General features: G+C 43.4%; 2 pseudogenes; both read right to left on the bottom strand.

The window, feature by feature from the left end:
* Nucleotides 1–464,174: 464,174 nt before the first annotated feature.
* Nucleotides 464,175–464,293, bottom strand: LOC134963746 (5S ribosomal RNA; annotated as a pseudogene).
* A 481,320-nt stretch (nucleotides 464,294–945,613) lies between these two features.
* On the bottom strand, nucleotides 945,614–945,732 carry LOC134963722 (5S ribosomal RNA; annotated as a pseudogene).
* Between the last annotated feature and the right edge of the window lie 207,701 nt (nucleotides 945,733–1,153,433).

Genomic DNA, 1,153,433 nt, shown 5'->3' on the forward strand with positions numbered 1-1,153,433 from the left:
TTCGTCAGGGATAGCTGCATTCCCAATCTATTTTCTTTATATAGGCTTAGTCTATGCCTTAATTGAAATTAATTACCCAATCAATTATTAACCATTGGGTTGTTCCATTCACTAAAGGTATTGTTTTCTGTTAAAACACATTCAATCTGACATAAAAGGAAAGAAAAAGAGACAGAATAGAGGGAAAAAAAGAAAAAAAGGGAAGAAAAAGGGGCAGGAATGTTCATGTCTATAATGAATCATTATATTATTAATTCAAAGGAAGAGGTATGACAGCAAAGCACCGGAATGAAAAGAACGATCAGGATTATGAAAGTGCTGAGGAGAACATGAATCTTTTTTTAGAGCTGGCAGGGTCAAGCATGCCTATGGAGAAAGCAGAGTGGAGTTTAACCCAATAAAGAAAACTAAGACCAAGCGAGGAAAGAGAGGAGGAATACGCGAAAGGAGCAAGGGCCAAAATAAGGAAGTAAAGACTGAAGGGATTTTCAACATCAGTAGTGTTACTCTAACTAAACAACAAGAAAAAGTTCTGAGTAAAGGGTTAAAATATGCACCCCAAAAGAATTTAAATAAATTCGAAACATACATTAGCCTACACAAATTCGTAAGGAATTTGACACTGAAAAAATACTTTATGAAAACCCGGGAGGAAAATGCAGGGGCAATAGAATCTTCCATCTATCAGCATACCACTCTGAAAAAGAAATCTAAGTTTTACCCGGTTCACCAAAAGGGTCCCTTTTGGAGACATTCCAACGTATGGTGGAGAAGGAACTGGAAGATCTTACAAAAAAAAAAAAAAAAGAAGTACAACTTGACAATACCAGAACACAACGCACTAAAAGAATTAGAAGCCAATCCAGATATATGCATCAAACCAGCCGACAAGGGAGGTGGTTTGGTGATTATGGATAGGTCACAGTACGTAGGAGAAGCCATGAAAACCTTAGGAGACACCTCTACCTATGAAAAGCTGTCCAAGGATCCCACGGGGGAATACAAAATGGAATTGGAAAGTATGCTAAAAGAAGCACCCCATCTGGGAATTCTAAGCAAAAAGGAGTATGACTACATCTATCAAGACCATCCGAAATTGCCAGTGTTCTATATCCTGCCCAAGATCCATAAGGATAAGAGGAATCCACCGGGCAGGCCTATAGTGGCTGGAATAGATTCTCTCACCAGTAACCTCTCAGAGTACATTGACCAATTCCTCCAGCCATTAGTACCAAAACAACAAAGTCACCTAAGGGATTCAATGGACATCTTACAAACCCGAGCGGAGTTTAATTGGAAAGAAGGGTACATTCTAGCCACTTGCGATATTACCTCGCTATATAGTGTGATTGAGCATGAAGAGGGATGCGAATACGTGGAAAGAATTCTTTGTGAGGACAATACCATTCATCACCGACAGATTAATTTTTATCATTGAGGCGATTAGATTTATCCTGAGCCACAATTATTTTTGGTTCGAGGACACCTACTACAGGCAGGTTCGCGGGACCGCGATGGGAACAAAATTCACGCCGGGGTACGCGAACCTGCTTGTGGCGGAATGGGAGAACCAAAGGATTTGGAACAATAATCCAATGCGAGATAATATAAAAATGTGGAAAAGATTCATAGATGATGTGATATTCATCTGGTCAGGGACTCAAGAGGACCTAGATGGATTCATTACATACATGAATCATAACAAACTGAATCTTTGCTTTACTGCAAATTGCAGTAAAGAAAAAGTCGTTTTTTTAGATCTGGAAATTTATGTGGAGAACAAACTACTCGAGACCCGAACCATATAAAGGAAGTCGATTGTAACACCTATATCGAGAAGACTAGTGCCCATCACACACCTCGCTCACACCCCCGGAAGCCGCGGACCGCGAAACCGGAAGCTGAAGTGGTGCGTTCCAAAGCCCACGAGCAGTGCAGAGCGGAGAAGCACTGCGGCTCTGGGAGGCGGCGGCCGGCTAACAACTAAGGAGGGGGCCCGGACAAAGATGGAGATCCGGCAGACGGAGCGGAGGATAAAAGGTATATCAGTAACGCACACTACGATCAGGAAATACCTGTGTCAGCATACATTAATCTAAATAGGGTGTATAAGGTCCTGCTGTTTTGGTTCATACAAGCACTTAATGAGACCATAGTGTGACTTTACAAGCACACCACTTTCAAAACCAGCACGGTTAAAGATACTGGAAAGCCCTTGTGGCAAAGAAAATCAGGTCTCAGGACACTTGAAGCCGATTAGGCAGTGACTTTGTGGACAAGTGTTTATCCATCTAATTAGAGGGATTGATACTGTAAAAAGATTTTAGATACGATCTATTGTGCTTTTATAGATTTTTAATCATTTGTGATGAATAAATGTGGTTTAATTTAATTCATTCAGTCTGATATATTCCTACATGCTTTCTATTTCCTTTTTTCTTTTCTTTATTTAAATGCTGCGCCAGGATTTCATATTCTCATTACCAGTTATTTATATAGTGCACACATATTGCGCAGCGCTTTACAGAAAATATTTGGCCATTCACATCAATCCCTGCACCAGTGGAACTTACAATCTATATTCCCTATCACATGTGCACACATTCATGCTAGGGTTGATTTTGTTGGGAGCCAATTAACCTACCAGTATATTTTTGGATTGTGGGAGGAAACCGGAGTACCCGGAGGAAACCCACGCAAGATCGGGGAGATTATACAAACTCCACACAGTTAGGGCCATGGTGGGAATCGAACTCATGACCTCAGTGCTGTGAGGCAATAATGTTAACCATTACACCATCCGTACTGCCCACATGATGCTATTCTGCTCTTCTCCTCATGTGCTGACCTACGTTATTTGATCTTGCATCTTAACAGAACAAACACCTTGTTACCAGGATTAAAAGTGCATATGGAGGCTTAGGTGTCATAACCCCTCTTTTGCTGCCCCTGTGCGTCCTTCAAGTGTTGTTTTACTAACAGACCTGGGACTATAGAAAGAGGAACCTGGGGAACTCGGTAAACAGGTTTAAGGACAGTCTGTTTGCAGACTTTTCAAGCTTGGCAGTATCTCTTGACAGCCATGCTGAGGCCCTGCCAGTAATATCTCTGGAGTACCCAATTGAGAATTTTCTCCTCTCCCAAATGTCCTCCCATAAGGTGTATATAGGTCGCTGCGAATAACAAAGAAATGTGTACCTGTGGCACCAAGAGCTGATTAACTGTTTTCTCTTGTACCAACACTATATAGCAAGCCCCTTTCTATTATAAAATATTGTTTTCTCTCAGATGGCCTCTCAGCTTTCCCTTTCCCATTCACTCTCACAGCATATCTTTAAGCATACTCAAATGCACATTCTGATGGTATCATTGCAGCCAAAGTCTAATACCCAGGCTCAAGATATTGCTGCTTCCTGATTTCTCCCTCCAGTTACCAGGTGTGAGTAACAGGATCATTTAGGGTCAGATGTCCAGCCAATGATTCAGATGCTGGCATGTCCAGATTGATCCAGGCAGGTATAATTTTCAGGAACAGGGGAAAGTCTTGTCCCAGAATAAAGGAGTATAGTAACGCTGGTGCTATTGCCGCTACAACTTGCACCATTTGTCCTCTCATGTAACAGGAAGATTGACACGATCATATTCCTTGGTGTCGCCATGGATGCATAAGACTTTTACTGGCTGTAACCGGACCACTCAACCTTCTAGAACTAGAGTGCTGGACACCAAAGTGACTTCACTGCCCAAATCCATTAACACTAACACCACTTGTTCTGGTATCAGGACAGGCACTCAAAACAGCAGTGGGCTACCCATGGATAAGGACATGGTCAATCAAACACAAGGCCTAGTCAACCCACCAAACAATCCATCATTTCCTGTCAATTTGGATAATTCCTCCAAAAGTGCCCTAGTTCACTTTTCTTAAAGCACTCTTCTGGGGTCATCCCACGGTCTGATCGAACATCTTGGCTTGCTCTTCCCTGAGGCTGGCCTAACTACCTTCTCCGCTGTCTGGGACAGGGCATAAAATTGGTCAGTGGCTATTGCAAGTTCACATGACTGCAGATTATTCTGCAGAACCTATCTTTGCAGCTTTTGTTTAGGTTCCACTTACAGTGGTTGATCTCCAAGATTTTGATAGGCAGGTTTTGGTCGTGCTCTAATCAGCTCTTCATTAACTTGGCCATGTTGGCCAGCTGAGCATGTATTGCAACCCCAGCCTAAAATCGACAGTCATAAAACCATTGTTCCTTCCCAGGCCCTGATACCCCTATCAGTGACAGAATCTCAATCCTTAGTTGCTGATAATTTGTGGCCTGGTCCTCAGGTATATCCACATGGGGCTGTTGTGCTTTGCCCATCAAAACAAGAGCCAACTCTGCCACCCACTCCTCTGTTGGTCATTTAAGATGAGTTGCTGTTCTCTCAAAGGACAACAGAAAGGTCTCAACATCGTCTGAGGGTGTCATCTTCTGCAACACAGCAGGTCCGTGTTCACCCAGTCAAAGCTCACTTAGCTCTGCCCAAAACAATTTGTTTCTCTAAACCTGGGAATCAGTGCTGGCTAGATTTGGTCCTGCTGAGCCTGCTGCATAGCTGCCACATTAGTTAAGGCCCAGAGGATTTCCTCCATCCTACTATCTGTGGGAATGGTATAGCAAAATTCGTCCATCCTTAACTATACATCGATAAGCCAATTTCTGACACTTGTAGAGTCTTAGCTGACAATGGCTTGTATTCACTATTTCCTATATAGGAACAACAAAACAAATAACAAAAAAAGACCTTCCCCTTTAACTGTATTTATGAAGAAACAACTTCTGCTTAGCTGTCCAATGCACAGGTAACTACACCACAACCAGACTTAACAAGACAGAGAGAGGGGAAAAATCATACTTTCTCTGCTGCAACAAATTCACAAACAGTTGATTTGTAAACACTTCCCTTCAAGGACATAGCAGATACTTTACACATTTGTCCTTTTCATAACTTGTCTAAATGTACAAATAAACTGATTTTTTTTCACAGGCCTGTTAACTCCACTTACCATCCAGCAAGGCAGCGCCGAAGCATGTCTCTCTGATACCACTTTGTAAGAATCTGCTTACAAATAAATGACTCATCACAATGATTGCCTTAGCTTGCTTCTCCACTCTTCACAAATGTTATAACAGCACATTTGTACATACGAGATGACTTTCTGACATTGGCTATGGCCCTATTTAACATCCAGCTGCTACTCAGTGTTGGAAGCCCCACCCGCTGGAACCCACAATCCCATTATCCTTCACACACCCCAGAGCAAACACACCCAGGCAGTGTGGCAGTATATAAAACTTTTCCAGTAGGAAACAACAACCCTGCATGCCTCTTGTCCTAGTTAGTTAGTCCTGTTCTGGGCATCAGAACATGATAAAGTAACCTCTTTGCCACAGTTGTTATAATGTAACCCTTGGTTAAAATACACTATGTTGACAAAATTGATTGAACACCGATAGCAATTAGATCAGCAAGATTTTTTTGACGTCAGTACTTTTTAGTTCCACCATGTGCAGTGATTACTGTGCACACCCTTCTTGGCAAACTGTCCACAAGTTCCTGGACAACAGCAGGTGGAATGTTTTGCAATTACAGTAAGTACAGTGGGTGCGACAATGAAGAAGGTCTAGAATGCACTAGAGATGAGCGGGTTCGGTTTCTTTGAATCCGAACCCGCACGAACTTCACTTTTTTTTCCACGGGTCCGAGCGACTCGGATCTTCCCGCCTTGCTCGGTTAACCCGAGCGCGCCCGAACGTCATCATGACGCTGTCGGATTCTCGCGAGGCTCGGATTCTATCGCGAGACTCGGATTCTATATAAGGAGCCGCGCGTCGCCGCCATTTTCACTCGTGCATTGAGATTGATAGGGAGAGGACGTGTCTGGCGTCCTCTCCATTAGAATAGAGATAGATAGATTAGATAGAGAGAGATTGTGCAGAGTCGCAGACAGAGTTAGTTTACCACAGTCAGTGACCAGTGCAGTTGCTAGTTAACTTTTATTTAATATAATATATCCGTTCACTTCTCTCTGCTATATCCGTTCTCTGCCTGAAAAAAAAAACGATACACAGCACAGTCAGTCACACAGTGTGACTCAGTCTGTGTGCACTCAGCTCAGCCCAGTGTGCTGCACAGTCATCAATGTATAAATTAAAAGCTTATAATTAATTGTGGGGGAGACTGGGGAGCACTGCAGGTTGTTAGCAGGAGCCAGGAGTACAATTATATTAATTAACAGTGCACACTTTTGCTGCAGGAGTGGTGACCAGTGCCTGACCACCAGTATAGTATTGTTGTATACTACTAATATCTCTTTAAATATCAACCAGTCTATATTAGCAGCAGACACAGTACAGTGCGGTAGTTCACGGCTGTGGCTACCTCTGTGTCGGCACACGGCAGGCAGTCCGTCCGACCAGAATTGTATTATTTATTATTATATACCTACCACCTAACCGTGGTTTTTTTTTCATTCTTTATACCGTCATAGTGTCATCCTAATTGTTACGAGTATACTACTATCTCTTTATCAACCAGTGTACAGTGCGGTAGTTCACGGCTGTGGCTACCTCTGTGTCGGCACACGGCAGGCAGTCCGTCCGACCAGAATTGTATTATTTATTATTATATACCTACCACCTAACCGTGGTTTTTTTTTCATTCTTTATACCGTCATAGTGTCATCCTAATTGTTACGAGTATACTACTATCTCTTTATCAACCAGTGTACAGTGCGGTAGTTCACGGCTGTGGCTACCTCTGTGTCGGCACACGGCAGGCAGTCCGTCCGACCAGAATTGTATTATTTATTATTATATACCTACCACCTAACCGTGTTTTTTTTTTCATTCTTTATACCGTCATAGTGTCATCCTAATTGTTACGAGTATACTACTATCTCTTTATCAACCAGTGTACAGTGCGGTAGTTCACGGCTGTGGCTACCTCTGTGTCGGCACACGGCAGGCAGTCCGTCCGACCAGAATTGTATTATTTATTATTATATACCTACCACCTAACCGTGGTTTTTTTTTCATTCTTTATACCGTCATAGTGTCATCCTAATTGTTACGAGTATACTACTATCTCTTTATCAACCAGTGTACAGTGCGGTAGTTCACGGCTGTGGCTACCTCTGTGTCGGCACACGGCAGGCAGTCCGTCCGACCAGAATTGTATTATTTATTATTATATACCTACCACCTAACCGTGGTTTTTTTTTCATTCTTTATACCGTCATAGTGTCATCCTAATTGTTACGAGTATACTACTATCTCTTTATCAACCAGTGTACAGTGCGGTAGTTCACGGCTGTGGCTACCTCTGTGTCGGCACACGGCAGGCAGTCCGTCCGACCAGAATTGTATTATTTATTATTATATACCTACCACCTAACCGTGGTTTTTTTTTCATTCTTTATACCGTCATAGTGTCATCCTAATTGTTACGAGTATACTACTATCTCTTTATCAACCAGTGTACAGTGCGGTAGTTCACGGCTGTGGCTACCTCTGTGTCGGCAGTCGGCAGGCAGTCCGTCCATCCATAATTGTATTATTATTATAATATATACCACCTAACCGTGGTTTTTTTTTCATTCTTTATACCGTCATAGTGTCATACTAGTTGTTACGAGTATACTACTATCTCTTTATCAACCAGTGTACAGTGCGGTAGTTCACGGCTGTGGCTACCTCTGTGTCGGCAGTCGGCAGGCAGTCCGTCCATCCATAATTGTATTATTATTATAATATATACCACCTAACTGTGGTTTTTTTTGCATTCTTTATACCGTCGTCATAGTGTCATACTAGTTGTTACGAGTATACTACTATCTCTTTATCAACCAGTGTACAGTGCGGTAGTTCACGGCTGTGGCTACCTCTGTGTCGGCAGTCGGCAGGCAGTCCGTCCATCCATAATTGTATTATTATTATAATATATACCACCTAACCGTGGTTTTTTTTTCATTCTTTATACCGTCGTCATAGTGTCATACTAGTTGTTACGAGTATACTACTATCTCTTTATCAACCAGTGTACAGTGCGGTAGTTCACGGCTGTGGCTACCTCTGTGTCGGCAGTCGGCAGGCAGTCCGTCCATCCATAATTGTATTATTATTATAATATATACCACCTAACCGTGGTTTTTTTATACCACCTAACCGTGGCAGTCCGTCCATAATTGTATACTAGTATCCAATCCATCCATCTCCATTGTTTACCTGAGGTGCCTTTTAGTTCTGCCTATAAAATATGGAGAACAAAAAAGTTGAGGTTCCAAAATTAGGGAAAGATCAAGATCCACTTCCACCTCGTGCTGAAGCTGCTGCCACTAGTCATGGCCGAGACGATGAAATGCCAGCAACGTCGTCTGCCAAGGCCGATGCCCAATGTCATAGTACAGAGCATGTCAAATCCAAAACACCAAATATCAGAAAAAAAAGGACTCCAAAACCTAAAATAAAATTGTCGGAGGAGAAGCGTAAACTTGCCAATATGCCATTTACCACACGGAGTGGCAAGGAACGGCTGAGGCCCTGGCCTATGTTCATGGCTAGTGGTTCAGCTTCACATGAGGATGGAAGCACTCAGCCTCTCGCTAGAAAACTGAAAAGACTCAAGCTGGCAAAAGCACCGCAAAGAACTGTGCGTTCTTTGAAATCCCAAATCCACAAGGAGAGTCCAATTGTGTCGTTTGCGATGCCTGACCTTCCCAACACTGGACGTGAAGAGCATGCGCCTTCCACTATTTGCATGCCCCCTGCAAGTGCTGGAAGGAGCACCCGCAGTCCAGTTCCTGATAGTCAGATTGAAGATGTCAGTGTTGAAGTACACCAGGATGAGGAGGATATGGGTGTTGCTGGCGCTGGGGAGGAAATTGACCAGGAGGATTCTGATGGTGAGGTGGTTTGTTTAAGTCAGGCACCCGGGGAGACACCTGTTGTCCGTGGGAGGAATATGGCCGTTGACATGCCAGGTGAAAATACCAAAAAAATCAGCTCTTCGGTGTGGAGGTATTTCACCAGAAATGCGGACAACAGGTGTCAAGCCGTGTGTTCCCTTTGTCAAGCTGTAATAAGTAGGGGTAAGGACGTTAACCACCTCGGAACATCCTCCCTTATACGTCACCTGCAGCGCATTCATAATAAGTCAGTGACAAGTTCAAAAACTTTGGGTGACAGCGGAAGCAGTCCACTGACCAGTAAATCCCTTCCTCTTGTAACCAAGCTCACGCAAACCACCCCACCAACTCCCTCAGTGTCAATTTCCTCCTTCCCCAGGAATGCCAATAGTCCTGCAGGCCATGTCACTGGCAAGTCTGACGAGTCCTCTCCTGCCTGGGATTCCTCCGATGCATCCTTACGTGTAACGCCTACTGCTGCTGGCGCTGCTGTTGTTGCCGCTGGGAGTCGATGGTCATCCCAGAGGGGAAGTCGTAAGCCCACTTGTACTACTTCCAGTAAGCAATTGACTGTTCAACAGTCCTTTGCGAGGAAGATGAAATATCACAGCAGTCATCCTACTGCAAAGCGGATAACTGAGTCCTTGACAACTATGTTGGTGTTAGACGTGCGTCCGGTATCCGCCGTTAGTTCACAGGGAACTAGACAATTTATTGAGGCAGTGTGCCCCCGTTACCAAATACCATCTAGGTTCCACTTCTCTAGGCAGGCGATACCGAGAATGTACACGGACGTCAGAAAAAGACTCACCAGTGTCCTAAAAAATGCAGTTGTACCCAATGTCCACTTAACCACGGACATGTGGACAAGTGGAGCAGGGCAGGGTCAGGACTATATGACTGTGACAGCCCACTGGGTAGATGTATGGACTCCCGCCGCAAGAACAGCAGCGGCGGCACCAGTAGCAGCATCTCGCAAACGCCAACTCTTTCCTAGGCAGGCTACGCTTTGTATCACCGCTTTCCAGAATACGCACACAGCTGAAAACCTCTTACGGCAACTGAGGAAGATCATCGCGGAATGGCTTACCCCAATTGGACTCTCCTGTGGATTTGTGGCATCGGACAACGCCAGCAATATTGTGTGTGCATTAAATATGGGCAAATTCCAGCACGTCCCATGTTTTGCACATACCTTGAATTTGGTGGTGCAGAATTTTTTAAAAAACGACAGGGGCGTGCAAGAGATGCTGTCGGTGGCCAGAAAAATTGCGGGACACTTTCGGCGTACAGGCACCACGTACAGAAGACTGGAGCACCACCAAAAACTACTGAACCTGCCCTGCCATCATCTGAAGCAAGAAGTGGTAACGAGGTGGAATTCAACCCTCTATATGCTTCAGAGGTTGGAGGAGCAGCAAAAGGCCATTCAAGCCTATACAATTGAGCACGATATAGGAGATGGAATGCACCTGTCTCAAGTGCAGTGGAGAATGATTTCAACGTTGTGCAAGGTTCTGATGCCCTTTGAACTTGCCACACGTGAAGTCAGTTCAGACACTGCCAGCCTGAGTCAGGTCATTCCCCTCATCAGGCTTTTGCAGAAGAAGCTGGAGGCATTGAAGAAGGAGCTAACACGGAGCGATTCCGCTAGGCATGTGGGACTTGTGGATGCAGCCCTTAATTCGCTTAACAAGGATTCACGGGTGGTCAATCTGTTGAAATCAGAGCACTACATTTTGGCCACCGTGCTCGATCCTAGATTTAAAGCCTACCTTGGATCTCTCTTTCCGGCAGACACAGGTCTGCTGGGGTTGAAAGACCTGCTGGTGACAAAATTGTCAAGTCAAGCGGAACGCGACCTGTCAACATCTCCTCCTTCACATTCTCCCGCAACTGGGGGTGCGAGGAAAAGGCTCAGAATTCCGAGCCCACCCGCTGGCGGTGATGCAGGGCAGTCTGGAGCGACTGCTGATGCTGACATCTGGTCCGGACTGAAGGACCTGACAACGATTACGGACATGTCGTCTACTGTCACTGCATATGATTCTCTCAACATTGATAGAATGGTGGAGGATTATATGAGTGACCGCATCCAAGTAGGCACGTCACACAGTCCGTACTTATACTGGCAGGAAAAAGAGGCAATTTGGAGGCCCTTGCACAAACTGGCTTTATTCTACCTAAGTTGCCCTCCCACAAGTGTGTACTCCGAAAGAGTGTTTAGTGCCGCCGCTCACCTTGTCAGCAATCGGCGTACGAGGTTACATCCAGAAAATGTGGAGAAGATGATGTTCATTAAAATGAATTATAATCAATTCCTCCGCGGAGACATTGACCAGCAGCAATTGCCTCCACAAAGTACACAGGGAGCTGAGATGGTGGATTCCAGTGGGGACGAATTGATAATCTGTGAGGAGGGGGATGTACACGGTGATATATCGGAGGGTGAAGATGAGGTGGACATCTTGCCTCTGTAGAGCCAGTTTGTGCAAGGAGAGATTAATTGCTTCTTTTTTGGGGGGGGTCCAAACCAACCCGTCATATCAGTCACAGTCGTGTGGCAGACCCTGTCACTGAAATGATGGGTTGGTTAAAGTGTGCATGTCCTGTTTTGTTTATACAACATAAGGGTGGGTGGGAGGGCCCAAGGATAATTCCATCTTGCACCTCTTTTTTCTTTTCTTTTTCTTTGCATCATGTGCTGATTGGGGAGGGTTTTTTGGAAGGGACATCCTGCGTGACACTGCAGTGCCACTCCTAGATGGGCCCGGTGTTTGTGTCGGCCACTAGGGTCGCTAATCTTACTCACACAGCTACCTCATTGCGCCTCTTTTTTTCTTTGCGTCATGTGCTGTTTGGGGAGGGTTTTTTGGAAGGGACATCCTGCGTGACACTGCAGTGCCACTCCTAGATGTGCCCGGTGTTTGTGTCGGCCACTAGGGTCGCTAATCTTACTCACACAGTCAGCTACCTCATTGCGCCTCTTTTTTTCTTTGCGTCATGTGCTGTTTGGGGAGGGTTTTTTGGAAGGGCCATCCTGCGTGACACTGCAGTGCCACTCCTAGATGGGCCCGGTGTTTGTGTCGGCCACTAGGGTCGCTTATCTTACTCACACAGCGACCTCGGTGCAAATTTTAGGACTAAAAATAATATTGTGAGGTGTGATGTGTTCAGAATAGGCTGAAAATGAGTGTAAATTATGTTTTTTGAGGTTAATAATACTTTGGGATCAAAATTACCCCCAAATTCTATGATTTAAGCTGTTTTTTAGGGTTTTTTTTAAAAAAACACCCGAATCCAAAACACACCCGAATCCGACAAAAAAAATTCGGTGAGGTTTTGCCAAAACGCGGTCGAACCCAAAACACGGCCGCGGAACCGAACCCAAAACCAAAACACAAAACCCGAAAAATTTCCGGCGCTCATCTCTAGAATGCACCCGTCACTCCAATTCATCCAAAAGGGTCTGAATGGGGTTAAGATCTGAGCTAGTCAGACGATACAGGTTACCAAATTTTCTTGATGTTACTATTTCTGAGGAGTGTGAGCTTGAAGTGACTTGAGTCTCCTGCTATAAAAAAAAGTAGGCAGAAATCCTGGTAGTTGACAGTTGGAGAGCTCCAAAACTACTGGTAACTGAAGTATCTGAATTGAAGCTGCAGTTGCTGTGGGAGCACTGTACCTGAAAGGAACTGTCATACAGCATGCTGCTCTCTGCCAGAGGAGCACGTCTCCAGTGTTTATCACTGAGGCAGTGGTGATCAGTGAAACCAGCTACAGGTGTGACCGGAACCAAATGAATGACACTCTGCGGTAGCCAGACTTTGCCATAGAGGATTTGGAGTTGAGTAGCCAGCCAGGGGAAGAAATTGGAGGCAGAGATTCCTGTTAACCTTAAGGCTGGGGTAAACTCTCCCCTTCTTTGTGTGATCAGCATGCACCAGCACAGATAGGAACTTTAATATTGACAGCCCAGTAGTCATGGCAGCAGCACAAAATGACATGACACTTGAAAGAAAATATATTAATATACAGCATACACTGCAATAGTCACATTCAGAACAATAATACAGATATAACAATGCCAGGTATATTATATACTGTATACTCTACAGCAGTGGTTCCAAAACGGTGTGCCTAGGTACCTTGGGGTGCCTCAGGACACTTGCAGGGGTGCCTTGGATTGGCGGCTCAGGACCAATTCAAATTATTTATGGTAAATGTAATAGGCAAAACCAGTGCTGGTGACTGTCAGTTATAAAATAAGTGGACAAACAGAGACAAATCTTGTGTCCTACTGCATAATTGAACCTAAGGATGACATATAAACACAACTTACTTAATTTAATATTTCTTTCAAACATTTCTCAATAAGAAACTTTGGGCCTAGGGGTGCCATGAAAAAAATTCTGATGCTCTAGGGTGCCGTGATTCAAAAAAGTTTGGGAACCACTGCTCTACAGAGTTGAGTGCAGTTCCCTTCTGAAATTAGCTAAAGATACTTTAAAGCATAACAACAAGCATCAAGCTGTCTTGCAACAAAATGAATTTAATGTGCTTATAGGAGGGGTTAGGTATGTGTGACTGGTGGTCAGGAGACCGCAGATCACAATACCGATGCGGGATCTCGGCTGTGAGATGGGCAGCAGAGGGGTGGGCAATCGCAACAAAGCCCCGTGTGGGCTCACTGCGCTCACCACGCAGTGAGATCAGTGGCTCGCTAAGCTCGCCACAGGTTCTATTCCCACACTATGGGTGTCGTGGACACCCATGAGTGGGAATAGTCCCTGTTGGTTGGCATGCCGACTGGCAGGATTTTGAGCGGGAGGGATGTAGTGGTCGGTATTGTGACCGGCGGTTTCCTGACCACCATTCACATAGTTTTTAGAGAAAGGTAAAGTGGCAAGAAAACCAGAATAAAAATGTTGAGGAGACAAATGGTTACTTACTATGACAGCAAAGGGAATAAAATATAGGAAAGGAAAGTAGGTCAAAATATACAGATTTGCTTAAACTTCTTGCATCACTAAAGCTACTGAGTAATTTCAACTTGTTTAATTCATAATTTGTGAATGAAGTCCCTAAAGATTTCCTTACACTGACAAAAAAAAAACCCTATGTAACCCACAGGTTAAATAAGATTAAAATAAGTATAAAGATGTAATACATGTATGTGTATATAATATATTTATATGAGAATACTATGTATCTGATACATGGACTGGGAAAATGAATATGTACATAATATATATATATATATATGGGACTGTGGTGTGCTCGTGGCAAAGACTGGGAACCGACTTGTGGAGAGAGACTCGCGGGGGAGAACATACTAGAAACCCCTCGCGGAGATGAGAAAAACACCGCGAGATGGAAGGAAGGAGGAGGCCGACAGCCGTTGGAAGAGTCTAACTGCCGAGCTGTGTGGGCACTGCGGGGGAGAGCCCGGACTGATTGGCAGCACCGGAGGAGGTCGGGGCACTGAAGGGAACTAGCCGCGACTACGGGAGAGGAAGCGGAGCAGGGATTACAGGGGCTGTGAACGGCGCCAGCTTGTGGATATTACTACCATAAATATCATTACCTGATTACCCAGTCATCGGTACGGAGCCAGTGTGACCGTGGCAAGATAGTGAACTGCGACAGAGGTGAGAGGTGCCGACGGCAGAAAGTGATAGAGTCCTGTGGCAGCAGCATAGGGACAGACCCGGATAAGCTGTATACCAACAGAGGAGGAGTCGGGGGAGTAACTACGCACTAGATGAGGTGGGATTGCTACTTACACCCATCAATCACACTTCCCTCCAATAGCCTTCCCTCCCATGATACTATACAAATCGTCTCTATCTGGATGGATCACAAGCTCCCTCTAGTGGTGACTCAGTATAAAATAAAAGTTTAAAATACAGAAGAAGTTGTAAGAAGTATTACAGATGGTGACATATTATCTATGGCTAAAAGATTAAAAGAAACGGAGTGCAGAGTTGAGTCGGAACTGAATTAGATAAGAGGGAGCCAACTAACCCTATGGAAACAGTACTGTATACTTAATTCATAAATACCTAAGGAGGACAACGAGAGAGGATAACTTTAAAATTCGGAGTTATCACTTATACGAAGAACGACAGACTACTCTACTTCCAAATTGAGACCCAATATAACCCAGGAGTATTACCTGGGTACACCCCTACATTTGATCTTGCACTTAAGCTAGCCCGAATTAGAGAGAGAATAGCTGAAGATTGTGACCTTTATATTCCTCGCAGATACCCTAAATTTATATGTGGATTATAACCGTAGTGGAATTAAGGGACTGTAGTAAGACTGCTTAAAAAATACTCACAGAGGATGGGGCTATAAGTAAGAAAAGGGGAATAGACGACTACTGCAGAGAATTAATGAAAAGGCTGTGATTGCAATTCATTTCACCACGATAGTCACATTCATTCAAGGTAAGGGCCCCAACGAGCTCATCATTGACTTTAGAGTACCCGGGTCACTCTTAGGTTTTAAATATATTTATTATAATACGAAATTTATGTAATATATATATGTTGGTAAAGAATCTAGTATTATTGTATATAATATTCATAAACTTTGTGAATTATATCAGTTATATTGAGTAAATGTATGATAATAAATTTGATATACTTACCACTTATCCTGATCTTGATAGTTAAGGAAAGTCGACTTGACGACTAGAAGAGAAAACAGGTAAAAGAGGATAAATTGTATATAATTGATATCTTATCTCATATAGATATTCATTGGGCTTACCCAAGCAAGCCTATATACATTGTGATAGAGCTTGGGTGGAGGCACTATTATTGTAATCCTTTCATATTCATACGCCAAATTAGGGTTACACCTACAATTATAAATTACTAGTGTTTGCCCATGGCTTGGATGTCTGTTATTGCTCAGTGGAACTAATTTACAAGTTCCATCTAAAATTTTGATGTATATTTTATATTATTCAAATTGATCACAAAATTCATAGGCAGAGCAGTCACTTTAGGTTGGGTTCCAATGCATAACTTGGGAGGAGTCAACTTCTACAGAAGCATGATCAGACACCAACTTTCAGTGCGCCAAGTTTCAAGCATCTGGTTCTTCCTTTATTGCTCCTCTCCCTGATGACATATCGAGATCAAACATATCTCAATTTCTTTCTAGATCACTAAGCTATACAATAGTGAAAACACTATACAAATTTATAAAGTAGTTTTTGCGAATATACCAGAACGAAGGGACAAACAAAAAAATATATTCCCACCCCACCCCCCCAAAAAAGCTATGTACAGACATATATCTTACAGTGTTATTATATGTAAGAATTTTAGCCTCAAATTAGTCTTAAAGCACAATTTCTGACACATTGTATACATTGATTATATATTCTTTTCTGTGGTGCAATTTATTGTCTTCTATTTAGTGCTTTAAACAGCATAGATAGATATTGTTTTATAGAGAAAAATACCTTGTCTGAAATACAGATCTAATATGTTATCCTTGCTTTCTACTAAGGTAAAATAACACCTGCCTCTTTATTTGTTCTCATTGCAAACCATGCCATTACAAACCATTAAATCAACATGAGGTATTGATTCAATCATATTGTTAACACATTACTCAAGAATATCACTAACGTTGCTTGAATTTCTGGTTTCTCAAATGCTGAAAGATAATATTCCCTAGCAAGAGTAAGCATTGTAAAATTTTCATCTATTATGGAAAAAAGTTGAACTTCTCATGCATTTAGTCTAAAAAGGCCCAAAGGATTTTGTGGTTTTACAAATGTTATCAAAATGATATACAGGAGGTATTTGCATTCTGGATCCCTACTGCCTAGTGAGTAGACATCTATCAAGGTCAATACAATTACAGTAATACGAAAACTGCCTAGGGTTATTTGCATGTTTAAAATTTTATAAATTAGATTTGGAAAAACTCCAAAAAAAGTCTGCATGGAAACGTAGTGTAGCTCTAAAATAAATTAAGTACACAGTACAGTTAATCCCAAACAAGAAATAAATATGGATTTTAATGAAACGTTGAAGAAAAATGCTTGAATAATGCAGTATATACAATGTGTGCGTGTGACATGCAAGAAGTCCTCTGAAGTTACATCAGGAATCACTTCTATCATATAAGTCACAGTAACTCAGACTAATAAATAACATTCCATAAAGTGCAGTACTACCTACTGTGAACTATAAATCGCACACCATGAAGGTTATATACTAACATTAGCTATGTACTTTGATCTGGCTAATATCAGAAAAACAATTACTGACTATTTGCTCTAATTTACTGTAGTTTTGAACCTTTTAGCAATATTGGTAAATAACCCTCCGTGAGTTACTGTAAATAATAAAACCAAATATGTGTAATTCTTCTTCAAAGTGATACAAGGCAATTGTTTAATCATCAATAGATAAACAATATCCAACCTAACATTTTCACCCAAAGTCCCAGTTTTCTAAGAAATGTATTCATTCATATAACAAGAACAAAGATTGTTTTTGGTAAATAGGATACATTGTTTAAAAAAAACACACCCTGAAACACAAAATATACCAAACATCAACCCAAATCGACTTTTAGTAAATACACCCCCTAGTATCAGGGCTGTAACTACAGTGATGCAGACAGTGCTCAACACACAGCATATTTGCCCTGTGGGCACACCATCAACTTCCATCCATGGTCGCCTGCCAGTAGTGATTGCAAAAGGAAAAAAATGCCAAGTCACCTCAGGATGCACAGCAGCTGCTCTGTCCTGTACTGCAGACAGTGACATTCATTCCTGCTGCTGCAGCTCATAGCTCTATACTAGACAGATATCATTTTGGCACCTCATGCTACAGTGCAAACTACAGTACTGTACAAGCTAAATTTGTGGATTATCACATCACCAAAAGACACCAAATCACTTTATCTGTCCGTGGCAAACAAAGTGGAACCAATTGATATTTTAAATAAAAGTATATACCTCCTCCTTTGTATCTGGCCCACACTTCTGTGGCCTTCAATGGATGGGTCTCTGCTGCACTCGCATGTGCCATCAGCTGGAACTGTCTAGTTTATTTATTCATCCACCAGCTTTGGAGAAACACCTGTGGTACTCCATGTTTAATCGGGCCTATTTGTCCTGCTGGGTTGGTCAACATGATGGGATTTGTTATATCAAGCTCCTTATATCTGCTCACCAATGCTATAGGAAATACCAAGCATGTCTCAATATCATGGTGTGCTATACCTACCCCATATAAGTGTCTTCTTGCTCCTGGACCTCAGAATATTTCCTTACTGAATGCACTTTCAAAGCTAATACCCCAAGTGGCCAAAATGATCTTCACTTATGGCTCGGATCTCCAGGTCACAAAGCCCATTACCCTACCACTGTCATTGATCTCATGGGTGGTAGTGTCATTTCCACTTTCCAGGGAACTGGAGAACTGTGCAGAAGGCAGCTTTGCTCTTTCATACCCCTTTCACATCACCAAAATAACCCAGGTTATTTTTGGGTTGTTGCCGGGTCGACCCAGGTCGAAGGTGCAGTGTGAAAGTGCCAAAGTGAATAACCCATGTTGAGCAACCTGGCATTTCAACCAGGGTTAAAAGAAGGGTTAAACATGGGTTGGACCTGGGATGTTGTGCAGTATGAAAGCCTCTGACCCCGGATATGTGGATTGTAAATCTCTGATTTCTGATGTTTGTGAGTAGAGATGAGTGGGTTTGGTTCTCAGACAACTGAATCCCCCCGTACATCCCATTTCGAGCCACAATCTGACTCTGGCTTGGGACTTCCTGCCAGACTCGGAAACCAGAACAAGGCAAAATATCATGATCCCGCTGTCGAATCTTGCGGGTTTTGGATTCCATATAACCAGCCACGCATCGCTAGCACTCTGGACTTGGAGAGTGAAGGAGACAGACCTCTGTCTATGTGCATGGTGGAGTTGGGCGGGGTCACTCTGTGCTTTGTAGAGGTGCTGTCCCTGTCACTGTGCTGTACTGGCTGTCACTATTGTTTCATATGCTATTAGGGGTGCTGCAGCTGTACATAGGTGTTGCTGTCCTAGCTGTCACTGTGTTGTACAGGGGGATGGGGCACTGTCCTCCTGTATGCTGTGAAAATACAGAGGATCTTACCCTGTCTTGTATGCTGTAAAAATTTGGGGTTGTTTTTGTTAAAATAAAAGCACACTGGCCCTGTATGCTGTAAAAATGCAGAGGTGCTGTTGTTGTCACACAGGTCCTTTATGCTGTAAAAAAAGGGGTGCTGCTGTTAAAATAATATTATACTGGCCTTGTATGCTGTAAAAAATCAGGGGTGCTGTTGTTAAAATAAAAGCATACTGGTCTTGTATGCTGTAAAAAAACAGGGATGCTGCTGTTAATATAATATTACACAGGCCCTGTATGCTGTAAAAAAATCATGGGTGCTGTTGTTAGAAATAAAAGCACACCGGTCTAGAATGCTGTACAAATACAGGGGTGCTTCTGTTAAAATAAAAGCACACTGGTCCTGTATGCTGTATAAACTAAGGGGTGCTGTTGTCAAAATTATAATAAACTGTCCCTGTATGCTGTAAAAATACAGGGGTGCTGTTGTTAAAATAAATGCACACTAATCCTGTATGCTGTAAAAATACAGGTGTAAAGCTGTTAAAATAATATTACACTTGCCCTGTATGCTGTAAAAAATCAGGGAAGCTGTTAAAATAAAAGCACACTGGTACTGTTTCTGTAAAAATACAGAGGTGCTTCTGTTAAAATAAAATTACAATTGTCCTGTATGCTGTAAAAATAAAAGGGTGCTGCTATTAAAATAATATTACACTGGTCCTGTATGCTGTAAAAATACAGTTGTGCTACTGTTAAAATAATATTACACTGGCCCTGAATGCTGTGAAAATTCAGGGTTGCTGTTTTTAAAATAAAAGCACACTGGTCCTGTATTCTGTAAATATACAGGGGTGCTGCTGTCAAAATATTATTACAGTTGCCCTTTATGCTGTAAAAAATCAGGGGTGGTTTTGTTAAAATAAATTCACAGTGGTCTTTTATGCTGTAAAACATTCAGGAGTGCTGTTGTTAAAATAAAAGCACACTGGTCCTGTATGCTGTAAAAATATAGGGGTACTGTTGATAAAATAAAAGCACACTGGTCATATATGCTGTAAGAATGCAGGGGTGCTGTGAAAAAGGGCACTGTTCTGTTTGCTGTAATAATAAAGGGGTGCTGTCCTGTGAAATGGATAGCAACAATTTGGAGGAAAAAATAGGGGAAGATCAGGAACCAGTTCCTAGTACTAGTGCTGAAGCTGCTGTTGCAACCAGTCATGACATTGACAATGCAATTCCATCAACCTCATCTGCTAAGGCCGATGACCAATGTCATAGAGGGCATGTAAAATCCTAGAAGCAAAAATTAATAATAAAAATAAAAGAAATTATATGATGAGATACTGTATGTACAATTGGCAATATACCATTCACAACACGAAGTGGCAAGGAAAGGCTAAGGCCTTGGCCTATGTTCATGACTGGTGGCTCAGCTTCTCATGAGGATAGAAGCCCTCCTCCTGCTCAAAAAAAAATAAGCTTGTTAAAGCACAGGAAAAAACAACTGTGAGTTCAGAGAGATCACAAATCCCCAAGGAGAGTCCAAGTGTGTTCACGGTTGCAATGTCTAGGCCTTACCTTCCCAAGACTGTATGGAAAGAGGAGGCTCCTATCACCATTTGCATGCCCCCTGCAAGTGCTGGGAAGAGCACCGCCAGTTCAGTTGCTGATATTGATATTGAGAATGTCACTATAGACGTACACCAGGATGAGGAGGATATTGGTGTAGCTGGCGCTGAGGAGGAAGTTGACAATGAGGATTCTGATGGTGATGTGGTTTGCTTAAATAAGACACCAGTGGAGACAGTTGTTGTCCATGGGATGAGAAAGCCCATTGTTATGCGTGGGCAAAATACCAAAAAAGCCAACTCTACAGTGTGGAATTATTTCTCCACAAATCCAGACAACAGGTGTCAAGACATCTGTTGCCTTTGTCAATCCATAATATGTAGGGGTAAGGACGTTAACTCCCTAGGAAAATACTTCCTTATACATCACCTGCAGCACATTCATCAGAAGTCATTGTCAAGTTCAGAAACTTTGGGTAAGACACCTAAATCCCTTCTTCTGTACCCAAGCTCCGGCAAGCCACACCACAAACTCCCTCAACGTCAATTTCCTCCTCAGTCAGGATCAGAAGTAGTCCTGCAGGCAATGTCACTGGCATGACTGACGAGTCCTATCCTAACCAGGATTCCCCCGGAGGATCCTTGCTGCTGCTGCTGTTGTTGTTGTTGCTGCTGGGAGTCGATCGTCATCCCAGAGAGGAAGTAGAAAGACCACTTGTACTACTTCAACTAAGCAATTGACTGTCCAACAGTTCTTTGTGAGGAAGATGAAATATGAAGCAGTCACCCTGTTGCAAAGCGGATTACTGAGGCCATAATTACTATGCTGGTGTTAGACGTGTGTCTGGTATCTGCCATTAGTGCAGTAGGATTTATACAGTTGATGGACAAACTGTGTCCCCGGTACAAAATCCTATATAGATTCCACTTCACTAGGCAAGCGATTCCCGGACTGTACATTAAGAAAAGTGTCCTCAGTCTCCTGAAAAATGTGGATGTACCCAGTGTCCACTTAACCACAGACATGTGGACAAATGGAGAAGTGCAAACTAAGGACTACATGACTGTGACAGCCCACTGGGTAGATGTATTGCCTATCACAGCAACAACAGCAGCGGCACCAGTAGCTACATCTCACAAACACCAACTCGTTCCTAGGCAGGCTATGCTGTGTATCACACTGCTGACAACCTCTTACGGAAACTGAGGGACATCATTGTACAATGGCTTACCCCACTTAGACTTTCCTGGGGATTTGTGATATCTGACAACACCACCAATATTGTGCGTGCATTACATCTGGGCAAATTCCAGCACATCCCTTGTTTTAATTTGGTAGTGCAAAATGTTTTGAAAAACTTACAGTGGCACGCAGGAGATGCTGTCGGTGTCCCAAAAAATTGTGGATCACTTTCGACATTTAGCGAATGCGTGCCGATGACTGGAGCGCCAGCAAGCACTCTTGAACCTTCCTTGCCATCACCTCAAGCAAGAGGTGGTAACGAGGTGGAATGTAACACTCTATACGCTTCAGAGGATGGAGGAGCACAAAAAAAGGCCATTCAATCCCATACATCCACCTACAATATAGGCAAAGGAGGGGGAATGCACCTGACTCAAGCATAGTGGAGAATGATTTCAGTTTTGTGCAAGGTTCTCCAATCCCTTCAAACTTGCCACACGTGAAGTCATTTCAGATACTGCTAGATGGAGTCAGGTCAGTCCCCTCATCAGGCTTTTGCAGAAGCAGCTGGAGAAATTGAAGCAGGAGCTAAGATAGGGCGATTCCGCTAAGTATGTGGGACTTGTGGATGGAGCCCTTCATTCACTTTGCCAGGATTCAAGGGTGGTCAATCTGTTGAAATCAGAGCACTACATTTTGGCCACCGTGCTCGATCCTAGGTTTAAAGCCTACGTTGTATCTCTCTTTCCAGCGGACATAAGTCTGCAGAGGTGCAAAGACCTGCTGGTGAGAAAATTGTCAACTCAAGCGGAATGTGACCCATCAACAGATCGTTCTTCATTTTCTCCTGCAACTGGGGCTGTGAGGAGAAGAATAAAATTCCCTAGCCCACTTGCTGGTGGTGATGCAGGCAGGCAGGAGCAAGTGGAAAAAGAACAGCAGCGCTTGTGGGAAACAAACTTCAATGATAAGTGCAGAGCTGATAAAATTAAATCATTTAATATGACATTTTAACATCACACAATAAAAACATAATAGAACTGATTGAATAAAGATTACTTAATCACTGGATAATCGCACTGGAGTTCAGAAGTTGAAAAAAAAAAAACCATTACAGTCTACAGAGTCTTAATTGCTGTGATGAGTAACCAGACTGTGGTTATTATCCTTAATGTGCAAGCAGACTGGATACAATAGTCTCAAATGGCAACTTGTAGCATGTGCCGTAAATTGTAAAAATAAAGTGTTACAGAATATCTCACCACATGGATTGAATGGTGAGACTCCCGGAGCGACTTATTAAGTAGCAATATAGTGTCCACTGAGTAGCAAGTGTATAACACGGCAGATGAAAAGTGCAGTACAAAGGCAGGTATTTGGTTACCTCTCCCGTGGGCTGGCTGACCCAAGCGTCCTTGGGTAAAGTCCGCTGTTATGCCCACTATTGTGATGTAAGGGAGGGATGAGCCCGTAACAGGCTTGCCAGAATGCGCCGCAAAACACCCAGTGTGCTGCTCTTAATGAGGTAGAAGTGCCGCTTCAGTATTTGGGGGAGCGCTGGTGATGGAGCTGTAACAGCCATGCGGATATCCCAGTGGAAAGAAAGGAAGAGGCGTCCTGACTAGTTTCGTCATGAATCACATGACTTTTTTTAAAGGCATACTTCCCTGAGCCCTTGTTTGTTCAATATATAGGGCTAGATCAGTGGTTTCAAAACTTTTTTGAATCATGGTGCCCTAGAATATCAGAATTTTTTTCACGGTACCCCTAGGCCAAAAATTTCTTATTGAGAAATTTAGAAATAACTATTACATTAAGTAGATCGTGTTTATATGTCATCCTTAGGGTCAGTTGTGTGGTGAGGGACAAGATTTGCTTCTGTTTGGCCACATATTTTATGACTGGCAGCCACCAGCACTGGTATTGCCTATTAAATTGACCATGAATAATTTGAATTGGCCCTGGACCACCAACCCAGGGCACCCCTGAAAGTGTCCCGAGGCACCCCAGGGAGCCACGGCACACAGTTTGGGAACCTCTGGGCTAGATGCATCATCACTTGGAAAGTGATACAATGGAGAGTGAAAAAGTGCCAGCCAATCACGTGCCAGACCCAGGCGGTGTGCTCTTTTAATCGCAAAATCCGTCAGGGTCCCTTGGAGATTCAGCAGTTGCAGGAGGTCTGTAGACAAGAATTTATATAGATCCAGGCCCCTGACTGATTAAGGGAGGCCCACGATCCGCAGATTGTTCCTTATGGAATGATTCCTCAAATCATCTACCTTGGTCATAAGGCGGAGGGTGAGTTTCCGTTACTCTTCAAATTGTTGTTTCAAATCATATATCATCTGGTCATGCTCCTCTATCTTATTATTCAACTACTTGGATATCCGTAGAATCAAGTTGTGCCTGTATATCTTTAATAGCATCCGCAAATTTTGCAGCTTGTTTATCCAGTAGAGGGGTCACAGTGGCAGTGATCGCTCTAACCACATCATCATAACTCAGAGATGTACAAACATGAAAAGGATGTGGTGGAACATAGCCTCCCTGTTCCGAATCAGAGACATCAGACGCAGCAGAGTCTCCCTTTTTCCCTGCCTTGCCATGTACAGGTTGCACAGGGGTAGCAGGTGTGATGAATTTATACATATTCACCTGACTCAGTGGTGGAGAGCAGGGTTCCATAAATAAATATATAAAAAAAGGTAATGAAGCTACTCTGGTATGTTAGTGTCCCGCAGAACAGAAAATATACTAAAAATCCTGCATCAATGGGGTCAATAGAGATGTATAGGAAGGGGGGAGATAATTGGAGAGATCAGACACATAGAAGTACTAATATCCTTCAGGAATGTGCAAGTCTGCAAACAAACAAAAGAGACTGGGAACAATGGTAGGAGCTCAATCTTCAGTATACATGCCCCTCCAATATACAACAATCAAAAGAATGAATTGCAGGGTGAGTGGAGAACTGTGCATCTCAGCAAGGCACCAGTCTAGCAACATTACATAGTGCAGGCTTATTAAAATGGCACCCAGGAGCGCTGCACAGTACCTCAGGCAGTCTCCTCTGTAGTATGAAGCTGCGGCATCATAAACCTTCCCTGGACAGGAAGGCTGCTGTCCTCATCTGCACCCCTTGCCAGGAGAGACCATCTTCTCCCAACAAGTGAGTGTACGGCGGTCCGGCGGGCGGGGTGCGCAGCGTCTCCTCAAATCCAGGTCGCGGCCCGGCTCCCAGCCTAGGCCAGAGTGCGGGCACACAGCAACAGATCCTGGGTGCTCACTCACCCCTCCACGGCAGCTCAGCAGCAGCTAGGGGGGCTCCCAGGTGACGATCCGGCAAGACAACCCAGATAGGAGCAGGATAGAGCTCTCTTTTAAGTCCCATTTATGGAGCCCTGGAGAAGCGCTACCTCTCCCCTCTTCATCCAGGCCCCGCCCCCCGCCACATATCATTTCAATAAGCAGAAGCTGTTTATGTATCCTAGTCACATAGCAATGCTAATAAGATGCATTTTTGGCAAAAAAAAGGTGCCCGACATTAGCAGAGATGGCCTAGAGCTGCCAGCTGACTCATACCAGGCATCTCCTGCTGCATGGTGTATTGAGGCAATATTTATAAGGACACATCTGTATCCAAGCAGAGGCAGAGGTTACAGTGTTAGTGACCATTTAAGTGCTGTGTACAGGTAGGTTGGATGTGCAATAGTGTTTGGCATATCCGTAAGGGGCATTATGTGTGTCATGTGTAATGCATTAATAATGTGTGGCATATGTGTAAAGGAACATTATGCGTATAAGGGCATTAATAAAGGTTGGCATAATGCATAAGGGGCATTATGTTTATAAGAACATTAATAATGTGTGTCATTTGTAAGGGGTATTACTGTGTGGTATTATGTATATAAAGTAATTACTAATGTGTGGCATTATGTGTATAAGGTACTCCACTGTGTGGCATAACATATAAAAAGGGCACTGCTGTGTGGTCTAATGTGAATGAAGAACAATATGGTGTGGTGTAATGTGAATAAGGAGCAATTTAGTGTGATGTAATGTGGATAAGGGGCACTACACTACTGTGAGGAGTTATGTATATAAAGTAAAGTGGTACTACTGTGTGATGTAACTTGAATAAGGCACATTATCACATGATATAATGTGAATAAAGTTGCACTACTGTGTGGTGTAATTTGAATTGGGGATACTATTGTGTGACCATGCCCCTTCCCAGCAACAACATGCCCCTTTTTGGGCTGTGTGACGAATGTGCGCACTGTTCGCATTTAAAATATAGGGGGTAGGAGCACCAAAATGAGGACTGTTATGGGTGAGGGGTGATGATGCTGGGAAACAGGTGCAGGGACAGAGGCAGAACTAGCGGTGGTGCTAGTGGGTACCAGCCAAAATCTTGCCTAGGGCATCATATTGGATAGGGTCGGCTCTGGTCACCAGCATTAGCTTCTAGGAAATGATTGGGGACACTATGTTTTACACATCTCTTTAAAATATTTTTCTTCTGCTACAAAAACCTTTGTTTCACAGGACGTGTCATGCGTCCTATATACAGTAGTACAATGTACATGGACAACTAAGAAAACTAGTGAGAGGCAACTCTTTATTGGACTTCATAGCATATACTTTCTTAGTATTAATATGAACATATGAACACATTGTGCTTCTATTCTGATTACATCTGTAAATCAGACCTACAGACGTTCCTACTAATGGTCTTGTTATTTATGATTTTACAGTATTCATTCCTTTTTGCTTGAAAAAACTTGGGGCAAGAAAATTGCCCAAGTATTTAGCCCGCTTGAATACTACTTTTGGTTGCAAATTATTTTTAAAAGAGGACTCTTTAGTTCCGATTCATGATGGTAGTAATTTTTTTTTGGCAGCTATATTATATATTGACACAAATGACAAACCAGTATTCTTTTTGGTACTATTCTTTAGATTATTCGCCGCAGACTTGGAGTTTTTTTCTTTTTACATCAAAAATCTCTGATCGATCAAGGGAAGCAGAATATTTGAGAATTTGATCTATTATTGGTTCGAGGTAATTGCACTCCTAAAATAATCTGCCATAGTTTCTGCATATGTCTTGTATGTGCTAAGAGAAGTGCAGTTTCTTCTAATATGATGTAGCTTGCTTTTCGGTACATTTTCCAGCCACTTTTTATTATAATTACTGTTAACGGAAATAAAGTTGCAAGCATCTACTGTTTATTTAGACAGCATGCTGAAATTGCAGTGACTTCCTCTATCACATCCACTGTGACATCAAAAAAGTTAATAAGTGTTTGACTGTGAGTGTGCATCAAGGATATCATTAATTTTACTAACAAAATCAGTGATAGAAGTGGGGTGTCCTTTCCAAATAAGCAACAAGTCATCAATGTAGCGACAATAGAGGACCAGATTTGCAGTGAACCTCCCATCCTAGATGAGGTGATGTTCAAAATGTCCCATATATACGTTTTGCAAAGCTCTGTGCGAATCTGGCCCCCATTGCTACACCGATGACCTGTAAAAAGTGACAGTAATCAAAAAAAAATAATTGTGCTCCAAAATGAACTTAATAGAGTCCAAAATAAACCTGTGTCTCCTCTCTAGGATCACTCTGACTTAATGTCCAATCTACTATTCATTACCTAGATTATGTGGTATGTTTGTATACAAAGGTTGTACATCACATGACAAAAATGTATACTCCTCTTTCCATTCAATCCTCTCTACTCTTTGAATAAATTCAGTGTTATCTTTGATGTGAGATCTCAGAGAGGAAGCACATGGTTGTAAATAATAGTTGATAAAGATAGATTAAAAGTGAGCCCAAAATAATAGGTCACCCTGTGGAATCGTGAAGTGATTTGTGAATTTTGGGAAGGTGACAATAAACTGGAGTCACAGGATGGAAGGGATAGAGGAAGCCAAATTCTCCTTTGTTAGTGCCCCATCTGCACATGCTTCTTCTAGCATATTCTTTTAAGTTTAATGGTAAACAACAGTGGGGTCAGAAGGGAGTCTTTCATAGACATTGTTATTATCCAATTGGCAATATGCCTCTTTGTGGTAGTCTACAGTATCTTGCAGAGCTAAACCCCCTCCCTTGTCTGCTGAGTTTATCACAAGGGAGGGGTCCTCTTCTAGGTATTTGATAGCTCATTTTTCAGCTGCTGTGATGTTATATATACACCATGATATGTTTAATTTTCATATATAGTATATTATAAAAATCTTTTAAAGAAGTTGAGTAAAACACAACAATAGCACTAGATTTATAAGTGGAAAATGTTTTGATTATTTCTTATAAAGTGTACCCTGATTCTCTGTTATATCAAAAATGGTATTAGGTACTTCCAATTCATTAGGCCAGGCTTTCCCAACCACGGTCCTCAAGGCACACTAACAGTGCATGTTTTAGTGATATCTAGGCTTCAGCACAGGTGACTTAATTAGTAGCTCAGTTATTTTGATTTAACCATCTGTGCTGCAGCCTGGATATCACTAAAACCTGCACTGTTGGTGTGCCTTGAGGACCGTGGTTGGGAAAGCCTGCATTAGGCTCTAAATTTTCTAGTAACAGTTCATTTACAATATTTAGTCCATCCTGGTCACTCTGGACTAAAACTGTTAAATCCCTCTGATTTATGTCATTATCCATTTTAGGTAATGTAGCAAAAACATGTTTTCTATATAAACCTCTAACAAAGCGATTTAATTCAACAAAAAGTAAAAAAACATTTGGAAAGGATCCCTATCTCAATGTCTGTTAATGTTCTATGAGGATAGACTGAAAATACCTGTAGTCATTACTGGTGTTTTGGATTTTTCTTTTCTCTCTTGTTACCTGCTTCCTCTTGGACTATAACCCTTCTTCTTTCTGGTGCTGTAGAAAGGGCATTGTAGTGATTTGGATGAGAGTTGAAATTGTGTCTTAAATCCCTGTGTGGGAGTTATTTTTAGATGTAGTTATGAGACTGCTGGTCACAATACCAACACCTACATCCCGCCCCCTCAAAATCCTGACAATCGGCATGCCAACTAACAGGGACAAAATGGGTGTCCACGCTCCACACACCCCCTCCCTATGCTGGCATTCTGAACCCCCGGGATCCTGCCATCGGTATGGTGACTGGTGGGATCCCAAATGCTGGCCATCCATACTCAACCCATTCATTTATTTACTTTCTCAAAAAACAGTCAGATTGTGGTGGTGTATTCTGATCATAATCTGGTAGTAATTTTTATTTTTATATCTAACCTCTCTCCAACCCTGCGGAGTTATGTGGATTGTATATCTGTGATTTCTGATGCTTGTGAGTAGAGATAAGTTGGTTTGGTTCTCAGACAACTGATTCCCCCCATACATCCTGTTCCGAGTCACAATCTGACTCTGGCTTGGGACCTTCCTGCTAGACTCGGAAACCAGAACAAGGCAAAACATCATGATCCCGCTGTCGAATCTTGCGGGTTTTGGATTCCATATAAGCAGTCGCGCATCGCTGCCATTTTCACTCTGGACTTGGAGAGTGAGGGAGACAGACCTTTTTATCTCTGTGGGGGTGGAGTTGGGTGGGGTCACTCTGTGCTTTGTAGAGGTGCTATCCCTGTCACTGTGGTGTACCTTTGCTTCTTAGTGTGCTGTACTGGCTGTCACTATTGTTTCATATGCTATTAGGGGTGCTGCAGCTGTTCATGGGTGTTGCTGTCCTAGCTGTCACAGTGTTGTACAGGGGGATGGGGCACTGTCCTCCTGTATGCTGTGAAAATACAGGGGATCTGACCCTGTCTTGTATGCTGTAAAAATTCAGGGTTGTTGTTAAAAGAAAAGCACACTTGCCCTGTATGCTGTAAGAATTAAGAGGTGCTGTTGTTATCACACAGGTCATTTATGCTGTAAAAAAAGGGGTGCTGCTGTTAAAATAAAATTTAACTGGCCTTGTATGCTGTAAAAATTCAGGGGTGCTGTTGTTAAAATAAAAGCACACTGGTCTTGTATGCTGTAAAAAAACAGGGATGCTGCTGTTAATATAATATTACACAGGCCCTGTATGCTGTAAACAAAACTCATGGGTGCTGTTGTAAAAAATAAAAGCACACTGGTCTTGTATGTTGTACAAATACAGGGGTGCTGCTGTTAAAGTAATATTACACTGGCCCGGTATGCTGTAAAAATTCAGGAGTGCTGTTGTTAAAATAAAAGCACACTGGTCCTGTTGTGTAAAAATACAGGGATGCTTCTGTTAAAATAATATTACACTGGCCCTGTATGCTGTAAAAATTCAGGAGCGCTGTTGTTAAATTAAAAGCACACTGGTCCTGTATGCTGTATAAATTCAGAGGTGCTGTTGCCAAAATAATATTAAATATATATATAGGTGAAGGCGCACAGATATATGGAAAAACCGACTGCTGTTTTGATGCAAATTATAAATTTATTAATAATTAAAAATATATTCTTAAAATACACACAATTGTAAAAGATTTTGGTACATTTCCCACAAGACCAACAGATAATGAAACTGTTAATTCCGCACAATGTTAATTGTTCCACACAGACTGATGGTTCAATTAATACATTACTCCTTCAGGAGTTCACTTAACCACATGTACCTATTCTAGAAAATGGTGATCATACTCCTCCAGCAAATATAATCAGATTCCATGCACATATAGATTTAAATGATTTTTTAGTCCCAAGCAAAAAGCTGTTAGTTGTGCAGAGAAAGATGGGAAACTTAATTACATGCACCTTAGATGATATAGAGAATTAGTAACAAGTTCTCCTTCAGCTGATATTTTAGTCCAAAAGAAAAAAACTGTTAGTTATGCAGATTTTGGATTATGAACCAGAAGGCTTAATTACATGCACCTTATTAGATGAAATAGTTCTCCTTCAAGTAAATTGCTTTACTTTCATACGCACATGAGGTCATAACATGAATTCAAATGCCAGCTGAATAATGGTTTATGTTGAATTAATGACTGAGTTCAGAGCATGCATGCACCATTTGAAGAAAGGTATAGCTGGTGTGTGAAATGGTAACCGATACTTCACCCGTATGTGAGTCTCAGGAGCACTCCTGTGTTGAAAGACCCGTGTGTCCTCCTGGTTGTTCCTCCTGCTTGGTTCCCAGTGGCCAGGGTCCCGATGTCTGATGCAGGGGATGGAGGGCTTGTAGCTAACCACGCGGTCGTGTAAGTCACAGAAGCCGTGGGATGGTGGAAACGCCGATGTGTGTCGCGTGCTGCGACTTCCGGTTTCGGGCTTCCGGCTTCCGGATTCTTGCGTTCCACCTGCGGTTCACTTGAGAATAAGTCACCTGACGCGTTTCTCCGCCCACAAAGATGGCGGTTTCATCAGAGGATGATACGTTCATTCTCCTGGTCTCTTTTTATCCCCTCCAAGGGCTCCCAATTGGACAATTAGTGTTAACTCTTCATTTCCCTTAAACTAAGGTGCATTCCTATTTAACCTTGTTAGCATTATTTTTATAACACAGCAATAGTTAATATATACATTATTAGCTCGTTAATACGTCTTTACTAGTATTTAAAAAATACAAACAGTACATATTATTATTAATATTGAGGTGCCTGTCAATTAATTATAAAATTGAATAAAAAATAAAAATAAAAATAAATATAAATATAAAGGAACATAATTTTCATTTATTTATATAGCCATCCAAAAACCATTTAATACCTGATAACTATAAACAAATATGTACATGTGTGTACACACATAAAGAGCATGTACACAACATGTGTATAGAACGATAAATAGATTAGAGAAAATTTCTCTTGTATACATTTTTCAATTATTATTGATAATTCATATTTGTTTGGCAGATACTTTTTATAAATATAAAAATATATATATATTATATTTAGCAAAAAAACCATAAAGTCAATGAACAAACAAATAAATATGGATATTATATAGCTCAAACAGATATATGTGTATATATATAGATATTTTAAATATCATCAAAGAAATAAAATGGAAAAAATCATATCATTTCCTCACATGCGATGTAGAATCGCTTTATTCCAATATACCCCATGAGAAGGGATTGGAAGTAATCACTCAGGTGTTGGATAAAGATTCATCCTTGGAAGAGAAACTGAGGATGTTTATAGTGGCATCAATAAAATACATATTGGAACATAATTATTTCACATTTAATAAACAATTTTATTTACAGACACGGGGTACCGCTATGGGGACCAGGTTCGCCCCGAGTTATGCCAACCTCTATATGGGTGCACTTGAGGATGCGCTCATTTGGGGTGCTGACTTGGGGGCGAATCTGGTCCTCTATAAGCGGTACATTGATGATTTGTTTTTTATTTGGGATGGGGATTTAACTTCGATCACTTCATTTGTTAATCACCTTAATTGTAATGAATTTGGTTTAAAATTTACGCACTCTGCACACCCTCACTTTATAACTTTTTTGGACGTTGCACTCCTGTCTGGGGCAGAAAATATAGAAACCAAGACCTTCTTTAAGCCAGTAGACACAAATAAATGAAAATTATGTTCCTTTATATTTATATTTATTTTTATTTTTATTTTTTATTCAATTTTATAATTAATTGACAGGCACCTCAATATTAATAATAATATGTACTGTTTGTATTTTTTAAATACTAGTAAAGATGTATTAACGAGCTAATAATGTATATATTAACTATTGCTGTGTTATAAAAATAATGCTAACAAGGTTAAATAGGAATGCACCTTAGTTTAAGGGAAATGAAGAGTTAACACCAATTGTCCAATTGGGAGCCCTTGGAGGGGATAAAAAGAGACCAGGAGAATGAACGTATCATCCTCTGATGAAACCGCCATCTTTGTGGGCGGAGAAACGCGTCAGGTGACTTATTCTCAAGTGAACCGCAGGTGGAACGCAAGAATCCGGAAGCCGGAAGCCCGAAACCGGAAGTCGCAGCACGCGACACACATCGGCGTTTCCACCATCCCACGGCTGCTGTGACTTACACGACCGCGTGGTTAGCTACAAGCCCTCCATCCCCTGCATCAGACATCGGGACCCTGGCCACTGGGAACCAAGCAGGAGGAACAACCAGGAGGACACACGGGTCTTTCAACACAGGAGTGCTCCTGAGACTCACATACGGGTGAAGTATCGGTTACCATTTCACACACCAGCTATACCTTTCTTCAAATGGTGCATGCATGCTCTGAACTCAGTCATTAATTCAACATAAACCATTATTCAGCTGGCATTTGAATTCATGTTATGACCTCATGTGCATATGAAAGTAAAGCAATTTACTTGAAGGAGAACTATTTCATCTAATAAGGTGCATGTAATTAAGCCTTCTGGTTCATAATCCAAAATCTGCATAACTAACAGTTTTTTTCTTTTGGACTAAAATATCAGCTGAAGGAGAACTTGTTACTAATTCTCTATATCATCTAAGGTGCATGTAATTAAGTTTCCCATCTTTCTCTGCACAACTAACAGCTTTTTGCTTGGGACTAAAAAATCATTTAAATCTATATGTGCATGGAATCTGATTATATTTGCTGGAGGAGTATGATCACCATTTTCTAGATTAGGTACATGTGGTTAAGTGAACTCCTGAAGGAGTAATGTATTAATTGAACCATCAGTCTGTGTGGAACAATTAACATTGTGCGGAATTAACAGTTTCATTATCTGTTGGTCTTGTGGGAAATGTACCAAAATCTTTTACAATTGTGTGTATTTTAAGAATATATTTTTAATTATTAATAAATTTATAATTTGCATCAAAACAGCAGTCGGTTTTTCCATATATCTGTGCGCCTTCACCTATATATATATTTTTTCTTGGTTGCATATTGCATATCGGGTGGATATCCAGGTCCACATTGGGAAGGCAGCCGATATAGGTTGTTCTTTCTTTTCTCTTTATTAAGAGAAAAAGTACAAAATAATCTAGCGCCAGACACTTTGGTTTTTGTTGGTCTTTTTCTGTACTGGTTGTGCGGCTGCTCTTTTGAAACAAATGTCTACTTTGAGGTGCCTGTCAGAAAGACTAGAAAGAAGGAATAGGTATACAAAAAATCCAACCATTAAACATGTAGATATTGAGCAAAATGAAACAGATATGATTAACAAATTATTTAATAAATTAGAAACTCTTTGTATGGCGGAAACAAGACATTGGTGGGATCAATTGACTTTACAAAGATACTTAGATGAGGGGTTTATCCCAAGAGGTTTACGGATCTTTAAGTCTGCCTCTTTTCGAGATGATCCAGAGTTCTTGAATAGTTGGAATTCGTTATTAAATAACTGCTCCACTAAACTGATGGAGTTATTGATTGAATATCGGAAGAATAAAGTCATTCAAATACAAAATGAAATTGAAAAAATACAAGAGCAATTGAGGCCTTTCGAAAAGAGTGCAGACTTTCAGGAGAGAAACCTCAAGGCAAATAAACGTATAGAAGATTTTGAACAATCCATTATACAGATGAAAGATAAGAAATTGGATCGTGATAGGGAGGACTATGAGACAAATACAGTTCGGACGTATAATAGAAATAGGAGGGACATGTCTAGATCCCGTAACAGAAGCTACAGTCGAGGGTTTCATCCGCGAAAAAATAGTCGGTCTAGGAATAAATATAGGAATCGAGGAGAAGAGAGAACAAACAATCCAATTAAAGAGATGGTTCACAAAACTACACCCTTGAGAGAACCACGGGGGACTGTATATAAGAACAGGTACGAAGTTCTCTCTAGGGAAGACTTCTCACCAGACACCATTCCACAGGGAGGTGCTAGACCTAAGAAAAGTAACCATCATTATGATGAACAAATAGGTGATGAACAGACCCATTTTTTAGACAGGAGTCCACAAAAACCAAGGTATCCAAACAGGTCCTACATGAATTACACAAAAAGAGGCAGAGACAGAGATACAGAGGGTGTAGAGGAGGAAGGAGAAAGAAGAGAAAAGAGTCAAAGAAAAATATGACATATAGGGGAATATACAATCTGTCCACTAAAAAACTCAGTACTCCAGAAAAACAGCTATTAAGTAAGGGTCTAAAGTACGCTCCTGCCAAAAAAACCTAACTTATTTACCCTCTTTGTTGATCTTAACAGATTCACTAGGAATCTGAGCCGTAAGCGTTATTTCGCTATGAAAAAACTGAATAATAAGAATGATGGAGAAACATGTATACCCATCTTACTTGATGAAACCGATAGAGGTGCATTGACAGATTTGGAGGAGTTAGGTCGGGAGAGTTCTTTAGACCCTAACACTATCACCAAAATATTTAGTGTAGAGAAAAAAGACGATAGAATTTTTAGGAAAAAATCAGAGTTCTACCCCCTTCAGTACAGGGGCCCCTTGGTGGAAAGTTTCTATAACACCACCATGGAAGACTTTAGAAAATTATGTGAGAAAGCAGACAAAACCCCATATAAAGATAATCTGACAAATGATGAACGTAGAGCCCTCAATAGTTTGATGATGGATGAAAATATAACCATTAAGAAAGCCGATAAAGGCGGGGGTCTAGTAATCCAAAATACGAGTGACTATTTAAAAGAGGCGTCCTCCCAGTTGGGTAATAAATTGTTCTATCAAGTTCTACCTTCGAACCCGACATTGGTCTTTCAGAGGGAACTTAAGGTCCTCTTGGACGATGCCCTAGACAGGGGTGCAATTTCCAAAGATACTTGGCAGTTTATTTTTACCCCTTATCCCATCACTCCAATTTATTATCATTTACCAAAAATTCACAAGACACTTATTTCACCCCAAGGTCGTCCCATTATTTCTGGTATTGGGTCTATCACCTCTAATTTGTCACATTTTGTTGATGCACATTTACAAAAATATGTCACTAAACTGGAATCGTATACGAGGGATACGACACAATTTTTAAATATCATCAAAGAAATAAAATGGAAAAAATCATATCATTTCCTCACATGCGATGTAGAATCGCTTTATTCCAATATACCCCATGAGAAGGGATTGGAAGTAATCACTCAGGTGTTGGATAAAGATTCATCCTTGGAAGAGAAACTGAGGATGTTTATAGTGGCATCAATAAAATACATATTGGAACATAATTATTTCACATTTAATAAACAATTTTATTTACAGACACGGGGTACCGCTATGGGGACCAGGTTCGCCCCGAGTTATGCCAACCTCTATATGGGTGCACTTGAGGATGCGCTCATTTGGGGTGCTGACTTGGGGGCGAATCTGGTCCTCTATAAGCGGTACATTGATGATTTGTTTTTTATTTGGGATGGGGATTTAACTTCGATCACTTCATTTGTTAATCACCTTAATTGTAATGAATTTGGTTTAAAATTTACGCACTCTGCACACCCTCACTTTATAACTTTTTTGGACGTTGCACTCCTGTCTGGGGCAGAAAATATAGAAACCAAGACCTTCTTTAAGCCAGTAGACACAAATAATTTCCTTAGGTATGATAGCAGTCATCTACGTGCTTGGCGGGACAATGTCCCCAAAAGCCAATTTTATAGGATCAAAAGAAATTGTTCCAGTCAAAACACATACCAAGAACAGGTCAAATTAGTATATGAAGCTTTTGAAGATCAAGGTTATCCTCCTCATATCCTAAAGAATGCGTTGGAGGACACTAATAAGAAAGATAGATGTGTATTACTTACAAAAAACACAAAAAAACAAAATAAATATAATATTAGTGATTGTGAGAATAACCACAATTATAGAACTAAAGATAAAGGTACCAATAAAACGAGTGGTCAAAGTAAAGGAGAAGGAAGAAAGGAAAGTGGGGATACCTTGGTTTTTGTGACACAGTACAACACTCATGCTGCGGATATCAGGAGAATTATTAATCAGAATTCAGCTATACTGAAAGCAGACACCATATTGAATGTAGGATCTGACACCAATTTGAGAGTAGTTTATAGGAAGTCGGATACATTACAATCGAAACTAGCCCCTAGTCTGTTCGGGAAAAGAAAACCCAAACAAGAGACTGATAAGATAGAAAAAAGTTTAGGCATTAAGAATTGGATAATAGAAAGACCGAAGGGTTTCTTCAAATGTGCCAAAAGCAGGTGTCTCACTTGTGACTATGTTAGCACTAGGAAAGTCACCAGCTTTAAGTCCACCATCACAGGAGAAGTACATCGCATGGAGGACTTCACTAATTGTGAGTCCTCCTATGTTGTGTATTTACTCACCTGTGGGTGTGGCCAGCAATATGTTGGTTTGCACCATTAGGAAATTTAAAACACGGTTCTTAGAACATAGACGCAATATTCTGAAGAAAAGTGTTTTACATAGTGTTTCAAGACACATGAACCATTGTCAACAAGGGGAGCTAAAAAACATGAATATATGTATAATTGAACAAGTTAGATTGACCGAAAGAGGGGGGGATAGATTCAATCTGCTATGCAGAAGGGAAGCCTATTGGATATTCCGACTGAAGACATTAGAACCATTAGGGATGAATGAGAGCATTGAACTTAACAGTATATAAGAATCATGATGTTCTCCCCTATTCATATAATAATAATAATACTAATAATCATTATAATGATAATGACAATATTAAAAATTAGAAATATAAATGAAAATAGAAACAAAAATAAAAATAAAAATAATAAAAACAATAAAAATGACAATAATACTGGTAATAGGTAATGGAAATAAAAATAAATAAATATAAATAATAATAAAAATATAAATAAAGACTATCGAGTGTCTAATGGTGAATACCAAAGATCAAACAAGAAATACCAAATTTCTATTTTGAATCTCTTTTTCTCTTTATATTAGTCCTCTGTTTTTATATAAGTCCTCTGTCTCTTCCTGAGTTAATTGAATGTATGCCTGTCTCTTCCCCAGACATACATTCATGTCTCTCTATCTATATATACACATATATCTGTTTGAGCTATATAATATCCATATTTATTTGTTTGTTCATTGACTTTATGGTTTTTTTGCTAAATATAATATATATATATTTTTATATTTATAAAAAGTATCTGCCAAACAAATATGAATTATCAATAATAATTGAAAAATGTATACAAGAGAAATTTTCTCTAATCTATTTATCGTTCTATACACATGTTGTGTACATGCTCTTTATGTGTGTACACACATGTACATATTTGTTTATAGTTATCAGGTATTAAATGGTTTTTGGATGGCTATATAAATAAATGAAAATGATGTTCCTTTATATTTATATTTATTTTTATTTTTATTTTTTATTCAATTTTATAATTAATTGACAGGCACCTCAATATTAATAATAATATGTACTGTTTGTATTTTTTAAATACTAGTAAAGACGTATTAACGAGCTAATAATGTATATATTAACTATTGCTGTGTTATAAAAATAATGCTAACAAGGTTAAATAGGAATGCACCTTAGTTTAAGGGAAATGAAGAGTTAACACTAATTGTCCAATTGGGAGCCCTTGGAGGGGATAAAAAGAGACCAGGAGAATGAACGTATCATCCTCTGATGAAACCGCCATCTTTGTTGGCGGAGAAACGCGTCAGGTGACTTATTCTCAAGTGAACCGCAGGTGGAACGCAAGAATCCGGAAGCCCGAAACCGGAAGTCGCAGCACGCGACACACATCGGCGTTTCCACCATCCCACGGCTGCTGTGACTTACACGACCGCGTGGTTAGCTACAAGCCCTCCATCCCCTGCATCAGACATCGGGACCCTGGCCACTGGGAACCAAGCAGGAGGAACAACCAGGAGGACACACGGGTCTTTCAACACAGGAGTGCTCCTGAGACTCACATACGGGTGAAGTATCGGTTACCATTTCACACACCAGCTATACCTTTCTTCAAATGGTGCATGCATGCTCTGAACTCAGTCATTAATTCAACATAAACCATTATTCAGCTGGCATTTGAATTCATGTTATGACCTCATGTGCGTATGAAAGTAAAGCAATTTACTTGAAGGAGAACTATTTCATCTAATAAGGTGCATGTAATTAAGCCTTCTGGTTCATAATCCAAAATCTGCATAACTAACAGTTTTTTTCTTTTGGACTAAAATATCAGCTGAAGGAGAACTTGTTACTAATTCTCTATATCATCTAAGGTGCATGTAATTAAGTTTCCCATCTTTCTCTGCACAACTAACAGCTTTTTGCTTGGGACTAAAAAATCATTTAAATCTATATGTGCATGGAATCTGATTATATTTGCTGGAGGAGTATGATCACCATTTTCTAGATTAGGTACATGTGGTTAAGTGAACTCCTGAAGGAGTAATGTATTAATTGAACCATCAGTCTGTGTGGAACAATTAACATTGTGCGGAATTAACAGTTTCATTATCTGTTGGTCTTGTGGGAAATGTACCAAAATCTTTTACAATTGTGTGTATTTTAAGAATATATTTTTAATTATTAATAAATTTATAATTTGCATCAAAACAGCAGTCGGTTTTTCCATATATCTGTGCGCCTTCACCTATATATATATTTTTTCTTGGTTGCATATTGCATATCGGGTGGATATCCAGGTCCACATTGGGAAGGCAGCCGATATAGGTTGTTCTTTCTTTTCTCTTTATTAAGAGAAAAAGTACAAAATAATCTAGCGCCAGACACTTTGGTTTTTGTTGGTCAAAATAATATTACACTGGCCCTGTATGCTGTAAAATTACAGGGGTGCTGTTGTTAAAATAAAAGAACACTAGTCCTGTATGCTGTAAAAACGCAGGGCTGCAGCTGTTAAAATAATATTACACTAGCCCTGTATGCTGTAAAAAATCAGGGAAGCTGTTGTTTAAATAAAAGCACACTGGTCCTGTTTCTGTAAATATACAGGGTTGCCTCTGTTAAAATAATATTACACTGGTCCTGTATGCTTTAAAAATAAAGAGGTGCTGCTTTTAAAATAATACTACACTGGTCCTGTATGCTGTAAAAATACAGTTGTGCTACTGTTAAAATAATATTACACTGTCCTTGAATGCTGTGAAAATGCAGGGTTGCTGTTGTTACAATAAAAGCACACTGGTCCTATATGCTGTAAAACTTCAGGGGTGCTACTGCTAAAATAACTTTACACAGGCCCTGTATGCTGTAAAAATTATTGGGTGGTGTTGTTAAAAAAAAGCACACTGGTCTTGTATGCTGTCAATATCCAGGTGTGCTACTGTTAAAATAATATTACACTGGCCCTGTATGCTGTAAAAATACAGGGGTGCTGTTGTTAAAATATAAACACACTGGTCCTGTATTCTGTAAAAACACAGGTGTGCTGCTGTTAAAATAATATTACATTGACCCTGTATGCTGTAAAAATTCACGGGTGCTGATGATAAAATAAAAATGCCACTGGCCTTGTATGCTGTAAAAATTCAGGGGTAGTGGTGTTAAGATAAAAGCACACTGGTCCTGTATGCTGTAAAAATTCAGGGTTGCTGTTGTTAAAATAAAAACACACTGGTCCTGTATTCTGTAAAAATACAGGGGTGCTGTTGTTAAAATATTCCTACACTGGCCCTTTATGTTGTAAAAAATCAGGGGTGCTGTTTTTAAAATAAAAGCACACTGGTCCTGTATGCTGTAAAAATTCAGGGGTGCTGGTAATAAAATAAAAAAGACCACTGGCCTTGTATGCTATAAAAATTCAGGGGTGGTGTATTTAAAATAAAAGTACACTGGTCCTGTATGCTTTAAAAATACAGTGGTGCTGCTGTTAAAATAGTATTACACTAGTTCTGTATGCTGTAAAAATTCAGGTGTGGTGTTGTTAAAATAAAAGCACACTGGTTCTGTATGCTATAAAAATACATGTGTGCTACTGTTAAAATAATATTACACTGGCCTTGTATGCTGTAAAAGTTCATGGGTGCTGTTGTTAAAATAAAAGCACACTGGTCCTTTATGCTGTAAAAATTCAGGTTTGCTACTGTTAAAATAATATTACACTGGCCCTGTATGCTGTAAAAATACAGGGGTGCTGTTGTTAAAATATAGGCACAATGGTCCTATGTTCTTTAAAAATACAGGTGTGCTGCTGTTAAAAAAAATATTACACTGACCATGTATGCTGTAAAAATTCAGGGGGGTGTTGTTAAAATAAAAGCACACAGGTCCTGTACGCTGTAATAATTCAAGGGTGCCGTTGATAAAACAAAATGATAATGTTGATATTATCTTACACCATAAAGCTATACCTTTAAACACACTCTTACCATGGAGCCGCTACGGCCACTATACTCGATACACACGCTACGCACTTCGTACGCTATTTGCGTACAGAGTCCCGTACGTTGTACGTACTTGGCGTACACACGCCGCGCTGGGTGTACAGAGTACGCACAGCGCGCGCACACACTTTTAATAAAATTTAAACCTTATTCGTAATGCAATGCAATGTTATTCTTACACTCGAAACCATGTGCCGCAAAGCACTGTAATAATGTTACACTTTAAACCTTACGCAGCGCTGACCGTATAAAGTACCCACTATGCGTACACACCTTATCAATACACTCTTAAACCTTATACAGTTAAACACTTTAAACCCTAGCAGGGAAATGAGGACACAACACCGATTTGTAGTTAACCGCTGGGTTCTAACACCACAGTGGATTATTTGAAAGGGAATAACAGTACAAGTTATACACTACAAGGCTAACAAGATAAATCTACAACAGAATAATGGCTACAGTCAATGTACATACGTGAGAATGTTCGCTTGCGCAACCTGGACCAGTCCTCCGCTCATCAGGTAGATAGCGTTCAGAGTCTTCTGACCAGCCAGGCAGCAACAGGCTTTTTATACACTACTTCCATATACAATACAATGGTCACTGTAATCCCTTTGTCTATTGGACACAGAGATGCATCTTTACATTACAGGAGAGGTCATAGGTTGATTTGAAAAGGTGGGCGATGTCTTTCCCAACTGCTCTTGTGGGTGGTCTCCTCTGGATTCCCGCCGCATACATAATATACAGTAAATATAGTTTATATCTATATTCTACTTTTGCACATAACTATACGCAGGAACATGCGATCTTTCTCTAACCAACACCGGAATGTTACCCTTAAAATACCCTACAGCTGGATACTAGACATCACCTTATAACCTTAGTCTGTCCCTTCCTATCATGCAAAGGTGAATCCCTTAGCCCTGGAATCATTTAAACTGTTGATACTTGCTGATGTGGTGCGGGGTGGCTATGTGTAAAAAAATGTGTACCTTTTGGGTTAAATATGTAATGTTCTAAAAACCCTCTACGCGCTCACAAACCCCACCGTAAATACCCATACCACGCGCAGGAACGCGGGAGCGATCATACGCAAATTGCGGATATGTGCACGCACGGCGGAACAAGTGCACGTGCAGCGGGCATGTGTATGGGGTTAGTACATGGTGTATGCATTACAATATTTTTCGACTTTGACAGTCCACCCTTTGGCAGTCAACAATAACTGCCACTATCTAAACATTTAACAGAAAAATATACAATACAATATCTACAGATGATTGGATGGTATGAGGAGAGGTGTAGGTGGGAAATGTATGACCTAGTGAGATAGTAAAAGCATGTATGTATGAATCCATGTCTGAGGGGCATGTATCATCATGCCGTATATGTTCTAGATAAGCTTCGAGGTATTGCTAAGTATACATTAAATCCTTCTCATCCCGTATTAAGGGTCTGTAAGTGGGCCAACAAACACTACTAAGCTCTTTTCGGCTTCTTGTTCCAACAAATGGGGTGCACATTTAGTTGATGATACATGGAGGGGGAACATATGTGAGTGCTAATATATGTGGATATCACCTGTCAACTATGTGTGTCACTAACTGAAGGTTGTAGAGATGAAGATAAGACACATCTCTAAAATACATTCACATAACATTTGCATAATCATTCTTGGGTGTTGATCGAAGTCTCTTCCGGATGGGTGTATTTTTGCTGAGGGGGAAACACAGGAAAAACGGGTGAAAGAAACGGGCCGTGGAATTCATTTGCAATCCTTATCACAACATCGTTTCTATGGATGGGTCGTAAATTAAATCTGCTGCTGTAGCAATGCCCCCGCTCCTCAAACTCATCAATTTTGTACTGCGCTTGCGCCGCATTAAAATTCGAACACACCTAAATATCAAGCCAATAATTATGACGACTCCCAGGATACAAAGGAGAAACTTTCCTACACTCATAATAACATTCTGAGCCCATTCTCCTAAACCTGAGAACCAATTTCGTGGGTTCAACCATGAGACCCAGCCGGTCAGTTCATTACTCACAGCAGTCAGGGTAAGGTTGTGTCTCCTTCGGAACTCCCACTTCAACTGCAAGATATCATCCATCTTTTGATCAATGATCTCGGTTGGGTCATCAGTGATGTTTGTAATATACGTGCAGCACTTCACACCATATTGAGTTGCCAATGTGACACAGTACCCAGCCGTCACGGCTGAGATATAATTGAGGACCATCCTGTGCTGGATCAGTTCCGTTTTGTAACCTTGCAACTCCCTTCCCGTATACCTGAAGGTGTCGTCATACATCTCAGTGATATTATCTATCAGGTACGCTAGCGCATGGATGTACCTATAATTTATAATTCCTCTGGCAGTACGGGTGATATCTAATGCGAGAAGGAATTGAATCCCGGTGGATTCGTGGATCAAATCAGAGTCTACGTGCTCTGTCCTATCTATGAGGTGTCTCTTAACGATGTGTTCATAATGAGTATGAGTATAAGGAGCTTGAGCACTGCGGTGAACGTCTTTCATCTTATCATGGGTTATGGTCATGACCTCTGGCAACACTCTTCCAATGTAACACAATCCCTCTGAGTTTGGGGCAAGCCACTTATACGCCTTCCTCCCACATATGAAATAAGCATCATCAGGGAGAACATATGGGACAGAATATGACATTACCATATTGCAAACTTTCCAAGTGAAAAATCCTATCCCTAACTCTCTCATCTGTTAAGTACACGTATCAGGCTGTATGATATGCGCACAGTACCCTGGTGATACTTCTCCAACCCGCATGGTCTTGCTTCCTAGAGTATACCTATACCGAAAATACCTTCCACTATTGGCTATTTGGCGTTTAAGTTCAGAGTCTACGGGTATCCTATCAGCTCTGTGTGAAAATGCCATGGTCTGGTTATTCCATGTCACTTCCCAATTTCCAGGCTTTCGGGAAATGGAAATGTTGAAACATACTAAGGATCTATCCACATGATATTGGTGGAGCTTCAAACTAGGGGGCCTGGAAATATTACATTTCTTGTCCATCGGTCTCCCACCCCGTAATTCGAGTACCTCATCTATTGCTAAAGGGTACGGTACTAGTCCTGACTTGCTCTGACCTTGAGGTACTTGTGAGCACACCCAGCATTCTGTTTGGTTTAAAACCTTACCCACTAATGAGTGATAGTCACTCAATGGATGACGGTCCATGTTGATATTAAGGCTGGACTGACATCTCTGGATGCACCCGTCCTCAACTATGTTTTCACAGTTTCTACAAATACAATTTTCCTCAGCCAATAACCCTTCACAGTGCCTCTTAGTTTCCTGACTACCAGATCGTTTTCTGATACTCGCCTTTGCTCGATTGATGTGTTGCTCTTGGAATTCTACAAATCCGTCCTTGCCATCAGAACCCATTCCAGATCCTTTCTCGACCTCTCTGGTACTCTCACCGAAACAGACTGCTCTGGTCAACAACATGGTTAACAGGAAAACCCGGAACGCAGTCTCTTAGGGTAAGTCCATCTTGTTAAGGGAAGAGAAAAGGGAACAAGAAGGGGGAGGAAAGGAGGGTAATGGGAGATGGAGAAAATAATAAAAAGGAAAAAGAAAACTGGTGCGACAACCGCCTCTGTTCTTGTTGTTCTCGGCGCTCAGGTGCCGTGACAGCAGTCCTGCCTCTCAGCCTTCCTGGAACAAACACTCCAGTGATACGATGTTCTCTACACTTTGCTCTTTGTCACGGGCTCTCTCTGGGTCAGCGACCTTCTTACAGTGGGACGAGTGGACCCAAATCTCTCTTTCGGCAACCTATAATGCTGTCGTGCTGGTTAGTAAGACTTGGTACGGTCCTTCCCACCTGTCAATGTGGCAACCTGAGCATAGAAAATTTCGAATCATTACATAATCCCCAGGTTCAATGTCATGACAATTACTGTTTGGTAGGTCAGGAATCACCAGCTTTAGATTTCTGTTTTGATTCCTCAGCTGATGGCTCATCTTAACCATATATTTTACAGTCACTTCATTATTGCATTTCAAATCATCCTGGGGGTCAATCATTACATGGGGTTGTCAACCAAAAAGAATCTCAAAGGGTGATAGGTTAAGTGGGGATCTGGGAGTGGTTCTGATGCTGTACAATACAAGTGGCAAAGCTTCTGGCCACAACAATCCAGTTTCAGCCATCACTTTGCTCAGCTTGTTCTTAATAGTGCTGTTTACTCTTTCCACCTTCGCACTCGCCTGTGGGCGGTACGGAGTATGCAGCTTGCTATTAATTCCCATTAGTTTACACATAACCTGAAAGACTTCACCTGTAAAATGGGTACCCCTATCGCTTTCAATTATTCTAGGGATACCATATCTGCACACAAAGTCCTGCACAATTTTCTTTGCAGTGAACAAAGCAGTATTTGTGGCAGCAGGGAACGCTTCTACCCAATTAGAAACACATCAATACAGACTAACACCTATTTTAAATTTCTGCAGGGTGGTAACTGTATGAAGTCAATCTGTATTACCTGGAAAGGGCCGTCTGTCGGCGGGATATGGGATGGTTCTGTTGGTATTGACTTTCCAATATTCTTCCTCAAGCAGATAAGACATGTCATTGCTCTCTTACCCGCATGAGAAGAGAATCCAGGCGCACACCAGTAGGCTTTCACCAGCTTACACATACCCTCTTTACCCAGATGAGTCAGACCATGTGCCGCCTCAGCTAAGCTTGGAAGATATGCTCTGGGGGCCACTGGCTTACCCTGTCCATCTGTCCAGAGTCCTGAGGACTCCTGGCCATACCCCTTTGACCTCCAGACTGCCTTTTCCTGTGGAGAACACAAATTTTGCATTTCACTTAATTTTTTGTGTGTTGACGGTGTTGAATATCATCAGTGATGTGATATCTGTTTGTATGGGGGTGCTGGCTGCTGATTTAGCAGCTTTGTCTGCCTGGCTGTTACCAAGTGATACTGGGTCTTGACTGTAAGTGTGGACTTTGCACTTGATAACAGCCACTCTGTCTGGTTCTTGTATCGCTGTTAGAAGTCTTTTTATATGGGATGCATGCGCTACAGGTGTGCCAGCTGCCGTAATGAAATTTCTGAGGGGCCATAGGGCCCCGAAATTATGCACTACTCCAAAGGCATACCTAGAATCTGTATATATATTGGCTGACTTACCCTTGGCCAGTTCACACGCTCTGGTTAGGGCGACCAGCTCAGCAACTTGTGCTAAGTGCGGTGGGCCCAGGGGCTCATCTTCTATGATACCTCTGTCATCTACGACTGCGTATTCAGTACACAGGTCTCCCGAGTCCGTCTGTCTGTGGCAACTACCGTCAGTGTAAAAAATAAAATCTACGCCTTCCAGTGGGTTGTCACTAATGTCGGGTCTTGCGGTGAACGTTTGGTTCAGATATTCCATACAATCATGTGTGTCATTGTCTGTACTAAATCCTCCTTCACCATCATTCTCATCCTCCACCCTTTGTGCCTGTCTAGGCACACCTGGTAGATAAGTTGCAGGATTTAGTGCGCTGCATCTCTTTATGGTAATGTTTACAGGGGCCATTGGTGCTAATTCCCACCTTGTAAACCGTGCAGATGAGACATGTCTGGTTGGGCAGAGTTCAGTAAGGCTGACACTGCATGAGGTGTATGAACGGTCAGGTTGTGTCCTAACACTACGTCTTCGCTTTTACTCACTAGCAAGGCTATCGCTGCAACACTTCGCAAGCATGTGGGGAGAGACCGCGCTACGGTGTCCAACTGTGCACTCTAGTAAGCTGCCGGCCTGCTGGCAACACCATGTCTCTGGGTTAGGACACCTGCCGCGCACCCAGCACTCTCCGTACCGTACAATTCAAAGGGTTTCACATAATCTGGCATGCCTAATGCAGGTGCCTGTGATAGGCACTGTTTAAGTCTCTCAAATGCCAGTTCGGACTCATCTGTGTGAGAGATCCGATCTGGTTTGTTCGAGGAGACCATTTCCTGCAAAGGTAAAGCCAATATGGAGAACCCTGGGATCCAGTTTCGGCAGTACCCACACATTCCAAGAAAAGTGCGGATCTGTTGCTGGGTTTGTGGCAGAGTCATGTCGCGAATCGCCTGTATTCTATCAGCGGTGAGGTGTCTAAGGCCTTGTGTCAAGCAATGTCCCAAATATTTTACCTTGGTCTGGCACAACTGCAACTTGTCTTTTGAAACCTTTTGTCCCGTATTAGAAAGGTGACACAGAAGCTGTTTCGTGTCTTTCAAGGACGACTCGAGTGAATCAGAACACAGCAGTAAGTAATCTACATACTGTATTAATACTGACCCGCTCTCAGGTTGAAAGGATTGTAAACAGTCATGCAAAGCCTGGTAGAAAATACTTGGGCTGTCAATGAAACCTTGGGGTAGGAGAGTCCAGGTGTACTGTACTCCCCTGTATGTGAATGCAAACAAGTATTGGCTGTCAGGGTGTAGAGGGACCGAAAAGAAAGCAGAACAGAGGTCAATTATAGTGAAAAATTTAGCAGTAGGGGGAATTTGCATGAGAATGACAGCTGGATTTGGCACTACGGGGAATTGACTCTCAACTATCTTGTTTATCCCCCTTAGATCCTGCACTAGCCTGTAACCCCTCCCCCCACTTTTTTCACAGGGAAGATGGGACTATTGGCAGTGCTGGACATCCTAACTAGGATGCCCTGTTGTAGCAAGCGCTCTATGACTGGGTACACTCCTAATTCCACCTCTGGCTTCAGAGGATACTGTGGGATTTTTAAAGCTATCCTACCATCTTTTACTTGCACTACTACAGGAGCTACATTTGCCATCAATCCAGTGTCTTGTCCATCTTTGGTCCAGAGGGATTCCGGTATCTGGGAGATCATTGCCTCTACCTTGGATGGACACTTGTCTATAACAGCAGAGTGTGACATTAAGCTTTGTGGGGTGTCTAACATATCCTGCACTTCCTGAACGTGATTCTCGGGTATATCTAAGAAGACACCACAGGAGTACAATATATGACACACCTCATTTTACACAATAAATCTCTCCCAAGTAGATTAGTCGGAGCCGAAGCAGCTAGCAAAAAGGAATGCTTGGTCTGCAAAGGCCCTATCGTAATCTCCGCTGGTCTACTTAAAGGGTAGTGTTGCACTATTCCTGTAACTCCCATTGCTGAAATTGTTTTACCCGTGGTTTTCATACCTACCGTTGAATTTAACAGTGACCTAGCCGCCCCTGTATCTACAAGAAAAGGTAGTGATCTACCAGCTACATCAACTGTGACCTCAGGTTCACTACCTAGGCTAGCAATCAACTTCACTGGCTGCAGACTACAGGTGTGGCCTAACCCCTATTGTATATTGTGACCCTTCCGCAGCACGCTGGCAGCTACAATATGTGAGGGGGGTAGCTGAGAATTTTCAGAGGTCTGCCAGTCCCTCCTAGGTGGGTACCTCCTTGTTTCCCCTGCATGCGGCTCATAACTCCTCCAAGGCGATCCCTGGTCCCAATTATGTGTATCATAATGTGGTTCATATCCTGGTCTAGGGGGTTGATATACCCTATGTGTGTCCTTATACCTACAATTCCGTGCATAGTGTCCTTCCTTCTTACAGTTATAACATACTACTACATGCGACTTACCATCAGGGGTCTGGGGTTTTGGCTGATGCGGCTTCGTTGTAAGGGCTTTTATACTTACTGTCATCAGCTAATCCCACTGTGACTCCCTGTGCTTAACAATGTTCCGATTGTGCTCGATAGCGGACTCTCTTAATGCAGCCACCGAGATACCTCTCCAGTTAGGTAGAGAGGTTTGTACCCTGGTTCTTAGTGTGTCTTTTAACCCGTCCATTAATACTGACACAGCTACCTCCCTGTTATGTATATTTTCCTTAATGTCCTCGACCCCAGTGTATCTAGCCATTTCCTGCAGTGCTCGATGGAAATATTCAGACACCGTTTCACCTTCTCTTTGTCTTATGTCAGTAGGGAAATATACTCCTAATTGCAGATTGATCTGTCGTACATTCTCCTGAGTGTATTCATCAGTGAGAGGTACTTCTACGTCCAATTTACAATCAGTAATGAATTTCACGGGGTCAATATTGGAGGGTAAACATGCCTGTAGCACTGTTCGCCAATCTTTGTTTGTGGGTTCGGTGGCGTTACCTAATTCTTTAATAAACCTCTGGCATGTGGCTAGATCCTTTCTGGGATCGGGAAATTCAGACATAATTGTCCTCAATTCTGTCCGGGACCAAGGACAATGCATAGCAATGTTCCTGATAGGAGTGACTCCCTGAGCGTCAGTCCTCCCTCCTGGGGACTGCGATCACCCTGACAGGATTTAGTTCAATTACATCATTCTGAGTTGCTTCTACAATGTGAGGTGCAATTGTCTCTGCATAATGTATGGTACCGTACTTACCTGTGGACACGACCTCACCTATCGCTCCTCTAGGGGCCTTTACTACTCTTATTGGTTGGTCCGTGCCCACCTGGGTGTCTTGTATGGTGGCTGCTAGAGAGAGTGCCGATATCGTGCTGGGCTCATCTTCTTGCTCGCAGTCCTGAGGGAAGTTTAGAATGGGATACAACTTGCACGGGTTAGCATTAGTACATTTATCAACTTTACTCTTATCATATATCAGTATGCCATTGTCTGTAGCCACTTTCTCCCCTGTAATATACGGTGGTGGTGGTGCGGTTGCCATCAGTTTCCTGCTAGGTTTGGAACCGGCTGCGTGAGCTAGTTCCCTCTGCATATCACCCTCTTGCTGCCATAAATGTAAACAGTTTGTGTGTCAGACCCTTTGTTTTTGGGATTTTATCAGACATATCCTAAACCTTAAATTCTGCAACACCTCTGGTTCAAAACTGCCTACCCTAGGGAATGGTTCCCTATCTTCTGCAGTCATACGTTCCCATTCATTGCATAAAACCTCTGTGTGTGATCCATACTTTTCACACATTATGTACCTCGCTGACCCCCTGGGCCGCGGAATATCAACCTGAACCCTGGTTGCACGTCCCTTACTTGAGCAACTGGCCCCCATATTTTGCAGGTATTGCCTTCTCAGCTAATTCCTACAAAAAAACAAAATACTCAATATAAGGCAACGGTGAAAATTCAACGAGTGCTCTCACCCACTCACATCCACGTTGGCCAATACTACCAAATGCTGTCATCAGCAAAGTTAGTACCCAACCTAGGGCCCCTGTGTAACCTCTATTTACTGGTAGTCTATGGGAGTGACTTACCCTTCCCAGTAAATATTGGTTGTTGGAGATTTCTTGAGTGACCAGCGAAACTTCCTTTAAATGAAAAAAATGTTTACACAAATCACGCTTGCGTATGCTACACCCAGCGCTAATGATCCCGCGATTTTACGCAAAGCTCGTAAAAACGGTATCACCTTGCGCTAAGTATTGCACTCACGAACGCGCGGTACAATCGCACAGCGTATAGGTAACTGTTACTTATCCGCCGTACGACCAATGGAATAGTTTTTTCAGGCTGCGAAACCTCAGCCGGAGCGTATCAATCAAATGGCCTATATGGGTTTCTTCGCTAACCCCCTGGGCTGTGGTACCTAAACAAAACCTCGCTGACCTTTTGGTCTGCGGTACTCTCAACCTTCGCTGATCTTCTGGCCTGCGGTATCTGCTACCTTGCTCCTTTGTACTTTAATCTATGTTAACGTGAGCAAGCCAGTTTCACGCCACCAAGTGTCCACTCACCTGGTGTGGTCTCCTACGGGATCCCGAATTCCCTGGTTCCACAAAACCTTTATTGTTTGCACACTCACGCTCGTTCACTCAAATACACTTTTTGGTTTTTCTGTACAGAAAATTAACTTTCATTCAGATAAACAGCCTTAGTACCAGAGGTAATACAGTAAAAAAGGTTTTATTTAAACTAAATCTTGGAAACTGAGCAATTTGTGCTATTATCGCGTGGCTACCGTTTCGCGCCTAAACTAAACACTGCTATTGTGTACTTTGGACTTAGCGGTCGTACCTTTACGCACGTTGCGTAAACACGCAATCGTGCATACGTCTTTACGTTGCGTACGCAGTCCCGTACTTTGTACAAAGACCGTACGTCCGCAATAGTACAAATCCCACACTTCTATAAAATGTAAGCGATATTACCTATAATCGTTTACTTAACACAACACAGTATCTTTCTGTAAAAAACCTGTTTAACTAGGCCAGACTGTATTTGTGTTTTTACGTTTACTCCCTTAATATCTAGTCTATATTTTAACTAAATAGCAACAAATTTCTCAGCACAGGTCAAAAATGAATCTAATAATCAATACTTATGGCAACAATGCGAGCAGATATGCAAAGTACAAAATACAGGTGTATGCGTGTGTTGTGTGCGCATTTGGCACCAAACAGAAATTTACAGACTTTAAAAATAGCTTTGCGTATTTACCTTACGGATCCCACCAGCATCCCTACAAACCATGCAGAGCAGACGCTTATCTTATCAGCAATTGAGATAAAGTTTACCAGATTATCCTACGACCAGGAAAAGGCTTACGTAGGATACCTGTCCGCACTTTGCTGATAGATAAAGTCTGCTGTAACCTGCTAGGCTATGGGTATGAGGAAAAACTGGACGATGCCCCCAATTGATAATGTTGATATTATCTTACACCATAAAGCTATACCTTTAAACACACTCTTACCATGGAGTCGCTACGGCCGCTATACTCGCCGCGCTGGGTGTACAGAGTACGCACAGTGCGCGCACACACACTTTTAATAAACTTTAAACCTTATTCGTAATGCAATGCAATGTTATTCTTACACTCTAAACCATGTGCCGCAAAGCACTGTAATGATGTTACACTTTAAACCTTACGCAGCGCTGACCGTATAAAGTACCCGCTATACGTACACACCTTATCAATACACTCTTAAACCTTATACAGTTAAACACTTTAAACCCTAGCAGGGAAATGAGGACACAACACCGATTTGTAGTTAACCGCTGGGTTCTAACACCACAGTGGATTATTTGAAAGGGGATAACAGTACAAGTTATACACTACAAGGCTAACAAGATAAATCTACAACAGAATAATGGCTACAGTCAATGTACATATGTGAGAATGTTCGCTTGCGCAACCTGGACCAGTCCTCCGATCATCAGGTAGATAGCGTTCAGAGTCTTCTGACCAGCCAGGCAGCAACAGGCTTTTTATACACTACTTCCATATATAATAGAATGGTCTCTGTAATCCCTTTGTCTATTGGACACAGAGATGCAACTTTACATTACAGGAGAGGTCATAGGTTGATTTGAAAAGGTGGGCGATGTCTTTCCCAACTGCTCTTGTGGGTGGTCTCCTCTGGATTCCCGCCGCATACATAATATAAAGTAAATACAGTTTATATCTATATTCTACTTTTGCACATAACTATATGCAGGAACATGCAATCTTTCTCTAACCAACACCGGAATGTTACCCTTAAAATACCCTACAGCTGGATACTAGACATCACCTTATAACCTTAGTCTGTCCCTTCCTATCATGCAAAGGCGAATCCCTTAGCCCTGGAATCATTTAAACTGTTGATTCTTGCTGATGTGGTGCGGGGTGGCTATGTGTAAAATGTGCACTATTTGGGTTAAATATGTAATGTTCTGATAACCCTCTACGTGCTCACAAACCCCGCAGTAAATACCCATACAACGCGCAGGAACGCGGGAGCGATCATACGCAAATTGCGGATATGTGCACGCACGGCGGAACAAGTGCACGCGCAGCGGGCATGTGTATGGGGTTAGTACATGGTGTATGCATTACAATATTTTTTGACTTTGACAAAAAAGACCACTGGCCTTGTATGATGTAAAAATTCAGGGGTGGTGTTGTTAAAATAAAAGCACACTGGTCCTATATGGTGAAAAAATACAGGTGTGCTACTGTTGTAAAATAATATTACACTGGCCCTGTAGGCTGTAAAAATTGAGGGGAGCTGTTGTTAAAATAAAAGAACACTGGTTTTTGTGTGCTGTAAAAATTCAGTGGTGCTGCTGTTAAAATAATATTACACTGGCCATGTATGCTGTAAAAATTCAGGGGTGCTGTTGTTAAAATAAAAGCACACTGGTCCTGTTTGCTGTAAAAATACAGGGGTACTGCTTTTAAAATAAAAGCACACTGTTCCTGTAGGTTGTAAAAATACAGGGGTGCTGCTGTTAAAATAATATTACACTGGTCCTGTAAGTTGTAAAAATCCAGGGGTGCTGCTTTTAAAATAATATTACACTGGTCCTGTATGTTGTAAAAATACAGGTGTGCTACTGTTTAAATAATATTACACTGGCCCTGAATGCTGTGAAAATTCAGGGTTGCTGTTAAAAAAAAGCACACTGGTCCTGTATTCTGTAAATATACAGGGGTGCTTCTGTTAAAATATTATTACAGTGGCCCTTTATGCTGTAAAAAATCAGGGGTGGTTTTGTTAAAATAAAAGCACACTGGTCTTGTATTCTGTAAAAATTCAGGGGTGCTGTTGTTAAAATAAAAGCACACTGGTCCTGTATGCTGTAAAAAATATAGGGGTGCTGTTGATAAAATAAAAGCACACTGGTCCCATATGCTGTAACAATGCAGGGGTGCTATGAAAATAAAAGGGCACTGTTCTGTGTGCTGTAATAATAAAGGGGTGCTGTCCTGTGAAATGGATTGCAACAATTTGGAGGAAAAAATAGGGGAAGATCAGGAACCAGTTCCTAGTACTAGTGCTGAAGCTGCTGTTGCAACCAGTCATTGACAATGCAATTCCATCAACGTCGTCTACTAAGGCCGATGACCAATGTCATAGAGGGCATGTTAAATCCTAGAAGCAAAAATTAATAATAATAACAATAAAGAAATTATATGATGAGATATGTACAATTGGCAATATACCATTCACAACACGAAGTGGCAAGGAAAGGCTAAGGCCTTGGCCTATGTTCATGACTGGTGGCTCAGCTTCTCATGAGGATAGACGCCCTCCTCCTGCTCAAAAAAAAAATAAGCTTGTTAAAGCACAGGAAAAAAACAACTGTGAGTTCAGAGAGATCACAAATCCCCAAGGAGAGTCCAAGTGTGTCCACGGTTGCGATGTCTAGGCCTTACCTTCCCAAGACTGTATGGAAAGAGGAGGCTCCTATCACCATTTGCATGCCCCCTGCAAGTGCTGGGAAGAGCACCGCCAGTTCAGTTGCTGATATTGATATTGAGGATGTCACTGTAGACGTACACCAGGATGAGGAGTATATTGGTGTAGCTGGCGCTGAGGAGGAAGTTGACAATGAGGATTCTGATGGTGATGTGGTTTGTTTGAAATTGGCACCAGTGGAGACAGCTGTTGTCCATGGGATGAGAAAGCCCATTGTTATGCGTGGGCAAAATACCAAAAAAGCCAACTCTACAGTGTGTAATTATTTCTCCACAAATCCAGACAACAGGTGTCAAGACATCTGTTGCCTTTGTCAATCCATAATATGTAGGGGTAAGGATGTTAACTACCTAGGAAAATACTTCCTTATACGTCACCAGCAGCACATTCATCAGAAGTCATTGTCAAGTCCAGAAACTTTGGGTAAGAGCATAAGCAGTCCACTGACACCTAAATCCCTTCTTCCTGTTGTACCCAAGCTCCTGCAAGCCACACCACCAACACCCTCAATGTCAATTTCCTCCTCAGTCAGGATCAGAAGTAGTCCTGCAGGCAATGTCACTGGCATGACTGACGAGTCCTATCCTAACCAGGATTCCCCCGGAGGATCCTTGCTGCTGCTGCTGCTGCTGTTGTTGTTGCTGCTGGGAGTCGATCGTCATCCCAGAGAGGAAGTCGAAAGACCACTTGTACTACTTCAACTAAGCAATTGACTATCCAACAGTTCTTTGTGAGGAAGATGAAATATGAAAGCAGTCACCCTGTTGCAAAGCGGATTACTGAGGCCATAATTACTATGCTGGTGTTAGACGTGTGACTGGTATCTGCCGTAAGTGCAGTAGAATTTATACATTTGATGAACGTACTGTGTCCCCGGTACAAAATCCCGTATAGATTCCACTTCACTAGGCAAGCGATTCCCGGGCTGTACATTAAGAAAAGTGTCCTCAGTGTCCTGAAAAATGCGGTTGTACCCAGTGTCCACTTAACCACAGACATGTGGACAAGTGGAGCAGTGCAAACTAAGGACTACATGACTGTGACAGCCCACTGGGTAGATGTATTGCCTATCACAGCAACAACAGCAGCGGCACCAGTAGCTACATCTCACAAACACCAACTCATTCCTAGGCAGGCTATGCTGTGTATCACACTGCTGACAAGCTCTTACGGAAACTGAGGAACATCATTGTACAATGGCTTACCCCACTAAGACTTTCCTGGGAATTTGTGATATCTGACAACACTACCAATATTGTGCGTGCATTACATCTGGGCAAATTCCAGCATGTCCCATGTTTTAATTTGGTAGTGCAGAATTTAAAAAAAAATTACAGTGGCACGCAGGAGATGCTGTCGGTGGCCCAAAAAATTGCAGGTCACTTTCGACATTTAGCGAATGCGTGCCAATGACTGGAGCGCCAGCAAACACTCTTGAACCTTCCCTGCCATCACCTCAAGCAAGAGGTGGTAACAAGGTGAAATTCAACACTCTATATGCTTTAGAGGATGGATTAGCAGCAAAAGGCCATTCAATCCCATACAGCCACCTACGATATAGGCAAAGGAGGGGGAATGCACCTGACTCAAGCATAGTGCAGAATGATTTCAGTTTTGTGCAATGTTCTCCAAGCCCTTCAAACTTGCCACACGTGAAGTAATTTCAGACACTGCTAGATGGAGTCAGGTCAGTCCCCTCATCAGGCTTTTGCAGAAGCAGCTGGAGAAATTGAAGGAGGAGCTAAGATAGAGCGATTCCGCTAAGTATGTGGGACTTGTGGATGGAGCCCTTCATTCGCTTTGCTAGGATTCAAGGGTGGTCAATCTGTTGAAATCAGAGCACTACATTTTGGCCACCGTGCTCAATCCTAGGTTTAAAGCCTACGTTGTATCTCTCTTTCCAGCAGACACAAGTGTGCAGAGGTGCAAAGACCTGCTGGTGAGAAAATTGTCAACTCAAGCAGAACGTGACCCATCAACAGATCGTCCTTCATTTTCTCCTGCAACTGGGGCTGTGAGGAGAAGAATAAAATTCCCTAGCCCACTTGCTGGTGGTGATGCAGGCAGGAGCAAGTGGAAAAAGAACAGCAGCGCTCGTGGGAAACAAACTTCAAAGATAAGTGCAGAACTGATAAAATTAAATCATTTAATATGACATTTTAACATCACACGATAAAAACATAACAGAACTGATTGAATAAAGATTACTTAATCACTGGATAACCGCACTGGAGTTCAGAAGTTGAAAAAAAAATACTGTTACATAGAAACCAGTCTACAGAGTCTTAATTGCTGTGATGAGTAACCAGACTGTGGTTATTATCCTTAATGTGCAAGCAGACTGGATACAATAGTCTCAAATGGCAACTTGTAGCATGTGCCGTAAGTTGTAAAAATAAAGTGTTACAGAATATCTCACCACATGGATTGAATGGTGAGACTCCCGGAGCGACTTGTTAAGTAGCAATATAGTGTCCACTGAGTAGCAAGTGTATAACACGGCAGATGAAAAGTGCAGTACAAAGGCAGGTATTTGGTTGCCTCTCCCGTGGGCTGGCTGACCCAAGCGTCCTCGGGTAAAGTCCGCTGTTATGCCCACGATTGTGATGTAAGGGAGGGATGAGCCCGTAACAGGCTTGCCAGAATGCGTCGGAAAACACCCAGTGTGCTGCTCTCAAATGAGGTAGAAGTGCCGCTTCAGTATTTGAGGGAGCGCTGGTGATGGAGCTGTAACAGCTGTTCGGATGTCCCAGTGGAAAAAAAGGAGGAGGAGTCCTGACTAGTTTCGTCACGAATTACGTAACTTTTTCAAAGGCATACCTCCCTGAGTCCTTGTTTGTTCAATATATAGTCCTTAACAGCTTACATCACATATGGAGCTCATTAGCAATATTGTCAGTGAGATTAACCCTATTAATATCTGTTCCGGTATGAATGGTCGACCATGTTATGGTCGACAGTCATTAGGTCGACCGCTATTGATCGACATTGACATGGTCGACATGGACACATGGTCGACACGTGAAAATGGTCGACACATGAAAAGGTTGACATTAGTTTTTTTAAACTTTTTTTTGGTGTCGTTTTTTGCGTAAAGTGACTGGGAACCCCAATTAGTGCACCGCGTCCCCTCGCATGGCTCGCTTCGCTCACCATGCTTCGGGCAGATTACCATTCCAATCGTAGTCCACGTGGATCGTAAAGTATGGAAAAGTTCCCCAAAAGAAAAAAAAGTTAAAAAACTCATGTGGACCTTTTAACGTGTCGACCTTTCATGTGTCGACAATGTGTCCATGTCAACCATGTCAATGTCGACCAATAGTGGTCGACCTAATGTCTGTCGACCATAACATGGTCGACCATCTGAACGGATACCGTTTTATATTTATATTTGCACTGTTTATGTTAATATTTTTTTGTGGTAAATGAATATAAATTCTTAAGCATTATTATTATACATGACAAAAGATCCGAATATACAATCTCTCTGATCTTGCTTTAGAAATACTGTTAGGTTTCATTGTGGCAATCTTGAAGCTTGATTTTCTGTCTCCTGTTTTAATAGTTTATACTAACATTTCCTCTGTGTCCTGAATAGACAGTAACTTTTGCTAACATGAACATATTATATGTCTCCTATTGACGTTCTTTTTATAATTATTTTTCTCTTATGATTTATTTTGATTTGTATATATATATATATGGTTTTTTACTATCTGATTACTGAGAAACAGCTTTGTGCAGAGCTGATATTAATGGTATCCGTTCAGATGGTCGACCATGTTATGGTCGACAATCATTAGGTCTACCACTATTGGTCGACATTGACATGGTTGACATGGACACATGGTTGACACATGAAAATGGTCGACACGTGAAAGGTCAACACGTGAAAAGGTCGACATGAGTTATTTAACTTTTTTTTCTTTTGTGGAACTTTTCCATACTTTACGATCCACGTGGACTACGATTGGAATGGTAATCTGTGCCGAGCACAGCGGTAGCGGAGCGAGGCACCTTGCCCGAAGCATGGTCGAGCGAAGCGAGCCATGCGAGGGGACGCGGTGCACTAATTGGGGTTCCCAGTCACCTTATGCAAAAAACAACAACAAAAAGTTAAAAAAACTCATGTCGAACTTTTCATGTGTCGACCTTTCATGTGCCGACCATTTTCACGTTTCGACCATGTCTCCATGTTGACCATGTCAATGTCGATCAATAGTGGTCGACCTAATGACTGTCGACCATAACATGGTCGACCATTCATACTGGAACCATATAAAACACCTCTCTAAATTAACCATGAATTCTTGTGATTTAATAATGGCTTCCTCAGCTAAAGAGCAAGGCTGATGGCCATTTATATTGCAATCAGCATATTATCAATGTGCATATGCATACAGAGTGGACTCAGTCATTCAATGTGGATGAAACAATCATTGATATATACAAATAGAGAAATAAATAATCTGCCTTAGCTTGCCTTAACTGGGCAAAGTAGCATCATATATAAACTGGTAAAAAAAAAATTAACCCTTGATATATTGAAACATCCAGCACTAGAGGGATCCTCCTAAGGAGGGATAAATGAAAATAATAAAGGCACAGGTAGAATATGAAAAACAATAAGTGACAATTTTATGTACTATACAATAAGAATTAAGAGAGACCTCATACGGTACTGAATTTAATAAAGGTTTATTAAAGGAGGGGAAAAAAGGCAGGAGCAAGTGTTGACATCTGGTCCGGACTGAAGGAGCTGCCAGATAGTACTGACATGTCTACTGTCACTGCATATGATGCTGTCACCATTGAAAGAATGGTGGAGGATTATATCGGTGACAGAATCCAAGTAGACATGTGAGACAGTCTGTATGTATACTGGCAGGAAAGAGAGGAAATTTGAAGGCCCTTGCACAAACTTGCTTTATTTTACCTAAGTTGCCCCCCCTCCAGTGTGTACTCCGAAAGAGTGTTTAGTGCAGCCGGTAACCTTGTTAGCGTTCGGGATAGGAGGTTACTTCCACAAAATGTGGAGAAGATGATGTTCATCAAAATGAATTATAAATTCCTTCGGTAAGACCTTTACCAGCAATTCCCTACAGAAAGTACAAATGGACCTGTGATGGTGGATTCCAGTGGCGACGAATTAATACTCTGTGAGAATGAGGATGTACACACTGAAAGGTGTGAGGAATCGGAGGATGAGGTCGACATCTTGCCTCTGTAGAGCCAGTTTGTGCAAGGAGAGATTGATTGGATCTTTTTTGGTGGGGGGATTAATTGCTTCTTTTTTTGTGGGGGCCCAAACAAAGCAGACCCTGTTGCTGAAATGTTTGGTTTGTTAAAGTGTGCATGTCCTGTTAAGAGATGAGTGGGTTCGGTTCCTCGGAATCTGAACCCCCCCCCGAACTTCACCCATTTTACACGGTTCCGAGGCAGACTCGGATCCTCTCGCCTTGCTCGGTTAACCCGAGCGCGGCCGAACGTTATCATCCTGCTGTCGGATTCTCGCGAGATTTGTATTCTATATAAGGAGCCACGCGTCGCTGCCATTTTCACTCGTGCATTGGAGATGATAGGGAGAGGACGTGCAGTGTTCTCTCAGTTGTGTTCAGTGTGCTGCAAATATCTGTGCTCAGTGTGCAGCAAATATCTGTGCTCAGTGTGCTTGCAAATATCTGTGCTCAGTGTGCTGAAAATATCTACGTTCTCTGCCTGAAAAACGCTCCATATCTGTGCTCAGTGTGCTGCAAATATCTGTGCTCAGTGTGCTTTATTGTGGGGACTGGGGACCACCAGTATTATATAGTAGGAGGACAGTGCAGAGTTTTGCTGACCAGTGACCACCAGTATTATACGTTCTCTGCCTGAAAAACGATCCATATCTGTGCTGCATTGTAGTATATAGTAGGAGGACAGTGCAGAATTTTGCTGTGACCACCAGTATATATATAGCAGTACGGTACAGTAGTCCACTGCTCTACCTCTGTGTCGTCAAGTATACTATGCATCCATACCTGTGGTGCATTTTAGTTGTGCGCAGTATATATAGTAGGAGGACAGTGCATAATTTTGCTGACCACCAGTATATAATATATAGCAGTACGGTACAGTAGTCCACTGCTCTACCTACCTCTGTGTCGTCAAGTATACTATCCATCCATACCTGTGGTGCATTTTAGTTGTGCGCAGTATATATAGTAGGAGGACAGTGCATAATTTTGCTGACCACCAGTATATAATATATAGCAGTACGGTACAGTATTCCACTGCTCTACCTACCTCTGTGTTGTCAAGTATACTATCCATCCATACCTGTGGTGCATTTTAGTTGTGCGCAGTATATATAGTAGGAGGACAGTGCATAATTTTGCTGACCACCAGTATATAATATATACTGTAGCAGTTTGGTACAGTAGGCCATTGCTATTGATATATTACTGGCATATAATTCCACACATTAAAAAATAGAGAACAAAAATGTAGAGGGTAAAATAGGGAAAGATCAAGATCCACTTCCACCTCGTGCTGAAGCTGCTGCCACTAGTCATGGCTGAGACGATGAAATGCCATCAACGTCGTCTGCCAAGGCTGATGCCCAATGTCATAGTAGAGAGCATGTAAAATCGAAAAAACAAAAGTTCAGTAAAATGACTCAAAAATCAAAATTAAAAATGTCTGATGAGAAGCGTAAACTTGCCAATATGCCATTTACGACATGGAGTGGCAGGGAATGGCTGAGGCCCTGGCCTAAGTTCATGGCTAGTGGTTCAGATCCACATGAGGATGGAAGTACTCATCCTCTCACTAGAAAACTGCAGTGCCACTCCTAGATGGGCCAGGTGTTTGTGTCGGCCACTTGGGTCGCTTAGCTTAGTCACACAGCTACCTCATTGCACCTCTTTTTTTTCTTTGCATCATGTGCTGTTTGGGGACTATTTTTTAAATCTGCCATCCTGTCTGACACTGCAGTGCCACTCCTAGATGGGCCAGGTGTTTGTGTCGGCCACTTGGGTCGCTTAGCTTAGTCACACAGCTACCTCATTGCACCTCTTTTTTTCTTTGCATCATGTGCTGTTTGGGGACTATTTTTTAAATCTGCCATTCTGTCTGACACTGCAGTGCCACTCCTAGATGGGCCAGGTGTTTGTGTCGGCCACTTGGGTCGCTTAGCTTAGCCATCCAGCGACCTTGGTGCACCTCTTTTTTTCTTTGCATCATGTGCTGTTTGGGGACTATTTTTTAAATCTGCCATCCTGTCTGACACTGCAGTGCCACTCCAAGATGGGCCAGGTGTTTGTGTCGGCCACTTGGGTCGCTTAGCTTAGTCATCCAGCGACCTCGGTGCAAATTTTAGGACTAAAAATAATATTGTGAGGTGTGAGGTGTTCAGAATAGACTTGAAATGAGTGGAAATTATGGTTATTGAGGTTAATAATACTATGGGATCAAAATGACCCCCAAATTCTATGATTTAAGCTGTTTTTGAGGGTTTTTTGTAAAAAAACTCCCGAATCCAACAAAAAAATTTCAGGGAGGTTTTGCCAAAACGCGTCCGAATCCAAAACATGGCCGCGGAACCGAATCCAAAACCAAAACACAAAACCCGAAAAATGTCCGGTGCACATCACTAGTCCTGTTTATACAACATAAGGGTGGGTGGGAGGGCCCAAGGTCAATTCCATCTTGCACCTCTTTTTTTCTTTGCATTATGTGCTCTTTGGGGCCTAGTGTTTAAAAGTGCCATTCTGTCTGACACTGCAGTGCCACTCCTAGATGGGCCACCCACTTGTGTTGCTTAGCTTAGTTATTCAGCGACCTTGGGTCAACCTTTTGGCCTAAAAACAATATTGTGGGGAGTTCAGAATAGACTGGAAATGAGTGGAAATGAATGTTATTGAGGTTAATTATGCCGTAGGATCAAAATTACCCCCTAATTCTGTGATTTTAGCTGTTTTTATGTTTTTTTCAAAAATCATCCAAATCCAAAATCAAAACGCAAAGGGGTGGTTTTAGCAAAACCAATCCAGATCCAAAACATGAGCGGAGATCCAGATCCAAAACCAAAACACAAAACCCGAAAAGTATCCGCCGCACATCTCGATTTGTGAGTACTAAAGTACTAGTAAAGTGGGTCTGGTGGACACTGCTGCCGAGAGAGGGGGGGAGAGGGTACAAATTACATGAGCCCAGGTCTGATGGAGGGGCCCAGTGGGGACCCCAGGCTTCCTCCCCCTTAACTGGCAGCAGCAGCTACAGTTCTTCTAACAAGCCCAGCACACGCTGCTGACTGCTGGGCTGGAGTATGTGTGTGTGTGTGTGTGTGTGTGTGTAATATCTATCTATATACAGTATATACAGTACGTGTGTGTGTGTGTGTGTGTGTGTGTGTGTGTGTGTGTGTCTGTCTGTCTGTCTGTCTGTCTGTCTCTCTCTATATATATATGTCATAGCTGGCGCTCTGTTCAAAATACTGCACAATTGCCCGGGTGCCCTTAGTGGGATGACAGGTAGCATAAGCACTCTCGGGACTTGCTAATGTAATAATATATTCTGGTTATGACCACTAATGTGCAAGTCAACCTTTCAATTTATTTAACTTTAATCATGGTAAGTCCTGAAAGTTCTGTGGCATATCTGCATACACTATATGTGTGTGTGTTTATATATATATATATATATTTATATATATGTGTGTGTGTGTATATACAGTGATTTCACTTACACGCTACAGCGCATACTTTGACCCAAAATTACAATGGAGGATCCACTTTCACAAAATGATGGTGTTCCAGGGAATGCGCTCTGCAACCAATGCAGCTTTTATGTGACTGACCCACCATCCTAATAGTGAACACTTTTGTCCCAACTGCTGGGAGGTATGTCATGCTCCTGTTAGTGGGTACTTCTTGTGTGCTAGACATGCCCCCAAAGTGGTGCAGCCATGCAACTAACAGGTTGTGGCCACACCCCCTGCAAGGGGGGGGGGGGGGGGGCTGGCAAGTTACTGTACCGGGGCCCAGGATTTCTCTTGGCAGCCCTGCTGGTGGATGCATTACAAGTGGATCTAACATTGATCTAACAATCATTGTCCATGTGGATCGTAAAGTATGAAAAAGTTCATGTCGACCTTTTCCTATGTCGACCTTTGCCATGTCAACGTTTTGTCATGTAAAGTTGGCGGTGGTCAGGGCAGTTCCCCTGGCAACAAGCAAAACACCTGAGAATGAGCAGAACCCCTGAGGAATGAGCAGAACCACTGAGAGCAGGTACTGGGCATAATATGGTGACATGGGCATAACTGTGGGGGGCATAATACGGTGTCAAGGGCATTAATGTGGGGTCTTAATATGGTGTCAGCGCAATTACTTTGGCTTATTATGGTACAAGGGACATTATTTTGTGGGTAGTAATATAGTGTTAATCAGAGTCAGAGCTGGCAACAGAAATCATGGGGCCCGGTATAGTAATATCTCTGCCGCCCCCCCCCTTGCTACTGTTTGTCCACATAGTTTATGACTGGAAGCCACCAACACTTGTTTTGCCTGTTACATTGACCATAAATAATTTGAACTGGCCCTGGTCTACCAATCCAAGCCACCCCTGAAAGTGTCTTGTGGCACCCCAGGGTGCCACAGCACATAGGGGGTAATTCAGATCTGATCGCAGATGTGCGTTTTCACACAGTGGGCAATGCACTGGCACGACGGATGGCTGCAAAGTAGATCACCGGTCAGCGACGGGTTTGTGCGAAGGATCCATTTGCATGGGCGTTCGCTAGGAGATTGACATCCCCACACCTTGACGCCCCTCAAAGCCTTAGGGCCCGGTCCGTGGGTACCTTTTGTACCCCCCTGTCATTGGGACTGCTCCGAATATGTGTGTGTGTGGGGGTGGGGGGGGGGGGGGGTGAGCTGCCTAATTTGTCAGTCCGATGCCCACAATGGGGAACTTTCTGCCCTGCGGTTGACCTAAAGTGACGTCACCGCTGAGCAGAAAGTTCCCATCATTGGTTACAATGTAGCGCATAGGCGCTACATTGTAACACTGCCGTGTGCTGCCTGTCAGTGAGGACAGGACCACACAGCTGATCAGGAGAGTGCTACAACGTGGCGCTCCCTGATTGGCTGAAGAAACCCACTTAGACAGAAGTCAAAGTGGGTTTCTGGCATTCGTGGAAAGGTGACCCATGTGCAAACATGGGTCCCCTTTCAGTTCGTGGTCGGGAAACCGTTTTTTGTTTTTTTTTCAAGTACGTGGATTACCCCTGGATTTCCCGAGGAGCCTGGACCCCTGGATCTCGTGAGTATAATTTCTTCAACAGGTACCCCTTGGATTCTACTGGAGAAGAGGACCGACCTGCGTGGGAACTTAAGGTAAGTATGTATGTATGTGTGTATGTATGTAATAAAATTATACTTTCACGGTGTGTGTGTCTTGTCTTTTTTTGGGTATTTTTTTAGTAGTAGTACTACAGGTACCAGCGGGCCCGTTTTCCCGTCGCATGCTGGTACTTGTGGTTCTCCAAGTACCAGCATGCGGGGGAGGCTTGCTGGGCCTTGTAGTACTGCTACTAAAAACAATATCTTTTCTTTTACAACAAAGGCTATCAGCCTCCCCATCCGCAGCCCATTGGATGGGGGGGGGGCAGCCTCGGGCTTCACCCCTGGCCCTTGGGTGGCTGGGGGGGGGACCCCTTGATTGAAGGGGTCCCCACTCCCCCAGGGTACCCCGGCCAGGGGTGACTAGTTGGATTTTTGATGCCACGGCCGCAGGGCACTATATAAAAGTGACCCCCGGCTGTGGCATTATCTGTCCAGCTAGTGGAGCCCGGTGCTGGTTTTAAAAATACGGGGGACCCCTACTCTTTTTGTCCCCCGTATTTTTGGGACCAGGACCAGGCGCAGAGCCCGATGCTGGTTGCTTAAATATGGGGGAACCCCTGTCATTTTTTTCCCCATATTTTTGCAACCAGGATCGGCTCAAAGAGCCCGAGGCTGGTTATGCTTAGGAGGGGGGACCCCACGCATTTTTTTTTATTATTTTACAGTGTTTAATTAAAAAAAAAAAATAAATAAACCCCAGCACGGATCACACAGATCCGGCCGAGATTGATTGTAAAAAAAGTCGGCAGTGTTTTGCTAATCACTGCCGTAAAAATAGAAAAAAAACCACGAATGACATCGACATCGGAACAAAAGAAAAACCCGAATACGACAGCTTAGTAAATTAGTCGTAATCAATTCAAAAAGTTGCAGTTTTACACTTTCGATGTCATTCGTGATTGAACTTTGACCTGAAACGGGAAAATACGAATCTTAGTAAATTTACCCCTATGTTTCTAGATGAGTTTTCAACTGAGCAGATACATAACAACTGTTGTAAAATGCTTGTTTCAATATTCCTCACAACTCTATCTTGAAGCTTTCATTCAGAAATTAGAGAAGAGATATTATGGTTTTTTTTTTACTCTGCAGATAGTTTTACTTGTTTTCTCAACTCTTGCAATGTAATGTACATAGAAAACATCTCACTGTATACAACAGTTTTGTCAAAATGACAAGGAGAAAGGTGGCTAGAGAGGCAGTCAGTCAATCGGAAGGCCGGTAGATCTGGAAGAGTCGGGAGATCTTGCATGTCTGCTAAGAGGATGTCAAAATGCTTTTGTATGAGTACAGTTGATGTAATGTGTAATGGGACTACACTCTCCAGAGTCTTCCACTGTGCTGGAAACAGGCTCAGGGAAATGAATGGCTCACTGCAGGTCAGAGAGTGTCTCTCTCTTTCCCTCTGTCTCTCTTTCCCCCTCCCCCTCTTCCCCCTCTCTCTCTTCCCGCTCCCTCTCTCTTCACCTGCCCTCTCCCTCTTTCCCCTCCCTCTCTTCCTCTCGTCACTCCCTCTCTCCCCTTTCTCTCTTCCCCTCTCTGTCCCCCCTCTCTCTCCATTCCTCTGAACCACAGGTTCTCAAACTCGGTCCTCTGGACCCCACACAGTGCATGTTTTGCAGGTAACTCAGCAGGTGCACAGGTGTATTAATTACTCACTGACACATTATAAAAGGTCCACAGGTGGAGCTAATTATTTTACTTGCTATTCTGTGAGGAGACCTGCAAAACATGCACTGTGTGGGGTCGTGAGGACCGAGTTTGAGAACCTATGCTCTGAACTATCATGTTAAATGCTCTTGTTTGTTTTTTTGCCTGTCTTCCCATCTACTACTTTCCCTTTATGTTTCAGTATGCCTTTTCAACCAACTTTAACCCCTCATACAGAAAACTTAAGATACCCACTCCCCACCAGAGCTGTATTTTTGTATAGGCTCAATGGGCAGTTACCCAGGGGTCCCAGGACCAGAGCCAGAGCCCTAGCGAATTTGATGCCCTAGGCAAAATTTTGGCTGGTGCCCCCTAGCACCACCGCTAGTTCTGCATTTGACCCAGCAACACTCAGGCAGTGGGGCCCACCGGGGGGTTACCCTATGCCCCTGTGGGCCAGTTCAACCCTGCATAATGCCCAACAGTAAGGCCCATAATACACATAATTCCACACAATAATGCACCTTACAGATATGAATCACATTAGTAATGCCCATAATACACATAATTCCACTCAGCAATTCACCATACACATATGCACCACATGCTAGTAGCTTTTTTTTATTTTTATAAAACTTACTTTTACTTGCTGGTGTGCTTGCAGTGTGTTTGCCCATGCAGCTCCCTAGATCCGTAACTGTGTTTTGTGAGATGGGGTGGCAGAATGGGTGAGTGCTTGTGCTCTCACCCATTAAAGGGGCACCCGTACAAGGGTATTCCGTCCTTTGCAAGCCTCATCCTTTATTTTAGCTTGCTGGTTGGACACAGATGGCAGCAAAGTCCAGATACTGCCATACTTGCTGGTTATACAAAAAGACCAGTATCAAACATGTAGCAACTGTCCATTATCTTCAATATTTAGTGTGTTTGCTGGTTTCTGTTACTCCCGGCAACTGCATGCCCTTTATTTTATACTGCAGGAGCAAAATGTTCTGCTCTCCAGTCTGACGCATCTGAAAGTCACACAGCACATATAGAAATAGTGCAACACAACTTACTGACCACGTTACAGTGCTGGATGGCAAGTGAATTTTACGGCATGGACTGACAGAGAAATAAAGCGTGAGGAGAACACTGCTCTTGTTATCTCCATGCAGACCCCTGGGGTTTGCACAGGGATAAGGGACACAGGATAGCAGGGGCCCCCTCCCCCATGTGCAGAAGCAGTATAGGTCATGTCAGATTTATGTGGAGCAGTCTTCCACAATACACATGTGGTATCATTAGGAGTAATAACCTTATATAGTCAGTGAAAATGTCACAGGTCCAGGAATTGCAGTTACTGGGCTTCTGCTATCTATGGTCTCACAAGTCAGGGGAATTCAAGCATGTCGGAGGCAGTTCAAGGGACAGTATGCATTCTATTTGACAAATTTAAACAGCAGTGTATACAAGTACTGATTGAATACATTTAGAAAGTAACAGTTTGCAGACTGTCCCTCCCAGTATGAGATACTGCAGGAACATGCTTGCATGCGCCTAGACATGCTTGGATGCCCTAGGCAAATGCCTAGCCTGCCTATAGCTAAGGCTGGCTCTTATAAGGACCCTAGGCTGGTAGCTGAGGGTCCCCATTTTTTAGGGGTACCAGATTGTTGAAAATAAGAAACGGGGATACAAAGATATCTGACTTCAAAGTAGTGGTCCCTATCCGTGCCTGTTAATTGCTCATCCCAGGCAGATATCTCAGGTTCTGTCTGACTTAGGAGTCTATTCATGAAGCAGTGATAAGTGTGGAGAAGTGAGCCTGTGGAGAAGTTGCCCATGGCAACCAATCAGCTGCTCTGTACAATTGTATAGTATGCAAATTAAAAATTTTACTTCTATGCTGATTGGTTGCCATGGGCAACTTCTCAAATGCCTAATTTCTCCACACTTTTCACTGCTTTATGAATAGACCCCTTACTATTTTGGGACTCTCCCCATTTCGTGGACATTGGCAGCTTGTCTCTTCTATGCTCAGAACCATAGATAACCTTCCAGCAGCTGGTACCTGCTCCAGCTCCACATGCCTGGTTTAAAGTTTTATATATTTATTAGCGGATTGCTCAGGCTCCCGGACTCTTTTCCCCAAGTCCCCTCCTAAAAGGTGGGACTCTCTAGTTTTTTTTATACCATTGACAGCTGAGAAATCTATTTCCAGGAACTCAAGATAGCTGCAGTCAAGCAAGCTGCCCTCCCAACAGAAAATGATGAATATTAAGCATACTCCACTATTCACCCCTCACCTGCATAAAAAACACTCCCTATCACCCTGAAAGTCATGTACCAGGGCCACTTCTTTCAACCCAATGCCCCCTTCTACAGTTTATTGTTCTCCCTCCTTCTCCATCTCCCACAATCTCTGCAGTAAATGAGTAATTAGCAGAGATGTGCAGCTGGCTCTTTTCGTGTTTTGTGTTTTGGTTTTGGTTCTAATTCCACTTTTGTGTTTTGAATTTGGCTTTGTTTTGCCAAAACCACCCTTTCGTGGTTTGGTTTTGGTTTTGGATCTGGATGATTTTTGATGCAAAAAAACATAAAAACGGAAAAAAATCACAGAATTTGAGGGTCATTTTGATCATACGTTATTATTAACCTCAATAACATTCACTTCCACTCATTTCCAGTCTATTCTGAACACCTCACACCTCACAATATTGTTTTTATGCCAAAAGGTTGCACCGAGGTTGCTGGATGACTAAGCTAAGCGACACAAGTGGACAACACAAACACCTGGCTCATCTAGGAGTGGCACTGCAGTGTCAGACAGGAGGGCAGATATAAAAAACAGGCCCCAAACAGCCCCTCATTGAAAGATGTAGAAGAGGTGCAATGAGGTAGCTGTATGACTAAGCATAGCGACACAAACAATTGGACCATCTAGGAGTGGCACTGCAGTGGCAGACAGGATGGCAGTTTTCAAAAACTAGGCCCCAAACAGCACCTCATGCAAAGATATCAAAAAGGTGCAATGAGGTAGCTGTGTGACTAAGCCAAGCAACACAAACAATTCCTACTGGAATTATACGTCCAAATCACTGGAATTATACATCCAAATAACTGGAATTAAATGGCAAAATCACTGGAATTATACATCCAAATCACTGGAAAATTACTGCAAAATCACTGGAATTAAATGGCAATATCACAGGAATTATATGTCCAAATCACTGGAATTAAATGGCAAAATCACTGGAATTATACATCCAAATCACGGGAATTAAAAGGCAAAATCAATGGAATTATATGGCAAAATCACTGGAATTATACGGCAAAATCATTGGAATTAAATGGCAAAATCACTGGAATTAAAAGGCAATATCACTGGAATTAAACAGCAAAATCACTGGAATTATACGTCCAGATCACTGGAATTAAATGGCAAAATCACTGGAATTATACGTTCAGATCATTGGAATTATACGGCAAAATAACTGGAATTAAATGCCAGTACCACTGGACACATAAGGAAGTGTCAGACAGGATGGCACATTAAAAAAATAGTCCCCAAACACCACATGATGATAAGAAGAAAAAGAGGTGCAAGATGATATTGTCCTTGGGCCCTCTCACCCACCCTTATGTTGTATAAACAGTACATGCACACTTTAACAAACCAATCATTTCAGCGACAGGGTCTGCCACATGACTGTGGCTGAAATGACTGCTTTGTTTGGGCCCCCACCAAAAAAAAAGCAATCAATCTCTCCCTGCACAAACTGGCTCTATAGAGGTAAGATGTCGACTTCATCCTCATCCTCTGATTTCTCACCCCTTTAACTGTGTACATCCTCCTCTTCACAGAGTATTAATTCGTCTCAACTGAAATCCAGCATCACAGGTCCCTGTGTACTTTCTGTAGGCAATTGCTTGTACAGGTCTTCCCGGAGGACTTTATATTCATTTTGATGAACATAATTGTCTCCACATTTTGTGGAAGTAACCTCCTTTGCCGATCGCTGACCAGGTTACCGACTGCACTAAACACTCTTTTGGAGTACACACTGGAGGGGGGGCAACTTAGGTAAAATAAAGCAAGTTTGTGCAAGGGACTTCAAATTGCCTCTCTTTCCTGCCAGTATACCATACGGAATGTCTGAGAGGGATCAGCACTAAATCCCGCTGGACGGGATCCCGGCGGTCGAAATCCCGACGCTGGAATCCCGACTACACAATCCCGACAGGGGTGGCGAGTGGTACGCAGCCCCTTGCGGGCTCGCTTCGTTAGCCACACTGCGGGCACGGTGCCTTGCTACGCTCAGCACACTAATTTATTCTCCCTCTATGGGGGTCATTCCGAGTTGTTCGCTCGTTATTTTTTTCTCGCAACGGAGCGATTAGTCGCTAATGCGCATGCGCAATGTCCGCAGTGCGACTGCGCCAAGTAAATTTGCTATGCAGTTAGGATTTTTACTCATGGCATTACGAGGTTTTTTCTTCGTTCTGGTGATCGTAATGTGATTGACAGGAAGTGGGTGTTTCTGGGCGGAAACTGGCCGTTTTATGGGTGTGTGCGAAAAAACACTATCGTTTCTGGGAAAAACGCGGGAGTGGCTGGAGAAACGGAGGAGTGTCTGGGCGAACGCTGGGTGTGTTTGTGACGTCAAACCAGGAACGACAAGCACTGAACTGATCGCACTGGCAGAGTAAGTCTCGAGCTACTCAGAAACTGCACAGAGAAGTCTTTTCGCAATATTGCGAATCTTTCGTTCGCAATTTTGATAAGCTAAGATTCACTCCCAGTAGGCGGCGGCTTAGCGTGTGCAAAGCTGCTAAAAGCAGCTTGCGAGCGAACAACTCGGAATGACCCCCTATGGGTGTCGTGGACTATGTCGGGATTGTGCTGTACGGGATTCCGGCATCGGTATTTCGACCGCCAGGATTCTGTACGGCGGGATCTTGACCGCATCCCGTCTGAGATGCCTACTTGGATGCTGTTACTCATATAATCCTCCACCATTCTTTCAACGGTGACAGAATCATATGCAGTGACAGTAGACATGTCAGTAATCATTGGCAGGTCCTTCAGTCTGGACCAGATGTCAGTTTTCGCTCTTGACTGCCCTGCATCTCCGCCAGCGGGTGGGCTAGGAAATATTATCCTTTTCCTTGCAGCCTCAATGGCGGGAGAAATTGAAGGAGGAGCTGTTGACGGGTCACGTTCCGCTTGACATGACAATTTACTCACCAGCAGGTCTTTGCACCTCTGCACACTTGTGTCTGTCGGAAAGAGAGATACAACATAGGCTTGAAACCTAGGATCGAGCACGGTGGCCAAAATGTAATGCTCTGATTTCAACATATTGACCACCCTTGAATCCTGGCAAAGCGAATGAAGGGCTCCATCCACAAGTCCCACATATTTAGCGGAATCGCTCCATCTTAGCTCCTCCTTCAATTTCTCCAGCTGCTTCTGCAAAAGCCTGATGAGAGTAATGACCTGACTCAAGCTGGCAGTGTCTGAACTGACTTCACGTGTGGCAAGTTCTAAGGGTTGGAGAACATTGCACAATACGGAAATCATTCTCCACTATGCTTGAGTCATGTGGATTCCCCCTCCTTTGCCTATATCGTAGGTGGATGTATAGGTTTGAATGGCCTTTTGCTGCTCCTCTCTCCTCTGAAGCATATAGAGTGTTGAATTCCACCTCGTTACCACCTCTTAATTCAGGTGATGGCAGGGAAGGTTTAGGCGTATTTGATGGTGCTCCAGTCTTCGGCACATGGTGGCTGAATGCCGAAAGTGGCCCACAATTTTTTGGGCCACCAACAGCATCTCCTGCACACCCTTGTCATTTTTAAAAAATTTCTGCAGCACCAAATTAATTGTATGTGCAAAACATGGGACGTGCTTGAATTTGCCCAAATGTAATGCACGCACAATATGGGTGGCATTGTCCGATATCACAAATCCCCAGGAAAGTTTAATTGGCCATTCTGCGATGATGTTCCTCAGTTTCCATAAGAGGTTGTCAGCTGTGTGCCTCTTACAGAAAGCATTGATACATAGCGTAGCCTGCCTAGGAACGAGTTGGCATTTGCGAGATGCTGCTACTGGTGCTGCTGCTGCTGTTGTTGTTGTGGGAGGCCATACATCTACCCAGTGGGCTGTCACAGTCATATAGTCCTTAATCTGCCCTGTTCCACTTGTCCACATGTCCATGGTTAAGTGGACAGTGGGTACAACTGCATTATTTAGGATACTAAGTACACTTCTTCTGACGTCCCTGTACATTCTCGGTATCGCCTGCCTAGAGAAGTGGAACCTAGATGGGATTTGATACCGGGGACACAGTACCTCAAACAATTCTCTAAGTCCCACTGAACTAATGGTCTGGAGCTACTCAGAAACCGCAAAAAATTATATTCTGCTAAGCTAAGATACACTCCCAGAGGGCGGCAGCCTAGCGTGTGCAATTCTGCTAAAAGCAGCTAGCGAGCGAACAACTCGAAATGAGGGCCATTGTGTTATATAACTCCAGAAAAATAATGGAGAACAAAAATTTGGAGGATAAAATAGTTAAAGAACCACTTCCTCCTAGTGCTGAAGCTGCTGCTACTAGTCATGACATAGACGATGAAATGCCATCAACATCGTCTGCCAAGGCCGATGCTCAATTTGATAGTAGAGAGCATGTAAAAACAAAAATAAAAGTTCAGTAAAAAGACCCAAAAAAAGAAATTTAAATGGTCTGAGGAGAAACGTAAACTTGCCAATATGCCATTTACGACACGGAGTGGCAAGGAACGGCTAAGGCCCTGGCCTATGTTTATGATTAGTGGTTCAGCTTCACATGATGATGGAAGCCCTCATCCTCCCGCTAGAAAAATTAAGAATTAAGCTGGAAAAAGCACAGAAAAGAACTGTGCGTTCTAAGATGGTATCACAAATCCCCAAGGAGATTTCAAGTGTGTCGGCGGTTGTGATGCCTGACCTTCCCAACTCTGGACGGGAAGAGGTGGCTCCTTCCACCATTTCCACGCCCCCTGCAAGTGCTGGAAGGAGAACCCACAGTCCAGTTCCTGATATTGAAATTGAAGATGTCACTATTGTAGTACACCAGGATGAGGATATGGGTGTTGCTGGCGCTGAGGAGGAAGTTGACGATGAGGAGTCTGATGGTGATGTGGTTTGTTTAAATGAGGCACCGGGGGGAGACACTTGTTGTCCGTGGAATGAAGCAGCCCATTGTGATTCCTGGGCAAAATACCAAAAGAGCCACCTCTTCGGTGTGGAATTATTTCTCCACAAATCAGGACAACAGGTGTCAAGCAATGTGTTGCCTCTGTCAATCTGTACTAAGTAGGGGTAAGGATATTAACCACCTAGGAACATCCTCCCTTATACGTCACCTGCAGCACTTTCATCAGGAGTCAGTGTCAAGTTGTGAAACTTTGGGTAAGAGCGTAAGCAGTCCACTGACACCTAAATCCCTTCTTCCTCTTGCACCCAAGCTCCTGCAAGCCACACCACCAACTCCCTCAATGTCAACTTACTCCTCAGCCATGAACATCAGGAGTCATGCAGGCCATGTCCCTGGCAAGACTGACGAGTCCTCTCCTAATGGGGATTCCTCCGGAGGATCCTTGAGTGGTACGCTTACTGCTGCATCTGCTGTTGTTGCTGCTGGGAGTCGATCATCATCCCAGAGGGTAAGTCGGAAGGCAACTTGTAATACTTCAACTAAGCAATTGACTGTCCAACAGTCCTTTGTGAGGAAGATGAAATATGGCAGTAGTCATCCTATTGCAAAGTGGATAACTGAAGCCTTGACACTTATATTGGTGTTAGACGTGCACCCAGTATCCGCCATTAGTGCAGTGGGATTTAGACAATTGATGGAGGTATTGTGTCCCCGGTACCAAATCCCATCTGGGTTCCACTTCACTAGGCTGGCGATACCGAGAATGTACAGAGACGTCAGAAAAAGTGTCACCAGTGTTCTAAAAAATGCGGTTGTATCCAGTGTCCACTTAACCACGGACATGTGGACAAGCAGAACAGTGCAGACTAAGGACTATATGACTGTGACAGCCCACTGGGTAGATGTATTGCCTCCCACAGCAATAACAGCAGCTGCGGCACCAGTAGCAGTATTTTGCAAATCCAAACTCGTTTCTAGGCAGGCTACGCTGTGTATCACCACTTACCATAAGAAGCACACCGCTGACAGCCTCTTACGGAAATTGAGGGACATCATCGCGCATTGGCTTACCCCACTTAGACTCTCCTGGGGATTTGTGATATCGGACAACTCCACCAATATTGTGCGTGCATTACATCTGGGCAAATTCAAGCATGTCCCATGTTTTGCACATACAATTAATTTGGTGGTGCAGAATTTTTTTTAAAATAATAGGGGTGTAAAGGAGATGCTGTCAGTGGCCCGAAAAATTGTGTGCCACTTTCGACATTCTGTCACTGCGTGCCGAAGACTGGAGCACCAGCAAACACTCCTGAACCTGCCCTGCCATCAATTAAAGCAAGAGGTGGTAACGAGGTGGAATTCAACACTCTATATGCTTCTGAGGATGGAGGAGCAGCAAAAGGCCATTCAAGCATATACATCCACCTACGATATAGGCAAAGGAGGGTAAATGCACCTGACTCAAGCGTAGTGGAGAATGATTTCCGTATTGTGCAAGGTTCTCCAACCCTTCAAACTTGCCACACGTGAAGTCAGTTCAGACACTCAGCTTGAGACAGGTCATTCCCCTCATCAGGCTTTTGCAGAAGCAGCTGTAGAAATTGAAGGAGGAGCTAAGATGGAGCGATTCCGCTAAGTATGTGGGACTTGTGGATGGAGCCCTTCATTCGCTTTGCCAGGATTCAAGGGTGGTCAATCTCTTGAAATCAGAGCACCACATTTTGGCCACTGTGCTCGATACTTGGTTTAAAGCCTATGTTGTATCTCTCTTTCCGGCAGACACAAGTGTGCAGAAGTGCAAAGACCTGCTGGTGAGTAAATTGTCAACTCAAGCGGAACGTGACCCATCAACAGCTACTCCTTCAATTTCTTCCACCACTATGGCTGCAAGGAAAAGAATAAGATTTCCTAGCCCACCCGCTGGCGGTGATGCAGGGCAGTCAGGAGCGAAAGCTGACATCTGGCCCGGACTGAAGGACCTGCCAACGATTACTGACATGTCTACTGTCACTGCATATGATTCTGTCACCATTAAAAGAATGGCGGAGGATAATATGAGTGACAGCATCCAAGTAGGCATGTCAGACAGTCCGTATGTATACTGGCAGGAAAAAGAGGCAATTTGGATGCCCATGCACAAACTGGCTTTATTTTAATAAGTTGCCCCCCATCCAGTGTGTACTCCAAAAGTGTTTAGTGCAGCCGGTAACCTGTCAGCGATCGGCGAAGGAGGTTACTTCCACAAAATGTGGAGAAGATGATGTTCCTCAAAATGAATGATAAATTCCTCCAGGAAGACCTTGACCAGCAATTGTCTCCGGAAAGTACACAGGGACCTGTGATGGTGGATTCCAGTGGGTACGAATAAATACTCTGTGAGGAGGGGGATGTACACAGTGAAAGGGGTGAGGAATCAGAGGATGGGGTGAGGAATCGGAGGATGAGGATGAGGTCGACATCTTGCCTCTGTAGAGCCAGTTTGTGCAATGAGAGATTGATTGCTTCTTTTTTGGTGGGGACCCAAACAAAGCAGTCATTTCAGCCACAGTTGTGTGGCAGACCCTGTCGCTGAAATGATTGGTTTGTTAAAGTGTGCATGTCCTGTTTATACAACATAAGGGTGGGTGGGAGGTCCCAAGGACAATTCCATCTTGCACTTCCTTTTCTTCTTTGCGTTATGTGCTGTTTGGGGACTATTTTTTTTAAAGTGCCATCCTGTCTGAAACTTCTGTATATGTCCAGTAGTACTGCCATTTAATTCCAGTGGTTTTGCTGTATAATTTCAGTGATTTGGATTTATAATTCCAGTGATTTTGCCATTTAATTCCAGTGATATTGCCATTTAATTCCAGTGATTTTGCTGTTTATTTCCAGTGATTTGGATGTATAATTCCAGTGATTTGGATGTATGATTCGAGTGATTTGGACGTATAATTCCAGTGGGAATTTTGCAGTATAATTCCAGTGATTTGGACATATAATTCCAGTGATTTTGCCATTTAATTCCACTGATTTTGCCATATAATTCCACTGATTTTGACGTATAATTCCACTGATTTTGACGTATAATTCCAGTGATTTTGCTGTATAATTCCAGTGATTTGGACGTATAATTCCAATGATTTCGCCATATAATTCCAGTGATTTGGATTTATAATTCCAGTGATTTGGATGTATAATTCCAGTGTTTTTGACGTATAATTCCAGTGATTTTGCAGTATAATTCCAGTGATTTGGACGAATAATTCCAGTGATTTGGACTTTAAATTTTAGTGATTTGGACATATAATTCCAGTGATTTGGATGTATAATTCCAGTGGGAATTGTTTGTGTCCCTTGGCTTAGTAATACATCTACCTCATTGCACCTCTTCGACATCCTTGCATGAGGTGCTGTTTGGGGCCTAGTTTTTGAAAACTGCCATCCTGTCTGACACTGCCGTATGAGTCCAGGGTTACTGCTGTATTAGTCCTGGGGGACTGGCGTACAAGTCCACCAATTGCAGAATTTTAGAAAAATGACAGGGGCGTGCAGGAGATGCTGTCAGTGGACCGAACAATTGTGGCCCACTTTCGACATTCAGCCACTGCGTGACACTACTAGATGGGCCAGGTGGTTGTGTTGCTTAGCTTAGTCATACAGCAACCTCGGTAGAGATGAGCGCCTGAAATTTTTCGGGTTTTGTGTTTTGGTTTTGGGTTCGGTTCCGCGGCCGTGTTTTGGGTTCGAACGCGTTTTGGCAAAACCTCACCGAATTTTTTTTGTCGGATTCGGGTGTGTTTTGGATTCGGGTGTTTTTTTCCAAAAACACTAAAAAACAGCTTAAATCATAGAATTTGGGGGTCATTTTGATCCCAAAGTATTATTAACCTCAAAAACCATAATTTACACTCATTTTCAGTCTATTCTGAATACCTTACACCTCACAATATTATTTTTAGTCCTAAAATTTGCACCGAGGTCGCTGTGTGAGTAAGATAAGCGACCCTAGTGGCCGACACAAACACCGGGCCCATCTAGGAGTGGCACTGCAGTGTCACGCAGGATGTCCCTTCCAAAAAACCCTCCCCAAACAGCACATGACGCAAAGAAAAAAAGAGGCGCAATGAGGTAGCTGTGTGAGTAAGATTAGCGACCCTAGTGGCCGACACAAACACCGGGCCCATCTAGGAGTGGCACTGCAGTGTCACGCAGGATGTCCCTTCCAAAAAACCCTACCCAAACAGCACATGACGCAAAGAAAAAAAGAGGCGCAATGAGGTAGCTGTGTGAGTAAGATTAGCGACCCTAGTGGCCGACACAAACACCGGGCCCATCTAGGAGTGGCACTGCAGTGTCACGCAGGATGGCCCTTCCAAAAAACCCTCCCCAAACAGCACATGACGCAAAGAAAAAAAGAGGCGCAATGAGGTAGCTGACTGTGTGAGTAAGATTAGCGACCCTAGTGGCCGACACAAACACCGGGCCCATCTAGGAGTGGCACTGCAGTGTCACGCAGGATGTCCCTTCCAAAAAACCCTCCCCAAACAGCACATGACGCAAAGAAAAAAAGAGGCGCAATGAGGTAGCTGTGTGAGTAAGATTAGCGACCCTAGTGGCCGACACAAACACCGGGCCCATCTAGGAGTGGCACTGCAGTGTCACGCAGGATGGCCCTTCCAAAAAACCCTCCCCAAACAGCACATGACGCAAAGAAAAAAAGAGGCGCAATGAGGTAGCTGTGTGAGTAAGATTAGCGACCCTAGTGGCCGACACAAACACCGGGCACATCTAGGAGTGGCACTGCAGTGTCACGCAGGATGTCCCTTCCAAAAAACCCTCCCCAAACAGCACATGACGCAAAGAAAAAAAGAGGCGCAATGAGGTAGCTGACTGTGTGAGTAAGATTAGCGACCCTAGTGGCCGACACAAACACCGGGCCCATCTAGGAGTGGCACTGCAGTGTCACGCAGGATGTCCCTTCCAAAAAACCCTCCCCAAACAGCACATGACGCAAAGAAAAAAAGAGGCGCAATGAGGTAGCTGACTGTGTGAGTAAGATTAGCGACCCTAGTGGCCGACACAAACACCGGGCCCATCTAGGAGTGGCACTGCAGTGTCACGCAGGATGTCCCTTCCAAAAAACCCTCCCCAAACAGCACATGACGCAAAGAAAAAAAGAGGCGCAATGAGGTAGCTGACTGTGTGAGTAAGATTAGCGACCCTAGTGGCCGACACAAACACCGGGCCCATCTAGGAGTGGCACTGCAGTGTCACGCAGGATGTCCCTTCCAAAACACCCTCCCCAATCAGCACATGATGCAAAGAAAAAGAAAAGAAAAAAGAGGTGCAAGATGGAATTGTCCTTGGGCCCTCCCACCCACCCTTATGTTGTATAAACAAAACAGGACATGCACACTTTAACCAACCCATCATTTTAGTGACAGGGTCTGCCACACGACTGTGACTGATATGACGGGTTGGTTTGGACCCCCCCCAAAAAAGAAGCAATTAATCTCTCCTTGCACAAACTGGCTCTACAGAGGCAAGATGTCCACCTCATCTTCACCCTCCGATATATCACCGTGTACATCCCCCTCCTCACAGATTATCAATTCGTCCCCACTGGAATCCACCATCTCAGCTCCCTGTGTACTTTGTGGAGGCAATTGCTGCTGGTCAATGTCTCCGCGGAGGAATTGATTATAATTCATTTTTATGAACATCATCTTCTCCACATTTTCTGGATGTAACCTCGTACGCCGATTGCTGACAAGGTGAGCGGCGGCTCTAAACACTCTTTCGGAGTACACACGTGTGGGAGGGCAACTTAGGTAGAATAAAGCCAGTTTGTGCAAGGGCCTCCAAATTGCCTCTTTTTCCTGCCAGTATAAGTACGGACTGTGTGACGTGCCTACTTGGATGCGGTCACTCATATAATCCTCCACCATTCTATCAATGTTGAGAGAATCATATGCAGTGACAGTAGACGACATGTCCGTAATCGTTGTCAGGTCCTTCAGTCCGGACCAGATGTCAGCATCAGCAGTCGCTCCAGACTGCCCTGCATCACCGCCAGCGGGTGGGCTCGGAATTCTGAGCCTTTTCCTCGCACCCCCAGTTGCGGGAGAATGTGAAGGAGGAGATGTTGACAGGTCGCGTTCCGCTTGACTTGACAATTTTGTCACCAGCAGTTCTTTGAACCCCAGCAGACCTGTGTCTGCCGGAAAGAGAGATCCAAGGTAGGCTTTAAATCTAGGATCGAGCACGGTGGCCAAAATGTAGTGCTCTGATTTCAACAGATTGACCACCCGTGAATCCTTGTTAAGCGAATTAAGGGCTGCATCCACAAGTCCCACATGCCTAGCGGAATCGCTCCCTTTTAGCTCCTTCTTCAATGCCTCCAGCTTCTTCTGCAAAAGCCTGATGAGGGGAATGACCTGACTCAGGCTGGCAGTGTCTGAACTGACTTCACGTGTGGCAAGTTCAAAGGGCATCAGAACCTTGCACAACGTTGAAATCATTCTCCACTGCACTTGAGAAAGGTGCATTCCACCTACTATATCGTGCTCAATTGTATAGGCTTGAATGGCCTTTTGCTGCTCCTCCAACCTCTGAAGCATATAGAGGGTTGAATTCCACCTCGTTACCACTTCTTGCTTCAGATGATGGCAGGGCAGGTTCAGTAGTTTTTGGTGGTGCTCCAGTCTTCTGTACGTGGTGCCTGTACGCCGAAAGTGTCCCGCAATTTTTCTGGCCACCGACAGCATCTCTTGCATGCCCCTGTCGTTTTTTTAAAATTTCTGCACCACCAAATTCAAGGTATGTGCAAAACATGGGACGTGCTGGAATTTGCCCATATTTAATGCACACACAATATTGCTGGCGTTGTCCGATGCCACAAATCCACAGGAGAGTCCAATTGGGGTAAGCCATTCCGCGATGATCTTCCTCAGTTGCCGTAAGAGGTTTTCAGCTGTGTGCGTATTCTGGAAAGCGGTGATACAAAGCGTAGCCTGCCTAGGAAAGAGTTGGCGTTTGCGAGATGCTGCTACTGGTGCCGCCGCTGCTGTTCTTGCGGCGGGAGTCCATACATCTACCCAGTGGGCTGTCACAGTCATATAGTCCTGACCCTGCCCTGCTCCACTTGTCCACATGTCCGTGGTTAAGTGGACATTGGGTACAACTGCATTTTTTAGGACACTGGTGAGTCTTTTTCTGACGTCCGTGTACATTCTCGGTATCGCCTGCCTAGAGAAGTGGAACCTAGATGGTATTTGGTAACGGGGGCACACTGCCTCAATAAATTGTCTAGTTCCCTGTGAACTAACGGCGGATACCGGACGCACGTCTAACACCAACATAGTTGTCAAGGCCTCAGTTATCCGCTTTGCAGTAGGATGACTGCTGTGATATTTCATCTTCCTCGCAAAGGACTGTTGAACAGTCAATTGCTTACTGGAAGTAGTACAAGTGGGCTTACGACTTCCCCTCTGGGATGACCATCGACTCCCAGCGGCAACAACAGCAGCGCCAGCAGCAGTAGGCGTTACACGCAAGGATGCATCGGAGGAATCCCAGGCAGGAGAGGACTCGTCAGAATTGCCAGTGACATGGCCTGCAGGACTATTGGCATTCCTGGGGAAGGAGGAAATTGACACTGAGGGAGTTGGTGGGGTGGTTTGCGTGAGCTTGGTTACAAGAGGAAGGGATTTACTGGTCAGTGGACTGCTTCCGCTGTCACCCAAAGTTTTTGAACTTGTCACTGACTTATTATGAATGCGCTGCAGGTGACGTATAAGGGAGGATGTTCCGAGGTGGTTAACGTCCTTACCCCTACTTATTACAGCTTGACAAAGGGAACACACGGCTTGACACCTGTTGTCCGCATTTCTGGTGAAATACCTCCACACCGAAGAGCTGATTTTTTTGGTATTTTCACCTGGCATGTCAACGGCCATATTCCTCCCACGGACAACAGGTGTCTCCCCGGGTGCCTGACTTAAACAAACCACCTCACCATCAGAATCCTCCTGGTCAATTTCCTCCCCAGCGCCAGCAACACCCATATCCTCCTCATCCTGGTGTACTTCAACACTGACATCTTCAATCTGACTATCAGGAACTGGACTGCGGGTGCTCCTTCCAGCACTTGCAGGGGGCGTGCAAATGGTGGAAGGCGCATGCTCTTCACGTCCAGTGTTGGGAAGGTCAGGCATCGCAACCGACACAATTGGACTCTCCTTGTGGATTTGGGATTTCAAAGAACGCACAGTTCTTTGCGGTGCTTTTGCCAGCTTGAGTCTTTTCAGTTTTCTAGCGAGAGGCTGAGTGCTTCCATCCTCATGTGAAGCTGAACCACTAGCCATGAACATAGGCCAGGGCCTCAGCCGTTCCTTGCCACTCCGTGTGGTAAATGGCATATTGGCAAGTTTACGCTTCTCCTCCGACAATTTTATTTTAGGTTTTGGAGTCCTTTTTTTACTGATATTTGGTGTTTTGGTTTTGACATGCTCTGTACTATGCCATTGGGCATCGGCCTTGGCAGACGACGTTGCTGGCATTTCATCGTCTCGGCCATGACTAGTGGCAGCAGCTTCAGCACGAGGTGGAAGTGGATCTTGATCTTTCCCTAATTTTGGAACCTCAACATTTTTGTTCTCCATATTTTAATAGGCACAACTAAAAGGCACCTCAGGTAAACAATGGAGATGGATGGATTGGATACTAGTATACAATTATGGACGGGCTGCCGAGTGCCGACACAGAGGTAGCCACAGCCGTGAACTACCGCACTGTACTGTGTCTGCTGCTAATATATAGACTGGTTGATAAAGAGATAGTATACTCGTAACTAGTATGTATGTATAAAGAAAGAAAAAAAAACCACGGTTAGGTGGTATATACAATTATGGACGGGCTGCCGAGTGCCGACACAGAGGTAGCCACAGCCGTGAACTACTGTACTGTGTCTGCTGCTAATATATAGACTGGTTGATAAAGAGATAGTATACTCGTAACTAGTATGAATGTATAAAGAAAGAAAAAAAAAACACGGTTAGGTGGTATATACAATTATGGACGGGCTGCCGAGTGCCGACACAGAGGTAGCCACAGCCGTGAACTACCGCACTGTACTGTGTCTGCTGCTAATATATAGACTGGTTGATAAAGAGATAGTATACTCGTAACTAGTATGTATGTATAAAGAAAGAAAAAAAAACCACGGTTAGGTGGTATATACAATTATGGACGGGCTGCCGAGTGCCGACACAGAGGTAGCCACAGCCGTGAACTACCGCACTGTACTGTGTCTGCTGCTAATATATAGACTGGTTGATAAAGAGATAGTATACTCGTAACTAGTATGTATGTATAAAGAAAGAAAAAAAAACCACGGTTAGGTGGTATATACAATTATGGACGGGCTGCCGAGTGCCGACACAGAGGTAGCCACAGCCGTGAACTACCGCACTGTACTGTGTCTGCTGCTAATATATAGACTGGTTGATAAAGAGATAGTATACTCGTAACTAGTATGTATGTATAAAGAAAGAAAAAAAAACCACGGTTAGGTGGTATATACAATTATGGACGGGCTGCCGAGTGCCGACACAGAGGTAGCCACAGCCGTGAACTACCGCACTGTACTGTGTCTGCTGCTAATATATAGACTGGTTGATAAAGAGATAGTATACTCGTAACTAGTATGTATGTATAAAGAAAGAAAAAAAAACCACGGTTAGGTCACTGGTATATACAATTATGGATGGGCTGCCGAGTGCCGACACAGAGGTAGCCACAGCCGTGAACTACCGCACTGTACTGTGTCTGCTGCTAATATAGACTGGTTGATAAAGAGATAGTATACTACTAATATTATATACTGGTGGTCAGGTCACTGGTCACTAGTCACACTGGCAGTGGCACTCCTGCAGCAAAAGTGTGCACTGTTTAATTTTAATATAATATTATGTACTCCTGGCTCCTGCTATAACCTATAACTGGCACTGCAGTAGTGCTCCCCAGTCTCCCCCACAATTATAAGCTGTGTGAGCTGAGCAGTCAGACAGATATATAATATATATAGATGATGCAGCACACTGGCCTGAGCCTGAGCAGTGCACACAGATATGGTATGTGACTGACTGAGTCACTGTGTGTATCGCTTTTTTCAGGCAGAGAACGGATATATTAAATAAACTGCACTGTGTGTCTGGTGGTCACTCACTATATAATATATTATGTACTCCTGGCTCCTGCTATAACCTATAACTGGCACTGCAGTAGTGCTCCCCAGTCTCCCCCACAATTATAAGCTGTGTGAGCTGAGCAGTCAGACAGATATATATAATATTATATATAGATAATAGATGATGCAGCACACTGGCCTGAGCCTGAGCAGTGCACACAGATATGGTATGTGACTGAGTCACTGTGTGCTGTGTATCGCTTTTTTCAGGCAGAGAACGGATTATATTATGTACTCCTGGCTCCTGCTATAACCTATAACTGGCACTGCAGTAGTGCTCCCCAGTCTCCCCCACAATTATAAGCTGTGTGAGCTGAGCAGTCAGACAGATATATATAATATTATATATAGATAATAGATGATGCAGCACACTGGCCTGAGCCTGAGCAGTGCACACAGATATGGTATGTGACTGAGTCACTGTGTGCTGTGTATCGCTTTTTTCAGGCAGAGAACGGATTATATTATGTACTCCTGGCTCCTGCTATAACCTATAACTGGCACTGCAGTAGTGCTCCCCAGTCTCCCCCACAATTATAAGCTGTGTGAGCTGAGCAGTCAGACAGATATATATAATATTATATATAGATAATAGATGATGCAGCACACTGGCCTGAGCCTGAGCAGTGCACACAGATATGGTATGTGACTGAGTCACTGTGTGCTGTGTATCGCTTTTTTCAGGCAGAGAACGGATTATAAATAAAAGTGGTGGTCACTGGTCACTATCAGCAAAACTCTGCACTGTACACTACTGAGTACTCCTAATGCTCCCCAAAATTAGTAAATCAAGTGTCTCTCTAATCTATTCTAATTCTAAACGGAGAGGACGCCAGCCACGTCCTCTCCCTATCAATCTCAATGCACGTGTGAAAATGGCGGCGACGCGCGGCTCCTTATATAGAATCCGAGTCTCGCGATAGAATCCGAGCCTCGCGAGAATCCGACAGCGTCATGATGACGTTCGGGCGCGCTCGGGTTAACCGAGCAAGGCGGGAAGATCCGAGTCGCTCGGACCCGTGAAAAAAAACATGAAGTTCTGGCGGGTTCGGATTCAGAGAAACCGAACCCGCTCATCTCTAAACCTCGGTGCACCTCTTTTTCTTCTATGCATCATGTGCTGTTTGGGGCCTTTTTTTGGATATCTTCCCTCCTGTCTGCCACTGTAGTGCCACTCCTAGATTGTCCAATTGTTTGTGTCGCTTGGCTTAGTCATACAGCTACCTTATTGCACCTCTTCTACATCTTTGCATCAGGTGCTGTTTGGGGCCTTTTTTTATATCTGCCCTCCTGTCTGACAATGCAGTGCCACTCCTAGATGAGCCAGGTGCTTGTGTTGTCCACTTGTGTTGCTTAGCTTAGTTATCCAGCAACCTCGGTGCAGGTGTGAGGTGTTCAGAATATACTGGAAATGAATGTTATTGAGGTTAATAATACCGTAGGATCAAAATTACCCCCAAATTCTGTGATTTTAGTCATTTTTATGTTTTTTTCAAAAATCATCCAGATCCAAAACAAAAACAAAACACGAAAGGGTGGTTTTGGCAAAACCAAGCCAAAACCAAAACACGAAAGTGGAATTAGAACCAAAACACAAAACACGCAAAGTGCCAGCCGCACATCTCTATTATTATTATTATACGGCAGCAGTGGACATATGGCAGCAGAGTATACCACTGTGACTGCCTGGTCACTGGAATGACTAAAGGCTGATGTACAAGACACTACCACTGGTCTGATGCAGGACAACACAGCAACACTGTAAGGGACTTGTTGTTATAATTTATTATTATATGGCAGCAGTGGACATATGGCTGCATAGTATACCACTGTGACTGCCTGGTCACTGGAATGACTGATGGCTGATGCACAGGACACTACCACTCAGGGGCGGATTAAGATTGAACACCATCCCGGGAAATTTATGGAAGCAGCCCTAATGGGGGAGGAGTCTGTTCAGGGGGAGGGGTCTGTTAAGAGGGTGGGGTCACTCCTGAGAGATCCTGATTCTGAGATATACACAGTTGGGGCACCTTTTGCTTTACATTATGTTAATGTTTGCCTGCGACTTTATGCATATGCTGCTACAATGCTGGCTGTGAGTGCTGCCTGATCAGCTGGCATCCTGAGAAAAAGGTACTTCCTGCTCCTGTTCAGTCCCCAAACCATACACTGTGACTGGGGAAGCCTTATCCCTTACACCAACATGATAATGCAAATTATGTAATTAAAAATAATCTCTCTACTGGGTCCCCTTCAGTGCTCAGTCACTGCTCTGGCCAGTTCAGCGAGAGTGCGGGAGCTAAGGTGGCAGCCGGTATAGTGAACCTGGCTCTGACCATTGCTATGCTGCTGCTCCTGGGCCGGGCTTATTGAAGAGACCTTTGGCAAGGGCCAGGTAGAGGATGCTGCTGGGCTGATTGACTTTCTCCAGGTCCCCCGTTGGTAGAACAGCTTCACCACTTTTCATGGCTAGCAGCAACCGGAAGTCCTTTCTAGCCTAACTTCCGGATTGTGTTCCAATGAACCGCAAGTACAGGAAGCAGTGTGAGCAAGCCCAGCCTGAGTGTGAATCAGCCTGGCTGAGTGGGATATAGAAACAGCTCATCGGAATCTGTCATGGTGTCCTGGTGGGCCAATCCGCCCCTGCTACCACTGGACTGATGCAGCACAATACACCACCACTGAACTGACACAGCACAACACAGCAGCAATGGACATATGGCAGCAAGAGGACACATCCACTGTGACTGCCTGGTCACTAGAATAACTGATGGCTGATGCACTGGACACTACCACTAGACTGATGCAGCACAATACACCACCACTGTAATGATGCAGCACAACACAGCAGCAATGGACATATGGCAAAAAGAGGACACAACCACTGTGACTGCCTGGTCACTGGAATGACTGATGGCTGACGCGCAGGAAACTACCACTGTACTAATGCAGCACAATACACCACCACTGAACTGATGCAGCACAACACAGCAGTAATGGACATATGGCAGCAAGAGGACACAACCACTGTGACTGGACAAATACAGCACAAGACACAGACACTGAGAGAACGAAGACACGTCCTCTCTCTAAACTCTCCAATGCTGGAGTGAAAATGGTGGGGACGTGCATCTCCTTATATGGAATCCAAACCCTGCGAGAATCTGACAGCTGGATGACTTTTTGCCTCGTTCTGGTTTCCGAGTCAGGCGGGAAAACCCGAGCTTGACTCGGATCCGGACTCGAATGGTGAAGTCCGTTAGGGTTCGGTTCTCTGAGAACCGAACCCGCTCATCTCTAGTAATTAGTAAAAATTACTGCTCTAGGTCCTCCATGCTGAGCGACAGATAGAACAGCCCCTACAACTTTCTGAACATCAAAGCTGCCACTGAGAGCATCCTCCAACCCTACCGCTGGAGGATAGGTAGGGGCCCCAATGCAATGCTTTGCCCAGGAGCCTACACTGCTGTAAAGATGGCCCTGCCACACTCTGCTTGGCACCTTATCCTCTCGTGTATAAGGGGCTCTACCATAATCTGTCAAAGGAGCTTTACTGTGCTGAAATGTGTATAAGGGGCTCTACTGTGTTATGTATTGTTACTAATGGATAGTACTGTGTGGTGTTATGAGAATTGGTACTATTCTGTAACCACGCCTCTTCCCCACACCCCTATATATTCCACTAAGGGGCGCCAAAATACATATTTGCTTACTAAAAAAAATAGGCTTGGCCCAGCCCTGGTCACACTAAATATGGATTTGAAGTAGATTTCTGTTCATTAACTTTGCATTTTGTTAATTGATAAATGTGTGTGTGTGTGTGTGTGTGTGTGTGTGTGTGTGTGTGTGTGTGTGTGTGTATTAGTGATGAGCGGGTTCGGTTTCTCGGAAACCGAACCCCCCCGAACTTCACCCTTTTTACACGGGTCCGAGCCACACTCGGATTCTCCCGTATGGCTCGGGTAACCCGAGCGCACCCGAACGTCATCGGATTCTCGCGAGATTTGGATTCTATATAAGCAGCCGCGCGTCGCTGCCATTTTCACTCGTGCATTGGAAATGTTAGGGAGAGGACGTGGCTGGCGTCCTCTCCGTTATTGTTGAACTTGATTGTGCTGTGCACTATTGCTTAATTGTGGGGAGGGCTGGGGAGCAGCCGTATATAGGAGGAGTACAGTGCAGAGTTTTGCTGATCAGTGACCACCAGTTATCCGTTCTCTGCCTGAAAAAAACGCTCCATATCTGTGCTCAGTGTGCTGCATATATCTGTGCTCACACTGCTTAATTGTGGGGACTGGGGAGCAGCTGTATTATATAGCAGGAGTACAGTGCAGAGTTTTGCTGACAGTGACCACCAGTATACGTTGACTGCCTCAAAAACACTCCATATCTGTGCTCAGTGTGCTGCTTTATTGTGGGGACTGGGGACCACCAGTATAATATTATATAGGAGGAGTACAGTGCAGAGTTTTGCTTACCAGTGACCACCAGTATATAATATATAGCATTACGGTACAGTAGGCCACTGCTGTACCTACCTCTGTGTCGTCATTAAGTATACTATCCATCTACATTCTATACCTGTGGTGCATTTTAGTTTTGCAGACACAGTGACCACCAGTATACTATATATAGCAGTACGGAAGGCCACTGCTGTACCTACCTCTGTGTCGTCATTAAGTATACTATCCATCTACATTCTATACCTGTGGTGCATTTTAGTTTTGCAGTTTGCTGACACAGTGACCACCAGTATACTATATAGCAGTACGGAAGGCCACTGCTGTACCTACCTCTGTGTCGTCATTCATTAAGTATACTATCCATCTACACTCTATACCTGTGGTGCATTTTAGTTTTGCAGTTTGCTGACACAGTGACCACCAGTATACTATATATAGCAGTACGGAAGGCCACTGCTGTACCTACCTCTGTGTCGTCATTCATTAAGTATACTATCCATCTACATTCTATACCTGTGGTGCATTTTAGTTTTGCAGTTTGCTGACACAGTGACCACCAGTATACTATATATAGCAGTATGGAAGGCCACTGCTGTACCTACCTCTGTGTCGTCATTAAGTATACTATCCATCTACATTCTATACCTGTGGTGCATTTTAGTTTGCAGTTTGCTGACACAGTGACCACCAGTATACTATATATAGCAGTACGGAAGGCCACTGCTGTACCTACCTCTGTGTCGTCATTCATTAAGTATACTATCCATCTACATTCTATACCTGTGGTGCATTTTAGTTTTGCAGTTTGCTGACACAGTGACCACCAGTATACTATATATAGCAGTACGGAAGGCCACTGCTGTACCTACCTCTGTGTCGTCATTCATTAAGTATACTATCCATCTACATTCTATACCTGTGGTGCATTTTAGTTTTGCAGTTTGCTGACACAGTGACCACCAGTATACTATATATAGCAGTACGGAAGGCCACTGCTGTACCTACCTCTGTGTCGTCATTCATTAAGTATAATATCCATGTACATTCTATACCTGTGGTGCATTTTAGTTTTGCAGTTTGCTGACACAGTGACCACCAGTATACTATATATAGCAATACGGAAGGCCACTGCTGTACCTACCTCTGTGTCATCATTCATTAAGTATACTATCCATCTACATTCTATACCTGTGGTGCATTTTAGTTTTGCAGTTTGCTGACACAGTGACCACCAGTATACTATATATAGCAGTACGGTACGGAAGGCCACTGCTGTACCTACCTCTGTGTCGTCATTCATTAAGTATACTATCCATCTACATTCTATACCTGTGGTGCATTTTAGTTTTGCAGTTTGCTGACACAGTGACCACCAGTATACTATATATAGCAGTACGGAAGGCCACTGCTGTACCTACCTCTGTGTCGTCATTCATTAAGTATACTATCCATCTACATTCTATACCTGTGGTGCATTTTAGTTTTGCAGTTTGCTGACACAGTGACCACCAGTATACTATATATAGCAGTACGGAAGGCCACTGCTGTACCTACCTCTATGTCGTCAAGTATACTATCCAGCCATACCTGTGGTGCATTTCAGTTGTGCACAATAAATATAGTAGTAGGCCATTGCTATTGATACTGGCATATAATTCCACACATTAAAAAATGGAGAACAAAAATGTGGAGGTTAAAATAGGGAAAGATCAAGATCCACTTCCACCTCGTGCTGAAGCTGCTGCCACTAGTCATGGCCGAGACGATGAAATGCCATCAACGTCGTCTGCCAAGGCCGATGCCCAATGTCATAGTAGAGAGCATGTAAAATCCAAAAAACAAAAGTTCAGTAAAATGACCCAAAAATCAAAATTAAAAGCATCTGAGGAGAAGCGTAAACTTGCCAATATGCCATTTACGACACGGAGTGGCAAGGAACGGCTGAGGCCCTGGCCTATGTTCATGGCTAGTGGTTCAGCTTCACATGAGGATGGAAGCACTCATCCTCTCGCTAGAAAAGTGAAAATACTTAAGCTGGCAAAAGCACAGCAAAGAACTGTGCGTTCTTCTACATCACAAATCCCCCAAGGAGAGTCCAATTGTGTCGGTTGCGATGCCTGACCTTCCCAACACTGGACGGGAAGAGCTTGCGCCTTCCACCATTTGCACGCCCCCTGCAAGTGCTGGAAGGAGCACCCGCAGTCCAGTTCCTGATAGTCAAATTGAAGATGTCACTGTTGAAGTACACCAGGATGAGGATATGGGTGTTGCTGGCGCTGGGGAAGAAATTGACAAGGAGGATTCTGATGGTGAGGTGGTTTGTTTAAGTCAGGCACCCGGGGAGACACCTGTTGTCCGTGGGAGGAATATGGCCATTGACATGCCTGGTCAAAATACAAAAAAAATCACCTCTTCGGTGTGAAATTATTTCAACACAAATGCGGACAACAGGTGTCAAGCCGTGTGTTGCCTTTGTCAAGCTGTAATAAGTAGGGGTAAAGGACGTTAACCACCTCGGAACATCCTCCCTTATACGTCACCTGCAGCGCATTCATCATAAGTCAGTGACAAGTTCAAAAACTTTGGGTGACAGTGGAAGCAGTCCACTGACCACTAAATCCCTTCCTCTTGTAACCAATCTCCTGCAAACCACACCACCAACTCCCTCAGTGTAAATTTCCTCCTTACCCAGGAAAGCCAATAGTCCTGCAGGCCATGTCACTGGCAAGTCTGATGAGTCCTCTCCTGCCTGGGATTCCTCCGATGCATCCTTGAGTGTAACGCCTACTGCTGCTGGCGCTGCTGTTGGCGCTGCTGGGAGTCGATCGTCATCCCAGAGGGGAAGTCGGAAGACCACTTGTACTACTTCCAGTAAGCAATTGACTGTCCAACAGTCCTTTGCTAGGAAGATGAAATATCACAGCAGTCATCCTGCTGCAAAGCAGATAACTCAGGCCTTAGCAGCCTGGGCGGTGAGAAACGTGGTTCCGGTATCCACCATTAATTCAGAGCCAACTAGAGACTTGATTGAGGTACTGTGTCCCCGGTACCAAATACCATCTAGGTTCCATTTCTCTAGGCAGGCGATACCGAAAATGTACACAGACCTCAGAAAAAGACTCACCAGTGTCCTAAAAAATGCAGTTGTACCCAATGTCCACTTAACCACGGACATGTGGACAAGTGGAGCAGGGCAGACTCAGGACTATATGACTGTGACAGCCCACTGGGTAGATGTATTGCCTCCCGCAGCAAGAACAGCAGCGGCGGCACCAGTAGCAGCATCTCGCAAACGCCAACTCGTTCCTAGGCAGGCTACGCTTTGTATCACCGCTTTCCAGAATAGGCACACAGCTGTCAACCTCTTACGGCAACTGAGGAAGATCATCGCAGAATGGCTTACCCCAATTGGACTCTCCTGGGGATTTGTGACATCGGACAACGCCAGCAATATTGTGCGTGCATTACATCTGGGCAAATTCCAGCACGTCCCATGTTTTGCACATACATTGAATTTGGTGGTGCAGAATTATTTAAAAAACGACAGGGGCGTGCAAGAGATGCTGTCGGTGGCCCGAAGAATTGCGGGCCACTTTCGGCATTCAGCCACCGCGTACAGAAGACTGGAGCACCACCAAACATTCCTGAACCTGCCCTGTCATCATCTGAAGCAAGAGGGGGTAATGAGGTGGAATTCAACCCTCTATATGCTTCAGAGGATGGAGGAGCAGCAAAAGGCCATTCAAGCCTATACATCTGCCCACGATATAGGCAAAGGAGGGGGAATGCACCTGACTCAAGTGCAGTGGAGAATGATTTCAATGTTGTGCAAGGTACTGCAACCCTTTGAACTTGCCACACGTGAAGTCAGTTCAGACACTGCCAGCCTGAGTCAGGTTATTCCCCTCATCAGGCTTTTGCAGAAGAAGCTGGAGACATTGAAGGAGGAGCTAAAACAGAGCAATTCCGCTAGGCATGTGGGACTTGTGGATGGAGCCCTTAATTCGCTTAACCAGGATTCACGGGTGGTCAATCTGTTGAAATCAGAGCACTACATTTTGGCCACCGTGCTCGATCCTAGATTTAAAACCTACGTTGTATCTCTCTTTCCGGCAGACACAAGTCTGCAGAGGTTCAAAGACTTGCTGGTGAGAAAATTGTCAAGTCAAGCGGAACGTGACCCGTCAACATCTCCTCCTTCACATTCTCCCACAACTCGGGGTGCGAGGAAAAGGCTAAGAATTCCGAGCCCACCCGCTGGTGGTGATGCAGGGCAGTCTGGAGCGAGTGCTGACATCTGGTCCGGACTGAAGGACCTGCCAACGATTACTGACATGTCGTCTACTGTCACTGCATATGATTCTCTCACCATTGAAAGAATGGTGGAGGATTATATGAGTGACCGCATCCAAGCAGGCACGTCAGACAGTCCGTACGTATACTGGCAGGAAAAAGAAGCAATTTGGAGGCCCTTGCATAAACTGGCTTTATTCTACCTAAGTTGCCCTCCCTCCAGTGTGTACTCCGAAAGAGTGTTTAGTGCAGCCCCTCACCTTGTCAGCAATCGGCGTACGAGGTTACTTCCAGAAAATGTGGAGAAGATGATGTTCATCAAAATGAATTATAATCAATTCCTCCATGGAGACATTCACCAGCAGCAATTGCCTCCAGAAAGTACACAGGGACCTGAGATGGTGGATTCCAGTGGGGACGAATTAATAATCTGTGAGGAGGGGGATGTACACAGTGAAAGGGGTGAGGAATCAGAGGATGATGATGAGGTGGACATCTTGCCTCTGTAGAGCCAGTTTGTGCAAGGAGAGATTGATTGCTTCTTTTTTTGGTGGGGGCCCAAACCAACCAGTCATTTCAGTCACAGTCGTGTGGCAGACCCTGTCGCTGAAATTATGGGTTCGTTAAAGTGTGCATGTCCTGTTTATACAACATAAGGGTGGGTGGGAGGGCCCAAGGACAATTCATCTTGCACCTCTTTTTTCTTTCATTTTTCTTTGCATCATGTGGTGTTTGGGGACTATTTTGTTGAAATGCCATCCTGCCTGACACTGCAGTGCCACTCCTGGATGGGCCAGGTGTTTGTGTCGGCCACTTGTGTCGCTTAGCTTAGTCACACAGCGACCTTGGTGCGCCTCTTTTTTTCTTTGCATCATGTGCTGTTTGGTGACAATTTTTTTGAAGTGCCATCCTGCCTGACACTGCAGTGCCACTCCTAGATGGGCCAGGTGTTTGTGTCGGCCACTTGTGTCGCTTAGCTTAGTCACACAGCGACCTTGGTGCGCCTCTTTTTTTCTTTGCATCATGTGCTGTTTGGGGACAATTTTTTTGAAGTGCCATCCTGCCTGACACTGCAGTGCCACTCCTAGATGGGCCAGGTGTTTGTGTCGGCCACTTGTGTCGCTTAGCTTAGCCATCCAGCGACCTCGGTGCAAATTTTAGGACTAAAAATAATATTGTAAGGTGTGAGGTGTTCAGAATAGACTGGAAATGAGTGGAAATTATGGTTATTGAGGTTAATAAAACTATGGGATCAAAATGACCCCCAAATTCTATGATTTAAGCTGTTTTTTAGGTTTTTTTGTAAAAAACACCCGAATCCAAAACACACCCGAATCCAACAAAAAAATTTCTGTAAGGTTTTGCCAAAACGCGTCCGAATCCAAAACACGGCCGCGGAACCGAATCCAAAACCAAAACACAAAACCCGAAAAATGTCCGGTGCACATCACTAGTATATATACCCAAGTTAAAGTGGCCGCTCTGCATAGGAAACAAACTTATGAAGCAGAGATTCTAATGGGATGTGGCACAGGTGGTACTGTGTTTATACCATGTATACCTCTTGCCCCCAATAATTTTCCTTTTTAATTCAAGCACCTGCAGTTTTCTGTATGCATCTGTTTCACTATGACAAATATCAGCAGTTGCAAGGGGAAATGCTCAGGGCTCCAGGTGTAGATCTCAGGATCAGCTGTTTCTCTTATGGGTAGCTTTACTTGGTGAGTTAGTAGCCCCAAGCATCTTTTTGTGGTAATTCCTAAAGGAAAAACTGAAAATATTGGAGGTCATTCTGAGTTGATTGCATGCTGCAACTTTTTGCAGCTCGTGTGATCAGATAGTCGCAGCCTATGGGGGAGTGTATTTTAGCTGTGCAAGTGTGCGAACGCTTGTGCAGGGGAGCTATACAAAAACATTTTGTACAGTTTCTGAGTAGCTCTGAACTTACTCAGCCACTGCGATCACTTCAGCCTGTCAGGTCCCGGAACTGACATTAGACACCCGCCCTGCAAACGCCTGGACACACCTGTGTTTTCCTCTCCACTCCCAGAAAATGATCAGTTGACACCCCGGAACACCTTCCTGCTGTCAGTCACCTTGCGATCGCCGCTGCAATCTAAATCTTCATTAGAACAATCGCTGCCTGGTGTTCCCCGTCGCCGGGCAGAGACGCGCCTGCGAATTGCGGCTATAGCGCATGCGCATTCCAGACGCGATCGCACAGCAGTGAAAAACTGCAGCATGCAATCAGGTTGGAATGACCCTATTGCTCGCAAAGGAAATTTTGGGATCAATGTGTAGAATATAAAATATACATCACAATATCAGATGGCACCACTGTTTATATAAACTGAGTTCTACTGAACAATAACAGACATCCACACAAATGAAGCTGCAGACAAATGCTAGGATATATATATATATATATATATATAGACAGAAGTCCAGCAATGTGGAGGTGCACTCATCCAATCGAATGATTTCTCACGAATTCACTTTTTCACAATAGCTTTATTGCAGTCGAGATCAGGCTTATTTAGTCAACGTTTCGATCCTCAGTTTGGGATCTTTATCAAGATAAGCTTCCAATTATACACAATATTTTGAAAGCATCATATAATGATACTGAAAAAAAATATAGAAAAAATACATACATTGAAGAAACAAAATACAATAAAACATCTGTAGACCACCACGCCCCTCATATCAATTATCAAACAAGTTCGTTTGGCACCATATGTGAGTCAAAAACACAAACCAATGTTTCTATTAATAATCACCATGTGTATACACCTACACCAAGGGCATATATCGTCGTGCACAAATAAAGGGTATTGAAAACCAATGAAGCGTGGTACAACTAGTATCATAGTGCCAGTGATTCAGTACACTTACTCAGACAAATCAATATGTCAGGTTCAGACAATACCCAGGCTGCATGGTTAATGAGGCCATATTCAAATGGAGATTCTGTGAATAGGCAAATCAGTACATATATCTATATGGGCACATCAACACACAAACCTATATATGTATACAATCCACGTGTCTACAAGTACACCAGTAGGTAAGCCCAAAACATAGTACTTACACTTATATTTATTGGGATTCACAGTCATGGAACAGCTTTTACAACCAGAATGATCACTGTAAATGAATGTAAAGTAAGCCAACCTCTCAATCAGTCGGAAGCCCAAAATGCAATTACTTTCTAGCCTGGTATATAGTAAAAATTCAGTACTCACCAATGATAATCAGGTCCTCACAACCTCTACAGCCACACAGCTTAGAAGCTGGTGGGCTGTCCTTAAATACCCCTTAGACAGGAAGTGAGTTGTGCACCCTACCAGAAAATCTCCCCAACCATTCTACTGCTACACAGGGATCCACCCTAGTCGTGCCGACATCCCCAACGGCCTAATTTCCCACAAGAATACCAACGAGTCTTACTGCCAAACAGGAGACAAAACGATCCGGGCATCGATCGCGTTTTCAATGGAACGCAATGCGTTCCACGACCCGGAAGCCGGAAACCGGACGCGCGATGCGCTCCAGTCTCTACGGTGGCCGAACGGATGCAAAAGCCTGTTCTCACTTTGAACAGACAGCCCTCCGTAAATGCCTATGGTGAAGTCTAACAGATCCAGATACATAGACAGTAATATAAAGGGGAATGTATTTGATCTCGCATACGGTGTAAGATTTAATACACTCATGATTACTAAATTCAGAGACATGATCCTAGACTTGAATTATTAAGGGGACGCGGTGGTCACTACATGCGGACATACTACAAAGACATATACACGTGACAAAAATCAAAATACAACATCAAATGTGGTACAACATGAGACAATTAACTAAAATGTCTAAAGATTATATTTCCTTCATGTGAGATATTCCTCACTGCAAAAAATGATATCAATATTCAATAGACATATAATCCATTTATATGTAACAGAAAATATTTTAATAGAAATTATCAAGTTTATGTCTCATGCTGTAACATTCACAAATTAATTTTTTTTTTTTATCTAGTAAGGTAAACTCCATAAGGCCACAGAATCCTAAATGTTATTCCAATATTGACACCTATTGGAATATGTAGCTCATGTAGGTATAATTTACAGAAAAGCATTCATAGGAGAATGTTCATTGAGGCCTTTAGGGGAAACAGTATTGAGGTGAGCAATCCAGAAACTTTCCCTTTGGCGCAAGGCTAGAGTACGGTCACCGCCGTGACTTAACGGTGGAACCCAATCGATTAGCCTGCATTTCAAGTTTGCTACCTGATGTCCTCGTTGTAGGTAGTGTCGAGCAACAGGCTTATCACTAATGCCTGTTTGTATTGCAGTCCTGATGGATAATCGATGGTTTGCCATCCGTTCCCTGAAACACCGGGTAGTAAGCCCCACATAACATAAACCACAGGGACATGTAAGGGTATACACCACAAAGTCTAACCTACAGTGTAGGTGGTACCTGATTTTAATATTCCTACCAGAGTGTGGATGGGGAAAGGTAGAACCAGTCAGCAGGGATCTACAGGTCGTACATTTCCCACATGAGAAACATCCTGGTTTCATACTCATGATCTGGAGAAAATTCAATTTAGTCTCCTGTACCAATGTGGGCCTCATCAACATCTGTCTTAAATTTGGCCCTCGCTTATAGGCCATCATCGGTGGATTCATATGTGTGAATGGTAACACTTGGTCTGATTTTAAAATTGGCCAGTGCTTACGTAATGTTTTGCGTGTAAACTGTGCATAGTTGTCAAACTTCGTAGTGTAGACCATGTACGATTGTCATTAGCCGCCACCTTAGGTGCAGTGTTGTTAAATAAATTCCTGACCCTGCGTAGACTGTTACTGATCATTTTGGTAGAATAACCTCTTTTGCTAAACCTCTGTTTCATTTCCACCAATTGTTTCTCCCTAATTACTCCGTCATTGTTGATACGCATTACTCACAAAAATTGGGAGATGGGTAGATTGTTTTTTAACGAGGGGGGGTGGAAACTACTAGTCAATAAGGTGGTGTTTCTATCTGTGGATTTTCTGTAAAGGGATGTGACAAATGCTCCATCTTGTATGGAAACATTCACATCTAAAAAATGAGTGATAAGAACTTTCACAAGTGAATTTGACCGGGCTATTAAGTGTGTTAATATTGCTAACCATTTCAATAAAGGATTCCTGTGTGTCTTCCCAAATTAGGAAGACGTCATCGATAAATCGTTTATAAAAGGACATTTTGGAACCGTAGATGGGCAAAATATGGGTTTTGTCAAAGTTGGACATATTCAGATTAGCATATGCGGGTGCCAAATTAGAGCCCATGGCTGTGCCCGAGAGTTGAAAAAAATATGAATCCTTATATTTGAAATGATTAAGACTCAAGACTAGGCTGGTCAGTTCTAGAATAAATTCAGTAGGTACATTACCAACTTAGTTTCCGGTAAGTACCTCCCTAATTGCTTCCAGTCCATCACTGTGTGGTATAATCGTGTACAATGATTGTACATCCATGGTGCATAGAAGACAGTTGTCCCTAGGGACCTCAATCGATCCTAGTTGCTGAAGGAAGTCACTTGTGTCGCGTATGTAACTGCGACGTTTGCTTACATGTGGCTGCAATAAGGAATCAACCCGCCTGGCTGTTGGTTGTAACAATGAGCCTTCGGCTGCGATGATTGGTCGCCCAGGTGGGTTGGTCACAGTTTTATGGATTTTTGGGAGTGTATAGATAATGGGGCACTTCGGCTCATCTATACTCAAAAAATCAAAAAGATCCTGGTCTATCCAGTTGCTCTCTAATCCTCTTTTCAAACTCAGATCAATAGTCTTTTTAATCGAGGGTATGGGGTTAGTCAATACCCTACGGTATACCTTAGTATCCGCCAACTGACGACTCACCTCTGAGTCGTAAACATTCCAATCTTGGACTACCATGGCACCACCCTTGTCAGCTGGTCTTATTAAGACAGAGGTATCGTCTCTCAACCTCTTGAGTGCCTTTCTTTCACCCGGAGTAAGGTTATCAAAAAGGCGTGATGGCTTAAAACGCTGCACAAAAGTTCTAAATTCGACCCGATTTCTCACAATCCCAGCATGAAGACATTCCTCCGACTGGTCAATGACGATGTGCAGCGTTTTAAGCCATCACGCCTTTTTGATAAACTTACTCCGGGTGAAAGAAAGGCACTCAAGAGGTTGAGAGACGATACCTCTGTCGTAATAAGACCAGCTGACAAGGGTGGTGCCGTGGTAGTCCAAGATTGGAATGATTACGACTCAGAGGTAGACACGTGGATTGTATACATATATAGGTTTGTGTGTTGATGTGCCCATATAGATATATGCACTGATTTGCCTATTCACAGAATCTCCATTTGAATATGACCTCATTAACCATGCAGCCTGGGTATTGTCTGAACCTGACATATTGATTTGTCTGAGTAAGTGTACTGAATCACTGGCACTATGATACTAGTTGTACCACGCTTCATTGGTTTTCAATACCCTTTATTTGTGCACGACGATATATGCCCTTGGTGTAGGTGTATACACATGGTGATTATTAATAGAGACATTGGTTTGTGTTTTTGACTCACATATGGTGCCAAACGAACTTGTTTGATAATTCATATGAGGGGCGTGGTGGTCTACAGATGTTTTATTGTATTTTGTTTCTTCAATGTATGTATTTTTTCTATATTTTTTTCAGTATCAATATATGATGCTTTCAAAATATTGTGTATAATTGGAAGCTTATATTGATAAAGATCCCAAACTGAGGATCGAAACGTCGACTAAATAAGCCTAATCTCGACTGCAATAAAGCTATTGTGAAAAAGTGTAGTGTTGACGTGTGCAGTTTGTACACGTCAATACCACACATGGAAGGTTTAATGGCTGTAAGAAAATTTATTCAGAATCATCCCCTGTATGAAGGACCTGAGCTAAATTGGACAGTGGAATTATTGCATATGGTACTAAGTAAAAACTATTTCATGTATGCTGGTAATTTTTTACTTGCAAATAGGCGGGTGTGCGATGGGTTCCCCGGTCGCACCGGTCTATACGAATATGTTTATGTTTTCTGTCGAACATGATATATTTTTTTCCAATGCAGAGATTAGCTCTAACATTGTCTTTTATACTAGATTTATTTATGATCTCCTGATTTTGTGGAAAGGATCGAAGCAGGGGTTTATAGATGTTTTAGATCAACACAACAAACGAGAGGGTCCTATAAAATTTACATATTCGGTAAGTCAGGTAGAGGTTAATTTCCTTGATGTGAATATCAAATTAGATGAAGGGAAATTAGTTACATCTTTGTTCACGAAAACTACAGATCGTAATAATATGTTACATTATGGGAGCTTTCATCCTACTCCATTAAAAATGGGATTACCCTATTCCCAACTACTACGTGTATGGAGGGTGAATAGTGATCGTGAGGTCGCTATAAAACAAATGGAGGATATGATTAACAAATTCCTGGTACGGGGTTACCCGTTAGATGTTTTGGAAAAGGCAAAACAGAAAGTTCTAGCTACTAATCATAATAACCGCCTCCTGATAGATAGTGGTAAGAATAAAGCAAAAAAGAGGGAAATACTACCTTGGGTTACTAGCTACACGGTGGGTAGTAACAGTATCAGGAAACATTCCAGAAATCAATGGTCAGCAGTCAGATCAGATCCAGATTTAGGGTTGAGTAATACATGTCTGATGCCCTGCTATAAAAGAGGAAGGAACATCAGAGACTTTGTTGTAAAGGCAGATGTTACAGATTTAGTATCCAAGAAACCTGCACATTTTTTACAGAGGAAGAATGGTTGTTTTGGCTGCGGTTGTACAACTTGTGGCTTTTTATTGAAAGGTGATACTTTTCAACATCCACAGTCAGGAAAGACTTATAAAATCAGAAACCATTTGACATGTAATTCTTCCTTTGTTGTTTATCAAATTATTTGCCGGTGTGGGTATTCCTACATCGGCAAAACGAAATGCACATTCAAAGAAAGAATGGCAGCACATAGGTCTTCTATTAGGAAGGCCATCAGTACAGGTTCGAGCGACCAACCGGTTGCCAGGCATTTTTTGGAAGCGCACCATAATCTTTCCACATTGCGGTACAGAATGATCGATCACATCCCGAGATCAATCACGGGGGGGGGGGGGGGTGATCGGGGTAAAAGGTTATTACAATGTGAGTCCCGGTGGATAATGCGTTTAAATACGCTAGCTCCAAAAGGGTTAAATGAAATGTTAAATTTGAATTGCTTCTAAGAATACCTTTTGGAGTAAGTTTTTGACTATTGGTCATTTCGATTGAATCATTGTATTACTGAAACATTGTTGGGATACGTTGTAGAGAATCGTGGTAACTTTGCACGTACTTGTAATTTTAATGTTTATGTTGTTGCTAGGTGATGGGTGTCACTATCACATACGTCATCCAAAGGAGCCTGGAAGTCCGGGGTCTCCGGCGGAATGATGTCATTATTTCAGTGCCGGGGAAGTACGGCGGGAAGGTGCATGGGGTGTTTTATCAATAAAAGGTAAGATGGTTTTATTATGTGTTGTAGCACTGACGAAAAAGAATAAACTTTGAAACATTGGCAAAACTGCTTTTGGAGTGGACAATTATTTAGCCCCTGTGTGCTGTCGCTGTGGAGTATATAGTGGGATCTTGCCGTGGATCTTAGACGTGCACCGGGGTAAGCAATGCTTGTATTGGAGTGCCGGCCTTGAAAAGTCCTATATATATATATATATATATATATATATATATATATTTACAGTTGTGCTCATAAGTTTACATACCCCAGCAGAATTTGTGATTTTCTGGCCATTTGTCAGAGAATATGAATGATAACTCATAAACTTTTCTTTCACTCATGGTTAGTGGTTGGGTGAAGCCATTTATTGTCAAACGACTGTGTTTACTCTTTTTAAATCATAATGACAACAGAAACTACCCAAATGACCCTGATCAACAGTTTATACACCCCAGTTCTTAATACAGTGTATTGCCCCCTTTAACATAAATGACAGTTTGAAGTCTTTTGTGGTAATTGTGGATGAGGCTCTTTATTTTCTCAGATGGTAAAGCTGCCCATTCTTCTTGGCAAAAAGCCTCCAGTTCCTGTAAATTCGTGCGCTGTCTTGCATGAACTGCACGTTTGAGATCTCCCCAGAGTGGCTCAATGATATTGAGGTCAGGAGACTGAGATGGCCACTCCAGAACCTTCACTTTATTCTGCTGTAGCCAATGACAGGTCGACTTGGCCTTGTGTTTTGGATCATTGTCATGTTGGAACGTCCAAGTACGTCCCATGCGCAGCTTCCGGGCTGATGAGTGCAAATTTTCCTCCGGTATTTTCTGATAACATGCTGCATTCATCTTGCCATCAATTTTGACCAAGTTTCCAGTGCCATTGTAGCTCACACATCCCCAAAACATCAGCGATCCACCTCCGTGTTTCACAGTAGGAATGGTGTACCTTTCATCATAGACCTTGTTGACTCCTCTCCAAATGTAACGTTTATGGTTGTGGCCAAAAAGTTAAATTTTGGTCTCATCACTCCAAATGACTTTGTTCCAGAAGTTTTTAGGTTTGTGTCTGTGCTGTTTGGAGTATTGTAAGCGGGATGCTTTGTGGCATTTGCATAGTAATGGCCTTCTTCTGGTGACTCAACCATGCAGCCCATTTTTCTTCTAATGCCTCCTTATTGTGCATCTTGAAACAACTACACCACTTTTTTTCAGAGAGTCCTGTATTTCAGCTGAAGTTATTTGTGGATTTTTCTTTGCATCCCGAACAATTTTCCTGGCAGTTGTGGCTGAAATTTTTGTTGGTCTACCAGTCCGTGATTTGGTTTCCACAGAATACCTCATTTTTCACTTCTTAATTAGAGTTTGAACACTGCTGATTGTCATTCTCAATTGCTTGGATATCTTTTTATATCCCTTTCCTGTTTTATACAGTTCAATTACCTTTTCCAGCAGATCCTTTGACAATTCATTTGCTTTCCCCATGACTCAGAATCCAGACACGTCAGTGCAGCACTGGATGAAAGATGCAAGGGTCTTTCAGGAGTCCAGAAACTCACTGACCTTTTATACACACACAATGATTATAAGCAAACAGATCACAGGTGAGGATGGTTACCTTTTGTAGCCATTCAAACCCATTTGTGTCAACTTGTGTGCATGTTATCAGGCCAAAATCTGCAGGGTATGTAAACTTTTGATCAGGGTCATTTAGGTAGTTTCTGTTGTCATTATGATTTAAAAAGAGTAAACACAGTTGTTTGACAATAAATGGCTTCACCCAACCACTAACCATGAGTGAAAGAAAAGTTTGTGAGTTATCATTCATATTCTCTGACAAATGACCAGAAAATCACAAATTCTGCTAGGGTATGTAAATTTATGAGCACAACTGTATATATATATATATATATATATATATATATATATATATGAGACCAGGGGGCCATGGTGGAAGGTGAGGGATGTATATTAGGTTGTGCATACCTTCCAACATGTCCCATTTCAGGAGGGACAAAATGCACTCTACCTGGACTTCCCACTTAATATATTATTGGTGTTACCTGTGTTGCAATATTTAATTAATAAGAAAGGTATTTCAACACAGGTGATTGAAATCATAAATTAAGAAGGAAGGCAAGGTAGAGACCATTTTGTCCCTCCTGGAATGAGTCACGGTGGGAGATTGTGTATATTAAATTTAGAGATGAGTAGGTTCGGTTCCCTGAGACCAATCCGAGTCTGAGTCAGGACTTCCCGCCAGACTCGGAAACCGCTGTGTTAGGGGTGCTGTCCTGGCTGTCACTCGTGTTTCATGTGCTGAAGCTGTACCTGGGTGTTGCTGTTCTGGCTGTCACTGTGTTGTACAGGGTGCAGGGGCACTGTTCCCCTGTATGCTGGAAAATATAGGGATGCTCCTGGCCCTGTATGTTGTAAAAATTCAGAAGTGCAGTTGTTAAAAATTAAAAGCACACTGCTCTTGTATGCTGTAAAATATAGGGGTGTTGCTGTTTAAATAACATTAAACTGGTCCTGTATGTTGTAAAAATTCAGCGGTGCCGTTAAAAATTAAAAGCACACTGCTGTATGCTGTAGAATATAAGGGTGATGCTGGCCCTGTATGTTATAAAAATTCAGAGGTGCAGTTGCTAAAAATTAAAAGCACACTGCTTTAAGCTGTAAAATATAGGGGTGCTGCTGGCCCTGGATGTTGTAAATATTCAGGGGTGCCATTAAAAATTAAAAGCACACTGCTGTATGCTGTAAAATATAGGTGTGCTGCTGACCCTGTGTGTTGTTAAAATTCAGAGGTGCAGTTGTTAAAAATTAAAAGCACACTGCTCTTGTATGCTGTAAAATATAGGGGTGTTGCTGTTCAAATAACATTACACTGGCCCTGTATGTTGTGAAAATTCAGTGGTGTAGTGAAAATCAATGTACACTGGCCCTGTCTTGTATGCTGTAATTATTCTACGGTGCAGTGAAAATCAATGTACACTGGCCCTGTTTTGTATGCTGTAATTATTCTAGGGTGTAGTGAAAATCAATGTACACTGGCCCTGTCTTGTATGCTGTAATTATTCTACGGTGCAGTGAAAATCAATGTACACTGGCCCTGTCTTGTATGCTGTAATTATTCTTCGGTGCAGTGAAAATCAATGTACACTGGCCCTGTTTTGTATGCTGTAATTATTCTAGGGTGTAGTGAAAATCAATGTACACTGGCCCTGTCTTGTATGCTGTAATTATTCTACGGTGCAGTGAAAATCAATGTACACTGGCCCTGTCTTGTATGCTGTAATTATTCTTCGGTGCAGTGAAAATCAATGTACACTGGCCCTGTTTTGTATGCTGTAATTATTCTAGGGTGTAGTGAAAATCAATGTACACTGGCCCTGTCTTGTATGCTGTAATTATTCTAGGGTGCAGTGAAAATCAATGTACACTGGCCCTTGCTTATATGCTGTAAAATTACAGGGGTGTTGTGAAAATATAGGGGTGCTGGCACTGTCTGCAGTTATGATGTCTAGGCATGACCTTCACAACACTGTATGAGAAGAAGAGGCTCCTACCACCATTTGCATGCCCTCTGCAAGTGCTGGTAGGAGCACCCACAGTCCAGTTGCTGATATTGAGATTGAGGGTGTCACTGTAGAAGTACACCAGGATGAGGAAGATATAGGTGTAGCTGATGCTGCGGAGGAAGTTGACAATGTGAATTCTGATGGTTATGTGGTTTATTTGAATAAGGCTCCAGTGGAGACAGTTGTTGGTCATGGGATGAAAAAGCCCATTGTCATGCCTGGGCAAAATACAAAAAACTCCACCTCTTCAGTGTGGAATCATTTTTAACAAATCCAGACAACAGGTGTCAAGCCATCTGTTGCATTTGTCAATCCATAATAAGTAGGAGTAAGGATGTTAACCACCTAGGAACATCCTTCCTTATACGTCACCTGCAGCGCACTCATCATAAGTCATTGTCAAGTTCAGAACCTTTGGGAAATAACGTATGGAGTCCACTGACACCTAAATGATGTGGTTTTGTTTGAATATTATTTCTCTGTGAGGATGAGGATGTAAACACTGAAGGGGGGGAATCTGAGGATGGGGACAACATCTTGCCACTGTTTGTGCAAGGAGAGATTAATTGCTTCTTTTTGGGGGGGCCCAAATAAAGCAATCATTTCAGCCACAATCATGTACCAGACCCTGTTGCTGAAATGATTGGTTTGTTAAAGTGTGCATGTCCTGTTTATACAACATAAGGGTGGGTGGGAGGGCCCAAGGACAATTCCAACATTTACCTCTTTTTTTTCTTTGCATTACTGTATGTGCTCTTTGCGGCCTAGTTTTTAAAACTGCCTTCCTGTCTGAAACTGCAATGCCACTCCTAGATGTGCCAGGTGTTTGTGCCGCCCATTTGTTTTGCTTATCTTAGTCATCCAGCTACCTCGTTGCACCTCCTTTTTTTCTTTGCATGATGTGCTGTTTGGGGCCTAGTTTTTAAAAGTGGCATCCTGTCTGACACTGCAGTGCCACTCCTAGATGTGCTAGGTGTTTGTACTGCCCACTAATGTCGCTTAGCTTTGTAATCCAGCTACCTTGCTACACCTTTTTTTTCCTTTGCATTATGTGCTCTTTGGACCTAGTTTTTAAAACTGCCTTCCTGTCTGATACTGCAGTTCCACTCCTAGATGGGCCAGGTGTTTGTGTTGCCCACTTGTATCGCTCAGGTTAGTCATCCAGCTACCTCTGCACAACCTTTTGGTCTAAAAACAATACTGTGAGGTGTGAGGTGTTCAGAATAGACTGGAAATGAGAGGAAATTAATGTTATTGAGGTTAATAATACTGTAGGCTCAAATTACCCCCAACTTCTGTGATTTTAGCTGTTTTTATGTTTTTTTCAAAAATCATCCAGATCCAAAACCAAAACCCGAAAGGGTGGTTTTGGCAAAACCAATCCAGATCCAAAACACAAGCAGGGATCCAGATCCAAAACCAAAACACAAAACCAAAAAGTGTCTGCCGCACATCTCTAATTTAAATTACATTTAAACCAATGGTGTATATTAGTTTTAAACTAATAGTTTAATAATGCCTGGGTACTGTTTATACAGTAGCTCCACCTAATTGAAAGACAACTACAGTATTTTATAACATTTTCTTGTAGTGGAAAAAAAACCAACTTAACCTTAAAATACACATAGAAAAATAAAATGATTTCTCTTGTCACATGCAAGAATAGCATCAGCCTCTGTACTACTTACACACAGGGGCAGGACTCAGGAGGACTCTCTGTGTGTGTCTATGTCTAGACCCAAATGGTTTACTTGCATAACAGTTTACACAGGACTCAGACACCCAGGCAGGGAGGAGGAGAAGCTGGGATCCCTGTGTTACTTATAGCTCTCTCCACCCTCCTATCTCTCCTCTGGTCAGATAGCTCCATGGGTAGCTCATGAAACATGATATTCCTGTATCTCTGCCAGCATTGCACACCATCCTGCTCACTTTCTGGCTCTTGCATTAGAAGGAAAAGCTGGTGATATGAGTGTGTCCTGGCCAGGGGGGCTGGGGTACTGTATATCTCAATATACAGGTTTTCCACAAGGTGGCGGGCACACTCTCACATAGTACACAGATTCTTCAGGATAAATTCAAAGGCGTTTATTGCAGCCTCAAATTAATTTTCGACGTTTCGATCCTACTAGGGGATCTTTCTCAAGAAAGGCCATACAATGGTATTATATTCCAATGATTACAATCATAGCAAAGTGCCTAGAACAAATACAAAATGATAAAAGACTCTGCCTCCCAGGCCCCATAACGATGGCAATATAAATAAGAAGCACAATAATGCAATACTGAAAGTTAAAAATACAGGTGTATATATATTTTTACAACACACCATAGATTGTGTGACACATACCACCAAATCTCAAGCTTATAGAGATGACTATACGAGACACCAACTTACTAGATGTGAGCATAACGAAGGTTTAGTGCTGTGGTTCAACCAATTCACCCAACCATGCAAAGGAAAAAACCAGGGAAACATTTTTTTAGATATTTATATATATTTCACTTACAAATCAGCTTACATGTTCACAACATCATGGTCTAAGATGATAAAGTCCATATCAGGAGTACCCTATTGGGACTAAATGTGAAAAAAACACTACTTTTAATAAACATTAAAGGACCCCAAGTGGTCCATAGAACCAGTGTACACAGGAAAATAAATACCTAAATCAGCAAAATTCCTAAGGCGACAATTCCTGGGCTGGCCATCTGTCCGTGGCTAAAGGTCAAATATTCTGTAAGAAGAGTATCCCCAATCAGATATTCTATATCTAATAGCCAAAAACAGTAAAAGAAACAAAGGTACAAACTTACCAGCTACTGCGGAGGACCATGTGTACCCAGGCTGCACACTAATCATAGCCAACCCCCGGAAGTATATATACTCTCCCTAACCAGGAAATGGGCTCGTATCAATCAAATCGATGCCTGCTTTATACACCATATACACAAGGTTATATCACTCGATAGCTCTCAATTAAACCCATTTGGGTAAGACAGTGTGATACAACAGTGTCTTTAATCCACAATAAAAGCAAAATATGTAATCTCACCCTCGCTGCGCCTTGTATTCCACACACCGGAACTGGATCGCGATGCGTTCCAAAAGCCGGAAGTGGAAGCGCGGCGGACTCCAATAGACATCAGTGCCACAGATAACTATGACACACTAGATAAGCTGAGCACTCGCGCCCAATCAAAGTCAATAATTCAAGTAACATGGCAACCACTGATTCCCTCGTTTGTATACGGGCGTCGGTAACCATGGTAACCCGTACCTCGCCCTGTATACTCTCATCTTATCATAAAAAACACAGGTGAATGGAAGACAATGCCACATGTCAAATCAAACCAATACTGTATAGCCCTCTATATACTTCAAGGGGATATGTGTATACAAAAATTAAGCTAAATCTTATACTAAATATTTTATATGATTTTTAACAGATTAAATTCATTGCCATCAGGGACCTGAGAGGATGGGCTAACAGACACTACATTACGTAAATAACATAAAAACACACAAAAAATACATAAAGAATAACATACTAAACGCTGAAATATACACACACTTTTATATGCATACTTCTATAGAAACACTCCATAAGGGTTACATTCATTCAACCCCTGGGAGCAACCGTTTCCAAATGGTTAATCGAAAGCATTCCCTTTGTTTCAACCTTCAATGATTTTACATTTAAGACTTGCAACCTGATGCCAGGCCTCCACAAAGTGGCGGGCCACAGGCTTATCAGATTTGCCACTGTTAAGTGCAACATGTATGGATGAGCGATGATTTGCCATCCGATCCCTAAAATTTTGTGTGGTTAACCCAACATAGAAAAGTCCACACGGACATTTTAGGATATAAATAACATAATCTAGTCTACAATGGAGGTGATATTTGAGCTTTATAGTGGAACCAGTATGTGGATGTGAAAATGAGGATCCTACCATCATAGAGCGGCAGGTAGTACAGTTCCCACAGCAGAAGCAGCCTGGTTTTTGCTTTAACAATTGATTAACCATTTGGGGTTAATGACCGGAATCTGTTACAACAACATTAGAAAGAAATACTTCCAATTAGTGATGAGCGGGTTCGGTTTCTCGGAAACCGAACCCCCCCGAACTTCACGCTTTTTACACGGGTCCGAGGCAGACTCGGATCTTCCCGCCTTGCTCGGCTAACCCGAGCGCGCCCGAACATCATCATCCCGCTGTCGGATTCTCGCGAGGCTCGTATTCTATCGCGAGACTCGGATTCTATATAAGGAGCCGCGCGTCGCCGCCATTTTCACACGTGCATTGAGATTGATAGGGAGAGGACGTGGCTGGCGTCCTCTCCGTTTAGAGTAGACTAGAGAGTAGTAGAGAGTAGAGACACTTGATTTACTAATTTTGGGGAGCATATTAGGACGGAGTACTACTTGCTGATAGTGTGACCAGTGACCACCAGTTTAATTAATCCGTTCTCTGCCTGAAAAAAAACGATACACAGTGTGACACAGTCACATACCATATCTGTGCTCAGCCTCAGTGTGCCCTCAGTGTGCTGCATCATCTATGTAATACTGTATATCTGACTGTGCTGAGTGCTCACTGCTCACACAGCTTAATTGTGGGGGAGACTGGGGAGCAGTTATAGCAGGAGTACATATTTTAACAGTGCACACTTTTGCTGCCAGAGTGCCACTGCCAGTGTGACTGACCACTGACCACTGACCACCTGTATATTGTGATTGTCTGCCTAAAATAGTTAAACACTCGTCGTGTGGTGTTTTTATTCTATAAACGCATTCTGCTGACAGTGTCCAGCAGGTCCGTCATTATATAATATATACCTGTCCGGCTGCAGTAGTGATATATATATATTTTTTTATATCATTATCATCCAGTCTATATTAGCACTGCAGCAGACGCAGTACGGTAGTCCACGGCTGTAGCTACCTCTGTGTCGGCAGTCGCTCGTCCATCCATAATTGTATACCACCTACCCGTGGTGTTTTTTTTTTTCTATCTTCTTGATACTAGTAGCTTACTTTAGGAGTCTGCAGTGCTGAGCTGACAGTGTCCAGCAGGTCCGTCGTTATATAATATATACCTGTCCGGCTGCAGTAGTGATATATATATATTTTATATCTCATTATCATCCAGTCTATATTAGCAGCAGACGCAGTACGGTAGTCCACGGCTGTAGCTACCTCTGTGTCGGCAGTCGCTAGTCCATCCATAATTGTATACCACCTACCTGTGGTGTTTTTTTTTTTTTCTATCTTCTTGATACTACTAGTAGCTTACTTTAGGAGTCTGCAGTGCTGAGCTGACAGTGTCCAGCAGGTCCGTCATTATATAATATATACCTGTCCGGCTGCAGTAGTGATATATATATATATTTTTTATATCATTATCATCCAGTCTATATTAGCAGCAGACGCAGTACGGTAGTCCACGGCTGTAGCTACCTCTGTGTCGGCAGTCGCTCGTCCATCCATAATTGTATACCACCTACCTGTGGTGTTTTTTTTTTTTTTTTCTATCTTCTTGATACTACTAGTAGCTTACTTTAGGAGTCTGCAGTGCTGAGCTGACAGTGTCCAGCAGGTCCGTCATTATATAATATATACCTGTCCGGCTGCAGTAGTGATATATATATATATTTTTTATATCATTATCATCCAGTCTATATTAGCAGCAGACGCAGTACGGTAGTCCACGGCTGTAGCTACCTCTGTGTCGGCAGTCGCTCGTCAATCCATAAGTATACTAGTATCCATCCATCTCCATTGTTTACCTGAGGTGCCTTTTAGTTGTGCCTATTAAAATATGGAGAACAAAAATGTTGAGGTTCCAAAAATAAGGAAAGATCAAGATCGACTTCCACCTCGTGCTGAAGCTGCTGCCACTAGTCATGGCCGAGACGATGAAATGCCAGCAACGTCATCTGCCAAGGCCGATGCCCAATGTCATAGTACAGAGCATGTAAAATCCAAAACACCAAATATCAGTAAAAAAAGGACTCAAAAATCTAAAATAAAATTGTCGTCGGAGAAGCGTAAACTTGCCAATATGCCATTTACCACACGGAGTGGCAAGGAACGGCTGAGGCCCTGGCCTATGTTCATGGCTAGTGGTTCAGCTTCACATGAGGATGGAAGCACTCAGCCTCTCGCTAGAAAAATGAAAAGACTCAAGCTGGCAAAAGCACAGCAAAGAACTGTGCGTTCTTCGAAATCACAAATCCACAAGGAGAGTCCAATTGTGTCGTTTGCGATGCCTGACCTTCCCAACACTGGACGTGAAGAGCATGCGCCTTCCACCATTTGCACGCCCCCTGCAAGTGCTGGAAGGAGCACCCGCAGTCCAGTTCCTGATAGTCAGATTGAAGATGTCAGTGTTGAAGTACACCAGGATGAGGAGGATATGGGTGTTGCTTGCGCTGGGGAGGAAATTGACCAGGAGGATTCTGATGGTGAGGTGGTTTGTTTAAGTCAGGCACCCGGGGAGACACCTGTTGTCTGTGGGAGGAATAGGGCCATTGACATGCCTGGTGAAAATACCAAAAAAATCAGCTCTTCGGTGTGGAAGTATTTCAACAGAAACGCGGACAACATTTGTCAAGCCGTGTGTTGCCTTTGTCAAGCTGTAATAAGTAGGGGTAAGGACGTTAACCACCTCGGAACATCCTCCCTTATACGTCACCTGCAGCGCATTCATCATAAGTCAGTGACAAGTTCAAAAACTTTGGGCGACAGCGGAAGCAGTCCACTGACCAGTAAATCCCTTCCTCTTGTAACCAAGCTCACGCAAACCACCCCACCAACTCCCTCAGTGTCAATTTCCTCCTTCCCCAGGAATGCCAATAGTCCTGCAGGCCATGTCACTGGCAATTCTGACGAGTCCTCTCCTGCCTGGGATTCCTCCGATGCATCCTTGCGTGTAACGCCTACTGTTGCTGGCGCTGCTGTTGTTGCTGCTGGGAGTCGATGGTCATCCCAGAGGGGAAGTCGTACTCGTAAGACCACTTTTACTACTTCCACCAAGCAATTGACTGTCCAACAGTCCTTTGCGAGGAAGATGAAATATCACAGCAGTCATCCTGCTGCAAAGCGGATAACTGAGGCCTTGGCATCCTGGGCGGTGAGAAACGTGGTTCCGGTATCCATCATTACTGCAGAGGCAACTAGAGACTTGTTGGAGGTACTGTTTCCCCGGTACCAAATACCATCTAGGTTCCATTTCTCTAGGCAGGCGATACCGAAAATGTACACAGACCTCAGAAAAAGACTCACCAGTGTCCTAAAAAATGCAGTTGTACCCAATGTCCACTTAACCACGGACATGTGGACAAGTGGAGCAGGGCAGACTCAGGACTATATGACTGTGACAGCCCACTGGGTAGATGTATGGACTCCCGCCGCAAGAACAGCAGCGGCGGCACCAGTAGCAGCATCTCGCAAACGCCAACTCTTTCCTAGGCAGGCTACGCTTTGTATCACCGCTTTCCAGAATACGCACACAGCTAAAAACCTCTTACGGCAACTGAGGAAGATCATCGCAGAATGGCTTACCCCAATTGGACTCTCCTGTGGATTTGTGGCATCGGACAACGCCAGCAATATTGTGTGTGCATTAAATCTGGGCAAATTCCAGCACGTCCCATGTTTTGCACATACCTTGAATTTGGTGGTGCAGAATTATTTAAAAAACGAGAGGGGCGTGCAAGAGATGCTGTCGGTGGCCAGAAGAATTGCGGGACACTTTCGGCGTACAGGCACCACGTACAGAAGACTGGAGCACCACCAAAAACGCCTGAACCTGCCCTGCCATCATCTGAAGCAAGAAGTGGTAACGGGGTGGAATTCAACCCTCTATATGCTTCAGAGGTTGGAGGAGCAGCAAAAGGCCATTCAAGCCTAAACAACTGAGCACGATATAGGAGGTGGAATGCACCTGTCTCAAGCGCAGTGGAGAATGATTTCAACGTTGTGCAAGGTTCTGCAACCTTTTGAACTTGCCACACGTGAAGTCAGTTCAGACACTGCCAGCCTGAGTCAGGTCATTCCCCTCATCAGGCTTTTGCAGAAGAAGCTGGAGACATTGAAGGAGGAGCTAACACAGAGCGATTCCGCTAGGCATGTGGGACTTGTGGATGGAGCCCTTAATTCGCTTAACAAGGATTCACGGGTGGTCAATCTGTTGAAATCAGAGCACTACATTTTGGCCACTGTGCTCGATCCTAGATTTAAAACCTACCTTGGATCTCTCTTTCCGGCAGACACAAGTCTGCTGGGGTTCAAAGAACTGCTGGTGACAAAATTGTCAAGTCAAGCGGAACGCGACCTATCAACATCTCCTCCTTCACATTCTCCCGCAACTGGGGGTGCGAGGAAAAGGCTCAGAATTCCGAGCCCACCCGCTGGCGGTGATGCAGGGCAGTCTGGAGCGACTGCTGATGCTGACATCTGGTCCGGACTGAAGGACCTGCCAACGATTACGGACATGTCGTCTACTGTCACTGCATATGATTCTCTCCCCATTGAAAGAATGGTGGAGGATTATATGAGTGACCGCATCCAAGTAGGCACGTCAGACAGTCCGTACTTATACTGGCAGGAAAAAGAGGCAATTTGGAGGCCCTTGCACAAACTGGCTTTATTCTACCTAAGTTGCCCTCCCACAAGTGTGTACTCCGAAAGAGTGTTTAGTGCCGCCGCTCACCTTGTCAGCAATCGGCGTACGAGGTTACATCCAGAAAATGTGGAGAAGATGATGTTCATTAAAATGAATTATAATCAATTCCTCCGTGGAGACATTGACCAGCAGCAATTGCCTCCACAAAGTACACAGGGAGCTGAGATGGTGGATTCCAGTGGGGACGAATTGATAATCTGTGAGGAGGGGGATGTACACGGTGATATATCGGAGGATGATGATGAGGTGGACATCTTGCCTCTGTAGAGCCAGTTTGTGCAAGGAGAGATTAATTGCTTCTTTTTTGGTGGTGGTCCAAACCAACCCGTCATTTCAGTCACAGTCGTGTGGCAGACCCTGTCACTGGAATGATGGGTTGGTTAAAGTGTGCATGTCCTGTTTATACAACATAAGGGTGGGTGGGAGGGCCCAAGGACAATTCCATCTTGCACCTCTTTTTTCTTTCATTTTTCTTTGCGTCATGTGCTGTTTGGGGGGTGTTTTTTGGAAGGGCCATCCTGCGTGACACTGCAGTGCCACTACTAGATGGGCCAGGTGTTTGTGTCGGCCACTAGGGTCGCTTAGCTTACTCACACAGCTACCTCATTGCGCCTCTTTTTTTCTTTGCGTCATGTGCTGTTTGGGGAGTGTTTTTTTGGAAGGGCCATCCTGCGTGACACTGCAGTGCCACTCCTAGATGGGCCAGGTGTTTGTGTTGGCCACTAGGGTCGCTTAGCTTACTCACACAGCTACCTCATTGCGCCTCTTTTTTTCTTTGCGTCATGTGCTGTTTGGGGAGTGTTTTTTGGAAGGGCCATCCTGCGTGACACTGCAGTGCCACTCCTAGATGGGCCAGGTGTTTGTGTTGGCCACTAGGGTCGCTTAGCTTACTCACACAGCTACCTCATTGCGCCTCTTTTTTTCTTTGCGTCATGTGCTGTTTGGGGAGTGTTTTTTGGAAGGGCCATCCTGCGTGACACTGCAGTGCCACTCCTAGATGGGCCAGGTGTTTGTGTCGGCCACTAGGGTCGCTTAGCTTACTCACACAGCTACCTCATTGCGCCTCTTTTTTTCTTTGCGTCATGTGCTGTTTGGGGAGTATTTTTTGGAAGGGCCATCCTGCGTGACACTGCAGTGCCACTCCTAGATGGGCCAGGTGTTTGTGTCGGCCACTTGAGTCGCTGAGCTTAGTCATCCAGCGACCTCGGTGCAAATTTCAGGACTAAAAATAATATTGTGAGGTGTGAGGTGTTCAGAATAGACTGAAAATGAGTGGAAATTATGGTTATTGAGGTTAATAATACTTTGGGATCAAAATGACCCCCAAATTCTATGATTTAAGCTGTTTTTTAGGGCTTTTTGAAAAAAACACCCGAATCCAAAACACACCCGAATCCGACAAAAAAAATTCGGTGAGGTTTTGCCAAAACGCGTTCGAACCCAAAACACGGCCGCGGAACCGAACCCAAAACCAAAACACAAAACCCGAAAAATTTCCGGTGCTCATCACTACTTCCAATACCTAGGAACAGTCTAATGACGACCAAAGCCAAATCCCAGAAAGAAATTATCCCATTTATAACCAAACACAATACTGCAAGCGCGGTTGTTCCCCGGGCCTCAAGAGCCTTATGGCCCATAGTCGCTACGGACAAGTCTTTACCCACATTTAAAGACTGGCGCCCCATGCCTTGTTTTACTAGGGGCCGCAACATTAAAGACGTTGTGGTACACTCATACGTCACGGGCTTCAGACTACACTCAGAACATCCCAAAGGGTTCCTTACCAGTCCATTAGGCTGCTACAAGTGCCCTAAATGCACCACATGCAGCCACATGCTGACGGGCTCTGTATTCAAACATCCTCACAATGATTCTTCATTTAAGATTCAACATGTTTTAACATGTACTTCCTCATACATTGTATACCTGGTAATATGTCCATGCAATCTTTATTATGTAGGTAAATCGATCCGGACAGCCAGAGAAAGGATGGCCCTCCACCGGTCGGCTATAAAACAGGCATTAGCTGGCAAGCCCTCAGACCAACCAGTAGCGAGGCATTTCGCAGAAAAAGGACATTCTATCAACGAGTTCAAACATATCCTAATCGACCATGTGACCAAATCCATAAGAGGCAGGGACCGGGAGAAGAAACTGTTATGTACCGAGGCCAAATGGATCTACAAGCTGGACACTATCAATCCAAAAGTTTTAAATGAATTAATGCCCTGGAATTTGTTCCTGCAGAAATGAACAAGATGGTTTAGGAAGCGTAGCGAATAGAGAACCCCACTTGGACCAGAAGATCTCATCACTGGAAAAACCTTGATTTGGCCAAGATTTTATGTAATTAAGGACATTTAGATTAGAGAATAATTAGTTGTAACTTAATATCAGTGATGTGACGATATTTATTGCCTTCAGTCCTTTAGTCTCTTCCTTCTTGGTCAGAGTAGGGGTTTGTGAGAACTGCGCTTTCACCTGGTGGTATATAGTGAGTAGCTGCTAAGGAGAAAAATAAGGTGGCCACAGACCTTAGTTGTACTAATGCAGAAAATATTTTACTCCCAGCGCTTGCTCGATAACACACATACAGCTTGAAAATTGTTGAATTAATTTCTGTTTTATTTATAGATATGCAGATAGTTATAAATAATGAATCAATAAATAAATGAATAAAATGCTGGATAGATATAACGTATATGTTTATTAAATAACAGTTAAAATTCTAAATACCGGTATATACATATAACAGACACAAACACAAATAGTGAAAAAGACAGAAACTCAGGGTTTTGGTGGATAGGGAAAGGTACCAGATGGAAAGAATACAGATAATTGGAGAAATGGGTAGATACGCTAGTGTGCGTTTTACTCTATCCACCGATATACATATGTATAGTCTCAGTGGCGGAACTAGCAAGCGGTGGGCCCAGGTGCGACAAAATGCTTTGGGCCCCCCCCCCATCCCATCCAAGTCCACCCCCTCACCCCTTGAGAGGATCTGGTGAGGGGGACCTGCTCAGGGCCAGAGAAATGGATACCTAGCAACAGTGCCGTAACTAGACATTTTAGCACTGTGTGCAAGAAATGGCATCGGAGCCCCACCCCTGCATGCAAAACAGGGGCAGTGCGCGCCGTAGGCCCTGTTGTTGACCTGTGTCAATGACCAATGGGTTTAGGAACTGGTGCAAATGATGCAGATAATTTTGTAAATACAGATATTCAATGTCAGGGATCTATTAGACAGTAGGTAGTCATAATCAATGTTTTCAATGCAGAAGATATGGTCAGGTGTAAAGACCTGAATAACTTTGTTTAGGGCCAAAAACAATATGGCTAGATGGCAGAGTGAAAGAATTTCCAAAATGCCAAAGCATGTAAGGTGCCCAAAGTTAGCTTGATGAGTACCTACTGATAGTGGTCCATGGAAGGATTGGAGGTTTGTAGTATTTGGTAGTTTGATAGCCAAGACACTTTGGGGTATATTTACTAAAATTTCGTGTTTGTCCGATTTGTGTTCTTTTTTCTAAGTCCCAACATAGGAATTTACCAAGCACAAATCTCGACAGTGTTGGTGCAATTCGTAATGGTTTTCACAGCTAAGTTTAGAAATACGATAGTAATTTTCAGATGTGGTCAGTATTACTTGAGATCATGTGAAAAACGTATCAGGCGCAAAATTAAAGTATATAATTGACAAAGTCTAAACAGAACTATCTTAATTAATCTTAAAACCTTTAGATTCAGCTAAAGAGGTACTATTAAAAACAGCTGCTCCTATAGGACAACCTGGATGTCAATTTAGATAATCATATGGAAAAACATTGATAGTACAAAGACCAATGATAAGGAGCACTTACTGAATAAAAATACGTTATTTTATTTTAGTAATAAACATTAATAAAATACATAGAGATATATAAACCTCTAATGATAAATATTGTTTGGCTGATAATATAAAGCTCACAAGTGTGCACAATACTAAAACTGAAAAAATATTGAATAATGGTTGTCAGTACATTTTGACAGAGAGGCCAGTTCACAAATAATTTGGCCCTTATAATAAAAAGATGTCTCACCGATCACCACTTCTCAGGGATAATGTCCTGAAACCTTTTCGTGGAGCTAAAGAGCTCAAAAGACCAGCGTTGTAAATATAACTGAGATGATGATAGGCGTGCTAGCAGCCTTGATGAGTTGTGTGCAGATTGGATGCTTACAACCATAGTTGTGTAACCAGTGAATGATTTTGCCGGAATAGCGGTGCTTGATCCTCCACGCTGGGATTTTGAACACTATGTGTCCGCTGCAAAATAATTGAGTATAGCTCTACCAGAACAGACAATCATGGTAATGGATCCGCTGAACTGATGAAAAGGCTTAGACATCCACTGCGGGAAAGGCAAGTGTAGCTGTGCCCGGACGGGCAATCACGGCACTTGGTACACCAATTAGGCAGTTGCTTTATTGCCTCCACTGCGGGAATGGTCTACTGGAGCTAGCTGTCACAATCCTTGTTCTTCTGAACTGGTGATGGTCTTAATACATCTGCTGCTGGAATAATAAAGTGACTGTATTGCAGCTGTGGTGATAAAGGCTGGTAACAAAAATTACTCCAAGAAGGCAGTCCCGGTCATCAAATCAGTACAGCAAGCCGTCACAGCAAAGTGAAAGATGCAGTCAGGGATTAACACGGCTCGGCTGGCTGATACTTGTGGTGCAAACAAGGGCATTCCTCTACGCGTTTCTCCGCTGTGTATATTAGCGGTTTCCTCAGGATATTCATCTTGTGGTTGGCCCCACTTAACCTCGCGGTCTACCACAGACCGCAACGTTCCCACCATTGGATACAATGGAGTGCCTCGGGCTTCACCCCTGGCCCTTGGGTGGCTGGAGGGGGGGACCCTTTGATTTAAGGGATCCCCACTCCTCCAGGGTACCCCGGCCAGGGGTGACTAGTTGGTGATTTAATGCCAGGGCCGCCGGGACCAATATAAAAGTGTCCCCCGGCTGTGGCATTATCTCTCTGACTAGTAGAGCCCGGTGCTGGTGGAAAAAATATGGGGGACCCCTACGTCTTTTGTCCCCCGTATTTTTTGCACCAGGACCAGGCACAGAGCCTGGTGCTGGTTGTTAAAATATGGGGAAACCCCTGTCAATTTTTTCCCTGTATTTTTACAACCAGGACCAGCTCAAAGAGCCTGGCTATGCTTAGGAGGGGGGACCCCACGCAATTTCTTTTCTGTTTTTAATAGAGATGAGCGGGTTCGGTTCCTCGGAATCCGAACCCGCCCGAACTTCAGTTTTTTTTACACGGGGCCGAGCGACTCGGATCTTCCCGCCTTGCTCGGTTAACCCGAGCGCGCCCGAACGTCATCATCCCGCTGTCGGATTCTCGCGAGACTCGGATTCTATATAAGGAGCCGCGCGTCGCCGCCATTTTCACACGTGCATTGAGATTGATAGGGAGAGGACGTGGCTGGCGTCCTCTCCGTTTAGAGTGACTAGTACTAGAGAGAGACACAAATTTTGGGGAGCATATAGGAGGAGTACTACTTGCTGCTGATAGTGTGACCAGTGCCACCAGTTTAATTAATCCGTTCTCTGCCTGAAAAAAAACGATACACAGTGTGACACAGTCACACATACCATATCTGTGCTCAGCCCAGTGTGCTGCATCATATACTGTATATCATTATCTGACTGTGCTGAGTGCTCACTGCTCACACAGCTTAATTGTGGGGGAGACTGGGGAGCAGTTATAGCAGGAGTACATATTTTAAGTACAGTGCACACTTTTGCTGCCAGAGTGCCACTGCCAGTGTGACTGACCAGTGACCACTGACCACCAGTATATTGTGATTGTCTGCCTGAAAAAGTTAAACACTCGTCGTGTGGTGTTTTTATAAACGCATTCTGCAGACAGTGTCCAGCAGGTCCGTCATTACATAATACATACCTGTCCGGCTGCAGTACTAGTGTGATATATATATATATATTTTAATTTTATCTCATTATCATCCAGTCTATATTAGCAGCAGACACAGTACGGTAGTCCACGGCTGTAGCTACCTCTGTGTCGGCAGTCGCTCGTCCATCCATAATTGTATACCACCTACCCGTGGTTTATTTATTTTTTCTATCTTCTTGATACTAGTAGCTTACTTTAGGAGTCTGCAGTGCTGACAGACAGTGTCCAGCAGGTCCGTCATTACATAATATATACCTGTCCGGCTGCAGTACTAGTGTGATATATATATATATTTTAATTTTATCTCATTATCATCCAGTCTATATTAGCAGCAGACACAGTACGGTAGTCCACGGCTGTAGCTACCTCTGTGTCGGCAGTCGCTCGTCCATCCATAATTGTATACCACCTACCCGTGTTTTTTTTTTTTTTTCTATCTTCTTGATACTAGTAGCTTACTTTAGGAGTCTGCAGTGCTGACAGACAGTGTCCAGCAGGTCCGTCATTACATAATATATACCTGTCCGGCTGCAGTACTAGTGTGATATATATATATATATATATATATTTAAATTTTATCTCATTATCATCCAGTCTATATTAGCAGCAGACACAGTACGGTAGTCCACGGCTGTAGCTACCTCTGTGTCGGCAGTCGCTCGTCCATCCATAATTGTATACCACCTACCCGTGGTTTCTTTTTTTTTCTATCTTCTTGATACTAGTAGCTTACTTTAGGAGTCTGCAGTGCTGAGTCTGACAGACAGTGTCCAGCAGGTCCGTCATTACATAATATATACCTGTCCGGCTGCAGTACTAGTGTGATATATATATATATATTTTAATTTTATCTCATTATCATCCAGTCTATATTAGCAGCAGACACAGTACAGTAGTCCACGGCTGTAGCTACCTCTGTGTCGGCAGTCGCTCGTCCATCCATAATTGTATACCACCTACCCGTGGTTTTTTTTTTTTCTATCTTCTTGATACTAGTAGCTTACTTTAGGAGTCTGCAGTGCTGACAGACAGTGTCCAGCAGGTCCGTCATTACATAATATATACCTGTCCGGCTGCAGTACTAGTGTGATATATATATATATATTTAAATTTTATCTCATTATCATCCAGTCTATATTAGCAGCAGACACAGTACGGTAGTCCACGGCTGTAGCTACCTCTGTGTCGGCAGTCGCTCGTCCATCCATAATTGTATACCACCTACCCGTGGTTTCTTTTTTTTTTCTATCTTCTTGATACTAGTAGCTTACTTTAGGAGTCTGCAGTGCTGAGTCTGACAGACAGTGTCCAGCAGGTCCGTCATTACATAATATATACCTGTCCAGCTGCAGTACTAGTGTGATATATATATATATATTTTAATTTTATCTCATTATCATCCAGTCTTTATTAGCAGCAGACACAGTACGGTAGTCCACGGCTGTAGCTACCTCTGTGTCGGCAGTCGCTCGTCCATCCATAATTGTATACCACCTACCCATGGTTTTTTTTTTCTATCTTCTTGATACTAGTAGCTTACTTTAGGAGTCTGCAGTGCTGACAGACAGTGTTCAGCAGGTCCGTCATTACATAATATATACCTGTCTGGCTGCAGTACTAGTGTAATATATATATAATTTTTTAATTTTATCTCATTATCATCCAGTCTATATTAGCAGCAGACACAGTACGGTAGTCCACGGCTGTAGCTACCTCTGTGTCGGCAGTCGCTCGTCCATCCATAATTGTATACCACCTACCCGTGGTTTATTTATTTTTTCTATCTTCTTGATACTAGTAGCTTACTTTAGGAGTCTGCAGTGCTGACAGACAGTGTCCAGCAGGTCCCTCATTACATAATATATACCTGTCCGGCTGCAGTACTAGTGTGATATATATATATATTTTAATTTTATCTCATTATCATCCAGTCTATATTAGCAGCAGACACAGTACGGTAGTCCACGGCTGTAGCTACCTCTGTGTTGGCAGTCGCTCGTCCATCCATAATTGTATACCACCTACCCGTGGTTTCTTTTTTTTTTCTATCTTCTTGATACTAGTAGCTTACTTTAGGAGTCTGCAGTGCTGAGTCTGACAGACAGTGTCCAGCAGGTCCGTCATTACATAATATATACCTGTCCGGCTGCAGTACTAGTGTGATATATATATATATTTAAATTTTATCTCATTATCATCCAGTCTATATTAGCAGCAGACACAGTACGGTAGTCCACGGCTGTAGCTACCTCTGTGTCGGCAGTCGCTCGTCCATCCATAATTGTATACCACCTACCCGTGGTTTATTTTTTTTTCTATCTTCTTGATACTAGTAGCTTACTTTAGGAGTCTGCAGTGCTGAGTCTGACAGACAGTGTCCAGCAGGTCCATCATTACATAATATATACCTGTCCGGCTGCAGTACTAGTGTGATATATATATATATATATATATATTTAAATTTTATCTCATTATCATCCTGTCTATATTAGCAGCAGACACAGTACGGTAGTCCACGGCTGTAGCTACCTCTGTGTCGGCAGTCGCTCATCCATCCATAATTGTATACCACCTACCCGTGGTTTATTTTTTTTTCTATCTTCTTGATACTAGTAGCTTACTTTAGGAGTCTGCAGTGCTGACAGACAGTGTCCAGCAGGTCAGTCATTACATAATATATACCTGTCCGGCTGCAGTACTAGTGTGATATATATATATATTTTAATTTTATCTCATTATCATCCAGTCTATATTAGCAGCAGACACAGTACGGTAGTCCACGGCTGTAGCTACCTCTGTGTCGGCAGTCGCTCGTCCATCCATAAGTATACTAGTATCCATCCATCTCCATTGTTTACCTGAGGTGCCTTTTAGTTGTGCCTATTAAAATATGGAGAACAAAAATGTTGAGGTTCCAAAATTAGGGAAAGATCAAGATCGACTTCCACCTCGTGCTGAAGCTGCTGCCACTAGTCATGGCCGAGACGATGAAATGCCAGCAACGTCGTCTGCCAAGGCCGATGCCCAATGTCATAGTACAGAGCATGTAAAATCCAAAACACCAAATATCAGTAAAAAAAGGACTCAAAAATCTAAAATAAAATTGTCGGAGGAGAAGCGTAAACTTGCCAATATGCCATTTACCACACGGAGTGGCAAGGAACGGCTGAGGCCCTGGCCTATGTTCATGGCTAGTGGTTCAGCTTCACATGAGGATGGAAGCACTCAGCCTCTCGCTAGAAAAATGAAAAGACTCAAGCTGGCAAAAGCACCGCAAAGAACTGTGCGATCTTCGAAATCCCAAATCCACAAGGAGAGTCCAATTGTGTCGGTTGCGATGCCTGACCTTCCCAACACTGGACGTGAAGAGCATGCGCCTTCCACCATTTGCATGCCCCCTGCAAGTGCTGGAAGGAGCACCCGCAGTCCAGTTCCTGATAGTCAGATTGAAGATGTCAGTGTTGAAGTACACCAGGATGAGGAGGATATGGGTGTTGCTGGCGCTGGGGAGGAAATTGACAAGGAGGATTCTGATGGTGAGGTGGTTTGTTTAAGTCAGGCACCCGGGGAGACACCTGTTGTCCGTGGGAGGAATATGGCCGTTGACATGCCTGGTGAAAATACCAAAAAAATCAGCTCTTCGGTGTGGAAGTATTTCAACAGAAATGCGGACAACATTTGTCAAGCCGTGTGTTGCCTTTGTCAAGCTGTAATAAGTAGGGGTAAGGACGTTAACCACCTCGGAACATCCTCCCTTATACGTCACCTGCAGCGCATTCATCATAAGTCAGTGACAAGTTCAAAAACTTTGGGCGACAGCGGAAGCAGTCCACTGACCAGTAAATCCCTTCCTCTTGTAACCAAGCTCACGCAAACCACCCCACCAACTCCCTCAGTGTCAATTTCCTCCTTCCCCAGGAATGCCAATAGTCCTGCAGGCCATGTCACTGGCAATTCTGACGAGTCCTCTCCTGCCTGGGATTCCTCCGATGCATCCTTGCGTGTAACGCCTACTGCTACTGGCGCTGCTGTTGTTGCTGCTGGGAGTTGATGGTCATCCCAGAGGGGAAGTCGTAAGCCCACTTTTACTACTTCCACCAAGCAATTGACTGTCCAACAGTCCTTTGCGAGGAAGATGAAATATCACAGCAGTCATCCTGTTGCAAAGCGGATAACTGAGGCCTTGACAACTATGTTGGTGTTAGACGTGCGTCCGGTATCCGCCGTTAGTTCACAGGGAACTAGACAATTTCTTGAGATAGTGTGCCCCCGTTACCAAATACCATCTAGGTTCCACTTCTCTAGGCAGGCGATACCGAGAATGTACACGGACGTCAGAAAAAGACTCACCAGTGTCCTAAAAAATGCAGCTGTACCCAATGTCCACTTAACCACGGACATGTGGACAAGTGGAGCAGGGCAGGGTCAGGACTATATGACTGTGACAGCCCACTGGGTAGATGTATGGACTCCCGCCGCAAGAACAGTAGCGGCGGCACCAGTAGCAGCATCTCGCAAACGCCAACTCTTTCCTAGGCAGGCTACGCTTTGTATCACCGGTTTCCAGAATACGCACACAGCTGAAAACCTCTTACGGCAACTGAGGAAGATCATCGCGGAATGGCTTACCCCAATTGGACTCTCCTGTGGATTTGTGGCATCGGACAACGCCAGCAATATTGTGAGTGCATTAAATATGGGCAAATTCCAGCACGTCCCATGTTTTGCACATACCTTGAATTTGGTGGTGCAGAATTTTTAAAAAAACGACAGGGGCGTGCAAGAGATGCTGTTGGTGGCCAGAAGAATTGCGGGACACTTTCGGCGTACAGGCACCACGTACAGAAGACTGGAGCACCACCAAAAACGCCTGAACCTGCCCTGCCATCATCTGAAGCAAGAAGTGGTAACGAGGTGGATTTCAACCCTATATATGCTTCAGAGGTTGGAGGAGCAGCAAAAGGCCATTCAAGCCTATACAATTGAGCACGATATAGGAGGTGGAATGTACCTGTCTCAAGCGCAGTGGAGAATGATTTCAACGTTGTGCAAGGTTCTGCAACCTTTTGAACTTGCCACACGTGAAGTCAGTTCAGACACTGCCAGCCTGAGTCAGGTCATTCCCCTCATCAGGCTTTTGCAGAAGAAGCTGGAGGCATTGAAGGAGGAGCTAAAAGGGAGCGATTCCGCTAGGCATGTGGGACTTGTGGATGGAGCCCTTAATTCGCTTAACCAGGATTCACGGGTGGTCAATCTGTTGAAATCAGAGCACTACATTTTGGCCACCGTGCTCGATCCTAGATTTAAAACCTACCTTGGATCTCTCTTTCCGGCAGACACAAGTCTGCTGGGGTTCAAAGAACTGCTGGTGACAAAATTGTCAAGTCAAGCGGAACGCGACCTGTCAACATCTCCTCCTTCACATTCTCCCGCAACTGGGGGTGCGAGGAAAAGGCTCATAATTCCGAGCCCACCCGCTGGCGGTGATGCAGGGCAGTCTGGAGCGACTGCTGATGCTGACATCTGGTCCGGACTGAAGGACCTGACAACGATTACGGACATGTCGTCTACTGTCACTGCATATGATTCTCTCACCATTGAAAGAATGGTGGAGGATTATATGAGTGACCGCATCCAAGTAGGCACGTCAGACAGTCCGTACTTATACTGGCAGGAAAAAGAGGCAATTTGGAGGCCCTTGCACAAACTGGCTTTATTCTACCTAAGTTGCCCTCCCACAAGTGTGTTCTCCGAAAGAGTGTTTAGTGCCGCCGCTCACCTTGTCAGCAATCGGCGTACGAGGTTACTTCCAGAAAATGTGGAGAAGATGATGTTCATTAAAATGAATTATAATCAATTCCTACGTGGAGACATTGACCAGCAGCAATTGCCTCCACAAAGTACACAGGGAGCTGAGATGGTGGATTCCAGTGGGGACGAATTGATAATCTGTGATGAGCGGGATGTACACGGTGATATATCGGAGGATGATGATGAGGTGGACATCTTGCCTCTGTAGAGCCAGTTTGTGCAAGGAGAGATTAATTGCTTCTTTTTCGGTGGGGGTCCAAACCAACCCGTCATTTCAGTCACAGTCGTGTGGCAGACCCTGTCACTGAAATGATGGGTTGGTTAAAGTGTGCATGTCCTGTTTATACAACATAAGGGTGAGTGGGAGGGCCCAAGGACAATTCCATCTTGCACCTCTTTTTTCTTTCATTTTTCTTTGCGTCATGTGCTGTTTGGGGAGTGTTTTTTGGAAGGGCCATCCTGCGTGACACTGCAGTGCCACTCCTAGATGGGCCAGGTGTTTGTGTCGGCCACTAGGGTCGCTTAGCTTACTCACACAGCTACCTTATTGCGCCTCTTTTTTTCTTCTTTGCGTCATGTGCTGTTTGGGGAGTGTTTTTTGGAAGGGCCATCCTGCGTGACACTGCAGTGCCACTCCTAGATGGGCCAGGTGTTTGTGTCGGCCACTAGGGTCGCTTAGCTTACTCACACAGCTACCTCATTGCGCCTCTTTTTTTCTTCTTTGCGTCATGTGCTGTTTGGGGAGTGTTTTTTGGAAGGGCCATCCTGCGTGACACTGCAGTGACACTCCTAGATGGGCCAGGTGTTTGTGTCGGCCACTAGGGTCGCTTAGCTTACTCACACAGCTACCTCATTGCGCCTCTTTTTTTCTTCTTTGCGTCATGTGCTGTTTGGGGAGTGTTTTTTGGAAGGGCCATCCTGCGTGACACTGCAGTGCCACTCCTAGATGGGCCAGGTGTTTGTGTCGGCCACTAGGGTCGCTTAGCTTACTCACACAGCTACCTCATTGCGCCTCTTTTTTTCTTCTTTGCGTCATGTGCTGTTTGGGGAGTGTTTTTTGGAAGGGCCATCCTGCGTGACACTGCAGTGACACTCCTAGATGGGCCAGGTGTTTGTGTCGGCCACTAGGGTCGCTTAGCTTACTCACACAGCTACCTCATTGCGCCTCTTTTTTTCTTCTTTGCGTCATGTGCTGTTTGGGGAGTGTTTTTTGGAAGGGCCATCCTGCGTGACACTGCAGTGCCACTCCTAGATGGGCCAGGTGTTTGTGTCGGCCACTAGGGTCGCTTAGCTTAGTCATCCAGCGACCTCGGTGCAAATTTTAGGACTAAAAATAATATTGTGAGGTGTGAGGTGTTCAGAATAGACTGAAAATGAGTGGAAATTATGGTTATTGAGGTTAATAATACTTTGGGATCAAAATGACCCCCAAATTCTATGATTTATGCTGTTTTTTAGGGTTTTTTGAAAAAAACACCCGAATCCAAAACACACCCGAATCCGACAAAAAAAATTCGGTGAGGTTTTGCCAAAACGCGGTCGAACCCAAAACACGGCCGCGGAACCGAACCCAAAACACAAAACCAAAAAAATTTCAAGTGCACATCTCTAGTTTTTAACCCATTCTGCACTGCTCACAATGCACACAATGAAGCCCTGCACGGATCTCACAGATCCGGCCGGGATTCCTTGTGTTTTGTCAGGCAGTGTTTTACTAATCACTCCCGTAAAACACTGCCTGACATTACGAATTACATCGACATCGGAAAATACGAATGTGGAAAACTTTGCAGCATAGTAAATGGACTGTATCAGGATTCAAAAAGTTGCAGTAAAATGCACCCAATACCATTCGAGATCAAACACCCTTAAAAATGGTAAAACACGAATATTAGTAAATATACCCTTTGGAATCAAGAGACCAATTAATGCAATATGCATGATCAGGTACTTAACAAATATTCCACCTTCAGAACTACAAATAAATTAAAAGTCAATGTGGCACTCACTTCAGATCTTACTATCTGGCCTATGGGTTCCCATGTCATATTAACTGCGGTCTCAGAAGTAGGTGATTTAATGCGGTTAATACAGTCTCACCGTGTCCTCAATCTTCCTTCAACAGTGAAATGTCCATGTTCAACGTGAATTAAAATTTGCTAAATCCCCACTAATACAGTCACAGGTCAAAAATCCTATGTGATGGTCCTCACCAGTCTGATTTACAGTAATACTGAGCAGGAATGGTCCTCTGGCCATTTCTGTGCAGTGTTAAATTGAGATTTCATGGATTTCAGCCTTGTCAAACATGTCTTTATAAGCACAGCATGTGTAAATCCTTGTAGTTACTGTATCCTCGATAAAACCACTCCACTGGTTAAGTAACTGGGCTATTCATGGTTGTAAGGCATCCATGGTGTGCACAGAAACTATTCTACATCTTCAAAGCTGTACAAATATATTGTTTTTCCAACATTTATTTCCAATATTTATTGCTGGTTATAAACACACTGACAGAATTATTTTATTACGAATATATGGAATATCACCGAGTTGTCTTCAGGCGCTTGGTATTAATCTTTTGAGAAAAACTCCTCAGTGATCCTTTTTGGATCGATTCTTGCCCTCAACCAAAGAGACAAAGTACAAGATAGTATAATACTGTTAATTAGTATATGTATGAATAGATATGTGAGGTAGACTCCGTACCAGATGGTAGTGTCTAAATAATAGACAATGGCCCTCATTCCGAGTTGTTCGCTCGGTATTTTTCATCGCATCGCAGTGAGAATTCTCTTAGTGCGCATGCGTAATGTTCGCACTGCGCATGCGTCAAGTAACTTTACTAAGAAGAAAGTAATTTTACTCACGGCTTTTTCGTCGCTCCGGAGAACGCATTGTGATTGACAGGAAATGGGTGTTACTGGGCGGATGTACGGCGTTTTAGGGGCGTGTGGCAGGAAACGCTACCGTTTCCGGAAAAAACGCAGGCGTGTCTGGAGAAACGGTGGGAGTGCTTGGGCGAACGCTGGGTGTGTTTATGACGTCAGCCGGGACCGAAAAGCACTGAATTGATCGCACAGGCAGAGTAAGTCTGGAGTTACTCAGAAACTGCTAACTCGGTTTTGATCGCAATATTGCGAATACATCGGTCGCACATTTAAGATGTTTAGATTCACTCCCAGTAGGCGGCGGCTTAGCGTGTGTAACTCTGCTACATTCGCCTTGCGAGCGAACAACTCGGAATGAGGGCCAATATGCGTAGTGGAACAGGGAGGGTATCAAATTCATCCAGTGGTTCCCAGTATCTCATTCGCACATCACTCCACTGGAAGAGTTCTCATAAACAGAAGAAAAGCAAAAATAGCGTAATATTGCTTTGGTATTGATGAAAAAGGCCAAACAAAAATAGCTGGACTCTCACCGTAAGATATGAATCACAAGGCATGTAATAAATCAGTTATCATCCAGGGATCCCCTGTATCACATCCGTACATCACTCCATTATGGAAATTCATAAGATAAAAATCACAAGGCAGATAGATAATAAAATACCAGGCGTCCCCAGCACCTCGCAAGTCCTCTTATGAGTCCTTTCCAGAATTCCACAGACCACCAGCCAACGCGTTTCAATACTTCCAAGTATCTTTCTCAAGGCATGTGTAATTCTCTTCATAGAGGATATCCTATTTATCCCCCCATACTGATGACATCACTTCCTACGAAAAAAAGGCCTATTTCCAGACATGGAATCACCTATTCTCTAAGCATCCTATGTTTCACAATGTTATGTGTCCAATCCCCTCATCCTGTTCGGATGTTTGTATATCCCCTCTCTGGCGCCAAATGTCTTGTCTTCCCGTTTTCAATTCTTTTACGATCCCGGCTCTTTGGAGTGCGTCACTTCCGCTGTGTGACCCGCACGCATGACTTTCCGCTTTCACCGGAAGTGCTATTGTTCCGTATACGTCACTTCCGGCCACGGTAAATCATGCGTTCCACCATTCGTTCCGGACTTTTCCTTTCCACCAGTAGAAAAATGGCAGAATGTACTTCAATGCCGGGATCCTTGTTTATCGGGAGACTGCTGGCTTTCCTCAAGAAACATATTCCACATGCAAATGGAAGAATAAATATACAATTAAATATACAATGTTACAAGTGGTAAAAAATGATTAAAAAATTTATTAAAATATTAATTGAACCAATGTTTATTTATAAAAACCACTTCAATTCGAAATCCTTGTTGATGCCATTGGGGGCTAATGTATTAAAATTGTATATTGTGGTCATCTCACTTCTTGCTAATTTGACCGAAATATCACCCCCTCTGGCATCTGAAGGTGGTTGAAGTGGTTTTTATAAATAAACATTGGTTCAATTAATATTTTAATAAATTTTTTAATCATTTTTACCACTTGTAACATTGTATATTTAATTGTATATTTATTCTTCCATTTGCATGTGGAATATGTTTCTTGAGGAAAGCCAGCAGTCTCCCGATAAACAAGGATCCCGGCATTGAAGTACATTCTGCCATTTTTCTACTGGTGGAAAGGAAAAGTCCGGAACGAATGGTGGAACGCATGATTTACCGTGGCCGGAAGTGACGTATACGGAACAATAGCACTTCCGGTGAAAGCGGAAAGTCATGCGTGCGGGTCACACAGCGGAAGTGACGCACTCCAAAGAGCCGGGATCGTAAAAGAATTGAAAACGGGAAGACAAGACATTTGGCGCCAGAGAGGGGATATACAAACATCCGAACAGGATGAGGGGATTGGACACATAACATTGTGAAACATAGGATGCTTAGAGAATAGGTGATTCCATGTCTGGAAATAGGCCTTTTTTTCGTAGGAAGTGATGTCATCAGTATGGGGGGATAAATAGGATATCCTCTATGAAGAGAATTACACATGCCTTGAGAAAGATACTTGGAAGTATTGAAACGCGTTGGCTGGTGGTCTGTGGAATTCTGGAAAGGACTCATAAGAGGACTTGCGAGGTGCTGGGGACGCCTGGTATTTTATTATCTATCTGCCTTGTGATTTTTATCTTATGAATTTCCATAATGGAGTGATGTACGGATGTGATACAGGGGATCCCTGGATGATAACTGATTTATTACATGCCTTGTGATTCATATCTTACGGTGAGAGTCCAGCTATTTTTGTTTGGCCTTTTTCATCAATACCAAAGCAATATTACGCTATTTTTGCTTTTCTTCTGTTTATGAGAACTCTTCCAGTGGAGTGATGTGCGAATGAGATACTGGGAACCACTGGATGAATTTGATACCCTCCCTGTTCCACTACGCATATTGTCTATTATTTAGACACTACCATCTGGTACGGAGTCTACCTCACATATCTATTCATACATATACTAATTAACAGTATTATACTATCTTGTACTTTGTCACTTTGGTGGAGGGCAAGAATCGATCCAAAAAGGATCACTGAGGAGTTTTTCTCAAAAGATTAATACCAAGCGCCTGAAGACAACTCGGTGATATTCCATATATTCGTACACTGTTTGTGGTGTGAGGTGACACCTTTTTTCACTGGGCAATCTACGGGCAGCTCCGAGCGCACCATACGTCTACACTTTACAGTTATAGAATTATTTTATTGGCTACATAATACCTTCCAACATAGTTTAATCTAACCCATGAAAATAAGGTTTATCTTACTTAAGTCTAATGGAGGGTTAATACCATACCATTGAAGAAACAATAATATGGGTTGGAATTGATTTTTGTTTTATCCAATATCAGTCTGAGTTATATGTATTCAGATTGTTTATGTTAATGGATCTTGATTTTCCAATGAAAAGCAAGTAAGAGGCCTTCACACCATGGGTAGGGAGCATTAAACCTTTGTTAAAGGACCTTAACTAAACTAAAAACATTATGAATGCAGCTACTTTATTACTACTGTAAAACATTTAACTTGAAATATTAGGTTTTCAAATACAAAATTATTTTATATGTTTTTTATTGACAGAAAATACTACAGAATTACATTCATTTTGAAATTATTTGACTCTAATGGGTAATGACATTATGTAAAATATGATGTATCGATGAAAATAGTCGTAATTTACCTGCCAACACAGATGAAGGAGTTAAGTCAAATTAACTTTGAATAGACTGTAGTTATGTCATTCATTTTTGTACTTTCTAGTTTTGCACAAAAGGAGGAACAATTAATGAAATACAACACTTACATACGTTATTTTAAAATTGCAAAACAGATCTATTTTCAAAAGCATGAGTATCACATCTATAGATATCAATTAAACTGATTGCTGTAATATGCAATGGAGGGCCATGTTGAATAAGAAGCAGAAGGCATAAGATACTGTATTTAAAATTGAAGGCCAAAAAGAGCATATTCGTATGGTTGGCTAACTGTCCAACAAGCAGGTGTATAATGGACCACATGCATAATGCACAGAAAGTCGCCACCATATTCTAGCTAGGAAAATCCCTTGTGCTTGTTAGTGCTTGGGCTGATTATAAGCAGTGGAGGGGTCCGCCTAATTTGGTTTGTCCCCATTTTACTAAAAGAAAAAAGTTAGCACTGGTTAGGCTGGGCACTGACCTCAAATATTGAAAGTACCCAATGTTTTTGCTCCTGCACAAAAAAATTGGTAGATTGTAAGGTTGTCTAATACAGGCCAGTGAGCAATGGGCAGATCATTTTGTGGAGTATTTGTCCTTGAAACCCGGAGTCTTGGTGAGGCAAAATAAGTGAGGGAGATATGACATTTTCCCTCACTTGCCCTGGTAACAATGGTGCAAGGCTAAGCAGTATTGGGTGTGGATAGAAGAGTCTACATTAAAAAAAAATAGCTCAATTATGCCTACTTTACCCTAATTCTAGACACTTAGATTAGGAAACTCTGAAGTTCCAAGTCTCTGAAAGTCTTGCCACTCTGCCATCCCATGATTATCAATAATTTTTTGTGCTGTAGCCTGTTACTTTTAATGTGGGTTTGCGTGATATTGTTTCCTCTGAAAATTTCTACCCACAGAGAAGTCCTGGGTTTGGATGCTTTGTTTAAGCATCTAGATCTTAATCATTATTCTGTCACTCAGGGATGGTTGTTTTTTCTGTAGTACAGTATAAAATCAAGACTTTTTGACACACTAACTTCACCTAAACACTGCCTGACACTCTGCATCTATTAATTATTACTATTGTTACATTTTCTTTATATGGCGCCACAAGTGGTTTCCTGCACAGTACATATGGCACATTAGTACAATATAGGGTATATTACAGTAACCAAAACTAAAATGGAGAACAAGTAACAATTAGCACCACAAATCTCAATGCACAATACAGCTGGGATGTTAAGTAAGCAAAAGTGTAATTGGCATATTACTAGGGGAGTGTGGTCATTGGTAGAGATGAACTGCTATGATCGAGCGGCGATGTGGGCTAGACAATGGTTGAGTAGGTGAGGGCTATAGTAGAAATGCAAGAGAAGAGGTCTGTGAGAACAAGAGGAAAGAGGACCCTGCTCCAAGGAGCTTAGAATCTAGGGAAAGAGGGAAGACAGACAGGTGACATGAGACATGAGCAAGGGAAGGGGCCTGAGGACAGGAAGCAAGCATGGTAGAGATGACCAAAGCACAAGGCATGGAGAGTGACCTTGAGACATGGTTATGTGGTGGAAGGGTACGCTTCGATAGGTGGGTTTTCAGTGCCCCTTTAAAGCTTTGCAAGGTCTGGGAGAGTTTGATAGAGTGAGAGAGTTTGTTCCACTGAAGTGGGCAGCACAGGTGAAATCTTGGATTTGAGCATGAGATGCAGTAACCAGGGTAGATGAGAATAACTGTCATTGGCCGACTGGAGAGAGCAGGAAGGAGTTTGTAGGGGGATGAGGTTGGAGATGTAGTGAGCAGTGGACTTAGAGAGGGCCTTTTTAGTGATGGTGAGGAGTTTGAAGAGGACTTTATAGGGGAGCCCAATGCAGAATTCGGCAAAGGGAAGTGGCAGATGTGGAACAGAGGGAGAGGAAGATCAGTCTAGCCACAGAACTGAGAACAGATTGAGAGGAATGAGGTGGGAATGTGGGAGGGAGAAGGTTGCAGTAGACAAGCTGAGAGATGGCCAGTGAGTGGATAATAAGTTTAGTCTCATTCTGAGAGAGGAATGGCCATATTCGAGCAATGTTGCTTAACTGCAACTGACAGGATTGAGCTAGAGATTGAACGTGGGGGGTAAAGGAGAAGGAGGAGTCAAAAGTGACAACCAGGCAGCAGAGTTGGGGAACAGGGGAGATGATGGTGTTGTCAGCAGTGATAGAGATAGTTCAGTTTTGTCCATGTTGAGCTTCAGGAAGCGCTCAGACATCCACAAGGAGATGGCAGAGAGGACAAGGGGGAGGTCAGTAAAGCAAAGGTATAGTTGCGTGTCTCCAGCATAGAAGTGGTATTGGAGGCCAAAATAGCTTATGAGTTTACCGAGAGAAAAGGTGTACAGGGAGAAGAGAAGAGGTCCAGAATAGAACCCTAGGGAATGCCAATGGGAAGGATGGAAAGGGGTGAGGTGGAGCCAGAGGCAAACACTGAGACAGAGTAGTTGGAGAGGCAAAAGGTGAATTATATATGTGGTAGAGGGTTTATCTAGCATATACCTTGTCCCTGATCTTGTTAATTAAATATAAGGAAAGTCAATACTCTTAAGTTGCTAAGAAATATATAGACATTTTTTATTATAGATCACTGATCACAATCACGTAAATACTATGTGTACATAAATATATAGTAACATAGTATCTGAGGTTGAAAAAAGACAATTTGTCCATCGAGTTCAACCTATTTGTGTTCTCCTGAGAAGGTTTATTTGGTCTAAAGTTTTGAATGATGCTAATGTCAGCCGTTGCAATGTATCCCTCTTTTTGTAGTAACTATAGTGCGTGACTATGCACCATAACCCTAGATTTCCTTATCCATTAAGAATTTATCTGGGATGCCGTCAAGATCCCGCCGGACGGAATCCCGGTGGTCGAAATACCGATGCCGGAATCCCGACCGGCACAATCCAGACATATTCTCCCTCTGTGGGTGTCCACGACACCCATAGAGGGAGAATAAATTAGTGTGCCGAGCGTAGCGAGGCACTGTGCCCGCAGCGTGGCGAGCCCGCAAGGGGCTGCGTTCCGCTCGCCACCCGTCGGGATTGTGTAGTCGGGATTCCGGCATCGGTATTTCGACCACCGGGATCTCGTCCAGCGGGATTTAGTACTGATCCCATTTATCTAACCCATTCTTAAAGGTGTTGATTGAGTCCGCCATTACAACTACCTCAGGCAGGGAATTCCAAACACATAAAAAAGCCTTTGCGCCGTGATGTGCGGAATCTCCGGTCGTCTAACTTAAGCGAGTGTCCCCGAGTCCTCGGTGTTGATCTAACCAAAAACAGGTCCTGCGCAAGCTCTGTGTATTGTCCCCTTATATATTTGTAGATGTTGATCATGTCCCCTCTCAGTCTCCTTTTCCAGTGTAAACATGCCTAGTCTTGCAAGCCTTTCCTCGTATTCCTGCGTCTCCATGCCCTTAATTGGTTTGGTCGCCCGCCTCTGAACCTTTTCAAGCTCCAGGATATACTTTTTGTAGTATGGTGCCCAGAATTGTACACAGTATTCAAGGTGTGGCCTTGTGATTTATATAACGGGAGTATAACACTCTCGTCCCTTGCATCAATTCCCCGTTTTATGCATGATAATATCTTATTAGCCTTCTTTGCTGCAATCCTACATTGGGTACTGCTGCTTAGTTTGCTATCTATGAGAACACCTAAGTCTTTTTCCAGTACAGAATCCCCTAATCTTACCCTATTTAGCATGTAGGTGTTATTTTTGTTCTTGCTACCACAGCGCATTACCTTACACTTGTTTGTATTGAAGCGCATTCTCCATTTGGCTGCCCATGCTTCTAATTTAACTAAGTCATTCTGAAGAGACTCAGCATCCTCCTCCGTATTTATAGCCTTACACAATTTTGTATCATCTGCAAAAATTGACACCATGCTCTCTAGACCTTCTGTTAGGTCGTTAATGAAAATATTGAACAATAGCGGTCCTAGTACTGAGCCTTGGGGCACACCACTTAGTACTTTAGTACAATTTGAAAAGGACCCATTAACCACAACGCGCTGCTCCCTATTATCTAACCAATTTTTGACCCAAGTGCATATTGTGCTGCCTAGCCCTATTTCTTGTAGCTTGTAGATAAGTCGCATGTGTGGTACTGTGTCGAAAGCTTTGGCAAAGTCTAAAGAGAGTACATACACCTCCCTACCCTGATCGAGGTTTGCACTTACTGTTTCGTAAAAGCCAAGTAAGTTGGTTTGACAGGATCTGTCCTTCACAAATCCATGTTGATTCCTTTTTAATGACCTTATTGGTCATTAAAACTTCAAGGAACTTCTGAATACTATCTCTTAGAATACCTTCCAATACTTTCCCCACTATAGATGTAAGACTAACTGGTCTATAATTAACCGGTTCAGCTTTACTTCCTTTTTTGAATATAGGCACTACTTCCACTATACTTCAGTCTTTGGGAACCATACCAGATATAACTGAATCTTTAAAGTTTAAAAATAGCGGTTTTGCAAGTTCAGAGTGAACCTCCATTAGAACCCTTGGGTGAATTCCATCGGGACCCGGTGACTTATTAATCTTTAAATGTTTTAATCGGTCACAGACTACCTCCTCACTTAAATAAGTACCTATCAGTGGGATATTCCCATTATTGAGATTGTGTTTTAATCCCTGAATTGGGTCCTCTCTTGTAAATACTGTTGAAAAAAACTCATTTAGTGTGTCCGCTATGTCATTATCATTTTTGCTTAAGACTCCCAGCTTGTCTTTTTAAGGGCCTATACTCTCCTTCTTTAATCTCTAGCTATTAATGTATTTAAATATTTTTTGGGGATTCGCTTGGCTTTCTTTTGCTACTAGTTTTTCAGTTTCTACTTTAGCCGCTCTTATTCCTTTTTTGCATATTTTGTTACAGTCCTTATAGTGCTGAAAATCCAGTCAGATTTGTATTTTTTAAATGCTCTCCTTTTCTTGCCCATAAGTTCCTTTATCTTTTTGTTAAGCCACATCGGTTTATGATTTTGATTCCTTTTTTTGCTGCTCATAGGGATAAATTTGAGAGTATTTTTAGCTAGTAGTGATTTTAATACATCCCATTTCTCCGTAGTGTTTAATCCTAGAAACAAAATTTCCCCATTCAATAACCCTTAAAGCTTCCCTCATCATTTCAAAGTTGGCTTTGCTAAAGTTTAGAGTCCTAGTTGAGCCAGTATAGGACTGTTGATGAAAACTGATATTGAATGTGACCATATTGTGGTCGCTGTTTCCTATGGGTTCCCCTACTGTAATACCTGATACAAATACCCCATTGTTTGTTAATACCAGGTCTAAGACTGCATTGTACCTGGTAGGTTCTTCAATTAGTTGAAATAAGTAGTTATCATTTAGTGTGTTTAAAAACATATTACCCCTAGCAGTGTCACATGAATCGTTATTCCAGTTAATCTCTGGATAGTTAAAATCTCCCATCACTACTATGTCACCAACTCCTGCTGCTCTTTCAATTTGCTTCAGTAACAATTCCTCATCAGATACATTAATACCAGGCGGCCTATAGCATACACCCAATACTAACTTTTTTAGATTAACTGAAGGCTGCATAAGCCTGAGGCCATATAAGAGCCCAATTTTTTGTGATTGGTTGTCTATGACTAAGCAGTTGCTAGGTAGTTGTGGTTTTCTGTTAGAATTTTCCTATAGGATTGTTGGGCTGTCCGTCAAGGTTTTAGGGGGTGTGGGTTTAGGACAGCATATAATCCCAGTCATGTGCCTCAGACTTCCTCTTGCCATTTTGGAATGCCCTGGAAGGTTGTGTGCACTGACTGTATTATATACTGTTCTAGTTATTTCATTTGCTTTGTGTCATAGTTTTTACTGTTTTTTGCCCCCTTCTAATTGCATACTCTCTGCCTTATGACGGGTGCTGGCCATACTGAGCCACGACTGCGGGAGTCATCCCCGGCGGCCAGTGTGGTACAGGCGGCTCCCTTCCCCAGTGCGGCGGCTTCCAGCGTGTCCCCCGTCTCCCTCCCGCATCTGGCGCCCATGTGGTGCCTGGCATCCTGGGTCAGGCGGCGGGAGGGGAAGGGGGGCTGCAGGCGGAGGATAGGTCCTTGGGGCAGCTCCTATGCTCCCCCATGTGGGGGGGCTTTTTCTGCAGTCATCTGCGTGGAGGGGTGGGTTTAGTATGGCGAGTGCCCGTGATGTTGGGGGGGTGTTTGTGCAGGGGGTGCCGGGCCGCGGGCCCCGCTGGTGGCCCCAGTGCTGGGGTCCCCGGCTGTAGTGCTCTCGGCGGGGTCTCTCCTGCACGAACCCCATTCCCCCACTGGGTCATTACGCACGTCGTTACCCTCTTTCATCAGGTTGCAGGCACCACCTGCTGGCTTGGTTGGTGCGGTGCAGATGGTGGTGACGCAGTCGTCCGTCGCTGCAGCGTTCCACCTGCCTGGCCCTCCTCAGTCATTTGCGACGCTCGGTGGGTTTGCCGGGGGTCAATTTTTACCCGGTGGTCACCCCTGGTCCATGGCGCAGGCGTTTCCCACATCCTCCTGGGCACCTTGCCCGGGTCCCCCGGTTTCCTCCGCACCGCAATTTTCTCCGTATTTCTCAAGTTCTGCCACTGGGGTACAGCCCACATGGTCAGTCGGCGGCCCTCGGGTTGCCATTCCCCCTCCAACTTTTGCAGGCTTGTATCTCGGGTCTTCTCCCGCTGCTACGACCCCGTAAGCCCAGTTTTGGCATACATCCCCCGCTCCCGCCCAGTTCTACCCCTATTTTGACGGGGTTTCCCTGGTGGGCGGGGTATCTTCACCCGCCCGCGTGGCCCTCCGCCTACGCCATCGGTGGTATGCCTTTGGTTGGGCCGGCCCTTCCCCTCACTGCCCACTGGTCCCCCTCCATAGAGTGATGGTGCTTTGCCTCCTCTCCCGCCTGTCCCCTCTTGTGGTTGATGTGCAGGTTTCTCCTGCACCTGTTGTCCCTTCTGTTTCCTCCTCTCAGGTGCTGTCGAGTATGGGGGCATCGGTGACTTCGTCGTGGAGGGGTCAGAGATTGAGGAGAGCCGCGGCGGTGGCACCAACAGCAGATGCTCATCCACGACCGGTGGCGGGTGAAGCGACTGACGCAGTTCCGAGTCCTTCGGGCGCTGGTGAGCATGCTGTTCCCTCTCCCTGTTCTTCTAGCTCTACTTCTACATCTTTTAGTGGTGTTTCTTCGGGTTCTCCTCGGCGCCCGCATAAGCTGGCTAGGCTCATTGCGAGGCGAGTGGCTAAGGAATCTAGGAAGGTGATGGTGACGGCAGCTTCGGTCCCCTCTGAACCCCCTTGTTTTACCGAGATGGTTCATTGTGCCAATACGGTCGTTACCTGGGGGGTTTGCAAGAGGATGCAGGCGAAAATTAGGAAAGGGAAGTATGTAGACATTTTCACCCTTACAGATGAGATGCGGCAGGCTTTTGACGCGGCCAAGAAAACCGGAGGCATTGGGGAGAATGCTTTCCGTAATTTCCATCAGTAGTTGCGGGGTTTCTTGGTTTTTATGGCTTGTTACACCGAATCGCGGCCTGCGGAGTATCCCAACATGGTTAAGTATCTGTTTCTTGTACATGACATGTATTTGAAATACAAAGGCTACGCTTGGCGGGATTACGATGAGAAAATCTGTCATAATCAGGATGGTAACACCGTTTTGCCTTCAGGTTTCAAAGATGTAAAGGTATGGTTGGAGATCACCCAGCAGGTTAAGCCCCCCGGGGAGGTCCCGGGTAAGAAGCCTCTTGCGCTTGGCGCTTCCGGTTCATGCTCCTTAGTGAAGGGCAGGTGTTTCGCTTACAATGAGGGTAAGTGCACCAGGGGCGTTAACTGCCATTTTTGTCACTCATGCAAAGTATGTGGGGCCAGTCACCCGTCCAAGGACTGCTCCTCGGCCGCGAACGGTAAGCCCTACGCTCCAGCCGAGGCGCCTGGAGGTAGTAAGTAAGGCTCATTCCCCTGTTCGGGTTCCCGAATTGCGGCGCTGGCTTAGTTTGTACCCCGACAGGTCGGCAGCGCTTTTCCTCTTGGATGGTTTTAGTCATGGTTTCCGCCTGCCCATTTCGGATTCTGTACATATGGTGGCGCGTCAGAATTTGAAATCGGCTCGCGAGTTCCCGCAGGAGGTTCGGCGGAAGGTGGACGTGGAGATCGGCTTGGGGCACATGTGTGGGCCCTATGCCATTCCCCCTCTTCCCGCCTTGTTCATCTCCCCCGTGGGGGTGGTGTCCAAAAAGGCCCCGGGTAAGTTCCGCCTTATACAGCATTTGTTGCATCCTCATGGTGGTTCGGTTAATGACTCCATTCCCGAGGCCCTGTGCAGAGTACGGTATCAGTCTTTTGATGAGGCTCTGCACTTGGTTCGGGACTGTGGTCCGGGTGCCCTGTTGGCAAAATTGGACATGGAGTCGGCTTTTCGTCTTCTTCCCCTGCACCCAGATTCCCTGCGGTTTCTGGGTTTCAAACTGGGTGCTGAGTTTTACGTATATTGGTGTCTCCCCATTGGCTGTTCGGTCTCCTGCACCTATTTTGAGAGATTTTGCACTTTTTTGGATTGGTGCATCAAGGCCGCCTCCGGTCAACCCGGGGTTGCTCACTACCTGGACGATTTTCTCTTTATGGGTCCAGGAGGCAGTTCGGTTTGTGGCGATATTTTGTCGGTGGCCAGGTTCTTGTTTGATGGTTTGGGAGTTCCCGTTGAGCCAGATAAATGCGAAGGCCCCATTAGTTGTCTGAGCTATCTGGGGATTGAGATAGACACCATGGTGGGTTGCTGTTGCCTACCCGCTGATAAAGTGCGGAAGCTTTTGGGTTTGATTGATGACTGCTTGGGGAAGCTCAAGGTGCGGCTTAAACAGATGCAGTCATTGCTTGGCTCCTTCAACTTTGTGTGTAGGATTATTCCCATGGGTAGGGTTTTTTGCCGGAAACTTGAACGGGCCACTGCGGGGACGGTCAGGCAGCATCACACAGTGTACCTCTCCCGCGAGATCAGGGATGATTTGCAGGTTTGGTCTTCTTTCCTTGTGGTTTTCAATAGGGAGGTTTTGCGGCTTCCCCCTCGTTGTTCCAACCGATGCCTCCAGCTGTTCACTGATGCCTCGGGCAGTTGTGGCTTTGGAGCCTTTTTTGCTGGTTCCTGGTGCGCTGCTGCTTTACCACCTTCTTGGGTCGCACAGGGTTTCATTAGGAACCTCCTGTTGCTGGAATTGTTCCCGATCATTGTTGCCCTGGAATTGTGGGCCTGCCAGTTTTTGAACCAGGACATTTCGTTCCGTAGCGACAGCGTTCTTCTTTTCCCCAGGCTTTGCGGCTGTTGCGACATCTTGTGCTTGTCTGCTTGCAGAGCAGTATTAATTTCAAGGCCCGTCACGTTCACGGAATCGACAATGGGATTGCGGATGCTTTGTCTCGGTTCCAGTTTGATAAGTTCCGTGAGTTGGTTCCGGGAGCAGCGATGGAGGGTTTACCATGCCCGCCTTCTGTCTGGCAGATTGTCGAGTCAGGTTAACTGCTCTGGCCAGGTGTGCATTAGCTCCTTCCACGCTTAGGGCGTATGATGCGGCCTGGCGTGATTGGTCGGCTTTTACAGTAGGTATGGTATGGCAGGTGAGTCCCCGGTAGACGTTTTGATAGCTTTTGTTTGGGAGCATTATCAAGGGGGTAGGTCCAAAGCGGTCATGTCTTATGCCCTTGCGGGCATTTCTTTTCATTCTAGGCTCTGCGGGATGCCGGACCCCATCGGGTCTCTTGTCCTTTCCAAAGCGCTTAAGGGATGGGCTAGGTTGCGTCCCGCGACTGCAGATTCCCGTAGGCCGGTTACATTACAGCTTTTGGCGGAGTTGCAGGGTGTGCTGCCTCAAGTCACAGACTCTGAGTTCGAGGTGGCCCTTTTTAGATTTGCTTTTTCTTTGGCTTTCTTTGGGGCTCTTAGGGTGAGCGAGTTGGTGGCAAGCAGCAAGTCATCCCGGGATTCCGGAATGCTTTTCTGTAACGTGCGCCTGCAGGATGGCCTGTTACTCTGTAGGATTGTGCGGTCCAAGACAGATCAAACAGGTCGGGGTCGCTGGGTGACCTTGGAGGCCCGGGAGGATGTGGGCGTCTGCCCGCTGCGCCTGGCGCAGGAGTATTTCCGGTTGAGGCCTCCGGGGGGCAACCAGCTGCTGGTGCATGTGCACGCTAGTCCTCTGACTAAGTTCCAGTTTGCTTCAGTGTTTAAGAGATGTTTGGGGGCCTTGGGTTTGTGCTGTGCGGATTTCGGTACCCATTCCTTTTGGATTGGAGCTGCTACCCATGCGGCAGCTACGGGCTCCTCCCTGGCGGCTATCCGGGAGCTGGGCCATTGGAGGTCTGCCTCTTACAGATCTTATGTTTGTTTGGATAAGGTTTAGGTGCGCCTGTTGCGCTAACCCAAAATACTTGTTTTACCCATCGATTTTTGAATGAGCAGCGTTCAGAAATCGAGGGTGTGAAGTGAATTTTTAAATTTTCCTCCGAGGGTGCCTAATTTCAATTGGCACTACATTAAGGTCCACGGGAGGTTTTTTGAGTTTTCTCCTTCACTTGGGTAATTTCTGTTTTTGTCATTTGATTCTATGAAATGTATTTCCGTGTTCTGGTGTTAGGATGTTCTTCTTTTGCAGCCATCGTCGATTTTGGAGAACAGGTGTGGCTGGTTGGCCACTCTTACATTTTTTGGCCGGTAAGGCATCCCATGGCGCTTAGGTCGGCTGATGTTTCTGGGACCAGGGTGTTTCGTTGGTTAGGTGTCCGTGGTCTGCGATGGGGTGATTTGTTGCAGCTCCTTTTCCACCGTGAGCGGCGTTGGGGTCACCCTAGCTGTATTGTCCTGCATTTGGGCGGTAATGACTTGGGTCGAGTTAAAGGCATGGACCTGATTTGGTGGCGATACGTTGTCACTGGCTGGGAGTCCGGATTGTGTGGTCGAAGATAGTCCCGCGCTTTCATTGGAGGGGGGCGGTACATTTCTCAGCTTTTGACAAGGCCCGCAAGAATGTAAATTTGCCAGTTTCACTGTTTGTTAACGCTTTAGGTGGAGTGGCGGTTAGGCATCCTTTGCTTGTGCTGCGTAATCGGCAGTTCTACAAGGAGGACGGGGTTCAGGTTTTCCTAGATGGTGTTTTTGGTCCTTTTCGTTAGGGGTCTTTTGGTTTTTCTTTGTTTTCATTGTTTGGATGGCGGTGGCGGTTTGTTAACCCTTTGTGGCGGGAAGTCGCTACCAACCAGCAGTCAGATAGGCATAAGTGGTCATTGTGGGGCACCCTCTTTAGAAGGACGGCAAGTGTGTCCTTACCTTGTGGGTGGATATTTAGAAGTTCCCCTGCGGGAACAGAACGTTTGCCAGATATAAGAGTGGTGAGGCCGGCACAACGCGGGTTATGCAGGTAGGAGGCGGTGTTGTGGTTTAGTCCCCTCATCAGTTTTTGTGTTTCAATCTAAGTGACTGGAGCTGGTGTTTGGTAGCGACTTTTCCTTTGCCATCCTCCAATCTAAAATTAATTTCAATTACAATTATAGTTTAAAGAGCAGGTCAGCGATCAATAAATATTGTCTGATCTTTAACTCCAGCTAACCGTGTCTGTGTCTTTATTTTAGTGTGTCGTTATTTTAGTGTAAAGCTATCTAAAAGAAGTATTTATGTTAAGCGCAATAAAATTATGGGGGCCTTAGATTAGCTGAAGGCTGCATAAGCCTGAGGCCATATAAGAGCCCAATTTTTTGTGATTGGTTGTCTATGACTAAGCAGTTGCTAGGTAGTTGTGGTTTTCTGTTAGAATTTTCCTATAGGATTTTTGGGCTGTCCGTCAAGGTTTTAGGGGGCGTGGGTTTTCCTAGATGGTGTTTTTGGTCCTTTTCGTTAGGGGTCTTTTGTTTTTTCCTTGTTTTCATTGTTTGGGTGGCGGTGGCGGTTTGTTAACCCTTTGTGGCGGGAAGTCGCTACCAACCAGCAGTCAGATAGGCAGAAGTGGTCGTTGTGGGGCACCCTCTTTAGAAGGACGGCAAGTGTGTCCTTACCTTGCGGGTGGACAATTAGACGTTCCCCTGCGGGAACAGAATATTTGCCATATATAAGAGTGGTGAGGCCGGCACAACGCGGGTTATGCAGGTAGGAGGTGGCGTTGTGGTTTAGTCCCCTCCTCAGTTTTTGTGTTTCAATCTAAGTGACTGGAGCTGGTGTCTGGTAGCGACTTTTCCTTTGCCATCCTCCAATCTAAAATTAATTTCAATTACAATTATAGTTTAAAGAGCAGGTCAGCGATCAATAAATATAGTCTGACCTTTAACTCCAGCTAACCGTGTCTGTGTCTTTATTTTAGTGTGTCGTTATTTTAGTGTTACGCTAGCTTGAATAAGTGTTTATGTTAAGCGCAATAAAATTATGGGTGCCTTATTCCTTTTACCCCGCACGCAATTTCAGCCCATAATGTCTCGACAGTGTCTACAGTCCCCTCCTGAATATCTTCCCGTATATCAGGTTTTAAAAATGGTTTTACGTAAATACATACCCCTCCACCCCTTTTATTTAGTCTGTCTCTCCTAAACAACATATAGCCCTCTAGATTGACTGTCCAATCATGAGATTCGTCCCACCAAGTTTCAGTAATGCCTATAATATCATACTGTCTACTTGCTGCAAGTATTTCTAGTTCTCCCTATTTACCAGTTAGACTTCTAGCGTTCACATACATACAACTAAGATAAGTATTTCCCCTTGCGTTAGAGACATCATTCACCTTATGTAGCAACGATGACCCGTATTCGTTATTAGATAGTGCTTTGCTAAAACCTCTTTCTCATACGTCCTAGAGGATGCTGGGGTCCACTTCAGTACCATGTGGTATAGACGGTTCCGCAGAAGCCATGGGCACCTTAAGACTTTTAAGGGTGTGAACTGGCTCCTCCCTCTATGCCCCTCCTCCAGACCTAAGTTTTAGAAATGTGCCCAGGCAGACTGGATGCACTCCAGAGGAGCTCTACTGAGTTTCTCTGAAAAGACTTATATTAGGTTTTTTATTTTCAGGGAGAACTGCTGGCAACAGTCTCCCTGCTTTGTGGGACTGAGGGGGCAAAAGTAGGAACCAACTTCTTAAAGAACAATAATGCAAATATGTACACCTGGCACTGTCACCTACAGAGTGAGAGCGGCTAATCTTAGGGAATTTGATCCCAAATTTCCCCAAAGGACAGAAAAAATTAACCAGACAATAAGACAGCGCTTCTCACTTTGTATCAAAGTATTTTTACTTCATATATAAATTAAACACAATAAGACACCGGCCAGTGCCAATACTAAAACATACAAGTATTATTTAAAACATGTTTTACCACATGCAGATAACATATATTACACATAGATATCGCAATCCCAATATAACTCTATTTAAAAGGATATATAGAAATATATATAATATCTAAAAGGGCTTCAATAATAACACAAGCAAACTTATATAGATAGATCTTCATTAGCTAATGAGCCCACATGTGAGGTGCAAGGTGTTAATGCAACAAGCAGCATGGAGTTAATAAGCCAGTCCACATGCAGGTAAGGCACGATGTTAATCAAGCAGATATCATTGGTTAAAGTCCATCCATGTTAGTACTTGTAAATTTGTTAATATAGCTGGTAAATCTAGATTTAGCTGATATGAAAGCATATATTTGGGAGGCAATATTTAAACACTGCAGTCCACAGTCCACCTAGGGTACATTTACTGTGTACCCAAAATTGATACCTCTCCTTAGTTGGTACTGGGCATTGCAGCCTATTCCGTGGAGACCGGTGAACAGATGATGACCTGCACAGTGTTCCCTTTTAGGTAAATGCCTCACTCTAATGTAGCAGCAGCGGCCAAGTGTAACTGTGAATAGCAGAGTGCGGTATTCCAGCGGCCAAAGAGTCACCAGTCAACTTCTTAAAGAATTTCATTGCTCTGCTTCTGGCTGACAGGACACCATTAGCTCCTGAAGGGAACTGAACGCTAGCCGTGCCTAGATGCTCACTGCCACAGCACGCCGTCACCCCCCTCACAGAGCCAGAAGTCAGAAGACAGGTGAATTGTAGAAGACAGATCTTCAATCAAGAAAGTGACGGCTAAAGGTACCACGTGGCTGGCAGGAGCGAAGCGCGCCATGTTGCCCACACATACACAGGCACTGCAGGGTGCAGGGAGCGGGCGGGAGGGTGCCCTGGGCAGCATGAAACCTATGGAAACTGACATAAATAAGGGGCATAAGTTGCTGTGGCACAGTCCTACCCCCGCCAGTATAAAAAATTACCTCATAAAAGCTGAGGAGAAACACACTTTTGAAGAGTGGAGATTCCTCCTCAGTCAGCCAGCTCACTGCTCAGCGCCATTTTCTCTCTCTCCTCAGGCTGCAGACAAAGCTGGTCCTCCTCCACTACTGAACAAGTATCAGGGTGCAAAACAGGGGGGGCCACAGTGAATTTGGTGCTATATAATTGTGTGATTAGCATTATAAAAGCGCTGCATGTCAGTGGGCATTTTGTGTTCACAGAAATTGTGTTACTGGCACTGGGTTGTGAGCTGGCAAATCCTATCTGTGTCCCTCTGACAGATTTTGCTGTGGGTCTGTCCCCTATATGTCCCGGTGTGTCTGTGGTGTGGTTGTGCACGTGTGTGACATGTCTGTGGCAGGGAACTCTGTGGAGACATGTTAGGGACACAGAGGTGTAATATGACACCAAGAGCCTGACTGAGTGAAAGGTTACATGATAGTGTGAATCATATCAGTAAGAGGTTGGACTGAATCTCATACAGAAAACTGAATATAATCTGATGAAGATGTGATTTTTAATAGTTCTGCCTTTCATCCACAAGGACCTCTCTGGGTCACATACAAACAAGTAGTACAAACTGATACCGACACGGACTCTGATTCCTGTGTCGACACTAGTGATTCCAGGGGCATAGGTCCTAAGTTAGCAAAAAGCATTCAAAACATGTTTTAGCTATAAAGGAGGTGTTAGAAGTTACGAAGCCCCCTCTTTTACCACAAGGAGAGGGTTTACTTTAGTAAAGAAGTAATGTAATTTTCCCTCCACCTCAGGTGACCAGTCTCTTGGAGGGAGTCTGATTTAACCTGAAAATAAATTTCAGATTCCCAAAAGGAATTCAGGCAGCTTACCTTTTTCCAAAAGGTGGGAGTCACCCCGCATTTTAGGCAGGGCCCTGTCATAAAAGAGAAAAGGTGTTTCTCCCTGCACCTGGAATTGCTTCACTTAAGGAGCCGACAGACTGCAAGTGAGGTGATCTATTGATGTGGCCAATGGGACACTACTCAGGCCTACCATTGTCTGTGCGTGGGTGAGTAGTGCTATTGAAAAGTGGTCAGAAAACTTTTCATTAGACATTGACACAATAGATGGAGACGCGATACTCCTAATGTTATGTCATATCAAAGACTATGCTGCGTACATACTAGAAACCATGAAATATATTGGTCTCTTGGTATCAAGAACCGCTACCATGGCAGTATCGGCTCGGAAGGCGTTGTGTATTCGCCAGTGGAATGCTGATGCAGATTCCAAAAGAAATATGGAGGCTCTCCCATATAAAGGTGAGGCCTTGTTTGGTGATGGGCTGGATGTGTTAGTCTTGGCGGCTACCGCAGGTAAGTTGACATTCTTGCCTTATGCTCCTACACCGGCGAAAAAGACACATCACTCTCACATACAGTCCTTTTGGCCCAACAAATACAAAAAGGCCAAAGGTTCCCAATTCATTGCAGGTAGGGGAAGGGGAAAAGGAAAGAAATCTGCAGCATCTCCCGATCCACCCCTGTTTCTGCCATATCTGCAGCATAACGCTGGGGCTCCCTTGCGGGAGTCCGCTCGGGTGGGAACACGTCTGAAACTTTTCAGCCAAATCTGGATTCAATCTGGCCTGGACCAATGGGTCTTACAAATAGTGTCCCATGGGTACAAAATAGAGTTTTAAGACGTCCCCCCATGCCAATTTTTCAAATTGACCTTGCCAGCTTGTCTTCCGGGAAGAGAGGCAGTAACAACGGCAATTCAAAAATTATGTCAAGATCAGGTGTAACAGCAGTCGTGGCAAGGCGGAACGAAAAGCAGAGCGGCAATGGCAGAGGTGACAAGGATTCTCCTCTGTGCAGAAAGACATGTTAGAGCTCTGTCAGCAATTTTCATTCCGGGAGTGGACCACTGGGAAGCAGTCTTCCTCAGCAGACACGATCTCCATCCAGGAGAGTGGGGCCTCCACCAAGAAGTCTTCGCAGAGGTGACAAGTCTTTGGGGAGTTCCTCAAGTAGACATGATGGCATCTCTTCTAAACAAGAAGCTTCAGAGATATTGTTCCAGGTTGAGAGACCCTCAAGCAATAGCAGTGGATGCACTGGTGACCCAGTGGGTGTTTCGGTCGGTATATATTTTCCCTCCACTTCCACTGATTCCAAAAGTTCTCAAAATAATAAGAAGAACAAGAGTTTGAGCAATCTTCATTGCCCTAGACTTGCCAAGGAGGGCTTGGTATCCAGATCTTCAGGAGTTGCTCATAGAAGATCCTCGGCCTCTTCCCCCTTGAGAGGACCTACTACAGCAGGGGCCGTGTGTGTATCAAGACTTACTGTGTCTATGTTTGATGGCATGGCTGTTGAGCGTCGGTTCCTAGCCCAAAAGGGTATTCCCAAGGAAGTCATCCCCACTCTTATTCAGGCCAGGAAAGGAGTAACGTCAAAACATTACCACCGTATTTGGAGAAAATATGTGTCTTGGTGTGAATCCAAGAAGGCTCCTACGGAAGAGTTTGAGTTGGGACGTTTTCTCCATTTTCTGCAGGCTGGTGTGGATGCGGGCCTTAGATTGGGGTCAATCAAGGTCCAGATTTCAGCCTTATAAGTTTTCTTTCAAAAACAATTGGCCTCCTTTCCAGAAGTTCAGACGTTCATAAAAGGGGTTCAGCACATCCAGCCTCCATTTGTGCCTCCAGTGGCACCATGGAACCTTAATGTGGTGTTGCAGTTCCTTCAATCAGATTGGTTTGAACCTCTGCAGGTGATAGAATTGAAGTTTCTCACTTGGAAAGTGGTGATGCATTTGGTCTTGGCATCCGCAAGGCGGGTGTCTGAGTTGGGGGCCTTGTCTCACAAGAGCCCTTACCTGATCTTCCATGAAGATAGGGCAGAGTTAAGAACTCGTCACCAATTCTTCCAAAGGTGGTTTCGTCCGTCCACATAAACCAACCTATTGTGGTGCCAGTAGCTACTGACACTTTCACTGAGTCACAGTCTCTAGATGTGGTTAGAGCTTTGAAGATTTATGTCGCAAGAACAGCTCGATTACGGAAAACAGAGGCTCTGTTTGTCCTGTATGCTCCCAGCAAGATTGGGTGTCCTGCTTCTAAGAAGACTATTGCGCGCTGGATCAGAGGGACAATTCAGCACGCTCATTCTACGGCAGGCTTGCCGGTACCGAAGTCATTGAAGGCCCATTCTAATAGGAAAGTGGGCTCATCCTGGGCAGCTGCCCTGGGCGTCGCGGCTTTACAACTTTGCCGAGCAGCTACTTGGTCAGGGTCATACACATTTGCTAAATTTTATAAGTTTGACACCTTGGCCGATGAGGACCTCAAGTTCGGTCAGTCGGTACTGCAGGGTCATCCACACTCTCCCGCCCGTACTGGAGCTTTGGTATAATCCCATGGTACTGAAGTGGACCCGGGCATCCTCTAGGACGTATGAGAATAGGATTTTAATCCTTTTCTCCTAGTCCGTAGAGGATGCTAGGCACCCGACCCAGTGCATACTTTACCTGCAGTTTGTTCTTTATAGTTACACAAGTTGTGTTTCATTTGTTTTCAGCATGTTGTTGTAAGTGGTTTATGACTGTTGGCGTGTGTCATGTTGAATGCCATGTTGTGCGGCATGGTTGAGGTGTAAGCTGGTATGAATCTCACCATTAGTATAAAAGTTAATCCTTTCCTCGAAATGTCCGTCTCCCTGGGCACAGTTCCTATAACTGAGGTCTGGTGGAGGGGCATAGAAGGAGGAGCCAGTTCATAACCTTGAAAAGTCTTAAAGTGCCCATTACTCCTGCGGAACTGTCAATACCCCATGGTACTGAAGTGGACCCCCACATCCTCTACGGACTAGGAGAAAAGGATTTACCGGTAGTTATTAAAATCCTATTTTTAGTAACCCTGTTAATACCCTTACTGGCTGCTCTTACCCTCCCCCCAACTTCACCCCCATTTCATTTACTACCGCCATCCCCACTATTCTCACTGCATGACCCATAGTTTCTAGCTAATCCCTCCTGCCAGGCTCCTAGTTTAAAATCTCCTCCAACCTTCTAACCATCCTTCCCCCCAGCACCGCTGCCCACTCCTCATTCAGGTGCAATCCATCACGACAAAAAGATGGCGCCTGACTGAGAAGTCCGCCCAGTGTTCCAAGAACACCCCCCCCACACTTTTCTGCACCAATACCTAAGCCACACATTTTCCTCCCTAATCTCCCTCTGCCTCCCTGAACCAGCACGTGGCATGGGTAATATTTCAGATAATATTACCTAAGATGTCCTTGCCTTAAGTTTCTTGCCTAAGTCCCTATAGTCTTTCTTAAGGACATCCCACCTTCCGATAACTTTGTCATTGGTGCCAACATGCACCAAGACCGCCGGGTCCTTCCCAGCGCCTCCCAACAATCTATCTACCTGGTCCATGATGTGCCGCACCTGAGCACCCGGGAGACAACAGACTGTACGGCGATCACGGTCCCGGTAGCAGATTGCCCTATCTGCCTTCCTGATAATAGAATCTCCTACCACCACAATCTGACTAGGTACCTCACTATCTTTTATCCCAACTGCGCCAGAGGGACCGCTCCTCTGAATGCTAGAGGGAACAATCTCCTCCGGCACCGTCATTTCCTCACTATCATCCTCCGAATCCTCGTCCAGTCGTGCATATAAAATATGTTGTTTACAATATGCAATTAATAAGTAATGGTGACATAATACTGGTATACTGGGGTACAAAACAACATAAAACAAAACACAAACAGATGTAACATTTAATAATATTCTCTTAAAATTTTCTTGGCAAGTTGTTGTTGCAATTTTATTCCATAGGTATAGGTTAAACCGTGATTATTTGTTCTGTACAAGGAAAAACACTGAAGGTGAATTGAATCCCTGTACATTTAAGTATAACTTATGGGCGTTTTTATATTTAGCACTTTGTGCCTCACTTCTGGTGTTAGCAGTAATTACAGTCTCTTCTGTTAGTATACTCTGCTGTTAGTGTGCAGTAACTGTGTAGCAAACAGTGTCTGGTGGGAATATTCGTGTCTGTGTGGCTTTGGTACCTGGCACAGCTGCACTGCTGCACTTTCTAGCAGTACTCCAATGTCACTCACTGTTCAGGCTTCTGTAGGCTCTGTTTCAGTGTCCGTCCCTGGTGCTGATGTGTCTGCCAGCAGACCACCCTCCGTGTCCATTTGTAGGACCGTATGGAACACGAGCGGGATCTATGATGCTGCTATCGACGCGTTTCACCTAGACTGGCTTCCTCAGGTTGGCAGATCTAGATTTGTCAGTCTGTGAGTCTTCTTTGATGCCAATTTGTCTGAGTCTGCTTTGCCCATACTTAATATGGATCGGTAGCATCTAGTTTCAATTCGTGGAGAAGACCTTTCCCATAAGCCCCTGTGTCTATGTTACAAACTATTTGGAATAGTAACCTGTGGCGAGTGAAGCGAGACACCGAGCCCGAAGCATGGCAAGCGCAGTTGGGCCGCAAGGGTCCAATGGTGCATAGATAAAAAAAACTCAAATGAACAGAGAAAACATTTAGGTGCTGTAAGGGTGGAAGTTCTTTCCTGACCTCTCGTTGTGTCACTTCTAGGTCCTGATCACAAAGGTAACATAGACACAACCAATATGGATGGTACATGGATTCATACATATTAGACAAACTTACACTACAGAAAAGGGATCAACATGAACACGAGTGGCCCTAAAAGAACAGCCCTCGCTTGGACTTATATTTTCCTACATTTTGTTCTAATAATAGTAAACTTGTACAAATACAGTATATAGTGTTATGCTGTATCTTAGTCTTGTTAATGGTACATTTATGTACACATTATTTAGTAGTTATGCTGTACCTCTAGTAGATTTGGATAATTTGCTTGAGGGTGATGGGATAGTGGATATGTGATATGATATGTACTCGGGGCAATAACAGAAATCAAACATGGTTATGATAATAATGATAAATATGGCAGTAAAATATATATAAAACAACCAACTGTGGGCTGTGAATTCTGTTGCCTGAATAGCAGAAACCGGGGCCCCCCAGCCTGAGCACATAGATTCAGTAAGGCATGTACTGAAATGGGATCTTTCAGCTACTGTCATGGATACTCCTTAAGTCCTGCACCTTTATGATGAACATGAGGCATCCCCAGCCCTCCTAACCTGCTGACATGGGTCCTCTAGTATATATCCTCCTGCTTGTCCCTCACCCCCATCTGCTGACATTGGGGGTCATTCCGAGTTGATCGCTCGCTAGCTGTTTTGAGCAGCCGTGCAAACGCTATGCCGCCGCCCACTGGGGAGTGTATTTTAGCTTAGCAGAAGTGCGAACGCATGTGCAGCCGAGCTCTACAAAAAAAGTTTGAGCAGTTTCAGAGTAGCTCTGAACCCACTCAGCGCTTGCGATCACTTCAGCCTATTCGTGTCCGGATTTGATTTCATACACCCGCCCACTGAACGCCCAGCCACGCCAGCATTTTTTCAGACACGCCTGTGTTTTTGACACCCAGAAATGCCCCCTTCCTGTCAATCTTCTTGCGGCTGTCAGTGCGACTGAAAACTTCGCTACACCCTGTGCACAACCACAATGGGCTTTGTACCCGTACGATGCGCGTGCACATTGCGGCTCATACGCATGCGCATAAATGCCGATTTTTAGCCTGATCTCTGCCCTGCGAACAACGGCAGTTAGTGATCAACTCGGAATGTACCCCATTGAGTCATCTCAGGCAACAATCTTTCACAGATGACTAAGGTTCAAAGAGGGTTAAGATTACCTAAAGGATAAAAAAATGGGCAGACTAGATGAGCCAAGTGGTTCTTATCTACCGTCAAATTCTATGATTCTATGTTTCTATGTAATAAAAAAAATAAAAAAAAATATATATGTATATACAGTAAATATAAATAAAAATATAGATAAATAATAAAAATAATAAATAAATAATAATAAAAAAATAAAATAAAAAAATAAAAAATTAAAAATACAAATAAAAATACAAGTAAAAATAATCATAACAAATAATAATATTAAAAAAGGATATAATAATTATTGTTATTATTATTATAGAATTTGTTCATTAATTACAGTGGGCTTGTTTCTTCTCTATTGCAGATATGCAAAGTTCAATGGGATGCTACTATAACTTGTGCCTAATGTGGTTTGTAGTGTACAGTATATAGAGGTGTACCAGGCAGGGACAGTGCTAGAGAGGCCAATGGACTGGAGAAGGCAGAAGAGGAGAGGATGATCCACATTGTCAAAGGCAGCATAGAGGACCAGGAGGATAAGCAGAGAGAATTGACCCCTGGCAGTGCCAGATTAAGGTCCACATGGTCCTGGAGCTGAGATTTAAAAAAAGGCCTATTATGTGCTGTTGCAGGTAGTATGATCAGCGCCGTAGAGAAGTTCTCCTTGGTGGAAAGAGGGGATGTTGTGAAATCCTACATCACTGCATTTCTCCCCACACTACATCACTACACTACCTCCCTATACTACATTACTACACAACCGTCCCACATTACATTACTGTTCCACTTACATACACTGCATCCCCACACTGTATCACTAGGGCCCTCATTCCGAGTTGATCGCTCGCAGCTGCTTTTCGCAGCGCAGCAATCAAGTGAAAAAGTGGTAATTCTGCGCATGCGCATGGTACGCAGCGCGCATGCGCTAAGTAATTTCACACAAAACTTTTTAGTTTTACCCAAGCTCGAGCAACGTTTTTTAGTCGCTCGAGTGTTCGTAGTATGATTGACAGGAAGTGGGTGTTTCTGGGCAGCAACTCAGTGTTTTCATGGAGTGTGCTAAAAAACGCAGGCGTGCCAGGCAAAAACGCAGGAGTGGCTGGAGAAACGGGGGAGTGGCTGGCCGAACGCAGGGCGTGTTTGTGACGTCAAACCAGGAACTAAACAGACTGCAGTCATCGCAAGATAGGAGTAAGTCTGGAGCTTCTTAGAAACGGCATGACATTTTTCCTGTGCAATTCTGGTAACCTTCGTTCGCACTTCTGCTAAGCTAAGATACACTCCCAGAGGGCGACAGCTTAGCGTTTGCACTGCTGCTAAAAGCAGCTAGCGAGCGATCAACTCAGAATGAGGGCCAATATTACTTATTCACACTACATCACTGCACTTTCCCGTACTACATGACTGCACTACATTCCTGCACCACTGTACTGTACTACCTTCCAACACCACATTACTGAGCTACCTTCCCGCACCACCATACTGCACTACCTACCTGTACCACATTACTGTGCTACCTCTCAACACATTACTTTGCGGTCAGCGGTGAGGTTACTTTCGGTCAACCGCTGACCGCAAAGTTCCCACCATTGGATACAATGGAGCGCATAGGCGCAACATTGTATCTCTGCAGTGTGCAGCCTCACTGACACTACAAGAGTGCACAGCCAATCAGGAGAGTGCCACGACGTGGCGCTCCCTGATTGGCTGAAGGGACCCTCTTTGACAGGAGTCAGGGGGGGGTCCTGGCAGTTGGGGAAAGGGGTCCCATGTGTAAACATGGGACCCCTTTCAGTGCGTGGTCGGGTTTCTGGTTTGTTTTTTTGCCAAGTACGTCGATTATACAAAGAACAGAAGATACACTGGATTATGTGAGTATAATTTTTTTCACAGGTACCCCGAGGATTCTACATGGAGAAGTGGACCGAGCCTCGTGTGAACATAGGTAAGTATGTATGTATGGAGGTGTGCATGTATGTAATAAACTTTTACTGTCACGGTGTGTGTGTCCTGTTTTTTGTTGTTGTTTTTTTAGTGGTAGTACTACAGGTACCAGCAGGCCCGGTTTTCCACTGCATGCTGGTACTTGTGGCTCTCCAAGTACCAGCTTGCGGGGGAGGCTTGCTGGGACTTGTAGTACTGCTTCTAAAAACAATATTCAGATTTTTTACACTTGGCTATCAGCCCCCAATCCGCCGCCCTTGGATAGGGGTGACTAGTTGGGGATGTAATGCCAGGGCCGCCTGGACCACAATAAAAGTGTCCCCCGGCTTTGGCATTATGTACCTGGCTAGTGGAGCCCGGTGCTGGTTCAAAAAATACGGGGGACCCCTACGCTTTTTGTCGCCCGTATTCTTTGCACCAGGACCAGGCGCAGAGCCCGGTGCTGGTTGATTAAATATGGGGGAACCGCAGTCATTTTTTTCCTCATATTTTTTCAACCAGGACTGGCTCAAAGAGCCCAAGGCTGGTTTTGCTTAGGAGGGGGGACCCCACGCATTTTTTATTTTTTTATTTTTATCACTTTATTTTTTTTACGAAAGGTGCACAATGAAGCCCTGCACGGATCTCACAGATCCGGCCGAGATTCATTGTGTTAATGTCGGCAGTGTTTTACTATTCACTCCCGTAAAACACTGCCAAAAAATACGAATGACATCGACATCGGAAAACACGAAAATGCAGAATACGACAGCATAGTAAATTAGTCGTAATAAATTCAAAAAAGTTGCAATTTCACACATTCGATGTCATTCATGTTTGAACTTTAACCTCATTCTGAAAATTACGAATTTTTGTAAATATACCCCTATGGGTCTCATGGATACCCACGAATGGGAATAGTTCCTGCTAGTCGCCATGCCGACTGTCGGGGTTAGGATGTAGGTGCCGTTAATGTGACCAGCGGTCTCCTGACCTCCGGTTACAAAATATCATCCCGTATCGATATAGCTATCATTGCTACTCGCAATATTGACCCATATGTTTTAGAATGCAAGAAAAACTATATATCATAAAGAGATTAAATCAAAGGAAACAGTTCAGCAGTAAGTATTCATTAAGCCCCATTGGGTGAATTCAGCATGAAAATCCACCTAGATTCTAGGCACAACAGTGCTTTACCTCTATCTCCACCACTAAGGGATGCCGGCATCTGATCTATCTTATGAATATGCAGCGTAGATAAAGGATGTTTAAGATCTTTAAAGTGATGCGGCAACGGCGGATCACATTTCTGCCCATCTAATGCTTGTTTGATGGATGAATGTTTGATGGACAACCCTTGTTGTCTGTGTTGTGAAGCTATCTCCGAACCAACTATAAGGAGAAGGAGGAGATTGTTGTGTTCCTTCAACATTCGTATTCAGCGCTAAGAGTCATACATCTTAAAGTGTGGAATAATATATCTCCTCTGTATTAATTTGAATATGTTTTTAATAAATGTTTTATGATGGAACATGTTATTATTTTTTTAAAAAGTATTAACCAATTAGGGGTTGGAATAGTGGGAGTTGATGCGACCCCCTGGCGCCAATTCTTCTATTGTTGTATATATATATATATATATATATATATATACACACACACAATGCAGCACTTTGAGTGGTACACCACACAGTCAATATAGAAGAAAACAAACGCCGGTGCCCTCCATGTTTGACGGGGAACAACCCCATAAACTTGAACACTAAACCCAAGTAGGCGGCACTCACGGCAGGAAAATAAACAACAGTAGTCTTGTTTCAATGTAAACGTTTTAATGTCGAATCAACATTTTCGTCAGGACAGACACGACAAACAAACAACATACCTTTATTACCTCTTCCGACTCTGCTTGGCACCGTCCGCCCGCCCGCCCGCCGCATCCCACTCTGTCCCAAATGAAGTAATCTGTAGGCGCCGGCGTCCGATGCCATAGCAACAGACCAGAGTACAATAAAAGTGACAGTGCATGTAAACCAGTGAGTATGAACCAGTGCAAATAAAACAACGTTAGGAATACTGAATAACATCTACAGTACTACAATAATGTAAATCACAACAGTCTGTCATGTGAAAATGACAAAACTAGCGCCTGCTGGAGATCAATTATTATATAAATAAACAGTTATAAGCAATTAATGCATTCTAGCAATATAAACTGCCAGTAAATCATCACACAATGAAATAGCACTCCACAACGATATTATTATGGCATCGATACTCACATTAACATAACACCAGCAAGTCATATTTACACAATATTTATATATATATATATATGTTTGTCTTGTTCTTCCTGACGAAAATGATGATTCGACATTGAAACGTCAGCAGAAACAAGCTTCCTGATGTTTATTTGCCTACCTGGGTTTAGTATACTATATATATATATATATATATATATATATATATATATATATATATAAATATTTCATTATATAATATATTTCATTATATTTTTTGAATATCTCCCATGATAAAAGATGTGAATAGAGAAAAGAAAGTTGATCAGGCACATTTTTGGATTGAGAGTGGTGAAACATTTTGCGATGTAATTTTCATGGATGAATCGTCTGTTGCACTTGAGATGTTCTCACGAATGTCATTCTGTAAACGTCAACATATCTCATTAAAGTGACGTCCAAAGCATCCCTTTAAGGTCCATGTATGGGGAGCCATATCACAATTAGGAGACGGTCCCCTTTTATTGTTTGAAGGTACTTTATTCTGTGCCTGTGTTCTAAAAAAATACATACACTGTACAGTACATATAAAATAACATTAAAATTAGTTGCTTATTAATGAACACCATTTTCTTATTTTTGTGGGGATCATGGACAAGTAATTATTTCAAGAAAAAATAGTAAGGGGATGTATGGCACCATTCGTGTGTGAACATTACCCATCTCATCACAGATTATTCCAGGATAACGATCCCAAACACTCTGCCTTAGGAATGCACACCAACAGAGTGAGTATTGTTTTAATACCGTACAAGTAATGTTAATACAGTACTGTAGTAAATATTTTAATTGGCTTAATGAACAGTACAATATGTTTTATTTTGTTACATTTTTATTTCATTAAGAAACTTTTTTATATACTGTTCATTTTAGATCACCGGACATGAGTCCATTTTAATTGATATGGGCTCAATTGAACAGTTACATTAGGAGTGTTGTGAAGCCAACAACAAAACAGCAGCTGCTGGATGGGATCAGAAAATTTTGGGAAAATGTACTTACACATGAAGATTGTAATAATTATATAAATCATTTGTATAAAGTATTGCCTGTTATAGTTGAAAGAAATGGTCAAGCCACTTGTATGTAGTACTGTACCCAGGAATTTCTGAATAAAATTTTAATCTATGCATTATTAAAAATGTTTTTCAAATTGCATTTGTCTGACTATTGTGTAAGCTATTGTACATTATAATGTAGTACTGTAATGTAATTAAAGTGTATGAACAGTTGTTTAGTTTTCTAAGTCCTGTATAATAGAGTCAATTTTTTATGTTCAGTACTGTACATTATTTCAGATTTTGTCATAAATAATTTTTTTCATGCATTTTAATTATTTTCCAATAAATATTCTGTTATACGGTACTTAATGTACTAAGTTTCTGGTGTTTTAGATTTCCTTCATGACACCCATGTCGATGATTGCTTGCCCGTTGGTTACCCATGGTCCTTTTACTATTACACAGAGTACTGTACATAAACATACCACTAGGTCACTCAGCTCAGATTACAACCTTATCACCTACACAATGTCTTCATTACTGTACAGTACTGTTCTGCAAGCTCAGTAAGACAGAATTTACAATATTTCTATAGTACAGTACTGTACAGTACGTTAAAATTTCCTGAGGTTGCTGTGCACAGTACAGTACCACACCTTTACAGTTCGACTGTACAGTATGTATCATGACAGAACTTAGCTTTACTGTACACTATTTACTGAGCTGTATACTATTTTGAGCAAACACTAACAACAATGAATCGGCCATCCTGACGATGCATAATTGCACACACACTTACTGTAACAAGGGGCTGATTGGGATGGAAAACAAGCCCAGGATTTTTATGGAAGCAGCCCTAATGGTGGTGTGGTCTGATGAGGGGGTAGGGTATCCCTCCTTATAGAGCCTGATTGTATGCAAATGCGGCTTTCCTTGCATCTTTGCTGCTACTATGTCTGAGACCTAGGGGCGGATTGGGAACTAAAAGTGTCCCTGTACTATTGTGTAGAAGTGGTGTGACATGGGCAGCACAAGAGGTACAGTATAACATACTGTACCATGTAGCCATGGCAGCATAACTGGATGCAGAGTTGATGTACTGCAGAGATGGAATAACAGAATGATTGGGGACAATGAAATGTACTGAGTGTGGTTGGCTGCCTTTCATGTATGGGTTGCAAAAATAGGCCCCACAGACACTCCGGCCTGCCAGGATTCTTCATGGTGAGCCCTATGTCAAATCCGCCCCTGACTGTAACAATGTGTCATGTATGATGTCTCAACTGGGCGGACATTTAAACGTGTCCACCCAGTTGTGATGTCAGTCACTGGCGGATACTGCAGCCAGGTATGTCAACAGCGGGGACAAAGGAGGATGTTTGTACCGGGCCTCCAAACTCAGAGGAGCTATGCACCCTCAAGAATCTGGAACATTAGTTTATCATACAGTACAGGTATACCTTTGCTCTTTTAGAGTAACATGAATATTTATAATCACCAATATGGAGAAATAAGATTTGTCTGAGCTGCATACTGTACAGTATTTTATTGATGTGCAGTACTGTATTAATGTTCAAGTCACAATTGTGCTTACATTTTTCAGTATAATAGTGTATGTTAGACAGTTTTAAATGATGTAATTGTTTTTTATTATTTTATGCAATAAAAAGAATTTGAGAACTTTGCCCAATTGCTTACTGTATGCAGTGGAGGGTAATTTCTCTCCACACATATTTTGTTGGTTCATGCAGTAGAGTAGTTGCTTACCCTCCCGGAACTTGCAAGAGTCTCCCACTTGATGTTCTTACTGTATCTCCTACACCCCTGCATCATACTGTAAATCAAATCTCCCGGAATGTTTATCGCAGCCAGGGTTAAACCAAGGAATTTTTAAGGACAGTGATTAGTACAGTATGGGTGTAGTATGGTATGCCGGTGGCCGGGATCCCGGCGGCCAGCATACCGGCGTCGGGATCCCAACCACTGGCATACCGACAGCTGGGCGAGCACAAATGGGCCCCTTGCAGGCTTGCTGGGCTGTGGGCATGGAGGCGCGCTACGTGTGCCGTGGGCACGGTGGCACGCTACATGCGCCACGCTATTTATTCTTTCTTCAGGGGGGTCGTGGACCCCCAAGAGGGAGAATAGTTGTCGGTATGCTTGGTGTCAAGATTCTGGCACCGGTATACTGAGCACCGGTATACTGAGCGCCGGGATCCCAACAGCCAGCATACTGAATACCACCCGTACAGTATGACTGCTAAAGTATCTGTGCAAAGCAGTCTTTAATGTTGACTAGCAGCAACCCCCTCCTAGTGCCCCCTGCAGTAGAGAACACATCCTGTGTACCAGCAAGCTTCTTACTGTCAGCTGCATATTTGTCATTAGGCACGTAAGGAACGTGTCTAGGGGCAGCACTTGTTTGGGGCAGCACTTGGATGCTTGTGTTGGTACTGTCAGCCCAAAAAGTACCAGTAACTGCTAAATATTTGCGCAGTACAGTGACCTTTAATGCAGTGTAAACGGGTAGGGACATGCACATACTACCCCTGTAAGCTGTCCTACAGTACTTGGTAAATACTGAATATATACATAATAAAAAAATAAAAAAATCATCATTAGCGTCTTTTTTTATTATTCTATTAAATTGGCTATCATTAAATGGGGGCTTACAACCAATCTATAAAAATAATACGAGGGGCAGACATTACTCTTGTGCCTAGGGACGCCCTCACCCCTAAATCCGCCCTTGCTTACTGTACTGTGCAATATCTCAGTGTCTGCTAATACTACTCTGTAGTATGAGGTGAGAATGTTTTATTAGTAATAGCTACTGCACAAACAAACATAGACTTTGACAGCAGATACTTGGACCACCTAGTCTTCAATTAAACAGACAAAACATACAAAGTTTTAAAATCCTTTTTTTTTATTTTTTTACCAAGGGATGATCAGAGAAGTAAAAATTTGCGTAAGGTTAAATTGCATTTGCAATTTATTGCATACATTACAGATGTGTCCCACATACTGTACACCTTTCCTTTATCCTGCCATGTTCTGTACTGCATGGCTTGAAATGCCATAGAGTCTATGGCATAGACTATGAGATGTGCTGTAGCCATGCTTTGTGATTTTTCTTAATTTGCTTCTTTAATATGGTACTTTATATATATTCTATTATGGCAAACAAAAATGTTTGATAGGATGGTCCGTAAATACTGTATCAGTCAGTTTTCAAGCACAATTGCAACAAAGAAACACTTGTCAATACATTATGACACTTAAAAAATTGAAAAAAAACATTTGAGCGGTAAAAAAAAATGCTCCATGTACTGTAAATGTCATTTTAACATTATTTCCAGAGGAAATGTGTATTGGAGGCATATAACTAACTAAGTTGCCCAAGCAGTTTCTGCTGAATCCTACAGTATGATATGTGACATGCCTACAGTATAGTCTGTGTATAATTTAAAAATACTACACTTACTGCACTTGTTTTTTTTTGTTTTGTTTTTTAAACACACAAATGCGTGACAGATGCAAATGAATGTATAGTACTAAATCACATAACCAGCTTACGGTGGTTTAAATGATATGCGGCATGGCTATATTCAGTGTGTACTGTAATTGCGACTGTACAGCACTGTACTGTATGATACAGTGTACAGTATGGATGGAATACATTGTACTGTAGCATAACATTTTGTGTGCACATACTGTACTGTACAGTTGCTATTACTGTAGGTATGCTACTGTATATGTCATTTTAAACAGCAGGAGCCCCATCGCCCCTGTGTGTTTTAACTAGTGTAATGAGACACATGAGCAGCATAGCCCTTAGACATGTAAAACCAATGCCGTCGCTTGCTCCATCGATGTGGGCTTCCACGAAGTCGTGGTTCATGCTTGGAAGCCATTTTGTTAACCCACTAGGTGCTCTAGTCTTGCCTGATACAGTGTACATTGCCCAGAGCTCACTTATCCCCATAGCCCCTATGTGTTTAACTAGCGTAATGAGATGCACAAGCAGCATTGCCCTTAGACATGTAAAATCTATGCCTTTGCTTGCTACATCGATGTGGGCTTCCACGAAGCCCTGGTTTATACTTTGAAGCCATTTTGTTAACCCACTAGGTGCTCCAGTCTGTCCTGCTACAGAGTACAGGTACGTTGCCCGGAGATCGCTTGTCCCCATATCCCCTGTGTATTTTAACTAGCGTAATGAGATGCATGTACAGCTTTGCCCTGATACATGAAAAACCCTCGCTCCATAGATGGGGACTTACACGATAACCCAGATAGTGATTGAGTCTGGCCTGCTACTGTAGTGTATGGAGTGACCTGATCGTCCTGGTCCTCCCATATTTTCTTTGGAAGGCTCTACTAGCCATCCTGTAGGGCCTCACTTTCTCCTTGTTGCTGGCAAGTGGTTGGTCCCGCTGGCTAACAAGGAGTCTGAGCTCCCCGCTGCTATATGGGTGCTCTCTAACCTCCATCATTACAGAGGAACTGGCATCCTGCGTCACATTGTGCATCCCAGGCATGCACCCTACGCTGGTTCTCTTGCACCCGTGATGCAGGACGTCAGTACTAATGAACTGGTTTATACAGTATTGTGTGGTATGGATTTTATGGATTATGCGTGGCAGTTGCTCAGACAGTTATTTATGGACACTGGTCTTTTCCTGGGTGCATAATTCTATTGAATGTAAGGTTTTTAAATCTATGAAAGTAAAAAAAAGTCTCTCTCTCTCTATATATATATATATATATATATATATATAAAGTCAAGAAAAAAAAGGCATTTGAAGTTTGGGAATCGAACCCGGGACTATGAGCATGGCCATTATGCCTGGTGAAAGAGATGCAAGCTCATGTGTAAATTTAAGCAGTGATCCCTTCCCATTGGTTTTGCTTATGCTGTATTGGCTGCGGGACTTGGATGCTCTCATATCCCTTACATCAATGGACCATTGCGTTAACACATTAGTTTGTGCCTCTATACACTATTTTTATTCATTGATTTATCTACGGGACTATGTACATTGCCCAGAGCTCACTTATCCCCATTATCTGTACAGTAAAGTACTTCTTGCGCTATGGTGCATTTCAATGGAGACCACATGCATGCGCAATGGTGATTTTAAGTGACATCTGGTGGGTGATTGCTGGTATTACACTCACCAGTAATGCCATACGCCATGCTAAGCTCTGTGCACCTCCCTACGACTTGATGTGCCACCTTGCTCCCAGGCACTCTGCGACTCCATAATTAGAACATAGACAACATAGATGAGCAAGGCTCCATCTGTATCACAAATGGCGGTATCAACCACCTTACGTATATCACATGAACAGAATAATAATTGAGGACCTCACCGCATTGGAGATGTGTTTCACCACTGCACACTAGTCCTCGCACTAGGCCACGCACCTATGCATTTCGTCACACTGGACTTCGTCAGAGGACTAGCCTAGCACATCCCAGTAACTCCCTTTAAACTCCAGAGGACCAATAAAAATGTAGGAATGTCTATCTCCCTCGTAATGGATTATCACAACAGTCCATCCAAATTATACATAACGGATATTAACAGTTCAAATTAAAACATTGTCACCACATAGCAGAAATATTTAAAACAGATAAAAAAACATCAATCATTGCAATATTAAACCAGTTAATCAAATTACCATTTGCAAAGACAGAATACACTTTATCAGACACAGATACCCACCGTTCATTACATGGCTAATTAACCTGATTCCTCTAATCTATCTCTATTGATCCATGGTTTGGTAACCACTAATTAATCCTAGTCAGACTTCAAATTGGCAGCATTAATTCTATTTTATGAAACATACATAAAAACTAATTTAATAAATGGGGTAATTTCAAACCCCTCGTTTATACCGGTGGGATATAACATAGTAAGCGTGAGTTTCCAATACGTTTCCCAATTGGCTAAAAGCTTCAACCTATCCCTTACTCACTGATCTCAAACAACATGTTCCAGTCCAACAAATCTCAATAAATGGGGATTACTATTTTGACAGATTTTAATGTGCCGGGGAACACTCTGGTTATCAAGCTTATTTTTGATGTTTCTGTAATGTTCGAAAACATGCAACTTTAGTGCTCTCTTGGTCTTCCCAATATATTTCTTACCACAATTTCAGATTAACATATATATTACATATGTGGGATTACAATTAATCAGTCCCTTTATTTTATACTCCTGTTTCTCCAAATTATCTTTAAAAATCTTTTTTCCTGCTAATCTATGTGTGCACATTTTACAACCACCGCAAGTAAAAAAAAAAACTTCACTTTTTCTTAGAAAGGTGTTAGTATTATCTTCTATGGATAATCCTGGTATGTCACTTGGAGCCAAAAGATTTTTAATGTTTTTGCTCTTCTAAAAAACAGATCTGGCTTATCCGCAACATTGACCCTTAGTACTGGATCCATTTTGATGACATGCCAGTGTTTATCCAAAATTCTCTGGATATTATTTCCATGGACATTATACTGTGTTACAAATGGACAGGTAAACCCTTTTTTCTTTATTATCTATATTCATTTTTCCTTTATATTGTATTAGCTCTTTTCTATACATTAATCTTACTCTATCTAGAGCTGATTCTACTAATGTCTGGGGTTATCATTTTACCTGACCCCTTTTAATATATGTATATGTGCTTGTTCTTCACATTTTTCTACATCATTGCAATTTCCCCTGAGCCTCAATAATTGAGGAAATGGAAGATTTTTTTTCCATCTGTTAAAATGACAGCTTTTATATTCCAAATAATTATTAATGTCAACAGGTTTAAAATTTGTACACATATCAATACCTATAGAATCTTCTTCCACACTGAGAGTCAAGTCCAAAAATGTTATTTCGGATTTATGAACATTATACGTAAAGATCATATTAAAATCATTGGAATACAGATGGAGCCTCCCTCACTGTTGCCATTTCTTCACCTAAACGGAGTATTAGCTATAGCTCAGGATGTTGAGGTGTCGCACGGAGAGGCTCGTTGAGGTGTGACAACATAAACAGCATGCAATACACATCTTCACCACTGGATGGCTAATGCTCACTAATCCAGTAGTGTAGAGTGAATAGCAGCGGATGGATATACAGTACAATACAGTAATCGTACTGTATTAATGTACTCTTAGCAAGCTCTGGCAAATAGCCAGTGACGACTGTAATGTTATACACACAGACCAACGGTCAGATGGAGAGAGTCAATCAGGAACTTGAAGTGTACTGTAAATAAAGGGACGCTGTAGAAAATATTAATTCTCTGTCAGGACAAAAAAAATAAATCAGTAATTAAAAAAAGTGTATACAGACTAGAGATGTGCACCGGAAATTTTTCAGGTTTTGTGTTTTGGATTTGGATTCGGTTCCACGGCTGTGTTTTGGATTCGGATGCCTTTTGGCAAAACCTCCCTTAAAACTTTTTGGCAGATTCAGGTGTGTTTTGGATTCGGGTGTTTTTTTGCAAAACCCCCTCAAAAACAGCTTAAATCATAGAATTATCATAGAATTATCACAAACACCTGGCCCATCTAGGAGGTGCACTGTGGTCGCTGGATGGCTAAGCTAAGCAACACAAACACCTCAATATCACAGGAATTATTGGTTCTAATCAATGGTATTATTAGTCCAAATCACTGGAAGAAAATGACAAAATCACAGGAATTATTCATTCTAATCAATGGTATTATTGGTCCAAATCACTGGAAGAAAATGACAAAATCACTGGAATTAAATGGCAGTAATGTCGGGAATTATATCAAATGGCAGTACCACTAGACATATACGGAAGTGTCAGACAGGATGTCACAAAAAAAAAATAGTCCCCAAACAGCACATGATGCAAAGAAAAGAGAAAAAGAGGTGCACTGTGGTCGCTGGATGGCTAAGCTAAGCGACACAAACACCTCAATATCACAGGAATTATTTGTTCTAATCAATGGTATTATTGGTCCAAATCACTGGAAGAAAATGACAAAATCACTGGAATTAAATGGCAGTAATGTCAGGAATTATATCAAATGACAGTACCATTGGACATATACGGAAGTGTCAGACAGGATGGCACTTAAAAAAATAGTCCCCAAACAGCACATGATGCAAAGAAAAGTGAAACAGAGGTGCACTGTGGTCGCTGGATGGCTAAGTTAAGCGACACAAACACCTCAATATCACAGGAACTATTCGTTCTAATCAATGGTATTATTGGTCCAAATCACTGGAAGAAAATGACAAAATCACTGGAATTATTTGGCAAGATCACTGTAATTAATAATTATAAATCACTGATATTAATTGGTAAAATCTCGCTATCATCTGCCTAGCGAAGTGGAATCTAGATGGGATTTTGTACCGGGGACACAATAACTTCATCAATTGTCTAAATTCCAATGCACTAATGGCGGAAAACGGGCGCACGTCTAACAGCGCACTGGTTATACTGAGAACTGATTATACTGATCACTGATGATACTACGGAGAACTGACACTGAGCAGAGAGAACAGCACTGGACTATTGTACTGTAGTATACTGGTCCCCACAATGCAGCAAAGATATTGAGCACTGATCCGGAGAATAGAACTGAGTCTGACACTGAGCTGCAAGATACAGCAATGGCCTACTGTACTGTACTTGTTATGATTCCAGCACTCCTGACCGGAGGAGATTTTATGACAAGGACCAGAGCGCTGGAATGGAATGCAGGTAACGGGAGCAGGGAAGACTAGTTGCCCCTGGCGCCCTAACTCTATTGTCTCACCCGTGCTATCGGAAATCCCCTGCGAGACTATGGTTTCTTGAGCCCCTGGCAGCCACGTTTGAAGGGCGGATTATGTCTGCCCAACTCCGGTGCCCCCCGGTCTTAGTGAGAGACAAAGGGAAATCCGAGGCAGGATGATAACAAGAGGACCTCTGACTGACAACAGGCCAGGGGCAACAAGCTAACTAACAAAAACAGAAGTATGTGCGGAAACCCGCCAGGGAAAAGGACAACCAAAATCCACTTGTCCAATACTCCTACCCAGCACCGCCGGATACCAGAGTGGACCTGTGGAAGCGGAACCCTCCGCAAAATGCTCCAAAACACAAATAATAAATAATAAAGCGGACAAGCCGCAACACACGGCAAGGCCGCGACTCACGAACACCACTGGATGTTATATGGTGATTAGTCAGGACTCCAGGAATAAGATGACAAACTTCCGAGTTCAGGACTTCCGAATACTGGAATGACCGGATACAGCAAGACTGGAACAGACTCTCAGCAAACAGAAACAGCATGCAGGAAGCTATTACCGGCGTCTGTGAGAAGCCCTGGGAGTGTATTTAACAAGGAGTCCTCCAATCAGCTGCCGAAAGGCTGATTAGAATAAATGCCTTGCAGCTGCCTTGCTGCATGGCCAGAGAGCAGGAGAATACATTAACTCTTAAAGCCTAGCAACGGGGAACACGGTCCGCCAGTGGTGTCCCCGTTGCTAGGGTCCGTGCGGCTCAGCGCGCCCGGCGTCCAGCGTTGCCAGGGAGCCGGCGGCTGTCCGCGTACGGCGTCCCTGGTTGCTAGGCGCCGGGCCGCACCGACGAGCGGACCTCGGCGCCTAACAGTACCCCCCCCTTGAGGAGGGGTCAAGGAACCCCTAAAGCCAGGCTTCCAAGGAAACTCCCGAAAAAATGCCCTCTTGAGCCTTGGGGCATGAAGATCCTTATCCAGGACCCAGGACCTTTCCTCTGGACCATAACCTCTCCAGTGAACCAGAAAATAAAGCCGGCCCCTGGACAACTTGGAATCGAGAACCTTCTCCACCAGGAACTCCTGTTGTCCCTGTACATCCACTGGAGATCTTCCCTGAGAGATCTTCAGAGGAAATTTATTGGAAGAAATGTATGGCTTCAACAGGGAGCAATGAAACGTATTACCAATCCGAAGAGATTTTGGTAAACGTAACCGGAAAGCAACTGGGTTAACTTTTTTAATGATATGAAATGGTCCAATAAATTTGGGTCCCAACCTAGCTGAAGATTGTCGAAGTCTAATGTTACGAGTCGACAACCATACCCTATCTCCCACCTTAAAATTGCAAGGACGTCAGAGCCGGTCAGAAAAATTTTTCTCACGAAAGGCCGCTTTTCTGAGAGCAAGGTGCACTTTTTTCCAAATGGCTCTGAGATGGGAGGTTAAGGTTAGCGAGGAAACTGAGGAATGTTGAAAAAAAGAATTAGCTCTGGGGTGAAAACCAAAAACTGAAAAGAATGGAGACACGTTGGTGGAGGAATGACAAGAATTATTGTAAGCAAACTCCGCCAATGGAAGAAACTCGGACCAATCATTCTGGAGTTTGGCTGAGTACAAACGCAAATACTGTTTCAATGATTGGTTAACTCGCTCGGTTTGCCCGTTGGACTGTGGGTGGTAACCAGATGTTAATGACAATCTCATCTTTAATGAAGCACAAAAACACTTCCAGAATTGTGCAACGAATTGTGGACCCCGATCAGAAACAATATCAGTGGGCAACCCATGAAGTCTGAAAATATGGCGGAGAAACAACACTGCCAGTCCTTGGGCAGATGGCAGTCGGGGAAGGGCAATGAAATGAGCCATCTTGCTAAAACGGTCTACTACCACCCAAATGACTCTGCATCCAGCTGAAAGGGGAAGGTCCACCACAAAATCCATGGAAATATGAGACCATGGCCTGAGAGGGACATTCAAGGGCATAAGTTGCCCGATAGGCAAGGAACGGGGAACCTTATGCTGTGCATAAACCTGACATGAAGAAACAAACTCCTTAACGTCTTTAGAAAGACCAGGCCACCATACTGAGCGGGAGACTAACTCCAATGTCTTAGAGATCCCTGGATGCCCGGAAACTTTGTTATCATGGAACTCAGTCAAAACATTAGCTCTCAGGAACTCAGGGACGTAAAGACGACCAGCAGGAGAATTTCCAGGAGCTTGGTGTTGAAGCTGTTTTAACTGGGTAAATAAATCTTGTGTGAGGCCTGCCCAAATGACTGAAGATGGAAGTATGGGAGTAACAGGACTGTTATCATGAACCGGAAGAAAACTGCGTGACAGAGCATGTGCCTTGGTATTCTTGGAACCTGGCCTGAAAGTTATAATAAACTTGAAACGAGTAAAGAACAAAGCCCAACGAGCCTGCTGGGCATTCAGCCGCTTAGCTGATTCGATGTATTGCAGATTCTTATGGTCAGTCAATACTGAAATGGTATGTGTTGCTCCCTCCAGCCAATGCCTCCACTCCTCGAAAGCCCATTTTATTGCCAGTAGTTCCCGGTTACCAACGTCATAGTTGGATTCAGCGGAGGAGAATTTCCTAGACATAAAGGCACAAGGATGTAGTTCCTGAGACTCTGGATCCTTTTGAGATAGTATAGCCCCTACTCCAACCTCTGAGGCATCAACCTCCACAACGAAGGGCAATCCTGGATTGGGATGTCTAAGGACTGGAGCCGAGACAAAAGCTTGTTTCAAGGCCCGAAAGGACAACTCCGCTTCACGCGACCAGTTGGTAGGATCCGCTCCTTTCTTTGTCAGGGCCACAATGGGAGTAACCAGGTCGGAGAAGGAATGAATGAACCTCTTGTAATAATTCGCAAACCCTAAAAAGCGCTGAATTGCTTTTAAATTGGTGGGTTGCGCCCAACTAAGGATGGCCTGAAGCTTCTTTTTTTCCATGAAAAATCCCCGAGGGGAAATAATGTATCCTAAAAAAGATACCTCCGTGTCATGAAACTCGCATTTCTCCAGTTTGGCATATAGATGATTCTCACATAACTTTTGAAGAACCTGACGCACCTGGGTAACATGTTGTTCAATAGAGTCAGAATAAATCAGGATGTCGTCTAAGTAAACGACCACGAATTTCCCTAGGAAGTCACGGAGCACATCGTTAATGAGGTCCTGGAAAACTGCTGGAGCGTTAGACAAGCCGAACGGCATCACTAGGTACTCGTAGTGACCCGACTGAGTACTGAAGGCTGTCTTCCACTCATCTCCGGACCTGATTCGGATGAGGTTATACGCTCCTCTTAGATCGATTTTGGAGAAAATCACAGCCGAAAGCAGCTGATCAAAGAGGACAGAAATCAGCGGCAGAGGATAAGTATTTTTAACTGAGATTTTATTTAAGGCTCTATAGTCAATGCAAGGTCTGAGCGAGCCATCCTTTTTCTCCACAAAGAAGAAGCCTGCACTTAAAGGAGATTTAGATGACCTAATAAATTCTTTCCCTAGGCTCTCTTTAACATAGTCATTCATGGCCGCAGTTTCTGGCCCGGATAAAGCATATAACCTTCCCTTTGGCAATGCGGCACCAGGAATTAGCTCAATGGCGCAATCATAATGCCGATGGGGAGGCAGAATGTCTGCATTGCCCTTGGAGAACACATCAGCAAACTCCTGGTACTCCACGGGAATGAGTTCAGGAATTGCAGCAGCTATTCTGACTGGAAACGAAATACATTCCTTATCACAGAAGGCACCCCATTGAGAAATCTCCCCTGACCGCCAATCAATGGTGGGATTGTGAAAGGCCAGCCAAGGGTGACCCAGAACCACTGGAACTGCTGGGCAATGGGTAAGGAAGAACTTGATCTTTTCAGAATGAAGAGCTCCTACCGCAAGTAGTACAGGGGGTGTACAGAGGGAAATAACCCCATTGGACAGTGGACTCCCATCTAAACCATGCATGGTGACACTCCTACCCAAAGATAACTGAGGAATGCCTAAGGCCTTGGCCCAAGTTAAATCCATAAAGTTTCCTGCGGCTCCACTGTCGACAAAAGCCGACACCGAGGAACTGAGGCTGCCAAAGGAAACCTTAGCTGGGACTAAAAGGGAGTTATGCGAGGAGATAAGCTGCAGACCTAGGTGAACCCCCTCACAATTCACCTGGTCAAGGCGTTTCCCGACTTATTCGGACAATTACGAGCAAAATGTCCCTTACCCCCACAGTACAAACAAAGACCAGAGTTTTGCCTTCTGGCTCTCTCTTCAGGAGACAACCGGGAGAGACCCATCTGCATGGGCTCCTCTATGTCCTCAGGGATGGAATATACACACGGAGATGACCTGACCGATGCTCCTTTTTCAGCCTTCCGCTCTCTGAGACGACGATCAATCTTAATAGAAAGCTCCATGAGTTTATCGAGAGTCTCAGGAGCGGGATACTGGAGGAGACTGTCTTTAATAGATTCTGATAAGCCGAGGCGAAACTGACTGCGCAGGGCTGGGTCATTCCAGCCACAGTCGTTCGACCACCGGCGAAACTCCGTACCCTGTCTGAGAGCGCGCAACGGACCTTCAGCGGATGCCTCTCTATCAGGGTCATCATATAACAGTCCTAAAGACCCAAAAAAAGCGTCTACTGACAACAACACCGGATCATCTGCTTTTAAACCAAATGCCCAAGTCTGGGGATCCCCCTGGAGCAAAGAAATAATAATCCCGACCCGCTGAGATTCAGTACCCGAGGAGATCGGTCTTAAACGAAAATAAAGTTTACAGGATTCTTTAAAATTAAAAAACTCTTTTCTATCCCCAGAAAAACGGTCAGGCAAATGCATTTTTGGTTCAGGAACTACCCTCGGGGAAGTTCGTAAAAGATCTTCCTGCGACTTCACCCGAAGGGAAAGATCCTGAACCATCTGAGTAAGTTCTTGAATCTGACTGACTAAGAGCTGACCAGGATTTGGTCCTAACCCTGTTGGATTCATGAGGCCGACAATTTCTTACAAAAACTGAATAAGAAAAAATTAAACTCCGTTTAATTTTAAGTTTTGGTATGGCCGGTAATAATGTTATGATTCCAGCACTCCTGACCGGAGGAGATTTTATGACAAGGACCAGAGCGCTGGAATGGAATGCAGGTAACGGGAGCAGGGAAGACTAGTTGCCCCTGGCGCCCTAACTCTATTGTCTCACCCGTGCTATCGGAAATCCCCTGCGAGACTATGGTTTCTTGAGCCCCTGGCAGCCACGTTTGAAGGGCGGATTATGTCTGCCCAACTCCGGTGCCCCCCGGTCTTAGTGAGAGACAAAGGGAAATCCGAGGCAGGATGATAACAAGAGGACCTCTGACTGACAACAGGCCAGGGGCAACAAGCTAACTAACAAAAACAGAAGTATGTGCGGAAACCCGCCAGGGAAAAGGACAACCAAAATCCACTTGTCCAATACTCCTACCCAGCACCGCCGGATACCAGAGTGGACCTGTGGAAGCGGAACCCTCCGCAAAATGCTCCAAAACACAAATAATAAATAATAAAGCGGACAAGCCGCAACACACGGCAAGGCCGCGACTCACGAACACCACTGGATGTTATATGGTGATTAGTCAGGACTCCAGGAATAAGATGACAAACTTCCGAGTTCAGGACTTCCGAATACTGGAATGACCGGATACAGCAAGACTGGAACAGACTCTCAGCAAACAGAAACAGCATGCAGGAAGCTATTACCGGCGTCTGTGAGAAGCCCTGGGAGTGTATTTAACAAGGAGTCCTCCAATCAGCTGCCGAAAGGCTGATTAGAATAAATGCCTTGCAGCTGCCTTGCTGCATGGCCAGAGAGCAGGAGAATACATTAACTCTTAAAGCCTAGCAACGGGGAACACGGTCCGCCAGTGGTGTCCCCGTTGCTAGGGTCCGTGCGGCTCAGCGCGCCCGGCGTCCAGCGTTGCCAGGGAGCCGGCGGCTGTCCGCGTACGGCATCCCTGGTTGCTAGGCGCCGGGCCGCACCGACGAGCGGACCTCGGCGCCTAACAGTACCCCCCCCTTGAGGAGGGGTCAAGGAACCCCTAAAGCCAGGCTTCCAAGGAAACTCCCGAAAAAATGCCCTCTTGAGCCTTGGGGCATGAAGATCCTTATCCAGGACCCAGGACCTTTCCTCTGGACCATAACCTCTCCAGTGAACCAGAAAATAAAGCCGGCCCCTGGACAACTTGGAATCGAGAACCTTCTCCACCAGGAACTCCTGTTGTCCCTGTACATCCACTGGAGATCTTCCCTGAGAGATCTTCCGAGGAAATTTATTGGAAGAAATGTATGGCTTCAACAGGGAGCAATGAAACGTATTACCAATCCGAAGTGATTTTGGTAAACGTAACCGGAAAGCAACTGGGTTAACTTTTTTAATGATATGAAATGGTCCAATAAATTTGGGTCCCAACCTAGCTGAAGATTGTCGAAGTCTAATGTTACGAGTCGACAACCATACCCTATCTCCCACCTTAAAATTGCAAGGACGTCGGAGCCGGTCAGAAAAATTTTTCTCACGAAAGGCCGCTTTTCTGAGAGCAAGGTGCACTTTTTTCCAAATGGCTCTGAGATGGGAGGTTAAGGTTAGCGAGGAAACTGAGGAATGTTGAAAAAAAGAATTAGCTCTGGGGTGAAAACCAAAAACTGAAAAGAATGGAGACACGTTGGTGGAGGAATGACAAGAATTATTGTAAGCAAACTCCGCCAATGGAAGAAACTCGGACCAATCATTCTGGAGTTTGGCTGAGTACAAACGCAAATACTGTTTCAATGATTGGTTAACTCGCTCGGTTTGCCCGTTGGACTGTGGGTGGTAACCAGATGTTAATGACAATCTCATCTTTAATGAAGCACAAAAACACTTCCAGAATTGTGCAACGAATTGTGGACCCCGATCAGAAACAATATCAGTGGGCAACCCATGAAGTCTGAAAATATGGCGGAGAAACAACACTGCCAGTCCTTGGGCAGATGGCAGTCGGGGAAGGGCAATGAAATGAGCCATCTTGCTAAAACGGTCTACTACCACCCAAATGACTCTGCATCCAGCTGAAAGGGGAAGGTCCACCACAAAATCCATGGAAATATGAGACCATGGCCTGAGAGGGACATTCAAGGGCATAAGTTGCCCGATAGGCAAGGAACGGGGAACCTTATGCTGTGCACAAACCTGACATGAAGAAACAAACTCCTTAACGTCTTTAGAAAGACCAGGCCACCATACTGAGCGGGAGACTAACTCCAATGTCTTAGAGATCCCTGGATGCCCGGAAACTTTGTTATCATGGAACTCAGTCAAAACATTAGCTCTCAGGAACTCAGGGACGTAAAGACGACCAGCAGGAGAATTTCCAGGAGCTTGGTGTTGAAGCTGTTTTAACTGGGTAAATAAATCTTGTGTGAGGCCTGCCCAAATGACTGAAGATGGAAGTATGGGAGTAACAGGACTGTTATCATGAACCGGAAGAAAACTGCGTGACAGAGCATGTGCCTTGGTATTCTTGGAACCTGGCCTGAAAGTTATAATAAACTTGAAACGAGTAAAGAACAAAGCCCAACGAGCCTGCCGGGCATTCAGCCGCTTAGCTGATTCGATGTATTGCAGATTCTTATGGTCAGTCAATACTGAAATGGTATGTGTTGCTCCCTCCAGCCAATGCCTCCACTCCTCGAAAGCCCATTTTATTGCCAGTAGTTCCCGGTTACCAACGTCATAGTTGGATTCAGCGGAGGAGAATTTCCTAGACATAAAGGCACAAGGATGTAGTTCCTGAGACTCTGGATCCTTTTGAGATAGTATAGCCCCTACTCCAACCTCCGAGGCATCAACCTCCACAACGAAGGGCAATCCTGGATTGGGATGTCTAAGGACTGGAGCCGAGACAAAAGCTTGTTTCAAGGCCCGAAAGGACAACTCCGCTTCACGCGACCAGTTGGTAGGATCCGCTCCTTTCTTTGTCAGGGCCACAATGGGAGCAACCAGGTCGGAGAAGGAATGAATGAACCTCTTGTAATAATTCGCAAACCCTAAAAAGCGCTGAATTGCTTTTAAATTGGTGGGTTGCGCCCAACTAAGGATGGCCTGAAGCTTCTTTGGTTCCATGAAAAATCCCCGAGGGGAAATAATGTATCCTAAAAAAGATACCTCCGTGACATGAAACTCGCATTTCTCCAGTTTGGCATATAGATGATTCTCACGTAACTTTTGAAGAACCTGACGCACCTGGGTAACATGTTGTTCAATAGAGTCAGAATAAATCAGGATGTCGTCTAAGTAAACGACCACGAATTTCCCTAGGAAGTCACGGAGCACATCGTTAATGAGGTCCTGGAAAACTGCTGGAGCGTTAGACAAGCCGAACGGCATCACTAGGTACTCGTAGTGACCCGACTGAGTACTGAAGGCTGTCTTCCACTCATCTCCGGACCTGATTCGGATGAGGTTATACGCTCCTCTTAGATCGATTTTGGAGAAAATCACAGCCGAAAGCAGCTGATCAAAGAGGACAGAAATCAGCGGCAGAGGATAAGTATTTTTAACTGAGATTTTATTTAAGGCTCTATAGTCAATGCAAGGTCTGAGCGAGCCATCCTTTTTCTCCACAAAGAAGAAGCCTGCACTTAAAGGAGATTTAGATGACCTAATAAATCCTTTCCCTAGGCTCTCTTTAACATAGTCATTCATGGCCGCAGTTTCTGGCCCGGATAAAGCATATAACCTTCCCTTTGGCAATGCGGCACCAGGAATTAGCTCAATGGCGCAATCATAAGGCCGATGGGGAGGCAGAATGTCTGCATTGCCCTTGGAGAACACATCAGCAAACTCCTGGTACTCCACGGGAATGAGTTCAGGAATTGCAGCAGCTATTCTGACTGGAAACGAAATACATTCCTTATCACAGAAGGCACCCCATTGAGAAATCTCCCCTGACCGCCAATCAATGGTGGGATTGTGAAAGGCCAGCCAAGGGTGACCCAGAACCACTGGAACTGCTGGGCAATGGGTAAGGAAGAACTTGATCTTTTCAGAATGAAGAGCTCCTACCGTAAGTAGTACAGGGGGTGTACAGAGGGAAATAACCCCATTGGACAGTGGACTCCCATCTAAACCATGCATGGTGACACTCCTACCCAAAGATAACTGAGGAATGCCTATGGCCTTGGCCCAAGTTAAATCCATAAAGTTTCCTGCGGCTCCACTGTCGACAAAAGCCAACACCGAGGAACTGAGGCTGCCAAAGGAAACCTTAGCTGGGACTAAAAGGGAGTTATGCGAGGAGATAAGCTGCAGACCTAGGTGAACCCCCTCACAATTCACCTGGTCAAGGCGTTTCCCGACTTATTCGGACAATTACGAGCAAAATGTCCCTTACCCCCACAGTACAAACAAAGACCAGAGTTTTGCCTTCTGGCTCTCTCTTCAGGAGACAACTGGGAGAGACCCTTCTGCATGGGCTCCTCTATGTCCTCAGGGATGGAATATACACACGGAGATGACCTGACCGATGCTCCTTTTTCAGCCTTCCGCTCTCTGAGATGACGATCAATCTTAATAGAAAGCTCCATGAGTTTATCGAGAGTCTCAGGAGCGGGATACTGGAGGAGACTGTCTTTAATAGATTCTGATAAGCCGAGGCGAAACTGACTGCGCAGGGCTGGGTCATTCCAGCCACAGTCGTTCGACCACCGGCAAAACTCCGTACCCTGTCTGAGAGCGCGCAACGGACCTTCAGCGGATGCCTCTCTATCAGGGTCGTCATATAACAGTCCTAAAGACCCAAAAAAAGCGTCTACTGACAACAACACCGGATCATCTGCTTTTAAACCAAATGCCCAAGTCTGGGGATCCCCCTGGAGCAAAGAAATAATAATCCCGACCCGCTGAGATTCAGTACCCGAGGAGATCGGTCTTAAACGAAAATAAAGTTTACAGGATTCTTTAAAATTAAAAAACTCTTTTCTATCCCCAGAAAAACGGTCAGGCAAATGCATTTTTGGTTCAGGAACTACCCTCGGGGAAGTTCGTAAAAGATCTTCCTGCGACTTCACCCGAAGGGAAAGATCCTGAACCATCTGAGTAAGTTCTTGAATCTGACTGACTAAGAGCTGACCAGGATTTGGTCCTAACCCTGTTGGATTCATGAGGCCGACAATTTCTTACAAAAACTGAATAAGAAAAAATTAAACTCCGTTTAATTTTAAGTTTTGGTATGGCCGGTAATAATGTTATGATTCCAGCACTCCTGACCGGAGGAGATTTTATGACAAGGACCAGAGCGATGGAATGGAATGCAGGTAACGGGAGCAGGGAAGACTAGTTGCCCCTGGCGCCCTAACTCTATTGTCTCACCCGTGCTATCGGAAATCCCCTGCGAGACTATGGTTTCTTGAGCCCCTGGCAGCCACGTTTGAAGGGCGGATTATGTCTGCCCAACTCCGGTGCCCCCCGGTCTTAGTGAGAGACAAAGGGAAATCCGAGGCAGGATGATAACAAGAGGACCTCTGACTGACAACAGGCCAGGGGCAACAAGCTAACTAACAAAAACAGAAGTATGTGCGGAAACCCGCCAGGGAAAAGGACAACCAAAATCCACTTGTCCAATACTCCTACCCAGCACCGCCGGATACCAGAGTGGACCTGTGGAAGCGGAACCCTCCGCAAAATGCTCCAAAACACAAATAATAAATAATAAAGCGGACAAGCCGCAACACACGGCAAGGCCGCGACTCACGAACACCACTGGATGTTATATGGTGATTAGTCAGGACTCCAGGAATAAGATGACAAACTTCCGAGTTCAGGACTTCCGAATACTGGAATGACCGGATACAGCAAGACTGGAACAGACTCTCAGCAAACAGAAACAGCATGCAGGAAGCTATTACCGGCGTCTGTGAGAAGCCCTGGGAGTGTATTTAACAAGGAGTCCTCCAATCAGCTGCCGAAAGGCTGATTAGAATAAATGCCTTGCAGCTGCCTTGCTGCATGGCCAGAGAGCAGGAGAATACATTAACTCTTAAAGCCTAGCAACGGGGAACACGGTCCGCCAGTGGTGTCCCCGTTGCTAGGGTCCGTGCGGCTCAGCGCGCCCGGCGTCCAGCGTTGCCAGGGAGCCGGTGGCTGTCCGCGTACGGCGTCCCTGGTTGCTAGGCGCCGGGCCGCACCGACGAGCGGACCCCGGCGCCTAACAGTACTACTATATACTGGTGGTCACCACAATGCTGCACTGTACTACTATATACTGGTCACAACAATGCAGCACAGATATGGATACTAGAAGTGACACAGAGCAGCAAGAAACAGCAATGGCCTACTGTACTGTACTACTATATACTGGTGGTCACCACAATGCTGCACTGTACTACTATATACTGTACTGGTCACAACAATGCTGCACAGATATGGATACTAGAAGTGACACGGAGCTGCAAGATACAGCAATGGCCTACTGTACTGTACTACTATAATTATATACTGGTGGTCCCCACAATGCAGCACACTGAGCACAGATATTTTTGCGTTTTCACACAGCAGCTCCCAGGAGCTGCGCTGGGAGCTACTCTTCCATTACAAAAGCATCGCCGCCATGCAATCCTTTTGTACTTTTGCAGGGGGGTCGGCCCTGACATGTGGGGAAGACTAGCCCTGTGCTGGGTGTCTCCCTGCATGTCAGGGAAACTGATCATAGATGTGCTAAATTTAGCACATCTACGATCAGGTCTGAATTACCCCCTGTGTCTGTTTGTCATACACATTCAAAACCCATAGTGTGCCGCTGCTTGCTGGAATGTTTACACACACACACACACACACACACACACACACACACACACATATATATATAAATATATATATTTATGGGTTAGACAAAAATATGGAAACAGCATGAGTTAACCAGATGTGCATTTTTTTCTGAGTAGCTCTGTTGACATAGGGCCTAATTCAGACCTGATCATAGATGTGCTAAATTTAGCACATCTACGATCAGTCACACAGACATGCGGGGGGATGCCCAGCACACCCCACATGTCAGGCCCAACACCTGCACACAAGTACAAAAGCATCACACAGCAGCGATGCTTTTGTACTTGAAGAGTAGCTCCCTGCCAGCGCATCTCCTGCCAAGGACTATGTAGACATTTTAAGAGAGATGTGCACCGGAAATTTTTCGCGTTTTGTGTTTTGGTTTTGGATTCGGTTCCGCTGCCGTGTTTTGGATTCGGACGCGTTTTGGAAAAACCTCCCTGAAATGTGTTTGTCGGATTCGAGTGTGTTTTGGATTCGGGTGTTTTTTTTCCCCAAAAAAATACTCAAAAACAGCTTAAATCATAGATTTGGGGGTAATTTTGATTCTATAGTATTATTAACCTCAATAACCACAATTTGCACTCATTTCCAGTCTATTCTGAACACCTCACACCTCACAATACTATTTTTAGTCCTAAAATTTGCACCGAGGTCGCTGGATGACTAAGCTAAGCGACCCAAGAGGGCAACACAAACACCTGGCCCATCTAGGAGTGGCACTGCAAAAAAATTGGCCCCAAACAGCACATGATGCAAAGAAAAGAGAAAAAGAGGTGCACTGTGGTCGCTGGACGGCTAAGCTAAGCGACACAAACACCTCAATATCACAGGAATTATTTGTTCTAATCAATGGTATTATTGGTCCAAATCACTGGAAGAAAATGACAAAATCACTGGAATTATTTGTTCTAATCAATGGTATTATTGGTCCAAATCACTAGAAGAAAATGACAAAATCACTGGAATTATTTGGCAAGATCACTGTAATTAATAATTATAAATCACTGATATTAATTGGTAAAATCTCGCTATCGCCTGCCTAGTGAAGTGGAATCTAGATGGGATTTTGTACCGGGGACACAATAACTTCATCAATTGTCTAAATCCCACTGCACTAATGGCGGAAAACGGGCACACGTCTAACAGCGCACTGATTATACTGAGAACTGATTATACTGATCACTGATGATACTACGGAGAACTGACACTGAGCAGAGAGAACAGCACTGGACTATTGTACTGTAGTATACTGGTCACCACAATGCAGCACTGACACTGAGCACAGATATTAAACACTGATTAGGATACTAGAAGTTACACAGAACTGCAAGATACAGCAATGGCCTACTGTACTGTACTACTATAATTATATACTGGTGGTCCCCACAATGCAGCACACTGAGCACAGATATTGCCAGGTGTATCTCACACATCGCTCAGTACAGATTACAGGATGTATAATCACCAGGTGTATAACACACGTCGCACAGTACAGTATACAGTATGCAGCTCTGGAGGGATCAGTATTTGGCAAGAAGGCGAGGCCTGGTCCTGGCAGCAGAGTGACAGGTGGCCATATAGTAGCAGCCAGCTCCAAATCTGGCAGTGTGTGGAGAGGGAGGGGGTGAGGGAAGGGAACGAGCGCTGGAGTGTCTGAGCGGAGGGCTTGGAAGTTCAGGGGGAGTGAGGCGGTAGCTGCTCTTCCATAGCAGCGCACAGTGGTGGTGACGGAGTCTGACAAAGGAGGGAGGAGGAGGATTGGGGCAACTGGCCGCAGGGGAGCACTGTGCCGCAGCCATCACCTGCAGGGGGAGTGGAGGGAAACACATCCTATATGCCCCAGATAAGTCACATCTGATCAGAGCAATTGAGGGTCGGAGTTTTTCTGAAAGGTGGAAAGGAAGGGGTTCTTTTTCATGTAGACTGGAAGGACTACAACAAACTTGGAGTGACTACACTTTTCACCCTAGTTCGGCAGCCCTGCTGCCCTTTAATACACAGATGAATGAAGACTCCATTTGGAAAGGCGGCCGCTCAGCGATCAAGAGCTGATGCAGCACATGCAGGTGTTTCTGCAAATATGATGACGAAAAGAACATCTCATAAGAAACATCGAAACAATATGGGACCAAGTAAACCAGTCTCCCAGCCAAGGCGAAATATTGTATATATATATTGTATATAAATATTGAATATAAATCCTAAACCAGGTGGTGTATTAGAGCAAAAGAGTGCAAGAGACCAGCCATGCAGTTTCTGAAATATTATGACAAAATGTTACTCTATTTCATAAGCACTCATTCCTAACTCTGCTAAGTACTGTTTGGTATACTGTATCTGGCTTCCATGAGGTAGTTGTCCATTATTTCAGCTTCCATTGACCTTTTTGAAAACGGTAGAAGTTATTGATTCTTTCCCCCCCCCCTTTTTTTTTTTTCTCCTGCATAGCCCAGTACAATGTTGCAATGTTAAGTATTGACTTGTGCCTTCTGGGGGTCCACTTCTTCACCAAACCCAGCCAAATCTCATCCTAACCCTCTGTTCCACGTTCTCTATGTACCCCATCTGTGTCACCCATGTCTGTCTACCCCATCCCTTTAGATTGTAAGCTCTCATGAGCAGGGCCCTCTTCCCTCATGTGCTTATCCTTTGTCTTACTTTAATAATCTTCAACTGTACCTCATCCAGCAGTCTTCTGCTACCTGATACTTATTCCAGTGTCATCTGCTGATGTAACTATGTTTATTTACCCTGTACTTGTCCTATACTGTCATCAACTGTAAATTGCTGTTTTCCTGTTTGATTATTTATGTACTCTGTAATTGGGCGCTGCGGAACCCTTGTGGCGCCATATAAATAAAGGATAATAATAATAATAATATAGGGTGTATAATCCCCAAGTGTATCTCACACATCACACAGTACAGTATATAGGGTGTATAATCCCCAGGTGTATCTCACACATCGCTCAGTACAGATTACAGGATGTATAATCACCAGGTGTATAACACACATCGCACAGTACAGTATATAGGGTGTATAATCCCCAGGTGTATCTCACCACACATCGCTCAGTACAGATTACAGGATGTATAATCCCCAGGTGTATAACACACATTGCACAGTACAGTATATAGGGTGTATAATCCCCAGGTCTATCTCACACATCACACAGTACAGTATATAGGGTGTATAATACCCAGGTGTATCTCACACATCACACAGTACAGTATATAGGGTGTATAATCCCATGGTGTATCTCACACATCGCTCAGTACAGTATACAGGGTATATAATCACCGGGTGTATCACAAAAGTTGCACAGTACAGTATACAGGGTGTATAATCCCCAGGTGTATCTCACACATTGCTCAGTACAGATTACAGGATGTATAAAATCACCAGGTGTATAACACACATCGCACAGTACAGTATACATACTGGTCACAACAATGCAGCAGATATTGAGCACTGATCAGGATACTAGAAGTGACAGAGCTGCAAGATACAGCAATGGCCTACTGTACTGTACTATATGTAGACTGCTTGTCACCAAAATGCTGCACTGTCCTACTATATACTGCTCACAATACTGCAGCACAGAAATAGTATACTTGACATAGAGCTGCAAGATACAGCAATGGCCTACTGTACTGTACTATATGTATACTGCTGGTCAACAAAATGCTGCACTGTCCTACTATATACTTCTCACAATAATGCAGCACAGAGATAGTATACTTGACACAGAGCTGCAAGATACAGCAATGGCCTACTGTACTGTACTATATGTATACTGCTGGTCACCAAAATGCTGCACTGTCCTACTATATACTACTCACAATAATGCAGCACAGAGATAGTATACTTGACACAGAGCTGCAAGATACAGCAATGGCCTACTGTACTGTGCTACTATAATTATATACTGGTGGTCCCCACAATGCAGCACACTGAGCAAAGATATTTGCAGCACACTGAGCACAGATATGGAGCATTTTCAGGCAGAGAACGTAGATATTTTCAGCACACTGGGCACAGATTATTTGCAGCACACTGAGCACAGATATTTGCAGCACACTGAGCACAGATTACGGAGCTTTTCAGGGAGAGAACGCAGCCACGTCCTCTCTGTTCAATCTCCAATGCCCGAGTGAAAATGGCGGCGACGCGCAGCTCTTTATATAGAATACGAATCTCGTGAAAATCCGACAGCGGGATGATGACGTTCGGGCGCGTTTGGGTTAACTGAGCAAGGCGGGAAGATCCGAGGCTGCCTCGGAACCATGTAAAATAGGTAAAGTTTGGGGGGGTTCGGTTCTCGGAGAACCAAACCCGCTCATCTCTAATTTTAACCGAACAGGTATATCCCATGGTGCAGACATTGTTTCCGGCAGGTTATGTCTGGTACCAAGATGATCAGGCATCGATTCATACAGTTTGTGTAATCCAATTGTGTTTTTCTGTGCATGTAGATGAGGGGGCTGATTCAGACATGGACGCAGCTATGCGTTTGATCTGTGCATGCACACTGGCCCAGTGCGTGAATCTTCTCCTTGTGGCAGGATGCAGCAGCAAGATAATTGACAGCAGAGGGCATTACGGGGTGGCAATGCAGCATTTCGTGGGTGTGGTGGACTGAAAAGGGGCATGCTAGGAGCATTTTTAGAGTGGCTGTGTGATGTCACATGCAGCCGCTCCGATTAAAAAATGTCAGCCATGGGTCAATCTTAAATTGATGCGTCCGCAATGTGTATGCAGCGATCTGTGTCTATTTCTGAATCAGGTCCCAGATGCCTTATCTCCCCTGGCCCTGCCAATCGCCGGAACTCAATATCATAGTGCCCCTGTGATCGGTTTTGGATAACAGGGTTCGATCACGTTATCCACCAACAAAATCACTCCAGGAACTTGAACAAGTTTTGCATGAAGAATGGGTTAAGACTCCACTGTTGACCATCCTGGACTTATATTTGTCCATTCCAAGGAGAATTCAGGCTGCCTTTAATGCCAATGGTGGTCCTTCACCTTATTAGATAATAAAATCATTATTTTCCTAGGTGTTTCCATATTTTTGTCTAACCACTATATATACTTAGTATTCTAACCCTATCCCTAACCCAAACCGTAACCCACCCCTTCCACAGCCTAACCCTAACCTCCCTTCCCACACTGTAACCCTAACCGTCCCCTCCCACAGTCAAATTGTATCCCTACCCCTGGTGCCTATCCCTAAAAACTAACTAACCCTAATGCTTATCCTCGGGATCCGTTGGCATTGTGATGTTGGAATTCTGCTGTCAGGATTGTGACTATTGCGTCCTGCTTGCCAGCATCCTGACTACAGTCCCTCAGTAGTGCACATTAGTTGTAATGAACATATTTATGATGAGAACTACAGCAGTTGATGATATCATTTGGCTTACAGCTACAGAGTAGTAAATATATATCACTGGTCAGCTTTAGCAGTGAGAAGAATAATGAGGCTACTAATAACAATCTAACAGCTTCATGTCTCTGTAACGTTAGCTCCTCACTATATTAAAGTAAATTAGATTAGGGATCTGATTCTGCTTACTGTGTCATAATTAGCTAACGCCTTAACTTCTGTAGCCATTTTCAACACAATTCCTCTCAAGCAATGCTCACAATATATTTCCTGTTAGAGTTTCCAGCTTACCTACAGACTGGATAATCTAACCTGCTGCAAGAGAGTTCTCACAGAATATTGTCGATAATTTTCTAGGTATACATACTGTATAGGAAGAAGTGGACTTCCCCCTCTATATATTCCTTTCTTGTTGTCTGTACTCTCATTGGTTCAAAACCTATTGAAACGCTGGCTCTGATATAAATCAGTTTCGTCAATATTAGCTTCACTAGTAACAGATGTGATCTATTTTCTTTTATTATAGTGGCCGATGTCAGCTGTGCTGCTTATGAAATAAAATCTTTCTCTAAGAATATTCTCTTGTTTAGGGTAATATTAAATGTCTAACTGAATTTGTGAATGCAGCTAATTACCTATGGACCTGTCTTACCAATTCTGGTCTGCCTGGGGGCAGTAGCGGCTCTTGCCACGGGCAAGCAGGCTTTTTGACCGGGGTGCCGCTGCCCAGAGGGCTCCGCCGCCATGGCAAGAGCCGCTACTACTAATCCCTGCTCGTACACCAAAAAACAAAACAAACAAAAAATACTTACCAGCCCCGCTCCGGCTTCCGGACCGCTGCTGCGCTGTCCTCCGTCTCTGGCCACCGGCTCCTCTCTATGGGGGAGACGTCATGACGTCTCTCCCATAGCAGCGCTGCACAAACACTAGAGGTCAATTATGACCTCTAGTGTCTGTCACTGGAGCCGGCTGCAGCGGACGCCCACACAGCCCACAGCGCCTGCTGCAGCCGGCTCCAGTGACAGACACTAGAGGTCATAATTGACCTCTAGTGTTTGTGCAGTGCTGCTATGGGAGAGACGTCATGACGTCTCTCCCATAGAGAGGACCGGTGGCCGGAGATGGAGGACAGCGCAGCAGCGGTCCGGAAGCAGGAGCGGGGCTGGTAAGTATTTTTTTTGTTTGTTTTTTGGTGTTCGCAAGCGGCGTTACTACAGGGGTCACAACTACTGGGGGCACTACTACAGGGGCACAGCTCTTGGGGGCAAATCAACTGGGGACACAGTTACAAGTGGCACAGCTACTGGGGGCAAATCAACTGGGGCAAAGCTACAGGGGGCACAACTACAGGGGTCACAACTACTGGGGGCACTGCTACAGGTGGCAAAGCTACTGGGGCAAATCTACTGGGGGCACAGCTACTGGAGGAAAATCTACTGGGGCAAATCTACTGGGGCACAGCTATAGGGTGCACAGCTGCTGGGGGCAAATCTACTGGGGCACAGCTAGGGGGCACAGCTACTGGGGGAAAGTCCACTGGGGGCAAATCTACTGGGGGTACAGCTACAGGGTGTACAGCTGCTTGAGGCACAGCTACTGGGGGGCACAGCTAGGGGGCACAGCTATTGGGGGCACAGCTACATGGTGCACAGCTACTGGGGGCACAGCTACAGGGGGGCACAAGCACAGGGGTATAACTGCGGCCATGCCCCTTCCCTAAGAAGAAGCCATGCCCCTATTTTTGGGGCGCGCACCAACTGTATTTTACCGGGGGGATTGGGACGCCACAGGAAACTTTAGCCCTGGGCGCCACAAGCTCTAGAACAGGCCCTGCCTTGGAGCCAAAGCAAGGTATTGTCTGGAAATACTCTGTCGTATGCCACCTGCGACTCCTACCTCTCCAGCTGGGTATTATCCACTTCCATTCATTTTACTTCTCTTTATGAGCTACAGTATATACAAAAAAAACTGTCTTACTGCATTCATTCATGAAGCTGCTGTTATCCAGTATACGGTATGTGCCATTCAAATGAATTGGACCAGACTTGTGTGATTGTACATAACATTGGTCTAATATATATATATAGCTTATCAGCTTTGATACTATTATTGTATTTATGTGTATTTTTAGAATAAATTTATATTTGTATCTTTAGTTTTGTTTATTCTCTTATCCACTTAACTAAGTATTTAGTGGTTATATACACACAATACCAGCATTGCACCTCTGATAAGTCTCTTTATCCTTTTAGGGAAGCCAGCTCAACCTCTGGATGGGAACCCTTCCTGTAGTTTGCCTCAGAGGTTGATCTTTGGTCCAAGGCAGTGCTAATCTGACACAGCTTCTAGTCTGCCTACTGTGTCACAATCACTTAAGCTTAATTCAGCAGTGATAGGGTGCTGTACTCCAGAAGTTGCAGCTCCCAGCACTCTTTCTAGTTGCTCCGTTCCCTCAGACAGCAATGCTGCACACTTTCACCCAGTGATTGTTATCCTGACACAGGAACAACTTGTGCTCGTCCAGTTCTTCAACAAGTGCCTCAGAATTCTGTTAGGAGCAGTGAGTGCAGCTGAGAGGCACATTCCTAGGGGTGGCACACTGGCACTTGTTGAGAGGTAGCACTTGGATGTTTGTTTTAGTACTGTCAGATCAGAATTTCCCAGTAACTGCAAAATATTTTCACTCTACTGTATTATACGGGATCTTGAGTGGAGTGTAAAAGAGTAGACCTGCTCCTGTAAACTATTATACTTAGTAATTATGCATACAGTACATATAGTACTGTGCAAAAGTTTTAGGCAGGTGTGAAAAACTGCTACTGAGTAAGAATGTTTTAAAAAATAGAAGTATTAATAATTTATACAGGCAGGTACTTATCCATCATGAAATACCATCTGGATGGCGTCTGATTGTCTCCAGATTTATTCTGCAGCAGGGCAACAACCCCAAACATACAGCCATTGTCATTAAGAATGATCTTCACCATGAAGAAGAACAAGGAGTCCTGGAAGTGATGATATGGCCCCTCAAAGCCCTGTTCTCAGTCTGTCTGAGATCATGCTAAAGGTAGAAGCCATTTTGTCCATAAAATTCAGGTTTTTTAGTGATGTGCACCGGAAATTTTTCGGGTTTTGTGTTTTGGTTTTGGGTTCGGTTCCGCGGCCGTGTTTTGGGTTCGAACGCGTTTTGGCAAAACCTCACCGAATTTTTTTTGTCGGATTCGGGTGTGTTTTAGATTCGGGTGTTTTTTTCAAAAAACCCTAAAAAACAGCTTAAATCATAGAATTTGGGGGTCATTTTGATCCCATAGTATTATTAACCTCAATAACCATAATTTCCACTCATTTTCCGTCTATTCTGAACACATCACACCTCACAATATTATTTTTAGTCCTAAAATTTGCACCGAGGTAGCTGTGTGACTAAGCTAAGCGACCCAAGTGGCCGACACAAACACCTGGCCCATCTAGGAGTGGCACTGCAGTGTCAGACAGGATGGCACTTGAAAAAAATATTTCCCAAACAGCACATGACGCAAAGAAAAAAAGAGGCGCACCAAGGTCGCTCAATCTCTCCTTGCACAAACTGGCTCTACAGAGGCAAGATGTCCACCTCCTCCTCATCGTCCGATTCCTCACCCCTTTCACTGTGTACATCCCCCTCCTCACAGATTATTAATTCGTCCCCACTGGAATCCACCATCTCAGGTCCCCATGTACATTCTGGAGGCAATTGCTGCTGGTGAATGTCTCCATGGACGAATTGATTATAATTAATTTTAATGAACATAATCTTCTCCACATTTTCTGGAAGTAACCTCGTACGCCGATTGCTGACAAGGTGAGCGGCGGCACTAAACACTCTTTCGGAGTACACACTAGAGGGAGGGCAACTTAGGTAGAATAAAGCCAGTTTGTGCAAGGGCCTCCAAATTGCCTCTTTTTCCTGCCAGTATAAGTACGGACTGTGTGACGTGCCTACTTGAATGCGGTCACTCATATAATCCTCCACCATTCTTTCAATGGTGAGAGAATCATATGCAGTGACAGTAGACGACATGTCCGTAATCGTTGTCAGGTCCTTCAGTCCGGACCAGATGTCAGCATCAGCCTGCCTAGGAACGAGTTGGCGTTTGCGAGATGCTGCTACTGGTGCCGCCGCTGCTGTTCTTGCAGCGGGAGGCAATACATCTACCCAGTGGGCTGTCACAGTCATATAGTCCTGAGTCTGCCCTGCTCCACTTGTCCACATGTCCGTGGTTAAGTGGACATTGGGTACAACTGCATTTTTTAGGACACTGTTGACTCTTTTTCTGACGTCCGTGTACATTCTCGGTATCGCCTGCCTAGAGAAGTGGAACCTAGATGGTATTTGGTAACGGGGGCACACTACCTCAAGCAATTCTCTAGTTCCCCGTGAACTAACGGCGGATACTGGACGCACGTCTAACACCAACATAGTTGTCAAGGCCTGAGTTATCCGCTTTGCAACAGGATGACTGCTGTGATATTTCATCTTCCTCGCAAAGGACTGTTGGACAGTCAATTGCTTACTGGAAGTAGTACAAGTGGTCTTCCGACTTCCCCTCTGGGATGACGATCGACTCCCAGCAGCAACAACAGCAGCGCCAGCAGCAGTAGGCGTTACACTCAAGGATGCATCGGAGGAATCCCAGGCAGGAGAGGACTCGTCAGACTTGCCAGTGACATGGCCTGCAGGACTATTGGCTTTCCTGGGTAAGGAGGAAATTGACACTGAGGGAGTTGGTGGTGTGGTTTGCGGGAGCTTGGTTACAAGAGGAAGGGATTTACTGGTCAGTGGACTGCTTCCGCTGTCGCCCAAAGTTTTTGAACTTGTCACTGACTTATTATGAATGCGCTGCAGGTGACGTATAAGGGAGGATGTTCCGAGGTGGTTAACGTCCTTACCCCTACTTATTACAGCTTGACAAAGGCAACACACGGCTTGACACCAGTTGTCCGCATTTCTGTTGAAATAATTCCACACTGAAGAGCTGATTTTTTTTGTATTTTGACCAGGCATGTCAATGGCCATATTCCTCCCACGGACAACAGGTGTCTCCCCGGGTGCCTGACTTAAACAAACCACATCACCATCAGAATCCTCCTTGTCAATTTCCTCCCCAGCGCCAGCAACACCCATATCCTCATCCTGGTGTACTTCAACACTGACATCTTCAATTTGACTATCAGGAACTGGACTGCGGGTGCTCCTTCCAGCACTTGCGGGGGGTGTGCAAATGGTGGAAGGCGCAAGCTCTTCCCGTCCAGTGTTGGGAAGGTCAGGCATCGCAACCGAGACAATTGGACTCTCCTTGGGGATTTGTGATTTCGAAGAACGCACAGTTCTTTGCTGTGCTTTTGCCAGCTTAAGTCTTTTCTTTTTTCTAGCGAGAGGATGAGTGCTTCCATCCTCATGTGAAGCTGAACCACTAGCCATGAACATAGGCCAGGGCCTCAGCCGTTCCTTGCCACTCCGTGTCGTAAATGGCATATTGGCAAGTTTACGTTTCTCCTCAGACGCTTTTAATTTTGATTTTTGGGTCATTTTACTGAACTTTTGTGTTTTGGATTTTACATGCTCTGTACTATGACATTGGGCATCGGCCTTGGCAGACGACATTGATGGCATTTCATCGTCTCGGCCATGACTAGTGGCAGCAGCTTCAGCATGAGGTGGAAGTGGATCTTGATCTTTCCCTATTTTTTTAACCTCCACATTTTTGTTCTCCATATTTTAATGCGCACAACTAAAAGCCACCATAGGTATACAATGTAGATGGATGGATAGTATAGTATTATATTACTTATGGACGACGAGTGCACTGACTACACAGAGGTAGGTACAGCCGTGGCCTACCGTACTGCTATATATATATATATAATATACTATATAATAATAACGGACCTGGTGGACACTGTCAGCAGACTGCTAAACTAGTATGAAGAAAAAAAAAGCCACCACAGGTTTACAATGTAAATGGATGGATAGTATAGTATTATATTACTTATGGACGACGAGTGCACTGACGACACAGAGGTAGGTACAGCCGTGGCCTACCGTACTGCTATATATATATATATACTGTATAATAATAACGGACCTGGTGGACACTGTCAGCAGACTTCTAAACTAGTATGAAGAAAAAAAAGCCACCACAGGTATACAATGTAGATGGATGGATAGTATAGTATTATATTACTTATGGACGACGAGTGCACTGACGACACAGAGGTAGGTACAGCCGTGGCCTACCGTACTGCTATATATAATATACTGTATAATAATAACGGACCTGGTGGACACTGTCAGCAGACTGCTAAACTAGTATGAAGAAAAAAAAAGCCACCACAGGTATACAATGTAGGTGGATGGATAGTATAGTATTATATTACTTATGGACGACGAGTGCACTGACGACACAGAGGTAGGTACAGCCGTGGCCTACCATACTGCTATATATATATATATATTGTATAATAATAACGGACCTGGTGGACACTGTCAGCAGACTGCTAAACTAGTATGAAGAAAAAAAAAGCCACCACAGGTATACAATGTAGATGGATGGATAGTATAGTATTATATTACTTATGGACGACGAGTGCACTGACGACACAGAGGTAGGTACAGCCGTGGCCTACCGTACTGCTATATATAATATACTGTATAATAATAACGGACCTGGTGGACACTGTCAGCAGACTGCTAAACTAGTATGAAGAAAAAAAAAGCCACCACAGGTATACAATGTAGATGGATGGATAGTATAGTATTATATTACTTATGGAGGACAAGTGCACTGACGACACAGAGGTAGGTACAGCCGTGGCCTACTGTACTGCTATATATATATATATAATATACTGTATAATAATAACGGACCTGGTGGACACTGTCAGCAGACTGCTAAACTAGTATGAAGAAAAAAAAAGCCACCACAGGTATACAATGTAGATGGATGGATAGTATAGTATTATATTACTTATGGACGACGAGTGCACTGACGACACAGAGGTAGGTACAGCCGTGGCCTACCGTACTGCTATATATAATATACTGTATAATAATAACGGACCTGGTGGACACTGTCAGCAGACTGCTAAACTAGTATGAAGAAAAAAAAAGCCACCACAGGTATACAATGTAGATGGATGGATAGTATAGTATTATATTACTTATGGAGGACGAGTGCACTGACGACACAGAGGTAGGTACAGCCGTGGCCTACTGTACTGCTATATATATATATATATAATATACTGTATAATAATAACGGACCTGGTGGACACTGTCAGCAGACTGCTAAACTAGTATGAAGAAAAAAAAAAGCCACCACAGGTATACAATGTAGATGGATGGATAGTATAGTATTATATTACTTATGGAGGACGAGTGCACTGACGACACAGAGGTAGGTACAGCCGTGGCCTACCGTACTGCTATATATATATATAATATACTGTATAATAATAACGGACCTGGTGGACACTGTCAGCAGACTGCTAAACTAGTATGAAGAAAAAAAAAGCCACCACAGGTATACAATGTAGATGGATGGATAGTATAGTATTATATTACTTATGGAGGACGAGTGCACTGACGACACAGAGGTAGGTACAGCCGTGGCCTACCGTACTGCTATATATATATATATATATATATAATATACTGTATAATAATAACGGACCTGGTGGACACTGTCAGCAGACTGCTAAACTAGTATGAAGAAAAAAAAAGCCACCACAGGTATACAATGTAGATGGATGGATAGTATAGTATTATATTACTTATGGACGATGAGTGCACTGACGACACAGAGGTAGGTACAGCCGTGGCCTACCGTACTGCTATATATATATATAATATACTGTATAATAATAATGGACCTGGTGGACACTGTCAGCAGACTGCTAAACTAGTATGAAGGAAAAAAAAGCCACCACAGGTATACAATGTAGATGGATGGATAGTATAGTATTATATTACTTATGGACGACGAGTGCACTGACGACACAGAGGTAGGTACAGCCGTGGCCTACCGTACTGCTATATATATATACTGTATAATAATAACGGACCTGATGGACACTGTCAGCAGACTGCTAAACTAGTATGAAGAAAAAAAAAGCCACCACAGGTATACAATGTAGATGGATGGATAGTATAGTATTATATTACTTATGGACGACGAGTGCACTGACGACACAGAGGTAGGTACAGCCGTGGCCTACCGTACTGCTATATATAATATACTGTATAATAATAACGGACCTGGTGGATACTGTCAGCAGACTGCTAAACTAGTATGAAGAAAAAAAAAGCCACCACAGGTATACAATGTAGATGGATGGATAGTATAGTATTATATTACTTATGGAGGACAAGTGCACTGATGACACAGAGGTAGGTACAGCCGTGGCCTACCGTACTGCTATATATATATATAATATACTGTATAATAATAACGGACCTGGTGGACACTGTCAGCAGACTACTAAACTAGTATGAAGAAAAAAAAGCCACCACAGGTATACAATGTAGATGGATGGATAGTATAGTATTATATTACTTATGGAGGACGAGTGCACTGACGACACAGAGGTAGGTACAGCCGTGGCCAACCGTACTGCTATATATATATATAATATACTGTATAATAATAACGGACCTGGTGGACACTGTCAGCAGACTGCTAAACTAGTATGAAGGAAAAAAAAGCCACCACAGGAGTGTTTTTCAGGCAGACAAACGTATACTGGACTGGTGGTCACTGTCAGCAAAACTGTGCTCTGTACTCCTGCTATAACTGCTCCCCAGTCCCCACAATTAGGCAGTGTGAGCAGTGCACTCAGCACAGATATATCATGCAGCAGTGCAGCACACTGAGCACAGATATGGTGGAGCGTTTTTTTACAGGAAGAGAAACAACGGATTAAACTCACTGGTGGTATTATAATCAAAACCCTGCACTGTACTCCCTAACAGCTGCTCCCCGTCCCCAATCCTCCCCACAATTATAACTAAGTCACTCTTTTCTACTATAACGGAGAGGACGCCAGCCACGTCCTCTCCCTATCAATCTCAATGCACGTGTGAAAATGGCGGCGACGCGCGGCTGCTTATATAGAATCCGAATCTCGCGAGAATCCGACAGCGGGATGATGACGTTCGGGCGCGCTCGGGTCAACCGAGCAAGGCGGGAGGATCCGAGTCTGCCTCGGACCCGTGTAAAAAGGCTGAAGTTCGGGTGGGTCGGTTTCCGAGAAACCGAACCCGCTCATCACTAGTTTTAATATGTCTATTTGGCATCTGATAGTCTGTTTAAAATGTTTTTTGTTCAAAGCTGATCTTACAGTAAGTGACTAGAACAGTGCAAGGCTTTGCAGTTTCTATGATCCAGAGTATGATATTTAAAGTTAAAAAACAAGGCTCTGTTTTTAGGTACTGTACTTTCTTGATTGAAATGTTACTGTCAGCAGCTAGACATGAAGGCTTCATAAGGTATCTGTCTGTTTGTGGTATAGCAGGTGTTAAAAATCGCTATTACAGTATGTCTCACTTTTAGCAAAATTTCCTCTAGCCAATAAGATAGAGCTTTATGCCAGGAAACTACATCAACATATGCACCTTTGAGTGCCTTTATATTAGAGATGTGCGGCGGGCACTTATCGTGTTTTGTGTTTTGGTTTTGGTTCTGGTTCCATGCTCATGTTTTGGATCTGGATTGCCAAAACCACCCTTTCGTGTTTTGGTTTTGGTTTTGGATCTGGATTTTAAAAAAAACCCATAAAAACAGCTAAAATCACATAATTTGGGGGTAATCTTGATCCTACGGTATTATTAACCTCAATAACATTAATTTCCACTCATTTCTATTCTGAAATACCTCACACCTCACAATATTGTTTTTAGGCCAAAAGGTTGCGCCGAGGTGGCTGTATGACTAAGCTAAGCGACACAAGTGTGTGGCACAAACACCTGGCCCATCTAGGAGTGGCAATGCAGTGGCAGACAGGATGGCAGATTTAAAAAATAGGCCCCAAACAGCACATCATTCAAAGAAGAAAAAGAGGTGCAATTAGGTAGCTGGATGGCTAAGCTAAGCGACACAAGTGTGCGGCACAAACACATGGCCCCTCTGAGAGTGGGACTGCAATGGCAGACAGGATGGCGCTTAAAAAAACAAGGCCCCAAACATCAAATCATGCAAAGAAGAAATAGAGGTGCAATGAGGTAGCTGTATGATTAAGCTAAGGGACACAAGTGTGCGGCACAAACACCTGGCCTATCTAGGAGTGGCACTACAGTTGCAGACAGGATGGCACTTAAAAAACTAGGACCCAAACAGCACATCATGTAAAGAAGAAAAAGAGGTGCATTGAGGTAGCTGTATGACTAAGCTAAGCGACACAAGTGTGCGGCACAAACAACATGGGACGTGTTGGAATTTGCCCAGCTGTAATACACGCACAATATTGGTGGCAAAGGAGAGTGTACCCCTAAACCACACACACACACACACACAGACGGCAAAGCCTGTAAAATTAATTTGGATAATAATAACCCTTTTATTTGGAGCTATTATAATAATATGCAGCACAGGCGAGCGTACCCCTACACCACACAGGGCAAACCCTGTAAAGATTGTTTGGATAATAATATAAGTAATGTATATAATCCTTTTATTTGGAGCAAATAATATACAGCACAGGACACCACCACTGGACTTATGGCAGCACAAGACACCACCACTGGATTGATGCAGCACAAAACAGCACCACTGGACTGGACTTATACAGCAGTACGCCTGGACTTATACGGCAGTACCTCTGGAGTTGTACGGCAGTGTCAGACAGGATGGCACTTTAAAAAACTAGTCCCGAAACAGCACATGATGTAAAGAAGAAAAAGAGGTGTAAGATGAAATTGTACTTGGGCCCTCCCACCCACCCTTATGTTGTATAAACAGGACATGCACACTGTAACAAACCAATAATTTTGGCGACAAGATCTGCCACATGACTGTGGCTGAAATGACTGGTTTGTTTGGGCACCCACCAAAAAAGAAGCAATCAATCTCTCCTTTCACAAACTGGCCCTACAGAGGCAAGATGTTGACCTCATCCTCATCCTCCGATTTCTCACCCCTTTCACTGTGTACATCCTCCTCCTCACAGAGTATTATTTCATCCCCACTGGAATCCACTATCAAAGGATCCTGTGTACTTTCTGGAGGCAATTGCTGGTAAAGACCTTCCCGGTGGAATTTATAATTCATTTTGATGAACATCATCTTCTCCACATTTTGTGTAAGTAACCTCCTACGCCGATCGCTGACAAGGTTACCAGCTGCACTAAACACTCTTTCGGAGTACACACTGGAGGGGGGGCAACTTAGGTAAAATAAAGCCAGTTTGTGCAAGGGCATCCAAATTGCCTCTTTTTCCTGCCAATATACGTACAGACTATCTGACATGCCTACTTGGATGCTGACACCCATATAATCCTCCACCATTCTTTCAATGGTAACAGAATCATATGCAGTGACAGTAGACATGTCAGTAAATGTTGGCAGGTCCTTCAGTCTGAACCAGATGTCAGCACTCGCTCCTGACTGCCCTGCATCACCGCCAGCGGGTGGGCTAGGAAATCTTATCCTTTTCCTAGCAGCCCCAGTTGCGGGAGAAAATGAAGGAGGAGCTGTTGACAGGTCACGTTCCACTTGAGTTGACAATTTTCTCACCAGCAGGTCTTTGAACCTCTGCAAACTTGTGTCTGCCGGAAAGAGAGATACAATGTAGGCTTTAAACCTAGGATTGAGCACAGTGGCCAAAATGTAGTACTCTGATTTCAACAGATTGACCACCCTTGAATAATGGCAAAGCAAATAAAGGTCTCCAACCACAAGTCCCACATACTTTGTGGACTCGCTCCGTCTTATCGCCTCCTTCAATTTCATCAGCTGCTTCTGCAAAAGCCTGATGAGGGGAATGACCTGACTCAAGCTGGCAGTTTCTGAACTGTCTTCACGTGTGGCAACTTCGATGGGTTGGAGAACCTTGACAAGATGGAAATCATTCTCCAATGTGCTTGAGTCAGGTGCATTCCCCTCCTTTACCTATATTGTAGGTGGCTGTATAGGCTTGAATGGACTTTTGCTGCTCCTCCCTCCTCTGAAGCTTATAAAGGGGTATATTTACTAAGATTTGTAATGTTCAGAATTTGTTTGAAGTTGAAACGCGACTGACATCGGTAGTGTGAATTTGCAACTTTTTGTTTTTTTTACGGCTCATTTACTAAGCGTTCGTAATTTATGTTTTCGTATTTTCCGGTGTCAATGTCATTCGTATTTTTTTTTATGTGTTCGCGGCCGACTCTTGTTTTCCCGGCCGTATTTTGTGTTTTTTTTACGAATTCGTATCTTTAAATTCCACGGCAGTGTTTTTGACCCTTCCCGGCCGCGTTATTTTCATACTTTCGTTTTCGTCACTCGTCCGTGATTGGTTGTGTTTGTCATGGAGGAGTGTCTGTGCTCATTAGTATAAAAACGCCCCCAACCAGCCGCACCTCGTGGGTTTAGTTAGTGGAGAGGTGAGAGGAAGTTGGTGTTTTGGAGTTGGTGATTTGTTGGTCGGTTTTGGTGGTATCTTGCGATTGTTGAGTGCTGTATTGTGTGTGTAAGTAGTCTTGTGGTAATTGTTGTGTGGTCTCTTAAAAGTTTGTGTCATTTTTAGTGTTTGTGCATTTTACTTTCAGTCTATTGTCATTGTTTGTTTGTGAGTGAGTGTGTGTGTGTGTGTGTGTGTGTGTGTGTGTGTGTGTGTGTGGTTGGTGTGCAGTGGTAGTGGAGGAGTGTGTTTTGTGTTTTTTTATTAGTGTTATTTGTTGTTTGTCATTATTATGTCCCAGTCAGAGGTGAGTGAGAGGGAGTAGTTGAGTGAGAGGGAGGAGGTGAGTGAGGTGGAGGAGGTGAGTGAAGGAGAGGAGGTTAGTGAGGTGGAGGAGGGTGAGGTTGCTGCTGTGGCCTCGAGTGATAGTGACAGTGATGGTGGTGTTGCTCCGCAGCCACGCACCACTACCAAGACGGGCAGAAATGTTAAATTTAGCTTTGCGGAAAATATGGCTTTGGTGCATGAGTTGATGCGCCATCATCGCCAGCTGTTTGGGCGTGATGCGGGCAAGGTGCCTTCGCGCAGGAAAACTGTTCTGTGGGGGAAGGTAGTAGCGGCAGTAAACAGTGAGGGTGTGGTGAAGAGGACCGAGGACACGTGTCGGAAGAGATTCTACGACATCAAGCGCCGTGTCAAGGCCAAGATGGCAAAGGAGGCTAAGTCAGCCAGGCAAACAGGGGGTGGCCATCCCTTTATAGAGTCTTATCGGGAGTGGGAGGAACCTGTGCGGACCCTTATTCCGCATGAAGTTGTTGGTGCGACTAATGTGCGGGATTCGGATCGTCCTAGGCCTGATGGTGAGTGTATTTTTACTAATCTGTTATATCTGCATATGTGTTTATGTCTAATTAGTATTTTTAAAATGATATTGTATTGTTAATATATTTTTATGTTCTAAATTGATTATCTTTTTCTGTGTGTTTTTAATATATTTTGTGTTTGTATAGTGAGGTGTTAGGTAGTATTGGGTTTTTTTTTGTGAATTTTGTTTAATGTCTGCTGTTTTTTACTTGTCTTTGTGGCCAATATGTTAGTGTAGATGGCTAAGTATTGTATGTTTTTTTTAAATGTTAAAATCTTTTTTTTTCGTTTTTTTTTTTTGTTTTAATTAAAAAATACTCATAAATGTAATAATGTAAAATATATGTTAATACATGTGTGTATATTCAGCTGTTGGCCCTGGAAAATTAGACTACTTGGCTATGTTTATGTCTTTGGAAATGGAAAAAAATTAGTCTGTTTACAAAAAATGAACCAAACCATTGTTTCAACATTTATTGTTAGAAACTGTACCCATAATGTTAAACATATGTCCACATCACTAAATGTTGCTGCTTACAAAAGTACACACTGTAATGAAAGGTCATAAACACCAATGTATCATTTTTACAGTACGAAAGCAAGCCTCCACTTCCAGAACACAAGCAACACTGTCAAGAGCTGTGGATGCTGGCGATACAGGTAACGCAAAAACGACACCTGTTAATGTGTCCACCACAAAAAAAAAATAAGTCTAATGTTGAATGTTTGCAATAATCCATAGGAACTTCAACATCGCATCACAGTCCACAAAGACGTCCTTCACAGGGGTCTGGCAGCCACACGAACAGGCCTAGCAAGAGACGTCATCCTGACGAGGCACCAACACCAGCATTAAGCCCACCCCCACGTCGTATTTCTACTGTGTTGCCTCAGCCACCAGAACACATTTTGGAGAGTACTCAATCACACGGTCCACATTCCCCTCAGCTGTCTGGTGAGTAAACACAAAACACAAATTACACATCAGCCAAAAAATGTAATAATCATAGTACTTATCCACAGCAGCAAGCACATGGCTTGCAAATTGTTTAAATTCAAAAAACTATTTTTTTTAAAATAAAAAATAAAGTGTTCTCTTGCGCCTTACAGTAGTATTTATTTATTTTTTTAAATAGTAAAATATTGAGCTTCAGGTAGTTTCACACCCTTTCACAATGGTGATAGAATTCATATTGTCATTTACTGTTTTATATTTTAATGGTTGTACGATATGGCGGGTGACAAATCACTTTTTTTATGGTGTAAACTTTATACCTCTGTCTGTTTGTTTCGTAAGTGTGTTATTTGTCAAACATGTGTCCACTTTTGTTTTGAAGTTATTTTTGACAACATAAAAACCATCACAATTTGACTTTTTGATTGTGTATACGAGTCTAGGTGAACATCCTAATTTGCTAAAGAAAAATGTTTGACAAACAAGTCTAGAAAGTTAAACTAAATATCAAAACCAACATAATTTAAAAAAACACTCAAATGTTGTCCCCTCAAACCCAATACAGAACCAGACATCATGCCCCCGGAAGCCCAGCAGGAATCTGAACAGGAAACATACACCCTCCAACTGCAAGCAAAAGATGTTCACCAACCAAGCACGCCTCAGGAAAGTACCCCGCCACCTCAAATGTCACCACACCCACAATTGAGCCAAACAACCCCACCCCACCAACCTGAGCCATCCTTTTGGTCAACATGGAACCAACAACAGGCACAGAATATTGATTGCCTACGCACACACACCCAATACCTAGCCTGTCTGCCCATCATCTACCGAGACTGTGTAGAAACACAAGCAGGCTCAATGTCCAGCTATGCAGAGTCACAAACAGTATGGAGCAGATGAGAGCAGATAACAGCCAACTTATTGTTACCTTTCAGCGCATAATGGATGAGCAACACCGACATCAACAGGCCCTCATTCAGTTAATTCAAAGTAATAAAATTATATCAGAAACCATGTCTCGCATCATAGACAACAACACAACAGCCACAACACAACTTACCGCAACCCTGGCAAGCCTCAGCCAAAATATTAATTTGTTGGCACAACACCAACAAGGTTCCAGCTCAGGAACCAACACACCTACACAGACCCCAATTTCATCACCAGTTCGAAGATCCAGCCGAACCCGCTCCACTGCCCAAACCAAACCCACGTCAGCCACCAAAGAACAGCCTAAGAAATAGTCCACCCTGCAGCTGGATACACATTGTTGACAAAACTAGGTCTACACAATAGCAGTTATTTGTTTTGAAAACACATGTTGTACAGTAATAAATGTGAAAAGTGATTGATGTGCAATGTGTTATGTGTAAAAAACTGTCAGTGTAAGAGCAAATTTCTTAGAGTTAACACTCACATGTGTTGGGAATATTCTAGCATCATTACTAACATGAACGTTTACCACATCACAGCCATAATTACGTGTCAAAAATTTTGTAAGGTTGGTGTTAGTCAATGTATGTATGGCTAATTGGCACACAATACTAAATGTCCATTATGTTGTGCTAATGAGGTAACATTTGAAACACAGCTTTAGAAGAAAGTCGACACACAACAAACACAAACAATAGGCTAAACAATAATGGTTGTTAGTGCATACTAAATTATTATGTAGTATTGTGGCAAACATTACCTTTGAATGTGTTTAAAAAAACTTTGAACATTATAAAGACATAATTACTTCCCAAAATCGCTATACAATTAGCTAAGTAACTGATACCCAACAGTTAGACATAAACACATATCAAGCAAATAAACAACACTCAGCTGACTAGCTCAAGAGGGAGCAAGAGCCACATTACTACTGAAAAAACATTGGTGTGCCTTAATTGTTCATACAAAGCACACAGGCAAATTTACTTACCACTAAAATGTGCCAAAATCAGTCTTGCCTTACCTGCCTCCCTATATCTGTACTCACAGTGTCGCCAGATGTTTCTAACTCCTCTGCTTGCTGACTGTTTTCTTCATCAACATCATCATGTGGCAGATGTTGCTGCAAACACATGTTATGAAGAAAACAGCAGCAGAACACAATCCTAGTCACCTTTAAGGGACTATACAACAAAAGCCCGGCAGACTTATCCAGACACCGAAACCTTGATTTCAGTACACCAAAACATCGTTCTATCACATTCCGCGTAGACTTATGTGCATGATTGTAATTGTGTTCAGCAGGGGAATCAGGGGCGGACAATGGAGTCAGAAGCCAAGAGTAGCAGCCATAACCCCCATCACCTGAAAAACAGAGATTAGCAGCATTGTAAAACATTGATGCACAAACACAGTGCTAACATAATATGCAGGTTGAGGTAAGCACAAAATAAAACACAAATACTTGGTACATACCCAGCAGCCAGCCATCCGGCATTTCTCCAGCCTCAAATTTATCAAAGAGGGATGACTGACTGAGGATGAAGGAGTCATGGCAGCCGCCAGGGTAACCCGCAACAACACTCATAATTTTGAGTTTTGCATCACAAACCACCTGGACATTAGTTGATTGGCGAAAATGTCTATTTATATAAATATATTGCCTGCCCCTAGGTGGTCTCAGCTCAACGTTTGTGCAATCTATGGCACCCAGCACATTTGGCATACCAGCAAGGTCATAGAAAGCTACCCTGACTGCTTGCCACTGAGACTCCTGGGTAGGGAAGCAGATAGAGGCATCTATGTGTGGTTCAAATGCATCCAAAACCTGAGTGTACAGTCAAACATATAAGGTGAGTGTCTTAAGCACTTTGTTCAAATATACTGTTATAAATTCACATTACACAATACAGAAATGGCCCATAGAGGAGTATGTATGGTTTGCCTCACCTGATTTAAATATTTTGAAAAGGTGGGCTGTGAGATTCCTATTACATCGCCTGTCACAGCCTGAAAGCTGCCAGTAGCCATAAAGTGCAACACAGCCAGGAGTTTGTGCAGGCCTGAGACAGAGCGAGAGCATGCTGTCTCAAGGTCTAGGTCCAGTTTGACTAGGTCATACAGACGGAAAATGTTGGTCCTATTTAGCCTGAACATCTGTATGACCTGGCCATCGGCCAATGCGTTTAAGTTCAAACGCCTCCTAAAAAAGCGAGGCCTGCGCAGCCTCCGCGGCACCTGTACATCCTGCTGACCATGTTCACTTTCCTGGCCCTGGTTTCTTGTAGCCTCATGGAGCAGTCTCAGGAATCCCACAGCAAAACCAAATTCACTGCTACACACGGCAGCAGCCATTTCAGAGTGATTGATTTGGCAATTATGCTGGCCCACCTTTTAAAGGGCCAAAAATGCAGGTGTGATTAATGATGAAGTCGGAACACATGTAAACACGCTTCTCAAAAGTAGGTCTACTTTTTTCCCGTGTTTTTTTACGAATTGTATTTTTTTACGAGCGCAAATGCTCTTTCTCGGTAGAGATTTCAAATACGAATGCATAGTAAATGACCGAGTTCTATACCTAAACAGCTGCGTTTGACCAATGGTGTATTCATTCGTATTTTTACAACACAGCCGTAATAAAAATACGAATGCCCTCATCACTGCCGTGATTTGAGTTTAGTAAATTCCCGAGATGACACTTTGATGAAAAAACACCATCTCGGTCAAAATCGGGAGCTTAGTAAATATACCCCACAGTTTTGAATTCCACCTCATTACCACCTCTTGCTTCAAGCGATGGCAGGGCAGGTTCAGGAGTGTTTGCTGGTGCTCCAATCTTCGGCACGCGGTGGCTGAATGTTGAAAGTGGCCCACAATTTTTCGGGCCACCAACAGCATCTCCTGTACGCCCCTGTAATTTTTCTAAAAATTCTGCACCACCAAATTAATTGTATGATCAAAACATGGGATGTCCTGGAATTTGCCCAGATGTAATGCATGCACAATATGGGTGGTGTTGTCCGATATCATAAATCCCCAGGAGAGTCTAACTGGGCTAAGCCATTGTGCATTGATGTCCCTCAGTTTCCATAAGAGGTTGTCAGCGGTATGCCTCTTATGGAAAGCGGTGATACATAGCGTAGCCTGCCTAGGAATGAGTTGGCGTTTGCGAGATGCTGCTACTGATGCCGCTGCTGTTGTTGTTGCTGCGGGAGGCAATACATCTACCCAGTTGGCTGTCACAGTTAGATAGTTTTAGTCTGCCCTGTTCCACTTGTCACATGTCCGTGGTTAAGTAGACAGTGGGTACAACTACATTTTTTAGGTCACTGAGGACACTTTTTCTGACATCTCTGTACATTCTTATTATTGCCTGCCTAGTAAAGTGGAACCTAGATGGGATTTGGTACCAGGAACACACTACCTCTAACAATTCTCTAAGTCCCACTGAACTAATGGCAGATATCGGACACACGTCTAACACCAACATAGCTGTCAAGGCCTCAGTTATCCGCTTTACAAAAGGATGACTGCTGTCATATTTCATCTTCCTCACAAAGGACTGTTGGATAGTCATTTGCTTACTGGAAGTAGTACACGTGGTCTTCCGACTTCCCCTCTGGGATGATGATCGACTCCCTTGCAACAACAGCAGCGGTAGCAACAGCAGCAGTAAAAGTACCACTCAAAGATCCTCCGGAGGAATCCCGGTTAGGAGATAACTCCTCAGTCTTACCAGTGACATGGCCTGCAGGACTACTGACATTCCTGACTGGGGAGAAAGTTGCCATTGAGGGAGTTGGTGGTGTGGCTTGCAGTAGTTTGGGTACAAGAGGAAGAAGGGATTTAGGTGTCAGTGGACTGCTTACGCTCTTACCCAAAGTTTCACAACTTGACACTGACTTCTGATGAATGTGCTGCAGGTGACGTATAAGGGAGGATGTTCCTAGGTGGTTAACATCCTTACCCCTACTTATTACAGATTATTAGAGGCAACACACGGCTCGACACCTGTTGTCCGGATTTGTGGAGAAATAATTCCACACCGCAGAGGTGGCTTTTTTGATATTTTGCCCAGGCATCCCACGGACAATAGGTTTCTCCCCCAGTTCCTGATTTAAACAAACCACATCACCATCAGAATCCTCATCATCAGCTTCCTCCTCAGCGCCAGCAACACCCATATCCTCATCCTGGTGTACTTCAACAGTGACCTCTTTAATTTGAATTTCAGAAACTGGACTGTGGGTGCTCCCTCCAGCACTTGCAGACGGTGTTCAAATGGTGAAAAGAGCCAACTCTTCCCGTCCAGTGTTGGGCAGGTCAGGCATCACAACCACCGACACATTTCGACTCTCCTTGGGGATTTGTGATACCATCTTAGAACGCACAGTTCTTTGCTGTGCTTTTGCAAGCTTAACACTCTTAATTTTTCCAGCAGAGGTATGAGAGCTTCCATCGTCGTGTGAAGCTGAACCACTAGTCATGAACATAGGCCAGGGCCTTGGTCGTTCCTTGCCACTCTGTGTCGTAAATGGCATATTGGTAAGTGTACGTTTCTCCTCAGACCATTTAAATTTCTTTTTTTTTTGGGTCATTTTACTGAACTTTTGCTTTTTGGATTTGACATGCCCTCTACTTTGACATTGGGCATCGACCTTGGCGGACGACTTTGATGGCATTTCATCATCTATGTCATGAATAGTGGCAGCAGATTCAGCACTAGGAGGAAGTGGTTCTTGATCTTTCCCTATTTTATCCTCCAAATTTTTACTCTCCATTATTTTTCTGGAGTTATATAACAAAATGCGGTAGAGGAGAGTGTACCTCTACACCACACAGGGCAAACGCTGTGAAAATTATTTGGATTAAATATTAATAACCCATTTATTTGAAGTAAATAATATACAGCACAGGACAGCACCACTTAACTTATATGGCAGCACCACTAGACTGGACTTATATGGCAGTACCACTAGAATTTTATTGCAGTGTCACTGGATTTATACAGCTGGATCACTGGTATTATATGGCAGTATCACTGGAATTATACGGAAGTACCAATGGATTTATATGGCAGTACTACTGGACATATACGGCATTATCACTGGACTGGATTTATATGCCAGTACCACTGGAATTATACACCAGTATCGCTAGAATTAGACGCCAATACCACTGGAATTATACGACAGTATAACTGGAATTATACGGCAGTATCACTGGATTTATATGCCAGCACCACTGAAATTATATGGCAGGATCATTGGAATTATACGGCAGTATCACTGGAATTATACGGCAGTACTACTGGACATATAAGGCAATAACACTTGACTGGATTTATATGGCAGTACCACTGGTATTATACGGCAGTATCACTGGAATTATACGGCAGTACTACTGGAATTATACGGCAGTACCACTGTAATTATACAACAGTATCACTGGAATTATATGGCAGTACCACTGGAATTATACACCAGTACCACTGGAATTATACGGCAGGATCACTGGAATTATACGGCAGTTTCACTGGAATTATTTACGGCAGTACCACTGAATATATATGGCAGTATCATTGGACTGGATTTATATGCAAGAACCGCTGGAATTATATGCCAGTTCCACTGCAATTATACGGCAGTATCAATTGACCTATATGGCAGTATCACTGGATTGGATTGGATTTATACGCCAGTACTGCTGGAATTATACGCCAGTACCTCTGGAATTATACTGCAGTATCACTGGATTTATATACCAGCACCACGTAATTATACTGTAGGATCACTGGAATTATATGGCAGAATCACTGGAATTATACTGCAGTACCACTGGACATATACGGCAGTATCACTGGACTGGACATATACGGCAGTACTGCTGGAATTATATGCCAGTACCACTGGATTTATATGGCAGTATAACTGTATTTATACGGCAGTATCACTGGAATTATACGGCAGTACCACTAAACATATACAGCAGTATCACTGGAATGGAATTATATACCAGTACCGCTGGAATTATACGGCAGTACCACTGGAATTATACGGCAGTATTATTGGATTTATAAGGCAGTACCGCTGGACATATATGGCAGTATCACTAAACATATACAGTAGTATCACTAGACTGGATTTATACGCCAGTACTGCTTGAATTATACGCCAGTACCACTGGAATTATACGGCAGTATCACTGGATTTATAAACCACTACCATTGGAATTATATTGCAGGATCACTGGAATTATATGGCAGTATCACTGGAATTATGCGGCAGTTCCACTGGACATATATGGCAGTAGAAGTATCAGTACCAGTATCACTGGATTTATATGGCAGTACCACTGGACATTTACGGCAGTATCACTGGACATATACATCAGAATCACTGGACTGGATTTATACGCCAGTACTGCTGGAATTATACGCCAGTACCTCTGGAATTATACGGTAGTATCACTGGATTTATATACCAGCACCACGTAATTATACTGTAGGATCACTGGAATTATATGGCAGAATCACTGGAATTATACTGCAGTACCACTGGACATATACGGCAGTATCACTGGACTGGACATATACGGCAGTACTGCTGGAATTATATGCCAGTACCACTGGATTTATATGGCAGTATAACTGTATTTATACGGCAGTATCACTGGAATTATACGGCAGTACCACTGAACATATACAGCAGTATCACTGGAATGGAATTATATACCAGTACCGCTGGAATTATACGGCAGTACCACTGGAATTATACAGCAGTATTATTGGATTTATAAGGCAGTACAGCTGGACATATACGGCAGTATCACTAAACATATACGATAGTATCACTAGACTAGATTTATACGCCAGTACTGCTTGAATTATACACCAGTACCACTGGAATTATACGGCAGTATCACTGGATTTATAAACCACTACCATTGGAATTATATGGCAGGATCACTGGAATTATATGGCAGTATCACTGGAATTATGCGGCAGTTCCACTGGACATATATGGCAGTAGTAGTATCAGTACCAGTATCACTGGATTTATATGGCAGTACCGCTGGACATATACGGCAGTATCACTGGACTGGATTTATACGCCAGTACCACTGGAATTATATGCCAGTACCACTGGAATTATATGCAGTATCACTGAATTTATTCACCAGTACCACTGGAATTCTATGGCAGTATCACTGGAACTATACAGACAATGGACTGGACTTATACAGCAGCACTGGCCATATGGCAGCAGAGGACACAACCACTGAACTGATGCAGAACAACACAGCACTGAATTTATACGCCTGTACTTCTGGAATTATACACCAGTACCACTGGAATTATATGGCAGTTTAACTGGATTTATACGCCAGTACCACTGGAATTATACGGCAGTATCACTGGAACTATATGGCATTATCACTGGACTGGATTTATATGCCAGTACCGCTGGAATTATATGCCAGTACCACTGAAATTATACGTTAGTATCATTAGATTTATATGGCAGTACCGCTGGACATATACGGCTGTACCACTGGACATATATGACAGTATCTCTGAATATCACATGGACAGCACCACTGGACTGATGCAGGATAACACAGCCCCACTGCAATGGACTGGATTTATACAGCAGCACTGGACATATGGCAGCAGAGGACACCACCACTTTGACTGGGCTGATGCAGCACAATACACCACCACTGAACTGATGCAGCACAACACAGCACCACTGGACTGGACTTATACAGCAGTACTGGACATATGGCAGCAGAGGACACAACCACTGTGACTGGACTGATGCAGCACAAGACACTACCAATGAACTGATGCAGGACACTGAGGATGGAAACACGTCCTCTCTCTACACTCTCCAATGCTGGAGTGAAAATGGCGGCGACGCACGGCGCCTTATATGGAATCCAAACCCCGTGAGAATGCGACAGCGGGATGATGACGTTTTGCCTCATTCTGGTTTCCGAGTCAGGTGGGAAAACCTGAGCCGGGCTCGGATGCGGACTCCGGTAGCGAAGTCCGGCAGGGTTCGGTTCTCAGGGAACTGAACCCGCTTATCTCTACTTTATATTGTACCATTTTTCAAATTAAACTTACTGTTACTGCTATTTCCTACTTCACCATATGTGACTGGTTACCTTTGTTTTCTGGACACTGGCTGCAGCTATGAATGAACCTGATGCTGACTGATTGAGTGAGTGTGTGCCATGAACTGGGGTCATTGATGGTTCCCAGCAAGTAAAGATAGCTTTATCAATTACATTAATAGGCAGAATGATTTCAGCAAACCTACCTCTACAGAAACCCTGTGGTTAGTTCTCCAAGATGTTTGGAACAACCTTCCAGCAGCGTTTCCTCAAAACCTGTGTGCAAGTGTACCTAGAAGAACTGATGCTGTTTTGATGGCAAAGGGTGGTTACACCAAATAGTGATTTGATTTAAATTACTCTTCTGTTCATTCACTTTGCATTTTGTGAATTGATAAAAATAAACAATCAACGCTTTTATTTTTAAAGCATTCTGACTTTGCAGCATTTTCCACACCCGCCTAAAACTTTTGCACATTGCTGTAATAAAAAAAATAATGAAATACAGGTTGAGTATCCCATATCCAAATATTCCGAAATACGGAATATTCCAAATTACGGACTTTTTTGAGTGAGACTGAGATAATGAAACCTTTGTTTTCTGATGGCTCAATGTACACAAACTTTGTTTAATACTCAAAGTTATTAAAAATATTGTATTAAATGACCTTCAGGCTGTGTGTATAAGGTGTATATCAAACATAAATGAATTGTGTGAATGTACACACACTTTGTTTAATGCACAAAGTTATAAAAAGTATTGGCTAAAATTACCTTCAGGCTGTGTGTATAAGGTGTATATGTAACATAAATGCATTCTGTACTTAGATTTAGGTCCCATCACCATAATATCTCATTATGGTATGCAATTATTCCAAAATACGGAAAAATCCCATATCCAAAATTCTTCTGGTCCCAAGCATTTTGGATAAGGGATACTCAACCTGTATCATAGTTCATGGCTTTTTTATTTTTATACTAAAATGGCAATCATCAAATGAAGGCTTATAACCAATCAATAAAAATATTAAAATTTGGCAGAGGGGGCATCCATTACTGTTCTGCCTAGGGGTGCCATGACCAGAAGATCCACCCCTGCTTAGGAGCCCACGCTGCTTCACTCCTGAGGTGCCAACTCCTGCACTAAACCACACCTCTAAAGACTCACTCCCAGCTCTGACTCACACAGCCACCAGTCTCCCCACTTCAAATAACACAGTTTTCACTGAAACACCCAGCCAGTGGCAGCAAAGCTCCCTCCATTGAACTGCTGACTAATCAGACCCCTCCAATGGCCAGTGTGAGCTCCTGGGTGTCTCCCACACTTAGTGCACAGGGCTCCACCACAGCTGCAGAAGGAGGGAGGAAAGGGGGCCAGACTGGTATGCAACTCCACTACAGATGTTTATTAAGGCTGTAGCCTAAACTATCCGTTAAAACTGATGCCTCTTTTTGAGAGAATCACACAGGTCCAGGAGGAGATGTAGCCGACAGAGGGGTAGCTAAATGTCCCATAGGAGGGAAGCTGGAGGTCCCAGAGGAGTAATTTTTATTTGGTCTGAATTTAGTCGTTTTCCTTTACGTCTTAGATAAAAAAAAAAGTTGTGTAAGGAAATGCTATGGCAGGTATGATAAAATTATACCTGCATTAAAATTATACTTTGCATTATTTGAATATAAATATCTTAGTACTCTGTCTTTTTGCAGCCCCATTGACAAATAAGGGTAAAGGTTAGGAGGAGGTAGACATACACCATCCATCCAGCCCACCAACTGAGAGGGGCCAGTAGGAATTTTGTGAGTTTCCTATTCATAGCAACCCTGCTCGTCCTGTTTACTGCCTGGTGAAGGAGGCCATTTTGGCACCAATATCATTCCACATTTGTGAATGTTTATTTTAATCTTTTTGCAATAATAAATGCTAATTTTATTATTCATAAGACTGCAGTTATAAGCAGTGAACAATCACAACACATTTACTTGCCTTCTGAGGTAATTTAGCTGACTTCTTTTCCCAGACAATGTTCCAGTTATACCAATCATATGTTTATTTATGCCAAGCTGTTATCAGCCATTATCTGCAATATCAGTTCACTTTTCGCCTTCCGAGGTAATTTGGTTTTATGACCAAGACCATATGATGTATGATGCAAGTTATTCACACACAAAAAAGGCAATTGTGTTTATTTGAATGCAACAAAGAACATTGTTTGCACACATTTATATTAGAGATGAGCGCCGGAAATTTTTCGGGTTTTGTGTTTTGGTTTTGGGTTCGGTTCCGCGGCCGTGTTTTGGGTTCGACCGCGTTTTGGCAAAACCTCACCGAATTTTTTTTGTCGGATTCGGGTGTGTTTTGGATTCGGGTGTTTTTTTCAAAAAACCCTAAAAAACAGCTTAAATCATAGAATTTGGGGGTCATTTTGATCCCAAAGTATTATTAACCTCAAAAACCATAATTTACACTCATTTTCAGTCTATTCTGAATACCTCACACCTCACAATATTATTTTTAGTCCTAAAATTTGCACCGAGGTCGCTGTGTGAGTAAAATAAGCGACCCTAGTGGCCGACACAAACACCGGGCCCATCTAGGAGTGGCACTGCAGTGTCACGCAGGATGGCCCTTCCAAAAAACCCTCCCCAAACAGCACATGACGCAAAGAAAAAAAGAGGCGCAATGAGGTAGCTGACTGTGTGAGTAAGATAAGCGACCCTAGTGGCCGACACAAACACCGGGCCCATCTAGGAGTGGCACTGCAGTGTCACGCAGGATGGCCCTTCCAAAAAACCCTCCCCAAACAGCACATGACGCAAAGAAAAAAAGAGGCGCAATGAGGTAGCTGACTGTGTGAGTAAGATAAGCGACCCTAGTGGCCGACACAAACACCGGGCCCATCTAGGAGTGGCACTGCAGTGTCACGCAGGATGGCCCTTCCAAAAAACCCTCCCCAAACAGCACATGACGCAAAGAAAAAAAGAGGCGCAATGAGGTAGCTGACTGTGTGAGTAAGATAAGCGACCCTAGTGGCCGACACAAACACCGGGCCCATCTAGGAGTGGCACTGCAGTGTCACGCAGGATGGCCCTTCCAAAAAACCCTCCCCAAACAGCACATGACGCAAAGAAAAAAAGAGGCGCAATGAGGTAGCTGACTGTGTGAGTAAGATAAGCGACCCTAGTGGCCGACACAAACACCGGGCCCATCTAGGAGTGGCACTGCAGTGTCACGCAGGATGGCCCTTCCAAAAAACCCTCCCCAAACAGCACATGACGCAAAGAAAAAAAGAGGCGCAATGAGGTAGCTGACTGTGTGAGTAAGATAAGCGACCCTAGTGGCCGACACAAACACCGGGCCCATCTAGGAGTGGCACTGCAGTGTCACGCAGGATGTCCCTTCCAAAAAACCCTCCCCAAACAGCACATGACGCAAAGAAAAATTAAAGAAAAAAGAGGTGCAAGATGGAATTGTCCTTGGGCCCTCCCACTCACCCTTAGGTTGTATAAACAGGACATGCACACTTTAACCAACCCATCATTTCAGTGACAGGGTCTGCCACACGACTGTGACTGAAATGACGGGTTGGTTTGGACCCCCACCAAAAAAGAAGCAATTAATCTCTCCTTGCACAAACTGGCTCTACAGAGGCAAGATGTCCACCTCATCATCATCCTCCGATATATCACCGTGTACATCCCCCTCCTCACAGATTATCAATTCGTCCCCACTGGAATCCACCATCTCAGCTCCCTGTGTACTTTGTGGAGGCAATTGCTGCTGGTCAATGTCTCCACGGAGGAATTGATTATAATTCATTTTAATGAACATCATCTTCTCCACATTTTCTGGATGTAACCTCGTACGCCGATTGCTGACAAGGTGAGCGGCGGCACTAAACACTCTTTCGGAGTACACACTTGTGGGAGGGCAACTTAGGTAGAATAAAGCCAGTTTGTGCAAGGGCCTCCAAATTGCCTCTTTTTCCTGCCAGTATAAGTACGGACTGTGTGACGTGCCTACTTGAATGCGGTCACTCATATAATCCTCCACCATTCTTTCAATGGTGAGAGAATCATATGCAGTGACAGTAGACGACATGTCCGTAATCGTTGTCAGGTCCTTCAGTCCGGACCAGATGTCAGCATCAGCAGTCGCTCCAGACTGCCCTGCATCACCGCCAGCGGGTGGGCTCGGAATTCTGAGCCTTTTCCTCGCACCCCCAGTTGCGGGAGAATGTGAAGGAGGAGATGTTGACAGGTCGCGTTCCGCTTGACTTGACAATTTTGTCACCAGCAGGTCTTTCAACCCCAGCAGACTTGTGTCTGCTGGAAAGAGAGATCCAAGGTAGGCTTTAAATCTAGGATCGAGCACGGTGGCCAAAATGTAGTGCTCTGATTTCAACAGATTGACCACCCGTGAATCCTTGTTAAGCGAATTAAGGGCTCCATCCACAAGTCCCACATGCCTAGCGGAATCGCTCCGTGTTAGCTCCTCCTTCAATGTCTCCAGCTTCTTCTGCAAAAGCCTGATGAGGGGAATGACCTGACTCAGGCTGGCAGTGTCTGAACTGACTTCACGTGTGGCAAGTTCAAAGGGCATCAGAACCTTGCACAACGTTGAAATCATTCTCCACTGCGCTTGAGACAGGTGCATTCCACCTCCTATATCGTGCTCAATTGTATAGGCTTGAATGGCCTTTTGCTGCTCCTCCAACCTCTGAAGCATATAGAGGGTTGAATTCCACCTCGTTACCACTTCTTGCTTCAGATGATGGCAGGGCAGGTTCAGTAGTTTTTGGTGGTGCTCCAGTCTTCTGTACGTGGTGCCTGTATGCCGAAAGTGTCCCGCAATTCTTCTGGCCACCGACAGCATCTCTTGCACGCCCCTGTCGTTTTTTAAAAAATTCTGCACCACCAAATTCAAGGTATGTGCAAAACATGGGACGTGCTGGAATTTGCCCATATTTAATGCACACACAATATTGCTGGCGTTGTCCGATGCCACAAATCCACAGGAGAGTCCAATTGGGGTAAGCCATTCCGCGATGATCTTCCTCAGTTGCCGTAAGAGGTTTTCAGCTGTGTGCGTATTCTGGAAAGCGGTGATACAAAGCGTAGCCTGCCTAGGAAAGAGTTGGCGTTTGCGAGATGCTGCTACTGGTGCCGCCGCTGCTGTTCTTGCGGCGGGAGTCCATACATCTACCCAGTGGGCTGTCACAGTCATATAGTCCTGACCCTGCCCTGCTCCACTTGTCCACATGTCCGTGGTTAAGTGGACATTGGGTACAACTGCATTTTTTAGGACACTGGTGAGTCTTTTTCTGACGTCCGTGTACATTCTCGGTATCGCCTGCCTAGAGAAGTGGAACCTAGATGGTATTTGGTAACGGGGGCACACTGCCTCAATAAATTGTCTAGTTCCCTGTGAACTAACGGCGGATACCGGACGCACGTCTAACACCAACATAGTTGTCAAGGCCTCAGTTATCCGCTTTGCAGCAGGATGACTGCTGTGATATTTCATCTTCCTCGCAAAGGACTGTTGGACAGTCAATTGCTTACTGGAAGTAGTACAAGTGGGCTTACGACTTCCCCTCTGGGATGACCATCGACTCCCAGCAGCAACAACAGCAGCGCCAGCAGCAGTAGGCGTTACACGCAAGGATGCATCGGAGGAATCCCAGGCAGGAGAGGACTCGTCAGAATTGCCAGTGACATGGCCTGCAGGACTATTGGCATTCCTGGGGAAGGAGGAAATTGACACTGAGGGAGTTGGTGGGGTGGTTTGCGTGAGCTTGGTTACAAGAGGAAGGGATTTACGGGTCAGTGGACTGCTTCCGCTGTCGCCCAAAGTTTTTGAACTTGTCAGTGACTTATTATGAATGCGCTGCAGGTGACGTATAAGGGAGGATGTTCCGAGGTGGTTAACGTCCTTACCCCTACTTATTACAGCTTGACAAAGGCAACACACGGCTTGACACCTGTTGTCCGCTTTTCTGTTGAAATACCTCCACACTGAAGAGCTGATTTTTTTGGTATTTTCACCAGGCATGTCAACGGCCATATTCCTCCCACGGACAACAGGTGTCTCCCCGGGTGCCTGACTTAAACAAACCACCTCACCATCAGAATCCTCCTGGTCAATTTCCTCCCCAGCGCCAGCAACACCCATATCCTCCTCATCCTGGTGTACTTCAACATCTTCATCTTCAATCTGACTATCAGGAACTGGACTGCGGGTGCTCCTTCCAGCACTTGCAGGGGGCGTGCAAATGGTGGAAGGCGCATGCTCTTCACGTCCAGTGTTGGGAAGGTCAGGCATCGCAACCGACACAATTGGACTCTCCTTGTGGATTTGGGATTTCGAAGAACGCACAGTTCTTTGCGGTGCTTTTGCCAGCTTGAGTCTTTTCAGTTTTCTAGCGAGAGGCTGAGTGCTTCCATCCTCATGTGAAGCTGAACCACTAGCCATGAACATAGGCCAGGGCCTCAGCCGTTCCTTGCCACTCCGTGTGGTAAATGGCATATTGGCAAGTTTACGCTTCTCCTCCGACAATTTTATTTTAGGTTTTGGAGTCCTTTTTTTACTGATATTTGGTGTTTTGGATTTGACATGCTCTGTACTATGACATTGGGCATCGGCCTTGGCAGACGACGTTGCTGGCATTTCATCGTCTCGGCCATGACTAGTGGCAGCAGCTTCAGCACGAGGTGGAAGTGGATCTTGATCTTTCCCTAATTTTGGAACCTCAACATTTTTGTTCTCCATATTTTAATAGGCACAACTAAAAGGCACCTCAGGTAAACAATGGAGATGGATACTAGTATACAATTATGGATGGACTGCCGAGTGCCGACACAGAGGTAGCTACAGCCGTGGACTATTGTACTGTACTGTGTCTGCTGCTAATATAGACTGGATGATAATGAGATGTAGTATGTATGTATAAAGAAGAAAGAAAAAAAACCACGGGTAGGTGGTATACAATTATGGATGGACTGCCGAGTGCCGACACAGAGGTAGCTACAGCCGTGGACTACCGTACTGTGTCTGCTGCTAATATAGACTGGTTGATAATGAGATGTAGTATGTATAAAGAAGAAAGAAAAAAAAAACACGGGTAGGTGGTATACAATTATGGACGGACTGCCGAGTGCCGACACAGAGGTAGCTACAGCCGTGGACTACCGTACTGTACTGTGTCTGCTGCTAATATAGACTGGATGATAATGAGATGTAGTATGTATAAAGAAGAAAGAAAAAAAAACCACGGGTAGGTGGTATACAATTATGGACGGACTGCCGAGTGCCGACACAGAGGTAGCTACAGCCGTGGACTATTGTACTGTACTGTGTCTGCTGCTAATATAGACTGGATGATAATGAGATGTAGTATGTATAAAGAAGAAAGAAAAAAAAACCACGGGTAGGTGGTATACAATTATGGATGGACTGCCGAGTGCCGACACAGAGGTAGCTACAGCCGTGGACTACCGTACTGTACTGTGTCTGCTGCTAATATAGACTGGATGATAATGAGATGTAGTATGTATAAAGAAGAAAGAAAAAAAAACCACGGGTAGGTGGTATACAATTATGGACGGACTGCCGAGTGCCGACACAGAGGTAGCTACAGCCGTGGACTACCGTACTGTACTGTGTCTGCTGCTAATATAGACTGGATGATAATGAGATGTAGTATGTATAAAGAAGAAAGAAAAAAAAAAACACGGGTAGGTGGTATACAATTATGGACGGACTGCCGAGTGCCGACACAGAGGTAGCTACAGCCATGGACTACCGTACTGTACTGTGTCTGCTGCTAATATAGACTGGATGATAATGAGATGTAGTATGTATAAAGAAGAAAGAAAAAAAAACCACGGGTAGGTGGTATACAATTATGGACGGACTGCCGAGTGCTGACACAGAGGTAGCTACAGCCGTGGACTACCGTACTGTGTCTGCTGCTAATATAGACTGGTTGATAATGAGATGTAGTATGTATAAAGAAGAAAGAAAAAAAAAACCACGGGTAGGTGGTATACAATTATGGACGGACTGCCGAGTGCCGACACAGAGGTAGCTACAGCCGTGGACTACCGTACTGTACTGTGTCTGCTGCTAATATAGACTGGATGATAATGAGATGTAGCATGTATAAAGAAGAAAGAAAAAAAAAAACACGGGTAGGTGGTATACAATTATGGACGGACTGCCGAGTGCCGACACAGAGGTAGCTACAGCCGTGGACTACCGTACTGTGTCTGCTGCTAATATAGACTGGTTGATAATGAGATGTAGTATGTATAAAGAAGAAAGAAAAAAAAAACACGGGTAGGTGGTATACAATTATGGACGGACTGCCGAGTGCCGACACAGAGGTAGCTACAGCCGTGGACTACCGTACTGTACTGTGTCTGCTGCTAATATAGACTGGATGATAATGAGATGTAGTATGCATAAAGAAGAAAGAAAAAAAAAACCACGGGTAGGTGGTATACAATTATGGATGGACTGCCGAGTGCCGACACAGAGGTAGCTACAGCCGTGAACTACCGTACTGTGTCTGCTGCGACTGGATGATAAATAATGATATAAAAAATATATATATATCACTACTGCAGCCGGACAGGTATATATTATACCTGTCTGTCAGCAGAATGAGTTTTTTATTTTATAGAATAAAAAAACACCACACAAGTCACACGACGTGTGTTTAACTTTTACAGGCAGACATTCACAATACAATATAGTATACTATATACTGGTGGTCAGGTCACTGGTCAGTCACACTGGCAGTGGCACTCCTGCAGAAAAAAAGTGTGCACTGTTTAATTTTTTAATATGTACTCCTGGCTCCTGCTATAACCTAACTGCTCCCCAGTCTCCCCCACAATTAAGCTGTGTGAGCACAGTCAGATATTATACATAGATGATGCAGCAGCACACTGGGCTGAGCACTGATATGGTATGTGACTGAGTCACTGTGTATCGTTTTTTCAGGCAGAGAACGGATTATATTAAATAATATAAAACTGCACTGGTGGTCACTGGTCAGTCACTAGTATAACTAACTAATACTATCAGCAAAATTCTGCACTCTCTGTCTGAGTACTCCTCCTAAGCTCCAGTAAATGAAGTGTCACTGTCTCACTCTGTCACTAGTGTAACTAACTAATACTATCAGCAAAATTCTGCACTCTCTGTCTGAGTACTCCTCCTAAGCTCCAGTAAATGAAGTGTCACTGTCTCACTCTCACTCTCCTATCTATTTCTTCTCTAAACGGAGAGGACGCCAGCCACGTCCTCTCACTATCAATCTCAATGCACGTGTAAAATGGCGGCGACGCGCGGCTCCTTATATAGAATCCGAGTCTCGCGATAGAATCCGAGCCTCGCGAGAATCCGACAGCGTCATGATGACGTTCGGGCGCGCTCGGGTTAACCGAGCAAGGCGGGAAGATCCGAGTCGCTCGGATCCGTGTAAAAAAAGCTGAAGTTCGGGCGGGTTCGGATTCCGAGGAACCGAACCCGCTCATCTCTAATTTATATATAACAAAAACCAAAGCAATCTATAAAGATGCGCCCATTCTTGGCACCACATCCATTTTTATCTGCTCTATGTTTTGGTTATGTAGTTTGAAAGCAGGTGTCAAAAGCAGACTGCTGTCACCCACTGCAGCGCCCCACAACCCCAATATCATCAATACAAAAGCCATTAACTAATAAGCCATACTTGGCATGACTCCCTGAAGTAGTAGCAATCTCCCTGACTCCCTGATCAGAACAGTATAGCAAACTCCCTGATTGTACCTCACCCACATTATGTATCTGTTATGTACTTATACAGTAGGTATGCCCCTGGACCTGCTCATTGTAGTGTGGTATAAAATGAACTGTAGGGCATTTTAATGTTATATAATATGAAAAGGGGCTCTGTAATGAGGCACAGTATGAACGTGGAGCAGTTTATATAATAATGTGAATTGGGGGTACTGTAAGGCATAATGTGTACTGGCAGCTCTGAAATGTGACATACTGTAGGGTGAACTTAATCACTACTACGATTCATACAAGAAACTAGGGCACTACTGTGGGGCATAACATTAAATAAGGCTCTGCTATGGTTCAGAACATGAACTACAGTACTGTAGTACATTATTATAGGGCATTAAATTAACATCTGCTGCAGAGAAGTGTCTCTCTAGAAGCATTGGAATGGGGGCCCTTCAAAATGTTGCTATGGGGCCCACAAAGTTCTGTCTACGTCCCTGATGCTCAGTATAGATCCACTTTAACACAGCGCTAATAGGTGTTGCTTTCACAATCCCCCTAAAATGCTTTTTCAAAAGTATGCAAGTATGAAATAAATATGTCATAAGTTTCAGTAGGAAATCCTGCACAGATGTAAGTTACAGTGCATTCGAAAAGTATTCACAGCGCTTCATTTTCTCCACATTTTGTTATGTTACAGCCTTATTCCAAACTGGAATAAATTCATTTTACTTTTTTCACGTTGTCATTATGGGGTATTGCGTGCAGAATTTTGAGGGAAAAATGAATTTCTTCCAGTTTGGAATAAGGCTGTAACATAACAAAATGTGGAAAAAGTGAAGCGCTGTGAATACTTTCCGGATGCACTGCATGTCCAAATTGATTTCTGTGCTTTCTGTTTACACCTTTTTATGCCTGTAATTTAGTTAAAAAAAAACACTGGGCACTAGGTTTATGACTGCAGCATAGCTCCCAACATTGAAGTACAGTAAAGAGGAACATCTTGGCACGCTTAGTGCGCCCGGAAAGGGGGCGTGACCTATGTGGAAGGGGGCATGGCTTCATGGGAGGGTCCGTGATCACGAGCTACGCCCCCTTTTTCATCACTGAGAGGGCATGGCCAGCGCTCTGTGAGCTGCTGGCATGCCCCCTCTCCCCCTAGCTCACTGGAATAGATGCTGTGTGCATGCGCACAACATCTATTCACCGCTGCTCTGCTCTCAACTGAGCAAAGTAGTGAGTGATCAGGAGCTTCCCAACTGCCCCCCCTCCCACAGCAGGACACTGCAGCCCGCGGGAGGAACAGACCCCCAAAAAAGGGACTGTCCCGCGAAAATCAGGACAGTTGGGAGGTATGCTGCAGGATGTGAATTAGTCTTTATAATTCTGTATAATGATAGGGTACACAAAGCCCATCCATAAATGAAAATTACTAGCCACTTAGAAGTTGGATCAGATATGTATTTCGAAAATTGCCTCTTCAATATGAAGATACAGAGATAATAGATAAAATGTATGTAGACAAAATATAGCTGGGTTCAACAGGATAATACATATTCTTTTATTTCATTATTTTGCACTACATGTTTTGTATAGTGTAGTATAATGCATACTCAATGTGTGGATGGAATTAGCTAAATACAGTACAGTATATGTAGAACCCAGCTCCCAAGTGTCTTGTGACTGAGATGTATTTATGTGTTGTTCATACATATCATTTTAGAGAATTATACAAACTCACTTCCTCATAGACCTAAAGCACCAGTATTCATTTATTGTGAATTCCTCTCAATGGCAGTACAAGTTTTGCACAGGAAAGTACAGAAAGAGCCTGTAAATTCTGATTGTGGAACCCCAGAGAGTAACCAATAGAAAAGGCACCTAAAACAACTTGACAATGAACAAAAAAATTCACAAAGCTGATGTATGTAGTCTGCAATAATGTAATAATTATTTGTGATTGATATTCCCCTATGCCTTTTTCTTGCTAAAAATTACTGTAGTTCACCAGTTCATAGACAGAGTCAGAGGACCTACAGTGTTTGGAGGGCATATGGAAACAGCTCAGAAAAACACCAGATTTCATTAAATAATATTAAGCAATATTGTGATTTTCTGAAAAACAGAGATTAATTTAAGCAATCACAAAATAATATAAAAAATATATATATTTTCCCCACAATTGTGTATTTCCTTGAAAATAATTAAAAGTGTATAAATCTAAATATTAAGGCAATACAGTATTTCCCAAATACAATCCTCAAGAACCCTAAACAGACCATAATTTGTGTTATACAGTATGTTTCAATTATTTCATGTGTAGTTTAATAACAAGCAATACCGTAACAATTGTTGGATTGTAATCACATGAGAAGTAGGCTTATACTGTATATTAGTGGCTAATGTAAGTCAAATATATTTTCATACTTTGTAATATTTTGTACATGTACTTACATCTGGGAGGAATGTTAGAGTTTTAAAGCAAAATGAATCATATTTTTGATAATTAAGCACATCTAAAATAATTAGAAAACATAATTAAGTAGTAATAAGAATATGAGAAAACACCATAAAAATTTAGAATTTATGTAACAATTGTTAACTGATAATTGCAAAGACTGTATATTGGCTAATGAGGCTAATAAGACTACAGCATATGCGTATTTACAGTCTGTGATGGATTTATTGTAAATACTCCTGGCATTAACATGGCACATGTACTTTCATTGCACATCTTTTTTTAGTCCTGCATCCTAACATAAACACAGTTTTTCTGTTCTTGGAGTACATCTGGTGTAAAACCGCTGATGTGGAACTACCACATCTTGATATGTGATATTGCTCCTCACTAGTGATGTGCACCGGACATTTTTCGGGTTTTGTGTTTTGGTTTTGGATTCGGTTCCGCGGCCGTGTTTTGGATTCGGACGCGTTTTAGCAAAACCTCACCGAAAATTTTTTGTCGGATTCGGGTGTGTTTTGGATTCGGGTATTTTTTTTCAAAAAACCCTAAAAAACAGCTTAAATCATAGAATTTGGAGGTCATTTTGATCCCATAGTATTATTAACCTCAATAACCATAATTTCCACTCATTTCCAGTCTATTCTGAAAACCTCACACCTCACAATATTATTTTTAGTCCTAAAATTTGCACCGAGGTCGTTGGATGGCTATGCTAAGTGACCCAAGTGGCCGACACAAACACCTGGCCCATCTAGGAGTGGCACTGCAGTGTCAGCCAGGATGGCACTTCAAAAAAATAGTCCCCAAACAGCACATGATGCAAATAAAAAAAGAGGCACACCAAGGTCGCTGTGTGACTAAGCTAAGCGACCCAAGTGGCCGACACAAACACCTGGCCCATCTAGGAGTGGCACTGCAGTGTCAGGCAGGATGGCACTTTAAAAAAATAGTCCCCAAACAGCACATGATGCAAAGAAAAAAAGAGGCGCACCAAGGTCGCTGTGTGACTAAGCTAAGCGACCCAAGTGGCCGACACAAACACCTTGCCCATCTAGGAGTGGCACTGCAGTGTCAGGCAGGATGGCACTTCAAAAAAATAGTCCCCAAACAGCACATGATGCAAAGAAAAAAAGAGGCGCAATGAGGTAGCTGTGTGACTAAGCTAAGCGACCCAAGTGGCCGACACAAACACCTGGCCCATCTAGGAGTGGCATTGCAGTGTCAGACAGGATGGCACTTCAAAAAAATAGTCCCCAAACAGCACATGATGCAAAGAAAAATTAAAGAAAAAAGAGGTGCAAGATGGAATTGTCCTTGGGCCCTCCCACCCACCCTTATGTTGTATAAACAGGACATGCACACTTTAACGAACCCATCATTTCAGCGACAGGGTCTGCCACATGACTGTGACTGAAATGACTGGTTGGTTTAAGCCCCCAACAAAAAAAGAAGCAATCTATCTCTCCTTGCACAAACTGGCTCTACAGAGGGAAGATGTCCACTAGAGATGTGCACTTGAAATTTTTCGGGTTTTGTGTTTTGGTTTTGGGTTCGGTTCCGCGGCCGTGTTTTGGGTTCGACCGCGTTTTGGCAAAACCTCACCGAATTTTTTTTGTCGGATTCGGGTGTGTTTTGGATTCGGGTGTTTTTTTTAAAAAACACTAAAAAACAGCTTAAATCATAGAATTTGGGGGTCATTTTGATGCCAAAGTATTATTAACCTCAAAAACCATAATTTCCACTCATTTTCAGTCTATTCTGAATACCTCACACCTCACAATATTATTTTTAGTCCTAAAATTTGCACCTAGGTCGCTGGATGACTAAGCTAAGCGACCCTAGTGGCCGACACAAACACCGTGCCCATCTAGGAGTGGCACTGCAGTGTCACGCAGGATGGCCCTTCCAAAAAACACTCCCCAAACAGCACATGACGCAAAGAAAAAAAGAGGCGCAATGAGGTAGCTGTGTGAGTAAGATAAGCGACCCTAGTGGCCGACACAAACACCGGGCCCATCTAGGAGTGTCACTGCAGTGTCACGCAGGATGGCCCTTCCAAAAAACCCTCCCCAAACAGCACATGACGCAAAGAAAAAAAGAGGCGCAATGAGGTAGCTGTGTGAGTAAGATAAGCGACCCTAGTGGCCGACACAAACACCGGGCCCATCTAGGAGTGGCACTGCAGTGTCACGCAGGATGGCCCTTCCAAAAAACACTCCCCAAACAGCACATGACGCAAAGAAAAAAAGAGGCGCAATGAGGTAGCTGTGTGAGTAAGATAAGCGACCCTAGTGGCCGACACAAACACCGTGCCCATCTAGGAGTGGCACTGCAGTGTCACGCAGGATGGCCCTTCCAAAAAACCCTCCCCAAACAGCACATGACGCAAAGAAAAAAAGAGGCGCAATGAGGTAGCTGTGTGAGTAAGATAAGCGACCCTAGTGGCCGACACAAACACCGTGCCCATCTAGGAGTGGCACTGCAGTGTCACGCAGGATGGCCCTTCCAAAAAACCCTCCCCAAACAGCACATGACGCAAAGAAAAAAAGAGGCGCAATGAGGTAGCTGTGTGAGTAAGATAAGCGACCCTAGTGGCCGACACAAACACCGTGCCCATCTAGGAGTAGCACTGCAGTGTCACGCAGGATGGCCCTTCCAAAAAACCCTCCCCAAACAGCACATGACGCAAAGAAAAAAAGAGGCGCAATGAGGTAGCTGTGTGAGTAAGATAAGCGACCCTAGTGGCCGACACAAACACCGTGCCCATCTAGGAGTGGCACTGCAGTGTCACGCAGGATGGCCCTTCCAAAAAACCCTCCCCAAACAGCACATGACGCAAAGAAAAAAAGAGGCGCAATGAGGTAGCTGTGTGAGTAAGATAAGCGACCCTAGTGGCCGACACAAACACCGTGCCCATCTAGGAGTGGCACTGCAGTGTCACGCAGGATGGCCCTTCCAAAAAACCCTCCCCAAACAGCACATGACGCAAAGAAAAAAAGAGGCGCAATGAGGTAGCTGTGTGAGTAAGATAAGCGACCCTAGTGGCCGACACAAACACCGTGCCCATCTAGGAGTGGCACTGCAGTGTCACGCAGGATGGCCCTTCCAAAAAACACTCCCCAAACAGCACATGACGCAAAGAAAAAGAGAGGCGCAATGAGGTAGCTGTGTGAGTAAGATAAGCGACCCTAGTGGCCGACACAAACACCGGGCCCATCTAGGAGTGGCACTGCAGTGTCACGCAGGATGGCCCTTCCAAAAAACCCTCCCCAAACAGCACATGACGCAAAGAAAAAAAGAGGCGCAATGAGGTAGCTGTGTGAGTAAGATAAGCGACCCTAGTGGCCGACACAAACACCGGGTCCATCTAGGAGTGGCACTGCAGTGTCACGCAGGATGGCCCTTCCAAAAAACATTCCACAAACAGCACATGACGCAAAGAAAAATTAAAGAAAAAAGAGGTGCAAGATGGAATTGTCCTTGGGCCCTCCCACCCACCCTTATGTTGTATAAACAGGACATGCACACTTTAACCAACCCATCATTTCAGTGACAGGGCCTGCCACACGACTGTGACTGAAATGACGGGTTGGTTTGGACCCCCACCAAAAAAGAAGCAATTAATCTCTCCTTGCACAAACTGGCTCTACAGAGGCAAGATGTCCACCTCATCATCATCCTCCGATATATCACCGTGTACATCCCCCTCCTCACAGATTATCAATTCGTCCCCACTGGAATCCACCATCTCAGCTCCCTGTGTACTTTGTGGAGGCAATTGCTGCTGGTCAATGTCTCCACGGAGGAATTGATTATAATTCATTTTAATGAACATCATCTTCTCCACATTTTCTGGATGTAACCTCGTACGCCGATTGCTGACAAGGTGAGCGGCGGCACTAAACACTCTTTCGGAGTACACACTTGTGGGAGGGCAACTTAGGTAGAATAAAGCCAGTTTGTGCAAGGGCCTCCAAATTGCCTCTTTTTCCTGCCAGTATAAGTACGGACTGTGTGACGTGCCTACTTGGATGCGGTCACTCATATAATCCTCCACCATTCTTTCAATGGTGAGAGAATCATATGCAGTGACAGTAGACGACATGTCCGTAATCGTTGTCAGGTCCTTCAGTCCGGACCAGATGTCAGCATCAGCAGTCGCTCCAGACTGCCCTGCATCACCGCCAGCGGGTGGGCTCGGAATTCTGAGCCTTTTCCTCGCACCCCCAGTTGCGGGAGAATGTGAAGGAGGAGATGTTGACAGGTCGCGTTCCGCTTGACTTGACAATTTTGTCACCAGCAGGTCTTTCAACCCCAGCAGACTTGTGTCTGCCGGAAAGAGAGATCCAAGGTAGGCTTTAAATCTAGGATCGAGCACGGTGGCCAAAATGTAGTGCTCTGATTTCAACAGATTGACCACCCGTGAATCCTTGTTAAGCGAATTAAGGGCTCCATCCACAAGTCCCACATGCCTAGCGGAATCGCTCCGTGTTAGCTCCTCCTTCAATGTCTCCAGCTTCTTCTGCAAAAGCCTGATGAGGGGAATGACCTGACTCAGGCTGGCAGTGTCTGAACTGACTTCACGTGTGGCAAGTTCAAAGGGCATCAGAACCTTGCACAACGTTGAAATCATTCTCCACTGCGCTTGAGACAGGTGCATTCCACCTCCTATATCGTGCTCAATTGTATAGGCTTGAATGGCCTTTTGCTGCTCCTCCAACCTCTGAAGCATATAGAGGGTTGAATTCCACCTCGTTACCACTTCTTGCTTCAGATGATGGCAGGGCAGGTTCAGTAGTTTTTGGTGGTGCTCCAGTCTTCTGTACGTGGTGCCTGTACGCCGAAAGTGTCCCGCAATTCTTCTGGCCACCGACAGCATCTCTTGCACGCCCCTGTCGTTTTTTTAAAAATTCTGCACCACCAAATTCAAGGTATGTGCAAAACATGGGACGTGCTGGAATTTGCCCATATTTAATGCACACACAATATTGCTGGCGTTGTCTGATGCCACAAATCCACAGGAGAGTCCAATTGGGGTAAGCCATTCCGCGATGATCTTCCTCAGTTGCCGTAAGAGGTTTTCAGCTGTGTGCGTATTCTGGAAAGCGGTGATACAAAGCGTAGCCTGCCTAGGAAAGAGTTGGCGTTTGCGAGATGCTGCTACTGGTGCCGCCGCTGCTGTTCTTGCGGCGGGAGTCCATACATCTACCCAGTGGGCTGTCACAGTCATATAGTCCTGACCCTGCCCTGCTCCACTTGTCCACATGTCCGTGGTTAAGTGGACATTGGGTACAACTGCATTTTTTAGGACACTGGTGAGTCTTTTTCTGACGTCCGTGTACATTCTCGGTATCGCCTGCCTAGAGAAGTGGAACCTAGATGGTATTTGGTAACGGGGGCACACTGCCTCAATAAATTGTCTAGTTCCCTGTGAACTAACGGCGGATACCGGACGCACGTCTAACACCAACATAGTTGTCAAGGCCTCAGTTATCCGCTTTGCAGCAGGATGACTGCTGTGATATTTCATCTTCCTCGCAAAGGACTGTTGGACAGTCAATTGCTTACTGGAAGTAGTACAAGTGGGCTTACGACTTCCCCTCTGGGATGACCATCGACTCCCAGCAGCAACAACAGCAGCGCCAGCAGCAGTAGGCGTTACACGCAAGGATGCATCGGAGGAATCCCAGGCAGGAGAGGACTCGTCAGAATTGCCAGTGACATGGCCTGCAGGACTATTGGCATTCCTGGGGAAGGAGGAAATTGACACTGAGGGAGTTGGTGGGGTGGTTTGCGTGAGCTTGGAAGGGATTTACTGGTCAGTGGACTGCTTCCGCTGTCGCCCAAAGTTTTTGAACTTGTCACTGACTTATTATGAATGCGCTGCAGGTGACGTATAAGGGAGGATGTTCCGAGGTGGTTAACGTCCTTACCCCTACTTATTACAGCTTGACAAAGGCAACACACGGCTTGACACCTGTTGTCCGCTTTTCTGTTGAAATACCTCCACACTGAAGAGCTGATTTTTTTGGTATTTTCACCAGGCATGTCAACGGCCATATTCCTCCCACGGACAACAGGTGTCTCCCCGGGTGCCTGACTTAAACAAACCACCTCACCATCAGAATCCTCCTGGTCAATTTCCTCCCCAGCGCCAGCAACACCCATATCCTCCTCATCCTGGTGTACTTCAACACTGACATCTTCAATCTGACTATCAGGAACTGGACTGCGGGTGCTCCTTCCAGCACTTGCAGGGGGCGTGCAAATGGTGGAAGGCGCATGCTCTTCACGTCCAGTGTTGGGAAGGTCAGGCATCGCAACCGACACAATTGGACTCTCCTTGTGGATTTGGGATTTCGAAGAACGCACAGTTCTTTGCGGTGCTTTTGCCAGCTTGAGTCTTTTCAGTTTTCTAGCGAGAGGCTGAGTGCTTCCATCCTCATGTGAAGCTGAACCACTAGCCATGAACATAGGCCAGGGCCTCAGCCGTTCCTTGCCACTCCGTGTGGTAAATGGCATATTGGCAAGTTTACGCTTCTCCTCCGACAATTTTATTTTAGGTTTTGGAGTCCTTTTTTTACTGATATTTGGTGTTTTGGATTTGACATGCTCTGTACTATGACATTGGGCATCGGCCTTGGCAGACGACGTTGCTGGCATTTCATCGTCTCGGCCATGACTAGTGACAGCAGCTTCAGCACGAGGTGGAAGTGGATCTTGATCTTTCCCTAATTTTGGAACCTCAACATTTTTGTTCTCCATATTTTAATAGGCACAACTAAAAGGCACCTCAGGTAAACAATGGAGATGGATGGATACTAGTATACTTATGGATGGACTGCCGAGTGCCGACACAGAGGTAGCTACAGCCGTGGACTACCGTACTGTGTCTGCTGCTAATATAGACTGGATGATAATGAGATGAAATCAATATATATATATGTATGTATATATAATATCACTAGTACTGCAGCCGGACAGGTAGATAATATATTTATTAGGTAATGATGACTGATGACGGACCTGCTGGACACTGTCAGCTCAGCAGCACCGCAGACTGCTACAGTAAGCTACTATACTATAGTAGTATGTACAAAGAAGAAAGAAAAAAAAACCACGGGTAGGTGGTATACAATTATGGATGGACTGCCGAGTGCCGACACAGAGGTAGCTACAGCCGTGGACTAACGTACTGTGTCTGCTGCTAATATAGACTGGATGATTGATAATGAGATGAAATCAATATATATATATGTATGTATATATAATATCACTAGTACTGCAGCCGGACAGGTAGATAATATATTTATTAGGTAATGATGACTGATGACGGACCTGCTGGACACTGTCAGCTCAGCAGCACCACAGACTGCTACAGTAAGCTACTATACTATAGTAGTATGTACAAAGAAGAAAGAAAAAAAAAACACGGGTAGGTGGTATACAATTATGGATGGACTGCCGAGTGCTGACACAGAGGTAGCTACAGCCGTGGACTAACGTACTGTGTCTGCTGCTAATATAGACTGGATGATTGATAATGAGATGAAATCAATATATATATATGTATGTATATATAATATCACTAGTACTGCAGCCGGACAGGTAGATAATATATTTATTAGGTAATGATGACTGATGACGGACCTGCTGGACACTGTCAGCTCAGCAGCACCGCAGACTGCTACAGTAAGCTACTATACTCTATAGTAGTATGTACAAAGAAGAAAGAAAAAAAAAAAACACGGGTAGGTGGTATACAATTATGGATGGACTGCCGAGTGCCGACACAGAGGTAGCTACAGCCGTGGACTAACGTACTGTGTCTGCTGCTAATATAGACTGGATGATTGATAATGAGATGAAATCAATATATATATATATGTATGTATATATAATATCACTAGTACTGCAGCCGGACAGGTAGATAATATATTTATTAGGTAATGATGACTGATGACGGACCTGCTGGACACTGTCAGCTCAGCAGCACCGCAGACTGCTACAGTAAGCTACTATACTATACTAGTAGTATGTACAAAGAAGAAAGAAAAAAAAAACCACGGGTAGGTGGAATACAATTATGGATGGACTGCCGAGTGCCGACACAGAGGTAGCTACAGCCGTGGACTAACGTACTGTGTCTGCTGCTAATATAGACTGGATGATTGATAATGAGATGAAATCAATATATATATATGTATGTATATATAATATCACTAGTACTGCAGCCGGACAGGTAGATAATATATTTATTAGGTAATGATGACTGATGACGGACCTGCTGGACACTGTCAGCTCAGCAGCACCGCAGACTGCTACAGTAAGCTACTATACTCTATAGTAGTATGTACAAAGAAGAAAGAAAAAAAAAAAACCACGGGTAGGTGGTATACAATTATGGATGGACTGCCGAGTGCCGACACAGAGGTAGCTACAGCCGTGGACTAACGTACTGTGTCTGCTGCTAATATAGACTGGATGATTGATAATGAGATTAAATCAATATATATATATGTATGTATATATAATATCACTAGTACTGCAGCCGGACAGGTAGATAATATATTTATTAGGTAATGATGACTAATGACGGACCTGCTGGACACTGTCAGCTCAGCAGCACCGCAGACTGCTACAGTAAGCTACTATACTATAGTAGTATGTACAAAGAAGAAAGAAAAAAAAAAACCATGGGTAGGTGGTATACAATTATGGATGGACTGCCGAGTGCCGACACAGAGGTAGCTACAGCCGTGGACTAACGTACTGTGTCTGCTGCTAATATAGAGTCTAGACTGGCTGATAAATTATTGATAATGAGATGAAATCAATATAATATCACTAGTACTGCAGCCGGACAGGTACTATATATATTTATTATGTAATGACTGATGACGGACCTGCTGGACACTGTCAGGTCAGCACAGCACCGCAGACTGCTACAGTAAGCTACTATAGTAGTATGTATAAAGAAGAATGAAAAAAAAAAAACCACGGGTAGGTGGTATACAATATTATATATATATATATATTATATACAATTATATATATATATATATATATATATATATATATATATATTAAACTGGTGGTGATTGATTATTAAACTGGTGGTCACTTCAGGTCACGTTGCAACTTGCAACTAGTACTCCGAGGCCTAAGCAGACAATCACAAAATATATTATTATACTGGTGGTCAGTGTGGTCACAACAATGGCAGTGTGGCACTGACTCTGGCAGCAAAAGTGTGCACTGTACGTTATATGTACTCCTGAGTCCTGCTCTCAGACTCTAACTGCTCCCCACTGTCAGTGTCTCCCCCACAAGTCAGATAATACACTTACAGTCACACTATCTATTATCTAATCTAGTATAAAAATAAAATATCACTTCAGCAGCAAGTAGTATAGTAGTATACAGTATAGTAGTACTCCTCCTAATAATGCTCCCCAAAATACTGTGTCTCTCTCTTCTCTAAACGGAGAGGACGCCAGCCACGTCCTCTCCCTATGACTCTCAATGCACGTGTGAAAATGGCGGCGACGCGCGGCTCCTTATATAGAATCCGAGTCTCGCGATAGAATCCGAGCCTCGCGAGAATCCGACAGCGTGATGATGACGTTCGGGCGCGCTCGGGTTAGCCGAGCAAGGCGGGAAGATCCGAGCCTGCTCGGACCCGTGTAAAAAACCTGAAGTTCGGGCGGGTTCGGATTCAGAGGAACCGAACCCGCTCATCTCTAATGTCCACCTCATCATCATCCTCCGATTTCTCACCCCTTTCACTGTGTACATCCCCCTCCTCACAGAATATTAATTCGTCCCCACTGGAATCCACCATCTCAGGTCCCTGTGTACTTTCTGGAGGCAATTGCTGCTTGTGAATGTCTCCACGGAGGAATTGATTATAATTCATTTTGATGAACATCATCTTCTCCACATTTTCTGGAAGTAACCTTGTACGCCGATTGCTGACAAGGTGAGCGGCTGCACTAAACACTCTTTCGGAGTACACACTGGAGGGAGGGCAACTTAGGTAGAATAAAGCCAGTTTGTGCAAGGGCCTCCAAATTGCCTCTTTTTCCTGCCAGTAAACGTACGGACTGTCTGACGTGCCTACTTGGATGCTGTCACTCATATAATCCTCCACCATTCTTTCAATGGTGAGAGAATCATATGCAGTGACAGTAGACGACATGTCCGTAATCGTTGTCAGGTCCTTCAGTCCGGACCAGATGTCAGCACTCGCTCCAGACTGCCCTGCATCACCGCCAGCGGGTGGGCTCGGAATTCTTAGCCTTTTCCTCGCACCCCCAGTTGCGGGAGAATGTGAAGGAGGAGATGTTGATGGGTCACGTTCCGCTTGACTTGACAATATTCTCACCAGCAGTTCTTTGAACCTCTGCAGACTTGTGTCTGCCGGAAAGAGAGATACAACGTAGGTTTTAAATCTAGGATCGAGCACGGTGGCCAAAATGTAGTGCTCTGATTTCAACAGATTGACCACCCGTGAATCCTGGTTAAGCGAATTAAGGGCTCCATCCACAAGTCCCACATGCCTAGCGGAATCGCTCTGTTTTAGCTCCTCCTTCAATGTCTCCAGCTTCTTCTGCAAAAGCCTGATGAGGGGAATGACCTGACTCAGGCTGGCAGTGTCTGAACTGACTTCACGTGTGGCAAGTTCAAAGGGTTGCAGAACCTTGCACAAAGTTGAAATCATTCTCCACTGCGCTTGAGTCAGGTGCATTCCCCCTCCTTTGCCTATATCGTGGGCAGATGTATAGGCTTGAATGGCCTTTTTCTGCTCCTCCATCCTCTGAAGCATATAGAGGGTTGAATTCCACCTCAGTACCACCTCTTGCTTCAGGTGATGGCAGGGCAGGTTCAGGAATGTTTGGTGGTGCTCCAGTCTTCGGCACACGGTGGCTGAATGCCGAAAGTGGCCCGCAATTCTTCGGGCCACCGACAGCATCTCTTGCACGCCCCTGTCATTTTTTAAAATAATTCTGCACCACCAAATTCAATGTATGTGCAAAACATGGGACGTGGTGGAATTTGCCCAGATGTAATGCACGCACAATATTGCTGGCGTTGTCCGATGTCACAAATCCCCAGGAGAGTCCAATTGGGGTAAGCCATTCTGCAATGATCTTCCTCAGTTTCCGTAAGAGGTTGTCAGCTGCGTGCCTCTTCTGGAAAGCGGTGATACAAAGCGTAGCCTGCCTAGGAACGAGTTGGCGTTTGTGAGATGCTGCTACTGGTGCCGCCGCTGCTGTTGTTGCTGCGGGAGGCAATACATCTACCCAGTGGGCTGTCACAGTCATATAGTCCTGAGTCTGCCCTGCTCCACTTGTCCACATGTCCGTGGTTAAGTGGACATTGGGTACAACTGCATTTTTCAGGACACTGTTGACTCTTTTCCTGAGGTCTGTGTACATTTTCGGTATCGCCTGCCTAGAGAAATGGAACCTAGATGGTATTTGGTACCGGGGACACAGTACCTCAATCAAGTCTCTAGTTGCCTCTGAATTAACGGTGGATACCGGAACCACGTTTCTCACCGCCCAGGCTGCCAAGGCCTGAGTTATCCGCTTTGCAGCAGGATGACTGCTGTGATATTTCATCTTCCTCGCAAAGGACTGTTGGACAGTAAATTGCTTACTGGAAGTAGTACAAGTGGTCTTCCGACTTCCCCTCTGTGATGACGATCGACTCCCAGCAGCAACAACAGCAGCGCCAGCAGCAGTAGGCGTTACACTCAAGGATGCATCGGAGGAATCCCAGACAGGAGAGGACTCGTCAGACTTGCCAGTGACATGGCCTGCAGGACTAGTGGCTTTCCTGGGTAAGGAGGAAATTGACACTGAGGGAGTTGGTGTTGTGGTTTGCAGGAGCTTGGTTACAAGAGGAAGGGATTTAGTTGTCAGTGGACTCCTTCCGCTGTCACCCAAAGTTTTTGAACTTGTCACTGACTTCTGATGAATGCGGTCCAGGTTACGTATAAGGGAGGATGTTCCTAGGTGGTTAACGTCCTTACCCCTACTTATTACAGCTTGACAAAGGCAACACACGGCTTGACACCTGTTGTCCGCATTTGTGTTGAAATAATTCCACACCGAAGAGCTGAATTTTTTTTGTATTTTGACCAGGCATGTCAATGGCCAAATTCGTCCCACGGACAACAGGTGTCTCCCCGGGTGCCTGACTTAAACAAACCACCTCACCATCAGAATCCTTCTTGTCAATTTCCTCCCCAGCACCAGCAACACCCATATCCTCATCCTGGTGTACTTCATTAGTGACATCTTCAATTTGACTATCAGGAACAGGACTGCGGGTGTTCCTTCCAGCACTTGCAGGGGGCGTGCAAATGGTGGAAGGCGCAAGCTCTTCCCGTCCAGTGTTGGGAAGGTCAGGCATCGCAACCGACACAATTGGACTCTCCTTGGGGATTTGTGATTTAGAAGAACGCACAGTTCTTTGCTGTGCTTTTGCCAGCTTAAGTCTTTTCATTTTTCTAGCGAGAGGATGAGTGCTTCCATCCTCATGTGAATCTGAACCACTAGCCATGAACATAGGCCAAGGCCTCAGCCGTTCCTTGCCACTCCGTGTCGTAAATGGCATATTGGCAAGTTTACGCTTCTCATCAGACGCTTTCAATTTTGATTTTTGGGTCATTTTACTGAACTTTTGTTTTTTGGAATTTACATGCTCTCTACTATGACATTGGGCATCGGCCTTGGCAGACGACGTTGATGGCATTTCATTGTCTCGGCCATGACTAGTGGCAGCAGCTTCAGCACGAGGTGGAAGTGGATCTTGATCTTTCCCTATTTTACCCTCCACATTATTGTTCTCCATTTTTTGATGTGTGGAATTATATGCCAGTATCAATAGCAATGGCCTACTACTATATATACTGCGCACAACTGAAATGCACCACAGGTATAGAATGTAGATGGATAGTATACTTGATGACACAGAGGTAGGTACAGCAGTGGCCTTCCGTACCGTACTGCTATATATACTGGTGGTCACTGTGTCAGCAAACTGCACAACTGAAATGCACCACAGGTATAGAATCTAGATGGATAGTATACTTGATGACACAGAGGTAGGTACAGCAGTGGCCTTCCGTACCGTACTGCTATATATACTGGTGGTCACTGTGTCAGCAAACAGCACAACTGAAATGCACCACAGGTAAAGAATCCAGATGGATAGTATACTTGATGACACAGAGGTAGGTACAGCAGTGGCCTTCCGTACCGTACTGCTATATATACTGGTGGTCACTGTCAGCAAACTGCAAAACTAAAATGCACCACAGGTATAGAATGTAGATGGATAGTATACTTGACGACACAGAGGTAGGTACAGCAGTGGCCTTCCGTACCATACTGCTATATATACTGGTGGTCACTGTGTCAGCAAACTGCACAACTGAAATGCACCACAGGTATAAAATGTAGATGGATAGTATACTTGACGACACAGAGGTAGGTACAGCAGTGGCCTTCCATACCGTACTGCTATATATACTGGTGGTCACTGTGTCAGCAAACTGCACAACTGAAATGCACCACAGGTATAGAATCTAGATGGATAGCATACTTGGCGACACAGAGGTAGGTACAGCAGTGGCCTTCCGTACCGTACTGCTATATATACTGGTGGTCACTGTCAGCAAACTGCAAAACTAAAATGCACCACAGGTATAGAATGTAGATGGATAGTATACTTGACGACACAGAGGTAGGTACAGCAGTGGCCTTCCGTACCGTACTACTATATATACTGGTGGTCACTGTGTCAGCAAACTGCACAACTGAAATTCACCACAGGTATAGAATGTAGATGGATAGTATACTTGATGACACAGAGGTAGGTACAGCAGTGGCCTTCCGTACCGTACTGCTATATATACTGGTGGTCACTGTGTCAGCAAACTGCACAACTGAAATGCACCACAGGTATAGAATCTAGATGGATAGTATACTTGATGACACAGAGGTAGGTACAGCAGTGGCCTTCCGTACCGTACTGCTATATATACTGGTGGTCACTGTGTCAGCAAACAGCACAACTGAAATGCACCACAGGTAAAGAATCTAGATGGATAGTATACTTGACGACACAGAGGTAGGTACAGCAGTGGCCTTCCGTACCGTACTGCTATATATACTGGTGGTCACTGTCAGCAAACTGCAAAACTAAAATGCAAAACAGGTATAGAATGTAGATGGATAGTATACTTGACGACACAGAGGTAGGTACAGCAGTGGCCTTCCGTACCATACTGCTATATATACTGGTGGTCACTGTGTCAGCAAACTGCACAACTGAAATGCACCACAGGTATAGAATGTAGAAGGATAGTATACTTGACGACACAGAGGTAGGTACAGCAGTGGCCTTCCATACCGTACTGCTATATATACTGGTGGTCACTGTGTCAGCAAACTGCACAACTGAAATGCACCACAGGTATAGAATCTAGATGGATAGTATACTTGACGACACAGAGGTAGGTACAGCAGTGGCCTTCCGTACCGTACTGCTATATATACTGGTGGTCACTGTCAGCAAACTGCAAAACTAAAATGCACCACAGGTATAGAATGTAGATGGATAGTATACTTGACGACACAGAGGTAGGTACAGCAGTGGCCTTCCGTACCGTACTGCTATATATACTGGTGGTCACTGTGTCAGCAAACTGCACAACTGAAATGCACCACAGGTATTGAATCTAGATGGATAGTATACTTGACGACACAGAGGTAGGTACAGCAGTGGCCTTCCGTACCGTACTGCTATATATACTGGTGGTCACTGTGTCAGCAAACTGCACAACTGAAATGCACCACAGGTATAGAATCTAGAGGGATAGTATACTTGACGACACAGAGGTAGGTACAGCAGTGGCCTTCCGTACCGTACTGCTATATATACTGGTGGTCACTGTGTCAGCAAACTGCATAATTGAAATGCACCACAGGTATAGAATCTAGATGGATAGTATACTTGACGACACAGAGGTAGGTACAGCAGTGGCCTTCCGTACCGTACTGCTATATATACTGGGGGTCACTGCCAGCAAACTGCAAAACTAAAATGCACCACAGGTATAGAATGTAGATGGATAGTATACTTGACGACACAGAGGTAGGTACAGCAGTGGCCTTCCGTACCGTACTGCTATATATACTGGTGGTCACTGTGTCAGCAAACAGCACAACTGAAATGCACCACAGGTATAGAATCTAGATGGATAGTATACTTGACGACACAGAGGTAGGTACAGCAGTGGCCTTCCGTACCGTACTGCTATATATACTGGTGGTCACTGTCAGCAAACTGCAAAACTAAAATGCACCACAGGTATAGAATGTAGATGGATAGTATACTTGACGACACAGAGGTAGGTACAGCAGTGGCCTTCCGTACCGTACTGCTATATATACTGGTGGTCACTGTCAGCAAACTGCAAAACTAAAATGCACCACAGGTATAGAATGTAGATGGATAGTATACTTGACGACACAGAGGTAGGTACAGCAGTGGCCTAGTGTACCGTAATGCTATATATTATATACTGGTGGTCAGCAAACTGTGCAAAACTGAAATGCACCACAGGTATGGATGGATAGTATACTTGACGACACAGAGGTAGGTACAGCAGTGGCCTTCTGCAGTGCCGTAACTAGACATTTTAGCGCTGTGTGCAAGAAAGCATCGGCACCCACCCCCCCAAAAAAAATAATTGAAAGTAGGGCCAGTGCGCGCCGTATTCGCGCGACAAAAATATATACGTGAGTGGCTTCATGGGGAATGAGTGTGGCCACAAAATAATACCAATTCATATTGCACTGTACAATAGTCTCCATTATTCAAATGACGCCGCACAGTAGCGCCACTTACACACATTACACCAAGTAGAGCCTCTGCCACACATTACGCCCGGTAGAGCCCCTATCACACATTACGGCAGGCAGAGTCCCCTTTTACACATTATGTCAGGTGGAGTCTCTGTTTTTACACATTACAGCAGTTGAGTCCCTCTATTTACACATTACAGCAGGCAGATTCCCTCTTTTTACACATTATGGCAGGCAGAGTCCCTCTCTTTACACATTATGGCAGGCAGAGTCCCTCTTTTTACACATTACAGCAGCAGAGTCCCTCTTTTTACACATTACAGCAGCTGAGTCACCTTTTTATCCAGATGCTGCAAGTACTGTACTTGTGCTACATAAGTACTGGAACAGTGGTAGATAGCCATAGTTGGTGCAACACACCTCTGCGCCTCTCCCCCGGCCACCGCCGTTCTCACACAGAAGTAGGACCCAGCCACCGCCGCTTTCATACCTGGCACTGCTGGACACTCAAACCTCCATTTGTGCGCCTTTGCCCTGGCGATCTACAATTGCACTCGGCAGCAAGACCTGACCATCGTCGCTTTTTAAACGCCACTTCACGGGACGGACACACACACCACCACCACCTGTGAGCCTCTCCCCCAGAAGGCCGCGCAGATCTCAGCTCACATACAGTACAGCGCTGCCTGCTGTCATCTCCAGGGTGGCCAATTGGGGACACGGTGCACAATGCGCTCCCAGTACAGAATTACCTCCCCCTATATCCCGCACCTTCACTATCCCGACTGTAGGCATGCCGACCAATAGGGAATATTCCCACTTGTGGGTGTCCACGACACCCATAGAGTGGGAATAGCTCCTGCCCGCCGGTCACGCAATGCACACCCCTCAGTACAAGAGCCCTGTGTGCAAAGCACACTTTGCACACATACAGTTACGGGGCAGTGTGCTGCAAGGAGTTATGGAGGTTGTTCTTCTAGTCTGGGGAATATGTGAATAAACTCTTAGTGGTTAGGTGAGTAAAAGCTGTATCCTACATGTCAGGACAGGTGGATATTTGTATACCAGATACTGTAGCTGTTTTATAGCTATCCACAACACAGCACAGAGTAGCTAACATGCACAGTATAACAGATGCTACAACTCTCTGCCCACCAAATAAAACATACATTCATTAGTATGTGCACTATGTACACTACACATTGCATTCTTCACCAGCACAGACTCCCTCCCTCCTCCTCCCCCTGCACGTGAATAGTGTCCGGTGAATGCTGATAAATGGCTGTCAACTGCAACCCCCGTCCTATCCCCCCACACCTCCCCCTCCCTTGTAACTTACTTTATGATGTTGCATATAGTCTGGAGTGGACGGCCCTGCACTTCACGATTTCAACTAGGCTCCTCTCCTGCTCTCTGCATGTGACGTGAGATGTCACATGCAGGAACCAGGAAGTTTCACACACAGCGCAACTTCACAATCCAGTGCAGTGAGTGCACACAGGCAAAGACAAACTGCAGATAGAGCCAGAGAGCAGCTCGTTCAAGAGGCAGAGCAGGCACCCGGCAGCTGTCACACTTAATGCAACATGCTGACAGTCTGCTGGGGAATGGATTTAAAAATGCGTTCTGTTAAAGAGCTCTGTGGGCGGGAGGTAAATAAGCTACTGGCCGTGCGGGTGTGCTGCTAGATGGTGCGCCCTCAGCATATTTGCGCTGTGGGCAAGGCACCATTAGCACACACCTAGTTACGGCCCTGGCCTTCTGTACCGTACTCCTATATATTATATACTGGTGGTCAGCAAAATTATGCACTGTACTCCTACTATATACTACACAATGCAGCACAGATATGGAGTGTTCAGCAAAACTCTGCACTGTACTCCTCCTATATAATATTATACTGGTGTTCCACAGTCTCCACAATAAAGCAGTGTGAGCACAGATATATGCAGCACACTGAGCACAGATATGGAGTGTTTTTCAGGCAGACAACGTATACTGTTGGTCACTGTCAGCAAAACTCTGCACTGTACTCCTGCTTTATAATACAGCTGCTCCCCAGTCCCCACAATTAAGCAGTGTGAGCACAGATATATGCAGCACACTGAGCACAGATAAGGAGCGTTTTTTTCAGGCAGAGAACGGATAAAACTGGTGGTCACTGATCAGCAAAACTCTGCACTGTACTCCTCCTATATTAATATAAAGCTGCTCCCCAGTCCCCACAATGATATAAGCAAGCACAAATATTTGCATCAACTCAACAATGAATAAACGGAGAGGACGCCAGCCATGTCCTCTTCCTAACATTTCCAATGCACGAGTGAAAATGGCGGCGACGCGCGGCTGCTTATATAGAATTCGAATATCGCGAGAATCCGACAGCGGGATGATGACGTTTGGGCGCGCTCGGGTTAACCGAGCCATACAGGAGAATCCGAGTATGCCTCGGACCCGTGTAAAATGGGTGAAGTTCGGGGGGGGTTCGGTTTCCGAGGAACCGAACCCGCTCATCAGTACTCCTCACACAGTAGGATGCCAGTTTTGCACATGCTATTATTTCAGTGCAAGTTACTGTATTGTACACTAATTTTGCTACCAACTTACCCCCAGCCCCTGTGATAAACCTCTGCAGTAAATATATAATTACTCAGGGAGTAATTCAGGTTTGTTAGCAAACCAAAAAAGCACATTAATGTGCAAAACCATGCTGCACTGCAGATGGGGCAGATGTAACATGTCAGAGAGATTTAGATTTTGGTGGGTTATATTGTTTCATTGCATAGTAAATACGGAGGGGATCGTAATGTGACCCCGCCACACGGGATGCCAAATATCAGTATACCGACATCAGCATCCCAGGAGCTAGAATGCTGGCAGGGGGTGAGTGCAACAAAGCCCCTTGTAGGCTCGCTGCGCTCACCATGCCATGGGCTCATTGGTGAGCTTTGCTCACCACAGGTTCTATTCTCCCTCTATGGGTGCCGTGGACATCCATAGAGAGGGAATCAACTACCTCACTGGTATCCCGTCGGGATTCCTGCATCAGTATTGAGACAGCCGGGATCTCGACGGGTGGTATGTTAACCGCATAACAATACTGGTTGCTTTATTTTTACACTGCAATTTGGATATCAGTTTGAAATCACTCCACTTAAATCTAAATCTCTCTGCACATGTTACTTCTGTCCCACCTGCAGTGCAACATGCTTTTGCCCACTAGTGTACATTTTTGGTTTGCTAATAAACCTGAATAAGGACCTCAGACATGATTTTTCAGAAAGGCCAGTTATATTTATTTACCAAAACAGAATCAAAACTGCATGGTGGCAAAGAGATGACTTCCAAGCTTTATATTGCTGCTTGTTAAAATCCTTCACTGCTGCTGAGACTAGGGGAATGGGTACTAATTATCCTGACCCAGGCCTGATGGAGGTGCCTGGAGAGGCCTGGATTCGCCACCTCCCCCCATTTCCTAAGTGCAGTAGGTGTGTGCCGGCAAAGTTGTGATGGTGCAGGGAAGCTGCTGCCCACAGGGCCGTAACTAGGTGTGTGCAGATTGTGCCACCAGACATAGCACTGCAGGGTAGGAGGCACTGTTGGTGGCACTTGTCAATTATCTGTTTTAATTACTTTCCCTTGCAACCTCCCCCCTTTTTGAAGCCCAGCATCACCTGGCCGCCTCTGTCTCCTTCCCCTTTTGTCGCTAATACCTATACAACATTCATAAACGTAACTTCAGAGCTCTTTGTTATTCAGTCACACTCTTATCTATTACATTTCAAGATGCAACCATACCTTGGATTCAAACACATTGCCTGTGGCCAGGGCTGCTATCAGAAATGATGGGGCCCGGGACTGACCCTCACATGGCAGCCCCCCCCCCCCCCCCCGTACGATTCTTTCCCCCCCCCCCGTCCAATCCCCCTCCCCCTTCCCTGCATTCCCCAAACTACCTTTTAATGGGTCTGGGTGGCTGTAGTGAGCATCAGGGGACCGGGTCAGCTGCCTGCCTGCGCATCGGCCGGCAGCCACGGAGAGACAGAGCCACGGTCATATTCTTAATACAGAGCCGGCTGTGAGCCAATCGGAGCTCATGGACCGGCAGCTAATCAGCAGCTGCGAATGGCAGCTCCTGATTGGCTGCCGGTCCGTGAGCTCCGATTGGCTCACGGCCGGCACTGTATTACGAATATGACCGCTGGCCACGGCTCAGCCTCTGCCTCTGTTCTTCCATGGCTGCCTGCCGATGCGCAGGCAGGCAGCTGACCCGGTCCCCTGATCCGCACTACAACCACCCGGGCCCCATCTCACCCCGGGCCCTGGACTGGAGTACCCGCAATCCCCCCTTGATGACAGGCCTGCCTTTGGCATTGCAGTCAGACACTCTATTCATTGAGATATCTGACCCTGCACAGAAAGATAAAGAATTCTAAGCTAGAGATTTCTAACTATTTGAAGCTTACCTTGTACTTTGTGAAAAAATGATCAGCATTGCAGCGGAGCAGATCTACAGTATGTAGTGTGTGGCTGCAAAGGATTGGATGTCTGGCTGCACACTGCTGTACATAGATCTGCTCAATTGCAATGCTGATTATTTTTTTACAAAGTAAAAGTAGCTTCATATAGTTCTCATAGTTTCTTTGCACATAACTCAATGAGAAGGGTGTTTGACCGGAATGCAACAGGTTATAGGCTTGAATACTGGGTATGGCAGTATATTCAAATGTGTTAATAAAGGGTATTGTAAGTGCATAAAAATGAGATCACAAGTTTATTGGAGGAATGTGGTATTTTTTATACCACATTCATCCAATAAACTTGAGAGCTTGTTTTTTGTGTCCAAATCCATTAAATATATATAAATTGTGGGATGGAGCTTTCTCTGGGATACATTTTGTCATGACTCTTCCACACAAGGCATGCACCATATGTCCCTATTGAAAAATGGGGAGGGTTGTGCCAATTCTCTGTCTGGCACAGGGCACCAAAAAGTCTAGTTACGGCTCTGGCTGCAGTTTAGCAGCAGCAGTTTCTTCTTTTTGTGTGGGGGGTCACTCCGATCACACTGATCGCATCCCCCTCTGGATTTGCCCTGTCTAGGGGCTGATAGCACCCCCAAAACTGTATCAGTTGAAAAGATTTATTTCCCCATCATTTGCATAAGGGGGCATGCCCACGCCTCCTGTGATTAGGCCACACCCCCATATATGAGCCCGCCATAGCTATCTACACCCTTGCAAACCTCAACAAACAATAAAATGCATTGAGAGTAGTGACATCACTGTGCCTTTATGTTAACCATTTATTTTTATTAATTAAAGATAAGAAAGACATCAAATATACAAAAAACACATGCACGAATGTCATGACAGTCCAGTACATTAAATTCTGGGCCACCAAGGCTAAAGATCAAATGATATAGTATATTGATTAACCTTAAAACAGTCTATCAATTTTTTTGTATATAAAAAAAAAGAAAAAAAAAGGGGAGAATAAAAAAAAAGGAACCGGGTGGGGGGAGAGGGGAGGGGGAAGGGGAACCACCATGAGAGACCAGATTACCTGGCCAACTTCTTATAATCTCATAAACCCTTTTTTTCCAGCATGATTTAACTGATCATTCACATATACCAGCCACGGTCACCAGTAAACCAAAGAGCCCACCAAAATATAAACAACGTACGGGATTCTCCTTAAAAATAGCCAGGGCCATGCTATGCAGTATAGTACATTAGCTTTGAGGAACAGAGGAATTATTATACATAAACCAAGGTTCCCAGATTTTATCAAACCTAACCAATCTATTGTGCAATGATGCCGTGATCTTCTCCATAGTAGAAATAAACCAAATTTTAGCCATTACCATGCTTAACGGTGGAGGTTCAGGATTTTCCAACATTTAGCCACTGTACATCTAACTGCATAAAGAACATGGTGGATAAGCATTTTCATTAAGACTAGCAATAGGGAAACTCAATAAAGCAGACCAGGGTCTGAGTGAAATTGGGATCTTAAAAATATTTCCTAATAGTATCTCAACATGACTCCAAAATATACTCATTTTCGGGCAATTCCACCAAATATGTATAAACTTTAAAGTCCCAGATTTAGCCACATACTCTCCAACACATAGGTGAGGACACGTGGGAGATCTTATTTAGCCTTGAAGGAACCAAATGCCATCTAGTATAAAGTTTATATAAATTCTCCTTGATTGAGGAGGAAATAGAAGATTGTGCTACATTCTGCCTAATAAGCTTCCACGCGTCCTCCTGCCGGCGGATCCCAAATCAGTCTCCCACTTACTTTCATGGGAAAGAATCCCTTCATAATCTGCAGAACATAATAAACCATAAAATACAGAAATAATACCCTGTCTCATTGTTGTATAGAGACACAGTTTTTCAAAAGGGTTTAATTGCCAGAAAACCTTTTCCTTAGGAAGAGAATAAAGATAGGAGCGGAGTTGTAGATATTCAAAAAACACAGGGCGAAGTTTTACATATTTATTAGCTATGGAGTCTAGAGAGCACCATGCATTTGCCTCAATAAAATAAAAAACAAATCTAGGGCATGATGGTAAATGTAACCATGAGTGTGACTTCAAATGGGATCCTGGAGGGAATTCCGGATTATCCCAAATTGAAGTAATGGGAGATGGGCTTGAAGATATGCTGTACCATCGAGTACAAAGATGTGGGAGAGCATACTCTCAGCGTGAATTGGCTGCAGATAAAAGGGAAGCTAATGTAGAGACTTTGGCTTCTGCCAATTCAATTTGTATCCAGGGTAAAGTAACAGATTGTTGGAACCAAATGAGAGCTTGACTTAAATTGGTCGCTTGATAGTATTTTTGGATATCAGGCAACCCTCTACCCCCACTTAATGGATTTCTAATTGAAATAAAGGTTTTAAGTCTAGCCGGTTTGTCTAGCCATATAAATTTAGTATGTCTCTTTGCAGCTGACTCAAAGTCTCCTTTGGAACGTGTACCGGTATTGTTTGTATCAAATATAACAGTCTAGGCAATATGTTCATCTTTATTGTAACTATGCAGCCAAACCAAGTAATTATTTGTGACCTCCAAGTTTGTAGATCAGCTGCTATAGTACTAAAGAGAGCTTGAACATGTTCTTTATATAGAGAACTATAACAATGTGTAATATATATTAATAAATATTTTAATTTCCTAGTACGCCATGTAAAATAAAATTTCTAGCTAGTAAGGCCATAGTATCCTCCTCAACATATAGGGGAAGAGCTTCAGATTTAAGAAAATTGATGCGGTAGCCCGATATATTGGAATATATGGATAAGATCTGAAATAGGTTAGGGATAGATATATGTGGAGATGCTAAAGTAAGTAAAACATCATCTGCAAATAATGCTAACTTATATTCAAGGCCCCCCACCCTAATATCCCTAATATCAGCATTAGCGCATATCAGACAGGCTAGAGGTTCAATCGTCATTGCAAATATTAAGGGGGAAAGGGGGCAGCCCTGCGGGGTCCCATTACTAATCATGGGCAGTACAGATGGTACAATGGTTAGCATTACTGCCTCACAAGTACTGAGGTCATGGGTTCGATTCCCACCATGGCTCTACCTGTGCGGAGTTTGTATATTCTCCCCGCACTTGCGCGGGTTTCCTCTGAGTACTCCGGTTTCCTCCCACAATCCAAAAATATACTGGTAGGTTAATTGGCTTCCAAGAAAAATTAACCCTAGTGTGAATGTGTCTGTGTATACATGTGATAGGGAATATAGATTGTAAGCTCCACTTGGGCAGGGACTGGTGTGAATGGCCAAATATTCTCTGTAAAGCGCTGTGGAATATGTGTGCGCTATATAAATAACTGGTAATAACTGGTAATAATCATAAACAGATTGGAGTTTTCTCCATTCACTCTTACTCTCATGGTTGGTTTAGAATATAAACATTGATACCTGAGAGTAGGCTTCCTCCCAGGCCGAATCTACGCAGAGTTGCAAACATGAAGGGCCATAAGATCTTATCAAAGGCTTTTCTACATCTAATGACAAAATAATAGAGGGCATCTTATATTTTTTGATCACATTAACAAGGTCAATTGTTCACCGAGTATTATCTCTTGCCTGTCGGCCTGGGATGAAGCCAACTTGATCTGCTTGGATCAGCTGTGGTAAAATCGTGTTTAATCATAGAGCTAGAATCTTAGAAAAAAGTTTGATGTCATTATTAATCAATGAGATAGGACAGTAACTAGAGCATACATTTGGATCTTTCCCGGGTTTATACATCAAAATAATATGCGCGTCTAACATTCATGAGGATAGAGATTCACCCTGGAGAAGACCATTAAAAAGTCTGCATAAATGTGGCAACAATAAAGTTTAATATTTTTTATAATAGGATATAAGTATACCATCTGGCCCCGTGGCCTTACCTGGTTTTAGAAATTTTAGTGCTTTTTCTAGCTCCTCATTAGTACTCTCAGACCCTAATTGAGAAACTATAGAATTACCCAGACTAGGTAACTTACATTTATCAAGGAAAGATTCAATCCTATAGTTTAACACTATGGATGAAGACTAGAGGCGTTAACATCAGCATTATACAATACTTTATAATAACCCTCATTTTCTTTAAGGATTTGTTGTGGGTTGTGGGTTAACTCCCCAGTCTTAATTTTAATAGTTAGGATATTTTTCGAAGATATCTAAGCCCTTAGTTTCCTAGCCAGAATTTTATCAGCTTTATCGCCTTTCTCATAACATAGTTTATTAAGCCACCTGAGGGATTCTTCAGTTTTGTTTGCCCCTTGATTTAATAAGTTGATCCAGATCTACTGGGCCTAAAGATGTTTTATGCTTTTCCTCGAAATGTAACACTTGATCCATCATATCAAGTATCACCTGGCTGCATCTTTTTGCCAGGGTTGAAGCGATCTGATAAAATGACCTCTCACAACAGCTTTATGAGCCTCCCACAGGTTTATGGGGGTCATTCCGAGTTGTTCGCTCGCAAGCTGCTTTTAGCAGCTTTGCACACGCTAAGCCGCCGCCTACTGGGAGTGAATCTTAGCTTATCAAAATTGCGAACGAAAGATTCGCAATATTGCGAAAAGACTTCTCTGTGCAGTTTCTGAGTAGCTCGAGACTTACTCTGCCAGTGCGATCAGTTCAGTGCTTGTCGTTCCTGGTTTGACGTCACAAACACACCCAGCGTTCGCCCAGACACTCCTCCGTTTCTCCAGCCACTCCCGCGTTTTTCCCAGAAACTGTAGCGTTTTTTCACACACACCCATAAAACAGCCAGTTTCCGCCCAGAAACACCCACTTCCTGTCAATCACATTACGATCACCAGAACGAAGAAAAAACCTTGTAATGCAGTGAGTAAAATACCTAACTGCATAGCAAATTTACTTGGCGCAGTCGCACTGCGGACATTGCGCATGCGCATTAGCGACTAATAGCTCTGTTGCGAGAAAAAAATAACGAGCGAACAACTCGGAATGACCCCCTATATCACTTATACAGGGTTTGGTTTAAATTAAAATAATCCTCTGACCTGAGTAACTTGATGTAATACATCTTTATTCTGAAGTAATGCATCTTGTAGACACTAAGCAGGTGAGGATGAATTACACATTATACCTGATAGAATTAAAGACACTGGGTCATGGTCTGACCAAGATCCTGGATGTACAGTATAGTGATCTTTTGGATCCTAGAGGTCAGATCATGGCCCAGAAATATCATATCTATCCTTCTGTAGTATATATTTTATGTGCAAAAGAAAAGTAGGTATAATCCTTAGCTAGAGGATCATTAACCCTCCAACAATCAAACAGTAGTTGTTTTTTTAAAAGAAAATGTAATGCTATTGAGTTCCGCTCATTAATATGAATTTGAGAATTAGGGAGTGAATGGGAATGATCCAATCTGTGATGGAGAATCATATTAAAATCTCCAGCCATTATAATATCGCTCTTCCTGTTAAGAGAAATTTTAGCATCTAAAAAAGAAAAGAAAAGAGGCTTGGTTAATATTCGGGGCATATACAGTACATTAACTAAAGTAATCGGAGAGTTATTTAATTTTCCCACTACTATAAGAAACCTGCCTTTTTTATCCTGGATAATCTTATCTGCATCCAAATGTAAGTGATCCGCTACCATTATAGCTACCCCCTGCTTTTTATGCTTATGATCACATGCATACAAAATGACGGGGTAGTGTCGCTTGAGTGCAACACGGGGTGTGCCGTACCACGAAAATGTGTCTCCAGGACAAACACCAAAACCCCCTTTACTTGCTTTAGAAAAAGAGATGCTGTAGCTTAGACCTTTTTTGTGATCTACTTAGCCCTTTAACATTATAAGTTATAACATGCGTGCTCATGGCTGAACATATATAACCACATCTGAAAACGTATTAGTGCAATATTTACGGTGGTCCCCCTATAAAAGATACAGGAAAAAAGACAAAAAAAGAAAAAGAAAAAAAGAAAGAAAAAAGTTTAGACTCATCGTCCCACTGGGACGAGTCACGAGTCAACACAAGAGCACCCAAAAAAGTGATAAAACGGGGAATATATCCCCATAGCGCTCCGAGCATGTCTTAATGACTCGATAGGTGTATGTCACAAATCACATCTTGGTGACACACAGCCCTATACTGGTATCCCTGGGAGGGTACACGGAGATTTATGAGCTAAATATTTATACAGGTAGTATATACTATGACATAAATTTCAACCATTTAAACCTTTACACCAGAAATAAGCCTGCAAAAAACAAAAGTGCCTTTATAACATAACAAATTGGTATCTACTATCCAACTCCACCTTCAAACAAGAAGCAAAACCTACACCTGGGAGGGTGGTGTGTTTTATCTAATAGGGTGACACAGCCTTTATACAGTAATCATGTTAAAGAAGGTAAGTGCCCCAAAGCACAAGAAAGGGGTCAGAAAGGCTGGAAGGTCTTTCAAATAATGAGGCCTGAGTCTTAAAGGCACAGACTTATATACATTAGCCCTAACCACACCTATTATTTTCTAGAAGGTGTTAGATACATTCACTTCTACAAACCTGCACCTTAGTAAATATACCCCTAACAAAGAACACTTGACATAAGGGGTTATTCCGTCCCAGTCACACAATGCGCTTCTTCGCAGCCGTGCGATCGGGTCAGAAATGCGCATGCGCGGCGGCCACATAGCGCAGGCGCACATTGCCTGGCGACGCCCATCACCAGGCAGCAACGCCACTACCGAAGAAAGTGGTCGCAGTGGCGACCGCAAGAAGATTGACAGGAGGAAGGTGGATCCGGCCGGCAACTCACCATTTTCGGGGAGTGGTGAGTCCAACACAGGCGTGTTTAGGCATTTGGAGGGTGGATGCCTGACGTCAATTCCAGGACCTGCATTGCTGGATTGATCGCTCAGGGTAAGTAACTCTTACCCTGGTCTTCTTTTACAGGAAACTTTTTTTGCATAGCAGGGCTGCACAAGCGTTCGCAGCCCTGCTATGCAGAAATACACTCCCCCATAGGCGGCGTCTAGTTGATCGCACGGGCAGCAATAAGTTGCTATGTGCGGTCAACTTGGAATGACCCCCATAGAACAAAAGGCAGCCCGCAGCCTTGTGGTTTAAACCACTTCAGGCTTAATGAAGCCTTCTGTTAATCTTCTGCATTATGCCCCCTTTGTGAGTTGCCATTGAAGTAATCCAGCTGTTACCATCACCCTCCTGCCAGAAATGAACCTCTGCTTTAGCTTTAGAACTCTGCCTCTCACAATTATAATAGTATTGGTAATACAGTGGTGCTTAAAGTTTGTGAACTCTTCGGAATTTTCTATATTTCTGTTTAAATTTAGATGACTTGCCATCATTGAATGGGCAATGAATTCTGAATTATACCAGAATATTCTAAAGGAAAATCTCACGACATCTGTCCATGACCTGCATCTCAAGAGAACGTGTGTCATGTAACAAGGCAATGACCCAAAGCACACAAGTCATTCAACCAAAGAATGGTTGAAGAACAATACATTTAAAGTTTTGGAATGACCAAGTCAATCTTCTGTCCTACTCCAATTGAAATGTTGTCGAAGGAGGTGAAGTGAGCAGTTCATGGTAGAAAACCCACAAACATAATGAAGTTGAAGCTGTTTTGTACGGAGGAATGGGGTAAAATTCCTCTAAGCCAATGTTCAGGACTAATCAAAAATTACCAGAAATGCTTACATGCAGTTATTATTGCATAAGGGGGTCATACCAGATACTGAAAGCAAAGGTTCACATACTTTTGCCCCTCACAAATATGTGATTTTGTATCATTTTCCTCAATAAAAAAAATAGTATATCTATTTTTTATGTCTCATTTGTTTGATTAGGTTCTCTTAATCTAATTTTAGGATTTGTGGGAAAATCTGAGGTAGTTTCACAAACTTTCAAGTAACACTGTAGGTTTATTTTCCTGGTTCCTGTTTCCTGCTGTGTTTTGGTTTGTTCACTGCTATTGACTAAGCTCAGCTCAGCTATCTTGCTTGTGAGAAAGTCTCCATCAGGCGAAACATAGGAAAAGGAGCAAGTGATTGCACCCACATTCTGTGCAGAGTGAGTCACCCCAGCACCAAGGTTCAGTATATTGCTATTCTATACAGATTCTTGGTGTTCAGTGGTTATGACAGTATTAGCACCGTGATATGAGCAGGTTCGGTTCCCTGAGACTTCATTACCCGAGCCCGGATCCGAGCCCGACTCGGGTTTTCCCACCTGACTCGGAAACCAGAAAGAGGCAAAATGTCATCATCCCGCTGTCGGATTCTCGTGGGTTTTGGACTCCATATAAGGAGCCGCGCGTCACCGCCATTTTCACTCCAGTCCCGGAGAGTGTAACGAGAGGACGTGTTTCCATCCTCAGTGTCTGTGCGGGAGGGAAAGTGGGGTGGCGATTCCAGTGGTGTCTTGTGCTGCTCAGTCCAGTGTAGTGTCTTATGCTGCATCAGTCCAGTTACAGTGCTGGTGTCCTCTGCTGCCATATATCAAGTGCTGCTGTATAAGTCCAGTCCAGCGATGCTGTGTTGTGCTGCTTCAGTTCAGTGGTGGTGTCTTGTGCTGCATCAGTCAAGGTACAGTGGTGGTGTCCTCAGCTGCCATATATCCAGTGCTACTGTATAAGTCCAGTCCATTGCAGTGGTGCTGTGTTGTCCTGCATCAGTCCAGTGGCAGTGGTGGTGTGCCTGTGCTGCTGTATAAGTCCAGTGGTACTGCTGTATATGTCCAGTGATACTGTCGTATATGTCCAGCGGTACTGCCGTATAAATCCAGTGATACTGCTGTATATGTCCAGTGGTACTGCCATATAATTCCAGTGATACTACCGTATATATGTCTAGTGGCACTGCCATATAAATCCAGTGATACTGCCATATATGTCCAGTGGTACTGCCATATAATTCTAGTGATACTGCTGTATAAATCCAGTGATACTGCCATATAAGTCCAGTGGTACTGCAGTATAATTCCAGTGATACCGCTGTATAATTCCAGTGATACTGCCGTATAAATCCAGTCCAGTGGTACTGCCGTATAAGTCCATTGGTACTTCTGTATAATTCCAGTGATACTGCCGTATAAATCCAGTGGTACTGCCGTATAATTCCAGTGGTACTGGCGTAAAAGTCCAGTGATACTGCCGTATAAATCCAGTCCAGTGGTACTGCCATATAAATCCAGTGGTACTGCATTATAATTCCAGTGATACTGCCGTATAAATCCAGTCCAGTGGTATTGACGTATAAATCCAGTGGTACTGTCATATAATTCCATTGATATTGCCATATAATTCCAGTGGTACTGGTGTAAAAGTCCAGTGATACTGCCATATAACTCCAGTCCAGTGGTACTGCCGTATAAGTCCAGTGGTACTGCTGTATAATTCTAGTGATACTGCCATATAATTCCAGTGGTACTGGCATATAAATCCAGTGATACTGCCATATAAATAAAGTCCAGTAGTACTGCTGTATAAGCCCAGTCCAGTGGTGCTGTCTTGTGCTGCATCAGTCCAGTGGTGGTGTCTTGTGCTGCCATAAGTCCAGTGGTGGTGTCTTGTGCTGCATCAGTCCAGTCACAGTGGTGATGTCCTCTGCTGCCATATATCCAGTGCTACTGTATAAGTCCAGTCCATTGCAGTGGTGCTGTGTTGTCCTGCATCAGTCCAGTGGCAGTGGTGGTGTTCCTGTGCTGCTGTATAAGTCCAGTGGTAGTGCCATATATGTCCAATGATACTGCCGTATATGTCCAGCGGTACTGCTGTATAAATCCAGTGATACTGCTTTATATGTCCAGTGGTACTGCCATATAATTTCAGTGATACTACCATATATATGTCCAGTGGTATTGCCATATAAATCCAGTGATACTGCTGTTTATGTCCAGTGGTACTGCCATATAATTCCAGTGATTCTGCGGTATAAGTCCAGTGATACTGCCGTATAAATCCAGTGGTACTGCCGTATAATTCCAGTGATACCGCTGTATAATTCCAGTGATAATGCCGTATAAATCCAGTCCAGTGGTACTGCCGTATAAGTCCAGTGGTACTGCCGTATAATTCCAGTGATACTGCCGTATAAATCCAGTGGTACTGCCGTATAATTCCAGTGGTACTGGCATAAAAGTCCAGTGATACTGCCGTATAAATCTAGTCCAGTGGTACTGCCGTATAAATCCAGTGGTAATGCCGTATAATTCCAGTGATACTACAGTATTATTTCAGTGATACTGTCGTATAAATCCAGTCCAGTGGTACTGCCATATAAATCCAGTGGTACTGCATATAATTCCAGTGATACTGCCATATAAATCCAGTCCAGTGGTACTGACGTATAAGTCCAGTGGTACTGCCGTATAAATCCAGTGGTACTGCTGTATATGTCCAGTGGTACTGCCATATAATTCCAGTGATACTACCGTATATATGTCTAGTGGCACTGCCATATAAATCCAGTGATACTGCCATATATGTCCAGTGGTACTGCCATATAATTCTAGTGATACTGCTGTATAAATCCAGTGATACTGCCATATAAGTCCAGTGGTACTGCAGTATAATTCCAGTGATACCGCTGTATAATTCCAGTGATACTGCCGTATAAATCCAGTCCAGTGGTACTGCCGTATAAGTCCATTGGTACTTCTGTATAATTCCAGTGATACTGCCGTATAAATCCAGTGGTACTGCCGTATAATTCCAGTGGTACTGGCGTAAAAGTCCAGTGATACTGCCGTATAAATCCAGTCCAGTGGTACTGCCATATAAATCCAGTGGTACTGCATTATAATTCCAGTGATACTGCCGTATAAATCCAGTCCAGTGGTACTGACGTATAAGTCCAGTGGTACTGTCATATAATTCCAGTGATATTGCCATATAATTCCAGTGGTACTGGTGTAAAAGTCCAGTGATACTGCCATATAAATCCAGTCCAGTGGTACTGCCGTATAAGTCCAGTGGCACTGCTGTATAATTCTAGTGATACTGCCATATAATTCCAGTGGTACTGGCATATAAATCCAGTGATACTGCCATATAAATAAAGTCCAGTAGTACTGCTGTATAAGCCCAGTCCAGTGGTGCTGTCTTGTGCTGCATCAGTCCAGTGGTGGTGTCTTGTGCTGCCATAAATCCAGTGGTGGTGTCTTGTGCTGCATCAGTCCAGTCACAGTGGTGATGTCCTCTGCTGCCATATATCCAGTGCTACTGTATAAGTCCAGTCCATTGCAGTGGTGCTGTGTTGTCCTGCATCAGTCCAGTGGCAGTGGTGGTGTCCCTGTGCTGCTGTATAAGTCCAGTGGTAGTGCCATGTATGTCCAATGATACTGCCGTATATGTCCAGCGGTACTGCTGTATAAATCCAGTGATACTGCTTTATATGTCCAGTGGCACTGCCATATAATTTCAGTGATACTACCATATATATGTCCAGTGGTATTGCCATATAAATCCAGTGATACTGCTGTTTATGTCCAGTGGTACTGCCATATAATTCCAGTGATTCTGCGGTATAAGTCCAGTGATACTGCCGTATAAATCCAGTGGTACTGCCGTATAATTCCAGTGATACCGCTGTATAATTCCAGTGATAATGCCGTATAAATCCAGTCCAGTGGTACTGCGGTATAAGTCCAGTGGTACTGCCGTATAATTCCAGTGATACTGCCGTATAAATCCAGTGGCACTGCCGTATAATTCCAGTGGTACTGGCATAAAAGTCCAGTGATACTGCCGTATAAATCTAGTCCAGTGGTACTGCCATATAAATCCAGTGGTACTGCCGTATAATTCCAGTGATACTACAGTATTATTTCAGTGATACTGTCGTATAAATCCAGTCCAGTGGTACTGCCATATAAATCCAGTGGTACTGCATTATAATTCCAGTGATACTGCCATATAAATCCAGTCCAGTGGTACTGACGTATAAGTCCAGTGGTACTGACGTATAAATCCAGTGATACTGCTGTATATGTCCAGTGGTACTGCCATATGATTCCAGTGATACTACCGTATATATGTCTGGTGGCACTGCCATATAAATCCAGTGATACTGCCATATATGTCCAGTGGTACTGCCATATAATTCTAGTGATACTGCTGTATAAATCCAGTGATACTGCCATATAAATCCAGTGGTACTGCAGTATAATTCCAGTGATACCGCTGTATAATTCCAGTGATACTGCCGTATAAATCCAGTCCAGTGGTACTGCCGTATAAGTCCATTGGTACTTCTGTATAATTCCAGTGATACTGCCGTGTAAATTTAGTGGTACTGCCGTATAATTCCAGTGGTACTGGCGTAAAAGTCCAGTGATACTGCCGTATAAATCCAGTCCAGTGGTACTGCCATATAAATCCAGTGGTACTGCATTATAATTCCAGTGATACTGCCGTATAAATCCAGTCCAGTGGTACTGACGTATAAGTCCAGTGGTACTGTCATATAATTCCAGTGATATTGCCATATAATTCCAGTGGTACTGGTGTAAAAGTCCAGTGATACTGCCATATAAATCCAGTCCAGTGGTACTGCCGTATAAGTCCAGTGGCACTGCTGTATAATTCTAGTGATACTGCCATATAATTCCAGTGGTACTGGCATATAAATCCAGTGATACTGCCATATAAATAAAGTCCAGTAGTACTGCTGTATAAGCCCAGTCCAGTGGTGCTGTCTTGTGCTGCATCAGTCCAGTGGTGGTGTCTTGTGCTGCCATAAATCCAGTGGTGGTGTCTTGTGCTGCATCAGTCCAGTCACAGTGGTGATGTCCTCTGCTGCCATATATCCAGTGCTACTGTATAAGTCCAGTCCATTGCAGTGGTGCTGTGTTGTCCTGCATCAGTCCAGTGGCAGTGGTGGTGTCCCTGTGCTGCTGTATAAGTCCAGTGGTAGTGCCATGTATGTCCAATGATACTGCCGTATATGTCCAGCGGTACTGCTGTATAAATCCAGTGATACTGCTTTATATGTCCAGTGGTACTGCCATATAATTTCAGTGATACTACCATATATATGTCCAGTGGTATTGCCATATAAATCCAGTGATACTGCTGTTTATGTCCAGTGGTACTGCCATATAATTCCAGTGATTCTGCGGTATAAGTCCAGTGATACTGCCGTATAAATCCAGTGGTACTGCCGTATAATTCCAGTGATACCGCTGTATAATTCCAGTGATAATGCCGTATAAATCCAGTCCAGTGGTACTGCCGTATAATTCCAGTGATACTGCCGTATAAATCCAGTGGCACTGCCGTATAATTCCAGTGGTACTGGCATAAAAGTCCAGTGATACTGCCGTATAAATCTAGTCCAGTGGTACTGCCATATAAATCCAGTGGTACTGCCGTATAATTCCAGTGATACTACAGTATTATTTCAGTGATACTGTCGTATAAATCCAGTCCAGTGGTACTGCCATATAAATCCAGTGGTACTGCATTATAATTCCAGTGATACTGCCATATAAATGCAGTCCAGTGGTACTGACGTATAAGTCCAGTGGTACTGCCGTATAAATCCAGTGATACTGCTGTATATGTCCAGTGGTACTGCCATATAATTCCAGTGATACTACCGTATATATGTCTAGTGGCACTGCCATATAAATCCAGTGATACTGCCATATATGTCCAGTGGTACTGCCATATAATTCTAGTGATACTGCTGTATAAATCCAGTGATACTGCCATATAAATCCAGTGGTACTGCAGTATAATTCCAGTGATACCGCAGTATAATTCCAGTGATACTGCCGTATAAATCCAGTCCAGTGGTACTGCCGTATAAGTCCATTGGTACTTCTGTATAATTCCAGTGATACTGCCGTGTAAATCTAGTGGTACTGCCGTATAATTCCAGTGGTACTGGCGTAAAAGTCCAGTGATACTGCCGTATAAATCCAGTCCAGTGGTACTGCCATATAAATCCAGTGGTACTGCATTATAATTCCAGTGATACTGCCGTATAAATCCAGTCCAGTGGTACTGACGTATAAGTCCAGAGGTACTGTCATATAATTCCAGTGATATTGCCATATAATTCCAGTGGTACTGGTGTAAAAGTCCAGTGATACTGCCATATAAATCCAGTCCAGTGGTACTGCCGTATAAATCCAGTGGTACTGCTGTATAATTCTAGTGATATTGCCATATAATTCCAGTGGTACTGGCATATAAATCCAGTGATACTGCCATATAAATAAAGTCCAGTAGTACTGCTGTATAAGCCCAGTCCAGTGGTGCTGTCTTGTGCTGCATCAGTCCAGTGGTGGTGTCTTGTGCTGTCATAAATCCAGTGGTGGTGTCTTGTGCTGCATCAGTCCAGTCACAGTGGTGTTGTCCTCTGCTGCCATATATCCAGTGCTACTGTATAAGTCCAGTCCATTGCAGTGGTGCTGTGTTGTCCTGCATCAGTCCAGTGGCAGTGGTGGTGTCCCTGTGCTGCTGTATAAGTCCAGTGGTAGTGCCATATATGTCCAATGATACTGCCGTATATGTCCAGCGGTACTGCTGTATAAATCCAGTGATACTGCTTTATATGTCCAGTGGTACTGCCATATAATTTCAGTGATACTACCATATATATGTCCAGTGGTATTGCCATATAAATCCAGTGATACTGCTGTTTATGTCCAGTGGTACTGCCATATAATTCCAGTGATTCTGCGGTATAAGTCCAGTGATACTGCCGTATAAATCCAGTGGTACTGCCGTATAATTCCAGTGATACCGCTGTATAATTCCAGTGATAATGCCGTATAAATCCAGTCCAGTGGTACTGCCGTATAAGTCCAGTGGTACTGCCGTATAATTCCAGTGATACTGCCGTATAAATCCAGTGGTACTGCCGTATAATTTCAGTGGTACTGGCATAAAAGTCCAGTGATACTGCCGTATAAATCTAGTCCAGTGGTACTGCCGTATAAATCCAGTGGTACTGCCGTACAATTCCAGTGATACTACAGTATTATTTCAGTGATACTGTCGTATAAATCCAGTCCAGTGGTACTGCCATATAAATCCAGTGGTACTGCATTATAATTCCAGTGATACTGCCATATAAATCCAGTCCAGTAGAACTGCCGTATAAGTCCAGTGGTACTGCCATATAATTCCAGTGATACTGCCATATAATTCCAGTGGTACTGGCGTATAAGTACAGTGATACTGCCATATAAATCCAGTCCAGTGGTACTGCCGTATAAGTCCAGTGGTACTGCCGTATAATTCCAGTAATACTGACGTACAATTCCAGTTTTACTGGCATATAAATCCAGTGATACTGCCATATAAATAAAGTCCAGTAGTACTGCTGTATAAGCCCAGTCCAGTGGTGGTGTCTTGTGCTGCATCAGTCCATTGGTGGTGTCTTGTGCTGCCATAAGTCTAGTGGTGGAGTCCTGTGCTGTATATTATTTACTCCAAATAAAAGGGTTATATACATTACTTATATTATTATCAAAATAATTTTTACAGTGTTTGCCCTGTGTGGTGTAGTGGTACGCTGGCCAGTGCTGCAAATTATTATAATAGCTCCAAATAAAAGGGTTATTATTATCCAAATTAATTTTACAGGCTTTGCCGTGTGTGTGGTTTAGGGGTACACTCTACTGTGCCACCAATATTGTGCGTGTATCACATCTGAACAAATTCCAGCACGTCCTATGTTATTTGTGCCGTACACTTGTGTCGCTTAACTTAGTCATACAGCTACCTCATTGCACCTCTTTTTCTTCTTTGCATGATGTGCTGTTTGAGGCCTAGTTTTTTTTAAGTGCCATCATGTCTGCCACTGCAGTGCCACTCCCATATGTGCCAGGTGTTTGTGCCGCACACTTGTGTCACTTTGCTTAGCCATCCAGCTACCTCATTGCACCTCTTTTTCTTCTTTGCATAATGTGCTGTTCGGGGCCTTTTTTTTAAATCTGTCATCCTGTCTGCCACTGCAGTGCCACTCCTAGATGGGCCAGGTGTTTGTGCCGCATACGTGTGTCACTTAGCTTAGTCATCCAGCCACCTCGGTGCAACTTTTTGGCCTAAAAACAATATTGTGAGGTGTGAGGTGTTCAGAATAGACTGGAAATGAGTGGAAACAAATGTTACTGAGGTTAATAATACCATAGGATCAAAATTACCCCTGTGATTTTAGCTGTTTTTATGTTTTTTTTCCCAAAAATCATCCAGATCCAAAACCAAAACATGAAAGGGTGGTTTTGGCAAAACCAATCCAGATCCAAAACACGAGCATGGAACCAGGACCAAAACCAAAACACAAAAAAGTGCCCGATGTACATCTCTAATTATTACTAGCATTACTTATTTTTATATGTCACAGGGCTCTATTTTTGTCTGCTCATATGCTACCTGTTAGATTCTGATACATATTACTGTCTGGGTTTGGTATTTGGATGACTCCATACCTGTGACAGAGGTACTGATGCTTGAAGTTGTACTGTGACGAAAGCTTGATGGTTTAATAAGTTCTTGCTCATGAGGTCATACATAGATTTGAGGCTAGGGAAGAGTCGGATGATTCACTACAACTAGCACCAGGTTGTTGACTGAACCTAGAACAGGGTCTTACCCCACTGATCGTTTTCTCCAAGGAAACCCCACAAGGAGATTTGGGTTTCGCTGCACCTGTCAGGCCAGTCATGGCCTCCTGACTGGGTCACCTGGCCTAGAACTATTAGTGCAAACAGGGTTGGAGATGATGAGTTAGAACTGAAGAGAAGACTTAAAAATGACTGAGATTCTGGACACAGGATAAATAGCAGAATTTGTATAAGGAAACTGGAATCTGGACTATTGTGCTGACTGGAATGAAACCGGTATGACGACATTTATTGCATAGACTGTTACTGAGCTGGAGTGGAAACGGACTGGAGTGCTGACTGAGCTGGAACCAGAATGATGACACTTCTTGCATTAACTGATACTGAACTAGAGTAGAACCGGACTGGAACCAAACTGGCATGCTTACTGGGATAGAGCCGGAATGATGACAGTTATTGCATTAACTGGTACTGAACTGGAGTAGAACCGGACAGGAACTAAACTGGAGTGGATAGGTACAGAGATACAGGTTCTAAGTCAATACATTTGAACACTGTGGAGCAAAGCTACAAGGCTTGCACACAGAGCTGTGTGACTTATTGAACTGGCAAAGAGTGTACCCCTGGGTTGCTCTGGATAAACTGGAAGTGTAAGCTGAGCATCAGACTGGACATGATTGGACAGTCTGCTGATTGAAGCCAAGATGGCGACATCCATGACTCATTTTGGAGGGAACTACGGTCTAGGCCCAAACACCCAGGAAGCGGAGCACTGTGGAGGATCACGCTTAGGAAGATACACAGAATGTTGATAGTGCTGTGCAAAGACAACATATATAGGCTTTACTGACAACTAAGCATAATGAGCAGAGAGATCAGCTGCTGAACACAGAATCCTTCAAATTACTCTCACTGAGGAATTGTAATGCAGCTGACTAATCAAGAGTTGTCCACAGCAGAAAACACAGACTGCAGCTTGTGTGCTGAACTGCAGAAGTGATGGCAGAGGAAAGACATAGAACATGAGAAATTTAGTCAGGGTTGTGACAATGCCTAAATACCTATAGCAGCTGTGTTATGATTCTGTTGCTGTTGGTGCTTGTCAGCTGTTGCATTCGCTTTATTTAGAATGTACCTGATATCAGCTGACATGCATTTTATTATGAGTTCCCTGTTTGTCTTTAGTCCTGTGTGTTTGTGCACTGCTGCAGTTGTATTGAGTTTGCAATTAGTTTAAACACTCCAAGCCTGGCTTCCCTCATTGGTCAGTGTGTCTGTTATAAGCCAGCCAGCCCAGCTCTCCAATGCTGTTCATATTACTTAGATGCTTTGTGATACCTGGTCTGGAGAACATTACCCGGATTAATCTGTTCCCTGAGTCTTTGCCTTGGAGGGATTCTGCCTGGTCTGTATTGAGTATCTCAGCTCTTTCTCCAGCTCTGAATTACAAAACTTACTTTATTCCTGCTCCCAGTTTCTTTGTCCTGATGAACTTTGTCCCTGCATCAGCATTCATCTGTACATTATTGGTCCATACAAGTATTGCCTCAGTGATTTCATTCTGCCGGTTTCCAACTTGAACTGTTATTTCAACAAACCACCATTCTTATGCTGTGCTGGACTATATGTAACAAATTCTGTTTAAAGCTATTCAATTTCATTCACTATAGGTTCTGAGATTCAGAGATTACACATCATTTCTATAAGCCTGGACAAAATGCCATTTCCACAAATGTTGTTATCTTTATATGCTGTCATGCAATAAACCCTGGCTCTTCTATATTCACCTGTGTCCTGGCATACGGTTACCTTATTGAACTCTCATTGCTTCATGGGTTTAACATTGCATCCACAGTCTGCACACCACAACTCTGTTTTAGCTGATATAACATATTATCCTGTCAAGCAATTTATCTGCCAGTAATTAAGGCAAGTGAATCCTAAAGGTGCATACACACGGTGCAATGTAACCTTACGATTTTGACTATATAGTCAAAATTGCAAGGAAAGTTAGTGCAAATCGCACCGTGTGTACACTACTGATGTACACGCCTATGGGGTTGGTATCCTGAGAAAAGATAGACTGTGCAGACAAGTCAATCTTGACTATATTGTGTACAATCTAGTACATAGTATAGTCAAAAAAATTGGCACTTAGTCAAAATCTCACATAGTCAATATCTCAAGTAAAGATAGTCAATATCGGTGATTCAGGGCTACAGGGAGTTCAGGGGTAATCACAAAGTCAAAATTGGAAATAGTCAATATCTCAACATGTGTATGCACCTTTACAGTATTACTGGCCGCACACAATACTGGAGTAGTATGCTCAGAATGGACTCTGGGCCTAATTCAGACCTGATGGTCCAGGCACACCTGCGTTGCCCAGACTGCGCCCCCCTAGACAGAAGCCAAAAGACGCCAGCCCACCTCCTCCCACCCATCAACCGCCTCTGCCTGTCAATCAGGCAGAGGCGATCGCAGGGCTGAGACAGCTGTTGGCTATATGGCATGCGCGGGTGCATGTGCAGTTCAGACCTGACCAGCTGCTGTGCGAAAATGCACAGCACCGATCAGGTCTGAATTAGGCCCACTGTCTTGTCCAGTCCAGATCTCATCCAGTCAGACCCAAGCTGCAGATCCAGTCCTGGGTTTTCTGAGCAAACTGCAAAACTTTGAGATTATGCAAACATTGCTGTTACAAACCTTCCTTGGAATGTCATCTTGTGTGGATGTGCTGCAGCAGCAGGCTATTTCAACCTCTCAAAATTTCTGCATGCAATTAACCCTTGCTATAAACTGCTGAGTGAGCAAATTTCTGTTTACACTTCTTTCAGCAGTTTAGGGCCCTCACAGTCCCACAGAATGGCGAATCCTGAGTGACTGAGTATATTGTATCAGAGGATTGAACATCTGCAAAAACTATTTACTGGTATTAACAAATTAATGCCAAAAATTCTTGGGAGTATACTGGACATTATAAAAGTTTCATCCCAAGCTTCTAAGACCAGGGAGACTACAGACTCTGGCTCCCACACTATTAAGGCCTCTTTGTCTGAGCAAGTGGAGTATCAGAATTACCCATGACACAGGCTCTCCGATGCAGAATGCCTGTGGCACAGGAACGAATGTCTGTCTCTATTTTGGAAGTGCCAGTCACTTTATTAATGACTGTTCTCTATGCAAGTCTCGAAATGTTGACAAACTTCCATGCTCCAGGGTTCAGTCCAACAAACCACTCTATGCCACTTCTACTGGTCCAGACTATTACTCCCAGTAAGGGTGTCAAGGTTGCCCAAAGAAAGACTCATATCAACAATTGGGGTCCTGTGACCAGAGGACCTAGACTCAGATTTGGGAACCAGCAGAGGACAGTCAAGTCTCTCACCACCAGAGAGGTATTCATCTCTGCAGCCCCAGAAGGGGTATTTGATTCACCAACCCCAGGAGGGGAGTCTCTGGTGCCAACCTAGGAGGGTCTTGGGTGCCAATGCCCCAGGAAGGGTTTTGGGTGCCAATGCCCCAGGAGGGGTCTTGGGTGCCACTGCCCAAGGAGGGATCTCGAGTAGCAAAGCCCCAGGAGGGGTTCCAATTGCCCTGCCCACTGGGCCTGAGGTTCTGCCTGCCCTGGCCTCCAGGCCTGAGGTTCTGCGTGCCCTGGCCTCCAGGCCTGAGGTTCCGCCTGCCCTGGTCTGGGCCTGAGGATGTTTCTGCCCTGGCCTCCGGGTCTGAGGATGTTTCTGCCCTGGCCACCAGGTTTAAAGACATTTCTGCCCTGGCCTTTGCTCCTGAGGACATTTCTGCCCTGGCCTTTGGTCCTGAGTACATTTCTGCCCTGGCCTTTGATCCTGAGGACGTTTCTGCCCTGGCCTTTGGTCCTGAGGACGTTTCTGCCCTGGCCTCCAGGCCTGAGGACGTTTCTGCCCTGGCCTCCAGGCCTGAGGATGTTTCTGCCCTGGCCTCCAGGCCTGAGGACGTTTCTGCCCTGGCCTCCAGGCCTGAGGACGTTTCTGCCCTGGCCTCCAGGCCTGAGGATTTTTTTGCTGTGCCGATGCCTGCCTTGCCCGAGATTTTACCAATGATTGCTTTTGTGGATGGCTTGTCCCCAGGAGGGGAAGCCGATGCGCAGATTCCAGAAATTGTAGTTGATGACTTGTCACCAAAAGGCTTATCAAGCCCTGAAGCCGCTGGAGGGTCATCTGATCCTGCAGCCCTAGAAAAGGCAACTGACTTAAGTTCTAGTATTAAACATAGTGTCTCAGAGTTGATTTCCAGTTTGAACACAGCTTTCACAGACAACCAAAATTCCTCCAAGCACTACCCAATCTCATCTGCTAGGTCCAGTTCCAATATAGATCTCCAGCCTGTTACTCCAGAGAACATTATATTTGAAGGAGATTGCTCTCAATTCCGTGCCCTGGCTCATCAGTATCTCACAGATATAGAATCAAATTCTTCAATCAGCATCACTCCTGCCAATGCAGTTAACTATTTCCTCAGTGCCTTCAGAGGGAAAGCTTTGGACTGGGCTAAGCCTTTCATCAAGTCCAAGGATCCTTTACTCACTGATCTTCCTGCCTTCATTAAAACAATACAGCAAACATTCACCCTAAAATCAGCAAGTTTAGTATCTTCTGAAGATTCAGATTCCATCATGTTTAGCTCCAGTCAAAGTCTGCCTGCTTTGGGTTTAGAGAGCTTTCTAAGTATTCCTGTTAAGGAGACTTCATGCCTTGCTGGTCCAGAAGAGAGATGTTCTGCCTAATTGGTTCCGAGTAAGAACCTTACATTTCATCAATCCCAAATAGGGACTTCATGTTCTGTCCTAAGAAAGGTCTTCCTTCTGTTAAGCCTGAAAAGAAACTCCAGTCTGTTGGCCCAGCTAAGGACTCTTGATCTATTGATCCAGACTAAGATGCAGACCTTATTACATTCAATAAAAAGCTAGAGCAATTTTGAGATCTGTTGCTTTAAGGTCAAGATTGGCTCCATACTTTCCTTCTATTGCTAAGAAAATTCTGTTCTTGTGCATGGATTTCAAGAGGGAGGTTTTGAAATGGCTATAACCACTCATCTCATCCAACGATCCTGTGCTTCAAGACTTAGGAGCTTTCAGTAATGCTGGTATTAAAATGTTTGGTGGTCCTGGGATAGATCTGTGTGAGTCTTCTGGGAGTCCCACCTTGCCGGCCAAAGAACTATTACTAAAGTTGGAACACCTTTGAGGATCCAACACACCAACAACTCTCCATCTCACATAAACTGCAGCCTTTATTAATCTTCTCCAAAACAACAAACCAGGTACATAACTACTGGCTGTATGTCATTTTTATCTCCATGCAACAGGTCTTCTGAAAATTCTGGTCATTGGAACTCATCATCTGCTCAGCCTGTCAAATATTCAACTCCTGGCAAGAAAGCTGTGATTTTGCCTTTGGACAATGTCTCCAATTCTAATTATGACTCTGCAGCTGAAGAATCTCTGTTAATGTAGGCATCTGTAAGTTATGACAATGTCTTTATGCTTCCAGTGGTTAAACCCAAACGGTCCCATAAGAAGAAGCCTCATCGGAAGTCTTGAACTTGCATTTTCTAAGTGAGGTATTACTAAGACTTTTTGTTTTCCTGAGTCCTGTTTGCGTGTCTGGAGTCCACCCTGAAGAGGAGGGGGTACTGTTACGATGCTGTTGGCGTATGTCAGCTGATGCATTCGTTTTACTTAGAATGTACCTGGTATCAGCTGACATTAGCAACCTGTAAGAATCTGCATTTTATTATTTATTCCCTGTTTATATTTAGTCCTGTATGTTTGTGCAGTGCTGTATTGAGTTTGCAATTAATTTAAACACTACCAGTCTGGCTTCCCTCATTTGTCAGTGTGTCTGTTATAAGCCAGTCAGCCCAGCTCTCCAACGCTGGTTATATTACTTAGATGCTTTGCGATACCTGGGGGTAAATTTACTAAGATGGGAGTTCTATTTCAGATGGGATGTTGCCCATAGCAACCAATCAGATACCAGGTATTATCTTCTAGAAGGTGCTAGATAAATGAGAAGTAGGATCTGATTGGTTGCTATGGGCAACATCCCATCTGAAATAGAACTCACATCTTAGTAAATTTATTCCCTGGTCTGGAGAACATTACCAGGATTAATCTGTTCCCTGCGTCTTTGCCTTGGAGGGATTCTGCCTGGTCTGTATTGAGTATCTCAGCTCTGTCTACAGCTCTTAACTACAGTACTTAAGTTTTTCCTGCTCCCAGTTTCTTTGTCCTGATGAACTTTGTCCCTGCCTGCATCAGCATTCATCTGTACATTATTGGTCCATAAAAGTATTGCCTCAGTGATTTGATTCTGCCGGTTTCTAACTTGAACTGTTATTTCAACAAACCACTATTCTTATGCTGTGCTGAACTATATGTCATGAATTCTGATTAAAGCTAATCAATTTCATTCACTGTGGGTTCTGAGACTCTGAGATTAGACAACATTTCTATAAGCCTGGACAAAATGCCATTTCCACAAGTTTTTGTTATCTTCATATGCTGTCATGCAATAAACCCTGGCTCTTCTATATTCACATGTGTCCTGGTATATGGTTACCCAATTGAACTCTCATTGCTTCCTGGGTTTAACATTGCATCCAAAGTCTGCACACCACAAATCTCTTAGCTGCTCTAGCATATTATCCTGTCAAGCAATTCACCTGCTAGTAATTAAGGCAAGTGAATCCTAACAAACTATCTCATAAAGACCGGATGTAAAACCGCATGATATTCTTTCTGTCTATGCAATCCATAATTACTACGTTTGCAGACAATATAAGAGAAAATTGTGGACCTTCTATTATTTTGAAACATGAATCTTGTTGCAGCACATTGTAATAATTATGTCATACAGACACACACTTGATGCTTTGTAACTTTCTGGAGATGTGGTTTATGTTTCAGCATGTGTAACAGTATAAATTGATGATATACACATTTGTTTATTTAATTATCAATATTAAAAGTTAAGTATTAATCCAAATACATCATGTAAAATAAGTATTGGCCACAACAACATTTTTCTCAGTAAATATACAATTATAATGGGGCTACTGTAATGAAAAAAACCCATGCACTCCACACTTACAAAGAAACCATAGATGTCCATAAATTAAGTTATGTGTAATAATGTGAAATGACACAGGGAAAAAGTATTGAACACACTTACTGAAATGTATTTAATACTTTGTACAAAAGCCTTTGTTGGTAATGACAGTCAGCTTCAAGACGTCTCCTGTATAGAGAAATTAGTTGCATGCATTGATGGTTCCGTTGGACTCTTCGAACTCTGAGCTTTAGTTCTTTCCATAGATTTTAATTTAAATTCAAGTCAGGTGATTGGCTGGCCCAGTCTAGCATATTATTCTATTTTTCAGAAACCAATTGAGAGTGTCCTTGGCTGTGTGTTTGGGATCATTGTCTTGCTGAAATGTCCACGGTCATTTCATCTTCAGCATCCTGGTAGGTGGCAGCAGATTTTTGAGAAGAATGTCTCGGTACATTTTTCAATTTATCTTTCCTACAATCACATGAAGTATGCTATTACTGTATGCTGAAAAACAGCCCAATACCATGATGTTCCCACCGCCAAACTTCACTGTTGGTATGATGTTTTTGGGTGATGTGCAATGCCATTTCTCATCCAAACATGGTGTGTATTATGGCATTCGAAGAGTAAAATTTTGGTCTCATCTGACCAGAACATATTCGCCACGTATTTCACAGGCTTGTCCAAATGTTGTGCAGCAAACTTTAAACAAGCTTCAATATGCTTTTTCTTCAGCAGAGGACTCTTGCATGGTGGACGTGCATACAGGCCATACAGGCCATACAGGTTGAGTGCAGTGCTTATTGTTTTATTTAAAACAATTGTTCCTGCTAATTCCAGGTCTTTCTGAAGCTCCCCATAAGTGGTCCTTGGCTCTTGGACAACTCTTCTGATAACTCTTTTTACTCCTCTGTCAGAAATCTTGTGAGGAGCACCTAGTCGTGGACAGTTTATGGTGAAATTATGTTCTTTCCACTTCTGGATTATAGCCCCAACAGTGCTCACTGTAATATTCAGAAGTTTAGAAATCATTCAGTAACCAATGCCAACAGTATAATAACATAATGTCTGAGGTTGAAAAAAGACAATTTGTTAATCGAGTTCAACGTATTTGTGGTCTCCTACGCTGTATTATTTTTAGTACTAATATTGTCTGTTGCTAATGTTGGCCGTTGTGTTTGTTCCACATTTTTTTAAATAACTATAGTGTGTGACTATGCAAAAGAACCCTGTAAATCCTTATCATTTAGGAATTTATCTAGTCCATTCTTAAAAGTGTTGACCGAGTCCGCCATTACTACTCTCTCAGGCAGGGAATTCCAAACACGTATTGTCCTACTGTAAAAAAATATTTTTGTCTCTCTGTGCAAAATCTCCTCTCCTCTAACCTAAGGTGGTGTCCATGTGTCCTCTGTGTTGATCTTACCAAAAACAGATCCCCTACAAGCTCTGTGTATTGTCCCCTTATATATTTGTAAATTTTGCTCATGTCCCCTCTTAGGTTCCTCTTTTCCAGTGTAAACATGCCTAGGCTTGCAAGCCTGTACTCTTATTCCAGCGTCTCCTTCCCCTTAGAAAGTTTGGTCGCCCGCCACTGAACCTTTTATAGTTCCAAGATATCCTTTTTGTAGTATGGTGGCCAAAATTGTGCACAGTATTCAAGATGTGGCCTCACTAGTGATTTATATAATGGAAGTATAATACTCTCATCCTTTGTATCAATTCCCTGCTTTATGCATGCTAATACCTTGTTTGCCTTCTTTGCTGCAATCCTACTTTGGGTACTGCTGCTTAGTTTGCTATCTATGTGAACACCTAAGTCTTTTTCCAGTACAGAACCCCCTAATTTTACCTCATTTAGTATGTAGGTGTTATTTTTGTTCTTGCTACCAAAGTGCATTACTGTACACTTGTCTGTACTGAAGTGCATTCTCCATTTTGCTGCCCATGCTTCCAGTTTAACTAAGTCGTTCTGAAGAGACTCGGCATCCCCCTCCGTATTTATAACCTCACACAATTTGGTATCATCTGCAAAAATTAACACAATGCTCTCTAGATCTACTGCTAGGTCATTAGTGAAAATGTTGAACAATAGTGGTCCAAGTAAAGACCCTTGTGGCACACAACTTAAGACTTCAGTACAATTTGAAAAAGTTCCATTTACCACAATGTGATGGTCCCTATTATCTAACCAATTTCGGACCCAAGTGCATATTGTGCACCCTAGCCCTATTTCTTGTAACTTTTTTAGATTAGTCTTATGTGCGGTACTGTGTCAAAAGCTTTAGCATAGTCTAAAAGATTACATCCACTTCCTTACCCTGATCAAGCTTTGGACTAACTGTTTCATAAAAGCCTAGTAAGTTTGTTTGACATGATCTATCCTTCACAAATCCATGATGGTTCCTACTAATAACCTTATTGGCTTCAAGGAACTTCTGCATACTACATTGTATCCCTTAGAATATCTTCCAGTACTTTCCCCACTATAGATGTAAGACTAACTAGTCTATACTTACCCGCTTCAGCTTTACTTCCCTTTTTGAATATCAGCATTACTTCCACTATACGCCAGTCTTTGGGAACCATGCATGATGTAAGTGAGTTATTGGAGATCAAAAATAGCAGTCTTGCTAGTTCAGAGTGAAGCTCCATTAGAATCCTTGGGTGAATTCCGTCGGGACCCGGTGACTTATTAATCTTAATTTTTTTAAATCGGTCACAAACTACCTCCACACTTAAGTAAGCAGTGGGACATTATCTTTGTTGAGATTGTGTTAATCCCTGCATCTGGTCCTCTCTTGTAAATACAGATGAGAAAAACTCATTTCATTTATCCGCTATGTCATTATCGTTTTTGATTAAGAGTCCCAGATTGTCCTTTAAAGGGACTATACTCTCCATCTTGAATCTTTTGCTGTTGATATATAAAACAAATAAATGAGGTTTGATTTGCTTTCCTTTGCTACTAGCTTTTCAGTTTCTACTGTAGCCACTCTTATTTATTTTTTGCATATTTTGTTACAATCCTTATAGTGTTGGAATGACTGTGCATTCCCGTCTGATTTGTATTTTTTGAATGCTCGCCTTCTTTTGCCCATTAGTTCCTTAATCTTTTTGTTAAGTCACATTGGTTTGGAATTTTTAGTTCTTTGTTTGCTGCCCATGAGAATAAATTTGCGAGTATTAATGAGCAGTAATTTTAATATCTCCCATTTCTCTGTAGTATTTTATCCTTGAAACAAAATTTCCCATTCAATGTCCCTTAAAGCTTCCCTCATCATGTCAAAGTTGATGATGTGTGCCCGTATTCCTGCAGTGTCTGGAGGGAGTACTAGTTGAGCCAATATAGGTCTGCTTATATAAACTGATATTGAATGTGGCCATATTATGGTCGCTGTTTCCCATGGGCTTCCCTACTTTAATATTTGATATCCATTCCCCATTGTTAGTTCATAGCAGGTCTTAGATTGCATTGTACCTAGTTGGTTCTTAGATTAGTTGAAGTAAGTAGTTAATATTTAGTGTGTTTAAAAACATATTACCCGTAGCAGTATCACATGAATCGTTTGTCCAGTTTTATCTCCAGATAGTTAAAATCTCCCATAACTATTACGTCTCCTAATACTACTGCTTTTTCAATTTGCTTTAGTAACATTTCCTCATCAGACACAGTAATACCAGGCAGCTTGTAGCATAGTCCCAATACTATGTTTTTTGTTCCCTTTTCCCTCTTGCAATTTCTACCTATAATGTCTCAACAGTATTTACAGTCCCCTTGTGAATATCTTCCCGTATATCAGGTTTTAAAAATAGGATTTTGGTTACCTACTGGTAAATCCTTTTCTGGTAGTCCGTAGAGGATGCTGGGGTCCACATTAGTACCATGGGTTATAGATGGGTCCACCAGGAGCCATTGGCACTTAGAGTTTGAGAGTGTTGGCTTGCTCCTCCCTCTATGCCCCTCCTACCAGACTCAGTCTAGAAGCTGTGCCCGAGGAGACAGACATCTTTGAGAGAAGTATTTAACACAGATAGTGGCGAGATTCATACCAGCTCACACATACAAGGCACATCAAGCTAACTTAGCTTGAAAACTCAGCAACCGCTGAAACATTACTTACCAAGAAACAATGCAGTACTCAACTAATGCGAAGTTGAACTGAACCAAATAACGATAGCAGGAAAATGAAGCACTGGGCAGGCACCCAGCATCCTCTATGGACTACGAGAAAAGGATTTACTGGTAGATAACCAAAATCCTATTTTCTCTTACAACCTAGAGGATGCTGGGGTCCACATTAGTACCATGGGGATGTACCAAAGCTCCCAGAATGGGAGGGAGAGCGCAGAGCCTCCTGCAGAACTGACTGACTGAACTTCAGATCAACAGAGGCCAAAGTATTGAACTTGTAGAACTTTGCAAACGTGTTCGACCCAGACCAAGTTGCAGCTCGGCAAAGTTGTAAAGCCAGGACACCCCGGGCAGCCGCCCAGGAAGACTCCAACTTACGAGTAGATTGGGCCTTGACAGTCATAGGACATGGCAATCCTGCCATAGAATACGCATGCTGGATAGTGAACCTGATCCAGCAAGAGATTGTCTGCTTAGAAGCAGGACACCCAATTTTCTTGGGATCATACAGGACAAACAGAGTACGATTTTCTGTGATGAGCAGTCCTCTTCACGTAGATTTTCAAAGCCCTTACAACATCCAAGGACTTTGATGCAATTGAGGAGTCAGTAGCCACTGGTACCACAATAGGTTGGTTGATATGAAATGCCGACACAACCTTCAGAAGAATCTGCTGACGTGTCCGAAGCTCAGCTCTATCTTCGTGGAAGATCAAGTATGGGTTTTTACAGGACAAAGCCCCCAACTCCGACACACGTCTAGCAGAAGCTAAGGCCAACAATATGATAGCCTTCCATGTAAGAAATTTGACCTCAACCTCCTGTAGAGGCTCGAACCAGTCTGATTGGAGGAACTGCAGCACAATGTTAAGGTCCCAAGGCGCTGTAGGTGGCAAAAAGGGAGGTTGGATGTGCAGAACTCCCTTCAAAAAGGTCTAAACCTCAGGGAGGGCAGCCAATTGTTTCTGGAAGAAAATGGATAGGGGCTGAAATCTGGACCTTCACAGATCCCAACCTCAGGCCCATATCCACACCGGCTTGTAGGAAGAGGAGAAACCATCCCAGTTGAAACTCTACCGAAGGAAATTTCTTGGACTCACACCAAGATACATAATTTTTCCAAATTCGATGGTAATGTTTAGACGTTACTGCTTTCCTAGCCTGTATCAGGGTAGGAATAACCTTGTTCAGAATGCCCTTTTGAGCTAGTATCAGGTGTTCAACCTCCATGCCGTCAAATGTAGCCATGGTAAGTCTTGATAGGCGAACAGCCCCTGCTGCAGCAGGTCCTCCCGAAGAGGAAGAAGCCTCAGCTCTTCTTGCAGTAGATCCAGAAGATCCGCGTATCAAGCCCTTCTTGGCCAGTCTGGAGCAATGAGGATCGCTTGAATTCTTGTTTTCCTTATAAGCTTTAGAACTCTTGGGATGAGTGGAAGTGGATGAAACATGTACACCAACTGGAATACCCACAGAGTCACTAGGGCATCCACTGCCACTGCTTGCGGGTCCCTCGACCTCGAACAATACCGCCAAAGCTTCTTGTTGAGATGAGAGGCCATCATGTCAATCTGGGGTACGCCCCAAAGATCTGTTACCTCCTTGAACACCTCCGGATGGAGACCCCACTCCCCTGGATGGAGATAGTACCTGCTGAGGAAGTCTGCTTCCCAGTTGTCTACTCCCGGAATGAAGATTGCTGACAGTGCCAACACGTGTTTTTCTGCCCAGAGGATTATTCTTGTTACCTCTGACATTGCAGCTCTGCTCTTCATTGCACCCTGTCTGTTTATGTAAGCCACTGTTGTCACATTGTCCAACTGCACTTGAATGGCCCAATTCCTCAAAAGATGGGCCGCTTGGAGAAGACCATTGTAGATGGCTCTTAGTTCCAGAATGTTTATCGACAGGCCGGCTTCCAGACTTGACCACCTTCCTTGGAAGGTTTCCCCTTGAGTGACTGCACCTCAGCCCGGGAGACTTGCATCCATGTTTAGAAGGATCCAGTCCTGAATCCCGAACCTGCGGCCCTCCAGAAGATGAGGCAGTTGCAGCCACCAGAGGAGTGAAATCCTGGCCTTTGGTGACAGATGTATTCTCTGGTGCATGTGTAGATGGGATCCCGACCACTTGTCCAGAAGATCCAGTTGGAAGGACTGAGCGTGAAACCTCTCAAACTGCAGGACCTCGTAAGAGGCCACCATCTTTCACAGAAGGCATATGCACAGATGAACCGACACCTGGGTTGGCTTCAGGAGATCCCGGACCATCATTTGAAGCACTAACGCCATTTCCCCTGGAAGAAACACCCTCTGCACTTCTGTGTCGAGGATCAATCCCAGAAAGGACAACCTCCTGATTGGTTCCAAATTAGATTTTGTAAGATTCAGGATCCAACCATGTTCCCTGAGAAGCTGGGTCGTGAGAGCTATGGACCGTAACAGCTTCTCCTTGGACAATCCGCCTTTATCAACAGATCAACCAGATATGGAATTATGTTCACCTACTGTCTGCGCAGGAGAATCATAATTTCCGCCATCACCTTGGTGAATACCCTCGGTGCTGTGGAGAGGCCAAATGGTAGGGCCTGGAACTGAAAATGACAGTCCAACAGTGTGAATCGAAGATAAGCTTGATGTGGCAGCCAAAAATTTTGGGGGATATGAAATGGTCTCTCACCAATGGAAATGGCCGACGCGTTTCAACACGTATTGTGTCTTTATCAAGGCATGCCTTGATAAAGACACAATACGTGTTGAAACGCGTCGGCAGAAGGACTGTAGGAGGGGAGACGGTGTGGATACCTTTCCATGTGATTTGGGCAGCTGGTTCCAGGGACGCCTGTGTTTGACAACTAACCTATGCTGTTTTTGTCTGCTCTTGTGGTAGACCATTTCCATTGGTGAGAGACCATTTCATATCCCCCAAAATTTTGTTTTAAAGTATATTTTAAAGTAATAAAACAGTGTTGCACTATCAGAGAATCTTTTCTTTTTTTGGTATGGACATAATCTGTAAGGAGATCCGGATAGAAGAGAGTCCAAACTGGTGATATCCAGCTCCTATGAAAAGTGTGTCTGTCTACCTGTAAAACGGTAGACCAATTCGTGGGGTACGAGTAATTACTTATGTATACTTCATTGGATTATATGTGAAAAATAGAGTACACTATGGTTGTTCTTTTCTTCTTTTTTTATTGTATGAGCGCCCGTGGACTTATTTAGGAATTCTTTGTGACAGTACAGTACAGTACAGTAGGCCATTGCTGTATCTTGCAGCTCTGTGTCACTGCAAGTATCCATTCCATATCTGTGCTGCATTTTTGTGAGCAGTATATATAGTATTACAGTGCAGAATTTTGGTGACCCAACAGTATATAGTTGTGTACAGTAGGCCATTGCTGTATCTTGCAGCTTTGTGTCATTGCACGTATCCATTCCATATCTGTGCACCATTTTTGTGAGCAGTATATATAGTATTACAGTGCAGCATTTTGATGACCCAACAGTATATAGGTGGTCATTCCGAGTTGTTCGCTCTGTAATTTTCTTCGCATCGCAGCGATTTTCCGCTAATTGTGCATGCGCAATGTTCGCACTGCGACTGCGCCAAGTAAATTTGCTATGAAGATTGGTATTTTACTCACGGCATTACAAGGTTTTTTCTTCATTCTGGAGATCGGAGTGTGATTGACAGGAAGTGGGTGATTCTGGGCGGAAACTGCCCGTTTTATGGGAGTGTTTAAAAAAACGCTACCGTTTCTGGGAAAAACGCGGGAGTGGCTGGAGAAACGGAGGAGTGTCTGGGCGAACGCTGGGTGTGTTTGTGACGTCAAACCAGGAACGACAAGCACTGAACTGATCGCACTGGAAGAGTAAGTCTCGAGTTACTCAGAAACTGCACAGAGAAGTCTTTTCGCAATATTGCAAATCTTTCGTATGCAATTTTGATAAGCTAAGATTCACTCCCAGTAGGCGGCGGCTTAGCGTGTGCAAAGCTGCTAAAAGCAGCTTGCGAGCAAACAACTCGGAATGACCACCATAGTTGTGTACAGTAAGCCATTGCTGTATCTTGCAGCTCTGTGTCACTGCATGTATCCATTCCATATCTGTGCAGCATTTTTGTGAGCAGTATATATAGTATTACAGTGCAGCATTTTGGTGACCCAACAGTATATAGTTGTGTACAGTAGGCAATTGCTGTATCTTGCAGCTCTGTGTCACTGCAGGTATCCATTCCATATCTGTGCTGCATTTTTGTGAGCAGTATATATAGTATTACAGTGCAGCATTTTGGTGACCAACAGTCAGAGCTGGCCCTACCCAATATGATGCCCTAGGCAAGATTTTGGCTGGTGCCCCCTAGCACCAAAGCTAGATCCGCATCTGACCCTGCACCCCTTTCCCAGCACCATCACCCCTCACCTATACCAGTCCTTATTTTGGTTTTCCTACCCCATGTAATTTAAATAAGAACAGTGTGCACATTCTGCGCACAGCCCAAAAAGGTATGTGTTCTTGCTGGGAAGGGGCATGGCCACACAGTAGTAACCCCAATTCAAATTATGCCACACAGTACTGCAACTTTGTTCACAATTTATCATGCGATAGTGTCCCTTATTCACATTACATCACACAGTATACGTTGCTCCTCACAGTAGTGCCCCTCTTTCACATAACATCATACTGAATTGCTCCTTATTCACATTACACCACACCATATTGCTCTTTATTCTCATTACACCAGACCATATTCCTCCTTATTCACATTACACAATACCATATTGCTTTTTATTCACATTAGACCACACAGTAGTGCCCTTTCTATACACATTTGCTGCACATTATTAATGCATTGTACACATGAAACGCATAATGACCCTTACACATATGCTGAACACTATTGCACAACCAACCCACTCACACACACAGCACTCACATGGCCGCTAACACTGTGACCTCTGCCTCTGCTTGGATACATAAATCTTACACCATGCAGCAGGAGATGCCTGGCGCTAGTCAACTGGTAGCTCTGCTAACATCGGGTGCCTGTTTTTGATAAAAATGCATCTTATTTGCATTGCTATGTGGCTAGGATGCACAAGCAGCTTCTCCTGATTAAAATGATATGCGGCATGCCTATATACTATGTGTGACTCTTGCTGTATCTGCATACAAAATGCTACACTCAGAATATAGGCATGCCGCATATCATTTTAATCAGCAGAAGCTGCTTGTGCCCCTAGGCATACCAGATGCCCTAGGCAATTGCCTAGTTTGCCTATACCTAGGGCCGGCTCTGCCAACAGTATACATATATAGTACAGTACAGTAGGCCATTGCTACTGATATGTTACTGGCATATAATTCCACACATTAAAAAATGGAGAACAAAAATGTGGAGGGTAAAATAAGGAAAGCTCAAGATCCACTTCCACCTCGTGCTGAAGCTGCTGCCACTAGTCATGGCCGAGACGATGAAATGACATCAACGTCGTCTGCCAAGGCCAATGCCCAATGTCATAGTAGAGAGCATGTAAAATCAAAAAAATAAAAGTTCAGTAAAATGACCCAAAAATCTAAATTAAAAGCGTCTGAGGAGAAGCGTAAACTTGCCAATATGCCATTTACGACACGGAGTGGCAAGGAACGGCTGGGACCCTGGCCTATGTTCATTGCTAGTGGTTCAGCTTCACATGAGGATGGAAGCACTTATCCTCCCGCTAGAAAAATGAAAAGACTTAAGCTGGCAAAAGCACAGCAAAGAACTGTGCGTTCTTCTAAATCACAAATCCCCAAGGAGAGTCCAATTGTGTCGGTTGCGATGCCTGACCTTCCCAACACTGGATGGGAAGAGGTGGCGCCTTCCACCATTTGCACGCCCCCTGCAAGTGCTGGAAGGAGCACCCGCAGTCCAGTTCCTGATAGTCAAATTGAAGATGTCACTGTTGAAGTACACCAGGATGAGGATATGGGTGTTGCTGGCGCTGAGGAGGAAATTGACAAGGAGGATTCTGATGGTGAGGTGGTTTGCTTAAGTCAGGCACCCGGGGAGACACCTGTTGTCTGTGGGACGAATATGGCCATTGACATGCCTGGTCAAATTACAAAAAAAATCACCTCTTCGGTATGGAATTATTTTAACAGAAATACGGACAACAGGTGCCAAGCCGTGTGTTGCCTTTGTCAAGCTGTAATAAGTAGGGGTAAGGATGTTAACCACCTAGGAACATCCTCCCTTATACGTCACCTGGACCGCATTCATCAGAAGTCATTGACAAGTACAAAAACTTTGGGTGACAGCGGAAGCAGTCCACTGACAACTAATTCCCTTCCTCTTGTAACCAAGCTCCTGCAAACCACACCACCAACTCCCTCAGTGTCAATTTTCTCATTATATAGGAAAACCAATAGTCCTGCAGGCCATGTCACTGGCAAGTCTGACGAGTCCTCTCCTGCCTGGGATTCCTCCGATGCATCCTTGAGTGTAACGCCTACTGTTGCTGGCGCTGCTGGTGTTGGTGTTGGGAGTCGATCGTCATCCCAGAGGGGAAGTCGGAAGACCACTTGTACTACTTCCAGTAAGCAATTGACTGTCCAACAGTCCTTTGCAAGGAAGATGAAAGATCACAGCAGTCATCCTGCTGCAAAGCGGATAACTCAGGTCTTGGCAGCTGCGTTGGTGTTAAACGTGTCTCCGGTATCCACCGTTAATTCACAGGGAATTAGAGAATTGCTTGAGGTACTGTGTCCCCGGTACCAAATACCATCTAGGTTCCATTTCTTTAGGCAGGCGATACCGAGAATGTACACAGACGTCAGATATAGTCACCAGTGTCCTAAAAAATGCAGTTGTACCCAATGTCCACTTAACCACGGACATGTGGACAAGTGGAGCAGGGCAGACTCGGGACTATATGATTGTGACAGCCCACTGGGGAGATGTATTGCCTCCCGCAGCAAGAACAGCAGCGGCGACACCAGTAGCAGCATCTCGCAAATGCTAAATCGTTCCTAGGCAGGCTACGCTTTGTATCACCGCTTTTCATAAGAAGCACACAGCTGACAACCTCTTACGGAAACTGAGGAACATCATCGCAGAATAGCTTACCCCAATTGGACTTTCCTTAGGATTTGCGACATCGGACAACGCCACCAATATTGTGCGTGCATTACATGTGGGCAAATTCCAGCACGTCCCATGTTTTGCACATACATTGAATTTGGTGGTGCAGAATTTAAAAAAAACGACAGGGGCGTGCAAGAGATGCTGTCGGTGGCCTGAAGAATTGTGGGCCACTTTCAGCATTCAGCCACCGCGTTCCGAAGACTGGCGCACCAGAAAACACTCCTGAACCTGCCCCGCCATCAGCTGAAGCAAGAGGTGGTAACGAGGTGGAATTCAACCCTCTATATGCTTCAGAGGATGGAGGAGCAGCAAAAGGCCATTCAAGCCTATACATCTACCTACGATATAGGCAAAGAAGGGGGAATGCACCTGACTCAAGCGCAGTGGAGAATGATTTCAACGTTGTGCAAGGTTCTGCAACCCTTTGAACTTGCCACATGTGAAGTCAGTTCAGACACTGCCAGCCTGAGTCAGGTCATTCCCCTCATCAGGCTTTTGCAGAAGAAGCTGGAGAGATTGAAGGAGGCGCTAAAACTAAGCGATTCTGCTAGGCATGTGGGACTTGTGGATGGAGCCCTTAATTCTCTTAACCAGGATTCACGGTTGGTCAATCTGTTGAAATCAGAGCACTACATTTTGGTCACCGTGCTCGATCCTAGGTTTAAAGCCTACGTTGTATCTCTCTTTCCGGCAGACACAAGTCTGCAGATGTTCAAAGACCTGCTGGTGAGACACTTGTTAAGTCTTGCAGAACGTGACCTGTCAACAGCTCCACCTTCACATTCTCCCGCAACTGGGGCTGCGAGGAAAAGGCTAAGAATTCCGAGCCCACCTGCTGGCGGTGATGCAGGACAGTCTGGAGCGAGTGCTGACATCTGATCCGGACTGAAGGACCTGCCAACGATTACTGACATGTCGTCTACTGTCACTGCATATGATTCTGTCACCATTGAAAGAATGGTGGAGGACTATATGAGTGACCGCATCCAAGTAGGCACATCAGACAGTCCGTACGTATACTAGCAGAAAAAGAGGCAATTTGGAGGCCCTTGCACAAACTGGCTTTATTTTACCTAAGTTGCCCCCCCTCCAGTGTGTACTCCGAAAGAGTGTTTAGTGCAGCCGGTCACCTTGTCAGCAATCAGCGTATGAGGTTACTTCCAGAAAATGTGGAGAAGATGATGTTCATCAAAATGAATTATAATCATTTCCTCCGTGGAGACATTCACCAGCAATTGCCTCAAGAAAGTACACAGGGACCTGAGATGGTGGATTCCAGTGGGGACGAATTAATAATCTGTGAGGAGGGGGATGTACACAGTGAAAGGGGTGAGGAATCGGATGATGAGGAGGAGGTGGACATCTTGCCTCTGTAGAGCCAGTTTGTGCAAGGAGAGATTGATTGCTTCTTTTTTGGTGGGGGCCCAAACCAACCAGTTATTTCAGCCACAGTCATGTGGCAGAGCCTGTCACTGAAATGATAGGTTTGTTAAAGTGTGCATGTCCTGTTTATATAACATAAGGGTGGGTGGGAGGGCCCAAGGACCATTCCATCTTGCACCTCTTTTTTCATTAATTTATCTTTGCATCATGTGATGTTTGGGGCCAATTTTTTTAAGTGTCATCCTGTCTGACACTGCAGTGCCACTCCTAGATGGGCCAGGTGCTTGTGCCAGCCACTTGGGTCGCTTAGCTTAGTCATCCAGCAACCTCGGTGCAAATTTTAGGACTAAAAATAATATTGTGAGGTGTGAGGTGTTCAGAATAGACTGGAAATGAGTGGAAATTATAGTTATTGAGGTTAATAATCCTATGGGATCAAAATTACCCCCAAATTCTATGATTTAAGCTGTTTTTGAGGTTTTTTAAAAATAAAAAAAACCTGAATCCAAAACACACCCGAATGCAACAAAAAATTTTCAGGGAGGTTTTGCCAAAAACGCGGCAGAATCCAAAGCAAAACACAAAACCCGAAAAATGTCCGGAGCACATCTCTAGAAATTACCCACTGCAACGGATTAGTTTTAACTTGCGTATTTGCAGGAATGTCAATTTAGCACATATACAGAAGCAGAAAGATAAATTTTCAGCATGCATTGACAGTGGAATTATAATAGGCTAAAAATACACACAGAGATGTGCGGCGGGCACTTTTCGTGTTTTGCGTTTTGGTTTTGGATCTGGTTACCCGCTCGTGTTTTGGATCTGGATTGGTTTTGCCAAAACCATCCTTTCAATTTTTGGTTTTGGATCTGGATGATTTCTTTAAAAAACACATAAACAGCTAAAATCACAGAATTTGGGGGTTATTTTGATCCTACGGTATTATTAACCTCAATAACATTCATTTCCACTCATTTCCAGTCTGTTCTGAACACTTCACACCTCACAATATTGTTTTAAGGCCAAAAGGTAGCGCCTTTCACCGAGGTAGTTGAATGTCTTTGCTAAGCGACACAAGTGAGCGACACAAACACCTGGCCCATCTAGGAGTGGCACTGCAGTGTCAGACAGGATGGCAGATTTAAAAAATAGGCCCCAAATAGCACATGATGCAAAGAAAAAAAAAAAGAGTTGTACCAAGGTCACTGGATGGCTAAGCTAAGCGACACAAGTGGGTGACACAAACACCTGTCCCATCTAGGATTGGCACTGCAGTGTCAGACAGGATGTCAGATTTAAAAAAAATAGGACCAAACAGCACATCATGCAAAGAAGTAAGAGGCGCAATGAGCTAGCTGTATGGCTAAGCGACACAAGTGTGCTGCACAAACACCTGGCCCATCTTGGAGTGGCACTGCAGTAGCAGACATGATGGCACTTTTCAGAAACTAGGCCACAAACAGCACATCATGCAAATAAGTAAAAGAGATGCAATGAGGTAGCTGTATGACTAAGCTAAGTGACACAAGTGTGAGGCACAAACACCTGGCCCATCTAGGAGTGGCAAGCAGTGGCTGAATGTCGAAAGTGGCCCGCAATTCTTCGGGCCACCGACGGCATCTGCTGCATGCCCCTGTCATTTCTCAAAAAATTCTGCACCTCCAAATTAATTGTATGTGCAAAACATGGGACGTGCTGGAATTTGCCCAGATATAATGCATGCACAATATTGGTGGCGTCCAATATCACAAATCCCCAGGAGAGTCTAAGTGGGGTAAGCCATTGTGCAATGATGTCCCTCAGTTTCCGTAAGAGGTTTTCAGCGGTGTGCCTCTTATAGAAACCGGTGATACACGGCGTAGCCTGCCTAGGAACGAGCTGGCATTTGTCAGACACTGCTACAGATGCCGCTGCTGTAGTTGCTGTGGGAGGCAAAACATCTACACAGTGGGCTGTTACAGTGATGTAGTCCTTAGTTTGCCCTGCTCCACTTGTCCACATGTCTGTCATTAAGTGGACATTGGGTACAACAGCATTTTTCACGACACTGAGGACACTTTTCTTAATGTCCCTGTACCGTCCAGGAATCGCTTTCCTAGTGAAGTGGAATCTAGATGGGATTTGGTACCGGAGACACACTACCTCCATCAATTGTCTAAATCCCACTGCACTAATGACGGATACTGGATGCATGTCTAACACCAACATAAGTGTCAGTTATCCGCTTTGCAACAGGATACCTGCTGTCATACAGTATTTCATCTTCCTCGCAAAGGACTGCTGGACAGTCAATTGCCTAGTAGAAGTAGTACAAATCAGTGATGTGCGGTGAGGTCAGAGGCTAGGGAGGCACAAATGGTGGATGCTCTCAGTGCCAGGAGCCTGTCTCACCCCTACACAATTTAACTCTTATGTTCCTGCACTACATCCATGCAAACACAAGGAGAACATACATACAATAATAACCAGGTCACAGCCATCACCCTAGTGTTGTATGTAAACTGGTGCTGTGAGATTCCCCCCATTGCCCCCTCACCTGCAGAAACACAGCTGGCCTGTTGCAGCAGGTTACACAGGGCAATACAATCATCAGTGATATTGTCAGCAGCACCTGGGGAGGGAGAGAACTCAATACAGATGTCTCTCTCACACACACACACACACACACACACACACACACACACTCCTGTCCTCATACTCACTACAGATGACACACACACACACAGTCCTGTCCCCACACTTACTACAGATATTACACACACACACACACACACACACACACACACACACACACACACACAGTCCTGTCCCCACACTCACTGCAGATTACACACACACTCCTGTACTCACACTCACTACAGATTACACACACACACACACACACACACACACACACACACACACACAGAGTCCTGTCCTCCCACTCTCTACAGATTAAACACACACACACAGTCCTGACCCCACACTCACTACAGATCACACACACACACACACACACACACACACACTCCTGTTCCCACACTCACTACAAATACTACACACACACAGTCCTGTCCCCACGCTCACTACAAATGTTACACACACACACACACACACACACACACAGTCCAGGTTCTGGCAGCTACTCACCCCATTTACTGTGCACGGGTCCCCATTTCCCTCCTCTCCTGCCATGCTGCTAAACTTCGGTGTCTGTCTTGCTTCACTTCCTGGATTGGTCACATGACCAATCCAAGCTGTCCATCAGAGCTCACACACGCCCCCACTGTGAAGCATGCCTCACATTTCTCTGTTTTATGTGGTCTGATTGGCCGCTGTGTAGCCCCGCCCATCTGTACAAGCAGTCTATGACAGTGTGAGAGATGGTTCAGGTATGAAAGATAGATAGTGTCTAGTTAGACAGTCAATAGATAGACACCATATGTTAGACAGACATTAGGTCGACAGGGTCAAAAGGTCGACAGGGTCAAAAGGTCGACATGTCAAAAGGTCAACAGGGTCAAAAGGTCGACATGAAAATGGTCGACATGAAAAAGGTAGACACCATGGGGTATATTTACTAAAATTTGTATTTTCCCGTTTGAGGTCAAAGTTCAATCACGAATGACATCGAAAGTGTAAAGTTGCAACTTTTTGAATTTATTACGGCTAATTTACTAAGCTGTCGTATTCTGCATTGTCGGATTTTCCGATGTCGATGTCATTCGTTTTTTTAGGCAGTGTTTTACGTGAGTGACTTGTAAAACACTGCCGACTTTAATACAATGAATCTCGGCCAGATCTGAGAGATCCGTGCTGGGCTTCATTGTGCACCTTTTAAAAAATTGTAAATCAGTGTTAAAATCCCCAAAAAAATTGCGTGGGGTCCCCCCTCCTAAGCCAAACCAGCCTCGGGCTCTTTGAGCCGGTCCTGGTTGCAAAAATATGGGGGGAAAAATGTCAGGGGATCCCCCATATTTAAGCAACCAGCACCGGGCTCTGCACCTGGTCCTGGTTCCAAAAATACGGGGGACAAAAAGCGTAGGGGTCCCCCATATTTCTGAAACCAGCACCGGGCTCCACTAGCCAGATACATAATGCCACAGCCGGGGGACACTTTTATCTAGGTCCCTGCGGCCCTGGCATTACATAACCAACTAGTCACCCCTGGCCGGGGTACCCTGGAGGAGTGGGGACCCCTTCAATCAAGGGGTCCCCCCCTCCAGCCACCCAAGGACCAGGGGTGAAGCCCGAGGCTGCCCCCCCCCATCCAAGGGCTGCGGATGGGAGGCTGATAGCCGTTTTGTCAAAAAATGAATATTGTTTTTAGTAGCAGTACTACAAGTCCCAGCAAGCCTCCCCCGCAAGCTGGTACTTGGAGAACCACAAGTACCAGCATGCGGAGGAAAACCGGGCCCACTGGTACCTGTAGTACTACTACTAAAAAAATACCCCAATAAAAACATAAGACACACACCTTGAAAGTATAACTTTAATACATACATCCACACCTCCATATACACATACTTACCTATGTTCACACGAGGGTCGGTCCTCTTCTCCATGTAGAATCCATGGTGTACCTGTTTGAAAAATTATACTCACAAAATCCAGTGTAGAAGGCTCCTCTTTTAATCCGTTTGTAATCCAGGTACTTTGCAAAATAACAAAACGGACACCCGACCTCGCACTGAAAGGGGCCCCATGTTTTCACATGGGACCCCTTTCCCCTAATGCCAGAAACCCCCTCTGACTTATGTCTAAGAGGGTTCCATCAGCCAATCAGGGAGTGCCACGTTGTGGCACCCTCCTGATTGGCTGTGTGCTCCTGTACTGTATGACAGGCAGCACACGGCAGTGTTACAATGTAGCGCCTATGCGCTCCATTGTAACCAATGGTGGGAACTTTGTGGTCAGCGGTGAGGTTACTTTCGGTCAGCCGCTGACCACAAAGTTCCCACCATTGGTAACAATGGAGCGCATAGGCGCTACATTGTAACACTGCCGTGTGCTGCCTGTCATACAGTACAGGAGCACACAGCCAATCAGGAGGGTGCCACAACGTGGCACTCCCTGATTGGCTGATGGAACCCTCTTAGACATAAGTCAGAGGGGGTTTCTGGCATTCGGGGAAAGGGGTCCCATGTGAAAACATGGGGCCCCTTTCAGTGCGAGGTCGGGTGTCCGTTTTGTTATTTTGCAAAGTACCTGGATTACAAATGGATTAAAAGAGGAGCCTTCTACACTGGATTTTGTGAGTATAATTTTTTCAAACAGGTACACCATGGATTCTACATGGAGAAGAGGACCGACCCTCGTGTGAACATAGGTAAGTATGTGTATATGGAGGTGTGGATGTATGTATTAAAGTTATACTTTCAAGGTGTGTGTCTTATGTTTTTATTGGGGTATTTTTTTTTTGTAGTAGTACTACAGGTACCAGCGGGCCCGGTTTTCCTCCGCATGCTGGTACTTGTGGTTCTCCAAGTACCAGCTTGCGGGGGAGGCTTGCTGGGACTTGTAGTACTGCTACTAAAAACAATATTCATTTTTTGACAAAACGGCTATCAGCCTCCCATCCGCAGCCCTTGGATGGGGGGGGACAGCCTCGGGCTTCACCCCTGGTCCTTGGGTGGCTGGAGGGGGGGACCCCTTGATTGAAGGGGTCCCCACTCCTCCAGGGTACCCCGGCCAGGGGTGACTAGTTGGTTATGTAATGCCAGGGCCGCAGGGACCTAGATAAAAGTGTCCCCCGGCTGTGGCATTATCTATCTGGCTAGTGGAGCCCGGTGCTGGTTTCAGAAATATGGGGGACCCCTACGCTTTTTGTCCCCCGTATTTTTGGAACCAGGACAAGGCGCAGAGCCCGGTGCTGGTTGTTTAAATATGGGGGAACCCCTGGCATTTTTTCCCCCATATTTTTGCAACCAGGGCCGGCTCAAAGAGCCCGAGGCTGGTTTGGCATAGGAGGGGGGACCCCACGCATTTTTTTTTTTAAATGACACTTTCCCACCCCTTCCCACTGAAAAACATGCACGGATCTCATGGATCCGTGCATGCCTATCCAAACACGGGATAAAAAAGCAGGTCTGTTTTTTTTTTTAGCACTTTTTCACGATTTGTATTTCAGCACGGCAGTGTTTGGCTATTGTCGGCAGTGTTTGTGATTTGCACTTTTTAGTAAATGACCAATTTCTACCAAATTGCAGGCGTATTTGACCGATGGTGTATTGATTCGTAATTTTTTCCTAGGACTTCCAAAATATTACGAATGCCCTCATCACTGCCGAGATTTTTGCTTAGTAAATTCCCGAAATGACACTTTGAAGAAAAAACGTCATCTCGGTCAAAATCGGGACCTTAGTAAATATACCCCCATGTTTTTTGCATTTTTGTGGTTTGTGTGGATAGTTTTGTCATCTGGGACCCCCAATTGTAGAAAGGCATACCCTCGCAGGGCTCGCTTCGCTCGCGACGCTTCGGGCACGGTGGCTCGCTGCGCTCGCCACAAGGTTTATAACCAACTCTATGCCGATATGGATAGAGAAAGTATGAAATAATCCAAAAACATGTTACATAAAAAAAAACATTTGTCTATCTTTTTTATGTTGACCATTTTCATGTTGACCATTTTCATGTCGATCTTTTGACCTGTCGACCTTTTGACCTGTCTACCTTTTCCATGTCGACCTTTTGACCATGTTGACATAATGTCTGTCTAATATATGGTGTCTATCTATTGACTGTCTAACTAGACACTGTCTATCTATCAAACGGATAGGGTGAGAGATGAGGCTGAGCTGCAGTTGCCTCATCTCTAGCTTGCCCTGCAATTGAAGGAGCCCTGCAAGTCTGGTAAATTTTATCTATAAAGATGATTGCATTAGTACAAAGAAGATGCGTATACTGTAAGTTTATATCTTCTTTGTGTTCTTCCAATCATTTTTATAGTGAGAACTCTGAGCATGATAGGGAGCATGACAGGTGAGGCTCTGTCTCCCCTACCTCCCCTGACTGCACGTTCCTGGTACAAATGGTCTTCCGACTTCCGCTCTGGGATGAAAATCGACTTCCAGCAGCAACAACAGCAGCGGCAGCAGCAGTAGAAGGAGGAAGTGGTACTTGATCTTTCCTTATTTTATCCTTCACATTTTTGTTCTCCATTATTTTTCTGGAGTTATATAACAATATGCAGCACAGGAGAGCGTACCTCTACACAACACAGGGCAAACCCTATAAAAATTATTTGGATTAAATATTAATAACTCCTTAATTTAGAGTAAATAATATGCAGTACAGGACAGCACCACTGAACTTATACGGCAGCACCACTGGACTGGACTTATACGGCAGTACCACTGGACTGGACTTATATGGCAGTACCACTGGACTTATACGGCAGCACCACTAGACTTATGCTGCAGTACCACTGGACTGGATTTATATGACAGCACCACTGTACTTATACGGCAGTACCACTGGACAGGACTTATACAGCAGTACCACTGGACATCTACGGCAGTACCACTGGACTTATACGGCAGTACCACTGGATTTATACAGCAGTACCACTGGACTTATATGGCTGCACCACTGGACTGGATTTATATGGCAGTACAAATGGACTTATATGGCAGTATCACTGGACTTATACAGCACTACCAACAGAATGGATTTATATGGCAGTATCACTGGACTTATACAGCAGTACCAACAGAATGGATTTATACGGCAGTACCACAGGACATATATGGCAGTACCACTGGACTGGATTTATGAGGCAGTACCACTGGACTTAAACGGCAGTACCCCTTGACTTATAAGGCAGTATCACTGGACCTATACGGCAGTATCCCTGGACCTATACAGCATTACCACTGGACTTATACGGCAGCACAGGAACACCACCACTGGACTGATGCAGGACAACACAGCACCACTGCCATGGACTGGACTTATACAGCAGCACTGGACATATGGCAGCAGAGGACACCACCACTGTGACTGGACTGATGCAGCACGAGACACCACCACTGGACTGATGCAGCACAACACAGCACCACTGGACTGGACTTATACAGCAGCACTGGACATATGGCAGCAGAGGTCACCACCACTGTGACTGGACTGATGCAGCACAAGACACCACCACTGGACTGATGCAGCACAAGACAGCACTGAAATGACACATAAGACAGAGCAGGTCGCTACACCATTATCCCTCACAGACACTGAGGAGAGAGACACGTCCTCTCACTACACTCTCCAGGACTGTAGTGAAAATAGCGGCGACGCGCTGCTCCTTATATGGAATCCAAAACCCACTAGAATCCGACAGCGGGATGATGTCGTTTTTCCTCGTTCTGGTTTCTGAGTCTGTCGGGAAGTCCCGAGTCAGAATCAGATTCGGGCTCAGGACGTGAAGTTCTGGGGGGTTCGGTTCTCAGAGAACTGAACCCACTCATCTCTAGCTCTAACACAGAATGAAAAATAGCCCTTCAGTACAGATTTAGGCATGAATAAACACAACACCAATCCCTAAATCTCTCTGCACATGTTACATCTGCCCCACCTGAATTGCAACATAGTTTTCCAAATTGTTAACTTTTTATGTTTGCTAACAAACCTGAGTAACCCCCACAGTATGCCTTAACCCTGAAAAGATGCCATCCCAGTGAAGGCTAATGATCGAAAATGCAATGATTTTACTTCCAAAAGCCGCTGCACTATTTTCTACGGTGATTCCACAGCGCTGCTTACGTCGATGCGGGGCTCCGGAGGGGTGAGTATTAAAAAATGGGTGCACCATGTGCGGTGGGGCTCCCCTCTGGACTTAGGGGCCCATGTACACCACACACACTGCACCCATTATAGATATACCAGTGCACTTGGTTGAGCTTTTCTGCATACAGTACATGACGGATCTCTCTCTCTCTCTCTCTCTCTCTGGAAAAGTTGAGATGTACTGTAATACATAGTCTACAATGAGCTAACACATCTAAAGATATTTTTAACTAGCATGGTTGAGATCTGAAAACCAAGCATTTCAGATCATGGTAAATGCAGTACAGTGGCATAGCTTCAGATGACATGGCTGAATAGTCGCAGCTCGTTATTTATTATTTACATGCAATGTGGGTAAAATTATGATCACGTTGTCCTTTAGTGAAAAATATACAGTAAGAACAATCCGGTTTGCTAAACTACAGAACTATAGGGGGGTACACACGTAGAGATTCGGGCTCAGCGCAATGTGTGCTGAGCCCGATGTGGACTTAGCATACATCGCAGCGGGTGTCTGTAGTGTACACACACTGCGATGTGTGCTAGCCCGATCCTAACTAGAGACACAGGGCTCAATGCATGTAAGCCAATCTAGAGCCAGCGATAACAAAGTGCGGGGCTGTGCATCCCTATGGCTATGGGGCATACACACGGAGTGATGTGTGCTTAATTTCTAAGCAATCTGGTCAGATTACTTAGAAATTAAGCAAAAATCGCTATGTGTATACCCCCCTTAAGAATTATTGCAAGTAATGCATACTGGCCCTCATTCCGAGTTGATCGGTCGCAAGGCGAATTTAGCAGAGTTACACACGCTAAGCCGCCGCCTACTGGGAGTGAATCTTAGCTTCTTAAAATTGCGACCGATGTATTCGCAATATTGCGATTACTAACTACTTAGCAGTTTCAGAGTAGCTCCAGACTTACTCTGCCTGTGCGATCATTTCAGTGCTTGTCGTTCCTGGTTGACGTCACAAACACACCCAGCGTTCGCCCAGGCACTCCCACCGTTTCCCCGGCCACTCCTGCGTTTTTTCCGGAAACGGTAGCGTTTTCAGCCACACGCCCCTGAAACGCCGTGTTTCCGCCCAGTAACACCCATTTCCTGTCAATCACATTACGATCGCCGGAGCGAAGAAAAAGCCGTGAGTAAAAATACTTTCATCATAGTAAAGTTACTTGGCGCAGTCGCAGTGCGAACATTGCGCATGCGTACTAAGCGGATTTTCACTGCGATGCGATGAAAAATACCGAGCGAACAACTCGGAATGAGGGCCACAGTATATCCTTATCTTGTGTTATTTAACACAGTTTCCTTAATTACATTTAAATTACAGCATCATCTTTAAATTAATTTTAAAACATAGTGGGTAACAAAATCTTTCAATTAATGAAAAGTTACAGTATTATACTATATAAAATAAATTTTGCGATTGCACATGTTCTATATTTCTGTATTGCAAACACCAATACACCCAAACTGAATACTGTATGGAATTATAAAGTCAATTACATTGTGTAACATTTAACTGTATATTTTAAATCAATTTTGATTTGAAGACTTTCAAATACAGTATTGTCCTATTGTTTCTAGAGCTGGTCAAAGGGGAAAATAAAATTAGAACCTAGAATTTGACAGCCGATAAGGACAACTTGGCCCATCTAGTCTGCACATCTAGTATATATACACACACTTGAGTTCATTTTTTGGGGATGCAAATTAACCTACCAGTATAATTATAGATTGGTGGAGGAACCAGGTTACCCGGTAGAAACCCACGCAAGTACAGGCAAAATATACAAACTCCACACAGTTCGGGCCATGGTGGGAATCAAACCCATGACCTCGGTGCTATGAGTCAGTAATGCTAACCATTACACTATCTGTACTGCTCATACTACTGCAGGGTTCACTAAGGGAGGATAGCCTCAAATTTTAACATCTCGTGCTATTCAATTGTAAGTGCATTTCCTGTCATAGTAAACCCAGGGCTGATGCACTTAAACCCACAGTTTCTGCGTTAAGTGCCTGGCGCTATGGGTTAATGCATTCATGGCAGTCACAGAAAGGACAATAAGGTCTTACCACAGACTTCTATCTGCATCACAGGAAGGTGCAAACAGAAAATCTTCAGCAAAGGGGAGTACACACGGAGAGATGTATGCTTAATTTCTCAGCAATCTGACTTGATTGCTTAGAAATTAAGCACAGATCTCTCCGTGTGTATGCCCCATAGCACCACGCATCGCTATCGTTGACTCTAGATTGGCCAAATCTAGTTAGATCACTCACTTCACCGCTGGGTGAAGTAAGCACCCCCCCCCCCTCACTCAGCACACATCGCGCTGTGTGCTGAGTGGGTCAGATGAGTGCTGAGCGTTCTATGCTAGATCGCTCAGCACACATCTCTGTACATGTTGTGTACGCCCCTTAAGGCTTACTTCTGACTGCAATTGAATAGCCCCGGGCACTTCTACAATCCCACATTAAGTCCTGTGGTTAATTGAAATGCAAAGGGCATCATTTTCATTTCACAAACACAAATCATTCCTCAAAGAATATAGCAATGTGTTTAACATAATTCCTTAGTAGGATTAAATCTATGTATTAAAAAAAATCAGGTAAAAAAAAGCCAGTAGAAAAAATCATACATTTTACTAAATCCTGTTTAGCTATAAATTAGCTGAGGTATAGTCTACAAATTATATATTTACTTATTGACATTTATCTGTATGGCACCAGCATAACTTTGCAATTACTAACAAACACTATAATAAAACCGGAATTGGTATTGGCAACAGATAGCAATTATAGATCCTGTAGCAATATTAATAGACTCATATCAACATAGCAACAGCAACAGTGTTTACAGATAATAAAATAGTTTCCCCTTTCTCTGTGCAGAACAGTTTATGCTATAAATAGTGTACTGCAGTTTAACAGTTTATTTTTTTAAGAACCATAGCACTGGTGTGGCAGGTGTTTAAACAGACATTATTTATTTTATTGTTTTAGTTAGTTTTCTCTAAAGATATAAAAACGTATTATTTTAAATGTAAATGTAATTTTAAATGCATATTTATAATCTTAATAACATTCATTTCTTGGTAATTCATAGTCATTTTCTTTAACTAAGGGGTAACTGTATTATAGCAGCACGTATTGTGCTGCTATAACACTTCCTGCTTTGCCTCATTACTGAGGTGAAGCGGGAAGGGACATCAACAAGATGTAAGAATATCCTGTCTGCGGAAGCAGGGGAGTGCAAACTCCCTCCCCCCTCTGGCGATGCCAATCTGAGACCACAGCGCATCAGCTTATTACTGATGAGCTGTGTCTGCCTGCCCGACTGGCTCCACTGCGCTTGTGCAGGATCTCGCTACTCACATGGGACAGGGCCATTTCTTGGGGCAGGCGAGCAGTGCAACCGCACTTGGCGCCCGCCGCGGTACTAACTGTGGCTCCCTGCTTCCCCCTCCTATTTCTCCCCGAGTAACCCGCTCGGGGGGCGGAGCTTCACGGAATGTCGTTACGTCACAACGCAACCCCGTCACTCCGCGAAACTCCCCCCCCCCCCCGAGCGGAGTACAGAGGGGGATCCAAGTTAGGAAGAGGGAAAGGCCGGCGCGAGGAGCGACTGGTTAGGCGGGCCGAAGAGCGGTAATCGCCTCTATAAGTATTCTCTCTCTCTCTCTCAATGTGTAAAATGGGGACACCTGCCGTAATGTGTGAAATGGGGACTCTTGCCTGCCGTACTGTGGGGATTTAATGTATCAAGGGCATTGCGGTGTGTGGCATAATATGGTGCAGGGGGCATTACTGTGTGGGGCTTAATATGGTTTAATTTTTTTTTCCTGTGGTGGTCGTGATCTGTTGGAGCAGGGTCAAAAACTGGATTGTGAGGTAGTCTTTTCAGACGAGGCCATGCCCATTTAAATGAGGCCACACCCATTTAGATGAGGCCACACCCCCTTGCCGGGTGCGCGCACAAGTTTTTTTTTTTATCTAGGTGTGTGGGGGGGCACATTTTTTTATGTCATGGGGGGGCGCATTTTTAAATCTCGCACTGGGAGCCAAATTGGCTAGAAACAGCTCTGACATGGGATCACGCATGCAGCCTCGAGTCAGCACATGCCACAGCCTGGGACAGCCCTGTACCTGCTGTGGATATAGGGCATCACCACCTGCAGCTGTCGAAATCGATAGCTGCAAGTGTCGTAACGGTCAGAGCTGCTGCTCATTCATATATTGCCCTTGCATTATTAGCATGCTATATTTTAGTTAATAGTGCCGATTAGGACAGATTCGACCCTGTCACTGAGCCTGCAGCGCCGCTGTCATACATGGGGGAGAAGCGGGATAAGTGCACATAACGTCCGCTGATACCACTTCTCCCCATAATGAAGGATCATACATTTACCCTTAAAATTTGTTATTATATTGTAAAATGATTATAGTACAAAGATTTTGTCCATTCAGATTGTTAAATAAGTAATTAGTACAGTATTTAAGATTTCCCGCACATACACAATAGTTAGATGTTATACTGTCAATAAGACAGTGAATCCCTCTCTACAGATCAGTTATACTTATGCTATTTAAGTAAAGACAATTCTATTTAAAATATTATATCTAATAATGATAACAGCATAAAGAAATATTTCTCTCACACCATGTCAATTAATGTAACATCTACAGTACCTGCAATCCTCGTCTATGTAATGGCAAATCATAAAAAAAAAGTAAAGCTGGGTACACACTGGAACAATTGTCGTCCCGTTCTCCTGATATTGGGTGGATGGCTGATGATTGTATAGGTGACTATGCAGCACTGATGCAGGAACGTTTGCTGGTAAATGGCTTACAATGCTAATGCAACGGTTGGGACCAGGAGGTCGCATCTTATGTGCTGCACATGCGACCACCCGAGCCTAGGGATTGCCATCGGTGGGTTATCCATTGATGGTTACCATCGATGGATAACTTCGATGGTGGGAAACCATCTGTAAGGTAACCATCAATGGTTTTGCCGATTGATAGTCACCCTAATTTTGATATAGATTGAGTCACAGGTCAATCAGGGCACGGGCCCGTGGTTTCTCAGGTGTCGGGGGTGGAGCTTTGATGATTTTGAATCATCGATGTTTGATGGCCATCCCTATCTGATCCCCGTAGAGGTGCCACTACCCCACCCCAGCTGGTGCCCCTGCCTCACAGGAGGTCACAGCTGTCTATACACACACACACACAAACACACACACAAACACACACAGTCCGGCTGATCGGGAATGTTTTAACCAATCAGCTGGGGATCAAACAAGTGTGTATCCAGCTTTACTCAGCCTAACAATTTCATGAGGGAAAAATAAAATGAATTAGGAAATAATAATGAGTAGTCGTAATAAAATAAACTCAGAAGACAATAAAAGCTTTAAGTTAAAACTATACCTTAGACAAAAGCAATTAAAAAACATTTTATTGCAAACAAATTTAGTTTGAAATGCTGATCAGGTTATCCCTTATCAAAATCCTTGGTATACTTTTAAAGTCCTTTTAATAGTTCTCTAGACACATTAAACATTATAATACAAATGAAAGAAAAAAATACCATACTGTGTATATAACTAGACAATAAGAATACTTTGATTACATCTGACATACAACTCCTATTAAGACAAATATCTGTAAAATCCTTAAATTGTACATGATAGAACTGTCTATAGGATATTTATTAACAATAGAAGCTCAAAGAAATAAAATGATCATCAATTATTACTTTTATCAGCTTCTGTCACTTCATGGGCTGTGCTAGATAAATGACCGTTACAAGTGGATTGGATCCATTAGGCAACTTCTCCAATTTATTGTTCTCCAAGGCTTGATATATCTCCCCCTGTAGGGTGTGCTCTCCAGTATAAATAAATGTGCATACAAAGGGGGAAAAAAGTTATTCTGTTATGGGGTACTCATGTTGTATCAAAATATTGAAACATTATCCTTTATTGTTCTATAGTTAAGATCTTGAACATCACAATATATTAAAATTAACAGAGATGATATTCAATTAGATAGGTCAATAAAGGCGGCTAAGAAACAGTTTTGTGAATATATTAATAGAGGACATGATGATGATGATGATGATGATGATGATGATGATGATGATGATAATAATAATAATATCAATTCAATGTTGTTTTATAATTAACTTGACTTTCATTCACAATCTCACAAAAACACCCATGTCATACTACAAAGACAATTGCTGTAAAGTCAATTTATATAATGTATTCCTTGCAAAAGGAAAACCGTAGTGGTTATATTTTATTAACATCATAATTATAGTCTAATGTCCTATATTATTGGCACGTTATGGTGTCATTTTATGTTTACATCATTTAATAGGCCCTATTCAACTTAGGTGCTTTTATTTCTGCCCTTTTATTTTAATTTGTATGAATTGTGCACTTTTGCTAAATAGTTTGCACCCACAGTGAAGCTACAGGGAGTAATTCCAAGTTGATCGCAGCAGCAAATTTGTTAGCAGTTGGGCAAAACCATGCGCACTGCAGGGGAGGCAGATTTAACATGTGCAAAGAGAGTTAGATTTGGGTGTGGTGTGTTCAATCTGCAATCTAATTTGCAGTGTAAAAATAAAGCAGCCAGTAATTACCCTGCACAGAAATAAAATAACCCACCCAAATCTAATTCTCTCTGCACATGTTATATCTGCCTCCCCTGCAGTGAACATGGTTTTGCCCAACTGCTAACAAAATTCCTGCTGCGATCAACTTGGAATTACCCCCACAGTACAGTACACCTCCTGTGGTATTTGTGCACATATGCTCCTGTTAGGTGTATAAGGAGGGAGGTGCATTTTCTACCTAAAGTATACAGAGCTGGTGTGGATTCTTTACATAGATTCCAGTGACGTGTGGTGAGGTGAGGCAGAGCCTTTCCTGTCATACTAACGTACAAGCCAGAGTTTTGAGTATATAAATTTTTCAAATATATTCTTTGCATTTTCATATACTTATAAAGTATATGAAAAATGCAAAGATTATATTAGAAATATTTATAGCTCTAGCAGCAGTGATAGCATCACCCATGCAAACTACTTTTATCAAATCAAACATGCTTTTGAGCCTGAATGCTTAAAAGGCATTTGATACAGGGGGACATTCCGACCCATTCGTACGCTGTTTTTTTCACAGCCGTGCGAACGGGTCTGAACTGCAAGGGCGGCAGTGAGCAGGTGCGTCGTTGCCCGGCGAGCAGCCACGAGAACACCGAAGAATGCGCTTGCAGCGTCGAACGCAAGAAGATTGACAGGAATAGGCCAGCCGGGGAGGAAACTGACCGTTTTCTGGGAGTGCCAAAGAAAGCACAGGCGTGTCTGGACATCAGCAGGGAGGGATCCTGACTTCAGCTACAGCAAAGATTGTCGCAGCGGGTAAGTCTTGAGCTGTGCAGAGACTGCACAAACTTTTTGCTTGTGCAGTTTCTGCACAGCGGATCGCAGCCCTGCAAAGCCCTAACCCCCTTCCTTGTAGGCGGCAACTACCTGATCGCAGCAGTGCTAAAAGTAGTCTGCTAACGATCAGGTCGGAATGACCCCCACAGTCTCTTGGCAATATCTACATGAGTTCCTGTCTCATCGGGGTTTTGGAGCAGATTTTAGACCGGTGGTTGCATTTTTCTATACCTCTCTGGTTACATCAGTCTTGGTTAACAGGGTACGAGGGCAAAAAGTTGAAACATTTCGTGGAACGAGGAAGGGATGTCCCCTGTCTCCGCTTCTCTTTAATTTAGTACTGAAACCTATGTTACGCGTTATTCCTGCTCGGCCAGAAATAGAGGGGATAAAAATTGGTGATAGGGTAATTAAAATCATGGCGTTTGCTGATGATATCTTACTATATTTATCAGTATATTTATCAGACCCTAAAGAATCACTAGGTTTTCTTATGCATAAAATAAAAAAAATGGGTTAGTTTCTGGATTCACAGTATGTTTTAAAAAATCAGCCTGTTTATTACTTAAGAAAGGATGTACATGTCCAGCATGGGCCCGCTGGGCACATACATCAATTTCATATTTAGGTATCCAATGCCTGAAGATACTGTATATCGAGTCTACATAATATGAATATTTCAACTACAAATCATTGTCTCAATACTGAGTTACAGAGATGGACACATCTTAGATTATCATATATGGGCAGAGCCAATCTGATAAGAATGGTAACTTTCCCTAGATTACTCAACCTCCTATTAACTCTCCCATTGTGTATGACAAATAGGGATGCCTTCGAAATTAATACATTATTTCATATTTTTATTGGCAAAACAAAGAGCCAAGGATCAGCAGAAAACCTACAGCGGTTTTAATTTTCCAAATGTGGTATGGAAAATGGCACAACCAGGCGGATCTCCTTCAACATTTTAGAGATTGGATTAAAAATTTGCATGTGTATACAGACACAAACCTCAAACAGGGGTTTTTGAGGCATATCCATCTTGTAGAATTCTTGCATATGCACGATGCGGAAATAGACCTAGAAAGTTGGAATAACCCAATATTAATGCAAATGAGAAAGCTATGGATATTGTTACTTAAAAGATTTAATGTTAATCCACATATATCCCAATTTCTTCCCCGATTGGTAATCTGGAGTTTCACGATGATGCAATGGTCTACCCTTTTACTAAATGAGTTGTTGAGGGATTCACAATGTTGGTCAGCTACTGGACAAGTCCACTGGTAAAACCACTTTCATTTTCACAAGCAAAATCCAAGCATAGAGCCATTACATCACATGATATGGCATATATGCAGGCTCAACATTATGCTAATTCTATAGCAGGGATGCAGTTAAACTGCCGGCAGTCGGGATGCTGGCGGTCAGGATACCGACGCCGGTATCCCAACTTGTGACAATGACACCAGTCAGAATCCTGGCTCCAGGGTCTATTACCATTTCTGGGTGTCCACGACACCCATAGAGTGGGAATAGAACCTGTGGCGAGTTCAGCAAGCCACCAAGCCCGCAGCGTGGCAAGCACAGTGAGCCCACAAGGGGCTTTCTAGCGCTCGCCCCGCTGCCGGCATGCTACTGGCCGTGATGCCATTGTCTGTATACTGATGGCCAGCATCCCGACCATCGGTAATTCATACTGATCCCCTATGGCAAATTGGTTTACGATGATGGACTTGACTAACCTCTTAGACTGCCTGTTGCAGCAGTTTGCTCCATCTTGAAAGGCTATTTCTATATATTTTAATTTGCTGCACACACCACTTGATTATTCAAAAGTAAAAGAGGGGGTGACAAAGTGGTTGGATCTTTTACTGCTTCTACTCGGATAATCCCAGCAGTGACACATACAGAAATGTTTTATAATCTTTATCACAAATCTTACTTATCTCCCAAAAGATGTTTCATATAGGTCTGAGGGATGCTAATAAATGTTCAACATCTAAAGTACCTATGGAGGATTTATACTACTGCCTGTGGCAATGTTCTAAAATTTAAAAAAATATGGATTGAGGTTTGGCAATTTATAGTGCTCTATTTGGTGAGTCCTTTCCCTCTTATCCCAGAATGGGTTATATTTGGAATTTTACCATTTTTACCATAAGGATCTGGAATTCAAAAAGGTTAAAAAAAAATATTATTAGCAGTGTCATCTGCTGCACATAAAAGCATATTACAAAAATGTAGATCCATGACTCCCCTCCAACAATGTTATTATTTAGGACAAAATAGTTTTACATATTTCAAATGGAGTGGGTGGAGACGTCGCTTCAGAAAGAAAAATGAGTGAAACACCTGTTTGATACCTGGGAAAGTTTTATAACCATCTTGTCTCCTAATATAAAAATCCAAATTCATAAATGTTGTTATCAAAAACAGTGGTTTGAGACACGGATAACCCAACATGATGACCTGGAATATTAATTCAGTTGGAAACATTAACTGCCTAAAGGAAGAAGTTTTTAATCCTAAACTATAAACGTAAGCTTAAATGTTAATATTTAATTAATACAACGGTATTAGAATAATAATTCAAAAAGGCTCTTTAGAAGATGACTATATGTGGTTTCACATTATGTATGAATTGTTACTTCAAATAAAGATGATTGGTGGAAAAAAAGAAATATCTTCTTTGTATTATTCAAATAATTTTTAAAGTTAAAACTAGAGATGAGCGGGTTCGGTTCCCTGAGAACCAACCCCCCCCCCCCCCCTCTCCCCCTGAACTTCACGCTCTGATGGCTCAGGTTTTCCCACCAGACTTTGAAACCAGAACTACTGTAGGAAAAACGTCATCATCCAGCTGTCGGATTCTCGCAGGTTTTGGATTCCATATAAGGAGCCACACGTCACCACCATTTTCACTCCAGTCCTGGAGAGTGTAGTGAGAGGATGTGTCTCCTCAGTGCCTGTGCGGGAAAGTGACATGGCGAGTGGGGTGGCGACCTGCTCTTTTGTATCATTCCAGTGTTGCTGTCTTGTGCTGCATCAGTCCAGTCACAGTGGTGGTGTCCTGTGCTGCCATAAGTCCAGTGCTGCTGTATAAGTCCAGTCTAGTGGTGCTGTCTTGTGCTGCATCAATCCAGTGGTGGTGTCTTGTGCTGCATCAGTCCAGTCACTCCAGTGGTGGTGCCCTGTGCTGCCATAAGTACAGTGGTGCTGCTTATAAGTCCAGTCCAGTGGTGCTGCCGTATAGGTCCCGTGGTTCTGCCATATAAATCCAGGGGTACTGCTGTATAAGTCCAGCGGTACAGCTGTATAAGTCCAGTCCAGTGCTGCTGACATATAAATCCAGTCCAGTGGTGCAGCCGTATAAGTCCAGTGGAACTGCTGTATAAATCCAGTCCAGTGGTGCTGCTGTATAAGTCCAGAGGTATTGCCATATAAGCATACTTGCCTACCTAACCCTTTCCATGAAGGAGAAAATGCTCTGTTCCTAGACTTTCCTGGTAATGTATGATTGCCATCACCTGTGGTGAGCTAGTTAATTGATAAAAAAGGTGTTTCACCACAGGTGATGGCAATCATACATTACCAGGAAAGTCCAGGAACAGAGCATTTTCTCCCTCATGGAGAGGTTCAGGTAGGCAAGTATGCATATAAGTCCAGTCCAGCGGTACTGCTGTATAAGTCCAGAGGTGCTGCCGTATAAGTCATGGGGTACTACCATATAAGTACTGCGGTACTGCTGTATAACTCCAGCGGTACTGCCATGTAAATTCAGTGGTGCTGTCCTGTACTGTATATTATTTAATCCAAATAAAGGGGTTATTAATATTTAATCCAAATAATTTTTACAGGGTTTGCCCTGTGTGGTTTAGGGATATGCTCTCCTGTTTTGCATATAATTATAATAACTCCTAATAAAAGGTTTATTATCCAAACATTTTTTACATGCTTTGCCGTGTGTGTGGGGTTTAAGGGTATGCTCTCCTGTGCTGCATATTATTATAATAACTCCAAATAAAAGGGTTATTATTATCCAAATAATTTTTACAGGGTTTGCCCTGTGTGGTATAGGGGTACGCTCTCCTGTGCCGTATATTGTTATATAACTCCAGAAAAATAATGGAGAATAAAATTTGGAGGATAAAATAGGGAAAGATCAAGAACCACTTCCTCCTAGTGCTAAAGCTGCTGCCACTAGTCATGACATAGATGTAAGGGAGCATTATAAGGGAGCTTGTATTTCAAAGTGTAGCTTGGATTTGTAAGTGTATGTGAGTTGGAATCAGCAGAAGGTGAGTTAGAATACAGAAAAAGGTGAGTTTTATAATACGCAATCAGGAACACACATATTTGCAATACCATTAAACCTCTGGTGAGGCTGCAAAGGACTGACCTTGTGAGTGAGTGAGAGGGTCTCTTACTTGGAGTAGCAGAGGGGCTGAGATTGTGCCTGTGTGAGGGGCATTTATTTATTTTTTTAAGCAGGAGCTGGAAGCAGAGTGAAAAGGAGGTGCAGTGAGCAGGAACAACTGCAACTGTTAGGTGGAGTATCGGTGCCGCAGGAGAGGTCGCACTCAGATAAGTATTGATTATATTGGTTAGTTGATTTTTATTCTCTTTATTGTACTTTCGAAAGGTAATAGGGAGTTGAGTTCTCAAACAATGGGAGGGGCCGTGATTGAGAGTCTTACTCAGTGCGTGTCGTGCAAGATGTATGCGCACCTGGAGCAGCCGACCCAGGGCGAATACATATGCACGAGATATGAGCGAACGGTTGCCCTGGAAGCCCAGGTAACTGATCTAGAGCAGACCGTTACGCGACTGAGGGATATTTACAATCTCGAGCGAAGTTTAGATAGAATGGTGGAGGAGTTGCAGCAGCGGTCACTGGTAGATGAGGAAAATCAGGTAGGCAGTTGGGTCACTGTTAGAAGGGAGAAAAAGAGGGGGAAGCACGACATCTCAGATCTATCATACCCGAACAAATTTGCCCGATTAGACGAAGATTCGGTGGATGATAGCGACAAAATGACGGAGCCGGAGGAGACTGCTCCCTCTAGCAACCGGAGGAGTGGTCCCTCTGGCTCAGATGGGATGAAAGCTAGAGAGGCGCCCAGGCAGATGGTGGTGGTAGGGAACTCTATCATTAGGAAGGCAGATAGGGCAATCTGCTACCGGGACCGTGATCACCGTACGGTCTGTTGTCTACCGGGTACACGGGTACAGCACATCGCGGACCGGGTAGATAGATTGTTGGGAGGGGCTGGGAAGGGCCCGGCGGTATTGGTGCACGTTGGCACCAACGACAAAGTTAGTGGTAGGTGGGATATCCTTAAGAAAGATTATAGGGACTTAGGCCAGACACTAAAAAAAAAGACATCTAAGGTAATTTTCTCCAAAATATTACCAGTGCCACGCGCTAGCCCAGGGAGACAGAGGGAGATTAGGGAGGTAAATGTGTGGCTCAGAGACTGGTGTAGGAGTCTTCAGAAGATCCACTGCCAAAGGGAAGACAGCAGCCTAGCTGCTTCCAGGAGGAGAAGCAGGAAAAGAATTACCCTCCTCTCCCCCACTCGCAGTACCTCCGGGCCCCACCCGCGGCACCCGCACACCCACCCTCCACCACCCATGGTGGCTGTGGACCACCACCCGCAGCACCACTGCACCCGCCCCTCCCCCACCCACAGCACCACCTGCCCCTCCCCCACCTGCAGCACCCCTGCACCCGCCTTGGCTCCTGACCCCCACCCACAGCACCCGCCCATCCCCCACCACCGCACCAGCCCCTCCCCCACCAGCACCACCACCGCTACCACCCTGCCACCACCCGCTGCACCCCCAGACCCCCTCCCAATCCGCATCTCCCCCGCATCCACCATTCCTCAACCACAGCACCTACTAGGTGATTCAACAGGCACTGCGTGCGCTGTTCACGCCTTTGCAAGGGGCTACGACCCCTTAACCACGCCCTTTGTCTGTGCAATATTTAACCTACTCACACAATTATGATTGGAGGTAATCTCCTATATAATAGCCCAGATCTGTCACTCTTTGCCTGTGTGTATAACGCTGGGCGTGGCTAGGAGCTCTCATTCGGTTAGCAGCAGGTCTATCACACCCAGTCCACAGCTGATTGGGTGAGAAACGCCCTCCCACACAGGCTACATCTAATGGAAGGCTCTGCCCTTTGGCTGCTGTGTGTTCCCATAGCATGATTAACATTGGGGTTGATTGAGCTGCAGCTCCAGGTCCACACCACAAAATAGGCCCACCGCATCTGCAGAAACATACCCGCCAACAATTTACACATAAAAATTGCTACAAATTCAAAAGGGGTGTGTGGCCACAGGTAGTTTCTTGGCCACGCCCCCTTTCATATACTTTCAATGGAAGTTTGGAGAGCCAGAAATCGGTACAGACCATAAAAAAAAGGTACTGTATCTGCCAAAAAGGTCCAGCTGGAGGGTATGCTACTGCATCTGCAGCAAGTCTCTGTGCTGTAGATAGGGGAGGAAAAAATCCTTTTACTGCAGCATCCTATGTCCTGCTGCCAGTCCGCCTGCCCCCGCTGGCATCAACAATCTCCACTCCCTAGCCATGGCGCAGGTGGAGCAAAAGCTGCTGCGGCCACCGTCATACATGTGTATGAAAGCGGCGCAGCGGAAGGCTTTCATAGCCGTCCCTGCGCCGCATACTTTCCAAGCCCCTGGAGCCTCTGCTGTGCATGATGCCACCACAGCCACACCCAGATCCCCAGAGGCCCTGACTCCGCAACACAGCACCTGGGCTGCCGGCGTGGAAGCCCCGAGATGGCTAATGCAATGGATAGAGTGGGTGATATCGTGGAGGGTAATGTCTGGACGCTGAATCAATGTAAAAGGTGACAGTGCTGTGCAGTGGGTGTGCAGTGACACTGACACTGCACAGCACTCTCTCCTTTTACACTGATTCAGCGAGTCAGTCAGTTCTGCCAGCCAGTCACTATTGTTAGTGCTGGTGTCCCAACACACCGCATTACAGGGAAGTAGATGCACTAATTAAACTACAGCTCCCAGCAGCCCTTAGCACAGGAGCATTCCGGCCCTTAGGGCTGCTGAGAGCTGTCGTTTATTGAGTGCATCTTCTTCCCAGTAATGCAGCGCGTTGGGACACCGGCGCTAACAATAGTGACTGGCTGCATGGCTGCTGTGCAAGTCTCCAGGAGAGCCACTGCCAAAGGGAGGACAGCAGCTTAGCTGCTTCCAGGAGGAGAAGAATTACCCACCCATTCCCACTCGCATTACCTCCGGGACCCATCCGTGGCTCCCCCACACACCCCCTCCAGTACCCTCGGTGGCTCCGGACCCTCTCCAACACCCGCAGCATCCCTGCACCTGCCCCTCCCCCACACGCTGCACCACTGAATCAGTCCAACCAGCACCTCCTGCAACCGCTCCTCCCCCACTAGCGGTGGCTCCAGACCCCCACCCACGTCACTCCCCCAACCACAGCACCTTCTAGGTGATTCATCAGGCCCTATGTGCGCTGTTCATGCCGTTGCAAGGGGCTTTGACCCCTTAACCATCACACGCCCTTTGTCCATCTGACTGGCCAGTCACAGTTAATCCTATTAACCGTCAAGATAAATGTGGATACATCTGTAATTAGGGTCAAATAAAAAGCGCATGCAGGCTTAATTGGAATTGCGCCTAGCTGAAATATAGACAACAATAGCATAAGCATACAGTAAAACATAAAAACGTAAAAGATACTAATCAATATACAAAATCTACAGAGGATCAGGAGCATACTGACGAAGGTGTGGGGTATTCCACATGGAAACGCGTTGAGCCAATACTAACCATTTCTGACAACACTCCTGGATATAATTTGGACTTTGCCACTACATCTGGACTAGCTTTAAATAATCACGGAGAGAACCACATCCCATGTCAACTCAGGTTACCGGCACCAAGTGAGATGATTCTACAGACAAACTGCACAGATTGCCTACCTCCGACTTAGTAAAATATCTCCTGATTGCTGGGTATTATTCCGGATTTAAACTTCGTGCATTATCCAATTATTGCCATGTGCTTATTTATTCTAAAAGACTGAGAACTATGACTAATACTTTTTTATTCATTTTTTTTTTAAGACCTTAGATTGTGTTGTCACCTACAGTATATCCTTGAGTGGATTTTTGAATTCAGAGTCTGTCTCTAGAAGTACTCCCTATGTGGCTGCTCTAGCTTTTTAACAATGTCAAATTTACATAATATGTTGAATGTCTTAATAAATTGTAAAATGTTTTAATTGAACCACAGTTTTTATGTTTATTCTCTTTGAACAAGTGCCACCTTAATTTGCAATAAAACATCGTATTACGATTTATAAAGCTTTTTACACTTTACCATTATCTGACCACTGGCTTCTGATATTCGCTCCTCTGTCAATCAGAGGGGGCACATTTTACATTTCCCACATAGAAAGCAACCACATATCCTTAAAAGTCTTGCTTTATAACTTGTGTGTCAGGATTTTTTTGTAACTGACTTTTAGACAGAAGGTTTTTCATATTTTTAGCATTTTTGTGCACAATTTTCGGAGCATTGGAGATCTTCCCAGCTAACACAGGATGTAATTGTAAGATGTGGCAATTATTTCTCAACATTTTTGCTATTTCTTTTTCATTGTCATTATACTGTGTGATGAAATAGACACTCTGAATCTGTTTTATTTCTCCTCTCAGCTTTTTATTTTTCACAAAGCAAATCGTCCCTATTTTTATCCCTAGCTTTCTTTTTTGCAGCTTCTGTAATATGTTTGGGATAGCCTCTTTCTTGAAAGCGCTGAGCATATCTATCCGACTGTTTATCAAAGGTGCCAATGTCTGTACAGTTACGGTGTAACTGCAGAAACTGTAAAAATTGTATATTATCTTTCCATAAGTGTGAAGGCAACTGGTGTGATATAGATAGCTGTTGCTATCAATGCTCTTAAAAAAGTAGATGTTTCAATATGATGAACTTCTGGAAAATGATCCACACTTAGTGCCAAATCAAGAAAATCTATCCACTTGGGACAAAATTTAGATGTAAATGTAAGGTTGTAATTGTTGATATTTTATTTTTCCACATGCTTTTTGAACCCTCATTCATCACCATTCCATACTACTATAATGTCATTAATGTATCGCTTAAAAAGTACGATATCATCAAGGACATCACCAGTGAGAGTTTCTGATTCCCATTTGCCCATATAAAAATTAGCTAGGCTTGGCACACAAATTGTACCCATAGCGGTCCCCCATACCTGGAGGAAGCGCTCGTCAAAGAATTTAAAATAGTTATGTTTAAGCACAAAACTAAGACAATCGCAGATGAAGTTAACCATATTGGATTCATGTTTAACATCACAATTAAGAACATTTCAGATCATATCAATACCCTTATTTTGAGGGATTGTAGTATATAATGACTGTACATCAATATATTGTACCCAACTATATTGATCATGCCCCTTAATTCAGGATTTTCAAGGCGTGAGTGTAATCTTTTATATAACAGTTTAGATTGGGTACATAACTCTTAATGAACACATCCACATACTGTACACAGGCCCGGCGCTAACCGCTCAGCAAAGGGATGCAGTGCTGCAGGGAGGCACCAGGAAGGAGAGGCGCTCTCCCTGCTCAGTATCCCTGTGCTGAGCAAATGTCCCTGCTGCTGCCAGCTGCTGTGCCTGTCACAGTCTACCACAGGCAGTGGTGCTGGCAGCATGAAGCCTCTACTCTCCTCCCCTGTCACAGACTCAGAGTGCAGTGTGTGGACCCAAAAGGGGTTGAGCTTCATGGGAAAATGGGGAGGAGCTACACTGGGCCAGGCTGCAGACTGCACTGCAACACAGGAGGATGAACTGTCAAATTTCTTTATGTAAGTGGCTGGAAAGAGAGTGAGTGAAAGTGTGTGTATATGTATGTATATGTGTGTGTGTATGTATACAGTATCTGTGTGTATGTGCGACTGTGTATGTGTGTAATATATGTACAGTTTGTGTATGTGGTGTGAGTGTGTGTGTGTGTGTGTGTGTGTGAGACTATGCGCCATAATGTGTGTAAGTGTCACTGCTACAGGGGCATCTTGTATTACCATCACTGCTACAGGGGGTGTTACGTGTAAGTGACACTGCTACAGGGGGCGTTACGTGTGCAAGCATCACTGGTACAGGTGGCATTACATGTGCAAGCATCACTACTACAGGGGGCATTACGTGTGCAAGCGTCACTACTACAGGTGGTGTTACATGTGCAAGCATCACTACTACAGGGGGCGTTACGTGTGTAAGCATCATTGTTACAGGGGGCGTTGCATGTGTAAACGTCACTGGTACAGGTGGCGTTGCATGTGTAAGCGTCACTGCTACAGGGGGCATTATGTGTGTAAGCATCACTGGTACAGGGAGCATTACGTGTGTAAGCGTCACTGCTACAGGGGGCATTATGTGTGTAAGCATCACTGGTACGGGGGGGCATTATGTGTGTAAGCGTCACTGCTACAGGGGACATTATGTGTGTAAGTAGCACTACTATAGGGAGCATTATGTGTATAAGCATCACTGCTACAGGGGGAATTATATGTACTGTCCCTTTGTAAAGTATGGGATGGTGCAAAATTTATAGTTTGCAGGGGGGCGCCGAACAGCCTAGCACCGGTCCTGACTGTACAGTATTCTGATAATCTAGAGGTTAATGAACCAATGCCTGCCACAATCAGGTGGCCAGGAGGCTGCTTTAAATCCTTATCGATTTTAGGCATGTGGTAGAGCAAAGCCAAATTAGGCTTAGTATTATGGAGATATTTATATTCCTCTATCGTCAAAACTTTGGCCTCTAAATGCTTGCCTAATAGCTCTTTTAGCTCTACTAGAAAAGCACTCGTAGGGTCTTTATCAAGTTTCTTAGAATATTGTTGTTCAGAAAAGAGGCAATATGCCTCACTAACATCATTTTCACGATTCATTATAACTTTGACTCTGCATTTATAAGAGTTTTTGATCACTATACTGTTATCAGCCGAGAGATTTTTTAATACCTTTTGTTATAATGACACCTGTGTTTGTTATGACCATTATTTGTGATATTTGTGAGAAATCCTTTCAAATATTTTTATATATGAAGTATTCAGTGGCAGTGCTCGTTTAAAACGTCGCTGTGGCTGATCACTGTAGTCTGTGTGATTGTACCTTTTAGAAGTTTTCTGCCCGCCACCATAGAGGTCTTTACCATTAATGGGAGTGGTGTTTATAGGATGCTCAGTGCACACTTGACCATGCCCTCTGTGGCCAAGTGACTTGCTCTCTCTGACGTGACTCTCGGCTTCTGCTGACCACGCCAACGGTATCTGGTTCTACACCGCTTGAGTGCCTGGTGGGACTGAGTGCATCGGAAATCCATCACGGCAGTGGCTCATTCCTGTTTTTACATTTTGGTTATGTATTTTATGTTTTACTTCTGTTTCTGTTCCCTTGGCTTTTGTGGGGTGTCCGGTGTCAACCCTTAAGGAGAGGGTACTGTTATGAATCACAAGCAGTGGTTCATTCCTGTTCATGTATTTTATGTTATAGTTCTCTTGCAGGACAGGATTTCCCTTTGCTCTGGTTTAGAAGACTCTTGTTTGGTGGTGAGTCTGTGTAATTGCAGCCTGTTTCCATGTGTTTAGCCTCACCTGTCTGTTAATTGCACCTGTCAGTTTGGAGTCGTGCAGCAGGGCAGCTGCACGACATAATTAATTAGGGTTCCTGCTGTGATTGAAAGAAATCCTTGTTATATTCTGTCTCAGTGTATTACACAGACGCCGGTGATCGCTTCGGTCTAGCTGCTTCCAGCCTTGAAGCATTCTTGTCCAGGAGTCCAGTGTCTGATCCAGTGTCTGATCCAGTATCCTGCCTTGAAGAATTCCTGTCCAGAAGTCCTGTGGCTTTGTCTGTGCCTGATCCAGTATCCGGCTTCTTGGTGTCCACCGGTCTGTCATTTGGGATTCTGCCTGTCCTCCGGTCCTGAGAGCCTGTGTCAGCTACTTTGGGGGTTCCTGTCCTTTTGCCAGTAATCATAACAGTTTTGTGAGTAGCGGCTCTGCAGCATCCCTCGGCCTAGGCCGCAGCGTCTTGTTATATTTGTTTTGGAGTTTCTGCAGAGGTTCTGCATTGGCTGTCCTCGCCGGTATACGACAGTGTCATGTAGGCGTGTGGACAGCATTGCCTTTGTTGTTAGTCTTGGTGGCTGAGCCGCGCATACTTTCATTTAGTTCTGTAGCACCCCTAACTCTGTATTTCTGTCTTTAGTTAGAGGTTCCCCTTGTCATCATCCCGTCTCAGTTTACACCTTGTTTCCAACTAAGACTGGGGGGCATCGGAGTTGGGCAGACATAATCCGCCCTTCAAACGCGGCTGCCGTGGGCCCAAGAAACCAAAGTCTCGCAGGCGTAAGCGGACAACGAGGGTGAGACAACGGAGTCAGGTTTCCATAGGGGTTGCTGCCGAGCTCTGTATCTATTGCAGCATTACATTCCTGTACTTGGGGCTCATCCGCCCAGTTCCAGGAGTACCAAGTACAGTGAACGTAACATTTATATATATATATATATATATATACAGAACCAAAAATCCGGCACTCAACGGGGTCACAACAACTTAGCTTTACCGGGTGCCCTCCACGACGGATGTCCTGCACGGACGCGTCCAAGTCACAGCCATACACAAGGCGGCACTCCGGTCAATGAAAAGTCAGTCACACAAGCTTGTATGCAACGTTTCAGCGCTTTTATTAGCGCTTTTGTCAAGCAGTATACATATTAAACACTTAGTACTCACCACCATATATACCCGACACCAACACCATGCCTCGCGTCTGTTCCCGGCTTACGGCCACTGTAGCCACCTCCCAGGAAATGACGTATCGGCCAGATCACCATGGTAACCTTCACCAAATAACATACACCATTCGTGACAACTGACAAATCTATATACAATCAACAGCAGGGCTGTCATCACAAAGTTACCATGTGTCTCAGAACGAATTTCATTCAATAATAATATATAGCATAAATAAGCATAAAAATACCATAACATCAGAATGTCATTCATAATCATCAAACATCACTAGCAGCATGGCTGTTAAAACAGATGAAAGTACTACAACTACTACCTCTAACCATTTAAATAAATAGCTTACAAGTAACATTGAATACCCAAGGATTCATTAAGCCCATTAGGAGATAAGGTGTTTAATTTAATAATCCACCTTGACTCCAATTGTAACAACCTGCATGCCCTATCACCTCCCCTCGTGAGGATGGGTACATGGTAGATAATACGGTAACGTAATGTTGACAGGTTATGCTTAGCCGTAGCAAAGTGCCTTGCTACCGGCTGTTCACTCGTGCCCGAAGCTATTGCTGCTCGGATCGCCGAGCGGTGCTGGGTCATTCTCTCTTTGAAGGTACATTCAGTTTTGCCTACATATAGCATAGCACAAGGACAGGTGATGGTATAAATTACAAAACGGGTAGTGCATGTCAGAAAATGTTTAATCTGGCATTTGTAACCTGAAAATGGGTGACAGAATGACAGCATGGTGTTGGTGTCGGGTATATACGGTGGTGAATACTAAGTGTTTAATATGTATACTGCTTGACAAAAGCGCTAATAAAAGCGCTGAAACGTTGCATACAAGTTTGTGTGACTGACTTTTCATTGACCGGAGTGCCACCTTGTGTATGGCTGTGACTTGGACGCGTCCGTGCAGGACATCTGTCGTGGAGGGCACCCGGTAAAGCTAAGTTGTTGTGACCCCGTGGAGTGCCGGATTTTCGGTTCTGTATAATTGGATGAAGTGTCTACATGACTGAGTGAGAGCCAGCTGATTGACACCTATTCATCTCTATCAAGGCACCTGGGCGTTGGTAACATATATATATCTGACTCGGTATACATTTTGGATCACCGATTTCTAGTTGCTACGTGACTGTTTTGCATATTATTGGGGTGCACTTGGTTGTGGCTGTTATTGCCTAGATACCGTGGTCTTGGTAGTGCATCTCTAGCAACGATGTCAGCTGATAAACCTGAGACATTACAACAGAGGATAGCTTTGGAAACAGGAGCTATCTTCAGTTATTCTGAATCTGAAGCTATTTTATTTTCTGATGATATTGAGCAACACAGGAAAATTGCAGCACCGCAGGATCTGTATAATGATTTATTTCGTCTGAAAAAGAGGGAGACAGACTATTTCTATCACGGCTTAACGTTGTCTAATTATTATAAAGAGAAAAAGATCCCGAGGGGGTTTAGGATAAAAAACTCCCCAACTATAGGACGACATAGTGCTGATTTTTGCCGTAAATGGACATCTATTTTGAATAAATGTTCTTTTGATCTGTTACTCCTAGTCAATGAGGAGTCGAAAAAAGAAATTGAAACATCTAAGGCGAAAATCATTGCTTTTGAAAGTAGGCATTTACCAGTATTAGTAGCAGATAAGCAGTGCGATTGGGTGGCTAAATTAAGCCCCCAGCTTGAAATGTATAAGAATGATTTGATCAAATTTAAGACTGAGAAAAAACGTAAGGTAGATCTTGACTATGAACAGCAACGCGTATATGCATGGTTAACAGGAGCGTACCCTAGCTCTGACCGAAGGCCATTATTTAGACGTACTCTGCAAAGAGCACGATTCTCGGATGATACAGGTACAACAGAAAGTGAAGGAGAGAGTTTACAATCCTCTAGTAACAAAGGTCGGGCGTCACCAATACGTACGACAGCCCGTTTTTTAGGCCACAGTTCAAACGAACAAGGCGAGGAAAACAAAACGAAAGGGAAAGGAAGAGGAAAGAAACCACCGAAGGGTCGCAAGACCTAGTATTTAACTTATCACATAGGACATTGTCTGAATGTGAGTTATCAGTCCTGAGAAGAGGATTATCCTTTGTGCCCACCGTACCATTTGATAATACCCAGTGGAAAGTGGAACTTTTCAAGCTGAACAGGAGTATTAGACTTAAGCACTATTTCTTAGAGCAGCCTCAGGTTTCTTCAGACATTCCCTTACAATTACAAAAACTTCAGCCATCATCTGGTTTTGATCCAGTGAATTCTAATGCATCTTTGAAAACGTTTACCAGAATGTTTGACACAGCTGTAGCTAACCACCCTTCTAGTAAAAAACCTATGTATCATAATTTGTCTATTAAAGAGAGAAAAGCATTGAAAAATTTAGCTTCGTATGATGATGTAGTGTTCAGACAAGCGGATAAAGGTGGTGCTTTGGTTGTGTTAGATTTAGGTGATTATAAAGCTGAAGTGGCTAGACAGCTGAGTGATACTTCAACATATAAGAAGTTAAATGGTGACCCTACTATGAGCTTCAAAGTGGAGCTTGATACTTTATTGAATTCAGCATGTACACAGGGTTTCATTACTTCTACTTTGAGAAAAGCATTGGAGGTACAATTTCCTATCCGACCGTTGTTGTATATAATTCCTAAATTACACAAGGATCCGGTCCATCCTCCAGGGCGGCCTATTATTGCCGCTAGAGGTTCTTTATATCAACCCATTTCTGTCTATTTAGATTCATTAATGCAACCCTGTGTACAGGGCCAGGCTAGTCCTACATTTTTGAAGAATACTAATACCCTTCTTAAGTCATTGAGCGAATTGCCTCCTTTACCCACTGGGTGCGTGCTTTGTTCAGTGGATGTAAATAGCCTGTACACTTGCATTCCCCATCAGATGGGTGTGCAGGCCGTGAAACATCTGCTTGTTGATAACCCTTTGTATAAGGGCCCGACATTGGAATTGTTTCTGGAATTATTACAATTGATTCTTACTAGAAATTATTTCACTTTTGATGGTGCATTTTATCTGCAGGTATCTGGCTGTGCGATGGGGTCCAATGTGGCCCCATCGTACGCCAATGCCTTTATGTTTGCCATCGAGCAAGAAATGTTTTTTGATGATCAAGCTATAGCCGCTAATATCTTTGCCTACTATCGCTATATTGATGATTTGTTCATCATATGGCAGGGCACAGCACAGGACTTTAAAGACCTTATTGACCGTCATAATGGGAGGGACAACCCGGTAAAATTGACATACACCCTAGATGAAAATAGTGTGAATTTTCTTGATGTCACACTGACAAAAACTGGTGATAGATTAGTACCCTTATTATTTACAAAAAGCACTGACAGAAATAACCTTCTTGTAGCTAGTAGTGCGCACCCTGTGGCTTTAAAAAGCGCCCTGCCTTTTTCCCAGTTTTTAAGAGCATTACGTATATCAGGGGATAGAACAAAAGGGATTGAACAATTGGATATGATGTACAACAAGTTTCTACTAAGGGGTTATAGTAAGTCTATTTTAGACAATGCCAAGCAGAGAGCCTTAGCCATCCCGTATGACCAATGGCTGTCGTATAAAACCAAGAAAAAAACACTCAAAAGGCACATTTGGGTTAATAAGTTTAACCATATGTCCTCTGAAATAGCGGGGCAGGTGAAACGCTTATGGACAATCTTAACATCTGACAAAGAATTTAAATTTTTGGAGCAAACCCCTCTAATGACATGCTACCAACGAGGCAAAAGTATTAGGGATTTTATTGTCTGTAATGATGTCACACAATTGGGTAAAAAACAGAAATAGACTTTTTTGGGCAAACCAAAAAATGGCTGTTTTAAATGCCCCCATTGTACTACCTGTAGTTATCTATTGACTGGGGCGACATTCTGTCACCCATTTTCAGGTTACAAATTCCATATTAAACATTTTTTTGACATGCACTACCCGTTTTGTAATTTATACCATCACCTGTCCTTGTGCTATGCTATATGTAGGCAAAACTGAATGTACCTTCAAAGAGAGAATGACTCAGCACCGCTCGGCGATCCGAGCAGCAATAGCTTCGGGCACGAGTGAACAGCCGGTAGCAAGGCACTTTGCTACGGCTAAGCATAACCTGTCAACATTAAGTTACCGTATTATCGACCATGTACCCATCCTCACGAGGGGAGGTGATAGGGCACGCAGGTTGTTACAATTGGAGTCAAGGTGGATTATTAAATTAAACGCCTTATCTCCTAATGGGCTTAATGAATCCTTGGGTATTCAATGTTACTTGTAAGCTATTTATTTAAATGGTTAGAGGTAGTAGTTGTAGTACTTTCATCTGTTTTAACAGTCATGCTGCTAGTGATGTTTGATGATTATGAATGACATTCTGATGTTATGGTATTTTTATGATTATTTATGCTATATATTATTATTGAATGAAATTCGTTCTGAGACACATGGTAACTTTGATTGTATATAGATTTGTCAGTTGTCACGAATGGTGTATGTTATTTGGTGAAGGTTACCATGGTGATCGGGCCAATACGTCATTTCCTGGGAGGTGGCTACAGTGGCCGGAAGCCGGGAACAGACGCGAGGCATGGTGTTGGTGTCGGGTATATATGGTGGTGAGTACTAAGTGTTTATTATGTATACTGCTTGACAAAAGCGCTAATAAAAGCGCTGAAATGTTGCATACAAGCTTGTGTGACTGACTTTTCATTGACCGGAGTGCCGCCTTGTGTATGGATATATATATATATATATATATACTTTGGATGGACCGGCACTCACCCCTCTGTGAATAACACCCCGGTGCCTTCTATATAGATATATAGATAGATACCAAGAAATTGAGCGGCACTCATAGACTTCTTAATTTATCACCGGCATAGACAAAGAGTCATTAGGCCAGTGGTATATTCAAACGTTTCATGTCTTTTATGACATTTTGTCAAGGAATGACAAAATGTCATAAAAGACATGAAACGTTGGAATATACCACTGGCCTGATGACTCTTTGTCTACGCCGGTGATAAATTAAGAAGTCTATGAGTGCCGCTCAATTTCTTGGTATCTGTCTGATTTGCACGGAGAGGGCACCATAGCTATTTTAATTCAATGTTTGGAGTGCCGGTCATCCCACCCTAGTTTATATATATATATATATATATATATATATAAGCTAAATACCCGTGCTTCGCAACAGAAGTTCAAGTATAATCACAAGGAGATAAAAAGCACTGGTATTTAAACAAATGTAGTACTGCTTTTAAAATAGGCTCACTTGTGGTAGGATGTTGTTGAGAACTGGTAGCATCAAAGTGCCCCTTATGAAACCGCCTGAGAACACACCAAAACAATAAACAGATTTTATTGTATGGGACTCGGTAGTCTCTGTGTCTTATTTTCTGGACAACGGTATATACCGAAAGTTAACTGTTAGTTTATCACAGAAGATCAACAATTAGACTTACAAAAGAACACGATGCACCCACCGCTGCCAATCCTTGACAGGCCGCACCTCCAAGCAGGAAATAGGTTGGTTAAGTATTTATATCTAAAATCTTGATCTATATAAAAGGCAAATACCATTGACTCATCAAAAAATCTCCTTAACCATAAGGCTGGACTGCCTTGCCACTGGTAGTTGCAGAGCAGTCCATTATTCAAATAGGAGAGCCACACCCAGTGATGTTTGACAGTGTTTAGGTGTGGCAGATGATGTGGCTACCCTATTTGAATAATGGGCTGCTCTGCAACTGCCAGTGGCAAGGTAGTCCAGGAATAGAGCATTGTGTCCTGCCCCCTCCATGACTTGGTATTGCCGACACCATGCATTCTTTATAGCCCCAGCTGGCGCTATAAAGAATTGGGTTGGCTTAACTCTCCTATGTGAGGGGGGAATGTCCAATAATCATTTCACCCCTTTTAACCCCTTTGTGGGTGGAATTTTGAAAAATCCCTTCTTACTGGGTGCCTACGTCACAAAAGCAAGATACTGTCCAAATTTCAAGTTCCTAGTCCTTATGGTTTAGGAGGTTTTGTGATGGGTCAGTGGTATTTGCCTTATATATACAGATGTGTCCTCATATATCGTTGCTGCGTACTGCGTAGCTGGCACCATGCAACTCGCGCCAGCTCCTTGCGCTATAACTCCCGTTATAAGTTTCATTGTAAATGTGATGTCACGTTATTATTGTAATGTGCATTCTACTTTCTGTCCACCAGATGTCACTTTTCCTAAACTCTACAGCGCATGCCTCAAATAGCCAACGGACCCTTCATAGCGCCGCCTGCTGATTGGCTGACATTTATTGTGACAATGACGAACCATTAATCACTTCCTTTTATATGGGAATTATTTCGGACTACCTTTGTGTTTCAGTTACTACCAGATGGTGTCCAGCCACACTGCCGCTCGATCACGCTAGCTATGGATATTGTCGTTACAGTGTGTACAAATTGCCGGTAGCTTATTTTGGACTAACTATTTTTTTTAAAGCACTCAGGTACAACACATCACATATACATCCGGAGGGCCCGCTTGTAACGTGGTCAGCTGTGGCCTAATGAGAACAGCGTCTGCCTGCAATGCTCGCACTCGTCGGTTCGATACCTATTTGTTGATCACTGTTAGGGACAATGTTAAAGTTGTGGCCAATTCGTTGACCATTTTATTTTTTGTGTGTATTTAGATATTCTTTTTTAATACAAAAAAGTATTTTGGGGTATTGCTACTTCTCGTTATATAAAAAAAGCCCGCTTCTACTGAATACAAGGCCACGCTGCTGCCCTGTTCACTCAATTCATCTAGTCATTACATTGTGTACAAAATGATGGATAACATTAGCATAAGCAGCAATCCTATTTCGGACTAGTTTTGTGTTTCTGGTGCTACAAATGGGCAGAAATATTGAATGCAAAGTGCAACAGGGTACCTACAGTATCTCATGAATGTACAGTATGACTACCAGATGGTCTCCAGGCACACTGCCGCCCGATCACGCTAGCTATGGATATTGTTGTTATGTTGTGTACAAATTGCCGGTTAGCATTAGCGTAAGCAGCTAGCTTTTTTTTTTTTTTTTAAAGCACATCATATATACACCCGGAGGGCCTGCCTTTACCATGGTCGGCTGTGGCCTAACGAGAACAGCGGCCGCCTGCAATGCTTGCAGTCCCAGGTTCAATACTGAGTTCGGCGCCCATTTATTATTTTATTTTTATTTATTTATTTATTCTTTTTTAATACAATAAAGTTATTTGGTGTTTTAAGTTTCTACTTCTCGTTATATAAAAAAAGTCCGCTTCTACTAAATACAAGGCCACGCTGCTGCCCTGTTCACTCAATTCATCTAGTCGTTACGTTGTGTACAAAATGATGGTAACATTAGCATAAGTAGCAATCCTATTTCGGACTAGCTTTGTGTTTCTTTTGTTTCAAATGGGCAGAAATATTGAATGCAAAATGCAACTGGGTACCTACAGTATCTCATGAATGTACAGCATGACTACAAGATGGTCTCCAGGCACACTGCCACCCGATCACGCTAGCTATGGATATTGTAGTTATGTTGTGTACAAATTGCCTGCAAGCATTGCAAGCAGCCGCTGTTCTTGTTAGGCCACAGCTGACCATGATAGAGGCAGGCCCTCCGGATGTATATGTGATGTGTTGTATCTGAGTGCTTTAGAAAAAAAAAGCTAGCTGCTTACGCTAATGCTACCCGGCAATTTGTACACAACATAATGACAATATCCATAGCAAGCGTGATCGGGCGGCAGTGTGCCTGGAGACCATCTGGTAGTCATACTGTACATTCATGAGATACTGTAGGTACCCAGTTGCACTTTGCATTCAATATTTCTGCCCATTTGAAACAAAAGAAATACAAAGCTAGTCCGAAATAGGATTGCTGCTTATGCTAATGTTATCCATCATTTTGTACACAACGTAACGACTAGATGAATTGAGTGAACAGGGCAGCAGCGTGGCCTTGTATTTAGTAGAAGCAGACTATTTTTATATAACAAAAAACGTTATTGTATTAAAAAAGAATATCTTAATACACAAAAAAAAATGGTCAACGAATTGGCCACAACTTTAACAATGTCCCTAACAGTGATCAAGCACAAATAGGTATCGAACCCACGAGTGCAAGCATTGCAGGTGGACGCTGTTCTTGTTAGGCGACAGCCAACCATGGTACAGCCAGGCCCTCCAGGTGTATATGTGATGTGCTGTATCTGAGTGCTTTAAAAAAAAAATAGATTGAATACGGATACCATCTGGTAGTCATATTCATGAGGTACAGTAGGGACCCAGTGCACTTTTCATTCAATATTTCTGCCGAAGCTAGTCCGAAATATGAATGCTGGTATGCTAATGCTATCCTGCATTTTGTACAAGCTGTAACGACAATATTAATATCTAGCGTGATCAGGTGTCAGTGTTGCTGGAGACCATATGGAAGTCATATTAATGCTATCAAGATTTTGTACACAAAGTAACAAAAAAAAGTACAGTAATTGACAGAACGGGTGGCAGCGTGGCATTGTAATTTGTGGAAAGGGATTTTTTTTTATAAAAGGAAGAACGTGATTGGCCAGCCTCTCACAGATCACTGCTTACTGCCACAGCATTGTATTCAGCACTGTAGTCTCAACGTGGAGCATTCGCCACCCAGCGGTTAAACTGTGTATTACATGGCGCGGGACATAACGCACGCCATAACGTTATTTCCAACTAGCGACACAGGACCCTAAATAGTGCGCTATGAGCAACGATTTATGAGGATACATCTGCATGTATATATATATATATATATATATATATATGTAGTGACAAGGATCACACACACAGAGACTTAGATGAACACTTTCAATGTTTATTTTGCACAGCAGGTCACCACATAGCAAGTTGATTCCATACAGTCGGTATTACAGGCAGTAGCATACAGGTACTCACAGCATAGCAGACTCTTGATAGGCTCCAGTGGTCCCTAGTCTAACCCACACAACCTGACCTATCACTCGGGTAGCTATTCCAACGTCGAGAGCAAGGTGACTCTGCCCTGGAAACCCTTATATCAGGAAATCCCAAGTGCTGCTGATCACACACCTGGGATTCTGCTACTGCTTCCAAAACCTGGTCTGGATCCTCCACATTACTTTCACATGGAACAATGCTGTCTCTGCCACACTCCTCCCCCCTTAGCTTCAACCACCCTGGTAAAGCTACACTATTTTTAGATGAGCTCTCCCACCCCATCTGTATCATCCGCCCAGGTATACAGCCTTCCACCACCTTCCAGAGGTCACTCACCTCGCCTTCTTTCTCCTCCCGTAGCTTCACCATAGGGTTGCTTGGAGGAACAGGACCTACAAACCTCCTGGAAAGGGCATCGGCATTGAGGTGCTGTTTCCCTGGACGATACCTCACCTCAAACTTAAATAGCTGTAAAGCCAAAAACCAACAGGTCACACGAGCATTCACCTATTTGTTTTTATGCATCCACTGAAAGGGTGCATGGTCTGTGACCAACAAAAACTCTCGTCCCAATAAATAATATCTTAATGACTCAACTGCCCATTTAATGGCCAAGCACTCCTGCTCCACAGTTTAGTACCTGCGCTCCCTGGCAATAATTTACGGCTAAGATAGAGGATGGGATTCTCCTCTCCATCTACCTCTTGGGATAGGACTGCTCCTAATCCTGTCCTAGAGGCATCCGTTTGTAACACAAATTGCTTTTTTTTTTTTTTTAAATATGTTTATTAGTTTTTCCACATAGAGACATAAAGAGAGAAAAAGGCAGAGAAACAATGCAGTACAAAGTGCATGTAAAATGCTTATACTTATGGATTACATAATAGGCAACAAAGGTATGGCATAGTCTCAAACATCACCACTACCCCTGGTGCTGTGTGTAGGAGCGAGCAGTGCAGAGGACCATATCAAAGCATCAGCAGTGATGAATATAAACAGCAATTTAGGCCTATAATATATTATGAAAGAAAAACTGCACATTATCACATATGTAACAAACCAAAATCAACTAGACAATCATAGAGAAAAAGAAAGAAGAAAGAAAGACAACAAAGACATGGATAAGAAGTGTGAGGGAGGAGGGGGGGGGGGGTTGCAGATGCCTAAAGAATATTCATCATACATGATAAGGCACATTCCTAGGGACTGTGGGGATCAAATCGCTCAGTATCAAGGTACGGAAGCGAGCATCACCCCGGTGCCGAGGGTGGATCATCACCAATAGGGATACCTAGTCTGCGGTAAGAATCCCAACTAAGGGAATCAAACAATTTCAGTATATGAGTTCGTTGTGGGGGTAGAAGAGAGTCAATGTATAGTCCCCATTTCTTATAAAAGCGCAAAGCGTGACGGTCAAGGTCTGGGAGAGTGGATTGGCGTTCAAAGTATAGTGTATTAGTAAGTAAAGACTTGAGGTTACCTAGGGAGGGAGAGGTTCGATATATCCAATGATTCAGAATTAACTTTTTCCCCAGGGTCAATAGTACATATAGAAACGGAATGCAGTATGTCTGGGATGGATGTAAACGCCAGGTTGTAGTATTAAGGCCGAGGAGTGCCGCTGGATCCATAGGGAGAGAGATCCGGAAAGTGGATTTTATATACCACACTACTTTATTCCAGAATCGTTTAATTTTCGGACAATGCCAAAAGTTATGCATAAAGAGAGCATTTGGTGCTTTACATTTGGGGCAACGACCAGAGTCTGTAAAGACCATATATTTGCGTTGTCCCGGGGCAATATATGCCCGATGTAAAAATTTAAAGTGGATTTCCTGAGGCTGGGCAGAATGCAGGGCTTTCAGTATAGCGGGAAGGGGGGAGAGGAAGCACTCCACCGATGGGTCCCAGGACCACTCACTCGACCATTTTGATAACATGGGGGGCCAGAAAACCTCCGGCTTGCCGGGCAATAAGTCCCGGTATAACCAGCATATCTTGTATGAAAAGGTAGGTAACGTGACCAGCAGGGCGGCCAGAGGATCCTTTCTCCGCTCGTGCACAGGAGGGATGGGGAGAGTTTGTACAAAATGGCGTACTTGTAGGAACATGAAGAAATCAGATGAGGGCACACCGTGTCTCTCGGCTAAATCCGCGAATGACAGTACATGGCCACCCGGGTCAAACACATCACGAATGAGGGCTATGCCCCTAGATTTCCATGTGAGGAATTTGGTATTATCAAGGGGAGGAGTGAAGCAGGGGTTTCCGCACAATGGGATAAAAGGAGAGTATTTTGAGTTGCGATGTAGGGCCTTGTTAATGGCCCACCAGGAGCGATAGGCGTCCCAGAAAAGAATATTAGGGCGTACCATTGGTGGGAGCAAAGCTTTCGGGGTATGTAGCAAAGCCCTTAGGTCGTAAGGATGTACAAGGCCCTGTTCCATGTCATAATTAACATATGAGGAGGTGCCCCTTAACCAATCCGAGATATACCTAAAGTTCGCAGCCTGGAAGAAAGCCAAGAGGTCTGGGACAGCCAAGCCACCCTGGGCGCGGGGGAGTTTAAGTTTAGGTAAAGAAATCCGAGACCTCTTGCGATTCCACAGGAATTTGGAGAACATTCTATCACATTCTTTTAAGTCTTTAGTAGGGGGCTGGATAGGAATCATCTGGAGTAGATAAGAGATCTTGGATAATACAATACTCTTCAAAATAGCTACTCTTCCTAGTAGGGACACAGGAAGAGATGACCAAGTGGATAGCAATTGGGAAACTTTGTTAAAAACAGCGGTATAGTTGACTGAGTATAGGTCTAAGATATTCACAGGGATATATATACCCAAATATTTAAGGCCTAAGGTGTTTCTCTTAAATTGAGTGAGAACTGGCACCGGGGGGCGCTGACAGGCAATCGAGTTGAGTGTAAAGAGTTCAGACTTAGAGGCATTAACACGATATCCCGCAAAGGCACCAAACTCAGAAATAGCCAGCATGATCGGCGGGACAGAGGTCTCAGGTCGTGAAATAAAGAGGAGCATGTCATCTGCAAACAAACTCACACGGAGCTCATGGTCATGAACCAATACTCCGGAGTATTCTGGGAGATGACGCAGTTTAATAGCCAGGGGCTCTATGGCGATAGCAAATAAAAGTGGGGAAAGGGGGCAGCCCTGCCTTGTGCCTCGGTGAAGAGGAATAGGAGCCGACAAGTAGCCATTACACATGATGCGAGATGAGGAGGGGGAATACAAATTACGTATCATGTTGATCAGGTCCAGCGGAAACCCAAACTTATCCAGCGTCGTGTATAAGTGATCCCAACTGACAAGATCAAACGCTTTCTCCGCGTCCAGGGAGAGGATGTATTGGGGGTCAGGGTCTCCGTTGGAGTGTAACCAGGTGGCCGCGGCAAGAACTTTACGGATATTGTTAGTGGAGTGTCGGCCTGAGATGAAACCAGTTTGGTCAGGGTGGATAATGGAGGGGAGTAATCCCTTTAACCTATCTGCAATAATTTTCGTAAATAGTTTATAGTCAACGTTGAGCAAGGAGATGGGGCGGTATGAACCGGGGAGATGGGGATCCCTTCCAGGTTTGGGAAGGAGACGTATCAGGGCTTCGTTAAAGTAAAGAGGGAGGGAATGGGAAGATAAAATGTTATTAAATACCAGGGTCAGAGGATCCAGCAATTTAAGTATGAGCATTTTGTAGAATTCCCCAGAGAAACCATCGGGTCCAGGTGCTTTCATGGGCTTAAGATGTTTAATTGCCGCTTCCACCTCCTGGGTAGTAATCGGCAAGCAAAGATCCCTCTTCACCGATGTTGATATTTGAGGCAAGGAAACAGAGTCCCAGAAAGAAGTTTTAGCTGCTAGATCGAGGGGAGGGGGGGAGTAAATGTCAGTATAAAATTCCGAGAGGATCTGCGCCATGTCCACAGATCTGGTAGCCAACGAGCCATCGTCTCGTTTCAATGTCTGGATCACCGAGGACGGCACTGAACCCCGCAGAAGATTTGAAAGGAGACGGCCCGTTTTATTGCCGTACCTATGAAAGCGGTGATTTCTGCTAAATGTATGGCGGTCGCCCATTAATGCCAGTACAGCACCAAACTGAGACTTGCAATCTAAATATACCTTCTTTAAGGCAGGAGACGGGCACTGTTTGAAGTGTTGGTAGGCATCAGTTAGGCAGCGTTGGGAGGTTTTAAACTCAGAAAGAAATTGTTTCTTTCTTGTGGAAGTATATTCCACAAGCCTACCGCGTATAACCGCCTTTGAGGTCTGCCAGAACAATAAGGGATCAGTTTCAGCAATACCTGCATTATCCAGTCTGAACTCCTCCCAAAATGCCTCCAACCTGTTCCGAAATTGTAGGGAAGAGGTAAAGGAAGTGGGGAAACGCCAGCATTTAAAGGAGCCATAGTCTAATGAGGTGGTAAGGGAAACCCAAACTAGGGCGTGATCAGAAAGAGAAATTGTTTCCATCTGTGCTTCAGTATTTTGGGGAATCAGGGAATCTGAGAGCAATAAAAAGTCTATTCTGGACAGTGTGCCGTGAGCAGCCGAGAGACACGAGTACTCCCTGTCAGTGGGATGAAGAAATCTCCAAGCATCAGTCAGATGCAGTTGTTGTGCAAAAAAGGTGACACCTAAGGTAGGAGGGGAGCGTGCACGAGCGGAGGAGTTCGAATCCATATAAGCGGAGGCCACAATATTGAAGTCCCCGCCCACAATCATTGGACAGGGTATAAACGGGCACAGTGTTGTTATGAGACTCTTAAAAAAATCTTTTGAATATGAGTTTGGAGCATACACAGAACATAAAACATATTTGGTATTATGAAGTAAAATTTCAAGTATTAGGAATCTACCAGCAGGATCGCACAGGGAAGTAATGACTTCAATATGCAAGCTACTTTTAGCGAGGATCAACACACCCCTAGCCTTAGAAGAATAGGGAGCGTCTGAGAGTACCTGCCAGCCCAAAACACCCAATTTTTGGGCCTTCGGGGTGAGAAGGTGCGTCTCCTGTATAAACACCAAATCCACATGTAATCTATTTAAATAGAGCAGGATCTTCTTCCTCTTGATAGGGGAATGGATACCCCCAACATTCCATGTGCCCACCTTAATAGAAGACATGGGGCTTTAAGTAATAAGTAATCATACAGGAAGACATCTTACAAACCCATAAGCAGTGTAGGGTGGGAAAAGACACAAGAGGAAGGAGGGGAGGGGGAAGACACAAGGATAGTAGAGACATAGAGATGAGAAGAAAATATTAGACCCACCGGGGGGTCCCACAACAATATTCGTGTAACAACTTCACGGTATTATAATTAAAGTAATAACCAAGGGCAGCAAGGAGGGCAGTGCTCCTAGCCAGCAACCACTATAATGAGCAGCATAGGGGATGGGGGGGGGGGGGGAGAGGGAGGAGGGTAGGGGGAGGGGGGTGTAGGGGAGGGGGAGATAGGGAGTGGAAGGGGGGAGGGGGAGAGAGGGGTAAGGGATATGAGTGAGCGGTCAGAATGACATCAGCCTACCCCTAAATGGATGGGCAAAACAGGCATCCAAGCATATAAAACTATATAAAACTGGAAACAGGCATATAGGTATACATTGCTTAGAGGAAACTTATGTCACTTTAAGATTATATATACATCACCCAGAAGACCACTGAGGGATTAGCGAGAAGGTCCAAATAAGACTAACAGGGGAACTTATAGTCCACGGGGTGGGGATGAGAAATAAATGTATGTCGAGGGTGACTAAGTCCAGGCAACAATGAAGCAGGATAGTTACAGGGCAGTGTCTGTAGAAGACGGCTATTTCGGCACTTGGTCGGAGGCTTCGGTCTCCGAAAGATAAGCGGCAGCATCCTCCGGGGTGTGGAAGTCCTTAAAAGACGTGCCATCGAAAATCCTCAGGCGTGCAGGGTAAAGTAGAGCAAACTTTCGGCCCTCGTGGGCTAATTTTGAGCATGTGGGAGAGAACGCCTTTCGTAGCCTGGTAAGCTCCGGGGAGAAGTCCTGGAAGATTAATAATTTGGCATCTTCCCAAACAAGGTCTCTTATACGGCGGGAAGCAGACCACAGGGCCTCTTTATGGAGGTAGTTAAGACACTGAAATAGCACAGCACGTGGTCGGTTGGATGCAGCGGAGCGACCGGGGCCTGTTCTGTGTGCACGTTCTACCACGAGATCCGAGCAAATATCTTGAATTCCAAGGAGATCGGGAAGTGTGTGTCGAAGGAAGTGATAAAGAGCTTGGCCCTTAATCGTCTCTGGGAGCCCAATGAGCCTGAGATTGTTTCTGCGCAATCTATTTTCTAGATCGTCGATCTTAGACCATACCATGTTTTCTGATTTCTGCAGTTTAGCGGAGATGTCGGAGAGTTCAGCGATTTGCTGAAAATTTTCACCAGCAGTATGTTCCACTTGTAAAACACGCTTGGATAGTTGTTTATACTGGCTTTTAATATCCAGGACAGCTTGCTGTAGTGCAGCAGCATGCAGCTGTGCTTGTTCTTGAAATAATGGCTGGACGGTCTCTTTCACCGCTCTAACAATGTCCTCATAGGATAAGGAATGCCCCGGGGTAGAGGAGGGCAGTAACGAGCCTAGGGCAGCGGACCCAGCAAGGGATGGAGAGACGCTGGGCACAGGGGCCAAGGGAGGAGCTGAGGTAACCGCCGTTCGAGCTCCGGTCTCCAGAGAAGCCGCGGCGGCCATCTTGGAAGCCGAGCCGCGGCTTTCAGATTTGGCCCATGGAGGCTTTCCCTGCATCGTGGGAGCTAAGAATCGGTCCATAGAGGGGGGCCGGATGTACGGGGAGCGGGCCGGTGTGAGTGACCGCTCAATGGACGCCCAAAGCGGGCGATATGTTATAGGTCAGTGGCTGCAGGCACCGGAGCTTCTAAGCAGCGTGTCACTCCATGCGGTGCCGGAACCGGAAGACCACACAAATTGCTTTTTAAAGTCAGGAGCTTGTAAGACAGGCTCAGTACACAAAGCTCATCTTAAATCTTGCCAAGCAGTTTCCACTAGTGCAGACCATGTTATCTTGTCTGGGAATTGTTTTTTAAGACATTCGGTTAGTGGAGTCGCTCTAGTGGCGAAATCTCAAATAAACCTGCGATAATATCGAACCAAACCGAGAAATGTTCTAAGTTGTGATTTACATTTAGGTCTGGACCAGGTGAGGACTGCTTCTACCTTACTAGGCTGAGGTTTAACCTGTCCTCTGCCCACAATGTACCCCAAATACTTGGCCTCAATCATACCAATGGCACATTTCTCGGGGTTGGCGGTAAACTCGTGTGCCCGTAGAGTTTGTAGAACGGCTTCTACCTTTGGTAGGTGTGACTCCCAATCAGAGCTGAAAATAACGATGTCATTTAAATATGCAGCCGCATATTCCCTGTGGGGCCACAGAAACATATTCATAGCTCTCTGGAAGGTTGCTGGGGCACCATGTAAACCAAATGGAATCATTTGATATTGGAATAAGCCTTCTGTGGTAGAGAAGGCTGTTTTTGCCTTAGCAGCTTCTGTTTACGGAATCTGCCAATAAACTTTTGTTAAATCAAGTGTAGTAAGATATTGACTATTGGCTAAATTTTCTACCAACTCATCAACCCGGGGCATAGGGTAAGAATCTTGATTTAATTTACGGAAGTCACTGCAGAACTGTAAGGCACCTGAAGGCTTCTGTACTAGGACAATTGGATTATTCCACTCACTGGTGGATTCCTCTGTAACCCCTAGGCATAACATCTCTTCCACCTCCTGCTTTACCGCCGCCGACTTTGCTTTGGGTATGCGATATGGCCTCTGTTTAATAACCACTCCGGGTGGAGTTATAACATCATGTTGAATGTTCTGTGTCTTTCCCGGAATGGCATAAAACACATCTTGGTAGCGTTTTGTCAGGTTCACCACTTCCCGTTTCTGTTCAGGAGTAAGCGTGACTTCTATGGGCACCTGGCATTCTGAAATCTTTTTAGCTACCAAAGTGGGATGATTGGCAGTTTACTTTAAAAGGTTTACATGGTAGATTTGCACCTCCCTCCTTCTACCCTCCTGTTGGACCCTGTAATTGACCGGTCCCACTGCCTCGATGATCTCATAGGGCCCCCCGCCATTGTGCATACATCATGCTTTCTGTGGTGGGTACCAGCACTAACACTTTATCTCCCGGATTAAAGGACCAATTAACTGAGGTGACGTCATACCTATGTTTCTGACGTTGTTGGGTCCTTTCCATGTGTTCGTTCAGTAGTGGCACAATCTGCCTTAGACGGCCGTATAACTGGGCCACAAACTGAATGACATTAGGGTCCTGGCATGGTTGTTTTTCCCACCCTTCTTTTAAGAGATCTAGAATTCCTTTGGGCTGTCTCCCATAGAGGAACTCAAAGGGACTAACCCCTGTAGAGGATTGGGGTACCTCTCTGGCCGCAAACATCAAGTAAGGTAGGAGCAGATCCCAATCTTGTTTTTCTTGTGTCACGGCCCTCTTTATCATTTGCTTAAGGGTTTTATTAAATCTTTCTACCAGGCCATCTGTCTGCGGGTGGTACACCAAGGTGGTAATCCTGTCTACGTTTAGCAACCAACATAAATCTTTCATGAGTTTAGACACGAAAGGTGTACCTTGATCCGTTAAGACCTCTTTTGGTATTCCTAACTGGATATACATGGTTAGTAGTTCTCGGGCAATAATGCTAGATTTCATATTGCGCCGGGGTATAGCATCTGTGTACCTGGTGGCATAATCAACTACCACCAATATGTATTGGTGCCCTCAAGCAGATTTTTCCACTGGCCCTATCAGATCCATACCAATCCGCTCAAAAGGTACGGAAATGATAGGGAGGGGTACCAGTGAATCTCTAAACTCGGACCGTGGGACCGTTCTCTGGCAGACTGGCCATTCCTGACAATGGCCCTCATTCCGAGTTGTTCGCTCGCTAGCTGAGTTTAGCAGCATTGCACACGCTAGGCTGCCGCCCTCTGGGAGTGTATCTTCGCTTAGCAGAATTGCGAACGAAAGAGTAGCAGAATTGCGAATAAATAATTCTTATCAGTTTCTGAGTAGCTCGAGACTTACTCCTACACTGCGATCAGCTCAGCCCGTTTCATTCCTGGTTTGATGTCACAAACACGCCCTGCGTTCGGCCAGCCACTCCCCCGTTCCCCAGCCACTCCTGCGTTTTATCCTAACACGCCTGCGTTTTTCTGCACACTCCCAGAAAACGGACAGTTTCCGCCCAGAAACACCCACTTCCTGTCAATCACACTCCGATCACTTCAACGATGAAAATTCTTTGTTCGGACGTGAGTAAATCTACTAAGTTTTGTGTTAAATTACTTAACGCATGCGCACTGCGTACCATGCGCATGCGCATTTTTGACTTAATCGCTCCGTTGCGAAAATCGGCAACGAGCGAACAACTCGGAATGACCTCCAATACCTCTTAACGGAAGCATAGATGTTGGTCCAAAAGAACCTTAACTGAATGCGTTGGAGTGTTTTCTCCTCCCCTAAATGGCCACCCCACAAATGCGTATGGGCAGCTTCTAACACCAACTGCTCCAGTTTTCGGGGAACCAAGAGCTGATCTACCCTTTTCCCTTATAAAGTAGCGACACGATATAGCAAGTAATTTTTCAAAACAAAATATGGTACACCTTCTGATGGTAAAGCATCAACTACCCTGCCGTTAACTACTTTAACAGTCCCAAAGGCGTGTACCAAATTGCTGTCATCGCGTTGATCTCTCCCAAAGTCCTGCAGTGATATCTTCTCACCAACTGGGTTCCAATGGGCCTCGGACTCAGTCTCTTGGGGTGGTTTGGGACCGGCAGCCTCTATCCCGGATGCTAAACTTTGGTAGTCTCTGGTCTCTGGCTTCTGAGCTGTTTTGGTGGTTGACGGTTTGTTGGTAGCATGCCAGGTAACCAGCTCCTGTAGAAACGGAAAGTCCCGGCCCAGGATCAATGGATACAGGGGTCTAAAGGTCACCGCCGCTACCACCTTTAACGACCGACCTTGAACGGTCAGGGATAAGTAGACCCGTGGGCACTCCTCCACATCGCCATGGACGCACAACACCCTGACAGGAGGCTGGATCTTGTCTGCTCCCGGAGGAACCACGTTGGCTGCGACAATGGTGAGCTCACTGCCGGTATCTACCAGGGTTCAAATCTCCTGGTTTGCCACCTGTACCGGCACCCGGAATAGGGAGGACTCTGCTTGGGATACCCCCACCGCCACCATGCTGACCAATGGCCGAGCCGTTTTTCCCTGCGCTGCAATCCATCGGCTCACCCTTTTTCGGGCAGTCCTGGCACACATGACCAGGCTCGCCGCACTAAAAGCACACCAGGGGAGGTGGAACCTTTGGTTTAACTACTGGGACCTGAGATCTGGGTTTGGGTGTTGGCCCGTATCCTGATCTGGCTTTATTCAGCTTACCCAGCATCAGGTGCCGGTCAATCACCACTGCCAACTCCTCAAATGTCTGGGGGTCAGCTTGAAGGGCCCACTGCTACACCGAGCAGTCTCACACCCGCATAGCCTGGTCCAGTGCGACTACTGCCACAATCTGTACTGCAGAGTCTTCATCTGGCTGCAACCAGGCCCTTGCCAGTCAGGCTAGTTTGGACAGCTGAATCCGGGGAGGCTCAGAGCCCTCGAGCCACCAGTCATGGAATTCTTGAGCTTTGCTAGGCCCCGTCACTCCAATCCTATCCAGTATAGCTTTTTTCAGGCCAGGATAGAAGTGTGCCTCAGCCACAGTCATGTCCACATACGCCCGCTGGCCTCCCCTGTTAAACAGGGAGACAGCCTGTCAGACCATTCCTCCGCAGGCCATCCCAAGCGCGTGGCCGTGCGCTCATATGTGCAAAGGAATGCCTCTATATCATCCGCTGGGGTGAGCTTTAGTAGCCTTTCCCGCTCTGGCTCAGGTTTTTTAAGCGCTTTTAACTCATCGCACAACATTTGAATATGAGTTTGCTGTTTTTCATGTAACATCTGAATCTGGGCTTGTTGCCCAGCTGCAAGTTCAGCAAAGTGTTTTATTAACTCCTTCATTTTGCCCTGCACAGCCCCTTTAAGGACAAATCTAGGAGGTTTAATATAATGTGCAAGGCTTATCAAACAGTCCAAGCTGACACCTGCCTGTTTTGCTGGCTATTTAACAAATAACAGCAAACAGTCTGCCTATAATGCTATGGCCCTTTAAGGCTGCTATTTGCACTGCATAACCAGAGAGGAAGAAAAGAAAAAGGAAAAACTTGCAGTTTAAACACCGGTATGCTTACCGACAGTTTCTGCTGTGCACCGTGTCCTTGCTCGCATTCTCCACCACTTGTGACAAGGATCACACACACGCGCACTTAGATGAACACTTTCTGTGTTTATTTTGCACAGCAGGTCACCACATAGCAAGTTGATTCCATACAGTTGGTATTACAGGCAGTAGCATACAGGTACTCACAGCATAGCAGACTCTTGATAGGCTCCAGTGGTCCCTAGTCTAACCCACACAACCTGGCCTATCACTTGGGTAGCTATTCCACCATTGAGAGCAAGGTGACTCTGCCCCGAAAACCCTTATATCATGAATTCTGCTACTGCTCCAAAACCTGGTCTGGATCCTCCACATTACTTTTACATGGAACAATGCTGTCTCTGCCACAATATATATATACATATAGATAGATATTAGAGATGTGCAGCAGACACTTTTCGGGTTTTGGTTTTGGATCTGGATCCTGCTCATGTCTTGGATCTGGATTGGTTTTTCAAAAACCACCCTCACGGGTTTTGGTTTTTGTTTTGGATCTGGATGATTTTTTTTTTAATATAAAACCAGCCAAAATCATATAATTTGGGGGTCATTTTGATCCTACAGTATTATTAACCTCAATAACATTTATTTCCACTCATTTCCAGTCTATTCTGAACACCTCACAATATTGCTTTTAGGCCAAAAGGTTGCACCGAGGTAGCTGGATGACTAAGCTAAGCGACACAAATGGGCAGCATAAACACCTGGCCCATCTAGGAGTGGCACTGCAGTAGCAGACAGGATGGCAGTTTTAAAAAATAGGCCCCAAACAGCCCATAATGCAAAGAAAATAGAGAGGTGCAACAAGGTCGCTAGATGACTAAGCTAAGCGACACATTCGGGCAGCACAAACACCTGGCCCATCTAAGAGTGGCACTGCAGAGGCAGACAGGCTGGCAGTTTTAAAAACTAGGCAGCAAAGAGCACATCATGCAAAGAAAAAAAAAGAGATGCAAGATGAAATTGTCTTGGGAACTCCCACCCACTATTATGTTGTTTAAACAGGACAAGCACGGGGGCGTGGCCTGACCGGGATAGGGAATAGCTGTTCCTCATGTGAGCTCTCCACTAAGCAACCTTCTAAAAGCCCCTTTTACCTGCTCCACCTACCCCAATCACCCTCTTTCCCACATCCCTGCTGCATGCTGCCGCCGGCGATTCAGCGCGGGGTGAGCTGCGGTGCCGGGAGACGCTGTTAAGGGTCTCTCCGGGTTGCGGCCTCTCCTGCCAGAAAAGCCGGAGACTCGAGTTTGCGCTCCGGCCCACCGGCTGAGCTCCACAGCGGGGCTAGCGGGTGCTCGGAGCCGCGGACGCCGTTCCTGATTAGGACATCAACCGCACACTACCTGCCCTCTCTTCCTGGCCTGACGACCTCCAAGGACAGGGGCATAAACACCCCCTTCTCTACACAATAACAGAGGTGAGAGGCACATCAGATGAAGCTGCCCATAGGCTGTATATTACAACGGCGGCCATTTTCTTTCAAGCACATTGCATTACCTCCCAGCTTGTGAACAAAAGACTGAGCTATTAACTTTAGTTTATTCATAACTGTAGTTTCAACTCCCCAGCCTCTTATTTTATTACTCAAATTGCTGGTGCTTATCTATACATATCGCTGGATGTCACAATAAACATCTCAGTACAACTAATGGGTACACCCTCTGCTATTCTACATTCTACACCCTCTGCTATTCCCCTGTACTCCCGGTCTGTAGCTGCATGTGAAGTTTGTCATCTTTCACATTAACCCCCGGTTCCCGTGATTTCCATTACCACATATTGGAGCTACTTGAGATTTGCCCCAGAAGCTCTCTATATTTGACAAGGACCCCTGCAGCGCTTCCGGTCAGGCTGTTACCTTGTGCATCTGCATTGTTCGTGTATTTACATATGCTTCTGAAGGCTTTCTCACAGGAATATTTACCCATGTACTCTGCAATGTGATTTCATCTATACAATGAGCTGATAGCCTCACTCACCGGCCTCATCTTAATTACTTCAGTAGAGACATTTTCACTTTTTACTATTATCACCTATAAAGTTTTTTTTCGGTTATTCTATTGCTCTTGTTGCTGCTTATATGGAAAAATACCTTACGCCTTCGGCATCCACGCAACCTCTTCAACCACGCCAGGAAAAGAGAAGGGCAGATCCCAACATGTCTTCTGATTCTGCTATCGCGGCGCTATCTCCTGCTGCCAAAAAATCGGTGGCTCCTCAGGACTCTTATGTTACTTATAACGATGTGGTGGATGCTATTAAGGCGACCATGGGTCCGCTACTCTCACAAGCTGTTTCGGATATAACTTCTAAATTACAGCACCTCACTCACCATGTTGCTGAAACTGAACATAGGGTCGGCACCCTGTTTCAAGACGTCTCGCATCTTACACAAGTAGTTCCCAAATTGGAAAAGGACAACTACCATCTTTGGAACAAAGTAGACAACCTCGAAAATCGGTCCAGGAGAAATAACATCCGCCTAGTGGGGCTCCCGGAATCGGTCAAGGGCCCAGCCCTGGCTCACTTTGTTCGTGACACTCTACCGACTCTCTTAGGAATTGAATCTGAATGCCGTGATCTCATCATTGAGAGAGTTCACAGAGTGGGTCAACATTCCTCAACTACTTCTACCCGCCCTCGAGTTGTTCTGTTTTGATGTCTTAATTACTTACATAAACAGTTACTTTCGTCAGCGTCCCGCAATAAGAAATTAATTCCGTGGGAGTCATCGAAGTTATACCTTTTTCAAGATTTCTCAGTGGAGTTATCTCGAGCCCGCAAGGCTTTTTCCCCAGTGTGCTCCCGCTTAGTAGCGGACCAGCGTAAATTTGCCCTGATCTACCCGGCCAGGCTCAGGCTGTTTGATGGTTCATCTTACAAAGATTTCAACACTCCTGCTGATGCGGAGGCTTTCTTAGCGGAAGAGAGACGCTCTGCACCCCTTGGAGATATTGCGGATCCTCCCCCATCTACTCGCTAACCTCCGCAACATTCATGAGGACACTACTTTGTTCTAATTTGTTGAAGTATTTTCCCAATGAATCCTCTCTTCGTCAAAATTTCATTACTAAACGTTATGCAACTATGTTATTTTTCATGATATTACTGATATACTACTGATAATATGTTTAATGCCTGAGTTCAAGGCCTAGTTACTATTATTTCTCAATGTTCTGTTTATAGAGGCTTATCTTGCCCATTGTGTTTTGCTGTTAGAGTTATTGAATATTTGCCATGCTTTCAATGGCAAGGGATTTAACTTTGCAGATCTGTATTTGTTTTCATTTAATGTCGTCCTATGTATGTGTTTGTCCCTCTCCTTTTGTCTCCTCTCCCTCCCCTTCTCCCATTTTTTATTTACTTTACAGGTCAAGCTGGGATGTTCGGAACCGGTTTCTACACTACTCACCCATCACTTAAATGTCCGTTCGCATAGGCACGTGGAATGTAGGAGGAATTAATTCCCCAGCCAAAAGTCGTAAGATTCTTACTTATATTTCAAAACTAAAATTAGATATCATATGTCTCCAAGAAACTCATTTGACTCACAGCGAATCTCTGAAACTACAAATACTGGGTTGGAAATTATTGGCTGCCGCACCTTATAACTCTAAATCCGGAGGTGTAGTTGTATTAGCCAGAAAATCCCTATCCGTTTCTATTTCTAATTCAGTAGCTGACACCGGAAGGGCGTTATCTGATTACTGATATTTTAATCAATAATTCCCCATATATCCTGTGCACAATTTATGCTCCAAATGTTTATAGAAGATCCTTCTTCACTGCCTTACTGGCCAAATTATTACAGCATAGCTCAAAATCCCTGATTTTATTGGGAGATTTTAATCTTATTTCCTCCCCGATTCTCGATAGGTCCTCCACCTCAAAGACTCTCATTTCCCTCCCTAAATTGGGTATACCAGCGCTTTCTAAACAACTTGGCTTAATTGATGTTTGGCGAGCTATTAATCCAATTGAAAAATAATTCACTTGCCTCTCGGCAGCTCACGAAACCCTTTCCAGCATAGATTTTATTTTACTATCTACCTCCTTGTTCCCCAGAATGCAAGATGTTGTCATTGAACCCATAGGTTTATCTGACCACGCATTAGTATGGCTGTCTCTTCAAACTACAGTAGACAAAGGCCTTTATAGATTATGGAAATTCCCTAATTACTTGTCCCAGTCCATATCTTTTTGGCAAAAACTTGAAGCCGCCTGGATGGACTTTAAACATGCTAATTTAGATTGTGAAACTTCGGATCCACTATTGTTCTGGCAAACAGGCAACGCGGTCCTCTGTGGTGTCATAATCTCCTACCTAGCGGCTGAGAATAGACGCTTAGCTACCATTTATCTTGATTTATAGTCTAAATTGACTGAATCCTATCAATCTTTCAAATCTGCCCCTACCTTTTCTAATAGGTCGGCTTATTGCACTGCAAAGATTCATTTTGATGAATATTTTAAAATCAAAAGTGATTGCTCCCTTTTCTCCACTAATTATACATTTCATAGATTTGGAAACAAGACTGGCTGTCTTCTTTCCAATCTATTAAAAAGTTCACAATCACCTATGTTAGTTCACCCTTTACGCCGAGATGATGGTTCTGTGGCGGACTCGAGCGACCAGATCACTGATATTATGAAAAACTTCTATGAGACCATCTATTCTGACCCTCAGGGCACTAATTCTCCTTTTAATGATGATGATCTCCCCAGTTCTTGGACGTTTCCACCCCTTCCCCAATTTCCAGAAGAATTCTCCCAACTATGGGAGGCCCCTGTCTCCATCGAAGAAGTCACAAGGGTTATTCAGCAACCAAAACCATTGAAGGTCCCGGGTCCAGATGGTCTGTCAGCAGAATTTTACAAGATTTTATTGCCTAGGTTTGGTGAGAACTTGGTTGCATTTTATAATGGTATTATATCTACCAGTTCTGTTCCACTTTATTTTAATTCAGCGATTATTAAGTTGCTCCCTAAGCCGGGCAAAGATTTATCTTTACCTGGATCCTATAGACCTATTTCTTTATTAAACTTTGATTATAAATTGTTTACTAAAATTCTTGCTGACAGACTAAAATTATATCTACCCCAGAATTATAGATCCGGATCAGACCGGTTTCATTTTAGGTAGACATTCAGTCGTTGATGTTCGGAAACTCTTGGCAGCGATTCACCACTCGAGCTCTTCTACTCCTCCTAGATTGACAGTTTCTTTTGATGCCGAAAAGGCTTTTGATTTAATAAGTTGGAAATACCTCTTCACTTCTTTACACCGGTTTGTTTTCCCCCCGCTTTTATTTCTATATTACACTCACTGTATCACTCCCCCCTGTCACAAATTTCCTGTAATGGTTTCATATCGTCTGCCTTTTCTATCACACGTGGGACACACCAGGGTTGCACTTTGTCCCCCCTTCTTTTTGCCATTGCCATAGAGCCATTGGCGATTGCTATACGGCTTTCTGCTTTGATTGAAGGTATTGTTATTCGTTAAAATTACTCAAAATTTCCCTATATGCAGATGATATGGTACTTTTTATCTCCAACCCGGCATCCTCTCTTCCAGCTGTTCTAAATCTTATCTCCTCTTTTGGCTCCATTTCCGGCTACAAAGTTAACTTAGACAAATCAGCGATTCTTCCCATTAGTGGCTCACCCTCTTATTTTCAATCGCTGCCTATTCTCCGAGCTTTCCATATTTCCCATTCTACCATTAAATACTTAGGTATTCATATATCGACTAAACTATTGGACCTTTATGCTCTTAACTTTATCCCTATTATTGCCAAGCTGAAATCATACCTAGACAATTGGAAATTCCTACCTATTTCCCTCTTAGGCAGAATAGCAGCTATAAAAAGTGTACTGTTTCCCAAAAAAATTTACGTTATGCAAATGCTCCCATTTCGGCTTCTCTCTAAAGATATCAAACATCTAAACACTCTCTTTTCCTGGTTTCTATGGCAAGGGAAGCGTCCATGAATTGCATATTCTAAACTAAGATTACCCCGTAAAGAAGGAGGTCTGGGTTTCCCTGATCTAGCCTTATATTCCGATGCAATATTTTTTCGGTATGTCAGTGATTGGTTGCTCGAGACTAGCTCTTACACAGATAATCAGTTGGACTCTGCTCTATTTGCCCCATATTCCCCCAATGCGCTGTTACACTCCAAATTGTCGGATATTCCACCGTTTATTAAAGAAAATCCTTTATTCATAGATACTTATCGGACTTGGGTTAATATAAATAAAAAATTTCATGGTAACTCTAGCTGTTCTCCGTACGTTGCATTATGGGGTAATCCGGCTTTTCCCCCTTCGCTATCTAATGTGAGTTTTCTTCAGTGGAAGGAAAAAGGCTTAGCCTCAATAGCAAAAGTATTCGACCCTGTTGGCCGTTTATATTCATTTGCTGATCTTCAATCCCAATATTCTATTCCAGCTCATCATTTCTAGATGTTCCTTCAAACATGTCACTATATTCAATCCCTATGCATTCCATCATCTACAAATAATAGAACGAAAACGTTTCTTTCTTTGCTTACACTCATTTCTTCTGTGCCTTACAAAATCAGTTTATTGTATACCCTATTGGCTTCCTCGTCAGCCTCGGCTCATTGGGAACCCACTTTGAGGAAATGGTCTTTAGACGTGCCTAGTATCAAACTTTTGCCGGACCTAATATCTCCATATGATAACACGCTTAAATTCCTACACTCTTCATATTTACAGGAAGTTCACATTAGGATGTTACACAGTGCATATATAGCATCTGCACAGCGGAGATATATGACGCCCCTTGAATCTGGTGCATGCGTTAAATGTAAAATGTCTCATGCGACATTTATTCATTGTGTTTGGGAATGTGGCAAAATTAAGAAGTTTTGGAATAAATTAATTCAGTTCATTAATTACATGTTTTCTGCTCATGTAAGCCCTGACCCTTTGGCATGTCTTTGTGGGAATTTCAAAGCCTGGGACTTAGGACCCAATAAGAAATTTAAACTCCAATTACTAACTTTAATTATTACGATTGCCAAAAAAATTATTCTCATTCATTGGATTCGTCCTTCTACTCCCTCACTATCGGAAGTCAAACAAAAATTGTTGCAAATACTGTATTATGAGAGACGGGCTACTATTCCTGACATTAATGATGGTGTTGAGAAATTTTACCATAAATGGGAATTTTTTATTAACACTTTAGAAATATAGTCGCAAAATCATATTCTCAAATTATTCGAAAATACTTCCTGGAATTTGCTTAGGAGACTTTCTGCTGATTCTTGATTATGATTCTCCTGTATAATTATTATAGATGTTCTATCTAACATGGTCACGAACCCCTGATTTCCGATGACATATTCTTATCCCCTTCCGTTCTCTACCCCTCTTCCCTTAAATGTTATATGTGGCGTTTTTTCTTGTTTGTCTTTCCCCCCCTCTTATTTGTATCCAATTATTGCTATACTGTATCACTCTGATTGTTATTATGCTCTTGTTTTGTTCTAAAGTTTGTTTTCTAATAGGTTGGCGGGATATATAATTAATTATCCCCCTAGCTTCAAAGCTATTGTATTACGATTTATATTTGTGTCTCCATTCTCTATGCAATCTTCTAGCATAATTGTACTTATTCTATCTTATTTGGTACTGTAATTGAACAGCCTCATTTCTATTGGAAAACCAATAAAATCTATTTTAAAAAAAACAGGACAAGCACAGTTTAATAAACCCATCATTTCAGCGACAGTTGGTCCCCCTGGAAAAAGCTCGCCAAGTTCTCCGAATCATAGCTAGCTACAAAAATACCACTTCCATATTTGATGACTTTTCACATTATGAGAAGAGGCAAGAGGAAGAGGACAGTGTGAAGAAGGTGATTAAAAATTAGAGAGGCACACGCAATCAGGAACAAAACACAGATTTTCACCTCCACTCCCATATTGGTGTGGAAAAGACAGGACTTCAACCAAACAAATATATAATTACCACATTACTAGACAAACTGTAAAAATAGCCTCCAAAATTGAACCCCCCTACTCCATTTTCAGGGATTAAGATAATCTCAGATTTAATACTGGGATGCAAATAAACTGATGTATACCACAGGATCAAGATTGGATATTTTCCCCTCCACGAAGTCTGGAGACTTTTTTTCTGAAAATTTAGTGGGTTTCTTTTATTTCCATTTTTTTAATTGCATCTTTATTTACATATTATGTGGCAGATGACTTATTTTTGTTTTTCACAGCTCTCAGCTACACGCATATGAGCACACCTGTCTGTCCCAGTTACACGCATGTGAGCATACCTGTGTGACTTGTTTATTTTATTCACATTTTATTTTTAAATAAAGCATCCTCTTAGATGTTTTAGCAGCCCATCCTGAGCCCCCACAGCAGCCCCGGATGAGGCAAATTGAGTTCGGTGGGTTTGGTACAGTACTAAGCACGACCGTGCAGAATTTTTTCATTATTGAGCCCCTGACCTAGTGGAGCTTACCACTCAACAGTCCAAACTCATTTCATACTATAAGTAAGACTATGGGAGGAAGCAATGGTAACCTCTGTGCCCACAGCATGCCTCAGCCTGGCAAGCCAGACATCTTTCTGGCTGTATGACTCCATACTGGGCCTTATTCAGTAACTGTTTTGCCTCACAGGAGCTCCTGGTCCATCTAGTGCTGCAGTACAATGGAAAGCTGATGCAATGCAAGATCACTGAAACGATGTTCTTCTAACACCACGAGTTATTGCGATAACCCTACGGACCCCTTAGGTAAAGAAGATCCCTGTAAAATAAATGCACATCTTCTAAATAGATAATCCCAAAATATGGAACATCTACAATAAATCAAAATTAAGGTTGACTAATTGGAGCCATTCATTTGAGTGAGTCCCTAACATGAAATAATTGAGAAGAACCTCTCTTTAATGCTCTGGTAGAAAATCTCACTTTTTCCTCTCCAGCAGTTGTACTGGATTATGATTCAGCCTCTTCTTAGTCACACTGACTTTGGCCACAAATGTGGTCTCACCTCACTTTATTAAAAACACTTCAGCAATTTCCATTTACACCTTTGCGGCTAGTTTTCACAAATCTGTTTGTGATGTTGAAGCTTGTTTCATATCTACCCTAGGCTTTCATTTAAACCTAGGATCATGTACAGCAGCACCCCTGTACTTATACAGCATAGGCAGCACCCCTGGAGAATTACACAGCAAAGCAGACAGGCAACAGCACCCCTGGACTTAAATGGCAGTAGGGCAGCACCCCTGGACTGATAGGGAAGATGGGCAGCACCACATATAGGTCAGCACCCCTGGAATAATGTGGCAAAGAAAAGATGTGCAAGTTGGAATTGTCCTTATGTTGTATAAACAGGACATGCATACTTTAACAAACCAATCATTTCAGCGACAGGGTCTGCCACACGACTGTGGCTGAAATGATTGGTTTTTGTGGGCCACCACAAAAAAAAGCAATTAATCTCACCTTGCACAAACTGGCTCTACAGTGGCAAGATGTTGTCCGTATCCTCAGATTCCCCCCCGCTTCAGTGTTTACATCCTCATCCTCACATAGAAATAATATTCCAACAAAACTGCATCATTTAGGTGTCAGTGGACTACTTAAGCTATTACCCAAAGTTTCTGAACTTGACAATGACTTATGATGAATGCTCTGCATGTGATGTAAAAGGGAGGATGTTCTTTGGTGGTTAACGTCCTTACCCCTACTTATTATGGGTTGACAAAGGCAACAGATGGCTTGACACCTGTTGTCCGAATTTGTGGAGAAATAATTCCACACCAAAGAGGTAGCTTTTTTGGTATTTTGCCCAGGCATGACAATGGGCTTTTTCATCCCATGGCCAACAACTGTCTCCACTGATGCCTTATTCAAACAAACCACATCACCATCAGAACCTCATTGTCAACTTTCAGCTACACCCACATCCTCCTCATCCTGGTGTACTTCTACAGTGACATCCTCAATCTCAATATCAGCAAATGGACTGGTGGCACTCCTCCCAGCACTTGCAGGGGGTGTGCAAATGGTGGTAGGAGCCTCCTCTTCCCATACAGTGTTGTGAAGGTCAGGCCTAGACATCGCAACTGTGGACAGTGCCAGCACCCCTGTATTTTCACAACACCCCTCTAAATTTTATAGCATACAAGACAGGGCTAGTGTACATTTATTTTCACTGCACCCCTGTATTATTACAGCATACAAGACAGGGCCAGTGTACATTTATTTTCACTGCACCCATGAATTTTTACAGCATACAAGACAGGGCCAGTGTATATTGATTTTCACTGAACCATAGAATTTTTACAACATACGGGCCAGTGTAATGTTATTTTAACAGCCGCATCCCTATATTTTACAGCATACAGGAGCAATGTGCTTTTAATTTTTAACAACTGTGCCCCAGAATTTTTACAACATACAGGGCCAGTGTAATTTTATTTTAACAGCAGCACCCCTATATTTTACAGCATACAGATGCAGTGTGCTCTTAACTATAACAACTGCACCACTGAATTTTTATAGCATACAGGGACAGTGAAATGTTATTTGAACAGTAGCACAACATACATGGCCAGTGTAAATGTTATTTGAACAGCAGCACCCCTATATTTTACAGCATATAGGAGTAGTGTGCTTTTAATTTTTAACAACTTTACCCCTGAATTTTTACAACATACAGGGCTAGAAGCACTCCTATATTTTGCGATGGATTGCACCTGAATGAGGAGGGGGCTGTGGTGCTGAGGGGCAGGATGGTTAGAAGGTTGGAGAAGCTTTTAAACTAGGAGCGTGGGGGTAGGGTTTAGCTAGAAGCTACGGGTCAAACAGAGAGAACAGTAAGGATGGGGATAGTGAACAAAATGGGGGTGGTGAAGGGGGGAGGGAAAGATCAGCTGGCAAGGGTAATTGCAGGGGTATTGACACAGGAATTACTGACAAAGGTATTGCCAATGGTATTCCCAAATTATTAATTTATGACAATTATGGTTCAATAGTACGGTATATAGAAAATGATGTCCATAGCATAAGGGAAAATACCTACATTGGGGGGGGGGGGCGGTGTCAGAAAGACCTAATACAGATGTAGCCACCTTTATCTTGAGTGGCTGAGGCGTTTGTCCCGATTGAGCATACGCAGCATACTGGGGCGTAGGGAGGCGCGCCTAGTCACAGAGAGGCTATCTAATCGCACAGAGACAGACGTTTGGCATTTGGCGTTACCTTTATGTGTAATTCCTGCGATCATCCACCAGATGTAGTTTTTTACAATCCCCACTGCGCATGCGTGTGGGGTCCCGTAAAATACAATACTGAAATACTGTATACTGTATAGTAAGGACTACTTTACTAGTGCGTCTCGTTACGCTGAATCCCACAGACAAAGCAACATAAACCCAGTAGTGTACACTGACGCAAATGGACGTGTTAGAAGTTCATTATTGCCTAATGATATTAGGAATATTGTATAGTATGTTAGCATCCTAATCCCGTAGCCATTATGGCTTAATCAAAACTAATGGATTTATTCATCTGTCTGCGGCGAAGTGGTGAAGTGTTCCGCTTCCTATACTCAGAGTCCCGTGTTCGATTCCTAAAGTACTGTACAGTACGAACGCATGTTTGTTTTTACCAGACACATTATAATTTTTTATTCACATAAACCAGGGCAAAGCTGCAGGAGCGGATGTACTGTTAAGGTTCTATGCACCATACTGTACACATACAATTCTGTAGCAGGGCAGACTCAATCAAAATGGCTACCGCCTGTGACTCCTTGCCCCATGGAGGCCCTCAGCTATGGAGCGAGTGACGACATCGATTTTGCGGACAACGGGGCAGTGCTGAAGGTGCGTCACAATCCCCTCGCTAACACACAAGAGCGTCAAACGCTACGAAGCAATGCTGAAGGAGCGTCACAAACCCCTCGCTAAAATACATAGGGGCGATAGGGATAAGCGATGTCTATGCACATTATGGTACACCGGACTCGATCGCATAGCACACTGTCAAAATGGCCGTCGCCCCTGAACCCTCACCACGTGGCAGGCAGTGCTCAGAGATCGAGTGAGAGAGAGCAGAAGTCTTGAAGGATACGGGGCAATGCTGAAGGAGCGTCACAATCCCCTCGCTAAAATACACAGGGGCGATAGGGATAAGCGAGGTCTACTGTATGTACATTACGGTACACCGGACTCGATCGCATAGCACACTGTCAAAATGGCCGTCACCCCTGAACCCCCACCACGTGGCAGGCAGCGCTCGGAGATCGAGTGAGAGATAGCAGAAGTCTTGAAGGCTACGGGGCAATGCTGAAGGAGCATCACAATCCCCTCGCTAAAATAACAGTACACAGAGGCAATGAGGTCCCGTAGAATGATCAAATAATAAATGCTGTATAATGTACAGTATACAGACCCAAAACAAGGAGCTTAAGCAACAGTGTGGTTCATGAAAGTCAGGGATGTGGTACAGTACAGTAAGTCAGCGGCCAAGTCCCCTAGCCATTAAGGCTTAATATCACTGCTTACAGTATATTTAGACATGAGCTTGTGTACAGTATCTGTCATGAGGTGTTTTTTTCACTGACACTATTATTTTTTTCTATTGTGTAATATACAGAGGCGGTAAACTAGCCAAACGGGAATAATCAGCTTCTGCTGAATAAAATGAGATGCTACAGTACATGCCTATATTCTGTGTGTGACTGCGGCTCTATGAAATGAAATCTGAAAATTTTAATATGAAATGCATTACTAATGTGTTGCATTATGTGTATAAGGTGTACTACAATATTTTCTGACGTTACATAAGGAAAGGGCACTACTGCATGGTCAAATGCAGTGGTTCTCAAACTCGGTCCTCAGGACCCCACACAGTGCATGTTTTGCAGGTAAACCAGCAAGTGCACAGGTGTATTAATTACTCACTGACACATTTTAAAAGGTCCATACAGTAGGTGGAGCTAATTATTTCACTTGTGATTCTGTGAGACCTGCACAACATGTACTGTGTGGGGTCCTGAGAACTGAGTTTGAGAACCTGTGGTCTCATGTAAATAAAGATCAATGTGGTGGGGTGTAATCTGAATAAGGGGCAATACTGTTAGGAGTAATGTGGTACTATCATATGATGTAACGAGAATAAGAGACACTACTGCATGATATAATGTGAATAAAGTTGCAGTACTGTGTTGTGTCATTTTATCTTGGGGTATTATTGTGTTACCATGCCCCTTCCCGCCAAGAACATGCACTGTTTTGGGCTGGCACTAAATGTGCACATTGTTCTTATTTAAATTATAGGGGGTAGGAGCGCCAAAATGGGTGATGGTGCTGGGAAAGGGGTGCAGGGTTAGAGGCGGAACTAGCATCTGTGCAAGAGGGCATCAGCCAAAATCTAGCCTAGGGCATCATGTTGGTCAGGTATGGCTCTGATAATACTGTATACTGTACTCTTACTGTACTTTGCATTCAATAGAGATACTGTTTGCACACAGGTTTTCCATGTATCATTGGCAATGCTGCAGGAGTGTCTCATTAGGCAATCTAAAATATACCACGACTATGGGTGGGGATACAGTAGGTAAGTTCTGTCACCATAAGCTGTCTGCTGTGTATAGCAGATTTCTGTCTGGGATGCATTTGTGTGTTTGTAATAAGAAAAAAACATTTTACTGTACATTTAGTGGATACAGTATTTCTCCCCCATAACGGCACATCATATTGTACAGTTACCCCCATGTACTGTACCGTACCATACTGTATAATGGAATATTTATTGGAAAAGCATCAATATTAATGTAAAAAAAAGTATTTATTACAACATTCGATTGCATGTACTGTACTGATCAAAATGTACAGTACTCTTATTCAGGACTTATAAAACAGAAAATAACTGTTCATACACATAAATAACATTACTACTGTTAATATTCTACATTAGTTTATGCAATAATCAGACAAAGGCAATTTTATAAACATTTTTAATAATGCACCAATTTAACATTTTAAACAGAAAATACAGTACAGAACTACATATTTGTGGCTTGACCATTTCTTTCGACTATAACAGGTAATACTTTGTACAGGTGATTTATATAATCATTACAATGTTCAGGTGTGAGTACTTCTAGACAAAATTTATTTATCCCATCCAACAGCTGCTGTTTTGTTGTTGGCTTCGCAACACTCCTAATGTACCTCTTCAATTGAGCCCACACTTATTCAATTGGATTCATGTCTGGTGATCTATAAAAAAAAAAAAAAAAAAAAGTATAGAAAAAAGTTAGTCAATTAATGACATTAAATAGAGAAAATTAAACATACGGTATTGTACTGTTTATTAAACCAAAAAACACATTTACAGTACTAGAGTGCTATCCAAAATTTTACTTTACTTGTCTTGGAATATCCTATGGTGAGTTGGGTAATATTTATTCACAAACGGCACCATACATCCCTCTACTATTGTTTCTTGGAAAAATTTCTTATCCATGATCCCTATAGAAATAAAAAAAAATGTTCATTAATAAGCAACTCATTTTATTGTGCAGTTACATGTACTCTACAGTACAGCATGTATTTTTACAGAACACAGGCACAGAATAAAGTATAGTACTATACCTTCAAAAAATAATAGGGGACCAGCTCCTAATCGTGTTATGCCTCCCCATACATGGACTTTCAATGGATGCTTTGGCCGTGGTTTTAATGAGATATGGTTACGTTTCCGGAATGACATTCTGGAGAACCGCTCAAGGGCAACAGACGATTCATCTGTGAAAATGACATCATGAAATGTTTCACCACTCTCAATACATCGCCGTGCCTGTTCCACTCTCTTTTCTTTATTCACATCTCTTATCATGGGAGATATCCTGTGAAGAGCCAAAAATAATAAATCAGATACAGTAATGAAAAAGATTACTGTATATACAGTAGGCTGTATGTGCAGTATACTGTATTATATACCTACTGTATACATTAAACTGTAAATACATTACAGTATATACAGAGTAATATATATATACAGTAAGGGTATTCATGTAAGTATATAAATAATTGTAAACAGTAAATGAAAGAATTACCGATCAAATACTGTATGAAGAAACTGAGTCAATGAGCTGGAACATGTGAGACTAGCAGAAGATTTCAACTGCAGAAACAGAGAGCAAATTATCAGGAGATTTCTCAAAGGTCGAGAGAGGATCCACACAGCAAGTCTGATTACGAGGAAACAGCTTTGCCAAGTGGGTAGCGGGCAGTGACTGAGACGCTCTTTTATTCAGATTCAAACAAAGGGAATTCTTCCCGCTGAAAGTATGCTTTGTGATTGGTGCCAGTATAGGCGCATTCATCCTTACACCAATCACAAAGCATGCTTTCAGCGGGAAGAATTCTCTTTGTTTGAAACTGAATAAAAGAGCGTCTCAGTCACTGCCCGCTACCCACTTTGCAAAGCTGTTTCCTCGTAATCAGACTTACTGCGTGGATCGTCTCCAACCTTTGAGAAATCTCCTGATAATTTGCTCTCTGTTTCTGCAGTGAAAACTTCTGCTAGCCTCACGTGTTCCAGCTCATTGACACAGTTTCTTCATACAGTATTTGATAGGTAATTCTTTCATTTACTGTTTACAATTATTTATATACTTACATGAATATCCTTACTGTAATGTCCCTGTGTATTTTGTCAGTTTAGTTTGCTATGTGATCGTGTCCGGTGTACCGTAATATGCTTAGACCTCGCTCACCCCCTATCGCCCCTGTGTATGTTAGTTAGGGGATTGTGACGCTCCTTCAGCATTGCCCCGTAGCCTGCAAAACTTATGCCATCTCTCACTCCATATCCGAGCGCTGCCTGCCACGTGGTGGGGGCTCACGGTCGGCGGACATTTTGTCAGTTTAGTTTGCTATGCGATTGAGTCCGGTGTACCGTAATATGCTTAGACCTCGCTCATCCCTATCGCCCCTGTGTATGTTAGTTAGGGGATTGTGACGCTCCTTCAGCCTGCAAAACTTCTGAATGTGCCTCCCAAAATTACTCTCAAAGATGGTCTGCATGCTCTGGTTCTTGGACTGCTACAGTATTTTAATGTGCAGTACTGTATGATTGCTATCACTTGTGGTGAAACACCTATCTTATCAAATACAGTAACTACTGTACAGTATAGTTGTTCGCACAGGTGATGGCAATCATACTGTACATTTAAACTGAAGTCCGTAACAGAGCATTCTGTCCCTCCTGAAGAGGATCATGTTGGGAGGCACAGGGAAAAAAGTATAATACTGTATCTGCACTTTACTGTTGTGCACTTTATTTGAAAATGTACAGTTGTTTGCTATTTTTATCATATTGTGCTTTACATGTTTTCTTATTGTGGTTTTTATATTTTTAGACAAAAGACAAAGAATGCAGACTACCAGATTTTATGGGAGTTCCAAAACCCGCCCATCAGTGGCACAGAAACTTGCTACATTAGCCCCACAAAAGAAGAAGAAAACTGCCAAGGTGGCTCAGAGAGAAAATGTGGTGAAACCACGAAAAAATGCCAAGGCAAAGAATAATAGTTTGGGGCAGATATGTGGTTTTCCAAATGATGTCATTGTTCCATCTCTTGCAGATCACGGTGTTCAGCCAATGAATCTGGAAATACTGGTGCTAGAGGACGTGACAAACACGTTGCATCAGGAAGCTTCTTTTTTGGACCATGTAGCCACCCCTGGACAAGAAGACATGGCCCATTCACCACGAAGAAGGTTGGATTTCACAGATGTTAACACCAAAGTGCAGGACTGCCAGTGTACCTGTGCTGTTTTAGTAAAGGAGCTACTCAGCACGGTGACCAATATGGAGGCAGAACTTGGTGGACAGGTAAGTAACCTTGGGGGACAGGTCAATCAGCTGCAGACAGATGTGGCTGGCCTTAAAGAAGGCATAAAGGAACAGATGGAAGAAGCCATGAAGAAAGTAATCGAACAAACAAGGGAAGAATGGCAAGCTGGAGTTGGCCGCACCATAATGACAACACACCACCAAGCAGTTCAAGTCAGCGGCCTGGACAAAGTCAGCGGCCTGGACGAAGTCAGCGGCCTGGACGAAGTCAGCGGCCTGGACGACCGCAGAGGCCTAGACGAAGTCAGCGGCCTGGACGACCGCAGCAGCCTGGACGACCGCAGAGGCCTGGACGACCATAGCGGCCTGGACGACCGCAGAGGCCTGGACAACCGCAGAGGCCTGGATGACCGCAGAGGACTGGACGACCGCAGAGGACTGGACAACCGCAGAGGATTGGACGATCGCAGAGGCCTGGATTCAAGTGTGCTGTTGCCAGGAACACCAATGATGACCAGCACACCTGCTCACAGGCCACTTCTCAATACATTCGGAGGCGCTCTGACCGATATTCCCCTGGCTGTCATCTCCACTGCCCTGGACGACCATCTGTACAGAGCTTCAAATGGACATATTCAAAAATATGCACATTCTCTGTTCCAGTACCATGTACAATACGACAAATACTTGACGTGGGCCAATCGTGTGAACTTTGATGGTGTCAAGGGCAAATTTCCGCTGCCCAAAAATCTGGTACATGACATCATGGCTAGGTGTGAACACCGCGTGAGGATTGGTGCTCCAGAAAAGAGGAAGATAAGGGATACCATAAATGCTGTGCTGAGAATGAAGAGGAAAATGCCTTGGAAGATCAACCTTGATGAAACCAGATCATTACCTAATGATCCTCCTAGCTTCAGCACATCAGCTTGACACAGCTGGAGCTAAAAAATTGGGGCACTGTACCTGTATGACCTGTAAATTTTCTGGGCCTGCATGCACTGTGCTGAATCCACTTGGAGCAGCACGGTTACTGAAAGGTGAGTGCATGAACTTGGCTCACCACATTCCTGATGGGAGTGTCTGGCCCTGGTAATGTAAGGGCCTGGTACAAGATGCCCCTGTAAAAGCCTAATATATATCCTATATAAAACACGCTAAAAGGTTAAAAGACTCGGTACGCTATTAGAGTAAGTGGTACCGTAAGGGTACGTACTCAGCGTAGCGGACGCTTAGCCGTGGACGAGACGCACAAGCGGCACGTTCGCTCACGGCTTAATGCGTAAAGGCAAGCACGCTATAGGCTGCCGACTAACGTAATGATACGCTATCAGTGTAGCGGACGCTCGGGACCACGAGGAGATCACGAGCGGCGCTGACGCTCACAGAGTTAAAACTTTGTAACAATATCCTAAACAATGTACTTATATTGTAAACCTTTGTGCAGTGATAAGGTGTAAATGCAACACAGTGTAACCTTGTTAGTTAGAAAGCTGTATGAGCGATTCTTACGCTCTGAGAACCCTTTAGCAATATAATAAACATTCAAATACCGGTTTAAGGGTCTAACACCTTTTAAGGGAATGAATGAACGTTCAATCGTAAAAGAATACACAATACAAGTTATACACTACCAAACTAACATAAAATACCTAACCGAGTTACTACACGTTAAAATATAACAAAGACACAATTACATTTAAGGGGGAAGGAGAGAGAGAATGGCTTACAACAAAATAGGAGATAAATATGGTTGCAGAGAACTTACGCACAAGGGGAACAATCGCAAGCGCCTTTCTGGATATCCAGCTCCAGATTATCAGTGATGAGAACCGTTGAGAATAGTAGAGAGCTGGCCCAGATCGGCTTGTCTTTATATACACTTACACACAGTACAGTACAATGGTCCCTACATTCTTATTGTTCATTGGACACAGGAATTCGTCTCTGCATTATAACAAAAGGTCATAGGTTGGTTCATACAGGTGGGCTGTGACTATTTCAAACTGCTCAGGTGGGAGGGAAACTGGGTTTCCCGCCGCATGGGTAATAAAGTACAAATATAGTAAATGTCCATAAACTTCTTATGTCCATAACTATACGCACGAGCGAGTAATCCGCTTCAAACCAACACCGGAATATTGCTAATTATATTCTCTTCCGATGGATACTAAACACCACTGTGTAACCCCTGTCTGACCCTTCGTATCAAACAAAGAGGAATCTCTCCGTCCCCGAACATGCTATATTAACTAAACTTTCAGATTCTATCAAAGGGACCATAATCTACAAAATACATTATATGACTAAATTATGTTATGATTCAATCGCCCGCTAGACGCACACAAACTCTACCGTAAATGCGCATACCGCGCGCCCGCGAGTGCACGTGCCCGCGAGTATACGCACGCACGGGAGAGCTCATGCATATATGGCAATGTGCAACGTGATATTTTTCTGACTTTGACAGTCCACCCTTTGGCAGTCACCAATAACTGCCACTTCCTAAAACAGTTCAAAAAGAGAAAAATATATGTCATGTATAATACATTTCTATGATTGGGTAGGGGAGAAGAGGAGAAGGTGGGAAAACGGTATGACCTAGTGAGATAGCAGAAGCATGTGTGTGTGAATCCATGTTTGGGGGGTCATGTATCATCATGCCGTACGTGTTTTAAATCAAGCTTCGAGGTATTGCGAAGTATACATTTGAATTCCTTCTTATCCCGTATTAAGGGTCTGTGGATGGGCTGTCAAACTTTACCGAGCTCTTTTCGGCTTTTGGTTGCAACAAAATGGGGGAGCACATTTTAGTTGATGATACATGAATGGGGGGATATGTGAGTGCTGATATCTGTGCCTATATTCCCTATCGACTATGTGTGTTATTACCTGAAGGTTGTAGAAATGAAGATAAAGAGCAATTATGGTAAATGCAGTCGTAAACTATGTGAGTTTAATGTACATTTGCCGATTGAGGTCTTGTCTTTGTCTTGTCTTGTCTTGTCTCGATGTACATGTTGACTGTAGTCTCCCGATGCTTTTGCTATAAACGGTGTGCAAAAAGCTTTTTCAATGTCCATAGACTTACAAAAAGTGTTGGGCTAGCGTAAAGTTAAAATTACTAGGGATATGGGGGTCTATGGCATAGTCCATCAGTTGTCTGTGTAAAAGGTTGTCAAATTCTTCTTCCAAGCGGATGTCTTTGTACCTTGGAGGAAAACAAAGGAGAAACGGGTGAAAGAAACGGACCGTGGAATCACAATTTCATCACAACATTGTCTCAATGGTTGGGTCGTAAATCAAATCAGTCGTTGTTATTACAGTATCTTCACTTCTTAAACTCATCACTCGGGCGCTATGTTTACACTTTGTTAAAACCCGAACGCATCTAAATATCAGACCGACCAATATGATGACACCAAGAATACACAAAAGAAATTTCCCTACATCCATGATAATACCTTGGGTCCATTCTCCTAAACCAGAGAACCAATTTCGTGGGTTCAACCATGTCACCCAACCGGTCAGCTCATTACCCACAGCGGCAAGGGTGAGATTGTGTTTCCTTCGGAACTCCCATTTTAATTGCAAAATGTCATCCATCTTTTGATCTATGACCTCGGCCGGGTCCTCTGTGCTGTTTGTAATATACGTGCAGCACTTTATTCCATACTGAGTCGCTAGGGTAACACAATACCCGCCTGTCACAGCTGTGAGATAATTGAGAATCATCCTATGCTGAACCAGTTCTGTTTTATAAGCTTGGAGCTCCCTTCCGGTATACCTAAATGTGTCATCATACATTTCAGTGATATTGTCTACTAAATTTGCAAGCGCAGATATATATTTATAATTTTATCACTCCTCTGGCGGTACGAGTGATATCTAACGCGATTAGGAATTGAATCCCGGTGGATTCATGGATCAGGTCAGAGGCCGGATGCTCTGTTCTTTCTATCAGGTGCCGTTTAACGATGTGCTCGTAATGAGTGTGAGTATAAGGAGCTTGGGCACTGCGGTGAATATCCTTCATTTTAGTGTGGGATACGGTCATTACCTCAGGCAGTACTTTTCCAATATAACATAACCCTTCTGAGTTTGGGGCAAGCCACTTATACGCCTTCCTCCCGCATATGAAGTATGCATCATCGGGGAGAACATATGGGACGGAATAGGACATTACCATATTACAAATTTTCCATATGAAATCTCCTAACCCTAATTCTCCCATCTGTTTAGTACACGTATCTGTTTGTACGATATGTGCACAGTATCCTGGTGATACTTCTCCAACTCTCATGATCCTACTTCCTAGGGTATACCTATATCGGAAATATTTTCCACTACCGGCTATGTGGCGTATAAGTTCTGTATCTGTAGGCATTCTATCGGCTCTGTATGAAAAGGTCATGGTTTGGTTGTTCCATGACACTTCCCAATTTCCCGGCTTTCGGGGATTGGAAATGTTAAAACATACTAGGGATCTATCCACATGATATTGGTGGAGCTTCAAACTAGGAGGACTGGAGATATTAAACCTCCTGTCCACCGGCCTCCGACCACTTAGCTCAAGTACCTCCCCTATAGTTAGAGGGAATGGTACTAACCCTGATTTGCTATGGCCTTGAGGTACTTGAGAGCATACCCAACAATCTGTCTGATTTAACACTTTACCCACTAAGGAGTGATAGTCACTCAATGGATGTCGGTCCATGTGGATATTAAAACTGGATTGGCATTTCTTGATACACCCATCCTCAACTACACTGTCACAGAGTCTACAGATACAGTTCTCTTCCGCTAACAATCCATCACAATTCCTTCTATTGTCAATGCTACCAGATCGTTTTCTGATACTCGCCTTTGCTCGGTGATTATGTTGTTCTTGGAAATCTACGCCTCCATCTCTGTCATCAGAACCCATTCCAGAACCTCTCTCGACCTCCATGGTACTCTCGCCGGAACAGACTGCTCTGGTCAACATCATGGTCAACAGGAAAATCCGGATCACAGTCTCTTGGGGCAAGTCCATCTTATAGGAGGAAATGGAGAAGAATGAGAAGGGGGAAAGAAATAATTGAGGGAGATGGGATGGGAAGTGGAGAAAAACAATAAAAGGGAACAGGGAATCGACAACTGCCTCCGATCTTATTATTCTCAATGCTCAGGTGCCGTCTCAGTCCTCCTGAAACAGACACTCCAGTGATACAACTTCCTCTACCGTCTGTTCTTTATCACGGGACCTCTCTGGATCAGCAACCTTCTTACAATGGGACGAATGAACCCAAGTCTCTCTCTCGGCATCCTTCAATGCTGTCGTGCTAATCAATAAGACTTGGTATGGTCCTTCCCATCTGTCAATAAGGCAACCTGTGCGTAGAAAATTCCATATCATTACATAATCCCCAGGTTTAATGTCATGACAATTACTATCTGGCAGATCAGGAATTACTAGCTTCAAATTATTATTCTGATTCCTTAGCTGTTTACTCATCTTAACCAAATACTTTACAGTCACTTCATTGTTACACTTCAAATCATCCTGAGGGTTAATCATAACATGCGGTTGTCGACCGAACAGAATTTCAAAAGGGGACAGATTAAGAGGGGACCTGGGAGTGGTTCTGATGCTGTATAATACAATGGGTAAAGCTTCTGGCCATGTCAATCCTGTTTCTGCCATAACTTTGCTCAATTTATTTTTAATAGTGCTGTTCACTCTTTCTACCTTTGCACTCGCCTGGGGGGGGGGGGTACGGAGTGTGCAGCTTACTATCAATTCCCATCAACTTACACATTCCTTGAAAGACATCACCTGTAAAATGGGTACCCCTATCACTTTCAATTATTCTAGGGATACCGTATCTACACACAAATTCCTGTACAATTTTCTTAGCAGTAAACATTGCGGTATTTGTGGCCACAGGAAATGCTTCGACCCAATTTGAAAACACATCTATACAAACTAGTACATACTTCAAATTTCGACAAGAGGGTAATTGTATGAAATCAATTTGTATCACCTGAAAAGGGCCGCCTGTAGGTGGGATATGAGATGGTTCTGTTGGTATTGCCTTTCCGATATTCTTCCTCAAGCAGGTGAGGCATGTCATTGCCCTCTTTCCCGCATGGGAAGAAAATCCTGGGGCGCACCAATATGCTCTTACCAACTTGCACATCCCTTCCTTGCCCAGATGAGTCAGCCCATGTGCTGCTTCCGCTAAACTTGGAAGGTATGCTCTGGGTGCCACTGGTTTACCCTGCCCATCTGTCCAGAGTCCTGAGGACTCCTGGCCATATCCTTTTGCCCTCCAAACTGCCTTTTCCTGTGTGGAACACAAATTTTGCATTTCACACAATTTCTGTGTGTTGACGGTACTAAATACCATCAGTTGTGTGGTGTCTGTCTGTCTGGGGGTACCAGCTGCTAACTTAGCAGCTTCGTCTGCTCGGCTGTTACCAAGTGATACCGGGTCTTGGCTATATGTATGTGCTTTACACTTGATAACAGCCACTCTGTCAGGTTCCTGTATCGCTGTTAGAAGCCTTTTGATGTGAGCTGCATGCGCTACCGGTGTACCAGCTGCCGTCATGAAATTTCTGAGGCGCCATAGGGCTCCGAAATCATGGACTACCCCGAAGGCGTATCTAGAGTCGGTATAGATATTGGCTGTTTTGCCCTTAGCCAATTCACATGCTCTGGTTAGGGCAACCAGTTCAGCAACCTGGGCTGAGTGAGGTGGGCCTAGCGGTTCTGCTTCTATGGTGCCTTGGTCATCTACGACTGCGTATCCAGTACACAAGTCTCCCGAGTCCGTCTGTCTGTGACAACTACCGTCAGTGTAGAAAGTAAGATCTACATCTTCCAGTGGGTTGTCACTGATGTCAGGCCTTGCCGTGAAATTTTGGGTCAAATATTCCATACAATCATGTGAGTCAGTGTCTGTACCAAATCCTCCTTCACCATCACTCTCATCCCCCACCCTTTGTGCCTATCCAGGCACACCTGGGAGTTACGTTGCTGGATTTAGTGCACTGCATCTCTTTATGGTGATGTTTACAGGGGCCATTAGTGCTAATTCCCACCTTTTAAACCGTGCGGATGAGACATGTCTGGTTTGAGCAGAATTAATAAGGCTGACACCGCATGAGGTGTATGGATTGTGAGGTTGTGTCCTAGCACTACATCTTCGCTTTTCGTTACTAGCAATGCTATCGCAGCGACACTTCGCAAGCATGTGGGGAGGGATCGCGCTACCGTATCTAGCTGAGCGCTGTAGTATGCTACCGGCCTGCTGGCATCACCGTGCTTTTGGGTTAGGACGCCTGCCGCGCAACCAGCACTTTCTGTTCCGTACAGCTCAAAGGGTTTCCCATAGTCTGGCATACCTAATGCTGGTGCCTGCGTTAGGCACTGTTTAAGTCTCTCAAATGCCATCTCGGATTCGTCTGTATGCGAAATCCGATCAGGTTTGTTTGATGAGACCATCTCCTGCAAAGGTAATGCTAGAATGGAAAAACCTGGGATCCAGTTACGGCAATACCCACACATTCCTAAAAATGTTCTGATCTGTTGCTGAGTTTGTGGCAGTGTCATGTCTCGAATTGCTTGAATTCTATCAGCGGTCAGGTGTCTCAGTCCTTGTGTCAGACAGTGTCCCAGATATTTTACTTTAGTCTGGCATAATTGCAACTTGTCTTTGGAAACCTTGTGTCCTGTGTCTGAAAGATGAAACAGGAGCTGTTTCGTATCTTTCAGGGACGCTTCCAGTGAATCTGAACATAGTAGTAAATCATCCACATACTGGATCAATACTGATCCACTCCCTGGTTGGAAAGACTGTAAACAATCATGCAAAGCCTGTGAAAATATACTTGGACTGTCTATGAAACCTTGTGGTAATCGAGTCCATGTGTATTGGACTCCTCTGTATGTGAATGCAAACAAATATTGGCTGTCAGGGTGCAGAGGTACCGAGAAGAAGGCGGAGCAGAGGTCAATAACAGTGAAAAATTTCGCAGTGGGAGGGATTTGCATAAGGATGACAGCTGGATTTGGCACTACGGGGAACTGACTCTCAACTATTTTGTTAATCCCCCTTAGATCCTGCACTAGCCTGTAACCCCTCCCCCCCCTCCTTTTCACAGGGAAGATGGGACTATTGGCAGTGCTGGATGTTCTCACCAGAATGCCCTGTTGTAGCAAGCGCTCTATTACGGGGTATATTCCTAACTCCACCTCTGGCTTCAGAGGGTATTGTGGGATTTTTGGAGCTATCCTACCACCTTTTACTTGCACAACTACTGGAGCTACGTTTGCCATTAATCCAGTGTCTTGTCCATCTTTAGTCCAAAGTGACTCTGGTATTTGGGATGTCATTTCTTCTACCTGGGATGAACTCCTATTTATCATAATGGTATGTGACATTAATTTTGATGGGGAGTCTAGCATGTCTCGTACTTCCTGAGCGTGATTCTCAGGTATGTCTAAGAATACACCTTCAGGAGTACAATAAATGACACACCCCATTTTACACAATAAATCTCTTCCCAGGAGATTAGTCGGTGCCGATGCAGCCAGCAAAAAGGAATGCTTGGTATGCAAGGGCCCTATTGTAATCTCTGCTGGTTTGCTAACAGGGTAGTGCTGTACTACTCCCGTTACTCCCATGGCTGGAATTGTCTTACCAGTGGTTCTCATGCCCACTGTCGAATTTATCACTGATTTGGCCGCCCCCGTATCTACAAGGAAATTTAATGATTTACCAGCTACATCAATTGTGATCTCGGGTTCACTTCCAAGACTTGCAATCAATTTCACTGGCTGCAGATTACAGGTGTGGCCACACCCCTATTGGGTATGGTGACCTCCCTGAATCGCGCTGGCAGCAATTACTTGTGGTGGGGGTAGATGGGAACTATCAGAGATTTGCCAGTCTCTTCTTGGGGGATACCTTTTTGTTTCCCCTGCATGTGGCTCATAGCTCCGCCCTTTCGGTCCTTGATCCCAATGTCTCGTATCAGGTCGTTGTCTAGGGGATTGATATGAATTTTGTATTTGTCTTGCTTTACAATCACGTGACATGTGTCCCTCTCTGTGACAACTATAACATTTTATACCTCTTGACTTACCCACAGGGGTCACAGTTCTGGGCTGAGGTGGCCGGGTAGTGAGGGCCTGTATGCTTACAGCCATTAACTTATCACTCTGTGACTCCCTGTGTCTGATGATATTCCGATCATGCCCTGCAGCAGCCTCTCCCAATGCATCCACTGACATACCTCTCCAATCAGGCCTAGTGGTTTGTATTCTATTCCTTAAAACCTCCTTAAGACCGTCCATTAATACTGAAACAGCTACTTCCCTGTGGTGTACATTAGTTTTAATGTCATCTATACCAGTGTACCTAGCCATATCCTGCAGAGCCCGGTGAAAATACTCTGGTGTGGATTCACCTTCTTTTTGTTTTATTGTAAAGATTTTATTCCACTTTACTACTGCAGGAAAATATACCCCTAACTGTAAGTTGATTCTTTTTACATTATCCTGATTATACTCGTCTGTTAGTGGTACTTCCTCATCTAACTTGCAATCAGCAATAAACTTTAACGGATCAACACTGGGGGGGTAAACATGCCCTCAAAACTGTCCTCCAATCTTTGTTATTTGGCTCTGCAGAATTTCCTAGCTCCCTAATATACTTTTGACATGCAACTAAGTCTTTCCTAGGATCAGGGAATTCAGACATCATTGATCTTAATTATGCTCGGGAAAAGGGACAGTGCATGGCGATTTTTCTGACAGGAGTTGCTCCTGAAGCTTCGGTTTTCCCATTTGGCACTGCTATTACCCTAACGGGATTAAGTCCAATAACATCATTCTGAGTAGATTCTACAACATGTGGTGAAATGGTTTCAGCATAGTGTATGGTGCCGTACTTACCAGTCGATACAACCTCACCTGTCCCTCCGCTAGGGGCCTTTGCTACTAATCTTACGGGTTGGGTCGTGCCCACTGCTGTTTCTGATATGGTGGCTGCTAGGGAGAGTGCTGATATTGTTGTGGGCTCATCCTCTTGGTCACAATCCTGGGGAAAGTTCAAAACAGGGTACAACTTGCACGGATTAGTGTTAGCATTAATTACTTTGGTTACATTATCCTTAACTTCTACACATTTAACATAACCCTGAGTGCCATTCTCTGCAACCAATTTCTCTCCAGGTATGTACGGTGGTGGGGGTGCAGTGGCTATCAGTTTCCTGATAGGGTTAGATCCAGTGGCTTGCGCCAACCCCCTTTGTATTTCACCTTCCTGTTGCCACAATGTTAAATAATCATAATGTCTAATACGCCTTTTTGAAGATAAAATCAGGCAAACTCTTCTCCTTAAATTCTGTAACACTTCTGGGTTAAAACTACCTACCCGGGGAAACTTTTCCCCGTCATGCACAGTCATCCTTTCCCATTCATTGCATAACATTTCTGTGTGATGACCATATTTCTCACACATGATATATCTTGCCGACCCGATTGGTCGGTTTACCAAATCAACCTGAACCTGGGTTGATCGCCCCTTACCTGAACAACTAGCCCCCATCTCTGCAGGTGCTGCTTTCACTACCTCTGACTTCAAATCAGGGTCTTCGGCAACCCTTACAAAAACCAAGATGCTCGGGGTAAAGCTGCGGTGGGGGTTTTGCAACGAGGTCTGCCCACTTAACTCCGCCCACGCTGGCCAATACGGCGACCAAAGTTCCCAGAGGTTCCGTACCCAACCTAGGGCACCTAAGTACGTCTACTTGCTCGGGCGTGTGGGAGTGTCTTACCCTCCCCAGCAAGTATCAGTCGCTGGAATGTCCCTGAGTGATCAGGCTACTTCCCTTAAAATAAAAAAAATTACACAAATCACGTTAACAATGTGCAAGTAGCGTTCTTCTGATTTCAAGACACGCTAATGCACACAATCACATGCGGTACAATCGTATCTGCACATAAGCAACTAATCTTATGTGCGGAACGATCAGTGGAATCGAAAATTTCGGCTGCGAATTCCTTCAGCAATGAGCTTCTTTGGCCTATATGGGTCTCGCACCAACCTTCTTCGGTTGTGCTCTCTACTTTTAGTCTGCTGTACCTGAACCTCCTGGTCCTTGACCTCCTGGTCTGTTATGTACAGCAGACTCTACTGCTCATAAATATGTCGAGATTAACAAGGGACGCCTCCCAAGCCACCCCACGCTATCACTCTCGCTGGTGTACCTCTTTCTACTGGCCTATGGTTCCCACTTCTGTAATAAAAGAGAAATCTTATATATACACACTCTTACATTCGAACACTCTTATTTCTGTACAGAATTCCTTTCATTCAGTAATAGTCTAACCCAGAAGAATTACAACAGAGAAAGTCTTTTTTTTTCTTTTAACTTTAAACTTTTGGATTTAAGATAGATTTGCGTTATTTTCGCGTTACTTCCTTATCGCCTATTAAAACGATACTATCGTGCGGTTTGTATTATTTTGTGGGCGTATCCATACGCTTTGTTGCGTAATATACGCTCCGTGCGTCGACCCTTGCCTTGCGTACGCCCTGCCCTTGTAAGGACACGTGTACGCAAACCAAGTACGTCCACAGTAACACACTACACATTTATCAATGTGAATGATCTTTAACGGTAATCCTTCACTGAACACCACTCAAATTTCCCTTGTATTCTAGGCGAGATTGTGTGCGTGCCTTTTACAATTATTCCCTTAAATATTTATCCTTTAACTATTAATAACAACAAATGTCTCAACACGTTATCACTAGTGTGTGGCAATCAGGAGAATGAGGTACGAACAAATAATCCTAAACAAGGAATACAGGTGTGTGTGCTTATGCGTACGTTCGCAAAACAGAAACTAAACAGGTTTTAAAAGACAATAACGTACTGTTCCTACCTTTTGGTTCCGGATTCCTTCAGCACTCCTTACTACGCAAAGCAGACGCTTATCTGGTCAGCACTACGAGGAATATTACCTCCCGCCTTTTGCTGACCGATAATGTCTGCTGAAATTACCTAGTGCAGATATGTGAAGAGCGGGCGAGTCCCCAATTGTAAAAGCCTAATATATATCCTATATAAAAGACGCTAAAAGGTCAAAAGACTCAGTACGCTATTAGAGTAAGTGGTACCGTAAGGGTACGTACTCAGCGTAGCGGACGCTTAGCCGTGGACGAGACGCACGAGCGGCACGTTCGCTCACGGCTTAATGCGTAAAGGCAAGCACGCTATAGGCTGCCGACTAACGTAATGATACGCTATCAGTGTAGCGGACGCTCGGGACCACGAGGAGATCACGAGCGGCGCTGACGCTCACAGAGTTAAAACTTTGTAACAATATCCTAAACAATGTACTTATATTGTAAACCTTTGTGCAGTGATAAGGTGTAAATGCAACACAGTGTAACCTTGTTAGTTAGAAAGCTGTATGAGCGATTCTTACGCTCTGAGAACCCTTTAGCAATATAATAAACATTCAAATACTGGTTTAAGGGTCTAACACCTTTTAAGGGAATGAATGAACGTTCAATCGTAAAAGAATACACAATACAAGTTATACACTACCAAACTAACATAAAATACCTAACCGAGTTACTACACGTTAAAATATAACAAAGACACAATTACATTTAAGGGGGAAGGAGAGAGAGAATGGCTTACAACAAAATAGGAGATAAATATGGTTGCAGAGAACTTACGCACAAGGGGAACAATCGCAAGCGCCTTTCTGGATATCCAGCTCCCGATTATCAGTGATGAGAACCGTTGAGAAGAGTAGAGAGCTGGCCCAGATCGGCTTGTCTTTATATACACTTACACACAGTACAGTACAATGGTCCCTACATTCTTATTGTTCATTGGACACAGGAATTCGTCTCTGCATTATAACAAAAGGTCATAGGTTGGTTCATACAGGTGGGCTGTGACTATTTCAAACTGCTCAGGTGGGAGGGAAACTGGGTTTCCTGCCGCATGGGTAATAAAGTGCAAATATAGTAAATGTCCATAAACTTCTTATGTCCATAACTATACGCACGAGCGAGTAATCCGCTTCAAACCAACACCGGAATATTGCTAATTATATTCTCTTCCGATGGATACTAAACACCACTGTGTAACCCCTGTCTGACCCTTCGTATCAAACAAAGAGGAATCTCTCCATCCCCGAACATGCTATATTAACTAAACTTTCAGATTCTATCAAAGGGACCATAATCTACAAAATACATTATATGACTAAATTATGTTATGATTCAATCGCCCGCTAGACGCACACAAACTCTACCGTAAATGCGCATACCGCGCGCCCGCGAGTGCACGCGACCGCGAGTATACGCACGCACGGGAGAGCTCATGCTCGTGCAGCGTGCACACGCACGAGGTGCATATATGGCAATGTGCAGCGTGATATTTTTCTGACTTTGACACCCCTTTTATTCCCCTGGCACCAGTTGATTTTTTTGGTGCTGCTGTATCTATCCAGTAGCAGCAGAGTCCATTGTGCTGTGTCCATCTGGGGCCTTGTGCTGTGTTTCCATCCAGGGGCTGCTCTTGTCCGTCATCTGTTCTGGTGTCCGTATGCGACCGTGTTAAAAATCAAAAGACAAAAACTAAAAATAATACAAAAAAGCAAAACCTAAAAATAATTTTAAAAAAAATAAAGTACAAAAACAATTACCCCGCACCCCCACACCACTAAAAAAATAAAATAAAAATTGAAAGTTAATATTGTTACTGTATTTGTGCTGTTACCTTTTGATTAAAGTACCATACAGTATGTGTGATGTTGGCTTTCTTATTACAATATGTGTGATGTTACATGTTCCTACTGATTTTGTCCCACGTCCATGCTGTAAATAAAGTGTTTCAATCCCCAAGCGTCTGAGTCCATTGTGCTGTGTCCATCCAGGGGCTGCTGTTGTCTGTTTCCATTCTCCGTTCTGGTGTCCGTATGCGACCGTGTTAAAAAATCAAAAGACAAAAATGAAAAATAATACAAAAAACAAAAACAAAAAAATTACCCCGCACCCCCCCATCAAAAAAAATAAAAAATGTTAGTTGATATTGTTACTGTATTTGTGCTGTTACCTTTTGATTAAAGTACCGTACAGTATGTGTGATGTTGGCTTTCTTATTACAATATGTGTGATGTTACATGTTCCTACTGATTTTGTCCCACGTCCATGCTGTAAATAAAGTGTTTCAATCCCCAAGCGTCTGAGTCCATTGTGCTGTGTCCATCCAGGGGCTGCTGTTGTCTGTTTCTGTTCTCCGTTCTGGTGTCCGTATGCGACCATGTTAAAAAATCAAACGACAAAAATGAAAAATAATACAAAAAAACAAAAACAAAAAAATTACCCCGCACCCCCCACCAACAAAAAAAAATGTTAGTTGATATTGTTACTGTATTTGTGCTGTTACCTTTTGATTAAAGTACCGTACAGTATGTGTGATGTTGGCTTTCTTATTACAATATGTGTGATGTTACATGTTCCTACTGATTTTGTCCCACGTCCATGCTGTAAATAAAGTGTTTCAATCCCCAAGCGTCTGAGTCCATTGTGCTGTGTCCATCCAGGGGCTGCTGTTGTCTGTTTCCATTCTCCATTCTGGTGTCCGTATGCGACCATGTTAAAAAATCAAAAGACAAAAATGAAAAATAATACAAAAAAATTACCCCGCACCCCCCCACCAAAAAAAAATGTTAGTTGATATTGTTACTGTATTTGTGCTGTTACCTTTTGATTAAAGTACCGTACAGTATGTGTGATGTTAGCTTTCTTATTACAATATGTGTGATGTTACATGTTCCTACTGATTTTGTCCCACGTCCATGCTGTAAATAAAGTGTTTCAATCCCCAAGCGTCTGAGTCCATTGTGCTGTGTCCATCCAGGGGCTGCTGTTGTCTGTTTCCGTTCTCCGTTCTGGTGTCCGTATGCGACCGTGTTAAAAAATCAAAAGACAAAAATGAAAAATAATACAAAAAAAAACAAAAACAAAAAAATTACCCCGCACCCCCCCACACAAAAAAAATAAGAAAATGTTAGTTGATATTGTTACTGTATTTGTGCTGTTACCTTTTGATTAAAGTACCGTACAGTATGTGTGATGTTGGCTTTCTTATTACAATATGTGTGATGTTACATGTTCCTACTGATTTTGTCCCACGTCCATGCTGTAAATAAAGTGTTTCAATCCCCAAGCATCTGAGTCCATTGTGCTGTGTCCATCCAGGGGCTGCTGTTGTCTGTTTCCGTTCTCCGTTCTGGTGTCCGTATGCGACCGTGTTAAAAAATCAAAAGACAAAAATGAAAAATAATACAAAAAACAAAAACAAAAAAATTCCCCCGCACCCCCCCCCACCAAAAAAAATAAAAAAATGTTAGTTGATATTGTTACTGTATTTGTGCAGTTACCTTTTGATTAAAGTACCGTACAGTATGTGTGATGTTGGCTTTCTTATTACAATATGTGTGATGTTACATGTTCCTACTGATTTTGTCCGGAAATAGTGTTTCTTCAAATAAACATGACATGGTTTCCAATTTTTGTATTCCCAACTTCCTCAAATACTATACTGTATAAATTAGTACTACTGTATGATGGGAATTCAATTAAGAGTGGTATACTGTATGTAAAACAACTTTGTTAGGCATCTTGTTTCACTGGTGTCTATGGCGGTCTGGGGAGCACTGTTACTCAAGAGAAGGGGTTGTACTGTATGCACTGTACAAGCTTGCTGAGGGGCAGAATCCTTGGGCATTTCAGGGCATGGTAGAAGTGTCCCCCATTGTATCCCCCTGTTACTGGGCATGAGTCTATGGCTTCTGATGGCTTCATCCAGGCAGGGTCATACTGTTACTGTACTAGCACTTTGTAGTACATACAACTTTGTATATACAGTACAGTAGGTCACCATTGGTACTGTACATTACCAGTTAATCCTAATCAGTTTCCCAATGATACAGTACATGCCACCCACTGTATTATACTGTACATGTCACACTTACTGTATGCTATTGCTACAATGTACAGTATGCTCAATCTACTGTGAGATAGTGTCCGAGTCTCTTGCATTGTACTGCTGCCATGTCCCTTGATGCATCTTTCTGCATTCCTTGTAAAGCACACTTGGGGTAGATGTACAGTATGAAACAGTAAGAAGACGGAGAAGTGTGCATACAGTATCAATCAACTGCTGCCTGTACATTGATTGATTGGCTGTTAGGAATGAAATTCTGGTAATGGATGATTGTCATTTGCTCTCATCCATTACCAGAATTTCATTCCAAACAGCCAGATCTGGCAGATTATCTGCCAGATAATTGTATGGTGTACAGTATGCCTAGCTTATACAGTAGAAAAAGATACTATACAATGGAGTACAATATAACAAAAATATTTATTAAACAAAAATTAAATTAAATTAACCTTAATAAAAAATTAAAAAACTGGTCCACTAAAAGGTGGACCACCACCCGCAGTAGCTGTAGAGCACGCTGCAACTGTTCTGTGGGAAAAAAGGACAGTATTACAACACAAATACTGAATACTTACTTTACAGTGTAGTAATGGCAATACAGTACTTTACTCTATATTAGAAAATCTTGTTATTTACAATGTACAGTACTGTATTGTCAGTACAGTAAATCGAACACTACTGTATGCTGTCGAGGTAATTTAAACATTGCTTTAGTTTACCTCTTGTATAAGTGGGCTGCTGCCTGCCCGCTTCTGGGCCAGCCCACCGTTCTTGCCCCTGTCTAGGGCCCCCATAAATCATTGGCACTATATTGGAGAAAAGAAAACATTAGTCACATTCCAATACTATACAATTACTACTGTATACTGTAGGTACAGTATTATACTGTATTGCTGGTATTCAAAATATAAAGTACTGTACAAGAGTTTAGCTTCAACAGGTCATAAACAAATTGTCAAAGGAATAAAACACCACAGTACAAATACTGTAGACATTTATGTATTAGCAGTTATGACATTTCATGACAGCTTCAGTGTGGCAAAAAAAGAGGGTTACAGTACTGTAGGTGGTGTTGTAGGGAGTACTATCAATAATAGTGGACTGTACTCAGAGCCGGCCCTAACCAATATGATTCCCTAGACAAGTTTTTGGATGGTGCCCCCTTGCACAGATGCTATTTCCGCCTCTGACCCTGTACCCCTTTCCCAGCACCATCACCCCTCAACCATAGCAGTCCTCATTTTGGTGCTCCTCCAACCTACTGTATGTTTAAAATAGGAACAGTGTGCACATTCGGTGTGCATCCCAAAACGGTGCATGTTCTTGCTGGGAAGGGGCATGGCCACACAGTAATTCCCCAATCTGAAATGACGCCACACAGTACTGCAACTTTATTCACAACATATCATGCAATAGTGTCTCTTATTCTCGTTACATCATATGATAGTACCACATTACTCCTCAAAGTATTCCCACTTATTCACATTGCATCACATCATATTGCTCTTTGTTCACATTAGACCACACAGTAGTGCCCTTGCTACAGTATATGTTACACAACAAAGTACTGTAGTACCCCTTATACACATAATACTGCACATTAGTCATGCATTTTGTATGCAGATAGAGACACAGTCACACACAGAATATACTGTAGGCATGCTGCATATCATGGTAATCACCAGTATATACAGTTTACAGTATATACTGTACCAACAGCTGCATCCCTCCTGCCAGAACGCCGGCAGAGGGATGAGTGCTCCAAGTCTCCTTGCAGCCTATTTGCTCTCACCATGCAGCAGACTTGTGACTCGCATAACTCCACACAGGATCTATTCTCACTCTATGGCATTGTCACTGTTAACCCGACAGCTGGCATTTAACTGCAATGAGCAGAAAGACAGAAATGGATAGACTGTCAGTATGGAAGAGAGGGGTAGGATGAAAGATGGCTGGGTGTGATGAAGAAGTGGGCATTGAGAGCCTGTCTTACAAACAAGTTTAATATACTGTACAGTACTTTAGACTTGGAGAATTCCAGAGATACAGTACTGTAGAGAGCAGCCTCTGCAAAATATTGGAGGTGGCAGTTTAAGGAAGAAATCAGTAGTCAGGAAACACAGCATGCATTTGTGGAGTGAAGAGGGTGAAAAAGGAGAGAATGTACAGTATGTACTGTAAGGGTATGTCAGAGATGATCAGCTCAGTGTTATACATGTTACAGTAAGTTAGAGTACAGTACAGTGCAATTATGTATTTCTCTCCTATTATCTGGTGTCTCCTCCACTGGTTGGCGACGGACTGTAAAAAGATAAAAAACAGTTAGTCATATCAGTTTGACTTAAAATAATGTTGGAGAAAAAAATACTGTAATTACAGTACCAACTATTGCTACTGTACAGTATATTTACCAAAAATGTATTCTTGCTCGTCGTCTGTGGGTAAAAGAGAAGAATATTATAAGATACAGTATACAGTAAAAAGTATAGTAATAGTACACTAGTGTCCAGGCCCGGTGACAGGTGGGTAAAAAAAGGAATGCTTGTGACAGGCATGGTGATTCCAAGGGGCCCCACCGAGACCATCAGAAAATTTGTGAGTGGCCTGTATGCCGGTGTATGTATACTGTACTGTACTGTACAGTATGTGCTACCTATTTACACTCCATGCAATGATGGCATATTGTACAGTACATTTAAAATATTTAGCAGTTACTGTAGTGGTAATTTTTGGGATGACAGTATCAGCATACTGTAAGCATCCAACTGCGGCACCCAAACAGATGCCGCTCCTAGGTACAGTACGTGCCTCTCGTGCCTAATGGGAAATTCATCACTGTCAGTAGCTAGAGAGAGAGAGATGAATGGAGAGACAGTGGCAAGGAGAGAGAGAGAGAAAGAGAGAGAGGTAAATTTAGTCAAGATGGGATTTTTATTTAGAACAGGTGATGTTGTCCATACAGTAGCAACCAATCAAATATTACCAACTGTACTGCATTATCGTCTGTAAGTGTAGCTAGATAAATGTTAATGTGGAATGTGATCGGTTGCTACTGTATGGGCAACATCACCAGTTCAAACAAAAACGCTCATCTAAAGTCCCCCATCCACTATTACGATTTGTGCAATTTTCATCCGATTTCTACGCATTTGCCAGAAAAAACTGATGAAAAGTGCTACTCTGATGGCATCTGATCAATGTCAGTAATAATTCTTACCACTAAATTGCGCCTCCTCATCTTCATCCTCCTCCTCCTCGACGGCCTGTTCCAGTGTAGGGCCTGTGAAAAAAACATTAATGAGAAAAAAAGGTGCATTACAGGAAATACACTACTGTACTATTTTCAACACAATGTTGCACATATATAAACATATAATTTGACGACAAATACTGTTATAACCACTTTGCCCATCTAATCTCCCTCTTTTTTTTACCATTTTTTACATCAAACCTTATTTGATCCTTATTTCTTTGTAAGGATATCCTTATGTCTCTTCCATGCATGTTTAAATACTGTAGCTCTACTGCTTTAGGCTCTACCACCTCTGATGGGAGGCTATTCCACTTGTCCACTGCACTTTCTGTGAAGTGATTTTTCTTAAAATTCCCCATGAACCCCCCCCCCCACCCCCACCCCCCTCCAGTCTCAGTGCATGTCCTCGTGTTCTATTGCTTGCAGTATCTTCATTAGGAGAATGTTTCCCTCCTGGACTTTATTAAAACTAGAGATGTGGAAATTTTTCGGGTTTTGTGTTTTGGTTTTGGATTTGGGCGTGTTTTGGATTCTGGTGGGTTTTTTCAAAAAACCCTCAAAAACAGCTTAAATCATAGAATTTGGGGGTAATTTTGATCCTATAGTATTATTAACCTCAATAACCATAATTTCCACTCATTTCCAGTCTATTCTGAACACCTCACACCTCACAATATTATTTTTTGTCCTAAAATTTGCACCGAGGTCGCTGGATGACTAAGCTAAGAGACCCAAGTGGCCGGCACAAAGACCTGGCCCATCTAGGAGTGGCACTGCAGTGGCAGACAGGATGGCACTTTTAAAAATTTGCCCCAAACATCACATGATGCAAAGATAAATAAATAAAAAAGCGGTACAAGATGGAATTGTCCTTGGGCCCACCCACCAACCCTTATGTGGTATAAACAGGACATGCACACTTTAACAAACCCATCATTTCAGCGACAGGGTCTGTCACACGACTGTGGCTGAAATGACTGATTGCTTCTTTTTTTGGTGGGGGCCCAAACCAATCAATCTTTCCTTGCTCAAACTGGCTCTACAGAGGCAAGATGTACCAGACTGGACTTACTTGATGGGTGCAGTGTGTTGGGGGACAGAGGGTGCTGGTCCTTCTCCTCCTCCTCCGCCATGGCCTGTGACAGTGTAGGGCCTGTGAAAACAAAAATTCCATGAGATATACTTTTGTATTCTGTGTTGAATACAGTATAACAAAAATTCAGTCAGGTTGGAGGAGAGTAGATTTCGCACACAGAGACGAGAATGTTGAGGCCAGAATCAGGGGGTAGTGGAGGAGGTTTAGGATACCATACCTCACCCTGTTGGGATTGCTGCAATCATGATGCCGCTGTCGGTCACTGACCGCTGGAATCCTGACTGCTGGTCACGCAAGCCCAACCAATTGGTTTAACACAATGTTCAGTACAGTACAGTACAATACTGCAGTTTACTTACCAAGTTGGGGAGAGGGCTTCTGCTCCTCCTCTTCCTCCTCCTCCTCACTGTCAATAATTACTGAGTGAAAAAAAAGATATATAAACAAAATACAGTAGAGTACAGTTACAGTACTACTGTACAAAATTGCAATAGTAGTCTACAATCGTACAGTGCTACAGGAGGCAGAGAGATATTCATAATACAGTAGGAGCAGAATGACTGTCCAGTGGTAGGGGACATACAGTACTGTACTGTACCTGTATTGAAAACACCTGCTGTCTGGATCCCGACATTCAGAATGCAGAGTCCGGAATAAGAGTATGATTGGAGGGTTAGGCTAGTGGAGGGTGGTTAGGATGCACAATTTTGGGCACCATACTACAAAATGGATATTGTGAAACTGGAAAAGGTTCAGAGACGGGCTACTAAACTGATCAAGTGGATTGAGTAGCTGGAATACGAGGAAAGGCTTGCTAGGCTAGGCATGTTTACATTGGAAAAGAGGAGATTAAGAGGGGACATGATTAAAATTTACAAAAATATAAGAGGACAATACACGGAGCTTGTGGAGGGTCTGTTTTTTATAAGATCTGCTCAGGTTGGAGGAGAGGAGATTTTGCACACAGAGGTGAAAAAGGCTTCGTCACAGTGAGGACAATACTGTACATGTTTGGAATTCCCTGCCTGAGATAGAGTAGTAAAGGCAGACTTGGTTAATACTTTTTAGAATGTGCGAGATAAATTCCTACTGTACTTACTACACTGTGTCTCCTCCTCCTCCAGCTCCATGCAAATAATGTCTGTGTTGAATATAAAACACACATATATATATATATATATATATATATATATATAAAATAAAAATTATATAAATATATATTATAAAGCAAAAATAATAAAATAGGAAAATAATGACTGTCCAGTGGTAGGGGATGTACAGTATAGTACTGTACTATACTGTACCCATCTTTAAAATACCTGCTGTCGGGATACCGACATTCAGAATGCAGAGTCTGGATTCAGAGTATGATTGGATATAGTGGAGGGTGGGTAGGATGCACAATTTGGAGCACCATACTACAAAATGGATATCGTGGAACTAGAAAAGGTTTAGAGGTGGGCGACCAAAGTGATCAAGTGGATTGAGAAGCTGGAATACGAGGAAAGGCTTGCTAGGCTAGGCATGTATACATTGGAAAAGAGGAGATTAAGAGGGGACATAATTAACCTTTACAAATATATACAGTACAGTAAGGGGACAATACACAGGAACTGTTTTTGATAAGATCGACACAGAGGACACGTGCACAGTCACTCGTGTTGGAGGAGAGGCGATTTCGCACACATAGGCGAAAAGGGATCTTCACAGTGAGGGTAATATTGTACATGTTTGGAATTCCCTGCATGAAAAGTAATAAAAGTGGACTCGGTCAATACTTTTAAGAATGGGCTTGAGAAAATCCTACTGTACTTACTATACTGTGGCTCTTCCTCCTCCTCCCCCGACTCCACGTAAGCGACATCTGTGTTGAATATAAAAAAAAAATTATAAGCCAAAAAATAAAAGTCAAATTTGACATTGTTATTTCCAATACTACTGTACTAAAGTATTATCCAATACTTTACAGTAGTACAGTGCTACAGGAAGTAGAGAGGCAGAGAGACATTCTTTGCCGGAGTGTGGAATGACCGTCCATTGGTAGGGGATGTACTGTACCTGCATCTAAAATACCAGCTGTCCGGACCCCGGCATTCAGAATGAAGAGGCCGGAATCAGAGTATGAATGGAGGGTTAGGGGGAGGAGGGTTTGGATACCGTACCCCAACTTGATGGGATTTCTGCAATCAGGATGCCGCTGTCAGTCACTCGACTGCTGGAATCCTGACCACTGGTCATGCGAACCCAACCCATTGGTACACAATTGGAAAACTCACCTCTTCAGACAAGCCTACTGTATCATATTCCAGACCCACCCACATAACCTTCAATGCTTCCTTATCCAATTACATACTCTCTGTACAAAACACATAACCTCACCTATTTACATAGAGATTGTAACCTTGCAAGCAGGGCCTTCCTACCTCTACTGTACTGTAGGTCTGTCTGTTTTTACCCAGTTTTGTTCTACGACTGTTATTCTAATTGTAAAGCGTAACGGAATACTGTATGCTGCACTATATACGGTAAGAAACTGTTAATAAATAAAAAAAGAAATGTACAATACAGTACAGTAGAGTACAGTACAGTAGATTACAATTCTACCAGGCTGGCCTGAAGGCTTCCCCATCTCCTCCTCTTCCGCCTCCGTGTCAATAATTAGGCGATCTGTGTGTAAAAGATAACAAGTATTGTAAAATAAAAAAAATTACATTAATACTGTAGGAAACTAGTGTGTCTGTAACAAAAAAAATTATTACCACTTCCGGAGCTCGCTACCTCCGGCTCCTGGGCAGGTGGGTAGGCTCCTGGGCGGGTGGGGCACGTGCTGCTGTTGAAAAATAACACTGTAACATAAGCTACTGTACAGTACAATGAAATAAAGTACAGTAATTAATGGATAAAAATAAATCAAAATATCATAAGATACAGTATGCCAGCGCTCAGTATCCCGACGATGGCATCTCGAATGCAAGAATACCAAATCGGAAAATCCCCACAGGGGGTTGTTAAGTATATTCCCCCCCCAACCAAAAACCTACCCTCAAGCAGCCTAAACATCCCACTTGGTGCTTAACCCTAAGTCCCCCCTGGTGTTGCCTAAACCTAACCACCCATGGCCGCAGGATAACCCTAAATCTACTCCCTTCCCTGGCTGTATACTCATTGCATCTGGCGTCCTTACAATCAGGATACTGTCTGTTGGGATCATGGAGCCGGTCTCCCACCCAATTCGAGATATCGGCACCGCCATTTTCAGGGGTGTGTGGAATCCAGCACCAGGATCCCAACCGCCGTGATCCCAAATCATGAAAGTCGCAACAGAATTTTCGGTACACAATACCATTGGGAAGCAAGCCAGAAATCGGAGAGTAGTGTGCTTACCGGATGAGATGGGGCCTGGCGCCTCATCACTAGCCAGGGACTGTGGTGAGTGTCGGCAGGCAGGTGGCGGTGGTAGTGTGAAAAAAACAACAACAATGCTGTAAGTGAAGCTTTCAATTTGTAACATGTACTGTACAGTATCCAGGACACATGTACAGTAGTGTAACGATGACAGTCGCATCAGAATCCTCGTTACACAATATCACTGGGAAGCAAAGCAGTAATCAGAGAGTAGTGTGCTTACCGGCTGCACTGGTGCCTGGCGCCTCATCACCAGCCAGGGCCTGTGGTGGGTGTGAGCTGGCAGGTGGCGGTGGTACTGTGAATTTTTTTTGAACAGCACCGTAAGTGAAGCTGTGTATAAATTATCTACTACTGTATATAAAAGTGAATGTCGGTCCTTCTGTCTTTCTATACAATTCCACAGTTTACAAGTGAGGATCGTAAAATTTGCCATACAAGCGTATTAAAACACAGCGGACGCAACTAATACAATTTGAAATCCCTAGCACCCCTAGGGGGGAGACAGCAGCACAGAATATGTCAGCAGACAGCATAACTCCCCACTGCCTGGACCTATTTACAACACACTCGGGACACATACAGTATAACTTACAGGCTGGGAACAAACACTGTGGGGATAAGACACCCCTAGCACCCCTAGGGGTGGGCCAGCAGCACAGACTATATCAGGACATGCATGATACAGTATGTCAGTGATAACAGGGATGCATGTGACACGGACAGTGACATGATGTGAGGTGGGGAATGCAGGTAGAACAAACCCACAGACTGAGAGTTATATACTGGAGGTACAGTAGCATGGTTCCCCTGCAGCACAGAGTATATCAGGAGATAGATAATGTGCTGCGCTATATAAGAAACTATAAAAAAAGATAATTTCACAGGAGCACCAACATGATGTGAGGATGGGAATTGGAGGCAGAAAGAAGCCACAGAATGAGAGTTGTATAGTGGGAAGAGCGAGGGGACCAAAAAGGGGTCTGGCCACTACACAATCTGCATCAGAGAAGCCAGATACAGTATGTCTAAAGTATACAGTATACTAGATCACCAGCAAACGTAAATTAACAAACAACTACTGTATCACTGTAATTTACCATCCTCATCCCGTAGTGAGCATAGCACGGGTATTCAGCTATCTACAATGTTATTTATACTGTGTGTTTAATATTTACATTTAATTTTGTAAACAGACATTCTTAACATCACGGGCCACCAGATCTCACAGGAAGTGTCCCACCCTCCCTCCCATCCAGATTGCAGTAAGTTATCTGTGCTGGTCAGGACGGGGGGTGGGACTATATAAATCACTATGTACACTACTATATTTGACAATACTTACCAGCTTGGAGGCGCCTGTCCCGACTCCTGTGCCGTTGTGCTACCAGCCCTGTAAAAATATATATACAGTATAATGGCAGCATACTGTACAGCCAGTGAAATTCAGCATTGACAGCATCTTTATGACATCACAATCAATGGAATTGTTCATTCTAGTACCCTGCACCAAATCACTCAGGAGGGCATAGTGTACTGTACTGTCTTCAAAACTTAAGGGGCACATTTCTAAATGGGAAATACAGTACACTTACAGTATCGCTACAGTACAGTAGGTCCAGGGTATTAGACAGAACACTACCTTTATAGACATTGTAACACACATTAGCATTGCCCTTATAAACATTATGACACACATCAACATGCGGCCCTCCCACCCTTAACCATCTCAGTACTGTTCATTACAGTATAAATTTATTTCATGACAGAATGCAGCACTCACCTGAATTCATCTTATTCACGTCATGTCACAGTAGTGCAGTTTATTCACGTCACAGTACTGTCCTTGATTCACGTTGTGTCACACAGTAGAGCACCTTATTCACGTTACTGTACTGTACGTCGCAGTAGTGCAGTAGTATATCCACATTACGTCACAAAATAGAGATCTGCCACAGTCATGAACCTTATAACACATTATGCAAGAGTAATGCATGTCAGAACACATTAGGCCACTGTAACATCCCTTAGAATAATTTCTGCCACAGTAACGTCCCTTAGAACACTGTACTATCTTAAACACAAATCTCCCTTATAACAAAAAAATAGTGGCTGGAACTTTGGGAATAAAACCCGGGACTCTCAGCGTGGGAGGCAGGAGACTGCAATTACCGCTGCACGTTACACTGAATGGTAATGTACGATACACTGCACAATACGCTGCAGGGACACTGCATGACACACTGCAATTACACCACACAATGCACTGCACAACACTGCATATGCACTGCACTATGTGATACAGTACACTGCACAATATGACAAACTGCACATTACACTGCACAATACGCTGCAGGTACACTGCACGACACACTGCAATTACACCACACAATGCACTGCACGACACTGCATACTGTATGCACTGCGTGATACGACAAACTGCACATTACACTGCACATTTCCCTGCAAAATATGATACAATGTACACTGCACAAAAAACTGCAATTACCACATGTGTATACAGTACACTGCACGATGTGATTCACTATGCATTACACTAACTGCACAATACCATATACTGAATGTACACTGCATGACACGCTGCAGTTATGCAGCACGATACACTGTGATACACTGCATATACTGTACACTGCATGATACACTGCACAATCGTAGACCACGTGGATTGTAAAGAACTATATATACAAGTTAAAAATAATAATAATTGTTTTTGTAAAACTCATGTCGATCTTTTTCCATGTCAACTTAACGGCTATGTCAACCTACAGTATACTGTAACTGGTGTCAACCAATTTCAAAAGCCACACCATCTAGGTCGACACCAATTGGTTGACACCAGATATAGGTTGACATGGTGTGTCGACCTAGATGGTGTCGCTTTTGACATGGATAGTAAATGTAAAAAAAATTGGAAAAGTGTAAAAAAAAACAAATTGTCCTTTTGACCCGGGTTTATGTTTGGGCCTTGTTTAACCATTTGTTTACCACAGATACAGTGCTGTATAGACCGGATACCTGCTGCTACAGCAGCCCGTGCTATAATGTACTGTACCTGTAACTACAGTAACTTAAAGTACAGTAATCTACAGTAATGTACTGTACTTACAATCCCTTATGGCCTGCAGGCGCCTTGGAGTCCTCCGGATGAGGTCACTCCACCTCCTCTGCAGTGACCTCACGGATCTCGTCCGGTTGTATGTCCGGAGGATCTCCCTGCCGGCCCTCCTGTAAGCCCTCACCTTCTTCTCGTTCCTGGCGAGACTTCTGTCCCGCCAGCGAACGAGGAGACAGAGCTCTCCGAGCGCATAAGGACGGTCCCTTACAGCAGCCATGACACCGTCCTTATGCGCAATGAGCGTCTCAGACGTCGTGCGTCTCATACGCCTTGCGTCTCAGACGTCGTGCATTCCAGGCATTCAACATTGTTCCTGTGTGACAGTTTCCCTTAGTTTTGAATATGCCCTTTCTTTGACCACGGTATTTTCCACTGTCATGCCCTACGGCCTTCCCTCCTGGGAGCCTGCACAGGTCCTATGCCATACACAAATACCGAAGGTCTACAGTACTGTTTTGCTCAGTTAGTTGCGTCAGAATACACTCATTTCTACTCATTGCCGCTGTGTAGTTGCATTTAGCGTAAAGAATCGCTGCTGCAGATCTACTCTGATTTATGTGAAACCTGTGTGCATCCTTCCATTGGATGTATTAGAGAGAAAAAAAAATATTAAAGTGAATGTCACAGGAACACATTAAAAAAAAGGTTGGCACTTCCTTCCCATTGGTGTTGGTTTATGCCGTAGGGGACTCGGACGCTCATGTAATTGCATTTCAAAGGCATGGTATTTTCCATCGTCTCCCCCTATCCCCATCGCCCTTCCCCCCTGGGAGCCTGCACAAGTCATGCAGTAGACAGGGAGGGAATTCAGGTCCTGTGCAATACACAAACGCCGAAGATCTACTGTACAGTACTGGTTTGCTCAGTTAGTTGCATCAGAATACACTCATTTCTACTCATTGCCGCTGTGTAGTTGCATTTAGCGTAAAGAATCGCTCCTGCAGATCTACTCTGAATTATGTGAAACTTGTGTGCACCCTTCCATTGACTGTCTTACAATGAAAATAAAATAATACAGTATATTATTACAATTTAAAAAAAAAAAAAAAAAGGCACTTCAGGTCTCGAGCCCTGGACCCCCAGCCTGGGAGGTGGGAGCCTTCATCGCTAGCCCACGACGCCTCATGAGAGGTTCCAAATTTCATGTGTAAAAGTACAGCAAACAGCGCCCGGCCCCCTCCCCATTGGTGTTGGTTTATGCCTTAGGGGACTCGGACGCTCGCATTTGTAAAGCACAGTATTTTCCACTGCCTCCTGCTAGCCCATCGCCCTTCCCCCCTGGGAGCCTGCACAGATCATGCAGTGGACAGGGAGGGAATTCAGGTCCTGTGCAATACACAAACACCGAAGATCTACAGTACTGTTTTGCTCAGTCAGAATACACTCATTTCTACTCATTGCCGCTGTGTAGTTGCATTTAGCGTAAAGAATCGCTCCTGCAGATCTACTCTGATTTATGTGAAACCTGTGTGCATCTTTCCATTGGATGTATTAGAGAGAAATAAAAATATTATTAAAGTGAATGTCACGGGAACACATTAAAAAAAAAGGATGGCACTTCCTTCCCATTGGTGTTGGTTTATGCCATAGGGGACTCGGACGGTCATGTAATTGCATTTCAAAGGCATGGTATTTCCCATCATCTCCCCCTACCCCCATCGCCCTTCCCCCCTGGGAGCCTGCACAGGTCATGCAGTAGACCGGGAGGGAATTCAGGTCCTGTGCAATACACAAACGCCGAAGATCTACAGTACTGTTTTGCTCAGTCAGAATACACTCATTTCTACTCATTCCCGCTGTGTAGTTGCATTTAGCGAAAAAAAGAATCGCTCCTGCAGATCTACTCTGATTTATGTGAAACCTGTGTGCATCTTTCCATTGGATGTATTAGAGAGAAAAAATAATAATATTAAAGTGAATGTCACAGGAACACATTAAAAAAAAGGATGGCACTTCCTTCCCATTGGTGTTGGTTTATACCGTAGGGGACTCAGACGCTCATGTAATTGCATTTCAAAGGCATGGTATTTTCCATCGTCTCCCCCTACCCCCATCGCCCTTCCCCCCTAGGAGCCTGCACAGGTCATGCAGTAGACAGGGAGGGAATTCAGGTCCTGTGCAATACACAAACGCTGAAGATCTACTGTACTGTTTTGCTCAATTCGTTGCGTCAGAATACACTCATTTCTACTCATTGCCACTGTGTAGTTGCATTTAGCGTAAAGAATCGCTCCTGCAGATGTACTCTGAATTATATGTAACTTGTGTGCACCTTTCCATTGACTGTCTTACAGTGAAAATAAAATTATACAGTATATTATTACAATAAAAAAAAAAGAAGGCACATCAGGTCTCGAACCCTGGACCCCCAGCATGGGAGGTGGGAGCCTTCATCGCTAGCCCACGACGCCTCATGAGAGATTCCCAATTTCATGTGTAAAAGTACAGCAAACAGCGCCCGCCCCCCTCCCCATTGGTGTTGGTTGATGCCTTAGGGGACTCGGACGCTCGCATTTGTAAAGCACGGTATTTTCTACCACCTCCCGCTAGCCCACCATTCCCATTATGCCTTAGGGAACTCAGATGCTCATGTACTGTACATGTATTTTAAAAGCACTGTGTTTATACATTGTACTGTACATTCTTCCTTTTACACAATTAGTTGGATCTCCATACACATACAGTACTCTACAGTAGGTCACGATCTTTTACCACTGCCTCCCGTTACGCCTACATTACAGTCGTCACTGACCAATTGCCAGAGCTGTAGATCAATCCGCCGCTATACTGTACGATAGAAAGTACTGGATTAGTGGAGCATTAGCCACCCAGTTGTGGAAATGTGTAATGCATGCTGAGTATCTAGAACCGCCTCAATGCGCCTGCCTGTGATTAAACTCAGCTATCGCCTTAGCGTGACTAAACGTCCGTCTAGGCAGAGAATCGGTCAAGATAAAGGTGGCTACATCTGTAGGTCAAATAGGGATAGTAGTAAAAAAGGATGTATTATGTATGATGGTGTGCTAAGGGAGGGAGGAGAATAACAGTTGGTAGGAGTAATTCTAGAAAGGCTAATGATAAGATACCATTAAAACAAATGGGCAAGGGAAATATTTAGCTAAAATGTATGCTTGCGAATGCAAGAAGACTATCAGATAAAATGGGGGAATTGGAATGGCTTGTATCAAAAAATTAATATTATATTATAGGTATTACGGAAACATTGTGGGATGACTCCCACAACTGGGATGCAAATTTGGAGGGATATTCACTTTTCAGGAGGGACAGGGCTTCCAAAAGGGGAGGAGTGGTATGTCTCTATGTAAAACCATCTCTAAAACCAAACTTAATAGATGCTATTTACAAGGGGACTGGAGATTACGTGGAATCACTATGGGTTGTGATCACAAGTGGGGGCATTGAAGTAAAAAAACTTGTCATTGTCACATGCTACAAACAACCAGATATTGGCATACATGAGGAGGAACAACTCTTGCAGCAAACTGAAAAAGCTGCGGGAATGGGGGACATCCTAGTGATAGGGGATTTTAATTATCCTGATATAAATTGGAGTAATGATTCATGTGTAAAAGCTAGGAGCAGTAGGTTCTAAACACATTAAAGGATCAATACTAGTCTCAATTAGTCGAGGACCCAACCAGAGGTAATAATATTCTGGACCTAGTTATTGCCAATAATGTGCACATTACATCAAACATTACAGTTGGCAAGACCTTGGGAAACAGTGATCACTATATGATCACATTTGACATCAGTTTCAAGATATATAGCTATAAGGGATCAATCAAAACATTAAACGTTAGAAAATCTTACTTCAATATGCTGAGACAGGGACTAAACAACATTGACTGCGAAGTTTTGTTTCATGGTAAGGAAATGTGGGATGCTTTAAAAGGGTTGCTTGATAACAATATTCACAAATTAATTTCCATGGGCAGTAAACGCAGGAGTACTAAACACAAACCAATGGGGCTTAATAAGGAGGTCATAAAAGAAATGGCTAAAAAGAGGAGTGTGCTTTTAATTTTTAACAACTGCACCCCTGAATTTTTACAACATACAGGGCCAGCAGCACCCCTATATTTTACAGCATACAGGAACAGTGTGCTTTTAATTTTTGACAACTGCACCACTGAATTTTTATAGCATACAGAAACAGTGTTATTTGAACAGCAGCACAACATACAGGGCCAGTGTAATGTTATTTGAACAGCAGCACCCCTATATTTTAAAGCATACAGGAGCAGTATGCTTTTAAATATTAACAACTACACCCCTGAATTTTGACAACATACAGGGCCAGCAGCACCCCTATATTTTACAGCATACAGAAGCAGTATACTTTTAATTTTTAACAACTGCACCCCTGAATTTTTATTACATTCAGGGCCAGCAGCACCCCTATATTTTACAGCATACAGGAGAACAAGTGCCCCTGCACCCTGTATCCCTGCACAGTGACAGCCAGGACAGCAACACTTTAAACATGCGCTCTCTTTTTATATATATTAATTGTGTGAAACATTTTGGTATCACTTCAGATTACCAAGTGGGAGCTGCATTTAGCTTTTTATGAATTTGTGGTGATCTTCAAAATATAGTATAAAGATTGAAAAATAGATCAAAGCGCTCCAACAACACCCAAATTTATATATACACACCAATGGGTGGGGAAATAAACAAATAGCAGTACCGTGCTATATAGTATCCAAATAATGATACACAATTTTCAGGCTCTGTAATGGATTGTAGCTCCTTCACCTATAAAAGAGCTTTTTAAGGCTCATAGAGGGGGTAGAAAAGGAAAATGCAATAGTGCAAATTATCTTTTTTTACAGCAAGGAATTTATTTGATCCATCACATTTATACCTAACAAAAGCAGTCACTGGCGTATAGACATCCTCATAGGCAACAACAGCAACAGGTGTCAAAGTCTCTGAAGATCACAGATAGAAACTCCACGGATGAATATTTCAGTGACAAGGTGTAACCCCTTCACACCTGTATGAGCATAAATCGCTCGTGGGGGGTATAAATGGTAGAGAAAGTGCAATAGTGCAATTAACCTTTAAAAGCATACACATTTATTTTAAAACATTGCACTTACACCAAAACAGATGATTAAAAACATAGAAATGTATCTTTCATGGCTTCAGCAGCAGCTGGTAACAGGGTCCTGAATGCTCCAAGTGGGTAATGGAACCAAGGATAGAGGCTCCGGAAACCGCGATCCAAGTCAGCAACCCGATGCTACAACAGGGAGATACGTACGCTTAACGCGTTTCAGACAGTCTTTGTCCTTCCTCAGAAGCGCTTCTGAGGAAGGACAAAGACTGTCTAAAACGCGTTAAGCGTACGTATCTCCCTGTTGTATCATTCCTTGTGGACTTACATCTTTTGCTGGCATCGGGTTGCTGACTTGGATCGCGGTTTATAACTGTATTTATTAGGACAGCAACACCCATGTACAGCTGCAGCACTCGGCCGTAACAGCACATGAAACACTAGTGACAGCCAGGACAGCACCCCTAACCAGGGCTGCCAAGAGAAATCCTGGGCCCCGGTACAACTTCCTTGGCCCAGCCCGCCCCCCTGAAGGGAGTGTGACCACAGAATTGTGTGGGCATGGCCACGCCTCTTTGGTGGCATGTCTAGCACATTAGAAGCACCCAACTCACATCAGCATGGCATGCCTCCCAGGCAGGAAAGTGGAGTGCCTGGCTGGGCTCAGGTACTTTTCAAAGGACATGGCTTAATCACAGAAAGCGTGGCCATGCACCCTTAGATAATTTACTGAAAAAATTGTAGTTTAAGCACTTCCCTGGTCACACAGCAGCATGTGCTGTGCTGAGAAGAAAATCTGCAGCTGCTGCTTCCAGGTAAGGTGGGGGGGGGGACCTGTGCCCCTCCATCAGACCTGCGCCCAGGTAATTTGTAACCTCTGCCCCCTCTCTCAGCACCACTGCCCCTAAAACAGCACAGATACACCACAGTGACTGCAGCATCACCCCTACAGAGCACACACTAACCCCACCTGAAGCCACCACCTACAGAGAGAGACAGAGGTATGTCTCCCTCACTCTCCAAGTCTGGAGTGAAAATGGCAGTGACGCATGGCTGTTTATATGGGATCCAAAACCCGCGAGAATCTGACAGCAGGATAATGACATTTTGCCTCGTTCTGGGATCCGAGTGTGGCAAGAAGTCCCGAGCCGGACTCGGATCCGGGCTCGAAATGTGATGTTTGGGGGGTTCTGTTCTCAGGGAACCAAACCCGCTCATCTCTAGTAGATATCCATATACAGGAAACCACCACACTCACCATACTTCGGAATGGGGCACATACCTGCACTCCCCACCCCCAGGCCGGGGTGCAGTGGCCTGTGACCACTATATACACAAAACCTGCTGTACACATCAACATTTACACAAAATCCAGAGTGCATGGCACATAAACATGTAATTTAGAAAAGCAAAAAAGAGCCCAACATGGCATGACACTGTAATCTACATTGAATCAACAGTGATACTTTGCCAGGGTGGTCAAAAAAGTACTGTCAGAGCATCATCCTGAAGAGGTGCACTGTCCCACGGCCCGACAGCCTGTTTCAGCATAATAGATACAAGGGTGGTAATACCTGCGCACAGAGAGGCTAAGACTATTGGGGTTAGCGAGCTGCTGGTGTTTGTAGGTGATCTCTCCTACTAACAATATATACAAAACAGGTGTAACACTGTGCTCAGCTCTAGGTGAATGTTCTAAATGATATCCCACTCTTCTTTGTTTATAATGAATAAATAAATGATGTAGTAATCCCTGTTTATGAAGTTTTCAGTGCTGTTTTGGTGTTGAATAGAGATTGATCAATATGTACAATGTAGCAGCTATAAATGTTTCCAGTATGGCAACTGTAACAGATCAACAAAGAATGGTGAAACAAAGTAAACAGTAACAAATTCAATTTATTAATGTGGGAGACACAATGCTCCTGACTAATGGTCTGAATAGATAAACGGCTAATGCAGCACTACAGGCAGTTTTTCACAGGAACAATGTTCAAGCTGTCCCAAATGGATGCTTAGGTTAGTCAGGGGGACCGTAGATGAATATACGGCGCTTACTGCAATTGATAATACTGGAAAAAAGGGAGTGTAAAATCACAAGGGAGTGTAAAATCAAAATCAAGACTTCTTGTGTCCATTCAAAAAAGTCACTGGTTTATGAAAAAGCATTCTCTCCTGTTAAAGCAAAAAATAGGTGGGGGATATATGTTCTTGGCGTGCGGTGTCCCATAACCCTCAGGTGCATTCTTCTTTCTCGGCAGTGTCGGGAGTGGCCGCCGTCAGCTGCATCCTTGTTCCTCCCCGTCCTGGTCTCTGCTGGTGGGTGCTGCTGTGTGCAAGCCTGCACACCGATGCTTTTGATGACCAGGACCACCGGTGGATGTGGGACTTACGGGCACTGGCAGACTCGTGGGAGTGCACAATTCCCACTGTCACGCAGAGCTAACCAATCGCTCTATTCTGCTAGCCTGCAGAGGAATCTGGGGATATGATAAGGGAAAGGCTGAAAGTGTTTCTCTGTGCGTCGCCTGCGTGTGTATGGCTTCTCCTTCCCCAACGCATTACAGCCTTGATTGGCCTTCCTCGGGGAGTGATGCATGGAGTCCATGGCCCTCATTCCGAGTTGATCGCTCGCTAGCTGTTTTTAGAAGCAGTGCAAACGCTAAGCCGCCACCCTCTGGGAGTGTATCTTAGCTTAGCCGAAGTGCGAACGAACGATTAGCAGAACTGCACAGGAAAAATGTCATGCCGTTTCTGAGTAGCTCCAGACCTACTCCTATCTTGCGATGACTGTAGTCTATTTAGTTCCTGGTTTGACGTCACAAACACGCCCTGCGTTCGGTCAGCCACTCCCCCGTTTCTCCAACCACTCCTGCATTTTTGCCTGGCACGCCTGCGTTTTTTAGCACACTCCCTGAAAATGCAGAGTTGCCGCCCAGAATCACCCACTTCCTGTCAATCACACTACAAACACTCGAGCGACTGAAAAATGGCACTCGAGCTTGGGTAAAACTACAAAGTTTTGTGTGAAAGTACTTAGCGCATGCACGCTGCGTACCATGTGCATGCGTAGAATTGCCACTTTTTCACTTAATCGCTGCGCTGCGAAAAACGGCAGCGAGTGATCAACTCGGAATGAGGGCCATTGTCCGTGTGTGGTGTTTAAATAGGCCGCTGTGGTGCATCTTTATTGGTTAAGACCTGATTACAGAGTCTGAACTAAGATGAGCTGTCGTCCTTCTCACCCCCCTCGTTATGGTATATTGCTGTGGTCTTATTGCCAATTGGAGTTCAGGTTCCGATATACATGGAAAAAATAATAATAATGATAAGTATAATGAACATAGGGGGTAATTCCAAGTTGATCGCAGCAGGATTTTTTTTAGCAGTTGGGGAAAACCATGTGTACTGCAGGGGAGGCAGATATAACATGTGCAGAGAGAGTTAGATTTGGGTGTGGTGTGTTCAATCTGCAATCTAATTTGCAGTGTAAAAATAAAGCAGCCAGTATTTACCCTGCACAGAAATAAAATAACCCACCCAAATCTAACCTATCTGCACATGTTATATCTGCTCCCCTGCAGTGCACATGGTTTTGCCCAACTGCTAAAAAAAATGCTGCTGTGATCAACTTGGAATTACCCCCATAGTGTTTTGATAAATTATAAGTGTGAAATAAGATGTTGACAGTAATTATATTCTTCATGGTCTAAACAATAAATGTTAGGTTACTGAATTAGTTCAAATATTCCATACGTGTATGTTTTTGTAATTATGTACATGCTGGTGTGTTAGTAACTATCTGTTTTGTGATTAACATTTCTAAGTAAAATTTCACAACCTTGATTTGTGGTTATATGGAATCTTATTTATAATGAGGGTTTGTGCCACTTAATAAAACTATCTGGTTAATTGTGTTAATTGGTTTAATTGGGTAAACCCATAATGCACTTGAAATAGTTTCTATATTATATATAAACCCATGATGCACTTACGATCAACATCAACTGTGTTCATTGATTAGTCTGTTATATGAACTATCAATTCACTATATCCGTGAAAAGGGATTATTGGCGGTATCAGTTGAACTGGGTTATGAACTGGGCGTAAGGACTACAAATCTGCTTGTTAATTTAGAAAATGTGGTTATGAATCCAATAGTAATAATTACTTAATTAGTTTTATGGAAACACTGTGTGGTGGGAATACTAATTTGTTCCTCGGAGTCCTATATCTCTTCTATTTAGTCAGGTGTTGGAGAGGGCAGTACGGATGGTGTAATGGTTAGCATTACTGCCTCACAGCACTGAGGTCATGGGTTCGATTCCCACCATGGCTCTAACTGTGTGGAGTTTGTATATTCTCCCCGTACTTGCATGGGTTTCCTCCCACAATCCAAAAATATACTGGTAGGTTAATTGGCTTCCAACAAAAATTGACCCTAGTGTGAATGTGTCTGTGTGTACATGTGATAGGAAATATAGATTGTAATCTCCACTGGGGCAGGGACTGATGTGAATGGCCAAATATTCTCTGTAAAACGCTGTGGAATATGTGTGCGCTATATAAATAACTGGTAATAAATAGTAAAGGTGTGGTGGATTTTTTCTTCTGTTCTTGTGATGCTATGTAATGTTGTCCGTATGTTGAGCTATGATCTGTGGGTGGTGCTAATAAGGTCTATTGTGGTATCTGTACGATCTCGATGGTGGTTTCTACATGTTCTTTCTTTTCCTTTATTTTTTGCACACAATGGATCTTATTTTGTTGTCCAGATTAAGTCCTCGTGGTAAAAAAATGTCTTTAATTCATACATCCATTTCAGTTCTGCTTTGTTAATTTTGTTCGAAAAGTCTACTCCTCTCCAATTTGGTGTTACCTCTTCGATCCTTACAAATCTCAGGGAGATTGGATCACTGTCATGAAAATCTTTGAAGTGTTTTGATAGGTTATGTTCTTCTAAACCTCTCTTGATGTTCCTTATATGTTCACTGACACGTGTTTTTAGTGCCCTTTTGGTTCTGCCTACATACTGTTTTGAACAATCGCATTCTAGAAGGTATATGATGCCCTTGCTGTTACATGTTATCCTGTTCTTAACTTTGTAATTTTTGTTGGTGGTTCGAGAGATTAATTGTGTTATAGGTATCATACTACTAGTTCTGGCATTTGTGCACCCTAAACATGTCTCACAGTAATAGAAACCTTTTCTTGGTGCTGTTCCTGTCAGTGTTGTTTGTCTTGCATTCTTTGGGGGGATATGATTGTGTACTAATTTCTGTCTTAAATCCGGTGCTTTTCTAAAAACGACAGTATTCTTGGTCATTCTGGTAATTGGTCCGCTAGGCTTTCATCTTCCATCAGAAGTGGCCAGTGTTTTTTGAGAATGTGTTTTAACTGTGATGCTTGTTTTGAATATTCTGTAATGAACAGTACTTCCCCCCTTTCTTTCATTCTGAGGGGTTCATTCCAACCCGATTGCACGCTGCACTTCTTCGCAGCGGTGCGATTGGGTCAGAACTGCGCATGCGCGGCGTGTGCATTGCACATGCACGTCATTGCCTGGCAATGGCTGTCACCAGGCAATGACACCGGGAATGAGGAAAGTGGTTGCAGCGGCGACCGCAAGAAGATTGACAGGAGGAAGGCGTGTCGGGGAGTCAACTGACCATTTTCCGGGAGTGGTCCAGAGAATGCAGGCATGTCCAGGCGTTTTGAGGGTGGATGTCTGATGTCAAATCTGGGACCTGGAACCATTGCAAATTGTAAATAAGTAAGTAAGCATAGGGCTGGTCTTGTTTTGCTAGAAACTTTTTTAGCATAGCAGGGCTGCACAAGTGTTCGCAGCCCTGCTATGCTAAAATACACCGCCCATAGGCGGCGTCAAGTTGATCGCACGAGCAGCAAAACGTTGTTACGTGCAATCAACTCGGAATTACCCCCATGTGTTTTGTATTTGAGTAAATCTGTTCTGTTGCATGATGCTAGTTCCTCAAATGCTTCCATCACAGTCCATTCATCAAACCTTTTCTCCTGGAATTGTGTTGTCAGTTCTTCTTGTCTCTTGAAATCCTTGATTCTTGAGCAGTTCCTCCTAAGTCTCGTGAACTGTCCTTTAGGTATTGTCCTCAGCCAGTTGGGATGATGTCCACTTGTTGAAAGTATAAAACTATTAACATCTACCGGTTTTCTGTACTGTATGTTTTTGTGTGTACTGTATATTCTCCCCATCTATGAATAATTTCAAATCCAGAAACTACTTTGATCTTACTATAGTTTGTGGTGAAGTTGAGATTGTTGTCATTTTCATTCTGGAATGTCAAGAATTCTAGTAGCCTACTTTCTTCTCCACGCTAAATGAAGATGACATCATCTATATATCTCATCCAGAGTATGAGATTTGCCCCAAGATGATAGTTATTCCACACATGATGATCCTCCCATCAACCCATGAATAGGTTGGTGTAGCTTGGGGTAAATCTCGTAACCATTGCTGTCCCTGTGGCTTGCAAATAAAAGGTGTCCTCAAACCAGACATAGTTGTGTTTCAGGATGACGTTTATACTTTTGAGGATGAAATTCCATTGCACGCTGGGTATGCTGTCTTCTTTCTCTAAATGATATCTAATGCTATTGATTCCTTGTTCGTGATTGATGACTAAATATAACGATGTTATGTCCGTCATCACCAGCCACATCTTATCATCTCATGTTAGATCCTGTATGATGTTGATAATTTGTGTTGTGTCTCGTAGACATGATGGTTGTTTTTGTACAAACAGTTGAAGGAATTTGTCTAGATATTCTGAGAGATTAGTGGTGAGTGACCCTTTGCCTGAAATGATTGAGAGGCCCGGGGGTGTTATGGGATCTTTGTGGATCTTGGGTAAGTAGTAGAATACAGGGATGATAGGATGTAATGTCTGTATGTACTTGTATTCAGGATCTGTGAGTATTCCTGTGCTCCTTCTTTTTTGTATAAGGTCATCCATTTTGAGTTTGAAAGCATTGATGGGGTCATTCTGTAATGTTCGATAGGTTGTTGTGTCTCCCGATATTCTGTGCACTTCTTTTAGGTAATCTGCCTTGTTCAAGATGACCATTACCCTTTGTTAGCAGGTTTCACTATTATGGAATTGTTATCTTGTTATTCTTGCAGCATATTTCTTTATGTCTTGCTGAGATTTTTTTGAAAGTCTTCTTGTATTCTAATTTTCTATGTCCTTCTCCATCATTCGTACGATAGCGTAATGATCATGCCTTCCTCATGGACACAAAGAGTTTGGCAAACTGATGAGGTACTTATACCTGTAATAATAATTGATAACAATACTCACCTGTAACTGGCACGCATCCACCTCCATATTCTGGAAATTGAGCATCCAGAAGTGTTGTTGTGCCAACCCAGTGCCTTCTAAGTGAGTAAAGGGGCTGAACTGACATGATGGTGCTAGTTGTCTAGTAACTTATGTCAACAACAGACAGTCAGCCAGAGAAACCTGGTGTAACTGATGGCGCCAGTTGCAGAGCCACCGATGTCAAAAACAACCAGGCTAACCCCCCATTAAAGCAATGATCAAAATATTAACAACAGTAAGCCCATGCATGCAATCAATCACCATAAACACAAAGCTGTATATGATCAAAGAGCACACCACAACAAAGTATAGATACATAGCAATGATAGGACTTTAAAACATAAATTACAATAAACCGAAACAAGTGTCACATAAAAAAAAAAGAAATATAATAATTATGAGGACTTATTCAGATATGGGAGAAGAAACAGTATGGAAAAAGAAACATCAATTGTGTTTCCGCTTGTATGTTTATAAATATTAGAGATTCATAAATAGCAATTTAGATATTGGTCCTCATTGAGCACGTGTTCAACAGTGTTCAGACGGTCAATACAATAACATTCTTTAAAGTGTGTCCATGTGATGCAAAGTGACTTGCAACAGGGGGTGTATTAAGATCTATCGCAAAAAGGGCTTTTTTAATTGATGAGTTGTGTAATGTAGTCCGCTCCTTGAGGTCATGTATGGTTTTCCTGACATTTAAAAGATTGCAAGGGCATGTAATCAAGTAAATGACGTATCGACTGTCACAGTCTAAATAATGTTTATACAGAGATTTAGTCCCATTTCCTGGGTCAACAAAAAAGTCACCAAGATACAAAAACTGACAGTTGACACATCTGTGGCATTTGTTTACTCCGTGCTTAGGCTTCAACCAACTTTGTGTCTTGCTTGGTCTAATGTCGAACTTGGCAATGATTTCCTTAATGTTACCACTTCTCTTGTAGCAAAACAGGGGCTTATGTTGGCAAAAAGGCCCCAAGTTTTTTTTGGACTGTAATATATGCCAATGTTGTAAAATCATATCATGTATGTGCTTTGAAGCTATTGAATATGTGGACGTGAAAACCAGCTGGTTTTCAATACTGTTCTTTCTTTTACTGCAAAGGATCTCATCTCGATTGATAGCCATACACTGTGTGATGGCTTTCTTCAATTTAATTTTGCAGTATTCCCTGCTTTTAAATCTATTGCCATTTCTTCTAATGCTTGCTGCAAATCATCAGAATTAGGGGCCTAATTCAGACCTGATCGTTGTGCTGCAAATTATACTGTCCTGTGATCAGATTGTCGCCACCCAGGGGGAGTGAAAATTCGCCCCATGCAAGTGTGCAAAATCATGTGCACATTGAGTGAAAATTCTCCTTGGTCAGCGGACATCTGCAAAACTGTTCGCATCATACTCACCATCAAATGTTTTTTTCATTCTGTGCAGTGTGTGCAGTCTGTGTGTAGCTCAATACTTACTCTTCCATTGCAAGGGAATCAGGCTGATTGGGTCCGGAGTTATCGTCACATACCCGCCATGAAAACGCTTGGGAATGCCTGCGTTTTTCCAGACACTTCCTGAAATCGGCCTGTTACCACCCACAAATGTCCTCTTCCTGTCAATCACCTTGCGAACTCTCTTGTGATCGAAATTTTCACACCATCCTATTTGTTAACGCGCGTGCGCATTGCAGTGTATTTGCATGCGCAGTAGTTCGATAGACGCACAGCAGTAATCAGGTCTGAATCGGGCCCCAGTTATTATACGCAACACCTACAGCAATTGCGAGAAAGGAAGTCCACGTTTAAGTGGCTCCGGATGAAAGCTATCTGCAAACAACAAGGTATTTTTATCTGTAGTTTTCCTAAAAATCTTTGTAGATATTAGAGATGAGCGGGTTCGGTTTCTCTGAATCCGAACCCGCCAGAACTTCATGTTTTTTTTCACGGGTCCGAGCGACTCGGATCTTCCCGCCTTGCTCGGTTAACCCGAGCGCGCCCGAACGTCATCATGACGCTGTCGGATTCTCGCGAGGCTCGGATTCTATCGCGAGACTCGGATTCTATATAAGGAGCCGCGCGTCGCCGCCATTTTCACACGTGCATTGAGATTGATAGGGAGAGGACGTGGCTGGCGTCCTCTCCGTTTAGAATTAGAATAGATTAGAGAGACACTTGATTTACTAATTTTGGGGAGCATTAGGAGTACTCAGTAGTGTACAGTGCAGAGTTTTGCTGATAGTGACCAGTGACCACCACTTTTATTTATAATCCGTTCTCTGCCTGAAAAAAGCGATACACAGCACACAGTGACTCAGTCACATACCATATCTGTGTGCACTGCTCAGGCTCAGGCCAGTGTGCTGCATCATCTATTATCTATATATAATATTATATATATCTGTCTGACTGCTCAGCTCACACAGCTTATAATTGTGGGGGAGACTGGGGAGCACTACTGCAGTGCCAGTTATAGGTTATAGCAGGAGCCAGGAGTACATAATATAATCCGTTCTCTGCCTGAAAAAAGCGATACACAGCACACAGTGACTCAGTCACATACCATATCTGTGTGCACTGCTCAGGCTCAGGCCAGTGTGCTGCATCATCTATTATCTATATATAATATTATATATATCTGTCTGACTGCTCAGCTCACACAGCTTATAATTGTGGGGGAGACTGGGGAGCACTACTGCAGTGCCAGTTATAGGTTATAGCAGGAGCCAGGAGTACATAATATATTATATAGTGAGTGACCACCAGACACACAGTGCAGTTTATTTAATATATCCGTTCTCTGCCTGAAAAAAGCGATACACACAGTGACTCAGTCAGTCACATACCATATCTGTGTGCACTGCTCAGGCTCAGGCCAGTGTGCTGCATCATCTATATATATTATATATCTGTCTGACTGCTCAGCTCACACAGCTTATAATTGTGGGGGAGACTGGGGAGCACTACTGCAGTGCCAGTTATAGGTTATAGCAGGAGCCAGGAGTACATAATATTATATTAAAATTAAACAGTGCACACTTTTGCTGCAGGAGTGCCACTGCCAGTGTGACTAGTGACCAGTGACCTGACCACCAGTATATAATATTAGTAGTATACTATCTCTTTATCAACCAGTCTATATTAGCAGCAGACACAGTACAGTGCGGTAGTTCACGGCTGTGGCTACCTCTGTGTCGGCACTCGGCAGCCCGTCCATAATTGTATATACCACCTAACCGTGGTTTTTTTTTCTTTCTTTATACATACATACTAGTTACGAGTATACTATCTCTTTATCAACCAGTCTATATATTAGCAGCAGACACAGTACAGTGCGGTAGTTCACGGCTGTGGCTACCTCTGTGTCGGCACTCGGCAGCCCGTCCATAATTGTATATACCACCTAATCGTGGTTTTTTTTTCTTTCTTTATACATACATACTAGTTACGAGTATACTATCTCTTTATCAACCAGTCTATATATTAGCAGCAGACACAGTACAGTGCGGTAGTTCACGGCTGTGGCTACCTCTGTGTCGGCACTCGGCAGCCCGTCCATAATTGTATATACCACCTAACCGTGGTTTTTTTTTCATTCTTTATACATACATACTAGTTACGAGTATACTATCTCTTTATCAACCAGTCTATATTAGCAGCAGACACAGTACAGTGCGGTAGTTCACGGCTGTGGCTACCTCTGTGTCGGCACTCGGCAGCCCGTCCATAATTGTATATACCACCTAACCGTGGTTTTTTTTTTCTTTCTTTATACATACATACTAGTTACGAGTATACTATCTCTTTATCAACCAGTCTATATATTAGCAGCAGACACAGTACAGTGCGGTAGTTCACGGCTGTGGCTACCTCTGTGTCGGCACTCGGCAGCCCGTCCATAATTGTATATACCACCTAACCGTGGTTTTTTTTTCTTTCTTTATACATACATACTAGTTACGAGTATACTATCTCTTTATCAACCAGTCTATATTAGCAGCAGACACAGTACAGTGCGGTAGTTCACGGCTGTGGCTACCTCTGTGTCGGCACTCGGCAGCCCGTCCATAATTGTATACTAGTATCCAATCCATCCATCTCCATTGTTTACCTGAGGTGCCTTTTAGTTGTGCCTATTAAAATATGGAGAACAAAAATGTTGAGGTTCCAAAATTAGGGAAAGATCAAGATCCACTTCCACCTCGTGCTGAAGCTGCTGCCACTAGTCATGGCCGAGACGATGAAATGCCAGCAACGTCGTCTGCCAAGGCCGATGCCCAATGGCATAGTACAGAGCATGTCAAAACCAAAACACCAAATATCAGTAAAAAAAGGACTCCAAAACCTAAAATAAAATTGTCGGAGGAGAAGCGTAAACTTGCCAATATGCCATTTACCACACGGAGTGGCAAGGAACGGCTGAGGCCCTGGCCTATGTTCATGGCTAGTGGTTCAGCTTCACATGAGGATGGAAGCACTCAGCCTCTCGCTAGAAAACTGAAAAGACTCAAGCTGGCAAAAGGCAAAGCACCGCAAAGAACTGTGCGTTCTTTGAAATCCCAAATCCACAAGGAGAGTCCAATTGTGTCGGTTGCGATGCCTGACCTTCCCAACACTGGACGTGAAGAGCATGCGCCTTCCACCATTTGCACGCCCCCTGCAAGTGCTGGAAGGAGCACCCGCAGTCCAGTTCCTGATAGTCAGATTGAAGATGTCAGTGTTGAAGTACACCAGGATGAGGAGGATATGGGTGTTGCTGGCGCTGGGGAGGAAATTGACCAGGAGGATTCTGATGGTGAGGTGGTTTGTTTAAGTCAGGCACCCGGGGAGACACCTGTTGTCCGTGGGAGGAATATGGCCGTTGACATGCCAGGTGAAAATACCAAAAAAATCAGCTCTTCGGTGTGGAGGTATTTCACCAGAAATGCGGACAACAGGTGTCAAGCCGTGTGTTCCCTTTGTCAAGCTGTAATAAGTAGGGGTAAGGACGTTAACCACCTCGGAACATCCTCCCTTATACGTCACCTGCAGCGCATTCATAATAAGTCAGTGACAAGTTCAAAAACTTTGGGTGACAGCGGAAGCAGTCCACTGACCAGTAAATCCCTTCCTCTTGTAACCAAGCTCACGCAAACCACCCCACCAACTCCCTCAGTGTCAATTTCCTCCTTCCCCAGGAATGCCAATAGTCCTGCAGGCCATGTCACTGGCAATTCTGACGAGTCCTCTCCTGCCTGGGATTCCTCCGATGCATCCTTGCGTGTAACGCCTACTGCTGCTGGCGCTGCTGTTGTTGCCGCTGGGAGTCGATGGTCATCCCAGAGGGGAAGTCGTAAGCCCACTTGTACTACTTCCAGTAAGCAATTGACTGTTCAACAGTCCTTTGCGAGGAAGATGAAATATCACAGCAGTCATCCTACTGCAAAGCGGATAACTGAGGCCTTGGCATCCTGGGTGGTGAGAAACGTGGTTCCGGTATCCATCATTACTGCAGAGCCAACTAGAGACTTGTTGGAGGTACTGTGTCCCCGGTACCAAATACCATCTAGGTTCCATTTCTCTAGGCAGGCGATACCGAAAATGTACACAGACCTCAGAAAAAGAGTCACCAGTGTCCTAAAAAATGCAGCTGTACCCAATGTCCACTTAACCACGGACATGTGGACAAGTGGAGCAGGGCAGGGTCAGGACTATATGACTGTGACAGCCCACTGGGTAGATGTATGGACTCCCGCCGCAAGAACAGCAGCAGCGGCACCAGTAGCAGCATCTCGCAAACGCCAACTCTTTCCTAGGCAGGCTACGCTTTGTATCACCGCTTTCCAGAATACGCACACAGCTGAAAACCTCTTACGGCAACTGAGGAAGATCATCGCGGAATGGCTTACCCCAATTGGACTCTCCTGTGGATTTGTGGCATCGGACAACGCCAGCAATATTGTGTGTGCATTAAATCTGGGCCAATTCCAGCACGTCCCATGTTTTGCACATACCTTGAATTTGGTGGTGCAGAATTTTTTAAAAAACGACAGGGGCGTGCAAGAGATGCTGTCGGTGGCCAGAAGAATTGCGGGACACTTTCGGCGTACAGGCACCACGTACAGAAAACTGGAGCACCACCAAAAACTACTGAACCTGCCCTGCCATCATCTGAAGCAAGAAGTGGTAACGAGGTGGAATTCAACCCTCTATATGCTTCAGAGGTTGGAGGAGCAGCAAAAGGCCATTCAAGCCTATACAATTGAGCACGATATAGTAGGTGGAATGCACCTGTCTCAAGTGCAGTGGAGAATGATTTCAACGTTGTGCAAGGTTCTGATGCCCTTTGAACTTGCCACACGTGAAGTCAGTTCAGACACTGCCAGCCTGAGTCAGGTCATTCCCCTCATCAGGCTTTTGCAGAAGAAGCTGGAGGCATTGAAGGAGGAGCTAACACGGAGCGATTCCGCTAGGCATGTGGGACTTGTGGATGCAGCCCTTAATTCGCTTAACAAGGATTCACGGGTGGTCAATCTGTTGAAATCAGAGCACTACATTTTGGCCACCGTGCTCGATCCTAGATTTAAAGCCTACCTTGGATCTCTCTTTCCGGCAGACACAGGTCTGCTGGGGTTGAAAGACCTGCTGGTGACAAAATTGTCAAGTCAAGCGGAACGCGACCTGTCAACATCTCCTCCTTCACATTCTCCCGCAACTGGGGGTGCGAGGAAAAGGCTCAGAATTCCGAGCCCACCCGCTGGCGGTGATGCAGGGCAGTCTGGAGCGACTGCTGATGCTGACATCTGGTCCGGACTGAAGGACCTGACAACGATTACGGACATGTCGTCTACTGTCACTGCATATGATTCTCTCAACATTGATAGAATGGTGGAGGATTATATGAGTGACCGCATCCAAGTAGGCACGTCACACAGTCCGTACTTATACTGGCAGGAAAAAGAGGCAATTTGGAGGCCCTTGCACAAACTGGCTTTATTCTACCTAAGTTGCCCTCCCACAAGTGTGTACTCCGAAAGAGTGTTTAGTGCCGCCGCTCACCTTGTCAGCAATCGGCGTACGAGGTTACATCCAGAAAATGTGGAGAAGATGATGTTCATTAAAATGAATTATAATCAATTCCTCCGCGGAGACATTGACCAGCAGCAATTGCCTCCACAAAGTACACAGGGAGCTGAGATGGTGGATTCCAGTGGGGACGAATTGATAATCTGTGAGGAGGGGGATGTACACGGTGATATATCGGAGGGTGAAGATGAGGTGGACATCTTGCCTCTGTAGAGCCAGTTTGTGCAAGGAGAGATTAATTGCTTCTTTTTTGGGGGGGGTCCAAACCAACCCGTCATATCAGTCACAGTGGTGTGGCAGACCCTGTCACTGAAATGATGGGTTGGTTAAAGTGTGCATGTCCTGTTTTGTTTATACAACATAAGGGTGGGTGGGAGGGCCCAAGGACAATTCCATCTTGCACCTCTTTTTTCTTTTCTTTTTCTTTGCATCATGTGCTGATTGGGGAGGGTTTTTTGGAAGGGACATCCTGCGTGACACTGCAGTGCCACTCCTAGATGGGCCCGGTGTTTGTGTCGGCCACTAGGGTCGCTAATCTTACTCACACAGTCAGCTACCTCATTGCGCCTCTTTTTTTCTTTGCGTCATGTGCTGTTTGGGGAGGGTTTTTTGGAAGGGACATCCTGCGTGACACTGCAGTGCCACTCCTAGATGGGCCCGGTGTTTGTGTCGGCCACTAGGGTCGCTAATCTTACTCACACAGCTACCTCATTGCGCCTCTTTTTTTCTTTGCGTCATGTGCTGTTTGGGGAGGGTTTTTTGGAAGGGACATCCTGCGTGACACTGCAGTGCCCCTCCTAGATGGGCCCGGTGTTTGTGTCGGCCACTAGGGTCGCTAATCTTACTCACACAGTCAGCTACCTCATTGCGCCTCTTTTTTTCTTTGCGTCATGTGCTGTTTGGGGAGGGTTTTTTGGAAGGGCCATCCTGCGTGACACTGCAGTGCCACTCCTAGATGGGCCCGGTGTTTGTGTCGGCCACTAGGGTCGCTAATCTTACTCACACAGCTACCTCATTGCGCCTCTTTTTTTCTTTGCGTCATGTGCTGTTTGGGGAGGGTTTTTTGGAAGGGCCATCCTGCGTGACACTGCAGTGCCACTCCTAGATGGGCCCGGTGTTTGTGTCGGCCACTAGGGTCGCTAATCTTACTCACACAGCTACCTCATTGCGCCTCTTTTTTTCTTTGCGTCATGTGCTGTTTGGGGAGGGTTTTTTGGAAGGGACATCCTGCGTGACACTGCAGTGCCACTCCTAGATGGGCCCGGTGTTTGTGTCGGCCACTAGGGTCGCTTATCTTACTCACACAGCGACCTCGGTGCAAATTTTAGGACTAAAAATAATATTGTGAGGTGTGAGGTATTCAGAATAGACTGAAAATGAGTGTAAATTATGGTTTTTGAGGTTAATAATACTTTGGGATCAAAATGACCCCCAAATACTATGATTTAAGCTGTTTTTTAGTGTTTTTGGAAAAAAACACCCGAATCCAAAACACACCCGAATCCGACAAAAAAAATTCGGTGAGGTTTTGCCAAAACGCGTTCGAACCCAAAACACGGCCGCGGAACCGAACCCAAAACCAAAACACAAAACCCGAAAAATTTCAGGTGCTCATCTCTAGTAGATATAACACCTGCATTAACATTAACACATACATCAAGACACATAATCGTAGTATTGCTGTATGGAAACGGATATGCAATACTGGTGTCCAAGGCATTAAGGATATCAATGAACTCAGCCAGTTGATTTCCTTCACTATTCACCTTAATTGTCACACATATAGGACAACAGATAATTGGTATTTAGTACAATATATGCAAGGCCCACTATGTAGTGTTTCATAGGGGATGCGGTCAATATACCAACCACTGGGATCTCATACTGAATCCTTTCATAGTGTGTCCCAAGAAAAGTGTGTATGTTCACATAGAATGATTTAGTGAAATCACTGTTCTAAAATATACTGTTTGAACACTTATAAATAACAGGACGAATATTTTATGATTTAAGGTGTTTAACTGAATAGAGATATCTGATATCCAATGTTTATTGCAACTAGAGACTTCCCGTTCCGAGTCCAGACTCAGATCCCAGAACGAAACAAAATGTCACCATCTGCTGTCGGATTCTCACCGGTTTTGGATTTCATATAAACCGCCGCATGTCGCCGCCATTTTCACTACAGACTTGGAGAGTGAGGGAGATAGACCTCTGTCTCTCTCTGTGAGTGGTGGCGTCAGGTGGGGTCAGTGTGTGCTCTGTAGGGGTCCTGTTCCTGTCACTGTAGTGTGTCTGTGCTGTTAGGGGTGCTGTCCTGGCTGACACTGGTGTTTCATGTGCTGTTAGGGGTGCTGCAGCTGTACATGGCTGTTGCTGTCCTGGCTGTCACTGTGCTGTACAGGGGGGCAGTGGTACTGTCCTCCTGTATGCAGTGAAAATACAGGGGTGCTGGCTGTAAAAATTGAGGAGTGCAGTGAAAATAAATGTACACTGGCCCTGTCTTGTATGTTGTAAAAATACAGGGGTGCAGTGAAAATAAATGTACACTGGTCCTGTATGCTGTAAAAATACATGGGTGCTGTTGTTAAAAAAAAAGTACATTGGTGCTGTTTGCTGTAAAAATACAGGAGTGCTGTTGTTAAAATAAAAGTGCTGTAAAAAATACAGGGCTCTGTTGTTAAAAAAAAGTACACTGGCCCTGTATGCTGTAAAACACAGGGGTGCAGTGAAAATAAATGTACACTAGCCCTGTCTTGTATGCTATAAAATTTAGAGGAGTGTTGTGAAAATACAGGGGTGCTGGCACTGTCCACAGTTGCGATGTCTAGGCCTGACCTTCACAACACTGTATGGGAAGAGGAGGTTCCTACCACCATTTGTATACCCTCTGGAAGTGCTTGGAGGAGCACCACCAGTCCAGTTACTGATAATGAGATTGAGGTTGTCACTGTAAAAGTACACCAGGATGAGGAGGATATTGGTGTAGCTGGCGCTGAGGAGGAAGTTGATGAGGAGGATTCTGATGGTGATGTGGTTTGTTTGAATAAGGCAGCAGTGGAGACAGTTGTTGGTCATGGGATGAAAAAGCCCATTGTCATGCCTTTGCAAAATACCAAAAAAGTCACCTCTTCGGTGTGGAATTATTTCTCCACATATCCGGACAACAGGTGTCAAGCCATCTGTTGCCTTTTTCAATCCATAATAAGTAGGGTAAGTACGTTAACTACCTAGGAACATCCTCCCTTATACGTCACCTGCAGTGCATTCATCATAAGCCATTGTCAAGTTCAGAAACTTTGGGTAATAGCTTAAGTAGTCCACTGACACCTAAATGATGCCGTTTTGTTTGAATATTATTTCTCTGTGAGGATGAGGATGTAAACACTGAAGGGGGAAAATCTGAGGATGAGGATGAAATCTTGCCTCCGTAGAGCCAGTTTGTGCAAGGAGAGATTAATCGCTTCTTTTTTTGGTGGGGGGCCTAAACAAACCAATCATTTCAGCCACAATCGTGTGGCAGACCCTGTCGCTGAAATGATTGGTTTGTTAAAGTGTGCACGTCCTGTTTATACAACATAAGGGTGGGTGGGAGGTCCCAAGGACAATTCCATCTTGCACATATTTTCTTGCCACATCATTCCAGGGGTGCTGACCTATATGTGGTGCTGCCCCTTTGCCCTGTCAGTCCATGGGTGCTCCCCACTACCGTTTAAGTCCAGGGGTGCTGTTGCCTGTCTGCTGAGCTGTGTAATTCTCCAGGGGTGCTGCCTATGCTGTATAAATCCAGGGATGCGGCCGTATAATTCCAAGGGTGCTGCTGTACTTGATCCTGCAGTAGGTTTAAATGAAAGCCAAGAACAGAATATTAAAAAAGCTTCAATATCACAAACAGATTTGTGAAAACATAGCAGCAAAGGTGGAAATGGAAATTGCAATTTTGACGAAGTGTACTGTTTTCCAATGAGACCACATTTGTGGCCAAAGTCAGTGTGACTCAGAAGATTCAGAATCAGAATCCAGCACAACTGCTGGAGAGGTAGAAGAGAGATTTTCTGCCGGAGCATTAGAGAGAGGTTCTTCTCAATTATTTCATGTTAAGGACTCACTCAAATGAATGGCTCCAAGTTGTCAACCTTAATTTTGATTTACTACGGATGTTCCACATTTTTGATTATTTATTCACAAGATGTGCATTTGTTGTACAGGGTTCTTTTCCTAAGGGCTGTGTAAGCTTATCACAAGACCTCGTGGTGTTAGAAGAACAGAGTTTTAGTGATCTTGCACTGCAGCACTAGATGGGCACAAACAGTTAATGAATAGGGCCCAGTATGGAGTCTCATTGTCATTTACAGCCAGGAGGAAGTCTGGCTTGCCAGTCTGAGGCATGCTGTGAGAACAGAGGTTAGCATTGCTTCCTCCCACAGTCCTACTTATAGTATGAAATGATTTTTAACTGTAGAGTGGTAAGCTCCATAAAGTCAGGGGCTCAATAACAACAAATTCAATGCACAGTCCTGCTTAGTACTGTACCGAACCCACCCAAACTCAATTTGTCCCATCCAGTGCTGCTGTGGGGGCTCAGGAGGGGCTATTAAAACATCTAAGGGGCACACAAGTATGCTCACATGTATGTAACTGGGACACACAGGTATGCTCACATGCGTGTAAATGGGAGCTGTGAAAAATGAAAAGAAGGCATCTGCCACAAAATATGTAAATAAAAATGCAATAAAAAAATGGGAAAAGAGAAACCCACAAGATTTTCACAAAATAAGCCTCCAGACTCCGTGGAGGGGAAAATATCCAAGTTTGATTCTGTGGTATGCACCAGTTTATTTGCATCTCAGCATTAAATCTGAAATTATCTTAATCCCAGAAAATGGAGAAGGGGGTACAAATTTGGAGCCTTTGGCCCCTAGTTTTTCAGTTTGTCCAGTAATGTGGTAATTATATATTTGTTTGATTGAAGTCCCTTCCGTTCCACACCAATATAGGAGTGGAGGTGAAAGCCTGTGTGTTGTTCCTGATTGCATGTGCCTCTCTAATGTTTAATCACCTTCTTGACACTGTCCTCTTCCTCTTGCCTCTTCTCATAATGTGAAAACTCATCAAATATGGAGGTGGTATGTTTGTAACTAGCTATTATTCGGAGAACTTGGCAAGCTTTTTCCAGGGGTACCACCTGTCGCTGAGATGATGGGTTTATTAAACTGTGCATGTCCTGTTAAAACAACATAAGGGTGGGTGGGAGGTCCCAAAGACAATTCCATCTTGCACCTCTTTTTTTTCTTTGCATGATGTGCTCTTTGGGGCCTAGTTTTGAAAATTGCCCTCCTGTCTGACACTGCAGTGCCACTCCTAGATGTGCCAGCTGTTTGTGCCGCCCACTTGTGTCGTTTAGCTTAGTCATCAAGCTACCTCAGTGCAACCTTTTGGCTGAAAAGCAATATTCTGAGGTGTGAGGTATTCAGAATAGACTGGAAATGAATTTTATTGTGGTTAATAATACCATAGGATCAAAATTACCCTCAAATTCTGTGATTTTAGCTGTTTTTATGTTTTTTTTAAAAAACGTCCAGATCCAAAACACGAACGTAGATCCAGATCAAAAACACAAAACCCTAAAAGTGTCCGCCGCACATCTCTAATTGCAACTATAGTAAATATATGCACTGCTATATTCAACTGGCAGTAGTACACTGCTGCTTTTATATAACAAGATTACAAATGACTATACTCATAAAACTGTAACAGTAATTCTGTGATCCGAGAATTGGATACATTTGTATCACATAATGAGACTTTCAGTATCTTTATAACTCTGAGCAGCTTATATTTATTCATTGGAAGGCTGGAGACTTTATAGGTATATATTATTAGCTTACTGGCCCATCTAGCACAATTATGAGGTAGAATAGAAGATGGGACACCTCAAATGGTTTTTGAGACATGATAAATATACAACCAATGTCATTATATACAGGTGTTTAATAAATATATATATATATATATATATATATATATATATATATTGTTCTTTTCAACATGCAGCAGTATAAAATATCACATTCACAGCAGCAACATTGTGGTCCGGGTATTTGATATCATTTCTGTAATTTAATGACACACTCAGCATATGAACACAGTATATCTACATAATGTATAATTACCTAATTGAAACACAAAGAATGACTACCATTAGGAATAATAGGATGGCACACAGATGTGGTTTAAATAATCTCTTTATTTTTTCTTTTCTTTTTCATATATTTTCATTACTCTTCTATTGATGTTTTTAATACTTCACTTCCATATCCCTATTATAGGGCATATAAATATAGTTTGATATAATGGCAAACACAGCCTGTGCTATGTGAAATATTGGTATAAATACCTTATAGATATATAATTAATAAACATTTATTTGAAGCCTTTTTTTGTTAGCAATAAATTTAGTGCATCCATTTTGTATCTGATTCCTTTCTCTATCCTTTGGATTATTATCTAATTCTATATAAGAAAATTATACATATATTTATTGTACGATATTGAACGCTCTCTGTAAAGCACTGGATAATATGTGTGCTATATAAATAACTGGTAATAAATAAATAATAAATAATAATGCTTGGTGTGAAGTTCACCATGAAACCACACCAACTGCTGTGTGGTTTGAAAGGGCCCAAGGGTTGAACACAGCTTTAACCCGGGTCGCTGTGCGGTGTGAATAAGAAAGCCGGGTCACTGCAACTCATTTCCTGTTCACACTGTTTAGACGGGTGGCGCTTGGAGATCATCTGATTTCCATGTGCCGCCCCTGCACGCGATATGCCGGCCTGGGGACAGTGGTGAGAAAGGGGCTCAGGCGGGTTGCACCTGGGAAGCACCTGTCTATGGCTCCTGGGTGTGACCCACCTATTGTGTTCTGAAAGGGGTACTACAGTTCATCTTTTTTTAATAGCTGTTGTCCACAGTATTTATTACACCTCAGAATGTTTTTATTATGAGTCAGATCAGGAGATAGCATGGGAGCAGTGCCAATATGTAGCTACATGTCCCTTTTTTAGTTATTTCATAAAGCAAAGTGCAGTGTACAACATTTCATCTGTGCATGTATCAGAGTGGCACTATTCATGCAGATGTAATATAGCATAGGCATGGTGCTGAAAGTGGATGCAAACAGAGAAGCAAAATTGCTCACATTGCAGGCTGTGCTCAAATGGATTATATGCAGTGGTGCTGAGGGGGGGGGCAAGTACTATTTACCATGGCCCATTCCCAATGAAGCGGTCCAATTCCATTTACCCCCTCCTTACCTGGCAGCAGCACTTGCAGCTCTTTCCTCAGCCCGGTACGCCAGAAGCATTACTGGTAAAAAGGGTGAACTAGAAATACTTGCAGCAAGCAAACAGTATGATATTATAGGCATTACTGAAACTTGGTGGGATGAATCTCATGATTGGACAGTCAATCTAGAGGGCTATACACTGTTTAGGAGAGACAGACTAAATAAAAAGGGTGGAGGGGTGTGTCTGTACGTAAAGCCGTTTTTAAAACCTAATATATGGGAAGATATTCAGGAGGGGACTGTAGACACTGTTGAGACATTATGGGTAGAAATTGCATGCGGGGAAAAAGGAATAAAAAAGTTAGTATTGGGTGTATGCTATAGGTCGCCTGGTATCAACGCATCTGATGATGAATTGTTACTAAAGCAAATTGAAAAAGCAGCAGGAGTAGGAGACATAGTAGTGATGGGAGATTTTAACTATCCAGAGATAAACTGGAAAAATGATTCATGTGATACTGCTAGGGGCAATATGTTTTTAAACACACTAAATGATAACTACTTAGTCCAACTAATTGAGGAACCAACTAGGTACAATGCAATCTTAGACCTGGTATTAACAAACAATCAGGATTTGGTATCGGGTATTATAGTAGGGGAACCCATAGGAAACAGCGACCACAATGTGGTCACATTCAATATCAGTTTCTACAAACAGCCCTATACTGGCTCAACTAGGACTTTAAACTTTAGCAAAGCAAATTTTGAAAAGATGAGGGTATTTTTCAGGGATATTGAATGGGAAGGTTTGTTTTTAGGAAAAAATACTACGGAGAAATGGGAGGTACTAAAATTCCTGCTAGCTAAAAATACACTCAAAAATATTCCTATGAGTAGCAAAAAAGGGAATAAAAATCATAAACCGATGTGGCTTAACAAAAAGATTAAGGAACTTATGGGCAAGAAAAGGCGAGCATTTAAAAAATACAAATCTGACGGGGAAGCAGAGTCATTTCAGCACTATAAGGAATGTAACAAAAATTGCAAAAAGGAAATAAGAGCGGCTAAAGTAGAAACTGAAAAACTAGTAGCAAAGGAAAGCAAAGCGAATCCCAAAAAATTCTTTAAATACATTAATAGCAAGAGATTAAAAAAGGAGAGTATAGGCCCTTTAAAAGACAAGTTGGGAGTCTTAAGCAAAAATGATAATGACATAGCGGACACACTAAATGAGTTTTTTTCAACAGTATTCACCAGAGAGGACCCAATTCAGGGACTGACACACAATCTCAATAATGAGAATATCACACTGATAGGTACTTATTTAAGCGAGGAAGTAGTCTGTGACCGATTAAAACATTTAAAGATTAATAAATCACCAGGGCCCGATGGTATTCATCCAAGGGTTCTAATGGAGCTTCACTCTGAACTGGCAAAACCGCTATCTTTGATCTTTGAGGATTCAGTTATATCAGGTATGGTTCCCAAAGACTGGCGTATAGCGGAAGTAGTGCCTATATTCAAAAAGGGAAGTAAAGCTGAACCAGGTAATTATAGACCAGTTAGTCTTACATCTATAGTGGGGAAAGTATTGGAAGGTATTCTAAGAGATAGTATTCAGACGTTCCTTGAAACCAATAAGGTCATTAAAAGGAATCAACATGGGTTTATGAAGGACAGATCCTGTGAAACCAATTTACTTGGCTTTTATGAAACAGTAAGCGCAAACCTAGATCAGGGTAAAGACGTGGATGTAATCTTTTTAGACTTTGCCAAAGCGTTCGATACTGTACCACACATGAGCCTTATCTACAAGCTACAAGAATCAGGGCTAGGAAGCACAATATGCACTTGGGTCAAAAACTGGTTAGATAATAGGAAGCAGCGCGTTGTGGTTAATGGATCTTTTTCAACTTGGACTGAAGTGCTAAGTGGTGTGCCGCAAGGCTCAGTATTAGGACCGCTATTGTTCAATATTTTCATTAACGACCTAACAGAAGGTCTAGAGAGCATGGTGTCAATTTTTGCAGATGATACCAAATTGTGTAAGGCTATAAATACAGAGGAGGATGCCGAGTCTCTTCAGAACGACTTGGTTAAATTAGAAGCATGGGCAGCCAAATGGAGAATGCGCTTCAACACAGACAAGTGTAAGGTAATGCACTGTGGTAACAAGAACAAAAATTACACCTACCTACTAAATGGGGTAAAATTAGGGGATTCTGTACTGGAAAAGGACTTAGGTGTCCTCATAGATAGCAAGCTAAGCAGTAGTACCCAAAGTAGGACTGCAGCAAAGAAGGCTAATAAGATATTAGCATGCATAAAACGGGGTATTGATGCTAGGGACGAGAGTATTATACTCCCGTTATATAAATCACTAGTGAGGCCACACCTTGAATACTGTGTACAATTCTGGGCACCGTACTACAAAAAGGATATCCTGGAGCTTGAAAAGGTACAGAGGAGGGCAACCAAACTAATTAAGGGCATGGAGACGATGGAATACAAGGAAAGGCTTGAAAGACTAGGCATGTTTACATTGGAAAAGCGGAGACTAAGAGGGGATATGATCAACATCTACAAATATATAAGGGGACAATACACAGAGCTTGCACGGGACCTGTTTTTGGTTAGATCAACACAGAGGACTCGTGGACACTCGCTCAGGTTAGAGGAGAGGAGATTCCGCACAATACGGCGTAAAGGCTTTTTCACGGTAAGGACAATACGTGTTTGGAATTCCCTGCCCGAGGGAGTTGTAATGGCGGAATCTGTCAACACCTTTAAGAATGGGTTAGATAAATTCCTATTGGATAAGGATATCCAGGGGTATGGTGCATAGTCATGCATTATAGTTACTATAAATAGGGATAAAATGCAATGGCTGACAGCAGCATCAATCAGAAATTTTAGTCAAATCATCATGCATAGGACACCACAAATAGGTTGAACTCGATGGACAATTGTCTTTTTTCAACCTCAGATACTATGTTACTATGTTACCTTGCTGTGGGCTGGGCTGCAGTGTGGCCAGGGAGGCACTTAAAGTACTTTTTTCTGTATTTTCTTTTCTAAGTGTGCAGGACCACACCTCCCATGATTAGGCCATGGCCCCTGAAATGTACCCGGGCCTGGCCAGGTACTCTACTGTCCTGATTATATGTACCTAGTGCCACAGCACCTGTAGACACTTAAGGTGGGCATCTCAGTCCTTGCACATTCGGATGCTCGAATGTCCACCAGGGAAGGGCTTTGTAGTAGCACTAGCATACAGTTACAGATGAAACTGCAGCAAAAGATGCAAGGAAGGCTGCAACCAACTCAAACTCACACCATATTTGGAGGGATTCCTCCCCCTTAAAACCCTCACCCCCATAAGGGCTGCTTCCTGAAAATCCCCTGTCTGGTTTTTAATCCCAATCCGCAACTGAGTAAGAGTATACTATACTATATAAACCATTTAATGTTGCAATGGATGCATTCATCTTCTTTTGTGGAATTATTTTGAGGGGATAATTCTTCCCTTTAAAATATTGTAAGTGTATATTAACAAGTCAGTGTGCAGTGGATGTGCTTTTTTTCTATTCTGTAGATGTAACAGAATTCAAGACATTTCATAACACATAAAGGTGGGCATTTTCAGAAATACAATCTAGAGGTAATATTCGTATCGCACAATTTTGTGTGTTTGTTTTGTTTTATGTATTATATGATTGGTGCGTGTTACTCTGGGAGAACATAGACCACACCTCTTAGGGCCTAATTCAGAGCTGATCGCAGCAGCAAATTTGTTAGCAGTTGGGCAAACCCATGGGCCTAATTCTGAGTTGATCGCAGCAGCAATTTTGTTAGCAATTGGGCAAAACCATGTGCACTGCAGGAGGGGCAGATGTAACATGTGCAGAGAGAGTTAGATTTGGGTGGGGTGTGTTCAAACTGAAATCTAAATTGCAGTGTAAAAATAAAGCAGCCAGTATTTACCCTGCACAGAAACAAAATAACCCACCCAAATCTAACTCTCTCTGCACATGTTATATCTGCCACACCTGTAGTGCACATGGTCTAAATTACCCCCTGAGTGCAAATCACTTTTCTTAATGATTTATGTTATTGCTTTATAGAGACACGCTCACAGTACTTATAATTTATCACCAGATGTATTTATACAAGTCTAAGGATATAACTGCACTATTTAAGAATGCTGAGCTAATGCTGCTAATGTGGGCATGGAATGTAAATTGGCACAAAGACATGGAGAAATGTTGTCCTGATAGATACTCAGCACCAGAAATGGACAAATAGGGGCAGTACACACGGTAAGAGGCTCTTTCTCCGTTTCATTACCAGCATTACTGTTGAGATGAAAAGACCCCACAAGGGCATGGGTGTTATTTATTTAGATTAACTCAGCTTCAACTGCACATGGAAGTTTGAAGCGTTCCAGCCATTTGAAGTGTTCGCTATTATATTTATCAGTATTCTTATCATTCAGGTAAACTGGAGGAGCACCGGGCAGATGAGAAACTAGGAGTTATATTAGTATTTAACCAGGCTAGCAGCCACACAATGGTAGCAATAAGACTCATTATTAGGCCAAATACTGTATATTATTCATTTTACTTTAGGGGTGTTTATGGGATTTTATAATCACAGTTCTCTGCATTTGGAGTTAGGTTCATGGATCACATAGGAAAGGGCAATAGAAAACGATTAGTGCTATACAGTACCAAAACTATGAACAAGTATATACAATGAATGCCAGATATGTAACCAACTCCCTTAGGGCACCCTTCATCAGTGTTTGAGAGTACAAGTCCCAACTGCTGGTTCCCCTGATAGATTTCAGTACTTTGCGGGATGCGAATGTGAGGATGCTTCATGGGTGTCCATGAGTTGTTTTGGTTTTTGCGTATCCCAACTGTTTTGGCCACTGTACCATCGATCAATTTGGTAGGGATCAAGTAACAATCACCCCACTTTGGCTCACCTATCAGCAGGTTTGTCCTGATGGAGATGGTGTAGGAGAAATAATGCTAAACCCTCCTTTTCCTAAATGTGCCACAAGACAGCTTTACTGGATCAAAATCTCTGAGGCTAACCTGGTAGTAACCAAATTTCCTCCCCGAGTTTCTCTGATGAACTCCTATGTTCTACCTATTATTTTTCCATAGCAATTTGTCACCTCTGCACGTGAGTTGCAAAGTCCCAAATTATGCTATTTAAATAATAGAGCTGACTAAAGAACAATTACTAAACCTTATACAGTAGCTGTTCCTGACTTCCTGTGAGGCCTGCAAAAGGGGGATTGTGTATGAAATACAGTCCATATGTATAAGTTGTGTTTGAAACATCCCGCACTAAAGGGCCCTACACACCTGGGGATTTGGCCGATTTTGATGACTAACGATATTATCGTTGGCCGATTTTTTTCTCAATGATTTTTAGCATGCACACTGGACAATTTGTAAGGCCGATTTGAATGATATGATATTACATTACATCAATATCGTCCAAATTGGCTTGCAGGTACTGTATAAAGGATGATAGACCAATGATGAACGACTGTGGGGATGCGCATCGTTCATCGTTGATGTACTGAACAATATAAACAATGTATCATTCATTTTTGACCGATATCGTTCATATCATCTTCTATCGTCAAGTGTTTAGGGCCTTTTAGTCATATGCAGCACACAGAAGCTGGAACAAAGGTAGCAAACCAGACTGCAAATATTTATAGTAAATTATATGATATGATATACAGATGGAGCCATGCTAATCGTGGCTCCGTCTGTGCCGGGGCACGCCTGCCTGGGTGTGCCTTTCACCGGAGCATCTCCGTTCGCGTGTCCGTGACAGAGACGTGCCCCATTCACTAGAATGGGAGAGTGTCTCTGTGTACTCCGGTGGGGCTAGGCGGACGGATCGCCTAGTCAAGCCGGTAGTGCATGCCTGTGATGGAGCCGCACTGTATGAGTGCGGCTCCATCTGTACATAGGGGTGTACAGGGTGTGTGTCTGCACAACCCTTAGGATGCCATACTACCTACTGTACATGAAACACTTTCTCTCAGCTGTTACCAGCATCCAGGGAAGATGCAGGCTCTTTTTAAAAACAAGATGGCCAGTGTGAAACTGATGCATCTGAATAAAGCAGCTTCACATCGCAATCTTGGATGGAAAACAAGGCTCATTCTTCCCTGAGAGCTAGCAACACTGCCAACATCTGAACCAGGTGACTAGTTTGTGTCTGTGTGGGGAGAGACTGTGGGGTTGGTATGGTGGGTAATGTATGCTCCAGATGGGGGGTATAAGAGGGGCTAGCCTATATGCGGGGTGTGGGGGCACACCTCTTGCCGTGAGCCTGAGAATGCCTATAATCATATATCATAATACAAAATCAATATATATCTTGTCATTTTTGACAAAAATTGCAGTTCCCTTAACACCACAAATTCAATGGAAAAAGGTTTTTTTTCTGTCTAAAGCTTTCAGTTGTACTTGCTAGATAATCCTATTGTTACCAGATCTAAACATTTGCATATGCACTGGACCCATTTCTCAAAATGGAGGCATGTCATTGCCTTTGCAGGGAAGGGATGAGGCCAGGATCTCCATCAGAGATCCATGGAGATATCCTGGCCTCTGGCTAAGACCTGCGGTGGCCGACTTGCATGACCCCATGGATCATGCAGCTCTCCGGTGTCGCAGTTGATCCGATGCGCAGATCAGTAATGCATGCAGGAGGCATGACGCGTCTTCCTGCATTAACATATAAGTGCTATCGCTGATCCTTCCATGTAATCAGCAGTGACAGCAACGTCAACAGCATCTGAATCAGGCCCTTGGTTACTGTATTGCTAGCATCTCTTTATTAAGTGTTTGACTAGATTACCAAAGGCTCCTTCAAGTGTAAACATATATCCATAATCTCTTCAGATAAACCAACCAACAGGCAGGGTATCCCTTTTACTACCCCAAGGGGAAAGGGGAAAAGCAAATAAGCCTAAACATTGGTGAGTTCACTGAACACTATAGTACAGAGCAGGGCCGTTGGCTCCCAGTGCGAGATTTAAAAATGTGCCCCCCCCCCATCCACATAAGAAAAAATGCGCCCCCCCCATAGATATAAAGAGTAAAAGTATGCGAGCGCCTAAGGAGCGCGCGCTCCCAGCAAGGGGTCGTGACCTAATTGAAATGGGCGTGGCTTTGTTAAGATGGGCGTGGCCTCATCTGATCTCATCATCATGGCCACCACAGGATAAAAAAAAAAGTCCTCATTTTACACATTACAGCAGGCACGTGCCCCCATTTTACACAGTACAACAGGCAAGTGTCCCCATTTTACACATTCCGGCAGGCAAGTGTCCCCATTTTACACATTGCGGCAGGAAAGTGTCCCCATTTTACACATTACAGCAGGCACGTGCCCCCATTTTACACAGCATGGCAGGCACGTGCCCCCATTTTACACATTCCGGCAGGCAAGTGTCCCAATTTTACACATTACGGCAGGCAAGTGTCCCCATTTTACACATTGCGGTAGGCACGTGCCCCCATTTTACATTGTACAACAGGCAAGTGTCCCCATTTTACACATTGCGGCAGGCACGTGTCCCCAGTTTACACATTCCGGCAGGCAAATGTCCCCATTTTACACATTGCGGCAGGCACGTGCCCGCATTTTACACATTCCGGCAGGCAAGTGTCCCCATTTTACACATTGCGGCAGGCACGTGTCCCCAGTTTACACATTCCGGCAGGCAAATGTCCCCATTTTACACATTGCAGCAGGCACGTGCCCCCATTTTACACATTCCGGCAGGCAAGTGTCCCCATTTTACACATTCCGGCAGACAGGTGTCCCCATTTTACACATTCCGGCAGACAGGTGTCCCCATTTTACACATTCGGGCAGGCAAGTGTCCCCATTTTACACATTACGGCAGGCAAGTGTCCCCATTTTACACATTCGGGCAGGCAAGTGTCCCCATTTTACACATTGCGGCAGGCACAGGTCCCCATTTTACACATTGCGGCAGGCACGTGCCCCAATTTTACACAGTACGGCAGGCACGTGCCCCAATTTTACACAGTACGGCAGGCACGTGCCCCCATTTTACACATTCTGGCAGGCAAGTGTCCCCATTTTACACATTGCGGCAGGCACGTGTCCCCATTTTACACATTCCGGCAGGCAAGTGTCCTCATTTTACACATTGCAGCAGGCGCATGCCCCCATTTTACACATTCCGGCAGGCAAGTGTCCCCATTTTACACATTACGGCAGGCAAGTGTCCCCATTTTACACATTCCGGCAGACAGGTGTCCCAATTTTACACAGTACGGCAGGTGGTGGTGGGGGGGAGGGAGAGAGAGAGAGGGGCTGACTTACATTTGAAGCGGTTCTTCCCGCTCTTCAGCTGCCTCTCCCTCGTCTGCGCAGCGCTGGCTGGCTTGGCTCCCCCTTCTCCCTCCTCCCGAGTGCCCAGCTCAGGGGGCGGGGTTTCACGGAAAGACGAGATTGCATCGTGATGTCACGATGCAAACGTGTAATTCCGCGAAATCCCGCCCCCCGAGCTGCGCACTTGGGAGGAGAGGAGAGGGGGGTTTGAAAGTGCTCAGGAAGTGCCGCGGGGGGTTTCCCTGTGCGGTTGCACGGCTCGCCCGCCGCAAGAAACGGCACTGGTACAGAGATATAGCAGGGTATCTCTACATATCAAAATCATCCAGTCAAAAAAGCTAATTGTAACAATCAGTTAGTGGAGGTGCTTTTTTTATTCACAAAGAAAAAGGAAAGGGAAAGTACTCTCTTTTTGGGGGAGCACTTACCCTACAGTTCAAAATGGTTTTAAAATATAACGTTTATTAAAGAAAACTATATGAAAAAAACCTAATCCCATTGGATATGGGACAGAAATTCCATAATATGTATTTATTTTGTATACATTATTGCATTTGATTAGATATGTACCTGTCCTTGTCCATATCCACACTTTTGGTGACACTTGTGTGTTACATGTTTTTTAGGCATTGCTCTGTATACTTTTATGTAACTCCAACTGTTTACTATTTGTAGATAAAATACAATAGATTTGTATAGAAATGTAATATAAACATATTGGTGCCCTTTCATTGTTACTAATCTTGAGTACTCCTGTCCCATATCCTATGGAATGAGTTTTATCAGTGCTTAAAGTGGTCCTAGAGAGGTGGTGAACTCACTCTCCCCTCCCCACGGTGCCCATGTAATAAAGGTATTGTGCGCACCATATACGCGCTTCGCAGAAAGGGGCGTGGTCTCAAAAAGAAAGGGGCGTGGTCACACAATAGTAATAATGGCCACAGTAGTAGCACCCAGTGGTCGATGTGGAAATTTTGAAGTGGGGTATGGACAAGTGAAGGTTGTAATTATGTGCGCACCAAAGGCATGCGCACTCTGGAAAAGGGTGCGTGGCTACTAAAAAGGGGGTGTGTCCTTCAATGTAGTTTACCACAGCATATACACCTTATACACATTGGGGGTAATTCCAAGTTGATCGCAGCAGGATTTTTTTTAGCAATTGGGCATAACTATGTGCACTGCAGGGGAGGCAGATATAACATGTGCAGAGAGAGTTAGATTTGGGTGGGGTGTGTTCAACCTGCAATCTAATTTGCAGTGTAAAAATAAAGCAGCCAGTATTTACCCTGCACAGAAATAAAATAACCCACCCAAATCTGACTCTGCACATGTTATATCTGCCTCCCCTGCAGTGCACATGGTTTTGCCCAATTGCTATCAAAAATCCTGCTGCGATCAACTTGGAATTACCCCCATTATGCACCACAATAGTAGGACACCTTATTGGTGCCCCTTTTACATTATACCACACAGTATGAGCCGAAATTCACATTATACCACACAGTATGAGCCTAAATTCACATTATAGCAAATGCTATGAGCCAAAATTCACATTATAGCACACAGTATGAGCCTAAATTCACATTATAGCAAACAGTATGAGCCAAAATTCACATTATAGCACACAGTATGAGCCTAAATTCACATTATAGCAAACAGTATGAGCCAAAATTCACATTATAGCACACAGAATGAGCCGAAATTCACATTATAGAACATGGTATGAGCCGAAATTCACATTATAGAACATGGTATGAGCCAAAATTTACATTATAGCACGCAGTATGAGCCAAAATTCACATTATAGCACACAGAATGAGCCAAAATTCACATAATAGCACACAGTATGAGCCAAAATTCACATTATAGCACACAGAATGAGCCGAAATTCACATTATAGTACACGGTATGAGCTGAAATTCACATTATAGCACACAGAATGAGCCAAAATTCACATTATAGAACATGGTGTGAGCCGAAATTCACATTATAGTACACGGTATGAGCCAAAATTCACATTATAGCAAACAGTATGAGCCGAAATTCACATTATAGCACACGTTATGAGCCTAAATTTACATTATAGCAAAGAGTATGAGCCAAAATTCACATTATAGCACATGGTATGAGCCTAAATTCACATTATAGAGTGACAGCAGGGACATGGAAAGTGACAGCAGGGACATGGAAAGTGACAGCAGGGACAGGGAGAGTGACAGTAGGGACATGGGAAGTAACAGCAGGGACATGGAAAGTGACAGCAGGGACAGGGAGAGTGACAGAGAGAGAGACAGCAAGGGCATACAGTAGGGACTAGGGAGAGAGAAAGGCAGTAGGGTAAGATTACCTGTTTAGCAGTGGCGGTGGTCTGCGGTGCGGTGAATGAGGAGGCTGTGGTAGGCGTGGGGTGGAGGAGAATGTGGGCCTGGAGATACTGCGGCGGAGGAGGCTGTGGGTGTGTAGAGGTCTGAGGGTGGCAAAGGAGGCTGAAGGTGGCTGCAGCAGATCTGGGACCAGGCTGGCATTATTATCCCCCAGTGGTGATGCCCCTGCAGTTATGACCCCAGTGGTTTACCCCCCCCCTTTAGTTTAGCCTCCCTGTGGTAATGCCCCCAGAAGTTTACCCTCATGTAGTTTGCCCCATGCAGTTTAGCCCCCAGTGGTAATGCCCCCTGCAGTTATGCCCCCAGTAGTTTAGCCCCATGTAGTTAACCCCCAGTAGTTATCCCCCATTAATAATTCCCCCAGTAGTTTAGCCCCCAGTAGTTTGCCCCCTTGTAGCTTAGCCCCTGTAGTTATGCCCCTTGTAGTTTGCCCCTTTGTAGTTTAGCCCCCAGTAGTAATGCCCCAAGTAGTAATGCCGCCAGTAGTTAAGCCCCTGTAGTTATGCCCCCAGTAGTTTAGCCCCCCTGTAGTTTAGCCACCTTGGAGTAATGCCCCTGTAGTTATGCCCCCAGTAGTAATGCCCCTGTAGTTATGCCACAGTAGCTTGCCACCTTGTAGTTTGCCCCCTGTAGTTTAACCCTTTTGTAGTAATGCCCCCAAGTAGTAATGCCCCAGTAGACGCGCCGCTACACATATGAAAAAAAAACCACACCATACTCACCGTGCCCCGCTCCCGTGTCCGACCGCTGCAGTCCTGTTGGCGTCCGCTCCTCAGCTCTATGGGAGATATGTCATGACGTCTCTCCCATAGTGCTCACTGACAGAGCCGGAAGCCGGAGCTCAGTAGTGAGCTCCTACCTCCAGCTGACGCTGTGGAGAGGGAACAGACAAAAAAGAAAGGAGTGTGTTCAATATCCGCGCACAACTGTTTGAAACATGTATACCCTTCACCTTAATACAAACAGAGTCACAAATAAATGCAGTATACTGAGCTTTAAATGTCCGACTCCTTTTGCCAAGTTGTTCACAAAGGTGAATTTTGGAAATTCATTCAATTCCAAGTAATAGCGGTTCTGCAAAAATGTGTTCCAAACCAGTCCTTGATAACAGCGGAATGGGAGACACAAGAAATAAAAACAATAATAGTGCAGTAGTAAAAACAAAGCTGATGTTTTAATAACAAGTTGCACTTACAGAAAAAGAGAATTAAAATCACATGTAAAGGACCCAGTGGCACACAGGAACACAGCACAGCAGCTCACGGACATCCACAAAAGGTCTCCAAAGGGTAACGACGGCCTCAAGACCGGAATTTGAAGTCGTCAGTCCTTGAGATATCATGCAGCATCCTCGGGTGTCCACAAGAGTAGATAGTCCACAGCCACACTTAACGCGTTTCGGATCACATAGGATCCTTCATCAGAAGTGTGGTAAAAGTCCAGAAACAGTCCTTTTAAAGACCTCCTAATCGCATAATCTAAAACACATGTGCAAATCAATCATAACTACTTCCTTCCGGCGGATATTACGTCGACCGGAAGTTATACGTGCGTTCCAGCGTGGATTTGCATGATAAAATTACCATAAATGAGGAAAAACTCCTTCATCCTTATATTTACAGCTTACATTAATAAAGGACAGCCAATCGACGCTGGTACGCAATAACCAACCAATCCAAATTGATAAAAAAACGGAGAGATGCAAAAAAGAATTTCTAAAAGTCCGGGCGGATGTGACGTAACCCGGAAATCCTGTGTGCGTTCCAGCGCCGGTCTGCGTGTCATCGACCTTTTCCTTAACAATCTTTGTAGCTCTCCTTGATTTTCAGGAAATAGCTTGCTTGGACGATCATGCGCATTCCGGCGCTGGCTCACGCTTCACAATTACATTCAATCAATTGCAAAATGATCTGAAAGGCAATGAAAAAAAGATGTATAAATATTTCATCACCTTTGATTCATAACATGAATAGATCTAAAAAATGGAAAGGGGAATATGATCCAAACACCAAGACAAAGGGAAAGAAAATATAACCCCGTGATATCAGACAAGAAAACAACCCAGATCAAAGTCACTATTCAGACTTTAGGGATTAGGGTTTTTAATTGATAAATCCACCGGGTTTCCGCCATAGCTAATCTTTTATCTATGTCCCTAGTTCTAGATTTTGGAAGAATCAATTCTATTCCATAGAAAGTTTTTATATGACATTCATTTTTACCATGATATTTCTTAAAATGTGCTGGAACAGTGTGTGTCTCAAGTCCTTTTCTAATGTTGTATATGTGTTCTGCCAACCTCATTTTCAACGCCCTAGAGGTCCGTCCCACATATCGGAGTCCACATGTACACTCGAACACATATACAACATTCCTAGAGTTACAGGTGATGAATTGATTGATAGGATATGTTTGTCCATCAACTATAAATTCCTTAAATTTATTGGAATCACTTTTAACTGTTCTGCACATTAAACAGCTACCACAACGGTGGAAACCCTTCGTACGTATGCTTTGACGAATGTCGGTTTTTTAACCAATTTGTCCTTTAATGCCGGGGCTCGTCTATAGATGAAGGACGGATATCTAGGTATATGATCAGAGAGGACAGGATCTTGTAACAAGAGCTTCCAATTAGCTCTAAATATTTTTTCTACATTTTTATAGCTATTGTTGTATTGACTGACAAATGCCCATTGATATCTGTCATTTTTCTCCCCCTCAATATTGTTAGTTTTCAATAAATCCTCTCGCTCCACCTAGGAGATTCTATCTCTAGCTTTTTCAATAGTGGATGCAGCATAACCCTTTTTAGAAAAACGTCCTGATACTTCATTAAGTTGGTTTTCACATACAGTAATATCACTACAATTACGCTTCACCCTTGTAAATTGGCCAAAGGGAATACCCTCTAGCCAATTTGTGTGATGTAGACTTGATCTTTCTATGAAATTGTTAGAGTCCGTAGGCTTACGATAGGTTTTAGTTTTCAACATGCCACTTTCACTATAGATACATAGATCCAAGAAGTGTACTGTATTTGTAATTTACTATATTCAAAGGTGAGTTCGATTTACAAATCATTTATATTCAACTCATCTTGAAAAGAGAGAAGAGATTCTTCATCACCTGTCCATATAAGGAGGACATCATCAATGAAATGTTGCCAGGATACCAGGCCCGCCCTCAGAGTGCCACCCATCCATATCTGTTGTTCTTCCCAATGGGCCATAAATAAATTGGCATAACTGGGGGCGAACCTGGTACCCATAGCTGTCCCAATGATCTGCAAATAAAAAACTCCATCAAACACAAAATAATTATTCATAAGAATGAATTCTATCCCTTCTAATATAAATTCCTTCAAAGGTTCACTTAAATCACTTCTATCTAAAAACAAAGAGACGGCTCTTAAACCCTCTTCTTTTTGTATTATTGTATATAGTGTGCCTACATCGGCACTACATAAGAAGGAGTTGTTATCCCATGGAAGATCTATCAATTTACATAGGACATCCCCTGTATCTTTAAGATAAGCCCTTGTAGTTCGCACCAATGATTGGAGATAATGGTCTATTAAGGCCGATAGGTTAGAAGTGATACTGTCACACCCAGAAATGATCTGACGTCCTGGGGGATTCTGACTGTCTTTGTGCACCTTAGGGAGGGTGTAAATAGTTGGAATGGTGGGGTTCTTAATATTTATAAAATCAGATTCTTTCTGTGTAATGACCTCTTTAGCCAATGCCTTTTTTGTAAGTTCTTGAAGATCCTTCTCTATCCTATTCGTCGGGTCACCTTTTAATTTCTTATAAGTTATCCCATCGTTGAGCTGTCTAAATACTTCTTCCATATATTTACTTTTGTCCATTAGGACAACTCCCCCACCCTTATCGGCCGGTTTTATTATTAATTCCAAATCATCTCTCAATGATCTAATAGCTTGAAATTCTTTTTTAGTCAAATTAAGTTTTCTATTATCTTTTCCATTGGTTTTGTTTAATGTTTGATCAATTTCACTACAGACTATTTTATTGAAACTTTCTATTTGACTACCTTTAAAAAAGGTAGGATAGAAAGTTGAAGGAGGTTTGAATTGTGATGTGTCACTCATCACAGGAACATTATCTGCAGGTGTTTCCTTCTCTTTATTAATAAAAAATCTTTTAACAGTTATTTTTCTGATAAACTTTTGTACGTCAATAAAGACGTCAAAAGGATTAGGTTGGTATGATGGGGCAAATTTAAGCCCCTTTTTTAGGACTTTTTCTTCATTAGTGTCTAATGCCCTAGAACTCAAATTAAAAATCTTTACATCCTCCTCATTAATTAATTCTGGGGGTTCTATAGGAGTGACAGTTACCTTTTTCCTGCCAAAATTTCTTTCTCTATTTTTATTCCCTGATCTTTTCCCTCTGAATTTCTTTTTTGTATTTTTTATGGATATCTTGGTTTTCTTGGGGTTCTCGGGACCCAGTTTAAATGGGCCGAGTAGAATTTAGAATTGGAATTGGAAGTGGGGAGATCTTCATCACCCACTAGAGGGAGTCCTGAAAATCTATTTGAGGTATAAAGATCTCTTGGTGGTACATCGGAAAAGATTTTCCGTTTGTTCCACCTAGGATGTTGATCTCGCTCCCAATTGGAATGAAATCTATTTTCATTAATCGGGTATTTATTCCACATTGGCCGAGAATCCATAGGTTCGGTAGAATCATGGATATAATCTCGGTCATGACCCCATCTCCTATTCCGTAAGGGTTTTTTTTGAATGGGAGCATTTTTCCTCCATTTTGGGGTTTTATCCAAAGGGACATTATTTTCAGGTGCTTCCTGAAGTTGAATTGCACCTGTATCCCTCAAATATTTCTTATGGTTTTTTTTTCCCTTTGTTCCTTAGTATTTTTATTAATTTTTTTCAAAAGTTCTTTTTCAGCATTTCTAAAGTCTTCCAAATCTTTATAGGGAGTAACTAATGACTGTAATACATTGATTTCATCATTCAATGTTGATATTGTACTCTTTCTTTCTCTAATAATGAGATCTATCAATGCAAGGGAACATTTATTTAAAATGGAATCCCATTCTTTTTTTTAAAGAATCATCACTAGTACTAAAAGAAAGTGTTTTGATAATTTTCAATCCTTTTGGTACTATCTGGTCAGCATGGTATTTCTCTAAAGTTACTAATTCCCACCACAATCTATTCTCTTTGAGCATTAAAATCTCTAATTTTTTAAAAACACTATCCAAATCATCGTCACAGACGTCAATAATATCATTAGTTTTTGAAAAGGTGGAAAAAAATAAATCTTTACGGCTTTCTCTGAATGTAAACATGCCTGCAGCACTGAATAACAAAACAAGGATGAATAAATAGGCAAATGTGAAAAATTGATGTTACAATAGTGCGCTGTTGACAGACAGTATTTTGCAGCAGAAAAACACACAAAGAGTAATCACCCAATACTCCAAGGAAACAGACAAAAAAGAAAGGAGTGTGTTCAATATCCGCGCACAACTGTTTGAAACATGTATACCCTTCACCTTAATACAAACAGAGTCACAAATAAATGCAGTATATTGAGCTTTAAATGTCCGACTCCATTGCCAAGTTGTTCACAAAGGTGAATTTTGGAAATTCATTCAATTCCAAGTAATAGCGGTTCTGCAAAAATGTGTTCCAAACCAGTGCTTGATAACAGCGGAATGGGAGACACAAGAAATAAAAACAATAATAGTGCAGTAGTAAAAACAAAGCTGATGTTTTAATAACAAGTTGCACTTACAGAAAAATAGAATTAAAATCACATGTAAAGGACCCAGTGGCACACAGGAATACAGCACAGCAGCTCACGGACATCCACAAAAGGTCTCCAAAGGGTAACGACGGCCTCAAGACCGGAATTTGAAGTCGTCAGTCCTCGAGATATCATGCAGCATCCTCGGGTGTCCACAAGAGTAGATAGTCCACAGCCACACTTAACGCGTTTCGGATCACATAGGATCCTTCATCAGAAGTGTGGTAAAAGTCCAGAAACAGTCCTTTTAAAGACCTCCTAATCGCATAATCTAAAACACATGTGCAAATCAATCACAACTACTTCCTTCCGGCGGATATTACGTCGACCGGAAGTTATACATGCGTTCCAGCGTGGATTTGCATGATAAAATTACCATAAATGAGGAAAAACTCCTTCATCCTTATATTTACAGCTTATATTAATAAAGGACAGCCAATAGACGCTGGTACGCAATAAACAACCAATCCCAATTGATAAAAAAAGGAGAGATGCAAAAAAGAATTTCTAAAAGTTCGGGCGGATGTGACGTAACCCGGAAATCCTGTGTGCGTTCCAGCGCCGGTCTGCGTGTCATCGACCTTTTCCTTAACAATCTTTGTAGCTCTCCTTGATTTTCAGGAAATAGCTTGCTTGGACGATCATGCGCATTCCGGCGCTGGCTCACGCTTCACAATTACATTCAATCAATTGCAAAATGATCTGAAAGGCAATGAAAAAAAGATGTATAAATATTTCATCACCTTTGATTCATGACATGAATAGATCTAAAAAATGGAAAGGGGAATATGATCCAAACACCAAGACAAAGGGAAAGAAAATATAACCCCGTGATATCAGACAAGAAAACAACCCAGATCAAAGTCACTATTCAGACCTTTAGGGATTAGGGTTTTTAATTGATAAATCCACCGGGTTTCCGCCATAGCTAATCTTTTATCTATGTCCCTAGTTCTAGATTTTGGAAGAATCAATTCTATTCCATAGAAAGTTTTTATATGACATTCATTTTTACCATGATATTTCTTAAAATGTGCTGGAACAGTGTGTGTCTCAAGTCCTTTTCTAATGTTGTATATGTGTTCTGCCAACCTCGTTTTCAACGCCCTAGAGGTCCGTCCCACATATCGGAGTCCACTCTTTGTGTGTTTTTCTGCTGCAAAATACTGTCTGTCAACAGCGCACTATTGTAACATCTATTTTGCACATTTGCTGTGGAGAGGGAGCCAGGCATCCGCTGGTAAAACAATCTCAGCGGGCGCCCGGCATCTTCCTGCAGCGCTGGGCTAACATCGGGTGAGGTGAGCTGGAGGAGGCGGAACTGCGTTCCGTCTCCATGTGGAACTGGTGGAACGCAGTTCCGCCCCGTTCCGGCTCACTTTAACCCCTTGGTTTTATTATATATAGTTTCTTAAATAAAAGTTATGTTTTAAAACAACTTTGAAGAGTAGGGCAAGTGCCAAAAAAGAGAGTACTTTCCTCTTCTTTTTCCCAGTGGTATCCCTTTTACTCAGCTCTTACCTTGCTTCCACACATTAGTTTGGTTAATAGAGGACTTTGAACATTATTTACTAACTTATATATAATTTGTCCATGTGATGAATTTCAGTTTTTTTTTTAATGGCTGTTATCAGATGCTTCATTGTTATTAACAGAAACATATAGCTGACCAGATTACAGATCTTGTCAGTGTGCACATACAGTTTATTATTTCTGTTTTCTTTATAGGTTATCCTGATTTAATACCATTTTCAAAAAAACTGTAACACAAATTGTCACAAAAATGTATATGGGTTGATGTATTAAGCAGTGAAAAGAGTAAAGAAGTTGACAGCTTTGAGGGAGCATTAACCAAGTACATTCTATAATATAATAGATACAGTAGCAGAGGATTGGTTGCTATTGGCAACTTCTCCACTGGGCCACTCTCCACTCTTTTCACTGATTGATAGATTAACCCCTATGTTACATTATACAGTATATTGAAAGATCAGTGAGTGCTGTCTGTCTTTTATGCTATAATACTGTAATGTAGGTTTTTTTCTCTTTACCATGTAGTCATGTACGTATGCATAAAATACAAAGCAACACTACATATCATCTTTTTTAAGGCTAATACAACCAATTTACATGCATTTTACCACTTTGTGCAAATTGCCTACTCAATAATCCACTCCCTTCTAACTAACACTTATGAACTTTTTGCTCATCTGTACCATCGTGGGTAATGTGAGATGTGATATTTATGAGGTTAGCTGGCTATCTATACTGTTGTGAATCAGTGTATGTATGTGGGGCATGTGAGTAGAACTTGGATTTAGTGATATATCACCAGTGTTTAAATGTATTTTGTAGTACCAGGTTCATGCATGCTCTGATGCAAAAAAACCTCCTAAAAAGGGCCCTCATTCCGAGTTGATCGCTCGTTGGCGTTTTTCGCAGTGTAACAATCAGGTGAAAAAGCGGCATTTATGCGCATGCGCATGGTACACAGCTCGCATGTGCTAAGTACTTTCACACAAAACGTTGTAGTTTTACACAAGCTCGAGCAACGCTTTTCAGTCGCTCGAGTGTTCGTTGTTTGATTGACAGGAAGTGGGTGTTTCTGGGCGGCAACTCAGCCTTTACAGGGAGTGTGCTGAAAAACGCAGGCGTGCCAGGTAAAAATGCAGGAGTGGCTGGAGAAACGGGGGAGTGGATGGCCGAATGCAGGGCGTGTTTATGACGTCAAACCAGGAACTAAACAGACTGCAGTCATCGCAAGCTAGGAGTAAGTCTTGAGCCATTCTGAAACTGCATGAAATTTTTTAGTTGCAGAACTGCTAACCTTTCAATCTTGCTTTTGCTAAGCTAAGATACACTCCCTGAGGGCGGCGGCCTAGCGTTTGCATTGCTGCTAAAAGCAGCTAGCAAGCGATCAACTCGGAATGAGGGCCAAGGAGAGACAGACGCTTAATATGTGGTTGCTGCAGCAAGCGGCTACTATATAAACACAGGTGAGTCACTCCTGTAAAGATACAAAGTGTCAAAATGAAAGCAGCGCTAAATTTAGAAATGATTGGATTGATGATAGTTAAAAATAGATGACAATTTATTATATAGATAAAAACAATTTCATAGTAAAAGACAATTATTACGTCATGTTCCCGGAAAAGACATACATAAAGTTTATACACCCTTTACGCTCTCTTAATAATCTGTTCTCAGTATGACCAATTAGTGTCTGTTCCTGTTAGTTGCATTCCCACCAATTTTTAAAGTTGGCGTCTGCATAGCAAGTCACTAACAGGTGGGAATGCAACCATCTCAGCTTTTGTGACCGGCATCTTAAGTGTCTGAACCAACCCCGGATCTACAACGAGCCTCAGGTTTTTCACACCAAAGAGGAAAAAGAAACAGCACTCACCGCACTTAGGGGGTCATTCCGAGTTGATCGCTTGCTAGCAGTTTTTAGCAGCCGTGCAAATGCATAGTCGCCGCCCACGGGGGAGTGTATTTTAGGTTTGCAGGAATGTGAACGCCTGTGCAGCAGAGCGCCTGCAAACACATTTGTGCAAAACAAGACCAGCCCTGTAGTTACTTATCCTATACGATGATTGCTGCAACGAGTGACACGGCAATGGCGTCAGATACCCGCCCAGCAAATGCCCGGTCATGCCTGCGTTTTTCCAAACACTCCCAGAACACGGTCAGTTGACACCCAGAAACGCCCTCTTTCTATCAATCTCCTTGCGATCGGCTGTGCGATTGGAATTGTTGTTAGAACCAGTGCAAAGCCACAAAGGACTTAGTACACGTATGGCACGCCTGTGCATTGCGGGGCATACACATGCGCAGATTATCAATTTTTTTCACTGAGCGCTACGCAGAGAACAACGGCAGCTAGCGATCAACTCGGAATGACCCCCTCTATTCAATGGAAGCTTCTCCACCTCTAACAAACGGTGACCGGTAATTATACTTTGCCGAACTGTGCTGTGCTCATTTGCATCCATACAAGGATTTGTGGACTTACCAGGGGTATTCAATAGGAACAGACACTAATTGGTCATACTGAGAACAGATTATTAAGAGAGCGTAAAAGGTGTACACAATTTATGTATGTCTTTTCCTGGCACATGACGTGATAATTGTCTTTTACTATGAAATTGTTTTTATCTATATAATAAATTGTCATCTATTTTTAACTATCATCAATCCAATCATTTCTAAATTTAGCGCTGCTTTCATTTTGACATCATGCATGCGCTATTTGGAACAAATGAACATCCATCCATGCAGTGGCAGAACTTGTTCATGGTAGGTCGAGGTGCAAAAATATAATTTGGGGCCACCTCATCCACCCCAACCCAAGTTCATAATATGCCACATGGTAATGGGTGACAGCATAAGAGGGTGACAGCATAAGACAGGGGGAGGCAGAAGTTAACATAGAGAGGCGGAAGGTGACAACAGAAGGAATGGGGAGACAGTAAATAGCAGTGAATCTGAAAAAATGTACTGCTGTCTATTTATTAGAGGCAGTATGTAGCTGTGATCATCAGCACTGACAGGTGTCAGGACTCCTCTATCAGTCTGGCACACACAAGGTCAGTTCTGCCTTCCTAAGGTAAGGGGTCGAACCCACAATGCAGTGGGGCCCACCCTTCTGTCTGCACTTGGCCATTCTTCTGACATTGCTCAAAATAGTCCGGGGGGGGGGGGGGCAGGGGATAACTCATTGATGGTCTGGGCAGCAATGAGTTCCTTAGTCCTCAGGGCCCCCAGTGCAATGCACCTGCAGCACCAATGGTAGTTCCGCCTCTGAATCCGTGACCTTTTTAACTCAAACTATCTCAACCATTTGGCAATTATATAAACATAGCTCATACAATCAGCATAGGCGTGCGCAGGGGGGGTGCCTGGTGCGCACAGGCACCCCCTAATGTCCGGCAATCTGATCTCACATGCCTGATGCAGCGATCGCCGAGCAGGCTGATTAATGCACCCTGTCAGGACTGCATTACTGACTGGACGCCTGGGTTAATCAAGGGTGCCACTGCCACCGGCTTTCATACTCCCGGCTCCACCTCAATGTACAAAAACAGCGTGATGTGACGTGATGACATCATGCTGCTCGCACGCCCACCCGTCACACGCCCACCTCTCTCCTATTCTATCAGCAGCAGCATTGACACGTAACGCGTTTTTCCAGCAGCAGCAGTAACTAGTCTGCGAGTCAGTGTCAGTGAGTGACTGCAGCTTGCAGGGGAAAGAGAGGGGGAGCCAGACCAGGCTGAGGAGGAGCAGTGTAATTGCAGTGAGTGCCATCAGGGGTGTTTGTTTGGTGCACACCGCTACATCTGACAATGCATCTGCATTATTAGGATTGGTACAAGGGTGGATATTTTATATTACGTTGACCGTCAATAGATGGTGCTAGACACGCCCAAAAGGCGGTGCTAGACACACCCCTCCAACAGTGCGCCCTCTAATAAAATGTGCTGCGCACGCCTATGAGAATCAGTCATTGCCTTATCTGCAGCCCATTCACAAAGTGTTCTCCACATAACCCAGACCTCCAGACCCAGACCTAGGAATAGTAAAGAATGTGGGGATGGAATATTACTGTCCCTATATTGCACATTCACAGTTACTGTATGCCACAGGTTTTGTACTGTGTTTGCATTTTGCATCCCCTGCAACATAGTTTGTACTTGCTTGTTTTGCTTTGCTTTGAACATTAGAATCAGGCCCAATAAGTAGTTGCATTCAAGTTATCAGCACATTTTGGTAAGCTGAGCCGCTGGAGGAAACTTACAGAACAGTCAATGAATACTGCATGTAGCAATGAAGAATGTAACAACAGCTGATTTACTTCAATAACAATTTTCAACCACCAAAATGTTCTGGCAATTAATTTAGAAAATGTTAATATGCTAAATAAGAGCATCTAACGTAACATTAATTATTATCTTTTGAGTCCCTAACTCAGTGCATGTCAATTAAAATGTATGTTTTGTGAAGCTTCCTTAGTTTTCTAGTTAGTTTTCTTCTGAATATACATTGAAAAAGGGGCCTCCAAAGAAATCACTAGAGCCAGGGAAGCATGGGCATGATAGTCCATTAGTGAAACTAAGCAGGATCCATTTTCCAACATTGTACATTAAATTGGAATGCATGAAGAATTTTGTTAAGGGAATGATTCAAGATGGACCAGCTTTCAGTTATCTTGAGGAAACATTTCCTAGACATACATGTAGGTAAGACAAAATAAAACACGTTGTTTTCATCTGGATTACATACACTAGACATTTTTAAAGATAAACTGATCAGATTATATGGAGTGATGACAGGCAACGTAGAATGTATTCACATTGTAGCAATTAACTTTTTGTTGTACAATAGAGTAAATGCAATAGCTATAAAATAAAACTTGTGAATAACCTATTACTATTGCTATCTTATCAGAAATTAGGCTTCAACATGTCCAGAAAGAAACACTTCCGTCTAAATTTTTTCCCCTCAAAACTGTGCTGCAGTAAGTGATGAGCAAAGAGAAGGATTTCACTTGAACATCTTGGCGATGGAGTAGAATTATTAGTCTAAATGTAACTGTAAAATTCTACCAGACAATTGCTGGACTGACATAGGAGATACTCAAGATGTGGAATACAGATGTCAGGTGAGCAAGAAGCACAAACTAGTGAGCCAATGAGATCGTTGTATTATATCTTTATTATAAAAATTAACAAATATTATTATTCTCTCTCATATATATATATATACATATATATATATATATATAGGTAGGGGGATAGGGGTAAAAGCGACCAGCTGTGTTTTATATATATTCTCTAAAGAAAAAGGCTAAAATCTGATGAATGGTACTTATACAAAAATAAATAAATAATTAAAATGGGGGTGCAGATGGAAGCAGACCCACTTTTATAAAGTATAACAAAAGTTTTGTTCTAAAAACAATAAGGTAACACTTTTAAAAAAAAAGACATATGGGAATACATTTAAAATCACTAATAGAATGTAAAAAACAAAGGGAGTGGAAAATACAAAATATACAGTACGAAAAGGCTAAATACAGAATTTTATCTTAAGTGAGAGACTTTAAGCTTATCTTAGTATGGAGAGTCACTGGGTACACCAACGCGTTTCATCTGTCTGACTTCAGATGAAGTCCCCTTGATGAATTCAGACAGACGAAACGCGTTTTTTTTTTACATTCTCTTAGTGTTTTTAAGTGTATTAATCTTTTTGTGATCACATTTTCTCATGCACCCTGTTTTAACTTATTTATAGCAAGTGTCAGCTGTTCTCCTAGGTGCTTTAAAACAGGTGTGTTGGCAACTGTCACACCTATTTAAGCAAAGTTGCTGTGAGCTTTAGACCAGATAGCATACCTAAAGTTAAACATTAATGTGATAGCTATTTTCATGATAATTATTTGGAGCAATAGAGTAGGACCTGCAGTATAGTGGGGTCCCTTGCCAGGGGCTGCAGGCTTAAATGCATTGATCAATACATGATAGATAGAAGGATAGATCATGTCAAACAAACTTACTAGGCTTTTATGAAACAGTTAGTGTGAACCTAGATCAGAATAAGGAGGTGGATGTAATCTTTTTAGACTTTGCTAAAGCTTCTGACACAGTACCGCACATGAGTCTTATCTATAAACTGAGGCTAGCGATCACAATATGCACTTGGGTTAGAAATTGTTTAGATAATAGGGAGCAGCGAGTTGTGGTAAATGTATTTTTTATTTAAATTGGACTGAAGTACTAAGTGGTGTGCCACAAGGGTCTGTACTTGGACCACTATTGTTCAACATTTTCATAATTGATCTAACAGTAGGTATAGAGAGCATGGTGTCAATTTTTGCAGATGATACTAAACTGTTTAAGGTTATAAATTCGGAGTGAGATGCTGAGTCTCTTCAGAATTACTTATTTAAACTGGAAGCATGTGCAGCAAAATGGTGAATGAGGTTCAATACAGACAAGGGTAAGGCAATGCACTTTGGTAGCAAGAACAAAAATACCACCTACATAGTAAGTAGGGTAAAATTAGGGGATTCTGTACTGGAAAAAGACTTAGGTATACTCATAGATAACAAACTTAGCAGTAGTATCCAAAGTAGGATTGCACAAAGAAGGCAAACAAGGTATTAGCATGCATAAAGCGGGGAATTGATGCAAGGGATGAGAGTGGTATACTCCTATTATAATAAAATCCCCAAGTGTGGCCACATCTTGAATACTGTGCACAATTTTGGGCACTATACTACAAACAGGATATCCTGGAACTAGAAAAGATCCAGAGGTGGGTGACCAAATTGATTAAGGGGATGGAGACGCTGGAATATGAGAAAAGACTTGCTAGGCTAGGCATGTTTACACTGGAAAAGATAAGATTAATACACAGAGCTTGCGGGGGATCTGTTTTTAGGAAGATCAACACAGAGGACACGTGGACATCCGCTTAGGTTAGAGGAGAGAAGATTTTGTACACAGAGACAAAAAGGTTTCTTCACAGTAAGGACAATACGTGTTTGGAATTCCCTGCCTGAGAGACTAATAATGGCGGACTCAGTCAATACTTTTAAGAATGGGCTAGAAAATTCCTAATGGAAAAGGATATACAGGGTTATGGTGGGTAGATCATGCACTATAATTAAAAAGAGGAATAAACACAATGGCCGACATTCAAAACAGATAAAATTAGTCCTAAAAATAATACAGTGTAGGAGATCACAAATAGCTTGATCTTGATGGACAAATTGTCTTTTTTCAACCTCAGAAACTATGTATCATTAAAACTCCACTGTTCATTATTGTTAGTTAATATAGCGAGTGTAGAGCTCCTGTGATTTCTATTTAATATATTATATAAATATTTCACAAATTAACTTCATTTTAATAAAACTATTATTAAAGTATATTTGTATTCCATAGTCTTTGTGTTTTAGGTTTATGTACCTTCATTTATACAATATAAATAGAATGAACATTTTTAGTACTTTAGAAAATTAATATGTTTTTAAGTTGCCAACAAATGTATCAGAAAGTCAAAAAGAGTTATTAGCCAGTGTAAGTGGTCTTTTTCATTAATTTCATAACAAACTCACTTATAGGACATGAAAGGCAATTTTCTGTGTATAGTCTTTGGGTTTTTCCTTATACTGTATGTTTCTCTATTTTATAGCATAATTCATAACATAAATTCTTCTTAATGTATTTAGTGTAATAATTAAATTGATATGCTTAAGGGAATCAGCATTCATTCCAAACCAATACAATCTTAATAATTTGTGAAAGTTTATAATAATTTGATTAAAGCCTTATTAAAGACCATTCAATGCATCATAATATCTATGGTTTCAATTGTTATCTTTATTTTGGATATAGTTTGCCTATTGGCACAACAAACATTTTGAACTCAACATGCACCTCCAGTCCTAGAAAAACACTTCAACAGACAGCACACTGACTTTGATGAAACACCCTTTCCAACTCATAGTGTTGACTGAGAATCCACCGCTGACATTCACATCAGATTCAAGGCTGGTGTCAATTAGGCTGATATATCAAAAGTCTTTACTTTTTTTTATATTTTTCCTTTAAATTTCTCTATATAAAAGTATCGTGGGAATGTAAGAACATTTGTCACTGGTAATTTTGTATTTTTTTTGCTAAACTGTTTTTGGTGGTTTTTAAAAAAAAAAACTATTGAATTCTATTGAAAATGAATGGAACCTTATGTTTTATTGCTTTTTCATGAAATTGTAGCAAAACTTCTCATAACTCGTTTTTTTCCGGCTTTATCTGGTTTTAGTTGTATTAGTGCATAATTATTCCTGCAGCAAAAAAACATTTTGGTGTGTATTTTGTGAATTGAAGCAGTTATTTTTTCTTTAAATCTCAATTGGTTATTATTATTATGCACTGTGATAGATATATATATATATATATATATATATATACTGTATATATATATATATATATATATACACTCTGACATACGCTGTGTGTTTTATATATATATATATATATATGTGTATTAGTTGTCAATCACATAAACAGCGCACCAACGTTTCGGATAGTTCAACCCCTTTGTCAAGGTGTAGTGAAAGAAAAAAGAAAGTGAAGTGTACTCACCCATAAATAGAGAGAAGCCCGCCAAGCCCCGTGCATCGCAGCTCCCGTGGCTCCGTCCCCGTCACCGGGCTGCGCGGAATGATGATGAATGGTGACGCCCATATTGCGTCACCATCAGCCCGTTGCTGAGCAACCCGCACACAGCGTCGTCTGGGCGGAGGCAGGGGAGCTGCAAAAAGAAATTCAAGAAGTGTCACAAAGGGCTATACATAAAGCAGCACGCGGAGTCATATACCACATAACCTATATTAAAAAACATAGCACTAGAGAGCCCCGAATATAGTTTGTGAGACCCCCCGTGGCCAGTGTGCACGAAAGAGGCAAAGAAAGTTTGATATATTAAACATTATAGGCCACACATGGAGGACCAACTTGAAATGGAAACAATATGTACCTCACCCTGTACTGTGCCTACAACCACAGAGAATAGAAGCGAAAGGCATCACTATAAAGGAACCTTAGTGAAATATATGGCATAGAACTAAACACACACTAACTTTGGTACCTTACACTGGGTAGATAGACCACACAACCTGGTGGGCTGCCATCCTCTGTGGGCCCCGGGCCGATGCCCCCTCACTTGGAGGGTACGGACCTGTACCAACGAGCCATCCCATACTAAGAGCAGGCAGTCCTGTGCAGCTTTATCCGAAGATACTCCAGGCAATTCTTTCATTGAGACCTGCCAGGTGGATGGTGTTGAGTTAAAAAATCCACGTTGCTTCCTTACGGAGCAGACGGCCATCACGGTCCCCTCCCCGTAGGCTCTTGGGGACCTGGTCGATGATAATATGCTTAAGGTCCCTCAAAGAATGTTTGGCCTCTTGGAAATGCCGGGCTACTGGTTGGTCAGATGGAGTACCGGATAAAGCGGCCTTGATGGCAGAACGGTGCAGTGCCATGCGTTCACGCAAAGTCCTTATCATCTTCCCCACATAGCACAAATTGCAGGGACAGATAATGAGGTAAATGATGTGGGTAGAGGTGCAAGATAATATATGACGGATGGAAATCTTCCTTCCAGTTAACGGTAAAGTGAATGTTGACCCTGTAATCATGTGGCTGCACGTAGTGCAGCCTAGGCACCGATAACAGCCTGGTTTCTTTGACAGAAAGGATCCACTCCCTTTGGTCACTTCCGGTTTAAGAGATGTTCGTAATATCAGTATGGACCACTATGTCCTTGATATTGCGGCCCCACCTGAAGCACATCATGGGAGTTTTGTGCTTAAAAGGGAGACTTGTATCCGTTGAAATAATGGGCCACAACGCTCTGTTTGCCCTGTTCAAGACAGGGCTTGAGGTGTCGAAACTGGTGGTCCAAGTGATTCTGTCAGAGGATCTGAATGAAGGACGCAGCAGCTTATCCCGTGGCATAAGTAGGACCTCCCTCTTAATGAGGTCAAGCGCTGACTTCTCATAGCCCCTAGACACGAATTTGGAGACCATGGCGTCCATTTCTTGTTCCACCTTCTCCGGCTGACTGCTAATCCGGGCTGCCCTCATCATCTGGGACTTCGGTAGGCCCTGTTTCAGGGGGCGGGGATGATGGCTGTTTGCTCGCAGAAGAGTGTTCTTGTCCGTTGGTTTACTGTAGATGCTGGTTTGCAGCAGCCCTGCCTTGTTGGTTACTAGTACATCGAGATAATTAATAGAGGAAAATGACCACTGGTACATAAATCTGATGGGAGAAGGCCTGGAGTTGATAGAGTCCAGCAAAAGTTTAAGCGACGGCTCACCCCCCGTCCAGATGATAAATATATCATCGATGTATCTAGTGAAGAGCCCAATGGACTGTACAGTTACTGGGTCCTGGAAGAACATGGATGTCTCCTCTTTCAGCATGTAGACATTGGCGTAAGAGGGGGCCACATTGCTCCCCATGGCGCAGCCCATTTTCTGCTGGTAGAAACGCCCATCAAAGATGAAATAGTTCCTAGTTAGTGTTAACTCCAACAGGGACAAAAAGAAATCGATGTCAACTGCTGTCATGCTCTCCTCATGTAGGAAGGACCTCATGGCCTCCAAACCAGTGTGCGGGATGCTTGTGTACAAGCTGCAGATGTCCACTGTACACAGAATTGCCCCCTCTGGGACAGTCCTAAATGCCTCTAGTAGAATAAGGAAGGAAGTGGTGTCCTTCAGACATCTTGTTTGCTTATGGACCAAGGGCTGGAGGATGCAATCTAAAAATTGCGACACTGGCTGATACAGGGACTGGCAGGCAGAAATGATGGGACGCCCTGGAGGCCTGGCTAAATCCTTATGGATCTTTGGTACCGTGAAAAAGATTGGAACAACCGGAAACTCCTGCGTAAGAGCCTTGAAAACCTTATCAGAAATGAGCCCCTGTAGTCTGGCGTTACTTAGAATCCCATCCAGTTCCTGCTTGTAGAGTAGCGTCGGGTCAGAGTCCAGGCCCCTATACGTGTCGGGTTCCGACAATTGTGCCAGGATCGCAGTCCTATAATATACCAAATCCAAGACTACCACCCCGCCCCCCTTGTTGGCAGGGCGGATGACTATATCTGTATATGACCCAAGGTCCCTGAGGGCCTTCCATTCCTGTCTAGACAGGTTATGGTGTATTTGTTCGGATGCCTTCGTGTATTTGTTCATAGATTCGTCAACCAACCGTATGAATGACTTAATGGAGGGGTTCGAGGATTGTGGGTCAAACGTGGAGCTACTTCTCGCATTGAGGAACGGCTGCAGAACCATGGGGGAAACAGGCTGAGGACTGGGATGCAGTGAGAAATATTCCTGTCGCCGTAGTTTTTGTGCGAATTGGTATAGATCGATTTTCCAATTCATATCATTATGTCGGTTAGTGGGAACAAAGGAAAGTCCATTGCTGAGAACATTCAGCTCAATGGGGGTTAAAACACGGTTAGATAAATTATAAACTAGGTCTTGTTTTTCGCTGCCCGGTCTATTGAGTCGCGTGTTCTGCCCACCCCGGCGGGTGGCCGACCTCTTCCTTCCTTCCTATAGGGACGGCTGGCATATCCTGGGAGCCATCAGAATCTGCTATTGTGAATTCACTATCGCTGTTGGACGAGGCCCCACACCCTGATCTATTTTCTCTGCGGTGACGCCAGCCCTGCTTGGATCTTGGTTGCGAAGAATAAGGACCACCGGAGGTTCCTCCCATCAGTCATCGGTGCACTCTATTGGTCTCGTAGTCCTCCTGGACGATATCCAACTTATTCTTCTTGAACTTGAGTAACTCCCTGCGATAATTATCGCATTGCATGCGTAGTTTGCGTACCCAATCATGGGAATCGTCCTGCTGTAGAGAGGGCAGATGGGCTGATTCGAAGGCGGTTATTTTATCCTTAACCACCCTTAGCTCCCTGCCGGCCTCCTCAATCACCAATAGCATGAGGTCTAAACTGCACTTATTGGTGATCCCAACCCATTTTTTGCAGAAGTCAGGGTTATACCTGCCAATAGTAGGAGCATTCCTAATCCTGAATCCTCTGGGGATCATGCACTCCCTATGGTAGTCGAAAAGTGATATTCCATGTAGCAAGAAATCTATTTCCCTGCGTTTCAATTTATACAATTGCTGATAGAGGTCTTCCTGACTCAGCTGCTGGTCAGTAAAAGACAGTTGTTCCTTAAAACGCAGCCTGTCTGCATCATCGTCGGTGAAACCATATAGGTCCCTCCAACTAGAGATGTGCAGCGGGCATTTTTTGTGTTTTGTGTTTTGGTTTTGGATTCGGGTCCACGGTCATGTTTTGGATTTGACACATTTTGTCAAAACCACCCTTTTGGATTTGGATGCGTTTTGGATTCAGGTGATTTTTTTGGAAAACTCAAAAACAGCTAAAATCATAGAATTTGGGGGTAATTTTGATCCTATAGTATTATTAAGCTCAATAACCATAATTTCCACTCATTTCCAGTATATTCTGAACACATCACACCTCACAATATTATTTTTAGTCCTAAAATTTGCACCGAGGTCGCTGGATGACTAAGCTAAGCGACCCAAGTGGGCGGCACAAACATCTGGCCAATCTAGGAGTGGCACTGCAGTGTCATACAGGGTGGCACTTAAAAAAATTGTCCCCAAACAGCACATGATGCAAAGATAAATAAAAGAAGAGGTGCAAGATGGAATTGTCCTTGGGCCCTCCCACCCACCCTTATGTTGTATAAACAGGACATGCACACTTTAACAAACCAATCATTTCAGCGACAGAGTCTGCCACACGACTGTGGCTGAAATGACTGGTTGGTTTGGGCCCCCACCAAAAAAGAAGCAATCAATCTCTCCTTGCTGAAACTGGCTCTACAGAGGCAAGATGTCCACCTCATCCTCATCCTCCGATTCCTCACCCCTTTCACTGTGTACATCCTCCTCCTCACAGAGTATTAATTTGTCCCCACTGGAATCCACCATCACAGGTACCTGTGTACTTTCTGGAGGCAATTGCTGGTCAATGTCTCCACAGAGGAATTTATCATTCATTTTGATGAACATCATCTTCTCCACATTTTCTGGAAGTAACCTCCTACGCCGATCGCTGACAAGGTGACTGGCTGAACTAAACACTCTTTTGGAGTACACACTGGAGGGGGGGCAACTTAGGTAAAATAAAGTCAGTTTGTGCAAGGGCCTCCAAATTGCCTATTTTTCCTGCCAGTATACGTACGGACTGTCTGACATGCCTACTTGGATGCTGTAACTCATATAATCCTCCACCATTCTTTAAATTGTGACAGAATCATATGCAGTGACAGTAGACATGTCAGTAATCATTGGCAGGTCCTTCAGTCCGGACCAGATGTCAGCATTTGCTGACTGCCCTGATTTTTTAATAATTTTACTGAACTTTTGCTTTATGGATTTTACATGCTCTCTACTATGACATTGGGCATTGGCCTTGGCAGATTACGGTGATGGCATTTCATCATCTCTGCCATGACTAGTGGCAGCAGCTTCAGCACTAGGTGGAAGTGGATCTTGATCTTTCCCTATTTTACCCTCCAAATTTTTGTTCACCAGTTTTTTAATGTGTGGATTTATATGCCAGTAATATATCTGGAATTAGACGGCAGTAATGTCTGGAATTGGATACCACTAGATAGATTCCAGATACCACTGTGACTGTAATGATGATGACCTATGCACAGTGACAGGACACTACCACAGCTCCCTACAGCAGAAAGATGCAGCACAAGACACTGAGCACTGACCAGTGATACTAAGCACTGACTATACTACTGAACGTTGATACTGAGCAGCACGATGCAGCACAAGACACTGTACTAGTATTAGTAATGTAGTATTACTGAGCACTACAAGACAATGAGCAGTGATACTGAGCACTGATGATACTACTGAGCACTGATACTGAGCACTAATGATACTACTGAGAACTGACACTGAGCAGCACGATGCAGCACAAAACACTGTACTAGTATTAGTAATGTAGTATTACTGAGCACCACGATGCAGCACAAGACAATGAGCAGTGATACTGAGCACTGATGATACTACTGAGAGCTGACACTGAGCAGCACGATGCAGCACAAGATACTGTACTAGTATTAGTAATGTAGTATTACTGAGCACCACGATGCAGCACAAGACAATGAGCAGTGATACTGAGCACTGATGATACTACTGAGAACTGACACTGAGCAGCACGATGCAGCACAAGATACTGTACTAGTATTAGTAATGTAGTATTACTGAGCACCACGATGCAGCACAAGACAATGAGCAGTGATACTGAGCACTGATGAGGATACTAGAACTGACACTGAGCAGCATGATGCAGCAGAAGACACTGTACTAGTATTAGTGAGCAGCACAAAAGCACTCTGGAATTGTCACTACCCAGATAGCACTGTGACTGGAATGATGATAACCAATGCACAGTCACAGGACACTACTACCACAGCACCCTACAGCAGCAAGATGCAGCACAAGAGAGACACTGTACTAGTATTACTGAGCAGCAATAAGCACTGATACTGAGCACTGATACTGAGAACTGACACTGAGAGAAAATAGCCACGTCCTCTCTGTACCCTCTACAATGCCCGAGTGAAAATGGCGGCGAAGCGCAGGTCTTTATATGGAATCCGAATCTCACGAGACAGCGGGATGATGACATTTTGCCTCGTTCTGGTTTTCCGAGTCAGGCGGGAATAACCGAGCCGGGCTCGGACCCATGTTTGACACGTGGAGTTCGGTAGGATTCGGTTCTCGGCGAACTGAACCCGCTCATCTCTAACAGCAACCAAACAACACATGCATACTAAACCCTACAATCTCCACCTAGGGTCATATAAATACCACTCTTCATCATTCAATCAATTATCTACGTCAGACGCCACCGGAAGTGATGTCACATTAGTTATTGTGTAAAGTTCTATTAATATACACTACTTATGCTCACTTATATTGATCAAGCAACCTTAAGCGCATCCCAGCTTGCCCCCAATGCTGTCATATCTCCACACCCGCTCAAAAGCGAGTCTCGCTCGTGGTAGCCGCATCATGGATCCTCACTTTCGGTATCCTACTTTCTGTGTGTGGAACGCAGGAAGCAGAAGCGGTCCAACAGTGGCTGCTTGGAATGCAAATACCAATTGTGATGCCATAGGCAGCTCAGACATATTCATCATTTATATTTGAACCACATCGTGATCCCCCATAATATTAAACATCCAGTATAAATAACAAAAGACCTTAATGTTGATCCACAATGCGGTACTTAGAGCACCAGTACTAATGATAGTACAGTATATCAGCTGTATTTATATTGACCCATGGTGAACAATACTAAACCTACAAAAAATATACATAAAAAATGCACCTAAATAGGCACATTACATTATGTAACATATAAAGACCTACAGTATATATCATAAAAAAAACAGGAATGGTGTTTTTAACAAAACTCGCTTTTATAGTGCCGTGTCATTACATGATCACAACCTCAGGTTCAAACAAACATAGAAAAAGAATTATTTTCATTTAGCCCCCTGGGGGCAACAGTGTTCAGGAAATGGATCCAACTCGCTTCACATTTCAAAAGCGCCAATGCACAATCACCCCCTCTTTCCATAGGTGGTATCCCAATGATAATCATATAACTTAATGTGGCTAATTGGTGCTTTTTATCCAGAAAATCCTGAGCCACTGATTTATCTGGCAACCCAGAAGCATATGCCAACCTAACAGATGACCTGTGCTGGTTCAATCTATCTCTAAATGTCCGGATTGTCTTACCAACATATGTGAGTCTGCAACGGCAGGTAAGAATATAAATGATCTCACAAGACAGTCAATGTTTAAGGTGGATCTTCCTCCCATTGTGCGGATGACAAAAAAAAATTCCAGTCAGCATTGCCTGACACGTAGTGCATCCTAGGCACCAGTAACATTCCTTTTGCTGTGACAGCCAACTATCCACTGAGACCCTTTTCTGGGCGCATATTTGGTTGTAACAGAATATCCTTTACATTCCTTCCTCTGCTTACACTGAGTAGAGGATTAGATCTCTTAAGCTTTTTAAACACAGTATCAGTGGCTACCAATGGCCAATGCTTCCAAATGGCACCCTGAACTGTCTTGAGATTGGTGTCACACCTGGTACCCAGGATTATGAGTTCAGTGGATGTCTTGTTTGGCATAAGCGGGATTGTCCATTGTCAAAATTTGCTCTAGCCCAGGTGAGGCATCTATCAATAACAGAGGATTTGTAGCCACATTCACGGAAACGCTCACTACATTCTCCGTAATTGGATCTCGTAATTGGTCAGTTGATTTTCTATGTAGCATATGTTCAAGTCCCGCCAGACCCCTGCATACTGTTACATCCAGAAAGTTCACACCATTCCTGTTTTTTATGATATATATATATATATATATATGTTTTTCTATGTTATATAATGTAATGTGCCTATTTAGGTGCATTTTTTATGTATATGTTTTGTAGGTTTAGTATTGTTCACCATGGGTCAATATAAATACAACATTTTGATCTTTTGTTATTTATACAGGATATTTAATATTATGGGGGATCACAATGTGGTTCAAATATAAATGATGAATATGCCTGAGCTGTTTATCGCATCACAATTGGTATTTGCGTACCAAGCAGCCCCTGTTGGACTGTTTCCACTTCCTGCGTTCCACACACAGGAACGAGGTTACCGGAAGTGAGGATCCGCGATGTGGCTACCGCGAGCAAGACTCACTTTTGAGTGGGTGTGGAGATATGACAGCATTGGGGGCAAGCAGGGATGCGCTGAAGGTTGCTTGATCAATATAAGTGAGCATAAGTAGTGTATATTAATAGAACTTTACACAATGACTAACGTGATGTCACTTCCAGTGGCGTCTGACGTAGATAATTGATTGAATGATGAGGAGTGGTGTTTATATGACCCTAGGTGGAGATTGTAGGGTTTGGTCTGCATTTGTTGTTTGGGTGCTGTGGTGCACTGCTGTGGTCTTGAAAAGGGCTCTGTTGGGGGTCGAAACATTGACCATCATTTTTAAAATGAAAAAATAAAACTTTAAGCTTTTTTAAGTGCTAAAGCCTGGTGAGTGCCCTCTCTATCTACATTACACTATATATATATATATATATATATATGGAAACAAAGCTGGCACTCCGGAAACTGTGCAGTATCTGCCCCGGTACCTTCAATTATCTGTATTGCAGCAGACAATGTAGGAGTCCAAAAGGAGCGGCACTCAACGGGTCTTCAGTATAGGAAGAATAAATACACGGCGGAGTAACGCCTGGCAGAGGTTAACGTTTCAGTTTAATACATAAACTTTCGTCAGATATAAAAGGCTCTGTTGGGGGGCCGAAACATTGACCATCATTTTTTAAATGAAGAAATAAAACTTTAAGCTTTTTTAAGTGCTAAAGCCTGGTGAGTGCCCTCTTTATTTACACTGCATTTGGAGGCATAGAGGAACTCTTATGACTCTAAGGACGACACCCCAGCTGACATGGATTGGAAATGAGAGTGCGGTCTGTTTGGATTTATATACAGTATATATGCCAAAAGGGAATGGCCGTGAAGTGGCTTGTCAGCTTAACAAACTATTGCAATATTTTGGAACTAACATTCCCTTAATTCAGATGAATTACAGTTTGAAGTGATAATGTTAGGTGAGTGCTGAATTTGTATGATTTTTTTATGTAAATGGTGTGGCCACAAATACCACTGGCACCACGGATGTATGAGTGCTGTAGGTTCTAACCTTTTGTTTATATATATATATATATATATATAAATATAGTGTGCTGTGGTGCCCGGCACTCCTGGTCCTATAAGGTAACTAGCCTGGGTGCCCTCCGCTGCGGGCCCCGAAACGTTGGACATGTGATTTGCTCAATATACTTTTTCTATTACAGGTTGAGTATCCCATATCCAAATATCCGAAATACGGAATATTCCGAAATACGGACTTTTTTGAGCGAGAGTGAGATAGTGAAACTTTTGTTTTCTGATGGCTCAATGTACACAAACTGTGTTTAATACACACAGTTATTAAAAATATTGTATTAAATGACCTTCAGACTGTGTATATAAGGTGTATATGAAACATAAATGAATTGTGTGAATGTAGACACACTTTGTTAATGCACAAAGTTATAAAAAATATTGGCTAAAATTAGCTTCAGGCTGTGTGTATAAGGTGCATATAAAACATAAATGCATTCTGTGCGAAGATTTAGGTCCCATTGCCATGATATCTCATTATGGTATACAATTATTCCAAAATACGGAAAAATCCAATATCCAAAATACCTCTGGTCCCAAGCATTTTGGATAAGGGATACTCAACCTGTACCACGATACAAGACCTGGAGTGACGCCGTCTTTTTGTTTTATATATATATATATATATATATATATATACACTGTGTGTATATATATATATATATACACACACACACACACACACACACAGAGATGCAGCCCTGCTCATCATAGCTATATCTGTGCTAAATGAGCTCTTTCATCACCACTAGGCACTCCCGTACCTAGCCGCGCCAAACTGCAACATTTGTTGCTCCCATTCACGTGAATGGGGCACATACGCATCTAAGGTATACATGCTGTCAAGCCATGGTAAGATGTAGCCACCATGAGCCTATATATAACTGATTTTTTAATTGTTAGCATTAAATTGACCATTGCCTATTATTTATCTGATAAATGGATGCAGTCCTATAGAAGTTTGGATTGTTTTTTAATATGGGAAGTTGTGAAAGGGGAGGGGCTATCTTCCTAGCAACAAAGGAATTACTCTCATTTGAATAACCACTAGAAATTTCTTCCTAAAAGTGTCCTCCCTTATTAGTATTTACATCTGATTTTCCCTCCAAATATACCAATCCTTTGTACCTGGTACAACGTATGTGCACTACTTCATGTACAGTATGTCTCTAATTGTTTGAACCTTATTTGCACAAATTGTTCTGAAAATATTACCCAAAGGTTATTTATTTATAATCAATATGTTTCTGTACAGTATACTGTATATGATAAATATATAGACATATATGAATGAATTGTGATTCAAACTAGTAATTATTTTATCTGAAATGACACTACAACAACTTCCTGTTTAATATGGTATTTAAGTGTGTGTGTGTGTGTGTGTGTGTGTGTGTGTGTGTGTGTGTGTGTGTGTGTGTGTGTGTGTGTGTGTGTGTGTGTTTTTGGACAGTCCCTCACACCCATGGAATAGGTGCATTTTGTGCATTCCACCTGCTATAATTTATTCATTAATACATATTCACAGTACTCACACTCTGCATAATTAACTAAAGTGAAAACACTGATAGGGTAGGGGATTAGGAACTGAATCATGTTGGTAGTCCACTTCCCTGTTAGTGTTTTCATCTTAGTTAAGTATTCAGAGTGTTTAGGCCTTGCAAATATGTATATTTAATTTATATAGATAGACAGTATACAGAATCAAAATTGACATATTATTTTATGTTTAGCAAAGCTTAATTCAACAATGACTTTTCTGATGAAATTCCTCTGACTTGCCTAATTTTCATTCTAATTTCTAGAGGTGGTCAGTCTTCACCTATCACTAATGCCATTTCGACAAGGAGGAGAAGGCTAAGGAGAGAATGATTATTAATGCCTCACATAACCTTGCAGGGTATGAGGGAGAGCAAAATTATTTGAATGTATGGCCTACTAAAACTTTGTTTTTTTGGAATTGTATGATAAAATAAAATAAAAAAAACATAACTCTAAAGACCAGGAGGATCAAAGAAATACCAGTTATCACAAAGTCACTTGAAATACTAATTTTCTTTCTAGCATCAGTATCCTTTCAAACAACAATGTCTTCTCTTGGCAGAATATCTCAGTCTGCTTTTAGTAAGTTCTTCAGATGTGTAGATGTCCTTTTAAATCATGTTAATGATTACATATAGAAACCATCTGAGACCAGTGAATGGGCTTCTGTAAAGAATGTTTTCTATGAGGTAGCAAGATTTCCTAATGTGATGGGGGCTATAGATTGTACTGATGTTCTTTTCACACCAATTTAGGATATTGAAGATGCCTGTAGAAACATAAAAAACACCCACTCTATTAATGTTTAAGTGGTTTGCGAGTCAAAATATTGAATTCTTATTGTATTTGCAGCGTATCCAGGGTTAACTCCTGAGTTGGCTATCCTAAGGAATTCCGCAACAGTTGATAAAATTGAGGACTCAACTTTGAATGATGGATGGTTATTAGGTAAAAAAAAATAAAAAATTGATTATATATTGTTCTCTATAACGTACAGCTAGAAATATGTAGAAATTGTTTTTTGCCACTTAGATGTAAAAGTTATTAGATTATTTTACAGGGGAAGTAATTTGAAAGTGTAAATACATATACTGTACATTATATTTAATGTATACATGTTTTTTAAGTTGTATTTTGCATTAGTAATTATTAATGTTATACATTTTTTAAGGTGACTGGATATTCTGTAAAAAAAATAGCCTTTAACCCCTTTCTTTAAACCATGTGGCATATTTCAGAAACATTACAATCATGCTCATATAGCTACAGTACTCGTTGCATCATTCAATGCACTCTTTGGGTACTGAAAAGCAGATTTAGATGTTTGTCCCTGTCTTGAGGAGCTTTGCAGTATTCTGCAACCAAAGCATGCAAAATGATCCCTGTATGCTGCTTAATATATGCATCCAGAAAAAAATTTCAATGAACGTATTACCAGTCATACCTAAAGATTTGGAAATTTAACCAAATCAGGCAGAGGATTACTCTACTATGCTTGGAAATGAAGTTTGTGCCAAATTAATTGAAGTTTTCTTCTCCTGTAAGTTTTTTATTAAGTAATTTTCTTCTTTGAAATCATTAGGAATTTGTTTTATTAAAGAAGAGTAATACACAGAATGTACAATATCAATGGTTTCTATATTTGGTACCTACATTAATCAGTCCTGGTTTAAAGGATATGGCATATGTATTAATAATCGTGTATCTTCTGCAATTATTAACACTTCATTTTGCACTGGATATTTTTATTTTTAATGACAATAAACCTGCTATGTAAGTAGAAAAACCTGCAGGGATAGCAGTAGCAAGAACCACTGTCACTGCAAATGAATTCTCTGGCAAACACCCCTGGGGGCTCTTGCACAGAGTCAGTTTCCAGGATGTGAAGCAGCACTGGATGGAGGCTGCAGGAGAGAGATAAAAAAATCTCTCACCTGCTACCATGCCTCCATATGCTTAAAGCAGTGTAAACAAATGTCGCCTAGCTATAAATAGCTTCACATTGCAGGGTTTATTAAATAGGGAGTCAGATTGTAGTCCACATTAATAATAATGGGGACTGCAATCTGTAGCTTCTACATCATTTTAACGAAAAAAGACTTGTTAGACCCTCTGCCAGAATATTTCCTGGAAGTATATTGCTCTGACGTATACATTGAGTAATTGATCCTTTAGACCTTGGTTTGAGAAACACTGATATCTACCTCTTTGAATTCATTATTGGGCTTATGTAGTAACCTATGAGTGGCACCCCCTGTTAAAAGTAGATAACTCAGCTTTTTTTTTTTTTAAATGTTGATTAGTCAACATAATTCTCAAAGAGGGTGGCAGTCATATCTATTACATAAAGGACTTATCTAATGCATCATTAAAAACATGTAATTTCTCATTTTATAAATACTACATTATTTTACCAAGTATCAACGGTTGTCATTTTGCTGTATAGTTTGTACAGAAAATGATGTATTCTATTCTTGCTAGTGATCAAAATATTAGCAGGGTTTGTACAAATGTGTTAAATATGTGTGCCAATACTTTAGTCAGAGCTCTATATAAAGTACGCGGGATCCGGTCTGAAGATCGACAGTGTCTAAGTCGACAATGTTTAGGTCGACCACTATAGGTCGACAGTCACTAGGTCGACATGGATGGAAGGTCGACAGGGTTTCTAGGTCGACATGTGCTAGGTCGACAGGTCTAAAGGTCGACATGAGTTTTTAAAAAAAAAATCTTTTTTTGAATTTTTTCATACTTAACGATCCACGTGGACTATGATTGTAACGGTAAAGTATGCTGAGCGAAGCGGTAGCGGAGCAAAGGCACCATGCCCGAAGCATGGCGAGCGAAGCGTGCCATGCGAGGGGACGCGGTGCACTAATTTGGGATCCCGGTCACTCTACGAAGAAAACGACACACACAAAAAATCCTCATGTCGACCATTAGACCTGTCGACCTAGCACATGTCGACCTAGAAACCCTGTCGACCTTCCATCCATGTCGACCTAGTGACTGTCGACCTATAGTGGTCGACCTAAACATTATCGACCTAGACACTGTCGATTTGATGAACCACACCCAATGTACGCACCCAGAACAGAAAACATTTCAACTAAGACATCATATTGTTTTTTAAAAAGTAAAGTATTTACATACCTTTTTCTATCCCAAAAATTATAACACACAGATAAAACATGTTTTTGATCAAAAGCAAACTTTTTCTTAAAGTAATTTATAAATGATTTTTTTCAGTGGGCTCGATTCTGTTAAGTGTGATCTTTATAATTATCTTTACTTTAGAAAAGTAAAATCTTTTTCAAAATCTATACATTTTGCTAAATCATAGAATATACAGAAATTTGAAATTTATTTTTCATGTTACTTGCCTTAAAACAAATTGCGCTAATGTATGTGAATAATTTTAATAAGCAGTGAAACTTGTATCAAGTATGGACATACTGTATGAAACTTTAAGATGCATAACCTTGATTGTTTTAGAAAAAACTTTTAAAATCTAAAAAATCTTGTTAAAAAACATACTAACAAATAGCATTTTTTTAAAAGAATCCTCAGTGTTTTTCACAGGTGTGTTTGAACTATCCAATGAGTAAAAAAAAAAAGTTCCTCATGTGAAAAACTTCCCCAACAAGGACTGACTTTGTTTTAGGCTATGTCTGTTCACATTATTAGTTATTTGTTGCAGCATTTCAAATTTCTGCTCAAAACCCTGTACTAAGATAAGGTTAGATTTTTTTTTAATATAATTTTTATTAAAGGTTTTCAAGAAATACAGAGACAAAGACAAAAAACAAAAAAGAGGTGACATAAACTTATCGGCTTGTTCAGTGTACAGCATTAGACAAGAAATTTATCAGTCAAACAGTGATCATCTCATCTTCAAAATAATCTGAGAGGAAAAGATAGACTAGTCTGGGCAAAGTATGCCCCAGAAACAATGTAATGTACTGGTATCGAGGTCGGTGATTACAAAAGTTGTACACATACCAATAAAACCACCCACGAAAAATAAAATGCACAAAAAGGATCTATATATAGACGAAAGACAGACAGTAAGGGTATGAAGAGAGAAAGAAAATGAAAGGGATAGAAAGAAGAGAGAAAGAAGAAAAGGAAGAAAGCAATCTGGCAAACCTACTATTCATAAAAGAACAAACAGTGTCGAATCCACAATAATTCGTTGAATCATTCGTTCAGAAAGGCACCGTTAACATAGCAGGTGTATTGTGTACATATTCAAAACACATCAAGATATGATTTTTCGTGTACATGTCAAGAGTATTAATAAAAGGTAACCATTTTTGGTAAAATTTACGAACACCTGAATGCGTTTCCATTCTGGCATATTTACGTTCGAAGTGCAGTATTTGAAGAAGTTTCTGTTTTACGGCACACAATTGTGGGGCCGATTTTTTGGTCCAGTGGATCAAAATACATTTTCTGGCCACCGTCAAAATCGTAATAAGTAAGGGAAAAGCATGTTTCTCCAAATTTTGTGCAGTCCAAACAGCAAAGTTGAGTCCCATGCATGCTAGAGGATCAAAAGTTAACTTAGTATGAAAAATTTAATTGACATAGACAATTAACTTAGACCAAAAACGTTTCAATTTAAAACAGTTCCACATACAATGGGAAAAATCTGCTGTCGTAATTCCACATTTAATACAATGGCTCTTTTCCTCCAGAACCAAGTGGTGCCTTTGATGTGGTGTAATATAAGCCCTATGTGGAGTTCTAACATACACTTCTTGAAGGTAACTGGATTGTAAAATTTTCATTGAAAGAGTTTGTAAGGATAGAATATCGTCAATCTGAGTAACAGATGGGATGTCAGATGCCCATTTGTTTACCAAAACCATCCATTGTGGGTGATTATTATAACGTGCTTTCAAGAGTATTGTATACAAGTATTTTACCTTGTAGGTTTTATTTAGCACAAATTCTAGTAGAATATCAATGTTTGATAATTGTAATGGGAAAATTGGTGTGGGGTGCCTAATAGTCCAGGCTATCTTAACATTATTTAAATAGTGTCTCACTTGAAAGTACATAAATCTGTGAGTATGAGGCAATCGAAAGCGGTCAGAAAGATCTGAAAATGAATAAATAGATCCTCTGGGGTCAAAAACCTTGTAAGAGGTGTCAAGCCCTTTGGATTTCCAGCAATTGAATAGGGAGTTAGTCAAGGATGGGGGAAAGGATGGATTTCCCCATAAGGGAAGAAAGTGAGAAAGGTGAGGATTTCTATGGGAAATTTTGTTCATAGCATCCCAGGCAGTGTATGTGTCTCTAAATAAAACATGGTATTTTATGTGGATAGGGATTTTAGTTAACTTAGACTGAATTAGAGCTCCAGGGCAAAATGGGTAAAAATAGCTTGGTCTAGTGTAGCATCTGTATAAGTGGAGTTGTTCAGAATCCAGTCACTAATATATCTAAAAAATATCGCTAGAGAATATATATTTAAATCCGGATATCCCAACCCCCCCTTCGCCCGAGGTGTAATGAGCTTGATCTTGGCAATCCTGGGTCATTTGTTTTGCCATATAAATTTCGAAAATAAGCCCTCCACCCTAGCAATATCTGACTTATGTAACGCCAATGGAATCATCTGCATACAATAGAAGAGCTTTGGGAAGATAATCGACTGGATGATGGCAAGTCTTCCTAGCAAAGAAACCGGTAAGTCTTTCCATGATTCCAGTTTAGTTGCTATCTTGGATATAATAGGAGAGAAATTCAGGGAGTATAGTTTAGAAAGGTCAGAAGAAATCTGGATACCAAGATAGGGGAAGTGGGTGGAAGTTAGTTTAAAAGGAATGTCTTGGTTACCGATGGAGTCTGGTCTGGCTCCTCCCAATAATAGTATTTCTGATTTTGCTAAGTTAACTTTGAACCCCGAGACAGTCCCAAAGGAGTCAATAAGGTGAAGCAAAGCTGGTAGAGAGTGTGAGGGTTTAGAGAGGAAAATAAGTGTATCATCAGCGAATAACGCTATTTTTAATTCAAGTGAGTGTATGTGAATCCCATGAATAAGAGTAGAGCAACGTATAGCGACAGCAAGAGGTTCAACAGCTAGGGCGAAGAGGAGAGGGGATAGAGGACATCCCTGACGGGTACCTCTATTAAGTAGAAAAGGGGAGGATAGAAGGCCATTACAGGATACAAGCGATTTGGGGGAGGAGTATAATGTACGAATTGTCTGTATGAATTGAGGTGGGAAACCAAAATTATGTAAAGTTTGAAAAAGGTGGGGCCATAAAACTAAATCAAAAGCTTTTTCTGCATCTAACGTAATTACCATGTTAGGAGAGGAAGTATCAGACAGCGAAGTAGCCTGTTGAATGGCCGCTAATACTCTCCCTACATTCACTACAGAGTGTCTGCCGGATATAAATCCTGTCTGATCCGAATTGATCAATAATGGCAATATAGGTTTCAATCTCTCTGCTAATATCTTTGTAAATATTTTATAATTAACATTAAGCAGAGAGATTGGCCTATATGAACCAGGGAGGGCGAGGTCGCGGCCAGATTTGGGGAGGACTTTTATAATAGCATCCGAAAAGTACAGTGGAAGAGATTGTTGATCAATTATAAAGTTGAAAGTATCCGCCAGCGGCTGTACAATCTGTGGAGACAATATTTTATAAAATTTGTTTGAGAACCCATCAAGGCCGGGCGTTGAGGCTAGTTTCAACTTTCCAATAGCCCAAGAGATCTCCCCAGGGGTAATAGGATTTAACAGGTTTTCCATTAGTGTTTCCGGTATATGAGGCAAGACCAGGGAGTCCCAATAGGAAGAAGCAGTAGAAGAGGGTATGAAATTAGAGTTCCCCATTGACTCCTCAGTGACCAATCACGGGGCTGAGTAGAGAGATTCATAGAAACATTTCATAGTCTCAACTATCTGAGAATCAGAGTCAGTCTTGGAACCATCCGGTCGCAGTAAAGGATGCACAACCGTCTGTGGTCTAGAGCCCTGTAATAGATTTGTGAGAAGCCTCCCAACTTTATTTCCAAACTTATAAAATTTGGAATGTACATTAAAAAGGTATTTGTCTCCAGAATGTTGGAGAAATTTGTTAAAATTCAATTTTGCTTCTAGGTAAGCAGTTTTATGTGCAGGTGATGGAAGCATTTTAAATAATTGAAAGGCAGTAGAGAGTTTATCTTGCAGCTGCAAATATTCTTGTTTATAATGTCGTTTGGTATTTGAGACAAATGCAATCAGTTCTCCTCTAAGCACCGTTTTAGCAGTTTGCCAAAAGAGAGGCGGATTAGAAGAGGCATGTGACGCATTTGAATCAGAATATTCTTTCCACACTGTTAAAAGTTTCTGCCGCAGACCCTGGGACTGAAACATGTGAGAAGGGAATCTCCACATTGGTAAAGCTGTTTTAGACTTTCCAAGAGCCAACACAACATTAATTAAAGCATGGTCAGATAAAAGTGGGGGTTCAATCCCCACCGAGACTAGTGAGGGGAAAAGGGGTTCGGCAATTAGAACATAATCTATCCCTGACCATGTATCGTGAGTCAATGATAAGCAAGTAAAATCTTTTTCCGTGGAATTAAGAGCCCTCCAAGAATCAATCAGGTTAAGTTCTTTACTAAAATAAGGAACTCCTATCCTAGGAAGAGGTATATTTTGTTTGGGAGGGGGGGACCTATCCAGATATTGAGAGGATATTAAATTGAGGTCTCCACAAACTATCAAGGAGGATAGATCGCTGGCATGTAAGTGTGTGAGCAATTCAACAAAAAAGGATTTTTTATATTGGGTAGGGGCATATACATTACAGATAGTGAAAGTAGTGTCTGCTAGGGAAAGAGACAAGGTTAAGTATCTACCAAGAGGGTCAGCAAAAACGGGAGTCACCTAAATATTTAAGGCCTTCTTTGCTAATATTGCCACACCAAATGATTTAGTATTTAAGGAAGCGGAACCTAATAGGGTCCAGTTCATAATTTGAAGCTTTTTCACTTCGTCTGGCATCAAATGAGTCTCCTGTAAACAGATAAGATCGATATTGTGTTTGTTAAGATAGGTAAAGAGTTTGTGGCGCTTAGCCGGTGTATGAATACCTCTAACATTTAGAGAGCCTATATTAATAGACATAAGAGTGGATTTCAAGCGTTAGCCGAAAGAGAGTGCCAGAGAGATAAGAGTGAAGAAAACAAGAGGGAAAAACATGAGGATGGAGGGAGACAAAAGACAGGGAAAACCAAAACATCCATAAAAGTGAAGTGACGGACCTCCAGAAAAATCCTGGTACTTGCATCACTATGATTGCAAGTAGCAGGGGGTGTCACTATGTACAAAATAAACTCCAAAACAAACTATGTACGGCGGAACTCCGCCATCCCAGTTACCTCTTTAAACATGTAAAAATAAGCAAAGATAGCCATATAACATGGATTGCATCCTAACATATCACCATTGTAGGATTAGAAGCTTAGAAGGAGCTGCGTAACATTAATCACAAACAAAGGCGAAGATTCAGGTACAGCACCAGACGGGCTGAAACATGTGTCAGGTGTAAACTTAAACTCACGGCAAGCGCCATATAATAGAACTACAAACAAGACTTCAGAAACATTTTTCATATATTAGGATTACAACAGTCTCACTCAGTCATATCAACTGCTCCCGCACTAGAATCTGTCCCAATCTCCTCAGACTCTTCCTTGAGATATGCCGCGGCATCCGCTGCGTTGGAAAAGTCAGCAAAGCCAGACGATGTAAAGATTCTGAGTTTGGCCGGGAACATCATGTAAAACTTGCGGTTTGTTTGCACCAGGCTAGTGCACACTGTTGAAAAGGAACGACGCGCTCTGGAAAGTTCCACAGAGACGTCTTGGAACAGCCGCAGGGTGTGGGATTCCCAAGTGAGAGGATTGCATTTTCTAGAGGCAGTCTAGAGTACCTGCATGTGCAGGAAATTCAGTGTTTTAAAAATAACAACCCTCGGTTTATGTGCTGAGGCGGATTTCAGCTCTCCCATCCTGTGTACCCTTTCAATTACTATATCAGTGCACTCTGATTCCACATGAAGTAGTTTAGGGAGTGTGTGGCGAACAAAAAATTCCAACTTTGTCCCTTTAATAGACTCAGGGAGTCCAATGATGCGTAGGTTATTGCGTCGTGTCCTGTTCTCAATATTGTCCAGCTTATCAGACATGCGTTTGTTGTCTAACATCAAATCTTTGACTGACTTTTGTAAAGTATGGATATCGTCCATGTTTTGGCTAATATGTGCTTCAGACCCTGTTATACGGTCAGACAAGCGAGTGATCTGTGTGGTAATATCTGTGACTGCTTTCTGAAGTAATGGCGCCATGGTGGCTTGCATAGCCTTAGTAAGCTCTTCATATGAAAGTGAAGATGTCTGTTTACTGTCAGAAATACCTGTGATCCCCTCCGGATCTGAGATGGGCTTCTTTGCCACTGGCGTTCCCGGTCCAGCGTCCATGCCGGGCGCCATGTTATGGTCACCGCGCCGTTTCTCCTGGCATTGCTGCTGTGGTGCCGGAGGCTGTTTTGCGGAAGGCCCAGGGAATTTGTCCATGCCTGCACCCGAACTACAGGGGGACCGGAAGTGGTGTCTCACAGAGGCTGACAGGGTTAAAGCTGATCGAAGTAACGTGGGGAGCGGAGCTGCAGGGAGAAGCTGTTCACTCTCCCATGCCGGAACCGGAAGTCAAGGTTAGATTTTTTTTTTAATTTATTTTAACCTTATAGTAATATTTGCACAAATGGTATACATATGTTTCTCATTTTTTTTTTGTTTTTGCCATAAGGGCTACCAAATTAGTCTTGACTCAATTATTCTATATTCTGCAATGGTACATCTACCATACTTTCTAAATGTTTAATCTTTTCTGTATTTTTTATTATAAACAATGTGAACTGTTGGAGTAATTACAGCTTGTTAAGAAGTAATTTCAGCATTTTGTGGTTGCTATGTTGTAGTTATTGTAAGTGAGCAATCTTTATTTTTGGGATGACAGCATATCTAATGTCTTGAAATGATGTACTCTAAACTGTGCTGTTGTCCTCTAAAATTTCAGGTTAAATAATTAAATTTAGTAGAATGTAGACATCTATTAAAAAAATAAAAAAATGTATATTAAGAAAACAGAAATAAAACATAGATACTTTTTTAACAGTGATAAATAAACCTAAAAATATATTTTACCTTGATTTTCTTCCATTCCAAGATTGGATTCTTGGCCTAGTGTTATATTTGAGAAACTAATTCTAATTAAAACTTACAGATATTTACAAATTACAAACTGTAAATATTAAAAAATAATAATAGGTATAACCTATTTATAGCTTTCATTTTGTTTAAATCTTGCTGGCGTTTTCAAAACTCTCTTTGACCAAGATTGGGTTTCTGATATAATAGAAATGTCTCCTTGATTTTTTAACATGATGACTTTCAAATGATCCTTATACACTTGATTTGTACAAAATCTGTTTGCAATTCTTTTTTACAAGGCCCTGTAAATGCCTCATAATTTCATAGAGTTGATGAAATTATATTAATTATATCTGACATTTTTTCTAAAACAGTCAGCCATATGAGTAGAGATTTGATTATGATCTTCAGAAATTTGTAATAAAATTTTTCTAAATAATTCTAGTTCTCTTTTGATTTCCCCGACTACTGGATGAGTTACATTATGAGTGATTTCTAAAGCAGAATTAAGTATTTTGTTTACTTCAACAAGTGTTGGGATCTAATGTCTTGATACTGTTGAGTATCAATTACTGTAACCTCAGTTGTGTTAGAGGCAATACTCAATATATATTCATTGTTAATTAAACTGTTACTAAGTAAGAATGATAAATCTTTGGCCAATTTTCTTCCTAGTTTCTATGGACTTCTCCAGAACTGCTTTGGGATGAAATAATGATGCTGTCATCCTCAATGGTTTATGTAAAATCGTCCTAAACAGGTGATAAATGAATAATAACATAATCCTATAATTATCCAATTTAGAAGGATTTTTCAAAATGTAAAAAATATCAACATTTTCTGTCAAAACAGATGATGACACACCGTATGCTCTTTCTTTGTCTTGAATAGTTTTCTGAAAATCCACATCTGAAAAATGCAAAACAAAAGTTTAAAATTAGTTATGTTTCTATACTGGTGAAATAACAAATCTAAGTTCAGGGAATCAGTTTTGTATCCTCAGCATAACCAATTATTCCATCATACTTTAATTTATTATTATTATTATCCTTTATTTATATGGCGCCACAAGGGTTCCGCAGCGCCCAATTACAGAGTATATAAATAATCAAACAGGAAAACAGCAACTTACAGTTGATGACAGTATAGGACAAGTACAGGGTAAATAAACATAGTTACATCAGCAGATGACACTGGAATAAGTATCAGGTGGCAGAAGACTGATGGATGTGGTACAGTTGAAGATTATTAAAGTAAGACAAAGGATAGGCACATGAGGGAAGAGGGCCCTGCTCGTGAGAGCTTACAATCTAAAGGGGAGGGGTAGACAGACAGGGGTGACACAGATGGGGTACATAGAGAATGTGGAACAGAGGGTTAGGATGAGATTTGGCTGGGTTTGGTGAAGAAGTTAATAGAATAATCATTGTTAATAGAATGACTTCCTGAACACCCATACCAATGTGCCAATAGATCTACATTTCTATCCAACAATGCATAATGCAGACCTATGTCCCCTTTTTCCAGACCTTCTTACAGATGAAGACATAACCAAATAAAAAAGTGCATCTAGAATCACAGTGCATGTACTTTCAAAATACATGTAATTATTATACAGTACATTAACTTAACAGATTTACCATACTTTTCTTTCTTCTTTTTCTTCACTGACAAATTTGTAGATTCTTTAACTTGAATAAGTTTTAACTAAAACAGAACATTTTGGTATTTAAAATAAAAAAATATATAAATTTGAGATAAAAAAGGAAACAAAAAATGTAAAACATTATTAATGGCCGCAAAAACCTTAGGTCATAATGGACACTTTAGGTTTCTTTCATTACATTCTGCATTGAATTATTTGACCTTTTTTTTACTTTTTTCTGCACAGACCATAATAAATTATAAAAAAATTATTAAAAAAAAGCACCTAATAAATAATATTCTAGCATGAGAAGTTGAAATTGCTTAGTATTTAACATGGCCACTTTGGCTTTTGTATAGCTTGGAAATTCTGATTTCAATTACCTGTACATCCCAATGATGTCACCCAGTGCGCCCATCACCAAGGAGACAGCTGATACACTAGTAATATACAATACAATACATAGCATGATAGACATAGGCGTGCGCAGCTAATTTTATTAGGGGGTGCACCCCCGGAGGGGCATGTCTAGCACCACCTTTTGGGCATATCAAGGACCGCCTTTCTAGCACCACCCATAGACATGTCTAGAACTATTTTACATTCTCGCAGTATAATCACATGGCTTGCTATAATTTCTCTCTAATAATAAAGTAGATATAATACACCCCAGAGAAAAAAAATGAAATATAATGGTGCAACCACCAGGCAGTACTGACGGTCTGCTACGGCATAACCCTGAGTGCTAGCTGCCGCTGTACCCTATTCACTGCTTACACTTCCCCAATCTATAACTGACCCAGTGGCGGAACTAGAGAGTGATGGGCCTGGATCCAAAATTCACATTACGCCTCACAGTATGAGCTGAAATTCACATTACACCACACAGTATGAGCAAAACTTCACATTACGCCACACGGTATGAGCTGAAATTCATATTAAGCCACACAGTATGTGCTGAAATTCACATTACGCCACACAGTATGAGCCGAAATTCACATTACCCCACACAGTATGAGCCAAAATTCACATTACCCCACACAGTATGAGCCAAAACTCACGTTATGTCACACAGTATGAGCCGGAATTCACATTATGCAAACAGTAGGCCACCAGCAGTGCCAGATACTGTACATATAATACCCCCGTAGTGCTCACTATTATTACAATAGTATAACACATTATTAATAATAAATATTTTGAGGGATACAAATAATCAATAGTAATAAAAAAAATAAAAATTTAACATATTAAACAGAGCTGTCTCAGTGACACACTGACAGATAGCCTGTCTTAAGGCCCATACACACTGGGCGATTTTGAGCTGAGAGCAGGTCACTTTTGGTGTTTTGAGCTGTTTTCAGCTCAAAACCGCCCAGGGTGTATGCCTGGGCGATCAGCGCTGATGCACGCCTACGCTTCATCGCCGGCGGCCGCCGTTCATCTGCTGGTATTACCAGAAGATGAACGGTGGGGTGGACGGCTTTTCATAGCGTCCTGTTATTGATAGCCGTTCACCCCCGCTGACATTGCTGGGCGATTTTCAGCCCAGTGATGATCGCTGTGCATACACGCTGGGCAAAAATGCCCAGTGTGTGTATGCACCTTTACACTCTCTGCTGAGTGCTGAACTGTCTCAGGCTCGCTCAGCTTTGTTCTCCGCTCCGGTGGCGGATCCGATTCCTCATGAGAGGAACGCTACCTGGGCTGGAGCTGTGATGTTGGTGTGGCTTGCGGTGGCAGTTACAGAACAGTGAGGACACGGCGCAGAGGCACACGCAGGATTTTTATGGGGGGGGGTCCGTATATATATAGACAAACTATTCACCCGGCACTCAGTACTGGATACAGGAGATTGCTTGCTGCGGTGCCCTCCGTGGGTAGACAGCCCTACCCTTTATAGCACACAAATCCGGCGGCACTCAAGCAGACTGATACAGGTAGTAATGCAAAAGGACTCTGTTTAATCCATCCTATGGCATTTCGGGGCTATACCCCGTCGTCAGGGACAAAGCTTTGTCCCTGACGGGTTATAGCCCTGAAACGCTGTAGGATGGATTAAACAGAGTCATTTTGCATTACTACCTGTATCAGTCTGCTTGAGAGCCGCTGGATTTGTGTGAGATATATATATATATATATATATATATATATATGGACCAAATAGCCGGCACTCACAGAGACTAATAATCAGACAATACCGCAGTTGCTGTAAGTCAACGTTTCAGGGCTATGCCCTTTTATCAAGACCAACTGTACAAACAATACACACACATATAAAAACCTTACCAAAAGCACCTCGTGTATGGACGTCCACTGCTCTCCGGGAGACCCAATGACATCATAGGCGCGCGCCAGTGCCGGCGACCCAGCGTCTCCAGGGGGCGTGGCGTACGGGCAGTGTAAACCATCACCATGGTGACAAAACAACGGAGCTGGAAGTACAGAGCAGGATGAAATGATCATGGAGTATAGGCACAAAATTACTGATACCACAAAGCTAATACAGCAAAAATACATACTGTGTATAGCAGAAATGAGTACTATGCATTAGGGGACAGTGAGATGACTAGTCTGAGCATCTAGGCATTGACGACTAAAGGAATAACGGAGTTCAGTGAATCACTGATACCCAACAGAATATCCCACCTTAGTATGTCACCAGATAGCTGTCAAAAAATTACATCAAGTGTAATAAATAATGACACTAGAAAGCCTATATATGGATATATACATCTAAGCCTGGATTCATCTAAGAACTATAGGGGAAAAAAATTAAGTCAAATAATACGGCTAATGACCTAAATAATAATTTATAAATCTAGACCTGGAGATATCTGGAGGCTATGGGGGAATATGTCTAAAGATCTTAAGCTCTAACAGAAAAACATCATAAGAAACATGTATATGATAGAATATCATTGAGTCCAAGCGGTTTAACCATCTGAAGTGTATGAATCCAGCGGGATTCCTTTTATAATAAAAGCCGACCACGGTTACCACCTTGAGAGTTTTCAGAGACTCCGTCAATAATTTTATAGTGAATCGATGCCAGGTTGTGTTGTAGTTCCTTGAAAAGGCGGGCAACGGGTTGATCAGACCCACGTCCTTCCAATGCAGCCCGTATACTGGAACGATGTAAAGCAATGCGCTCCTTAAATTGTCTAATAGTCTTCCCTATATACAGAAGCCCACAAGGGCATTTGATGTAATATATTACAAATTGGCCGGAGCAGCTAAAGGGTTGCGTTATGTTGAACTTTTTCCCCGATCTCGGGTGATAGAATAATTCCCCAGTCTCAAGGCTGCTGCAGGTGGTACAACCTAAACACTTGTAGTTGCCTGCTTTGCGAGATAGGAAGTGTATGGGTGTTGAAGGTTTCATCCTTGTAATATCATTGTGGACTACAACGTCTTTGATGTTTTTACCTCTGCGATAAGAAGGTAAAATCAAAGTGTTGGTGAATCTGGGCAGCAGTTTATCAGAAGTCTTGTGGCTAGACGATCCGATCCCGGTCGTTCATTTTAATGGTTTTATATAGAAGCTTCATACGATCCAATTGAAGCACCCTTGCTTTGGCTTTCTTCAAATACTGCCATTTGTATCCCCTGTTCAAGAATTTACGAGCCATCAGGTCTATCTGTACTTTGGCATCCGAATGGTCACTGCATATTCGTAAACTGAGAATACGGCAAGCCCCACTTGTGGGCCGGGGGATGGAAACTGGCTGCATGAAGGGTAGTGTTTCTGTCCGTATCTTTGACAAAAAGGGAAGTATGTAACCGGTGATCATCATCTTGTCTTATTAAGACATCTAGATAATGATTTTGTGCATAACTGGTAGTATAGGTAAATTTGATAGATGCATCCATTGTATTGATTTCCTGCATAGCCTCAATAAAGTTGTCTTCCGTTCCTGCCCATAATATGAAGATATCATCGATATAACGGTAGTAAGCCTTGATCTTGTGAGCCGTGGCCGGATTGGACAGAAATAAATTTTATTCCACCTCACACATAAAGAGGTTGGCTAGACTCGGCGCCACACAGGACCCCATAGCACATCCCGATCTCTGTAGATAAATGCGGCCATCAAATACAAAGTAGTTGCGGGTCAGAGTAAGTTCAATCAACTGTATGAAGAAATTGATCTTGGGGCCTGTGTAGTTACTATTACCCGAAATGGCCCTCTTAATGGCTTGAAGACCGCGTTGGTGCGGAATATTGGTGTATAAGCTGATAACATCAACAGTGCACATAAGGTATTTATCAGGAAGTGGAGTCAAAGCTACCAACTTTGATAGAAATGCTGTAGTGTCTTTGAGGCATGTTGTTTGACCTTGTACCACTGGCTGGAGGAAATGGTCTAAATATTTGGATACCGTGTAATACAGGGAATCTCGGGCAGCGATTATCGGGCGCCCTGGAGGATGCACGGGATTCTTATGTAACTAATCAGACAATACCGCAGTTGCTGTAAGTCAACGTTTGTGTATTGTGTGTATTGTTTGTACAGTTGGTCTTGATAAAAGGGCATAGCCCTGAAACGTTGACTTACAGCAACTGCGGTATTATCTGATTATTAGTCTCTGTGAGTGCCGGCTATTTGGTCCATAACTAGCTGTTTGCTTAAGCAGGGCACCGGAGCAAGCTGTTTATGTACTTTTGGGAGTGCCGAACTTTGCAATTCTGGCTGGTTTTCACTAGTTTGAGTGGTTTGGGCACCCTGTACAAGTATTTCAAGTCTGGACGATTTTTTCTTTTTCTGTGTTTCCTGTTTTTAATTGTCTGTGAGCTGGATTAACATGTCATCTGCGGATGCAGTACCAGGATATAGCAATATTATATTACCGGTGGGAGAGGCACTGTGTTTAACAGACTCGGATGCAGAGTCCATTTTATTCACTGCTAAGTTTCAAGCTTCCTGTGGCAGTGAGACTACAGAACAAGTCTTTGCAGCACTTGATAGATAAAAAAAATGTGAAATCGACTTCTACTACCACGGAGTGACATTATCCGATTATTATCGGGATAAAAAAATACCGTGTGGGTTTCGCATACGCAACACACCCACCATTGGTCGTCATAATCCAGAGTTTTGCCGCCGCTGGGCGGCTGTTCTCAACAAATGCTCGTATGACCTTATCCTCCTAGTGATAGAAGAATCACGGAGAGAACTAAATTTGGCTAAAGAAAAAATCACAGCGTTTGAAGCGGCTCACACGGAGCAAATTAAATCCGCAACAGCACAAGAGTTTGTCAATAAATTAACAGCAGCTCTGGACAAATACCGCTCAGAACTGATTCAATTTAAAAAATCAAAACGTGTTACAGTTGATAAAGATTATATGGAACAGAAGGTCTACAGCTGGGCCTATAACCGTAATTCCACTACTGATAGAAGACCAAAGTTCAGACGTCATAAAAAATTCAATTTGGATACGGATAATTCCAGCGCTAGATCTTCAAGTGACACAGAATGTGCAGAGGGTACACAGTCAAAAAACTCCAAAAAAAACCCATTGGGGGTAACCACCAGGGTGAAACGAGCACCCAAAAAAGGCGCTACACCCATCGAGGTGGACAGTGGACGAGGCACTTCAAGAAAGACAACCAGCAAGAAGACTTAGTCTTCAACTTATCTCGTATCCTTACATCGGATGAAGTGTCCATCTTAAACAAAGGATTGTCTTATGTCCCCATGAAAAAACCAGATGTATTTCAAAATAAAGTGGATCTCTTTAAATTTGGACGGATGGTACGTTTGAAAGAATTCTTTGGAGATGAGAATACCACTCCAGCATGATCAGTTCCAATATATAAATCATCTACATTTGATCCAACATCGACTAACCCGAATATCAAATGTTTCATCAATCATATGAGTAATATGTATGACAATATGGACATGCATTCCACCATTCAAAACAGCAATTTAACCAGCTCTGAATATGCAACATTGAAAAATCTGGGTTCTTACACAGACATAGTTATTCGCCCTGCAGATAAAGGTGGGGGCGTTGTTGTGCAGGACCTTACAGCATACAAGGGTGAAGTCTACAGTCAACTTATAGATGGTTCTACGTATTCACCATTACCTTCCGACCCCACCTCAGAGTATAAGAAGGAGCTTGACGATATTCTGAAGCAAGCAGTTGTCTCTCATCTGATTGATAATAAGATTAAAGAAGCACTTACACAAGACTGGCCAGTAACACCGGTACTATACACAATTCCGAAGTTACATAAGAATCCCGTGCATCCTCCAGGGCGCCCGATAATCGCTGCCCGAGATTCCCTGTATTACACGGTATTCAAATATTTAGACCATTTCCCCCAGCCAGTGGTACAAGGTCAAACAACATGCCTCAAAGACACTACAGCATTTCTATCAAAGTTGGTAGCTTTGACTCCACTTCCTGAGAAATACCTTATGTGCACTGTTGATGTCATCAGCTTATACACCAATATTCCGCACCAACGCGGTCTTCAAGCCATTAAGAGGGCCATTTCGGGTAATAGTAACTACACAGGCCCCGAGATCAATTTCTTCATACAGTTGCTTGAACTTACTCTGACCTGCAACTACTTTGTATTTGATGGCCGCATTTATCTACAGAGATTGGGATGTGCTATGGGGTCCTGTGTGGCTCCGAATCTAGCCAACCTCTTTATGTGTGAGGTGGAACAAAATTTATTTCTGTCCAATCCGGCCACGGCTCACAAGATCAAGGCTTACTACCATTATATCGATGATATCTTCATATTATGGGCAGGAACGGAAGACAACTTTATTGAGGCTATGCAGGAAATCAATACAATGGATGCATCTATCAAATTTACCTATGCTACCAGTTATGCACAAAATCATTATCTAGATGTCTTAATAAGACAAGATGATGATCACCGGTTACATACTTCTCTTTTTGTCAAAGATACGGACAGAAACACTACCCTTCATGCAGCCAGTTTCCATCCCCCGGCCCTCAAGTGGGGCATACCGTATTCTCAGTTTATGAGAATTTTACGAATATGCAGTGAGCATTCGGATGCCATAGTACAGATAGACCTGATGGCTCGTAAATTCTTGAACAGGGGATACAAATGGCAGTATTTGAAGAAAGCCAAAGCAAGGGTGCTTTAATTGGACCGTATGAAGCTTCTACAGAAAACCATTAAAGTGAACGACCGGGATTGGATCGTCTGGCCACAAGACTTCTCTATTTCTAGTGCTACAGCCATGAAAACTGCTAAACGGCTTTGGCCGATTGTTGCACAAGATAAACTGCTGCCCAGATTCACCAACACTTTGATTTTACCTTCGTATCGCAGAGGCAAAAACATCAAAGACGTTGTAGTCCACAATGATATTACAAGGATGAAACCTTCAACACCCATACACTTCCTATCTCGCAAAGCAGGCAACTACAAGTGTTTAGGTTGTACCACCTGCAGCAGCCTTGAGACTGGGGAATTATTCTATCACCCGAGATCGGGGGAAAAATTCAACATAACGCAACCCTTTACCTGCTCCAGCCGATTTTTAATATATTACATCAAATGCCCTTGTGGGCTTCTGTTTATAGGGAAGACTATTAGACAATTTAAGGAGCGCATTGCTTTACATCGTTCCAGTATACGGGCTGCATTGGAAGGACGTGGGTCTGATCAACCCGTTGCCCGCCATTTCAAGGAACTACAACACAACCTGGCATCGATTCGCTATAAAATTATTGACGGAGTCCCTGAAAACTCTCGAGGTGGTAACCGTGGTCGGCTTTTATTACAAAAGGAATCCCGCTGGATTCATAAACTTCAGACGGTTAAACCGTTTGGACTCAATGATATTCTATCATATACATGTTTCTTATGATGTTTTTCTGTTAGAGCTTAAGATCTTTGGTCATATTCCCCCATAGCCTCCAGATATCTCCAGGTCTAGATTTATAAATTATTATTTAGGTCATTAGCCGTATTATTTGACTTAATTTTTTTCCCTATAGTTCTTAGATGAATCCAGGCTTAGATGTATATATCCATATATAGGCTTTCTAGTGTCATTATTTATTACACTTGATGTAATTTTTTGACAGCTATCTGGTGACATACTAAGGTGGGATATTCTGTTGGGTATCAGTGATTCACTGAACTCCGTTATTCCTTAAGTCGTCAGTGCCTAGATGCTCAGACTAGTCATCTCACTGTCCCCTAATGCATAGTACTCATTTCTGCTATACACAGTATGTATTTTTGCTGTATTAGCTTTGTGGTATCAGTAATTTTGTGCCTATACTCCATGATCATTTCATCCTGCTCTGTACTTCCAGCTCCGTTGTTTTGTCACCATGGTGATGGTTTACACTGCCCGTACGCCACGCCCCCTGGAGACGCCGGGTCGCCGGCGCTGGCGCGCGCCTATGACGTTATCGGGTCTCCCGGAGAGCAGTGGACGTCCATACACGAGGTGCTTTTGGTAAGGTTTTTATATGTGTGTGTATTGTTTGTACAGTTGGTCTTGATAAAAGGGCATAGCCCTGAAACATTGACTTACAGCAACTGCGGTATTGTCTGATTATTAGTCTCTGTGAGTGCCGGCTATTTGGTCCATATCTAGCTGTTTGCTTAAGCAGGGCACCGGAGCAAGCTGTGTATGTACTTGTGGGACTGCCGAACTTTGCAATTCAATATATATATATATATATATATATATATATATTCAGAAAAAAACAATGGCCGGCACCCCTAGGAGATGTTAATAATTAAACCACATCACAGCATGTCACCAATCACGTAGTACACATACACACACAGCATACATTGACACAGTAAACTCAATTAATAGTGTACATACACATAGATGACATTCACTCTTATATACATCACACATAACAGTAGTACACAACATGCATGCATACATACAGTAGACACACATGGTAGCATAGATATACACAGCATACACATCTGACACCTCCCTCCCGCATAACCTCACCTCCTACAATCTCATTATCTATTGATGGCACTACTATCTCCTCTAGTCTTGGAGTAATCCTTGACTCCTCCCTCTCCTTCAAACCACACATTCAGCACCTCTCACAAACCTGCCATTTTCATCTAAAAAATATTTCCAGGATCAGACCCTTTCTGACCCAGGATTCTACTAAGACTCTTATCCACTCACTGGTCATCTCCAGACTGGACTACTGTAATCTCCTCCTGACTGGCATTCCTGACAAATACCTCTCTCCACTCCAATCTATCCTCAATGCTGCTGCCCGGCTCATCTTCCTCACCAAACGCACTACGTCCACCTTTCCTCTCTTACTAGACCTTCACTGGCTCCCCTTCCCTTTCAGAATCCATTTCAAGCTTCTCACACTCGCTTACAAAGCCCTCACCCACTCCTCTCCCATCTACATCTCTGACCTTATCTCCCTTTACACTCCCACCCGTCCTCTTCGCTCTGCTAATGCACGCCGACTCTCCTGCCTACGGATTACTTCCTCCCACTCCTACCTCCAAGATTTTTCAGGTGCTGCACCACTTCTTTGGAATTCCCTATCTCTCCCCCTCAGACTCTCCACCTCTCTACAAAACTTCAAACGATCTCTCAAGACCCACTTCTTCACCTAACCCAGCCAAATCTCATCCTAACCCTCTGTTCTACGCTCTCTATGTACCCCATCTGTGTCACCCCTGTCTGTCTAACCCTCCCCTGTAGTATGTAAGCTCTCACGAGCAGGGCCTTCTTCCCTCATGTGCTTATCCTTTCTTACTTTAATAATCTTCAACTGCACCACATCCAGCAGTCTTCTGCCACCTGATACTTATTCCAGTGTCATCTGCTAATGTAACTATGTTTATTTACCCTGTACTTGTCCTATACTGTCATCAACTGTAAGTTGCTGTTTTCCGGTTTGATTATTTGTTTATGTATTCTGTAATTGGGCGCTGCGGAACCCTTGTGGCGCCATATAAATAAAGGATAATAATAATAGTATACATACTGTAGTGTACACACACATCTCTTTCACAAAAAAATAAAAGAGAGCCACTATAATTGCATAGACGCTGCCAGCCCCTGCCGGGTCAGCGAGAGTCTACGCGGCCAGTATCTTTAATCAGACGCCCACGTACCCATCCCCCACCGGACCCGCTACTACTGCCGTCACCCACTGACATGCGTCTCATACCTACAGACAGGAGACGCTGCATCCGTCTAGGCCAGTACAGCCCTATGAGAAGGAAAATGACTGAGGAGCAGCTCTCACTCACCCCCCTGCGTGCGCGTAGCCGCTGGAGGAGACTGGAGAGCGCAGGCGGGAGACGGAGCTTAACATCAGTCTCCCCCTGTGCGCCTGCTGCGCTGGGCAGCCGTTTGTGACACCACTATGAGCCTCAATAAATATATTGTCAGTGGCGGCGGGTGCAGCAACACAGTTTGACAGTGACAGACTGCAATGGGCAGCGCTGGCACTGCAGTGGCTTATCGCGATCATCGCAGGCGTGGCGTGTGGGGGTGCCGGACATTAGGGGGTGCCTGTACGAAATTGAAACAAAAGGTTATGTCTATCCCTAGGTCAGACACGCTTAAATCTAAGCCTAAGAAATCTACAGCTAATAAAATCATATGGCCCAATCGTTACAATGTTGCTAGTAATAAGATCAGAAAAGCAGTTCGATCTAATTGGCCCATATTAGCTACAGATAAAGATCTGCCCAGTATACATAATAAACAAATTATGTGTAGCTATTCCAGAGGTAAAAATGTATGCAATTATGTCGTACACAATGACATCACAAATTTTGATAAAAGAGTAACTACTACCTTCCTTGGATTGCCTAAAAACGGATGTTTTAAGTGTACAGGCTGTGTCACATGTGGCTATATGCTGACCGGGACACAATAAAAAAATCCCTATACAGGCAAAAGCTTTAAGATTAGGGACAGATTATCATGTATGTCTAAATTTGTCATATATGTCTTGATTTGCCCATGTGGCAAATATTATATAGGTAAGACAGAGTGTGCATTCAAAGTGCGTATGGGCCAGCACAGGTGCGCTATTCGGGAAGCAGTCCTGTCTGGCAACAGCGAACAACCAGTGGCGAGACATTTCGCCTCAGCAGGCCACTCACCTACTTCCCTTAAACATAAAATTATCGATCACATACCCCCATTAACTATTGGACACATTGAATCCTCATGGTTTAAATGAACAGACAGGTTTCAATAGCTTTCTTTAAAGTATTGGAGTGTACCCCATATATTTCTTATGCACTGTGAAAGCAGATTGTTCGTATAGCATTTCTCTATCATGCTATGTATTGTATTGTATATTACTAGTGTATCAGCTGTCTCCTTGGTGATGGGCGCACTGGGTGATGTCATTGGGAAGCGCCAGCCTACCGGAAGTGGAGCCGGCTGCGCGGGCTTTGATGGTGAGGGAAGCACATTTAATGGTGAGTGTTTTTACATTTTGTTACTGCCCTGACGAAAATGCGATAGCATTGAAACGTTGGTTTGCTTTAAGTGGCTGCGTTTGTGTTTCTTACTCTCCTGAGTGCCGCAGAAATCTTCTATATATATATATATATATATATATATATATATATATGTAATTCTCTCATTCTTCCCCTCAAACACCACAGTCTGTATTTTCCTCTCTCCTTCCTCCCACTAACCCCACAGTCTGCCTCTCCCCAATGACTCCATGCTGCATTCCCAACTTCCCCACTACATCCCAAATCCTTGTTCCCCTCACCAAACTACTCTCAATCCAATCCACCCCGGGGAGAGACTCACCTGTGCTGCTCTCCCCAGTATCCAGACCCGAACACAGTGCAGCAGGTACCTTGCGGTCCTCACACCCCACCAAAAGAGGCTGGCACAGGGCACGGGAATCCTAGCCAGTGGTGCTGCTGCACAGTCACTATTTGGATGTTTACTCATGCCTAGGTGATAGCTTATGTTGCTGTGTTTAATCACGGACAGGCACGTTGAGGCACGAGCATGCAATAGACATCTCCACCACTGGGTGGCTAATGCTCCACTAATCCAGTACTATAGTTTGAATAGCGGTGGATTGATCTACAGTACAAGGTCTGGCAAATGGTCAGTGATGACTGTAATGTTAATATACAGTCCTGTATTGTATAGTGTACACACAGATGGTGACCAATGGTCAGACAGAGAGAGTAAAAAAAATTGTTTATTCAGACGTAAACAAACATGTTAAAACACTTGTGTATGCAGATGCAACTAATTTGTTAAAGGAATAATGTAGATCATTGACTTTAAAGTATGTACAGTGCACTAATACCGTGTTTTGAAATATAAGCATCCAAGTTCCCTAACAGCATAAACAAACACCAATGGGAAGGAATCGCTGCTTGCATTACTTTTACACGAATGCGGAATGAGTTGCTCCTGCAGATTTACTCTGATTTATGTGAAACCTGGATGCACCCTTCCATTGAATGTATTACAAAGAAAAAATAAAATTAATAAAGTGAATGTCAGGGAAAAAAATATAGATTGGCACTTTGGGAATCGAACCCCGGACTCTCAGAGTGGGAGGTGGGAGCCTTCACCGCTTGCCCACCCACGTCGCTGCATGGAAGTTACACAAGTTCATGTGTAAAAGTAATGCAAACAGCAATTCCATCCCATTGGTGTTTGTTTGTTTATGCTGTTAGGGGACTCGGACGCTCATATCCAAAACACAATATTTTCAACAGCCGCCCCCTACCCCCATCATTGTGTTGTGCTGGATATAACACAATGAAGCCAGTACTGTACTGAGATACTAAGTACGGTGATTTGGCATCCAGGAACTTAGGGAGGAGCTTTTATCTCTCCCCATTATACTTAATACAACGGGATTTGGACGCTCACATACAGTATCCCTAACATCAATAGACCATACTGTACCTGTAACACGTTCGTTTGCATCTGTATATGCTGTACTATTTGCGTCTGTACTGTATATACTGTTATATACTGTATAACATACTGTAGCATTTTGAATTTCCATTTCTTTAAATAAACATTTAAATGCCAGTGTTAATATATACTGCGGATGCAAGGCGCATTTTATTACCATATATGATAAAAGTGCGCTGACCGTCGCAGCACTATGTCCCTTAAGAGAAAGCAAGCAGTCGCACACATTGTATACTGAGGTCCAACGCTCAGAGATATATGTATTTGATATGAAAAGTTATGCATACAAAATAACATATATAAATATGGTTACAGTTACAAAAGAAGCAGTTGCAGTTACATAAGAATCAGTTGCAGTTACATAAGAATCAGTTGCAGCCAATATACATACGCAAGTTTCACTAATTCCAGGCAGCAAGTCATCAGGTAGGAGACTTCTGATAAGGGTGTGTGTGTGTGTGTGTGTGTGTGTGTGTGTGCGTGCGTGTGTGAGAGAGAGTGTGTGTGAGTGTATGAGAATGTATGAGAGAGCTGCCTGATTCCTCTTTTTATACTGCAAAATAATGGGTGTATACAGCAGTGGGTTTCATCTTCTTCCATTGGTCCAGAGGCTAGACCTCTCAAGAACTTGATGGCTCATAGGTCAGTGTGAGGGCTTTTGTCCTATGTTGCAGGCACATGTGTTTGCCCACAGGGCCATGCTGTGAAGCCAGTTCCAGCTGACCAGTATCCACACCTTGCTCTGCACATTATTCCATACATATCTTATATTACTCATATCTTGCAGTCTCAGTGTGCAACGGTTTATCCATAATGACCAGATTACTGTTGGTAAAACTGTTATGTTCTCTGTACTTGGAACCCAGGAGATAGGGTGGCAGCAGAAGAGTTCCAAATACAGATGCATGAAGCTGCGACAGAACTGGGGTACGCAGCAATACCTAATGGAAAACTTGACTCCGTTGTCTCTCCCAAGTGGTCGGTCAATGCCTGCGAGACTTTGGTTTCTTGGGCCCACGGCAGAAGCGTTTGACGGGCAGATTATGTCTGCCAAACTCCGATGCCCCCCGATCTTAGTAGGTGACAAGGCGTTAACTGAGACAGAGAGAGATCAAGGGGAAAACTAACTTAGACAGATAGAAAAGAGAAGGGGAAACTACTGAAAACTATAATTTATGTGCAGCGCGGCCACCAAGAAAACCGTAAAAAAGTAACACAGCCTAACCGCCAAATATGAACCCATCGTAATAAGGCAAGGGCAGCGATGCGGAACCCTCTGCAAAAATGACACAACCAAACACAAATAAAGAAAATATGGCTTAAGCCAAACAGTGCGGCAAAGCGGCTACTCGCGACACCACGAAGGGTGTATGCAGAAGGAACAGGCTGAAGATTCAGGATCACTGGACCGGAAGGCTGGAACAGATTCCCAGGACCAGGCTCCAGAAACCATGACACAGGACACAGGAATGGACTAGCTGCAAGCAGGAACACTCCAGACGCAGGATACAAACTCCACAGGAAGCTGACAGATTCTCACAGGAACATACAGGTATCATTACAAACTTCTATCTCCAGCCCTGGATGCAGGGCCAGCTGAGTAATAAAGGAAGCATGCCCCAATCAGGAAAGCTGGAAGCCAGGCACAAGATAATCATCTAATTACTGGCAGGTGAGGCTGAAAACATAGGAAACAGGCTGCAATTACACAGACTCAACACTGGTGGCCAACAACAGAACTCTTAAACAAGTACATGAGAAATCCTGGCATGCAAACAGAACTATAACATAAAATTCCTGAACAGAAAGCAAACAGGAATGAACCACTGCTTGTGGTTCATAACAGTACCCCCTCCTTAAGGGTGGACTCTGAACACCCCATAAAAGCCAAGGGGAACAGAAACAGAAGTATAACATAAAATACATAACCAAAATGCAAAATAGGAATGAGCCACTGCCGTGGCTCATAACAAAAACACTGATTTATTTGACGCTAAACATGATATGCTTAACTTGTTCTGTCCCAGTAATATATATCTGGCTTTACACTCTATTATATAAATACAATTTAATACCAGTCTGGTGCTAAACATGTTTTGTCTATGTGTTGTATGAATATGTGTTGAATAAGTCTTTGTGGCTTCTCTGTGCGAATGCGTATGCTACCATGTATACTCTTGCCATGCATTATTACGCAAGGCTCGTGTACCGTGCGTGTATGTGTACGCATGGCAATTACGTGCACGCACAGAGGCCACTCTGTTTGGAGTTTACTTGTAGTGTGTATGTAATATTTTTGACTTTGACAGCATATTGTAGCATAATGAGACGTACCAGTAAAGTAGTTCTCACGCTGTAGTTCAGTATTGTATTTTAATGGAGACCACACGCATGCACATCGGTGACTTGAAAAGCTACATCTGGTGGATGATCGCAAGTATTACCTACGACTAGGTGCGCCTCCCTATGACTAGGTACGCTGCATATGCCCGATCGCGACTAACGCCTCAGGTGTCTTCTTTGACCCACCCCCCTGTCGTCGGCCCTGAACAAGAGACACCACTTTCATATGAATCAAAGCATTTATAATTTTGCAGGCAAATCTGCAGTAAAGAAATGTGTATTTTATTCAAAACAGATATCCAACTCAGCATCAGCCTCAAATTGTCACCCTTAACAAGGGAATCTGTATTAAATACCTATGTGACACTATTCACTGGTACCAGCTAATCATAATGTACCGCAGCTATCCAGATCACAATGGATATAATGGATTATTATATTATTGATTCACACGGTTTATACTTCATGTAAATACATATTATATAGTGTTAAACTCTGTTATTGCTAATAGAAATTGCAGATAAAGCTCAGTATATATCTATATATTTAAATGCGAAAGCCTTCACTCATACCGCTTTCAGATTGCTAATGTCGGGTCGCACCTGAGAATAGGAAACAGGACCTCCCCGAGTGCGACCTGACATTGGACCCTGAGAACTGGCTTCCCGACCTGGCATATTCCCGGGTCAGGTTGTCATCGGGGGCAGGTACCATGGCATATTTGGGGGCGGTTGTGGAGGTGGCTCTAGGAAATTAGATCATCTCCACACTGCCTCTTCCTATGCTGTGAATGGGTACTTGGTCGCATTGACCCAGGAAACCCATTCACACTGCACCTGACCCGGTAATAGCCCTGGAATAACCCTTATTTATTCTGTAAATGCTGATTTACTTACAGGACTAAAAGCAATACCTTAATACACTCAACACACTTAAATTCAAGCCCCTGCGGCAGCTGTATGAAATCCTTAAGCTACGTACTTTTGACTCAGTTAGCGTACAAAGGCCCGTACCGTGTATGCACTTTACGTACACACACCACGACGGACCGTAAAAAGTACACGCAGCACATACACACACACCAACACACTGAGAGCATAATGCAGCTACACGTGTGACTGAAATACGCTTAAACCTTAGCAGGAATGAGACACGACACCAATTGTATTTAAGATGTTGGGATCCGACCCACCAACATATAATTTCTGAAAGGGGGTTACAACAGATATACAATCACAATAACAGAAAATAGGCTACAATCAATGGTACATACGTTTTGTTTCGCCAGCGCCACACGGTACCGGTGCTCAGTCAATCAAGCAAGATGACCTTCAGAGAGAGATGAATGACTGGCTAGGCAGCTTGGCTTTTATACAGATGGTCAAAACACAATACAATAGAAACTGTATGCTCTTCTTCCATTGGTTCGGGGGTGGGACATATCCTGTGCACTGGGGATCATTGGTCAGCTCAAGCGGTGGGTGATGGCTAAGTCTTGAAATGTGATTTCTGTTGTTTGCATCTGAGTTCCCGCCCCATGACCAGTTAAACCCATCACATTAATCATACATAAATCTGGTATTATTACTTATTGTTGAAATATGTGACAATATTCTCATACCCACCAGATTACTGCTTATGTGACCCTGAACAATACGATCCCACACATGATATGATTATCCATTTCTATCCTCGAGATATACATATATACATATATATATATATATATACACATGTGTGAAAGCAGGGATTAATATTGCGCCACTTGTGATAGTACACAGATATATTGTACAACTGGCAATCTAAAAAACACTCCCCTCTATTGTTAATGGGGCGTCTGCTGAGTCCCTCAAAAAATACAGGGGTGGCAAATCCCTGAAACAATGTGGAAGGAAGGGGGATATGGGATATATAGCGACTATAGTGTTAATAAAATGTACAGTTGCCAATTCTAAAATAACTATTTATTAACATAAAAATTGCACGTAAAAGAAGCATATATAAAAAATGGGACAATAACGCATACACAGCTGGACTAAAAACACTTAAATGAAATCTTAAAACTACAACATAAGCAAGTAAAATGTATTTTCCTTATCTTAGGTGAGGTAGGTACATGATTTCTCCAATGCGTTTCGTCTCAACAGACTTCTTCAAGGGGTAGGGACAAAGTGAACCTGCAAGTCTATTTATAGCCATAATGCTAGGTGGGAGGGTTGTGACATCATAGGAAGTCATGTGATGCAATTATGTGATAAATGTTACTAAACTATTTATTGGTGTAGTACAATGGGAGCAGGGTTAGTAGGAGCTACATGAGTGGAAAAACGAGTGTGCTGAGCACTGCACAATTACTTAAAAAGCATTAAAATCGTCTTAGACATGAAATAGCGGTACTCCCGCCACACTTCTGGTGACGGATGGGCTCGGTGCGTCACTTCCGCCCCACTTCCGGTCGCGTCTGCGCACGCACACGCGGCGGCTCGTGACTTCAGTTCAGTGCACTGTAGAAAGTGCCCGGTGTCTGTGATCCAGGGGGAGGAAGTCTCTATTATCATAAGTCCATACATCGGCGGCCATATTAGATGGAATTTTCTCCATAGATATCCCGGCTGCGGCGGCCATTTTCTCGTAGTTCATTATGTACATAGGCATATCCCGGTATCCATGGCAATAGATACATATAAAAGTAGAAATAAATAGCATCAGGAGTAGTCATTTACATTTTTATTTAAATACATCCGTGCATATTTCACATATTAAAAACTTAAAAAGATGGAAATGGATGCATATATATGTGGAGCCATAATACTGGTACTTTAAACAGTGTATTGTTTTAATGGTTACTCATTATATGAGTGACACATATTACATCATTTTAGTGATGTGTGCAAGGTGCAGAGCTTATACAAAGTATAATAAATAAATAAATGAATAAAGTGCTTGTGCTTGGATTTAAACAGATTGTAGTTGAGGGATGGGGTGTGTATAACCGCACTATTTTAATTTATTAATGTTTACCAGGTGCAGAGCTAAAAGTGCCTAAAGAATACAGTGCATATGCTTAATTTAGTAAATAATGTAATTAAAGTGGATTGTGTATAACAACCCGTGCTTATATACACCACCTATAGTGATTGATGCGTAATAACCTAATTTGGCGTAGTCTATTAGTGAACTTGTATTGAGTAAAACACCTTTCCCAGGCCACTATTTGTTCACGTGCTTTACAGTACCTGATCTTCCCAGATGGTCCCCCTTACTGGTACTGATCAGGCCCAGCGCTGCTTGGCTTCCAAGATCGGGCGTGTTTGGGCATTTCCAGCGTGGTGTGACTGTACCAACGTTGTGCCTTCTGGGTTATTGCTCCAGTCCCCAATATTAACTTAAATTTTAATATTTTACCAAGTGTTAGATCTAAATTTAAAATTGTGAAATGGTAATAATGAAGGTTAAGGGAGGGAAGTGGCGGGTAGGGGGAGGAGGGGGTGGAGGTAGGAGGGGTTTGGGGGGGGGTGGAAAGGAACAGGGAAGGGAAAGTATGGGATATGAAGGCCGGAAGGCGGGGGAGGGAGAATAGGGAATTGGGGAGGTGATTGTAGTATTTTAGTACCGTATCTTATAAAAAGGGAGCGATCTCGTAGTTGTCGTTAAATCCTCTTGGCTGTAATGTCTGTAATTGGAAAATCCAAAACATCTCCCGACGTGACAGTTTATTGGCGAGATCACCACCTCTTTCTCCCAATTGTAGCAGTTCAATGGCTTTGAATGTCAAGGCTTCAGGGTTGGAGTTATGTGTTGAAATAAAATGTTTGGAAACAGCTTGGCTTTCTACTTTATTTCTGATGTTCCTCACATGATCCTGTATTCTTTGCTTCAAGGGTCTCTTTGTCTTTCCAATTTACTGTTTGCCGCAGTCACACTCTAAGAGGTAAATGACCGATTGAGTATCGGTCATTTACCTCTGAGAGTGTGACTGCATCGGCTGCCATATTGGATGGGATTTTCTCCATAGATATCCCGGCTGCGGCGGCCATTTTTTCGTAGTTCATTATGTACATAGGCATATCCCGGTATCCATGGCAATAGATACATATAAAAGTAGAAATAAATAGCATCAGGAGTAGTCATTTAAATATTTATTTAAATACTTCCGTGCATATTTCACATATTGAAAGCTTAAAAAGATGTAAATGTATGCATATATATGTGGAGCCATAATACTGGTACTTTAACCAGTGTATTGTTTTAATGGTTACTCATTATATGAGTGACACATATTACATCATTTTAGTGATGTGTGCAAGGTGCAGAGCTTATACAAAGTATAATAAATAAATGAATAAAGTGCTTGTGCTTGGATTTAAACATATTGTAGTTGAGGGATAGGGTGTGTATAACTGCACTATTTTAATTTATTAATGTTTACCAGGTGCAGAGCTAAAAGTGCCTAAAGAATACAGTGCATATGCTTAATTTAGTAAATAATGTAATTAAAGTGGATTGTGTATAACAACCCGTGCTTATATACACCACCTAACCACCTATAGTGATTGATGCGTAATAACCTAATTTGGCGTAGTCTATTAGGGAACTTGTATGGAGTAAAACACCTTTCCTTATAAATTTAGATCTAACACTTGGTAAAATATTAAAATTTAAGTTAATATTGGGGACTGGAGCAATAACCCAGAAGGCACAACGTTGGTACCGTCACACCAATGCCCAAACACGCCTGATCTTGGAAGCCAAGCAGCGCTGGGCCTGATCAGTACCAGTAAGGGGGACCATCTGGGAAGATCAGGTACTGTAAAGCACGTGAACAAATAGTGGCCTGGGAAAGGTGTTTTACTCCATACAAGTTCACTAATAGACTACACCAAATTAGGTTATTACGCAAGTCACGAGCCGCCGCGGGCGCGTGCGCAGACGCACCCGGAAGTGGGGCGGAAGTGACGAACCGAGCCCATCCGTCACCGGAAGTGTGGCGGAAGTACCGCTATTTCATGTCTAAGACGATTTTTAATGCTTTTTAAGTAATTGTGCAGTACTCAGCACACTCGTTTTTCCACTCATGTAGCTCCTACTAACCCTGCTCCCATTGTACTTCACCAATAAATAGTTTAGTAACATTTATCACATAATTGCATCACATGACTTCTTATGCTGTCACAACCCTCCCACCTAGCATTATGGCTATAAATAGACTTGCAGGTTCACTTTGTCCCTACCCCTTGAAGAAGTCTGTTGAGACGAAACGCGTTGGTGAAATCCTGTACCTACCTCACCTAAGATAAGGAAAATCCATTTTACTTGCTTATATTGTAGTTTTAAGATTTCATTTAAGTGTTTTTAGTCCAGCTGTGTATGTGTTATTGTCCCATTTTTTATATATGCTTCTTTTACGTGCAATTTTTATGTTAATAAATAGTTATTTTAGAATTGGCAACTGTACATTTTATTAACACAATAGTCGCTATATATCCCTCATCCCCCCTTCCTTCCATATATATATATATACATATACATACATACATACACTCCTGCTATTATAATTTTTTAGTTAATATATATATATATATATTTATTTCCAAGAGTTTAGACCAGGCATTTTCAACCAGTGTGCCGTGGCACACTAGTATGCCGTGACCAGTTGCAAGGTGTGCCGTGGTGTACTTCCTGCACCTTCGGAGTGTACTGTTGTCCTGGGCTCTTCTTAGAGGATCAGTCATGCTCTGGCCGTGACCTATGCCTCGAAGACACGGTGGTGTCATGGCCGCCGCATATCACCACCAAGCCAGCCCTTCCGCCTGCATACACATCTTCCAGTTCCTGCCTGCATACACAGCTATCCTTGCCGACCTATATCCACACCTGCCCGACCACCCGCTGCCCAGTATTCGCAGCACTCCACTATGAACAACCCCCGCCACTGGGGAACGGGGAGGAGGTCAGCTGACCAGTAGGGGCTAATATTTGTTATTTTATTTCTCCTGTGGGGAACAATAGGATTTCAACAGAATTTATGTGGGGAGAATAAGGATATCTGGATTTATGGGGGGAACAATGTGAATAATTCATGTGGGGAGCAATAGGATTTATGTGGGGAGCAATGTGATTGTTTTTTCTGTGTAGGCCAATGTATGTGTTTTACTGTGAGGGCCAATGTGTGGGGGGTTTTTTCTGTGGGGATCTGATGGTGTGCCTTGAGAATTTTAAAATATTGTTCGGTGTGCCGCGAGTAAAAAAAGGTTGAAAATCACTGGTTTAGACTATGAATGTTATTACCTCAGATATCTAAATGTCTGGTATGTAGTTTGTCAGCTGTTGCTAATCGAGTTCTTTCCAGTTAAACAAGGTTTCAGGATATTGTATTCTTGTTTGTCCTAGCTTCAAGTAAGACAATGACAGTCCAGTATTTACCGTCTTCGATAGATACTGGACAACTCTAGAACAATGTGGGTGACCAAAGGTATTTGCCTTCTTCATAGGATTATAAAGCTTTGCGTAAACAAGTCAGTCTGGTACATTGTGCTTGAGTTTCTAGGAGAATAATTTATGTGTGACCAGTATCTTGCTATTAGAAGGATGTACAGACAGTGTATGACTTATGCATTATATGGGTAAAATATTGAATATGGCTTTTGATGGCTTTTCCGTGCGAATGCGTATGTTACCGTATTTACTCATACCACGTGCTAACACGCAAAATCGCGTGAGTGGTTATATGTAGCTTGTGTGTATGTGTACGCACGGCAGAACATGCACCCACACGGAGGCCATCTGTGTGGTGTATGTACGTGATGAGTGTGCCTATAACTGCCACACATAACTAATAAACTGAAAATATTATCTATACATTATATACAAAGTTTGGATGACCATGAGAGAGTTGTAGGTAGGAAACGTGTAGCCTAGTGTGATAGGAAAAAGCATGTATGTATGAATCAATGTCTGAGGGGCATATATCATCGTGCCATATATGTTTTAAGTAAGCTTCGAGGTATTGCGAAGTATACATTAAATCCTTCTCTTCCCATATTAAGGGTCTGTACATGGGCAAACAAACACTACCAAGCTCTTTTTGGGCAAGGGCTTTTGACCCTCACCTTTTCGGGTTCTAATACCAACAAATGGGCAGCACATTTATCTGATAATACATGGAGTGGAAAACTTATGTGAGTGCTACTATATGTGGATAACACCTGTCGACTATGTGAGCCATTAACTGAGGGTTGCAGTGATGAAGGTAAGACACATATATAAAAATACATTCACATAAATTTGGGTAGGCTTGACGTCTTTTCCGGTAGGATGTTTCTGGGTAGAGGGGGGAAACAGAGAGAAATGGTGAAAGAAACAGGCCATGAAATTTATTTGCAATCCTTATCATAACACTGTCTCTACGGATGGATCATAAATCAGATCTGCTACTGTAAAAATGCCCTCGCTCCTTAGACTCATCAAATTTGTGCCGTGCTTGCGCCACATCAGAATTCGAACACACCTAAATATCAGACCAGTAATTATGACGACACCCAGGATACAAAGGAGAAACTTTCCCACATTCACAATAACATTCTGTGCCCACTCTCCTAACCCTGAGAACCATTTGCATGGGTTCAACCATGAGACCCAGCCGGTCAGTTCATTACCCACAGCGTCAAGGTAAGGTTGTGTTTCCTCCTGAACTCTTACTTGAACTGAAAGATCTCATCCATCTTTTGATCGATGATCTCCATGGAGTTGTCAGTGCTATTCGTTATATACGTACAGCACTTCACGCCATATTGAGTTGCCAGGGTAACACAGTACCCACCTGTCACAGCTGTAACGTAATTAAGGACCATTCTGTGCTGGATCAATTTCTTTTTGTAGGCTTGTAACTCCCTTCCTGTTTACCTGAAGGTGCCATCATACATCTCTGTGATATTATCTATCAAGTTCGCCAGAGCATGGATGTACCTATAATTTATAGTTCCTCTGGCAGTACGGATGATATCTAATGCGAGTAGGAACTGAATCCCGGTGGATTCATGGATCAAATCAGAGGATGCGTGCTCTGTCCTATCTACGAGGTGTCTCTTGATGATGTGTTCATAATGGGTATGAGTATAAGGAGTCTGAGCGTTGCGGTGAACGTCTTTCATTTTGTCGGTGGGTTATGGTCATGACCTCTGGTAGTACTCTCCCAATATAACACAATCCCTCAGAGCTCGGAGTAAGCCACTTGTACGCATTCCTCCCACATAAAATAGGCATCATCTGGGAGAACATAGGGGACAAAATGCAACAACACCATATTGCAAATCTTCCATGTAAAGAATCCAATCCCTAGTTCTCTCATTTGTTCAGTACAAGTATCGGGCTGGATGACATGGGCACAATACCCCTGCGATACCTTTCCAACCCACATGGTTTTGCTTCCACGTGTATACCGGTACCGAAAATACTTCCCACTGTTGGCTATCTTGCGTACAAGTTCAGAGTCGATAGGTATCCTATCAGCTCAGTGTGAAAAGGTCATTGTCTGGTTATTCCATGTCACTTCCCAATTTCCTGCTTTTTGGAAATTGGAAATATTAAAACACAACAGTGACCTATCTACATGATACTGGTGGAGCTTCAAACTAGGGGGCCTAGATATATTGAATTTCTTGTCCACCGGTCTCCCACCCTGTAATTTGAGTACCTTATCTATTGCTAAAGGGTATGGCACTAATCCTGACTTACTGTGTCCTTGAGGTACCTGTGAGCACACCCAACATTCTGTCTGGTTTAAGACCTTACCCACTAATGAGTGGTAATCACTCAACGGATGTCGGTCCATGTCGGTATTAATATTCGACTGACATCTTTGGATGCACCCATCTTTGACTATGTTCTCAATACAATATTCATCAGACAATAACCCCTCACATTGCATCTGAGCTCCATGACTACCAGAGCGCTTACTGATACCAGCTTTTACTAGAGTGATATGCTGCGCCTGAGATCCTACAAATCCATACTCACCATCAGAACACATTCCAGATCCTTGCTCGACGTCTCTGGGACCCTCACCAAAACAGATTATCCTGATCAAAACAGAATTACCAGAAAAACCCAAAACGCAGTCTCTTGAGGTAGATCCATTTAGTTAAGGAGCAGAAAGGAAATTAAGAAAGGAAACAAAATAAAGGAAAATGCAGTGGGGGTGAGGTGAAAAAAAGAAAAATGGTACGACAACTGTTGTTCTCCGCGCTCAGGTGCCGTTTCAACAGTCCTGCCTCTCAGCTTTCCTGGAACAAACACTCTAGTGATACGAGGTTCTCTTCACCTTGCTCTTTGTCACGAGTTTTTCCGGGTCAGCGACCTTCTTGCAGTGGGACGAGTGGACCCAAGTCTCTCTTTCGGTGACCTTTAGTGCTGTCATGCTGGTTAACAAGATTTTATTCCTACCTGTCTATGAGGCAACCTGAGCGTAAAAATTTTTGAAACATCACATAATCCCAGGCTCAATGTCATGACAATTGCTGTTCGGTAGGTCAGGAATCACCAGATTCAGATTTCTTTGTTGATTTCTCAGCTGCCGGCTCATCCTGACCAAATATTTTACAGTTATTTCGTTATTGCATTTTAAATCATCCTGGGGGTCTATCATTACATGGGGTTGTCGACCAAAAAGAATTTCAAAGGGTGATAAGTTAAGCGGTGACCTGGGAGTAGTTCTGATGCTATACAACACTAGTGGCAAAGCTTCTGGCCACAACAATCCAGTTTCAGCCATTATTTTGCTCAGCTTATTCTTAATAGTGCTGTTCATTCTCTCCACCTTCGCACTCGCCTGTGGCCGGTACGGAGTATGCAGCTTGCTATTAATTCCCATCAGTTTGCACATGACCTGAAAGACTTCACCTGTAAAATGGGTACCCCTATCACTTTCAATCATTCTAGGGATACCATATCTGCACACAAATTCCTGACCGATTTTCTTTGCAGTGAACACAGCAGTATTTGTGGCAGCGGGGAATGCTTCTACCCAGTTGGAAAACACATCAGTACATACTAACACATATTTCAAATTTCTACAGGGTGGTAACTGTATGAAGTCGATTTGTATTACCTGAAAAGGTCCGACTGTAGGAGGGATAATGGATGGCTCTGTTGGTATTTGCCTTACCAATATTCTTCCTCAAGCAAGTTAGACATGTCATTGCTTTCTTACCTGCATGAGAAGAGAATCCTGGCGCACTCCAGTAGGATCTTACCAGCTTGCACATACCCTCCTTGCCCAGATGAGTCAGACCGTCTGCCGCCTCAGCTAGACTTGGAAGATATGCTCTGGGGGCCACTGGCTTACCGAGTCCATCTGTCCAAAGTCCTGAGGACTCCTGACCATATCCCTTCGCCTTCCAGACTGCCTTTTCCTGTAGGGAACACAAATGTTGCATTTCAATTAACTGTTGCATGTTAACTGTTTCAAATGTCATCAGTGATGTGATGTTAGTTCGTATGGTTGTGCTTGCTGCTGATTTAGCAACTTCGTCTGCCCGGCTGTTACAAAGTGAGATTGGGTCTTGGTTGTAAGTGTGTGCTTTACACTTGATAACACTCTGTCTGGTTCCTGTATTGCTGTCAGGAGCGTTTTGATGTGAGATGCATGCGCTACAGGTGTGCCAGCTGCCATCATGAAATTTCTGAGGTGCCACAGGGCCCCAAAATTATGCACCACTCCAAAGGCGTACCTAGAGTCCGTGTATATATTAGCTGACTTACCTTTGGCCAACTCACATGCTCTGGTCAGAGCGACCAGCTCAGTGACTTGTACTGAGTGTGGTGGGCCAAGGGGTTCAGCTTCTATGATACCTTCGTCATCTACAACTGCATGTCTGGTGCACAGGTCTCCCAATTCTGTCTGTCTGTGGCAACTACCGTCAGTGTAGAAGGTAAAGTCTACTCCTTCCAGTGGGTTGTCACTGATGTCAGGTCTTGCAGTGAAAGTTTGGTTCAGGTATTCCATACAATCATGCATATCAGTATCTGCACTAAATCCTCCTTCACCATCATTCTCATCCTCCACCCTTTGTGCATGACCATGCACACTTGGCAAGTAGGTTGCAGGATTTAGTGAGCTGCATCTCTTAATGTAAATGGTGATGTTTACAGGGGCCATCGTTGATAATTTCCACTTTGTAAACCGAGCGGATGAGACATGTCTGGTTTGGGCGGAGTTTAGCAAGGCTGATACTGCATAAGGTGTATGGATGGTCAAGTCGTGTCTTAACACTACGTCCTCACTTTTACTTACCAGCAAAGCTATCGCTGCAACACTTCGCAAGCAAGTGGGGAGAGACCACGCTACGGTGTCCAACTGTGCACTGTAGTAAGCTACCGGTCTGCTGGCATCACCATGTCTGTGTGTTAAGACTCCTGCCGCGCACCCAGCACTTTCAGTACCGTACAATTCAAAGAGCTTTTCATAATCTGGCATACCCAACGCAGGTGCTTGTGATAAACACTGTTTTAGTCTCTCAAATGCCAGTTCGGACTCATCTGTGTGTGAGACCCATTCTGGTTTGTTTGAAGAGACCATCTCCTGCAAAAGTAGTGCCAATATGGAGAACCCCGGAATCCAGTTCCGACAGTACCCACACATTCCGAGGAAAGTGCGGATCTGTTGCTGAGTTTGCGGCAGAGTCATGTCGTGAATCGCCTGTATCCTATCAGCGGTCAGGTGCCTAAGTCCTTGTGTCAAGCAGTGTCCCAAGTATTTGACCCTGGTCCGGCACAACTGCAGCTTATCCTTTGAAACCTTGTGTCCTGTCTGGGAAAGATGAAACAGAAGCTGTTTAGTATCTGCCGTGGACGACTCGAGTGAGTCAGAACACAAGAAGTCATCAACTTATTGTATTAGCACTGATCCACTCTCAGGTTCAAAGGATTGCAAACAGTCATGCAAGGCCTGGGAGAAAATACTTGAGCTGTCAATGAAACCTTGGGGAAGACAAGTCCAGGTGTACTGTACTCCCCTGTACGTGAAGGCAAAGAGATATTGGCTGTCAGGGTGAAGAGGGACAGAAAAGAAAGCAGAACAGAGATCAATGACAGTGAAGAATTTTGCGGTAGAGGGAATTTGCATGAGGATGACAGCTGGATTGGGCACTACGGGGAATTGGCTCTCAACTATTTTGTTTATCCCCCTTAGATCCTGCACTATCCTGTAACCCCTCCCCCCACTCTTTTTCACAGGGAAGATGGGACTATTGGCAGTGCTGGACGTCCTGACTAGGATGCCCTGCTGTAGCAGCCGCTCTATGATGGGGTACACTCCTAACTTTACCTCTGGCTTCAGAGGATACTGAGGGATTTTTGGAGCTATCCTGCCATCTTTTACTTGTACTGCTACTGGCGCTACATTCACCATCAATCCAGTGTCTGTAACAGTAGAATGCAGCATTAGCCTTTGAGGGGTGTCTAGTATATCTTGCACTTCTTGTGCATGGTTCTCAGGTATATCCAAGAAGACACCCTCAGGAGTACAATATATGACACACCGCATTTTACACAATAAGTCTCTGCCAAGTAGATTAGTTGGAGCCGATGCAGTCAGCAGAAAGGAATGTTTTGTCTGCAAGGGCACTATCGGAATCTCTGCAGGTCTACTCAAAGGGTACTGTTGCACCGTTCCTGTTACTCCCATTGCCGAAATCGTTTTACTCGTGGTTTTTACACCTGATGTAGAATTCAACACTGACCTGTCCACCCCTGTATCTACAAGAAAAGGTAATGGTACACCAGCTACATCAACCATGACCTCAGGTTCACTACCAGGGCTAGCAATCAACTTCACTGGCTGCAGACTACAGGTGTGGCCCAACCCCTATTGTGTAGTGAGACTTTCCCGCAGTACATTGGCAGCTACAATATGTGAGGGGGTTAGCTGTGAGTTTTCGGAGGCCTGCCAGTCTCTCCTGGGTGGGTACCTCCTTGTTTACCCTCTATGTGGCTCATAATCTCTTCTTATGGTCCCTGATCCCAAAGATGTGAATTGTAGTGTGGCTCGTATTCAGGTCTAGGGGGTCTGTATACATTATGTGTCCCTTTACTCCTACAATCCTGGGCAAAATGTCCTTTTTGTCTACAAATGTAACATAGTCTTGTTCGTGATGTACCATCAGGGGTCTGGGGTTTGGGCTGATGGGACTTTCCTGTAAGAGCCTGTATACTTACTATCATCAGCTTATCTCCTTGCGACTCCCTGTACTTACTGATGTTACGATCATGCTCAATAGCGGACTCTCTCAATGCAGCCACCGAGATACCTCTCTAATTAGGTAGAGAGGTTTGCACCCTTGTCCTCAGTGCCTCCTTTAAACCGTCCATTAACACAGAGACAGCTACCTCCCTGGGGTGTGCATTATCCTTAATATCCTCGATCCCAGTGTATATAGCTATTTCCTGCAGTGCTCGATGGAAATACTTGGATGCATTTTCAGCTTCCTTTTGTCTTATGGAGAAGATTTTATTCTATTTAACAACAGTTAGGAAATATACTCCTAATTGCAGGTTGATTTGCCGTACATTCTCCTGATTGTATTCATCAGTGAGAGGTACCTCTGCATCTAATTTACAATCCGTTATGAATTTTGGGATGTCAACATTTGAGGGTAAACATACCCGTAGCACTGTTCACCAATCTTTATTTGTGGGCTCATGGGTGTTACCTCTTTAATGAATTTCTGGCATCCGACTAGATCTTTTCTGGGATCATGGAATTCTGACATAATTTACCTTAACTCTGCTCGGGACCAAGGACAATGCATGGCAATGTTCCTGATGGGAGTTACTCCCTGACTGTCAGTTTTCCCATTGGGGACTGCAATCACCCTGACAGGATTTAGTTCAACTATATCATTTTGACTTGATTCTATAATGCGGGGAGCTATCATCTCTGCATAGTGTATGGTACTGTACTTACCAGTGGACACAACCTCACTGACCCCTCCGCTGGGGGGTATCGCTACTACTCTTGGTAGTTAGGCCGTGCCCACCTGGGTGTCCTGTATGGTGGCTGTTAGAGAGAGTGCCGATATTGTGCTGGGCTCATCTTCCTTCTCACAATCCTGGGGAAAAGTTAAAAAGGGATACAACTGGCAAGGGTTAGGGTTAACACATTGATCAATCACTTTCCTATCCTTTACCAATGCACCATTGCTTGTAGCCAATTTCTCCCCATCAACATATGGTGATGGTGGTGCGCTTGCAATCGCTTTCCCGCTAGGTTTGGAACTTGCTGTGCGAGCCAGTTCCTTTTGCACCTCCCCCTCTTGTTGCCACAGATTTAAACAATCGGTATGTCTGATCCTTTTTTTTATAGATTTATTCAGACATATTCTAATCCTTATGTTCTGCAATACCTCTGATTCAAAGCTGCCCATCCTGGGGAATGATGCCCTATCTTCAGCAATCATACACACCCATTCATTGCAAAATCCTCCATGTGAGGACCATACTTCTCACACACAATAAACCTTGCTGACCCTTTTGGACGCACTTCTCTTGCCTGAACCCTGGCTAAACGTCTCTCGCTTGAGCAACTGGCTCCCATATTTGTGGGCCTTTTCCCACAAACACCAAAATACACAATACAAGCAGACGGTGAAAGTTCCTTGAGCGCCTTTCAATCGCTCTCACCCATGCTGGCCAGTACTACAATACACTGTTGATAGTGGATCACGATGTACCCAACTTAGGGCTCCTATCAAACCTTACAGCACCGCAATTTCTTTCGGTAGAAGTTCTGTTGAAATATTTTCATAAGAGAGGCAGTAAAAAATTCCTTTTCGGTATCTTTCCACTGGAATTTTTGCAGAGTAAAAAATAGAAAACTTCAATAACTATTGCTTACCCTTTCCAGTGGAAGCCCACCAGGGAGATTTCCCAACATAAAAAAACCCTTGTTTGCACAATCACGCCTGCGTATGCTTTCCACAGCGCCTATTATTATTATTATTATCCTTTATTTATATGGCGCCACAAGGGTTCCGCAGCGCCCAATTACAGAGTACATATGCACATAATCAAAACAGGAAAACAGTGACTTACAGTTGAAGACAATATAGGACAAGTACAGGGCAACTAAGCATAACTACACCAGTAAATATAGAGATAAGTTCCAGGTGGCCAAAAACTGCGGGATCTGGGCAGTTGAGGATTATTAAAGTAAGAAAAGTATAAGCACATGAGGGAAGAGGGCCCTACTCGTGAGAGCTTACATTCTAAGGGGAGGGGTAGACAGACAGGGGTGACACAGATGGGGTACATAGAGAGCATGGAACAGAGGGTTAGGTTGAGATTTGGCTAGGTTTGGTATAGAAATGGGTCTTAAGACCCCGTTTGAAGTTTTGTAGAGAGGTGGAGAGTCTGAGGGGGAGAGGTAAAGAATTCCAGAGAAAGGGAGCAGCACGTGAAAAATCTTGGAGATAGGAGTGGGAGAAAGTAATCAGAAGACAGGAGAGTCGGCGTGCATTAGCAGAGCGAAGAGGACGGGTGGGAGAGTAAAGGGGATAAGGTCAGAGATGTAGATGGGAGAGGAGTGGGTGAGAGCTTTGTAAGTGAGTGTGAGAAGTTTGAATTGGATTCTTAAAGGGAAGGGAAGCCAGTGGAGGGCCTGTAGGAGAGGGGAGGTAGACGTAGTGCGTTTGGTGAGGAAGATGAGCCGGGCAGCAGCATTGAGGATAGATTGGAGTGGAGAGAGGTAATTGTCAGGGAGGCCAGTTAGGAGGAGATTACAGTAGTCCAGTCTGGAAATAATCAGTGAGTGAATAATGATCTTAGTGGCATCCTGGGTGAGAAAAGGTCTGATTCTAGAAATGTTTTTGAGATGAAAATGACAGGTTTGTGAGAGGTGCTGAATGTGTGGTTTGAAGGAGAGGGAGGAGTCAAGGATTACGCCAAGACAGCGTACTTGGGGGCTAGGGGAGATAGTCGTGCCATCAATGGATAATGAGATTGTGGGAGGTGAGGCTGTGCGGGAGGGTGGGGAGATAATCAGCTCAGTCTTAGACATGTTGAGTTTAAGAAAGCGCTGAGACATCCAGGACGAGATAGCAGAAAGACAGTTTGAGGTCCGAGTGAGGAGAGCAGTGGAGAGATCAGGGGAGGAGAGGTAGATTTGAGTGTCATCAGCATAGAGGTGGTATTGGAAGTTAAAAGAACTAATGAGTTCACCTAAAGAGGACGTATAGAGAGAGAAAAGGAGAGGACCAAGAACAGAGCCTTGGGGGACACCAACAGTTAGTGGAAGTGGGGGGGATATAGCATCATGAGAGGAGACAGAGAAGGAACGATCAGAGAGGTAGGAGGACAGCCAGGAGAGGGCAGTATCACGCAGACCAAGAGAGTGAAGGATTTGCAGAAGGAGAGGGTGGTCCACAGTGTCAAAAGCAGCAGAGAGGTCAAGAAGAATAAGCAGAGAGTAGTGGCCCTTAGATTTGGCTGCATGGAGGTCATTGCAGACTTTTGTGAGGGCAGTTTCAGTGGAGTGGAGAGAACGGAAACCAGACTGGAATGGGTCAAGCAGTGAGTGAGAGGAAAGAAAGGCAGTGAGGCGATTATAGACAATACGCTCAAGAAGTTTGGAGGCAAAGGGGAGGAGAGAGATGGGTCGATAGTTGGAGAGAGTGTTAGGATCAAGGGTAGGCTTTTTAAGAATAGGGGAGACAAGAGCATGCTTGAAGGCAGAGGGGACAGTGCCTGATGAAAGGGAGAGATTGAGAAGGTGGGCAAGATGGGAACAGGCAGAAGGAGAGAGGTAGCGGAGGAGGTGGGAGGGGATAGGGTCGAGCGGTGAGGTTGTGGGGGGGGAGGAACGGATGAGGGCCATGACTTCCTCGCCAGATACATGGGAGAAAGATGTCAGAGTTGGTAAGAGGGAAGGGGAGGGGTGGCAAGGGATGGGTGGTGGCTGGTTGCTGGTCTGGTGGGATGTGATATCCTGACGTATGGAGTCAATCTTGGATGTGAAATAAGTGGCAAAGTCAAGAGCAGACAATGAGGAAGGGAGAGGTGGTGGGCAGAGGAGGAAGTTAACAGTGGCAAAGAGGCGCCGGGGGTTGGAAGACAGGGTAGAAATGAGGATGACCTATGACACAATGATGGCCTATGACACAATAGTATCACGTTGTGCTGTGTAAAACACACGGGCGTGCGGTTCAATCGCACAGCATATAGATACTTGTTATCTATCCACCTTATGATCGCTGCCACCTTGGAACACCTAGTTCACTTGGAACACTTTGTTCACTTGGGAGACACAGTTCACTTTGAACACCTAGTTCACTTTGAACACCTAGTTCTTATCACATAAGGTTGCTAACCCTATGCCCATGAGCCTCTACTAACCCAGTGTTTCCACGGGACCCGAATTTCTGGGGTTCAACTCCACTCACTCCTGCTTTCACTCACTCAGATACACCTTGTTTTTCTTTTCTGTACCGAAAATACCACTCTCCTAGGTTGGTTACTTTACCCCAGAGGTACTTACAGTTTTAAACAAAATATTTAAGGTAACCTGCTTTTGAAATCGGATAGTTATGTGCTATTGTATTAAATGTATACTACTCTGCCTTTACTTGAACAACTATCGTGTGATTTGTACTTAGCATCTGCAATCCTATGCAACCTTGCGTAAACACGCGACCGAGCATGCCTTTACGCCACGTGTGCGACCCTGTACTTTGTCCATACCACGTGTACAAACGTGCATCCGCAATTCAACAAATCACACAATCTCTATAATTGTGAGCAATACAAACTGTTATCGCTCACTAACACAACCCACACTTGTTCTGTAGAAACCTTTAACGACTAGGCCAGAACTGCGTTTTGTGTTTTGATTATACACTTAATATACTTATTTCAAATTTATCTATATAGCAAACAAATGTATCCGATTTCACACACAGGTCTAAAATGACTAATAAACTATGGCAACAATATGTGGGAGAGTATGTAAAATATCGGTACGCTTTGTGTTCGCTTTTGGTGCCAAAAAAAATTACACAGATTTTTAAAAAGCTTTTTTTCCTGTTTCCTCCAGATTCTATCACCACCTCTGCAGACCAGACAGAGCAGACGCAATATAACTGCACAAAATAGGGTTTCAGAACATCCAAGCAACCAGGAAAAGGTTTTACTTAAAGATGTATCTCCACCCTTTGCTGATAGATTAAAGTCTGCTATGATCTGCTAGCCGACGAGCGTGTGAAAAACCGTATCGAGCCCCCAATTGTAAATGCTGATTTACTTACAGGACTAAAAGCAATACCTTAATACACTCAACACACTTAAATTCAAGCCGCTTCGGCCGCTGTATGTAATCCTTAACCTACGTACTTTTTACTCAGCATACAAAGGCCTGTACCGTGTACGCACTTTGCATACACATGCCGTGATGGACGTACACAGTACACACAGTGCATACACACACACCGACACACTGAGAGCACAATGCAGCTACACGTGTGACTGAAATGCACTTTAAACCTAGGCAGGAATGAGACACGACACCAATTGTATTTAGGATGTTGGGATCCAACCCACGAACATATAATTGCTGAAAGGGGGTTACAACAGATATACAATCACAATAACAGAAAAGAGGCTACAATCAATGGTACATGCATTTTGTTTCGCCAGCGCCACATGGTCCCGGTGCTCAGTCAATGAAACAAGATGACCTTCAGAGAGAGATGAATGACCAGCTAGGCAGCTTGGCTTTTATACAGATATACATATATATACATATGCATACATACATACACTCCTGCTATTACAATTTGTTAGGAAATATATATATATATATATATATATATATTTATTTCCAAGAGTTTAGACTATGAATGTTATTACCTCAGATATCTAAATGTCTGGTATGTAGTTTGTCAGCTGTTGCTAATCGAGTTCTTTCCAGTTAAACAAGGTTTCAGGATATTGTCTTCTTGTTTGTCCTAGCTTCAAGTAAGACAATGACAGTCCAGTATTTACTGTCTTCGACAGATACTGGACAACTCTAGAAAAATGGGGGTAACCAAAGGTATTTGCCTTCTTCATAGGATTACAAAGCTTTGCGTAAACAAGTCAGTCTGGTACATTGTGCTTGAGTTTCTAGGAGAATAATTTATGTGTGACCAGTATCTTGCTATTAGAAGGATGTACAGACAGTGTATGATTTATGCATTATATGGGTAAAATATTGAATATGGCTTTTGATGGCTTTTCCGTGCGAATGCGTATGTTACCGTATTTACTCATACCATGTGCATCCACACGCGTGAGCGGTTATACATTGCTTGCGTGTATGTGTACGCACGGCAGAACAAGCACCTGCATGGAGGCCATCTGTGTGGTGTATGTACGTGATGAGTGTGCCTATAATATTTTTGACTTTGACAATTCCTAGGTTTAATTACTGGGTCCGACAGACGGGAATTTGGGACTAACCCTTTCACACTGTACAGCGACCCGTGTCAACCCAGCAATATACCGGGTTGATACCAAGTTATTTGTGCGGTGAGAAAGGGGTATCACTCACCTACTCACTCACTTACTGACTCATCACTAATTCTCTTACTTCCTAATATGTTAGGAAGCTGAAATTTAACATAGGTATTCTTCAGGTGGGAATTAGGAAAATACATAATTAGAATTTTAATAACTCTCCCCTAAGGGGGTTGACATAATGACTTCATTACCGATGTGTGGCTTGCGTTGTATGAACGATAACGGCTAAACAAACAGATCAAAATTTGGATTGCACCTCCAGTGTGTAGAATTTAATAAACTACAAAAATGCAAAAGCCCTCACTCACTCACTCATCACTATTTCTCTTACTTCCCGATATGGTAGGAAGATGAAATTTAGCATAGGTATTCTGCAGGTGGGAAAGAGAAAAATGATGTTATTTGGATTGCACCTTCAGTAGAATTTAATAAACTACAAAAATGGTCCTGTCACTTTTTACCGCATCGGCTATGGGTGCTCCTTGGTAATGCCAAGAATCATGAATTCATATTTACTTACATGTCTCAAATGAACAGCTCTATAGATTTACCATATTTTTAGCACTCAACCATACAAAACAGAAACTCTTATGTGAAGTACGGGTAGAACAGCTAGTGTGTGTGTGTGTATATATATATATATATATATATATACATATATACAGTCCATGTATTCCGGCTCTCCATTGAAAGGATAACTGCACCGGGTGCCTTCATGAAAGATTCCATACACAGCCAGCAAACGTAGCACTCCTGGTGTCTTATTGAATAAATCTCTCAGATGGGCAGTTTAGTAAAACAACGTTTCAATGCCGTTTTATTGTTAAGGCATTTTCCTCAGGTTACAAATACATGCAAAACAGTCTTACCTTTAAAGGCTGCTAATCACCCTGTGCCCCTGCGGTGTGTGGCGGGCGGGACACCGCCCACTCCGTCTGGCGTGGCTGTAGTGACGTCAACCTACGTCACTTCCCCCATGCGTGCTTCCCATCACCATAGCTACGTATACAGGACGGCCGGGTTACCATGGGAACAAGCAAAAACAAAAACCAATACAAATGCTGCGGGCGGATCTAGACAACATAACTGAATCATCATTGACATACATCCATAACTACAATGTATAGCCATATATGGTGGGCAGTGTCTTGAGATCCAATGTAGTATCTATACATAAAACAAGATGCTAACAATACATAGTTCTCGTATAAAGAGGTCGCAATGATATCAAAACCATACGCATATAAAACGTATCATAGCAACATAAGGTAAACAGTGGTAACACCTAGAATACAGGGGATGTACAATTGGGCACTCAAGCTCATGACACTACCCTGTTCCCCTTATTTTTGTATATGCCCCCAGAATAATATGGGTAGATCTAGTGTACAGTGGCAGATGGTCAGAACTACTAATGGGTTTTACAGCGGTAGCAGTTGCGTGTGCTGACAAACACATATGGCTACCTATGGTGGTAAGCTGCATATATAGACAAGGAGACTGATGTAACTATATTGTTTATAAAAAACAATTAAATTCCTGGGACTCGTTGAGTTCCCTTGGATGTATGGTACCTAAACGGTAAATCCATCGTGCTTCCAATCTCAGAAGTTTACCACCCCGATCACTGCCTCGAATAGAGGCCGGTACGTGATCGATCATACGGTACTTGAGCGTGGTAAAAGGATGCCTACTGTGGGCAAAGTGCCTGGCTACTGGTTGTTCACTTGAACCCTTGGCAATAGCTAGTTTAATTGCGGACCTGTGGGCTGCCATACATTCTTTGAACATTCGTTCTGTTTTGCCAATATATGACAGCCCACAGGGGCATATAAGCATATATATGACAAATTTAGAAGAACGTGTAAGCGTATGAAGAATATACATGGTCTTGCCAGATTGAGGGTGTTGGAACGTGTCGCCCGGTATTAGGAACTGGCACGTGGTGCACGTGCATCGAATGCATCCCTTTTTATTGAGCATAAGTTGGGGAGATGCATGTTGAGAGACATCTGCTTTAACTAGGATGTCTCTGAGGTTTTTATTACGTTTGTAATAGGACATCAATTTGGTATTTTGTAGGCCCAATTCAGGATCGCTCTGGATAATAGGCCACAGTTTTTTGGAGATCTGATTGATCCCTGTACTGGCAGCGTGGTATTGCACCACCCAAGGGATCATAGGGCTTTCTACATTAGGAGTTTTAGATGGACGAATTAGTGTATCCCGCTCTACCCTCAATGCCTTATCCTTAGCTGCTCTAAGAAGGTGCATGGGATAGCCCCGTTGGGCAAACTGCTCTATCATCACTTCCATCTGAGCATTCGCTATGGCGGGGTCAGAAGTAATGCGTCTAACTCTAAGGAGCTGGGAAAATGGCAGCCCCCTCTTAAGTGGCTGGGGGTGAAAACTCTTATAATGCAACATATTATTCTTATTGGTGGCTTTAGAGGAGAGGGAAGTTGTTATCTTGCCCTGTTCAAGAGAGATGTGCACATCTAGGTAATTTATGGCATGCTCACTAATGGTATACGTGAGTTTGATAGGGTGCTGCAACATGTTATGTGCTTGAATGACATCCTCAAGTTTGCTCTTGGGACCCTGCCAGATTAACAACAGGTCGTCGATGTAGCGGCAGTAGAACAAAATACTGCTCGCCACATCGGGATCTGTGAAAAATATTTCCTGTTCTACATGAAACATAAAAATGTTGGAGTATGCCGGGGCCACAGAAGACCCCATGGCACACCCCTTCCATTGTAGATAAATCTGACCATCATATAGAAATACATTTTTTTGTAAGGTCATTTGTAATAATTGAATGCAGAATTTCAAACTATTGCCCTGAAATTCAACATGATTACTCAAATATTGCTCCATAATCGCGAGGCCCATGTCATGGGGAATCACTGTATATAGGTTTTGAACGTCAATACTACAGAGTAAAATATTGTCGTCAAACCTAGGTAGTTGCTGTAATTTATGCAATAACGAAGTTGTGTCTAACAGGAACCGCGGATGCGTTTGTATACATGGTTGGAGCAAAGAATCTAGATACAGAGCAGTGGGTTGAAATAAGGATGACCGAGCAGAAATAATGGGGCGTCCTGGTGGTTTACTGAGTGACTTATGGATTTTGGGTGTTGTGTATAATAATGGCATGACAGGATGAGCTGGAATAAGAGCATTACGTATGGCACTCGTTATTAAACCCTCATGTACTGCACTATCTAGTAGTGCAGTAAGTTGACATTTGAATTCATTGGTAGGGTCCTTAGTCAGCCGACAATATGTCTCAGAATCTTTTAATTGACGCTGGATTTCATCTTTATAGTCCTTTTTGTTCTGGATCACTAGTGCCCCGCCTTTATCTGTGGGGCGAAAGATGAGGTTATCCTGTGCTGCAAGATGGTGTAAGGCTTCATTCTCGGCTTTGGTTAGATTATAGCGTAATTGTGGCATGTTGGTCACATACATGTTAGTCTGTTCATCTATCAATCTGCTAAACGTTTTGATTGAAGCATTTTGGGACTGTTCTTCAAATTTGGATTTAGGCAGGATTTGCTGCAATTTCCTTGGGATTTGCACATTTGCTGCTGATGGCGCCTGTTTGTGAAAATGTTCTTTCAGTTTTAATTGTCGCTGCAGCCGATATTTTTCTATCTGCCAAGTAAACGGGTCACGCCTAGCAGTCGGGATGAATGATAGACCTCTAGACAAGACTTGTTGTTCAGTTCTTGATAGTTCATAGTCTGATAAATTGACTACTAGCGTCTCTGATTTTTCAGTGGTCTCCCTACTCTGTTTCTGCCTCTGCCACTGGTACCCTCGTCTGGTATAGGGCCGCTTGCTTCGCTTTTGTCTGGTGGCTGGATCCGTGAAGCACCGCCTAAAGGGCGGTGACCCAGGTGCTGGTGGCTAGCGGAATCCGATTCACTCGTAGATGGAGTATGTTCATTAGATGATTCAAAGTCTCTCTGGCGGTATGGTCTACGTCGGAAGAATTATTTTTTTTGGTCATGGTGGGTAGAAGAATCCGTCCATCTGTATACATTGTGATTCTCATAGTCGCCATCAACTTTATTACGTTTTTGTGCTTTAAACTTGATTAAATCACGTTTATGGATTTGTAGCTGGCCATTGAGTTTCTCATACCAGTTGATACTAGTGTCCGCCTGTAGGATAGGTTTATGGATGGTCTCAAATTCTGCAATTTTCACTTTTATGGCATTCATCTCTTTAGTGGATTGCTCTATTATCAAGAGCATGAGATCCATAGAGCATTTATTAAGGATACCCACCCACTTCTTGCAGAAGGCCAAATCATTACGGCCTATAGTGGGTGAGTTCCTAACCCGTAAGCCACGGGGGATTTTTTTAGCTCTGTAGTAATCTGACAGCGAGATGCAATGGTAATAATAATCAATATGTTTGTGGTGTAGGCGGAGTAGTTCACGGTAGGAGCTGTCTGGTGCACTAGCCTCCTTCTGAGCATCCATGATCTCTGTATATAATATCTCCTCTGCCTCCGCTTCAGAATACCCATGCAGGTCACCTATTGCATAATTTGAAAACTGGGGGCACCCCCCACATCACCACTGGACTCAGCCATACTGAAGGCAATTTACCACAAATATATAACTACAGGTGTGTAATTACTTGATAGGCAAACTTGCAGTATCAGACCATATCCATATATGCCATCAACCGTATACGTATATTCAATGTGCAAAAATCCGCTAGTGCAAATAAGCAAAGAAAAGTGCAGGTGCTAATTAAAAACAAGTGGCAGAGGAAACAGAGTAACTGATACACTATAATGTAGATAAGGGAGCCTTGAAATAAAAAGTATGTTGGAGATGCCACTCCAACAACTTACGAATAAACAGTCCATGTATTCCGGCTCTCCATTGAAAGGATAACTGCACCGGGTGACTTTGTGAAAGATTCCATACACAGCCAGCAAACGTAGCACTCCTGGTGTCTTATTGAATAAATCTCTCAGATGGGCATATACAAAAATAAGGGGGAACAGGGTAGTGTCATGAGCTTGAGTGTCCAATTGTACATCCCCTGTATTCTAGGTGTTACCACTGTTTACCTTATGTTGCTATGATACGTTTTATATGCGTATGGTTTTGATATCATTGCGACCTCTTTATACGAGAACTATGTATTGTTAGCATCTTGTTTTATGTATAGATACTACATTGGATCTCAAGACACTGCCCACCATATATAGCTATACATTGTAGTTATGGATGTATGTCAATGATGATTCAGTTATGTTGTCTAGATCCGCCAGCAGCATTTGTATTGGTTTTTTATTTTGCTTGTTCCCATGGTAACCCGGCCATCCTGTATACGTAGCTATGGTGATGGGAAGCACGCATGGGGGAAGTGACGTAGGTTGACGTCACTACAGCCGCGCCAGACGGAGCGGGCGGTGTCCCGCCCGCCACACGCGGCAGGGGCACAGGGTGATTAGCAGCCTTTAAAGGTAAGACTGTTTTGCATGTATTTGTAACCTGAGGAAAATGCCTTAACAATAAAACGGCATTGAAACGTTGTTTTACTAAACTGCCCATCTGAGAGATTTATTCAATAAGACACCAGGAGTGCTACATTTGCTGGCTGTGTATATATACATATATATATATATATATTTGTATATATATATATATATATAACACAGAAACCTCGTAAACACATACAGCACTGCTGAGTGTATAGAAGTGATCAGCACAACCAGTAGCAAAAACTTTGATTTTAATCCACAAATAAAAGTTTCCATCAAATGCTCAAGTGCACAAGTCAAATTGTATATAAAGAGCAGCAGCGTTTACAAGCATGTATTATACATCCTTTGAGAAAGGTGTGCAGACACCGAAACGGCTGTCAGGGGTATCGGAGGAATGTCTCCAGGAGCGGTAACATGCTTGTAAACGCTGCTGCTCTTTATATACAATTTGACTTGTGCACTTGAGCATTTGATGGAAACTTTTATTTGTGGATTAAAATCAAAGTTTTTGCTACTGGTTGTGCTGATCACTTCTATACACTCAGCAGTGCTGTATGTGTTTACGAGGTTTCTGTGTTATCAGATTGTGTGGATCTGGCACCCGGACTTCAATTTAGTATTGTGTGCAGTTCATGAGACGTGTATATATATATATATATATATATACATTTGTAACAAGCGACCTTCCACCAGACACAATGCAGACACAGTTCTATAAAAGAAAAGCAGTCCGTTTGATTCCACAGCACAGTAAACAGACTTTTCACAGCATGTACAAGGGGTACCTCAATTAGGCACCGGTTCACTAACAGCATGTACACAATCTCAGGCTCCCTGTCTCTAACCCACTGGCCCGCCCTCTATTGCCTGGTAACTTGTTGACATTAGGAGCCCTGAGCCCTTGCCCTAATGATCTTTATAAAAGTGTTGCACAGGCGTGCCTTATTGCTGGGAGCACTTGCTCCAATACCTGGACCGGACCTGGTTTGGATGGGATCTCATGTATGAAATTGCAGGGTATTTCTGTGTATCAACAGCAATACAATACTATAATTTCCAACTGCCACATAATCTTTGACACAACAATAAAGAGACAACCTGCTGTGTCCCAACACCTCCATGGACTTCCTCTTGGTCCAGCCCTAAACCCAGGTCACCTTAGCTCGGGCACCCGAATTGTTGTGCCATGTCCTGAAAACACCCGAGGTGGCATATATATAGTGCATACAAAGTGCTAACATCAAGAGCCATGTTTTACTGATCATTTGCACAGAAGCTGAATGAAAGAGCTCCTGGATGTGGTACTGTAATTGGAAACTGTCAGTGAAAGTACAGTTACAGTATAGTGGGGTAGGCTACACATCTGTAGACCTATAACCTCTTCTGTTTCATCCACTACTGCATTGTTATAAGAAATACAGACACTACAGTTTACTGTGCTGTAACATTTATACATTAGCCATGAAAGAAGTTTTGCAAACGTTTTAGTCCAGTTTCTGTAGCAAAGCCAATATTTAAATATTTCTGTAAATGTTTCCAAAGTATTGTGCTCATGTTTTAAGACAAAGGGCCTGATGCAAAGTTGTACAGAATTTGGGCGCATGTGCAAATATTCTCCTGTATGCAGAGTTGTGCGCATCTAGCAGTCTGGCTACCCTCCAGTTGTACAGTAATGTTGGCATGATATTAACATCATCAGAGTGCACTTACACTAGCATATACAGTACATACAGTAATAGGCGCAAAACATTATCTGTATTGCTCTCATAGCACTGATTTGCACAGTATACCTTAATGTCAAATAACAAACTGAGTCATCAAAACATGCATGCATGGTTCTTTCAAATAGATGCATATGATATAGTAATGGACAGAGAAACAGACATCTCTGTTATCTATATGAGTGTGCCAAGGTAGTGAACAGTGCTGTGCAGGTGAGGTAGAAGAAGTAAAAAAAAATTAAACTACTACTGCTTTCTTTGGTAATAGGAATGGCCTCTCTTTCGGGTACATTGAAAAAAAGGTGCAGACTAGATGGGCTAAGTGGTTCTTATCTGCTGTCAAATTCTGTGTATCTATATATAAATGCAAACGCCCTCACTCACTCACTCACTCACTCACTCACTGACTCATCACTAATTCTCTTACTTACCAATATGTTAGGAAGCTGCAATTTAACATAAGTATTTTGCAGGTGAGAAAAAGAAAACTATGCAATTAGAATTTTAATAAACCTCTCCTAAAGGGTTGAACAGGGGGTTGACATAGTGACATCATTAGAATTTAATAAACTACAAAAATGTCCCTGTCACTTTTTACCGTATTTGCTATGGATGCTCCTTGGGTAACTCAAAGATCCATGAATTAATATTTACTTACATTAACACATTTCAAATTTACATCTCTATAGATTTACCAAATTTTTAACACTCATTTATATTTACAACCGTGAAAATCAGAAACTCCCGTGAGAAGAAAGGGTAGAACAGCTAGTGTTTATATAATGCAGAAAGCAACAGCTAAGCACTTCAGCATTACACTATGTTATATTGCAGAGCTTATTATAATTATTCTGATCAGCAATATTTAGTAATTAGAGTGTACACTTGCATTTTCTCTTTCAGATAACAGAGCAAAAACAGACAGCCTGAAGTGTCAATAAAGGATGAGCATTTCTATCTGCTGTAGGATAGTTCCCGACTTCACAATTGGAAACTTGAAGAGATAATCGTTTTGCAAGAGATAGTGCTTGTTCCCAATTTCCAAAAATGTTTCTTCTCCAACTCACAGTGTATCAACCCTAGCCCAAAAATAACATTTAATTTTCCTTTGAAATTATTAGTCACATATTTTTCCTTAAACTACAATGTCTGTTCAATTGTCTGGCAGTCTGGTTTCCATGTAAAATTTTTGTTAGGCAGTTTAAACTCTACATTACTGTACTTCTCTGTTCAACACTCAACTTCATATGCTCCTTGTGTTTCTTTTACAGTACTTGCAACTTCCAATGCACCTTTTCAGCACTCACACTAACTTGAACACTTTCTATCTCATTGATGATTTCCTTATTCACTTAAGGTAAAAAGACCTGATATTGCGCATGAGATATGGGTGAAATCTGAATAATGCAATTTAATGTAGTAAAACAAAAGCTATAATAATGTGAAATAAATTGCTTTTAATTAAGAATATTGTGTTAATCACATATATGGTGAAAAAAGAAAAAATGACAGTAGTAATTGCCAATTCTAATATGAAAAAATATAAATATTAATGAAAAAGCGTAATGTCAGTGAAAAATAGCACACTCTAATTGTGTGTGCTAAAAGTCCATACAGGGGGTGGCGTCCCACCTCTCTGTATTAATAGTGTCCTGTGGTAATGCTGTCCAGAGCCAATTGAAACTAATGTCCTTTGTTTTAAACACGTTAGTCGAGGTCTGCAGGTGGTATCCAAATGGTGTTGGTTAGGGGTACCCCTGAGGACTGCTGGCGGTGTGGCGTGGAAGGGTGGCTGCAAATAAGTAGTGAGGACTCCGGACAGACTGTCCTTCCTGGCGTCCCGATGCTCCGCGATGTCGCTTATGTTAAAAGCGCATCGCGGCACTCAGGGCAGCTGGGGGTCTTGGAGAGGATAGCGTCCTGCTTCCCCGTCCTCACTGCTGCTGCTCCTTGTGATTTGGTTCACTTCCTGATTGGTCCGGTCACGTGACCGGAGTGAGAACGCTCTACAGGGTAGCTGTTTGCTGGCTTACTCTGTTCTCTTTTCCCTCTCTGTGAAGGTGCGGCTCTGGCTCCACTGCATCTATATGGGTATTTAGGGATTGTTCAAAGTGCTCCTATGCGTATCTGCACTCCTGGGCCTTCGTTAAATAGCCTTTTTCCAATAAGTTGAATGTAAATTAGCTGTAGTGGGGAGGGTTCGACTTAAAGTGACAGTCCACATATCAGGGTTATAAAACCTAATTTATATATGTGTAGGTAATGATTATTGCAAAATTAAAATCTATATATAGAAATAGTATGCAAATAAAGATGAAAATATAAATATAAAAATAAAAATAGAGAAATGAAAATAAATATACAAATAAAGATACAAAGTAATATGAAATGAGTAACACAGATAAAAATTATTAGTGGATCTGAATAAAGAAAAACATAATCATAGTAAAACTAAAATAAAGATGGATATAAAAATAACAATTGTAAGTAAATAATGTAAAAATAATAATAAAGCTAATAAACATAGAGATAAAACTAATAATAAATATAAATATAACTATAAAGCAGTAAAGATGAAAGCTAGTTCTTTATAATGAATGGCTGATAATGCTCTAGCTAGATCGCTAAATAATTTAGTATGTAATGCTAATGGTGAACTCTATATTCTGTCCTATATAGGGTCATATGGACATATCTAATGAGCACAACTAATCTATACTATGCAATAAATCTAGTCCTAGGAGTTCTACAGTGAGATTGCTTGCAATAAAATAATGTAATATCTTAACTCGTAATGACTACTCTAACTTCATTGTCTGCATTTAGCCTGCGTGGTCTCAAAGTTTTTAATGTAAAAATACACTTCAATTCATTTTTGTTTGTCCTCCTCTGAAAGTCTCCTCCCCTCCAATTAGGTTGTATCTTTTTGATTCCCAGAATTTTCATTCCTGCTGGGTCTTGACCATCTTTCTCTTTAAAATGGTTTGAGAGATTGTGTGTCTCTAGCCCTTTCTTTATGTTCCTAATTTGTTCTGATATCCTTGTTTTAAAAGCTCTCACTGTTCTTTCCACATACTGGAGTTTGCATGGACATTCTATTAAATACACCACCCCTTTAGTCTGACATGTAATGTGTTCTTGTATTTTGAAAGATTCTTGCGTGGTACTCGATGTAAATTGCTCAAACTTTTTTGTTGTTATCTTATGGGTTTTGCTGAACTGGCAAGAGCCACAGTAGAAAAACCTTTACTCGGTCTCTGCCCTGTCAATGTTTTTTGCACTAGTTCATTTTTACCTAGGTGGCTATGTGTTAACTTGTTTTTTAAATTCAGTGCTTTTTTGTAAACTACTTTAGGTTTCTGTAGGAGAATGTCCGATAGGATTTCATCTTCTTGTAAAATGTGCCAGTGATTACAAAGTATTTTCTCTAACTTTCTATTATCACTACTGAACTCGGTTATGAACACAGTTTTGAATCTTCATTACACTTTTTTCTTTCTTTGTAGAGCAATAAGGTCTCTCTGTCTGTATCTAATGCTCCTTGTAGGTCTCTGTCAAGTTTCTCCTCTTTGTATCCCTTGTCTATGAATTGTTTCATTTTTCTTGCTTGTGTCACAAAGTCTTCTACTTTTGTGCAGTTTCGTCTTATTCTCTTGAACTGCCCTAAAGGTATGTTCTGTAGCCAATTATAGTGATGTCCGCTTGGGGCGAGGATGTAGCTATTCATGTCTACACTTTTCTGATTTGTTTATGTATGTAATGCCTGTCCCTCTATTGTGATGGTGATATCTAAGAAATTCACAGAATTATGACTATAATCTGTGGTGAACACTAAATTGTTGTTCGAGTTGATGTGATGTAGGAATTATTTTAATCTCTCCTCTGATCCGTGCCAGAGGAAAATTATGTAATCTATGTACCATCTCCAGAGGACCAGGTTTGCCCCGAAGTCATGTCTACTCCAAATGCTTATGTCCTCCCACCTGCTCATGAACAAATTTGCATAACTCGGGGCAAACCTGGTCCCCATAGCTGTGCCTGTGGTCTGTCTATAGTGTGTGTCTTCGAACCAGAAGTTGTTATGTTGTAGAATAAATTCTACACAGCTGAGAATGAAAGTTGCTTGTGCTGTGTCCATTGTTGGGTCTGCCGTAAGGAAATACTGTATTGCTTCTAATCCTTGTTGTTGATCTGTGACTGTATATAAGGATGTTACCTCAGTAGTACAGATCCAATAGTCCTGTGACCATTTGATGGTGTTGAGTGTTTGCGTGATGTCTGTTGTGTCTCGTATGTGTGATTTTTGTGACTGTACATATGTCTGTAGGTAGCTGTCAATGTACTGTGACATGTTCGATGTTAATGAGCCTATCCCAGATATTATCGGCCTACCAGGTGGTTTTGTCTGGTACTTATGTACCTTGGGTAAATAGTAAAATACTGGGATAATTGGATTTGTGGTATCTAGAAATTTGTGTTCTTTTTGTGTGAGAATTCCTTGCTCTAAACCAAGTTTGAGTAGGTGTCCTAATTGTTTTCTTTATTCGGTTGTGGGGTCTTATGAAAGTATCTCATATGTGTCTCTATTTCCCAGAATTTTGTGAGATTCTTCTATGTAGTCTTTTTTATTTAGAATCACTACTCCTCCTCCCTTGTCTGCTGGTTTGATTACTAGGTCTTTATTGTCAATGAGTTCTTTCAGGGCATGCCTTTCTATTGATGTTAGATTCATGTTGTGGTTTGTACTATTCAGTTTGTCTAAATCTCTTGTTACTAGTTGTTCGAAAGTGTCAATCAGTGCACCTCTCATATGCTGTGGATAGAAGGTGGATGTAGGCTTTAGATTTGAATGTTTGAAATTGTTGTGATCTCCCTTTGATTCTACATGTACCTTGGGATTGTTGACAAAATATTTGACCAATGTAAGTTTGCGTGTGAAGGGATGTATGTCTAAATACTACTCAAACTTGTTCAATTTCTTTGTTGGTGCAAATTTTAGTCCTTTATTAAGTAGGGTTACATGTTCATCCTTAAGTTTCACTGTGCTAAGATTTACAATACCTGTCCTGTCTATTAGTGGTTGTTGTTCCGTTTTTTGTATCCTTCCTTCCTCTACCTCTGCATCCTTGTCTAGCTCTTCTAATTTTCATTTGTTGGGGGTTGCTTGTGTCTGGTCGCAGGCATGGATGCCCGCTGTCTTCCCTAAAAAAATAACATCTGTACATTCTTTCTGTTTGTTGGAATCTAACAAGGTTGAGTCTTTTGTTTGATCTGTAAGTGAGGCTTCCTCTGAGTGGACGGAGATCTGGAAACTTGTTTCTAAGGACAACCGTGCCAGTGTTTCGTAGTCAAGGTCTTCGTCAATGCTGTATGTGTCTGAATCTAAATCTAAATTTCGTTCTGCTTTCTCCTCTAAGGTTTTTGTATCTCGCCTTGTTTCTTTGGTATGTAGCTTTGTCGTATATTGTTGGTATGTGAGATTTAACCGTTTATAAACTGGAGTAGTTTTGTCCGTGAATTTCTTGTGCAATTTTGATGAAGATTTTTTGGATGGAGTATGTTTGTTTTCAATGTGTTAGTAATACTCTGTTATTGGCACTCATACAGAATATATGCCCTTTATAAGTAACCCAAACCCTCTAAGGAAGTCACATGGTGAAGAAACAAGCCGCACCTGCTACAAAATTAATATCCTTAAAGAAAGTGGCAATAACTTTATCATAGTTTTTTGCTTTTTTAATTTTACTAATAGTACCAGTGTTTTCTATCCCTTCACACCAACAATACATCTAAGAAAGAAATAGAAGAAGATGGAGCCCAACAAAGAAGTAGATCACACTGGGAGAGTAATAATAGAGCAGAAGCCACGTTTTAACTAGAGATGAGCGGGTTTGGTTCCCTGAGTACCGAATTCCCCCGAACTTCACTACCCGAGCCCGGATCCGAGTCAGGCTCGGGTTTCCCCATCTGACTCGGAAACCATAAAGAGGCAAAACGTTATCATCCCGCTGTTGGATTCGCCATTTTCACTCCAGCATTGGAGAGTGTAGAGAGAACGTGTCTCCATCCTCACTGTCCTGCATCAGTTCAGTGGTAGTGTCTTGTGCAGCATCAGTCCAGTCACAGTGGTGGTGTCCTCTGCTGCCATATGTCCAGTGCTGCTGTATAAGTCCAGTCCAGTGGTGCTGAGTTGTGCAGCATCAGTCCAGTGGTGGTGTCTTGTGCTGCATCAAGTCCAGTGGTGCTGTGTTGTGCTGCATAAATTCAGTTGTGGTGTATTGTGCTGCATCAGTCCAGTCACAGTGGTGGTGTCCTCTGCTGCCATATGTCCAGTGCTGCTGTATAAGTCCAGATCAATGCAGTGGTGCTGTGTTATCCTTCATCAGTACAGTGGTAGTGTCTTGTGCTGCATCAGTCCAGTCACAGTGGTGGTGTCCTCTGCTGCCATATGTCCAGTGCTGCTGTATAAGTCCAGTCCATTGCAGTGGTGCTGTGTTATCCTGCATCAGCCCAGTGGTGATGTCCCTGTGCTACTGTATATAGTATGTCCAGTGGTACTGCCGTATATGTCCAGTGATACTGCTGTATATGTCCATTGACACTGTCGTATATGTCCAGCAGTACTGCTGTATAAATCCAGTGATACTGCCATATATGTCCAGTGGAAATGCCATATAAATCCAGTCCAGTGGTACTGCCGAATAATTCCAGTGATACTGAAGTATAATTCCAGTGGTACTGGCGTATAAGTCCAGTGATACTGCCGTATAAATCAAGTCCAGTGGTACTGCCGTATAAGTCCAGTGGTACTGCTGTATAATTCCAGTGATACTGCCATATAATTCCAGTGATACTGTCGTATAATTCCAGTGGTACTGGCGTATAACTCCAGTGATACTGCCGTATAAATCCAGTCCAGTATTACTGCTGTATAAATCCAGTGGTACTGCCATATAATTCCAGTGATACTGCCGTATGATTCCAGTGATGCTGCCGTATAATCCCAGTGATACTTCTGTATAATTTCAGTGGTACTGCCGTATAAATCCAGTCCAGTGGTGCTGCCATATAAGTTCAGTGGTGCTGTCCTGTGCTGTATATTATTACTCCAAATAAAGGGGTTATTAATATTTAATCCAAATAATTTTCACAGGGTTTGCCTTGTGTGGTGTAGAGGTATGCTCTCCTGTACTGCATATTGTTATATAACTCCCGAAAAATAATGGATAACAAAAATGTGAAGGATAAAATAGAGAAAGACCAAGAACCACTTCCTCCTAGTGCTGAAGCTGCTGCCACTAGTCATGACATAGACGATGTAATGCCATCAACGTCGTCTGCCAAGGCTGATGCCCAATGTGATAGTAGAGGGCATGTCAAATCCAAAAAGCCAAAGTTCAGTAGAAAGGCCCCAAAAAAGAAATTTAAATGGTCTGAGGAGAAATGTAAACTTGCCAATATGCTATTTACTACATGGAGTGGCAAGGAACAGCTAAGGCCCTTGCCTATGTTCGTGACTTGTGGTTCAGCTTCACATGACGATGGAAGCCCTCATCCTCCCGCTAGAAAAATGCTAAGAGTTAAGCTGACAAAAGCACAGTAAATAACTGTGCGTTCTTAGATGGTATCACAAATCACCAAGGAGAGTCCAAGTGTGTCAGCGGTTGCGATGCCTGACCTTCCCAAAAGTGGACGGGAAGAGGTGGCTCCTTCTACCATTTGCACACCCTCTGCAAGTGCTGGAAGGAGCACCCACAGTCCAGTTTCTGATATTCAAAATGAAGATGTGACTGTTGAAGTACACCAGGATGAGTGTACTTATCTCTATATACAGGTTCGGTATTATATACCGGCAGACGGGATGCCAGCTGTTGGTATACCGACAGCGGAATCCCGTCTGATGGAATACCGGCAGTGAATCCCCTTGTGGGCTCACTGCACTCGCTACAGGTTCTATTCACACTCGGTTGGTGGCGTGGACCCACCAACCGAGTAGGAATTAGGGGCGGGTGTCGTGATGCTGGCCACTGGCAAAATTCTGGCTCTCGGGATTCTGGCGTCGGTCTCATAAAAACTGGTATCCCGAGCACGGGCATTTTGCCTGCATCCCCTCTAGACAATAGATAATTCTGGTGTTGGTTTCCTGAAAACCGGGATCCCGAGAGCACCAGCATTTTGACTGTATCCCCTCTAGACAATATGTAACCCTTTTCACACGGAATAAAGAGTCAGAATGAGTCTGAAAACACACAAAGTTGGTCGTGTTAATTCACTCTCTGTGGCCACATATGTATGCTGATCTGAAGACTGACACTGCTGTCATTCAGTGAATTGAAGGGTGACATAAGCTCTGGCTTTATCAGTAATATTCATCTCATCCATCTCCTTTTTGCATACTAGTGTCCATAAATAGGCTGATTCTGTTCCAATTTCTTTATGAGGTGCTATGATTTCAATTGTGGTGCAATATACATGTGCTGAGATGGAGTGTCTAAAGTGAAGCAGTGGGTGCATACAGTGAAGCAGGAATACAGTGCACACGTTTATATAAAGACATTACTTAAGAGATTTATTATTTAGTATTTATTACCAGTTATTTATATAGCGCACACATATTCCGCAGCGCTTTGTAGAGAATATTTGGTCATTCACATCAGTCCCTGCCCCAGTGGCGCTTACAATCCTACCACAATTACATGCACATACATTCACACTAGGGTTCATTTTTGTTGGGATCCAATTAAATCCAATTAACCTACCAGTATATTTTTGGATTGTGGGAGGAAACCGGAGTACCCAGAGGAAACCCACGTAAGTATAGGGAGACTATACAAACTCCACACAGTTGAGCCATGGTGGGAATTGAACCCATGACCTCAGTGCTGTGAGGCAGTAATGCTAACCATTACATCATCCGTACTGCCCGTACATCCGATCATGCAGTTTGAAATGTAACTGATAACAGTGGAGATGAAGAACTTGATATTCAAAAAGAGTCCCCTTTGTTACAAGGGACTTTTCGATATGTGAAGGACTGAACTACAACCTATACAACAACCCTATACAATCTTCTAATACATCTGCAAATACAGCTTTAGAGGGGCAGCTGCATTAACCTGGAGAAGGCATAAAGAAGTGATAAACCAGTGATAAGTGCAAGGTGATAAACGCACCAGCCAATCAGCTCCAATATGCAAATTTACAGTAAGGAGCTGACCGGCTGGTGGATATTTCACCTTGCACTTATCACTGGTTTATCACTTCCTTATGCCTTCTCTAGGTTAATACATCTGCCCCACTGTTTGCTCATCCATAAGTTGGAAACAAATCACGGAATACTGAATAAATTCCTACATGCTGCCACTGTGTGCTCCTGTTGCTTCAGCAAGTTGCCAGACCCTTGCTCTTGTTATCTGTCTTACCCAGTCTGTGGTTTGATTTTAATGTTTGTTATTTATTCAATGTACTTATGCTATGGTCTGCCATTGTGCATTGTTTTTTATGCTCTGAAACGGTAACTATTTTCTATATGTATTCATTATGGCTCTTTAGAACATTACAAATAAAAGTTAATAATATTAATTGATCAAATAATAGCCATTTTTATTTTTCCATTAACTTATTTTTCTCTACAATATATCATTTGCAATTCATCCACTATATGATATCTAATCAATGTTTATTTTGTGGTATGTGGTGTAAAATAGGGGACTAACCCCTTACATTATGAACCACAAAAATGTATGTTTGTGAAGTGCATTTTACCATAAAGATTAATTCTGTATAGCTCTATTTGAAAGTTTGCTATTTTATTGAGGTATTAGATATACACAGCAAATAAAATTGAAAGGCAGGGGCCCTTCACAATATACTGCACACATCCAAGTGTTTATGTCATAAAGAATTCTGAGCTTCTAAATGGTCAGACTTCAGTATACACATAATCTAGTATACACAATGGCAACATCATGCCAGGACAAGTAGAGTTTACTGTACATTATAATTCATCTATAGGAGTCATAGAAAGGTCATCAGGAACCCAGGTTTTACAGTGTCATTCGGACAAGTGTTATTCAGTGGATTAAAAGGAATTTAGAGTTTGTTGCTTGCCAGCAGTTTGTGTAGTGCATAATCTGCAAGTTGTTATTACCCAACATCAGCAAAACAATATTTAGAAGAGCAGAGATGACAGATGTTTAAGCTTAACTAGAAGTGTTGTCATATACTTACAGCTAGCAGCAAAAGCACTTAATTTTAAATTTTATATTTTATATATATATATATATATATATATATATATATAAATTATATCCTTTATGCGCTATTATTTAGTCAATATAATAAGATCAAATTAAAATACCTTAAAAACAATTCCCTGTTGAATGCAACTAATTTTGGCTGCTACCCCAAGAGAAAAAAGCCCTTTGCCGATATGGGCCCACAGAAGTAAAAAATAAAGAAAAATATCTCTGAGGAGCGCTCTTATTGAATGGACATTGCAATGTATATGTTTTGTGAACCGAGGATTTTCTATTATTACCTTGTAAATGTATACACCAAAGATGTTAAAACCATTTTTTTATTCTTAAAATATATTTCAGAAGTACATCTTTATGATGATTTCTGATAATAAAAAAAGTTCTTTATATTTGTTCAGTTTTTGTAAACACAAATAAATATGACTATAAATAAATATGTTTTGTTTCATCCAACACATTTCGTCTATGGTGACTTCTTCAGGGGTGTCTTTGGTGTAAAAAGGAGAAAAACAAGTCTTAGTATACGCAGTATCTGGTAATTAAAATGATCAGTACACAACATATTTAGTAGAAATGTCATATAGTCCATAAGATAGGCCCTCATTCCGAGTTGTTCGCTCGTTGCCTATTTTCTCTATATTGCGATTAGTCGCTTTCTGCGCATGCGCTATGTTCGCAGAGCGCATGCGCTTAGTTATTTTACTCAACAGTTATGTATTTTACTCACGGCATTACGAGGATAATTCTTCGTTCTGGTGATCGGAGTGTGATTGACAGGAAGTGGGTGTTTCTGGGCGGAAACTGGCCATTTTATGGGTGTGTGTGAAAAAACGCTGCCGTTTCTGGGAAAAACGCGGGAGTGGCTGTAGAAACGGGGGAGTGGCTGGGCGAACGCTGGGTGTGTTTGTGACATCAAACCAGGAACGAAACTGACTGAACTGATTGCAGTAGCAGAGTTAGTGTCGAGCTACTCAGAAACTGCTAAGAAATTTATATTCGCAATTTTGCAAATCTTTCATTCGCAATTCTGCTAAGCTAAGTTACACTCCCAGAGAGCGGCGGCTTAGCGTGTGCAGTGCTGCTAAAAGCAGCTAGCGAGCGAACAACTCGGAATGAGAGCCATAGTCCATAACATCATTTATAGTTGTCACATTGAAACAAATCACCATTTTGCTAAAATTATTATTTATTTAATGGTTGTCTTTTGAAAGACTCCACATTATTTTATTTAATCCATATTTTAATTTATACCTTATACTTACTAATATTAGGCCAACAGATTTTTCTAATGTGGTGGCGGGATTAATTGAAAGAGCTCCCCTTCATAAACAAAGGCAGATTAATTTACCTAGGTTAGAAAGAATGTAAAAATATATATATAAGGTTTTTAATTTAAGACCTCATAATTTTTATATGGACAGTCTTTGCAGCCAATAAATACTAACTGGAAGTTTTTATTCAATATTCTTAATTGGGATTCCACAGTCTAATGACCTTTTGTAGGATCTCGCATTTGCAGAAGTTCTTAAAACCCAAAATTACTAGGTTTTGTATGATTTTTTTGTGACAACTTCCTACAACAAAAATATATATAAATATATAAATATATATATATATATATATATACATATATAATACCATGTATAGTGTCTTAGTGAAATTAAAACTCAAATGTACAAAAATACATACTTACTCTAGGTTTAAATCAAAGCCAAGTGGTATATTTACTAAGATTCTTAATTGTCAGGATATGGAGGGAGATTAAACACGAATGACATTGGTAGTGTGAACTTGCAACTTTTAGTTTTTTGTACGACTCATTTACTAAGCTGTCGTATTCTGCATTTTCGTTTTTTCCGATGCCGATGTCATTCGTAATTTCTGGCAGTGTTTTACGGGAGGGATTAGTAAAACACTGCCGGACTTAACACAATGAATCCCGGCCGGATCTGTGAGATCCGTGCAGGGCTTCATTGTGTATATTAGGAGGTGAAGAAAGAGTTAAAAATCAGGAAAAAAATTGCGTGGGGTCCCCCTCCTAAGCATAACCAGCCTCAGGCTCTTTGAGCCGGTCCTGTTTGTAAAAATACGGGGAAAAATTGACTGGGGTCCCCCCATATTTAAACAACCAGCACCGGGCTCTGCGCCTGGTCCTAGTGCAAAAAATATGGGGTACAAAAGCATAGGGGACCCCGTATTTTTAACACCAGCACTGGGCTTCACTAGTCAGAGAGATAATGCCACAGCCGGGGGACACTCTTATATTGGTCCCTGCGGCCCTGGCATTAAATCCCCAACTAGTCACCTCTGGCCGGAGTACCCTGGAGGAGTAGGGACCCCTTAAATCAAGGGGTCCCCCCTCCTGCCACCCAAGGGCTAGGGGTGAAGCCCAGGCTGTACCCCCCATCCAAGGGTGGTGGATAGGAGGCTGATAGCCTTTTGTGTAAAAAAAAGTATTGTTTTTTGTAGCAGAACTACAAGTCCCAGCAAGCCTCCCCGCAAGCTGGTACTTGGAGAACCACAAGTACCAGCATGCGGGGGGGAATGGGCCCGCTGGTACCTGTAGTTCTACTACAAATAAAATACCAAAATAAAAACCAAACACACACACCATGATAGTAAAATTTTATTAAACATACATACACACTTACATACATACATACATACATACTTACTTATGTTGACACGAAGCACTCGGTCTTCTTCTCCAGTAGAATCCAGGGGTTCCTGTACATAAAATTATACTTACAAAGAATCCGGGGTAGATCTGTCCTCTTCTTCAAAGTTATAATCCACGTACTTGGTAAAAAAAATAAAACAAACTACCCGGTCCACACACTGAAAGGGGTCCCTTGTTTACACATGGAACCCATTTCCCCGGATGTCGGGACCCCCCGTGACTCCTGTCAAAGAGACTCTCCTGATTGGCTGTGCACTCCTGAACTGTCAGTGGAACGCAATAAGGAATCGTGAATCCCGCTCCTGGAATACAAAACGGACTATTAAGTCCGTTTGGAGGTTATCACATGGCTCCATTGTAATTTATTGCACCTATTGAGAAAGATTAACAACAGACAATAAATAATAGGGTCATTGATAGGATAAATTCACATCCACAAAAGGTGTTTAAACAGGTATAAACTAAATACCAAACAGGAAGTGATGTCACTCTCCAACGAACTTAAATAGAGAGCCAGGGTGCTTTTCATTCATTTCACATTTGGATTTCACAGTACACATATGTGTAGAACTGATATTGGTAAGTTCAATTTTCCACCTTCATCTAAGTGTTTAGAACTAAAAATAATTGGACTTAGTTTAGTTTTTGGATTCATTGCTGTTACAAAAAGATAATTAATTAAATATACTGCCTTTTAAATAGGAATAAATCTGATCTTTTGAAAACAGCTGAGGATAAAGAAATAAAAACTTTCTTAATTCAATAAGGAGTCTTGGCTTTGATTTAAACTTAGAGTAAGCATGTATGTTTGTACATTTGAGTTTTAATCTCACTAAGACACTATATACGGTCTTATATATGTATATATATATATATATATATATATATATATACACAGAACAGTTGAAGTGGCACTCACTGTGTATCCAATAATATCTGCTGGGGTGCCTGAATTCCAGGGAGAAAACTTGTTTCCACAAGGTCCCATAATATACTCAATTTGATATAAAGAAGGCACTCACCAGACTTATAATGAATTGCAAAAAAAGTCTATTTATCAAACCTCACATCAGCAGCTTAATCATGGTTGGTCGACATTTCGGTCCCAAACCGGACCTTTTTCTCGACAAGAATGTACAATCGTCAGAATCACAAACCAAATGACCCTCAGTGTGGAACTACAAGTACCCCTCACGCAATTCATTATAATTCATTATAAGTCTGGTGAGTGCCTTCTTTATATCAAATTGAGTATATATATATATATATATATATATATATGTATATTTATATATTTTTGTTGTTGTAGGAAGTTGTCACAAAAAAATCATAAAAACCTAGTAATTTTGGGTTTTAAGAACTTCTGCAAATGCTGGACCCTACAAAAGGTCATTAGACTGTGGAATCCCAATTAAGAATATTGAATAAAAACTTTCAGTAAGTATTTATTGGCTGCAAAGATTGTCCATATAAAAATTATGAGGTCTTAAATTAAAAACCTTATATATATATTTTTGCATTCTTTCTAACCTAGGTAAATCAATCTGCCTTTGTTTATGAAGGGTTAATCCCGCCACCACATTAGAAAAATCTGTTGGCCTAATATTAGTAAGTATAAGGTATAAATTAAGATATGTATTAAATAAAATAATGTGGAGTCTTTCAACAGACAACCATTAAATAAATAATAATTTTAGCAAAATGGTGATTTGTTTCAATGTGACAACTATAAATGATCTTATGGACTATCTTATGGACTATATGACATTTCTACTAAAAATGTTGTGTACTGATCATTTTAATTACCAGATACTGTGTATACTAAGACTTGTTTTTCTCCTTTTTACACCAAAGACACCCCTGAAGAAGTCACCATAGACGAAATGCGTTGGGTGAAACAAAACAGATTTATGTATTGTCATATTTATTTGTGTTTACAAAAACTGAACAAATATAAAGAACTTTTTTATTATCAGAAATCATCATAAAGATGTACTCCTGAAATATATTTTAAGAATAAAAAATGGTTTTAACATCTTTGATGTATACATTTATAAGGTAATAACAGAAAATGCTCGGATCACAAAACATATACATTGCAATGTCCATTCAATAAGAGCGCTCCTCAGAGATATTTTTCTTTTTATATATATATATATATATATATATATAAAAATAATAAATATATATATATATATATATATATTCAAACTGTATACCGGCGTCACTCAAACGGGACTTATACAGCAAATAAGGAAAGGAAGAGACAAAGCTCTTAACTCAGTTAACGTTTCAGATTTATATCTTTCGTCAGAACAGCATATACATGATAATCCACATACCTTTATACCCTTCACCACCACCCGTGCATTGCGTCCCTGGCTCGGCCGCGCCGGCGGGGGACGGATGACGTCATCAAACTGCACCGCTAGTCCGAACGCTCCTCCCCGTCGACGTCCCGGTCACCATGGGAACCATCTGTAATAACAAAAATGTGATATGCACTTTAATACATCCCAAGCAAACCCTTAGTTACCAGATATCAAACTGCATATAAACAACAATACACTGTATTAAATAACTCATATAGACCCATTTTCTGCAACTATATATTATCATCTTTTAATCGGTAAAACAGTTCAAACTGAACTGCTCATTGAGCCCACCAGGGGCTACAGTATTTAATCGGTGTATCCACCTGGCTTCCCGCTGCAATAACAACCTATTCCTATCACCCCCACGAATATTTTTAGGTTGTTGGTCTATAATTTTATATTTGAGGGTTGCCAACCCATGTCTGAACTTGGCAAAATGCCTAGCCACTGGTTGTGCCTGGCTCTGCCCCCCAATGGCTGCACGGATAGCAGACCTATGCATGGCCATTCTCTCACGAAATTGTCGTGTGGTTTTACCCACATAAAAAAGCCCACATGGGCATCTTATAAAATAAATCACATGGGTGCAAGTACAGGTCAGAATCTTATCTATTTTTATGAACTTCCCAGTGTGGGGATGTGAAAAACCGGGGCCCACCTCCATGTAGCTGCAAGTTGTGCAGCCCACACATCTGTAACACCCCGGTTTTTTCGTCAAAAACGTAGTTTTCTGAATAGGTTTAAATGAAGATATATCATTGTGTACCAAGTAATCCTTCAGGTTCCTATTCCTAGTATAACTAGGCAATAGGGACATGTCCCTGAAGGTACTTGTTTCCCTATCCGATGCAATAATTGACCAAGCCTCCCTCGTATGTTTAGTGATCTCCCCACTAATAGTCGAGAATCTCTGAACAAAAGGGATTTTGTTATGCATCTTATCTGCCTTGACTTTTGATTTTTGGAGTAAGACCTTTCTGTCTAGCTTTAAAACCTTTGCTTTAGTTTTCATCAGTTCATTCCAATTGTAACCCCTCAATTGGAAATTACGGGCCATACCATCTCCAACTCCGTATTAACAATATTATCTGAGATTCTGTGTGCCCTTAAGAACTGGGAGTACGGTAAACTATATTTGGTTGTAGCAGGGTGAAAGCTAGAAGCCTGCAATAGGGTGTTTTTATCAGTTGTTATTTTTTATAGAGACCAGTATGTAACCGTCCTTCAGACAGAGTTATTTGGACATCCAAATAGTTCACTCGTACCTCACTGATTATGGCAGTAAACTTAATGTTTACATCTCTTTGGTTGATCTCTAAGATCAATTGATTGAGGGATTCCCTGGTCCCAGACCAGATGAGAAGCAGGTCGTCTATGTAACGTACAAAGAATATTATTTCTTTGGCGCTACTTGGGTTAGAGAAGAACAATTCCTTTTCTATTTCGAACATAAAGCAGTTCGCAAAAGCTGGGGATACGCAACTACCCATTGCGCACCCCTGCAGTTGTTCGAACCACCTGCTGTCGAACTAGAAATAATTATGTGTCAGGGTCAGTCTCAACAACTCTAGAAAAAATTGTAAATCCGGGCCCTGATACAAAGAGCTGCTAGATAACAGACGTCTGGCTGCCTCTACACCTCTATCGTGTGGGATATTGGTGTAGAGGCTGACCACATCAAGAGTGCACAATATAGTGTCAACAGGAAGATCTGGTAATGACTGCAATTTGGTAATTAATGAAGTGGTGTCTTTAAGGTATGTAGACTGTGCCTGAATCACAGGCTGGAAATAATAATCTAAGTACTGTGACACCCTATAAAACACTGAATTGCGGGCAGAAATGATCGGACGACCCGGTGGCTCCATCGCATTTTTATGAATTGTTGGTATTGTATAGAAGACGGGTGCCACCGGGAAGTCCTGTATCAGTGCCTCCCGCAGTGCTCCTGAAATTAGACCCTCCTGCACTGCTTCCTCTAACATGTTTTTGAGTTCACAATTATACATGTCTGTTGGATCTACCAACAAACTTTTATATACCGAAGTATTTAGTAATTGTTTGTAAGCTTCCTTTTTATATTGGCACAAATTCTGTACAACAATACCACCCCCCTTATCAGCGGGGCGTATAACTATGCTCTGATCTTTACTCAAGTTATTCAAAGCTTCTCTTTCCCCTTTCGATAAATTAGACCTCTGCTTCTGATGGAATTTAGCTGACTCCCCTACTTTAGAGTCTAAGACTCTCGCAAAGCACTTGAGTGAAGTATTGGATGTAACAGGATCAAAGTTCGAGCGTTCTTTCAACAAGCTGGGTATGTCCGACCTCTTTGATGGCTGTGGTTGTGTTGAAAAATGTTCTTTTAGCCGCAGCCTTCTGTTGACGTTATAAGAGTCAATCTTCCACTAGAAATCATTGAACTCAGTAGTTGGTATAAACGACAGGCCTTTACCTAATACTGAGAGTTCATCTGTGGTTAACACCAGTCCGGATAAATTGAATATTACGTTGTTTTCTTCATCTTGGTGGTTGTTTTTTGTGTGGATTCTTTGGTTTTGCTTACTGCGCCTTGTGCAGTATCTGCCTTGGCGCCTCGCATGGCTCTGGTATTGACCCCCAAAGGGGGCTTGTTCTTCTGTGACCGGCCAGCTGTCTCATTATCACTAAAGGTGGACTGTTCACCACTAGATGTGTCTGTCCCATACCCCCTACGGGTTCTCTGTTTAAATCCACGTCGTTGTTGACGTCGGCCGTCCGGGTTATTAACCCTGCTGTACACGGTACCCTCCTGATAGTCCTTCTGTACCGTAAGCAGTTTACGCCTTTTGAACTGTACTAGCTCCTGTTTGTATGCTTCCATTTGCTCTGTTAATTTATCCATCCATTTCACCTCTGGATCGGCCCTAAGTGCAGTCAGGTGTTTCTCCTCAAAAGCCACAGTCATCTCTTTCAACAAATTCATTTCCCGTGCCGATTCTTCTATTACTAGAAGAATAAGATCGAGACTGCACTTATTGAGAATACCTATCCACTTGCGACAAAATTCTATATTGTACTTCCCAATCGTAGGGATATTGCGCACCCTGAAACCCCGTGGAATCTGGCGGTTTCGGTGATAGTCTGATAGCGTTACACCATGCACCATGATGACGTCATCCGTCCCCCGCCAGCACGGCCGAGCCAGGGACGCAATGCACGGGTGGTGGTGAAGGGTATAAAGGTATGTGGATTATCATGTATATGCTGTTCTGACGAAAGATATAAATCTGAAACGTTAACTGAGTTAAGAGCTTTGTCTCTTCCTTTCCTTATTTGCTGTATAAGTCCCGTTTGAGTGCCGCCGGTATACAGTTTGAATATATACACGAAAGTGACGGAGGGCACCTGGGCATTCTGCATATGAGATAGTGAGTGCCGGTAATTGTGTTACTATATATATATATATATATATTTACTATACTAGTAGGTCCAGCACGCCACTCAATAGGACAACTCCCGGTGTGCCCTTGCCGGGTGGTCTTCTGTTTGCCGGCGGTCGGGCTCCCGGCGCTCAGTATACCGGCGCCGGGAGCCCGACAGCCGGAATACTGACAATTATTTTCCCTCGTGGGGGTCCACGACCCCCATAGAGGGAGAATAAAATAGTGTGGCGCGCGTAGCGCGCCACCGTGCCCGTAGCGTGGCGAGCGCAGCGAGCCCGCAAGGGGCTCATTTGCGCTCGCCAAGCTGTCGGTAAGCCGGCGGTCGGGCTCCCGGCGCCGGGATGCTGGTCGCCGGGAGCCCGACCGCCGGCCAGCCGTAGTGAACCCGCCCTTGCCAATATCACATATAAACATAGGTGCAGACTGTATTTAACAGAGAGCAGGCATGGCACTCCCGGTTGATGATAGCAAATAGAGGATTTGCTTCAATGTTTCGGTGCTGACATGTCCCATCTTCACGATCTTCATGAAGCATATCCATATATATATATATATATATACATACATACTGTATACACACACACTCAAGTCGGTTCGGGCAACACTCCCATAACAGAATAAATCTCCCTAGTGCTCACAGTACAGTAGGTCTCCCTAAATTGTTGTGGTGTGAAGCCGCCTGGATACACTGCCTGGGGACTTTAGCTCCAAAAGAGTTAAACGAACAGAATGAGTTACATTGCTTTCTGTACCAAAAGTATATTTTATTCAGAGTTTGCTATTTGGTAACATCATGACATTACATGTTGATCTATATGTATCGGGTCTACTAAGTGCTGTTGATGTGATGTGTGATTTATAGATTTATATATAGTTACATTTTAATGCATCTGATAAGGTAGCTAACAATTATATTCATGAATAAGTTAAATCAAGTGAAATCTCTTTGTAATACAGTATTGTATTTTACATGTGTTTATACTGTTGGTTGCAATACCCTTAAATCTTGTTATGTTTCATTTGCCTGAGCACAGCTGTTGTTTTTAATTATTCAGAGGTACAGGTCTGTGGACTTGACGTCATTAATGAGCGTCTTGCACCTGCTCCCGGATGCCGTGATTTTCACGCGGGTGAGAGTGGGGATATAAGTGGGTTCAGTTCATTCAATTGTTGTATCCTGATGATGATGGAATAAACATCGAAACGTTGATATGAAGCTGCTGTGCTGAATCTTTATAACCTGTCTGTGAACGAAAATTGCATGATAGTTTCAGAGTGAGGACTGTGCAGAAGACACAAGCTCCAGTATTGCAGCTAATAAAAAATAAAGGCTGTTCACACCAAGTCCGAACGGTTCTGTACGTTAGCTACAAGAGATCTGGAATTATTCTACACTGGTTCATACTAATTATAGGATTTTCATACTGGGATAAGCTATATGGGTTTGTCCCATTTATTTTCACAATTAAGACATCGCTCTTACATATAAAAAACACCCCTGAGGAAGTCTGTTAGACGAAATGCGTTGGATGATTTAAGCTTTGTGGGTTGGACGGGCTGTCATAGGAGCTCCTCCCCGGCTGGGGTAGACAGCAGTGCCATTAAGACCTTATCCCACGAATGTTAATATTGATGTAAGAGTCATTTATTTTAAAAAGAAGAAAAAAATGTATTAATAATAAATTGCATGGAAGTTTTAATTAACGAGTGATGCTGTAATCTGGGTGAATCTGGTGAGAAGGTATTTTGCAGAATTATCCATCTTCTCGTGATCAAATCTCAAATTGAAGGACTGTCCTAAAGAGAAAAAAGTTAAAGAGACACTACTACCTGCTGTGAGCGCTCTCCATTTAAGTATATATATATATATATATACTAGAACGGGAGCTGTTTTTTCAGGATATGGACATAAGTGAACAAATTTGCCTATAGCAGAGGTACATAGATGATGGTGTTGGGAACATTGATGTTGTTATGGAAAGGGCATAGTGATCATTTGAATTCTATCATTGATATGCATAACAATTCCAACAGTCCCATCAAGTTTACATTAGTGATGCATGATACACAAATTATTTTTTGGGATGTTTGCATTCGGTTAAAGAATAATAAAATAACCACTAGTTTAACACGAAACCTACTGACCGTGACAACATTCTTAAATATGATAGTTTCCATCTAAAAGAGACAGGCCTGCTCTATTCATAGTTTCTTCGTGTGTGCAGAGTCACGAGTAATCAAGAGGATAGGGATAAGTATCTTATAATCATGACACAGAAATTCCTCCAGAGAGGATACCAGGTCGAGGTTTTAACATTAGCAAGAAATACAGCTATTAAATTCTCATGCAAAGAATTACTCAAGCAGATGCCCCACAAAAAATTGAAGCGTAGATTCCCATGAGTGACACAGTTTAATGCTAGCAGCAGTCATTAAACTAAAAGAGCAAAGCAACTATGACCAATAGTTGCCACTGATAAGGACCTAGGGGAAATGTACCAGAGTAAACTTATGCCCAGCTTCTCTAGGAATAGGAGCATATGTGATACAGTTGTCAGAACAGACATTTCTAATTTCAGTACCGCGCAAACCTCATTTGTAGCAATGCAAAAATGGTTGCTTTAGGTGTAGCGGATGTGTAAGATGCAGCTACATGGTACTGAGTAACAAATTTCAACATCCATATACCAGAAAAAATGTTGTGATTAGATACCCACTTTCTTGCGATCCACGTTTTGTAATTTATCTATTGAATTGTCCTTGTGGCTTAGCGTATGTCAGCAAAACCAACTGTAAATTTAAAACAAGAATGGCCCAACATAGGTACACTATAAGAGAAGCAATCAAGTCTGGTAATAGTGAACAACCAGTAGTCAGACACTTTATGCTAGCAAAATATGTTATGGCTACCCTGCTGTACGAATCATAGATCATGTCCCCTCCTCATTGCGAGGTGGGGACAGATCTAAAAAATACTCTTACAGCTAGAAACCAAGTGGATCCACTTGTTGGACACCTTACAGCCAAGGGGATTAAATGAATCTCTGAATTTATGATTTTTTTTTTATAATTGCTACATGTCTTATACTAATTGCCCTATATTTCTTATTCAATGGCGCTGGTCTTAGAGCCTATAGATCATTTTGCCACCCTCATTAGATACATTAGGACAATAGTATTCTGTATTTTATTATTCCACTTTTATTTATTGTCACTATTACATTTGTGAGTATTCGTGCACTAAGTAACTTGTTGATTAATATGATATTTCTATTATTACACTCTATATATATGATTAAGCTACATTTGTTACAATGTATTGTTGTTACATGTTGTCATGGTTACTTTTTTCCAGCCCCCACACGCTTGCTGGATGTGCCAGGAACTTGTCACTTCCGAGTGTGCCTGGTGATACGTGACCGGAAGCAGGGCAGCATGGATGGTGGCGGTGGGGAGGACTGTATGCACTAAAGGTATTTAAGTTGTTTCATTGATGTTAACTGTAATCCTGACCACGAGAATGCGACCCTGAAACGTAAATGCAATAAATATCTGTTGCTACACTGTTTAAAAAGACTCTGAGTGCCGCCTCCTTCCACTTGATACTTTGGGGGCTATTTACCTCTGAGGAGGGCAATGTGTGCATGTACAGCTGCAGCCAAGGGTCTGCCTGAGTGCCGGATCTATCTGTCTGTTTATATATATATATATATATATATATATATAACAGTGTAGGGACCGGCACTCCAAGAAACAACTAATGACTGCCCAGGTGCCTTCTCAAATGATCTACAGACCATATACACAGCAGGTAAGGAGTGGCACTCGTAGGACTTGGCTCAATCAAAAAACGGACACAGCGGTCACAAGTTGGGTCTGATCGACGTTTCGATAATTTAATATCGTCCTCAAGATAACCTCAATGAATACAAAACGACATTTAAATACACTCACCACACCGTGGGTCTCCACGCCCTCGCTGCGGGCGCCGGGTCCTCGGACGACAGCAGCTTGCGTCGCGCACTTCCTGTGCGCCCGGACGCTCGAGCGGTTGCCTGGAGACGAACATAATCATGTGACATAAACAAAACAGTGAACGGCATTGCAAGGGAGAGAGAACCGTTATGTACACAAATGAAGAGATACAGTGAATCTATCTAAGGCAGCACATTATTACTGTTAAATATAACACAAATGGCAGTATTAACAAAAACTGATTTGTAAAAGGGAGACCCATAGCTCCCCGGAATATATGATATAGATATTGCTCAGTAAACTTTCCCCATAAAAATGCACTAACATGTTCTACAACATAAACAGTAATTGTATATTGATTCCCCAATACCTAGCAGACCAGCCAAACGTGCATGGAACTAGATGTCAGATACACTTCTACCTTCACAAAAAGCAATTGAGGGGGAGGTTCTCATTTAATCCTTTTGGGGCAATCGTATTCAGGCGGTGTATCCACCTTGATTCTCTCTGTAGAAGGGCCTTGCCCCTATCTCCCCCCCTCAAACGTTTGGGTTCCATATCAATAATTTTATATCGCAATGTGGACAGACCATGGCCTAACAGTTTAAAGTGTCTGGCCACTGGTTGATTGGAACCGCTCTTACCCCCCTCTAGGGCATGTCTTATGGCGGATCTGTGGAGTGCCATACGCTCCTTAAACATTCTAGTGGTCTTCCCTACATATACGAGACCACAAGGGCATCGAATAGTATAAATCACGTGGGTGCTTGTACATGACAGCACATGGCGTATAGCAATCCGTTCCCCAGAATGTGGGTGGGCAAAGGAATCACCATACTCCATGTAGCTGCATGTTGTACATCCAGTACATCTGTAGCATCCTGCTTTTCTAGTTAGAAAGGTACTGGGCCCACTACTTCTGCCACTAGACACATCATTTTTGACAAGCCAATCCTTTAAGTTTCTATTTCTAGTATAACTCGACAGTACTTTGGTGTTCTTTAGCATAGTCAACTCAGGATCTGCTGTCACCACCGGCCACAAGTTCTTAACTATCTTCGCTATTCGTGGACTCGCCGGAGTAAATCGTTGCACAAACGGTATACAATCACCCAGACGTTCTTTTCTGTCCACCGACGGAATCAAGGTTTTGGACCGTGGGATCGCTAGGGCTTTCTCTTTTGCTTTAATCAGATCCCCATATTTGTAGCCCCTGATTATAAATTGCTTGATCATAATGTCAATCTCCCTCTCAGTGTTGTTGATATCATCAGATATACGGTGTATTCTCAAGAATTGTGAGAACGGGAGTCCTTTCTTTGTTGCAATGGGATGTTGGCTACTTGCATGGAGTATTGTGTTACGGTCTGTAATCTTCTTGTACATAGAGGTACATACTTTGCCATTCTTCAGGGAGATTTGTACATCTAGATAGTTTACAAACTGTGTACTCATCTGGTATGTAAATTTGATGGTACTCTCAGTGGCATTGATTGTAGTCATGAGATTGATGAATTCCGACTCTGTCCCTGTCCACACCAGGAGCAGATCGTCGATGTACCGTACAAAGAACGGAATTTTAGTCGCAATATCCCCATCACTGAAGAAGGCTTGGCATTCAACCTCAAACATATATGTATTTGCGAAGGCTGGGGCCACACACGACCCCATCGCACAGCCTTGTTGTCGTACGTACCACCGGGAATCAAACAAGAAGTAGTTCCTCTTTAGAGTGAGCTCGAGTAATCTAATAAAAAAAGAGATGTCTGGACCAGAGTAAAGCGGGCTAGATGACAGAAGCCTGTGTACCGCCTCAAGTCCCCCCGAGTGGGGGATGTTGGTATATAGGCTCACTATATCCAATGTGCAGAGAAAAGCATTTTCAGGTAGTATGGGTAACTTCTGTAGTTGAAGTATCAAGGAAGTAGTGTCCTTCAAATAGGTTTTCTGGGCTTGGACTGTTGGCTGAAGGTAGGTGTCTAGATATTGTGAAATTCTATAATACACAGAGTCCCTAGCCGATATAATCGGACGGCCTGGTGGGGACTTGGGATTTTTGTGTATTTTAGGCAGTGTGTATAACACAGGGGCTACCGGATTCTCTTGAACCAGAGTATCCCTCGTATTTCGGTTGATAACCCCTTGTGATACTGCCTCATCCAATATCCCTTTAAGTTCCATATTAAATCTGGCTGTAGGATCCACTGGTATTTCGAGATAGACTGTACTATCCTCCAGCTGTCTATATATCTCCTCCTTATATGTTTGTAGATCTTGGAGAACAATCCCGCCCCCCTTATCGGCGGGGCGGATGACAATACTGTTGTCTCTACTTAAGTTGTGTAGGATGTCCCAGTCTTTTTTAGACATATTGGATCTGCCAGATTTGAATGAACGTGCCAATCCTGTCACCTCTTGGTCCAAGGACCGATTGAAACACCTAAGTGAAGGATTCATACTTATAGGATCAAAGTTCGAGGCACCTTTGATCTTCTGTAAAGGATTAACAGCTGTGGAAGAAGTTGGAACTGAAGGGCCAAAATGTTCTCGTAGCCTGAGTTTTCTGTTAAAGCGATAGGAATCAAGCTTCCATTGAAAATCGTTAAATGAAGAGGAAGGAATGAAGGATAGACCTTTATTTAAAAGTCTCTCCTCATCTGGTGATAGTACTCTACTGGACAAATTGAAGACTATTTTTTCTTCTTCTTTAGGGTCTTGTTTTTCTGCTTTGAGGACCCTCCGCCATTGTCCTCCTCGTCTGGTAGGAGGTCCCCTGTAGCCTCTCGCTGAGCGCGTGTACTCACCCCTAAAGGGGGCTTACCAGTATTAGTGTTGAATCTTCCTCTTGTCTCCGTCTCGCTCTGAGATGACTGACCCCCACTTGAAGTCTCCGTATCACCAGCAAATCTCCTAAAGCGCCTCTGACGAGGTTTAAAGTCCCTCTTATGGCCAGGATTAAAGGCCCAAGTATATACCCTACCCTCAGCGTAATCCTTCTGCACAAGGGTGAGCTTGTTACGTTTAAACTTAACTTAATCTTTACGGTATGTCTCAACCTGAGTGGCTAATTTGGCAAGCCAATCCGTATTCGTGTCTTGTTTCAGTGTAGGTAAATGGAGTGTTTCAAATTCAGCCTTCTTTTGTTTAATGATTTTCAATTCTCTTGCTGACTCTTCTATTACAAGAAGAATAAGATCAAGGCTGCATTTATTCAGAATTGTGGCCCATTTGCGGCAGAACTCCGTGTTGAATTTACCTATCGTCGGGGAATTCCTCACTCGAAAACCCCTGGGTATCTGGCCACTCCGATGATAGTCTGACAAAGTCACGCCATGTAAAAAGAAATCAACCTCCTTTTTTGATAATCGTAATAACTGGACATAAAGTTGCTCCACAGATTCAGCTCCTTCCGTGTGTACAAAGTGTTCCTTGAAACGAATGGTGTCTGCATCAGCATCAGAGAAGCTCCAGGTTTCCCCCGCTGGGAGTGTGATATTTCTAATCCCTGTATTCTCCTGCATGCCCACAGACAGTTAAAAACAAACGCAGCAGCTCTGCGTACAGAGTGATGAGACGATCTCCACATAAATGGGTGCCTTGTCAAAGAACAGTGTAGATAGTAGCAGTCATAAATGTCCCGTAACCATCATACACCTACATATAACAGTGTAGGGACCGGCACTCCAAGAAACAACTAATGACTGCCCAGGTGCCTTCTCAAATGATCTACAGACCATATACACAGCAGGTAAGGAGTGGCACTCGTAGGACTTGGCTCAATCAAAAAACGGACACAGCGGTCACAAGTTGGGTCTGATCGACGTTTCGATAATTTAATATCGTCCTCAAGATAACCTCAATGAATACAAAACGACATTTAAATACACTCACCACACCGTGGGTCTCCACGCCCTCGCTGCGGGCGCCGGGTCCTCGGACGACAGCAGCTTGCGTCGCGCACTTCCTGTGCGCCCGGACGCTCGAGCGGTTGCCTGGAGACGAACATAATCATGTGACATAAACAAAACAGTGAACGGCATTGCAAGGGAGAGAGAACCGTTATGTACACAAATGAAGAGATACAGTGAATCTATCTAAGGCAGCACATTATTACTGTTAAATATAACACAAATGGCGTATTATAGAATTTCACAATATCTAGACACCTACCTTCAGCCAACAGTCCAAGCCCAGAAAACCTATTTGAAGGACACTACTTCCTTGATACTTCAACTACAGAAGTTACCCATACTACCTGAAAATGCTTTTCTCTGCACATTGGATATAGTGAGCCTATATACCAACATCCCCCACTCGGGGGGACTTGAGGCGGTACACAGGCTTCTGTCATCTAGCCCGCTTTACTCTGGTCCAGACATCTCTTTTTTTATTAGATTACTCGAGCTCACTCTAAAGAGGAACTACTTCTTGTTTGATTCCCGGTGGTACGTACAACAACAAGGCTGTGCGATGGGGTCGTGTGTGGCCCCAGCCTTCGCAAATACATATATGTTTGAGGTTGAACGCCAAGCCTTCTTCAGTGATGGGGATATTGCGACTAAAATTCCGTTCTTTGTACGGTACATCGACGATCTGCTCCTGGTGTGGACAGGGACAGAGTCGGAATTCATCAATCTCATGACTACAATCAATGCCACTGAGAGTACCATCAAATTTACATACCAGATGAGTACACAGTTTGTAAACTATCTAGATGTACAAATCTCCCTGAAGAATGGCAAAGTATGTACCTCTATGTACAAGAAGATTACAGACCGTAACACAATACTCCATGCAAGTAGCCAACATCCCATTGCAACAAAGAAAGGACTCCCGTTCTCACAATTCTTGAGAATACACCGTATATCTGATGATATCAACAACACTGAGAGGGAGATTGACATTATGATCAAGCAATTTATAATCAGGGGCTACAAATATGGGGATCTGATTAAAGCAAAAGAGAAAGCCCTAGCGATCCCACGGTCCAAAACCTTGATTCCGTCGGTGGACAGAAAAGAACGTCTGGGTGATTGTATACCGTTTGTGCAACGATTTACTCCGGCGAGTCCACGAATAGCGAAGATAGTTAAGAACTTGTGGCCGGTGGTGACAGCAGATCCTGAGTTGACTATGCTAAAGAACACCAAAGTACTGTCGAGTTATACTAGAAATAGAAACTTAAAGGATTGGCTTGTCAAAAATGATGTGTCTAGTGGCAGAAGTAGTGGGCCCAGTACCTTTCTAACTAGAAAAGCAGGATGCTACAGATGTACTGGATGTACAACATGCAGCTACATGGAGTATGGTGATTCCTTTGCCCACCCACATTCTGGGGAACGGATTGCTATACGCCATGTGCTGTCATGTACAAGCACCCACGTGATTTATACTATTCGATGCCCTTGTGGTCTCGTATATGTAGGGAAGACCACTAGAATGTTTAAGGAGCGTATGGCACTCCACAGATCCGCCATAAGACATGCCCTAGAGGGGGGTAAGAGCGGTTCCAATCAACCAGTGGCCAGACACTTTAAACTGTTAGGCCATGGTCTGTCCACATTGCGATATAAAATTATTGATATGGAACCCAAACGTTTGAGGGGGGGAGATAGGGGCAAGGCCCTTCTACAGAGAGAATCAAGGTGGATACACCGCCTGAATACGATTGCCCCAAAAGGATTAAATGAGAACCTCCCCCTCAATTGCTTTTTGTGAAGGTAGAAGTGTATCTGACATCTAGTTCCATGCACGTTTGGCTGGTCTGCTAGGTATTGGGGAATCAATATACAATTACTGTTTATGTTGTAGAACATGTTAGTGCATTTTTATGGGGAAAGTTTACTGAGCAATATCTATATCATATATTCCGGGGAGCTATGGGTCTCCCTTTTACAAATCAGTTTTTGTTAATACTGCCATTTGTGTTATATTTAACAGTAATAATGTGCTGCCTTAGATAGATTCACTGTATCTCTTCATTTGTGTACATAACGGTTCTCTCTCCCTTGCAATGCCGTTCACTGTTTTGTTTATGTCACATGATTATGTTCGTCTCCAGGCAACCGCTCGAGCGTCCGGGCGCACAGGAAGTGCGCGACGCAAGCTGCTGTCGTCCGAGGACCCGGCGCCCGCAGCGAGGGCGTGGAGACCCACGGTGTGGTGAGTGTATTTAAATGTCGTTTTGTATTCATTGAGGTTATCTTGAGGACGATATTAAATTATCGAAACGTCGATCAGACCCAACTTGTGACCGCTGTGTCCGTTTTTTGATTGAGCCAAGTCCTACGAGTGCCACTCCTTACCTGCTGTATATATATATATATATATAAATATTAGAGATGAGTGGGTTCGGTTCACCGAGAACTGAACCCCCCCGAACTTCGCGTGGTTTACACGGGTCCGAGGCAGCCTCGGTTCTTCCCGGCTTACTCGCAAAACCCGAACGGGGGAAAATGTCACCATCCCGCTGTCGGATTCTCGCGAGATTCGGATTCCATATAAAGAGCCACGCGTCGCCGCCATTTTCACTCCTGCATTGTAGATTGAGCGGAGAGGACGTGGCTACATTCTCTGCCTAAAAAGCCCATTATCAGCTAATATCAGCTCAATATCTGTGCTTAGTATCAGTGCTGCATTGTGGTGACCAGTATACTGCAGTACAATAGTCCATTGCTGTATCTTGCTGCTCCGTGTCAGTCCTAGTATCCTGAACAGTGCTCAATATATGTGCTCATTATCAGTGCCACATTGTGGTGACCAGTATATAACACTGCAGTACAATAGTCCATTGCTGTATCTTGCTGCTCCGTGTCAGTTCTAGTATCCTCAACAGTGCTTATTATCTGTGCTCAGTATCAGTGCTGCATTGCAGTGACTAGTATATAATGCTGCAGTACAACAGTCCATTGCTGTATCTTGCTGCTCCGTGTCAGTTCTAGTATCCTGAACAGTGCTCAATATCTGTGCTCAGTATCAGTGCTGCATTGGGGTGACCAGTATACTGCAGTACAATAGTCCATTGCTATATCTTGCTGCTCCATGTCAGTCCTAGTATCCTCAACAGTGCTCAATATCTGTGCTCAGTATCAGTGCTGCATTGTGGTGACCAGTATATAATACTGCAGTACAATAGTCCATTGCTGTTCTTGCTGCTCTGTGTCAGTTCTAGTATCCTGAACAGTGCTCAATATCTGTGCTCAGTATCAGTGCTGCATTGTGGTGACCAGTACATAATACTGCAGTACAATAGTCCATTGCTGTATCTTGCTGCTCTGTGTCAGTTCTAGTATCCTCAACAGTGCTTATTATCTGTGCTCAGTGTCAGTGCTGCATTGGGGTGACCAGTATATAATACTGCAGTACAATAGTCCATTGCTGTATCTTGCTGCTCTGTGTCAGTTCTAGTATCCTCAACAGTGCTCAATATCTGTGCTCAGTATCAGTGCTGCATTGTGGTGACCAGTATATAATACTGCAGTACAATAGTCCATTGCTGTATCTTGCTGCTCCGTGTCAGTTCTAGTATCCTCAACAGCGCTCAATATCTGTGCTCAGTATCAGTGCTGCATTGTGGTGACCAGTATATAATACTACAGTACAATAGTCCAGTGCTGTTCTCGCTGCCCAGTGTCAGTTCTAGTATCCTCATCAGTGCTCAATATCACTACTCATTGTCTTGTGCTGCATTGTGGTGACTAAAAGTCCAGTGTCTTGTGCTGCATCTTGCTGCTGTAGGGTGCTGTGGTAGTGTCCTGTCACTGTGCATAGGTCATCATCATTCCAGTCACAGTGGTATCTGGTATCTATCTAGTGGTATCTAATTCCAGACATTACTGCCATCTAATTCCAGATATATTACTGGCATATAATTCCACACATTAAAAAATGGAGAACAAAAATTTGGAGGGTAAAATAGGGAAAGATCAAGATCCACTTCCACCTAGTACTGAAGCTGCTGCCACTAGTCATGGCAGAGATGATGAAATTCCATCAACGTCGTCTGCCAAGGCCGATGCCCAATGTCATAGTAGAGAGCATGTAAAATCCCAAAAACAAAAGTTCAGTAAAATGACCCAAAAATCTAAATTAAAAGCATCTGAGGAGAAGCGTAAATTTGCCAATATGTCATTTACGACACGGAGTGGCAAGGATTGGCTGAGGCCCTGGCCTATGTTCATGGCTAGTGGTTCAGCTTCACATGAGGATGGAAGCACTCATCCTCCCGCTAGAAAAATGAAAAGAGTTAAGCTGGTAAAAGCACAGCAAATAACTGTGCGTTCTTCTAAATCACAAATCCCCAAGGAGAGTCCAATTGTGTCAGTTGCGATGCCTGACCTTCCCAACACTGGACGGAAAGAGGAGGCTCGTTCCACCATTTGCATGCCCCCTGCAAGTGCTGGAAGGAGCACCCACAGTCCAGTTCCTGATAGTCAAATTGAAGATGTCACTGTTGAAGTACACCAGGATGAGGATATGGGTGTTGAGGAGGAAATTGACAAGGAGGATTCTGATGGTGAGGTGGATTGTTTAAGTCAGGCACCCGGGGAGACACCTGTTGTCCGTGGGATGAATAAGGCCTTTGACATGCCTGGTCAAAATACAAAAAAATCACCTCTTTAGTGTGGAATTATTTCAACAGAAATGCGGACAACTGGTGTCAAGCCGTGTGTTGCCATTGTCAAGCTGTAATAAGTAGGGGTAAGGACGTTAACCTTATACGTCACCTGGAGTGCATTCATCAGAAGTCATTGACATGTTCAAAAACTTTGGGTGACAGCGGAAGCAGTCCACTGACAACTAAATCCCTTCTTCCTCTTATACCCAAGCTTCTGCAAACCACCCCACCAACTCCCTCAGTGTCAATTTCCTCCTTAGACAGGAACGCCAATAGCCCTGCAGACCATGTCACTGGCAAGTCTGACGAGTCCTCTCCTAACTGGGATTCCTCCGATGCATCCTTGAGTGTAACGCCTACTGCTGCTGGTGCTGCTGTTATTGCTGCTGGGAGTCGATTGTCATCCCAGAATGGAAGTCGGAAGACCACTTGTACTACTTCCATTAATCAATTGACTGTCCAACAGTCCTTTGCGAGGAAGATGAAATATCACAGCGGTCAACCTGTTGCAAAGCGGATAACTCAGGCCTTGACAACTATGTTGATGTTAGACGTGCATCAGGTATACGCCATTAGTTCACAGGGACTTAGAGAATTGCTTGAGGTAGTGTGTCCCCGGTACCAAATACCATCTAGGTTCCACTTCTCTAGGCAGGCGATACCGAGAATGTACACAGACGTCAGAAAGAGTCACCAGTGTCCTAAAAAATGCAGTTGTACCCACTGTCCACTTAACCACTGACATGTGGACATCAGCATCTCGCAAACGCCAACTCGTTCCTAGGTAGGCTACGCTTTGTATCACCGCTTTCCATAAGAGGCACACAGCAAACAACCTCTTACGGAAACTGAGGAACATCATCGCAGAATGGCTTACCCCATTTGGACTCTCCTGGGGATTTGTGACATCGGACAACGCCACCAATATTGTGCATGCATTACATGTGGGCAAATTCCAGCACGTCCCATGTTTTGCACATACAATGAATTTGGTGGTGCAGAATTTTTTAAAAAATGACAGGGGCGTGCAAGAGATGCTGTCGGTGGCCCAAAGAATTGCGGTCCACTTTTCGGCATTCAGCCACCGCGTGCCAAAGACTGGAGCACCATCAAACACTCCTGAACATGCCCTGCTATCAGCTGTAGCAAGAGGTGGTAACGAGGTGGAATTCAACCCTCTATATGCTTCAGAGGATGGAGGAGCAGCAAAAGGCCATTCAAGCATATACATCTGCCTATGATATAGGCAAAGGAGGGGGAATGCGCCTGACTCAAGTGCAGTGGAGAATGATTTCAACATTATGCAAGGTTCTCCAACCCTTTGAATTTGCCACACGTGAAGTCAGTTCAGACACTGCCAGCCTGAGTCAGGTCATTCCCCTCATCAGGCTTTTGCAGAAGAAGCTGGAGAGATTGAAGGAGGAGCTAGGCATGTGGGACTTGTGGATGGAGCCCTTCATTCGCTTTGCCAGGATTCATGGGTGGTCAATCTGTTGAAATCAGAGCACTACATTTTGGCCACCGTGCTCGATCCTAGGTTTAAAGCCTACGTTGTATCTCTCTTTCCGGCAGACACAAGTCTGCAGATGTTCAAAGACCTGCTGGTGAGACAATTGTCAAGTCTAGCGGAACGTGACCCGCCAACAGCTCCTCCTTCATTTTCTCCTGCCGCTGGAGCTGCCAGGAAAAGGATCAAATTTCCAAAACAACACGCTGGCGGTGATGCAGGGCAGTCAGGAGCGATAGCTGACATCTGGTCCGGACTGATGGACCTGCCAACGATTACTGACATGTCGTCTACTGTCACTGCATATGCTTCTCTCACCATTGAAAGAATGGTGGAGGATTATATGAGTGACCGCATCCAAGTAGGCACGTCAGACAGTACGTACGTATACTGGCAGGAAAAAGAGGCAATTTGGAGGCCCTTGCACAAACTGGCTTTATTTTACCTAAGTTGTCCCCCTCCAGTGTGTACTCCGAAAGAGTGTTTAGTGCAGCCAGTGACCTTGTCAGCAATCGGCGTTGGAGGTTACTTCCAGAAAATGTGGAGAAGATGATGTCTATCAAAATGAATTATAATCAGTTCCTCCGTGGAGACATTTACCAGCAATTACCTCCAGAAAATACACAGGGACCTGTGATGGTGGATTCCAGTGGAGACGAATTAATACTCTGAGAGGAGGGGGACGTACACAGTGAAAGGGGTGAGGAATCGGACGATGAGGAGGAGGTGGACATCCTGCCTCTGTAGAGCCAGTTTGTGCAAGGAGATATTGATTGCTTCTTTTTTGGTGGGGGCCCAAACCAACCAGTCATTTCAGCCACAGTCATGTGGCAAACCCTGTCGTTGAAATTATGGGTTTGTTATAGTGTGCAAGTTCTGTTTATACAACATAAGGGTGGGTGGGAGGGCCCAAGGACAATTCCATCTTGCGCCTCTTTTTTTAAATTTATCTTTGCATCATGTGCTGTTTGGGGACTATTTTTTTAAGTGCCATCCTGTCTGACACTGCAGTGCCACTCCTAGATGGCCCAGGCGTTTGTGTCGCCCACTTGGGTCGCTTAGCTTAGTCATCCAGCGATCTCGGTGCAAATTTTAGGACTAAAAATAATATTGTGAGGTGTGAGGTGTTCAGAATAGACTGGAAATGAGTGGAAATTATGGTTATTGAGGTTAATAATACTATAGGATCAAAATTACCCTAAAATTCTATGATTGAAGCTGTTTTTGATGGGGGCTTGAAAAAAAAACACCCAAATTCAAAACACACCCGAATCCGACAAACATTTTTAAGGGAGGTTTTGCCAAAATGCGTCCGAATCCAAAACACGGCCGCGGAACCGAATCCAAAACCAAAACACAAAACCCGAAAAATGCCAGCTGCAAATCTCTAATATATATATATTGTGACAAGAACACTGGGATAGTGTTTGAGGGCAGGAATGTTTGTCCCAGGTTCTTGTCTTACATGTATTAGAAAAATGAAAACTTCTAGGAATATGTTTTGTTTTGTTAGAACCTTTTCAGTTTGTTGGAAAAGCTGGGTAAGGGCCCTGAAAGAGAGATGGGGCAAGTTCCAGACATTGGGCCCAGTTCGGGTCTTTGGCCTCACAGAAGGCTAATCAGGCTTTCAGCTGTGTAAGAGTGTTATAGAGCTGCTGGCCTGATTAGGGTGTGCAGACTGCCTGGGAAGACTGCAGGATCTCTGTGAGAGAAACATGCTTCCTGATACAAGTGAGCTATACAGTGTTTACTGGAGAACTCTGTGTTTTTGTTTAGTGATATTTAGGAACATCTTGTGTTTAGTTAGTGCCGGACAGGCAAGGTATTTTCTTTTGGTGTTTGTTTTATCTTCTGTATAATAAAACTGTCTGGAGCCAGTTGTACCGGAAACTGGACTTGTGTGGTTCCTCAGCTGCTGCAGGCTGCCATTTATACCAGGTAACAGCACCTTGTACCCTTACAGTGTTACAACATGGTGGAGAATGTGAGCAGTCCGTTCTGCGCATAATTGAAAGCAGCAGCTTTGTGAGGCCGGCAGAAAACGGTGGTTTATGCAGATACAGCCCAGTGTGAAGTTGCTGAGACTCACCCCTGAGGGTTTGATATATGTCCTGGGTGAAAGCAGCTACAAAGCCGCCTGAAAAGTCTGTCAACATGGAGGAACTGCTCAAAGCCTTGCTGCAAGCTACAGTGGCTCAGCAGGAGGCCAACAGACAGCAGCAGGTGGCAATGGAGGAAAATTGGAGACTACAGCGAGAGGCCTTAACAGAAGTGATGCAGAGCCTTGCAGCCCGGATTGGAGATATGGCCGTCAATGCTCCGACCAGCTCTAGTTCTATACGGGCCAGTCACTTCCTGCAGAAAATGACAGAGGCTGATGATGTGGAGGCCTACCTGACCACGTTTGAAAGGACTGCCGAGCGTGAGAACTGGCCGAAAGCACAGTGGGCCAGTCTGCTGGCACCTTTTCTGTCAGGTGAGCCCCAAAAAGCATACTTTGATTTAAGCCCTGCTGAGGCTCGGGACTATGATAAACTAAAGACTGAGATCCTGACCCGCCTGGGAGTCACGCTGTCAGTACGAGCACAACGGGTGCACCGTTGGGTGTACGCCATGGAGAAGCCTCCTCGCTCCCAGATGCACGACCTTATTCAGCTAACAAAAAAATGGTTACAGCCAGAGACATTAACTGGTCCCCAGATGGTTGAAAGAGTCATCATGGACCGCTACTTGAGATCTTTGCCCATGGTCCTGCGCAAGTGGGTGAGCCATGGGAACCCGGGTACTGCTGACCAATTAGGGGACATGGTAGAGAGGTATTTGGCAGCAGAGGAACTACTGATGACCACCCAGCAACCCATAGATCCTCGACAGCGCCCTTCAGTAAAGACTGGTAAGACTGTTCCATGGGAAAATGTTGCTGGGCGGTTAAGAGAATGCAAGGCAGGAAAGACTGTAAATACTGGCCCTGGAGACAGGCCAATGGGGCTAGAACGGTCTATGCTGCCCAAACGGGTTGATAATCGTGTGATTAAATGTTTTAGGTGTGGTATGCCAGGTCATGTTATTGCCAATTGCCCAGTCACGCAAGAACCCATGCAATGTGATGCTGCCTTTGAATGTCGCAGAATGTCTTTCTTTGCTAGGTTAGCCTGTACTGTGGTACCTTCACCTGAGCTGGAAAAACAAATGTGTGATGTGTTCTTAGAGTGTAACCGGGTTTAGGCCTTGCTAGATTCAGGAAGTTTAGTTACACTCGTGAAAGCTGGATTAGTGAACCCCTTAAAGGTCCAGTAAATACCTATTGGGGTAACTTGCATACATGGGGATACCCAACATTATGTCACTGCTGAAGTGAATATAGAAACTTGTTGTGGGTCAGCAATTATTAAAGTAGGACTGGTCCCCACCTTGGTGCATGAGGCCATAATAGGGAGGGATTTTCCTCATTTTTGGAAACTGTGGGAATCACGGTTATCAACAGATGTGAGAAGTAAAGAGCCAGTTGATAATACCGGTGATTTTATGGATGTACGTGTGTCTTCGGAACTTTCTGACCCTTTGCCTTTTGCTAGTTTGGCTGGGGAAGTGACAGATGGGGAGTCCAGTGAGGACCCTCTTGCTGGGAACAGAGACATAGTAGTTAGAACTGAAAGCGTGCCTGACCTGGAGGTAAAGAAGGATCTGTTTGCGTCTGAACAGTTAAAGGATCATACCTTAATAAAGGCTAGAGAGAATGTTAAGGTTGTTATTGGGGAACCTGTGGTACCAGGTGACAGGGTTACGTATCCCCACCTGGCCATCTGTAATGAGCTCTTGTACCACATTGTCAAAAGGGGTGAGGATGTGGTGGAACAGCTGGTAGTTCCCCAGCCTTATCGGAGAACGGTGCTAGATTTAGCTCATAGTCACGTTACCGCAGGACATTTAGGGGCATAAAAAACCACTGAAAGAGTTTTACAAAGGTTCTTTTGGCCAGGGGTTTATAAAGAAGTGTCTGAATATTGTTCTTCCTGTCCTGAATGCCAGTATCATGCCCCTAGACCCCATTTCAGGAGCCCACTAGTTCCCATGCCTATTATAGAGGTCCCGTTTGACAGAATAGCCATGGATCTCGTGGGGCCCTTGTTAAAGTCTGCTCGGGGCCATCAGTATATCCTGGTAATTATGGACTATGCCACTCGATATCCTGAGGCTGTCCCTTTACGCACTATCACAACCAAGGCGATAGCTAGGGAGCTGGTGCAGGTTTTTAGTAGAGTGGGAATACCAAAAGAAATTTTGACTGACCAAGGTACTCCATTTATGTCAAGGGTCATGAAAGAATTGTGCAAATTATTTAAGGTCACTCACCTCAGGACGTCCATCTACCATCCCCAAACTGATGGGTTGGTGGAAAGGTTCAATAAAACATTAAAAAGTATGTTAAAAAGGCTGTTGATAGAGATGAGAAAAACTGGGATTGTTTGTTGCCCTACTTGTTAATGGCCATCAGAGAAGTTCCTCAGTCCTCTACAGGGTTTTTTCCATTTGATTTGTTGTATGGTAGACATCCCAGAGGGCTGTTGGACGTTGCCAAAGAAACGTGGGAAAGACAGCCCACTCCTTATAGAAGCGTTATTGAACATGTAACACAAATGCAGGATAGGATTGCAGCCGTGGTACCTATTGTCAGAGAGCACATGGAACAGGCCCAAAGTGCTCAACAGAGGGTATATAACCAGAGTGCCAAGATACGGGAAAAGTGAATGAGGTTATTTACAAAAGTATACCAACCGGGAAAGAGAGAACCTGAACAAATCTACCATGTTAACTTAATCAAACCCTGGAAAGATAGGTTGTCTCTGTCAGCGGAGCCTTGCCCTTCGGTGTCTTCACCTCGGTTGCTTCCCGCAGTAAAGGTGTCAGGTACACCCAACGCGTTTCGTCTTTAGACTTCATGAAGACTTGATGAAGTCTAAGGACGAAACGCGTTGGGTGTACCTCCACTGACTCTCCATCTTCAAAAGATAAGCATCATTTTTACCATCCTAAAATATTTTTTTATCAGTATGAAATTGTTTTTACTGATTTTACATGATTTTGGATTCTAGCTAAACTATATACTCTATTTTTACCCGTTTATGTTTTTTAAAATAATCTTTTTTTACTGCATATCAAATTTTAACCTACTTTTTAATCCCATCATTATGTTATAAATTGTATAAATAAATATATTGTTACCCTTTTTTTAAAACCGTATCCTGCTATATTCTTCATAGTTATATTAATTTGGTAGATACTGTAAGTCGCTGGTACCCCTATTCCCCCCCTTTTTTTCATATATATATATATATATATATATATATATATATATATAGATGGATCCACACCGCTGTGACTAGGCGCACCCACCTGGGATGCTGTGAGTGTCTCCATCTGGGCACGCACACACATATGGAGACACGCCCTATTCACTTGAATGGAGAGCGCCTCCGTCCAGTCGGGCACACACACCCAAACAGAGACGCTTACAATGGGAAGCGGCTCTGTGCACTCCCGGCATGACTAGGCGGACGGATCACCTAGTCATGCCGGGAGTGCACACCTGCGATCAGGCAGGCAAAGATAAGGGAGGCTCCATGTGTATATATATATATATATATATATATATATATATATTTAATTCCAAATTAGAGGAGCACTCACCAGTCTTCAAGTGGAAAAAAGTTTATTCAAACCATCAACGGCAAATAGTTTATGTCGACAAAGGTCAGAACCATGACCGAAACGTCGACATAAACTATTTGCTGTTGATGGTTTGAATAAACTTTTTTCTACTTGAAGACTGGTGAGTGCTCCCCTAATTTGGAATTGTATTGGAGTGGAAATTTTCTCCCTCATTGAATGTCACCCCAGCACTGTTTATATTCAAACTTGAGTGTGGACCCTTTATCTTTATATATATATATATATATATATATATATATATATAGTCCAAGAAGAACGGCACTGGAGGCAAAGGTTTTCAAACAAAAAACTTGTATTTACGGGTTGTTTGAATACCTCTGCCTCCAGTGCCGTTCTTCTTGGACTGTGTATAAAATATTGTGATCTGGCACGGGGGCTTGCTGGCATTACAGCAATGGAGTGCCGACTGATGTGGAGATATTTTATTATTAATATTATTATTTTTTTATTATTATTGTTTATTTGTATGGTGCCACAAGGGTTCCGCAGTACATAACAAAGTACATAAACTAATGAGCAAAACAAGAAAACAATGGCTTACAGTATAAGACAATGTAGGATAAATACATGATATAGTGCAAATTGGGACAGTTGGGTGGTATGGTGTATACAGGTTACTATGACTATTGGTCTAATTCATGTTTGTAAGTATGCAAAATCATGTTGCACTGCAGGAGGGGAAGATGTAACGTGCAGAGAGATTTCAATTATGGTGGGGTGTGTTCTAACTAAAATCTAAATTGCTGTGTAAAAATAAAGCTGTCTAACATTTGTGGGCTACATGCAGAAGCAGCCAGTATGTACCCTGCACAGAAAAAAATATAAATATACTGTATTTGCTCTCCTTGTATGGTAACATGGTTTGTTCCATACACAAAGTTACATGATTTTTTTCCATTTTCTTACAAACATGAATCAGTCACTACAGTGTGTACAGATCATGGAAAGTTGGAACAAGGAAGTTAAACCTAAAGTAAGGGTAAAGTGAGGGCAGCAGGATAAGCTGTGATGATTGGGTCCCTGGAGCGGAGTTGGTGGCGACCCTATTACTCCCCTCTCCCTGGTGCACTGTAGAGGCATCTGAAAGCATAACGCTGTTTGATTGCAGAATGCATTCCAGCTATTTATCTAGCAATGTCTCCTCTCTTATTGATGAGTGGTCAGCACTATCCACCAATCATCTACTGAATGTCATATCCAGAAACTCTACAGCCATGCTCTGCCTCTCTGCCACCAGGCACACTCAGACAGTGTGTGACCATTGACAGTGAGCCCTAAAAGATGTAACTTCAACTAGTTATGGCTTAAAATGTATTGGCTGTAATGCAGTTTGGCCCCATTTCAAGCCACTATAACACCAGGTGAGAGTTATTTTGTCATAAACTTGGGGATCATTTTACTTTGCATCTATGGAGACTGTGGCCTGAGTTTTTTTGTTATTATTGATGTTATGTTTTATTTTCGTTACTGTTTGGAAAGATACAAAAAAAGAAATTGAGTTAAAGTTACACCTTTTAAAAATGTCATCTGAATATGTTTTATTTATAAGCTACAGTATCAAGAGAAGTTTCTGCTTTAGAAATGATACAAAATGGAAATAAAAATTTAAATTCTATACACACAGAAGTACTGTACACTGAAAAAAAACCTTAGCTGTATCTTGAGGCAAGTAGGAAATACATTGTTGTCATTATATCATACTCATGATGTAAATATATAAACCCCAGTATATAATATATTTGTATAACAGTTCTGATGTTATTGCTTTTAATAAGTGAGTTCTGATGTCATGACTTCATTCATTGGGAAAATGAGTGTATTATAAGGAATAATGCAACTCCTATTGTTAATTATTAGTAGTTGCCTCAGAAATCTGTAGAGATGTAGTCAGGAACCTGGTAGTCAGGATCCCAACATTTAGAATCCTGACACTGGAATCCCCATGCTCACAATGCCAGTGGATGCCCAAGGTGAGTATAAGTGCTACAGTTAGTGTTAGAGTTAGGGTTATGGTTGGTCACTAGGAGGAGGTTAAGGGTTATGCTGTGGGAGGGGGTGGTTAGAGTTAGGGTTATGGTTGGTCACTAGGAGGAGGTTTCGGGTTATGCTGTGGGAGGGGCTTGTTAGGGATAAGGTTGAAATACTTGCCGAGATCCATTGGCATTCTGAGATTCAGAATTCTGCTATTGGGATTCTGACCATTGGGATTCCTGATATTTCAGTATCAGCCCTTTCTATGACATGTATTAAAGAACCTAGACTATAGTCCCATGCTGTTACAAAGCTGAAAAACTCTGGGTTGGCATATACTACATTTTTTAGAAACAACATCGGTTATATTCTTTGGTGTGCTATTTAACAGAAAGCAGATGTACAAAGTAAGCTTCTTAGAAATGTATACAGTATGTGCACATAAAAATCCTGTTTATGTTTATATAGCAGGAAAACATAATATGTTTGTAGAAATATACAGTAGATCTCAGTCATCTTGCTCTGTGCTTTACTACAACCCTTTTTAGATTGATCCTTTGTTAATTTATGTTGTGGTGACTTCTACAGAAGTGGGATACTATAATACTCTAATTTTCTATTAAACAAACACTTGTGCTGGCTCATCAATATCTGTTCACAATCTCACAAATACAGTAACTAAGCAGTGGAAATGTCATGTATTGACTGTGTGGCGTCACAAGGTGGCTGTGAGGGGTGCAGCCCACACCCGGGTGTGATGCCTGGAAGGGGTGACACCAAACGGTGGGCTCCTCTGCAGTGATAGGAGCCAGGTGCTGCAGTGTGAAATTCTGCTACAGTACCAAGCTCCTGTCATAGAAGAGGAGCCGACAGCGCTGGTACACAGTCTCCGAGGGCAGCCCAGTAAAGCCCAGCATATCCAGAGATGCTGGGCACGCCCAAGGACTGATTATCCAGCGAGGTCACACCCCAGAGCTGGCCCTAACCAATATGATGTCCTAGGCAAGATTTCAGCTGGTGCCCCCTAGCACCACCGCTAGTTCCACCTCTGACCCTGCACCCCTTTCCCAGCACCATCACCTCTCACCTATAGCAGTCCTTATTTTGGTGTTCCTACTCCCTATATTTTAAATAGGGACAGTGCGCAAATCCGGCGTACAGCCCAAAAAGGGGCATGTTCTTGCTGACAAGGGGCATGGCCACACAATAGTACCCCAAATTCAAATTCTGCCAAACAGTACTGCAACTTTATTCACATTTTATCATGCAATAGGGTCCCTTATTCTTGTAACATCACACAGTAGTATCACTTTACCATATAAACATTACTCCTCACAGTAGTGCCCCTTATTCACATTACATCACACTGAATTGCTCCTTATTCACATTACACTACACCATAGACTACACAGTAGTGCCCAATCTATACATTATGCCACACAGTAGTGCCCCTTATTCACAATACATGACACTGAATTGCTCCTTATTCACATTACATCACACCATATTACTCTTTATTCACATTACACCACACAGTAGTGCCCTTTCTATACATAGTGCCACCCAGTAGAGCACCTTATACTTATAACGCCACACACACATGATGCCCCTTACACATGACCCACATTATTAATGTCCTTATAAACATAATACTCCTTACACATTATGCCAACTTTTATTAGTGCCCTTATACACATAATGTCCCTTGCACATTTGCTGCACATTATTACTGCCCTTATACACATAATGACACACATAGTGCCCCTTACACATTTGAGGCACATTATTAATTACACATATGCTGAACACTATTGCACAAACAACCCACTCACACACAGCACTCACACGGCCATTAACACTGTGACCCCTGCCTGCTTGGATACAGATGTGCCCTCATAAATCTTGCCTCAATGCTCCATGCAGCAGGAGATGCCTGGCATGAATCAGCTGGCAGCTCCTGGCCAGTTCTGATAACATTGGGCACCTTTTTGTGAAAAATCATCTTATTTGCATTGCTATGTGGCTAGGATGCACAAGCAGCTTCTGCTGATTAAAATTATATGCAGCATGCCTATATACTGTGTATAACTGTGGCTGTATCTGCATACAAAATGATACATACAGAATATAGGCATGCCACATATCATTTTAATCAGCAGAAGCTGCGGGTGCCTCTAGGCATATCAAATACCCTAGGCATTTGCCTTAGTTGCCTGTGCCTAGAGCCAGCTCTGCCACGCTCCCTTTATTTGTGGCCACTCCCCTTTTTGCTACGAGCGGCTGTGATATCAAGGATGCGCACCGGGTGTCATAAGTATGTCACACTGCCAGATTTGTAGGTATCTTTTCCATGCAGTTTGTGTCCATTCCTATACTCACAAGAGTAGCCACTCAATAATAAAAATGGAAGTTTAGTTTCATATCTCTTATACAGACAAGGATCAATTTCTTTTTGGTTACATGGGAAGCTTTAAATATTAAATTGTTTTAGATTGTAGTTATTTCAAATTCATTTGAATGCTTTACTGAGCTGCTACTTATGCTGGTTTAGCAATTTGACTAGCAAAATGTCTCAAAGAGCATAAAGGTTACCACCTGCTTGTGCAAAACCATCGCCCATTACATTTTGGGACATATTCATTATAACCTTACAGATTCACAGATTGTTTTTTAGATTTTCAAGTTGCCCCCTTTATTCAGTGAGGAACAAGAAAGTGTCAGGGTAAGGCTAAATAGGGGTTAGGGTTTTTATCCTCCCAACAGGGACATAACTACAGTGGGTGCAAGGGGTGCTATTGCTCTGGGGCCCAGAGGCTTAGGGAGGCTTGGACCCATGTTATAAAATTGCATACCACTTTTACCAGATTTGCCCTCTAAGCAAATGGGTTTCATCCATTGCCCAGTCTGAATTGTGTGACATTACATTTTCAATGAGAGGTGTGTAATGGATGTTAAAATGGTAAGGGAGCACTGTAATGTGGCACAATATGAACTGGAGGGCACTGTAATGTGTCATAATCTAATCTGCTCATTGTAATATGGTTGACACTATAATGTTACATAATAAGAACCGGGGCACTGTAATGTGGTGCAATATGAGATATAGGCACTTTATTGTGGCATAATGGGAACTAGGGCACTGTAACATGGCATCATTTGAATTGGAGGGGACTCTAATGTGGCACAGTATGAACAAGAGGCACTGTAATGCAGCATAACAAGAACTGGGGACACTATGTCATAATGTGAATTCTTCTTATTATTATTATTTTATTTCTAAAATGCCACAAGTGTTTTGCAGTGTAGTACATATGGCACATATTATTATTATTATTATTATTATTATTATCCTTTATTTACAGATGGATCCATGTTTATCTTGACCTTTAATAGGATTAACTGAGACTGGGCAGTCGGACTTAATCCCCTGCTGTATTGTTCTCTGTATTGTATTGTAGCTGAGAACAATAGATGAAGGGTTTATGTTAATAAACCATGTTGTGCCTAGGCGCAGCAAACTAGCCAAGATAACCATGGATCCATCTGTATATGGCGCCACAAGGGTTCCGCAGCGCCCAATTACAGAGTACATATGCACATAATCAAAACAGGAAAACAGTGACTTACAATTGAAGACAATATAGAACAATTACAGGGTTAATAAACATAATTACATCAGTAGACGACACTGAGATAAGTATCAAGGTGGCCGAAAACTGCAGGATTTGGGCAGTTGAGGACTATTAAAGTAAGAAAAAAACATTTTGTTTCCCCCAGCACACTAAATGATAGCATTAACCGGATATAAATCCCACACAATATTAGAATTCAGAGATCTCGGTTACATATATTTGCGCAAATGTATGAATAAGACCCCGTGCCGCATCAAGGATCTGTATATTGGGGGTCCCTAGTGCTATATATAGGTGTAGGGTGTGGCAATTCATCATTTAATCTAAAACTCTGAAAACCAGACAAAAATGGTCAATCAGACAAATTGGTTAAATCCACTTGATTTAACCAATTTGTCTGAATGACCATTTTTGTCAGTTTTCCGGCATTTCAGAGCAAATGGTCAATTGTCATTTGCTCTCACACATTACCAGATTTTTGTTCCAACCAGCCAGATCTGACAATAAATCTTTAGGTGTAAGAACAGCTTAACTCACATGTGGCCAGGAGTGGTCCTTTACTGCATTTCTAAATGTGTACTTCCAGTGGAAAGATAATAAAGTATGTCATGTATTTTTAAGATTTGGATTGCAATGTGTGTTAATGACACAACACATGTATCTTCATCAACTAGCATATATATCCTTTCTGGGCTAAAACAAAAGCTTAAATCTGTATCTATACAGGTATTAGACTTTCAATAATACTCAACTTTTTCTGTGCACCTTGCAAGGTGGGAGCTGCAGTCGATGAAGGGGCAGCAGCCACAATAGGGCTCAGAGGTAAAGTGGGGACAGACAATGCTGGCTAGTTCTCCCTCTTACTGAGGAACCCAGCTACCTCTCTGCCACCAACCTGAGGCACCCACTTTAATCCTTTGAATGGTCTTTTCAACACATGCTCAGAATGCAGAACTCCAGTCTGCTCTTTTGAGAGCAGATCAGAGAGATCTAGAAGCCAGTAAAGCATCACCATGCCCATACCTATATTTGTCATGGGGTCTGGTGATGCACTGCTCTTCCCCTGCCACCAAATAAATATTGTTCTGTCATTGGAACATTTAGCCTCACTTTACACTTTTGCACATTGCAATCTGGCTGGTCTAATATGCAATTTGCAGCACTTAACGTTATGCATCAAACCCTTGTTTTCCTAAGAATGCAAGGAGCTTCAACTTTATCCAATTCTTTTGTGATAAAAGTACTAATCTAGTGTGCCTGGTACACTGTGAGCAACTTTGTTTGAGGATACAATCAGAATAAGATACAAAATTATGAAAAAGTACTTAAAGAATGGGTATAACTACTGTACTTGTAGTGGAGCATATAAGTAGCGACAAGTGTATTGTGCCATATGTCTCAAAAAAGGCTAGGTGAATGAAAACACATTTGTACTTACCAATAAAAAGATTAGATAAATTACTTAACTAATCCTCTCTTTTTATCGCTGTCAATTAATCCTTCAGAACACAACCTGCAGAAAGACTATACTCTTTGGAGGCTGTGCAACATCTATGTTGCCCTGAGGTGAAAGGGCCAGGTGATATTCAACCACTATGCTGACCCCACTATGGTTTTTTCAGAATCTGTGTGGACCGACAGCTATGCAGGGACGTTCTAAGTTGAACAGCAGAACTGAAACTCCCATAACAGTTGGACATGTATCACCACCCTACCGTAAAATGTTCAATAATATTGTTACACTCCAGTCATTAGCTTCACCATACATAGAAGTTTAACATTTTATTGAAAATGTATAGGTAACTTAATTTTGTTCCTTCCTTTTCACTAATGGTCATTAGTAAATGTTACTGTGCCTTTGTGTTACATTTAGTTTAGAAACATTTACTTTATGAATACTTGATTAAATTGTTGGCAAGACCTGCTAAAACACTGCCCTGGACAAACTCTCTGTCGATTCTGCAGAGCAACAAAGGGATACAACAGGTTCAGATTTTAATGTAGCTAATATTTAATTGACGTTTTAATGCAATCTTTTATAAAAGTGCATAAGTGCAGCTCTTAATGATTTGTTCTTTATAGATCTTTACAACAATTCAGCAAAATATATTTAGTTTCTTGCACAATACATAATAACCTAACAACCTAACAACTCTACGCTAGGAAAGAAAACAATGTTATTAAAATAAAGTCTTGCTGCTTTTACAGCAGAACCATAGATTTCGTAAACATTGCTGTGCACTCTGGCAAAAATGAAAACTGCATTAACCCATTTTTTCATGTCTTGCTGATAAATTATTGATGCTTTCAGCACCCAGTACAGGATTAAGCATATTGCTTTTAAACAGGCCTCAGGGTTTAATAATATTTTAACTTCCTGTATATCCAATAACACACATGCATGCCAGCTAATGAAACATGATCTTATAAAAAGCTTTAAGAGATATGTAATATTAACGTGATATTATGTTTTGTTTACATGACCTTGAAAGCAACAGATTTTGCAAAAAAATATATACACCTGGTATGCTTGGTTACCCTGCAGCAAAATGTTTGTCTTTCTAACTACAGCACAATGATTTTCAAATCACAACTTATTGTAAATATATATTATGTAATCAGGTTTTTTTTTGTTTCTTTTATTTACTTGCATGTATTTATTTTCTATTTCTAAATATTAAAGATTGTGTTACGGCCTTAAAAATGCTATTGCTCAGTGGTGTAACTATAGAGTGCACTTGTTATGGGGCCCGAGCGCTTAGGAGGCCCACCAGCCCAGCGAGCAACTCACTGCACTGGTGGTGTTGGTAAGTGTGCTGGCAAGCAGAGACCGCAGCCACCCCCCACCAGGGGTGGCTGCCTGGAGTCACTGTCTGGGGTTACATTGTGCTCTGGCTCTGGGGGAATGTATATATGTATGGAGGCAGTATACTGTATATATGTGTATATATATATATATATATATATATATATGTCGCAGTTGATTTACTGATGGACACAGTACTGACAGTCATAAACCCGACAGCCATTGACCAACAGTCAAAATACCGACATGGTCAAAATACCGACATTCAAAATGCTGACATAATCAGACTACAAACATTTGAAATGCCAACATGTCAAAATGCCTACATGAGTTTTTAAGGAATTTTTGCCCCAAAACAGACTTGTTCATTCTTTACCATCCCAGTGGACCTGTATGGGGGTATATACTGTACCCGTGCCCAAAGCATGGCGAGCGCACAGCAGTGTATGTATGTTTGAGAGAGGTAGTGCATGTATGTATGTATGTATATTGCTCACCCAAGCCCAAAAAATTTCTGGCACCATAATGTCCATGACACATTATTCCACACACTGTAATTCCCCCTACACATTATGCCACATACCATAAAGCCTGTGACATATTATGCCACACACCACAATGCCCCTGACACATTATATACCACACACTGCAATGCTCATGATACATTATGCCACACACCACAATGTCCCAGAAGGATTATGCCAGACACCACAATACCTTTGATGCTCATACCAGGGATTTCATGCTCTGGGTGGCATGCTTGTTGCTGTTGGTGTAATGCTTTGGGGGTGTCATGCTCGTATGTACAGTATGTATGTATGTATGTATGTATGTATGTATGTATGTATGAAAGAGGCAGTGTATGGATGGATGGATGTATCAGGCCATTTCTCTCCCAGAGTGCAAATAAACATATCATCCACTCAATGGTCATCTAACGACTTAAATAAAATGTAATAATAATAATAATAATGGATGGATGGATGAGAGAGGCTATGCATGTACTACAGGTATGTACAGTATGTATGTATGTATGTATGTATGTATGAGAGAGGCAGTGTATGGATGTATGAGAGAGTCACTGTATGGGTGTATGTGTGTGTGTATATATATATATATATATATATATATATATTAACAATCACTTTCCAATGTTAGAAAAGATTCAGGATCAGCACTCACATTTTTGCAGGGAAAAGTTTATTCAGTCCATCAGCAGAATGGTAACACAAACAGTGGCCTGACAGCCGTTTCAACCACGCACTGGTGGCTTTCCTCAGGGGCGTGGTTGAAACTTCTGTCGGGCCGCTGTTTGTGTTACCATCCTGCTGATGGACTGAATAAACTTTTCCCTGCAAAAATGTGAGTACTGATCCTGCATCTTTTCAAACTACCATTGGAAAGTGAGTGTTAATGTTTATCCTTTATAGGGTCCCTGCACCACGAGCGTTGATATTTTTTGACCACTGCCAGTGTGCTGTTTTGTCTCTTGGAATTATATATATATATATATATATTTACATTAGAGGAATACAAGTATCTTCATAATACTACTCCTAATTTGGCAACGTTTTATCACTTACTGAGGATCCATAAGGATCAAACCTAGCCCCCGGGTCGTCCTATAGTGGTGGGTATTGGGTCACTGACTGCAAGAATGTCTGAATATGTTGACACATTTATTACGAAATATGTACCATTGTTGAAGTCCTATATTAAGGACTTAAGGACTCAACACATGCCCTAAGGATTTTTAATGAAGTACAGTGGTTTGACCACTACAGTTGGGGCACTATTATTGTACAATCATTATATACAACTATACCCCAAGACAAAGAGATAGAGACTCTTGTCTCGTGACCCAAAACTTGATGTAGATAGGATTGATTTCATATGTGTGTTTAGGTTTTGTTTTAAAACATAATTATTTTGAATTTTTGGGGGAGTGGTTCCTCCAAATATGGGGAACCAGGATATGGACAATTTGTGCACCCAGTTTAGCTAACTTGACATGTGGGAGTGGAAGTCTGACATGTTGGTTGGTAGATTAGCGGAAAACATTGTCATCTTTAAACGTTGTATCGACGACATTATAGTTGTGTGGAAAAATGATGAGTCAAGCTTTAATAAGTTGGTTGAAACGATTAATTCTAATACATATAATCTTACTTTTACATTTTCTCTTGCTAAACAGTCATACTTCAAGAACCTCATCTCCTCCCAGTCTTCCAACCCCCAGCGCCTCTTTGCCACTCTCAACTCACTCTTCTGCCCACCTTCACCTCGTCTTCCTTCCTCACTCTCTGCTCTTGACTTTGGGGGTCATTCTGAGTTGATATCTCGCTAGCAACTTTTCGCAGCGCTGCGATTAGATAGTCGCCACCTATGGGGGAGTGTATTTTTGTTTTGCAAGTGTGCAAACGCTTTTGCAGCTGATGGCACAAAAAATATTTTTGCAGTTTCTGAGAAGCTCTGGACTTACTCAGCTGCTGTAATCACTTCAGTATTTTTGGTCCCGGAATTGATGTCAGACACCCACCCTGCAAACGCTTGGACACGCCGGCATTTTTTGAAACACTCACAGAAAATGGTCAGTTGACACCCACAAACACCCTCTTTCTGTTAATCACCTCCATCATCCAGCACCGATACTCTTTATACCAATACGACACGCCTGCGCATTGCGATTCATACGCATGCGCAGTTTTGCCGAGATTTTACCTGATTGCAGCACTGCCATGTACTTCACATCCAAAATTGACTCCATACATCAGGACATCATATCACACCAGATAATAAGAAACCAGCCTTCTCCCATCCCTTACCACCCCTCCCCATCCCTCTCACCAACTCTGACATCTTTCTCCCATGCATCTGGTGAGGAAGTCATGGCCCTCATTCGTTCCTGTCCCCTCACCACTTCCCCACTTGACCCTATCCCCTCCCCCGCTACCTCTCTACTTCTGCCTGTTCTCATCTTTCCCACCTTCTCAATCTCTCCCTCTCATCACGCACTGTCCCCTTTGCCTTCAAGCATGTACTCATCTCTCCTATTCTTAAAAACCCTACCCATGATCCAAACACTCTCTCCAACTACCGACCCATCTGTTTTCTCCCTTTTGCCTCCAATCTCCTTGAGTGTACTGTCTACTAGTGCCTTTCTTCCTTTCTTTCCTCACACTCACTGCTTGACCCATTCCAGTCTGGCTTCCATCCTTTCCACTCCACTGAAACTGCCCTTACAAAAGTCTTCAATGACCTCCATGCTGCTAAATCTAAGGGACACTACTCTCTACTTATGCTTCTTGACACTGTGGACCACCCTCTCCTACTGCAAATCCTTCACTCCATTGATCTGCAGGATACTGCCCTCTTTTGGCTGTCTTCCTACCTCTCTAACCATTCATTCTCTGTCTCCTCTCATAACTCCACCTCCCCCTCACTTCCACTAACTGTAGGTGTACTCCAAGGTTCTGTCCTTGGTCCTCTTCTTTTCTATCCCTATACATCCTCACTAGGTAAGCTCATTAGTCCTTTTGATTTCCAATATCATCTCTATGCTGATGACACTCAAATCTATCTTTCCTCTCCAGACCTCTCTCCTGCTCTCCTCACTTGTATCTCCAACTGTCTCTCTGCTATGTCTGATTGGATGTCCCAGCGCTTTCTTAAACTTAACATGTCGAAGATCGAGCTGATCAGCTTCCATCCCGCATAACCTCACCTCCTACAATCTCAGACTGGATTACTGTAACCTCCTCCTGAGTGGCATTCCTGACAAATACCTCTCTCCACTCCAATATATCCTCAATGCTGCTGCCCAGCTCATTTCCCTCACCAAATGCACTACGTCCACCTCTCCTCTCTTACAACACCTTCACTGGTTCCCCTTCCCTTTCAGAATACATTTTAAGCTTCTCACACTCACTTACAAAGCACTCCCCCACTCCTCTCTCATCTACATCTCTGACCTTATCTCCCTTTACACTCCCACCCATCCTCTTTGCTCTGCTAATGCACACCGACTCTCCTGCCTACTGATTACTTCCACTCCTACCTCCAAGATTTTTCACGTGCTGCTCCATTTTTCTGGAATTCCCTACGTTTCCCCCTCAGACTCTCCACCTCTCTACAAACCTTCAAACGGGCTTTCAAGACCCACTTCTTCACCAAACCCAGCCAAATTTCATCCTAACCCTCTGTTCTACACTCTCTATGAACCCCGTCAATGTCACCCCTGTCTTTCTACCCCTCCCCTTTAGATTGTAAACTCTCACAAGTAGGGCCCTCTTCCCTCATGTGCTTATCCTTTTTCTTCCTTTAATAATCTTCAACTGCACCAAAACCAGTAGTACTCTGCCACCTAATACTTATTCCAGTGTCATCTGCTGATGTACTGTAGCTATGTTTATTTACCATGTACTTGTCCTATATTGTCGTCAACTGTAAGTTGCTGTTCTCCTGTTTTGATTATTTGTTTATGTACTCTGTAATTGGGCGCTGCTGAACCCTTGTGGCACCATATAAATAAAGGATAATAATAATAATAATAATAATAATAATAATAAAGTTGAATATAGGAAAATTGGATTTTTGGATTTGGTATTCAATGTGGAGAAGTTTGATGTTACGAACAGAATTGAAACATACACTTATTTCAAAGACGTTGATAGTAACAGCTATTTAGATTATAGTAGCTGTCATTCCCGCCTCTGTAAAGATAATATTCCTTTCTCGCAATTTCTCAGATTGCGTCGAAATTGTACTAATATTGAGACATTTGAGGAACAATCAGAAATTGACTTTAAGAGATTTAGAGAGAGAGGGTATCCGTCCCATATTATCGATGTCATCGAGAAATAGAGCTAGAGCCAGAAATAGAGAGGATTTGTTGGTGGACAAACCACATCAGAGTACTAATACTAAAAGTAAAGTAGATTCAGATTGTTTATTTATTACCCAATATAATGATGGTGAAAGAGATATAGTCAGAATTTTAATGCAAAACTGGCATATTCTTCAACTTGACCCACTGCTAGCAGAATCATTATCCTCTGCCCCAAAAATTGTACTTAAAAAAGCTAAAACTATAAAAAGTATGGTGTCCAAGAATCAATTAGAGGTAATTCACGAGTAACTGATAACTAGATCGTTTTTGGATATGCATGGTTGTTTTCCTTGTGGTAATTGTAAAATTTGTCCCTTTATCGAAAAAGGACCAAAAAGTATGAATCAGGAAGTGAAAATAGGATTTTGGTACTTACCAGGTAAATCCTTTTCTTTGAATCCATAGGGGGCACTGGAGTACTCTTGGGATATGGACGGGCTTCCGTAGGAACAGCACTGAATATTTAAATTTAGAACACTCCACCCTTCCATATCCCCGAGTACCTCTGAGCCGAACAGGAACTATAGAGAGGTTGACAATGGAGTATTACATATAACATAACGGACAATAACGAAGTTGACACATAACGTTACTGACAACTAAACAGTTGACACCCTAACCAGCACTTGTAATTTGAACCAGTCGGTGAAAGTGTGTTACTATAAGATCCTCAGAACTCACCACAACTAGGTAAAACTGCTCTGGGTGGGCGTCCAGTGCCCCCTATGGATTCAAAGAAAAGGATTTACCTGGTAAGTACCAAAATCCTATTTTCTTTATCATCCACTAGGGGTCACTGGAGTACTCTTGGGACGTACCAAAGCTTCCCCCGTGGGCGGGAGAGCTGTTTGGCACCTGTAACACTAGGCGGCCAAAGCTAGATGCTGATGCCGCAAACGTATCAAACTTGTAAAAGCGCACAAATGTGTGCACTGAAGACCATGTAGCCGCACGGCAAAGCTGCGTCGTAGAAGCTCCCCGACCAGCTGCCCATGAAGTTCCCACAGAACGTGTGGAATGAGCGGTTACTGACGTAGGCGGTTGTAACCTAGCATGAAGGTAAGCCTGACGTATGGTCAGTTTTATCCATCTGGATAAGGTTTGTTTAGACGCTGGCCAACCCATCTTGGCAGCATCATAGAGAACAAACAACGTATCCGTCTTACGAACTGAAGACGTTCGGGATACATAAACGCGTAATGCGCGTACCACATCCAGAGTTCCAGAATGTGCTGTCAACACAGGAACTACTATTGGTTGATTGATGTGAAAAGATGACACTACCTTTGGTAAGAAAGCGGGATTCGTCCGAAGTTCCGCTCTGTCATCATGAAACACCAAATACGGTGCCTTGCATGACAAGGCACCCAAATCCGAAACACGCCTTGCCGAAGCTAAGGCTAGGAGAAAAATTGTTTTCCAAGTGAGAAACTTTATATCCACTTGCTGTAAGGGTTCAAAATATGAAGACTGTAAGAACTCTAACACCAGATTCAAGTCCCATGGCGCTGTAGGTGGAATGAATGGAGGCTGTACTCTGAGGACACCTTGGAGAAAAGTGCGTATAGACTGCAATAGAGCCAATCGTCTTTGAAAGTAAATTGACAAAGCAGATACCTGCACCTTTAGTGTAGATAAACGCAGTCCTCCATCTAACCCTGTTTGTAGAAACAACAAAAGGCGGCATAACTTGAAAGATGATGTCGGAAATTTCCGAGCTTCACACCAACCTATATAGGCACGCCATATTCTGTAATAATGAGCTGCCGTAACCGGCTTCCTAGCTCGTAACATGGTTGGTATAACTGAATCTGGAATGCACTCTCTTCTTAAGAGGGCGGTCTCAACAGCCACCCCGTCAAACGCAGCCGCGCTAAATCGGGGTAAAGGAACGGACCCTGTTGTAACAGGTCTGGACGTAGCGGGAGCGGCCAAGGATCGTCTGCGAGTAATCCTCGGAGATCCGAGAACCAAGCTCTCCGAGGCCAATGAGGCGCCACTAGTATGACTGTGAGCGACTCTCTTTTGATCCGTTTTAGCACCAGAGGGAGCAACGGAAACGGTGGAAACAGATACACAAGACTGTACGGCCACGCGACAGTGAGAGCATCCACCGCCACTGCCTTTGGATCTCTTGTTCTGGACACATACTGGAACGTTTGGTGATTGTGTCGAGACGCCATCAGGTCCACCTGAGGATAACCCCATCTCTGAACCAACATGTGAAACACTTCTGGATTTAATGCCCATTCGCCTGGATGAAAATCCCGACGACTGAGATAATCTGCTTCCCAGTTGTCCACTCCCGGAATGAACACTGCCGACAATATCACCTGGTGGCATTCCGCCCAATTGAGGATACGAGCTACTTCCCGCATTGCCATGCGGCTTCTCGTTCCTCCTTGTTTGTTGATGTATGCGACCGCCGTCGCATTGTCCGACTGCACTTGGACAGGCTGAGAGCGAAGCATGTGCACTGCTTGTCGTAGCGCATTGTAAATTGCGCGGAGTTCTAGGACATTTATAGACAGCAATTTCTCGTGATCCGCCCAGAGACCCTGGAGCTGACAATTTTGAATTACCGCTCCCCAACCTCTGAGACTGGCGTCCGTAGTTAGAATTATCCAATTCCAGCCCCCGAACCATCTTCCTGCGGTTAAATTGTGTTCCTTGAGCCACCAGAGCAGAGATACTCTTGCCCTTGGCGACAACCTCACCCTGTGGTGAATCTGCAGATGCGAGCCCGACCACTGGGTGAGCACATTCAGTTGAAATGGACGAGAGTGAAATCTTCCGAATTGAAGCGCTTCGAAAGCTGCCACCATTGTGCCTAAGAGGCGAATGCACAAGTGTACCGACACTGTGCGTGGCTTGAGCACTAATTGTACTAGATGGCGTAGAATTTGTACTTTCTGCTGTGGTAGGTAAATTCTTTGATTGACCGTATCGAGAATCATACCTAGAAATTGAAGGCGTTGAGACGGAATTAGATGTGATTTCTTGAAGTTGACAATCCAACCGTGGTGAACCAGTACATCGTATGTTAGCAGCGCATGTTGGAGAAGTATCTGTTGAGACGGAGCTTTGATGAGCAGATCGTCTAAATACGGAACTATTGTCACTCCCAGGGATCTGAGATGAGCTATCATCACAGACATCACTTTGGTGAATACCCGAGGCGCTGATGACAGGCCAAACGGTAGAGCCTGAAACTGGTAATGGTTCTGGCGTATTGCAAACCGTAAGAATTTCTGATGAGGCTGCCAAATTGGAATGTGTAAGTACGCATCCTTGAGATCTAGCGCAATCATAAATTCCTTTGGCTCTAAACCCGCAATCACCGAACGCAGAGACTCCATTTTGAATCTGTAGTAAGTTACGTACTGATTGAGACCCTTTAAGTTCAATATTGGTCTGACTGAGCCATCCGGCTTCGGTACTACAAACAGACTTGAATAATAACCCTGACCCTGTTGGTGTACAGGGACCGGAATCAAAACTGCCGAATCCAGTAGGGACTGAATGGCAATTTGCAGAACCGTCCTCTTGTCGTCCGACAGAGGCAATCCTGTCTTGAAAAACCGCAGAGGCGGAAGACAGTCGAACTCTATTTTGTAACCTTTTAACACTAAATTGCGGAACCACCCATCCGCGGATGTGTGGAACCACGCCAAATGGAACGTCTGAAGGCGTGCTCCCACAATCGGAGAACCGAGATGGGCTGGTAGCCCGTCATGCCACTGGCTTGTCGGTAACCTTAGCGTCCTGGCGAGTTGTGTTGGTTTGTTGGAAACCACGTCCGCGACCACGTCTAGCAGGCGTGGCTGTTCCTCTGCCACGTCCTCGAAAGGGCTGAGGTCTAAAGGATTTGAACGAAGGTCCAGCGTACCTTCTTCTTGATACCGGTGGAGGCAATGGTAAGAAAACAGACTTACCTCCCGTAGCCTCAGCAATCCATGCGTCCAATTCAGGACCAAACAACTTCTTGCCATCGTAAGGCAACGCCTCTATACCTCGTTTGACCTCTGCCTCCGCATGATAAGCACGCAGCCAGAGTGCTCTTCGTGCCGTAACTAGCGACGATGAAATACGAGAAGTGAGCTGACAGACGTGAGTAGACGCTGTACAGAGATACTCTACAGCCTCAATCATTTGATTTACAAGAATTATCAGGTTTTCGTCATGTAAAGCAGATTTGAGTTCTGTAAGCCATATTATGAGTGCCTTAGTGACCCAAATGCCAACCAATCCCGGTCTTAGCATCACACCTGCTGCTACATACATGGATTTTAGCATAGTTTCTATCTTGCGATCTGAAGGGTCTTTAAGCGTAGTAGCTGCTGGCACTGGTATGGTTAATTTCTTGGTAAGCTTATTGGTGTTTTTTGTCGTTTAGTAAATACGACCTAATCATTTGTGAGAGGCTCCTCAGTTTCAGTAAACTTCAGAGACTGACGTACCGCTCTGATGAGATCATCTATGCCGGAACTGTTAAAATCCTCGCCATCTGATTCCCCTTCGCCCTCCTCACCCTCATCTTGTTCCGTGAGGTCTGGCATGGAATCGTCAGACTGCAACATAGCAGACACTGGAAAATCATAAGACATATGAAATTTATCCCGTTTACCCAAAATGGATTTGGACCTTACGCAAGGCTGAGACGCCTCCGGTAGTTCTGGCGGTCCCACCCTAGACTCAGATCTTGCCGTTTCTCGCTCCTGACGAGCGGCGGTCAATTCTGATTGTAACCTATCCAGTACATTTACTAACATACCCCACGGAGGGTCCGGTGAGGACATTGGTTGTAAAACAGGAGCAGAAATGGTATTCTGAACCGAATCCACAAAACATACTGTACATGTGGTAGATCCATCCGGTAACACACTGCTACAGACTTTGCAATTATGCTTTTTAGTTTTTGCTGGTGCCTTACTCATTATGGCGACAGACAATACAATACACAAAAACCAGACACTTGCACGACTCAGTAAAATAGTAGTAAGGTGTCTCTGTATATATATATATATATATATATATATATATCTGGCCAAGTGCAGTACACGTGGCCAGTACTGTGAAATGTGATCCCAAATTCCCACTAACACCCCTGCGCCTCCGGTGGAGTAGAGATGTAGTACTGGAACGTTCTGGAATCACAGAGGAAGACACAGGAAGCATGGTTAAAAATGGCTGCCATGCTATGCTTAATAATTCCTGCAAATATCCCTGCAGCCTAGCATCTGGTGCTGCAGTATTTCTTATGCCGCTTATTGCCCCCTTATTTATTGCCCACCCCCTCCGCCTCACCCTTGTGTAATGGCTGCATGCTCTTTCAGATTCAGAGCAGCGGCAGCGCAGCGTGTGGAGCCCCAGCGGGTATCGCCGAGCGCTGTGAGACCGGGTGAGCAGCGGTCAACCAGCGGTGGGACCCGGAGCAGTAGCGGCGGCCGGCTCCGTGAGTGGGAGAGCTTCGGCGGCCGGCGCCCTCTGAGCGGCAGAGCAGCGGCGGCCGGAGGCGTGCGGAAGATCTGCTGTGGCCGTCGCCATGTGGGGAGGGCGGCCGAGTGGGGATAGCAGCGGCGGGAGAGCAGCGGCGGGCGGCTAAGTGGAGCGAGCAGCGGCGCTAAGCGCTAACAATGTCCCCACACCTCGGGGCGGCAGCGGGAGCTGACCGCCCCGTTCACATACCTTTATCCTGCAGCTTGTGAGGAGGCTCCGACGGGGCTTCTGAACAAGCGCCGGCCAGCCAGTGCAGGAGGCTGTGTGTGTGTGTGGCTGTGAGGGAGCTCTTTCAGAGAGGCCCGACACGCCCCTGCTGCTATCAGCAGCTGCACTATCCCTGACCCTGCCTTTTGGAAGGGGGAAAGGGATGTGTAAAATAGAAAAACAATCAAATAAAAATAAAAATAAAAATTCTTCAAAGTAATCGTGACCTGAGTCACAGAGCTGTTACTACTTTGAGCACAGAAAAAACACTGGAGTGTTCTAAATTTAAATATTCAGTGCTGTTCCTACGGAAGCCCGTCCATATCCCAAGAGTACTCCAGTGACCCCAAGTGGATGATAAAGAAAAATGAGATTCCACCGGTCATTAGGAGTTTCATTAATTGTAACACAACATTTGTTACATACAACTTGTCCCTGTAACCGTCGTTACATAGGAAAAACAACATTGGAACACTTGGGAAACATTAAAAATGGTGTTCTAACACATAGTGTCCCTAGACATTTTAAAACATGTCATAATATGAACCCTACGGGGCTAAAAATAAAAGGGATTGAGTTAGTAAATGCTAATTAAAGGATGGGGGGGTGATCGTGAAAGACAATTGTTGAAAAGAGAGACCCATTGGATACTTACTCTCAACACTTTATCACCTATAGGATTAAATGAAGGTTATGAAATCACACCTTTTTTGGATAATTAAATGATATAGTATTTATGTCTTCTGTGTGCATGTTCTGGTGTACTATAAAGGGGGACAATGTATGTGTATGTGTTGTGCATGCACGTGTGTATGTATGTATATGCACACTTATGTGCGTGTACATATATGTATACATATGTATATGTATCTCTTAGATATATGTATATATTTTTTTAGTATTGTCTTGTATATGTTTTTCTGTGCATTTTGGTTGTATAATTCGCTTAAAATGCTTGAAAATGTGTAACAGAGACTGTATACATTTGTTTGTATTATATGAAATTTGCTATTGGTTCTAAGAGATCAATCTGTGTGACCTCTGACCCCTTTCTTCACTTTTTAGCAGTGTAGGGATGTGTAATAGAGGCAGTGTATATATGTATGTATGTATGTATGTATGTATGTATGTATGAGAGAGGCAGTGTAAGGATGTATGTATGTATTTATGTATGTATGAGAGAGGCAGTGTAGGGTTGTATGCATGGATGTGTAATAGAGGCAGTGTATGTATGTATGTATGTATGAGAAAGGCAGTGTATGTATGTATGTATGTATGTATGTATGAGAGAGGCAGTGTAGGGATGTATGAGAGAGGCAGTGTAGGTATATATGTATGTATGTATGTATGTATGTATGTATGTATGTGTAATAGAGTGTAAAAGACAATTAATTTTAAAACAATGCAAAATAGTTTGCTGCGGATGCAAGCTGTGTCTGTTTGCATAACACACCCCTGGTGCGGTTAAAAGCACACTAATACCTTAATAAAATAGAGTACGATAGTATACTGTTGAATTGCAGTACACCCCACAATCAGTTTTAATATAGCAAGTAAAAGTATTAAATCGCAATAACAGGTAACAGACAAATGCAATTAAAAACACACCATGAGATACTTACAGTTACAGTCAATAGACATACACATGCGCCCCTGGTCAGTCTGCAGCAAGAGGACTTCTGAGATAGGAGACCTGCTCTCTGTCTTCAGGGGCTCAGTATTTATACCCTTTGTCCAAAGGCATACAATAAATCAAGCAAAGTCTTTTAGCATTGGTCCAGGGGTGAGGCATCTCTATGGGTGGTATTCAGGTTGCCGGCGGCTGGGCTCCTGGCAACCACCATACCGGTGCCGGAAACCCAACCGCTGGCATACCGACATCTTTTCTCCGTCTTTGGGGTCCACGACCCCCCTGGAGGGAGAATAGATAGCGTGGCATGCATAGCGCACCACCATGCCTGCAGCGTGGCGAGCGCATCGAGCCCACAAGGGGCTCATTTGCACTCGCCCAGCTGTCGGTATTGTGACGGTCAGGATTCTGGCACCAGTATGCTGGTCGCTGGGACCCCGACCACCGGCAAACCATACCACACCCATCTCTATTACTGGACGGCCCATAGGTCAGTCCACAGGAGGGAGAAGGCTTTGTTCCTTCAAGGAGACACATGTTTGCCCTCAGGGTCCCACTGTGAAAGTAGCTTGAACTGGCTAATATACACACATTGCTCTGCACATTTATATATCTATATCAAATATTGCTCATATTATCCGATCGCTGTGTGAGACAGTTTGTTCAAAATTACCAGGTTACTGCTAATAACATGCTGATCAGTATGACACTAAATATGGGGCAATAATGTGATTTTAACCCTCTGGTATGTGCAGAGGCATAGCGTGGAGACATGACACCTGGAGCAGGGTCATGTTACAGCACCCCCACCCACCACCACCACCACTACACATACATACATACATACATACATACATACATACATACAAACATACATATATAGATTCACACATACATAAACACACACATATACACAGATATATGCACATATACATACATACATACATAAATAAATACACAAATATGCACACAGATATACACATATACACACAGACATACATACACACACAGACATATACACAGATATATGCACATATACATACACACATAAATACACAAATATACACACAGATATACACATATACACACAGACATACATACACACAGATATATACACCACACACAGACATACATAAACACACACACATACTGTATACAAAGATATATACACACATATATAGACATAGACATACATAAGCACACACATATACACACACATATATACACATATATACACAGACATATACTGGTATACACATAAACACACACATATGCACACAGACATGTACACACATTTACACACAAACACTCACATTTACACACACAAACACACATACATACATACATACATATACACACACAGACATATACACATAAAGACACAGTATACACAGACATAAACACATACACACAGCAGAGCAGCTCCTCGTTCTAGCCTTGAGGGGCAGAGCTTCTATGTGATTGACCTCCATGGGTAGAAGGAAAGGACTGAGGAAAGGGAAGGGGTGTCCACCATACTGCCTGCATTTTTCATACCACTGTATGCAGATACCTGACAGTCAGGAAGGTTCTTCTGACAAGTCTCCAAACCTCCCCTCTTCCCTTACAGCACACCACACTACACTGCTCTGGTACTGCAATCCGTGACATGGAACATGCAGGCAGTGTCGTGGCCACCCCTTCCCTCTCTTCCAGTCATCTACTCCTACCCAGAGATCCCGGCTCTCAGCTCTGTTACAGAGAGCTGATGCCTTCTGTTCCCAGAGGCGCCTGGAGCTTAAGCTCCACTAGTTCCACTCGCCCTATGCCCCTGGGTATGTGTAATGCTGGTTTACTGATTTATTGCTAATGTTGCTATATAGTAAAACAGTGCTCTGGATGTGTAGTGACTATGTGTAATTTATGTGAAAAGTAAGAATGTATTTATGTGTAACATTATGACTTCTCAGGGATTACGTATTCTACCATAATTCGTGAAGTGTGCAGTGATCCGCAAAGTACCTTAATACGCAAAGTGCGTACGTATGAAACTGCTAATAAATGCCACAATGTATTCTAATTTTACCAATCAAAGTACACCATGTGTAAAGATAAACAATGATTTAATTAAACCAATTATAACATTCCTGTATGTATATTATTATCAGTATTTGCTCATTAATTAATGAGAAGGACTTTTCCTTATCGCCATCTGGACATTAATCTTGAAAGCCTTCTTTCTATTGTCACCTGGACATTCCAAAACATACTCCTTTAATGTTCTCATACGCAATTAAAGTTTTATCTCAGCCTGGGAGTTAACTAGATGTCCTTGTGACTGTAGCTGGAGAATTCATATTGCTTTCAACAAAATAGTTTCTCACAGGGACATCTATGTAATTCATTTAAGGAAATTACATGTACTAGCTGGCTATGTTCATTGATTATTGCAATGAACATTCTAATCAATACCAAATTATGAAACATAGAATCACATAACTGCTTTTTGGGTTGAAACTTATTATATATATAGCATTATACATGCTTTTAGTTATTACATACAAAGCTTACAACAGTTATAAAGATGATTTTATATTTAAAACTGTTTAAATTCCCTCAGAAACTCTTAAGGTCATTTTTCTGGGTGTCTTGCGAATATCTGGGAATCTTGCCAAAAAAACTCCTATCTAGCAATTATAAATCTTCCGGTGTAAATTCCTTTGCATATACATTTAGGGAGTCTCTTCCCTATCATGTCATTATTTCTAACATGCTACTAACTTTTTATCACATAATAAGTTTCGTTTTTATACAAGTACAAGAATTCACTTAATAAACTCTTAAAGGGGTAGGTAGGTTTAATAACCCATATATGCATCTGAGCTGATCCTTGACCATTATCAATATGTTGTAGTGCATATTTCTTATACAGGTTGCTAGGGCTAAGGGTCTCATGCATATATCATATAAATGTCAGCATTACTTATAAACCTATAAAAAATTGCTTGAAATACATCTAGAATGGCTGTCATTATACAAAATGGCTGATAACTGCTTTAGCATAAAGTTGTCTCTTTCAGTGCCATTGTACAACAAACCAACCAGAGCTATAGTAGCACATAAATTCCACTAACCACCACAAGGCACCAGCATATCCTACCAACCCAATATGCCAAGCGCATACGATCTACAAACAAACTTTGTAAGACTACTTTACAGATCCCTGCTGTACTAACTTGCTCAATTTTATTTACAGATATAATACTGTACATGCAGTCTGATCAAGTACAAATATAGTAACATGGGGCTCATCTCCTCATACTTTTTTCTATGTCAGTTTGTTGTCTTTTTATCACAGATAATAATGCTATTTTGTTCACCAAACTATTTTTGTAAATTATATTAATCAATGGTTCATCTACAAAGGTAATTTTAGGAATATGCTCAATGGGGACAAGACGTTGGTCTAGCTGAATTAAGATGGAGTGCATTTTAAATACAATGAGTGCATTAAACGGGTGTAGCATGAGTGTCCAGCGAGCAGGATCCCGGCGGCCAGCATACCAGTGCCAAGATCCCAATCGCCCACATGCCGGCAGGGGGGTGAGCAAAAATGAGACCCTAGTGGGCTCGCTGCGCTCACCATGCTGTACTCGCCACGCTGCGGGCATGGTGGCCTGCTACATGTGCCACGCTATTTATTCTCCCTCCAGGGGGGTCGTGGACCCCTAAGAGGGTGAATAGTTGTTGGTATGCCAGGTGTCAGGATTCCGGTGCTGTTATACTGAGCGCCGGGATCCCAACAGGCGGCATACAAAATGCCACCCCATTAAACACCTGAGTCAGGGAGTGCCTAATTCCATGCAGGAAAGGGTTAATATTTTGTTATGCAGTAGTGTTATGGGATGGGTTGAGGTTGGTTAGCCAATAGTTGGAGGCAATGGGGTGGGATTTCAGGGCCATTTCAGAATTTGCTGAAGCAGCAATTTTATGTATATCTTCCTGGTCATCTGTTCCCCACCCTCCCTCTATTTGCTTTGTTTGTTTGTTTGTTTATTTACTTAATTTTAGCTTTGGTAGTGGTGGGAAAGAACGGTTGTAGTCACCACCTGTCTGTGGAGCTTGAGGTGCTCTCTCCCCCAATACATGGCTTAGGCTGATTATCCCTACTGGGTCAGCGGCACCACTGGTCCAAGTGGGCCTCATGTTGTGTCATTGTGTTGGGAGGTGGATATCTTGGGCACGGTAATGGGCTGTCTGGTCACATCCCATTTTAATGGTCAGTGGATGGAGTGTGCAGATAGTGATCTTGCACTGTAGGGCCATCTTTCAGTGCCACCACGCTTTGTCTTTCCTTCTTCTTATATTAGTTTGATTATATTTCTAATAGTTTAAATTAGCTTAACTTAAAAATTGTTTAATTAGCTTAAAAATAAATAAAGCTGACCTGCCTTTCCCCTTACACAAATCTCAGTGTCGCTATTTCATTATTGGTATCAGTATCGGCTCCAGGCATGGGGCTGCAGCACAGTCCAAAATTCAAATAAGGGACCCACATCAACTGTGATTTCAAACACTACCAAATTTCGGTGGGCGGGAATTAGTGATAGTTGGTGTGGCTCCCCTACTTGAATTTTGGACTGTTCTGCAGCCCCACTTCTGGTGCCATCACTGATTGGTATGGTATTATTGGTTAACCTTACAATGGGAGGAGGAGAATATTAATCTGGCGATGGGGAGTTTATAAACACTACTGTACTTTAACCAGTATTCATTCATTCATTTGTACAGTGGTCTAGTATGATTCCAGCACATCATGCAGAGCATTAATGGGCTCACTTACAGTTGGGCACATTTGCGCAGGAATACACACATATATATAATTAGCATATTTACATTCATGTGTTCAGTCAGATGCATTTCAAGATGTATATGCTACAACACTAGCAAATGCGCCAGGTCTACATCAAGAATAACAAGTGTGCATACACAATAGTGCACAGAAATCATAGGGTAAACATAATGACTTGCCTTGATAGTGTTAATATTAAATGCAAAATGTGCATCTCCCTAATCATAATACTGCAGTTGCACTCATCATAATACTGCAATGAAGTGTCAGTTACGTAAAAGAAAATATTGTCGGCCAATGTTACTAAATGTGAAAATTGCATTTACCTTGTAGAATATCATTGAATACAGACACAAATACAAAATATATGTACAAATAACATTCTATTAAATACAAAAATACACTATGTTGATTTCCTCTTTCATAATCAAATGCAAAGAGACTGTTGTGATTTCATATAACATTACTGTCACTCTAATGAAGTAAGTAGCATCTGTGAGAGGTAACAATCAGCTAGTCATAAACGCCTAGCTAGCACTGTGAATCATCTTCTTCATTCTGTCTTATTACACCATCCCTCTAGCACCAATATATGTATACAGATGGGTCCCCTGTTATCTTGGCTGGCTGAGGCGTTAGTCGCGATCGGGCATACGCAGCGTACCTAGTCATAGGGAGGCGCGTTACAAGCTGTTCGTGCTATTTAGTACTCTAATAGAAAATACTGTACAGAGATACTAAGTACGGTGATTTGGCATCCAGGAACTTAGGGAGGAGCTTTTATCTCTCTCCATTATACTTAGAAAGATTACACTTGCCGCTGTACATTACAAGCTGTCCGTGCTATTTAGTACTAATATATATATATATATAATGTCCAAATGCCCAGAACTCCTAATGGTTACTCTTTATTGCTGGAGTGCCTTCCAAAGCTACCATTGTAGCTCAGATATATACAGTATATGCAAACAGAGGCACTCACCAGACGATTCAGTTGCTTAATAAAAATGTCCTTTAATGGCTTCTACATTTTGAGGCGATACCCCATCGTCAGGGACAGCATAACATGTGAATGCAATATACAAAAATCATTTATACCCCCATCAAAACTGTTAATGATTAGGTATGAATAATCAGTAAGGGTTTGGGTGGGGGTATAAATGGTTGGTTGTATATTGCATTCATATGTTATGCTGTCCCTGACGATGGGGTATCACCCCCAAAATATAGGAGCCATTAAAGGACATTTTTATTAAGCAATTTATATATATATATATATATATATATATATATACAAACAGAAAGTTCAGCACTCACCAAAGCAAGCTCACTTATTTTCACAACATCAATAAACAAATGATGGGGGTTTAGTTAGTGAATTGGCCAATGCATGGAATATATATATATATATATACATATATATGTGTGTGTGTGTGTGTGTGTGTGTGTGTGTGTGTGTGTGTGTGTGTGTGTGTGTGTGTGTGTGTGTAAAGATACACACACATACATATATATATATATATATATATATATATACACACAGCAATGTCAGCCCGGCACTCTGTTCTATGATCCAAACGCTGCCCTGGTGCCTTCAGTGTGAATTTCAATATCGTTCAAAAAAAGCTGCGGCACTCAAGGCCTTTTAGAAAAGTCAAGTGTATTCAAATAGTCGATGGAATGTTTTTGACTATTTGAATACACTTGACTTTTCTAAAAGACCTTGAGTGCCGCAGCTTTTTTTGAACGATATATATATATACACACATATGTACATACACATATATAATTATATAGCCTACTGTATATACAGAACATACATAGAAACACCACAGGGTAAACAGCACCAGACAGTAAACCAACACACAGTGGAATGCATGTACAGAACTGTACATTTAACCTCACCTCACTGATGGTGACATCTGCCCTGCATCAATATGTTCCTCAATACAGTATATCCAGCTGCAGCTCAGCTCTTTCGGGTCCACTTTCCAGCTGTCAAGCTTCCACTAGTTGCCATGAAAGATTTGATGGGTGATTGGGCGGAACTTCAAACGGCCAGGGGGTGGGGCTTTGAAGTCCGTGAGTGGGCGGGGCTTCAATGACTTAAGTGTAAATGGAATGGGTTTTTGTACAGCCGTGTGTGAATGGGTGTGGCTATGGATGTTAATTGCGCTGAAAGGATTTGTTTTTTCCTGGCTTCCTTTTTGCGGCCATGAGTGGGCAGTGCTTTGGCAACTGTGTAAAATTGGCTGTGTTTTCAAATAGCGACAGGCTGCGGGTGACTGAGCGTGGGTAAGGTCGGCTGGGAGAGAATGGGCAGAGCTTTGCAATTCTGCTGGTGCTGACAGGATTTTATTTTTTCCTGTCAAATCCAGACTGCAGTGGATCCCTTGGGCCTATTTTCATGGGAGGGCCTGGAGCTGAAGCTCTACCCGCCCCATTGTTAATCCGTCTCGGACGTGTCCAGGTATGTCTCAGTCCCAATTACCTGAAAACACATTTACTGTACTTGCCTGTTCTATCCTCCTCTGTTCTGCATCTCCAAGCATATGCAGTCGTCAGGTGCGGATTTAGGGGTGAGGGCGCCCATAGGCACAACAGTAACGGCCGTCCCACGCCTGCCTATTTTTATTATTTTTGTTGATTGGTTAGAAGCCTTCATTTGATGATAGCCAATTTTATAGAATAATAAATACAGCCACTATGGGCAATATTTACTAATATTCGTGTTTGAGTCGGTTTGTGTAGTGTTTAAACTCGTTTTGTATTGGGTGCATTTTCATGCAACTTTTTGAATCCATATAAGCAAAGTTACGAAGCAGTCGACTTTATGGTTGTCGTGTTTTCCGATGTCGATGCCAGTCATTTTTTTTTGGGCACATTTACGGCCGTCATTGTCGTTTGCGTACGTGTTTTTGTTGTATTTACTGGTTTTTTTCCTAAGTTAAACGCGGCAGGGTTTTTATTTCCCACGGCCGCATTTTCACTTTCAGTTTCGATTTTCATCCCCGTCCGTGATTGGTTGTGTTTCAGATGGTAGGAGTGTCTGTGCGCAACCATATAAATACCCCTTAAACCGTCTGCACCTCGTGGGTTTAGTTAGTGGTGAGGAGGAGGGAGGTTGTGCTGTGGAGGTAGGTGAATTTGTGGTTTGGTGAGGAGTGTTGGTAGCGTTTTCTGAGTGTGGTATTGTGTTTGGAAGTTGTCTTGTCATTCTTGTTGTCTTGTATTTTGTGGTTTTGTCTCATTTTTAGTCCAAGTTATTTTTCTTTATAGTCCCTTGTCAGTGTGTGTGTGTGTGTGTGTGTGTGTGTGTGTGTGTGTGTGTGTGTGAGTTGTGTAGTGGTAGTGGAGGTGTGTGTTGTTTGTCTTTTTTTTTTCCTGTGTTAACTGTTTAGACACACAATTATGTGTGACTCAGAGGTGGAGGGTGTGAGTGAGGGGGAGGAGGTTGGTCAGGTGGAGGAGGTGAGTGTTAGTGAGGTTAGTGAGGTGGAGGAGGTGGGTGAGGTTGCTGCAGCAGCCTCAAGTGATAGTGACAGTCAGAGTGCTCCGCAGCCACGCACCACTACTAAGACTGGGCGGAATGTAAAGTTTAGTTTTGCTGAAAATGTGGCATTGGTGCGTGAGCTTATGAAGTATCAGAGGCAGCTATTTGGCCCTGAGTCCGCCAAGGTGCCAACACGGAGGAAGACGGTGTTGTGGGCGAAAGTTGTTGCTGCTGTCAATAGTGAGGGGGTGGTCAAGCGGACGGAGGACACGTGCCGCAAACAGTACTATGACATAAAGCGACGTGTCAAGTCCAAAATGGCCAAGGAGGCCAAGGAGGCTCGGAAAACCGGTGGTGGGCAGCCCTATATTGCAAGTTATCTGGAGTATGAGGAGCCCATGCGGAGTGTAATCCCTCCAGAAGTTGTCTCTGCAACCCATGTCCGGGATTCAGATAGGCCCAGGAAGAATGGTGAGCATGTGTAATTGCATTTACATTCTATGGTGTTTTTTTTTAATGTGTGTCATGTGACGTTGCATATTACTCCCATCTTCAAGTGTGTGTCAGCAAATACATTGTTTTAGTTAATGTTTTAGACAAAAGCCAATGTAACATCTTACTTTATTGTATGTCATGTGTTTTTCTGTCAGATATTTTGCATGTGTAGTTTGCACTTGGTGTGTCTCTGAATTGTCCTGCAATAATGTTTTCCTTTTGGCCGTTTTTTTTTTTTTTTTTTTTTTTCATTTTAAATTGTGACTATGTTTTATATTTAAGTGATCCATGTGCAATGTTTTTAAAACAGTGGTTGTCATGTTAGAGGCTGGAGTACTGGAAAGTGGTTTGGAAACCACTTACATGTGTAATGTCATTTTTAGATAATGTTAATTATTTAATTTAAAAAAACAATTTTTTTTTGTTTTGTTTTTTTGCTTGTATTTGTACTGTGACACCACACTGCAGTGTAATTTTTAATATAAATTGCTGCATTTTGTTTTTGCTCATATAGTGGTAATGTGTCTTTGGAGTGCCACATCACAGAGCAATTTATATATTGCATCTGTAATATTTTTCCTTTCAATACAAAATGAAGTTGTGTGTGTTTTTATTTTTGATTTTTTTTCTTTAACTTGTGGCCTATGTCAGTGTCCTGTACATGTTTTCCTGTGTTGATGTTGCCATAGTGCATATGTGTTTTGGTCAATGTTTTTAGTTTTTTTTTTTATTTCTGGTCCTTATGTTTGTTTTAAATAAAAACCAAGCCTTTCTAAAAGAATAAATGTTTATAAGCATAATGGGTGGATGTATACACAATAGCATGAATTTTTTTGAAAATTTATTTTATACAGTGTTAGAAAAAAGCAATACTACTCGTCGGCCAGTAACTCCTATCACATCTGATGATGATGACGCTGCGGAAGCAGGTAAAGTGTCCATTGTAGTATAGGGTATGCTTGTAAAGGAATGGCCATAACAAAATTGCACTTTCATTAAAAGGTCCATCAAAAGAAGTATGGAGCAGCAGAAGTGGCACTTCTGTAAAACATCACCACAAAAAAACCTGTGGCCGAAAAGAAAGCAAGGTCGTATGTCCCGGCACAAACACAGCAGGCTACCCCGCCACGAAGATTATCGTCCGTATGTTCTGTACCCCCACTCCAAGCTTTGGACACACCTCCAAGACGTCATCCACACTCCCCTCATCTTGATTGTGAGTATCAAACTGAAAAAAATGTGTAAAATGTCAGAACATAATCAAAATCTTTCATAACCGCATTAAGTCAAAACACATCAAAAACTAAAATACTTACCGCAGTAAGTAAAAGCTGAAATGGAATCCAAGCTAAATGGTCTTGTCCACATCCAGTAAAGATATGTATGTCCACTTCAGCCATACAGTATGACATTGTGTGTAAGATGCTGCAACAAAAAAGCATGTTGGTTTGTTTGCAAAAAGTAAGGTTGTTTTTCCAAATTTCTCATGTGTGCTTGAGGTAACATTGCAAAAAACATATAAAAACATTACTATGTTTGCTTGAACAAAGCTATAAGGTAACACATTATGTATTCCAATGTGTTTTTATGGTGGAGTATGTGTGAGCTACAATAAAACTAAAGTGTTTGCTTTCACAATTAAGTAACCAGACACATTTGCCTCAAACAGGCATATGTATGTATTTAAGCTATGAGTGATGATGTTGCTAGCCAGAATAGTTGAAAGCAACAGTGAATGACATGTGTTCCATGTGTATTGATTTGTTTACATTTCACAAACATATGGATAGCTAACGGAGATTTGTTTAACATTTCAGCTTTGAGTCCTGGGAACAGCATCCCTCCGCAACAACAGCAACACAGTGACATGGAGGAGACAAACATCTTAGAAATGCAGCCATTAATGCAAGGAATGAGCCCCCCCAATGTGAGTACACCACCACAGCAAAGCACACCACCACCACAACACAGCCCAACAACACCAGGAACACAAGGCCCTGATCAGGTGTTTTGGACTATTTGGGCTAGACAGCAGGCCACTAATGAAGATTGCCTGCATAAGCAGACACAAATGTTTGCAAGCCTACCATTTCACCTCAGAAGAATCTCAAGAAATCTGAGTAGACAAAATGAACAAACAACCAGAATAGGCAATACCATGGAACTCATGCGTACAGAAATTACACAGGTCATGGGCAACTTACAGCGCATAATGGAAGAACAGCACAGACAACAGCAAAGTTATATGAGCATTTTTCAAAACAATCAAAAGATTAATGAAAGTTTATTCCGAATAGTAGACAATCAAAATGCTGCTACACGTGAACTCAATGCCACCCTCACTAACCTGAATGAAACACTCAGATGCATGCACCAACAGCAAAGAAGCAGCAGTTCTGGTACGACTACTCCAAATATCACGCCAGTCTCATCACCACCAAGACGCTCCACCAGAGCACGCCAACATGACAGTGCTAAAGGCAAAGGGCAGGACAAGCAGCCACCCAAAAAAACGTGAAAAAAATACAAGTTAGACATCTGTGATAAGTAACTCAAAATAGTTAGCAAGTGTATTTTTTGCTAAAAAAATCTAACACTTAGCTCCTTGACACTTTTTTCTACATCATTAATTATAAGTGGTACAAACAAAAACATAAAATTTGTACGCACATTTATTCTTTACCATTTTTTTTTTGTATTGGAAGAGGGAAATGTTGATGGAGCCACACATACATGTTAGCAGGAAGTAAACTGACCACTTGATTTTTTTCTAATCATTACTCTTTCTAGATTCCAATCATTCTCTTTTCTTGCAGATACAATAATTGCCAGCCAGGCAGAATGTCTTTAGCAGGAAGTAAACTGACCACTTGACTTTTTCTAATCATTACTCTTTCTAGATTCCAATCATTCTCTTTTCCTGCAGATACAATAATTGCCAGCCAGGCAGAATATCTTTAGCAGGAAGTAAACTGACCACTTGATTTTTTTCTAATCATTACTCTTTCTAGATTCCAATCATTCTCTTTTTCTGCAGACCATCCAAATGACAATGTTATTGATACATATCTTAGCTTTCTTATCTATACAACATTACAAGAAGAACACAATTGAGTTGCGTAAAAAGCTTGTAATATGTTGGCTTTGTTTTGTTTGAAAAACATTGTCAAAATGAATGTCAGTATTGTTGGGACATGTTTGTGTGTGTTAAAAATTAGTAAGCATGTTTTTACACATGATGCTAAAACAAACAAATATGTACTTTTACAACAAAAAAAAACAAAAAATGTGTATAATAATGTATATGTGTGGCAAACTGTGTATTTACTTACACATCATCAAGTTTACAGCATCAAACATTAGGAAATAAATTATTCCTGATTACAGTAAGTTTGTGTGTCTTAAATATGATGGTGCATCTCACATAGGGACACATGTATTCCTCAAGGCTAACATATTATATGTTGAGGAGTGTTTTTTGGGAACACAGGTTCTCAAACTAGGCCATCAGGAACCCACACAGTGCATGTTTTGCAGGTCTCCTCACAGAATCACAAGTGACATAATTAGCTCCACCTGTGAACTTTTTAACATATGTCTGTGAGTAATTCATACACCTGTGCTTCTACTGGGTTACGTGAAAAACATGCACTGTGTGTGGTCCTGAGGGCCGAGTTTGTGAACCTGTGCATTAGGACGTTACACATAATGATAAAGTGAAATACTAAATGGATGATGTGGGCTTGTAAGAAATTAGCACTGCAAGTTTACGATCACTTATCCAGACTTAATGCATGGCACTCATAATCTGTTGTTTTGAGAATAAAAATACACACAATACACATGCGACATTTGTTTTTGATATAGCGAGGGTATGTTTGTATGTGTCAAGGAGACAGACACATTCTGAGTAATGGTTTTTGGAAAAAAAGGCAAAACATCTATTTATGATTACACAACAAATGAAATAAGCAAACCAAGCTTACCTTAGAAATAGCGATTGATGATCTCTTGCCTAACCTGCCTCCCTACATCAGTACTCCAAGTATCACCAGATGTCTCTAATTCCTCTGCTTGCTGGCATCTTTCTTCCTCCTCCTCCTCCTCCTCCTCAACATGTGGCAGATGTTGTTGCAAACACATGTTATGAAGAAAGCACCAGCAGAACACAATTTGAGTCACCTTGAAGGGACTATACAAAACAAAAGGCCACCAGACTTATCCAGACACCGAAACCTAGATTTCAGCACACCAAAACATCTTTCTATCACATTCCGCGTGGACTTATGTGCATGATTGTAATTGTGTTCAGCAGGGGTATCAGGTCGGGACAATGGAGTTAGAAGCCAAGAGAAACAGCCATATCCTCCATCACCTAAAAGACAGATATAGTACTGTGATTCATGTTAAGATACAGCAACACATAAGTAACACACTGTGGGGCAGTATTAACCTGTAGAAGGCATAAGGAAGTGAAAAACCAGTGATATGTGCAAGGTAATAAGGGCAGCAGACAATCTGTTCCTAAATGTTAATTTACACATTGGAGCTGATTGGCTGGTGCCTTTATCACCTTGCACAGATTACTGGTTTCTCACTTCCTCGTGCCTTCTACAGGTTAATACATCTGCCCCTGTATTTGGACAAAGTATACGCAGGCCTACACATATCAAATGACATACCCAGCAGCCATCCATCTGACATTTGTCCATCCTCAAACTTATCAAAGAGGGATGACTGACTGAGGATGAAGGAGTCATGGCAGCCCACAGGGTAACCAGCAACAACACTCATTATTTTGAGATTTGCATCACAAACCACCTGCACATTTGTGGAGTGTTCAAAATGGCGGTTTGTATATATGTGCTGCCTGCCCCTAGGTGGTCTCAGCTGAATGTGTGTGCAATCTATGGCTCCAAGCACATTGGGCATGCCAGCCAGCTCATAGAAATCTACCCTGACGGCATGCCACTGAGACTCCTGGGTAGGGAAGCAGATTGAGGCCTCGATGTGGGGCTGCAAAACAGCCAACACCTGTGTGTATATTTTAAAGAACAATAAACATGAGATTTTAGGACAGAACTGGCCACCGATAAATTAAAACAAACACAAAACAGAAGAGGTAGTTAGGTATACATCACCTGTTTTAAGATTCTGGAAAATTAAGGCTGTGAGATTCCTCTGACATCCCCAGACACAGCCTGAAAGCTGCCTGTAGCCATAAAGTGCAACACAGCCAGGAGTTTGGGCAGCCCTGAGACAGAGCGAGAGCGTGCTGTCTCAGGGTCTAGGCCCAGTTTGACAAGGTCATACAGACGGAAAATGTTGTTACGATTTAGACGGAACATCTGTATGACCTTATCATCGGACAATGCAAACAGCCGCGTTTGACCGATGGTCTATTCATTCGTATTTGTGAAAGTTGTCATTCAAACCATTACGAATAGTCCAAACACTGCCGAGATTTGTGCTTAGTGAATTCCCGGATTGGGACTTAGAAAAAAAAACACAAATCGGACAAACTCGGATTCTTAGTAAATACTGGCCTATGACTTTTTTATTTTTATAAATTTTTACTAAGCAGGGCAGCTTACAGGGGCAGTCTGTGCATGTCTTACCCATTTACACTCTATTCAAGATGGCATATGGTACAGTAAAGTGGAAATATTTTGCAGTTACGTGCACATTTTGGGCTGACGTTACTAACACAAGCATCCAAGTGCCGCCCCCAAACAAGTGCCACCTTTAGGCATGTGCCTCACATGCCTAATGGGAAATTCACTACTGGCGATTGTATGTGTAAGATGAGACTCAAGCTCCAAATAGACGTATGTGTATGTACTGGGTTATTGGCAGGAGCATATTAAGAGAGGAAGGGGCCTGTGTGCAGTCCCCATCGAGGCCCCCTCCTCTCTATCTTGCCAGCATGATGGATGCTAGCAGACTCTAGCACTGTGCTAGAGTCTACTGTGCATGTGTAGAACGCCAGGAAAATTGTGCATCGGCCATTTTCCTGGCAATTCTCCAGCTGCACATGGCCGCTGTGTAATTTTCCTGGTGATTTTGCAGGGATGGCTGCAGCATGTGCAGTGTGGGCCCCTCTGTCCCAAGGGGCTCCACACACACACTGCACCCATAATAGATATGCCACTGATTATTGGTGTGTGTACACAGGGTTCAGAGATGTACACAAATCCTGCAGTTGAATGCTTATTGGCTGCTTGCGCATGTGTCTAAGTAGCACTGCGTATGTGCCCCGATGGTCTTTCGCAGAAAGGATTTATTTGAAAAAGTGTCTCTGTGGATGGTAACTGGTAGTGGCGGCAAAAGCACAGGTGTGCTGCGACTGTTTTGGGGGGAATTTATGGACCCAACTGCGATCCCATATGCAACAGGAATGTCTCTGTTATCTTACATTCTGCGCCACTCTGAGCGCCAATAAGTCTTCTCAGAACTTTGATAATCAATTGATCTGCCATTGATGCTGTGTCTTTGTACGCAGCCGATAGGATTTGCAAAGCCGCCAGGAGGCATCTCAGTACAAATCCAGTTGGCGGCAACATTTGCAGAATTTCACACAGCATCTGCTACACATTCGTAGCTGCAAATGCATTTGTGTATACTCTGAATCAAGCTCACATTATAGAAATGCATATTTTATTTTATTTTTTTAAACACAAATGTAGAGTACAGCTGTTTCCTCATACATTTAGCCATAATATGTCATGGAGCACGAGATGCCAGGTGCAAGTGTGCCGCTAGTTCCCATGCAGCTCTGCCGGCATCTGGCATCTTTTTTTATCGAAAATACATCTTTGCTGCAACACAATGCAACTAGGATGCACAAGGAGACTGTACTGATTAATATGCCACTTATATATTGTGTGTGACTGAGTTTGTGTAAGGAGCTCAACAGAACATGTAGTGGAAAACAGTTGCTGCTACATTGTAGCACTTCCTGTACAGTTTCTGGCACTCAGTTGCACACAGATATACAAGTGTTGCATATCAAATTAATCAGCACTAAGATGCATTTAGTGCAAAAAAGATGCCTGATGTTATCAGAGTCTCACTGGACCTTGTTCGCTGAAAGGGGTTGTTAAGCGTGACTGCAGCAATGCGTACTTGTCTACTCTCCCGAATCCTGTGGGACACAAACAGTTTTGCAGGTAGTCTCCTGCAACCCAAGTGAAGTGGCCAGAATGGGGAGAGAAATACAGTAAATCCAAGAGGAAATAATTAATGTAGACAACTATACAGCAATGATGTATAAGGACACATCTGTATGTTCAATTCAACTTGAAACTATACACTGCCTAGGACGAGGTAATTAAGTGTTAACAATCTTGTAGTAAGAAGATGTTAGAATTATTCTGATAAAGGAAAGGAAATTACTTTGCAGCAAAGTGTTAAAACTGTATTATACATTCAACCTATATATTCTGATTTTGAAAAAAGGTAATTTCTGTGGAACAAAATAAAATTTTGTTTATTTAAGATTTCAAACTGCTGCGAGTTTTAGGTTATCACAAATTCTAGGTATGCAGCATTTAAGAACAAGTATTTTATTGTAAAGGTTTTTGTATTGTCAGATGGATTCTTTTATGAATAATTATATATGTAAATAAACAACAGAGACTAATCCAATTAGCAAAAAGGAAACCAAATATGCTATCACAGTATAATTCAAGGTTATTTCGGATATCCAATAAGTGCTTTGCATACAATACGGTAATGATTATATGCTAGAACAACAGATGGCATACTCATTGTTTCCATAATACCATACTGTGGTTTCAATTAACACAAAAGCACATGCATTGCATCACACCTTTGCATTTACACTTGTAAATGTTGCCATGAGTCACAATCAACTATATGTATGGAGAGATTAGACTTCATGGATGTAGGAAATGACTGCATTATCGACAATAGTAAGCACTGTATGGGAGCTTTTCTGGACAATCAGTTAATATAACTACAGTAGTTTCTTATAAACAGTAGATAGATAGATAGATAGATACACACACACACACACACACACACACACACACACACACACACAATGATCACCAGTAATACGTAGTAAAAAAAAAAGATAAAACTGTGTCTTTGTAAAATTCAGTGTATAATTTTTGTGCTAAAAAAACAAAAATTGTAATACAGTATTTTAAAATTAAAAAACGTAATTAAACAAAGATTTAAAAGTAATATTTTGCTTAAAGCTGTTTGCAAAGTCCTACTGAGCAATGGCAACATGAAGAAGGCAGTCATCACATGTTGATATGCATGGCAACACACTATGGACCAAGGGGTAAATTTACTACAGATCAGTTTCAGTATAGACGATTATTGACAATGGCTTGCATTTACTAAAAACTGCACTTACTATTCATCGGTTTTGTCTGTCTTATAAAAGCAAAAATTGATACCTGTTGGATTATTTAAATCCTCTATACCAGAGCAGATAAGACTGCAGACCTGCCTTCAATCTACTGTGGAAGTGAAGGATCTGTGCAGGCTTCCTTAGTATAAAATGGGGGGGCAACAATCTTAATTATGGACTCTAGTTGAATATACAGTGTAAGTTAAAGTTATTTGATATATAATAAATTGGATGTAGTCGTGATGATGAGGGTCACTATGTATATAGTGAATATATTGACACCAGAATGCCAGTGCCAGTATCCCATCACTGTTTTCTATTTAAGGCATTTTAATCATTCTGACATTATAAATTTCATGTTGGTAAAGTGGCACATTTAAAGTTATAGGGCCGGATGTAATGAAGTACGAGTTGCCTGGAGGAGTGGGTTCCAGTATGAACTCAAACATATTTTAAAAGTGGCAATCAAGTACAAGGCATGCTTTGGATCTGAAGAATCTGCATATGACAGAGGAAGTGGAAACATCCCTTTTTCAGCCTATTTGGTTCCTGGCTCACCCTTTTCTGAGATGAGAAATAAAAACTGGACATGCTTCCATTACTGCCTAAGCATTAAACATTCAGTGTCTTGGTCCCACCCCCTCTTTGAGATGTTTTGTCATCACTTGAACTGGGGTGTACCCATCCTGGGGTACAAGATTGAACTTCATCTGCACTGTTGCACATGGACATCATTTTTATTCCAGGCAAAGGTCTGTTTGTCAGGGAAATCTGTACTAGTGTTCTCCTTTATCAGGGCCACTCTTCTATCCCCAGATTTAGTGGTACTGGGCTGAGTGACAAAGATTAGTCTATTGGCACAGGCAAGTGTTTAGTTCTATATACTGTAGCTTGATTGGCTTTCAAAGTGACCTTCAGAATGTTCTCCAATTAAGCCATATTAGTGCTTATATTAAGCTTATATAGTGAGATACAATTTCATCAGGCTCAGAAAAACAGCAACTATCAATAGTGATATCACTTTTCTACAGGATCTCCCAAACCTGGGCCTTTGGATTAGCAGTGACTAGTCCACCACTCAAATGAAGCACTTTTACAGCTCTATGTGTTTTTTGCAGAAGCACACCTTTGGGCACTGCAACAAGGTCATGGAGAAGTTGAAGAGTATTGTCCTGAATTTCTGAGACGGTTCTCAATTTTGATTGGGTTTGGTGGAATCAATAAAAGATGCTCTTACTACCCAGTTCCTTGTACTTGGAGTGTCTTATGCAACTGTCTATTCACATTCATAGGCATTTTAAGGAACATTTCAAAGAAATGCAGAAGGGTGCAGTTCTAAGAAATTATTTGATGTAAAAAAAAAATTAGAAAATGAGAAAGTACAATGAGAAGATTTAGGGGGTCATTCCGAGTTGATCGCTAGCTGCCATTGTTTGCTGCGTAGTGATAAGTAAAAAAAATGGCTAATCTGCGCATGCGTATGCACCGCAATGCGCATGCGCGTCGTATGGGTATGAAGTCCATTGGTGTTTTGCACTGGTTCTAGTGACGATTCCATTCGCACAGCCGATCGCAAGGAGATTGACAGAAAGAGGGTGTTTATGGGTGTCAACTGACCGTTTTCTGGGAGTGTTTAGAAAAACGCAGGCGTGGCCAGGTGTTTGCTTGGCGGGTATCTAACGTCATTACCATGTCACTCGTCGCAGCAATCATTGCACAGGATAAGTAACTACAGGGCTGGTCTTGTTTTGCACAAAATGTGTTTGCAGGCGCACTGCTGCACAGGCGTTCGTACTCCTGCAAAGCGAAAATACACTCCCCCGTGGGCGGTGACTATGCATTTGCATGGCTGCCAAAAACTGCTAGCGAGCGATCAACTCGAAATGACCCTCTTAGAAAGATAATATTGTCCATTGATATACGAATAAATCGGGAAACATCACAATTGATGGATGACAGGGAGGTTTCTTCAGGCTGTACCATGGATTTGTACCAAAATCCCTATGGATTCTTGTTGAATTATCCTCTTCCATGGTCAGTTTGAATTAGTGTTACTATATTATGGATTTTCAGGTAATTTGAATGATTATAATAAGGCCATTAAAGGTTATCTAGAGATGGTACCACTGGGAAGCCCCATTTTGATTGTAGGTTTGGCAACAATTCTCTCTCAGGGGGGCCTGTTAAGCTTAAAACTGATCCGATTGCTTCTGTTACTGGAATACTATTGTGTCAGAATAAAGACCTCCATATCATTCTTTTCTGCATTTACTTTGCCATCAGATTGAAACTGCTAGATTTAAATGCTGTCATACAGAAAGATGAAAATAAAAACTATATAGCTTTGCCAACATACTCTTAGAGTAAAATATCCCTATACATTGGCTTTTCATAAATGTATCGTACATGTACTCTATATTAACAGATTGCTTGCAGTGTGCTTATTGTTACTTTTATTTTCTCATTGTAATTACAGTAATGTATACTGTACATTTTATAGTCACCATATGTTCTGTTATGCAGCACCATCGTTGCTTTCTAAATTCTATACTACTGTATCATGAAACAAACAGCAATATTGCTTTAATTTGTCTGAACTATCTTTGATGCATCTTTTAAAGCTGCAACAGCTCTTAGCACAATAAGGATGAATTAAGGGCAATTTAATATACATGTAGGGACATCAAGACAAAGTGTGCTCTTGACAAACTAATGGATGTTTCTGCTGGCTTCTGCCATTTACTGTAGGCAAGGATGAATAACCTCCGTTTTTGTTGGAAAATTAACTTAGCAGCTGCAGGGAAAAAATAAATTAAAAAATCTGTGCTTGGAAAGTCTGCCTTGTGGCAAGAAACATATCACACAAAAGCAAACTCTTATTTAAAACATGTGTGATATGTTTTTAAATATAATATAAGATGTCACAAGGCAAAAAAAAAGAAATTTAAAAAAACAGAAATAACACATTTATTTAGCAACATTGTACCAATATCAGCATTAGGGAATATACAAAGTTATACTTATGCATACTTGCATTCCTCCATGTGATCTTCATCACACAGAATAATGAAACACTTTTTAGGATTGCAGTCAATTATTAAAATGCTTTTGATGACTAAAGTATAATGTTAGTTTGGTTTGTGCATTCAAAAAGGCTCACCTTATGAAATGTCCAGTTACAGCCCACTCAAAAATTCAATCTGTTTTGAATCTGATGAGGAATCTCCAATGTGACAGTTGTAAAAGTCATAGACAAAGAAAATGGCTCCTGACACCAAAATTCTGTCTTAATTGATTGTCTGACCCAATAATATCTTATACTAATTGTAGCAAAATATACAATTCCTTGCTAGAAAGGCATCCAATCTATATTTAAATGTCAATTGTTAATTTGCCACCATTGCCAGCTAGATTTGCTAAGGACTTCAGAGGTTAACCACCCCGACTGGTATGGAATATCTTAATTTCCTGATAGTGACACCTTATTTCTTGCATACACAACTAATTATCCCATATCTATTGCATAGTTCTTGCTTGTATTTAATTTCATATGTACACTAAGTTGCTAAGGTATTGGGGTGCACAGCACTATAATCTTACTATTGCAAGTAATAACTGGATCGGTATTTGATCGACTCTTATCAGTAGGAGCAAAATTGTGCTATTAATTCACTAATGAATGTGGGTTACCATAAACACAGACATACAGATGCAAAAACACGTTCATGCTGTCATAAAAGGGTGACTTTAGGCCAAATGACTAGTTAAAATTGGCTTTAACATTGCATTGTGCAAGGGGCAAGTGCTGCTTAGCATCATGGCTAATACTATAAAGGATGATCAAAACAAATAATCGAGTCTCCACAGCTAGAGATTACCTACCCATTACTGAGTAGTTCTGGGATCCCGATGGCACTCCTGGTTGGTGCTTACAAAGGTAAAGTGATAATCTTGGTCTCCTTCTGAAAGATATTCTCTTCCAACAGCCCATGGCCACAGTGATTGGTGATACCGACACCCAAGGCTGTAGGAACCAAATCTTCCTGCAGCCTGGGATCACTGCAGCCGTGCCTCCCCCAGTCTGTGTCTGTACGCAGACAGGAGGGATAGGTGATTCCAAAAATGCCCACCAACTCTGTAACTGGGGGAAGAGTTTTACACAGTTAAATATACCATAAAGTAGAGATGAACGGGTTCGGTTTTCAGAGAACCGAACCGTACTGAACTTCACCATTTGAGTCCGGTTCCGAGCCAGGCTCGGGTTTTCCCGCCTGACTCGGAAACCAGAATGAGGCAAAACGTCATCATCCTGCTGTGGGATTCTCGAGGGGTTTGGATTCCATATAAGGAGCCGCGCGTCCCCGCCATTTTTTTACTCCGGCATTGGAGAGTGTAGAGAGAGGACGTGTCTCCATCCTCAGTGTCCTCAGTGTCCTCTGTGGTAGTGTCTTGTGCTGTACTTGTCCAGTCACAGTGTTTGTGTCCTCTTGCTACCATATGTCCATTGCTGCTGTGTTGTGCTGCATCAGTTCAGTGGGGGTGTATTGTGCTGCATCAGTCCAATGGTAGTATCTTGTGCATCATCCAGCAGTCATTCCAGTGACCAGGCAGTCACAGTGTTTGTGTCCTCTTGCTGCCATATGTCCATTGCTGCTGTGTTGTGCTGCATCAGTTCAGTGTTGCTGTGTTGTGCTGCATCAGACCAGTGGTAGTGTACTGGCCATCAGTCATTCCAGTGACCAGGCAGTCACAGTGGTATACGCTGCTGCTATATGTCCACTGCTGCCGTATTATAATAAAAACAACAACAACAACAACAAGTCCCTTACAGTGTTGCTGTGTTGTGCTGCATCAGACCAGTGGTAGTGTCCTGGCCATCAGTCATTCCAGTGACCAGGCAGTCACAGTGTTATACGCTGCTGCTATATGTCCACTGCTGCCGTATTATAATAATAATAATAATAATAATAACAACAACAAGAAGTCCCTTACAGTGTTGCTGTGTTGTGCTGCATCAGACCAGTGGTAGTGTCCTGGCCATCAGCCATCAGTCATTCCTGTGCCGCATATTGTGTTATATAACTCCCAAAAAATAATGGAAAACAAACATTTGTTGGATAAAATAGGGAAAGATCAAGAACCACTTTCTCCTAGTGCTGAAGCTGCTGCCACTAGCCATGACATAGACGATGAAATGCCATCAACAATGTCTGTCAAGGCCGATGCCCAATGTGATAGTAGAGGGCATGTAAAATCCAAAAAGCCAAAGTTCAGTAAAAAGACCCAAAAAAAGAAGTTTAAATGGTCTGAGGAGAAATGTAAACTTGCCAATATGCCATTTACGACATGGGCCAGTATTTACTAAAAATCCGAGTTTGGTCGATTTGTGTTTTTTTTTCTAAGTCCCAATCCGGGAATTCACTAAGCACCAATCTCGGCAGTGTCTGGTCTATTCATAATGGTTTGACTGACAACGTCCCAAAATACGAATGAATAGACCATCGGTCAAACGCGGCTGTTATTTCATAGAATACGGGAATTCACTATTCATTCGTATTTGGGTGTTAGTCTCTGAGGGCTCAAATGCGGTCGTATTTTTTTGCAATTCGTTAAAAAAAGCTGCAAAAAAATAGACCTGCTTTTTTCAGTCGTGTTTACATGTGTTGCAAATAAAAAATCACTCACACCTGAATTAGGATGCCTATAAAAGGATGTTAGGCCCATTTCAATACACCTACACTCAGAAATGGCAGCAGGACTGTGGGCAAGTGATCTTTTGTGTGCTGTGGGATTCCTCAGACTCAGACATCAGCCTGTAAGTACCCAGGGCCAAGAAAATGAACATGGTCAGCAGGTTGTACAGGTTCCGCGGAGGCTGCGCAGGCCTCATTTTTTTAGGGGGCGTTTAAACTTGAACGCGTTGTCCGATGATAAGGTCATACAGATGTTCCGTCTAAATCGTAACAACATTTTCCATCTGTATGACCTTGTCAAACTGGGCCTAGACCCTGAGACAGCACGCTCTCGCCCTGTCTCAGGCCTGCACAAACTCCTGGCTGTGTTGCACTTTATGGCTACTGGCAGCTTTCAGGCTGTGTCTGGGGATGTCATAGGAATCTCACAGCCCTCATTTTCAAGAATCTTAATACAGGTGATGTATACCTAACAACCTCTTCTGTTTTGTGTTTGTTTTAATTTCTCGGTGGCCAGTTCTGTCCTAAAATCTCAAGTTTATTGTTTGTTAAAATGTTCACACAGGTTTTGGCTGTTTTGCAGCCCCACATCGAGGCCTCAATCTGCTTCCCTACCCAGGAGTCTCAGTGGCATGCCGTCAGGGTAGATTTCTATGAGCTGGCTGGCATGCCCAATGTGCTTGGAGCCATAGATTGCACACACATTCAGCTGAGACCACCTAGGGGCAGGCAGAACATATATACTAACCGCCATTTTCAACACTCCACAAATGTGCAGGTGGTTTGTGATGCAAATCTCAAAATAATGAGTGTTGTTGCTGGTTACCCTGGGGGCTGCCATGACTCCTTCATCCTCAGTCAGTCATCCCTCTTTGATAAGTTTGAGGATGGACAAATACCAGATGGATGGCTGCTGGGTATGTAATTTGATATGTGTAGGCCTGCGTATACTTTGTCCAAATACAGGGGCAGATGTATTAACCTGTAGAAGGCATAAGGAAGTGAGAAACCAGTGATCTGTGCAAGGTGATAAAGGCACCTGCCAATCTGCTCCAATATGTAAATTAACATTTAGGAACAGATTGTCTGCTGCCTTTTTTACCTTGCACATATCACTTGTTTTTCACTTCCTTATGCCTTCTACAGGTTAATACATCTGCCCCACAGTGTGTTACTTATGTGTTGCTGTATCTTAACATGATTCACGTTACTATATCTGTCTTTTAGGTGATGGAGGATATGGCTGTTACTCTTGGCTTCTAACTCCATTGTCCCGACCTGATACCCCTGCTGAACACAATTACAATCATGCACATAAGTCCACGCGGAATGTGATAGAAAGATGTTTTGGTGTGCTGAAATCTAGGTTTCGGTGTCTGGATAAGTCTGGTGGCCTTTTGTTGTATAGTCCCTCCAAGGTGACTCAAATTGTGTTCTGCTGCTGCTTTCTTCATAACATGTGTTTGCAACAACATCTGCCACATGTTGAGGAGGAGGAGGAGGAAGAAAGCAGCCAGCAAGTAGAGGAATTAGAGACATCTGGTGATACTTGGAGTACTGATGTAGGGAGGCAGGTTAGGCAACAGATCATAAATCGCTATTTCTAAGGTAAGCTTGGTTTGCTTATTTCATTTGTTGTGTCTTCATAAATAGATGTTTTGTGTTTTTTGCCAAAATCCATTACTCTGAATGTGTCTGTCTCCTTGACACATACAAACATACCCTCGCTATATGCTTAAAAAATGTTGCATGTGTATTGTGTGTTTTTTTAATATCAAAACAACAGATTATGAGTGGCATGCATTAAGTCTGGATAAGTGTTGGAAATCTTGCAATGTTAATTTCTTACAAGCCAACATCAACCATTTAGTATTTTACTTTATCATTGTGTGTAATGTCCTAATGCACAGGTTCACAAACTCGTCCCTCAGGACCACACACAGTGCATGTTTTTCAAGTAACACAGTAGAAGCACAGGTGTATGAATTACTCACAGACATATGTTAAAAGGTTCACAGGTGGAGCTAATTATGTCACTTGTGATTCTGTGAGTAGACCTGCAAAACATGCACTGTGTGGGTTCCTGATGGCCGAGTTTGAGAACCTGTGTTCCCAAAAAACACTCTTCAACATATAATATGTTAGCCTTGAGGAAAACATGTGTCCCTATGTGTGATGCACCATCATATTTAAGACTCACAAACTTACTGTAATCATGAATAATTTTTTTACTAATGTTTGATGCTGTAAACTTGATGATGTGTAAGTAAATACACAGTTTGCCACACATATACATTATTGTACACTTTTTTTTAAGGGTAAAAGTACATATTTGTTTGTTTATGCATCATGTGTAAAAACATGCTTAATAATTTTTAACACACACAAACATGTCCCAAAAATACTGACATTCATTTGGACAATGTTTTATAAACAAAACAAAGGCAACATATTACAAGCTTTTTACGCCACTCAATTGAGTTCATCTTGTAATGTTGTATAGATAAGATAGCTAAAATATGTATCATTAACATTGTAATTTGGATTGTCTGCAGGCAAAGAGAATTATTGGAATCTAGAAAGAGTAATGATTAGAAAAAAAATCAAGTGGTCAGTTTACTTCCTGCTAAAGACATTCAGCCTGGCAGGCAATTATTGTATCTGCAGGCAATGAGAATGATTGGAATCTAGAAAGAGTAATGATTAGAAAAAAATCAAGTGGTCAGTTTACTTCCTGCTAAAGACATTCAGCCTGCCAGGCAATTATTGTATCTGCAGGCAAAGAGAATGATTGGAATCTAGAAAGAGTAATGATTAGAAAAAAATCAAGTGGTCAGTTTACTTCCTGCTAAAGACATTCAGCCTGGCAGGCAATTATTGTATCTGCAGGCAAAGAGAATGATTGGAATCTAGAAAGAGTAATGATTAGAAAAAAATCAAGTGGTCAGTTTACTTCCTGCTAACATGTATGTGTGGCTACATCAACTTTTTCCTCCTCCAATACCCTAAAAAAAAAAGAAAAGGAATAAATGTGCGTACTATTTTTTTCTATTATTTTGGACCACTTATAATTAATGATGTTAAAAAAAGGGTCAAGGAGCTAAGTGTAATATTTTGTAAACCATCAAAAACACTTGCAAACTATTTTGTGTTAATTATCACAAATGTCTAACTTGTATTTTACGTTTTTTTGGGTGGCTGCTTGTACTGGCCTTTGCCTTTAGCACTGTCATGTTGGCGTGCTCTGGTGGACCGTCTTGGTGGTGATGAGACTGGCGTGATATTTGGAGTAGTCATACCAGAACTGCTGCTTGTTTGCTGTTGGTGCATGCATCTGAGAGTTTCATTCAGGTTAGTGAGGGTGGCATTGAGTTCACGTGTAGCAGCATTTTGATTGTCTACTATTCTGATTAAACTTTCATTACTCTTTTGACAGTTTTGAAAAATGTTCATATAACTTTGCTGTTGTCTGTGCTGTTCTTCCATTAGTCTGTGCTGTTCTTCCATTATGCGCTGTAAGTTGCCCATGACCTGTGTAATGTCTGTACGCATGATTTCCATGGTATTGCCTATTCTGGTTGTTTGCTCATTTTGTCGACTCAGATTTCTTGAGATTCTTCTGAGGTGAGAAGGTAGGCTTGCAAACATTTGTGTCTGCTTACGCAGGCAATCTTCATTAGTGGCCTGCTGACTAGCCCAAATAGTCCAAAACACCTGATCAGGGCCTTGTGTTCCTGGTGTTGTTGGGCTGTGTTGTGGTGGTGGTGTGCTTTGCTGTGGTGGTGTACTCACAGGTGCTGGGGGGCTCATTCCTTGCATTAATGGCTGCATTTCTAAGATCTTTGTCTCCTCCATGTCACTCTGTTGGTGTTGTTGCGGAGGGATGCTGTTCCCAGGACTCAAAGCTGAAATATTAAACATATCTACGTTAGCTATCCATATGTTTGTGAAATGATAAAAAAACACTACACATGGAACACATGTCATTCACTGTTGCTTTCAACTATTCTGCCTAGCAACATCATCACTCATAGCTTAAATGCATACATATGCCTGTTTGTGGCAAATGTGTCTGGTTACTTAATTGTGAAAGCAAACACTTTAGTTTTATTGTAGCTCACACATACTCCACCATAAAAAACATTGGAATACATAATGTGTTACCTTATAGCTTTGTTCCAACAAACATAGTAATGTTTTTGAATGTATTTTGCAATGTAACCTCAAGCACACGAGAGTTTCAGAACAAAAAAAACTTTTAACAAAAAAACCAACATGCTTTTTGTTGCAGCATCTTATACCCAATGTCATACTGTATGACTCAAGTGGACATACATATCTTTACTGGATGTGGACAAGGACATTTAGTTTGGATTCAGTTTCAGCTTTTACTTACTGCGGTAAGTATTTTTGTTTTGGAAGTGTTTTGACTTAATGCGGTTATGACTGATTATGATTATGTTCTGACATTTTTCACTTTGATTCCAGTTTGATACTCACAATCAAGATGAGGGGAGTGTGGATGACGTCTTGGAGGTGTGTCCATAATTTGGAGTGGGGGCACCGAACATACGGACGATAATCTTCGTGGCGGGGTAGCCTGCTGTGTTTGTGCCGGGACAGACGACCTTGCTTTCTTTTCCGCCACAGGTTTCTTGTGGTGATGTCTTCCAGAAGAGCCACTTCTGCTGCTCCATACTTCTTTTGATGGACCTTTTAATGAAAGTGCAATTTTGTTATGGCCATTCCTTTACAAGCATACCCTATACTACAATGGACACTTTACCTGCTTCCGCAGCGTCATCATCATCAGATGTGTTAGGATTTACTGGCCGACGAGTAGTACTGCTTTTTTCAGACACTGTATAAAATGAGATATATTCATAAATCATGCTATTGTGTATACATCCACCCATTATGCTTATAAACAGTTTTACATTTAGAAATGCTTGGTTTTTAATTCAAAAAAACATAAGGACCAGAAAGCCAAAAATTAAACACAAAAAACAACCAAAACACGTATGCACTATGGCAACATCAAGACAGCCAAACATGTACAGGATACTGACATAGGCCACAAGTTCAAGGAAAAGTTTTTTATTTAAAAAAAAAAGACAACTTCATTTTGTATTGATTTTAAAAATATTACAGATGCAATATCTAATTTGCTCTGTGATGTGCCACTCCAAAGACACATTACCAGTATATGTTCAAAATATTTCAAAAACTAATTTTTGGGGAAAAAATTATGCAGTATGGTGTCACGGTACAAATACAAGCCAAAAAAATAAATAAATAAATAACATTCTCTAAAGATGACATTACACATGTAAGTGGTTTAAAAACCACTTTCCAGTACTCCAACCTCTAACATGACAACGAATTTGTTAACTTAAAAAAAACATGGAACACATATATAAAACATAGTCATAATCTAAAAAAAAAAAAGCCCAAAAGGAACACATTATTGCAGGACAAATCAGAGACACACCAAGTCCAAACTACACATGCAAAATATCTGTCTGAAAAACACATGACATACAATAAAGTAAGATGTTACATTGGCTTTTAGCTAACACATGACCCAAAACAATGAATTTGCAGACACACACTTGTAGATGGGAGTAATATGCAACGTCACATGACACAGATTACAAAATAAAAAAAATTTAACACAAAAAAAAACACATGCTCACCATTCTTCCTTGGCCTATCTGAATCCCGGACATGGGTTGCAGAGACAACTTCAGGAGGTATTACACTCCGCATGGGCTCCTCATACTCCAGATAACTTGCTATATAGGGCTGCCCACCACCGGTTTTCCGAGCAGACTTGGCCTCCTTGGCCATTTTGGACTTGACACGTCGCTTTATGTCATAGTACCGTTTGCGGCATGTGTCCTCCGTCCTCTTGACCACCCCCTCACTATTGACAGCAGCAACTACTTTCGACCACAACACCGTCTTCCTCCGTGTTGGCACCTTGGCAGACTCAGGGCCAAATAGCTGCCTCTGATACTTCATCAGCTCACGCACCAATGCCACATTTTCTGTAAAACTAAACATAACATTCCGCCCAGTCTTAGTAGTGGTGCGTGGCTGTGGAGCACTCTGACTGTCACTGTCACTTGAGGCTGCTGCAGCAACCTCACCCACCTCCTCCACCTCACTAACCTCACTAACACTCACCTCCTCCACCTGACCGACCTCCTCCCCCTCACTCACACCCTTCACCTCTGAGTCACACATAATTGTGTGTCTACACAGTTAACACAAGAAAAAAAAAAGACAAACAACACACTCCTCCACTACCACTAGACAACTCACACACACACACACACACACACACACACACACACACACTGAAAAGGGACTATAAAGAAAAATAACTTGGACTAAAAATGAGACAAAACCACAAAATACAAGACTACAAGAATGACAAGACGACTTTCAAACACAATACCACACTCAGAAATTGCTACCAACACTCCTCACCAAACCACAAATTCACCTACCTCCACAGCACAACCTCCCTCCTCCTCACCTCTAACTAAACCCACGAGGTGCGGACGGTTTGGGGCGTATTTATATGGTTGCGCACAGACACTCCTACCATCTGAAACACAACCAATCACGAACGGGGATGAAAATCGAAACTGAAAGTGAAAATGAGGCCGTGGGAAAAAAAAACCCTGCCGCGTTTAACTTAGGAAAAAAAGCTGCAAATCCAACAAAAACACGTACACAAACGACAATGACGGCCGTAAATGTGCCAAAAAAAAACGACTGGCATCGACATCGGAAAACTCGAAAACCATAAAGTCGACTGCTTCGTAACTTTGCGTATATGGATTCAAAAAGTTGCATGAAAATGCACCCAATACAAAACGAGTTTAAACACTACACAAACCGAATCAAACACGAATATTAGTAAATATTGGCCATGGAGTGGCAAGGTAAGGCTGAGGCCCTGGCCTATGTTCATGACTAGTGGTTTAGCTTCACATGACGATGGAAGCCATTTTATTCCAGTGATTTGTACATATAATTCCAGTGATTTTGCCATTTAATTCCAGTGATTTTGCCATTTAATTCTGGTGATTTGGACGTATAATTCCAGTGATTTGGACATATAATTACAGTGATTTGGACGTATAATTAGATTGATTTTACAGTATTATTACAGTGATTTTGCAGTATAATTCCAGTGATTTTGTCATTTAATTCCAGTGATTTTGCCATGTAATTCCAGTGATTTGGACGTATAATTCCAGTAATATTGCCATTTAATTCCAGTGATTTGGACGTATAATTCCAGTGATTTTGCAATTTAATTCCAGTGATTTGGACGTATAATTCCAGTGGTAATTGTTTGTGTCGTTTGGCTTAGTCATACAGCTACCTCATTGCACCTCTTCGACATCTTCGCATGAAGTGCTGTTTGGGGCCTAGTTTTTGAAAAATGCCATCCTGTCTGACACTGTCGTATGAGTCCAGGGGTACGTCTGTATTAGTCCAGGGGTACTGCCGTATAAATGCACCAATTGCATAATTTTTGAAAAATGACAGGGGCGTGGTAGAGACGCTGTCAGTGGACCGAACAATTGCGGCCCACTCTCGACATCAAGACATTGCATGACACTACTAGATGGGTCAGGTGATTGTGTCGCTTAGCTTAGTCATACAGCAACCTCGGTGCACCTTTTTATCTTCTTTGCATCATGTGCTGTTTGGGGAGTATTTTTTAAAGTGCCATCCTGTCTGACACTTCCGTATATGTCCAGTGGTACTGCCATTTAATTCCAGTAATTTGGACGTATAATTCCAGTGATTTGGACGTATAATTCCAGTGATTTTGCCGTTTAATTCCAGTGATTTGGCCATATAATTCCAGTGATTTTGCAGTATAATTCCAGTGATTTTGCCATTTAATTTCAGTGATTTGGACGTATAATTCCAGTGATTTGGACGTATAATTCCAGTGATTTTACCTATAATTCCAGTGATTTGGATGTATAATTCCAGTGATTTTGCAGTATAATTTCAGTGATTTTGCCATTTAATTCCAGTGATTTGGATGTATAATTCCAGAGATTTGGATGTATAATTCCAGTGGGAATTGTTTGTGTCACTTGGCTTAGTCATACAGCTACCTCATTGCACCTCTTTTTCTTCTTTGCATCATGTGCTGTTTGGGCACTAGTTTTTGAATAGTGCCAGCTTGTCTGCAACTGCAGTGCCACTCCTAGATAGGCCAGGTGTTTGTGCTGCACACTTATGTCGCTTAGCTTGGTCATACAACCACCTTATTGCAACTTTTAGGCCTAAAAACAATAATGTGATGTGTAAGGTGATCATAATAGACTGGAAATGAGTGGAAATGAATGTTATTGAGGTTAATAATACCGTACGAGTAAAATTACCCCCACATTCTGTGATTTTAGCTGTTTTTATGTTTTTTTCAAAAATCATCCAGATCCAAAACCAAAACCAAAACACGAAAGGGCGGTTTTGGCAAAACCAAGCCAAAATCAAAACACGAAAGTGGAATTAGAACCAAAACAAAAACAAAAACACGAAAAGTGCCAGCCGCACATCTCTACCGCAATGTCTTTTTTTCTGTACAAAGTCATGTAAATAAGTTATTTCATCCTGATCAACGATCATTTTATTAAGAAATCTGCATACTGAATCAGGTTTAAATAGCTATTATTTTCATAAGTAAAGCTGATAATAAAACAAAATCGATAATTTTGGAAACATTTTTTAATACAATATTTGCTAGTTAAGTGGTTAAAGACACATAACTTCTTAATTTTTAAAATATACTAAAAGTGTATGCATTTCAAGGTCATTTCTTAAACTCTGCAAATGTTGCACTTAGTGTATTTTCAATAATATTTAGGCACAGCCTATGTAGAATTTATTGCATTCACATTCAACAAAATACATTTCATTGTTTGTATTTCATGTTACAAATTCGTTAATGGTATGCCTTTTGCCTATAATTGTGACCTCACCATTTCATTATACATATTTACACATACTGCCCATACCACATCAAACAAAAAACTTTAAGTGATGGCTCCATTTTTTTTATTTCAGTTTTTTTGGGGGGAGGTGTGGGTGTAGAAAATGTACTCTTAATTAACTTATTTTTTAAGATTGGTGCTTTCCTATAAATGAAGCAGGGACTTTTTAAGATGTGATCCTTTCTTAGGATGGGACAGATTTTTTTAACCTGTTTTCCACAGCTTTAAATTGATTACTATAGTCAGTAAAAACAGAAGTATTGTATTCCTTGAATCTACTGTATAATGTTCTTTCTCTTTTGATTTTAGTTGAGTCCGCCTTTTTTGTTTCACTTGTATCTTTTAATGCCCTTTCCACCTTTACTTATATCAACTCCTTTTAAATACATCTATTAACTCTGAAGCTTGATTGGAAAAGACTTTGGTGTTAGTGCAGCTCCTTCTAACTCTTTTTAATTGCCCATTGGGTACTGAATTTAAACAGTTGGAATGGTTACAACTAGTGGACTGGATAAATGCCCTAGAATCCATAATAAAGGTGTTTGTCATAATTTTGCTATGTATACAGATTGTTAAAATAAAATAAATTTCGCTTATGGAAATTAATATTAAAATATTTGTTTTTTAAAAACTGTCTGAAATCCTCCAATGATTCTCAGCTTTCCCTCAGATGGGAAAAATGTTTTATATAAAAAAAATTAGACCAGGGAACTGGTTTCATTATAAAGAGGTTACAATTGATACTGTATATAAATGTGTGTGTAGCAGTAGTGATATTGGCATCCAAAGGTTGTTATAATACCAAAAATAATCATATCATATGTTAGCACTTTACAATGATAAAGTATAACATTTCGTAAAATGTGAAAATAATCAGTAGGTTCCAATACATACATTTATTAAAAACTCATAAAAAGCATCAACAGTGTCCGTTATACATATGAATGTTCTTTGGTACATCCACCCCCTACCAACATGAAATGGGGGTCAAGATACGTATAAGTTAACAGATATTTATTTTACGCTCTCCTCCTTCTATTAGTGTAGATTGGAGATCACATCACAAAAGACAGATAACTCAATGCATTTCATCTCATGCCGAGACTTCATCAGGAGTATATCTACAATAGTAGAACATACTCTTTAGGACATTTGCTTAAATAGTAACACATTATTACAATAAAAAAAGAGAATTGGAACATAACTGAAAACTAGGCTAATGGAGTCTATGGACAAAATGGGGGAATTGGGAAAAAGAGAAGACGAAGAAGAGCAATAATAATCAGGTATGGAAATAAGTAATTAAGCACATACCTCACTTAAGGAGTTACAGTACCATTAAAGTATTGTACCATAGAAAAAATAGCTCTTGGACACTCGCATCCACCAGACAGGCCACAAAGCATTAAACACATGGTCAATATCACCTATTGAAAAGACATTCATATTTTCAAAATGTTCCTGTGAACCTGAGTTCCTAAGTATCACACACTCTTTTTTTTTTAGAAATTATCAGGTATGTGTCTCTTTGATCAAAGGTGTTATATTGAACCCAGTATTACCATTTTGTGAAGAAAATGTGTACAAATAAGAATGTCTTTTCAATAGGTGATATTGGCCATGTGTTTAGTGCGTTGTGGCCTGTCTGGTGGACACGAGTGTCCAAGAGCTATTTTTCTATGGTACAATCCTTTAATGGTAACTCCCTTAGTGAGGTATGTGCTTAATTACTTATTTCCATACCTGATTATTATTGCTCTTCTTTGTCTTCTCTTTTTTCCAATTCTCCCATTTTGTCCATAGCCTCCATTAGCCTGGTTTTCAGTTATGTCCCAACTCTCAGTTTTTTTAATGTAATAATGTGTTAATATTTGAGCAAATGTCCTAAAGAGTATGTTCTACTATTGTAGATATACCCCTGATGAAGTATTGGCATGAGACGAAATGCATTGGATTATCTGTCTTTTGTGATGTGATCTCCAATTTACACTAATGGAAGGAGGAGATCACAAAATAAATATCTGTTCACTTATACTTATCTTGACCCCCATTTCATGTTGGTATGGGGCGGATTTACCAAAGAACATTGATATGTATAACAGACACTGTTGATGCTTTTTATGAGTTTTTAATAAATTTATGTATTGGAACCTACTGATTATTTTCACATTTTACGAAATGTTATACTTTATCATTGTACAGTGCTAACATATGATGTGATTATTTTTGGTATTATAATAACCCTTGGGCACCAATTTCACTAATTTCACTAATGCTACACATTTTCCATTTTCAGTTCTTTCTAACAGGGAACTTAGTAAAATAAGGCAACCTACTAGTGATCTATTGAACCCCCTACAATCCAAATAGCACCATAAGGGAGTTCTTGTTTTATATATATATAGTGATGCTAATAAACCCATATATATTAACATAAATTGCCCATGGAAGTGCTCACCTTTTGAAGATAAGGAGTGTCCTTAAAATTAAAATACTTTTTATGGAGTATAAACAAGATGCCCTTTTTTTTAAAAGGAACATACGTCTGCTGTGGCTGAAGCATATCTTCAGCTCACTCAATGTCCTCCAAATTATTTAAAATATCTGTTGTAACTAGTGATTTGCACCGGACATTTTTTGGGTTTTGTGTTTTGGTTTTGGATTCGGTTCCGCGGCCGTGTTTTGGATTCGGACGCGTTTTGGCAAAACCTCCCTGAAATTTTTTTGGCGGATTCGGGTGTGTTTTGGATTCAGGTGTTTTTTTACAAAAAACCCTCAAAAACAGCTTAAATCATAGAATTTGGGGGTAATTTTTATCCCATAGTATTATTAACCTCAATAACCATAATTTCACTCATTTCCAGTCTATTCTGAACACCTCACACCTCACAATATTATTTTTAGTCCTAAAATTTGCACCGAGGTCGCTGAATGACTAAGCTAAGCGACCCAAGTGGCCGGCACAAACACCTGGCCCATCTAGGAGTGGCACTGCAGTGTCAGACAGGATGGCACTTAAAAAAATAGTCCCCAAACAGCACATGATGCAAAGAAAAAAAGAGGTGCACTAAGGTCGCTGTGTGACTAAGCTAAGCGACCCAAGTGTCCGACACAAACACCTGGCCCATCTAGGAGTGGCACTGCAGTGTCAGACAGGATGGCAGATTTAAAAAATAGTCCCCAAACAGCACATGATGCAAAGAAAAAAGAGGTGCAATGAGGTAGCTGTGTGACTAAGCTAAGCAACCCAAGTGGCTGACACAAACACCTGGCCCATCTAGGAGTGGCACTGCAGTGTCAAACAGGATGGCACTTCAAAAAATAGTCCCCAAGCAGCACATGATGCAAAGAAAAAAAGAGGTGCACCAAGGTCGCTGTGTGACTAAGCTAAGCGACAAAAGTGGCCGACACAAACACCTGGCCCATCTAGGAGTGGCAATGCAGTGTCAGACAGAATGGCAGATTTAAAAAATAGTCCCCAAACAGCACATGATGCAAAGAAAAAAAGAGGTGCAATGAGGTAGCTGTGTGACTAAGCTAAGCAACCCAAGTGGCCGACAAAAACACCTGGCCCATCTAGGAGTGGCACTGCAGTTTTCTAGCGAGACGATGAGTGCTTTCATCCTCATGTGAATCTGAACCACTAGCCATGAACATAGGCCAGGGCCTCAGCCGTTCCTTGCCACTCCATGTCGTAAATGGCATATTGGCAAGTTTACGCTTCTCCTCAGACGCTTTTAATTTTGATTTTTGGGTCATTTTACTGAACTTTTGTTTTTTGGATTTTACATGCTCTCTACTATGACATTGGGAATCGGCCTTGGCAGACGACGTTGATGGCATTTCATCGTCTCGGCCATGACTAGGGGCAGCAGCTTCAGCACGAGGTGGAAGTGAATCTTGATCTTTCCCTATTTTACCCTCCACATTTTTGTTCTCCATTTTTTAATGTGTGGAATTATATGCCAGTAATATATCAATAGCAGTGGACTACAGTACCGTACTGCTATAAATTATATACTGTTGGTCAGCAAAATTCTGCACTGTCCTCCTACTATATATACTGTGCACAACAACTAAAATGCACTACAGGTATGGATGGATAGTATACTTGACGACACAGAGGTAGGTAGAGCAGTGGACTACTGTACCGTACTGCTATATATTATATACTGGTGGTCAGCAAAATTATGCACTGTCCTCCTACTATATATACTGTGCAAAACTAAAATGCACCACAGGTATGGATGGATAGTATACTTGACGACACAGAGGTAGGTAGAGCAGTGGACTACTGTACCGTACTGCTATATATTATATACTGGTGGTCAGAAAAATTATGCACTGTCCTCCTACTATATATACTGCGCACAACAACTAAAATGCACCACAGGTATGGATGGATAGCATACTTGTCGACACAGAGGTAGGTAGAGCAGTGGACTACTGTACTGTACTGCTATATATTATATACTGGTGGTCAGCAAAATTCTACACTGTCTTCCTACTATATATACTGCGCACAACAACTAAAATGCACCACAGGTATGGATGGATAGCATACTTGTCGACACAGAGGTAGGTAGAGCAGTGGACTACTGTACTGTACTGCTTTATATTATATACTGGTGGTCAGCAAAATTCTGCACTGTCCTCCTACTATATATACTGCGCACAACAACTAAAATGCACCACAGGTATGGATGGATAGTATACTTGACGACACAGAGGTAGGTAGAGCAGTGGACTACTGTACTGTACTGATATAATACTGGTGGTCACTGGTCAGCAAAATTCTGCACTGTCCTCCTACTATATACTACAATGCAACACATATATGGAGCATTTTTCAGGCAGAGAACATATAATACTGGTGGTCACTGGTCAGCAAAACTCTGCACTGTCCTCCTACTATATAATACTGGTGGTCCCCAGTCCCCACAATAAAGCACACTGAGCACAGATATTTTCAGCACACTGAGCACAGATATGGAGCGTTTTTCAGGCAGAGAACGTAGATATTTTCAGCACACTGAGCACAGATATTTGCAAGCACACTGAGCACAGATATTTGCAGCACACTGAGCACAGATATTTGCAGCACACTGAACACAATTGAGAGAACGCTGCACGTCCTCTCCCTATCATCTCTAATGCACGAGTGAAAATGGCGGTGACGCGCGGCTCCTTATATAGAATACGAATCTCGCGAGAATACGACAGCGGGATGATGACATTCGGGCATGCTCGGGTTAACCGAGCAAGTCGGGAGGATTCGAATCTGCCTCGGAACCGGGTAAAATGGGTGAAGTTCGGGGGGGTTCGGATTCCGAGGAACCGAACCTGCTCATCACTAGTTGTAACCTTAAGGATCAACTTACTTTGGGTATCAAATATTGTAATCTATTAAAGCAGAGAGGTTTGCTGTAGTGAAGTCCATTCTCAAAGCTATCATGCATTCTAGAGATCTAAAAAAATATTTGTGGTAAAACATAAAAAGCAGTGATTCTTGAATTATTTATGATGAATTTAAATACACTCTCTGTAATGACTTTTTGTTTTAACAAACTCTTCTACCAATAAAACAAGTTTCATACTAATACTTTGGTGGAGTCTCTCCTCAATATTTTGTAGGTATTACATTTATTCAGCTGCCTAAATACTGATTTTTTATAATCCCCACTTTTTCGTAATCCTCTCTATTCCACCTCCTTTATCAGTAGGTTTGATTATAATTGGGTTTTTTTTTAAATCCCTTAAGGATTTTCTTTTTCTTATTATTGACAAATGTTAAGTAATTTTTAGGATTGCACTGGTCAGCAAAACTCTGCACTGTCCTCCTACTATATAAAACTGGTGGTCCCCAGTCCCCACAATAAAGCACACTGAGCACAGATATTTGCAGCACACTGAGCACAGATATGGAGCGTTTTTCAGGCAGAGAACGTAGACATTTTCAGCACACTGAGCACAGATATTTGCAGCACACTGAGCACAGATATTTGCAGCACACTGAACACAACTGAGAGAACGCTGCACATCCTCTCCCTATCATCTCTAATGCACGAGTGAAAATGGCGGCGACGCGCGGCTCCTTATATAGAATACGAAAAGGATTTTCTTTTTCTTATTATTGACAAATGTTAAGTAATTTTTAGGATTGCACTGGTCAGCAAAACTCTGTACTGTCCTCCTACTATATAATACTGGTGGTCCCCAGATTTTTTATACTCCCCACTTTTTCGTAATCCTCTCTATTCCACCTCCTTTATCAGTAGGTTTGATTATAATTGGTTTTTTTTTTTTAAATCTCTTAAGGATTTTCTTTTTCTTATTATTGACAAATGTTAAGTAATTTTTAGGATTGCACTGGTCAGCAAAACTCTGCACTGTCCTCCTACTATATAATACTGGTGGTCCCCAGTCCCCACAATAAAGCACACTGAGCACAGATATTTGCAGCACACTGAGCACAGATTGCACTGGTCAGCAAAACTCTGCACTGTCCTCCTACTATATAATACTGGTGGTCCCCAGATTTTTTATAATCCCCACTTTTTCGTAATCCTCTCTATTCCACCTCCTTTATCAGTAGGTTTGATTATAATTGGGGTTTTTTTTAAATCCCTTAAGGATTTTCTTTTTCTTATTATTGACAAATGTTAAGTAATTTTTAGGATTGCACTTAAATTTCAAGATCTCCTTTAAATAGTTTGCTAAAACTTTCAATAAAATTACCAAACATGGGAATGGGATTAAATGTAGATTTTCATTTAATAGGTGTTATTTTCTTGTTCAAATAAGTGTCATCATTATTTTGTTCATTGTTATTAAATATGTTTTTTGATGTATTATTTCCATATGAATTTCTACAACTTAATGTTTTAAAATTATTACATTTTGAAGAAGGTGCAAATTTAAGGTCTTTTTTTCTGTCTCTTTTAATATATAATCACTAATATTAAAAATTCTGGCTTTATTTGGAGATAAATTAGGTGAATCTGAAATATTTTATGTACTAGATTATGTCTTTGTTTTCCTCTTTCATTGTTTTTTTTTTACTTTTTAGTACCACCACTTTACTGCCTCTGCTATATTTTAGATTTTTTGTATCGAGGAGTCCCTGTCTAAAAAAGGGCTATCACTGTCAAATTATCTAATTGAGTGAACCTATTGAAAATAGGTAATGGTGCTCTTTCTGATTCACTTCATTTAATGGACCACCATTTCAAACCTGTAAATATAAATATCTGATAATAAGGAAGAGAAAGGCTCGTGATAACCAATGGATGATGTCTTATAGTCCGTAATCTTACAGAGGGTTTTTTTGAGGGCATTAACAAAGGGTTTGGATACAGTAACTCCCCAATCAATTCTAAGATTAAAATACATTAATAAAAGAATGACTGGTTGTCAGAATTCACCCATTTAACATTTATTACAGTTAAAAAAATATTACAATCACACACAACCGGTGTACTCAAATAAAATATATAATTAAATTAAAAGAGAATATTAATCACTGCAGTGTTAGGTAATTATATTTCCATGCATGTACTAATCAAATACACCAAACTTGAAGGCAAGTTTGTTAGTATCAATGGATAATATTTCACATGCTGTTAAGTAGCATAGTCTTTGTGTTAGCAGAATGTGATTATCAGTTAAATCCACAGTATTAGTCCTTATCTGTGAAAAAATGCAGACAATACAGTAATTAAATGTTGTTTCACGTTCTGATAGGCCAGCAGTAAAATTATAATGTATGTTCTATCTTATAGCAATTTGTAGGAAAGGCATATGTTTACCTCCCAGGTGCTGGTACATCCGCATACTGTAGCTTCACAGGCATCCAACATGATTTAAGGTATATCAATTTTCATGTAGCTTTGTGTCTAGAATCTAAATATACCACCAGAAATTTGGTATCATGTAAGACCAGGCTTATGGATTATATATTTAGTGCTAAATTGATGGAAATTGAGTCTGCTGATTGGTCATCACTCAAGGCTGTGGTGTGTGGATTCTAAGGGATCAGAAACGAGGCCAACTATGTGATGGGGCAATGATGGGGGACTACTGCTGGTAACTTTTTAGAAAGACCAATGAGACAATGTACAATCGGAGAGTGCTAACATCCTATTTCCCTAAATCAAAGTGACTTTACATTTTATCTTATATTAATAATTACATTAAGGCTTATTTGGATTGTCAAGAGTTTCTGAAGTTTAGTTCTGTAGTTCTTAAGCTTTCTGTAGATTTTTTTAATATTTTATAAATGAATATAATGAGAACATTTAAATTCTATAGAGATTAATTGAAATTTTCACTTATCTTACTTTTTTAGATGTATCTTTTACAGCATTTCTTATTTGTGTGTATCTAATAAATGTAACGTGATAGCATCCCTAAACCGGTGAGTTGAGAGAGAAACAGTATCATAGATCATCCTAAATAGGACCATGACAACTAAGTTTCCTTTTCAAGACCTTCTATGGATCCAAAATACCTCGGACCATCCCTTCATTCTAGCTTTACTGTGGTGCTTGATACCCCTACAGATTGGCATAGCAAAGTACCAAATAGGCAGTACTGTACCTGCCAAAAACACTGTTCCCTCTGTCTGGGCACCTGGGCTGACCCGCTGCCTCCCCCACTGCACTCCACACACCCGGGCGCTCTGAGCACCTGATGTCCGCAGTTCTGGGGAGTGTAGGAAGACGCCATTCAGCATGGCAGTGAAGGAGACTGCTCACTTCCTGCAGTCTGGGAGGAGCATGCTTGAGCCCTCTGCCCCTCTCTGAGCTTGATTGCCCCACTTGCCATCCCAGCATGAGGGTCACTGTTATTGCCTACATTGCTAATTAATAAACACAAAATAAATACATAAACATAATATCTCAAGGGAGGCGTAGCCTGCCAAGGAAAGAATCAAGCCGCATTGTGGAACAGCTCCTCCACTCCCAGCCTTTGCTGACCCTTCTCCCCAACCACTGAAAACCTGATGCTCATGTGCCCACATAAAGCAGCAGGCTACAGCTGCAGGCATGTCCTGACTGTCTCCCTGGTGCATCCGGCACGGTGCTTCCTGTGAGGGAGACGTGATTCTCCAACCTGCTCATTGTATATCCAGGATGGTTGGGCTCCAAATTACATACAAGTGAGCGCAGCTATTTGGGCATCAGCCCCTGTTCTTAGCCGCCTGCAACCCCTGGCTGTGGGAGGTGCTGACGGGTCGGGCCATTTGTGCCCCGGATCTCCATGATTAGCCCTGTGGCTGCCATAATGCTAGCCTGAAGTGGGATAGTGCGGTCTCCCCTGAGTGTTTTTACTTCTTGTCCTCCCAACTCCCTACCTCTCTGAACTTCCTATTTCACCTGAAGGTTCATAAATAATATTTAAACATCTTACACTGGTCTGGTGCACATGCAGAAATCTTCAAACAAGGCTCCTAAACAAGGGGGTGCTGATATCTCTCATCACTTTACCAGAGGCACCAAAAACACCCAACATAGGGGTATCCCCTACCCTCCTCCTTATATAAATAGAATTTATGATTATGTGGTATATGTAAAAGTTTTGGTATGGTTTAATTCTTGTTCAGAACTACATATGGAATATGCTGTTATCTTATTATTTATTTGAAATTGTAATAATGTAAATCTGTAAATATGTGGTTGCAATTTTAAATACAAACATTCCCTACCCTCCTCATGCTCCTATGAATAACTCCGCCAAATCGCCCTCTGCTCTTTCCACTAAAGATGATATTTTAGCTCTCTGTTCTCTCATCACGGACTTTAAAGAATCGCTACAGTCCAAATTGGATAAAGCTGTGGCCTCCATTAAGACAGATATTTCCTCTCTTGCCTCTAGAGCCAACAAAATGGAAGCCCGCCAGGACAATTTCCAGAAAGCTTTAAATGATGCTGGTTGTGACCTGGACCAGATCGTCTCAGAATTATCTGAACTTCGCACTAAAAATGAGAATCTCAAAAATCGTCAGCACAAATGTAATCTCCGCATCCGCAACATTCTGGAATCTGTAAACGTTAATAATCTGGAACCCTATCTCTATACTCTATTCTCCTCTTTATGGAGCAAGCCGGGCACCAGTGGGGAGCCGAAAAAAGCGGTTTGATCAGCGGGGATGATCATGGGCAGTGGCGGCGAACAGCAGAGCAAGGTGCTGGGACAGTGGAAGCAGCAAGGGCTGACTGAGGCTGAGGCTATAGGAGGGCTGCTGGAAAGAGCCAACCCAGGGGAAGCAAGAAGCAGTGAGTAGGTGCTGCTGCAGGTGGTCGTGACTCCCCCCGGACATGCAAGTATCAAATTTATTATTGTATTGACTCATTTATTGACTGTTTCCATTGATACATCTTTTTATACATTGCATTACCACTTACTTTACTGTGTTGAAAATTGTTTCCCTCCACAGCTAGGCTATAGTATCGTATTGTGTAGCATAGTCTGTACTGTTTGTATTGTACTGTATTGTTTTTCTAAAGGTACAGGGAGTTAAAGGTTCTTTTAAAATAAAATGGGGGTGGCCGTGATTGAGAATCTCACTCAGTGCATGTCGTGTAAGATGTATGCGCACCTGGAGCAACCAGCCCAGTGTGAATACATCTGTGCGAGTGTATGTGAACGGTTACCCTGGAAGCCCAGCTAACTTATCTAGAGCAAATTGTTTTGCAACTGAGGGAGATTCACAATATCGAGCAGAGCATAGATAGAATGGTGGAGGAGTTGCGGGGGGGGGGGGGCACTGATAGACGAGGATGAGGATAATCAGGTAGCAGCTGGGTCACTGTTAGACAGAAGAAGAAGAAGGGGAGACAGGACATCTCCAATCTGCCAAACCCCAATAAATTTGCCCGTTTGGATGAAAATTCTGGGGCTGGCAGTGAGGAAATGATGGCACTGGAGGATACCGTTCCCTCTAGCAACCGGAGGAGTGGTCCCTCCAGGACAAAGGGAACAAAAGAAAGTGAGGTACCTAGCCAGATTATGGTGGTAGGGGATTCTATTATCAGGAGAACAGACAGGGCAATCTGCTACCAGGACCATGATCGCCGTACAGTCTGTTGTCTCCCAGGTGTTTGGGTATGGCACATTGCGGACCAGGTAGAAAGATTGTTGGGAGGGGCCGGGAACGACCCGGCGGTCTTGGTGCATGTTGGCACCAACGACAAAGTTAGTGGTAGTTGGGATGTCTTTAAGAAAGATTATAGGGACCTCAGCCAAAAATTAAAGGCAAAGACATCTAAGGTAATATTCTCTGAAATATTACCTGTGCCACGCGCTAGTCCAGGGAGACAGAGGGAGATTAGGGAGGTAAATGTGTGGCTCAGGGACTGGTGCAGTAAAGAGGGGTTTGTGTTCTTAGAACACTGGGCAGACTTCTCAGTCAGGGGCCATCTTTTTTGTCATGATGGGTGCACCTGAATGAGGAGGGGGCAGCGGTACTGGGGGGAAGGATTGTTAGAAGGTTGGAGGAAATTTTAAACTATGTGCCTGGGGGAGGGATTAGAAAGAATTAGTGGGACAACTAGAGAGAGAAGAAAAATGGGATGTATAAAGTATAATGAGGATGGAGAGGGGGGGAGGAGAAAAATAGTCAGCAATGGTAAATTTAAGGGAAACACAGATTCCTAAGGAAACGTTATCCGCAACAAAACTTACGGATCAGGGAATTACCAAACTTAAGTGTATGATTACTAGAGATGTGCGGCGAGTACTTTTCGTGTTGTGTTTTGGTTTTGGTTCTAATTCCACTTTCGTGTTTTTGTTTTTGTTTTGGATCTGGATGATTTTTGAAAAAACATAAAAACAGCTAAAATCACAGAATTTGGGAATAATTTTGATCCTACGGTATTATTAACCTCAATAACATTCATTTCCACTCATTTACAGTCTATTCTGAACACCTCACAACTCACAATATTGTTTTTAGGACTAAAAGTTGTATCGAGGTAGCTGGATGGCCAAGCTAAGCGACACAAGTGTGAGGCACAAACACCTGGCCCATCTAGGAGTGGCACTGCAGTTACAGACAGGATGGCACAAAAAAAAACTAGTCCCCTAACAGCACATGATGCAAAGAAGAAAAAGAGGTGTAATGAGGTAGCTGGATGGCCAAGCTAAGCAACACAAGTGTGCGGCACAAACACCTGGCCCATCTAGGAGTGGCACTGCAGTTACAGACAGGATGGCACAAAAAAAACTAGTCCCCAAACAGCACATGATGCAAAAAAGAAAAAGAGGTGCAAGATGAAATTGTCCTTGGGCCCTCCCGCCCACCCTTATGTTGTATTAACAGGACATGCACACTTTAACAAACCAATCATTTCAGCGACAGGGTCTGCCACACGACTGTGGCTGAAATGACTGGTTTGTTTGGGCCCCCACCAAAAAAGAAGCAATCAATCTCTCCTTGCACAAACTGGCTCTACAAATCTCATCCTCAGATTCCTCACCCCTTTCACTGTGTACATCCTCCTCATAGAGTATTAATTCGTCCCCACTGGAATCCAACATCACAGGTCCCTGTGTACTTTCTGGAGGCAATTGCTGGTAAAGGTCTTCCCTGAGGAATTTATCATTAATTTTGATGAACATCATCTTCTCCACATTTAGTGGAAGTAACCTCCTACACCAATCGCTGACAAGGTTACCGGCTGCACTAAACACTCTTTCGGAGTACACACTGGATGGTAGGCAACTTAGCTAAAATAAAGCCAGTTTGTGCAAGGGCCTCCAAATTGCCTCATTTTCCTGCCAGTATATATATGATCTGTCTGACATGCCTACTTGGATGCTGTCACTGATATAATGCTCCACCATTCTTGCAATGGTGACAGAATCATATGCAGTGACAGTAGACATATCAGTAATTGTTGGCAGGTCCTTCAGTCCGGACCAGATGTCAGCTTTCGCTCCTGACTGCCCTGCATCACTGCCAGCGGGTGGGCTAGGAAATCTTACCCTTTTCCTTGCAGCCCCAGTGGCGGGAGAAATTGAAGGTGGAGCTGTTGACGGGTCACGTTCCGCTTGAGTTGACAATTTACTAACCAACAGGTCTTTGCACCTCTGCACACTTGTGTTTGCTGGAAAGAGATACAATGTAGGCTTTAAACCTAGGATTGAGCACGGTGGCCAAAATGTAGTGCTCTGATTTCAACAGATTGACAACCCTTGAATCCTGGCAAAGCAAATGAAGGGCTCCATCCACAAGTCCCACATACTTTGCGGAATCACTCCGTCTTAGCTACTCCTTCAATTTATCCAGCTGCTTCTGCAAAAGCCAGATGAGGGGAATGACCTGACTCAAGCTGGCAGTGTCTGAACTGGCTTCACGTGTGGCAAGTTCGAAGGGTTGGAGAACCTTGCACAAGACAGAAATCATTCTCCACTGCACTTGAAGCAAGTGCATTACCCCTCCATTGCCTATATCGTAAGTGGATGTATAGGCTTGAATGGCCTTTTGCTGCTCCTCCATCTTCTGAACCATATAGAGTGTTGAATTCCACCTTGTTACCACGTCTTGCTTCAGTTGATGGCGGGGAAGGTTCAGGAGTGTTTGCTGGCGCTCCAGTCTTCGGCACGCAGTAGCAGAATGCCGAAAGTGGCCCACAATTTTTCGGGCCACCGACAGCATCTCCTGGACACCCCTGTAATTTTTCAAAAAATTCTGCACCACCAAATTTATTGTATGTGCAATACATGGGACATGCTGGAATTTGCCCAGATGTAATGCACGCACAATATAGGTGGCGTTGTCCGATATCACAAATCCCAAGGAGAGTCCAATTGGGGTAAGCCATTCTGCGATGATGTTCCTTAGTTTCCGTAAAAAGTTGTCAGCTGTGTGCCTCTTAAGGAAAGTGGTGATACATAGTGTAGCCTGCCTAGGAACGAGTTGGCGTTTGCGAGATGCTGCTACTGGTGCCGCTGCTGTTGTTGCTGTGGGAGGCCATACATCTACACAGTGGGCTGTTACAGTCATATAGGGGGTCATTCTGACCCGATCGCTTGCTGCAGTTTTTCGCAGGTAGCGATCGCGTCAGAACTGCGCATGCGCCGGCGCATGGCCACCCGTCGCTGTGCTAGGATCACCTCTTCCTGATTGACAGGAAGAAGCGGTCGATGGGTAGGAGGGGGTGACACAATGGCGTTTGGCCATTGTTTCGTGGGCGCGGTCCGGCCAATGCAGGCGTGGCCTGACCGTGTGGGGAGTGGCCCGCAGTGGCTATGTGACATCACACGCAGCCACTGCAGGCCGGAGAGCGAGGAGTAGCTCCCGGCCAGCAATCTAAAGCTGCGCTGGCTGAGAGCTACTCTTGAAGTGAAAAGGCATCACCGCTGTGCGATGCCTTTTCACTTCTGCGTGGGGGGTTGGCATTGACATGCGTGGCGGACTAGCCCTGTGCTGAGCGTCCCCCTGCATGTCTGAGTTTATGATCGTAGCTGTACTAAATTTAGCACAGCTACGATCAACTCGGAATGACCCCCCATAGTCCTTAATCTGCCCTGTTCCACTTGTCCACATGTCCGTGGTTAAGTGAACACTGGATACAACCACATTTTGTAGGACACTGGTGACTCTTTTTCTGACGTCTGTGTACATTCTCGGTATCGCCTGGTTAAAGAAGTGGAACCTAGATGGGATTTGATACCATGAAAATAATACCTCAAACAATTCTCTAAGTCCCACTGAACTAATGGTTGATACCGGATGCACGTCCAACACCAACATAGCTGTCAAGGCCTCGGTTATCCACCTTGCAAAAGGATTGCTGCTGTCATATTTCATCTTCCTCACAAAGGACTGTTGGACAGTCAATTGCTTACTGGAAGTAGTACAAGTGGTCTTCCGACTTCCCCTCTGGGATGACGATCGACTCCCAGCAGCAACAACAGCAGCAACAGCAGGCGTACCACTCAAGGATCCTACGGAGGAATCCTGGTTAGGAGAGGACTCCTCAGTCTTGACAGTGACATGGCCTGCATGATTACTGACGTTCCTGACTGAGGAGGAAGTTGACGTTGAGGAAGTTGGTGCTGTGGCTTGCAGGAGCTTGGGTACAGGAGGAAGAATGGAGTTAGGTGTCAGTGGACTGCTTACGCTCTTACCCAAAGTTTCACAACTTGACACTGACTTCTGATGAATGCGCAGCAGGTGACGTATAAGGGAGGATGTTCCTATGTTTCCGGATTTGTGGAGAAATAATTCCACACCGAAGAGGTCGCTTTTTTTGTAGTTTGCCCAGGCATCACAATGGGCTTCTTCATCCCACAGACAACAGGTGTCTCCCCCGGTGCCTGACTTAAACAAACCACATCACCATCAGAATCCTCATCGTCAACTTCCTCCTCAGTGCCAGCAACACCCATATCCTCATTCTGGTGTACTTCAACAGTGACATCTTCAATTTGACTATCAGGAACTGGACTGTGGGTGCTCCTTCCAGCACTTGCAGGGGGCGTGCAAATGGTGGAAGGAGCCACCTCTTCCAGTCCAGTGTTGGGAAGGTCAGGCATCACAACCGCCGACACTCTAGGACTCTCCTTGGGGATTTGTGATACCATCTCAGAATGTACAGTTCTTTTCTGTGCTCTTTCCAGCTTAACTATTTTAATTTTTCTAGCGGGAGGATGAGGGCTTCTATCGTCATGTAAAGCTGAACCACTAGCCATGATTATAGGCCAGGGCCTCATCCGTTCCTTGCCACTCCGTGTCATAAATGGCATATTGGCAAGTTTACGTTTCTCCTCAGACGATTTAAATTTATTTTTTTGGTTCTTTTTACTGAACTTTGGCTTTTTGGATTTTACATGCCCTCTACTATCACATTGGGCATTGGCCTTGGCAGACGATGTTGATGGCATTTCATTGTCTATGTCATGGCTAGTGGTAGCAGCTTCAGCACTAGGAGGAAGTGGTTCTTCTTGATCTTTCCCTATTTTATCCTCAAAATTTTTGTTCTCCATTATTTTTTGGGAGTTATATAAGACAATATGCGACACAGGAATGACTGATGAACAGGACACTACCACTGGTCTGATGTAGCACAAAACCACAACACTGTAAGGGACTTGTGGTTGTTGTTGTTATAATTATTATACGGTAGCAGTGGACATATAGCAGCATGTATATCATCACTGGAATGACTGATGGACAGGACACTACCACTGGTCTGATTCAGCACAACACAACAAGACTGTAAGGGACTTGTGGTTGTTGTTATAATTATTATATGGCAGCAGTGGACATATAGCAGCAGCGTATATCATCACTGGAATGACTGATGGACAGGACACTACCACTGGTCTGATGCAGTACAACACAACAACACTGTAAGGTACTTGTGGTTGTTGTTGTTGTTGTTATTAATATTATATGGCAGCAGTGGACATATAGCAGCAGCATATACAACTGTGACTGCCTCGTCACTGGAATGACTGATGGACAGGACACTACCACTGGTCTGATGCAGCACAACACAACAACACTGTAAGGGACTTGTGGTTGTTGTTATAATTATTATACGGCAGCAGTGGACATATAGCAGCAGCATATATCGTCACTGGAATGACTGATGGACAGGACACTACCAATGGTCTGATGCAGCACAACACAACACCACTTTATACAGCTACACTGGATATATGACAACAGAGGACACCAACACTGTGACTGGCTGGACTGATGCAGCACTATACACTGACTACACTGGACTGGACAGCACAACACAGCACCACTTTATACAGCTACACTGGATATATGGCAGCAGAGGACACCAACACTGTGACTGGCTAGACTGATGCAGCACAATACACTGACTACACTGGACTGGACTGGACTGAGCAGCACAACACAGCACAAGACTCGCCACCCCACTTTCCCGCCCCCACACAGACACTGAACACTGAGGACACCGCGACGCACGGCTCCTTATATGGAATCCGAATCCCATGAGAATCCGACAGCGGGATGATGATGTTTTGCCGCGTTCGGGTTTCCGAGCCAGGCGGGAAAACCCGAGCCTGGCTCGGAATCGAACTCGGAAGGCAAAGTCCGGTAGGGTTCGGTTCTCTGAGAACCGAACCCGCTCATCTCTAATGAATTCAAATGCAAGAATCCTAACAAGTAAAATGGGGGAATTAGAAACAATTGCACTTAATAACCAATATGATATATAGGCATTACAGAGACATGGTGGGACGATTCACATGACTGGGCGGCAAACATGGAGAGGTACACCCTCTTCAGGAGAGATAGGACTAATAAAAAGGAAGGGGGTGTTTGTCTATATGTTAAACCTTTCTTAAAACCGTATTTAAAAGAAGTAATTTACGAGGGGATTGGAGACAACGTGGAGTCATTGTGTGTTGAGATTTCGAGTGGGGGTAAAGATACAAAAAACTTCTAATAGGGACATGCTATAAACCGACAGATATTAGTGTGTCTGAGGAATTACTACTCTTGCAGCAAATTGAAAAAGCTGCAGGTATGGGAGACGTCATTGTTGTTGGGGACTTTAATTACCTAGACATAAACTGGAACACCAAAACAGTAAATACAACTAGGGGGTAATAGGTTCTTAAACATGTTAAAAGATCACTACTTGTCCCAGGTAATCAGGGAACCAACTAGGCATAGGGCTATACTAGACCTAGTACTAACAATGAGGAAAAAATATCAAACACTAAAGTAGGGGAGACCCTAGGAAATTGCGATAACAATATGATTACATTCAATATCAGCTTCCAAAAACAACAATATAAGGGTCTAACTGAAACTTTTAACTTTAAGAAAGCTAATTTCATATTGCTGAAACAAGCAATGAGGGACATCAATTGGGAAATTGTATTGCATGGTAAGAATACTGCTGAAATGTGTAATGTTTTTACAACTACATTCAATAAGTACACTAATTTGTATATTCCCAAAGTCAACAAAAACAGGAGTAGGAAATTCAAACTGATGTGGCTTAATAAGAGGGTCAAGGAACAAATGGATAAAAGAAGGATGCTTTCAAAGCATTTAAGTCTGACGAAACAGTGGAATCATCCCAGTTCTACAAGGAATGTAACAAAAAAATGCAAAAAAGAAATCAGAGCAGCTAAAATAGAAAACGAAAAACAAATCGCAAAGGAGAGTATGACAAACCCCAAAAAGTTCTTTAAGTACATAAATGGTAAAAGGTTAAAAAGGGAGAATATTGGGCCTTTAAAGGGCGAGTTGGATGTCTTGGTTAATGACGATAGGGATAAGGTGGATTTATTTAATAAATTCTTTTCATCAGTATTCACGAATGAGGACAGGTTGACGAGAGTAGAGCATAACATAAGCTATGATAACGACCCGGTGCTAGGTACTTGGTTAAGCGAGGAAGTAGTCCGGGAAAGACTAAGTAAAATTAAGATAAATAAATCTCCTGGGCTGGATGGATTCCACCCCAGGGTTCTTATGGAACTTAATGTAGAGATATCGAGACCCCTATATTTGATTTTCAGAGAGTCAATTAGATCAGGAACGATACCAAAGGACTGGCGTATAGCAGAGGTAGTCCCAATATTTAAAAAGGGTATTAAAACTCACCCCGGTAACTACAGACCGGTAAGTTTGACATCTATAGTTAGGAAATTACTAGAAGGTAAATTAAGGGACAGCATACTTGAGTATTTGGATACCTCCAAGGTTATTACTAGGAATCAGCATGGTTTTGTGAAGGACAGATCCTGTCAAACTAACTTAGTAAGCTTCTACGAGAAAGTGAGCGATAATATTGATCAGGGTCATGCAGTGTATGTGATCTTTTTGGACTTCGCTAAGGCCTTTGACAAAGTTCCACATAAGAGGCTAATTCTCAAATTAAGGGAGCTTGGGGTAGGGTACACTATTTGTACTTGGGTGAATAATTGGCTGCTCAATAGTGAACAGCGAGTGGGGATTAATGGGATGTACTCTGAATGGGCTTCAGTGCTCAGTGGAATACCATAGGGTTCAATTCTCAGACCATTGTTGTTTAACGTATTCATTAATGACCAAGGAGAGGGACTGAAAAGCACAGTGTCAATTTTCGCAGATGATACTAAGCTATGTAGAGTAATTAATTCAGACAATGATGTTGAGTCTCTACAGAATGACTTATCTAGACTTGAGGTCTGGGTGGATAAATGGAGAATGAGGTTCAATACAGACAAATGTAAAGTTATGCACTTTGGTACTAAGAACAATCAGGCAGCCTATAAACTAAATGGGGAAAATGTATGGATAACAGTAGATGAAAAGGATTTGGGAGTGCTCATCGACAATAAACTTGAAAGCAGTACGCAATGTCAAAATGCAGCAACAAAAGCAAGTACGGTGTTAGCATGCATTGAACGGGGAATGGAGACAAGAGATGATAGTGTAATATCCTGCCACTGTATAAATCATTGGTGCGGCCACACTTGGAATATTGTGTACAGTTCTGGGCACCTCACTATAAAAAAGATCTTGGAACTCGGAAATGTTCAGAGGCGAGCCACCAAACTGGTCAAGGGGTTAGAGGTACTGGAATATGAGGAAAGACTTAAAAGGTTAGATTTGTTTACACTGGAAAAGAGGCGACTGAGAGGAGACATTATTTATATTTTTAAATACATTAAGGGACAATACAAGGATTTATCAAATTATTTGTTTATCAAAAAAACACTACATAGGACACGAGGACACCCCCTGAGGTTAGAAGAAAAAATATTCCATACACAATGGAGAAAAGTTTCTTCACAGTAAGAATAGTAAATATTTGGAATTCTTTTCCAGAGAAGGTAGTAATGGTGGATTCAATCAATAAGTTTAAAAATGGATTAGATAAAGTCCTAGCAGAAAAAAATATCCAAGGATACAGCATTTAATTAAGATTAAAAAAAAATATTATACAGGTTGAACTCGATGGACATTTGTCTTTTTTCAACCTCAACGACTATGTAACTATGTAACCTCACCAAGGCCCTCAGAGATAGAAATATCCAGTATAGGTGGGGATTTCCCTTCAAGGGGAAAACTGTCATCATAAGAGATCGCCGTGAAAGCAAAGACTTGTTGTCGCACATAGAAGAATCCGGAACCCCCCCCCCATGAGGCTGATCACTCAGCTTAACAGCTCTCCTCTTCTTCATTGGGAAGGATGTTCGTTTGCAAAAAAAAAAAAAATTTCCTTTGACCCCTTCATGAGCTCTTTTACGGATTCCGCCTCTGTGATTTTCAATCTCCTCGCACTCTTGTATATCCATAATTGACTGTTTACTATATGTGAACTCTACTTTGTTACGAAAATGTGTGAATTACAGATGTTTGCTCATTTACTCCACCCCCCCCCCCCTTTTATTTTATTTTTTTTATTTTTTTTTCTCTCTCCCCCCATTGGACTCATTTATTGGTTACTCTATACAACAACGTATGCTGGCTATGTTTATTCCCCACTGGTTGGTCATATACTGTACCTGCCTCTACAAGAAAACCCTGCTAATATACAGCTAGCGCTGCCTAGTTCTGTGTCAGCTCTATTTGCCATTGCACCTTCACTCATGCTATCAATCTCCTCCTAGTTTGGGAGATTATTGCTATGGTTTGGTTTCTGTTGTTATACTGACTGCTACTTGCATTGTTAGGTTTTACTGCTGACATACCTTTTATTATCCAGGTTTCATGCTATAATTGAGTCTGTAAGCACGGGGGTCTCCGAAGTCTCAGCGGCTTCTGCTGGGGCTCCTTCCCACTTATATTGTTTGTTTGGCTGAGGTGCTACAGTCCCTGGTGCGGACCCTCTGTGCTTATCGGCCATACTCCCCCCGATATGTTTGTACTGCCACGCTTTGAATGAGTCACAGATATTTCTAATGTTTAGTATGCCCTTATGTCTTTTATTTTATTTTATTTTTCTCCCTTTCCCCCTCCACCTTGTTCACCCAGGGGAACCCATCCCCTCTCTAGACTTCTGTATATTTGTGCCCGACTTCCTTGCAGTGACTGGGATACTTTTTCCCTCACCCTTTTGGACCTCTACGTCCTAATTATCGAGTAACTTGTTCTTCTTTTTCTCTACTCTCCTGTATTTTGTTCAACCAAGGTTGAGTACTCTACCCCTTTTTCCTTTTTCTTTAGCTCTCTGCACTGAGTGAGTCAACCTCTCTACTTCATATTTTCTTTCTGTTTCTCCCCTATACTCTTCCCTCTGAAACATGCCATTTACTATTGCCTCCCTGAATGTCTGGGGCCTTAACATGCCCCAGAAACGCTCTCACCTGCTCCGTATGATCCGCACTTTATGAGCAGACATAGTCCTGCTCTAGGAAACACATTTCAGGGACCCAGGGCACCCTACTCTATCTTCCAAATGTTTCTCCACTGTGTTGTACTCCTCCAGCAAACTCAAGCATAATGGAGTCACTATTTTGATCAGCAACAAACTCCCCTTCGCTCAAACCTCAGTTCATACTGATGCGGATGGGAGGTATATTATTCTGGTTGGCAGCCTGGGGCATCTGGAAATGACTATAGCTAATGTTTATGCACCCAACATGGGCCAGCAGCGCTTCTTTAAATCCTTCTTCACTGCCCTCCAAAAATATAGAGCAAGATATGTATGCTTGGGAGGTGATTTTAACGCGGTACTTGATCCTCTCCTGGACAGATCCGCTCCCCAGAAAAGTTCCCGTACCTGTCCTATATCTACTGCTTTTTCTAAACAGATTAAAGATGCATATCTTTTTGACACATAGCGCACCCTCAATGCATCCTCTAAAGACTACACTTTTTTCTCCACACCCCATCGTTCTTACTCAAGACTTGACTACCTGTTCTGCGGTCCTCCGGCTTCTAAACACCATCTTTACGTCTGAACATCCATCACCCCTAATGTTAGGTCAGATCATTCCTCAGTCACGTCCACATTTGATCTGCTGGACGTGCCAAGTTCCCGCCCCTATTGGCATTTTAATGAAACTCTTCTTAAGATCCCATCATTCAAGGCTAAGATAGGTGACATACTTACTGACTACTTTTCTCTCAATAACCCTGACTCGAGCTGTTCTCCCCTAGTCTGGGAAGCCCATAAAGCTGTCCTCAGAGGCCATGTTATTAGTTTCGTGTCTCACCACAATAGGAAATATAAATAACTTCTCAGAACCCTCACTGACCAAGTTCACTCCCTAGACTCTCTTCATAAGTGTGATCCAACGGATATGAACTATAAACAGCTTATTGCCACTAGAGCAGCTTTCAATGCACTCTTATCGGAAAAAAATAGAGAAATCTCTCAGATGTCTCAATCAGCACTTTTACAAGAAGAGCAATAAGTCTGATACTCTCCTTGCAAATAGATTAAAGGCACACAAAGCCATTTCTTCTATAGTCTCAATTAAGGACTCTAATGGTACTACTCATTATAACCCATCCGATATCAACTCTATTTTTAGGGAATATTATACTCACCTATATAACTCTCCACTCACTAACTCCGCCTTCTCTGATTCACATATACACATCCCAGATTTTCTAGCCTTGTGTTCTCTTCCGCAGTTGGATTCTTCCTCATCCAACGCATTATGTCAGTCTTTTTCAGACAAGGAGATATCTGCCACCCTTAAAATGCAAAAACCATCTAAGGCCCCAGGTCCGGACAGCCTACCTTTTGCTTACTACAAAACGTTCGAGTGTACTCTCGTCCCTCATCTGACTTCTACTTTCAACATAATTCTTAAAGGCGACTTCTTCTGCAATGAGACTACTAAAGTGTTGCTTACTGTTATTCCCAAACCGGGTAAAGACCACCAACTAGTTTCCAATTACCGCCCTATCTCCCTCCTAAATACTGACTTAAAACTCTTTGCAAAAATATTGGCCTTACGTCTGAACCCCCTTCTCCCGTCTCTCATACATCCCAAGTCGGATTCATACCCTCCCGTCAAGCTCTGGATAGCACCAGATGCACCATAAACCTGATTCACCATGCCAACACCAATAGACGCCCCTCTCTACTGCTGGCCTTGGATGTGGAAAAAGCCTTTGATAGGGTCTCCTGGGCTTTTCTTAAATATACTCTTCGAGGCTTTGGTTTTCAAGGTGAATTCCTCCAAGCCATCACAGCACTTTTTCATAACCCCTCTACTTCAGTCCTAATGAGCGGAATTCTTTAAGACTATTATCCTATCACCAACGGCACACGTAAAGGATTATCCCTGCTGCCTCTTTATTCGCTTTAATAATTGAACCTCTAGCCGGTCGTATTCATCTTAACCTGGATATTTTGGGTTTTACTATTAGAGATTCGCAATACAAACTCTCCCTTTTTGCTGATGACGTCCTCCTCACTCATACTATCCCATTAATTTCCCTACCTAACCTTTTCAAAGAATTAGCTCTCTACGGAGACTTCTCCAGCTATAAGGTTAACAACGACACATCAGAAGCTCTCCCCCTACATATCCCAATCGACACATTGAATCTCCTTAAATCCAATTTTGCTTTCACTTGGCGTCACACCTCCATTTAATACTTAGGTGTCCATATTACCAAATCTTATCACTATCTATACGATGCAAATTACCCTCCCTTAATTAAAGTATTCTAGCCTTGATAAAGCATTTTATTTCCTGGACAGGTAGAATTAATGCTATTAAGATGAATGTTCTTCCCAAGACATTATATCTCTTCCAGACTCTTCCTATCCCTGTTCCTCGACGGATTTTGACTTTCCTCCAGACTTAGTATGGTAGATTTGTTTGGAATGACAAAAAGCCAAGGTTACATAGGGAAACTCTCCAGAGGACCTCTAATTGTGGTGGTCTGGGCCTCCCCTCCATCTCGAAATACTAGTTGCTTGGCACTCCCCACGATTTATAAAATGATGGGTTGACTTGCAGAGTGAGCTAACTCAGGTTGATTCTATTTCATGCCTCCCATGGCTCCCTCGAACCCACAGGCCTACAACTATTCAGTCAGTGCCAACAGTCTCCCTAACACTATAGGTATGGGACTCGCAACATGCTTCACACATTCCTTTCCCCTCTAACTCCCATATGGAATAACCCCTCCTTAGCCCCAGATAGCTCCTCTCATATGGCTTCCGCTTGGTCTAAGGCAGGAATCACCTGCTTCCATCACATACTACATAATAACATACCTTATTCCTTCGCAGACCTTCAAACTTAACACTCCCTCCCCCCATCCTCTTTCTACCAGTACCTTCAGATTAGAAATTTTGTCATGTCCTCTACAAGGAAAGCACCTCTTCCTATTGTTCCGACTCCAATGGAAAGCCTCTGTGCATACCGCTCCATGGATCGAGGCATTATTTCTATCTTGTATCAGTCCATCTTGTTGCCAGACTCTCCCCCCGTGCTTTACATGAACTTGGATGGGAAGCTGACTTGGGGACCTCCCTTGATGATGACACGTGGGACACTATCTAAGTTAATATCTCTAAATGTTCTCTCAGCGTTTCCATTAAGGTGACCTCCTACAAAATTTACACACATTGGTATCTCATCCCAGAACACCTACACCATATATATTCTACTACGTCTAACCTTTGTTGGCGCAATTGTCCATATTAGCATGCAGTGCTATGGGGCCGGGTGACGGGGGAGTGAAGAAACTTCACTCTCCCCGCCACCTCCCACCCGCTGCCGGGTCGCTCGTCGGCAGTATCCGCCGTCATGCATCTCGGTGGCGGATCTGCCAGTGTGTAGGGCCCATTAGTCCGCACTCATATTAAGTCAATCATGCCTGACTGCCCCCCACTCTCCCCTGAGACACTTCTCTTGTGTGCCCCAGCCTGCCAGCTATCTGAGTCAGAAAATTAATTGGCTCCTCATATAACCTGTGCAGCTAAGCTCCAAATTGCTAAATCTTAGAGATGAGCGGGTTTGGTTCGTTGAGGTCCGAACCCCCCCAAACTTCACCTATTTTACACGGGTCCGAGGCAGCCTCGGATCTTCCCGCCTTGCTCGGTTTACCCGAACGAAGCCGAACGTCATCATCCCGCTGTCGGATTCTCGCGAGATTCGTATTCCATATAAAGAGCCGCGTGTCACCGCCATTTTCACTCGTGCATTGGAGATTGAACGGAAAGGACGTGGCTACATTCTCACCCTGAAAAGCTCCATATCTGTGCTCAGTGTGCTGCAAATATCTGTGCTCAGTGTGCTGCAAATATCTGTGCTCAGTGTGCTGCAAATATCTACGTTCACTGCCTGAAAAGCTCCAGATCTGTGCTCAGTGTGCTGCAAATATCTACATTCTCTGCCTGAAAAGCTCCATATCTGTGCTCAGTGTGCTGCAAATATCTTATCAGTGTGCTGCATTGTGGGGACCACCAGTATATAATTATAGTACAGTACAGTAGGCCATTGCTGTATCTTGCAGCTCTGTGTCAGACTCAGTTCTAGACAGTATCCTGATCATCAGTGCTCAATATGTGCTGCATTGTTGTGTGACCAGTATATATATATTATATATAGTAGTACAGTGCAGCATTTTGGTGACCACAAGTACAGTAGTACAGTACAGTAGTCCATTGCTGTATCTTGCAGCTCCGTGTCACTGCAAGTATCCATCCATATCTGTGCTGCATTGTTGTGAGCAGTATATATAGTAGTACAGTGCAGCATTTTGGTGACCAACAGTATATAGTTGTACAGTACAGTTGTCCATTGCTATTGATATAATAATATTACTGGCATATAATTGCACAAATTAAAAAATGGAGAACAAAAATGTGGAGGGTGAAATAGGGAAAGATCAAGATCCACTTCCACCTAGTGCTGAAGCTGCTGCCACTAGTCATGGCAGAGATGATTCAATGCCATCAACGTCATCTGCAAAGGCCGATGCCCAATGTCATAGCATGTAAAATCCACAAAACTAAAGTTCAGTAAAATTACCCAAAAATCTAAATTAAAAGCATCTGAGGAGAAGCGTAAACTTGCCAATATGCCATTTACGACATGGAGTGGCAAGAAACGGCTGAGGCCCTGGCCTATGTTCATGGCTAGTGGTTCAGCTTCACATGAGGATGGAAGCACTCATCTTCCCGCTAGAAAACTGAAAAGAGTTAAGATGGCAAAAGCACAGCAAAGAACTGTGCATTCTTCTAAATCACAAATCCCCAAGGAGAGTCTAATTGTGTCGGCGGTTGCGATGCCTGACCTTCCCAACACTGGACGGGAAGAGGTGGCACCTTCCACCATTTGCACGCCCCCTGCAAGTGCTGGAAGGAGCACCCACAGTCCAGTTCCTGATAGTCAAATTGAACTGTCACTGTTGAAGTACACCAGGATGAGGATATGGGTGTTGCTGGTGATGAGGAGGAAATTGACAAGGAGGATTCTGATGGTGAGGTGGTTTGTTTAAGTCAGGCACCCGGGGAGACACCTGTTGTCCGTGGGATGAATATGGCCATTGACATGCCTGGTCAAATTACAAAAAAAATCACCTCTTCAGTGTGGAATTATTTTAACAGAAATGCGGACAACAGGTGTCAAGCCGTGTGTTGCCTTTGTCAAGCTGTAATAAGTAGGGGTAAGGACGTTAACCACCTAGGAACATCCTCCCTTATACGTCACCTGGACCGCATTCATCAGAAGTCATTGACAAGTTCAAAAACTTTGGGTGACAGTGGAAGCAGTCCACTGACCACTAAATCCCTTCCTCTTGTACCCAAGCTCCTGCAAACCACACCACCAACTCCCTCAGTGTCAATTTCCTCCTTAGACAGGAACACCAATAGTCCTCGGACGTGCGGTGAGCTAAATAACTCAGGAGGCAATGGCTAGAACCAGAGCCAGATTTACATGCAATATATGAGCCAAAGGGTACATCTGGGCATTATACACAGGTGCAGTAGTATAAACTCAAGAAAATTTGGTGAGTTTTGATCAGAGATGTGCGGAAAAGTTAGCCAGGTGAGGCACTGCCTCACCTGCCATAGACTTTTTACTCCATAGATTTGGCTATAAAAATTATTAGAATAATGCAAAGAAGATATTTCAAACATATTCTTTGTATTTTTCATATACTTTATACAGTCAAAACTCTGGAACAAAAGTTAGTATGACAGGAAAGGCTCTGCCTCACCTGCCTCACCCCACCGCACGTCACTACTGCAGGCCATGTCACTGGCAAGTCTGACGAGTCCTCTCCTAACTGTGATTCCTCCAATGAATCCATGAGTGTAATGCCTACTGCTGCTGGCGCTGCTGTTGTTGCTGCTGGGAGTCGATCGTCATCCCAGAGGGGAAGTCGGAAGACCACTTGTACTACTTCCAGTAAGCAATTGACTGTCCAACAGTCCTTTGCTAGGAAGATGAAATATCACAGCAGTCATCCTGTTGCAAAGCGGATAACTCAGGCCTTGGCAGCTGTGTTGGTGTTAAACGTGTGTCCGGTATCCACTGTTAGTTCACAGGGACTTAGAGAATTTCTTGAGGTAGTGTGTCCCCGGTACCAAATGCCATCTAGGTTCCACTTCACTAGGCAGGCGATAGCGAGATTTTACCAATTATTATCAGTGATTTATAATTAATTATTAATTACAATGATCTTGCCAAATGATTCCAGTGATTTTGTCATTTTCTTCCAGTGATTTGGACCAATAATACCATTGTTTAGAACAAATAATTCCTGTGATATTGAGGTGTTTGTGTCGCTTAGTTTAGCCGTCCAGCGACCACAGTGCACCTCTTTTTCTCTTTTCTTTGCATCATGTGCTATTTGGGGACAATTTTTTAAGTGTCATCCTGTCTGACACTGCAGTGCCACTCCTAGATGGGCCAGATGTTTGTGCCACCCTCTTAGCTTGGTCATCCAGTGACCTCGGTGCAAATTTTAGGACTAAAAATAGTATTGTGAGGTGTGAGATGTTCAGAATAGACTGGAAATGAGTGGAAATTATGGTTATTGAGGTTAATAATACTATAGGATCAAAATTACCCCCAAATTCTATGATTTAAGCTGTTTTTGAGGGTTTTTTGAAAAAAAACACCCGAATCCAAAACACACCCGAATCCGACAAAAAAATGTAAGAGAGGTTTTGCCAAAACGCGTCCGAATCCAAAACACGGCTGCGGAACCGAATCCAAAACTAAAACACAAAACCCGAAATATTTCCGGTGCACATCTCTACTAAATCTTGGTAAAAATCCACAACCACCCCACCCATCATGAACTTGTGAGCCGTATATGGTTTGTAGCGAAGATGGAGCACCTTTCCTCCTTCATGAACAACACAGTGGTCAAATGTCATGGTATTTTGACACCCTGGTATTCTAAATTTTAAGTGGCTCTTCCAGGCCTCCGTTAATTCCTCCTACCCTTTCACTCATTTCTCTTTCGCCCAGACTCGCTCTCCACTCTACTCTTTTCTGTCCTCTCCTTTTTCTTCTTGTCTATACCTCTTTTCCTCCTTTTCCTTCCTTTATTCTTCAACTCCACTCTTTCTTTTTTTCATCTGGTTTATATATCTTTTTGGGTTCTCCCGGGGGTTCCACTGGTTGGCCCTTAGGGATGTACTTTTTCTGTATCTGTTTTTATTTTTTTGCAGCAAACATAGAGAGTTTGATTTTCTAGCCTATGTAATTCAGTATATCAATGTTTGTTCCTATTTAGACCCCAGATTATGTCTGTGTGCCTATTTATACTGCATTCCGACTGTACCTGTGTTTTTTTTCTCTACATGTGTCTGACATTATCTTTTCAATAAAAAATTTGTGATTAAAAAAAACCTGTAGTTGCCACGTTCTTGACCATTTTTCAAGCCTAGCTAGGTCATCAATCATTTGTTTTACCCCTCCCGGTGTGTCTATCCTGTTGCAAATCTTTGTATCATCTGCAACAAGGCATATTTTCCCTTCAATACCCTTTGCCAATACCCTTCACCAACAAAGATATTAAAGAGAACTGGTCCAAATACAGATCCCTGGGGTACTCCATTGGAAACATATCCCTCCATAGATTACACTCCATTTATTACAACTGTTTGTTTCCTATCCTGCAACCAGGTTCTTATCCATTTAATGGTTTTATAATCCACCTCCACGCTTTCAAGTTTATTTAGCAGTCTGAGATGTGGGACAGTGTCAAATATTTTACTAAAGTCTAGATATGCTACATCTACTGCTCCCTCTTGATCTATTATTTTCATCACAGAGTCAAAAAAGTCAAAAAGAGTCAAAAAGCTTCTTGATCTTGCAGTTAAGATGCCACTCTACTCTTGTTGATGTACTTTCTGTTTAATCTCCATTAATCTTTTCCCAGCTCCACAGTGAGTCAGGTCTGTGCTATGAAGATAGTACAAAATATCTTCATGTCACCTACTAAATTAGGGAAATGTATAAAATCAATAATATGTTTAGCCTGTTGCTGGCACAGATTTTGAAAAGGCTAACCAACAAGGGCCTATATTTACTAATAATCCGAGTTTGACCTATTTGTATTTTTTTTCTAAGTCCCAACACGGGAATTCACTAAGCACAAATCTCGGCAGTGTTTGGGCTATTCGTAATGGTTTTAACGGCAAAGTTCAAATATACAAATGAATAGACCATCGGTCAAACGCGGCTGTTATTTCATACAACACGGGTGTTCACTATTCATTCGTATTTGGGTGTTAGTCCCTGAGTGCTCAATCGCGGTCGTATTTTTTTGCGATTCGTTAAAAAAAAGCAGCAAAAAAAATAGACCTGCTTTTTTCAGGCGTGTTTACATGTGTTGCAACTTACAAATCACTCACACCTGAATAAGGATGCCTATAAAAGGAACTTAGGCCCATTTCAATCCACCTACACTCAGAAATGGCAGCAGGACTGTGGGTCAGTGATATTTTGTGTGCTGTGGGATTCATCAGACTCAGACATCAGCCTGTAAGTAACCAGGGCCAACAAACTGAACATGGTCAGCAGGTTGTACAGGTTCCGTGGAGGCTACGCAGGCCTCGTTTTTTTAGGGGGCGTTTAAACTTGAACGCATTGTCCGATGATACGGTCATACAGATGCTCCGTCTAAATCGTAACAACATTTTCCGTCTGTATGACCTTGTCAAACTGGGCCTAGACCCTGAGACAGCATGCTCTCGCTCTGTCTCAGGAATGCACAAACTCCTGGCTGTGTTGCACTTTATGGCTACTGGCAGCTTTCAGGCTGTGTCTGGGGATGTCATAGGAATCTCACAGCCCTCATTTTCGAGAATATTAACACAGGTGATGTATACCTAACTACCTCCTCTGTTTTTTGTTTGTTTTTATTTCTCGGTGGCCAGTTCTGTCCTAAAATCTCATGTTTATTTTTCTTTCAAATATACACACAGGTGTTGGCTGTTTTGCAGCCCCACATCGATGCCTCAATCTGCTTCCCTACCCAGGAGTCTCAGTGGCATGCCGTCAGGGTAGATTTCTATGAGCTGGCTGGCATGCCCAATGTGCTGGGAGCCATAGATTACACACACATTCAGCTGAGACCACCTAGGGGCAGGCAGCACATCTATACTAATCGACATCTACAGCACTCCACAAATGTGCAGGTAGTTTGTGATGCAAATCTCAAAATAATGAGTGTTGTTGCTGGTTACCCTGGGGGCTGCCATGACTCCTTCATCCTCAGTCAGTCATCCCTCTTTGAGAAGTTTGAGGACGGACAAATGCCAGATGGGTGGCTGCTGGGTATGTAATTTGATATGTGTAGGCCTGCGTGTACTTTGTTCAAATACAGGGGCAGATGTATTAACCTGGAGAAGGCATAAGGAAGTGATAAACCAGTGATATGTGCAAGGTGATAAAGGCACCAGCCAATCAGCTCCAATATGTAAATGATAATTTAGGGACAGATTGCCCGCTGCCTTTATTACCTTGCACATATCACTGGTTTATCACTTCCTTATGCCTTCTCCAGGTTAATACATCTGTCTCACAGTGTGTTACTTATGTGTTGCTGTATCTTAACATGAATCACGTTACTATATCTGTCTTTTAGGTGATGGAGGATATGGCTATTTCTCTTGGCTTCTAACTCCATTGTCCCGACCTGGTACCCCTGCTGAACACAATTACAATCATGCACATAAGTCCATGTGGAATGTGATAGAAAGATGTTTTGGTGTGCTGAAATCTAGGTTTCGGTGTCTGGATAAGTCTGGTGGCCTTTTGTTGTATAGTCCCTTGAAGGTGACTCAAATTGTGTTCTGCTGCTGCTTTCTTCATAACATGTGTTTGCAACAATATCTGCCACATGTTGAGGAGGAGGAGGATGAAGAAAGCAGCCAGCAAGCAGAGGAATTAGAGACATCTGGTGATACTTGGAGTACAGATGTAGGGAGGCAGGTTAGGCAAGACCTCATTAATCGTTATTTTTAAGGTAAGTTTTTTTTGCTTCTTTCATTTGTTGTGAAAGCCTAAATATATGTTTCCCCATTTTTCAATTAATTACCATTACTCAGAATGTGTCTGTCTCCTTGAGACATACAAACATACCCTCGCTTTATGCTATACAAATGTAGCATGTGTATTGTGTTTATTTAAAAACTCAAAACAACAGATTATGAGTTGAATGTATGAAGTCTGGATAAGTGTTAATAAACTTGGATTGAAAATTTATTACAAGCACACATAATCCACATAGTAATTTATTTTTATTTTACTTTATGATTGTGTGTAACGTCCTAATGCACAGGTTCTCAAACTCGGCCCTCAGGACCCCACAAAGTGCATGTTTTGCAGGTAACCCAGTAGAAGCACAGGTGTATGAATTACTCACAGACACATTTTAAAAGGTTCACAAGTGGAGCTAATTATGTCACTTGTGATTCTGTGAGGAGACCTGCAAAACATGCACTGTGTGGGGTCCTGAGGCCCGAGTTTGAGAACCTGTGTCCTAATTAAACACTCCTCCACATATAATATGTTAGCCTCGAGGAATACATGTGTCCCTATGTGTGATGCTCCATCGTATTTAAGGGACACAAACTTAGTCTCATCCAAAATAATTTATTTCGTAATGTTTGCTGCAGTAAACTTGCTGATTTGTAAGTAAATACACAGTTTGCCACATATATACATTATTATACACATTATTTGTTGGGGGGGGTTTAAATTCAAAAGTCTTTGTTTCTGCATCATGTGTAAGAAACTGATTACTCATTTTTAACACACACACACAAACATGGCCCAACAATAATTACATTCATTTTGGCACTGAATTATCTAAATTCAATCTCAACATATTAAAACCTTTTTAGGCAACTCAATTTTGTTATTCTTGTAATGTTGTATAGAGAAGAAAGGTAAAATAGTTAACAATCACATTGTAATTTGTATTGGCTGCAGAATATAAGATTGATTGGAATCTAGAAAGAGTAATTATTAGAAAAAAATCAAGTGGTCAGTTTACTTCCTGCTGAAGACATTCTGCCTGGCTGGCAATTATTGTTTCTGTAGAATATGAGAATGATTGGAATCTAGAAAGAGTGATGATTAGAAAAAAATCAAGTGGTCTGGTTACTTCCTGCTAAACATATTCTGCCTGGCTGGCAATTACTGTGTCTGCAGGATATGAGAATGATTGGAATCTAGAAAGAGTAATGATTAGAAAAAATCTAGTGGTCTGTTTACTTTCTGCTAACATCTATGTGCAGCTCAAACAAATTTCCCTCCTCCAAAAAAATTCAAAGATGGTAAAGAATAAATGTGCGTACAGATTTCCTGTTGTTGTTTGTACCACTTATAATTAATGATGTTGTACAAATTGTCAAGGAGCTAAGTGTTATATCTATTTTGACAAACATACACTTACTAAGTATTTTGATTTACTTCTCTGAAATTATAAATGTGACGTTTATTTGTAAAAAATTTTGGGTGGCTGCTTGTCCTGCCCTTTGCCTTTACCACTGTCATGTTGGCGTGCTCTGGTGGAGCGTCTTGGTGGTGATGACACTGGCGTGATATTTGGAGTAGTCGTACCAGAACTGCTGCTTTTTTGCTGTTGGTGCATGGATCTGAGTGTTTCATTGAGGTTAGTGAGGGTGGCATTGAGTTCACGTATAGCAGCATTTTGATTGTCTACAATTCAGAATAAAGTTTCATTTATCTTTTGATTGTTTTGAAAAATGTTCATATAGCTTTGCTGTTGTCTGTGCTGTTCTTCCATTAGTCTGTGCTGTTCTTCCATTATGCGCTGTAAGTTGCCCATGACCTGTGTAATGTCTGCACGCATGAGTTCCATGGTATTGCCAATTCTCGTGGTTTGTTCATTTTGTCTACTCATATTTCTGGTTATTCTTCTGAGGTGACATGGTAGGCTTGCAAACATTTGTGTCTGCCTACGCAGGCAATCTTCATTAGTGGCCTGCTGTCTAGCCCAAATGTTCCAATACACGTGATCAGGGCCTTGTGTTACTGGTGTTGTTGGGCTGTGTTGTGGTGGTGGTGTGCTTTGCTGTGGTGGTGTACTCACAAGTGCTGGGGGGCTGATTCCTTGGATTAATGGCTGCATTTCTAACATGATTGTCTCATCCATGTCACTGTGTTGCTGTTGTTGCGGAGGGATGCTGTTACCAGGACTAGAAGCTGTAATTTTGAAAAAATATACGTTAGCTATCCATATATTTGATTAATTATAACAAATCACTAAACATGGAACACATGTCATTGACTGTTGCTTTCAGATATCCTGCCTAGCAACATCATCACTCATAACTTAAATACATACATATGCCTGTTTGTGGCAAATGTGTCTGGTTACTTCATTGTGAAAGCAAACACATTAGTTTTATTGTAGATCAGACATACTCCACCATAAAAACACATTGTAATCCATAATGTGTTACCTTATAGCTTTTCAAAAACAACATAGTAATGTTTTTATATGTATTTGGCAATGTTAGGTCAAACACACATGTGAAAATTTGTTAAACAACCTTACTATTTTCCAAAATTACACATGAGTTTCTGTTGCAGCATCTTACACACAATGTGCTACTGTATGGCTGAAGTGGACATACATATCTTTACAGGATGTGGACAAGGCCATTTTGCTAGGATTCCATTTCATGTTTTACTGACTTCGGTAAGTATATCAGATTTTGATGTGTTTTGACTTAATGCATTTAAGTAAAAGTTTTATTACGATCTGAAATGTATTAAATTTATTTCAGTTTGATACTCACAATCAAGATGAGGGGTGTGTGGTTCTCATCTTGGAGGGGTGTCCAAAATTTGGAGTGGGTGGACCGAACATACTGTCGATAATCTTCGTGGCGGGGTATCCTGCTGTGGTTGGCCCTGGACATCAGGCCTTGCTTTCTTTGCTGCCACATGTTTTTTTTGGTGGTGTGTTACAGAAGTCCGACTTCTGCTGCTCCAGACTTCTTTTGATGGACCTAGTATTGAAAGTTAAATTTTGTTATGGCCATTCCTTTACAAACATACCCTATACTACAATGGACACTTTACCTGCTTCCGCAGCATCATCATCATCATCAGATGTCATGGGAGTTACTGTAGGACGACCAGTACTGCTTTTTTCCAACACTGTAAAACCAAAATAAAAAATCATGTTTTCATGCTATTGTTGATACATCCACCCATTATGCTTATAAACATTAATTCTTAAAAAAATGCTTGTTTTTTTTATAAAAAAACATAAGGACTGTAATCCAAAAAAACACTACATAAAACAATAAATATTGTCCAATAGCCATATGCACCATGAAAAGTGCAACACAGGAAAACATGTACAGGATACAGACATAGGACACAAGTAAAAATACATACACTAACAACCAAAATCACACACATCTTCATTTTGTAATGAAAGGAAAAAATTTACAGATGCAATATAGAAATTGCTCTGTGATGTGGCACTCCAAACACACATTACCACTATATAAGCCAAACAAAAACAAACCTCCCCCTCAAAAAAAATATTTAAAAATAATTAGACTGCAGTGTTGTGTCAGGGTACAAATACAGACTCTGAACTGAACAAACAAATAGTGGGTTTTTAAAAAAAATTATTACATTCAGTACTAATGACATTACACATGTAAGTGGTTTCCAAACCACTTTCCACTACTCCAGCCTCTAACATGACAACCACTGTTTTTGCAACATTGCACATGGATAACCTAAATATAAAACATAGTCCAAATTAAAAACTTAAAAATGTGCAAAAGGAAAACATTATTGCTGGACAATTCAATGACACACCAAGTCCAAACTACACATGGAAAATATACAGAAAAAAAACACATGACATACAATAAAGATGTTACATTGGTTTTTGTAGAAAACATTACCAAAAATTTTTTATTTGCTGACACACACTTGAAGATGGGAGTAATATGCAACGTCACATGACACACATTTGAAAAAAAAAAGTAAGGTCATAGAATGTTAATGCAAATACACATGCTCACCATTCTTCCTGGGCCTATCTGAATCCTGGACATGGGTTGCAGAGACTACTTCAGGAGGTATTACACTCCGCATGGGCTCCTCATACTCCAGATATCTTGCAATATAGGGCTGCCCACCACCAGTTTTTCGAGTCAACGTCGCCTCCTTGGCCATTTTGGACTTGACACGTCGCTTTATGTCATAGTACCGTTTGCGGCACGTGTCCTCCGTCCGCTTGACCACCCCCTCACTATTGACAGCAGCAACAACTTTCGCCCACAACACTGTCTTCTTCCGTGTTGGCAACTTGGCAGACTCAGGCCCAAATAGCTGCCGCTGATACTTCATCAGCTCCCGCACCAATGCCACATTTTCTGCATAACTAAACTTGACATTCCGCCCAGTCTTAGTAGTGGTGCGTGGCTGTGGAGCTCTCTGACTGTCACTATCACTGTCACTTGAGGCTCCTGCAGCAACCTCACCCACCTCCTCCACCTCACTAACCTCACTCACACTCACCTCCTCCACCTGACCGACCTTCTCCCCTCACTCACACCCTCCACCTCACCCACCTCTGAGTCACACATAATTGTGTGTCTAAACACTAAACACAAAAAAAAAATACAAACAACACACTCCTCCACTACCACTGCACAAATCACACACACACACACACACACACACACACACACACACACACACACACACTGACAAGGGACTATAAATAAAAAATACTTGGACAAAAAATTAGACTAAACCACAAAAAACAAGACTACAAGAATGACAAGACTACTTTCAAACATTTGCTAAGAAGTTTGGTATTTTACTCACGGCATTACGAGGTTTTTTTCTTCGTTCTGGTGATCGGAGTGTGATTGACAGGAAGTGGGTGTTTCTGGGCGGAAACTGGCCGTTTTATGGGAGTGTGTGAAAAAACGTTGCTGTTTCTGGGAAACATTACTACACTCAGAAATCGCAAACAACACTCCTCACCAAACCAAAAACTCACCTAACTCCACAGCACAACCTCCCTCCTCACCACTAACTAAACCCACGAGGTGCGGACGGTTTGGGGCATATTTATATGGTTGCGCACAGACACTCCTCCATCTGAAACACAACCAATCACGAACGGGAATGAAAAACGAAACTAAAAGTGAAAATGCGGCCAGGGTTTAAAAAAAAACCTGCCGCGTTTAACTATGAAAATAAACCAGCAAAAACAACAAAAACACGTACGCAAACGACAATGACGGCCATAAATGTGCCAAAAAAAAACGACTGGCATCGACATCGGAAAACACGAAAACCATAAAGTCGACTGCTTTGTAACTTTGCGTATATAGGCCCTCATTCCGAGTTGTTCGCTCGCTAGCCGGTTTTCGCTGCAGTGCACACGCTAAGCCGCCGCCCTCTGGGAGTGAATCTTAGCTTAGCAGAATTGCGAACTAAAGATTCGCAAAATTGCGAATAGACATTTCTTAGCAGTTTCTGAGTAGCTCGAGACTTACTCTGCCACTGCGATCAGTTCAGTCAGTTTCGTTCCTGGTTTGACATCACAAACACACCCAGCGTTCGCCCAGACACTCCCCCGTTTCTCCAGTCACTCCCGCGTTTTTCCCAGAAACAGCAGCGTTTTTTCACACACTCTCATAAAACGGCCAGTTTCCGCCCAGAAACACCCACTTCCTGTCAATCACACTCCGATCACCAGAACGAAGAAAAAAACCTTGTAATGCCGTGAGTAAAATACCAAACTTCTTAGCAAATTTACTTGGCGCAGTCGCAGTGCGAACATTGCGCATGCGCAGTTTGCGGAAAATCGCTGCGATGCGATGAAAAAGAACGAGCGAACAACTCGGAATGAGGGCCATAGTTTCAAAAAGTTGCATGAAAATGCACCCGATACAAAACGAGTTAAAACACTACACAAACCGACTGAAACTGCGTTTAACTTAGAAAATAAACCTGCAAAAACAACAAAAACACGTACGCAAACGACAATGACGGCCGTAAATGTGCCCAAAAAAAAACGACTGGCATCGACATCGGAAAACCCGAAAACCATAAAGTCGACTGCTTCATAACTTTGCGTATATAGGCCCTCATTCCGAGTTGTTCGCTCGCAAGGCGATTTTAGCAGAGTTACACACGCTAAGCCGCCGCCTACTGGGAGTGAATCTTAGCTTCTTAAAATTGCGAACGATGTATTCGCAATATTGCGATTACAAACTACTTAGCAGTTTCAGAGTAGCTTCAGACTTACTCGGCATCTGCGATCAGTTCAGTGCTTGTCGTTCCTGGTTTGACGTCACAAACACACCCAGCGTTCGCCCAGACACTCCTCCGTTTCTCCAGCCACTCCTGCGTTTTTTCCGGAAACGGTAGCGTTTTTATCCACACGCCCATAAAACGCTGTGTTTCCGCCCAGTAACACCCATTTCCAGTCAATCACATTACGTTCGCCGGAGCGAAGAAAAAGCCGTGAGTAAAAAAACTATCTTCATAGCAAAATTACTTGGCGCAGTCGCAGTGCGAACATTGCGCATGCGTACTAAGCAGAAAAACGCTGCGATGCGAAGAAAATTACAGAGCGAACGACTCGGAATGAGGGCCATAGGGGGTAATTCTGAGTTGATCGCAGCAGGATTTTGGTTAGCAGTTGGGCAAAACCATGTGCACTGCAGGGTAGGCAGATATAATATGTGCAGAGAGAGTTAGATTTGGGTGTGGTGTGTTCAATCTGCAATCTAAATTGCAATGTAAAAATAAAGCAGCCAGTATTTACCCTGCACAGAAACAAAATAAATCCACCCAAATCTAACTCTCTCTGCAAATGTTATATCAGCCACACCTGCACTGCACATGGTTTTGCCCAACTGCTAAAAATTTTCCTGCTGCGATTAACTTGGAATTACCCCCAATAGTTTCAAAAAGTTGCATGAAAATGCACCCGATACAAAACTAGTTAAAACACTACACAAACCGACTCAAACACGAATATTAGTAAATATAGGCCAAGGTATCTAAATCAGGTTTACAATGGCATTGCAGGGGGATCTTCTTCACGGGTGGTCTTCTGTATGCCGGCGGTCGGGCTCCCGGCGCTCAGTATACCGGCGCCGGGAGCCCGGCAGCCGGCATACCGACACTTATTTTCCCTCGTGGGGGTCCACGACCCCCATAGAGGGAGAATAAAATAGTGTGGCGCGCGTAGCGCGCCACCGTGCCCGTAGCGTGGCGAGCGCAGCGAGCCCGCAAGGGGCTCATTTGCGCTCTCCACGCTGTCGGTAAGCCGGCGGTCGGGCTCCCGGCGCCGGTATGCTGGTCGCCGGGAGCCCGACCGCCGGCCAGCCGTAGTGAACCCCTTCTTCACACCATTACACATAAACAATGGAAATGTATGCACGTTTTTCCCTAGATCAAAACTGGAAATTATCCTCCCTTCTCTCCGTTATCTGTAAGACACAATTTAATTTTGAAATTGAAACACTGGAGGCTACATACTTTACCTCAGCTTCATGCATAATAATGAAGTGACTCCCTTGGCTTCTATATGTTACTGAGGGTGTGGGTGCACCTATACCCAAACCTACTAACTCTCACTCCCCTCCTCCATTCAATCTTAGTGAATCCCCTGCAAATTTTCCAGCATCAAATATTTAGTGATTTATGTTTTTACATTTCTTGAGATGAACAGTATATACAAAGTTGTTTTGCACCGTGTATATATGTATTTCCAATTTGTACTTGTATATTTATAGCTCTCCCCTCCCTTCCATCTTATTTTGTTTGCAACCCCAGGGACAAATGCAGGATTTATAGGACAGTTTTCCAAAAGGTTTATAGATCCAGTGTGGTCAGTTCAGCATAATTAGCATTTAAGTAGCTGTAATCTGCCTCATACAAAGTGCAATGTCCTGTACTGTGTGTAAAACTTCAGGTGTATTCAGTGCCAGTGATCACAGTAAGCCATTAGATGTGGCAGTAGGGCTAGTCTGCCTGAGCTGCTTTTTGGATGTGGGCTTCATTTACCAATCCAAGTTCCCTGCCCTGCAGAACATTGGAGCAAGTCCAGGAGTCAGGGGCAGCAGTAGAAAAAAAATAGCATTGGCTCTGGACATATACAGCATGTACACAATGGTCTCCTTATACACTGAACAGTACAGTACTAACAACACCATTGATGGTTGATAGTAGTGATTCCCAAATTCAGTCCTCTGTGACCCCTAATAGTTCATGTTTTCCAGATCTAACACACTTTAAAAGAGGACATTTGAGATCCTAATTGTGATACTAAGGAGATATGCAAACATACAGTGTCCTTGGAGAACGAACTTGGGCCAGTGGAAAAGTTGCCCACTAAAAGCAACCACTAAAAGCAACCACTAAAGTTCTACTTAGAATTAAATAGAATCTACTTGATAAATGCTACCTCAAGCTGATTGGTTGTATGGGCAACATCTCCACTGATCCACTTCTCTTTTCATTGCTTGATATACCTCCCCCACAATCTGAAATGAGGGATTGCATATAAAGGGTAAAGAGCTCATTCAGCAAGCTACATGACTGCTGTTCTTTACTTACTATATGTTCATTCCAGTATTCAGAGGATCTTTCCGTTTCAAAAAGCACATTTAAAGCTGTCATATTTCTGCCCATATGCAAAGTCATACACATGTCAGGATCAGAGCTGTGTCTATAATGGGTGCAAGGTGTGCCGTACACATGGGCCTCTGGGTCCAGGGGGACACACATTTCTTGAATACTTACCACTCCAGTGTCCAATGTTGGCGGCAACAGTGCTGCACAAATCACAAAAAAAATGGCGTATCGGATATTTTCCTGGAATTTTGCGTATGCGCAGTAAGTAAAATCACCAGGAAAAAGGATGCCGCGTTATTTCCCTGTAGGCCTGCCCTTGTGCACTTGACTCTGGTACAGCATTATGGTCTCCTAGTGACTCTAGTGCTCAGAGTCTACTGAGCTGCTGGCTAGAAAGGAGGGGGTTCAGACGAAGCCTGCACACAGGCCCCCTACATTCTTAAAGTACCCCTGGTCAAGATGCATTTGGCACTGCATGATTTGTGCCTATTTATGCCAAGTTATCTTCACCATCATGTAAATTCACCTGCTCTATAGCAGGTGCCACGTACATGCCTTCTAACTGCCAAACAGTTGTTTTTGTGCAGATCTGCATAAGCTGTGTTTCTATGATTGCCCATTTTACTTTACTGCATTTGAAAGCCCTTTACCTGGGATGTTCTGCCTTTTCATTCATAAGGGGGAGTAGGTGACGGGTTTGGTATGGCTTGCCGGCTGTCGGAATCCCGGAGGACAGCATACCGACCATGGAATCCCAGCAGCAGAATGACGGTGGGGTGGGGAGTGCAACGAAGCCCCTTGTGGGCTCGCTATGCTCGCCATGCTGTGGGCTCGGTGGCGAGCTGCACTTGCCACAGGCTCTATTCCCAATCTATGGGTGTTGTGGACACCCATGAGTGGGATTAGCCCCTGCTAGTCGGCATGCCGACTGTTTCGATTTAGAGGGAGGCAGGATGTAGCAATCGGTTTTGTGACTAATGGTCTCCTGACAGACGGTCACATAATTACATTCTGTACAGTAGGTGACAGATGCAAGCAATTCTGCATTGGTGTATATGTGATTCTCTTTATGTGCATGCGCAGTCTGTATTTGCTTCATTTACTCAGTGCAAACTGGTTTAAGTTCAATGTAGCATCTGGCCCATATTGTGTACATAACATTTATGCCTTTAGGTGTCATGTGATCTATAGGATTTGATGGAAGTTGAAGTAAAACTATATTTTTTATGAAAATGATATATGCAATATTACATCGAATATGTTATTTACTGCATGGAGTTTGTCAGTTTTCCGTTTCCATCCCTGTAAGTGTTCATGCATAATAGGAAATGATAAAGGCTTTTCTTACACAATTTGAACTCTAAATATACAAATTTCTGTAAGTTTTTTTTTTTTTTCTCTTTTTGGTGCCATATTGAAGGAAAAGAGATTAGAAAATGACAAAGGTTAATAATAGCAACTCTAGTCTGAAAATGTATACCTGCAGGCTGCACAATTATGTAAACTGTTATGGTCAACGATTTTGACACCATGCTTTACATAGCAAATCTTAAAGTTCAAATTTAGAAATACTGTAGTTGTATTATTCTTTTTTGATGAATCTTTTTTGCAAGGCTAAATCAAATAAGACACGCCTGTAATGGACAACACAATATTGTTATTTCTCACACTCAAACATAAATATGATTACTTTGATTTTAACCTGATGTGAAATATATTATTGGATTCATAAAATAATTGCTCTTACATTGTTGAATCTTTGCTATCGAGTTTTCCAGGACACATTCTCTTTTTATATGCTGAATTTCTCTTTCGATAAATATAACTCACTAAAGGTGGTAACTAGTTCTTAATTGTATACCATATTTAGATCTGTATCTCATAATTTTAACTGATAAAAGTAATGTAAGTAAGCAAACTACAACAAAAGACAAAGGTCTATTTTGGCAGAGTTTATCTCTCTTGAATGCCTTCTTTATGTGTGTTCAATTTATCAGCAACATTCGGCTGATGTTTGTGTATGCAAGTCTAATATCCAACTGCCAATGTCAGCAGAAGAGTACCAGGGACCCCAAGTATGCCTCTTCAAGTCTTCATCTGTAATAAATACCTTTCTTAGTAGTGGTATTTAGTTGTCACTAGATGTTAAAGAGTAATCCCGTGTACTGAGATTGGCATCCAAGAAAAAAGGCAAAGAGAAGTATAAGAAAGTTTGAGAACCAGGATGTAACAAAAACATTCTGCAGAAACAGAAAACAAAAGATAAGCAAGTAAATGGTTAATTACAAGTGAAAGAAGGAGAAGGAACTCTTATCAGCACTATCAGGTATAAGTTACTTGGGAACAGCAGGAGACCCAGACAGGTGAACCCGGCAATTTAGCCTGTTATGGGAAGAGTGTTTGATCTTTCAAGAGAGGCATTCCAATGTGTAACATAAAGTGACTACAGAATTAGATTAACAGCATTGTAGCTGTTAGAGGATGCTAATTATGCTATTTATGCATCTCCCATGCTCCATTCAGCAAGGATGTGAGTGCGGAACTCTGACCTGCTGCTCTCTACAGAGGCTAATGGACACCTCAAGGAGGCCATAAAATGTGACAGATGGCTGACTGTGCTGCTTGGTGTTTATGGTAAATAATCCAGCATTCCAATAACCTAGTATGAATATTCAATTTTCAGAAACACAGAAAGGTTAACTCCTCACTTGTGCTGCCTCTGCCTTTGTAAGAGCACAACACTGGCACTGCATCATAATCAGCAGAGGCAATGCAGAGCACCTAAATGTATCCTGCCAACAGTAATGAGTTCACAAATTGTGCAATATAACACCTTTATTTTGCTTTATGGTGGGTATTCAATTAGTGATAATGGCCAAAGGACGCTGGGAATCCAACCGTTCCTCCAGCATCTCATGACTACCAACATCCCATATGTTTTTGGTACCCAGTAGAGTTTGCAATGTAAGTTTACTGTAATTAGAAGTGATATCGGCAACTGCACATTGTGACTGCACATCACTGCAAATTAAATGTACCCTTACAATAGTTAACACTGTATGATTAAGCCTATCTATGGGTGTTATTCAGAGGTGGATGCAAATGCCGGCTCTATTGCGATCACGCACAAAGTGGATCTGTGAAAATACATTATTGCTGTAGCAGCTGTCTTGTGCTCAGATACGCCAACTGATAGCATGATAGATCCACTGCTTGCATACAGAGATGCAGCATCAGCCGCACATAGATCATACCATCGATCATCTGAGCAACTAGTTGGTTACTCAGAATGTTCATCCATCGCTGGAGCCTTTACAGCTTCATATGAATTCACAGTTGTAGGCTCAGACATGCCCCTGACAGGGGTCGTGACATCTATATTTTTGAAGCCACTCCCTGTTAAAGCCTTCAAACTGTCACTACCTGTTACTCTGCACATAAATCCTCACTGCGTCCACCATGGCTAATCAATCACCACACATGCACAGTGTGACTGTTATGCATGTCCATTGCAGTAAAATAGCTTGAATGCGCAAACACCTGCACTCTGTTCACCTCTGAATTAGTCCATATATTTTGATTCATGAGTTATCTATTGAGCTTTATTCCAAGTCAGGTGTATGAAATAGTAAATGTTTGTTCATATTATGGGCTTGATCCAGAGATGGATAAAAATGCAAAGCTGCTAGCAAGCAGCTTCACATTTCTGTCCAATTATTAGGAGGGACATGCGGGACACATCTCAGTAGTAGAGACACCTCCTACATGTAGCTGCAATCCCAGCACTGTGTCCAACATCACAAGCTGGAATCCAACATTGCGACCATCACAGAGGGCCAGCTGAGTAAGCTTATTCAGCTGACTGATAGAAGAGGGGGCTGCAAGGTCAAGAAGTCTGCTCGGTAACATGCAGACCCTGGACTCTCCCTTCCCAGAAAATTGGGACAACACATCCCCCATTTCTAGAAACACAGGCCTCCCCCCGGCCGCTGCCCACCTCCTCAATACCGCTGTTTGTCAATCAGGCAGCAGACGAGGGGAACTGCTGGCAATAATGCAAGGCCCATTCTGGCATACGCAGAATGAACCTTGCAAAGCCGCAGGTTCCTGATAATCATGAATCTGCATTGGACACAGTACCTGTATCCCACTCTTAATTATGCCCCTCTATGTTTTGATCAAAGCATGACCTAAATATCCATGATTTATTAGGGTAAGTTCAGCATTTATGTGATTTTTATTTAAACAATGTGTTCACATACCACATGCACTCCATAGCTAGGAGTAACGAGTGTGATGAATCAATATCTTTTGTTTATTTGATTTATTTTTTAATGAATTAATATTTTTGTGATCACACCTTCGCATACACCACAGTGTTAGCTCAATTAATACAATGGGGTGTATTTACTAAGGTCCCGATTTCATTTGCATACTTTCGAGTTTGGTTTCTTTTTCTAAGTGGCATCTCGGTAATTTACTAAACATTAAACTCGGCAATGTTTGGGGCATTCGTATTTTTTTTTCACAGCTGTCTACACAAATACGAATGAATAGACCATCGGTCAAATGTGGCAGTTATTATTATTATTATTACATTTTATTTATAAGGCGCCACATGTGTTTCGCAGCGCCGTACAAAGGACAGTACAGGGAGACAAAACATAGCATTACAGTAAATAAATAACAGAAATAGTGTACAGGTAACATAGAGCACCACACATTCTCAAGACATAATACAGCTAAGATGTAAGTATTGAGGGATTGATCATCGTACTACTAGAGGCTGCTGGCCATAGATGGAGATGAGCCTTTACTTGCAGGGTAAAGATGGTCTTTGAGTAGGGGAGAGCTGCGAGTGAAATGTGTTGAGACGAGGGCTTAGATAACAAGAGGAAAGAGGGCCCTGCTCTGAAGAGCTAACAATCTAGTGGGGAGGGGTGACAGACAGATGACAAGAGGTGCAGGCAAGCGGGAGTTAGCCTGATGGCAGTATGCAAGCAAAGCTGAGATGTTCACGGCATGAGGCAGGGGGGTGGAGGTGCAGCTTCAGGACTGGGTTATGCATCGGGAGGGTATGCTTTGATGAATAGGTGGGTTTTTAGTGCCCGTTTGAAGCTTTGCAAGGTCGGGGAGAGTCTAATGGAGCAGGGGAGTGCGTTCCACTGAAGGGGAGCAGCACGGGCATAGTCTTGAACACGAGCATGGGAAGCAATGACCAGGGCAGTGGAGAGGCGACGGTCATTGGTCGACCGTAGGGGGTGGGAGGGAGTATGAAGGTAGAGGAGGTTGGAGATGTAGGGAGCAGTGGAATTAGAGATGACCTTGTATGTGAGGGTGAGGAGTTTGAAGAGTATTCTGTAGGGGAATGGGAGCCAGTGTAGATTTTGGCGAAGGGGAGTGGCAGATGTGGTGCGGCGGGAGAGGAAGATAAGCCTAGCTGCAGAGTTTAGGACAGATTGGAGGGGAGCAAGATGGGAGCAAGCGAGGCCAGTGAGGAGAAAATTGCAGTAGTCAAGTCGTGAGATGACCAGTGAGTGGATGATGAGTTTAGTTGCACTCTGGGAGAGATATGGCCTGATACGAGCAATGTTGCGTAGCTGGAAACGACAGGATTGTGCCAGAGCTTGGATGTGGGGTGCAAAGGAGAGGGAGGAGTCAAGAGTGACACCCAAGCAGCGGAGTTGGGGAACGGGGGAGATGGTGGTGTTGTCAACAATGATAGAGATATTGGTCGGGGGTGTTGCTCTGGATGGAGGGAAGATGATGAGTTCAGTTTTGTCCATGTTGAGCTTTAGAGAGCGCTCAGACATCCAGGATGAGATTGCGGAGAGGCAGCTGGAAACCTGGGAGAGGACAGAGGGTGACAGATCAGGAGAGGAGAGGTAGAGTTGTGTGTCATCATCATAGAGGTGGTATTGAAGGCCAAAGGAGTTAATGAGCGCACCCAGGGAAGAGGTGTAAAGGGAGAACAGAAGGGGTCCAAGGACAGAACCCTGAGGGACACCAACAGGAAGGATGGAAGGGTGTGAGGTGGTGCTGGAGGCAGACACAGAGAAGGAGCGGTTAGTGAGGTAAGAAGAAAACAAGTCAAGGACAGTGCTAGAGAGGCCAGTGTTTTGGAGTGTGTGCAGGAGGAGAGGATGATCTACAGTGTCAAAGGCAGCAGAGAGGTCCAGAAGGATGAGCAGAGAGAAGTGGCCCTTGGATTTGGCCGAAAGCAGGTCATTGGTGACTTTCACCAGGGCAGTCTTAGTTGAGTGGAGTGGGCGAAAAGCCAGATTGTAGTGGATCGAGGATGGAGTTGTCAGAGAGGTGGCTTGTGAGACTGCTGTAGACCAGTTGTTCAAGTAATTTGGAGGCGAAAGGGAGAAGAGAGATGGGGCAGTAGTTAGTGGGTGATGAGGGGTCAAGGTTGGGTTTTTGAGAATAGGTGAGACCAGAGCATGTTTGAATGGCGAGGGGAAGATGCCGGTAGAGAGGGACAGGTTAAAGAGGTGAGCAAGGTGGGAGCAGGCAGTGGGGGAGAGGGAGCTGAGAAGACAGGAGGAAAGGGGGTCCAGGGGGCAGGTGGAGGGGGGGATGATAAGATGAGGGAGTGGACTTCCTTTTCAAAAGTGGGATGGAAGGAGGACAGGGTGGGATAGATGGAGGGGAGGGATAGAGGGGGCAGGGGGGTAGCAGAGGGGTGACGGCGGGAGATGTTGTGTTGGATGTCCTCAATTTTGGAGATTAAGAAGGAGGCAAAGTCAGTGACAGTGAGGGAGGATGGGAGGGGAGGAGGAGGGGGGCGACGGAGAGTGTTGAAAGTTTCAAAGAGACGGCATGGACAGGAGGACTGAGAAGAGATGAGTGCTTGGAAAAAGGATTGCTTGGTGAGGTAAAGAGCAGAGCTGTAGGAGGAGAGAATAAACTTGAAATGGAGGAAGTCTGGCAGAGAGTGAGATTTCCTCCAGGAGTGTTCAGCGGAGCGTGAACATTTTTGTAAGAAACGTGTTAGTTTGGTGTGCCAGGGTTGGGGTTTGGAGCGGCGGAGGGGGACAGAGGAGAGGGGTGCCACAGAGTCGAGAGCAGCGGTTAGGGAAGAGTTATAGAAGGAGGCTGCCTGGTTGGGACAAGTCATAGTGGAAAGAGGAGAGAGGAAAGTCTCGAGGGAGGACATGAAAGTGGGGTTGAGAGACCCGAGATTGCGTCTGGTGGTGGTGGGTCTGGGCGTGGAGAGGAGGAAGGAGGATGAGAGGGTGAAAGAAAGCAGATGGTGGTCAGAGAGAGGGAAGGAAGAGTTGGAGAAATCAGAGAGATCACATCGGTGGGTGAAGACAAGGTCAAGGGAGTGGCCGAGATTGTGAGTAGGGGTGGAGGTCCATTGAGAAAGTCCAAAGGAGGTGGAAAGGGCGAGAAGATTAGTGGAAGCAGCATTAGTGATGTCAATAGGGATGTTAAAGTCACCGAGGATGACAGAGGGGAGGTCGGAGGAGAGAAAGTGGGGAAGCCAGGCCGCAAAGTTGTCGAGGAAAGGTGAACAGTGGCCAGGGGGGCGGTAGATCACTGCCACAAGGAGGTGAATGGGGTAGAAGAGGCGGATAGTGTGGACCTCGAAGGTGGAAAAGGTGAGGGAGGGCTCAGGTGGGATGACACAAAGGGTGCAGTTAGGGGAGAGAAGGATGCCCACGCCTCCACACTGGCGGCCATCAGGTCTGACCGTGTGGGTGAAGGAGAGGCCTCCATAGGAGAGGGCTGCAGGAGAGGTGGTGTCAGAGGAGGAGAGCCAGGTTTCAGTGATGGCATGAAGGTGAAAAGAGTGGGAGATGAAGAGGTCGTGGATAGTTGGCAGCTTGTTGCAGATTGATCTAGCTTTCCAGAGTGCACAGGAGAAAGGAAGGTAGGGGACAGGGGAGATGGGGATAAGGTTGGCTGGGTTCTGAGTGTATGTGGGTGATTTGGAATTTGGGGGGTGAGACCTGGCAGTGAGGATTGGTATGGGGCAGGAACGAGTAGCCATAATTCGGTACAGTAGTGTGGTTCAGAGGAATAGAGTGGTGTGGGTATAGTATAGAATGAACAAGGTGAATACAGGGTGTAGTGAAAGCAAAAGACAGTGCAAACAGGATTTTAAGAAATAATGGAAGGAACGGTAGGGCTGAGATGGATACACAGTGGTTGTAGATTGTGTAACTGAGGAGTGTGAGCAGTGTGTGAGAGCAGTAGGGCTGTTACGTAATCAGACAGGTAGTTCAGTGTCCAGGCTGAGCAGGCTGCAGGCGTTGCTGGTAGTGGTTTAGATAACTCACTGTAGTCTGTTGTTTGCAGGTCTATTGTTGAGGTGGGGGTGAAAGTCTGTTGTCCTTCTGTTTCTCTCCTGTTTATCTCCGTATATCTCCATAGATTATATCATCATACTTTGCACTAACATACTTCGCAACAAAAGATGCTTGCAGCCTTGATCTATATTAGTTAAATAACCATGCAGACATGGATACAGGGTTAATTGATAGCAGCACCCACCCTCTGAAAACTCCACCCACAACAAAAGGTTGCCTCAAGGTGTGAGCAAACCACTATACCCCCACTAATACACAGTGAGAACAGACTATAGTCTGGCCTAGAAATCACTAATTAAAGATAAAGTTGTCATTACCAAACAGAATTCAAAAAGCATGTGATGGATGTAAAGTTGCAGCAGTGAGAGATTTTTGCAGGAGAGATAAAGTTGTCATTACCAAACAGAATTCAAAAGGCATGTGATGGATGTAAAGTTGCAACAGTGAGAGATTTTTGCAGGAGAGATAAAGTTGTCATAACCAAACAGAATTCAAAAAGCATGTGATGGATGTAAAGTTGCAGCAGTGAGAGATTTTTGCAGGAGAGATAAAGTTGTCATTACCAAACAGAATTCAAAAAGCATGTGATGGATGTAAAGTTGCAGCAGTGAGAGATTTTTGCAGGAGAGATAAAGTTGTCATTACCAAACAGAATTCAAAAAGCATGTGCTGGATGTAAAGTTGCAGCAGTGAGAGATTTTTGCAGGAGAGATAAAGTTGTCATTACCAAACAGAATTCAAAAAGCATGTGCTGGATGTAAAGTTGCAGCAGTGAGAGATTTTTGCAGGAGAGATAAAGTTGTCATTACCTGAGGATGACAAAGAGAAGGTAGAGGTCACATCAGCTGAGGCATCTCCGTATATTTAATAGAACATGGCAAATTACCAAGGATTCGTATTTATGAATGCGGTCGGAAATACCTCAACTCGGCCGCAAAAGGCCTCGATTCGTAGATATGAAGACATTTCAAATAGAACTGCTTTTGGCTGGCATGTTTCACATCTCTCACTATTGGCCAATTGCTAAGTTAAGTTTTATAATATCCCTATATGGTTTCGAATATCGTGTTTATGTTTTATTGTGTTTTTGTACGGTTTTACACAAAATAACACTTTTGTCGGTGTGCAGTATACCTTTATAAAGTTAAAAATTGCAAGCACATTTGGTGAAAACATTATAGTAGCACACTATTGTATGTGGATTTGTGCTTGATTTGTGTATGTTTGCCCATGCTTTCACATCTCCCTAAGTAAATTGTTTAAAATTGATTTAACTGTTATTAAGGACACTCTTCTCTATATCAATACTTAACCACTGCTACATGTGTAAGCTATGTTGCTTGAATGTCACCATGCATATTATCTACTTAAACAATTATTCTAGAAATAATTGACACCATTTTTTGTTTTGTCTTGGTTTTAGTTTTTGAGAAGCAAATAATAAACCATGGCCTTAATTTTGCCAAGAACATGTATAATGCTAGTTGCATACAATTAACAATTTCCAATTAAAACACATTATTATTTTTAATTATTTTGCAGGTCTTCCTCTGGATGTGGATGGGCCTTTGCCACTTGTGTCTGGTTGTGTTCGGCCAGAACGTCTTGGTGGTGAGGTTACAGGTGACACTAAGGGGTTTGTGGCTGTTGAGCTGGTACTTGTTTGCTCTGATTGATGACTGGGATGCTAGGTTAGGGTAGTTAGAGTGACATTCAAGTCTCTAGTGGCTTCGTGTGGCTTTCCATTATTCGGACCCTGCTCTGTTGTGTAATTTGTGTGGCAGTTAATATCTACAGGTATGATTGATGGAGCCTGTGATTTTCATCCATGATTCTTTGGTACGAGTCTAGCATCCTATTAATGTCTGCCCTCATTAATTCCATGGTGTTAGCCATTCTGGTGAGTTCTGTGGTTTGTCTAGTGTTGCTTCTACATAACCTTGGTATGTGATGGGCCAGACTAGCGATTAATTGTGTTTGCCTATGCAAGCACTCTAGATTATTGGATTGCTGAGTGGTCCAGCTGTCCCAGAGACTGTGGTTGTGGTGTGGTCGGGCTTATGTCTGGTTGTAGTATCCTTTGCCTGGTTGGAGTAGACAAATATGAGCAGGTTGGGTCAGGCGGTGGTATTGGTGTGAGGTGTAAAGTGTATGTCTCTCCATTGTCAAGTTTGGCACTTGGGCTGGGGAAGAATGGGATCCCCTGAAATGAGAGACCAGTTTTGTGTAAGTGTTATCTTATTATCTAATCAAGAATATCCAATGTGTTGTGCTACCTCAGGCTACAAATCTTAATTTACTGAAATTATTAATTAGTGGATGTTGTTTTTAACCACATTTTGGTTTTTTATTTATGTTTTTGGGTCAATAATTTGCCCCAAAAAATGTGTTCTTTTGTTTGCTAGCTGTGGACAACATATGCACATCAATTATTTCAGTTTAAGTAATTGAAGAACATAATGATGAGTTTATTTGCGGAGCATTATTTACATCACCACTTTGTTAGTAAGATGCTGCCTAAAACTGTGAAACTACAAAGGGGTGACTTAACTAAGATAGGTGTTCTTTTTAAACTGGGCTGCTGCACATACCTTCCAAACACATTCCAAGATGTTTGAACTACAAGGCGTTACATAAATGATGAGTGGAATGTGGTTGGTTGGTATGGCAAATAATCCATCTTAACTAGAAAAGGCATCTTTGAAGACTTTGCCCGATATTTGGCTTATGGTAAAGTGTGTGTGGGTAAGTATGTGACATATTTCTGTTGTGTTTTTTAACTCACCAGGCAGGTGTGGCAAATGTGGTGACAATGGCTGTGGACTGTCAAGGAGTTGCATTGGTGGGGCAGCTGACACCTCCAACATGCGTCGATGTGGTGGTGTGATGTGTACTGGCCGGAAAGACACACCCAGACTGCGTTTCCATGGTGGCAACACGTGTGTGTCACTGGGCCTAAAAAAAATAAATCTTTAATACTGTTTCCAAATTGATGTGAAAACACACCCAATGCTAATGTTCTTATCAGCATCATCAGCATCCTCAGCATCAGTAGGAGTGGAGACTGGGCCAGAGGTTGATTGTGACTTTTTAAAAACTGCAAATTAATATTATGCAATTAATATAATTAAAATTAAACGGACATATATATGTTTCTACTCATAAATTAAATAATCATGTATATCCGAATTACCAATACATTGGTAATGTATTTTACAAATACTAAAACTGTGCACATACTATCTAAAAAACTACAGCACATACTGCAACTAACCATATATTGCCAAAAAAAACACTCTTGCATTTGAAAACATACAATGCAGATGAGAAGACAGTATGGTTGCTTACATTTTTAGGCACAATACCCAACCCCCCCCCCCCCCCCCAAAAAAAAAATGTGCATGATCCAACCACAGAAATCATGAATATTAATTCACAACAGTTTCACGACAACAATCATAAAAAAGAGAGAGCTCCCCCAAAAAATAGGGTTGTCAGCACACACAATGGCATATTGACTACTAAAAACAAGTTTCCTTATTAATGACCAATACATAATTTTTAACAAACACCACAAAGCATACTAATTTTCATAACAACAAAAGAGCATCATAATAATAATTTTAACAAAAACACAACTTACCAGCCTGCTTGGGTTGATCAGTGTTCAGGACATAAGTCCCCCTCACTACTTCCAGAGGAATCAGGTTCTGCAGGACTCACCTCATATTCCAAATAAGAGGCAACAAAAGGACAGCCACATCCTGTTTGGCGTGCAGACTTGGCCTCCTTTGCCATTTTGGCTTTCACACACCGCTTGATATCATGGAACCTCTTTCAACATGTGTCCTCGGTTCCCTCACCAAGCCCTCACTATTAACAGCATCAACCACCTTCTTCCAGATGCCAGATTTCTTATGGGAGGATACCTTGGCAGCCTATGGGCCAAAAAGCTGCTGATAGTACCTCATAATCACCCGCACTAGGGCCTCATTTTCAGCAAAAGGTAAACTTAACATTGCGCCCTGACTTGGTCATGGTGCGTGGCTGCGGAGCCACATCACTCTCACTAGAGGACTCAGTCGCATCCTCTGCCACCTCCTCCCCCTCCACACTAACCTCCTCCACCTCACCTACCTCACTAATCTCCTCCTCCCCACCTCCCTCACTAACCTCCTCCACCTCACTAACCTCTGAATGAGACATAGGCCCTCATTCTGAGTTGATTGCACGTAGCAACTTTTTGCTGCTCGTGCGATCAACTTGACGCCGCCTATGGGGGAGTATGGGGGAGTGTATTTTAGCATAGCAGGGCTATGATCACTTGTGCAGCCCTGCTATGCTAAAAAAGTTTCCTGCAAAACAAGACCAGGGTCAGACTTATTTACCCAGTGCGACGGATCCAGCGACGAAGGTCCCGGGATTGACGTCAGACATCCGCCCTCCAAACATCTGGAAACGCCTGCATTCGGATCTCCACGCCTGGAAAACACTGAGTATCTGCCCCGGAACGCCTCCCCACTGTCAATCTTCTTGCGATCACGCTAGCGATGACTTTCTCTTCCTCTCGTTGCCAAGCAACAGCTGTCGCTGGGAAATGACACGCGTGCGCATTGCAGGTGCCGCGCATTGCTGGGAAATGACGCGCGTGCGCATTGCGGGCGCCGCGCATGCGCAGTTCCGACCCGTTCGTACTGCAGCGAAGAAGCACTGCATGCGAATGGGTAAGAATGACCCCCATAGTTAAGACACACAACACAGAACACTAAAAATTAAAGACAAACAAAACACACTCCTCCTCTACCTCTCACACACAGACACAGAAACACCGACAAGAGACTTAAATGAAAAAAACACTGACAAAAAATATGACAAACTAATAACAATAAAGACTAGACAACTTTCAAACACAATACAGCAATCAAAACTTAGAATATAGAACAACACTGCACTCGCCAACTCCTCAGACCACTATCTCTCTCCTCTCCACTAACTAAACCCATGAGGTGCGGACGGTTTGGGGCGTATATATATAGCTGCACTTTGACACTCCCTCATATTCTACACAACCAATCATGCATCACCTTCAAAATAAGGTGATAAGTTTAACTCTCATGTGAATGCAATTTCCATATATATATACTGTATTCTGAGTGATAGGCTAGGACTTGCAGAAAATTTGTATCCCTTTACTGGGGTTGCAACTATAATTGTTTTGGTCAAAATATGAACTAGGGAGGTTATTCAGTAAGGATTGCAGATTCTGCTTTTTACCAGAATCTGCAATCCTTTCTATCATACGCTAGGGGCTGCCCATTGCAGGCCAAGGCTGCCTAGCATGCTAAATAGTGTCAAGCCTGAGGTTTGACTCTGACCAGTGGAGATCTCAGGCATATGGGCTGACTGGAATGTGAATCTGGGAACTTTGATAAAGTTCTTATTAGTGATGAGCGGGTTCGGTTCCTCGTAAACCGAACCCCCCCGAGCTTCACCCATTTTACACGGGTCCGAGGCATACTCGGATTCTCCCGTATGGCTCGGTTAAACCGAGCGCGCCCGAACGTCATCATCCCGCTGTCAGATTCTCGCGAGATTCGGATTCTATATAAGCAGCCGCGCGTCGCCGCCATTTTCACTCGTGCATTGGAAATGTTAGGGAGAGGACGTGGCTGGCGTCCTCTCCGTTTATTCATTGTTGAGTTGATGCAAATATTTGTGCTTGCTTATATCATTGTGGGAACTGGGGAGCAGCTTTATATTAATATAGGAGGAGTACAGTGCAGAGTTTTGCTGATCAGTGACCACCAGTTTTATCCGTTCTCTGCCTGAAAAAAACGCTCCTTATCTGTGCTCAGTGTGCTGCATATATCTGTGCTCACACTGCTTAATTGTGGGGACTGGGGAGCAGCTGTATTATATAGCAGGAGTACAGTGCAGAGTTTTGCTGACAGTGACCACCAGTATACGTTGTCTGCCTGAAAAACACTCCATATCTGTGCTCAGTGTGCTGCATATATCTGTGCTCACACTGCTTTATTGTGGGGACTGGGGACCATCAGTATAATATTATATAGGATGAGTACAGTGCAGAGTTTTGCTGACCAGTGACCACCAGTATACGTTGTCTGCCTGAAAAACACTCCATATCTGTGCTGCATTGTGTAGTATATAGTAGGAGTATAGTGCATAATTTTGCTGACCACCAGTATATAATATATAGGAGTACGGTACAGAAGGCCACTGCTGTACCTTCCTCTGTGTCGTCAAGTATACTATCCATCCATACCTGTGGTGCATTTAAGTTTTGCACAGTTTGCTGACCACCAGTATATAATATATAGCATTACGGTACAGTAGGCCACTGCTGTACCTACCTCTGTGTCGTCAAGTATACTATCCATCCATACCTGTGGTGCATTTCAGTTTTGCACAGTTTGCTGACCACCAGTATATAATATATAGCATTACGGTACAGTAGGCCACTGCTGTACCTACCTCTGTGTCGTCAAGTATACTATCCATCTAGATTCTATACCTGTGGTGCATTTCAGTTGTGCAGTTTGCTGACACAGTGACCACCAGTATATATAGCAGTACGGTACGGAAGGCCACTGCTGTACCTACCTCTGTGTCGTCAAGTATACTATCCATCTACATTCTATACCAGTGGTGCATTTCAGTTGTGCAGTTTGCTGACACAGTGACCACCAGTATATATAGCAGTACGGTACGGAAGGCCACTGCTGTACCTACCTCTGTGTCGTCAAGTATACTATCCATCTACATTCTATACCTGTGGTGCATTTCAGTTGTGCAGTTTGCTGACACAGTGACCACCAGTATATATAGCAGTACGGTACGGAAGGCCACTGCTGTACCTACCTCTGTGTCGTCAAGTATACTATCCATCTACATTTTATACCTGTGGTGCATTTCAGTTGTGCGCAGTATATATAGTAGTAGGCCATTGCTATTGATACTGGCATATAATTCCACACATTAAAAAATGGAGAACAAAAATGTGGAGGGTAAAATAGGGAAAGATCAAGATCCACTTCCACCTCGTGCTGAAGCTACTGCCACTATTCATGGCCGAAACGATGAAATGCCATCAACGTCGTCTGCCAAGGCCGATGCCCAATGTCATAGTAGAGAGCATGTAAAATCCAAAAAACAAAAGTTCAGTAAAATGACCCAAAAATCAAAATTAAAAGCGTCTGAGGAGAAGCGTAAACTTGCCAATATGCCATTTACGACACGGAGGGGCAAGGAGCGGCTGAGGCCCTGGCCTATGTTCATGGCTAGTGGTTCAGATTCACATGAGGATGGAAGCACTCATCCTCTCGCTAGAAAAATGAAAAGACTTAAGCTGGCAAAAGCACAGCAAAGAACTGTGCTTTCTTCTAAATCACAAATCCCCAAGGAAAGTCCAATTGTGTCGGTTGCGATGCCTGACCTTCCCAACACTGGACGGGAAGAGCTTGCGTCTTCCACCATTTGCACGCCCCCTGCAAGTGCTGGAAGGAGCACCCGCAGTCCAGTTCCTGATAGTCAAATTGAAGATGTCAGTGTTGAAGTATACCAGGATGAGGATATGGGTGTTGCTGGCGCTGGGGAGGAAATTGACAAGGAGGATTCTGATGGTGAGGTGGTTAGTTTAAGTCAGGCACCCGGGGAGACACCTGTTGTCCGTGGGACGAATATGGCCATTGACATGCCTGGTCAAAATACAAAAAAAGTCAGCTCTTCGGTGTGGAATTATTTCAACACAAATGCGGACAACAGGTGTCAAGCCGTGTGTTGCCTTTGTCAAGCTGTAATAAGTAGGGGTAAGGACGTTAACCACCTAGGAACATCCTCCCTTATACGTCACCTGGACCGCATTCATAAGAAGTCAGTGACAAGTTCAAAAACTTTGGGTGACAGCGGAAGGAGTCCACTGACAGCTAAATCCCTTCCTCTTGTAACCAAGCTCCTGCAAACCACACCACCAACTCCCTCAGTGTCAATTTCCTCCTTACACAGGAAAGCCAATAGTCCTGCAGGCCATGTCACTGGCAAGTCTGACGAGTCCTCTCCTGCCTGGGATTCCTCCGATGCATCCTTGAGTGTAACGCCTACTGCTGCTGGCGCTGCTGTTGTTGCTGCTGGGAGTCGATCATCATCCCAGAGGGGAAGTCGGAAGACCACTTGTACTACTTGCAGTAAGCAATTGACTGTCCAACAGTCCTTTGCAAGGAAGATGAAATATCACAGCAGTCATCCTGCTGCAAAGCGGATAACTCAGGCCTTGGCAGCCTGGGCGGTGAGAAACGTGGTTCCGGTATCCACCGTTAATTTAGAGGCAACTAGAGACTTGATTGAGGTACTGTGTCCCCGGTACCAAATACCATCTAGGTTCCATTTCTCTAAGCAGGCGATGCCGAAAATGTACACAGACCTCAGAAAAAGAGTCACCAGTGTCCTAAAAAATGCAGTTGTACCCAATGTCCACTTAACCACGGACATGTGGACAAGTGGAGCAGGGCAGACTCAGGACTATATGACTGTGACAGCCCACTGGGTAGATGTATTGCCTCCCGCAGCAAGAACAGCAACGGCGGCACCAGTAGCAGCATCTCGCAAACGCCAACTCGTTCCTAGGCAGGCTACGCTTTGTATCACCGCTTTCCAGAAGAGGCACACAGCTGACAACCTCTTACGGAAACTGAGGAACATCATCGCAGAATGGCTTACCCCAATTGGACTCTCCTGGGGATTTGTGACATCTAACAACGCCACCAATATTGTGCGTGCATTACATCTGGGCAAATTCCAGCACGTCCCATGTTTTGCACATACATTGAATTTGGTGATGCAGAATTATTTAAAAAACAACAGGGGCGTGCAAGAGATGCTGTCGGTGGCCCGAAGAATTGCGGGCCACTTTCGGCATTCAGCCACCGCGTGCCGTAGACTGGAGCACCACCAAACATTCCTGAACCTGCCCTGCCATCATCTGAAGCAAGAGGTGGTAACGAGGTGGAATTCAACCCTCTATATGCTTCAGAGGATGGAGGAGCAGCAAAAGGCCATTCAAGCCTATACATCTGCCCATGATATAATCAAAGTAGGGGGAATGCACCTGACTCAAGCGCAGTGGAGAATGATTTCAACGTTGTGCAAGGTTCTGCAACCCTTTGAACTTGCCACACGTGAAGTCAGTTCAGACACTGCCAGCCTGAGTCAGGTCATTCCCCTCATCAGGCTTTTGCAGAAGAAGCTGGAGACATTGAAGGAGGAGCTAAAACAGAGCGATTCCGCTAGGCATGTGGGACTTGTGGATGGAGCCCTTAATTCGCTTAACCAGGATTCACGGGTGGTCAATCTGTTGAAATCAGAGCACTACATTTTGGCCACCGTGCTCGATCCTAGATTTAAAACCTACGTTATATCTCTCTTTCCGGCAGACACAAGTCTGCAGAGGTTTAAAGACCTGCTGGTGAGAAAATTGTCAAGTCAAGCGGAACGTGACCCGTCAACATCTCCTCCTTCACATTCTCCCGCAACTGGGGATGCGAGGAAAAGGCTAAGAATTCCGAGCCCACCCGCTGGCGGTGATGCAGGGCAGTCTGGAGCGAGTGCTGACATCTGGTCCGGACTGAAGGACCTGCCAACGATTACTGACATGTCGTCTACTGTCACTGCATATGATTCTCTCACCATTGAAAGAATGGTGGAGGATTATATGAGTGACCGCATCCAAGTAGGCACGTCAGACAGTCCGTACGTATACTGGCAGGAAAAAGAGGCAATTTGGAGGCCCTTGCAGAAACTGTCTTTATTCTACCTAAGTTGCCCTCCCTCCAGTGTGTACTCCGAAGGAGTGTTTAGTGCAGCCGCTCACCTTGTCAGCAATCGGCGTACGAGGTTACTTCCAGAAAATGTGGAGAAGATGATGTTCATCAAAATTAATTATAATCAATTCCTCCATGGAGACATTCACCAGCAGCAATTGCCTCCAGAAAGTACACAGGGACCTGAGATGGTGGATTCCAGTGGGGACGAATTAATAATCTGTGAGGAGGGGGATGTACACAGTGAAAGGGGTGAGGAATCGGAGGATGATGATGAGGTGGACATCTTGCCTCTGTAGAGCCAGTTTGTGCAAGGAGAGATTGATTGCTTCTTTTTTTGGTGGGGGCCCTAACCAACCAGTCATTTCAGTCATAGTCGTGTGGCAGACCCTGTCGCTGAAATGATGGGTTCGTTAAAGTGTGCATGTCCTGTTTATACAACATAAGGGTGGGTGGGAGGGCCCAAGGACAATTCCATCTTGCACCTCTTTTTTCTTTCATTTTTCTTTGCATCATGTGCTGTTTGGGGACTATTTTTTTGAAGTGCTATCCTGCCTGACACTGCAGTGCCACTCCTAGATGGGCCAGGTGTTTGTGTCGGCCACTTGTGTCGCTTAGCTTAGTCACACAGCGACCTTGGTGTGCCTCTTTTTTTCTTTGCATCATGTGCTGTTTGGGGACTATTTTTTGGAAGTGCCATCCTGTCTGACACTGCAGTGCCACTCCTAGATGGGCCAGGTGTTTGTGTCGGCCACTTGTGTCGCTTAGCTTAGTCACACAGCGACCTTGATGCGCCTCTTTTTTTCTTTGCATCATGTGCTGTTTGGGGACAATTTTTTTGAAGTGCCATCCTGCCTGACACTGCAGTGCCACTCCTAGATGGGCCAGGTGTTTGTGTCGGCCACTTGTGTCGCTTAGCTTAGCCATCCAGCGACCTCGGTGCAAATTTTAGGACTAAAAATAATATTGTGAGGTGTGAGGTGTTCAGAATAGACTGGAAATGAGTGGAAATTATGGTTATTGAGGTTAATAATACTATGGGATCAAAATGACCCCCAAATTCTATGATTTAAGCTGTTTTTTAGGGTTTTTTGAAAAAAACACCCGAATCCGACAAAAAATTTTCGGTGAGGTTTTGCCAAAACGCGTCCGAATCCAAAACACGGCCGCGGAACCGAATCCAAAACCAAAACACAAAACCCGAAAAATGTCCGGTGCACATCACTAGTTCTTATACATTATCCAGGATACGGTAAACTTGAGCGTAGGCCAGAAGGCTTGACCAGAATGGCGGAGAATATAAAATAAAAGTATTTTATTCAGCAAGCAAGATGGCACAGATAGCGGCAGATGGTATTAGACTCAATAATTGGTATCACAGACAATGCAGTAACATTGGCACAGGAACAAGGGTAATGCTGTAGCAAATGTAACGTCGATGGCAAAATGTACTATGAGATGCAGTGTGAACCACTGATGAAGTCCCAATATAATGAGCACACAATAGCAGACACAGTTGCAGTGTAAACCACTGATGAAGTCCCAATATAAATGAGTATACAATAGTAGACACAGTTGCAGTGTAAACCACTGACAAAGTACGAATATAAAGGAATACACAATGTTACTGACCACTGGAGAAAGAAAGGATTGTACTGGATATTGATGGCAGAGCACCAATGTAGCTATAGATCGATGGTGGAACACCGATGGAGCTGGAGATCGATGGCGGAACACCGATATACCTAGAGATCGATGGTGGAACACCAATGGAGCCAGGCAGAGCTGCAAGCTGGATGGAGCTCAGGTTTCAGGGCAGAATGGAAACTCCTGGAGCAAGGTAACCTGGAAGCAGCTGAGAGCAAAGAAACATACAGGGTATGACAATCATAGCACTGGCAATTAGGCCGTCCTTACCCAGAATTCTTATAGGAGCCAGTGTGCAGGGATTGTCTGAGATGATCAGGTGATGCAGGGAAGCTCAGACAGTCATATGATTGGCTGTGCTGCAGTCAGGTGATCAGGACTTGTCACAGAAGTACTCCAGGCATAGGCTCAGATGGGGATCGATGCCTAGTTGCCCAAACACTAGGAAGCAGACATTATGCTGAGAGAACTATGCAGGAACAGCGTGTACAGACTTTACTGCCACCTGGGTGTGAGTAACAGAAAGCCTGGTTGCTGAACACTGGATCTTGTCAATTACTTACACAGAGGAATTCCTACTCATGTGCTAATCAGCAAGCAATCAAGACTGCAGTTAGTATGTGGTAGGGCAGATGCCTGTTTGCAGAATAAGCTGAGATAAGTCACAGAACATGAGAAATACAGTCAGGATCAAGACAAATAGCATGACCAGTGGCTGCGACTGCAAGCTAATTGCAGTTGCAGCAACTGTGGATGACCCCCCCGCAGCCGCAGTTAGACTGCGTATGCAGGCAGTCTGCCGCCATTTTCTTGATCAGAGCGGCTGCATGTGACGTCATGCAGCCATCCTGAAAACACAGACGACCCACTCCTGTTTTTCGCTCAACGCCCCTGCAACATCCCCGCCCCGCTTATTCCTCTGCCTGTCAATCAGGCAGGGGCATTTGCAGCCAATGCAATCAGATCGCACTGGCTGCTAGCGCGCGTGCAGGATGGGACCTGCACGTGTGCACTATCACCACCAACGGGGTTATTGTGGTCACATATAGCGAGGTGACCTGAATAATCCCCTACTTTCCCATATTTTATTATGGTCAGTGCAGAGCCTCTGTCATTTTTATTTAAATAATGTGTTCACATACCACATGCATGCCTTATCTGGAGTTATATGATCTATCTATCTATCTATCTATCTATCTATCTACATATCTACCTATTTATCTATCCTGAATGTGGACAAGATGCCGGCCGTCGGGATCCCAGCTGCGGGAATACCGACACCGGAATCCTGACAACCTTTCGAATCCTGATGTCGGAACTCCGATTGGGTCAGGATACCGATTGCACAATCCTGACAGTCATCATCCCAATCGTAAGTATGGCCGCAAGGTTAGGTTTAGGTGTCAGGCAGGGGGGGTGAGGGTTAGGCTGTGAGGAGGGGGGTTAGAGTTAGGCACCCCCGGGGGGTGGGGGGGGGGGTTATGGTTAGGCACTAAAGGGGAGGTTAGTGTTCGGCTGCGGGTAGGGAGGGTTAGGGTTGGGGGATGGGGAGTGGAAGAGGGTAGAACACACCTTATTCACCCCTGTCGGTGTTCTGATCTGCGGAATCCCATCATCGGTATTTTGAGCACCGGGATCCCATGCAGCAGGATATCATACTGATTCCATCTATCTATATAACTCTCATGAAATATGACACAATTAGGAACTGGATTCCTGAACCTGTCCTGGGCTAAAATGTACTTTCTATATGATAAGTTTTATTTTAAGTCCATTTTGAGTGCCTTCTTATTTTTAAAAAATCTATCACTTTTGCCACAACAGCTCTGAATTAAGAGACAAGGAATTCACAAAAACATCTCTGTGCTGAGTGGTTAAAAATTTGTGACACCATTAAGAGAAATATTGTAATAGATTAGTTGCTTTTAGAGCACATGGTGTAATCGATAGCAATAACAATTAACTAACTCGGACACCAAGTTGCACAAAAAAATCAGACAATTATATTTTTTTCTTGAGATATTTTGCTAATATAAGTCTATAAGTATAGATAAAGTGTCAGAGAGATTTATTAGAGAACATTCAATGGTCAATTGATTTCTTTTTGTATAATGAGTTTGTTTTACATGTTGTCATATATTAAGTTAACTTTCCTTTAATTAAGTGCATACAGAATCCATTAAAATGTAAATCATACATGTTGTTTTCTTAATTTACATTTAATATTTTTTGTTCATCTCTCAGCACTCTACACCATAAATTAACATTGTATGATTTAGGGTCTGTTTATATGTTCTCATGTTACACAATGTATGGACATTGACCTGGACTATTCAATTGAATAATGAAAAAAAAAACACAATCCTGTAGAGACAAACAGAGCAGTGTATAGTGTTTGGGAAATTGCAGTGCTTGCCAGTGCCACCCACTCATCAGCACAGAAGCAGCAATGGCACAATATAGTTATGTGAAGGTCATTTATAATAGGTCCCTTGCAGTGTTACAGACTTTTTCATGTACTTGCATCTATATTTACTCAACTCAATGGATTATGCAAGCCAATAAGTAATGTTTATGAGAAGTTTACAAACATGCCGATAAATCAGCTCTGCATTTGGTGATATAGGGCTGGTTACATGTGGTGTGAAAATCAATTGCTGAAGCTATGTTTTGCTACACAGCTTAATAAATTCTTTATAACATCAGACATGACTTGTTCACATGCCTTCCTACTGTCCTGATAACAGCAAAACAGTCCCATTTTTCTAGGACTATTCTGCTCTCCCATCTGTGGGCTGCAGTGTCCTAAGAGTGGTGGGAAGGTTAGGGGGACACTGTTACACCACTGCTTTGCATGCAGAGCAGCGGAGAATGAACAACGGACACGTGTCCATCACCCACAGACACTATCAGCACTGGGAAGAGGCTAGGTCAGTGGTTTCCAAACATTTTTGAATCACGGCTCCCTAGAATATAAAAAAAAAATTCACGGCACCACTAGGCCAAAAATTTCTTATTGAGAAATTTATAAAGATATATTACATTAAGTAGATCACATTTATATGTCATCCTTAGGGTCAGTTGTGTGGTGAGGAACAAGATATGCTTCTGTTTGGCCACATATTTTATGACCGGCAGCCACCAGCACTGGTTTTGCCTATTATATTGACCGTGAATAATTTGAATTGGTCCTGGACCACCAACCCAGGGCACCCCTGCAAGTGTCCCGAGGCACACAGTTTGGGAACCTCTGGGCTAGGTGTTGTTCAGAAGATGTGGGAGTGCTGGGTATAGCACCCAGCAATGGCAAATATGGGGTTGTGGATCAACTGCTTGGCATTAAGCTCAAGGCACTGCCTTTTTGTTGCTAAGCCAAAGCCCCTATTTATTTATTTTTAAATTTTTTGTCCCGTTCACCAGATCTGAAAACTTGGGAGGTATCCACGTGCATTTTGACAAACACTCATTTTGCATGTCATCTTGTCAAATTTGAAATTGTGTGCAACAGCCCCCACAATTACTAACTTGAGTAAAAATATATTTTTATAGGAATGCTCATTTAGCAAACAGTATGTGGAAGCACTATTCGCAATGATAATAATTATTTTTATAGTGCCTTTCTCCAAAAGGACTCAAAGCACTTAACATTTGCATGAAAGAAACTGTGTTACAAAGGAGACAGCCATCTTAGAAGCTATGGTTACAGTAAGATAGTGAGGCATTCAACTTGGGTGAACTACATTTCTTACTATGGGCAAGATAATCAATACATTATTACAATTTAGGGAAATGCAAACCATGGAAAGCAATAGGCAACCAACAGGATATACACAGAATCAGTACCAGGCAAGTAAGCCCTTATTATAAAGGCTACAATGGGCAGGGTAAGTTATACGTGGAGACATGATTCTCCAAATCAACGTGATACATATTGAGGAAAACACAAAATACAGTATAACCAAAGCATAATTTAATCAAATGATTGTTCACCTTTCCCATGAAAGTATTAAGTGAAGCAGCCATCTTGGCACACTATGTAGGTTACAGTTGGTTGTATATTTAATATATGGAGACAAGCTAAACATTGGGGAAGTAGAAAAGAGGAGATGTCAAAGTGGATGGACATAAAGCATAGAGTGGAGGTGAAGACAGGATGGCAGTAAAGAATAGGCAAACAGCAAAAAGAAAAATAGTGGCAATGTAAGAGTGAGGTTGCTGTAGTAGCAGGAAAATAGCACATATGGCAATGACGAAGCAGAAAAGAAACCAGAAAAATAAAACCAATGATAACTTAAGTGGTTTGGATTCAAAGAAACCACACGTGACAAAAAGGTATGTGTGGCATGCATTGGCTCAGAATTTAAAGATGAATCCCTAAATCATGAATAGGGATATGCTAATCCACAGATTTGACATAAATACAAATTTGGACAGAGGACCTTAATGGACGAGGAGCAGTGATACCAGTGGAAGGACTCACATGCTGAATTAAACTCACTGCGGTGGTGCTGGGCTACTTTCAGCCTAGGACCATACTGCTTTAATATAAGATAGCCCACCGCAGCTTCATCACATGGTGAGAGATCTTGTGTTTACCAATTGCACGGTCACTTTCACTAGCCTCTGCTGCCAAGTCACAGATTGCACTTTATATTTATGTCAAATGTTAGTCATTTTTTGGTTTTAATAAAAAACTTTTATTCTATGGGATTAAACCATTTGGTCCATTGAAATCTGTGGATTAGCATATCCCTATTCATTTTAGGGATTCATCTTTAAATTCTGAGCGCCAATGCATACCACACATACCTTTTTGTCACGTGTGAATTTCAGGGATTTCATGTGTTTTTCCCTGCATGTGTGGTAACAAGGCAGCCTAGAGTTTTTTATTGCGCAATCACTATCATTTGTACACCTTTTTCTGATTCAAAGAAACCAAACAGTTCAGAATATTAAGGTTCCAAGTAAAATCAAGTCAATAATCTGTTTAAATTCAAATGAGGTGAAAAATCATATCTGGGAAAATGTTGGATCCCTTGTGTCTTGAAGCACCATTTAGAGGAATGAATATAACACATGTGACAGCTGCCGCCTTCAGCAGGACTTTTCTGTATCTGCAGAGTAGTGGGAATTGCCTTGCTCCTACGGCACTTAAGTACTTAGAGTTGTCTTTCTGCCAGCCCATTCCACTTGTGTTGATAAGTGATATAATAGATCCACGGGTCCATGGGACACTTGGCTTGCCATAGATCTGCTGTTTGCCCTTCTTCTCTACATGGCAGCTGTCTGGTGTTCCCCAACACCCAGAGGGCTTTGCTATGCTGAATCCTCAGCAGATGGACTGATTTTGTGTCCTCCACCTGATCTTGACAGCAGTGTTGGACCTCTCCATCTCTTCTTTGTGGACTACTGCATATGTACTACCGCTTGCTGCATCCTCCTGCTTGGGCACCATACTCTCTGCCTGTCTGATTCATTAACATCACTGCTAACAAACCTCAATAAGTGCAGCATCCTAGAATGGGGAGACAAATTACAAGATCATCCCTCTAGCTGTCTATGCATGGTAACAAGAAGGCTATATTGTTAAAATACCTTTTATCAATATTGTCACAGACCATCATAAGCAGTCTAGACTGTCATATAACTAGAGTTGTGTGCCAGCCCACTTTTGTTGGTATTGGTTCTAATTTGTTGATGGGTTTTAGTTTTGTATCTGTTTTTTTTTTTAAATTGATAAAAAAATGTAAATCACAGAATTTTTGCCTTTTTTGGTTCCTACAGTATTTTAACTTCAATAAGATTAACTTCCAGTGATTTTGTTTCAGTCAATATGGACTACCTCACAGCTCACCTTATTGTTTTCATCCAGTTTAGGCCAAAGCCACAAACACATGGCAGTTTATAGCACATATAGGAAACATTGCCACACAGCAGTAGCAGAAATGAAATGTGGTGCAAGATGAAATTGTCCTGGGGCTCTCCCACCCACCCTTATTTTGGATATAAAAAAGGACATGCACACTGTAACAAACCAATTTCTTCAGTGACAGGGACTGCCACTTTTGTAGCTAAAGTGCCTGATTTGTTTGGACTCCCCCAAAACAAGCTATCAGTGGGCTTAAGACAGCTAAGCTAACAGCTCTAAAGTACCAAGATGTCACCATCATTACCATCATCATCCTCATGCAATATTAATTCATCCCCACTGGAATCCACCGTAACACAAGTCAATGCTGTCAGGCTGGTCGTTGGTTGTGAATCCAGAACTGGAGTCAGAGGATTGGGATGCACTGAGTTACTGAGAATGAACCGGGCTGGCCAAATAAAAGTTATTTTCATAAATGGCAGACGGAGGGATGATTCAGACGTGACTGCGGTACTGGCAACCAGGGCAATGCGGGAAGCTAGTGTCAGGTTACCGTGACCGGTCTTGCAGTTGCCTCCTGTGGGTTTGATAAATGCAGCAGGTGAGGCGTGACTGGGATTAGGCTGTGGGAGGCTAAACCATTTTGCAGATGGTAAGAACCGTAGTTAGGGTCTGTAGATAGCTGCTTGTGAGGAACTGGACCCCTTTGGATAGCTGGAGGAGTAGCTGATTGCTAGATAGTCAAGGCTGCAGAGCACACATAACTAAAGCACCCAGTAGCTGGGTGTAAGATGTTGCACTGGCAATCTCTCCTAAAAAGCTTATCTGCTATATACCTGCAGGCAGCTGCTGACTGGCTCTTGAGGATTTCCTTGCCAGTGAGATGTTATTGGCTCCTGTGGCCACCTGACCTTCCAAGATGGCAGCGCCCAGAGCCAGAGACCTATGCAGCCAGACCTTGCTCCCCAGACTCCTGCCCACAGTGAGCACCTGCCACCAGCAGCCCACACCACCCCTGGAGGGTCTATACCAGAGCATCACGATGGGTAAGCATCAGCACTCCCCGTGCCCCTGACCCTGATCCGTAACATTACCCCCCATTTTTGGGGTGGCCCCCGGACACCATTTGGGTTTATCAAGATTTTCCTTATGAAATTTGTGAACCAAAGCTGGAGCATAGATGTCACAAGAATTCTGCCAAGACCACTCTTTAGGACCATATCCTTTCCAATCCAAAAGGTATTGCAATCAGCCATATCTGATACAAGAATCCAAGATTTTCTTGATTTCGAACTCGACTCTGTGATCAGTGAGTATTCTTGGAAAATGAGGAAGAACTTGACAGAATTTGTTTAAAATCAGTGGTTTTAACAAAGAAATATGGAAAGTCAAAGGAACCCTTAGGTAAGATGGTAACTTGAGTTTATAGTATATATATTTTTTTCTATCCACCCAATATTTGTATCAGCTAGAAGTTTTTTGCAAACTTTGATGGACCCTATTCCATATTTCTTAAAATCTCTCCAGTGACTCCACTGCAGGAAGATCAAGAAAGGGTAGACGCTGGAACTCTGGAATTTGAGGGTGAAGGTCATAAACAGTGAAGAATAGTGTTTGACTGGTAGAGGAGTGATAAGAATGATTATGAGCAAATTCTGCCCAGGGTAGAAGGTCATCCAGCCATCTTGAGATGAGGAAAGATGAATTCTGAGAAACAACTCTAAGTCCTGATTGACCCTTTCAGTGCCGCCATGAGTTTGAGGGTGGTAGGCAGAGGAGAATATTAGTTGGACTTATAGTGCTGAGCAGAGAGCCCTCCAGAACTTGGCCATGAATTGAATGCCATGATCCAAAATTATCTCAGTAGGAGACCATGGAGTTTAAAGACTGTAATAAAAAACTGGGCTAGTTCTGGGGCTGAAGGAAGCCCTTTGAGAGGCACAAAATGAGCCATTTTGGAGAACCTATCGATGACCACCCAAATAGTAGTAAAGCCCTTTGAAGGTGGTATGTCAGTTATAAAGTCCATGGAAAGATGAATCCAGGGTCGCTGTGGAATAGTTAAAGGAAGCAATTACCCTGCAAGTCATTGAAGAGGCCCTTTATGTTGCACACATTCAATACATAAAGAAAAAAAGTCTTAGACAACGGCTTTCAGAGCGTCAAAGGAGTTCTATGGTCTTATAAGTTCCAGAATGACCAGAGAAATGGGATGTATGAGCCCACATGATTTATTTCTTCCGTAAACACTGAGGCATGAACATTTTCCCTGGAGGAGGCAGATTTTTTGTGACAGCAAAGTTCCTAGGTTCTAGTACCGGCTGGGAAGGATCAGTATCCTTGGAATCCTCTGATGTGAGTGAACGAGAAAGAGCGTCTGCCCTTTGACTATTAAGATCCTGGCCAAAAAGTTAACGTAAAGTTGAATCTTGAAAAAAACATAGCCCAACGGGCTAGTCATGGATTTAGGCATTGAATGTTCCTTAGAAAGATTAAATTCCTGTGATCGGTAAATACTGTAACTTGAAATTTGGCCCCCTCCAATAAATAACGTCACTCTCCTAGCGCCAGTTTTACTGCTAATAACTCTTGCTCTCCTATGGTGTAGCCCTTTTCAGCAGGGAGAAACTTATTTGTGAAAAAAACACACGGATAGAATCTATGGTCTGCTGACCATTGAGAGAGAACTGAACCCACTGCCTCAGAGGAGGTGTCAACCTCTAGGAAGAATGGCTTACTGGTATCTGGCTGTCTGGGGACTGGAGCTGTTGTAAAGGATTGTTTGAAGAGCTGGAAGGCAGAATCTGCAGCTGGGGTCAACTGGATTAGCATCCTTATGGGCAAGAGCAGTTATAGGAGCTACAAGCATGGAGAATCCTTTAATGAACTTCCTATAATAGTTAGCGAACCCTAAAAATCTCTGGACTGCCTTGGGAGACGTGAGTTTGGCCCAGCTAAGGACTGCTTGAACTTTTACAGGATCCATTTTGAGACCAGAGACAGAGATTATATATACTAGAAATGGCATAGAGGAGTGCTCAAAGACACATTTTTTGAAATTGCAGTAAAGATGGTTCTTACGTTATCTTTGCAAAACCTCTCAGACATGAGAGCGATCCTCGTCTATGTTGGAAGAGAAGATCAGGATGTCATCCAGGTAAACTACGACTGATTTGTAGAGTAAATCCCTAAAAATTTGATTCACAAAGTTCTGGAATACTGCCGGGGCATTACTGAGACCAAAAGGCATGACGAGGTACTCGAAATGGCCATCTCAGGTATTAAACGCTATCTTCCACTCATCCCTGACCTTAAACGGATCAAGTTGTAAGCTCCCCTAAGATCTAATTTGGTAAAAATAGAATTTCCTTTGACCCGGTCGAATAATTCCGTTATCAATGGTAGAGGGTAGTGGTTCTTAATGGTGATTTTGTTCATCTTTCTTCTGAACAAAAAAGAACCCAGCTCCCGCTGGAGATGTGGAGGGACGGATGAAGCCTTTGGCTAAATTCTCTTGAATGTATGCTGACATGGCCTTATTTTCAGGAGCTGATAGAGGATAGGTGGGGCCCCTTGGAGGACTCTTTCCTGGTATCAAGTCGATAGGGCAATCTCAGTATCTGTGAGGAGGTAACATATCTGCCCCCTGTTTGCTAAAAAAACATCCAAAAAATAAGAATATTAAGATGGTACCTGAAAGGAATTTGCAAGCTAAGTTTTATTAAGTGACTTGACACTAATCAAAGAAGAAGAAAAGCAAGACTCTTCCCAGGATAAAACTTGCATATTGTTCCAATCGATACTTGAATTATGCTTCAGTAACCAAGGATACCCTAGCATCATTTTATGTGTTGACTTGGGAATTACTAAGAAATTAATTAACTCCCTATGGAGAGCGCCTACACATAATTGAACAGGGAGAGTTTGGTGGGTAATCACCCCACTGGAAATGTGACTCCCATCCACAGCAGAAAGAGCAATTGAACGAGAAAGTTTGGTCACCGGTATCTCGATTTGCGGAACAAGATTGGTCGTAATGAAGTTTTCTGAGGCTCCCGAATCTAAAATAGAATGAATATTTGTAACCCCTTGAGGTAATTCCAAACTAACCTCCATTACAGGCTCAACTTGATGTGGAGACAAATTCAAAACTCCTAACCTAGTGTCTCCGTGGCTGGTTAGGAGAGTCAGTTTCCCGGACGCTTGGTACAAGAGGCTACCAGATGTCCTGAGGCTCCACAATAGAGGCAAAGATTCTCTCTACGCCTTCTCTGGCATTCCTCCAGTGTAAGACGGGCCCTGTTGATTTGCATTGGTTCATCGTGAGGGGTCTCCACTGGAACACTTACAGAAGATGGTGGTGGAGGATGGAATCTGGGTCGGTCAACCCTGGTTTTCTTTGACTGGCGTTACCTAAAGCGCAGATCCACCTTTGTGCAGAGAGATATAAGGTTGTCTAGTTTGACGGAAGATCACAGGTAGCTATATCATCCTTAATACATTCAGAGAGACCATTCCAAAAAGCTGATACCAATGCCTCCTCATTCCATTTAATTTCTGATGCATACGTCTGAAACTGAATTACTTATTGACCAATGGTCCAATTTCCTTGGCGGAGACACATTATCTTAATGGAGACTGACGTGGTTCTCTCTGGTTCATCGAAAAATTTTCTAAACGTAGTCACGAACTCGGAATAGTTGTACAATAGAGGATCGTCTCTCTCCCAAAGCGGCGTGACTCATTCCAGGGCTGGTCCAGCGGGAAGAAATAAAATATACGCTACTTTTGCCTTTTGGGATGGAAAGTTAAATAGTTGTAGTGAGAAATGAACTTTGCATTCGTTCAAAAAGCCCCAGCACATCTTAGGACTCCCATCAAACATAGCAGGTATAGGAGACCGCAACGTAGATGAGGAAGCAACCATGGGTGCTGCGATAGGTTGTTCACCCTGGACCAAACTGTAGATGTACTTGCAATAGCTGATGCTGAGATGTCTTTAACCCCTCCAGACAACTGGCTATACACTGATGGAGATCCGATCAGGAGTCCTGACCACTGCCCGAATCCATTGGGCCAGTGCAAACTGTCAATGCTGTCAGGCTGGTCATTGGTTGTGAATCCGGAACTGGAGTCAGGGAATCCGGATGCATCGAGTTATTGAGAATGAACCAGCCCGGCCGAATTAAAGTTCTTTTCATAAATGGCAGATGGAGAGATAATTCAGACGTGACTGCGGTACTGGCAACTGGGGCAATGCTGCAAGCTGGAGTCAGGTTACCATGACCCGGACTTGCAGTTGCCTCCTGTGGGTTTGGTAACTGCAGCAGATGAGGCATGACTGGGATTAGGTTGTTGGAGGCTAAACCATTTTGTGGACATAGTTAGAGTCTGTAGATAGCCGCTTATGAGGAACTGGACCCCCTTGGATAGTTGGAGGAGTTGCTGATTGCAAGATAGTCAAGGCTGCGGAGTACAGAAAACTAAAGCACCCAGTAGCTGGGTGTAAGACGTTGCACTGGAAATCTCTCCTAAAAAGCTTACCTGTAATATACTGTACCTGCAAATCCTGAGGATTTCCCTGCCAGTAAGATGCTATTGGCACCTGCGGTCACCTGACCTTCCAAGATGACGGCGCCTGGAGCCAGAGACTTATGCAGCCAGACCTTGCTCCCCTAACTCCTGCCTGCAGTCAGTGCCCACCACCAGCAGCCCGTACCACCTCCAGAGGGTCCCCGCCAGAGTGTCCGGATGGGTAAGCATCGACACTCCCTGCACCCCTGACCCCGATCCGTGACAAATGTACTTCTATGAAATTGCCTGTAAAGGTCTTCCTTATTAAATTTGTAGTTCATTTTGATAAACATCAGTAGATAAAGTCAACCTTTCTGTCAAACTTGACAGTTGTTAACGCCCCCTTGCCCTAGGACCCGCCCCCTTTTAATATTAAATGATAGTGTTTTATATCGCTTAATATAAAATTAATATAAATTTATAGTGTTCGATATTAAAACGTATTAAAAATTGTCGCGTAACACCAGTCGCAGAGTGTCAAGCAGCACCAGTCGCAGAATGTCACATATGACACACACTTTAAAATACATCTTTTTTTTTTTTTTTTTTTTTGTAACACAAAATGTTCTTACATTCCAGCAGCTGAAACTTCATGAGTCACACATGTTACAGTTTTAAAAAGGATAATCACTAATGACCGTGTCACAAAGGTCATTTTAAATGCTCAGAAACCCCTCAGAAGCCACGATGTACAATTTAACCATGAACATTCTTAGAAGCAAGGGTTCATCACACATGGCACTAATTTAAAAGGTCATTTTAAAATGTCACAAAGGTCATTTTAAATGCTCAGAAACCCTCAGAAGCCACGATGTACAATTTAACCATGAACATTCTTAGAAGCAAGGGTTCATCACACATGGTACTAATTTAAAAGGTCATTTTAAATGTCACAGAAACCCCTCAGAAGCACGATGTGCAAATTTGACCATGACCATTGCTTATAATTTGACCATGACCATTTTCGATTGTTATCTCTGTAGAGGAACATTAGCACCACCTACAGGTTTATGTGTTGACTCAAATCGGATTTTTCCATCTTTTGGATTAATTACATACCATAATGAGATATCATGGTGATGGTTCCTAATCAAAACCATTTTCGATTGTTATCTCTGTAGAGGAACATTAGCACCACCTACAGGTTTATGTGTTGACTCAAATCGGATTTTTCCATCTTTTGGATTAATTACATACCATAATGAGATATCATGGTGATGGGTCCTAATCAAATCAGTAAGCCCGTGTATATTTATGGAATCATAAAATAATTTTGTATTCATGTACAAAGACAATATTTTTTGTAATTTTAGCTACAAATCAGTAAGCCAGTGTATATTTATGGAATCATAAAATAATTTTGTATTCATGTACATTAGTTCATAAGAACTTCTGTATAATGCTTTTTATAAATTCATTTTATTATTAAATAATTTATGCGCTTTTTATGAGCCTCATATTCTACAGTATAAGATATACCCATTTGGAATGACTTCCATTCAATCTATACAAGTAGTTTAGACCACTCAGGATTTTTATTTTTTATTTATTTATTTATTTTTTTTCTTCTGTATATATAATATAAATGTATTTGGTATGCGTTTGATGCACTGTGTATGACATTTAAGAAACAGCTAAAAGATTATATCTTTATTGTAACTGAAAATAATTATCACATTTACTAATGTATAAATCAAAGATTATATGTTTAAAAGTCCCGCCCCAAGCATCTTGGAAATGTGGGACGGCGTACCACAGGTTGGTGGGGGCCATATGGCTCACAGCCAGTGTTATAAGAACAGACCACATCACTGAAGTGGGACAGAGCACTGAGAAGAAGAAATTTCAACTGAAGCTGCACAGCTATACACACGTGAAGACATTATGGTAAGTGTTATTATTATTATTATTATTATTATTATTATCATAATTATTATTATTATTATTATATTTATACATATTGCATTTTTTATTTTATTTATTTATTTATTTATTTTATTTTACAAATATGGCTCTGAAGGCTGTTTAAATATGTTGTTTCTATGCCGCGATATACACACTGTTACACGATTCTGTCCTGTCATTGCATCCTTTGTTTTTAGGCATACATGTATAATATGTTAATATTTCAAACCTATTGGACAGTTGCAAATCGCAGTATGCACTCATATGTGAAATGCATCGCTAAACAGCAACATCAATGCGATGCATTGTAACACATAGAACATATAGTTTTAATAATGTGGCTGTCTGAATGTTATTTAAATATGTGGTAATAGCGACATCTAGTGGTTCATTTTGGGAATGCGCCAACACAATATTTCAACTAATTCGTTTGATAGATATTAACCGTCTCTCATTTTCATTATTGGTTCAGAGACAGACAATGCAGAACATCAACAGCAAAAGATTATTATTATTATTATTATCATAATTATTATTATTATTATTATTATTATTATATTTATACATATTGCATTTTTTATTTTATTTATTTATTTATTTATTTTATTTTACAAATATGGCTCTGAAGGCTGTTTAAATATGTTGTTTCTATGCCGCGATATACACACTGTTACACGATTCTGTCCTGCCATTGCATCCTTTGTTTTTAGGCATACATGTATAATATGTTAATATTTCAAACCTATTGGACAGTTGCAAATCGCAGTATGCACTCATATGTGAAATGCATCGCTAAACAGCAACATCAATGCGATGCATTGTAACACATAGAACATATAGTTTTAATAATGTGGCTGTCTGAATGTTATTTAAATATGTGGTAATAGCGACATCTAGTGGTTCATTTTGGGAATGCGCCAACACAATATTTCAACTAATTCGTTTGATAGATATTAACCGTCTCTCATTTTCATTATTGGTTCAGAGACAGACAATGCAGAACATCAACAACAAAAACACTTTCATGGTTAGAAACAGATCTTCTTCTTCTGATGATGATGATGCTTTGCCAAGTTATCAAACCTCTCAAAGTAAGCTATGTCTATAAAGGACATTGACGCGTTTTTATTTATATTTCAAGTTTAAATAGTATGAAATTATAGTCAAGGTCTACAATTTGTTCATTTTTAAAAGTTTAAATAGTATGAACGTACAACAGTCTGGATACATTGATAAGTAATTATTAAATAGTAATTATTAAATAATTATTATTTTCTCATTTTTATTTCCCCCGATTTGACAGTAATCACAAATACAGAGAATCTCGATTTGTCTGTTGATAGTCCCTTTGGCTTAGACTTCAGCGCTATACCGGATTTTAATAATATTTTGGAATTGGCGCCAGATTGTGAGTAACATGATATCTTTATTTATTTTTTATTTTATTTTTTATTTTTTATTTTTATTTTTTATTTATTTATTTATTTTTCCACGGCTAAAGAATTAAAAATAAACCTTGTACAGTTGTGCTGATTTGTTGTCAACTGTACACACTTTATATTCTCAGTAATGAATCGCTTTTTCATGTTATTCTAATTTTATACCGTATGTAATATTTTTTATTTTTTTATTTTTATTTTTCATTTTTCACCGGTTAAAGATGCCACAAAAATGGATGATGCAACGGCTGATGTTATTCTACGGGATATATTGAACAAACCTGATTATTGTCACAACACATCTATACAGAACAGCAATGTTGTTGATGAGCAACCGTTTTTCCCACACGCGACAGGGGGTCGTGCTAAAACATTCGAATATAAAGCAGGTGTGTAATCAAGCACTGTTATATGGTATATTGTTATGCGTTGATTTAAATGCTGATTTTCAGGCAGCTTTGTTTATATTTATTTTATAATATAGGTATTACAGATGAGGCTGTAGCAATGCGTTATGCGCCGACGATACCATCAGGATGTGATTCAGTAGCGCAAATACACCGTCTTAGTACAAGCGGGAAAATATCAAAACGCACAACCGCCGCTGAAACGGAAAGCCATCAATTCGCAGCAGCAGGTGTGTAATCAAACGCTGTTATATGGTATATTGTTATGCGGTGATTTAAATACTGATTTACATGCAGAGTCGTTTATATTTATTTTATAATATATGTATTACAGATGACGCTGTAGCAAGACGCTATGCTCCTTTGATACCAACAGTCAGTGATACATGCTCGCAGATACACAGGCCTAGTACAAGCGGGAAAATATCAAAACGCACAACCGCCGCTGAAGCGGAGAACCATCAATTCGTAACGCCGGCAATTGTACATAAGAACGTTGCTAGGTCATCAGTTATGGCTGTGCATAACGGCTGTATCGTACCGAACAAACGAAAGCCGGCTCGACCAAGAACGAATGAGAGAAGTCATAATTCAACATTTACAGATCTGAAAAGAAAATTGTCATATTCCGAAAATGATAAGCCACAACGGAGAAGGATCGCGTTACAAACTGTATCATGCGTAAGTAATGATGTTGCTGTAACATCAAAACACACAGCGTTTAACACTGCAGACCGGGGTGTCGCTGGTAATACAAAGACTGTAAAGGTTAAGAGGGCATCGCGTCTCTCAAGAAGTAATGTTAAGCAATTGTCGCAATCCGCTGTAATCACAATTCCAGATACACAGGTTTGTTCTGAAACAGAAACAAGGCACATAGCAGGCATTGGTTTGTTATCAAATATTGACTCAAGAAGTAATGTTAAGCAATTGTCGCAATCCGATGTCATCACTATTACCGATACACAGGATTGCTCTGAAACAGAAACAAGACACATAGCCGGTAATCCTGTGATATCAGATATTGATGACATAAATGGGCAAGAGCTTATTACAAATTGTGTAGAGTCAACGACACAAGATCCGCAGAATAGCTCTGATGAAGTATTATCAGCCGTTGCAGGAATACCTGGTAATACTACAACGGTTGATTGTGTAACATCAATGCCCAATATTTTTACAACGACAGCCCTGGTACACGCATCGGCTGATGCTTGTGTACCGGCGCGAGGGCTAGCGCCCGGCATAGTTGATGAATGTCAAAATTCAGAACAATTAGGCCAAGACGCTGAAATACAATTTTACGCGTTGTTGGGTAAGATACGGGAAGATGTTGAGAACATGGGCGTAAAAGCCGGATATTTGTTAAAACACATTAAAGGTGTGTGCCACGGTAGTAAATGTAAACAAGACATTGTTAAAGAAGTTGTTGAGACGTATATGAATGTCATGTCAAAATACATAGATCGGTCGGTTAAGACAACTGAATTTATTAAAGCCAACATACATCATTTTGCAGAAATAAATGAAACTGATCCGTGACTAGGCATGCTAGGCAATGGTTTGAAACGTGTTTTAAATTTAAATGACTGTAAAAAAAAACCACGAATTAAACCTTGTTTAACATACAAGATCTCACAGTTATTCCGACGCGCAAAGGTGAAACAGGCTGTAACAACATTAATCAGATCGAGAAAGCGCAAGCGGCACAGGGAACATGCGGTAGGTGGTCAATTGAGAAAACGCAAGCGTCACAGGGTACATGTGGTAGGAGGTCAGCACAGTGCGAGGCATGTAGATTTAGATCAATCTCCACCCCATGCATTACCGAATGACGAATCACAGGCTGACAATATTGAGCGCGATGCAAGCCCCATATATGATGATGCAGGCCGTGTTGAGTCACCCGGTAATGACGAAGGTCGGCAACATGTATACTTAGAAGCAATTAACCGCTATGAACGACAACGACCGAATTTCAGAGCCGTTGAGTACCACAATCACTATCGGTTTGTTAATTTGGATAGGGTTACATCATTTGTAGAGGGAGTTCGAGCCATTCATACGGCTATACAGGCCATGCTCGATGATGTCCTTGCGGGCGTGGATCCTGCCGACCGCGTTCAGCTTAGATTGGAGGGGGGTGGGTTACACAATGCCATCTATTCGCATCGTAAGCCGCAAGAAACATTAGACGCTGCCAGTTTTTTGAATCAGATTACAAACACGCTTCAAAGTAACGCTGAATTCTTATTATCCACAGGCTTAAGATTTGTGATCAGTATTTTTATGAACAGATCAGGGTCTGGTTTGACTGGGCGTAGTTTACAACGCCTGCCCCAAAGTTTAATAATAGATAAAAGAAAGAGATATCTCTATGACTTCAGACGCGTAGGTAATAACCTGTGTTTGGCCGCTAGCGTCTGTAAACTTCTGGATAAAGGTAACAATGCCAATGATCATGTAATACAGGAGAGAGCGATACAACTACATAAAGCTTTGAATCTGCCGCTTGATAAAGCGGTCAGCTTTAGCGATGTTGCAATTTTTGAAAATTATTTAAAAGTATCCATCAATCTCCTCTATTACAGTCAAGGGTCTTGGAAATACTACAGTGCAGACAGTCGTTACAAAGACACGATCTTTGTGCTATATCACGATTGTCACTTTTATGGGATACTCGATATCAAAGCGTTTCTTGGTGCCCGATATTACTGCGTCCGTTGTCATAGCGCTTACCATCATAGAAATAATCACGATTGTCTTTTCTTTTGTAAGGCTTGTCACAGGCCGGCTTGTATTGACGACGGTGTGACGGCTTTAAGGTGTTCGGTGTGTAGGGTATTTTGTCGATCAAACGAGTGTTTAGAGCTACACAAAGCTTTAGCTCTTGATCACAAAATATCCTGTCTTGAACATGTATATTGTGACAAGTGTTGTCTCTACAGGCGAACAGATCATAACTGCAGAGGCCTAAAGTGCCCCATTTGTAAGGTGTTCGTTGATGGGTTTTCGAACCATTTGTGCTATATACAAACCATCAAGCCGGAAGAGCCCACAAAGAAATACATCTTTTATGATTTTGAGTGTATGCAGGAGACGGGTGTGCACATACCAAACTACTGTTACGCTTTAACATTAACGGGTGAGAAAGACTGGGAGTTTAAGGGTGTTGCGTGTATCGAAGACTTTGTAAAGACGTTCATGAAACCAAAATTTGAGCATTACACATTCATAGCCCATAATGCAGGTCGCTATGATGCATATTTTGTGCTGCGCCAGCTGATTAAGGAGAAATTAAAGATTGAATTATTATCTAGAGGCGGCAACATAATGTGCATCACGGTAAAAGATTTGAAGATAAGATTTATCGACTCTTTAAATTTTTTACCCATGCGGCTTAGCAAGTTACCAAAGGCGATGGGGTTTGACGGTACCAAAGGTTATTTCCCACATTTTTTTAACACAGCTGATAACCAAAATTACATAGGAACTATGCCGTCAATAGAGTATTTTGGTCCACAATACATGATGCCTGATGAATTATCTGAGTTTACAGCTTGGTATAAACAGTGTGTACACAAACCGTTTAACTTTCAAAAAGAGCTCGTGCGATATTGTAAAGACGATGTGAAAATATTACAAAAAGCTTGTGATGCTTTCAGATCTGCTGTTATAGCCATGACAGAACAGGAGTTTCTAATAACAAAGAAAAAAAAAAAGGTTGTGGTTAAACGTCACATCGAGGCTTTTCAATTAGTCACGTTGGCGAGCGTATGCATGGCCATGTACCGGTGTAAATTTTTACAGGAAAAGACACTGGCGCTTGTACCGGGTGATAACTATCACAAGACGCAGAAGCGTTACTCAACGCCCGCCATACAGTGGTTAATGTACATAGAACACAAAGAAGGGGTGAGTATAAGACACGCTTTACAAGGGGGTGAGAAGAAAGTTGGTAAATACAGCCTGGATGGTTATGCCGTGATTAACGGCACACCAACTGCATTTGAATTCCAAGGTTGTTTTTACCACGGCTGTGGTGCTTGTTACAACGCCGATGATAAAAACAAACTGACTAAAACGACCTACGGTCAATTACACCACAAGACGCAGGTAAAGTTGCACTACCTTAAACGTTGTGGATTTCAGATACGTGAAATCTGGGGTTGTGAATGGAAGTCTATGCTAGATTCTGATGCGGATCTACAGGCTTTTCTGAAGGGTAAAGATTTACCCGAACCCTTGGAGCCACGTGATGCTCTTTATGGCGGGCGCACAAACGCCATAAAGCTGTATCACAAAACAGGCTGTGATGAAAAAATACACTATTTTGATTTCACCAGTCTCTATCCGTATGTTAATAAAACCAAAACGTATCCTATACAGCACCCACGCATTATTTATAAGGACTTTGGTGATGTCACAAAGTATTTCGGTTTTGCCAGGGTTAAAGTTTATCCACCTCGTGGCCTATTCTTTCCGGTTCTGCCAGTTAAAATGGGCGGCAAGTTAATGTTTCCATTATGTCGCACATGCGCTGAGTCTGGACAGACTGAGCCGTGCGTTCATGATTCAGAAAAACGTGCGCTCATCGGTACATGGTGTACCGTGGAACTAAACTTGGCTGTAGAAATGGGGTACAAGGTATGTAAAATCTATGAGGTGTGGCATTTTGATGAGAGATCTGACAAATTGTTTTCAGGCTACATTAAAACGCACCTCAGGGATAAACAAGAGGCCTCTGGTTATCCCGAATGGTGTACAGACGCCGAGAAACGCCAAGAGTATATAGACGCCTATCAAAAGAATGAAGGCTTGTCTTTACGACCCGAACACATAGAAATCAACCCCGCTAAAAGACAAATTTCAAAATTGTTTTTAAATTCCTTATGGGGTAAATTTGGTCAACGTAGCAACATGCCCAATACGTGTCTAGTGACCGACCCCGACAAACTTTTTGAATACGCGTTCTTACCGTACTATGACGTGTCCGCTTTGGATTTTATTGACGATGATACAGTTATGGTAAATTGGAAGTATGCCAAAGACCATTACACCAGGGGTGCAATTTCAAATGTAACTATAGCCATCTTTACAACGGCTTATGCCCGTGTTGAACTGTACAAACTACTGTATAGATTACAAGATAGATGTCTTTATCACGACACCGATTCTGTAATTTTTGTCAGTAGACCCGGTGACTGGAGCCCGCCATTGGGTGATTATTTAGGTGAGTTGACCAGCGAACTGCCCACAGGCACCCATATAACAGAATTTGTCTCAGCCGGTCCCAAGTCATACGGCTATCGACTAAACAACGGAAAGACCTGTTTAAAAGTTAAAGGTATAACGCTCAATGTTGATAATGCGCAGCACGTTAACTTTGACAGCCTGAAAGAACTGGTCTTAGATTATCCTTTAAACCCCGAAGGCGATGACCAGAAAAAGGTTGTGATCCGTCAACCCGGTATAGTACGTGTGAAAAAGTGCTGGCAGATAGAGACGCGTACTTTGCAGAAGACGCAAAGGTGTGTTTATACTAAACGGTCTCTTACGGACAACTTCACAACACTGCCGTTCGGCTATTAAGATGGACACCAGATTTCAACACCCTTTCTCATGTATTTTAGCGGGGCCGTCCAATTCGGGTAAAAGTTATTTTGTCAAAACGCTGTTGCAACACGCTGCAACACATATGACTCATGTACCTGATAATGTTGTTTGGTTTTACACCTGTTGGCAACCTATATACGACCAACTTCTGCGTGATTACCCCTGTACGCGCTTTATAGAGGGGTTACCAGAGTCTTTTAGCGATGATCAACTTTTTCCCCCTGATAAGGTTAATTTAACAGTGATTGATGATTTGATGGACGCGGCAAGTAATAATTCTGAGGTTGAGAAGGCTTTCACAAAGTATGTACATCATCGTAATCTCAGTATCCTGTACCTTGTCCAAAACATATTTTGTCAAGGTAAAAAGAGCAGAACTATACATTTAAACACAAAATATATGGTCCTGTTCAAAAACCCCAGGGATAAAATGCAGGTGGGCATTCTGGCTAGACAAATGTACCCATCGAAACATCGTTTTTTTCTCGAATCCTATGAATCCGCGACGGCTGCCCCTTATGGGTATTTGCTGGTTGATTTAAGAAACAACGCTCTTGACGATTATCGTTTACGAAGCGGCTTATTCCCACCAGACAAGCCTGTCGCTTTTGTCATTAAGAAGCGTGGTTCTATAAAGCTATAACAGTACAACCTTTAGTCATTTGTTGCCATTCTAACAACGGTGAACATGTCGGGGCGGATAAGACGTAATTGGGTGCTTTTAAAAACGTTAATTAAAGCCACACCAATCCAAAGAAATGCTATTTTATCCAACGCTTCAAACGATTTAGTCACGGCCATTTGTGAGATAGCGCTCAACACGCTTAAAGGCAAAATACCGCTGTCTCAACGGCAGCTGAACTACCTTAAAAAGAAGCGTGCGCTTATAAAATCACTTTGTAATAAGAAATGTGCCATTGGAAAAAAGAAGATTCTGGTTAAACAGTCGGGTGGTTTTATCGGCTCGCTGCTTGGTTTTGCTATACCGCTAATTACAGGACTATTGTCTAATCGCTGATGGAGTACGCTGAGAAAATGTATCTGGTGCCTCAGAATCAGATAGAACGTTTACATAATAAAACGAACAGCGACGACATACGTAAAACAGCAACGCACGGTCTAGATGTAGAGATCGTGAAAATACTACAGAATAATGATTTATCAGAATATGAAAAAGCAAAGCGATATACAATGTTGTTGCAGAGATACCTGGTGTTGAGTAAGCAGGCTGATAGTGAAATGTCAACTTTAGCTCTTTTATCACCCGTTGCAAAATCTGTTGATGAATCAAATAATACGACACAGCCTATTGCCCCCGATGCTGTTTATCATGAGCTTTTGAGCGGTGTTAATGACCGGTATAAGAAAAACTGTGAAATACTATTGAGTAAAATGACACGCTCTAAACACATCACAGACTGGAACAGTAAAGGGGAGTTTCTGTACAAAGGCGTCACTGTGCCTGGTTCCAACATGTTAGATTTAATAAGAAGCATCACGCAAAGTAACGGTGTGTCGATCCGTAATATACCGAATGGTTGGCCTGAATTTATGCGGGCTATGTCTGAATTGAATATTCCCTCAACCGTCATAGCCAATGCGGGGAATAGAATGTGTTTAGAACGATTAAAAGCTGAGATGCAGGATGACTCTGATGGCGCTGTGACATCGCCCATGTCGTTACAAACCCTTAACAAAGGGCGAATAAATGTTTTAAGTCCCCCAGGTTTAACAACACCGCATGGTTACTTACTGCCTAGGAAAAGATCCGTAAATCTATTTCAGGATTCACAGTGGCTGAAACTATAACATATAACTAATTTATATTATTTTTATACACTGTATTTTGTGTTGGTATTTTGCGCCACAATGTTTAACTTATGTCAATAATATTTTATGTAATGTTTTAAACTCATCTTTACCGTGTTATATATATATATATATATATACATATATCAATAAAATATGCTTATGCTTTATAAAACAACGTTTTGTTCTTTGTTTCTATTGCTGTAAACGGAAGAAATTTCAAGCACACGATATAAAGTTTAATAAACAACGTTGTTTATTAGAAAAACATCATAGGTATGATGCGTTGTACATAAAACGTATCAAACAGAATGTTGATTACAAGTTACACAAACAATACAACGTTGTGCGTAACACGCTTCACACACAGCGTTGTGCGTGAAACGTTTTATGTACAACGTGTCATTGACACGTTGTACATAAAACGTTTCACGCACAACGCTGTGTGTGAAGCGTGTTTCACGCACAACGCTGGTTACAAGTTACGCAATTCTGTATATATCTATATGCATAATGATTCAGACAATGGCTTCTTGGTAGTCGTCTTACAAAATTTGAAACAAAACAATCATTACGTTTTGTGTCATCACTAAAACGGGCCAGTACATCCACATATTTGTATTTTTTACACATGTAAAATATAAAGTATATGCAATATTGACCGCAAACGGTACTGTTAAAATTTTGCAACTGCATATTTTGGTGATAAACACTTTTTGAATTCAAGTTTAAAAAATGTATTATTGCCTTTGGGAATAGGGGGCTGTCAGGGGCTAACCCGTAAGAATCAAAAAAGTAACATTCACGTTGTTCGTTAAAATAAGCGGCCAACCAGTGCTCACCCGGCTGCCCGCTGCTATGCGTATTGATTACAAACGCGCAGGGATATTGCAACAGTTTACTGACCGGTAACATATCGCACGGATACGTTCCTTTAAAAACATGCCTTGTGCTTTGCACGGCGTACAGAATACAGTTTATCTGTAATGTGTTCATTTTTTCAGCAGCGTAGTGTTAGTTTATTTCATTTATAGATAATCGTACAGCACATCGCGCCTTTGATTAATCTCGATGATGTTATCAAATAGTGCGTATATTATCACATTGACTGTCCGGTCCAACGCTTCTGCAAAGCGGAATTCGGCACGTAGATTGCCTGTTCTTATCAGGGAAAGGTGTTCTCCACACTCCTGTTCTGGTGAAAGGTCAAAAGCGAATAGCGTGTAGCCCCTGAGGTACTCTTCGCGGTCAATCAGTATACCATTGTCAGATTTCTGCTTATTTGTGATTTGTATGAGTGACATATACTCTCTTACAGCATTACCGCTTTCAAAGTCGGGTTGAAATGGCTTGGCGGGGTGCGGCGTTCCATCCAGATAAAGGGACGCAAAACTTACATTTTTATGTTCAAAGCACAGGGGGTTCCGGTTATGGATTCCTGAAAATGATTCGTTATCCACGAAACCTGCTATAACTGTTTTCGGTACTTGTCCTAAAAATAAATTTTCTAGATTAAATACTCTACTGCCTGTTGGTACGCTGTAGATTTTCATCCCAACGCGGTCAATCGCGTATTTCGCGTTACCGTTTAACAGAGCCTGCGCGTGCCCAATCCGCACGGCCGGTGAGACCTGAACTCTTTTCACGAACAGGGATGCAGCTGTGATCTGTATTTTAAAGGCATCCGCCTCAGACGTCATTAAGCAGAATGCATCTTTGTTTCTGGTTAGTTTAATCTTCAGATCAACGGCGTTTAAAATTAGTTTATGTTGATGGAAGAGGTCGCAGTGAAGCGGGCCTAGCAGTTCAACAGTGCGACTCTGCGCTGTTGCGCCTGCTCGTTTTTTGAATCCCGTATTCGGGCCGTCCAGCGCCGTGTTGTTAAATTCACCATCCACATCTTTGTAAAATAGTCCTGTTGTGTGTTTTGTTGACAATGCGTCCGAGCTGTAATTTAATATAGTCTCAATGTACGCGCGGTATGCGTAAAGATTGTTGGATTGTGATATGAGCCTGTCGCCCAGAGTTACATCCACTTGGTTGAATAAGGTCGCTATTGGGTAATTAATAAGCGCGACCCGCGCACCTTGCGGTATCGGCGTGTTATCGGTTCGTACGATCTTGCATGTCACGTACAACAGCGTATTGTTCAGATCGTAGTAGTGTTCACCGCTGGCTGCTATATAAAATTCAAGCGGAGCTGTGTCGGATAACGCCGCTAAAGGTTGAACTTCGACGTATAGACTTTTCTCTATGCTAGTTTGTGTCGGGGGCACGTCAAAAAGATCCAGCTCTGTTTTTGCACATTCAACGGATTCGTGGTGTATGAAAGACATGTTTAAAAAATATCACCAACGGCACTCTTCGGCTTTCTCTTCTTCTTTGAGTTGCGTCGTCTCTGTTTTTTATTTAAAAAGGGTATGTCCCAAGGCGGAAGCGCTATCATACGCTTCCGTTTTCTTTTAGACACGCCTTTTCTTGTATATATTAGTCCTGAACCGTCTTGCTTTGCTTGGTTCGCCTCGTGTATCTTATTCACAACGGCCGTTGTGGCTTGCCCGATAACATCTTTCGCTATATTACGAACCGCTGTCTTCATATGCGGTTTAGCCAACTCTAAACCTCTCCGGAAAAGAGGAACAGCTTTTCTGAAAAGACTTCGAAAAATACCGCCTAAACCGCAGCCGTACATGTATGCGCTGCCGTGAAAACCTGGTAATCCATTACCGGCTTGAGATTTATAATATTGCGCATAGAGCCCCGGATCGCCATAATTTTTAACAGCGACCATTCTGCTTAGTTAATAAAATTCAGTTTTGCGGCGTCTGAAGTGTAGCTTCACGATCGCTTTCCCAAACTTAAATGCCATGTTCTCGTTTTGGTCGTTCTTTATCTCTATGGCTATCGTGTCAAAATGTGTTTTGCACAATGGTACGTAATCGGGTTTCTCGTATCGTATTGTGACAACCTCATTGTTATAACCCTTCATTTCAACAGTGCGAAGTAGCGGTACATAACTATCCCCGACCCGTTGGTGTTCGATAATGTCTGTGTACACGTACATCGTATATTGGCCGCCTTTGATGTCGGCGCATGGTTTAGAAATATTAGTTTTAGGCTGTAAACCCAGTATCCATGTCAGCTTAGAACCGGCGTGGATTTGATACAACAGTTTGCTGTCACATGTTACAACGCGTGCAAATGGATCATACGTTAGTCTTAATCCAACGTCCAGTTTCAGTTGTACAATTTCAGCGTTGATTACGTTCAGTAACGCCTCGATTGTTTCATAAAAACCGGGTTTAATGCACAAACTCGCGACTCTCGCCACCGGCTGGTCCGCCGTTCCATCCCATGATAATTGCAGTCTACAATCTTGTAAATCCAATGTATTCCACGTATGCGGGTATTGTATCTCAGTAAGTGCCACTTCCCATTCGCCATTTAAGTCTATCGGTTTAGCCAACTTTGTCGTATAGTTAGAAATCTTATTTTGCGGGAAGGTAACAGCCGATGCGTTGCTGGGTAAGGTTATGTAGAACGATTTGTCATCCATCGCTCGTCTTGTTAGATACTGATGATCTTTATATGTCTTTTATCACCGATGCTGCGACCCAACTGTTAAATTTTGCGGGGTAACCGCGCCACTTGACTAACGCGTATTTACGGCCTCTGACCGTCTTATTTTTTAAAATCTTTTCCACTTTGTAAACTCTGTTATAGTTTTTTGGTATGCTTTGAAGCTCTTCGGGGTAAAAACTACCTGTTATAACTTCACCGTACAGATCTGCCAACTTATAAAGCGGTTTAATCCCTTTAGTGTTCACACTATGTACAACAAAAATCTCCTCAGAAAAGCTCTGTTCGTAACCTTTCTGAAATATGTCCTTATATTTAGAAATACGGACGTGGTCACCGATTCCTAAACAAACTGGGGCTTTCTTACTTCTAAAGTAATCACCGTAGGTCGTTTTGAAGACACTCAACGCGTTAGAGTCATTCACATCGTTTGGAGCGCACTTAATCGTTCTATGGTATGTGTTATTATAGCTGCGTATGAAGTCTTGTAAAACGTCTATATATCTGTAGGTATTCTTTGCCGTGAAATAGCGCCACATGCGTGTTTTTAAAGTCCTATTGAAGCGCTCTATAACAGCCGCTTTCACATCGTTATTGGTCGTGAAATGTTTTATACCGTATTTTTCTAACACCTTTTTTAGGCTTCTGTTTAGAAACTCTTTACCATTATCGGTTTGTAGCTTCATCGGCACATCACCGCGCTGGAATATTTTTTCAAAAGCATTAGCGACTGTTGCTGCATTCTTAGCGGTCAGACTTTCACCCCACACCCTCTTACTGAATATATCGATGATTGTTAATATGTATTTAACGCCATCGTTGTATTTTGACAAATCTATCAGCGAGACCAAATCGCATTGCCACTGTTGGTTTATACCCGATACACAAATCATGTTCCTTTTATAGTTTTTTCTTGCTGGCTTGTGCAGCGTGTAGGCGTCTTGTTCTTGTAACCACTTTCTTACGTCGGATCTTTTAAATTTATTTTTAACCGACTCATAATATTTATCAATACCGCTAAAACTACCTGGTTTTAACACTGTGTAATATGCATCTTTCATCCGCCTGATTTGACGCGCCGCGTTGCGTGACATACTGCGACGGGGTGTTGCGCGACACTCTGCGACTGGTGTTACGCGACAATTTTTAATACGTTTTAATATCGAACACTATAAATTTATATTAATTTTATATTAAGCGATATAAAACACTATCATTTAATATTAAAAGGGGGCGGGTCCTAGGGCAAGGGGGCGTTAACAACTGTCAAGTTTGACAGAAAGGTTGACTTTATCTACTAACATCATCTTTTCCACATTTTCAGGAAGTATCTTCCTACGCCAGTCGTTGACAAGGTTCCCGGCTGTGCTGAAAACTCTTTCTGAGTACACACTGGAGGGTGAGCAGATTAAGTACTGCAAATCCAGCTTGTACAAGGACATCCAAATTGCCATTTTTTTCCTTCCAGTAGTCAAAGGCCCTCTGTGACATGCCTATTTGTAAAGCGTCATTAACAAAATTCTCTGTCATTCTTTGGATGGTGACCATATCAGATGGAGTTACAGTAGAGATGTCACTAATTTTGGGCAATTAATTTAGACCCGCCCAGATGTCAGAACATTGTGTTGACTCATCTGCATCACCACTGGGTTTTTTGGGAAAGCTGAATTTTTTCCTGGCAGCAGCAGTCCCAGAAGAAACTGAAGGCAGACATCATAGTGCTGGACTAAGGCACATGCCTCCTACTCTCCCAATGTCATGGCCTGTTGTGTAGCTGTGGATGGCTTTTTGCTGTTCCTCCATCTGCTGAAGATATAAAGGTCAGAATACTACCTTGTTACCACCTCTTGCTTCAGTTGGTGGCAGGACAAATGGAACTGTTCTTGCAACCATTGTCCTGCATGCTGTTGCTGAGTGCTGAAAATGTCCCAAAAATTTTCCGGCCACAGACAGCATCTCCTGCATACCCCTGTCATTTTTCAATAAGCCCTGTACCACCAAGTTGATTGTGTGAGCAAAACATGGGATGTGTTAGAATTCACCCAGCTAGAATTATTTCACAAATATTGGGATGTTATCATAAATCATAAATCCTGAGGAGAGCCCAAGTGGGGTATGCCATTTTGTTATGACTTCCCTTTAGTTTTCTAAGATTTTGTCAGTGGTATGCCTCTTAGTGAAGCCACTGGTCCACAGAGTAGCCTGCCTCTGAATGAGCTGTCATTGTTTGTTAGATACTGCTTCTACTGCAAAGTCAATCCACCCACTCAGTTGGCTGTCACAGTCATATACTCTTTAGTTTTCCCACTTCAGCTTGTCCACATATCTGTGGTTAAGTGGACAGTGGGTACAATGGCATTTTGTAGGCCAATAATTTGTTTTGTTTTACATCCTGGTACAGACGAGCTATTGCTTGTCTAGTAAAATGTTTCGGAGATGGAATTTGGTAACAGGGAAACGGGACCTCAATTAACGGTCTAAAACCCATTGCATTAATGGTGGCAGATATTGGCTTCTGATCTAATACTAGCATAGCCATCTTGGCGTCAGTGATCCGCTGTGCATATTTTCTTCCACTTGCAAAGGATTGTTTAACAGTCATTTTTTTATATTATGCTTCTTGGGATGAAGATCCATCCCCAGCATCAATAGGCCTAGTGCTGTAGGATTCTTCTGAGAAATCCTGGAATGGGCAGGAGTCACCTAGCCTTACCAAATTGGATTGTGGACTACAGCACCTCTGAGCAATAGTGTAAATATTGAGGATGAAGGTGTTGGCAGTGGAGATTGCAGGTGTTGAAATCTAGCTGATGCTGGACTGCTTGTACAAACAATAGAACAATATATTTATTTATTTTTTAAATTCACAACTCAGCTCAAACTTTGGGGAGTCACAGGACTTTTATATGTACGTGAAAAAATGCACTGGTGTACAGCAATATGAACAGTACAAACAATAGAACAATATTTGTATTTTTTCAACTTGCAGCTCAGCTCACACTGCTGGGATTCAAAGGGTATTTATATGCACATGAACAAATACACAGGGGTACAGCACACAGAACAGAATAAACAATAGAACAATATATATTTCTAATTTGCAGCTCAGCTCACACTGCAGGGAGTCACATGACTTTTCTAAGTACACGAACAAACACAATGGGGTACAGCGCACAGAACAGTACAAACAATAGAGAAAAAAAAAAATATATATATATATATATATAAATATTGTAGTAACCTCTACCCTTTGTTACTTTATTTAAATCACTTAAATTATTTATAGTATGCACTTTTAATTAAGCACATCAGAATTATGTTATGTAAATTTGATTATAATACTAATTATATATAAAGTATTAATTATTTAATTAATTAATTTATAGTGGGATATTACATAAGCTTTGAATTTCTATAAAAGGCCGTGTCCATCTGTTGATGTATTCAGTATCTTTTATACACAAGTAAGTATATTTAAAAAAAATCACTTAAAATTAAGTTTTAAATAGATTCGATTTAAAGTATTCATATTCAAATTTTTCACAGAACTAATTATGGTCCGTCTAAAGGATTTTTGATCATTGATTCTACTGGTTCATCTCTAAGGTCTAATTTAACCCTTATTGAACCCCCTCTAAATTACAAGTTTGTAAATACCTTTTTCCATCCTTACTTATATAGAAATTGGGTAAATTTGTGATGGATAAACTATTGTTTATTGGTAGTGCTATAACACCCAGATCAATTGTGGTTTTCCTCATCATGTGAGGACCTATCGTACTGTATATGAATGGTGATTTCGTCAGAGCTTGCTGTGAGTAAATTAGTGGTGTGGACACACTTTTCCTTTAATGAACTATGATTACTGTATATTCTAGTAAGTTTGTATTATTGATTAATATTAAATATGTCAAATTTGCTACATTTATGTATTGAAGGTACACTGTATCAATTGTAAGAGAATTGTAAGCAATTGTAAATAATTGTAAGAATTGTATGATTCCCCTATCTATTTAAATTATCTGATTATCATTTCTGATATATACACCCAGTTTTTGGAATTTTATTAATATCATAATCTGCATTTTTTTTAAATAACATTCTTTACATGATGCTTCTGATGCAAATGTTGTTTTTCTCTTTTCCTCCTTACCATACCAGCTTTAAAACAATTTCCCCTGATGAAGTCAGCATAAAGATGAAACGTCGGGTACAGAGATTAAGTATCTTCTTAAGACAGTCAGCCCCCAAAAAATTTTGAATTATAAAGTGGTCTGTCTGTTTTATCTATCTGTCTTGAATGTATTGTATTGTACAATTCAAGTTGTTCATTCACATTTTATTGTTATTTTATTCGGTTGCTGGTAGAACTTTGAATTTCTAATTAGAAATTAATATATACACACAAACACTTACAATAAAACTGTCGATGTGAACAGTTATATACTAGCCACCAGTGGGCATCATCCGACATGGCTCAATGGCATACCAATGGGACAATTTAAAAGACTTTGCAGAAACTGTTCCAAAATGAGTGATTATGAAACACAGGGGAAGGTTTTGAGTGACAGATTTAAAGAAAAAAAAAAAAAACTACCACACCGAGACAGTACAAGTAGCCTTCGAAACAGCAAAAAAGATAGAGAGGCCCGCACTCCTTAACTACAAAGAGAAGCCAAAACAGATGACACAAATCGAAGAACCACTGTTCATAACACAATATTCAGACCAAGCCCATCAGATCAAAAAGATCATCACAAAACACTGGCAGATATTATTGCAAGATGACAATTTAGCTAAAGTTCTACCCCCTAACCCCAAAGTCATCTATCGAAAGGCTCCTGACATAAAGAAAAAACTAACACACAGCCACATACCGCCACCAAATCAGATACAAACCACAATAGATGGGTCACAGAACAAAGGAGGTTTTTACCATTGTGGGACCTGCTCAGGTTGCCATATGGTAAAAGCAAGAAGCACATTACCCACTATCATGAAAAAATCCGCAACTAACTCATACAGTTACAAAATCAAAGACAGAATCACATGCCACAGCAAAGGCATCATATACTTACTAGAATGTCCATGTAAGTTACAGTATATAGGGAGAACCGTCCGACCACTGAAAATCAGAATCAGTGAACACATTCGCAATATTAAACGAAAAACAGAAGATCATCCGCTCTCATTACACTTTAGAGACCATCATGAATCAAACCCCGCATTACTAAAGTTTACGGGGCTGAAAGAAATCAAGAAGAACTGGAGGGGAGGGGATTATATACAAAAAATAAATAAAGAAGAGTTACGTTTAATAATTTCCTTTGGCACACTAGCACCAAAAGGGTTAAACATTGATAATGAAATAAGGTCTATCATCTGCAAGTAGAACCAATCATTTAGTATACAGATATCCAATACCCAGAAAAAGCCCACAGGGAACATAGGATTATAAACCACTCCAAAGTAGGAAAGTTATATATATCCCAGATATTTCATAACAATACCAAAGAATCCACTTTACCATAATTGTTGACACACAAGAAACATCTTGAATTTTTGAAAAGCTCCGTGATCAGATAGCATACTAACAAGCCACATACCATTGCCACATAAGAAATATCCCGACGTAACGTAACATCTTCCACAATAGTAAGCTTACCAACAGGCCCTATACCATTTGCTCTAACAATAAGATTCACACCATCACTGGTATACAATAACCGCAATTCTCATTTAATTTTACATGAACAAAGTATATTATGTTCATTGGTTAATGCACCTTGGTACCGATGACTGAAATTCAGAATCCCAGACACACAACCAGAATCGTATTATTTGTCTGAAAATAAAAATGCCTAACAAAAAATAATTAAGAAACACCACTATGGACCTTTAAAAAAAAAAAAAAAAGGAATTTCATTTGCATTGCCATGTTTTCATACTTTCCCTTTTCCCTGTTTCTGAAACTCACAAATGGGACAGATTGCAGGAACATGTGATCTGCCCCCTGCAATACTGACAACCTCAACCACCAATCAAAAAAAAAAAAAAGGAATTTCATTTGCATTGCCATGTTTTCATATTTTCCCTGTTTCTGAAACTCACAAATGGGACAGATTGCAGGAACATGTAATCTGCCCCCTGCAATACTGACAACCTCAACCACCAATCAAATCAGTGGAACAAAGGAGGAACTGATGCTGGTCCCGCCCGCAAGCCAATTTAACACCCAATACTGACAACCTCAACCACCAATCAAATCAGTGGAACAAAGGAGGAACTGATGCTGGTCCCGCCCGCAAGCCATTTTAACGCACACCACTATCAGAATACTGCAAAGACTCCCAGAGGAAGACCGATCCGGTTGAAACGCGTTGGAGGAGACGACTAAGAGACATCAAACCATTGGAGGACAGGAGAGTGCTGTGAGACCCTCGGACCTACGGCGCAGACATCGGTAAGCAGTACAGACGGACGGGCAGCAGGAGGACCACACAGGTGAGTACTCCGTTGTGGGGAGGTGCAACACTGCCACACGCTCTGTTTAGATCCTGCGGCTGAGCTCCCCCCCCACGTGAACACGACCAACCCAGCGAGCGGCGCAGGCACACGGGGAGATCCCTAACAGGACGAACCAGAGAGCGGGTGCGCAAGCTGAGGGACGAGTCTGTCCGGAGCCGCCAGGAGGTTCCCGCTGCCCCCCTCACCTGTACATCTTACAAGTACGGCCGCAACGATAGTGCACGAATACCTGACTTCCACACGCAGAGGTACGGGATGCCGTCCTCTGCAACTATATGAATCTAATTACTAAAGACAGATTTTTAAAGCCCACACAGTCCGGTCAGGACTAGAGACATTTCCACTGGAAAATCTATATTTGACTTTTAAAGCAACACAGCCAGATTTAATCATTACATATATATTTTTTTTCCAGCCCATTGGCCTTTGTGTCAGAACACACACGCCAAGAACCTAAAGGATTTAATCACCAATTTGAGTGATTAAAGGACTGAGTTAAAAAGGTGCTCCCCGTGGAGCACACATTGTGATTACCACCTTTTTCATGTTCCACAATATTATCTGCACTGTTTCATTATATTGAGTGTCATATTTGTTACATGTGAAAGTAAAACACACCTTTATATAAGTATCCATTTGCATCATTTCACGAGTACTCAAACTGTAGGGGAGGAGCGCAGTCAGGTGAAAACCAGATATCCATATTGAACCAAAGGGCAAGGACACCCTTTTGACTAGCAGCACATCCCATACAGTAAAACCACCCCAGTGCGCAGATTACCTCCCTTTTTGTTATATTACTATTTGCTTTTATTGTAATATATATATATATATATATATATATATATATATATTCTCAACACAGCTTAAACTGCTGGTATTCAAAGTGTTTTATATGTATGTAAATGAATGCACTGGGGTACAGCACACACAGGTTGTACATACTTGAAAAACAATTTTTTAAAAGCCTTGACACCGCGGAGTCACACTGCTTCATTGTGAACACAGTAGGGTATGGCCTGCAGAGTCAGTGTAGCACCACTAGGGGGACTGAACACAGCACAGTCATGTGTGCATTGACACAGCACAGCCACTTGTGGATAGACACAGCAGAGACACTTGATGGACTCAGAACAGCCACTTGTGGATGGACACAGCACAGGTACTTGATGGACAAAGCAAAGCCACTTCTGGATGGACACAGCAGAGTACAGTAGAGCACAGCACACAGCAGCATGATTGGAGTCAAATCATGCTCAAATTACTGTTGGAGGGCATAACCTAGAATCCAAAACCCACTAGAATCTGATGCTGGTTTGGTGACATTTTGCCTTGATTTGGAATCCAAGCCTGGCAGGAAAACCCAAGCTATGTCTCAAATTTACTTGGGAACTTGAAGTTTGGGGGGCTTGGAATTCCTAAAATCCGAACTGTACATCTCTACCCATAACCTATTCATAAGATCACCCCTGAAATAAATTTTTCTGCATCTTTACATTGAAACAATGGACAGTTTTCCCAACTCACATAGCATATGAAGGGACTTGACCATCTATTAAACCATGATCAGTGAATTTAAATCCCCCACCTGGAATGATAGCAATTGTATTTGTTCATTACTGCATTTGTATAGCAGGGGTTAGTCAAAATTATGGAAGCACCTAGTAAAAGAATGATTTTACTACCTAATAAGGTATAGGACAGCTGTTGGCAAGCAAGACGGCCTGAATTTTCCTTGTAATGGACAAATATAATTCCTCAATGATTGATAATGGAATCTTAAATCATTCTTTATGCAAAACTTGTTCAAGTTCCCAGTGTGACATTGGAGTGGGACAATGTGACTGAACCCTGTTCTCCAAAACCAACCACAGTGACTCTATGATATTGAGGTTCGGTGACTGTGGGACCAGGGAAGATGAGACAACTTGTCTGCATGCTTAGAAAACCATGATTAGATGACATCAGCTTTATGAATTTGTGCCTGATCATATTGGTACCAGGCCTCACCTGCTGAAAACAAAGTCTGCACCATAAGAAGAATCTGGTCAGACACAATGACGACATAGTCCTTGGCAGTGACTGAACCATGCATGGTGATAATGGGGCAAGAGGAATACCATATTATGGCTGCCCAAATCATCACCAACCCTCTACCATGCTTCACTCTTGGCACCAAATAGTCCTAATTGTACACTTGTCTCGGTGTTCTCCACATGTATATTAGTCCTGTGGTTGGTAACAAGGTGAAGGACTATTTATCAAACTAGATGACAGTCTTCTGTTCCTTGGAATTCCATGATTTTTGAGTGTTACACCACTCTCTCCACTTCTTGGCATTCACCAGGTTAACAAATGGTTTGGCAATTGTAGCTTGCCCATGAAAATCATACCTGTGGAGTTCTGTTATCACTATTCTTGTAAAGCAGTCCCTTTTGCAACTGATGTCTTCTTATTCTTGGCCACAATCATCATCAATGCCCTTATGTCACTGGCACTCAGTTTACATGTTTGTCCATGCTGGTGTTTATCTGATAATGTTTTTCCTGAAACGGTACATGCCATCATTACTTTTGGTATAGGTCCACGCGATATCCCAAATAAACTGGCAACTGCAGTCACAGACGCACCCACTAGATGAGCACCAATAATTTGCACTCTCTAAAACTCCATGAGCTCATACATTATTCACTAATGCCTGCATAGCAAAATGTCAAAAGATCAACATAGACCTCCAACTACCCCGACAGTTTTCCCCTCAAATGGGAAACACATACTACTGTGATGCCATATATACTTTGACGTCAAAAGTGCATGCCTAGTTTACGCATGCTGTTGGTGTGCTGTTTCCATATTTTGTCTGTATTTTCACCTATGCTGCCATCATCCAGTGGGAATCTTTGCAGCTTGCATATTTTTCCATTTAAAAGATTGTAGTTAATTAGTCACCAAATAAATAATATATTGTAGAGATGGCACTTTTCGTATTTTGTGTTTTGATTTCGGTTCTAATTCCACTTTCGTGTTTTGGTTTTGGACTGGTTTTGCCAAAACCACCCTTTCGTGTTTTGGTTTTGGTTTTGGATCTGGATGATTTTTTTAAAAACTATAAAAACAGCTAAAATCACAGAATTTGTGGGTAATTTTGCTCCAACTGTATTATTAACCTCAATAACAATAATTTCCACTCATTTCCAGTCTATTCTGAACACCTCACACCTCACAATATTGTTTTTAGGACAAAAAGTTGCACCAAGGTTGCTGGATGACTAAGCTAAGTGACACAAGTGGACAACACAAACACCTGGTCCATCTAGGAGTGGCACTGCAGTGTCAGACAGGAGGGCAGCTATAAAAAAGGCCCCAAACAGCACATCATGCAAAGAAGAAAAAGAATTGCAATGAGGTAGTTGTATGACTAAGCCAAACGACACAAACAATTGGACCATCTAGGCGTGGTACTGCAGTGGCTGACAGGAGGGCAGATATAAAAAAGGCCCCAAACAGCACATCATGCAAAGAAGAAAAAAATTGCAATGAGGTAGTTGTATGACTAAGCCAAGCAACACAAACAATTGGCCCATCTAGGCGTGGCACTGCAGTGGCAGACAGGAGGGCAGATATAAAAAAGGCCCCAAACAGCACATTATGCACAGATGTAGAAGATGTGCAATGAGGTAGCTGTATGACTAAGCCAAGCGACACAAACAATTGGCCCATCTAGGCATGGCACTGCAGTGGCAGACAGGAGGGCAGATATAAAAAAAGGTCCCAAACAGATGTAGAAGAGGTGCAATGAGGTAGCTGTATGACTAAGCCAAGTGACACAAACAATTGGCCCATCTAGGCATGGCACTGCAGTGGCAGATAGGAGGGCAGATATCAAAAAAAGGCCCCAACCAGCACATGATGCAAAGAAGAAAAAAAGGTGCACCAAGGTTGCTGTATGACTAAGCTAAGCGACACAACCACCTGGCCCATCTAGTAGTGTCATGCAGGGGCTGATATCGAGAGTGGGCCGCAATTGTTCGGTCCACTGACAGCATCTCCAGCACGCTCCAGTCACTTTAAAAAAAAATCTGTAATTGGTGGATTTATACGGCAGTACCCCAGGACTAATACAGCAGTACCCCGGGACTCATACGGCATTGTCAGACAGGATAGCACTTTTCAAAAACTAGGCTCCAAACAGCACCTCATGGAAAAATCACTGTGATTAATAATTATTAGTGATGATCCTCGGGATCCGAACCCGCCCGAACTTCACATATTTTTACACGGGTCCGAGCGACTCGGATCCTCCCGCCTTGCTCGGTTAACCCGAGCGCGCCCGAACGTCATCATCCCGCTGTCGGATTCTCGCGAGACTCGGATTCTATATAAGGAGCCGCGCGTCACCGCCAGTTTCACACGTGCATTGAGATTGATAGGGAGAGGACGTGGCTGGCGTCCTCTCCGTTATAGTAGAACACAGAGTGACTTAGTTAGTTATAATTGTGGGGAGGATTGGGGACGGGGAGCAGCTGTTAGGGAGTACAGTGCAGGGTTTTGATTATACCACCAGTGAGTTTAATCCTTTGTTTCTCTGCCTGAAAAAAACGCTCCACCATATCTGTGCTCACTCAGTGTGCTGCACTGCTGCATGATATATCTGTGCTGAGTGCACTGCTCTGCTCACACTGTCTAATTGTGGGGACTGGGGAGCAGTTATAGCAGGAGTACAGTGCACAGTTTTGCTGACAGTGACCACCAGTCCAGTATACGTTTGTCTGCCTGAAAAACACTCCTGTGTTTTTTTTTTTCTCTTCATACTAGTTTAGCAGTCTGCTGACAGTGTCCACCAGGTCCGTTATACAGTATATTATATATATAAGCAGTACGGTAGGCCACGGCTGTACCTACCTCTGTGTCGTCAGTGCACTCGTCGTCCATAAGTAATATAATACTATACTATCCATCCATCTACATTGTATACCTGTGGTGTTTTTTTTTTCTTCATACTAGTTTAGCAGTCTGCTGACAGTGTCCACCAGGTCTGTTATATACAGTATATATTATATATATATATATATATAAGCAGTACGGTAGGCCACGGCTGTACCTACCTCTGTGTCGTCAGTGCACTCGTCGTCCATAAGTAATATATAATACTATACTATCCATCCATCTACATTGTATACCTGTGGTGTTTTTTTTTTCTTCATACTAGTTTAGCAGTCTGCTGACAGTGTCCACCAGGTCCGTTATACAGTATATTATATATATAAGCAGTACGGTAGGCCACGGCTGTACCTACCTCTGTGTCGTCAGTGCACTCGTCGCCCATAAGTAATATAATACTATACTATCCATCCATCTACATTGTATACCTGAGGTGTTTTTTTTTTTCTTCATACTAGTTTAGCAGTCTGCTGACAGTGTCCACCAGGTCCGTTATACAGTATATTATATATATAAGCAGTACGGTAGGCCACGGCTGTACCTACCTCTGTGTCGTCAGTGCACTCTTCGTCCATAAGTAATATAATACTATACTATCCATCCATCTACATTGTGTACCTACCTGTGGTGGTTTTTTTTTTTCTTCATACTAGTTTAGCAGTCTGCTGACAGTGTCCACCAGGTCCGTTATATACAGTATATTATATATATAAGCAGTACGGTAGGCCACGGCTGTACCTACCTCTGTGTCGTCAGTGCACTCGTCGTCCATAAGTAATATATAATACTATACTATCCATCCATCTACATTGTATACCTGTGGTGTTTTTTTTTCTTCATACTAGTTTAGCAGTCTGCTGACAGTGTCCACCAGGTCCGTTATACAGTATATTATATATATAAGCAGTACGGTAGGCCACGGCTGTACCTACCTCTATTTCGTCAGTGCACTCGTCGTCCATAAGTAATATAATACTATACTATCCATCCATCTACATTGTATACCTGTGGTGGCTTTTAGTTGTGCGCATTAAAATATGGAGAACAAAAATGTGGAGGTTAAAAAAATAGGGAAAGATCAAGATCCACTTCCACCTCGTGCTGAAGCTGCTGCCACTAGTCATGGCCGAGACGATGAAATTCCATCAACGTCGTCTGCCAAGGCCGATGCCCAATGTCATAGTACAGAGCATGTAAAATCCAAAACACAAAAGATCAGTAAAAAAATGACCCAAAAATCAAAATTAAAAGCGTCTGAGGAGAAGCGTAAACTTGCCAATATGCCATTTACGACACGGAGTGGCAAGGAACGGCTGAGGCCCTGGCCTATGTTCATGGCTAGTGGTTCAGCTTCACATGAGGATGGAAGCACTCATCCTCTCGCTAGAAAAAAGAAAAGACTTGCGGCAAAAGCACAGCAAAGAACTGTGCGTTCTTCGAAATCACAAATCCCAAAGGAGAGTCCAATTGTGTCGGTTGCGATGCCTGACCTTCCCAACACTGGACGGGAAGAGCTTGCGCCTTTCACCATTTGCACGCCCCCTGCAAGTGCTGGAAGGAGCACCCGCAGTCCAGTTCCTGATAGTCAAATTGAAGATGTCACTGTTGAAGTACATCAGGATGAGGATATGGGTGTTGCTGGCGCTGGGGAGGAAATTGACAAGGAGGATTATGATGGTGAGGTGGTTTGTTTAAGTCAGGCACCCGGGGAGACACCTGTTGTCCGTGGGACGAATATGGCCATTGACATGCCTGGTCAAAATACAAAAAAAATCAGCTCTTCAGTGTGGAATTATTTCAACAGAAATGCGGACAACTGGTGTCAAGCCGTGTGTTGCCTTTGTCAAGCTGTAATAAGTAGGGGTAAGGACGTTAACCACCTCGGAACATCCTCCCTTATACGTCACCTGCAGCGCATTCATAATAAGTCAGTGACAAGTTCAAAAACTTTGGGCGACAGCGGAAGCAGTCCACTGACCAGTAAATCCCTTCCTCTTGTAACCAAGCTCGCGCAAACCACACCACCAACTCCCTCAGTGTCAATTTCCTCCTTACCCAGGAAAGCCAATAGTCCTGCAGGCCATGTCACTGGCAAGTCTGACGAGTCCTCTTCTGCCTGGGATTCCTCCGATGCATCCTTGAGTGTAACGCCTACTGCTGCTGGCGCTGCTGTTGTTGCTGCTGGGAGTCGATCGTCATCCCAGAGGGAAAGTCGGAAGACCACTTGTACTACTTCCAGTAAGCAATTGACTGTCCAACAGTCCTTTGCGAGGAAGATGAAATATCACAGCAGTCATACTGTTGCAAAGCGGATAACTGAGGCCTTGACAACTATGTTGGTATTAGACGTGCGTCCAGTATCCGCCGTTAGTTCACAGGGAACTAGACAATTGCTTGAGGTAGTGTGCCCCCGTTACCAAATACCATCTAGGTTCCACTTCTCTAGGCAGGCGATACCGAGAATGTACACGGACATCAGAAAAAGACTCACCAGTGTCCTAAAAAATGCAGTTGTACCCAATGTCCACTTAACCACGGACATGTGGACAAGTGGAGCAGGGCAGACTCAGGACTACATGACTGTGACAGCCCACTGGGTAGATGTATTGCCTCCCGCTGCAAGAACAACAGCTCTCGCAAACGCCAACTCGTTCCTAGGCAGGCTACGCTTTGTATCACCGCTTTCCAGAATACGCACACAGCTGAAAACCTCTTACGGCAATTGAGGAAGATCATCGCAGAATGGCTTACCCCAATTGGACTCTCCTGGGGATTTGTGGCATCGGACAACGCCAGCAATATTGTGCGTGCATTACATCTGGGCAAATTCCAGCACGTCCCATTTTTGCACATACATTGAATTTGGTGGTGCAGAATTATTTAAAAAACGACAGGGGCGTCCAAGAGATGCTGTCGGTGGCCAGAAGAATTGCGGGCCACTTTCGGCGTACAGGCACCGCGTACAGAAGACTGGAGCACCACCAAAAACACCTGAATCTGCCCTGCCATCATCTGAAGCAAGAGGTGGTAACGAGGTGGAATTCAACCCTCTATATGCTTCAGAGGATGGAGGAGCAGCAAAGGCCATTCAAGCCTATACATCTGGCCACGATATAGGCAAAGGAGGTGGAATGCACCTGTCTCAAGATCAGTGGAGAATGATTTCAACGTTGTGCAAGGTTCTGCAACCTTTTGAACTTGCCACACGTGAACTCAGTTCAGACACTGCCAGCCTGAGTCAGGTCATTCCCCTCATCAGGCATTTGCAGAAGAAGCTGGAGGCTTTGAAGGAGGAGCTAAAACAGAGCGATTCCGCTAGGCATGTGGGACTTGTGGATGGAGCCCTTCATTCGCTTAACCAGGATTCACGTGTGGTCAATCTGTTGAAATCAGAGCACTACATTTTGGCCACCGTGCTCGATCCTAGATTTAAAACCTACGTTGTATCTCTCTTTCCGACAGACACAAGTCTGCAGAGGTTCAAAGAACTGCTGGTGAGAAAATTGTCAAGTCAAGCGGAACGCGACCCGTCAACATCTCCTCCTTCACATTCTCCCGCAACTGGGGGTGCGAGGAAAAGGCTACGAATTCCGAGCCCACCCGCTGGCGGTGATGCAGGGCAGTCTGGAGCGACTGCTGATGCTGACATCTGGTCTGGACTGAAGGACCTGCCAACGATTACTGACATGTCGTCTACTGTCACTGCATATGATTCTCTCACCATTGAAAGAATGGTGAAGGATTATATGAGTGACCGCATCCAAGTAGGCACGTCAGACAGTCCGTACGTATACTGGCAGGAAAAAGAGGCAATTTGGAGGCCCTTGCAGAAACTGTCTTTATTCTACCTAAGTTGCCCTCCCTCCAGTGTGTACTCCGAAAGAGTGTTTAGTGCCGCCGCTCACCTTGTCAGCAATCGGCGTACGAGGTTACTTCCAGAAAATGTGGAGAAGATGATGTTCATTAAAATGAATTATAATCAATTCCTCCATGGAGACATTCACCAGCAGCAATTGCCTCCAGAAAGTACACGGGGACCTGAGATGGTGGATTCCAGTGGGGACGAATTAATAATCTGTGAGGAGGGGGATGTACATAGTGAAAGGGGTGATGAATCGGACGATGATGATGAGGTGGACATCTTGCCTCTGTAGAGCCAGTTTGTGCAAGGAGAGATTGATTGCTTCTTTTTTGGTGGGGGCCCAAACCAACCAGTCATTTCAGTCACAGTCGTGTGGCAGACCCTGTCGCTGAAATGATGGGTTCGTTAAACTGTGCATGTCCTGTTTTTACAACATAAGGGTGGGTGGGAGGGCCCAAGGACAATTCCATCTTGCACCTCTTTTTTCTTTCATTTTTCTTTGCGTCATGTGCTGTTTGGGGAGTATTTTTTGGAAGGGCCATCCTGCGTGACACTGCAGTGACACTCCTAGATGGGCCAGGTGTTTGTGTCGGCCACTAGGGTCGCTTAGCTTAGTCGTCACACAGCTACCTCATTGCGCCTCTTTTTTTCTTTGCGTCATGTGCTGTTTGGGGAGTATTTTTTGGAAGGGCCATCCTGCGTGACACTGCAGTGCCACTCCTAGATGGGCCAGGTGTTTGTGTCGGCCACTAGGGTCGCTTAGCTTAGTCGTCACACAGCTATCTCATTGCGCCTCTTTTTTTCTTTGCAACATGTGCTGTTTGGGGAGTATTTTTTGGAAGGGCCATCCTGCGTGACACTGCAGTGCCACTCCTAGATGGGCCAGGTGTTTGTGTCGGCCACTAGGGTCGCTTAGCTTAGTCGTCATACAGCTACCTCATTTCGCCTCTTTTTTTCTTTGCGTCATGTGCTGTTTGGGGAGTATTTTTTGGAAGGGCCATCCTGCCTGACACTGCAGTGCCACTCCTAGATGGGCCAGGTGTTTGTGTCGGCCACTTGTGTCGCTTAGCTTAGCCATCCAGCGACCTCGGTGCAAATTTTACGACTAAAAATAATATTGTGAGGTGTGAGGTGTTCAGAATAGACTGGAAATGAGTGTAAATTATGGTTATTGAGGTTAATAATACTATGGGATCAAAATGACCCCCATATTCTATGATTTAAGCTGTTTTTTAGTGTTTTTTGAAAAAAACACCCGAATCCAAAACACAACCGAATCCGACAAAAAAAATTCGGTGAGGTTTTGCCAAAACGCATTCGAACCCAAAACACGGCCGTGGAACCGAACCCAAAACCAAAACACAAAACCCGAAAAATTTCCGGTGCACATCACTAATAATTATATGTCCAAATTACTGGAATGAATTGGCAAAATCAATGTAATTATTCGTCCAAATCACTGGAATGAATTGGCAAAATCACTGTAATTATAAGTCCAAATCACTGTACTAAAGTGGCAAAATCACTGTAATTAATAATTATACGTCCAAATCACTGGAATTAATTGGCAAAATCACTGTAATTAGGGGGGTCATTCCGAGTTGTTCGCTCATTGCCGATTTTCGCAACTGAGCGATTAAGGCAAAAATGCGCATATTACACGGGGTTAATTCCAAGTTGATCGTAGCAGGATTTTTGTTAGCAATTGGGCAAAACCATGTGCACTGCAGGGGAGGCAGATATAACATGTGCAGAGAGAGTTAGATTTGGGTGGGGTGTGTTCAATCTGCAATCTAATTTGCAGTGTAAAAATAAAGCAGCCAGTATTTACCCTGCACAGAAACAAAATAACCCACCCAAATCTAACTCTTTCTGCACATGTTATATCTGCCTCCCCTGCAGTGCACATGGTTTTGCCCAATTACTAAAAAAAATCCTGCTGCGATCAACTTGGAATTACCCCCACAGTGCGCATGCGCTAAGTATTTTAGCACAAAACTTAGTAGATTTACTCACGTCCGAACGAAGAATTTTCATCGATGAAGTGATCGGAGTGTGATTGACAGGAAGTGGGTGTTTCTGGGTGGAAACTGACCATTTTCTGGGAGTGTGCGTAAAAACGCAGACGTGCCAGGATAAAATGCAGGAGTGTCTGGCCGAACGCAGGGCGTGTTTGTGACGTCAAACCAGGAATGAAACGGGCTGAGTTGATCACAGTGTAGGAGTAAGTCTCGAGCTACTCAGAAACTGCTAAGAATTTTCTATTCGCAATTCTGCTAATCTTTTGTTCGCTATTCTGCTAAACTAAGATACACTCCCAGAGGGCATTGGCCTAGCGTGTGCAATGCTGCTAAAATATGCTAGCGAGCAAACAACTCGGAATGACCCCCTATACGTCCAAATCACTGGAATTAATTGGCAAAATCACTGTAATTAATAATTATACGTCCATATCACTGGAATTAATTGGCAAAATCACTGTAATTAAACATCCAAATCACTGGAATTAATTGGCAAAATCACTGTAATTATACGTCCAAATCACTGAAATTAAATGGCAAAATCTCGCTATCGTCTGTCTAGTGAAGTGGAATCTAGATGGGATTTGGTACCGGGGACACAATACCGCCATCAATTGTCTAAATCCCACTGCACTAATGGTGGATACCGGACGCACGTCTAACACCAACATAAGTGTCAAGGCCTCAGTTATGAGGGCTTCAATCGTCATGTGAAGCTGAACCACTAGTCATGAACATAGGCTAGAGCCTCAGCCGTTCCTTGCCACTCCATGTCGTAAATGGCATATTGGCAAGTTTATGTTTCTCCTCAGACCATTTAAACTTCTTTTTTTTTGTTCTTTTTACTGAACTTTGGCTTTTTGGATTTTACATGCCCTCTACTATCACATTGGGCATCGGCCTTGGCAAACGACGTTGATGGCATTTAATTGTCTATGTCATGGCTAGTGGCAGCAGCTTCAGCACTAGGAGGAAGTGGTTCTTGATCTTTCCCTATTTTATCCTATACATTTTTGATCTCCATTATGTTTCAGGAGTTATATAACACAATATGTGGCACAGGAATGACTGATGGCTGATGGCCAAGATAATACCACTGGTCTGATGCAGCACAACACAGCAACACTGTAAGGGACTTGTTGTTGTTGTTGTTGTTGTTGTTGTTATTATTATTATTATTATTATTATATGGCAGCAGTGGACATAAAGCAGCAGTGTATACCACTGTGACTGCCTGGTCACTGGAATGACTGATGGCCTGGACACTACCACTGGTCTGATGCAGCACAACACAACAACACTGTGAGGGACTTGTTGTTGTTATTTTTATTATTATTACTATACTGTAGCAGTGGACAAATAGCAGCAAAGTATACCACTGTGACTGCCTGGTCACTGGAATGACTGATGGGCAGGACACTACCACTGGTCTGATGCAGCACAACACAGCAACACTGTAAGGGACATAATTATACAGGAGCACTGGACATATGAGAGCAGAGGACACCACCACTGTGAATGGTCACTGGACTGACTGATGCACAGGACACTAGCACTGGTCTGATGCAGGACAACACAGATAATATTATAGAGCAGCACTGGGCATAGGGCAGCAGTTGACACCACCACTGTGACTGGTCACTGGACTGACTGATGCCCAGGACACTACCACTGGTCTGCTGCAGGACAACACAGCAACACTGTAAGGGACTTATTATACTGCAACACTGGACATATGGCAGCAAAGGACACCAGCACTGTGACTGATGCAACACAACACACCACCACTGAACTGATGCAGCACAACACAGCACCAGTGGACAGCACTGGACATATGCTGGGCAAGCACTGTGACTGGACAGATTCAGCATAAGCCATGGACACTGAGTACACAGAGAACAGAGACACGTCCTCTCTCTACACTCTCCTATGCCGGAGTGAAAATGGCGGGGACGCGCGGCTCCTTATGTGGAATCCAACCCTGCGAGAATCCGACAGCGGGATGATAACGTTTTGCCTCGTTCGGGTTTCCAAGTCAGGCAGGAAAACCCGAGCCTGGCTCGGAAACAGACTCGAATGGTGAAGTTCGGTACGGTTCGGTTCTCTGAGAGCCGAACCCGCTCATCTCTAATACATTTACCATTGCTGTTAGAGATGTATGCTCAACCTGTGTTTTGGTTTGGGATCTGGATTCATCTGAATGTGTTTGGTTTTGCAAAACAACCCACACGAGCTGTAATTTTGGATTTGTATTTACATTTAAAGAAAAAAAAATAATGTAATTTGGGCCGGTATTTGTTGTTACAGTTTTATTACCTTCAATAAAAAAAATTTCCAAATATTTTCAGTCAATTTTGACCACCTCACAGCTCACATTATTGTTCACCCAAAAAAGCCAAGGCTGGCTGGCTAAACTATGTGACAAAGAAGAGGCAAAAACACACAGCAGTTATTTCTGTTCAAGAATGTCTTGCAAATTAGTATTGTATTAGAGCAATAACCAATAAAAATGTCTATGAAAAATAGACCATCCCAAATACCCCCATAAATACAGCACTTTTTTAAAAGTAAAGTGGTGCAAGAGGCAATTGTCCGTGGGTCCTCCCACCCACCCTTATGTTGGATATTCAAAAGGACAATGCAAAATTAAGCAACAAAAGCACTTCAGCGACAGGGAATTCCACTTTTGTGGCTTGGTTTATTAGGGCCCCCACAAATCAAACTACCAATGGGCTTATGGCAGCAAGTAGTGTTGTTAATTCTCTTTTTAATTGGACATTTTCTTCATACGATTCCCCACCCTCATCAGTGTTAATATCGTCATCACATAATTTTAACTCATCCCCACTGGAATAAACCATAACAGAAGACTCTGTACTTTGATGTACTGTAATTGGCAGGAAAGGTATCCCTGGTGAAATTTTAGTTCATTTTTTTCTTCACAGTTTTTCTATGCAGTTTTCCTATGCAGTTTTTCTACACAGATCAGTCACAAGATTCCCATCTGTGCTAAGCACTCTTTCTGAGTAAACACTGAAGGGTGGGCAGCTTAAATACAGCAAAGTTACTCTGTATAAGGGACTAAAAATTATCTTTTTTCTCCTCCTAGTAGTCAAAGGAACTGTCTGACAGATGGTAACTTTGTCAGATTGAGTCATGGTAGATGTGTCAGTAAATTTAGGCAAATTGTTTAGGCCTGACCAGATGTTGTTTCACTCTGGTGTGCTGCATAGTCTCATTCCCATCACCAGTCTCTGGGTAAAGGTTAGTTTTTTCCCTGACAACAGTAGTTGGAGGAGAATTTGAAGAACTAGACTATGTTGTGTCATGTGCCACTTGACCTGACAACTTGGTCAAAGGTAAATATTTGCATCCTTTAAAATCTGTATCAGTTGGAAAGACATTATATATATTAAACATTGGATCAAGCTTGGTTGCCAAAATGTACTGATTCAATTGCAAAATGTTTTATCCTGTGAAAGCGAAATAAGAACTTGATCTACAAGTCCAAAATACTTAGCAGAATCACTTTGTTTCATCTCCTCCTTCAGTTTCTCTAGCAGTTTTTCCAGTAGTTTAATTAAGGGAATTAACTGACTCAGGCAAGCAGTGTCTGAACTCACTTCAATAGCTGATTTTTCAAATGGTTTTAGTAACTTGCATAAAATGTAAACTATTTTCCACTGTGCTGGACTAAGGTACATTACCCCTCATTTCCCTATGTCATGGATTCTGAAAAGATTATACCTGATGGCGCAAGCGATATAAAATAATTATTGTTGTATAAAATTCTGCCACCTTGTGATCATAAGAAAAATGGTTCTATTTCGTCAGACCCCAGAAGCCTGTCTCTAATGGCTTCAATAAAGCAATTATAGTTAAATGGAAAAGAGGTCGCGCTATAGAACCAATTTAATTGTTCCACACCGTTCTTAATTGTAAATATTTATTAAAACATATAACCATGTAAAAACATCGATGTATAATTTGTTTCTAAAATATTAAGATCTGGTGTGGTCACAACACCCTCAACTGCATACCAATAATCATTTAATAATTCTCATTCGTAAAATAAAGTGTGCTGATTAGAATAATGTCCAGACCGGCAATATATTATGCCACAGATTCAGTCCGTAATAGGATCCTTTATATTAATTTACACCCAATAATAGAAGGACACCGGTGTTTTCATCCAGAAACTGTGCACCACAAATAAATACAGTCACAGGTACCTTTGCTCACTCTGTCCCTTGAGCAGTCACTTAAACGACTCCTTGTTTAAGTGACTGCTGACTGCTGAATTGTCCAGACAGTCTCCCGGCATCTCCAGAGCACTTGGCACCTGCTACGAGCAAACCGTGGAAATTATATCCACACAGTGTCGGAGAGAACAGTGATCTTTTGAAGCCGGAGTAGCGAGGCGGCTGATTGCTGAAGTGGGTTGAGCAACAATATTAGCCCCCTCGTGAGAACAGTCGGGTTGCCCGTACGGAAACCTTATTTCACCCTGCAGCACGGACACAGAAGCTGTCTCATATATCACCACACCGCTACAACGCACAGGTAACAGTTGTCCATTACACTGTGTAATCCCGGGGACGCTCGGGTCACACTTAAAGCTCCTCAAACTTGCAAACAGGTCCCGTATCACAAGCACAAGGGACAGAGTGAGCAAAGGTACCTGTGACTGTATTTATTTGTGGTGCACAGTTTCTGGATGAAAACACCGGTGTCCTTCTATTATTGGGTGTAAATTAATATAAAGGATCCTATTACGGACTGAATCTGTGGCATAATATATTGCCGGTCTGGACATTATTCTAATCAGCACACTTAATTTTACGAATGAGAATTATTAAATGATTATTGGTAAGCAGTTGAGGGTGTTGTGACCACACCAGATCTTAATATTTTAGAAACAAATTATACATCGATGTTTTTACATGGTTATATGTTTTAATAAATATTTACAATTAAGAACGGTGTGGAACAATTAAATTGGTCATGGATTCTGTGTATGCTTGGATGGTTTCCTATTGTTCCTCCAGTCACTGAAACATATAAAGGGTGGATTTCAACCTGGTTACCACCTTTTGCTTCAGATGGTGGCAAATTGAACTGTTCTTGCAGTTTGCTGTAATCTGCTACATGTGTTTGCAAAAGTAATGCTGAAAATGTCCCAAAATTTTTAGGACATAGCCAAGACTCGGAAATACTTGGAAACTGTAAGTTGTGGTTGGTTTGGTTTCCATGAAACCAAATCACACATCTCTAATTGCTTTAAGACCTTGTTCATTTATATTCTGTTGCTAGCCAACACAGTTAACACAGCAGTACATTCTATTTATAACTATATCAGTGAGTGCTGGGTATACCTACATTTATTTATCCTGATAAGGAGTATTTCTTTCAACAGCTAGTATGGTATATCGGACAGGTATTAGCAATCTATATTGACAATTAGTGAGGCGGTACAGTGAAATTTGTTTTGCATCTTGCTCCTAGCACTGCTGACAATTAACATTGGCTAACAAACTCCAGTAAATACAGATTGTAAGCTGGACCAAGTTGTCATTCTACAAGGGTAATATAGAAAATAAAGACAATTTGGTGGTAAAAAAAAAATTGTTAATTTTCTTAGTATTTTTAAAGCCTTTATCATATATGTCAATGAAATACCATTGTACTCGGCTGCCTCCAGTCCACTGAACCAGTTGTTGACTACAAGCTTCAACTCATCATCATTTCCATTCCATTTTCTGCCCAGAGACTCTTTGAGTTTACTGAAAAGGTGAAAATCTCTTGGAGCAAGATATAAACTATAGGATGGATGACTAAAAACCTCCCACCCAAAACTGAGACAAGTGATGGGAGTCCTAGTCAATCTTCATTATGCACATGTGTTTTTTCATTATTGAACATTTCACACCACTTTCTTACATCACTGCGCACCTGCTTTAATTGATGATCAATTTTAGCAAGTCTCACTTTCTACAGAATCAAATAAGGTTGATGTATACTGCACTCACTTGCAGTGGGTGTAGGACACAGCAGTATCTGGAGAGGTCCAGCCTCTCTAAGTATTGGTTCTCTATTTGGGGTGATACAGCACAGCAGAAACCAGGGAGAAGGAGGGAGGTGTAAGGGTATTGAGAGGATAGATATGGTGTGACACCTATAGTAGTGGAATAAAGATGTGTCAATGATGTGGTGGGAAACAGTTTTATTGTGTGTAAACACAATAAAGGTTAGTCACAGTGCTAGCAATCTGTTGATTTCCACAGGACTCCCCCTGTTGGTATACTGGTTGATGTATCAGTGCCCTCCCACTTGAAGCAGGGGACCCCTCCTGAGAGTGGGATAGAGCTATATTCCTCCATTGTTATTAGTCACTACTTGTAGGCTGCTTGGGTAATGTACAATAGGCACAGAGACTTTGACTAATTACAATGGGGAAATATATGTTTTATAAATGCAACTTAAAATAGACTACATAGATGTTTCTTGAGCAAAGACACAAAAGTTATCATTATCAGCCCCGAACCTTGCACAATTTTACTTGCAACCCAAAATATAACAAATCTCCAATGTGTTTGGGTAACTTGAATCTGCACATGTTTATTTACCATACTAGCAAGTGAATGCCTCTGATCTTTCCTAATAGTATGAATTAAGCACAAAATGCATACACAAGCTGTGCTCATGTACAAGGTTTAAATGTTACACAAAATAAAAAGTTATGATGAGCAAGATGGTTCAAATAAAGCTCTCAATGTGATCCCAAGTATGTGAGATAGTGCAGGCTCAATGCATTGAAATGCAGAAAGACATTCATAACATGGTAAAGTTTTTTTTGCATTAGTTGTTTATTGAGGTACTGAAATTATATTTCCTCCTGTTCCTTCTGGGATAGAAGCCTCATGGTAAGCAGAAACAATAAGTGAGAAATGTCCATCATAATTTCAAAAATCCCATTCCTGTGATAACTTTTGCTCTGCTGATCAGAGTTAATGATGCATAAATACATTATACAACAATTTTATAGCTATCAAGATAAAGTGACTGAAAACATCTGCCCCAATTACCAAGAACATAAAGGGTAAAAAAAATGGGTACTGAAAAAGCTTTAAAATAGTCATTGATAAAGTATTACAGGAAGACTGAATCATGTACAGTCTCAGTTATACCACACAAGGGGAGGTAGTTACGTTCTCTCTAGAATAATGCATAAGTGGACAATAACCAAGTCCTTTTCCTGCACAGAACCTGAAATATATATTATTTGAAACAGATTGTGGTTTCAAATACATTATTGCCTTCAATTTTGTTAGCCAATTCTTGAGATTGATAGCCACACAAACTATTTGTAATTTGCAGTTTATTATACCACAAATTTCTATAGCATTGATTTAATCTCTCTATGCAAGGTCAGTTTTGTTTGCAATTATTCTGATTTACTATGCTAGTCTGCTCACATCTCAATAATTGATAATGTATTCCAAGGATGGTAAATCCCTCTGCAGCAATATTCACTACAATGACAGATAATTTGCATATGGTGCAGGCTCCTGGCCACTGCTGACCTTTAAGGCACTGAAAAATGCATTCCTAATTGTGATACAGTGAATCTAGTAAATATTTTACTTGGAAATTATAAAAATGTATTTGGATTTGAATACAGTAGCATAACATTTTTGGTTGGTTAATCTTTTATACATAGGTATTATATACATTTTATTCATATGTATATTACACACATTGCTGTCAAAATAAAGAAAATCCATTTAAAGTGTATAATATGATGATATTTATTTAAAAAAATTGTGTTTTATTTCTAGAAGATTTCATTTTAAAATATTCTTATATCAGTATAACTAATTGTCTTTAAACATAACTTAATATTCTTGTTCAAAGAAACGTTGTTCTAATTTTGCTTTAGATTATGTTTCATTCATATTGCAAATCAGAGCATACAATAGTTTCTAAAGTATGTCATCAATGTTAATTGTAAAATGACCATATATTCACCATTTAATATGGAGAACAGATAAGGTTTGTAGCACATTTGGCCTAAAATGCACACCTACTTTTCAATTTCAAGGTGAACCGTATCAGGTGGGTCCCTAATATAACTAATACAAAGTATGCTATATACAGAAACTCCTTACAACCTATTTCTGCTGTTAACCTCTTCCTGCTTAATAAACCTTCTGTTAAATCTGACCTACCATGTGGCCTAATCTGTATTTGCACACTGCGGTCTGCTACCATTGTAGTATCTGTCAAAAGGCTATAGGTCCAGAATGCTAACCCATTCAGACCATCAGTGTAAGACAATAAAAATTTTTTTTTTCATATGGGCGAATAGGTACAGTGCAAGAGCTAGTATGAGATCAGAAAACTATGCCACATGGAAGTTTGTCATGAAGATGCAATTAAGGCTGGATAAACTGTGGAAGATTACCAGTGATCCAGGTGATGTTTCAAACCCAGATGATGTGAATAGAGCCATGGGGACAATAAGCCTAGCTGTAGAGTGACATATATAGTCCAGGAATACAACTGCATGTAATATATGGTTACTTTACAAACACCTTATGGAGACAAATCAAACTGAGGCACACTTTATATGTAACAAAGCTCAGTGTAGGCAAGAATATGAAAATATAAATATGATGCTATCTACTGTATCTCTCTGCAATTGACTTCACTAGGCATCCAAGTAGATGATGAAAAGGTTGGAGTCTTGCACTGCAAAGCTAGCAACAAAAGTTGTATGAGCCAAGTTACTGCAGGTTCAAGAATACATACATGAAAAGACAAATGCTGAGAATTATATTCTCCTGTCAAAGAGCACAAAACCTAAAAGACAAAGTACAAATGACACAAGTTGGGACATAAGGTCTCAGAAAAAAAGAGGTAGTGAACCAAACTGTACCTCATCACATCAACATGATAGAGGAATGAGTCAGCATTGAATAAAGCAGACATATAGAGCAGACAGTCACCATAAGGCCTGTTGGTACATGACAATTTAGCTACAACAAAAGTTGGTTCAGGCCATTGAAGCCATGTGATCATGTGAGCATCAGAGGAATAAGAGATATGGTTGAAATACCACAAAAGTTGGGATAATTACAGTCGTCTTAATAACTGAAGGCTAAACAATAGCCAAATACATAAATTATTGCAGGGGTGCTGAACAATGTAATGCTTTTTACTGTGAGTATGTATTTGTAAGGCCATATAGACATTGAACTACTACTTGTGTTTAAATTATGTACCTATATTATCCATCTTTACATGATATAACCTATTTTCTATGCTGTACTATATCAAATATATGTGTATGTATAGTAATGCCTTATATGTTGTAAACCTAGAAGCATGTATAAACCCATATTGAGCCACTGGTTATTCAGCCTCATTATTGGACCAATGGACTGATGAACAACAGACTGATGAATGGACAGTGTGTAGCTAACCTCTAACTAAGAACACAGGTCTCAGAATGACAACGGGGCTCCTTGAGTGTGATTATTGTTTGTTTAACTGCTCAACTGTACTCCCAAAGTTATGTAAACAGACCTTACTAAAAGGGGGCTACTTTTGTTACTGTTTAATGTTGATGTACTGTAATAACATACTGGTTTCCAAATGAACAGATTCTAAGTGGGAAAATAACATGGTGACTACAATGTTTGAGTGGTTGAAGGAGTTTAGTGAAAAATATTTTAAGGGAGGGCAATTTCCTACATTGTGGTTGTCAAGTTCCGAACCCTGTATCCCATGTTTGCGTGAAATAGTTAAATATGTCACACTCATGCTTCTGACTGAACCTCATCAGGCATCCATTAATATTAATCTGTCATGGTATAACCATGATAGATCTAAAGTATTAAACATTGTACTTAAGTGATGATAGATCAGGAATTTGCATGAGAGAGACTGAGGAAGTTGCAGCTGGCTTAGCTCAGAATACTGTATGTTGCTGTAATGCGGTACAGCACACTGATGAGCAAGAGCACCTGTAAGTAAACATGTAATCGATGTTGTAAACTGATAGCAGCATAGAAAGAAAAGTAATAGAATTGTGAGTGTTGTTTTTGTGACACAAAATCAAACAAAGAAAAAGGAAAGTTAAATCACTTAGATGTGGATTCCTCATAGGAGGAAGTTAAATACGCAGAAGGGATAGCAGATAATTGTTATTAATAATAATGATGAAATTGGGGAAATCCATAATTTCCTCCATCACTCTCGAATTCATTGTTTAATGTTTGGAGAGCAAAGGGGTTGGATTTATCGTGTAAGGTTTTTGATCCAGGTGGCTCTTTTTTACCTTTCAGGAGCTATGCCTTAAATTTTCTCTACCAAGTTCACATAGGTTTATGTATTTTCAAATGCGGCATTTCTTACTTTCTATTAATGCACCTAAACCCCTTACTAGGACTCGAAAGGTTACTGTGGCTCAGATTAAATCTATTGATACATTGATATATTTTCTTCTTGAGAAGAACTACAGAGTGAAATATTTATACAATGTTATAATCAGCTCTGTGGAGCATGTACAATGGCAGGCGTTGTTCCAGAAATGGAATCATGATATTCCATTACTAGCTGATATTCATGATTTAACTGAGTTATATTCTTATTCACTTAAGGTGTTACAGTCAGCTTATTTACAAGAAGTTCATATCCGAACATTACAAAGAGCATATATAACTCCATATCAAAGAAGGTATATGGTTAAGGATGAGTTGGGACATTGTATAAAATGTAGAACTGTAGTTGCGGATTTTTACCACTGTATCTGGGAATGCTTTAAACTGCGTAAATTCTGGTGCAAGATGCTGAATTTTATTAACAAAATGTTTGGTCTCGCTTTACAACCTGATCCTCTGGCCTGTTTAGGGTTCAGTTTTAAAAACTGGACTTTAGCAGGAAAAAAAAATATATTCTCCCATTGTTGATCACAATTCTTTCGGTATGCAAAAAGTGTATATTATGTCATTGGATCAAGAAATCGGTACCTAGTCTTATGGAAGTCAAACAAAAATTACTTCAGATATTGTACTATGAGCGGAAGTATGCAGGCTTTGATTTACTCTTGGGGGCTCAAAGGTTTTACTGTAAATGGGCTCCATTCGTTAGTACTTTGGACAGAGAAACTCGATTGCATATATATAACTCTTTTGAAAATTTTAATTTTGATGAGCATAAGGTATCTTCTAATACGTGAGCTTTGAACTGGGTGCATTCTGAGAGTCATTTATTTCATGCTTTTTTATTTTTATATTTAGGTACTGTGTCAAGGTATATGATGAATATTACCTATTTCTTCCTTTCCTATTCCCTCCTTCCCTTACCTCCCTCCTTTGTCTTTGTCTTTTGCCCCTTTTTAATTTTTTATTCTTGTATAGGTATCCCTGTATCACTTTAACTTGCTTTTTCTCAGTGAGACTATGTTGATGTATATTGACGACTATGTTAGTGATATCTGGGATTACTGTATTATTGTATATTGTTGTCCCTTTTTCTGTATGTGGAAAATCTTCAATAAATACATTTAAACAAAAAAATAATAACGAAATACCAGTAAAGGAAATAATAACAAACTACAGGAGATGAAACAGCTTACTAAACTACAGCTCAGGACACTACAGCTTAGGGTATGCAGCAATGGACCAAGGAAACAAGTTGAGTTATCAGAAAAAGGAAACAAATATAGACAATGGCAGAATGAAGATTTGCTTAGTTGCCTGAAACATTTGTGGGAGACTGGATCTGATGGGGTGCAGCTGAAAAGACGTATGGGAAGATATTGTATAATAAGGCCAGAGTTTTTTATGTGGGACAGACTCACACCTCCTTGCACATTAAAAGGTTAAAGTTTGTCCCGCAACTTGCACAATGTAATAGCCTGTGAGTTTGTAAGCTTGATGCCATTATAATGTATTATGTAGGATGATTTTTGTTTCTTTTTGCTAGGAAGCTTGCACCTTGTAATGTGAGTTTCACTAGCAAACCTCCCCTGCATGCTGATACTTCGGTCCTCTTGTCCAGTAGAATCCACGGTGACCTGTAAAAAAACCAAAAAAACTTGCCTATTCCAGTGTAGATTGCATCCTCTTCGTCCCTAAGAAGGCATCCAAAGAGCTTAAAAAATAAAAAAGGAATGACCGTGAGTGATTGCTGTCACTAGGACACCCATGAGCCAATCAACTTTGGTTCCTGAGGAGCTCCACATTGATTGGCTCTGTGTGGCTAGGCTGTCTGTCAAACTTTCACCCATAGAGAACAATGGTGGAAAAATCCCATTGCTATCTATAATGGGAACTGCGCTACTCTGCGGCTAACTGCAAGCTTAATTAAGGAAAAAACACAAGGTTAATGCAGATCAATAAGGGTTAATCACAAGGATAATCACCTCTACCAAAAGGCTACACTACAGGAAGGAGTGCAGCCTGAATGCAAGAGGACTTCCGGTATGCTACCATGGAACATCACTTACAGTAATGATGTAAAACCAGAAGTGTAACGATTGAAAGCAGGAATGACTCTGGAGACAGGAACCACTTTTGTGGCCTTTCCGCCGGCCACTTCAGGATCTACCATGTTAGGATGTCACTTTCCATAATCACGAAAACCGGAAGTTCTGTGACTAATATTGGAAATCATTTTGGTGGTCATTTCTGGGACCCATACTGGAAGTAGAACTATATTATATTTGGTCTGGACTTAGGGGAAACCCTTGAAACTTGTTGTGGACTTATTTAAATGGACTTTTGTGCTTATACTATATGTATATTTGGTCTGTCTGATCCAGTTTAGAACAATTGGTCTATGTCTAGTGTCAGGGCTTACTTGATGATGACATGAAGAAGGGTAAATATCTGGTTTAGGGGATTCTCTCCTCATGTCTTGAAATAATATTCAGTATCCAAATGTGTTGGTGAGGAGATGTACTGGCTGTTTGACACTAGTGGATTAAGGCTCCAAACAGAAAAAGTACCAATACCGACAATAACTAGTAGTACTGTGAAGCACAGGTAATTACCTAGTCGGTGGTGCACCCAGAGTCAGTAAATTAGTACAACTTACACAAAAGGGAAAGGATAGAAAGGCTCTTTGTTGGGGCACTCTTAGAAGGATAGATAAATCTTAACTTTTTATATTTTATATTTAATGTAAAAATTTCATATAATGTAGAAGCAAAGAAGATTAGCACAAATAAATTAGTTTTTCAAATAAAATGTTGACCTAAATAAGTCACAAATTTGGTGAAAATATATTTCAGTTTACATAAATGGTACTTTCAGCCCCTAATTATGGACTATTAATTCCCATCCAGGTACATATTCGGTATGCAATATAGTTTTGCTATGTTGTATTTAAAAAAGACCTGGAAAAAACCATAGTTGTCAAATGCAACTGTCTCAGTCTTAATATTTGTCTGGTGGTTAGCTAAGGAAGAAAACCCTTAGTCCTGCATCCTAAACCTGACAAAATAAAAACCATGTATATATTTCAAATGTAGCATCATAACAATAGTAATTGCAGTAAAGGGGAATGGAACTCGTGCCACCTCTATACAAAGTTTCTAAACACATGCAGTCATGTGGGGTGACTGTTTAGTAGGGCTTGGCACAGAAGAGTTAAAGAGAATCTCTCAAATAAGGTGTGGAATTATAACTTCATATATTCACCAAAGGTGCTTACTGTGCCTAGTATTCCCGCCAAGTGGTCTTCTGCTGAGAATTTTTTATTTTTTATTTCAGTCCTTCATCTCTTCGCCATTGTCATTGTTGCAGGCTCCTCACACCGCATATACTAATATGTCACCCTAGATGAATTGTCTATTTCCTCAATCTCAGAAGATATGTTCTTTCTTTTTTCAGTTGATGACATCTTGGAAAATGTGCAGAGATTTGGAGACGTGGACTATGAGATGTCATCCGTTGCCTCAAGTATTTTTCAGCAAGGGATGTCAGATTGAGTTCCTCATCTTCCTCTCTTCTATCCAGTTAAGACAGCTGGGGCAACACATGTAAGTGGACTGCAAAGTACTCTAGACTTAACGTGGATAGGTGTAATACTGTAGGTGAACATATTGCATTTAGAGTGACAGGAATGGTTCTGCTGCTGCAATTTGTGGCACATCTCATGGTGTTGTACACTGCTACAGTACCACAGTGTTGCATTACTTGTAAGTGACTTGTTGGAATAATATCCATAAGATCCGTTTATTTCTCATGCACCCTGATTCTTTCAGGTTCATTATATTTTTTCCACTAATGATGGATATTACATAGACATTTTTTTTCCCTATGAGGTGTTTAGTGTTGTGTTTTTTTTTTTATAATTATCCTCCTTCCTCCAATAATGCATTGCATTTTCTTGTTGTAATCATGGGATAGCTCACCTTCTTGATCAATTGTGTAGGCCCTACTAATTTGCACAGATCTGGTCACTTTCTATTTTCATTGCTAGCCCATTAATAAGTGCCTACCATGACCTTGAAGCTTACAGAGCCAACTTGCCACATGCTTCACATATAACAGTCTTCTTTCCTAGAACTACAATTATTCACTTGTACTCAGAGGCCACCAGAACTTTACCTTTTAGTAGTGTAAGCCAAACGTCACAGACACATTTTTAATGGGAAAAGTACACCTCAAAAACTTATAAAAATTACAAACATCACCATGTCAGATCTTCATATAACATGGGTAATTTTCACTGAAGAGTACACTCACCAGTTTTTCAACTAGCACTAATAAAAGTTTTGCTGGACAATTCTCTTAAAAAATACAAGGTTTTTTTACAATAAATATTTAAGGAGAAGTAACTGATTTTTTGGATGCATAGGAAATATCTTTTAGAGAAATATTGTGCAGTTCTTTCCAATGGAACAAGTATAAAAGTGAGTAGAAATGTGCTAACAGCTAATGGATGGTGTAATGGTTAGCATTACTGCCTCACAGCACTGAGGTCATGGGTTTGATTCCCACCATGGCCCTGACTGCGTGGAGTTTGTATATTCTCCCCATACTTGCATGGGTTTCCTCCGGGTACTCCGGTTTCCTCCCACAATCCAAAAATATACTGGTAGGTTAATTGGCTCCCAACAAAATTAACCCTAGCATGAATATGTGTGCGTGTACATGTGATCGGGAATATAGAGTAAGTTCCACTGGGGCAGGGACTGATGTGAATGGCCAAATATTCTCTGTAAAGCACTGCGGAATATGTGTGCGCTATATAAATAACTGGTAATAAATAATAAATAAAATAAATTTCCTGTACAGCATACATAATTTGCACAGCAGCACGTTATTAAATTGATATGCAGAATACTTCAGATTAGTTGCCTATTATGAAATGTTACAGATCTTTTCAATAGGCACATATCATAGTACTGTAGCAAAATACAGTACTTAGCGGATCTTTCCAGGTTAGCTTCACCAGGTCAGCTTCAGTCCAGGTTTGCTTCACCATAGAACTGTATCAGCACATAACCCACTATCCAAATTATACAGGCAGTTTAACTTTGCTAAGCAGCTCAAGAAGCAATCCACATATGCATCAAGACAAGACAGGATCAGACTGATGACAACCTACAACAGAGTGTCTAAGTAGACTCCCTATAGGCACTGATATATCCAATCAGCACCAGTCAAAGAATCAAACAAGATTCTAACTCCAGCTGCAGCAATCAGGAGTCAGAACTGTCATGCTCAGCTTGAATTGAGGACTGTTGACTGACAATTGACTGAGGGAGCAGCTTTCGGCAAAGGAAGGAAACGAGATTGCTAAATGTAGTTCTTACTCATGGATTGAAGACTTAGGTAAAAAGATGTAGAGGGGTAGGCAATGAGGCAATGAACGAGAACGATACACTGAAGAAAGATTAATTCAGCTTTACTGAGACCACAATCATACACAATGACTAGGAGATAAGTCTGAGTGAATTCTGAAAGACTAAATGTTCGTCACTTGTAAACGATGCTGAAGAATACTGAATGAAGTGACTTGTGATTTGTAAACGATGCTGAAGAACACTGAATGAAGAGATTACTTGTGATTTGTAAACAATGCTGAAGAACATTAAATGAAGAGATGACTTGAAGAATGATGTTGTAGAGAGGATCGCTCTGAGCACCGTCAGCAAATGGAGGGTGTGGTATGTGTTGCCGACGGTAGGGCTCCCGGCGACCAGCATACCAGCGCCGGAATCCTGACCGGTGGCATACCGACAGCTGGGCGAGCGCAAATGAGCCCCTTGCGGGCTCGCTGCGCTCACCACGTTGTGGGCACGGTGGTGCGCTGCTATCTATTCTCCCTCCAGGGGGGTTGTGGACCCCCAAGAGGGAGTAAAGATGTTGGTATGCCAGCGGTCGGTATGCGGTCGGTATGCCGGCGGTCGATATGCCGGTGGTCGGTATGCCAGCGGTTGGTATGCTGGTGGTCTGGATTCTGGGCTGGTATGCTGGTCATCGGGAGCTCAGCCACCGGCAAACAGAAGACCACCCGCAAATGGAGACCCTCTGCCAGATAGAGGACCCAGCGGTTAAACCGTAAGAGCAGGTGGACTCGGAGCAAAGGATTGCAATAACGGAACTGACCACCGGGCGGCAACAACAGAACCAGGATACCAGGGGTTAACCTGGGAGCACAGAGCTTGAGCACCTTACAGCAGCAAGTAACTTGAAGCACTGGCACCATGACTAAGCATCAATCCCTTTTATAAGGGAAGACTGCACCTGATTGGCTGGATGCAAACTGGGATACCTATTGGCTTGGCTTGGTCTCCAACATGGCATCCCCTGCACAGAGGATACATGTGGAACCAGCACACATCCACTACCTCAGGCCTCAGCCTCTCAGATGCTGCACTCCAGCAACAGAACACTTGGAAACAGACACCTCCAGCTGCCATGCTCCGCTCCCCAGGACCCGGACCCTGGCCTCCAGACACCTGGCAGCCGCACTGTAGGACCTCGCTGCCGCAGCTCCTATCCACGACAGCCATACCAGCCGGTTAACAGGAAGGCCGCAGGGACCAGAAACAGAGGTAAGACTCCGGATGCTGACAAGAACAAAGCGAAGCACAATTCTGACTGGTTAAAAGGAGACTGATTTGAGCTCACATAACTAATCTAATCATGATCTACTAAGCTGTGCTTGTTAAAGATTCTAACAAGGCCTTATTTTTTTTTTATTTCAGTGTCCCTAGTGCCAGTGACAAGACTGAGGATCTGCTTTCTTGCACGCCTTTCCTGGTATTGTGATTGATACCTCTACTGAGTCTTGCAGCCTACTTCAGAAAAAAGTTGATAAGTTGCATGTTGCCATTGCAGATTGTACAACAGTGCACTCTCTATCAGACCCAATAACTGTTGAGCCTCTTAACTTTTAGCTATAAGGTTATACCCATAGGCATTTTTTTTATTTATTTTTATTTTTTTGCAGGATTCTGGAAAGGGCCATGGCAAGAGTAATATAGCTTCACCATTTGGGATTTGTCTATTCAACTTTTATTTCTCAAAGAACTTAATGGTTTTTAGTTGTGAATAGCCCAGTCACTGACAATTTTCAGTTACAGTTGTTTAATGACAAAGCAGGTTTGGTTGTTACCTCAGTGGATCCTGGTGTGCTGCTTCCTGGCCTTAGGAATGGGCATGGATGGGTTTGACAGCATCTGCACCAGGCTATCTTCATGTAGGTGCTTTAACTTAAATTTAATTTTCTGTCGCTTTCCACTGTCCATTTCTGAATTGGTTGCCTCCTCAAATTTATGGATGCTGCTGTGCTCCATTTAGACATCCTGGTTTGTGAGGGGTCAATTCTCTGTTGACTGTACCTGGTTCCTGGCTGATCCATATTCATGGTACGCCACTGACTAGTTAGCAATATGGTTGGGTTTTGAGGCATTATGTTTCTAGTGGTGGCCTCTTGCTGCTGGATTGTGGCCAACATTTTTTCAGTTTAGTGCCCCTGTGTCTTCTGTGGTGAGCAGGATTTTTAATTACTGAAATCAGGTCTTGAGGTGATAGAAATTGTCCAGTTATAAATGTAATATTGGGTCTTTTCATTGAAATTATCTTATATTTTCTGGACATTTGTTGATATTTTAGTTAATCCCTTCTCAGGATTATCTACTCACCACTGTTTTCCATTTTTGCCTCAACTAATGGACCAAATTCAGCAACTTTGACTTATATTTAATTATATAATTGTGATTTCAGCCATTCTAGAGAATTTTTATTTTTCATATTTCATTGCGTTCACTTGTTTTTCCTTAACTTCCCCTTCCCCCACTTCTGTTTCTGATGTCTTTTGTTTCCTCTTTATCTTTTTATCAAAGTGATCTGATATTCAATTTTCTTATTGTTTTTGGCAGATCCTCCCTCAAATACTTATACACTAGTCCCTTTGTCCATTTTTAAATAATTTTTACCTCACCTTCCTTCCTTATCTCACATAATAATTTGATCTTTTAAAAGTTTGGTTTGCTAACCATTCTTATGTATATTGAACTTTTAAGTTTATGTCTTTTACTGGAGCTCCTGTTTTTTTCAGGGTCTGACAAGGGGAGTTGGATTAGCTTTAAAGGTATGCAGAAACATTATTTTAGAGCATGATCGTTAGACATTGCTAAGCATTTTGGTTTCTTCAGGTATTGGTTATCCATTGGATTGCAATGTTCTGGGGAAGGGGATGGCATTGGATATGCAGTGCTCTATTACTGATGGGCTGCCATGTTATTGGCTTGACCTTCATGTAAATTCATAAGGTTCATACCTCCACTGTACCCAGGCTGGTTTGGCATATTGATAGGGATTTTGTTTCCATTGATGAAGCCAGGAAGAAGATTAACATGGAAGAGGCTAACTTTGTTCTGGCCAATGGTGGTGGTGGTGGTGGTGGTATTCTACTTTTAGGTATTACATTTTAGTTTTATTACTTATTTTGGACAGATGGGGTTCGTTTGACTGATTAGGGGCTTTTGTTATTTCTTGAGGGTCTGCTTCAGGTCATTGCTTTGTTTGTTTTGCTCCGTATGATGGTGGTGCACTGATTCTGTGGTAAGAATCTTGGTGGGAAAGAATGGCACATCACGAATTTGGGTAGAATTATTAAAGTTTGGGTGCTATCCCTCCATTGACTGGTTAGTTGGCTGTACCACCCTGATGAGGGCAGTCTCATCATCCGACCAGGTGGTCTTTAGTTTTTCCCATTCTCTCTATTAGTAGAACCCAGTTTATACCAAGTAGAGCTGCTATTTATTAATTCAATATCAGGTAATTTTAATATTATTGCACATGATTTTCTTCTTTTGGTTGTTGTCTAGGTCATCAAATTAGAGGCTTGAGTAGATTACCCTGCTGTGTTATAGTTGTGGTATAATGTTATTTGTGCACCTTGAACAGTATTTGCCTACAATGTATGTTGTTGGTTGATATTGTGGATTGTGGATTGTGCTAATTTGGTCCATCATTTATTTTTCCCCATACTCATCCCTTAAATATATATTTACAGCAAATGAATAATTATGTTTCTACCAAATTTAAATCTCTATGTCTACTGTATATTTCTTATTGCATATTTTAAGTGATTTTCACAGGATTTATTTTTACTTTTTTCTCACTTGTATTCCAGCATATTAAAACATTACAATGTTTTAAATATAACTTTTGTTTTTAATTTACATATAATATTGGAGTATAAGATTGTGGATCCATACAAGAAAAAACAGACAAGTAATATAGTGAAATATTTATGGTATTTTGTACAATTGTCATGTTTTGGGTGTTTTCATGTGGATGCAAATAACAGTGCTAAGGTAGTCCACCTTAATTATATTATTCCATTGTATCTTGGGTTTATGTGAAACTCTGAGTAGTTTACAGCAGCAGTTATAGGAGCACTGATTGAGTTACATTTATTTCATTATTATAGCTGTTGTCATGTTGGCTCAGATTGCAGTGCCTTGAGGGATATGTTTCTTAGTGTATGTGAAAATATGGTATCCACCCAAGAGGGCACTGACCCCCTTGTTTTGATTTTGTTCTTGGTTCTACTTCATCATCAGGTTTTGGTTTTGCCAAAACCACACTTACATGTTTTGGTTTTGGATCTGTATTTTTTTTTAATAGATAAAAACAGCTCAAATCATGTCATTTGGGGCTTCTTTTATTCCTACAGTATTACTAACCTCAATAACATTAATTTCCAGTTATTTCAATATTGTTCACCAATATAGGACAAAGACTGGCTGCCTAACCAAAGCGACAGAGCAGTGGCACAAACCCACCACAGTTACTTTAAGAATGTAGCACATCTATGAAACATTGCGGCACAGCAGTGGCAGACAGAATGACAGTTTCATAAACTAAAAGAATGTTTTCAAAAGAAGAGGCCCCAGAGCTTAACATGGAAATGGAGGTGAAGTATGTAGGTGAAGGCAAGTAAAGCATTGCTTGATTACATGATTACAATTGATTGATAAAAATGAATAATGTAATTTAGAAAATTAAATAAATGTAATATAAAAAAAAAATCTGTTTTGCAGACACTGAGAAAAAAAGGCCATAAATAGTACAATGTTAATAGCCAAGGATTCCTTACAAGGGTTGAAAGAAATGTATTAATGTATTAAATAATTTAATTGATTAATTATGAATAAAACTAAAATCATAACAATCTGTTTTGCACCCACTGATAAAAGAAAATTCCATAAAAGAGTATAATGTTAATAGTCAAAGATTTCTGACAAGTAATTTTTTGATTCATTTAATTGATTCATTTAGAATAAAATCACAATCTGTGATTGTAATGATAGCACCTACTGAATGTTATTTCTTAAGTACAGTTCTGGAACAACAACAACCCTTTTTTTTTCTTTTTCTTTTTACAATGCGATTCACAGTGCTATTACTAATGGTGACACCTACTAAACATTATTTTTTAAGTACATTTTAGTTTATATTTTTGTAGTGATGATCTGCCTAACACTGAGGCAGTCACATTGTTGCAGGTCACAGTCACAGTGCTGACACTGACATAGTAGCCCATAGCTCTTAATCTTCACTAACAGTCACACTGCAGTCCACAGCCCTTCACTGATAAGAGTCTGATACTAACACAGTTACAGACAGTGCTGCAGCTCAGGCCCTAGTTGATGACACAGTAGCTCACAATCCTTAATGACAGTCACACTGCAGCCCACCCCACATTCTCTTCCTCCAGAGTTCTGTGGGAAATGGTGTCAAACCATGAGAGAGGAAATTAATTGAATCCAAAGCAAATGAGATCAGATGCTGGGCAGATGATGTTTTATATCATAATTGGATCCAAGCCTGCATGAAAATACTGAGCTGGGACTTCGATTTCCCTTTTACCCAGAAGTTTGGGTGGTTACAGTTTCCTTAAAAACTGAACTGCACATCTACAGTATAATGAAAACAGTAGAATTGCTTTGGTTTTTAGTAGAGATGTGCACCGGACAATTTTTGGGTTTTGGTTTTGCATTCGGTTCCGCACCCGTGTTTTGGATTCGGACGCGATTTGGCAAAACTTCCCTGAAAATTTTTGGTCGGATTTGGGTGTGTTTTGGATTCGGGTGTTTTTTTTTTCAAAAACCCTCAAAAACAGCTAAAATCATAGAATTTGGGGGTAATTTTGATCCCATAGTATTATTAACCTCAATAACCATAATTTCCACTAATATCCAGTCTATTCTGATCACCTCACACCTCTCAATATTATTTTTAGTCCTAAAATTTGCACCAAGGTCACTGGATGACTAAGCTGAGCGACCCAAGTGGCCGGCACAAACACCTGGCCCATCTAGGAGTGGCACTGCAGTGTCAGACAGGGTGGCACTTAAATAAATTGGCCCCAAACAGCACATGATACAAAGATAAATTAAAGAAAAAAGAGGTGCAAGATGGAATTGTCCTTGGGCCCTCCCACCCACCCTTATGTTGTATAAACAGGACATGCACACTTTAACAAACCCATCATTTCAGTGACAGGGTCTGCCACACGACTGTGGCTGAAATGACTGGTTGGTTTGGGCCCACACCAAAAAAGAAGCAATCAATCTCTCCTTGCACAAACTGGCTCTACAGAGGCAAGATGTCCACCTCCTCCTCATCGTCCGATTCCTCACCACTTTCACTGTGTACATCCCCCTGCTCACAGATTATTAATTCGTCCCCACTGGAATCCACCATCTCAGGTCCCTGTGTACTTTCTGGAGGCAATTGATGGTGAATGTCTCCACGGAGGAATTGATTATAATTCATTTTGAAGAACATCATCTTCTCCACATTTTCTGGAAGTAACCTCGTACGCCGATTGCTGACAAGGTGAGCGGCTGCACTAAACACTCTTTCGGAGTACACACTGGAGGGGGGGGGGGCAATTTAGGTAAAATAAAGCCAGTTTGTGCAAGGGCCTCCAAATTGCCTCTTTTTACTGCCAGTATACATACGGACTGTCTGACGTGCCTACTTGGATGCGGTCACTCATATAATCCGCCACCATTCTTTCAATGGTAACAGAATCATATGCAGTGACAGTAGACGACATGTCAGTAATCGTTGGCAGGTCCTTCAGTCCGGACCAGATGTCAGCACTCGCTCCAGACTGCCCTGCATCACTGCCAGTGGGTGGGCTCGGAATTCTTAGCCTTTTCCTCGCAGCCCCAGTTGCAGGAGAATGTGAAGGAGGAGCTGTTGATGGGTCACGATCCGCTTGAGTTGACAAGTGTCTCACCAGCAGGTCTTTGAACATCTGCAGACTTGTGTCTGCCGGAAAGAGAGATACAACGTAGGCTTTAAACCTAGGATCGAGCACGGTGGCCAAAATGTAGTGCTCTGATTTCAACAGATTGACCACCCGTGAATCCTGGTTAAGCGAATTAAGGGCTCCATCCACAATTCCCACATGCCTAGCGGAATCGCTCCATTTTAGCTCCTCCTTCAATCTCTCCAGCTTCTTCTGCAAAAAACTGATGAGGGGAATGACCTGACTCAGGCTGGCAGTGTCTGAACTGACTTCACGTGTGGCAAGTTCAAAGGTTTGCAGAACCTTGCACAACGTTGAAATCATTCTCCACTGCGCTTGAGTCAGTTGCATTCCCCCTCCTTTGCCTATATCGTAGGTAGATGTATAGGCTTGAATGGCCTTTTGCTGCTCCTCCATCCTCTGAAGCATATAGAGGGTTGAATTCCACCTCGTTAACACCTCTTGCTTCAGCTGATGGCGGGGCAGGGTCACGAGTGTTTGCTGGTGCTCCAGTCTTCGGCACGCGGTGGCTGAATGCCAAAAGTTGCCCGCAATTCTTCGGGCCACCGACAGCATCTCTTGCAAGCCCCTGTTGTTTTTTAAAAAATTCTGCAACACCAAATTCAATGTATGTGCAAAACATGAGACGTGCTGGAATTTGCCCACATGTAATGCACGCACAATATTGGTGGCATTGTCCAATGTCACAAATCCCCAGGAGAGTCCAATTGGAGTAAGCCAATCTGCGATGATGTTCCTCAGTTTCCGTAAGAGGTTGTCAGCTGTGTGCCTCTTATGGAAAGCGGTGATACAAAGCGTAGCCTGCCTAGGAATGAGTTGGCGTTTGCGAGATGCTGCTACTGGTGCCGCCGCTGCTGTTGTTGCTGCGGGAGGCAATATATCTACCCAGTGGGCTGTCACAGTCATATAGTCCTTAGTCTGCCCTGCTCCACTTGTCCACATGTCCGTGGTTAAGTGGACAGTGGGTACAACTGCATTTTTTAGGACACTGGTGACTTTTTCTGACGTCTGTGTACATTCTTGGTATCGCCTGCCTAGAGAAGTGGAAACTAGATGGTATTTGGTACCGGGGACACACTACCTCAAGCAATTCTCTAAGTCCCTGTGAACTAACGGCGGATACCGAACGCACGTCTAACACCAACATAGTTGTCAAGGCCTGAGTTATCCGCTTTGCAACAGGATGACTGCTGTGATATTTCATCTTCCTCACAAAGTACGGTTTGACAGTCAATTGCTTACTGGAAGTATTACAAGTGGTCTTCCGACTTCCCCTCTGGGATGACGATCGACTCCCAGCAGCAGCAACAACAGCAGCGCCAGCAGCAGTAGGCGTTACACTCAAGGATCCATCGGAGGAATCCCAGTTAGGAGAGGACTCGTCAGACTTGCCAGTGACATGGCCTGCAGGACTATTGGCGTTCCTGTCTAAGGAGGAAATTGACACTGAGGGAGTTGGTGCGGTTTGCAGGAGCTTGGGTACAAGAGGAAGAAGGGATTTAGTTGTCAGTAGACTGCTTCCGCTGTCACCCAAAGTTTTTGAACTTGTCAATGACTTCTGATGAATACCCTCCAGGTGATGTAAAAGGGAGGATGTTCCTAGGTGGTTAACTTCCTTACCCCTATTTATTACAGCTTAACAAAGGCAACACACGGCTTGACACCTGTTGTCCGCATTTATGTTAATATAATTCCACACCGAAGAGGTGATTTTTTTTTTAATAATTTGACCTGGCATGTCAATGGCCATATTCATCCCACAGACAACAGGTGTCTCCCCGGGTGCCTGACTTTAACAAACCACCTCACCATCAGAATCCTCCTTGTCAATTTCCTTCTCAGCGCCAGCAGCACCCATATCCTCATCCTGGTGTACTTTAACAGTGCCATCTTCAATTTGAACTGGACTGCGGGTGCTCCTTCCAGCACTTGCAGGGGGCATGCAAATGGTGGAAGGTGCCACCTCTTCCCGTCCAGTGTTGGGAAGGTCAGGCATCGCAACCAACACAATTGGACTTTCCTTGGGGATTTGTGATTTAGAAGAACGCACAGTTCTTTGCTGTGCTTTTGCCAGCTTAAGTCTTTTTATTTTTCTAGTGGGAGGATGAGTGCTTCCATCCTCATGTGAAGCTGAACCACTAGCAATGAACATAGGCCAGGGCCTCTGACGTTCCTTGCCTCTCCGTGTCGTAAATGGCATATTGGCAAGTTTACGCTTTTAATTTAGATTTTTGGGTCATTTTACTGAACTTTTGTTTTTTGTATTTTACATGCTCTCTACTATGACATTGGGCATCGGCCTTGGCAGACGACGTTGATGGCATTTCATCATCTCGGCCATGACTAGTGGCAGCAGCTTCAGCATGAGGTGGAAGTGGATCTTGATCTTTCCCTATTTTACCCTCCATATTTTTGTTCTCCATTTTTTAATGTGTGGAATTATATGCCAGTAATATATCAATAGCATATATTTATATATATATACTGTTGGTCACCAAAATGCTGTACTGTAATACTATATATACTGCTCACAAAAATGCTGCACAGATATGGAATGGATACGTGCAGTGACACAGAGCTGCAAGATACAGCAATGGCCTACTGTACACAACTATATACTGTTGGGTCACCAAAATGCTGTACTGTAATACTATATATACTGCTCACAAAAATGCCGCACAGATATGGAATGGATACGTGCAGTGACACAGAGCTGCAAGATACAGCAATGGCCTACTGTACACAACTATATACTGTTTGGTCACCAAAATGCTGTACTTTAATAGTATATATACTGCTCACAAAAATGCCGCACAGATATGGAATGGATATGTGCAGTGACACAGAGCTGCAAGATACAGCAATGGCCTACTGTACACAACTATATACTGTTGGGTCACCAAAATGCTGCACTGTAATACTATGTATACTACTCACAAAAATGCAGCACAGATATGGAATGGATACGTGCAGTGACACAGAGCTGCAAGATACAGCAATGGCCTACTGTACACAACTATATACTGTTGGGTCACCAAAATGCTGCACTGTAATATTATATATACTGCTCACAAAAATGCCGCACAGATATGGAATGGATACATGCACTCAGTGACACAGAGCAGCAACATACAGCAATGGCCTACTGTACACAACTATATACTGTTGGGTCACCAAAATGCTGCACTGTAATACTATATATACTGCTCACAAAAATGCTGCACAGATATGGAATGGATACGTGCAGTGACACAGAGCTGCAAGAAACAGCAATGGCCTACTGTACACAACTATATACTGTTGGGTAACTAAAATGCTGCACTATAATACTATATATACTGCTCACAAAAATGCTGCACAAATATGGAATGGATACTTGCAGTGACACAGAGCTGCAAGATACAGCAATGGCCTACTGTACTGTACTACTATAATTATTATATACTGGTGGTCCCCAGTCCCCACAATGCAGCACACTGATCAGATATTTGCAGCACACTGAGCACAGATATGGAGCGTTTTCAGGCAGAGAACGTAGATATTTTCAGCACACTGAGCACAGATTATTTGCAGCACACTGAGCACAGATATTTGCAGCACACTGAGCACAGATTCCGGAGCTTTTCAGGGAGAGAACGCTGCCATGTCCTCTGCGTTCAATCTCCAATGCACTAGTGAAAATGGTGGCGACGCGCGGCTCCTTATATAGGATACGAATCTCGCGAGAATCCGACAGCGGGGTGATGACATTCGGGCGCGTTCTGGTTAACCGAGCAAGGTGGGAAGATCCGAGGCTGCCTCGGAACCGTGTAAAATGGGTTAAGTTCTGGGTGGTTCGGATCTCGAGGAACCGAACCCGCTCATCTCTAGTTTTTAGGCAGATGTTTAATATTTGGTATGATAATGCTTACACAAATGTTTTTATTAAATCAAAAATAGTATAAAATTATGCTAAGTAGGTCAATAATATACAATAATATAGTTATATATAATCAAATAGTAATTCCTAATTAAAATGAAAGCTCCCATCACTGAAATTTGTTTTGGACATGCGTGGGCTAAACTTCTTTGACCCTCAGGAGAGTTCCCATGGGGAGAACCAGGTGATCACTGTGGAGGTAGGGTCGGATTTTTTGCAGAGTTTTGAAGAGGTGGTTTGATCAAGATGACACAATTCATGGATAATTGTCCCTATGAATCCTTCCCAGTTACCCATTGCAACAAGAAGTAGGTGGGAGGTGAGAGTGACCTACACTCCCAAGAGTTTGTGTTGGACTCCCCTAAATTGAAGTCTCCCAGACATTTGAGAGCAGGTTAGTATGGCCCATACTGATGTCTATTTGCTATACTTTCAACATACTTGCATCTATATGGAGCAATGAACTAAGAATTATTCCCAGCCTGGATGTTGTAGGTTTCAGTAAATTCTGTTTCATTTAAAAGACATAACAGACAGAAAAATCAGAAGCACCTTCATATATGTGCAGTCTTTACCCCTTCTTATATGAAAACAAGACTTTTGAAACTACAGTATGAACTAAATAATCACTTTCAGACAAACAGGTTATGTAAACAACATATTGATTGTTCATATTGATAAATAAAAAGGTTTATGTCAATTAACTGTATCCCAGTGCAGGATTCTGAGTAGTTAAAGCCTACCCATAAATGTAAAATCATAGACTTTAATTAATATAAATAAATCCACGATTTATTGATTTACTGCTAATTAAAATGACCACTAGCACTCAGTTTCTGAGCTTCTTTCTAAAGAATACACTTGTGGATCTAAAGTCCAGCATGGACCCTTTATTAATGACTCTCAGTATCTCTTGAAGGCCTCTGCTTCTGGGGTTGCACTAACTGCATAACAGTAACCATGGATACACTGCAACGTATCATGGAAAGAGGGGGTTTTGAATATTTTTTCTTGCTTTTACTACAGTATATGATGCTCTTCAAAATGAAAGCTATAGTTTCTTTCTAATCCTTGTCCCTCTCAAAAAAGAAAAAAGTCTTAGTTAATTGAAGAAATTGTTTTGCGGTAGAAATTGTTTTGTGGTAGAAAATGGTAAAAAAAATTGCTGTAGTTATAAAGAAAATAAGCAGTTAATATTTTAATAAGAATGGTACTGTACACATCATTGACCTCAGCATAATTTGGGCAGAAATAAGAAATAGTTTATCAACAAACTCACAATGCTTAAATTTTTTTAAAGGCGTCTAATGGTCTGTTTTTGCTGTAGCCATAATTAAGTTCTGATATGCTATATAACCAATTAGCACTATTTATGGAAACGTTAAGCTCACATCATCATTTTTTAATTCAATAACTATTTTTACTCTTGGTTCTAATGGATTTAAAGTGGGTTTGATGCAATCTGATACTTTCTAAATCAATTAAGTGTTTGGCTTTCCTTTCCTAGTTCACCTGCAAGTAAAGATAGAGGCATCACTATGGGATGCAGTTGAATGCACAGTAATAGATTAAACCACTGCTTCTTAGGCTATGCATTATACATTTGTACACAGAAAGCAATGCTATAGTCAGAGGATAGTTTAATTCAGCTGACAATGTGGTATTCAGATTTTGCCGAGCATTCAAAAACATGTAATTAAATATACATTAAATAGTGCCAAATGTAACCTTACTGATTCTACAGCTGCAAGCTAATTAAATTGTTTAAAACATGAGATGCCATTACAAGGCTGATGTCTTCTTTTGGCTCAAACTAATTTTTCAGCACAGCAGACAAATGGAGTTCTAACCATTCACTGTACTATAAACCACTTACAGTACTTGCAGATTTTGGAAGGGAACATATAAAATATGTATATTAATTTCACTTGCTTTATTAGCATCTAACATTTTGACAGCACTCACTTAACCGTTTGGGCCTATGGTAGAGTTGGACGTATCTTTTGTACGTAATTTGTGCATAGAAATACTTAGTTTGTTTCTGTCAAAATGCAGATTCTGTTATACAGTATGTTAAGCTTATACAGTTTTGGCCTGGGGTATGAAGGGCCCACCGGGGAATGTAGTAGGGCCCATGTTTAGGGGAGTGGCCATTCTCCAGAGGGGGTGTGGTCAGCTGCCACAATGGCTTGACTAACCATTAGAGAGTGCATGGTTCGGGTCACTTGATACATTTACTGTATATAGTAAATATAAAGCTAGTGCATGCATTGTAATGTACCAGATTTTAACAGTAATGCACTGTAGAGAATACACTATAGTCATGTGCACATAGGTGGATCCAGGGAGGGGGGGGCACTCGGGACCGTGCCCCCCTGTTGTTTATGACTTCTTTTTTTTTTTCAAAAGGAGAACAGCAGCAGCTACTGCCATTTCCTTCAGTCAGATTTGATAAAAGAGCCGGCAGGCACTAAAACCCACCACGGCTCTAACAGCAAGTCCATGTGGTAACCAATGGGAAGGCTGGAGCTGCAGCTCCAGCCTCCCCCTGTTCACATTGCAACCTACCTCCCCTACTGCCAGCCGGCCAGAGTTCAGCCCAGGCGCGAGGTTCAAATGCCAGCATCGAGTAAGACTGTTACTTATTACGGCGCAGAAGGCTTCATTAGCCCTCACTGCACCACACAGTTTCCCAGCGCTTCCTCCTCCACTTCCTTTACCACCATGCTAGGTGCAGTCAAACTCAGCCTCAGCTTTGCGAAGGAAGCCCGTGTGATTCTGACAGGGCTGTCCTACAGATGTCTTATGCTGCTTGTTGGAGAGCCAGCTGGTTGCTTCTGCTAATCAAAGATGGGCAGTTTGTGTCCTGCAGTCTGAGTCTCAGTGCAGTGCTCAAAACAAGGTATGCTGCACCTGCCACCACCAACTAAAAAGTTTAATAATTATATTGTGCTGGGGTGCCTTCCAGGCTCCCATAACTAATGCATACCCTCCAACATTTTACACATAAAAATCGGTATAAATTAGAAAAAGGGGCGTGTCCATGGGTAAAAGGGGGTGGCCACATCCCTTTTCCTATACTTTCAATGGAAATTTGGAGAGCCAAAAATCGGTACAGACCATAAAAAAAGGTACTGTACCTATTAAAAAGGTACAGTTGTAGGGTATGCTAATATAACAGGTGACCAACATTTCAAGGCCCAATCAGCTTTTTGAACCGGGTGAAACATTGGCAATAAACCAGGTTGTGCTCCTACAGCCAATCATTACCTGATGGTGTATTCTGTGAGGCCACGCCGCCTGTGATACCACACCCCTTATCTGGGAGCACGCGTGCCTTAGGTTCATGTAAATATAACTATTACCGTTCCCCTATCATGGTGACCCCCCTTTCATTTTCTTCTGTGCAGTATAAGGAAACATATGTATAATCTATACTTCAACTGCACTTTTTGAAACCTGATCCCAATGCATTGGGGCCCACTGGGGGTTTCTCCTGTACCCCTGTGGGCCAGTCCAACCCTGCAGTTACGACTCCTTGCACTTTGAAAGGGGAACAAGGTGAGAAAAAAATACAAAAATCAGAGAGGGGAAGACTTGGCAAAAGATTGATGTGCACCTGTCAGGGGAAGAATGTTTTGAAGGTGTTAGCCCCATGGTTCAAAATAAGACAATTAGCAACAGCTTATGATTCAGTGATTGGGTCTGGACCACTACCACTGATAGTATATACTGTATCAGCAGGATTATATGAAATTACATGGAATTTAGTTTCTTATAACTAATCAGAGTGACTTTACTCATACTCTGACCAATCAGGAAGAAGCTGTTGTATTTGACTGGAATAGAACTTGTCAATCTGCATCATTCATTAGTGATACGCACCGGAAATTTTTCGGGTTTTGTGTTTTGGTTTTGGGTTCGGTTCCGCGGCCGTGTTTTGGGTTCGAACGCGTTTTGGCAAAACCTCACCGAATTTTTTTTGTCGGATTCGGGTGTGTTTTGGATTCGGGTGTTTTTTTCAAAAAACCCTAAAAAACAGCTTAAATCATAGAATTTGGGGGTCATTTTGATCCCAAAGTATTATTAACCTCAATAACCATAATTTCCACTCATTTTCAGTCTATTCTGAACACCTCACACCTCACAATATTATTTTTAGTCCTAAAATTTGCACCGAGGTCGCTGGATGGCTAAGCTAAGCGACCCAAGTGGCCGACACAAACACCTGGCCCATCTAGGAGTGGCACTGCAGTGTCACGCAGGATGGCCCTTCCAAAAAACACTCCCCAAACAGCACATGACGCAAAGAAAAAAAGAGGCGCAATGAGGTAGCTGTGTGAGTAAGCTAAGCGACCCTAGTGGCCGACACAAACACCTGGCCCATCTAGGAGTGGCACTGCAGTGTCACGCAGGATGGCCCTTCCAAAAAACACTCCCCAAACAGCACATGACGCAAAGAAAAAAAGAGGCGCAATGAGGTAGCTGTGTGAGTAAGCTAAGCGACCCTAGTGGCCGACACAAACACCTGGCCCATCTAGCTGTGGCACTGCAGTGTCACGCAGGATGGCCCTTCCAAAAAACACCCCCCAAACAGCACATGACGCAAAGAAAAATGAAAGAAAAAAGAGGTGCAAGATGGAATTGTCCTTGGGCCCTCCCACCCACCTTTATGTTGTATAAACAGGACATGCACACTTTAACCAACCCATCATTTCAGTGACAGGGTCTGCCACACGACTGTGACTGAAATGACGGGTTGGTTTGGACCCCAACCAAAAAAGAAGCAATTAATCTCTCCTTGCACAAACTGGCTCTACAGAGGCAAGATGTCCACCTCATCATCATCCTCCGATATATCACCGTGTACATCCCCCTCCTCACAGATTATCAATTCGTCCCCACTGGAATCCACCATCTCAGCTCCCTGTGTACTTTGTGGAGGCAATTGCTGCTGGTGAATGTCTCCACGGAGGAATTGATTATAATTCATTTTAATGATCATCAACTTCTCCACATTTTCTGGATGTAACCTCGTACGCCGATTGCTGACAAGGTGAGCGGCGGCACTAAACACTCTTTCGGAGTACACACTTGTGGGAGGGCAACTTAGGTAGAATAAAGCCAGTTTGTGCAAGGGCCTCCAAATTGCCTCTTTTTCCTGCCAGTATAAGTACGGACTGTCTGACGTGCCTACTTGGATGCGGTCACTCATATAATCCTTCACCATTCTTTCAATGGGGAGAGAATCATACGCAGTGACAGTAGACGACATGTCCGTAATCGTTGTCAGGTCCTTCAGTCCGGACCAGATGTCAGCATCAGCAGTCGCTCCAGACTGCCCTGCATCACCGCCAGCGGGTGGGCTCGGAATTCTGAGCCTTTTCCTCGCACCCCCAGTTGCGGGAGAATGTGAAGGAGGAGATGTTGACAGGTCGCGTTCCGCTTGACTTGACAATTTTGTCACCAGCAGTTCTTTGAACCCCAGCAGACTTGTGTCTGCCGGAAAGAGAGATCCAAGGTAGGTTTTAAATCTAGGATCGAGCACGGTGGCCAAAATGTAGTGCTCTGATTTCAACAGATTGACCACCCGTGAATCCTTGTTAAGCGAATTAAGGGCTCCATCCACAAGTCCCACATGCCTAGCGGAATCGCTCTGTGTTAGCTCCTCCTTCAATGTCTCCAGCTTCTTCTGCAAAAGCCTGATGAGGGGAATGACCTGACTCAGGCTGGCAGTGTCTGAACTGACTTCACGTGTGGCAAGTTCAAAAGGTTGCAGAACCTTGCACAACGTTGAAATCATTTTCCACTGCGCTTGAGACAGGTGCATTCCACCTCCTATATCGTGCTCAGTTGTATAGGCTTGAATGGCCTTTTGCTGCTCCTCCAACCTCTGAAGCATATAGAGGGTTGAATTCCACCTCGTTACCACTTCTTGCTTCAGATGATGGCAGGGCAGGTTCAGGCGTTTTTGGTGGTGCTCCAGTCTTCTGTACGTGGTGCCTGTACGCCGAAAGTGTCCCGCAATTCTTCTGGCCACCGACAGCATCTCTTGCACGCCCCTCTCGTTTTTTAAATAATTCTGCACCACCAAATTCAAGGTATGTGCAAAACATGGGACGTGCTGGAATTTGCCCAGATTTAATGCACACACAATATTGCTGGCGTTGTCCGATGCCACAAATCCACAGGAGAGTCCAATTGGGGTAAGCCATTCTGCGATGATCTTCCTCAGTTGCCGTAAGAGGTTTTTAGCTGTGTGCGTATTCTGGAAAGCGGTGATACAAAGCGTAGCCTGCCTAGGAAAGTGTTGGCGTTTGCGAGATGCTGCTACTGGTGCCGTCGCTGCTGTTCTTGCGGCGGGAGTCCATACATCTACCCAGTGGGCTGTCACAGTCATATAGTCCTGAGCCTGCCCTGCTCCACTTGTCCACATGTCCGTGGTTAAGTGGACATTGGGTACAACTGCATTTTTTAGGACACTGGTGAGTCTTTTTCTGAGGTCTGTGTACATTTTCGGTATCGCCTGCCTAGAGAAATGGAACCTAGATGGTATTTGGTACCGGGGACACAGTACCTCCAACAAGTCTCTAGTTGCCTCTGCAGTAATGATGGATACCGGAACCACGTTTCTCACCGCCCAGGATGCCAAGGCCTCAGTTATCCGCTTTGCAGCAGGATGACTGCTGTGATATTTCATCTTCCTCGCAAAGGACTGTTGGACAGTCAATTGCTTGGTGGAAGTAGTAAAAGTGGTCTTACGAGTACGACTTCCCCTCTGGGATGACCATCGACTCCCAGCAGCAACAACAGCAGCGCCAGCAGCAGTAGGCGTTACACGCAAGGATGCATCGGAGGAATCCCAGGCAGGAGAGGACTCGTCAGAATTGCCAGTGGCAGTGACATGGCCTGCAGGACTATTGGCATTCCTGGGGAAGGAGGAAATTGACACTGAGGGAGTTGGTGGGGTGGTTTGCGTGAGCTTGGTTACAAGAGGAAGGGATTTACTGGTCAGTGGACTGCTTCCGCTGTCGCCCAAAGTTTTTGAACTTGTCACTGACTTATGATGAATGCGCTGCAGGTGACGTATAAGGGAGGATGTTCCGAGGTGGATAACGTCCTTACCCCTACTTATTACAGCTTGACAAAGGCAACACACGGCTTGACAAATGTTGTCCGCATTTCTGTTGAAATACTTCCACACCGAAGAGCTGATTTTTTTGGTATTTTCACCAGGCATGTCAATGGCCCTATTCCTCCCACGGACAACAGGTGTCTCCCCGGGTGCCTGACTTAAACAAACCACCTCACCATCAGAATCCTCCTGGTCAATTTCCTCCCCAGCGCCAGCAACACCCATATCCTCCTCATCCTGGTGTACTTCAACACTGACATCTTCAATCTGACTATCAGGAACTGGACTGCGGGTGCTCCTTCCAGCACTTGCAGGGGGCGTGCAAATGGTGGAAGGCGCATGCTCTTCACGTCCAGTGTTGGGAAGGTCAGGCATCGCAAACGACACAATTGGACTCTCCTTGTGGATTTGGGATTTCAAAGAACGCACAGTTCTTTGCTGTGCTTTTGCCAGCTTGAGTCTTTTCATTTTTCTAGCGAGAGGCTGAGTGCTTCCACCCTCATGTGAAGCTGAACCACTAGCCATGAACATAGGCCAGGGCATCAGCCGTTCCTTGCCACTCCGTGTGGTAAATGGCATATTGGCAAGTCTACGCTTCTCCTCTGACAATTTTATTTTAGATTTTTGAGTCCTTTTTTTACTGATATTTGGTGTTTTGGATTTTACATGCTCTGTACTATGACATTGGGCATCGGCCTTGGCAGACGACGTTGCTGGCATTTCATTATCTCGGCCATGACTAGTGGCAGCAGCTTCAGCACGAGGTGGAAGTCGATCTTGATCTTTCCCTATTTTTGGAACCTCAACATTTTTGTTCTCCATATTTTAATGCGCACAACTAAAAGGCACCTCAGGTAAACAATGGAGATGGATGGATACTAGTATACTTATGGATGGACGAGCGACTGCCGACACAGAGGTAGCTACAGCCGTGGACTACCATACTGCGTCTGCTGCTAATATAGACTGGATAATAATGATATAAAAAAAATATATATATCACTACTGCAGCCGGACAGGTATATATTATATAATGACGGACCTGCTGGACACTGTCAGCACTGCAGACTCCTAAAGTAAGCTACTAGTATCAAGAAGATAGAAAAAAAAAAACACCACAGGTAGGTGGTATACAATTATGGATGGACGAGCGACTGCCGACACAGAGGTAGCTACAGCCGTGGACTACCGTACTGCGTCTGCTGCTAATATAGACTGGATGATAATGATATAAAAAAAATATATATATATCACTACTGCAGCCGGACAGGTATATATTATATAATGACGGACCTGCTGGACACTGTCAGCTCAGCACTGCAGACTCCTAAAGTAAGCTACTAGTATCAAGAAGATAGAAAAAAAAAAACACCACAGGTAGGTGGTATACAATTATGGATGGACGAGCGACTGCCGACACAGAGGTAGCTATAGCCGTGGACTACCGTACTGCTTCTGCTGCTAATATAGACTGGATGATAATGAGATATAAAATATATATATATCACTACTGCAGCCGGACAGGTATATATTATATAATGACGGACCTGCTGGACACTGTCAGCTCAGCACTGCAGACTCCTAAAGTAAGCTACTAGTAGTATCAAGAAGATAGAAAAAAAAAAACACCACAGGTAGGTGGTATACAATTATGGATGGACGAGCGACTGCCGACACAGAGGTAGCTACAGCCGTGGACTACTGTACTGCGTCTGCTGCTAATATAGACTGGATGATAATGAGATATAAAATATATATATATATCACTACTGCAGCCGGACAGGTATATATTATATAATGACGGACCTGCTGGACACTGTCAGCTCAGCACTGCAGACTCCTAAAGTAAGCTACTAGTAGTATCAAGAAGATAGAAAAAAAAAAAAACACCACAGGTAGGTGGTATACAATTATGGATGGACGAGCGACTGCCGACACAGAGGTAGCTACAGCCGTGGACTACCGTACTGCGTCTGCTGCTAATATAGACTGGATGATAATGATATAAAAAATATATATATATCACTACTGCAGCCGGACAGGTATATATTATATAATGACAGACCTGCTGGACACTGTCAGCTCAGCACTGCAGACTCCTAAAGTAAGCTACTAGTATCAAGAAGATAGAAAAAAAAAAAAAACACCACGGGTAGGTGGTATACAATTATGGATGGACGAGCGACTGCCGACACAGAGGTAGCTACAGCCGTGGACTACCGTACTGCGTCTGCTGCTAATATAGACTGGATGATAATGATATAAAAAATATATATATATCACTACTGCAGCCGGACAGGTATATATTATATAATGACAGACCTGCTGGACACTGTCAGCTCAGCACTGCAGACTCCTAAAGTAAGCTACTAGTATCAAGAAGATAGAAAAAAAAAAAAACACCACGGGTAGGTGGTATACAATTATGGATGGACGAGCGACTGCCGACACAGAGGTAGCTACAGCCGTGGACTACCGTACTGCGTCTGCTGCTAATATAGACTGGATGATAATGATATAAAAAATATATATATATATCACTACTGCAGCCGGACAGGTATATATTATATAATGACGGACCTGCTGGACACTGTCAGCTCAGCACTGCAGACTCCTAAAGTAAGCTACTAGTATCAAGAAGATAGAAAAAAAAAACCACCACGGGTAGGTGGTATACAATTATGGATGGACGAGCGACTGCCGACACAGAGGTAGCTACAGCCGTGGACTACCGTACTGCGTCTGCTGCTAATATAGACTGGATGATAATGATATAAAAAATATATATATATATCACTACTGCAGCCGGACAGGTATATATTATATAATGACGGACCTGCTGGACACTGTCAGCTCAGCACTGCAGACTCCTAAAGTAAGCTACTAGTATCAAGAAGATAGAAAAAAAAAAAACACCACGGGTAGGTGGTATACAATTATGGATGGACGAGCGACTGCCGACACAGAGGTAGCTACAGCCGTGGACTACCGTACTGCGTCTGCTGCAGTGCTAATATAGACTGGATGATAATGATATAAAAAATATATATATATCACTACTGCAGCCGGACAGGTATATATTATATAATGACGGACCTGCTGGACACTGTCAGCAGAATGCGTTTATAGAATAAAAACACCACACGACGAGTGTTTAACTTTTTCAGGCAGACAATCACAATATACTGGTGGTCAGTGGTCACTGGTCAGTCACACTGGCAGTGGCACTCTGGCAGCAAAAGTTTGCACTGTTAAAATATGTACTCCTGCTATAACTGCTCCCCAGTCTCCCCCACAATTAAGCTGTGTGAGCAGTGAGCACTCAGCACATTTAGATATACAGTATTACATAGATGATGCAGCACACTGAGGGCACACTGAGGCTGAGCACAGATATGGTATGTGACTGTGTCACACTGTGTATCGTTTTTTTTCAGGCAGAGAATGGATTAATTAAACTGGTGGTCACTGGTCACACTATCAGCAAGTAGTACTCCTAATATGCTCCCCAAAATTAGTAAATTAAGTGTCTCTACTACTCTCTAGTCTACTCTAAACGGAGAGGACGCCAGCCACGTCCTCTCCCTATCAATCTCAATGCACGTGTGAAAATGGCGGCGACGCGCGGCTCCTTATATAGAGTCCGAGTCTCGCGATAGAATCCGAGCCTCGCGAGAATCCGACAGCGGGATGATGACGTTCGGGCGCGCTCGGGTTAACCGAGCAAGGCGGGAAGATCCGAGTCTGCCTCGGACCCGTGTAAAAAGCGTGAAGTTCGGGGGGGTTCGGTTTCCGAGAAACCGAACCCGCTCATCACTATCATTCATGTGCTTTTTATTTTGCCAAGTGGATTGATAACCTTGAAGAAAGAAGAGAAAACAGGCTTGAATTTAAGAAATAAATAAAGGAGTTTTTTTAACAGTGATTTATTATTTTTTTTACAAGTGGACTACAAGTCCCAGGTAGTCATAATCTTCACCAGCACGTATCTTGCATCAGGTGATAGGCAGCCAAAATAGACTTGCCTCCTATGAGATGTATTTGCAGCTTATTCAGCTCTGCGTCCCACGTAAGGGGCCTTATTCAAATCTAGCCACATCAGCAGCCTGCAGCGCAGTTTGCCTGCTTTTGCAAACTGCTCACTCACAGTAGTCGCATCACGCCTTTGCATCCTTACACATTGTGGCCGCATCTCAGAAGGATGTGGCCACGGTGTAATTGACAGAGGCGGATGTTTGCAGGGCTGCGATGTGGCATTGGGGTGGGGCAGACAAATGGGGGCATTACGGGAGCATTTTGGGGCCGGCTGTGTGTTAAGTCATGCAGCTGATTAGAAAAATGTCGGTAGGTCGCCTGACAGCACAGCCAGGCTGCGCTGCCAGGGGTTAACCTTAGTTCGACGCATCGCAAGGTGGCGCTACACATGCTGGGTGGCCTTGCCCTAGTCTGGATGGTCCACAGCATGTGAGGAGATGCAGATCTGGCTATGTATGCAGCGATCTGTGTCCATATCTAAATAAGGTCCTGGGTGTGTTAACAGTGATATCAGCCAACGCCATCCCTTCTTTTGCCTGTGTTGCTTCTCTTAGGGGTGAATTTACTAACCTCCCGCGTTTCAGTCAATCTCAGCCGAGATCAATCTCGGCTGACATCGGACGTTTAAAATTGCAACTTTTTGAGAACAAATATGGTAATTTACTAAACTACCATGTTTGTTCATTTCGAGTTTTCTGATGTCGATGTCATTCGTACTGCATGGCAGTGTTTTAAGGAGGAGTTTTGTAAAAGACTGCCGATTATGACACAATGAAGCTCGGACGGATTATTGAGATCTGTGCAAGGCTTCATTCTGTAAAGTGTCTGAAAGTAGAGATGTGCGGCGGGCACTTTTCATGTTTTGTGTTTTGGTTCTGGTTTCATGCTCTTGTTTTGGATCTGGATTGGTTTTGCCAAAACCACCCTTTCGTGTTTTGGTTTTGGTCAGAGCCGGATTAGCAATGGGGTGGGTGGAGCTTCTTTCAACGCAATTAACATCCATAGCCACGCCCATTCACACACGGCTGTACAAAAGCCCATTCCATTTCACTTAAGTCATTGAAGCCTCGCCCACTCATGGACTGCAAAGCCCCGCCCCCTAGCCATTTGAAGTTCTGCCCACTCACCCATCAAATCTTTCATGGCAACTAGTGGAAGCTTGACAGCTGGAAAGTGGACCCGAAAAGGCTGAGCTGCAGCTGGATATACTGTATTGAGGAACATATTGACACAGGGCAGCTGTCACCACCATTAAATTGCTTAATAAAAATGTCCTTTAATGGCTCCTATGTTTTGGGGTGATACCCCATCGTCAGGGACAGCATAACATATGAATGCAATATACAACCAACCATTTTTATCCCCACCAGAGCCCTTACTGATTATTCACATCTAATCAGTAAGGGTATTGGTGGGGGTATAAATGATTGTTTGTATATTGCATTCACATGTTATGCTGTCCCTGACGATGGGTTATCGCCTCAAAATGTAGGAGCCATTAAAGGACATTTTTATTAAGCAACTGAATCGTCTGGTGAGTGCCGCCGTTTGCATATACTGTATATATCTGAGCTACAATGGAAGCTTTGGAAGGCACTCCAGTAATACAGAGAAACCATTAGGAGTGCCGGGCATTTGGACATTTTACATATATATATATATATATATATATATATATATATATAGCCTTCTGTGTAAAAATAAGAATAGTGTTTTTTGTAGCAGTACTACAAGTCCCATCAAGCCTCCCCCGCAAGCTGGTACTTGGAGAACCACAAGTACCAGCATGTGGGGGAAAAACGGGCCCGCTGGTACCTGTAGTTCTACTACAAAAAAAAATACCCAAATAAAAGCAATACACACACACCGTGATAGTATAACTTTATTACATAAATGCACACCTACATACACACATACTTACCTATGTTGACACGACAAGTCGGTCCCCTTCTCCACGTAGAACCCACAGGGGACCTGTAAATAAAATTATACTCACAACAATCCAGTGTAGATTGGTCCTCTTCTGTTTGTAATCCACGTACTTGTAATCCACGCAAAACAAAACTGTTTGTAATCCACGCAAAACAAAAAAAAAAAAAAACCCAGACCACGCGCTGAAAGGGGTCCCATGTTTACACATGGGACCCCTTTCCCCAACTGGCGGGACCCCCCGTGACTGCTGTCAAAGAGGGTCCCTTCAGCTACTCAGGGAGCGCCACATCATGGCACTCTCCTGATTGGCTGTGCGCGCCTGAGCTGACAGTCAGGCTGCGCACTGTAGATACATTGTAGCGCATAGGCGCTCCATTGTATCCAATGGTGGGACTTTGTGGTCTGCGGTAGACCGCGAGGTTAAGTGGGGTCACTCTTGTGGTTGGCCCCACTTAACCTCGCAGTCTACTGCAGACCGCAAAGTTCCCACCATTGGATACAATGGAGTGCCTATGCGCTACATTGTATCTCTACAGTGCGCAGCCTGACTGACAGCTCAGGCGCGCACAGCCAGAATATGTGACAACAAGACTAACAAACATTTCTTACCTTATAAACCCTGTGAATGTGTGTCTCCTGCTGTTCACGCCGGGGACCGGGCTTCCGCTGCAGAGGCTGGGCCGCGCCTCCCGATGATGTCATTACCCATCACTCCTGGTAGTTGCTATAGCAACTCTTATTCTTTCTCCCGGCCACCACATGCTGCAGAGGAGCTAAGTTTTTCTTAATGGGCAAAACCATGTGCACTGCAGGTGGGGCAGACATAACATGTGCAGAGAGAGTTAGATTTGTGTGGGGTGTGTTCAGACTGAAATCTAAATTGCAGTGTAAAAATAAAGCAGACATATGCAATTACCCTGACTTGTGGGCATGCCATGGGAGTGTTGTGGGCTTGCAGTTAATGCTCTGTGGACTGTATGGAGCTGCTGCAAGTGCCAGTACTAATGATGACAGTTGCGGCATTCAGCATAAAATCAAAGGGTGGTATGGGTTTCAGGTAGCAGGTGCACAATCCCCCACTATAGTATTATTGATTGTTTACTTGTAAAGTGGATGCACAGCCAATCTATACCTGTCATGACTGTATGCGTGTCGCAGTCTTTTACCTTGTAAAACGTGTTTGTAGATCCAGTTGGATTCAGGTTATGTCCTTATTAGAAAATTAGAAAATTAGCTGGAGACTCACCTCATTTAATAACATTTATAATATATTTGATGGTGTGCTATTTAATATAATAGTGGTGGTCTAATGGGGAGCAAACTGATATAGTGCTAAATTCAGAGAATACAGGAGCATGAGAACCTTGTAAGGGAATCAAAGCTTGTCACAGTGGGACCAAAGTTTGAAGTGTAAGGTGGGGAGGACGATATGGAGGCTTCACAAGCCTTCTCACATATCTATGCCCTCCATAAAACTAGCCACCCCCTGTGCAGACCCCACCCACACAGTACTAGTAATACCTCCACATCGCTAATCATACTGCCGCAGCAGCACACAATAGGCCTATCATAAATTTCAGCTCCAGGCCCATGTGGACCTCACTCTAGCACTGGTTTTGGTTTTGGATCTGGATGATTTTTGAAAAAAACGGAAAAACAGCTAAAATCTAGAATTTTGGGGTAATTTTGAAACTACGGTATTATTAACCTCAATAACATTCATTTCCACTCATTTCCAGTCTATTCTGAACATCTCACACCTCACAATATTATTTCTGATGCGGGGTACACTGGGCTCCACAAGGAATGGACAATGGGGTTTAGAGTAGGATCTTGATCCGAGGCACCAACAGGCTCAAAGCTTTGACTGTTCCCAGAATGCATAGCGCCACCTCCTATATCACCCCGCCTCCCTGCACAGGATCTCAGTTTTGTAGTTGGTGCTGCAGTAGCAGGCACTTAACAGAAGGGCTGCTCCAGGCAGCCCTAAGAAGAGCTTTTTTTCTGAGGAAAAAAGTGAAGACTTCAAAAGCAGCAGCAGTGTTACATGTCAGTGGACATTCACGGCTGCAGCTCCGGCTCTCCCCAGCGGCGCTGTACACTCCCGAGCCCTGGTTGCCGGGTAACTACAGCAGGAGGCTCCGGTTTTCTTCTTGTCAGGCACACACAATGGGGGCTCTACAGGATCGCATAGCCACGCTTCGGGAGGTGGTAAATGGGTCCCGCTTGCGGGACCCAGTCTTTATCGCGATCCGGCGTGGTCAGTGGGAGGCGGGCCGTGCACGTTGGTGGTGGATATTGTGGCAGTACAGGCGATCCCACTAGATCACCAGGGCATGGGACAGGTCAGGTTTTCTCTATAAACCATTTTATTAGAGCCCGCAGTACCCGGTGGTTTTGCCAGCAGGGGGATAGAGCTTGGACCTGAAGCCCCTTCCCCAGCCCCAGGGCACCATTTTCTGCAAATGTCCCCAACCTGGAGCTGCATATCTGTCTCTCCCTCACTCCCTGGCAGTGTCTGCGGTGCCATTATCCCTCAGCTCACTGTTCCTGGGAATGCTTGGGCAAATCCTCCTATGTAAAGCCGCCTGGTTGTCACTGTGCTGTGACTTTACAAGACACTTAAGTTTTCTACTTGCCTTTTTTAGTCAGTGTTAGTTAAGAAAGAGTGCACTTAGTACAATTACCCTGTGATATACATCCAGTTCTTACTGTGTACTGTTATATCTATTGTTATATAGCTGTGTAAGCTAGTCCAGTGCAGTATTATTGTTAGTAATAACCTCTGCATTGTACAGACTGTGACTATTTGTGTGTGCATTTGATAGCTGAGTGGTGTCCATTTTGTGTCTTTCACTCAACCTGCTATCCCTATATTTTATAACCTGAGGGAGCTTGGTGCATCAGGTTTTATCTAATATAGGATTTTCACAAAGATATACTGTATTACGTATTTTTCTCTGTGATTTAGTCACCATATCTCTCCTTTATCTCTGCTGGTGCTGACTACACTGCGCAGGGGTTTGGGCTAGAGGTATTGTGCTGCTGACAAATTGTACTGTGTTAACTGATACTGCAAGTTATATCATGTCTGCTTCTGAGGGTAACGGTTCTGGGGCTGAACACACTGCCGGTGTTGCTGAAGCCGCAGATACCTATGAGGAGAATATAGCAGATTTGGGCTCTGGTTCTGGGGGCTCCTTGCCTCCCATTGGGACGGTGGTAACGGGGGCAAATAATTATCCACCGTGGGCCACTTTTTCCACGCTTCTGCATACGCTAGTTCATAAACTAACACGCCCTATGGGACCCTCAATGCCGGTGCAACCGTTTGTGGTCCCTGCAGCTAACCCGCCATGAGCGGACGATTTATCTTCTCAAATAAATAAGTTGAACCAGTCCCTGACTACTAAAAAGTCTGACCGTCGCTCGCCTACGTCCAAGGGGTCCTCTAAGCGAGCTCTTGTCTCCTCACAATCCACTGCTGTCACTAACACCTCGTCGGATGAAGACGGCACTTACACTAACCCCACAGGTTCTGACTCAGATACGGCTGATGGGGAGGGTGGTTCATATGTGGATGTTCCTGATCTTTTGGAGGCTATTAAGTTAATTTTACAGATTACAGATGATCCCGAGCCATCTGTTCCTCCTAAGAAACCAGATAGGTTCAAGCGTCAGAAGGTGATTAAACAAGTTTTACCTCACCCTGACCACCTAATTGATATACGTCAGGAACCATGGGAAAACCCGGGTACATAGTTTGTGCCTCAAAAGAAGATGCTGGCTCGCTATCCCCTCGCGCCGGAGCTGTCTAAGAATTGGGAAACGCCTCCTCCAGTGGACTCACATGTGGCTAGGATGGTGGTTTCCTCAGCTCTACCGGTCACCACCGTCACGTCTCTAAAAGAGCCTACGGCTAAACGTGTGGAGGGTTGTCTGAAAGCGATTTACACCCTCACGGGTGCTGCACAAAGGCCCACTATTGCAGAGGCCATTGAAGCATGGGCCTTGGAGTTAGATGCTGAAATCTCCTCTAACCATGCTAGACAATGCTTGTCTTATATTGTCACAGCTTCTCGTTATATTAAAGAGGCGGCTTCTGATGCCGGTATCCTGGCAGCCAAGGCCTCTACTACGTCAGTCCTGGCTCACCGGATATTGTGGCTGAGATCCTGGTCTGTGGATCTGGACTCTAGAAAAACCCTGGAGGTACTCCCTTTTAAGGGAGATATTCTGTTTGGGGAGGATTTAAATAAGATTGTGGCTGACTTGGCTACTGCCAAAACTGCCTGTCTGCCGAGTACTGCTCCTTCTGTGTTGAAGGCTAAAGGTACTTCCTTTCGCCCCTTTCATCCATCAGGTAAAGCAAAAGGTCAGGCGTACAACAAGCAGGCCCGCACTTCCAAACCTGGTAAGCCTAAGCCCAAAAGAGCCTGGGCGGCCCGTCAGCCAGCTTCCAAGACAGATAAGCCTGCCGCATGATGGGGCGGGCCTCCCCCTGGGAGGGGCCTCCCTCCCAGGGTGGGGGGCCGGCTTCTAGGGTATACCAAGGAATGGTTGAAGACCACTTCAGATGCCTGTGTACAGGAAAGTCGTCACTCGAGGTTACGCCATAGCCTTCAAAAACCGACCCCCTCATTGATTTTGCCAGACAGATGTCCCGTTGGACAAGACAAAGGCAAACACTCTACATTCGGTGGTACAGACCCTCCTGGATACAGGAGTCGTAGTACAGGTGCCTCTTGCGCGGGGGTACTATTTCTAGTCCCAAAACCGAATGGGTCCTCCCAGCCCATTCTCAACCTCAAGGCATTGAACAGGTTTTTTATATAAGTTTTTATTTATATTTATATCTAATTGTCTCCGTATGGTCAGTAATAATTACTATGATGAATCTTCCATTGAAGAAATAATAATTCCTAAGTTGATGCGACTACACGTATATATGATAGTATGAGCATAAGACAAAACAGACTCTAATGAAATTTCCGGAATATATGTGGAACGCACACTTATAGCCAAGTCCGCTAAATGGCTGAGGAGCTTCGTAACTCGAAATCGAGACGTGAGAAGCAGACACGTGATCAAAATAGGTCACGTGAGCGTGACAGTACACCTACGTATGCGCTCCACTCGAAAACGAGGCTTGAGATGGAGACGCTACGTGCAGCGACAGGTGGGAGAATAGCCGCTATTTAAACACGGATACGGAGACATAGAGATATACTGCTCTGAGGAAGCCGCTGAACGCAACAGAGGCGGAGAAACGCGTAAGAGACCTATATTACCCCTCCGGTACCGGTCGGAACTTTTTAAGAAAACCTGCAGACATTCTCCAAACATTCGGACACTCCAGATATGGCACCATTGATGGGATAAAAAGCACCAGGAGCCGGGAGAAACCAATGTATAGGATCAGAATTTGAAACAGGTTTACTATTAACTTCTCTTTGTGGATCACTGCCATTGCTTTTAAGCTACAAAACAGCATGCTGTACTAACCACTAACATAACATCATTAATGATCATTACAACTAACTAACACCAGTGACAATAATTATCGCTTGGATAAGTACTTCTGACTAACACAAGCTAAAGAGACTGACTAATCAGCTGATTGTGGAAGATTGATTTACTAACCATACATATGTGGAGATGCATCTATAATTGTGTTTAATGCCTGGCAGGATCAGCCGACATACAGGACGGGTCTTTTGATAATAATTGTTGTTAAATTTTAGTGTATTAATAAAAGACACATAATTTTTTAATAAGCGCTGTGATTTGTGTATGTTTTAGTTTTTAATTGTTGGGTGGAGTACTCTCCCTTTTTTACAGCTGCTATTGATCAATGTGTGTTCTTTAGAATCTAATTTATGTGTACTTATCTACCTAGCAAATAGCGCCGAGATACTTTGTTGTGTAAGTTTTTTTCTGTTTTAGTACTCTTTTCTTGGCAGCTTCTTGCTGGGGTAGAATCATGTCGCCACTCAGATGTATTTCAGATAGGTTGGAAAGAAGAAATAACTATATTAAGGGGAGAACATGCTCTAATTTAGATGAAAATGTTGAGGACAATACAGTCATGCATAGATTGTTTAATAAGTTGGAAAATCTTTGTATCGCAGAAACAAGGCACTGGTGGGACCAGATCACCCTCCAGAAATATCTGGAGGATGGTCTGATCCCAAGGGGACTAAGAATATTAAAGACCCCTGCATTTAAAGACGATAAAAAATTCACTGAAGACTGGACTAATGCCTTGGATCTGTGCTCAAAGAATTTGATGAAATTACTGATTAGTTACCGAGGAGAACAGGTGTCAAAATTACAGGAAGAAATAGAAAAGACACATACGTTGTTAAAAGCTTTTGAGGATAATGTGGAGTATAAGGAAAGAGATGCTAAAGTGAGTAGAAAGATGGAGGAAGCAGAACAAGATATTATATTTCGGAAAGAACATAAATTAGATAGGGATCAAAAGGACTATGAAAAGGGAGAAATTCATAGTTATAATAGGACTCGGTATAATAGTAATAAATCTACCAGTCCTAGAACCCCACCGTCAAACAGAAATAAAAAGAAAAATGTGAGATTTCAAAGACAGGAACAAGAGAGCTACAATAGAGGTAGTAATACCAGTAAATACTCTCAGTATACCAATAGTCAGGGTGAGAAAGGAAGAGGTAACCGTAGCCCTTCTGGCTATGATGGAAATAGATATGTCCATCAAAATAAATACTCAATACTCAGAGATTACCGGTCCCCTAACTATGAGTTTAGACACGATAGAAACGGTATAAGAGAGAGAAAACAAATTGAAACGGAGGTATTAGAGTCTCCACCCCCAAGTCAGTCTTTTTTAGAAAAACGCCCAAACAGATGGTACAAAGACACCCCGATAAGTCAACAGAAAAGAGGGAGAACAAGAGACGAAGAGGAATCAGAGGAGGGCGGAGGAATAAATCCAAAAAATCCTTGCGTCAGATAAGTGGTAAAAAGAAAGGTATATTCAACCATTCCTCAAAAGTTCTGACAATAGATGAGATCAAATTATTAGAGAGAGGGCTAAATTTTGCGCCGGTAAATAAACCTAATTTATTCAAATTGTTTGTCGATCTGAATCGATATGTGAGGACATTATGCCGCAAAAGATACTTTGCTTTAAAAGCCTTGAAACAAAATACACTTGAAGGTACGGCTATTATTCTAGATAATGAAGAGATATGTGCCATTGAGACTTTGGAATCTTTGGCAGAAGAATCCAATAAAGAAATGATATCTGACAGTAGCCCAGTCCAAATCTACGATACAAGACGGTTCAGAACCAAATCTGAATTTTACCCCCTCCAGTATAAAGGGCCCTACATAAAGAGTTTCTACAGAGTAACATTGGAAAATTTTAAGAACATGTGTGAAAAGGCAGAAGGGAAGCCATTTAGAGATAATTTAACAGTAGGTGAAAGGAGAGCCATCAAATGTCTTTATACAGATAAAAATGTAGTAATTAAACCGGCGGATAAGGGCGGTGGGATTGTCATTCTAGATACAGTAGAATATATTAAAGAGTCAATGAGACAGCTCAACGACGAAAGATTCTATAAGAAGATGAGTGGCAATCCCACCGCCCTGTTTCAAAGGGAACTAAAACACCTGTTGGATGATGGAGTACAATTAGGAGCTATCTCAAAAGAAACCATGCACTTTTTATTTTGTAATTATCCGGTCACTCCCACATTTTACTATTTACCAAAAATTCACAAATCACTTTGCACACCACCTGGGAGACCTATTATTTCGGGAGTGGGTTCACTTACTAATAACCTTTCATTTTTTGTGGATTATCACTTACAAGGATATGTCGAAAAGCTGAAATCTTATATTAGAGACACTAAAAGTTTTTTGAAATTGGTGAACTCCGTCGTTTGGAAGCCAGGTGCATACTTGGTAACATTCGACGTTGAATCATTGTATTCCAATATTCCACATGACTTAGGCATTAAAGCAATAGAACACTATCTAAGGAATGATTCACATGTTACAACAAACACAATAGATTTTATTTTGGAAGCTATTCGATTTATCCTTACTCACAATTATTTTACTTTTGACTCTCTTTTTTATTTACAGACACGGGGGACTGCCATGGGGACCAGGTTCGCTCCGAGTTTCGCGAACCTATACATGGGACTCCTAGAGGAGCAACATGTGTGGGGCAGCGGACTCGGGGAGAACCTGGCCCTCTATGGTAGATATATTGATGACCTCTTTATGATTTGGACAGGGGATCTATCCACTTTACACGTTTTTGCGGAAAGTTTAAATAACAATTTGTTTGGTCTTAAATTCACTTATTCTTTTAGCACAGTCACAATTAATTTTTTAGACATCACATTGACAGTATCGGATGACAGGTTAATTACTCAAACCTATGTAAAACCTGTTGACCAAAATAGATACCTTCATTATGAAAGTTCTCATCTAAATGGGTGGAAAAGGAATATCCCAAAAAGCCAATTAATTAGATTAAAAAGGAATTGTTCATCCAGCGATACATTTAGACGACAGGCAGGAGAGGTATTGAGAGCCTTTGAGGAACAAGGCTATCCCTCGGAGGTGCTACAAAAAGCCCAAATGGAGGTGGAAAAAATGGATAGAGAGACACTGCTTGTAGATGTAGATAAAGTAGAGAAAATGGATAGAATTCAAAAAGAAGGTAGAAATAGATCAATAACATTTACCACCCAATATAATAGCCACGCAAAAGAAATAAAAAAGATCATCAAGAAAAATACTGCTTTGCTGTCCATGGATGAGATATTAAAAGACCAGGTAGCATCACTTGGACAGGTTACTTTTAGAAGATCAGAGAATCTGAAATCCAAGTTAGTACGTAGCCATTTTACAAGCTCTGAAAAATCCCTTCCTGTGATGGGGACATGGTTGCCGTCTAAACCAGTCGGCTTCCATAAATGTGGTAGGAACGCATGTACTACGTGCGTGGCCTCCCTCAAAAAAAGTACGGAATTCAGTTCATTCACTACGAAGGAGACATATCAGATAGGGAAATTCCTCAATTGCAATTCCACATATGTGATCTATTTAATCACATGTGGATGTGGAAAGCAATATGTGGGGCGTACGACCCGAGCTCTCCATGTAAGATTCTCCGAACATAGGAGAAATATTCTAAAGGGACATAGTGCACATCCCCTTTCACTCCATATATCACGCTGTCAAAAGCAAAGTATGAACAACGTATCAGTTAAAGCAATAGAACAAATAGGACCAACAAGACGTGGAGGGGACAAATTTAATTTATTGTGCAAAAGAGAGGCGTATTGGATCTATGTTTTGGGAACTCTAACACCATGTGGTCTAAACGACACAGTGGAGTTGAACAATATATAGATCCTATATTCCAGTCTAAAAACACTACCTCTGCTTGGGAATATTGATAATAGAACAGTACATACCTTTATGTTGGTAGGATGTGACAAATGACCCTAGATGTAACATCTATTACTGTATAAATATGACATTATGTATTGCACATTGGTATTTGGTACTTCTATATATACGCCTAGGTGTGTATATATATTTTATTTTGACCATATATGTATATGCACATCTATTCTTGGTTTTGTCTATGAATTCTGATAAGAGTAAATGAGCAGCTATATGCTGGCGCTGGACTCTTGTTCCCTTCTTCCCCTCTATATCTCTCTCTTTGTTTCTTTGTACCTCCGTCTTTTTATTAATAATAATATATAACAATCAAATAATATCAAAAATAATTACTCTTTCCTTTGTTCTTTCACGTATGTTCTTTCTTGTATCTTGTCCTCCTACTCCCCGTGATGAGTGATTGTATATAGCTCTCTGTGTATAGTTATACAGAAAGGGTTATGCGTGAATCCTGAAGTGCGGATATAGAACATGAGATACATGGTGTGGATATAGAAAAAATTCCCCATGTAAAGAATAAATAAATAATATTAAAAAAATAATGATTGTGAGGAATAAAATTAATTAAAATACGAGTTTATGATAGACCTAAAAGCTGTATCCAAGGAAAATAAAATTAATAATAAAATAATAAAATCGTAATAACTAATTAATTAAATAATAAATATGATCTATCTCCCTTTGGTAGGAGATATCTGAGTGGCGACTATATACAAATGAATAACCAGATAACACTGGTCTTTTTATTTCTATTTATAATTGTCTAAGTACACTATTGTGTTAGATGTGTATATATATTTTTTTATATAAGTTTTTATTTATATTTATATCTAATTGTCTCCGTATGGTCAGTAATAATTACTATGATGAATCTTCCATTGAAGAAATAATAATTCCTAAGTTGATGCGACTACACGTATATATGATAGTATGAGCATAAGACAAAACAGACTCTAATGAAATTTCCGGAATATATGTGGAACGCACACTTATAGCCAAGTCCGCTAAATGGCTGAGGAGCTTCGTAACTCGAAATCGAGACGTGAGAAGCAGACACGTGATCAAAATAGGTCACGTGAGCGTGACAGTACACCTACGTATGCGCTCCACTCGAAAACGAGGCTTGAGATGGAGACGCTACGTGCAGCGACAGGCGGGAGAATAGCCGCTATTTAAACACGGATACGGAGACATAGAGATATACTGCTCTGAGGAAGCCGCTGAACGCAACAGAGGCGGAGAAACGCGTAAGAGACCTATATTACCCCTCCGGTACCGGTCGGAACTTTTTAAGAAAACCTGCAGACATTCTCCAAACATTCGGACACTCCAGATATGGCACCATTGATGGGATAAAAAAGCACCAGGAGCCGGGAGAAACCAATGTATAGGATCAGAATTTGAAACAGGTTTACTATTAACTTCTCTTTGTGGATCACTGCCATTGCTTTTAAGCTACAAAACAGCATGCTGTACTAACCACTAACATAACATCATTAATGATCATTACAACTAACTAACACCAGTGACAATAATTATCGCTTGGATAAGTACTTCTGACTAACACAAGCTAAAGAGACTGACTAATCAGCTGATTGTGGAAGATTGATTTACTAACCATACATATGTGGAGATGCATCTATAATTGTGTTTAATGCCTGGCAGGATCAGCCGACATACAGGACGGGTCTTTTGATAATAATTGTTGTTAAATTTTAGTGTATTAATAAAAGACACATAATTTTTTAATAAGCGCTGTGATTTGTGTATGTTTTAGTTTTTAATTGTTGGGTGGAGTACTCTCCCTTTTTTACAGCTGCTATTGATCAATGTGTGTTCTTTAGAATCTAATTTATGTGTACTTATCTACCTAGCAAATAGCGCCGAGATACTTTGTTGTGTAGGTTTGTGAAGGTTTTCAAGTTCCGGAGGGAAACCCTTCGCTCTATAGTTCTGGCATTGGAACCTGGGGACTTCATGGTCTCCCTAGATATACAGGATGCTTACCTGCATATTCCTATAGCAGTGTCTCATCAGCAATACCTGAGATTTGCGATTGGCAACTGCCATTACCAGTTTCGGGCATTACCTTTTGGTTCAACAATGGCTCCGCGAGTCTTTGGAAAAGTCATGGCGGTGATGACGGTGGTACTCCGCCGTCAAGGGGTCAGGATACTGCTGTATTTGGACGACTTGTTAATCCTGGCAAATTCCCCAGAACTTCTCCTGCGTCATCTAGATGTGACGGTCCGGTTTCTGCAAGCCCACGGGTGGCTCATCAACTGGAAGAAGTCATCTCTGATCCCTGCTCAGAGCATGGTGCATCTGGGAGCACTATTGGACACTCACAACCAGCGGTTGTTCCTGTCTCAGGAGAAAGTCCTGAAACTTCAGGACAGGATTCGTTGCTTTCTATCTCGTCCGCAAGTGTCGATACATGCGGCGATGCAGGTGCTGGGCCTCATGGTGTCAGCATTCGACATGGTGGAGTACGCTCAATTTCACTATGGCCCTCTCCAGAGGCTGATTCTAGCCAAATGGAATGGCCTGCCTCACCGGATCAGGTCTCAAATGATCTCATTGACTCTGGAGGTACGTCTGTCACTGCTCTGGTGGCTCCGGGACCAACAACTGTGCAGGGGCCATCCGTTCTGGATAGCCGACTGGGTCCTGTTGACGACAGATGCCAGTCTAAGAGGTTGGGGCACAGAGCTGGAGGGGCGGTGAACCAAGGAGGAGTCCCTCCTCTCGATCATTATTCTGGAGTTGCAGGCGGTCTTCAATGCCTTGAACCTAGCCTCAGAACCGTCCTGTTCAAGTACAGTCGGACAACACCACCACAGTGGCTTACATAAATCATCAAGGCGGCACTTGAAGCCTCCTAGCAATGAAGGAAGTCTCACGGATTCTACAGTGGGCAGAATGCCATCTACCGGCCATATCGGCAATATTCATTCCGGGAGTCCTGAATTGGGAAGCGGACTTTCTCAGTTGTCAGGACGTGCATGCCGGCGAGTGGGGCCTCCATCCAGAAGTGTTTCAACTCCTAGTGGAAAGGTGGGGCCTTCCAGACTTAGATCTGATGGCATCTCGACACAATCACAAGGTTCCGGTCTTCGGAGCAAGGACAAGGGATCCTCAAGCAGCACTCGTGGATGCGCTGGCGGTACCGTGGAGGTTTCGGCTGCCGTACGTGTTCCCTCCAGTGTCACTCCTGCCCAGGGTAATTCGGAAGTTCAAGCAAGAAAAAGGAATTCTGCTTCTCATAGCTCCAGCGTGGCCCAGACGGCACTGGTTCTCAGACCTGCAAGGCCTATCATCAGAGCGTCCAATTCTACTTCCACAATGCCCAGACCTCCTCGTTCAGGACCCCTGTGTCTACCAGGACCTAGCCTGGCTGTCTTTGACGACGTGGCTCTTGAAGCTTCCGTCTTGAGGGCTAAAGGGGTTTCTGAGGCGGTCATTCAAACTATGTTGCGGGCCCGGAAACCGGCTTTGGCTCGGATTTACTATAGGGTCTGGCATTCTTCCTTTGTTTGGTGCGCATCTAACGATTACGATGCTTCCAAGTTTAGTATAGCCAAGTTGTTGGCTTTTCTTCAGCAGGGCCTGGACTTAGGCCTGCGCCTGGCCTCCCTCAAGGTTCAAATATCTGCCTTGTCGGTGGGGTTTCAGAGAAAAATTGCAACCTTACCTGATGTGCATAAATTTACTCAGGGCGTGTTGCATATCCAACCTCCCTATGTCCCGCCTGTGGCTCCTTGGGACTTGTCGGTGGTTTTGGAGGCATTACAAGAGTCTCCGTTTGAGCCTCTTGGTTCAGCTGACCTTAAGTGGCTTTCCCTTAAGGTGGTGTTTCTGCTTGCTATTGCTTCAGCTAGAAGAGTGTTGGATTTGGGTGCCTTGTCCTGTAGTTCCCCATATCTGATATTTCACTGTGACCGGGCGGTTCTTAGGACTCGTCCCGGCTATCTACCTAAGGTGGTTTCTTCGTTCCACCTTAATTAGGGGATTGTAGTTCCGGCACTTGTTTCTCCTGATCTGTCTCCCAAAGAGCGTCTTTGGATGTGGTACGGGCTCTCCGTATCTATGTGAAGAGAACTGCTCCTATTAGGAAATCTGATCCTCTTTTTGTTGTGTTTGGGTTTCACAAACGGGGCTGGCCTGGTCACAAGCAAACTCTTGCCAGATGGATTATAATGGTGATTGGACATGCTTATGTGAAGGCTGGTCTCTCGGCTCCTGATCACATTAAGGCCCATTCTACTCGGTCTGTTGGACCTTCTTGGTTTTAATACAAATCGCACTTACAACACATAGGAATAAAAATCACATGTAGAAACTCCTTTCATGGCAACAGCACTTGAATATTGCAAACATATCACCGCAGCTCCTGTTGATGTGCTCAGGATAGGGTTCGGCAGCCACAGCTCCGGAATCTGTGGGAGCTTCTCCAAGGTGACAGTGCAAAAGTCGGTGAGTGTCCAAACAGGCAGGAGTTACAGAACCACACTTAACGCGTTTCGGACCTCGCTGGGTCCTTCATCAGAAGAATGAACCCCTTTGATTTTATACAAAATACTGCACTATGATTTATTCTCTGTGCTGATCCCCCCTGCAAAGGGTTATACCCATTAGAGGGAAGCACTTTTTTTTTCTGATTTCAGAGATTCTTGGATGATCTTGTCTCCTACATGTATTAAAAAGTTGCTCACAGAAGCGTGTGATCCATTCCATTTATAAAAGCTCAGTAACTTTTCATTTTATTTGGATGTGGTGCTTTGCATGTACACATTTTATGTTGCATGATCATCTGTTTTATATGCACTCTTGTGGTATATGTTTTACACATGGTTAAGCAGAATAGCGCAGGATTGAACACGTGAAAAATATTTTAAACATTCAGTTCTTCTGAGTGTTGGATGAACACTCGATTCGCGTGTGTTTCTGCTGCATAATTCTGTTTTTAATTGCGCATATCTGTCACGCCCATATATAATTTTTTTTTTAGTGACAGTAGACATATCAGTAATTGTTGGCAGATCCTTCAGTCCGGACCAGATGTCAGCACTCGCACCTGACTGCCCTGCATCGCTGCCAGTGGGTGGGCTAGGAAATCTTATCCCTTTCCTCGCAGCCCCAGTTGCGGATGAAAATGAAGGAGGAGCTGTTGAAAGGTCACGTTCCGCTTGAGTTGACAATTTTCTCACTAGCAGGTCTTTGAACCTCTGCAGACTTGTGTCTACTGTAAAGAGAGATACAATGCAGGCTTTAAACCTATGATCGAGCATGGTGGCCAAAATATAGTGCTCTGATTTTAACAAATTGACCACCCTTCAATCCTGGCAAAGTGAATGAAGGTCTCCATCCACAAGTCCCACATTCTTAGCGGAATCACTCCATATTAGCTCCTCCTTCAATTTCTCCAGCTGCTTCTGCAAAAGCCTGATGAGGGAAATGCCCTGACTCAAGCTGCCTGTGTCTGAACTGACTTCACGTGTGACAAGTTCGAAGGGTTGGAGAACATTGCACAAGACGGAAATCATTCTCCACTGCACCTGAGTCAGGTGCATTACCCCTCCTTTGCCTATATTGTAGGTGGATGTATAGGCTTGAATGGCCTTTTGCTGCTCCTCCATCCTCTGAAGCATATAGAGGGTTGAATTCCACCTCGTTACCACCTCTTGCTACAGGTCATGGCAGGGCAGGTTCAGCAGTGTTTGCTGGTGCTCCAGTGGCTGAATGTCGAAAGTGGCCTGCAATTTTTTGGGCCACCGACAGCATCTCCTGCATGCCCCTGTCATTTTTCAAAAGTTCTGCACCACCAAATTAATTATATGTCGAAAACATGGGACGTGCTCAGGGAACCGAACCTGCTCATCTCTATCTGAGTTAAAAATCTGAAAAAAAACTGTGTGGGGTCCCCTCTCCTGAATATAACCAGCCCTGGGCTGTTTAAGCTGCTCCTGGTAGTTAAAATACTGGGAACAAATTGCGTAGGGGTTACCAGTATTTTAAAAAACAGAACCAGGCTCTTGGACCAGTCCTGGTTCCAAAAATATGGGGGGAAAAGGACCGAAGGGTCCCCCGTATTTTTTAAAACAGCATCTGGCTTCACTAGTCAAGGAGATAATGCCACAGCCAGGGTACACATTTATATAGGTCCCTGTGGCCGTGGCATTACCCCCCAACTAGTCAACCATGGCCATGGATCTCTGGGCTTGTGGGGACCCCCCCAATAAAGGGTCCCCCCTCCAAGCAAGCTAAGACCAGGAATGAAGCATGGCGCTGTCACCGCCATCTTTGGGCTGTGGATGAAGGGCTGATAGCCATGAAGTGTAAAAGAAGAAAAATATTGTCTTTTGCTGTGGTACTACAGGTTCCAGCAAGCCTCCTTCACATGCTGGTACTTGGAGAACCACAAGCATGCGAGGCATTAAAGGGCCTGCTGGTACTCGTAGTTCCACAGCAAATAAAATATTCCAACAGAGACAAGACACACACACTGTGACAGTATAGCAGGCATGGCCAACTTGTAGCTCTACAGCTGTTGTGAAACTACATGTCCCAGCATGCCCTGCCACTGGTTTGTCATTAGGGAATGCTAAAACTGTGGTAGAGCATGCTGGGATGTGTAGTTTCACAGCAGCTGGAGAGCCACAGGTTGGCCAGGCCTGCAGTATAGCTTTAATAAAACATACATGCACACACATATACTTATCCCATCCCACATAGAAAATCGGTCCCCTTGTCCACGTAGAAGCCATAGATGACCTGTAAATTTTAAAAAAATGATACTCACCCATATAAAGTGTAGATTGGTCCTCTTAGTTCCATGTAGGCATCACAGGGGTTAAAAATAACAAACTGCAGCTAACCCTGGCCAGATTGGACATGTACAAGTATATGTTTACACATACACTTCTACTGCACGAATGCAGGCCCTCCACGAGATTAATGTCAGTAGAGGGACCCGCCAGCCCATCAGGAGCTGCTGCCATAGAAGCAACTTCCTTATTGCCTTTGCTTTCCCAGAGCACAGCCCATTGCGGTTTACCCATAGGAGTGAATGGAAATGCTTGGCTCCATTCATTCCTATGGTGGGAACTGATTAATTAGAAAAACCACAACGGTCTTCCCAATTGACCCTGTGGTTTCCCTCTCTAAAATACTAGGAACCCCTACGCAATTTCTTCCTGGTATTTTAACCACCAGGAATGGCTCAAAGAGCCCAGGGCTGGTTGTATTCAGGAGAAGGGACCTCACGCAATTTTTATTTAACGCTTTACTACTTTTACACAGATAAGCATGCATGGATCTCACTGATACGTGTATTCTTCTCTAAACATGCCAGCCAGAAGCAGGTCTACTTGAAAGCTCTATTTATGTACAAATTCCATCCTTTTCCGGCAGTGTTTGGTACTGCTGGCAGTGATTGAAAATATGAATCCTTAGTAAATTCCGGTGTTCTATGAGGTGTATGTGAAAATCCAACCGTGTTTGGCCGATGGGCTATTGATTTATATTTGTATGGACGGCTGTGTATCATAGGGGGTCATTCCGAGTTGAACGTGTGCTAGCTATTTTTTGCAGCGCGGCGAACGCATAGTCGCCACCCATAGGGGAGTGTATTTTAGCCTTGCAAGTGTGCAATCACATGTGCAGCAGAGCTGTGCAAAAACATTGAGTAAGCTCTGAACTTACTCAACCCTTGCGATCACTTCATCCTGTCCAGTCCCGGAATTGACGTCAGACACCCGAGCTGTGCAAAAACATTGAGTAAGCTCTAAACTTACTCAGCCATTGCGATCACTTCAGCCTGTCCAGTCCTGGAATTGACGTCAGACACCCGCCCTGCAAACGCTTGGACACGCCTGCTTTTTTCCAACCACTCCCAGAAAACAGTCAATTGACACCCACAAACGCCCTCCTCCTGTCAATCTCCTTGCGATCGGCTGTGTGAATGGATTCTTCGTACAATCCATTGCCCAGCAATGATGCGCTTTGTAGCCATAAGACGCACCTGCGCATTGCGGTGCATATGCATGCGCAGTTCTGACCTGATCGCAGCGCAGTGAACTATCCTAGCGTGCGATCAGGTAGGAATGACCCCCTTAATACGAATTGAACAAACTCTGCCATGTTTTGTGTTTAGTAAGTTTATGAGATGCATTTTCGGCTGGAAATGCAATCTCAAATGGATTTGGGAGCTTGGTAAATTTACCCCTACGTGCATGGAGTTGGAAAAGACTGAGATGTATTCCTTAAATTGTCTAGTGTATACACAGTGAACTATGAACGATGTGCCCACCCATGCTCATTTGAATCAGGTCGTCAGTCGTCCTGCATGCCGCTCAATCCCATCAATCTCAGCAGAGCAGATTGTTTGTCATTCAGATCGTTTGTAAAATCACTCAGTGTGTAAACTCAATGGCCCTCATTCCGAGTTGATCGCTCACTGACGTTTTTCGCAGCGTAGCGATCAGGCTAAAAATCGGCTGTTCTGCGCATGCATATGGTACGCTGCGCGCACACGCGAAGTACTTTCACACAAAACTATGCCGTTTTACAAAAGCTCGAGCAAAGCTTTTCAGTCGCTCGAGTGTTTGTAGTATGATTGACAGGAAGTGGGTGTTTCTGGGCGGCAACTCAGCGTTTTCAGGGAGTGTGCTGAAAAACGCAGGCATGCCTGATAAAAACGCAGGAGTGGCTGGGGAAATGGGGGAGTGGCTGGCCGAACGCAGGTCGTGTTTGTGACGTCAAACCAGGAACTAAACATTCTACAGTCATCGCAAGGTAGGAGTAAGTATCGAGCCAGTCTGAAACTGCATGAAATTTTGTAGTAGCAGAACTGCTAACCTTTTGTTCGCACTTCTGGTAAGCTACAATACACTCCCAGAGGGCGGCGGCTTAGCGTTTGCACTGCTGCTAAAAGCAGCTAGCGAGCGATCAACTCGGAATGAGGGACATTATCGTTTGTCAGGGATCTCAAGGAAAATCGCTCATCTTCCAAATTGTTTATCTTTCACATCTGTCAAGTCTTCTAATGTGTAGAAGCCTACATTCAGTTCCAAAATGCGTAATAATAATACATGTACAAGCATGTATAATAAATATATATATATATATATATATATATTATTAACTACTTAACTGCCAGTGAGTCTGTGTCAGAATTTTAAACCAGGAGTCCACATTCATATTTCAAGCAATAACGTTTGATTATTTACTGCAATATGTTGAAGAACACTTATTTTCTGTTCTACTCAAATTTACAGGGATACTTTCTATACAACTTATTGAATGTTGGTATGTATTTCGGGTCAGCAAAATATATTTAATGTATGTACATTAAATGTCTGCTTGTGAGTTTTTTGTTACTTTTGTATTTTTTTTAAACTACTGTATATTTAGGATTGGGCCATGATAAAATGTGTATGTAATGGCCTTTGCATATCTGTTTTTCTTTACTTTCTTACAATGTATTTACAGTACATATTATTTTAATAATTTTTTTACTTTTATGTTATGTATATGTTAGCTAGCAAATGCCATACATTTGTATACAACAGACCAGTGGTTCTCAAACTCAGTCCCCACACAGTTCACGTTTTTCAGATCACTTAGCAGGTTCACAGATGTACTCATTACTCACTGACACATTCAAAAAGATCCACAGGTAGAGCTAATTATTTCACATGCGATTCTGTGAGGAGAGCTGGAAAGCATGAACTGTTTGGGGTCCGGAGGACCGAGTTTCAGAACCTATGCATTAGACCAGTGGTTCCCAACCTCGGTACTCAAGTACCCCCAACAGTTTGTGATTTCCAGGTCACCAAGCAGTTGAAAAGGAGTATTCATTACTCACTGAAACATTTTAAAAGACCCAGTGGTGGAGCTAATTATTCACTTGCAATCCTGTAAGGAGACCTGGAAGATATGAACAGTTGGGGGTCCTTGGGAACCACTGCCATAGACTAACAACAACCAAATCTTTACACAGCAGGTAAACACATTTGCTAACAGTATGGACATTGTAGTACAGGTTGAGTATCCCATATCCAAATATTCAGAAATACGGAATATTATGAAATACGGACTTTTTTGAGTGAGAATGAGATAGTGAAACCTTTGCTTTTTGATGGCTCAATGTACACAAACTTTGTTTAATACACAAAGTTATAAAAAATATTGTATTAAATGACCTTCAGGCTGTGTGTATAAGGTGTATATGAAATATAAATGAATTGTGTGAATTTAGACACACTTTGTTTAATGCACAAAGTTATAAAAAATATTGGCTAAAATTACCTTCAGGCTGTGTGTATAAGGTGTATATGTAACATAAATGCATTCTGTGCTTAGATTTAGGTCCCATCGCCATGATATCTCATTATGGTATGCAATTATTCCAAAATACGGAAAAATCCCATATCCAAAATACCTCTGGTCCCAAGCATTTTGGATAAGGGATACTCAACCTGTACATATTATTTGAGTTTGATGCAGCAAACAACAGTATTGAGATCAAGAGTCACTGGGAGCCATCATGGCAGATAGCAAACACTATGTAATAAATTTTCCAATGTGGCAAACTAACAATAACAAGGTTTCTGTGCTGTGTATTTCATATTTTAATTCTGCACACATCTTAATATTTAAATACTATCTAGGCAGAATTTTTTTTTCATTTCTAGTCTTAGAGCTCTGCAACATACTAGGAATATACATAGTAGCATTACAAAATACGAGTACAGTACAATGTAAATCAACATAGCTAGGAAAAACAAATAGCAATAACAAACTAGACAGGGCAAGGGCACTAGGCCAGATAACTCAGTGTATGTGTTAGTCTTTAAGTCTTGATGAGTCTGTACCATAACCATGCCCGTGTCTGTGGTATGAAAAGTGCTAAGGATAGTCCAAAAGCAAAAGGCTTCCTGCTTATTAGAAGTTATATTATAAGAGGAGGATTAAACAGTTAGAGACTTGGGAACTGGGACAGAGTGGTACATGGAAATTTAGGAGGAGGACTGTAAGACTTTAATGAAAGATGTGTTTTGATTGAATGCACTGTTCAAACTGGTTAGGTAAAAAATCTGACATGGCAAAGGAGTGAATTCCAGAGGAAGGGGGAACAGCAGGAAAAATCTTGAAGGTTGATGTGAGAGTCAGGTGGTTAGGCAGCAATCAGTAGAAGATCAAGGAGATGGAATGCACAGAAATGAGCTTGGATATATAGAAGGGGGAGGTGTGATCAAGGATTTTAGATTTGAGAGTGAAAGTATAAACTGGATCCTGAGGGGTTACAGGGTGAAAGGCTAGTTCAATAGATGCTACAGAGGAGGCTGTTACAGCAGGACCGTAAATAGTTATGCGCAGAGTGTGCCACCGCACATAGTGCAGCAGGGTAGGGGATGCTGTTGGTGGAACTTGTCAATTATCTATTTTAATTACTTTCACTTGTAGCTTGCCCCCTTTTTGAAGCCCAGAATCTCCTGACCACTTCTGTTTCCTTCCCCCACCCCTTCCATCTTTCATACCTATACAACATTCATGAATTTAACTTGAGAGCTCTTTGTTATTCAGTCACACTGTCCTTTGTTACATTTCAAGATGCTGACATACACGGAATTCAAACCCTCTATCTGTGGTATTGCAGTCAGACATTCATTGAGCTACAGTACCTGCCCTTACATAGAAAGCTAGATAATTCTAACTAATTGTGCATACCTTGTACTTTGTGAAAAATGATCAGCATTGCAGCTGAGCATATCTATGTAGTGTGCAGCCACACATCCAATCCCCTGCAGTCACACACTACATAGATCTGCACAATTGCAATGCTGATTATTTTTTTACAAAGTGCAAATAGCTTCATATAATTAGAAATCTCATACTCATTATGCAGGGTCAAATAGCTCAATCAGTAGGGTGTTTGACTGGAATGCAAAAGATCATAGATTTGAATTCTGGGTATGGCAGTATATTGAAATATGTTATTTAATAAAGGGTATTGTAAGTGAATAACAAAAAAACTCTCAAGTTAAGTGCATGAATGTGTTATAAAAATTGTGTGTGTCTAGCTTCCTCTGGGAACAATTTTGTCATGCGCCTTCTGTCCCTGTTGGAAAAATGGGTAGGGGAGGGCAGGGGGAGAGGGCGCAGATTCTCTTTCTAGCACACGGCACCAAAAAGTCTAGTTACAGATCTGTGTCACAGTAGTTGAGACAGCACATGATGAGTGCATGAATAAGAGACTTGGTGACATTAGGGTTGAGAAACAACATGATCCTGGAGATGTTGCAGACTGGAAAATGAACATCAGGCTTAAAGCAAGTGCTAATTTAATAGTGTCTTCTATTATCACTGCAATTGTACAGCTAGATACATCATATGTTTACATAATGTCACCACCTTCATTAGCAAAACTGCCATATTGATATCATAACTAATTACAAAAATACAAATACAGGTGAAATGACAAAGCAGGGTTTAAAGTGTGTGGAAAGGGGCGGAACCAAGTTCCATCACCTATAAAGGTAGGTGGAACTAGTTTGACCTCCTTCATGCCCCTGCACAGAAATTACAGCAGAAATGCTTACCCTACCACCCACATCAATAGATAATGCAATCTTTCCCTCAGGTCCTGGAGGCTCCATGGTCTTCCACATGCGGCCTCTCCCTGCTGGTACTCACGCACACTGTGTCTGCTGGATGTCATTCATCAGCTTATCAAGTCCCAGCAGCTTCCTATTCTGGCACAGCATAGGTGATGTCATGCCATCACCGCCACTGAAGTGAAGAAGAGCCATGCAGAGGACAAGGTTCTATGCATGGTGAAGACAAGATAAGAGGGGGCTGGGGGGATGCAGTGGGTTGAGAAGCTGCTGGCGGGACACAAGGCATGGAGCTGCTGGAAGGACACAGATGGTTCAGCTGATGGAGTGACAGAGGCAGAGATGTGTATAAGGGTACCTCTGTGGGCCATAGCTGTATAAGGGACACTACTAGCGGGGGCATTATACATACAAGGAGCACTACTGTGGGCATTATATGTATAAGGGGCACTTGTACAGGCATTAAGTGTATAAGTGGCACTACTGTGGGCATTATGTGTATAGACGTCACTACTACTGTGGGCATTATGTGTATAAATGGCACTTCTGTGGGCATTATGTGTATAAGCGGTACTGCTGTGGGCATTATGTGTATAAGTGGCACTACTGTGGGCATTATGTGTAAGGGACATTATTATTGTGGGCATTATGTGTATAAGTGGCACTACTACTGTGGGATTTAATTGTATAAGTGGCACTACTGTGGGCATTACGTGTATAGACGTCACTACTACTGTGGGCATTATGTGTATAGGGCACTACTACTGTGGGCATTATGTGTATAAAAGGCACTTCTGTGGACATTATGTGTATAAGCAATACTACTGTGGGCATTATGTGTATTAGTTGCACTACTGTGGGCATTATGTGTAAAGGACACTACTGTTGTGGGCATTATGTGTATAAGTGGTACTACTACTGTGGGCATTATGTGTAAGGAGCACTACTACTGTGGAAATTGTGTATAAGGGGCACTACTGTGTGGCATAATGTGTATAAGGGGTACCACTGTGTAGTGTAATGTGAATAAGGGTCACTATTGAGTGTTATAATGCAAATAAGGGGCAATACTATGTGGTATAATATGAATCAGGGGCACTATGTGTGGTATAATGTCAATAAGATTGTGTGATGTCATTTGAATTGGGGATACTATTGAGTGACCATGCCTCTTTCTTGTGAGACCACTGTTTCTTTTTAAAGCATGGGAATTAGGTCACAAATTAAAAGTTTGCATGGGGGTACCAAAAACTGTAACACTGGCCCGAGTGATGGGAGAAACGAGTTCCATCACTTCTCCAGGGCAACTTTAAGCCCTGGACAAATGTATTGCCTTTGGGCACCACGTCACCAAGAATGTCTGCATAGTTAATTTCCAACCTTATGACAGCTGAAATAAACATAGTATCTCTTTTTGCTGTCATCTGGGAACAATAATCAAAAAGAAAACTAGACCATCTTTAAGAAACATATTTATAACACTGAATTTGAAATTACACATCACATTCTAACTCTAAGCATAAATACACATGTTAAACTCAGACTTCAAGATGCTGACTAACGTAAACAAAACTTGCTATATTCCACCAGAAATTCCACAAAGTATTAAATATGACAGTGATGGGTGATGTGAATGTTTTAATATAAAGTAGATCTCTCATAAAATATTTGCATTTTGTGGCATAACTTTATAGTGTTTAAAATTATGCATACAGTATGTTATCCAGTTTATTTTTGTTCCACAATATGTGCCAATTTTGCAACACTTGAGGTAATGGACGATACTGCTTTCTTGATTAAGAGCACCTAAAACAGATGTAAAATAAGTATGTCTGCAATGCTTTCATGAACAAAAAATGTGCTCATTAGTGGATGTAAATGATAGCATTAACATAATTCAAGGCTTTACAAGTAAACACATACAGTACAGTAGGTGTTAAGGTGCATACAAACTGTGCGTTTTTGTCCAGCGTGAATGCACAGCGATGATCATGGACTTCACTGGCAGGAAAATAGCTCAGTGCATACACACTTAGCTATTTTCCCTGTGCCAGTGATGTTCACAGGGGGGATGGGGGGGGGGGGGGGTGAAGCTCTTTCCACAGTCTGTGGAAAGTGCTTCACTCGGCTGTTCAAACATCCTGACGGACAGCGGTCACTTGATTTAATATGTTTATATGGTTTTATATGTTTTTTCTTTTCAAGTAGGCATTTAATTTAGTTTGTTGATTTAGCTACTTACTAAATGTATAAATGTGTGAGCCTTTGTAGTTACCTGGGAAACTGAGTACACAGCCAGTAGCTTCCTGTAATGTCAAGTAAAACACACAAATGAGTGCGCTTTCAGTAACTGCTGGTATAGGGGTTGTTTATTCCCCTATAGGTATATAGATATAAAGAAAAAACAATATACACCAGCGCTGGCTGTATTTAAGAAAAATTCACATTGAATTATTCACAGGATGGTAGGTATTAAAAAATAAATGTAAATTTAATACATATGAGCAATAAAAACAAGTATTGTCACAGTGCTAATTAGCAAGGAATAAGTGTTAAAAAGATGACACATTTATATGACTCCTAATAAAGCAATATCATACCCTGGCTAGGACATTCTCTGGATTCTTTTCGTATGAAGTTATCAGAGGTATTTGTGATGCAACCGATGGAGTCCTTATTGGTGTCCTCAATTTGTTCCAGCAATGGCCCTCATTCCGAGTTGATTGCTAGCTGCTTTTGGTCCCAGCGCGGCGATTAGGTGAAAAAGCGTCATTTCTGCGCATGCGTACGGGCCGCAGTACGCATGCACAAAGTACTTTCACACAAAGCTATGCAGTTTTACACAAGGTCGAGCAACACTTTTTTGTCGCTCTATTGATCGGTGAGTGATTGACAGGAAGTGGGTGTTTCTGGGTGGTAACTGGCCATTTTCAGGGAGTGTGCTAAAAAACGCAGGCGTGACAGGTAAGAATGCAGGAGTGGCTGGGGAAACGGGGAGTGGCTGGCCGAACGCAGGGCGTGTTTGTGACATCAAAGCAGGAACTAAACTGAGTGAAGTGATCGCTAGCTAGGAGTAAGTTTCGAGCTGCTCAGAAACTGCATGAAAATATTTTATAGCAGAACTGCTAACCTTTCGGTCGCACTTCTGCTAAGCTAAGATACACTCCCAGAGGGCGGCGGCCTAGTGTTTGCACTGGTGCTAAAAGCAGCTAGTGAGCGATCAACTAGGAATGAGGGCCAATGTGCAGTAGCTTGGTATAGGGGATGGCTCCGGTTCCTCTGGATGATCTTATTAGTACAAAGAATGATGCAGTCCAATAGTATACCAGAGTAGACAATAATAGGAGTCCAGATAGTGGTGTCTGTATCCTCTATAGGCTCAATGAGTTTTGCTGGTGCAGGCAACCCAGCTTCTTCAGGAGCATGTGTTGGGATGTAGCCCTGGGTCTGTATTTATACCCCACTATAATGGAATGAGCTATTGCACCTGTGACTTCTAGTAGTCAATCAACCTAACCATCCTTAGAATCAACATCATATTAAAACAATAACAAATTTAATCGGTCCCATACATAGAAGTACCTGATGGATTTTAAAAAATAATAATAATAATATGAAATCAGCAAGTAAAGCAAATTTCATATTCATCTATGTGTTTATTTCCTTCTGTTCCGGTCAAGTGATCAGAGCTGATTGGGTTATACTGTTCCCTGTTGGGTGGAAGAGTGTCATCAGAGAGGGATGACATCAATTTGCAAAAGGGCGAAGGGTGTGTCCTAGCAATAAGGCATTATAAGCTAGATATTCCTTCTATTGGTGCCGGTCACGTGACTCGGCCCAAACTGAGATGCGGAATGTATCTTAGCAACAAGATGGATGTGTATTACATAAATTCTATATTGATGGATTTTCTCCATTGTCACATGTTTCAGTTACCACAGTAACGGTGAGACCAGTAAAGATAGGTCATTTGACCTGATAAAATATCGTAAGAGGATGATTCCTCAGTCGCATGTATTGCATCTATATATCTGGTGCCGGTGACATGGCTCGGCTACAGAAAAGGTGGAGGTTATATCCTAGCAACAGGTTCATTATTCTTTCTATTAGTGCTGGTCACGTGACTCGGCTACTGGAAGGGTGGGAAATGTATCTTAGCAAAGGAATGAATGAGGATTGGATGGACGTTCCATTGGGGACGTCCTCTAGTGTCACTTGTCTCACATAATTTTATGTATCCGTTGCTATAGTAACCACAACACAGAAATGGATGTCACGATCCGGGTATCAGGACGCCATTTCTTACCCATCAGATGCCTCCTAAGGCTGGCTCAGCGCTCCAGGACCGGATCCCATCTGTTATCCTGATGTGTACATTCCTGTATCCTCTCCTGTCACTCTGGGACGCTGTCACAGTAAACGCCATATTACACCTGGCATGGCGTCTCCCGCGGCCTCCGCCGCCGTCCCTGAACTTCTGCATGCAGAGTGTCTGAGTGGCGATTACGTCAGCCGCGGCCTCCGCTGTGTCCGCGTGGTTGGATGTGCATCTGTCAGCCTGGCGCCTCCTGTCTCCGGTGGCCGGCGCCGCCATTACTGTTTTCATTACCACATGGATTACAAACCAAACTTCCCTCCAAGTGTCTGCATGGGCGCAGCCATCTTGGATTCTGTCAGCTGATCATTTCCACCAATCTGTTCTCAGTATTGATAATCTGCATAATTGCCTAGCCAATCCCTTCCTTGCTGCAGGTATAAATACACTGTGCCTGAGCAAGGAAGGCGTCAGTGCTTTGGTTGTCAAACCTAGTTCCTGTTTGTCTCTCTCCTGTGATTGTCTTCCAGGTTCCAGCTCCTGTCTCAAGACTTCCACCATAGAGACCCGCACCAGCATTCCACCTGCGGTGTAGCCTGACTCTCCAATCCATTGTGGATTCATCTGTTTCCAGCTACAACATTACCTGCTTCCAGCTCAGCTTCCAGCAGAGTACAGCTTCCCTTAAAGGGCCGGTGTCCTTTCTACACTTTACCACTCTCCACCGGTATTATTATTTCTCCGCTCTCAAGTTCTACATTTCAGTTCATATTTCATCGCTCCCAAGTTCATTTATTATTTAACTGGTTCCAGCCAGTATCCACTCCGTGCTAACAACAGTCTGGTTCCAGCCAGTATCCACAGCAGCTGTTTTATCTTCAGCAACCCAGCTTTTCCTGGAACACCAGCTGGCACAATCCTGGGTTATCGCCATTGCTACAGTCGGGCCTGGTAAGGACTTTCCATCTAGAAGATCATAAGAACTATCTCACACTACCAGTGCCCTGTGGCTCCTGCCATCCTGTAGTACCCAGGAACTGTATTTATTCTTTGCTGACTTTTACGTTTTCTTTTACTGCTGCTGTGTTGCGGAGTTGTCATAATAAACATCATTAACTTTTATCCAAGTTGTCGTGGTCACGCCTTCGGGCAGTTATTATTCATGTTACTTACATGTCCAGGGGTCTGATACAACCTCCCAGGTTCCGGTACATCTCAGCCCCTACAACTGAGGCTGCCTCCCGTCAGCTCAGGCCCTCAGTTGTGACAGTAAGCACTGACCTAATGAATCCAGCCGGAGACCAGGATCAAGCGGCCAGGCCGATGCAAGAACTGGCAGCCCGACTAGAACATCAGGAGGCTGCACAGGGCCACATCATCCGCTGTCTCCAGGATCTCTCTACTCGGCTGGATGGGATTCAGACAACTCTCCGTGGATCAGGCGCGTCTGGTGCGTCAACCACAGTGACTCCAGCTATAACCCCACCCACCTTACCCATTTCTGCTCCACGTCTTCATCTTCCAACGCCAGCAAAATTTGACGGATCTCCAAGATTCTGCAGGGGATTTCTCAACCAGTGTGAGATTCAGTTTGAGTTACAACCAGGCAATTTTCCAAGTGACCGTACAAAAATTGCCTACATTATTTCTCTTCTCAGTGGCTCAGCCCTTGATTGGGCATCACCGTTATGGGAGAGGTCCGACACCCTGCTATCTTCCTACACTGCCTTCGTGTCAACATTCAGGCGCATCTTCGACGAGCCAGGCCGGGTAACCTCAGCTTCATCCGAGATTCTCCGTTTATGCCAGGGGTCACGTACTGTAGGACAATATCTGATACAGTTCCAGATCCTGGCATCCGAACTGGCATGGAACGACGAGGCCCTGTATGCTGCATTCTGGCATGGCTTATCTGAGCGTATTAAAGATGAGTTAGCTACCAGAGACTTACCTTCTAAGTTAGATGAGCTAATCTCACTCTGCACGAAAGTTGATTTACGTTTCAGAGAGAGAGCAACTGAGCGTGGAAGATCATCTGCTCCAAAATCTTCTGCTCCTCCTCCTCGTCAACTGTCACCATCTAAAGATGAGCCCATGCAACTTGGCCGTTCCCGTTTAACTCCTGCTGAGCGCCGAAGACGTCTCTCCGAGTTTCTCTGTCTCTATTGTGCAGCTCCGTCTCACACCATTAATGCCTGTCCCAAACGTCCGGGAAACTCCAAATCCTAGCTCGCCAAGGAGAGGGCCGGCTAGGAGTAATGATCTTCTCTCCATCTCCTCAAGATTGTAATCTCCCAGTCTCGCTTCAAGTTGCTCAACGTTATCGGAACGTCATTGCCCTCCTTGATTCCGGAGCAGCTGGGAACTTTATTACCGAAGCCTATGTTAAACGGTGGTCCCTACCCACCGAGAGACTTCCTTCGTCCATTTCTTTAACTGCCGTGGATGGCAGCAAAATTTTTGATGCAGTTATTTCTTTAAGGACTCTACCAGTTCGTCTGAGAGTGGGAGTTCTTCATTCCGAACTTATTTCTTTTTTAGTGATTCCAAGAGCCACACATCCTGTGGTCCTGGGCCTTCCATGGCTCCGTCTTCACAATCCTACAATTGATTGGACGACTACGCAAATCCTGGCATGGGGTTCCTCCTGTGCTGAGACATGTTTGTTTAAAGTATTGCCTGTCTGTTCTTCCTCCCCCAGGTCGTCTGATGTTCCACCTCCTCCATATCAAGATTTCACGGATGTGTTCAGTAAAGCTTCTGCTGATATCCTTCCTCCTCATAGAGAATGGGACTGTCCGATTGATCTCGTTCCAGGGAAGGTTCCACCTCGAGGCCGAACTTATCCGTTGTCTCTGCCTGAGATGCATTCTATGGAGGAATATATTAAAGAGAACCTAGCAAAGGGGTTCATTCGACCTTCTTCTTCTCCAGCCGGCGCAGGCTTCTTTTTTGTAAAAAAGAAAGATGGTGGTCTGCGGCCGTGCATCGACTACAGAGGTTTGAACGACATTACCATCAAGAACCGTTATCCTTTACCCCTGATTACTGAGCTCTTTGACAGAGTTAGCGGAGCTACCATCTTTACAAAGCTGGACTTGCGAGGTGCATACAATCTCATCCGGATCCGTGAGGGTGACGAGTGGAAGACCGCCTTTAACACCCGTGACGGACATTATGAGTACCTCGTCATGCCCTTCGGATTGAGCAATGCTCCAGCTGTCTTCCAGCATTTTGTCAATGAGATCTTCAGAGACATTCTATACCGTCATGTCGTGGTCTATCTAGACAATATCCTCATTTTTGCCAACGATTTAGAGGAACATCGTTTTTGGGTTAAAGAGGTTCTGTCCCGTCTCCGTGTCAATCATCTCTATTGCAAATTAGAAAAATGCGTCTTTGAAGTCAAGTCCATTCCGTTTCTAGGGTACATTGTGTCCGGTTCCGGACTAGAGATGGATCCTGAGAAACTACAAGCAATCCAAAATTGGCCAGTACCCTTAACCCTCAAAGGGGTCCAGAGGTTCTTAGGGTTCGCCAACTATTACCGAAAGTTTATACGAGACTTTTCCACCATTGTGGCGCCTATTACTGCTTTCACTAAGAAGGGTGCTAACCCGTCCAAGTGGTCTGAAGAAGCCATGCAAGCATTTCATCTTTTAAAACAAAGGTTCATCTCTGCGCCTGTTCTGAAACAGCCTGACATCGACTCTCCTTTCATCTTAGAGGTGGATGCCTCCTCCGTTGGAGTAGGAGCGGTGTTATCTCAGAGGGCTAAAGATGGCCATTTACACCCTTGCAGTTTCTTCTCCCGGAAGTTCTCCCCAGCTGAGCGCAACTATGCCATTGGCGACCAGGAGTTGCTAGCCATCAAGCTCGCTCTAGAAGAGTGGAGGTATCTGTTGGAGGGAGCTTCTCATTCAATCACCATACTTACAGACCACAAGAACCTTTTATACCTGAAGGGCGCACAATGTCTCAACCCTCGTCAGGCCAGATGGGCACTTTTCTTTTCCAGGTTCGACTTTAAACTCCAGTTCTGTCCGGGCTCTCAGAATCGCAAGGCCGATGCCCTTTCCCGCTCATGGGAGCAAGAAAATGAGTCAGAGTCTTCAGACAAGCATCCTATTATAAATCCTTTGGCATTCTCCACGGTAGGGATGGACTCTACGCCCCCATCAGGGAAAAGTTTTGTGAAGCCGATGCTAAGGAAGAAGCTCATGCATTGGGCCCATGCTTCCCGTTTTGCCGGACATACAGGTATCCAAAAAACCCTGGAGTTTATCTCTAGGTCCTATTGGTGGCCAACTCTGAAAAAGGACGTCTTGCAGTTTATTGCATCTTGCCCAAAGTGTGCCCAACATAAAGTATCCCGCCAGTCACCTGCGGGGCAACTGGTTCCACTATCCGTTCCCCGTCGACCATGGACCCACTTGTCGATGGATTTCATTACAGACTTACCCATGTGCAACAAGTTCAATACCATCTGGGTGGTAGTTGACCGGTTCACCAAGATGGCACACTTCATTCCTCTCACCGGTCTTCCGTCAGCTTCCAAGTTGGCTCAAGTATTCATACAAGAGATCTTCCGACTCCACGGTCTTCCTGAAGAAATTATCTCAGATCGAGGAGTTCAATTCACAGCCAAATTCTGGCGAAGTTTATGTCAAGTCCTCCAAGTCAAGCTAAAGTTTTCCACGGCTTACCATCCTCAGACCAATGGTCAAACCGAGAGGGTGAATCAGGACTTGGAGGCCTTCCTCCGCATCTATGTGTCCTCCTCTCAAGATGACTGGGTTCAATTACTTCCCTGGGCCGAGTTCTGTCATAACAACCAGTATCATTCTTCATCTGCTTCAATACCTTTCTTCACTAACTTTGGATTCCACCCTAAAGTCCCTGAGTTCCAACCGCTTCCAGCAACTTCTGTTCCCGCAGTGGATATCACCTTGCATCAGTTTGCCAATATCTGGAAGAGCGTACGATCAGCTCTGCTCAAGGCATCGTTCAGGTACAAGAAGTTTGCGGATAAGAAGCGTCGAGCAGTTCCTGCTCTCAAGGTGGGTGATCGGGTATGGTTATCCACGAAGAATTTGAGGTTAAGAGTTCCCAGTATGAAGTTTGCACCTCGCTATATCGGTCCTTTCAAGATTGAACAAGTCATCAATCCTGTTGCTTACAGACTCCAGTTGCCTCCCTTCTTAAAAATACCCAGGACATTCCATGTTTCCCTGTTGAAACCGCTGATCTTGAATCGGTTTCATTCCTCACTTCCTCCAACTCCGAAAGTCCAAACTCAACGAGGCGTTGAGTATGAAGTGGCCAAGATCCTGGACTCACGTCACCGTTACGGTCAACTACAATATCTTATTGACTGGAAGGGTTATGGTCCTGAGGAACGTTCATGGACCAATGCTTCTGATGTCCATGCTCCTGCCTTGGTCCGGAGATTCCATTCCAAGTTTCCTCAAAAGCCAAAGAAGTGTCCTGGGGCCACTCCTAAAGGGGGGGGTGCTGTCACGATCCGGGTATCTGGACGCCATTTCTTACCCATCAGATGCCTCCTAAGGCTGGCTCAGCGCTCCAGGATAGGATCCCATCTGTTATCCTGATGTGTACATTCCTGTATCCTCTCCTGTCACTCTGGGACGCTGTCACAGTAAACGCCATATTACACCTGGCATGGCGTCTCCCGCGGCCTCCGCCGCCGTCCCTGAACTTCTGCATGCAGAGTGTCTGAGTGGCGATTACGTCAGCCGCGGCCTCCGCTGTGTCCGCGTGGTTGGATGTGCATCTGTCAGCCTGGCGCCTCCTGTCTCCGGTGGCCGGCGCCGCCATTACTGTTTTCATTACCACATGGATTACAAACCAAACTTCCCTCCAAGTGTCTGCATGGGCGCAGCCATCTTGGATTCTGTCAGCTGATCATTTCCACCAATCTGTTCTCAGTATTGATAATCTGCATAATTGCCTAGCCAATCCCTTCCTTGCTGCAGGTATAAATACACTGTGCCTGAGCAAGGAAGGCGTCAGTGCTTTGGTTGTCAAACCTAGTTCCTGTTTGTCTCTCTCCTGTGATTGTCTTCCAGGTTCCAGCTCCTGTCTCAAGACTTCCACCATAGAGACCCGCACCAGCATTCCACCTGCGGTGTAGCCTGACTCTCCAATCCATTGTGGATTCATCTGTTTCCAGCTACAACATTACCTGCTTCCAGCTCAGCTTCCAGCAGAGTACAGCTTCCCTTAAAGGGCCGGTGTCCTTTCTACACTTTACCACTCTCCACCGGTATTATTATTTCTCTGCTCTCAAGTTCTACATTTCAGTTCATATTTCATCGCTCCCAAGTTCATTTATTATTTAACTGGTTCCAGCCAGTATCCACTCCGTGCTAACAACAGTCTGGTTCCAGCCAGTATCCACAGCAGCTGTTTTATCTTCAGCAACCCAGCTTTTCCTGGAACACCAGCTGGCACAATCCTGGGTTATCTCCATTGCTACAGTCGGGCCTGGTAAGGACTTTCCATCTAGAAGATCATAAGAACTATCTCACACTACCAGTGCCCTGTGGCTCCTGCCATCCTGTAGTACCCAGGAACTGTATTTATTCTTTGCTGACTTTTACGTTTTCTTTTACTGCTGCTGTGTTGCGGAGTTGTCATAATAAACATCATTAACTTTTATCCAAGTTGTCGTGGTCACGCCTTCGGGCAGTTATTATTCATGTTACTTACATGTCCAGGGGTCTGATACAACCTCCCAGGTTCCGGTACATCTCAGCCCCTACAACTGAGGCTGCCTCCCGTCAGCTCAGGCCCTCAGTTGTGACAATGGAATATTGATCCAAGAAAGAGATGACATGACTATGGTTGACCAAGAATAAAAACCATCATATTAAATTAAAGATGATATTCTTATCTTATATAATTATTAATAAAAAACAGAAAACAACATAATTTTATAAGAATCAATCTGTTGGGGTCTTTGGTAGGAGGAATATAGATTTTGCTCTATATTTCTGCTTTAAACATATAAACAATAAGTTTCAAATATTGAACATACATGTATACAATAACATATTCATATATGTGTATAAATAAAAACAAATGTACATAAACAAATATTGTGCTAATGTGCGGTCTTCAGAACTACTCAAATATTAATATACAATCCATCAGCAGAACAGGAGGATAATGGTGTTTTATTCAAATATTACTAGTACATACTATACACTGTGAATAGGTCTTCACCCATGATAAACTCTTAGATTAAATTGACTGTACCATTCAGAGTATATAGTTCAATCTCACTCCACCTTATCCGGGGACAGTTCTTTCTCTTATTTTACGATATAATCATGAAGTGGTGCTGCATCAGTAATAGGGACCTATAATCTGAAGCTAGCACCTCAATTAATAATTGGTATCCATTTTTACTATTCATGTACTCCATGATAGGCAAAATGATTAAATAACAGAGTTGAGTTCAATTGTTTCATTTAAACCCTCAGGACGTAGGGAATTGCATTTAAGCATCCCGTAGACTTCTCTGTTGCATAATCTGTTGAATATGTTGCCGCCTCGAGTTGTTGGCGCAACAGATTCCAAGCACGCAGAGGAGAGACTGTTCGGATCATTCAAATGCTTTAAATGGAAATGTCTAGAAATACTGTGTGTAGTACAGTTCTTTAGTTTATTGCAGTGGAAATATGTTCCATGAAACGTACATGGGTGGGTCTCGTTGTGCTCCCTACATAACATAATCCGCAACCACATTTTAAAAGATAGATCACATACCATGAATCGCAATTCATGAAGGATTGAAGTACATATTCCTCATTATTATAAGGCAAGATAATAGATAGCATTTTTCTGGGCATATATGTGCACACTGTGCACCTAGTTTTACTGCATCTATAAAATCTACATGGACTCTTTACTAGTCAATCCCTTCCTTCTCTCTTTGCATTGTCTCTTATTGTTTTAAGATGACTCGGTGCTAGTATTGTTTTTAGTAATCTATTTTTCTTGTAAATCACTTGGATTATTTGGTAGAATTTTTCCTAGTATGTTATCTTGTTTAAGCGCTTTATAGTTGCAAATAATAATGGTTTTAATTTCTCTTGAGCATCTATTATATTTACTAATAAATGTGAATTGTCTATCTTCTGTATCCTTTTTGAGTTCTTTTATAGCTTTTGACTTATTATTCTTAGTTAAAAGATCTTGTCTCTCCATATTGGAGACTCCCTGTAAAGCTTCTTGTAAAATGTCCTCAGGATAACCTCTCTGTCTAACAGACTCTAAAATATCATTACTTGTGAATAGAATGTATCAAATTCAGTACAGTTATGCCTGAGATGCATCAGTTGACCATTAGGTATATTACGTTTCCAGGGGGCGTACTGCGCACTTTTGAAATGTAGATACGTATTCGTATTAACTGGTTTTGCATAATTGGATGTAATAATTTGCTCATCTTGAATTTTGAGGGTTACATCCAAGAAGTCAACCTGTTTCCTACTATATGTAGAAGTGAAGGTTAAATGATATTGATTGGAATTAAGTTAAGTGAGAAAGGAAGTGGCAAATTGAGAATACCCATCCCAAATGATAAAAAGGTCATCAATGTACCAGCCATAGAAGACCATGTTTGCAACCCAGGTGCCTCCAAAAACATGGAGATCCTCAAAGTCTCATCATGTATAGGTTGGCATAGCTGGGTGTACACCTGGTCCCCAGGGCCATCCTCATTACCTGTAAATAATGAGTGTCTGAAAACAAAAAATAATTGTGAAAAAGAATGAAAAATATGCAATCTATAATGAAAGTTCTATGGTCCACACTGAGGTCACCATCTGAGGACAAATGTTTGAAAACAGAATTAATCCCAGTGCTATGGGGAATATGGGTATACAATGCTTAAACATCTAATGTTAAGAATGCATAAGTTGGTTTCCAGTGAATGGTTTGTATTTTATTTAAGAAGTCCATTGTGTCTCTCAGATGGGACCTCAGCGTGGATACCCGGGGTTGCAGAAAGGAATCAATATAGAAGGAGAGATTGGAGGTAAGGGAGTTGATACCAGAAATAAGAGGTTGGCCCGGGGGTGTAGTGAGGGATTTGTGAATTTTGGGAAGAAAATAAAAAGTGGTTGTGACAGGAAATGTAGGGAACAGGAACCTGTATTCCTCCTTGGATATGACCCCCAACTGGATGGCTGAATCCAGGAGTATTTTGAGTTCTTACTCTCTGGTAGGGTCAGTTTTTAATATTTATCATTATATAAAATAAGAATATAATCTGTAATTTAACATGATGTTTCTTAATCTTGGTCAACCATAGTCATGTCTCTCTGCTAGGGTCAGTTTTTAATATTTGATAAAACTGGGAAGCTTCATTAGTATAATCCTCCATGTTCTTGAGTACTAACTCACCCCGTATATCAGCCTACTTCATTATTATTGATGTGTCTTGGCTAAGAGTTATTAGTGCCCTTTTTTCCTGTCTAGAAAGATTGGATTGATCATATGATCGTTTATGTTGCCTTCCAACTAAGTTCTTGAAATCCTCTGAGGTGATTTTATGGAAGGATTCTATACAGCTGCTTTTAGCAGAAATCTTAAAAAAATCTGATTTTAACTTAAATCGACTAGGTGGTTGTTGAAGATCATATATTTTATGAAATGAGCATGCAATTTCATGTTCAGTATGATTTTGTTCCCAAAGTTCTTCTAGTGTGGAGAGCATGATGTCATCATTTCTATCCAAGAGGATGGGGAATGATTCATCCCTATGTTGTTCAAGGTTCCTCTTCGCGAAGAACCTCTTACGACACAGGGTACGAACATAACAGTTCAAATCTACATAGAGATCAAAGACGGTAGGTTCACTAGTGGGCAAAGACTTCAAACCCTTCTCTAGTAGGGTTATTTCTGATTTGTCTAATGTTCTATTTGATAAATTAAATATACTTTGTTTATGTGGCTTATTGGTCTGAAAGCAAGATACATCCTTCTTGGATTTTTCCTGCCCATGTTCCTCCTCTCCTACCTCTGGACTTATATCTCTTCCCATTTTGGGGGCATTTCTTTGATTTAAATTGAATGTTATTGATTGGGGTATCTTTGTACACGCCCCTAAAAAAATTTTGCTCACTGGTTTCTTGATTATTCCTAATCTTAGTATAACCATTGTTTCTGTGTTCTCTCAACCTTTTTTGAGGGGTGCCCGTTTCTATTAGAGTTTTTAGAGGATTACCCCTTTTCATCATGATATTCTGCTAATGGTTGGTAAGAATTTCGATATGTGAAGTCCATATATTCATTCCCAATAGTCTCCCTAGATCTCATTTTGGGTTGGTCTCTGGATTGGGATGGTCCAGAGTATCCTCTATTGCTGATGGGCATATCAGGCTTTTTCTTGTATGTTCGTACTAGGTCATTTTCAGTCATGTAAATCTCTTCTAAACTTCTTTTGCTTTAAATTCATAATATTCTGTTTATATTTAATAACCTTATCATTAACATTCTTATCTTTCTTTAAAATTTGCATCCATATTATACTTATCCATTGATTTCTTTAAAACATCAATTTATTTTTCAATAGAGTGAACTTTAGAGGTTCTGTATCTGATAATTAGCTTCATCAATGTAAGTGAACAATCATCTAATGTTTTGTCCCACTCCTTCTGATACTCTTTATCATTCTGGAAAATGGATGGTTTGAATAAACGGAGACCCCATGGTATCATATTTCTATCAACATATTGTTGATGATTAGTGCTGTCTAGCCAATTTCTAGATTCAGCTTTAAGGAGGTCCTCAAGCTTATAAAAATCTTGTAATATATCAGGTTTATCAGATATGGATTCCTCCACTCTAGGTATGTCTATATGGGACCAGTAAGACTGTCTTCTATTATTACATTCACTGATATTCATAAAACAGCTCATGACTGCTGCACTCAAAAACCAGAACATAAAGTCAAGTAAAACATGAATGACTGTGCTATCAGTAGCAGCTGGTATAGGGGTTGGTTATTCCCCTAAAGGTATATAAATACAAAGAAAAAACAATATATACCAGCGCTGGCTGTATTTAAGAAAAATTCATGTTAAATTATTCACAGGATGGTAGGTAATAAAAATAAATAAATATAAATTTAATACATATGATCAATAAAAACAAATATTGTCACAGTGCTAATTAGCAAGGTATAAGTGTTAAAAAGATGACACATTTATATGACTCCTAATAAATCAATATCATACCCTGGCTAGGACATTCTCTGGATACTTTTCGTATAAAGTTGTCAGAGGAATTTGTGATGCAACTGATGGAGTCCTTATTGGTGTCCCCAATTTGTTCCAGCAATGTGCAGTAGCTTGGTATAGGGGATGGCTCCGGTTCCTCTGGAAGAGCTTATTAGTACAAAGAATGCTGCAGTCCAATAGTATACCAGAGTAGACAATAACAGGAGTCCAGATAGTGGTGTCTGTATCCTCTAGGCTCAATGCGTTTTGCTGGTGCAGGCAACCCAGTTCCTTCAGGAGCATGTATTAGTATGTAGCCCTGGGTCTGCATTTATACCCCACTATAATGGAAAGAGCTATTGTACCTGTGACTTCCAGGTAGTCAATCAACCTAACCATCCTTAGTATCAACATCATATTAAAACAATAACAAACTTAATTGGTCCCATATATAGACATACCTGATGGATTTTAAAAAATAATAATAAATCAGCAAGTAAAGCAAATTTTGGATTCATGTATGTGCTTATTTCCTTCTGTTCCGGTCACGTGACTTGTTCCAGTCACATGATCTGAGCTGATCAGGATATACTGTTCCCTATTGGGTGGAAGTGGTCATATAACCAGGAAGAGTGTCATCAGGGAGGGATGACATCAAATTGTCTGGTGCTGTCACATGACTCGGCTGCAAAAGGGCGGAGGATGTGTCCTAGCAACCAGGCATTATAAGCTAGATATTCCTTCTATTGGTGTCGGTTATATGACTTTGCCCAAACGGAGATGGGGAATGTATCTTAGCAACAAGATGGATGTGTATTAAATACATTCTCTATTGAGGGTTTTCTTCATTGTCACATGTTTCAGTTACCACAGCAATGGTGATACCAGTAAAGATAGGTCATTTGACCTGATAAAATATTGTAAGAGGATGATTCCTCAGTTGCATGCCTTGCATCTACATATCTGGTGCTGGTCACGTGGCTCAGTAGCAGAAAAAGCAGAGGGTATATCCTAGCAACAGGTTCATTATTGGCACTACTAATATTCACTATAAGTGCTGGTCACGTGACTCGGCCACTGGAAGGGTGGGAAATATATCTTAGCAATGGAAAGAATGAGGATTTGATGGACGTTCCATTGAGGGCGTCCTCTCTAGTGTCACTTGTCTCACATAATTTTATGTATCCGTTGCTATAGTAACTGCAACACAGAAATGGAATATTGAGCCAAGAAAGAAATGACATGACTATGGTTGACCAAGATTAAAAAACATCATGTTAAATAAAAGATTATATTCTTATTTTATATAATTATAAATATTAAAAACTGACCCTACCAGAGAATATGTACAAGAACTCAAAATGCTCCTGGATTCAGCCATCCAGTTGGGGGTCATATCCAAGGAGGAATACAGGTTCCTGTTCCCTACATTTCTTGTCACAACCTCCTTTTATTTTCTTCCCAAAATTCACAAATCCCACACTACACCCCTGGGAAAACCAAGTATTTCGGGTATTAACTCCCTTACCTCCAATCTTTCCTTCTATATTGATTCCTTTCTGCAACCCCGGGTATCCACGCTGAGGTCCCATCTGAGAGACACAATGGACTTCTTAAATAAAATACAAACCATTCACTGGAAACCAATTTATGCATTCTTAACATTAGATGTTTAAGCATTGTATACCTATATTCCCCATAGCACTGGGATTAATTATGTTTTCAAACGTTTGTCCTCGGATGGTGACCTCAGTGTGGACCATAGAACTTTCATTATAGATTGCATATTCTTCATTATTTTTCACAATCATTTTTGTTTTCAGAAACTTATTATTTACAGGTAATGGGGGCAGCCATGGGGACCAAGTTCGCGCTCAGCTATGCCAACCTACACATGGGAGACTTTGAGGATCACCATGTGTGGGGAGGCACCTGGGTTTCAAACCTAGTCTTCTATGGCTGGTACATTGATGACCTTTTTATCATTTGGGATGGGTAATCTCAATCTGCCACTTCCTTTCTCACTTCACTTAATTCCAATCAATATAATTTAACTTTCTCTTCTACATATAGTAGGGAACAGGTTGACTTCTTGGATGTGACCCTCAAAAATCAAGATGAGCAAATTAATACATCCAATTATGTAAAACCAGTTAATACAAATGCGTATCTACACTTCAAAAGTGCTCACTACACCCCCTGGAAACGTAATATACCTAAAGGTCAACTGATGCGTCTCAGGCGTAATTGTACTGAATTTGATACATTCTATTCACAAGTAATGATATTTTAGAGTATTTTAGACAGAGATAAAATGGATGAGATGTCACCATAACATTCCTTTTAGATTGAGAGTGGAATTCTTTTCTTTGGGGTATCTCCCCAACTCGGGTCAGTCAGATGTGGACTCGCCAGGTATGGATGTCATAGAAAAGACAGAAAAAAACAGGGGCGACCAATGTGTAGTAAATTTTACCACAACTTATTATAGTTCATAATAGTAACTCTAGATGGCTACAGTGGATTCGAAGCGTACCCCACTCACACTTGGAATAGGAATATTAAGTACATCAAGGTATCTTTGTGAGGTTAGCCTCTTAACACCCAGTGTGACATACAGGGATCTCAGTCAGACGGAAGAGTGACTTGTAATAAATTCCTGGAGGAGACAGGTAATGCGTACCCCAACACTCACACTCGATAAACTGGTGGTAAGCATATAAATGTATCTTTTTCTCCTTCAGGGAAAATAGTAATCCAACAATGGCGTACCGCAACTCACAATTGGAAGTGCTGTGTGACTCCTATCAAGGTATCTTTCAATTTTTCTGATGTAGATTTCAGCTTGTGATTGTCATAGATTCTCCAACCGTGAATCATAGAAAAATAACAAGAAGGTAGCCAATGTGTAGTAATTTAGCTGATATTTGTTATAGTGGACAAAGTGTTTTTCTCAGACTAAAGTGAATTAAAAACGTACCCCACTCACATATGAATGGAGAATTTTAAACATATCAAGGTTTCTTTATGCTGGAGTATATATGGGACTTAAAGATGGCTTCAATAAATAAAACAGCCGGTGCGTACCCCAACACTCACACTCAGGAGGTAGATTGAAAACTCATAAAGGTATCTTTATCCCCTCAGGGTAGAAGAGGTAATACAATATGGCATACCCAACTCACAATTTGATGTGTCGTGTCTCTCCTATCACGGTATCTTTAGACTTCAAATGGAAGATGCAGCTTTTGGGTTATACCATGTATTGTTCCATGTACCCCAAAATAAAAGAAATTGCAATACTCATATCGGAGTGCATTAAAAAAAGGGGGGGTACAAATGTTTATTTAACAATACACGGAAAAACAAAAAGAAATGAACGCATGGAAAAACCAAGCGAGGCAGTGCATTAAATGATAAAATGGCAAGGAGAGATGCAAAGAACAGCAGAGAAAAAATACTTTAAAAAAAATAGTGAATAAAAATCCGGATAAAAGTAGCTACTCACACTCCTGTTAGTCGACGCGTTTCAGCCCAAAACTGGGCCTTTATCAAGACATCGGTTTCTAATTCTTGTTCTAAATGTGGTGACATTTATTCTGAAATCTGTTACATCATAGCTGCTTTGCGCCCGTTGGACCACCCCCTACACATTTTTTGTCTGTATTTTAGACAGAGAGTTTATCCTGAGGACATTTTACAAGAAGCTTTACAGGGAGTCTCCAATATGGAGAGACAAGATCTTTTAACTAAGAATAATAAGTCAAAAGCTATAAAAGAACTCAAAAAGGATACAGAAGATAGACAATTCACATGTATTAGTAAATATAATAGATGCTCAAGAGAAATTAAAACCATTATAATTTGCAACTATAAAGTGCTTAAACAAGATAACATACTAGGAAAAATTCTACCAAATAATCCAAGTGATTTACAAGAAAAATAAATCACTAAAAACAATACTAGCACCGAGTCATCTTAAAACAATAAGAGACAACGCAAGGAAAGAAGGAAGTGATTGACTAGTAAAGAGACCATGTAGATTTTATAGATGCGGTAAAACTAGGTGCACAGTGTGCACATATATGCCCAGAAAAATGCTATCTATTATCTTGCCTTATAATAATGAGGAATATGTACTTCAATCGTTCATGAACTGCAATTCATGGTATGTGATCTATCTTTTAAAATGTGGTTGCTGATTATGTTGTGTGGGGAGAACATCGAGACCCCTCCATGTACGTTTCATGGAACATCTCCGCAATATACTAAAGAACTGTACCACACAGTATTTCTAGACATTTCCATTTAAACATTTGAATGATCCCAGCAGTCTCTCCATTGCATTCTTGGAAACTGTTGCGCCAACAGCTTGAGGCGCAGACAGATTGCACAGATTATGCAACAGAGAAGTCTATTGGATGCTTAAATGCAATTCCTTACATCCTGAGAGTTTAAATGAAACAATTGAACCCAACTCTGTTATTTAATCATTTTGCCTATCATGGAGTACATGATTAATAAAAATGGATACCAATTATCAATTGAGGTGCTAGCTTCAGATTATAGGTCCCTATTACTGATGCAGCACCACTTCATGATTACAGTATATCATAAAATAAGAGAAAGAACTGTCCCCAGATAAGGTGGAGTGAGATTAAACTATATACTCTGAATGGGTGGTCTTCAGTTTGCCAGCTGTTGGGATCCCGGCGCACAGTATACCGGTGCTGGAATCCCGACAGCCGGCTTACCGACACTTTTTCTCCCTCTTGGGGGTCCACGGCCCCCCTGGAGGGGGAATAGATAATGTGGTGCGCGTGGCACGCGTAGCATGCCACCGTGCCCGCAGCGTGGCGAGAGCAGCGAGCCCACAAGGGGCTCATTTGCACTTGCCAAGCTGTCAGTATGCCGGCAGTCGGGATTCTGGCACCGGTATGCTGGTCGCCGGGTGCCCAGCCACCGGCATACCCGACTACACCCCTCTGAAGAGTTTATCATGGGTGAAGACCTATTCACAGTGTATAGTATGTACTAATAATATTTGAATAAAACACCATTATCCTCCTATTCTGCCGATGGATTGTATATTAATATTTGAGTAGTTCTGAAGACCACTCATAAGCATGTTATTTGTTTATGTACATTTGTTTTTATTTATACACATATATGCATATGTTATTGTATACATGTATGTTCAATATTTGAAACATATTGTTTATATATTTAAAGCAGAAATATAGAGCCAAATCTATATTGCTCCAACCCAAGACCTCAATAGATTGATCCTTATAAAATGAAGTTGCTTTCTGTTTTTTGTTTATAATTATATAAGATAAGAATATAATCTTTAATTTAATATGATGTTTTTAAATCTTGGTCAACCATAGTCATGTCATCTCTTTCTTGGATCAATATTCCATTTCTGTATTGTGGTTACTATAGCAACGGATACATAAAATTATGTGAGACAAGTGACACTAGAGAGGATGCCCTCAATGGAACGTCCACCCAATCCTCATTCATTCCTTTGCTAAGATACATTTCCCAGCCTTCCAGTGGCCGAGTCATGTGACCAGCACTTATAGAAAGAATAATGAACCTGTTGCTAGGATATACCCTCCGCCTTTTCTGTAGCCAATCCACGTGACCGGCACCAGATATATAGATGCAATGCATGCGACTGAGGAATCATCCTCTTACTATATTTTATCAGGTCAAATGACTGCTATCACCGTTGCTGTGGTAACTGAAACATGTGACAATGGAGAAAATCCCTCAATAGAGAATTTATTTAATACACATCCATCTTGTTGCTAAGATACATTCCCCATCTCTGTTTGGTCCGAGTCACGTGCCCGGCACCAATAGAAGGAATATCTTGCTTATAATGCCTTGTTGCTAGGACACATCCTCCACCCTGTTGCATCCGAGTCATGTGACCGGCACCAGACAAATGGATGTCATCCCTCTCTGATGACACTTTTTCCGGTCATTTGACCACTTCCATCTAATAGACAACAGTATAACCCGATCCGCTCTGATCACGTGACCGGAACAGAAGGAAATAAACATATAGATGAATACGAAATTTGCTTTACTTGCTGATTTATCATTATTATTTTTTAAAATCCATCAGGTATGTCTATATATGGGACCAATTAAGTTTGTTATTGTTTTAATATGATGTTGATTCTAAGGACGGTTGGGTTGATTGACTACTGGAAGTCACAAGTGCAATAGCTCATTCCATTACAGTGGGGTATAAATACAGACCCAGGGCTACATCCCAACACATGCTCCTGAAGAAGCTGGGTTGCCTGCACCAGCGAAGCGTTGAGCCTAGAAGATACAGACACCACTATCTGGACTCCTGTTATTGTCTACTCTGGTTAGGTATACTATTGGACTGCAGCATTCTTTGTACTAATAAGCTCTTTCAGAGGAACCGGAGCCATCCCCTATACCAAGCTACTGCACATTGCTGGAACAAATTGGGGACACCAATAAGGACTCCATCGGTTGCATCACAAATACCTCTAATAACTTCATACGAAAAGAATCCAGAGAATGTCCTAGCCAGGGTATGATATTGCTTTATTAGGAGTCATATAAATGTGTCATCTTTTTAACAGTTATACCTTGCTAATTAGCACTGTGACAATACTTGTTTTTATTGATCATATGTATTAAATTTATATTTATTTTTTAATACCTACCATCCTGTGAATAATTTAATTAGAATTTTTCTTAAATACAGCCAGCGCTGGTATATATTGTTTATTCTTTATATCTAGCTTCCTGTGTTAATACTTTTGAGGGGATTTTACACCACTCTTTTTCTATCTGTCAGCTGCACCATTCCAACTATGGTTTGAATCTAGCACCATGTTACGACTAAATTTCCATTTTTTATAGTTCTGAATAATTACATATTCTTTGTACAGAGCTATGTAATTTGATTGGTCCTGTATAAACAATAATTATAATAGTGATGAAAGTTAACTTTTATGTTTTTCCCAAGAAAAGGAAAGTGCTTTAATGGTTTTCTCAATGATGACTAACTAATGACTGCTACAAATCATACTAGTGAACCATGTTGCAGGATGAGCAACAATTCACAAATAACATAATGTATTCACTACCTTCAGTGTTATTACTCTTCAGAAAAGAAAATGTTGTTTTAGCCAGCTCTAATTTTTCCAAACTTTAATCATTGATATTTTGATAATAGTTGTCCTGTTTACTTTTAAAGTAGACCCAAATTGCAAAAAGTACTAGTTTAAAATATATATTGCGTGAGGGTGTAGTATAATAGATCTACAATGTCTAGGTATACAGTCAATAGGTCGACTGTTGCAAAAGGTCAACAGGTACAAAGGGTCAACAAATGAAAGGTCGACTGTGGTAAAGGTCGACAGGTGCAAAAGTCGAAAGTTTCAAAAGGTCAGCATACCAATGGTCAGCACACAAGTGGTTGACACATGTTTTTTGGGCCAAATCTTATATATTTCATGTTCTGTGACCACAATCAGTGGTAGTGAAGACCCTCGTGGGCTCGCTTTGCTCGCCACTCTTCAGGCAAGGTGGCTCACTCCGCTATTGCTTTGCTCTCCATAGGTTACTATTCACAATCGTAGTTCACGTGGATAGTAAATCAAGCAAATATTGGGAAAATGTGTTATGTGTCAACCCTTGTCATGTCGACCTTTTGATCATGTCAATATTTTGTAACTCTCAGCCGAGTGCATGTCAACCTATTAAATGATAAGACAAAGTTGCTCTCCTTCTTAAAAAATTATTTTCTCAACAAAAATCAATTATTAACAAATCAGAAAGACCATAATACTTACATATTTCCTTACCTTTAATTATGTGCAATCCAATTTCTGTGTTCTTCACATAGAAGAATTGAGAATTTTTATGCTTTAGGGGTCTATTTACTAAGCCTTGGATGGAGATAAAGTGGAAGGAGATACAGTACCAGCCAATCACCTCCTAACTGCCATGTCACAGTCTGGGTTTGAAAAATGACAGTTAGGAGCTGGTTGGCTGGTACTTTATCTCCGTCCACTTTATCTCCATCCAAGGCTTAGTAAATAGACCCCTAAGTCTGATATCCTACCAGGAAAAGGTATCACTATGAAAGGGATACAGTATGTAAGATCGCCTAACTAGAGTCTTGGAGACCCCTGGTAAATTCTCAAGGTGGGCCTCCTATTTGATTTCTATACACCTTTAGGTTTACAGGTTTTATCATATCCAAATAATTTCTGTGTCTTGCATATCAGAAATACATGAGGCAGCCTGGCAAGATAGTGTCAAAACTTTGTAAGTGTATCAGCTCCGCTTACCCAGCAGCTAGTCATTGGGTGGAATTCAATTGTTTGAAAAGTCAGTTGGGTGTCTGTTTTTCCTGTCTATTAGATAGGAAAAAACAGACACCCAACTGACTTTTCAAACAATTGAATAACCCCCATTGTCAGTGGTGGCTGCTGCCCATGGCTGCAGCGCAGACCAAATCTAGCGTGGGGGGTGGAGATGAAAACATATAAACATACCTTTATGTTGCATGTCATATGTGTGATAACTGCCTTACCCTTGGGTGGGCTTATACAGGGTGGAAAACCTGAGTTCTTCTGCATCCTGAGTGCAGCGGCAGCTGTGAAACACACAGATCCAACCATTGTATCATTTTATTAGAGATCATTACTCTAATTGAAGTGAATAGTAACTTAATAGTATTGTGTGGACAGAAATGGATTGCCGAATTACATATGTTATCTATAGTATTTAGTGACTGACTTTGGGTTGGGCCCCCTTTGCCTTGCTCTTTACCTCTGTACTTACATCAGTGAGTATGTAAATATATATATTGTATTAATTTGAATGTTAATGCAAAAAGGAAATTGTATGTTTCACAGAAAATGTTTAAACTGTAATGTAATATTGTTGATCCTGTTGTTATTTTAATGTTGCTGGTAAGGGGAGGTTTTCCAGCCTGGACTGCGCTGAACTGTACTGGGGAACTTCCACATGCTGGCAGCAGGAAGGAGGCAGAGCAAGCTGACAGTTATAAAAGGAGAGGGAGAAAAGTGGTTTCATGTTTTTTCTGTTCAGTTGCTTGGTGGATCAGGTGTGCGGTTATGACTAGTGATGAGCGGGTTCGGTTTCTCGGAAACCGAACCCCCCCGAACTTAACCCTTTTTACACGGGTCTGAGCCATACTCGGATTCTCCCGTATGGCTCGGGTAACCCGAGCGCGCCCGAACGTCATCATCCCGCTGTCGGATTCTCGCGAGATTCGGATTCTATATAAGCAGCCGCGCGTCGCCGCCATTTTGACACATGCATTGGAAATGTTAGAGAGAGGACGTGGCTGGCGTCCTCTCTGTTATTGTTGAACTTGATTGTGCTGTGCACTATTGTTTAATTGTGGGGAGGGCTGGGGAGCAGCTGTATAATATAGGAGGAGTACAGTGCAGAGTTTTGCTGATCAGTGACCACCAGTTATCCGTTCTCTGCCTGAAAAAAACACTCCATATCTGTGCTCACAGTGTGCTGCATATATCTGTGCTCACACTGCTTAATTGTGGGGACTGGGGAGCAGCTGTATTATATAGCAGGAGTACAGTGCAGAGTTTTGCTGACAGTGACCACCAGTATACGTTGTCTGCCTGAAAAACACTCCATATCTGTGCTCAGTGTGCTGCTTTATTGTGGGGACTGGGGACCACCAGTATAATATTATATAGGAGGAGTACAGTGCAGAGTTTTGCTGACCACTGACCACCAGTAAATAATATATAGCATTACGGTACAGTAGGCCACTGCTGTACCTACCTCTGTGTCGTCATTAAGTATACTATCCATCTACATTCTATACCTGTGGTGCATTTTAGTTTTGCAGTTTGCTGACACAGTGACCACCAGTATACTATATATAGCAGTACGGTACGGAAGGCCACTGCTGTACCTACCTCTATGTCGTCATTAAGTATACTATCCATCTACATTCTATACCTGTGGTGCATTTTAGTTTTGCAGTTTGCTGACACAGTGACCACCAGTATACTATATATAGCAGTACGGAAGGCCACTGCTGTATCTACCTCTGTGTCGTCATTAAGTATACTATCCATCTACATTCTATACCTGTGGTGCATTTTAGTTTTGCAGTTTGCTGACACAGTGACCACCAGTATACTATATATAGCAGTACGGTACGGAAGGCCACTGCTGTACCTACCTCTGTGTCGTCATTAAGTATACTATCCATCTACATTCTATACCTGTGGTGCATTTTAGTTTTGCAGTTTGCTGACACAGTGACCACCAGTATACTATATATAGCAGTACGGTACGGAAGGCCACTGCTGTACCTACCTCTGTGTCGTCATTAAGTATACTATCCATCTACATTCTGTACCTGTGGTGCATTTTAGTTTTGCAGTTTGCTGACACAGTGACCACCAGTATACTATATATAGCAGTACGGAAGGCCACTGCTGTACCAACCTCTGTGTCGTCATTAAGTATACTATCCATCTACATTTTATACCTGTGGTGCATTTTAGTTTTGCAGTTTGCTGACACAGTGACCACCAGTATACTATATATAGCAGTACGGAAGGCCACTGCTGTACCTACCTCTGTGTCGTCATTAAGTATACTATCCATCTACATTCTATACCTGTGGTGCATTTTAGTTTTGCAGTTTGCTGACACAGTGACCACCAGTATATATAGCAGTACGGTACGGAAGGACACTGCTCTACCTACCTCTGTGTCATCCATCCATACCTGTGGTGCATTTCAGTTGTGCGCAGTATATATAGTAGTAGGCCATTGCTATTGATACTGGCATATAATTACACACATTAAAAAATGGAGAACAAAAATGTGGAGGTTAAAATAGGGAAAGATCAAGATCCACTTCCACCTCGTGCTGAAGCTGCTGCCACTAGTCATGGCCGAGACGATGAAATGCAATCAACGTCGTCTGCCAAGGCTGATGCCCAATGTCATAGTAGAGAGCATGTAAAATCCAAAAAACAAAAGTTCAGTAAAATTACCCAAAAATCAAAATTAAAAGCATCTGAGGAGAAGCGTAAACTTGCCAATATGCCATTTACGACACGGAGTGGCAAGGAACGGCTGAGGCCCTGGCCTATGTTCATGGCTAGTGGTTCAGCTTCACATGAGGATGGAAGCACTCATCCTCTCGCTAGAAAAATGAAAAGACTTAAGCTGGCAAAATCACAGCAAAGAACTGTGCGTTCTTCTAAATCACAAATACCCAAGGAGAGACCAATTGTGTCGGTTGCGATGCCTGACCTTCCCAACACTGGACGGGAAGAGCTTGTGCCTTCCACCATTTGCACGCCCCCTGCAAGTGCTGGAAGGAACACCCGCAGTCCAGTTCCTGATAGTCAAATTGAAGATGTCACTGTTGAAGTACACCAGGATGAGGATATGGGTGTTGCTGGCGCTGAGGAGGAAATTGACAAGGAGGATTCTGATGGTGATGTGGTTTGTTTAAGTCAGGCACCCGGGGAGACACCTGTTGTCCGTGGGACGAATATGGCCATTGACATGCCTGGTCAAAATACAAAAAAAATCAGCTCTTCGGTGTGGAATTATTTCAACACAAATGCGGACAACAGGTGTCAAGCCGTGTGTTACCTTTGTCAAGCTGTAATAAGTAGGGGTAAGGACGTTAACCACCTCGGAACATCCTCCCTTATACGTCACCTGCAGCGCATTCATCATAAGTCAGTGACAAGTTCAAAAACTTTGGGTGACAGCGGAAGCAGTCCACTGACCACTAAATCCCTTCCTCTTGTAACCAAGCTCCTGCAAACCACACCACCAACTCCCTCAGTGTCAATTTCCTCCTTACCCAGGAAAGCCAATAGTCCTGCAGGCCATGTCACTGGCAAGTCTGACGAGTCCTCTCCTGCCTGGGATTCCTCCGATGCATCCTTGAGTGTAACGCCTACTGCTGCTGGCGCTGCTGTTGTAGATGCTGGGAGTCGATCGTCATCCCAGAGGGGAAGTCGGAAGACCACTTGTACTACTTCCAGTAAGCAATTGACTGTCCAACAGTCCTTTGCGAGGAAGATGAAATATCACAGCAGTCATCCTGCTGCAAAGCAGATAACTCAGGCCTTGGCAGCCTGGGCGGTGAGAAACGTGGTTCCGGTATCCACCGTTAATTCAGAGCCAACTAGAGACTTGATTGAGGTACTGTGTCCCCGGTACCAAATACCATCTAGATCCATTTCTCTAGGCAGGCGATACCGAAAATGTACACAGACCTCAGAAAAAGACTCACCAGTGTCCTAAAAAATGCAGTTGTACCCAATGTCCACTTAACCACGGACATGTGGACAAGTGGAACAGGGCAGACTCAGGACTATATGACTGTGACAGCCCACTGGGTAGATGTATTGCCTCCCGCAGCAACAACAGCAGCGGCGGCACCAGTAGCAGCATCTCGCAAACACCAACTCGTTCCTAGGCAGGCTACGCTTTGTATTACTGCTTTCCAGAATAGGCACACAGCTGACAACCTCTTACGGAAACTGAGGAACATCATCGCAGAATGGCTTACCCCAATTGGACTCTCCTGGGGATTTGTGACATCGGACAATGCCAGCAATATTGTGCGTGCATTACATCTGGGCAAATTCCAGCACGTCCCATGTTTTGCACATACATTGAATTTGGTGGTGCAGAATTATTTAAAAAACGACAGGGGCATGCAAGAGATGCTGTCGGTGACCCGAAGAATTGCGGGCCACTTTCGGCATTCAGCCACCGCGTACAGATGACTGGAGCACCACCAAACATTCCTGAACCTGCCCTGCCATCATCTGAAGCAAGAGGTGGTAACGAGGTGGATTTCAACCCTCTATATGCTTCAGAGGATGGAGGAGCAGCAAAAGGCCATTCAAGCCTATACATCTGCCCACGATATAGGCAAAGGAGGGGGAATGAACCTGACTCAAGCGCAGTGGAGAATGATTTCAACATTGTGCAAGGTTCTGCAACCCTTTGAACTTGCCACACGTGAAGTCAGTTCAGACACTGCCAGCCTGAGTCAGGTCATTCCCCTCATCAGGCTTTTGCAGAAGAAGCTGGAGACATTGAAGGAGGAGCTAAAACAGAGCGATTCCGCTAGGCATGTTGGACTTGTGGATGGAGCCCTTAATTCGCTTAACCAGGATTCGCGGGTGGTCAATCTGTTGAAATCAGAGCACTACATTTTGGCCACCGTGCTCGATCCTAGATTTAAAACCTACGTTGTATCTCTCTTTCCGGCAGACACAAGTCTGCAGAGGTTCAAAGACCTGCTGGTGAGAAAATTGTCAAGTCAAGCAGAATGTGACCCGTCAACATCTCCTCCTTCACATTCTCCCGCAACTGGGGCTGCGAGGAAAAGGCTAAGAATTCCGAGCCCACCCGCTGGCGGTGATGCAGGGTAGTCTGGAGCGAGTGCTGACATCTGGTCCGGACTGAAGGACCTGCCAACGATTACTGACATGTCGTCTACTGTCACTTCATATGATTCTCTCACCATTGAAAGAATGGTGGAGGATTATATGAGTGACCGCATCCAAGTAGGCACGTCAGACAGTCCGTACGTATACTGGCAGGAAAAAGAGGCAATTTGGAGGCCCTTGCACAAACTGTCTTTATTCTACCTAAGTTGCCCTCCCTCCAGTGTGTACTCCGAAAGGTTTAGTGCAGCCGCTCACCTTGTCAGCAATCGGCGTACCAGGTTACTTCCAGAAAATGTGGAGAAGATGATGTTCATCAAAATAAATTATAATCAATTCCTCCGTGGAGACATTCACCAGCAGCAATTGCCTCCACAAAGTACACAGGGACCTGAGATGGTGGATTCCAGTGGGGACGAATTAATAATCTGTTAGGAGGGGGATGTACACAGTGAAAGGGGTGAGGAATCGGAGGATGATGATGAGGTGGACATCTTGCCTCTGTAGAGCCAGTTTGTGCAAGGAGAGATTGATTGCTTCTTTTTTTGGTGGGGGCCCAAACCAACCAGTCATTTCAGTCACAGTCGTGTGGCAGACCCTGTCGCTGAAATGATGGGTTCGTTAAAGTGTGCATGTCCTGTTTATACAACATAAGGGTGGGTGGGAGGGCCCAAGGACAATTCCATCTTGCACCTCTTTTTTCTTTCATTTTTCTTTGCATCATGTGCTGTTTGGGGACAATTTTTTTGAAGTGCCATCCTGCCTGATACTGCAGTGCCACTCTTAGATGGGTCAGGTGTTTGTGTCGGCCACTTGTGTCGCTTAGCTTAGTCACACAGCGACCTTGGTGCGCCTCTTTTTTTCTTTGCATCATGTGCTGTTTGGGGACAATTTTTTTGAAGTGCCATCCTGCCTGATACTGCAGTGCCACTCCTAGATGGGTCAGGTGTTTGTGTCGGCCACTTGTGTCGCTTAGCTTAGTCACACAGCGACCTTGGTGCGCCTCTTTTTTTCTTTGCATCATGTGCTGTTTGGGGACAATTTTTTTGAAGTGCCATCCTGCCTGACACTGCAGTGCCACTCCTAGATGGGCCAGGTGTTTGTGTTGGCAACTTGTGTCGCTTAGCTTAGCCATCCAGCGACCTTGGTGCAAATTTTAGGACTAAAAATAATATTGTTAGGTGTGAGGTGTTCAGAATAGACTGGAAATGAGTGGAAATTATGGTTATTGAGGTTAATAAAACTATGGGATCAAAATGACCCCCAAATTCTATGATTTAAGCTGTTCTTTAGGGTTTTTTGTAAAAAACACCCGAATCCGACAAAAAAATTTCGGTGAGGTTTTGCCAAAACGCGTCCGAATCCAAAACACGGCCGCGGAACCGAATCCAAAACCAAAACACAAAACCTGAAAAATGTCCGGTGCACATCACTAGTTATGACACAGCATTAGAGTGGCACCCCAGCAGCAGAAATTATTTTAGATGGGAGATGTTGCAGCCCAGATCTAGAGGTGGTTCCACAAAACAGCATCAGAAACTTGGTCTCTCATCATCACCATCTTTACTTGTACTGCTTCGCACAAGTGCAGATGGTTCAGAAATGGTGGAAGGAGGTGAAAGAGGCTTCTCTATGAGGACAGTGTGAGAAATGTCAGACTCATGCATAGCTGACGTGGACACCCCTAAACGTTCCTCAAGAACGTCTGATGGTTCTGATTCTGAATGCGCAGTTTGTCTTACTGCCTCTGCAGCTAACTTTCCTTTTGATGTTTTTTTCTTTGCCACTGTAAAATTAAATGAATTTACATGCCCTGACTTAAACCCTTTATGCCCCTGGGCATCAGCCTTAGTAGATAATGTTTACGGACTTGTATCATGATGACTGCTTAAAAAACAGGGTTTGTTTTACTTCAGGTTGCGCAAATCAAATGATAAATAGCAGCCTCCTTCACTCCAGATAGAGAAAACACCAATCTCTTGTGTTCAAATCTATAAACAATGCAAACGGGTGAATGAATAGGTGCTAATGACCATAAATGTTCGTGATAAGGTACTCCCTTATATATTGAAGATATTACTGGAACTGCTTATCATCCTGATTTTATTGAATTAAAGTGCATGAGCAAACACTTAATTATACATTCAAAAACATTTAAAATACATTAAAAATACATAAACAATTCTATAAATTCATCCATAAAGTGCAGGTGCGGTATTAGGTATAGGTTGTATCTCACCATTTAATGAGGATGTGGTGGGCTAAGCTTAATTGATAAAGCAAAGAGCAGGTCGCGGGCTTAGAAGCACGGCACCACCGCAGATCGCAATAAGCCCCAAACGGCAAGTCCTCACTGCACTGGTCAAATTCTGGATCACAGCAAGTGAGTCCCTACGCAAGCTTAGCCCACCGCATCCTCATTAAATGGTGAGATACAACCCCACACCTAATACCGCACCTGCACTTTATGGATGATTGTATAGAATTTTTAATGTATTTTTAATGTTTTTTACATGTTTTTGAATGTATAATTAAGTGTTTGCTCATGCACTTTAATTCAATAAAATCAGGATGATAAGCAGTTCCAGCAATATCTTCAATTTATAAGGGAGTACCTTATCATGAACATTTATGGACATTAGCATCTATTCCTTCACCCGTTTGCATCATCATAACTGCTGGCAGCACCTGCACCACTATTATGCGCTTCCTTCTCTCTTCTCAATTGTTCGTCCTCCATATCTATCCACAAATAAGAATGAAGTTGGGTACAGCACACCCAATTTGTACAAAAAGTGTAACACCTTCAGTGTGGCACAATATGTGGATGAATCAGAAATAGTAATCAAACTCTGCAGTTTAATATAACCAACAGTGTGGCACAATACGTGTATGAGTCAGAGATAGTAATCGAACACTGCAGTTTTAATTCACCATCAGTGTCGCACAATACATGTATAAGTAGAAAATAAAATATATTACTGTGGTACCACCTTCACCCACAGAATCACAAAATATGTGTTAAAGTCAGAAATAGTAATCGAACACTGCGGTTAACAGCACAAAAAAATATTATTATTTTTTATAATTATATTTTTAGGCTTTTTGTTTTTAGGATTTATTTTAATTTTACACTGGGGTGGAGCCCCTGGATGGATGGACAGATCACCCCTTTCAGTTACAGCAGACAGAGCAGCCCTGGACTGATACAGCAGACAGAGCAACCCTGGTCTGATACTGTACATGCAGACAGAGCACCCCTGGACTGATACTGTACATGCAGACAAAGCACCCCTGTACTTATACAGCAGACTTAGCACTCATGGACTGAAACAGCAGACAGCGCACCCTCGGACTAAAACAGCAGACAGAGCACCCCTGGACTGACACAGACAGAGCACCTACCCCAGAACACAGTACTGACACGGAAACATCCATCCAGTACACCTTCCACAGCCAGAGTGAAGATGGCGCCAATCACCAGGGACATTTAGAGAATACAAAACTTGCGAGAATCCGACAGCAGGAAGTCCCAAGCCGGACTCTGATCCACAGGCATCCACAGTAAATGCAGGTAAATGCGGGTGCATGCGCAGGATGGGCCCTGTGCATGCGCGCGAGTCATCACCAGTTGGATCGCGAGTTGCAATCCAACCTGAATAGGGTCCAGATTGCGGCATTTCAGGAGGGTTCAGTTTATTTATTTATTTATGTATTTATTTATTTATTTGATTTTATTTAGCAGTTTTCTTCAATAGGACTCCAGGTACTTTATATTTGCATAGAATTTAAAAAACATGAACATAACAGAAATGCGAATCAGCAATTTTGGGATATCGATGTCATCCTTTGCTAATATTACAATGCAAAGACATACCAGGTTCCAAACCAGGGGTTAAAGTGAGCCGGAACGGGGCAGACTGCGTTCCGTCAGTTCCACTTGGAGACGGACTCACCTCACCCGATGTGTGCCCGGCAACGCAGGGAGATGCCGGGCGCCCGGCTCTCTCTCCACAGTGGAAGCTGGAGGCAGGATTTCACTACTGAGCTCTGGCTTCCAGCTCCCGGCTCTGTCAGTGTGCGCTGTGGGAGAATTGTCATGACATCTATCTCATAGTGCCGGGTACATCATGACATCTCTCTTATAGTGTCAGGGAGCGGGGCTTGGTAAGTATGGTGTTTCTGGGTTTTTTTAAACATATGTGTGACTGTATTAGCAGCCCGTCTACAGGGGGCAAGCTACAGGGGGGCAAACTACTGGGGTCAAGCTACAGGGGGCAATCTACTGGGGGCAAGCTACAGGGTGCTAACCACTGGGGGAAAACTACTGGGGGAAAGCTACAGGGGGCTAACCACTAGGGTCAATATACTGGGGGCAAGCTACTGGGGGCTAACCACTGGGGCAATCTACTGGGGGCATAACAACTGGGGGGCAAGCTACAGGGGGTTAACCACTGGGGGCAATCTACTGGGGCAAACTACAAGGGGGCAAAATACTGGGGGCAAACTACAAGGGGGCTAACTACAGGGGGCAAACTACTAAGGGGCAAACTACTAGGGGCAAACTACAAGAAGGCAAGCTACTGGGGGAAAACTACAAGGGGGCAAGATACTGGGGGCAAACTACAAGGGGGCAAGTTACTGGGGCAAACTACAAGGGGGCAAACTACTGGGGACAAGCTACAGGGGTGCATTACTACTGGGGGCATAACTACAGGGTGGATATCTACTGGGGGCAAGCTACAGGGGGCAATCTACTGGGGCAAACTACTGGGGTCAAGCTACAGGGGGCTAACCACTGGTGGTAATCTACTGGGGGCAAACTATTGGGAGCATGCTATAGGGCTCTAACAACTGGGGCAATCTACGGGGGGCATAACTACTGAAGGGCAAGTTACAGGGGGCTAACCACTGGGGCAAACTGCAAGGGGGAAACCTACAAGGGGGCAAGATACTGGGGGCAAACTACAAGGGGGCTAACTACTGGGGGGAAACTACAAGGTCACAAGCTACTGGGGCAAACTACAAGGGAACAAGATACTGGGGACAATCTACAAGGGGGCAAGCTACTGGGGGCAAACTACAAGGGGGCAAACTACTGGGACAAACTACAGGGGCGCATTACTACAGGGGTGCATTACTACAGGAGGCATTACTACATGGGGGCATAACTACATGGGGCATTACTACTGGGGGCATTACTACTTGGGGCATAACTAGAGGGGGCTAAACTACAAGGGGGCAAACTACAGGGGGCATTACTACTGGGGGCATTAGTACTTGGGGCATAACTAGGGGGGCTAAACTACAAGGGGCAAACTACAGGAGGCATTACTACTGGGGGCTAAACTACAAGGGGGCAAACTACAAGGGGGCTAAGCTACTGGGGGCATTTTTACTTGGGGCAAACTACATGGGGCTAAACTACAGTGGCTAACTACTGGGGGCTAACTACAAGAGGTGCATTACTACTGGGGGCATAACTACAGGGGAGCATTACTACTGCGGGCATAACTACAGGGGCTAAAATACTGGGAGCAAACTACACGGGCTAAACTACTGGAGGAATTACTACCAGGGGGCTAAACTACAGGGGGGCATTACTACTGGGGGCATAACTACAGGGGCTAAACTACTGGGGCATTACTACTTGGGGCAAACTACATTGGGTAAACTACAGGGTCTAAATTACTGGGGCATTACTACTAGGGGGCTAAACTACTGGGGCATTACTACTTGGGGCAAACTACATGGGGCTAAACTACAGGGGCTAAACTACTGGGGCATTCATACTGGGGGACTAAACTACATGGGGCAAACTACATGAGGACTAAACTACAGGGGCTAAACTACTGGGGGCATTACCACTTGGAGGCTACACTAAAGTGGGGGTAAACTACTGAGGTCATAACTGCAGGGGCATTACCACTGGGGTCTAAACTACTGGGGGCATAACTACTGGGGCTAAACTACAGGGTGTTAAATGACTGGGGGCATTACTACAGGTGACATTACTACTGGGGCAATACTACACCGGGGCATTACTATTAACAGCATTACTAAGGGGGGGCACTACTAATGAGGGCATTGTAAAGGGGGAACTTCATAAGGGGCATCACTCCTGGGGACATAAGGGGCACAACTACTGGGGGCATTGCATAAGTGGCACCACTGCTATGGGCTCTACATAAGTTGCACTACCACTGTGGGCACTACCTGTACAGTGCACATTGCATAAGGAGCACTACTACTGTGGGCATTGTAAAAGGGGCGCTACTGCTGCGGGCATTGTGTATTACGGGGTGCTACTACTGTGGGCATTGTTTATTAGGGGTATTACTACTGTGGGCATTATTACTATTGTGTGACCACGCCCCTTTCTATTTAAGATCACAACCTTTTGGGGGGGGTGCGCCTACAACACGCGCAATACCTTTATTGCATGGGCGCCGGGGAGAGGGGGGGGTGAGTTCCACCACCTCTCTAGGACCACTTTAAGTACTGTTCCAAACTATATAAAAGTGGGATGGAATGCCAACTTGGTACATTTCCCAATATAAAGAGACATTTATTTTCTTTCAAAATCTCACTGTCACTGACATCTTCCCCTTTGAGTGGTGGTTCTTCCCATCACCGAGCTCTACAAATGTCTCCCTGGCTGTCATCTTCCTATGATTCTCTGATAAATGTCAATCAGTGGTGTGTTGTTATGCAAAATGAGTTTTAAAAACTTCATAATGCAGCCAGTGATTAATAGTGAGTTATGCTTATGTTCAAGGATGTAGTGAGCCACCCCAGGCCCAATAATAAACAGGGGACATAGTCTAAGAATTGTGTGCCATTCTAATGCAGGGCAGGCAGGAGATGGCAAAGGGGAGGGCACCCACATTCTACCTTGCTTGCAGCAAGCAGGTCCCTCCTTTTTGGCATGGCGCCATCTTCCCAGTAATATGTGGGAAGATGGTGCATGCGCACTAGAGAGCTTTCAATGTGGGGGCTCCATCTTCCCGTAGACATCACTGGGAAAATAGTGCCAGCCTTAAGTATAGGTATACTCAGGAGGGGTGGCGTCAGCCAGGCCCGGCAACAGGGGTGGTCAATGGGGACAACCATACCGGGCCACAATGGTCAGTGGGGCCCTGTGGATCAGGCAGTGTTCAAAGTGGGGCACGAGAAAGCACTGCTGAATGACCTGCTGAAATGAGAAGGCAGACTGTCCATTAAGGTCTCTGGAGCCAGGTCCTGTCTTGTGCGGTCTTCCTCTGGGTCCTGCCACCGGCTTGGTGGTGTCTTCCGCGGTGCCTGCCATTTCACTTCCCCCATTGCAGAGTTGGCTGTTGCTTTAAGGGAATGTCAGGGGGATCCTCTGCTACTGTATCCACTTCTGCCATGTCCTCTGCGCTGCTTGATCTTCTCCACGGTCCCCAGTCTTCGCTCCAATAACTCCTCTCCAGACAGGCAGTTCCAGGGACAACTGGGTGTTGAAAGGGGTCCTTTCCTCGCCCTCAGCACCTGCACTTCAGGGTCCCGTTTCCTGACATTTTCTGGAGCTGTGACTGGGATCCATCCCCTACGTCTTGATGCTGCTGTGCTCCTCAGTCCCTCGTCACGGTGAGGTAGTCTTTCAGCGCCCAGAGTCTCCATCGGTCACTCTATCTTTTTCCTTCCTGGGTCTCAACAGCCACATTTCCTTCAGCTAGAGAGTGATAGGTGCAGGGAGTGAGAAATGTAGGGTGGTAGAGGGAAGCAGACCCTGAGGGTGTAGCAGGGAATAAGAGGACCAGGGTGTGAGGGGGATGGAGGATGTAAGAGGTACAGGGCTGAATGAAGGCCTTGAGTGAGAAATGCAGTGGGTGATATATAGGAATGGTTGGAGGAGGTTGGGGGTCAAGTGTGGTTAAGGGGGCCCCCCAGAGAAATCAGTGTACAGAGCCCCAAGATTTCTGTTGCCAGCCCTGGCATTAGCAGTACCCACACACACACACACACACACACACACACACACACACCTTCTCGGAGCCACTTCTTACAGTTTCTCACTATTACTAATATCTGACTTTAAATGCATTAATTATAACCCTGAATATCCTTTTATGAAGCAAAAGGTTAACTTTTACCTGTGTTCTCTTGCTAGTTTTCAAAGTGCTAGCTCTCCTTTGGTCTTAAAATGTATTTGTAACTAGAGATGAGCGGGTTCGGTTTCTCTGAAACCGAACCCGCACGAACTTCATGTTTTTTTCACGGGTCCGAGCAGACTCGGATCCTCCCGCCTTGCTCGGTTAACCCGAGCGCGCCCGAACGTCATCATGACGCTGTCGGATTCTCGCGAGACTCGGATTCTATATAAGGAGCCGCGCGTCGCCGCCATTTTCACACGTGCATTGAGATTGATAGGGAGAGGACGTGGCTGGCGTCCTCTCCATTAGAAATTAGATTAGAAGAGAGAGAGAGATTGTGCAGAGTCAGACAGAGTTTACCACAGTGACCAGTGCAGTTGTTGTTAGTTAACTTTTATTTATTTTAATATAATATATCCGTTCTCTGCTATATCCGTTCTCTGCCTGAAAAAAAACGATACACAGCAGCAGCCAGTCACACAGTGTGACTCAGTCTGTGTGCACTCAGCTCAGCCCAGTGTGCTGCACATCAATGTATAAAAGGCAAAGCTTATAATAATTGTGGGGGAGACTGGGGAGCACTGCAGGTTGTTATAGCAGGAGCCCCCAGGAGTACATAATATTATATTAATTTAAAATTAAACAGTGCACACTTTTGCTGCAGGAGTGCCACTGCCAGTGTGACTAGTGGTGACCAGTGCCTGACCACCAGTATAGTAGTATATTGTTGTATGTATTGTATACTATCTCTTTATCAACCAGTCTATATTAGCAGCAGACACAGTACAGTGCGGTAGTTCACGGCTGTGGCTACCTCTGTGTCGGCAGTCGGAACTCGGCAGGCAGTCCGTCCATCCATAATTGTATTACAATATATACCACCTAACCGTGGTATTTTTTTTTCTTTCTTTATACCGTCGTCATAGTGTCATACTAGTTGTTACGAGTATACTACTATCTCTTTATCAACCAGTGTACAGTGCGGTAGTTCACGGCTGTGGCTACCTCTGTGTCGGCAGTCGGCAGGCAGTCCGTCCATCCATAATTGTATTATTATTATAATATATACCACCTAACCGTGGTTTTTTTTTCATTCTTTATACCGTCATAGTGTCATACTAGTTGTTACGAGTATACTACTATCTCTTTATCAACCAGTGTACAGTGCGGTAGTTCACGGCTGTGGCTACCTCTGTGTCGGCAGTCGGCAGGCAGTCCGTCCATCCATAATTGTATTATTATTATAATATATACCACCTAACCGTGGTTTTTTTTTCATTCTTTATACCGTCGTCATAGTGTCATACTAGTTGTTACGAGTATACTACTATCTCTTTATCAACCAGTGTACAGTGCGGTAGTTCACGGCTGTGGCTACCTCTGTGTCGGCAGTCGGCAGGCAGTCCGTCCATCCATAATTGTATTATTATTATAATATATACCACCTAACCGTGGTTTTTTTTTCATTCTTTATACCGTCGTCATAGTGTCATACTAGTTGTTACGAGTATACTACTATCTCTTTATCAACCAGTGTACAGTGCGGTAGTTCACGGCTGTGGCTACCTCTGTGTCGGCAGTCGGCAGGCAGTCCGTCCATCCATAATTGTATTATTATTATAATATATACCACCTAACCGTGGTTTTTTTTTCATTCTTTATACCGTCGTCATAGTGTCATACTAGTTGTTACGAGTATACTACTATCTCTTTATCAACCAGTGTACAGTGCGGTAGTTCACGGCTGTGGCTACCTCTGTGTCGGCAGTCGGCAGGCAGTCCGTCCATCCATAATTGTATTATTATTATAATATATACCACCTAACCGTGGTTTTTTTTTCATTCTTTATACCGTCGTCATAGTGTCATACTAGTTGTTACGAGTATACTACTATCTCTTTATCAACCAGTGTACAGTGCGGTAGTTCACGGCTGTGGCTACCTCTGTGTCGGCAGTCGGCAGGCAGTCCGTCCATCCATAATTGTATTATTATTATAATATATACCACCTAACCGTGGTTTTTTTTTCATTCTTTATACCGTCGTCATAGTGTCATACTAGTTGTTACGAGTATACTACTATCTCTTTATCAACCAGTGTACAGTGCGGTAGTTCACGGCTGTGGCTACCTCTGTGTCGGCACTCGGCAGCCCGTCCATAATTGTATATACCACCTAACCGTGGTTTTTTTTTCTTTCTTTATACATACATACTAGTTACGAGTATACTATCTCTTTATCAACCAGTCTATATATTAGCAGCAGACACAGTACAGTGCGGTAGTTCACGGCTGTGGCTACCTCTGTGTCGGCACTCGGCAGCCCGTCCATAATTGTATACTAGTATCCAATCCATCCATCTCCATTGTTTACCTGAGGTGCCTTTTAGCTGTGCCTATTAAAATATGGAGAACAAAAATGTTGAGGTTCCAAAATTAGGGAAAGATCAAGATCCACTTCCACCTCGTGCTGAAGCTGCTGCCACTAGTCATGGCCGAGACGATGAAATGCCAGCAACGTCGTCTGCCAAGGCCGATGCCCAATGTCATAGTACAGAGCATGTCAAATCCAAAACACCAAATATCAGTAAAAAGCCTCTTTTTTTCTTTGCGTCATGTGCTGTTTGGGGAGGGTTTTTTGGAAGGGACATCCTGCGTGACACTGCAGTGCCACTCCTAGATGGGCCCGGTGTTTGTGTCGGCCACTAGGGTCGCTAATCTTACTCACACAGCTACCTCATTGCGCCTCTTTTTTTCTTTGCGTCATGTGCTGTTTGGGGAGGGTTTTTTGGAAGGGCCATCCTGCGTGACACTGCAGTGCCACTCCTAGATGGGCCCGGTGTTTGTGTCGGCCACTAGGGTCGCTAATCTTACTCACACAGCTACCTCATTGCGCCTCTTTTTTTCTTTGCGTCATGTGCTGTTTGGGGAGGGTTTTTTGGAAGGGACATCCTGCGTGACACTGCAGTGCCACTCCTAGATGGGCCCGGTGTTTGTGTCGGCCACTAGGGTCGCTAATCTTACTCACACAGCTACCTCATTGCGCCTCTTTTTTTCTTTGCGTCATGTGCTGTTTGGGGAGGGTTTTTTGGAAGGGACATCCTGCGTGACACTGCAGTGCCACTCCTAGATGGGCCCGGTGTTTGTGTCGGCCACTAGGGTCGCTTATCTTACTCACACAGCGACCTCGGTGCAAATTTTAGGACTAAAAATAATATTGTGAGGTGTGAGGTATTCAGAATAGACTGAAAATGAGTGTAAATTATGGTTTTTGAGGTTAATAATACTTTGGGATCAAAATGACCCCCAAATTCTATGATTTAAGCTGTTTTTTAGTGTTTTTGGAAAAAAACACCCGAATCCAAAACACACCCGAATCCGACAAAAAAAATTCGGTGAGGTTTTGCCAAAACGCGTTCGAACCCAAAACACGGCCGCGGAACCGAACCCAAAACCAAAACACAAAACCCGAAAAATTTCAGGCGCTCATCTCTATTTGTAACTCCAAGGGAAAACTAATGAGACAGACTATTTTTTTGCGTGAAACAGCTCTTCATAAACCAAAGAAAAGAAATGTTTCAGGTAATGTGCAGTAAAATTGTAGTAGCAAGACATGTCTTTTATGATGCTAATACTGAAACTATATGGGTCAGCAAACTACTATGAAAATGGGCATTTCGACATTAGCGATGAGTAAAAAAAAATCTTTTCTTTTTTGTACCTTTGCAAAAAAAAGAACTTAATGTAATAGTACAATTATTCTCTTGGCTGTAATGTAGAAAGCTGAAGGGTAATTCAATAACTGGAATATGTGTTTTACAAATGGCAAAAAGAATAAAATAGAATCTATTTGCTGACATTATTTAGCTAGTGGTTAGCTGTGTCCTTTTACAGTTTATATAATTCTGACACAGTTTTCCGTTCAAGGATATTATAGAATATGCTAGGTCAAACATAGCACATCTATTGATGCTATTGCTATAACACTCTCAGTATTTCTTACAGGCCGTTTCATTATAGGCACAGACACGTGTTTGCACTTTCTATAAAATGTAGTGGCCTGTATGATGAATGCTCAGATGCATGTGCTCATTACTGTGCATTGTTCACATGCGTCACATATATGCGTTATTCATATACGCATGTGCCAGCATTATGTACAGTACATGTGATCATATTGGCATCTGAAAAGACTACCTCTAGTTCTGAATGAATGTCTGGCTGTTAATGACCTTGTCTGTGTGTTAACTTAACTGATTCTTGTTGACTGTCTGCTAATTTGTTCCCTGGTTATTTTAGTATAATTTCGCCTGATGACTTTATGTGTCTGTTCTGGGTTTTAACCCTGCTTATCAATTATGGATTGTATTATCCTAATAGTTTGCTGTAAGAGAAAAAGGACAGCTATAGTATAAAGACCATGAACTTGAGATTTAGTTATTGGAGGTTTTAAATGTTTTGCTGCTCATATAATACAGCCATGCAGCTACACAGCTGTATGCCAAATGGAAGTAATGATAGATCATATGTTGTGACTTTCCAACTTTTAATTTACGATATATAAAAAACATAACCATATTATATTTCAACTACCACTGACAAATTTATAGATTAAAAATAGAGACTGCCTGCATGTTCCATATCACTGATTGCAGTGCAGAGAGACCAGTGCAGTGCAGTGTGGTGTGTTGTAAGGGAAGAGGGGAGGTTTGGAGGCTTGTCAGAAGAACCTTCCTTGCTGTCAGGTATCTGTATTCAGTTATATGAAACATGCAGGCAGTGTGGTGGCCACCACTTCCCTTTCCTCAGTCCTTTCCATCTACCCATGGAGGTCAATCACATAGAAGCTCCGCCCCTCAGGACTAGAACGAGGAGCTGCTCTGCTGCTGCCCTCTTGGTGAAAATTAATGTGTGTATATGTGTGTATGTCTGTGTATATTGTGTGTGTGTGTGTGTGTGTGTGTGTGTGTGTGTGTGTGTGTGTGTGTGTGTCTGTTTGTGTGCGTGTAAATGTGAGTGTTTGTGTGTAAATGTCTATGTGCATATGTGTGTGCTTATGTGTATACATGTATATGTGTGTTCTAATGTATGTCTGTGTATATGTGTGTGTTTATGTGTATATATCTTTGTATACAGTATGTGTGAGTATATTTGTGTGTTTATGTATGTCTGTGTATATGTGTGTGTTTATGTTTGTCTGTGTGTATATGTGTATGTCTGTGTATATCTGTGAGTATATTTGTGTGTATATGTGCATATATCTGTGTATATGTGTGTATGTATGTATGTGCCTAAATGTGTGCAAATCTATGTATGTGTGGTGGTGGTGGTGGTGGTGGTGGTGGTGGGTGAGGGCGCCGTGACATGACCCTGATCCAGGTGTCATGTCTTCACGCTATGCCTCTGCATATCCCTAAGATGTCTCTGCATTTCTGTAGACTGACCAATAAAACACTAGAATATTGCAAGATAAAGCAGTGCTTCTGAAACTCAGTCCTTAAGACACATTAACAGTCCAGATTTGAAGAATATACATTGAACAGAGGAAAATTAATTAGTAACTCAGTTATTTTGATTGAACCATCTGTGCTCAGGTATGATAATCCTTAAAACCTGGTCTGTAAGGGGTATAGCAACAATAAGATTCTAGAAGATAATAGCTAGAGTTTCATTGGTTGCTATGGCAACATCTCCACTTCTATAAACTCTCACATTAGTAAATATACCCCTTAGTATGTCAGTTTGAAAAGCATTGAGCTAAAGGAACAGATGATGTAGGTTGGCTCACAAAGCATTTGAAGAAAAATCTGGGAATTATTCACCAAAGCCAATACACCCACAGTCACATAAAGACATGTTATAAGCCAAAAATGTATTCACATTCAGTTGCCTTTGTAACAATAGGAATTTTAGATTATAACGCCTCCAAAAAAACTTTGTTTGTTGTTGGGCTTCTTTGCTCTTTTCCTTTATTGGTTTTTAACTACACATCATCCTAGACAAGTGAGCTAATAGGAGAAAAAAACAACTATAAGATTTTATAGTCGCTGAGTGAGATAAGACAATTTGCAGTATTTTGTGTCAGCGATGAAGGCTTGGCACCACACAGTCATTTCTGTTGGTAAAGATTTGAAACTCTCTTTTGTATGATTAACGCATTCCAGTGAATACCAAGGGGGTAATTCCAAGTTGATCGCAGCAGGATTTTTGTTAGCAATTGGGCAATACCATGTACACTGCAGGGGAGGCAGATGTAACATGTGCAGAGAGAGTTAGATTTGGGTGGGGTGTGTTCAATCTGCAATCTAATTTGCAGTGTAAAAATAAAGCAGCCAGTATTTACCCTGCACAGAAATAAAATAACCCACCCAAATCTAACTCTTTCTGCACATGTTATATCTGCCTCCCCTGCGGTGCACATGGTTTTGCCCAATTGCTATCAAAAATCCTGCTGTGTTCAACTTGGAATTACCCCCCAAATCCTTTAAGATTTTATAATGATCAAATGCAGCACTCACTCCTGCTAATGGACATCCTAAAGCAGTCAATAAAGAATATATGGGAGCTAACAGCTGCAAGATGGCTAAGGACTCATTTATTATTTTTATTTTTTTTCATGAAAACAAAGGTTGCACAACATGACAAGTAAAAATGATTATGCTCCTGTTTGCAGTTATGAGAACATAAAGAAGAAAGCATAGCATGTTTTATGTAAGTGTGCTGTTCAAAAGGAAAAAGACCACAGTAAACAACACACCCTGATTTATTACATTTCAGCATTTAATCAATAGCATGATCTGCAGAACACTAAATAATTACAGTGGAACAGGGTATTGATATGCACACTGAGCTGTCAGCAGCATGGGAAAATAGTTATTTAGATAAAACAGAATAAAAGGAGCAGCAACCATGCTAAAATGATGAAAGGAATTGAATAAATATTGAGCATAAGTAGCTCATTTAATACATAGATCTTATGGCTTAAAATATGGGGTTTATTATGTTGCTTAATTAGGTAAACGCAAAAAAAAAAAAAGTATTTAATACATTAAGCATACTTAGTAAAAAATTGATTATGGTGAACCACAAACCCACCAGATCAATCATACATGTCAAAATATTAGTTTGATGTTGCTGACATTATAAATGAACTATTTCCCTAACAGTAGCATATTGTCTACAGTGGACAGTATTCCAGAAGAAAAAAATATTTAGAGGTGATTTATCAAAGCTTGAAAAGAGATAAAGTGGAGAGAGAAACAGTATTAACCAATCAGCTTCTGTCATTTTACAGGCTGTGTTAAAAAAAAATTACAGGAGCTAATTGGTTGATACCAGAGCCTTTTTTACCAGCAGGCGAGCCGTGCATTCGCACTGGGCGCCAGTCGTGACTCCTGCAGGCAGCTGCTGTCTGCAGCTGCCTTCACTCTTTCTACTTCCCCCCCACCCCTCCATTTCACTTCGCTCTCTGGGCGGAGTTATGCATACTGACATTGTTGCATCGTGACATCAAGATGTCACGACATCATGACGGCACGCGCCAGGGGTTCACCTTTTAAATGGAGCTGCAGCGCAGGAGCGTGCGGATGCCATTTTAAAGCAAGCAACTGACTGCATCAGGTGGTCACTGACGGAGGAGTGTCACTTACAAGGGTTCGGCCAGAGCCTGCGGCGGTGGTTTTCAGCGGCAGCCGGAGTAGGAGGACAGCAGGCAGCAGCCAGGTTTCCATCAACTTCCACTCAGACACCGCAGGCAGTGCTGCACAGTGAGTATTCTGTGACTCTAGTGACTTTTAGGGCAGGGGGGGGGGCATGGAAACTGGCAATTTAACTTATTTTAAAAGGGTGGGTTCTGGGTTGTTTGATATATGTAGCCTCTGCTGCTTTGTGTTTCCTTATTTATTTTCAAGGGCGGGGTTGGGGGGTACTGCGTTTCACAATTGGGAGCCTGCCATTTCATTCCCCTGCCTTGAAATTGATGCAAATACATTTGTGATACAAAATTTACAAATATTAGCAAATATAATTATGATGGTTCTTCAGTGCAGCTAAATAACTGCAATTTCTGACATAATTTATACATTCCAAAAAGTAACTATAACAAAATGGAATACAAGTCCACACATTAAAAGTTATTTTAATGTGTCATACATTGACCTTCATCTGTAGTTTTATAACTGCTTTATTATCAAACAAATATTCATGGGCATAGTTATCAACAAATATTTGTGGATTATCATACTATATATAAACAAGTGCTTTTTGGGGGTACCCACAAATATTAGGTAGCCCCTAGATTTATGTACGGGGGTACTGCAGAAGATATTGGGGATACAGTATCTGCTGCAGTCTCCCTTTTTACCACAAATACACCACAATAGGTTTCTATGGGGGCTACTTAATTGACAAATTTACCAAGCTTCTGAATGCAAAGTGAAACTGTGGAGTCCCAAAGGTGAAGTGAACTGATCATTTTACCAATCACTTCACTTCTAGAAAATCAAAGTCCTGTCAATGCCCTGTCCCTGCATGTGTTTTGTAGTAAAGTTGGTGATCATCCAGGGCAGGCATGTAAAAAGTCCGGCTCGGGGGCCAATTACGGCCGTGCTTAAATTTCTACCGGCCCACAGCCTCTGTGAAAGCTATTTCAGGGCCGTGGCTTGGCATCTGAAGGCTAGAGAGTCATGTCTCTGCTGAGCTCCTACAAGGGCTACCCAGAAACAGCTAAAGCAGACATCTCCCCACTAAGCCCACTCTACTGCTCACCCGACATTGAGGAGACTGGAGAGAACTGAGCAGTGGAGCCAAGGAATGTATAAAGTCGCTCCTGTGGGCTGCGGCCTTCCCCTCCACCTTAGGCCGGGATCCGCAGCACAGCGCACCACATCTGCAGGCATTCCGGACCACACGGAGAGACCCAGCGTGAAGTGAAGTGGCTAGCGGAGTCCTCTGTTAGACGTCCCCGCTCTGCTGGACACCTGCCTCTGCCGTGGATTGGTAGTGAATGGACGGCTAATTTACTGTGCTCCCCTGGGACTATGCAGTGCAACTGGGATGGGACACATGCGGCAGTGGCCATCTTGAAAAGGTCTGTGATCCTAATTTTATGCTCTCCCCAACTAAACAATATACATATCAAGGTGCACTATTACTGGGATCCCCCTCTTCTATATCTGGATAGGTGTGTGCTATATCTGCTTCCTTTATAACTGAACAGTGCCAGCCCATATTTACATGTTATAAATATATGCTGTGTTACAAATATATGCTGTACATTAGAGCAGGTAAGACAAGTTATTTGTTTAGTCTTCTGAGGTGATTAATGGTTCAAAGAATGTCAGGCTGAATGGTCGGCCCCCACACATTTTCACCTCACCGAATCTGGCCCTCTTTCCAAAAAGTATGGACACTCCTAATCTAGGGTGACCTTTTGCACCTGCTATAGCAAGGTGGATGTACGTACTGGTGATGACCAGCATATGTTGCCTATGTCAAAGTATACACAAGGCAGAACACCACTTGCCTCACAAGTAATTTGCACCCTTTCCCAGCAATCGAATTCCACCTTAGACTCACTAGCCTTCCCTCACTAAAGTTTACAGCAAGAGACTTTATCCATGGGGATGACTTGCCATGAAAAATTAAACAAACTAAGCAAGGACTGCAATGTCCTCAATAGGGACTGAGCAGACAAATAGCTGTTGTTGAGTTTATGCACCTTATCATAAGGCAAGCAAAACAACAGTGCAATAGTATGAAACTCAATGCCTAGGTAAGACAGACAGGTCAATGGACCATGGGCCTAAATCAGACTTGATCGTAGATGTGTGAAAAAATGCACATCTACGATCAATAACTCTGACATGTGGGGAGGACGCCCAGCACAGGGCAAGTCTGCTCCGTATACTGGATCCAGCCCCTCCTCCACAGACATGCAAAAGCATCGCACAGCGGCGATGCTTTTGCATCTGTCGAGTAGCCCTCTGCCTACGCAGCCTAGCTGTGAAGGCAGACAGCTACCCGCCATGTTTAGGGTTGAAGCAGCTGTCTGTGACATCATGCAGCCACCATGGCCCATCTTGCAAATGATACGGACACACTTGCTTTGTTCGGACTGCACCCCCAACGACGTTGCAATGCCGCGGACATGCCCCCTTCCACCCACGTGACCACCTCTGCCTGTCAATCAGGCAGAGGCATTTGCACAAGTGAGATGCTGTCGCATCTCACTGTGGGCGCATGCGTAGTGTGGCTTCTGCACATGCGCACACTTCACTGGCCATCAGACTGCGAATGCTGCCTCAGCAGAGTTCCAGTCTGAATTAGGGACCCATGTATATTATACAGACCAATGGAACCTCCAAACTGTGATAAACAGACATAAAAAATGAGAAAATAACATCAGTGCAAGCTCAGTATTACGAGGACCAACAATCAAAAAGTCATCAAGTTAATGCACTAAAACGTTTGACCAGTTGCAGGCCACAATGGTACCAGTGCAGGGACAAACAAAATTGTTCAAACCAAGCACAGGAGATTGTACAGTCCATTGGCAAGCACTGTAAAAACTCAACTCAAAAACAGATATTCTGTGTTTAAAGGAGGATGGACAGAGAGAATCAAGATTCTGACTGGAAGGTACAGTAAGTCTACCTCGTCAAAACCCTGAACCAAAGCTAACGCATCCCTGAAAGACTGTTATTGTGCCTGGCATAAAGCTAGATCAACAGAATTGTAAACCAATCCTCCCAGTGGAAAGAAAGGTGCTGAAATAAATTACATTCCTTGGAAAATTTCTTGGGGATCATGCCAAGAGGAGAAACAAAGAACCTCAATTGGCAGACAAACAAAGGAGCCTCGCATGAACCCTAAATCGACCCTGGCTTTGTCTTTTAACAAATCTTTAGCCAAATTGTAGAATCCATGCAAACAAGCCTATGCACTGGCAAACAGTACCCAGATGTGAATCTGCTAACAAGAAAAGACGCTTCCTACTAAGGATAGTAACCCAGCTAATGGTCCATCACAGGAAATGGAATGGGAGACTGAGCTTTACTTAACCAGGGGTCTGTCATCAGAATACCCTCGCTGCTTGTGGGCTAAAGCCTTAAGCAGGATGCTCTCCACCACAGACACTGCACTGAGACACCATGCATATTACTGAATGTATAGCACTTGCCTCAATACATTGGAACAACAGCCACTTTTGCACTGAATGGCATCATGATTATAATGGAAACATGCGGTGCATGAGACCTCTATACACTGCATTTTAAACTATTATTTGTACCATAAATCAAGTGACTTTACTTGACCGTGTTCACAAACTCCAAGGGCCTGGATTCCAGGTAACAAGCTGCAAAAAAACAGTATGCCCAGAAACCAATTATTATACAGTATGAGCAAAACAATTCTACATACATGCCCGCATACGTCATTGTAACATCGAATGATTTTTTGACATTCTCAGTGATTACAAAAATGTCAACAAAACAGATCAGAGAAATGTGCGGGATCCAGTCAATTTACCGACAATCAAAATCCTGATGGTCAAAATACCGACAGCAATTGACCGATGGTTAAAATCCCGACAAGTTCAAAATCCCGTCATTGGTCAAAATACCGACATTTAAAATACCGACAAAGTCAAAATACCGACATTTATAATGTCGACAGGTCAAAAACTCGACATTGGTTTTTCATGATTTTTTTATTGAAACCAACCTGTTCATACCGTGACCTAAGCATGGCGAGTGCAGCGAGCCATGCGAGGGGACACGGTACACTTATATGGTGTCCATGTTGACCTATATCGACATACACAACGAAAAACAATGTAAACTTGTATCTGCATTTTGACCTGTCGACGTTTTACATGTCGGTATTTTGACCTTGTCTGTATTTTAAATGTCGCTATTTTGTCCATGTCGGGATTTTGAACTTGTCGGGATTTTGACCGTCGGTCAATTGCTGTCGGGATTATGACCGTTGGGATTTTTTTTTTCCAATATATATTTTATTGAGGTTTGCAAAATACAAGCAAAAGTAGCAAGAAATAGCATGGGGTCCAACCGATACACCAATCCCAGTTGTATCACAAATTGAAATTAACCAAACACATAGATGGTGGAGCCCAAGGTAAAACCTCACATTTTCCATTTTCTCATATAACATACCAAGATTATAGACAATAGGATTATAAAAGTCATATAAGAGCTATTTTGCAGTATAAACAGTCACAAATCTGGTATAAAAATAAAACAAAAATATCAACAGTATAACATTTAAATGCGTCCTCCCTGTCGGGGAACACAAAAACCAAAAACTATAAACAAATGGGAAAAATTAAATAAAATAGTACCTGCCCAGGTTAAGGGACCGCCGACCCATCCATGGAGACATCATCAGAGCTAGAGAAGATATGAGGTTGATGGAGAACCAGAAAGCAGGAGAAGAGAAGAGGGGTGTATACGGCAGCGGTGGGTACCAGGGTCCAGGGTGTGAAGGGGATATGAAAAAAAAGGGGGAGAGATAGGAAAGCAAAGGGAGTTGGGAGTCTATGGGAGAGAGACCAGAGGATTGTCAGTCAGGAGTTGTAGGCCATACCATGTGGTGCAGCAGAAACTCTGCTGAATAGCCAATTTTGTTATAATGGGTAGCTTATGTATGAATCGACCCCAGCATTGAAATAGCGCAGGAGTCAGTATTTCCTTATTGAGAGATGTTTCTAACCAGTCCATTGTGAACAGGAAAAGTAGCCTAGAGGTCACTAGAGGTAATGTGGGAGGGGTGTCATGGATCCACTGCTGAAGTATAGCTTTTCAGCCTACTGCTGAGAGAATCACCACCAGTTTCACATCCTCGTAGGGGAGATCAGTTTGGTCACGAATATGTCCAAAGAGAGCCCAAGAGGCAGTGCATTGAAAACGTAAGCCCAACTCGGAGGTACCATAGGCCCTCAGCTCAGCCCAAAAAGCCTGAATATGAGGGCAGTGCCAAAAGCAATGCATCAAATCAGCTATCGGTGCGGAGCATTTTATGCATTTTGCAGAGTCAGATAAACCCATCATATGACTCCTCTTTGGAGAGATATAGGCTCTATGTAGGATCTTATAGGACATTTCCTGGTATAAGTTGGCCAGGATAATTTTTAGAGAGGTTGTAAAACTACCCATGATATCATTAGGAGACATAGCAGGAATTTGGGAGGACCACTCCTGAACCTGAGGTATGTCAGAGGTGGGTACATGTTCTGTACGTATGCGGGCGTAAATAGTTGAGATGGAATACGTCCCAGAGTGCAAGAGTGTGTCTAGGGAGTTAGTAAAATCTGACGGGTGTGTGAGAGGACCGATTGTATGTAGTGCGAGTCCTGAAAGAGGAAGAATATGTGGTGAGGGTTGATGTTGAATTTAATCAGTACATCAGCGAAGGAGAGTAACTTCTTCCCTGAGTCCAGAAGGTCGGCGATCTGTACAATTCCAGCAGCGTGCCAAGCGGTGAAGGGAAAAGAGGCTTTACCATTCTGAAACTGAAGATTACCGACCAAAGGCCAAAATAATGAGTGGCTGTATTGTAGCTGCAGGGATTTTCTAGACAGCCGCCATGCTATTATGGTAGAAGTCAAAAGTGGGTTGTCAATGTGCAAGGACAATAGTTCAGATTTAGTTGCATGGAGAAGAAAGTGTAAGGATAGAGGGGCACAGAGTTGGGAGTCAATCATCCAGACAGTAAAGACTGAAGTACCTCTAAACCAGTCCATAGCGAAACGTAAAAGGCATGCCCTATTGTACTGCTCTATGTCCGGCAGATTCATACCCCCTTTCTGTACCGTCTGGGACAATTTGAAAAAGCTTATTCTGGGACGTTTATTGGCCCAAATAAATTTGGAGATGGACGAGTTAAGGGAAGACAAGTCAGATTTCGAGAGCATTATCGGAACCATCTGGAGGACATAGAGCAGTTTGAGAAAGCTAGCCATTTTAACTAGGTTGCATCGTCCCATTAAATTGAGGGGTAGTGTTTGCCAGAGCAGCAGTTCAGTCTGAATTTTGACAAGAACAGGACGTATATTGTCAGAATAGAGACGGGTGGGATCAGAGGGAAGAAGAATCCCAAGGTATGTAATATGTGTAGGAGCCCAACGGAATGGAAAAGGAGCATCCCAGCCCATGGTGACTTGAGGAAATATGGCTAAAGCCTCTGATTTGTCATAGTTGATGGAGAAGCCAGCAAAGGAGGAGAAACATTCAATAGCATCCTGCAATGCCGGAACAGAGTGTCTCGGATTGGAGGTGAGAAGGAGGATATCATCTGCGAACGCCATCAGTTTAATCTCTCTGTTGCCTATCTTAATACCCTTAACGGTAGGTAAATTCAGGATGTATCGTAAAAAGGGTTCTAAAGCCAGGTCGAAGAGGGGGGGGGGGAGAGGGTATCCCTGTCTAGTTCCCCTTTCAAGGACAAAGGGAGACGAAGGAATATCATTGACTACAACCTGTGCTGTAGGGTAACTATAAAGGGAGTTGATAAGGCCACGGAAATTCTCGCCAAATTGTTACTGGAGCAAGACTCTAGTCAAGTGGGGCCAAGCAATCTTGTCAAAAGCTTTTTCCGCATCAAGGTTTATCAGTATGTTATCTGTGAAATTGTGAGTGCGCGAGTGTGTAATGGCTGCCAGGGCAGCTCTAATACCCTGAACAGATTGTCTATTTTTAATGAAGCCCATCTGCGCAGGTGATACAATATGGGAAAGGCAAGGCTGTAGTCGGTTGGCCATAAGCTTTGTGAGAATTTTGAAATCCTGGTTGAGCAAGGAGATCGGTCTATATGAGCCGGGTAAGGAAGGATCCGATTCCTTACCATGTTTTGCTAGAACTATAATGGTGGCTTCGTTGAATCTAATTGGAGTGTGCTTAGAGGTAAGAATGTGGTTGTAAAGGGATGTTAGGGTGGGAGCCAGCTCGTCACGAAGCATTTTATAAAACTCTGCACCAAAACCATCTGGACCTGGGCTTTTGTTGTTTGGTAAGGTTTTAATAACATCAATCACCTCCTCAACCGTAACCAGGGATTCTAGGGAGTCTCTCCAGAAAGGAGTGGTTTGCTTGTGGATCATCAGGACCCTTGGCATATAGAGATTGGTAGAAATTTCTAAATTTGGTGCAAACAGTTTTGGGATCAGTAGTCAACATGCCGGAGCTGTGGACTGCGTTCACCCACGTGCGGGATTTAGGGCCCTTGATTAGATTGGCCAGTAATTTGCCCGATTTATTACCCCATCTATGAAATCTGTTCCGTTGATAATCGGAGGACAATTGGGCTCGCTCTGTGAGGAACGTATCGTAGATGATTTTGGCAGAGAGATAAGCCTCTTTGTGAGCGGGGGTATCGTGTTGGGTATACCTTCGATATGCTGAGGTAAGAGTGGCACTTGGGGTCTGTAATTGAGAAGTAAACTTCTTCCTTTTGGAATGAGTATAAGACATTATGTGACCCCGGAGGACGGCCTTGGCTACACCCCAGAAAATTGTCGAATCCGAGCACTGATTACTATTATCTAGGTTGTAGTTAAGCCAGGATTGCTTTAAATGTAAGAGGAAATCAGTGGAGTTGCATAAATAGGCAGGGAAGCGCCACCTAGGAGTACTACGTGGAGGCAGAGTTAATTGAATGTGAAGAGAGATCGGGGCATGGTCGGAAATAATGATATTCTCAATGGAGGTGTGGGTTACCTTGGGGAGAAGGCCAGTGGAGATAAAAATGTAATTAATTCTAGAGTGGGAGGAATGAGGATGGGAATAGAAAGTAAAGTCTTTTAGAGCGGGATGGAGGATGCACCAGGGATCTAATAGGTCCAATTGTGTGCCGAAGGAGGAAAGTAGTAGAGTATGGGGTGTGTTAGAGGAGGTACTTACCCTTGATCTATCCATGGATGGGTCAGCTACCAAATTGAAGTGCCCACCGATAATCAGGTTTGTACTACCCCAACTGAGGAGGGTTGTTAGGAGATCTGCAAAAAAGGAATCAGGTGAGACATGGGTGCATAGAGATTAAGAAGGGTATAAACAGTGTTATTGACAGTGATGTCTAATAGTAAGAATCTACCCCCAGGATCACAAAGTTTTCTCAGTATAGAATATTGTAGATTGGTATGTAGTAGTATCGCAACCCCCCTAGATTTGGAATGATACGGAGACGAGATACAGTCTCCGATCCATGGAGAATGTAGGGTATGTCTAGGGTCGTCCATCCAGTGCATCTCCAGAAGGAAGATGACATGGGGGGACATGCGCTTCAGGTGGGATGCCACCTTCTTTCGTTTAACCGGGTGATTTAGGCCTTCTACATTTCAAGTGACGATTCGGAGTGATGTGGTATCTGGGATTCATTCTACATGAGATAGTGGGTGGGCGTCAGAAGACATATCAACCCACCCCTACCGGACAAAACATTAGCAGAAAAATGTAGAGAGTAAAGTAGGGTCCCAGCCCGTCCCAGCGAACGGGGGAGGGTTTCCCCAATGGATGGTAGGGGTCCCGGCCTAGGCAGCTAAATCTAACAAAACTTATAAACATAAACAGAGACAACAAAGAATAACAAGAAAAAGATAACAAAACAAGTCTTGAGTGTGTAATAGTTACACTCAAGGCAGTTCGTAAGTGAGACCCGAGAGCAGGCTCAGGTAGCAGAAGGTCACCAGCAGACAGGATCAGGCATCATTCACGTGTTGGTAAGAGAGAAATGCCGCCCGGCCTCCCCAGGATCATCAAAGACCCGCAGCTTGCCATCCTCGAAGACCCTGAGGCGAGCCGGGTAGAGTAGGGAGAATCTGATCTTCGCCTCAAATAGGTGCTTGCAGATGGGAGCAAACTCTTTGCGTCTCGTAGCCACTTGTGCAGAAAAGTCATGAAAGATGAGGAGGCGGTCCCCATTGATTGAGAGGCTACCAGCCTTGCGGTAGTGGTCAAGAAGTCTCGATTTGTCCGCATAATTCAGGATCCTCATTATGACCGGGCGAGGGCATCCAGAAGAATTTCTGCGCTCAGGCCCCAATCTGTGGGCTCTTTCGATGACAAGGGGGAGTCCTTTCAGATCCATAGAAAGTTGCTCTGGAATGCCTGATGAAAAGTGGTCCAGAAGCTCAAGACCTTTTATCGACTCTTGGATGCCTATGACCCTTAAGTTGTTACACTGCTGCGATTTTCGAGGTCATCTAGCTTTTCTGAGAGGTCAGAGACCTCTAATTGTTTGGCCTGTAGAGAGCATTGCGCCTCCTCCAAGTTGTCCTCTAAGGTTGATATCCTCTGCTCCGTTTCGTCCAGGTGAGTGGAGTGTTGACTGAGCAGGGTCGAGGAGGATTCTATGGCTTCCTTGATGCCTGCCAGATTTTCGTCGAGGAGTGGTCCTAAGACCGCTAGCAGGTCCTTGTGTTTCATCTTAGGTTGTTTCACAAGTGGCCATGATTTGCGAGAGCGCTGAGATAATGAGTGTGTGGTCGAATGGTCAGAATCAGATGAATCGCCACAGGGAGTATCCTCTCGGGAATGCTGAGTAGTGCCTGAGGTATCAGGAACTTTTTCATGCAGGGGTAGTTTATGAGGGCAAGATTTGTGGCACAGAGAGCTCGAATAGTAAAGGATATAACGGGTCTCACTTACAAGGCATACATATTCAAAGCAACCCCATTTTGGTCATGTCTCTCGGAAGGTGAGAGATGTGTGAGGCTCCCCCAGCCGGGAGTACAGAAGATATGGGGTATAGCGTATTCCCACCCTGGTTTTTGAGGTATGTAGGTGTACGGGGGGAGAAATGAAGAGGGTGACCGCTGAACAATACAATAGATGGGCAAAGAGTGTCCACTTCCAGCAGGAATCGAGGGTCATCCCCAGGCCCAGCGGGTATTGGGTTGATAAAGAAGGCTGACTGGCCAATAAAATCAAATATGGCCAAAGGGTCAGCAGGATAGTGTCAATAGCAGCCCTGTATTGTGTAGGTAGGGCGGGACAAGTGGGGTAACAGCTAGGCTTTCTCCGCACAGATAGATGGCGGCAGCATGGTGCGGTCGGGTGCCGGAATGAGCATAGACCCCACTGCCAGGGTCCATTTCGTGGTTCAGTGGAGTGGAGGTACAGAGGAGATCCCGGTTACAGGGACATTCCAAGCCCCCTTTATGGCGGTCACCCGGTATCTTACCGCGGAGATGCAGATGAGGGAGGGAGTGCTGCGGATGGCTGTAGGAGGACTCCCAGGAGAGCCGTTAGGAGTGGGGAGCCAGGTGCTGCAAGATGGAGGCAGCCGTTTATCTGGAGGGCCGGCAAGTTCACGGAGGTTGAGGGCCTCAGGCAGGAGGGCCCCCCTCGGCAGCGGGAGCAAGGCACCTACTGTTGGGCCGGCTGCGGCGGGGCTGCTACACGTGTTAGAGAGGCTTCAGGCACTCACTCGTTGCAACAGTCCATCCCGCTGTACAGCGGGTGGGCGCCAGCGCCACAGCTCCAGCGGTGAGGCCAGGGTCAGGCTGCCCCCACGGCTGCTCCCAGATCCAGGGTCAGGCGGCTACAGGGTACGACGGGTGCGTCCGGCCCGGCAAGGCCACCCAGAAGACGTTAGGTGGGCTGAAGGATGCGGACACAGCGTGTCCAGGTGCCGGCGGGTCAGCTCCAAAATCGAGTTCCCGGCTTCGGCGTGGGGACCAGGCCGCAATCCGCGGGAGCCTCCACGGCGCTCCCCGATTCCGCGGCCCAGGTCAGTAATGAGCAGGGGGGGTTATGACGACCGTTGGGATTTTGATTGTAGGTATTTCATACCGATCCCCTGTGACTGTGCTGCTTTTCTCATTAGCCAGCAGAAACGGAGGGCGCATACGCCAAGCACACATGCACATGTCACACAGCCGACCACGAACCATGTTGGTGAACAATATGGGAGATGAGGTCGGAGGAGAGTGGGAGGGCAGCATCAGTGAGGGATAGGGAGAGGAAGCAGTGCACTTAGCATGGGGCTATGATGAAAAAAATGTTGCTATGGGGCCCACAAAGTTCTGGCTACGACCCTGACTAAAGGCACATATTTGTGCTACCTGTTGAAGCAGCCCTAGCTCCTTTTAAGTGTAGCATACCTTCTGGAGGAGTGTAGTACAAATGTCAACATTCAGAATGTCAACAGGATCTGAATATCAACATTCAGAATTTTGACATGCACAATGTCAACATGGTCATAATATTGACATTGTTTATGTTGCCAATTATCATGTTGACATGGCATGTTTGTGCTGTTAGAACCCTATCCTCCCCTAAACCTAATTTACTGCAGCCTAACCCTAACCTCAACCTATAATGTCAACATTGTGATTGTCGAAATTTACGTCAACCTAATGACCATGTAAACATAGTAAATGTCAACATGTTCACTGTCAACATAGAGCTCATGTTGACATTCTGGTGTCGACATTCTGAATGTTGACATATTGACTACATACCTCCCAGGAGAGACGATCTAATGAGATATGCATTCCCTGATGTGCTTTCATTGGAGGCATATATTTAGTGAGGCCTCTTGTCAAGTTACATGATGATATCACCCGCAGTTCTTTCTAGTTGATTCTGTCTGTGGATCGACCCCCTCCAGCTACTTTAGTTATTCGTGCTTGAGGCGATCTATTATTGTGTTGTTTTTAAAAAAGTACAAAGAAGTCAGTTTAAATGAGGTGTACTCATGTCCCTTTTAATCATAAAATTAATTAAAAACAAATTTTATTGGGTATGCCTAAAAATAAGGGTATCAGAAAAATTTATTTAATCATTACTTGTTCAAAGTTCATCATCTTGATAAATTTTTACAAATAAGTAGATATTGCATCCTAAGTAGGGCTCAAGTACTGTAAGTGAAGTATTGAAATTATAAAAAAGGAAAAGTGTGATAAGAAACAAAATATAATTAAATACTGCTGTGCACTGCCTTCATTCAACAATAACAAATGTATTGTTCTGTATGTGTATGTGAGCTTTCTCTGTCAGTACATAGTAACAGAAATGTTGAACAATGTATCAAATGATCCAGAATCTGGAAATAATTGATGTCCAGTTCTTAATGCTATAAATGTATCAAAAAAAGATGATGTAATGCGGGTTTTAACTCTCTCCTTCTATATAAGATATAAGTAAATGCTGCTTCTTTTTAGAGCCAGCCCATAGCATAGGCAAACTAAGCAAATGCCCATGGCATTTGGAATGCCATGGGGCACGAGCAGCTTCTACTGATTGAAATGATATGTAGCATGCCTATATTCTGTGTGTGACTGTGGCTGTATCTGCATATGAAATGCTACGCTACAATGTATTCCTGGAAATCACTATAACGTAGCATTTCGTATGCAGATATAGGCAAAGTTGCACACAGAATATAGACATGCCAAGTATAATTTTAATCAGCAGAAGCTGCTTGTGCATCCTGGCCATATAGCTATACAAATAAGATGCATTTTCGTCATAAAAGGCACCCAACGTTAGCAAAGCTGCCAGCTGACTTATGCCAGGCATCTCCTGCTGCATGGCAGATGTATGAGGAAACATCTGTTTCCATGCAGAGGTCATAGTTTAAGCGGCTGTGTGAGTGCTGTGAGTGGGTAGTTTGGTTTGCAATAGTGTTCGCCATATGTTTAAGGGGCATTATGTGTGTCATGTGTATAAATGCATTAATAATGTGCAGCATATGTGAAAGGTACTTTATGTGTGTCATGTGTATAAGGGCATAAATAATGTGCAGCATATGTGTAAGGGACATTATGTGTATAAGGGCATTAATAAAAGTTGGCATAATGTGTAAAGTGCATTATGTTTCTAAGAACATTAATAATGTGTTTCATGTGTAAGGGGCATTACTGTGTTGTAGTGTGTGTATAAATGCATTACTAATGAGTGGCATTATGTGTATAGGGTCAGTGGCGTAACTAGAAATTTTTCTCCCCCAAGCCAAAAAAATTCTTCGGCGCCCCCCCCCCCCCCACACTTCATGCTCCATAATTGGGAGCAAGAAAGGGATAAATATGCGCGCGTCGAAGGCGCGTGCGCCAAAAAAGGGGCGTGGTTTCGTTGGAATGGGCGTGGTTTCGCATAAAGGGGCGTGGCATTGCAGGAAAAGACTACCTTATACCCCAGTTTTGCAACCTGCACGCCCATACGTTGGCCACCACAGGAAAGAAAAATAATCCTGATTCATGCCCCTTACATTATTTGTCATTTTTCCTCCTTATAGTAATGCCCAGTATACATTATCAGAATCAGAATCAGCTTTATTGGCCAGGTGTACTCACGTACACTAGGAATTCTTTGTGGTACAATGCATCGCCAAGCAGCAACATGAAGGGGGAATACATAGCATACGAAGGGGGAAGAACATAGCATACATTACACACATTACACGTATGAGTTGATACTGCACATTGCAACTGTACAATAGACTCAACATATTAGACATATTATACATGTAGGACTAAACACAAAGGCTGCTTGGCAGAGCAGCACCGAGGCAGCCATCCGCGGCGCCAACTAGAACTCAAACAATGCACATAATACAGAAGATTTAAGTATTACATCAAAAGATAAACCACACAGACAATAAAGACAGAAAGCATAATGCAGGGTTGGTGTAAGCATTTTGGGTAATAACCTCCAGGGGTTGTGTATTCCACCCTCACAAGGTACCAGGTGCGGCAGCCATCTTAGGCGCTCTGCGTAGGATTACCCAGGGTGGAATAGTCCACCCCTAGAAGAGAACACAAAACGGGGAGATTGCAGAGTCCTTAGGTTCAGAGTAGGGTTCCAGTAAAACCATCAGGTCCATGTATTTTTCATCCCATCCACAAGTTTACCAGATAAGGCAGCCATGTTGGGCGCACTCCGAAGGTTACACAGTGGGAGATGAGCCATACAAGGGCCAAATGCATTCACGAGAAAACGGACACGAGTGTAGGAGTATGCTATTCTCTGCATGGAAAGATCCAAATGAAGCACACCCTGCCCATGGAGGAACCATCCGAGGCAGCCATGTGAGGCGCACTGTGTAGGTTACTGCTGGCAGGGTGTGCAACCAATGGAGGTACACATTACAGGAATAGCACACAGTGGGGGGAAAGTACCCTGTAAGAAGAAAGAAAAGAAAGACACATTTGCAGGAAAACATTAATTTGTGAAAATGATAAATGTCCTGGTCTCATGAGAGCAGTACGGGTGTGTGTGAGAGTGTGGGGAGCAGTGCGGGTGGGTGTAAGAATGTGGAGTGCACACTAATGTCCAATGGAACTGACCCAGCAAAATCTGGTCCTGATGCGCACGCCCCTCAGTTCCCTGCTCAGCTTGAGGGGTAGTCTTGGGGGCAGTCATGATGTTCTTGGACAGAGAAGTAGTAGGCATTGGTCCTGGTGTTCTCAAGGCAGAGGTGAGGAGAGGCCACATGATGGTCCCGAGTTGCAGTGTTTGGGGAAATTGTATTATTCGAGATTTTAGCGTAGTCCAAATCCAGTTCAAACTCCGGTTCTAACTCCATTCTTAAATCATATTCTTAACAATTGCATTCTTCACAATTGCAAGCAGGCCAAGTCCTGACTGCAGGCCTTGATAATATTGCTCTTAAATGCTCCAACTATATCAGCTGGCAAAGGGGGAGGTATGCAATCAGAAGTTCAGCTAATTAACAGAGGTTATTTTGCATTGAAGAAGGATCACAGACATTTGCAGACAAACTTCCTTGGGGTGTGAAAAGTGTAGCCAGAGAGAGATGAGAGACTCAGATATACAAGCATGAAGATGGTGTTTTTACCTGCAAAGCTCCAATAGCAGCACTCTGGAACCGCAGATCAGTCTTGAAGTCCTGTGCAATTTCTCTCACCAGGCGTTGAAATGGGAGCTTACGGATCAGTAGCTCTGTTGATTTCTGGTAACGACGGATCTCACGTAGAGCAACAGTTCCTGGCCTGTACCGATGTGGCTTCTTCACACCGCCAGTAGATGGCGCACTTTTCTGGGCTGCCTTTGTTGCCAGCTGCTTGCGGGGGGCCTTTCCTCCAGTTGATTTACGAGCGGTCTGCTTTGTACGTGCCATGTTCTAACCTCTAATGTTGTCTTGCTACTAGAAGATACTGCACACTCTTCCGTCACCAAGGATCGTCTATGCCACATACTGCAATGGCCCTTAGACATTATGCCGCACACAATAATGCACATGACACAATATGCACACACTGTAATGCCCCCGACACATTATGCCACACAACGTAATGCCTGTGACACATTATGCCACACACCGTAATGCCTGTGACACATTATGACAGGAATCGCAATGCCCGTTATACATTATGCTAACACACGCAATGCCCCTGATACATTATAGCACATACAATGTCTGTGACACATTATGACACACACCGCAATGTCCGTGATACATTATGCCACACATTGCAATGACCCTGAGACATTATACCACATATCACAATGCCCGCGATATAGTATACCATACACCGTAATGCCTGTGACACATTATGACACACACCGCAATGTCCGTGATACGTTATGCCACACACCGTAATGCCCATTACACATTAAGTCCTACAGTAAGGCTTCTAATTACTTTTCAATTACCTGCTCATTGTCAGGGGTTTCATGCACTGGGTGTCATGCTCGTTGCCAGGGGTTTCATGCACTGGGTGTCATGCTCGTTGCCAGGTGTTTCATGCACTGGGTGTCATGCTCGTTGCTAGGAGGTAGTCCTTGTTGCTAGGGCTGTGCTCCCAGTGCCACATATGTCCCCAGTGCCAGATATTCCCCCACGGTGCCAGGTACTCACATGCCCCAGTGCCAAATATAGCCCCCCCATGTGCCAGGTACACATATCCCCCCCAGTGCCACATATGCCCCCAGTGCCAGATATTCCCCCCCAGTGCCACATATGCCCCCAGTGCCAGATATGCCCCCAGTGCCATATATTCCCCCCCATTGCCATATATGCCCCCAGTGCCATATATGCCCCCAATGCCAGATATTCCCCCCCAGTGCCATATATGCCCCAGTGCCATATATGCCCCCAGTGCCAGATATTCCCCCTGTGCCATATATGCCCCCAGTGCCAGATATTCCCCCCCAGTGCCATATATGCCCCCAGTGCCAGATATTCCCCCCCAGTGCCATATATGCCCCCAGTGCCAGATATTCCCCCCCAGTGCCATATATGCCCCAGTGCCAGATATTCCCCCCAGTGCCATATATGCCCCAGTGCCAGATATTCCCCCCAGTGCCAGATATCCCCCCCCCCCGCTTTTGGAGGGACACGGAGGGCACAGCTCACCTCTCCTGTGTCCCTCCTGCTGCATCATCTCCGGCGGCCGCGGGTCTAATAGGGGGAAGTGCCGGTTCGTGAGCCAATTAGAGCTCATGGACGGCACTTTCCCCTATTAGACCCGCGGCCGCCGGAGATGATGCAGCAGGAGGGACACAGGGAGGCGCGCTGTGCCCTCTGTGTCCCTCCAAAAAGCGGCGGAGGGAAGGAGATTGCAGACTGACATGCGGACGCTCGTCCGCATGTCAGTCTGCTGTAAATCAGTGGCGCCCCCGCAGCCCCTCGCCCCCAAGCCACCGCGAGGGCTGCGGGGGAAGTAGTTACGCCACTGTATAGGGTGCTCTACTGTGTGGCACAACATATAGAAAGGGCACTATTGTCTGGTGTAATGTGAATAAAGACCAATATGGTGTGATGTAATGTGAATAAGGGCACTACTGTGAGGCGTAACGTATATAAGGTAAAGTGGAAAAACCGTGTGATGTCGCTATGAACGCGATGGGGATTTTGCCACTTTTCAACCTCAAATACTATGTTACTATGTTATTATAGCATGATAAAGTTTGATTAAAGTTGCACTATTGTGTGGCCTAATTTGAATTGGGGGTACTATTGTGTGGCCCTGCCCCTTCTCAGCAAGAACACGCCCCTTTTTGGGCTGTGAGTCGAATGTGCACACTGTTCGTATTTAAAAGATTGGGGGTAGGAGTACCAAAATGAGGACTGTCATGGGGTAGGGGTGATGGTGCTGAGAAAAGGAGTGCAGTGTCAGAGGTGGAACTAGCAGCGGTGCTAGGGGGCACCAGCCAAAATACTGCCTAGGGCATCATATTGGTTAGGGCCGGCTATGCTTCTTTTTATAGAATTCCCAATAGATAGTGTGCCTACAGTATATGTATTGTCCTATAAAGGAGTATTACACAGTAGTCCCCTCAAGGGTGATCTATTAAAGGCACAAAAGAGTTTATACTGGTACACATATCTTTAATCTTTCACATATATGAATAAAATTGTATCCAGAAATATTAGTAGGTAGCCATTTTGCAGCACATTCTGCTACAAAGTAGTGGTTTATTTGTAGATACTAATATGCATGTACTGTACAGATACTGTATATTGAGGGTGAGTTATTTAAAGCCCAATCTACCTAATAGGGTCACGTTTTACAACATAAAATGCTGTTATAATATAAATATAATAATTCACATATATGTAGCAAGTTTTAATTAATTGTATATGTTTTCTTATACAATGTCAGCTCTACTAGCCAGTTTGTTTAATATTTTCAATGAATTTTAAATCCTATGAACACTCTCATTGTAATTACTATAGAATGGTAAATTCCCCATAAAAGGATTTCATTTCTATTTGCAGTATGTGGTCTGATAATCTGTATCTTAAAGGTTCAAGCTGGACCAGAATATGTATTAATGTTAGTACATAGGGCCTAATTCAAGGTTGAATGCAAATGTATTAGCAAATTTGCAAACATTTGCAAAGTAAACGCAAACTAACAACAACAAAAAAACAAATACACAAAAGAGGAATCACCTGAAAGATGAGTTTACATGAACTTACCAACATAAGCTAAACAAAGGAATAAACCTAAAATTCAGAATGAATATACCTGGGTCCTGGGCTGTGCATACGCATAGGTGCAGATAGCCAAGCAAAAACTACAGAAAAAGTCAATGCAGATTCTGGGCAGGTATTGAGCCACGCAGAATCTGCATTGACTTTTTCTGTACTTTTGCTTGGCTATCTGCAGCTATGCGTATGCACAGGACCCAGGTACATTAATTCAGAATTTTAGATTTATTCCTTTGTTTAGATTATGTTGGTAAGTGCATCATTTAGGGTGACTCCTCTTCTGTGTATTTTTTATTTTTAATTTTTTTGTTAGTTAGTTTGCAATGTGGGCGTTTTTTTGTTTTTTTGTGCAGATTTGCATTTACTTTGGAAATGTTTAGAAATTTGCTTTTGCTAATACATTTGCGATCAACCTTGAATTAGGCCTATAGGGGCAAATTCAGTAAGGATTGCAAAAATTGTGAGCAAAAGCAAAATTGCGAAAGCACGCCCAAACGGAAAAACTGCAAGACTAATTTAATTTAACAAAAAGAAGGTGGCCTTGTGAAATGTGCAAATATTGCGAAAACCATTCTAATAATCACAATTTTTGCATACATGTTTCTGATGATGCATTTTTTGCTAACAACGGTGTTTTTCCCTTAAAAATTGGACAACCTACTTTCCTGCACCCAAATTAAAGAAACTACTCAACAATTGTAAATCAATTCAGTCATCACTTAATTGGTCAAATGATCTTGTGGTAAGTTAGCAATTATTATCTTAAAGACACCATAGTGTTTTTCTTAAAACATTGACTAATGCCCATAACTGTGTTCAAATATATTCAACTACAGAGAGTGTGAATTCTAGCCTCTAAACTAGGGGTGGGCAACATGCGGCCCGCGGGCTGGATGCGGCCCGCGGATCGATCCTGCCTGGCCCGCTGTGCCCCACCAGAGTGCAATGACAAGAGGCCCGACAGGCTGCTTGTCATTGCACTGCTCGCAGACGCGGCGCCGCTGAGGAAATCCCGGTCACGTCACATGGTCAGCTGACCGGGATTTCCTCTATTTCATGCGCTGGGCGTCACGGGGGGCAGCGCTGGGCGTCACGGGGGGCGGCGCTGGGTGGGCACTGCAGAGTGGGACTCGGAGCAGAACAAAGCGGCCAGTGGGGAGCACCAGCGGAGGCCAGTGGGGAGAAGAAACAGCGGCCAGCGGGGAGAAGCAGCATCAGCAGCAGCAGCGCGGATCATCACTGACAGTGGGGATCGTCACTGACAAATAGGTAAACCCCCTGGATAAAGCTAAAGCTGCCCTATAAGTTATGGGGAGGGGAGTTAAAAACGGTTGTATGGGTTTAGGGGAGTGTGGGGGGGGGGAGGGTAAGGAATGCTATATAGGTTTAGGGGAGGGTGGGGAAAGGGGGGTAGGGACTGCCATATAGGCTTAGGAGAGAGGGGAAGATAGACTGCTATATGGGTCCGGGGGGGGGGGGGGGGGGGGTAGAGGCTGCAGCATTACACAGGGTGCTGTTTGTTTTCAGCCCCGTGTTTTTTTTTTTTTATTACTGGATTACTGTGTTTATTGGACATATGTATTGTGCCTGTAAAAAAACCGATGTATTCTACTATGTATGTATGTATGTATGTATGTATGTACTATGTATGTATTGTATATTGTATTGTGGTGTGTGTTTTTATAGTTATATGTACTATGTTTTTATAGTTATATACATAACTATGGGCCTTATTCAGACCTGATCGCTAGCAGGCGATTTTTGCACTGCTGCGATCAGGTAGTCGCCGCCTACAGGGGGAGGGGGTAATCGCTGTGCCGGGGTTGCGATCGCATGTGCAAGAGAGCTGCACAAACAGAAATTTGTGCAGTCTCTGCGCAGCCCAGGACTTACTCAGCCGCTGCGATGATCGGGGCCGGAGCTGACGTCAGATAACCCTCCCTCGAAATGCCTGGTGCCTCCTGCGTTTTTCCGGACACTCCTCTAAAACGGTCAATTGCCATCCACAAACGTCCTCTTCCTGTCAATCGGCTTGCGATCGCCTGTGCGATCGCTTTGTCCGCACCATCCCGGCACTGCAGACTGACGTGCCTGCACATTGCAGTGTATGCACAGTTCAAAGCCGATCATCTGCTGTGCAAAAATGCACAGCAGTGATCGTGTCTGACTTGGGCCCTATAACGGGTCTTATTTTGAGTTGGTTGCATATGCATTTTGCTGCAACTGCTGATTAAAGGGCTGATGCAGACTTGATCACTATGCTGCTAATTTTGCTGTCCTGCGTTCGGGTAGTCGCCGCCCCCAGGGGGAGTGTAAATTCGCCTATGCAAGTGTGCGATCGTATGTGTACGAAGAGCTGCAAAAATCTACTTTGTGCAGTCTCTGCGCAGCCCAGGACTTACTCCTACAAATATTTGTCATTCATATCAGTCCCCTCCTTTTTGACGCTTACAGTATGAATTCCGCAACACCTCCCAGTATATTTTTGTGGTGTGAGAGGAAAGCCATACAAACATCGCAGAACATAAAAACATCATACAGATGTCAGTAATGCGCACCACTGTGTGAGTCTTGTTTATATTTATTGCCTAAATTTTGATTTTGATTTAAAATCAACAGACTAAGAAATGAGTTTCACAAAGAAAAGAAAGATAGACGGTGAATGCAGAAAATTCAACAAAGAATGGACTCCTAAATATTTTTTTTTCCTTGTTGGTGAAAAAGCAGTGTGCTTAGTTTGTAAGGAATCCGTGGCAGTAGACAAAAGAAATGTAAAGATGGCGCTTAAGTTCAAAGGTGCTGCAGTCCACCAGCCGGGATGGTCAACTAAATCCCAAAGAATCACAGTTTATACAGTCAAGTTTGCTGTGGTGCGCTCCCTGGGTTACTAGGGCAATATTCAATCTTCAGACGTGTTAGGCTCAGGTGAGTATATTCTTAGTTCGACAACGATTCCCCACTCCAATTCACACGATTTTACCCAAAAAATAGAAAAGAAAGCGATATAGTGAAGTATTGTCAGATTCAGTTATATTAATATGAATGGGGTTATTCAAACGTATGGAGTCCCAATGAATGGGCGGACCCACGTACCAGATTTTTTTGGGGTGTCAGTAGTGCCCACCCAAATACGCCTGTGGTGTTACTTCCACTGCTCTCTGGTAGTTTTCCTCAAGGATTCTTCACCAATTCACCTCTTTGTCTAATGTCAGCGAAAGGTTTCTCTGTGGTGTCTAACCTAGAGCAAGAGAGATCACCAACTTTCCATCACTTATTGAGTGATGGAAAGTTGGTGATCTCTCTTGCTCTAGGTTAGACACCACAGAGAAACCTTTCGCTGACATTAGACAAAGAGGTGAATTGGTGAAGAATCCTTGAGGAAAACTACCAGAGAGCAGTGGAAGTAACACCACAGGCGTATTTGGGTGGGCACTACTGACACCCCAAAAAAATCTGGTACGTGGGTCCGCCCATTCATTGGGACTCCATAAGTTTGAATAACCCCATTCATATTAATATAACTGAATCTGACAATACTTCACTATATCGCTTTCTTTTCTATTTTTTGGGTAAAATCGTGTGAATTGGAGTGGGGAATCGTTGTCGAACTAAGAATATACTCACCTGAGCCTAACACGTCTGAAGATTGAATATTGCCCTAGTAACCCAGGGAGCGCACCACAGCAAACTTGACTGTATAATCCGTGGCAGTATTCAAAGAATATAATTTAAATCGCCATTTCGAGACAAAGCATGCTTTGAAGTATAAAAATTTATCTGCTGAAGACAAATTGGAGAAAGCCAATGAGATGGTTGCTCGAATCCAAAAAGAGCAAACATTTTTCACAAAATTGTCATCTGCACAGGATGGAATTACAAAGGTGAGCTATTTAATAGCACACAAAATCGCCAAGAACAGTAAGCCGTTCACCGAAGGAGAATTTATAAAGGAATGTATGGTTGACTCTGCTGCAATATTGTGCCCAGACAAGAAAAAAATGTTTGAAAATATTAGCTTGTCACGGCGAACTGTTGTGAGGCGCATCGAGGACATATCCGAGAATATGGAACTGCAATTAAAAAAGAAAGTCAACAATATGTCATATTTTGCTTTAGCACTGGATGAAAGTTGTGATGTCAAAGACACAGCCCAGTTGATGATTTTCATTCGAGGTATCAATGAAAATTTTGATATTACAGAAGAACTGGCATCAATGCAGTCCATGAAAGATACAACAACTGGAAAGGATTTATTGGAGGCTGTAAATCAGTGTGTATCCAAACTTGGAGTGGAGTGGGAAAAATTGGCTGGTGTGACAACTGACGGAAGCCCCAATCTAACAGGAAAAAATATTGGATTGCTAAAAAGAATTCAAGACCAAGTCAGTGAAAAGAATCCAGAACTCAAAATTGTCTTTCTACATTGCATCATACATCAAGAGGTCCTTTGTAAAAGTGTTTTAAAATTAAGCAACGTTGTGGACACAGTTACAAAAGTGGTCAACTACATTCGCGCAAGAGGATTAAATCACAGACAATTTGTAGCTCTGCTAGAGGAGACTGATGCTGAGCACACAGATATCCTGTATCATACCAATGTGAGATGGCTAAGCTTGGGGAATGTTTTGAAAAGAGTGTGGGAGCTGAGAGAGCAGATTGGGGTGTTTCTAAACATGAAAGGAAAAGAACCCGATTTTCCCCAGCTGAAAAATAAGGATTGGCTATCTGATTTCGCATTTGCTGTTGATGTTATGGGCCACAGAATGAATTAAATCTAAGATTGCAAGGGAAGGGGCTTTTTGCTCATGATCTGCATTTCAGCGTGAAGTCATTTATGACCAAATTGCTGCTTTTCTCCCGTCATTTAAGGAACAAGCAGTTCACTCATTTCTGCACTTTGCATCAAGTTGCTGTTTCAGATGAAAATCTGGAAAAATATGCATCATCAGTACTCGATTTACATGGGGAGTTTTCACGGAGATTCAATGATTTCAAAACAATAGAAAAAGATTTATCTTTGGTCTCCTCACCTTTCACATTTGATGTCGACAATGCTCCTTGTGATCTTCAACTTGAGCTTATTGACCTGCAGTGTGATGCTTTGCTTAAAGAGCAATTCAAATCAGAACCTCTTCCACGGTTTTATGCCTCTCTCAATGGTCAAAACTTTCCAAAGATCAAGGCTCATGCGCGGAAGATGCTTGTGCTATTTGGTTCAACCTACATATGCTAGCAGGCATTTTCTGTGATGAAATTTAACAAGTCAAAACACAGATCTTCCATGAATGATGAGCACCTTGCAGCTGTGCTTCGGATTGAGACAACAGAGATGATGCCTGACTTCGCTTCTCTGGTTAATGCGCATCAGAGGTTTCAATCATCTCACTGACTCTTTTATGTAATTGTTAATTCCACCTTTGATTGTTAGTCTTTTTTTTTTTTAAACGGACACTCCATTTGATTGTACGAAGGCTTGAGTGTTTGTTATTTTTTCTCTCTCTTGTTTTCTGTCTTCTTTCTGTCTTCTCCTCCTCTTCCTCCATTTCTGTTCCTTTTACTCCTACCTAGACATTTACTGTGTTCTATATTGTATCAGTGTTCATTTTCTTATTCTGTTTGCTTCGTATAATAAAATATTTTTTTATAAAAATCTAACAGCATTTTTGTGATAGATATTGTATATACAAGATATTTTGTATGTGGCCCTCGAATATTCGCTGGAAGTGTTAAGTGGCCCCCCAGCTGAAATAATTGCCCACCCCTGCTCTAAACCCTACACAACAGCAATTATTGGTATGTTTTAACAAACACACTTTTTTTGGAATCAAAATATTTTAATTTAGAAACAACAGTAACATTTTTATCAAAAAAATAGTGTTTTTTTGATTGTGAAGTGGTCAAACATTACATATTATTGTTTCTTTGCTTTTATTTACATACCTTACTTTAAGGAATTATGTGTAAATATTTGTTTCAATAAGTATACAAATGGAGCAGAATTTGCAAAACTTGAAAATAAAAAGATGGTGTTGCTGTTCTTCAACATATGTTTATGTGTGTAGCGCACAAATAAAATTTAAAAAATAAAAAAATGTATGTGGGTATGTTTTGTTTAACAAAAAAATGTTGGTTGTTTAAAAAAAAAATGTTAGGAAGCTAAATGTCATTCAGCAGATACTACTAAGCAAATTGCTTGTAAAGGTTATTTTACATTTGCTTCTATCAAATAGTGTGGTTGCCAAACCTCGATTGTTAGTAAGTGTGAAAACAAATCGGTTAGTAGTGATGTGCACCGGAAATTTTTCGGGTTTTTTGTTTTGGTTTTGGATTCGGTTCCGAGGCCGTGTTTTGGATTCGGACGCGTTTTGGCAAAACCTTCCTGAAAATTTTTTTGTCGGATTCGGGTGTGTTTTGGATTCAGGTGTTTTTTTACAAAAAACCCTCAAAAACCGCTTAAATCATAGAATTTGGGGGTCATTTTGATCCCATAGTATTATTAACCTCAACAACCATAATTTCCACTAATTTTCAGTCTATTCTGAACACCTCACACCTCACAATATTATTTTTAATCCTAAAATTTGTACTGAGGTCGCTGGATGACTAAGCTAAGCGACCCAAGTGGCCGACACAAACACCTGGCCCATCTAGGAGTGGCACTGCAGTGTCAGACAGGATGGCACTTCAAAAAAATAGTCCCCAAACAGCACATGATGCAAAGAAAAAAGAGGTGCACCAAGGTCGCTGGATGGCTAAGCTAAGCGACCCAAGTGGCCGACACAAACACCTGGCCCATTTAGGAGTGGCACTGCAGTGTCAGACAGGATGGCACTTCAAAAAAATAGTCCCCAAACAGCACATGATGCAAAGAAAAAAAGAGGTGCAATGAGGTAGCTGTGTGACTAAGCTAAGCGACCCAAGTGGCCGACACAAACACCTGGCCCATCTAGGAGTGGCACTGCAGTGTCAGACAGGATGGCAGATTTAAAAAATAGTCCCCAAACAGCACATGATGCAAAGAAAAAAGAGGTGCACCAAGGTCGCTGGATGGCTAAGCTAAGCGACACAAGTGGCCGACACAAACACCTGGCCCATCTAGGAGTGGCATTGCAGTGTCAGACAGGATGGCAGATTTTAAAAATAGTCCCCAAACAGCACATGATGCAAAGAAACACAGAGGTGCACCAAGGTCGCTGGATGGCTAAGCTAAGCGAAACAAGTGGCCGACACAAACACCTGGCCCATCTAGGAGTGGCACTGCAGTGTCAGGCAGGATGGCACTTCAAAAAAATAATCCCAAAACAGCACATGATGCAAAGAAAAAGGAAAGAAAAAAGAGGTGCAAGATGGAATTGTCCTTGGGCCCTCCCACCCACCCTTATGTTGTATAAACAGGACATGCACACTTTAACGAACCCATCATTTCAGCGACAGGGTCTGCCACACGACTGTGACTGAATGACTGGTTGGTTTGGGCCCTCACCAAAAAGAAGCAATCAATCTCTCCTTGCACAAACTGGCTCTACAGAGGCAAGATGTCCACCTCCTCCTCATCGTCCGATTCCTCACCCCTTTCACTGTGTACATCCCCCTCCTCACAGATTATTAATTCGTCCCCACTGGAATCCACCATCTCAGGTCCCTGTGTACTTTCTGGAGGCAATTGCTGGTGAATGTCTCCACGGAGGAATTGATTATAATTCATTTTGATGAACATCATCTTCTCCACATTTTCTGGAAGTAACCTCGTACGCCGATTGCTGACAAGGTGAGCGGCTGCACTAAACATTCTTTCTGAGTACACACTGGAGGGGGTCAACTAAGGTAAAATAAAGCCAGTTTCTGCAAGGGCCTCCAAATTGCCTCTTTTTCCTGCCAGTATATGTACGGACTGTCTGACGTGCCTACTTGGATGCAGTCACTCATATAATCCTCCACCATTCTTTCAATGGTGACAGAATCATATGCAGTGACAGTAGACGACATGTCAGTAATCATTGGCAGGTCCTTCAGTCCGGACCAGATGTCAGCACTCGCTCCAGACTGCCCTGCATCACCGCCAGCGGGTGGGCTCGGAATTCTTAGCCTTTTCCTCGCAGCCCCAGTTGCGGGAGAATGTGAAGGAGGAGCTGTTGACGGGTCACGTTCCGCTTGACTTGACAATTTTCTCACCAGCAGGTCTTTGAACCTCTGTAGACTTGTGTCTTCCGGAAAGAGAGATACAACGTAGGTTTTAAATCTAGGATCGAGCACGGTGGCCAAAATGTAGTGCTCTGATTTCAACAGATTGACCACCCGTGAATCCTGGTTAAGCGAATTAAGGGGTCCATCCACAAGTCCCACATGCCTAGCGGAATCGCTCTGTTTTAGCTCCTCCTTCAATGTCTGCAGCTTCGTCTGCAAAAGCCTGATGAGGGGAATGACCTGACTCAGGCTGGCAGTGTCTGAACTGACTTCACGTGTGGCAAGTTCAAAGGGTTGCAAAACCTTGCACAACGTTGAAATCATTCTCCACTGCGCTTGAGTCAGGTGCATTCCCCCTCCTTTGCCTATATCGTAGGCAGATGTATAGGCTTGAATGGCCTTTTGCTGCTCCTCCATCCTCTGAAGCATATAGAGGGTTGAATTCCGCCTCGTTACCACCTCTTGCTTCAGATGATGGCAGGGCAGGTTCAGGACTGTTTGCTGGTGCTCCAGTCTTCAGCACGTGGTGGCTGAATGCCGAAAGTGGCCCGCAATTCTTCGGGCCATCAACAGCATCTGTTGCACGCCCCTGTCGTTTTTTAAATAATTCTGCACCACCAAATTCAATGTATGTGCAAAACATGGGACGTGCTGGAATTTGCCCAGATCTAATGCACGCACAATATTGGTGGCGTTGTCCGATGTCACAAATCCCCAGGAGAGTCCAATTGGGGTAAGTCATTCTGCGATGATGTTCCTCAGTTTCCGTAAGAGGTTGTCAGCTGTGTGCCTCTTATGGAAAGAGGTGATACAAAGCGTAGCCTGCCTAGGAACAAGTTGGCATTTGCGAGATGCTGCTACTTGTGCCGCCGCTGCTGTTCTTGCTGCGGGAAGCAATACATCTACCCAGTGGGCTGTCACAGTCATATAGTCCTGAGTCTGCCCTGCTCCACTTGTCCACATGTCCGTGGTTAAGAGGACATTGGGTACAACTGCATTTTTTAGGACACTGGTGACTCTTTTTCTGACGTCTGTGTACATTTTCGGTATCGCCTGCCTAGAGAAATGGAACCTAGATGGTATTTGGTACCGGGGACACAGTACCTCAATCAAGTCTCTAGTTCCCTGTGAATTAACGGTGGATACCGGAAACACGTTTCTCACCACCCAGGCTGCCAAGGCCTGAGTTATCCGCTTTGCAGCAGGATGACTGCTGTGATATTTCATCTTCCTCGCAAAGGACTGTTGGACAGTCAATTGCTTACTGGAAGTAGTACAAGTGGTCTTCCGACTTCCCCTCTGAGATGACGATCGACTCCCAGCAGCAACAACAGCAGCGCCAGCAGCAGTAGGCGTTACACTCAAGGATGCATCGGAGGAATCCCAGGCAGGAGAGGACTCGTCAGACTTGACAGTGACATGGCCTGCAGGACTATTGGCTTTCCTGTCTAAGGAGGAAATTGACACTGAGGGAGTTGGTGGTGTGGTTTGCAGGAGCTTGGTTACAAGAGGAAGGGATTTAGTTGTCAGTGGACTGCTTCCGCTGTCATCCAAAGTTTTTGAACTTGTCACTGACTTCTGATGAATGCGGTCCAGGTGACGTATAAGGGAGGATGTTCCTAGGTGGTTAACGTCCTTACCCCTACTTATTACAGCTTGACAAAGGCAACACACTGCTTGACACCAGTTGTCCGCATTTCTGTTGAAATAATTCCACACCGAAGAGGTGATATTTTTTGGTATTTTGACCAGGCATGTCAATGGCCATATTCGTCCCATGGACAACAGGTGTCTCCCCGGGTGCCTGACTTAAGCAAACCACCTCACCATCAAAATCCTCCTTGTCAATTTCCTCCCAAGCTCCAGCAACACCCATATCCTCATCCTGGTGTACTTCAACAGTGACATCTTCAATTTGACTATCAGGAACTGGACTGCGGGTGCTCCTTCCAGCACTTGCAGGGGGCGTGCAAATGGTGGAAGGCGCAAACTCTTCCCGTCCAGTGTTGGGAAGGTCAGGCATCGCTACCGACACAATTGGACTCTGCTTGGGGATTTGTGATTTAGAAGAACGCACAGTTCTTTGCTGTGCTCTTGCCATCTTAACTCTTTTAAGTTTTCTAGCTTCCATCCTCAGGTGAAGCTGAACCACTAGCCTTGAACATAGGCTCAGCCGTTCCTTGCCACTCCGTGTCGTAAATGGCACATTGGCAAGTTTACGCTTCTCCTCAAACGATTTTGATTTAGATTTTTGGGTCATTTTACTGAGCTTTATTTTTTTGGATTTTACATGCTCTCTACTATGACATTGGGCATTGGCCTTGGCAGACGACGTTGATGGCATTTCATCGTCTCGGCCGTGACTAGTGGCAGCAGCTTCAGCACGAGGTGGAAGTGGATCTTGATCTTTCCCTATTTAACCCTCCACATTTTTGTTCTCCATTTTTTAATGTGTGGAATTATATGCCAGTAATATATCAATAGCAATGGCCTACTACTATATATACTGCGCACAACTGAAATGCACCACAGGTATGGATGGATAGTATACTTGACGACACAGAGGTAGGTAGATCAGTGGCCTACTGTACCGTACTGCTATATAGTATATACTGGTAGTCAGCAAACTGTGCAAAACTGAAATGCACCACAGGTATGGATGGATAGTATACTTGACGACACAGAGGTAGGTAGAGCAGTGGCCTACTGTACCGTACTGCTATATATTATATACTGGTGGACAGCAAACTGTGCAAAACTGAAATGCACCACAGGTATGGATGGATAGTATACTTGACGACACAGAGGTAGGTAGAGCAGTGGCCTACTGTACCGTACTGCTATATATTATATACTGGTGGACAGCAAACTGTGCAAAACTGAAATGCACCACAGGTATGGATGGATACTAGTATACTTGACGACACAGAGGTAGGTAGAGCAGTGGCCTACTGTACCGTACTGCTATATAGTGTATACTGGTGGTCAGCAAACTGTGCAAAACTGAAATGCACCACAGGTATGGATGGATAGTATACTTGACGACACAGAGGTAGGTAGAGCAGTGGACTACTGTACCGTACTGCTATATATATAGTTATACTGGTGGTCAGCAAAATTCTGCACTGTCCTCCTACTATATACTACAATGAAGCACAGATATGGAGCGTTTTTCAGGCAGAGAACGTATAATACTGGTGGTCACTGGTCACTGGTCAGCAAAACTCTGCACTGTCCTCCTACTATATAATACTGCTGGTCCCCAGTCCCCACAATAAAGCAATTAGCACACTGAGCACAGATATTTGCAGCACACTGAGCACAGTCAGATATGGAGCATTTTTCAGGCAGAGAACGTAGATATTTGCACTTGCAGCACACTGAGCACAGATATTTGCAGCACAATTTGCAGCCCACTGAACATAGAAACTGAGAGGACACCAGCCACGTCCTCTCACGATCATCTCCACTGCACGAGTGAAAAATGGCGGCGACGCGCAGCTCCTTATATAGAATACGAATCTCACGAGAATCCGACCGCGTGATGATGACGTTCGGGCGAGCTCGGGTTAACCAAGCAAGGCGGGAGGATCCGAGTTGCTTGGACCCATGAAAAAAAAGGTGAAGTTCGGGCGGTTCGGATCCCGAGGATCCGAACCCGCTCATCACTATCGGTTAGTAACATATATTTTCACAATTAACATGTGTTACAGAGTTAAACTATACCTTACATGTTTCTAAGTTCCAATACAGCTGAATGAAGTGATGTGTGGTCTGAGGTGTGAGCTTCTTCAGCTGGGTGTAATGAAGCAATGATTGCAGTATACATGCAGTCTACAACTGAGGTCAGCTTGTGCAATTTTTAAGGTAAACCTGTAGTCACTCAGAAACTGCACATCAGAAATGTGCGATCTGTTTTAAAAATTGCCAATGCACTGCCCACCGACCATCAGCATATGCCCACAACACGCCCCACAACACGCCCCTGATCGTAGTTTTTGTGAGTCCAACACTTTAGTACGTCCCCTACATGCCTACTTTTCGTAGTGCATACGCAGTTTTTGCTAAGTCTCAGAAATTGTTTTTTTCTCAGTTTTTGCTATTTAAGTTGCAGAATTTGCGTTTTTACACTTTTTTTTGCTAATTTTGCTGATTTGTGATCCTTGCTTAATTAGGCCCATAGGGGTTCAATACGAGTTGATCGTAGCTGTGCTAAATTTAGCACAGCTACGATCATGTTCCCTGAGACGTCACGCAGCCACCGCGACCCGCCCACCCAACCGTCCGGCCATGCCTGCATTGGCCGGACCGCTCCCCCTAAACAGCAGCTTAACACTGCTGTTCAGCCCCCTCCCGCCTAACGACCGCCTCTATCTCAAAGGCAATCGCTAGGCAACAAAAGCTGCCATGCGCCGGTGCACTTCGGCGCCGGCACATGCGCAGTTCCGACCCTATCGCTGTGCTGCAACAAACTGCAGCGAGCGATCGGGTTTGAATGACCCTTATTGTACACTTAATAGTGGATCTCTGTTTTTTCTTACTACTCATGAATATACATATTACAGATAAATATTATGAACAGATTAATGTGTATATATTGTGCCATAGCAAACACTGAAACACATAAGCAAAATGTGTTTTGGCATTTGCTGCAGCACTGTATATACACATCAATCTGTTCACACTGTTCATCTTTTATATGTGTGTTCATGAGTGGTTAGATCTATTAGAAATCCGATTTTAAGCGGAGTATGTTCTAACATTAATAACCATTAGTGGCAGGCGGGCCAAGTGGTTCTTATCAGACGTTAAACTCTATGTTTCTATGTTTCTGCCTATATTTTCATAATAAAAAACAACCAGGTGTTTGGTTGTTTTGTAAATCTTTATGAAATGCTTTGTATTATGCAACATTTGTTCTAAACATAGTCAATTACAATTATATATCATTCATGCCATTTTTTTGTTTAAAAACTGTTGATCCTTAATATAAGAAATAATTGATGAATAATCTGTATACCATGAATATAGTGCAATTAAAAAAAATATTATTTCAATCAACATTCAGTATGTATTGGTCCAACTGTTTCAAAATTAGTGATGTGCACCGGACATTTTTCGGGTTTTGTGTTTTGGTTTTGGATTCAGTTCCGCGGCCGTGTTTTGGATTCGGACGCGTTTTGGCAAAACCTCACCGAAAATTTTTTGTCGGATTCGGGTGTGTTTTGGATTCGGGTGTTTTTTTCAAAACCCCCTAAAAAACAGCTTAAATCATAGAATTCGGGGGTCATTTTGACCCCATAGTATTATTAACCTCAATTACCATAATTTCTACTCATTTCCAGTCTATTCTGAACACCTCACACCTCACAATATTATTTTTAGTCCTACAATTTGCACCAAGGTCACTGGATGACTAAGCTAAGCGACCCAAGTGGCCGACACAAACACCTGGCCCATCTAGGAGTGGCACTGCAGTGTCAGACAGGATGGCCGATTTAAAAAATAGTCCCCAAACAGCACATGATGCAAAGAAAAAAAGAGGCGCACCAAGGTGGCTGTTTGACTAAGCTAAGCGACACAAGTGGCCGACACAAACACCTGGCCCATCTAGGAGTGGCACTGCAGTGTCAATCAAGACAGGATGGCACTTCCAAAAAATTGTCCCCAAACAGCACATGATGCAAAGAAAAAAAGAGGCGCACGAAGGTGGCTGTGTGACTAAACTAAGCGACACAAGTGTCCGACACAAACACCTGGCCCATCTCGGAGTGGCACTGCAGTGTCAATCAAGACAGGATGGCACTTCCAAAAAATAGTCCCCAAACAGCACATGATGCAAAGAAAAAAAGAGGCGCACCAAGGTGGCTGTGTGACTAAGCTAAGCAACACAAGTGGCCGACACAAACACCTGGCCCATCTAGGAGTGGCACTGCAGTGTCAGGCAGGATGGCACTTCAAAAAAATTGTCCCCAAACAGCACATGATGCAAAGAAAAAAAGAGGCGCACCAAGGTGGCTGTGTGACTAAGCTAAGCGACACAATTGTCCGACACAAACACCTGGCCCATCTAGGAGTGGCACTGCAGTGTCAATCAAGACAGGATGGCACTTCCAAAAAATTGTCCCCAAACAGCACATGATGCAAAGAAAAAAAGAGGCGCACCAAGGTCGCTGTGTGACTAAGCTAAGCGACACGAGTGGCCGACACAAACACCTGGCCCATCTTGGAGTGGCACTGCAGTGTCAATCAAGACAGGATGGCACTTCCAAAAAATAGTCCCCAAACAGCACATGATGCAAAGAAAAATGAAAGAAAAAAGAGGTGCAAGATGGAATTGTCCTTGGGCCCTCCCACCCACCCTTATGTTGTATAAACAGAACATGCACACTTTAACGAACCCATCATTTCAGCGACAGGGTCTGCCACACGACTGTGACTGAAATGACTGGTTGGTTTGTGCCCCCACCAAAAAAGAAGCAATCAATCTCTCCTTGCACAAACTGGCTCTACAGAGGCAAGATGTCCACCTCATCATCATCCTCCAATTCCTCACCCCTTTCACTGTGTACATCCCCCTCCTCACAGATTATTAATTCGTCCCCACTGGAATCCACCATCTCAGGTCCCCGTGTACTTTCTGGAGGCAATTGCTGCTGGTGAATGTCTCCACGTAGGAATTGATTATAATTCATTTTGATGAACATCATCTTCTCCACATTTTCTGGAAGTAACCTCGTACGCTGATTGCTGACAAGGTGAGCGGCTGCACTAAACACTCTTTCGGAGTACACACTGGAGGGAGGGCAACTTAGGTAGAATAAAGCCAGTTTGTGCAAGGGCCTCCAAATTGCCTCTTTTTCCTGCCAGTATACGTACGGACTGTCTGACGTGCCTACTTGGATGCGGTCACTCATATAATCCTCCACCATTCTTTCCATGGCGAGAGAATCATATGCAGTGACAGTAGACGACATGTCAGTAATCATTGGCAGGTCCTTCAGTCCGGACCAGATGTCAGCACTCGCTCCAGACTGCCCTGCATCACCGCCAGCGGGTGGGCTTGGAATTCTTAGCCTTTTTCCTCGCACCCCCAGTTGCGGGAGAATGTGAAGGAGGAGATGTTGACGGGTCACGTTCCGCTTGACTTGACAATTTTCTCACCAGCAGGTCTTTGAACCTCTGCAGACTTGTGTCTGCCGGAAAGAGAGATACAACGTAGGTTTTAAATCTAGGATCGAGCACGGTGGACAAAATGTAGTGCTCTGATTTCAACAGATTGACCACCCGTGAATCCTGGTTAAGCGAATTAAGGGCTCCATCCACAAGTCCCACAAACCTAGCGGAATCGCTCTGTTTTAGCTCCTCCTTCAATGTCTCCAGCTTCTTCTGCAAAAGCCTGATGAGGGGAATGGCCTGACTCAGGCTGGCAGTGTCTGAACTGACTTCACGTGTGGCAAGTTCAAAGGGTTGCAGAACCTTGCACAACGTTGAAATCATTCTCCACTGCGCTTGAGTCAGGTGCATTCCCCCTCCTTTGCCTATATCGTGGGCAGATGTATAGGCTTGAATGGCCTTTTGCTGCTCCTCCATCCTCTGAAGCATATAGAGGGTTGAATTCCACCTCGTTACCACCTCTTGCTTCAGATGATGGCAGGGCAGGTTCAGGAATGTTTGGTGGTTCTCCAGTCTTCTGTACGCGGTGCCTGAATGCCGAAAGTGGCCCGCAATTCTTCGGGCCACCGACAGCATCTCTTGCACGCCCCTGTCGTTTTTTAAATAATTATGCACCACCAAAATCAGTGTATGTGCAAAACATGGGACGTGCTGGAATTTGCCCAGATGTAATGCACGCACAATATTGGTGGCGTTGTCCGATGTCACAAATCCTTAGGAGAGTCCAATTGGGGTAAGCCATTCTGCGATGATCTTCCTCAGTTGCCGTAAGAGGTTGTCAGCTGTGTGCCTATTCTGGAAAGCGGCGATACAAAGCGTAGCCTGCCTAGGAACGAGTTGGCCTTTGCGAGATGCTGCTACTGGTGCCGCCGCTGCTGTTCTTGCTGCGGGAGGCAATACTTCTACCCAGTGGGCTGTCACAGTCATATAGTCCTGAGTCTGCCCTGCTCCACTTGTCCACATGTCCGTGGTTAAGTGGACATTGGGTACAACTGCATTTTTTAGGACACTGGTGAGTCTTTTTCTGAGGTCTGTGTACATTTTCGGTATCGCCTGCCTAGAGAAATGGAACCTAGATGGTATTTGGTACCGGGGACACAGTACCTCAATCAAGTCTATAGTTGCCTCTGAATTAACGATGGATGCCGGAACCACGTTTCTCACCGCCCAGGCTGCCAAGGCCTGAGTTATCTGCTTTGCAGCAGGATGACTGCTGTGATATTTCATCTTCCTCGCAATGGACTGTTGGACAGTCAATTGCTTACTGGAAGTAGTACAAGTGGTCTTCCGACTTCCCCTCTTGGATGACGATCGACTCCCAGCAGCAACAACAGCAGCGCCAGCAGCAGTAGGCGTTACACTCAAGGATGCATCGGAGGAATCCCAGGCAGGAGAGGACTCGTCAGACTTGACAGTGACATGGCCTGCAGGACTATTGGCTTTCCTGGGTAAGGAGGAAATTGACACTGAGGGAGTTGGTGGTGTGGTTTGCAGGAGCTTGGTTACAAGAGGAAGTGATTTTGTGGTCAGTGGACTGCTTCCGCTGTCACCAAAAGTTTTTGAACTTGTCACTGACTTATAATGAATGCGCTGCAGGTGACGTATAAGGGAGGATGTTCCGAGGTGGTTAACGTCCTTACCCCTACTTATTACAGCTTGACAAAGGCAACACACGGCTTGACACCTGTTGTCCGCATTTGTGTTGACATAATTCCACACCGAAGAGCTGATTTTTTTTGTATTTTGACCAGGCATGTCAATGGCCATATTCCTCCCATGGACAACAGGTGTCTCCCCGGGTGCCTGACTTAAACAAACCCCCTCACCATCAGAATCCTCCTTGTCAATTTCCTCCCCAGCGCCAGCAACACCCATATCCTCATCCTGTCACAACTGAGGGACTGAGCTGACGGGAGGCAGCCTCAGTTGTAGGGGCTGAGATGTACCGGAACCTGGGAGGTTGTATCAGACCCCTGGACATGTAAGTAACATGAATAATAACTGCCCGAAGGCGTGACCACGACAACTTGGATAAAAGTCAATGATGTTTATTATGACAACTCCGCAACTCAGCAGCAGTAAAAGAAAACGTAAAAGTCAGCAAAGAATAAATACAGTTCCTGGGTACTACAGGATGGCAGGAGCCACAGGGCACTGGTAGTGTGAGATAGTTCTTATGATCTTCTAGATGGAAAGTCCTTACCAGGCCCGACTGTAGCAATGGAGATAACCCAGGATTGTGCCAGCTGGTGTTCCAGGAAAAGCTGGGTTGCTGAAGATAAAACAGCTGCTGTGGATACTGGCTGGAACCAGACTGTTGTTAGCACGGAGTGGATACTGGCTGGAACCAGTTAAATAATAAATGAACTTGGGAGCGATGAAATATGAACTGAAATGTAGAACTTGAGAGCGGAGAAATAATAATACCGGTGGAGAGTGGTAAAGTGTAGAAAGGACACCGGCCCTTTAAGGGAAGCTGTACTCTGCTGGAAGCTGAGCTGGAAGCAGGTAATGTTGTAGCTGGAAACAGATGAATCCACAATGGATTGGAGAGTCAGGCTACACCGCAGGTGGAATGCTGGTGCGGGTCTCTATGGTGGAAGTCTTGAGACAGGAGCTGGAACCTGGAAGACAATCACAGGAGAGAGACAAACAGGAACTAGGTTTGACAACCAAAGCACTGACGCCTTCCTTGCTCAGGCACAGTGTATTTATACCTGCAGCAAGGAAGGGATTGGCTAGGCAATTATGCAGATTATCAATACTGAGAACAGATTGGTGGAAATGATCAGCTGACAGAATCCAAGATGGCTGCGCCCATGCAGACACTTGGAGGGAAGTTTGGTTTGTAATCCATGTGGTAATGAAAACAGTAATGGCGGCGCCGGCCACCGGAGACAGGAGGCGCCAGGCTGACAGATGCACATCCAACCACGCGGACACAGCGGAGGCCGCGGCTGACGTAATCGCCACTCAGACACTCTGCATGCAGAAGTTCAGGGACGGCGGCGGAGGCCGCGGGAGACGCCATGCCAGGTGTAATATGGCGTTTACTGTGACAGCGTCCCAGAGTGACAGGAGAGGATACAGGAATGTACACATCAGGATAACAGATGGGATCCGGTCCTGGAGCGCTGAGCCAGCCTTAGGAGGCATCTGATGGGTAAGAAATGGCGTCCAGATACCCGGATCGTGACAGCACCCCCCCCTTTAGGAGTGGCCCCAGGACACTTCTTTGGCTTTTGAGGAAACTTGGAATGGAATCTCCGGACCAAGGCAGGAGCATGGACATCAGAAGCATTGGTCCATGAACGTTCCTCAGGACCATAACCCTTCCAGTCAATAAGATATTGTAGTTGACCGTAACGGTGACGTGAGTCCAGGATCTTGGCCACTTCATACTCAACGCCTCGTTGAGTTTGGACTTTCGGAGTTGGAGGAAGTGAGGAATGAAACCGATTCAAGATCAGCGGTTTCAACAGGGAAACATGGAATGTCCTGGGTATTTTTAAGAAGGGAGGCAACTGGAGTCTGTAAGCAACAGGATTGATGACTTGTTCAATCTTGAAAGGACCGATATAGCGAGGTGCAAACTTCATACTGGGAACTCTTAACCTCAAATTCTTCGTGGATAACCATACCCGATCACCCACCTTGAGAGCAGGAACTGCTCGACGCTTCTTATCCGCAAACTTCTTGTACCTGAACGATGCCTTGAGCAGAGCTGATCGTACGCTCTTCCAGATATTGGCAAACTGATGCAAGGCGATATCCACTGCGGGAACAGAAGTTGCTGGAAGCGGTTGGAACTCAGGGACTTTAGGGTGGAATCCAAAGTTAGTGAAGAATGGTGTTGAAGCAGATGAAGAATGATACTGGTTGTTATGACAGAACTCGGCCCAGGGAAGTAATTGAACCCAGTCATCTTGAGAGGAGGACACATAGATGCGGAGGAAGGCCTCCAAGTCCTGATTCACCCTCTCGGTTTGACCATTGGTCTGAGGATGGTAAGCCGTGGAAAACTTTAGCTTGACTTGGAGGACTTGACATAAACTTCGCCAGAATTTGGCTGTGAATTGAACTCCTCGATCTGAGATAATTTCTTCAGGAAGACCGTGGAGTCGGAAGATCTCTTGTATGAATACTTGAGCCAACTTGGAAGCTGACGGAAGACCGGTGAGAGGAATGAAGTGTGCCATCTTGGTGAACCGGTCAACTACCACCCAGATGGTATTGAACTTGTTGCACATGGGTAAGTCTGTAATGAAATCCATCGACAAGTGGGTCCATGGTCGACGGGGAACGGATAGTGGAACCAGTTGCCCCGCAGGCGACTGGCGGGATACTTTATGTTGGGCACACTTTGGGCAAGATGCAATAAACTCCAAGACGTCCTTTTTCAGAGTTGGCCACCAATAGGACCTAGAGATAAACTCCAGGGTTTTTTGGATACCTGTATGTCCGGCAAAACGGGAAGCATGGGCCCAATGCATGAGCTTCTTCCTTAGCATCGGCTTCACAAAACTTTTCCCTGATGGGGGCGTAGAGTCCATCCCTACCGTGGAGAATGCCAACGGATTTATAATAGGATGCTTGTCTGAAGACTCTGACTCATTCTCTTGCTCCCATGAGCGGGAAAGGGCATCGGCCTTGCGATTCTGAGAGCCCGGACAGAACTGGAGTTTAAAGTCGAACCTGGAAAAGAAAAGTGCCCATCTGGCCTGACGAGGGTTGAGACATTGTGCGCCCTTCAGGTATAAAAGGTTCTTGTGGTCTGTAAGTATGGTGATTGAATGAGAAGCTCCCTCCAACAGATACCTCCACTCTTCTAGAGCGAGCTTGATGGCTAGCAACTCCTGGTCGCCAATGGCATAGTTGCGCTCAGCTGGGGAGAACTTCCGGGAGAAGAAACTGCAAGGGTGTAAATGGCCATCTTTAGCCCTCTGAGATAACACCGCTCCTACTCCAACGGAGGAGGCATCCACCTCTAAGATGAAAGGAGAGTCGATGTCAGGCTGTTTCAGAACAGGCGCAGAGATGAACCTTTGTTTTAAAAGATGAAATGCTTGCATGGCTTCTTCAGACCACTTGGACGGGTTAGCACCCTTCTTAGTGAAAGCAGTAATAGGCGCCACAATGGTGGAAAAGTCTCGTATAAACTTTCGGTAATAGTTGGCGAACCCTAAGAACCTCTGGACCCCTTTGAGGGTTAAGGGTACCTGCCAATTTTGGATTGCTTGTAGTTTCTCAGGATCCATCTCTAGTCCGGAACCGGACACAATGTACCCTAGAAACGGAATGGATTTGACTTCAAAGACGCATTTTTCTAATTTGCAATAGAGATGATTGACACGGAGACGGGACAGAACCTCTTTAACCCAAAAACGATGTTCCTCTAAATCGTTGGCAAAAATGAGGATATCGTCTAGATAGACCACGACATGACGGTATAGAATGTCTCTGAAGATCTCATTGACAAAATGCTGGAAGACAGCTGGAGCATTGCTCAATCCGAAGGGCATGACGAGGTACTCATAATGTCCGTCACGGGTGTTAAAGGCGGTCTTCCACTCGTCACCCTCACAGATCCGGATAAGATTGTATGCACCTCGCAAGTCCAGCTTTGTAAAGATGGTAGCTCCGCTAACTCTGTCAAAGAGCTCAGTAATCAGGGGTAAAGGATAACGGTTCTTGATGGTAATGTCGTTCAAACCTCTGTAGTCGATGCACGGCCGCAGACCACATCTTTCTTTTTTACAAAAAAGAAGCCTGCGCCGGCTGGAGAAGAAGAAGGTCGAATGAACCCCTTTGCTAGGTTCTCTTTAATATATTCCTCCATAGAATGCGTCTCAGGCAGAGACAACGGATAAGTTCGGCCTCGAGGTGGAACCTTCCCTGGAACGAGATCAATCGGACAGTCCCATTCTCTATGAGGAGGAAGGATATCAGCAGAAGCTTTACTGAACACATCCGTGAAATCTTGATATGGAGGAGGTGGAACATCAGACGACCTGGGGGAGGAAGAACAGACAGGCAATACTTTAAACAAACATGTCTCAGCACAGGAGGAACCCCATGCCAGGATTTGCGTAGTCGTCCAATCAATTGTAGGATTGTGAAGACGGAGCCATGGAAGGCCCAGGACCACAGGATGTGTGGCTCTTGGAATCACTAAAAAAGAAATAAGTTCGGAATGAAGAACTCCCACTCTCAGACGAACTGGTAGAGTCCTTAAAGAAATAACTGCATCAAAAATTTTGCTGCCATCCACGGCAGTTAAAGAAATGGACGAAGGAAGTCTCTCGGTGGGTAGGGACCACCGTTTAACATAGGCTTCGATAATAAAGTTCCCAGCTGCTCCGGAATCAAGGAGGGCAATGACGTTCCGATAACGTTGAGCAACTTGAAGCGAGACTGGGAGATTACAATCTTGAGGAGATGGAGAGGAGATCATTACTCCTAGCCGGCCCTCTCCTTGGCGAGCTAGGATTTGGAGTTTCCCGGACGTTTGGGACAGGCATTAATGGTGTGAGACGGAGCTGCACAATAGAGACAGAGAGACTCGGAGAGACGTCTTCGGCGCTCAGCAGGAGTTAAACGGGAACGGCCAAGTTGCATGGGCTCATCTTTAGATGGTGACAGTTGACGAGGAGGAGGAGCTGAAGATTTTGGAGCAGATGATCTTCCACGCTCAGTTGCTCTCTCTCTGAAACGTAAATCAACTTTCGTGCAGAGTGAGATTAGCTCATCTAACTTAGAAGGTAAGTCTCTGGTAGCTAACTCATCTTTAATGCGCTCAGATAAGCCATGCCAGAATGCAGCATACAGGGCCTCGTCGTTCCATGCCAGTTCGGATGCCAGGATCTGGAACTGTATCATATATTGTCCTACAGTACGTGACCCCTGGCGTAAACGGAGAATCTCGGATGAAGCTGAGGTTACCCGGCCTGGCTCGTCGAAGATGCGCCTGAATGTTGACACGAAGGCAGTGTAGGAAGATAGCAGGGTGTCGGACCTCTCCCATAACGGTGATGCCCAATCAAGGGCTGAGCCACTGAGAAGAGAAATAATGTAGGCAATTTTTGTACGGTCACTGGGAAAATTGCCAGGTTGTAGCTCAAACTGAATCTCACACTGGTTGAGAAATCCCCTGCAGAATCTTGGAGATCCGTCAAATTTTGCTGGCGTTGGAAGATGAAGACGTGGAGCAGAAATGGGTAAGGTGGGTGGGGTTATAGCTGGAGTCACTGTGGTTGACGCACCAGACGCGCCTGATCCACGGAGAGTTGTCTGAATCCCATCCAGCCGAGTAGAGAGATCCTGGAGACAGCGGATGATGTGGCCCTGTGCAGCCTCCTGATGTTCTAGTCGGGCTGCCAGTTCTTGCATCGGCCTGGCCGCTTGATCCTGGTCTCCGGCTGGATTCATTAGGTCAGTGCTTACTGTCACAACTGAGGGACTGAGCTGACGGGAGGCAGCCTCAGTTGTAGGGGCTGAGATGTACCGGAACCTGGGAGGTTGTATCAGACCCCTGGACATGTAAGTAACATGAATAATAACTGCCCGAAGGCGTGACCACGACAACTTGGATAAAAGTCAATGATGTTTATTATGACAACTCCGCAACTCAGCAGCAGTAAAAGAAAACGTAAAAGTCAGCAAAGAATAAATACAGTTCCTGGGTACTACAGGATGGCAGGAGCCACAGGGCACTGGTAGTGTGAGATAGTTCTTATGATCTTCTAGATGGAAAGTCCTTACCAGGCCCGACTGTAGCAATGGAGATAACCCAGGATTGTGCCAGCTGGTGTTCCAGGAAAAGCTGGGTTGCTGAAGATAAAACAGCTGCTGTGGATACTGGCTGGAACCAGACTGTTGTTAGCACGGAGTGGATACTGGCTGGAACCAGTTAAATAATAAATGAACTTGGGAGCGATGAAATATGAACTGAAATGTAGAACTTGAGAGCGGAGAAATAATAATACCGGTGGAGAGTGGTAAAGTGTAGAAAGGACACCGGCCCTTTAAGGGAAGCTGTACTCTGCTGGAAGCTGAGCTGGAAGCAGGTAATGTTGTAGCTGGAAACAGATGAATCCACAATGGATTGGAGAGTCAGGCTACACCGCAGGTGGAATGCTGGTGCGGGTCTCTATGGTGGAAGTCTTGAGACAGGAGCTGGAACCTGGAAGACAATCACAGGAGAGAGACAAACAGGAACTAGGTTTGACAACCAAAGCACTGACGCCTTCCTTGCTCAGGCACAGTGTATTTATACCTGCAGCAAGGAAGGGATTGGCTAGGCAATTATGCAGATTATCAATACTGAGAACAGATTGGTGGAAATGATCAGCTGACAGAATCCAAGATGGCTGCGCCCATGCAGACACTTGGAGGGAAGTTTGGTTTGTAATCCATGTGGTAATGAAAACAGTAATGGCGGCGCCGGCCACCGGAGACAGGAGGCACCAGGCTGACAGATGCACATCCAACCACGCGGACACAGCGGAGGCCGCGGCTGACGTAATCGCCACTCAGACACTCTGCATGCAGAAGTTCAGGGACGGCGGCGGAGGCCGCGGGAGACGCCATGCCAGGTGTAATATGGCGTTTACTGTGACAGCGTCCCAGAGTGACAGGAGAGGATACAGGAATGTACACATCAGGATAACAGATGGGATCCGGTCCTGGAGCGCTGAGCCAGCCTTAGGAGGCATCTGATGGGTAAGAAATGGCGTCCAGATACCCGGATCGTGACACATCCTGGTGTACTTCAACAGTGACATCTTCAATTTGACTATCAGGAACTGGACTGCGGGTGCTCCTTCCAGCACTTGCAGGGGGCGTGTAAATGGTGGAAGGCACAAGCTCTTCCCGTCCAGTGTTGGGAAGGTCAGGCATCGCAACCGACACAATTGGACTCTCCTTGGGGATTTGTGATTTAGAAGAACGCACAGTTCTTTGCTGTGCTTTTGCCAGCTTAAGTCTTTTCTTTTTTCTAGCGAGAGGATGAGTGCTTCCATCCTCATGTGAAGCTGAACCACTAGCCATGAACATAGGCCAGGGCCTCAGCCATTCCTTGCCACTCCGTGTCGTAAATGGCATATTGGCAAGTTTACGCTTCTCCTCAGACGCTTTTAATTTTGATTTTTGGGTCATTTTACTGAACTTTTGTGTTTTGGATTTTACATGCTCTCTACTATGACATTGGGCATCGGCCTTGGCAGACGACGTTGATGGCATTTCATCGTCTCGGCCATGACTAGTGGCAGCAGCTTCAGCACGAGGTGGAAGTGGATCTTGATCTTTCCCTATTTTAACCTCCACATTTTTGTTCTCCATTTTTTAATGTGTGGAATTATATGCCAGTATCAATAGCAATGGCCTACTACTATATTTACTGCGCAAAACTAAAATGCACCACAGGTATAGAATGTAGATGGATAGTATACTTAATGGATGACGAGTGATGACACAGAGGTAGGTACAGCAGTGGCCTACCGTACTGCTATATATAGTATACTGGTGGACACTGTCAGCAAACTGCAAAACTAAAATGCACCACAGGTATAGAATGTAGATGGATAGTATACTTAATGGATGACGACACAGAGGTAGGTACAGCAGTGGCCTACCGTACTGCTATATATAGTATACTGGTGGACACTGTGTCAGCAAACTGCAAAACTAAAATGCACCACAGGTATAGAATGTAGATGGATAGTATACTTAATGGATGACGAGTGACGACACAGAGGTAGGTACAGCAGTGGCCAACCGTACTGCTATGTATAGTATACTGGTGGACACTGTCAGCAAACTGCAAAACTAAAATGCACCACAGGTATAGAATGTAGATGGATAGTATACTTAATGGATGACGAGTGACGACACAGAGGTAGGTACAGCAGTGGCCTACCGTACTGCTATATATAGTATACTGGTGGACACTGTGTCAGCAAACTGCAAAACTAAAATGCACCACAGGTATAGAATGTAGATGGATAGTATACTTAATGGATGACGACACAGAGGTAGGTACAGCAGTGGCCTACCGTACTGCTATAAGTATATATAGTATACTGGTGGACACTGTCAGCAAACTGCAAACTAAAATGCACCACAGGTATAGAATGTAGATGGATAGTATACTTAATGGATGATGACACAGAGGTAGGTACAGCAGTGGCCTACCGTACTGCTATAAGTATATATAGTATACTGGTGGACAATGTCAGCAAACTGCAAACTAAAATGCACCACAGGTATAGAATGTAGATGGATAGTATACTTAATGGATGACGACACAGAGGTAGGTACAGCAGTGGCCTACCGTACTGCTATAAGTATATATAGTATACTGGTGGACACTGTCAGCAAACTGCAAACTAAAATGCACCACAGGTATAGAATGTAGATGGATAGTATACTTAATGGATGACGAGTGACGACACAGAGGTAGGTACAGCAGTGGCCTACCGTACTGCTATATATAGTATACTGGTGGACACTGTGTCAGCAAACTGCAAAACTAAAATGCACCACAGGTATAGAATGTAGATGGATAGTATACTTAATGGATGACGAGTGACGACACAGAGGTAGGTACAGCAGTGCACTCTGCACTGTACTCCTCCTATATAATATTAATTATACTGGTGGTCCCCAGTCCCCACACAATAAAGCAGCACACTGAGCACAGATATGGAGTGTTTTTCAGGCAGACAACGTATACTGGTGGTCACTGTCAGCAAAACTCTGCACTGTACTCCTGCTATAGCTGCTCCCCAGTCCCCACAATTAAGCAGTGTGAGCACTCAGCACAGATATATTATGCAGCAGACTGAGCACAGATATGGTATGGAGCGTTTTTTTCAGGCAGAGAACGGATAAAAACAGGTGGTCACTTATCAGCAAAACTCTGCACTCTACTCCTCCTAACAGCTGCTCCCCAATCCTCCCCACAATTAAGCAATAAACAACCAATCAACTGTCTTCTACAATAAACGGAGAGGACGCCAGCCACGTCCTCTCCCTATCATCTCCAATGCACGAGTGAAAATGGCGGCGACGCGCGGCTGCTTATATAGAATCCGAATCTCGCGAGAATCCGACAGCGGGATGATGACGTTCGGGCGCGCTCGGGTTAGCCGAGCAAGGCGGGAAGGTTCTAACCTGCCTCGGACCCGTGTAAAAAAGGTGAAGTTCGGGGGGGTTCGGTTTCCGAGAAACCGAACCCGCTCATCACTATTCAAAATTCCAAGTAACAACAATACAAGTGCAGTTCCTATGCACAGTATGTCATAAAATGGTCAAACCAATGATTACAGAACCAAGGGCCTGATCCAGAGGTGGCAATATGCCAATGTCTGCATAGATGAGCAATTTGTTTCTGCTGCTCATGCATTTGAATCACACTGCGCATGTGCAATAACTGTGTACTGACAGCGGTTGCAGAGTGAGTTTGGATGCAGAATGACTGACAGTGAGCATTTACGGGAGGTAACATGGGGGCATGTTGCAAGCATTTTTTGGGCATGTTGCAGCTAGCATCTGCATCTTTGGTCCCCGGGGCTTTGTTCTGAAGAACATTCTGAGCAGCCATTGAATTGTTCAGAATTTGATGTGCAACTGATGGTGCACCTTTTTATGCCAATGGGCATCTCTGTACTGTGCAAATCCCAGCGGCTGTGGAATTAACAGTTTTTGCATTACCACTGCATACAGAGAATTTGTGGTCATCTCTGAATCAGGCCCAAAAGATCAAAGTAATACCTTTTTCAAAGGCAATTATACCTTGTTATTAATTTAACTGAGAACTCCTATTGCAAGTTCACTTCCTAAGATATGACAGTAGTCATTGAGCAACAATAACATGTCCCTTTCTCAGCCTTGCTTACCTGTCTAGTAGTTTCCAGGCTGTGCACAAAGAGAAAGAAAAGCTGCCCAAAAAAGCAGAGGCAAAGGAGTGGTCAGAGAGTGGGCAGGCAGTACAGAGTGGCAGGCAGGACAGAGCAGCTAAAAGAAGGGGGCAGCTTGGTATAGAGCAGGGGGGTGACATGGCAGTGCAGCGGACAGACAGAGTTGATTCGGCGTATGCCAAGTCCCTTTACTACTAATCAATACATAGTAAAAACTGTATGAAGTACTGTACTGTACTTCTCACTATGAAGTTTCCCAAATAGTGCCTCCAAAATGTTAATATGATTGGGGTGTAGGAGATCCATGAAGTGGACTACATAGACATTTATACTAGGGATGAGCGGGTTCGGTTCCTCGGAATCCGAACCCGCCCGAACTTCAGTTTTTTTCACACGGGGCCGAGCGACTCGGATCTTCCCGCCTTGCTCGGTTAACCCGAGCGCGCCCGAACGTCATCATCCCGCTGTCGGATTCTCGCGAGGCTCGGATTCTATCGCGAGACTCGGATTCTATATAAGGAGCCGCGCGTCGCCGCCATTTTCACACGTGCATTGAGATTCATAGGGAGAGGACGTGGCTGGCGTCCTCTCCGTTTATAGAGAAGAGAGTGAGACAGTAGAGAGAGACACAGTAGTAATTTTGGGGAGCATTAGGAGGAGTACTAGTAGTTACTTGCTGAAGTGATAGATAGTGTGACTGTATTATCTGACTTGTGGGGGAGACACTGACAGTGGGGAGCAGTTAGAGTCTGAGAGCAGGACTCAGGAGTACATATAACGTACAGTGCACACTTTTGCTGCCAGAGTGCCACACTGCCATTGTGACCACACTGACCACCAGTATAATATATATTGTGATTGTCTGCTTAGGAGTACTACTTGCAAGTTGCTGATAGTGTGACCACTGACCAGTGACCTGACCACCAGTTTAATAATCACCACCAGTGAGTTTAATATATATATATATATATATATATATATATAATTGTATATAATATATATATAATATTGTATACCACCTACCCGTGGTTTTTTTTTCTTCTTTCTTCTTTATACATACTACTATAGTAGCTTACTGTAGCAGTCTGCGGTGCTGCTGAGCTGACAGTGTCCAGCAGGTCCGTCATCAGTCATTACATAATAAATATATATACCTGTCCGGCTGCAGTACTAGTGATATTATATATATATATATTGATTTCATCTCATTATCATCCAGTCTATATTAGCAGCAGACACAGTACGGTAGTCCACGGCTGTAGCTACCTCTGTGTCGGCAGTCGCTCGTCCATCCATAATTGTATACCACCTAACCGTGGTTTTTTTTCTTTTCTTTCTTCTTTATACATACTACTATAGTAGCTTACTGTAGCAGTCTGCGGTGCTGCTGAGCTGACAGTGTCCAGCAGGTCCGTCATCAGTCATTACATAATAAATATATATACCTGTCCGGCTGCAGTACTAGTGATATTATATATATATATATTGATTTCATCTCATTATCATCCAGTCTATATTAGCAGCAGACACAGTACGGTAGTCCACGGCTGTAGCTACCTCTGTGTCGGCAGTCGCTCGTCCATCCATAATTGTATACCACCTACCCGTGGGTTTTTTTTTTCTTTCTTCTTTATACATACTACTATAGTAGCTTACTGTAGCAGTCTGCGGTGCTGCTGAGCTGACAGTGTCCAGCAGGTCCGTCATCAGTCATTACATAATAAATATATATACCTGTCCGGCTGCAGTACTAGTGTGATATTATATATATATATATTGATTTCATCTCATTATCATCCAGTCTATATTAGCAGCAGACACAGTACGGTAGTCCACGGCTGTAGCTACCTCTGTGTCGGCAGTCGCTCGTCCGTCCATAATTGTATACCACCTACCCGTGGGTTTTTTTTTCTTTCTTCTTTATACATACTACTATAGTAGCTTACTGTAGCAGTCTGCGGTGCTGCTGAGCTGACAGTGTCCAGCAGGTCCGTCATCAGTCATTACATAATAAATATATATACCTGTCCGGCTGCAGTACTAGTGATATTATATATATATATATTGATTTCATCTCATTATCATCCAGTCTATATTAGCAGCAGACACAGTACGGTAGTCCACGGCTGTAGCTACCTCTGTGTCGGCAGTCGCTCGTCCATCCATAATTGTATACCACCTAACCGTGGTTTTTTCTTTTTCTTTCTTCTTTATACATACTACTATAGTAGCTTACTGTAGCAGTCTGCGGTGCTGCTGAGCTGACAGTGTCCAGCAGGTCCGTCATCAGTCATTACATAATAAATATATCTACCTGTCTGGCTGCAGTACTAGTGTGATATTATATATATATATATTGATTTCATCTCATTATCATCCAGTCTATATTAGCAGCAGACACAGTACGGTAGTCCACGGCTGTAGCTACCTCTGTGTCGGCAGTCGCTCGTCCATCCATAATTGTATACCACCTACCCGTGGTTTTTTTTTTTCTTTCTTCTTTATACATACTACTATAGTAGCTTACTGTAGCAGTCTGCGGTGCTGCTGAGCTGACAGTGTCCAGCAGGTCCGTCATCAGTCATTACATAATAAATATATCTACCTGTCCGGCTGCAGTACTAGTGATATTATATATATATATATATTGATTTCATCTCATTATCATCCAGTCTATATTAGCAGCAGACACAGTATGGTAGTCCACGGCTGTAGCTACCTCTGTGTCGGCAGTCGCTCGTCCATCCATAATTGTATACCACCTACCCGTGGTTTTTTTTTTCTTTCTTCTTTATACATACTACTATAGTAGCTTACTGTAGCAGTCTGCGGTGCTGCTGAGCTGACAGTGTCCAGCAGGTCCGTCATCAGTCATTACATAATAAATATATCTACCTGTCCGGCTGCAGTACTAGTGTGATATAATATATATTGATTTCATCTCATTATCATCCAGTCTATATTAGCAGCAGACACAGTACGGTAGTCCACGGCTGTAGCTACCTCTGTGTTGGCAGTCGCTCGTCCATCCATAATTGTATACCACCTACCCGTGGTTTTTTTTTTCTTTCTTCTTTATACATACTACTATAGTAGCTTACTGTAGCAGTCTGCGGTGCTGCTGAGCTGACAGTGTCCAGCAGGTCCGTCATCAGTCATTACATAATAAATATATCTACCTGTCCGGCTGCAGTACTAGTGTGATATTATATATATATATTGATTTCATCTCATTATCATCCAATCTATATTAGCAGCAGACACAGTACGGTAGTCCACGGCTGTAGCTACCTCTGTGTCGGCAGTCGCTCGTCCATCCATAATTGTATACCACCTACCCGTGGTTTTTTTTTTTTTCTTCTTTATACATACTACTATAGTAGCTTACTGTAGCAGTCTGCGGTGCTGCTGAGCTGACAGTGTCCAGCAGGTCCGTCATCAGTCATTACATAATAAATATATCTACCTGTCCGGCTGCAGTACTAGTGTGATATTATATATATATATATATATATATATATTGATTTCATCTCATTATCATCCAGTCTATATTAGCAGCAGACACAGTACGGTAGTCCACGGCTGTAGCTACCTCTGTGTCGGCAGTCGCTCGTCCATCCATAATTGTATACCACCTACCCGTGGTTTTTTTTTTCTTTCTTCTTTATACATACTACTATAGTAGCTTACTGTAGCAGTCTGCGGTGCTGCTGAGCTGACAGTGTCCAGCAGGTCCCTCATCAGTCATTACATAATAAATATATCTACCTGTCCGGCTGCAGTACTAGTGTGATATTATATATATATATATTGATTTCATCTCATTATCAACCAGTCTATATTAGCAGCAGACACAGTACGGTAGTCCACGGCTGTAGCTACCTCTGTGTCTTTTAGTTGTGCCTATTAAAATATGGAGAACAAAAATGTTGAGGTTCCAAAATTAGGGAAAGATCAAGATCCACTTCCACCTCGTGCTGAAGCTGCTGCCACTAGTCATGGCCGAGACGATGAAATGCCAGCAACGTCGTCTGCCAAGGCCGATGCCCAATGTCATAGTACAGAGCATGTAAAATCCAAAACACAAAATATCAGTAAAAAAAGGACTCCATAATCTAAAATAAAATTGTCGGAGGAGAAGCGTAAACTTGCCAATATGCCATTTACCACACGGAGTGGCAAGGAACGGCTGAGGCCCTGGCCTATGTTCATGGCTAGTGGTTCAGCTTCACATGAGGATGGAAGCACTCAGCCTCTCGCTAGAAAACTGAAAAGACTCAAGCTGGCAAAAGCACCGCAAAGAACTGTGCGTTCTTCGAAATCCCAAATCCACAAGGAGAGTCCAATTGTGTCGGTTGCGATGCCTGACCTTCCCAACACTGGACGTGAAGAGCATGCGCCTTCCACCATTTGCACGCCCCCTGCAAGTGCTGGAAGGAGCACCTGCAGTCCAGTTCCTGATAGTCAGATTGAAGATGTCAGTGTTTAAGTACACCAGGATGAGGAGGATATGGGTGTTGCTGGCGCTGGGGAGGAAATTGACAAGGAGGATTCTGATGGTGAGGTGGTTTGTTTAAGTCAGGCACCCGGGGAGACACCTGTTGTCCGTGGGAGGAATAGGGCCGTTGACATGCCTGGTGAAAATACCAAAAAAATCAGCTCTTCGGTGTGGAAGTATTTCACCAGAAATGCGGACAACATTTGTCAAGCCGTGTGTTGCCTTTGTCAAGCTGTAATAAGTAGGGGTAAGGACGTTAACCACCTCGGAACATCCTCCCTTATACGTCACCTGCAGCGCATTCATTATAAGTCAGTGACAAGTTCAAAAACTTTGGGCGACAGCGGAAGCAGTCCACTGACCAGTAAATCCCTTCCTCTTGTAACCAAGCTCACGCAAACCACCCCACCAACTCCCTCAGTGTCAATTTCCTCCTTCCCCAGGAATGCCAATAGTCCTGCAGGCCATGTCACTGGCAATTCTGACGAGTCCTCTCCTGCCTGGGATTCCTCCGATGCATCCTTGCGTGTAACGCCTACTGCTGCTGGCGCTGCTGTTGTTGCTGCTGGGAGTCGATGGTCATCCCAGAGGGGAATTCGTAAGCCCACTTTTACTACTTCCACCAAGCAATTGACTGTCCAACAGTCCTTTGCGAGGAAGATGAAATATCACAGCAGTCATCCTGTTGCAAAGCGGATAACTGAGGCCTTGACAACTATGTTGGTGTTAGACGTGCGTCCGGTATCCGCCGTTAGTTCACAGGGAACTAGACAATTTCTTGAGGTAGTGTGCCCCCGTTACCAAATACCATCTAGGTTCCACTTCTCTAGGCAGGCGATACCGAGAATGTACACGGACGTCAGAAAAAGACTCACCAGTGTCCTAAAAAATGCAGTTGTACCCAATGTCAACTTAACCACGGACATGTTGACAAGTGGAGCAGGGCAGGGTCAGGACTATATGACTGTGACAGCCCACTGGGTAGATGTATGGACTCCCGCCGCAAGAACAGCAGCGGCGGCACCAGTAGCAGCATCTCGCAAACGCCAACTCTTTCCTAGGCAGGCTACGCTTTGTATCACCGGTTTCCAGAATACGCACACAGCTGAAAACCTCTTACGGCAACTGAGGAAGATCATCGCGGAATTGCTTACCCCAATTGGACTCTCCTGTGGATTTGTGGCATCGGACAACGCCAGCAATATTGTGTGTGCATTAAATATGGGCAAATTCCAGCACGTCCCATGTTTTGCACATACCTTGAATTTGGTGGTGCAGAATTTTAAAAAAAACGACAGGGGCGTGCAAGAGAGGCTGTCGGTGGCCAGAAGAATTGCGGGACACTTTCGGCGTACAGGCACCACGTACAGAAGACTGGAGCACCACCAAAAATGCCTGAACCTGCCCTGCCATCATCTGAAGCAAGAAGTGGTAACGAGGTGGAATTCAACCCTCTATATGCTTCAGAGGTTGGAGGAGCAGTAAAAGGCCATTCAAGCCTATACAATTGAGCACGATATAGGAGGTGGAATGTACCTGTCTCAAGCGCAGTGGAGAATGATTTCAACGTTGTGCAAGGTTCTGCAACCTTTTGAACTTGCCACACGTGAAGTCAGTTCAGACACTGCCAGCCTGAGTCAGGTCATTCCCCTCATCAGGCTTTTGCAGAAGAAGCTGGAGGCATTGAAGGAGGAGCCAAAGGGAGCGATTCCGCTAGGCATGTGGGACTTGTGGATGGAGCCCTTAATTCGCTTAACAAGGATTCACGGGTGGTCAATCTGTTGAAATCAGAGCACTACATTTTGGCCACCGTGCTCGATCCTAGATTTAAAACCTACCTTGGATCTCTCTTTCCGGCAGACACAAGTCTGCTGGGGTTCAAAGACCTGCTGGTGACAAAATTGTCAAGTCAAGCGGAACGCGACCTGTCAACATCTCCTCCTTCACATTCTCCCGCAACTGGGGGTGTGAGGAAAAGGCTCAGAATTCCGAGCCCACCCACTGGCGGTGATGCAGGGCAGTCTGGAGCGACTGCTGATGCTGACATCTGGTCCGGACTGAAGGACCTGACAACGATTACGGACATGTCGTCTACTGTCACTGCATATGATTCTCTCACCATTGAAAGAATGGTGGAGGATTATATGAGTGACCGCATCCAAGTAGGCACGTCAGACAGTCCGTACTTATACTGGCAGGAAAAAGAGGCAATTTGGAGGCCCTTGCACAAACTGGCTTTATTCTACCTAAGTTGCCCTCCCACAAGTGTGTACTCCGAAAGAGTGTTTAGTGCCGCCGCTCACCTTGTCAGCAATCTGCGTACGAGGTTACTTCCAGAAAATGTGGAGAAGATGATGTTCATTAAAATGAATTATAATCAATTCCTCCGTGGAGACATTGACCAGCAGCAATTGCCTCCACAAAGTACACAGGGAGCTGAGATGGTGGATTCCAGTGGGGACGAATTGATAATCTGTGAGGAGCGGGATGTACACGGTGATATATCGGAGGATGATGATGAGGTGGACATCTTGCCTCTGTAGAGCCAGTTTGTGCAAGGAGAGATTAATTGCTTCTTTTTCGGTGGGGGTCCAAACCAACCCGTCATTTCAGTCACAGTCGTGTGGCAGACCCTGTCACTGAAATGATGGGTTGGTTAAAGTGTGCATGTCCTGTTTATACAACATAAGGGTGGGTGGGAGGGCCCAAGGACAATTCCATCTTGCACCTCTTTTTTCTTTCATTTTTATTTGCGTCATGAGCTGTTTGGGGAGTGTTTTTTGGAAGGGCCATCCTGCGTGACACTGCAGTGCCACTCCTAGATGGGCCAGGTGTTTGTGTCGGCCACTAGGGTCGCTTATCTTACTCACACAGCTACCTCATTGCGCCTCTTTTTTTCTTCTTTGCGTCATGTGCTGTTTGGGGAGTGTTTTTTGGAAGGGCCATCCTGCGTGACACTGCAGTGCCACTCCTAGATGGGCCAGGTGTTTGTGTCGGCCACTAGGGTCGCTTATCTTACTCACACAGCTACCTCATTGTGCCTCTTTTTTTCTTCTTTGCGTCATGTGCTGTTTGGGGAGTGTTTTTTGGAAGGGCCATCCTGCGTGACACTGCAGTGCCACTCCTAGATGGGCCAGGTGTTTGTGTCGGCCACTAGGGTCGCTTAGCTTACTCACACAGCTACCTCATTGCGCCTCTTTTTTTCTTTGCGTCATGTGCTGTTTGGGGAGTGTTTTTTGGAAGGGCCATCCTGCGTGACACTGCAGTGTCACTCCTAGATGGGCCAGGTGTTTGTGTCGGCCACTAGGGTCGCTTATCTTACTCACACAGCTACCTCATTGCGCCTCTTTTTTTCTTTGCGTCATGTGCTGTTTGGGGAGTGTTTTTTGGAAGGGCCATCCTGCGTGACACTGCAGTGCCACTCCTAGATGGGCCAGGTGTTTGTGTCGGCCACTAGGGTCGCTTAGCTTAGTCATTCAGCGACCTCGGTGCAAATTTTAGGACTAAAAATAATATTGTGAGGTGTGAGGTATTCAGAATAGACTGAAAATGAGTGGAAATTATGGTTTTTGAGGTTAATAATACTTTGGGATCAAAATGACCCCCACATTCTATGATTTAAGCTGTTTTTTAGGGTTTTTTGAAAAAAACACCCGAATCCAAAACACACCCGAATCCGACAAAAAAAATTCGGTGAGGTTTTGCCAAAATGCGGTCGAACCCAAAACACGGCCGCGGAACCGAACCCAAAACCAAAACACAAAACCCGAAAAATTTCAAGTCCACATCCCTAATTTATACACTGAACAGAACAAAAAAGGGGGTACACAACATTGAGGTACATGAAAATAAATAACAGATTACTTTTATTGTTACACTAGTTAAAAAAAAAATACTTTGTTCCTGATGTAGTCCACTGTCACAAAGGATTAAGTTTTATTTTTATTTTATTTAAATTATTGGTTGTAGCAAAATATTTGAAAAAGAAAGAAAATTATCCACCTAAGTGGAAAGTGAAAAGTAAACAGTGATTAAAAATAGAGTAGGGAATCCTGATTGTATGTGATGCCTAAAGGTTAATCCTATTCAGTCATATTAGAGTAACGATAATGCCTAGGGATTTCATACAGTACGGTAACAATGAGTTATTGTCCTTGTGGCTGTGTAATTAGGAGTATGCTATTGACCTACAATTTGAAGTTAACAGTGTTACAAATATGAGGAGCTCACAATTTTTTAAAATTAATAATATCTGATGTTCTGTAATGATGTGTGTGGTATCATTATAAAGTTGTATCGATAAGTATTATGTGAAAATGATGACAAAATGAATGATGCCATATGTGTTGAAGATACCAACGATATCTCTCATGGCCATCCATCACATATAGTATAGTAGTTAATACAATGTATCCTCAGTTTAGAAATGCTGGAGATGAAGCTTTACAACTATGTTTCCAATTACCACCCACTGTGGGATCTGCTCAAATAGTGTTGGGATTCTGGTGTTAGTATTCTGACTGACGGGATCCCAACAGCCAGGATGCCGAATGAGAAGACACTGCTGCACTGAAAGGGAGGGTTAGGTTCTGGCTGCAGGGGGAGGGTTAGGTTTAGGCTGTGCCTTGGGGGATAAGGTTTAGGGTGCGGGGGGAAGGTTAGGTTGCGCCCAAGGGTTGTTAGGTTTAGACTGCCGGGAGGGGGGCTAGGCACCCCCCCAGGGAGGAATAGGGTTATGCTGTGGGGAAGAGGGTTAGGTTTAGGCTTCGGGAGGGTGGGTTAGGGTTAGCGGGCCAGGTATACTTACCTTCCCCTGTCGGGATTGCAAACATCAGGATGATGTGGACAGTATTCTGCTGGCAAATTGAACCCAACTCCTTACTGTATGTGGGTAAAGAAAGGTTACAGTTTGAAACGTATTAAACAGCATCTTATACAGTCAATACTGACTGAAACCTCTCACTTTACAAAAAGCTAAAAAAAAATCAAGATGCTGTAACCTGAAAAGCACCAAAGTGTTGGCATACTTAATAATATAGACAAACTAGTATAAATAAATAAAAACTACAAATAGAAAAAAGTGTTTGCAATGTCTGTGGCAATTGGATGGCAAACACTGAGATATGCCCCAAAGATAATCGTTTCTACAAACTCTCCTCTAAGCACCAATTTGTTTTATTAATTCAGAGAGTAGTATAAAAATAAAATCATATTTGTTCAATCACAGTGCTGTGATTAAATGGGATTGAGGAGAATTTGTGTTGTTACGTGAATGCATTTTTTTTATAAGGGTGAACAAAATGCATGTCATGAGATGATGTTTTCAGATAAAACATTGGTTGCACACAGGTAAATGTATGAAGGAGTGAAAAGAGTGGAGAAGTGTGCCAGTGGAAAAGTTGGCAACCAATCAGCTCTGAAGTAGCAATTATCAAGTGCATTCTATAAAATAATAGTAAGCAGGTGATTGGATGCCATGGGCAACTACTCCACTGGCTCCTTTCTCCACTCTTTTCATACATGTCATACATCTACCCCACAATCTCAGGAGGGGGGGGGGGCAATATTGCATGGATCCCTGAATTGATGTTCTGTGATTTGATGCTCATAGGATTGCTCAAAATGTTGCTTATCTATTGATGTGCGTCTGATGGTTGCATCTCCGTACACCAGTGACGGATTTCAGGCACCTGCAGGAGGCGACTCCATCCAAATTACAGCAGCTGTGACATTTGCATATTTCCATACAGCTGCTGTGTACTAAATCACAACTGCAGAGGTATTTGCTTACATCTCTGAATCAGGCCTTAAGCCCCCAACAACAAATTCCTAGAGATTCTCTATATGTTGCAAAAACATGTATAGTAAATGTGACAAAAAGTGTATTATGTTTCCAGTTAATCTGCAGCTAAACACTTCTCCAAAAGAACAGTGAGCGCCAGAGCTGCTGGGATGTCATGCAGGACCTGGTACCAGAAGAGTGTTGGCCAATGGTGACTAAATTAAATGAGATACAGAGCTACTATACTTGTGCCTTGTGACTGGATACTTTCCAGCTCCACTGGTTCATGGTAATACAGATGATTGCACACAAATGCTGATATAATCATTCTCTAACTGCCTTTTCCTTACAATGTCCATATAATTCTTATTGAAAATATACACTGCTATTTCACAGTATGTGTGCCTAACATTAGAAAGACGTAACCTCAATTTGCCCTATTTTGTTTTTAGAATGGAACCCCCTTTAATACCTAAATGTATTCTTGCAATCTTAGTAAATGCAAGAGATGTAGTGTTGATAGACACATTACTTATATAAATGCATTTCAATAATATCACATAGTACAGCACAATCCAAATAGTAATCAATTTTACTTTCATGCGTTCAATTGCCTTTCTGCTAAATACAAAGATTTTACCAGCATACTTGGGGCACATGCTCCATCTCTTCTCTTTTCATTATGAAATTATATTGTAGAGATCACCAGGCACCACCAAAATTAATGTAGAAAAAGTTGCCTCCGGATAAAGAAGTTCCACATCAAAGAAAAAGAAGAAAAATAGATTATCTTGCATATTTCCTGCATGCTATACTAACAGACTATGTGATTAAAATATAACTTTTACAAAATAAATCTTACACATATTTGGGAAAATTGATGAAATGTAATACTGTACGGAGCTTTGTATACACAGTAGGGGGAGTGCAGTCTGCCTATTGCAATTCTCTAACTTTGGTTTACAAGAAGCAGGTGTTCTTGAAAATAGATTTAGATAATTCACTATTTTGCTAATATTGTATACTACTTCTGGAACATTGTTATAAATAATATCAATGGATTTAACTATTTCTTGACTTGTGTAAAACTGATTCTAAACCTATATTGTTATTTTCTTTTCCATGTAGTTAATGTAAATATTAATGTATACATGCTATAGGAATTTACTGAGATTATATGATGTTGTTTGTAAGCCTTCTTGCACATCTCACTGTTCATTAGACTTATCATTGTGTGACTTCTCTTCCCCTAATTAATTTACTGTATGTTCTACTAGAGCTCTCCAGTCAGCTTTATAGAGGTTTCGTTGTCCTCACAAAGATTAGACCAAAATAATTTCCTTTGGAGAATGAGGCCATTCAAAGTGCATTAAACATAAAGAAGTCAATCACTAAGTGTCAAGATATGTCAAACCTTTAGCCTTATAAATCTATCACTCATTCTACCTGTATTGTTATAGAAGAGAATGTCTTTAGTAGAATTTGTGATTGGGACTTGTGACATGAGCTGTCACTTATCAATGGTCTGGCCACTGACAAATCTTATCTGTACCTTCATGTCTGTTCTTTGCACACTTGGTACATAACAGCATTGCCCGATTTGCTGACTTCTTACTTAGCCCTTTGTGAATCACAGTCTATTAAATTCAAATAGGTTGTGAGGTTTTTATTTCTAATTGTACAACTTTGCTGTACCATTCCATGCCTACTTTATATTTAATATTGAATTCAGTATAGTGGTCAATCCAAAACTCCTTGTTCTATACTTGTCATTACACCTACTGTATGTCACTAACCTGATTAGCTAATGAATCTTAGTGGCATATAGTTGCTTCATTATTTGTAAATTGTGTTCAGAACATCTACTCTTTTGTACTGTACAAATAAGGGGGGTCATTCCGAGTTGGTCGCTAGCTGCCGTTGTTCACAGCGCAGCGATCAGGCTAAAAATCGGCATTTCTGCGCATGCGTATGCACCGCAATGCGCACGTGCAAAGTACGGGTACAAAGTCCTTTGTGGTTTTGCACAGGTTCTAGCGAAGCTTTCAGTCGCACAGCAGAACGCAGGAAGACTGATATGAAGTGGGCGTTTCTGGGTGGCAACCGACCATTTTTAGGGAGTGCTTAGAAAAATGCAGGCATGTCGGGGAAAACGCAGGTGTGGCTGGGCGGGTGTGTGATGTCAAAAGCTGTCCCGCCGTCATTAGAATCGACGCACATGAAGAGTAACTACAGGGCTGGTCTTGTTTTGCACAAAATGATTTGGCAGGCACTCTGCTGCACAGGCGTTCGCACTTCTGCAAAGCGTAAATACACTCCCCAGTGGGTGGCGACAATGCGTTTGCATAGCTGCTAAAAGTAACTAGCGAGCGATCAACTCGGAATGACCACCAAAAATCATAATGTGTAGGATCAAATGCAGGATTTCTAGAATGGGATTTCCAAATGCAGCCCGTGAAGAGACCATAAGTAGCACTTAACAGGCTATACTCTGCCTTAGTCAAAGTGCAGTGAGTGTGTTACTTCAGACATACACAGGGTCAGCTATCACTGTTAGATGAAGCAGCAGATCCAGCCTGCCTGAGTTGAATGTTATAGATGGTCTATAGCATGGGGCTCCCAAACACGGTCCTCAAGTCATACTAGCAGCCCTGGTTTTCAGGATAGTCAAACTTGAGCACAACTGTACTTATTAGTACCTCAGGTATTTTGATTTTACTATGTGTGCTGTATCATGGATAGCAATAAAACTTGGACTGTTATTGTGCCTTGAGGATCAAGGTTGGGAATCACTGCATCATGTGATGTTTGGGGCTAATTTTTTTAAGTGCCATCCTGACACTGCAGTGCCACTCCTAGATGGGCCAGGTGTTTGTACCACACACTTGTGTCGCTTAGCTTAGTCATCCAGCGACCTCGGTGCAAATTTTAGGAATAAAAATAATATTGTGAGGTGTGAGGTGTTCAGAATAGACTGAAAATGAGTGGAAATTATGGTTATTGAGGTTAATAATACTATGGGATCAAAATTACCCCCAAATTCTATGATTTAAGCTGTTTTTGAGGGTTTTTTGGAAAAAAAAACACCTGAATCCAAAACACACCCGAATCCGACAAAAAAATTTCAGGGAGGTTTTGCCAAAATGCGTCCAAATCCAAAACACGGCAGCGGAACCGAATTCAAAACCAAAACACAAAACCCGAAAAATTTCCGGTGCACATCTCTAATTTAGAGAGCTCTTTACCCCCCTGATAGGGAGTAAATGTGTCTTTCTGCTGTACATGGTTCCCTTTCCAGAATTGATTATCTACTGGTTACTCAAAATCTATTCCCTAAGGTTGACGCTTCAGAAATGTAGCCCATTTATATTTCAAACCATGCGCTGATTTGGGTGACTTTGTCAGAGAATATGGATAAAGGCTCATACTGCCAGCGGTGCTTTCCCACATATTTATCCAACTCTCAAAAATGTAGATCCATGCTGGAGTCAACCTGGCAAGAATACCTTTTTAATAATAAGGAATCTCCTCTTGTGTTAGCAGGCCTCCAAAACTATGCTCCATTGAGAGATAATCTCATATATAAGACAATATAGGAAAAAATTATCTTGCCCAGTATACTGAAGCGCAGCCGGCTTTATCTGATGCATTTTATGCATACAAGGCCTCCCCCAATGCAAATTTTAAAGCCACATATTTGGATTGGAAAGCTGATTTTGACAGAGTAGTATTAAACTTCCATGACTGTTCTACATTCCAGAGGGATTATCTGTTCCATAAATTCAGTAATAAGGTTGGGCATCGTCTAACAAACCTCCTCTAAGGTTCTTATTCCCTTACTGTTATTAAGACTGTATTGACTGCTGATGACTCTCGAGTATACTGGCAAACAAATTTCAGATGTTCTTCGGTCATTCTATGCAACATTATATGCTGACACCCCTATAAGTCATTTCTCAGAATGTCATGTTTTGGTCTGGCTTTCCTTTCCCTTAGTTGTCTGTGGAGCAGGCATAACTTCTGGGTGCCCCCATTATTCCTGAGGAAATCACTAATGCAATTAACATTTGAATCCTGCAAAAGCCCCTGGTCCTGACTGCTTGACTGGTGAATTTACCAGGATTATTGATACTCTTCATTCAGTCTATAATACTATTCTATTGGATCATACTCTTTCACAATGTTTTAATTCAGCAATTATTAATCTGTTCACAAAACCGGGTAGAGGTTCTGAAAACCCACTTTCCTACAGACCCATCTCTCTACTTAATACTAATTACTAGATACTCACAAAAATTATGGCACACCTCGATAAAAGTCATACATAAATAGAGCTAGGGTTTTTTTGGGGGTGAGTTAAATTTGTCAGTGTTTAAAATCAATTACAAGTGCACATTTATAGCACATCTACAAGAAATACATATTTTTTAAATGATTCCTAATCTTAAAATCAAACAAAAATACTCTGAGATCTCAAAATAGTACATGTACTGTACTGTACTGTACTGTACTGTACTGTACGTGTCATTTTTGCACATTTTGCCCCTGAAAATGTGTCTTTTTCACCAAGGGATGCAAAAACATGTACAAGCAGATCCTGCTAATTAAAATGATATATGGCATGCGGCATGCCTATAATCTATGTATAAATGCAGCTGTGTCTGCATACAAACTGTTATGCTACAGTGTTTTCCTGCCAAACACTGTAATATACAGTACAGTAATTTGTAGTCATGCTGCATATTATTTTAATTGGCAGTATCTACTTATGCGTCCTATTGCTTTGTGAATAAGATGCATTTTCCAGGGAAAAATGTGCAAACAGACATAGGGGGTAATTCCAAGTTGATCGCAGCAGGAATTTTTTTAGCAGTTGGGCAAAACCATGGTGGTCATTCCGAGTTGTTCGCTTGGAAAATTTATTCGCATCGCAGCGATTTTCCGCTTAGTGCGCATGCGCAATGTCCGCAGTGCGACTGCGCCAAGTAAATTTGCTATGCAGTTAAGAATTTTACTCACGGCTTTTTCATCGTTCTGGTGATCGTAATGTGATTGACAGGAAGTGGGTGTTTCTGGGCGGAAACAGGCCGTTTTATGGGTGTGTGTGAAAAAACGCTACTGTTTCTGGGAAAAACGCGGGAGTGGCTGGAGAAACGGAGGAGTGTCTGGGCGAACGCTGGGTGTGTTTGTGACGTCAAACCAGGAACGACAAGCACTGAACTGATCGCAGATGCCGAGTAAGTCTGGAGCTACTCAGAAACTGCTAAGAGAGGTGTAATCGCAATATTGCGAATACGTTGTTCGCAATTTTAAGGTGCTAAGATTCACTCCCAGTAGGCGGCGGCTTAGCGTGAGTAAATCTGCTAAAAGCAGCTTGCGAGCGAACAACTCGGAATGAGGGCCCATGTGCACTGCAGGGCAGGCAGATATAACATGTGCAGAGAGAGTTAGATTTGGGTGTGGTGTGTTCAATCTGCAATCTAATTTGCAGTGTAAAAATAAAGCAGCCAGTATTAAATGCACAGAAATAAAATAACCCACCCAAATCTATCTCTCTCTGCAAATGTTATATCTGCCTCCTCTGCAGTGCACATGGTTTTGCCCAACTGCTAAAAAATTTCCTGCTGCGATCAACTTGGAATTACCCCCATACCTTGTATCTGTTTAGCCTGATTGCAGCAAAGATGTAGGAGGACACATTTGAACATGTATGTGTAAATGAACATTGAAATAAGCCATATTAGGTCAAATGTTCCTAATAAATCCTGTTGTTATACGTGTTTTAATACCAAATTCCCTTTATAGAGTATGTACTTAACCATATAATAAAAACACATTCGCTCTAAATAAATTTTAGACTTTGAAATTTAAGTTATGTTTTATAAACAAACCACAAACACATTCTGGGGAAACCATTTTACTTAAACACAAAACATTGACAAATTCCAACAAAATAATCAGAGGGAAACAAATACAAAGATGGGGAAAAAAAAATATTGGCAGGACGAAGGACCTTGACCTCTTGCGCGCCCAAGAGGTCAAGGTCCTTGTGGTGTCATCCTTCTTTTCCCCCAGTGAATAGGCCACCAGCCCAGGAAGTGGCAGGCCTGGAGGCGCTGGTGGCAGGTGTAGTGGTGGTGCTGACAGCACATGAGAAGCACCTGCAAAGGAAACAAAACAACCACTTGCAATGGAGAATAAATACAACCAACACTAATTTAGAACACCTAGCAATGCATGTGCTTAAAAACCATCTTAGCTGACATAATAAACATGACTTTATAAAAACACAATGTAAGCATGGTTTCTAAAACCCCTTTTAGTTGCCCTTTTACACTTACCAGCCTCCTTTGTGTCTGTCTCTTGCCACCGCTTCTTCAGTGGAGCTGTATGCTAGTGCGCAGCAGCTGTGGTGAAAAAAAAAACACATTTGGTCATGTGGCACAGACATTAGTATAAAAAAAAAAATCATGATGCATTCTATAGTAAAAATGAATCCTTACATAATGTACAAATGTATTTCCAAAACAAAAAGACTGGTTGGTGTTTTTGAATCCGCACATAGCACACATTACCAGATTACCTGTTCTTACTCTGCTCAGGATGGCACATAGTCATATTTTAATAAATATAACATTTACACTAATTACATACACAAACTCGTAAACTCTTCAGGGTTAGTGCCACTTATTTACCATATACAAACATGTATGCATACTTTAAAAGTATTTGTATTAATTATTGTAACTAATCTTTTGAACAACATGATCACTTTTGATATAGTTTAAAATCACGTTATATGACAAAAAATGTTTGTAATATTTTATGTGAACCAAACTATGTGAAAGATATAAATTTATCCGTAAAGAGTCCCCAAGAAAAAACATTGCACTTGCCACTAATTTAGGTTGTTATATTTAAAAGGGAAATTATTTTCATTTACTCACCAAGATGAGGTGGGGACGCTGGATGGTCTGTGTCTACTACATGCACTCCTTGGAGCATCTTTCAGAGGAATTGTCTGCTTCAACTCATCCTCAAACATGTGGTGGACTAGTGCATCTCGTGCAGCTGTCCTGCCACCCTTGCGGTGTTCGTTAGCCATCTTCATCTTCAGGACTCCTTTGTTGTCACCGGACCTCTTAATGTTCCCGTGGGTCTGACGGCAGGAGATGACCACGTTTACTGCATCCAAGACCAACCTCCACATGGTATTTTTCCAGAATGCAGGGGTCCTGTACCCCTGGGCGCCCAGCAGGCATGAGAAAACCTGCACATGACATGAACCAGGGCACAGTTTTCTTCATAAGAAAACTCAACACTTTGCCCTGACTTGATCTTGTCTGGTGCAGATGCAGCAGGCTCCTCATCGCTGTCCTCCACATGACTCTCCCGCACCTCTTCTTCTTCACACACTCCTGGCTCTGTCAGACACAGGCTGCTGCTGGGACATGGCTTACTCCTCCTCCACCAGCCTCCTTCTCTCTTTGCTCACTTTCCAGGATGCCATGCTTGCTCCAACTCTATGGTACACCTCTCCAAACAATATAACAACTTCACTCTCTATCACAAACCAATACCTCTTCCTCACAAAAATGCCTACTACCTCTTAAAGGACAAAATGGTGGACTGGTGTTTACAAAGGGTGTGTGATGATTAAAAAATGGGAATTTGGGGTGCCAATGAGTGACTTTTTCTCACACTATGCAACTGTTACACTAAAAGTGACATTTCAATTGGTCTGAAAATGTTGGACGCTTCCTGGTCTAAATCCCGTGAGAAATCTTATCAAATTTGCATTCGGAACATAAAAGATGCACGCCATTACATTGGCGAGTTCCAAAATAGTTGCAGAGCATAATGTCTGAGTTTGTGTGACTTTTTCCCGGATGATAAACTCGGCTCCCATTAATCCCGGCAATTGAGTAGATTTTTAAATATTTACATAATTTTTTTTTCATAAATTGCCCTCTTTGAGGCTTTAGAGCCTCAGTCTTATTTTTATGAACACATTCACAGTGAAATACTGTACATGAGTGATTGTTAGTGAATATGTCTTCCAAACCCTTTTAAATCATAGTTACAACACCTAAGGCATCACTGTATTATTCTGCTGCTATCCATTTCATATATATGTATTAAGAAGATTGTGTATAGAACAAACTATTGTGGTGACATCTGTTACAATGAATTAATATTAATATAATTGCCTCTTTCAAAATAATATATAATTAACTTAATGTATAAAAATCATAGGAACATTTATAAGTATAAATGCTTACAATAAAGCTCAGCACTTACAAAAATGCTTTTAACTTATTACTGCTTACTAATTGTTCTGCAGAGAATTTTGTTTTATTAAGGTAACTTCATTTTTATCAATTTCAAATGACACATAACATAGTTTTTCCAGGTTTACATTAAAACTATTTTGAAATCAAAGTGATTGGAAGGCGTTTGTTTCCAAGGAAGGGTTACTAATTGACTATCTACCAATTACCCAATGTATCATGAGTTATAGTTAAAACCTTAATTAAAAGATCAATTAAAGCAATCCTTACAATTTTTATTAGGTCTAACACTTTGTTGTCTAATGTGTTTTTAATAGGCTCGGTACAATTTGCTTTTCAGAGATGTTTAGAGAAAATCCAATGGATGTGTTTTCTTTTTGGAAACCCGAAATAAAAATATTTACCTTATTGTTCTGTTTCTTTATTTAAGGTAGTCTGCAAACAATACTTAAGCATTTATTGTTTATTTGTGTATTGTGTAGCATTAGCACACGTTTGGTATCATTTTAAAATGTCTATTGCATGTGATTGTCTTTACAGTCGTGTAATGGTGCTAACCAGTAATATATTAAGTTTGACTTGGAGCTGGAAATTAATATGTCTGTATGGTTTGTTTTGAATGAAAAATGTCCATAGCAATAAGCTATATTCAAATTCAGTAAAAACAGATAAAACAGTATTCAATGTCAAGTTAAATCACCAGCACTGGCGAATATCCCATTAGGCACGTGAGACAAATGCCTATGGTGGCACTTGCTAGGATGCAGTACATAGACACTAGCTGTAATGCTGTCAGTCCAAAATTGACCAGTAATTACTAAATATTTCTATTCCACGTACCATACACCATCTTGAATGAAGTGTTGATGGGTAGGATATGCTTAGACTGACCTTTAAGCTGGCCTACTAATAAATGCTGCAGGTGGGGAAAGAGCCTACTGCTGCTGCCAGCAGGTACTACCAGGGACCCACAATCAGCCTGCAGGGTCTGAAACCACTGCTGAGCTGCACAAGGGGGCAAGGAAGACTGCTGCTGCAGACATCAGTGGAGAGGACGGAAGGGGATGAAGACTGCTGAATAAAATAAAAGCGAAGGAACCAGTGACTGCATAAAAGCGAAGAATTAGGGGACACAAAGAATAGATAAGTATAAGCCCAACTTCATTATTGTATAGTGAGTGAGTGTTTTGCCTAGATTGTTTTGCTTCTCTATTTCTTCTTGGGTAACAGGGAGTTAGACCTTACAAAAATATGGGTGGGGCTGGGATTGGGGATTTCACTCAGTGCATGTCGTGCAAGATGTATGCGCACCTGGAGCAACCATCCCAGTGTGAGTACATCTGCACGAGGTGTGTGCGAACGGTTGCCCTGGAAGCCCAGGTAACTGATCTAGAGCAAACCGTTATGCGACTGAGGGAGATTCACAATCTTGAGCGAAGTTTAGATAGAACGGTGGAGGAGTTGAGGGAGGGGTCACTGGTAGATGAGGATGACCAGGCAGTTAGCTGGGTCACAGTTAGAAGGAAGAAAAAGATGGGGGGGGGCTCGACATCTCTGAACTATGAAACCCAAATAAATTTGCACAACTGGATGAGGAATTGGAGGATGATAGTGAGGAAATTACGGTGCCGGAGGATACTGTTCCATCTAGCAACCAGAGGAGCGGTCCCTCTGGCGCAGTTGGGATAAAAGTTAGTAAGGTACCTAGACAGATTGTGGTGGTAGGGTATTCCATTATTAGGAAGACAGATAGGGCAATCTGCTACCGGGACCGTGATCGCCATATTGTCTGTTGTCTCCCAAGTGCTCGGGTGCGGCACATCGCGGACTGGGTAGATAGATTGCTGGGAGGGTCTGGGAATGATCCAGTGGTCTTGGTGCATGTTGGCACCAACGACAAAGTTAGTGGAAGGTGGGATGTCCTTAAGAAAGACTATAGGGAATTAGGCAAGAAACTTAAGGCAAGGACATCTAAGGTAATATTCTCTGAAATATTATCAGTGCCAAACGCTAGCCCAGGGAGACAGAGTGAGATTAGGGAGGTAAATGTGTGGCTTAGAGATTGGTGCAGGAAAGAAGGGTTTGTGTTCCTAGAACACTGGGTGGACTTCTCAGTCAGGCGCCATCTTTTTTGTCGTGATGGATTGCACCTGAATGAGGAGGGGGCAGTGGTGCTGTGGGGAAGGATGGTTAGAAGGTTGGAGGAGATTTTAAACTAGGTTCCTAAGGGGAAGGTTTAGCAAGAATTTACAGGTCATTCAGTAAGAATAGCAGGGGTGGCGTTAGTGAACAAAACGGGGGAGGAGTAGGGGGGAGGAATAGAGCAGACTGGATGGGTAGTAACATGGGAACTAAAGAGGGTTTTAGAATAACAGTAACCAATGATGATTATAGGTCATCTTTGCTGCATAAGAATTATGATGTCCCTACCATAAGGGGAAATGCATATCTCAATTGTACAGTCTATGTATGTAAATGCTAGAAGCCTTACGGGTAAAAAGGGGGAACTAGAAATCCTCGCAGCAAGCAAGGAATATGATATTATAGGCATTTCTGAAATGTGGTGGGATGAACCTCACGATTGGACAGTCAATCTAGAGGGTTACACGCTGTACAGGAGAGACAGACTAAATACATGGGGTGGAGGAGTATGTCTTTACGTAAAGCCATTTCTAAAACCTGTTATACGGGAAGATATTCAAGAAGGGACTGTAAATACCTTGAGAAGTTATGGGTAGAAATTGCATGCGGGGGTAAAGGAATAAAGAAGTTATTATTGCGGATATGCTACAGGCCGCCTGGTATTAAAGTGTCTGATGAGAAATTGTTACTGAATCAAATTGAAAGAGCAGCAGGAGTAGGAGACATAGTAGTGATGGGAGACTTTAACTATCCTGAGATAAACTGGAAAATCAATTCATGTGATACTGCTAGGGGCAATAGGTTTTTAAACACGCTAAATGATAATTACTTAGTTCAATTAATCGAGGAACCAACTAGGTACAATGCAATCTTAGACCTGGTATTAACTAACAATGGGGAATTGGTATCAAATATTGAAGTAGGAGAGCCCATAGGTAATAGAGACCACAATATGGTCACATTCAATATCAGTTTTCATAAGCAGTCCTACGGGCTCAACTAGGACTCTAAACTTTATCAAAGCCAACTTTGACATGATGAAGGAAGCGATCAGGGACACTGAATGGGAAATTCTGTTTCAAGAAAAAAATACTACAGAGAAATGGGATGTATTAAAATCACTGCTAATTAATAATACTCATAAATGTATTCCCACCAGCAGCAAAAAAGGAATAAAAATCCCAAACCAATGTGGTTTAACAAAAATATAAAGGAATTAATGGACAAAAAAAGACGAGCATTTAAAAAATACAAATCTAAGGGGGATGCGGGGTCATTTCAGCACTATAAGGACTGTAACAAAATATGCAAAAAAGGAATAAGAGCGGCTAAAGTAGAAACTGAAAAAATAGTAGCAAAGGAAAGCAAAGCGAATCCCAATTTTTTTTTAAGTACATCAACAGCAAGAGACTAAAGAAGGAGAGTATAGGCCCTTAAGAGGACAAGATGGGAGTCTTAATCAAAAATGATAATGACATAGCAAACAAACTAAACAAGTTTTTTTTCAACGGTATTTACCAGAGAGGACCAAATGCTGGGTCTAACACAAAATCTCAACAAATATAATCTCTCACTTCTAAATGCTTATTTATGTGAGGAGGTAGTCTGTGACCGATTAAAAAAGTTAAAGATTAATAAGTCACCTGGTCCTGATGGAGCTGCATGCTGAATTAGCAAGACCTCTATTTTTGATCTTCATGGATTCAGTAAATCGGGTATTATTCCCAAAGACTGGCGTATAGCGGAGGTAGTTAGAGATGTGCACCGGACATTTTTCGGGTTTTGTGTTTTGGTTTTGGATTCGGTTCCACGGCCGTGTTTTGGATTCGGACGCGTTTTGGCAAAACCTCCTTTAACATTTTTTGACGGATTCGGGTGTGTTTTAGATTCGGGTGTTTTTTTTTCAAAGAACCCTCAAAAACAGCTTAAATCATAGAATTTGGGGGTCATTTTGATCCCATAGTATTATTAACCTCAATAACCATAATTTCCACTCATTTCCAGTCTATTCTGAACACCTCACACCTCATAATATTATTTTTAGTCTTAAAATTTGCACCGAGGTTGCTGGATGACTAAGCTAAGTGACCCAAGTGGCCGGCACAAACACCTGGCCCATCTAGGAGTGGCACTGCAGTGTCAGATAGGATGGCACTTAAAAAAATTGGCCCCAAACATCACATGATGCAAAGATAAATAAAAAAGAGGTGCAAGATGGAATTGTCCTAGGGCCCTCCCACCCACCCTTATGTTGTATAAACAGGACATGCACACTTTAACAAGCCCATCATTTCAGCGACAGGGTCTGCCACATGACTGTGGCTGAAATGACCGGTTGGTTTGGGCCTCCACCAAAAATAAAACAATCAATCTCTCCTTGCACAAACTGGCTCTACAGAGGCAAGATGTCCACCTCCTCCTCATCGTCTGATTCCTATATTACACATCTCCTTATAGTGGCGTAAGTTCGTCACAGTCACCCGGAGGCAAAATAAATATTGGTGCCCCCCTATTTCCTATATTAAGATAAATATATGTATGTATGTGTGCGTGTGTATATGTATGGAGTGTTCTGAAAAAAAATGATATACTGTATTTATACATTTAATTGTATTTTATTTTAAATCACACATTTCTTAGCAGTCATACCCAGGATTAGAACTCATGACCTGTTACACTAACAGCAGACACTTTACTAATGGAGTTATTTGCTCCTGAAGCATGAGAATTCTAACTATATGAAGTTACGTGTAATTATCAGAGAAGTATCTTCATATACTGTAGTTAAAATTCTCATATTTCCTATACAGGAGCAAACAGCTTCATCAGTAAGGTGTCTGCTTCCAGTGTAATAGGTTGTGGTTTCTAATCCTGGGTGTGATACTTGTAAAATATGTATCTACAGTATAATAAAACAGGGTGTTGATTTGTAGTGTGCAGGGACCAGTGAGGAAGTTGGCCACTGAAAAGATAGCGACAGCTATCAATTAACTTAATTCAATGGTGTCACAGAATGGCAGGAGAGGTGCCCCCCTTCAGAGCAGGAGCCCGACGGCAGATGACTCCGTTGCCTCCCAGAGTTCTGCCTCTGTCTCCTTAGAAGATCTATATACATTTAACACTGATTCTACAAGTTTATTTTAACCTGCTACTTTTTACATATTTTTCACAACTTGCATTTTACTAACATTTACATATCACTTTTACTATCATTTGATATTGAGAGCTGCTCAAACAAGGGTAGTGCTCAGTTTAAATTATTTGTTGGTTTATTCACCACTAGTATAAGCTTTGCATAATTTACATGACACAGAATATATTCTGTTTTCAGTGGTCATCAGATGATGTTCTGCATTATATATGGATCTACAAATATATCTTTACTTCATATACTGCCCAAAGTATGGGTCTTCACATGTTTTATTAGAACCTTGATAATGCAGCTCTTACTAGCAGGGGCAGATTTAGGGGTCAAGGTGCCCCTAGGCACAACAGCAATGTCCTGCTTTCCACTGCCCAATTTTATTATTTTCATTAAGCTATTAGCTATGATATTTAGTTTATTTTTAAAACAGCAGCAACGTGGTCAGGTGGTAGTACAGGATCAACAAGTGTGTATTTCCCAGTCAATGTTTCAGAGCCCAAAGCTCCGTCGTCAGGACAGAATTACAGTACAGGGCAACAGTGAAACTCAAGACTTACCCACATATATACCCTCAAAGAAACGATGCTGCTGCTCACCGCTTATGAGTCAGCATCCTGCTCCCCGGGCCGGATTCCATCACGAACTTCTGGTCCCAGCACTGTCTGTTGCCTGGGGAACACTTGTGTGTGCTCCACCTGGCAGCGTCTTACGTTCCAAGACCAGGCAATGTCCAGGCTTCACCACAGGGGGGGGGAAATAGCTGCAACGGAATTGGCAGAGCATTAATACAACTACACATAACACATATAGACAAAAGACACATTGAAAACAGCAACATCAGAAAAATTGAAAAACAATTCTACTACAGGTTGAGTATCCCTTATCCAAAATGCATGGGACCAGAAGTATTTTGGATATCGGATATTTCCGTATTTTTGGAATAATTGCATACCATAATGAGATATCATGGTGATGGGACCCAAGTCTAAGCACATAATGCATTTATGTTTCATATACACCTTATACACACATCCTGAAGGTCATTTAATACAATATTTTTAATAACTTTGTTTATTAAACAATGTTTGCATACATTGAGCCATCAGAAAACAAAGGTTTCACTATCTCACTCTGACTCAAAATATTCCGTATTTCGGAATATTTGGATATGGGATACTCAACCTGTAGAAAGATCCACTTACATAGAAATAGATATAAAGATAATTCATCACATAGTATAATAATAGCAAACAAGAGAACCAGGGCTACCAGCACCACAACCTACCCACTGTATGTCTAGTATTATTTAAGCAGCAATATACTATGAATGCACTTATAGATTACACAAGTGCATTCCATTTAATTTTTTCATTGAGACCACCCGGAGTGGCGGTACCAAGTCTAGTAATCCACCGAGCTTCTTTTAGTAACAAAGAATTGGCTCTGTCTTCTCCCCTTAAATAAACCGGCACATGATCGATAATAAAATAACGAAAAGAATCTAGAGAGTGGCCAGCATACTTGAAATGTTTGGCAACCGGTTGGTCCACCGGTTTGCCCTCCAAGATCAACTTAATGGCCGATCTATGTACCGCTATTCTCTCAGAAAATTTATGAATCATTTGTCCGATATAATATAGGCCACACGGGCAAACTATAATATAAATGAAAAACGAAGTAGAGCAAGTCAAAACAAATCTAATGCCATATTTCTTACTGCCATGGGGGTGTTTGAATGATTTACAGCTAAGCATATGTCTACAGGTAGTGCAACCACTACACCGGTAGCAACCAGGGGGTTTATAGTAAACATTGGGAGTTTTTGGAATCCCCATACTCATTATGTCAGTTTTCACAATTCTATCTGTGATATTCCTACCCCGCCAGAATGACATAAGCGGGGTAGTTTTGATGTAACAATTTTAAATCAGATTCATATGACACAATCGGCCAAAGAGCCTTAGTAGCTCTCCTATTGATGGGACTGGAAGAGGTAAAATCACTACAGAAAGGGATGCTTTTGCCCACATTTTTAATGACAGGGTCTAATAGAGACTGTCGCAACATCAACAACACTTTCTCTTTTTGGGCCTTCAAGCTATTAAGATTGTACTCACGAGCTGTAAATTTCACAATCATGAATCTAGTTCATCAGACAATTTAGAGCGATTGCTAGCAATACTTGCCACCCTCACATTTGAGAATGGGGAACTCCTTTTTTAAGGTACTTTGCATGGTGGCTAGAAGCCATCAATAGTGTGTTGCGATCGGTAAGTTTATGAAAACCTCTGTGGTCATATGGCCATTAACGAGTTTGATATTAACATCAAGAAACTGGATTTCAGAGCTGCTAAATAAAGATGTCAATTTGATAGGGGATTCAAGATTATTAATCTCATTAATCAGGTTCACAAAAGCTTCCTGACCCCCCCACAACATGAATATGTCATCACTATAGCGACAGTACATCAAAATATTACAGCTAATATCATGATTACTGAAAAACATTTTTTTCTCTTGTTAAAACATAAAGATGTTAGTGTACGATGGGGCCACAGGGGACCTTTGTTGCAGATAGAAAGAGCCATCAAATAAAAAATAGTTTCCATTGAGGGTCAACTCTAATAGAGTAAGAAACAACTCATGGTTGAACTCAGAAGGGGAGAGTTCAGCTTCCAAAAACTGCTTCATGGCTTGCATACCCCCATGATGGGGTATCACTGTGTATAGGCTGCATACGTCGAGGTAACAGAGTAGCGTCCCCTGTGGGAGAATTGTGAGGGATTGAATCTACTTCAAAAATATGGTTGTGTCCTTCATAAAGGTATCCTGATGCAAAAGAAGAGGTTGAAGGATGGAATTCAGAAGTTGAGCTACAGGTCTGTAAACAGAATCAGGGGCCAAAATGATAGGCTGGCCAGGTGGTTTGATAGAGTTCTTAAGGAGTTTGGAAAGCATATATAACACCGGGACTTTAGGATGTTTAATAAATAAAGATTTAACTATCTTTTCATGTAGTTTTCCTGATGTTTTCGCTAACTTCAGGATTCCCTCAAGTTCTCTCAGAAATGTTACAGTAGGATCTGATGGCAATTTAGAATAAACATCATTATTGGCCAGTTGAAGATATATTTCCTCCCTGTAATATTGAATGTCCAAAATCACAATGGCACCGCCTTTATCGGTGGGCTTGATTGTGATGTCATCATATGATGCTAGAGCTGCAAGAGCATGAGTCTCGGCTTTAGAGAGATTGAATTTGATTTTGGCAGGTGCTGCTGTAAACTTCGTAATTGACTCATCTAACAATCTATAGAAATATTTCAAAGACACATTAGTAGATATAGGATCATACAAGGATCTAGATGATTTTTTAAGGAAATTGGAAAAAATACAAGAGTCCATATCAGTAGATGTCTTTTGAAAAAAAATATTAATAACAAGTAAAAAAACATATACATATACATATATATACATATATATATATATACACACATAGTAACATAGTAACTAAGGTTGAAAAAAAGATAATTGTCCATCGAGTTCAACCTATTTGTGGTCTCCTATGCAGTCTTATTATAGGACTAGTTATTTTTATGTTAGGACTAGTTATATTAACTATAATGCGAATATCTTTATCCAATATGAATTTATCTAACCCATTCTTAAAGGTGTTGACTGAGTCTGCCATTACTACTCTCTCAGGCAGGGAATTCCAAACACATATTGTCCTTACTGTGAAAAAACCTTTTTGCCTCAATGTACGGAAACTCAAGATGTGGCCTCACTAGTAATTTATATAATGGGAGTATAATACTCTCGTCCCTTGCATCAATTCCCCGTTTTATGCATGCTAATATCTTATTAGCCTTCTTTGCTGCACTCCTACTTTGGGTACTGCTGCTTAATTTGTTATCTATGTGAACCCCTAAGTCTTTTTCCAGTACAGAATCCCCTAATATTACCCCATTTAGTGTGTAGGTGTTATTTCTGGTCTTGCCCCCACAGTGCATTACCTTACACTTGTCTGTGTTGAATCTCATTATCCATTTTGCTGCCCATGCTTCCAGTTTAGTTAAGTCGTTCTGAAGAGACTCAGCATCCCCCTCCATATTTATAACCTTACACAATTTGGTATCATCTGCGAAAATTGACACCATGCTCTCTAGACCTACTGTTAGGTCGTTGATGAAAATGTTGAACAAAGAGGTCCAAGTACAGACCCTTGTGGCACACCACTTAGTTCTTTAGTTCAATTTGAAAATGATCCATTGACCACAACGCGCTGCTCCCTATTATCTAACCAATTACTGACCCAAGTGCATATTGTGCTCCCTAGCACTATTTCTTGTAGCTTATAGATAAGAAGCATGTGCTTTGGCAAAGTCTAAAAAGATTACATCCACCTCCTTACCCTGATCAAGGTTCGCACTTACTGTTTCATAAAAGCCAAGTAAGTTGGTCTGACATGATCTGTCCTTCACAAATCCATGTTGGTTCCTTATAATGACCTTATTTGCTTCAAGGAACTTTTGAATACTGTCCCTTAGAATACCTTCCAATACTTTCCCCACTATAGATGTAAGACTAACTGGTCTATAATTACCTGGTTCAGCTTTGCTCCCCTTTTTGAATATCGGCACTAGAGATGAGCGGGTTCGGTGCGTCGAGATCCGTACCCCCCCGAACTTCACGTGGTTTACACGGGTCCGAGTCAGCCTCGGTTCTTCTCACCTTATACGCAAAACCCGAACAGGGGCAAACGTCATCATCCTGCTGTCGGATTCTCACGAGATTTGGACTCCATATAAAGAGCCGCGCGTCGCCACCATTTTCATTTGTGCATTGTTGAGATAGAGAGATGACGTGGCAACATTCTCTGTCCGAATCGCCCAATATCAGCAAATCTCAGCTCAGTATCTGTGCTCAGTATCAGTGCTGCATTATGGAGACCAGTATATGGTATTACAGTACAGTAGTACAGTGCTGTTCTCGCTGGCCAGTGTCACTCAGTTCTATTATCCTGAACAGTGCACAGTGTATCTGTGCTCATTATTATCATTGCTGCATTGTGGTGACCACTGACCAGTATATGGTAGTACAGTACAGTAGTCCAATGCTGTTCTTGCTGCCCAGTGTCACTCAGTTCTATTATCCTGAGCAGTGCACAGTGTATCTGTGCTCATTATTATCAGTGCTGCATTGTGGTGACCACTGACCAGTATATAGTAGTACAGTACAGTAGTCCAGTGCTGTTCACGCTGCCCAGTGTCACTCAGTTCTATTATCCTGAACAGTGCACAGTGTATCTGTGCTCATTATTATCATTGCTGCATTGTGGTGACCACTGACCAGTATATGGTATTACAGTACAGTAGTGCAGTGCTGTTCTCGCTGCCCAGTGTCACTCAGCTCTATTATCCTGAACAGTGCACAGTGTATCTGTGCTCATTATTATCAGTGCTGCATTGTGGTGACCACTGACCAGTATATGGTAGTACAGTACAGTAGTCCAGTGCTGTTCTCGCTGCCCAGTGTCACTCAGATCTATTATCCTGAACAGTGCACAGTGTATCTGTGCTCATTATTATCAGTACTGCATTGTGGTGACTACTGACCAGTATATGGTAGTAGAGTACAGTAGTCCAGTGCTGTTCTCGCTGCCCAAAGTCACTCAGTTCTATTATCCTGTACAGTGCACAGTGTATCTGTGCTCATTATTATCATTGCTGCATTGTGGTGACCACTGACCAGTATATGGTAGTAGAGTACAGTAGTCCAGTGCTGTTCTCGCTGCCCAGTGTCACTCAGTTCTATTATCATGAACAGTGCACAGTGTATCTGTGCTCATTATTATCAGTGCTGCATTGTGGTGACTAAAAGTCCAGTGTCTTGTGCTGCATCTTGCTGCTGTAGGGTGCTGTGGTAGTGTCCTGTCACTGTGCATAGGTCATCATCATTCCAGTCACAGTGGTATCTGGTATCTATCTAATTCTTGACATTACTGCCATCTAATTCTAGATATATTACTGGCATATAATGCCACATATTAAAAAATGGAGAACAAAAATGTGGAGGGTAAAATAGGGAAAGATCAAGATCCACTTCCACCTAGTGCTGAAGCTGCTGCCACTAGTCATGGCAGAGATGATGAAATGCCATCAACGTCGTCTGCCAAGGCCGATGCCCAATGTCATAGTAGAGAGCATGTAAAATCCAAAAAACAAAAGTTCAGTAAAATGACCCAAACATCTAAATTAAAATAATCTTAGGAGAAGCGTTATCTTGCCAATATGCTATTTACGACACGGAGTGTCAAGGAATGGCTAAGGCCATCTCCTATGTTCCTCATGACTAGTGGGTCAGCTTCACATGAGGATGGAAGCACTCATCCTCCCGCTAGAAAAATGAAAAGAGTTAAGATGGCAAAAGCACAGCAAAGAACTGTGCGTTCTTCGAAATCACAAATCCCCAAGGAGAGTCCAATTGTGTCGGTTGCGATGCCTGACCTTCCCAACACTGGACGGGAAGAGGTGGCTCATTCCACCATTTGCACGCCCCCTGCAAGTGCTGGAAGGAGCACCCACAGTACAGTTCCTGATAGTCAAATTGAAGATGTCACTGTTGAAGTACACCAGGATGAGGATATGGGTGTTGCTGGCGCTGAGGAGGAAATTGACCAGGAGGATTCTGATGGAGAGGTGGTTTGTTTAAGTCAGGCATCCGGGGAGACACCTGTTGTCCGTGGGATGAATAAGGCCATTGACATGCCTGGTCAAAATACCAAAAAAATCACCTCTTCGGTGTGGAATTATTTCAACAGAAATGCGGACAACTGGTGTCAAGCCGTGTGTTGTCTTTGTCAAGCTGTAATAATTAGGGGTAAGGACGTTAACCACGTAGGAACATCCTCCCTTATACGTCACCTGGAGCGCATTCATCAGAAGTCATTGACAAGTTCAAAAACTTTGGGTGACAGCGGAAGCAGTCCACTGACAGTGACAACTAAATCCCTTTTTCCTCTTGTACCCAAGCTCCTGCAAACCACACCACCAACTCCCTCAGTGTCAATTTCCTCCTTAGACAGGAATGCCAATAGTCCTGCAGGCCATGTCACTGGCAAGTCTGACGAGTCCTCTCCTAACTGGGATTCCTCCGATGGATCCTTGAGCATAACCCATGGTGCTGCTGTTGTTGCTGCTGGGAGTCGATCATCATCCCAGAGGGGAAGCCGGAAGACCACTTGTACTACTTCCAGTAAGCAACTGACTGTCCAACAGCAGTCATCCTGTTGCAAAGCGGATAACTCAGAACTTGACAACTGTGTTGGTGTTAGACATGCGTCCGGTATCCGCCATTAGTTCACAGGGACTTAGAGAATTTCTTGAGGTAGTGTGTCCCCGGTACCAAATACCATCTAGGTTCCACTTCTCTAGGCAGGCGATACCGAGAATGTACACAGACATCAGAAAAAGAGTCACCAGTGTCCTAAAAAATGCAGTTGTACCCAATGTCCACTTAACCACAGACATGTGGACAAGTGGAGCAGGGCAGGCTAAGGACTATATGACTGTGACAGCCCACTGGTTAGATGTATGCCTCCCACAGCAACAAAAGCGGCGGCACCAGTAGCAGCATCTCGCAAACGCCAACTCGTTCGTAGGCAGGCTACGCTTTGTATCACCGCTTTCCATAAGAGGCACACAGCTGACTACCTCTTATGGAAACTGAGGAACATCATCGCAGATTGGCTTACCCCAATTGGACACTCCAGGGGATTTGTGACATCGGACAACGCCACCAATATTGTGCGTGCATTACATGTGGGCAAATTCCAGCATGTCCCATGATTTGCACATACAATTAATTTGGTGGTACAGAATTTTTTTTAAAACGACAAAGGCATGCAAGAGATTCTGTCGGTGGCCCAAAGAATTGCGGTCCACTTTTGGCATTCAGCCACTGTGTGCCGAAGACTGGAGCACCAGCAAACACTCCTGAACATGCCCCGCCATCAGCTGAAGCAAGATTTGGTAACGAGGTGGAATTCAACCCTCTATATGCTTCAGAGGATGGATTAGCAGCAAAAGGCCATTCAAGCCTATACATCAGCCTACGATATAGGCAAAGGAGGGGGAATGCACCTGACTCAAGCGCAGGGGAGAATGATTTCAACATTGTGCAAGGTTCTGCAACCCTTTGAACTTGCCACAAGTGAAGTCAGTTCAGACACTGCCAGCCTGAGTCAGGTCATTCACCTCATCAGGCTTTTGCAGTAGCAGCTGGAGAGATTGTAGGAGGAGCTAAAATTGAGCGATTCCGCTAGGCATGTGGGACTTGTGGATGGAGCCCTTCATTTGCTTAACCAGGATTCACGGGTGGTCAATCTGTTGAAATCAGAGCACTACATTTTGGCCACCGTGCTGGAACCTAGGTTTAAAGCCTACGTTGTATCTCTCTTTCCGGCAGACACAAGTTTGCAGATGTTCAAAGACCTGCTGGTAAGACACTTGTCAAGTCAAGCGGAACGTGACCCGCCTACAGCTCCTCCTTCATTTTCTACAGCCACTGGAGCTGCCAGGAAAAGGATAAAATTTCCAAAACCACCCGCTGGCGGTGATGCAGGGCAGTCAGGAGCGATAGCTGACATCTGGTCCGGACTGAAGGACCTGCCAACGATTACTGACATGTCGTCTACTGTCACTGCATATGATTCTGTCACCATTGAAAGAATGGTGGAGGATTATATGAGTGATAGCATCCAAGTAGGCATGTCAGACAGTCTGTACGTATACTGGCAGGAAAAAGAGGCAATTTGGAGGCCCTTGCACAAACTGGCTTTATTTTACCTAAGTTGCCCACCCTCCAGTGTGTACTCCGAAAGAGTGTTTAGTGCAGCCGCAAGCAAGCCAGCAAGTTCTACAGCACACAGCACTTTATTCCCTCTCTGCTGCATAGCTTTTGTGGGCAACGCAGGACATCCGACCGGGGACGCCCGGCACACAGACCAGCCCACCTGAGAGGTATTAACAACTGAACTTTAACTGGCGGCATAAAGATAACTACCATTGGAGTCTTACCATTGCACCTTCTGTTCATTGTTTGTGCACTCATAGCAGTATTCATCGGCAGCTGTGGAATATGGACTTCAGCTTTACACTATAGCTGCAACACATTATAAGTCTTCCAGTTGTGCAGACACTTTGAGACAAGTCCTGTGGGTTATTTTATTGTTCATTATTATATCGGTATCATTATATTATTAGTGATGAGCGGGTTCGGTTCCTCGGAATCCGACCCGCCCGAACTTCACCTTTTTTTTACACGGGTCCGAGCGACTCGGATCCTCCCGCCTTGCTCGGTTAACCCGAGCGCGCCCGAACGTCATCATCCCGCTGTCGGATTCTCGCGAGACTCGGATTCTATATAAGGAGCCGCGCGTCGCCGCCATTTTCACACGTGCATTGAGATTGATAGGGAGAGGACGTGGCTGGCGTCCTCTCCGCAATAGAAAAGACTAAGAGTGACATTGTTATAATTGTGGGGAGGATTGGGGACGGGGAGCAGCTGTTAGGGAGTACAGTGCAGGGTTTTGATTATACCACCAGTGATTTTAATCCTTTGTTTCTCTGCCTGAAAAAAAACGCTCCACCATATCTGTGGCTGTGCTCACTCAGTGTGCTGCACTGCTGCATGATATATCTGTGCTGAGTGCACTGCTCTGCTCACACTGCCTAATTGTGGGGACTGGGGAGCAGTTATAGCAGGAGTACAGTGCACAGTTTTGCTGACAGTGACCACCAGTCCAGTATACGTTTGTCTGCCTGAAAAACACTGTGGTGTTTTTTTTTTCTTTCTTCATGCTAGTTTGTTTAGCAGTCTGCTGACAGTGTCCACCAGGTCCGTTATACATTATATTATATATATAAGCACTAAGCAGCAGTACGGTAGGCCACGGCTGTACCTACCTCTGTGTCGTCAGTGCACTCGTCGTCTATAAGTATAAGTAATACTATACTATCCATCCATCTACATTGTATACCTGTGGTGTTTTTTTTTCTTTCTTCATACTAGTTTAGCAGTCTGCTGACAGTGTCCACCAGGTCCGTTATACAGTATATTATATATATAAGCACTAAGCAGCAGTACGGTAGGCCACAGCTGTACCTACCTCTGTGTCGTCAGTGCACTCGTCGTCCATAAGTATAAGTAATACTATACTATCCATCCATCTACATTGTATACCTGTGGTGTTTTTTTTTCTTTCTTCATACTAGTTTAGCAGTCTGCTGACAGTGTCCACCAGGTCCATTATACAGTATATTATATATATAAGCACTAAGCAGCAGTACGGTAGGCCACAGCTGTACCTACCTCTGTGTCGTCAGTGCACTCGTCATCCATAAGTATAAGTAATACTATACTATCCATCCATCTACATTGTATACCTGTGGTGTTTTTTTTTTCTTTCTTCATACTAGTTTAGCAGTCTGCTGACAGTGTCCACCAGGTCCGTTATACAGTATATTATATATATAAGCACTAAGCAGCAGTACGGTAGGCCACGGCTGTACCTACCTCTGTGTCGTCAGTGCACTCGTCGTCCATAAGTATAAGTAATACTATACTATCCATCCATCTACATTGTATACCTGTGGTGTTTTTTTTTTCTTTCTTCATACTAGTTTAGCAGTCTGCTGACAGTGTCCACCAGGTCCGTTATACAGTATATTATATATATAAGCACTAAGCAGCAGTACGGTAGGCCACGGCTGTACCTACCTCTGTGTCGTCAGTGCACTCGTCGTCCATAAGTATAAGTAATACTATACTATCCATCTATCTACATTGTATACCTGTGGTGTTTTTTTTTCTTTCTTCATACTAGTTTAGCAGTCTGCTGACAGTGTCCACCAGGTCCGTTATACAGTATATTATATATATAAGCACTAAGCAGCAGTACGGTAGGCCACAGCTGTACCTACCTCTGTGTCGTCAGTGCACTCGTCGTCCATAAGTATAAGTAATACTATACTATCCATCCATCTACATTGTATACCTGTGGTGGCTTTTAGTTGTACGCAAAATATGGAGAACAAAAATGTGGAGGTTAAAAAAATAGGGAAAGATCAAGATCCACTTGCACCTCGTGCTGAAGCTGCTGCCACTAGTCATGGCCTAGACGATGAAATGCCATCAACGTCGTCTGCCAAGGCCGATGCCCAATGTCATAGTGCAGAGCATGTAAAATCCAAAACACAAAAGATCAGTAAAAAAATTACCCAAAAATCAAAATTAAAAGCGTCTGAGGAGAAGCATAAACTTGCCAATATGCCATTTACGACACGGAGTGGCAAGGAACGGCTGAGGCCCTGGCCTATGTTCATGGCTAGTGGTTCAGCTTCACATGAGGATGGAAGCACTCATCCTCTCGCTAGAAAAATGAAAAGACTTAAGCTGGCAAAAGCACAGCAAAGAACTGTGCGTTCTTCGAAATCACAAATCCCAAAGGAGAGTCCAATTGTGTCGGTTGCGATGCCTGACCTTCCCAACACTGGACGGGAAGAGCTTGCGCCTTCCACCATTTGCACGCCCCCTGCAAGTGCTGAAAGGAGCATCCGCAGTCCAGTTCCTGATAGTGAAATTGAAGATGTCAGTGTTGAAGTACACCAGGATGAGGATATGGGTGTTGCTGGCGCTGGGGAGGAAATTGACAAGGAGGATTCTGATGGTGAGGTGGTTTGTTTAAGTCTGGCACCCGGGGAGACACCTGTTGTCCGTGGGAGGAATATGGCCATTGACATGCCTGGTGAAAATACCAAAAAAATCAGCTCTTCAGTGTGGAAGTATTTCAACAGAAATGCGGACAACAGGTGTCAAGCCGAGTGTTGCCTTTGTCAACCTGTAATAAGTAGGGGTAAGGACGTTAACCACCTCGGAACATCCTCCCTTATACGTCACCTGCAGCGCATTCATAATAAGTCAGTGACAGGTTCAAAAACTTTGGGCGACAGCGGAAGCAGTCCACTGACCAGTAAATCCCTTCCTCTTGTAACCAAGCTCGCGCAAACCACACCACCAACTCCCTCAGTGTCAATTTCCTCATTACCCAGGAAAGCCAATAGTCCTGCAGGCCATGTCACTGGCAAGTCTGACGAGTCCTCTCCTGCCTGGGATTCCTCCGATGCATCCTTGAGTGTAACGCCTACTGCTGCTGGCGCTGCTGTTGTTGCTGCTGGGAGTCGATCGTCATCCCAGAGGGGAAGTCGGAAGACCACTTGTACTATCACCACTTTCCAGAATACGCACACAGCTGAAAACCTCTTACGGCAACTGAGGAAGATCATCGCAGAATGGCTTACCCCATTTGGACTCTCCTGGGGATTTGTGGCATCGGACAACGCCAGCAATATTGTGCGTGCATTACATCTGGGCAAATTCCAGCACATCCCATGTTTTGCACATACCTTGAATTTGGTGGTGCAGAATTATTTAAAAAACGACAGGGGCGTGCAAGAGAGGCTGTCGGTGGCCAGAAGAATTGCGGGCCACTTTCGGCATGCAGGCACCGCGTACAGAAGACTGGAGCACCACCAAAAAAACCTGAACCTGCCCTGCCATCATCTGAAGCAAGAGGTGGTAACGAGGTGGAATTCAACCCTCTATATGCTTCAGAGGATGGAGGAGCAGCAAAAGGCCATTCAAGCCTATACATCTGCCCACGATATAGGCAAAGGAGGTGGAATGCACCTGTCTCAAGCGCAGTGGAGAATGATTTCAACGTTGTGCAAGGTTCTGCTGCCCTTTGAACTTGCCACACGTGAAGTCAGTTCAGACACTGCCAGCCTGAGTCAGGTCATTCCCCTCATCAGGCTTTTGCAGAAGAAGCTGGAGGCATTGAAGGAGGAGCTAAAACAGAGCGATTCCGCTAGGCATGTGGTACTTGTGGATGGAGCCCTTCATTCGCTTAACCAGGATTCACGTGTGGTCAATCTGTTGAAATCAGAGCACTACATTTTGGCCACCGTGCTCGATCCTAGATTTAAAACCTACGTTGGATCTCTCTTTCCGGCAGACACAAGTCTGCAGGGGTTCAAAGAACTGCTGGTGAGAAAATTGTCAAGTCAAGCGGAACGCGACCTGTCAACATCTCCTCCTTCACATTCTCCCGCAACTGGGGGTGCGAGGAAAAGGCTACGAATTCCGAGCCCACCCGCTGGCGGTGATGCAGGGCAGTCTGGAGCGACTGCTGATGCTGACATCTGGTCCGGACTGAAGGACCTGCCAACGATTACTGACATGTCGTCTACTGTCACTGCATATGATTCTCTCACCATTGAAAGAATGGTGGAGGATTATATGAGTGACCGCATCCAAGTAGGCACGTCAGACAGTCCGTACGTATACTGGCAGGAAAAAGAGGCAAATTGGAGGCCCTTGCACAAACTGGCTTTATTCTACCTAAGTTGCCCTCCCTCCAGTGTGTACTCCGAAAGAGTGTTTAGTGCCGCCGCTCACCTTGTCAGCAATCGGCGTACGAGGTTACTTCCAGAAAATGTGGAGAAGATGATGTTCATTAAAATTAATTATAATCAATTCCTCCATGGAGACATTCACCAGCAGCAATTACCTCCAGAAAGTACACGGGGATCTGAGATGGTGGATTCCAGTGGGGACGAATTAATAATCTGTGAGGAGGGGGATGTACACAGTGAAAGGGGTGATGAATCGGACGATGATGATGAGGTGGACATCTTGCCTCTGTAGAGCCAGTTTGTGCAAGGAGAGATTGCTTCTTTTTTGGTGGGGGCCCAAACCAACCAGTCATTTCAGTCAAAGTCGTGTGGCAGACCCTGTCGCTGAAATGATGGGTTGGTTAAAGAGTGCATGTCCTGTTTATACAACATAAGGGTGGGTGGGAGGGCCCAAGGACAATTCCATCTTGCACATCTTTTTTCTTTCATTTTTCTTTGCGTCATGTGCTGTTTGGGGAGTATTTTTTGGAAGGGCCATCCTGCGTGACACTGCAGTGCCACTCCTAGATGGGCCAGGTGTTTGTGTCGGCCACTAGGGTCGCTTAGCTTACTCGCACAGCTACCTTATTGCGCCTCTTTTTTTTCTTCTTTGCGTCATGTGCTGTCTGGGGAGTATTTTTTGGAAGGGCCATCCTGCGTGACACTGCAGTGCCACTCCTAGATGGGCCAGGTGTTTGTGTCGGCCACTAGGGTCGCTTAGCTTACTCACACAGCTACCTCATTGCGCCTCTTTTTTTTCTTCTTTGCGTCATGTGCTGTTTGGGGAGAATTTTTTGGAAGGGCCATCCTGCCTGACACTGCAGTGCCACTCCTAGATGGGCCAGGTGTTTGTGTCGGCCACTAGGGTCGCTTAGCTTACTCACACAGCTACAGTACCTCATTGCGCCTCTTTTTTTCTTTGCGTCATGTGCTGTTTGGGGAGTATTTTTTGGAAGGGCCATCCTGCCTGACACGGCAGTGCCACTCCTAGATGGGCCAGGTGTTTGTGTCGGCCACTAGGGTCGCTTAGCTTACTCACACAGCTACCTCATTGCGCCTCTTTTTTTTCTTCTTTGCGTCATGTGCTGTTTGGGGAGTATTTTTTGGAAGGGCCATCCTGCGTGACACTGCAGTGCCACTCCTAGATGGGCCAGGTGTTTGTGTCGGCCACTAGGGTCGCTTAGCTTACTCACACAGCTACCTCATTGCGCCTCTTTTTTTCTTTGCATCATGTGCTGTTTGGGGAGTATTTTTTGGAAGGGCCATCCTGCGTGACACTGCAGTGCCACTCCTAGATGGGCCAGGTGTTTGTGTCGGCCACTTGGGTCGCTTAGCTTAGCCATCCAGCGACCTCAGTGCAAATTTTAGGACTAAAAATAATATTGTGAGGTGTTCAGAATAGAATGAAAATGAGTGTAAATTATGGTTATTGAGGTTAATAATACTATGGGATCAAAATGACCCCCAAATTCAATGATTTAAGCTGTTTTTTAAGGTTTTTTGAAAAAAACACCCGAATCCAAAACACACCCGAAATTCGGTGAGGTTTTGCCAAAACGCGTTCGAACCCAAAACACGGCCACGGAACCGAACCCAAAACCAAAACACAAAACCCGAAAAATTTCCTGTGCACATCACTATATATTATAACATCTCTTTTATTACATATTAAATTCTTATATTATTCATATGTTGGCTCTCTTTTCATTGAACTTCTGACATTCAGCGCAGCCGTTTTCTCTTGTTACCTCCCTTGTGGGTGCCTAAACCTAACCCTCCCTGGTGGTGCCTAACCCTAACCATCCCTTCCTTGCTGCCTAAATCCTTACCCTCCCCGCGTGGGTGCCTAACCCTAATCTCCCCTTTTATGTGCTAACCCTAAACCTCCCTCCCCAGTTCCTAACCCTAAACTCCCCATCCTACCTGCACCCTAACTCTAACCCCCTTTTCCTGCCTGAACCTAACACCCCCCCTCTAGCATCATAGTGTTTCTGTACTATGGGTGGCAGAGTCAGCCCGAAGCCAGCAGCAGTATACAGATGCCAGTGCTCACCTGTCCAGGGGCCCTGGCTTGGGTCAAGTCTGGGAGGGCAGTGGAGTGGCCAGGGCAATGCAGGGCTCAGAGAGAGCCGAGCACCAGAGCGCATGCAGATGGCACAGTGCAGCAGGAGGGCATTGAGATGCCGCTCTCCACCAGGTGCCTTGCCACCCTGCTTGGCATCCTGCTACCCCAGGTGTAGTAGTGACAGCAGCAGCCCAAAGATGGTGGCCTGTATGAGGCGAGAGGACGGAGACTGGGGGCAGCGGGGTGCTGGGCTCTGGTCCCCGCTGCTCAGGGAGCACAGGCTCCATGCTGCCTTCTTAGTGTCCTCAGCACAGTAGTGTAGCCTGAGGATGAGCTGATTGCAAGGGTGAGGGGTGCCTGGGTATCCCCTCCTCCTGCAGATGGCATGATTCACCAAGCCAGGCTCCATGTCACTGCTCAGCTTCTCTGTCCTGCCGGCCATGCCATGGCTCCTATTCACATTCATAGCACTCTAAATACCGGGAAGTGGTGCGCCTGAGAGTGCATAGCGCTGGCGGCCACGGCACCCTAACAAGCATGACACCTAGATCATTAAATCCCTGGCAACAAGCATTACCCCCTAGCAACAAACATGACACCCAGTGCATGAAACCACTAGCAACGAATATTACCCCCTGGCAATGAGCTTGACACCCAGCACATGAAACTCCTGGCAACAAGCATAGCATGACACCCCTGGCAACGAGCATGACACCCTGAGCATGACAACCTCTGGCACCGTGCATGGAACAAAGAGCATGAAACCCCTGGCAATGAGCAGGTAATTTTTAAGTAATTAGAAGCCTTACTGTGGGCTTAATGTGTAATGGGCATTGCGGTTTGTGGCATAATGTATCACGGACATTGCTGTGTGTGTCATAATGTGTAACAGGCATTGCAGTGTGTGGTATACTATATCACTGGCATTGTGGTATGTGGTATAATGTCTCAGGGGCATTGCAGTGTGTGGCATAATGTATAATGGGCATTGCGATGTGTGTCATACTATGTCACAGCCAAGACGGTGTGTGGTGTAATGTGTCACAGGCATTACAGTGTGTGGTATACTATATAATGGGCATTGTGGTATGTGGTATCATGTCTCAGGGGCATTGCAGTGTGTGGCATAATTTGTAACGGGCATTGTGGTGTGTGGCATAATGTGTCACAACCATTACAGTGTGTGGTATAACGTGTCAAGGGCATTACGGTGTATGGCATATTGTATAATGGGCATTATGGTGTGTGGCATAATGTCTAAGGGCCATTGCAGTGTGTGGCATAATGTGTAAGGGGCATTACTATAAGGTGGAAAAATTACAAATAATGTTAGGGGCATGAATCAGCATTTATTTTTTCCTGTGGTGGCCAATGTCTCGGCGTACAGGTTGCAAAACTGGGGTATAAGGTAGTCTTTTCCTGCAATCCCACACTCCTTTCAGTGAAGCCACACTCATTTTTGTGAGGCCACGTCCCTTTTTTTAGTGCGCGCATCTTCACTTTCTAGTGGCAGTTATGGGGGGGGCAAAGAATTTTTTGGCTTGGGGGAGAAAAATTTCTAGTTACGCAACTGACTGATAGTATTTATTTTATCATGCACACACATTCAGTAATCTGCTATAAGTCTCTGAGATCTGAGATCTGACACTGAAACTTGCATCTAGCACTTCTGGAGTCTGGACTATCTATGAAAGAAACCTCTTTGCATTTAATTTAAGTAATGAAATAAAGCTCTTTCTAAGGAAAGCCACTCAAAATTATCTACACGTCTAAATCAATGTACAGTAACCTTGAGTTTGCCTAATTTTCATTCCATCTTGGTGAAATACCTATTTTGCAGTTTCTCCAGTAATGATTATTTTTGATGGGGACCAGTTTCATGTAGGCAAGGCAGAGTATGTCCTTGTGGGTCAGAGAGATGCACAGTTGTTCCCTCCCCTGGTTTCACTGACCAGCATTAGGGGACTAAAACCACTGTCCTAAACAGTCAGTGGAGATATAAATGCCCAAGCACCAGATTATACATACATATAGTGCTAAAACTATATGTAAATAAAGACACAAAATATTAGTGGCGTAAACAATTAGTAAGCCTTATTATTTAAACAAAATATAATGGTGGCAGAAAGAAAATGGGCAGCTGATCAGTGAAACCATGCACTGTAAAAAAGTGAGAAGTATCAACATTTTGTAACCAATGATCCAAGTATAGTAGTGTGAGTCCACCCAGATGGAATCAGTCTATGACCGCAGTATGGTAAAATCAGCTAACCTGGTATATTGAAGAAAAAAGTTGACAACCACCATAGTATCACAATAGCAATATATATTAGAGATGAGTGGTTCAGATTTTGTGAAATCAGAGACAACCCACCCCCCACCCTCCAAACTTCCAGTAACTGAATAAATCCACGCCCTTGGTCAAACTTTTCTGCCACGCTCGTATTCCAAATCATTATCGTGAGTTTTGGATTCAGTATAAGGAGTCCACAGCAGTGACTTGGCACCATTTGAGACCAGTCACACTGCTGTATGCTGTGCTGTTCTCTGCTGTTTCCATCCAAAGTGCCTGCTTTGTCATCCACAAGTGCTATGCTCTGCTGGGTCCATCCACAAGTTCCTGCTGTGTCCATTCACAAGCTGTGCTTTGTACATTCATAAGCTGTGCTTTGTCCATCAAGTGGCTGTGCTGTGTCCATCAAGTGGCTGTGTTGTGTCCAGGGCCGTTAGTGTAATTCTGTCACAAAGTGGTGCTGCACTGACTTTAATAGGTTAAAAAAAGTAAAAATAATATTTTTCATTTTATTTTGTACAACCTGTGTGTGCTGTACCCAGTGGGACTTTGTTCACATATTTAGAACAGCACTTTAAATCTCTGTAGTGTGAGCTGGGCTGTACATTTAAAAAATAAAAAATACTGTTCTATTGTTTTGTGTTTTGGTTTTGGATTCGGTTCCGCGGCCGTGTTTTGGATTCGGACACGTTTTGGCAAAACCTCCCTGAAAATCTTTTGTCGGATTCGGGTGTGTTTTGGATTCAGGTGTTTTTTTACAAAAAACCCTCAAAAACAGCTTAAATGATAGCATTTGGGGGTCATTTTGATCCCATAGTATTATTAACCTCAATAACCATAATGTCCAGTCATTTCCAGTCTATTCTGAACACCTCACACCTCACAATATTATTTTTAGTCCTAAAATTTTCACCGAGGTCACTGGATGGCTAAGCTAAGCGACCCAAGTGGCCGACACAAACACCTGACCCATCTAGGAGTGTCACTGCAGTGTCAGACAGGATGGCAGATTTAAAAAATAGTCCCCAAACAGCACATGATGCAAAGAAAAAAAGAGGTGCACCAAGGTCGCTGGATGGCTAAGCTAAGCGACCCAAGTGGCTGACACAAACACCTGGCCCATCTAGGAGTGGCACTGCAGTGTCAGACAGGATGGCAAATTTAAAAAATAGTCCCCAAACAGCACATGATGCAAAGATAAAAAGAGGTGCACCAAGGTCGCTGGATGGCTAAGTTAAGCGGCCCAAGTGGCCGACACAAACACCTGGCCCATCTAGGAGTGGCACTGCAGTGTCAGACAGGATGGCAGTTTAAAAAATAGTCCCCAAACAGCACATGATGCAAAGATAAAAAGAGGTGCACCAAGGTCGCTGGATGGCTAAGCTAAGTGACCCAAGTGGCCGACACAAACACCTGGCCCATCTAGGAGTGGCACTGCAGTGTCAGACAGGATGGCAGATTTAAAAAATAGTCCCCAAACAGCACATGATGCAAAGAAAAAAAGAGGTGCACCAAGGTCGCTGGATGGCTAAGCTAAGCGACCCAAGTGGCCGACACAAACACCTGGCCCATCTAGGAGTGGCACTGCAGTGTCAGACAGGATGGCAGTTTAAAAAATAGTCCCCAAACCGCACAGGATGCAAAGAAAAAAATGGGTGCACCGAGGTCGCATGATGGCTAAGCTAAGCGACCCAACTGGCCGACACAAACACCTGGCCCATCTAGGAGTGGCACTGCAGTGTCAGACAGGATGGCAGATTTAAAAAATAGTCTCCAAACAGCACATGATGCAAAGAAAAAAAGAGGTGCACCGAGGTCGCTGGATGGCTAAGCTAAGCGACCCAAGTGGCCGACACAAACACCTGGCCCATCTAGGAGTGGCACTGCAGTGTCAGACAGGATGGCAGATTTAAAAAATAGTCCCCAAACAGCACATGATGCAAAGAAAAAAAGAGGTGCACCAAGGTCGCTGGATGGCTAAGCTGAGTGACCCAAGTGGCCGACACAAACACCTGGCCCATCTAGGAGTGGCACTGCAGTGTCAGAAAGGATGGCAGATTTAAAAAAATAGTCCCCAAACAGCACATGACGCAAAGAAAAAAAGAGGTGCACCAAGGTCGCTGGATGGCTAAGCTAAGCGACCCAAGAGGCCGACACAAACACCTGGCCCACCTAGGAGTGGCACTGCAGTGTCAGACAGGACGGCAGTTTAAAAAATAGTCCCCAAACAGCACATGATGCAAAGAAAAAAAGAGGTGCACCAAGGTCGCTGGATGGCTAAGCTAAGCGACCCAAGTGGCCGACACAAACACTTGGCCCATCTAGGAGTGGCACTGCAGTGTCAGACAGGATGGCAGATTTAAAAAATAGTCCCCAAACAGCACATGATGCAAAGAAAAAAAGAGGTGCACCGAGGTCGCTGGATGGCTAAGCTAAGCGACCCAAGTGGCCGACACAAACACCTGGCCCATCTAGGAGTGGCACTGCAGTGTCAGACAGGATGGCAGATTTAAAAAATAGTCCCCAAACAGCACATGATGCAAAGATAAAAAGAGGTGCACCAAGGTCGCTGGATGGCTAAGCTAAGCGACCCAAGTGGCCGACACAAACACCTGGCCCATCTAGGAGTGGCACTGCAGTGTCAGACAGGATGGCAGATTTAAAAAATAGTCCCCAAACAGCACATGATGCAAAGATAAAAAGAGGTGCACCAAGGTCTCTGGATGGCTAAGCTAAGTGACCCAAGTGGCGCTCCCACCCACCCTTATGTTGTATAAACAGGACATGCACACTTTAACAAACCCATCATTTCAGCGACAGGGTATGCCACACGATGGATGGATAGTATAGATGGATAGATGGATGGGATGGATGGATAGTATACTTGACAACACAGAGGTAGGTAGAGCAGTGGCCTTCTGTACCGTACTGCTATATATTATATACTGGTGGTCTGCAAAATTATGCACTGTCCTCCTACTATATATACACTGCACCACTTGAATGCACCACAGGGATGGATGAATAGTATACTTGATGACACAGATGTAGGTAGAGCAGTGGCCTACTGTACCGAACTGCTATATATTGTATACTGGCGGTCAGCAAAATGATGCACTGTCCTCCTACTATATATACACCGCACCTCTTAAATGCACCACAGGGATGGATGGATAGTATACTTGACGACACAGAGGTAGGTAGAGCAGTGGCCTACTGTACCGAACTGCTATATATTATATACCGGCGGTCAGCAAAATTATGCACTGTCCTCCTACTATATATAGACCGCACCACTTAAATGCACCACAGGGATGGATGGATAGTATACTTGATGACACAGAGGTAGGTAGAGCAGTGGCCTACTGTACCGTACTGCTATTTATTATATACTGGTGGTCAGCAAAATTATGCACTGTCCTCCTACTACTACGCACAACAACTAAAATGCACCACAGGTATGGATGGATAGTATACTTGATGACACAGAGTTAGGTAGAGCAGTGGATTACTGTACCGTACTGCTATATATTATATACTGGTGGTCAGCAAAATTATGCACTGTCCTCCTACTATATATACACCGCACAACAACTAAAATGCACCACAGGGATGGATGGATGGATAGTATACTTGACGACACAGAGGTAGGTAGAGCAGTGGACTACTGTACCATACTGCTATACTGGTGGTCACTGGTCAGCAAAATTCTGCACTGTCCTGTCCTCCTATACTACAATGCAGCACAGATATGGAGCCTTTTTCAGGCAGAGAACGTAGATATTTTCAGCACACTCAGCACAGATATTTGCAAGCACACTGAGCACAGATACTTGCAGCACACTGAGCACAGATATTTGCAGCACACTGAACACAACTGAGAGGACGCTGCACGTCCTCTCCCTATCATCTCCAATGCACGAGTGAAAATGGCGGCGACGCATGGCTCCTTATATAGGATACGAATCTCGCGAGAATCCGACAGCGGGATGATGACGTTTGGGCGCGCTCGGGTTAACCGAGCAAGGCGGGAGGATCCAAGTCTGCCTCGGACCCGTGTAAAATGGGTGAAGTTCAGGGGGGTTCGGATTCCGAGGAACCGAACCCGCTTATCACTAATATATATATATATATATATCCACTGCTCAAAAAAATAAAGGAAACACTTAAACAACACAATGTAACTCCAAGTCAATCACACTTCTGTGAAATCAAACTGTCCACTTAGGAATCAACACTGATTGACAATCAATTTCACATGCTGTTGTGCAAATGGAAAAGACAATAGGTGGGAATTATAGGCAATTAGCAAGACACCCCCAATAAAGGATTTGTTCTGCAGGTGGTGACCACAGACCACTTCTCAGCTCGTATGCTTTCTGGCTGATGTTTTGGTCACTTTTGAAAGCTGGCGGCGCTTTCACTCTAGTGGTAGCATGAGACGGAGTCTACAACCCACACAAGTGGCTCAGGTAGTGCAGCTCATCCAGGATGGCACATCAATGCGATCTGTGGCAAGAAAGTTTGCTGTGTCTTTCAGCGTAGTGTCCAGAGCATGGAGGCGCTACCAGGAGACAGGCCAGTACATCAGGAGACGTGGAGGAGGCCGTAGGAGGGCAACAACCCAGCAGCAGGACCGCTACCTCCGCCTTTGTGCAAGGAGGAACAGGAGGAGCACTGCCAGAGCCCTGCAAAATGACCTCCAGCAAGCCACAAATGTGCATGTGTCTACGCAAACGATCAGAAACAGACTCCATGAGGGTGGTATGAGGGCCCAACGTCCACAGGTGGGGGTTGTGCTTACAGCCCAACACCGTGCAGGACGTTTGGCATTTGCCAGAGAACACCAAGATTGGTAAATTTGCCACTGGCACCCTGTGCTCTTCACAGATGAAAGCAGGTTCTCACTGAGCACATGTGACAGAGTCTGGAGACGCCAAGGAGAACGTTCTGCAGCCTGCAACATCCTCCAGCATGACCGGTTTGGCAGTGGGTCAGTAATGGTGTGGGGTGGCATTTCTTTGGGGGGCCGCACAGCCCTCCATGTGCTCGCCAGAGGTAGCCTGACTGCCATTAGGTACCGAGATGAGATCCTCAGACCCCTTGTGAGGCCATATTCTGGTGCGGTTGGCCCTGGGTTCCTCCTAATGCAAGACAATGCTAGACCTCATGTGGCTGGAGTGTGTCAGCAGTTCCTGCAAGACGAAGGCATTGATGCTATGGACTGGCCCGCCCGTTCCCCAGACCTGAATCCAATTGAGCACATCTGGGACATCATGTCTCGCTCCATCCACCAACGCCACGTATCACCACAGACTGTCCAGGAGTTGGCGGATGCTTTAGTCCAGGTCTGGGAGGAGATCCCTCAGCAGACCATCCGCCACCTCATCAGGAGCATGCCCAGGCATTGTAGGGAGGTCATACAGGCACGTGGAGGCCACATACACTACTGAGCCTCATTTTGACTTGTTTTAAGGACATTACATCAAAGTTGGATCAGCCTGTAGTGTGTTTTTACACTTTAATTTTGAGTGTGACTCCAAATCCAGACCTCCATGGGTTAATAAATTTGATTTCCACTGATAATTTTTGTGTGATTTTGTTGTCAGCACATTCAACTATGTAAAGAACAAAGTATTTAATAAGAATATTTCATTCATTCAGATCTAGGATGTGTTATTTAAGTGTTCCCTTTATTTTTTTGAGCAGTGTATATATATATATATATATATATATATATATATATATATTAGAGATGTGCACCGGAAATTTTTCGAGTTTTGTGTTTTGGTTTTGGGTTCGGTTCCGTGGCCGTGTTTTGGGTTCGAACGCGTTTTGGCAAAACCTCACCGAATTTTTTTTGTCGGATTCGGGTGTGTTTTGGATTCGGGTGTTTTTTTTCAAAAAACCCTAAAAAACAGCTTAAATCATAGAATTTGTGGGTAATTTTGATCCCAAAGTATTATTAACCTCAATAACCATAATTTCCACTCATTTTCAGTCTATTCTGAACACCTCACACCTCACAATATTATTTTTAGTCCTAAAATTTGCACCGAGGTCGCTGGATGACTAAGCTCAGCGACCCAAGTGGCCGACACAAACACCTGGCCCATCTAGGAGTGGCACTGCAGTGTCACGCAGGATGGCCCTTCCAAAAAACACTCCCCAAACAGCACATGACGCAAAGAAAAATGAAAGAAAAAAGAGGTGCAAGATGGAATTGTCCTTGGGCCCTCCCACCCACCCTTATGTTGTATAAACAGGACATGCACACTTTAACCAACCCATCATTTCAGTGACAGGGTCTGCCACACGACTGTGACTGAAATAACGGGTTGGTTTGGGCCCCACCAAAAAAGAAGCAATTAATCTCTCCTTGCACAAACTGGCTCTACAGAGGCAAGATGTCTACCTCATCATCATCCTCCGATTCATCATAGTGTACATCCCCCTCCTCATAGATTATCAATTCGTCCCCACTGGAATCCACCATCACAGCTCCCTGTGTACTTTGTGGAGGCAATTGCTGCTGGTGAATGTCTCCACGGAGGAATTGATTATAATTCATTTTAATGAACATCATCTTCTCCACATTTTCTGGAAGTAACCTCATACGCCGATTGCTGACAAGGTGAGCGGCGGCACTAAACACTCTTTCGGAGTACACACTTGTGGGAGGGCAACTTAGGTAGAATAAAGCCAGTTTGTGCAAGGGCCTCCAAATTGCCTCTTTTTCCTGCCAGTATACGTACGGACTGTCTGACGTGCCTACTTGGATGCGGTCACTCATATAATCCTCCACCATTCTTTCAATGGAGAGAGAATCATATGCAGTGCCAGTAGACGACATGTCCGTAATCGTTGGCAGGTCCTTCAGTCCGGACCAGATGTCAGCATCAGCAGTCGCTCCAGACTGCCCTGCATCACCGCCAGCGGGTGGGCTCGGAATTCGTAGCCTTTTCCTCGCACCCCCAGTTGCGGGAGAATGTGAAGGAGGAGATGTTGACAGGTCGCGTTCCGCTTGACTTGACAATTTTCTCACCAGCAGTTCTTTGAACCCCTGCAGACTTGTGTCTGCCGGAAAGAGAGTTCCAAGGTAGGTTTTAAATCTAGGATCGAGCACGGTGGCCAAAATGTAGTGCTCTGATTTCAACAGATTGACCACCCGTGAATCCTTGTTAAGCGAATTAAGGGCTCCATCCACAAGTCCCACATGCCTAGCGGAATCGCTCAGTGTTAGCTCCTCCTTCAATGTCTCCAGCTTCTTCTGCAAAAGCCTGATGAGGGGAATGACCTGACTCAGGCTGGCAGTGTCTGAACTGACTTCACGTGTGGCAAGTTCAAAAGGTTGCAGAACCTTGCACAACGTTGAAATCATTCTCCACTGCGCTTGAGACAGGTGCATTCCACCTCCTATATCGTGGGCAGTTGTATAGGCTTGAATGGCCTTTTGCTGCTCCTCCAACCTCTGAAGCATATAGAGGGTTGAATTCCACCTCGTTACCACTTCTTGCTTCAGATGATGGCAGGGCAGGTTCAGGCGTTTTTGGTGTTGCTCCAGTCTTCTGTACGTGGTGCCTGTACGCCGAAAGTGTCCCGCAATTCTTCTGGCCACCGACAGCATCTCTTGCACGCCCCTGTCGTTTTTTAAATAATTCTGCACCACCAAATTCAAGGTATGTGCAAAACATGGGACGTGCTGGAATTTGCCCAGATTTAATGCACACACAATATTGCTGGCGTTGTCCGATGCCACAAATCCACAGGAGAGTCCAATTGGGGTAAGCCATTCTGCGATGATCTTCCTCAGTTGCCGTAAGAGGTTTTCAGCTGTGTGCGTATTCTGGAAAGTGGTGATACAAAGCGTAGCCTGCCTAGGAAATAGTTGGCGTTTGCGAGATGCTGCTACTGGTGCCGCCGCTGCTGTTCTTGCGGCGGGAGTCAATACATCTACCCAGTGGGCTGTCACAGTCATATAGTCCTGAGTCTGCCCTGCTCCACTTGTCCACATGTCCGTGGTTAAGTGAACATTGGGTACAACTGCATTTTTTAGGACACTGGTGAGTCTTTTTCTGAGGTCTGTGTACATTTTCGGTATCGCCTGCCTAGAGAAATGGAACCTAGATGGTATTTGGTACCAGGGACACAGTACCTCAAACAAGTCTATAGTTGGCTCTGCAGTAATGATGGATACCGGTACCACGTTTCTCACCGCCCAGGATGCCAAGGCCTCAGTTATCCGCTTTGCAGCAGGATGACTGCTGTGATATTTCATCTTCCTCGCAAAGGACTGTTGGACAGTCAATTGCTTGGTGGAAGTAGTAAAAGTCGTCTTACGACTTCCCCTCTGGGATGACCATCGACTCCCAGCAGCAACAACAGCAGCGCCAGCAGCAGTAGGCGTTACACGCAAGGATGCATCGGAGGAATCCCAGGCAGGAGAGGACTCGTCAGAATTGCCAGTGACATGGCCTGCAGGACTATTGGCATTCCTGGGGAAGGAGGAAATTGACACTGAGGGAGTTGGTGGGGTGGTTTGCGTGAGCTTGGTTACAAGAGGAAGGGATTTACTGGTCAGTGGACTGCTTCCGCTGTCGCCCAAAGTTTTTGAACTTGTCACTGACTTATGATGAATGCGCTGCAGGTGACGTATAAGGGAGGATGTTCCGAGGTGGTTAACGTCCTTATTCCTACTTATTACAGCTTGACAAAGGCAACACACGGCTTGAAACCTGTTGTCCGCATTTCTGTTGAAATACTTCCACACCGAAGAGCTGATTTCTTTGGTATTTTCACATGGCATGTCAATGGCCATATTCCTCCCACGGACAACAGGTGTCTCCCCAGGTGCCTGACTTAAACAAACCACCTCACCATCAGAATCCTCCTTGTCAATTTCCTCCCCAGCGCCAGCAACACCCATATCCTCCTCATCCTGGTGTACTTCAACACTGACATCTTCAATCTGACTATCAGGAACTGGACTGCGGGTGCTCCTTCCAGCACTTGCAGGGGGCGTGCAAATGGTGGAAGGCGCATGCTCTTCACGTCCAGTGTTGGGAAGGTCAGGCATCGCAACCGACACAATTGGACTCTCCTTGTGGATTTGTTATTTCGAAGAACGCACAGTTCTTTGCTGTGCTTTTGCCAGCTTAAGTCTTTTCATTTTTCTAGCGAGAGGCAGAGTGCTTCCATCCTCATGTGAAGCTGAACCACTAGCCATGAACATAGGCAAGGGCCTCAGCCGTTCCTTGCCACTCCGTGTGGTAAATGGCATATTGGCAAGTTTACGCTTCTCCTCCGACGATTTTATTTTAGATTTTTGAGTCCTTTTTTTACTGATATTTTGTGTTTTGGATTTTACATGCTCTGTACTATGACATTGGGCATCGGCCTTGGCAGACGACGTTGATGGAATTTCATCGTCTCGGCCATGACTAGTGGCAGCAGCTTCAGCACGAGGTGGAAGTGGATCTTGATCTTTCCCTATTTTTGGAACCTCAACATTTTTGTTCTCCATATTTTAATAGGCACAACTAAAAGGCACCTCAGGTAAACAATGGAGATGGATGGATACTAGTATACTTATGGATGACGAGTGACTGACGACACAGAGGTAGCTACAGCCGTGGACTACCGTACTGCGTCTGCTAGTATAGAGATGATAATGATATAAAAAATATATATATATCACTACTGCAGGTATATATAATATAATGACGGACCTGCTGGACACTGTCAGCAGACTCCTAAACTACTAGTATGAAGAAGATAGAAAAAAAAACCCCACCACAGGTAGGTATACAATTATGGACGAGCACTGACGACACAGAGGTAGCTACAGCCGTGGACTACCGTACTGCGTCTGCTAGTATAGAGATGATAATGATATAAAAAATATATATATATCACTACTGCAGGTATATATAATATAATGACGGACCTGCTGGACACTGTCAGCAGACTCCTAAACTACTAGTATGAAGAAGATAGAAAAATAAACCCCACCACAGGTAGGTATACAATTATGGACGAGCACTGACGACACAGAGGTAGCTACAGCCGTGGACTACCGTACTGCGTCTGCTAGTATAGAGATGATAATGATATAAAAAATATATATATATCACTACTGCAGGTATATATAATATAATGACGGACCTGCTGGACACTGTCAGCAGACTCCTAAACTACTAGTATGAAGAAGATAGAAAAAAAAACCCCACCACAGGTAGGTATACAATTATGGACAAGCACTGACGACACAGAGGTAGCTACAGCCGTGGACTACCGTACTGCGTCTGCTAGTATACAGATAATAATGATATAAAAAATATATATATATCACTACTGCAGGTATATATAATATAATGACGGACCTGCTGGACACTGTCAGCAGACTCCTAAACTACTAGTATGAAGAAGATAGAAAAAAAAAACCCCACCACAGGTAGGTATACAATTATGGACGAGCACTGATGACACAGAGGTAGCTACAGCCGTGGACTACCGTACTGCGTCTGCTAGTATAGAGATGATAATGATATAAAATATATATATATATATCACTACTGCAGGTATATATAATATAATGACGGACCTGCTGGACACTGTCAGCAGACTCCTAAACTACTAGTATGAAGAAGATAGAAAAATAAACCCCACCACAGGTAGGTATACAATTATGGACGAGCACTGACGACACAGAGGTAGCCACAGCCGTGGACTACCGTACTGTGTCTGCTAATATAGAGATGATAAAGATGATAGAGATGAACAAAAAAAATATAACACTACTGCAGGTAAATATTTATATAATGTAATGAATGACGGACCTGCTGGACACTGTCAGCAGAATGCGTTTATAGAATAAAAAAAAAAAACACCACAGGAGTGTTTAACTTTTTCAGGCAGACAATATACTGGTGGTCACTGGTCAGTCACACTGGCAGCAAAAGTGTGCACTGTACTCCTGCTATAACTGCACCCCAGTCTCCCCCACAATTCCGCTGTGTGAGCAGTGAGCACTCAGCATAGTCAGATATACATAGATGATATTATCATGCAGCACACTGAGGCTGAGCACAGATATGGTATGTGACTGTGTATCGTTTTTTTTCAGGCAGAGAACGGATTATATTAAATAATAAATAAAACTGGTGGTGGTGACTAGTAACTATCAGCAAAACTCTGCACTCTGAGTACTCCTAATGCTCCCCAAAATTACTAAAATAGTAGTAAATCAACTCAAGTGTCTCTATCTATTCTAACGGAGAGGACGCCAGCCACGTCCTCTCCCTATCAATCTCAATGCACGTGTGAAAATGGCGGCGACGCGCGGCTCCTTATATAGAATCCGAGTCTCGCGATAGAATACGAGCCTCGCGAGAATCCGACAGCGGGATGATGACGTTCGGGCGCGCTCGGGTTAACCGAGCAAGGCGGGAAGATCCGAGTCTGCCTCGGACCCGTGTAAAAAGGCTGAAGTTCGGGGGGGTTCGGATTCCGAGGAACCGAACCCGCTCATCTCTTATATATATATATATATATATATATATAGAAAAACAATAACAATATGTGTGCATAGAAGGCTAAAACAGTTCCATCAGTTAATACAACTTACCAAAGCACCCGTGGAGTCACCACCACCAGCCGTTAACAGATCAAATTGGCATATGCCTTTCCATGACTTGAGAGATGGTTCCTCCATGGCTGATATGTTTCACAGGTATTTAAATTATGCCATTTAGGGAAAGGTTATCACATGAAGTTACTAGGATTCACCACTCTTGTCTTTGCTGAGGTGGTGGTTCTATTATTTGAGGGCTGTTATTCACCGAGGGGCCTGTGAGGCATGTGATCATAACTGTAAATATTGTCCTTTTTCAGATGAATCTTTGTATGGGTTTTTTAATATATTGGAATGCTAACCTGGTGTATCGCCTGTCTTGAAAAAGGTCTGTGAACAGACCGAAACATCGACAATAAAGAATCTGGTGACTAAGAAGAAACTATGGCTGATTGAATATGTTGATTTAGTGTATATCAGCGAGAGTGCACCCTCCATGCTGTGGAACTTTTGCGATTTATGAGTGGACCAGACACGGCCCATTGGGAGCACCCGCCATTTTCTTTTTGAAGAATAAGATGAGAGCGCAGGACAACAAACGTATGTGTATATATAATCCGCCTGCACTTTATTATGGGTCCTACTGTCTGCAGTACCCCGTGCCCCTCACGGCCTTAATCCAGCTTTACTTCCCCATGTGCTCTGCCCCCCCAGCTCTGCGAAGATGTGCTGCCCGTGACAGCAGAAGTAAGCAGCAGCATAGCCGCTGGCTGTGGGGAATGAGTAGGGAGAGGAGAAATGAGGAGGAGGAGGCACTCTAGCAGTTGGATATAATGGGCTCTACCTGGTGTAATGTGTAACGTGTAACATGTAATGTGCTCTACCAGGCGTAATGTGTAACATGTGTAATGGGCTCTACCAGGCTTAATGTGTGTAATGGGCTCTACCAGGCATAATGTGTAACCTTTTGGCCTAAAAACAATATTGTGAGGTATGAGGTGTTCAGAATAAACTGGAAATAAGTGGAAATGAATGTTATTTAGGTTAATAATACCGTAGGATCAAAATTACCCCCAAATTCTGTGATTTTAGCTGTTTTTATGTTTTTTTTTAAAAAATCATCCAGATCCAAAACCAAAACCAAAACCCGAAAGAGTAGTTTTGGCAAAACCAATCCAGATCTAAAACACGAGGATGGAACCAGAACCAAAACCAAAACACAAAAAGTGCCTGCCGCACATCTCTAAAATATATATACATATATATATATATATATATATATATATATGTATGGAGATGTGCGGCGGGCACTTTTTGTGTTTTGTATGTTGGTTTTGTCTCTAATTCAACTGTCGTGTTTTGGTTTTGGCTTGGTTTTGTCAAAACCACCCTTTCGTGTTTTGGTTTTGGATCTGGATGATTTTCGAAAAAGCATAAAAACAGCTAAAATCACAGAATTTGGGGGTAATTTTGCTCCTTTGGTATTACTAACCTTATTAACATTCATTTCCACTCATTTCCAGTCTATTCTGAACACTGAATACCTCACAATATTGTTTTTAGGCCTAAAAGTTGCACCAAGGTGGCTGTATGACTAAGCTAAGCAACACAAGTTTGCGGCACAAACAACTGGCCCATTTAGGAGTGGCACTGCAGTTGCAGACAAGATGGCACTATTCAAAAACTAGTCCCCAAACAGCACCTCATGCAAAGATGTAGATGAGGTGCAATGAGGTAGCTGTATGACCATGCCAAGCGACACAAACAATTGGCCCATCTAGGAGTGGCACTGCAGTAGCAGACAGGAGGGAAGATATAAAAAAAGGCCCCAAACAGCACATGATGCACAGTAGAAAAAAAGGTGCATCGAGGTTGCTGTATGACTAATTTAAGCGACACAAACAAGTCCAACTGGAATTATATATCCAAATCACTGGAATTATACATGCAAATCACTGGAATTAATTAGCAAAATCACTGAAATTAATAATTGTATGTCCAAATCACCAGAATTATACTGCAAAATCACTGTAATTATATATCAAAATCATTGGAATTAATTGGCAAAATCACTGTAATTAATAATTATACGTCCAAATCACTGGAATTAATTGGCAAAATCACTGTAATTAATGATTATACGTCCAAATCACTGGAATTAATTGGCAAAATCACTGTAATTAATGATTATACGTCCAAATCACTGGAATTATACTGCAAAATCACTATAATTATATATCCAAATCACTGGAATTAATTGGCAAATTCATTGTAATTAATAATTATACATCCAAATCACTGGAATTAATTGTCAAAATCACTGTAATTATACGTCCAAATCACTGTAATTAATTGGCAAGATCACTGGAATTAATAATTAAACGTCCAAATCACTGGAATTAATTGGCAAAATCACTGTAATTAATAATTATATGTCCAAATCACTAGAATTATATTGCAAAATCACTGTAATTATTAGAGATGAGCGGGTTCGGTTCATCGAGATTCGAACCCCCCCGAACTTCACCTATTTTACACGGGTCCGAGGTAGCCTCGGATCTTCCCGCCTTGCTCGGTTAACCCGAACGAGGCCGAACGTCATAATGCCGCTGTCGGATTTTCGCGAGATTCGTATTCTATATAAAGAGCCGCGCGTCGCCACCATTTTCACTCGTGCATTGGAGATTGAACGGAGAGGAAGTGGCTACGTTCTCTGCCTGAAAAGCTCCATATCTGTGCTCAGTGTGCTGCAAATATCTGTGCTCAGTGTTCTGCAAATATCTACGTTCTCTGCCTATAAAGCTCCATATCTGTGCTCAGTGTGCTGCAAATATCTACGTTCTCTGCCTGAAAAGCTCCATATCTGTGCTCAGTGTGCTGCAAATATCTGTGCTCAATGTGCTGCATTGTGGGGACCACCAGTATATAATTATAGTAATACAGTACAGTAGGCATTTGCTGTATCTTGCAGCTCCATGTCAGACTCAGTTCTAGACAGTATCCTGATCATCAGTGCTCAATATCTTCTGCATTGTTGTGTGACCAGTATATATACTATATATATATATATATATATATATATATATATGTATAGTAGTACAGTGCAGCATTTTGGTGACCACCAGTATAGTAGTACAGTACAGTAGGCCATTGCTGTATCTTGCAGCTCCGTGCCACTTCAAGTATCCATATCTGTGCTGCATTATTGTGAGCAGTATATATTATATAGTAGTACAGTGCAACATTTTGGTGACCAACAGTATATAGTTGTACAGTACAGTAGGCCATTGCTGTATCTTGCAGCTCCATGTCACTTTAAGTATCCATATCTGTGCTGCATTGTTGTGAGCAGTATATATATAGTAGTACAGTGCAGCATTTTGGTGACCAACAGTATATAGTTGTACAGTAGGCCATTGCTGTATCTTGCAGCTCCGTGTCACTTCAAGTATCCATATCTGTGCTGCATTGTTGTGAGCAGTATATATATAGTAGTACAGTGCAGCATTTTGGTGACCACCAGTATATAGTTGTACAGTACAGTAGGCCATTGCTGTATCTTGCAGCTCCGTGCCACTTCAAGTATCCATATCTGTGCTGCATTGTTGTGAGCAGTATATATATATAGTAGTACAGTGCAGCATTTTGGTGACCAACAGTATATAGTTGTACAGTACAGTAGGCCATTGCTGTATCTTGCAGCTCCGTGTCACTTTAAGAATCCATATCTGTGCTGCATTGTTGTGAGCAGTATATAGTAGTACAGTGCAGTAGGCCATTGCTATTGATATAATAATATTACTGGCATATAATACCACACATTAAAAAATGGAGAACAAAAATGTGGAGGGTAAAAAAGGGAAAGATCAAGATCCACTTCCACCTAGTGCTGAAGCTGCTGCCACTAGTCATGGCAGAGATGATGAAATGCCATCAATGACGTCTGCCAAGGCCGATGCCCAATGTCATAGTAGAGAGCATGTAAAATCCAAAAAGCAAAAGTTCAGTAAAATGACCCAAAAATCTAAATTAAAAGCGTCTGAGAGAAGCGTAAACTTGCCAATGTGCCATTTACGACACGGAGTGGCAAGGAACGGCTGAGGCCCTGGCCTGCGTTCATGGCTAGTGGTTCAGCTTCACATGAGGATGGAAGCACTCATCCTCCTGCTAGAAAACTGAAAAGAGTTAAGATGGCAAAAGCACAGCAAAGAACTGTGCATTCTTCTAAATCACAAATCCCCAAGGAAAGTCCAATTGTGTCGGTTGCGATGCCTGACCTTCCCAACACTGGATGGGAAGAGGTGGCTCCTTCCACCATTTGCACGCCCCTGCAAGTGCTGGAAGGAGCACCCACAGTCCAGTTCCTGATAGTCAAATTGAAGATGTCACTGTTGAAGTACAAATGTAGCTACCTTTATCTTGACCAATTCTCCGCCTAGACGGACGTTTAGTCACGCTAAGGCGATAGCTTAGCTTGCTGAGCTTAATCACAGGCAGGCGCGTTGAGGCGATTCTAGATACTCAGCATGCATTACACATCTCCACCACTGGGTGGCTAATGCTCCACTAATCCAGTACTTTCGATCATATAGCGGCGGATTGATCTACAGCTCTGGCAAATGGTCAGTGACGACTGTAATATTAATAGATGGTGACCAATGGTCAGACGGTGAGAGTTCTCAATATAAATAAATAGTTTATACAGACACAAACGAACATGTTAAAACACTTGTGTATGCAGACGCAAGATTGTGTATGGAGACGCAAGTAATTGTGTAAAAGGAAGTATGTACAATGCATAAACACCGTGCTTTTGAAATACATGTACAGTATGAGCATCCGAGTTCCCGTGACATTCACTTTATTATAATTTTTTTTCTTTGTTATACATTCAATGGAAGGGTGCACACAGGTTTCACATAAATCTTGTCTTGTAACCTGATCGGAACTCCCTACCTGTCTACTGCATGAACTGTGCAGGCTCCCAGGGGGGAAGGGGAAAGTGGGATGGGGAAGGCCAGGCAGTGGAAAATACTGTGTTCAAAGAACGAGCCAATGCTGAAGGAGCGTCAGAATCCCCTAGCTAAAATACACAGGGTCGATAGGGATAAGCGTGGTCTATGCACATAACGATACACCAGACCCCATTACATCACTAAGTGACAAAATGTCCGAGGCACATGAACCCCCGTTTTGTAGAATTATGTGCATAGACCTCGCTTAACCCTATTACCCCTGTGTATTTTAGCTAGGGGATTCCGACGCTCCTTCAGCACTGCCCCGAAGACTGCAAAACCTATGCCGTCACTCGCTCCATAGCTGAGTGCTGACACAAGGTGGATGTTCATGTGCCTTGGACATTTTGTCACTTTGTGATGCGATGGGGTCTGGGGTATCATTAAGTGCATAGACCTCGCTTAACCCTATCAACCCTGTGTATTTTAGCTACGGGATTCTGACGCTCCTTCAGCATTTCCCCGTGACCTACAAAATCTGTGCTGTTACTTGCTCCATAGCCGAGGGCTCCATGGGGCAAGGAGTCACAGGCGGTAGCCATTTCAATTGAGTCTGCCCTGCTACAGAATTGTATGTGTACCGTATGGTGCATAGAACCTTAACAGTACAACCGCTCCTGCAGCTTTGCCCTGGTTTATGTGAATAACTCCCTCCCTGTCTACTGCATGACCTGTGCAGGCTCCCAGGGGGGAAGGGCGATGGGCTAGTGGCAGGAGGTGGAAAATACTGTGCTTTTGAAATGCAAGCACTGTATGAGTCCGAGTCCCCAGTATGTTCTTCTAGTGTACTAATTAGCACGAACAGCTTGTAATGTACAGTGGCAAGTTTAATCTTTCTATGTATAATGGAGAGATAAAAGCTCCTCCCTAAGTTCCTAGATGCCAAATCACCGTCCTTAGTATCTCTGTACAGTATGTTCTACTAGTGTACTAATTAGCACGAACAGCTTTTAACTGGATGCCAAATCACCGTACTTAGTATCTCTGTACAGTATGTTCTATTAGGGTACTAATTAGCACGAACAGCTTGTAACGTACAGCGGCAAGTTTAATCTTTCTATGTATAATGGAGAGAGATAAAAGCTCCTCAGTAAGTTCCTGGATGCCAAATCACCGTACTTAGTATCTCTGTACAGTATGTTCTATTAGGGTACTAATTAGCTGTTTGTGCTAATTAGTACCCTAATAGAAAATACTATACAGAGATACTAAGGACGGTGATTTGGCAACCAGGAACTTAGGGAGGAGCTTTTATCTCTCTATATTATACATAGAAAGATTAAACTTGCCACTGTACGTTACAAGCTGTTCGTGCTAATTAGTACACTAGGAGGGATGTCCATGGGATGAATAAGGCCATTGACATGCCTGGTCAAAATACCCAAAAAATCACCTCTTCGGTGTGGAATTATTTCAACAGAAATGCGGACAACTGGTGTCAAGCCGTGTGTTGCGTTTGTCAAGCTGTAATAAGTAGAGATGTGCACCGGAAATTTTTCGTGTTTTGTGTTTTGGTTTTGGATTCGGTTCCGCGGCCGTGTTTTAGATTCAGGTGCATTTTGGCAAAACCTCCCTGAAATTTTTTTGTCGGATTCGGGTGTGTTTTGGATTCGGGTCTTTTTTCAAAAACATCTCAAAAACAGCTTAAATCATAGAATTTGGGGGTAATTTTGTTCCTATAGTATTATTAACCTCAATAAGGCGCCCATAATTTTATTGCGATTGACATAAACATTTCTTTAAGCTAGCTTACCACTAAAATAAGCGACACACCAAAATAAAGACACGGACACGGTAGCTGGAGTTAAAGGTCAGACGATATTTATTGATCGCTGACCAACTCTTTAAACTATAATTGGAATTAATTTTAGATTGTGAATTAATTTTAGATTGGAGGATGGCAAAGGAAAAGCCGCTACCAGACACCAGCTCCAGTCACTTAGATGAAATCCAAAAACCAAGAAGGGGACTAACCATCTAAATGCCGCCCGCAAGGTAAGGACACACCTGCCGTCCTTCTAAAGAGGGTGCCCCACAATGACCACTTATGCCTATCTGACTGCTGGTTGGTAGCGACTTCCCGCCAATCTGGCTGTCAAGAGCCAACTGAAGAGGACAAGAAAAAAGGAAAAAGAATCAGGGTGGGCGGGAGGGCATTCAAAATCGCAAGAGGAAGTCTGAGGCACATGACTTTGGATTATATACTCTCCTAAAACCAGCCCCTAAACACCTTGATGGATAGCCCAATAATCCTATAGGAAAAATCCAACAGAAAACCATAACTACCTAGCAACTGCTTAGTCATAGACAACTAATCACAAAAAATTGGGCTCTTATATGGCCTCAGGCTTATGCAGCCTTCAGCTAATCTAAGGCACCCATAATTTTATTGCGATTGACATAAACATTTCTTTAAACTAGCTTATCACTAAAATAAACGACACACCAAAATAAAGACACGGACACGGTAGCTGGAGTTAAAGGTCAGACGATATTTATTGATCGCTGACCAACTCTTTAAACTATAATTGGAATTGGAATTCATTTTAGATTGTGAATTAATTTTAGATTGGAGGATGGCAAAGGAAAAGCCGCTACCAGACACCAGCTCCAGTCATTTAGATGAAATCCAAAAACCAAGGAGGGGACTAACCACCAACACCGCCTCCTACCTGCATAACCCACATTGTGCTGGCCTCATCACTCTTATCTCTGGCAAATGATCTGTTCCCGCAGGGGAACATCTAAATGTCCGCCCGCAAGGTAAGGACACACCTGCCGTCCTTCTAAAGAGGGTGCCCCACAATGACCACTTATGCCTATCTGACTGCTGGTTAGTAGCAGCTTCCCACCACAAAGGTTTAACAAACTGCCACCGCCATCCAAACAAGAAACAAAGAAAAACTAAAAGACCCCTAATGAAAAGGACCAATAACATCATCTAGGAAAACATGAACTCCGGCCGGAGAAAGGTGAACCCATCCTCCTTGTAGAACTGCCTATTACGCAGCACAAGCAAAGGATGCCTGACAGCCACTCCACCTATGGCCCTAACAAACAGTGACACCGCCAAAGTCACCTTCTTGCGGGCCTTCTCAAGAGCCGAGAAACGCACCGCACCCACCCAATGAAAACGCGGTACTATTTCCGACCACACAATCCGGACTCTCGGCCAGTGACAACGAATCGCCACCAAATCTGCCTTAAAAGACAAAATAAGGTCGATGCCTTTAACTCGACCCAAATCGTTGCCGCCCAAATGCAGGACAATACAGCTGGGACGACCCCACCGGTGCTCACGGTGAAAAAGGAGCTGCAACAAATCACCCCAAAGCATACCACGAACACCTAACCAACAAAACCCCCTGGCCCCAAAAACGTCAGCCGACCTAAGTGCCATGGGATGTCTTGCTGCCCAAGAAATGTAAGAGTGGCCAACCAGCCACACTTGCTCCCCAAAATTGACGATGGCTGAAAAAGAAGAACATCTTAACATCAGAAAAATTTAAATACAATACATAGAAAACAAATGCAAGAAACAGAAATAACCCAAGTGAAGGAGAAAATGAAAAAAAACTCCCGTGGACCTTCAGAGTATAGCCAATTGAAATTAGGCCCCCTCGGAGGAAATTTAAAAATTCACTTCACACCCTCGATTCCTGAACGCTACTCGTTCAAAAACCGTTGAGTAAACAAGTTTTTGAGTTAGCGCAACAGGCGCACTTAAATCTTATCAAAATGAACATAAGACCTATAGGAGGCAGACTTCCAACGGCCCAACTCCCGAATAGCTGCTGGGGTGGAGCCCGTAGCTGCAGGAATGGGTACCGAAGTCCGCACAGCGCAAACCCAAGGCCTCCAAACATTTCTTAAACACCAAAGCAAATTGGAACTTAGTAAGAGGACCAGCGTGCGCATGCACTAGCAACTGGTCAACCGGAAATACTCCTGCGCCAGGCGCAGCGGGCAGACACCCGCATCCTGCCGAGCCTCCAAGGACAGCCATCGACCAAGACCTGTTTGATCTGTCTTGGACCGCACAATCCTACAGAGCAACAGGCCATCCTGCAGGCGCACATTTCCGTAAAGCATACCGGAATCCCAGGATGACATACTGTTCGCCACTAACACGCTCACCCTGAAAGCCCCAAAGAAAGCTAAGGCAAAAGCAAATCTAAAAAGAGCCACCTCGAACTCCAAGGCAGCGATTCGAGGCAGCACACCCAGCAACTCCGTTAGAAGCTGCAAAGTTACGGGCCTACGGGAGTCCGCCGCTGCGGATCGCACCCATGCCCATCCCTTAAGCGCTCTGGAAAGGACAAAAGACCCAGTGGGGTCCATCGTCCCGTGGAGCCAAGAGTGAAAGGAAATGCCCGCAAGGGCAGAAGACATTGCCGCTTTGGACCTACCCCCTTGATAAGGCTTTCAAACAAAGGCCAACAAAATGTCTACCGGGGACTCACCTGCCATACCGTACCTACTTTGAAAGGCCGACCAATCACGCCAGGCCGCATCATACGCCCTGAGCATGGAAGGAGCTAACGCACACATGGCCAGAGCAGCTAACCCGACTCGACAATCTTTCAGACAGAAGGCGGGCACGGTAAACCCTCCGCCGCCGCGCCCAGAATTAACTCACGGAACTTATCAAACCGAGACAAAGCATCCGCAATCTCATTGTCGATTCCGGGAACGTGATGGGCCCTGAAATTAATACTGTGCCACAAGCAGACCAGCACAAGATGTCGCAACAGCCGCAAAGCCTGGGGAGAGGAAGAACGCTGATTATTGATAGCGTGTACCACTCCCAAGTTGTCGCAACGGAACGAAATGTCCCGATTCGTAAACTGGCAGGCCCACAACTCCAGGGCAACAATGATCGGAAACAATTCCAGCAACAAGAGGTTCCTAGTGTAACCCTGTGCGACCCAAGAAGGCGACCAAGCAGCAGCGCACCAGGACCCGGCAAAAAAGGCCCCAAAGCCATGACTGCCCGAGGCATCCGTGAACAACTGGAGGCATCGGTTGGAACAACAAGGGGGAGGACACAAAACCTCCATGTTGAAGGACACAAGGAAAGAAGACCAAACTCGCAAATCATCCCTGATCTCGCGGGAGAGGTATACTGTGTGATGCTGCCTGACCGTCCCCGCAGTGGCCCATTCAAGTTTGCGACAGAAAACCCTACCCATGGTAATAATCCTGCATGCAAAGTTGAAGGAGCCAAGCAACGACTGCACCTGCTTAAGCAGCACCTTGCGCTTACCCAAACAATCGTCAATTAAACCTAAAAGCTTCCGCACTTTATCAGCGGGGAGGCGACAGCAACCCGCCACGGTGTCTATCTCAATCCCCAGATAGCTCAGACAACTAGTGGGGCCCTCGCACTTGTCCGGCGCAACGGGAACCCCCAACCCTTTGGACAAGGACCTGGTGACCGACAAAATATCGCCACAGACAGAACTGCCTCCCAGGCCCATAAAGAGAAAATCGTCCAGGTAGTGAGCAACCCCGGGGTGACCGGAGGCGGCCTGGATGCACCAATGTAAAAAAAGTGCTAAATCTCTCAAAATATGCGCAGGAGACTGAGCAGCCCATGGGGAGACACCTATCCACGTAAAACTCGGCACCCAGTTTGAAACCCAGAAACCGCAGGGAATCTGGGTGCAGAGGAAGAAGCCGAAAAGCCGACTCCACGTCTAATTTTGCCAACTGGGCACCCATAGCACAGTCCCGAACCAAGCGCAGAGCCTCATCAAAAGATTGATAATGCACTCTGCACACTGTCTCGGGAATGGAGTCATTAACCGAACAACCATGAGGATGCGAGAAGTGCTGTATCAGGTGGAACTTACCCGGGGCCTTCTTGGGCACCACCCCCACGGAGGAGATGCCCAAGGTGGGAAGAGGGGGAACGGCGTAGGGCCCACACATGCGCCCCAAGCCGATCTCTGCGTCCACCTTCCGCCAAACCTCATGCGGGAATTCGCGAGCCGATTTCAAATTCTGGCGCGCAACCACATGCACCGAATCCGAAATGGGCAGGCGAAAACCATGACTAACACCCTCCAAAAGGAATAACGCGGCCAACCTGTCGGGGTACAAACTAAGCCAGCGCCGCAATTTGGGAACCCGAATAGGGGAGGGAGCCTTACTTACCAACTCCAGCGGCCTCGGCTGGAGCAGAGGACTTACCGCTCACAGCCAAGGGACAGTCCTTGGACGGGTGACCGGCCCCACATGACTTGCACGAGTGGCAAAAATGACAATTAACGCCCCTGGTGCATTTTCCCTCATTGTAGACGAAACACCTGCCCTTCCCTAAGGAGCGTGAACCGGAAGCGTCGGTCGCAAGAGGCTTCTTACCCGGGACCTCTCCAGGGGGCTTAACCTGCTGGGTGACCTCCAACCAAACCTCCACATCCTTGAAGCCCGAAGGAAGAACGGCGTTACCATCCTGATTACGACGGAATTTCTCGTCGTAGTCCCGCCAAGCATAGCCTTTGGATTTCAAGTACATGTCATGTACCAGAAACAGGTACTTAACCATGTTGGGATACTCCGCAGGCCGCGTTTCGGTGTAACAAGCCGTAAAAACGAAGAAACCCCGCAACCACTGATGGAAATTACGGAAAGCATTCTCTCCAATGCCCCCCATTTTCTTGGCCGTGTCAAATGCCTGCCGCATCTCGTCTGTAAGGGTGAAAATGTCTACATACCTCCCCTTCCTGATTTTCTCCCTCATCCTCTTGCGAACTACCCGGGTAATGGCCGTATTGGCGCAATGCACCATCTCAGTAAAACGAGGGGGATCAGAGGGAACCGCTGCCACAGGCGCCACTGCCTTCCTAGATTCCTTGGCCACGCGTTGCGCAATGAGCCTAGCAAGCTTACGCGGGCGCAGAGAAGAACCTGAAGAGACACTACTGGAAGAGGTAGAAGAAGTGCTAGAGGAACAGGGAGAAGGAACAGCATGCTCACCAGCGCCCGAAGGACCCTCAACCGCGTCAGTCGCTTCACCCGCCACCGGTCGTGGCAGAACGTCTTCTGGCGGGGGCCGCCGCCGCAGCTCTCTTCGATCTCCGACTACTCCTCGTTGAAGTCACCGATGTCCCTGGACTTGCCAGCACCTGAAAGGAGGAAACAGAAGGGACAACAGGTGCAGGAGAAACCTGCGCATCAACTATAACGGGGGAACAGGCGGGAGGGGGCAAAGTGCCATCACACAATGACGGGGGCCTGTGGGCAGCGGCAGCGGTGGTACCACACGGAGGAAGAAGATCAATCAAGGGGAATGGCCGACCCAACCAAAGGCGCACCGCCGATGGTGTAGGCAGGCAGCCACGCGGGTGGGGGAAGATACCCAGCTGACCAGGGGAAAACCGACGAAATAGGAGGAAACTGAGCGGGAGCGGGGGATGAATGCCAAAACTGTGCGTACGGGGCCGAAGCAGCAGGAGAAGACCCGAGGTACGAGCCCGCAAAAGCTGGAGGGGGAATCGCCACCCGAGGGCCGCCGACTGACCATGTGGGCTGGACCCCAGCAGCCGAACTGGAGAAAAACGGAGAAAATTGCGGGGCAGAGGAAACTGTGAGACTTGGATAAGGCGCCAAGGAGGATGCGGGAAACGCCTGCGAAACGGGCCAGGGAAGTCCACCGGGGGAAAACTAATCCCCGGTCAACCCACCGGACGCCGCCAACGGCGGAGGAGGGGCAGGCAGGTGGAACGCTGCAGCAACGGACGACTGCTTTGCCACCATCTGCACCATCCCACCCAGCCCAGCAGGTGGCGTATGTAGCAAGATGAAAGGGGACGACGCAGGGCGCAAAGACCCCACGGGGGAAAAGGGGTCGCACATGATCGACCCCACCGAGAGCACCCCAGCCGGGGACCCCCGCACACAAGCCATACATGGGGCCTGCGTCCCAACACCCCTTTGCGCATAAGCGCCCACTAAATCCAAGGGACCCACCCCACCAACCCCACCCACTGCTGTAGAAGCCACCAAACCTGGCCCTCCCATAAGGGGGAGCCCAGCACCCACAGCCCTGGACGTTATAAGTGGGGGCAAGGGAAAACCCTGTGGCCCCACTGAAACAGAGCCTCCCTGCAGCTGACGCCCCCCTTCCCCCCCCCCGCAGTCCGGCCCCGGGCGCCAGGCACCACATGGGCGCCAGCGCCGCTGGCCGGAGCCGCCAGCGGGAGGGAGACGGGGATGCGCCAGGCGCCGCCGCGCCAGGTGAGAGAGCTGCCAGGTGAGCTCCAGCAGCCGGAGATGCATCCCGCGACCGTGGCCCGGCCGAGCCACAACCCGCCGTGGCCGGGGCAACATGCCCGCCGGCCGGACGAGCAGCAACCTTGGCAGCGCGGGCCGCATCGGTCCGACTCCGCCGCGACCTTCCAGACGCGGGGATCAGGGCAGAGCTCCGCGAACGGGAGCGTTGGCCGCCTGCGGCCTCAAAAAGGCGACGGGGGGGAGGCGGACCTGCGGGGACGAGGCATGACTAAGGGGGAGGAGAGCAGATGCAGCTGGCAGTACAAAGGGGAGGGGAGCAATAGGAGAGGAGAGAAGGGCAGCTAAACAAATAACACAGCACTAAATGAATGAATTAAAACAAATTAAAGACACTAGGTAACTAAGCAGTACTCAGCCTTCCTGGGTCATTCAAAATGGCAAGAGGAAGTCTGAGGCACATGACTTTGGATTATATACTATCCTCAAACCAGCCACTAAACACCTTGATGGACAGCCCAATAATCCTATAGGAAAAATCCAACAGAAAACCATAACTACATAGCAACTGCTTAGTCATAGACAACCAATCACAAAAAAATGGGCACTTATATGGCCTCAGGCTTATGCAGCCTTCAGCTAATCTAACTACAATTTCCACTCATTTCCAGTTTATTCTGAACACCTCCCACCTCCCACCTCACAATACTACTTTTAGCCCTAAAATTTTCACCGAGGTCGCTGGATGACTAAGCAATGCGACCCAAGAGGGCAGCACAAACACCTGGCCCATATAGGAGTGGCACTGCAGTGTCAGACAGGATGGCACTTCATAAAATTGGCCCCAAACAGCACATGATGCAAAGAAAAGACAAAAATAGGTGCACTGTGGTCGCTGGACGGCTAAGCTAAGCGACACAAACACCTCAATATCACAGGAATTATTTGTTCTAATCAGTGGTATTATTGGTCCAAATCACTGGAAGAAAATGACAAAATCACTGGAATTATTTGTTCTAATCAATGGTATTATTGGTCCAAATTACTGGAAGAAAATGACAAAATCACTGACATTATTCGTAAACATTTGTAGAAAGTCGCTGCTTTCTGATTACAGAAATGCTCAGATATTCCTGCGAATCCACAATCCCTTCCCAGAGGAAAAAGAAATTGAGAAACCGTTGTTTGAGAACGTTTGTTTTCTTTCCCTTACAAAGGAACAAACCACTTTCCAAGAAGACTGACGTTTTGGGATTATGGAGACATAATGTTTTTGAATATAAATCCTAAAGCAGGTGGTGTATTAGAGCAAAAGAGTGCAAGAGACCAGCCATGCAGTTTCTGAAATATTATGACAAAATGTTACTGTATTTCATAAGCAGTCATTCCTAACTCTGCTAAGTACTGTTTGGTATACTGTATCTGGCTTCCATGAGGTAGTTGTCCATTATTTCAGCTTCCATTTACCTTTTTGAAAGCGGTAGAAGTTATTGATTATTATTATTATTTTTATTCTCCCCTATTTTTAATTTTCTCCTGTATAGCCCAGTAAAATGTTGCAATGTTAAGTATTGACTTGTACCTTCTGGGGGTCCACTTCTTCACCAAATCCAGCAAAATCTCATCCTAACCCTCTGTTCCACGTTCTCTATGTACCCCATCTGTGTCACCCATGTCTGTCTACTCCTCCCCTTTAGATTGTAAGCTCTCACGAGCAGGGTCCTCTTCCCTCATGTGCTTATCCTTTGTCTTACTTTAATAATCTTCAACTGTACCACATCCAGCAGTCTTCTGCCACCTGATAGTTATTCCAGTGTCATCTGCTGATGTAACTATGTGTATTTACCCTGTACTTGTCCTATGCTGTCATCAACTGTAAGTTGCTGTTTTCCTGTTTGATTATTTATGTGCTCTGTAATTGGGTGCTGCAGAACCCTTGTGGCGCCATATAAATAAAGGATAATAATAATAATAATAATATAGGGTGTATAATCCCCAGGTGTATCTCACACATCACACAGTACAGTATATAGGGTGTATAATCCCCAGGTGTATCTCACACATCGCTCAGTACAGATTACAGGATGTATAATCACAAGGTGTATAACACACGTCGCACAGTACAGTATACATACTGGTCACAACAATGCAGCAGATATTGAGCACTGATCAGGATACTAGAAGTGACACAGAGCTGAAAGATACAGCAATGGCCTACTGTACTGTACTATATATGTATACTGCTGGTCACCAAAATGCTGCACTGTCCTACTATATACTGCTCACAATAATGCAGCACAGATATGGAATGGATACTTGCAGTGACACAGAGCTGTAAGATACAGCAATGGCCTACTGTACAACTATATACTGTTGGTCACCAAAATGCTGCACTGTAATACTATATATACTGCTCACAAAAATGCAGCACACATATGGAATGGATACTTGCAGTGACACAGAGCTGCAAGATACAGCAATGGCCTACTGTACTGTACTAATATACTGGTGGTCCCCAGTCCCTAAAATAAAGCACACTGAGCACAGATATTTGCAGCACACTGAGCATAGATATGGAGCGTTTTCAGGCAGAGAACGTAGATATTTTCAACACTGAGCACAGATATTTGCAGCACACTGAGCACAGATATTTGCAGCACACTGAGCACAGATTACGGAGCTTTTCAGGGAGAGAACGCAGCCACGTCCTCTCCGTTCAATCTCCAATGCACAACTGAAAATGGCGACGACGCGCGGCACTTTATATAGAATACAAATCTCGCAAGAATCCGACAGCGGTATGATGATGTTCGGGCACGTTCAGCTTAACCGAGCAAGGCGGGAAGATCCGAGGCTGCCTCGGAACCGTGTAAAATAGGTGAGGTTCGGTGGGGTTCGGATCTCGGAGAACCGAACCTGCTCATCTCTAGTAATAAGTAGGGGTAAGGACGTTAACCACCTAGGAACATCCTCCCTTATACGTCACCTGGAGTGCATTCATCAGAAGTCATTGACAAGTTCAAAAACTTTGGGTGACAGCGGAAGCAGTCCACTGACAACTAAATCCCTTCCTCTTGTACCCAAGCTCCTGCAAATCACACCACCAACTCCCTCAGTGTCAATTTCCTCCTTAGACAGGAAAGCCAATAGTTCTGCAGGCCATGTCACTGGCAAGTCTGACGAGTCCTCTCCTGACTGGGATTCCTCCGATGGATCCTTGAGTGTAACGTCTACTGCTGCTGGCTCTGCTGTTGTTGTTGCTGGGAGTCGATCATCATCCCAGAAGGGAAGTCAGAAGACCACTTGTACTACTTCCAGTAAGCAATTGACTGTCCAACAGTCCTTTGCGAGGAAGATGAAATATCACAGCAGTCATCCTGTTGCAAAGCGGATAACTCAGGCCTTGGCAGCTGTGTTGGTGTTAGACGTGCATCCGGTATCCGGCGTTAGTTCACAGGGATTTACAGAATTTCTTGAGATAGTGTGTCCCCGGTACCAAATACCATCTAGGTTCCTCTTCTCTAGGCAGTCGATACCGAGAATGTACACAGACATCAGAAAAAGAGTCACCAGTGTCCTAAAAAATGCAGTTGTACCCAATATCCACTTAACCACGGACATGTGGACAAGTGGAGCAGGGCAGACAAAGGGCTATATGACTGTGTCAGCCCACTGGGTAGATGTATTGCCTCCCGCAGCAAGAACAGCAGCGACGGCACCAGTAGCAGCACTTTTCAAATGCCTACTCGTTCCTAGGCAGGCTACGCTTTGTATCACCGCTTTCCATAAGAGGCACACAGCTGACAACATCTTACGGAAACTGAAGAACATCATCGCAGATTAGCTTACCCCAATTGGACTCTCCTGTGAATTTGTGACATCAGACAACGCCACCAATATTGTGCGTGTATTACATGTTGGCAAATTCCAGCACGTCCCATGTTTTGCACATACATTGAATTTGGTGGTGCATAATTTAAAAAAAAACGACAGGGGCGTGCAAGAGATGCTGAAGAATTGCGGGCCATTTCGGCATTCAGCCACCACGTGCCGAAGACTGGAGCACCAGCAAACACTCCTGAACCTGCCATCAGCTGAAGCAAGAGGTGGTAACGAGGTGGAATTTAACACTCTATATGCTTCAGAGGATGGAGGAGCAGCAAAAGGCCATTCAAGACTAGACATCTGCCTACGATATAGGCAAAGGAGGGGGAATGCACCTGACTCAAGTGCAGTGGAGAATGATTTCAACGTTGTACAAGGTTCAGCAACCCTTTGAACTTGCCACACGTGAAGTCAGTTCAGACACTGCCAGCCTGAGTAACGTCATTCCCCTCATCAGGCTTTTGGAGAAGCAGCTGGAGAGATGGAAGTAGGAGCTAAAATGGAGTGATTCCGCTAAGCATGTGGGATTTGTGGGTGGAGCCCTTCATTCGCTTAACCAGGATTCACGGGTGGTCAATCTGTTGAAATCAGAGCACTACATTTTGGCAACCGTGCTCGATCCTAGGTTTAAAGCCTATGTTGTATCTCTCTTTCCGGCAGACACAAGTCTGCACATGTTCAAAGACCTGCTGGTGAGACACTTGTCAAGTCAAGCAGAACGTGACCCGCCAACAGCTCCTCCTTCATTTGCTCCCGCCACTGGAGCTGCCAAGAAAAGGATCAGATTTACAAAACCACCCGCTGGCGGTGACGCAGAGCAGTCTGGAGCGAAAACTAACATCTGGTCCAGACTGAAGGACCTGCCAACGATTACTGACATCGTCTACTGTCACTGCATATGATTCTTTCACCATTGAAAGAATGGTGGAGGATTATATGAGTGACAGCATCCAAGTAGGCACGTCAGATAGTCCGTACGTATACTGGAAGGAAAAAGAGGCAATTTGGAGGCCCTTGCACAAACTGGCTTTATTTTACCTAAGTTGCCCCCCCTCCAGTGTGTACTCCGAAAGAGTGTTTAGTGCAGCCGGTCACCTTGTCAGCGATCGGCGTACGAGGTTTCTTCCACAAAATGTGGAGAAAATGATGTTCATCAAAATTAATTATAATCAATTCCGCCGTGGAGACATTCACCATCAATTGCCTCCAGAAAGTACACAGGGACCTGAGATGGTGGATTCCAGTGGGGACGAATTAATACTCTGTGAGGAGGGGGATGTACACAGTGAAAGGGGTGAGGAATTGGAGGATGATGATAAGGTCGACATCTTGCCTCTGTAGAGCCAGTTTGAGCAAGGAGAGATTGATTGCTTCTTTTTTTGTTGTGGGCCCAAACCAACCAGTCATTTCAGCCACAGTCGTGTGGCAGACCCTGTCGCTGAAATGATGGGTTTGTTAAAGTGTGCATGTCCTGTTTATACAACATAAGGGTGGGTGGGAGGGCCCACGGACAATTTCATCTTGCACCTCTTTTTTTATTTATTTATCTTTCCATTATGTGATGTTTGGGGTCAATTTTTATAAGTGCCATCCTGTCTGACACTGCAGTGCCACTCCTAGATGGGCCAGGTGTTTGTGCTGCCCTCTTGGGTCGCTTAGCTTAGTCATCCAGCGACCTCGGTGCAAATTTTAGGACTAAAAATAATATTGTGAGGTGTGAGGTGTTCAGAATAGACTGGAAATGAGTGGAAATTATGGTTATTGAGGTTAATAATACAATAGGATCAAAATGACCCCCAAATTCTATGATTTAAGCTGTTTTTGAGGGGTTTTTGAAAAAAAACACCCAAATCCAAAACACACCCGAATTCAACAAAAATTTTAAAGGGAGGATTTGCCAAAACGCACCCGAATCCAAAACACGGCCGCGGAACCGAATCGAAAACCAAAACACAAAATCCGAAAAATTTCCGGTGCACATCTCTAATAATTATATGTCCAAATCACTGGAATTAATTGGCAAAATCACTGTAATTAATATTTATACATCCAAATCAATGTAATTATACTGCAAAATCACTGTAATTATATGTCAAAATCACTGGAATTAATTGGCAAAATCACTGTAATTAATAATTATACATCCAAATCACTGGAATTAATTGGCAAAATCACTGTAATTATACGTCCAAATCACTGGAATTAATTGGCAAAATCACTGTAATTAATAATTATATGTCCAAATCACTGGAATTATACTGCAAAATCACTGTAATTATACGTCAAAATCACTGGAATTAATTGGCAAAATCACTGTAATTAATAATTATACGTCCAAATCACTGGAATTAAATGGCAAAATCTTGGTATCGCCTGCCTAGTGTATTGGAGCCTAAATGAGATTTGGTACCGGGGACACAATACCTCCATCCATAGTCTAAATACCACTGCACTAATGGCGGATACCGGACGCACGTCTAACACCAACAAAAGTGTAAAGGCCTCAGTTATGAGGGCCTCCATCGTCATGTGAAGCTGAACCACTAGTCATGAACATAGGCCAGGGCCTCAGCCGTTCCTTGTCACTCCGTGTCGTAAATGGCATATTGGCAAGTTTACGTTTCTCCGCAGATCATTTAAATTTATTTTTTTGGGTCTTTTTACTGAACTTTGGCTTTTTGAATGTTACATGCCCTCTACTATCACAATTGGGATCGGCCTTGGCAGACGACGTTGATGGCATTTCATCGTCTATGCCATGGCTAGTGGCAGCAGCTTCAGCATTAGGAGGAAGTGGTTCTTGATCTTTCCCTATTTTATCCTCCAAATGTTTGTTCTCCATTATTTCTCTGGAGTTATATAACACAATATGCGGCACAAGATAGCGTACCCCTACACCTCACAGGGCAAACCCTGTAAAAATTATTTGGATTAAATATTAATAACCCCTTTATCATACAGGACAACACCACTGAATTTATATGGCAGCACCACTGAACTGGATATATACGGAATTATATTGATTTATATGGAATTATTCGGCAGGATAAATGGAATTATATGGCAGTATCACAGAAATTATATGCCAGTATTCCGAGAATTATATGGCAATATCACAGGAATTATACACCAGTATAACGGGAATTATACGCCAGTATTCCGAGAATTATATGGCAATATCTCAGGAATTATACACCAGTATCACAGGAATTATACGCCAGTATTCTGAGAATTATATGGCAATATCGCAGGAATTATACACCAGTATCACAGGAATTATACGACAGTATTCTGAGAATTATATTACAATATCACAGGAATTATACAGCATTATCACAGAAATTATACACCAGTATCACGGGAATTGTACGCCAGTATTCCGAGAATTATATGGCAATATCACAGGAATTATACACCATAATCACGGGAATTATACGTCAGTATTCTGAGAATTATATGGCAATATCGCAGGAATTAAACGGCAATGTCACAGGAATTATACGCCAGTATCACTGGAATTCTACGGCAATATCACGGGAATTATACGCCAGTATCACGGGAATTATATGGCAGTATTCTGAGAATTATATGGCAATATCACAGGGATTATACGGCAAAGTCTCAGGAATTATACGCCAGTATCACTGGAATTCTACGGCAATATCACGGGAATTATACGCCAGTATCACGGGAATTATATGGCAGTATTCTGAGAATTATATGGCAATATCACAGGAATTATACGGCAATGTCACAGGAATTATACACCAGTATCACGGGACTCTTATGTCAGTATCACAGGAATTATACGCCAGTATCACTGGAATTCTACAGCAATATCACGGGAATTATATGCCAGTATCACGGGAATTATATGGCAGTATTCTGAGAATTATATGGCAATATCACAGGGATTATACGGCAATGTCACAGGAATTATACGCCAGTATCACTGGAATTCTACGGCAATATCACGGGAATTATACGCCAGTATCACGGGAATTATATGGCAGTATTCTGAGAATTATATGGCACTATCACATGAATTATATGGCAATATCACAAGAATTATACACCAGTATCATGGGAATTTTACGCCAGTATTCCGAGAATTATATGGCAATATCACAGGAATTATACACCAGTATCACGGGAATTATACGCCAATATTCTGAGAATTATATGACACTATCACATGAATTATATGGCAAAATCACAGGAATTATATGACAGTATCATGGGAATTATACGCCACTAGTACAAGAATTATATGGCAATATCGCAGGAATTAAACGGCAATGTCACAGGAATTATACGCCAGTATCACTGGAATTCTACGGCAATATCACGGGAATTATACGCCAGTATCACGGGAATTATATGGCAGTATTCTGAGAATTATATGGCAATATCACAGGAATTATACGGCAATGTCACAGGAATTATACGCCAGTATCACTGGAATTCTACGGCAATATCACGGGAATTATACGCCAGTATCACGAGAATTATATGGCAGTATTCTGAGAATTATATGGCAATATCACAGGAATTATACGGCAATGTCACAGGAATTATACACCAGTATCACGGGACTTTTATGTCAGCATCACAGGAATTATACGCCAGTATTCTGAGAATTATATGGCACTATCACATGAATTATATGGCAATATCACAGGAATTATACACCAGTATCACAGGAATTATACGCCAATATTCTGAGAATTATATGGCACTATCACATGAATTATATGGCAAAATCACAGGAATTATATGACAGTATCATGGGAATTATACGCCACTAGTACAAGAATTATATGGCAATATCACAGGAATTATACACCAGTATCACGGGAATTATACGCCAATATTCCGAGAATTATATGGCAAAATCACAGGAATTATACGGCAATGTCACAGGAATTACACACCAGTATCACAGGAATTATATGGCAATATCACGGGAATTATACGCCAGTATCACGGGAATTATACTGCAGTAACACTGGATATATGGCAGCAGAGGACACCAGCACTGTCACTGGTCACTGGACTGATGCTGCACAAGACACTATCCCTGGTCTGATGCAAGACAACACAGCAAAAATGCAAGGGACTTATACAGCAGCCAGCAGCACTGGGGACATATAGCAGCAGAGGACACCAACACTGTGACTGGCTGGACTGATGCAGCATAAGACACTGACTACACTGGACTGGACAGAGCAGCACAACACAGCACAAGACTCGCCACCCCACTTTCCCGCCCACACAGACACTGAGGATGGAGAAACGTCCTCTCACTGCACTCTCCGAGACTGGAGTGAAAATGGCCGCGACGCGCGGCTCCTTATATGGAATCCAAATCTCGCGAGAATCCAACAGCGGGATGATGACGTTTTGCCTCATTTGGGTTTCCGAGTCAGGCGGGAAAATCCGAGCCTGGCTCGGAACCGGACTCGAATGGTGAAGTTCGGTACGGTTCGGTTTTCTGAGAACCGAACCTGCTTATCTCATATATATATATATAGTCCTCCTGTGTAGAGCATACCATTCATGCAGCAAAGATACCCCAACTGCCAGGATCCCGAAGGTAAGTATGAACTGCCGGATTAGGTTTAGCATGCGGGAGCAGGTGTTAAATTTAGGCACACTCCGGGGGGGGGGGGGGGGGGGGGGGGTGAGGTTTAGGCTGCGGGGTGGGGGAGGTTCAGGTTAGCATTCAGAGAAGAGTTGTTAGGGTTAGGCACTAAGGGTGAGAGTTGAGTTTAGACTGCGGGAAGTGGGGGGTTAGGTTTAGGCACCACTGGGGGAGGTTAGGGTTAGGCTGGTATACTGACCCCCAGCATCCCGACTGCTGGCTTTTCATACTGAACCCATATGAGTTATATATATATATATATACACAGTATATATATATATATATATATATATATACAGTATATATATATATATATATATATATAAGCATCAGTGGAAGAAACCGCACTAATTTTCAAGTCAAAAAAGGTTGGGTGCTGCAATCTCATATTTCAATACATAGTTCTCCTGTGTAGAGCATACCATTCAAGCAGCCTGTTCACATAAAGACCAGCACACCACATTTAAATGCCAAAAAAGTTCTTTAAGTGTTGATAAAGTGCAGAAAATCACATCGAATTGAGTTTCATACAGCAGCGACTAATGAAACATTTCCAATAGATACAAGAAAGCTTCAAACCAAGGGACTTATCTTAAGGGTTCAGTATGAAAAGCCAGCGGTCGGGATGCTGGGGGTCAGTATACCAGCCTAACCCTAACCTCCCCCAGTGGTACCTAAACCTACCCCCCCCCCCCCGTGCTTCCCGCAGCCTAAACTCAACTCTCCCCCCTTAGTGCCTAACCCTAACCCCTCTTCTCTGAATGCTAACCTTAGCCTCCCCCACCCCGCAGCCTAACCCTCACCTCCCCCCCCCCCCCGGAGTGTGCCTAAACTTAACACCCGCTCCCGCATGCTAAACCTAATCCGGCAGTTCATACTTACCTTCGGGATCCTGGCAGTTGGGGTATCATTGTCTGGATCCTGATCTCTTCGGGATTCTGGTGTCGGTATTCTTGCAGCTGGTTGGACTCCGGTGTCGGTATTATGGCTGCCGGGACCTGAACACATACTGTATGTATATATATATATATATATATATATATATATATACACACAGAGAAAAAACCACAGCACTCACCACACCAGAAGCGGGGCACAGCTATGCACTTACCACTCACAGGGTGGGGTGCATGTAACACAGCACTCTCCACCGCAAAAGCGGGGTACACAGCTGTACTTACCACTCACAGGGCGGGGTGCATGTAGCCCATGACCACATCGCTCTAATAAATACAAACAAAGAACCCAGAACTCACCAAAGTAAACTCATTTATCCTCAACAATTCAATAAATAAATGATGGGGGTTTAGTTGGTGGATTGGCCAATGCACGGAAGCCTGCATACCCCCACCTTAAAACCTGACTACTTCACTGCTGTTACACACATCATCTGCCTGCTAGATTTAATGTGTACCTGCCATACCTTTATGGCTTTTAAAGGTACACCAGTCACCTTTTGCACTGGCTCAAAGATGATTGCTAAGGAACAGCTGAGACAGGTTCAGGATAATAAAGTCCACACAGGGGTGCATGAGAAAGCTTTATTATCCTGAACCTGTCTCAGCTGTGTGTAACAGCAGTGAAGTAGTCAGGTTTTAAGACTCTGTGATAGTGTAGGACCTGCATGAAGGTGGGGTACCTTGAAAATCGGTATGCAGGCTTCCGTGCTTTGGCCAATCCACCAACTAAACCCCCATCATTTATTTATTGAATTGTTGAGGATAAGTGAGTTTACTTTGGTGAGTGCTGGGTTCTTTGTTTGTATTTATTAGAGCGATGTGGTCATGGGCTACATGCACCCCGCCCTGTGAGTGGTAAGTACAGCTGTGTACCCCGCTTTTGCGGTGGAGAGTGCTGTGTTACATGCACCCCACCCTGTGAGTGGTAAGTGCATAGCTGTGCCCCGCTTCTGGTGTGGTGAGTGCTGTGGTTTTTTCTCTGTGTGTATACGATGGGGTTAATCTATGGTTAGCTCTTATTAACCGTGGCCACTAGCTTTCTCATGCACCTCTGTGTGGACTTTATTATCCTGAACCTGTCTCAGCTGTTCCTTAGCAATCATCTTTGAGCCAGTGCAAAAGGTGACTAGTGTACCTTTAAAAGCCATAAAGGTGTGGCAGGTACACATTAAATCTAGCAGGCAGATGATGTGTGTAACAGCAGTGAAGTAGTCAGGTTTTAAGACTCTGTGATAGTGTAGGACCTGCATGAAGGTGGGGTACCTTGAAAATCGGTATGCAGGCTTCCGTGCATTGGCCAATCCACCAACTAAACCCCAATCATTTATTTATTGAATTGTTGAGGATAAGTGAGTTTACTTTGGTGAGTGCTGGGTTCTTTGTTTGTATTTATTAGAGCGATGTGGTCATGGGCTACATGCACCCCGCTCTGTGAGTGGTAAGTACAGCTGTGTACCCCGCTTTTGCGGTGGAGAGTGCTGTGTTACATGCACCCCACGCTGTGAGTGGTAAGTGCATAGCTGTGCCCCGCTTCTGGTGTGGTGAGTGCTGTGGGTTTTTCTCTGTGTGTATACGATGGGGTTAATCTATGGTTAGCTCTTATTAACCGTGGCCACTAGCTTTCTCATGCACCCCTGTGTGGACTTTATTATCCTGAACCTGTCTCAGCTGTTCCTTAGCAGTCATCTTTGAGCCAGTGCAAAAGGTGACTAGTGTACCTTTAAAAGCCATAAAGGTGTGGCAGGTACACATTAAATCTAGCAGGCAGATGATGTGTGTAACAGCAGTGAAGTAGTCAGGTTTTAAGACTCTGTGATAGTGTAGGACCTGCATGAAGGTGGGGTACCTTGAAAATCGGTATGCAGGCTTCCGTGCATTGGCCAATCCACCAACTAAACCCCCATCATTTATTTATTGAATTGTTGAGGATAAGTGAGTTTACTTTGGTGAGTGCTGGGTACTTTGTTTGTATATATATATATATATATATATACTGGTGCATGGACCGGCACTCCGCTCTCATAGGAGTAGGTAGCTCCGGTGCCCCCAGTAAAAAGAAGTATTACCAGTACAGGAAGACGCTGCGGCACTCTGAGTCTTTAACTTGGAAAACGTGTATTCAAATTAGCACTCCAAATAAAACGTTTCGGGGCTGGCACGCCCCTTTGTCAAGGTGAACAGAGATGAAATAACAAGAACATAACTTACCTAAATACCTAGGTACTTAGGTAAGTTATGTTCTTGTTGTTTCGTCTGAGTGCCTCCATTGTTTTGAATCTACATACTCATATGAGAGGTTGCGCACCGGACCCTGCTGTTCACAGACAAGCGTGAGTGCCAAGCATATTTTGCTTTTATATATATATATATATATATATATATATATATATATCACAAAAGTTCCACAACGTGGAGGGTGCACTCTCGCTGGTATACACTAAATCAACATATTCAATCAGTCATAGTTTCTTCTTAATCACCTGATGCTTTATTGTCGACATTTCAGTCTGTTTACAGACCTTTTTCAAGACAGGTGATACACCAGGTTAGCTTTCAAATATATTAAAAAAACACATCCAAAGATTCATCTGAAAAAGGACAATATTTACAGTTATGATTACATGCCTCACAGGCCCCACGATGAATAACAGCTCTCAAATAATAGAACCACCACCTCAGCAAAGACAAGAGTGGTGAATTGGCATATGCCAATTTGATCAGATATATATAAAAAACAATAACAATATATGTGCATAGAAGGCTAAAACAGTTCCATCAGTTAATACAACTGACCAAAGCACCCGTGGAGTCACTACCACCAGCCGTTAACAGATCAAATTGGCATATGCCTTTCCATGACTTGAGAGATGGTTCCTCCATGGCTAATATGTTCCACAGGTATTTAAATTATGCCATTTAGGGATAGGTGATCACATGAAGTTACTAGGATTCACCACTCTTGTCTTTGCTGAGGTGGTGGTTCTATTATTTGAGGGCTGTTATTCACCATGGGGCCTGTGAGGCATGTGATCATAACTGTAAATATTGTCCTTTTTCAGATGAATCTTTGTATGGGTTTTTTAATATATTGGAATGCTAACCTGGTGTATCGCCTGTCTTGAAAAAGGTCTGTGAACAGACCGAAACATCGACAATAAAGAATCTGGTGACTAAGAAGAAACTATGGCTGATTGAATATGTTGATTTAGTGTATATCAGCGAGAGTGCACCCTCCACGTTGTGGAACTTTTGCGATTTATGAGTGGACCAGACACGGCCCATTGGGAGCACCCGCCATTTTATTTTTGAAGAATAAGATGAGAGTGCAGGACAACAAACGTATGTGTATATATAATCTGCCTGCATTTTATTAGGGGTCCTACTGTCTGCAGTACCCCGGGCCCATCACGGCCTTAATCCAGCTTTACTTCCCCATGTGCTCTGCCCCCCCAGCTCTGCGAAGATGTGCTGCCCGTGACAGCAGAAGTAAGCAGCAGCATAGCCGCTGGCTGTGGGGAATAAGTAGGGAGAGGAGAAATGAGGAGGAGGAGGCACTCTAGCAGATGGATATAATGGGCTCTACCTGGTGTAATGTGTAACGTGTAACATGTAATGTGCTCTACCAGGCGTAATGTGTAACATATGTAATGGGCTCTACCAGGCTTAATGTGTGTAATGGGCTCTACCAGGCATAATGTGTAACATGTGTAATGGGCTCTACCAGGCATAATGTGTATATTGGGCTCTACCAGGCATAATGTGTATAAGGGCTCTACCAGGCATAATGTGTAACATGTGTAATGGGCTTTACCAGGCGTAATGTCTATAATGGTCTCCACCAGGTGTAATGTGTATAGTGGCTCTACCAGGCGTAATATGTACAAGCGTCTCTACCAGGTGTAATGAGTACAAGCGTCTCTACCAGGCGTAATGTGTATAATGGAATCTACCTGGCATAATGTGTGTAATGGGCTCTACCTGGCATAATGTGTATAATGGTCTGTACCAGGTGTAATATGTATAATGGGCTATATCTGGCACAATATGTATAATGTGCTCTACCTGGCATAATGTGTAACTGGGCTCTACCAGGAGTAATGTGTATAATAGGCTCTACCTGGCATAATGCGTGTAATGGGCTCTACTTAGCATAATGTGTAGAAGGGGCTCTATCAGGTGTAATGTGTACAAGGGGCCACTCCGAGCTGCTCTATAGAGTTCCATACAGGTGCAAGAGACCTGTCTAAGGTGGCCAGGAGCTAGGGACGCCAAACTGAGATTTTATCTTGTTCCCCCAACCAAAAAACGTTCTGATGCCCCTTGGGGGAGGTGCAGATCATGCAGTCTGTTTAGCAGCAGTACCAAATCGTTAGCATGCATTCATCTCCTTTTCCGGAAAGCTAATACACTACTTACACTACTGCAGCTATCTGTATCAATGTGTGTCATGTTGAGCAAGCTACTAGCAACAATGTCTATAGCGAAAATCTCTGTGGTGCTGCATAGAAATTATGGTGCAGGCTAGGTGTAATGAATTAAGCAACAGTGCTCTAAGGGGCCTACTTATTAACACTATTTTTACTAAAATAATGTGAAAAAGGGTGTTTTCACACTCTTTTCACATTATTTTAGTATCACTTAAATGTATTAAAGGGCTTTTGGAGCAGTTTTCATGACAATCTGCTCCAAACCCTTTAATTAACTTTATTTTTGTAATCCACATCGCATTTTCCATACTTATAGTGGGAAATGCGCTCTGGGCTGAATTTACTAAAAGAAAAATATTTAAAAAATCACAGTGAGCCCTGTGATAATTTTGCCAGCTCAGGCTGGAGAAATCACAGGGCAGGATTGCAATATGCAGCTTTTTGCCCAGTTTACTCTGCCCCCTGGCAGAGAAAGCTTTGAAGGGACCTGGCAGTGTAATCAGCTCTGTGTGTCCAATGGACACACAAGCTGATCACTGGTAAACACAAAAAATGAAGAAAAAAAACATACCCATCCAGGAGCCGCTGATCGGTGCTCCTGTGTGGGCTGCCGGGCGACGGGTCCTCCATATGCTGCGCTGTGACCACCGGTGCAGTAAAGTGATGCTGCAAACTGTCAGCTCACTTTACAGCACCAGGGGTCACAGCAGTGCACAGGATCCAGTACCCGGCAGCCCTGCAGGAGCAGCGATGACCGGCTCCCTGGACTGGTGAGCATATTTACCAAGCAGACAAACAATGGCAGTTGCTCTATCATTCCTGGAGATAATTATATTTCAGGTGCTAGAAAGGGGGAGGGGTCACAGACAAACAGCAGACACAGATGGGTGGGTGCTTATTCCTCCCCTGGTATCCCCCCAGCAAACTAAAAAATTACCTGTAACCATACCTGAACCTATATGGTAATAGAATTACAGAGAATTGGTCACACGTGTTTGCAAAGACATGTGTAGCTATTGAGCCGCGCCAAGGCTTCTCCGATATCAGCCGTCCTAACACTACATAATAGCAGTGCCCACATAGGGCCATGTTATTTGTCTACAGTAAGGCCTCATGATAAAAGCTAATACTAAAATACATCCATACAGAGAGCTAACTTACCCGGGAGCCACCCCCAGGATCTCCCATTAGCACTACAAGGAACAGCATTACTTCCAAATACTGCTCCCATTCAATGCCTTTCTCACACATGCTGACAAACAGTGTCATTTATGTTCCTTGTAGTGCTAATAAGCTTTATGCAGCAGCACAGAATATTGTAGCGGGGTATGCATGCACCCAATGCCAAAGACAGACATGTACTATATATATATATATATATATATATATATATTATGGGTCTTTCTACTTGTACAGTACACTCTTGATAGTTACAGTTTATTGTTTATATGCATGACTCATGTTACAGCAGAATGGACAAAGTAATTGAGGGGATGTTTCTTTAAACCTGCTCTCCTAATCATTTTTTCCAATATGATACACTTATAAGACCCTAAACTTATGATTGACACACAAACACAAAAATGAGTGTTAACCAAATCAATTTTGGCATGTGACTTACTGTATGTTACATAAGAATGTCACTCACGTGACATTTCTGTTCCCAAAGGGCTCTGATACAATTGACTCAAACCTGTAGAATCCATATGAATTAATCAATGTAAACCTGTTTATCTTCCTGGTTAACTGTGAAAATGTATAAAATATTTAATCTACTGATGATGGCAATATAAAATACGTTTATAAAATATGTGGAAATTATCTGTTTTTGCATCCACTTCAGCAACTTCCAGATATGTTCAGTGTTTACACACGTAGAAAATCGATATGCAATAAATATATAAATATTCAATTATCACACAAAATACTCTGATCTTTTAGCAGCATAAATATACACAAATGTATTGTGTCCTATATTTCATGGAATGATCTAGCTATATATATATATATATATATATATATATATATATATATATATATACACATACACACTAGGTGATTCATCGCGCCCTACGGGCACTCTTCACACCGCATTAAGGGGCTACAACCCCTTAACCCTTGCACACCCTTGTGGATGCAATATTTTTATTAAATGGAGTATTACCTCCAATCATAATTTTGTGAGTGGTTAAATATTACACGGACAAAGGGTGTGCGATGGTTAAGGGGCCATAGCCCCTTGCAATGGTGTGAACAGCGCACGCAGAGCCGATGAATCACCTAGTAGGTGCTGTGGTTGGGGGAGTGGCGGGTGGGGGTGAGATGCGGATGGGGGAGGGGGTCTAGGGGTGCCACGGGTGGGGGAGGGGCGGTTGCAGGGGTGCTGCAGGTGTGGGAGGGGCAGGTGCAGTGGTGCCGCGGGTGGGGGAGGGGCGGGTGCTGGGGTGCTGCGGGTGGGGGAGGGGGTCTGGAGCCACTGCGGGTGGAGGAGGGGCGTGTGGGGGTGCCGCGGATGGGGCCCGGAGGTACTGCGAGTGGGGGAGGGGTGGGTAATGCTTCTCCTGCTTCTCCTCCTTGAAGCAGCTAAGCTGCTGTCCTCCCTTTAGCAGTGGATCTCCCGGAGACTCGCACAGCAGCAAAGCAGCCAGTCACTATTGTTAGCGCCGGTGTCCCAACGTGCTGCATTACAGGGAAGAAGATGCACTCAATAAACTACAGCTCCCAGCAGCCCTTAGCGCCAGAATGCTTTGGCACTAAGGGATGCTGGGAGCTGTAGTTTATTTCAGAGCCGGATTAATGCTCTGGGGGGCCCGGGGCACTTCAGAGAGCGAGGCCCCTAATTAAAAGGCAGGCAGCTGAGATATATATATATATATATACAGTATATATATATATATATATATATATAAACACACACACACGTATACTATACATACATACACATATAAATGCAAATACATATATACACACACGCATATACAGTATGTTTACATATACTGTATATGCACACACAGATATATACACAGATACAGATATATACAGATATCAGGGCCGTAACTACGTGTGTGCCAAGTGGGCTTGGCACACAGCGCAGTTGCCCTGAGGGCGCACGGCCAGCGGCATGTAATGAGTAAATTGACTCATTACATGCCGCCTCTGAAGTCCGCGCCGTGCGCCGCAGCCGCACTGGAGGAGAGAGAAGCGCCGGAGGCAGCTGAGAAGGAGGAGGAGGGAGGGGGACTGGAGCCGCAGCAGCGCTATTTCATTGGTAGTAAGCGCCGCTGCAGCATCCCCCTCTCCTTCCGTATAGGCTGCCCGGCGCTGCTGTGGATGCTGGGATGCGGTTCCTCCATTCCAGCATCCACAGCAGCGCCAGGCAACCAATACGGAAGGAGAGGGGGATGCTGCAGCGGCGCTTACTACCAATAACATAGCGCTGCTGCGGCTCCAGTCCCCCTCCCTCCTCCTCCTTGTCCGATGCCTGCACACTGCACAGAGGGAGATGCCAGCATGAGGAGCCTGTCAGCGGGGAGAAGGTAAGTATATCACTCTCTCTCTCTCTCTTTCTCTCTCTCTCTCTGGGGGACACTGTCTGCCATAATGTGTAAAAAGGGGTCCTGGCTGCCGCAATGTGTAAAAAGGGGGCCTGGCTGCCGCAATGTGTAAAAAGGGGGACTGGCTGCCGCAAAGGGGGCCTGGCTGCTGCAATGTGTAAAAAGGGGGTCTGGCTGCCGCAATGTGTAAAAAGGGGGACTGGCTGCCGCAATGTGTAAAAAGGGGGACTGGCTGCCGCAATGTGTAAAAAGGGGGCCTGGCTGCTGCAATGTGTAAAAAGGGGGACTGGCTGCCGCAATGTGTAAAAAGGGGGACTGGCTGCCGCAATGTGTAAAAAGGGGGACTGGCTGCCGCAATGTGTAAAAAGGGGTCCTGGCTGCCGCAATGTGTAAAAAGGGGTCCTGGCTGCCGCAATGTGTAAAAAGGGGGACTGTCTGCTGTAATGTGTAAAAAGGGGGACGCTGTCTGCTGTAATGTATAAAAGGGGCTCTACCTGGTGTAGTGGCGCTACTGTGCAGCGTAATTTGAATAATGGAGACTACTGTGCACCGTAGTATGAATGCTATTATTTTGTGGCCACGCCCCTTCCCCATGAAGCCATGCCCCTATCTTGCATGGGGGGGGCGCCAATGTTGTTCTTGCACACAGCGCTAAAATGCCTAGTTACGGCACTGACAGATATATATATATATATATATATATATATACTAACAAACATTTATGCACATATGTATAGACAGACACAAACGTGATGTGAGCCATAATAATACAGCCAGCCAGCCTTACTTTTACTGGCAGGCTGCTGTAGCATAGGAGACAGGAGAGTGAGTGTTCGTTCCTCTCCTTCTCCTTCTCCTCCAAACACCGCTCCGTACCAGCTGCCATTCCCTACACTACAGCCTGCGCGCTCAGATGGTGACTGAGCCGCAGGCTGTTACATTACACACTATTGGACAGCTGAGCCGTCGCTCAGCTGTCCTGTACTGATAGGCGGCGCCGGCGCCACGGCTCAGGTGTTAGGTTGCCGGGGCAACCAAACGGGAGCCGAGAATGCAGCGCAGCGCCGCAGATCGGTAAGAGCTCCGATCTGTGGCGGGGGGCCCTTTTAGGAAGCCCGGCCCCCCCCTTAATCCGGCTCTGGTTTATTTAGTGCGTCTACTTCCCTCTAATGTGGCACGTTGGCACAACGGCGCTAACAACAGTGATTGGCTGGCAGAACTGACTGACTCGCTGGATCAATGTAAAAGGTGAGAGTGCTGTGCAGTGTCAGTGACACTGCACACCCACTGCACTGCACAGCACTGTCACATTTTACATTGATTCAGCATCCAGACATAACCCTCCGCGATATCACCCACTCTATCCATTACATTAGCCATCTTGGGGCTTCCAGGCCGGGAAGCAAGGTGCTGTGTTGCGGAGTCAGGGCCTCTGGGGATCTGGGCACGGCTGTGGTGGGGAGGCACTTCTGTGACATCACACGCAGAGGAGGCTCCGGGGTTCAGAGAGTATGCAGCGCAGGGAAGGCTATGAAAGCCTTCCGCTGTGCCGCTTTAATACACATTTATGCCGGTCCCTGCAGCAGCTTTTGTTCCACCTGCACCGTGGCTAGGGAGTGGGGATTGTTGATGTCGGAGGGGGCAGGCAGACTGGCAGCAGTACATAGGATGCTGCAGTAAAAGGATTTTTTTGTTCCCTATCTACAGCACAGAGACTTGCTGCAGATGCAGTGGCATACCCTCCAACTGTACTTTATTGGCAGGTACAGTACCTTTTTTTATGGTCTGTACAAATTTTTGGCTCTCCAAACTTCCATTGAAAGTATAGGAAAGGATGCGTGGCCACGTCACTTTACCCGTGGTCACGCCCCCTTTTTGAATTTGTACCGATTTTTATGTGTAAATTGTTGGAGGGTATGTTGCTGCAGATGCAGTGGGCCTATTTTGGGGTGTGGACCTAGAGCTGCAGCTCCATCAGCCCCATTGTTAATCCTGCTCTGGGAACACACAGCAGCCAAAGAGCAAAGCCTCCCATTGGATGTAACCTGTGTGGGAGGGCGTTTCTCGCCCAATCAGCTGTGGACTGGGTGTGATAGACCTGCTGCTAACCCAATGAGAGTTCCTAGCCACGCCCAGAGTCATCCACACAGTCACAGAGTGACAGATCTGGGCTATTATATAGGAGATAGAGAGAGGGAGAGAGAGAGACAGACAGAGAGAGAGAGACCACAGGTGGCACTCCCGACATCCAGAAGTAAAACCAGTAGGCTTGCTCCGTAGGTGACGTTTCAGCTCGTTATTAAGCTTTTATCATGCATACAGTATCTCTGAAATTCTATCACCATCTAGTTTTCAAATATTGTTATAAGTATTAGTTGGTGTGCAGTGGAATACCAGGGGAATAAATCCACCCCGCTTTCTGTTTGCTGTGACCCCTCCCCTTTCATGTACCTGATAAGTATTCCCAGAGTGATTGAGCAGCTACCACTGTGTTTGTTAACATGCTAAGCATCTCAACATGCTGCTTGCCGACATTGCAACCATGATCACTTCTTCATGTTGACCTGATGCACGTCACCATGATAGCTGTGAAACTAACATATCACACCCATTTTGTTTATAGAAAAAAAAAATCATATTCCTGGCTAATAGGCAGCAATTAAATTATTGGTTTCAAAATGTAGAGTCTTTTTTTTTCCTTATGCTTTCCTGTAAACAGTTGAGATACTTGTCAGTGAATTACTCTGCTATTTAAAAAAAATGTAAGCTGTTTGGAGCCTGTCAAGCTTCTCTGTAGCTATTTATACACATAAAAGATAAGTTGCCACGATAACAGAGGCCACTAAATTAATGACTCAGCCTTCGCACCCAGCAAGGGCTTACATTTATCACAGTCTGCAAAGACTTAGCCTTCTTAAACTTCCATTATACTGAGTGGGAAATGCATAATTTACAAAATAACATATAAACATTATAAAAATAAAGACTTATTGCATCTGTCATACAATTATAAAGTGTGGATACAATGTACATATCACAGGGGTTTTGCATCAGGTGTAGCATTAGAATGCACTGCATCGTACAACTAGGTACACTATTCACAAACCCAGACATTACAGTCCAGGTTGTAAGGATATCCATGCTTGAGTCTGGATGGTTAAATCAAATTGATTGATGTACTAATTAAGTCACCTGTGCTCAAGTTTGGATATCCTAAAAACCTGGACTGTAATGGTAGAGTTTGGGAAACTCTGCCTTAGGGCCTAATTCAGATCTGATCGCAACAGCAAATTTGTTAGCTAATGGGCAAAACCAAGTACAGTAGCTTCACATTGTTAGAAATCTCAATGTTTTATGTAGGATCAAATAGATCAATAAGTAGGTTGTTTGACTGGAATTCAACAGGTCTTGATAAAAGAGAGCCATCTCTGAAACGTTGGCACCACGTTAGCCGCTGTGCTGTGTCTATCTTACCACTAAGAGTCTCTGCGAGTGACGTCCAGCTGGTATTGTGCATGTATGGTTTTATCTAGGTGAAGCACCGGAGCACGTTGTATTGATTACAGTAATAGCAGTGCCGAACACCTTGTAGTATTATATAGGTTGAGTATCCCTTATCAAAAATGTTTGGGACCAGAAGTATTTTGGATATCGGATTTTTCCGTAATTTGGAATAATTGCATACCATAATGAGATATCATGGTGATGGGACAGAAGTCTAAGCACAGAGTGCATTTATGTTTCATATACACCTTATACACACAGCCTGAAGGTAATTTTAGCGAATAATTTAATAACTGTGCATTAAACAAAGTACATTCACACAATTCATTTATGTTTCATATACACCTTATACACACAGCCTGAAGGTCATTTCTTTATATTTATATATATATACATATATATAGTTGTAACAACTAAGCATGGCACTACAGGATTTTTTTGAAGTATTTATATGAAAAAACAGACAGAAAAATCCATCACACTGTGAAAGTCAATGTGGCATTTCGGAGCCGCGCTGGGCTCCTTCGTCAGGACCTCAGTGTAAGATACAGCAACATTAAAAGAATGCATGTGGCAGCTTACCCTATGTAGAATCCACAAGACAATGAAGCAGCCCACGCTGGAGACTGAGAGATGCGGCGGGCGCAGTCACAGGACTCACGCTGATGACATCATCTCTGCTTGCCTAGGTAATGCGGCACTCAGTCTCCGGCTCCAGCAGCGGGCTGCAATAAAACAAACAAATGCACAATGACGAAACATAATATAATACAACCAACGCCTGCTATTAATGTAATGCTAAATATACAACATTACATGTGTATGAATTGTTTACGACAAAAATAATATGCAATTACAATAAATTGTACTGCGGCATGGTAATGGTCATGAAGACCAAGGAATAGGACAATCATGTATTGCAGCCTGTCATGCAAGTAGTATACTAAGGATGGGAATAGACATAACATAATAAACTGATTAAGAAAAAATAATCTGAATTAAGGCAACGTAGAACGTAAGTTAAAAACAACACAAAAAAATGGGGAATAGAAAAGAAAAAATATATGTTATCCAATACTGGATTCAATCAATTTTCTCATTCCGTATTTCTGAATATTTGGATATGGGATACTCAACGTGTGTGTGTGTGTGTGTGTGTGTGTGTGTGTGTGTGTGTGTGTGTGTGTGTGTGTGTGTGTGTGTGTGTATATATATATATATATATATACACCATATGCAAATCCCGGCACTCTTGGTAAAGTTTGAAATAGGTGTCCAGGTGCCTTCCAAATCCAAGTAGGAGTAACATATTGCAAAATAGAGGCAGTACTCAATGGACTTGTTTAGATTATCCTTCTGATGAAGGATTAAAGAATCCGAGAGCTCACCAACATGCATCTCTTTGCTTGTCTCAAAATATCTCACAACCCGGCCCCTTCGCTCTTCACAAGATCTGTGTCTCTCATCCACACTCATTACTTGCTCCCATACACGATTACAGGACTTTCTTCGGGCTGCACACACTCTGTGGAATGCACTACCATGTACATTCAGACTCTCCTCTAGTCTTCAAACCTTCAAGCATTTCCTGAAAACTCCCCTATTTAGCCAAGCTTATCAAATTCCAGAACCGCTCACATTACCTTCATAGCTTTCCTATCCAATTATCTCCCCACAGTACAGTCCACACATATCTCCCACATATTTAATTATTCACTCTCCCTTCCTCTTGCCTCTGGTTCATCACTGCTGTGATTTGATATCATGCAGCCCACCAAGAAACTTTGCAATCTGGTGGACAACTATGCAATAGATAGCATCCATCCTTGTGTATCAATGCCTATTTGCCCATAGATTGTAAGATTGCGAGCAGGGCCCTCCTACATCTATGACTGTTTGTTTTTACCCAGTTTTGTCTTCTAATTGTGTCCAGTGCAACGGAATTTGCTGCACTATATAAGAAACTGTTAATAAATAACTTTCAATAATTTTTTGGTGTGGTCCCAGGCTCTTTATATGGCTGAATAAATCCGTTGAGTGTCGCCTCTATTTTGCAAAAATAAAACTAAAAAAAATTATATATTTTTATATATATATATATATATATATGCTGAGAAGAATTGGACAGTACACTCGTGAGATAAAAGGTAACCAACGTTATATGATAAAAGCAATATCCACATCCATGTAGGTTTAAGATATAACATATGGTAAAACCAACAGTATAAAAACTGTCACTGGTGCTCCGTCTATCCAAGTCTCATACACCGGCTTTGGACCAGGTGGGTGATGTCAATGTCCACGTTATGTAGCCATGCCCAACGCGTTTCATCCAATCAAGGACTTTGTTAATTAAGAAACGTTATGACAAAGCACTTAATAAAAACAGGAAAGTACTAATGGTTTATAAAACAAGGGATACCCCTTCTTTATATTCCCATGAGGTTCCCTTTGTCACTAGATTTAATAGTAAGAGAGTTGAAATTAAAAAGATATTGACCAAACACTGGGATATTATTTATCTTGACCCGCTGTTAAAGGATGTCATCTCTCCACACCCAAGGGTTATATACAGAAAGTCATGTTCTCTGAAAAACAGACTAGCTCCTAGTGATCTCAAATCCATTAAAAATCAACAGGGGAAAAATAAGTTGGAGGTGTTTTCTGCATGTCAAAAGTGCAAAGTGTGTCAATATGTACATAAGGAAAATAAAAAATTTTTTTAATTCCAGTAATGATAAATCTTGGAAAACTAAAGGGAAATCAAGTGTTTTAAGTACCCATGTTATATATCTCTTGGAGTGTAGCTGTGGGAAATGGTATGTGGGGAAGACAAAATGTATTTTAAAATTATATATATTTAAACTCACACAGAATATTATACATAGAATAGATAACCACCGTGTCCCACATCATTTTGCGGAGTGTGCTGACTCAAGTTTAAAAGGGTTTGCCTTTAAAGCAATAGAAAGAATAAATATGGATGAGAAAAAGGGAGACGTTTAAAAAAAAAAATGTTCCAGCAAGAGATATACTGGATTTATACCCTGGATACATTTGTACCATTTGGACTCAATGAAGGTTGTGATATAATACCATTTTTACTAGAGATGAGCGGGTTCGGTTTCTCTGAATCCGAACCCGCCCGAACTTCATGTTTTTTTACACGGGTCCGAGCGACTCGGATCTTCCCGCCTTGCTCGGTTAACCCGAGCGCGCCCGAACGTCATCATCACGCTGTCGGATTCTCGCGAGGCTCGGATTCTATCGCGAGACTCGGATTCTATATAAGGAGCCGCGCGTCGCGGCCATTTTCACACGTGCATTGAGATTGATAGGGAGAGGACGTGGCTGGCGTCCTCTCCGTTTAGAAATTAAAATAGATAGGAGAGTGAGAGTGAGACACTTCATTTACTTACTGGAGCTTAGGAGGAGTTATACTAGTGACTGATGACCACTGACCAGTGACCTGACCACCAGTGCAGTTTTATAATTTATTATTATTTAATAATCCGTTCTGTTCTTGTTCTCTGCCTGAAAAAAACGATACACAGTGACTCAGTCACACTCACATACCATATCTGTGCTCAGCCCAGTGTGCTGCATCATCTATGTATAATATCTGACTGTGCTCACACAGCTTAATTGTGGAGGAGATTGGGGAGCAGTTATAGGTTATAGCAGGAGCCAGGAGTACATATTAAACAGTGCACACTTTTGCTGCCAGAGTGCCACTGCCAGTGTGACTGACCACTGACCACTGTGACCAGTGACCTGACCACACTGACCACCAGTATAGTATATTGTGATTGAATGTCTGCCTGAAAAAGTACACTCGTCGTGTGACTTGTGTGGTGTTTTTTTATTCTATAAAAATTAAAAAACTCATTCTGCTGACAGACAGTGTCCAGCAGGTCCGTCATTATATAATATATACCTGTCCGGCTGCAGTAGTGATATATATATATATTTTATATCATTATTTATCATCCAGTCTATACTAGCAGCAGACACAGTACGGTAGTTCACGGCTGTAGCTACCTCTGTGTCGGCACTCGGCAGTCCATCCATAATTGTATACCACCTACCCGTGGTTTTTTTTTTTCTTTCTTCTTTATACATACTACATCTCATTATCATCCAGTCTATATTAGCAGCAGACACAGTACAGTACGGTAGTCCACGGCTGTAGCTACCTCTGTGTCGGCACTCGGCAGTCCATCCATAATTGTATACCACCTACCCGTGGTTTTTTTTTTCTTTCTTCTTTATACATACTACATCTCATTATCATCCAGTCTATATTAGCAGCAGACACAGTACAGTACGGTAGTCCACGACTGTAGCTACCTCTGTGTCGGCACTCGGCAGTCCATCCATAATTGTATACCACCTACCCGTGGTTTTTTTTTTCTTTCTTTTTTATACATACTACATCTCATTATCATCCAGTCTATATTAGCAGCAGACACAGTACAGTACGGTAGTCCACGGCTGTAGCTACCTCTGTGTCGGCACTCGGCAGTCCATCCATAATTGTATACCACCTACCCGTGGTTTTTTTTTTTCTTCTTTATACATACTACATCTCATTATCAACCAGTCTATATTAGCAGCAGACACAGTACAGTACGGTAGTCCACGGCTGTAGCTACCTCTGTGTCGGCACTCGGCAGTCCATCCATAATTGTATACCACCTACCCGTGGTTTTTTTTTTCTTTCTTCTTTATACATACTACATCTCATTATCATCCAGTCTATATTAGCAGCAGACAGTGTACAGTACGGTAGTCCACGGCTGTAGCTACCTCTGTGTCGGCACTCGGCAGTCCATCCATAATTGTATACCACCTACCCGTGTTTTTTTTTTTTCTTCTTCTTTATACATACTACATCTCATTATCATCCAGTCTATATTAGCAGCAGACACAGTACAGTACGGTAGTCCACGGCTGTAGCTATCTCTGTGTCGGCACTCGTCAGTCCATCCATAATTGTATACTAGTATCCATCCATCTCCATTGTTTACCTGAGGTGCCTTTTAGTTGTGCCTATTAAAATATGGAGAACAAAAATGTTGAGGTTCCAAAATTAGGGAAAGATCAAGATCCACTTCCACCTCGTGCTGAAGCTGCTGCCACTAGTCATGGCCGAGACGATGAAATGCCAGCAACGTCGTCTGCCAAGGCCGATGCCCAATGTCATAGTACAGAGCATGTCAAATCCAAAACACCAAATATCAGTAAAAAAAGGACTCCAAAACCTAAAATAAAATTGTCGGAGGAGAAGCGTAAACTTGCCAATATGCCATTTACCACACGGAGTGGCAAGGAACGGCTGAGGCCCTGGCCTATGTTCATGGCTAGTGGTTCAGCTTCACATGAGAATGGAAGCACTCAGCCTCTCGCTAGAAAACTGAAAAGACTCAAGCTGGCAAAAGCACCGCAAAGAACTGTGCGTTCTTCGAAATCCCAAATCCACAAGGAGAGTCCAATTGTGTCGGTTGCGATGCCTGACCTTCCCAACACTGGACGTGAAGAGCATGCGCCTTCCACCATTTGCACGCCCCCTGCAAGTGCTGGAAGGAGCACCCGCAGTCCAGTTCCTGATAGTCAGATTGAAGATGTCAGTGTTGAAGTACACCAGGATGAGGAGGATATGGGTGTTGCTGGCGCTGGGGAGGAAATTGACCAGGAGGATTCTGATGGTGAGGTGGTTTGTTTAAGTCAGGCACCCGGGGAGACACCTGTTGTCCGTGGGAGGAATATGGCCATTGACATGCCTGGTGAAAATACCAAAAAAATCAGCTCTTCAGTGTGGAGGTATTTCAACAGAAAAGCGGACAACAGGTGTCAAGCCGTGTGTTGCCTTTGTCAAGCTGTAATAAGTAGGGGTAAGGACGTTAACCACCTCGGAACATCTTCCCTTATACGTCACCTGCAGCGCATTCATAATAAGTCAGTGACAAGTTCAAAAACTTTGGGCGACAGCGGAAGCAGTCCACTGACCAGTTAATCCCTTCCTCTTGTAACCAAGCTCACGCAAACCACCCCACCAACTCCCTCAGTGTCAATTTCCTCCTTCCCCAGGAATGCCAATAGTCCTGCAGGCCATGTCACTGGCAATTCTGACGAGTCCTCTCCTGCCTGGGATTCCTCCGATGCATCCTTGCATGTAACGCCTACTGCTGCTGGCGCTGCTGTTGTTGCTGCTGGGAGTCGATGGTCATCCCAGAGGGGAAGTCGTAAGCCCACTTGTACTACTTCCAGTAAGCAATTGACTGTCCAACAGTCCTTTGCGAGGAAGATGAAATATCACAGCAGTCATCCTGCTGCAAAGCGGATAACTGAGGCCTTGACAACTATGTTGGTGTTAGACGTGCGTCCGGTATCCGCCGTTAGTTCACAGGGAACTAGACAATTTATTGAGGCAGTGTGCCCCCGTTACCAAATACCATCTAGGTTCCACTTCTCTAGGCAGGCGATACCGAGAATGTACACGGACGTCAGAAAAAGACTCACCAGTGTCCTAAAAAATGCAGTTGTACCCAATGTCCACTTAACCACGGACATGTGGACAAGTGGAGCAGGGTCAGGACTATATGACTGTGACAGCCCACTGGGTAGATGTATGGACTCCCGCCGCAAGAACAGCAGCGGCGGCACCAGTAGCAGCATCTCGCAAACGCCAACTCTTTCCTAGGCAGGCTACGCTTTGTATCACCGGTTTCCAGAATACGCACACAGCTGAAAACCTCTTACGGCAACTGAGGAAGATCATCGCGGAATGGCTTACCCCAATTGGACTCTCCTGTGGATTTGTGGCATCGGACAACGCCAGCAATATTGTGTGTGCATTAAATATGGGCAAATTCCAGCACGTCCCATGTTTTGCACATACCTTGAATTTGGTGGTGCAGAATTTTTAAAAAAACGACAGGGGCATGCAAGAGATGCTGTCGGTGGCCAGAAGAATTGCGGGACACTTTCGGCGTACAGGCACCACGTACAGAAGACTGGAGCACCACCAAAAACTACTGAACCTGCCCTGCCATCATCTGAAGCAAGAAGTGGTAACGAGGTGGAATTCAACCCTCTATATGCTTCAGAGGTTGGAGGAGCAGCAAAAGGCCATTCAAGCCTATACAATTGAGCACGATATAGGAGGTGGAATGCACCTGTCTCAAGCGCAGTGGAGAATGATTTCAACGTTGTACAAGGTTCTGATGCCCTTTGAACTTGCCACACGTGAAGTCAGTTCAGACACTGCCAGCCTGAGTCAGGTCATTCCCCTCATCAGGCTTTTGCAGAAGAAGCTGGAGACATTGAAGGAGGAGCTAACACGGAGCGATTCCGCAAGGCATGTGGGACTTGTGGATGGAGCCCTTAATTCGCTTAACAAGGATTCACGGGTGGTCAATCTGTTGAAATCAGAGCACTACATTTTGGCCACCGTGCTCGATCCTAGATTTAAAGCCTACCTTGGATCTCTCTTTCCGGCAGACACAAGTCTGCTGGGGTTGAAAGACCTGCTGGTGAGAAAATTGTCAAGTCAAGCGGAACGCGACCTGTCAACTTCTCCTCCTTCACATTCTCCCGCAACTGGGGGTGCGAGGAAAAGGCTCAGAATTCCGAGCCCACCCGCTGGCGGTGATGCAGGGCAGTCTGGAGTGACTGCTGATGCTGACATCTGGTCCGGACTGAAGGACCTGACAACGATTACGGATACTGACATGTCGTCTACTGGCACTGCATATGATTCTCTCCCCATTGAAAGAATGGTGGAGGATTATATGAGTGACCGCATCCAAGTAGGCACGTCAGACAGTCCGTACTTATACTGGCAGGAAAAAGAGGCAATTTGGAGGCCCTTGCACAAACTGGCTTTATTCTACCTAAGTTGCCCTCCCACAAGTGTGTACTCCGAAAGAGTGTTTAGTGCCGCCGCTCACCTTGTCAGCAATCGGCGTACGAGGTTACATCCAGAAAATGTGGAGAAGATGATGTTCATTAAAATGAATTATAATCAATTCCTCCGCGGAGACATTGACCAGCAGCAATTGCCTCCACAAAGTACACAGGGAGCTGAGATGGTGGATTCCAGTGGGGACGAATTGATAATCTGTGAGGAGGGGGATGTACACGGTGATATATCGGAGGATGATGATGAGGTGGACATCTTGCCTCTGTAGAGCCAGTTTGTGCAAGGAGAGATTAATTGCTTCTTTTTTGGTGGGGGTCCAAACCAACCCGTCATATCAGTCACAGTCGTGTGGCAGACCCTGTCACTGAAATGATGGGTTGGTTAAAGTGTGCATGTCCTGTTTATACAACATAAGGGTGGGTGGGAGGGCCCAAGGACAATTCCATCTTGCACCTCTTTTTTCTTTCATTTTTCTTTGCGTCATGTGCTGTTTGGGGAGGGTTTTTTGGAAGGGACATCCTGCGTGACACTGCAGTGACACTCCTAGATGGGCCCGGTGTTTGTGTCGGCCACTAGGGTCGCTTATCTTACTCACACAGCTACCTCATTGCGCCTCTTTTTTTCTTTGCGTCATGTGCTGTTTGGGGAGGGTTTTTTGGAAGGGACATCCTGCGTGACACTGCAGTGACACTCCTAGATGGGCCCGGTGTTTGTGTCGGCCACTAGGGTCGCTTATCTTACTCACACAGCTACCTCATTGCGCCTCTTTTTTTCTTTGCGTCATGTGCTGTTTGGGGAGGGTTTTTTGGAAGGGACATCCTGCGTGACACTGCAGTGCCACTCCTAGATGGGCCCGGTGTTTGTGTCGGCCACTAGGGTCGCTTATCTTACTCACACAGCTACCTCATTGCGCCTCTTTTTTTCTTTGCGTCATGTGCTGTTTGGGGAGGGTTTTTTGGAAGGGACATCCTGCGTGACACTGCAGTGACACTCCTAGATGGGCCCGGTGTTTGTGTCGGCCACTAGGGTCGCTTATCTTACTCACACAGCTACCTCATTGCGCCTCTTTTTTTCTTTGCGTCATGTGCTGTTTGGGGAGGGTTTTTTGGAAGGGACATCCTGCGTGACACTGCAGTGACACTCCTAGATGGGCCCGGTGTTTGTGTCGGCCACTAGGGTCGCTTATCTTACTCACACAGCTACCTCATTGCGCCTCTTTTTTTCTTTGCATCATGTGCTGTTTGGGGAGGGTTTTTTGGAAGGGACATCCTGCGTGACACTGCAGTGCCACTCCTAGATGGGCCAGGTGTTTGTGTCGGCCACTAGGGTCGCTTAGCTTAGTCATCCAGCGACCTCGGTGCAAATTTTAGGACTAAAAATAATATTGTGAGGTGTGAGGTATTCAGAATAGACTGAAAATGAGTGGAAATGATGGTTTTTGAGGTTAATAATACTTTGGGATCAAAATGACCCCCAAATTCTATGATTTAAGCTGTTTTTTAGGTTTTTTGGAAAAAAACACCCGAATCCAAAACACACCCGAATCCGACAAAAAAAATTCGGTTAGGTTTTGCCAAAACGCGGTCGAACCCAAAACACGGCCGCGGAACCGAACCCAAACCAAAACACAAAACCCGAAAAATTTCCGGCGCTCATCTCTAATTTTTACATGATTATTGTGTGTGTCCAGTCTTGAAACCTGTCAGTGGCAGTGGCTAAGTCCCTACAAGCAGGTCCGGATAAAGCTATTGTCATGCACACTAAAATTGTTAGTCAAGCCTGTTTGCTATAACAGAGACATTGAAGAAAAATTACAAGAGTGAGCATTGATTTCATTTTGTTTTTATTGTTTTTATTTTGGAGTATTTAACAGTTGCTTTCCATGTGAATTTGATGTATAGTAAAGCAGAGAGGCAGTAACCATATCCAGACACAGGTGTAAAATTACGGGGAGGAGTATGAATTAATGAATTAACTACTTATTTTAGATAAAAGGAATAAAACTAGAAATGTGCACCGGACATTTTTCGGGTTTTGTGTTTTGGTTTTGGATTTGGTTCTGCGGCCATGTTTTGGATTCGGACGCGTTTTGGGAAAACTTCCCTGAAATTTTTTTGTCGTATTCAGGTGTGTTTTGAATTAGGGTGTTTTTTTTTCAAAAACCCCTCAAAAACAGCTTAAATCATAGAATTTGGGGGTAATTTTGATCCTATAGTATTATTAACCTCAATAACCACAATTTCCACTCATTTCCAGTCTATTCTGAACACCTCACACCTCACAATACTATTTTTAGTCCTAAAATTTGCCCCAAGGTCGCTGGATGACTAAGCAAAGCGACCCAAGAGGGCGGCACAAACACCTGGCCCATCTAGGAGTGACACTGCAGTGTCAGACAGGATGGCACTTAAAAAAATTGGCCCCAAATAGCACATGATGCAAAGAAAAGAGAAAAAGAGGTGCACTGTGGTCGCTGGATGGCTAAGCTAAGTGACACAAACATCTCAATATCACAGGAATTATTCGTTCTAATCAATGATATTATTGGTCCAAATCACTGGAAGAAAATGACAAAATCACTGGAATTATTCGTTCTAATCAATGGTATTATTGGTCCAAATCACTGGAAGAAAATGACAAAATCACTGGAATTATTCGTTCTAATCAATGGTATTATTGGTCCAAATCACTGGAAGAAAATGACAAAATCACTAGAATTAATCATTCTAATCAATGGTATTATTGGTCCAAATCACTGGAAGAAAATGACAATCACTGGAATTATTCATTCTAATCAATGGTATTAATGGTCCAAATCACTGGAAGAAAATGACAAAATCACAGGAATTATTCGTTCTAATCAATGGTATTATTGGTCCAAATCACTGGAAGAAAATGACAAAATCACAGGAATTATTCGTTCTAATCAATGGTATTATTGGTCCAAATCACTGAAAGAAAATGACAAAATCACTGGAATTATTCGTTCTAATCAATGGTATTATTGGTCCAAATCACTGGAAGAAAATGACAAAATCACTGGAATTATTAGTTCTAATCAATGGTATTAGTGGTCCAAATCACTGGAAGAAAATGACAAAATCACTGGAATTATTCATTCTAATCAATGGTGTTATTGGTCCAAATCACTGGAAGAAAATGGAATGGATGGATACTTGCAGTGACACAGAGCTGCAAGATACAGCAATGGCCTACTGTACACAACTATATACTGTTAGTCACCAAAATGCTGCACTGTAATACTATATATACTGCTCACAAAAATGCAGCACAGATATGGAATGGATACTTGCAGTGACACAGAGCTGCAAGATACAGCAATGGCCTACGGTACTGTACTACTATAATTATTATATAGATGACAGATATAAAGTTAAATTGTGGGGGAATTCAGTATACGTTCTGTCACCAGGTACCAGTGAATGGCCACATCATGTATATAGGTGACAGATATAAAGTTACATTGTGGGGGAATCCAGTATACGTTCTGTCACCAGGTACCAGTGAATGGCCACATCATGTATATAGGTGACAGATATAAAGTTACATTGTGAGGGAATCCAGTATACGTTCTGTCACCAGGTACCAGTGAATGACCACATCATGTATATAGGTGACAGATATAAAGTTACATTGTGAGGGAATCCAGTATACGTTCTGTCACCAGGTACCAGTGAATGACCACATCATGTATATAGGTGACAGATATAAAGTTACATTGTGAGGGAATCCAGTATACGTTCTGTCACCAGGTACCAGTGAATGACCACATCATGTATATAGGTGACAGATATAAAGTTACATTGTGAGGGAATCCAGTATACGTTCTGTCACCAGGTACCAGTGAATGACCACATCATGTATATAGGTGACAGATATAAAGTTACATTGTGAGGGAATCCAGCATACGTTCTGTCACCAGGTACCAGTGAATAACCACACCATGTATATAGGTGACAGATATAAAGTTACATTGTGGGGGAATCCAGTATACGTTCTGTCATCAGGTACCAGTGAATGACCACATCATATACAGGTTGAGTATCCCTTATCCAAAATGCTTGGGACCAGAGGTATTTTGGATATCGGATTTTTCCGTATTTTGGAATAATTGCATACCATAATGAGACATCATGGTGATGGGACCTAAATCTAAGCACAGAATGCATTTATGTTACATGCACACCTTATACACACAGCCTGAAGTTAATTTTAGCCAATATTTTCAATAACTTTGTGCATTAAACAAAGTGTGTGTACATTCACACAATTCATTTATGTTTCATATACACCTTATACACACAGCCTGAAGGTAATTAAATACAATATTTTTTATAACTTTGTGTATTAAACAAAGTTTGTGTACATTGAGCCATCAGAAAACAAAGATTTCACTATCTCACTCTCACTCAAAAAAGACCGTATTTCGGAATATTCCGTATTTCGGAATATTTGGATATGGGATACTCAACCTGTATATAGGTGACAGATATAAAGTTACATTGTGAGGGAATCCAGCATACGTTCTGTCACCAGGTACCAGTGAATGACCACATCATGTATATAGATGACAGATATAAAGTTACATTGTGAGGGAGTCCAGAATACGTTCTGTCACCAGGTACCAGTGAATGACCACATCATGTATATGGTGACAGATATAAAGTTACATTGTGGGGGAATCCAGTATACGTTCTGTCACCAGGTACCAGTGAATAACCACATCATGTATATAGATGACAGATATAAAGTTACATTGTGAGGGAATCCAGTATACGTTCTGTCACCAGGTACCAGTGAATAACCACATCATGTATATAGATGACAGATATAAAGTTACATTGTGAGGGAATCCAGTATACGTTCTGTCACCAGGTACCAGTGATTGGCCACATCATGTATATACTTATACTGGTGGTCCCCAGTCCCCACAATGCAGCACACTGATCAGATATTTGCAGCATACTGAGCACAGATATGGAGCGTTTTCCGGCAGAGAACGTAGATATTTTCAGCACACTGATCAGATATTTGCAGCACACTGAGCACAGATATGGAGCGTTTTCAGGCAGAGAACGTAGATATTTTCAGCACACTGAGCACAGATTATTTGCAGCACACTGAGCACAGATATTTGCAGCACACTGAGCACAGATTACGGAGTTTTTCAGGGAGAGAACGCTGCCACGTCCTCTCCGTTCAATCTCCAATGCACAAGTTAAAATGGCGGCGATGCGCGGCTCCTTATATAGAATACGAATCTCGCGAGAATCCGACAGCGGGATGATGACGTTCGGGCGCGTTCTGGTTAACCGAGCAAGGCGGGAAGATCCAAGGCTGCCTCGGAACCGTGTAAAATGGGTGAAGTTTGGGGGTGTTCGGATCCAGAGGAACCGAACCCGCTTATCTCTAAATAAATAGAATATAGTTTGATGGACTGGGAAAAGTTTATGCCTCACACTATAAAGTTATTGTATTAAATATGTTTTGTGTAGAACATGAATTGTGTAATGTTTAAAGAACTAAATCGCTACCAACTATAATTTCCATGTGGATTAGTTTATGTAATTGATGAATGGTATATAAATCTGACAAGGGAGACTGACCACATCCCCTGACGAAGTCCTTGATTGGATGAAACGCATTGGGCGTGGCTACATCACGTGGACGTTGACGTCACCCAGTGACAGAGCACCAGCGACGGTTTCTATAATGCTGGTTTTACCATATGTTACAAATTAAATCTACATATATGTGGATATTGCTTTTATCATATAAAGTTTGTTACCTTTTATCTCATGAGTGCGCTCTCCAATTCTTCTCAGTTTTGATACCAATTACTCCACTGGCCTGGACTGGGATGCAGCTGCACTTAGATAATTAAAGGGGGAGAGATTCTGGAAAATATATGATCAGCTTGTGCAGAGACTGCGTATCATTTGTTCCATATATATATATATATATATATATATATATATATATAGTACGTACAATATTTGGCAGCACTCTGGGATACAAATGCTTGCCACACAAGGGTGCGTGGTACACTAATGGGTGCTTTTAGTAGGGCAAAAGTGAAAAAAATACTTGTGTCAACCTTTTTTTGTCACATGGATTAAATCGTTAGACTGATGTTTGTCTCCTGTGAGTGACGATCTTCTAGGCATTCTATATTCCCTCACTGTTCAGGCACAGGGAGCAGCTGACTTGCAGAGGTGTGAGTTACGGGCTCTATTGTATTGTATTATATATATACAGTGGTTGAAGTGGGGCGGTATACGGCGGTATGGTATACCGCAACTTCTTCCACTGACCCGGAAATGAGTAAATGAAAGTGCAGCAGGAGGCAAAGGAAGTGGCCATCCTGCTGCACATGTTCAGTATTTTACCGTTTTTGAGTACCGAGGACTCACATTTGAAAATTGGGCGGGTCCCTGGAACGTGCTCCATGGCAGCACGGCTGGACTTGGTGCGGGGGCTGAGCACGGAGGGACTGGGTGTTTCCGCAGCGATGGGGGAGTGGTTCCCAGTGTTCCCGTGGCTGGTGCGCAAAGGGGGTTTGGAGAGGACGCAAGGCCGTGTGCTCATCGCTCGGCTCCTGCGGGGGTAAATGGCATCCTGCTCAGTGTCCCCGTGTCTGGTAGGCGGCCGGGGGAACGTGGGTCCGGATGCTCAGTGCTCGGCATTGTCGGGGGAGAGTTGCAGCTGGCTGTGTGCTCAGGGGGGAGGAGGAGGGAGGAGAGGAGACGCTCATCGCTCTGGCGGGTGTAAGTGGCAGGTGTGCTTATTGTTCCTGTTTTGGTGGCGTGTATCTGTGTGCTCTGTGTCCCAGTACTGCCCAATCTGCCATCTAACCTTACCCCCTCCCTACTCTGCAGCACTGCCTGCCCCTAACCTTCTCCTTGCCCTAACTGCCATCTACCCCAACTCCCCAGCACTGCCCATAGTACTAGCTGTCTTTAACCCCCTCTTTTCCCAAGTACTGCCCCAGTTATATACCCCTACTCCCCAGGCACTTTCCATAGTACTGCCTATCTCCCCTTGCCCCAGCTATCTAATACCCTTCCTACTCCCCCAGTACTGCCTGTCCCAATAAACCTCCTTGCCCCCAATAGTGCCCTAACTATTATCCACCATTACCATCTCCCTACCACTCTAACCCCTCCTTGCCTTCCAGTACTGCCCCAGCTGCCATCTACCCTTACCCCCACCCTATCCTCAGCACTGCCCAAACATCTGCATGACCCCCTCCCCACACACACACACACACACACACACACACACGCCAATAATATGTTATGGGACCCAGAAATGGTGAAGTGTGACCCCAATTTTCTATAGTGAGGGGTCCCAGGGACCCATATTTATTCCCATAGCCTTAGTTGTTTTTGGTGTGCACCAAAAACAACTAAGGCTATGGGAAATAATTATACCTATGAATGGTTTAATATATACACACTAATTTAATTATAGCAACATATTTGGTGACTCTGTTTAGTAATATTAATCATGTCCATTTACAATTAATGTAATTACCAGTAAAGTGTTATTATATTGACTGAACCCATAAACAATAACTTCTGGACTGCTTTAAAATAGGTGATTTATCAAGGAGTATATATAAATTCAGTTATCATAAACAGTATAATAACGGTACCCATTTAGGGGCCACATAAATTAATCTTATATATATATGAATTGTTTTCAATACAATACTGTACGGAAGTAAATCAATGATATACCCCTAGCAGATATCACACAGCATATAATACTACAACATTGGAATAAATCTCTGGGAACTGATAAGTTAATTGTCTAGATACTGAAGTTATTAAATTGATTACAGTCTTCACTGCTATATTGTATGTAGACTATTGAATATTCATCCAAGATTATTCTGATTTGCAGCAAGATATATTAAAAGTAGAAATGTGCAGCGGGCATTTTTCGTGTTTTGTGTTTTGGTTTTGGATTCGATTCCGTGGGCGTGTTTTGGATTCGGACGCGTTTTGGCAAAACCACCCTTTCAGGTTTTTTGCTGGATTCAGATGCGTTTTGGATTCGGGTGTTTTTTTTTTAAAAAAAACACCCTCAAAAACAGCTTAAATCATAGAATTTGGGGGTAATTTTGATCCTATAGTATTATTAACCTCAATAACCATAATTTCCACTCATTTCCAATCTAGTCTGAACACCTCACACCACACAATATTATTTTTAGTCCTAAAATTTGCACTGAGGTCGCTGGATGACTAAACTAAGCGACCCAAGTGGGCGGCACAAACACCTGGCCCATCTAGGAGTGGCACTGCAGTGTCAGACAGAATGGCACTTCAAAAAATAGTCCCCAAACAGCACATGATGCAAAGATAAATAAAAAAGAGGTGCAAGATGGAATTGTCCTTGGGCCCTCCCATCCACCCTTATGTTGTATAAACAGGACATGCACACTTTAACAAACCCATCATTTCAGCGATAGGGTCTGCCACACGACTGTGGCTGAAATGACTGGTTGGTTTGGGCCCCCACCAAAAAAGAAGCAATCAATCTCTCCTTGCACAAACTGGCTCTACAGAGGCAAGATGTCCACCTCATCCTCATCGTCCGATTCCTCACCCCTTTCACTGTGTACATCCTTCTCCTCACAGAGTATTCATTCGTCCCCACTGGAATCCACCATCACAGGTCCCTGTGTACTTTCTGGAGGCAATTGCTGGTAAATGTCTCCACGGAGGAATTTATATCTCATTTTGATGAACATCATCTTCTCCACATTTTCTGGAAGTAACCTCGTATGCCAATCGCTGACAAGGTGAGCGGCTGCACTAAACACTTTCGGAGTACACACTAGAGGGAGGGCAACTTAGATAAAATAAAGCCAGTTTGTGCAAGGGTGCAAATTGCCTCTTTTTCCTGCCAGTATATGTACGGACTGTCTGACATGCCTACAGTGATGCTGTCACTCATATAATCCTCCACTATTCTTTCAATGGTGACAGAATCATATGCAGTGACAGTAGACGACATGTCAGTAATCATAGGCAGGTCCTTCAGTCCATGCCAGATGTCAGCACTTGCTCCTGACTGCCTTGCATCATCGCCAGCGGGGGGGTGGTGGAAATTTTATCCTTTTCCTGGCAGCTCCAGTGGTGGTAGAAAATGAAGGAGGAGCTGTTGGTGGGTCACGTTCCGCTTGACTTGACAATTGTCTCACCAGCAGGTCTTTGAACATCTGTAGACTTGTGTCTTCTGGAAAGAGAGATACAACGTAGGCTTTAAACCTAGGATCGAGCACAGTGGCCAAAATGTAGTGCTCTGATTTCAACAGATTGACCACCCGTGAATCCTGGTTAAGCAAATGAAGGGCTCCATCCACAAGTCCCACATTCCTAACGGAATCGCTCAATTTTAGCTCCTCCTTCAATCTCTACAGCTGCTTCTGCAAAAGCCTGATGAGGGGAATGACCTGACTAAGGATGGCAGTGTCTGAACTGACTTCACGTGTAGCAAGTTCAATGGGTTGGAGAACCTTGCACAACATGGAAATCATTCTCCACTGCAATTGAGTCAGGTGCATTCCCCCTCCTTTGCCTATATTGTATGCAGATGTATAGGCTTGAATGGCCTTTTGCTGCTCCTCCATCCTCTGAAGCATATAGAGTGTTAAATTCCAGCTCGTTACCACCTCTTGCTTCAGCTGATGGCAGGGCATATTCAGGAGTGTTTGCTGGTGCTCCAGTCTTCGGCACACGGTGGCTGAATGCCGAAAGTGGCCTGCAATTTTTCGGGCCACCGACAGCATCTCCTGCATGCCCCTGTTGTTTTTAAAAAAAATTCTGCACCACCAAATTAATTGTATGTGCATAACATGGTATGTGATGGAATTTGCCCACATGTAATGCACGCACAATATTGGTGGCGTTGTCCGATATCACAAATCACCAGGGTGGAGGAGAAGGCGATCCAATCCGGGATTTACAGGAATATTGCTGGAAGCTCTGACGATCCGTGAGGAGGGATACCGTGTGATCCTATGTTCTGAGCGTGTTTTGAACTGTCTAAAACTCAGTTCAATTTGATCAGGTAATTACCCGCTGTTAAATAAGCCTACCTCCTTGTAAAGGAACTTTTATGCCAAACACTGTATTTTTGTGATTCACTTTAGAATCAGTTTCATTATTGTTTGTCTATTTTGTGTTAATTAAAACAGTGTTACACTATATTCCTTCCATTTTTTTTCTTTGCATATCTTGTATACCCTAAACGAAAAGGGTTAATGCGAATGAATTATCCTATGGAATTCTGGAAAAGCGCTGGTTAAGTGTTTACTTCAATTTTTTTGTTTGCTATGGTTGTTCTTGGTGGAGGTTAAAAGGGATACCTCTAGAAGTGTCACACTGACTAGCAGCTGCTTTGCGCACGGGACGGCTCTTCTAACCCTTTTTTTTTTGCCAAATTAATTGTATGTGCATAACATGGTATGTGATGGAATTTGCCCACATGTAATGCACGCACAATATTGGTGGCGTTGTCCGATATCACAAATCCCCAGGAGAGTCCAATTGGGGTAAGCCAATCTGCGATGTTCCTCAGTTTCCGTAAGAGGTTGTCAGCTGTGTGCCTCTTATGGAAAGCGGTGATACAAAGTGTAGCCTGCCTAGGAATGAGTTGGCATTTGTGAGATGCTGCTACTGGTGCCACCGCTGTTGTTTCTGCGGAAGGAAATACATCAACCCAGTGGGCTGTCAGAGTCATATAGTCCTTAGTCTGCCCTGCTCCACTTGTCCACATGTCCGTGGTTAAGAGGACAGTGGGTACAACTGCATTTTTTAGAACACTGAGGACACTTTTTCTGATGTCTGTGTACATTCTCGGTATCGCCTGCCTAGAGAAGTGGAACCTAGATAAGATTTGGTACCGGGGACACACTACCTCAAGCAATTCTCTAAGTCCCTGTGAACTAACGGTGGATACCGGATGCACGTCTAACACCAACATAGTTGTCAAGGCCTGAGTTATCTGCTTTGCAACAGGATGACTGCTTTGATATTTAATCTTCCTCACAAAGTACTGTTGGACAGTCAATTGCTTACTGGAAGTAGTAAAAGTGGTCTTCCGACTTCCCTTCTGGGATGACGATTGACTCCCAGCAGCAACAACAGCAGTAGGCATTCCACTCAAGGATCCATCGGAGGAATCCAAGTTTGGAGAGGACTCGTCAGACTTGCCAGTGATATGGCCTGCAGGACTATTGGCGTTCCTGTCTAAGGAGGAAATTGACACTGAGGGAGTTGGTGGTGTGGTTTGTAGGAGCTTGGGTACAAGAGGAAGATGGGATTTAGTTGTCAGTGGACTGCTTCCGCTGTCACCAAAAGTTTTTGAACTTGTCAATGACTTCTGATGAATGCGCTCCAGGTGACGTATAAGGGAGGATGTTCCTAGGTGGTTAACGTCCTTACCCCTACTTATTACAGTTTGACAAAGGCAATACACAGCTTGACACCTGTTGCCAATTTTCTGTATTTCTGTTGAAATAATTCCACACCGAAGAGGTGATTTTTTTTATTTTTACCAGGCATGTCAATGGCCTTATTCATCCCATGGACAACAGGTGTTTTCCCGGGTGCCTGACTTAAACAAACCACCTCACCATCAGAATCGTCCTCGTCAATTTCCTCCTCAGTGCCAGCAACACCCATATCCTCATCCTGGTGTACTTCAACAGTGACATCTTCAATTTGAATATCAGGAACTGGACTGTGGGTGCTCCTTCTAGCACTTGCAGGGGGCGTGCAAATGGTGGAAGGAGCCACCTCTTCCCGTCCAGTGTTTGGAAGGTCAGGTATCGCAACCGACACAATTGGACTCTCCTTGGGGATTTGTGACTTAGAAGAACGCACAGTTCTTTGCTGTGCTTTTGCCATCTTAACTCTTTTCATTTTTCTAGCGGGAGGATGAGTGCTTCCATCGTCATGTGAATCTGAACCACTAGTCATGATGAACATAGGAGAGGGCCTTAGCCGTTCCTTGCCACTCTGTGCCGTAAATGGCATATTGGTAAGTTTACGCTTCTCCTCAGACATTTTTAATTTAGATTTTTGGGTAATTTTACTGAACTTTTGCTTTTTGGATTTTACATGCTCTCTACTATGACATTGGGCATCGTCCTTGGCAGACGACGTTGATGGCATTTCATCGTCTCTGCCATGACTAGTGGCAGCAGCTTCTCTACTAAGTGGAAGTGGATCTTGATCTTTCCCTATTTTGCCCTCCAAATTATTGTTCTCCATTTTTTAATGTGTGGAATTATATGCCAGTAATATATCTGGAATTAGACGGCAGTAATGTCTGGAATTAGATACCACTAGATAGATACCACATACCACTGTGACTGGAATGATGATGACCGATGCACAGTCACAGGACACTACTACCACAGCACCCTACAGCAGCAAGATGCAGCATAAGACACTGTACTAGTATTAGTAATGTAGTATTACTGAGCACCACAAGACACTGAGCACTTATTATACTGAGCACTGATGATACTGAGCACTGATACTGAGCACTGATGATACTGAGCACTGATACTGAGCACTGATGATACTACGGAGAACTGACACTGAGCAGCACGATGCAGCACAAGACACTGTACTAGTATTACTGAGCAGCACAAAAGCACTCTGGAATTGTCACCCCCCAGATACCACTGTGACTGGAATGATGATGAACGATACACAGTCACAGGACACTACTACCACTGCACCCTACAGCAGCAAGATGCAGCACAAGAGAGACACTGTACTAGTCACTAATACTGAGCAGCACAAAAGCACTCTGGAATTGTAACCCCGCAGATACCACTGTGACTGGAATGATGATGAACGATACACAGTCACAGGACACTACTACCACAGCACCCTACAGCAGCAAGATGCAGCACAAGAGAGACACTGTACTAGTCACTAATACTGAGCAGCACAAAAGCACTCTGGAATTGTCACCCCCCAGATACCACTGTGACTGGAATGATGATGAACGATACACAGTCACAGGACACTACTACCACAGCACCCTACAGCAGCAAGATGCAGCACAAGAGAGACACTGTACTAGTATTACTGAGCAGCAATAAGCACTGATATTGAGATTTGCCACTGAGAGAATGTAGCCACGTCCTCTCTGTACCCTCTATAATGCACAAGTGAAAATGGCGGCAACGCGCAACTTTTTATATGGAATCCGAATCTCGCGAGAATCCGACATCAGGATGATGTTTTGCCTCGTTCGGGTTTTCCGAGTCAGGTGGGAACAACCGAGCCTGGCTCGGACCTGTGTAAAACACGTGGAGTTTTCGGGGGTTTGGTTCTCGGAGAACCGAACCCGCTCATCTCTAATTAAAAGTGAATCAATAAATGATACGACACAGGTAGCGAGCCTTGGTTTTAATAAATCACTTTATTTAGTATCTCACTCACTGTATGTACTTAGTATATAAATTTTTTGGGTGTATTGTATTGTCTTATTTTGTGTTTGGACAATTTTAATGAATCTATTAAAAGTTATATTTTCAATTTTCATGTGCGCCAACAAAGAGACATTCTTTCTCCTTTTCCTTTTGTACATTACAATTGTCTCTAGTAGCACCCCCGAATGTCCATTAAAAAGTGAATGACTCATCGACGGATATATTTGTCAGGGTTCTTCTTTCACATTAGTACTACTAATTATTCAGCTGGTGCAGAGCATACCCCACTCCCCTATCCCCTTTATGCTTTGAATAAAGAAATACCACATTTTCTGTTTTAAAACACCTTCCATGCTTGCCACCTTCGGGCAGAGTGAGCAGAGCATGCTTTATGACACCTTGGAATTTGGCAACCCTATAATTATGTTAGCACTTAGGGGATACCGCACAGGTCATATAGATGGTAAAAATAGAATATAATATGGTACCAAAATTAGATAGTTAAAGGGAAAAAAATCCTTATTAATAATCTCTTGGTGGTGCACCCTGAGTCAGTCTAGTGTTATACAGAACAAAGAAGAAAAAAGAAGACTCTTTTGTGGGTGCACTCTTAAATTAGTCAGTAAGACCCGAATATTGAAGAATAAGTGTCAAGTATAGTGTTTAAAATAAATTGTATTTGTTTACATTTTTATCTAAAAACCAATAAGTAGTTTGGTGTATTAACTACAATTACATACATCAATCATAAACAATAAATATGCAATGTCCAAAAAATCCTGGTCGGAGTGGCTTCCTTATTATCAAAATTTATAGGATAATTCCTTGTTTGAAAATCAGACATCAGGATATAAATAGTAAGAACTCCAAAATATGGGAATGGACTCACGCGTTTCATTTAGACAAGGAAGTATACAAAGTGGTACACGTGTAAGTAATCACTGATTTCTATATCGCCTGCTTTTAACACAACACCTTATTTTGATATAAATTAATGAGATATGACTGGGCTTGCCACCATAGATAAAGAATAAATAGATAGAATGAAGCCAAGCAGAAAAAAGATGAATCTGCAGTCAGTGTACAAAGCTTCTGAACTCTACTACACTAGGTCTTCCTAGTGGGTCTCCCACCAAAGTACTGACCTAGCCCAACACTGATTAGCTTCCACGATTGAACGGATTCGGGCGTTTCCAGTGTTGTATGATAGTAGAAGTAGATGACTAATCATGCTAATCTGGGATCACTGATGAGAGTTCACGAAATTTTGAAAGTGAAAGACGATAGATAAATGAGCAATAAGTGGCTAGAGAATATAAGAAATAACCAAAGGTGGATCTGCTGCCAGTGTTAGACAAGGGTAAAATACTCATGAATCACTGGTGAGAGTTCAGAAATAATAATAGAGAGTGAAAACCCAATGAATAGGAAGGTGAGCAAGCCCTTAAAAGAGACATTGAATGAAGTTGGTTAAATGATCAACATAGCCCTTTGAAATTGATGTCAAAATGCCAGTCAGATTTAGCCTATAAACAACTCAGGATAAGGATGCTAAAAAGACTGATAAGTTTCCCCAGATTCAAAGTGTTATAATCTGCAATAAGACACTATATAACAAATATGTTATAACTTGTAGTGGAAACTAGGGAAAGACAAAAGAGAAAAGTACAGCAGGTGTGCCGATGGTTACAATGTGCACTCCGATATAATGTATCACTATTAGCTATAAGGAGTGGAGTTAAAATTAGATAGATTAATGCAGCCTATTGACACAATTACTTGGATCACTGGTGAGGCTACATTAGCACAGGCGGTGAATTGAAATAACCAGAAGATATTAAGGCATTTTTGTATTTAAATGCGACAATATGACTCTCAGAGTGTATCTTCTGGCTGCTAGACACAGACTGAAATAAAGTACTGACAGCAAACATCCCCACCAGTGATAATTAAGTACTTTTCGCTAATATGGTTCTCTAATATAAGCTGATATAGACTATGGTATAGACGTGGTCGGGAAAGACCGTGACGGGGCTGGTGGAGCAGGGTGTCACCCTTGTCCTGCTGAAGTGATGGTCTTGCAAAGATGGTGAGGCAGACAGTGGTGTAGGGTTGATCCGAAGGTGCAGAGGTCAGAGCAGGCAGTGATGCAGGTTCTCCTGGTCTGGGCATGGACCGCGGAGTAAATGAAAGACTCGTTTCTCCCATATGCCGGGATTGATCACTTCCTGTCCCAATGACTCATTCGCTGGATCTTTTAAGAACTGTCAATAACGGCTTGTTAACCAATCATATGGTGGGTGTGTCCCAATGCTTAAGGTTGCCAAGCAACTAGAATCATTGCAACTGGGATTGATGCAATTTTCACAGTTAATGGTCTTGTAGTTCTCCTGTCTGCAGGGCAACCTTTACGCTGATAACTGTCAGTAGACAAACATGGGCACTCACAGTATGTAGCAGGGCTTTTTTTTTTAAATGCAAAGAACACAATAAACACATTGTGGATAGATAGATAGATAGATAGATAGATAGATAGATAGATAGATAGATAGATAGATAGATAGATAGATAAATAATTAAAAATCAAAGAGTAAAAAATTAGAGAGAAAAAAATATATTTTTTTAATAAAAAAATATATTTTCGGAAGATATATGCTTTGCAACTACACAGAGAATGGAAATCAACTAGCATATTACTGGAAGTTTGCTAGTGAATTGCGTGCTAATTAAGTAACATCATAACCTTATGTTCATGTACTTAGTAATTTTCTATGCATATTTTTATTAATATACAGTATATAATATTTCTTATATATGATATGCAGATAATTTAATCACAAATGCCACAGATATATACGCGAATGGATCTAGTCATTTCGTAATTTGATATCCACCACTCTATGTGTGTGATTCCTTTTAAAGGTTGGCAAAGAGGTGAGTGATAACAAAGACAGACCTATACTAATGATCTTAATAACATACAGCACACTATCCAATCAGTATACAAATATTCATTGCTTATAGATAAGGAGAATAGTAGAAGACTATGCATGGATGCATAATAAGTGTACTTAAATGACATCATTTTGATTGATATGTATAAAGGAAGGGAGAAGGAAAGGGAAGAGAAAATACTATTAAAACAATATATAATTTAATAAATATTAAACTGAGTTCCAAAAGAGTATCTATCCCTAATGATAGCAGCTTAAGATCCACCAGTGAAATAAGTACAAATTTAATCTGAATTAGAGATTCAAAAGCTTGTGTATAAATATCAACCTAAAGTCACTAATATGCATAAAGTATTCTAAAAGTCACCCATTTTTGTGGGATTATATAGACCAAATATGTTACTATTTAACATTTAAATCAGTATTATAAGATTGGTTTATGGGCCTGAAGAAATGCTGAAAGTGTGTACTAATGAGCAATATTATACAAATTGTGTTAAAATGTAAAAGCCTACAGAGAGACGGGTTGGGTTAACAGAACCTTGATGTGAATAGTGCTGCGATTAAGTTCTGGAGTAGAATATATAGGGTGCAATGAGCAAAGTAATTGGAATACGGTGTGATCGTGATATATCTGAATGATGAAAGTATAGCAATTTATGTTTGCTGTGTGGGTGATACTTGTGCATAAGGTGTGCATTGAAAGTGATTTATTGGTTAAAATAAAAAAAAATGTTGATAGTGTATTAGCCATATAGGACAGGATGAACAGTGAAATGTTGCAGTGAGGAAAGATATATGGGGAATGGAGGTGACTAGGTCTGAGAAAACTAAAATGTGAACACTACATAAAAACACTGTGAGAATTGACACAACGTGAGAGGGAAAAAGCATCGGGACCAGGATGGGGAAAATGAAGAGAAATAACTGAAAATAATATTTGAAAGTGAGGGAGCGGTGCATCTCGTGCACCTAATATCTGGAATTCCTGAGTAGTATAGCCTTAATATCCAGGGTACTAAATACATGTATCAATATATTTAAGGAAATGATGTGCTTGCATATTAAGTAATTACAACCCACCCACATACCCTTACGTATGTAGGTTTGTGCCCGCTATGCGGAATGTTATTAATGGGGGGCTGCTGAGACTGTTATATATTATTCTAAGAATACACTATAATTAATGTGCTCATTGAGGCCAGATGGTTTCAGACCCCCTAACTTGAAGGTCCACTCCCTTTCTTTCTTAATAAGTTCTCTACTAAGATCCCCCCCCTTGATTTCCTAAATGGACTCTCTCTAATCCGAAGCCTCGCATCTCAATCAGTGAGTCTTGATGTTTCATATGGTAAAGTCTAGCAACTGATGTTAATTTCTTTGCTTTTGAGAGATCCAATGTGGCATTTCTGATTGATCCCATATGCTCAAATATTCTGGTTTTGAATATTCTTGTGGTCATTCCCACATATCGTAGGTTACAGCTGCAGATTAAACAGTAGACCACTCCTTGGGTATCACAATTGAAGATATGTTTGATACCAATTTCTTGTCGCAGCCTAGCCTTCACCTTGTTGGTTTTCTGGATCTGGGGACAGGCCTTACACTGGCCACAAGGAAACAATCCTGTTATACTCTTGGGTTTGTTAGGTTCACGTGAGAAATTACTTTGTATCAGCAAGTTCCTCATATTCTTAGATCTCCGCCAGCACATCTGGAGGTGGGAGTCCAATAATGGTGATAAATCTGCATCCAAGTGTAAAATCGGTATATGTTTTTGAATTGCGTCCCTTAGTGATCTCCATTCAGGGCAAAAAGTGCCTACAAAATGAATCTTAGGGTCATCATCCCTCTCCTTAGCTTTTTCCTGAAAGATTAGGGATTCCCTTTTGGTTTGTAGGACTGAATACTGTGCCCGTTTTAAGGAACATTTACTGTAGCCACAGGCTAGTAATCGTACCGTAAGCTCTCGATTCTTTTCTTTGAAGATCTCATCTTCCATACAGTTCCTCCTGAGTCTCAAAAATTCCCTTTAGCGATGTTCTCAGTAGTTGGAGGAAGGTGAGAACTGGTCTGGTAAAGAATGCTATTTGTGGCAGTGTCTTTGCGGAAAAGTTCTGTGGCTAATGCTCTATTTTCCATTTTATAAATACTTAAGTCTGAAAAGGTTACTCTTTCTTTACTGATGGTATGTGTCAGATGAATATTAAGGTCGTTGCTGTTCAGTGAATTAATGAAGTAAAGTAGAAGTTTTTCTTCACCATCCCAGATTAGAAAGATATCGTCAATATATCTTAGCCAGCTCATGATATGTTGTGTAAAAACTTGATTATTTTCATTAAATACTGTTGATTGTTCCCAACAGCTCAGAAATAAGTTGGCATAGGTGGGGGCACAAGCTGCCCCCATAGTAGTTCCCTTAACCTGTAGGAAGAACTGGTCGCCAAACGTGAAAAAGTTCTTGTTCAGTACGAAACTCAAGACTTCACATAGGAAGTCACTGAACTCACTTTTTTCTTTCATGTTGAGAAAAAATCCTGTGGCTTCTACTCCTTGCTGATAGTCTATGCTGGTGTAGAGAGCCTCTACATCTAGCATTGCTAGTAACCAATTCTCCTCTAGGATGATGACATGTGTTTTCTGCAGGAGATCCGATATTTTTCACAGATATGATGGCAATGAGAGTACGTGGTCTCTAAGATGCAAGTCCAGAAATGTACTTGGTATTTCCAGCAGTCCCCAATTGCCAGAGACAATTGGTCTGCCGGGTGGTTTTCTAATATCCTTGTGGATTTTTGGTAATAAATAGAAAGTAGGGACTCTTGGGTTGGATACTGTAAGGTATCTCGATTCCTGTTGGGTGATGATACCCGTCGCCAAGGCTTCCTCCACCATCCATGTGTATTCTTTGTGGAATCTCATTGTAGGATTAAGTGGGAGTTTCCGATAGTATACAGTGTTCAAAAGCTGTCTCTGGGCTTCCTCCACATACATTTCAGTAGGCCATAGTATCATATTGCCTCCTTTATCTGAAGGTTTAATGACAGTATCGTTCCATGATCTAATCTCTTTTAACGCTTATCTTTCCCTAAACTTTAAGTTCTTAGATAGACATCTCTTGTTAGTTTTTGCTTGGATGTCATTAAATTCCCTAGATACCATGTCCAAGAATATCTTGATCTCGGGACTGTTAGTCTCTGTAGGAAAAAAGGTTGATTTGCTCTTGCAAGATGGCCTTTTCTTGAGTTGTGGGGTTGTATTTGAGGGTGATTCCATGTGCAGCTTTTCAAATATCTGTATTGCTGATAGTTCTTCCTCAGACAGTGAGAGGGCGAGTATAAGCATCTCATCAGTGGATGCTGTTGCGAAAGTGGAATCTGCATTCTCAGTTGATGATGTGTCAACCATGTTGCCAGTGGGTAGTTTGGCAAATAATTTTTTTTTACAACAGCTTCCTACCGAAGAGCCTAAGATATTTCTATCAGATGAATCTGTTGAAGGGCGCAGTGGGTGAAAAAGATAATCCTTTACTGAGATCCTCCATCTGATCTTCTGTGAGGGTTCTACTTGTTAGATTGATAATTTGTAGTTTGTTGGTGGTCATCACTTCCTGTTCTTCCGTATGGGGTACTGTAAGGTTTGTGGGGTATCCCAGTCTCGTTTGTTGTTTTTTTTTTTATGTTTCATCCCCCCTCTCCTTGTCTTCCTATTGGTTTGCTTCTGCCTCTTGTTTGGTGACCTCTCCCTAAAAAAGGATCCTCGCCAATGTCACATCTGTAGGACTGGAACCCTCCTTCTGACTGCTCCGTGGAAGAATCGTCACTATATGAAGACTCAATTTCTGAGGAGCTAATCTTGTCTCTTGGTTGTCCTCCTCTGTCACGTGCCGATTGATAATTCCTCCTGAAAATGTTACCCTGGGAGAAGTCCTTTTTGTCCCTGTAGCATTTATTCCGTTTCCGGTCTATACTTGTGGTTTCATACGTATCAAGTTCTTTGTTGTACTTCTCAAACATACTTTGAAATGCTAGGTCTTTCTCCCAAGTCTCCAAGTTTTTACCTATTTCTTCAATGTCTTTCTCAACTTGGTCTAAGATCAAACAGGGACGTGCAGTCAGGGGAGGCAGGGCAGGCAGTGCCTCCCCTGTCATTAATGATTACATTAAAACAAAGACGATACTTATGACACATATTCTGTGTCATAAGTATCTTCTTTATATAATGTCATCATTTTTTTCAGTTAAAACATTGTTTAAGTTGATTTCAGAGGCACCGAGAATGGTGCCTTCAGCTGCCAATTATAAATCACCGGAAGCAGGGGGCGGACTGGGGGCGGGGCCAAGCCGAGGGCTGTAAAAGCCCATTAAAAAAAACAATGTAAGCGGCACCCATACAAGTGCCTCAGAGCAGGGACGTGCTTTCAGCCCATATGAAAGCACGCCCCTGTCACTGAAGGCAGATGTGATTGGGCACCAGATTCAGCACTGACAGTGACTGTGTCCGGCTGTCACTGTCAGTGCTGTACAGGGAGGAATAGAGTTAGCTGCAGCTGTATCACATACCCGACAGCTAGGGGGAAAGCAAGAAGAATCTCCCACCGGCCTCTCAGGGCAGCAGGGTAGTTAGTGTCTTTCATCTGTTTTCCAACCACCTGACGGAGTTTCAAAGCTTGCAGGCGCAGTGCTGCTGTAGTCACAGTGTGCACCTCCTGTATGCACCGCGGACCGGACCTGCATGTATGTGTAACTCCAGTCCACTCTTATTCCCTCTGTGTGCCTTTGTGGGTTCCGCCTCCTCTGACATGCATCCTCTTAACTGTGTGTGCCCTCCCTGTATCTAATTAGGGCCATATCCAGCCAAACCCATTCATGATCTCACTATGGGGACATAGTGAGATCATGTCCCCAGTGGACCCTGCAGCTGTTGCCCGAAAGGGACACGGCAGACACTGATTGCTGTGCAGTGTTCAATAACAGTGGTTCCCGGCTTCCCGCCCCTCTAAATGTCGGCAAAGCCGCAGCGTGTGCCGTGTGACAGAGCTGGGACACTGGGAGGAGATGCCAGGAGCAGCGGAGCTGATTAGAGCACAGGAACTTAAGGTTAGTTATTTTCTTCCAGGGTTTTCAAGAGAAAAGAGGAAGGTTAGGAGGGGGTTGTCTGGAGGGGGCTGAAAAGATGGGCACTGCCTGCCTGCATTATTAATTATTTTATAATAGTGAGGGGGAGATATATATTAACGGGTTGGGTATGAAATTCCTGTGGTAGGGATGCCAGCAGTCAGATGAATGACCGTGGTATCCCGACTGTGTGAAGCCAGCCAGCAGACGGGGATATGTATTTTAGCCCCCCTCCCCCCCCCCCCCACACACACACACACTCTAATCCTCTGGTTTGTCGGCTAGGGCTAACCCTCCGGGGTCGTTAGCTATGGCTAACCCCCCCTCCCCCCCTAGTGACTAACCCTCCCCCCGTGCTCTAACCCTCACCTCAATAGTCACCTTTGGGCTGCCGGTGTCCCAGCGCCAGTCTCCTGAGGGGATTCCGAACGCATCCCACATTAACAACTTATAAGTGCCAAATGCGCTAGATCTGGTGCAATTTGACACTTCTGTCACTATGCAAGATTTAGTGTAGAGAAAATCACTATTCTCTTTTGTCTCTGCATACTTGTAATAAAACATTGCCACCGCCATACTGTTGTATGACAATGGTATTCCAGCAGCACTTAAAGAACAAAGAGCCCACCTTTATGCTTATTCATTTTCCACATATCAGCATGATTACCTGCGAGTATATGAAGTGTGTCAAGCAGTGGCCAACTAGGAAAGCAAAGGACACCTGTGAGCTGCTAATAAAGTTTATTTTATTTACCGGGACGTCAAAAGTACAAGGGTCTTTGAATGTAATGCGCAAGCACCGCTGCCGGCTCTCATGCACATGCATCAGCGCTGACTGATTGACGCAAGCGCCACTAGGTATTTCAGTCTTGCACATGTAATATTTGCCTGCCATTGCTGGAAATATCATCCTCCTCTATAGGGATTTCACTGACCAGTAGAGGGCAATTCAATTAGAAGTGACGAGAGTATGTTGATGTGCTATGGTGACAACGTTTGAGTGCTAGCAAAGTCACCCTACAATGGGGCGAATCAATTCAGCACGATATGAACAGCATTGGGAAGGAGGTCTCCATAGCTATTCATTTGTCCCTATCACACCCTGCACTTAGTTTGGAGATGCCAATTAAAGCGCCTTAAGTCGCGTATTTAGGGACTAATTCAGACCTGATCTCTGTTTTGCGCAATCGCACAGTGGCCGATTATTGAACAACTGTGCATGCGCAGGGATCGTAGTGCACAGGCGCGAGGCCAAACTGCTACTAGGTTTTGTATTTGTTTATAGCTTTTTGACAAGTGATTTTGTTAAATATATATTTAAATGGTGTTTTAAGCCACCATAAACCACTCCTGCAAAAGTTTTGTTACACAAATGTTTCCATTACAGTTTGTTGGTAGAAAAGCAGGGGCCACATGCTTGCGTTTGCCCCCCAGGTTAAAAGTTGCCAGCCCCTGAGTTTCAGGGCATGTAAGTGTTTAGTTACACACACAACACCATGGGTATTTTGATGTCCAGGTCTTCCATTAATCTAATAGCGCCACACCCGCAGCGACCCCTACACATTTTGTACAAACACCTACACACCAACCAGTGCCTCACCAGCCACCGACCTCACCGCACGCCACTGAGATCAAATTATCATGTTTGATGAGTATCAATATTAATTCTTGGGGAAACCGCACAGGTCATATAGATGGTAAAAATAGAATATAATATGGTACCAAAATGAGATAGTTAAAGGGAAAAAATCCTTATTAATAATCTCTTGGTGCACCCTGAGTCAGTCTAGTGTTACACAGAACAAAGAAGAAAAAAGAAGACTCTTTTGTGGGTGCACTCTTGAAATAGTCAATAAGACCCGGATATTGAAGAATAAGTGTCAAGGATAGTGTTTAAAATAAATTGTATTTTGTTAAATTTTTATCTAAAAAAAACAATAAGTAGTTTGGTGTATTAACAACAATTACATACATCAATCAAAAACAAAAAATATGCAATGCCTAAAAAATCCTGGTCGGGGTGGCTTCCTTATTATCAAAATTTATAGGATAATTTCATATTGGGAAACCAAATGTCAGGCTATAAATAGTAAGAACCCAAAAAATGGGAATGGACTCACAAGTTTAATTTAGACAAGGAAAGTATACAAAGTGGTACACATGTAACTATACACTGATATTCTAAGCTGCCTGCTTTTGATACAACACCTTATTTTGATATAAACTAATGAGATTGGACTGGGCTTGCCACCATAGATAAAGAATAAATAGAATGAAGCCAAGCAAAAAAACGGTGAATTTGCTGTAGTGTTAGGCACTGAGCATGCCCAAAGCATCTGAACTCTACTACACTACATCTTCCTAGGGGTTCTCCCACCAAAGTACTAACATAGCCCAACACTGATTAGCTTCCAAGATCAAACGAATTTGGGCGTTTCCTGTGTGGTAGAAGTAGATGACTAATCATGCTAATCTGGGATCACTGATGAGAGTTCATGAAAATTTGAAAGTGAAAGAATATAGATAAATGAGCAATAAGTGGACAGAGAATATAAGAAATAGACAAAGGTGGATCTGCTGCCAGTGTTAGACAAGAGTAAAATACTCATGAATCACTGGTGAGAGTCCAGAAATAATAATAGAGAGTGAAAATCCAATGAATAGGAAGGTGAGCAAGCCCTTAAATGAGACATTGAATGAAGTTGGTTAAATGATCGACATAGCCCTTTGAAATTGATGTCAAAATGCCAGTCAGATTTAGCCTATAAACAACTCAGGAGAAGGATGCTAAAAAGACTGATAACTTTCCCCAGATTCAAAGTGCTATAATCGGCAATAAAACACTATATAACAAATATGTTATAACTTGTAGCGGAAACTAGGGAAAGACAAAAGAGAAAAGTACAGCAGGTGTGCCGATGGTTACAATGTGCACTCCGATATAATGTATCACTAATAGCTATAAGGAGTGGAACTAAATTAGATAGATCAATGCAGCCTATTGACACAATAAATTAGATCACTGGTGAGGCTACATTAGCACAGGCAGTGAATTGAAATTACCAGTTGATATTAAGGCATTTTAGTAGTTAAATGAGTCAAGATGACTCTCAGAGTGTATCTTCTGGCTGCTTTACACAGACTGAAAAAAAGTACTGACAGCAAACATCCCCACCAGTGATAATTAAGCGCTACCCGCTAATATGGTTCTCTAATATAAGCTGATATAGACTATGCTGATATTACCCGTGGTTGGGAAAGACCGTGATGGGGCTGGTAGAGCGGGGTGTCACCCTTGGCCTGCTGAAGTGAGGGTCTCACAAAGATGGTGAGGCAGAAAGCGGTGTAGTCGATGATCCAAATGTGCAAAGATCAGAGCAGGCGGTGATGCTGGTTCTCGTGGTCTGGGCGTGGACAGCAGAGTAAATGGAAGATACGTTTCTCCCGTATGCTGGGCTTGATCACTTCCTGTCCCAATGACTCATTCGCTGGAACTTTAAAGAACTGTCAATAACAGCTTTTTAGCCAATCATATGGTGGGTGTGTCCCAATGCTTAGGGTTGCCAAGCAATTAGAATCATTGCAACTGGGATTGATGCAATTTTCACAGTTAATGGTCTTGTAGTTCTCCTGTCTGCATGGCAACCTTTACGCTGATAACTGTCAGTAGACAAACATAGGCACTCACAGTATGTAGCAGAGCCATTTAAAAAAAATACAAAGAACACATTAAACACATTGTGGATAGAAAAATGATTAAAACTTCAAAGAGGAGAAAAGGAAAGAGAAAAAAATAATATATTTTTTTTTAATAAAAAAATATATTTTCGGAAGATATATGCTTTGCAACTACACAGAGAATGGACATTTAATCAACTCGCATATTACTGGAAGTTTACTGGTGAATTGCGTGCTAATTAAGTAACATCATAACCTTATGTTCATGTACTTAGTAATTTTCTATGCATATTTTTATTAATATACAGTACATAATATTTCTTATATATGATATGCAGATAATTTAATCACAAATGCCACAGATATATACGCGAATGGATCTAGTCATTTCGTAATGTGATATCCACCACTCTATGTGTGTGATTCCTTTTAAAGGTTGGCAAGGAGGTGAGTGATAACAAAGACAGACCTATACTAATGATCTTAATAATATACAGCACACTATCCAATCAGTATACGAATATTCAATGCTTATAGATAAGGAGAATAGTAGAAGACTATGCATGGATGCATAATAAGTGTACTTAAACAACATCATTTTGATTGATATGTATAAAGGAAGGGAGAAGGAAAGGGAAAATACTATTAAAACAATATATAATTTAATAAATATTAAACTGAGTTCCAAAAGAGTATCTATCGCTAATGATTACAGCTTAAGCTCTACCAGTGAAATAAGTACAAATTGAATCTGAATTAGAGATTCAATAAGCCTTGTGTATACATATCAACCTATATTCACCAACATGTGTAAAGTATTTTAAAAGTCACCCATTTTTGTGGGATTATATAAACCAAATATGTTACTATTAAACATTTAAATCAGTATCATAAGATTGGTTTATGGGCTTGAAGAAATGCTGAAAGTGTACTAATGAGCAATATTACACAAATTGTGTTAAAATGTGAAAGCCTACATTTAGATGGGTTGGGTTAACAGAACCTTGATGTGAATAGTGGTGCGATTAAGTTCTGGAGTTGAATATATAAGGTGCAATGAGCAAAGAAATTAGAATACGGTGTGATCGTGATATATCTGAATGATGAAAGTATAGCAATTTATGTTTGCTGTGTGGGTGATGCGTGTGCATCAGGTGTGAATTGAAAGTGATTTATTGGTGAAAAATAAAAAAATGTTGATAGTGTATTAGCCGTATAGGACAGGATGGACAGTGAAATGCTGCAGCGAGGAAAGATACGTGGGCAATGGAGGTGACTAGGTCTGAGAAAACTAAACTGTGAACACTACATAAAAAGACTGTGAGAATTGACACAGCGTGAGAGGGAAAAAGCATCGGGACCAGGATGGGGAAAATGAAGAGAAATGAGTGAAAAAATAATAATATTTGAGAGTGAGGGAGCGGTGCATCTCGTGCACCTAATATCTGGAATTCCTGGGTAGGATAGCCTCAATATCCAGGGTACTAAATACATATATCAATATTTTTAAGGAAACTATGTGCTTGTATATTTACTACTTTCAACACACCCACATAACCTTACATATGTAGGTGTGTGCCCCACTATGCGGAATGTTATTAATGGGGGGCTACTGAGACTCTTATCATGAACGGTCAGACAAATATATTATTCTAAGAATACACTATAATTAATGTACTCATTGAGGCCAGATGGTTTCAGACTCCCTAACGTGAAGGTCCACTCACTTTCTTTCTTGATAAGTTCTCTACTAAGATCACCCCCTCGACTTCCTAAATGGATTCTCTCTAATCTGAAGCCTTGCATCTCACTCGGTGAGTCTTGATGTTTCATATGGTAATGTCTAGCAACTGATGTAAATTTCTTTGCTTTTGATAGATCCGATGTGGCATTTCTGATTGATCCCATATGCTCAAGGTTTCTGGTTTTGAATATTCTTGTGGTCAGTCCCACATATTGTAGGTTGCAGCTGCAGATTAAACAGTAGACCACTCCTTGGGTATCACAATTGAAGATATGTTTGATACCAATTTCTCTTCCTAGCCTATCCTTCGCCTTGTTGGTTTTCTGGATCTTGGGACAGGCCTTACACTGACCACAAGGAAACGATCCTGTTATACTCTTGGGTTTGTTAGGTTCATGTGAGAAATGACTTCGTACCAGCAAGTCCCTCATATTCCTAGATCACCGCCAGCTCATCTGAAGTTAGAAGTCCAATAATGGTGATAAATCTGCATCCAAGTGTAAAATCGGTATATGTTTTTGAATTGCGTCCCTTAGTGATCTCCATTCAGGGCAAAAAGTGCCTACAAAATTAAACTTAGGGTCATCATCCTTCTCCTTAGGTTTAATCTGAAAGTTTAGGGATTCCCTTTTGGTTTGTAGGACTGATTACTATGCCCGTTTTAAGGAACGTTTACTGTAGCCATTGGCTAGTAATCATACCGTAAGCTCTCGTCTCTTTTCTTTGAAGGTCTCATCTTCCGTACAGTTCCTCCTAAGTCTCAAAAATTCCCCTTTAGGTATGTTCTCAATAGCTGGAGGAAAATGAGAACTGGTCTGGTAAAGAATGCTATTTGTGGCAGAGTCTTTGCGGATGAGTTTTGTGGCTAATGCTCTATTTTCCAATTTATAAATACTTAAGTCTAAAAAGGATACTCTTTTTTGCTGATGGTATGTGTCAGATGCATATTAAGGTCGTTGCTGTTCAGTAAATTAATAAAGTCAAGTAGAAGTTGTTCTTCACCATCCCAGATTAGAAAGATATCGTCAATATATCTTAGCCAGCTCATGACATGTTGTGTGAAATCTTGATTTTTTTTTCATTAAACACTGTTGATTATTCCCAACAGCCCATAAATAAGTTGGCATACGTGGGGGCACAAGCTGCCCCCATAGTAGTTTCCCTAAACTGTAGAAAGTACTGGTCGCCAAATGTGAAAATGTTCATGTTTAGTACGAAACTCAAGACTTCACATAGGAAGTCATTGAACTAACTTTTATCTTCCATGTTGAGAAAAAATCTTCTCTCCTGTTGATGGCTTCTACTCCTTGTTGAAGGTCTATGCTGGTGTAGAGAGCAAAACAGAAACACCTACAGTAAAGTAGCCCCCTAGCGCTAATACAATTAGAATAAATTAATTTCAATTCAATTGCTTGTATATGTCCCAAATCTGCATGCAGCTCACTGTAAGCAGGGGGGACTTCTCAACCCCCTAACCGCAATAGAAAAACCAAAAAAAAAGAAAAAATACAGACAGCGCTTGCAGATTTCTTATTATAATAATAAATTTATTTGTTTATTTTATTCTATTAATATTTCTCTATTAGTACCATTGTAAAAAAAAAAAAAAAATCCTTCCCTTACCTCTACAACTATTTTGCATGCAAAAAATAAATATAACTAAAAACCACAATAATATAAAATAAAAAGTTCAGAACACATTTAATAAAATCATTTAGTACTCTGCTCCATAAATGACTTATCTATCCTTCTTAGTGCACATATGATACAACTGATTACAATTGATTCACAATGTTTCACTTAGATGTTACAAACTGCAACAGCTAAGTCTGATATTCAATCCCCTGCTTTCACTCAGGCTAATGCTGTGTCCTTTCCTTAATGATTTAATATAAAGGCAGGTGTTATGAAAGCACTTAATCAGAAATAAATCATTTTAGTGGAAAGTCGCTTCCAACAGTTCATCACATATGTAACTTTTCAGTAACTTTTTATCTCCTTTAAAATTGATGCTGATCCTTTAATAGCAGCAATGGGTTAGTCACTTATGCATGCATGCATTGAAATTACTTGGAGCAGCAGAGTTAGTAAATCTCACATCAGTCTGACTGAGGAAGCTGCCGATGTATGTAGGCAGTGAAACGCGTCTCTATACCTGACCAGCCCGTGACAACTTTACCAACTACTTGCCTCCAGCACTGGGAAGAATTTCTGAATGATCTCCGGACAAGGCTCGCTGTAAAAGGGTATTTGGCACCAGAGCCAGGAGGACTATAAAACGGAACCCAGGAGGAGTAGTGGTAATCATAACATGGCCATTTTTTAAAAATCCGATGTGAGATTTACTAACTCTGCTGCTCCAAGTAATTTCAATGCATGCATGCATAAGTGACTAACCCATTGCTGCTATTAAAGGATCAGCCTCAATTTTAAAGGAGATAAAAAGTTACTGAAAAGTTACATGTGTGATGAACTGTTGGAAGCGACTTTCCACTAAAATGATTTATTTCTGATTAAGTGCTTTCATAACACCTGCCTTTATATTAAATCATTAAGGAAAGGACAAGGCATTAGCCTGAGTGAAAGCAGGGGATTGAATATCAGACTTAGCTGTTGCAGTTTGTAACATCTAAGTGAAACATTGTGAATCAATTGTAATCAGTTGTATCATATGTGCACTAAGAAGGATAGATATGTCATTTATGGAGCAGAGTACTACATGATTTTATTAAATGTGTTCTGAACTTTTTATTTTATATTATTGTGGTTTTTAGTTATATTTATTTTTTGCATGCAAAATAGTTGTAGAGTTAAGGGAAGGATTTTATTTTATTTTTTACTATGGTACTAATAGAGAAATATTAATAGAATAAAATAAACAAATAAATGTATTATTATAATAAGAAATCTGCAAGCGCTGTCTGTATTTTTTCTTTTTTTGGTGTAGAGAGCCTCTACATCTAGAGTTGCTAGTAACCGATTCTCCTCTAGGATGATGTCATGTATTTTCTGCAGGAGATCCGATGTAACTCTCAGATATGACAGCAACGAGGTCTCTAAGATGCAAGTCCAGAAATTTGCTTGGTAATTCCAGAAGTCCCCCATTGCCAGAGACAATTGATTTGCCAGGTGGTTTTCTAATATCCTTGTGGATTTTTGGTAATAAATAGAAAGTAGGGACTCTTGGTTTGGATACTGTAAGATATCTCGATTCCTGTTGGGTGATGATACCCATTGCCAAGGCCTCCTCCACCATCCGTGTGTATTCTTTATGGAATCTCATTGTAGGATTAAGTGGGAGTTTCCGATAGCATACAGTGTTAAAAAGCTGTCTCTGGACTTCCTCCACATACATTTCAGTAGGCCATAGTACGATATTGCCTCCTTTATCTGCAGGTTTAGTGACAGTATCGTTCCATGATCTAATCACTTTTAACGCTTGTCTTTCCCTAAACTTTAAGTTCTTAGATTGATTTCTCTTGTTAGTGTTTGCTTGGATGTCATCAAATTCCCTAGATACCATGTCCAAGAATATCTTGATCTCGGGACTGTTAGTCTCTGGAGGAAAAAAGGTTGATTTGCTCTTGCAAGATGGCCTTTTCTTGAGTTGTGGGGTCGTATTTGAGGGTGATTCCATGTGCAGCTTTTCAAATATCTGTATTGCTGATAGTTCTTCCTCAGACAGTGAGGGGGCAAGTATAAGCATATAATTTGCAGATGCTGTTGCCAAAGTGGAATCCGCATTCTTAGTCGATGATGTGTCAACCATGTTGCCAGTGGGTAGTTTGGCAAAGAATATTTTTTAACAACAGCTTCCTACTGAAGACCCTAAGATCTTTCTCCAAGAAAAGAGTTGAGAGCTTACGGTATGATTACTAGCCCATGGCTACAGAAAACTTTCCTTAAAACGGGCACAGTATTCAGTCCTACAAACCAAAAGGGAATCCCTAATCTTTCAGGATAAACCTAAGGAGAGGGATGATAACCCTAAGATTTCTTTTGTAGGCACTTTTTGCCCTGAATGGAGATCACTAAGGGACGCAATTCAAAAACATATACCGATTTTACACTTGGATGCAGATTTATCACCATTATTGGACTCCCAACTCTAGATGAGCTGGCCGAAATATAGCAATATGAGGGACTTGCTGGTATGAAGTAATTTCTCACGTGAACCTAACAAACCCCTAGAGTATAACAGGATTGTTTCCTTGTGGCCTGTGTAAGGCCTGTCCCCATATCCAGAAAACCAACAAGGTGAAGGATAGGCTGGGACGAGATATTGGTATCAAACATTTCTTCAATTGTGATACCCAAGGAGTGGTCTACTGTTTAATCTGCAGCTGTAACCTACGATATGTGGGAATGACCACAAGAAAATTCAAATCCAGAATCCTTGAGCATATGGGATCAATCAGAAATGCCTCATTGGATCTATCAAAAGCAAAGAAATTTAGATCAGTTGCTAGACATTACCATATGAAACATAAAGACTCACCGAGTGAGATGCGAGGCTTCAGATTAGAGAGAGTCTATTTAGGAATTTGAGGGGGTGATCTTAGTAGAGAACTTATCAAGAAAGAAAGTGAGTGGACCTTCAAGTTAGGGGGTCTGAAACCATCTGGCCTCAATGAGTACATTAATTATAGTGTATTCTTAGAATAATATAATTGTCTGACCGTTCATGATAAGATTCTCAGTAGCACCCCATTAATAACATTCCGCATAGCAGGGCACAAACCTACATACGTAAGTGTATGTGTGTGGGTTGTAAGCACTTAATATACAAGCACATAATTTCCTTAAATATATTGATATATGTATTTAGTACCCTGAATATTGAGGCTATCCTACTCAGGAATTCCAGATATTAGGTGCACGAGATGCACCGCTCCCTCACTTTCAAATATTGTTATTTTTTTCACTCATTTCTCTTCATTTTCCCCATCCTGGTCACAACGCTTTTTCCCTCTCACATTGTGTCAATTCCTACAGTGTTTTTGTGTAGTGTTCACATTTTAGTTTTCTCAGACCTAGTCAACTCCATTCCCCATTTATCTTTCCTCACTGCAGCATTTCACTGTCCATCCTGCCCTATGCGGCTAATACACTATCAACATTTTTTTATTTTTCACCAATAAATCACTTTCAATTCACACCTTATGCACACGTATCACCCACACAGCAAACATAAATTGCTATACTTTCATCATTCAGATATTTCACGATCACACCGTATTCCAATTACTTTGCTCATTGCACCTTATATATTCTACTCCAGAACTTAATCGCAGCACTATTCACATCAAGGTTCTGTTAACCCAACCCGTCTCTATGTAGGCTTTTACATTTAAACACAATTTGTGTAATATTGCTCATTAGTACACTTTCAGCATTTCTTCAGGCCCATAAACCAATCTTATGATTTAAATGTTTAATAGTAACATATTTGGTTTATATAATCCCACAAAAATGGGTGACTTTTAGAATACTTTATGCATGTTAGTGAATACAGATTGATATGTATACACAAGGTGTGTTGAATCTCTAATTCAGATTCAATTTGTACTTATTTCACTGGTAGAGCTTAAGCTGTTATCATTAGGGATAGATACTCTTTTGGAACTCAGTTTAATTTTTATTAAATTATATATTGTTCTAATATTTTTTCCCTTTCCTTTTTCTTCTCCCTTCCTTTATACATATCAATCAAAATGATGTCATTTAAGTACACTTATTACGCATCCATGCATAGTCTTTTACTATTCTCTATATCTATAAGCATTGAATATTCATATACTGATTGGATAGTGTGCTGTATATTATTAAGATCATTAGTATAGATCCGTCTTTGCTATCACTCACCTCCTTGCCAGCCTTTAAAAGGAATCACACACATAGAGTGGTGGATATCACATTACGAAATGACTAGATCCATTCGCGTATATATATGTGGCATTTGTGATTAAATTATCTGCATATCATATATATGAAATATTATATATATTAATAAAAATATGCATAGAAAATTACTATGTACACGAGCATAAGGTTATGATGTTACTTAATTAGAATGCAATGCAATTCACCAGCAAACTTCCAGTAATAGGCTAGATGATTAGATGTCCATTCTCTGTGTAGTTGCAAAGCATATATCTTCCGAAAATATATTTTTTTATAAAAAAAATAATTATTTTTTTCTCTCTCATTTTTTCTCTCCTCTTTTCCTCTTTGATGTTTTAATCATTTATCTATCCACAATGTGTTTATTGTGTTCTTTGTATTTTTTACATGGTTCTGCTACATACTGTGAGTGCCCATGTTTATCTACTGACAATTATCAGCGTAAAAGTTGCCATGCAGACAGGAGAACTACACGACCATTAACTGTGAAAATCACATCAATCCCAGCCGCAATGATTCTAGTTGCTTGGCAACCATAAGCATTGGGAGACACCCACCATAAGATTGGCTAACAAGCCATTATCAACAGTTCTTAAAAGCTTCAGCGAATGAGTCATTGGGACAGGAAGTGATCAAGCCCGGCATACGGGAGAAACGCGTCTTCCATTTATGCCGTGGTCCCCGCCCGGACCACGAGAACCAGCATCACCGCCTGCTTCGACCTCTGCACCTTCGGATCATCCCTACGCCACTGTCTTCCTCACCATCTTTGCGAGACCATCACTTCAGCAGGACAAAAGTGACACCCCGCTCCACCAGCCCGTCATGGTCTTTCCTGACCATGGGTAATATCAGCGTAGTCTATATAAGCTTATATTAGAGAACCATATTAGCGGGGAGTGCCTAATTATCACTGGTGGGGATGTTTGCTGTCTGCACTTTTTTTCCTGTCTGTGTAAAGCAGCCAGAAGATACACTCAGAGAGTCATCTTGACTCATTTAAATACTAAAATGCCTTAATATCATATGGTAATTTCAATTCACTGCCTGTGCTAATGTAGCCTCACCAGTGATCTAAGTAATTGTGTCAATAGGCTGCATTGATCTATACAATTTAGCTACACTCCTTATAGCTAATAGTGATACATTATATCGGAGTGCACATTGTAACCATCGGCACACCTGCTGTACTTTTCTCTTTTGTCTTTCCCTAGTTTCCGCTACAAGTTATAACATATTTGTTATATAGTGTCTTATTGCAGCTTATAGCACTTTGAATCTGGGGAAACTTATCAGTCTTTTTTAGCATCCTTCTCCTGAGTTGTTTATAGGCTAAATCTGACTGGCATTTTGACATCAATTTCAGCGGGCTAAGTTGATAATTTAACCAACTTCATTCAATATATCTTTTAAGTGCTTGCTCACCTTCCTAATCATTGGATTATCACTCTCTATTATCATTTCTGGTCTCTCTTCAGTGATTCATGAGTATTTTACTCTTGTCTAACACTGGCAGCTGATCCACCTTTGGTTATTTCTTATATTCTCTTGCCACCCATTTATCTATCTCTTGCTCATTTATCTATCTTCTTTTACTTTCAAAATTTCGTGAACTCTCATCAGTGATCCCAGATTAGCATGATAAGTCATCTACTTCTACTATCTTACCACACTGGAAATGCCTGAATCTGTTCGATCTTGGAAGCTAATCAGTGTTGGGCTAGGTCAGTACTTTGGTGGGAGACTCCCTATGAAGATATAGTGTAGTAGAGTTCAGAAGCTTTGGGCATGCTCAGTGCCTAACACTGACAGCAGATTCACCTTTTTTCTGCTTGGCTTAATTCTATCTATTTATTCTTTATCTATGGTGGCAAGCCCAGTCATATCTCATTAATTTATATCAAAATAAGGCATTGTGTCAAAAGCAGGCGGTTTAGAATAACAGTGTATACTTACACGTGTATCACTTTGTATACTTTCCTTGTCTAAATTAATCTTGTGAGTCCATTCCCATATTTTGGGTGTTAGGCGCGGCGGTGTTCGGCCGTGCCCTGACAGAGCAGCGGTCACGGCCGCCGCGCCTCTCTCTCTCCCTGCTTCCGCACGGCGCCTAGCAACGCCGGGACGCCGTGCGCGCAATAGCCGCCGGGTCCCTGGCAACGCTAGGACCCTGTGCGTGCAGGGCCGCCGGGTCCATGGCAACAGGGACGCCACAGGTGGACCGCGTTCCCCGTTGCCATAAGATTTCTCACCTGTTCTCCCCTGGTCGTGCAGCAAGGCAGCTGCACGACATTTAGCAATTAGGCTCTGTACTGCCATTGGAGGGTTCCCTGTTATATGCCTCCTCAGTGTCTCACACAAACGCCGGTGATAGCTTCCTGTATGCTGTTCCTGCCTTGTAGAAGTTTGTTCCTGGTCAGCTGCATCTGGTCGATCCTGCTCCCTGCCCTCTTGTATTCTGAAGTTCTGAAGCCGGTCCTGGAAATCCTTCTGGTCCTTGTGAACCTGTAACTGTCATCTGGGGTTCTCGCCCGGTTTCGCAAGTAGCGGCTTCTGCCGCGTGTTGCGGCCTAGGCCGCTTTGTATTTGCGTTTCTTTGAGTTGGTGCTTTTGCGGAGGTTTCCGCTTTCACTGTCCTCCCCGGAACTCGGCGGTGCCGTGTGGGGGAGTGGACAGTGGTATCCTTTGTAGTTCTTTTCCTTTGGCGGCATGCCGCACATACGTTTAGTTTTCAGGTAGTTAGTAGCCCCTAGCTTGGTTGTTTCAGTTAGTGGTCCCCTTGTTATTACCCTGTCTCAGTTCACGCTTTGTCTCTCTTTAAGACCTGGGGGCATCGGAGTTGGGCAGACCTAATCCGCCCTTCAAACATGGCTGCCGTGGGCCCAAGAAACCATAGTCGTTCAGGCGTGAATTGACAACACGGGTAAGACAACGGAGGTAGGGTGCTAGGGGCTATTTCCATTCCATTTCCCTATCCCAGCATCACGTCTTGGTGCTCTGGACTCACTGCATAAGATGTCCCCTGTCCTGAGCATCAGGATCGTAACATTATCACCGGCCCACAAAAAGGGGTATAATTCTTTTTCCTTTGTATTGGTGGGCCTAGAAATTCGGCCTCATGAATCCGGCAGTTTTAGGGCCAAATCCCAGTCAGCTTTTGGTCAACCAGATTCAGGAATTAACTCAGATGGTTCAGGACCTTACTCTTCGGGTGAGATCGCAGGAAGATCTTTTGCGAGCCTCCCCGAGTATGGTTCCAGAACCAAAAATGCATTTACCTGACCGTTTTTCGGGTAACCGAAAATATTTCTTTAATTTTAAGGAAGCTTGTAAGCTTTATTTTCGTTTAAGGCCCCGTTCCTCTGGTACTGAGTCTCAACGGTTCGGGATTGTGATGTCTTTACTCCAAGGTGATCCACAGACCTGGGCTTTTGGGCTAAGAGCGGATGATGCAGCCTTGTTATCAGTAGACGCCTTTTTTAAGTCCTTAGGCCTTTTATATGATGACCCAGATAGAGAAGCATCTGCTGAGAGCCACCTGTGTGCCCTTAAGCAAGGTAAAAATCCTGCAGAGGCGTATTGTACCGAGTTTCGCCGTTGGTCGAACGACTGTGGCTGGAATGACCCGGCCCTGCGCAGTCAGTTTCGCCTCGGTTTGTCTGAAGTTATTAAAGACAGTCTCCTTCAGTACCCCGCTCCTGAGACTCTAGACAAACTCATGGAGCTCGCTATTAAAATTGATCGTCGTCTCCGAGAGCGGAGGGCTGAAAGTGGAACAACTTTTAGGCCTAGTCCATGTGTGTATACTTTCCCTGAGGACGTCGAGAAGCCCATGCAAATGGGTCTCTCCCGGCTGTCCCCAGAGGAAAGAACCAGAAGGTTAAATTCTGGTCTTTGTTTGTATTGTGGTGGCAAGGGACATATCGCACGTGGTTGCCCGAATAAGCCGGGAAACGCTCTGACCAAGTGAATTGTGATGGGGTTCACTTGGGTCTGCAGTTAATCTCCTCTAATGATTCTTTATTAGTTCCTGTAAAGATTTCCTTTGGTAGCCTCAGTTCATTGGTGTCGGCCTTCGTCGACAGTGGAGCTGCAGGAAATTTTATGGATTTAGGTTGGGCTAAGGCTTTAGGCGTTCCGCAGATACCTTTGGATAAACGTATCACCATGCACGGCTTGGATGGTGGTCCGCTTTCCAATGGGGTAATTACGCACTGCACACCTCCAGTACAACTGACAGTGGGGGCCCTACATTCAGAAAAAATAGAATTTTACCTTACACATTGTCCGGCAGTTCCAGTAGTTTTGGGTCATCCCTGGCTTGCCTTTCATAATCCCACCATAGATTGGCGGTCTGGGGAGATTTCCCAATGGGGTCCCTTTTGTGTAAAGGAGTGTATTTCCCATCCAGTCCGGGTTGCAGCAGTTACCCCAGAACTTATTCCTTTGGAATATCAGGATTTTGCTGATGTTTTCTCCAAGGGTAATGCGGACATTCTGCCTCCCCATCGGTCCTATGATTGCGCTATTGATTTAATCCCAGGTGCCACTTTACCTAAAGGGAGATTATATGCCCTGTCTGGGCCGGAAACCACGGCTATGGATAATTATATTCAGGAGAGCCTGAAGAAAGGCTTCATTAGGCCCTCGAAATCTCCTTTGAGTGGAGGGTTCTTTTTTGTTGAGAAAAAAGATGGGTCGCTCAGACTGTGTATTGATTTTCGGGCTCTGAATAAAATTTCTGTTAAAAACACCTACCCCTTGCCCTTGATTTCAGTACTGTTTGATCAGTTACGCTCTGCCGTTATCTTCTCTAAGATCGATCTTAGAGGAGCTTACAATCTCATCCGAATAAGATCTGGGGATGAGTGGAAGACGGCTTTCAGCACACAGTCGGGTCATTATGAATACTTGGTGATGCCGTTTGGGCTGTTAAATGCTCCTGCGGTATTTCAAGACCTCATTAATGATGTTCTTCGTGACTTTCTAGGGAAGTTCGTAGTCGTTTACTTAGATGACATTTTGATTTGCTCTGAGTCTATGGAACAACATATTTCTCATGTGCGACTGGTCCTTCAAAAACTACGGGAGAATCATTTATACGCTAAACTGGAGAAATGTGATTTCCACATCACAGAAGTGTCCTTCTTGGGGTATATTATTTCTCCCCAGGGGTTTTTCATGGAACCGAAAAAACTCCAGGCCATCCTTAATTGGGCGCAACCCACGAATTTAAAAGCAATTCAGCGCTTTTTAGGGTTTGCAAATTATTATAGGCGTTTCATTCATACCTTTTCTGATTTGGTCGCTCCTATAGTAGCATTGACTAAAAAAGGAGCGGACCCTTCCAATTGGTCGCCTGAAGCTGAGTCTGCCTTTCTGGCCTTGAAGCAGGCCTTTGTCTCGGCTCCTGTTCTCAGGCACCCTAACCCGGAGCTCCCCTTTATAGTCGAGGTAGATGCCTCAGAGGTTGGAGTGGGGGCTATCCTTTCTCAGGAAGATCCGGAGTCTCAGGAATTACACCCTTGTGCCTTCATGTCCAGGAAATTCTCCTCCGCATAATTCAACTATGATGTTGGTAATCAAGAATTGCTGGCAGTTAAATGGGCTTTCGAGGAGTGGAGGCATTGGCTGGAGGGAGCTAGGCATACCATTACAGTGTTTACTGACCATAAGAACCTGCAGTATATTGAGTCAGCTAAACGGCTTAATGCTCGGCAGGCACGTTGGGCATTGTTTTTTACTCATTTCAGGTTTATTATCACCTTCAGGCCCGGTTCCAAGAATACGAAAGCTGATGCCCTGTCACGTTGTTTTCTTCCGGTTCACAATAACCATCCTGCTACTACCCCCATAGTTCCATCATCTGTCATCCGGGCAGGCCTCACACAGGATTTATTTACTCAGTTAGTCCAGCTTCAACGGCAGGCTCCCAAACTTACTCCTGCTGATCGTCTCTTTGTCCCTGAATTTCTAAGAGGCACTGTCTTAGCTGAGTTTCATGACAACAAAGTCTCTGGTCATCCAGGTATCACTAAGACCTTGGAGTTAGTCTCTTGCTCGGTGTGGTGGCCTAATCTTTCTAAAGATGTAAGGGAATTTGTCCATTCCTGTCAGGTTTGTGCACAGCATAAGGTTTCTCGTTCGTTGCCGATCGGGCAACTCATACCTTTAGCCGTTCCTCTCAGGCCATTGTCACATATATCCATGGATTTCGTGGTGGACCTTCCTCTTTCAGCCGGATTTCGAGTCATTTGGGTGGTAGTAGATCGTTTTAGTAAGATGGCTCACTTCATTGCTCTTCCCCGATTACCCTCTGCTCAAGGGTTGGCAGTCTTGTTTCTCCGCCATGTGTTCAGGCTCCATGGGTTGCCCAGGGATATTGTCTCTGATCGGGGTCCGCAATTCATCGCCCGTTTCTGGAAACGTTTTTGTGCCTCATTAAATATGAAACTCTCTTTAACATCTGGGTACCATCCACAATCTAACGGACAAACCGAACGAGTTAATCAGTCGTTAAAACAGTATTTACGGTTATATTCGGCCAAACTTCAGAATGATTGGTCTGAATTTCTTCCTTTAGCTGAATTTGCCTATAATAACTATTGTCATTCTTCCACCAAGGAGTCCCCATTCTTTTCGGTCTTTGGCTTTCATCCTAGAGCCAACTCTTTTTTCCCTCATTCTCCAGTCTCCTCGTTGACCTTAACCTCCCATCTCAGAACGATTTGGAGAAAGGTGCACCTTGCCCTAAAGAATGCTGCCTTCCGAGAAAATACATTTTCTGATAGGCTCCGACGTCCTTGCACTTTTAAGGTGGGAGATAAGGTGTGGTTGTCAACTCGCAACATCAAGCACCGACAACCCTCGGCTAGATTGGGACCCAAATTTATTGGACCATTCCTTATCATTAAGAAAGTTAACCCAGTTGCATTTCGGCTACGTTTGCCGAGATCATTCAAAATTGGCAATACTTTTCATTGTTCCCTTTTGAAACAGTGTTTTTCTTCCAGGAGATTTCCTCGGAGGACTTCCCAAGGTAGATCTCCAGTGGATGTTCAGGGACAACAAGAGTTCTTGGTGGAGAAGGTTTTAGATTCTAAGTTTTCTCGTGGCCGGCTTTATTTTTTAATCCACTGGAAAGGTTATGGCCCTGAAGAAAGGTCTTGGGTGTTGGATAAGGATTTACATGCTCCTAAACTTAAGAAGATATTCTTTCAGGAGTTTCCTCAGAAACCCGGCTCTAGGGGTTCTTTAACCCCTCCTCAAGGGGGGGGGTACTGTTAGGCGCGGCGGTGTTCGGCCGTGCCCTGACAGAGCAGCGGTCACGGCCGCCGCGCCTCTCTCTCTCCCTGCTTCCGCACGACGCCTAGCAACACCGGGACGCCGTGCGCGCGATAGCCGCTGGGTCCCTGGCAACGCTAGGACGCCGTGCGTGCAGGGCCGCCGGGTCCATGGCAACGGGGACGCCACAGGTGGACCGCGTTCCCCGTTGCCATAAGATTTCTCACCTGTTCTCCCCTGGTCGTGCAGCAAGGTAGCTGCACGACATTTATCAATTAGGCTCTGTACTGCCATTGGAGGGTTCCCTGTTATATGCCTCCTCAGTGTCTCACACAAACGCCGGTGATAGCTTCCTGTATGCTGTTCCTGCCTTGTAGAAGTTTGTTCCTGGTCAGCTGCATCTGGTCGATCCTGCTCCCTGCCCTCTTGTATTCTGAAGTTCTGAAGCCGGTCCTGGAAATCCTTCTGGTCCTTGTGAACCTGTAACTGTCATCTGGGGTTCTCGCCCGGTTTCGTGAGTAGCGGCTTCTGCCGCGTGTTGCGGCCTAGGCCGCTTTGTATTTGCGTTTCTTTGAGTTGGTGCTTTTGCGGAGGTTTCCGCTTTCACTGTCCTCCCCGGAACTCGGCGGTGCCGTGTGGGGGAGTGGACAGTGGTATCCTTTGTAGTTATTTTCCTTTGGCGGCATGCCGCACATACGTTTAGTTTTCAGGTAGTTAGTAGCCCCTAGCTTGGTAGTTTCAGTTAGAGGTCCCCTTGTTATTACCCTGTCTCAGTTCACGCTTTGTCTCTCTTTAAGACCTGGGGGCATCGGAGTTGGGCAGACCTAATCCGCCCTTCAAACGCGGCTGCCGTGGGCCCAAGAAACCATAGTCGTTCAGGCGTGAATTGACAACACGGGTAAGACAACGGAGGTAGGGTGCTACGGGCTATTTCCATTCCATTTCCCTATCCCAGCATCACGTCCTGGTGCTCTGGACTCACTGCATAAGATCTCCCCTGTCCTGAGCATCAGGATCGTAACATTGGGATTCTTACTATTTATATTCTGCGTCTGGTTTCCCAAAATGGAATTACCCTATAAATTTTGATAATAAGGAAGCCACCCCGACGAGGATTTTTTGGACATTGCATATTTGTTGTTCAAGATTGATGTATGTAATTGTTGTTAAGACACCAAACTACTTATTGTTTTTAGATAAAAATGTAATAAAATGCAATTTATTTTAAACACTATCCTTGACACTTATTCTTCAATATTCGGGTCTTATTGACTATTTTAAGAGTGCGTCCACAAAAGTCTTCTTTTTTCTTCTTTGTTCTGTATAACCCTATAATTATGTATTACATTGGAGGCAATGTGAATATGACAGTTTGAATTTGTGAAGTCTGGGATAAAAGACACTACTAGAAAATAGGTAGTCAGAAGGAGCAGAGAGCCAGAAGGAGAAGAATAAAGCTGGAGCTTGAGATGGTGACACACAGAAGGAATTGTCCTTAGGTAGCTATGAATATTACATCACGATCACTGATTATATTTACTATGTAAATATGTTTTTGGATGCAGTCACTTTTATCTTTTATATATATATATATATATATATATATACAGTATATATATATATATATATATATATATATAAAAAGGGGGGTAGGGGTACTAGTGAAAAACAATATCAACAAGATATAAATAAATATGAAGAATTTAAAAGGATACATGTTTATAAAAAGTGTCAATATATTTATTTATACAATAAATGGTTAAAAAAGGGCGGGCTAAATAATTATGATATAAGGTACTGCTAAAAACCACATAAAAGTAAAGCTAGAAATTAAATAAAAACTACTAAAAGCATAACATTTTCTAAGATAAGAGAATATTGCTTATCTTAAAATGGAGAGTCAATTGAGGTACGTCCAATGCGTTTCATCCATCAGACTTCATCAAGGGGCAAGGAGCTACTGAGCAGTATCTCTATTTATAGCTGAGATAATTAGGGATAAGTGACTATGACCTCACTTCCTGTTAGGGCTATATACTGCTAATATAACAATAAACATAATAAACTTAAGTGAAAACATATGTCAGGAGTAGAAGATATAACAGTTCCCAAGAGCATAGTCCAGTGTAAAACCGAGTGTTAAAACTTATGTTATCATTAAAATTGGTCCGGGGGCGCATTCAGCATCACTTCCGCCCCGCTTCCTGTGTCCGCTTCATCATAGTGCGCTTCCGCACCTCTCCACACTTCCGGAATCCATGTCTGGATTCGGGCGCTGTGCTGCCCCACTTCCGGCCAGTTCATTCCATTGCCTGCACCACACTTCCTGTCGCGGCGGGACTCAGCGGTTTTCACTCAAATATAGGATGAAGAGCACTATCAATCATCACGGTGGCCATCTTTATGAAGCCTAGCAGCCATAGACATATTTCTAGATATGTATATGCAACTCACACGAAATGAACGAAATAAAGATAAGAATACAAATATTAGTGTATCATTGAGACTTAGGGGTAAATTTACTAACATTCGTAATTTTCGGAAAAAGGTCAAAGTTCAATCACGAATGACATCGAAAGTGTAAAACTGCAACTTTTTGAATTGATTACGACTAATTTACTAAGCTGTCGTATTCGGGTTTTTCTTTTGTTCCGATGTCGATGTCATTCGTGTTTTTGTTTTCTATTTTTACGGCAGTGATTAGCAAAACACTGCCGATTTTTTAAAAATGAATCTCGGCCGGATCTGTGTGATCCGTGCTGGGGTTCTTTTTTTTTATTTTTTTAAATTAAACAGTGTAAAATTAAAAAAAAAATTGCGTGGGGTCCCCCCTCCTAAGCATAACCAGCCTCGGGCTCTTTGAGCCGATCCTGGTTGCAGAAATATGTGGGAAAAAATGACAGGGGTTCCCCCATATTTAAGCAACCAGCATCGGGCTCTGCGCCTGGTCCTGGTTCCAAAAATACGGGGGACAAAAAGAGTAGGGGTCCCCCGTATTTTTAAAACCAGCACCGGGCTCCACTAGCTGGACAGATAATGCCACAGCTGGGGGTCACTTTTATATAGTGCCCTGCGGCCGTGGCATCAAAAATCCAACTAGTCACCCCTGGCCGGGGTACCCTGGGGGAGTGGGGACCCCTTCAATCAAGGGGTCCCCCCCCAGCCACCCAAGGGCCAGGGGTGAAGCCCGAGGCTGTCCCCCCCCCATCCAATGGGCTGCGGATGGGGGGCTGATAGCCTTTGTTGTAAATGAAAAGATATTGTTTTTAGTAGCAGTACTACAAGTCCCAGCAAGCCTCCCCCGCATGCTGGTACTTGGAGAACCACAAGTACCAGCATGCGGCGGAAAAACGGGCCCACTGGTACCTGTAGTACTATTACTAAAAAAATACCCAAATAAACACAAGACACACACACCTTGAAAGTAAAGATTTATTACATACATGCACACAAACATACATACATACTTACCTTATGTTCACACGCAGGTCGGTCCTCTTGTCCAGTAGAATCCATGGGGTACCTGTAGAAAAAATTATACTCACAAAATCCAGTGTAGATCGGTCCTCTTCAAATCCATTTGAAATCCACGTACTTGTGAAAATAAAAAAACGGTGTCCCGACCACGAACTGAAAGGGGCCCCATGTTTTCACATGGGACTCCTTTCCCCGAATGCCAGAAACCCACTCTGACTTCTGTCTAAGTGGGTTTCTTCAGCCAATCAGGGATTGCCACGTTGTAGCACTCTCCTGATCGGCTGTGTGCTCCTGTACTGAGTGACAGGCGGCACACGGCAGTGTTACAATGTAGCGCCTATGCGCTCCATTGTAACCAATGCTGGGAACCTTCTGCTCAGCGGTGACGTCACTTTAGGTCAACCGCAGGGCAGAAAGTTCCCACCATTGGTTACAATGGAGCGCATAGGCGCTACATTGTAACACTGCCGTGTGCCGCCTGTCATTCAGTACAGGAGCACACAGCCGATCAGGAGAGTGCTACAACGTGGCGCTCCCTGATTGGCTGAAGAAACCCACAAAGACAGAAGTCAGAGTGGGTTTCTGGCATTCGGGGAAAGGAGTCCCATGTGAAAACATGGGGCCCCTTTCAGTTCGTGGTCGGGACACCGTTTTTTTATTTTCACAAGTACGTGGATTACTAATGGATTTGAAGAGGACCGATCTACACTGGATTTTGTGAGTATAATTTTTTCTACAGGTACCCCATGGATTCTACTGGACAAGGGGACCGACCTGCGTGTGAACATAAGGTAAGTATGTATGTATGTATGTTTGTGTGCATGTATGTAATAAATCTTTACTTTCAAGGTGTGTGTGTCTTGTGTTTATTTGGGTATTTTTTTTTAGTAATAGTACTACAGGTACCAGCGGGCCCGTTTTTCCGCCGCATGCTGGTACTTGTGGTTCTCCAAGTACCAGCATGCGGGGGAGGCTTGCTGGGACTTGTAGTACTGCTACTAAAAACAATATCTTTTCATTTACAACAAAGGCTATCAGCCCCCCCATCCGCAGCCCATTGGATGGGGGGGGACAGCCTCGGGCTTCACCCCTGGCCCTTGGGTGGCTGGGGGGGGGGGGACCCCTTGATTGAAGGGGTCCCCACTCCCCCAGGGTACCCCGGCCAGGGGTGACTAGTTGGATTTTTGATGCCACGGCCGCAGGGCACTATATAAAAGTGACCCCCGGCTGTGGCATTATCTGTCCAGCTAGTGGAGCCCGGTGCTGGTTTTAAAAATACGGGGGACCCCTACTCTTTTTGTCCCCCGTATTTTTGGAACCAGGACCAGGCGCAGAGCCCGATGCTGGTTGCTTAAATATGGGGGAACCCCTGTCAATTTTTTCCCCATATTTCTGCCACCAGGATCGGCTCAAAGAGCCCGAGGCTGGTTATGCTTAGGAGGGGGGACCCCACGCAATTTTTTTTTGGAAAAAAACCACTTTCCCACCCCTTCCCACTGATAGACATGCACGGATCTCATGGATCCCTGCATGCCTATGCAATCACGAATATAAAAAGCAGGTCTGCTTTTTTTTAGCACTTTTTTGCGATTTGTAATTTTTCACGGCAGTGTTTTCCTCTTTGGAGATTTGCACTTTTTAGTAAATTACCGAGTTCTACTAATTTGCTGGCGTATTTTGACCGATGGTGTATTCATTCGTATTTTTTTACAACTACTTCCAAAAAAATACGAATGCCCTCATCTCTGCCGTGATTTGAGTTTAGTAAATTACCGAGATGACACTTTGATGAAAAAACTAGAGATGAGCGCCTGAAATTTTTCGGGTTTTGTGTTTTGGTTTTGGGTTCGGTTCCGCGGCCGTGTTTTGGGTTCGAACGCGTTTTGGCAAAACCTCACCGAATTTTTTTTGTCGGATTCGGGTGTGTTTTGGATTCGGGTGTTTTTTTCAAAAAACACTAAAAAACAGCTTAAATCATAGAATTTGGGGGTCATTTTGATCCCAAAGTATTATTAACCTCAAAAACCATAATTTCCACTCATTTTCAGTCTATTCTGAATACCTCACACCTCACAATATTATTTTTAGTCCTAAAATTTGCACCGAGGTCGCTGTGTGAGTAAGATAAGCGACCCTAGTGGCCGACACAAACACCGGGCCCATCTAGGAGTGGCACTGCAGTGTCACGCAGGATGTCCCTTCCAAAAAACCCTCCCCAAACAGCACATGACGCAAAGAAAAAAAGAGGCGCAATGAGGTAGCTCTGTGAGTAAGATTAGCGACCCTAGTGGCCGACACAAACACAGGGCCCATCTAGGAGTGGCACTGCAGTGTCACGCAGGATGGCCCTTCCAAAAAACCCTCCCCAAACAGCACATGACGCAAAGAAAAAAAGAGGCGCAATGAGGTAGCTGTGTGAGTAAGATTAGCGACCCTAGTGGCCGACACAAACACCGGGCCCATCTAGGAGTGGCACTGCAGTGTCACGCAGGATGGCCCTTCCAAAAAACCCTCCCCAAACAGCACATGACGCAAAGAAAAAAAGAGGCGCAATGAGGTAGCTGTGTGAGTAAGATTAGCGACCCTAGTGGCCGACACAAACACCGGGCCCATCTAGGAATGGCACTGCAGTGTCACGCAGGATGTCCCTTCCAAAAAACCCTCCCCAAACAGCACATGACGCAAAGAAAAAAAGAGGCGCAATGAGGTAGCTGTGTGAGTAAGATTAGCGACCCTAGTGGCCGACACAAACACCGGGCCCATCTAGGAGTGGCACTGCAGTGTCACGCAGGATGTCCCTTCCAAAAAACCCTCCCCAAACAGCACATGACGCAAAGAAAAAAAGAGGCGCAATGAGGTAGCTGACTGTGTGAGTAAGATTAGCGACCCTAGTGGCCGACACAAACACCGGGCCCATCTAGGAGTGGCACTGCAGTGTCACGCAGGATGTCCCTTCCAAAAAACCCTCCCCAAACAGCACATGACGCAAAGAAAAAAAGAGGCGCAATGAGGTAGCTGACTGTGTGAGTAAGATTAGCGACCCTAGTGGCCGACACAAACACCGGGCCCATCTAGGAGTGGCACTGCAGTGTCACGCAGGATGTACCTTCCAAAAAACCCTCCCCAATCAGCACATGATGCAAAGAAAAAGAAAAGAAAAAAGAGGTGCAAGATGGAATTGTCCTTGGGCCCTCCCACCCACCCTTATGTTGTATAAACAAAACAGGACATGCACACTTTAACCAACCCATCATTTCAGTGACAGGGTCTGCCACACGACTGTGACTGATATGACGGGTTGGTTTGGACCCCCCCCAAAAAAGAAGCAATTAATCTCTCCTTGCACAAACTGGCTCTACAGAGGCAAGATGTCCACCTCATCTTCACCCTCCGATATATCACCGTGTACATCCCCCTCCTCACAGATTATCAATTCGTCCCCACTGGAATCCACCATCTCAGCTCCCTGTGTACTTTGTGGAGGCAATTGCTGCTGGTCAATGTCTCCGCGGAGTAATTGATTATAATTCATTTTAATGAACATCATCTTCTCCACATTTTTTGGATGTAACCTCGTACGCCGATTGCTGACAAGGTGAGCGGCGGCACTAAACACTCTTTCGGAGTACACACTTGTGGGAGGGCAACTTAGGTAGAATAAAGCCAGTTTGTGCAAGGGCCTCCAAATTGCCTCTTTTTCCTGCCAGTATAAGTACGGACTGTGTGACGTGCCTACTTGGATGTGGTCACTCATATAATCCTCCACCATTCTATCAATGTTGAGAGAATCATATGCAGTGACAGTAGACGACATGTCCGTAATCGTTGTCAGGTCCTTCAGTCCGGACCAGATGTCAGCATCAGCAGTCGCTCCAGACTGCCCTGCATCACCGCCAGCGGGTGGGCTCGGAATTCTGAGCCTTTTCCTCGCACCCCCAGTTGCGGGAGAATGTGAAGGAGGAGATGTTGACAGGTCGCGTTCCGCTTGACTTGACAATTTTGTCACCAGCAGGTCTTTCAACCCCAGCAGACCTGTGTCTGCCGGAAAGAGAGATCCAAGGTAGGCTTTAAATCTAGGATCGAGCACGGTGGCCAAAATGTAGTGCTCTGATTTCAACAGATTGACCACCCGTGAATCCTTGTTAAGCGAATTAAGGGCTGCATCCACAAGTCCCACATGCCTAGCGGAATCGCTCCCTTTTAGCTCCTTCTTCAATGCCTCCAGCTTCTTCTGCAAAAGCCTGATGAGGGGAATGACCTGACTCAGGCTGGCAGTGTCTGAACTGACTTCACGTGTGGCAAGTTCAAAGGGCATCAGAACCTTGCACAACGTTGAAATCATTCTCCACTGCACTTGAGACAGGTGCATTCCACCTACTATATCGTGCTCAATTGTATAGGCTTGAATGGCCTTTTGCTGCTCCTCCAACCTCTGAAGCATATAGAGGGTTGAATTCCACCTCGTTACCACTTCTTGCTTCAGATGATGGCAGGGCAGGTTCAGTAGTTTTTGGTGGTGCTCCAGTCTTCTGTACGTGGTGCCTGTACGCCGAAAGTGTCCCGCAATTTTTCTGGCCACCGACAGCATCTCTTGCACGCCCCTGTCGTTTTTAAAAAAATTCTGCACCACCAAATTCAAGGTATGTGCAAAACATGGGACGTGCTGGAATTTGCCCATATTTAATGCACACACAATATTGCTGGCGTTGTCCGATGCCACAAATCCACAGGAGAGTCCAATTGGGGTAAGCCATTCCGCGATGATCTTCCTCAGTTGCCGTAAGAGGTTTTCAGCTGTGTGCGTATTCTGGAAAGCGGTGATACAAAGCGTAGCCTGCCTAGGAAAGAGTTGGCGTTTGCGAGATGCTGCTACTGGTGCCGCCGCTGCTGTTCTTGCGGCGGGAGTCCATACATCTACCCAGTGGGCTGTCACAGTCATATAGTCCTGACCCTGCCCTGCTCCACTTGTCCACATGTCCGTGGTTAAGTGGACATTGGGTACAACTGCATTTTTTAGGACACTGGTGAGTCTTTTTCTGACGTCCGTGTACATTCTCGGTATCGCCTGCCTAGAGAAGTGGAACCTAGATGGTATTTGGTAACGGGGGCACACTGCCTCAATAAATTGTCTAGTTCCCTGTGAACTAACGGCGGATACCGGACGCACGTCTAACACCAACATAGTTGTCAAGGACTCAGTTATCCGCTTTGCAGTAGGATGACTGCTGTGATATTTCATCTTCCTCGCAAAGGACTGTTGAACAGTCAATTGCTTACTGGAAGTAGTACAAGTGGGCTTACGACTTCCCCTCTGGGATGACCATCGACTCCCAGCGGCAACAACAGCAGCGCCAGCAGCAGTAGGCGTTACACGCAAGGATGCATCGGAGGAATCCCAGGCAGGAGAGGACTCGTCAGAATTGCCAGTGACATGGCCTGCAGGACTATTGGCATTCCTGGGGAAGGAGGAAATTGACACTGAGGGAGTTGGTGGGGTGGTTTGCGTGAGCTTGGTTACAAGAGGAAGGGATTTACTGGTCAGTGGACTGCTTCCGCTGTCACCCAAAGTTTTTGAACTTGTCACTGACTTATTATGAATGCGCTGCAGGTGACGTATAAGGGAGGATGTTCCGAGGTGGTTAACGTCCTTACCCCTACTTATTACAGCTTGACAAAGGGAACACACGGCTTGACACCTGTTGTCCGCATTTCTGGTGAAATACCTCCACACCGAAGAGCTGATTTTTTTGGTATTTTCACCTGGCATGTCAACGGCCATATTCCTCCCACGGACAACAGGTGTCTCCCCGGGTGCCTGACTTAAACAAACCACCTCACCATCAGAATCCTCCTGGTCAATTTCCTCCCCAGCGCCAGCAACACCCATATCCTCCTCATCCTGGTGTACTTCAACACTGACATCTTCAATCTGACTATCAGGAACTGGACTGCGGGTGCTCCTTCCAGCACTTGCAGGGGGCGTGCAAATGGTGGAAGGCGCATGCTCTTCACGTCCAGTGTTGGGAAGGTCAGGCATCGCAACCGACACAATTGGACTCTCCTTGTGGATTTGGGATTTCAAAGAACGCACAGTTCTTTGCGGTGCTTTTGCCAGCTTGAGTCTTTTCAGTTTTCTAGCGAGAGGCTGAGTGCTTCCATCCTCATGTGAAGCTGAACCACTAGCCATGAACATAGGCCAGGGCCTCAGCCGTTCCTTGCCACTCCGTGTGGTAAATGGCATATTGGCAAGTTTACGCTTCTCCTCCGACAATTTTATTTTAGGTTTTGGAGTCCTTTTTTTACTGATATTTGGTGTTTTGGTTTTGACATGCTCTGTACTATGCCATTGGGCATCGGCCTTGGCAGACGACGTTGCTGGCATTTCATCGTCTCGGCCATGACTAGTGGCAGCAGCTTCAGCACGAGGTGGAAGTGGATCTTGATCTTTCCCTAATTTTGGAACCTCAACATTTTTGTTCTCCATATTTTAATAGGCACAACTAAAAGGCACCTCAGGTAAACAATGGAGATGGATGGATTGGATACTAGTATACAATTATGGACGGGCTGCCGAGTGCCGACACAGAGGTAGCCACAGCCGTGAACTACCGCACTGTACTGTGTCTGCTGCTAATATATAGACTGGTTGATAAAGAGATAGTATACTCGTAACTAGTATGTATGTATAAAGAAAGAAAAAAAAACCACGGTTAGGTGGTATATACAATTATGGACGGGCTGCCGAGTGCCGACACAGAGGTAGCCACAGCCGTGAACTACCGCACTGTACTGTGTCTGCTGCTAATATATAGACTGGTTGATAAAGAGATAGTATACTCGTAACTAGTATGTATGTATAAAGAAAGAAAAAAAAACCACGGTTAGGTGGTATATACAATTATGGACGGGCTGCCGAGTGCCGACACAGAGGTAGCCACAGCCGTGAACTACCGCACTGTACTGTGTCTGCTGCTAATATATAGACTGGTTGATAAAGAGATAGTATACTCGTAACTAGTATGTATGTATAAAGAAAGAAAAAAAAACCACGGTTAGGTGGTATATACAATTATGGACGGGCTGCCGAGTGCCGACACAGAGGTAGCCACAGCCGTGAACTACCGCACTGTACTGTGTCTGCTGCTAATATATAGACTGGTTGATAAAGAGATAGTATACTCGTAACTAGTATGTATGTATAAAGAAAGAAAAAAAAACCACGGTTAGGTGGTATATACAATTATGGACGGGCTGCCGAGTGCCGACACAGAGGTAGCCACAGCCGTGAACTACCGCACTGTACTGTGTCTGCTGCTAATATAGACTGGTTGATAAAGAGATAGTATACTCGTAACTAGTATGTATGTATAAAGAAAGGAAAAAAAACCACGGTTAGGTGGTATATACAATTATGGACGGGCTGCCGAGTGCCGACACAGAGGTAGCCACAGCCGTGAACTACCGCACTGTACTGTGTCTGCTGCTAATATATAGACTGGTTGATAAAGAGATAGTATACTCGTAACTAGTATGTATGTATAAAGAAAGAAAAAAAAACCACGGTTAGGTGGTATATACAATTATGGACGGGCTGCCGAGTGCCGACACAGAGGTAGCCACAGCCGTGAACTACCGCACTGTACTGTGTCTGCTGCTAATATATAGACTGGTTGATAAAGAGATAGTATACTCGTAACTAGTATGTATGTATAAAGAAAGAAAAAAAAACCACGGTTAGGTGGTATATACAATTATGGACGGGCTGCCGAGTGCCGACACAGAGGTAGCCACAGCCGTGAACTACCGCACTGTACTGTGTCTGCTGCTAATATATAGACTGGTTGATAAAGAGATAGTATACTCGTAACTAGTATGTATGTATAAAGAAAGAAGAAAAAACCACGGTTAGGTGGTATATACAATTATGGACGGGCTGCCGAGTGCCGACACAGAGGTAGCCACAGCCGTGAACTACCGCACTGTACTGTGTCTGCTGCTAATATATAGACTGGTTGATAAAGAGATAGTATACTCGTAACTAGTATGTATGTATAAAGAAAGAAAAAAAAACCACGGTTAGGTGGTATATACAATTATGGACGGGCTGCCGAGTGCCGACACAGAGGTAGCCACAGCCGTGAACTACCGCACTGTACTGTGTCTGCTGCTAATATATAGACTGGTTGATAAAGAGATAGTATACTCGTAACTAGTATGTATGTATAAAGAAAGAAAAAAAAACCACGGTTAGGTGGTATATACAATTATGGACGGGCTGCCGAGTGCCGACACAGAGGTAGCCACAGCCGTGAACTACCGCACTGTACTGTGTCTGCTGCTAATATATAGACTGGTTGATAAAGAGATAGTATACTCGTAACTAGTATGTATGTATAAAGAAAGAAAAAAAAACCACGGTTAGGTGGTATATACAATTATGGACGGGCTGCCGAGTGCCGACACAGAGGTAGCCACAGCCGTGAACTACCGCACTGTACTGTGTCTGCTGCTAATATATAGACTGGTTGATAAAGAGATAGTATACTCGTAACTAGTATGTATGTATAAAGAAAGAAAAAAAAACCACGGTTAGGTGGTATATACAATTATGGACGGGCTGCCGAGTGCCGACACAGAGGTAGCCACAGCCGTGAACTACCGCACTGTACTGTGTCTGCTGCTAATATAGACTGGTTGATAAAGAGATAGTATACTACTAATATTATATATACTGGTGGTCAGGTCACTGGTCACTAGTCACACTGGCAGTGGCACTCCTGCAGCAAAAGTGTGCACTGTTTAATTTTAATATAATATTATGTACTCCTGGCTCCTGCTATAACCTATAACTGGCACTGCAGTAGTGCTCCCCAGTCTCCCCCACAATTATAAGCTGTGTGAGCTGAGCAGTCAGACAGATATATAATATATATAGATGATGCAGCACACTGGCCTGAGCCTGAGCAGTGCACACAGATATGGTATGTGACTGACTGAGTCACTGTGTGTATCGCTTTTTTCAGGCAGAGAACGGATATATTAAATAAACTGCACTGTGTGTCTGGTGGTCACTCACTATATAATATATTATGTACTCCTGGCTCCTGCTATAACCTATAACTGGCACTGCAGTAGTGCTCCCCAGTCTCCCCCACAATTATAAGCTGTGTGAGCTGAGCAGTCAGACAGATATATATAATATTATATATAGATAATAGATGATGCAGCACACTGGCCTGAGCCTGAGCAGTGCACACAGATATGGTATGTGACTGAGTCACTGTGTGCTGTGTATCGCTTTTTTCAGGCAGAGAACGGATTATAAATAAAACTGGTGGTCACTGGTCACTATCAGCAAAACTCTGCACTGTACTGAGTAGTGAGTACTCCTAATGCTCCCCAAAATTAGTAAATCAAGTGTCTCTCTAATCTATTCTAAACGGAGAGGACGCCAGCCACGTCCTCTCCCTATCAATCTCAATGCACGTGTGAAAATGGCGGCGACGCGCGGCTCCTTATATAGAATCCGAGTCTCGCGATAGAATCCGAGCCTCGCGAGAATCCGACAGCGTCATGATGACGTTCGGGCGCGCTCGGGTTAACCGAGCAAGGCGGGAAGATCCGAGTCGCTCGGACCCGTGAAAAAAAACATGAAGTTCTGGCGGGTTCGGATTCAGAGAAACCGAACCCGCTCATCTCTAGAAAAAACGGCATCTCGGTCAAAATCGGGACCTTAGTAAATTTACCCCTTAGTTGGTATTTTATATCAATGAGATTTATATAGTTTAGGAGGAGATGCTATTATTAACAAAAATGGTACTAGTTGGGCCCTACACTGCTTAGCTTCCAAGATCAGACGGAGTTGGGTGTCAACCAGTGTGGTATGACTGTAGCACCTTGCCCCTTGATGAAGTCTGATGGACGAAACGCATTGGGCATACCTCAATTGACTCTCCATTTTAAGATAAGCAATATTCTCTTATCTTAGAAATTTTTATGCTTTTAGTAGTTTTTATTGTGCATGTTTCTAGCTTTACTTTTATGTGTTTTTTAGCAGTACCTTATATCATAATTATTTAGCCCGCCCTTTTTTAACCATTTATTGTATAAATAAATATATTGACAATTTTTACAAACACGTATCCTTTTAAATTCTTCATATTTATTTATATCTTGTAGACATTGTTGGTCGCTAGTACCCCTACCCCTCCTTTTTTTATTTCTAAATTGCTAGGCAGCTTATCCCTGCCATTTCTTTAGGGGTCAGCTGACACCTTACATTTTTAAAGGAGTGTCTACATTGTGGTTATTTTTAACCCCAACATTTACTCTACTCACATACACCTGTGGCACCATACTCCCACTATTCTATATATATATATATATATATATATATATATGCAATATCACAATTATTTCACTTTTCATGGTGAATATTTTTTACAGATTTTAGGTACTGTCATTTGCACCTCATTTGCCCCCACTTTTGCCATCTTATATATGGGCCACCTTGAGGATGGATATGTGTGGGGTGGACCCTTTGGAGACAACATGGTGCTCTTTGGCAGATACATTGACAATGTGTTTATTATTTGGGAGGGGGAACCCAGCCCTGTTAATTCCTTTGTTGATCACCTCAACACTAATTCATATGTGTTAAAATTCCTAGGCACCATTTATTACACTGATATTACCTTTTTGGACATTGCCCTGCATATTAAAAAATTAGCACCTATCGGAAAAAAAGTAGATGCAAATACATTTCTAAACTATTCCAGCTGTCATTACTTACCATGGATAAAAAACATCCCTAAAAGTTAATACTTAAGACTAAGATGGATGGAACTGTTCAGATGACCATCTATACACCACTCAGGCTCAGGAACTTTCAGAAGAATATTGAGAACAACATTACCCGGATTTTTACCTATCACACAGAACTAATTAAAGAGAAAAAAATCATAACTTTCTCCAAATACCATGAGGTCAAGAGACCCCAATTTTAATACAGATGAACCCAAAATTCTGTCAAAGTATAATACCTTTTCCAAAAATTTTAAATATATTATTGATAAAACTGCATACTAATACAATTGGACAAAACATTTCCTTTAGTTCATGTAGACAAACATAAAAATTATTATTAAAAAGAATAAAAGTTTACAAAGATTTTTTGGCTCCTAGCCACTTTACCCCTGACCCTCTATCCAGGTCTAATGATTTCTCAGATACGACTATACACGTAGACACATATACTCCAAAAAGGTTCTTCAAATACCATAAACACAAATGTATTACAAGACAATTTATAAAATATAAAGGGAATAGTTTTGCCTCACACACATTGCAACAGAACTTTGAAATAAAAGACCATGTCATCTGTAGAACAGATTATGTTATTTATGTAATAAGCTGTGTATGTGGACTGCAATATTTGGGAAGGATCGCACGATCTCTTAATACAAGATTTTTGGAGCACAGGTCGAATATCATTAAGAACACCAATTTACATAGTATAGGAAGACGTGAAATGTTCTCATCAGAATAACCTGAATAGCTTCAGTCTATGAGGAACATAGTTAATCAGGCCCACAAGTAGAGGAGGAGATAGATTTAACCACCTCTGTAGGAGAGAGGCTTTTTGCACATTCACATTAGACACATTATCACATCAGGGTCTTAATAAAAACATAGGAATGAACAAGATTTAAACATTATAGACCTGATTTTTTTGTATTACATGTTATGAAAAGATCTAATATTGAATGGAATAGAACACATAACGTGAAGCCCATTTTAGTATCATGTTATATTAATGAATACAATTTATATACCTCCTATATACCTTCCAGGTGTCTTCATCAAAATATATGCAATTAAAATGGAATAAAACCACTAACTCCCTATACCTTAGTAGACTCCTAATTATTATCTTATGAGATTACAACCTTTTAGAAAAACTACAGGGCCTGCTTAAAATACCCTTAGTAATTGGCAACAATAAAGAGCATTATATTATACTATTACATCAGGGCTATGGGTATCTGAATACCTACATAGGATAATCTGGTCCTAAGACAACAGAGTTATGGAAATAAATAAAGTATTATTGTGATTATGAATGGAGTCTACTCTGTTAAAGTTTTATATTTAAAAAAAGTATACTGTATCTGTTACGTGCAAACTGCTGTAATACACATGTTGAAAATATTTGGTAGAATACCTAACTAGAAGCGAAAACCTTGTGATGATTGTAACCTCGAATTAATATGCTAATCCACATGACCTGAATGTGTTTAGAAACTAGATGCCTGATATACAATATATATGTCAAAATAACTTAATCGCATTATAATAATACTAGGAATTTATAATAGTTCTGTATTGTGCACTTATCATCTTCTTAATGGATTTTATATACGGACTTTGTGCTGTGACTTATATGGAATCACTAAGCACCTGTAACTACTTAAAAACAGGTGTAATAAACTAGTGAAAGAGATCCTGATTGGTTGGTACCCATATAAAAATACTCTCCATTACCAATGCATTTATATATTGCCTTCTGAAGAAACTGCCATGTACAAACAGTAGAGAAACACGTCAAGGCTATAGGGACTCAGCATACTGAACTCTATCCATCTGCAAATTCACCTATTATTATGAGGTCTGGGACATCAGCAGCACTCACAATGTCCCTCATTCCGAGTTGATCGCTCGCTGCCATTTTTCGCAGTGCAGCGATAAAGTGAAAAAGCGGCAATTCTGCTCATGCGCTAAGTACTTTCACACAAAACTTTGTGGTTTTACCCAAGCTCGCTCGAGTGTTCGTAGTATGATTGACAGGAAGTGGGTGTTTCTGGGCGGCAATGCAGCGTTTTCAGGGAGTGCGCTAAAAAACGCAGTCGTGCCAGGCAAAAATGCAGGAGTGGCTGGAGAAACGGGGGAGTGGCTGGCTGAACGCAGGGCATGTTTGTAACGTCAAACCAGGAACTAAACAGACTGCAGTCATCGCAAGCATAGGTGTGCGCAGGGCGGGTGCCTGGTGCGCACAGGCACCCCCTAATGTCTGGCACCCCGATCTCACATGCCTAAAGCAGCGATCCCCGAGCAGGCTCATTACTGTCCCCTCTGCGCTGCACCCTGTCAGGACTGCATTACTAAACGGACACCTGGGTTAATCAAGGGTGCCACTGCCACCAGCTTTCAAACTCCCGGCTCCACTTCCATGTACAAAAACAGCGTGATGTGACGGACGTGATGACATCATGCTGCTTGCACGCCCACCCGTCACACGCCCACCTCTCTCCTTCTATGCTATGCCAACACCAGCCACTAATGAGGAGCAGCATGCAGCCAGCGTTCCTCTTAGGAAGACAAATTCAATACTGGCAGGCGGCCGGCAGCAGCATTGACACGTCACTCATTTTTCCAGCAGCAGCAGTACTAGTCTGCGACTGTCAGTGTCAGTGAGTGACTAACTTGTAAGTAAGCTGCTGCAGCTTGCAGGGGAAAGAGAGGGGGAGCCAGATCAGGCTGAGGAGGAGCAGTGTAATTGCAGTGAGTGCCATCAGGGGTGTTTGTTTGGTGCACACCACAACATCTGACAATGTAGCTGCATTATTAGGATTGGCTCTCTCACTCTCTCTCTTTCTCTCCTTTAAAACAACATGCAATGTATTTAACATCCAATGTTTTGGTGTTAAAAGTAAAACCCACTGTGTGTGTGTGTGTGTGTGTGTGTGTGTGTGTGTGTGTGTAAATATCGAGAGAGAGAGAGAGAGATTTTGATATATACAACAGGCATTGATGTGACAATTCCTCAAGGGTGGATATTTATATTGTGTTGACCATCAATAGATGGTGCTAGACATACCCAAAAGGCGGTGCTAGACACACCCCTCCGATGGTGCACCCCCTAATAAAATGTGCTGCGCACGCCTATGATCGCAAGATAGGAGTAGGTCTGGAGCTATTCAGAAACGGCATTAAATTTGTCCTGTGCTGTTCTGCTAATCTTTCGTTCGCACTTCTGCTAAGCTAAGATACACTCCCAGAGGGTGGCGGCTTAGCGTTTGCACTGCTTCTAAAAGCAGCTAGCGAGCGATCAACTTGGAATGAGGGACAATCTCCCTCCCTCCAATGGTATTAACCAGCGCTCCCATTAGGCCGGCGGCCCACGGCAAGTACAGGACTGAGGGAGTTATTGTTGAGAGCGGCAGTCCATCGATCTCCACCCCAGCAGGGGAACTATACAAGCCGCATCTCCCCAGGAGAAGGGGTCCAGACCACACACAAAGCCCAAACCACTTCTGGGAGGTTGAGCATATCGTGAGTGTCAAAGTGTTTCCTTCTTTGACCGGAACACCTAATTTACTGGAGACTTTAAATATACTGCATAAATCCTCTTAGATGTGAGACTCATTGCATATTGGAGTTCCTTCAGGATTCCGAGATATTCCTTTTTATGTCACAAATATTTTTATGAATAGACTTTATATGTAATAAATAAAATATTATTTTTATATTAATGCACTCTCTTGGTACTATTTAACTATTGCCATATATGCTGTTGTTCTGACACCCCAGAGTGTTGTTTGGGAGCTGCTTAACTGAAAATCATTTTAGATAAGTGTAAATACATGTTTTTCACTTAATTCACTCATTAAAAAAAAAAATTCTGAATGGTTCTTAGAAAAAAAATTGTCAGTTAAGTGGTTAAGCAGTGTTTGGCTGTACTCCTGTCCATTTCTGTGCATCAACAATTCTACACATTCAGCTATTACAGATGTGACTACATACACCTATTCTCAATTCACGCCAAATAGCCCTGTTTAGCATGCCATGCAGCTTTTCATTCAATAATAGGGCCTTATTCAGTATGGAACGCAAATGTCCAAAAATTGCAAACAAGCGATTTTCGGGCATTTGTGCATGCGCAGCGGGCACAGAGCACGTGCGTGGCCATTCTCATAGCAATCGCATCCCAGAAAGATGTGATCACTATGTGATTGACAGCAGCAGCCATCAGAGGGGCGGCAACGTGGCATTGGGGGGGAGTGGTACAGACAATGGAGACAGACCATTTTCAGGGCTGTTGCGTGATGTCACAAGCAGCTTCTGCAAAGAAAAAGATGGCGGCAGTGCCCATGCTGCGTATGCAGGAGGTCAACCTTAATTTCCTGTTCTGCAATGAAAATGCAATTGAATTGCCATAGCATCGCTCGCGTGGATTAGCATACTGGGCAGCCTTGTCCTCTGCTGAACATCCACCAGCTCGTGAGTGCTAGCAGATGCAGTTTTGCTAAATTTGCCACACATCTTGCAAATTTACATTGCCACAATTGTGAGAAAGTGCAAATCCTAGATACCCAATACACTACAAGTCTGTTGGGGTGTGACCGAGGTATGAAAAATATGCTATGCGGTGTGAAAAAGACACAAAAGTGTGGAAGTACAAAATTGGATAGCTATGCCACGGCATCTAATTCACACCAAGTATCTTGCACCATAAAGAGCAAAAATGCTATGTAAATAAGGACACATCAGTAGCTGCGCATATACGTTCCACTTGAAAGTAGTGCACATAAAAAAGTACTGTACTTACCTAATGACTGTCTCTGTAGTAAAGACGCAATCTCTAAATCTTGTTTGATTAGGATAGTTTTCCAAAAGTGCATAATTAAAATAATGATTAACATAGAGGAGGAACTGCTGTGTGTGATTTAAATAAACAAATACATTGTTACCATCCTTAAGATGTGTACACACGGTGAGATTCTGTCTATGGGGGTCATTCCGACCTGATCGCATGCTGCAGTTTTTAGCAGCGCAGCAATCAGGTCACTACAGTGCATGCATATGTACCGCAATGCGCAGGCGGGTTGTATGGATACAAAGCGGATCGTTGCTGGGCGATGGATTTAACGAAGAATCCATTTGCACAGCCGATCGCAAGAAGATTGACAGGAAGAAGGCGTCTATGGGTGTCAACTGACCGTTTTCAGGGAGTGGTTGGAAAAACGCAGGCGTGTTCAAGCGTTTGCAGGGCGGGTGTCTGACGTCAATTCCGGGACCAGACAGGCTGAAGTGATCGCAAAGGCTGAGTAAGTTCAGACCTACTCAGAAACTGCACATACTGTTTTTGTACTGCTCGGCTGCACAGGCGTTCGCACACTTGCAAAGCTAAAATACACTCCCCAGTGGCGGCAAATATGCGTTTGCATGGCTGCAAAAAGTAGCTAGTGAGCGATCAACTCGGAATGACCCCCTATGTTCAATTTTCACTTTGCCATTTCCCCTGAAGTCCCCGAGCCCAGCACCTGCAATTTTGACTAACTTTTCTTGAGATATTGACTATGTGTGCAGGGGCGGATCCAGAAGAAAATGATAGGGGGGGCACCAGTGAAGGGGCAAGTGTATTTGCGTGCGGCTTCGGTGCATACGCTTCCAGAAATGGGGTATGTCCCCACTACAAGGGGCAGCGTGTGAGGGTCAGGGGGCAGCGTGTGAGGGGCAGCATGTGAGGTGCAGGGGGCAGCGTGTGAGGGGCAGGGTGAAGGGGGCAGTGTGTGAGAGGCAGGGTGCAGGGGGAAGCGTGTGAGGGGCAGGGGGCAGTGTGAGAGGGTCAGGGTGCAGGGGGCAGCGTGTGAGGGGCAGGGTGTGAGGGGCAGGGGTCAGCATGTTAGGTGCAGGGGACAGCGTGTGAGGGACAGTGTATAGGGGGCAGTGTGTGAGAGGCAGGGTGCAGGGGGAAGCTTGTGAGGGGCAGGGGCAGCGTGTGATGGGCGGGGGCAGCGTGTGAGGTGCAGGGGGCAGCGTGTGAGGGGCAGGGTGTGGGGGCAGTGTGTGAGAGGCACATACCACCATATACTACATATAGACCGTATCGCCCCCCCTCAGTGCCCGCCGCAGCCGCACACACGTTAATGGTAGCTGGCACAGGCTGGCAGCCGCGATACAGCAAACAGCATACTCACTGTGACAGGCTGATATACACAGTGAGTCACTGTCTCCGTCCTGCTGCTGCTGCCTCTGCGGCTCTGCCTGCTTTGATCGGCGCCTCTGTCTCCTCTCTGTGTGGCCGCTGGGGAGCCTGGGCTGGCTGGAAGTGAAATCCAGTCCTGAAATCCTGACTTCTTAGCCTGTCCCGCAGCCCGCTCCGTCTCCCGGCCTCCGTGCGCTGCTGCCTGCTGGTCACATGCAGTGCAGCAGGAGAGGAGGAGGGAGGGCTGCACTCACTGTGGGCGTGAGCCGGCTCTGGTCCCAGCGGCAGCTGTCAAATCAGCGTGCGCTGACAGCCTGCTGGGGCCGGGCCGGCACAAATGAAAAAAATCCTCTGCCCTGAGACTTAATGGGCCACAAATGACAGGGGGTGCACGCCCCCCCCCCCCCTCCCCCTGGATCCGCCACTGTATGTGTGCTTGCGATTTTGGCTTATGTGAGAATTTGGCTTATGTGAGATTTCACTATATCATTATAATAGTAGGATGACATTACAGGGTTGGGGGGAGTGTCTTTTTTGACTGGCAGCCATTTTAAAAAAAGTGCCTTTCTGCTCTGTGGCTGTGCACTGTTTTATTTTTTTTTGTTTTACAGGTACCCCATGGATTCTACATGGACAAGAGGACCGGGGGGTTGTGTGGGACACTAGGTAAGTGTGTGTTAATAAACTTTTACCTTCATGGCGGTGTATTTTGTCTTTTTTGGGGTAATTCTTTTGTTGTGGAACTACAGGTACCAGTGGGCCTAATTCTCCATATGCTGGTACTTGTGGTTCTCCAAGTACTAGCATGCAGGGGAGGCTTGCTGGGACTTGTAGTTTCACAGCAAAAGACAATATTTTTTGTACACATTTTTTGGCTATCAGCCCAGCACCCACTGCCCAGGGGAGCTGGGGACAGCCTCGGGCTTCACCTATGGCTCCTTGGGTGCCTGGAGGGGGGACCACTTTATTTAAGAGGTCTCCACTCCCACAGGAAACCCCAGCCAGGGATGACTAGTTGGGGTGTGTGATGCTGCGGCCGCAGGGACCCATATAAAAGTGTCCCCCGGCTGTGGCATCACCTCCCTGGCTAGTGGAGCCTGGTGCTGGTTTCAAAAATATTGGGGACCCCTACTTCTTTTGTCCCCCATATTTTCGGAACCAGGACTGGTCCAAGAAGCTGATTCTGGTTGCTTATATATGGGGGACCCCTACTCCATTTTTTAACCATATTTTTGCAACCAGGACCGGCTCGAAGAGCCCTGGGCTGGTTATGCTTTTGGGGGGGACCTGCACATAATTTTTTTAAAAAAGCTTTTTACGCTTTCTTAACATTTTCACACAGAAGCATACACGGATCTTACTGACCTGCGCATGCTTCTCTGTCATATAAATACTGCCATCCATTCTGTGCACCATGTGGTCATATTTTTTAAATTTTACAGATACCCCATAGATTCTACATGGACAAGAGGACCAAAGGGTTGCGAGGGAAACTAGGTAGGTATGTGTGAGTGTGTAAGTGTGTGTTAAACTTTTACCTTCACAGTGTGTGTTTTGTCTTTTTTGGGGTATTTCTTTTGTTGTGGAACTACAGGTACCAGCGGGCCCTTTAATTCTCTGCATGCTGGTACTTGTGGTTCTCCAAGTACCAGCATGCAGGGGGAGGTTTGCTGGGACTTGTAGTTCCACAACAAAAGACAATATTCTTTTTTACACATTTTTTGGCTATCAGCTCGGCACCCACCGCCCAGGGGTGCTGGAGACAGCCTCGGGCTTCACCCCTGGCCCTTGGGTGCCTGAAGGGGGGGACCCCTGTATTTAAGGGGTCCCCACTTCCACAGGGAACCCTGGCCAGGGGTGACTAGTTGGGATGTGTGATGCTGCCTCCGCAGCGACCCATATAAAAGTGTCCCCCAGCTGCGTCATCACCTCCCTGGCTAGTGGAGCCTGGTGCTGGTTTAAAAAATATGGGGGACCCCTACTTCTTTTGTCCCCATATTTTCAGAACCAGGACTGGTCCAAGAGCCGAGTGCTGGTTGCTTAAATATGGGGGACCCCTACTCCATTTTTTCCCCGTATTTTTGTAACCAGGTCCAGCTCAAAGAGCCCAGGGCTGGTTATGCTTTTGGGGGTGACCTGCACATCATTTAAAAAAAAAAAAACTTTTTAAACTTTCTTAACATTTTCACACAGAAGCATGCACAAATCTCACTGATCTGTGCATGCTTCTCTGTCATATAAATACTTCATCCATTCTGTGCACTGTGTGGTCATATTTTTTAAATTTTACAGTTACCCCATGGATTCTACATGGACAAGAGGACCGAGGGGTTGCGTGGGACACTAGATAAGTATGTGTGAGTGTGTAAGTGTGTGTTAATAAACTTTTACCTTCATGGTGTGTGTATTTTGTCTTTTTTGGGGGGGTTCTTTTGTTGTGGTACTACAGGTACCAGTGGGCCCTTTGGTTCTCTGAATGATGGTACTTGTAGTTCTCCAAGTACCAGCATATGGGGTAGTATTGCTGGGACTTATAGTTCCACAGCAAAAGACAATATTCTTTTTGTACACAATTTTTAGCTATCAGCCTGACACCCACTGCCCAGGGGTGCTGGGTACAGCCTCGGGCTTCACCCCTGGCCCTTTTGTGCCTAGAGGGGGGAACCCCTTTATTTAAGGAGTCCCAACTTCCACAGGGAACCCCGGCTAGGGGTGACTAGTTGTGTTGTGTGATCCTGCGGCCACAGGGATGCTGCGTCATCACCTCCCTGGCTAGTGGAGCCCGGTGCTGGTTTAAAAAATATGGGGTACCCCTACTGCATTTGTCCCTCATATTTTCAGAACCAGGACTGGTCCAAGAGCCAGTGCTGGTTGCTTAATTATGGGGGACCCCAACTCCATTTTTCCCTGTATTTTTGTAACCAGGACCAGCTCAAAGAGCCCGGGGCTGGTTACGCTTTTGGGGGGGACCTGCACATCATTTAAAAAAAATTTTTTTTTTACACTTTCCTAACATTTTCACACAGAAGCATGCATGGATCTTACTGATCTGTGCATGCATCTGACTAAAAGTAGTAAAACATGGCCCAAACTGTGAAAAACATGACCAAAAACATGACCCAAACCATGACCCAAAAAAGACACTATTACATCTAGGCCGTGAATTGGCAAATTTGCAATTTTTGCAGGATCCTCCCACCTCCATGACAGGAACACTCAGCACCCATCCACCCCCTAAATCCACCATGCCCCACCTAAAAACGCTTTAGGGCGTTTTTACAAACACTGCCAATAACACAATATAACCCACATCACATTTTCAAAAAACATGCCACACAATATTTTTTTTCAGAAAACTTTATAAAAAAAGGAAATATGTAAAATACAATGCCAATTCTGGTCAGGATTCATACATTGCACCATGAGAACGAGTGCATGTTTACATGGACTATGCCAACAGAACAGGAATCAGGCATATCCCAGTACACTAGAGGCAAATCCAGTGTGATTTTGCCTTGGGTGAAGAACAACAGCAAATTTCCAAACAGTCTTGAAGGAACACAAGAAGTGCAGTGATCACAACGATCAGTAGTCCGGGACAGTGAGGTCACAAAACCAACGCTGCAGTACTAATGGCCTCAATAAAGTTCACTTGGAGCAAGAGAGTAGGATAAGGTCACCAGCAGATTTTTCCAACAGAACTAAAAAACCAGGTACAAAAAACTAATCATAAATTAAAATAGCGTGGGTTGCCCAGCACAGAGGACTGTGTACTCTGCATATCCGAGTACATGCTACTGGATGAGGTGCTAGATTGGGGGGAGGGGCTGAGCTGTTTGGCTCCCGCCGGAAAAAAAGAGATTTGCGGAGGAGGGTTTACCGGCGCATGCTCCATCGAGGGGTGGTATGGGAAGGTGGGAGGGGGCTAATTTGGGAGATACCAACAGTCAGCTGGCACTATCACACGCCGGCACCAGTGTTTGGCTCCTGAAGCATGAGGTAGCCTCATAGACTAACCGTTTATGGATCATCTTTTGATCCTCCGTCATCAACCGCATCTCCGCTGCAATATAATTGCAGGATTGTAGATCCACGTCCGAGGACCTATACAGAACCTCCTTGGTGCATTGGAAAAACTGCTGGGTGCCAGTGGGGGGGCTATAGGGGGCAGAAGTTGTCCTCCTCGCTGTGTGCCTTGTTCTTGAGGGACACGGCTGTGAAAAAATTTGTGGGTAGCATACCAAACAAATGTGTGTGTACTTTCCAGATACAGACTCTCCTGGGCCTCCTCTTCTACAAGAACTGGAGACTCTGGATCCAGAGTGTCCCATGACCTTACCCACAGTTCTTGCTCCATAATGAACTACAATTGGTCATAGTACTACAGCATCGGCTTAGAGACCTCATCAATCCCGGCTCTGGATCGCTGCGATTCCTGCACCTTTTTGCGTTTTTTGACAAAGACTGTTTGGAAATTTGCTATTTTCTTCTTCACCAAAAGGCACATCGGCAGCAGAGTTTCTGGCTCTACTGTACTGGATGAGCTGTTGATATGCCCGATTTCTCTTTGTTCTGTTGGCATGGGGGTAATTCTAAGTTGATCGCAGCAGGAAATTTTTTAGCAGTTGGGCAAAACCATGTGCACTGCATGGGGGGTAGATATAACATTTGCAGAGAGAGTTAGATTTGGGTGGGTTAATTTGTTTCTGTGCAGGGTAAATACTGACTGCTTTATTTTTACACTGCAATTTAGATTTCAGATTGAACTCACCACACCCAAATCTAACTCTCTCTGCCCATGTTATATCTGCCCCCCTGCAGTGCACATGGTTATGCCCAACTGCTAACGAAGTTCCTGCTGCGATCAACTCAGAATTACCCCCATAGTCCGGACTTCTGACACGCCACAGTCACTCGTTCTCATGGTAGAGATCGATGAACCCTGACCAGAATTGACGGTGCTCGTCAGTTGTCATTTCTGGTTGAAAATAAAACACAATTAACCTTCAAAATACAACTGTCACATACAAAATGGCTAAAAATACTATTAATTATTATTAAACAATATTACTACATTAAAGTACTACGCAGCATCCCATAAATTCAGCCCCTTATGCAGCCCTTAATGCGCCAGCCCGCTCCCCCCCCCCTCCCACAGTCCCACCAAACATTGATAGTGTACATAGTGGACACATGCAGCACCCCCCTGCCCCCCAACAAAAACATTAGTGCTTGACACGTTATGTCGCACCCCAGAAAAATCATATAACAAACATAAGAAAACATCATTAGTGCATGACACATTATGTTACACCGCATGGCAAGAAAAAACATTTAACACAATAATGTGGCCTGACACTTTACTCTGCACTCATCATGGCCCCCATATGCCCCCCTGTAGAGGTACAGTGTTAGTTAGGGCCATAGGGCATCCCCTCAAAGCATGCCCCCCCTGTCCCCATGTGCCTCCCAGTGGTGCAAGTAGTAAAAATGTCTTACTGGTAATGTGTGCGCACGCCAAAGGCACCCGGGCCAAAAAAATAGGTGTGGCAAAATGCCACATGGGGCATAGCCATTAAAATGTGGGCGTGATACAAATATGGGGCGTCCAGATACACAAATGCCTCACCGTGTCAGATACACATTGCCCCCACTGTGACAGATCCACATTGCCCCCAGTTCTAGAAACACATTGCCTCCAGTGCCAGATTCACATTGCCCCCAGTGCCCAATACACATTGCCCCAGTGCCAGATTCACATTGCCCACAGTGCCAGATTCACATTGCCCCCAGTACCAGATTCACATTGCCCGCAGTGCCAAATACACATTGCCCCCAGTGCCAGATTTACGTTGCCTCCAGTGCCAGATTCACATTGCCCCCAGTGCCAGATACACATTGCCCCCAGTGCCAGATTCACATTGCCCCCAGTGCCAGATTCACATTGCCCCCAGTGCCAGATTCACATTGGCCCTAGTGCCAAATACACATTGCCCCCAGTGCCAAATACACATTGCCTCCAGTGCCAGATTCACATTGCCCCCAGTGCCAGATTCACATTGCCCCCAGTGCCAGATTCACATTGGCCCTAGTGCCAAATACACATTGCCCCCAGTGCCAAATACACATTGCCTCCAGTGCCAGATTCACATTGCCCCCAGTGCCAAATACACATTGCCCCCAGTTCCAGATTCACATTGTCCCCAGTGCCAGATTCACATTGCCCCCAGTGCCAGATTCACATTGCCCCCAGTGCCCAATACACATTGCCCCCAGTGCCAGATTCACATTGTCCCCAGTTTCAAATACACATTGTCCCCAGTGCCAAATACACATTGCCCCAGTGCCATATTGACATTGTCCCCAGTTTTTAAATACACATTGCCCCCAGTACCAGATTCACATTGCCCCCAGTGCCAGATTCACTTTGCCCCCAGTGCCAAATAAACACTGCCCCCAGTGCCAGATTCGCATTGCCCCGGTGCCAAATACACATTGCCCCCAGTACCAGATTCACATTGCCCACAGTGCCAGATTCGCATTGCCCCCAGTGCCAGATTCACATTGCCCACAGTGCCAGATACACATTGTCCCCATTGCCAGATTCACATTGCCCCAAGTGCCAGATACACATTGTCCCCAGTGCCAGATTCACATTGCCCCCAGTGCCAGATTCACATTGCCCAAAGCGCCAAATTCACATTGCCCCCAGTACTAGATTCACATTGCCCCCAGTGCCAGATTCACTTTGCCCCAGTGCCAGATTCACTTTGCCCCCAGTGCCCAATACACACTGCCCCCAGTGCCAGATTCACATTGCCCCAGTGCCAAATACACATTGCCCCCAGTACCAGATTCACATTGCCCCCAGTGCCAAATACACATTGCCCCCAGTACCAGATTCACATTGCCCCCAGTGCCAGATTCACATTGCCCCCAGTGCCAGATTCACATTGCCCCCAGTGCCAGATTCACATTGCCCCCAGTGCCAGATTCACATTGCCCACAGTGCCAGAGTCACAGTGCCCACATTGCCAGAGTCACATCGCCAACAGTGCCAGAGTCACATTGCCCATAGTGCCAGATTCACATTGCCCCATGTACTAGATTCACATTGCCCCCAGTGCTAGATACACATTGTCCCCAGTGCCAGATTCACATTGCCCCCAGTGCCAGATTCACATTGCCTATAGTGCCAGATTCACATTGCCCCCAGTACTAGATTCACATTGCCCCCAGTGCCAGATTCACTTTGCCCCAGTGCCAGATTCACTTTGCCCCCAGTGCCCAATACACACTGCCCCCAGTGCCAGATTCACATTGCCCCCAGTGCCAGATTCACATTGCCCCCAGTGCCAAATACACATAGCCCCCAGTACCAGATTCACATTGCCCCCAGTGCCAGATTCACATTGCCCCCAGTGCCAGATTCACATTGCCCCCAGTGCCAGATTCACATTGCCCCCAGTGCCAGATTCACATTGCCCCTAGTGCCAAATACACATTGCCCCCAGTGCCAAATACACATTGCCCCCAGTGCCAGATTCACATTGCCCCCAGTGCCAAATACACATTGCCCCCAGTTCCAGATTCACATTGTCCCCAGTGCCAGATTCACATTGCCCCCAGTGCCAGATTCACATTGCCCCCAGTGCCCAATACACATTGCCCCCAGTGCCAGATTCACATTGTCCCCAGTTTCAAATACTCATTGTCCCCAGTGCCAAATACACATTGCCCCAGTGCCATATTGACATTGTCCCCAGTTTTTAAATACACATTTCCCCCAGTACCAGATTCACATTGCCCCCAGTGCCAGATTCACTTTGCCCCCAGTGCCAAATAAACACTGCCCCCAGTGCCAGATTTGCATTGCCCCGGTGCCAAATACACATTGCCCCCAGTACCAGATTCACATTGCCCACAGTGCCAGATTCGCATTGCCCCCAGTGCCAGATTCACATTGCCCACCGTGCTAGATACACATTGTCCCCAGTGCCAGATTCACATTGCCCCCAGTGCCAGATACACATTGTCCCCAGTGCCAGATTCACATTGCGCCCAGTGCCAGATTCACATTGCCCATAACGCCAGATTCACATTGCCCCCAGTACTAGATTCACATTGCCAGATTCACTTTGCTCCAGTGCCAGATTCACTTTGCCCCCAGTGCCCAATACACACTGCCCCCAGTGCCAGATTCACATTGCCCCCAGTGCCAGATTCACATTGCCCCCAGTGCCAGATTCACATTGCCCCCAGTGCCAGATTCACATTGCCCCCAGTGCCAGATTCACATTGCCCACAGTGCCAGAGTCACATTGCCCACATTGCCAGAGTCACATCGTCCAAAGTGCCAGAGTCACATTGCCTATAGTGCCAGATTCACATTGCCCCATGTACTAGATTCACATTGCCCCCAGTGCCAGATACACATTGTCCCCAGTGCCAGATTCACATTGCCCCCAGTGCCAGATTCACATTGCCCATAGCGCCAGATTCACATTGCCCCCAGTACTAGATTCACATTGCCCCCAGTGCCAGATTTACTTTGCCCCAGTGCCAGATTCACATTGCCCCCAGTGCCCAATACACACTGCCCCCAGTGCCAGATTCCCATTGCCCCCAGTGCCAGATTCACATTGCCCCCAGTGCCAAATACACATTGCCCCCAGTACCAGATTCACATTGCCCCCAGTGCCAGATTCACATTGCCCCCAGTGCCAGATTCACATTGCCCCCAGTGCCATATTCACATTGCCCACAGTGCCAGAGTCACATTTCCCACATTGCCAGAGTCACATTGCCCACATTGCCAGAGTCACATCGCCCACAGTGCCAGAGTCACATTGCCCATAGTGCCAGATTCACATTGCCCCATGTACTAGATTCACATTGCCCATAGTGCCAGATTCACATTGACCCCAGTACTAGATTCAAATTGCCCATAGTGCCAGATTCACATTGCCCATAGTACCAGATTCACATTGTCCCCAGTGCCAAATACTCATTGCCCCCAGTACCAGATTCACATTGCCCCCAGTGCCAGATTCACATTGCCCTCAGTACCAGATTCACATTGCCCCCCGTGCTGACCACCGACCCCCTCCCCCACCCCCACACTGCTCCACGTGTTTTTCCTTCAGCCTCCGTGCAGTGAATGAAGTAAATGGACGACGGGGAGTGGCTGGGATGACGCAAGCTACTGGAAACACTTGTGATATGAACTAGATAGTACACCGATCTAGCAAGGATTCACTTGCCTGCACAGTCTATCTATTCTTGCGATACCAACCTGGCGGGGCCGCGCATACGGATCGAATCGGCATCGCAAGCGGCATAACACCTTGCGATTAGCACTAACTTTTCTAGCGATTTTGACTATACTGTATAGTCAAAATCGAAAGAAAAAAAATCTCACCGTGTGTACATCACTATCATAACATTTTAGTGTATTTTGTTGAATGCTTTTTGGCATTGATTGGGTGCCTTTCTACCTAGCTTTAAGTGAGTTAAGTTCTGCTGATCTTGTTCATACAAGAGATTGCTAATAACAGTGATGCTGATTTCCAATAACACTCTGCCACCGCGTTCAAGTGCTCAGGGAAATCAGTAAGGCAGATGAGGTCACATACAAAAGTGCCTGCAGTTTAATTTTTCCTACTCATTTCCATAAATAATATATTTCATACCTATATAAACTGAATGCAGCTTAAAAACCCTGCAGCAAAATTATTTCCAGAAAACTGTTTTATTTCCTGTCAATCATTTTTTTCACTTTTCTTAAGCAACATAAGTTTCTAGCATATGCCAATCTTCACTTCTACTGAGACATGTTTTGTTTCCATGGAGGTAATTTAGGAATGAACCCTGTAACAATCCCACTGTGTCTGTAAATAAATTTTCCTCTATTGCCTGTTACGCATTTCAACATGTATAAATCAGTATTAATACTAGGGGGCTTGGCACTTTAATAAAAATTTAAGCACTCTGGGCCTTTTGCAAAGAATATTTTTTCTCATATTGCTTTTATATACAGTTTTTACAAAACACACTATGGTTAAATGTTTTGCTTTTATTACACATATCCACACTTGCTGGTCATGTGACCAAAGATGAATGGAGTGAGTTAAGACATTGGAGTAATTTATTGCACTTATTCACATAGTGAGTTATTCACCCTTATTGTGACACCAGTAGGCAGGGCCGGCACTAGGGTGTTCAGCGCCTCCCTGCAAACTATAATTTTGCACCCTCCCATAACTGAAAAAGGGACAACTCCGACACAAAAAAGGGGTGTTGTCTCACAAGGAAGGAGCGTTGCCAGACAATTGTACCTTCAGTTCAAATAGTAGTGTCCTTACAAACATTTTGCCACACAGTAGTGACCCTTATACGAGTTACATTATACAGTAGTATCAACAATAACACCCGACGCCCACAGTACCACAGTAGTGCCCCTTATACAAGTTATGCTACACAGCAGTACCCCTTATACATAATGCAGTATAGGCTCCTAGGCAAAGCAATGCACAGGGGCCCCTTCGCTATTGGCGTCAGATGTGATGTCCGAGGGGTGGGGGGAGGGGGGAGTGCGGTTGGAGGCACTAAAAAAAAGCAGGATTTGCATGGAGGGTGTTTCATGACATGCAAATATATATATATATATATACAGATATATAGTGGGGCAAAAAAGTATTTGGACAGCCACCGATTGTGCAAGTTGACCCACTTAAAAAGATGAGAGAGGTCTGTAATTTCCATCATAGGCACACTTCAACTGCGAGGGACAGAATCTGAAAAAAAAAACAAAAAACAGGAAATCGCATTGTATGATTTTTAAACAATTTACTTGTATATTCTTGCGGAAAATAAATATTTGGACACCTACCAAGCAGCAAGATTTCTGTCACTCACAGACCTGTTACTTCTACTTTAAGAAGCTCTTCTATCCTCCACACGTTACCTGTATTAATGGCACCTGTTTGAACTGGTTATCTGTATAAAAGACACCTGTCCATGCCCTCAAACAGTCAGACTGCTACATCTCCACCATGGCCAAGACCAAACAGTCTTAAGGACAGCAGGGACAAAATTGTAGAGCTGCAGAAGGCTGGGATGAGCTACTCGACAATAGAGACTGGATTTGTTGTGGGGGAAATAGCGCACTGAGCTACCTATCTGATGGTATATTATATATAAAAACCGGAATACAAAGAAATTATTATAGATTTAATATTACCCTTTGCTTATAGGGAAAATATAATTTTGACTCATCAAATCAGTAAACACCCGGCGGTGCTCCCTTGAGTTGTGGAGAACAAATCGACTGATATACAAGAAGGAAAGACAACTCCTTTTTATGGGGCACTCATATTAGTAATCTAAAACGTAACTTTTATTGAAATTGGACTCACATTAACATACAACATAAAACATTTATTCCATAAGGATATTTTGTGGTATAACTGGCTGAGCCTCTAAGCTTATCTCCATATGTCGTATTTCTTATTATGTAAGTATAACCATCCCCAGTTGATAATATAATACTCCTTTAGTATGACTAAAAACTTCAAAAACAAAAAACACAAAACACAACCAGCACCACAGTACACCTATTTAGAATACACTCTGTGGCCGAAGTTTTAAGGTCAATTGGTAGTGTATGTCCAATATATAATTGAACTTCATTAGAAATTTAATACAAAAAACATACATTTAGGAGAGGGAAAGTAGGAGAGAGAAAAAAAGATTAGAAGGAAGATGGGGAGGAATAGGTGACTAGATGCCTGGTTTCTGCTTTTGGAGATCTGCTTGAAAAGCATCGAATCTCCAATGAGAGAACCAACTGGAGCATATGCACCACTCCCAAGACCTGTATCTGCTGTTAACTTTATCTGCCCAATCTAGGGCAAAGTTAATGAGAGTGCAGGGGAGAGGTCCCTAGCCAGTATTTAATGCCTGTAATGCTGACTATTTATAAGCCCTTCATTAGTTTCAAATACAACGTTTACTTGAAGTATCAACTTGTTGTGTACATTCACAATAAATTGTGTGGCATTTGTGAAAAAACACTCAGAAGAAAAAGAAGCAAAATTGCTTTAATGCCTAAATATAACATAACTGTCGAATGCAATAATTTCTATGAAATACAGCTTTCATATGCAGTAACAACCAGGATGTCTACTGTCCCCAATCCTGTCTATAGACATCGAATTGAGGATGAGAGAGTCCTTTTAGGTGTTTTTGCAATATGAAAATAGTGTGCTTCTGCTGTCGTTATCTCAATAAATGAGTTAAACCGATGAGAGAGCACCGAAATAATAAGAAGATAGAAAGAGAAGAAAATTTGTTTTGAATGATACAAATAATAAAAATCTATTCTTATGAGTGTATTCACTGCAAATCCCGATGTATATCGATTAACCCAATATCTGTTTCACCTTCCCATATAATTTTAATTTCAAAATAATTGAATAGAGGGTAAATATTCCCAATAGGATGTGGGTTAATCAGTTAGAAACACAATTTATGTGATATATTCAGTACAAGCATAGTGATAATATCAAAGGTACGTCCAATATAAACAGATTTGCATTATATTTGCACTTAATAACAAAATTGCATCATGTTTGCAAAAACGGCATCATATATATGGATGTCACCCAAACAGCACATATACAATAGGAGATTATAACCACCTTATTTGTCTAATTAATTCACATTTATGCAGTTAGGAAATAAAATACCTAGATTAATGTGCCAATTATTGCTGGTAGATATTTAATTAAAGTAAACAATGTTACTTATCTGCTGTCTATTCTTATCAATCTTTCCCTGCTGCTGATAGTGTGTGGCTCATCATAAATCACATATCACAAAGTCCGTGTTGCCAAGCAGTATAGGGGACTGTTGTTGGTAGCGTGCAGCCCACCTTTAATTAGATGAGTTTTAAACGGGTAACAGTATAAAACAAATGCTGTCCCGATGTGCGGCTCACTGCAGCTTGTAGCAACAAATATGCAGCTCACCTCAAAATATCTTAGACAGAAGACGTCTTAGTCGGGTGATAATACATAATAAACACTGATCCCGGCGCACGGCTCACCGCAACTAGTATTGGCATATATGCGGCTCACCTCAGAGTACCAAGTCCCAGTCAGATGTTTACCGTCTGGGACCGCTGCGGGCGGCGTGCGGCTCGTCGCTGTTGCCGGGTCAGTGTAAAGAGACAGCAGAGGCAGTTGGGTGACATCCACGTGCGCCGCTAAACCGACGTGCACGTTTCACCTGTGCGGCTTCGTCAGGGCGGCTTCGACAATAGGCAAGCAGCTTGGTGAGAAGAGATCAACTGTTGGCGCAATTATTAAAAAATGGAAAAAAATACAAGATCACTGACAATCTCCCTCGACCTGGGGCTCCATGCAAGATCTCACCTCGTGGGGTATCAATGATCTTGAGAACAGTACGGAATCAGCCCAGAACTACATGGGGGGGGGGCCTGGTCAATGACCTCAAGAGAGCTGGGACCACAGTCACAAAGGTTACCATTAGAAACACACTACGTCGTCATGGATTGAAATCCTGTAGCGCCCGAAAGGTCCCTCTGCTTAAGCCATCACATGTCCAGGCCCGTCTAAAGATTGCCAGTGACCATTTGGATGTCCAGAGGAGGATTGGGAGAATGTAATGTGGTCAGATGAGAGCAAAATCAAACTTATTGGTATAAACTCCACTCGCCGTGTTTGAAGGGAGAAGAATGATGAATGGCATCCCAAGAACACCATACCCACTGTGAAGCATGGGATTGGAAACATCATGTTTTGGGGCTGCTTTTCTGCAAAGGGGACAGGACGACTGATCCGTATTAAGGAGAGGATGAATGGGGCCATATATACTGAGATTTTGGGCAAAAACCTCCTTCCCTCAGTAAGAGCATTGAAGATGGAATGTGGCTGGGTCTTCCAGCATGACAATGACCGCAAACACACCGCCCGGGCAACTAAGGAGTGGCTCCATAAGAAGCATTTCAAGGTCCTGGAATGGCCTAGCCAGTCTCCAGACCTAAACCCAATAGAAAATCTGTGGAGGGAATTGGAAGTCCGTGTTGCCCGGCGACAGCCGCAAAATTTGACAGATCTAGAGAAGATCTGCATGGAAGAGCGGGCCAAAATACCTGCTACAGAGTGCAAACCTGGTCAAGAACTACAGGAAATGTTTGACCTCTGTAATTGCCAACCAAAGTTATATTACAAAGTATTGAGTTAAACTTTTTGATTGTCCAAATAATTATTTTCTGCAAGAATATACAAATAAATTGTTTTAAAATCATACAATGCGATTTCCTAGTTTTTTTCTTCAGATCCCGTCTCTCACAGTTGAAGTGTACCTATGATGGAAATTACAGACATCTCTCATCTTTTTAAGATGTTATCATTCATATTCTCTGACAAATGGCCAGAAAATCACAAATTCTGCTAGGGTATGTAAACTTATGAGCACAACTGTATATATATATATATATATATATATATATATATAAATATCCCAAATGGGACCGGCACTCTCCTGTCTGGCGTGAGGGTACCCCGGTGCCTTCCGTGGTAAAGATGTAGTAATCCGGAAAAAACAGCGGCACTCGAGGATTTAGTGAAATAGACAAAATTGTATTTAAAGAAAATTACAAGATGCCGACGTTTCGGGGCTTACAAGCCCCTTTGTCAAGGTGTTTTTTCCGGATTACTATATATATATATATATATATAATTTCATATAATACATATATATTATATATATATATATTATGTCAAAACCTGAGCCGAGAGGAGAATGTGAAAGAGGCATGGGGAGAGGGAAACTTATACCCCTTTCACACTGCACAAATAACCCGGTATCGACCCGGGTCGGCATGCGGTGTGCAAGTACCATAGTCAAAATCCTAGGTTGAATACCGGGTCAGTGGCAGCATAATCGGGCTTTCGGGTCGATGCGACCCGGGACCCGTTCACTACAACAGGGAGAGTCGGCGCGGAGATGATCTCATCTCCCAGCGCCGCCTCCGCTGACGGCTCCGCCCCCCGCCGCTATGGCAAATGTCGGGTCGGGGAAGCCAGCAATAGCGTCCAATGCCGGATCGCACCCGGGAAGGACCCGTTTCCAATTCCCGGGTGGGAAATGGCATTGGCGTTTTGAAAGGAGTAATAGAGAGAGGGAGACGGAGGCACAGGGAGAGAGGCATGGGGAGAAAAGAGAGAGAGGCATGGTGTGAGAGAGAAAGATAAACATTGGGAGAGGGAGAATGAGGAATAAATGGATAGAGAGAGAGAGAGGGCTACCGGGCCATCACACACCTGTAACAGTGGCAGCTGGTGAACTGCAGACTGAGGAGCCACTCTTTAAACTGCCAGCGCCCCTGCCTGTCAAACATTTGGCAAGTGCAGGCTGCGGCAACGTATTGTGCACAGTGGCGAGCGAGGGGAAGGGTGGGCGGTACATCAGTACATAGGCAGAGAGGGTAACCCGACCCGCTCTTCAAGCTGCCGGCACCACATACACACACACACACACACTACACATACATACATACATACATACATACATACATATACATACACATTCACTTTTTTTCTCTTACTCAATCTTTCCATCCACTTATTGATGGCTGGCTGGCTTGCAGGCAGGAATCAGGATCTGTAGCCTTGTCCAGTGTAGCTCCGCCCCCTTATGTCCTGTGAAGCTCTTCCCCCTCCGTGGCATGAAGCTCTGCCCCCTTTTCAGCCGGGCACTGCCACTGTCACAGGTGTAATACCCCCGTTGTGTTAATTTGAAAGAGACCCCACTGTTTTTTTTATTAAGTCATTGTCCCCCCACATAGCCAGAGCATCCCCACAGCCCTATAGTAATGACAGTGCTGAACTTTGTTTGACCCTGTCAGCTCTGGACAGAGAGCTTTGGCGCCACTGCCTAGGAATGTGTCCTCCTCTGGCCAGCAACAGCCCTAGCCCGGGAAAATTGGCCCCTAGCTATTGAGTCCCTGGGATGCAGGGCAGACTAGACAAAGGGAGGGTTCTTGCTGGGGCCCTGGGAGCCAGTGACAGTACAGTACAGTACGGGGGAGGTCCAAGGAGAGTAAGACCCTTAAAATCAGGTCCCCAGTGTGGGAGAAGGATGGGAAGATTACCTGGAGGAGGTGCCAGCATGTAGCCATCGGGAGCCAGAAGATCATGGTCACCTGCTGGAGTCTGCCTGCTGCTCAGCTGAGCCGCCGCAGGGATTAGTACCAGCTTGAAGAATGTCCTGCCTTCTGCCCAGCCTCAGGAAGACAAGTCGGTGGATGCTGGGAACCGGAGTCCAGATCTGGAGTGAAGTTCAGTGCCGTGGCAAGCGGACCTGCACTGACCAGAGGAGCTGCCCACTACTGTGCCTGCCCGCCTCAATGAATGCAGGACCATCTGAAGAGGAATGGCAGGGATTGCGTGGAGAAGGTGGGAGGCCAGAGGAACAGAGGAGATTCGGAGAAGCCCAGCCAGACGCCATCCAGTGGGAGAAAAGGAGCCCGGCCGGTGAAGGGAGTGCAGGCACCACAGAGGACACCCCCTCTCCCAGAAGCGAGGACCCCTGGCTGGAAGAAGAGAGGACGGCACAGAGAGGAGGATCCCTGGTGGAAGGATGGCACGGACCGGCAACGGGAGGACTGTGAGGACCGGACCCTGCGGCAAGGAGAGAAGACCCCAGATGGTGACTGACTGGAGGGAGCATCAAGGAGCCCGACTGCTGCACCAGGGCACTGAAGATGAGGAGTGGAGGACCGGAGGTGGCAGAAGCACTGCAGCAGTGGTGAGAACTCTATTAAGCCCTTCCGCTGCATTACTCTGCCCCTGCTTCACCTTCCGCTGCAACAATCTGCAATGGGGACATATTATAGGGGGTAGGCTTCCCCCACTCCGTTGCCTCGCAGTACTTGTTAAGTTAGGGGATAAAGCCCCGGTTAAGTGCGGTGCACCACAGGACATTTTAGAAAAGGGGGTAGGCTCCCCTTAAGTGCTGTGCCCCACAAGTTTAGATAATTTAGGGGGGAAGCAGTGCCTGTTAAAGCTATTATACCTGTGTGCTTCCTACTTCAAAGGCAGTATTATTATTGACTGTTTTTCAAGCCAGCTCCACCCAGCAGTGTCTGTTAAAGCAGTTATACCTGTGTGCTTCTTACTTCAAAGGCGAGAGTATTTTTGACTGTTTTATGCAGGCTCTGCCCAGCAGTGCAAGTTAAAGCTATTATACCTGTTGTGCTCTTACTTCAAAGGCGGACTTATTATTGACTGTCTTATGCAAGCTCCGCCCAGCAGTGCCTGTTAAAGGTATTATACCTGTGTGCTTCTTACTTCAAAGGTGAGATTATTATTGACTGTTTTATGCAAGCTCCGCCAAGAAGTGCATGTTAAAGCTATTATACCTGTTGTGCTCTTACTTCAAAGGCGGGCTTATTATTGACTGTCTTATGCAAGCTTCGCCCAGCAGTGCCTGTTAAAACTAATACCCCTTTTACACTAGCTAAATTTACCCTTGTTTTTGCACGGGGCGCGCATTGACATGGGTTTTTAGTTAGTGGAAATGGCTCAACACGGGTTGAGTGACCCTGGAATCCTACCCGGATAGCTACCTGGGTAGTACACGGTAATGACCCGGGTAACTGTGCAATGGAAATGGTCATTACCCGTGTTTTCAGACCTGAGTAACGCTCTGAGATGCTGATTGGTGCTTCTGGGGCACAGGAAGATGATGTCATCTCTGGGAGACACACTGGGCACATGCAGGCACCACAGCAGCTTGCAAAAAAACGCAGATGCAAGTTGCTGTGCACAGCTATTGCAGCAGCTTGCAAACAAACATTACGCTAGGCAAATGCAGGCATTGAAGCAGCTTGCAAACAAACAGACACTCTGAAGTCACGCTGGGAACATACTGTACAGATATTTTTATTGCAGCAGCTTCCAAACAAACATACACTAGCAGCAGAAGCTACAGAACAGCAACATGGCTACCCATACCTGTTCAGACACAGAGATAAAAGAGCTGCTTAATATTCAGGGAGAGGAAGAAATTAGAAGGCAGGTGACTGGAACAGATAAGGATGCTGTTGTGTATAAGAACATATCCCTTATGCAGGCAGAAAGAGGCATCCAAAAAACCCAGCAATAAATCATTAACAAACCATACCTCCCAACTGTCCCAATTTCAGTGGGTCAGTCCCGCTAATTGGACACTGTCCCGCTGTCCCTCCCGTGGGTAACAGTGTCCCGTGGGCGGGGGGGCAGTTGGGAGAGTTAATGATCACTGCTGCTCCGCTTTGCAAAGCAGCTAGTGATCACACTGAATACCTGTAGATGCCGTGTGCATGCGCACAGCATCTATCAGCACAAGGAGGAGAGCTGGGGGCTATCCAGCAGCTCATGGAGTGCTGGACATGCCCCCAAAATAACAAAAACGGGGGTCGCTGCAATAGGACATGCCCCCTTACCCAGAGGCCCCACCCCTCTACTCGAAGCTCCACCCCTTTTTTGGCTGTGGGACAAAAGTTGGGAGGTATGAACAAACTGAAGGCACTACGCAAACAATTTACTAAAGTACACGACCATAACCGCAAGAAAAGTGGCGCTGGACGTATGGAATGGGCATATTATGACCTATGCTATAGTGTTTTCTAGAGATGTGCACTTTTTTTCGGGTTTTGTGTTTCGGTTTTGGGTTCGGTTCCGCGGCCGTGTTTTGGGTTCGACCGCGTTTTGGCAAAACCTCACCGAATTTTTTTTGTCGGATTCGGGTGTGTTTTGGATTCGGGTGTTTTTTTCAAAAAACACTAAAAAACAGCTTAAATCGTAGAATTTGGGGGTCATTTTGATCCCAAAGTATTATTAACCTCAAAAACCATAATTTCCACTCATTTTCAGTCTATTCTGAATACCTCACACCTCACAATATTATTTTTAGTCCTAAAATTTGCACCGAGGTCGCTGGATGACTAAGCTAAGCGACCCTAGTGGCCGACACAAACACCTGGCCCATCTAGGAGTGGCACTGCAGTGTCACGCAGGATGTCCCTTCCAAAAAACCCTCCCCAAACAGCACATGACGCAAAGAAGAAAAAAAGAGGCGCAATGAGGTAGCTGTGTGAGTAAGCTAAGCGACCCTAGTGGCCGACACAAACACCTGGCCCATCTAGGAGTGGCACTGCAGTGTCACGCAGGATGTCCCTTCCAAAAAACCCTCCCCAAACAGCACATGACGCAAAGAAAAAAAGAGGCGCAATGAGGTAGCTGTGTGAGTAAGATAAGCGACCCTAGTGGCCGACACAAACACCGGGCCCATCTAGGAGTGGCACTGCAGTGTCTCACGCAGGATGTCCCTTCCAAAAAACCCTCCCCAAACAGCACATGACGCAAAGAAAAAAAGAGGCGCAATGAGGTAGCTGTGTGAGTAAGATAAGCGACCCTAGTGGCCGACACAAACACCTGGCCCATCTAGGAGTGGCACTGCAGTGTCACGCAGGATGTCCCTTCCAAAAAACCCTCCCCAAACAGCACATGACGCATAGAAAAAAAGAGGCGCAATGAGGTAGCTGTGTGAGTAACATAAGCGACCCTAGTGGCCGACACAAACACCGGGCCCATCTAGGAGTGGCACTGCAGTGTCTCACGCAGGATGTCCCTTCCAAAAAACCCTCCCCAAACAGCACATGACGCAAAGAAAAAAAGAGGCGCAATGAGGTAGCTGTGTGAGTAAGATAAGCGACCCTAGTGGCCGACACAAACACCTGGCCCATCTAGGAGTGGCACTGCAGTGTCACGCAGGATGTCCCTTCCAAAAAACCCTCCCCAAACAGCACATGACGCAAAGAAAAAAAGAGGCGCAATGAGGTAGCTGTGTGAGTAAGCTAAGCGACCCTAGTGGCCGACACAAACACCTGGCCCATCTAGGAGTGGCACTGCAGTGTCTCACGCAGGATGTCCCTTCCAAAAAACCCTCCCCAAACAGCACATGACGCAAATAAAAATGAAAGAACAAAGAGGTGCAAGATGGAATTGTCCTTGGGCCCTCCCACCCACCCTTATGTTGTATAAACAGGACATGCACACTTTAACCAACCCATCATTTCAGTGACAGGGTCTGCCACACGACTGTGACTGAAATGACGGGTTGGTTTGGACCCCCACCTAAAAAGAAGCAATTAATCTCTCCTTGCACAAACTGGCTCTACAGAGGAAAGATGTCCACCTCATCATCATCCTCCGATATATCACCGTGTACATCCCCCTCCTCACAGATTATCAATTCGTCCCCACTGGAATCCACCATCTCAGCTCCCTGTGTACTTTGTGGAGGCAATTGCTGCTGGTCAATGTCTCCACGGAGGAATTGATTATAATTCATTTTAATGAACATCATCTTCTCCACATTTTCTGGATGTAACCTCGTACGCCGATTGCTGACAAGGTGAGCGGCGGCACTAAACACTCTTTCGGAGTACACACTTGTGGGTGGGCAACTTAGGTAGAATAAAGCCAGTTTGTGCAAGGGCCTCCAAATTGCCTCTTTTTCCTGCCAGTATAAGTACGGACTGTGTGACGTGCCTACTTGGATGCGGTCACTCATATAATCCTCCACCATTCTTTCAATGGTGAGAGAATCATATGCAGTGACAGTAGACGACATGTCCGTAATCGTTGTCAGGTCCTTCAGTCCGGACCAGATGTCAGCATCAGCAGTCGCTCCAGACTGCCCTGCATCACCGCCAGCGGGTGGGCTCGGAATTCTGAGCCTTTTCCTCGCACCCCCAGTTGCGGGAGAATGTGAAGGAGGAGCTGTTGACAGGTCGCGTTCCGCTTGACTTGACAATTTTCTCACCAGCAGGTCTTTCAACCCCAGCAGACTTGTGTCTGCCGGAAAGAGAGATCCAAGGTAGGCTTTAAATCTAGGATCGAGCATGGTGGCCAAAATGTAGTGCTCTGATTTCAACAGATTGACCACCCGTGAATCCTTGTTAAGCGAATTAAGGGCTCCATCCACAAGTCCCACATGCCTAGTGGAATCGCTCTGTGTTAGCTCCTCCTTCAATGTCTCCAGCTTCTTCTGCAAAAGCCTGATGAGGGGAATGACCTGACTCAGGCTGGCAGTGTCTGAACTGACTTCACGTGTGGCAAGTTCAAAGGGCATCAGAACCTTGCACAACGTTGAAATCATTCTCCACTGCGCTTGAGACAGGTGCATTCCACCTCCTGTATCGTGCTGAATTGTATAGGCTTGAATGGCCTTTTGCTGCTCCTCCAACCTCTGAAGCATATAGAGGGTTGAATTCCACCTCGTTACCACTTCTTGCTTCAGATGATGGCAGGGCAGGTTCAGTTGTTTTTGGTGGTGCTCCAGTCTTCTGTACGTGGTGCCTGTACGCCGAAAGTGTCCCGCAATTCTTCTGGCCACCGACAGCATCTCTTGCACACCCCTGTCGTTTTTTAAAAAATTCTGCACCACCAAATTCAAGGTATGTGCAAAACATGGGACGTGCTGGAATTTGCCCATATTTAATGCACACACAATATTGCTGGCGTTGTCCGATGCCACAAATCCACAGGAGAGTCCAATTGGGGTAAGCCATTCCGCGATGCTCTTCCTCAGTTGCCGTAAGAGGTTTTCAGCTGTGTGCGTATTCTGGAAAGCGGTGATACAAAGCGTAGCCTGCCTAGGAAAGAGTTGGCGTTTGCGAGATGCTGCTACTGGTGCCGCCGCTGCTGTTCTTGCGGCGGGAGTCCATACATCTACCCAGTGGGCTGTCACAGTCATATAGTCCTGACCCTGCCCTGCTCCACTTGTCCACATGTCCGTGGTTAAGTGGACATTGGGTACAACTGCATTTTTTAGGACACTGGTGAGTCTTTTTCTGACGTCCGTGTACATTCTCGGTATCGCCTGCCTAGAGAAGTGGAACCTAGATGGTATTTGGTAACGGGGGCACACTGCCTCAATAAATTGTCTAGTTCCCTGTGAACTAACGGCGGATACCGGACGCACGTCTAACACCAACATAGTTGTCAAGGCCTCAGTTATCCGCTTTGCAGCAGGATGACTGCTGTGATATTTCATCTTCCTCGCAAAGGACTGTTGGACAGTCAATTGCTTACTGGAAGTAGTACAAGTGGTCTTCCGACTTCCCCTCTGGGATGACGATCGACTCCCAGCAGCAACAACAGCAGCGCCAGCAGCAGTAGGCATTACACTCAAGGATGCATCGGAGGAATCCCAGGCAGGAGAGGACTCGTCAGAATTGCCAGTGACATGGCATGCAGGACTATTGGCATTCCTGGGTAAGGAGGAAATTGACACTGAGGGAGTTGGTGGGGTGGTTTGTGTGAGCTTGGTTACAAGAGGAAGGGATTTACTGGTCAGTGGACTGCTTCCGCTGTCACCCAAAGTTTTTGAACTTGTCACTGACTTATTATGAATGCGCTGCAGGTGACGTATAAGGGAGGATGTTCCGAGGTGGTTAACGTCCTTACCCCTACTTATTACAGCTTGACAAAGGCAACACACGGCTTGACACCTGTTGTCCGCATTTCTGTTGAAATACTTCCACACCGAAGAGCTGATTTTTTTGGTATTTTCACCAGGCATGTCAATGGCCATATTCCTCCCACGGACAACAGGTGTCTCCCCGGGTGCCTGACTTAAACAAACCACCTCACCATCAGAATCCTCCTGGTCAATTTCCTCCCCAGCGCCAGCAACACCCATATCCTCCTCATCCTGGTGTACTTCAACACTGACATCTTCAATCTGACTATCAGGAACTGGACTGCGGGTGCTCCTTCCAGCACTTGCAGGGGGCGTGCAAATGGTGGAAGGCGCATGCTCTTCACGTCCAGTGTTGGGAAGGTCAGGCATCGCAACCGACACAATTGGACTCTCCTTGTGGATTTGGGATTTCGAAGAACGCACAGTTCTTTGCGGTGCTTTTGCCAGCTTGAGTCTTTTCATTTTTCTAGCGAGAGGCTGAGTGCTTCCATCCTCATGTGAAGCTGAACCACTAGCCATGAACATAGGCCAGGGCCTCAGCCGTTCCTTGCCACTCCGTGTGGTAAATGGCATATTGGCAAGTTTACGCTTCTCCTCCGACAATTTTATTTTAGGTTTTGGAGTCCTTTTTTTACTGATATTTGGTGTTTTGGATTTTACATGCTCTGTACTATGACATTGGGCATCGGCCTTGGCAGACGACGTTGCTGGCATTTCATCGTCTCGGCCATGACTAGTGGCAGCAGCTTCAGCACGAGGTGGAAGTGGATCTTGATCTTTCCCTAATTTTGGAACCTCAACATTTTTGTTCTCCATATTTTAATAGGGACAACTAAAAGGCACCTCAGGTAAACAATGGAGATGGATGGATACTAGTATACTTATGGATGGACTGCCGAGTGCCGACACAGAGGTAGCTACAGCCGTGGACTACCGTACTGTGTCTGCTGCTAATATAGACTGGATGATAATGAGATGAAATCAATATATATGTATATATAATATCACTAGTACTGCAGCCGGACAGGTATATATCATATATTTATTATGTAATGACTGATGACGGACCTGCTGGACACTGTCAGCTCAGCAGCACCGCAGACTGCTACAGTAAGCTACTATAGTAGTATGTATAAAGAAGAAAGAAAAAAACAACAACCACGGGTAGGTGGTATACAATTATGGATGGACTGCTGAGTGCCGACACAGAGGTAGCTACAGCCGTGGACTAACGTACTGTGTCTGCTGCTAATATAGACTGGATGATAATGAGATGAAATCAATATATATGTATATATAATATCACTAGTACTGCAGCCGGACAGGTATATATTATATATTTATTATGTAATGACTGATAACGGACCTGCTGGACACTGTCAGCTCAGCAGCACCGCAGACTGCTACAGTAAGCTACTATAGTAGTATGTATAAAGAAGAAAGAAAAAAACAACAACCACGGGTAGGTGGTATACAATTATGGATGGACTGCCGAGTGCCGACAAAAAGGTAGCTACAGCCGTGGACTACCGTACTGTGTCTGCTGCTAATATAGACTGGATGATAATGAGATGAAATCAATATATATGTATATATAATATCACTAGTACTGCAGCCGGACAGGTATATATTATATATTTATTATGTAATGACTGATGACGGACCTGCTGGACACTGTCAGCTCAGCAGCACCGCAGACTGCTACAGTAAGCTACTATAGTAGTATGTATAAAGAAGAAAGAAAAAAACAACAACCACGGGTAGGTGGTATACAATTATGGATGGACTGCCGAGTGCCGACAAAAAGGTAGCTACAGCCGTGGACTAACGTACTGTGTCTGCTGCTAATATAGACTGGATGATAATGAGATGAAATCAATATATATGTATATATATAATATCACTAGTACTGCAGCCGGACAGGTATATATTATATATTTATTATGTAATGACTGATGACGGACCTGCTGGACACTGTCAGCTCAGCAGCACCGCAGACTGCTACAGTAAGCTACTATAGTAGTATGTATAAAGAAGAAAGAAAAAAACAACAACCACGGGTAGGTGGTATACAATTATGGATGGACTGCCGAGTGCCGACACAGAGGTAGCTACAGCCGTGGACTAACGTACTGTGTCTGCTGCTAATATAGACTGGATGATAATGAGATGAAATCAATATATATGTATATATAATATCACTAGTACTGCAGCCGGACTGGTATATATTATATATTTATTATGTAATGACTGATGACGGACCTGCTGGACACTGTCAGCTCAGCAGCACCGCAGACTGCTACAGTAAGCTACTATAGTAGTATGTATAAAGAAGAAAGAAAAAAACAACAACCACGGGTAGGTGGTATACAATTATGGATGGACTGCCGAGTGCCGACACAGAGGTAGCTACAGCCGTGGACTACCGTACTGTGTCTGCTGCTAATATAGACTGGATGATAATGAGATGAAATCAATATATATGTATATATAATATCACTAGTACTGCAGCCGGACAGGTATATATTATATATTTATTATGTAATGACTGATGACGGACCTGCTGGACACTGTCAGCTCAGCAGCACCGCAGACTGCTACAGTAAGCTACTATAGTAGTATGTATAAAGAAGAAAGAAAAAAACAACAACCACGGGTAGGTGGTATACAATTATGGATGGACTGCCGAGTGCCGACACAGAGGTAGCTACAGCCGTGGACTAACGTACTGTGTCTGCTGCTAATATAGACTGGATGATAATGAGATGAAATCAATATATATGTATATATAATATCACTAGTACTGCAGCCGGACTGGTATATATTATATATTTATTATGTAATGACTGATGACGGACCTGCTGGACACTGTCAGCTCAGCAGCACCGCAGACTGCTACAGTAAGCTACTATAGTAGTATGTATAAAGAAGAAAGAAAAAAACAACAACCACGGGTAGGTGGTATACAATTATGGATGGACTGCCGAGTGCCGACACAGAGGTAGCTACAGCCGTGGACTACCGTACTGTGTCTGCTGCTAATATAGACTGGATGATAATGAGATGAAATCAATATATATGTATATATAATATCACTAGTACTGCAGCCGGACTGGTATATATTATATATTTATTATGTAATGACTGATGACGGACCTGCTGGACACTGTCAGCTCAGCAGCACCGCAGACTGCTACAGTAAGCTACTATAGTAGTATGTATAAAGAAGAAAGAAAAAAACAACAACCACGGGTAGGTGGTATACAATTATGGATGGACTGCCGAGTGCCGACAAAAAGGTAGCTACAGCCGTGGACTACCGTACTGTGTCTGCTGCTAATATAGACTGGATGATAATGAGATGAAATCAATATATATGTATATATAATATCACTAGTACTGCAGCCGGACAGGTATATATTATATATTTATTATGTAATGACTGATGACGGACCTGCTGGACACTGTCAGCTCAGCAGCACCGCAGACTGCTACAGTAAGCTACTATAGTAGTATGTATAAAGAAGAAAGAAAAAAACAACAACCACGGGTAGGTGGTATACAATTATGGATGGACTGCCGAGTGCCGACAAAAAGGTAGCTACAGCCGTGGACTAACGTACTGTGTCTGCTGCTAATATAGACTGGATGATAATGAGATGAAATCAATATATATGTATATATATAATATCACTAGTACTGCAGCCGGACAGGTATATATTATATATTTATTATGTAATGACTGATGACGGACCTGCTGGACACTGTCAGCTCAGCAGCACCGCAGACTGCTACAGTAAGCTACTATAGTAGTATGTATAAAGAAGAAAGAAAAAAACAACAACCACGGGTAGGTGGTATACAATTATGGATGGACTGCCGAGTGCCGACACAGAGGTAGCTACAGCCGTGGACTACCGTACTGTGTCTGCTGCTAATATAGACTGGATGATAATGAGATGAAATCAATATATATGTATATATAATATCACTAGTACTGCAGCCGGACAGGTATATATTATATATTTATTATGTAATGACTGATGACGGACCTGCTGGACACTGTCAGCTCAGCAGCACCGCAGACTGCTACAGTAAGCTACTATAGTAGTATGTATAAAGAAGAAAGAAAAAAACAACAACCACGGGTAGGTGGTATACAATTATGGATGGACTGCCGAGTGCCGACAAAAAGGTAGCTACAGCCGTGGACTAACGTACTGTGTCTGCTGCTAATATAGACTGGATGATAATGAGATGAAATCAATATATATGTATATATATAATATCACTAGTACTGCAGCCGGACAGGTATATATTATATATTTATTATGTAATGACTGATGACGGACCTGCTGGACACTGTCAGCTCAGCAGCACCGCAGACTGCTACAGTAAGCTACTATAGTAGTATGTATAAAGAAGAAAGAAAAAAACAACAACCACGGGTAGGTGGTATACAATTATGGATGGACTGCCGAGTGCCGACACAGAGGTAGCTACAGCCGTGGACTACCGTACTGTGTCTGCTGCTAATATAGACTGGATGATAATGAGATGAAATCAATATATATGTATATATAATATCACTAGTACTGCAGCCGGACAGGTATATATTATATATTTATTATGTAATGACTGATGACGGACCTGCTGGACACTGTCAGCTCAGCAGCACCGCAGACTGCTACAGTTAGCTACTATAGTAGTATGTATAAAGAAGAAAGAAAAAAACAACAACCACGGGTAGGTGGTATACAATTATGGATGGACTGCCGAGTGCCGACACAGAGGTAGCTACAGCCGTGGACTAACGTACTGTGTCTGCTGCTAATATAGACTGGATGATAATGAGATGAAATCAATATATATGTATATATAATATCACTAGTACTGCAGCCGGACTGGTATATATTATATATTTATTATGTAATGACTGATGACGGACCTGCTGGACACTGTCAGCTCAGCAGCACCGCAGACTGCTACAGTAAGCTACTATAGTAGTATGTATAAAGAAGAAAGAAAAAAACAACAACCACGGGTAGGTGGTATACAATTATGGATGGACTGCCGAGTGCCGACACAGAGGTAGCTACAGCCGTGGACTACCGTACTGTGTCTGCTGCTAATATAGACTGGATGATAATGAGATGAAATCAATATATATGTATATATAATATCACTAGTACTGCAGCCGGACAGGTATATATTATATATTTATTATGTAATGACTGATGACGGACCTGCTGGACACTGTCAGCTCAGCAGCACCGCAGACTGCTACAGTAAGCTACTATAGTAGTATGTATAAAGAAGAAAGAAAAAAACAACAACCACGGGTAGGTGGTATACAATTATGGATGGACTGCTGAGTGCCGACACAGAGGTAGCTACAGCCGTGGACTAACGTACTGTGTCTGCTGCTAATATAGACTGGATGATAATGAGATGAAATCAATATATATGTATATATAATATCACTAGTACTGCAGCCGGACTGGTATATATTATATATTTATTATGTAATGACTGATGACGGACCTGCTGGACACTGTCAGCTCAGCAGCACCGCAGACTGCTACAGTAAGCTACTATAGTAGTATGTATAAAGAAGAAAGAAAAAAACAACAACCACGGGTAGGTGGTATACAATTATGGATGGACTGCCGAGTGCCGACACAGAGGTAGCTACAGCCGTGGACTACCGTACTGTGTCTGCTGCTAATATAGACTGGATGATAATGAGATGAAATCATTATATATGTATATATATAATATCACTAGTACTGCAGCCGGACAGGTATATATTATATATTTATTATGTAATGACTGATGACGGACCTGCTGGACACTGTCAGCTCAGCAGCACCGCAGACTGCTACAGTAAGCTACTATAGTAGTATGTATAAAGAAGAAAGAAAAAACAACAACCACGGGTAGGTGGTATACAATTATGGATGGACTGCCGAGTGCCGACACAGAGGTAGCTACAGCCGTGGACTAACGTACTGTGTCTGCTGCTAATATAGACTGGATGATAATGAGATGAAATCAATATATATGTATATATAATATCACTAGTACTGCAGCCGGACTGGTATATATTATATATTTATTATGTAATGACTGATGACGGACCTGCTGGACACTGTCAGCTCAGCAGCACCGCAGACTGCTACAGTAAGCTACTATAGTAGTATGTATAAAGAAGAAAGAAAAAAACAACAACCACGGGTAGGTGGTATACAATTATGGATGGACTGCCGAGTGCCGACACAGAGGTAGCTACAGCCGTGGACTAACGTACTGTGTCTGCTGCTAATATAGACTGGATGATAATGAGATGAAATCAATATATATGTATATATAATATCACTAGTACTGCAGCCGGACAGGTATATATTATATATTTATTATGTAATGACTGATGACGGACCTGCTGGACACTGTCAGCTCAGCAGCACCGCAGACTGCTACAGTAAGCTACTATAGTAGTATGTATAAAGAAGAAAGAAAAAAACAACAACCATGGGTAGGTGGTATACAATTATGGATGGACTGCCGAGTGCCGACACAGAGGTAGCTACAGCCGTGGACTACCGTACTGTGTCTGCTGCTAATATAGACTGGATGATAATGAGATGAAATCAATATATATGTATATATAATATCACTAGTACTGCAGCCGGACAGGTATATATTATATATTTATTATGTAATGACTGATGACGGACCTGCTGGACACTGTCAGCTCAGCAGCACCGCAGACTGCTACAGTAAGCTACTATAGTAGTATGTATAAAGAAGAAAGAAAAAAACAACAACCACGGGTAGGTGGTATACAATTATGGATGGACTGCCGAGTGCCGACACAGAGGTAGCTACAGCCGTGGACTAACGTACTGTGTCTGCTGCTAATATAGACTGGATGATAATGAGATGAAATCAATATATATGTATATATAATATCACTAGTACTGCAGCCGGACAGGTATATATTATATATTTATTATGTAATGACTGATGACGGACCTGTTGGACACTGTCAGCTCAGCAGCACCGCAGACTGCTACAGTAAGCTACTATAGTAGTATGTATAAAGAAGAAAGAAAAAAACAACAACCACGGGTAGGTGGTATACAATTATGGATGGACTGCCGAGTGCCGACACAGAGGTAGCTACAGCCGTGGACTAACGTACTGTGTCTGCTGCTAATATAGACTAGATGATAATGAGATGAAATCAATATATATGTATATATAATATCACTAGTACTGCAGCCGGACAGGTATATATTATATATTTATTATGTAATGACTGATGACGGACCTGCTGGACACTGTCAGCTCAGCAGCACCGCAGACTGCTACAGTAAGCTACTATAGTAGTATGTATAAAGAAGAAAGAAAAAAACAACAACCACGGGTAGGTGGTATACAATTATGGATGGACTGCCGAGTGCCGACACAGAGGTAGCTACAGCCGTGGACTAACGTACTGTGTCTGCTGCTAATATAGACTGGATGATAATGAGATGAAATCAATATATATGTATATATAATATCACTAGTACTGCAGCCGGACAGGTATATATTATATATTTATTATGTAATGACTGATGACGGACCTGCTGGACACTGTCAGCTCAGCAGCACCGCAGACTGCTACAGTAAGCTACTATAGTAGTATGTATAAAGAAGAAAGAAAAAAACAACAACCACGGGTAGGTGGTATACAATTATGGATGGACTGCCGAGTGCCGACACAGAGGTAGCTACAGCCGTGGACTAACATACTGTGTCTGCTGCTAATATAGACTGGATGATAATGAGATGAAATCAATATATATGTATATATAATATCACTAGTACTGCAGCCGGACAGGTATATATTATATATTTATTATGTAATGACTGATGACGGACCTGCTGGACACTGTCAGCTCAGCAGCACCGCAGACTGCTACAGTAAGCTACTATAGTAGTATGTATAAAGAAGAAAGAAAAAAAAAACACGGGTAGGTGCTACGTGGTATACAATATTATATATATATATTATATACAATTATATATATATATATATATAATATATATTAAACTCATAAACTGGTGGTGATTTATTAAACTGGTGGTCAGGTCACTGGTCACACTATCAGCAACTTGCAAGTAGTACTCCTGAGTCCTAAGCAGACAATCACAATATATATTATACTGGTGGTCAGTGTGGTCACAAACAATGGCAGTGTGGCTGGCACTCTGGCAGCAAAAGTGTGCACTGTACGTTATATGTACTCCTGAGTCCTGAGTCCTGCTCTCAGACTCTAACTGCTCCCCACTGTCAGTGTCTCCCCCACAAGTCAGATAATACAGTCACACTATCTCTCTCTATCACTTCAGCAAGTACTAGTAGTAGTAGTACTCCTCCTAATGCTCCCCAAATTACTACTGTGTCTCTCTCTGTCTCACTCTCTTCTCGAATCTCTATAAACGGAGAGGACGCCAGACACGTCCTCTCCCTATGAATCTCAATGCACGTGTGAAAAATGGCGGCGACGCGCGGCTCCTTATATAGAATCCGAGTCTCGCGATAGAATCCGAGCCTCGCGAGAATCCGACAGCGTGATGATGATGTTCGGGCGCGCTCGGGTTAACCGAGCAAGGCGGGAAGATCCGAGTCGCTCGGACCCGTGTAAAAAAACATGAAGTTCGGGCGGGTTCGGATTCCGAGGAACCGAACCCGCTCATCTCTAGTGTTTTCGGCAAAACTTCGATAACAAATCCTATAGCACTACAGTTATCTGGCTGTGCCAGTCGCCAGATGTCAGTAGAGGAGGACAGTGAGGAAACACAGCACAGCCTTCCCAGCTCACAATGCAGCCCACCATCCCCGCTGCTTATATCGGACAGCAGTTTAGAAGAATCAACAGCCAACAATGATTCCATCAGCACAACTACTGAGGACGTACCAGAGTCTCAGGTGGAGACGTTGTTGCAACCCCCAAAGACCATGACTTTGACTCAAATAGCAAGTATTACCATTTACAAACATTTACATACATACATACAAACCACTGTACAGCAGGGGTGTAAAAACTCCTGGACCTCCAGCTTATGTAGAACTACACATCCTAGCCACAGTTGCAGCAGTCCCTATACAAAATCTATGTAAAGGCATGCTGAGTTGTGTAGTTCCACAACAGCTGGAGGGCTGCGAGTTTCTCAACAAGTTTTAGCTATTTCAGTAGCAGTGAGGGTGCTCCAGTCAGTACTGCAGTTTTGCATTGTCAGTGATTGGCGCATGGAAATGTTGCAGACTATAGATAGATAGTGTGCAGGTGGGAGAAGGCCACAAACATGTATATGCTACCACTGCTATTTTTATATAGAATCATTGTTGATTAAATAGTTTTTTCATCCCCTTCACAGTCTACAACGTTTTACAGCAGAAAAAGAAACTGAACAAAATAGAACAAACAGTCAGAGCAATGTCGTCCATTATCGTGGAGCACCTGCGTGAGGCGGATAGTGAGCTAAATTCCCAGAAAGATGAACGAATTGAGAGATATCTTGCATCTGAAAAGGAAACGCATCAATCATTTATGATGCAGTTAATGACCATGCATGATAGGCAGATGTAATTTTTAGAGCGCACGTTTCCACGTACTCTAGGGAATACCACACAAGCACGACACAGCCTACCCACAGCACCCATATGGTCCATACAACTATGAGCCTCCCTCAAATCCTACAACACAAATCCCACAATCTTCACACTATCAGGTGTATAGACAATTGCCTTAAATAAGGGCAGCTGTTGATAAAAATGTTTGTGTTAAGATGTCTGTTAGCATTTTACTATGTTATTATTAGTGATGTGCACTGGAAATTTTTCGGGTTTGGTTTTGGATTCGGTTCCGCGGCCGTGTTTTGGATTCGTACGCATTTTGGCAAAACCTCCCTGAAATTTTTTTGTCGGATTCGGGTGTGTTTTGGATTCGGGTGTTTTTTTACAAAAACCCTTCAAAAACAGCTTAAATCATAGAATTTGGGGGTCATTTTGATCCCATAGTATTATTAACCTCAATAACCATAATTTCCACTCATTTCCAGTCTATTCTGAACACCTCTCAATGTTATTTTTAGTCCTAAAATTTGCACCAAAGTCGCTGGATGGCTAAGTTAAGCGACGCAAGTGGCCGACACAAACACCTGGCCCATCTAGGAGTGGCACTGCAGTGTCAGATAGGATGGCAGATTTAAAAAATAGTCCCCAAACAGCACATGACACAAAGAAAAAAAGAGGTGCAATGAGGTAGCTGTGTGACTAAGCTAAGCGACCCAAGTGGCCGACACAAACACCTGGCCCATCTAGGAGTGGCACTGCAGTGTCAGACAGGATGGCAGATTTAAAAAATAGTCCCCATACAGCACATAATGCAAAGAAAAAAAGAGGTGCAATGAGGTAGCTGTGTGACTAAGCTAAGCGACCCAAGTGGCCGACACAAACACCTGGCCTATCTAGGAGTGGCACTGCAGTGTCAGACAGGATGGCAGATTTAAAAAATAGTCCCCAAACCGCACATGATGCAAAGAAAAAAAGAGGTGCATCAAGGTCGCTGGATGGCTAAGCTAAGCGACCCAAGTGGCCGACACAAACACCTGGCCCATCTAGGAGTGGCACTGCAGTTTTCTAGTGAGAGGATGAGTGCTTCCATCCTCATGTGAATCTGAACCACTAGCCATGAACATAGGCCAGGGCCTCAGCCGTTCCTTGCCACTCCGTGTCATAAATGGCATATTGGCAAGTTTACGCTTCTCATCAGACGCTTTTAATTTTGATTTTTGGGTAATTTTACTGAACTTTTGTAGTATACTTGACAACACAGAGGTAGAGCAGTGGACTACTGTACCGTACTGCTATATATATATATACTGGTGGTCAGCAAAATTCTGCACTGTCCTCCTACTATATACTGCGCACAACTAAAATGCAGCACAGGTATGGATGCATAGTATACTTGACGACACAGAGGTAGAGCAGTGGACTACTGTACCGTACTGCTATATATATACTGGTGGTCAGCAAAATTCTGCACTGTCCTCCTACTATATATTGCGCACAACTAAAATGCAGCACAGGTATGGATGCATAGTAAACTTGACGACACAGAGGTAGAGCAGTGGACTACTGTACCGTACTGCTATATATATATATATATATATATATATACTGGTGGTCAGCAAAATTCTGCACTGTCCTCCTACTATATACTGCGCACAAATAAAATGCAGCACCGGTATGAATGCATAGTATACTTGACGACACAAAGGTAGAGCAGTGGACTACTGTACCATACTGCTATATATATACTGGTGGTCAGCAAAATTCTGCACTGTCCTCCTACTATATACTGCGCACAACTAAAATGCAGCACAGGTATGGATGCATAGTATACTTGACGACACAGAGGTAGAGCAGTGGACTACTGTACCATACTGCTATATATATATATATATATATATATATATATATACTGGTGGTCAGCAAAATCCTGCACTGTCCTCCTACTATATACTGCGCACAACTAAAATGCAGCACAGGTATGGATGCATAGTATACTTGACGACACAGAGGTAGAGCAGTGGACTACTGTACCATACTGCTGTATATATACTGGTGGTCAGCAAAATTCTGCACTGTCCTCCTACTATATACTGCGCACAACTAAAATGCAGCACAGGTATGGATGCATAGTGTACTTGACGACACAGAGGTAGAGCAGTGGACTACTGTACCGTACTGCTATATATATACTGGTGGTCAGCAAAATTCTGCACTGTCCTCCTACTATATACTGCGCACAACTAAAATGCATCACAGGTATGGATGCATAGTATACATGACGACATAGAGGTAGAGCTGTGGACTACTGTACCGTACTGCTATATATACATATATACTGGTGGTCAGCAAAATTCTGCACTGTCCTCCTACTATATACTGCGCACAACTAAAATGCAGCACAGGTATGGATGCATAGTATACTTGAAGACACAGAGGTAGCGCAGTGGACTACTGTACCGTACTGCTATATACAGTATATACTGGTGGTCAGCAAAATTCTGCACTGTCCTACTATATTCTGTGCACAACTAAAATGCAGCACATTTATGGATGCATAGTATACTTGACGACACAGAGGTAGAGCAGTGGACTACTGTACCGTACTGCTATATATATACTGGTGGTCAGCAAAATTATGCACTGTCCTCCTACTGTCAGGTTCTGTTTAGTTTGTGTCCCCGGAGGGGGCGCTAGTGGGTCAGTGGAGGTAGGATGGAAGAAGTGAGGAGGCCGGATTGGATTCCTGTGCATGTGCGCAATGTTGTTTATTAAACAATAGGCTTTAAACAATATGGCAGCAGGAATACTTGATAACAACAGAAACAAATGCAATTGTGAATATGCAGCGTGGAAGCTGAGAGTCTAGGGCAAAGTCTATATGGTAAGTTCAATCGATCAGGGGATCGATGTGTCGGTATGGGAACCGATAGTTGTTGGACCGTGGAGCCAGCAGAGATGTTGGTGGGAATAGCAAACCTGGTAGCAATTGCAGGAGACAAGTGTTAAAGTTCTCAGTGCAGTTTGAATAACACTGGCAGCTTGCAGGCTGATGAACAGGTGTAGATGACGAGATGCACCTGGAGGAGAGTCTCTACTGCAGAGGGCTGGAGCACACTGTAGCTGGTAAAGGTGTGAAGCTAGAACTCAAGTGCAAGGGTTGCTGGTGCTTGTGGTTCCACGGTAGTACAGGAACAAACTGGAAGGCAAAGCAGGTAAACGGAGGAACTGGAGAACGGAGTCAGAGACACAGGTCATAGGAGTGACACAAAGTCCAGGACAAGGACTGACTCACCCTGCTGCTCCTGATATACCCCCCGGTATGCAGGCATTGGCTGGAAGGGAAACGAGGAGGTGCGGCCAAGCTCCGGATTGGCTGATGCGGCAGTCTGAGGAAAGCTGTCATGGCGGAGCCCATGCCGCGGCCCGGCGGGAATGCGGCGTGCATGCACGGCCGCTGACAACAGGAGCGTTCCTAGGCCCAGGATGGCATCCGGCGACAGGGAGACTAGCGACAGCGAGACGTAGGAACCCCGGACGGAGTCCGCACTGACGGACAGATGCAGCTGTGGTAAGTCGATTCCTGACAGTACCCCCTCCTTTACGGGTGGGCACCGAACACCCACGTAGCTTGGAAGGATGAGTTCTGTGGAAAACATGGACCAACCTTGGAGCATGGACATCTGTAGCATTTACCCAACTCCTCTCCTCAGGACCATAACCGGACCAGTCGATGAGATATTGCAGACGACCGTACCAGCAACGGGAATCCAGAACCTTCTCTATTTCGAACTCAATGCCCCACTGGGTTCGTATTTTGGGACCAACTGGAAGAGCTCTTTGGAAACGATTCAGGATCAAAGGTCTGAGGAGAGAGACATGAAAGGCATTAGGTATTCGTAAAGAAGGAGGCAATTTGAGCTTGTAGGCCACAGGACTGATGACTTTGTCAATGGGAAAAGGACCAATGAAGCGTGGTGCAAACTTCATCGACGGCACTCTGAGACGAAGATTCCGAGTGGAAAGCCAAACCCTATCTTTGGGTTTTAGGCTGGGAACTGCACGTCTTTTGCGGTCTGCAAAGAACTTGTATCGACTTGAAGCCTTTTTAAGGGAAACATGAATTTTCTTCCAAGTTGATGAAAACTGACTTAGAACAGAAGTGGCTGCAGGAACATCGATGTTAGGAAGGTCTTGGAAATCTGGGACACGAGGATGTTGTCCATATACAGCAAAGAACGGAGTGGTTTCCGTGGCAGTATGATAGCGAAAGTTGTGAGCGAATTCAGCCCACGGAAGCAGGTCTACCCAGTCATCTTGGGAAGATGAAACATAAAGTCTCAAGAAGGTCTCCAAATTTTGATTCACCCTTTCCGTCTGTCCATTCGTCTGAGGGTGGTGGGCTGACGAAAACTTATGGTTGACTTGCAGTACAGAACAAAGGGCTCTCCAAAATCTTGCCACGAACTGAACTCCACGGTCAGATATAATTTCAGTAGGCAGTCCATGTAAACGAAAGATCTCCCGTAGGAAGACTTGAGTAAGTTTCGGAGCAGAAGGAAGACCTTGGAGTGGAACAAAATGGGCCATTTTGGTAAACCTGTCGACAACTACCCAGATGGTATTGAATCCTTGAGAGGAGGGAAGATCAGAGATAAAGTCCATGGACAGGTGTGACCAGGGACGGCTGGGTACTGATAACGGCTGTAACTGATCTGCCGGAGACTGACGGGGAGTCTTGTGTTGAACACACTTGGGGCAGGACGCCACGAAGTCCTTGATGTCGACCTTCATTTTCGGCCACCAGTAAGTTTCAGACAGGAACTTGAAAGTCTTTAGGACACCAGGATGCCCAGTGAACTTAGACTGATGAGCCCAAGACAGTTACTTAGAACGAAGCTCAGGAGAAACAAAAATCTTGCCAGGAGGCGGAACAGGAGTAACTTGAGACGAAGCAAACACAACTGGATTCAGAATGGAATGCGGAACTGGATCGGAAATCTCCTCTTCGGATTCCATAGAACGAGACAGAGCATCAGCTTTGGTATTCTGAGAACCTGGACGGAAATGAAGCTTAAAGTTGAAACGACAGAAGAACATTGCCCACCGGGACTGGCGAGGATTAAGACACTGGGCTGCCTTTAGGTAGAGGAAGTTCTTGTGATCCGTATAGATGTTAAATGGGAACTTTGCTCCTTTCAGGAGATACCTCCACTCCTCAAGAGCCAGCTTGATCGCCAGTAGTTCTTGGTCACCGATGGAGTAATTAACTTCCGCAGGAAGGAATTTGCGAGAGAAGAACCCACAAGGGTGAATCTTTCCATCAACCCCCACTTGGGAGAGAACAGCTCCGACTCCCACTGTAGAAGCATCTACCTCCAACTCGAATGGCTTGTTAACGTCTGGTTGTGACAGAACTGGGGCGGTCATGAAAGCCTGCTTGATTTTCTGAAACGCAGCCAAGGCATCTTCTGACCAATTGGAATGATCTGCCCCCTTTCGAGTTAGGCTGGTAATAGGAGCAATGAGAGTTGAGAATCCTCTGATGAACTTCCTATAATAATTAGCGAATCCCAGGAATCGCTGAATGGACTTGAGAGTACTCGGAATAGACCAATTGGCAATAGCTTCTAATTTTGTCGGGTCCATCTGGAGATCCGATCCAGAAATTATATACCCTAGGAAGGGTATGGAAGAAACTTCGAAGGTACATTTAGACAACTTGCCGTAGAGACGGTTCTCACGAAGACGTCGGAGGACCTCACGAACTTGTAAGCGATGTGAGGAGAGATCTTGAGAGAAGATAAGGATATCATCCAGGTAGACTACGAGATATTTGTACAGAACATCACGGAAGATTTCGTTAACAAAGTGCTGGAACACTGCTGGGACATTGCTCAACCCGAATGGCATTAATAGGTACTCGTAATGACCATCCCGAGTATTAAAGGCAGTTTTCCATTCATCACCACTTCGGATCCTGATGAGTTTGTAGGCACCGCGGAGATCTAACTTGGTGAAGATGCAGGCTCCCTTGACTCTGTCAAATAATTCAGTGATGAGAGGTAATGGATAGCTGTTTTTGACGGTAATATCGTTGAGCCCCCGGTAATCGATGCATGGACGTAATCCTCCATCTTTCTTTTTAACGAAGAAAAAACCCGCTCCAGCGGGTGAAGACGAAGGGCGGATGAATCCTTTCTGTAAATTCTCCCTGATGTACTCACTCATTGCCTCGGTTTCAGGTACGGATAACGGATAAGTACGCCCTCTAGGTGGCTTCTTGCCGGGAATGAGATCGATGGGGCAATCCCACTCTCTATGGGGCGGCAGAACATCGGCGGCCTTTTCGCTGAAGACGTCAGAGAAATCTTGGTAAGCCACAGGAAGACTTGATTGAACTTTAACTTCTAAAGACCTCACAGGACGAACTTGGGCTAGGCCGGACTGATGGCAGTGTGAACCCCAAGAAGTCAGTTGTAACGTGGACAGTCAATCTGCGGATTATGTAGCTGGAGCCAGGGCATACCCAAAACGACCTCCTGGGTTGCCTGAGGGATGACTAGGAACTCAATTAATTCAGAATGCAGAAACCCGACTCCCAGCACCACTGGTTTGGTTTGATGAGAGATGTTACCCTTGGAAATTCGGCTACCATCCACTGCAGTGATGTAGGCTGGATATGTGAGTTCGCAGACAGGCAGACGAAACTTATCAACTGCAGCTTGAGTAATGAAGTTTCCAGCAGCTCCACAGTCCACTAATGCAGTTACAGACTGGAGTCCAGCCCTAGTCTCTAAAGTCACAGGAAGGATAAGGTCTTGGTTTGAAGGAGCTCTTCTAGAAGATCCCAACTTGACTCATCCTTTACAAGTCAGGATATGGCGTTTCCCGAACGCGCTGTACAAGACTTAATTTGGTGACCTGTAGCCGCACAAAAAAGACACAGTCTCTCTCGAAGTTTTCTTGAACGCTCCTCAGGGGTTAAGCGGGACCTATTAATTTGCATAGGCTCGTGAGAAGGTGGAGGCTGAAATTGTGTCGGAGGTACCATTCTTGGCTTGCGAGACTCACTACGAGCACGCTCACTGTACCGTTCGCGAATGCGAGAGTCCAACTTGATACACAAAGAAATTAACTCTGATAATTGCTCAGGAATGTCACGGGTGGCTAGTTCATCTTTAATCCTATCAGAGAGTCCATGCCAGAAGGCTGCTACCAGTGCTTGGTTATTCCATTGAATCTCTGCGGCTAACGTCTGGAACTGGATGACGTATTGACCCATGCTACGGGTACATTGACGAAGTTGGATAAGATCTGCAGAAGCTGATGTTGCGCGACCTGGTTCATCAAAGATGCGTCTGAAGGTTGACACAAATTCGGTATAGTTATTCATAAGAGGGTCGGCACGTTCCCACAGAGGAGACACCCAACTCAAAGCTGATCCAGAGAGCAGTGATATGATGTAGGCAACCTTGGATCTTGGCGTGGGGAAATTGTGTGATAACAACTCAAACTGGATTTCACATTGATTAAGAAACCTGCGACATAGCTTAGGGCTGCCATCATATTTGCTGGGCATGGGCAGGTGCAAGCGTAACACAGGAGTTGATGCAGCCGGTGAAGGAGAACCCGCTGCACTTGCAGGCGCAGGGGTGACTGGAACTGAAGAAACAAGAGCACTGGGCAGAGATTGTTGTAGTGTATCGAGACGGGAGGACATTCCTTGCAGGAACTGGAACATCTGCTGCTGCGCAGCCTCTTGACCATCCAAGCGGGAGACCAGATTTTGTAAGGCCCCTGACCCCACATTCTGACCACCATCCGAGTCCATGGGTCCTGGACTTACTGTCAGGCTCTGTTTAGTTTGTGTTCCCGAAGGGGGCGCTAGTGGGTCAGTGGAGGTAGGATGGAAGAAGTGAGGTGGCCGGATTGGATTCCTGCGCATGTGCGCAATGTTGTTTATTAAACAATAGGCCTTAAACAATATGGCAGCAGGAATACTTGATAACAACAGAAACAAATGCAATTGTGAATATGCAGCGTGGAAGCTGAGAGTCTAGGGCAAAGTCTATATGGTAAGTTCAATCGATCAGGGGATCGATGTGTCGGTATGGGAACCGATAGTTGTTGGACCGTGGAGCCAGCAGAGATGTTGGTGGGAATAGCAAACCTGGTAGCAATTGCAGGAGACAAGTGTTAAAGTTCTCAGCGCAGTTTGAATAACACTGGCAGCTTGCAGGCTGATGAACAGGTGTAGATGATGAGATGCACCTGGAGGAGAGTCTCTACTGCAGAGGGCTGGAGCACACTGTAGCTGGTAAAGGTGTGAAGCTAGAACTCAAGTGCAAGGGTTGCTGGTGCTTGTGGTTCCACGGTAGTACAGGAACAAACTGGAAGGCAAAGCAGGTAAACGGAGGAACTGGAGAACGGAGTCAGAGACACAGGTCATAGGAGTGACATGAAGTCCAGGACAAGGACTGACTCACCCTGCTGCTCCTGATATACCCCCCGGTCTGCAGGCATTGGCTGGAAGGGAAACGAGGAGGTGCGGCCAAGCTCCGGATTGGCTGATGCGGCAGTCTGAGGAAAGCTGTCATGGCAGCGCCCATGTCGCGGCCCGGCGGGAACGCGGCGTGCATGCACGCCCGCTGACAACAGGAGCGTTCCTAGGCCCAGGATGGCATCCGGCGACAGGGAGACTAGCGACAGCGAGATGTAGGAACCCCGGATGGAGTCCGCACCGACGGACAGATGCAGCTGTGGTAAGTCGATTCCTGACACCTACTATATACTGCGCAAAACTAAAATGCAGCACAGGTATGGATACATAGTATACTTGATGACACAGAGGTAGAGCAGTGGACTACTGTACCGTACTGCTATATATATACTGGTGGTCAGCAAAATTCTGCACTGTCCTCCTACTATATACTGCGCACAACTAAAATGCAGCACAGGTATGGATGCATAGTATACTTGACGACACAGAGGTAGAGCAGTGGACTACTGTACCGTACTGCTATATATATACTGGTGGTCAGCAAAATTCTGCACTGTCCTCCTACTATATACTGCGCACAACTAAAATGCAGCACAGGTATGGATGCATAGTAAACTTGACGACACAGAGGTAGAGCAGTGGACTACTGTACCGTACTGCTATATATATATATATATATATATATATATATATACTGGTGGTCAGCAAAATTCTGCACTGTCCTCCTACTATATACTGCGCACAACTAAAATGCAGCACAGGTATGGATGCATAGTATACTTGACGACACAGAGGTAGCGCAGTGGACTACTGTACCGTACTGCTATATATATACTGGTGGTCAGCAAAATTCTGCACTGTCCTCCTACTATATACTACACACAACTAAAATGCAGCACAGGTATGGATGCATAGTATACTTGACGACACAGAGGTAGCGCAGTGGACTACTGTACCGTACTGCTATATATATACTGGTGGTCACAGCAAAATTCTGCACTGTCCTCCTACTATATACTACAAGGCAGCACAGATATGGAGCATTTTTCAGGCAGAGAACGTAGATATTTTCAGCACACTGAGCACAGATATTTGCAAGCACACTGAGCACAGATATTTGCAGCACACTGAGCACAGATATTTGCAGCACACTGAACACAGAAACTAAGAGAACGCAGCCACGTCCTCTCACTATCATCTCCAAAGCACGAATGAAAATGGCGTCGACGCGCTGCTCCTTATATAGAATACGAATCTGGCGAGAATCCGACAGCGGGATGATGACGTTCGGGCGCGCTCGGGTTAACCGAGCAAGGCGGGAAGATCCGAGGCTTCCTCGGAACCGTGTAAAATGGGTGAAGTTCGGGGGGGTTCAGATCCCGAGGAACTGAACCTGCTCATCACTAGTTATTATATAGTTACCTCAAAAATGTGCGGCAGTGGGATCCAAATATTGGGGTTACTCTGATACCTACAAAGCCAAACGTTATAGGGATTTTTACAGAGTGTTCTGTTTGCACTTTACTCTTTTAGAATGTTACCTCAAGAATGTGCGGCAGTGGGATCCAAATATTGGGGTTACCCTGATACCTGCCAAACATTAGGGCAGGAGTCTTCAACGTGTGGCCCTCTAGCTGTTGTGGAAATACATAGCAAGGCATGCTGGGACATGTAGTTCCACAACAGCTGGAGGGCCACATGTTAAAGTCCCCCTGCGTTATGGGGATTTTTTACAGAGTGTTCTGTTTGCACTTAATATTTTATATTGTTACCTCAGAAAATGTGTGGCAACTGTTTAAGAGCACACATGTAATAACTTATAACTTTTGAACAATATTTATATATTTATAACTGAGAAATTGTAGAAAACAAAATAAACACAAAACGGCACACAAAAACTTGTCTGTCTTCTCTATCTACTGCAACATTGAGGGAAGATTGGCTGCAATGGTGGCCCTGATGCGCTCGCCACCTATGTCATGCCCCCCCCCCCCCCACCACCACCACCACCACCACCCAGCCTGGTGCAGCATGTACAGTGACCCCTGCCCCATGATCATGTACATTCCACTCGGGGAGAACGTTTTCCTTTTGAATCTCACATATATTATGGAGAATGCAGAAGGCTGCTACTATATCTGGCATGATTTTCAAGTCGACATCATTCCTCTTCATGAGGCAGCACCAGCGTCCTTTTAAACGCCCAAACGCATTCTCTACTGCCATACGGGCCAAACTTAGGGCATGGGTGTATGATGTCTGTTTGGGAGATAACTGAACATGCTGGGTGTAGCCTTTAATCAGCCAGCGCTGTAACAGGTATGCAACATCACCAATGAGGTGGACCGGGATGTCCACACCATCTACGATCACCGATTTTTGTTAATAAAATATTAAATATTAAATATTAATATTATTCCAGGGGTAAAACATGAATATTGGTTTATGGGTGAACATTAGTTTAAGGAGTAAATAATCTTACCTATCGAGGGAAAAGCCATCCACCGAGCTTGTCGTCAGCAATACTGTAAAGATCGGAGTTGGCGAGAACCCTCGCATCATGTGACCGTCCGGACCACCCTATGAAGACATTTGTGAAACTAAAAATAAAGGTTTATTACAGTTTATGCATCATCAACAAAAGCCCAAGACTATTTCAAACACATTAATAAAACAGTGCTTACCAGTATTTGTGGTCCACTACAGCTTGCAGGACAATGGAATGTCAACCGTTGTGATTGTAGTATCTGCTGGGTTGTCATGGGGGGCGATGATGGGGATGTGGGTCCCATCTATGGCACCAGCACACTGTGGATAGCTACGCTTCTTAAATCCTTTTATAGTATCATCTAGCAGCTGTCCTTGTGGCAAGGAAATAAAGCAATGGTACATGGTATCCAGCAATGCCCGTGTGATCTGGTAGACAATCTTGCAGACCGCGCCAATCCCTACTCCAAATAAACAGGAAATTGTGCAATACTCTCCAGGGGTACCATACCACCAGAGAGCAATCGCTAATCTACTTCTCTGCTCAATGGGCTTCCAGAGTCTGGTGGTCTGCTTGGTGATTGTGGGAGACAGTAGTTCCAAAATATAGTCGAATGTAGCACGAGACATCCTGAAATGTGCCATCCACTGCTCCTCCTGATACTCTAAAATGGTCTGCATGAATGCTCCTCCATGTCTGCGATCTCTCACCCACATTCTTCGGCTTGGTGTAGAGCTCATTCTTATGAGAGAAGTAACTGTGGCTGATATCAGCACTCTCCTCCTTTTCAAATAATTGTGTCAGGAACTAGCACTCTCGGCAAAGAATTGTGCCCTCCTTCTCCAGCTCAGCAGTAGGTAGCACAAGGCGAGAAGCTGCATCAAGCTGTCTGTAGCAGATATAAGCAGCAAAAAACTACAGTCTGCAACTCCATGCTAGACGCAGCTACTGCATCGGTCTCCATTACTGCAATGCTTGCTGTGAGCAGGCCCCACCTCTCCCTTTTGTTCCTTTTCGTGACATCATCTTGATAAGACAGTAAAAAGTAAATTTTTAATTACATCAATAGGCTTTTACAGAGCTTACCCGAGTTACGTGAAAACAGATGCGACTCGGGAGTAACCCAGCAGTGGGTTCCCACAACTCACCTGCCTATTGTTATTGCTGGTTATACGAGACTGCTATTATAAAGACAACGCCATCTTGCTTACCTGTTCCCGCAACTTACCTGCCTATTGTTATTGCTGGTTATACGAGACTGTGCTATTATAAAGACAACGCCATCTTGCTTACCTGTTCCCGCAACTTACCTGCCTATTGTTATTGCTGGTTATACGAGACTGTGCTATTATAAAGACAACGCCAGCTTATACCCAAGTTTTCTTTTCTGTTGTGTATGTAAAAAAAGAGTTTTCAACAGAATTTTTACATACTCTGTCAATGTCATCTTTATTATTGTAATTGCTCTTAGTGTGTTATAATAAAATTGTGTTGTACCTATTGCAGGTCATTCTGTGTCTGCTCAAAAAGGGATATTTTATGCTTACCTCTCTGTCATGGTGTGCTGATAGTGACAAATTACCCGAAGATCGCCAGCTGCGGTCTAGGAAGATAACACACCTGGGGGTATATTTACTAAGGTCCCGATTTTGACCGAGATGGTGTTTTTTCTTCAAAGTGTCATCTCGGGAATTTACTAAACTCAAATCACGGCAGTGAAGAGTGCATTCGTATTTTTATTACGGCTGTGTAGTAAAAGTATGAATGAATACACCATCGGTCAAACGCGGCTGATTAGATATAGAACTCGGTCATTTACTAAGCATTCGTATTTGTATTTTCTACCGTGAAAATGGTTTTGCGGTCGTAATAATTTACTAATCGTACAAAAAGCCTAAAAAAAAGTAGACCTGCTTTTGAGAAGCGTGTTTACATGTGTTGTCAATTATACATTACTCACACCTGTCGTTTTAGACCTTTAAAAGGGGCCCCATCACATTTCTCAACATTCTCAATCTGAAAAGGCTGCTACTGTGTGTCGTACTGCTGTATTGTTTGCTGTGGGATACCTGACACTGCTCCATGAGGCTACAATAAACCCAGGCCAGGAAAATCAACAGGGTCAGCAAGTTGTACATGTTCCGCGTAGGCTGGGCATGCCTTTATTTTTTAGTGGTAGTTTAAACGAGAACTAAATTGCTGATGACCATGTTATACAGATGCTCAGACTAAATGTTATAACTAATTTCACTCTGTATGATCTGGTCAAACTGACCCTAGACCCTGAGACAGCACGCTCTCGCCCTGTCTCAGGCCTGCACAAACTCCTTCCTGTGTTGCACTTTATGGCTACTGGCAGCTTCCAGCCTGTGAGTTGCAAAGTAATTAGTATTTCACAGGCCACCTTCTAGAAATATGTAATTCAGGTGATTGAAAACCACATACACGTCTACGTCTAAGTGTTGCTTCTGTAATGTAATTTAACTCAATTTGGACTTGCTTACAGTTCATGACACTCACCTTTATTTTTTGATGGTCCACTCAGGTTTTGGATGTCTTGGCAGGCTACATAGATGCGTCTCTCTGCTTCCCTACCCAGGAGTCGCAGTGGCCTGCAGTCAGGGTAGCTTTATGTGATCTTGCGGCCATGGCCAATGTGCTGGGTGTCATAGATTAGACATACGGTGAGCTGAGGACACCTAGGGGCAGGCAATATATTTATACCAATACTCATCTGGCCCTAGACACTAATGTGGTGTTTGTTTTTGTAGCTAATTAAGCAATACACATATTTGGTGTTAACAATTTATTTTTAACAACATACCAATTTTGGCATAACAGAAAATGTAACTAATTAAATGGCCACCATATTCTGGCCAGTCAATATTATTTTTTTCTTTTTTGTGTGCTGGGTGCAGAGGATTGTGGTGGCTCGTGGGCGCGGCTTCGATTTGAGCGTCGAACTGGGGATTGAACTGGGGTGTGGCTTGGGGTTGTTGTCCCTGAGCTCGAGGTCACATGGTGTGGGCCCAACACACTTAGACTTTGGCTAAGAATGTTCAAACTTGCCGTTAGCTGTGTATTAGCGGCAGTGTTGTTTCCAATCATTCGAGACAGATTGTCATTGATTAATTGGTTATGCTGTATCATCTGGATAAGTGTTTGCTGCTGCCGCTGTTGATCATCCAAGATGCGCTGAAGGTTTGCCTGCATTTGGGTGTTGTCTGCCCTCATCTGCTCCATAGTGTTCGCAATTCGGCCCACCTGCACTATGAGTCTGCCTGAGTTGCGACTCAGTCTTGGCAAATGATGGGGCAGACTTGACAGGTATTGGGTTTGGGTGGTGAGGCACGCGTAGTGTTGTGCCTGTTGTGAGGACCAACTTGACCAAAACTCTGGGCCCATTTGTGTTGGGCCTGGTGTTGTGCTCATTTGGGGGCTTTGGGATGTTTGAGGTGGTTGGGGTATGTCCTGAGGCATGTTTGCCTGTGTTGGATCGATGGGCTGCAGGTAGAGTGTGAAGGTCTCCTGGTCACGGTCCTGCTGGACATCGTCGCTCATAATGGCTGGGTCTGTATGGGGTTGAACACAGGCAATATTTAGTACATATGTCGCATTGGTCTTACGATAGTTTTTCATCAACATGCATTACTTCATAATATTAATGTAATAGCCTTATAGATTGTGGAATAAACTTAACTATGTTGGTCACCTTTTAATTAAATGATGTGGCTCCAAACGTATACTACTCAGTTGTTTAAAGTGTGTTGAAATTGTAGGATTCAGAGTCATAATTACTGTTTAAACTCCATGAACTCTTACAAAATCAAAGTACTACATTTTCTTTTGGATTATGAAGCCTCCTTTGGGCCAACACACAAAAATCAAAAAATGTGTGGAACAATACACTCATACATTGGTCAAGGCAGTCAGTGGTCTGGCCAAAACGTTTACTAATATAGTGGTATAAAATGTACACATTAACAATGTTATTCAAATTTTTAAGGTGCCCTATGTTTAGAAGTGGTATTTGTGCCCATGTCAATCCTTTTTTTTTTAAATGATTTTATTTAGGTAGCAAAAAAGCAATTGCGTAAATGTGTTGATATGGGCATCCTCAAATTTGACAATTAACATCCTAAAATTACGTTAGCACCATCTGCTTGTAGTTGTTTATTATTGCAAGTATGAGTGGTCATTTTGAGTTTTGATTTTACAGTACTAACAGTGGTGCAGATGTATAAACCTGGAGAAGGCATAAGGAAGTGAGAAACCAGTGATATGTGCAAGGTGGTAAAGGCACAAGGCAAGCATCTCCAAAATGTACCTTCACATTTTTATTAAATTTTGTACTGCTGCCTTTATCATCTTGCACATAACAGTGTTTTTACACTTCCTTATGCCTTCTCCTGGTTATTAAATCTACTCCACTGTTTTCTAACTTATTTTCAATAATAAAATCTATTTACTCACCAGACAACTGTGGGGATTGTGGATCCTCACTTTGGGGGCTGGCCAAAAGAGTGAGTGGTGGCACGGCAGACACTGCAGAGATGCACCTTTGGGGTGGTGATGCTGGTGCAGAGCAGGAGCTGGAGCATGAACACGGGTCCTCTTGGGTGGCCTTGGAGCCACAGTAACGCTGCCCTGTGATGGGCGCCTTAGTGGAGGCGGAACAGACGAAGAACCTGTGTGATTATATCTTCATTATCATTTTGTTTTTCTATGTGTTTGCAGAATATGTGGTTACAGTTAAATCTTACCTGCATTCCCACCATCTGCAGCTCTAGGCAGTGTTGGATGTGGCCTGGCTGTGCTGCTTCTCTGGCGTACTGTAGAAAGAAGAAGAATGTCGATATGAACATACTCTTTGGTTGTTATGTTTATGCAAAATTCTTTTTGGGATGAAAAAAACATATGTGGTAGCTGCTGTGACTTAAACTAAGCTATGCTTAGCCTTGAATGCATGACTACATTGGGTGTGTATACTTTAAATGCAAAACAAATTAACCATACAATACATACACAAATGCAAATAATGCCCAATATTATACTACTTAAAACACATATATCGTAGCTTTACACAGCCACAATATTGCATGCTCAGTTACCAATTTTTAACGCAAAAAATAATACAGTAGCCACAAATATCTGCACTAAAATGAAATCAACAAACCTACAAATGCATGCAAATACACATAATCAACACAAATGATAACCCAGAACAACACAAAATAAACATACATCCATGGAAAATGCAATTATTAGAAAACATATGCATAAAACACAGTCATCACACTTCATTAATAAACTCCAACTAACATTTACTTGGAAAAGCAGACAGCAGAAAATGGCCAACACAACCAGAAACATTGACAATACATAATGGCAAGAAAAACAGAATTAAGAGTCACACTACACCAGCCCGGGCCAACCTGTGTCTCTCCAGATGTAGTGAAACTACACATCCCAGCATGCCCGCCAACACATTTGTCATTCACTAAGTTCAAAACTGTGGCAAGGCATGATGGGACTTGTAGTTTGACAACAGCTGGAGAGCCACAGGTTGGCCAGGCCTGCACTACATCACCAACACATTAGAAGAAATAAACAAATTACAAACACAATTAGCGTAAATACATTTCACACAACTAAGGACAAAGCACAGATGTTTCAAATAAAGGCAGAAATATAAAAAACTCACCATCCTGCCTTGGGCGGTCCGAATCCCGGACATGAGTGGCACAAACCACAGGCGGAATCAGCGTACGCACAGGCTCCTCCCAATCTCTATAAGACGCTCGGAAGGGGTGTCCACCCCCGGTTTGACGGACAGATTTTGCCTCCTTCGCCATCTTCGCCTTCACACGGCGCTTGATGTCGTAGAAGCGTTTACGACAGGTGTCCTCGGTCCGCCTCACCACACCCTCACTGTTCACAGCAGCAACAACCTTCCCCCACAGAACAGTCTTCCTGCGGGTCGACACCTTTGCTGCATCAGACCCAAACAACTGGCGATGATGCCTCATCAGCTCCCGCACCAGAGCCATATTTTCAGCGTAACTGAACTTAACATTGCGGCCCGTCTTTGTAGTGGTGCGTGGCTGCGGAGCCACAACACCATCACTATCACTATTAGTGGAAGCCGCAGCAGCAACCTCCCCCTCCTCCTCACTAACCTCCTCCCTCTCACTCACCTCCTCCACCTCACTAACCTCCTCCCTCTCACTCACCTCCTCCACCTCACTCACCTCCTCCACCTCACTCACCTCCTCCACCACACTCACCTCTGACTGGGACATAATCTGGACAAACCACAAATAACACTGAGAAAATAAAACAAATAACACACTCCTCCACTACCACTACACACCACACACACACACTCACTCACTCACTCACTCACAAACAATGACAATAGACGTAACTAAAAAAAATAGACAATAAAATAGACAGACTTTTAAATAACTACACAACTAGTATGACAAGACTACTTACACACACAGTACAGCACTCAACAATCACAAAACTCCACCTCAAATCCTCCACAAACTCCACAAAACTCTCCAACTCCTAACACACCTTCCTCTCTCCTCTCCACTAGCTAAACCCACGAGGTGCGGCCGGTTTGGGGCGTTTTTATAGTAATGTGCACAGACACTCCTCCATCACGAATCAAACCAATCACGAACGAGTGACAAAAACGAAACTTAGGAAAAAAACGCGTCAGTGAACGGACAAACACTGCCGTAACCGAAATGTGACGCAGTCGTAACAAAAACCTCAGAACACGGCCGACAAACCTCTAAATCGGCCGCATTATACCTTACAAAACCACGAATGACATCGACATCGTAAAACACGAAAAATACAAATACGACAGCTTAGTAAATGAGGCGTAACAAATTCAAAAAGTTGCACAAATACACTTTCGATGTCATTCGTGATCATTCTCACTCCAAATCGGTACTAATACGAATCTTAGTAAATATACCCCCTGGTGTCACATAGGGAAGGGAGGAGGCTACAAGCTGCCGGTGCTTCTGCCTGTCAGTGTGACGGGCACAGCAGCCGGCAGCAGCAGCAGGGAGGCCAGGCACAGCACAGGGATGCAAAGCAGGGAGAGCGCCTCTCCGGTCCGATGCCTACCTGCTTTGCATCCATTTGCTGAGCTGGTAGCGCCGGGCCTGCCAGTAGGTGCTCTTTTGCACTTTATTTGGTTTATATTTATTGTGCACTTCACAGGATACTGGGTTAGAGCAGCCAACCATTTATTTGATGAGGAGTGTTATCATTTAAATTTTTATCATAATTACATTTACTATTTATTATACACATGTGACTTGGTAAAATACCATTGCACTATTCTACACAATCTATTAGATGGATAGATAGATAGATAGATAGATAGATAGATAGATAGATAGATAGATAGATAGATAGATAGATAGATAGATAGATTTTATTTATATATATATATATATATATATATATATTTATATTAGTGGCATTTAGCACTGTAGACAAAGACACAATGATGGCAGGGTACCCTTCTTATAGGCATATAGAGGAGAACCCTCCATGAGACATAGCAGTGCACTTCTCTGAAAAAAACGAGGCAGCACTGCGCAGGCTGGTGTTAGGAGGTTTATTATTCAATGAAAGTACAGGTTGAGTATCCCATATCCAAATATTCCGAAATACGGAATATTCCGAAATACAGACTTTTTTGAGTGAGAGTGAGGTAGTGAAACCTTTGTTTTCTCATGGCTCAATGTACACAAACTTTGTTTAATACACAAAGTTATTAAAAATATTGTATTAAATGACCTTCAGGCTGTGTGTATAAGGTGTATATGAAACATAAATGAATTGTGTGAATGTACACACACTTTGTTTAATGCACAAAGTTATAAAAAATATTGGCTAAAATGACCTTCAGGCTGTCTGTATAAGGTGTATATGTAACATAAATGCATTCTGTGCTTAGATTCAGGTCCCATCACCATGATATCTCATTATGGCATGCAATTATTCCAAAATACGGAATAATCCCATATCCAAAATATCTCTGGTCCCAAGCATTTTGGATAAGGGAGACTCAACCTGTATAACAGGCCTCAATAATGACGTTTCAAGGCCCACGTGCCTTTTCATTAGGTCAAGCAATGTGATATTGCATTTTCTGTTTGTATCATGTTGCATGACCTGATGAAAATGCCTGTGGGCCTTGAAACGTCATCACCTTATATATATCAAATATAAAAAGAAGTAGGTTTCACACAGTTTAATAAAAGCACAATGGTTTACTTAGGATTAATTACACGTACATCAGAAAAGTAAAAAACCTTCATATCAATGTCAAACATGTCTGTTAGTAGTTAGGGATATGTTTTTAGATTTAATCTGTAACTGTAGCATGATATTGAATTTGCTTCAAAATATATTCAATGTGGGGAACAAAAGGACAGATCAGAGTCAAGGATGACACCACCTAGGCAGTGAGTTTGTGGGGGGGTTTGTAGAGTTAACAACAGTTAAGTTCAGACATTCAGTGATGTGGACCAATACAGATGGTGACCAATACAGACCAATACAGATGCCAGCCCAGGCAGTGGAGGACAACGACTTCATTCACATGATGGAGGTGGTTGACAGGAGGCTGACCATCCCTAAGAATTCAAAAATTAGTAACTTTATTAATAAAATTTATAAGGACGAAATAAATATATTTAAAGACAGAGTAGCCAATGCACAGAAAACAGTGATTGGTCTAGATATTTGGACAACTATGGTACTTAGTGCTTCCTACCTTGCTATAAGTGCATGTTACTTTTGCACTTTGCAGGGCAATGAACACATATTACTTCTTGAAAAAAATCTCTCATCCACATACTGCTGATTTCGTCAAAGTGTTGACAGGAGAACTGAAATATGGGGAATACTAGATACCAAGATCCTTACAGTCATCACAGATAGTGGGAGCAGCATGGCTGCAGCATTCAGACTGGAAGAGGAACTAAGCTTTAAGCTGCGGATTAAAAAGAGGTTGAGGAGAGTGAGGGAGAACATGAAAATGAGAAGGCAATGTAATACTATTAGTTATTACATTTCAAATAAAAAGATTTTTTTTTAAATATTTTCATTAAAAATATAATTAAGTCCTCTGTTTGTCTTCTGTTTCTCAATTATGGAGGCATTATAGATGGGACACCCTGCTTTGCTCACATATTAAAGTTGGTCATCAACATGATCCACAAAGTAGTGTCGGTTGAACGTCTGAAAATGTGCAAGCAGTTGTCAGTTTCGCAGGTCGTCAGTTGCAATATTCCTTGACCCAAAAGTTGCTGAAGATGTACTCACTGAAAACACAGATGATGGAATACATGAAAAGGATGACAGGGATCATTAATAAAGGATGATGCTGAAGAGGTGTTTTTATTAAGAGAAAAGCAACTGCAATTTAGGTATTTGTCCGCCAAGTTGGCATCTTAACTATCAAAACCACCTAAGACCAGTGCTCAACAAGAGATAAGGAAAAACAAAGATGAGCTTTCATCTCAGAAGATCTCAGATTTTGAATGTGGAATGGACTTTAGGTTAGCATAGAACTCAGTGACATATGTGAGTTTGAAGCCTCTGGCCCTAGATTTACTTGCAGTGCCTGCATCACAGACTTTTGTTGAGCGGGTGTTCAGTGTTACATATACTGTCGCAACAGGACAAGGGTCATCTTGGAAGAAGAGCCTTCCTGAAAAAAATAGATCTAAGTAAATTGTATTATGTTAACTGTCAGCCAGGACAATCACATTGCTTAGCTATATAGTATGCCCCTTAAAGCTTATTTGTTTGTACTTATTTGTAGTAGCACTGTAATCAATCACCTAATTTGTATTTATGTAATTTATTGTACTTTTTAATACTGTATTTTTTATACTGATTTGTCAAGCCTCTCCGGTCATAGATTTACTTGCAACAAGTTGCAATGCCTGCATCACATGCTTCTGCCAGGCAGATGTTTTTGTTTAGTGTTACAGGGGACCTGAATGACAAGGGTCCATCGCACCATCTTACTTGGAAAAAGGCAGAAAAGTGCTTCCTGAATGTCCTAAGCAGAGTTTAGTAAACTGTATACATCGTCAACTCACTGCGTAGATCAGAAAATCATGCAGATTATCTAAATGTTATGTCCAATCACCTTAAGGCTTATCTGTAGTTTTAAACAATTTGGCTGTAATCAATAAGTAAGTTTATAATTGTATTTTTTAATACTGTTTTTTTTGTCTTTTATACACTACAGTTTTATCATTATGAATAAATTAGTATGTAGTAGAGATGTGCACCAGCCCAAATCTCGGGTTTTGGGTTCTTGTTTTGGATCTGTATCATCTTTGAGTTTTGGATATGTATTTGTTTTGCCTCTAACTTCCTTGAGAGTTTTGGATCTGTATCTTGTTTTTAAATCATAAAAAAGGGTAAAATCACAGAATGTGGGCCTGTTTTTGTTCCTACAGTATTACTAACCTCATTAACATTAATTTCCACTAATTTCCTGTCAAATTTTGGCCACCTCACCGTTTACAATATTGTTTTCACACAGTTAAGGTCAAAAGGTTGCACCGAGATAGCTGGATGACTAAGCAAAGTGACAGCAGTGGGCGGCACAAACATGTGGCACTTAAACTTCCAACATGGCACATCTAGGAAATAGAATGGCAATGCAGTGGCAGACAGGGTGGCAGTTTAATAAACTATACAAATGTTTGTCGACACAGTCAGCAATACTTCAAACTAGAGATGTGCGGCGGACACTTTTCGTGTTTTGTGTTTTGGTTCTAATTCCCTGTTCGTGTTTTGCTTTTGGCTTGGTTTTGCCAAAACCACCCTTTTGTGTTTTGCTTTTGGTTTTGGATCTGGATGATTTTTTTTGGGGGGAAACATAAAAACAGCTAAAATCACAGAATTTGGGGATAATTTTGATCCTACGGTATTATTAACCTCAATAACATTCATTTCCACTCATTTCCAGTCTATTCTGAACACCTCACACCTCACAATATTATTTTTAGGCCAAAAGGTTGCACCGAGGTGGCTGGATGACTAAGCTAAGCGACACAAGTGTGCAGCACAAACACCTGACCCATCTAGGAGTGGCACTACAGTGGCAGACAGGATGGTAGATTTAAAAAAATAGGCCCCAAACATCACATTATGCAAGAAAGAAAAAGAGGAGCAATGAGGTAGTTGTATGACTAAGCTAAGCAACACAAGTGTGCGGCACAAACACCTGGCCCATCTAGGAGTGGCACTGCAGTGGCAGACAGGATGGCACTTAAAAAACTAGTCCCCAATCAGCACATGATGCAAAGAAGAAAAAGAGGTGCAAGATGGAATTATCCTTGGGCCCTCTCACCCACCCTTATTTTGTATAAACAGGACATGCACACTTTAACAAACCAATCATTTCAGCGACAGGGTGTGCCACATGACTGTGGCTGAAATGACTGGTTTGTTTGGGCCCCCACCAAAAAAAGAAGCAATCAATCTCTCCTTGCACAAACTGGCTCTACAGAGCCAAGATGTCAACCTCATCCTAATCCTCCGATTCCTCACCCCTTTCACTGTGTACATCCTCCTCCTCATAAAGTATTAATTTGTCCCTACTGGAATCCACTATCACAGGTCCTTGTGTACTTTCTGGAGGCAATTGCTGGTCAAGGTCTTCCTGGAGAAATTTATAATTCATTTTGATGAACATCATCTTCTCCACATTTTGTGGAAGTAACCTCCTATGTCGATCGCTGACAAGGTTACTGGCTGCACTAAACACTCTTTCGGAGTACACACTAAAGGAGGAGCAACTTAGGTAAAATAAAGCCAGATTGTGCAAGGGCATCCACCTTGCCTTGTTTTCCTGCCAGTATACGTACAGACTGTCTGAAATGCCTACTTGGATGCTGTCACTCATATAATCATCCACCATTCTTTCAATGGTGACAGAATCATATGCAGAGACAGTAGACATGTCAGTAATCATTGGCAGGTCCTTCAGTCCGGACCAGATGTCAGCACTTGCTCCTGACTGCCCTACATCACTGACAGCAGGGGTGGGCTAGGAAATGTTATCCTTTTCCTCGCAGCCCCACTTGTGGGAGAAAGTGAAGGAGGAGCTATTGATGGGTCACATTCCGCTTGAGTTGACAATTTTTTCACCAGCAGGTTTTTGAACCTCTGCAGACTTGTGTCTGCCGGAAAGAGAGATACAATTTAGGTTTTAAACCTAGGATCGAGCACGGTGGCCAAAATGTAGTGCTCTGATTTCAACAGATTGACCACCCTTGAATCCTGGCAAAGCGAATGAAGGGCTCCAGCTACAAGTCCCACATACTTAGCGGAATCGCTCCGTCTAGCTCCTCCTTCAATCTCTCCAGCTGCTTCTGCAAAAGCCTGATGAGGAGAATGACCTGACTCAAGCTGGCAGTGTCCGAACTGACTTCACGTGTGGCAAGTTCAAAGGGTTGGAGAACCTCGCACAAGATGGAAATCATTCTCTGCCCCTGAGTTAGGGGCATTCCCCCTCCTTTGCCTATATCGTAGGTGGATGTATATGCTTGAATGGCCTTTTGCTGCTCCTCCATCCTTTGAAGCATATAGAGGGTTGATTTCAACCTCTTACCAGCTCTTGCTTCAGGTGATGGCAGGGCAGGTTCAGGTGTGTTTGATGGCGCTCCAGTCTTCGGCACGTGGTGGCTGAATGTCGAAAGTGGCCCGCAATTTTTTGGGCCACCGACAGCATCTCCTGCACGCCCCTGTCATTTTTAAAAACTTTCTGCACCACCAAATTAATTGTATGTGCAAAACATGTGAAGTGCTGGAATTTGCCCAGATGTAATGCATGCACAATATTGGTGGCGTTGTCCGATATCACAAATCCCCAGGAGAGTCTAATTGGGGTAATCCAATGTGCAATGATGTCCCTCAGTTTCCGTAAGAGGTTGTCAGCGGTGTGCCTCTTACAGAAAGCGGTAATACATAGCGTAGCCTGCCTAGGAATGAGTTGGTGTTTGTGAGATGCTGCTACTGGTGCCGCTGATGTTGTTGCTGCGGGAGGCCATACATCTACTCAGTGGGCTGTCACAGTTATATAGTTCTTAGTCTGCCCTGTTCCACTTGTCCACATATCCATGGTTAAGGGGACACTGGATACCACCGCATTTTGTAGGACACTGAGGACACTTTTTCTGACGTCTCTGTACATTCTCGGTATCGCCTGCCTAGTGAAGTGGAACCTAGATGGGATTTGATACTGGGGACACAGTACCTCAAACAATTCTCTAAGTCCCACTGAACTAATGGCGGATACCGGACGCACGTCTAACACCAACATAGCTGTCAAGTCCTCAGTTATCCACTTTGCAAAATGATGGCTGCTGTCATATTTAATCTTCCTCACAAATGACTGTTGGGCAGTCATTTGCTTAGTTGAAGTAGTACAAGAGGTCATCTGACTTCCCCTCTGAGATGACGATTGACTCCCAGCAGCAACAACAGCAGTGGCAGCAACAGCAGGCATACCACTTCAAGGATCCTCCGGAGGAATCCTGGTTAGGAGAGGACTCCTCAGTCTTGCCAGTGACATGGCCTGCAGGACTACTGATGTTCCTGATTGAGGAGGAAGTTGACGTTGAGGGAGTTGGTGGTGTGGCTTGCAAGAGCTTGGGCACAAGAGGAAGAAGGGATTTAGGTGTCAATGGACTGCTTACGTTCTTACCCAAAGTTTCACAACTTGACACTGACTTCTGATGAATGCGCTGCAGGTGGCGTATAAGGGAGGATGTTCCTAGGTGGTTAACATCCTTACTCCTACTTATTACAGATTGACAGAGGCAACATACGGCTTGACACCTGTTGTCCGGATTTGGGGAGAAATAATTCCACACTGAAGAGGTGGCTTTTTTGGTATTTTGCCCAGGCATCACAATGGGCTTCTTCGTCCCATGGATAACAGGTGTTTTCCCATTGCCTCATTTAAACAAACTACATCACCATAAGAATCCACCCATATCCTTATCCTGGTGTATTTAAACAGTGACATCTTCAATTTGAGTATCAGAAACTGGACTGTGGGTGCTCCTTCCAGCACTTGCAGAGGGCATGCAAATGGTGGAAGGAGCCACCTCTTCCCATCCAGTGTTGGGAAGGTCAGGTCAGTGCCGTAACTAGGCATTTTAGCGCTGTGTGCAAGAAACTGCATTGGCGCCCCCCCCATGCAGGCGCACAAAAAATATATAGTGGCGTGGCTTCGTGGGGAAGGAGCGTGGCCCCTTTTACACATTACGGCAGACAGTCCTTTTTACACATTACGGCAGACAGAGTCCACCTTTTACACATTAAGGCAGACAGCATCCCCCTTTTTACGCATTACAGCAGCCAGCGTCCCCCTTTTTACACATTACGACAGCCAGTCCTCCTTTTTACACATTACGGCAGACAGCATCCACCTTTTTACACATTACGGCAGACAGCATCCCCTTTTTACACATTACTGCAGACAGAGTCCTCTTTTTACACATTACAGCAGACAGCGTAGAGCGCAGAGTAGGGAGCAATGTTGGTGGGTGAAGGTAACAGAAATATATATATATATATATATTTGTGACTTGGTCTCCTGATTACTGTCCCCGTTTAATTCCTGGGAGTGCTACCTGACTCTGGCAGTTGTATATGTGCGGCACTCCAGACGACTTCTAATAAAAGACTGTTTGTCCTGTTGATGTCAACGTTTCAGAACTTTTTACTTATGTTTTTTTACTTCTATTCTTTCTTCAGGATGCTGATGAAAGAACATAAGTGAAAAGTTCTGAAACGTTGACATCAATGGGACTAAGAGTCTTTTAGTACAAGTTGTCTGGGGTGCCGCCCTGGTGGATCTATTTCTTGGCTGGAGCTCGGCGTTGGGAGGATACCGACGCAAGGCGATTACAGTACAAGTTGGGAGTTCTAGCTTACCACATACTAATATATATATATATATATATATATATATACATATATGAATATATATATATATATATATATCTACACACATCTATTGTATGTATATGCTTACAGACTTATATACACAATTTTATATATATATATATATATATATATATATATATGACCCAGAGCCACCACTTCTAATTTAATTAATAACATTGATCAGCTGCTAGCAAAAACTCACTCAGCCAAGGACAGGAACGGGAGCTTGAACTTTCTCTCTGCTCCTCCGATCACAACACCTCCACACACTGCGGATGTGTGAACTGCAAGGATCCTGTCTCCTTCTTCCCTGCAGCCTGCGCTCCAGCCACACATGGAGCTGCAGGCTGCAGCTGTACATACCACTGGACAGAAGACCCGGAAGTTCGGCAGCCCAGTATAACCCTGCGGCTATGACACACTGAGGGCAGTAAGTGGTGTCAGTGGGGAGCTCTGCGCTGCGGTCCGGATCCGATCATGGTGATCGGATGCACTGCCGCCCCGCCTATGACGCGTGCTATTAAGCAGCCAGCGCGCGGGTGCCAGTACTGGATCCCCGCGCTGGCTCTGTAATAAAAGGATGCACTGCGCTTTCCACCGCTGCTCCCGCTGTCTCCTCTCTGAGTAGCGCAGCAGTGGGGAGAAGGGTGTCTGCAGAGATTTCTCCGCCTCACAGCGCATTGCGCTGTGTGCGATGCCCCTCTCGCCCATAGCTAGTTACGGCTCTGGGTCAGGTATCGCAACAGCCGACACACTTGGATTCTCCTTGGGGATTTGTGATACCATCTTAGAATGCACAGTTCTTTTCTTTGCTTTTTCCAGCTTAACTCTTAAATCATTTTTCTAGCGGGAGGATGAGGGCTTCCATCGTTATGTGAAGCTGAACCACTAGTCATGAACATAGGCCAGGGCCTTAGCCATTCCTTGCCACTCCGTGTCATAAATGGCATATTGGCAAGTTTACATTTCTCCTCAGACCATTTAAATTTCTTTTTTTGGGTCTTTTTACTGAACTTTGGCTTTTTTGATTTTACATGCCCTCTACTATCATATTGGGCATCGGCCCTGGCAGACGACATTGATGGCATTTCATCATCTATGTCATGACTAGTGGCAGCAGCTTCAGCACTAGGAGGAAGTGGTTCTTTACAGTGGCGTGCGGTGAGGTCAGTGGCTGGTGAGGCACTACAGCCATAATGTCCGCTGAATCCTGGCGATGACCCCTACCGCAGCCGAGCCAATGCCCGCTACTGCCTCTGAGCCGCTGCCCGCTGCCACCGCCAATGGCTTACAAACTCGCCCACCATCAACTGACCCAGCCCTCCGCCACTAATTTGCATCTCACTCTGATGCCGCCAATGCTCGCTGCCTGCCTGCTCATCATACTTGTGATATACTGTACATTTTTAAAGGAAAAAAAATACAAATGAGTGTTTGGGACTGGGAAGGGAGTGGGAGAAGGACATGAATGCAATTTTGTTGTCCAGGGCTTCCATTAACTTAATGGAGAAGGGTCTGAATTGGTTAAAAAAAATAAAAAAAATGCGTGGGGTCCCCCCTCCTAAGTATAACCAGCCTTGGGCTCTTGGAGCAGGTCCTGGTTGTTTAAATACAGGGAAAGAAATTGGACAGGGGTTCCCCATATTTAAACAACCAGCACCGGGCTCTTAGGACGGTCCTGGTTCCAAAAATATGGTGGACAAAAGATGTAGGGGTCCCCCGTATTTTTAAAACCAGCACCAGGCTCCACTAGCCAGGGACATAATGCCCCAGCCGGGGGACACTTTTATGTAGGTCCCTGCGGCCGTGGCATTACCCCCCCCAACTAGTCACCTCTGGCCGGGGTTTCCTGGATGAGTGGGGACCCCTTAAATCAAGGGGTCCCCCCCTCCAGGCACCCAAGGGCCAGGGTGAAGCCCGAGGCTGTCCCCAGCACCCCTGGGCGGTGGGTGCCAGGCTGATAGCCATGTGTGTAAAAAAAGAATATTGTTTTTTGTTGTGGAACTACAAGGCCCAGCAAGCCTCCACCGCTTGCTGGTACTTGGAGAACCTCAAGTACCAGCATGTGGGGAAATAACGGGCTCGCTGGTACCTGTAGTTCTACAACAACAAAAATACCCAAATAAAAACACAACACACACACCGTGAAAGTAACATTTTATTATAACACACTTACACACTCACACATACTTACCTACATCCCACGCCGATCACGTCCACTTGTCCAGTAGAATCCAATAGAGGTACCTGTAAAAATGAGAGACAGATTACTTACCTACATCCCACGCCGGTCACGTCCACTTGTACAGTAGAATCCAATAGGGTAGGGGGACCTGTAAAAATGAACATTATACTTACACATCCACAGGAGAGAGAGAGAGAAAAAGAGAGAGAGAGAGAGTCACACAAACTAACCTGCTGCTGGAGGACGGAGGCGGCGAAGAAGGACGGGGGAGAGACACATGTACTGCAGGCCCACCGCTGCTGGGTGTCAGGTGAGCAGGAGGACGGAGCCGGCGGAGGAGGATGGGGGGGGGAGCCGCACACACTGCAGGCCCACCGCTGCTTCCCGCTACCTCCAATGCCACTCACCGCCTCCAGCGCTGTTGTGGGTGATTGGACAAGCGGATCCAGCCCTCGATCCGCTGTCCAATCACAGGTGCCTCGCTGACATGAGGGTGGTGTCCCTGTCAGCGAGGCACTTGTTTAAGTGCTGCTTTCCCTGTCTTTTTTAATGGGCTTTTACAGCCCAGTGCTTGGCCCCGACCCCCGCTCTGTCCCCGTTCCCATTATCCAGGGGAGGCACTGCTATCAGTGCCTCCCAAAGTACTTTAGGGACCTCAAATTATTAGAATAAAATAAAGAAGATACTTATGACACAGAATATGTGTCATAAGTATCTTCTTTTTATAATTTTAATAATGAATCACAGGGGAGGCCACTGCCTCCTACCTCCCCTGCCAGCACATCCCTGATACAGGGGGGCAATGGGCTGAATGGGAGGACACTGGGCTGGATTGGAAAGGGGGGCAGTGAGATGGTGATTGGAGGGGGACACACTAGGCTGGAGAAGGGGGACTCTGAGCTGAATGAGGGGGGACACTGTGACTGTACTGGCTGGGGGTTTCTGGAAGTAGGGGTAGCATACCTCCCAATATGACCCCCTCCAGGAGGGACACAATGCTCTGCTTCTGAACTTTTCTCATCATTTATGATTACCAGCACCTGTGTTGAACAGGTTACTGGATAAGAAAGGTGTTTCACCACAGGTGATGGCAATCATAGATTAAGAGGGAAGTCCAGGGGCAGAGCATTCTGTCCCTCCTGGAGGAGGTCATGGGGTAGTGAGATGGCTGCAGTGGGCTGGTAGGGGATGGAAGGGAGACACAGGGAAGGGGGAGTCAGTAATGGTGGTGGACAGGGACACTGGACTGAGCACTGACCTGTTGTTGTTGCTGTTGTCCCTGGTCCCGCATGCTAGCTGCAGCATCACACCCTCACACATCAGCCCCGCAGATGCCTGGCCGTGCTCTTCAGTGGGATCCTGAGGAAAAGAGACTGTTGAGCCCAGCGTTTGTCTCATGCAGCCTCCATCAGCGAGAGCCTGACCTCCTGTGAGGTCAGTAGGCGTGGCCTCTCTCTGACTCTGTGGCTGGCTCCTGATCAGTGCTGGCAGAGGCATGAGTCATGACAGATGACTTCAGTGGCCCCCACACGGATTGATTTACTGTGTAAACTCCTGGTAAATCCGCCCCTGGTAAGTGTATTGTAAGCAATAAAAATGCATCCGGCCCGTGGGTGGGGTTGGGGGGCGGGGGGGAAGGGGGAGGGCGGGGGCATCTGACTCTCTGCCCATCTGTTCCAGCCCACCCCCTGCCGCTGCCCAATGATTGACAGGGGTGTGCCTTGATGTGAGCTAAAGGCACAGCCCCTGTCAATGAGGCAATTGTGCTGGTGCCGCTTTCCATTCATTTTTCAATGGGCTTTTCTAGCCCGTGATTTGGCTCCGCCCCCTGCCTGCCCCCCTCTTCAGACACTTTATTATTGTCACTGGGAGGCAGCGCTCTTGCTGCCTCCCATAGAGATTTGGCTGCATTCTCAAGCTAAAAATTATTAAAATAATACAAAGTAGAATCTGTGTTATTAGTATCTTCTTTGTATTATTTTAATCATTATGACAGGGGAGGCACTGCCTCCCCTGACTGCACGTCCCTGGTTCTTTATCTTTCCCTATTTTATCCTCCAAATTTTTGTTCCCCATTATTTTTCTGGATGTTATATAACAATGGCCCTCATTCCGAGTTGTTCGCTCACTAGCTGTTTTTAGCAGCATTGCACACGCTAGGCCGCCACCCTCTGGGAGTGTATCTTAGCTTAGCAGAATAGCGAACGAAAGAGTAGCAGAATTGCGAATCAATAATTCTTAGCAGTTTCTGAGTAGCTCGAGACTTACTCCTACACTGCGATCAGCTCAGCCCGTTTCGTTCCTGGTTTGACGTCACAAACACGCCCTGCGTTCGGCCAGCCACTCCCCCATTTCTCCAGACACTCCCGCGTTTTATCCTGGCACGCCTGCGTTTTTCCGCACACTCCCAGAAAACGGTCAATTTCCGCCCAGAAACACCCACTGCCTGTCAATCACACTCCGATCACTTCAACGATGAAAATTCTTTGTTCGGACGTGAGTAAATCTACTAAGTTTTGTGCTAAAATACTTAGCGCATGCGCGCTGCGTACCATGCATATGCACATTTTTGCCTTAATCGCTCCGTCGCGAAAATCGGCAACGAACGAACAAGTCAGAATGACCCCCAATATGCGGTACAGGAGAGGGTACCTCTACACCACACAGGGCAAACCCTGTGCAAATTATTTGGATTAAATATTAATAACCCCTTTATTTGGAGTAAATAATATACAGCACAGGAAAGCACTACTGAATTTATTTAAATGGCAGCACCAGTGGACTGGATTTAGACGGAATTATATGAATTTATATGGAATTATACAGCAGGATCACTGGACTTACACGCCAGTACCACTGGATTTATATGGTAGTACCACTGGACTGGACTTATACGCCAGTACCACTGGAATTATACGGCAATATCACTGGAATTATATAGCAATATCACTGGAATTATACTGCAATATCACAGGAATTATACACCAGTATCACTGGAATTATATGCAAGTATCACGGAAATTATATGGCAAAATCACTGGAATTATACGGCAATATCACGGGAATTATATGCCAGTATCACGGGAAATATACGGCAATAACATGGGAATTATACTGCAATATCACGGGAATTATATGGCAATATCACTGGAATTATACGCCAGTATCACGGGAATTATACGGCAATATCACAGGAATTATATGGCAATATCACTGGAATTATATGGCACTATCACAGGAATTATACTACAGTATCACAGGAAATATAGGGCAATATCACTGGAATTATACAACAGTATCACGGGAATTATACAGCAATATCACTGGAATTATATGCCAGTATCACAGGAATTATACAGCAATATCACTGGAATTATACAGCAATACCACTGGAATTATACGCCAGTATCACAGGAATTATACGCCAGTATCACTGGAATTATACGCCAGTATCACGGGAATTATACAGCAGTAACACTGTATATTGTCACAATCCGGGTTACAGGACACCATTATTTACCTTTCAGGTGTCTCCTGAGGCTGGCTCAGCGTTCCAGGGTCGGGTCTCAATCATGCTGCTAAACATCCTTACTTCATATCTCCTCTCTGCCAGTCCAGAACTCTTATAGGTGGAATGGCGTTTCTAGCACATCGGGGCCTCCGCCGCCATTACTGCGCTCTCAGCGCCTGGATGGATCTGCATAGGGTCCCCTGTCAGCTGCGGCCTTTGCCGCTATTATTACAGTTCAAAGCACTAACGGGTCTGTGCGGTGCCTCTCACCTGCCGTGGCCTCTGCTGCCGGCTCTGTGGGTTAGCTGTGCAGCTTGGCGTCCACTGTCCCCTGCGGCCGTAGCCGCCATTACTGCAAAATCTCCATATGGGATTACAAACCAGGATTCCCTCCAAAGACCAGTATGGGCGCAGCCATGTTGGTTCTGATCACATGACGCTAATTCCTCCAATCTACAGCATCGCTGAGTTCTGCCTGATTGCTGATCCAATCCCTGCACTGCTGATGGTACAAAAGGACTGATCCTGAACCAGGAAGTTGTCAGTGCTTTGGTTGTCATTACCAGTGTATCCTGTCTCTGCTCTCTGTGATTACTAACTGTGTTCCAGGTATTCCAGCTCCTGTGTCTTCAGTTCTTCAGAGACCCGCACCAATCACCACCCTGCGGTGCCTGCCTGACTCCATAGTATCCTCATTGCCTTCTGCTATTGGCAAGTGCTCTAAAACACCGGCTTCCAGCATTTGGCTCACAGCGGTGTTCAGCTTCCTGATGTCATCGGTGCTCCGCCATCGGTTTCCCTAACATCTTCAGTGCTCAAGTCATCTGTTCTTCAAATTCATCGATCTCTAGCGTCACCAGTGTCATTCAACTCCTCTGCTAACACTGGTTCATCTGCACTTCATCCACAGTTCTTTGTTACCGGTTCCATCCGGCAAAACCGGCAGTCTACGTGTACTACTCACTCTACAGCACGTTCTGCCTCTGTACAATATCTGCTGACCAGTTCCAGCTTTCATCTACCATACAGCACCTAGGTGATGGTAAAAGGACTCTCTATCTCCTAATCTCCCAAGCTAGCCTTGTGCGGATACCACACCTAAGGGAATACCAGCTTTGCTATTTCTTGTGGAACTGTGTACTGTTTTTAATCATTTCTCATATCATATCTTTGCAACTGCCGATTTACCATCAGAACTGTGTTCAATAAACAAACATTCATTTTATTTTTGTTGTCGTGGTCACACCTTCGGGCACTGGTGGTACAAGTCATCTGTATGTCTAGGAGTCCTATTCTACTACCCAGATTCACATTTACACCAGCCCCTACAACTGAGGATGTTTCAGGTCAACACCAGCCCTCAGTTGTGACAGATATATGGCAGCAGAGGACACCACCATTGTGACTGGTCACTGGACTGATACTGCACAAGACACTACCCCTGGTCTGATGCAGGACAACACAGCACGACTGCAAGGGACTTATACAGCTACACCGGATATATGGCAGCAGAGGACACCACCACTGTGACTGGCTGCAGCACAATACACTTCACTGGACTGAGCAGCACAAAACAGCACTGGAATCTCCACCCCACTTTCCCGCCAACACAGACACTGAGGACACATCCTCTCACTACACTCTCCGAGACTGGAGTGAAATTGGCGGTGACGCGCGGGTCTTTATATGGAAACCAAACCCCGCAAGAATCTGACAGCGGGATAATGACGTTTTGCCTCATTCTGGTTTCCGAGTCAGGTGAAAAAACCTGATTTATGAAGTTCGGGGGGGGGGGTTGGTACTCAGGGAACCGAACCCGCTCATCTCTAATCATCCCCATCCTCATTACTGATCAGAGGTAGTCTTTCTAAAAATATGTTTTGTGGGGGCCCAAACAAACCAATAAATTCAGCTACAAGTGACAGTCCCTGTCACTAAAATGATTGGTTTGTTAAACTGTACATGTCCTGTTTCATATATACGACAAAAGGGAGGGTGGGACAGTTCCATCTTGCACCTTTTTTCTTTGCATTATGTATTGTTTGAAGTAGAGATGAGCGGGTTCGGATCCCTGAGATCCGAACCCTACCGAACCTCCCTACCCGAGTCCGGATCCAAGCCCGGCTCGGTGTCCTCTGCTGCCATATGTCCAGTGCTGCTGTATAAGTCCAGTCCAGTGGTGCTGTGTTGTGCTGCATCAGGTCAGTGGTGGCGTATTGTGCTGCATCAGTCCAGTGGTGGCGTATTGTGCTGCATCAGTCCAGTCACAGTGGTGGTGTCCTCTGCTGCCATATGTCCAGTGTTGCTGTATAAATCCAGACCATTGCAGTGGTGCTGTGATGTCCTGTATCAGTCCAGTGGTGATGTACCTGTGCTGCTGTATATGTCCAGTGGTACTGACGTATATATCCAGCGGTACTGCCATATAAATCCAGTGATGCTGCCGTATAAGTCCAGTGGTACTGCCATATAATTCCAATGGCACTGGCATATAAATCCAGTCCAGTGATACTGCCGTATATGTCCAGTGATACTGCCATATATATGTCCACTGGTACTGTCGTATAATTCCAGTGGTACTGCCGTATAATTCCAGTGCTACTGGCATATAATTCCAGCGGTACTGGCGTATAAATCCAGTCCAGTGATACTGCTGTATATGTCTAGTGGTCCTGCTGTATAATTCCAGTGATACTGCCGTATAATTCCAGTGGTACTGGCATATAATTCCAGCGGTACTGATGTATAAATCCAGTCCAGTGATACTGCCGTATATGTCCAGTGGTACTGCCATATAATTCCAGTGATACTGCTGTATATGTCCAGTGGTCATGCCGTATAAATCCAGTGGTACTAGTGTATAAATCCAGTTCAGGTATACTGCAGTATATGTCTAGTGGTACTGCCTTATAAATCCAGTGATACTGCTGTATAAATCCAGACCAGTGGTACTGCCATATAAATACAGTGGTACTTTCGTATAAATCCAGTAGAGTGATACTACCATATACTGTATGTCCAGTGGTACTGCCGTATAATTCCAGTGATACTACTGTATAATTCCAGTGGTACTGGCGTATAAATCCAGTCCAGTGATACTGCAGTATATGTCCAGTGGTACTGCTGTATAAATCCAGTGATACTGCCGTATATGTCCAGTGGTAATGCCATATAGTTCCAGTGATACTGCCATATATGTCCAGTGGTACTTGCATATAAATACAGTTCAGTGATACTGCCGTATATGTCCAGTGATACTGCCGTATATGTCCATCGGTACTGCCATATAAATCCAGCGATACTGCCGTATATATGTAGAGTTATACTGCTGTATATGTCCTATATATGTCCACTGGTACTGCCGTATAAATCCAGTGGTACTGGCGTATAAATCCAATCCAGTGATACTGCCGTATATGTCCAGTGGTACTGCCGTATAAATCCAGTTATACTGCCGTATATGTCCAGTGGTACTGCCGTATAAATTCAGTGGTACTGGCGTATAAATCCAGTCCAGTGATACTGACGTATATGTCCAGTGATACTGACGTATAATTCCAGTGATACTGCCGTATAATTCCAGTGGTACTGGCATATAAATCCAGTGATACTGCCGTATAAATCCAGTCCAGTGGTACTGCCCTATAAGTCCAGTGGTGTGGTCTTGTGCTGCATCAGTGCAGTGGTGGCGTCTTGTGCTGCCATAAGTCCAGTGGTGGTGTCCTGTGCTGTATATTATTTACTCCAAATAAAAGGGTTATATACATTACTTGACAGGGTTTGCCCTGTGTGGTGTAGGGGTACGCTCGCCTGCATATTATTACAATAGCTCCAAATAAAAGGGTTATTATTATCCAAATTAATTGTACAGGCTTTGCCGTGTGTGTGTGTGTGTGTGTGTGTGTGTGTGTGTGTGTGTGTGTGTGTGTGTGTGTGTGTGGTTTAGGGGTACGCTCTCCTGTGCCGCCAATATTGTGCGTGTATTACATCTGGGCAAATTCCAGCACGTCCCATGTTGTTTGTGCCGCACACTTGTGTCGCTTAGCTTAGTTATACAGCTACCTCATTGCACCTCTTTTTCTTCTATGCATCATGTGCTGTTTGGGGCTTAGTTTTTTTAAGTGCCGTCCTGTCTGCCATTGCAGTGCCACTTCTAGATGGGCCAGGTGTTTGTGCCGCACACTTGTGTCGCTTAGCTTAGCCATCTAGCTACCTAATTGCACCTCTTTTTCTTTGCTTCATGTGCTGTTTGGGGCCTATTTTTTAAATCTGCCATCCTGTCTGACACTGCAGTGCCACTCCTAGAATGGCCAGGTGTTTGTGCTGCACACTTGTGTCGCTTAGCTTAGTCATACAGCCACCTCGGTGCATCCTTTTGGCCTAAAAACAATATTGTGGGGTGTGAGGTATTCAGAACAGACTGGAAATGAGTGGAAATGAATGTTATTGAGGTTAATAATACCGTAGGATCAAAATTACTCCCAAATTCTGTGATTTTAGCTGTTTTTTTTACAGATCTAAAACCAAAACTCGAAAGGGTGGTTTTGGCAAAACCAATCCAGATCCAAAACACGAGCATGAAACCAGAACCAAAACCAAAACACAAAACACGAAAAGTGACCGCCACACATCTCTAGTGATGATGAGGGTGTTAATTACGTTATAATCTTGTACAATAAATTTCATGTCTTCGCCACAAATGATGTAACATGGTGCCTAGATGGCTAACATTCCTACCTCTACTAACTGGCCTCACAAATGGAGCAGATACTTTCACAAACATTGTCAGGATTGGGGTAAAAATAATGCCACATCCAAGAGGTGGGTTTTTGGTCTTCTGCGCATGCATTACAATGGACTTCTTTTTATTATGTTCAACAACTGCAGCCACTGGTGGCTGACTAACACAAACAAAATCCTCAATGGTGGTCATTCCGAGTTAATCGCAGCCAGCAACTTTTTGCTGCTGCTGCGATCAACTAGTACACGCCTATGGGGGACTGTATTTTTACTTAGCAGGGCTGCGATTGCTTGTGCAGCCCTGTTAAGCGAAAAAAAATTCAAGCAGATGTAGACTAGGCCTATACCTAATTACCCTGTGCGACGATCCCTGCGATGCTGGGGCCGGCTTTGACGTCAGACATCCGCCCTCCGTTCTCCTGGATATGCCTGCATTTTCCTTACCACTCCCCAAAAACGGCAGCCAACGGTCCAGATCCGCCCTGGAACGCCTTCTTCCTGTCAATCTTTTTTGCGGTCGGCTCTGTGACCGCTTCCTTCTTTAGACGCAATGTAACGTGGTGACCCCTGTCGCCGGGCAATGTCGCGCACTGCGGCCACAGCGCATTCACATTCCGGACCCGTTCGTACCACAACGATAAACCGCTGTGTGCGAACGGGTCGGAATGACCCCCAATGTCAGCTAGTAGTACTACACACATATCCCCCTAATCCTGTTCCACTTCCACACATGAATTCTCAATTTCTATTACAGTATGTCCTCCTCATCATCAGCATCTTTACTTGTATTGCTCCTCATATGTGCAGATGGTGCAAAAATGGTGGAAGGTGTGAAAGAGGCTTCTCTATGAGGACAGTGTGAGAAATGTCAGACTCACACATAGCTGACGTGGACACCTTTAAACTAGGGGTGTGCACTGGTCCATTTTTTTTATTTTGTGTTTTGGTTTTGGACCTGGATCTCTGTCGTGTTTTGGATCTGCATTGGTTTTGCAAAAACTGCCCTTGTGGGTTTTGGTTTAGGATCTGTATTTATGTGAAAAAATCATAAAAACAGCTAAAGTTACAGAATTTGGGGGTGTTTTTGTTCCTACAGTATTATTAATCCCAATAACATTAATTTCCACTCATTTCCAGCCTATTCTGAACACCTCTTAGCTCACAATATAGTTTTTATCCACTTTAGGCCAAAAGGTTGCACCGAGGTAGCTGGATGACTAAAATAAGCTAGCTGGATGACTACGCTAAGCGACAGCAGTGGGCAGCAAACATGTGGCAGTTAACAATATACTCTATTTTTAAACGCTGTAATCATCTGTTATTTTTTTTTTAACTAGGATCAAGTTCTTCTGTACCTCAAATATATCTTTGATACGCAGAAGGTTCACTATACAAGTGTAGAGAGTTTAGTTATATTAATTTAATTAAAATTTAGTTAATTTATAATTATTATTAATAATATTAATTTTAATTACTCACAATGTGCTGATAAAAAGAATTATGAAACTAGGACAATAAGTTGTAACATAAGAATATAAGCTACAAACACAGCACCCTGAAATGGACAGAGCACGCCTGGATGTATACTGGGAGGATAAAGCACAAAATATAAAACAAGAAAAAGATGTATTTTATTTTGGGTCAACTGACAGAACACCCCTGAAAAGAAGCAGTCCCTGGATGTATACTGGGATGACACAGCACAACATTTTAAGTTAAATCAAAATATAAATATATTATTTTTTATATCATACATTGTGGTTAGTGTCGCAAAAATTAGTCAAAAATATGTATAATTTTTTTATATCACACACCAGCGGTTACAGTGTCGCACAAATGAGATAGAAATATATATAATTACACACTGCGTTGACCTTCACTGACAGTGTCGCACAACACGTGTATGAGTAGGAAATAATATATTTCGGTCTGACTGGCAGTGTCACAGTACTTATAAAAATAAAATAAAAATGTGTATAGTACACTGGGGTATAGCACAAACAAAACAACATATATATATTTTTTATAATTATAATTATAGGCTTTTTGTTTTTAGCTTTTATTATTTACATTTTACACTGAGGCGGAGCCCCTGGATGAATGGACAGATCACCCCTTTCAGATACAGCAGAGCACCCCTTTTTCGGATACAGCTGGCAAAGTGAGCACCCTTTTTTAGATACAGCAGATAGAGAGAGCACCCCGTTTTCAGATACAGCAGACATATAGAGCACCCTTTCAGATACAGCAAAGAGAGCACCCCTTTTTCAGATACAGCAGACAAAGAGAGCACCCCTTTTTCAGATACAGCAGATAGAGAGAGCACCCCTTTTTAGATACGTGTTGCAAGAGAAAAAAGAGAAGACTTCTTTTTTGGCACACACTTTGAAAGATAATAAGAAATTAATATGATGAAAGGAGTTTATAACAACTCCAGTCTAATGCTTACAGCAGATTCAATCTTTCCTTAACTTTCGCTTCAGCCACTCTGGACACTACTCACAAAGTGATACAATTTATTCTAGACTCAAACTCAAAACAATTTATATATCTCAAGAAAAAGGCTATTTGGATTAGCACCCACCTAATCTTAATCAAAATGATAATGACATAGCAAACAAACTAAACAAGTTTTTTTCAACGGTATTTACCAGAGAGGACGAAATGCTGGGTCTAACACAAAATCTCAATAAATATAATGTCCCACTGCTAAATGCTTATTTATGTGAGGAGGTAGTCTGTGACCGATTAAAAAAGTTAAAGATTAATAAGTCACCTGGTCCCGATGGAATTCACACGAGGGTTCTTATGGAGCTGCACGCTGAACTAGCAAGACCTCTATTTTTGATCTTCATGGATTCGGTTAAATTGGGTATGGTTCCCAAAGATTGGCGTTTAGCGGAGGTAGTGCTGATATTTAAAAAGGGGAGCAAAGCTCAACCAGGTTATTATTGCAAAAGTTGAAAAATATTGTTATACATATCCATTGTACTAACCCCTCATGCACATGCACGCTGCTCGTGCACCCGGTCCCCCGTGCGTACAAATAACCCGCAAGTTGCGTAAGAGACACTCCGGCGACTCGTGCGCATGATATGTGTATTTACGGCGGAGTTTGTGAGCGTGTAGCGTGCGACTCAAACGTAGCATATTTAACCCAAATAGTGCATTTTGTAGATATAGTTCCCTTAGATCATGTCAGCGAGTAATGTTAGTTTAAACAGTTCCTGGACAGAGAGATTCGTCTTTGCATGATAGGAAGGGCCAGACAAAGGTTGGTAGGTGATGTCTGGTATCCAGCTGTAGGGTATTTTTAGGGTAACATTCCGGTGTTAGCTAGGAAAAGATCGCTTGCTCCTGCGTATAGTTATGTACAAAAGTAGATTATGAACATTAACTGTATTTGCTGTAAATTACACATGCGGCGGGAATCCAGAGGATACCTCCCACCAGAGCAGTTAGGGAAGGACATCGCCTACCTGTTCAAATCCACCTATGACCTTTGCTGTAATGAAGGGACACATCCCTGTGTCCAATGAACAATGAGATTACAGTGACCATTGTATTGTGAATGTATGTTGTGTATAAAAAGACCACTGTTGCCTGGCCGGACACAAGACTCTGAAGGCTTTCTCCCTGATAGTTGAGGACTGGTCCAGGACGCGCTTGCGAACGATTCCCCACGTATATATATTCTCTGTAGCCATTATTCTCTATTATTCTGTTTAGATTTCCTTGTTAGCCTGTAGTGTATAACCTGTATCTGTTTACCCCTTTTCTCTGAATAATCCGCTGCGGTGTTAGAGCCCAGTGGTTTACCACAAACCCGTGTTGTGTTTTCACTTTCCTGCAAAGGGCTTCCATAGCGTATTAATCGCTATAAGGTGTATAAGCATTGTTAAGGTTTTCAGGTATTACATCGTTGCAGTACTAGACTGCTAAGGTTTAAAGTATAAGCACACCCTTACACTGTTTCATTACTTAAGGTTTACTGTATATCACTCTGTGTGCGTCCGCACCGCGTGTACGTTGTACCCATGGCACGTCGTCTGATAAGCTAATAGCGTATCAGTACGGTACTCAGTACGCTAACAGCGTGCTTAGTATGAAGCGTGAATCCGTGTGCGTACGTGCCGCTCGTGCGTCGCGCCCACGGCATAGCGTCGGATACGCTAAGTGCGTATCCATATGGTACTCAGTACCCAAATTGCGTACTTAGTCCGTAGTGTGTGTAATAAGTCTAGTGGCCATAGCGGCTCCACGGTAATAGTGTATAGCTTTATGTTTTAAGGTAATATTTGACATTATCAATTGGGGGCATCGTCCGGTCCTCCTCATATCCGCAGCCTAGCAGGACAAGGCAGACTTTATCTATCAGCAAAGGGCGGGAAGGTAGTATCCCCTGTTAGCCTTTTCTTGGTCGGGGATACACTGGTGCTGATTAGATAAGCGTCTGCTCCGCATGGTTTGTAGGGATGCTGGTGGGATCTGAAAGGTAAGAACGTAAAGCTATTGTTTTTTTTAAATCTGTTAAATTTCTGTTTGGTGCCAACTGCGCACGCAACACACGTAACACACGCACACACCTGTATTTTATTTGTGTATTTTGCATATCTACTCGCTTGTTGCCATTAGCATTGATTACGTGCTGGGAAATTTGTTGCTATTTAGTTAAAAATATAGAGTAATATTTAAGGGAGTACGTGTAAAACACACACGCAGCCTGACCTAGTTATAAAGGTTTATACAGGAGATACTGTGTGGTGTTGGTAAGCGATTATAGTTAAAATAAGAATTTACTTACCGATAATTCTATTTCTCGTAGTCCGTAGTGGATGCTGGGGACTCCGTCAGGACCATGGGGGGATTAGCGGCTCCGCAGGAGACAGGGCACAAAAATAAAAGCTTTAGGACTAGGTGGTGTGCACTGGCTCCTCCCCCTATGACCCTCCTCCAAGCCTCAGTTAGGATACTGTGCCCGGACGAGCGTACACAATAAGGAAAGATTTTGAATCCCGGGTAAGACTCATACCAGCCACACCAATCACACTGTACAACTTGTGATCTGAACCCAGTTAACAGCAAGATAACAGAGGAGCCTCTGAAAAGATGGCTCACAACAATAATAACCCGATTTTTGTAACAATAACTATGTACAAGTATTGCAGACAATCCGCACTTGGGATGGGCGCCCAGCATCCACTACGGACTACGAGAAATAGAATTATCGGTAAGTAAATTCTTATTTTCTCTGACGTCCTAAGTGGATGCTGGGGACTCCGTCAGGACCATGGGGATTATACCAAAGCTCCCAAACGGGCGGGAGAGTGCGGATGACTCTGCAGCACCGAATGAGAGAACTCCAAGTCCTCCTCAGCCAGGGTATCAAATTTGTAGAATTTTGCAAACGTGTTTGCCCCTGACCAAGTAGCAGCTCGGCAAAGTTGTAAAGCCGAGACCCCTCGGGCAGCCGCCCAAGATGAGCCCACCTTCCTTGTGGTATGGGCATTTATTGATTTTGGCTGTGGCAGGCCTGCCACAGAATGTGCAAGCTGAATTGTACTACAAATCCAACGAGCAATCGTCTGCTTAGAAGCAGGAGCACCCAGCTTGTTGGGTGCATACAGGATAAACAGTGAGTCAGTTTTCCTGACTCCAGCCGTCCTGGAAATATATATTTTCAGGGCCCTGACAACGTCTAGCAACTTGGAGTCCTCCAAGTCCCCAGTAGCCGCAGGCACCACAATAGGTTGGTTCAGGTGAAACGCTGACACCACCTTAGGGAGAAACTGGGGACGAGTCCGCAGTTCTGCCCTGTCCGAATGGAAAATCAGATATGGGCTTTTGTGAGACAAAGCCGCCAATTCTGACACTCGCCTGGCCGAGGCCAGGGCCAACAGCATGGTCACTTTCCATGTGAGATATTTCAAATCCACAGATTTGAGCGGTTCAAACCAATGTGATTTGAGGAATCCCAGAACTACGTTGAGATCCCACGGTGCCACTGGAGGCACAAAAGGGGGTTGTATATGCAGTACTCCCTTGACGAATGTCTGGACTTCAGGAACTGAAGCCAATTCTTTCTGGAAGAAAATCGACAGGGCCGAAATTTGAACCTTAATGGACCCCAATTTGAGGCCCATAGACACTCCTGTTTGCAGGAAATGCAGGAATCGACCGAGTTGAAATTCCTCCGTGGGGGCCTTCCTGGCCTCACACCACGCAACATATTTTCGCCAAATGCGGTGATAATGTTGTGCGGTCACCTCCTTCCTCGCTTTGACCAGGGTAGGTATGACCTCTTCCGGAATGCCTTTTTCCCTTAGGATCCGGCGTTCAACCACCATGCCGTCAAACGCAGCCGCGGTAAGTCTTGGAACAGACAGGGTCCTTGCTGAAGCAAGTCCCTTCTTAACGGCAGAGGCCATGGGTCCTCTGTGAGCATCTCTTGAAGTTCCGGGTACCAAGTCCTCCTTGGCCAATCCGGAGCCACGAGTATAGTTCTTACTCCTCTCCGTCTTATAATTCTCAGTACCTTGGGTATGAGAGGAAGAGGAGGGAACACATACACTGACTGGTACACCCACGGTGTTACCAGAGCGTCCACAGCTATTGCCTGAGGGTCCCTTGACCTGGCGCAATACCTGTCCAGTTTTTTGTTGAGGCGGGACGCCATCATGTCCACCTTTGGTTTTTCCCAATGGTTCACAATCATGTGGAAGACTTCCGTGTGAAGTCCCCACTCTCCCGGGTGGAGGTCGTGCCTGCTGAGGAAGTCTGCTTCCCAGTTGTCCACTCCCGGAATGAACACTGCTGACAGTGCTATCACATGATTTTCCGCCCAGCGAAGAATCCTTGCAGCTTCTGCCATTGCCCTCCTGCTTCTTGTGCCGCCCTGTCTGTTTACGTGGGCGACTGCCGTGATGTTGTCCGACTGGATCAGCACCGGCTGACCTTGAAGCAGAGGTCTTGCTAGGCATAGAGCATTGTAAATTGCCCTTAGCTCCAGTATATTTATGTGGAGAGAAGTCTCTAGACTTGACCACGTTCCCTGGAAATTTCTTCCCTGTGTGACTGCTTCCCAGCCTCTCAGGCTGGCATCCGTGGTCACCAGGATCCAATCCTGAATGCCGAATCTGCGGCCCTCTAGTAGATGAGCACTCTGCAGCCACCACAGAAGAGACACCCTTGTCCTCGGAGACAGGGTTATCCGCTGATGCATCTGAAGATGCGATCCGGACCATTTGTCCAGCAGATCCCACTGAAAAGTTCTTGCGTGAAATCTGCCGAGTGGAATCGCTTCGTAAGAAGCCACCATTTTTCCCAGGACCCTTGTGCAATGATGCACTGACACTTTTCCTGGTTTTAGGAGGTTCCTGACTAGCTCGGATAACTCCCTGGCTTTCTCCTCCGGGAGAAACACCTTTTTCTGGACTGTGTCCAGAATCATCCCTAGGGACAGCAGACGTGTCGTCGGGATCAGCTGCGATTTTGGAATATTTAGAATCCACCCGTGCTGTTGTAGCAGTACCCGAGATAGTGCTACTCCGACCTCCAACTGTTCCCTGGACTTTGCCCTTATCAGGAGATCGTCCAAGTAAGGGATAATTAAGACGCCTTTTCTTCGAAGAAGAATCATCATTTCGGCCATTACCTTGGTAAAGATCCGGGGTGCCGTGGACAATCCAAACGGCAGCGTCTGAAACTGATAATGACAGTTCTGTACTACGAACCTGAGGTACCCTTGGTGAGAAGGGCAAATTAGGACATGAAGGTAAGCATCCTTGATGTCCAGGGACACCATATAGTCCCCTTCTTCCAGGTTCGCTATCACTGCTCTGAGTGACTCCATCTTGAATTTGAACCTTTGTATGTAAGTGTTCAAAGATTTCAGATTTAGAATAGGTCTCACCGAGCCGTCTGGCTTCGGTACCACAAATAGTGTGGAATAATACCCCTTTCCCTGTTGTAGGAGGGGTACTTTGATTATCACCTGCTGGGAATACAGCTTGTGAATTGCTTCCAATACTGCCTCCCTGTCGGAGGGAGACGTTGGTAAAGCAGACTTCAGGAACCTGCAAGGGGGAGACGTCTCGAATTCCAATCTGTACCCCTGGGATACTACCTGTAGGATCCAGGGGTCCACTTGCGAGTGAGCCCACTGCGCGCTGAAACTCTTGAGACGACCCCCCACCGCACCTGAGTCCGCTTGTAAGGCCCCAGCGTCATGCTGAGGACTTGGCAGAAGCGGTGGAGGGCTTCTGTTCCTGGGAAGAGGCTGTCTGCTGCAGTCTTTTTCCCTTTCCTCTACCCCGGGGCAGATATGACTGGCCTTTTGCCCGCTTGCCCTTATGGGGACGAAAGGACTGAGGCTGAAAAGACGGTGTCTTTTTCTGCTGAGAGGTGAGTTGGGGTAAAAAGGTGGATTTTCCAGCTGTTGCCGTGGCCACCAGGTCCGAAAGACCGACCCCAAATAACTCCTCCCCTTTATACGGCAATACTTCCATATGCCGTATGGAATCCGCATCACCTGACCACTGTCGTGTCCATAAACATCTTCTGGCAGAAATGGACATCGCACTTACTCTTGATGCCAGGGTGCAAATATCCCTCTGTGCATCACGCATATATAGAAACGCATCTTTTAAACGCTCTATAGTCAATAAAATACTGTCCCTGTCCAGGGTATCAATATTTTCAGTCAGGGACTCCGACCACGCCACCCCAGCGCTGCACATCCAGGCTGAGGCAATCGCTGTTCGCAGTATAACACCAGTATGTGTGTATATACTTTTTAGGACATTTTCCAGCTTCCTATCAACTGGCTCCTTGAGGGCGGCCGTATCAGGAGACGGTAACGCCACTTGTTTTGATAAGCGTGTGAGTGCCTTATCCACCCTAGGGGGTGTTTCCCAATGCGCCCTAACTTCTGGCGGGAAAGGGTATAATGCCAATAATTTCTTAGATATCAGCAATTTTTTATCGGGGGAGACCCACGCATCATCACACACTTCATTTAATTCTTCTGATTCAGGAAAAACTACGGGTAGTTTTTTCACACCCCACATAATACCCTTTTTTGTGGTACTTGTAGTATCAGAAATATGCAAAGCCTCCTTCATTGCCGTGATCATGTAACGTGTGGCCCTACTGGAAAATACGTTTGTTTCTTCACCGTCGACACTGGAGTCAGTGTCCGTGTCTGTGTCTGTGTCGACCGACTGAGGTAATGGGCGCTTTAGAGCCCCTGACGGTGTTTGAGACGCCTGGACAGGCACTAACTGACTTGCCGGCTGTCTCATGTCGTCAACAGTTTTTTGTAAAGTGCTGACACTATCACGTAATTCCTTAAATAAGACCATCCAGTCAGGTGTCGACTCCCTAGGGGGTGACATCACTAATACAGGCAATTGCTCCGCCTCCACACCATTTTCCTCCTCATACATGTCCACACACGCGTACCGACACACAGCACACACACAGGGAATGCTCTGATAGAGGACAGGACCCCACTAGCCCTTTGGGGAGACAGAGGGAGAGTTTGCCAGCACACACCAGAGCGCTATATATGTATAGGGACAACCTTATAAATAAGTGTTTCTCCCTTATAGCTGCTATATATGTTTTTATATACCAAATTAGTGCCCCCCCCCATCTGTTTTTTACCCTGTTTCTGTAGTGCAGGACTGCAGGGGAGAGTCAGGGAGACGTCCTTCCAGCGGAGCTGTGAGGGAAAATGGCGCTTGTGTGCTGAGGAGAGAGGCTCCGCCCCCTTCACGGCGGCCTTTCTCCCGCTTTTTATGAGGTAAAATGGCAGGGGTTAAATACATCCATATAGCCCAGGAGCTATATGTGATGTATTTTTTTACCATAAATAGTGTTTTCATTGCGTCTCAGGGCGCCCCCCCCCCAGCGCCCTGCACCCTCAGTGACCGGAGTGTGAAGTGTGCTGAGAGCAATGGCGCACAGCTGCAGTGCTGTGCGCTACCTTTCTTGAAGACAAGATGCCTTCTGCCGCCGATTTCTGGACCTCTTCACTCTTCTGGCTCTGTAAGGGGGCCGGTGGCGCGGCTCCGGGACCCATCCATGGCTGGGCCTGTGATCGTCCCTCTGGAGCTAATGTCCAGTAGCCAAGAAGCCCAATCCACTCTGCACGCAGGTGAGTTCGCTTCTTCTCCCCTTAGTCCCTCGATGCAGTGAGCCTGTTGCCAGCAGGACTCACTGAAAATAAAAAAACCTAAGTCTATACTTTAATTCTAAGCAGCTCAGGAGAGCTGCCTAGATTGCACCCTTCTCGGCCGGGCACAAAAACCTAACTGAGGCTTGGAGGAGGGTCATAGGGGGAGGAGCCAGTGCACACCACCTAGTCCTAAAGCTTTTATTTTTGTGCCCTGTCTCCTGCGGAGCCGCTAATCCCCCCATGGTCCTGACGGAGTCCCCAGCATCCACTTAGGACGTCAGAGAAATATCGTTTACATTTATAGAAGTGTGGTATTTGTATTACTGCGTACGTATACGGCCATTGTACACGTGTCTCGGACAGCGTGCGAGACTGCGTACGCAATGCAAAGGCCTACACACGTGGCGTATTTTACGCAACGTGCGTACAGAGTACAGATACGCCCACTTAATACAAATAGCGTGATAGCATTGTTTTAGTTTAGGCGATACGGTAGCCACGCGATAATAGCACAAATGTTGTTCAGTTTCCAAAATTTCGTTTAAAAGAACCTTCTCTTATTGCATCACCTCTGGGACTAGGCTGTTTCACCTGAATGAAAGTTAATTTTCTGTACAGAAAAATCAAAGTGTATATGAGTGAACGGGCGTGAGTGTGCAAATAAAGGTTTTTTGAACCCAGAAGTCGGGATCCCGTAGGAGACCACATCAGGTGAGTGGACACTTGGTGGCGTGGGAGTGGCTTTCTCACTTTAACATTTTATAAGGTATAAAGGAGCAAGGTAGCAAGTATAACAGCAGACCAAGAGGTCAGCGAAGTCAGAAATCCGCTGACTAAGTCAAGCGAAGCTCTGAAAACCGTGGCCTGAGAAAGGTCAGCGGTGAGAGCGCAGCCCCGGGGGTTTGCGTAGTACCCATATAGGCCCATTCAGATACGCTTTGGCTGAGGTTTCGCAGCCTAAACAATCGATTCCGTTGGTCGTCCGGCGGATAAGTAATAGTTACTTATACGCAGTGCGACTGTTCCGCTCGTTAGTGTGTGCAATAGTTGGTTCAACTTGATACCCATTACGCCATCATAGACGCTAATTGTACATACAGACGTGATTTGTATAACAGGTTTTTGTATTTTAAGGGAGTTTCGCTGTTCACTCAGGAAATCTCCAACAACTGATATTTACTGGGAGGGGTAGCACACTCCCACACGCTCTCAGTAAATAGCGGTTACGCAGGGCCCTAGGTTGGGTACGACCAGCATTGGGCACAGTGTGTGAGTCTACTGGCCAACGTGGGTGTGAGTGGGTGAGAGCGCTCGGAGAACTTTCACCGTCGCCTTACCACTGAGTAATTTGGTTTTTGTAGGAATTAGCTGAGAAGGCAATACCTGCAAAAGAATGGGGGCCAGTTGCTCAAGTAAGGGACGATCAACCAGGGTTCAGGTTGATAATCCGCGGCCCAAAGGGTCGGCGAGGTACATAATGTGTGAGAAATATGGATCACACACAGAGGTTTTATGCAATGAATGGGAACGTATGACTGTGGAAGATAGGGAACTGTTCCCTAAGGTAGGCAGTTTTAGTCCTGAGGTATTGCAAAATTTAAGGAGAAGGATATGTCTGATAAAATCCAGGAAACAAAGGATTAGACATTATGATTGTTTACAGTTATGGCAACAGGAGGGTGAGATACAACGGGGATTAGCTCAAGCAGCTGGTTCCAACCCTAGCAGGAAACTGACAGCAACTGCACCACCACCACCATACATTACAGGGGAGAAAATGGCTACAGAGAATGGCATACTGGTATACGATAAGAGTGCACTTAATAAATATATTAATGACGATAAGAGTAAAGTAGATAAATGTATTAATGCTAATGCTAACCCGTGCAAGTTGTATCCCATCTTAAACTTCCCTCAGGACTGCGACCAAGAGGATGAGCCGAGCACGATATCGGCACTCTCTCTAGCAGCCACCATACAAGATACTCAAGTGGGCACGGCCCAACCAGTAAGAGCAGTAGCAAAGGCCCCTAGTGGAGGGACAGGTGAGGTCGTGTCCACAGGTAATTACGGTACTGTACATTATGCAGAAACCATTGCACCTCACATTGTAGAATCAACACAAAGTGATGTAATTGAACTGAATCCTGTCAGGGTGATCGCAGTCCCCAATGGGAAGACTGACGCTCTGGGAATCACTCCCGTCAGGAACATTGCTATGCATTGCCTCTGGTCCCGGACAGAATTGAGAACAATTATGTCTGAATTTCCCCTATCCCAGGAAAGATCTAGCCGCATGTCAGAGGTTTATTAGAAAACTAGGTAACGCCACCGAACCCAATAACAAAGATTGGCGGACAGTGCTACGGGCATGTTTGCCCTCCAATATTGACCCTGTGAAATTCATTGCTGACTGTAAATTAGATGCAGAAGTACCTCTCACTGATGAATACAATCAGGAGAACGTAAAACAGATCAATCTGCAGTTAGGAGTATATTTCCCAACTGTTGTCAAGTGGAATAAAATTTTCTCCATTAGACAAAAGGAAGGTGAAACTGCTTCTGACTATTTCCATCGAGCACTGCAGGAAATGGCTAGATTTACTGGGATCGAAGACATTAAGGATAATGTGCACCATAGGGAGGTAGCGGTGTCCGTATTAATGGACGGGTTAAAGGAAGTGTTGAGAAGCAGGGTACAAACCACTCAACCAAGTTGGAGAGGTATCTCGGTGGCTGCGTTAAGAGAGTCCGCTATTGAGCATAATCGGAACATCATTAGGCACAGGGAGTCACAGGGGGATAAGCTGATGACAGTAAGTATCAAAGCCCTGACAACGAAGCCACATCAGCCTAAACCCCAGACCCCTTTTGGTAAGTCGTATGTGATAACATGTTATAACTGTCAGAGAGGACATTACGCACGAAACTGTAATTTTAAAGACCCACATAAGGTATATCGACCCCCTAGACCAGAACATGACACTCAGTATGACGCACGTAATTGGGATCAGGGACCGCAGAGGAGAAGTTATGGACCGCATGCAGGGGAAACAAAGAGGTACCCACCAAAGAGAGAGTGACAGGTCTCTGAAAATTCTCAGTTACCCCCCTAACATATTGTAGCTGCCAGCGCGCTGCGGGGGGGACACCACACACCATAGGGGGGGGCCACACCTGTAGTCTGCAGCCAGTGAAATTAATTGCGAGCCTTGGAAGTGAACCTGAGGTCACAATTGATGTAGCTGGTAGATTACTACCTTTCCTTGTAGATACGGGGGCGGCCAAGTCAGTGTTAAATTCAACGGTGGGTATGAAAACCACGGGTAAAACAATTCCAGCAATGGGAGTAACAGGAGTAGTACAACACTACCCTTTAAGTAAACCAGCAGAGATTACGATAGGGCCTTTGCAGACCAAGCACTCCTATTTGCTAGCTGCATCGGCTCCGACTAATCTACTTGGGAGAGATTTACTGTGTAAGATGGGGTGTGTACTCCTGAAGGTGTTTTCTTAGATATACCCGAGAATCACGCTCAGGAAGTGCAGGATATGTTAGACTCCCCACAAAGGTTAATGTCACACACTGCTGTTACAGACAGGTGTCCATCAAAGGTAGAGGAAATGATCTCCCAGATACCGGAGTCCCTCTGGACCAAAGATGGACAAGACACTGGATTGATGGCAAATGTAGCTCCTGTAGTAGTGCAAGTAAAAGATGGTAGGATAGCTGCAAAAATCCCACAGTATCCTCTGAAGACAGAGGTGGAGTTAGGAGTGTACCCAATCATAGAGCGCTTGCTGCAACAGGGCATCCTAGTTAGGATGTCCGGCACTGCCAATAGTCCCATCTTCCCTGTGAAAAAGAGTAGGGGGAGGGGTAACAGGCTAGTGCAGGATCTAAGGGGGATAAACAAAATAGTTGAGAGCCAATTCCCCGTAGTGCCAAATCCAGCTGTCATCCAGTGGCGGATTTAGCGGGGGGCGATTAGGGCGAACGCCCCCCCTACACTTACCGGCACCGGGATGGAGGCCGTGTCCCGCCGCGGTGTTGGGAACGAGGTGGAGAGCGGTGCAGCGCGGCGGGGGAAGGGGAGAGAGAGAGCGTCCTGACGCGCATACAGCGGCTGAGCGGCCTCTGTTCTGACCACGCCCCCTCCTTCCTGTACGCGCGTCGGGACGCTCTCTCTCCCCGTCCCCGCCGCGCTGCACCGCTCTCCACCTCGTTCCCAATGCCGCCGCGGCACCCGGCCTCCATCCGACTCCTCATGCTGCTGGCTGCAGCAGGTGTCACTGTCAGTGTGTATGCCATGTCTCCTACCCTCCAAACTAAAGTAAGTGTGTGTGTGTGTGTGTGTGTGTGTGTGTGTGTGTGTGTGTGTGTGTGTGTGTGTGTGTGTGTGCCCCCTCTGTGTTCCATGTCTCCCCCCTCCGCGCCTAGCTAAAGTGTATATGTCCCGGCATTATTTTGGCTCATTCAGTGTACTGTAATGTGAATTTCGGCTCATTCTACATGCTGTAATGTGAATTTCGGCTCATACATTGTGCTATGATGTGAATTTCGGCTCATTCAGTGTGCTATAATGTGAATTTTGGCTCATTCTGCGTGCTATAATGTGAATTTTGGCTTATTCTGCGTGCTATAATGTGAATTTCGGCCCAGTCAGTGCGTTATAATGTGAATTTTGGCTCATTCTGCGTGCTATAATGTGAATTTCGGCCCAGTCAGTGTGCTATAATGTGAATTTTGGCTCATTCTGCGTGCTATAATGTGAATTTCGGCTCATTCAGTGTGCTATAATGTGAATTTCGGCTCATTCAGTGTGCTATAACGTGAATTTTGGCTCATTCTGCGTGCTATAACGTGAATTTTGGCTCATTCTGCGTGCTATAATGTGCATTTCGGCTCATTCTGCGTGCTATGATGTGCATTTCGGCTCATTCTGCGTGCTATGATTGCATTTCTCCTCATTCAGTGTGCTATAATGTGCATTTCGGCTCATTCTGCGTGCTATGATGTGCATTTCGGCTCATTCAGTGTGCTGTGATGTGCATTTCGGCTCATTCAGTGTGCTATGATGTGAATTTTGGCTCATTCTGCGTGCTATAACGTGAATTTTGGCTCATTCTGCGTGCTATAATGTGAATTTTGGCTCATTCTGCGTGCTATAATGTGAATTTCGGTTCATACAGTGTGCTATAATGTGAATTTCGGCTCATTCAGTGTGCTATAATGTGAATTTTGGCTCATTCTGTGTGCTATAACGTGAATTTTGGCTCATTTTGCGTGCTATAATGTGAATTTCGGCTCATACAGTGTGCTATAATGTGAATTTTGGATCATACTGTGTGCTACAATGTGAATTTCGGCTCATTCTGTGTGCTGTAGAAACAGAATTTGTCGGCAGATAAGAACCACTTGGCCCATCTAGTCTGCCCCCTTTTTTTTTTTTACATTATTTTTTTATCTCTAACCTTATCTGATCCTTATTTCTTTGTAAGAATATCCTTACGTCTATCCCATGCATGTTTAAATTGCCCTACTGTCTTAGCCTCTACCATCCCTGATGGAAGGAATGGCGATTCGCCAGTTTGTATCACCAGTGCGCAGGGTTCTCTCCACTAACTGGCAACATTTTATTAGTAATGGCAACAATAGGAAATTTAGAAGCGAACGGGAAGGGCATTACTAAGTGGGAGGGGCTATGATTAGGGGGAGGAGTCATAATTCTTAAACCGCCCCCCTAAAAGTTAAGTCTAGATCCGCCACTGCTGTCATCCTTATGCAAATCCCTCCTACTGCAAAATTTTTCACTGTAATTGACCTCTGCTCCGCCTTCTTCTCGGCCCCTCTGCACCCTGACAGCCAATACTTGTTTGCATTTACATACAGAGGAGTACAGTACACCTGGACTTGTTTACCACAAGGTTTCATTGACAGCCCAAGTATTTTCTCACAGGCTTTGCATGACTGTTTACAATCCTTTCAACCTGAGAGCGGATCAGTATTAATACAGTATGTAGATGACTTACTGCTGTGTTCTGATTCACTCGAATCGTCCTTGAGAGACACGAAACAGCTCTTGTTTAATCTTTCTGATACGGGACACAAGGTTTCAAAGGATAAGTTGCAGTTATGCCAGACCAAGGTAAAATATTTGGGACATTGCTTAACACAAGGACTGAGACACCTCACCGCTGATAGAATACAGGCGATTCGCGACATGACTCTGCCACAAACCAAGCAACAGATCTGCACTTTCCTAGGAATGTGTGGGTATTGCCGAAACTGGATCCCAGGGTTTTCTATACTAGCCTTACCTTTGCAAGAGATGGTCTCGTCAAACAAACCAGATCGGATTTCGCACACAGATGAGTCCGAACTGGCATTTGAGAGACTCAAACAGTGCCTATCACAGGCACCAGCATTAGGTATGCCAGATTATGGGAAACCCTTTGAATTATACGGTACGGATAGTGCTGGGTGTGCGGCAGGTGTTTTAACCCAGAGACATGGTGATGCCAGCAGGCCGGTAGCTTACTACAGTGCACAATTGGACACCGTAGTATTAGGACACAACCTGACCATCCATACACCCCATGCAGTGTCAGCCTTACTGAATTCTGCCCAAACCAGACACGTCTCATCAGCATGGTTTACAAGGTGGGAATTAGCACTAATGGCCCCTGTAAACATCACCATAAGGAGATGCAGCGCACTAAATCCTGCAACGTATCTCCCAGGTGTGCCTGGACAGGCACAAAGGGTGGGGGATGAGAGTGATGGTGAAGGAGGATTTAGTACAGACACTGACACACATGATTGTATGGAATATTTGAACCAAACCTTCACTGCAAGGCCCAACATTAGTGACAACCCACTGGAAGGCGTAGATTTTACTTTTTACACTGACGGTAGTTGCCACAGACAGACGGACTCGGGAGACTTGTGTACTGGATACGCAGTCATACATGACAAAGGTACCATAGAAGCGGAACCTCTGGGCCCACCTCACTCAGCACAAGTTGCTGAGTTGGTCGCCCTAACCAGAGCGTGTGAATTGGCTAAGGGTAAGTCAGCCAATATCTACACTGATTCTAGGTATGCCTTTGGAGTAGTGCATGATTTTGGGGCCCTATTGCGCCTCAGAAATTCCATGACTCAGCTGGCACACCCGTGGCGCATGCGACCCACATCAAAAGACTTCTAGCAGCGATACAGGAACCTGACAGAGTGGCTGTTATCAAATGTAAAGCCCACACGTACAGCCAAGACCCAGTGTCACTTGGTAACAGCCGGGCAGACGAAGCTGCTAAATCAGCAGCCAGCACCCCCATACAGACAGACATCACACAACTGATGGTATTCAATACCGTCAACACACAAAAATTGAGTGAAATGCAAAATTTGTGTTCCCCACAGGAAAAGGCAGTCTGGAGGTCAAAAGGATATGGCCAGGAGTCCTCAGGACTCTGGACAGATGGACAGGGTAAGCCAGTGGCTCCCAGAGCATACCTTCCAAGTTTAGCTGAGGCGGCACATGGTCTGACTCATCTGGGCAAAGAGGGTATGTGCAAGTTGGTAAGAGCCTACTGGTGCGCGCCAGGATTCTCTTCTCATGCGGGTAAAAGAGCAATGACATGCCTTACCTGCTTGAGGAAGTATATTGGAAAGTCAATACCAACAGAACCATCCCATATCCCACCAACAGACGGCCCTTTTCAGGTAATACAGATTGATTTCATACAATTGCCACCCTGTAGAAATTTAAAGTATGTGTTGGTTTGTATTGATGTGTTTTCAAATTGGGTAGAAGCGTTCCCAGCTGCCACAAATACTGCTGTGTTTACTGCAAAGAAAATTGTGCAGGAATTTGTGTGCAGGTATGGTATCCCTAGGATAATTGAAAGTGATAGGGGTACCCATTTTACAGGTGAAGTCTGTCAGGTAATGTGCAAATTAATGGGAATTAATAGTAAGCTGCATACTCCGTACCGCCCACAGGTGAGTGTGAAAGTGGAAAGAGTAAACAGCACTATTAAGAACAAGTTGAGCAAAGTGATGGCTGAAACTGGATTGTTGTGGCCAGAAGCTTTGCCACTTGTATTGTACAGCATCAGAACAACTCCCAGGTCCCCTCTTAACCTATCACCCTTTGAGATTCTTTTTGGTCGACAACCCCATGTAATGATTGACCCCCAGGATGATTTGAAATGCAATAATGAAGTGACTGTAAAGTATTTGGTTAAGATGAGCAAGCAGTTGAGGAATCAAAACAGCAATCTAAAGCTGGTGATTCCTGACCTGCCAGACAGTAATTGTCATGACATTGAACCTGGGGATTATGTAATGATTCGAAATTTTCTACGCTCAGGTTGCCTGATTGACCGGTGGGAAGGACCGTACCAAGACTTACTAACCAGCACGACAGCATTGAAGGTTGCAGAAAGAGAGACTTGGGTCCACTCGTCCCACTGTAAGAAGGTTGCTGACCCAGAGAAAGCCCGTGACAAAGAGCAGAGCGTAGAGGAAATCGTATCACTGGAGTGCCTGTTCCGGGAAGGTTGAGAGGCAGGACTGTTGTCATGGCACCTGAGCACAGAGAACTACAAGACCAGAGGCGGTTGTCGCACCAGTTTTCTTTCCCTTCTATTATTTTCTTTACCTCCCATTACCACTCTTTCTTTCTCCTCCTGCAAGATGGACTTACCCCAAGAGACTGCGTTCCGGGTTTTCCTGTTGACCCTGTTGTTGACCAGAACAGTCTATTTCGGTGAGAGTACCAGAGAGGTCGAGAAAGGATCTGGAATGGGTTCTGATGACAAGGACGGATTAGTAGAATTCCAAGAGCAACACAGTCACCGAGCAAAGGCGAGTATCAGAAAACGATCAAGTAGTCATGAAACTAGGAGACATTGTGAAGGATTGTTAGCTGAGGAGAATTGTATCTGTAGAAATTGTGAAAACATAGTTGAGGACGGGTGCATCCAGAGATGTCAGTCCAGCCTTAATATCAACATGGACCGTCATCCATTGAGTGACTATCACTCATTAGTGGGTAAGGTTTTAAACCAAACGGAATGCTGGGTGTGCTCACAAGTACCTCAAGGTCAGAGCAAGTCAGGATTAGTACTGTACCCTTTAACACTAGATGAGGTACTTGAATTAAGGGGTGGGAGACCGGTGGATAAGAAATTTAATATTTCTAGGCCTCCTAGTTTGAAGCTCTACCAATATCATATGGAAAGGTCCTTAATATGTTTTAACATTTCCAATCCCCGAAAGCCGGGAAATTGGGAAGTGACATGGAACAACCAAACCATGGCATTTTCACACAGAGCCGATAGAATGCCCATAGACCCAGAACTTATACGCCAAATAGCCGACGGTGGGAGATATTTTCGGTACAGGTATACTCTAGGAAGTAGGACCATGCGGGTTGGAGAAGTATCACCAGGATACTGTGCGCATATCATACAGCCTGATACGTGTACTGAACAAATGAGAGAGTTAGGGATAGGATTTTTCACCTGGAAGGTTTGCAATATGGTGATGTCATATTCTGTCCCATATGTTCTCCCCGATGATGCATATTTCATATGCGGGAGGAAGGCGTATAAGTGGCTTGCCCCAAACTCAGAGGGATTGTGTTACATTGGAAGAGTGTTGCCAGAAGTAATGACCATTACCCATAATAAGATGAAAGACGTTCACCGCAATGCTCAAGCTCCTTACACTCACACTCATTACGAACACATTGTTAAGAGACACCTTATAGATAGGACAGAGCACGCAGCCTCTAATTTGATCCACGAATCCACCGGGATTCAATTCCTACTCGCGTTAGATATCACCCGTACCGCCAGAGGAATTTTAAATTTTAGGTATATTCATGCGCTAGCGAACCTTATAGACAATATCACCGAGATGTATGATGACACCTTCAGGTATACTGGGAGGGAATTGCAAGCTTACAAAACGGAACTGATCCAGCACAGGATGGTTCTTAATTACATCACAGCGGTGACAGGCGGGTATTGTGTCACCCTAGCAACTCAGTATGGTGTGAAATGCTGTACGTATATTACAAACAGCACTGATGACCCCACCGAGGTCATAGATCAAAAGATGGACGATATCTTGCAGTTGAAGTGGGAGTTCCGAAGGAGACACAACCTTACCCTGACTGCTGTGAGTAATGAACTGACCGGCTGGGTTTCATGGTTGAACCCACGCAATTGGTTCTCAGGTTTAGGAGAATGGGCTCAAAATGTTATCGTGAATGTAGGAAAGTTTCTCCTATGTATCCTGGGAGTTGTCATAATGATTGGTTTGATATTTAGATGTGTTCGGATTTTAATGCAGCGCAAGCGCAGTACCAAAGTGATGAGTTTAAGGAGCGAGGGCATTGTTACAACAACTGGTTTAATTTATGATCCATCAATTGAGACAATGTTGTGATAAGATGTGATTCCACGGTCCGTTTCTTTCACCCGTTTCTCCTTTGTTTTTCTCCCAAGCGAAAAGACATCCATTCGGAAGAAGACTAAAGACTTTGATGGAGAAGACTTCAGACATTTGATGTACATTTCTACAGACTTTGAGAGACACTTAGAGACTTTAAAGACTTTTTATGGACACTTGAAAGACTTTGATTATCACCCACAGCAAGGATACACCTATCCGGACAAGACTTCAACAGACACCCAAGGACAATTGCACACATTATCATATGAATGTATTTGTGACATGTTTCTTATCTTCATCTCTACAAACTTCAGGTAGTGACACACATAGTCGACAGGTGATATAGGTACATATACTAGCACTCACATGTTTTTTCCCCCTCCATGTATCATCAACTAATGTGCACCCCATTTGTTGGAACAAGAAGCCGAAAAGAGCTCGGTAGTGTTTGTTGGCCCACTTACAGACCCTTAATACGGGATAAGAAGGATTTAATGTATACTTTGCAATACCTCGAAGCTTATCTAGAACATGTACAGCACGATGATACATGCCCCTCAGACATGAAGTTCATACATACATACATGCTTTTACTATCCCACTAGGCCATACATTTCCCGCCTACTCCTCTCCTCCCTCCACCCAATCATTTATAGGTATTTCATTGTATTGTATATTTTTCTGCTTAATTTTTTAGATTGTGGCAGTTATTGTTGACTGCCAAAGGGTCGACTGTCAAAGTCGAAAAATATTGTTATACATATCCATTGTACTAACCCCTCATGCACATGCACGCTGCTCGTGCACCCGGTCCCCCGTGCGTACACATACCCGCAAGTTGCGTAAGAGACGCTCCGGTGACTCGTGCGCATGATATGTGTATTTACGGCGGAGTTTGTGAGCATGTAGCGTGCGACTCGAACGTAGCATATTTAACCCAAATAGTGCATTTTGTAGATATAGTTCCCTTAGATCATGTCAGCGAGTAATGTTAGTTTAAACAGTTCCTGGACAGAGAGATTCGTCTTTGCATGATAGGAAGGGTCAGACAAAGGTTGGTAGGTGATGTCTGGTATCCAGCTGTAGGGTATTTTTAGGGTAACATTCCGGTGTTTGCTAGGAAAAGATCGCTTGCTCCTGCGTATAGTTATGTACAAAAGTAGATTATGAACATTAACTGTATTTGCTGTAAATTAAACATGCAGCGGATATCCAGAGGATACCTCCCACCAGAGCAGTTAGGGAAGGACATCGCCTACCTGTTCAAATCCACCTATGACCTTTGCTGTAATGTAGGGACACATCCCTGTGTCCAATGAACAATGAGATTACAGTGACCATTGTATTGTGAATGTATGTTGTGTATAAAAAGACCACTGTTGCCTGGCCGGACACAAGACTCTGAAGGCTTTCTCCCTGATAGCTGAGGACTGGTCCAGGACGCGCTTGCGAACGATTCCCCACGTATGTATATTCTTTGTAGCTATTATTCTCTATTATTCTGTTTAGATTTCCTTGTTAGCCTGTAGTGTATAACCTGTATCTGTTTACCCCTTTTCTCTGAATAATCCGCTGCGGTGTTAGAGCCCAGTGGTTTACCACAAACCGGTGTTGTGTTTTCACTTTCCTGCAAAGGGCTTTCTTAGCATCTCAATCGCTATAAGGTGTATAAGCATTGTTAAGGTTTTCAGGTATTACATCGTTGCAGTACTAGACTGCTAAGGTTTAAAGTATAAGCACACCCTTACACTGTTTCATTACTTAAGGTTTACTGTATATCACTCTGTGTGTGTCCGCGCCGCATGTACGCTGTACCCACGGCACGGTGTCTGATACGCTAATAGCGTATCAGTACGGTACTCAGTACGCTAACAGCGTGCTTAGTATGAAGCGTGAATCCGTGTGCGTACGTGCCGCTCGTGCGTCGCGTCCACGGCATAGAGTCGGATACGCTAAGTGCGTATCCATACGGTACTCAGTACGCAAATAGCGTACTTAGTCCGTAGTGTGTGTAATAAGTCTAGCGGCCATAGCGGCTCCACCGTAATAGTGTACAGCTTTATGTTTTAAGGTAATATTTGACATTATCATTATAGACCAGTTAGTCTTACATCTATAATGGGGAAAGTATTGGAAGGTATTCTAAGGGACAGTATTCAAAAGTTCCTTAAAGCAAATAAGGTAATTAAAAGGAATCAACATGGTGTTATGATTCCAGCACTCTGGTCTGAGGAGATCTTATTGCAAGGACCGGAGCACTGGAACGTAATGCTGGGGAAGGGTGCGGGAATGGAAAATAGCCCCTGGCGCCCTAACTCCGTTGTCTCGCCCATGCTGTCAGAAATCCCCTGTGAGACTATGGTTGCTTGAGCCCATGGCAGCCGCGTTTGAAGGGCAGATTATGTCTGCCCAACTCCGATGCCCCCTCAGGTCTTAATGGGAGACAAAGGGAAATCCGAGACAGGGTGATAACAAGGGGCCCTCTGACTAAACAACCAGGCCAGGGGCTACAAGCTAACTGGAAACTAGAATATGTGCGGAAAAACCGCCAGGGAAAAGGACAACCAAAATATCCACTTGTCCACTCTCCTACCCGGCACCGCCGAGTTCCGGAGAGGACTTGTGGAAGCGGAACCCTCCGCAAATGCTCCGAAACAGAATATAAAGATAAAGCGGCTGAGCCGCAACACACGGCAGAGCCGCAACTCACGAACACCACTCGATATTCTCTGGTGATCGATGAGGATTACAGGGGACCAAACGACTTCTTGGAATGAGATGACCACTCCAAGATACAGGACTTCTGAGGACAGGAATGCCCGGACACAGCAGGACTGGAACAGACGTTCAGCAAACCAAAACAGCATGCAGGAAGCTATTACCGGCGTCTGTGTGAAGCACTGAGAGGCATTTAACAAAGAGTCCTCCAATCAGATGCCCCCAGTCTAATTGCCCCAAATGCTGTGCAGCTGCCCTGCTGCACGCCCACAAGACCAGCGTGTATGTTGAAATCTGACCCTGCAACGGGGAACGCGGTCCGTCCATGGCGTCCCCGTTGCCAGGGTCCAGGCGGCTCAGCCGCTCAGCGTCCCTGTGTTGCTAGGGAGCCGGCGGCTACGTGCGCACTGCGTCCCTAGTTGCTAGGCGCCGGACCGCGAGGACAACGAGGACCCCGGCGCCTAACAGTACCCCCCCCCTTGAGGAGGGATCAATGAACCCCTAAAGCCAGGTTTCTGAGGAAATTCTCGAAAAAATGCCCTCTTGAGCCTAGGGGCATGAAGATCCTTATCCAGGACCCAAGACCTTTCCTCCGGACCATAGCCTTTCCAGTGCACTAAAAAATAAAGCCGACCTCGGGACAATTTAGAGTCAAGAACTTTCTCTACCAAGAATTCCTGTTGTCCCTGTACATCCACTGGAGATCTACCCTGAGAGATCCTCCGAGGAAATTTACTGGAAGAAACGTATCGGTTCAACAGGGAACAATGAAAAGTATTTCCAATCTTAAGGGATCTTGATAAACGTAGCCGAAAGGCAACTGGGTTGACCTTCTTAATAATAAGAAACGGTCCAATAAATTTGGGTCCCAACCTAGCCGAGGATTGTCAAAGCCTGATGTTGCGAGTTGACAACCACACCTTATCTCCCACTTTAAAAGTGCAAGGACGTCGGAGCCTGTCAGAAAATTTCTTCTCTCGGAAGGCCGCTTTTCTGAGAGCAAGGTGCACTTTTTTCCAAATTGCTCTGAGATGGGAGGTTAAGGTTAGCGAGGAGACTGGAGAATGATGAAAAAAAGAATTGGCTCTGGGGTGAAAACCAAAAACTGAAAAGAATGGAGACTCTTTAGTGGAGGAATGACAAGAATTATTGTAAGCAAATTCAGCCAAAGGGAGAAACTCGGACCAATCATTCTGGAGTTTGGCTGAATACAAGCGCAAATATTGTTTTAATGACTGGTTGACTCGTTCGGTTTGCCCGTTGGATTGTGGGTGGTAACCGGATGTTAACGACAGTTTCATCTTTAATGAGGCACAAAAACATTTCCAGAATTGTGCGATGAATTGTGGACCCCGATCAGAAACAATATCAGTGGGCAACCCATGAAGCCTGAACACATGGCGGAGGAACAAAACTGCCAACCCTTGAGCAGAAGGCAATCGAGGAAGAGCAATAAAATGAGCCATTTTACTAAAACGGTCCACTACCACCCATATGACTCGGAATCTGGCTGAAAGGGGAAGGTCAACCACAAAATCCATGGAAATGTGAGACCATGGCCTGAGAGGAACAGTTAAGGGCATAAGTTGCCCGATAGGCAAGGAACGGGGAACCTTATGCTGTGCACAAACCTGACATGAATAAACAAATTCCTTAACGTCTTTAGAAAGACTAGGCCACCATACTGAGCGAGAGACTAACTCCAATGTCTTAGTGACTCCCGGATGCCCTGAAACTTTGTTGTCATGAAATTCAGTGGCTCTCAAAAATTCAGGGACGTAAAGTTCGACCAGCAGAAGTAAATCTAGTAGCTTGGTGTTGAAGCTGGTTTAACTGGGTAAATAAATCCTGTGTGAGGCCTGCCCGGATGACCGAAGATGGAAGTATGGGGGTAACAACAGGATTGCTATTGTGAACCGGAAGAAAGCTACGTGACAGGGCATCAGCTTTAGTATTCTTGGAACCAGGCCTGAAAGTGATTATAAATTTGAAACGAGTAAAAAATAATGCCCAACGTGCTTGCCGGGTATTAAGCCGTTTAGCTGATTCAATGTATTTCAGGTTCTTATGATCGGTCAAAACCGAAATAGTATGTTTTGCTCCCTCCAGCCAATTCCTCCACTCCTCGAAAGCCCACTTTACCGCCAGTAACTCTCGATTACCAATGTCATAGTTGGATTCAGCGGAGGAGAATTTCCTGGACATAAAGGCACAGGGATGTAACTCCAGAGACTCCGGATCCTTTTGAGAAAGGACAGCCCCCACTCCAACCTCTGAGGCATCAACCTCCACAACAAAGGGCAATTCCGGATTAGGATGTCTGAGGACTGGAGCCGAGACAAAGGCTTGTTTCAAGGCCCGGAAAGACAACTCAGCTTCATGCGACCAGTTGGTAGGATCCGCTCCTTTCTTTGTCAGAGCCACTATGGGAGCAACCAGGTCAGAAAAAGAATGGATGAACCTCCTATAATAATTCGCAAACCCTAAAAAGCGCTGAATTGCTTTTAAATTGGTGGGTTGCGCCCAATTAAGGATGGCCTGGAGCTTCTTTGGTTCCATGGAAAATCCCTGAGGGGAAATTATGTACCCTAAAAAAGATACTTCCGTGACGTGAAAATCACACTTCTCCAGCTTGGCATATAAATGATTCTCACGTAACTTTTGAAGAACCAGACGCACCTGGGTAACATGCTGTTCCATTGATTCAGAATAAATCAAGATGTCGTCTAAATAAACGACCACGAATTTCCCTAGGAAGTCACGGAGCACATCATTAATGAGGTCTTGAAAAACTGCTGGAGCATTAGACAGGCCGAACGGCATCACCAGGTATTCGTAGTGACCCGACTGAGTGCTGAAAGCCGTCTTCCACTCATCTCCAGATTTAATTCGGATGAGGTTGTAAGCTCCTCTGAGGTCAATTTTAGAAAAAATCACAGCAGAACGTAACTGATCAAAAAGTACAGAAATTAACGGCAAAGGATAGGTGTTTTTTACTGAGATCTTATTCAGGGCTCTAAAATCAATGCATGGTCTAAGCGAGCCATCCTTTTTCTCCACAAAGAAAAACCCTGCACTTAAAGGAGATTTTGATGGTCTAATAAATCCTTTCTCTAAGCTCTCCTGAACATAATCATTCATGGCCGAAGTTTCTGACCCGGACAATGCATATAATCTCCCCTTTGGCAATGCGGCACCTGGAACTAGCTCAATAGCACAATCATAAGGCCGATGGGGAGGCAGAATGTCCGCATTGCCTTTGGAGAATACATCGGCAAACTCCTGGTATTCCACAGGAATGAGCTCTGGAATGATAGCTGCTACTCTGACTGGATACGAAATACATTCCTTAGCACAAAATGTACCCCATTGGGAAATCTCCCCGGACCGCCAATCAATGGTGGGATTATGAAAGACCAGCCAAGGGTGACCCAGAACAACTGGAACTGCTGGGCAATGTGTTAGGTAGAATTCAATATTTTCGGAATGTAAGGCTCCTACTGTAAGTACTACGGGAGGTGTACGGTGAGTAATTACCCCATGGGAAAGCGGACTCCCATCTAAGCCGTGCATGGTGATACACCTATCCAATGGTAACTGTGGAATGCCTAAGGCCTTAGCCCAAATTAAATCCATAAAGTTTCCTGCAGCTCCACTGTCAACAAAAGCCGACACCAAAGAACTGAGGCTGCCAAAGGAAACCTTAACTGGGACTAAAAGAGAGTTATTCGAGGAGATAAGCTGCAGACCTAGGTGAACCCCCTCACAATTCACCTGGTCAAAGCGTTTCCCGACTTGTTCGGACAATTACGAGCAAAATGTCCCTTACCACCACAGTACAAACAAAGACCGGAATTTTGCCTTCTGGTTTTTTCCTCAGGAGACAGCCAGGAGAGACCCATCTGCATGGGCTCCTCGACGTCCTCTGGAATGGAATAAACACAGGGACTAGACCTTACAGATGTTCCTCTTTCAGCCCTCCGCTCTCTGAGACGACGATCAATCTTTATAGAAAGCTCCATGAGTTTATCGAGAGTCTCAGGAGCGGGGTACTGGAGGAGACTGTCTTTAATAAACTCTGATAAACCGAGGCGAAACTGACTGCGCAGGGCTTGGTCATTCCAGCCACAGTCGTTCGACCAACGGCGAAACTCGGTACAATAAACCTCTGCAGGATTTCTACCTTGTTTGAGAGCGCGCAGCTGACTTTCAGCGGACGCCTCTCTATCTGGGTCATCATACAAGAGCCCTAAAGACTTAAAGAAAGCTTCTACTGACAACAACGCAGGATCCTCTGCTCTTAAACCAAATGCCCAGGTCTGAGGATCCCCCTGGAGTAAAGAAATAATAATCCCAACCCGCTGAGATTCAGTACCAGAGGAAGTAGGTCTTAAACGAAAATAAAGTTTACAGGATTCTTTAAAATTAAAAAATTATTTTCTATCACCAGAAAAACGGTCAGGCAAATGCATCTTTGGTTCAGGGACTACCTTTGGGGAGGCTCGCAAAAGATCTTCCTGCGACCTCACCCGAAGAGAAAGATCCTGAACCATCTGAGTAAGTTCTTGAATCTGATTGACTAAGAGCTGGCCAGGATTTGGCCCTAAACCTGTCGGATTCATGAGGCCAAAAAACTTTAACAAAAACTGAATGAGAAAAAATTAAACCCTGTTTAATTTTAGTTTTTGGTTTGGCCGGTAATAATGTTATGATTCCAGCACTCTGGTCTGAGGAGATCTTATTGCAAGGACCGGAGCACTGGAACGTAATGCTGGGGAAGGGTGCGGGAATGGAAAATAGCCCCTGGCGCCCTAACTCCGTTGTCTCGCCCGTGCTGTCAGAAATCCCCTGCGAGACTATGGTCGCTTGAGCCCATGGCAGCCGCGTTTGAAGGGCGGATTATGTCTGCCCAACTCAGATGCCCCCTCAATGGGAGACAAAGGGAAATCCGAGACAGGGTGATAACAAGGGGCCCTCTGACTAAACAACCAGGCCAGGGGCTACAAGCTAACTGGAAACTAGAATATGTGCGGAAAAACCGCCAGGGAAAAGGACAACCAAAATATCCACTTGTCCACTCTCCTACCCGGCACCGCCGAGTTCCGGAGAGGACTTGTGGAAGCGGAACCCTCCGCAAATGCTCCGAAACTGAATATAAAGATAAAGCGGCTGAGCCGCAACACATGGCAGAGCCGCAACTCACGCACACCACTCGATATTCTCTGGTGATCGATGAGGACTACAGGGGACCAAACGACTTCTTGGGATGAGATGACCACTCCAAGATACAGGACTTCTGAGGACAGGAATGACCGGACACAGCAGGACTGGAACAGACGTTCAGCAAACCAAAACAGCATGCAGGAAGCTATTACCGGCGTCTGTGTGAAGCACTGAGAGGCATTTAACAAAGAGTCCTCCAATCAGATGGCCCCAGTCTTATTGCCCCAAATGCTGTGCAGCTGCCCTGCTGCACGCCCACAAGACCAGCGTGTATGTTGAAATCTGACCCTGCAACGGGGAACGCGGTCCGTCCATGGCGTCCCCGTTGCCAGGGTCCAGGCGGCTCAGCCGCTCGGCGTCCCTGTGTTGCTAGGGAGCCGGCGGCTACGTACGCACGGCGTCCCTAGTTGCTAGGCGCCGGACCACGATGACATCGCGGACCCCGGCGCCTAACACATGGATTTGTGAAGGACAGATCATGTCAGACCAACTTACTTGGCTTTTATGAAACAGTAAGTGCGAACCTGGATCAGGGTAGGGAGGTGAATATAATCTTTTTAGACTTTGCCAAAGCTTTTGACACTGTACCACACATGCATCTTATCTACAAGCTACAAGAAATAGGGCTAGGGAGCACAATATGCACTTGGGTCAGTAATTGGTTAGATAATAGGGAGAAGCGCGTTGTGGTCAATGGATCATTTCATATTGGACTAAAGTACAAAGTGGTGTGCCACAAGGGTCTGTACTTGGACCACTTTTGTTCAACATTTTCATCAACGACCTAACAGTAGGTCTAGAGAGCATGGTATCAATTTTCGCAGATGATACCAAATTGTGTAAGGTTATAAATACGGAGGGGGATGCTAAGTCTCTTCAGAACGACTTAACTAAACTGGAAGCATGGGCAGCAAAATGGAGAATGAGATTCAACACAGACAAATGTAAGGTAATACACTGTGGGGCAAGACCAAAAATAACACCTACATACTAAATGGGATAATATTAGGGGATTCTGTACTGGAAAAAGACTTAGGGGTTCACATAGATAACAAATTAAACAGCAATACCCAAAGTAGAAGTGCAGCAAATGAGGCTAATAAGATATTAGCATGCATAAAATGGGGAATTGATGCAAGGGACGAGAGTATTATACTCCCGTTATATAAATCACTAGTGAGGCCTCATCTTGAATACTGTGTGCAATTTTGGGCACCATATTACAAAAAATTATATCCTGGAGCTAGAAAAGGTTCAGAGGCGGGCGACCAAACTAATCAAGGGCATGTAGACGTTGGAATACGAGGAAAGGCTTGCAAGGCTAGGCATGTTTTAATTGGAAAAAAGGAGACTAAGAGGGGACATGATCAACATCTACAAATATATAAGGGGTCAATACACAGAGCTTGGGAGGGACCTGTTTTCTATAAGATCAGCACAAAGAACACGTGGTCACTCGCTTAGATTAGAGGAGAGGAGTTTCCGCACATTGAGGCGAAAAGGTTTTTTCACAGTAAGGACAATACGTGTTTGGAATTCCCTGCCTGAGAGAGTAGTAACTGCGGACTCAGTCAACATCTTTAAGAATGGGTTAGATAAATTCCTATTGGATAAAGATATTCAGGGTTATGGTGCGTAGGCATGAATTATAGTTAATATAACTAGTCCTAACATAAAAATAACTAGTCCTATAATAAGACTGCATAGGAGACCACAAATAGGTTCAACCTTAGTTACTATGTTACTATGTTACTATTTGTAAGATAGTAGGTTGCACTGAGTTCGGTTCATATTAGGACCACTGTGTATTACCCATGATTAGGGCATTTATATGTGAATTATTCTTTATTATTTCACTGCCCACCGCCTAAATTGATTTTATTTGTTCTTGTTTGTCTTGGGAGATGCTATTTTAATGTAATATATTAAAGGTTGCGTTTTAAACTCCTTTCATCATATTAATTTCTTATTATCTTTCAAACAGTACACCAAAAAAGAAGTATTTTCTCTTTTCTCTTGTAACACATTTCTAAAAAGGGGTGCTCTCTCTGTCTGCTGTATCTGAAAAGGGGTACTCTCTCTGTTTGCTGTATCTGAAAAAGAGCTGCTTTCTCTGTCTGCTGTATCTGAAAAAGAGGTGCTCTCTTTGTCTGCTGTATCCGAAAAATGGGTGCTCTCTTTGTCTGCTGTATTTGAAAAGGGGTACTCTCTCTGTTTGCTGTATCTGAAAAAGAGATGCTTCCTCTGTCTGCTGTATCTGAAAAAGGGGTGCTCTCTCTGTCTGCTGTATCTTAGAAAGGGGTGCTCACTCTGCCTGCTGTAGAACCCCTTTCAGATACAGCAAACAGAGGGAACACCCCTTTCAGATACTGCAGACAAAGCACCCGCCCCATGCCATACCAGACAACACAGTACTGGAGAAGGACACGTCCATCCAGTACACTCTCAACAGCCAGAATGAAGATGGCGCAGATGCACGGGGACTTATATAGAATCAAAAACCCGCAAGAATCAGACAGCAGAAAGATGACGTTCGGCCTCGCTTTGGAATCCGAGTAAGGCGTAAAGTCCCGAACTGGACTCGGATCCCACCTTGGATAGCAATGTCCGAACCCGCTCATCCCTGCCCTAAATGTTCCTCAAGAATGTCTGATGGTTCTGATTCTGAATGTACAGTTTGTCTTACTGCCTCTGTGTCACGAAATGGAGGCGTTCAGCGCTACCAAGCCGTGCTCTGTCTTACCTCTGCCGCAAGCCCTGGCATGCTCCATCATCTGTGCGGTCTCCTGGCATCCTGCGCAGTCAGCTGTTACGCTGTGGCTCCCCTGTCAGCGCCAATGGATCCGGTGGCCTTAGCAAACTCCCTAGGCCTCACTATGCCAGAGATCCCTTCAAAACCAACTATGGACGTCGCCATGACAGTTCCCGGTCCGCTGACCTTCCTGGGCCCAATCCGGAATCACTTCCTCATCAGGTGAATCCCTCAGCCAGTCAGCTGAGTACAGGAGGTATAAATTCCAAGTCCCAGCACTGGTAAGCTGTCAGTGCTTTGTTGTCTCTCAGTCTGTGTAGAGCTCCTGAATCTCCAGCTGTAATTGACATAATACTAATTCCATCTCAGTACTAGCTGACTCCCTGGCTGCTCTTAAAGGGCCTTACCGCTATTACATCTCAGCGTGTCAAGGTGCATGGGTGTGCAATCCCAGTGCATCTAAATACTGTTCTGAATACCACTGCAGCATCTGTGCCTTGCTGGTTTCAACCAGCATCCGGAAAACTTGCATTGCTGATATCTCACAGTATTCTATGTAAACCTGTGCTGCTGATTTCAACCAGTGTCCGGAAAGCCTGCATTGCTGACATCATACAACATTCTCAGAAAACCTGTTCTGCTGGTTCCGCACAGCACTTTGGAAAACCTGCATTGCTGACAATACACAGCATTATCAGACAACTTGTGCTGCTGGATCCGTCCAGCACTTCAGAAAACCTGCCTTGCTGACTCCACATAGCATCATTATCAAACTCTACTCTGTCTGTTCCGACCAGCATCTGGAAAATCTGCTGTGCTGGTCCCACTCAGCCTTCTGCCAACCTGTCTCCTAGTAACTCCCAGCATTCCTACTGCTAGTCTTCACAGATTTCTGTTTCAGTGACCATCCAGCTATCAATTGCACTGGTGGTTCGCACCACCAGTGTTTCAGTACCCAAATAGCTGGTCACTTCTTCTCCTATGTTCCTCAGCAAACTGCCACGTCTGCATGAGGAGATCGTATCTTAAGCCTGCGCAATTCTGTCCGCAACTATCAAGTCCAGACCTAGAGACCAGACCTAGACTGGGTTCACAAATAACCTCAGTTGTGACAGTAAGCACTGACAAAATGGATCTGGCAGGTGGAGCTGGGTTAAGTGCAGACCTGCTTCAAGCCATAGCAGCTCGTCTGGAAGGACTTGAAACCAAAGTGGTCAAAGGCCAACAAGATCTCTTAGCTCGATAAGACGGATTTCAGGCATCCTTGGAAAACAACTCTACTCCATCTACTGTTTGTGACTTAGTTCAGAATTCCTCAGGGGTATCCAAGACCCTTCATTTCCCTACACCAGAGAAATTTGACAGGAACCCAAAGTTGTGCAGAGGATTCCTAAAACTCTGTGATGTACACTTCACCCCCCCAACCAGAGAACTTTCCAAACCTCCAAATCCAAAGTGGCTTTCATTGTCTCCATACTAACTGGGAAAGCCCTTGAGTGGGTATCTCCCCTATGGGAGAGATCTGATTCCATTCTTAGTGACTACACCAAGTTCCTTGAGTCCTTCTGTGGGATCTTCAATAATCCTGGGCAACCTACTTCCATTCCTATTGAGATCACGAGGATTCATCAGGCCTCCAGGCCTGTCGGCCAATATATAGTTGAGTTCCAAACTCTGGCATCGGAACTTCAATGGAATGAGGAGGCTCTTATTGCAGCCTTCTGGCATGGCTTTTCAGAGAAACTCAAAGATGAGTTAGCTTCCCATGATATGCCAGCAACTCTCAAGGACTTGATGTCATTGTGTAATAAGACAGACCTTTGCTTCAGAGAGAGATCTCACGAGAAGTCTTGCCTAGACCAGTCGAGACCGTGTCCTGCTCCTCGTCCCAGTTCACCTTCTTCTTATGTTGAACCCATGCAGGTGAACCATCCCAAATTTTCTGCTAAGGAGAAGCAGTGTTGCCACCAGATGAACTTATGTATGTATTGTGGGGAGAATGGGCACTTGTTGACTACTTGTCCCAAGCATCTGGGAAATGGACTGTCCTAGGTTCGGGTGGAGGGTCGAAGCTAGGAACTTTTAAAATCTCTCCAATCAAGAAAGACTCTGTTATTTCTGTATCCTTGCAGTTACCCACCGGTCTCAAGATTGGGGACCTCACTCACTGCATGTCGTGCAAGATGTATGCACACCTGGCGCTACCGGCCCAGTGTGATTACATCTGCATGAGGTGTGTGCAAACGGTTGCCCTGGAAGCCCAGGTAACTGATCTAGAGCAAACCGTTACGCAACTGAGGGAAATTCACAATCTCGAGCGAAGTTTAGACAGAACGGTGGAGGAGTTGCGGGAGGGGTCACTGGTAGAAGAGGAAGATGATCAGGTAGCTAACTGGGTCACAGTTAGAAGGAAGAAAAAGAGGGGGAGGCTCGACATCCCCAAACTATCGAACTCGAACAAATTTGCCCGACTGGACGAGGAATCGGAGGATGATAGTGAGGAAATGACGGTACCGGAGGGGACTGCTCCCTCTAGCATCCAGAGGTGCGGTCCCTCTGGTGCAGTTGGGATAAAAGATATTGAGGTACCTAGTCAGATTGTGGTGGTAGGGGATTCTATAATCAGGAAGGCAGATAGGGCAATCTGCTACCGGGACCGTGATCGCCATACAGTCTGTTGTCTCCCGGGTGCTCGGGTACAGCACATCACGGACCGGGTAGATAGATTGTTGGGAGGGGCTGGGAAAGACCCAGCGGTTTTGGTGCACGTTGGCACCAATGACAAAGTAAGCGGAAGGTGGGATGTCCTTAAGAAAGACTATAGGGACTTAGGAAAGAAACTTAAGGCAAGGACATCTAAGGTAATATTCTCTGAAATATTACCCGTGCCACACGCTAGTCCAGGGAGGCAGAGGGAGGTAAATGTGTGGCTTAGGGATTGGTGCAGGAAAGAGGGGTTTGTGTTCCTGGAACACTGGGTGGACTTCTCAGTCAGGCGCCATCCCTTTTGTCGTGATGGATTGCACCTGAATGAGGAGGGGGCAGCGGTGCTGGGGGGAAGGATGGTTAGAAGGATGGAGGAGATTTTAAGCTAGGAGCCTGGGGGGAGGATTTAGCTAGAAACTACAGGTCATGCAGTGAGAATAGTGGGGATGGTGGTAGTAAACGAAATGGGGGAGAAGTTGGGGGGAGGGTAAGAGCAGCCGATAAGGTTACTAACATGGGTACTAAAAGAGATTTTACCAAAGCACTAACCAATGACGATTACAGGTCATCATTGCTACATAAGGTGAAAGATGTCCCTAACGCAAGGGGAAATACTTATCTTAGTTGTATGTATGTAAATGCTAGAAGCATTACTGGTAAACAGGGCGAACTAGAAATACTTGCAGCAAGCAAACAGTATGATATTATAGGCATTACTGAAACTTGGTGGGATGAATCTCATGATTGGACAGTCAATCTAGAGGGCTATACGCTGTTTAGGAGAGACAGACTAAATAAAAAGGGTGGAGGGGTGTGTCTTTACGTAAAGCCGTTTTTAAAACCTGATATACGGGAAGATATTCAGGAGGGGACTGTAGACACTGTCAAGACGTTATGGGTAGAAATGTCATGCGGGGATAAAGGAATTAAAAAGTTGGTATTGGGTGTATGCTATAGGCCGCCTGGTATTAACGTATCTGCTGAGGAATTGTTACTAAAGCAAATTGATAGAGCAGCAGGAGTAGGTGGCATAGTAGTGATGGGTGATTTTAACTATCCAGAGATAAACTGGAAAAACGATTCATGTGACACTGCTAGGGGCAATATGTTTTTAAACGCACTAAATGATAACTACTTAGTTCAACTAGTTGAGGAACCTACCAGGTACAATGCAATCTTAAACCTGGTATTAACAAACAATGGGGATTTAGTATCAGGTATTATAGTAGGGGAACACATAGGAAACAACGACCACAATATAGTCACATTCAATATCAGTTTTCATAAACAGTCCTATACTGGCTCAACTAGGACTCTAAACTTTAGCAAAGCGAATTTTGAAAAGATGAGGGTATTTTTCAGAGATATTGAATGGGAAGATTTGTTTCTAGGAAAAAATACTACGGAGAAATGGGATGTACTAAAATTCCTGCTAGCTAAAAATACTCTCAAATTTAATCCTATGAGAAGCAAAAAAAAAAAGGAATAAAAATCATAAACCGATGTGGCTTAACAAAAAGATAAAGGAACTTATGGGCAAGAAAAGGCGAGCATTTAAAAAATACAAATCTGACGGGGAAGCGGAGTCATTTCAGCACTATAAGGACTGTAACAAAATATGCAAAAAGGAAATAAGATCGGCTAAAGTAGAAACTGAAAAACTAGTAGCAAAGGAAAGCAAAGTGAATCCCAAAAAAATCTTTAAATACATTAATAGCAAGAGATTAAAGAAGGAGAGTATAGGCCCTTTAAAAGACAAAATGGGAGTCTTAAGCAAAAATGATAATGACATAGCGGACACACTAAATGAGTTTTTTTCAACAGTATTTACTAGAGAGGACCCAATTCAGGGACTAACACATAATCTCAATAATGAGAATATCCCACTGATAGGTACTTATTTAAGCGAGGAAGTAGTCTGTGACCGATTAAAACATTTAAAGATTAATAAGTCACCGTGTCCCAAGGGTATTCACCCAAGGGTTCTAATGGAGCTTCACTATGAACTTGCAAAACCGCTATTTTTGATCTTTAAGGATTCAGTAATATCAGGTATGGTTCCCAAAGACTGGCGTATAGCGGAAGTAGTGCCTATATTCAAAAAGGGAAGTAAAGCTGAACCAGGTAATTATAGACCAGTTAGTCTTACATCTATAGTGGGGAAAGTATTGGAAGGTATTCTAAGAGATAGTATTCAGAAGTTCCTTGAAGTCAATAAGGTCATTAAAAGGAATCAACATGGGTTTATGAAGGACAGATCCTGTCAAACCAACTTACTTGGCTTTTATGAAACAGTAAGCGCAAACCTAGATCAGGGTTAAGAGGTGGATGTAGTCTTTTTAGACTTTGCCAAAGCTTTTGACACTGTACCGCACATGAGACTTGTCTACAAGCTACAAGAAATAGGGCTAGGAAGCACAGTATGCACTTGGATCAAAAATTGGTTAGATAATAGGGAGCAGTGCGTTGTGGTTAATGGATCTTTTTCAAATTGGACTGAAGTGCTAAGTGGTGTGCCACAAGGCTCAGTATTAGGACCGCTATTGTTCAATATTTTCATTAACGACCTAACAGAAGGTCTAGAGAGCATGGTGTCAATTTTTGCAGATGATACCAAATTGTGTAAAGTTATAAATGCGGAGGGGGATGCTGAGTTGCTTCAGAACGACTTAGTTAAATTAGAAGCTTGGGCAGCGAAATGGAGAATGCGCTTCAATACAGACAAGTGTAAGGTTACTGTGGTAACAAGATCAAAAATAACACCTACATATTAAATGGGGTAAAAGTAGGGGATTCTGTACTGGAAAAGGACTTAGGTGTCCTCGTAGATAGCAAACTAAGCAGTAGTACCCAAAGTAGGGCTGCAGCAAAGAAGGCTAATAAGATATTAGCATGCATAAATCGGGGAATTGATGCAAGGGACGAGAGTGTTATACTCCCGTTATATAAATCACTAGTAAGGCCACACCTTGAATACTGTGTACAATTCTGGGCACCAAACTACAAAAAGGATATCCTGGAGCTAGAAAAGGTTCAGAGGCGGGTGACCAAACTAATTAAGGGTATGGAGAAGCTGGAATACGAGGAAAGGCTCGCAAGACTAGGCATGTTTACACTGGAAAAGAGGAGACTAAGAGGGGACATGATCAACATCTACAAATATATAAGGGGACAATACACAGATCTTGCACAGGACCTGTTTTTGGTTAGATCAACACAGAGAACTCGTGGACACTCGCTCAGGTTAGAGGAGAGGAGATTCCGCACAATACAGCGTAAAGGCTTTTTTACGGTAAGGACGATACGTGTTTGGAATTCCCTGCCTGAGGGAGTTGTAATGGTTGACTCAGTCAACACCTTAAAGAATAGGTTAGATAAATTCCTAATGGATAAGGATATCCAGGGTTATGGTGCATAGTCCCGCACTACAGTTATTATAAAAAAGAGGGGTAAAACATAACGGCAGACATCAGCATCAGTCAAAATTTTATACCAAACAATCCTGCATAGGAGACCACAAATAGGTTGAACTCGATGGACAATTGTCTTTTTTAACCTTAGATACTATGTTACTTTGTTACTATGTTACTATGTGTCTGCTCTCCTGGATCCCGGTGCAGCAGGGAACTTTATTTCAGCAGACTGGATTTCTTATTACCAAATACCTCTTAAAAAGCTTCCACAAGCAATCACTCTCACAGCAGTAGACGGGAGTGGGACTATCACTCAAGAGACTTATCCTCTGACTCTCTTAGTGGGAGTGTTACATTCTGAAGTCCTTTCATTCATGTTATTACCTAAGTCCTCTCAGCCAATTGTTCTCGGACTTCCCTGGCTCCAGCAGCATAACCCAAAGGTGGACTGGACCACCATGCAACTTCTTTCCTGGGGAACTGACTGTCGCTCTCAGTACCTGCAGAAAAGCATTTCTGTGCTGAAATTCGATGTATCCATTCCTGAGGCTTTGCCTAAGCCATACCATTCTTTTGCAGATGTATTCAGTAAAGGAGGGTCAGATAAACTTTCTCCACACAAAGAATGGGACTGCCCAATTGATCTTATACCAGGCAAAGCGCCCCCAAGGGGAAGAACTTATCCCCTTTCTATTCCATTGACTGCTGCCGCGTCCAAGTACACTAAAGAGAACCTTGAGAAAGGCTTCACTCGACCTTCATCTTGGCCTGTTGGAGCAGGTTTCTTTTTAGTCAAAAAAAAAGATGGAGGCCTCCGCCCTTGCACTGTTTATAGGGGTTTGAACAACATTACAATTAAAAAATGTTACCCGTTACCCCTCATTACAGAACTCTTTGACCAAGTAACAGAAACAACCATCTTCACAAAAATGGATTTGAGAGCATATGAAGGGTAATTCAGAGTTGATCGCAGCAGCAAATTTGTTAGCAGTTGGGCAAAACCATGTGCACTGCAGGTGTGGCACATATATCATTTGCAAAGAGAGTTAGATTTGGGTGGGTTATATTGTTTCTGTGCATCATAAATACTGGCTGCTTTATTTTTACACTGCAATTTAGATTTCAGTTTGAACACACCCCACCCAAATCTAACGCTCTCTGCATATGTTATATCTGCCCCCCCTTCTGCAGTGCACATGGTTTTGCCCAACTGATAACAAATTTGCTGCTGCAATCAACTCTGAATTAGGCCCATAATCTCATACGCATTTGAGCAGGCGACAAATGGAAAACCGCCTTTAACAGCAGAGATGGGTATTATGAATACTTAGTGATGCCTTTCAGTCTTAGTAATGCACCTGCTGTGTTCCAGCATTTTGTTAATGAGATATTTCGGGACCTGCTGTAGCAGTCTGTTGTGGTGTACTTAGGTGACATCTTGATATTCTCTTGGGATCTTCAATCTCACCAACAGCAAGTCAAAGAGGTGCTTCATCATCTTAGGAGTCATCAACTCTTCTGCAAGCTCTAGAAATGCCTCTTTGAGGTCCCAACTATTGCATTCCTGGGATACTTAATTTCCAGATCCAGTCTTTGTGTGGACCCTGAAAAGGTTAAGGCTATTCTCACTTGAAATGAACCCTCATCTCTCAAGTCTACACAGCGATTCCTAGGGTTCGCTAATTATTACCAGAAATTTATCAGTGGCTTCTTCACTTTGATTGTCCCTATCTCAGCTCTTACCGGCAAGGGTGCTTATCCCAGATCCTGGCCTCCTGAAGATCAACAAGCTTTTCAGTTATTGAAAGAAGCGTTCACTTCTGCTGCTGTGCTTCAACAACCGGACATCTCCCGTCCATTCTTCTTAGAGGTTGATGCCTCTTCTGTTGAAGTGGGAGCAGTTTTTCCCAATACTTTTCAGATGAAAAACTTCACCCCTGTGCCTATTTTTCCTCAAAATTTGCTCCCACTTTGAAGAACTATTCCACTGGGGAGAAAGAGCTACTTGCAATCAAGTTAGCCTTCAAAGAATGGCATTATCTTCTAGAAGGAGCTCAAGTCCCAATTACCATCTACACTGATCATCTGAATTTTTTGTATTTAAAGAACTTGCAATGTTGCTCTCCTCGCCAAGCAAGATGGTATCAATTCTTCTCCCGGTTCAATTTCAAGCTCACCTATCGGCCTGGCTCTCAAAATGGTAAAGTGGACGCTCTTTTCTGCTCTCTTTCACAAGAGAAGGATCCATCTTCTGAGGACCAATGTCCTATTCTGTATCCGACGATGTTTGTTTCAGCCAAGACCAATCCTACTCCTCCTACTGGGAGATCATTTGGTGCTCCACATCTTCGTAAGCTACTTCTTTGATGGGCTCATTTCTCTCTCTTTTCAGGACATGTGGGAGTTCAAAAAACTTTAGAATTCTTGGGCAGATCCTACTGGTGGCCTACTATGCAACAGGACACTCAAGCTTTTTTAAGTGCGCCCAGCACATATCTCCACATCAGGTTCCAGTGAGAACACTCCATTCTTTGTCCATTCCAGTTCATCCATGGACACATTTATCAATGGATTTAATCACAGATCTTCCTGCATCTCAAGGTAAGACAACTATTTAGGTCATCGTGGACCAATTCTCTAAGATGGCGCACTTCATACCACTGTCCGGCTTACCTTCCACTACTCAACTCGCCAAGCTGTTTATTTCTGAAGTCTTCCATCTCCATGGTCTCTCCAAGGAAATCATCTCTGATAGGGGTGTTCAATTTGTGGCAATATTTTGGAAATCTCTTTACTCATCTCTTCAAATCAAACTGAAAATCTCCAATGCCTATCATCCTCAGAGCAATGGACAAACTGAACGAGTCAATCAAGATTTAGAGACTTTTCTCTGAATCCTAGAAAAAGGCACGTATGCTGAAATGCGTTGGAGACCTGATATACACCTTAACACAGACTTTTCACCCCGAAATTATACCACAGATCCCCTTCTCAGGCCGGAGAGGGAGAACACACGATTCCGGACATACTTCGTCCGCTCACGTGACCCACCACATGACGCTGACACCAGGAAGTAGCAGGCGGGACCCGCAAACAGGAGAGAGACAGCAGTGCCTGTGATCGAGACGGGGACCGGAGCTACAGACAGGACTCATGGAGGCAGCGTAGGACGCGGGATGGGACTGCAGACACCGGCGGTAGGCGCGCCAGCCTGCCTCCGGCGGTAAGTGAGATTTTCACAGCCCCACACCCGCTACCTCCAGCCGAGCACAACAGCTAGAGTCTGGCAGGCGGGACGCCGCAAACTGTCACACTCACTTACATCAAACAAACAGAGACTAATCGGAAGTACATAGGCATACCACACCTATGGTAAAGGTGACCCACACCAGGGTACACCCGACATTAACCCCAGCCGGGGTCCTTCTGAGTAGGGTATACCATCAGGAGGGTATACTTATAAAGGGTGGTCTGCAAGACACACCTGATAGTGGTAATTTGACATATTGACTGTAAGGGTCTGGGTACAAGTGTACCATTCAGGAGGGTACACTCAGAAAGGGTGGTCTGCATGACACACCTGAAGAGGGACTCACAAAAGCTAATAATCAATAAATATACACAACCCATTCTGTCTCACGATTATCATTGTACACACAGGGAATATAGTTATTACTGACACTCCCCATACAATAAACCAGACATCCCCCCCTTTTTCATCCATTTCTTTCCCCCCCCTCCTGATATCCATACCCCTAGAGTGCGCTGACCATTTCCTTTCAAATATCTGCAAAAGGAGGTAGGACACCTCCAGGTCTAGCAGCGCTAACCCAAACCGTCCCCCAGTGAGCGCTCTCTCTCCCAACCACAAATCACCTATTGGCCTGACTCTCAAAATGGGAAAGTGGACGCTCTTTCCTGCTCTCTTTCACAAGAGAAGGATCCATCTTCTGAGGACCAATGTCCTATTCTGTATCCGACGATGTTTGTTTCAGCGAAGACCAATCCTACTCCTCCTACTGGGAGATCATTTGGTGCTCCAAATCTTCGTAAGCTACTTCTTTGATGGGCTCATTTCTCTCTCTTTTCAGGACATGTGGGAGTTCAAAAAACTTTAGAATTCTTGGGCAGATCCTACTGGTGGCCTACTATGCAACAGGACACTCAAGCTTTTTTACGTGCGCCCAGCACAAATCTCCACATCAGGTTCCAGTGAGACCACTCCATTCTTTGTCCATTCCAGTTCATCCATGGACTCATTTATCAATGGATTTCATCACAGATCTTCCTGCATCTCAAGGTAAGACAACTATTTAGGTCATCGTGGACCAATTCTCTAAGATGGCGCACTTCATACCACTGTCCGGCTTACCTTCCACTACTCAACTCGCTAAGCTGTTTATTTCTGAAGTCTTCCATCTCCATGGTCTCTCCAAGGAAATCATCTCTGATAGGGGTGTTCAATTTCTGGCAATATTTTGAAAATCTCTTTACTCTTCTCTTCAAATCAAACTGAAAATCTCCAACGCCTATCATCCTCAGAGCAATGGACAAACTGAACGAGTCAATCAAGATTTAGAGACTTTTCTCTGCATGTTCCTTTCTTCCTCTCAAGACAACTGGGTAGATATCCTTCCTTAGGACGACTTCTCTCAAAATAATAATTATCATTCCTCTTCTGAAACTACACCATTCTTTACAGTTTATGGACAACATCCATGGGTTCCAAAGTTTCATTCTATTCTACTGTTGGATATCCCTGCCGCTCAAGATGTGTTCAAAGATTTAATTTCTATTTGGTGCATCTGGAAATCTTGCATTGCTGATATCTCACAGCATTCTCAGAAAACCTGTGCTGCTGATTTCAACCAGCGTCCGGAAAACCTGCATTGCTGATATCATACAGCATTCTCAGAAAACCTGTGCTGCTGGTTCCGCTCAGCACTTTGGAGAGCCTGCTTTGCTGACATCACACAGCATTCTTAGAAAACCTGTGCTGTTGGTTCTGTTCAGCACTTCAGAAAACCTGCATTGCTGACATCACACAACATACTCTGAAAACCTGTGCTGCTGGTTCCATCCAGCACTATGTAAAACCTGCATTGCTGACATTACACAGCATTCTCAGACAACCTGTGCTGCTGGCTCTGTCTAGCACATCGGAAAACCTGCCTTGCTGACTCCACACACCATTCTTAGCAAACTGTACTCTGCTGGTTCCGTCCAGCATCTGGAAAACCTGCTGTGCTGGATGGTCCCACCCAACCTTCTGCCAACCTGCCTGCTGGTAACTCCCAGCATTCCTACTGCTAGTCTTCATAGACTTCCATTATCAGTGACCAGTCAAATATCCATTGTACTGGTGGTTCGCGCCACAAGTATTTGAGTACCCAAATAGCTGGTCACTTCATATCCTATGTTCCTCAGCCAACTGGCATGTCTACATGAGGAGATCATATCTTAAGCCTGCGCAAGTCTGTCCGCAACTCTCTAGACCAGACCTAGAGTATAGACCTAGACGGGGTTCACGAATAATCTCAGACATGACACTCTGTAACTAACTTTCCTTTTTATGTTTTTTACTTCACCACTGTAAAATTAAATTATTTTACATGACCTGACTTAAGCCCTCTATGCCCCTGGGCATTGGACTTAGTAGATGACGTTGACGGACTTGTATGGTCATGACTGGTGGCAGCACCTACACCACTAATATGTGATTTCTGCTCTCCTCTCAATTGTTTGTCCTCCATATCTATCCACAAACACAAATTAAATGGGGTATAACACACACTACAATTTATACAAAAAATGTACCACCTTCACTGTCACACAATACAAGTATGAGTCAGAAATAGTAATCAAACACTGTGGTTTAATTTCACCAACAGTGTCGCAAAAATATGTGTATGAAATAATAATGAAGCACTGCGATTTAATTTCACCAATAGTGTCGCAGAATACATGTAGAGTCAGAAATAGAAATACAACTCTGCAGTTTAATGTCACCAACAGTGTCGCACAATACATGTATGAGTATGAAAATATATCACTGTGGTACCACCTTCACCTACAGCGTTGCAAAATATGTGTATGAATACAAAATAATAGTGTACTGTGGCCTGACTGGCAGGGTCACAGTATTTATGTAAATAAAATAAAAATTGTATAGTACATTGGGTTCGCGATAATCTGACCCACCCGAACTTTGGGATCCGAGTCCAGATCCAAGTCCAGCTCGGAGTTTCCCACCAGACTCGGATCCCAAAACAAGGTAAAACGTCATCATCCCGCTGTCGGATTATTGCTGGGTGTTGGATTCTATAAAGGTCCCGGTGATCAGCGCCATTTTCATTCCAGCTGTTGAGAGTGTACTGAACGGACGTGTCAGTCTCAGGGCTGGGTTGTGTGGCGTGGGGCTGGTGGCTGCTGTGGAGCAGTCCAGGGGTGATCTGTCTGCTGTATCTGACAAGGGGCTGCTGTGTCCTCCAGGAGTACTCTGGTCACCTAGAGGTGATCTGTCCATACATCCAGGGGCTCTGCCCCAGTGTTAATTTAAAAACCAGTATACCGTACATCCAGGCAGCTGTGTCCTATCAGTGTTAGTCCAGGGTTGCTCTGTCTGTCATCTGCTGTATATGTCAAGGGGATGCTGTGTACTCCAGGGGGCTCCGTTTGTCCCGTAGTGCTCTGTCCATATTGTTATGGGGAAAAAAATGACAGCCTGGCAGAAAGGAAGTGAAATTGTGTTGTGCCCCGGCTAGGGCTCCCATATATGTAATCCAAAACCTGCAAGATTTGATGCTGAATGAAAACGATATTGGGGGTAATTCCAAATTGATCGCAGCAGGAATTTTGTTAGCAGTTGTGCAAAACCACAGAGAGAGTTAGATTTGGGTGTGGTGTGTTCAATCTGCAATCTAATTTGCAGTGTAAAAATAAAGCAGCCAGTATTTACCCTGCACAGAAACAAAATAACCCACCCAAATCTAACTCTCTCTGCACATGTTACATCTGCCTCACCTGCAGTGCACATGGTTTTGCCCAACTGCTAACAAAATTCCTGCTGCGATCAACTTGGAATTACCCCCATTGTGAGGTGGTCAAAATTGACTGGAAATGAGTGGAAATTAAAGTTATTGAGGTTAATAATACTGAACAAAAGCAGTCCAATATTCTGTAATTTTAGCTGTTTTTATAATTAAAAATAAAACTGATCCAAAACCAAAACCCACAAGGGTGGTTTTGGAAAAAGCAATAAAGATCCAAAACCAAAACCCAAGATTTGTTGCGACATACATACCTAGTTATATTGTTTCTGTGCATGGTAAATACTGGCTGCTTTATTTTTACACAGCAATATAGATTTCAGTTTGAACACACCCACCCAAATCTAAATCTATCTGTACATGTTACATTTGCTCCACCTGCAGTGCAACATGGTTTTGACCATTAGTATATGTTTCTGGTTTGCTGACAAACCTCAATAAGTCCCTAAATCTTGACTAAAACAAAGCAAAAAAAAAAAAAAAAGACTAAAATGTGAATTTATGTACAATTTTAAGTAAGCTACTAAATTGAAAATCCTTGCCAAAATGAATACTGATTGTGAAAGCCAAGGCCCGGTTCACTTGGGTCATGCTTAAAAGGCTGTTGGTTGGCAGGCTCAGAAGCACTTGGAGATTACTGTACACTAGTGATGAGCGGGTTCGGTTCCTCGAAATCCAAACCCCCCCGAACTTCACCCATTTTACACGGGTCCGAGGCAGACTCGGATCTTACCGCCTTGCTCGGTTAATCCGAACGTGCCCGAACGTCATCATCCCGCTGTCGCATTCTCGCGAGATTCGTATTCTAAATAAGGAGCCGCCCGTCGCTGCCATTTTCACTCGTGCATTGGAGATGATAGGGAGAGGACGTGCAGCGTTCTCTCAGTTTCTGTGTTCAGTGTGCCGCAAATATCTGTGCTCAGTGTGCTGCAAATATCTGTGCTCAGTGTGCTTGCAAATATCTGTGCTCAGTGTGCTAAAAATATCTACCTTCTCTGCCTGAAAAATGCTCCATATCTGTGCTGCATTGTAGTATATAGTAGACGGACAGTGCAGAATTTTGCTGACCACCAGTATTATATAGCAGTACGGTACAGTAGTCCACTGCTCTACCTACCTCTGTGTCGTCAAGTATACTATCCATCCATACCTGTGCTGCATTTTAGTTGTGCGCAGTATATATAGTAGGAGGACAGTGCAGAATTTTGCTGACCACCAGTATATATATAGCAGTACGGTACAGTAGTCCACTGCTCTACCAACCTCTGTGTCGTCAAGTATACTATCCATCCATACCTGTGCTGTATTTTAGTTGTGCGCAGTATTATATAGTAGGAGGACAGTGCAGAATTTTGCTGACCACCTGTATATATATAGCAGTACGGTACAGTAGTCCACTGCTCTACCTACCTCTGTGTCGTCAAGTATACTATCCATCCATATCTGTGCTGCATTTTAGTTGTGCGCAGTATTATATAGTAAGAGGACAGTGCAGAATTTTGCTGACCACCTGTATATATATATAGCAGTAAAGTACAGTAGTCCACTGCTCTACCTACCTCTGTGTCATCAAGTATACTATCTATCCATACCTATGCTGCATTTTAGTTGTGCGCAGTATTATATAGTAAGAGGACAGTGCAGAATTTTGCTGACCACCAGTATATATATAGCAGTACGGTTCAGTAGTCCACTGCTCTACCTACCTCTGTGTCGTCAAGTTTACTATCCATCCATACCTGTGCTGCATTTTAGTTGTGCGCAGTATTATATAGTAGGAGGACAGTGCAGAATTTTGCTGACCACCAGTATATATATAGCAGTATGGTACAGTAGTCCACTGCTCTACCTACCTCTGTGTCGTCAAGTATACTATCCATCCATACCTGTGCTGCATTTTAGTTGTGCCAGTATTATATAGTAGGAGGACAGTGCAGAATTTTGCTGACCACCAGTATATATATAGCAGTACGGTACAGTAGTCCACTGCTCTACCTCTGTGTCGTCAAGTCTACTATGCATCCATACCTGTGCTGCATTTTCGTTGTGCGCAGTATACTGTATAGTAGGAGGACAGTGCAGAATTTTGCTGACCACCAGTATATATATAGCAGTACGGTACAGTAGTCCACTGCTCTACCTCTGTGTCGTCAAGTCTACTATGCATCCATACCTGTGCTGCATTTTAGTTGTGCGCAGTATACTATATAGTAGGAGGACAGTGCAGAATTTTGCTGACCACCAGTATATATATAGCAGTACGGTACATTGCTCTACCTCTGTGTCGTCAAGTATACTACAAAAGTTCAGTAAAATGACCCAAAAATCAAAATTAAAAGCATCTGATTAGAAGCGTAAACTTGCCAATATGCCATTTATGACACGGAGTGGCAAGGAACGGCTGAGGCCCTGGCCTATGTTCATGGCTAGTGGTTCAGATTCACATGAGGATGGAAGAACTCATCCTCTCGCTAGAAAACTGCAGTGCCACTCCTAGGTGGGCCAGGTGTTTGTGTCGGCCACTTGGGTCGCTTAGCTTAGCCATCCAGCGACCTTGGTGCACCTCTTTTTTTCTTTGCATCATGTGCTGTTTGTGGACTATTTTTTAAATCGGCCATCCTGTCTGACACTGCAGTGCCACTCCTAGATGGGCCAGGTGTTTGTATCGGCAACTTGGGTCGCTTAGCTTTGCCATCCAGCGACCTTGGTGCACCTCTTTTTTTCTTTGCATCATGTGCTGTTTGGGGACTATTTTTTTAAATCGGCCATCCTGTCTGACACTGCAGTGCCACTCCTAGATGGGCCAGGTGTTTGTGTCGGCCACTTGGGTCGCTTAGCTTAGTCATCCAGGGACCTCGGTGCAAATTTTAGGACTAAAAATAATATTGTGAGGTGTGAGGTGTTCAGAATAGACTGAAAATTAGTGGAAATTATGGTTATTGAGGTTAATAATTTTATGGGATCAAAATGACCCCCAAATTCTATGATTTAAGCTGTTTTTGAGGGGTTTTTGTAAAAAAAAAAAACGAATCAAAAACACACTTGAATCCGACAAAAAAATTTCAGGGAGGTTTTGCCAAAACGCATCCGAATCCAAAATACAGCTGGGGAACCGAATCTGCATACCACAAAACCCAAAAAATTTCCGGTGCACATCACTACTGTACACACTGGCATATTTATAATGCGTGCAGTGTGTGTGGTACACACGGGCCCCTGGGGTCTAGGGGGGCCCACACCACACACCCTGCACACGTTATTTGTAATACTTACCCTCCAGAGTCCCATGGCACAGCAGCAGCACTGCAGGACTCACTGGGAAAATGGTGCAGCACCATTTTCCCGGAGTTTTGCGCATATGCAGTAGGAAAATCACTGGGAAAATGGTCGCTGCACCCTATTCCCGGAGATCTACACATGTGCTCTAGACTCTGGGAGAGTGCTAGGGTCCCTTAGGGACCCTAGTGGCCAGAGTCACAGCCTCTGCCGCTGGCCAGAGAAGAGTGGGCCCTAAATGAGCCTGCACATGGGCCGGTTCCTCTCTAGATACGCCCCTGACTGTACATAATTTCCATGCATCTTGTGTAAAGAGCAATAACCCGGTAAAAAGGTCCTGTTTGCATTGTGAAAGTGTAAGTGCATCTGAAGCCCCACCTCCAACCTGTGTGTAGTATCCCAGGTTGGACACCTGTCGGAGCTGGGGCTTCTGTTTGAAAGGGGTATGCATGTGTATTTTTTCGCTCCTGAATTATATTGATGAAAATCGACCTTTAGTAAATAAACCAGCTAGTCTCCAGCGTTCTAGTTTTTCTCTGTTCTTGATATACAGTACAGATGTGTCATCATACATCTAGCTTCAGTACACCATGCACCGTGAGATGCCTGGTGTGAGTGAGCTGGCAGTTCCCGACAGGGACTGACTAGGGCTCTTTAGCATCCTGGGCATTTGTGAATGCGCAGGGGGGCATGCTCATGTCACAGGGTGGTGCATGGACATGACTCACGGGGGCGTGCCGAGAGTCAGGGGGGGTGGACTCGCGCATGCCCCCATTTTCAGTGCGATTCACACTTTGGGTGGTGTGGGTGGCTAAACCAGAGAGCCGGAGGCTGCGCTGTGCGTGACCTATCCGGCTCTTTGTGGGACTGGACTGGACCACTAGCCCATCAGCCTTTCTGGCATATGCCACAAGTGCCAGATGGGCATTGCAGCCAGAGCTGGCCCTATGCATAGGCAAACTAGGCAATTGCCTAGGGCATTTGGTATGCCCAGGGGCATAATCAGCTTCTGCTGATTAAAATGATATGTAGCATGCCTATATTCTGTGTGCGACTGTGGCTGTATCTGCATACAAAATGCTACGTAACAGTGTATTACTGGAAATCACTGTAACGTAGCATTTCGTATACAGATACAGCCACACACAGAATATAGGCATGCCGCATATCATTTTAATCAGCAGAAGCTGCTTGTGCATCCTAGCCACATAGTAATGCAAATAAGACGCATTTGCATCAAAAAAGACGCACAACATTAGCAGAACTGTCAGCTGATTCACGCCAGGCATCTTCTGCTGCATGGTATATTAAGTTAAGGCAAGATGTATGAGGACACATCTGTATCCAAGCAGAAGCAGAGGTCACAGTGTTAGCGCCCATGTGAGTGCTGTATGCATGTGTGTTGGTTGTGCAGTAGTGTTTGGCATATGTTTAAGGTGCATTATGTGTGTCGTGCATTAATGCATTAATAATGTGCGACATATGTGTAAGGAGCATTATGTGTGTCATTAGGTCGATAAGGGCACTAATAATGCATGGCATAAGTGTAAGGGGCATTACTGTGTGCTATTATGCGTATAAATGCATTACTAAAGTGTGGCTTTATGTGTATAAGCTGCTCTACTGTGTGGCATAGTGTATAGAAATGGCACTACTGTGTGGTCTAATGTGAGTAAAGAGCAATATAGTGTGGTGTAATGTGAATAAGGAGCAATTCAGTGTGATGTAATGTGAATAAGGGGCACTACTGTGAGGAGTAACATATATAAGATAAAGTGTTACTACTGTGTGATGTAACGTGAATAAGGGACACCGTTGCATGATAAATGTGAATAAAGTTGCACTACTGTGTGACGTAATTTGAATTGGGGTACTATTGTGTGGACATGCCCCTTCTCAGCAAAAACACACCCCTTTTTGGGCTTTGCACACTGTTCCTATTTAAACTATAGGGGGTAGGAGCACCAAAATGAGGACTGCTATAGGTGAGGAGTGATGATGCAGGGTCAGAGGTGGTGCCAGGGGGCACCAGCCAAAATCTTGCCTAGGGCATCATACTGGTTAGGGCCGGCTCTGATTGCAGCCCTTGTTCCTGGGCAACTCTGATAACATCAGCCATCTTTTTGTGAATAATACATTAAAGCAGACTCTGCTGATTAAAATTGTGTGTGGCATGCCTACATTATGTGTGCTACTGCGGCTGTATCTACATATGAAATGCTAGATTGCAGTGTTTTCCTGGAAAACACTGTAATGTAGCATTTTGTATGCAGATACAGCCACAGTCGCAAACAGAATATATGCATGCCACATATCATCTTAATCACAGTGGCGTGCGGTGAGGTCAGTGGCTGGTGAGGCACTGCAGCCATAATGTCCGCCGAATCCCGCCGATGACCCCTACCGCCGCTGAGCCAATGCCCCCTTCTGCCCCTGAGCCGATGCCCACTACCCCCGCCACCGCCAATGGCTTACAAACTCACCCACCATCAACTACCCGGACCCTCCACCACTAATTCGCATCTCAGTCCGATGCCGCCACCGCCGCTAATGCCCGCAGCCTGCCTGCTTATCAAACATGTGATGAGCAGGCGGGTAATATTTTGTAAATTTTTATAGGGAAAAAAAAAAACGTGTTTGGGACTGGGTAGGGAGTGGGAGGAGAACATGAATGCAATTTTGTTGTCCAAGGCTTCCATTAACTTAATAGCACCGTGGGTGTGGCACTATTAAGTTAATGGAAGTCCTGGACAACAAAATAGCCAGCAGTGGGTGACAGGGAGAGCGTGACACCAGAGAGAGGGTGACAGCTGTTGGTGACAGGGAGTGGGTGACGCCAGGGAGAGGGTGACAGGAAGAGTGTGACACCAGGGAGAGGAGACGCAAGGGAGAGGGTGGCAGCAGTGGGTGACAGGGGCATGGCTTCATGGGGAAGGGGCGTGGACACAGAATAGTACTAATTCAAATTACACCCCACAGTAGTGTCTGTCAGTCACATTACACCCCACAGTAGTACCCCTTATAAACATTACGCAAGGTAGAGCCCCCTATACAACACAGGAAAAATAAAACACAGGGGAAAAAACTAATGATGCCCTTTACATTATTTGTCATTTTTGCTCCTTATAGTAATGCCTTTTACACATTATGTCACACACCTTAATGCCCATTCCAGATTATTCCACACACCGTAATGCCCATTCCACATTATTCCACACACCATAATGCCCATTTCACAGTATTTCACACACCATAATGCCCATTCCACATTATGCCACATACAGTTATGCCAGATACCATTTTATGCTCCTCACACAATAATGTCCTATACAAATTATGCCACAGTAAGGCCTCCAATTATTTTTAAATTACCTGCTCATTGCCAGGGGTCTCATGATTGTTGCCAGGGGTCTCATGATCGTTGCCAATGGTTTCATGTCCTGGGTTCCATGCTCGTTGCCAGCGGTTTCATGCTAGTTGCTTTCATGCTCATTGTCAGGGGTTCCATGCAGGGAGCCCCAGCAGCACAAGGCAGCACTACCCAGTGTTGTCCCCCGGTGCTCTGAATGTACCGACAATAGTGTGGACACTTTAAATCGGTATAATTGTGTGTTTTAATTTCAATCAATAAATAAAATAGAGAAACTTGCTTAATTAATTGTGATTAAGATTAATACACTTAAAATAATCAGTTATACCAATTATTCAGACATATGTTTAAACATATGTCTGAATTATTGGTATAACTGATTATTTTAAGTGTATTAATCTTAATCACAATTTACTAAATTTATTATTAATTAAGCAAGTTTTTCGTTTTAATTTTGTCCACACTTTTGTTCTTACATTCAATGAGGCTGTGTCCACGTCCACTATTGAAATCAGAAGACGGGGGGAGGACGGGTCCGCGGCGGCCCGAGCGTGCGGCACACAGGGGGATCGGGCTACCCGCTCCCTGATCAGTGCAGGGTTCGCGGCGGTTCGAGTGTGCGGCACACAGGGGGATCGAGCTACCCGCTCCCTGATCAGTGCAGGTTCCGCAGCGGCCCGAGTGTGCGGCACACAGGGGGATCGGGCTACCCGGCTCCCTGATCAGTGCAGGGTTCGCGGCGGTTCGAGTGTGCGGCACACAGGGGGATCGAGCTACCCGCTCCCTGATCAGTGCAGGTTCCGCAGCGGCCCGAGTGTGCGGCACACAGGGGGATCGGGCTACCCGCTCCCTGATCAGTGCAAGGTGCTGAGGTCCAAGAGCTTAGCTCCCAGTGCCCCAGGCAACGTCACATGCAGGCAGAGAAGCTCTCACACGGAGCTTGTCTGCATGGCTGGGGACCGGGAGCTCAGCGTGGCGCTCGTTCATCGCTGGTGCCCCGTCGCTTATACATGCAGGCCAATATGGACGATCTCGTCCATATTTGCCTGCTATGCTACGGAGCCGGTGGTAGTGAATTAACTTCACTCCCCCCCCCCCCCCTCGCGCGTCGCCTGTATTCAACGTCGGGCAGCTCGGCGGCGGATCTATCGGTGTGTAGGGCCCATAATTCATACAGAGGCTGGAAGGAGGGATTGAGGATCATATGTATTTCTAATACCCATGCAATGAGGTTGGCCTGTACCAGGACATAAAAGTACGCATTACGTATCACTACTGGAGCATCTGCCTGTCGATTTTTGTGTATAGCCACTAATTTCCACGATGGGAAGTGGTTTATATGTGTTTTTATGTAATCAAGAAAGTGTTTTTTTTTTCTTTTTTGGGCGGGGGGGGGGGGGGGAGGGGTGTATACTGTATTTAGAGGAGAAACATTTATTTCCATGGACTATTTTTCTTGAAACCCAAGTGTATAATAAGGAATAAGGACATGGTATTTGCAGTATAATGGTCTCTGAAATAGGTTATTTGGGTTTGGTACATATTCCAATATAGCGCTTATTCCATTTATTTTTAATGCATCTATAATGGCAGCACTCCATGTACCGACACTGGTGTCGGCAAAGATGGTGACACTCAGAGACCGCAAAGGCGCTGTGCTGCCAAAGCCTTTACTATTCACTGCGCCACACGACACCCGCACCGCCGTGCACCAGCACCACCAAGCACGAGGGACCCCCGCACACGCTGCACCGCCGAGCACCAGGGACTCACCTCACACCATACCGCTGCCAGACGCTGCTGACCGCGGCACTTCTCGTTTCCCTGCCGCGTCCTATGTAAATACAAGTTCTGCCGGGAGGGAGAGCACAGGGGAGGAGGGGACTGGGTGGGAATAGCACGCCCCTGTCAAAGCGGCACTAATACCAGTGCCGCTTATAGTGCTTTTTTTCAATGGGATTTCGCTCCCTGCTGCTTGGCCCCGCCCCCCACTTCCGGCCATTTTATATGTCAGCGTGAGGCACCGACAGCGGTGCCTCCGTAACACAGATTTTTTAAAGATAAAAATTATTAAAATAATACAAATATACTTATGACACAAAATCTGTGTCATAAGTATCTTCTTTGCATTATTTGAGTCATTAATGACAGGGGAGGCACTGCCTCCCCTGCCTCCCCTGACTGCACGTCCCTGCTTAATCAGTGGAGTCTTCTTGTGCATCTTAGTCACATAGTGATGTGAATAAGACACATATTGATATGAATAAGACATATGGAAATAAATGCACAAAAGGGCTGTCGATCTTAGTAAAAGCACTCACGACTAGGTGCAACTAGAAGGGCTGGTTAACGTGACTGCAGCCACGATGTAGGAGTACACATCTGTATGTGTGTTACCCAGCTTGTTTCAATATCTGCTTCTTGTCTCCTCCTTTTGCTATAAATCAGTGTTTCACATTAGCAACCTTAGCTTGTGATCTTAACAATTTCTTTGTTTCCTCCATGTGGCTCAGTCACATGGGCTCTGTTTTTTAAAGTTACAGGTGTGGCCTTCCTCAGTACTGTGCCCACACCCATGATCCATAGGCTCACAGGGGTGCGTACGGTCCCATGGACAGGTGTGGCTAGATACACTCATGATGCAGCAGCTAGTGTGACCCATTCGCAGGACAGATGACCTATAGCAAACACAGGATTACTAGATGGGGTTTTCAAAACGCAGGCCACAATCTCCCACACTCCGGAACATTGGAGCAAGTGCGGGAGTCTTGGGGAGCGGTAGAAGAGCCTAGTAATGACCCAGGACATTAATGTAAACATTCATCTTTTTATACACTGAATACTGTATGGAATACAGTATTACTATTAAACACTAAAGATCAAGCCTGGATAACCTGTTGTAAAGTACAAGTCCCAGCATGCCCTGCCACAGTTTTGCTATAAGAGAATGCGAATGTATATGTATGTGTAGTTTCATAACAGCAGGAGAGCCACAGTGGTGGATACAGACAGGGGCGAAAAGGGCGAACGCCCCCCCTACACATATTGCGGCGGGATAAAAGGGGCCGGTTCCGGTTACTTAGACGAGCAGGACCTGCGATCTGCGGCAGCACTAACACAGCCCGCAGCGCCCGCCGCCGCTGAGAAACACCTTTTGGTTGACAATGGCTAAGTCGACACTAGAAATAGGTCGACACATATATTGGGTCGACATGTAAAAAGGTCAAAGTGAGTTTTTCATGTTTGTTGGTGTCGTTTTCTTCGTAAAGTTACCAAGAACCCAAATTAGTGCACTGTATGCCCTCGCATGACGAGCGAGCTTCGGGCAAGATGCCTCGCTCCGCTACCGCTGCTACCGGGACAGGTGTTGACCTAATGGGTTTCGACCTAAGTGGTGTCGACCCAGAGTCCGGATACCGTTGAAATGTTCCTAGAGCTAACGTCAGTAAATCAGCCTCAGTACAAAGGAGAGAAAACACACAGCAGTATTTATTTATTTATTTATTTATTTATTAACAGTATCTTATATGGCGCAGCATATTCTGTTGCGCTTTATAATTGAAAACAACAATGATAAAACAAAACTGTGTAATATCAAAATTGGATAATAACATCTTAGAGTAGCTGTCATTTACCGCCCCCCTGGCGTTGCTTCCAAATTCATCGACAACTTTGCTTCCTGGCTTCCTCACTTCCTCTCTTCTGACATTCCTTCCATTATCCTAGGCGATTTCAACATCCCTATTGACATCCCCGCACAATCCCCTGCCTCTAAACTCCTTAACCTCACCTCTTCACTTGGTCTCTCCCAGTGGACCTCCTCACCCTCCCATGTGAATGGGAGCTCACTGGATCTGGTCTTCACTCACCGCTGTGATATTTCTGATTTTTCAAATTCCCCATTTCCCCTCTCTGACCACCATCTACTCTCCTTTAACCTATCTCTCTCGACTTCCCCATCTCTACCTCCCAAGGCTACCATCACTAAACGTAACATTGAGGCTATTGACACCACATTCCTTTCCTCCCTGTTTGACTCACTTCTCTCTCCTATTCTCTATCTCTCATGCCCTGAACAAGCCACTTCCATATACAATGCATCCCTTACTTCTGCTCTTGACTCTGTTGCTCCACCAACCACTATTCCCCCTCGCAAATTAACACCTCAACCCTGGCACACCAAATGCGCCAGATATCTGCAAAAATGCTCACGTACTGCTGAGCGACACTGGAGGAAATCACACTCTAAGACAGACTTCCTCCATTTCAAACTTATGCTCTCATCCTTCAGTGCTGCCCTTTCTCTTGCTAAACAGTCATACTTCAAGAACCTCATCTCCTCCCAGTCTTCCAACCCCCGGCGCCTCTTTGCCACTCTCAACTCACTCCTCTGCCCACCTCCACCTCGTCTCCCTTCCTCACTCTCTGCTCTTAACTTTGCCACTAACTTCATATCCAAAATTGACTCCATACGTAAGGACATCACATCACACCAGACCATCAGTAGCCAGCTTTCCCCCATCCCTTACCACCCCTCCCCATCCCTCCCACCTACTCTGACCTCTTTCTCCCATGCAACTGGAGAGGAAGTCATGGCCCTCATTCGTTCCTGTCCCCTCACCACCTCCCCACTTGACCCTATCCCCTCCCGCCTCCTCCGCTACCTCTCTCCTTCTGCTTGTTCCCACCTTTCCCACCTTCTCAATCTCTCCCTCTCATCAGGCACTGTCCCCTCTGCCTTCAAGCATGCACTCATCTCTCCTATACTTAAAAAACCTACCCTTGATCCAAACACTCTCTCCAACTACCGACCCATCTCTCTCCTCCCTTTTGCCTCCAAACTCCTTGAGCGTATTGTCTACAACCGCCTTACTGCCTTTCTTTCCTCACACTCACTACTTGACCCATTCCAGTCTGGCTTCCGTCCTCTACACTCCACTGAAACTGCCCTTACAAAAGTATGCAATGACCTCCATGCTGCTAAATCTAAGGGACATTACTCTCTACTTATTCTACTTGATCTCTCTGCTGCTTTTGACACTGTGGACCATCCTCTCCTACTGCAAATCCTTCACTCCATTGGTCTGCGCGACACTGCCCTCTCTTGGCTGTCTTCCTACCTCTCTGACCGTTCATTCTCTGTCTCTTCTCATGACTCCACCTCCCCCTCACTTCCGCTAACTGTAGGTGTACCCCAAGGTTCTGTCCTTGGTCCTCTCCTCTTCTCTCTCTATACGTCCTCACTATGTAAGCTCATTAGTTCTTTTGGTTTCCAATATCATCTCTATGCTGATGACACCCAAATCTATCTTTCCTCTCCAGACCTCTCCCCTGCTCTCCTCACTCGTATCTCCAACTGTCTCTCTGCTACCTCTTCCTGGATGTCCCAGCGCTTTCTTAAACTTAACATGTCTAAGACCGAACTGATCATCTTTCCTCCCTCCCGCATAACCTCACCTCCTACAATCTCATTATCTATTGATGGCACTACTATCTCCTCTAGCCCCCAAGTGCGCTGTCTTGGAGTAATCCTTGACTCCTCCGTCTCCTTCAAAGCACACATTCAGCACCTCTCACAAACCTGCCGTTTTCATCTAAAAAATATTTCCAGGATCAGACCCTTTCTGACCCAGGATGCTACTAAGACTCTTATCCACTCACTGGTCATCTCCAGACTGAATTACTGTAATCTCCTCCTGACTGGCATTCCTGACAAACACCTCTCTCCACTCCAATCTATCCTCAATGCTGCTGCCTGGCTCATTTTCCTCACCAAATGCTCTACGTCTACCTCTCCTCTCTTACTAGACCTTCACTGGCTCCCCTTCCCTTTCAGAATCCATTTCAAGCTTCTCACACTCCCTTACAAAGCCCTCACCCACTCCTCTCCCATCTACATCTCTGATCTTATCTCCCTTTACATTCCCACACGTCCTATTCGCTCTGCTAATGCACGACGACTTTCCTGCCTACGGATCACCTCCTCCCACTCCTACCTCCAAGATTTTTCACGTGCTGCACCACTTCTCTGGAATTCCCTACCTCTCCCCCTCAGACTCTCCACCTCTCTACAAAACTTCAAACGGGCTCTCAAGACCCACTTCTTCACCTAACCCAGCCAAATCTCATCCTAACCCTCTGTTCTACACTCTCCATGTACCCCATCTGTGTCACCCCTGTCTGTCTACCCCTCCCCTTTATAATGTAAGCTCTCACGAGCAGGGCCCTCTTCCCTCATGTGCTTATCCTTTCTTACTTTAATAATCTAAAACTGCATCAACTCCAGCAGTCTTCTGCCACCTGATACTTATTCCAGTGTCATCTGCTGATGTAACTATGTTTATTTACCCTGTACTTGTCCTATACTGTCATCAACTGTAAGTTGCTGTTTTCCTGTTTGATTATTCATGTACTCTGTAATTGGGCGCTGCGGAACCCTTGTGGCGCCATATAAATAAAGGATAATAATAATAATAATAACAGACAGTCATAGAGGCAGTAGTGCAAGTGTGTGGGTACTCTTAAGAATTTGGCAGTGGCTACGCCGAACCACCCACCGCACACTTTCCATTACATGTGTGACCCACCGTGCCATTACATTTCGGTTGAGCCTATTTCCCTTCGCTCTGACCGGACGTCGGGTGGTACGCAGGGAGCTAAAGTCGGGTGCAACACAGGGAGCGGTAGTCTGGTGGAATGCACAGGCCGGAGCCAGGTGGAACGCACAGGCGGGAAGTCAGGTGGAATGCCCAGGCAGAAGCCGGGTGTGTAACATCCAGCGGGTGAGAGGAGGAGGCCTGGCCAGGGATTATCTGGGGGTGGGTCTGCACAGGAGATGCACAGAGATACAGTGATGCACTTACAGCTGGGATAGAGCAGGGAAATGGCTCATGTCACCATTATCCGGCACCATGTGGCTATGAAGTAGGGATTTGGGGCTGTAACCCCGATAACATGACCTAGGCCTGACCCGCTCCTTGCTTCAAACCCAATGCCCTTATATCATCCACCTCAGCCTCATTATGCCTTACCTGGTTCCCCTATAATGGCTTTTTCTCAGCCTAATAATGGTCTCCTGCTATCCTGTAACCCACTATTATATCCTCTGTATGCCCCTCTTAAAGTCCCAAACCAATGTCCACCACATAGTGGCCATCTAACATCCACATATGGGTCATCCCATAGTGCCCATCTAGCTCCCACATATATTTAACCCCACAGTGCCCATCTAACACCCACATATAGGTCACTTAGATGATGGTGTGGCTGAGAAATGCAAGGGGGAAGAAGATGGTGTGGCTGGGATACAAATGGGGTAGAAGGTGACACAGGTGGCATGACTCTGTTTGAACCGCTGTTGTATGATGATGACTTTGGATATATACCTACACAAACAGGCATCTTTCGGGCTATGGGATGTCCTACATGCATAGTGAATACTGACTGAAGACACTGCCCAGGGAGGATACATTTCTTCAGAGGTTCCACATTGTGAGAAACCTCCATATACAGACAGTAAGGTGCGTTTGGAATGAAAAGGAATGTTCCAAAAGTGATGATAAATGGGTGGCATATCATGTTGACACCCTTTCCCCCCTTCCCCCCATTTTCATTGGACATGTCCCTTTGGCATCTGGTCACGCCCATTTGGGGGTCGCACACAATACCTTTAAGAATTTTTTTCTACTTGCACCACTGCATAGAGGTAGGATGCCTCCGCTCGCAAGCTTAAAATCTAAAGCAGTAGAGGGCTACGATGCCACTACAGAGGTGGATAAATGCATCAAGTAGATTTTTATATTTCTGCTTCTACTTTATTGAACTGTATGAATCTGTCCCAACACCACTTAAAGGATATGTAGCTTTGCTTTGTGTGATTCTTACATCTAAACTTTTTACAAGTTTCTTGGTTGCTGGTTTGTACTTTAAGGAAATCTTTATATTGTATGTATTGGAAGATTCATTGTCTTTAGTGAGCCATGGGTATCATACACATAATATGAGACTGCCTGCTTTAAGCTTTTTTCTGTTTTGTCATCACAGGAACTCAATTTGCACAGACTTGTTACTTCTCATTTTAGGATGCTGATGCACATTTTTCATTACTGGCATTGTTTCATTATCAGACTTTGAGTCTGCAGCTGTGATGCTTTTCCTTTTTTGTTACATATGAGATTTATCGTAATACAGTAATTCATTACTGGAACAGTCAGAACCAAGCTTTCACAATTTAGTTAAATCTGTGCTATACAGTAGATTAGAAAATGCAGGTATTTTAAAACACTGAGGAAATGTGCTTGACGTTGTGTATTAGCTTGTATTCACTGTTGGCTAGCAATAATTCTATTTTCAATGATTGCCAGTTTAAATAAACATCCATGATCGTCCGGCATCCTGCACCTCCAGCAAACTTGGACCCTATTATATATGCCCCCAGGTGTGTTTATGAGGTGTTCTCTACAAGACTTCAAGCTTGGAACTGGAATTTTTTCTAACTTGTTCCAACTATATTATTTTCACTGCCATAGCACAAGGTATATCATTACATATTACATTTTAAAACATTTTTAAATTAAATAAGTTTGATCATTCATGATATTAGCATGTTAACAGTATATGTATATAGTTTGACTATTAATTATTGATAATTTAGTTATTTTCTTTCTTAATTATATCTTGCAAATGTTGGGCCTGATTCAGAGGTAGCAATGATCAATGCAGTGGTGGAACTGCTAGGCAATGCAAGACATGCCCACAACATTCTCAGCTACTGCGTACTCAACTGCAACTGTAACATAGATGCGAGGATTGTTGACTCCCTGTGCACCTCCATTAAGATTCTATTACATCAGATGAATAGCAGATGTAGTGCCATTATTTAAAAAAGGTAAATCCAATCCTGGAAATTACAGACCAGTAAGTCTGACATCTATAGTGGGGAAAATATTGGAAGGTATATTAACCCCTTCAGTGGTTTGCCTGGAAACCTTCTGGGCTAGCCAGCGCTGGCAACCCCCGGAATATTTCTGGGCATACTACTGACTGATTCCCCATGGACAGCCATGCAGCGTGCATGGCGCCCGGGATCAGTATACTCCATTATGGAGTTTACCCCACCGCCTGGACTCCTTTTGGCTGGGGGGCGGGCTTAGCAGTAAAAATGGCTTAGGCTTATTCTGATTCCCAGTAATCAGTGCTGGGGCTGGCATCCGCATCCACCTGTGCTTGCCTGTCTGTATGTATAAGCCACTGCCCGCTGTAATGTGTAATATTAGTGGTGCGCCCGGCTCCCTCTCTGCCAGATGCACCACTGTTAATATACAGTGCAGAGAGCAGTCGTGAGTAGTCTGTGTCACAACTGAGGGCCTGAGCTGACGGAAGGCAGCCTCAGTTGTAGGGGCTGAGATGTACCGGAACCTGGGAGGTTGTATCAGACCCCTGGACATGTAAGTAACATGAAGAGAAACCGCCCGAAGGCGTGACCACGACAACTTGAGTAAAAGTCAATGATATTTATTTATGACAAACTCCATGCATCACAGTAGCAGTAAAAAGAAACATAAAAATCAGCAGAGAAATAATAATACAGTTCCTGGGTACTACAGGGTGGCAGGGGCCACAGAGCTCTGGTGGTATGAGACAGTTCTTATTATGTGCAAATTGGAAAGTCCTTACCAGGCTCAACTGTAGCAATGAGGAAAGCCCAGGGTTGTACCAGCTGGTGTTCCAGGGAAAGCTGGACTGCTGTAGATAAAATGCTGCTGTGGGTACTGGTTAGAACCAGACAGGTGTTGGCACGGAGTGGATACTGGCTGGAACCAGTTAAATAATAAATAAAGCTTGAGAGCGATGCAATATAGATGAAATGTAGAATTTGAGAGCGGAGAAATAATAATACCGGTGGAGAGTGGTAAACTGCAGAAAGGACATCGGCCCTTTAAGAGAAGCTGTACACTGCTGGAAGCTGAGCTGGAAGCAGGTGATGTTGTAGCTGGAAACAGGTGAGTCCAGAATGGATCGGAGAGTCAGGCTACACCGCAGATGGAATGCTGGTGCGGGTCTCTATAGCAGAAGTCTGGAGACAGGAGCTGGAACCTGGAAGACAATCACAGGAGAGAGACAAACTGGAACTAGGTTTGACAACCAAAGCACTGACGCCTTCCTTGCTCAGGCACAACCTATTTATACCTGCAGCAAGGAAGGCATTGGCTAGGCAATTATGCAAATTAATAATACTGACAACGGATTGGTAGGAAAGATCAGCTGACAGAATCCAAGATGGCTGCGCCCATGCAGACACTTGGAGGGAAGTTTGGATTGTAATCCATGTGGTCTGGAAAACAGTAATGGCGGCGCCGGCCACCGGAGACAGGAGACGCCAGGCTGACAGATGCACATCCGACCACGCGGACACAGCGGAGGCCGCGGCTGACGTAATCGCCACTCTGAATGCAGAAGCTCAGGGACGGCGGCGGAGGCCGCGGGAGACGCCATGCCAGATGTATAAGGCGTTACTGTGACTGCGTCCAGAGAGACAGGAGAGGATGCGGGAATGTGCACATCAGGATAACAGATGGGATCCGGTCCTGGAGCGCTGAGCCAGCCTTAGGAGGCATCTGATAGGTAAGAAATGGCGTCCAGATACCCGGATCGTGACAGTCTGAAGGAAGGGGAGACTCTGAGACACGGATTCCAGAATCTGCAGACCTGGTGAGCTGCTGCTGCTGTCATGTTCAGTCCTTTGCCTGCAGGAAGGGGCTGGGCACACAGAACATCAAGTACCACTGTGTTTGTGTGTGTCTTTCCCCTCTCTCTCTCTCTCTCTCTCTCTCTCTCTATCCTCTGTCCCCCTCCCACCTCTCTCTCTCTCTCTCTCTCTGCCTCTCTACCTGGCACCTTTTTTTCTCTATCCCTCCAAACCCCATCATTATCTTTCTCCATCTCTCTCTCTCCCTCTCTCTCATGACCCTACCTGCCATACTGTGTAAAAGGGGGCTATACCAGCTGTACTGTGTAAAAGGGGACTCTGCCTGCCTTAATGTGTAAAAGTGAGCTCTGCCTGTCGTAATGTGAAAAAGGGGACTCTACCTGCTGTACTTTGTAAAAGGGGGCTTAACCTGCCGTACTGTGTAAAAGGGGACTCTACCTGCTGTACTGTGTAAAAGGAGACTCTACCTGTCGTACTGTGTAAAAGGGGTCTCTGCCTGCCGTACTGTGTAAAAGGTGGCTCTATCTGTCGTACTGTGTAAAAGGGAACTCTAACTGTCGTACTTTGTAAAAAGGGGCTCTGCCTGCCGTACTGTGTAAAAGGGGACTCTACCTGCCATACTGTGCAAAAGGGGACTCTGCTTGCCGTACTGTGTAAAATTGGGCTCTACTTGCAGTACTGTGTAAAAGGGGACTCTACCTTCCGTAATGTGTAAAAGGGGACCCTGCCTGCCTTACTCTGTAAAAGGATACTCTGCCTGCTGTACTGTGTAAAAGGAGACTCTACCTGGTGTACTGTGCAAAAGGGGCTCTATCTGGGTTAATTTTATGTAAGTGGTGCTACTGTGCAGTGTAATTTGAATAATGGAGACTACTGTGGGGCGTAATATGAATTGGTATTATTTTAAGGTCACGCCCCTTCCCCATGTAGCTACACCCCCCCTATATTTTTGATGCGTGCCTACAGCATGCACTGGCCCTATTTTAAATATGGGGGGTACCAATGCTGTTTCTTGCACACAGAGCTAAAATGTCTAGTTACAGCACTGTCAGAATGACTTAACTAAACTGGAGTTTTGGGCAGCAAAGTGGAGTATGAGGTTTAAACTAGAGCAGTGATGGCTAACCTTGACACTTCAGCTGTTGTTGAACTACACATCCCAGCATGCCCTGCTACAGTTTTGCTATTTGGCCATGCCAAAACTGATGCAGGGCATGCTGGGATGTGTAGTTCAACAACAGCTGGAGTGTCAAGGTTAGCCATCACTGAACTAGAGAAATGTAAAGTTATACTTTTTGGGACCAAAAGCAAACAGGCAATCTATACATTAAATGGGATAAATATAGGGAAATCAGAAATGGAGAAGGATTTGGGCGTGCTCATTGACCGTAGACTTAGCAGTAGTGCCCAATGCCAGAATACAGCAGGAAAAGGTCTATAAGGTATTAGCATGCATAAAATGAGGAATACAAGGGATGAAGGTATAATCCTGTCACTGTATAAATCATTGGTATGGCTGCATCTAGAATACAGTGTACAGTTCTGGGCTCCACACTATAAAAAAGACATCATAGAACTTGAAAAGGTTCAGAGAAGAGCTACAAAATTCATTACAGGCTTTGAGTTATTGAATTATGAGGAAAGGCTATCTATCTAGGTTAGATATGTTTACACTAGAAAAAAGTAGTGATGAGCGGGTTCGGTTCCTCGGAATCCGGACCCCCCCGAACTTCTCCCATTTTACACGGGTCCGAGGCATACTCGGATACTCCAGTATTGCTCGGTTAACCCGAGCCCGCCCGAACGTCATCATTCCGCTGTCGGATTCTCGCGAGATTCGGATTCTATATAAGGAGCCGCACGTCGCCGCCATTTTTCACTCGTGCATTGGAAATGATAGTGAGAGGACGTAGCTGGCGTCCTCTCACTTTGTTTCAGAACTTTCAGGGGGCTGCAAATATCTTTATTCTGGGGACCAGCAGTATTATAGGAGGAGTACAGTGCAGAGTTTTGCTGACCAGTGACCACCAGTATTATACGTTCTCTGCCTGAAAAACGCTCCATATCTGTGCTCAGTGTGCTGCATATATCTGTGCTCACACTGCTTTATTGTGCGGACTGGGGACCAGCAGTATTATATAGGAGGAGTACAGTGCAGAGTTTTGCTGACCAGTGACCACCAGTATTATACGTTCTCTGCCTGAAAAACGCTCCATATCTGTGCTGCATTGTAGTAATTAGTAGGAGTACAGTGCATAATTTTGCTGACCACCAGTATATAATATATAGGAGTACGGTACGGAAGGCCACTACTCTACCTACCTCTGTGTCATCAAGTATACTATCCATCCATACCTGTGGTGCATTTCTGTTTTGCACAGTTTGCTGACCACCAGTATATACTATATAGCAGTACGGTACAGAAGGCCACTGCTCTACCTACCTCTGTGTCGTCAAGTATACTATCCATCCATACCTGTGGTGCATTTCAGTTTTGCACAGTATGCTGACCACCAGTATAACTATATATATAGCAGTACGGTACAGTAGTCCACTGCTCTACCTACCTCTGTGTCGTCAAGTATACTATCCATCCATACCTGTGGTGCATTTCAGTTTTGCAGTTTGCTGACCACCAGTATATAATATATAGCAGTACGGTACAGAAGGCCACTGCTCTACCTACCTCTGTGTCGTCAAGTATACTATCCATCCATACCTGTGGTGCATTTCAGTTTTGCACAGTTTGCTGACCACCAGTATATACTATATAGCAGTACGGTACAGAAGGCCACTGCTCTACCTACCTCTGTGTCGTCAAGTCTACTATCCATCCATACCTGTGGTGCATTTCAGTTGTGCGCCGTATATATAGTAGTAGGCCATTGCTATTGATATATTACTGGCATATAATTCCACACATTAAAAAATGGAGAACAAAAATGTGGAGGGTAAAATAGGGAAAGATCAAGATCCACTTCCACCTCGTGCTGAAGCTGCTGCCACTAGTCATGGCCGAGACGATGAAATGCCATCAACGTCGTCTGCCAAGGCCGATGCCCAATGTCATAGTAGAGAGCATGTAAAATCCAAAAAAATAAATCTCAGTAAAATGACCCAAAAATCTAAATCAAAATCGTCTGAGGAGAAGCGTAAACTTGCCAATGTGCCATTTACGACACGGAGTGGCAAGGAACGGCTGAGGGCCTGGCCTATGTTCATGGCTAGTGGTTCAGCTTCACATGAGGATGGAAGCACTCATCCTCCTGCTAGAAAACTTAAATGAGTTAAGATGGCAAAAGCACAGCAAAGAACTGTGCATTCTTCTAAATCACAAATCCCCAAGGAGAGTCCAATTGTGTCGGTTGCGATGCCTGACCTTCCCAACACTGGACGGGATGAGGTTGCGCCTTCCACCATTTGCACGCCCCCTGCAAGTGCTGTAAGGAGCACCCGCAGTCCAGTTCCTGATAGTCAAATTGAAGATGTCACTGTTGAAGTACTCTTTGGGGGGAGATTATTAGTGTAAGCCACTAGTGGGCCTATCACTAAAAGAGGCTTAGTGTGTGGCGCACTCTTTTGAAATGATTATTCTATATTAAAATATTTTAAATTTTTATTTCCATATTTAAAAGTAGGCACCATAAACAGGCATGGTATCTTATCTGATGGCCTGAAAGTGCAGACAAAAATTCTTTATAAGATATAAGTGTAGGATAAATACCATATGTATTTTGCCAGTGGAGTTGGGTCATCAAAGTGATGCCAGTTTCCAGTGAATTTGTTATCTAAGCAAAAAAAGGGGGAAAAGGGTTTCTTGTTTGGATTAATTAAGCTATGTGAAATATTAATGAGATTAATCAGTGCTTATTTAGCTACTGTTAGGCTCTTTCGAGAGACTATGCTGAAACAATAATCCCTGTAACATCACTCACTTGTGTACTCTTATATAGAGGGAAAGATATATATACACACACACATCCCTATCCAATTGACCCGTAATTATTTCCCAGGGATATCACTACTTGTATTTAAACCAGGGAAATGACAGGGGAGACAGGGGGAAAGGGAAACGTGAAGAGCACTATGAATTTAATAAAGGTTCTGTAACATATATGCACCCTTTACACCAGTCTACTGTTCAAGACTGCAGTAACAGTGTTAATGTATTTGATACAAGTTTGCATCCACCATTCCGCAACAGTGTATAGCTGACAGGACAACCGATACTAGAGAACAGATAATAGTTACACTGTCTCAAGTATTTAGGTCAGGAGGAAAAACCCTATAGGAAAATCCTATTACTGACTGATATAAAGTAAACAGCCAAAGGCTCCTCTTTCTGCCGTTCGGGTGCCAATAATTTCATAACATAAATGGAAAGTAGACATTCATACTGCTTCCTGGTAGAGAAAGGGTTAACATGATAAAATGTACCTGTCAATTTGCTCTAGTGATATCATGTCACTCCATATTCTTTAGAAAGAAGGGTTAATTCAGCTGTTGTTCAAATTCATACAGAAACTGTGGACAAATACCTCCCTGAAATATTAATTAAACTGTTATTCAAATTCATACAGAAACCGTAGGTAGATATCGCCCTGGTATAAGGGATCTTGTGCAGGTATTACTAGAAATCATTCTCTGGTTCGTGATTAGGGCTAATTTGTTGGCACATTGATTTAATAGTTTTCTGTTCTATATGGTGATATAATCCATTTTGTGTAGATACAATCAATAGGAAGAGAGGGGCTAGTGTTAAATATGCTCTCTAAAAATAAATATATTAGCTAGACAGGCTATAAACTGATGTCATTTGCTAGTGTTCCCAAACAGGCCTATATACGCTTGTTAAGATAAGTGCATTTATAACATTTTATAACCAAGGTACAGGTAAAGATGAAAAAGAGTCTCAGGTGTGTGGAAACAGATTCCCTTTCTGCTTTTGTCCCATGTGCCCTTATGGGCAGTGAATGGGAACAATGAGAGCAGGGAAGAGCCGTCCACCTGGGACTGAATAGATAGAACAGTGCGGGCTGCTTCTACTGTCCACGTTTAGTCTCCCCCTCCCCTGTTACCTAGGAGCATTGCAGGGGGGCCCACAGATACCAAGCAGTGGATGAGAGGGCAGCCCTGAGTACCTGGTCAATACCCAGTGATGCGCCCGTTGGAAGGCGTGGGATCTTCCAATGGATCCGGCAGAGAGGGGGGATTTTTCGGGTAAGATTCTCGCACCTCCGTGTGCTATCTCTGCCCCTATGCGATGCAGGGTAGATTGTAATGTCCCAGTGCCGCTATGGACAGGATCCACTGTTGAAGTACACCAGGATGAGGATATGGGTGTTGCTGGCGCTGGGGAGGAAATTGACAAGGAGGATTCTGATGGTAAGGTGGTTTGTTTAAGTCATGCACCTCTTTTTTTCTTTGCATCATGTGCTTTTTGGGGACTATTTTTTAAATCTGCCATCCTGTCTGACACTGCAGTGCCACTCCTAGATGGGCCAGGTGTTTGTGTCGGCCACTTGGGTCGCTTAGCTTAGCCATCCAGCGACCTTGGTGCACCTCTTTTTTTTCTTTGCATCATGTGCTGTTTGGGGACTATTTTTTGAAGTGCCATCCTGTCTGACACTGCAGTGCCACTCCTAGATGGGCCAGGTGTTTGTGTCGGCCACTTGGGTCGCTTAGCTTAGTCACACAGCTACCTCATTGCGCCTCTTTTTTCTTTGCATCATGTGCTGTTTGGGGACTATTTTTTTGAAGTGCCATCCTGCCTGACACTGCAGTGCCACTCCTAGATGGGCCAGGTGTTTGTGTCGGCCACTTGGGTCGCTTAGCTTAGTCACACAGCTACCTCATTGCACCTCTTTTTTTCTCTGCATCATGTGCTGTTTGGGGACTATTTTTTGAAGTGCCATCCTGTCTGACACTGCAGTGCAACTCCTAGATGGGCCAGGTGTTTGTGTCGGCCACTTGGGTCGCTTAGCTTAGTCATCCAGCGACCTCGGTGCAAATTTTAGGACTAAAAATAATATTGTGAGGTGTGAGGTGTTCAGAATAAACTGAAAATGAGTGGAAATTATGGTTATTGAGGTTAATAATACTATGGGATCAAAATGACCCCCAAATTCTGTGATGATTTAAGCTGTTTTTGAGGGGTTTTTGTAAAAAAACACCCGAATCCAAAACACACCCGAATCCGACAAAAAAATTTCAGGGAGGTTTTGCCAAAACGCGTCCGAATCCAAAACACGACCGCGGAACCGAATCCAAAACCAAAACACAAAACCTGAAAAATGTCCGGTGCACATCACTAGAAAAAAGGCATCTAATGGTGGGTACACACTGATAGATATATCTGCAGATCAATTGATATGCAGATATATCTATGGACGGATTGGGCAGTGTGCTGTGCTTACACACTGCCCAATGCATCGGGGACTGACATCATGAACTGGGTGGGCGTGTACACACGCCCGCCCAGTTCAGCTGTCAATCACCGCCGGCTGCCGCAGCATGTGTACGGGCGGTCGGCTGGTCGCCCGTACACACACAGTGATGTGCCAATATATCGGTAGCTATATTGGCCTTCGGCTGTGCTGCAGCGCCAACGCGATATGTTTGTGAACGATGGAGTTCATAGACATATCGCCCGTACACACTGGCCGACGGACATGTGATATACGCCCGATATATCGGCCAGTATGTACGGGCCTTAAGAAGAGACATGATTAATATTTACAAATACACTGCTCAAAAAAATAAAGGGAACACTTAAACAACACAATGTAACTCCAAATCAATCACACTTCTGTGAAATCAAACTGTCCACTTAGGAAGCAACACTGATTGACAATCAATTTAACATGCTGTTGTGCAAATGGAATAGACAACAAGTGGGAATTATAGGCAATTAGCAAGACACTCCCAATAAAGGAGTTGTTCTGCAGGTGGTGACCACAGACCACTTCTCAGCTCCTATGCTTTCTGGCAAATGTTTTGGTCACTTTTGAAAGCTGGCGGTGCTTTCACTCTAGTGGTAGCATGAGACGGAGTCTACAACCCACACAAGTGGCTCAGATAGTGCAGGTCATCCAGGATGGCACATCAATGCGAGCTGAGGCAAGAAGGTTTGCTGTGTCTGTCAGCGTAGTGTCCAGAGCATGGAGGCGCTACCAGGAGACTGGCCAGTACATCAGCAGACGTGGAGGAGGCCATAGGAGGGCAAAAACCCAGCAGCAGGACCGCTACCTCCGCCTTTGTGCAAGGAGGAACAGGAGGAGCACTGCCAGAGCCCTGCAAAATGACCTCCAGACAGCCACAAATGTGCATGTGTCTACTCAAACGATCAGAAACAGACTCCGTGAGGGTGGTATGAGGGCGCGACGTCCACAGGTGGGGGCTGTGCTTACAGCCCAACACCGTGCATGACTGTACCTCAGAGGCGCAATCAGTAAGGATCATCAAATTCGCCGATGACACCACCGTCATCGGCCTCATCAAGGATGGGGACGAATCGGCCTATAGACAGGAAGTAGACCGGCTGGCCCAGTGGTGCATCCACAACAACCTTGACCTCAATCCCCTCAAAACTGTCGAGATGATAGTGGACTTCAGGAAGAAGTCATCTAGTGCACCTCCGCTAATGATTGCTGACAGTGTGGTATCGCTAGTGGACTCCTTCAAGTTTCTAGGGAACACAATCTCCAGGGACCTTAAATGGGGGTCCAACACTGACGCCACTGTTGGGAAAGCGCAGCAGAGGTTGTTCTTCCTCAGGCAACTAAGGAAGTTCAACATCCCACAGAAGCTCCTGTTCCTCTTCTACTCCGCGATTGTGGAGTCGGTACTGTGCTCCTCGATACTCGTATGGTACAGCTCCGCCAGCGCGAGGGACATATGCAGGCTCCAAAATGTGGTCAGAACCGCAGAGAAGATCATCGGGGCCGACCTTCCCTCAGTCCAGGACCTGTACTTGTCCAGAGCTAAAAAGCGGGCAATGAAGATAGTAAAAGACCAGCTACACCCCGGCCACAGCATGTTTAACTTGCTTCCTTCAGGCAGGCGTTACAGGGCTGTCCCCGCCAGATCCACCAGAAGCCTCAAAAGTTTCTTTCCCCAAGCTGTCCGCCTGCTGAACTCCTGAACATTGACTGACTAGACGTACATGTAACTCACTTGTGTCCCTACGGTATACCTATCTGTGTAACTTTACTTGCCCCCCCACACACACACACACACACACACACACACACACACACACACACCTGCTTACCTGTTACCTACTTGGCTGTTGTATAGCAAACCGAAGACAAATTCATGGTATACGTAAGTATACCTGGCCAATAAAGCTGATTCTGATTCTGATTCTGATGATTCTGATTTGCCAGAGAACACCAATATTGGCAAATTCGCCACTGGCGCCCTGTGCTCTTCACAGATGAAAGCAGGTTCTCACTGAGCCACATGTGACAGACGTGACAGAGTCTGGAGACGCCAAGGAGATTGTTCTGCTGCCTGCAACATCCTCCAGCATGACCGGTTTGGCAGTGGGTCAGTAATGGTGTGGGGTGGAATTTCTTTGGGGGGGCCGCACAACCCTCCATGTGCTCGCCAGAGGTAGCCTGACTGCCATTAGGTACCGAGATGAGATCCTCATACCCCCTGTGAGACCATATGCTGGTGCGGTTGGCCCTGGGTTCCTCCTAATGCAAAACAATGCTAGATCTCACGTGGCTGGAGTGTGTCAGCAGTTCCTGCAAGACAAAGGCATTGATGCTATGGACTGGCCCGCCCATTCCCCAGACCTGAATCCAATTGAGCACATCTGGGACATCATGTCTCGCTCCATCCACCAACGCCACGTTGCACCACAGACTGTCCAGGAGTTGGCGGGTGCTTTAGTCCAGGTCTGGGAGGAGATTCCTCAGGAGACCATCCACCACCTCATCAGGAGCATGCCCAGGTGTTGTAGGGAGGTCATACAGGCACGTGGAGGCCACACACACACTACTGAGCCTCATTTTGACTTGTTTTAAGGACATTACATCAAAGTTGGATCAGCCTGTAGTGTGTTTTTCCACTTTAATTTTGAGTGTGACTCCAAATCCAGACCTCCATGGGTTAATAAATTTGATTTCCATTGATCATTTTTGTGTGATTTTGTTGTCACCACATTCAACTATGTAAAGAACAAAGTATTTAATAAGAATATTTTATTCATTCAGATCTAGGATGTGTTATTTTAGTGTTCCCTTTATTTTTTTGAGCAGTGTACATTAAGTGTCAGTACATGGAACTGTCAAGCAATTTGCTTATCGAGAGATCTGTACACAGGATACGCAGTCACCCTCTAAGGTTAGAGGAGAGGAAGTGTCATACCAAGCGAAGGAAGGGTTTCTTCACACTACGGGCAGTAAGGATATGGAATTCGCTGCCAGAGAAGGTTGTAATGTCTGACTTAATGTATGTGTTTAAGAAAGGGTTAGACAAATTTATAGTAGAAAACGGCATCCAAGGATATAATCTGTAATAATAATCTATAACAGATGAAAGAAAACGCAGTGCTTAGCAGTAGATAAAATTATAGGTTGAACTCGATGGATAAATTGTCTTTTTTCAATGTCGACAACTATGTAACTATGTTATGGCACCAGAGAGTAGCCGCATGAGCTGCAACTCTAGTCCATATTTTATGCATATGAGATCACAGTTACATGCTGAAACACCGCACCGAAAACGGCCATGACAGACTATATAGTGAGAGAGAGAGAGAGAGAGAGAGAGAGAGACCATAGGCGGCACCCCCAACAATCAAAATAAGACCAGTAAGTTTGCTTTTAAGGCAACTTTTCAGCTATTTATTGAGCTTTTGTCAAGCATGTAACACATACAGTACATTCGTGCACTTACCAAAATATATAGCACCCTCAATCAAACACCCACGGACGCTAACTCCCTCTTCCGGCCCACTTCCGATATGAAAGATATATATATTAATATATCATAAACTGGAAAATAAAGCCAATGGTGATACATGATCAATGATGCAGTATCTGAGACTTGACAGATCATCTTTTCCTAAGGCAGAAATGCCTGACCAGTGGTTGTTCACCAGCGCTGCCCTAATTGCCGAGCGGTGCTGTGTCATTCGCACCATGACCTGGCAGTTAGTTTTACCTACATATACTTTGGCACAAGGACAAGTTATCGTGTACACAACAAATTTGCTAGAACATGTTGATGATGATGTCTAATGTATAGGAATGAAATAAAATTGGACCTGTTTGCAGTTCGGGCACTAAAAGCACTCCTTTTTACCCTTTGAGGAAATCACTAACTTTATTATTCCCCAGTTTGATGATATCTGTACGCACAAGATAATACTTTAGATTTTTACCCCTATGAAAGCAAGACATCAAAGATGTGCCATGCAGGGGTCTCAAATCCTTATCAGATGTTAATACTGGACAGAATTTTTTAGCTTCTTGATTTATTTTGGTGCTCATACAGTTAAAACAGTTAACCCTTGTATGTTTCAGTTTCTGTTTAGAAACAGTATTTATATGTAACAATTTTGCTGTGTAATGCTGGCTACACACTTGTAGATTCATCTGCAGATCAATTGATCTGCAGATATAGCTGTAGACGGTACAGGCAGTGTGTTGCAGTGACGTGCGGTGAGGTTAATGGCTGGGGAGGCAGTGGCTAGCATCAGAGCCAGATTTACACATACATATATGCAGAGGTGGATTGGGATCGAAAACCAGCGGGGGGGGAATTTATGGTAGCAGCCCTAATAGTGATGGGGTCTGTGTGAGGGGGTGGAGTCTGTGAAGTGGGCTGGATTACTGCTTAGAAGGCATAATCAAATGAATGCAAGGAAGGTGAGCGCCGCATGCACGCATCAAAATTTTAGGGGCGTGGCTTCGTGGGAAGGGGCATGGCCACATAATAGTGCACGGTATACACTTTGCGCCAGGTAGAGCACTTTATACACATTGCACCAGGTAAAGCACGTTATACACTTTGCAACAGGTAAAGCACGTTATACACTTTGCGCCAGGCAGAGCATGTTATACATATTGCGCCAGGTAGAGCACGTCATACACTTTGCACCAGGCAGAGCACTTTATACACATTGGACCAGGTATACACACAGGGGTCAGTGCCACCATTCACACACACATACACACAGAGGTCACCTAAACACACACACACACACACACACACACGGGTCAGTGACAACACACACACGGGTCAGTGACAGCCTACACACACACACACACACACACAGGTCAGTGACAGTCTAAACACATACACACACAGTATAAGTGGACATGTAATGAGAGAGCTGAGCCTAGGCATTGCCACACGTCACCCAGGTACCTGCTGGACTTCTTTTCCCCCCGTCTTTCGCTGGCAGTGACGGTGTTCACTCCTCTCAATCCCCTGCTGGAGAGACTGAGCTCGACGGCGGACAGGCGACTCGGGTCTGCGGGTCTCGCTCCTGGCATACGGCCAGACTTCCTCTGCTAGCTGCAGCAACTTCCTACCAGTATGTGGGGCCCAGCGGTGCAGTGGGAGACAGGCATCCCCTGTGAAAGGTGTGCGCTACTATAGCAGCGGGTACGGAGCTCCGGTCTCACTTCCTGGATGGTCACATGACATGAGGTCTCCAATTACAGCTCAAGCCTCTGTGAGGCATGCCTCACTTTGCTCTTTTTTAAGTGGTGTGATTGGCCCCTGCAAAACCCCGCCTCACTCTACAGGGCAGCGCTGCAGCAGTCCCCAACCATGAGAAGTGAGGCAGGGCTGTTGCTGCCTCACGTCTTGTTTCTCCCTTCAGTTCCAGGGAGATACGTCTGGAGAGTTTTAACTAAATAAATGATTACTTTAATACAAAGAAGATGTTTCTAAGTTATAAATATCATCTTTGTATTATTCTAATAATTTTTATAGTTAAAACTCTGGAGTATTGACAGGGAGTATGACAGGTGAGGCTCTGCCTCCCCTGCCTCCCCTGACTGCACGTCCCTGGTGTGTTGCGCATACACACTGCCCGATCCGTTGGGACTGATATCACGAACTGGGCATGCACATGCGCCCGCCCAATTGTGCTGTTAATCACTGCCAGCGTCTGCAGCAAGTGTACAGGCGGGCAGCTGACCGTCCGTACACACAGCACGATGCACCAATATATCATTAGGTATACCGGCTGTCGGCTGTCGGCTGTGCTGCAGGGCCAATGCAATATGTCTGTGAACGACGGCATTTACAGATATATCGCTCGTACTCACTGGCCGACGGACCTGCAATATATTGGCTGTTCAGTAGGACAGCCGATATATCGGTCATTGTGTATGCACCATTAGAGAGAGATTTCTGTTTCATTTTATCTAAATTGGCTGCAATGTATCCTCTCTCTATAAACCTCAAATATAGGTGCCAATCTGTTTCAAACCTTCCTCCCTGGTACTAGAAATTCTAGAGACCTCAGAAAGTGTGAGTACGACAAGGCATCTTTCAATCGACATGGATGAGCCAATCGGTGGGTTTCACAAAAAGGGATGTGCACAACCTATACACAGATTTTGTAATGGTAACATCTAGGAAGTGAAACACCTTTTTAGCAGCATACACACTACATCAGGCTGTGCTGCACTGTAATACACTCCATCAGGCTGCACTGCATATACACTCCATCAGGCTGCACAGTATATATACACTACATCAGGCTGCACTGTGCATATACACACTACATTAGGCTGCGCTGCGCTGTATATACACTCCATCAGGCTGCACTGTATATACACTCCATCAGGCTGCACAGTATATATACACTACATCAGGCTGTGCTGCGCATATACACACTTCATCAGGTTGCGCTTGGAGGCACAAGGGCAGATTACACACTGATCCATGGGGGAGATGTACAGAGTGCAAAGTTGCCAATTGCACCCAGGCAGCATCTAGGTAACATTATTTATCAAGCAGATTATATAAAGTGATTGGTTGCTATGGGCTACTAGGAAGCTTGGTACATCTCCCCACAAGTCACTGCCTAGTAGTGTGGGATAGATTATTAGAGATTTGTGGCATGGTACAGTGAGCACCTTGTGATAGCCTCTTGTGTAATACTATGTGAGAGGTATGGTATGAGAAATGTGCCATTATTACACATACTCAATAACCCCCTCTCTATCTGCAGCCTTTATGCAGGAACTGCGCAGATCTGGCACACCGTGATTTCAGCAGTCACCTCCTCGTGTGATGTCTCAGGCTCCAGCAACTGTGCAATCATTCCTCTGCTGTATAGCAGTCCCACCAATGAGATAACTCAAATAGAGCTAACTTCTTATCGTGGGTACACACTGAGAGATATGTCTGCAGTTCAATCAATCTGAAAGATTCACTAATATATCTTAAAGATATATGTGCTGTTCAATCTCTCTGCAGTTATATATGCAGATGGAGGTTGTTCATACACACAGAAAGATGCAATATATCTATCACATGCAATATATCTGTGAAAGACGTCGTTCCCCGACATATTGCTTGTATACACCTACAGATCAGCAAAAGATATATTGGATGATCAATTGATTGTACCCAGCATTAGTGAAGTAATAGATGCACACAATCCGCTCAATGCAAAAAAAATAATACTTTCTGTGCTGATACTGTACTTGTCCTGTAGTCACTGTGAGAGATCATGCGTGCCCCTGTCATATACTGTATATGTTGCATTTAAAGATGCATAGTGAGCTCATTACAAAAGCAGACCTTTTCCTGTCCTCACTTAAAATGACCATAATATAGAATGTCTTTGAAGCCATTTGTTCATTTGTATCACTGCGGCACTGCTACGGCAAGCCACAAATCATTGTGTACAATAACATGATATTTGTAATGTAAAATATATACAGTGTATAATACAACATAATATTAATTACAAAAAACTAAAATGAATTGTTTTAAAAAGTATGATTACTTCTGTGAATCAAACCTGGGTTCATGGACATGCTTAACGTTGACAGTACCTCTAAACTAAAGTAGCCCACCATCAACCCATGTGCATTCAATTTTACTTTTATTTTCTTAGTGGGATTATAGACAAACAATCCGCTGAATGAAAAAAAAAACATTCTACGCTGATACTTGTCCTGTAGTCAGGGCCTGATTAACAACGGGGCAGATGGAACTGAAGTTCCATACCCACAGTAAAAATAGGCCCTATAGTATCCCAATCTGCAGGAAAGAGAAAAAAAATCTTTTAAAGGCTGCCAGGGCCATCTGAAGTCCAACACTACACACCTTCCTGGCCATCTGTAGAGTCGAGGGCATCATATCTCGACCATAATAAAAAAGGCAGGACAGTGGAAGGAGTCATAGGCCATCCCTGCGACACCTAGTATCTCAGCACGTCCTCCACCATGTGACTGCACTGTGCCCAACCGACTGGACTGTTGGAGGAGGACAGAGACGGCAGAGAGGGAGCTCAATGTGCGCTGGCAGGCAGAGGTATCTCAGCATCATGTTGGCTCAGGTCTAAATAAGAGATCTGCTGGACCAGCTGATGGGCACTGTCAGGGACAGTGAGTGCTTGGGGCCCACTCCCCAGTGGTGGGTGGTGGGGTGGTGCAGTTGGCTGCAGTGAGGTCCAGTTAAAGTGCTCTGGACTGGGATTCTTTGTAACGCAGAGCTGCGCAGCCCAGAGCACCGTCTGGTAACACTGCATACACACGTGGTCAGGGCTCTGGTTCCAGCTGCTCGATGCAGCATTAGCATTGAGCTCATGGGAGAGTGCCTCATAATGACAGCGATACTGCTGGGGTATGCTGCTGTTGTACTGGCTTGGGATGTCACACTGCCAACTACCATACTGGTTATGACTAGATGTGCAGCGGGCATTTTTCGGGTTTTGTGTTTTGGTTTTGGATTCGGTTCCGCGGTCGTGTTTTGTATTCGGATGCGTTTTGGCAAAACCTCCCTTAAGAATTTTTGTCAGATTCCGGTGTGTTTTGGATTCAGGTGTTTTTTTTTTTTTCAAAAACCCCTCAAAAACAGCTTAAATCATAGAATTTGGGGGTAATTTTGATCCTATAGTATTATTAACCTCAATAACTATAATTTCCACTCATTTCCAGTCTATTCTGAACACCTCACACCCCACAATATTATTTTTAGTCCTAAAATTTGCACCAAGGTCGCTGGATGACTAAGCTCATCGACCCAAGTGGGCGGCAGAAACACCTGGCCCATCTAGGAGTGGCACTGCAGTGTCAGACAGGATAGCACTTAAAAAAATAGTCCCCAAACAGCACATGATGCAAAGATAAAAAAATAAAAAAAGAGGTGCAAGATGGAATTGTCCTTGGGCCCGGCCCCTCCCACCCACCCTTATGTTGTATAAACAGGACATGCACACTTTAACAAACCCACCATTTCAGCGACAGGGTCTGCCACACGACTGTGGCTGAAATGATTGGTTGGTTTGGGCCCCCACCAAAAAAGAAGCAATCAATCTCTCCTTGCACAAACTGGCTCTACAGAGGAGAGATGTCCACCTCCTCCTCATCGTCCGATTCCTCACCCCTTTCACTGTGTACATCCCCCTCCTCACAGAGTATTCATTTGTCCCCACTGGAAACCACCATCACAGGTCCCTGTGTACTTTCTGGAGGTAATTGCTGGTAAATGTCTCCATCTTCTCCACATTTTCTGGAAGTAACCCCCTATGCCGATCGCTGAGAAGGTGACCGGCTGCACTAAACACTCTTTCGGAATACACACTGGAGGGGGGGAAACTTAGGTAAAATAAAGCCAGTTTGTGCAAGGGCCTCCAAATTGCCTCTTTTTCCTGCCAGAATACGTACGGACTGTCTGACATGCCTACTTGGATACGGTCACTCATATAATCTTCCACCATTCTTTCAATGGTGACAGAATCATATGCATTGACAGTAGACGACATGTCAGTAATCGTTGGCAGGTCCTTCAGTCTGGACCAGATGTCAGCTATCGCTCCTGACTGCCCTGCATTACCGCCAGCGGGTGGTTTTGGAAATGTTATCCTTTTCCTGGCAGCTCCAGTGGCGGGAGAAAATGATGGAGGAGCTGTTGGTGGGTTATGTTCCGCTTGACTTGACAATTGTCTCACAAGCAGGTCTTTGAACATCTGCAGACTTGTGTCTGCCGGAAAGAGAGATACAACGTAGGCTTTAAAGCTAGGACCGAGCACGGTGGCCAAAATGTAGTGCTCTGATTTCAACAGATTGACCACCTGTGAATCCTGGTTAAGCGAATGAAGGGCTCCATCCACAAGTCCCACATGCCTAGCGGAATCGCTCCATTTTAGCTCCTCCTTCAATCTCTCCAGCTGCTTCTGCAAAAGCCTGATGAGGGGAATGACTTGACACAGGCTGGCAGTGTCTGAACTGACTTCACGTGTGGTAAGTTCAAAGGGTTGCAGAACCTTGCACAACGTTGAAATCATTCTTCACTGCACTTGAGTCAGGTGCATTCCCCCTCCTTTGCCTATATCGTAGGCAGATGTATAGGCTTGAATGGCCTTTTGCTGCTCCTCCATCCTCTGAAGCATATAGAGGGTTGAATTCCACCTTGTTACCACCTCTTGCTTCAGCTGATGGCAGAGCATGTTCAGGAGTGTTTGCTGGTGCTCCAGTCTTCAGCACGCGGTGGCTGAATGCTGAAAGTGGCCCGCAATTCTTCGGGCCACCGACAGCATCTCACCAAATTCATTGTATGTGCAAAACATGGGACGTGCTGGAATTTGCCCACATGTAATGCACGCACAATATTGGTGGCGTTTTCCGATGTCACAAATCCCCAGGAGAGTCCATTTGGGGTAAGCCAATCTGCGATGATTTTCCTCAGTTTCCGTAAGAGGTTGTCAGCTGTGTGCCTCTTATGGAAACGGTGATACAAAGCGTAGCCTGCCTAGGAACGAGTTGGCGTTTGCGAGATTCTGCTACTGGTGCCGCCGCTGTTGTTGCTGCGGGAGGTAAAACATCTACCCAGTGGGCTGTCACAGTCATATAGTCCTTAGTCTGCCCTGCTCCACTTGTCCACATGTCCGTGGTTAAGTGGACAGTGGGTACAACTGCATTCTCGGTATCGCCTGCCTAGAGAAGTGGAACCTAGATGGTATTTGGTACCGGGGACACACTACCTCAAGAAATTCTCTATGTCCCTGTGAACTAACGGCGGATACCAGACGCACGTCAAATACCAACATAGTTGTGAAAGCCTGAGTTATCCACTTTGCAACAGGATGACTGCTGTGATATTTCATCTTCCTCGCAAAGGACTGTTAGACAGTCAATTGCTTACTGGAAGTAGTACAAGTGGTCTTCCGAATTCCCCTCTGGGATGACGATCAACTCCCAGCAGCAACAACAGCAGCGCCAGCAGCAGTAGGCGTTACACTCAAGGATCCATCGGAGGAATCCCTGTTAGGAGAGGACTCATCAGACTTGCCAGTGACATGGCCTGCAGGACTATTGGCGTTCCTGTCTAAGGAGGAAATTGACATTGAGGGAGTTGGTGGTGTGGTTTGCAGGAGCTTGGGTACAAAAGGAAGAAGGGATTTAGTTGTCAGTGGACTGCTTTTGCTGTCACCCAAAGTTTTTGAACTTGTCAATGACTTCTGATGAATGCGCTCCAGGTGACGTATAAGGGAGGATGTTCCTAGGTGGTTAACGTTCTTACCCCTACTTATTACAGCTTGACAAAGGCACCATACTGCTTGACACCAGTTGTCCGCATTTCTGTTGAAATAATTCCACAACGAAGAGGTGATTTTTTTGTATTTTGACCAGGCATGTCAATAGCCTTATTCATCCCACGGACAACAGGTGTATCCACGGGTGCCTGACTTAAACAAACCACCTCACCATCAGAATCCTCCTTGTCAATTTCCTCCTCAGCGCCAGCAACACCCATATCCTCATCCTGGTGTATTTCAACAGTGACATCTTCAATTTGACTATCAGGAACTGGACTGTGGGTGCTCCTTCCAGCACTTGCAGGGGGCGTGCATATGGTGGAAGGAGCCACCTCATCCCGTCCAGTGTTGGGAAGGTCAGGCATCGCAACCAACACATTTGGACTCTCCTTGGGGATTTGTGATTTAGAAGAATGCACAGTTCTTTGCTGTGCTTTTGCCAGCTTAACTCTTTTTATTTTTCTAGCGGGAGGATGAGTGTTGATAAAGCTAAATATTTATCTTTCTTAAAACCCTTTAAGAGGTCTAAGAACACTGTACGCTATTGACGTATGGAATACTGTAAGGGTACGCACGTTGCGTAACAATCGCTTAGCCGTAGTCGAGACGCTCAAGCGTCACTTTCGCTCACGGCCAAGAGATCACAGGCAGGCACGCTATTGGCTGCCGACTAACGTAATGATACGCTATTAGCGTAGCGGACGCTCGGGACCACGAGGAGATCACAAGCGGCGCTGACGCTCACAGTGTAAAACCTTTATAACTATACCAAAAAACAGTGTATTATGCAGTAAACCCTGGTGTAGTGATAAAGTGTAGATGTAACACAGTGTAACCTTATTAACTTAAAAGCTGTTCGAGCGTCTCCGACGCTCTGAGAATACTTAGAAATATAAGAAATACACAGATACCGATCTTAGGTTCTAACACCTTCTATGAACGTTCTATTTGCAAAAGAATAATACAATACAAGTCATACACTACCAATATAACATAGACTAACTAACCAGATAACTACACATGAAATACAATACAATACAATTACGTTTAAGGGAAAATGAGAGAGAAAGAGGAGAGGAGAGAGAGAGAGATATGGCTCACAATAACAATAAAGACAATATGATTGCGGAGAAAACTTACGCACAAAGGGAACGATCGCATGCGCCTTTCTGAATATCCTGCTCCCGATTATCAGTGATGAGAACCGTTGAAGAGAGTGAGCTGGATCAGATCGGCTTGTCTATTTATGCCCCACACACAATACAATACAATGGTCCCTACAATCTCATTGTTCATTGGACACAGGAATTCGTCTTCGCATTATAACAAAAGGTCGTAGGTTGATTCATACAGGTGGGCTGTGACTATTTCCAACTGCTCAGGTGGGTGGGAAACTAGGTTTCCCGCCGCATGGATAAGTGAGTGCAAATAATAGTAAAAGTACATAAACTTCTTATGTCCATAACTATTCGCACGAGCGATTAATCCGCTTCAAACCAACACCGGAATATTGCTAATTAAATACTCTTCCGATGGATACTAAACACCACTGTATAACCCTTGTCTGACCCTTTGTATAAAAACAAAGAGGGATCTCTTTGTTTATGAACATGCTACATTAACTAAACTTTCAGATTCTATCAAAGGGACCATAATCTACAAAATACATTATATGATTAAAATATGTAACGATTGAGTCGCACGCTAGGCACACATAAACTCTACCGTAAATGCGCATACCGTGCGCCTGCGGGTGCACGTAACAGCGGGTATGCGTACGCACGGGAGAGCGCACGCATGCGCAGCGAGGACCTGCATGAGGTGCAAATATGGCAGTGTGCATAGTGATATTTTTCTGACTTTGACAGTCCACCCTTTGGCAGTCACCAATTACTGCCACTTTCTAAAACATTTCAAATAGAGAAAAATATATGTCATGTGTAAATATATTTCTATGGTTGGGTAGGGGAGGAGAGGAGAAGGTAGGAAAGGGTATGACCTAGTGAGATAGCAGAAGCATGTGTGTATGAATCCATGTTTGAGGGGTCATGTATCATCGTGCCGTACGTGTTTTAAAATCAAGCTTTGAGGTATTGCGAAGTATACATTTGAATTCCTTCTTATCCCGCGGTACGGGTCTGTGGATGGGCTGTCAAACTTTACCGAGCTCTTTTCGGATTTTGGTTGCAACAAAATGGGGGAGCACATTTTAGTTGATGATACATGAATGGGGGGGTATATGTGATTGCTGATATCCCTATCGACTATGTGTGTCATTACCTGAAGGTTGTAGAGATGAAGATAAAGAACAATTATGGTAAATGCAGTGGTATTCTATGTCAGGTTAATGAACATTTGTCGGTTGAAGTCTTGTCTGGTGTCTGTTGAATGCAGTCTTCTTTGGGCTTTTGCCAAAATGTGTGGGCAAAAAGCTTTGTCAATGTCCATAGACTTACAAAAGTGTTGGGCTAGCGTAAATTTAAAATTTCTAGGGAAACTGGGGGTCTATGGCATAGTTCATCAATTATCTGTGTATAAGGTTGTCAAAACTTCTTCTTTAATCCATCTGTTGTCTGTGTACAGGATCATCAAATTCCTCGTCCAAGTGGGTCTTTTTACCTTGGAGAAAACGGAGAAACAGGTGAAAGAAACGGACCGTATAATCGCATTTTCATCACATCATTGTCTCTACCGTTGGGTCATAAATCAAATTCATTGGAATTACAATTTCCTGACTCCTTAGACTCATTACCCTGGTACTACTTTTGCACTTCATTAAAACCTGACCGCATCTAAATATCAAGCCAGTCGATATGACAACACCCAAGATACATAGGAGAAACTTCCCTACATCCATTATGACTCCTTGAGCCCATTCTCCTAAACCAGAGAACCAATTTCGCGGGTTCAACCATGACACCCAACCAGTCAGCTCATTACCCACAGCAGCAAGGGTGAGATTGTGTCTCCTGTGAAATTCCCACTTTAATTGGAGAATATCGTCCATCTTTTGGTCTATGACCTCGACCGGATCCTCGGTACTATTCGTAATATATGTGCAGCATTTCACGCCGTACTGCGTTGCCAGTGTGACACAATATCCACCTGTCACTGCTGTGAGATAATTAAGAACCATTCTATGCTGAACCAGTTCTGTTTTATAAGCTTGAAGCTCTCTTCCAGTATACCTAAAAGTGTCATCATACATTTCTGTGATATTGTCTAATAAATTTGCAAGCGCAGAGATATACCTATAGTTCAGCACTTCTCTAGCGGTGCGAGTGAAATCTAGCGCAAGTAGAACCTGAATCCCGGTGGATTCATGGATCATGTCAGAGGCCGAATGCTCTGTCCTTTCTGTCAGTTGCCTTTTAACTACGTGCTCGTAATGGGTGTGAGTATAAGGAGCTTGGGCACCACGGTGTATATCTTTCATTTTGGCATGTGATACAGTCATTACTTCAGGCAGTACTTTTCCAATATAACACAATCCTTCAGAGTTTGGGGCAAGCCACTTATACGCCTTCCTCCCGCATATGAAATATGCATCATCGGGGAGAACATATGGGACGGAGTAGGACATAACCATATTACACATCTTCCATGTGAAATCTCCTAACCCTAATTCTCCCATCTGTCTAGTACACGTATCAGTTTGTATGATATGTGCACAGTATCCTGGTGATACCTCTCCAACTCTCGTAATCCTACTTCCTAGGGTATACCTATATCGGAAAGATTTTTCTCTACTGGCTATGTGGCGTATAAGTTCTGTATCTGTAGGCATTCTATCTGCTCTATATGAAAAGGTCATGGTTTGGTTACTCCATGACACTTCCCAATTTCCCGGCTTTCGGGGATTGGAAATGTTAAAACATATTAGGGATCTATCCACATGATATTGGTGGAGCTTCAAACTAGGAGGACTGGAGATATTAAACCTCCTGTCCACCGGTCTCCCACCCTTTAGCTCAAGTACCTCCCCTATCGTTAAAGGGAAATTTACTATGGCCTTGAGGTACTTGAGAGCATACCCAACAATCTGTCTGATTTAACACTTTACCCACTAAGGAGTGATAGTCACTCAATGGATGCCGGTCCATGTGGATATTAAAACTGGATTGGCATTTCTTGATGCACCCATCCTCAACTACATTGTCACAGAGCCTACAGATACAGTTTTCTTCAGCTAACAATCCTTCACAATTCCTTCTATTGTCAATGCTATCAGATCGTTTTCTGATACTCGCCTTTACTTGTTGATTAAGTTGTTCTTGGAAAACTACGCCTCCATCTTTGTCATCAGAACCCATTCCAGAACCTCTCTCGACCTCCATGGTACTCTCGCCGGAACAGACTGCTCTGGTCAACATCATGGTCAACAGGAAAATCCGGATCACAGTCTCTTGGGGCAAGTCCATCTTATAGGAGGAAACGGAGAAGAATGAGAAGGGGGAAAGAAATAATTTGAGGGAGATGGGATGGGAAGTTTGGAGAAAAACAATAAAAGGGAACAGGGAATCGACAACTGCTTTTGGTCTTATGATTTTCAATGCTCAGGTGCCGCCTCAGTCCTCCTGAAACAGACACTCCAGTGATACAACTTCCTCTACAGTCTGTTCCTTATCACGGGACCTCTCTGGATCAGCAACCTTCTTACAATGGGACGAATGAACCCAAGTCTCTCTCTCTGCAACTTTCAATGCTGTAGTGCTAGTCAATAAGACTTGGTATGGTCCTTCCCATCTGTCAATAAGGCAACCTGAGCGTAGAAAATTTCGTATCATTACATAATCCCCAGGTTCAATGTCATGACAATTACTATCTGGTAAATCAGGAATCACTAACTTCAAATTATCATTTTGATTCCTTAGCTGTTTACTCATGTTAACCAGGTACTTTACAGTCACTTCATTGTTACACTTCAAATCATCCTGAGGGTTAATCATAACATGCGGTTGTCGACCAAATAAGATCTCAAAGGGAGACAGATTAAGAGGGGACCTGGGAGTGGTTCTGATGCTGTATAGTACAATGGGTAAAGCTTCTGGCCATGTCAATCCTGTCTCTGCCATAACTTTGCTCAGTTTATTTTTAATAGTGCTGTTCACTCTTTCCACCTTCGCACTCGCCTGGGGGCGGTATGGAGTGTGCAGCTTACTATCAATTCCCATTAACTTACACATTCCTTGAAAGACATCACCTGTAAAATGGGTACCCCTATCACTTTCAATTATTCTAGGGATACCGTATCTACATACAAATTCCTGCACAATTTTCTTAGCAGTAAACATAGCGGTATTTGTGGCCGCAGGAAATGCTTCGACCCAATTTGAGAATACATCTATACAAACAAGTACATATTTCAAATTTCGACAAGGGGGTAATTGTATAAAGTCAATCTGTATTACCTGAAAAGGGCCGCCTGTAGGTGGGATATGAGATGGTTCTGTTGGTATTGCCTTTCCGATATTCTTTCTCAAGCAGGTAAGGCATGACATTGCTCTTTTACCTGCATGAGATGAAAATCCTGGGGCGCACCAATATGCTCTTACCAACTTACACATTCCCTCCTTGCCCAGATGAGTCAGCCCGTGTGCTGCCTCAGCTAAACATGGAAGGTATGCTCTGGGGGCCACTGGTTTACCTTGTCCATCCGTCCAGAGTCCTGAGGACTCCTGGCCATATCCTTTTGCCTTCCAGACTGCCTTTTCCTGTGTGGAACACAAATTTTGCATTTCACACAACTTTTGTGTGTTGATGGTATTAAATACCATCAATTGTGTGGTGTCTGTCTGTCTGGGGGTACCAGCTGCTAACTTAGCAGCTTCGTCTGCTCAGCTGTTACCAAGTGATACTGGGTCCTGGCTATATGTGTGTGCTTTACACTTGATAACAGCCACTCTGTCGGGTTCCTGTATCGCTGTTAGAAGCCTTTGATGTGAGCTGCATGCGCTACCAGTGTACCAGCTGCCGTCATGAAATTTCTGAGGCGCCATAGGGCTCCGAAATCATGGACTACCCCGAATGCGTATCTAGAGTCGGTGTAGATATTGGCTGACTTGCCCTTAGCCAATTCACATGCTCTGGTTAGGGCGACCAGTTCAGCAACCTGGGCTGAGTGAGGTGGGCCTAGCGGTTCTGCTTCTATGGTGCCATGGTCATCTACGACTGCGTATCCAGTACACAAGTCTCCCGAGTCTGACTGTCTGTGACAACTACCGTCAGTGTAAAAAGTAAGATCTACATCTTCCAGTGGGTTGTCACTGATGTCAGGCCTTGCCGTGAAATTTTGGGTCAAATATTCCATACAATCATGCATGTCATCTTTTGTATTAAATCCTCCTTCCCCACCACTCTCATCCTCCACCCTTTGTGCCTGTCCAGGCACACCTGGGAGATATGTTGCAGGATTTAATGCACTGCATCTCCTTATGGTGATGTTTACGGGGGCCATTAGTGCCAACTCCCATCTTGTAAACCGTGCTGATGAGACGTGCCTGGTTTGGGCTGACACTGCATGTGGTGTATGAATTGTGAGGTTGTGACCTAGCACTACATCTTCGCTTTTTGTTACTAGCAATGCTATCGCAGCAACGCTTCGCAAGCATGTGGGGAGGGATCGCGCTACCGTATCTAGCTGAGCGCTGTAGTATGCTACCGGCCTGCTGGCATCACCATGCTTTTGGGTTAGGACGCCTGCCGCGCAATCAGCACTTTCTGTTCCGTACAGCTCAAAGGGTTTCCCATAGTCTGGCATACCTAATGCTGGTGCCTGCGTTAGGCACTGTTTAAGTCTCTCAAATGCCATCTCGGACTCGTCTGTATGCGAAATCCTGCAAAGGTAACGCTAGAATGGAAAATCCTGGGATCCAGTTACGGCAATACCCACACATTCCTAAAAACGTTCTGATCTGTTGCTGGGTTTGTGGCAGAGTCATGTCTCTAATTGCTTGGATTCTATCAGCGGTCAGGTGTCTCAGTCCTTGTGTTAGACAGTGTCCTAGATATTTTACTTTAGTTTGGCATAATTGCAATTTGTCTTTGGAAACCTTGTGTCCTGTGTCTGAAAGATGAAACAGGAGCTGTTTTGTATCCTTCAGGGACGCTTCCAATGAATCTGAACACAGTAGTAAATCATCCACGTACTGTATCAATATTGATCCACTCTCTGGTTGGAAAGACTGTAAACAATCATGCAAAGCCTGGGAAAATATACTTGGACTGTCTATGAAACCTTGTGGTAATCGAGTCCATGTGTATTGGACTGCTCTGTGTGTAAATGCAAACAAATATTGGCTGTCAGGATGTAGAGGTACCGAGAAGAAAGCGGAGCAGAGGTCAATAACAGTGAAAATTTTCGCAGTGGGAGGGATTTGCATAAGGATGACAGCTGGATTTGGCACTACGGGGAACTGACTCTCAACTATTTTGTTAATCCCCCTTAGATCCTGCACTAGCCTGTAACCCCTCCCCCCACTCTTTTTTACAGGGAAGATGGGACTATTGGCAGTGCTGGATGTTCTTACCAGAATGCTCTGTTGTAGCAAGCGCTCTATTACGGGATACACTCCTAACTCCACCTCTGGCTTCAGAGGGTATTGTGGGATTTTTGGAGCTATCCTACCATCTTTTACTTGTACAACTACCGGAGCTACATTTGCCATTAATCCAGTGTCTTGTCCATCTTTAGTCCACAGTGACTCTGGTATCTGGGATGTCATTTCTTCTACTTGGGATGGAGTCCTATTTGTCATAACGGTATGTGTCATTAATTTTGATGGGGAGTCTAACATGTCTCGCACTTCCTGAGCGTGATTCTCAGGTATGTCCAAGAATACACCTTCAGGAGTACAATAAATGACGCACCCCATTTTACACAATAAGTCTCTTCCCAGGAGATTAGTCGGTGCCGATGCAGCCAGCAAAAAGGAATGCTTGGTATGTAAAGGCCCTATTGTAATCTCTGCTGGTTTGCTAACAGGGTAATGCTGGACTACTCCCGTTACTCCCATGGCTGGAATTGTCTTACCAGTGGTTCTCATGCCCACTGTCGAATTTATCACTGATTTGGCCGCCCCCGTATCTACAAGAAAGTTTAATGTTTTACCAGCTACGTCAATTGCAATTTCGGGTTCACTTCCAAGGCTTGCAATCAATTTTACTGGCTGCAGATTACAGGTATGGCCACACCCCTATTGGGTATGGTGACCTCCCTGAATCCCGCTGGCAGCAACTACTTGTGAAGGGGTTAACTGGGAACTGCCAGAAGCTTGCCAGTCTCCTTTTGGGGGATATCTTTTTGTTTTCCCTGCATGTGGCTCATAACTCCGTCTCTGCGGATCCTGATCCCAATGTCGTGTGTCATGTCGTGGTCTAGGGGGTTGGTATGATTTTTGTGAATTTTTCACTCTACAGTCTCGTGCCATGTGTCCCTGTCTATGACAAGAATAACAAGTTACCACATTTGACTTACCCACAGGGTTTGGTGATTTATACAAAGGCTGCCTTGTGGTCAGGGCCTGTATACTTACGGCCATTAACTTATCACCTTGTAATTCCCTGTGTCTGGTGATATTCCGATCGTGATCAATAGCGGCCTCTCTCAAAGTAGCCACCGACAGACCTCGCCAACATGGTTGCGTGGTCTGTACCCTTGTCTTTAATGCTTCTTTTAAACCATCCATTAGCACAGATACTGCTACTTCTCTATGATTTATGTTGGTTTTAATGTCCTCTATGCCTGTGTATTTAGCCATATCTAGTAATGCCCTGTGAAAATATTCTGCAGCTGTTTCTGACTCCTTTTGTTTAATGGAGAAAATTTTGTTCCATTTAACTACAGCTGGAAAATACTCTTTTAACTGTAAATTTATTCTTTTTACATTGTCTTACTTGTACACATCTGTAAGGGGTACATCCTGATCCAATCCACAGTCAGCTAAAAATTGAGCTGAGTCGACATTGGAGGGTAAACATGCCCTCAGCAATATCTGCCAGTCTTTGTTATTGGGCTCTACAGTGTTCCCTAGGTCTCTGATGTATTTCTGGCTAGCAACTAGATCTTTTCTAGGATCAGGGAATTCAGATACTATGGTTCTTAATTCCATTCGGGAAAATGGGCTGTACATGGCAATGTTTCTGATAGGAGAGACTCCTGTAGTGTCAGTTTTCCCATTTGGCACAGCTATTACCCTAACGGGATTAAGCCTAACAACATCATTCTGAGTAGATTCTACAGCCTGTGGTGAAATGGTTTCAGCATAGTGTAAGGTGCCGTACTTACCCGTTGATACGACCTCACCTGTCCCTCCGCTAGGGGCCTTTGCTACTAATATTAAGGGTTGGGCCGTGCCTACTGTTGTTTCTGATAAGGTGGCTGCTAGAGAGAGCGCCGATATTGTTGCCGATTCGTCCTCTTGATCACACTCCTGGGGAAAGTTTAAAACAGGGTACAACTTGCACGGGTTAATATTTGCATTGGTTAACTTATTAACATTATCCTTAACATTTATACAGTTGCTAAGTGTTTGTTTGTTACACCCTAGTGCGTCATTCTCCGCAACCAATTTCTCTCCTGATATATATGGTGGCGGCGGTGCCGTGGCTATCAGTTTCCTGATAGGGTTGGATCCCGCCGCCTGAGCCAATCCTCTCTGTATTTCACCCTCCTGTTGCCATAACTGCAAATAATCATAATGTTTGATCCGTCTCTTTGTTGATTTAATGAGACATATCCTCCTCCTTAGATTCAGTAACACATCTGGGCTAAAGCTGCCTACTCTTGGGAACTTCTCCCCGTCATGTACCGTCATTCTCTCCCATTCATCACATAAAACCTCTGTGTGTGAACCGTATTTTTCACACATTACATACCTTGCCGACCTGATTGGTCGGTTTACTGAATCAACCCGAACCGAGGTTGATCGCCCCCTACCTGAACAATTGGCCCCCATACCTGCAGGTGTTGCTTTCTTCAGCGAACCCTTACAAAAACCAAAATGTTCAAGATAGGCTGACGGTGGCGGTTTACCGAGTACCCCACTCACTCGCCCACGCCGACCAATACGACCTACACACTGCCCTAGTGCTGGCGTACTCGACCCAGGGCCCCTGCAACCTGAACCTCTATTTACTGGAACATGTGAGGGTGATCCGCAGAGCACTTACTCTTTCCAGTAACTATTGGTTGCTGGATAGTTCCCAAGTGACTGGCGAACCTCCCTTAAAATAAAAAAAATTACACAAATCACGTTAGAATGTACAAATAGCGTTTATGACCCCTTTCGTACACAAATGGCACTGGGTCAGATTACTAACTAATGCACACAATTACGTGCGGTACAATCGTTCAGTACATAAGCAACTAATCTTATGTACGGAGCGACCAACGGAATCGAAAATTACGGCTGCGAATTCCTTCAGCCAGAGCTTTATGGCCTATATGGGTTCCGCACCAACCCTTCTTGGTGTTGTGCTACTTTTCTCTATAGCGGACTTCTTAGTCTGCTGTACCTAGACCTCCTGGTCTGTTCCGGACCTCCTGGTCTGTGCTACAGTAGACCTCCTGGTCTGCTATACTCTAATGCTCAAATTTTATGTTTAACAAGGGATGCCTCCCTAGCCACCATGTACGTCACTTACATGCATGTACCTCACGAGAACTCGACTTCTTGTGGTTCAACCTCAAAAATTGTAGAACTTATATAATTGCAAACACTCACTCACCACATGTACACTTTTGTTTCTATTTCTATTTCTGCGCAGAAATTTCTTTCCTTTAGACCAGATGAGTTGTAAATTGGAGAAGGATCTATTAACTTAAATTTCGGACACTAAAATCGATTTGCGCTATTTATCGCGTTACCACTTTTTCGCCTGCTAAAATAACACTATCGTGTGATTTGAGTTACGTGGGCGTACCCGGACGCTCCGTTGCGTAATATACGCTGCGTGCGTCGGCCTTTGGGTTGCGCACGCGGGTCTCAGCCTTTTGTTAGAGACACGTGTACGCAATGCAGATATCCACCGTAACACAATTAACACGTTTATCAATGTAGACGATCCTCGATCATCTACCGAGCACCACACAGATCTCTCCTTGTATCTTTAGGCAGAGCTGTGTACGTGCTTTGCAATTTACACCTTAATGTATTACTTTTACTCTTTAACTATTAAATAGCGACAAATCTCTCTTAGCACGTTTATCAATTTATAAAATGGCAAACAGGAGAGTGATATGAAAATACACGAATGAAAAAGAAATGCAGATATATGCGTGCGTGTGTGCGTACGCAAGACAGAAATAAACAGTTTTAAAAGACACTAGCGTGTTGTTCTTACCTCCGGTTCCGGATTCCTTCAGCACCCTTTACTAAGCGAAGCAGACGCTTATCCAGGCAGCACTACGAGGACTATGATCTCCCGCCCTTTGCTGATGGATAATGTCTGCTGAAATTACCTAGTGCAGATATGTGAAGGACGGACGAGCCGCCAATTGGTAAAGCTAAATATTTATCTTTCTTAAAACCCTTTAAGAGGTCTAAGAACACTGTACGCTATTGACGTATGGAATACCGTAAGGGTACGCACGTTGCGTAACAATCGCTTAGCCGTAGTCGAGACGCTCAAGCGTCACGTTCGCTCACGGCCAAGAGATCACAGGCAGGCACGCTATTGGCTGCCGACTAACGTAATGATACGCAATTAGCGTAGCGGACGCTCGGGACCACGAGGAGATCACCAGCGGCGCTGACGCTCACAGTGTAAAACCTTTATAACTATACCAAAAAACAGTGTATTATGCAGTAAACCCTGGTGTAGTGATAAAGTGTAGATGTAACACAGTGTAACCTTATTAACTTAAAAGCTGTTCGAGCGTCTCCGACGCTCTGAGAATACTTAGAAATATAAGAAATACACATATACCGATCTTAGGTTCTAACACCTTCTATGAACGTTCTATTTGCAAAAGAATAATACAATACAAGTCATACACTACCAATATAACATAGACTAACTAACCAGATAACTACACATGAAATACAATACAATACAATTACGTTTAAGGGAAAATGAGAGAGAAAGAGGAGAGGAGAGAGAGAGAGAGATATGGCTCACAATAACAATAAAGACAATATGATTGCGGAGAAAACTTACGCACAAAGGGAACGATCGCATGCGCCTTTCTGAATATCCTGCTCCCGATTATCAGTGATGAGAACCGTTGAAGAGAGTGAGCTGGATCAGATCGGCTTGTCTATTTATGCCCCACACACAATACAATACAATGGTCCCTACAATCTCATTGTTCATTGGACACAGGAATTCGTCTTCGCATTATAACAAGAGGTCATAGGTTGATTCATACAGGTGGGCTGTGACTATTTCCAACTGCTCAGGTGGGTGGGAAACTAGGTTTCCCGCCGCATGGATAAGTGAGTGCAAATAATAGTAAAAGTACATAAACTTCTTATGTCCATAACTATTCGCACGAGCGATTAATCCGCTTCAAACCAACACCGGAATATTGCTAATTAAATACTCTTCCGATGGATACTAAACACCACTGTATAACCCTTGTCTGACCCTTCGTATCAAACAAAGAGGGATCTCTTTGTTTATGAACATGCTACATTAACTAAACTTTCAGATTCTATCAAAGGGACCATAATCTACAAAATACATTATATGATTAAAATATGTAACGATTGAGTCGCACGCTAGGCACACATAAACTCTACCGTAAATGCGCATACCGTGCGCCTGCGGGTGCACGTAACAGCGGGTATGCGTACGCACGGGAGAGCGCACGCATGCGCAGCGAGGACCTGCATGAGGTGCAAATATGGCAGTGTGCATAGTGATATTTTTCTGACTTTGACAGTGTATCACTGACCTGGTTTGGGAGTGTTGTGGACTCGGGGCTTCTTCCGATGACCGGGAAGAGGAACCGCTACTGGGTCGCAGTAGAGATGGCCGGATGTAGGTCTTCCTCATGCAGGATTAAGACGGCAGGCAGGAAGCACAGAGGAATTCTTGAAGGTCTCCTGAAAGACAAGACTTGTAGAAATACTGAAGGCTGAGGTACTGAGATATTGAAGGCACTGTGGTGTTGGAGACACTGTGGTGTTGGAGGCACTGAGGTGCTGGGAGTACAGGGAGTGCTGGGAGGCACTCGGAGGCACGAGGGTGCTTGGAGGCACGGAGGTACTTGGAGGCACGAGGTAATTGGAGGCACGAGGTAATTGGAGGCACAAGGTAATTGGAGGCACGGGGGTGCTTGGAGGCACGAGGTGCTTGGAGGCACGGAGGTGTTTGAAGGCACAAGGTGTTTTGAGGCACGAGGTGCTTGGAGGCACGAGGTGCTTGGAGGCACGAGGTGCTTGGAGGCAGGGAGGTGCTTGGAGGCACGAGGTAATTGGAGGCACGGAGGTGCTTGGAGGCACGAGGTGCTTGGAGGCACGGGTGTGCTTGGAGGCACAGAGGTGTTTGGAGGCACGAAGTGCTTGGAGGCACGGAAGTATTTG

This window comes from Pseudophryne corroboree, chromosome 9 (genome assembly GCF_028390025.1).
Source record: "Pseudophryne corroboree isolate aPseCor3 chromosome 9, aPseCor3.hap2, whole genome shotgun sequence".
NCBI classification, from domain to species: domain Eukaryota; kingdom Metazoa; phylum Chordata; class Amphibia; order Anura; family Myobatrachidae; genus Pseudophryne; species Pseudophryne corroboree.